The sequence below is a fragment of the Bubalus kerabau genome, chromosome 14 (genome assembly GCF_029407905.1).
Source record: "Bubalus kerabau isolate K-KA32 ecotype Philippines breed swamp buffalo chromosome 14, PCC_UOA_SB_1v2, whole genome shotgun sequence".
In the NCBI taxonomy this organism is placed as follows: Eukaryota; Metazoa; Chordata; class Mammalia; order Artiodactyla; family Bovidae; genus Bubalus; species Bubalus kerabau.
Genome location: NC_073637.1, coordinates 83,540,452 through 84,632,500, shown reverse-complemented (window position 1 = coordinate 84,632,500; position 1,092,049 = coordinate 83,540,452). Strand labels below are relative to the sequence as shown.

Genomic DNA, 1,092,049 nt, shown 5'->3' with positions numbered 1-1,092,049 from the left:
CAATTCTTCGGCACTCAGCTTTCTTTATAGTCCAACTCTCACATCCATACATGACTACTGGAAAAACCGAAGTTTTGATTAGAAGGACCTTTGTTGGCAAAGTAACGTCTCTGCTTTTTAATATGCTGTCTAGGTTGATCATAGCTTTTATTCCAAGGATCAAGCGTCTTTTAATTTAATGGCTGCAGTCGCCATCTGCAGTGATCTCGGAGCCCAATAAAATAAAGTCTGTCACTGTTTCCATTGTTTCCCCATCTATTTGCCATGAAGTAATGGGACTGGATGCCATGATCTTAGGTTTTTTAATACTGAGTTTTAAGCCAGCTTTTTCACTCTCCTCTTTCACTTTCATCAAGAGGCTGTTTAGTTCTTCTTTGCTTTCTGCCATGAGGGTGGTGTCATCTGCATATCTGAGGTTATTGGTATTTCTCCCGGCAATTTTGATTCCAGCTTGTGCTTCATCCAGCCCGGCATTTTGCATGATGTATCTACATATAAGTTAAATAAGCAGAGTGGCATTATATAGCCTTGATGTACTCCATTCCCAATTTGGAACCAGTCCATTGTTTCATGTCTGGTTCTAACTGCTGTTTCTTGACCTGCATACAGATTTCTCAGGAGGCAGGTCAAGTGGTCTGGTATTCCCATCTCTTGAAGAATTGTCCACAGTCTGTGTGATCCACACAGTCAAAGGCTTTGGGGTAATCAATAAAGCAAAAGTAGATGTTTTTCTGCCACTCTCTTTTTCGATGATCCAATTGATGCTGGCAAATTCGAAAGCATTTATTAATGTTTTATATTAGGCTAAACTACGGTATTATTCTTTCCCTCTCTGGTCTCAAAAGGAGCCAAGTGATCATGTTGTATCACACAAAAAGTGGACAAGAGGGATTTCCCTGGTGGTCCAGTAGTTAAGACCAAGCTCTCAGTGCAGGGGGCCCAAGTTCTATCCCTGGCCAGGGAATTAGAGCCCACATGCCAGGCCTAGAGTTTTCATGTAGCAGCTAAGATCTGGTACAGTCAAATAAATAAAAATAAATATTTTAAAAAATAAAAAGAAAGTGGGCAAGATCCCCACAATGAATATACAATATCAACTGAAAAAAAGATCTGCTCTAGCCCAATATCCACATTACATGCACAGAAAACATTACTTGAGTTTCCTTTAGAAGGGATAGGTTTACTTTTAAGAATATATGTTGGAAGCTGGAGTAAGGAGCATGTATACTAAAACTGGAACAATATACAGAAGATTAGCAAAGCCTCTGAGCAAGGATGACAGGCACATATGTGAGGTGTTCCACATTTGTACAATCTGCAAAAGAATATATATTTGGCGGCTCAGTCCACTTCAGTTGCTCAGTTGTATCTGACTCTCTGCATCCCCATGGACTGCAGCACGCCAGGCTTCCCTGTCCATCACCAACTCCTGGAACTTAATCAAACTCATGTCCATTGAGTCGGGGATTCCATCCAACCATCTATTCTCCTGTCGTCCCCTTCTCTTCCCACCTTCAATCTTTCCCAGCATCAGGGTCTTTTCCAATGAGTCAGTTCTTGGCAACAGGTAGCCAAAGTATTGGAATTTCAGCTTCAGCATCAGTCCTTCCATTGAATATTCAGGACTAATTTCCTTCAGGGTTGACTGGTTTGAACTCTTTGCATCCAAGGGACTCTCAAGACTCTTCTCCAACACCACAGTTCAAAAGCATCAATTCTTCAATGCTCAGCTTTCTTTATAGTCCTACTCTCACATCCATGCATGACTACTACAGAAAACCATAGCTTTGACTAGAAGGACCTTTGTTGGCAAAGTAATGTCTCTGTTTTTTAATATGTTGTCTAGGTTGGTCATAGCTTTTCTTCCAAGGAGCAAGCATCTTTTGATTTAATGACTGCAGTCACCATCTGCAGTGATTCTGGAGCCCAAAAAAATAACTGTCATTGTGTGGCTCAGCTGGTAAAGAATCCGCCTGCAATGCGGGAGACCTAGGTTTGATCCCTGGGTTGGGAAGATTCCCCTGGAGGAGAGCATGTCAATCCACTCCAGTATTCTTGCCTGGAAAATCCCCATGGACAGAGGTGCCTAGCAGGTTACAGTCCATGGGGTCACAAATAGTTGGTCACAACTGAGCCACTAAGCACACAAATGCACACACACGCACACACCCACGCGCACGCGCGCGCACACACACACACACACACATGCACACATATATATATGAAGTAAAGTGTTAGTCGTTTAGTTCTGTTTGACCCTGCGACCTCATGGACCGTAGCCTGCCAGACTCCTCTGTCCATGAAATTCTCCAGGCAGGAATACTGGAGTGAGTTGCCATCCTTCTCCAGTGCTCAGGTAGGAGAAATCAGAATCAGACACCTCCAGTCTAAGTGAGCCCCTCCTCCCCCGCCCTGGGATGTTCATTTCAGAGTGTTCCTCTCCTTTGTAAAGCACTTCTGATGGCCAGATTGTTTGTGAGCCGTTCAGGTGCCATTGCTCTTCTAATCTTACCTTATCTAATGTGCACCCCAAAGATCCTTCTTTCAGGATAGAGGAAATATTTCCTATTTCTGCAAGCTTTATAACAACAAAACACAAAATACGCAGACAAATTCTAACCGAAACGGCACAAACAGAATCCAGCATCGATGCATACAAGACGAACCGATTCTCCGGTAGGGTAAAAAAAACATTAAATAATTCCAACTAGGCTACCGACCCCCACAAGAGCTGGCTCCCAGACCTAAGTTTAGGTCTACCTGTATTCCAGGGAACAGAAACGGAACAAAACAAAACCCAGATCCTCATTTCATCATGCATTACCACATATCGCCATTAGATGGCAGCAGTGTAAAAAATAACCGTGTAATCCAGGCTGCGTTTTGTTTGTTTTTAGGGCAGAGCAGGGCTGCAAAAATCCCATGGACGGAGGGGCCTGGAGGGCTGCAGTCCATGGGGCCGCTAGGAGTCGGACACGACTGAGCGACTTCACTTTATTTTTTCACTTTCATGCATTGGAGAAGGAACTGGCAACCTACTCCAGTGTTCTTGCCTGGAGAATCCCAGGGATGGGGGAGCCTGGTGGGCTGCCGTCTATGGGGTCGCACAGAGTCTGACACGACTGAAAGGACTTAGCAGCAGCAGCAGCAGCAGCAGGGCTGCACTTGGGAAAGGAAGGCGGTTTACACAGTGGAAGATGAGTAAGTACTGTGAAAGAGTCTTTCAATAGCTTAAAGGTTCATTTCCCTCAATGGTTCCCTATCTGATGGCCACTTGGAGAAACTGCCTCTGGGTGTTCAGCAAGTGGGAAAGAAGAACAATAGAACAATATCCCCTGAAGAACAGGACACTGTCTGTGCTCCTCCTTGCTGTATCGCAAGCCTATTAAAGTGATGTTCTGAGTTTACTCACTCAGTCGTGTCCAGCTCTTTTCGAACCCCTGGACTGTAGCCTGCCCAGCTCTTTAGTGCATGGGATTCTCCAGGCAAGAGTACTGGAGTGGGCTGCCATTGCCTCCTCCAAGGGATCTTCTCCACCCAGGGATGGAACCCACGTCTCCTGTCTCTCCTGTATTGGCAGGCAGATTCTTTACCACTGCACCACCTGGGAAGCCCTTAATTTAAGTGATATCAGAGGTATAAAAATCATATTGCAGCAGCTATGGTCTTGCAGGTCATCATGCCTCTGATTTAAGATGAGGCAAGTATTTTAGGCAAGGCAAGGGTACAAAGTTTCACCTGAGCAACACCGAGCCGGACTTACATGCGCTCTCTTTGCGTGGTGCCAAGGGCGATGGCCAAGAGAAGAGAGACATTTTTCAAAAGTATAACACTGAAACTAATAAAACTCAGGCCCCTTTAAAGAACTAAAACAGCCAGTGTAAGAAAAGAAAAACTGATTTATCTAAAAGAGCAAAATTGGTAACTGCGACTTCACTGAGCCGAGTCTTAGTCAGCGTTCAGCTCTAATCACAATCCTGAGCGAGAAAGAAGCATGCAGACTGAGCCTCTGCAGAAGCAAGGACACATCCCTGGCTGCAGATACCCACGGTGTCTGTGGCCTTGGGTTGAGCTCTCAGGGCATTGGCTGTGCTGGGTGCTTGAATTATCACCTCACCTGATTCCGCCAAGAACACCATCTTATCACCCTCCTTTCACAGTAGAGGAAGCCAAGGCTAACAGACTCAGGGCCCCACAGCTACTAAGGAGGGAGGTGGAGAAATGCCAGGTCCGAGACCAAGACTCTCTCCCCCGCCAGAGCAGGGTGTGGCCGAGCAGGAGAGACAGCGCCACCTGCTGAGGGCTCTGCGCTCAGCCCAGGCACCTGTCCTTCTCTGCCGGTGTAGGCCCGTGCAGTTCCCATGCAGGCCCCTGCAGTTCAGTGGCGGGGAGAATCAAAAGAGTGGGAGCTGAGGAGACGTGGATCCTACCCTCCGCCAAACCCCCAAGTCTGCTGCTGCATTCTGCCTCCATCCGCGGTCGTGAGCAGCTCCCATCTGCGTTTACCGGGGAGGCAGCCTTTTCTGTGCTACAGCCTTGTCACTTGCAAAAAACTGCCTGCTGTTTGTTTGTTTGTTTGGGAGGTGCGTAGTTGTTGACAATGTTGTGTTAGTTTCTGCCGTACAACAACGTGAGTCAGCTGTAGGTACACATAGCCTCTCTCGGCCCTCCCTCTCACCCACCCCGCATCTCACCCATCTAAGTCACCACGGAGCACCAAGCTGAATCAGGAGAAAAATATCATATATTAACGCATATATGTGGAATCTGCTATTTGTTTTGTTTTGAGCATCACATGCCTGCTGCTGCTGCGTCGCTTTAGTCATGTCCGACTCTGTGCGACCCCATAGAGGGCAGCCCACCAGGCTCCCCCGTCCCTGGGATTCTCCAGGCAAGAACACTGGAGTGGGTTGCCATTTCCTTCTCCAGTGCATGAAAGTGAAAAGTGAAAGTGAAGTCGCTCAGTCGTGTCCGCCTCCAGCGACCCCATGGTCTGCAGCCTACCAGGCTCCTCCATCCATGGGATTTTCTAGGCAAAAGTACTGGAGTGGGGTGCCATTGCCTTCTCCATCACAAGCCTACTTCCATCGTAAAATTCCTCAAAGGTCTTCAATTAATGGTTTTGTCAGATATTGATGACTGGAATGGAGTCACCAGAATGGAGGGAATTTTTTTTATCCAGCTTTGTTGAGATTTCATTGGCATACAACGTCGTGTAAATTTAAGGTGTATGCCTGTTGACTTAACACATTTGTATGAACCCCCACCCCCTTGGCAACCACAAGCCTGTTCTCTGTGTCTGTGAGTCTGTATGTTTTGTAAAAACGTCTATTTGTGTAAGAGATCTTATACTTCTTTCTGTCCTTAGAATATATCTCCCTGGGGATGTACGGTCTAAACATGTGTTTCAAAATCCTTTGCTATAGTTCTTGACATTGATATGCCAGAGAATTGATATAAAGTTAGGTTCATTTTTTTCAGTTTATTTTAAAGTTTTCGGACTTGTGTGTTGGTGTGCTTTTCTCTTTGCTTTTACTTAGGTGAAATATTTACATGATTTCAAAGTCAAAGAACAAATTGTTTCATAAAGAAATCTATATCCCTTTCATATCCCCTACTTCCTTGTTCCCTCCATCCCATTTTTTAATTAATGTTTGGTTTATCCAGCTACAGAAATTATACATAAGTGTGTATTTACTATGTCTTCTCCTTTCTTATCTAAACTACAACATTGTGCAAATTCCATGATGCATTTTGTTTTTGTTACTTCAAAATATGCCCCAGCCCACTATACACTGGGGTGTAGAGGGCTTCCTGGTTCCCTTTCACAGATGCAAAATATGGCATTGCATGGCTACTCCAAGCTTCATTTGCCTCCCTTTGATAGACATCCAGGTCATGTCTAGCCTTTTGCTAGTTAGTTCTCTCCGTTTATCTTATTTTGCCCTTCCAAGAATCCAGTTGCTTTGCCTTCTGTGAGTGTGCTCAGTCTGTCAGTTTGTGTCCAACTCTTTGTGACCCCATGAACTGAATCCCACCAGGTTCCTCTGTCCATGGGATTTCCTAGGCAAGAATCCTCCTCCAGGGGATCTTCCCAACCCAGGGATCAAATCTGTGTCTCTGGTGTCTCCTGCACTGGCAGGTGGATTCTTTACCACTGTGCCTCCTGAGAAGCCCCGTGCTTTGGCTTAGTCTTATTTTATAGAAGAGCAAACGATTGCTTAAGCAGTTAAGGATTTGACCAAAGTCACAAGAGTTAAGTGGGGAAGAGCAGACCAAGGATTCTCCTGCTTCATAATTTCTGCTCTTTGCTCAAATCTATATAATTCATACTGTGGTGTAAATAGCTATTAACACCTTTATTTTAGAGTTGAGGAGGGTGGAGAGGAGAAAACACGTGCTTTGCGGTAGATTGTGGAGGAAAATTTAGCCTTAAGTTCAAGGCTGGAATGTCAGGTCTCAGCCAGCCCGTGGGAGGAGCATCTAAGCTAACAGCTGGCCTTTCTGGCATTGTCCCCAGTCAAAGGAATGCCCGACATTCACAAGCAGGTGGGTCTATTTTTGGCAGAAGGACCTTCTCAGTGTGCCTGCTGGAATCACATCATGTCCCCTTCTATCACAGTGCACTTTGCTCTCCGGGTAAATCCACTCAAGACGCCCTTTAAAGGATATAAAACAATCCCTTCTCGACTCTTCCCTCACCCAGGATTGCTCCCTGCCTTTGTCTTCTTTCTTACTCTGCAGACCAGTGCGGGGGGAGGCGGGGGGGAAGCTACATGTACTAAACCACACAGAGCAAGCACCGCTCTGATAAGTAAACATCATTTTCCAGTCTTCTTATGGGAGAGATTAAGCTGATATTTACAGGAAGCCTTAAGACTTTGACCAGAATCCTTCACTAATTTTCCCTTTTCCCATCACTCTTTTTTTTAGGGGCGGTGTCAGTTCTGAAGTAACATGAGTTCCTATCACTATGTGATTTTAAAATGAGCATCTCAAGGAAGCACCTCATCTCAGAGTATGTTTAGCCCAATCTCCTCCACACGCTCCCCTCCAAAGTAACCATGTTTAGAATAAAGTATGGACCCCACTGTAAGACTGGGGGCCTAGCAGCTTTTCAGCTTCAAGACACAAATCATGTTGACCGCACAGTCCCGACCAGGGCGCAGCAGCCACCGCATTTTACAGAGCTTTTAAAACGGGTTACACAAAGGCGCTGTCAGTTCTCCTGGGTCAGAACACGCCGTCCCCCACGTCACCTTGTTGATAAAGGCTGCACTGTGCCACTGCTGCCCTTCTGAAACCAAATGCACTGGACGAGCCTCGCCACTGCCGTGCAGTGGACTCGGCAGCCAGGGCTGACCGTGCGGATCTGATCTCCCCCTGGGTCTCACCAGCCTTCCGAGCTAGTCTAGCTCAGGACTCTCCCAGCTCAACTGGGTGGGCCTACTCACCCAGTAAAAACAGTGCCCCAGAACTCTGACTTCTGTCTTGTCAAGACCCAGACTTTGAGACATGACTCAATGCCTGAAAGTTCACCCACGCGGTGTACATGAAATTACTTCCTGCAATGTGCCAGGGACAGAGAAGAGAGTTGTGAGCAAGACACACACACTCCCTGCTGTCTGAGAAAAACGGGGAGAAATAGGGATACAGAAGCACAAATCTATGCGAGTGTTACAGTGTGGCCTTGAGTATGTTTTCAAGCTCTTTGTGCCTGTGTGTGTGTGCAGGCCTAGTGTGTCCGTTGCTAGTCATGTCCGACTCTTTGAGACCACCGTGGACTGAAGCCTTCCAGGCTCCTCTGTCCATGGGATTCTCCAGGCAAGAATACTAGAGTGGGTTGCCATGCCCTCCTCCAGGGGATCTTCCTGAACCAGGATTGAACTCGAGTCTCCTGTGTCTCCTGAATTTGCAGGTGGATTCTTTACCACTGAACCACCTGGGAAGCCCTTGCCTGTGTGTTTTTACTTGTAAAGGAGGATGATACAAATAGCTACATCACACAGTTATTATGAAGAGTAAAACACCCAGTGTCAGGCACATGGTGGTGCTCCATATATGTTAGAATTAATTATTACGAGAATTTAAAATTAAAGCTTTCAGTCGGTCTTCTCCCTAAACTTCCTAATGTATATCTTTCTCTTCCAGGGTCTCATTTAATGAACCCAACACGCCTGTAACATAGATGCTACCCGCCTTTGGAGAAGCTGAGGCCACAGAGACAAAAGGGCTTCTCCAACTCTTACGCCTCATATGAGCAGAGGTGGAACCCAAACTAACCCACATCAGTTCAGCCCTCAAAATTCCTTATGTTTTAACCCATACCTGGTGCTGCCTCCCCTATAAGAGCCAAAACCAGGATTGAATACACAGAGGAGAGAGAGACTAACCCATGAGGAGGCATCTGGAGAAACTTGAGAAGGAAAACAGAGCACGCCCTGCCTTGCTGACCCTCCCACGGCTCCCACTGCCTTGTTCAAACCTCTTACCAAAGCCAGAAATCCTCTTTCCCCTTCAGCTCCCATATCTAAGTCACCAACAAGTCCTGTATGTTAGAGTCACAAACTTTATACCAAAACGTCCTTTTCCTCTGTCTGTCTACTGCTACCACCCTAACCCAAGGTACCTCCATCTCATATCTGTTCAGGTTACCCTACTGACCCCTGCACCCCTTCTAGACAACCTAAAACCCATTCTCTGCATAGCAGCAAGAGTAAGCTTAAAATCCTAAGCAGATACTGGCACTCTCCCACTTTACAGTCTTTTAATAATTATTTGTATTTAGAATTGGGCTTCCCAGGTGGAGCTAGAGGTAAAGAACCCGCCTGCCAATGCAGGAGACATGAGACATGGGTTTGCTCCCTGGGTTGGGAAGATCCACTGGAGGAGAAAATGGCATCCTACTCCAGTGTTTGTGCCTGGAGAATCCCATGGACGGAGGAGCTGGTAGACTACAGTCCACAGGATCGCAAAGAATTGGATATGACTGAATTGACTTAGCATATGTATTTAGAATTAAATCTAAATTCCTTTCCATGATGCTAAGCATAAATATCTGGTGCCTGCCTAGCTTTCCCACCTCTTCTAGTCAGTGTCTTCTCTCCAGTCATTAGGCAGAAGCCATAAATACCACCTTTATTTTATCCAACAGGAAACATTCTTTATCCCATCTCATGGCTTTGCACTTACTGTTTTCTCTGCCCAGGCTGCCATGGTCTTTTCTTCTGTACTTCTTTCCTCTTATTTTTCTGATCTCAAATATCATCTCCTTAGAGAGATCTTCCCTAAACCTTCCATCTAAAATAGGACCTCATTTCTGCCCCTCCCACCCCCACCATCATTTTCTGTTACTACACAATATCTAACTCCTTTAAGACATGAATCACATGCTATAATTTTTGATTATATATTTATTTAATGACTGGACCCCCCCCCCCATTGAAATGTAAAGCTCAAAGGGGATGGGGATTTGGTCCATATTGCTCCATATCCTGGGTTTCAAGAAGACTTCCATGATATATTTATTAAAAGGATGGAGGGGAGGGAATAAAGGAAGGAATATCCAACTGAATTTTTTTCAGAAGTGTAATACTTGAGCAGGTAAATGTAGAAGGAAAGTAGGGAGGCAATTAACAGCAGAAGGAATAGTTGAATACAAATCTCAAGTCAGATGAGTTCAAGATCTGTTTAAAGAAGAACAAGTGTATTAATGTGCCCAGAAAGCAGCTGTATAAGGAAACTAGAATCATCGGCCAGTTTACAAATACTTGTCAAATGCCTGTGATATCACAGATATCCTGTGCTGGATGTTCCCATTACATACTGCTGCATAGCAGATTATCCTAAAACCTAGTGGCTTAAGCAATCACAATCATTTGTCTTCTTCACAGAACTGCAATTTGAGCTGAGCTCAGCAGGGGTGGCTCATCTCTGATACAGGGGACGCTGGCTTGGGAAACTCAACTAGGGGCTGGGAGATCGATTTCCAGGACGGTCCACTCCCATGGCTAGTGAGCACTGGCTGTCGTCTGGGAGCTCAGCTCCAGCTGTGGGCTGGGGCCCTCGCTTCCTCCCCCTGAGCCATTTCTACAGATAGCTTGAGTTTCCCCACAGCACAGTGACTGGATTCCAAGAACAAGTGTCTGAAGGAAAGAAGCAAACGTGCGTGGTATCTTAATGACCTACCTTTAGAAGTAACAGGGCATCCTTTCAGCTCTATTGTTCGAGAGAGTCACAAAGTTCCATCCAGGCCCACAGGGACGAGACAGGGAGCCCAGCTCTGGAAGGGTAGGTTCTGGAAGAGCGCTGGGAACAGCAGCTGGCATTGCAGCCATCTTTGTGAACCACAATCTACCGCTCAGGGACACAGCAGTGCTTGCAGTTACAACACCTGCTCTCAGGACGCCCAAACTATAAAGAGGAGGACAAACCCATGTGGTGTTGCGATGTGTAAGCTCAGTGGGGGAGAAAAAACAAAGTGTTAGGCTGAGAGCAAATGATCTATCGCTATACTCAGAATTTAACACTTCGGGAAGGAGAGGGTGGGATGAACTGAGAGAGTAGTATGGACATGTGTGCACTGTGTGTGTGTGTGTGTGTGTGTGTGTGTGTGCACGTGTGCACTAAGTCACTTCAGTCACAGCCCACTCTTTGTGACCCCATGAACGGTAGCCTGCCAGGCTCCTCTGTCCATGGGGTTTTCCAGGAGAGAATACTGGAGTGGGTTGCTATGCCCTCCTCCAGGGGCTCTTCCCAACCCAGGGGTCAAACCCACGTGTCTCATGTCTCCTGCATTGGCAAGAGGGTTCTTTACCACTAGTGCCACCTGGGAAGCCCCTGTATACCCTGCCAAGTGTAAAATAGACAGCTATTGGGAAGCTGCTATGAAACACCGGGAATCCAGCCCATCCATGGTTCTGTGATGGCCCAGAAGGGTTAGAGGGTGTGGAGGGGCAGGGACAAGAGGAAGAGATGCATGCACACTCATGGCTGGTCTGTGTTACTGTTGGCAGAGACCAACACAGCACTGCCAAGCAATATCCTCCAATTTAAACAACAACAACAAAAAAAGAATTTAACAAATTAAAATGATAATCAGTTGCTTTCTCAGAGTTTCAACAGGTTAGGAACTCAGGAGTGACTCAGGTGGTTCTGGTTCAGAATCTCACTTGAGGTTTCAGTCACGACATCAGCCTGGACTCTTGTCACTGAAACTCTCCACTGAGGCTGGAGAACCTGCTTCCAAGACTGTTGCTGGCAGGAGGCCTCAGCTTTTTGCTGCGTGGGCCCCACCTTAGTGCTGCATGAGTGGTCTCACAAGATGAAAGCTGGCTTCTCCTAGAGTGGGGCAGCCCAGACAGAGGGCAAGGAGGAAACCACGACTCCCTCTATGACCTGGTCATAGAGGCCTCACACCACCACTTCTATTACATTCTCTTCTTGAGCCCAACTCAAGGCTAGAGAATTAGAGGGCAAGGAGGAATTAGAGGGCAAGGAGGAATTAATTAGAGAATTAGAGGGCAAGGAGGAAACCATGACTCCCTCTATGACCTGGTCGTAGAGGCCTCACACCACCACTTCTATTACATTCTCTTCTTTGAGCCCAACTCAAGGCTAGAGAATTAAGCTCCACCTCTTAAAAGAGGAAGACTTTGTGAACATGTTTCACACCATCACAGACCTTATCTATCATGGAATGGAAAGAAATTTAGGAAGAAGTGACGACTGGGTCAGACTTATTTAGATCAGTCAGTCTGCTGGTGACATACTGGACAGATTGAGAAAGGTTAAGACTGAAGGCAGGCAGATGAGAAGAACTCTGAAATAGCCCAGAGAGATTAAAAACAACTCTAGGTGAGAGTAATTGGCAGAAGCAATTGAGGAGGAGATGGGTTTTTAAAAGACTAAGGAAGCAAAATTCTGTTAAGTGAGAAATAAAAGCATTCAAAAATTAAATGTCATATTTTAATTAGTTAATATGAGTGTCCAATTGGAATGATGGTTACCAGCCAAGATGGAAAATCCACGAGACAAAGCAGATTGAGGAACAAGAGTCAATTCAACACTATATTTTGAGTTTAAGCTTCCAGTTTTAGTGACTGAAGAGTTGTATTTTTTTTTCTTTGCCCCTGCAGTATTTATTTTTGCCTTATTTTGATAACAGCCTCCTTTTGGCAAGGTGATCATACCCTTACCTCCTCTGCTTGGATTGAGCTATCCCTAGTGATGCTGGTAAACGAGCTCTCCAAAATAAACAAACACAGCCCTAATCTGTGCTGTGACCACTCCCATCTTTTCCAATTTTATGGTCACAACAGTTTAACAACCAACTCAGAAAACTACTAGATTGTTATGGTCAACTGGCTGTAGCATACTGGGACTATGTTTCTGGCTTAGCAATGAATCACATGACCCAGATCTAAGCCAGTTATCACACTGAATGCCTTCTCATCAGGTGATTAGTTCAGAACTGGACATTTCAGCCCATTGGAGTCAATGAGATGCAATGAGATTTTTGCTATGCATCCTGAGAAAACACTTCTATTTCCCCCCAATACCTGTAACTAAGAGATAATGCAACTGCACTACTGCACCATGTGAAGCTGCAGAATGGAGCCAACTCTGTGCAAAACAGAGCAGAGATGGAAAGAAAGTAAATCCAGATGACATTATTTAAGTCATGACTCCAGCTATAGCTAAAACTCATTCTATTCATAGACTTTCCAAGTAAGTGAGCCAAGAAATTCTATTTTCTTTTCTCTTCTTTTCTTTCTTTTTTTCTTCTATAAGCAAGTTTTGTTTTGCCTTTCCTTTACATTCAGAGTTTCTCAGCTGACGTACTGTTGACATCCAGACCTTTGGTTATACAAATCTGAATCTCAGTAGACAAGCTCAGGATCAACAGAATTTAGTGAGTTTAATCCATGAGAAGGAACAAATTTACCAAGGGCAAGAACCATCTAGGTAATCATAATTTTCTTCAAATTCTATAGAATAAGACATATGGGAGTGACTTCAGAGATTATCCAGTCAAACTCCTTCACTTAACAACTACAAAAACTGTGTCCATAAAATGTTCAATACTTTGTCCATGGTTACTTGGCTCTTTAGTCTTTAGAGCCAAGGCTAAAACCCTGATTTCCTATCTCAGATGTAGCCCTTTTACAAATCATGGCAAATTCTGAATTAGTAAGATCTAACTTAGTTCAGCAAGTATATGTTGTGTTTATATTATGAATCATGAAATGTGTCATATACCACTTTTCATTTTAATGGATAGCACTTTACTATTTCAAAGCACTGAAATAATCTAACCTTCTTGCCAACACTGTAAAGTAGGTAGGACAATTATTTTAAAGATAAGAAAATCTCAGCCTGGACTACTGGAATGACTTTTCCAAGGTCAAATAGCCAGTGAATACTAAAGCCAGTGATAGTAATAGAATCCAGGACACTTGATTCCTTCCTCCAATGCACTTCCTTCTGCCTCTCATTCAACTTAAGGACATTCCATTGCAACTGGTTAAGGTATAAATTAGATTACACAGCTTCCTTGGATTTGGGATGGCTTCTCATAATCTTCATAAAAATACATTTGCGATGTTCATCCCGCACTAACTCTATAATTCTCCAGGCTGCTAGGACTCAGTCTGTTCAGTGATCAAGGCATCAGCACAGATGGTTACAAAGGAAATGCATCCGTTTCCAGGGCCACTGTGACAAATATTACTTAACAAATATGCAACAAATAAGCAAACTTGTTGGCTTGCAGAAATGGAAATTCATTCTGTCACAATGAGTCCACAGTTAGGATCGTACTCCCTACGAGGACACCAGGGGAGAGTCCAGTCCGTGCCTCTTCCAGCGTCCAGTGACTGCTGGCATTCTTGGCTATGGCCACACCACACCAGTCTCTCCCTCCTCTTCATACAGACTTCTCTTCATTGTGTCCCTCCTCTGTATGTCTCTTATAAGGATTCTTGGCATTGGATTTAGGGTCCACTCAGACAATCCGGAATGATCTTCTCATCTCAGTATCTTTTACCTTAATTACATCTACAAAGACCCTTTTTCCAAATAAGGTAACATGCCCAGGTTCTGAGGATTAAGACATGGATGTATTTGTAGGGAGGGGGCTACTATTCAGCCCACTATGGTAGGCAAAGGAAAAGGATTTTTATTTATTTATTTTAGGAGAAGAGTTATTTATCCAAAGGCCAGATACTTTACAAGTGGAATGAAGCAAATATTTCCTTGTACCGCCAGTGATGACAAAACACTTTTTTCTAAAAGTGGCCTTCAACTCATTTTGAAGTAGATCCAAGTAGCCCATAACACAGTCTCTGAAATGATGCTCTGCCAACAGCTTTGTCAGCTCACTGTGGGCCATGGGCTAGAGGGTAAAGCTGTGTCCAACAAGCAGTGACTGGCCTACATGCTTGAGCATGTGGCCTGTTTATGTGATACTGTCTGCCAGAGTTAGCTTCATGCCAAGAGGCAAACTTGAAAAGCCACTGTTGAAACAAGAGCTCCTGTTTATATCTGATCAGGGTAACAAGCTCTCTGTATCGTTCACTCTCTTGGAGAATCAGCCGCTAGCCATCTGTGCCCCTCCCATCGCCCTTCAGTAAAGATTAACATGTTTGTTTCCAGCTGCAGAGCTGTATCTGTGAAGTGTCATAAACTACAGAACTCACATATAAGGCAGTCTTTCACAGACTAGTAATAGCTCTCTGTGTCTTTATTCTTCCATGGGAAAGATGCCTTCTTGTCTGCACTCTCAGAAAGAGGAAAAAAAGTGAAACAACACCTACGGAGCCTGGTGGGTATGTTCAGTTCACCCCCAGATCCTCGCTGCATCCTTCTCGCCCTGCTCCCAGGATCCCGTCCTGTGACCTTAATGGGCTCTCTCAGCAGTGGCGTCATCGCCCAGTCACCCAGCGGTCGCCAAGAACTGGCCCATCTCTGTGAAGGTCTCAGCGCCCCTCCGGTAGCTCCCTTGACACAACATTCTGCCTCCAGGCCCCAGGAAACTTGCTTTTACCCAAACCTTCAGCCCTGAAGCTGGTGTCCCCAGAGTATTGCACTCTGTTTTTGAAGCTTAATTGATTTACGATGTTGTATTAGTTTCAGGTGTGCAGCTATGTGATTCAATTGTATACACATGTATAAAACTGAATATACATATATATTTGTTGTTTTTCAGATTCTTTTCCATTATAGATTACTACAAGATATTGAATATAGTCCCCCATGCTATTTAGTAGTCCACGTTGTTTATCTGTTTTGTATATAGAAGTATGTATCTATTAATGCCAAACTCCTAATTTATATCCCACTTTTTCCCCTCTGACAACCAAAAGTTTGTGGTTTGTTTTCTAAATGTGTCTCTCTTTCTGTTTTGTAAATACGTTGGTTTGTATCATTTTTTAGATTCCACATAAGAATGATATCATACGATATTTGTTTTTCTTAGTATGATAATCTCTAGGTTCATCCATGTTGCTGCAAATGGCATGATTATATTCTTTTTAAAGCTGAGTAATAGTCCTTTGTGTGTGTATACACACACACACACACACACACCACATCTTCCTTATCCATTCATCGGCTGACGGACGTCTAGTCTGCTTTCGGGTCTTGGCTCTTGTAAACAGAGTATTGCACCGTCCCTTGCGCTCTTCCTGCACCTTGGCTCTTGTAAACAGAGTATTGCGCCGTCCCTTGCGCTCTTCCTGCACCTCGCCTATACATTGTTAGAACAGTCCTGCTGCTGCACTTTCCTCACATTTTCCTACTTTGGATGGGCCATCTGTTTCCTACAGGAACTTAGGCTGAGGAAACCCAACCCTTTCAAGGTTTTCTTCTAAACATCCCTATATTTCAGTGATTACAACAGTCCTAAGGGGTAGGTACTCTTAATCCCATGTTATTGATGAGGAAACTGAAGCTTGTTGAGACAACATACCTTGTCCTTGGAGACAAGCTAACAAGTAAGGATTCAAACCCAGATGTGTCTAACTGAAAAGCCCATGGATTTTTAGCTATTTCTCCTCAACACTGAAGAAATGTCCTTTTTATTATTGAATTATAATTGATACATGATATTATATTAGTTTCAGGTGTACAACGTACTGATTTGATATTTCTACACATCACACAACGGCCATCATGGTAACTCTAGTTGCCATCTGTCACCATACAGGGTTATGAGAATATTATCGAGTGTATTCGCTATACTATACAATACATCCCATGACTTATTCATTTTATAGCTGGAAGACATGTCTTAAAAGGGTGCCTGGAGAAACAAGGAGTTTTAAGGCACAAAAATGCCAGAATGGCTTCAATGCTTCATTCACAATTAAACTTTATAAAGTCATTCTGAGGCCCCATTTCTTTTTAGTATTGTATAAGGAAGAAAAAAAAACCTACTTAGCAGTCATAATAATTGGAATGTAATTTACATTTTACTGTATTATCCTAAAAGAAGGCCAGGAGTAAATTACATTTACAATATAGAGCCAAACTTCTTAAAAGTCTCTTTCTTTCCTGCATTATTCTATGTATTTCAGATACAGCTACTCACAAAATCTTTTTCCAACCCACCCCCAAGCCCCCAAGATCTCTCCCAACAGGCTCTCTGCCTCCATCCTTTCTGTATTCTTTTATCCTTTCTGTATTTTCCCCTTTCTGCCAATAGCTCTGCCTTTTCCAGTAAAAATCCCTCTTGTCTCTTCCAGGCTTTTCCAGATTTCCCTTTGGCTGCTTGTCCAGTTAACACAACTAAAGGGCTAGACTGATTTACCAGAACAGTACAAGCATCTTCTGGGGAGAGGGAGAGTTATGTAAATATTTCAATAATATTTTGTTTTCTCTACAATAATAATTTTTTCTCTACAAATTATAGATTTACTCAGTTTACAAGGCAAAAAGATTTTGGTATCACATATAAAATCTACACTAAGGATGAAGTATAAACTATAAGTACCTGGAGCAAGAGAAATGAGAGAGAGTAAAGGGACTATTTAATTCACATCTTATTCATTCCCTCAACTTCCCAGTGGGCTGCACAAAGTCCAGATATTTGTCTCAATTCAATTCTGTGAAACTCCAAACATATTTTATTTGAGAAATAGCACTCTGACTACAATTTTTTATCCATCATCAGTTGTGTTTGCACTTAAAATTATAATGATATTTATTTTTCGATAATGATATTTATTTCCCTATCAGTCTAAGTCTCATCAGTCTAAGTCTCCCAAAGTTCGTCTAAGTCTCATCTCTAACCAGGTAACCACATAGTCATCCTAACAGCACCCCTAAAACAACCTCTGAGCCTCCTAGAGAGTGGTTATAAAATCCACTACTTTTCAGTTTTCCTAAGTCACCTCAATTAATGAAAATTCAGGAAAAGATAAAGTCAAGATGATCTTTTTGCAGTAGGCAGTTTATTGCTTGTTTTGATTTTTAAATAGCATTAATGGGTTGAAAGGAGTTCATCTGGAAGTATTTTCTTTGGCAAGGCAAAATGAAAAAAAAGTTGATTAGCTCTGCAACATAAAAGACAGACCCTCACAGGAACATTGGACAATAAACCAATTCATCCTGAATCTACCCTCAGTTCATAGGATGACAAGGATCTTCATTTTTCTGGCCCCAAGAAAGGCATCTACCAAAGCTGAGAAGTAGACCATTTGTTCTTTTTCTAGGGTCCTGTAGTGCAGGGAGTAGAGAAGGCTAGAATATTATCACTTGCTGAGCCCCGAGCCTCTTATATAAGTTAATAGCTTACCCTTTGTTGTTGTTGTTTAGTTGTTAAGTCCTGTCCAATCCTTTGCAACCCCACGGACTGTACCCACCAGGCTCCTCTGTCCATGGAATTCTCCAGGCAAAAATAATCGTGTGGGCTGCCATTTCCTTACTAAGGGATCTTCCCCACCCAGGGATAGAACCCACGTATCCTGCATTGACAGGTGGACTCTTTATCACTGAGCTACCTGGAAAGCCCTAATAACTTACCCTGTCCTGTGCTGAGTCACTTCAGTCATGTCCGACTTATTGACACGCCATGGACTGTAGCCCTCCAGGCTCCTCTGTCCATGGGATTCTCCAGGCAAGAATACTGGAGTGGGTTGCCATCTCCTTCTCCAATGCATGAAAGTGAAAAGTGAAAGTGAAGTCGCTCAGTTGTGTCCGACTCTTAGTGACCCCATGGACTGCAGCCTACCAGGCTCCTCTGTCCATGGGATTTTCCAGGGAAGAGTGCTGGAGTGGGTTGCCATTGCCTTCTCCATAATTTACCCTCAGTTCAGTTCAGTCACTCAGTCGTGTCCGACTCTTTGCGACCCCATGAATTGCAGTATGCCAGGCCTCGCTGTCTATCACCAACTCCCGGAGTTCACTCAAACTCACGTCTATTGAGTCCGTGATGCCATCCAGCCATCTCATCCTCTGTTGTCCTCTTCTCCTCCTATCCCCAATCCCTCCCAGCAGCAGAGTATTTTCCAGTGAGTCAACTCTTCACATGAAGTGGTCAAAGTACTGGAGTTTCAGCTTTAGCATCATTCTTTCCAAAGAACAACCAGGACCGATCTCCTTTAGAATGGACTGGTTGGATCTCCTTGCAGTCCAAGAACTCTCAAGAGTCTTCTCCAACACCACAGTTCAAAAGCATCAATTCTTCGGAGCTCAGCTTTCTTCCCAGTCCAACTGTCACATCCATACGTGACCACTGGAAAAACCATAGCCTTGACTAGACAGACCTTTGTTAGCAAAGTAATGTCTCTGCTTTTGAATATGCTATCTACGTTGGTCATAACTTTCCTTCCAAGGAGTAAGTGTCTTTTAATTTCATGGTTGCAGTCACCATATGCAGTGATTTTGGAGCCCAAAAAAACAAAGTCTGACACTGTTTCCACTGTTTCCCCATCTATTTACCATGAAGTGATGGGACTGGTTGCCATGATCTTAGTTTTCTGAATGTTGAGCTTTAAGCCAACTTTTTCACTCTCCTCTTTCACTTTCATCAAGAGGCTTTTTAGTTCTTCTTCAATTTCTGCCATAAGGGTGGTGTCATCTGCATATCTGAGGTTATTGATATTTCTCCCGGCTATCTTGATTCCAGCTTGTGCTTCTTCCAGCCCAGTGTTTCTTATGATGTACTCTGCATATAAATTAAATAAGCAGGGGGACTATATACAGTCTTGAGGTATTCCTTTTCTTATTTGGAACCAGTCTGTTGTTCCATGTCCAGTTCTAACTGTTGCTTCCTGACCTGCATATAGGTTTCTCAAGAGGCAGGTCTGGTGGTCTGGTATTCCCATGTCTTTCAGAATTTTCCACAGTTTATTGCGATCCACACAGTCAATGGCTTTGGCATAGTCAATAAAGCAGAAATAGATATTTTTCTAGAACTCTCTTGCTTTTTTGATGATCCAGAGGATGTTGGCAATTTGATCTCTGGTTCCTCTGCCTTTTCTATAACCAGCTTGTACATCTGGAGGTTAACAGTTCACATATTGCTGAAGCCTGCTTGGAGAATTTTGAGCAGTACTTTACTAGAGTGTGAGATGAGTGCAATGGTGTGGTAGTTTGAGCATTCTTTGGCATTGCCTTTCTTTGGGATTAGAATGAAAACTGACCTTTTCCAGTCCTGTGGCCACTGCTGAGTTTTCCAAATTTGCTGGCATGTTGAGTGCAGCACTTTCACAGCATCATCTTTCAGAATTTGAAATAGCTCAACTGGAATTCCATGACCTCCACTAGCTTTGTTCGTGGTGATGCTTTCTAAGGCCCACATGACCTCACATTCCAGGATGTCTGGCTCTAGGTGAGTGATCACACCATCGTGATTATCTTGGTCGTGAAGATCTTTTTTGTACAGTTCTTCTGTGTATTCTTGCCACCTCTTCTTAATATCTTCTGCTTCTGTTAGGTCCATACCATTTCTGTCCTTTATTGAGTCTATCTTTGCATGAAATCTTCCCTTGGTATCTCTAATTTTCTTGAAGAGATCTCTAGTCTTTCCCATTCTGTTGTTTTCCTCTACTTACCCTGTGAAGTGAAAAGTGAAGTGAAGTCACTCAGTCGTGTCCGACTCTTTGTGATCCCATGGACTGTAGTCTACCAGGCTTCTCTGTCCATGAGTTTTTCCAGGCAAGAGTACTGGAGTGTGTTGCCAGGGGATCTTCCTGACCCAGAGATCAAACCCAGGTCTCCTGCATTGCAGGCAGACACTTTACCCTCTGAGCCACCAGGGTAATCATACCAAAAAAAAAAGAAAATACAGAGACTCAGAGTTGAGGAATACTGGTATGTTTATCTTCCAGCCCCTCCACCTCCACTGCCCTAGTTGTCATGTCTATGGAACAAGAAACTTGTCAGTCTGTTGCTGAATCCCCAATCCCTCAGAGTACTGGGCACTTAAAAAGGAGCTCAATGAAAATATGCTGGGTAAATGAACAAATAAATGAGTTCTTTTTGACTTCAAAGGCCAGGGTTAATCTACTCCACCTTACTTGTGGCTAGGCAAGCAAAACTCAAATGGAAGCTGCTCTTAGATTCTGAGATGTCTCCTCTGTGGTGTCATGATACCAGGATTGCATTTCTTTCTTTACAAACCCAACGTCTCCGTCCATATAAATTATCATTGAAAACTGCACAGTGTCTTCAGATCGGAAGTGAAAACCACAATTCTTATCTGCAAACCCAAAATATCCTTAATGGTGAGGGCTCCCCTAACTTCCACCTCATAGTTAATGGTGAGGGCCCCCTAACTTCCACCCTCACAGTTCATGGTGAGGGCCCCCTAACTTCTACCCTCATAATTAATAATGTGGGGCCCCCTAACTTCCACTTCATAGTTAATACTGAGGGCCCCCTAACTTCCACCTCACAGTTAATGGTGCTGCTGCTGCTGCTGCTAAGTCGCTTCAGTCGTGTCCGACTCTGTGCGACCCATAGACTGCAGCCCACCAGGCTCCTCCGTCCCTGGGATTCTCCAGGCAAGAACACTGGAGTGGGTTGCCATTTCCTTCTCCAATGCATGAAAGTGAAAAGTGAAAGTGAAGTCGCTCAGTCGTGTCCAACTCTTAGCGACCCCACGGATTGCAGCCTACCAGGCTCCTCCGACCATGGGATTTTCCAGGCAAGAGTGCTGGAGTTAATGGTGAGAGGCCCCCTAACTTCCACCCTCATAGTTAACTTGGGAACAAATTGGAAACCAGAAAGAAGGCTTAGCACAAACAGTTTCATTATAATGAAAATTCCCATGAACTCCTAATGCTGCCTTAGGTTTGCTTGGCTGTATTTGCAGCCAAAACCCTGTCAATCAACCAACTGTTCATCCTACACTACACCAAGAGTGGTTTGTCTGATTTTGGGGTTTTTATGTGTCATTGAACTGATGAATTGCTTTGGCATCAGGTAGCTGGCTTTTATCTTGGGAAATAATCATCTACTGGGAGAGCTATTCAGCTGTGTGGTAGCACTTTATCACCAGCTGTGCTTAAGCGGTGCTGTTTGCAATTTGATAAACGTGCACAGGGGCTCAGAGGTCCCCAAACACAAATCTGATATGTAAACATAATCAAATTGCACTATTAACCAGGGAACCGAGTTGTGATTGCTCATCCTTCCCTGTCTTTTTCAACTCTCAGTAAATATCCTCATACCCCATTCTGCACAGGCAAAGGGAGGGACCTTTCTCAGCCTTAGGTGGCACTAGAATAAGTGTTAAATATTTTCCACCTGTTCTAAGCTGAATTTGTGATTGGAGAAAAACCACTTCAAAACAATTTCATAAGAAACTGGAGCCCTTCCAAAGGCTTTTAAGCTCATTTCAAAATACTGAGCAGTACCTGAGGAATGCGTAGAATAGCTTATTCTTTCAGCTCTTGTCTACCAAAGACTTTGGAATCATAGAACTTCAGATTAAGAGGAAACAGAAGTGCCACACACACACACACACACACTCTCTTACACACACACACACTCACACACACTCATCCTCTTTATAGACAATGAAGTTAATTATTTAAAGCCTTGCCAACAATTATGCCTTTTCTCATTTGAATTATTATGAAACTGAAGCAGAAAAATGAATTAACTTGCTATATGTCCTATATGTGGTAAGTGCCAAAACTGGAACCCAGTCCCATCTCTAGGATCCAACTAACACACTGCACTGCTTTGTCTCTATGATATTGCTGCCAGCCTATGCTCGACGTCCTTTTTTGGTCATGAGCTCAGTCCATCCAAACCTCAGACGTCGCTATTTGAGTTGCCTGCTCTGTGTCAAAAGTTGCCTTTCTATAACTCCTAACTACTGAACCCAGATGTGGCCTAGGGCCATACAGAATAAGTGTAATCTCTCTTCCAAGTGACAGGCTTTTGAATATTTGAAGCTGGCGATCGTGTCACCTGGAGCTCTCTTTTTTGTGGGTAAATATTCCCAGACCCTTCAGCCATCCTTCGTATAACATGGTTCACTCTCTTAATTGCTTTCTATTTTACACATGTTCCTCTTCAACTGTCACCAAGAAGAGCGGAAATCTCACCATCCTCAATTTATTAGTGCAGCAAAAATAAAATTAAGATTTCTCCATGCTGTACCAATCCTGTGTTTTGAAACCTCCACTTTATGGGCACACATCTTTGTCTTAAAGTCACCCAACCCTCACACAGAGTGCCAAATCTCTAAGAATGCGCTCCTAAAAATACAAAGAAAAACTGATATGAAGTTAATCAGAGTACCCAATGGGACTCTGTATTATGACTCTTCCATTCAGTTCAGTTCAGTCACTCAGTCGTGTCCGACTCTTTGCGACCCCATGGACTGCAGCATGCCAGGCCTCCCTGTCCATCACCAACTCCCGGAGCTTGCTCAAACTCATATCCATCAAGTCAGTGATGCCATCCAACCATCTCATCCTCTGCCATCCCCTTCTCCTGCCCTCAGTCTTGCCCAGCATCAGGGTCTTTTCCAATGAGTCAGTTCTTCCCATCAGGTGGCCAAACTATTGGAGCTTCAGCATCAGTCCTTCCAATGAATATTCAGGACTGATTTCCTTTAGGATGGACTGGTTGGATCTCCTTGAAGGCCAAGGGACTCTCAAGAGTCTTTTCCAACACCACAGCTCAAAAGTATCAGTTCTTTGGCACTCAGCTTTCTTTATAGTCCAACTCTCACATCCATACATGACTACTGGAAAAACCATAGCTTTGGCTACATGGACCTTTGTCGGCAAAGTAATGTCTCTGCTTTTTAATATGCTGTCTAGGTTGGTCATAGCTTTTCTTCTAAGGAGCAAGCATCTTTTAATTTCATGGCTGCAGTCACCATCTGCAGTGATTTTGGAGCCCAAGAAAATAAAGTCTGAAATACAGTCTGTCACTGTTTCCATTGTTTCCCATCTATTTGCCATGAAGCGATGGGATTGGGTGCCATGATCTTAGTTTTCTGAATGTTGAGTTTTAAGCCAACTTTTTCACTCTCCTCTTTCACTTTCATCAAGAGATTTTTTAGTTCTTCTTTGCTTTCTGCCATAAGTGTGGTGCCATCTGCATATCTGAGGTTATTGATATTTCTCTTGGAAATCTTGATTTCAGCTTGTGCTTCATCCAGTCCAGCATTTCACGTGATGTATTCTGCATATAAGTTAAATAAGCAGGGTGACAATATACAGCCTTGACATATTCCTTTCTCAACTTGACTCCTAGTCCACTTAAATGTCCTATCTGTCTCCTCAAAGCCTCATAGCCCAAGGATACCCTGTCTCCAAGTAGTTCATAAATTCTTAAGTGTCTGCCACAAACCCAGTTACCCTTCCAGCAAACTGGTCCCAAGCAACCTTCCTTGCAAGAGTTGTCATTAACGTTAATAAGATATGGTCACTTGTCACCCTTGCCATTGCTGATAAGACTGTCCAGGGAGTGATGCTTGAATCAAGGGGCTGTACAAGGTCTGGCTTCCCTTAGCAACTATCATGAACTATAAAGGAAAAGGTGAGATTATTATCAAACGGTGCCAAAATAGCCTCACTATATGCTCTCCTTAGAAAATGTGTCAGAAATGTTTTCTCCAAGCTGAAATGTATGAGAAATATGTTTTAATTTCTGAACTTTATTTGTATTGCAAGTTTACTTACTTGCAATTACTAGATTTACTCCAGATTATTAGAGGTTTAATCTTAAGAAACTGAGGAGTCTCCTTCAGAGGGGGCCACCTCTAATTTGAGAGGACTTTATGGGCCCTACTCCTCCTGCCTCATTGGCGTGAGGGCATCTTATTTGGGTTGTTATTTAACCTCACAGGTGTCAGCTGAGCTGACTCCCTTTTGAGGTCTTCTTCCCTGTCTTCAATCACTGATCCATTCATGTTTGGAATATGTCATCCCCATTCATTTTAATTTTTTTTTAATTGGGGTATAGTTGCTTTACAATATTATGTTGTTTCTGCTATAGAACGAGGTGAATCCGCTATAAGTATACATATGCTCGTAACTACTTTTGTGACAAGCAAAAGATGTAGGCAGGAAAACCATAATGAAAGACCATACTAAACTATTGTTATGAAGAAACAGAAAATGTATACTGCTACAAAAGCATGTTGTGAGGGGAGAAAAGAGAATGGGGGGAGGTGTAATATAATCTAATCTAATGGGGGAGGGGTCAAAGCTTAAGAATAGATCTCTGGAAAAGTTCCTTTGGTCTGAGATCTGTAAGGTTGCATAAGAGCTAACTAGTCACCAGGAAGAAAGACTAGCTTGTGCAAAGGCCCTGAGGCAGTATAATCACAACTTTGTGCGGACCTGAAAGAAGGCCAGGAGGCCTGGAGCAGAAAGAGTATCGGGGACACGGGTGAGCAACACCAGAAAGGGCAGCAGAAGTCACTGCTTGCTGGGCCTTCTAAACTGCATGAATAAATTTTACCAGCAATGGCCATCCCATCAGAAGAACCTCAAGTCCTACATTTATATTATCTCAAGCATTAATCATGAGCGAACTAACAAGACTTCAACTCACAAGGTATAAAGTCTGATTGTTTCAACTTGGCTGAAGTAGTCCCTACTTACCCAGTTGTTAGGAGTGGATGGTCGTGAAGACCACATGGTCATCAGAACCAATCATCATGAGGAGGAATAAGTGTTCTGATACAAATAAATCTATGCAACAGCCCACAGAGAGCTGCACTGACCAGCATCTCTGAAGTTCCAAGATCCCCAGACACACCCAGGTTTACCTTGGGCAGTCAGTTTTACTGTAAAGATAAAATGGGACATTAAGAAAAACCTGATGTTCATTCAGAAAACACTCGTCAGCTCTAGCGATCCACCAAACACAGGGAAAGCACCAGTCATTCCATCACATGATCAGACTCTCAGTAGCAAGCCTCCAGCTTGAATGCTCTGCCATCAAGTTTCCTTGGCAAGTCTCGGGCTCTGCTGCTGCTTCTGTTGTTGTGATGTAACTCTGTCTTAGGGTCCAGTTCCACAAGAGAGAGGATCTAACTGAGCCGATCAGCCGCCTTTACTATTAGGCTTCCCCGTTGAGGGGTAGGCTTCCCACAGGTCACTTCTGGGGGGATGGCTGACGAGAACCTCCCTTGCCCCACGCCCATCTCTCTGCAGGAAGCCCCCAACGGCACGGGGGCACTGCGGGTGCAGCATGAACCCTTCATGAGGCCACTGCCTGCAACAAGGAGGCTGCAGCCTGCCACAGACAGGTTTGGTTTGATTTGCACAATTTTGGCTCACACAGGATTGTTTTTCATTTAATGCTGAACCAACATTTTTTAAAGATTTATTTATTTATTTAGGGCCCACAGGCTTCAGTAGTCATGGCTCACAGGCTCCAGGGCACAGGTTCAGTAGTTACAGCTCAGGGGCTTCCCGACCTGGAGATCGAACCTCTGTCTCCTGCATTGGCAGGCAAATTCTTTAGCAGGCAAATTCACTGAGCCACCAGGGAAGCCCACCTTATCACCTTAAGAAGTTTCTTTTTATCTCTTTCAGGTTACCACCCCTCTCAGGGTTTGCCCTAGTTCAGATACTTAGCCCCGGTTTTGTAGAGAGAAACGCCGCTCAGTCCCACAGGTGGCTGTGTGCTTTCACTGCGACTGCAGCTGCGGCTGCTGCAGAGTAAAGCCATCTGGCCCCCTCGGCCAGTTCACCACTGAAGCACCCACTGTGCTGCCACACGGCCCCAGCCACTAACCCTACGAGGCCAAGAAGGAGCCGGGCTCACTGCAGCTGCTGTGGTCTGCAAGCACGCAGCATGGGAGCAGAAAGAACCTCTGTGGAACCAGGAGGGGCCTCTCTCCCTGGGGGTGTATGTTGCTATGGGGAGCTCTGCCTGCTGGTCCCACCTCTTGGGTCAGGTTTCATATTACTGACGTTTGGATTACCTGGTTTAGGTTGTGTGTGCGTGCTTACTCACTCAGTCGAGTCCAACTCTTTGCAACCCATGGACTGTAGCTCACCAGGCTCCTCTGCCCATGGGATTCTCCAGGCAAGAATACTGGCCTGGGTTGCTGTTCTCTTCTCTAGAGAATCTTCCCGATCCAGAGATTGAACCTGGGTCTCTTAGATCTTCTGAATTGGAGGCTGATTCTTTACCATTTGAACCACCAGGGAAGCCCATGTTTAGGTTGTAACTAATGTTTTGTCTCTCTCATCCTTGCTTCAATCAAGAATTGATTCACTCAACACTGATTCTCCTTTGTTTTCCCCTAACATAGAGAAGAGAAAGCTAAGTATTCCATTTTCCTAGCTGCATGCTAGCTAGCGATGGGAATGCGACACAGTTCTGACCAGTGACAGGTAAGCTGAGTGACACACACTCTCAGATATGTTCCCAAAGCAGACCTCCCATTAAGCAAGGCCAAGTTGGAAAGTGCTTCCAACTCCGCAGCGGTCTGTGACAGAACCGTTCTCTCTGCTTCCTTAGTCCCCCAGGTCCCTGGAGGTAGAGAAAAACCCTCTCTCTCTCCTCTCAAGCCTGTCTCCTTCTATTGAATGAGCTTGTTTCATCCATGGGAATGCCAAACAAGTGAGTAAAGGGGACCAGACGCAGGGTGAATGCTCCTCTTCATCTTTTGACACTGTTTGAAATTTTAGCGTGTATATATATTATTTTCCTGTTTTAAAAAATTACCATCAATGAGACTTCCCTGGTGGTCCAGTGGTGAAGACTCTGTGCTTCCAATGCAAGGGATGCGGGTTCAATCCCTGGTTGGGAAACTAAGATCACACATGCTGCACAGCCTGGCAAAACAAACAAAAACAAACAAGATTCTATCATTAGTGTCTGAGGTTTTCTTTACTAAGTTATCAGACACAAGCAGCAGAGAGTGTAAAGGGACATGTATAGCTGCCCCGAGCACTTTGCGTCTGAAACAAGCACTACAGGGTTAGGGAAGCAGGCAGAAATCTAGATTCTGTGTTCAGTGAGCACAGCTCTTTACTGAGCCACAGACTTGAGGCTGTGAGCTGCCTGGGTTTAGCCCACTCTAATCCCACTTTGGACACACTGCCTGGTGTGTTTTGGGCCTTCAGCCTGGGCAAAAGGCAATATCTGTGACCCATTTTTGAGTCACTACAGCTTATTGGCTGATGCTGAAGAACATCTCTTCTGTTCTTAAAAAGTGGATTAACGTGGAATTTGCTGTCTCTGCTATGATCCCTTAAAAGGGCCACGATGACAGAGCCAAGCAAGGCCACCTGAGGCGGAGGCTCGTTCTTGCTGTGTGTGCAGCTGGCAGTCCTCCCCGCATGGCTCCCCCGTACCCCGCCCCCCTACGGCCACAAGTGTGTCATCCTGGGGGTCCAGCCAAAGAACTTCGGGACATGCCTTTCATCTGTACAGCCAAGGCCAATGCCACGCAGAATTTATTTCAGCTGTCTCCCAGCTCAGTTCTCACTTCTACAGAGAGAAGATCCTGCTAATGGAGACCTTTGGTTTCAATGTCAGTATGAGATTGTGCTGAAATTGGAGACTTTTTAATGTATGAATAGAAAGAAACTTTAATTCATCAATCAGCAACTTTTATTTTCTTTAAACATTTGCTAAGTGTCTGGCATTGGGGCAAAATACACGAGCGCAGTGGTGAATAACAGGTCCCAGAGTCAGAGAGATCTGGGTCTGAGTACTGTCAGATATTTAAGGTTGAGCCACACAATATTTCTACAAATTCTTTTTCACACATTTTCTTTACTTGCTTACATTTTCTGTCCATTTTACCCTGTCTATTGGCTATAGCTTTATTTACAGCTTATGTTTTTTCTCCTTCCATTTCAGAATGTGGTTCTTCTCAAGCTTCTAATACAACTCTTTCCATTTCTCACTCATGATCTGACTTCATTCAGTCTTTAAAGTCACTGAAAATGTTGGTGTATTTCTTGTGACACACGCTTTGACACACTCCATCACTGATGTCTGGATACTCCAAGGCAGCGTTCTTGGTAAAGAGGCACTTAGCTTCTTGGTCTGAGTTGATCTGGGAGTTTTTTGACTGGCTGAGGCATTGTGGAGCTTCCCTGCTGGAGTTCACTGCCTCTGTTTCAGGCTCTGGTTGTTATTTTTTGGGTTCCACACTTGACTACATCGTCCTTTCTTTGCTCTCAGTTCTTGAGTAACCTTTAGCCGCTCATTGCTGGTGGAGAATATGCTGGATTCTGCCTCTTCCTCCACGCAGTCCATCATTCCGAAATGTAACTCAGGGCAAGGAGTAGGCACATCCTCTCTCAGCATAGCAAAATCAAACAAAATGGGTCTATTTTATTCTAATAGGAAGAAAGGACTTCCCAGGGGGCTCAATGGTAAAGAATCCCGCCAATGCAGGAGACACGGGTTCAATCCCTGGGTTGTGAAGATACCCTGGAGAAGGAAATGGCAACCTACTCCAGTATTCTTGCCTGGAAAATTCCATGGACAGGGGAGCCTGGTGGGCTATAGTCCATGGGGTTGCGAAAGAGTTGGATGCAACTTATGACTAAAAGAACAACAAGAAGAAGAAAACTAATCTCTCAAGAAGGATGATAAAAGCTGTTTTGGTGAATGAAGCTTTTCACTTGCCCAGTAATCTGAATATCCACTATGTGATATTGTTGGGGACTAGGGTTTCCTACCCCCTGGCCCCACTGTCCTTGTGATGTGACTCTAGTTCTCAGGATGGAGGGAGATCTGGCACCTTCAGCCGTCATGCCTGCTTCCCAGTCAGGAAGAAGGTAGGAGGGCCACTGGTCTTCTGCCTAATGGAAGCCCTTCCCATCGGATTAAGCTGGCATTTCATTGGTTAGAACAGTGTTGCATCACAGTTCTAGTCGTTAGCTAAATTGCAGCTAGGAAAACTGAATGCTTAGCTTTTTTGTCTCTGTGTTAGAGCAAAGCAAAGGAGAATCAGTGTTGAGTGAACCAATTCTTGATTAAGGCAAGGATGGGAAACAGAAGACATGAGTTATTCAATGAGTTATTCATTTATATTATTTTTATTTCCACAATAGGATGAGAAACTAAGGTTCAGGGAAGTTGCAACAATTACGCCAAATATAGTGGAAAGGAGTCAAGCCCCAGTCATTCCAACCCCAGTGTTTTGCTCTTAAAGGACTCTCCTTGCTTTAGACAAAAATCTAGAGTTTCTTGTTAGGCACCTTAGGCCAGGGCGATGTCCTCCGTTACAATGTGAAGAAGTAGCAGTTACGTCTGCAGTTGGCAAGATGCCTCTTTCATGGCTCTAGGACACAGTGGGATTGACCATTGACTATTATTGACCAATAATTAGCTGATTACTCAAGGTAGAGGCTTGCAAACTGTACTAGGCATCAAAGCTCCTAATCTCTTAGCATAATAGGCATAAATATATCTATTTTGTGGTCAAAGATTAGGTTGCCAACTTGATTTAAGTACCACTGATTTTGTTCAATGGGCTTACCTGGTGGCTCAGTGGTGAAGTGTCTGCCTGCCAACACAGGAGACCTGGATTGAATCCCTGGGTCAGAAATCCAGCTCTTGTAATGGTTTAAATAGATGATCTAATATACCTTCTACAGTCATTATCTTTTAAGCTGTAAGCAGAAGGATGTTTAAACCATTTCCTCAAAAAGTGAAAAGCAAAAAGGTATTGTTCTTGAGGCTTCTGCCAAAAGCTGACTGACAAGGCATATGAACTATGATTGCTAAGAGATTAGTGATAGGCAGGGTTAGAAGGATTTGAGTGGGCTTCTTGATTCTGTAAACTGTGAATAAAGTGGAGCCCAAAGAGCATGTGGAACAGAATTTTAGATTAAAAGTAAGCCACAAGTGAGACTTCTGCAGTGGTCCAGAGGTTCAGAATCTGCCTGCCAACACAGGGACACAGGTTCAATCCCTGATCTGGGAAGTAAGACCCCACATGCCATTGGGCGACTAAGCCCGCAGGTCACAGCTACTGAAGCCCACACCACAGAGCCTGTGCTTCACAGGAGAAAGCCCACATGCAGCAAATAAGACCCAGCGCAACCAAAATTTAAAAAATAAAATAAATAAACCACAAGGGCAAGAGTTTTCATGTCATTCAGGGCCTTCTGCTTACTCCAAGGCCTGGTTATTTAAATGGAAGATTCATCTTCACTGTGTGTTGCCTAATGGTGAGGACTGGGCTTCTTAAAATATAGAGACGTATCATTTCAAGATAACATTTACCTTCAGAAGGCTCTGCACCACCACACAAAGGTGAGCCATGAACACAAGCATAGTACTCACATCCTTGAAAACAGAAACTAAACTATGGTCCACAGAAAGATGTGCCTCTGTAATGCTCATTACGTAAGTGACAGAATCAGAGAATCAGCTTTGGAAATTGGTCCATGGTAAATGACTCACTCATGCATTCCACAAACCCTCACCGATCACCTACTGAGCTAATGGCTGTGGCCCTATCTGGAAAATCTGATTACAGGCAAAGGGAGACAGAGGCTGCTTTAGCCTGTGTTCAGTTAAACCAGGCACCATCTCACTATTAACAGCTACTTTGTAACCAAACCTGTCTCATCACCCTTTTCAAGAACAAGGGGGAAATGAGCCCACAATGACTAAGAGCATGAAAAACTAATTCTTACTAGGACTTTGGGAGGTTTTGAAGTCTTAACAGGCAAGAATTTTTTGTTAAATAATCAAACAATTAAGAGATTTCTGAGAACCACACAGGGCTTATCCCAAAGTAAGCAAAAAGTTATTAGTCACCTACTGGGTAAGTCAATTGTTTATTCAATATGGTCCTTAAAGCAACCGAACACATATAAATTGAACTTTTGGAGATATTCATGGTCCGGGGGCATGAGCTGATGACCAACTCCACTGAACACTTTCCTGAAATGAGCTGTTGAAATAAGCACCAAATTCATGACTTCGTGTGCCCCAGCCCTCATCAAAATAGCAAATTCTGTATTATATTTAATCTCCTGCACTATAATGTTCTCTAAAGGCTGGGAATGTTCCTTACTCATCTCTGTACACTCAGCAGCTAACACAAATCTTGGCTTATAGAGATTCTCAATTCATTATTTAATATATGAATATATAAGCTCATTTTTTCTCTCAAAGGTAAAATTCACAATTGGTTGGGAAATGACTTTTGTCAGAAGTATAAAAATAACTAGACTTAAATCATTTTAATTAAAAGAAAAGAGGTGGATGAATAATTTTATTTGAGACTGTTTGTTACATTCTTCTTTGAGCAAAAACAGCAACAAAATCTCTCCACGTATTTACATGAAAAGGAGAAGCCATGTCTCATTCTCAGTTCATGCTGCCAAAACAGAGCACCATTACTACAGAACACCGTTACTACAGAGCACCATTACTACAGAGTACCGTTACTGAGCAGCTTATTCTCAATACATGCTGCCAAAGCAGAGTACCATTACTGACCAGCTTAAATAGCGAATGTTTGCTTCTCACAGTTCAGGAAGCTGGAAAGACCAAGATCAAGGTACCAGCAGATGAGATGTCAGGTGAAGACATTCTTCTTGATTTGCAGACAGACATCTTCTCCTTTTATCCTCACATGGCAGAAAACTGGGAGTAGATGCAAGCTCTCCCATGTCTCTTCTTACGAGGGCACTACTCCCACACATGAGGCTCCATCCTTATGACCTAATTACCTTCCAAAGTTCCCACTTCCTAATACCATCATTTAAGATTTCAACATGTGAATTTTGTGGACACAAACATTCAGTTCATAACAAAGTTTTCTAAGGTGACGTCTTAAGTGGTGTCCTTGTTCCCAAGAACGCTAGGCATAACTTGCAGCTCACACAGCATGGGAACAAGTCCACACAACCTCATTCCATCATTTCACTGCTTACTTCTTAGATTTTTCTGCAGGTTCACAGCAAGCCATGCAGGCAATCTCAGTAGCTAATAATTTGGTATTTCAAACAAATGTTCAATAGCTACTTATTTGGGTAGGAAGAAACAGATTTTTCTCTAAATAAAATTTATACTGAAATAGATTCGGTTACTAACTCAAATTCACTTACCAAAGCAGTGAAATAATTTGGCATAACCTTTTATTCCCTATGCAGTTCTTGTTTCTCTTGCATTTTCTTGTGATATTTCAGAAACAAGTCACCTTCTTGGGAGGCATATTAATGTGTGCAAAATTTAGATAATAAAACAAGTTCTGGGACACAGCACTATATCATGTATTATTCATTTTTAGAATTTCAGCAGACTTTCAGCTATGCCTTGCCATGTGAGTCACAACTCTCAACACAGATAGGTGGGTGATAACAAGGCAGACCTTTCTCTTTGTGACTTGAGGACGCTCTCCATTTTGGCAGGAGCTAAACTAATTAAGCCTCTCAAGTTATATGTGGTAAAAACTAGAGACGTCATAATTCTGATTCGTTTTAGGGATACTTTACCCTCCCTGACCCTCAGCCTCTGACTGCGCACTAGGGTGCTGCACTTGAGGCTGTAGAGTCAAGAGAACTGAAAACGTCCAAGTAACTGGAAAGAGAAGGAAACTGCATCAACCTAATAAAGTGCATCTATGAGAAATCTTCATCAGCCATACTTAATGTTAAAACTTTATGCCTCAAATCAGTAACAAGATAAGTAATAAATATTTTACTGGAAGTCTGAGCCAGGACAACTGTTCAGGGATGGGGAGAAGAAGGAAGAAAGCAAGGAAGGAGAGAGGAAAGAAAGAAATAAAAGGATATACAAATAGAAGAAGAAGTAGTAAAACTATCTCTAGAGGACGTGATATTATATAGAGAAAAACCTAAAGAATTCACAAATAAAATATTAGGACTAGTAAACTGGTTCAGGAAAGTTTCAGGGCAGAATATCAACATACAAAAATCAGTTTTATTTCTACACAGTTGAAAGTGAAAAACTCAAAACTGAATTTAAGAAAACAACTACAGGGACTTTCCTGATGGTCTAGTAGTTAAGACTGTATCTGCTAATGCAGGGGGCATGGCTTCAATCCCTTGTCTGGGAAGATCCCTCATGCCATGGGGCAACGGAGCCCAAGCATCACAGTTACTAAGCCCTCGTCCTCTAGGGCTATGTGCCGCGGCTGCTGAGCCCACACGCTGCAGCTGCTGAGCCCCCACACGTAAGGCCTGAGCCCGCGCGCGTGAGGCCTGCGCCCGCGCGCGTAAGGCCTGTGACGCGTGAGGCCTGAGCCCGCGCACGTAAGGCCTGTGACGCGTGAGGCCTGTGACGCGTGAGGCCTGTGACGCGTGAGGCCTGCGCCCGCACGCGTAAGGCCTGTGACGCGTGAGGCCTCTGACGCGTGAGGCCTGTGACGCGTGAGGCCTGCGCCCGCGCGCGTAAGGCCTGTGACGCGTGAGGCCTGTGACGCGTGAGGCCTGCGCCGCAACAAGAGAAGCCACTTCAGTGAGCAGCCCTTATTCTGCAACAAAGAGCAGCCCTGCTCACGGCAGCGCGAGAAAGCCCCGTACAACAATGAAGACTCAGCACAGCTATAAATAAATAAATACAAATGTTAAAAAGAACTCTTACAACTCAACAACAAGAAGACAAATAACCTAATTAAAACTTGGACAAAGAAACTGAATGGACATTTCTTCAAAGTAGTTCTGCAATTGGCCAAGAAGTGCATGAAAAGCAGCTCAATATCATCATCATTAGGGAAATACAAATAAAAACAGTAATAATATGCACTTCACACCCACTAGAATTTAAAAACAAAATAGGAAACAAAAAGTATTGGTGAGAAATTGTAACTCTCATACGTTTTCAAAGGGTTGTAAAATATTGAAGTCACTGTGAAAAACAGTTTGGCAGTTCCTCAGAAAGTAAAACAGGATTGCTATACAATACAGCAATTTCATTCCTAGGTATATACTCAAGAGAATTGAAAGCATACATTCAAACAAAAACTTGCATATGAATTTTCATAGCATCATCTTTCATAACAGCCAAAAAAGTGAATCAGCCCAAATGTTAATCAACTGATGTATAAGCAAAATATGGTATATCCAATCAGTGGGATATTATTCATCCATATAAAAAATGACGTTCTAATATATGCTACAACAAAGAACCTTGAAAATACTATGCCAAGAGAAGGAAACCAGAAATAAAAGTCTACCTACTAAATGATTCCATTTATTTGAAATGTCCAGAATAGTCAAATCCATGGAGACTGAAAGCAGGCTACTGGTTACCAGGAGCTGAGGGTCAGAGGGAATGCAGAGTTATTGCCGAGTGGATACAGGGTTTCTGTGCAGTTGATGAAAAACATTCTAAAATTGAAAGTGATGATGATTATACAACATTGTGAAAGTCCTTAAAGTTACTGGATGGTAAAAGTGGTAAATTTTATGTTATGTGAATTTTAACTCTATTATTTTTTTAAAAGCTGACAAATACCACACATGTGACAAAAATCTCAAAAATAACACACTATACCTCTATTATACTCTTTTCCTATATTTTTGTCTGTATACTTTTTGTATCATTGTCTCTTCACATGACGATAATTTTATACTATTATTTTGTATGGAGAGAAGCAATGCAAATACAATTTAAATAAAATTACATTGCTTTGAGCTGCATAATTATTTAGTCAAAGTATCTTTATCCTATGCATGAATACAATAATTTACAGACATATGTAGTGCCTATAACTAATGATACTGTATTGGGTACTTAAGATGGTACAGAAAAACTTGAACAAATTTTTTGGCCAACCAATAAAAAGATGTTGAATAGCTCACAGACTTGATTGAACAGTAGATAACCAGATTTGCATCTTGAAAGCAAAGAACAATGCCCAAATTTATGCCACAGAACTTTCCTAGAGAGGAAATCACTGTTGCTGCCAGTGAGCTCTGCCCAATGTCATGTGCAGATACCACTGACCTTGACATCAGAACACCCTGCAGTTCCGCTCCCTCTGCTGTTTGGGGTTAGTCTTGCTTTTACCACTGCTGCCCCCAAAAATCTTCCTTGTGGTGCCCGTTCCTTCCAGTAACTCCAAGTCTGCAGAGTATCCATATGATGAGAGAAGAGTGAATTGGTACTCACCCCCATCATAGCTGCGTTAGAGGTCAGGGAAGCTATCATCCAGCACCTTTTTGAGTCTCCTGAATGAAAAATTCTTCACACATAAGATAGACTTCTCGAGTTGGGCAGACCAAAAGGATGACTATCCATCAGACATATCAAGTCAACTGATCTGTGATAATACATGTGAAGGGCTTAGCAAGTAGCTGGCTATAACTATAGAGCACCTGCCGTTTGCCTCTCAGAAGGCTAAGGACTGTGTTGGATCCAAGGAAGTCAGGGTTCCTGAGCTCCAAGAAATGACAATACACCCCTAAAGTGGTCCCAGATTTGGGGCCTTCCCACAGGGTCTTCCCATGAGGCAATCCGTTTAGCATTGTCCTGTGTCCAGGGAGAGCGAACTCTGCCTTTTGGTTTCAGAAGACCTCATTACTGTTATTGGAAAGAACATTTTGGTCAGAGATAAATAATGTTTTCACTTTCCTTTTTGGAAAGCTATTTAGAGAAGGGAGAAGAGAGGGAGCAAGGGTTTCTGGAGATGTGATGGATGACAAAAGGCATTGCTCCATGCAGCAACGGCCCAGAAAGGGCTGCAGTCACACACGTAAAGCTCGTCACTGCTGATGGAGTTGGGTCTGGCATCCAGAGAAGAACGTGCCCTTGGAGCTGTGCTTCCCTCTGTGGACTAATTGACATTGAGGGAACCTTTGTCATAAATAATGCCTGCCAGTCAAGAGAACATTTAGCCCATTGCTGCAGAGGGAAGACAAAAGAGACATTGAAGTTTCACAAACTCTGGGAACTCTCCTTAGGAAGACAGACATAGGCACATCAGGCCCCAGCACCACAGTGACAGATAAAAGATTGGGACTTAAGATGACTGTCCTATGTACACACGTGCCAAATGTCCAGGTACAAAACGAAACATTCAGCTCCTGTTCCCAACAGCTACAGTCCACTGCTTTGTGTTATGTATTATTAAATAGACAAAAAGTAAACTAAAAAATAAACATGAATTCAGAGTCACAGTCCATTCTGCCAAGAATTCTATCCCTGGAAGACTGTCGAAAAGTACTTTGGTGAAGGGCTCATGTTATGTGAATTAACAAATAAGTGAATGAATGAAGGATCCTTGTTGTTCAGTTGCTAATTCATGTCTGACACTTTGCGACCCCACGGACCGCAGCACGCCAGGTTTCCCTGTCCTTCACTATCTCCTGGAGCTTGCTCAAACTCATGTCCATTGAGTCAGTGATGCTATCCAACCATCTCACGCTCTGTTGCCCCCTTCTCCTCTTGCTCTCAATCTTTCCAAATGGAGGATAAATAAATATTAATACAAGGCTTAACTACCAGCTTCCTTGAACCTCTTTGCCTGCTGCTCATCACCAAGAATCTTTCAGAGAGTTCATTTTAAAATCTCCCAAAAAAAGTCGACAACCAGTGGTCTAACACTCTTCAAACACAACTATTCAGTTTTGACAGTAAATCTCATGAGGCTGAAAAGTACTATAGAGTGTTCTTTCACAAAACCTTCTCTAAAAGGAGTCCAGCTTATTGGAAGCTTCAGTCAGGTGATCTGCGCCAATCGTCTCAGCATCCCCGTTGCGCACCTCCTCCCTTCCCGCGCTCCGTGTGCTCTGACCACATGGGGCTTCCTTCCATTCACTGAACCGAGCGAGCACCTGCCTGTCTGCCTGGGCTGAGCTCTGGCCCCACACCTCTCAGCCCCTCACCAGTGAGAAGACCATCTGGCCCCATCCAAGTGTCAGCACCGCAGGCAAAACCCCTATGACTACTCCATGGACAGCAGACCTGCCCCTCAGCCCAGCCCCTTGTCTTCACAGCACTTCTGATCACTCGTACTGAAGGGCTCAGGGCATGACACCCTAACACAGGCTGCTTCTGCACATGAAGTATTCTGAGGTGAAGGCGATCGGATCCAACAGATGCCTGAGAGCTCTTTATCTCCCCCTTAAGTGCCTAAAACAAAGCATAAATTTCCTCTTTTGTAAAGGAAATTTGCATTTATAAACAAATATTCTGTTGGTAAAGGCATCTGTATTAGGAGAAAAGCTACACCCAGAGACACCTTTTTTTGTTTTTACCCTAGAGACTCTTAACTGCAAAACAAGGCAGCCTTTAACTTATCAGATGTTTCCTTTGCTCCCCTAATTCACTCCCCCAACCAAGTGTCAAAACCCTATTCCTTTCCATTATTCCAGATAGTATACAAGTCTCAACTTGACCCCTCTTGACTCTCCTATTTTTATGAAACTCTCCTGTGTATGTATGGAATTAAAATTAATTTTTTTCTCCTGTTAATCTGTCTTATGCCAATTTAATTCTTAAACCAGCTACAGAACCTAGAAGCAGAGAAGGAAATTTTTTTCTCCTTTATGGCACCCTTATTTGTACATGTTCCTTCTGTTGCTTTTTCTCACTAGAGTTCCAGCCCCATGCCGGCTGCGTCAGGCCTGCCCAACCCTTATTCCTTTTCCTTAGGGCTAGCAGGGCAGCTACCATGTGGTGTGAGATAAACAAATGTTCAATAAACAAATGAATGTATTCCCCATTCCTCTCGTTACAAGTTTAAGAAAATGAGAAAACCAAAGAAAACAAGTTCTTATTGAGAGATACATTCAAAACAAAAATTTTCAGCATACGCCTTGTGGGCAGCAAATATTCAACCTAAGTATTACTTCTTTTACGTTTATAACCAAACACTAAATGGAACTAGCTCATTTAATAAAAAATATCTTGAAAGGCCATAAGGGAACTAGCATTTATCTCTCCCTATTATAGGATCTATGTCAATTCTTGCAGGATAGAAATACTAAGTCTTCCAACCCAGAAAAAAGATAAGTTGGAAAAGGGGAGGCTTCTTTAAAACCTAAGTCATGTCCAACTTTTGCAACCCCAAGGACTGTAGCCTTCCAGAACTCAGGGATAGATATAATTAGGAAAACAAATCATAGCACTTTTTTTCGCCTTTCCTCATGTGCAGATATGAGACCTGAAAGTAACAATATGAAGTAGCACCTGCAGATCTCATACTTCAGGGAAACTGGGACTGACACAGATTGCAACAGTCAAAAGCAGCTTCAAAGAAGACGTGGGGCTCACATTGAGTCTTGAAGACTGGGGAATACTCAGAAGGTAGAGAAGAAATGGATGCTCAGTCCATGAAGACAGCAGAGCTGGAACAAAGTGTAAGTAAATGGTACAGGAGTCAGCCCTGGATGAGGGCACAGCAACCCACTCCAGTGTTCTTGCCTGGAGACTCCCATTCTTCGGCGCTCAGCCTTCTTCACAGTCCAACCCTCACATCCATACATGACCACAGGAAAAACCATAGCCTTGACTAGATGGACCTTTGTTGGCAAAGTAATGTCTCTGCTTTTGAATATGCTATCTAGGTTGGTCATAACTTTCCTTCCAAGGAGTAAGCGTCTTTTAATTTCATGGCTGCAGTCACCATCTGCAGTGATTTTGGAGCCCAAAAAAATAAAGTCAGAGGGAAGCCCAATAATGTTCATATCTATGTATTTGGCAGAAGTGAAACAAAAATGTTTAACTGTATCAGTCAGGGTCCATTCAGAAAAACTGCAAGTGTTTTAAATAGGAGAAATTTAATACAGAGAATTGGCTACATGGATGATATAAGAACTGAGCTGTAAAAGAGGGAACAGTGAGACAAACCAGGAATGCATACCATCAGGAAGCTGTTACCACCTCCAAGGCTGATGCAAAAATGAGAAGAAAGATCTTACTGGAGTCAAGGTCTGGGGCCTCTTAGAAGCTGGAGACAAAGACAGCCTGCCAGGATGTAGACGCTGTTTGTCAGAACCTGGAGTTGTGCAGCAGCCCTAGCCCGTACTGGAGATGCTGCCAATGGAGAGAGAACGCAGAGAATATCAGGGCCTCTCCTTCCTTCAGGTGCTCACTAGTGGTCTCTTTGGTGGAACCTAGACAGAAGGCAATTGACAAGGCATTTTGAAAAATAGTTTCCTGCACGTCAAAGTTGAAAAGGATGTAGGCAATGCACCAGCTAGTTGGAACTGGGATTCTAGGACTAACAAGCTATTGATATAGAGGCATCCAGTCATATGCTTCAATCATTCTCTGAACAGAAAAGAAAGAAACTAGGAGAAAAGGTTTACAAAGAAGAGCATCATTTTGCAGATGATGGAGTTAAAGATCAGAAATGTGAAGTTATCTAGCTAATGTGATTCAGCTTTTTATTGAATTAATTCTAGGTTGAAATTGAAGATTTCTTTCAGGTAGTTTTGGGTTTCCCTAGTAGCTCAGCTGGCAAAGAATCCGCCTGCAATGCAGGAGACCCGGGTTCAATTCCTGGGTCAGGAAGATCCACTGGAGAAGGGATAGGCTACCCACTCCAGTATTCTTGCCTGGAGAATTCCATGGACTGTATAGTCCGTGAGGTTGCAGAGAGTCAAACACGACAGCAACTTTCACTTCAGGTGGTACAGTGCTTTTTCCATTACACACAATTGTTCAAGTTTTGTACACATTCCTCACACTGTAAGATTCAAAAAAAAAACAAAACAAAACTGTAGGAGCAAATAGACAATCTTCAACAGAAAAGAGAATTTATCAGACTTGTCGTTCATTCAGAAAAGGTTTTTAACTTTTTGTTTTATATTAGAGCAAGTTGATTAACAATACTGTGACAATTTCAAGCAGCAAAGTGATTCAGTTATACATATACATGTATCCACTCTTTCTCAAATTCTTTTCCCATTTAGGTTGGCACAAAATACTGAACTGAGTTCCCTGTGTCATTGTGGGTGTTTATAATTTTTAAATTTATTTATTTTTAATTGGAGGAGAATTGCTTTACATTATTGTGGTGATTTCTGCCACATATCAACATGAATCAGTCTTAGGTATACACATGTCCCCTTCCACATGTCCCACATCCCACCCCATCCCATCCCTCTAGGTTGTCACAGAGCACCAGATTCAGGCTCCCTGCGACATGCAGCAGATTTCTACTGGCCATCTAACTGTACATGTGGCCATGCACGTGTTTCAACGCTATGCTCTCAATCCCTCCCGCCCACCCTTTCCTGCACTGTGTTCACGAGTCTCTTCTCTATGTCTGCATCTCCACTGCTGCCCTGCAGATAAGCTCATCAGAATCATCTTTCTATATTCCATTAACTGTGTTAATATACGGTGTCTGATTTTCTCTTTCTGACTTCACTCTGTATAATAGGCTCCAGGTTAATTCACCTTATTAGAACTGAGTCAAATTTTATGCAACAAGTCTTAATAGGAATTCTCCTTTATCCATATTTTTGAATGCATAATTCTGTCATATGCAGAGAAAATGGTGGCTTCTATGAACACCAAGGTTCAAACTGTGCACTAAATGCTTGCAAAAATAATTACCACGTGAGTGCAATGCATCGTGATGGATGTCTTTCCAACTTGGCTTCAGATATTTCTTCAAAAAAAGTCTATTTCCTGCTGTGTCTTTATGTAATTATACACAGCATGATTAGATGGAAAAAAAGATTCCCTAAATACCATGTACAACTAGAATGAAGTTCTAATCAATTCACTGATTTTAAATTGTTTCAAAATATTTCCTGGGTACTAAAATGACCATGCTTAACTTTTCTTATTTTAGTAGAAATTAAATTCTATTTTTCTTGACCAATACATTTCTGCTCAAGATACAATACTAAGATGCTTAAAATCCTAATCAGAAAATACAATTAAAGTGAGATATTACCTTTTGCCTATCAGGTTGGTAATGACTAAAAATGAAAGTATCTAGCTTAGCAAACGTGTGGGGAAGGCAGAAATCTTATATTTTTCCAGAGGACGTCTAACCACTACACTCTTTTTTTTTCTTTTTGGTGTAGAATTTGTATTTCGTATCTTTCTCACAGAAAGTTTACAACAGCTTTACAAACAGATGGCACTTGATTCTATCTTGAGTTTGCACAACAGCATCATTCATTTTTCTAAAAAATTAATTTATTTATTTTAATTGGAGTCTAATTACCTTATAATACTGTAGTGGTTTTTGCCATACATTGACCTGAATCAGCCACAGGTGTACCTGAACCCCCCTCTCACCTCCCTCCCCATCCCATCCCTCAGGGTCATCCCAGTGCACCAGCTTTGAGTGCCTGGTTTCATGCCTCAAACCTGGACTAGTGATTTATTTCGCATATGGTAATATACATGTTTCAGTGCTATTCTCTCAAATCATCCCACCCCATGTCTTCTCCCACAGAGTCCAAAAGTCTGTTCCTTATATCTGTGTCTCTTTTACTGTCTCGCATATAGGGTCATCGTTACCATCATTCTAAATTCCATATATATGCATTAATATACTATATAAGTGTTTTTCTTTCTGACTTATTTCACTCTGTATAATAGGCTCCAGTTTCATCCACCTCATTAGAACTGATTCAAATGCGTTCTTTTTAACAGCTGAGTAACACTTAAGGGCAAGTGTAGGCACTATAATTGTTTTGCAGCCCAATTTGGCCATATGTATTTAAAGCCATGGGCTTCCCTTGTGGCTCAGCTGGTAAAGAATCTGCCTGCAATGCAGGAGACCTGGGTTCGATCCCTGGGTTGGGAAGATCCCCTGGAGAAGGGAAAGGCTACCCACTCCAGTATTCTGGCCTGGAGAATTCCATGGACTGTATAGTCCATGGGGTTGCAAAGAGTTGGGCATGACTGAGCAACTTTCACTTCACTATTTAGAGCCATTAAGAAATATTTATTCCCTGTGACTTCCCTGGTGGCCCAGTGATTAAGACTTCGCCTTCCAGTTCAGGGGGTATGAGTACAATCCCTGGTCAGGAGGATGTCTGATTTTCTCTTTCTGACTTCACTCTGTAATAAACTCTAGGTTCATTCACCTTATTAGAATGAAACTAGGATTTTATATCCCACATTTTTATATAGATCCCACATGGCTTGTGGCCAAAAAACAGAACATAAAACAGAGGCAATACTGTAACAAATTCAATAAAGACTTTAAAAAATATTTCACATAAAAAAAAATCTTAAAGAATTTCTCCATCTCTTTTTTTTTTTTTTTTTTTTTTTTTAATTTTATTTTATTTTTAAACTTTACATAACTGTATTAGATTTGCCAAACATCTCATCTCTTTTTTTTTGATGTTTTTTCTCAAGCCTTTATCAAGCATAGTAGAAAAGTTTTTGTATACATATATAAATAATATTTGCCTTTTAGTTAGGCAAGCCTAACTAAAACATTTATGACATTTTGAAAAAAAATTATGAGGAAATATTTATGCCCTTTAATCCAGTAATTCCAATTTTAGTAATTTGCCCTAACAAAAATATCGAGCAAATGCAAGAATGTTCATCACAATATTATGTATGGTAGGGGAAAAAGGGGTACAACTAAATATCAAAAAAAGAACAGTGTAGTTAAATAAATCAGTGATGGCATATATGATACAATATTTTCTGATCTCAATGACCAAAAATAAAACACTGGCAAATAAACTTAGGTATATTGGTATGATAAAATACTTAGGGTGCCATTTTATAAAAGGTAGAAAGATACTACAATAGTATATTCTAATTCTCACACGCTTTGTATAATGTATGTAGCTGTGCACACACATGCACACACAGTAATGTATACTGTGTGTAGCTGTGCACACACATGCACACACAGTAATGGAGAAAGCAAGAACTTTAGAAGTATAGGAACCAGAAATATTTTTGGAGCCTGGCTCTTCCTGGAGATAATTCTACTTCAAAATGTTGCCGTCAAGTTTCAATTACAAGTACTTGACCAGTTTCCCAGGTGGTTCAGATGGTAAGGAATCTGCCTGTCATGCAGGAGACGTGAGTTCGAACTCTGGGTTGGGAAGATTCCCTGGAGGAGGGAAAGGCTACCCACTGCAGTGTTCTTGCCAGAGGAGCCTGCAGGCTGCAGTCCATGGGGTGGCAAAGAGTCAGACATGACTGAGCAACTTTCACTTTTATATATATATATAATTGACATATATAAAAAGTATATTTAATTTATTTTTATATTTTATTATATATTATAGGGCTTCCGTGGTGGCTTAGTGGTAGAGAGTCTGCTGCCGATGCAAGACACATGGGTTCGATTCTTGGGTTGGGAAGATCCCCTGGAGAAGAAAATGGCAACCCACTCCAGTATTCTTGCCTAGGAAATCCCATGGACAGAGGAGCTAGCATGCTACAGTCCATGGGATGTCAAAGAGTTGGAAAAAATGTTGCCCTCAAGATTGAATTATAAACATATATATATATATATAATTGATGTATGCAAAATAAAAGATATATTTTGTTTATTTTTATATTTATTATATATTCATATATTGTATATAAACATAATACTATATAACTTTTGTACTACCTATATATATGCATATACATACATATGTAAAATATATACACACAATCTCCCTATCAGAGGGCCTGGGAAATAGTAGAATTCAAAGAATACCAGTTACCTTCTTGCCTTTATAATATTTTCCATATGAAGCACCACCCCACACTATTCCATATCTAACGTGATTTGGCTCCAAGAATGCAATCAGAGATAGAAAAGTACCTTGGGAAGGGAAATAAATCAGGCAGAAAACGAATAAACTTCTAGAGCTCTTTACAGGGTCTGCACATGTCCTATAAAGCCAAAGCTTGACGCTTACTCCAATTTTCAAATGATAGCAGGATGACAGGTCTTCATCACCCACTTATTTTAAGGGCTACCTTACTGATGAATATAGACTGAGGATAACTCTTCTTCAGAAAGGGGTCTCTTACTGCCTTTTAAAAGCATGAATCAGACCCTGGAAAGGCTCCGGTCCATTACTTTAAAATAGCCACATAAAGGAACTTATAGCCACATGCCCAGGCCTAATGGATTCTGCCCCGTAAAGAGGCATAATTTTGAATGCTCCTTCTAAATGCCTGTTGAGTTTCCATGGGAACAAATGTCTGGAGGTCAACTCTATTCATCTTGAGGTTGGGGAGCTATATGAATGGGTGAGAGACAAAATCTGTCCCCTTTGGGAGCTGATTGGGTCTAATGATGGGCATATATTTAGCCATAACAGAGGAATGAAAGGGCTTGATGTGATATGGGATTTTTAAGGCCAGAGCCATGAACAATTCACAGAAGTGTGACATAATTTTTAGCTCCTCCATAGGGCCCCCTGGCAAGCTGTTCCCTGACCACCTTTAGTCTGCTTTCCCTTTTGTTCAAAGAAAGGTAGATGGTATCTCTTTAGGCTACTGGAAATAAAGGGAAAACATGCTCTCAGACCGCATCATTTAATCTGATTTAATGGAAATGAAAGCCAAATGGAACAACATCTGACATACATTATATTACAATAAGTATCTATGCAAATAAACATTTACAATGTATTATTAAACAAAAATAAAGCTTTTCTGCAGTGTGTGTATATAATATTCTAAAATAAATACATATTAACTAAAGTATAAGTTCTAATTCTTTTGCTTCCTGAGTAACTTAGATCAAATCACTTAATTTCTCTGTAGCTAAATATCATCCTTAAAACATCCTTAAAACAGTGGGGAAAACATAGTAACCACACAGGGCATTTTCATGAGAATGAAAGGTGAAAATTCACATAAAGCATTTAGCATAACCTTTAATATTCAGTAAATACCAGTACAGGTGAGCTTTAAAATATGCATATAACTGCTATATATTATTATCTTGCAAACATGGGCAAAAAATACATTAAGGAGGTAGATCAGATTTTTGAAAAGAATTATTTGGTGGCTAAGAAAGTAAAGAGAAAAACATAACCAAGAAGTCAAAAGCTACACCAGAAAAACAATAGGTACAATATGACATTTATGAATTGTAAAATTATGTCTATATATATTTTTAAAGCATACTTTCAATAAAAATGTTTTATTTTTAAGTTTATCTTCTTTATACATGCATATTTTAAAATATTTTCTGCAATGAAAATGTTGCCTAATAAAAAATAATTTGAAACTATATATTATATTTCACCTCCACAAATATAAAGAGCCCTGATGTATCCATTTTGTATTCAGTGATTCTGAAATTTTATTCTCTTAAAATCTATTCTAGCCATTGATTCCATCTTGTTGTTGTAGGTGATTTCCTTTGATCTGAGGGCACTAAAATGCTCCCATAATTTAGCCCTTATTTCTGCTTGAAACATTCAAGAGCTTAAATTCAAAAAGAACCTCAAATGCATCTATGTGTTCAACCATAGTGAAAGAGGTATGGTAGTAGTGGTTTAGTCTCTAAGTCATGTCCGACTCTTAAGACCCCATGGACTATAGCCCACCAGGCTCCTCTGCCCATGGGATTCTCCAGCAAGAATATAGGAGTGGGTTGCCATTTCCTTCTCCAGGGGCTCTTCCCAACCTAGGAATCGAACCCAAGTCTCCTACATTGCAGGCAGATTCTTTACCAACTGAGCTATGAGGGAAGACCTAACAGGTATGATATTATTAAAAAACAGTAGCCAAGAAAATTAACAAATAAAGAAAAGCTTTGTATTTAAGCGGTGGAAACTCAGACTCAATGGTAGATATCCCCCAAAGCTAATTTATGTAATTAAATAAGAGAAACCAATCTGTTATAATCTGCACAATTGCACTCATCTCACACACTAGAAATGTTCAAAACTCTCCAAGCCAGGCTTCAACAGTATGTGAACTGTGAACTTCCAGATGTTCAAGCTGGATTCAGAAAACACAGAGGAACCAGAGATCAAATTGTCAACATCCGTTGGATCATTGAAAATGCAAGAGAGTGCCAGAAAACATCTACTTCTGCTTTATTGATTATGCCAAAGGCTTTGTGTGGATCACAACAAACTGGAAAAGTCTTAAGGATATGGAAATACCACACCACCTTACCTGCCTCCTGAGAAATCAGTTTGCATGTCAAGAGGCAACAGTTAGAACTGGACATGGAACAACAGACTGGTTCCAAACTGGGAAAGGAGTACATCAAGGCTGTATATTGTCACCCTGTTTATTTAACTTATATGCAGAGTACATCATGCGAAATGCTGGGCTGGATGAAGCACAAATTGGAATCAAGATTGCCAGGAGAAATATCAATAACCTCAGAAATACAGATGACACCACCCTTATGGCAGAAAGTGAAGAAGAACTAAAGAGCCTCTTGATGAAAGTGAAAGAGGAGAGTGAAAAAGTTGGCTTGAAACTCAACATTCAGAAAACCAAGATCATGGCATCCAGTCCCATCACTTCATGGCAAATAGATGGGGAAACAATGGAAACAGTGACAGACTTTATTTCAGAATTTATTCTCTTGGGCTCCAAAATCACTGCAGATGGTGACTGCAGCCATGAAATTAAAAGATGCTTTGGCTATTCGAGGGTTTTTTTGTATTTCCATACAAATTGTGAAATTATTTGTTCTAGCTCTGTGAAAAATACCGTTGGTAGCTTGATAGGGATTGCATTGAGTCTATAGATTGCTTTGGGTAGTATATTCATTTTCACTATATTGATTCTTCCGATCCATGAACATGGTATATTTCTCCATCTATTAGTGTCCTCTTTGATTCCTTTCACCAGTGTTTTATAGTTTTCTATATATAGGTCTTTAGTTTCTTTAGGTAGATATATTCCTAAGTATTTTATTCTTTTTGTTGCAAGGGCGAGTGGAATTGTTTCCTTAATTTCTCTTTCTATTTTCTCATTATTAGTGTATAGGAATGCAAGGGATTTCTGTGTGTTGATTTTATATCCTGAAACTTTACTATATTCATTGATTAGCTCTAGTAATTTTCTGGTGGAGTCTTTAGGGTTTTCTATGTAGAGGATCATGTCATCTGCAAACAGTGAGAGTTTTACTTCTTCTTTTCCAATTTGGATTCCTTTTATTTCTTTTTCTGCTCTGATTGCTGTGGCCAAAACTTCCAAAACTATGTTGAATAGTAGTGGTGAAAGTGGGCACCCTTGTCTTGTTCCTGACTTTAGGGGAAATGCTTTCAATTTTTCACCATTGAGGATAATGTTTGCTGTGGGTTTGTCAAAAAACCTCAAATAGCCAAAGCAATCTTGAGAAAGAAGAATGGAACTGGAGGAATCAAATTGCCTGACTTCAGGCTCTACTACAAAGCCACAGTCATTAAGACAGTATGGTACTGGCACAAAGACAGAAATATAGATCAATGGAACAAAATAGAAAGCCCAGAGATAAATCCACACACCTATGGACACCTTATCTTTGACAAAGGAGGCAAGAATATACAATGGAGAAAAGACAATCTCTTTAACAAGGGGTGCTGGGAAAACTGGTCAACCACTTGTAAAAGAATGAAACTAGAACACTTTCTAACACCATACACAAAAATAAATGCAAAATGGATTAAAGATCTAAACGTAAGACCAGAAACTATAAAACTCTTAGAGGAGAACATAGGCAAAACACTCTCTGACATAAATCACAGCAGGATCCTCTATGACCCAGAATATTGGAAATAAAAACAAATATAAACAAATGGGACCTAATTAAAATTAAAAGCTTCTGCACAGCAAAGGAAACTATAAGCAAGGTGAAAAGACAGCCTTCAGAATGGGAGAAAATAATAGCAAATGAAGTAACTGAAAAAGAACTAATCTCAAAAATATACAAGCAACTCCTGCAGCTCAATTCCAGAAAAATAAATGACCCAATCAAAAAATGGGCCAAAGAACTAAACAGACATTTCTCCAAAGAAGACATACAGATGGCTAACAAACACATGAAAAGATGCTCAACATCACTCATTATCAGAGAAATGCAAATCAAAACCACAATGAGGTACCATTTCACGCCAGTAAGAATGGCTGCTATCCAAAGTCTACAAGCAATAAATGCTGGAGAGGGTTTGGAGAAAAGGGAACCCTCTTACACTGTTGGTGGGAATGCAAACTAGTACAGCCACTATGGAGAACAGTGTGGCGATTCCTTAAAAAACTGGAAATAAAACTGCCTTATGACCCAGCAATCCCACTGCTGGGCATACACACTGAGGAAACCAGAAGGGAAAGAGATACTTGTACCCCAGTGTTCATCGCAGCACTGTTTATAATAGCCAGGACATGGAAGCAACCTAGATGTCCATCAGCAGATGAATGGATAAGCAAGCTGTGGTACATATACACAATGGAGTATTATTCAGCCATTAAAAAGAATACATTTGAGTCAGTTCTAATGAGGTGGATGAAACTGGAGCCTATTATAGAGAGTGAAGTAAGACAGAAAGAAAAACACAAATACAGTATGCTGCTGCTACTGCTGCTAAGTTGCTTCAGTCGTGTTCGACTCTGTGCGACCCCATAGATGGAAGCCCACCAGGCTCCACCATCCCTGGGATTCTCCAGGCAAGAACACTGAAGTGGGTTGCCATTTCCTTCTCCAATGCATGAAAGTGAAAAGTCAAAGTGAAGTCGTTCAGTCGTGGCCGACTCTTAGCAACCCCCATGGACTGCAGCCCACCAGGCTCCTCTGCCCGTGGGATTTTTCAGGCAAGAGTACTGGAGTGGGGTGCCATTGACTTCTCCACCAATACAGTATACTAACACATATATATGGAATTTAGAAAGATAGTAACGATAACCCTGTATGTGAGACAGCAAAAGAGACACAGATGTATAGAACAGTCTTTTGGACTCTGTGGGAGAGGGAGAGGGTGGGATGATTTGGGGGAATGTCATCGAAACATGTATAATATCATATAAGAAACGAATCTCCAGTCCAGGTTCAATACAGGATACTTGGGGCTGGTGCACCGGGGGGATGGTACAGGGAGGGAGGTGGGAAGGGGGTTCAGGATGGGGAACACGTGTACGCCCATGGTGGATTCATGTCGATGTGTGGCAGAACCAATACAATATTGTAAAGTAATTAGCCTCCAATTAAAATAAATTTAAATTAAAAAAAATAAAAGATGCTTGCTCCTGGGAAGAAAAGCTATGACCAACCTAGACAGCATATTAAAAAGCAGAGACATTACTTTGCCAACAAAGGTCTCACTAGTCAAGGCTATGGTTTTTCCAGTAGTCAATGTATGGATGTGAGAGTTGGACTATAAAGATGCTGAGCACCAAAGAAATGATGCTTTTGATCTGCAGTGTTGGAGAAGACTCTTGAGAGTCCCTTGGCCTGCAAGGAAATCCAACCAGTCCATCCTAAAGGAAATCAGTCCTGAATAGTCATTAGAAGGACTGATGCTGATTCTTCAATACTTTGGCCACCTGATGTGAAGAACTGACTCATTTGAAAAGACCCTGATGCTGGGAAAGATTGAAAGCAGGAGGAAAAGGGGACGACAGAGGATGAGATGGCTGAATGGCATCACCAACTCGATGGACATGAGTTTGAGTAAACTCCGGGAGTTGGTGATGGACAGGGAGGCCTGGCCTGCTGCAATTCATGGGATCACAAAGAGTTGGACATGGCTGAGCGACTGAACTGAACTGAATCTGTTATAATTACTCCCTTTTTAAAATCAAAAGTGCTCAAAAAATAATTACCAAAACACAGTGGAAGCTTGCTTTAATATTGCATTATGTAATGACAGGGACAAGTAGCTGCTGCTGCTGCTGCCAAGTCGCTTCAGTTGTGTCCAACTCTGTGCGATCCCATAGACAGCAGCCCACCAGGCTCCCCCATCCCTGGGATTCTCCAGGCAAGAACACTGGAGTGGGTTGCCATTTCCTTCTCCAATGCGTTAAAGTGAGACGTGAAAGTGAAGCCGCTCAGTCGTGCCCGACTCTTAGCGACCCCATGAAGTACAGCCTACCAGGCTCCTCCATCCATGGGATTTTCCAGGCAAGTGTACTGGAGTGGGGTGCCATTGCCTTCTCTGAGGGACAAGTAGAGGGAAGAGAAAATTAGGAAACATGAAATATTGAACTCCTCAAGTTATTACCCAAAGCAGAGAAGTCTTTGGTTCATGAAGGTATATCTAAAGATTGTGAATGCAGGCAAGCAATCTGAGTATAGAAACTATTTGGAAGGAAAAAAGTTGAGGTCATATCCTAAACTAACTGAAGGTCAAGATAGACGAGAACAAAATCAGGCTTTTGAACTAAAAAGGATTTTTTAAATAACAGCTGTATTCTAGGTACTGAACTAGGTCTATTACAAATGTTATCTCACTCAGTTCTCACAAACATTTCATTATAGAGAAATTCAGAGACAAAAAGTTTAAATTAGTTCAACTTCTTGAACTTTCTCATTGTTCCCATGGTAGGCAAGTTGGAGAAGAGGAATAAATTTTCAGGTTTTGCCTGAGAAAAATCTATGCTTGGGTGTAAAGACAGAATTATAAAGTGGTATTTAGAAGTATCCAGCCATCCCTGAAGACCAGATGACTTTGGAATGATTTTTTTTTTAAAGGAAGAAGTTTAGATAATAATGTTAGCATGGTAAAGCTTGAACCCTCATGGTATTTGAGCATATTGATTCCATCAGTCAAAGAATGCACAACGTATGCAGAGAAAGCATTGGAAAAAATTCAGTGCTCATTAATAATTTTAAAAAATTAAAATAAATGCTCAGCTGAGAGTAAACGCAAACTTTCCTCAACTAATAAAAACATGTCTACTGAAAAACCTACATAAAAAGCTTAGCCAAAAAGAAAAAGAAAGTTAAAAGAAAATCTTCAGTTCAGTTCAGTTCACTCGCTCAGTTGTGTCCGACTCTTTGCAACCCCATGAATTGCAGCACGCCAGGCCTCCCTATCCATCACCAACTCCCGGAGCTCACTCAGTCTCACATCCATTGAGTCGGTGATGCCATCCAGCCATCTCATCCTCTGTCGTCCCCTTCTCCTCCTGCCCCCAATCCCTCCCAGCATCAGAGTCTTTTCAAATGAGTCAACTCTTCACATGAGGTGGCCAAAGTACTGGAGTTTCAGCTTCAGCGTCATTCCTTCCAAAGAACACCCAGGACTGATTTCCTTCAGAATGGACTGGTTGGACCTCCTTGCAGTCCAAGGGACTCTCAAGAGTCTTCTCCAACACCACAGTTCAAAAGCATCAATTCTTTGGCGCTCAGCTTTCTTCACAATCCAACTCTCACATCCATACATGACCACAGGAAAAACCATAGCCTTGACTAGAAGGACCTTTGTTGGCAAAGTAATGTCTCTGCTTTTCAATATGCTATCTAGGTTGGTCATAACTTTCCTTCCAAGGAGTAAGCATCTTTTAATTTCATGGCTTCAATCACCATCTGCAGTGATTTTGGAGCCCCCCCCAAAAAAAGTCTGACACTGTTTCCACTGTTTCCTCATACATTTCCCATGAAGTGATGGGACCAGATACCATGATCTTAGTTTTCTGAATGTTGAGCTTTAAGCCAACTTTTTCACTCTCCTCTTTCACTTTCATCAAGAGGCGTTTCAGTTTTTCTTCACTTTCTGCCATAAGGGTGGTGTCATCTGCATATCTGAGGTTATTGATATTTCTCCTGGCAATCTTGATTCCAGCTTGTGCTTCTTCCAGCCCAGTGTTTTTCATGATGTACTCTGCATAGAAGTTAAATAAGCAGGGGGACAATATACAGCCTTGAGGTACTCCTTTTCCTATTTGGAACCAGTCTGTTCCATGTCCAGTTCTAACTGTTGCTTCCTGACCTGCATATAGGTTTCTCAAGAAGAAGGTCAGGTGGTCTGGTATTCCCATCTCTTTCAGAATTTTCCACAGTTTATTGTGATCCACACAGTCAAAGGCTTTGGCATAGTCAATAAAGCAGAAGGAGATGTCTTTCTGGAACTCTCTTGCTTTTTCGATGACCCAGCAGATGTTGGCAATTTGATCTCTGGTTCCTCTGCCTTTTCTAAAACCAGCTTGAACATCTGGAAGTTCATGGTTCACATATTGCTGAAGCCTGGCTTGGAGAATTTTGAGCATTAGTTTACTAGCGTGTGAGATGAGTGCAATTGTGCGGTAGTTTGAGCATTCTTTGGCATTGCCTTTATTTGGGATTGGAATGAAAACTGACCTTTTCCAGTCCTGTGGCCACTGCTGAGTGCTCCAAATTTGCTGGCATATTGAGTGCAGCACTTTTACAGCGTCATCTTTCAGGATTTGAAATAACTCAACTGGAATTCCATTCCCTCCACTAGCTTTGTTCATAGTGATGCTTTCTAAGGCCCACTTGACCTTACATTCCAGGATGTCTGGCTCTAGGTGAGTGATCACACTATCGTGATTATCTGGGTCGTAAAGATCTTTTTTGTACAATTCTTCTGTGTATTCTTGCCACCTCTTCTTAATATCTTCTGCTTCTGTTAGGTCCATACCATTTCTGTCCTTTATCTAGCCCATCTTTGCATGAAATGTTCCCTTGGTATCTCTAATTTTCTTGAAGAGATCTTTAGTCTTTCCCATTCTGTTGTTTTCCTCTATTTCTTTGCATTGATCGCTAAGGAAGGCTTTCTTATCTCTCCTTGCTATTCTATGGAACTCTGCATTCAGATGCTTTTATCTTTCCTTTTCTCCTTTGCTTTTTGCTTCTCTTCTTTCACAGCTATTTGTAAGGCCTCCCCAGACAGCCATTTTGCTTTTTTGCATTTCTTTTCCATGGGGATGGTCTTGATCTCTGTCTCCTGTACAATGTCACAAACCTCCATCCATAGTTCATCAGGCACTCTATCTATCAGATCTAGGCCCTTAAATCTATTTCTCACTTCCACTGTATAATCATAAGGGATTTGATTTAGGTCATACCTGAATGGTCTACTGGTTTTCCCTACTTTCTTCAAGTTAAGTTTGAATTTGGCAATAAGGAGTTCATGATCTGAGCCACAGTCAGCTCCTGGTCTTGTTTTTGCTGACTGTATAGAGGTTCTCCATCTTTGGCTGCAAAGAATATAATCAATCTGATTTCAGTGTTGACCATCTGGTGATGTCCATGTGTAGAGTCTTCTCTTGTGTTGTTGGAAAAGGGTGTTTGCTATGGCCAGTGCATTCTCTTGGCAAAACTCTATTAGCCTTTGCCCTGCTTCATTCTGTGCTCCAAGGCCAAATTTGCCTGTTACTCCAGGTGTTTCTTGACTTCCTACTTTTGCATTCCAGTCCCCTATAATGAAAAGGACATCTTTTTTGGGTGTTAGTTCTAAAAGGTCTTGTAGGTCATCATAGAACCGTTCAACTTCAGCTTCTTCAGCATTACTGGTTGGGGCATAGACTTGGATTACTGTGATAGTGAATGGTTTGCCTTGGAAATGAACAGAGATCATTCTGTCGTTTTTGAGATTGCATCCAAGTACTGCATTTTGGACTCTCATTGACCATCATAGCTACTCAATTTCTTCTAAGGGATTCCTGCCCGCAGTAGCACATCTGAATTCAGCAAACATTAAATAGATTTAATAATATGACACCAAAAGTATGGAATATAAAAGAAAAATTATTCACAACAAGGACCTACCATATAGTACAGGGAATGATATTCAGTGTCTTGTGAAAAAGAATCTGAAAAAAATTCAGTTATATGTTCATGACTGAATCACTTTGCTATACACCTAAATCATTTGAATCAACTATAATTCAATGCCAATAAATAAACACTTCCAAAATAAATAAATATCACACATGCAAAAAAACTCGGCAAATTTCACTGCATTGAAATTTAAACTTTTGTTCTTCAAAAGACTCTGTTAAGAATTTTTAAAGGCAATCACAGATTGGAACAGCATCCTTACAACACATGTATATCTGACAAAGTACTTTCATCCAGAATACATAAAGAATTCTTATAACACAATAATTGGAAAATAATCTGATTAAAAATATATATGTAAAAACTATACTTAATAAAACAAGGTATACAGATGCCAAATAAATTCATGAAAATATGCTTATCATTCATCATCATGCAATCTAAAATCACAATGAGATACCATTACATATCTATTAACCTAAAATAAAAAAGATTGACAATACCAACTATTGACAAGTATATGAAATATTTAGAGCTCTCTTACATCATTAGTGAAAATACACATGGTAAAACAGTGGGGATTTCTCTTAAAAGTATACATCGGTTCAGTTCAGTCCCTCAGTTGTGTCCAACTCTTTGTGACCCCATGGACTATAGCATGCCAGGCTTCTCTGTCCATCACCAAACCATGGAGCTTGCTCAAACTCATGTTCATTGAGTTAGTGATGCCATCCAACCATCTCATCCTCTGTCTTCCCCTTCTCCACCTGCCTTCAATCTTTCCCAGCATCAGGGTCTTTTCAAATGAGTCAATTCTTCACATCAAGTGGCCAAAGTATTGGAGCTTCAGCTTCAGCCTCAGTCCTTCCAAGAAGTATTCAGGACTGATTTCCTTTAGGATTGACTGGTTGGATCTCCTTGCAGTCCAAGGGACTCTCAAGAGTCTTCTCCAACACCACAGTTCAAAAGCACCAATTCTTCAGTGCTCAGCTTTCTTTATAGTCCAACTCTCACATCCATACATGACTACTGGAAAAACCATAGCTTTGGCTAAATGGACCTTTGTTGGCAAAGTAATGTCTCTGCTTTTTAATATGCTGTCTGGGTTGGTCATAGCTTTTCTTCCAAGGAGCAAGCATGTTTTATTTCATGGCTGCAGTCACAATCTGCAGTGATTTTGGAGCCCAAGAGAATAAATTCTGAAATAAAGTCTGTCACTGTTTCCATTGTTTCCCCATCTATTTGCCATGAAGTGATGGGACTGGATGCCATGATCTTGGTTTTCCGAATGTTGAGTTTCAAGCCAACTTTTTCACTCTCCTCTTTCACTTTCATCAAGAGGCTCTTTAGTTCTTCTTCACTTTCTGCCATAAGTGTGGTGTCATCTGCATTTCTGAGGTTATTGATATTTCCCCTGGCAATCTTGATTCCAATTTGTGCTTCATCCAGCCCAGCATTTCGCATGATGTACTCTGCATATAAGTTAAATAAGCAGGGTGACAATATACAGCCTTGATGTACTCCTTTCCCAGTTTGAAACCAGTCTGTTGTTCCATGTCCAGTTCTAACTGTTGCTTCTTGACATGCAAACTGATTTCTCAGGAGGCAGGTAAGGTGGTGTGGTATTTTCTTCTCTTTAAGAATTTTCCACAGTTTGTTGTGATCCACACAAAGCCTTTGGCATAATCAATAAAGCAGAAGTAGATGTTTTTCTGGAACTCTCTTGCGTTTTCAATGATCCAGTGGATGTTGGCGATTTGATCTCTGGTTCCTCTGTGTTTTCTGAATCCAGCTTGAACATCTGGAAGTTCACAGTTTATGTACTGCTGAAGCCTGGCCTAGAGAATTTTGAGCATTACTTTGCTAGACTGTGAGATGATGGGGAACACATGTATACCTGTGGCGGATTCATTTTGATATTTGGCAAAACTAATACAATTATGTAAAGTTTAAAAAATAAAATAAAATTAAAAAAAAATAGACTGTGAGATGAGTGCAATCATGCAGTAGTTTGAACATATCATGCAGCAGTTTGAAAATTATACATAATCTAACATATACACAGAAATTCCAAGAGATATGGAAACATTAGTCTACACTTATACTCAAAAGGAGATTTATTCACAATAGCCCCCAAATTGTAAAGAATTCAAATTTCCATTAACATCTAATTAACTTATACAGATTGTGGTATATATATATATAAACAATGAAATGTTGATATCAATATGATTCAGCAATACAAAGAAATGACCTACTGATAAAAGCAATAACATAAATAAATGTCAAGAACAGTTTTGCTAAGTAAAAGCATTCAGATACAAAAGATTACACATTTTATGATTTAATTCAAGTAAAATTCTAGAAAAGCCAAAACTATAGTAAAAGAAAGATGACCAATAGTTGCCAAGAACCAGGCATCAGGAAGAGGAAGTTGACTTTAAAGGAACATAAAGGAATTACATACAGCAGGATCCCTACCTGATGCACATAGTGTCCAGGTCTTTTCTTTGAAACATCTTTTATTCAAGACATAAATAATAGTATTACGTGTATTAGGTGAACCTACCGTGTATTAGGTTCTGTTCTAACCACAGGGCACACCGCAGTGAACCAGATTATGTCCTTTCTGTTAACAGCTCACATTTTACAGACAGAACATAAGTATGAAGTATATTGTCTTCAGATGATAATAAATCCTGCTGACCCACGAACAATGCTGAAGTTAGGGATGCTGGGCCTCTGTGCATTTCCAAATCTGAGTGTAGCTTTATAGTCAGCTCTCTGTATCTAGCTCTGAATCCTAAGATCAACCAACTGCAGATCATGCTGTATGGATTTGTTGAAAAAACTCACAAGTGGACTCAAGCAGTTTAAACCCTGTTGTTCAAGGGTCAGCTGTAAATGAGGAAACAAACCAGGCTGATGGGCCAGCGCTGGGCTGCCCACTACAGTAACCGTTCACCATGTGTGGCAGCTGAGTACTTAACATGTGGTTACTCCAAGGCGAAATGTGATGGACTCCAAACACTTAGTGCTAAAGAAAAGAGTGTCAGAGTCTCATTAATAATTTTATGTATTTAGTACATGTTGGTAAGGAAAAGTCTTTCAAGTATAAATCAACATATTTACCATTTCCAGTGTTACTTATTTTTTCAAGTTTTGAGTTTTCATCTGGTATTTGCCTTCCATATTAAAAAACAAACAAACAAAAAACATAAAAACTTCTAAAAAATATTTTTTATAGTGCAGGTCTGCACTCAGGTCTGAATTCTTTCAGATTTTGGCCTCAGAAAAAGTTTTTCTTTCTTTTTTTTATTTTTAAAGCTAACTGCATTGAATAACAGATTCTAGGGTGATAGCTTTTGTTTTGTTTTAAGATTTATTCTTTACCATAGATTTTCAAAAATGCTATTCAACATGACGTTTTCTTTCCTTATCCTTGTTGGGAGTCTGTTGAGTATCTTGAATATGTGTATCAATAGTTTTCATTATGTTTGCAAAATACTTGCTAGTGTTTCTTCAAATAATTGTCTGGGGTTTTTTTCTCTACATTATAAAAAATTCTGATTACACATATGTTGACATTTGAGAATGTCCCCTGGCCAGTAAGGTTCTGTTCATGTTGACTTTTTCCCTCTGTGCTTCAGTTGCACAGTTTCCATTGTTACACTTCCAAATTCAGTGATTTTTTTTCCTTCTTAGTGTCTAATAGTTATTGATCCATTCCAATGAATCTTTCCATTTCAGATATTGTTTCATTTCTATAAATTCCATTCTTTAAAGTCCTTTATTCCTCTTCTAATTTGGCTTATATTTTGCCTTTAAATTCTTGAAGGTTATTAGCTATTTTAAGATTCTCATCTGCTAATTATATTATCTTTGCCATTTTTATTTTGTTTATAATAATTGGTGCTTCTTCTTGTAGTAGGTTGTACTTTTTCTGCTTCTTCACACATCTAGTATTTTATTCTGTTAAATCCTGGACGCTGTGCAGTTTATAATGTTGAATGCTGGATTTTCTTTTAATATACATTCCTTTTAAATGCATCAGACTTCATTCACTTAAATTACTTGTTATTCAGTCTGAGATTTGCAAAGTTTTCTTAAAAGCTTTTTAGGGCAAGTTTGAGTGTCCTCTGCTCTAGAGCGGATTTACTCTGTCTCACTGGGCACGATCCTCCAGCGTCCTCAGGGCCCCAACACGAACTCTTCACTACAGTTGACCGGAACTCAGACATCTCCCAGCCCTGCGTGTGTTCTAGGAACGCTTCAGCTTACAGTTCCTTGGTTGTTTTTCTGCCCAGCCTCATGGAGGCTCGCCCTTCACATCTGTAGGTTACTCTTCAACACAATACTCAAGGGGACCTTTATGTGTATTTTGGAGTTTTTCTCTGGGCAGCTTCCTCCTCCCTGATACTCTGACCCTTAGAGTCCAGACACCTCACTCTTCCAAAATTCCACTCTCTCTCCTCCTGTGCTTTGCTTGAGTTTCTCCTCCCTTCTCTGCAATCTGGGAAGTGCCTCCAGACACACAGCCCAGATGAACATCAGGTTCACATTATTTCTTTTCTCACGAATCACAGTCCTGCACTGCCTGTTGTCTAATGTCCAGAAACAGTTGTCTCATATATTTTATGCAGTTTTCTCACTGTTTACCGTGAAGGGGTATGTCCTATCACAGTTACTCCATCACAGCCAGAAGCAGAAGTAAACATGTATGAAATCTGGCCATATATAAAAATTTAGATGTCTTATTTTATCAAAGTAAATGCATTCCAAGGGCATTTCATCATAAGAAGCGTTTAATCTGGTACACCAATACTCAAACTTGGTTTCACTTTGGCATAACCTGGAATATCACTCCAAAAGTTTCTGATTTAAATATTCTGGGATGCCACTTGGGCACTAAAAAATTTTAAAACCCTCTTGGTGATTCTACTACTATGCAGCCAAGCTTGAGAACCACTGATGTGATGCACTCAAGTGTTAAGTTATTCTTCATTATATACACGTAGTTATACTGACTTTACACCACAAAGGAATGGATGCAGTGTGTTAGTGTGTGTTTAGATGTTTGTGTGCTCACACAACTGAGTATACATATATACATGGACTATACCTTCCACCTAACTCTCTAGATCAGTGGTTATAAAACACTGTTGTGGGAAAAACATGGCTCGAGGTAAATGCCTAGCAAATGGTATTTTTCCAGCTCAGATTACCTAGCGAGCCCCAGGAGTGAGCCTGATGATGCTGCTCAGGAGGGTGAAGGCCTCGGGGGCAGGTGTTAGCAGCTGGGTGCAAGCCTGTGTCTCATGGATCAGCCCTTGGATCATCTGCTCATCAACATGAGTCAGAGGAACAACACAGCTGTGTCTTGCCAGAGAAGGCACGTTTGGCTCATCAGAGCTCAGAGAACACTCATGTCCCTCTCCTCAGCTTTCTAGTTGCTGCAGTTTTTCAGGCTGTTACCAAACTCCAGTTCAGGTACCTGATGCACAGTGAGACCAAACAAGCAAACAAAAAATATATCAGAATTGGGAGCAGGGAAAGGTTTATTGTAGGGGTATCCAAGGAATAGGGTGGCTCAGGTTCCCCCGAAAACCCGAGCTCCCTGAAGGGGAGCATTTTTAAAAGCCAAGTGAGGGAGCGAGGCTGCAGGCCATGTGATCACTTATGTCCAGTTTTCTGACTGGTTGATGGTGAGGCACCAGGACGTGCCACAGGGTGAGTTAGCATTCTCCATCTTTAGCTGCCAGTAGGTCAGGGGCTACATGCTCATGGTCATCAAGTAGTTAATTTCTTCCATCTGCTGAGGTTTTTAGCATCTGTAAAACAACTCAGGGAGTGCGCATCATCATATACTGTTATCTAGGTCCTCCAGAGAGGAGCTGCTGCAGAGGGTATGGGGGCAGTTCTGTCCTGGGAAGGCTCCAGAGGGTCCTGCTCAGTTACAAGACCACACCCACGCTTAGAGAGCTACTGATGGTGAGAGATGTAACTGAAAAAAATCATGGCCTAAACTGAATTTTATTCTCTGGATATACTCAAGAAGAATGAAAATAAGAAGAAAATATACAATTTATTGATAGCCAGGTATTTTATATGTGAGATCTCAATGATAGCACCAACCATCTTAAGGGATAGGACAGTCTCATTTTAAAGAAGAAACCAAGGAAAGCTTTAGAGACTTCTCTCTCATAGTTTTATTTGGTGAGCACAGAGAAAAAAAAAAATAATAAAGCTGATTAAACTGTATCTGTCCTCAAGAAAGCAGATGAGAATGTCTAAGCCCAGCCCATATCTCTCTGCTCCTCATGGAGTCCCAAATGTTTCTGTGTGGAACTCCTGGGGCTCCAATGAACACAGCATGAAAACTCATTCCAGGTCTAATGTCCTACGGTCCTCCAGCTACAGTATCTTGTCCAGATTAGACAGTCAGTTAACATACATAGATCATAATTTTTTCTGTCTTCATCTCATAGTGGGATCCTTCCCAGCTAAGGATACTGGTCCCCTAGTTTCTCCCATAAATACTCATCCAGCCTGGCATAATGCAAAGGACATAGGCATTGGACAGACCTGGCTACAAATCCCAGAGCCAACTATTTCTAGATGTGCGAATGTGGGCATGTTACATAAAAATCTCTAAAATTCACTCATACCATTTATAACAGAAGAATAAAAACACAGTGCCTGGGTCAATCAAGGTAACAGCAGGATGACAAGGACACCATGAAACTGGTAATTGATGAGAATTTGATACAAGGACTATTGGAAGGACGTGGGCAGGGTCTAGAGGAGCCCGCAGCCTGGACCAGCTACGGCAGTAGGCCTAAAGGGGCAAGGAGGTGCTGGGACCACAGTGTTGACGGATGCAGCCTTGCCGTGACCCAGAGAAATCAATACCCCGACCTTGTCTCTTTTCGCCTTCCATTCCATATCAAAGTCTCCTATGGACGAAACCCAATAGGAAGTTAAAAGATAAAGGAGAAGGCAGGGGAAGGGTAAAGAGTAAATCTTTTTCAGGGGAGGGGCGTCATATAAATGTAATAACACCTACATAATGTGCTCAGAGGATTAAATAAAATAGCCAGGCTGTATAGGATGCGTGGTATTCATGTGACAGCTCATTTCCTTTTCCCTTTTTGGCACTTACTCTCATTCCTCTTCCGCTTCATCTCTTGTCTAGCTCCTCTTCTGTGTCTCCCTGACTCTCAGTCCAGTTCTTCCCAGAGAACTAGTTCCAGCCCTGTTTGCCCAGCCTTTGCTAATCTCCATCTGTTCTTGCCACACTTGACTTTCTTGAAGAACTGTTACTACATTTCTTCACATTCACTTACCTGGAGGTCAGTGTGCCTCTCACTAAGCCCCCCTTTCCTGTTTTAGGGTGTTTACCCTAAAAACACCCACAGTTGAATTAAATGAGAAAACAGAATAAATAGCATCCTTATTACAGCTTGCATTTTACTCACTGAACATGACATCTTGGCTAGTTTTAACTTGTTCAATCATCTGATTTTTAGGCCAGAAAAACTAGCACCAGCAAACAGAAGAAACCAAGAAAAGGGAAAGAAACCAAAGAATAAACCAAAGGAAAAGAGAAAGAAAAGATGCATAAACATGGCAGAAGTGAAGATCAAGATTCAGACTCAGAGGAAAGAGAGACACAAGAAACAAACCCAAAATCCCAAGGACATTCATGAGCGAAAAAAGAGAATGTCCCAATCCTTGATAAAAGGTAAAATCACATTCAATGTTGTCTGGTTAAAAATGTAGAAAATAATATATAGTCCAACATATGATTTGGAGAAGGCAATGGCACCCCACTCCAGTGTTCTTGCCTGGAGAATCCCAGGGACAGGGGAGCCTGGTGGGCTGCCGTCTATGGGGTCACACAGAGTCGGACATGACTGACGTGACTTAGCAGCAGTAGCAGCAGCAGCAGCAGCAGCATATGATTTCTCACTGTAAAAATGATGAAAATCAAAATTGTATTGAACCTTGCAGAAACATCACCTCAATCACCTGGAAAATTCTCTCATGTAGCTTGCCTTATTCTGATGAGAGGAGATAATTAAAAAGTTAATGTACTTTCTTAATACACTGAGTCACTGTTAATATACTGGATCACTATTATTTCTTTTATTTGGCTCTGTCCCCTCTGCTCTTTGAGTATCGAATTTTAAAGATTTACATTTATAGATCCTTTCTGAGGCTACTATAGAAGCAGATATATGGTAGGTGTTCATGGCAGAAGAAGAAACAAATATAGAATCAAGCAATCTTGAGTTCAAATCCCAGGACTAAATAATATCAATTAAATCAGAATATGATTGTCTGAAAGTGAAGTCACTCAGTCGTGTCCGCCTCTTTTCGACCCCGTGGACTGTCCTCCTAAGACTGGTCCAAACTGAAGAGCAGGATGAGGAAGAAAAGAAGATAAAATTTATTTTAAAAGGTCCCTTTGAGACTTTCCGGTGGTACCGAGGTGAAGAACCCACCTGCTAATGCAGGGAGCAGCTGAAGTCCACGAGCCACAACTTCAGAGCCTGTGCTGCAGAGCCCATGAGCCTCGACTCCTGGAGCCCGCGTGCCTGGAGCCCCTGCCCCACCACAACTAGAGAAAGCCCGCACACAGCAGCGAAGACCCGGCACGGCCAAAAAGTTAATTGATTAAAAAAACAAAATAAAGCGTCCCTTTGCAACGTGCATAAGTCACCCCAACCATACACTGATTCATTTGAAAACCAATTATTGAAAGTCCCTAGCATCTAGATGGTTTTCTGGCACATAAACTCACTTATTTAGAACTGGGGCACTGGAGGTTCAAAGACAAGAATGGTGGGTCACTGTTATCAAAAGTTCTTTGGAAAGCAATGAGAAAGACTTTGAAATACTTCCATCCTTTTTCCCACCCGAGTCCTGAATATCCTCCCATCTCTGTAAGCCTTGGATGCAAGGCTAACTGCAGAGCCCTTTGTTCCACAATCCCTAGTCTTTAGAAGGCTTAGCTATTTATCAGCATCACCTAAGGGGTTATATCTGATTGTTGTTGACCTGATTTATCCTTCTAATATGTGGTGAGTGCTTTTTATCCGTCACTTCTAAGTTGTATGATCACATTCAAAATTCATGAGATAGTATTATGCCCTGCTGCCACTGCTAAGTCGCTTCAGTCGTGTCCGACTCTGTGCGACCCCATAGACAGCAGCCCACCAGGCTTCCCCATCCCTGGGATTCTCCAGGCAAGAATACTGGAGTGGGTTGCCATTTCCTTCTCCAATGCATGAAAGTGAAAAGTGAAAGTGAAGTTGCTCAGTCGTGTCCAACTCTTCGCCACCCCATGGACTGCAGCCCCCCCGGCTCCTCCGTCTGTGGGATTTTTCCAGGCAAGAGTACTGGAGTGGGCTGCCATTGCCTTCTCCGCTAGCAAAACCATGGCCCCAGCCCTTGCCCTCGGCAATGGCCCACACCCTGAAGAGTGTGCTTCTTTCTGAATCCTAACAAATCCACCTCTTACTTAATTGCTTTGTCTATCACTGAATTTTTGCAATGAGACATCAGAGCCTGAGCTTCATTAGGTCCTGAAGCCAGGCATCCTGGGTTTTGGCTGGGCTCGAGTCCCAGGAGAGCTGAAGGACAGCTCTATTATGCCCTAGGAGATAATATTATTCCCATTTTACTGATCAGAAAGCTCAAGTTCAGATACATAACTAGAAATAAATTTACAAATCACACAAGTAGAAAAAATGGAACAAAGATTCCAATCAAAATATCTGCCTTTCATATATTCTAGTGCTCATATCATGGGTACAACAGAACAAACTAACTTCTGGAATTGGGAGCCAGGCGTGGTCCTTGGTGTTTATACCAGACTTCTTAGATCTCTTCAGCTTATTCAAGTTCAGATGCCAAAAAATGACTAAGACAATTGTGACCTAGGAAGAGCTTACAGAAGTATTTGCATCCAATAGATCCCAAAGGTGGGAGCCTGATGCAATGGTAAGAACACTGGGAGTTCAGACACCCGGTTCCTAGACCCGACTGTATCAGAACATGTTAATGGTGGTACAGCTACTACTTCTTTTTTAAGTTTTTCTTTTGACATGGATCATTTTTAAAGTATTTCATTTGTTACAATATTGCTTCTGTTTTATATTTTGGCTTTTTGGCCACAAGGCATATGGGATCTTAGTTCCCCAACCAAGGGTCCAAGCCACCCTACCTGCATGGGAAGGTGGCGCCTTAGTCGCTGGACCTCCGGGGCAGCCCCACGACTGTCGCTGACCCTGCTTGTTAAGGAGCTCCCATGAGGTGGTGATGAGCCAGTCACCATAACCACATAGTTAGCTGCTTCATTTAGAAAAATAATAAAAGAAAAGGTGCTCTTTAACATAAAAAAAAAAGATTTGATGGAAGAGGAAGTTTAGACCATTGATTACATTGAGTTTTTGCTATTTTCAGTTTTCATTTAACCTGGCCTTTTTTTTTCTATTACTCACTAACAAGAATTGATAGAATCTAGTTCAACATTCTGCACCAACATGTATGTTTGGTATGATCACAGTATGTTAAAAACTAAATGATTCATTTTTTAAAAAAACTGGAAGGGAAACACAAGCAAATGCTAACGCTGACTATCACTAAGTGATAAGAATACAGATAACTTTTTTGTTTTCATAAAAGCAGTTTTTTCATAATGAGCACATATTATTTTCTTAGTGAAAAAATAGCACCTGCTCATTTTAAATCCTTTTAGTACTCATTCAAACGTGTGCCTTGAAGCAAACAGCAATGATGTAATTAAACAAGAAAATAGTATTTCAAAAAGTTCTTATCCTTAAATATATGATCATTTTTTATCTACTTACAGATAAATCAAAAATAAGAGGAAAAATTATACTGAAAAATGCAACCATAATTTGTATAGCCCTGACTATAATTCTGAAAGGGATATAATGTGGGAGGGACACCATCCTTAGTTGGGAAGGCAGAGACTTCTTCATAGAATACCTCAACATTGTAAAATGTCACAAACTCTTACAGCCAGAACTGTGACCACAGAACAGTACGATAAGCACAAGCTATGAACCACTCAGTGGACACATCTGAACACCTGCTTCAGCCCGGGCTTTCTGCTGCGTTTGCTGAGCTGGGCAGCATCAAGTTGGAAGAGCTCATGTTTGAAAGCACCATGTATACTTTTCACTTTCTTGGAATATAGGAAGGTATTCACAATGCAATCATGGGGACCAAGTTCAAAGTGTACCCCCACCAGATACACACACACACACACACACACACACCATTGCTTTAATACTCAACATTAATTGATGCCCATCTTGTCAAAGTCTATCTGAAGTTCTTCATCTACTCGACACTCCTTCACCAACTTCAAATATTTGTTTAGTTTCCATCTTAAGTCACTTTTCTAGGGGGAAAAAAAAGAGTGTTTGAATTTAAACCCAATTGTCAAATGTTCTGGACACTTATAGTGACCTAAATAAACTCAAAAGATAGGTAGTCGCAGGTGACTGTGAACATATTTCAGGGAGACTACTGTATTTGTAAACAATTTACCTTTCTGCAAATTAGTGATGATGCATTAGTAATTCAGTGTTGATTCATCATTGCATCACGAGACATAAGGGGGCTTCATAATTACTTGTCATTTTTTCTGTTTGACAATCAGTTTATTATTTTCCTTCTAACCCTTGTCTTCTTCCTGATTGAGAATATCTTCTCAACAACTGTTTTTAACAAAGCACTGTCATCTGTTGTAATAAAGAGCATTAAGGCTAATCCATTGGCACTTTTATCTTTGCTCCAGCCTCCTAAGGGAATGTGACGCATGTGAGGCTCCTCTTTCAGAAAGTCTGTTTTCCTTGTTATTGCTACTGTCCACTCCTGTCATTTCCTAATAGTGACAATTAATATTAAAAGACTTTTAAAAGTGCATCTTATAATTTTCTCATGTAATACCCATAGGATTACTACTAGCTATGTTTTATGATATAAAGATATTATGTTGCTGCTGCTGCTAAGTCACATCAGTCGTGTCCGACTCTGTGCCACCCCATAGACGGCAGCCCAACAGGCTCCTCTGTCCCTGGGATTCTCCAGGCAAGAGTACTGGAGTGGGTTGCCATAGCCTCCTCCAGTGCACGGAAGTGAAAAGTCAAAGTGAAGTCGCTCAGTCGTGTCCGACTCTTCGCGACCCCATGGACTGGAGCCTACCAGGCTCCTCCATCCATGGGATTCTCCAGGCAAGAGTACTGGAGTGGGTTGCCATTGCCTTCTCCGAAAGATATTATAGCTGTCTATATTTTTTTTTCATTCTACAAATATGTGAAATGGTAATAAGTTAAAACCCTAGAGGGTGAGGCTTGATCAATGAAAGATGGGAAACAAGAAGGAACCTTGTCTAAATGAATTCCAATTGATACTATGTATAAATATACATGGTCTATACATGTGTATACTAGCACAACATTGTAAAGCAACTAAACTCCATTAAAAATAATCTTTAAAGTAGAAAATAAATGTATTTCACAAATATGAAGTGAGCACCTAATATATTTCAGGCATCATACCAGCTTAATGATAATTACATGAGCCTTTGATGTAGACCACACCATCTTGTTTCTTTTTATGGCAAAAGGAAATTTTTTCTTTTTTATTCTAAACGCTACTTAAAAGCTGACATTAGCGGGAATAAAAGAGTTTGCAGGCACAGTGCCTTTCAAAACAGCTGTTTCTCTTAATGATAGCGAGTCTTGGAAATCTTGCTGGAAGCTACATGACTTGTTTAAAGTAAGCCAGATCTCATCTCCCCATGATGATCATTTCAAGTGAGGACTAAATCTTAGAGATCAAGTGAATTACAAGGGCCAGAGACATTTCTAAAAACAATGAACCAGCACAGAGATGCAAATTTCCAACTTTTTATTTCCAAGGACAACATTCAAAAGTAAACTCAAAGTACTGTTACCATAATTTCCTATATAAAACTCATTTTAACACTGGTAAAAAGGAAATTATCTCAGAATTCTAAAATTCTGCTATAAATCTAATATTTTAAAAAACTCATTAAATATTAGTTTTCTCAAAAGTTGGAAGAACTCAGGGTTCCTTCTGTCCTCCTTTAGTGGTTCATGTTTTCGTTTATTCTTCACCCATTTATTCAAAAAAACTATGCTGAGTGCCCAACATAGGTTTGTTCTAGACATTGATAGCGAAAGATGGAGATCTCTAAATACTGTCAGAGTGTGATTTTCAAAAGTTGAAAACATGACTTGCATGATCAATTTATGTTACCAATTTATATAGAAGGATCAATTTATCTGACCAGTCTAAGAGGGAATCAGCAGAATCATAAAATAGTATCAAATAGCAACTGAGAATTTACAGGGATTAAAGAACACCGAAGTAAATTGTTGGGTTAGGTAGAAAACAAACTGTCCTCTGCAGCTAAACTTTCTATTGGATAGAAATTTGCATTTCTCCTGAACGGCCTGATCCGTAGAAAACAGAACATCGAATACGGGCATCTTCTCTTAGATGCTAAGTAGTCTGGGAGGCCTATTGCTCTGTGAGCCTGGACAACACTGAGAGGACACACGGTCCTTTTTGCCGTGTTTCTAAGTATCAGATAACGTTGACTACTAAAAGCAGATTATATGGGCTGACTACCCTTACAACTATCCTTTCCCAGCTTCTGGAAAGGAAAGAGATTAAAGAGATTACGTCTTCAGGATAAAGACACACCTAGAACTTACATATGCCACTTGAATTCTCACACAACTGAGCAAAGCTGTTATCATCAACAAATTTTAAACAAGTGTATGGATACCCAGGGGGAAAGGTGGGGAGGGGGGGATGAACTGTGAGACTGAGGTTGGTGTGTGCACACTATTGATACTGTGCATAAAATGGATAAGTAATGAGGGTTACCTGTGCCCACAGAACTCTGCTCAGTGCTCCATGGTGACCTGAAGGGGAGCATCCAAAAAAGAGGAGAGATACGTGCATGTACAGCTGATTCACCTTGCTGTGCAGTGAAAACTAACACAGCATAAAAGCAAGTGCACTTCAAAAAACTAAGTGAAAAAATGAAACAGATAACCAGCAAGGACCAACTATACAGCACAAGAAACTCTACTCAATATTCTGTAAACATCTAAATAGGTAAGGAGTCTGAAAAAAGAATGAAAATATGTATGTGTTAATCACTCAGTCGTGTCTGACTCTTTACAAGTCCACGGACTGTAGCCTTCCAAGCTCCTCTGTCCATGGAATTCTCCAGGCAAGAATACTGGAGTGGGTTGCTATTTCCTTCTCCAGGAATATGTGTATATGTTTAACTGAATCACTTTGCTGTACACCTAAGACTAACATAACATTGAAATGAACTATAATCCAAAATTTTAAAGAAATCAAAAAAAAAAAAAAAAAGAAGGAAAAATTGAGGCTGGAAGCATTGAGCTCACATAGAAGGAGCCATTATTCCAAACCCATCACGTCTGGTGGAACCTTCAAGCACTTTCCAGTAGGGTCAAGAAACTCACACAAGTGCTGAGCCATTCGCTCACTGGTTAATTCCTAGTCATTTATTGATCACCTCCTCCACACTCAGCATCTCAGACGAAGGAGGGAACCAACAGGCTCTATCTTCATGTAATCTCTGCCTCATCAGTTCAGGGGCTTCCCAGGTGGCGCTAGAGGTCAAGAACCCGCTTGCAAACGCAGAAGACTTAAGAGACAAGAGTACGACCCCTGGGTCAGGAAGACCCCTTAGAGGAGGGCATGGCAGCCCACTCCAGTATTCTTGCCTGGAAAATCCCAAGGACAGAGGAGCCTGGTGGGCTGCAGTCCATGGGGTCGCAAAGAGTCGGACACGACTGAAGTGACTGAGCACACACACGCTTGTCGGCTCACTTTCTAAGGGGCCCCAGGCCCTCATTTTAGCCAGCTGTCACTCAAGCATCCTCCTCCCCTCCCCCCCCCCACACACGCACGCGCACACACACATATAAATTAACTGGCAGTCGTCCCTTCTGGAAGTGCGCCCCTCTTTCTGCCACCCCAGCCCACAGACGCCGCCCCTTTCGTCTGCCGCCTGCCCTTTCCTGCTCCAGCTTATCTTTCCCTCCAAAGCCGTCTCTTCCGTGAGGTTAGAGCTGCCCGCTTTCCTTGTAAGTCAGACACTACACATTCTATGCAAAGGTTTCAGAGGCCTGAACGGCCCTCAGCTGCTCTTCTGAAACCTGAGCCCAGAGCCCTTCCCAGCTGCGGCCCCAGGAACGGCCCTCCCCGCTGGGCCAGGCCGGAGGGCACTTGCGCGGAGGGAGGCGTCTGAGGAAGCCGATCTTCACTGTGGTCACAGCGGCCTGGCCGGTGGGCGCTAACGCAGGCCACTCTCTTGGTGGTAATCCACAGCAGATTAGGTCACTGGTAAAAACAGAACCCAAAGTCCCCAGTGTTGAAGGGCTTCAACAAGCTTTAGCAAGAATGCAAACAGAAAGAGCATGGAGCTTTACAACTCATGCAGACTGTTCTTTACTTCCAGGGAAACTGGGGTAAAACTCACTTCCCACCTCTGAGCTACAGTGACATGACTGCAGTGTTTAATAGCAGACTTGTCTGTGTCTCCACTTGCGCGCTTGGTCGTGTGTGACTCTCTGTGGCCCCATGGACCGTAAGCCCGCCAGGCTCCTCTCTCCACAGGACTTCCCAGGCAAGAGTACTGGAGTGGGCTGCCATTCCCTTCTCCAGGGGATCTTCCCAACCCAGGGATCGAACTGAGGTCTTACAGTACCTGCATTGGCACGCGGGTTCTTCACCACTTGAGCCTCTTGGAAAGCAAAACGGCAAAGCCGCAAAACCCTAATCTTTTAGACCTGTAAAGACTGTACCAAAAGGAAGAAGAAACAAAACGGTAGCTGTTGAGGTGATGGATGTGTTAATTAGCTTGATTGTGTTGATCATTTCACAATGTGTACATATACAAAACATCAAGTTGTCCACCTTAAATATTTACAATTGTAGTCAGTTATAATTTAATAAAACTGGAAATAATTCCTATGTCTGCTTTTAGACATAACTCCACCAGATCTATAACATTCAAATCAGAGAAATCCAGTCAGAGCCCAAGGGAACGGGGCTTCCTATCTTCCATTCAGTCAACCAGTCCACAGTTTAAGGCAACTCTGCTACCAAACATATTTTTCCTGGGGCACAAGTGAAATCCCTCAAACCAGAACCTAATCGTTTCTTTTTCCTGCTGTTCTGTTTCTGTAGAGGTGACATAAGACGGTTTGGTATCCACTGAAGTATGCACGCTCAGCTGCTCAGTCATGTCAGACTCTTTGCAACCCCATGGACTGTAGCCCACCAGGCCCCTCTGTCCATGGGATTCTCCAGGCAAGAATACTGGAGCAGGTTGCCATGCCCTCCTCCAGGGGATCTTTATAACCCAGCACTCAAACCCGTGTTTCCTGCGGCTTCTGCATTGCAGGCAGATTTTTTACTGCTGAACCAACGGGGAAGCCCCCACTGAAGTATCAGATCAGATCAGTCGCTTAGTCGTGTCTGACTCTTTGCAACCCCATGAATCGCAGCACACCAGGCCTCCCTGTCCATCACCAACTCCCAAAGTTCACTGAGACTCATGTCCATTGAGTCAGTGATGCTATCTAGCCATCTCATCATCTGTCGTCCCCTTCTCCTCCTGCCCCCAATCCCTCCCAGCATCAGAGTCTTTTCCAATGAGTCAACTCTTCGCATGAGGTGGCCAAAGTCCTGGAGTTTCAGCTTTAGCATCATTCCTTCCAAAGAAATCCCAGGGCTGATCTCCTTCAGAATGGACTGGTTGGATCTCCTTGCAGTCCAAGGGACTCTCAAGAGTCTTCTCCAACACCACAGTTCAAAAGCATCAATTCTTCGGCACTCAGCCTTCTTCACAGTCCAACTCTCACATCCATACATGACCACAGGAAAAACCATAGCCTTGACTAGACGAACCTTTGTTGGCAAAGTAATGTCTCTGCTTTTGAATATGCTATCTAGGTTGGTCATAACTTTCCTTCCAAGGAGTAAGCATCTTTTAATTTCATGGCTGCAGTCACCATCTGTAGTGATTTTGGAGCCCAGAAAAATAAAGTCTGACACTGTTTCCACTGAAGTATAACCCATTGCAAATATGTAAGCACAATCTTCTCTAAATATTCTCAACCCTTAAGTGTCTGAAATGAAGTGATAGTTACAGGTGAACTGTGAAGCTGAACTAGAATCCTGTACTTGTCTCTGTAAGTTCTCTCAGGCTCTGAAACAGGAAGCTCTAACCTGTGGGAAAAGGTATTTTTTACTTCCTCCAGAAGGACTAACGAACACAGCCAGGCCACTCTTATTATTCCCAGACCAAAGGCCAGGGGACAAATAGAGGCCCACACACCATATAACAATGTATGTTAAAGGTACACATCAAGCTGACAGTCGTTAGTTAAACTCTGTCCTATGGGACTTCCCTGGCCATCCGGTGGGTAAGACTCTGTACTTTCATTGCAGGGGTTCGGGTTCGGGTTCGATCCTGGTCAAGAAACTAAGATCTGACACGCTGTGTGGCACAGCCAATAAATAAATAAAAATTTTAAACATATGTATTCTATCCTCCTTCCTTGAAAATTAAACCTTCATAATGACAAAACTGAAAAATATTTTTAATACCATTAGTTTTGGTTTTTTTTTTGACCATTAGTTTTAAATGATCAAAAGTAAGTATAACGTCAAAGATAACTGAATTTAATTCAAGTGACAGTTCTGTTGGTACACTGCCCATGTTAAAATGAGTTCTAAAGACATGCCATTCATAAATTATTATACTTTTCATAAAAATATGGCTTGCCTTTATTTCAGCACACTAATTACATTGTTAAAGATTTTTTGCATAATTCAGGTAAATTGACAGCAAAGCCAAATTAGACAAAACATTCTTGAGTCATTGTAGTTCTTAGTTTTTTTAAATTAAATTCAATGTAGAGAAATTTCCCTCTTCTGAGGAAATAGCAATTAACATTGTCAATGAATTCTTGAAGCAAAACTTAGCTTCAGAAATTAACTATAATTTTACATATAATTTAAAACATTTTAATGTGATCACATATAATAAATTATTAACTCAAATGATAGCTCAGTTGGTAAAGAATCAGCCTGCAATGCAGGAGACCCTGGTTCAATTCCTGGGCTGGGAAGATCCACCGGAGAAAGGATAGGCTACCCACTCCAGTATTCTTGGGCTTCCCTGGTGACTCAGCTGGTAAAGAATCTGCCTGCAATGTGGGAGACCTAGGTTCAATCTTCCCAGGGGCTGGGAAGATCCCCTGGAGAAGGGAAAGGCTACCCACTCCAGCATTCTGGCCTGGAGAATTCCATGGACTGTACAGTCCATGGGTCACAAAGAGTTGGACACAATTGAGCAATTTTCACTTCACTTTCTGTCATAAAATATCTTAATTTTATCACATAAACCACAGTGCACTGTATAGTTAGCATTTCTGTATGAAACATTCAAGTTCATAAAACCTATGTCTCATTTCTCTCTTCTGGTAAATCTCATATGTTAAACAAAATTTGATTTTGTTGCTTTAAGAGCATTTAGTCATTATTCTTAGCATGTATCTGAGAATAGTTATGACATCAGATTTGATACGTGTTTCATCAAGATGTCCCTCCACTCACTAGATTCAGAGAACATAGTCTCTGAATTGTTCCCAGCATCATTTCTACGAGCGTCACTGAGACCATTCTCCTAGTAACAGGTTCAGATGCTGCACCTTACATGGCACACAGAATGCTTCTGTATTTCAGTGAACATCCTCCTTTGCACACTTTTTTAGCTTACCTACCATTTGGTGCCTTTATTTTAGGCCTTTTCTGACTGATCTTTTAATACTTTTTGAGAATTTATTAAATTATATTAAATATTTGTATAAAAATAAAACTTTCACAATCCCAGCTTCTGTATCAACCTAACTGCCAATGTAAAAAAATCAATGTCATGCTCCATGTTTATTACATCTAGACTGATGCTGTCAAATAGGATTTTATGCAATGATGAAAATGTTCTGTATTTGAACTGTCCAATATGTCAACCATGCTCCATACAAGGCTGTTAAGCACTTGAATTGTGGTCAATGGGACAGAGAACCTGGATTTTTCATTTTGTTTAATTTCAATTTATTTAAATCTAAATAGCCACCATATTGGATAGCATAGATCTTGACCAATGTATAAACAAACTAAAAAAAATATGAATTTATCACATTGCAAAATATTTCTCAGTTGGCACATTGAGCCAATTAATGAATGCCTTCTTGTCCCTTCCTGGAAATTATATCTCCTTAAATCTATTGACTTTATGCTGTCTGAGAAAAATGATTTGTTAATTAGTTTGTCTTTCTTTTATTTATGAGTTCTGCCACTCAAATTATTTCCATGCCCTGATAGAATATCTGTCTCCATGATCTTGTCCCACCCAGGATGTGGACGTGGAAAAGTTTTTTTTTGTTTTTTTTTGTTGTTGTTGTTAAAGCCTTAGCTGTGTGGGTGTTGCAGAAAAAAAAAACCAAAAAAAAAAAAACCATTGCTTTTTCTGCACCTTGCCCCCACTGGGTGTACACTGCTGCTAAGAAATACATGAAACATACGTATGGACAAGAGGGCCTGGTTGGTAAAAAGACGCAGAAAACGGCAGTAACTGTAGAGCATCTGGCTATCAGGTGCCACTGGACTCAGAGAGCAGCAGTTATTGGAGACGTGAGGAGAGCATGCAGTGGTTTTCAAGGGCGCACTATCATATTTTGTGAAACGAAGAAAGAAGCCCAGAGTTGTTGCAGAATGTGGCTGTAAGACAGGATGCCCAGTCATTACACAGAGACATTCCACAGAAGCAAAGGGAAATCACCCTGAAAGGCTTTAGAAATGGAGATGTTGGGGTTTTGGTTGCAACCAATGTTGCTGCACGTGGGTTAGATATCCCTGAGGCTGATCTGGTTGTTCAACGTTCTCCACCAAAGGATGTGGAATCCTACATTCATCGTTCTGGGCGAACAGGTAAAGCAGGCAGGACCTGGGTTTGCATCTGCTTTTCCCATCACAAAGAATACCAGTTAGCCCAAGTGGAGCAAAAAGCGGGAATCAAATTTAAACGAATAGGTGTTCCTTCTGCAACAGAGATAATAAAAGCTTCTAGCAAAGAAGCCATCAGGCTCTGGGACTCTGTGCCTCCCACTGCACTGGGTCACTTCAAGCAGTCAGCCGAGAAGCTGACTGGGGAGAAGGGAGCCCTGGAAGCCCTGGCAGCCGCCCTGGCCCACTTCTCCAGGGCCAGGTCAGTAGACCAGCGCTCCTTGAGCAACTCAGAAGTGGGCTTTGTGACCATGATTTTGTGGCGCTCGATTGAAATGGCAAACATTAGTTATGCTAGTGAAGGGAATGGTCTTTCTCAAAGGAAAGCAGGGTGTTTGCTTTGACATCCTTACTGCATCAGTAACAGAAGTATAGGAAAAGTGGCATGATTCACAGCGCTGACAGCTTTCTGTGGCCACAGAGCAACCAGAGCTAGAAGGTCCACAGGAAGAATAGTGCAACTTCCGAGGAAGCAGGAAGGCAACTGAGGCTTCAGGGGACAGCACGAAGGCCACCGAGTTGTCAGGGGACAGCAGAAAAGAAGTAGGAGCTTCAGAGGACAGTGATCAGGAGGGGGCAACAAAGGTAACAGATTCCAAAACAAAGGCAGAAGTGGAGTTTTGATAAAGCATTTGGACAGTAATTTGAAATAGACGATTTATTTGGCAAAAACAGAACCATGTTCAGCAACGTGGAACTGAACATTATTTTTCATACAAAGTTCAAAGCACATTGTATTTCCTTCCTGACCACTGCCCAGTCCCCATCTCTTCGAGAGAGAAAAGCTTCATCTAAATTATTTCATCTGATTGATGGCTGTCATTTATAACTTTATTGCTACTTCTGTCTTGGGTATTCCTTTGGAAAAGGTGTAAGGATTCATTACACCTTTATTCTAATCCAACATTCTAAAGTACTATCCATAGATTATAAGATAAAGTCAAGCATGTATCTGCTGAAACTTTTTAAGTTGACCTGTCTTTATACTTAGAAATATCTCTTAATAGTAGGCTTCCCGGGTGGCTCAGTTGGTAAAGACTCTCTTGCAATGCAGGATCCCTGGGTCAGGAAGATTCCCTGGAGAAGGAAATAGCAACCCACTCCAGTAATCTTGCCTGGAGAATTCCATGGACAGAAGAGCCTGGCAGGCTACAGTCCATGGGGTTGCAAAGAGTCAGGCATGACGGAGCAACTACCACTCGCACTTACTTGTGTGGGTGTAATACATAAGCCCTTCTAAAACAGAGTCTTAGGTCAAAGACTCTTCTTGTCCAAATGTGGGTAAAAAGGAAAATCTTGAGTTGGAAAAAGAGGTGGGGAGAAGAGAAAAGAAAGTAGGGCATATAGATTGGTTTCCCTACTTAGGATGCCCAAATGTGGAGAAACATGGTAGCTGGCATTATGGTAGTTAGCTAAATAAAGTTAGCACAACTTTCTTTCCACAAAAATGTTCTGAGGAAGGAGATTAGAGCTTTGCATAATCAACATTCAATAAATAATAATTGATTAAATTAATCAATAAAGTTCACATCCATCTATGACACCCACTATGGCGATACAAGGAGGGACTTTTAGCCACTCTTTGGGGTCCAATAATTTAACACATGAAGTTCTAGTCCTGAGAACATCTAGGCAAAATATACCACCTCCCTGGGATTCACTTTTATCTATAAATCAAGAAGTTTGCATATTGGAAAACAGACCCCATCTTCTTGATCTTCACAATGGCATCATGTTCACTGTCTGGACTTCTAATGGAATTGTTGGGTCTGTTACACGAGGTGACATTAAGAAGTGGCACATTCAGATAGCCCTCACTATAGGAACACCATTTCAGGGATACCGTAATTGTTCACTAAGGCTGCATTAACAAAGTACCACAACCTGAGTGGTTTAAACAACAGAAATTTTTTGTCTCACGTCTCTGGAGACTGGAGTCCAAGAGCAAGCCGTCAGTAGGCCCATGCCCCTCTGCAGGCGCTAAGGCAGCATCAGGGGCAGCCTCGCGTAGCTTCTGCGGCTCCTGGGTCGTGGCGGCATAGCTGCAGTCTCCACATGGTGTTCTCCCTGCATGAGTGTGTCTGTTCACATTTCCCCTTTTTATACGGACACCAGTCATATCAGCTCAGCGCCCATTCTACCCCAGACGACTGCACCTTGACTAAGTACAGCGGCAACAGCTCTATTACCGAATAAAGTTCCTTGTGAAGTTCTAGATGTTAGGACTTCAACACACAAACGTGGGAGGGACATAAATTAACCCGCAGCACACATATTCCAGATTTATCTATTTTCAAATATATTGCTCTGTTGCATTCACATAGTACTTTTTTCTGTTTTCTAAAACTTTACATATTTTCCAGGTAGATTATGTATTACCTCCATTTTATAGGTATGGAGTGCAAGGAGCATAAAGAAGATAACTGACATTCCTAAATTTACACATTGTTGTCAACGCTCATTTCCTCCAAAGTGAGATTATATTTCCTCTTTTCCATACATGATTTATTTTTCTAACACCACTTTTATTTCTGTTGCTTTCATTCCTATCCAAACTGAATGCTTAAAAGCCACTTAATCTTGCCTGTTTTCTGTGCCTATAAAAATTCCAACTTGAGTCTTTGTTATTGTGTTTGATCTCAAGAACATGATAAATTATTCCCAGAGACTGATGCTGGGTTCTGAGTCTTCCTGCAGACAAACGAAATGATTGAACCACAAGCTTTGGTTCCTTGGAGTAATAGGAGTATCCCCGAGCATCTAGCTGATGGATTCTCTATAATTCTCCAGCGGTAAACCATACAGACAGTAGAAAAAGCTAAAAGATTGGAAGTGAGGCAAGATTTGTCTAAAGTCCCACCATGGCCACATAGTAGTTGTAAGTAACATCTCAGACTTCATAATACAATCCTAGTAGCATAACAGGACTTGTCAAAATACATATAAAAGACCCAATAAATTGGAAAGGGTTTCCCAGGGGCTCAGTGGTAAAAAAATCCTCTTACCAGTGCAGCAGACAGAGGAGACTCAGGTTTGATCCCTGGGTTGGGAAGATCTCCTAGAGGAGGAAATGGCAACCTACTCCATATCCTTGCTGGGAAAATGCTATGGACAGAGGAGCCTGGCAAGCTACAGTCCATGGGGTTGCAAAGAGTCAGACATGACTGAGCACACACACAAGCATGTCTTGCTCTGTGCTGCATGCAAGAGGCAGGCAGAGGCATAATCTATTTAATGCAGGCACCCTTCAGGAACCTGTGTCTCTCACATCTCCAACATTAGCAGGAGGATTCTTCACCACTGCACCACTACATATTGAGACCCAGAGAATAATCAGAAAGATGCTATCCTTGATGAGATGGTGGGGGAAAAAATGCTATGATGAAAAATAAATCAGGAATGGGGAACAGGAAATGGGATCAGAAGCAGTGCATGTGTTTGGACAGGGAAAGGCTCACAGAAGATACATTTGAGCAAAGCTCTGAAGTAGGTGAGGTAAGAGCCTTGGGCGTTCTCTTAAAGAGTTTTCCCAACAAAGGAAGTAGCAAGAATTCATGGCTCTTTGAATAAATCTAGAGAATCATCACTCCTCAGAACTTGAATACTTGATTCAAGAATCACATTTAGTCTCTTCTGCTTTCCCCTATTTCAAAATTATTTGGAAATGGAAAATAGAGGGGCCTCCCTGGTGGTCCAGTGGTTAAGAATTCGCCTTCCAATGCAGAAGACCTGGGTTTGATTCCTGGTCAGGGAACTAAATCCAACATGCCATGGGGCAACGAAGCCCTAGGGCTGCCGTTAGAGAAAGCCCATGCACAGCGACAAGAAAGAAGGCCCGAGCGCTGCAACCTGGGGGAGCCGAGAGCCATGATGAAGACCCAGTGTGGCCAAAATGTAAAAAAAATAATAACTAAAAAATAAAAAATAGGGAAACTGTTTAAGCAAAGCTCAAGTACAAGGGACACTGCAGTGAAGAACTGGTTCTATGAATAAAACCTTTTTATTCTATTTTTGGGCTTCCCATGTGGCCCTAGTGGTAAAGAACCCATCTGTCCACTCAGGAGATGTAAAGAGATGTGGGTTCGATCCCTGAGTTGGGAAGATCCCCTGGAGGAGAGCATAGAAACCCACTGCAGTATTCTTGTCTGGAGAGTCCCCATGAACAGAGGAGCCTCCTAGCAGGCTACAGTCCATAGGATCACAAAGAATTGGATACGACTAAAGCACTAAAGCAACTAGCATGCATGCATACTATTTTTAGCAATAAAGAGAGCAAAAGGAACTTTTTCAGACAAATATCTCAACAGCAAAAGTTAAGCCACCATGGGGCTTCAGTCTCCAGAGGGCAAATTCCTTGACAAGAAGCTCAAGAGGTGAACAATGACTGAGGCGGCGGAAGCCCCCGAGCTCCATGCTCCTTTTCAGTGCCGGGACGCAATTTCCCTTTATCATTTTTGGACCAGTCCCCTTTCCAATTAGGGACCACAGCTGCTAAGAATAAAGTGGAGTCTGTTCTACTGGCAGAAGGCACAATGGCCCACTCATGTCATCAATGAAGTCATTGTTCGGGAAATATTGCCATTGAGATATTTTTAAATGCTAATGAATTAATTTCTGTTTCAATGCTGATTGCCACTCAGTTCCTTTTGTTTTTATAGACAGGAGGGCTTCTTTTTTTTAATTGTGTGGATCCAAAACATTTCTCATGAATATATAAATTTAGAATTTCAGGAACCTTTAACATTATTTATGTAACCAACTCACTTATAGAAGAGAATGCAGCCCAGGAAAGCTGAGTAGCTTGGTTACAGCCCTGCTGCTACTTAATGACAGACTTGAAATTAGGAACCAGTCTTCACTCTCCATCCAGCATTCTTTTCATGGTAGCAGCCTCTGCCATCAGAAATATTTTTATTAGAGGGATCTGTAATTTACCACTAAATATTCTTGCCAAATAAGTATATTCTCCCAGCAACTTTTTTCTTAGTACTCAAATATGAAGTCCAGTCAAGTTTCTCAAAGCCTTCTCATCAAATCAGTGCTCTCCTTTTCACTCAAGGGAAAAAAGTTCTTGAACACTGGACAGTCTCAGGGAATTGAAGGAATGTGTATTCTTTCAGATACAAGCATGTTTCCCAATGCAGCCTGTTCTGTGGCTTGTGTGGACATTAGTTACCAAGAGTCTCTCTCCTTCAGGTGACCCGGTTAATGGCTTGTTGCTGGTAAATCATTGGGTTACTCTTTCCAGAAGCTGAGGGTACTTCAACCATCTCAATTCAATGCCCTTAAGACTAGATACTCAATGAGACTCACTGGAAAAAGGGGGATCTCGCCAGCATTCTGGAACATACAAATGTGACTCAGTTCACATTTTTATTAAACAAGCTGTACTTTATCTGTGTGCATGCCTGCTCAGTCATTAAGTCGTGTCTGACTCATTCTGACCCTATGGACTGAGACCCAGCAAGCTCCATGGGGTTTCCCAGGTGAGAATACTGGAGTGGGTTGCCATGTCCTTCTCCAGGGCATCTTCCCAACTCAGAGATGAAACCCACGTCTCCTGCATTGGCCAGCAGGTTCTTTACCACTGAGTCACCAGGGAAGCTCATACTCTATCTGCATTCGCATTCTTCTGCTGTCTTTAGGAGAAAACGCAACCCTGGTTTAGATATGCGGCTTGAGCGCAATAAAAATAGTAGTGACCCTGGAGGTCAGAGAATTTTTGCCTCAAGCACTTCATTCATGTATTCAACAAAAATGTTAAGACCTATGAAAAGCCAAGGCCTATTCTAGATGTTGTGAAAAAGAAAAAATTATTCATGACATTTGTTAAAGATGAAAGACAGATTTCATTCAAAGTGCGGCTATTGGGACTGGCTGGGGACCACTGTAATAGGAGCTTGTAGTGGAGAAGAGAGTGATCTCAACTTTGAACACAGCCTGGGCAAGTGGGAATTTATAGTCAAGGAGCGGGATGGGGGTCAGTAGGTAGAAAATTACTAAGAGAAAATATCTGGGGTAAGGGAAGATTCTTGCTTAGCCCACCAAACGAGTTTTATTGAAGGTAGTCCAGTGTGATCAAATATCACTTGAGGGATGGTGGAAGGTGAGGAACCCAATTAGATATCAAGAGTGATCAGATATGGGAAATTCTAGCTAAACTGACATTGCTAAAATGGGAAAATACAGAAACAAATATGGAAGCCCAAGAGTTGAAGCCTAGTTGAGAAATAGTTCAAGAGAGCTTGGAATTTAATCAAGAAGAGAATCTTTGTTATAGATAATAAGGGATGATGCTGACCTAAGGCAGTTTTCTTGATTTGCCTTGATTTGCAATGTCGTGAACCTTGAAAAATCCATTTTATGTATCTTGGCCTTGGTTTTCTCGTCTTTAAAATAGGAAGTCTGGGGACTTCCCTGGCTGTCCAGTAGTTAAGACTCCACACTTCCAGTGCATGGGGTGTGGGTCCAAAGCCTGGTTGGGGAACTAACATCCCACATGCTTCAGATTGTATAGTCAGAAGCCAAATAAATAAATAAATAAGGGTGGAAATATGAGAATAAAAAAATGGGAAGTTTTTATACTTGCCTTAATATTTTAACACATGAACTATTCTCACAAATAATAAATACTTTATAAACTATGAATCAAATTTCAAATGCAAACAGATTTTAAATACTGTCCTTCCAGGGGATGCTAGTAATGACAATAATGTGCCAAGATCATTTACCCATTCCAACATCCTGCCAGGCAGGCACCACGTCCTACCATCAGCGCAACTGAGGCACCGGAGAGTGAAGCGTTTGCCCAAGTTCCCAAGGACGGGAGGTAGAGCATCTGGGATTGAAACTCTGTGACTCAGCTCTAAAGTGTGAAGGCCATGCATATGTGCCTTCTGCACAACAGACCAAGAAAAAGCCATAGATGGCTGTAAAACTCTTGGAGTAAACAAACCAGAATGGTTTATAAAGTTTCATGCACTTTCAGTGACCTACATCTCTTGCCCCAGCAGTAGAAAATGTCTCCCAGAGCCGAATGTCTTATCTCTAGATACGAAGTCCAGAACCATCAAAAGCAATAATTGAAATCCTATCTCTGGGTCAATCAGTCTACAAATTTGACAGTTTAATCAAGAGATATGCGGTCACCACTGTCAAAAAAAATTTTTTTTGTATCTAGGCCCAGGCAATTTTAGTATGATAAACTCAGATAAAGTTTACCTGGAGCTCATACAAATTTCAGGAATTGACCTTTGCAGGCCTAGACATTTCTTTTCTTTTTTAACCACAAGTGGGGGAAAAAAAAAGCAAAACAGCAAAATCAAAACAAATATAACTGGAAAAATAAGCCTGAAATACTGACAACAAAAATTTCCAATTCAGTAGCTGTTCTTTAGAAATTTAAATATCTAGAAGAATTATCTAGAAACAAAATTTTCTGTGGGTTTGCTTTCATCTTAAGGTGGTGTCACCATTGATTCTATCTACAAAAGCAGATTGTAACTGTTAGGTAGTGAGAGTAGAAAAAAGGGAGTCCAAAATGGTAGTTAAAAATTGGCAGCTAAAAGGCAAAGAAAGAAAGGAAAAAGACTGAGAAAAAGAAAACAAAGGAAAAAATCCAAGGACCGGAGTGGGAACCTCCAGTGGGAAAAAAAAACACCACCTTCCTGATGGGTAGCCTGCGCCACTTTGCGTAGGGCAAAACCAATCAGGCTCTGGGGGAAGGAGACAAAAAAGCATCAACAGGAGGAGCTAAGACAGGTTGAGGCCACTTCTTCAGGGTCTGCCTGCCCTCACCTCTCAGGGGTGTATGTATGATCTGCTGTCTGCTTAATAAAAGCTTGAGCTGTAACCGAGCTATAACACTGGTCCATTGTTTCATATCTTTGCTGCAATGAGACAAACCAAGAGAAAGAAATGCACACACCTGAAAAAATCAATTACATAAGCAGCCTTGACTTAAGTCAAGGAAACAGTTCCATCAGTGCCTGGCAAATTTGCAGCCATGTTCCTGTCCCACATAATAAACCAAACCTTAATCTTTGGCAAACTTGAAATGTTAGTTACATCTGTTTGAGGTGGATTGTGTTAGGGGAGGAAAACCAGCTCATCAGCCACATGGCTTCCTCTGAGTGCCTGAAACCGACGTTCTGGCGCCTGGCTTCTGGGAGATGGAAACATCCATCTGGTTAAGTGGAAAGTGGAAGTGGACTCACTCAGTCACGTCCTGGTCGTTGGGACCCCATGGACTGTAGCCTGTTAGATGTCTCTGTCTATGGGAGTCTCCAGGGAAGAACACTGGAATGGGTTGCCATTTCCTTCTCCAAGGAACACACCAAGTACAAAGAAAAGAAAAAAGCAAGCAAAGACTAAAGCTGAGGCCAAGGCCTCAGAGCAATAGTTAAATTCAATTCCAAATAACTGTCCAGAACAATATTGATGTCGCTCTTTCTAAACTCTAAAAGTGGCTTTTAATTAATTCATTAAAACAATTAAATTATACCATTTAAAAATTCTTATTCTTAAGCTTTTTGTTTTTCTATGTTTTGTGTAGTCCATCTGTCAACCAGAGAGAGTGTTCACTTGAGCATAAATCTTCGCTTGGCCCACACGTATGTTGCACATGTGTCATATTTATGCCTGAAGTTGGAAATGAATGTGTTCATTATCATGCTATGAAATGAATAAAGACATCCGTGCTGCTTTTCACACACAGCCAGCCCTTGCATGTCACTTCTCTCTTTCTGCTTAGCCTTAAAACCATCCTGCAAAGTAACTAAAAAAGGTATTACCACTCCCGTCTTATATTTTAAGAAAATGAAGCCTCCAAGAAGTTAGGCGAGTAGCCTTGTAAAGGCTAATAGGCTCAACGCTGTGCTGAAAGTACCTGGACCCTAGAGCAGAGCAGACCAATCACTAGTGTTTCCCACCTGCCTTCCTTCCCTTCTCCCTCCGTCCATCCCTTTCTCCTTTATTCTAGAGGCCAGTAACTATTGGACTCTGAAGTCTGCCAGGCAGACAGCTTATTCAGTCACTGACTGGCAAATTCATGGCCATATTCCCATTCCAGTCATCTAAAAGTGATAACCCCAAATCCGACCCAAAACTTGAAATTGTAGCTCCATCATGTCTTCTAAAACCTGACCTTTCCTTCTGTCATACCTATCATAGATATTTTTGTTGGCTAATTTGGATAAATATGTATATTGCTTAACAGTCCTCATAATTTGCACAACTGTGTCCATTGTGATGAACATTCTTTTGTCTCCAAGTATCCTTGGAAACAATGATTTAGGGCAACAAAGATTGCGGTAATGAGACACTGAGCAGACGTCCATATGTGAAAACGACTCGCTGGAAGCTTAAGGAAGAGAGAGAAGCTTCACCCCCCTGTCGCCAGCACGACGACCTTTCTTTCAAACACGCTCACAATGCAGCTGCTGTTTTTGTTTCCAGCAATAATGCGGGGTCATTACTGCTGTCCTTAATCACGTGACCTCAGCTTCTGACCCCTCATCCTGCATTTATGAAGTGAAGAAACATACCAATTGCTTCATTGTAAAGTCATGAATGAGACGCCCTGAAGGCAATCAGCAATTTATGATTAATATCGTTAGCAGAAGTCAGTGAGCTATGGAAATGGGAACTGAAGAGGGAAAGAGAAAAGAGAAGCAGTTGTATGGGAAACTACAAAAACTCCTTATAAGTCAATTACCGATTTCCACGTTTAGTTCCTCCTTGAAGGGAGAAAAATTAGTCTTTCCCAGAGTATGTGTAAAGGCTTTCCCACACACACAAAAAAGGAGGGGTAGGGTAGGACAGGTCTTACAGTCAGCAAGACTAAATAAAATTTGAAATTTTCTATATTAGTAGACTTTAATATGTGAATGGTAAGACACCATGAGTACAGAATATGTTGGTTTTACCAGATTTATGTGATTATGAAAACATTTTCTCACAGTCTATGTCACAGAATGTTCTATTCTGGGGAACACACTTTGCCCAGTTATGTCTGTTAAAAAACAGAAGAGAGATAAGAACCCCAGACATGATAGAGCTGAATTTCTCACACTCACAGAGTAACTTCCAGTTTGGCAAATACTTAACTGACATAATCTCAACACGGGATTCTTTTTATCTCACTGTGTGCCTGTTAGTCGCTCAGTCGTGTCCGATTCTGCAACCCTGTGGACTGTAGCCCACCAGGCTCCGCCGTCCCTGGGATTCTCCAGGCAAGAACACTGGAGTGGGTTGCCATTTCCTTCTCCAATGCATGAAAGTGAAAAGTGAAAGTGAAGTCGCTCAGTCGTGTCCAACTCTGCGACCCCATGGGCTGCAGCCTACCAGGCTCCTCCGTCCATGGGATTCTCCAGGCAAGAACACTGGAGTGGGTAGCCATTCGCTTCTCCAGAGGATCTTCCTGACCCGGGGATCGAACCTGGGTCTCCCACATTGCAGACGGATTGTTCACCCTCTGAGCCACCAGACAAGCCTGCTGCACCCTTGAATTTTAATTCCATATACCCTCGATGAAAACAGCTTGCGGCCCTTGTAAACACAGGAGAATTCTTTCTCCACCTCCCTCCAATTTCTCCTGTTCTTTTCATCCTGTGTTCTCTCCTCTTTCTCTAGAGACTGGATGCAAGGCTGAGAGAAAATCACTTCCTTCCCCTGGACCCTCAGTTCCACATGTTCCTGGAGCTTGGAAATACTAAAGAAAAACAGCAACAATCAGGACAGTATATGTATAAAGGTAAATTACAATTAGATTAACATTCTAGCTTCACTGCTGCTTCTGAATAAGAGAAGGAGACCAAAGGAAAAAAAAAAAATCTTCTGTCACTTTATACTGTAGACATGGATGATGACTGCATAAAGTGTATAAAAATAAGTATCTAGTAACCTGTGTCATTTTTGCTAACATGGTGTCTACAGGAGACAGTTGGAAGCTATTTTGAACATGGCTTCTCTCAACTCTCGGTCTACATGATGTGGAAAGAATGAATTTGATCCAGGGGCTGATACATGGCCAGACAACTCCCTCCATTGGTCAAAGGAATCAACTGAAGGATGGGCATGTGACGTCAGGGGTCAATCAGTGTTGACCCGTGGGACTTTGGCTGAAACTCTCAGGAAAGAGGAATTCTTTGTTCTCTGTGATCATTAGCTGTGAGAATGATGTAAGCCTAGAAATTTTGGTGACCACGTTAATGACCACATTAGCTTCATGAGAGTCAATCCAAAACCGGGTAAGGCAGGGCCAAGACAGGGAACAAGGCAATTTCCTGGTTACATTATTTTAGCTACCGGATCCAGCCCTTCTGAAGCTACAAACACTTCTAAAGTTCTAGTTTTATGAGCCAATAAACCTTTTTTTGCCTAGAAAAGTTTGATTTGAGATTGTAACTAAATGGATTTTGATTAAAGCACTTTAGAATTTTTAAGTTCTATAAAGAAACTGAAAAATATATGCTTTTGCTCATTTTGCCAAAGATGATTAGAAAGATTTCAAAAACCAAATGCTTGCCTTCTTTAGAAACTTAATATACAGGACATTTTAAAATTTTAATAAAATTGTTAACTTGGAAAAATAATGTGACTGTCATTTTTAGAATGGTCTGTTTTCTCTTATTTTAAAAATGTATTGGCATAAAAATAGTTGTTGTAATTTACTTTTTTAGATCTCTGCCATGTATACTTAGGAACCCTTCTTTGCCAGTCATGTATATTTCAGTATTTTCTTTTTTTTTTAATCAATTGACTCACAGTTTTGCACATGTTATTATTACTTTTCACACTGAATCAATTTGGGGGTTTTTGATCCTCTCAAGTTTTTGTTTTTTACTTTACTTCTGCTTTTAAATTTATTATTCCTTTTTCCTCTATTTGTTTTATGTTTAAACTGCTGGGTTTTTTCCAAGGGATATAAATTTCCATATAATACTGCTTTAGATTTTTGATGTGTAAAAAGCTCATGTATTGCACTTCTAAGTATTTTCTGACTACATAATGACTACTATGTAATCAATGAGTAAGAAGGAAGTTTATTTATTTATTTTTTGCTCATTTTGCTTTCCAATCATATCTGGTAATTGTTTAGTTTATTTTTGTTGTAGTCTTCTGATTGCATTGTGGTTATAGAAGAGAGGCGATGTATTACTACTGCAACTTTGGTTTTCACGGAGACATGCTTTAGAGGTAGATGCATAATTGATTCTGGCAAGTGATCAATATGTATTCACAGTGTAACTAGCAAATGTATATTGCAAATCGTTAAGTCTGGAGTTCAATGTAAATCCATTAGATAAACCTCCTTAGTTGAATTTTTAAATTTTTCTAGGTTTCTTCTTGTTTTTATTTTGGCTTGATTCATACATTCACTCATCCACTTACTCAACAAAGGTTTGAGTGACTACTGCCTGCCAGGCCGCTTCTTCACACCCTGGAGGTACCATGAAAGCAACAATGAAAACAAGAGCTCCCGTCATCAGAAAGCTTCCTATGGGGGAGAATCTCATTATTTCAGAGGGAGGGAAGAAAGCGGGAAAGAAAGAAAGGAGAGGGATACAGTATCCAAAATTTCCATTCACCCCCCCAACTGGCACGGAATCAGCAGACTCAGAGAGCCAACGGTGCTGCCATTTTTGTAGGACTCTTGAGCGCTGGAATGCTTCCCTGTGGCTCAGACGGTAAAGATCCGTCTGCAGTGAAGGGTTCAAGGTCTGGGTCAGGAAGATCCCCAGGGAAGGGAAAGGCTACCCACGCCAGTGTTCTTACCTGGATGATTCAACATACAGAGCAGCCTGGTGGGTACAGTCCATGGGGTCGCAAAGGGTCAGACATGAATGAGTGACTTTCACTTTTTTTCATTCTCTTTATAAGAAAGTAGTAAAACTAACACTTCCACTTTCACTCTTCTTTGAGCATTGGCAGATTTTGGTGTTCCAGATGTCCCAAAACTAGTCCCTCTCAGATGATGAGGATGGCTGCAGAGAATTTTAGATGGTAGTAGGTACAACAGAAAAAATAAAGAAAAAAGATAAACAGTGCAAGGGTGGGAAAAGGAAGCAGGCTGGACTATATGTAGGAGTCACAAGAAAGAGCTCATTGAAAAAGCCACACTTGAGTAAAAACTCTAGAAAGTGAGGGTTGGAAAGTGAACGTTTGTGTCAGTGTTAGTCGTCACTCAGCCGTGTCCGGCTCTTTCAATCCCATGGACTGGAGCCCACCAGGCTTCTCTGTCCATGGGATTCTCCAGGCCAGAATACTGGAGTGGGTTGCCATTCCCCTCTCCAGGGGATCTTCCCGACCCAGGGATCGAACCCAGGTCTCCCGCATTGCAGGCAGATTCTTGACCATCTGAGCCACCAGGGAAGCCATTTTCAGAAAAGCCCTACAGTCGGAACATTCTTAATAGATTCAAAGAGCACAGGGACCCAGGAAGCAACCACAGAACAAGTAAGGGAGAGAGGAGGACATGATGAGCTCAGGAAGGAAGAACACTGGGTTATGACGAGGAGGAAGATCACGTGGAGTCTTTCAGCTGTTAATATTTTCAGGGCTTTCACTTTATTTTTTAATTGGAATATAATTGCTTTACAATGTTGTGTTAGTTTCTGCCATAGAACAAAGTGAATTAGGCAATTCAGACTTAAATTGAAGAAAGTAGGGAAAACCACTAGACATTCATGTACGACCTAAATCAAATCCCTTACAATTATACAGTGGAAGTGACAAATAGATTCAAGGGACTAGATCTGATAAGAGTGCCTGAAGAACTATGGACAGGAGGTTCATGACATTGTACAGGAGGCAGGGATCAAGACCATCCCCAAGAAAAAGAAATGCAAAAAAGGCAAAATGGTTGTCTCAGGAGGCCTTACAAATAGCTGAGAAAAGAAGAGAAGCTAAAGGCAAAGAAAACAAGGAAATATATACCCATGCAGAATTCCAAAGAAAGGCAAGGACAGAAAAGAAAGCCTTCCTCAGGGATCAATGCAAAAAAATAGAGGAAAACAATAGAATGGGAAAGACTACAGATCTCTTCAAGAAAATTAGAGATACCAAGGGAACATTTCATGCAAAGATAGGCACAATAAAGGACAGAAACAATATGAACCTAACAGAAGCAGAAGATATTAAGAAGAGGTGGCAAGAATATACAGAAGAACTATACAAAAAAAAGATCTTCATGACCCAGATAACCACGATGGTGTAATCACTCACCTAGAACCAGACATCTTGGAGTCCAAAGTCAAGTGGGCCTTGGGAAGCATCACTACAAACAAAGCTAGTGGAGGTGATGAAATTCCACCTGAATTATTTCAAGTCCTAAAAGATGATGTTGTGAAAGTGCTGCACTCAATATGCCAGCAAATTTGGAAAAGTCAGCAGGGGCCACAGAATGTATATCATTTCACAGAATGTAATACATTTCACATGATGTATTCTGCATATAAGTTAAATAAGCAGGGTGACAATATACAGCCTTGATGCACTCCTTTCCCAATTTGGAAACAGTCCATTGTTACATGTCCAGTTCTAACTGTTGCTTCTTGACCTGCATACTGGACTGGAAAAGGTCAGTTTTCATTCCAATCCCAAAGAAAGGCAATGACAAAGGATGCTCAAACTACTGCACAATTGCATTCATCTCACACACTAGTAAAGTAGTGCTCAAATTTCTCCAAGCCAGGCTTCAACAGTATGTGAACCATGAACTTCCAGATGTTTGAGTTGGATTTAGAAAAGGCAGAGGAACCAGAGATCAAATTGCCAACATCAGTTGGATCATATCAAAAGCAAGAGAGTTTCAGAAAACCATTGACTTCTGCTTTATTGACTATGCCAAAGCCTTTGATTGTGTGGATCACAACAAACTGTGGAAAATTCTGCAACAAATGGGAATACCAGACCACTTTACCTGCCTCCTGAGAAATCTGTATGCAGGTCAAGAAGCAACAGTTAGAACTGGACATGTGACAATGGACTGTTTCCAAACTGGGAAAGGAATGCATCAAGGCTGTATATTGTCACCCTCTTATTTAACTTCTATGCAGAATACATCATGTGAAATGCCAGGCTGGACGAAGCACAAGCTGGAATCAAGATTGCCAGGAGAAATATCAATAACCTCAGATACGCAGATGAAACCACCCTTGTGGCAGAAAGTGAAGAACTAAAAGAGCCTCTTGATGAAAGTGAAAGAGGAGAGTGAAAAAGCTGGCTTAAAACTAAACATTCAAAAAATGAAGATCATGGCATCTGGTCCCATCCTCTTCATGGTAAATAGATGGATAAACAATGGAAACAGTGAAAGACTTTTTTTTTTCTTGGGCTTCAAAATCACTGCAGATGGTGACCACAGCCATGAAATTAAAAGACACTTGTTCCATGGAAGGAAAGTTATGACCAACCTAGACATCATACTAAAAAGCATTACTTTGTCAACAAAGGTCCATCTAGTTAAGGCTATGATTTTTCCAGTAGTTATGTATGGATGTGAGATTTGGACTATAAAGAAAGCTGAGTGCCAAAGAATTGATGCTTTTGAACTGTGGTGTTGGAGAAGACTTTTGAGAGTCCCTTGGACTGCAAGGAGATCCAAACAATCCATCCTAAAGGAAATCAATCCTGAATATTCATTGAAAGGACTGGTGCTGAAACTGAAACTCCAACACTTTGGCCACCTGATGCAAAGAGCTGACTCATTTGAAAAGACTGTGATGCTGGGGAAGATTGAAGGCAGGAGAAGGGGACTACAGAGGATGAGATGGTTGGATGGCATCACCAACTCTACAGACATGAGTTTGAGTAAGCTCTGGGAGTTGGTGATGGACAGGGGGGCCTGGCGTGCTGCAGTCCATGGGGTTGCAAAGAGTCGGACATGACTGAGCGCCTGAACTGACAGGTGCTCATATCCCCTCCCTCTGGGCCTCCCTCCCATTGCCCCTCCGGGCCCACCCCTGGGCCATCACAAAGGTGTGAGCCCCTGTGCTGCTCAGCGGCTCACTCGCTCTTTCACACGGTGGCTTGTGTGTCGATCCTGCTCCCAGCTATACCTGCTCTTCCCCCACAATGTCCGCCTGTCTCTGCGTCTGTGTCTCTCTTCTTGCCCTGCAGATAGGTTCATCTGTACATAAGTGAGATGGGAAGTTAGTGGAGGTGTGTGAAGTGATCAATAGAAATAGTATGATAAACAGTTTGTTCAGATATATTTCGGGGAAAGAGGGCAGGAAGGAGGGTGAACAATACTAGGAGACAGAGGGCAGAACCAGGGCGAACAGTTGAAAGGTAATTGAAATGAATGTGTAAAACACTATTGTAGCCAGGCCAGGATGGTATCAGTGAAGGCGGTAAGATGGATGTATTCAAATACGGCTCGAAGATATAGCTGGCAAGATTTGCTAACAGATTAGTAAACTCAGAGTATGAAAAAGAGAAAACAGTAAAAAATGACTCCTAGAAAAGTTAATCTCTTCCTTCTTTCTGTAACACTAGAGAGATTTTGAAAACTTTTACTCTTATCATGCCTCTCCTTTTTATAGGTATTAGTTTTCCAGTATTTTACTTCCAGCTTGCTTTACACCCTCCAAATGAATCACTGTTATCTTTATTGTTTTATATACAGCCATTGCCATTTAGATTTCCCCACAGTATTATCTGCTGTTTTCTTTAAACACACCTACCTTCTTGGATCACACTCCTTTGTTCTGTAGTCAACTTCCTTTTATCTAAAGTTTATTATGTCCCCTATCAATTTATTACTTCTCATTTTGAAATTCAGCCTTCAATATGTACTCTGCAATGGTGGGAGACATTCCTTTCAACCTTTCTTCTTTACAGTGAGTTGAGGTTTCTGGATAGAGGGCATGGATGGGGCGTTGACTAAGGAGGCACTCTCCTGTGATTCCTGGAAGCACTCTCAGAAGGGGTACAGGTGTTACAACATCCAACGGCGCTTGGCCTCAGCCACACACCCAGAACACACGTGGTTCTTTGGTCTGGTCTGGTGATCACTTTCCATGGTCTCAACAGGGATTCTGCGAGTTCTGCCCACACTGGCCCCAGCTCCCTCCACAGCCCTCCCTGTCCCTGGAGGTTTGTCTCCGATGACAATGCGGCCTGTGCACCAGGCTTCCCACGTGCTCAGGCATCCTGACGCACACTGCTTGTCTCCATTCTGAGAAGTTTGTCTCTTGCAGATGCTACAAGCCCTCCAGACAGAGACAATACACAGCAACCTCCCACCCACCCTGCAGACCTGTTTGCCTGGCAAGCCTGCAGCTGGAGTCTCTGCACCCTGGACACTTTAGAGGACACTTTCTATTTTCATTCCAGCTGCTTTTAAAATCACCTCCTGTCTGGGCTCTTCTGCAGGTTGAGAGTGATGTGTTTAGCCCCTCCCCACTTCTGTTGAACCAAGCAGGCCCCTGTGGGGCCTTCCTGGAGACAGAACCCTGTGTCTCCCCCTTCTTGTTTGTAGAAAAACTTGTTTGTAGCCTCTCTCCCTGAGTTCCAAAGAGCAAATTTAGGCAGAGAAGTGAGAAAATACAGAAACGAAAGAAAACAGTCAAACAAAACAAGGTGACAATAGTTAGCCATCAAACAAATCAAGGACCTTTAGTTCCTCCTCAAGGACTATAGATAATATCCTGGGTCATATCCTTCAGTTGCAGATACTAAAACCCTCACCAGTGAAAGAAGTTAACTCCCTGCTGACCACCAGCACACAGACCCCAGTAGTTTGTCAGTTCAGGCGCTCAGTCATGTCCGACTCTTTGCGACCCCATGAACTGCAGCACGCCAGGTCTCCCTGTCTATCACCACCTCCCGGAGTTCACTCAAACTCATGTCCATCGAGTCGGTGATGCCATCCAGCCATCTCATCCTCTGTCGTCCCCTTCTCCTCCTGCCCCCAATCCCTCCCAGCATCAGAGTCTTTTCCAATGAGTCAACTCTTCGCATGAGGTGGCCAAAGTATTGGAGTTTCAGCTTTAGCATCAGTCCTTCCAATGAACACCCAGGACTGATCTCCTTTAGGATGAACTGGTGGTGAATGTCATCTTGCAACATACCCTGTACAGTCTTGGATCTCCTTGCAGTCCAAGGGACTCTCAAGAGTCTTCTCCAACACCACAGTTCAAAAGCATCATCTTCGGTATTCAGCTTTCTTCACAATTCAACTCTCACATCCATACATGACCACTGGAAAAACCATAGCCTTGACTAGACGGACCTTTCTTGACAAAGTAATGTCTCTGCTTTTGAATATGCTATCTAGGTTGGTCATAACTTTCCTTCCAAGGAGTAAGCGTCTTTTAATTTCTTGGCTGCAATCACCATCTGCAGTGATTTTGGAGCCCCAAAAAATAAAGTCTGACACAGTTTCCACTGTTTCCCCATCTATTTCCCATGAAGTGATGGGACTGGATGCCATGATCTTTGTTTTCTGAATGTTGAGCTTTAAGCCAACTTTTTCACTCTCCTCTTTCACCTTCATCAACAGGCTTTTAGTTCCTCTTCACTTTCTGCCATAAGGGTGGTGTCATCTGCATATCTGAGGTTATTGACATTTCTCCCGGCAATCTTGATTCCAGCTTGTGCTTCTTCCAGCCCAGAATTTCTCATGATGTACTCTGCATAGAAGTTAAATAAGCAGGGTGACAATAAACAGCCTTAACATACTCCTTTTCCTATTTGGAACCAGTCTGTTGTTCCATGTCCAGTTCTAACTGTTGCTTCCTCACCTGCATATAGGTTTCTCAAGAGGCAGGTCAGGTGGTCTGGTATCCCCATCTCTTGAAGAATTTTCCACAGTTTATTGTGATCCACACAGTCAATGGCTTTGGCATAGTCAATAAAGCAGAAATAGATGTCTTTCTGGAATTCTCTTGCTTTTTCGATGATCCAGTGGATGTTGGCAATTTGATCTCTGGTTCCCCTGCCTTTTCTAAAACCAGCTTGAACATCTGGAAGTTCATGGTTCATGTATTGCTGAAGCCTGGCTTGGAGAATTTTGAGCATTACTTTACTAGCATGTGAGATGAGCGCAATTGTGTGGTGGTTTGAGCATTCTTTGGCATTGCCTTTGGGATTGGAATGAAAACTGACCTTTTCCAGTCCTGTGGCCACTGCTGATTTCCAAATTTGCTGGCATATTGAGTGCAGCACTTTCACAGCATCATCTTTCAGGATTTGAAATAGCTCAACTAGAATTCCTTCACCTCTACTAGGTTTGTTTATAGTGATGCTTTCTAAGGCATCCAGAAAGCTGATGGTTGAGATTCTTGAAACACCACTCTTACTCACCATCAACCAATCAGAGAACCAGGCATGAGCTGATCATCCACCTGGAGACCCTCTCCCTCACATTGTCTAAAAAACACCTTTTGGGCTGATTAATATTGATGTATGGCAAAAACCATTACTATATTGTAAAGTAATTATCTCCCAATTAAAATAAATAAGTAAATTAAAAACAAAACACAATTTCCCTGAAAGCCATCAAGGAGTTTGCGTCTTTTGGACACAAGCTGGGCACTCTGCAATAGATGCTATATTTTCCTTTACCACAACCCAGTGTCCGTAGATTAGCTTTGCTGCATTTGGGGCGAGAGGACCCAAGTTTGGTTCAGTAACACTGTTATGCTCTTCTTGCACTTCCAAGTATGAGCATCCAAGTCTTTCATCAATTCTGGAATATCCTCACCCATTTTCTCTTTCAACATTGCTTCTTTTCTCATTCTCCCCATCTTTTCCTTCTGTATTCCTATTCAACATACGTTAGGCCTGTTTCTTTCCAACTTGCATCTCTTTAATCTCTGTTTATATTATGTTTATCCCTCTGTTCTGATAATTTCTTCAACTGTACCTTCTACTTTTCCCCATTCTCTCTTCCAATGTATCTAATCTACAATCTAACTTATCTATTGAGTTTCTAATATAAATGACTCCATTTTACATTTATAGAAGTTCTATTTGATTAATTTTCAAATTGGTCTTTTTATATAGTTTCTTATTCTTTGTTTGCTTTTCTGAGGTTCTTTTTGCAGTTCTTTAATCATCTTACATGCCCTTATTTCATCATTTGAAGCTTTGCTATTTGTTGTGTGTGCTGATTCTAAAGGATAACTATTTTAACTGATTTATGATTTATCACTGTTGAGTTTTTCTTCAAAAAGAGAATTTCTCAGTAAAAATTCTATGTATCATAGTTGAGAGTACATCCTTCAGGAGAAAAATTTGACCTTCTAAAAAATGCTAGAACCATTTTTGTGTTAATTAATCATCATGGAATTTTCAAAAATGCAGACAGTAAAAACTATAATCTCTTATCCAAATGAGAACATGTCAGTGGCTACATTTATCAGAAGAAACTTTGTTCCCACTCAGAATCGAGGATAAGGTTCCTTGTCATCCTACTGTGGCAATGGGTCACTTGTGTCTAATGGATCCTTTCACTAAAATGGCAGCCCTTGAAGGGTCAGGCTTAATGCAGTGGTTTCAGTTATAAACTGTTGTCTCATGTTGGCCCATTTTGTCCTGCCCCAGTGTGTGCACCTAATGCCATAGGTTATTAACACTGACAACCACCAGCTTGAGTGCGTCCACTGTTCCAGCTCAACTCCTTTCACAGTTCCACCGGCACCTCATGTCTACCTTACTCACTGATAACTCAACGGATGAGCTCAAAAGGGTATTGTCTGTATTTTAACTGGTGTTTTGAAATGTTTTTGTTAGCAAAGTTTCAGGCTGTCTATTCCACCATGTTCCAAGGTAGAAACATACAACAATTATTTTAAAATGTTTCCCACAGTAAAATGTAGGTTGTCCTCATTCTGACACAAACAACTGCAAAAATTAAAAAAGAAAGTTATATTGCGACTGGCGTTGCAGCCGGCACAGAAGCGATGCAATTTTCCTACTGATCATTCTTTGCTTCCCAAAGTGCTTCTGCTGAACTAAACGTCTAAGAGCACAGAATATATTTTTATTTGAGCCTTCTGAGTCATATTAATTAGGCAATGTATTCAAAGTGCTTTTTGAGGTGAAATCATTATTCATCAGCAAACCCAAGTTTTTGTTAACATAATGATGGCTTCTTTTAAAGATGCTAATTGGCCCACCTGCCATGAAAGAATAATTTCACCTTTGCATTAATGATTGGAAACATACATAGGTATCCTATTTATGAACTCATAAACAAAGGCTTCATAGGCAAATATATATATATATATATATATATATATATATATATATACTTTTACTGTTAAAATAGCAATGAAACGTCACCGAAATGAAAGTTCATCTTTGGCAATGCTACGCACCTCCTGAAAATAGAAAGTTCTTGTGTGGGAACCACAGAAGAAAACCCATTATTCTCATTGTTTCCATATCATTGTTTCTATTTACATGAAAAATATTTCCATATTTCTCAGCAGACTAGAGCTTATTGAAGTGGTCTATTCCCAACACCTGCCCTATGAATACTGTTTTATGCTAGTTCTAGTCTATTTCTACAGAGAGGAAAGAATTGTTAAATGATTTTTTCCACATATAAATGAAAATAACAGTAATGAGTAACTAAGCAGTAACAAGAAGGTTTCTCTCAGGTTCTTTTCTAACTTGCAAAGAGAATATTATGCTCACTGAAATGGTATCCAAAAATTCCTTGGCATTTTTTTCAAAATTATACTTTTATCCACATTGCATTTCTTTGGATATCAAATGTTTGATACGGCATTTGAACTGAGTTAATTTTTTCCCAAGGGCTAGGATGATTTTTTTTTAATAAATCTTCCCTACAGAATCAAAACTATTTGGAAGGCAACATTAATAGCCTTCTCTTCTGAGAAATGTGAGAGGGCTATAAAAATCTAGCATAGAGAGCCAAGTACACTACAGCTCCTATAAACCTTAAATCTAAAAATAAACCTTTTCATGACACTTGTTCGAAAAAAAAGAGTTGCTCTAAGAGAATATTCTAGAAATAAATTTAATCCAAATGTCTCTTTTCAAAACAGTTTTGAAGTCTTTGTTCTGTAATAAAATAGCCTAGTATATGAGCAGTTTGCTAGTTGTAAAATAGGCAGTTGAGGGTGTTGGGTTAACTCTTTTGTGGATCCAGAGGCCTGAGTACCCATTTATTAAATGGAGCCCCAGAGTCAGAAAAGCTAAGAAAGCAATAAAAAAATACCTAAATTGTCAGCAATCAGATTCTATCCCGGGATAATCCATCTTGTTTAAATATAAAATAAATCTAAATGAAATTTTAAAAAATTATGATATATAATATTAAGTATCTGGTTTCTAAACAGAAGTCTTAGCTGTTCATTCCAAAGGACTTCCCTGGTGCCCCAGTGTTTAAGAATCTGCCTGCTAATGCAGGGGACACAGGTTTGATTGCTGGTCTAGGAAGAGTCCACGTGCCGCCGAGTAATCAGGCCCGTGAGCCTCAACTCCAGAGCCTGAGTACCTGGAGACCTGCTCCGCAACTAGAGAAGCCACCACAGTGAGGAGATCGCAGGAAGAGGAGCCCCTGCTCACTGCAGCAACGGAGACCCAGAGCAGCCAACAATAAATAGAGACCAGGTTTTAAAAATTGATCAGGTTGGTTTTTGAGTTTTCATACTATAATAAGCTCCATGGTACCTAAATAAGGAATTTTAAATAACTGGGCAAAGAAAATTTCTACCATCAAGGGAGTTATTTAAATGCACGTTAGGCGGCTGCAGATGGGTCTATAATTTAAAATGTGGATGTTTATCTTTACATGTTATACTAAGTGATAGGTGAATATAATACAATGGCCCCAGCTTCAGACAGGAGACAGGCATGTAGAACTGCTGTTGTGACGGAGGGAAAAAAAGGAGTGATCGATTCTACTTGAGAAGCTTAGGGAAGATTCCTAAAGGAGGTATTTGCAGTGAGATTGAAGGCTGAGTAGGAGTAGTGTAGGTGGACAAGCGGAAGAAGGGACATCCCAGCAGAGCTATGAAATAGGATTGCGGATTTGGAGAGCTGTGTAAATTCAGTACGATTGGAGCATTAAATAGACTCAGGGGAACAGTAGGAATTAGAGTTCCAGCAATACATACATACATATATTTACACTTTAATATTTCAACCTCTTGAAAAAGTGTCCAAGGATCAGATTATAGGAAGGAGGCTATGAACCTTGGTGGCTGAGAATAACACGCATTCACCATCGCACAGTTTACATGGGCCAGGAGCCTGGCGCAGGCTTGACTGGGGCCTTTGCCCGAGGTCTGACAAGCACGCGGGTAAGACCCCCATTGCTGTGTGTGCACCCGGAGTCTCATCTGGGAAAGAATTCACTCCCAAGCGCGTTCAGGCTACCGGCAGCACTGACTCTCCTGCGTTTTATGAGGAAGGCTGGCAGCTGGCTGGCGTGGCCCACAGCACGACTCGGTCAGAAGAGAGTCCCGCTCGCCAGTCTGCTGACAGCCTCATCAAAGGACGATACCCCGGCAGCCTTATCACATTCCACTGATTGTCAGGAACCCACCTGTCCCTCCTGCGCTCACGAGGACGGAGCTACGTGTGTGGCTCTCTGCGGGGTCGCCATAGGGTGTGTCCACCTCAGAGGGCTTGATGGACTCTTCAGGCGGAATCAAAGAGAAATGGAATATTTGAACTGCTTTGGTTATCAAAATTCCTCACTTTTTTATAACTCACATTTGAAAATTAGAGGTACATTCCTTTGGATAATGATCGGCCCTAAGGTATAACAGCACGACACATAGAAACATAGCAAACATTCTCGAGATAAAATAATAGGAAACAAATCCTTGATGAGCTAATAGTGCTCAAAATAGCTTAAAAAATTCAGACACTACAAATAATATGAATTACATGTTTGATGGAATATCAAACTAAATATCTAAAGGAAAGCAAAAATGGGCCCTTAGATTCAGTCATCACAACCCCTTCTTCCATGGTCCACAGTGAAGTAACAGGTGCTGAGAGCCATCCAAAGCTCCGTGGAAACTATTTGGTCTCTGGGAACAATCGTGACTTGAGTGAGGTGTGAAATAAGACAAGGGAAGTGGCAATTCCAGATGCAGCAAGTGACTCCATGAAGTATCTTATTTATTAATACTAAAACCAGAGAGAAGAGAAACGTGAAAACTCCACTTATTTATTCAACAAGTATTGACACCTCCTACGTGCCAGGCATTGTAACAGGCCCTGCAGAAATGATGGCAATCAAGGCAGACTGAGTTCATGTCCTCAGGAGCTCTTGTGACCTTGTGATGTACAGGTATAAAGGGGCTCCTGTAGTCTTGCCCTGCCTGGCAGGGTACCCACGGACCACATTGAATGCTTACAAGGATTGAGATCGTTATGATCCATACTGTGTATTACCATGGGCTGTCCTGGGTGGCTCAGTGGGTAAAGAATTCACCTGCAACACAGGAGACACGGGTTCCACCCCCAGGTTGGGAAGATCCCCTGGAGGAGGGCTGGCAACCCACTCCAGTATTCTCGCCTGGGAAATCCTATGGACAGAGGAGCCTGGTGGGCTACAGTCCATGTGGTCACAAACAGTCAGACACAGCTGAAGCAGCTGAGCACACAGGCACACGTGTATAAGGGTAAGATAAGCACTGGATTTCACAAATTTACTAAAAAAAAAAAAATATATATATATATATATATATATATATATAAGCTCTCTTATTAGTAATTCTTTCAGTTCCAAGTTAAAATAACATTTTGTGCATTGAGTTAAATATTTACATAAATAAAATACATCATTAAAGTTAGTTTCGTCTGTTCTTTTTCATGTGGCTCATATTTGTGGCTTGCATTGTATTTATATTTATTTATTTTTAATGAATCAATCTTACGTGTTTTTGGATGTTCTTTGTTGGGTCTTTGTCGCTGCGAGGCAGCTTTTCCTCCAGCTCTGGTGCACCGGCTTCTCAGGGCCCTGGGGGCGTTTAGGGCAGGGGCTCAGGAGCTGAGGCACGGGGGCTTAGTTGCCCTGCTGCCCCTGCAGTCTTAGTGCCCAGACCAGAGATCGAATCTATGACCCTGCATCGGAAAGCAGATTCCTAACCACTGGACCACCAGGGAAGTCTCTGCTTGTATTTTAATTGGACAGAGCTCTCGACGAGGGACTTCTCGTTTCTGTGTCTTTTGAGCCTAACGTGGTGCCTGCCGCCTCGTCAGGAAGCAATAAGGGCAGACAGAAGGGACCACCTGGGACTGTGCAGTGAAGTAAACGAGAGTGTCGTCAAGATTCCTCTTTAAACACTGCTGTTCTCGGAACTAGGCAGCAGTGATCCGCCACTAATGGACCCGCGGCCAGTGCAGGAGGCGCAAGAGGCCAGGCCTGATCCCTGGGTCAGGAAGATCCCCTGGAGTAGGAAATGTCATCCCACTCCAGTACTCTTGCCTGGAAGAGGCCATGGACAGAGGAGCCTGGTGGGCGATAATCCATGGGCTCGCGAAGAGTCGGACGCGACCGAGTGACTGAGCATGCGCGCGCTCATTTGTCTCTTCTCAGTTTTCAGATGGGGAAAGTCAAATAAAAGTATTTTCCTTAAATAGCATTTTTGTTCATGAATTATTTTGAAATCTTAGTTGCCAATTGTTGCTTTTGTGCTATAAATTAAATAAGAAGCTGCATAACTGGTGGAAAAACTGAAAAATAGCCTCCATCCAGCAAATACTGAGAGCTTCCCAGAAAAATAGTTTTCCAGACTCCTCTGCAATTTATTTTCAAACCTCTTCCATTTCACGTCCTCTTTGCTTTTGTCTTCTGACCTTTAGTATCATGTCTTGTTTGGGATTCTCTTCTGCCCTTTGGACAGGAGTCAATATTTGTCTTTGCAAGCTTTGTTGTTTGATGCTACTAAAGTTATTGGTTCTGTCCTTTTCTGGCCTTAAGCAGGAGGTATCATAGTTCAGTTTTAGCCTCTGAGCCTTGCCACCTAATTATAAATTGTACCCACAGAAACAAGCTGTTTGACTGAAGAGACATTATTGTCTTGGGCATGATGAACCATTTCCAAGGAAAGAGCATCAGCTCCCATAGTCCACTGGGTACCACAGATGACACAGCAAGTATGACAAATTTCTGGAGCGCAGTGAGATAATACAGAGCTCCATTCCTTGGGAATCACTTATTTGGTTTTCATATGAGGAGCAGCCACAAGCTAAAGGGAAACATTTTCCTCCACTACTTCACGTTTCCAGAAAGGTAGTCCCACTCTAGTACACCCTTGGCCTTCTTCTCTACCCTTTTACTCACTCTTCTCAGCAAAGGAATGATTATTTAGGAGATTATTTGAGAAACTTGGGAGAAGAGACAGGACAACTCATCCCTTAAGAACTATCGAGTCAGGGACTTCCCTGGCATTACAGTGGTTAAGATTTCCTGCTTCTAATGCAGGGGACATGGGTTCAATCTTTGGTCAGGGAATGAAGATCCCACAAGCCACCTGGCTTGGCCAAAAAATAAAATAAAATAAAAAAATAAATTTCCTGCCCAAAATTTTGTTTAAAAAAAACAAAACCCCACAATTGGGTCAGCCCTACTTCTGTGATGGGTAGGGAGGCTGTCTTGGCTCAAAGACCCTCTGGTTGAGTGAGTAGGCCTATCTAATCCTAGAGTTCAGTATTAGGAAGCAACAGCCTCCAGCCTGGTGGTGGGAGCCCTTAAAACTCCAGAACTACTGTGTTCTATCACAGCGACAGCCATTGGGAAGACAGACACCAATAGGCCGTGGTCCCTTCACTCAAGAGACGTGTGGCTCGTAGGAGAGACCAGGCGGACAAGTAGATAATCACAGCATAAAGTGGTAAGTTCAGTTCAGTCGCTCAGTCGTGTCCGACTCTTTGCCACCACATGAACCGCAGCACACCAGGCCTCCCTGTCCATCACCAACTCCCGGAGTCCACCCAAACCCATGTCCATTGAGTCGGTGGTGCCATCCAACCATCTTATCCTCTGTCGTCCCCTTCTCTTCCTGCCCTCAATCTTTCCCAGCATCAGGGTCTTTTCCAATGAGTCAGCTCTTCATATCAGGTGGCCAAAGTACTGGAGTTTCAGCTTCAACATCGGTCCTTCCAATGAACACCGAGGACTGGTCTCCTTTAGGATGGACTGACTGGATCTCCTTGCACCCCAAGGGACTCTCAAGAGTCTTCTCCAACACCGCAGTTCAAAAGCATCAATTCTTTGGCGCTCAGCTTTCTTTATAGTCCAACTCTCACATCCATACATGACCACTGGAAAAACCATAGCCTTGATTACACGGACCTTTGTTGGCAAGTGGTAAGTACTTATGGAGAAAAGCACTAGGTTCTGAGTGGGGGGACACAGAAGAAAGACACCTGGTCCAACTTGAAGAATTCAAGGAAAGCTCAAGAGGCAAACTGAAGGACTTCGCTCATGGGCCAGTGGCTAGGACTCCTCATTCTCAATGCAGGGGGCCTGAGTTCAATCCCTGGCCGGGGAACTAAACCCCACATGCCGTCACTAAGAGTTTGTACGCCACAACCAAAAAGATGCCACGTGCTGCGACCAGGACACAGCACAGCCAATCAATAAACAAACATTCAAAAAACAAGAAGCAGTCTGAGCTTCAGTGAAAATTACAATTTACCTATCAAAGCAGTCAATAACAACAAACCCCCTGCCATTTATTGACAATGTGCTATATTCCAGGCACAGGCTTTACGTGAATTATCTCATTTAATCCTCGTAACAATCTATGAAGCAGATTATTGTTCCCGTCTGAACAATGAGGGCACTGAGATCAAAAAGCAGCGTTTTTTCAGCTCATACAACTTGTCAGTTATGAGGCATGCTTTTTGGGGAGGAGGGGTACTCTAAATAAGGATTCAGCAAACTTTTTTCTGTAAAGGGAACAGTAGGAAATATCTTGGTCTTTGCAACTACTCTTGACTCCACTGTTAGAGAGTGAAAACAGCCAGGGAGAGCCGGCATAAATCAGGGGGCACGGCTGTGCTTCAACTAAACTGTGTTTATGGACATGGAAATTTGAACTGTATGCAGCTTTTCTGTGTCACTAAACATTCTTCTTCTTCTGAATTTTTTCACGTTTAAAAATGTAAAACCCATTCTTAGCCATATAAACACAGGCCACATTCAAACCAGTGTTGGGCCTAAATCAGCCTATGGACCACTCACTGCTGTTCCCTCTTTAAATGATTTCTTACCCAAATTTCTCTCTGATTATTTCTTGCAGTTTTTCTTCTCCTTGGTGTTGGCAGGGACCTTTGTTGGTTTTAGTTTGTTGCTATTAAAGTGCAAGTTACTGGATTTTCTTTGATGTTTTCTAAAGTAGAAAATAACTTCTCACCTTCCCTGCATGCCACTTAGCTGAGAGTAAGAATGCCGTGGCTGCTGCTGGCACCAATTAGAGCCCACCGCAGTCTCTGCCCTGGTGTGACTCCGGAACACTTGGCAGAATCTTCCTTCTTGCTCTTCCAGCCCATTTTGTTTTTACCTCACTAGTCCCAGGCACATTCCTCTGCGTTAATGAGTTCATTCCTTTATAAGTCCAGGTGGGGAGACTGATAATAAGTGAAGTGATGTCCTCATGGAGGTGTTGGGTGACCCCTAAATCATTCCTCCCCATTTTCCAAAGAAGAGAATTTAAAGGTGCTAGCAGACACAGCAGTGTGGATGCCTTCTTATAGGAAAGGCCCAGATAAAGTAAAATTGCCAGAGTTCCAGACGCTTGTAATAATGGCGAAGGGGTAGAACTTACTCTTTGAGCACTTCTGTTCTCTCTTAAAGTCTATCACACCTGTGCAGCACCCCTTGCCAACCTGCCCCTTTAGCCCAGTATCCTCAAAACGCCCCTTGTTCAATGGCTCAAAGTCATAGGCAGAATGACCTTTGGTATCTTGATACTATAATGATGAGACTCCATCCTTAACACTCAGAAATGGATTGTTTTGGGCAGAACTGCTAGCAACTTATTATAAAATCCATTCTCTCCTTCTGCCTTACTAATAGAACCCAAAACTGTCCCCCAGGCAAACGACTGTCTAGAAAAAAAGATGAATTTTCCTAGCTTTCTTACAGCCAGCTGTGAATAAAAGACTACATTCTGGACAATCATATACAAGGAGAACTGTTATTTAGCAGATTTCAAGAAGCATACTCAGGTATCCAGTGTCCAGCCCTCCTCTCCCTTCTTGTCGTCTCCTTCTCCTTGCAATAGAGATGCTATGGCTGGCACTCCGGTAGCCACCGTGAACACGTCTATGAAGGGATGGTGGGTGGAGAGCTGGAATGAGTGTCGGTCCCTAATTTCATTTGGGCAACAGATTTTCTCTGGACTGCCTCTGGATTTTTCACACATGGGAAAAGGGTAAATATTTATCTTACTTAAACAACCACATTATCCTGTTACCATCATACACAGCCCCACTCCCCAAATCTAACTGATACTGTTATCAAGTTAGCCAAACTCATATGGGCAGAAATATTGAATCTCTGACTTTTTGAGGCAATTCAACTCATGTACCACCAAGTACCCAGAGGCTGTTAACGGTGATCAGGGGCACCTCCGAGACTGTACAGTGCCTTCCTGGCTCCCTCTTGTCAAGCCCAGATCAGTTCTCAGCTCAGCCGTGAACTCTGCAGGCTTCCATCATACCTCAAGATACAGACTAGAATGGAGGTCAAAGCAGACACTCAGGACTCACCCGCTTCTGCTCAACCTGTTACTTGCTGTGCGTCCTAGAGTGGGTTAACCTTTTTATGCTGCACTTCCTTCTCACTAAACTGTTGATCTAACTGGCAACTACTTCATTATTCTAGGGCTTAAATGAGTTACTCTGTGCTAAACAGTTTCTGGAACAAAGAAGAGCTACCTAAGTGTGTGCTGTTATTATTATTATTATAATATTATTATCATTCGCATTTTCCATGCTTTGGACTTTATGTTGATAGCACTTGATCTTCCTAGTATAGAGTTACTGTCTATTTTATCCTTTATACATTTGTTTAGAAATGTTGTTTAATTTTGAAAGAAATAAATATTCATTAAAACCATTCAAACCATATATAAGTCAGTAAATCAAAATTCAAAATGTTCCTTCACACGTTGGTCTCCCTGTCATTACCAATGGCAATCATTAACCATCACACATGCATCTTTTCACGTATGTTCCATGAATGGAGAAACATACATAGATATATGTAAAGATATAGACAGACATATGGATACATATACCCTGCTGCTGTTTCATACAAAAAAGCTCATACTATACCTATTATTCTATTATTTGATGTTTTGATGTAATATTATTTTTATTGAGATAATTTACATACAACATTGTATTCACTTAGGGTATGCAACATAATGATTCGATATGTGAAATGTGTATTATCACAAATTTAGTGAATTATCACTACATATAGTTACAGATTTATTTTCTTATGATGATAACCTTTAAGATCTACTCTCTTGGCAACTTTCAAACAAACAACACACTATACTGTATATCCCCAGGATTTATTTATCTAATAACTGGAAGTGTGTCTCTTTTGACTTAATATTATTTTGACAGCGTTAAAAATGTTTGCCTGGTATTCCTTATTAAGGCTTTTTAAACTGTCTTCAGCTTTTTATTATTATAAAATACACAGTACCTTTGTACATTTGTGTGAGTATATCTGTCAAAAAAATCCCAAAAACAACAGAGCTAGGTCAAAGTCACAGAAAGTGCTGACAAGTTCTCCAAAAAGTTTGTTTCAAATTATAAACAATGGATAGAGAAAGTGAATTCTATCTTCCTACACCTTCTTTAAGATGGACTATTATCAAATGTCTTAAATCTTTGCCAACCTGAGAGGTAAAAAGACAATGATCTATTGTTTTAATTTTTATTGTGAGTGGAACTGAGAAGATTTGGGAAATTTATTATTTATCTGTTTTGTTTATTTTTTATGTGAAGTCTTTTGTTTATGTCCTTCTAGTATTTGAATCTTGCCAAAACCTCTAGGGGCTTCGCTGGTGGCTCAGTCAGTAAAGAATCTGCCTGCAATGCAGGAGAGCTGGGTTCAGTCCCTGGGTTGGGAAGATCCCCTGGAGAAGGAAATAGCAACCCACTCCAGTATTCCAGCCTGGAAAACCCATGAACAGAGGGGCCGCGTGAGCTGCAGTCCATGGGGCTGCAAGAGTCAGACACAACTTAGCAACAAAACCACCTCTCCATGCCCTGGGCCACCACACACAGGGACTCCTGTTGTAACACAATCTCCATCTGATTTCTGACACCAGCCATTCATTCAGTTGCATCTTATTCTGAGTGTCCTGGTTCCAAGTGCCCTTGTAAGTAGATGGGAAGGGGCTCTGGTGGCAGATTTGGACACACTCATTCTAAAGAGTTAAGTGACAGAATGAAAACTATCGCCCTTCTTTCCCTAGTTCTGTCTCCTCTGTGAGTCAGAGGAATGGGCTGTATTATAATCCTGAGCCTCTCCAAGCTGTTATGAAGCCTCAGGCAGAGTCCAGCATCTCCAGCACCACCTTGTTTCCTAGTGAGAAGCCATGACTCTTAAGGGCAGACTCTGCAGAAAGCCCAGCAAGCTCTACCACCCTACAGTCAACCTATGTCAGAGGGGAATCCTTTGGGAACGGTTGAGGGGGACAGGGTCCTCCAGGCAAATAGGTCCCACAGCCTTGGGAACATCCATAGCCCACAAGGCTGACTCTGACTAATAATTTTCTGAATTACTAATAACTGAAGCTTCAGAATACAAAGAATAACAGAGAAATTGGAGTCTACCATATGAAGCTCTAGCTTTGCAAAGTACATCTGCGGGCTGTAATTTTGGTAGGTAAACCATTTGAAGAACCTGTTTGTAAGAACCTATGCAAACAAATCCTTGTTTTGCACACATGCAAAGCATGCACAAGACCTTCCAGAGGCCTCTTACACGCTCCTTCACTGTCCCCTGAGCAACGGCATGGTTCAACCCACTCTTCACTCTTCTTTCACAGATATTGCAAAACCTGGCTTTTCATCCACTTCAGGGAGTACCTGAACTCAGGAAGCCAAAGCACTTGGCAAAAGCCACAATTTCTCCTTTAGAACAAAGAGGCACAGTTGTAAATCCAGCTCTGAGAACAGGCCGTGCTAAGCCACAGCTCTCCAGCAGGGTAAGCCATCTGACCTCTGAGGGAGACGGTGTCATGGTTCTGACCGATCGCCCACCCGCTGCTCACGCTTTCCCAACCCACCTGTGCTCTCCTCACTGCCACTGGGTCTGCAGCAACCTGCCCTCCACTTTTAAGTTCCAACTCAACACTCACTTCCCTGGCCTTGCCCTTCTCTTCTGGTTGCTCATCTTTTACATTTTCCTGGACAATGAAGTGTTCAGTCCTCATCAAGATGGGCTCCTGTGTGTTCGGGAAGTCAGAATGGCACAGGACTTTGACATCTGGCAGGAATACAGCTAACACCAGCTCTGACATCTGCCAGCTGTGACCTTGGGCATGTTACGTAATAGCTTCCTCGGTTGTCGGGGGATAATCACAGTCGCCTTGGAAAGTTGTTCCGATGGGTAAATCAGATAATACATGTAAAGTGCTTAGGTCTGGGCTCAATTCGTGCTATGAGATCTATTCTTAGCTTGGCCTCTCTTTTTGGGTAGTTTCACATAATCCTTTTCTTTCAAATTCAAACCACCCATCCCTTGAGATCGGAAATCAAGTGCTATCAAATTTTTTCAATTCCATAAAAGTGTTTAACACAAGTTATTTATGGATTAGTCAATAGTTGTTTTTGAAATTATTGGACTATTGACATAATATTATGGTGAAAGGTGAGAAAGTCATGTGAATCAGGTTTAAACGTTGATGGCCTCAACAGATTTGTATACAGTATGATTCTCTAGAGACTCAAGAAAAATGCTGAAATTTGACTCAGAAAACCTGAGTTATAATAACCTTGAAAGTGAAAGTGAAGTTGTGAAGATGAGTCTGACTCTTTTGCCACCCAATGGACTGTAGCCCGCCAGGCTCCTCTGTCCATGGATTCTCCAGGCAAGAATACTGGAGTGGGTTGCCATTCCCTTCTCCAGGGGATCTTCCCAACCAAGGGATCAAACCCAGGTCTCCTGCATTGCAGGCAGATTCTTTACCTTCTGAGCCACCAGGAAAGCCCATAATAACCTTGGAAACCTTGATAAAGTCACACAACCTTGTGTTCTTGTCAATAAATAATGCTTAGCAATATCTGACCTGCCTGCCTTTCTGGGATATTTTGAGGATCAATCGCCACCATCTGTATGAAAACATTTTCAAACCATAATGCAGTCTAAAAATGAAAGATTTGAGAATGGCTGGGTCCATTAGACTTATGATGACCTAGGGATGGAATAAGGAGGCACACTGTTTTTCCGGGAAACCGCCCCGTGGCTGAACAGCGTCAGGATCCATAGTCTCGAAAAGTGTACATAATGCGATCCTCTCCTGGATGACCGAGTGTCAGGCTGTACTTCCCAAGACTGCTCAGAACCAGATCTGCTAGCTCCTTCCACTCTGCTCCTGTGCCCCAGCTAAGCCTGCAGTGGTTAGAGTGAATTTCTAAAATATTAGCAGCCTTTATGGGGATCAAAGTGCAGGCACTTACCCAGAAATGTTCTCTGAATTGCTTACATTACCAGAAAAAGTAAAGTGCAGAGAATCCTGGGATGGCCTATAGATTCAAATGAACCCCAAATTTATCTCTATTCAAGTTCCATTGTTAGCACTTTTTGGATCAAGTTGGATTTGTTTTTTCATTTGTTTTTGCTGCAAGCTTGTGGAAGTGTTTGGCTTGACAATTAGGAGTTGGGAAAGAGGTGGAAAATTACAGTCTGAGAGCTGCTCTGTGCCTTTTTTGCAAGAACATAGCAGAAAAACATTGAGTCTGGAGTTGAAGCATTATAGTAGAAAACACCCTACTTCCGCCGCGAGTTTGGACAGCGGGGTAGGCTGCAGGTGCACGGTGACGCCGGAGGCAGGCCGGCTGGCTTGCCGCAGTGACCCACCTGTGGCGTTACAGTCACTGTATGGACAGGGATGGGAGCTTCTCGGGGCTCAGAGTTTTCATTCTGCGCTGTAAGAGCATGAGATTGTATCAGATTATGTACTGAAGACAGACCAACCTTATGCAGACTTCCCAGAGATTGAGATAAAAATCCAGGCCTCCAGTTCAGTTACTTACAGTGGGAGATACAAAGTCATGACCCGAAGGCCAAACTCCACCTGTATGAGTCTTCGTTTTGCTTGTCATTTATTTTATTTCTGGGGCTAAATCATATTTTATGCAAATTTGAGTCAAAAAATTTTTTCCATTTTTATTGTGATACCACTGACATATAACATGAGGCAAGTTTGAGACGCACATGATGATTGGATAAACGTATTGTGGAATGTCTCCCTCAGTTAGGCTAGTTAGCATATCCATCACTTCACAGTTAACGCTTTTGTAATCATAAGGACTTTAAAGACCTTCTCTCTTAGCAACTTTCAAGCATACAATGCATGCACGTGTGCTCAGTCTTGTTTCACTCTTTGCGACCCCAAGGACTATAGCCCACCAGGCTCCTCTGTCCATGGGATTCTCTAGGCAAAAATATTGGAGTGGGTTGCCATGCCCTCCTCCAGGGGCCCTTCCGCACCCAGGGATCGAATCCAAGTCTCTTCTGCCTCCTGCATTGGCAGGCGCACTTTTCCCCGCTAGCACCACCTGGGAAGCCTATCTTCCATAGTGGCTGCACCAACTCCTGTTTCCACCAACCGTGTGCAAGCGTTCCCTTTCATCCACGTCCTCACCAGCCCTTGTTAGTTCTTGACTTTTTAATAATAGCCCTTTTAATAGGCTGAGCCACATTTTAAAATCATCTAGGAGTGTATCTCTTGACTGTCTTAGTAAGTCAGAGGGCTTGGCCCCTGTGCTTTTCCCACATGGCCACAGTCACTGCCTGCTGCTGAGCAGGGCTGGCCCTTTCAGCAAGCTCGTGCTCTCCATGTGCGTGCACCTCTCACCTCTGATTATTACCCAACACTGGACTCATTTACTGTGCTCTTTGTGGAGAAATAGCTAATCTATACTTATGTCTCTATCAAAATTTGGAAAACTTAATAGAAAACTGGAGGGCAGAGCATTTTAAGAAAACTGAAAAAGGACATATTTCCTCTTGAGGGTGAAAAATAAACATTCTCATTTTGTATGTATATATAAAATCATCAAAATGATAAGCTTCTTTGTTCCCCAAAGCAAAATCACAATAACCTTAGCCATGAAAAAATTTCAGAACACACTGATTATAATGGATGTTTTGTGACAGCATCTAGGTTCATTCTAAACAGATTTTATTGGGAAAAACAAAATTCTGTCTCGGAAAAAAAAAAAAAAAGAAGAAAGAAGTCTTCAAACAGCCCCAAACTATATTTGCAGTTGCTTGACTTTCTGGAAAGAAAATAAATGGCAATAAAGTGTCTTTGCATCCACGAGAAATGTAAGACTCCCTTGCTCTGATTATAACCTGAAGCTGCTTTTTGCTGGGGGCACCGGTGCTGGCGACACCGAGAGCCGCAGGTTTTTCCCTTTTCAGAAAGCCTGCGACAGCGTTTAAAACACCGCGGTGGTGGGGCCGCCAAGACTCAGTCTTTGGAAGAGAGGTTGGTCCTCTTGCAGGTTTCCCTTTCAAAATGACTGTAAAAGCCCTCACTCAGACGCCTTTGGATGTAAAATCTGAGTTTCAATCAACTGAAGCCTAAAATGTGGTGAAAGTGGCAGAGTGACTCAGTGGTAAAGGGATATTTGGTGGAGTTTGTCAAACCTAAGTCTGAATTTCAGCTCCTTCCCCCCAAATTTATGTAACCTTGAGTGGGCTTCTATCTTTGTATTCCATGTACTATTCTATGAAACTTAGATGATTTCTACCTCACAGAACGGATGTGACTATTGCATGAGAAAAGGTAAATTGGCCCATAGTAGGCACACTCAAGTGTTGATTCTGATTCTTCCTGGTTTGTGTCCTTTATATACAATTACATTAACTACCATGGACTCGAATGTTTACTATTTGCCAGGCTGATGCCCCTTCCCCCAATTCCAGGTTTCCCTGCTTTTAAAGTTGCTCTAGTCCTTTTCTTATGTTTGAATACACTAGAACAGGGGTCATTCTTTTCTTTTTTTAAGTCTTTATTGAACTTGTTACAGTTTTGCTCCTGTTTTATGCTTTGGTTTTTTAGGTGCGAGGCATATGGGATCTCAGCTCCCTGACCAGGGATCAGCCCCCCAGCACGGCACTGGAGGCGGTGTCTGGACCACTGGTCAGCTGGGAGGCCCAAAGTGGCCCGGGGAGGGGGGAGGAGGGGGCGTCTTTTTTCTGTAAAGGGCTGGGTTAGAATATTTTTATATTTCTGATCATCTCTACTGTCAAAAGGTTCAAAGGTCAGAGGGCTCTATGATCTGTCAGATTATTCAACCCTGCCTGCCATTGCAGTATGAAAACAGTCACAGATAATTTATAAACAAATGTCTGTGTTCCAATAAAACTTTATTTACAAAAACAAAAGCTGGACCAGGGACCACAGTTTGCTGCTTCAGAATCTCCTTGATAAAATGTATATTTGCAGACCCTACCCAAGATCAGAACCATCAGCATCTTTTGGAGTGGGGCCTTAAGTTTCTGCACTATTACTCCCAACACTATTTTTCTTTTTTAAGTATGAAGCCTACCAATAATTTGAAACAATCATACAATGAATCCCCATTTATCTCTCACTGGATTCACTTACCACAAATTTTGCCACATTTGCATCATAGATCTCCTTCTCTTTCTCTTCTCTGTCTGTCTCTATATTTGAAAGTTGGTTGATACTCTGCCACATTTTCTTGGTAATTCCTCTCTTACTCCATTTGAAACTCAGTTACAGACATCCTTACAGTGAGAGACTTTTATTCTTTTGGGGGCTCCAAAATCACTGCAGATGGTGACTGCAGCCATGAAATTAAAAGATGCTTGCTCCTTGGAAGAAAAGCTATGACCAACCTAGACAGCATATTAAAAAGCAGAGACATCACTTTACCGACAAAGGTCTGTATAGTCAAAGCTATGGTTTTTCCAGTGGTTATGTATTGATGTTAGAATTGGACCATAAAGAAGGCTGAGCACCGAAGAACTGATGCTTTTGAACTGTGGTGTTAGAGAAGACTCTTGAGAGTCCCTTGGACTGCAAGGAGATCCAACCAGTCCATTCTAAAGGAGATCAGTCCTTGGTGTTCATTGGGAGGACTGATGCTGAGGCTGAAACTCCAATACTTTGGCCACCTGATGCAAAGAACTGATTCACTGGAAAAGACCCTGATGCCGGGAAAGATCGAAGGCAGGAAGAGAAGGGGATGACAGAGGATGAGATGGCTGGATGGCATCACTGACTCGATGGACATGGGTTTGAGTGAACTCTGGGAGTTGGTGAGGGACAGGGAGACCTGGCATGCTGCAATTCATGGGGTCGCAAAGAGTCGGACATGATTGAGCAACTGAACTGAACTGAACTACAGACACCATTTCACCCATAAACAAATCAGGACATACCTTCTAAGAAGAAAAGCTTTCTATGATTATTGCCCCCAAGGAACTTAATTATCATGGATGCAATTATATGATCAAATATACAGTCTGTATTTAAATCTTTAATTGCCACACACATAAAAAGTCCCTGCAGTTTTTCTTTGATGACTGAATCTAAGATCCTACAATTTATCTGGCTTTCATGCCCCTTTAGCTTCCTTTTAAAAAATCCCATCCGGTGTTTTGTCTTCCAAGACTTAGCACTGTTGAGACAGCCAGGCCGCTTGTGTTACAGAGTCCGGGCCATCTGGGTCTGCCTGTAGGCCCATGTTTATGAGTTTAGGCGGCGGGCTGGATCGAGCCTCTGTGTGGTGATGTGTGTGCCTTTCCTGATGCTCATTCTAGGGATAAATGACCTGCAGAGACGCTCTGAACTTACTAAGTGGGTTTGTTCTTGGTGCTGCTATCAAAATACTAATCGTGATTTCTGAACAATTTCTGTATTGTAGGACACACCAAAATGAATAACTCTATTAACATGTGTGAAAATCAGATTTCTCACATATCGGGAGAAACAAATATGGAGTAAGGAAAAGTAAGAAAGCAGCTTATGGCGTAGGATTTGAAATGAGAATATGAATATGAACTATCTGCCTGTTATCATAGTATAAATAAGTGCACCTAGTCTCCATATCTTTGTTTTTAAATAATTTTCCCACTAAAAGGAACCAGGGCTCCTTAAGGAATGACTGATCCCAGGGCTAGGCATATAAAATAGAAATTAATCCTGGAAGAGCTTGTTATGCCAGAAAGCAAAAAGCAGAAACTTGTAAAAAGTGCTTAAAGACAATGATGGCCCATCAACAGAGACAAGAGCCAGCTTAACGAGGCTCATACTGGCCAAATTGATATATTTAAGCAGAAAACAGGAAAATGATAGTAACGAATTAGAGCACATTAGGCAAGAATCTAGATCATAGTGAAATTAAGAATCAACAACAAAAACAGCTGTATATAGGGGAATTCCCTGGAGGTCCAGAGGTTAGGCCTCTGTGCTTCCATTGCAGGGGGCACAGGTTCAATCCCTGGTCGGGAAACTAAGATCCCCCATGCTGTGAGGCATGCCAAACAAACAAACAACCTAAAAACTGTGCATAGAAGGAAGTTCCTCCTTGCAGAGGTATGTCTGCTAATAAGTGTGGAAGGAATTACTGAATCCGATACCTGCCTTTCTAACATGGCCCCCAGGTGGTTCTATTTCCCTCCCACCATTAAGAACAATTGCCAGGTGTTTCCTTGAAACTGCAGTTTTATAATAGCCATGGTATCCCCAGTGCTGGAGAAACTAACACGGAACAGAAACATGGAAAACAGAAATTCTAGTCAGTCTACAGCAATTTGTTTTCTCCTTTAAAATACTTCCAAAAGTATTTTTCCATGCTGTTTAGCCGAACCGTCGTTCGGGCTGCTCCTGAGACCTGCCTTTCTATTCTCGGGTGGTCCTGAGAACTTCTCCAGTTGCCTTCGCCACAATCCCCTCCCCTGCAGTGCAGTCTTATCACCCACAGAGATGGTAAACTCAGGCCGCTGCCTGGGACTGCCTCCAGGCTCAGCCTCTTGCTTGCTCTAGGTTTTTTTTTGTCCCTTCACCAAGCAGATCAGAGATTTCAAGCATCGACGGCCAACTTGGAGTTTAGTCCAGTGGCTACTTCAAGTAAATATAGTGTCTTATGATGCCTCAGATGGCTTGAATTTTCATTTCAGAAGTAGGGCAGTAGCCCTTTGCCTTTAAATATGTCTTCTGTCTCTGGGTTTCCAAGTTTTCTAGTTAATTGGGGCTATTTTTGTGAGGCTCTAGTTTAGTTATGAAGAGAAGCAATTCAAAAGTTAGCATAATAATTATGAATTTCTCTCCCCATAAACACTTTCCCTTTGCTCCCATATTCAAATACATTGCCAGACCAAACCAATTCTGCTTTCAACATTTTCCAAGTATCATCCTTTGACTTTTCACTTCCTTGCTATTTAAAGATGTGTATGAAAGAAACCTCTGATTTCTTATTCCTCTTCGCCTGTTTACTGGGACATCTTCAATGCCTCCTCAGGCCAGCTTGCTAAGGCTCCTAGTATTTGGTGGGATGCATCTTGCCTACCAGAGTCTTAGAGTCATTTTATCCAATGTCTTTAATGTGACATCTTACCTATCCTACAGTTTTTAAAAAGAATCAAAGTTAAGATCCTTTAGGAAAGTGACTTAAATTTAGACCACAGATATTAAAAGACTGGATATGGTTTGTCTTAGCAGAAGTAGTTATGGAAGAGAACCAGAGAGAATGGAACTCAATAAGAGGAGAGAGAGGATAAGTATCTAACTGCATCACAATTCTGCCCTGGGCTGGCTCTGCTCCCAAAAAGGTCACCACCACCACATTCTCAACACAATGAGCAATCAAACAATTCACCTGACCAACTGGCTGGCTGAGAGTCTGGGTGGTGGTCTATCTGGTTTACCAAGGATCCACCCAGCTGAATACCAGTCTCTGCAACAGAGGGTGCTGGCCAACCTGTTTACAATGGATGATGTGCCTGCAGGCCTCCTGGGGCATGCCAGCGCTCTTCACGCGTCTCATCCCTCAGTCCCACTACTTTATCTTGAAAGTAAGAGTCACTCCTCACGTGCTTTGAGGAAGCTTTGAGAGCCAGTGTGGAGTCTTCGACGGGAATCTTCTTCTAACAGAAAGTAACTAGCTTTGTGGATCCTCTTGGGCCAAGAACTGCACCAGAGCAACTTCTGGTTTCTTAAAGAGGTCTCTGTTACCAGTTAAGACTCCTCAGTAGGTCTCCATGAGGCTTCAGCAGCCTCGCAGCAGAGGGTCAGATCAGGGCATGACTGGGCCCCCTGCCCTCAACTTCAGCCTTGTTCTGGCTCAGCCAGTGATGACGAACAGCTTTGCTTCCTTACAGCGCCAGCACATGAATCTTGTGAAAGATGCCCTGTTGTTACTTGTGAAAAACCTTTCCCCGAGTCACTCTAGACCCTCTTGCCCTGCTGTAGTTTCTTCCTGGCACTTACTTCTCCATGAAAGCATCTTACCTCTGCAGTCTTTCTCCACCTCCACCCTGTGGCCCACTATGATGGACGCCTCCAAGGGCACGTCCTACCGTCTGTCTGCTCCCCCGTCACAGTGCAGCCCCTAGAACAGTGCCTGGGACAGGGCAGGGGACAAACCCCTTTGTGGAAAGGGAGCGGACACAGCCCCTTCCCCACGGGCTGCTCCTGCGCCTCAGGCATCCTCGCCCCGTGGCCAAGGACTTCTGCAGGCCAAGGTCCACCCCCTTTGCAGGAAAACGCACCTCCCACAGCAAAGATGCACCCACAGAAGATACCACTTCGGGCTGGGTGGAGACGGAAGTCAAAAGCAGAGGACCGAAGGAGGAAACAGAACCAGAGCTGAGTAAAAGAAATCTGATTAAAAAAAGGAGGAGGGGACTTGAGGTGTCACTTCTGGAATGCTCAAGGTGGACGGGCAGTCGCGCCAGCCCAGTTGTGGCTTGTCACAGACCGATCACGGGGCCTTAACGCAGTCACTGCTCTGCTCAGCTTCAAACGCCACACTCGTAAAGTGAGGACGCCGGGAGTCTTTTCAGACCTGTTCAGGGGCCATTCTTCACAAGGGGAGACCGAAGAGAACATAATCTGTCCTGATTGTATGTATTACAGGGCTACTGCGTGGTAGTCCTGCCTAGTACCAAGAAATTAGATCAAGCTTACCTTTGAGAGCCAGCAGCTTTCCTAATTGGGCCAGGTGTGCAGAGGTGTCTGAGGGATAAGACAGGGCTTCTAGGCCAGCAAGACCATAGCCATCATCAGCTCCAACCTACTAACACATCTGAAGAAAAGAATGTGCTAACTCTAGGGGAGTGGGTGTCCTCTGAGCCTGGGGAGCAGGAAAGGCCAGAGACAAAGCTGGCTGCACCTCGCTAGTTGTTGAGATGCCACGTCCGGTCTGACCCATTTTACTCTCTGGGCTATAGCCCACCAGGCTCCTCTATCCGTGAGGCGAGGATACTGGAGTGGGTTGCTACTTCCTTCTCCAGGGGGATCTTTCCCACCCAGGAATTGAACCTGTGTCTCCTGTATTGGCAGGTGGACCCTTTACCACTGAGCCATCTGGGAAGTCTGCACCTTTCTAGGGGAAGGGGCCTAACCCTCAGGGCCTCCCTCCCAGTGGATACGCTGTCCTCCATGCAAGCTGAACATTGAGGCCAACGGGGTCTGAGCATTTTTTAGGAGAGAGGAGGATAATGGTGAAGAGTCCAAACTCTTCACACCTGGGTTCATACCCTGACTCTGCCATTTATCAGCTACAGGACCAGGGCTAGTTTTAAAATTCTGCATCTCCACTTTTCCACCTGTGACATAGGAGTGATGATAATAGGAAGTGTTAACATCCCAAGAATTCCCGGGAGGATTAAGTTGACATGTGTAAAGTGTTTAGAATAGGGCTGTTATTCCAATTCCACTGGCAAAGCCGTCTCTGGCTGACAGGCACACCTTGGGCCTAATGATAATGAATATTTGCTCTGCTTCTGATGCCACTTTCAACAAAGAAACCTACTCCTTCCCACGTAGGTTTGCTTACCTGGAAAAAATGTGCCTATTGTGGGGATTCTGAGAAATTTCCATCCCAGAGCTCGCAGTTTCTGATGACAAATCGATACATTACTTCTAGTTATGCCTGGGCCTCTGACATCGCTCGACCGCAGAGGGAGATCCAGGTGCGACGTGGATAGAGATGTCAGTCCCAGGGCAGAGCTGGGTTGATTTCTAAATCATCACACTGGCCTTCTGGCGCCCACCTCCATCTCAGCGCACTTGGCAGACGCTCCGGACTTGCGTCTCTAAACAGAGGGTGGGACCCTCCGGCTTCCCACCCAGCAGGGCGCTGCCGGTGCTGTCCGGGCCTGAGGACGGCTAATGAGAGGATAAACAGCTTTTAGAGCACTGGTGGGTTAGCAGTACTGGAAATGAGGGTGCTGCAGGCAGAAGTATAAATCTAAGCCTTCCCCTTGACCTACCTGCAGTGACTTCAAAAAAAAAAAAAAGGAAATCCAGTGTTTCCATTTTATCCTGGGTCCCGGCCTGGAATACCAACCACCCAATCTTTGGGGATTGGTCTGGATTTTTTAAACATTCTTATTTAAAACTGTGAGTCATGCTGGAAGGGTTAGAAGTTTCAGTGATGATACGCATCGGTGGGAATGTGTTCCTAAGGCTTCTTTCCTCCTGATGTTTTGCTGGGTCGGGTTTACATTTAGGAATTCTGGGATTGGTGAATTTTTTGTTTGTTTTTGGAGAGAGGGCACAGAGAAGTGGGGAAGGGAGGTATTAATAACTGGGAAATGTGAAACGCTTCCAGAGCTCCGTGAGGCCTGCTGTCGGGTGGAGGAGAACTTGAGGAGTTTCAGGGACTAGGCTGGTTCTGAAAGAGTCATCTAAGGGTTACATTGGCATTTCCAGTGCTTACCTTACCACTGGGAAGGTAACCAGGGATTATAATGTCTCATCCCAGGAAAAACGCAGCTTAAGCTGCAAATAAGTCACCCATAAAGAAACTTTGGAGACACAATCCATTGCAACTGCGTTCTTTAAGATGGACTTTCTCTATTGGATCTTCGGGATAAAGAAAGTCACAGGAAGCATTTGGGGTGGCGCGGCGGGTAGGGAGATAGGTCAGAAGCAGGGAGCATATATTCCGCTAGGACTGGAAGAGCATCTGTCCCTGGGGCCTGGGGCAGACGGAGACACGTCTCCCAAGACCCGGCACAAAGATGTCCTGCCTTTAAAGACTGTGTCCCGCACTCGAGTTGTGCTGACGTTTCACTTGGGATTCGCGGGCCAGCCTTTCCCTCGTGACTCTCGGGGAACCCGGGGCCTCTGAGTCCACCTGGGCGTCCCGGCGGAGAGGAGAGACAGGTAAGACCTGGGCAAGAGGAGGAAGAGAGGAGGCTTCAATCTAGACTCGGCTGGGGTTCAGACTGAGGGGCGATCGGGCAGAGGCTGTGAGGGGGGCGCGGGCTTGGGAGCGTCCGTGGGGGAGGGAGGAGGAGCGCCGGACACCCAGACCGCGCGAGGCGGCGCGCGCCCGCGGTAAGGGGGTCCTCTGGGCAGGGTGGGGGTCCTCGGGGCGGGACGGGGTCCCGGAGAGGGCGTGGGGTCCCTGGAGCGGGGTGGGGTCCCCGGGGCAGAGTGGGGGTCCTCGGGGGCCGGGCTCCCGGAGGAGACGTGGGGTCCCTGGAGCGGGGTGGGGTCCCCGGGGCAGGGCGGGGAGAGGAGAGGGCCAGGGCTGCGTGGGGTCCCTTGGAGCAGGGTGGGGTCCCCGGGGCGGGGCGGGGAGACGAGAGGGCCGGGGCTGCGTGGGGTCCCGGGGACGGCGTGGGGCCCTCCGGGGCGGCGCGCGCGCGCGGGGGGCGGTGGCGGCGGGACAGGTGAGCGGCCGCGGCCCCGCCCGTCCCCGCCCGGCGCGCAGCCGTCCCGCCCCCTCGGTCGGGCTTTTGCAGCTGGCTCTTTTCTCCCCTCCTGTTCCGTCTCTCCTTTTAGGTCGCTCCACCCCGCCCAGATCAGGCCGGGGGCCGGCCCGAGAGCGGCCGCCAGCTCGCGCGGGGCGGCTCGGCGAGTCCGGAGCGGAGCCGCGTCCTCCCCGCAGGCGCGCTCGTCGCTCCCCGCGCGGCCCTCGCGGCTTTCCCCCGGCGCGCTCGTCGCTCCCCGCGCGGCCCCCCGCACTTTGCCCCGCGGGCGCGCGTTGGAGAATGCCGGAAAGATGGCGGTAGCGGCGGGGCCGGCCGGCGGGGGCGGCCGCGCGCCGCGCAGCGGGCTGCTGGAAGTTCTGGTGCGGGACCGCTGGCACAAAGTTCTGGTGAACTTGGGCGAGGACGCCCTGCTGCTGAGCTGCGAGGACGGCGCGGCCAACGGCCTCGGGGCGGCCGCCGGAGCCTCGTCCCGCCGGGGCGCGGGGCCCGCGGAGGCGGCCGCCGGGGTCCGCACAGCCTTCACCGACCCGCCCGAGCGGGTGCCCGAGGCCGTGTGCAGCCAGAAGCGCGGCGTGAAGGTGCTGAAGCAGGAGCTGGGCGGGCTGGGCATCAGCATCAAGGGCGGCAAGGAGAACAAGATGCCCATCCTCATCAGCAAGATCTTCAAGGGGCTGGCGGCTGACCAGACCCAGGCGCTCTACGTGGGCGACGCCATCCTCTCGGTGAACGGCGCCGACCTGCGCGACGCCACCCACGATGAGGCGGTGCAGGCGCTGAAGCGCGCGGGCCGCGAGGTGCTGCTGGAAGGTGAGGGACCGGCGCGGGGCGGGCGGGGAGCTCCCCCAACACCCCACCCCCGCAGCCCCGTCCGCACGCCCCCCCCGGGGGCCATCGCGGGGCGCGCGGCTCTGGGTGCGCCCCCCCTCCGCCCCTCCGCCCCACCCCTCTCCACCCACCACCCAACCCCACCCCACCCCACCCCCCGCCCCGTCCGCACGCGCCCCGGGGTGCGCGCCCCCCTCTACCTCCCTCCCCGCCTCCACCCCGTCCGCACGCGCCCCGCCTGCAGCCGCCCTCCGGAGGCCGCAGCGCGCCGAGTTGTGACAACTTCTACCCTCCTGGGGGCAACTCGTCTCCACCCCAGGGTCGTCCTGGGCGTTGACCTGGCAGGGCTGGAGGGAAGGGCCGGGCGAGCGAGCTTTCTTGAGCCCCTACCCATTGCCCGGCAGAGGACCGGGGGCGGCCTGCACTTTGCCTCGTTTTTATCCGCGCGAAATCCCGGTGTCGTGTAGGGGCTGCAGGTGAAGCTGGCGGTGAGGGGTTCACGGCCACGTTACGGAGCCGGCTCACCGAGTGACCGCGACTCTGCTCGGGCACGATTTTCTCTCAGAAGCCTGGGCAGCCGGGCGTACAAAAGGCGGTGGGGGTTTGAGTCTCACAGGGGTCCGAGAGAGGGGGCCACGTGTGAATGCCAACACTCCCACCACCCTTCCCGGCTTCCCTCCTTCCAAATTGGAAACGGGGCTTCTGGCGAGTCGTGCCGAGGCTGGGAGGTGTGCTGCAGCTTTACGCAAAAGTTTGCTTCTGCTGCCAGGTGCCTGGCCGGTCGGTCTGGATTCCAGGTCGCTCTGGGTGGAGGGCTGGTGGAGTGTTTTTTCCTGCCTGAGTTTTCCCTATGTTTCCCCTGCACCCCCTCGGAGTGGTGTGGAAACAACTTTACGTTTGTAAACAGTTTCCCCCGCTCGTGAAGTGTCTTAGCACCTCCTCTCTTGAGACCTTAAGGCCCCGTTACCCCGGTTACAGAGTGTGAGTAGGATGGTCTGCGGCGTGTGTCCTGGTGTGGCTGTGTGTCCTGGTGTGGCTGTGTGTCCGTCTGTGCGGAAGAGGGGCGGTGGGGGCGCTGAGGGGGTGGACGTCTTTCCTGCCACAACTGCGCTCCCGTCTCTCCCTCTGTGTCCCTGTCTGCCGCTCAGCTGTGGAGTACGTTCCTCTTTGTGTCTGTTTAGCCAGCTGCCCCCACACACTGTAGATTGAGTTGTCTGGGGTCTTTTATTTGATTATGGGTCCTCTCCCTTGAGCTCCATGTCATGCCTGCTGAGTAAATGAATAAATGAAACCATGGCCATTGAAACAGAATGTTTCAACTGAGACCTTGTAAACTGGTGGTTGATTTAAGTCCTAAATTAAGAACTTGAGTCGATTTCCTGCTCACCCATGAAGTTGCAATGCGACCTGTGAAACCGAGAAAGTTTGAAGTTTGGAAACCAACTGCTCTTCCCTGTCACAGCTGATGCAACTCTGGTCCATGGTGGCCCACTTCCTGGCCTAGAATACAGAAGGTTCCCCCAACCCTTATTTGTCTAGAGTATTTGCGATGTCTTCATATTTAATTGCTACCCGGGATCCAGAAAGTGGAAGGCTATTTGCTTTGGCTTGATTATTAACATAAGTAAATAGAAAAAAGTTTCTTGATTCAAGTGTGTGTTGGCTTGTGTGACAAGGGGCAGGTGGAATCTGGAGCAAGTGTAGTTTGGACTATAAACGGCTGGACACCTGCTCGGCTTGCAATATTACAGCAGAATATCAGGGGGCACAAAGGCAGGTCATTTCTATTTCAGGCACTGCCCTTGATTATGTCTTTTGTTTTATTCCCCCTCCGTTTCAATTTAGTGAATAGTGACTTAGCAAAGAAATAAATTTTAAAATCTACCTCTCCCCTGAAGAAGAAGAAAATATGATTCCGGGAGTTAAAAATAAATTTAGTCAAGAAAATAATTCAAGCAGTTGTCTGACTTTTTTTGGTGCGGCAACTGAAAAGTGAGTTTTGTAAAAACCTCTAAATGTAACAGTCTTACAACAGATTGTTATGTGTTACAGGCAGGAGCTTTAGGGGAAGACTTGTGGGCTTCCTGGACAAGACCCACCTGGACTTTGTTTGGGCAGCAGTCTTATTCTAAGCCTGAGTGTTCAGAAATCAACTGCTATTAAGATAAACCAGAAACCTCCTCCCCACCAAAACAGTATCTCTTCTTCTGAGAGTATTGATCCTAAATGAGGTGGGTCATGTATCATCAAATCAAATAGCACACAACTTCTCTCTTGTAGCTTGGCTAGTTCTAGTACAGGGTTCCCAGCTGAAGGGACTTACCAGAACCACCAGAAGGGCTTTTAAAACTCACCTGTCCACTGCTCCTGCACGGAAATGCCATCTTGATTCCAGAATTTCTACATAGGAAAGACTGTGCCGATGTAATCTAGTTGGATGAGAGGGCTAAGGGAGCTGCATTAAATAAATATTTATATGGCAAATAGTTTTTTTTTTTTACTTAGATTGCTTTTTCTGGTTTGTTTTTTTGAGGGAGCAGATGGAGACTCGTTGAGTTCTTCAACGAATGCTGATACAACCGCTCATTTCGTGACGTGTGCCCCCTAGTGGAAACTCGCTGCGTGTACTAACGGTGTGTGCGCCTCGATCAGCCGCGTCAGCTCTTGGCAACCCCGTGGACCGTAGCCCCCAGGCTCCTCTGTCCATCTGCTAATGTACAGAGGGCTGTACCGCTAGTAATGTAATCAAGGGCTACATTTCTTCCGAAATGAAGCCCAGCAAATTTCAGTGCCTGCATTCTAGTCTTAGATTCTGTCGTAGAAGGATCTTAACCTCCCCGAGCCTCAGTGTCTTCTGAAAAATGAGAATACATAAACGTTTATTTACTGGGCTGCTATAAGGAAGAGTACTCTGAGCATTTTCTTAAAGGAAGCAGGGGGCATATATCAAATGCCTGCTGTGCTTAGTTTCTATAATTCAAATGAAGATGAACTTGTCCCTTCTAAGGAACAGACTTTCCCTATTCCTCTCCTAGAGTTTATATTTTTACATTTTTATTTCATTTTTTATTTTTCTTGTACTACAGAACTGTAACCTCAGGAGACCATTGCTCTGGGCAAAAGCAGTCGCAGCAGCAGCTCTTGAGGACTCAGTGTGCGCGCCCTCGTTTGTCCCTTGTTGCTGTTACACTTGGAGTAACTCTTTGAGGCTAGTGCTACTCTTGCTAATTTTACTGAATGGAAACTGAAGCTGATAGATAACAGGTTATTTGCTTCAACTAACAGAAAAGACCCAGGTCTGTCAGACTTAAAAGCTCAAGGTGAGACTGACACTGACTTCTGCTTCAGCTGTCTGCTTGAGTCAGCGGACGTGTCATCAGTTATTGGACTCAAGATGCTCTTCGCGCTCCTCGCGTGCTGACATCAGGCGGCAGCCACGGACCGGAAACGGTCATTGTGCGGCCACCCGGAGGGAGAGGCAGGAATGGACAGTGAGCCCAACTTAATCACCAAGTGTCTGGCTGTCGAGAGGGGTCTGCCGCGATATGGCCCAGATTTGCAACGTGATGGAGCCTCCATTGTTGGACACATGGCGAGCAGAGAGACTAAACTGCAATTCAGACTTTAAATAGTGAATAAACTATGCCAGTTAAGTCAGTGTCAAACCAAACGCGCATCAAAGTTAAGATCAGAAATCTTCACACTACAGACTCATTTCCCTTTTTCGGGAGTGGAGAACAGGGACCCTGCGTCCAGCCGTGCAGATGTTGTGCCCCATGACTCCAGGAGCGCACGCTCTGGAGTAGGGCAGGGCACACCTGCACAAATGCCTTTGGAAGCTTTGGGTGGAGGAGCGGGGCGGGTGGGGGGGTTGCCCTTATATTAATAGTAAAATCATAATTTGAACTATATCAACCTGTTTGTAGCTGAAGCAACAATAAAATCAGTTTCTTCAGAATTTGTTGAGATCAAGGAGTGTAGAATGTTCTGAGAGTGGAGGTGAGGGGTGGGCAGTATAATCCTTGAGTACAAAAGTCTCCCGTGGAACTGAACTCGAAAACTGGAGACTCAAGCGAGAACGTCAGAGACGGTTGTTGACATTCACCCTGTCGCTCAAAGCTGCTTCCTCAGTGCCACCCAGGAGGGCTTGGTGTGGGGAGTCGCTGAAATGTCACTTTCACCACCACTTTCTGCAGTGCTGGGGGCAGCGGACAGGGAGAAGGGGTGCAGGAGAAGGGTAGCGAGTTTGCTGGCGTATGGCCTCAGAACTGGATGAAAATTTGAACTTCAAAGGGTTTTATGGGCTGCAATGGTTGCCCATGGGAAGGGAAGCTGAACCCCCCTTGGGCTAGCAGAAGGCCAGTGCCTCAGCCCAAAAAAGAGCTTGGTTGTCAGCTGTACCTGAGTCTGAGTGGGAAGAATGTACCCTTTAGACCTTGCTGAGGGGCAGGAGTGAGAAAAGATGAGAGGATCGAGCAGGGTCAAGGCTGGTAGGGCTTGTTAGAGTTGGATTTCATTCTGAGGGTGAAGTGTTTGAGTCAGGGAAATGTCACACTTGGTTTCATATTTCCATAAGCTCACTCCCTCAAGCATGCTTCTAGCATGAAGTTGGCGAGACTAGTGAGGTGAGTGGCCCCCTGTGCCCACCCAGCTGCCCTGGGGTGTGGGCACCTGATCCTGAACTATACTTGGGGGCACCTCCCTGAGCAGGACTTAGGTTTGTAGAGGGGCTTCACATGCATTATGATTTTGTCTCCAGATCACCCCTTTGTGGATGAGTGGACAGCTGTTATAATTCCCCTTTTGTACAGGAGGAAATGGAAATGCCAGGGTTGGGTGACTGGTCCCAGGTTACTTTGTCAGTGATGGAGCTGGAAATCAGGTTATCTAACACTCCATCAGCTTTTCTGCTGCACACTGACACCAGCCCAAGACATCATGCAGGGACTAGGAGAAGCCTCAGAGGAATAGGACGTGGCTTCTTCTTGCAGTAAGCAGTGAGGTAGGGCAATTAAGGCTGATTGTGCAGTACTTGGAGGGCTTCCCAGGTGGTGCTAGTGGTAAAGAATCCCCCTGTCAATGCAAGAGACATAAGAGACTCAAGTTTGATCTCTGAGTCGGGAAGATCCCCTGGAGGAGGGCATGGCAACCCACTCCAGTATTCTTGTCTCGAGAAGCCCATGGACAGAGGAGCCTGGCGGGCTACATCCATAGGGTTGCAGAGTCAGACACAACTGAAGCAACTTAACATACGTGCATGTGAAGTAGTGGAGATTAGTAAGACAAATAGGGTGATTTTTACTGCAGAATATAAAGCAATAGTACCTGGCATACATTGGGCTTCCCAGGTGGTGCAGTAGTATAGAATTCGCCTGCCAATGCAGAAGATGGAAGAGACTCAGGTTCAGTCTCTGGGCCAGGAAGATGCCCTGGAGGAGGAAACAGCAACCCACTCCAGTATTCTTGCCTGGGGAATCCCACAGACAGAGGAGCCTGGTGGGCTACAGTCCATGGGGTCGCAAAGAATTGGACACAACTGAGCGACTGAGCATCCATGCATGCACCTGGCATACGTTAAGCTGTTAGAATGTGTTAGGGAGGAAGAAATGGCAGGACAGGCAGAAGGAAGGAGGGAGAGAGAGAAGGAATTAGGGGACGTATCAATGACCCTTTTTTACGACTCCCATCCTCCAGCACTCATGCTATTAGACCACAGCGATAAACATTTGGCATCTGATAAGGAAACCGAACCTTTCCCTGTCGAGAAGAGGGGTGAAGAAAGGACTTTATAAATCCAGGAAGCACTTACTTAACATAGACCAGCCTTGAAAGACAGTTAACAAAAGAGGGGCCAGACATGACTTTACAAGTGATGGGAAAGGGAAGTTATCCTTTTCATGCTATGTTTAGAACCACTTTGCCTTTGCCCCCTCTGTGGCTCAGGGACCTCCATGTCCAAATAAGTAAGAACACTTTCTACTGGAGGAGATGAAAACTGTCTGCTTAGATATTTTAATTGTTTCTTTTTTAAGCTTATGTATCAGTCTGAGAATTCAGACCATATTCCTTAAGTGAAGCTGACCTTTTCCTTCTTTCTGCTGGGCGAGGGGTTGCTCCTCTCATTCAGTGGTGCATTTTAACACATACCATGGAATATGTGTTAAAAATAGCTCATTGCACAGGGTCTACATTTGTGAAACACATCTAACCAAGGCTACCGTGGTCCGTGTAGAGGGGAAGTTCCTCTCTGGCAGCCTGTGGCCTACTGAGAATTCTACTTCAGATGATGCATTTCAAAGCAGTTAATGTTAAAGAAAAGCCAGAATTTCCCCCCACGTTTATAACGTGTTTTATACACCAAACCTCATTACCCACTTCACTGGCTTTGATCTATAATAGCACTTGCCTTTAGCTCTGGCCTGCAGAGTGAGACTTATGAGAAAATATGTAATGTGCACCAGGAAGTAAATGTCCAAACAGACCCAGGCAAATGAGCCCCATCCCCAACACGAAATAGGCAAGATGGAAAAGTTCATGATTAATCGTGGTTATCATGGAAATTAAAAGGATGCCCCATACTTCAGCTCAGTACTTTTCAAGACTGCTTCTCCTCTCTGTGGACTGAAGTGTCAGCCTGTGCACAGATGCAAGCGGCTATGACTGAAGTTTAGCAGTTGCTGAGGATGCTGCAACTGACATGTCCAGTTTGTTTGCATTGCTGTTCAGACTGCCCTTGTTTCTTCCTGTTGCAATTTTTTTTTTTTTCCTCAAAGAGGTAAAAAGCAGTGGTTTAGAGAGTAGGCTTTAGATGTATTCTGTCTGGGCTTAAATTTGCATGCAACCGCTTTCTAGCTTGTGATCTTGTGCAAGGTATTTAACGACACGCCTCAGTTTCTTAATTAGTAGGTTCATCGTGAGGAGTAGAGTATTTGCATGTGTGAAGTGGTTAGCTCATTGCCTGGAACGTAGTCTGCACTAAATGATGACTGACCATACAGTATGTCAGATCTCATGCTTAGCTAAGTCTTGTTTCTGGATAGAGGGTTCAGTCATAGGTTCTGTAATGCAGGCACAGGGGACAGTTTGGGATTTACCATGCTAAGAAACTGGCTGATGTAAGATGGCCTAGCAGAGTTCGTTTGCCATGTGGGGGTGAGTTACAATCCCACAAGACTGTATTTCATTGATGATTTTTAGTCACCTCAGATACTTTCCTTCAACCAAACCACAGCGTAGGCTGCTGTGGTTTTTAGTGGAAAAATGTGAACTGTGTCTTAAAATGCTGATATGCAGGAACATGAAGAAAAGTGTTTTGTGAAGGGATAGTAGGCAAATAAGGATTTAACCAAAAAAGCAACATTCAAAACTCTTTGAAAATTTTTCTAGTAATTATAGGAATGCCAAGATCTTATTAGCCCAAAGAAACCCGTGTTTTTATTTAAAAATGTAAAATATGTAACTGTTACTAAATAAAAATATACTTTAGTCTTTTTTTATTATTTTATTATTTAGTACTGTATTTTGTGGAATCCAAGAGACCATCCAGTGGAAGATAAATTTATGTATCCTTAGGAAAGAAAAAACTAAGATGGGGAGTCTTACAGGATACTTGCTTAAAACTGGGACACCAAAATGTTATCCCTTCAGTGCAGGGTTAAATGAAAATTAAGCCATCACACAGATAGGCACAACAAAGGAACTCATTTCAAACTTGGTAGTGGTGGAAAGAGGGAAAAACACATCCCCTGTGATTCTGATTGCAAGTTCTGTTGTTGTTTAGTCACTAAGTCATGTCCAATTCTTTGTGACTCCATGGACTATAGCCCACCATGCTCCTCTGTCCATGGAATTTCCCAGGCAAGAGTACTGCAGTGGATTGCCATGCCCTTCTCCAGGGGATCTTCCCGACTCAGAGATGGAACCTGCATCTCTGGCATTGGCAGGTGAATTGTTTACTGCTGAACCACGAGGGAAGCCCTGAATTGCAAGTTGGTTCTAATAAATATTTAGATCTAAATTTAGAATGTCAGTGTGAATGTTAACAAGTACTTAGGCAGATAGATAATCTAAAGTGTCCTCAGATTGGGAGGGCCCTTGATGAATGAGAGGAAAAATTATGACTACTCTATGTAAGAACTTGGTTTCCATCCAGGCCTTCAGAAACTTTAAGGCCATTCCCCAATTCAGAGATGATAAAATATGAAGAAGAAGAAAAAAACGTGGGGGGGGGGGGAGTTTGAATTACGAGTTATGGCGCAAAATTAGTTATTAAAACTAGTTATTAAAATAATTTTTCGGTGCTTTCCTGATGGTCCGATGGCTAAGAATCCACCTTCCGATGCAGGGGGTGTGGGTCTATTCGATCCCTGGTCGGGGAGCCAAGCCCCTCCGTGCAGCCGGTGCTGCGACTGAGGAGACCCTGTGAAGCCCCCGCGACCAGAGGAGCCCAGCACTGCCGCGAGAGAGAGCTCGCACGCTGCGGCAGAGACCCGGTGCAACCAAAGCAGAAACAAAGGAAGAAAACCATTTGTCTTAGGATGGTTAGTAAGGTGGACCTTGTTGGTAGATTGAAGCAAAAATCTATAGAGGAATGAAATGAAATTCCTGCTGTTCTAAATGGAACAGCCTGGAGGGGGAGACAGGTGTAGAGTAATAAACTGCATTTATATAAATTACAAATAAGTTTTATAAGCATATAAATTACAAAGGAGGAAATCTTATAACAGAACTTATGGAGTATCTGAAGGTACTAAGTCTACATGAAGTGGAAAGGAGTGCTTCCCAGAAGAGGTGACTTGCCCGGGAGGACCACACAAGGAGAAAGGAACATAAAACACAGGAATTACATTGTTCTTTGGGGCCCTGTGCCTCATGCACTTTCGTCTGAAACACCCTTTCGTCTGTGTAGAAGATCAAGTTAATGGCTTTTCTTTTTTGCTCTGTTCTCTACTTCATTTTTAGAATTTTTCTAAATCAAAATAATTCATGTTTATAGCATTCCTTCACCTACCCTCCCTCATATCTTCTCTCCTGTTCCCCAGAATATTAGAATATATTGCAATATAGGCATATTATTTAGAATATTCTAATAGCAGTATGGGCAGACTATTTAAAATACTGGAATACATATTTTTACATACTAGAATACATATTCTAATATTCTGAATAATATGTCTATACTGCTATTTCTTGATATATCAAATTTAGCCATTACTGACTAAATTGGTTTATGTATATAAAATTAGAATGATGTTAGTATTGCTCCATTTTCCAGTTAAGTAGTATTCTATGATCAGGATTCTCGCAGTTATTAATACTAACAGTTTTTCTCTTTTTTTTCCATTTGCTTTGTTTTCTTAAGCCTAGCTCAATTTTTTTTTCCGAATGCAGCACTAACGTGTCAAATTTCTAGCAATAATTTTTTGAAATGTTCACACATATCAAATAATCCACCTGTTCTGCTTGTTTTGCTCCTGGAGCCCTGCCGCTCTGGCGGCTCCATCTTGGCCTGGCTGTGGCCATCCTCCTCGGGCTGTCCTCGGCTTCCCCGCTCTCCTGGTCAAGCATCACCTCCACTGTCTGTTCACTCCCCAGTTTTGCTGGAGCACAGTCTTCAGCAGCTTTCTGAGAAAGGGCATTTGGGAAGCAAACACATGGTAATTTCTTTGGTCTCTTTTCTCGCTGGTCTCATGCCATTCTCCTTCTCTCTTTCTCATGTGTGAACTATTTCTTATCTCTGGAAAGTCTTAATATTTCTTTTTTATCTCTGATAGTCTCAGTTGTGTAGAGTAACTTGACAAGGTGTGAGGCTTTTGGTAATCATTCTTCTAAGCACTTTAAGGGACACCAACAGTCCATGGGGTCGCTAAGAGTCGGGCACGACAGCGACTTCACTTTCGCTTTTCACTTTCATGCATTGGAGAAGGAAATGGCAACCCACTCCAGTGTTCTTGCCTGGAGAATCCCAGGGACGGCAGAGCCTGGTGGGCTGCCATCTATGGGGTCGCACAAAGTTGGACATGACTGAAGTGACTTAGCAGCAGCAACAGACCGGAGCGGTAGTTCCCAAACTGTACCAAGGTTCCATAGGGTGCACCAGTGAACTCACCAGGACACCATGTGGAACATTTTAAAGTTTCAAGGAAAGCAGCAGCATTTGTTGTACCCCAGGCAGACCAGTAAAGGGAGTTTCAACGTTAAATTGCTACATTCCTTCAGTGATGTCAATATCTTTGCAAAGATGGATTTTCTGCAATTGCTATGATAAGAAATTAAATTAAAATAAGTGCTAAGTGAAAAGTAGTGTGGAACAGAAAATGGAGGCAGCAGTATCCAATATGATTTCAAGGCTTGAGAAGTTGCATAGTGCCCAACAAACGCTAATTTTTCAGGACATAAAGATGCACTAGGGGCTTCCCTGAAGGTTCAGATGGTAAAGAATCTACCTGCAATGCAGGAGATCTGGGTTCAATCCCTGGGTCGGGAAGATCTCTTGGAGAAGGGAATGACTCCAGTATTCTTGCCTGGAGTATCCCATGGACAGAGGAGCCTGGCAGGCCTATAGTCCATGGGGTCACAGACAGTCAGACATGACCGAGCGACTCACCCTTTCATTTTTTTCAAAGATGTACTATGTTGTTAGGACTTAGCTACTTAGTAAATCGAATTGTTAGGTATTTCTTTGTGCCTGGGAATGTCATGAAGAAAAAACAACTAAGAAATTTAGGGGGCGGTTTGCTGAGTGGATTGGGGCCTGTGGTCTGAAGGCTCTGTTGCTCCGGTTCTGGAACACGCTCTGGTGTTGTGTCCAGCAGTTCCTCTCCTCTGGTGTCAGTGCCTCAGGGTGCAGATCCTGGTGGCTGGATACAGGACCCTCTGTACTGACCCAGCAAGAAGCTAATCTTTGTCGTTACCTTGCCCTCTGATTGCCGTTCTCTGCCGTGTTTGTTCATTTTCACGGTCAGTTACTAGATTTGTATCTACAACTCTTGTATTGAATCTTTAGAAAGTTTATCTGTTCTGTTGCTAAGTTCCAGCACATTTTCTTGGTCTCATTGTTCGTTCTTTTTATATCTATAGCATCCTCTTGTTTTGTGGATGCAGTGACTTGGCTGTTCTCTATGAATAATGGTTTTTTGAAGGTATATTTTTGCACCATAAGTGACTCTGATCTCTCTGTGTACCTTTCTGTCCACTTCATTTTCCCGTGTGGCATTCGTATCTGATAGTGTCACATATTTCGAGATTTGTTTCATTTTTGTGTTCCCTAGAAGCAGAACCTCAGATGAACATCTCAGTATAAGAAGTTTATTTGTGATAGAACCCCAGAAAACACTGGTTGTAGAGTGGGAATGTAAGATGATGATGGAAATGAACCCAGAAGGGCCCCACTGTGAGCACTTAGCCACTCTGGAATGTACCGGTCCCATGAGAGGTGAGGAAGGGAGTAAAACTTATTTTACCAACTCATCTTTTCATTAAGGTTGCCTGCTGGGGGTATTACCTCTCTTGATACTCTTGCTGCTGTCTCTATGAGGGTCAGCAGCACGTGTGTGCTAAGCTGCTTCAGTTCTGTCCGACTCCTTGCGACCCCATGGACTGCGGCCCTCCAGGCTCCTCTGTCCACAGGATTCTCCAGGCAAGAATGCTGGAGAGGATAGCCGTTCCCTACTCCAGGGGGAGGGTCACCAATACCCGCTGCCCAAAAGATGCCCTCCAGGCAGAGAACTGCAAGTATTCACTCAGGTGCCATTCACTGCTTTGGAGAAGGCATGGTATATCAACTTGGGCTTCATTGGAGTCTCATTTCCTGATTTGAAGTGTTCATAAGAAAGCATGATGGAAGATTTACATCCCAAATCTCTCAGAAGGGCTGGTTCAGACACAAAGATTGAGCACACTACACCCAGGAAACCCTGTGAGGCAGACTGGGCCACCTTCACCTGGTCCTTCATTTCTGTGCGCGGAGGTTAGCGGAGAGACGTGAGGTTAGCAGAGAGACGTGTAGTTCTACTTAGTTGACTGCACAGCCCCTGCAAGTAGGTTGTACACAAGTTAGATCAACTGAACCAAAGTGGAGTGTTGCGTTTCTCACCCTCAGTGCCATTGACATTGTGGACTGGATCAGTCCTTTGTAACGTAGAATGTTTGCAGCATCTCTGGCCTCTACCCACTGGCTGCAAGTGGCATCCTCCGTCCCTGCTTGTAATAACAAACTGCCTCCATACATCACCCTGTGTCCCCTGGAGGGCAGAATCGCCGCTGGTGTACAGCCTAACAGTCGTTCTCAAACTTGGCCATGTGTTACAGACATTTGCTTGCGGACTAAGTCAGTCATTCCAACTCTTTGTGCAGGGACTGTAGCCCCCCCAGGCTCCTCTGTTCAAGGGATTTTTTTTCCCAGGCAAGAATTCTGGAGTGGGGTGCCATTTCCTCCTCCAGGGGATCTTCCCAACCCAGGGATCGAACTCATGTCTCCTGCGTCTCTTGCATTGGCAGGTTTTTTTTTTTTTTTTTTTTTTTTACTGTGGAGCCACATGGGAAGCCCAATGTTAGAGACACTTGCTGCTACTGCTGAGTCACCTCAGTTGTGTCCAACTCTGTGTGACCCCATAGACGGCAGCCTACCAGGCTCCTCCGTCCCTGGGATTCTCCAGGCAAGAACACTGGAGTGGGTTGCCATCACCTTCTCCTAAGTGTAGAGACACTTCAGTTCAGTTCAGTTGCTCATTGTGTCCAACTCTTTGCCACCCCATGAACTGCAGCAAGCCAGGCCTCCCTGTCCATCACCAACTCCCGGAGTTCACTCAAACTCACGTCCATCAAGTCGGTGATGCCATCCAGCCATTTCATCCTCTGTCGTCCCCTTCTCCTTCTGCCCCCAATCCCTCCCAGCATCACAGTCTTTTCCAATGAGTCAACTCTTCACATGAGGTGGCCAAAGTACTGGAGTTTCAGCTTTAGCATCATTCCTTCCAAAGAACACCCAGGGCTGATCTCCTTCAGAATGGACTGGTTGGATCTCCTTGCAGTCCAAGGGACTCTCAAGAGTCTTCTCCAACACCACAGTTCAAAAGCATCAATTCTTCAGCACTCAGCTTTCTTCACAGTCCAACTCTCACATCCATACGTGACCACTGGAAAAACCCTAGCCTTGACTAGACAGACCTTGGTTGGCAAAGTAATGTCTCTGCTTTTCAATATGCTGTCTAGGTTGGTCATAACTTTCCTCCCAAGGAGTAAGCGTCTTTTAATTTCATGGCTGCAGTCACCATCTGCAGTGATTTTGGAGCCCCCAAAAATAAAGTCTGACACTGTTTCCACTGTTTCCCCATCTATTTGTCATGAAGTGATGGGACCAGATGCCATGATCTTAGTTTTCTGAATGTTGAGCTTTAAGCCAACCTTTTCACTCTCCTCTTTCACTTTCATCAAGAGGCTTTTTAACTTTCTGCCGTAAGGGTGGTGTCATCTGTATATCTGAGGTTATTGATATTTCTCCCAGCAATCTTGATTCCAGCTTGTGCTCTTCCAGCCGAGCGTTTCTCATGATGTACTCTGCATACTTTCCTATTTAAGAAAGCTTTAAAAATACTCATGTCTGGATCCCTCCATAAGGGATCCTGATTTTAATTAGTCAGAGATTTATCTTGGGTATTAGTCAGTTTACAGGCTCCCCAGGTGATTTTAATGTACATTCAGGGCTGAGAACCACTGGCCCAAAATACCTGCTCATTAACTATAGTCTTAAGACAGTCAAGAGTGGTGGAGCTCGTGGTGAACTGGGTTGATCTCGTTCGTCTTAAGGTGGGCAGCTTAGGCGCTTTTTGTCAGATGAAAGACCTCTTTTTTCTGTTTTGTCTCTGGATCTTGTGGGTTGATTTTCCTTTATTTACACTTTAGAGTGCACAAATGACATGAACATCATACCCTCTTTTGATCTACCACTCCTGTTATGGTGACAAGAAACTATTGAATCTCAGAGTGACAGACCAAAGTAGATTCTCCACGAACAAAGTGGACAAACCAGGCGTGTGAGCTGGACAGCAGTCTCCCCTGTCTAGAGCCCAGTCCCCGTGGCTCACCTGGGGTGGCAGTGGCACCTTACGGGGCTGACGGGAGAATTGGAAGAGTGAGTACAGACCTGAATACAGCATTCAGCACCCTGTGTTGTATCCGAGTACCGAAGGGTGTTGATTATTATTATGATATATTTGTTCTCCTGCGCTAGACTAAATGATCGTAAGAGATCAGGCCTTCTCCAGCGTAAAAAATTCAGTGAACTGAACAGCACTGACTCATTGACAGCTGCCTGCTGGTCATTGGCCATGGCCCCACACAGCAAGACGTGGGTAAAACTAGGGCACAAGCAGCTTTGGTTGGCGAGATTTATCAGTGGCTCAGTAAGGCACGCTGTCGGTGCTGGTGTTTAGTTGTTAAGTCTTTTGCAACCCCGTGGACTGTAGCCCACCAGGCTCCTCTGTCCATGGGATTTCCCAGGCAGGAATGCTGGAGTGGGTTGCCATTTCCTTCTCCAGGGGATCTTCCCGACCCAGGGATTGAACCTGTGTCTCCAGCTTTGGCAGGCGGATTCTTTACCACTGAGCCATCAGAGAAGCCCAAATAATGTACACGTGTTGGATAAACAACTATTCAACAATGTCTCCATGTCATAGGTCTTCATTGTATCAATCCCTGGTTGAAAGAGGGACTTAAATTAACAAACCCAGGTGCTCTATCCTAATCCATCTAACACTTGGGAAACAAAATTTTGAAATGGATTTAGTGGTTTTCAAGTTTTTTGAACACTACAATTTTTATGTGAGTACATTTCATTTTCAATTATAGGTGTCCCTGAATCATTATTTCTCATTCTGCCAGAAAATGTACTCTCTACAAATTTATCTTTGCCTCAGTAATTATGAAATGACAGGAGACTGTGTCCCCAGTATGCTTATCAGTCTGCATTTGTCAGAGGAAACAATGAATATAACTTTATAAGTGTTTCAAGTCCTGAATTAAGTCCTATTTTCTCTGAAAATGTCCTTAAGGCCTGGAAAGATGATCTGGAACAATTTTAAAGGATGAATCTCAGACACTGATTTATAAAATACATTCTCAGCTACCTAATGTTTTAAGATATATTCGTATTTGTATATGTGTGGGCATACTTTGGGAAAATGGAAGGTTTCGCTGGTATAGTTGTAGAGAAGGAACATACCTAGCTTTGCTGAGTGAGTGTTACGGATATTACGTGCTGCACACGTGACGGGGAGGAGTCCTGAAAGCTGGGGATGGCACTGAATGCTCTTGCAGAGCCAAGGCCTGAGCTGGACACAGCAGAGTTCGTTCTCATCTGCCACTGCCTCCTTCCAGCCTCACGGAAGCCGCGTGCCCACTGCAGGGCGGCTCTTCCGTCTCCGAGGCCCCCCGAGGCCCAGGCGGGAATAGTGAGACCCTGGGGCTGGTCCCAGGCCCAGGGAGCCTCCTGCCCCCACTTCACAGGTTCCCTCTGTCCGGTTTCGTATCCACACTGGTCTCCTTGATTTTTGGCTCTCCTCTCCAGTCCTTTTTAACACATTTACAGATTCTACTCTTTGTTACAAGTTAAGTATGTCTGCTGCCAATTCGCGTGTTGAGGTCCTTTCCCCCAGTGTTTTGGAAATAGGGTCCTTGCCAGTGTAGTTAGTTAAGATGAGGTCATGCTGGAGTAGGATGGGCCCCTGGCTGTATCCTTATGCAGGGCGGGGGTGGTTTGGACACACACACACACACACACACACACACACACACACACAATGCCATGTGGCCAGTCAGTGACAGAACTGTGAGTCACTGGAGTAAACCAGTCAGGGGTGGATCATTTAAAGATGGCTTTGTAAAGATGCACGAGAACCAGGAAGCTGCACAGAAGGTGTGACTGTGGCCATTCCCAGGCCTTTCTCAGGAGACGAGCGTACAGCTTGGGAGATGTGACTCCTTCCCTGAAACCTTTGGTCTTTATCCCCAGTGTCCCAGGGACTGGAATTAAGAGCCTTCACTGAGATATGCAGGTGAGGGGCAAGCTCTTAAGAGCCCACAATCTAGAATCATCCCTGAATTACGAGTACAACCAGCACTACCAAATGTGAACAGAAGTAGTCATCATATGAAAACTGAAGAATTGGCATCTTGAGGCTATAGTTGTAAAATTAATAAGATTGTTATTAATAACACCCTCCTTTATATCTTTACCCTGATTTCTTTCTACAGTGTCATAGTATTGGGTTAGCCAAAAAGTTTGTTTGGGTTTTTTGTAAGATATGGAAAAGGGTGAGCAAACTTTTTGGCCAATCCAATACTTCCTTACTATATTCTTCAGTACAGTCACTCCTTAGTATCCTTGGAAGATGGGTTCCAAAACCCCTGTGGACTCTGAAATTCACTGATGCTCATATCTGTTATGTAAAGTGGGGTAGTGCAGTCAGCCCTTGGTAACTGCAGGTCCCACCTCTGTAGATATGGAGGGCAAATGTGTGCATGCATGTATGTGGGCTTCCCAGGTGGCGCTAGTAAAGAACCTGCCTGCCACTGCAGGAGACATAACAGATACATGTTCCATCCCTGGGTTGGGAAGAGCCCCTGGAGGAGGGCATGGCAACCCACTGCGGTATTCTTGTCTGGAGAACCCCATGGACAGAGGAGCCTGGCGGGCTACAGTCCATGGGGTCAGACATGACCGAGGCAACTGAGTACCATGCCCCTGTGTGTGTGAGTGTATGTGAATAGTGCATGTGCTACTCTGTATTGCTTCTTGGTTTCTTATCTGATTCCCCCTATTGGAAGCTATATTCCAATGTTTAGAGGATTACTGGGAATTCAGTGGGCACTCAGTAACTACAACTTGAGTGAATGAATAAGTGAATGAATGAATGAGCAAATTGCTCTCTTTAAGTAACCTTTAGGTTAGTCAACTTGAAAGAAAGGCCTGACCCTCTGAGCTTTTTATGCGAAGGTCTGAAAAATTTATGCTGTTCCAAATTATCCTAGGCTGGTGGGGGCTGCGAGCAGAGGTAGGAGGGATTTAGAGAGGGAAGGATCCTTTTTTCCAAGACTTTGCAGCATTCCATTCCAAGTTACTGAGCTGTGTCAGGCTTCAAGATGTTGTATGGTCTAACGAACTTCTCAGAGCCTCTCCAGCTTCTTGCTAAACGGCAGTGAAGTTAATCTTCTTAATATGGGACTCACCAACTGTTTCCTGCTCCCTCCGGTTGGTTTCGCGAGGGGACAGAGGCTCACGGGAAGAGATGTCTCGTCGCCTGGGTCATACCCTGATATTGCCGTAACTCAACCAGTTGCAGGATATTTTCCCTTTCTGCGGCATTAAAAAAAAGCGTGATTGAGCTTGACCTATATTAAACATAAGCTGAAGCATCTATTTATCTTTGAGAAAGACACTGTGAGCTAGTCACACTTAGGAAAGTTCTTTCATGTGCTTCAAATAAATATATAACGGTGGGGAAAAAAGCCTAATAATTTTTTCATTCTTTGGCAGCAACATTAAAATTCAGATTAAATGTTTGCTTGCTAATGTGTTCTAGAATCTTGTAAATAGGATTTTTTTTTAATCACCTTAGAAAATCTGTATTTGACTAGTTAAAACAATGTAGGGTTTGAAGTTAAATAGGCTGATTTGCAGTTGTGCAACTCCCTGGACCGTCACTGCCTACATCTTCATAATTTCAGTTATCAGAAGCCAAGGACTCCGGAAGAAAAAAACAATTTTTTTTGAACCAGAGCTGGTCCCTTGAGTGGAACACATGCTGATAGATCACCCTCAGGAACAGCATTTCTCCCTGGGCAGCCGCTGTCCTCTTTCTTAGATCTCAACTTGCCTTATCTTTTCAGGGGCACGATTAGAAGCGGTTACTGCAATCGCTGTGGAAAAATCCAGCAGGAGGCTATCATATTTAATGTTTCAGAAAGCTTCCTTTTGAAGGCGATGACAGTATTTCCTGATTGCTGTGCCGTTGGGCAGGCGCGGGTGTGTTGCAGACCGTTAAGTCACTCTCTCCTTAGGACAGAAGGTTGTTCTTTGAAAGTATTTGGCTCTCCTTCCACTTTTTTTCCCACCCTGTCTTCATGCCAGAGAAGGCACCTTCCCCAGACTTACTCTCCACACCCAGTGAAGTGTTCTTTCAGAAATCCTGGGTGATTTTTTTTAACTCTTCCCATTCCAGTCGCATCTTCAAACTCATAAGGCATGTTTCTTATTTGGTTCCAGTCCTCAGGTACTGCCTGAGCATCTCCTAAGTCCTGAGCATTATCACAGCTTCCAGAGGGGCTTACAGTCCCCGGGGGGAGAGACCTACAGAGCAGCCACGTTCTTCTCTTTTTTCCATTCGAGTTGATCTTGCACTGGGAGAACCATGATGTAAACAGATAGCTCAAGTCTACTAATAAAAAGAGTGTGTTGCAATTGTAAAAAAATCCGACACACAAGATTCGATCAATTTTGGTCGCATTAAAAACATGAGTATTGAAGATGAGTGAGGGGGAAGCAGAGGTTCTTTTTTATGAGTGGGTTGCTCACACTTCTATGTTGGTGTCTGCTGTGCTGCAGGGTGAATCAGTCGTGTGTATACAGATGTCCCCTCTGTTTTGGATCTCTTTCCCATTTAGTCACCTGTGCTGGCAGGAGCTCCCCTCCAGTTGTCTGTTTCATGCCCAGCAGTGTGCATGTCAGTCCCAGTCTCTCGGTCCACCCCACTTCCCCCTTGGTATCCCCGAAGCAGAGGACTTCTTGATGTGAGCTCGCTTTTTGTAAAACAGGCTAGCTTTTCATTTTAACTGCAAGACGCAACCCTCACCCTTGCTCTGTCCTCAGAATCTGCTACAGTTTTAGCTTCATCCTAGTTCCATCTTCCCTCATGGACACGAGGCTTCAGCTCAGTCTTGTTTTCGCCTCCTGAAAACATGGTGTCGTATAAGCTCTGCCACAGGCCTTGACAGCAGCCGGCGATTCATCAGTATTTGGAGCATGAAGAAAAAATCGACGCAAATGTAGATATTTTCTTCTTCCATTTCAATTTTAGACTTTTGAGAAAGAGGAAATCTGACTGGGATGTCTCGGGTCAGGGATCTCCCCTTTGTCCAGGAAATCTGGCTACAAGGTCAGGTTCGCAGTGGACAGGAGTTTGGAGGGTCTGTCTGGGAAAGAGGTCACGAGAATCACTTGCCACACGTCTGAATGCCTCAAGGAGCAGAGCTTCTCAAGAGATTGTGGAAGATCAAGTGTCTGCATGTGCCCCAATGCTTACCGCAGCACTGTTTACAAGAGCAGGACATGGAGCGACCTCGACGTCCGTCGGCAGATGAATGCATAAGGAAGCTGTGGCACAGATACACAGGGGAGTATTCCTCAGCCGTTAAAAAGAACGCATTTGAATCAGTTCTAATGAGGTGGATAAAACTGGTGCCTATTATACAGAGTGAAGTAAGTCAGAAAGAAAAACACCAGTACAGTATATTAACACATATATGTGGAATTTAGAAAGATGGTAACGATGACCCTATATGCGAGACAGCAAAAGAGACACAGATATAAAAACAGACTTTTGGACTCTGCCGGAGAAGGCATGGGGTGTGATGATTTGAGAGAATACAATTGAAACATGTATATTACCATATGTGAAATAGATCACCAGTCCAGGTTCGATGCATGAGACAGGGCACTCAAAGCCGGTGCACTGGGATGACCCTGAGGGATGGGTTGGGGAGGGAGGTGGGAGGGGGGTTCAGGATGGGGAAGACATGTTCATCCATGGCTAATTCGTGTCAGTGTGTGGCAAAAACTACCGCAATATTCTAAAGTAATTAGCCTGCAATTAAAATTAAAAAATTAAAAAAATAATTTATATCAAAAAATGCTACACTCAAAAAAAAAGATCAAGTGTCTAGCAGGGACAGTGGGGAACAAGGAGTCTGCTGACTTCTCTTTGCCCTTGAAGTTGAAGGAGAGATCAGAATTGGACTTATAAAGAAAGTGGTATTTTCAGGGGAAAGCCTTCTGTCAGGGCAATGAGGAGGAGGAAGGAGTGTTTAAGAAAAGATTAAAGATAAGGAGAAAAGTTCTCTTTTTCATCAGTAAACATAATTCATTTTAGTTTACTCTTTGTTATGGGTATTGACATACTTTTTTCATTATCTCATTATGATACTGATTTATGGAATACACAAGACCAAGTCTGCATGGGTAACATTGCCCGTATTTTAAACGATGCATTCCAATTCCAAACAATGGAGTTATAAACTGAACGAAAGTAACCCACTTTGGGGTTGGGATTCACCTATAATTGTTGAATGAGTCTGTGAAAAGTGAGTGAACGAGTGAGTTAGTATAAAACAGATAAACTGAGAGTCAGAGTGGGGATATTTGGAAAACCATCAGCTTTATATAATTTACTTTTGTAAGAAATGTTTGCTATGTTCGATCAGTTTGCTGCCAGAGCATGTTTTTAAGATCAACCCAGAATAGCTGTCCCACGTTAGACAGATTTGCAAAAGCTTTTTAGGCAAATGTGCAATTGCATATTATGGGAAAACTATTGATCAGATAAACCAAGTAAAAGGAAAAATGTCCCCCTGTGAACTTCTTGTGAAGTGTCCCTGCTGTGAAGACCTTCCAAGAAGAGTAGAGTAGAAATCAAAGGGAAATTTGCCATCCTTGCTCTTCTTTCTGAGTGGAAAGCAAAAGGTAAATATCATGGTTGAATGGAAAAGTAAATTGGATTTTAAATTTTTATATGTGTTTCCCCAGTCTGAGGTGCTCAGGCTTCATTCAGCTGCACAGTTAGACTTGACAAGACCCTCAAAATGTGGCACAGCCACTTGAGGGCTAACCTTTCAGTACAGCCATTGAGTGGGTGTGTCTCCATGGTTAGATAGAACTTATTTATAATGTAAATTATTCTCACTTCCTTCAATCCTAAGTCATCCTGGAGAAAGTATGTATCTAGAGGAAGTAATGCTGCGGTTAGTGTTTTTTATTGTGTCTGGTAGAGGATTTAACAATAAATGGCAACCCACTCCAGTATTCTTGCCTGGACAATCCTATGGACAGAGGAGCCTGGCAGGCTACAGTCCGCGGGGTTGCAGTTGGACACGACTGCACGACTAACACTTTCAGACTTTCAAATGTAAAGTGAATTTCTTCTTTCAAATCTCTTTGCAATTAATTGTCATTTTTTAAAAAATTGTTAATTTATTTGTCCTCGCTGGGTCTTAGTTGAGGCATGCGGGGTCTTTTATTTTCCTTGCAGCATACCAGCTCTTCAGTTGCGGAATGTAGGATCTTCAGTGGCGGAATGGGGGATCTTCAGCTGTGACATGAGAATGCTTAGTTGTGGCAGGCAGGATCTAGTTCCCTGACCAGGGATCGAACCTGAGCTCCTGGGTTGGGAGCTCAGAGTCCTTAGCCACTGCACCACCGGGGAAGTCCCAGTTTTAGCTTTCAATGGGACACATTCCTAGATGAAGAAAATCTTCAGTAAACTCTGTACATGTTTGGAGGAAGGCTTCAAGGATCTGATCATTTTCTGGTTTTATAGGTTAAACTGTGTTCCCCCGTTTTCATATGTTGAAGTCCCAGTCCGTAGTATCTCCAAAGGTGCCCTTGTTGGAAATTGAGTTGTTGCAGCTGTAATTGGGCTTGCCTGGTGGCTCAGTAGTAAAGAATCCGCCTGCCAAACAGGACACATAGGAGACCTGGGTTCAACCCCTGGGTTGGGAAGACCCCCTAGAGGAGGAAATGGTAACTCACTCCAGTATTCTTGTCTGGAAAAATCTCGGACAGAGGAGCTTGGCTGGCTGCAGTCTGTGGAGTTGCAGAAGAGTCTAACGTGACTTAGTGAGTAGACAGCAACAACAGACGGTGTAATGACTTAAGATGAGGTCATGCTGGAGGAGGGCAAGCCCGTCCAGTGTCGCTGGTACCGTTGTAAACAAGGGGAATCAGGACACGCAGGCTTGTGTAGAAGGAAGACCTTGGAGGAGACCCAGGAAAAGGGCAGTCATCTCCAAGCCACGGTGAGAAACCCAGAACGGACCCTTCCTCTCAGCCCACAGAGAGAGCCAACCCTACCGACACCATGGTTTTGGACTTTTTTGTTCTCTAGAACTGAGAGACCGTGAGTTTTTGTTGCATGAGCCACCCAGTTTGTGGTGCTTTGTGATGGCAGCTTTGACAAACGAATCCACGTGGCCATGTGGTCGCTGAGCAGGGGTGGCTGTACAGGCGCCAGGGTCCCCCCTCCCTAAACACTGACTGCAGTTTGGAACTTCCAGCTCTGTCCCCCACCTCTCAGTATTTTCCTTTTTCTCTGTAATGTCAGACAGTTATAACGTCTGATGAGGCCGAGCTCTGATACAATCATTTTCCAGGGAAGTCTGTGGTGTAGTCTGACATGTCATAAAAGAGAATGAATCCATTCTCTGCTTTGTGAGATTCGTAAGCAGCAGCTTGAGAGCATGTGGATAAGGTACGGACCTTGTGGAAGGGCTGGATTCTTGCCTTGACTCTAGCTGTGTGACCTTGGACAACTCACTTAACTTATCTGAGTCTCAGCCTTTTTCTTTGCAAAATAGACGATCTTCTCTTTTTGTGACTCTGTGAATGTAAGTTCAAAAACCTGGACTACATAAGACAAAGTAAGCATTGTTGTTTAGTCTCTAAGTCATGTCTAACTCTGTTGCAACCCCATAGACTATAGCCAAGCCAGGCTTTTCTGTCCATAGGATTTCCCAGGCAAGAATACTGGAGTGGGTTGCCATTCCCTTCTCCAAGGGATTTTCCCAATCCAGGGATCAAACCCTCGTCTCCTGCTTCACAGGGAGATTCTTTACCACTGAGCCACCAGGGAAGCCCACAAAGTAAGCATACATGCAGTCATAACATGTAACAGCTCTTTTCCACTTTCATATTCTCTAAATAAAAATGCTCTTGGTTGCAGAAAATTGGAAAGTACAGAACATCTTATAATGAATATCACAGGCTCCTGCTTCAGCCTAGTTTTAACTCGTTTTAAAGTGAAGAATCCCCACCCTCCTTGACTGCTCGCTGACTTCCCAGAGGAGACCACTTTGAACAGTTTCCATATTTAGTTCTTTTAGTGGTCACCGCCCTCTCTTTAATGATATGCTTATGCTACATTTCCTTGATGATCAACTCCAGACATTAGCTCTTTACTCCCCACCACTTACTAGTTTTAAAGTGAAGAATCACTGATTCAGCAGACATTCCTGATAGCCTGTGGGTCAGCAGGCCTCTTCAGGAGTCTCACTCTCTGTGGATCTAATTTGAGAACAGAATTCTAGCTTCTGTCAAAGGGAAACCAGGGATTAGCTGATTTCCACAGGGCATAACACAAGATGTCAGGAAGGAGTTTGGTTTAATGACCCAGCCTCAGACCAGGCCCGAGTTGTTAGTTTTTACTCCTTTCTGCTTTTCTGTTTGCACATGTTTACTTTAAATGAAATAAAGTAAAACAAAATATTATGTGTTATTTTTATAAAAAGAAAAAATATCTACCCTGATAGCTCATCTTTCATAAAAAAATTTTGAGATGCCCGACAGGTAAGGTGTTTGATTCTTGAATAGTGACAAAACTGCTCTGAAAGTGTCAGTTGATTTTCACTTGTACTAATTTGATTTGGTTTTGCAGCTGTTCTTTTTCAGAAAATTGTAATTGGCTGTCCAAAGAGTAAGATACAGAGTTGAAGAAACCATTACAATTTCTTGGAAACACAGCATTTCTGCAATACAGATTTTTCTGGAAATGCTGTTACATAAATGACATTGATTTATAATTTAGAAAACCTCTTTATCATCCATAATGTCAATAAAATATATTTTATAAAAGTTATGTTGACCACTTTAGGTTTCTTTCGTGAATCGTGAAGTCTCTCAGTCGTGTCCGACTCTTCATGACCCCATGGACTGTAGCCCACCAGGCTCCTCTGTCCATGGAATTTTCTAGGCAAGAGTACTGGAGTGGGTTGCCATTTCCTTCTCCAGGGGATCTTCCCAGCCCAGGGATCGAACCCAGGTCTCCCGCATTGCGGGCAGACGCTTTACCGTCCTGTTCAAATAATCTGACGCGTGTCTGCTGTTCACTTCTAGCTCTTGATCATGTCAGATGTCCCCACCAAAGTGAGGCAAGAGACACTGCCATCAGTGGGGTTTTAATCTAACTCCCATGCACACCATAGCTGCATATTAAGATTCATATTAACTGACAGCTTAATGGGAGATGTTAAAGGATGTGTCTACAAACGGGACAAACAGATGTGGTGGTGGAGTGAAAAGAGACGAGCACACACTGCTTTATTTAAAATGGGACCAACGAGGACCTACTGTGCAGCACGGGAACTCTGCTCAACATTATGTAACAACATAAATTGGAAAGAGTTTGAAAAAGAACAGATGCGTGTGTGTGTACACCTGAAACCAGCATAGAATTGTGAAGCACCCGATCTCCAGAACTCTGATATAAAAAGAAATGTAGAAGGAAGAGTTGGGTTTTCAGCACTTTTTGCTATTTTCCAGCCCCCTTTCTAGGACTTCCCTGCAGCTCAAATGGTAAAGAATCTGCCTGCAATGCAGGAGACCCAGGTTCGATCCCTGAGTCAGGAAGATCCCCTGGAGGAGGGAATGGCAACCCGCTCCAGTATTCCTGCCTGGAGAATCCCATGGACGGAGGAGCCTGGGGGGCTACAGTCCGTGGGGTTGCAAAGAGTCAGACACGACTGAGTGACTAACACAAACACAGCCCTCTTCCTGGAAATTCTCTTAGTTCCCTAACGGGGGCTCTAAGCCCCACCTATGGCAGTGAAAGCTTGGAGTTCCCACCAGTGGGCTGCAGGGAAGGCAGCTCCGCCTCTTACCTTGTCGGCTTCATAATAGCACCCTGTCCTCCTCTCCTGCTCTGCCATCTGTCTTTTTTCCAGTAGATCACGATCCCCCATATGTCCCTAATAGGCTTCGGCAAAGGTCTATATGTAAAATCTTCTTTTCTACTTCCATGGTTTCAGCTGTTATTTATTTGCACACAATTATCAGATCCCTTTCTCTAGCTGTTACTCCCTTTCCTGAACGAATGGCATGCCAAATGGACATTCCTGCCTGAGTGAGCCAGAAATTTCTCAAATGAGGCATGCCACAAACAAAATCATCATCTTTGACTCCATTGTTCAGACTTGCCTCCTCCCAGTGCCCCTCAGTGGGGTTGCACTCTCATGCCTTGCCCATTCACCTGCCCCAGGAAACAGGCTGGCCCGCTGCACCCATTCGTCGCTAGGTGCAGTTCATCTGCTCACACTGTGTGACCCCCAGGCCGCCTCTGCTCACACTGCATGCACCCTGGTCCTCCCCTGCTCACACACTGTGTGAACCCCAGTTCTCCCCTGCTCACACTGTGTGCACCCTGGTCCTCCCCTGCTCACACTGTGTGAACCCCGGTCCTCCCCTGCTCACACACTGTGTGAACCCCAGTTCTCCCCTGCTCACACTGTGTGCACCTCGGTCCTCCTCTCTCACACTGTGTGCACCCCGGTCCTCCCCTGCTCACACTGTGTGCACCTCGGTCCTCCCCTGCTCACACTGTGTGCACAATGGTCCTCCCCTGCTCACACACAGTGTGAACCCTGGTCCTCCTCTGCTCGCCCTTCCTGTCCCGCCCAGGGCTTCTCATCCTGCTCCTCATCTGCAGTGGTGTCTTGAGAGCTGGGCTGTCAGCCATCAGCCCCCCTCACCCTCTACTGTGAACTTCCACTAGAACTGTTTCTCCATCCACTAGAACTGTTTCACTTAGTAGAAGTTGTGATCATCATATTTGCCTGATCCTTAGTGACTGTCAGGATGCCACCAAAACATCACAGCCTGACGTCTGTCCACACTGGGCCTGGCACTCAGCAGAGGCCTGAAGAACAAGTGAATAATGAGCATAAGAAAGACTGAATGAGTAAGTGGACGAACGATTCAACAGGTATTGAACCTGCCAAAGATATTCTTATCTCACACTGCCAGGAACGCGATTTCCTCTTTTTAGAATGGGTGAAATCCCGTCCGTAAATGTGTCATCTTTGTGAAGTCTTTCATGATGATCCAGACTCAGTTTTCTCTCAATTTGTGATTTGAAGACATGTTATTCTTACTACAGTCATAGCGGTTAATAAACGTCATGATTATTTATATGTATGCTGGGTGTTTAGGGACACTTGGATGCTTTAAGGCAATGGAGACTCAAATCCTAATATGAAGCCTGGCACACATGGGAAGTCAGTCCATGTGTGCATGCCCACCAGCACTCATTTCTTTCAGGCTCTCGTTGTATCTCTCCTGAAGCTCTGTGACGCTGTCATAAGAGTTTACCCCATCTTCACTCTCCCATCCTGAAATCTGCCATGGATTTCCCTAGTGGTCCAGGCTTTGAGAATCTGCTTTCCAATGCAAGGGCTAGGGTTCGATTCCATATGTTCTGCAACGAAAACCCAGCACAGCCAAAATGAGAAAGAAAGAAAAGGGAAGAAAAACCTCTACAGAAAGGCTTCTCTTCATAGCCCTGCTCACTTAATTGTTTTGTCCTGAAAATGAGAAGTTTGCAAAAACGCAAGAACACTGATGAAATCAGGGGTCAGGACTCTTGGTTTAGAGATTCTTGCCGTTTTGAAAGCATCTAAGTGTCCTTCTTTTGGAACTCTGATGGCTTTAGAGTAGCAGGTGTCTGAGGTTACAAAATGAATGGAGTGTCATTTTGTGGGGCACAGGAGGTCTTTCAATGAATCCTTGCTGCCTCACCATTTTACAGTATTTGTGCTCTGAGAGCAAATGTAGAGTCAGGAGGAAATGCTCCTGGGAACAAGAGGGAGACGTATCTCAGGCTAAAGTGAGCTTCATCTCTGTACTTTCCCTCCTAAGAAGTCTTGGAAACCACCTAAGTTGTAGCGGATAAATACAGTTATTGCAGTTTGGGGCTTCCACCATGGCTCCGCGATAAAGAACCCACCTGCCAATGCAGGAGACATAAGAGATGTGGGTTCAATCCCTGAGTCAGGAAGATCCCCTGGAGGAGGAAATGACAACCCACTCCAGTGTTCTTGTCTGGAGAATCCCATGGACAGAGAAGCCTGGCGGGCTACCGTCCATGGGGTCAAAGAATTAGACACGACTGAGCGGCTTCATGTGCAGACATTGCAGTTTGAGGAGGCTGTGCTCATGTGTGCAGTCTCCATGTGGCTGAAGCGAACAGCTGGATGCAGTTAACAGAGTGGAAGTTGGCAGAACAGCCAAATCAGTTGGAGACTTGAGAAAGGGAGAGTTCAGAGAACCATCCTCTCACCAAAGCACTTCTGCTGCTACTGCAGATGCCACTGTTAACTGGGGTTGCTTGTTACTTCAGTTGCTTTCGATGGTACTTCAGGGGATGCCATTGCCCTTGTATTATCTAAATTTGTCCCTGCCACCAGTGACTGGACGCTTAGGGCGTTTTCCCAGGCAGCCTGTTACTTGAGAGTTGGCATCTAGTTCCTTGTATTAGAAGTAGATATTTCTCCAGGGATTTAACCACCTGTGCAAAGTCTGAACCTCTTTGGTGGGAAGAATGTGTTCCTAATCATGTTTGCCCATTACCTGTGGCTTGCAGCATGCTTAATGCTTATTAACTCATTAATCCTCTCCATGAACCCTGTGAGGACGGTGGACCTCAAATCGTGCTTTCTTCCTTCCAAGGGTTGTGAATTGGAAACTCACATTTGCACAGGCTGGATAAGTACAGGCATGGCCAATCTTGGGAAATGACCATACCATTTTGAAGTGTGTGGAACTGACATATTTTAGCATCTGAGTCCTTTTTCCTATAACACCTAGATGGCTCTTTACAGCCACCAAGCAGAAGTCCTCATTCAGTAAATCTATCAAGGAGAAAGGGCTTTCCAGGTGGCTCAGTGATAAAGAATCCACCCACCCATGCAGGAGATGTGAGTTTGATCCCTGGGTCAGGAAGATCCCCTGGAGGAGGGCATGGCAGCCCACTCCAGTATTCTTGCCTGGAGAACCCTATGGACAGAGGAGCCTGGTGGGCTGCAGTCCACGGGGTTGCAAAGAGTCGGGCACGACTGAGCACACACACACGTAACCGAAACTGGGATATTAGTTATTTCTACTTCTAGGTAACAGTTTTATTTTTGTGCCTTAGATCTGAAAGTTGAAGGTGATTTCTGAGGATCTGCTTGGTCACAGGGCCTGATTTAAGTCAACATGCTTCTCAGATAACTATATTGCCTTCTTATCGTTTTCCTAATGAAGTGTGCAGAGCCCAAAGGCGTGCAGACCGTTGATGCATCCGTGTGTGCTTTGATTCATTTTGCATGTACTTCTTATTGCCCACCCTGTGACAGCAACGTGCTAAGCTCCTGGGCTGCGGAAATGGCCAGGCTTAGGAGGAAGAGCAGGTGGGCTGTTTAGTCCGGCCTCGTGTTCATAGAAGGCCTCACATTGAGTCTCCTGACATTGTCCCCAAATGAGGTTTTATTTTGGTAGTAAATAAGGGTAATTGTGAAGTATGTACGTTTTAGACTATTTGAGAGTTTTGGTCATCCTGCTTTGCTATGTCTTAATTCCATAGCATATCGCGAGTTTTGAAAGTGGAAGTGAGCAGGGCCAGGTACTACCTCAGGGAGATTTAAGGACTGGCTCAGACACCCTCCCTTTGTCTCATTGCCACACAGGATATCAGAGATCCTTTCCTCCAAGAAAGAAGGTGGTTTGCCGGGATGAAGCAGCATCTCCTGTCGGCAGCCATGGACTCTAAATGTTAGACGGCTGGAAAGGGCTGGAGTCGGCCTCTGGGGAGTAGACCTAGAGGGTGCGCGACTGGTAAAGCCAGCTTGGTGGCTAATGGCAGAGTGAGACTGGGATGAAGACTCGCTCATCTGATTGCTCAGACCGTTCCTCCACAGAAAGGGACCCTGGGCAAGCGATACAGTGCTTTCCCTTGCTGGCGGTCCCCTAGATGCTCCCCGGGGTCCTGGCTGACTTCGGTTTACTTCCCTTCTTCCCCCTCCCTTCCTTCCTTTTCTCTCCTCCTCTCTTTCTGTCTCTCTCACTTTCTCTCGTTCTTATTTGATGGCGTGCACCTTGCTTTATACTTATTGCCAAAGTCCCCTGGCCACACTACTCCATTGTCCTTACCACAATAGAGGCTGGGCCAAAAGCTGGGTTTTGATCAGAGCAGCATTTGTGCTTTGCGCTTTGATCTTGGCTCTCGTGCCTGGGGCTGGAGGAGGGCTTCTCCACGAGGACGCACTGGCTGGGGCCAGGGTGCCGCTAGCCTGAGCAGAACGGGTGCCTCTTGGATGAAAAGCCTGCAGCCAGATTTTCTCAGGGAGTCCCAACTGCTTGAGGAGGAGGGAGGGGGGAAAAAATAAATAACACAAGCCACCCGCTAGTGCCCTCAAAACACACCAGAGAGCCGAGGCCGAGGTACGGAGCATGTACCTTTTTGTCCCACATTTATTATTTCTCTCTTTGGGTTTTAGACAAGTGCAGAATGCCAAAAGTCTAACCCCGTGTCTTCGCTGGGGTTCTGGAATTACCTTTAAGCTGCCTGGTGGGTAGTGCCACCCAGTGTGCCAGAGGCTTTTCAGGCTCAGCGCAGACGGCCCGCAGCTGCTCCCCTTGGGGACCTGCTCGTGCTCTTCGGTTTCAGACTCTGCCACCAGGCTCCCGCTGGAATCCCTGGTCTCAGCCTCCACTCCACGCTCAGCCTCTGCTCCTGTCTCGGCCTCCGCTCCGTGCTCACCCCCAACTCCAGGCTCGGCCTCCGCTCCCGGTCTCAGCCTCCGCTCCCTGCGCGGCCTCCGCTCCGTGCTCACCCCCAACTCCCAGGATCGGCCTCCGCTCCCGGTCTCAGCCTCCACTCCACTCTCAGCCTCCGCTCCCTGCTCACCGGCTGTCGGCTCTGCCCCTGAAAGTCTGTGAGTCGGTTTCTGCCGCCTCACTCAGAGCTCCCCGCGGCTGCAGGAGAGTCTGTCCAGGACACAAAGCTGGACGGGCCAGGCTCCCTCGTAAGAAACCCCGAGCACCCGGACCGGGAGCAGCACCCCCGTGCCCTGCAGGTGGGGGGCCACGGGGCCACGCAGGTGTGGGCTATGCCTTCCCGGGGAAGGTCGGACGCCTGGGTACTTTGCTTCAGTCCACCTCACCCCCGGGACATGCCTTCACCACGGTCACATCCCGCTCGTTCTCAGATTCAGCTCCACTCTCTCCACTCTTCATCACGTCTTCTGAGACTCTCTGTTACTTGGCGGCTTCATCCTTTTACCAGGAGTGTGGCTTATTGGAAAGAAATGGGCTTTGGAGTTAGACCAAACAGATCTGGAGAACGCGTTTCGTTCTGAATCTCGGTTATGTCACCCATAGCATCCGTAGCCGACTTTGTAGACTCCTTGATAGGATTAAACAAAATGGCACTGTTTCCAAGAAAGAGTAATTTCCTTCTCCCAGCAAACTGTACAGAGATAGAGTACAGTAATTAAAGGAATACGATCCTGGACCTCCCTGGTGGTCCAGTGGTTAAGAGTCCGCCTGCCAGTACCAGGGACATGGGCTCGATCCCTGGTCGGGGAAGAGCCCAAGTGCTGCGGGGCAGCAAAGCCAGAGCACCCCGGCTGCTGAGCCTGTGTGCTAGAGCCCCGGAGTTGCAGCTACTGAAGTCTGTGTGCTCTAGAGCCGTGCTCTGCAATAAGAGAAGCCGCTGCAGTGGGAAGCCTGGAACTGGAGCTGGAGAGTAGCCCACGTGCAGCAACAAAAGCCAGTCACAGCCACAAATAAATGATTGATTAACTAAAAAAATAATATGGCCCTGTTCCAGACCATGTGGCTTTAAAGCCCAGCTCCCCGACTTATCCTGTCGGTGACCTTGTACAGTGCCATTCTCTTGAGCAAATTGCTCCCTTTCAGCGAGCATCCTCATCGGTATGATCATAAAGCCTATCAGTACTTTGTGGGTTACTTGGGAATATGAAATGAGATAGATGTGATGTTATCATGTTTGGCACTTGGTTATCATGCAGTGGATGTTGGCTGCACTCATTTTGTTCCTATACTAACCATTTGTTTATGTTGTTCTTTCCCCGTCAACTAGAAGGTTCCTAAAGAGATCAGGCTATGCCATACACATGCGGGTATCCTAAGGGATAACCAGGAAGCATGGAATAAACATTCAGAAGTTGTTTCTTCAAATGGATAAAACCAGGAGCATTTCATCTGAAGTTTTCATTCTGTACTACAGTTAACAGGCTTCCCTGATGGCTCAGCTGGTAAAGAATCTGCCTGCAGTGTGGGAGATCTGGGTTCGATCCCTGGGTGGGGAAGATCCCCTGGAGAGGGGAAAAGATACCCACTCCAGTATTCTGGCCTAGAAAATTCCATGGACTTTATAGTCCCTGGGGTCATGAACAGTAGGACACAACTGAGCGACTTTCACTTTCTTTCACTTTCACTACAGTTAACAATACAAAGTGGGCTTCTTCTGGGATGTTGCCGCGTTTTTCTGTCCACGCCATCCCCTCTTTATGATCCATTAAAAACTGGCTCCTCTAAGAAGCTTTCCTCATGTTTCCCCAAGTCCATTGAAATCTCTCTTTTAGATGTCAGTTCCTGTTTTATTACCTTTTTTTTGTTGTTCAGTTGCTAAGTCCTGTTTGACTCTCTGCGACCCCATGGACTGCAACACACCAGACTTGCCTGTCCTTCGCCATCTCCTGGAGCTTAAACTCATGTCCATTCAGTTGGTGATCCATCACTTGGCCATCCAGCCATCTCATCCTCTGTCGCCCCCTTCTCAGTCTTCCCCAGAATCAGGGTCTTTTCCAGGGAGTCAGCTCTTCCCATTAGGTGGCTGAAGTATTGGAGCTTCAGTTTCAGCATCAGTCCTTCTAATGAATGTTCAGAGTTGATTTCCTTTAGGATTGATTGATACTTTTAAAAGAAATTATTATTTTGCAAGGGCATCCTCTGTGGAAGTGGAGCTCTGACAGCAACAGGGACTGTCTTCTTCTCTGGCCTGACTGATGTGACTTCTTCTTCTCTGGTCTGTGGCTGATGGGGCCACCAGCATCGCTGGGTGGTGCTTTTAATGAAAGGCATTACCTCTTAGGCTGCTTCGTGTAACTACATCTTTTCTTCCCCTCCTTCCTTCTCTTCCTGTTCCCTCCAAGGGGGTTTTTTTAGCCTTGAATGAGTTTGTTGAGCCCTGCTTTTGACTAAAGAGCTTCCATTCCCACACTGGACCTGGGTTCTATCTATTCAGGGTCTTTCTCTCCTCTGCCCTGAGGCAGCACACACAGTGTTGCGTTTTCCCCTCTTCCCATTTTAGTTTGGTTGACCCCAGAGGTACTGGATGCCAGGAAGCATTTATCTACCTCCTTTGTTATACTTTGTATTTAAAAAAAAAAAAAAAGTATGTCCCTAACCTTTATATCTGAAAAGCAATCCTGATGATTCTGGACAGGACAGATAGAGGACAGAGATAAAATATGGGTTGTAACATCGTTCCCAGACAGAACTCCTCAGAACAGCTTATTTTGGAAAATTTCTGTTAGTAGGGCTCAATTCTGTTCTAGAGATGCTTGAAGAGCTTGATGTAAATTAAAGCTGTATGACTTGGGTTAAGTTTCAAAGAAAAGAGGCGTGATTTTGTTTTGTTTTAAGCATATTTTCCCCGTTGTTTTCAAATCAGACCCTCGAGTTGAAAATGATTCTTGACTGGGAAGAAGACAGAAGCGATCAAGGGCGTCTCCGGTTCAGACCGGGTGACTGCTTCCGAGAAGTGCACTTGGTCCTTGCATTTGCAGCATCTTAGCTGGATTCACCTTCTTAGCAAATAAACCTAAATGCTTGTGACCTAATGAAACAGAAATTGCTTATGCATTTTTCCCTGAATCTGTAGTTTTTTTCTTTAATTTTGTACAGAAACAACATTTTCAGGTGCATTTTCCTGAAGAGTAATTGTTCCTCCACTCTGCACATAAGAGAAATAATAGAGACTAAAAGAAAACACCACTCAAAGTTTCCTTTAATTCATAAATTCTGACCTCCTTTGACCTCTTTCTCTGGGTTCTGAGATTCTGATTTTTGACTGAGTCCCAGATCTTTCTCTTGCCTCAAAACCCTCTTCACCTCCCTCTGGGACGAGCAGTTTCCTTTCTGGGGGATGTTGGGCCGCAAACCCGATCCCACAGCAGCTGCCAGATCTTCCTGATCTGCCCCTGTGATGCTTCTCTCACCCTTCCACTGAGGCAGTAATCTGGAAATACATGGGCCAGAGGGACTCTTCTGTTGAGAGAGGCCTGGGACCTGGGACCCTTCACCGCAGTGCATATGCCTAGACACACGTCTCCTCAAGCAACAAAAAACAGAGAAATTCATAACTGCATGCATGAGCAGTTGGGGCAAATTCAGGACCCAAAATATACAAGACTGAAAAACCCAACTGCCACTTTTGAAGAGCTTGGAGCAAAAACAGGGCCCTGCACGTGCCCTGCTCTCAGCACCACCGCAGGGCAGGCAGAACACCTAAGCCCCACCCCCAGACACACTCCCCCTCATATAAGGAGCAGCGTTGTTCCCACCTTGAGGAGCGAGTGGACAAGGGAGCCTGTTTTTCTTTCTTGGTCCCCTGGCTGCAGCAGAGACCCCAGTAAAACCTTGCCTAAACTTCTTATCTGGGCTCTAGTCAACTTCTAGTGACTGGAGGAGGGCAAAAACCCTGGTCAGTAATACCATTAGAATTCCGAGGCCATTGCTCCATGCCTCTGCCTGTTTTCCCCATAACCCGGCTTAATTTACATGTAGGTAAAGATTAATACCAGAAATAAATTGCTGTAAAACGAGCACAGTCCATTTACATTAGAGGACTCCATAGTGAAGAGAAATGCATTTTAAGAATTACATCCTGCACACAGGATTTATAGTCTCCCTTTTAACACTGAAGGGTAGATTGTTTTAAGGTCCATATTTTCAGTAAGCCCTTGAAATCAGGCAAAGGAATGGTGGATATTAGGCATGCTTCCTATCCATCCTTGATAGGAGAGGGGTGGTTATAAGAAATGAAGGGAAGCGGGGAGAGTCCACACTGACTTTACTTTCTGCAAAGTTAATGGTGACTGTTTTTCTTACCCTTTTATGTCAGTGCCTTCCCTGGGATGAATGTCTGTTGGGAGATTGCCACTTGGCAATGTAGGATTACTAGAGGACAGTATCACAAGACGATTACTGTAGTCAGACGCTGAAACAGTTACAGACATTGATTGTACATTTCATGATCACAGAACACAGTGGCTGATTTTAACCAACTGCCCGGTGAGTAGCAAGAACAACTGTGTGGAGTAGTAAGAGCCCGGGTCTGGGGTGGGCAGGGGGCATCTGCCTGTGTTCTAGTCCCTGCCCAACAGCAGATTTGTGAGTTTGGGTTCATCACATAATAATGTCATATGTATAGGAACATACTGAGCATTTTAAAAGCATTTTATACATGCTGGTTATCTGTTGTGTAACAAACCATCCAAGGCTTGTGCTGTGCTAGGTCGCTCAGTCATGTCTGACTCTTTGCAACCCTTTGGATTGTAGCCTGCCAGGCTCCTCTGTCCATAGGAATCTCCAGGCAAGGATACTGGAGTGGGTTGCCATGCCCTCCTCCGGGGGATCTTCCCAACCCAGGGATCAAACCCGCGTCTCCTGCGTCTCCTGCATTGCAGGCAGATTCTTGACCACTAAGCCACTGGGGACACTTAGTAACTGTAAAAAAATAATAATAATAATTGTCATTCTCTTTTACATTGTGCTCAACTGGGTAGTTCTTTTTTGGGTCCCTCCATGCAGTTTCAAGGGCTTCCTTGGTGGGCACTCAGCGTAAAGAATCTGCCTGCCAATCCAGGAGATTTGGGTTCGATCCCTGGGTCAAGAGGCTCCCTTGGAGAAGGAAAAGGCAACCTACTCCAGTATTCTTGCCTGGGAAGTCCCTTGGGCAGAGGAGCCTGGCAGGCTACAGTCCATGGGCTCACAAAGAGTCTGACACAACTGAGCAACTAAGCAACAAGAACAGTTTGTGAAAATGGTTTGGTGACAAAACCACGATGGGCAGTGTGATCGCGTGATGGGACATGATGCACATAGAGCTGCAGACAGATTGTAAAGCGTGTGAAGGCTTCAGTCACGCGTCTGCACCCAGGCTGGGATGGCTGGATCTGCTGTGGACTCTGAGCAGCTTTGTCTGTCCAGTCTTTCTTGTGCCCAGTCTGGGCTTACTCACGGCATGGAGGACTCAGACAGTCAGACTCCACATGGCTGCTGGCATCCCACAAAGCAAGTATTCCAAGAGGCAGGCAGTGGAAGCACCTCTTAGAACACTGGAGCCAGCCTTTGAATCTGGGGCCAGAAACTGTCCCAGCATCATTTCCATCAGATAGTCCATAGATCAGAGCATTCCCAGAGCTCACCTAGGTTAAAGGGGAAGAGAGATTGACCCCACCTCTCAATAAAAAGAGTGTCAAAGACTGTATGGTCATCTTTACCTCAAGGCATTATTGAATACTCCTGTTAAAAGTTCCAACTAGGGTCCTCTTCCAGAAATCTGTTTGTAAAAAGATAGTTGTAAAGGATAATTTCCAAATGAGGATCAAAATAGCACCTTTACTGTTGCCAAAATTGTGTCAAAAGCCACAACCTACTCTAGCTGAAATAAGGGCTTTCTACCCCTTTCCCCGCTGAATTGAAAGTGGGGGGCGGGGGCGGGGGCTAGGGTCTAAATGGGTGACCCTCCAAATCCCATGTCTTGCCCAGAACCAGGAAAGTAGACTCCTGGCTGGACCTGCCAGGTGAAACAAACAAGTCAAGACCCAGAGATCCAGAGAGAGGAGCTTCTGAGATGCTCACGGGCAGCTCTGAAGTGCTCAGCCTCTCCTCCTCATGGTGGGGGTGCCACCAGGTAGACCAGAGGTGTCCTCTTGGTCCTGCTCTTTCTCGAGAAGTAGAGCAAAAAATTCCATCTCTTGTCAAGCTGTTGGGGGTCACAGGAGGTTTCAGGCATTCTTCCTTCCTGTAACATTTCACAAGTCCATGCAGGAGACTTTTGCAGAGTATTCAGTTCAGTTCAGTCACTCAGTCATGTCCGACTCTTTGTGACCCCCATGGACTGCAGCACGCCAGGCCTCCCTGTCCATCACCAACTCCCGGAGTTTACTCAAACTCATGTCCATTGAGTCGGTGATGCCATCCAGCCATCTCATCCTCTGTCGTCCCTTTCTCCTCCTGCCCTCAGTCTTTCCCAGCATCAGGGTCTTTTCAAATGAGTCAGCTCTTCGCATCACGTGGCCAAAGTAATGGAGTTTGAGCTTCAGCATCAGTCCTTCCAATGAACACCCGGGACTGATCTCCTTTAGGATGGACTGGTTGGATCTCCTTGCAGGCCAAGGGACTCTCAAGAGTCTTCTCCAACACCACAGTTCAAAAGCATCTTCTGTGCTCAGCTTTCTTTATAGTCCAACTCTCACATCCATACATGACTACTGGAAAAACCATATCCTTGACTAGATGGACCTTTGTTGGCATAGTAATGGCAGAGTATTATTGGCCCTCTTTTGCACTGGAGGAAAACTGAGGCTCAGGATAAATTTGCTGTCTGGCCGGGGCCATTGGCTGACAAGGTGGAGAGCCTTGTGCGCTCTCTTTCAGCGTGTTAGGTGGAGCACGCTGTGTCTGGCGGGCCTTGCCCCTCCCCCAACACACACCACTCCCTGAGGCCCTCACCAGCTTACTTCTCTCCATCACCCCTGGTACCATCCCACACAGTCTAGTGTGCTTGTCTGTGTGTGTGTTGTCTGCCCTCTCACTCGAATGTGATGAAAGGTAAAGGATGTGGTTGGGAGTGTAGCAGATGTGCAAGTACAAGCGCCTATTGTTTGCACACAGGTGTTATTCCCTGTGGTTTTCAGTGAGTACCTTCTGCTTGTCAGGTGCCCCCACAATGAGCCTCTGAGGATGTGGGCTGCCAGCGTCCAGCAGTCCTGGCTTCAGGGTACCGGCGCCCAGCCATGTAGGCTCATGATGGGTGCTGGTCCCCTGGAGCGTGAGCAGCATGGGGCCAGTACGTCCCCCGGGACACTGGTGCAATCTTGTATGGCGGGTTAGGCTCCATTTCGGGTTAGTTGTTCCCGGCTCTGCTCCTGTTTTCTGTGATGAGTTTCATAGCCAGAAACAACTGTGTCTTTCTAGCCGAGTGCTCAGAATATCAAAACGATTGTCTGGCTCCTCCGCAGAGCAACAGACCAATTGGAAGTGGTTGAAATAATCCAGAAGGGTCCTGCAGTTTGACGAGGTTGTGACCATTTTCCCAAGGGATCCCTGCAAGTCTTTTGTAGGAAGTAAAGAAGTAGCTTTACTTCCAACCAGTCCATTCTGAAGGAGATCAGCCCTGGGATTTCTTTGGAAGGAATGATGCTAAAGCTGAAACTCCAGTACTTTGGCCACCTCATGCAAAGGGTTGACTCATTGGAAAAAACTCTGATGCTGGGAGGGATTGGGGGCAGGAGGAGAAGGGGACGACAGAGGATGAGATGGCTGGATGGCATTACTGACTCGATGGACGTGAGTCTGGGTGAACTCTGGGAGTTGGTGATGGACAGGGAGGCCTGGCATGCTGCAATTCATGGGGTCGCAAAGAGTCGGGCACGACTGAGTGACTGAACTAAACTGAACTGAAAGAAGTAGCATCTCTTTTTTCATTAATCAGAGTCATTATTTACAGTTTATCAAGAAGGAGAGAGTTGAGTGTTGAAAAGTGCAGGATATAAACATTAGTTACTAGCATATTTATAATACTTCCAGTGTGCTCCAGAGTCTGATGAAAGCCAAGTAATAGAAGAAACATTTTACTGCAACATTAGGGGCTCCGAAGAACCCTCTGAGAAATGAGTCCTTCCATTCAATGGTGAGCAGCCTGAGGTAGAGATGCTCAGAGATGGGCCCAGGGTCACAGTCAGAGCCCAGGTTTGAGCCAAGATAGTCTAGCTATAGAGCCTGAGTTCTGAAAAACTGTATCACCAGATCCTTTTCCTGTCTTTTCTTTCTTTTTTTGTCGATGACATTTTCAAGGTCTAAAGAGTGTATACGCAGGCCAGTTAATACATGTAGCAAATGAGCTGTTTGTATTCTTGAACCATGTAAGCTTGGTGTGTGTGCGAACAGCGTGTAGACATTGCACTCAGTTACGCTGGAGTGGGAAGGGAGTTTAGAAGCAGGGTATTTCAGCTTCCCACCCAATTCAGGAATCCCCGGAGAATCATCCTTCAGCTTGGCTTGAACTTTAAGGTCAGGTGAGTAAAAATACTAACAACCAGTGTAAGAACAGATGCTAATAATTGCTGTAACCATGGAAACAAACTGGAATACAAATGACAAAAAAAAAAGGTTCTTAAAAAAGAATCAAACACACACACAGTAATGACTAGATTTGGGAACTCAGATAAATTAATAAAGACTGGATAATGGAGGACAGTGGTGTTGAGAGATGCACAGGGACTGAATGTCTGCTGCTGCTGCTAAGTCGCTTCAGTCGTGTTCGACTCTGCAACCCCATAGACGGCAGCCCACCAGGCTCCCCCGTGCCTGGGATTCTTCAGGCAAGAACACTGGAGTGGGTTGCCATTTCCTTCTCCAATGTATGAAAGTGAAAAGTGAAAGTGAGGTTGCTCAGTCATGTCCGACTTTTAGCGACCCCATGGACTGTAGCCTACCAGGCTCCTCTGTCCATGGGATTTTCCAGGCAAGAGTACTGGAGTGGGGTGCCATCACCTTCTTCGTGTGTCTAGGCATCTATTAAAAATTATCAAACACTTTTGTTTGTTCCCTTGTTTTGGTTAGATAAATAAGATATCTTGTGTGTTTGTGAAAAAAACCCTAAGAGAACCCTTGGTGTAATTAAAGATAAGATGCCTGTCTCCTGAGTGGGTATGGGAAATAAAGGATCTGCTACAGAAAACAAATGGTGAAGAAGAAAATGCACAAACAGACTTCGGTGGTGGTCCAGTGGCCACGACTTTGCCTTCCGACGCAGAGGGTGTGGGTTCAGTACCTGGTTGGGCAGCTAACATCCCACATACCTTGTAGCCAAAACATGAAAACATAGCATAAAGCAGAAGCAATATTGTAACAAATTCCATAAGGACTTTCAGTTCAGTTCAGTTCAGTCGCTCAGTCGTGTCCGACTCTTTGCGACCCCATGAATCGCAGCACACCAGGCCTCCCTGTCCATCACCATCTCCCAGAGTTCGCTCAGACTCACGTCCATCGAGTCAGTGATGCCATCCAGCCATCTCATCCTCTGTCGTCCCCTTCTCCTCCTGCCCCCAATCCCTCCCAGCATCAGAGTCTTTTCCAATGAGTCAACTCTTCGCATGAGGTGGCCAAAGTACTGGAGTTTCAGCTTTAGCATCATTCCTTCCAAAGAAATCCCAGGGCTGATCTCCTTTAGAATGGACTGGTTGGATCTCCTTGCAGTCCAAGGGACTCTCAGGAGTCTTCTCCAACACCGCAGTTCAAAACCATCAATTCTTCGGCGCTCAGCTTTCTTCACAGTCCAACTCTCACATCCATTAGCCCACATCAAAAAAAAAAAAAGAACTTAAAAAGCAAGGAAACGAGAAACAATAATAAACCCCCAAAGTGTGTGCATTATGGCAAATACATAGTTTTAAATTCTGTTAAAACATAAAATAGTTTGAAGTGAACTAAAAAGCAGTATTCAGTTATTTGCTCTATTACCCAGTGAGTAAAATGATCTGGTCAATTATCACACTGTGCAATATTTTGTTAGTTAATATTGTCTCTAATTACCCTGAAGACAGACTTTATGTCTTACTCACTTTGGTATTGCCAGTGTATAGTTGGTATATGGTTGTCAAATATGTGTTAAATGATTTAGTTATAAAAAGATAGTAAGTGGGTAAAAATATGAGGAAACTAGTATTTAATCAAAAAGTATTATACACAAGAGAGTGAGTGGTTTCACATTGACAAATGGTATAATCAATAGTGAAGACATAATAGATTCAAAATTTATGTGCCAAAAATTTCCACTACAAAATATATGGAGCAAAAGCTGTTAGAAATACAAAGATAAATTGGTGGTAAGAGTACGGGCTTTGTCATCAGTCATACCTGGCTCTGAATCATAGCTTTGCTGTTTGTTAACTTGGAGCAATTATTTATCCTTTACGAGCCTTGTTTTCACCATTTGCAAACATGGAAATGACCTCATTGTTGTGAGGATTAAACGTGGGAATGTAGGTAAAATACCGGCCCCCAGGAGGCCTTTCCTCCCGCCGGTTCCCTTAGTTTTTCAAATAAAATGGGAAGGATGGCAAAAGGCAGGGAGGAAGAGGGGCCTGGGGCCGGGGTGGGGGGCCCTGTTCTGCGTGATGTGTGTCGCTGCCTGGGTCTCCGTTATTTATTTTCTTGATTATTTATTCTCTTGATGACATCTTTTTGGATAGTCATTACTACTACTACTACTGCTAAGTCGCTTCAGTCGTGTCCGACTCTGTGCGACCCCACAGGTGGCAGCCCACCAGGCTCCGCTGTCCCTGGGATTCTCCAAACAAGAACACTGGAGTGGGTTGCCATTTCCTTCTCCAGTGCATGAAAGTGAAAAGTGAAAGTGAAGTTGCTCAGTCGTGTCCGACTCTTTGCGACCCCATGGACTGCAGCCTACCAGGCTCCTCCGTCCATGGGATTTTCCAGGCAAGAGTACTAGAGTGGGGTGCCATTGCCTTCTCCCAGATAGTCATTAGGTTTTGCTAATATTTTGCTATCATAAATAAGACTGTAATAAATATTCTTAGAAATATGTCACTTTGCAAATGTGTAAAAGTACCCCGGACATTAACTTTCATGCGGAAACAAAAGGTATGTGCCTTGTGACTTAGGCTGTTGCAGATTGCTCTCCAGAGCTATCAGCAGTCCACGCTCAATAGCCAAGCACCAAGAGTGCGTTTTCTTCATTCTCTTGCCCATTGCATTGTGTTATCAACTTTTGAACTTTGCTCATCTAATCAGTGGGGGGGCGGGGGGAAAGCACTGAAGCTTTGATTTGCATTCCACTTATTTTAAATGAGGTTAAGCCTCATCCTGGAGACTTGAGTCTTTTAATATTTTTTCCATTTATATTCTTCACCCATTTTTTGTTAGTGTTCTTTATAGTTTAAGGAAACTGACCTCTTGTAAGTTATAAATATGTTTCCCATTTGTGTTTTGACTTTGTTTTATGGTATATTTTTCATGCAGACATTTTTTAAATGCTTATATAGTCAAATTTATGAATGTTTAAAAAAGTTATTCAGGATATATATCCCAGGTAAAAGGACTTACCTTCCCTTAGATTATTTTAAATGGTCATTTTTTCTGCTAATATTTATTGGTTCCATTGTTTATGTCTCAATCCATCTGTAATTTATTTTGTTGAAGGTGTATTGTTTTAAAATGACCTCTACATTTTATGTGCTAAAAAACCAGTTATGTTAATAATTCCATGCCTTTTGATGTCTAACACAAAGATATGGAGACCAGGCAACCAGTTCCAGATACCAGCCAGGTGGTTGTTGAAAAGAAGTACGTCCAGACAAAGATCTGTATAACTACCAGTTATGAGAAAACAGATTTCTGCTCTTCCAAGAAGAAAGAACATTATAACAATTAGGCCTGCAATGGAATTGGCTTTACTGCAGGTTTCTTTGTGGCTGAGTGAGCTAACTATTTTTCAGAGGATTCCAGGAAGCCTCCATTCCTCTGCCTGCTTTTTAAGAAGAGCTTAGCGTTTTCCAATGGGCATCATTAGCAAGCAGTTCTTGGGAAATAAGCGCCTATAGTAATGGGATATGCAGGACTTTTACTGTCTAAATAGCAAAATGAGTTTCCTGGGAATCCTGTACCTCGTGCTAGAGGTAGAAGTCCCTGGGATAGTCCACTGCACAGAGTGAGCTCCAGAGGGCGTGTCTCAGTCCCAGCTGTGTGCCCGGCTGCACAAAACCCTGAGCCTCAGTTTTGTTCTTTCTTGTAATATTTATTTGCTGCATCAGGTCTTACTTGCAGCGTGTGGGCTTCTCTCTAGCTGAGGTGTGTCGGCTCAGTAGTTGAGCTCAAAGGCTTAGTTGCTCCATGGCATGTGAGATCTTAGTTCCTCGACAAGGACTGAACCCTGCATTGGAAGGCGGATTCTTAACCACTGGACCACTAGGGAAGTCCCTGAGCCTCAGTTCCTTCATCTATAAGATGGGGATATAGTACTACCAACTGTAAGGGATTATTGTCAGGCACTCTTGAAAGTTCAAATGCTCAATAAAGTATTACTATTTTTATTATTATCCTGTTTTGGTAAAATTCCTTTGCTAGCATTTTTTTTTCTTTCAGCAAGTATATTTAATGAGTGCCCACTGGGTACTAAACACTGTAGTGGATTCTGGGGCATAAAAAAGATTAAACCAAATACTTGTTATCAAAGACCAGAGTTCTAGGTTGTACAGAAGTATGTGAGCAAGATGCTAATAAAAATCTACTGTTAGATCAATAAAGGCAAAAGCACTGAACAAACTGGGGGAGGAAGGGCACGCGGAGCGAAGTAGCTTATGTTGACAGTCAGCCTGTGAGTGAGCACCTGCTGGTAGGAAAATCAAGTGGGAGCTTCCTTCCCACCCTCCAAACCCAACAGGCCTTCTTTCATGCAGGTAACGAGAGATGACAGTGCCGGATGCACAGACGTTCATGAACCCGGCTCCTCTTTTCATCCTGATTAGAGGATAAAGGAAATGGTTTCCTGGCTGGGCTCATCCTGGGAAACATTTTGCCTGCTTTGCAGAACCGCCACCCTAGTGAAGTGCAATTTGCTGGACCTGCAGTTGGAGAACAGCAGGGCCTTTGTCAGAGAACAGAGCTGTGGTGACCGGGAGGACATTTATGCAGACGCTGGTGTGCCTCTTGCCTCATGCCAGCTGCTGCTAGTGCTCTTTCATGCAACTCTTGAAATTCACTCTAATCAATTCTGAGAGCAAAGCTGGGGCATGATGAGTAATCAAATTCAGTTCTCTGGAATCCAGAGTAGAGGTGGTTTTGAACGTGGGTGTTGTCTCATTGGAAGAGGTAAACCTCTGAGGAGCTGAGAAAAAGTGGTTGATATTTTTGTAAAGCATCATATGGGTTCCTTTCCAGTGGTTTTATTTTGAAAGAACCAGCAGTCCGTGAGCTGAAGCACATATGTCTTATTAGTCTCTGCCAGCTGCTGGAATACTATAGACTGGGCACCTTGTGAAAACAGAAATTTTTTTCTCACAGACCTGGGGGCTAGAAATTCAAAATCAAGGTGTCAGTGTGGAGGGGGAAGGGCCCTCTTCTGGGGTGCAGACGTCTCATTGTACCCTCACCTAAGGAAGGAGGCTTGAGGGATTTCTCTGGGGTCTTTTATAAGAGTGTTAATACCACTCATGAGGGCCCCACCTCACTTTGTAAGCTTTACAAAGGTGCTTCACGTTGTAAGCACCTTCAAAAGACCCTGCCTGTTCATCACACTGGGCGTTAGGATGTCAGCGTGTGAGAGGGGCGGGGAGAAGCATTCAGACCGTGGTAACACAGGTAACTGGAGCCCACGAGTTTATGTGAATCCTGCAGAATGACATGAGGCGCCATTTTGATAAAAAGAAACACTCATATGAAAAGTTTCCAGTGGCTTCACAGGGTGTCTCTGTCAAGCACAGTGCATGAACTGTGACCCACGGGTTCACACCTTTTTAGTGGGTTGTTTACCTGCCAGGAATTAAGTTGTGTTTGTGGCTTCCTGGCGCTGTGGGTGTCAGAGGCTCTGGTCTTGTGATGTCTTTGTTTCTGTGTTCTCTGTTGTCTCGGGTTTCCCGGGAGACTCTAGAGCTAGGATCTGAGCCTTGGGTTGGCGATGTCACCTGTCACATGGCAGCTGAATCAATGCCGTGCAGAACGTGTGGGTGGGAACGCACTCTTTTTTTTTTTTTTTTTTTAACATATTACACTCTTACTTTAATGATACATGCTTCAGTTTTTCACACTTGTAACTATTTCCTTTTTCCTCCAGCTTTATTGAAATATCATTGATATGAAACATACTTATTTCTTTATCATTTTATCACAAGCTTTCTGGGCTCCCCTTGTGGCTCAGAGAGTAAAGAATCTGCCTGCAGTGCAAGGGAACCAGGTTCAATCCCTGGATTGGGAAGATCCTCTGGAGAAGGGAAAGGCTACCCACTCTGGTGTTCCTGCCTGGAGAATCCATGGACAGAGGAGCCTGGCAGGCTACAGTCCATGGGGTCAAAGAGTCAGACACGATCAAGTGACTAACACACACACTCTTCTCACAGTACACTTGCGTTTTATTTTTTTAAACCTCCTTTTTGTATTGGAGTATAACCAGTTAGCACTGTACTGGCAGTTGCAGGTGGACTGTGTATCCACATGGACATGCATGTACCATTCTCCCCAACTCGCCTCCCACCCAGGCTGCCATACGACACTGAGCAGAGCTCCCTGTACAGCAGAGCCTTGTCGGTTTCCACTTTAAATACAGCCCTATGTGCATGTGGACCCCAGACCTCCCTGGCTGCCCTGGGGAGCACTCTTACCGTTGGCGTGCCATGCTTTCTGACTTGGGGTCCATCACTGACAGCCGTGGATGCCCGTGACCACCTTAGTTCTGTAATGCCACTTTCACATGGGCACGGTGTGAAAGGGTTAGGTTAAGTTGCTCAGTCATGCCGGAGCACTCTTTGCAACCCCATGGACTGTAGCCCACCAGGCTCCTCTGTCCATGGAATTCTTCAGGCAAGAATAAACGTGTTCAAAATGTGGTTTTCAATTCTTAAGTTACCAAGAAGTGCACTGCTTTTCAGAGGGACTGTGCTCATTTATCAAAAAAAGTATTTGAAGCAGACCACCAACATAATCTCAGGAAGTAATGACCAGAGATGGGGAGAAGTTCCTGAATGTTTATGAATGGGTGGAAGTACGTGAACATTCTGGGTTGATCTTGGCTCTGGTGGTCGTGTTTGCTGCTCTCCCGGGCCTCTGAAGGCTGCTTTGCGTTTCATGCAGAGAAGCAGCTAAACCACTAGCTGTCGAGGTTATGTGTATCCTCTGATACAGAGCGAGTTTACTATGACCTCCATAGAGAACAGGGACTTCAGAACTCATGGCCATAACCTGTTTTTAACTCTTGCAGTCCTTATAGTTATGTGTGGTGTTGCTGTTCAGTCGCCCAGTCATGTCCGACTCTTTGTGACCCCATGGACTGCAGCACAGCAGGCCTTCCTGTCCCTCACCCTCTCCCGAAGTTTGCCCAAGTTTATGTCCATCACATCCGTGATGCCATCCAGCCATCTCATCCTCGGACCCCCTCTTCTCCTTCTGCCCTCAATCTTTCCCAGCATCAGGGACTTTTCCAATGAGTCAGCTGTTCACATCAGATGACAGAAATACTGGAGTCTCAGCATCAGTCCTTCCAACGAGTATTCAGGGTTGATTTCCCTTAAGATTGACTGGTTTGATTTCCTTGCTGTCCAAGCAACTCTCAGGAATTAGGGTTGTGTGTAACTAACATAACACGTAGCTATGTGTATTCCAGCTGTGAGATATCAGAAATACTTCTTGATCTTAAGTGGGATGATGCAGGGGAAGGTCAGTGATGGGCTCATATAATAGGGTGGGTGTAGGCAGCAAGTAATATACAATCTGGATTTCCTTATTCATTGAAGATAACTTCCATGAGGTTCAGAGTCTTGAGGAAAGTGAGATGACCACAGTAGCCTCCCGGGTCCTCTTTGGAGGCCGTAGAGTTAAGGTCAGCCTAGTTCATGATTCAATAGCAGCTTTGAGTCTTCTGGCTGTGTCCCCAAGTTGCAGCCTTGATTGCACAGTATGCTGTGGTTTGGCACGGAAACAAAGGTGTATTTCTTTGCCTTCTCTTAGATTCCTTATCAGAGTGATTGTGAAATCCCCCCAGGAGGTCTTGTAAATGAGCCACCAACAGATGACATTGCATGTAAATGGAGCTGGAGAAATAGAGAAGCCAAGGACCCATGCAGGAGAGACTGAGGCACAAATGAAGAGCATGTGCTTGAGTGTCTTCCAGCTCTCATAGAGTTTAGGCTTCATCAAGACTGCAACTCAGTGCAGAAGTCACCTGCATGGAACCCGGGTCTTGTGACCACCCTCGAGGCGCTTTTCTGATGTGTCCAGAGGTGGAGAGCTCAGCCCTCATCTCAGCCCATGTGCGGGAGGGCTCCCTCTGATTACGTTAGCCAGGGAGCTCATGGTTGCAAGTGACTCCACACCTAAACTCATTTTAGGAAAAAGCAACCTTTTTCAGCTCTCTTGACAAAACTTGGGAAGGGCAGGTTTCAAGGATGAGTAGCAACCAAGTTTGAAGCCTGGAAATCCATCCCTCACCCCCTCCTTTCCTCTTTCCGTCTCTGATTCTTGCTGTTCTCCTCCTCCATTCTGAGCAGGGGCTGGCTTTCCCGCTTAGTGGAAAGCTCAGCCGCCTGCAGCTTCCTCAGTTCCTGTGTCCATGCTTCGCAGTTGGGAAGGGTTTAGTGTTTTTGCTTTCGGGGGGGCCAATCTCGTCAGCTAACCTCCCATCTGGTCTCTGTACTCATTCAGCCAAAGTAGCCAAGAAAGAAGGACACCCCCGCTGGAATGCTGTGGTTGGAATAAAAAGAAGTCTTTCACAGAAAAAGGAAGAATGTCAGACTGATGAATCTAGGGGTGGACATTAGAGACATCTAGGGTACTTGAGAATGCTTTTCTAAATAAAAATTGAATGTTCGTGCTTCTAAGTTTTGTCTCCTCCTGAGACACAGAATGCGTTCGTCCTTCCTTGTTTGTGACCTTTCAGATCTGTGAACACAGGTTTCTCGTCTGACTGACTGGACTGCTGCAGAGTCCCCTGGCCTTGGTCCCATCTCCGGGTGACCTTCCCTTTCCCTCCAACGCCTCAGGAGCTTCGTGGACATCGCCCCCCTCACCCTCTTCCCGTAGCATCCCCTTCACTGTGCTCAGCCGGCCTTGGCAGCTGTGGGCCTGTTACCCAGTGTCCTGTAGGAATGCAGTTCTTTCAGTAGAAAACAGGTTTGGGAACCTGATAGATCTGTTTTGATTCCATCTCTCCCACTGAGTAAGACTGTGACCTTGAGAAAGGGACTCAGCCTTTCGCAGTGTTCTCATGGGGACTTTGGACTAATACCTAATAGCTCCAGGTCTGGCATTTAAGTAGGCACCCAAATAAATGCCCACCAGGCTCCTCTGTCCACAGGATTTGCCAGGCAGCGATCCTGGAGTGGGTTGCCATCCCCTTCTCCGGGGGATCTTCCGACTAGGGGATCATCCTCCTTCTCCAGGGGATCTCCCGCATTGCAGGCGGATTCTTTACCATCTGAGCCACCAGGGAAGCAATGCCCGCCCCCCAACCAAATAAATGATACCTGTTGTTATTGTCATCGTGACTGTTACCTTAATTCCTGACATTCCACAGGTAAGGGACACCCAATCGTCTATGGTTTGTCTATGGAGAAAGAGACGAGATTTTTTCTAACCTGGAAAAGGAAAAAAAAATTGGCAGGCACAGATTGGACCTTGGGGCTTCAATTTCTCTTTCCTGCAGGCTTCAGATTTCAATCTCTGTGCTTAGGCCTCTGGGAATGTACCAGGAGGTTTTCTCTTGTTCTACTTGAGGCCTTAGGCCAATTGTCTCGAGGGAAATAAAAGCTCTATTATCCCAAGCTAGAGAATTGGACGGAACTTGAATTCCATCCAGGTCAGCTATTAGAGACCCTAAAGGTAGAGATGATTCTTTTCTGGGGCTTTCCTGGGAGTACCAGCCCAACTTGTTCAGCTCAACTGAAGGAAAATGGTTCTCGTATCACTACTCTGGGTTAATGTCTTGGCATTTGAATCTCTCCAGATTTTGGCTCTAGCTTAATTTTCCAGATTTAAATCCCTTTACTTTCTAATACTTCTGTTCTGCCATTCAGAAAAGGGCAATTTAGTGCCCCCAAAGCTTGCTCTGTAAATGAATACCTCTGAAATTTCACTACATCATTAACCAAGTGGATGTCCTGCACCAGACTAAATCCATCTTTACCACCTTATCCATCCATCCACATCCATCTGTTCATCCATTGAATAAAGTAATATTTGTTCTTTTCTATGATTAGTGTTCAGTTCCAGGTACTGGATGTGACCAACATCAAGTTCTTGGCCTTGTGGGGTTCACATCCTAGTGAAAGAAGCAGAAAGCAAACACATGAATAGATGCATTCGTGTCAGGAGTGTTGGGTGTTGTGCTGAAAATGAAAACAAAGTGAGGAAATGGAAGTGATGCTGAGGCTGCAGAGGGCAGGGGGCAATTATTAGACGCACTCGTTGGGACCCTAGACTCTTACTGACTTGGAGGATTGAGAAATGGAAGGTCAGCCAGTCCAGAATACGACCTAATTCTCTGAAAGCAACTAACCATGGAGACAGTGCATCATGCTCTTCAGAGCAGGCCGTGGGACTTCCTTGGTGGTCCCGTGGTTAGGTCTTTGCCTTCCAGTGTAAGAGGTTTGAGTTCCATCCCTGGTCAGTGAGCTTAGACCCCACAGGCCTTGTGGCCAAAAAACCAAACCATAAAACGAAGCAATATTGTAACAAATTCAATAAAGACTTTAAAAATGGTCCACATTAAAAAAAAGTCTTAAAAAAAATAAAAGATCAAACCATGGATTCACCTGGGTTTGAATTCCAGCTCAACCACTTGTCCCTTACTTGCCACTGTCTCAGAGATGAGATTTTTAAAAATGATATATATTTAATATTAATTATATATTTTATTTATTTTATATTTGATAATGTGTGTGTGTGTGTGTGTGTGTGTTGCTAAACCCTATGTTTCTGGGAACTTTAACTTCTCCAGGTTCCCTGACCTGAGGTCAAATTGGATTTTTATTACCATTTTGTCTACTGAAGAGAGTAAACCTGCTCTTCTGTTAGACTTGGCTCTCCTTAACTATCTCTTTAAATTTGATATCCTTTTCTCACTCTGTATGTTGTTTCTAATGAGACATATACATCACATAGTGTTTTGGAGAGGTTTACAGGCAAGAAAAATACAAGCCCATCACTGACAGTGGATCCCAGGTTATAATGTCAGAATTCTCCAAAACGTCCCAAATGAGCCACGTGCTGGGCAGCACCACTTGTGTCTGACTGCTTTAAGCTACAAGGTGAAGGAAAGAGAATGGGTCAACAGTTACCTGATTGTGACAGCTGGCATTCATTGGGCACCCACTGTGTGCAGACACTGGACTCAACTCATGCAGGATGTTTCTTTTTTATTCCTCATACTATTATTATCCCCAGCTTCCAGAAAAAGAAATGGAAGCTTACAGAGTAAAAGTCAGTACCTTAAGAGGTTATAACAAATAAGTGATGGAGCTGCTGGTTTAAGAACTTATTTTTTAATCTAAAATAGTTCACTGGCCCATGAGGGAAGAAAGCTTTAATCACAAGCCAAGTGCAGGAGGGAGAAGAGAAACCAGGACCAGATGTAAAGGCAGGCATTGCCTCCAGGGCCAACAGCAATACTGTCACTGCTGCAGGTAGAGACACGACTGATGAGGATAGACTTCTTGCACGTGAGAGCTAACCTTTAACACAGAGAGCAAACTCGTGGCTGCCAGGGGGCAAGAGTGAGGGAAGTGGCATTTGGGGCGTTTGGGATGGACAGATGTGCACTGGCATATGTAACATGGATGACCAACAGGACCCCTGCAAGCACAGGGAGCCCTGCTCAGGGTCACTGGCAGCCGGGCGGGAGGGGGGTTTGGGGGAGAGGGACACATGTCTGTATGGCTGAGGCCCTGTGCTGTCCGCCCGAAACTGTCTCAGCATTGTTAATCAGCTATGCTCCAATATAAAATTAAAAGTTTACAAAAGAATCTAGGCTTTGAGAATTAATTTATATGGGTATCTGAAGGAACTGGGTGAAAAGAAGTGGAAACAGCACATATAAAGAGTGGCTTTGTTGAACTCTTTTGCCCCAAATCCTCTCTTCTACCCAGCTGTCGTGTCTGAAATTCCCTCATTAGTGACTAATGTCCTGGCATGGCTTTTCTAGGTGTCATGGTAATGTGGGCCACACATTCATAGCCTGTCAGATTTCATCAAAATTCAGAGTTTGTTTTTTCACACCTGCTGCCCCCAGTCTCCTGCCCTGAGATAACTTAGTGTCCTCTCTCGGTCTCGCGCCTCCACATGAATCTCCCTCCATCAGCACTCCTGCATCCTGCAAATCTGCCCCCGCTCCTTTGTTCTCTGGAGCAGACAGTGCTTAATGAGGGGTGAGTTATTAGCTGGGATCCCTCAGCTGTAGATAATATGGTTCCTCTCCTTAGCACACAGGATCGTCATGTTTAAGCAGCAGGCTAATTCTGTGAGTCTTCAGCGTCTGAATCATAGTAGCTTAGGGTGAGGGGATGTCTCGAGGAAGCAGAGTTCTTTTAAATTCTCCAGGAGCCTGTCCGCATTCTTAAGTCACGGTCCCCTTTGCTTGTGCATAAAAGCTGGTTCTGCTTGTGAAGTGGAAGCCAGCCCTTTGTTTTCCACATGACACCTCATGACAGATGGAAACATTTCTTCCGCTTCTCCTTATCGCTCAGCATCCTCCTCTGAATAAATGAGCATCCGTGACCCTTAGTGAGTCAGTTCCATTTAAACAGAAGGCCAGATACACCCTGGTGTATTCAATTATTTTGTAATCAATTCCCTTCCTGCAGCATCTTTCTTCCAAGGGTCAGAGAGCACTTTACAGACTGTATTGGCAGCATTATCACGAGTCGAAGCACAGTGACCAGCATCTGAGGACAGTGATTTAGGAGAGAGTGGATATAAAGAGACGAATTCGATTTCGATCAACGAAGGATAAGCACTCCTCATGTTACCTCCGTAAGGTGACACCTAGAGAAACCAGCTCAACAGATTCATCCCTGGTGAAGGAATTTCAAGCAAGCCTGTTGGTACTGGGGAAGTTCGGAACACAGCAAGTCATTTCACACTGTGGATACTTAGTAAATCTCTGTAGAATGATTAGCCATAGAAATGCATTAGTTCAAAATATTTGTTGAATTCCTGCTATGTGACAGACACAAGCTCAGCCCTGGGGATTATAGAGGCCTGGGGATACCGCTGTGGGAGGCAGGAGTGAATGAACGCATCGTGGTGCTGGGCTTCAGGGAACACAGATGCAGACTCACCAGACACGTCCACATAACCGAGATGATTAGAAGACACCTGAACAAACACAGTGAAGATGAAGTGTATAGAGCAGAGGTTACAAAACTGGCATGTTTACAACGACCTGCTCAGAGTATAACAAGTCGTTTTGTGAAAAATTGGGAGATCATACACACCTGCCCGCCCACCCAACTCTCTAGACACACGCACCCTCCACAGATTCTGAGCTTCTTGTGCGTTTCTCAGAGCTGGGAACACGAGCCCCTGATTCCACGTGGGACCTCTCGCTTAGAGACGGCCAGCTCCCAGAGCCACAGCTCCCCCAGCCCTGGACACAGTGCAGACGCGGCACAGATGCAGGCGGCCCTCTTTTGCATGTATATGCCTGGCTGCCTCCCCAGTTTGAAAATGCTGCTCTAGGGTGCTGTGGGGAATGAAGAAGGAAGGTGTCAGCCCTATTTTGAGAAGTGTCAGAGAGGAAGTGACTCGAGTGTTGTTAAAAGCTGAAGTGTTAATTAGGTGGCAAGCGGTGGATGGGCATTCCATGCAGAGGGGACTAGAAAAGGGAAGTCAAGCAAATGCATGAACTGTCAGGGGAGCTGTGAGTTTTCCTGAAGTAAGAAAATGTCGTTTCCTGGAGAGAAAGAGAAAGGCCAGATCATGGGGGACTTTGCTGGGTCAGCGGAGAAATGTGGGCCTGTTGACAGCCTCCTTCTCTCAGCACCGCCTTCTACCTGAAGGTGACGGTTGTCCAGTCGGCAAGTCGTGTCCAGCTCTCTGCGGCCCCGTGGACTGCAGCAGGGCAGGCTCCTCTCTCCCCTACTGTCTCCCAGAGTTTGCTTAAGTTCATGTCCGCTGAGTAGGTGATGCTAACCATCTCATCCTCTGTCGTCCCCTTCTCCTCCTGCCTTCAATCTTTCCCAGCATCAGGGTCTTCTCAAATGAGTCAGCTCTTCGCATCATGTGGCCAAAGTATTAGAGTTTCAGCCTCAGCATCAGTCCTTCCAGTGAATAGCCGGGAGTGGTCTCCTTTAGAATGGACTGGTTGGATCTCCTTGCAGTCCAAGGGACTCTCAAGAGTCTTCTCCAACACCACAGTTCAAAAGCATCAATTCTTTGACACTCAGCTTTCTTAATAGTCCAACTCTCACATCCATACATGACTACTGGAAAAACCATAGCCTTGACTATATATGGACCTTTGTCAGCAAAGTCATGCTTTTAATAGTCAATTCAGCCTCAAAAACAAATGAGTTAAATATAAAGCCACTCAGTTACTAAGGCCAGAATCCTGAGCCTATTCTTAATTCTTCTGTCGATACCTTTCATGCACTTATTATCGAGTCCTGCTAATGCCCCCTCTAAACATTCCTTGATTTCCATCCCTTTCCATCATCATCTCCTGTTTACAGGATTCCTTCCAAGGCCTTGCACACTTCCCACATACGGTTTTTTTTTTTTTTTTCTTCTTTTTTTTGGTCACCTCAGGTCTTCCTACATGCCATCTCTGTGCCTAGCTCTTAATTTCCCTGTAACAAGCTCTTGGTCACCACCCTTCAAGTCCCAGCTTAACTAACTCAAAGTACCTAGCTCTGAACTGGCCCAGCTCCCTGTTTCTTCTTGTACAAGATATGGTTTCCCACTGCATGTTCTCAAACATCCTTATGCTTCTCCACCACAGAACATGTAAAGATTTTATAGCTTGTGTGGCTATCTGCGAGGTGGCCCTTACCGTCATTCAGCTGTAAAGTCCAAGAGAACGAGAGTAGGTTGCTATCTGTCTTTCCTACTCCATCACCAGTCCCATCCCCAAGTTGGTGCCACCCTATTGTATGAGTCATATTATCTTTGTAGAGTAAAACTCATAAAAATAATGGTAATAACTAATAAAAACAGTGCTTTGCATTACTAATGATTCTGTGGGATATAGTCACTGCCATAGTATTGCTGAGGGGTAATGACAGAGCAGCTGGCCGTGTGAGCAAAGGAGTCTATCTGTGTTCCATCCATTCTAACTGAGCACACTGGAGGCTCATGGTGGGTCTGGCATTGTTTTAGGTGCTAGAGAGCATGCCGTCTCTGTGTGTGCCCCTTGATGAGTACATAAATGAAGGAGGCAGGAAAGGGTGAACAGAAAAGAAAGAAGGAAGGAAGGTAGAATTATTAGCCTAAGTGATGAAAGTGAAAGAGGAGAGTGAAAAAGTTGGCTTAAAGCTCAACATTCAGAAAACGAAGATCATGGCATCTGGTCCCATCACTTCATGGGAAATAGATGGGGAAACAGTGGAAACAGTGTCAGACTTTATTTTTCTCGGCTCCAAAATCACTGCAGATGGTGACTGCAGCCATGAAATTAAAAGACGCTTACTCCTTGGGAGGAAAGTTATGACCAACCTAGATAGCATATTCAAAAGCAAAGACATTACTTTGCCAACAAAGGTCCGTCTAGTCAAGGTTATGGTTTTTCCAGTAGTCATGTATGGATGTGAGAGTTGGACTGTGAAGAAGGCTGAGCGCCGAAGAACTGATGCTTTTGAACTGTGGTGTTGGAGAAGACTCTTGAGAGTCCCTTGGACTGCAAGGAGATCCAACCAGTCCATTCTGAAGGAGATCAGCCCTGGGATTTCTTTGGAAGGAATGATGCTAAAGCTGAAACTCCAGTACTTTGGCCACCTCATGCGAAGAGTTGACTCATTGGAAAAGCCCCTGATGCTGGGAGGGATTGGGGGCAGGAGGAGAAGGGGACAACAGAGGATGAGATGGCTGGATGGCATCACTGACTCGATGGACGTGAGTCTCAGTGAACTCTGGGAGTTGGTGATGGACAGGGAGGCCTGGTGTGCTGCGATTCATGGGGTCGCAAAGAGTCAGACATGACTAAGCGACTGATCTGATCTGATGGAATAATTTGTCCCTAGTTGAGAGGCCTGGCCTTGAAAGATAACATGAGCTTTCTTAACACTTTTTTTTTTTTTTTAAGATAGTTTATTCATTTGGCTGTGCTGGATCTTGATTGCAACACGAGGGGTCTTTGATCTTTGTTGCAGCATATGGGATCCTTATCTGCAGCAGGCGAACTCACTTGGTGCGTGTGGGGTCTAGTTCCCTGACCAGGGATGGAACCCAGGTCCCCTGCATTGGGAGCACAGAGTCCTAGCCACTGGACCACCAGGGATAAGACTTTTAATACTGAAAATAATCACTGTTATGATTATTCTATTGAAAAATTGAAAATGGAATCTCTAGCCACATCACATGATTGCTAGAAATTAACAAAGTGAAGTCTTTAAAGCTTGGGAAGAATCAGGTAACATCTTTAATGCAAAGATTTGAATGGTCTGTTCACCCAAAGAAGAAACAGAATGGACTCCTAAGGAGTTAGGTTAGCTCACAGATGGGCGCTTTAGCAGACAGGGACTCCTAGACCAGCACAGAATTTTCCATACTAGTGTGTGTGTTGTGTGTTAGTCGCTCAGTTGTGTCCAACTCTCTGTGACCCCGTGAACTGTAGCCCACCAGGCTCCTCTGTCCATGGGACTCTCTAGGCAAGAATACTGCAGTGGGTTGCCATTCCCTTTTCCAGGGGGTCTACCCACCCTGGGACTGAACCCAGGTCTCCCACATTGCAGGCAGATTATTTACAATCTGAGCCCCCAGGGAAGTATTTCAAGCCAATCCGAGTGTTACAGGTGGTAGACCCCAGCGAGCTGGGCTTTCAGGAGAGAGGTAAAGATGAGAAAGACAGCGAGCTGGGCTTTCAGGGGAGAGGTAAAGATGAGAAAGACAGCGAGCTCCTAACCTCCAAGTCTGTTTCAGTTTTCTTCATTGCAAACCTTTATCAACATTTTTCACAAGACTTTCCTAGTAACCAAGAGACTCACAGGCAACCACAAGACAGGGGCCTCTTCATAACGTACACACAACCAACCACAAGATACCACCAGAGAAGCAGAATGAAAGAAAAATGGCAGGCACATACAAAGACAGACTGTAGTAGTTTATAAATAGTATACATGGAATGCAGTTTTCCTGGTGGCTTAGATGGTAAGGAATCTGCCTACAATGTGGAAGACCTCAGTTCAATCCCGGGGTCAGAAAGATCTCCTGGAGAAGCGCATGGCTTCACTCCAGTGTTCTTGCCTGGAGAATTCTGCAGACAGAGACCCCCGGTGGGCTATAGTCCATAGCATTGCCAAGAGTCAGACAAGACTAAGTGGCAAATACTTTCACAAACTTTTGACTTTCACATACATAGTATACACGTATTCAGTATACTGAATACAGTAAACAACTCCTATACATAGAAAAATCAATAAATTTAAATAGTCTTAAAAAAGACAGAGAGTGCTTTGGCTTCTTGGTAAGCGTCCGGTCAACTGTTAGCACATAATATACGGAATTATTCATGACAGCCTTGGTCATGTTAAGATTCTACAAACGTATAAAGAGGAAAGAGATGGCTTTTCCTTTTTCTTTTATTTTCATCTTTAGCCCTTGAACTGTTGGTAGGTTTGCCCTCGCAGTTAATTTTTAAAGTTGAGAAAAGCAGGTTGGGAAAACTAGCTAGAAATAGGATCTGACCCAGACCTCCTAACGAACCCCCGAGGGGCTGTCTTCTAAAGTTTTTCCAGACTGTCCTCTGATTCAGAGCTTGAAAAAGCAGGCAAACTAGAAGATTATTATGAATATGACCAGTGTTTGAAATCATATTTGTATCACTTACATTTCAACTGTTAGTGAAGTAGCCACCCTTTACCATTTCCTTTCTGGGTGCCAGGCACTGGACTGCCCTTTACACATATAATTACTAACAATGATGAAATCGCTTAAAGTTTGGTAGTATTATTTCTTTTATTTTTAGAAGAGGGAAATGAGGCCCAGAGGGATGCAAACGACTTACTCAAAGGCCCACGGCTGTGGAGTCACAGGGCTGAGGACTCCCAGCGCTTGGGTCTGCCTGCCTCCAAAGCCTGGGCTGTTTCCACTGCACTGGGCTTAACGAAACCAGAGCACTGCCTTCAGTGAACAAGCATATGGCATTAGTACCACACTGGCCTTTTGCTGGGCACTTGAGTATTAATGACATTACCCTGGAAGAAATTTTTGTATTTTATTTTCCTTTGGAATTCTCTGCCTTGACAAGCACTAAGCTGCCTCCCCTTCTCTGGGCAGCTCCAAAGTGGTCCTGTGGCCCCTGATGCAGGAATCTGACTTTCCCAGACACCGTATCACTTGACCATCCTTCTTCCTGTCTCATCTTTACAATTCCTGTATGTGCCAGATGCTTCAGAAAACAGATCCTTTGTATTGAATTTCCAGACCACGGTTCCCAGACCGCGGAAGGATGAGGAGCAAAATATTTTTTTTATTCCATCAGCTCTATTTTTTGTGGATGGATATATTTTTAGAGCCAGTTGAAAAGGAGGGGGGAGAAAAACCCACTCCCAAACAAAAAACTCCCTGATCTAAAACAGAAAATGCAGGAGTCTTCACGTCCACTAGAATAGACAGGATGTCAGCTGTTGCTACAACAGAGCTTGTTTGAATCGAGTCAGAATGTAACGTATCTGAGGAAGGCCTGTGTGCAGAGCAGGAAGCGGGGTGAGAGGTTTGGGTTGATTAGAGAAGTCACAGGATATTCTTTAGCAGGCATCAGACAGTTAAACTCCGGCGAAGAAGTCCATTTAAGATCTCATCAAGGAGATGATCAGTGCCTAGTAATGTGTAAAATGTATTTTGGGGGAAAAAATAGAGAAAATGGAAAAAATAATCACTTTTTTCCTCTCCACTTGGAGACAGACATGTTGAAAAATTGGTATATTATTCTGCCATTTTTATTTGAAAATACAACATGGATCTCACTGGTTGAAAAACAATTTTCTTTCCTTTTTCCTTTGTTTTGCTGATGACTCGAGGCTTATGGGAACTCAGTTCCCTGACCAGGACTGAACCTGGGTCACAGCAGCCCGAAACCCTACCCACTAGGCCACTAGGGAACTCCTGAAAGCAGGTGTTTTGCCTGATTGTTTTTCATTGCTTCAGACAATTCCTTGAGTGAATGTACTAGGCTTGTTGTTTCATGTTGACACTCTTGTAGGCGGAATCCTTATCCAATACTGATTTCCTTAGGATGAATTAATAAAAGTAAAGCATTTATTGGGCTAAAAGCTCTGCATATATTCAAGATTAAACTGTCCTCAGAAAGGTCTACAGTCTGAATATAAGAAATGCCATTTCTCTAATCTTCACTAACACTGAATATCCATGATCCTGAGTAATAAAAAGAAAATCATCTTTTTAAAAGCTGGCTACTTATTTTGGTTGGCAACCCGACAGATGGCAAAATTAATCTTAAGACTGCAACTTTTATTTAGGAAAATACCTCCTGACCTTTTTAGGTGAGAAAGGCTAGACCCAGGGGGTGGAAACCTTTTTCTGTAAAGGGTCAGATAGTGAATATTTGAGGCTTTGTGGGCTGGAAAGTCTGTTGCAACTGCTGGAGGCCATAGTGGGCCTGCGGCCGCTTCTAGCAGAAATTCACCAACACGGGCTGATGTGACTCCCGGGGCCATAGTTTGCCACCCCGTGGCTCGACCCTCAGAAGGGTTGTTAAGGACAAGGTGGACACAAAGAGCGGACAGGAGTGCCTTGCAGGAAGGAGGCTCTGCTTCCTGGGAAACGCCTGTAGGAGGGGCGGAACGAGAAGGGTGAAGGACTGGGGAGGCGGGAGAGAACTCGGGCCAGAGAAGAAGCCCAGTGCAGGGCAGTTACGAGGCTTCAGGAGCCTGCGGAGAGCAATTCTATCTGGGGTGGGAGGCTGAGGAATTTCGTCCCTTCTAAATTAACTTTAACTTGTTTCCTGGTATGCTCTCCGCAGGAGGCCGCCTCCGTCTTTCTCAAGCCTCCCCTAAGGTTTCGCTCCATTCCTGCGTTCCGGCGTGTGCTTTGGAGAAACGGGGTGACCGGACGGTTCCCGGGGGGAGAGGAGACATTGGCGGGGCGCTGTGATGGGCGAGTGTGTGAGAGTGAAGCCCGAGAAGGGATCCAGGCAGGTGGTGGCGGGAAAGGGTAACCCTGCTTCTCCCCGAGTCTCAGAGGTCCGGGAGGCTGCACCTCCATGAGCCCGTGGACTGGGCTGTGCCGGGCAGTCCTGCGGGGCGCGGAGGACACGGAGGCGCTGGGAGGATGCAGAGGACACAGAAGCGTGGCCGGCTCCGAACAGCCGGGCTGAGGGGCCCGGGGCCGCAGGCGTGGGGCTCAGACCCCTTGTTGGGGGCGCTGGGGTGGAGACCCGGGCGCCGGGGGCCGCGAGGACCGCGCAGGGGCCTCGGAGCCTCGCCTGCAGCTGCTGCCGCCACGGTCGGGGCTGAATGCAGGAGGAGGGCTGTTAAAGTGACCACTCAGACCTCTTCTTCCATCTTTGACCTCCTGCCTGTGCTCCCAGACCGAAGCAACACAGGTCGCAGGGCAAGGGGATTCACAGGGTCAGTCTCCCAGGACACGGAGGGGTGCAGGGCGGACTTGGGGGCAGGAAGTTGTAATCGGAATACTACTGCATTTTATTTGGATAATTTTTAAAAAGGGTATATCAGAAAACTGAAGGCCTTGGAAGTAAAGGGTTTAAAACAATGGTATTTTAGTATTTTAATTCTTTGTTTTAAACATGACACTAATACTAGACGATTTAGACAGAGAGAGGAAAAGGGGGCAGCAGATGGATTTATGATTGCCAGACTGCTTGCCCTTGTTTTGGTTTTAGAAGGCCAAAAGATGCCCCCAATTAATCTATGTATGGCATCTATTCAAAGTTTCTTTTGTTCTGGAAAGACTCTACCAACACTAAAATCTAATAATAGAACATTAAAATAAAAGGAAAATGTTATGCCCAGTTACATCAGTTATAATTATAACAATATGTTATATTTGCTGGTAAAATGCTGCATCAAATATATTAAGAACTTGTGCTCCATCAAATATGTTAAGAGACACTCAGAAGCTTAGTTTTGTATTCTGGTGTGGGGGCGGGGGTGGTGTGAAGGATCCGTTCCTCCAAGGCTGGCAGAGGGGCCCAGACAGACAACAGTTCCTGATCACCTTCTCACACAGCTCAGAGACTGTATAAATAGGATCAACAGAACCCTTCTATTCCATAGAGTTGTGGTGTTAGTATTCATCTTGGCATATATGAATTTGTCGGCTTTTAGAAGGAAGTAGGGGGTACCAGTTAATTTTTAGTAGACGCACCTTCTTCCAAAGGTTAATCAAATTCTCTTCCTAATGAAATCAGAAATAAATGGAGGTGAAGACACGTTCCCCAGCACATTAGTTTCTTAGGAGGGATTTCGGGACCAAAATGAAAAAGCACAGCATTTTCTTTTCTTGGCCCAGTGGCATAATGGCACTGTGCCCTGTGCTTTAACCTGAGACACGCAGTCAAGCAACAGATGAGGCTGTTTTGGCACCATCTGCCGAACCAGGAACAATGACATCCACAACATCCCACCCTTCCCATAGTCCCTCAGTAGCTAGACTACCTGCTGTTAATTGAATGTTTTATTCATGGGTTGCAAGAGGGTCTTACTTTATCAGGAGGTAGAGAATTAACACTTGGACCATTGCTGCAAATCAAACTCCGTGAGATTTTCAGCTTCCCTCACGGACACGGACCTTTGTGGGAGCCTTCCCTCGGCATTCTGTCAACATGGTCTGATTACCCCTGCTCGCATTACAGACCTCAGTTAACTAGAGTGATACCAGCCAGGTATTAGGAACATCGATCAAGAAGCCAAGGAAATGGTGTCCAGCGCTTGTTTGTCATTACCTCTGTGTTCCCTGCAATTTCCGGACTCCAAGTGGCAATGAGACACAGACCCTCAGTGTCATTCTAAGATGTGTGTCCTTTGAAGATTAAGCTTCATTGAACTGGTCCTCACATACCTTGTCCCTGATAATCAGAGGTTTCTTTGCGAGATGATTGAGCAGAAAGACCAACAAAGAAGAATCTCTGTTTCCATAGTACGGTCACTGACTTAGAACCCAAAGGTGCCAGAGCAAATTGCTAACTCCAAACCCTTTTTAATACTCACAAGAGAAAAACAAGGGTTATATTAGTGGAATGGCCAGCAACCCAGGAAGTAAGAACGTGTCCGACGTTAGCTGTCTTCTAAGAGCAGCTGAAGTTCTGGTAGTTATCCCCCCAAGAATGCTGGTTCTGTTGTCAGCGTCTGGCTGCAGAACTTCTGACCTTTCCTTTGGGAGTTCTGTGGTTTTGAGGTTTTGACTGTGCACAGGAATTACTTTAAAAGTTTGTATACATAATATCATGTTAGCTACCTTGAGAAATTTCTCGTCAGTCATTTTGGCCCTTCCTGGTTTTAGCCTCACGTCTAAGAGTCCAGAGCTTCCTCTACTCTCTGCATAAGCTGCATTGTCACCCTTGTTCAGCACGTCTGTAACCTGGTTGTGCATATGCTCAAGGGTCTTCAGCCTCTGATAAGTAACTTTTGATCGTTCTCTTAGTCTATTCAAAAGCATGTATACATGCTGCTATATTTAAAATGGATAGCCAGCAAGGACCTACTGTAAGCGCGGGGAGCTCTGCTCAGCATTACGTGGCAGCCGGGATGGAGTGGACCTCGGGGGATACATGTTTATGTCTGGCTGGGCTCCCTGATGACGCCTGAAGCTGCCACAATGGTTGCTGACTGGCTACACCCCAGTGCAAAAGAAAACGTTTCTTTAAAAAAAGGAGGAAAGAAAAGATGATAAAAAGAAATAAAGGAATTGCTCTGTTTAAAAAAAAAGCAAGAATAAAAACATATACTACTATAACAACAACAACAACAAAAACCCCATAGACCAAGTGGCTTATACACCTCTCACAGTTCTAGTGGCCGGAAAGTCTGAGTTAAAGGTGCTGATCCTTTCTGTATCGGGTGAGCACCCACTTCCTGTTCTCAGTGGGTTGTCTTCACAGCGTCCTCACGTTGTCAAGGGAGCTTTCTTGGGCCTCTTTTATAAGAACACTAAAAGCCTCTTGATGAAAGTGAAAGAGGAGAGTGAAAAAGTTGGCTTAAAGCTCAACATTCAGAAAACGAAGATCATGGCATCTGGTCCCATCACTTCAGGGGAAATATATGGGGAAACAGTGAAAACAGTGTCAGACTTTATTTTTGGGGGCTCCAAAATCACTGCAGATGGTGATTGAAGCCATGAAATTAAAAGACTCCTTGGAAGGAAAGTTATGACCAAACTAGATAGCATATTGAAAAGCAGAGACACTACTTTGCCAACAAAGGTCCGTCTAGTCAAGGCTATGGTTTTTCCTGTGGTCATGTATGGATGTGAGAGTTGGACTGTGAAGAAAGCTGAGCACCGAAGAATTGATGCTTTTGAGCTGTGGTGTTGGAGAAGACTCTTGAGAGTCCCTTGGACTGCAAGGAGATCCAACCAGTCCATTCTAAAGGAGACCAGTCCTGGGTGTTCATTGGAAGGACTGATGCTGAGGCTGAAACTGCAATACTTTGGCCACCTCATGGAAAGACTTGACTCATTGGAAAAGACCCTGATGCTGGGAGGGATTGGGGGCAGGAGGAGAAGGGGATGACAGAGGATGAGATGGCTGGATGGCATCACCGACTCTATGGACATGAGTTTGAGTGAACTCCAGGAGTTGGTGATGGACAGGGAGGCCTGGCGTGCTGTGATTCATGGGATCGCAAAGAGTAAGACACAACTGAGTAACTGAACTGAACTGAATGTCATTCTTGAGGGTGGGGCACCTTCCAAAGGTCCCGCCTCCTAAATCCTCACCCTAGTGGTTAGCATCTCAACATGAATTTCAAGGTGGGGAGGGGACCCAAATACTCAGTCCACAGCAATAGTAAAAACAAACAGAAGAGGCTTTTTAGCCATTATTTTAAACCATTTTAGTGACAACATTTTTTTTTAATTTTATTTTATTTTTAAACTTTACAATATTGTGTTAGTTTTGCCAAATATCGAAATGAATCCGCCACAGGTATACATGTGTTCCCCATCCTGAACCCTCCTCCCTCCTCCCTCCCCATACCATCCCTCTGGGTCGTCCCAGTGCACCAGCCCCAAGCATCCAGTATCGTGCATCGAACCTGGACGGGCGACTCGTTTCATACATGATATTATACATGCTTCAATGCCATTCTCCCAAATCTTCCCACCCTCTCCCTCTCCCAGAGTCCATAAGACTGTTCTATACATCAGTGTCTCTTTTGCTGCCTCGTACACAGGGTTATTGTTACCGTCTTTCTAAATTCCATATATATGCGTTAGTATACTGTATTGGTGTTTTTCTTTCTGGCTTACTTCACTCTGTATAATAGGCTCCAGTTTCATCCACCTCATTAGAACTGATTCAAATGTATTCTTTTTAATGGCTGAGTAATACTCCATTGTGTATATGTACCAAAGCTTTCTTATCCATTCATCTGCTGATGGACATCTAGGTTGCTTCCATGTCCTGGCTATTATAAACAGTGCTGCGATGAACATTGGGGTACACGTGTCTCTTTCCCTTCTGGTTTCCTCAGTGTGTATGCCCAGCAGTGGGATTGCTGGATCATAAGGTAGTTTTATTTCTAGTTTTTTAAGGAATCTCCACACTGTTCTCCACAGTGGCTGTACTAGTTTGCATTCCCACCAACAGTGTAAGAGGGTTCCCTTTTCTCCACACCCTCTCCAGCATTTATTGCTTGTAAACTTTTGGATCGCAGCCACTCTGACTGGCGTGAAATGGTACCTCATAGTGGTTTTGATTTGCATTTCTCTGATAATGAGTGATGTTGAGCATCTTTTCATGTGTTTGTTAGCCATCTGTATGTCTTCTTTGGAGAAATGTCTATTTAGTTCTTTGGCCCATTTTTTGATTGGGTCATTTATTTTTCTGGAGTTGAGCTGTAGGAATTGCTTGTATATTTTTGAGATTAGTTGTTTGTCAGTTGCTTCATTTGCTAATTTATTTCTATTTTTTATTTTTGGCTGTGCTGGGTCTTCTTTACTGTACATGGGCCTTCTCTTGCACAGCAGCCTGAGGAATCTTCCCAGACCAGGGATCAAACTGCTGTCCTCTGCTTTGCAGGGTGGATTTTTAACCACTGGACCACTGAACCACCAAACCACTAGGGAAGCCTGCCCAGCATTTTCTGATGATAACACATAATGGGTGTAATGTCCGTGGCTGGGGCAAGAAGAGCAGAACAGATGATTTGCTGTGCTCAGTCTGGTGTGGAGGCTTTAGGATGCGCCCTCCTTGCTTCCTCCACGCTCTTCTGTGACCACAAAGACTGGTTTGGCATCCTTTCTGTGTGGTTGTCATCTTTTCCCCAAATGCATTGTTTTGCATTTGCCTTCAGGGAAGGCAATACCCATCCATCTGATCACTTCCAGAAAGAAAAAGGATTTTTTTTTTTTTCACTCTGAAAGGCAGATCCATGTTTCCAGTCTGGGGATCTTTTAAAGCTCCTGAAAGAGACAGCTGAATGAAATGCCACCTCTGTGGCCTGAATAGTTAACAGATGTTGGAAAGATGATGCGGAGGGAAGCTGGGCTAGGAGTCACGCCATTGGGCAGGGTGCTCGGGGCACCTGTCCATCAGTGCTTCTGCTCTGTAGGAACATAAATGGCCTCAGACGGATGCGATGCTTTCAGCTGGAAACATTCTCCAGGGCAGGCGAGCTGGTCGCCTCTCTCAGTAACGTATCCATTGCCTGGTAATCCTGAGTTGGTACACTTTTCCTTATATCTCGTGAAAGTCCTTTTTACTGCCTTTTTTTAAAAATTTTTTTTTTTAAACTTTACATAATTGTATTAGTTTTGCCACACATCAAAATGAATCCGCCACAGGTAAACCAACATAATGCAATGCCTAGGAGACAGAGGAAAGGGATTTTTAAAGGCACAGCTTTATACCTCAAAATGCTTTCCCTTAAGCCAACGGCCATAAATTGGCAGGCAGTGTTCTGCATGGCTGGAAAAGGCTTGACTTTTTTTAATTAAATGTCTTTGATTTTGTTTCCTTGTTTCCATAGGTCCTGCCATTTCCTCCTGTTTTTCTTTTCTTTCTTTCTCTTTCACTGTCTCTTTTTTGGCCAAACCACGTGGCATGTGGGATCTTAGTTCCCTGACCAGGGGTCGAACCTGCACCCCCTGCATTGGAAATTCAGAGTCTTAACCGCTTGACTGCTGGGGAATCCCATTTCCTGCTGCTTTCCATGCAGCCCGTTCACCTGTGTTCTACCTCTCCAGGCCCTGTGGATCCTTGGGTTTTGTGAATCTTATGTCCTCAATTGTATAAAAGAAAACATAACTATGGTCGCCTCTGCGTCTCCTTTACAAACTAAACTTCAGTCCTGACCCCAGGATACTTTTAGAGAATGCAGAGTTACTTCATGTATTTTGTCCCATATGGTTTGGTAAAACCGACAGTGTTTGCCGGTGTAAACACCCTCACCATGGCTGAGTCCATCCAGTGCTGACTCGGGAAAAGATGCTCATAGTCACTTATGCAAGCCAGCTCCAGAACCACTCATGTTGCTGCTGTCAAGCCTGTGACCTCTTTTGATTTCTTTCCTCAGAATGAGCTAATCAGATGAAGAGGACTTAACTTTAATCGTGGACAAAGCAAAAAAAGAAAAATATAAAATATTTTTCTCTAATAAACTTTAGACATTATGTAACATATGGAGTCAGCAAAATTTTTTTCCCTATAAATGGCCAAATAGCAAATACTGTAGGCCTTGTGGGTCATACAGTCTTTGTCACATATTCCTTCTCCGCATGCCAGCCGTACAAATAGAGTCAGTTTCTCCTGTGAGCTATCGCCTGTAGACCCCTGATACAGAAGGGTAGAAATGAGAAGATGCTTAGTTTATTTTTTTACATTTGAGGTGGTAAAATACCACACTTCCAATATTTATCTGAATATCAGTGCACAGAACATGGAGCAAGGCTACCGAGAGATTATAATACGAGAATAAACTTCATGAGTAGCTGCCACGAGGACTAGGTAGGCTTGGGCATACGCCTGGCGTATATTCTCTTTAGCATAATGCTTCATCCGAAAGGAAAAGAGCTATAAGAAGTGGATATGGATGCACTGAACACCAAGAACCTACATCCTTGGGCCTAGAGAATATCATACTAAGTGAAGTAAGTAAGAGAAATACATATACCTGTGATATCACTTATACATGGATCTAAACAGTGATGCAGATAAGGGGCTTCTCTGGTGGCCTAGTGGCTGAGACTCTGCGTTCCCACCGCAGGGGCCCTGGGTTCCATCCCTGGTCAGGAAACTGGGTCCCACGTGCAGATCCTACACTGCCACAAAGACCTGGCACAGCCTAATAAATATGTATTCTTAAAAATGATGCAAATGAGTTTATTTACAGAACAGAAACAGAGCTTCAGACATAGAAAACAAGCCTGTGGTTACCAAAGGGGACGTGCAGTGGGTGGGGGTGTTGGTTTAGGAGTTTGGAATTAGCACGTGTACACGGCTGCTGCTGCTGCTGCTTAGGCACCAAGCTGTGTCCCAGTCTGTGACCCTGTGGACTGTAGCTGCCAGGCTCCTCTGTCCATGGGATTTCCCAGGCAAGAATCCTGGAGTGGGCCTCCACGTCCTTCCCCGGGCGATCTTCCCAGCCCAGGGATCGAACTCAAGTTTCCTGCCTGGCAGGCAGATTCTTTACCACTGAACCACCTGGGAAGCCCATGTACATACATATATAAAATAGATTTAAAAAACAAGATCCTACTATATATCACAGGGAACCATACTTAATATCTTGTAATAACCTGTACTAGAAAAGAATCTGGGAAAGAATATATGTGTACATATAACTGAATCACTTTGCTGTGCACTAGAAACTAACAGAACATTATAGACCAACCATGTCTCAGCTTTTAAAGCAAGAAGGTGATGCATCCTTGCGTGCAAACTCACTGCCCAGTGTTCGGTGGGGACAGAAGACCGATGCGATACTGCTGTGCCTAGCGGTTAAGAGCATGAGCTGTGGGTTCAGATCTGTGCTCTGCTACTGATGAGCTGTGATATATCAGTCTTAAACCCTCTGGGCCTCAGTTTCCACATCTGTAAAATGGCAGTAATAATTGTAACCACTCCCTAGTCCTGCTGGGAAATGGAGTCAATAGATTGAAACTGTGTAAAATGTTTTTGGCACAAGGGAAATGCTATATTAATATGTTATTATTATTGTAAATATTATTATTGTTTGCCTGCAGAATCCAATAAAGGGAATAGATGATGCCCCCTTAAGACATCATTCTATAGAAGAAAAATGTGGAAGTGATGGGGGAACCTGAACTTGAGTGCTTTTTTCTTTCTAAAATATGAAATAGAGCCTGTGCCAAGCTCTTGACCATGATAGCATCCTGACTCAGAAGACAGTGAAAGTGATTAGGCGCTAGCCTCCGTCTTGATCTTGTCTTCAGCCCTGTTTATAAGTGGTATATCCCTTCCCTTTCCCTCCAGCTTTCTTCATGTCACTAAAATTAAAGAATCTGTTATATTTTCCTGTCCATGGCAAACAGAGATCATAAATCTTTTTATGGAACGGACACAGACAACTGCTTTCCTGTTAAACTTCCTTTAGGACCGTTGACCAATTCCTCCTTGGTCTGGATCGGTTACTCCAGGAACATGGGTTCACGCGTGATAGTGTTACTTTCACTCAGGCCAACCCTCAACTTTTCCAGTAATTTACAATTTTGAATAAGTCACTCAGCATTTATGATCCTCCACTTCCTCACCAATAAAATGGGAGTAATAGCAACACTTACCTGTCTGAGCAGAAGGCAGAAATGTGAGGAAGAATTAGAATGTACTTTATAAGCCCAAGTGCTTTGTAAATATTCCGTACTTAGTTGAGGTAAATGTCGGGGGAGTATAGAAGCCGACATTCATCTTTTTGTCATGACACCTCTCTAGATGTGCCTAATTTCCCAATCCAAACACTGAGGACCTTGAGATTTGCTGACCCTTTCTCCTTTTCTTATTTTTCTTCTTCTGTTGGGTTGGCCCAAAAAGTTCGTTTAGGGTTCCTGAAAGAACTTTTGGGCCAACCCATTTTAATCCCTTTACAGAGAGTCGCTTTAGCTCGTTAGGAAGCCCAGAGTCCCGCTGTCTGTGCTGAGTTCCTTAATGCTGGCACAGGAACACTTAGGCCTCACGGGGAAATTCCCTGTTTTGACAGGAGCATTTCCTTGTGTTGGGCTGGACTGCGTGTCATTACTGTGCGGCGGCCCTGCTGGGGGGTCCTTGCTCTCATTAGGATCAGTTGTGTCCGCAGACAGGCTTCCCTCCAGCCACCGCCCCACGGGGTCCTTGTCACTGCTGAGGCCCCATGTCCGCCTTGGCAGCACGGTTTCCCGACTGAGGCTGGAGCCATGTGGTGAGTGGAGGCGGCAGAAGCTGAGGGTCCGATCCCTGGTGGGGGACTGTAGCCTTACATGCCAGCTGGCGCAGCCACAAATAAATAATAGTTCTTTAAAATTAAAAAGCATTTAATAATGCATAGAGATTTTCCCAGATTAGCTCTGCCGTTTCTCTTGAAATGATGAGAGCTTTTCCGCAAACACTTGTCTGGACACTGTCACAGGGGAGGTTTGCTGCACTCAGAGGAGAGCTCCGGCTCCTCCTGGTCAGTTGCTAAGCCTGGGTCACCCCCACCTCAGCTGCCTGATGGAACAATTCCTATGAACAGTGATTTGCTTTGCAGTTTTAGTTTATTTCTAAACTGCAGGAATGGTGGATGCGTGAAGTCTTCTGTAGCTTTTATTGGGACACAGAGTGTAGATTTGGGAGTTCTTGAGGCTGATGTTTAGTGAAACAAAGAAAAAAAATAAAACCTTGTGCTTTCTTTTTTCTGAATGGTGATGCATACAGTTATCTGAGGATAGATATATTGTGCTTTGCAATTTGCTTAGGACATTTCTGTACATGATCTCAGCTCTAAAGTACTATTATTGAAATCTTTGATGGATGATGTTCAGTGACTGCTTTAGAAAACAGAGTTATGATAAATGATTTCGGGGTGCTGAGGGGGGTATTTCTTTTTCATGCAAGAAGGAAGGGAAAAAGGACACGGGGAGGCAGGGAATGAGAGAAGAAATCACTTAGCCTCATCAAGACTTATGTTCCTTACGTGAAAAATGAAGATCATAGTAATCTTTACCCTATTTGTCTTGGATTCCCTACAGTTAGGCTCTATATGAAAGCCCTACTCCATCCAGAAAGTGCTTTAGAAGTCCTAACAGGTGTTGTTGCGTGTGTGATGGTGACGCATGGGAAGCTGGCTTCCCAGGCTGCAGGAGTGCTGAGAACTCGCCTGCCAGTGCGGGAGACTCAGGAGATGCGGGTTCCATTCCGGGGTCGGGAAGATCCCCTGGAGAAGGAAATGGAAACCCACTCCACTATTCTTGCCTGGAGAATTCCATGGGCAGAGGAGTCTGGTGAGCCACAGTGCATGGGGTCTCAAGAGTTGGACGTGACTTAGTGACTAAACCACCACCACCATCTTCAACCTTGTTGTTGTTATTCAGTTGCTAAGTCGTGCCTGACACTTTTGTGACCCATGGACTGTAGCCCACCAGGCTCCTCTATCCGTGGAATTTTCCAACCTTTAAAGTCAACAGTTGATCTGACTCCCTAAGCAACTTCAGAATGCTCGTGTCCCCCCAGTCTCTGGATATTCCTTGTGGTTAGGTCTTTCTCAGCTTGTTTTGGTTTTCATTTCTTCTATCAAAACTCATTGGTTTATAGGAGATAATGTCAGCTTTAGACCCAAATTGCCTTTCTTCCTCCCACTTAGAAAGCATCATTAGAAGGATTATATGCTATAAGTCTTGAGATTTGTTTAGGCAAATTCATAGCTAACATTTTTTTGATGCTTCATAGTTGACAAAGTATTTTTCAAATATTATGTAATTTATTTAGAGCATTGACTCTGTGGGGGTAAGAATCTTAAGTTTGGGGGGAGAAATGAAGGTAATAATATATACCTGTCTCCCAGGATTGATAGGATTAAATAAGATGATGTTTATTAAGAGCTCTGCCTAGCTCCCTAGCATACAGAAAGCACATATTTCTAATACCTCTCATTTATGGATGAAGAAACAAATCCTCAGAGAGGTTATGTGATATGTTTAAGGTTACAGGACAAGTCAAAGGTGGATCCATCAGTCAGACTGCCCCTTCACCATGCTAACATGTCATGAGGAATGGTCAAAGTATTTGAAAGTGTAAGTTTGGATTCCATGTTACAAACTATTGAGAAAGAGAGAGACAAAAGGAAGAAAAGGAAGAGAGATAAGGAGAAGGAAGAGGGAGGGAATGCAAGCACGTGCTGTGGTGTGAGTGTGTCCCTGCCGAATTCATGTGTGTGTGTGTGTGTGTGAGTGCTCAGTCGTGTCTGACTCTTTGCAACCCCATGGACTGTGGCCCACCAGACTCCTGTCCATGGGAGTCTCCAAGCCAGAGATACCGGAGTGGGTTGCCGTTTCCTCCTCCGGGGTATCTTCCTGACCCAGGGATCAAACCCACGTCTCCTTGAGTCTCCTATATTGCAGGCAGATTCTTTACCACTGAGCCACCAGGGAAGCCCAGATTCATATATTGAAATCCTAATGCTCAGCGCGATGATTTTAGGAGGCAGGCCCTTTGGGAAGTGCTTGGGTGATGAGGGTGGGCCTCCTCTGAAGGGGATTGCTATGCTATGCTACGCTAAGTCACTTCAGTCGTGTCCGACTCTGTGCGACCCCATAGATGGCAGCCCACCAGGCTGCCCCGTCCCTGGGATTCTCCAGGCAGGAGCACTGGAGTGGGTTGCCCTTTCCTTCTCCAATGCATGAAAGTGAAAAGTGAAAGTGAAGTCGCCTAGTCGTGTCCGACCCTCAGCGACCCCATGGACTGCAGCCCACCAGGCTCCTCCGTCCATGCGGTTTTTAGCCCGCGTATAAAACAGACGCCCCCCGCGTTCTGTGGCCCCTCCATCACGAGGACACGGTGAGAAGTCTGCCGCCTGGAAGAGGTCTTCACCCTGCCCGCTGACACGCTGGTCTCAGGCTTCCAGACTCCAGGACTGTGAGACATGCAATTTCTGCTGTCATCACCTACCCAGGCTATGGTACTTGGTTATAACAGCCCAACAGAACTCAGAGAGGTTTTAAAATGTTGACTGGCTAAGACATAGGTGAGCGATAATAAACAGCCGCCGGGCACAGCTAGGTGTCCTGTGAACAGTGCGGGGCAGGGGGTCTTCGGACGGTGACGTAACGGAAGCGCTGGCGGAGCGAAGGGGCTGCGTTTCCCTCCACTTCCGGCTTCCGGCTGCTGGGCGCCGTGTCCAGCCCTAGCGCTTCGGCGTTCTCTATTAAGAGCTGCTTCCATGGCAGTCCCCAGGGGGCCCAGGGGAGGCAGAGGCCCTCTAATAAAATCCAGACTGGTTCAGCTGAAAATGTCTGTTAATCCTTCTTATATCTACTTTGTTTCTTGACCTCTCAACAAACGTCGTGGAAATGCTATTCACAACCGCAGAAGTTTTGGTCCCTTGACAGAATTCTGAGGGAAGCAGACTCATGTTCACCGGCTCCCAGCACTTCTTCGGACCCTTCCGACCCGACATTCAGCATCTCTGACTTGTGCCTGCTGCAAAGTCTCACGCTCACCTAAGGTCTCTTTGGCTTTCCCAGGTGGTGCGCTGGTAAAGAATCTGCCTCCCAGTGCAGGAAATGCAGGAGACACAGGTTTGATTCCTGGGTCGGGAAGATCCCCTGGAGGAGGGCGCAGCAACCCACTCCAGTGTTCTTACCTGGAGAATCCCCATGGACAGAGGAGCCTGGCGGGCTACAGTCCAAGGTGTTGCAAAGACTTGGACACGACTGAAGTGACTTAGCACACCCACCCTAGAATGGCACCTCATCTAAGGAGTATTACCAATGTTTTCCAAAGGTCTCAAGCTTCTTCACAGTGATAATTAGAGTATGTATTTCTTTGCGTTGCTGTCAGTCATTAGATACGGGAGCATAAAGTCTGGCACATAGTTCAGTTCAGTTCAGTTCAGTTCAGTTCAGTCGCTCAGTCGTGTCCGACTCTTTGCGACCCCATGAATCGCAGCACGCCAGGCCTCTCTGTCCATCACCAACTCCTGGAGTTCACTCAGACTCACGTCCATCGAGTCAGTGATGCCATCCAGCCATCTCATCCTCTGTCGTCTCCTTCTTCTCCTGCCCCCAATCCCTCCCAGCATCAGGGTATTTTCCAGTGAGTCAACTCTAAGCATGAGGTGGCCAAAGTACTGGAGTTTCAGCTTTAGCATCGTTCCATGAACTCCGGGAGTTGGTGATGGACAGGGAGGCTTGGTGTGCTGTGATTCGTGGGGTCGCAAAGAGTCGGACGCGACTGATCTGATCTGATCTGATCTGATTCCAAAGAAATCCCAGGGCTGATCTCCTTCAGAATGGACTGGTTGGATCTCCTTGCAGTCCAAGGGACTCTCAACAGTCTTCTCCAACACCACAGTTCAAAAGCATCAATTCTTCGGTGCTCAGCCTTCTTTGCAGTCCAATTCTCACATCCATACACGACCACAGGAAAAACCATAGCCTTGACTAGACGGACCTTTGTTGGCAAAGTAATGCCTCTGCTTTTGAATATGCTATCTAGGTTGGTCATAACTTTCCTTCCAAGGAGTAAGCGTCTTTTAATTTCACGGCTGCAGCCACCATCTGCAGTGATTTTGGAGCCCAAAAAATAAAGTCTGACACTGTTTCCATTGTTTCTCCATCTATTTCCCATGAAGTGATGGGACCAGATGCCATGATCTTCGTTTTCTGAATGTTGAGCTTTAAGCCAACTTTTTCACTCTCCACTTTCACTTTCATGAAGAGGCTTTTTAGTTCCTCTTCACTTTCTGCCATAAGGGTGGTGTCATCTGCATATCTGAGGTTATTGATATTTCTCCCAGCAGTCTTGATTCCAGCTTGTGCTTCTTCCAGCCCAGTGTTTATCATGATGTACTCTGCATATAAGTTAAATAAGCAGGGTGACAATATGCAGCCTTGACGTACTCCTTTTCCTATTTGGAACCAGTCTGTTGTTCCATGTCCAGTTCCAACTGTTGCTTCCTGACCTGCATACAGATTTCTCAAGAGGCAGGTCAGGTGGTCTGGTATTCCCATCTCTTGAAGAATTGTCCACAGTTTATTGTGATCCACACAGTCAAAGGCTTTGGCATAGTCAATAAAGCAGAATTAGATGTTTTTCTGGAACTCTCTTGCTTTTTCCATGATCCAGCGGATGTTGGCAATTTGATCTCTGGTTCCTCTGCCTTTTCTAAAACCAGCTTGAACATCTGGAAGTTCACGGTTCATGTATTGCTGAAGCCTGGCTTGGAGAATTTTGAGCATTACTTTACTAGAGTGTGAGATGAGTGCAATTGTGTGGTACTTTGAGCCTTCTTTGACATTGCCTTTCTTTGGGATTGGAATGAAAACTGACCTTTTCCAGTGCTGTGGCCACTGCTGAGTTTTCCAAATTTGCTGGCATATTGGGTGCAGTACTTTTACAGCATCATCTTTCAGGATTTGAAAGAGCTCAACTGGAATTCCATCACCTCCACTAGCTTTGTTCGTAGTGATGCTTTCTAAGGCCCACTTGACTTCACATCCCAGGATGTCTGGCTCTAGGTCAGTGATCACATCATCGTGATTATCTGGGTCGTGAAGATCTTTTTTGTACAGTTCTTCTGTGTATTCTTGCCACCTCTTCTTAATATCTTCTGCTTCTGTTAGGTCTATACCATTTCTGTCCTTTATTGAGCTCATCTTTGCATGAAATGTTCCCTTGGTATCTCTAATTTTCTTGAAGAGATCTCTAGTCTTTCCCATTCTGTTGTTTTCCTCTATTTCTTTGCATTGATCACTGAGGAAGGCTTTCTTATCTCTCCTTGCTATTCTTTGGAACTCTGCATTCAGATGCTTATATCTTTCCTTTTCTACTTTGCTTTTCACTTCTCTTCTTTTCACAGCTATTTGTAAGGCCTCCCCAGACAGCCATTTTGCTTTTTAGCATTTCTTTTCCATGGGGATGGTCTTGATCCCTGTCTCCTGTACAGTGTCACAAACCTCCATCCATAGTTCATCAGGCACTCTATCTATCAGATCTAGGCCCTTAAATCTATTTCTCACTTCCACTGTATTATCATAAGGAATTTGATTTAGGTCCTACCTGAATGGTCTAGAGGTTTTCCCTACTTTCTTCAAGTTAAGTCTGAATTTGGTAATAAGGAGTTCATGATCTGAGCCACAGTCAGCTCCCGGTCTTGTTTTTGTTGACTGTATAGAGGTTCTCCATCTTTGGCTGCAAAGAACATAATCAGTCTGATTTCAGTGTTGACCATCTGGTGATGTCCATGTGTAGAGTCTTCTCTTGTGTTGTTGGAAGAGGGTGTTTGCTATGACCAGTGCATTTTCTTGGCAAAACTCTATTAGTCTTTGCCCTGCTTCATTCCGTATTCCAAGGCCAAATTTGCCTGTTACTCCAGGTGTTTCTTGACTTCCTACTTTTGCATTCCAGTCCCCTATAATGAAAAGGACATCTTTTTTGGGTGTTAGTTCTAAAAGGTCTTGTAGGTCTTCATAGAACCATTCAGCTTCTTCAGCATTACTGGTTGGGGCATAGACTTGGATTACTGTGATATTGAATGGTTTGCCTTGGAAACGAACAGAGATCATTCTGTCGTTTTTGAGATTGCATCCAAGTACTGCATTTTGGACTCTTTTGTTGACCATGATGGCTACTCCATTTCTTCTGAGGGATTCCTGTCTGCAGTAGTAGATATAATGGTCATCTGAGTTAAATTCACCCATTCCAGTCCATTTTAGTTCACTGATTCCTAGAATATCGACATTCACTCTAGTAAGCACTCAATAAATATCAGCTTTCATGGCTGCTATGCAAATAAAATGTGGTGACAGTCTTGACCTTCTTATTTTAGAAGCTTCTTTCTCTTTGTGCTCCTCTATTAACTTTTATTCAACAAAATATTTGCTAAATAACTGGTATGTTCTAAGCATTGTACTAAGATCTTTGCATTCACTGATCTTACTTGATTCCTCACAGTAAGCCTTGAGCTGGATATTATTACAAAAATAACTTCGCCATCCTGGGGATATAGCCTTGAACAAGACAGATGTTATCCCCGCCTCCGGAGCTGCAGTGTAGGGGTAGGGGGTCGGATGTTACCCCCGCCCCCGGAGCTGCCGTGTAGGGGGGAGGTCGGATGTCCAGCTAGTAATTACAGTACACTCATCACACCAGCCTGCTCTTCTGGAGTCATTGGCTACTTCTTCACAATGGTTACTGGATCCTGGATTTTAAGTACAATTGGCCTTCCTATTGCTAAATGTTCCACACTGTGAGATTATATCCCCAGTCTCTTAGGGCTCTTATCAATGAAGATCCTGAAAGCTTAGAGATGGAAGAGAATGGAGAACATGTGGCTATTTGTATTTTTTTAGATTAGAGCTTATTATTTGTTATTACCTGGTAAATAAGACACAGAGACCCAAGCTTCTTTCTTTCATTCAAGAGGGATCAAAGAGCCTGGAATTCCCAGCCAACATCCTCACAGAAGGCAGTTATTTGGTTGGTGGAAGAGGAGTTTAGAACAGACCTACTGCTTGGAGATCCGACTCACTGGGTCTGCTTGGACCACGCAGCTCAACAGAGCAGTATACCAAACACAGAAGTAACGCTTTAGAGAGAAGAAGGATACAGACCTCGACACGTACACCACCATTGCCAGCCACACTCCCTTTCCTAGCCCTCCGTTAAAACCACAGCCAGATCGTCAACATGGGTGGGCTTTCTTGTCCGTACACAGTGATCCCTCAGGTACGAAGACTCACTCCAGGAGGAGGAAAGAGCGGGCCGAGAATGACTCTGAAATAAACTAGCATACTTTTAAAAAAACACTTTGGGAGTACTTCTCAGAGATCATATTTATCTACTTCATACTTGCATACATATAATTGTGTTCCGTTAGGGTCTCTTGAATGAAATTAGTTTCCTTGTTACCACCTTGATGTTTGTCACATGCATTAGCTACAGTTCAGATCGTCCCTTGCAAGCAATGTGTTTTACACCAAAATATAAATTCCTGAAGGCATAGGCAAACGAGAGTTGGTGTTTTCCGCACTGCATAAGCTTCCATGCCCTTTTTACTTGTCAGCCTGCTACAGCCTCAGAGACACAGTGTACGCGCTCCCTATCCATCAAATACTCCTTTGCTTGAAATAGAAATGATCAGCTCTTCACTGAGGGAAATGACATAGTGATGTGAAAGCAAAAGGAAAACTTTTCATGCTCAGGAACCCAGAACCCACATCCTCCCAGCGAGGCTTCCGCTTTTCTGGTTAATTGTGAGGAATAACCAGAAAACTCTAAAGTATAAATTCTGCTAGAGATAACAAACATCATTTTGAATGTCCTTGCCTTTTATAAAAAATCATAAATTATAATTCTGTTTTCCTCTCAGTGGCCCAAGGTTGCAGATATGAGAGTTAAAGTATTTGATAACCAAAAGTTATAGGAAGCTATTTAATAACCAAGGGAGACTTGAAGAAAAAAGTAGTTATATCCGTGCTTTGAAGAAAAGAACACGGCCATTGTATCCTGTGAAAAGTGTCGGTAATAAACTCTACAAAGGTGTTGAGCTTTCCAACTTTTAATTTTCATGCCCTCATGGAAAGATAAGCATCTTAAGAAGAGCCAAATTGCTTCATTCAGCTATCTAAAGAAGCTCCAGTTTTGAGACACTGCTCACTGCTTATACAGTCCTCCCATTTCCATGAAATAAAATTTTCATATTAGTTGCCTTTGCAGAAATTATACAGCACTTGGGAGTGCTGAGTGTTTTTCATTGGGGTTCATTTTAGGGGAAGTTAAAAATTGAACAAGTCATAACCATTACCCAGAATTATACCCATGGTCTCCAGGAATAGCTGGGCTGCTGAAGGACAGGCAGGCCTGCTGTGGGCATCTGCAGGCTTGGCTCCCGGTTCTGGGTTTGGTCCTCGCTCACTGAGCAGCTCAAGACAAGTCTCCCCTCAGTGGACCCCAGCTTCCTCCCTTGTGACATGACATGGTTTTGCATAGTCCTTTCCTCCACGGATGTTCTGTGACTCTTGGCAAGACCAGGGAGCTAAACTTCTCTAATGAAGTATTAAGCAATCAGGATTTTAAGTCTCAGAAGTCATCTCTTCCAAACCCCATCCATCCAGGAGTTCATAACTGGCCCAGAAAGATAATATTGTCTTCCTGATCCATTTCTAATGCTCTGTCATGGACTCCCCATCTCACACTCTCTGGGTCTGAAACTAAGAAGCTACTGCTGCCTGATTTTATGTCTTCCTGATCCATTTCTAATGCTCTGTCATGGACTCCCCATCTCACACTCTCTGGGTCTGAAACTAAGAAGCTACTGCTGCCTGACTTTATGGAACATGTATGGTTTCTTAATGCTGTTGTTGTGTAGTTTTTTGAAAGAGAAAAAAAAGGAGAGCTAAGCAGTCTTTTTCTTTTCTTGAGCAAACTAAAATAATGGTACGATTTGACCTGGATTTATAAAACTGCGATTTATTTATTGAACTGGAAACAACTGCACTTTTTCTTCTTAGCTGTTATTTATTAAGCCACCCCATGGCAGGCATTGGGCTAAGCTTTCTTTCTACACATACTATTTAAAATCTAAATAAATCACCATGAAAGATAGGTGTCATTATGCCCACGTTATAGAAGATGAAATTGAAGTGCAAAGATATTAAGTAAGTTGCCTAGAGTCACTCAGTTTGTGGTGGAACAGATTCCAATTAATCCCAGTAATCCTAACCACAATATACTATATATATCATATACATATATATGTATATATCATGTATGATATATATCATATACATATATATCAATATGTATAAAACATATTGAAAGATATATGTAGGGGTAATGTTTCCACTTTCATTTCTAAAACAATTTGTTGCAAAATGAAACATTTTAAGTTCACCACTTGATGATTTAGAATTCATTTACAGCATCTCCTAACATAGAGTGGGTTCTCAGTTTGGTTGAACAGATGTGTGTGTTTGCTCAGACTCTTTGAGACACATGGACTGTAGCCTACCAATCTCCTCTGTTCATGAGATTTCCCAGGCAAGAATACTTTAATGGGTTGACAGTTCCTCCTTCAGGGAATCTTCCCCACCCAGGGATCAAACCCACATCTCCTACATTGGCAGACAGATTCTTACCACTGCGCCATCTGGGTAGCCTCGCTTGAACAGATTCTTGGATTTATAAACATGGGGCTTATGAATGGAACACCACTGTGGGGTCAGTGATACACTCGGCAGTGTGTTTGTTGAGTTGAGATGATGGCCTTTGTAGCCTCCATGTTTGCACTTTGACCTGATGCCATAGTCATTGGCCATGGTGGCCATCGGGACTCCAGGACATGAACCCACACTCTCTGTTTAAAATATGTTGGTGGAAAGATTAGGTCTAATGAACAGCTTTCAACTCAGACACGTTTAGCAGTAGCTCTGCTCTTGCAGGAGGTTGATGATGTTAGGTGTGGCACTTGCCCTGTCCCTTCAGCCTGTTCCAAAAGGGACACAACTTTCCCTTTGGGGACCTTTGGTAAGCCTAGAACATGTGGGCAAAGTGTGGTGCTTTTAGCTATAGTTGATAATGATTATAATTGTAGCTACATAGGAAAATCTTATTTTTCAAAATAATTTTCAAGAATTCATGCATGCATGGGATACATAATCCAACAGCTACTGAAGTCCTACCTCCAGCCTTCCCTCTCATTCACCCAGTTCCCTTCCCAGAAGCAACTGGTGTGTTCCAGAATATTCCAGAGATACTCTAGACATCAGTTCAGTTCAGTTGCTCAGTCGTGTGCAACTCTTTGCGACCACATGGACTGCAGCATGCCAGGCCTCCCTGTCCATCACCAACTCCAGGAGTTTACTCAAACTCATGTCCATCACATTGGTGATGCCATCCAACCATCTCATCCTCTGTTGTCCCCTTCTCTAGACATGTATAAGCACTTAAGTATTTGTGTATTTTTTTCCCACAAAGAGTAATGCATTTTACACAATTTTATACCTTGCTTGGAAAACAGAACTTTAAAACAGTGTCCTTGATGTAAGGGTCAGTTAATACATATTTTGTTTAATACATTAATCCACAAAGGCAATGAGCAAGAGGCAGGGAGAATATTTTCCTGGGAGGTAATAATACCATTCTGCAGTAAAGCTCAGAAAGATTTGCCTAGGAGGTTGGCTTCTAATCTCTATTTGTTCCTCTGTTCTATAGTAGGAGTCTAAAAAAGACTGAGGGCTTGGAATCAAACTCACACAGACTTTTTTAGCCATTGATTTTCCCAGTGATCAGCAGACAGAATTCTCACAAGCAGCTACCCAGCCCAATGCTAGGGACATGGTGGATTTGATACAGGAATGGTAAAAACTTCTGCTTTGTCTTGAATCTCCTCTGTAGTGTGTTGGCTCTACCTGGGTCTCTTTGCCACATACTGTGAAAACATCTGGCAGTAGTGTTTCTGGTCTCTGAAAGCAGTGGGCAGCATTTACTGAGTATTACTCTGTGCCAGGCGCTGTACAAAGCACTTTGCAGGCATGATCACATTTAAGGCTTTTAGCAACCCTATAAGATCATTACTAGTACCTTTCAGACCAGAAACTGAACAGAAAAATAATTTTCGCACAGTCACCCCTTGGATGAGTGACGCCTCAGGACTTGAACTCTGGGTTCAAGTCCTGAAACCGACATGCCAGTTCCTCCCTCACCCGGCTGCTTCTTGTCTGGGTCTGATGGCTTCACACCTGTGGACACGACCTGTGGACATCACAGGGGAGAATGAACTTGTTACATCTCAACCCAGTTCTCCGCTCACATCCCTCCCGTTTTATGTAGCTTTACATCCCTCGTTCAGTTGTTGCAAAAAGCAGTAACAAGATGAGGCACACCTTGAGCCCACATGTCAGAAGTGCTGTGTTCTTCTTTACCTCCTTGGTCAGCAGGTTAGGGCTTGTACAGAGGTGCCTTTTCTGATCTCTGCCGCTCTCATCTTCCAGCCCTTCATTCGGGAGAACCTTCATGCCCTTCATCTCTTGATCACGGCAGGCGCCATGCAGTTCCTGCAGCGTAATGCAAAAAGAAAGGGAGAAAAGTATTGCCTGAGAATTCTGGAAAACATTACTTAAGCTGAAGAGAAGTGCTGCAGATTGACTATTAGACTCTTAGTGCTAGGAATGCCTGGACGCTGTTTTGTCAGCCTTCCAGTTTCAGGTTTTTATGACTGTTTAATTACCACCACTGTTCCACGTTGCCAGGATTCCTCTTCCAGACACTGTGGAAGTTCATTGTCGATTACAACCAGCTACATGCAAGCTGTACGTTGTGGGTCTTTAATAGCTTTCTTTACTTCACAGCACTTTCACAAATAGTCCAGATAATGGCTCTAATTTTCCCTCTTAGAACACATATTTTTTTCCCTTATGTACCATGAAAAAAAAGATCAGATGAAACTATTATCTTTCTGCTTAAGAGTGATTTTCCCTGTAATGACTGTTTAAATACGAGTCTGTTTCAAAATGTCCACCCTCATCTTACATGGTATCAGAAATCTATTCAGAAATGTATTTAGCCATTTGAATAATTCTGGGAATTACATGTTGATATCAAAGTTGAAAGAGGAGTTTAATCCACAAAGGGTGATTTAATGAAGAAAATAGCTTTGCTGTTGGAATATATGGTTCTTTACAGAGCAACAAATCGATCCTTATCCAATAAAATTTACACTTAGTGGTCAACGGTATCTCCAAGGACATCTAAGAAACTAGAGAAGAGAGCATCTGAGGGCTAAAATAATATTCAGCTTATTTAGTGATAGCTGATGATTTTTAAAGAAATGTAAGTTTTGAGCATAATAACCTAAATGGGAAAAGAATTTGAAAAAAAAAGAAAGTACATATATATGTATAACTGAGTCACTTTGCTGTTCACCTGAAACTGACAACATTGTTAATCAAGTATGCTCCAATATAAAATAAGAATTAAAAAGAAGAATGTAAGTGCTAAAAAATAGATTTTCAAAACTAAATGAACATAGAACATATAAGTAAGGATGAGCCTAATAGCTCTGGTGAAGCTGCACCAGTGAGCAGAGAAGACTTTGGTTCAAGTTCAATATGCGGTGGACACAGAAGCCTTCTTGCAGTGGGAAGGGAGAGGGTCGTAGTACACAGTGTCAGTGGAATGAGATGCTGACCACCCCTAGCAGGTTGGTCAGGTTGATTGCATTGGTTTGTAACAAGTCAACAGTCACACCTTTTTTTTTTAAAGCTTTTGGTTCTAGTGATCTAATTCATTATCAGTGTTGATAATAATGATTAACTTAATAGATTTGGTTAATGATATTGCAGGATTTCACATAGCAACTCCTAAGAAAGTCTCACCTGCCTGAGATTGATGAGGCACCTGTCTTGAGGTAAAAAGGCAGACGAGATCGGCTCTTTAGTTTCCTTCAGCCTGTTCACTGTGCCTAGTACCGTGTGTTGCCAACCGCTTTACGGGCTGACATTAGTTCCTTTCAGCCTGTTCACTGTGCCTAGTACCATGTGTTGCCAACCGCTTTACAGGCTGACATTAGTTCCTTCAGCCTGTTCACTGTGCCTAGTACCATGTGTTGCAACCGCTTTACGAGCTGACATTAGTTCCTTTCAGCCTGTTCACTGTGCCTAGTACCGTGTGTTGCAACCGCTTTACGGGCTGACATTAGTTCCTTTCAGCCCGTTCACTGTGCCTAGTACCGTGTGTTGCCAACCGCTTTACGGGCTGACATTAGTTCCTTCAGCCCGTTCACTGTGCCTAGTACCGTGTGTTGCCAACCGCTTTACGGGCTGACATTAGTTCCTTCAGCCTGTTCACTGTGCCTAGTACCGTGTGTTGCAACCGCTTTACGGGCTGACATTAGTTCCTTCAGCCTGTTCACTGTGCCTAGTACCGTGTATTGCAACCGCTTTACGGGCTGACATTAGTTCCTTCAGCCCGTTCACTGTGCCTAGTACCGTGTGTTGCCAACCGCTTTACAGGCTGACATTAGTTCCTTCAGCCTGTTCACTGTGCCTAGTACCGTGTGTTGCAACCGCTTTACGGGCTGACATTAGTTCCTTCAGCCTGTTCACTGTGCCTAGTACCGTGTGTTGCAACCGCTTTACGGGCTGACAGCGGTTCCTTCTCTGCTGCAGCTGCCACCACCAACTTCCTTCCTTCTTTCCGTTTGGGGGCCCCCGAAGGCAGAGTCTGAGACGAGGACTTCGGTGCAGGGAGTTGCCTGGGAGGGGATCTCAAGAAGCTGGGCTGAGGGCGGAGAGGTTAATACAGGAAAGAATGGAAGTCCATGAAGAGCACAGATTGAAATACTGAGCTTGTTACCGCTTTGGACAACTGGGGGCCCCGTGCAGGAGCTGTTCCGAATGCACCCAGGATAACCCCCCGCAGAGGTCTGCAGGCTGCAGCCTCGCCCGCCAGTTCCTCCCGCCCCTCACCTTCCCTCTCGCTTCCCCGCCTCATTCACTCTTCCACGCTGGGCTGCATGAATGCCTTCTGCATCTTTGGAGAAAGTTCTGAGGCAGAGGAGTTGAAAAGCCTTCAGATGAAGGAGTCTCGGTGTCTAAAGAACTGTCCACCTCAGGGAGTGAGGTCAGCTGTGGTACCAGTCAGAGAGGCCACGGGGAGGGGCGTGGAGCCCCCGTCAGCAGCTGACATGGAGTCAGACCCCTCACTCACCAGCCCCTGCTCTCCACCCCCGGCCGCTTCACGACTGTTCACTTGCTCCCTGCCAGGCACTCCTCATCCCACTGTGTTCAATGGCCCCTGGCCTCCTGGCTTTTCTCCTCTCCCCAGGTCTGTCTGCCCACTGTCTTCCACACTCAGCTGTGCGGCTCTCCCATCCCTGCCTTTCTGCCTCTCTAGCTGATACCATCTTGTTTCGGGGCCTTACCTTTTTTAATCTGCTTTCCATTTCCTCAAAACAGAAAAAGACCAAGAAGAATGGTTTCCAAAGTTCAAACCTTATATCAGGTTAGAGATCATAAAAGATACCGTGAACTAATTTACAGCCGTAGCTTTAAAATCTAGTGCTTTCTTTCCATCAAATGACTCTTTTCCCTATTCCAAGTTCCCTAGAAGGGAATCGCTCCTGAAAATAAGGCTCAGTGTTTGGAAGCTGGAGTGTGGTATACGTTGAGAGTTCAGCTTGGTGGAGGGTGGGGAGAGCTTTAATCTGAGAGTTGCAGGGCACTCACACTGGACTGAGCAGGGGACTCCATGTTTCCTAGTGGCAGGGCAGGAATGTAATGATGTGTGCCAATTAGAACTCATCAAAGTAAGCAGGCCCAGGTCCACTGGACGGAGCAGGGGACTCCATGTTTCCTAGCAGCAGTGCAGGAATGTAATGATGTATGCCAACCAGACCTCATCGAAGTAGGCAGGCCCGGGTCCATGGCTGTCACTCTCAGCCTACCCTGTGTCCAAGAGCTCTGACTGGCCATGTGCACTGCCGCAGGGGGGCTTTGCAAGGGACCCAGGCTGAAGCTGCAGTAGAAAGGCTGACGAATGTCCAAAGCCTTTTTTTCTCTCTGCTGTTCTCTGTTGGTTTCCTTTCCAGCTTCAGGGGCCCAAAAGATCTTGGCAGAGCCTGAACTAGTCTCCTTCCTGCATGGTGAGTGAGCACGAGTTTGAGACTCCCTGACTCACGCTCCATCCCACGTGCTGCCCCCTGAGTTCCCGAGACAGCCTCTGCGGCAGTGATGACGGGGTGTGGCATCGTTTGTTGTTGTTGAGTCGCTTAGTCATGTCGAACTCTTTGCAGTCCTATGAACTGTAGTCCGCCAGGCCCCTCTGTCCACGGGATTTCCCAGGCAAGAATACTGGAGTGGGTTGCTCTTTCCTCTCTAGGGGATCTTCCCAACCCAGGGATCAAACCCATGTTTCCTGCATTAGCAGACGAATTCTTTACCACCGAGCCACACTGTATCATTATCTGTTTGCATGTCTGCTGTCTTTCTATGAGACTGGAAGCACCTTGTGGCAGGAAACTTATCTTTGGAAGAATAGTAGCTGCCATGTATTGGACACTCAGTATGAACTAGACGTGGTTCTGCAGCTGTAAGCCTATTTCATTTCCTTTGTGGTAGTCCTGCTGGGAAGTTATTATCTTTATTGTGTTGATGGGAAGTTTTGAAGTTGAGAGAGGTCAAAGATATACGGAGGGAGGCCAGAGAGGAAGATATACAGAGAGGCCAAAGATATACAGCTTTTGAGGGGGCAGAATTGGAACTTGGACCCAGTGGCCTCTGTGTCTAAGCTTGAGCATATGACATGAGCTGTGTGGTGCCTCTTTCCTAATCAACAAACTAGGAGTGAATGAAGGGATTCACAGAGCAGGCTTAGCAAATTCCAGACTCATCTCACACGTTTATTTACTCTCTGCATTTGGAAGTAATGCCAATCACATCCATCCTTCTAACACTGAGGAAATGCCTTTGCTTTGCTTTCTAAAAATAATTTCAGTTGGTCTTCTGTATAGTTTTGTAACATTGGCATATACAATTTAAGTCTTCTATAAGCATGTGTAACATGTAATGTGTATGTGTGTGTGTGTGTGTGTGTGTGTATACATATATATATAAATATTGTGCTCTATAGAGCTCATTTGAACCATCTTGTTTAACAACATAATGATATGAATATTCTTCCATACAAAATATTTCTTTGATATAGATGGAACAAGTGTGTTATAAAAGAATCATATTGGAAGGGACTTTTTGAAGTCACTTCCACATTTATCTAAAGCAGTGTTTTCAAGCTTTTTTAAAATTAAAAAAAATTTTTTCTGGCTTACTTCCCTTACCAGGGATCAAATCTGCACCCCCACATTGGAACTGCAGAGTCTTAACCAGTGCACCACCAGGGAAGTCCCTCAAACTTTTTTTTAACCATGATATTATTTTTTATCAATAAATCTATATAGAATATCAACACAGCTTCCTTAGTGACTCAGATGGAAAAGAATCCACCTGCAATGTGGGAGACCTGGGTGTGATCCCCAGGTCAGGAAGATCCCCTGGAGAAGGAAATGGCAACCCACTCCAGTATTCTTGCCTGGAGAATCCCATGGACAGAGGAGTCTGGAGGGCTGCAGTCCCTGGGGTCACAGAGAGTCTGACATGACTGAGCGACTGAGCACACAGAATGTCAACAGGTGACAGCAGGGTTGTGTTTGTCCCCATTTACTTTTTAAGCGTAGCTTTGCATGTTTACCTATTAAGAAGGCAACCAATTAAAGTAATAAGGCTGTTTTGCTAGCCAACCCTTTTTAATTGGAAGTTACAAGTGGCATGTGCAGTTATGTACACCTCAGCATCTCATTTTGACTGTGTGATGATGGGCAGAGCATGGCCCACACAGATAAGTATCTGTGACCCGTCATCAGTGTTTAACACATGCCGCTGCAATTAGCTGAGTACGTGCTGCAGGAGAAGCTTGATTTCAAGGTCCTTAGAAACATGAATTAACCTCGCAGCAGAGTCCACACCTTGGTGTCACCCACCTGTCAAAGTTTCATATAAGACACATTGAAATCCATGAGTGCCCCTTTTTATTACTGTTTAAAAAATAATTGAAGGTAAGTTTTCACTGAAAAATGAAATCTTAACCAAATGTTTGTGTAGCCCTTTAAAGCACACTTTATAGAAGTCTGAGATTCCAAGACACTCTAGAGTTTTCTGGAACTTAGCTAGGAAACTACTGATACATTAATAGCATCCCCTGAAAAGCCTAATCAGTTTATAAAAACTGAAAAACAGGGAAGCTACCCAAAACTACCTCAGGAGTATACCCAAGTATTTAAATCCACTCATAATGTCAGAAAATTTTCCTCATGTCTGAATCAAGTCCCTGAAGTTGTGGCCTGAATTTAGTGCAGTAAATAGAGGTTCTTGGAAGATCCTTGATGACTGATAGCTTGAGGCTTCTATGGGGTAGAAGGAAGTTGGTCACCCTCCTTCTCACTAAATAAATATGATATATTCTCTCACCCAGTCCTGATGTAGCATCATGGGTACCTGTGGTTGCCTGCTCGTGTGCTCACTCACATCGGACTCTTTGTGACCCCATGGACTGTAGCCCACCAGGCTCCTCTGTCCATAGGATTTTCCCAGCAAGAACACTGGAGTGGGGTGCCATTTCCTCCTCCAGGGCATTGTTCCCACCCAGGGCTGGGACCCACGTCTCCTGCATGGGCAGGTGCTTTACAGCTGAGTCCCCTGGGAACCCTCCCAGGACTAGGCAGCATCACTCTCTGATTACCCCCAGTTCAGTTCAGTTCAGTCACTCAGTTGTGTCCGACTCTTTGTGACCCAATGAATTGTAGCATGCCAGGCCTCCCTGTCCATCACCAACTCCCGGAGTTCACTCAAACTCATGTCCATCAAGTTGGTGATGCCATCTAGCCATCTCATCCTCTTCGTCCCCTTCTCCTGCCCCCAATCCCTCCCAGCATAAGGGTCTTTTCCAATGAGTCAACTCTTTGCATCAGGTGGCCAAAGTATTGGAGTTTCAGCTTTAGCATCATTCCTTCCAAAGAACACCCAGGACTGATCTCCTTCAGAATGGACTGGTTGGATCTCCTTGCAGTCCAAGGGACTATCAAGAGTCTTCTCCAGTACCACAGTTCAAAAGCATCAATTCTCTCAGCTTTCTTCACAGTCCAACTCTCACACCCATACATGACCACTGGAAAAACCATAGCCTTGACTAGATGAACCTTTGTTGGCAAAGTAATGTCTCTGCTTTTGAATATGCTATCTAGGTTGGTCATGACTTTCCTTCCAAGGAGTAAACGTCTTTTAATTTCATGGCTGCAATCACCATCTGCAGTGATTTTGGAGCCCTAAAAAATAAAGTCTGATACTGTTTCCACTGTTTCCCCATCTATTTCCCATGAAGTGATGGGACCAGATGCCATGATCTTCGTTTTCTGAATGTTGAGCTTTAAGCCAACTTTTTCACTCTCCTCTTTCACTTTCATCAAGAGGCTTTTTAGTTCCTCTTCACTTTTACCCCCAACGTCCTGCCAAAGCGGTAGGGACTTCTTTACGTCGCCTTGGCAGAGAAGACATTCACTTTGGTGTATTTTCAGAGTTTGGGTTTGGAAAAGCTCCTGGTGATGCCCTTCAAAGCACTTGCGTGTATCTCTCACCCTTGTTGTCCGAACCCCATTCAGAATGGCTGGGGGTGGCAGAGGGCAGGCAGGCAGGAAAGCTTGTCGAGTGACCTGACCCGAGGAGTCTCCGTGAAGTTGGATTCACTTGCAGCAGATAGGAGCAGGACACGCATGCAGATCCAAGGTGTAAGGAAAAGAAAGTTGTCAGAATGAGGTCACGGGGTCAGGGAGTCCAGAGGGTTTTATGCTGATTGGCTGTGTCTTATGCTGAGAAAGACTCGGTTTATCCTTATTGGCCGTGTCTTATGCTGAGAAAGACTCGGTCTGTCCTGATTGGCCGTGTCTTATGCTGAGAAAGACTCGGTCTGTCCTGATTGGCCGTGTCTTATGCTGAAAAAACACTCGGTCTGTCCTGATTGGCCGTGTCTTATGCTGAGAAACACTCGGTCTGTCCTGATTGGCCGTGTCTTATGCTGAGAAACACTCGGTCTGTCCTGATTGGCCGTGTCTTATGCTGAGAAACACTCGGTCTGTCCTGATTGGCCGTGTCTTATGCTGAGAAACACTCGGTCTACCCTGTCCGGCTTATGTCAGGCTGGTATCAGAATCAGGATGCTGGGCCCTCGAACAGGGGCCAAATAGGGAGCTGGGAAGAAAGCTTCGTGTTTTCTCGGGGTACTTTGAAGGAAAACTTCAAAGTTTTCTCTTTCTTTGGGTGCCAGGCAAGGTCTAATACGCTTAGCACTGGGCACCCCAAAGGGCACATGGGATTTGTCCACAGCCTTATGACACGCCTGGGGCTCTTCTGGGCATGACACACTAGGGGGAACTGAAATTCCTCAGCAGGTGTGGCCTTAATTCCCAGTTGGCTCAGATGGTGACGTGTCTGTCTGCAACGAGGGAGGCCCGGGTTACCCTGAGCGACACCACCGTCACTTAGCGGGCGCAGCCTGGTGTGCTGCCGGCCCCTCCGCCCCTGTCCGTGTATCTACCACGTCCACCCTCTCCAGACAGTGTGGTGGCCCAGACTTCTCAGAGAATTTCCGGCTGCATTCTTTTCTCTCATTTTTCTTTGAGGATAATTGCTCTGCGGTGTTGTGTTGGTTTCTGCTGTACGTGTGCATCAGCCATAGATACACATGTGCCCCCTCCCACTCGACCTCGCCCCCACCCCCGGGTCCTCACCAAGCGCCCAGGGAACTCCCTGCGTTGCACGGCTGCGTCCCGCTCGCCGTCGGTGTTACACACGCAGTGTGTGTGTGTCAGTGCCACTCTCTCAACTTGTCCCACCCCCTCCTTCCCCCGTATGACTATGTTCTGATCCTGACAGTGAGCATACAATTTTTATTGAAATGGATAGTTTGAAGTTGTTTCACAAACAGGAGAAGGAGGACTTGTGGTTTTCTGAATCTTTTTAAAGTCTTTTTTGAATTTGTTATGATATTGCTTCTGTTTTACATTTTGGTTCTTTTGGCTGGGAGGCAGGTGGGATCCTCCTCTACCCAGGCTGGGACCCACCCCCGCACTGGAAACCGAAGTCTTAGGTGGACGCCAGGAGCATCCTGGACAAGACTTTCTTACACCTGGGCATTTGCTCTGAGATGGAGCGGGGGGTCAGGGCTTGAAGCGGATGCTGATGGACGCCTCTGCTGCCCTTTCCTGCTCCTGGTTTCAAAGGACTTTGGAATCACAGAGGCAGAGGCAGGAGCAAGGATTCTTTTCCTCCTTTCTGGTAAAGATTGACACTTTTGCCGAAGTGCGTGTAATATTTGGAGCTTCTGAGGGGGGAATGTGCTCTATTTTGATTTCTTGCTGGTGGTTTTAGTTTCCCTCAGCTTATCCCTCTGTTTTAGTAGCTCCTGGTACCTCATACTCAGCCTCCCAGAAGCCTCACTGCCCACCTCCCAAATCATGCTTAGTTTTTCTTACCTTTTCCCTCCCAAGAAGCAGTTAGTGAGTGAGGGATATGTCAGAAGCAGGCCTGCTCCTAATAGTAAGATTTTCAGAGTCCTGGGCATGAATACAAGTGGAGATCCACACGCTACCGGTCTAAATATTTTAACATTTTCAAACAGATTTTTAAAATCAAATAAAATCAATGTGTCCATCTCCTTTGCTGGATCATATTTAAAATTCTCAGGGACTGCCCTGGTGGTCCAGTGGTGAAGAGTCCCCCTTCTAATGCAGGGGATGCGGGTTCAGTCCCTGGGGAACTAGGATCCATGTGCCATGGGGCCGCTAAGCTCGAATGCTGTGGTGGAAGCCTGTGGGCTACAACCAAGGAAAAGCCTGCTCTCCGAAATGGAAAACCTGCACGTCTCAATGAAGACCTGGCACAGCCAATATAAAAAAATTATAAATAAAATTCCCAGATTCCTTGGAGTTCCACTGCAGAAAGTGGTGAGGGAAACCAGTGGGAGAGCAGGCGGCGAAGTGCCCTGGGGACCCCGTGCCCTCTCCCGCCCCACCCTGGGCCATACAGATGCTGTCACATGCTTTATGCTCGTGTGAGCAGGCACTTCAGCCCACACAAGCTCTGTCCAAGCCCTGCCTCAATGAACATGTGTTGCTTTTGCTTCTCTTGAGCCTGAGGTTGATGTGTTCTGGCTCAATGATCCTCAGGAGGAAAGACAAGGAAGAAAAATGCCTGCATACTCTGGAACCAGGCTTGGGGCCAATTAGGAAATTCCAGGGAATCGAAAGGGAGGCAGTGACAGGCTCCAATTGGGTGCATTTTCTTGGTCTGAAGGTCTCCTCACTCCACGGGAGGGGTGTGGCCAGGGATGAACAGGAGCTGAGTCCTTTAAGAGGAGCTCAGGGGTGGCCTCTCTCGTCTGGTTCAGACAGGACTCAGCTGATCCATGGCACATCTGGCTTCTTCCACCTTCAGCCTGTCCCCAGGAACCATGGAAGTCCTCCCTTGTTTGAGCCACTTGAGGCAAGAGGGCTCCGTTTTTCATTTCATTTTTGTTTTCTCTAAAAGTATCCTGAAGCTCCTGTCTCTAAAAGTGTGGGGATAGAATAAGCAGCTTCTAACTCTGCCCCTGTTTCTGCGTCTGAAGCACACAACAGAAAGTTCATCTTGAGCCTCCCTGGCTGCCCTCCGCCCTGCACACCATTCTCGGCCATTTACCATCAGTCCTGTGGGAAGGACTCGCGATGCCTGCTCACTGGCTAGATCCCTGTCCAGCCTCTCAGCAAGGCTGGGAGCTTCCCCCAATGGAGAAGGTAGACCTCAGTGCTCTGCAGGCTCCACGGTATTTGCTAGCTGAGAATCTCCATCAGTGAAAATGAAATCAGAGAGAGAGAGAGTGCTGTGGCGAAGTTGGAACAAAGAAACAGCTGATGAGCAGCGTTTTTCGTTCATATTCCCCGGGCCCCTGGAGCCACCCAAGCACCCCTTTGGCTGGGCCGCCATCCTGTGAGGGCTCAGGGTCTTCACCCTGACCTCACAGTGAGGGAGGAGCCTTCATATGGAGCGGGCTATTTGAGTGGGGTTGGGTGGGCCACGTCCGGGGCTCTTTGACAGCAGCCGATGTTTCCTGTCGTCCAGACGGGACTGAAAGGAGCATTGAGCTGCATGTGCGTATCCGCGAGGTCCCAGTGGCCTGAGGGTCAGAGTCAGAGTGTTCTCGACAGTCTGCCGGGTGTCCTCCTGGGTGGTCTCTCACCGGCCTGCGGTTAGTTGACCCTGGTAGGCTGAGCCACCTTTCACGGGGGGAAAGGTCATCCAGGAGAAAGCCTGAAGCATGTTGAGCCCGGGGAAGACTAGTGACAAGTTAAAGGACCTTGGGTTATTAATGAAAGGGCCAGTTCTGGGGAACCTAAGGATTTCTGCAGAGAGCTATGGCTCTCTTGGCTAGAATATTAAAACCTGTGAAAACTCCTGTGAGGGGATCAGTAAGAAAATTGCTGTTCAGAGAAGCCCAGGCTCTGGACCTCTTTTTTGCACTTGCGTGAATTATTTAGCAGTCCCCAAACTACTTCACTGGAGAAGGAAATGGCAAACCACTCCAGTATTCTTGCCTGGAGAATCTCAGGGACAGAGGAGCCTGCTGGGCTGCTGTCTATGGGGCCGCACAGAGTCGGACACGACTGCTGCGACTTAGCAGTAGCAAACTACTTCACAGGGCTAGCAACAACTTCTATTTCCAGTGGGAAATCATGAAGTTTTAGAATTTCAGGTGCAGGAGAAGGTAAGCGCATCTGAAATGTCATGCTGGGACGTCTCTGGCAGTTCAGTGGGGGAAGACTCTGCGTCCAACGCAGGGACGAGAGTTTGACCCCTGGTCAGGGAAGTAAGATCCCACATGCTGCGTGGCGCCGCCAAAAAACAAACACACACACAAAACTGTGATGCTCAGTTTCTCTCCAAGGTGCTGCCCAGTAGACGGCCTGCCTCCAGAGCAGCCGCCCGTGACAGGGAGCCCGCAGCTCGCAGCTGTGAGCACTTCTGATTCTTAAAAGTTCTTATTCCCCAAAGTCAGGATCACTAGCTGTTCCAAGACAGAGACCTTTAACCTCTAGTATCCTCCCCGAGGGAGCAAGGACATATATTTGCAAAGTCAGCTGCTGGAGAAGATGATTAACTACAAGCACTGACCTTCATAAAATAGAGCGTAGAATGCTGGCTGAGGGGCCAGTTCTGTCCTGCGTGGCTGTGAGGAAAATAACAGAATATGATGTGAATAGCTTAAATAGGGGTTAGCAGAATTTAAGGTTACTGCTATGTGACAACACTTTGGAGTGTATTTTGAGGGAATTGTCAATAGTAGTAATAAGAATAATGGAATACTGCAGAGTATCTACTTACTTTATCCTCAAGCAGTTAGCCTGTAGCAGATGTGTTTAAGGTAGGAAAATGTATTTTTTATTCAACCGTTTATTTAATTTTCTGTTTACGTTTTTATTGAAGTATATAGTTGATTTACAATGCTGTGTTACTTTCAGGTGTACAGCAAAGAGGTTTAGTAATATATGTGTTAATATATATTCATATATTCACCAAGCATTTATTAGGTACGACTGCTGCTGCTGCTAAGTCACTTCAGTCGTGTCCGACTCTGTGCGACCCCATAGATGGCAGCCCACCAGGCTCCCCCGTCCCTGGGATTCTCCAGGCAAGAACACTGGAGTGGGTTGCCATTTCCTTCTCCAATGCATGAAAGTGAAAAGTGAAAGGGAAGTCGCTCAGTCGTGTCCGACTCTTAGTGACCCCATGGACTGCAGCCCACCAGGCTCCTACGTCCATGGGATTTGCCAGGAAAGAGTACTGGAGTGGGTTGCCATTGCCTTCTCCCTATTAGGTACGAACTCAGCCCTAAAATATCAGGGAAGAAAGACTTGAGTTTTTCCTTCTGTGAAAGATTCCAGGGTCTGGTTGAAGAGAAGATGATTTAAATCATCCATTGTGACTCATTGAGACCAAGATTCCTGGGGTTCCACCAGGAACTGAAGAAACGTGCCTGGATTAGATCAGAAGGAATTTGCCAAGGTGAATGGGGCCGTCACAGACGGAGTCAGCGAGCTGTCTTCATTGCATTCTCTGGAAACACTAGTCCCTTGATGAGTTAGAGATCTGGCTTTTTGATTAGTCCAGACTCTTGATCAAATATTTCCCCCACTGCCTTGCAAGCCAGACAGTATCGTGAGTACAGAGAGTGCTTAATAAATACGGAACGAGGAGGAGGAGAAAAAAAAAAGGAGACTGCCACCACTCTTGCTCATCCCTTCAGCCTCTGGAGATGGGACCCTCTGCTCTGCAAGTAGCTAATCTCAGTACTTGACTTCGCTTGAGGTCCTGCCCAGACGTTCATTCGCGTCCTTTCTGCCTTCTTTGCTCATAGTGTTTCCAGGCATCTTCTTATGTTTATCACCCCTTTAAAGGAGACATTTTAAATAATAAAAACCAACCTCTCTTTTTCTCTTTTTAACTACTTTTCTTTCTCAGATGCCCAGCTCGTGTGAAGCAAGCTTGTTTACTGTTGTTTTCTGGTTTCTGCTGAGTAACTGCCAGCCTCGCATTTCGATGAGAATCAAGCAGCTTGAGCACTGGATAAAAATAAACTGTAGATCTCACTTAAACGCAAGCAATGCATCCTTCATTAACAGCTGGGTAATAAACCAAATTCTCTGTTCCTCTCCTAAGGATATTGTGAGCTTAATGAGACCAAACACATGCTTTGACTTTCATGCATTTAAACTTGTTTTGGAGAAGTGACTGGCTCAAGTCCAGACCGGATGACCTTGAATGTACTTTACTTATTTAAAGAAATGGAGCTACATATGTTGAGGAAGAATGAGAAGAAAATTACAAGATAAAGTTTGGATCTATTTTTACAACTTCTAGAGTTGTGTATTGAAAAAGAATTCCACTATGATTGGGGATTTATGTCTTTTGGGTACATGATATTTCCCCAGTTTGTGCTATTATGTAGCTCATCTTTTCACAGAAATCCCAGAGTGCCAACAGATCAAGAGGTTTAACATTTCAGATCCTTTCAGCATTCAGCAAATGCAATAAATATCAGAGGTGGCTTGGGCTGAATGTAAGAGCAGATGTTGTTTCTACAGGAAGCAGGAGAGAAACTTACACTCACAGACTGGCAGTAACGTTGAGGAAATGTACTTCTATCCCTCTCTCCAAATGTGACTTGATATTTTAATAAACTTTGTATACCTTTGCTTCTCTGGAGGACATTATTCCTGCCCAAGTTGCCCCCTGAACCAGGGGTCGTTTCCAAAGCTCTTCTGTTAGTTCGGTTAACAGAGACTCCTGAAATTTTTGCTTGAGGGTTTGGAATTTACTAATATATTGACACCTCATCCTCTAAGACTAATTCATGAGAAAACTCTTTGGAAATAGTATCTGCTTCCCATTTAGATTTGAAGATAATGATTTTAGTGAAGAAAATCTCTGCCCGAAAGGACTTAAAACGTCCATCTCGATGATTCTGTTTCTTTCCTAGTGTGGGTTTATTTACTGTGGCAAATCACCTTCTGTGAAATGCAGTATTCGTGTCAACTTGTGCAGGCCAGGCTCCAGCTCCCTTGGAAAAACCGAATTACACAGCTGGCCAGAACTGCCGGCACAAGCTCTGGCCTCGCTGAAAGCGAGGGTGACGGATGATGTTTTGCACGCTGATCTTTCAAATGCCATCTTCTGGTGGAGATAGGCCTCCATCTCTGTGATGGGCAAAAAGGAATGTTTCAGAAATACACTGGGAAGGTGCTCTTGGCATATCCACTTACCCTGGTTGAAGGCTAAATTCAATTCAGTTCCACCCCAAGCTCCAGATATGTGTGCTTCTGACGTGGGGTGTCCTTAAACATAGAAAGAATGGGATATGAGAGACGCTAATAATAGACTCCTTTCTCCAAATATATTCCAACCTCTGATAGGTTTAGGTATTGTCCTCTTGGCTCTAACATTCTAGTGGTCCTGGGCTTCCTCTTTTGAACAATAATAACTATTTCGGTTTAGCCTTTAATAGGTAATAATGTACATTATTTATTTTAATACTTATATCAAATTATTATTGGGCATTAAATATTATTACACACTGTAACATGGGTTGGAGAAGGAAATGGCAACCCACTCCAATATTCTTGCCTGGAAAAATCCCATGGACAGAGAAACCTGGCAGGCTACATGCAGGGGCCACAAAGAGTCAGACAGAACTTAGTGATGAACACATAACATGGGCAAATCGCAAGGGCACTACCCTGAGGCAAAGGAGCCAGAAACATGCATGTGCGTATTGCATGGTTCCACTTATAGACAATTCTGTAGTAGAATCAGCAAAATCAGGTTGCTTGGTGGGAGGGGTTGGTGAGGAGGGTTGATTGAAAAGGAGCATGAGGGAAATTTCTAGGTGGATGGAAACGTTCTATCTTCGTATGCATTCATCTGCGATCACTGAGTGACGCAATACTTAAGATCTGAGCCCTTCACTCTATGTGAATTACACCCAAGTTTTAAAAGTTGCGGCTTCTGTTGGTATATACAGCTGAGGAGGCTGAGCTTTAGGAGAATCAAGTGAGCTCTCTGCTGTTGCTGAAGGGGAGCGCTGCCTCCGCCACATGGTCCTAACTCTTATGTCCAGGTTTTTCTAAAACAGTTTCCAAGAACGATAATATCCACATTACTCCGCTTTGAGGCCAAGGAGTTTTCAGATGCGTGTCTTTCTGGGAATGTGTTGGGTTTCTGAGAGCGCATCAGTGAGTACCAGAAAGAGCAAAGAGAGGGGCTTATGTCACTGATCCGCTCGTGTGCGATGGTTGAGGGCTGGAGAATCGGCACTGGGCTCCAGCTCTCACTCTGCAGCTGCCTCTGCGTGTGACGTGGGGCGAGGAGACCTGTCTGAGCTTCGTCTTCTGGGTAAAGTGGGTTGTTGTCAGGCGTCAGTGTGATCATTCATAGATGGTGCGTAGGTGTCTATGAATTATCAATAAATGTCTGCTGTTGTTAGTCGCCATTTTGGTTAAAGGACGAATAAATGCCCTTGTGTTATCCACAGGTTTACTGTGTCATTATATTTATTATAGTGTGAAATTTTTGTTTCTACTGTACCTGTCCAAGTAGATACATAATTAACTTATCATCATGCTAAAGAAACGCATATGTAAAGCTAAGATTCAGTGGCTCCAGAGCTTCCCTCCTTGACAGCCTTGTTTTGGCAACAGGCATTGTCAAACAATTTATTACTGTACATATTTCATTCTCTGTGTGGATAATGTCATGTATTTTTCTAAATTCTGGGAGAAAACTCATTCCAACTATAATTCACTTACAAATCTATGATTCCATAAACTCTGGGACTGATTCACTGAACTATGTATTAATGTTTGTAAATGACTGTAGAACTTGAAGGAACCATTTCTTGGAAGTAATTAGTATATTATATAGTTTAATGTACATGGGTTTTCTTAAAGCACAATATTCCTTTTAAAAAATGAGTGTTATTCATGGATTTTAAAAAAAAAGGAGTCTTTTTTTTTTTGAGACATGATAAATAGGCTGTACAGGTTGGGTGGCAACATTTGTTTTTCCAGGTCTGATTCTATTATTATAGATAGCATATTAAACTGTAAATGTTTGATTGTTATAAATCAGAGCCCTCTTGAGCAGGCTCAGGTCACAAATCCTGCTTGACTTGTAGGCTTATATTTTAGATAAGCCTTATCTGTTGAACAAAAAAGAAAAAGGGGTAAAAATTTGGAGCCTGACAGTAAATAAAGCAGAAATGCTTTAAACTTTCTGGTTCAAGATGTCTGATAATATGTGCAGCTCCTGTTTCTCTGGCATGTTTGCACAGAGGGAAGCCTGGATACCTCAGACAGAAGTAATGGTCAGTCTGTAATTCACTGCCAGGATTTCCCACTTTGCAGTCCTTAAACTAACGTGGGGAAGCGGTAGGACCTTGCCTCAGAGGGACTTGAGGCAATTTTGCCTCCCTGGTGGCTTAGACAATAAGGAATCTGCCTGCAATGCAGGAGACCCAGGTTCACTCCCTGGATGAGGAAGATCCCCTGGAGGAGGAAGTGGCAACCCACCCCAATGTTCTTGCCTGAAAATCCTGCGGGCAGAGGAGCCTGGTGGGCCACAGTCCACGGGGTCGCAAAGAGTCGGACACAGCTGACTAAGCACAAGCCACAAGGGTTTTGACTTTGCATTCTTCTCTCAGTACAGGAGACACGACTTCCAGGACAACCAGCTGTCACTTTAGGGTGCTCTGCACATATGCTCAACATGATCTAACTGAATATTGATAGTAAATATGTGTGTTAGCCTCATTTAAGAGTTGTAGATACTGAGGTTTAGGGAAGTCGGGAAATGTTCCGCGTAGCCGTTTGTGGAGGAGTCAGGAGCATAAGCCAGACTGGCCTGACTCGAGGTCTGTCGTCTTTCAGCTAAACTATATTAGGTCTTGAATAACCCAGTCATCCTCCTGTTGCTGAGTTTGAGCTTTCCCTTCATAAAACTCACAGTCTCCTTTCTCTCCTTTCCTGCTCCCAGATTAGATCATGGAACGTAGATTGTGTAAAACAGGAAATGGTTTAAATCATCTGTTCAGTTTGCCAGTTACTTCCCTTAAGTTTTGGCCATTACCTTTTGCCCTTTGCTTGGCCCTGAGCTGTCTGCAAAGATGTGGATGACTTGGAGCAGAAGGTATCACTGAGGTTGTCATCCCTGAAATGACCCTAGGGTGTGAGATGCCTGCCAGCTCCCTCAGCCCCAGCATTCTAGTTCTCTGCATCTGTTTCTGGGAATTTGCCTTGGTTGGAAAGAATAATGGGCGGTACCATTTATGGGGCACCTTTTTAGTACCAGACTTTGTGCATATAGCATCTGGTTTAATACAACAGGCCCATGTGATTAGAGTTACTTCATTTTTAAGAGAGGAAATCTCAGGCTTAGAGAGTCTTAGCAATTTGCTCAAGCTCTCAGAGAGAATGAGAGAAGATTCTACATCAGATCTGGTTCCAAAAGGCAGCTTAGCACAGCACGGTGGGGAAGAAGGGCTTTGCAGTTGGATCCAGGCTTGAGGGGATCAGAGTCATGAAACACCGTGACTGTGAGGCTGTAAGGTCTTATAGTAACTTTTTCGACGTCTGTGTCCTCATCAGTAAACTGTGAAGAGCAGGAGTACCTATTTTACAGGGTTGTTGTGAGAATTAAAAGACATAAGTATGTAAAATTCTGGACCTTTAGTTAGCATTCAAATTTAGCTCCTTCTTGAGGTAAAGCTCTCACCACTTCCCAAAGCTTCAGACTCAGAATTCTATTGCCGTTTAGCCTGTTTATGGATGGTCTATCTACATCTCAAGCCTTACATCTTCAAAACTTAAATAGTTTACCCTCATGTCTCAAATATGCACGTCTTAACATATATTCTGTTCTTTTTAACGGCATCATTGTCTACCTAATTAACCAAGATATTTGATAGCTCCAATTTTATAGATAAGGAAGCTTACAAACATTAGAAGTTACATGATTTTTAATGACCACACAGAAAATTAGGACCCTGACCAGAATGGAAATCCAGGTGCCATGAGCTCTAAGTACCTTACATTATATCTTTTCTTTTCTTCCTCTCCTTCTGCACTTTCTCGCTTACTCCCTTTTTTAAACCTTTCAATCCTATACTTTTCATTGCTTCTTGTCTTTTAACACTGCCTGGGGCCTCTAGTTATAATACTGAATGGTGTATTCATAGTGGGTGTCAGTTTTTTGGCCCTAATTTTCGGGGAGATGCTTTCAGCATTTCCTCATTTATGATGTTTGATGTCGAGCGTTTTTTTTTTTTTCCCCTTTTGTTCTGTTTTGTGTATGTGTGTGTTTTGTTTTTTGTTTTAGTAGATACTTTTGTCAATTAAGGAGGTTACCTTCTATTTTTGGTTTAAAAAAGGCTTTTTTATTTCATTGTAACTGCTTGCTAGTGTATACATTCTTATTGATGTCGTCTTATGTTTTTCTCCTTTTTTTTTCTGCTAACATACTGAATGACATTTACACATTTTCTAATATGTAACTGATATTGCATTATTCAAATAACCCAAACTTGGCCATGCTGTACTGCCTTCTGATATATTATTTGGCTTAATTTGCTGATACTTTGTTTATAATTTTTGCTATTAATTTATGAATGAAATGGGTTGGCAGTTTTCCTTTCTGAAATTTTTCTTCTCTGATTTTGTTTCTTTAATCTTCATAAAATGAACTGGGGAGTCTCTTTCTCTGTTTTCTGAAATAATTTGTATGGTCTATTCTTTGAAAAGTTGATAGAATTCACTAATAAGCTCTGTTTTCTTTGTGGGAAGAATATTGACCAGAGCTTCCATTCATGCTTCCTATTTGTACTTGGGTGAATTTTAGTAAGGTTCCCCCCACCAGAAATTTGTGCATTTCATCTAAGACTTCAAATTCATTATCATAAATCTGTCCAAAATTCTATTTTTTTTATCTTTTTAATCTCTTTTGTGACTAGCTGTTTTCCCTTCTAGTTGTAATACTGACTTTGTTACCTCTTTTTATTTAATTAAACATGTCAGGAGGCTCTTTATTTTTTTAGTCTTTCCTATGCCAGACATCCTGGAATGTGAAGTCAAGTGGGCTTTAGAAAGCATCACTATGAACAAAGCTAGTGGAGGTGATGGAATTCCAGTTGAGCTATTTCAAATCCTGGAAGACGATGCTGTGAAAGTGTTGCACTCAATATGCCAGCAAATTTGGAAAACTCAGCAGTGGCCACAGGACTGGAAAAGGTCAGTTTTCATTCCAATCCCAAAGAAAGGCAATGCCAAAGAATGCTCAAACTACCGCACAATTGCACTCATCTCACACGCTAGCAAAATAATGCTCAAAATTCTCCAAGCCAGGCTTTAGCAATACGTCAACCATGAACTTCCAGATGTTCAGGCTGGTTTTAGAAAAGGCAGAGGAACCAGAGATCAAATTGCCAACATCCACTGGATCATGGAAAAAGCAAGAGAGTTCCAGAAAAACATCTATTTCTGCTTTATTGACTATGCCAAAGCCTTTGACTGTGTGGATCACAATAAACTGTGGACAATTCTTCAAGAGATGGGAATACCAGACCACCTGACCTGTCTCTTGAGAAACCTGTATGCAGGTCAGGAAGCAACAGTTGGAACTGGACATGGAACAACAGACTGGTTCCAAATAGGAAAAGGAGTACGTCAAGGCTGTATATTGTCACCCTGCTTATTTAACTTATATGCAGAGTACATCCTGAGAAACGCTGGGCTGGAAGAAGCACAAGCTGGAATCAAGATTGCCAGGAGAAATGTCAATAACCTCAGATATGCAGATGACACCACCCTTATGGCAGAAAGTGAAGAGGAACTAAAAGCCTGTTGATGAAGGTGAAAGAGGAGAGTGAAAAAGTTGGCTTAAAGCTCAACATTCAGAAAACGAAGATCATGGTATCTGGCCCCATCACTTCATGGGAAATAGATGGGGAAACAGTGGAAACAGTGTCAGACTTTGTTTTTTTGGGCTCCAAAATCACTGCAGATGGTGACTGCAGCCATGAAAGTAAAAGACGCTTACTCCTTGGAAGGAAAGTTATGACCAACCTAGATAGCATATTCAAAAGCAGAGACATTACTTTGCCAACAAAGGTCCGTCTAGTCAAGGCTATGGTTTTTCCAGTAGTCATGTATGGATGTGAGAGTTGGACTGTGAAGAAAGCTGAGCGCTGAAGAATTGATGCTTTGGACTGTGGTGTTGGAGAAGACTCTTGAGAGTCCCTTGGACTGCAAGGAGATCCAACCAGTCCATTCTAAAGGAGATCAGTCCTGGGTGTTCTTTGGAAGGACTAATGCTAAAGCTGAAACTCCAGTACTTTGGCCACCTCATGTGAAGAGTTGACTCATTGGAAAAGACTGTGATGCTGGGAGGGATTGGGGGCAGGAGGAGAAGGGGACGACAGAGGATGAGATGGCTGGATGGCGTCACTGACTTTATGGACGTGAGTCTGAGTGAACTCCTGGAGTTGGTGATGGACAGGGAGGCCTGGCGTGCTGCGATTCATGGAGTCTCAAAGAGTCGACACAACTGGGCGACTGAACTGAACTGAACTGATACCACCTTTAGATTTTCCCTTATCATGTAGAATCTTTTGATAATTTGAATTCCGATATATAATGCAGAATGTGTTTATTAATTTAGTTCCTCCCAGTACCCATACATTTTTCCAGCACCAGTTGCAAGTCATTAGTTATTAAGTCACAGTCATCTAGCCAATGCCTCCATGTCCCTTGGACTATTTATTTTACTGAAGCTGAGGTTATTAGATTTATTCGATTAGATATTAGATTTAGAACATGAGAGAACAGATTCCAGGTCTGCTTCTTACTTGAGGTGATATATTTAAGCCTTCTGAACCCCAATTTGCCCACCTTTTTGTTGCTAAAATTTCCCGTGAGTCTGTTTATTATAAAAAGTTGTATCTATTTGTGGATGCTCACCATCACTCCTTCCTGAAAAGTGAAAGTCACTCAGTTGTGTCCAACTCTTTGTGACCCCACAGACTATACAGTCCATGGAATTCTCCAGGCCAGAATACTGGAGTGGGTAGCCTTTCCCTTCTTCAGGGGATTTTCCCAACCCAGGGATCAAACCCAGGTCTCCCACATTGCAGGCAGATTCTTTACCAGCTGAGCCACAAAAGAAGCCCAAGAATACTGGAGTGGGTAGCCTATCCCTTCTCCAGGGGATCTTCCCAACCTAGGAATTGAACCAGGGTCTCCTGCATTGCAGGTGGATTCTTTACCAACTGAGCTATGAGGGAAGCCCATTTTAAACATATCAAGCAACAAAGCAAGCCCTTCTATCTTGACTGCTCAGAATCAAGGGGAGCTTCTAGAGGCTTGGAGGAGAGCTTGGAAGGGTTGAGCCTCCTGGATCTGGCAATCAGATCCAAGAAGCTTGCTTACACCTCTCCTCTGGCATGCTGATCAGTTCCTGTAGTTCTTGGCGATTCCTCTCCCAAAAGACCTGTAAGCAGAGTCAAGCTAAGTTTGGCTTGCAGGGAAAAAAAACCCAGTGCATCAAGTGTGGCCAATAGGCATTAATTCTGTTGAACAAAATGTGTTTGTGTACATGCATGTATACTTGGGAGGCTTCCCAGGTGGCTCAGTGGTGGACAAGTCCCCTCCCAATGCAGGAGACACAGGCAACGCGGGTTCGATCCCTGGGTTGGGAAGATCCCCTGGAGAAGGAAATGGCAACCCACTCTGGTATTCTTGCATGGAGAATCCCGTGGATAGAGGAGCCTGGTGGGCTACAGTCCATAACGTCACTAAGAGTCAGACACAGCTGAGCAGACATGTATATACATGTGTGCTTGGGAGTGGGTGGAGTTTGGTGGAGAAAGTTAAGCTCTTACCCCCTGGGCCATGGACATTCCAGGCAAATAAATTCGCAGCCAGCTTCTTACAGGACTTAGAGTTCATGCGTCGTTTGGTGGGGTTGACGAAACGTGTAGTGAGATAATGCACAGAGTGTTGTAAAAGGTGAGCACTTTGAAAATGGCAGGATTTTGTGACGTTGTCCAGCCTGATGGACACTGATGCCCCACACCCATCTCCTTTGCTCCAGATGCTTCTGTAGTTGCTTTAGGTCTGCTGCATATCCAGGCAAGGGTGAAAAAGAAATTCAGACCTGGCCTGAATCTGCCCTTGGTCATGATAGTTTGTTTACTTAACCTGTTTCCTTTGGAAAAGCTTGATGACTCTGGGCTTCTGCCACTGAAAAGTAACTGCAAGGTTACTGAGCCCCAAGTCTGACTTGCAGGATGTTGTTACCAAGCTACACCTGGAATAATAGGAGTTTGTTTTCCAGAGATACCTGTCAGGAGGAAGTGAACGCAGCCCTTCCTGCCTCTTGACGCAAAGTCCTGTTCACACATGGTCTTCTGTCTGGAAAAGACTAAAAACAGTATTAGGGCTTGAGCATTCACACGTCCTTGCTGCCCATTACTCACTTCCTGTCTTCAGATGTTAGGGTATAGCTGTTAAAACAGTTACCGTATTTTCCCAAGGAAGAAAAACTATGATTATTGGCGATGGTGAGGAGCCAACTAGCAAACTGTTGGAGGATCGAGTCTGTAGACATCATTAGTCCATATTCTCTGAAGTATTTATTAATAGCTAATGAATGCACTTTAGTCCAATTGTGAGTATGTATTGAATTATATGTTGTAGCAATCCCCTGATTTAACTGATGTACAGTAAATGAATGAATGAAATGATACTTTATGTACTAAGTACTGATGATTTTGATGGTTCCTAGAGTTAAAAAGCCGGAGAAGGCAATGGCACCCCACTCTGGTACCCTTGCCTGGAAAATCCCATGGATGTAGAAGCCTGGTGGGCTGTAGTCCATGGGTTGCTGGAGTTGGACACGACTAAGCGACTTCACTTTCACTTTTCACTTTGATGCATTGGAGAAGGAAATGGCAACCCACTCCAGTGTTCTTGCCTGGAGAATCCCAGGGACGGGGGAGCCTGGTGGGCTGCCGTCTATGGGGTCGTATAGAATCGGACACGACTGAAGTGACTTAGCAGCAGCAGCAGCAGAGTTAAAAAGTAGATAGGTGTTCTTGCAATACATGTTCTCATTTAAATTTTGTAACAATAATAGCAACAACATAGCAGTAAGAGTTATATGTGAGTGCCAAGTATGTGCCAGACACTGTTCCAATGGCTTTCGATACATTTTAAAAATTATTTAATCCTCATGACAATTCTATGAGATAGGTCTTGTTATAATCAGGTGAGGAGGTGAGGTTCAGAGAGGTTACATACCTGTTCGAAGAAGCCCAGCTTGTAAAATAGAAAGAAAAGGAAAGTTAGATTTAAGATTTGAACTGAGATCCTCTGACTCTGGGGCTTCCCTAGTAGCTCAGTTGGTAAAGAATCTGCCTGCATTGTAAGAGACCCAGGTTCGATCCCTGGGTTTGGAAGATTGAGGAGGGAATGGCAACCCATTCCAGTATTCTTGCCTGGAGAATCCCATGGACAGAGGACCTGCTGGGCTCCAGCCCATGGGATTGCAAACAGTCGGACACGACTGTGACTAACTTTCCTTTCCTCTGACTCTGAAGCCCTTATTAAACTGGTGCATTTCATTGCCTCTCTGAAGAAGGCATGTGTTCCTCATTTTATAAAGGAGTCTTCTAAGAGTTAGAGAGCTCATGTCACCCAATATGTAGCTACTATGTAGCTAACAAGCATATAGTCATAAGGAAGTGGGCAGCATGATTTTGCGTGGTGTACAACCATGACCCGCCCTCACTGTATCAGGGTCATTAGATTCTGCGTCTTCATGAACTGCATTCCAGAAGGAACACAGAACCTGACGGTTTGAAGGGATTTTAGAAGCAGCTGTTCCTCCGCAGAGTAAAAGAATCTTTGCTGCCACATGGGAGATAGCTCATCCAGTTTCTGCTCGAATGTCACTCACAATAGGGAACTCGCTACTTCACAGTGTTTTCTCATGTTGAACCCAAGTATAATCTCATAATTTGTGTTCACTGATTGTGACTCCACCCTGCAGAGATACACGTAGTGAGTTTGGTAAAACTCTTGGTTATTTAGGTGCCATAAATCTTCATTTTTTTTGGTCAACTTTTTAAATGTTTTTATTTATATACTTGGCAGCTCTGGGTCTTTGCGGCATGTGGGATCTCATTCTCTAACCAGGGCTGGCACCCAGGCCCCCTGCTTTGGGAGCACAGAGTCTTAGCCCCTGGACACCAGGGAAGCCCCTTGGTTGATTTCTAATGATGGTGACTGACCACTGTGGAGTTTCCTATACCAAGTTCCGTAGCAGTCTTTACTTAGATTAACTCATTTAGTCCTCACGACAATCCTATGAAATAGGTGAAAAATAACACATGAGGAAACTGTCATTTGCTCAAGAGCTGCTGCTGCTGCTGCTGCTGCTGCTGCTAAGTAGCGGATAGAAAAGACAGGAATTGGATTCCTCAGACTCCAGACTTTTTGTCTTCACTACTGTGTTCTAATGTCTCTCATTTAACCTAAGCTTTCTTTATGTCTTGAACCTTTAGCACCCGGTTCCCCTGTTTGCATGCGTTCGTGCCTAGTCGCTCAGTTGTGTCCGACTCTTTGCAACCCTGTGGACTGTAGCCCGCCAGGCTCCTCTGTCCATGGGATTATTCCAGTCATGAATACTGGAGTGGGTTGCCATTTCCTTCTCCAGGGGATCTTCTCAACCCAAAGGTCAAACTTTCATCTCCTATGTCTCCTGCATTGGCAGGCGGATTCTTTACCAGCCGAGCCATCGGGGAAGCCCCTCAGCTGCCCATAGGATTTTGTAAAAAGTCAGAAGGCGCATCTGCCCAAGGCCAAAGGATTTGGTGCACATTTTCATGGGGCTGTTTGTCAGTGATGACTCAAAGAGCAGGATAAGAAATATTCTTTTAAAAACCAAACAAGAATGTCAGAAGAGGCAGTTTCCCAAGGAATCGTGGGGTATTTGAAGGACAGGAACTATATTTCCCGGTCCTCGCAGGTGAGGAGAAGGAGACCCAGGAGGTGAAATGACTTGCCCGGGGCTGGAGAGCTGGTGAGCACAGGGTCAGAACTGCAGCCAGGTCCCGACTCCCAGGACCAGTTCTCTTTCCAGCTCACCGCTTGGCCTCCTGAGAGGTTAGCTGTAGTTCCTGAGAAGTCTGATTTACCCCTTTCATCATTTTTTGGTCCTTTTGGAAATATTGATGAGCTCCCGCTGCATCTTCCCTAAGATGACCCAGGAAATGGCTTTAAGAGAAGCCTCGCGTGTGTTGCGTTTTTGTCAGCAAACCCCACTGTCACCAGCTTGTCCCCATTTGCAAGAAGGTCTGAAAACTGAGGTTTCTTGCCTCCAGCTGATCCCTTTCCCCCTTAATCACATTGGAAAATGTACATTTCATGTTCCCATCCCTTAGAGTCATGAAATATTTCTTTTCCTTCCTGTAATCTGGAAATCCCTTTTTTGTTGTTTTGTTGTTATTTTTAAGAGGAAAACTTGCTCCTAACAGAGGGACTTGCTGATTCTTCAGAAACCAGCCTGGTAGGGGAGTTGATTGGATCTGCCTGAAGCATTTCCTCGTTAGTAGCCTGTGTCTGTTTTCCCTTTCAAATGTCAGCTGGCCTCCTCAACAAAGATTTAATTGTGGCAACTCGGGGCCTTTGCAAACACGGGCTTTACTGACTGTTTTTTTGAAACCTTCACATCTGTCCACCTTGCAGATGAAAAACTGGAAACATACTGAAAGCGACTTGGTGCATTATTGGTTTGGGGACCACTTCTTACTTCTCTTTTCTCCCCCTCTTTTGCGAGAGAAGACTGAAATTTTAATTGCTCAACCACGTTTTTTACTTCATGATGCCCAGGAAGGCATGGTTTATTAATTAGTCCTGATTAGGAGGCGCCCGAGCCCAGGCCTGGCTGCTTCTTGATCAGTTTCAACAGTTCTCTGCCCGAAATTACTGTCTGTGAGCACAGGGAGGTATAATTATGCAGACACTAGCTGCTCAGTTCTGCCAGGTTAGACCCTCTATTATAAATACGCATTGCAGTGTCTTAAAAGGCACTTACTGAAATGCTATAGTTTAATAGTTCAGGCTTACAAAATCAAGCTCTCTTATGTTACCGGCAACAGCCTCTTAATTGGATGTTTTCTCCCAGTACAGAAAAATGTTGGCTTAAATACACAGACACACACACACACACACACACACACACACACACACACACTCTCTCTCTCACACTCACCCAATTAAATTTTTTTAAAGTGTGAGAAACAGTATGACTTCGTGGTTAAAAAGAAGGACTCTGGAGCCAGGCTGCCTGGATTTGACTCATGTATCTGCCACTTCCCTGCCTTCTAACTTGGGCGTATGATTTACTCTGTCTCTCTCTCTACTGCAGAGTCCTTGGTTAAATGGGGATGCTTGCAACGTCTGTATGCCAGGATTGCTGTGAGGTTCAGGCGAGTACACAGCAAACACTTAGCAGGGTTCAAGGAACCTGGTTGTCCTTTCTTTCACTGACTGCTCCAATACATTTATTGTGTTTATGTCTTATAAAGAGGCATAAATTATAGCTTCCCAGGTGGCAGTAGTGGTACAGAACCGGCCGCCGGGGCAGGAAACCTAAGAGATGCAGGCTCGGTCCCTGGCTCAGGAAGCTCCCCTGGAGGAGGAAATGGCACCCCAGTGTTCTTGCCTGGAGAATCCCATGGACAGAGGAGCCTGGCGGGCTGCAGTCCGCGGGGTTGCAGGGAGTCAGACACGACTGAAGTAACTTGGCACATGTCTTGTAAAGTCTAGTTGTGTTAAGCTGGCGTGATCAGGGCTGTCTCCCGATGGCAAAAGCTAAGTATTGTCCCCTTGTTTTATTCCACAGTAGTAGCCTCCCTTCTCACTAACTTTTAGCTGGGTTGGCATAGAACTGTCCAGAGTTAAGAGTAAATTTCTATCTAGAAGTGACCATGTGACTAAATTCTGGCTGTTGGGTTGTAAGCAGATAATGTGTCAGCTTCTTAAAACTGACCCTGAAGGAAGAAGGGTAGTGTGTCTTTTACTTTTTCCTTCTTCCTACTAATGGGAATTTGGTCATGATGGCTGGAACCCAAGCAGCGCTGTTGGGTCATTAGATGGCAGGTTGATGATGTACAGCAGGAAGCGTGAGGACCTGAAAACTTCAGGGAGCTGAGAGTTCCCCTGGCAACCCTTTTGTTTCACCGTAGACTTTTGGTAAAAGAAAAGCAAATCTCTGTATTATTTAATACACTTATTACTATCAAATCTAGTCTTAGTACATGTACTCCAATGTTCACTGCAGCTCTGTTTACAATAGCTAGGACACGGAAGCAACCTAGATGTCCACTGACAGACAAATGGGTAAGAAAACTGTGGTACATATACACAATGGAATATTACTCAGCTATAAAAAAGGAATGCATCTGAGTCAGTCCTGATGAGGTGGATGGACCTAGAGCCTATTATACTGAGTGAAGTAAGTCAGAAAGAGAAAAACAAATATCGTATACTAATGTGTATATGTGGAATCTGGAAAGATAGTACTGATGAACCTATTTGCAGCAATGGAGACACAGACATTGAGAACAGACTCGGACACGGCTTGGGGGAGGAAGGAGAGGGCGGGACGTGTGGAGAGAGTAATGTGGAAACTTAAGTCACCACAGGTAAAATAGACCGCCAACGGGAATTTGCTGTATGACTCGGGAACTCACACGGGCTCGGTAACAACCTCGAGGGGTGGGATGGGGAGGGGGGTGGGAGGGAGGTTCAAGTGGGAGGGGACACAGGTAAACCTATGGCTGATTCATGCTGATGTTTGATAGAAACCAGTGCAATACTGTAAAGCAATTATCCTTTTCATTAAAAATAAATAATTTTTTTAAAAATCTAGTCTTAGGTAACCCTTTACCCTCCTTGAATTAGACTACACTGCTTGATAAATCTTTGCTTCTAGGCTAAGATTTGCTATACTTCCCCAGCCCCTACTCATGATGGACAAAACCACATATTTCTGTAATCACTTACACCTTATATGAATGTTCTGAGTGTTCACGGCGTCTCTGGAAGTAAGCCCAGATGGTCGTGTCACTGGTAGGTCTGCATGTAGCATCTTCTCCGTCTGCTATAAGCAGTCTCTCTTTCCTGGTGCATCCTTGCTTGCTGAGTCGCTTCAGTCGTGTCCGACTCTGCAACCCTATGGACTGTAGCCTGCCAGGCTCCTCTGCCTATGGGATTCTCTGGCAAGAATACTGCAGTGGGTTGCCGTGCCCTCCTCCAGGGGATCTTCCTGACCCAGGGATCGAACCTGTGTCTCTTAGGTCTCCTGCATTGGCAGATGGGCTCTTTACCACCAGCGCCACCCAGAAGCCCCTCTTTTCTGGAGTTCTCTCTGAATCTGACCCTCAGTTCTGCCATTCTCTTGCCCCTAGACCCCCAGGACTGTAGCTATTGCCTACCGAATAAAGAATAACTAACCCTGTTAGACCCTCATTTTGAATACTTCATCTTGGTGGGCTAGCCAGATTTCATGAAAGAATATAATCTCTGGGAAATCAAACCCCAGCTTCACCAGTCACTAACCCCTTAAGTTAAATTTCTGAGCATTGGTGTGCTAATGTGTAAAATAATACATTTGTCTTGCAAGGAATAACCTATGTAAAGCTCCGAGTGGCCCCCGGAATTAGAATAGCCGTATGTTTCTTTCCAACAGGGTCTGAAAGTGTTAGCAATGTAGTGTATTCTTTTAAAATGTATTCTTTTACTGTTTCTGGACACATAGGTACTTGGTGGCTCAGATGGTAAAGAATCTGCCTGCCATGCTAAGAGACCTGGGTTCGATCCCTGGGTCGGGAAAATACCCTGGAGAAAAGCATGGCAACCCACTCCAGTATTCTTACCTGGAGAATTCCCATGGACAGAGGAGCCTGGTGGGCTACAGTCCATGGGGTCACAAAGAGTTGGACATGACTGAGCATGCATGCATGCATATGGACACTTGATAAATGAAAGATCCCTTATCCCTTATTTTTGTATATAAAGTGAGGCTTTAAATGGTCATTTTAAAGCTTACATGCAGGAAGCTATGGAGGGCCTCTGATTCCAGACTTGGCACTAAGTGTATAATGGATGTTCCTTCTTTATCCCCCTTCCAGACTGAGGTCTGATTTTCCTTTCCTATGGTATTGTGATAAAAATTGTAAATCAGAGTACATTATGTAAAAGGGTTTCCCTGGTGGCTCAGTGACTCAGGAGACTCAGGTTCAGCCCCTGGGTTGTGAAGATCCCCTGGAGGAGGACATGGCACCCTACTCCAGTATTCTTGTCTGGAGAATGCCATGGATGGAGGAGCCTGGCAGGCTACAGTCCACGGGGTCGCACAGAGTTGGACACCACTGAAGCCACTGAGCATGCGTGCGTGCACATTATATAAAACGACTTTTATTCTTACCTCTACTTAGCTACCCTTTAAAGTCAAGTTCAAATGCCACCGACTCCAATGAGCATCCCTGGATTGTCGCTTCTGCAACACGCACCCCCTCCTCCAGCCAGAAGGATAATAATGCAATCAATGGAGAATTGTCAAACGACCTGAGGTGTGATGCTTGAGTTTCCCACTATCAATAGTATAAGTCAACAATATGCAAAGCTAAGCAGAGTTATAGCTTCTACAAAAACATACTCGGAGATAAAAAAAATTCAGTAACATCAGAAGAGGTCTATTTATTCCAGTTTTTAGACAGCTTAAACCTGTCCCACTGAATTTTCTGCCTTTGTTCATAGGTATGTCTGTGCTCCTTTTTAAATGGTTTTCCTTAAAATACACTGTTCATAAATAATCTTTCTTCTTCTGTCTGCAACCAGTGCTAACAAGTTTGCAGCAACCAGGGAGCTGTTTTCTCCCAATTGCATTTATATTCAGTGAAAAATCTTTTCAATATGTATTGGTGCTAAATGACATCTCCTCTGTCTTAAATGAATAATGGCTGGTTTTAATATCTATGACTGAATCTCCCAGTATATGCCCTTACTGCATGCATCTGGGTATGTTTGGTCTGCTTATTAAATTGTTGAGAACTAACCTGTCACTCAGACTCCTAGATGCACTTTTCTGATGAGTTCTTCCAGGGTCCTTTCTTCTTGTTGCAGCTCATTCTGCTTTATGCCATCGCTTATATGCTTGTTTTATGCCACAGTGTTAGGTGGGGTTCCGGAGAAGCAGATCCTCTGTCTGGAGGATGGAGCAGTGGGCCGGTAGTCTCTTGGGCTTGATGACTTCTGATGTCCAAGAACAGTGTTCCAGAGCAGGAGAGCATCTCAGAGTGGTTCTCAGCAACACACGGCAGCTAGGATACAGGTCCTGCAGAAAAGGGTCTGCTGGCACACGACAGCATCCACTATAGTGGCCTGTGATTTGGTTGCTCTTAAGCATGGAAACCACGTCCTGTTTGTTCCTGAGTCTCCAGGAACCTGACCCCGTGTCTCCTACAGGGAAACCACTGGTTTGTGCAACTGAATCACCCAAGATCTGGAGGAACTGCCCCTTGGGTTTGCCACCCATTTTAATCCACTGCCATTTGTAATAGCAGATGCCGTTAAGGGACTTAGTCAGACCCCTCCCACAGCCCCAAACAGCGGAGAACCAGGCTATGTGAATGGCAGGAAAAGGACATGGAAGTTCACATTGTGCATTTCAAGAACCCAGGTGCCTTGTCAGCGGATGCTCTCTAAGGACCAAGCGTTTAAATTCAGAAGCAAATAGCACCGTGATGTGTGCTTAGTCCTCAGTCGTGTCCGACTCTTGGCAGCCCTTTGGATGTAGCCCGCCAGGCTCCTCTGTCCACGAAATTTTCCAGGCAAGAAAACTGGAGTGGGTTGCCATTTCCTTCTTCAGGGGATCTTCCTGGTCCAGGGATGGAACCCAGGTCTCCTGCATTGCAGGCAGATTCTTTATCATCTGAGCCACCAGGGAAGCCCCAAGTAACACCTTAAGATCAAGTAAACTTATCAGAGAGCAGAATTTTAGTCTGCTCCACTCAGCTCTTAAACAATTTTGTTTCTTTAAATTTTAAAACACAATATATAACACAATGGCTGAACATGAGAAATTATATAAAAGAGTAATAAATGAATAATAAAGGTCTATTTCTCCATCATCTTGAGTTTCATATCTACTCCCAGAGCTAACTACCATTAACATTTTCTTGGATTTCCATCCATAAATTGTAGTAGCTACACAGACATATATATCTATGATTGTATACACAAATGATTACAGTATATGCACTGTTCTCTATTGCTTTTTTTAAAATGGATAGTAGATCTTACAGGCTTTTCTACCTCAAGACATCGGTATCTATCCATTTTTAAATGAATGTAAAGGTGTCTTAAAATTTCTTTAATCTGTTCTCTTTTATTGAACCTTTCAGTTCAGTTCAATTCAGTGGCTCAGTCGTGTCCGACTCTTTGCGACCCCATGAATCGCAGCACGCCAGGCCTCCCTGTCCATCACCAACTCCCGGAGTTCACTCAGACTCACGTCCATAGAGTCAGTGATGCCATCCAGCCGTCTCATCCTCTGTCGTCCCCTTCTCCTCCTGCCCCCAATCCCTCCCAGCATCACAGTCTTTTCCAATGAGTCAACTCTTCGCATGAGGTGGCCAAAGTACTGGAGTTTCACCTTCAGCATCATTCCCTCCAAAGAAATCCCAGGGCTGATCTCCTTCAGAATGGACTGGTTGGATCTCCTTGTAGTCCAAGGGACTCTCAAGAGTCTTCTCCAACACCACAGTTCAAAAGCATCAATTCTTTGGCACTCAGCCTTCTTCACAGTCCAACTCTCACATCCATACATGGCCACTGGAAAAACCATAGCCTTGACTAGACCTTTGTTAGCAAAGTAATGTCTCTGCTTTTCAATATGCTATCTAGGTTGGTCATAACTTTCCTTCCAAAGGAGTAAGCGTCTTTTACTTTCATGGCTGCAGTCACCATCTGCAGTGATTTTGGAGCCCAAAAAAACAAAGTCTGACACTGTTTCCACTGTTTCCCCATCTATTTCCCATGAAGTGATGGGACCGGATGCCATGATCTTCGTTTTCTGAATGTTGAGCTTTAAGCCAACTTTTTCACTCTCCACTTTCACTTTCATGAAGAGGCTTTTTAGTTCCTCTTCACTTTCTGCCATAAGGGTGGTGTCATCTGCATATCTGAGGTTATTGATATTCCTCCCGGCAATCTTGATTCCAGCTTGTGTTTCTTCCAGCCCAGCGCTTCTCATGATGTACTCTGCATATAAGTTAAATAAGCAGGGTGACAATATGCAGCCTTGATGTACTCCTTTTCCTATTTGGAACCAGTCTGTTGTTCCATGTCCAGTTCTAACTCTTGCTTCCTGACCTGCATATAGATTTCTCAAGAGGCAGGTCAGGTGTTCTGGTATTCCCATCTCTTTCAGAATTGTCCACAGTTTATTGTGATCCACATAGTCAAAGGCTTTGGCATAGTCAATAAAGCAGAAATAGATGTTTTTCTGGAACTCTCTTGCTTTTTCCATGATCCAGCGGATGTTGGCAATTTGATCTCGGGTTCCTCTGCGTTTTCTAAAACCAGCTTGAACATCAGGAAGTTCATGGTTCATGTACTGCTGAAGCCTGGCTTGGAGAATTTTGAGCATTACTTTACTAGCATGTGAAATGAGTGCAACTGTGCAATAGTTTGAGCATTCTTTGGCATTGCCTTTCTTTGGGATTGGAATGAAAACTGACCTTTTCCAGTGCTGTGGCCACTGCTGAGTTTTCCAAATTTGCTGGCATATTGAGTGCAGCACTTTCACAGCATCATCTTCCAGGATTTGAAATAGCTCAGCTGTAATTCCATCGCCTCCACTAGCTTTGTCTGTAGTGATGCTTTCTAAGGCCCACTTGACTTCACATTCCAGGATGTCTGGCTCTAGACGAGTGATCACACCATCGTGATTATCTGGGTCGTGAAGATCTTTTTTGTACAGTTCTTCTGTTCTGTTTTTCAGCTCTTACAAGTAATATTTTTGCCATCATAGATTTCTACCGTTACGGAATAAGTGTTTTTCTGTGTATTTCTTTACATACATGTTCTCAGCACTGTTTTTTGAAAAGATTGTCCTTGCTTCCCAACAGAATAATGGTAATGTGGATGGTCAATGTGGGTACCAGATACCCTGCATCTATACTGAATAATTGTGTGTTTCTTTTAACTAAGATACGCTTTCTCAGTCTCTGTTCATTAGTTTTCCAGCTTCTTTCCCAGAATGCACCTTATAATCAGAAAAGATAGACGTTGTCATAATCGAAAAACCCTGAGAGTCATTCTCAAGTTCAGGTCATCTTAATGGCAGATTGTAAAAACCACGTTGGCACCTAATTTAAGGGACAGACAACTATTATCGGGGTTAGGGTCCTGTGCGGAGCTGGGCTAGCGCGCTCTCCGAAAGCTGCAGCCCGCCGGGCCCCTCAGCGCTGACCGAGGCTCACTGTCCCCTCTCTGCTTGCAGTGAAGTACATGCGCGAGGCCACCCCCTACGTGACCAAGGGCTCGCCGGTGTCCGAGATCGGCTGGGAGACCCCGCCGCCCGAGTCCCCGCGGCTCGGGGCCGGCGCCCCGGACCCGCTGGCGTCGCAGCCGCCGTCCTTCCACCGAGACCGGAGGAGCATCCCGCTCAGGATGTGCTTCGTCACCCGCAGCCTGGCGCTGGCTGACCCCGAGAGCAGGTACGAGTGGGCGGGCCCTCGAGCTGGCCCAAGGACGGCCAGCAACGTGTGTGTCGAGCGCGCCCCCCTTCTCTCTTCCTCCCTCCTCCTTTTTCCTTCTTCCTTTATCCTCGCGGGAAATCTGTGTGTTAAGCTCTCGTTCCGGAAAACGTTGAATCCATGGAGTCAGGATCTTTTGTCTCTTCGCTGGGTCTGCCTCTGCCGGACGCTGGGCCAGTTTCTCAAGCTCTGAGCCTCAGTTTTGGCTTCTGTAAAATGGAAATAATTGAAATCCATACTTCCCTGAGTTATGAAGAATAAATGAGGAAATCCACGTGAAGTACTTAGCCCAGAGGAGCCTTCCATGCATATAGGCTGTAATACTATGTATTATTGATGTCGGGTGGTAATAAGCATGGGCTTCCCTAGTGGCTCAGTGGTAAAGAATCCTCCTGCCATGCCGGAGCCGCGAGACTGTTCAGTCCCTGGGTGAGGAAGATCCCCTGAAGGAGGGAATGGCAACCCACTCCAGTATTCTTGCCTGGAGAACTCCATGGACATGTAGTTTGGTGGGCTACAGGCCACGGGGTCGCAGAGAGTCAGACACGACTGGAGGGAGTGCACGCATGCACAGTAATAAGCCTGTCGCCTCCCTGGGGCCCTCATCTGTGCCCTTGGAACGTTCAGGGAGAGGCTCTTCAGTGCTGTTTTCTGCTCTGAACCTCTCTTTATTCTCAAGAGAGGAAACAGAGTGGTTTGGATCCAAGTCTAGGATGCCGTTTCCCAACGTCTCTACGTGACTTCTTTGTCACAGGCTAGATACATAAACCAATCCATGGCAATCAGAAGGAGTCCTGGCAAGATGAGCGAATATTTGGGGTCTCTCTTCCCCCCCAAAGTCTTCATCTCCTCTGCACAGAAAATGTACATCTGGAATGAAAAGAAAAGACGTGTAGAAAGGAAAGGGAAATGGAGCCAGCGAAGGGGGAATCTTGGTGACCTTTGCATCCACATTTAGATGCTAAAAATAGACAGCTCTCCTGGCCCTTATTTATAACATATGTGGGACAGTGTGACCCTCCGGAGGAGGAAGTACTTGGCTAGGTTCAGGGCTGCTGGTGGGGAAAACCCAAAGGAAATAGAAACAAGGAGAAAGTTGCCTCCTTGGCTCCCAGCTCGGTGCTTTTTGGTTCTCTTCCCTGTGAACTTAGGCTGAGGAAGCTGCCGGCCCTTCTGACCCCAGCCGGCTGCCGTCTCCTCGGTCAGGGGTCAGAGATGGGCCTTTGTATGAGACAGCCCGGTCCCCGCAGAAGAGAGCAGAGGAGGCGGGGAGGGCCGTTCCGAGGGGGCCCCGCCTGCCCAGTCCACCCAGAACGGCCTGCTCCGTTCTGCTGCCTCCCAGCCGCAGCAGGCGTCCTTCGCACTGACTTTCCTCTTCCCTGACTTTTTTACCCACCCAGTCAGAACAAGTCCTTTCTCCCAAGAGTCTGAGGTCTGAGATTTCAGATCTGATGAATTCATAACTTACCCACTGCCGGTCTTGTGCCGGGCAGCATGCTAATTACTTTAGCCCAGATACCGCAAGTGCCCGCCTTCGGCTGTGCCCAGCCCAGTTTTGTTTTGTTTTTAATGGCCTATCTAGGGTTGCAAAGAGATCTGTGAATCAGTTGCCACATTGACTAGTTGGGAAATTTCACATTAAAAAGCCAGATTTCTGCTTTTCTAGTAAAATTAGAAGATCTAATGGTATCCTTAGGCCTACATTGCTGCAGGCAGGGTTCTAATCTGTAAGAGCCCAGAAAAGACTTCTCCTTCCAAAAGAGAAGGAGCTCTTCTCATCAGTCCTGATGCCTTACACTTAAGGGATTCAGTGCATCACCTGCTGCGGTGTTCAGTTTCCACCTAGTCCTTGAATTTGTAACCATGCTTAGACCTCTGCGTCTCAGTCATCATCCCCATTCCACAGATAAAGATAACTGAGGCTCGGGGCTCATATAAGTCCCTGTCTTCATAACTAGTATGTGATACAACTGGGCTTTCATCTTGTTCCCAAAGAATGGGTGACAGTGTTAGCTTACCTTTACCAGAAAAATACAGAGACTAGAAAACTTGGGCTATCGTAGAAGTGGTTAATGCTTTGGGGAGAGGGTTTGAGACAATGTCTAGGGTTCCTTTCAACTGTGGACTTACATGCTATCACATTTCTCCCAAGCATTTAATTACCTTTTAAAGAATCTTTGGAGAGACATCAGGCTTTAGTTCAAAAAGTTTATTAAGGCAATGACACCCCACTCCAGTGTTCTTGCCTGGAGAATCCCAGGGATGGGGGAGCCTGGTGGGCTGCCGTCTATGGGGTCGCACAGAGTCAGACACGACTGAGCGACTGAACTGAACTGAACTGATAGTTTATTTACAATGTTGTGTTAATTTCTACTATATAGCAAAGTTATTCAGTTATATTATACATATATACATTCTCTTTCGTATTCTTTTCCATTCTAGCTTATCCCAGGATATTGAATATAGTTCCCATTTTTTTAACTTTTATGTTGGTGCTCTTCAACTTGATCTCTGGTAAGTATATGTAGGGCCTCCTACGAGGTGAGGAAAAGTCTGTCCTCTGGGGTGTGAGAACCAGCAGGGCGTGACTGCAAACAAGAATCCAGCTAAGCCAGAGGGTCCAGGAGGGGATTTTGGTCCAAACAGATCCAAAACTGCTGACAGTAAATTAACCTTTCACAGTAAATCTATATATCATGTCACCATGATGTAAACTTTACATGTCTTATAATTTTTTCAATTATACCTCGGTAAAACTAAAAAAAAAAAAAAAAAAAGACTAGGTGACCCTGGTTGAAGAAGAGAAGAAAAGAAGAAAGCAATAAGTACTTTGTGAAACTCCAGTCACGTGCTAGGCAGAGTATATTATACCATTCAAAAATACGGACTTTGCAAGACTTTCTTGGTGATTCAGTGGTTAAGGCTTCCAGCTTCCAATGCATGAAATGCAGGTTCAATCCCTGGTCTGGGAACTAAGATCACACATGCTGTGTGGCACAGTCAAAAAAATTTTTTTAAAGAAATATGGTATAGGGCTGGGCAGATTATACACAGCAAATGCAAACTAACAATGAAAACAAAAAGAGCATCCGTTTCTCTTGATATATGACAGGGTAAAGTGCAGACTGCAAAAGCGCAAAACAGGACAAAGAAGGACTGATTTATGCTTAAGGTCAGAGTTCACAAGGAACAGATTTTTCAGCAGTTATGAATACACATCAAGTAATAGAGCAGCAACCTCTACAGCAAAATCTACATAAAATGCAAAAAGAAATAGAAGCACACTAATATTAAGTAGTTCAACATACTACTCTCAACCCAAGACAGGGCAGTTGGGCAGAAGATAAATAAAGGTACAAAAGACCCAACCTGCATAATTAAGGAAGGTCTGGGTACATCACAATCTTTGTACCCTGATAATAAAGAATACAGTTTTCTTTTCAAATCCACATAGAACATTCCCCAAATTAACCACAGATTAAGTCACCAAAAATTCTGTAAATTCAGAATTTACAGATTTAAAGGCAGAAATAATGCAGACAACATCCCCTAATGATTGTGGAATGAAACTAGAAAGTCAGTAACAAAACCAAAGCCCAGAAAGCCTTTCTTCATGGATTTTTAAAAAGCTCTCTCTGAGATAAACAGCTCTTGGGTTAACAGGGAAATAGAAACTGAAAGTGTAGCTGTTTAAAAAGTAATGAAAATAATGTGTATATTAAATATAAAAGGGAAAGAAGGGAAAAGAGAGGGTGTTGACTTGTATCAGCTAACTCTATCGTGGAATCTTAGCTCCATCACTTATGTGTGAATTTAAGTATCTCATTTGATCCAAATTCCCTTAGGTCGCAGGTGCTCTAATCTCTGTTTTAGATGCCCGTGCGCGCTCAGTCGTGTCCGACTCTCTGTGACCCCATGGACTGTAGCCTGCCAGGCTCCATGGGATCCTCCAGGCAAGAATCCTGGAGTGGGTTGCCATTTCTTCTCCAGGGGACCTTCCCAACCCGGGGGTCAAACCCTCGGCTCCTGCATTGGCAGGCGGATTCTTTACCACTGAGTCACCTGGGAGGCCAATCTCTATTTCATAGACAGTGAAATTTAGTTCAGAAGTAAGAACTGAAGCCAACAGGAAATCTGGGATTCAGACCAGGCCCGGCTGACACCACGCTCACTTTCTCAATCAAGGTGCCCCGCTGCTCCCAGCTTTCAGCACCTGCCAGGGCAGCCCACCTGACCTGTAAGCGCCACGACCAGGAATTAACGGTCTCCTGGCTGCCAAAACCTCGCTTCTCGGGGCTAATCCCCTCGGCTGGTGACACACAGCTACTTAGCGTCTGCATTAAAAGCTCTAATGTTCAATTTCTCAAATCAAAGCAGCCTTAGAACAGCAGGTAGCATTGCTGCTCTTTCCATGGAAAAGGCCGCCCAGCAGGCACTGAATCCACAAGAATATGTCACTGCCGGCGCTGCTTGTCAAGGACTGCAGCAGTTTTTCTCTTTGAATTCCACCTCTTAAATGTCTCTTGTGTTTCATGGTCCCCTCTTTGCCTTCATGGCCACTGCCCTTATCCAGGCCCAGACTGTCCCGCATCCTGGAGACCACGATCTCCAGCCTCTGGGCTGAGGGTCTGAGGATCCATGGCAGTGTCAGGTTGGAAACAAAGGGCAGAGCAAATGTAACGCGCTTTCTTGTCCCGGAGCCATTCTGCCGCCACCCCTGGCCCGTGGGGAATTGTCTCCCGTGAAACTGGTCCCTGGTGCCAAGAGTAGGCTCCACTGGTCTGCGCTATTTGGGCAGATTTTTACTGGATGCTTCCCTGGGGGCTCGGATGGTAAGGAATCTGCCTGCAGTGCAGAAGACCCGGTTTCAATCCCTAGGTCGGGAAGGCCCCTGGAGGAGGGAATGATTACCCACTCCAGTATTCCTGCCTGGAGAATCCCATGGGCAGAGGAGCCTGGCGGGCTACAGTCCACGGGGTCACAAAAGAGTTGGACGTACCAGCAACTAACACTTTGACTACTTTCCGAGTTTCTAGTTTGCCTTCTGACATCCCCGACATCTACCCTACTCACAGCCAGCCAAGGGAGTGTGAAACATGCAGAATTTGTCCATTTGGTCAAAATGGCTTCCTGTCGCCTTCACTAGAATTGAAGCTCCTCAGCACTGTGATTCTGCGTCTCTCCTAACTGTCCAGCTCTGCTGCTCCCCGTCGTTTACGGCCAGGAGCCCTTAAACACCCGTGCCTGGCCTGCACTCGCCTCCCTGACAGCTCCCGAGCACCCTTCGGCCTCAGCACGTATGCCTTGTGTGGAGATCCGTTCATGACAGCGTCCTTTATAATGACTTACGATTGTTGTTTCTAACATGATTACCCAGTTCCTAAAGCCAGAAGACCCTTGAGGTCTGGGATGCCCCGTGATTTTAATATCCCAACTTTCTAAAAATTGTTATGAAGAGAGATAAGCAGCAAGTGATGGAGGACATGGAGGGAAATATTAAGAGTAGGTACACCTGAGCACTCATATATTCTTGGCACCATTGCTCATTTTCCATGTTTTCTGTAAATTTGAAATTATTTCTTAAAAAAACTAAAGACCTGCACACTGCCAAAAAATCTCAGCTTTCTAGAACATTGCTTGATCCAAGAAGGCATTCAAAAATATATGATACGTTAATAACTGATAAATGGCATATTTATCTGCCCATTTGGAGTATTCTTACCTTTTCAGAAAGTTCTTTTTAAAAAATCTTTCACTAAATAGTCTTGGGAATAAGAGGAAAAACACCATTCTATCCTGCCAGGCTCAGCAAACGTAAATCAAGAGAGTTCATTACCCAAGCCCATTTCTGGGTTAGAAGCAGACGAACCAATAGGGAGGGTGGGGTACAGAACTTTGCTGTGACTCTGTGTAGTGCTAAGAGTAACAGACCCTACAGTAGATCTTCACGGCTAACTTGTGGAGCAGGGCGCCCAGTGTTTCTGTTTAAAGATTTCTTTATGTGTGTGTCTGCGGTGGCTCTTCCTGGCTGCATGCGGGGTTTCTCTAGTTGCGGTGAGTGGGGGCGCTTCTTTCCCGTGGGCGTGGGCTCCTCACTGCGGTGCCTCTCTCGTGGGGCATGGGCTCTCAGTGTACGGCCTTCAGTAACTGCTCATGGGCTTAGTTGTATGTGGGAGATCTTCCCGGACCAGGGATTGAGCCGCATTGCAAGGTAGATTCTGAACCACTGGACTGCCAGGAAAGCCCAAAGCACACACTCTTTTTGTGAAAAACAGTGTACATCTCTGTTTACTGCATACAAATGAAAAATTCACAGAAAGCGTTACTGTGGCCCCAAATGGAAGAGCTCCACTCAGCACGCCATGGTTCAGAGGGTATGGTCTGATAAATCCTATAGTGTGCACGGATTCGTTCCCTCAAAGTTCCCTCAATGATGTCACCGCAGTTCAGCACCCAGACTTCAGTTCAGTCACTCAGTCGTGTCTGACCCTTTATGACCCCATGAACCGCAGCACACCAGGTCTCCCTGTCCACACCAACTCCCGGAGTCTACCCAAACCCATGTCCATCGAGTTGATGATGCCATCCAGCCATCTCATCCTCTGTCATCCCCTTCTCCTCCTGCCCTCAATCTTTCCCAGCATCAGGATCTTTTCAAATGAGTCAGCTCTTTGCATCAGGTGGCCAAAGTATTGGAGTTCAGCTTCAATATCCCAGACTTCAGCCAGGGAGAATCAGAAAGCTCATTAGAGACACAGTGCATCCATCTCCAATGTCAAGGGCTGGGTACATGTTAACCAAACAAGTTGGGATTCACTTGTAAGGCAGTACGATTGTCAAGCAGATGGAAACACTCGTATAGGAGGATCCGCATGTCCCCATTAGGGGCAGGCCGTATTGGAAGACCAGTGTAAATAATAAGCAGAATACCAGAACTCCAAGTGACAAAACCACTGCAGGGTTCCGATGCAACCTAAGCAACGCATTCTGTCCGCGTAGGCCAGCTCTGGGAGAGATTCCACTGTCTCCAAGGTTATCAAGACAAGATATGCCAGTCGACCTTGAGAAATGTATTTCAGGTGAGGAAGCTGGAAGCCATGCCTTCCCAGATCCAAAGGTCTTTGCCAAGTGTGAGTTGCTCAGTCGTGCTTGTCTCTCTGTGCCCCCATGGACTGTAGCCCACCAGGCTTCTCGTCCATGGGATTCTCCAGGCAAGAGCACTGGAGTGGGCTGCCCTTTCCTCCTCCAGGGTGGCCGTTATACCAGTCTCTGCTCCACTGGGACTGCCATCTCCTGGGTCTGTGTGTAGACGGGCCGGGTTCCCCGGGCGGCTCACCCTTGCTGTCTTAGATTCACCTGGGCTTATTTCTGATGGGATCAGAACAGCAGACTGAGTTTTTTTGATGTAATAAATCATTTTCCAGTCCTGGCGCCCTGAAGTTGCTCCCCTATCTCCTTGTTCAGAGTTGTAGATGATTCCAAACACTTCAGTTACACATTTATAAACAGATGGTCTTTCAGCGGCTCCCCTGCAACGGAAGAGTCATCATTTTACTGGTTTAGCCGTATTTTCTCCTTTTTCCACGTTGTTTCCTTGTCCCCCTCCATCCTCAGAGCTTAGGTACGATTCTCAACTGTATTCTTTAAACTTAAAAGACAATTGGGACTTGCCTGGTGGTCCAGTGACTGAGACTCTGAACTCCCAGTGCACGGGGCCCAGGTCTAGTCCCTGGCTGGGGACGCAGATTCCCACATGTCACAGTAAGGTGGGTTTACATGCCACACCAAGGTGAAAGGTTCCACACGCCACAGCTGAGACTCTTCACAGCCGATAAATACATTGATTAAAGTAAATATTTTCTTCAGAAAAGAATACTATTGAAAAATTCCCTGCCAGAGTACACAGTAGTACATCCAGAGTATCGATTCCTGAGGTATTATAGCCGTCTTCACTCCACAGTGAGTCCTTGTGTGTGAACAATGTTTCTCCTGGAAAGAGGCTCACAGAGCATGTATTTTCTTGCTTCTGTTTTCCTCACTCTTGGTTGGACACATCGTGGTGGCCTCATAACTGAAAGTATCACCAGCAGATCATGATTGATGTTAACATTTTGGAAACAAAGAGAAAATGTAAAATCAATTTATAATGGTGCTGTCGTAAGTGGACACAGTTTAAGTATCTGAAACAGAGGCCCAGATTAAAACCATTATCAATGAATAAAACTGTGGTGTCGAAGTTAGAAAATATGGGTTTGAATCCCAATTTTGTTGCTTACACCCTTCAACTTTAGGCAAAGTATCTAATCTCTCTGGTTCCCAGGTTCCTTGTCTATAAGATGTGCTTTATTTTAAAATACTGACCACATAATATTGCTGTGATGATTAGATGACTTAATGTAGATATCCAGGCAGCGTAACCATGGCATAAACGTAGCTTTCAACCAAAATATCCTCATTCCTGGGTGCAAGAGGGGTGGGTGGGGGCGTGGGGGTTCTTTCTAGCAGAGAGGAGTTTCTGGGTCATCTCACCAAGCTGCTGAGCAGAAGTTAATTGTAAGACATCCTTTCACAGAGGGTTTTAGCCTTTTGAAATGAATGGCTCTCTGCAGAAAGGTCAGTTCCAGCTTCCTCTCTCCTGGGCTCACCAAGTCTTAGCTGTCATCTGTGCATCTAGAAAGACTTCCGGCCACCCCCCCCCCCCACAGCCTGGTTCCAGGGGTGCTCATGGTCAGCTTGAATGCTCATCCCTTAGTTTTCAAGGCTCTCCTACCCTTTCTTTTAATACCTAGGAGTTGCCTTGTCTTTCTTGCCAGCTTAGCATTACATTAGAACCTAAGCAAGCCAGCTTGTCCCATCACCCTCTACCCCCCGTGTCCAGGTGTTCACCGCAGAGGGTCTCTGCATTGGTGCTGACCAGCTTTGTGCTGGAGCTGGACGCCTCCTCGCAGGGCTGCGGAAGTGCGTGTGGTCGGTCGTGTGTGTCATGAGCAGAAGTCAGTGTTCTAGTTTTCATCTTGTTTAAAAAAATAAGTTAAGCTTTACTGTCATGTGGAAAACTGAAGACCGACCAACGAGTACCAGCCTCTGCATGGCCCACCACTTTCACCTGCCCGGGTGGGCTCCCCCACCACCTAGAGCACCAGCTGGGCCACGCTTATTGTCTGTCTGTACCTGTCCGTTGATCTCCCTTCTGTCTGCTCTTGTTTCCTGCTCCCTTTTGGCTGCGCTGGGTCTTCCTTGAGTGCGCAGGCTTCTCGGGCTGTGCAGTGTGATGTCTGCGGTGACGGGCCCAGTGTCTGAGGCAGGAGGGCTGAGGCGCCCTGCAGCGAGTGGGGTCTGAGTTCCCGACCAGGGGTCGAACCCACATCCCCTGCATTGGGAGGCGGATTCTTAACCACCTGGACCACCAGGGAAGCCTCTGGTCTTGTTTCTTACTTAGACAAGTCCAGTGAAATATTTTGTTACTGTAGGAAAAATGTGCATAAAACAAGAGATGGCCTTGGTGTTTGTTTGACTGTGCTCACATCCTGCATTTGGGAAATACAGAGAATTGAATATAAACTCTATTTCAGCAAAAGATGGTTGGGAAGGGGACATTCAGGGAGGTTGGGCTGAATTAGTCAGAAATCTGACATAGGAAGCCCTAATGAGTTATATATGTGTGTGCTTAGTCGCTCAGCCATGTCCGACTCGTTGCGTCCCCATGGACTGTGGCCCACCAGGCTCCTCTGTCCATGGGATTCTCCAGGCCAGAATACCGGAGTGGGTTACCATGCCCCCCCCCCCCCCCCCCCCCCCCCCCCCCCCCCCCCCCCCCCCCCCCCCCCCCCCCCCCCCCCCCCCCCCCCCCCCCCCCCCCCCCCCCCCCCCCCCCCCCCCCCCCCCCCCCCCCCCCCCCCCCCCCCCCCCCCCCCCCCCCCCCCCCCCCCCTCCTCCAGAGGGTCTTCCCAACCCAGGAATGGAACCCAGGTCTCCGCATTGCAGGGGATTCTTTACTGTCTGAGCCTCCAGGGAGTTTTTTATATAATTTTATTTGTTTGTCTATTATTGGCTGGGTCTTCGCTGCTGCGGGGTCTGCTCTCTAGGTGCAGTGCATGGGCTTCTCGTCGCGGTGGGCGTCTCTCATTGCAGCCTTATGCGGACTCCAGGGTGCGTGGTTTCAGTGGATCCACCCCTGTACACAGGCTCAATACCTGTGGCACTCGGGCTTAGTCACTCTGCAGCCTGTGGGATCTTCCCGGATCAGGGATTGAACCCATGTCTCCTGCATCGGCAGGTGGATTCTTTACCACTGAGCCCCCAGGGAGGCCCAGTTATGTGGTTTTTAAGGGTACACAGTGAGGCGAAGTCAGGCGGTATGCCTCTTAGCATTCATGACAGACCTAAGAAAATTTGTAAAACACTCCCTTTTTACAGTAATTTTAAATGAAACTTTAAATATTAACAAAATAATAAAGGCAGATAGTTTAACAATCAAGTAAATCTAAAGGATTTATTTTATTAAAAAAAAAAAAGCAATATGTTTTATCATTAATCTGCAGCCCCTTTGTAAACTAATCCAGAGACTCATGTCTGAGATCTGGGAAATTTTCTTTTATTATTTACTGGATAAAATTCTCCTTTGTTTCCTTTGCTCTCTGCTTCTCTCTGCTTCTGCTGTTGGACGAGTATTGGGCCTCCTGGATTGATTTTCTAAGTCTATTTCTTTCTCTTTATCATGTTTTTTTACTTTATTTTTTGACCTTTCTCATGAATGTGTCCTGTTTACATTTCAGCTATTGTATTTTAGCTCTTTTTGTTCTTTGAATGTTCCTTTTATTAAGAGAATTTTGTTCTTGTTTTGTGGGTGCCAAATTTTCTCTTACTTCTTGTAGAGTATCAGTTCATTTAGTTTCTTTGCATCTTTGCTTCTCCAGTTACCTTTTTCTGTCTGTTCCGATTTCATCTTTCTTGCTGGAGGTTCTCCTCAAATGTCTGATGATCGTTGCTCTCAGTTCTTTCTGCACAGAGAGACTAAGAAGCCTGTTGAAACCTATGTGCGTCGGGGGTGGGGCTTAATCATTGGTGAGAATTCACGTACAGTTGTTGCTTGGTGAGTCCGCGGTTCTGAGACGCCTTCCGATCCTGCACATGTTGGCGTCTGCAAGTTTGAGTTACTTTAAGGGAGAACCGTCCGGTCTCTCCGCGAGTCCTCTGAGCGTCCCACCACTCAGCCTGCAGAACTCGTGCAGAGCGCCTGTTTCCAGCCCTGCACCAACCCCGGCCCTCTCCCTGGAGGTTCCGAGCCCTGCATGTTTGCCGAGTCAGGGGGCTCACACGTCACTGAAATCCTGTCTTCAGCCCTCTAAGTTGTATCATTAAATTCCTTGCCTCTTTCTCTACTCTGTATCAGTTACCTGGCTCCACTGCTGTCTGTATTTCAAACACATATTGAAGTCTTGCCTGTCTTATTTTCTTGCGGGTTTTGTACGTATTTTGTAATCTTTTTACTGAGATCTTTTAAGGGGGACAATATGGACATGGGCGGCCAAGCCGCTGTTCTTTCCTAATAGGAACCCTTGCATAACTTGCATCTTTGCATGCAGCAGAATGCACTAAAGGCTCACTTTAATGAGCTTAAACAACATTTTCATAGTCTTGTTATTTTTAAGAAAATCAGTTTCCTTCATAGATACACTTCAGTACTGTATTCATCCTAATTATCATACATTTTTAATCAGTGGGAGATGAATTAGTAAGGCTTCCCTGGTAACGGTAAGCAAGTTACAAAAGGGAATTTAACTATCTTTAGTTAGCTTTGAGAAAAAGAGTTGAGGAGAGGGCTCTCTAGGTATGATTCTGTGATTTCATCAATACACAGTAAAGTGAGTTCATTTGAGTCCATTCCTGTTCCTCTAAACACTGTTCCAGGAAAATGTCAGTTTCCCCTTTCCTAAGAGCACTTTGAGACATTGAACTTGACCATCTGGGTACTGAGAGATTTCTGCTGATGTTGACTCTCAATATTTAGGTCTTGATCCTTTGTTCTTGATGTATTAATTGAACTCTATTTGGTTTGCAAAAAGCTGCCCCAGGATTTCCCAGCTGAGATAATGAAGCCTCTGAAAATAACCCCAATGGTCTCATGCAGGCATTCTGTGTTCAAGCAGGCATCTCCTACCAGGGTGTGGGGACAGGGAGAGAGGGGAAGGTTCAGGAGCAGTCCCTGCCTTCCTCCCTTCAACGCACACATGGAATTTTACTTTCCTTAGTAGAGGATGGGCTTGGGGCACAGAGAGCTGCAGGCACATTCAGAAAAACACCCACTTGGGCATACGGGGCCTGTGTCTGTCGGCAGACACTCCCTCTGTTTCTAAACAACGCTCGAATGGGAATTTTGACATTGCCAGTCCATTAGTACCTGGTTGAGATTTCTTTCCATTTTTATTTTTTAAAAATTTATTTATTTATTTGACTGTGCCAGGTCTTAGCTGTGGCCCACAGGATCTTCAGTCTTCATGGGAGCATGTGAGATCTGGTTTTTGTTTTTGTTTATTTTTAAGTTGTGGAGTGCACTCTTCATTGTAGCATTTGAATCTAGTTCTCTCACCAGGGATTGAACCCAGGCCCCGTGCACTGCACGGTGTCTTAGCCACTGGACCACCAGGGAAGTCTCTGTTTCCTTTTCTTAATTTCAACTTTTAAATGAATAGTTTTTGGTTCTTCTTTGCTAGATACTGAAGCTACAGCAGTAATAGAGTTCTTCCCCAACACAGCTCACCGTCAGGCGGGGAACAGGGACAAGGACACTGGACCTCTGAGAAATTCCATGGACAGACACTGGGGAGACGAAGAGGGCTGTGGAAGGTGCCTCTCAGGACAGCTGCCCAATCCAGAGTCCAAGTTTTGGAGGGGTGTAGGCGGGGGCGACGGCGAATGATTGTCAGAGAGGGTGATGTCTGTGCGGAGACGTGACTTATAAATCAGAAGTTAGTTAGGCCAATGATTAAGGGTAGAGAGGCAGAGAAGGGATTCTTGGCAAAGGAAATAGTACGAGTCTAGGCACCAAGGCAAGAAAAGAGTTAGTTCTGTGGCAGAACTGGGAGAAGTCAGTCCTTTCTGGAGCTGTTGATGGGAAAACCATGTCAAGAGTCTGGAAAGGCTAGTACAATCGGGGTAAGCCAATTTATGGTTGGACTTTATCCTGGAGGGTCTGGAGCCGTGGAACAATGTAACAAAGACCTCTCAGGCCTCACAGTGAAGTGTGGCTGGAGCAGGGCCAGGACTGGAGGCCAGGGAGTCAGGAGGGGCTCTTGCGGAAATGGAGACAAGAAATAATCCAGACGGCTACTAGAGTAGGACAGAGGCACTGAAGAGAAGCTGGATGAAGTTGATAGATTTTAAGAGAGAGAATCTGCAGGAGGTCACGGTCAAGCGGGCCCGGAGGCATGAGGTGGAAGAAGGCGTCCAGAGCTCACCATGGACGTGGACGCAGTGACACATGCTGGTTCCCCGATTCCTGCCCCGGCCCTCGCTGCACGGCACTGCAGACAGGTGTGTTTTGGTGCAGGGTTGGGAGAAGGCAGAGGCAAAGGACAAGTGCAGGTCTTTGGAGATACTGCCTTGTTTGAGAGTCCAAGTATGAGAGTCCAAGAAAGGACCATTTCTTGAAGAATGGACTGGGTTCAAGGAACCCACGATGGATGAAAAAGGACCCAGGGCTTAGGAACAGTGGGAAGCCTGTCCCATCTCCTGGGACTGAGGAGCAGAGGGAACTGCTGAGGACCAGTGTCCTGGAGAAACACAGTGGCCCAGGGAGGGGTGGGTAGGGCAGCATCCCCAACCTTTCTCTTCTGTCCTCGAATCATCAGACGATGCTTCTGAGAGGCTGCACGCAATTAGAAGCCAAGGCTAGGGAGCCTGAGTGGTAGTTAGAGTTTGACATCTTGAAACACAGAGCAGGACAAAGAAGGGAGAGAATGAATCTGGAGGCAAATATAGAAACAAAAAATCACAGAAGTGTGTTTACACCCCGCCTTTTGAACATCGGTCTGATGTGTATGTGACACGTGATAACTAGTCATGAGAACACTGTGCTTGACATCAGTACTCCGTTTCCTGCCCTTGTTGGAGAGAATCATCTTGGACAGGCCGTAACTGATACTCGTCCATTCCTCCTCATCAGTGGAGTTATGCCCTGTCTCAGGGCCTTCCTTGGTGGCTCAGACAGCAAAGACTGCCTGCACGTCAGGAGACCTGGAGAAGGGAATGGCTACCCGCTCTGGTATTCTTGCCTAGGGAATTCTAAGGACAGAGGAGCCTGGCGGGCTGCGGTCCGTGGGGTTGCCAAGAGTCGGACACGACTGGGTGACTAACACAATTCAGAGGTTTGGTTAAGATTTCTTTTCACCATGGTGATGTGACCTGGATAAAGAGGTTTAGAGGTTTAGAGGTTTGAGAGGTTTAGAGGAAAAGACAGTTGATTTTATTCAGGCTGGAAGCTGCCAGAAGGGCAGAGACACAGGGAGCAGGCAGGGCAGCGAACTTGAGAAGTGGCCTTGATGTTGACTGTCGTCTCCTCAGAGAGTGCGGGGGTCCACAGGGGTGGCCTCTTCTGCTTGACAGAGCTGGGGCTGGAGGGGCAGCTGAGCCCTGCCGTCCCTCTGCCAGGCTGCTCTTGAGGGTGGAATCTGCCCTGAAAAGGCAGCAGACAGAGCAGGGGGCGGGCAGTGCGTTTGAGCAGCAGCCTTTGGTCAGTGGGAATCTTTATAATGTTCATTTGCTCTCATCAAAAAGGCCTCATCATTTACCCTTTATGGACACACTTTGACTTGGAATTCAGCGTGCTTTTTTTTCCTAGAATAAAACCGTCTCCTCCTCTTCTGTTATGAAACACACAGCAGAGGCCAAGTAGTGCAATTTGTTTTCGTTTCCTGTGTTATTAAATATTCAGGCAAGTGGAAAATATTCCCTCATGTTACCTGGAAACGAAACACTAGGCCCAGAAGTTAGAATTCTTGGAGCTGTTTTTCTCAAGCTCTCTGGTAATATATATATATATATATTACCAGAGAGCTTTTATTTATTTATTTATTTTTTGCTGGATGCATTGTGTTGTCTTGAAAAGACAATTGACTTCGGCCAACCTGGGTTTCACTGCTAGCATTTCTGCTTCCTCTCTGCGTGATTTTGGTCAATTTACTAGCTTCTTTAATTTTTTTTTCAACATATAAAATGAGGGTGACGGTGTCTTATGTTTGTGCTGTTTTATGAATGGAGCAACTTTAAAGTTCAAGTGTTAGTCGCTCAGTCGTATCCGACTCCTCGTGACCCTGTGAACTGCAGCCCACTGGGCTCCTCTGTCCATGGAATTCTCCAGGCAAGAACACTGCAGCAGGTTGCCATCTGTGTGCCTAATCGCCTGGCACAGAGTAGTTACTTAATCTCTTCCCATTTCCTTTTTTCTTATCCAAAGATAACCACCCCTAAAAAGATTATCAAGAGATTCTTTCAGTGTCATGAAGATATGTTAAGAATTTGTTAGGTAGTTTTATTAAGTGCTAGGAAAGCCCTGGGTGAAATATTTATTATATGGGAAAGTGTAAAATAGCTGTTTCGTAGATGAAAACCCTCCTGATTTTATGCGCTCCTGTCCGATACCGCATCCATAGTAGCTGACAGTTTGAAGAAGTAGGTCAAATTGCAGATAGTATCTTTAGATTAATTTCTCCAGGAAGGAATCAGGACTTGAATCACTAAGAAGGGGTAGACGCCTACCAAGGCCACTTGCATTTTTATAAACATTTTCCGATAAGTCTTGATGGAAGAATCCTCTAGCTCGCTGTCAGGTATGTAGAGAAGGAGAGAGATAAATAGAGCACATGCGTGTGCCAGAGTAGGCATTCAAGCCGAAATGTTGCTGTGGATCCAGCGGTAATCTCGGGGTCCTGTTGGCTTCAGTTTGCATCAGGTTTCCATGCTTCACAAATCTGTCATCATGTCCGTGCAGAGGATCATAATAGTGCTGCTCATGGTGGCCAGCAGTAGAGAATGTGTATCTCGGCCATTTTTTTCTGGATCTGCAGATGTTTTTCTTATGTTCTGTCCATCTTTTCTTTTTGAATTCTTTATAAGACGGGAAATGCACCGTTTTGAGGCAGATTCTTAGAGCTCTTGACGTCTGTGGAGGAGGGAAGCACTAACCAGTGTACACCAGTGTTGAGCTGAATGAACTGACCAAACCTCCATCACAAACCAGTGCTCAGAGCAGCTAGGAACCAATGAGTCGCTGCTTCCTAGAAGTCTCTGTGTTTCAGTGGAAAGAGCTTGTGCCTTTGACAACAGAAGCACTGGGTTTACACTCTGGCTCTTAGATCTTGGACACCTTATGTTACCTCTCTAAGCCCCACTTATCCACCTATAAAACGGGCATAATGAGACCTACTTTTCAGAATCATTACACAGATTAAATGCCTCTCAAAATGAGATATGCATAGCCTCTTAGACAAAGTAGGTTTTAGCAGGGAATATTTAAGACAAGTGAACGAAAGTGTGTACCTTCTAGGAACATGAATCGTACTCTTAATTTTGGGAGAGGAGAATTTATTATAGAGTTCATTCACTTGAATTGCAAAGCTAAAATGTGAGACTTCAAACAAATTTATGCTTGGAGTTATTTTAGCTAAAACATAAATTTCCTGAAAATACATGTTTACTCATTTCAGCAATGAAGAGTTCTTAGAAAGTTGTTAGAAGAGCTTGTGTATATAACAGTATTTAGCAAATGTTGTCAGTCACATCTGGAGAAGGAAATGGCAGCCCACTCCAGTGTTCTTGCCTGGAGAATCCCAGGGACGGCGGAGCCTGGTGAGTTGCCATCTATGGGGTCGCACAGAGTTGGACACGACTGAAGTGACTTAGCAGAAGCAGCAGCAGCAGTCAGTCACATCACAGTGAAGAAATAGAAGCCAGTCTGTGTGATGTGTACTAAGTCGCTTTGTCGTGTCCATCTCTTTGTGACCCCATGGACAGTAGCCCTTCAGGCTCCTCTGGCCATGGGATTCTCCAGGCAAGAATCCTGGAGTGGGTTGCCATTTCCTTCAGTCAAGGTAACTTAAACAGAGAAGGATTTAATATAAGGAATTCATTGTTTACAAAAAAAATGGGAAGACATTTGATTGGGTCTCCCTTACTGACCCTCGGAACTCTATAGAACTGGTATAATCAGGAAAGTGGGGGACCAGGAGGTTGCCCCTGAAACTGTTGAAGTTATGTAGCACCAGAGCCGCGATCAGGAACCAGGAAACTGAGATCGGGGTGTGGAGCTTTGCACCTGCCTCCCGACACACAGGAAGCGGGCGGTCACAGCCTGCCGCTGCGAGCCAGTCGCCTTGCCTCTCCCTTCTGTGTGGCCAGCCTGGCTTGCCGGCAGTGGCAGTTAGAACATCAGAAGTATGTCCTTCTCTTCCAAATCTCATGGGAATAGATAAATGCTATATCTGAGATAACCTTGTGTCTCTGGAACCCTATCTGCAAGGGAATCTGGAAAGATGGATGCGTTTTTTAAGCAGTCTACTTTATAAATAGAGTCCAGTGAGTCTGAATAAGCCAGGTCATAGCCTCCATCCCGTGAAGCGTTGGTACATGGTAGGAGCTCAGACAGTGCCCATTCTGCTCTCTTCTTCTGTAGAAGGCTCAAAAAAAAAAAAAAAAAAAGAGGCGGGGGAGAGAGCTTAAAGGAAGTTCTGAGCCTTTATATGGCTTGTCGAATTATTGCAGAGGTAGTCCCTTCTCTCTGGATCAGTTTTGTTTTCTTTTATTTTTAATGTTTACATATTCATTTGTTTGGCTGCCATGGATCTTAGTCGCAGCACACGAGACGGGATCTGTGGTCTCCACTGTGCTGTGTGGGATCTTCAGTTGCAGAATGCAGACTTTTAGTTGTGGCAGGTGGGATCTAGTTCCCTGACCAGGGATTGAACCCAGGCCCCCTGCATTGGGAGCATGGAGTCTTAGCCACTGGACCACCAGGCAAGTTCTTTGGGATCAGTTTTGTAGAGTTCTGGAAACAGGTTATAGTGGCAGAGAGACTAGTGCTCACCCAAGAGTCCATTTGTTCCTGAATTTCCAGGGCTTCTTATAGTTTGAGACTAATTCTGGCTAACGAAATGTGAGCAGAAATGATGGGCATATGTGTTCTTGGAGGTGCAGCTATGAAATGGGGAGGCTTCCTGAGCAGATCCCCACCCCATCCACCTCAGACCCTTGTTGAACGTAGGGCACGTTATTTTAGTGAAGTCTGGTTATGTTGGATAACTGAAATTTCAGGATAACTTAATACTGCCTTGAACCTTTCTCATCATTACTAATGTGATCATCATATAAATGCACTAGCCATTCGGTCCAGCTGATTGATACTTACTGGGTGAAAGTGTTAGTCGCTCAGTCATGTCTGACTCTTTGCTACCCCATGGATTATAGCCCTCCAGGCTCCTCTGTCCATGGGGATTCTTCACGCAACAATACTAGAGTGGTTGCCATGCCCTCCTCCAAGGGAACTTCCCCACCCAGGGATGAAACTCAGGTGTCCCACATGGCAGGAAGGTTCTTTACCTTCTGAGCCACCACGGAAGCCCATTTACTGGGAGACATCAGGTCCCATCACTTCATGACAAATAGATGGGGAAACGTTGGAAACAGGGGCAGACTTTATTTTCTTGGACTCCAAAATCACTGCCGATGGTGACTGCAGCCACAAAATTGAGACGCTTGCTCCTTGGAAGAAAAGGTGGGACAAATCTAGACAGTGTATTAAAAAGCAGAGACATTACTTTGCAACAAAGGTCCATCTAGTCAAAGCTAGGAATTTTGCAGTAGTCATGTATGGATGTGAGAAATGGACTATAAAGAAAGCTGAGCGCTGAAGAATGGATGCTTTTGAATTGTGGTGTTGGAGAAGACTCTTGAGAGTCCCATGGACTGCAAGGAGATCCAACCTCTCCATCCAAAAGGAAATAAATCCTGAATATTCATTGGAAGGAGTGATGCTAAAACTGAAGCTCCAATACTTTGGCCACCTGATGCGAAGAAACAACTCATTAGAAAAGAGCCTAATGCTGGGAAAGATTGAGGGAAGGAGGAGAAGGGGATGACAGAGGACGAGATGGTTGGATGGCATCACCGACTCTACAGACGTGAGTTTGAGCAAGCTCTGTGAGATGGTGAAGGACAGGGAAGCCTGGTGTGCTGCAGTCCATGAGGTCACAAAGAGTCGGACACAACTGAGTGACTGAACAAACCAGTAAATATTCTTTTTTCAACTAAATGCCTTCAACTAAAAATACCTTCAACAAAAAAAGGGAAAAAAAGTAAATGGAATTTTCTCTTTCACACTTTATATAGTTTTCAATTTAGAGCCTAAAAAAATTGCTTTTTTGTTTTCCCTATTTTTAGTCAAAGGCATCCAAGTGAATGAGCATGACTTAGGTACCAGAGGCAGGACTGTGGGACCTTTTCACACTTAGAACATGTGAAAAGCCCCTTTCAGTAAAGCGGTTAGAGCTGTTGCTTTTGGGAACTGCTATTCCTGGTGGCCACCGCACTTTCCCTCTGGGCCTAGAGGTCAGCTTTGTTCAAGAGGAAGCCTTGTCTCTGCCTGCCTCAGCACAGCCAGGCGTACCTGCAGCGTAACCAAATTCTGCCACAGTTCAGACGTCGGGATGTGTGTATGTTTGTGGCACTTCTGCCTTTTTAGATTATAATTACACATTTGCACTTGAAGACAAGACCAACAATTTCTTTTTTCAGTCGTGACTTGAGGCTTGTGGGGTCATAGTTCCCAACCAGGATTGAGCCTGGGCTACCACCGTGGAAGCACTGGGCCCAGGGAATTCCCATGACCACCAATGTTTCTTTTAATGTTTTTTGGTCTGTTGATTTTTTTTTCAAACTTTAAACTTTTTACTTTGTATTGGAATATAGCTAATTAACAGTTTTCTGGTAGTTTCAGGTGAATGGCTGAGGGCCTCAGCCATGCACATCCATGTATCCCTCTTCCCCAGCCTCTCCCATCCAGGCTGCCACGTGACACTGAGCAGCTCCCTGTTCTTACAGCAGGTCCTGCCGCTTGTCCATGTTGAGTACAGCAGCGGGAACATGGCCTTCCCAGGCTCCCTAACTGTCCCTTCCCCCCAGCAGCCATAGGTTCATTTTCTAAGTCTGTGAGTATCTTTCTGTTTTGTAAGTTCACTGGTATCACTTCTTTTTAGATTCCACGCATAAGGGATGTCATACGATATTTCTCCTTTTCTGCCTGACTTACTGCACTCAGTATGACCGTCTCTAGAGACCACCAGCTTTTGAAGAACAAGCTTGAAGACCCTCTCCCCTGTAATGTACCTAACCCATTCTCTCAGGTTTTCATCTATATCAGGTTCCTCTACAGTAATTCTCAGGCTTCTTTTTTTTAATCTTGTCGTTGCAGAATTGATGTGAAAAAGAAAGGGAGATAATGTATGTTAAACTGGTTTACAATGTATGAAGCTATAAGAATGTAAGAGAATGGATCTTCCTGGTGGCCCAGTGGTTAAGAATCCACCAGCCAATGCAGAGGACCCAGGTTCAATCCCTGGTCAGGGAACTAAGATCCCACATGCGTCAGGCAGCTAAGCCTGTGAGCCGCAATTACTGAGCCTCTGTGCTCTAGAGAAAAAAAAGAAGAATGTAAGAGAAAAACGTACCTCGTTGAAGATGTCTACACCTCTTCACCCCTTTGTTGGGACCCAAAGAAACTCAAAGCTTCCCCAATCTGAGTCTCCATGTATCACTCTTCCGTAGCTCTTAGCATGTGGTGGTTTTACGTTTATTTGTGTCTTTATCTGACTCACATCTGACTCTCCCGCCAGCTGCCTGAGTTCAGTGGCCACGTTTGCTTTTGCTCATCAGCGACTGGCTCAGGGCAGGTCGTGAATGAATAGTCGCTGGATGTAAGTGTTGCAGTGATAGCTGGTGCTTTGGGGGACTGCTATCATTTGTGGACAAATGGATGAGGGGAAAAGAAAACAAGAAAGACTCATGAGGTAGGAAAGCATTTCTCAAACCTTCCTTATCCAGCGTTCTGATAGTCTGCAGGTGATCACTGGTGGGCCAAACATGTTTTTAGAATTTCTTCTGCTCTGACCTGTGTGGTGCCTTGGAAGTTCCTCAATGTACTCCTGGTCCCCAGATGGAGAATTCTTTACAGTGATTGCCTCAGTCAGTGCATTAGATTGAAAAAGCCCTGAGGCACCACTTATGAGAGGAAAAATGTCCTCTAAGCATGACCAACGGGAGCATACTCATTTTTTTCAAGGGAATCTCTATTGGCTTCTCTAAGAGTGAAATAGCTTACACACACACACACACACCACACACACACGCGCGCACGCACACACAGACACACACACGTGCGTGCGCACAGACACACACACGGACACACATACACAGAGACGCAGACACACACACACAGACACACACACACACAGACACACACACACCACACACACACACGCGCACACACACACGGACACACATACACACAGACACACACAGACACACACACACAGACACATACCATACACACGCACGCGCGCGCACACACACACACACACACACACACACACGGCATGTGGGATCTGGTTCCCTGACCAGGCCTCCAGCCCGGGCCCCCCGTGCTGGGATCACGGAGTTTCAGCCACCAGGCCACCAAGGAAGCCCTGAAACAGCTTCAATACTGTGAGCAGCCTCGTTATTTCCACGTGGCTGTTGTTCTAATTGCATGTCCTAGTCCTGCGGCTTAGAATCCCTCGTCCCTGAAGAGCCATGAGCTTGAGCCCAGAGGGCCTGGCTGGGCGGCGGACTGCCCGGGGATCGGCCTGGGGCAGCAGCGTTCCCCTCCAGGAGGTCCTGGAGCTCGGGGCACCCCAGCTCCTGGCACCTGGAGTCGGACGGAGTTCATTCCGCTCCGGGGTGTGCGGCTGTGTCTTGACTGCCCTACATAATCCGAGCAAGGAGGGCGGCTTCCACAAAGGAAATAAAAATCCAGCTTGCAAATGGATCTCATGCAAGGTCCAACCAGGAAAACAGACTCCTCTGGGCATTGTAAACAGGGGATTAAAGGCAGGTTATACTGGTGAAGGAAGAGCTGAGATGCCAGCAGGGGTGATGAGACCTCCCAGAGGGGAGCAAGCTCTCTTAGGCTCAAGGGACAAAGAAGGGAAGTGGTGTTACCAGCATCCAGGGTTCAGGGCCACTCATAAGGGGAGGAGAGAGTCAGTGATTAAACATACGGATTCCTGACCACACCCCAGAACCCCAGAACTGGAATTTCCAGATAAAGAACCTGGGAACCTGCAGTTTTAACACATTTTCTTGGCATGTCTAATCATTGGTTAAGTATGGAAAATCCCCTTTTGAAATAACCAAGCAAAAGCAAAAATTCCAAAATATTAAACTTCATCCAGTAGACTGGAGCTCAAACACTGGCTATGCCGGGATTCACTAGTTAATAACCTCAAGCGTTTTATCCAGTCCCTTTGGGCCTCAGTCTCCCTGTCTGTCATGACTTAGCGGCTAAATAGCAACGAGAGCAAAGCAATTCCCTGTGTGTGGAATAGTAGCAGTGATGATATGCTACGGGACAGGGTTGCTAAACATGGAAAGGACCTCTGCGTGTGAACCCCAAATGTGGCAGAGCTGCTAGCGGCAGATCTGGAACTGAGAACTTTCTGGTCTATGCTCACCATGAACTTTCCACTGAAACCTGCCTTTTGGTTGATTCATAGAGCAGTAGTACATAGGAACTCCTGAAACAGCCAGGTTTCCCCCCAAAGAATTAGAAATTTGATTCTATTCTCAAAGCTATACTACCTGCATACTTACCAAGAAAGTATTCAGGAAGAGAGGAGTGTGTTTCTTGACACCTTGGTGATGCCTTCCACCCAGAACCATTCATTCACCTCCTTACCCACTGACCCCTAACGGAGCTGCCTCACAAACTCCTGGTCATTCTTTACTCATCACAGCAGAGGAGACGCCACCTGTTCTGGGGAGTCTTTTCCATCTCCCTCTCTCCAGACAGAGGAACCAGAGCTACAGCCTTCACTTTGCAGCACTTACTATGTTAGGACTAAGGCCGAGAAAAACAAGCATCATGTATTAAGGCCTATCTATGGAATCCGGGAAAATGGTGCAGAGGAACCAGTTTGCAGGGCAGGAATAGAGACACAGGCACAGAGAAGGGGAGGGAGGTGGGATGGATTGGGGGGTTAGCACTGACATATACACACAACTATGTGTCAAATAGCTATTTGGTAGGAAGCTGCTGAATAGCGCAGGGAGCTCGGCTTGGCAGGATTCGCGGTGGTGGGAGGGAGGCTCAGGACAGAGCGGGGACCCGTGTGCACACAGCTAATCCGCTGTGTGCACAGCAGAAACCGGCACAGCAGTGTAAAGCAATTATACTCCAATAAAAAATGGCCAAGGCAGTAAGGGACAGACCTGGGTTTGAGCACCTCCCCTTGACTGCTCAGATGGCACGGGACCATTACCTCACACACTCTCTCTCTCTCCAACCCTCTTCCAAAGTTGCCCTAACCATTCTGCGTGGGGCAAAGGGGGAAGCCTGTGTCTGCCATTGAGCTGTGACTCCTGTAGGCATCCATTCCAGAGCAAACCTCATGTTCTGTTCATTTCTGTGTCCTAAAATCTAGCACACGGCACGATTCATAACAGAACAGGTCAAGGTATGGTCCCAGATCAGCACCATCAGCATCGCAGAGACATGCAGATTCCTGGAAGTCCGAGGGTGGGATCAAGCAGTCTCTGTTTAATAAGCCCCACAGGTGACTTAGACACACATCACGTCTGAGACCCAAGATGGGATGGCGCCCCCGTCCTGCCTGGTGTCCAAATGCAGTTCGATTCTCAGCCCTCTGTGTACTCCTAACAACAGCTGGCTTGAGCAGCTTTGTAGTGTGTGTGACATCATGTTGCCATTGCCCAGCTCTCTCTGAATTGAGTTCTTGGTGCCAGAGTTCGACCTAGTGTGTACTTAGCTGGTCACCGTCTTATTCAGTGCCCGGCCCGTGGTGGGTGCTCAGCACATCTGCCAATAGTATGGACAGACTCGCGGGCACAGCGAAGCTAGACCTACACTCTCAAGAACACGAAGCATTTTTTTTTTAATTTATTTTTATTTTACTCGGCTGCACCGAGGCTTAGTTGTGGCGCATGGGATTTTCCATCTTCACTGAGGTGTGTGAGACATTTCAGTCGTGGCATGCAGACCCTTCTTTGCAGTGCGTGGGATCTAGTTCCCCGATCAGGCATCAAACCCCAGGCCCCCTGCTTTACGAGCTCGGAATCTTAGCCACTTGAATACCAGGAAAGTCCTGAACAAGATACATTTTTAAGAGCTAGAAGGAACTTTAGAGAAAAATTTGTATCAATGCTAAACTGAAGTCCAGATGAGAAGGGCTCCCAGGATAGGACAGTGCTTCAGTGGTGAGATGAGCCCTGAACGGTGTCTTAGGGTGCGGTCTTGATGTCTCAGTGCAGTGGAGAGATTCCGGCAGCAGGGCGCCCCGGGCGTCTGTGAGAGGCGGAATCTCAGCCCCTCCCTCACCTGTTAGGCCGGAATCTGCATGTTAATAGATTCATCTCATTACAGGTTGAGAGGCTTTTTCATTTTGACTCTGTCACTGGGCTTTCACCAAACTAATCTCTCACCCTCTAGCTGACGGTCCTTTTTTGTTGTTGCTTTGTTTTCTAAAGATGACATTCAATTTCCTACTGAATCCACACGTGTGAGGAATTTATTAAGGAGGGGAAGGTAGTGGCGAAATTAATTAAACTCACTCAGTGCCTTGGAAACAAAGCTTTAACAAATGATCAGAAAAAGTTCCTTCAGTGCACTTGGGAAAACTGATTTCTCGTTTTGAATAGCACCCAGCCTGGCTCAGATTCAGGCAAATGTCAGCTGCTCCAGCTCATAAAAGGTCAACACATTATTTCAAACGCCTTTTACGCTCATCTCAGAATGGAAGCATCACGAAGACGTAAGCTCACACCGCGGTGTCGTCAGCCTCGGACCCTTAGTCCAGCCGCTTTGTCCCTCGGGTCTAAGGCGGGACCGTTTGAGGCCGTGTTCTCACCCATCTGAAGAAGAGCCAGCTTTCTGTCTTGGTTATGGGAGCAGAGAAATAGCATGAAACGGGGACGTCGACAGGTCATCAGCATGAAACAGTTCCTCTAGAGTTTCCCCTTCTGCCCCTAAGTCGAAGCCTAAGGGTGCCTACAGTCAGTAAAATCCTGTGACTTGGGTCTCTTATTTCAAAGAAATAAACTATCCTTGATGCATTTGGCAGATACAAGAAAAAAAGGAGGGAATATTAAAAGCATGGGTTATATGCAAATCCTATGATTGGTTTCTTCCAAAGGTATTTGCTGTATCTGTAAACTGATAATAGGAAGGCAGAGGCTCTTTGGGTTTGGTTCAGGAAAATCCCCTGGAGAAGGAAATGGCAACTCGCCCCAGTATTCTTGCCTGGAGAATTCCACGGACAGAGGAGCCTGGCGGGCTACAGTCCATGAGTTGCAAAGAGTCGAATGAGTGAGTGACTGTCACTTTTACATCTTTATAAACTCAATGCCAAGCACAGGGAACCTGCCCATTAAATGCCTTTGAACTGATCTGAATAGAGTACAGTCTAATCTGTCACTTACTTACATCAAAGATAGCAAATGCTATAATGCCTTCGGAATAAACACTGCCATACTGGAAACAGTGTACCTTAAAGACTTGCCTTGAAAGGCAAGCCACAAGGTTTTCATTCTGACTGAGACAGAATTACAGGAGCTGGATTTAAGTTCCCAGCTGAAAAACTCAAAGAGCAGGAAAAGTACAGCTGAGGACCTTGGGTATCAGGCAGTGATTCCTGAGAGCTGGAAAACAAAGCAGGCACTCCCTAAGGCTGTCCACACTCTCTGTCTTGAGAGAGTTTTCAGCCGCGGCAGGAAAGAAGACAGGACAGGGAGAAGGAATCTCAGTGGAGCCTGAAAGTTTCCCTGAGTTGGGAAGACAGCCAAGAGTCCAGGGAAACCAAAATGGCTTAGTATCCACAGGGCAGAGAGCAGGAAGAAAGAGAAGCGCAGAAAGGATTCTGGAGATCTGAAGAGTCCTTAGCTGAACAGGGATCAGCACATGTGTGTGAGGAAACCACAAAAGCCCAAGGAGAACACTACCCCCGAGGATTAGAAGTCACGTCGCTGAGCACTCACGCGAGGCCAGGAATTATACTCATTCTACCAGTGGGACTGGAAAATGTCACGATTGAAGGACCTTGGGTGGCCTACACAGGAGACCTCCCTTTAGCAGGACAGAATTCACCCTAGACGGAACAGCCCCCAGTCCTTAAATACACACCTGAAAAGATCAAATGGTTTCCAAATAACTGTGTCCCAGAAAAAAATGCTGAACAATATTTTTAGCAACGTAAAAATACATGGAACTCAACAAGGTAAAATTCACAATGTCTGGCATCTACTAAAAAATTACCAGGCATGTAAAGAAGTAGGAGAAAGGATAGTCTTTTTAGTGACTACCCGAAGGTGAAAAAGAAATGTCCTTGAATTCATATCTTATGTTGTATATAAAAATTAGTTCAAATGTATCATCAACTTAAATGTAAAACCTAAAAATTTAAGAGGAAACTTTTGTGAACTTGGGTTAGGCAGAGGTTTCTATATATGGCTACCAAGAACACAATCCATAAAGAAAAAAAATGATAAACTGAATTCCATTAAAATTAAAAACCTATCCTTCAGAGAATGAAGACACAGAAAATATCTGCAGACTCCATATCTGATAAAGGACTTGTATCCAGAATAATATATTAAAATCTCTCTAAATTTAATAATAAAAAAGGAATAATGCAATTTTTAAGAGCAAAAATTTATAGACACTTCACCATAAAGATGGATGGATAGGAAGTAAGCACATAAAAAGATGTTCTGCATCATTAGTCATTACAGACATGCAAATTAAAACCACAATGAGATAACACTACACATATTAATCTGCCTAAAATTTAAAAGACTGATCATATCAAGTGTTGACAAGGGTTTGAAAGAATCGTAACCTCCATACAATGCTGATCAGAAAAGAAGAATTGTTACAACCATTTTGGTACGCAGTTTGTCGATGCCTTAAAATGTTAAACACACATCTATCATATGAATCAGCAATACACTCCTAGCTGTTTCCCCAAGAGAAATGAAAGCATGTGTCCATAAAAAAAAGGTGCAGTTCATAGCAGTATTATTTGCAATAACCCCAAACTACAAACGACTCATGCATCTATCAGAAGGGTAGATGAACAGCAGTGTACCCACACAATGGTCGTTGCTGGCGATAAAGGGGTGCAGTCCTGACACATCCGTGGCATGTGCGAGCCTTGGAGTAGTTGTGCTCTCTGGAGGGAGCCAGACAAAAGGGGTAAATACTGTATGAGTCCATTGATCAAAGTGCTCAGGAACGCGGACTGGGTTGTGGTAAGAGACGTGAAGGGGGGAAGGGGCCTCGGGGAGAGGGGTATACATATGCCTAAGTTCTACACACTTAAAATTATGTACAGTTCATTGTCAATTATAACTCAATAACACTATTTAAAAATGAACACAGTTCTAGAAAGACTTTCCAGTGAACTGGGCTGTTTCAGTGTGTGCACGTCCTCAGCTTCCATGCCTCTGTGTCCCTGGTCATGGTCCCCCCATCCCCAGACTGGAATGCCCTTCCTCACTTGCCAAAATCCTCTTGCTCCATTAGCCCCATCTCAAATGTCCTTGTCTTCCAGAAGTATTTCCTGATCCTTGCAATCTAGCAGCCTTCCTTGGATAATCTGTGCTTCTTTAATGGCACACCTGTTCTGCCATGCGTTATAATTATTTTGGTTCTGTCCCCCTCACTAGACTGTAAATGGTTTGGACAACATGCAGCTTCTCTTTGTATCCCACCCCACATCATGCCTAGAAGGCTCCTGTATCCATGTATGAGTATTTAACTATTTCTTTTTTAAGAAATTATTTTATTATTATTATTGTTATTTTATTTATTTTTAATTTTTGGCCATGCTGTAGGGCATGAAGGATGCTAGTTACCCAACCAGGGATCGAACCCACACCCCTGCATTGGAAGTGTTGAGTCTTAACCACTGAAGCCAAGGAAGTCTCATGTATGGATATTGTGGAATTCAATATCTGGAGGACCCACTTCTCCAAAGATACACATATTAATTCATAAATCCAGTGGTCATAATAGAATGCACTTTCCTCTGCTGAAGTGTAACCTTAGTTCTAAGGTTCTCTCCTTGCGTTTCCATCGCACGCACCTCTGTACCCACAGACATGTCCTAGCCAGCCTCTCTCCCTCCCGCCCCCTCCCGCCCCACTCTCATGCCAGGAGCAGAAAGCTGTAATTCCTTTATTTGCAACAATTTCCCAGTTCCACTATTTTAACATCTATAAAAGAAAAAACTAATGAATCAAAACAAAATCAAACAAATCTAACCCACAGCTTTGCTGCTGCATAGAGACTTGAGTCTCTTCACACCTTGCTCTGCACCTTGGCACTTATTGTGAGAAGGAGGAAGACTGAATCTCGTGTAGTGTGACCTTTTGAAATGAGGGGTGATTGTCTGCATGATTCTGATTTTCACCCTCTCTTGCAACCAGTGCGGAATTGCGTGACAATTTAAAACTTGTCTGGATAGTTCAGATATACATTTTTTTTTATACGTAGCAATTTTGTGGGTAGCTGATTTATTTGTTTCTGCTTGTTTAAACCCTTCACGTAATGAAAATGATTATTGCTATCTACACAAGAGGTGAAAGTGTCTTTGAGCAGAGGCTTCGTGGAGAAAATAATTATGAAGCTGTCATTTTCATAAATACTTTGACAGTGAAGTATCTACAGAATACTCTGTGGGCCTCCCTGGTGTCTAGTAGTGAAGAGTCTGCCCCCAATTCAGGGGCCACAGACTTGGTCCTTGGTCCGGGGAGACCCAACACACCCCAGAGCAGCTCAGCCCACGTGCCGCGATCCTGAGCTGGCGCTGGAAGCCCCACTCGTGACTGCTGACCCGGATACCCAGAGCCCGTGCTCTGCATCGAGAGAAACCAACGCACTGAGAAGCCCACTCGCCGCAACTAGAGACAGCGTGCAGGTAGCAACGAGTACCCAGCGCAGCCAATAAATAAATAATCACATAAATTTATTTTTTTAAACTACGAGGTTATTATTATTATTAAAAACACTATAGTGAATGTTTCAAATACAGAAAAAGCTACTGGCCTCAAATTCAGGACAAATCCTCGGGAAAATGGTAAGGGAAGTTACATTTGCCTCTAGCACACCATGCATTCTCCATTCTTTCCCTGTTCTCTGAACGTGGATAAATATGGCTGTTGGGAAGTTTGCTTCTAGGCTCAGTAGCACTGCTACCTGTGTGACCTTGACTGAGCCACTTCTCTTTTTCCAGGAGTTAGGTTTTTGGGTTTTTTATGTTTAAAGTGAGTGGTTGGATTAAATGATGTCTAACAGGTCAGGAAGCAAGAGTTAGAACTGGACATGGAACAACAGACTGGTTCCAAATAGGAAAAGGAGTACGTCAAGGCTGTATATTGTCACCCTGCTTATTTAACTTCTATGCAGAGTACATCATGAGAAACGCTGGGCTGGAAGAAGCACAAGCGGGAATCAAGATTGCCAGGAGAAATATCAATAACCTCAGATATGCAGATGACACCACCCTTATGGCAGAAAATGAAGAAAAACTGAAAAGCCTCTTGATGAAAGTGAAAGTGGAGAGTGAAAAAGTTGGCTTAAAGCTCAACATTCAGAAAACGAAGATCATGGCATCTGGTCCCATCACTTCATGGGAAATAGATGGGGAAACAGTGGAAACAGTGTCAGACTGTATTTTTGGGGGCTCCAAAATCACTGCAGATGGTGACTGCAGCCATGAAAGTAAAAGATGCTTACTCCTTGGAAGGAAAGTTATGACGAACCTAGATAGCATATTCAAAAGCAGAGACATCACTTTGCCAACAAAGGTCCATCTAGTCAAGGCTATGGTTTTTCCAGTGGTCATGTATGGATGTGAGAGTTGGACTATAAAGAAAGCTGAGTGCCAAAGAATTGATGCTTTTGAACTGTGGTGTTGGAGAAGACTCTTGAGAGTCCCTTGGACTGCAAGGAGATCCAACCAGTCCATTCTGAAGGAGATCAGCCCTGGGATTTCTTTGGAAGGAATGATGCTAAAGCTGAAACTCCAGTACTTTGGCCACCTCATGCAAAGAGTTGACTCACTGGAAAAGACTGTGATGCTGGGAGGGATTGGGGGCAGGAGGGAAAGGGGCAACAGAGGATGACATCGCTGGATGGCATCACTGACTCAATGGATGTGAGTCTGAGTGAACTCCTGGAGTTGGTGATGGACAGGGAGGCCTGGCGTGCTGCGATTCATGGGGTCACAAAGAGTCGGACATGACTGAGCGACTGAACTGAACTGAACTTCCTTCTAGATTGCTAATTCTTTGACCACTCATTCTTTCTCGGTTCTCTGCTGGCCGGTGGCTATTAATGACCTTTGTGGAAGGCTTCCTGGGTATTAGTGGCTTAGGTGCCATCCTCCACAGCTGCACACCTTCATTTATGGGGGCCATAGACATACAGTGGGTAACCCACTCCAGTATTCTCACCTGGAGGATCCCATGGACTGAGAAAGCTGGCAGTCTACAGTCCACGGGGCAGCAAGAGAGTCCTCGGACATGACTGAGCCACGGACACACAGAGACAGGCACTGCTTTTGCCCTGCTCCTCCCCTCCCTCTTTGAAAAGAAAGGCTTAGTTGAAATTAAAACTGAGCGGCTGAGCGGCGTTTTGCTGCTGTTACTGTCTGTAAGCAGCTGCCAACCTCACGTGGTTAATTACTGCTTAAATAATTTATCTCCTCAAATGAATACAGATTCTTCTCTTGTGTTAGGAATTTCTCATGTTTTTTGAAAGCGTAAGAAAGTGTGTGTTGTTGTCCAAGATTGCTAGGCTGTAATCTCGGTGATTATAGGACCCCAAACCGTGTCAAGTTGCCCCTCCCCTCCTGTGCCTAAGACCGTGTTTAGTAGATACCAGACAGTAAATAACTGATAAGTTAACGAATGAAAAAGGCATCTCACAACTTTGTAAATATGTCAGATCAATAAGTCTTGCTGTTTTACATAAGGCTCTGACATAAATGAGTTAGATAGCATCCACTGCTGTCCTTACCCCTCAGAGATAAGCACTTTGAATTAATATTCCTGGCTGCTTCAGTTCTGTGTCATCGTTTTACCCTGTTCTATGCATTTGCAAGGCTGCCTTTTGCATCTAATCCGGGTAAAAAGGCTCACAAGATTACACAGTGATTATTTTAGCCCAGGAAAATTATATATGGCAAGTTGTGTGATAAACATTATAATATGAAATAGAATGCAATAAATATTTGAGCTGATTGCTATTGCACAATACCCATGCAAACCAGCCTTCTCATGGGACCTTAAAACATGTTTGACTTATTTAGTATACTAAGCTTATGACTTAGAACTGAAGACACTTTGTGCCATAGGATTACATTCCATTCTTCAAGACTAAAAAGGCTGGGGACTTCCCTTACAGTCTGGTGTTAGGGCTCTGCCCTTCCGATGCCGGGGGCGTGGGTTCTATCCCTGGTCGGGGAATTAAGACCCCACATGCTGCACAGCCTGCCCAAATAAATATGCATTAAAAATAGAAAATAAATGTAATCCATTCCCCCTACCCCCAAGAAAAAGACTGGAAAGGTTAATTTCTAGTAAGGGAAAACACAAAACAAGAAACAGCCAGTGGAGGCAGTTACAGAGCTTTGACTAGAAGGAAATTACCACAGAGATGAGACCACCTTTCATAGTAGACAGAGCCATCCATTCTGTTAGCCAACACTTACAGAGTGTCCCTGCACCAAGAGTATAGGCCAACACGGATGGATGCACCTGCCTGCATGCGTCAGGCAGGCGATGAACTGAAGGTAATTCTGGTCTAGGCCATGCCCTCAGAATTTATAATCTGGTGAGGGAGATAAACTGTAAAAGGATGAATCTTGAAAGAAACTATCAGCTGACCAAAAGTGGACAGTAGGGTAGGACAATAAAGAAGTACGTGTCAGAACCACATGTCAAGTGCTCTCTGGACATTTCTAGAAATGGGAGCATGAGTGCCGCTGACGCTACCGCCATGCCTGTGGCAGAGAGCGGTGTGCAACTGTGCCACTTTACTTCCATGAGCAAAGTACTTCCTACTCAAGTACTTTACTTCTACGTTACTTTACTTCCTTGTCAAATCTGGACCTTCTTCATTTTTTATTGTCTTGGTAATCGGCACTGCCAGACAACTAGGAAGCCTCCTCACTCTTCCCCGCTTCCAACCCATCATGAAGCCCCATCGGTTTTATTTTCTTTTCATTTCTAATCCATGTGTGTCATACTATTTCCACCATGGATATTGCACACGACATACACTAAAAATTATTCATTGTTTACCTGGAATTCAGATTTAACCAGGCATCTTGTATTGTTATATGTGAAACCTGCCAACCCTAGCCCAATTAACCTAATTCAAAAGAAGCAAAAATTGGTCCTCAGGCGGCCAAAGTACCGGAGTTTCAGCTTTAGCATCATTCCTTCCAAAGAAATCCCAGGGCTGATCTCCTTCAGAATGGACTGGTTGGATCTCCTTGCAGTCCAAGGGACTCTCAGGAGTCTTCTCCAACACCACGGTTCAAAAGCATCAATTCTTCAGCGCTCAGCCTTCTTCACAGTCCAACTCTCACATCCATACATGACCACTGGAAAAACCATAGCCTTGACTAGACGAACCTTTGTTGGCAAAGTAATGGCTCTGCTTTGAATATGCTATCTAGGTTGGTCATAACTTTCCTTCCAAGGAGTAAGCGTCTTTTACTTTCATGGCTGCAGTCACCATCTGCAGTGATTTTGGAGCCCCCAAAAATACAGTCTGACATTGTTTCCACTGTTTCCCCATCTATTTCCCATGAAGTGATGGGACCGGATGCCATGATCTTCATTTTCTGAATGTTGAGCTTGAAGCCAACTTTTTCACTCTCCACTTTCACTTTCATCAAGAGGCTTTTGAGTTCCTCTTCACTTTCTGCCATAAGGGTGGTGTCATCTGCATATCTGAGGTTATTGATATTTCTCCTGGCAATCTTGATTCCAGCTTGTGCTTCTTCCAGCCCAGCGTTTCTCATGATGTACTCTGCATAGAAGTTAAATAAGCAGGGTGACAATATACAGCCTTGACGTACTCCTTTTCCTATTTGGAACCAGTCTGTTGTTCCATGTCCAGTTCTAACTCTTGCTTCCTGACCTGCATACAGATTTCTCAAGAGGCAGGTCAGGTCGTCTGGTATTCCCATCTCTTTCAGAATTGTCCACAGTTTATTGTGATCCACACAGTCAAAGGCTTTGACATAGTCAATAAAGCAGAAATAAGTGTTTTTCTGGAACTCTCTTGCTTTTTCCATGATCCAGCGGATGTTGGCAATTTGATCTCTGGTTCCTCTGCCTTTTCTAAAAGCAGCTTGAACATCTGGAAGTTCACGGTTCACGTATTGCTGAAGCCTGGCTTGGAGAATTTTGAGCATTACTTTACTAGCATGTGAGATGAGTGCAATTGTGCGGTAGTTTGAGCATTCTTTGGCATTGCCTTTCTTTGGGATTGGAATGAAAACTGACCTTTTCCAGTGCTGTGGCCACTGCTGAGTTTTCCAAATTTGCTGGCATATTGAGTGCAGCACTTTCACAGCATCATCTTTCAGGATTTGAAAGAGCTCAACTGGAATTCCATCACCTCCACTAGCTTTGTTCGTAGTGATGCTTTCTAAGGCCCACTTGACTTCACATTCCAGGATGTCTGGCTCTAGGTCAGTGATCACACCATTGTGATTATCTGGGTTGTGAAGATAATTTTTGTATAGTTCTTCTGTGTATTCTTGCCACCTCTTCTTAATATCTTCTGCTTCTGTACTTTGGCCACCTCATGCAAAGAGTTGACTCATTGGAAAATACTCTGATGCTGGGAGGGATTGGGGGCAGGAGGAGAAGGGGACGACAGAGGATGAGATGGCTGGATGGCATCACTGACTCGATGGACGTGAGTCTGAGTGAACTCCGGGAGTTGGTGATGGACAGGGAGGCCTGGCATGCTGCAATTCATGGGGTAGCAAAGAGTCGGACACGACTGAGCGACTGAACTGCATTGAGACTTAAAATGCTGTGCTCTAGATTGAACCATGGAGTGGATTGTTTATTTTGTCAGTATATGGTACTAATATTCTAGAGACAAATGTATATTTATTTAACCTGCAGAACACCTATGCATTTAGACAGCTTTAAAAAAAAAAATGGAAAACTCCAGTTGAGTAAGGTCAGACCACAGAATATTTTGTGAGGTACAGATGAAGTGTGGAGCAGAAAAGCAAAATGTTTTCTCTAGTTTGACATTAGCCAACTCCTCTTCTAAAACTTTGATAATGATATTGTTTCCTTAGGAGAGGCCAAAGTGCTGAAACTCTTCACATATTTTGTAAATTTATGTATTACTGAAGCACTGAAACCTAGCCAATGCAAGAGATATTGTCAGGTTCCCTCAGAGCTGAGCAGAATACTATATCATGCATGACCTGTTTTTGAAATGGGATTTTGCGAAAAAACAGCAGAACACCTTCTTCAGGCTTCTTTTCCATTAACTGCTCATGCTTGACACGTCCCATGGATGATCTCATGGGCTCCCTCATGGCAGCCAGATTCCTCCATCTGCATTCTTCACTGGGCAGTGTCATTTTAAGCAGTAGAATTTACTCTGGCTAGAGGGTGTTCACGTATCTCAAAGCTATGGTTTTTCCATTAGTCATGTATGAGTGTGAGAGCTGGACCATAAAGAAAGCTGAGCGCCAAAGAATTGATGCTTTTGAACTGTGGTGTTGGAGAAGACTCTTGAGAGTCAGTTGGACTGCAAGGAGATCAAGCCAGTCAATCCTAAAAGAAATCAACCCTGAATATTCACTGGAAGAACTGATGCTGAAGCTGAAACTCCAATATTTTGGCCACCTGATGTGAAGATCCGACTCATTGGAAAAGACACTGATGCTGGGAAAGATTGAGGACAGGAGAAGGGAGCGACAGAGAATGCGATGGTTGGATGGCATCACCAACTCAATGGACATGCATTTGAGTAAACTCCAGGAGACGGGGAAGGAGAGGGAGGCCTGGTGCGCTGCAGCCTGTGGGGTTGCAGAGACACCACTTAGCGACCGAACAACAGCAGTGTTCTCATAGAGTTCACATAGCCAGACTAAGAAGTTCAACACCAACGACATGATGAAAGCTGTTCTAGAAAGAGCGCCTTTGTTGCCGCTGCTGACCAGCCACCCCCAACCCACACGGCTGCCTCGGGCGCACCTGTGACCCCCGGCACTGGCCAGGCTCTACCGTTGCTGCCCGTAAGAGCTGGGCGGCCCTGCCACCGTGTGTCCGAAGGATGGGTCCTGTAGGCAGCTGCCTTCTCCGTGGCCTGCTTCAGAACTGCCGTTCTGAGTGAGTAGCTCGGTGCCCTAGCAGCAACGGAGGCTGAGAACTGGAGTTCTGGCTTCTACCTTGGAGAAACTCAACTTAAGGTGGGAAAACTTTCCGAATAGGTAGGAAGGGAGTTCAGAAGATACTGAGCAGCCACCAGTGTGAAAAACGCTCACTTCTCTTTCACGCAACCGACCAGGCCTTATAAACGTAATGATTAAGGCGCGAGCTTTGCATTTAGATGGACTTTGGTTTCAACTCTAGCTTCGCCTTCTGGGAGACCAAACCAACTAGCCCCTCCGAGGTGCCATCTCTTATCCATGATGTAAGCACATTACTACCGTTCCTCTCGTGGGAGGGTAGTAAGGGTAAAATGAGAAAAATATACTTGTTTGGGGGTGGAGTTTACCTCCCCACAGGACAAATACTCATCCCCATTTTGAATATTGTTTCTAGCATATTTTATCTCTTTCTTTTAAAATCTTTTAGCTATAACCACTTTGGGGATTTTATTAATGAATCTGTTTTTTCTATAGTGTTGTCTTTTTCACATTACAACACTAATGTGATTTACTGATTTAAAACAGATTTCTTTTCTTTAGTGTTGTCTTTTTCTCATGGGCTTCCCTGGTGGCTCATATGGTAAAGAATCTGCCTGCAATTCGGGAGACCTGGGTTCAACCCCTGGGTTGGGAAGATCCTGTAGAGAAGGGCACGGCTCTTCTGGCCTGGAGAATTCCATGGACTCTACAGTCCATGGGGTTGCAAAGAGTCCGACATGACTGAGCAACTTTCACTTTCTTTTTTTCACTTAAGACTGATTTTCCTAATGAATCATTTCGCTAACAACATTATGGCCAAAGGCAGGCAAGCCCTCATTTTCTTAAACTTTTTTCCTAGTATTTTCTCTGATTACATTGCAAAAAAATTTTTATAAATTGCATAAAAACAGAAAAGTAGAAATAAAAATACATTAGAATTCCACCATCTAGCAGTAGCCACTATTAAAGGTGTGCTACAGACTTGTCTCTTGGGAAGTTTTTTATCAACCACCAGCTTCACAGATTTGTGAAACAGGAAACAAATTTGTGGTCTGAGTGCCCCTTGACTCCCAGTAACCGCTGCAAGTCCACAGGATACGTCTTCCTGACCCCCTTGGTCTGTTTTCTCCAACTTCCCATTGGATGGGAGAGGTCACCTGAAACCTTCCTTGCCAGGTAGCAAGTTACGTTTCATTTAGAGCATTGCGTTAGGAGCCTTCAAGCTTTGTGTGTCCATCCATGCTTCCCAACAGGGGAAGCAGAGGATGCTGGGAAACATTGTTTGGCTTTGTGAGAGCCTTTGAGAGACTGAGAGGGGAAGAAAATTACTCTTTTATTATGAGGTTTGCCAAGTGATCTCTGAGAAGCTGTGATATCACTCACAGGCCGCGCCAAGCTGCGTGGAAACGGCGCGTCTTGGCAGACGTCTTGACAGCGCCTGATTGCTCGGGGCTGGTGTGGGCCTCTATCAGAAATGGTTCCATGGGCAGTATTTACATAACCGTGGCGGAGTGTGAGAATAAACACAGCTGGGGCACTGCCCTAAATATTTCTATTCAGCAGGGAATTAAAGGAGAACCTTATCGCTGAACTACAGATAAACACAATTCATCAAGCGGTGGGCAGCTCAGCTGGGAACAAGACCGCCGTTAGGAAGGCCCGGCCTGCTGAAAACAGCCCCGGCCGCGGCCTGGCTGGCTGCTCCTTCCCCCGCCCCGTCCCCCCAGCTCCAGAAATGTCGGGCTCGTCCACTCTCAAAGAAGTTGTCTAGATTGTTTTTCCTCACTAAGCGCTCAGTCCACTTGCTGAGTGTAGACCTACTGTGAGCCAGCGTGCCACTGGATGCCTCTCCCTTCAGCAGGGTTCTCCTTTTCTTTCTGGGTTATAGAATTGCATGTGGGCAGGAGTAAGATTATGTTGCCAAGGAGATTTTTTATTACCAGCGCGCACTGAAATGGAAGCAGGGTTGACTCAGTCCTGAGTGATCTGCAGCCTACGAGTCTGCTTAGCACCCGTGCACGTGTGTGTCGGTCACTCAGGCATGTCTGACTCTTGTCATTCACCAGGCAGGAATACTGGAGTGGGTAGCCATGCCCTTTTCCAGGGGATCTTCCTGGCCCAGGGATCAGACCTGGGTCTCCCCCACTGCAGGCAGATTTCATATATATATATATATGTAAATACTTCCCAGTGGTAAGGAATCCACCTGCCAATCCTGGACACAGATGAGAGTTTGATCCCTGGGTCGGAAAGATCCCCTGGAGGAGGAAATGGCAACCCCCTCCAGTGTTCTTGCCTGGAAAATCCCATGGACAGAGGGGCCTGGCGGGCTACAGTCCATGGGGTCACAGAGAGCCAGACACAACTGAATGGCTGACTGCGCGCGTGCACACACACACACATATATAACTATATATATATATATATAACTCCACTATCTAGAGGTGGCCACTGATACAGGTGGCCATGGATTTATCTGTTGGGAAGATTTTTATCAACCACCAGTACCACAGATTTTTGAAACAGCTACCATGTGCTTTGAATTCCACTTGATTCCCAGTGGTTGCTACAAGTCCACAGGCCACATCTTCCTAAACACCTTCATCTGTGTTTTCTCCAGCCTCACATTGGAGGGGAATGGTCACTTGAAACCTTAGTTGCCAGGTTACAAGTTATGTTTTATTTACTATATTATATTATTGTATTTATAATATATCATATATTTAATATATTTATTTATTATATTCTATTTTATTTATTATATATTCAAGTTTTGTATGTCAGCCTTGCATTTCGTGTATATAATTAAGAGAGAGAGAGAGAGACTTATAGACACATTTATCATCAGATCAGAGTAGTGGTTATATTTGTGTGGAGGGTGGAAATGGTGACTCAGAGGCTGCATGAGTGAGCTAGGATGCTGGCAATGTTGTTTCTTGTTCTTGTTAAATGGGTGTTTGCTTTGTAATGAAGCACTGAGTTATACAAAAATAAAACCAGGATAAAATACCATGTTTAAACTAAGCAGAGGATAGAAACTGATTTTTTTCCAAGTTTCTCTATAATAATTTCATTTTCAGTTAGTAAAATTGCAAAATATTATTTGTTTCCAAGAAGATGTGCATGTATTTTGCTGGCCAGAAAGTTCTTTAGGACTTTTCAGCAGATCTTGTAGAAAAACCCGAATGAGCCTTTTGGCCAACCCCATATGTAAATATGAGTAATAAGTAGCAAGTAAATAGCATAAACATAAATAGTAAGTGAAACCCAGGAAAAATTAACTTTAAAAGTATTATGAAGACCATCTTGAAGATAGGAAGGAGAAGTAGCTGCGGACTCTTTCTGTTGAAAGTGACAGATATTCCACTCAAACTACTTGGATGACAAAAGGGACATCTTCTGTCATTTAACCAGGAAGTTCAAATGGGCAGCTCCAGCTGTAGGCCTGGTGGATGTAGTGCTTCAAATGATGTCATCATGAAATATCTGTCTTGACTCTAAGCATCCATATATTTTAAACATTAATGCAGCCCCCATTGAACTCTGCACAGGAAGATAGCTCCATGGTGTATCAGTTTTCTAGGACGGCCGTAACAAAATGGGCACAGACCGGAAAGCTTAAAACAAAAGCTTCAGTTCTGGAAGCCTGAGTGTGAAGTCAAAGAATGGACAGGGTTGGTCCCTTCTGAGGCTGTGAGGGAGAAACCCTCCCAGGCAATCCTTGGACTTGATGCTTCTCTCCAGTGTATTCCTGCGTCATCACCAGGCCTTCTCTGTGTCTCTCGGCATCTCTGACATTCTTATTGGATTCAGACCCATCCTCATCCAGTGGGTAGATTAATAAGATAAGGATCTCACCATCATCCTACTTTCATTACTTCTGTGCAGATTCTTTCGAATCAGTCACATTCTGAGTTTCTGGGTAGACATGGATTGGGGGAGATGTTATTCAGCCTTCTGCACATGCTGGACTTCTTAGGGGCAGGGGCCCATGCATTCTACTTGCCTCTTCAGCACCCAGCACACCTGTGTGTGTCTGGAAGACTCACAGATACTCACAGCATATTTGTGCATCTGTAAAGAAATCACTGCACGTTCCCGACTCTGTTGTGCAACCCAGGAGATTTACTGGGACTGTCTGCTTTAATAGGCATGACTCTGTTTACTCATAGTGTAGCTAAGAGAGTTAACTTGTTTATAGGTGCCCATGTGTCCAGATGTATAAAAGCATTGCATCCACTCACAGAGTTTCTTTTCCCAGTAACTGAGCCAACAGTAGCCCTAAAATGCCAAAAGCTTAAATGACGACTAGCAATGTCGGGATTTACAAGTCACGGAGCATGTACGCAGTTATCGCATTTGATGCGTGCGTGCTCAGTCATGTTTGACTCTCTGTGATATTATGGACTGCAGCCCACCAGGCTCTTCTGTCCATGGGATTTCCCAGGCAAGAATACTGGAGCAGGTTGCCATTTCCTTCTTGTGGGGATCTTCCCCACCCAGGAATTGAACTCGCATCTCCTGCCTCTCTTGCAGTGGCAGGAGGATTCTTTGCCAGGGCGCCACCTGGGAAGGCCAGTTACCTCATGTGGTTCGTTAGTAATCCCAGGAAGGGTATTACTGTCGCCTTCATTATAATCATTATCACTTTCATCATTGTCATCATCCCTGTTTTATAGGGATAAAGAAACTTGAAGCATCAGGACCTTTAGTTGTATTTGAAAATTACCCAACTCAAATTGGCTTCTGCAAAAAGGGAACATGGAAGAAAATACAGGGATCTACTGAGGGTCAGGTGCGGCCGGGTCAGGCGTCTTATCTCTCGGCTCTGCTTTCCTCTGCGTTGGCTTCATCTGTCGGCGGCCCTCCCCCCTCGATGTCCAGATGGCCATCTGCAGACCCATGACTATAACTCTTGTCTCTGTACACATGCTGGGAGAAAAGCATCACCCCAAAAGTGACTCCTGAAGAAACCCCGGGCCTGGATCTCCTTGGACAAATGGCGTCACACCTACAACCTTTAGCCCACTGATGCCCCAGATCACACAGACTGAGGATGGAGGTGAAGCCTGTCATCAGCAGAGGCGGGAGTGGAAGGCGGGCCCATAGAACCACAGGTGTCCGTGAGGAAGCGTAGGTCATAACTGCCAGAGCCGGCGCTTTGGAACAAGGCTGCTTCAGCCAACAGGCCAGTCCTGTTGCTTTTTCTCCCCTTTCTCCTCCGCTTCTCCTGTTCAGATACAGTGAATACACGCCCATACACATGGGACACAATTGGAAAATCCAACGTTACCCCGTCAAAGTTCTCTTCTTAAGTGAGTAGATTTGCTGATTCATTTTGGTTCTAATAGTCTGCAAAGATTGATCATGTTCTCAGGTTGCTTGTTGGCATTTGTATTCAGGCAGAATAAGACAATTTTTGTAACGTGGCTGTGTTTTTATGTGGCTTGCAAACATATTTTGGTACGGTCCATATAGTAAGGATACGGCTTCAATTACAGAAATTGGCTTTGGGGGACTAATGTAGCTCTCCTAATACTGCTGTCGGTATGTTTACATGTTTCTCCATATATAAAATCTAGCATAGAACTATTTTTTGAAATAAAACATTTTATATTTTGAAAATTATAAAAAAAATTTCCCTTCTTACCTTGTTCGGTCCCTCAGTTTCCCTCCCAGTTGAACTTACCTGTATGCCTCTCCAGCCATAGTCTCCACACTTACGAGCATTTGTGTCAGTAGCTAAGTCATGTCCGACACTTTGCAACCCATGGACTGTGGCCCACCAGGCTGCTCTGTCCGTGGGATTCTCCAGGAAGGAATACCGGAGAGGGTTGCCATTCCTTCTCCGGGGCTTACAAGCATTTATATGGATCATTTTTACATCAGTGATACGATACTGCTCTCACTGTCTGCCCCGTGCAATTTTTACTTCTGCTGTGGCAGCCGTTTTTGGTTCTCAGACTCTAATGACCTCAGCCACCCAACCTTGGGGCCATTTTCACACACCCCTTGGTTATTTTTCCACCTTAAGTCTTCATGTTCCTTTTCTTTCTCGTGCCCCTCCCCCCTCCCCTCTTTCTACTTTATTTCCTCATCTTTATCTCCTTCCATCTTTATCTCTCTTTTACAAATGGATGAAGAATTATTGGAGTTGACAGTGCTCTTTTTAAAAATGAGTTACATGATCCTACAGAATGGTTCTTTGCGGGTATGTTGTCAGAAAAATACTTTAGGAAGATGAAACCATTCCCAATCTCTTTTCACCCCCAGAGGCACAGGTTAGCTCAGGCAGTTCAGAAAGCAAAGGGACTTCAACAGACACTTGTAGCTCATATGAACCTGTGCCCCTGAGCGTGAACCTCACAAAACCCTTTTAGGTGGAGCAAAGAAGTAGATGGAGGGAGAACACAGAGTCAGGTTTGCCCAGGTCTTCCAGGGTCTCTCAGGAAACCCATGCATCTCTCCCAGAGTTATCTTCTCCATTCCAAGATGCTGGAAATAGCGCTTGCTTAACTGTCTAGCTTCTTCTTGAGGCTTGCCTTTTTCAAGCGCAAGTGCTCTGAAAAGGAGCTGAACCACAGCCCACCCTGGAGGATTCTCCTTCTTGCCTCACTGGACCCATTTGCTTGTACCCAAATTGAGAAGAGTCTTCATTGTAAATTGGAATGTAAACTAGAGCTGATCAAGGTTAGCTTTTCACTGTGACGTCTCATGCACACATTATCTCACTTTTCTCTTTTCAATAATTTTAAGAGGGAAGATTGAGCCATTTTACAGATAAGAACATTGAAGTTTATGGAGATTATGGAACATGGCTCACAGCCACCAAGTTTTAAAGTCAGCCTTGAACCCCCACATCCACATGCTTAACAACTACCCCCTGATACTTGTGCTTTTAAATTGTTTTAAATGGTTTCTTTTAAAAAAGCTGCTGAAAAAACCACTGCATGGCCAGCCCAGGAATGGAATTTCTTTCTCTGTCTCTCCTTTTACTCCAAGACATGCATTGCACAGAGTACATTTACATTTTGACAAAATGAGTTTAAGTGAAAAATTAAGTCAAAGGAATGTATGTTTGACACTTGTACTCGGTAATGTAATAAGAAATAAATATATATACTGGGTTGGCCAGAAAGTTATTGAAGTTTTTCCATAAGATGTTTAGGAAAAACCCAAATGCACTTTTTGGCCAACCCAGCACATGACCTTCCATGACCTTGACCAGAATCTTGTGTTGTCCCTCGGAGCTCCTAGGGATTTTCATGCTACCAGATGCTTGCGTTTGCTTTAGTGTGTAGAGTGTATAGGGATTAAAATTAAATGTTTGTGCTCTTCTTCCTTTTTCCCCTTTGAGTTTTTTGAGCTGATGGAGAGGTGAATGCAGATCACTGTTCTTCTGTGTTCGTTACACAAACAACTGACGCCTGTTCTGTGTCAGACAAGCCGACCGGTCTTCGTCCACCATCGTCCTGGTGGCCCTGCACAGGCATCAGCGAGAGGCTCCTTCCCCCTCGGGTGACTCTGACCCCCTCTCGATCCACAGCCCGCCTCTTTTTAGAGCTGAAAGCTGCAGCTTTGTCAGAAACAAGTCTTCCTCCTCCTCACATGTGTGAGCGTTTTCTTTCTAGTCTGCTGGCTCACAGTCCTTTCCACTCAGGATCGACTCTTCCAGGACTGTGCTTCACCCAGAGCCGCTCGGTGGTGTTTTAAGATGTGTCCCCAAAGTCTTTGATTCTACTCCCTTCAAGAAGTGAAGCTTAACTCTTCCTCACAAGCATATGTTGGTCTTAGTGACTCACTTGCAGCACGAAGAATAAACCAGAAGTGATGCTGTGTGACTTTGGAGACCAGGTCATAAAAGGAATTGTAGTTTCTTCTTGCTCATGGGGGAACCCAGCTTCCATGTCATAGACACTCAAGCAGCTTTTGTGAGGTAACAAGACTTTGGCATCTCAAACTGCCTGATTCTGGGGGAGTGTTATCTCAGCAGTGGGGCTGATACACCCCCAGGACCTCTGTGATGTGTTGTCCTGGTGACGATCCCCTCCAGGCCAGCTCCTTGGGAGGTGTGAGCTTGGGCTCGGAGAGGCCACCATGATCCTTAATCCATATAATCTGTGGACCATGTAAAGCATTTACACAGGCCTCAACCTCTAGAAATTCTTAATAGCTCTGCAATGAGGTCCAAACATCTGTGTTTATTTAATTAGATGATTAAAAATTATAATATTATAAACTACTTCCAGGTTCCTCAAGAATACTTTCAATGGAGAACTGCTGCTGCTGCTGCTGCATTTGACTGTAAAAAGTCACAGGCCCCTCTATTCTATGTCCTCTCTGCTTCTCCTTTGACACTGATTGGGGGTAGGTCAGTTCACCTTTCAGCATGTTCGCCTCAGCCGCTGGGAACCCTGGCAAACAACCAAGATCAGGGCTTTTTTCTTGTAAGTCTATAGAGCACCCTTCTCAAACTTAAATTGCATCAGATTTGTCTGGAGGTGGTGGCTCATTTGGTAAAGAATCTGCCTGCAATGCAGGAGACCTGGGTTGGATCCCTGGGTCAGGAAGATCCCTTAGAGAAGGAAATAACAACCCACTCCTGTGTTCTTGCCTGGAGAATCCCGTGGACGGAGGAGCCTGGCAGGCTACAGTCCATGAGGTCTCAGAGAGTCGGACCCGACTAGCGACTAACACTACGTGCAAGAGTCTTGCTGGCTTCGCTCCCAGAGTCCCTAATTCAGAGGGTCTGTGGATGCACTGAGAGTCCACACCTCTAACACGCTCCCACAGTCCCTAATTCAGAGGGTCTGGGGATGCACTGAGAGTCCACACCTCTAACACGCTCCCAGAGTCCCTAATTCAGAGGGTCCGGGGATGCACTGAGAGTCCACACCTCTAACACGCTCCCAGAGTCCCTAATTCAGAGGGTCCGGGGATGCACTGAGAGTCCACACCTCTAACACGCTCCCAGAGTCCCTAATTCAGAGGGTCCGGGGATGCACTGAGAGTCCACACCTCTAACATGCTCCCAGAGTCCCTAATTCAGAAGGTTCGGGGATGCACTGAGAGTCCACACCTCTAACGCTCTCCCAGAAGATTCTGTTCTGCCAGTCAGTGGTCACACTTTGGGAACCACCACGAGCAGGCACAGGACTTGGTGTTTAACCGTGGCCTCTCCAAGATCCTCCAACAGTGCAGGCAAGAATAACAACAAATGAAAACAAGTAGAACCTCATCCATTTTGCCTGAGAGGAAGTTATCTGTGGTGACAGAAATCCTCATAGGGGTTATTTGAAGGGAAGTAACGGGAAGAGGAGGGTGTCTGGGACACTTGTAATGTTCTGTTTCTTGGTCTGACTGGTGGTTGACTCGAATGTGTTCCCTTTGTGAAAATACATTTAAGCTATACACTAATCTGTGCACTTTTCTGTCTATATGCTGTACTTTAAAAGCTGACTTAAAAGTTAACAGTAAAGATAAATGCTGTCAAAATCTGGGGAAAATGGGCCCCCTCCTCACTAGGCTGTACCTCTGTTTTTATAAACCAGTTTTCCTCTGGGTATGCTGGAAACTCAACAAAGAAATATTCTCTTTTTTGCTGGCATCATTTTTGCACGTGTGTGTGATTCCTGACAAATGACTGCTTCCCAAGCTGTCATTAAAAAAAAAAACAACCCAGGTCTTCAAAGGAAAATATTCTAAGAAAAACCTTTCTGTGTTTTAAATTCCTAGAATAGTGGATACTGATAGAATAATTAGAAAAGCCAGCTGAGCCCTCATTAATGCTTTCAGAGAACCCTAGTTTGTGCTTGGCTCGTTAACTTCCCTGAAGAGCAAGACCAGTGGTGGTGGGTGCGATTTAGTCACTCAGTCATGTCCGACTCTGGCCACCCCATGGACTGTAGCCCGCCAGGCTCCTCTCTCCATGGGATTTCCCAGGCAAGAATACTGGAGTGGGCTGCCATTTACTTCTCCAAAAACTTTGGGAAGGCATGAAAACTCACCATAGATTGACCAACCATTTCTCTGAAAAATGCCTGAAAGACTTGAGAGTATTTTTCTTCTTGGTAAGGACAAATGTCATTTTAAAAAATACCCTGTTTCATCAGAGGAAACCTTTGGATTTTTAGTGAGGAGACTTGTTTTGAAGATTTCTTACTGAAAAAAAAATGCTAGTTTTTGCTAAAACTCCCCTAGAGATATTTTATTTTAAATCCTCCTTTTTCTGTAATTAAAGTTTATGAGTAAAAAGGTTTACTCACTCTAAAAGGCTGGTTTCAAATGTAAATGAGGCCAGGTTACATTGGGACTTCTGATTTTCAGGTGATCTGCAGAATTGTTGCTTTAAACTCAGGAGTTAAGGAGGACACTGTTGGGCATGTTTATTGGTGACGACCCCCAGGCGGAGTAAATGGCAACCCACTCTAGCATTCGTGCCTGAAAAATCTCAAGGATGAGGAGCCTGGTGGACTACAGTCCTTGGGGTCGCAGAGAGTCGGACACAGTTGCGAAGCTGAGCAGGCACGCATGTTGGTGATGATGCCTTGGGTCAGCTGTGGACACAACTGATGCACCTTTACTGGACACCATCCCGTCTAAAGGAGAGACATCGTAATACAGTATTTAAATGCATGGCCTTTTGAGCCTGATTAACATGGCTTCAATCCCAACATCACCAACTTTCTAGCCTTGCATCAGTTCTCTGTCCCTCCCAGCTTTGTTGTTCTTCAGTTGCTCTGTTGTGTCCAGCTCTTTGGAACCCTATGGACTGTAGCCCGCCAGGCTCCTCTGTCCATGGGTTTCTCCAGGCAAGACCACTGGAGTGGCTTGCTATTTCCTCTTCCAGGGGATCTTCCTGACTCAGGGATCGAACCCATATCTCTTGCATCCCCTGCATTAGCAGGCAGATTCTTTATTCCTGGGCCACCTAGGAAGCCCCTTTAATTCTATTTTATGAGATGTGAGAGTGAAAGTCGTTCAGTTGTGTCTGAATCTTTGTGACCCCATGGACTACAGAGTCCATGGAATTCTCCAGGCCAGAATTCTGGAGTGGGTAGCCTTTCCCTTCTCCAGGGGATCTTCCCAACCCAGGGATGGAACCCAGGTCTCTCGCATTGTAGGAAGATTCTTTACCAGCTGAGCCACATGGGAAGCCCAAGAATACTGGACCGGGCAGCCTTTCCCTTCTCCAGCAGATCTTCCCGACCCAAGAATTGAACTGGGGTCTTCTCCACTGCAGGGGGATTCTTTACTGACTGAGCCACCAGGGAAGCCCATTATATGAGATTAATAATATCAATCATAGGACTGTTAGAAAAATTACAAAAAAATAATATAAAAGGATTTAAATTTTTGCCCAATGCATAATAAAAACTCAGTGAATGTTACCATTATGATTGAGGAATGAAAGGAAATTGATACGTGGATCCAATCCCCCTAACCCTAACCCTAATTAATCAGTGGGATTTATTTGCCTGTATAAATATATGAATGAGTAAATAAAATGTATATTTTTATCTCTGCAATAAAATTACAGATGTGGGGAATGTTTGTCAGGGATTTAGGGTGGTGGGGGGCAGAACTTTGACCCCTAGGGGCGGCTGGGGAACGCAGGCCGCACTCGTGACCCCTAGGGGCGGCTGGGGGGAACGCGGGCGCACTTGTGACCCCTAGGGGCGGCTGGGGGACGCGGGTGCACTTGTGACCCCTAGGGGCGGCTGGGGGAACGCAGGCCGCACTTGTGACCCCTAGGGGCGGCTGGGGGACGCGGGCGCACTCGTGACCCCTAGGGGCGGCTGGGGGACGCGGGCGCACTCGTGACCCCTAGGGGCGGCTAGGGGAAAGCAGGCCGCACTCGTGACCCCTAGGGGCGGCTGAGGGGAAAGCATATGGGGATGGTGTGGTTCTGTTCTGTCCCTTGCTTGCAGTGGCGTTTACATGAACCTACACATGGTTAATGGGGTCCAGCTATACACTTACATTATGCCAGGGCCCCGGTTTTGATATCGTATTGTTGTTTAGTTCCTAAGTTGGGTCTGACTCTTTTTTGACCCCATGGACTGTAGCCCGCCAGGCTGCTCCATGGGATTTCCCCGGGCAAGAATACTGGAGTGGATTGCCATTTCCTCCTGCAGAGGATCATTCCCACCCAGGGATCAAACCCACATCTCTTGTTGGCAGGTGGATTCTTTACCACTGAGCCACCTAGGAAGCCCTGACATTATAATATATTATAGCTATATAAAATAGAACTATCAGAGTAAACTGAGTGAACAGAATGAGTGAGTGAGTGAGTGGAACCATCAGAGTAAACAGAGTGGGTGGTGTCCTGGGCTTCTTTGTCCTGATTTTGCAATACTGTGCTTCACAATAAAAAATTTAAAAACCAAGAGCATCTGTCAAGAACTTCTGCCTTTTACCATATAATTACAGTATGCAAATCGTGCACTAAATCTCAGGTGATCCCATTGGAGTTCTTGCATAAACTTTGAAGTTTGACTTTAAATATAACTCTTTGGGAATTTCCTGGTGGTCCAGTGGTTAGGAGTCCAAGCTTTCACCACCAGGGGGCTCAGGTTCGATCACTGGTCCAGGAACTAATATCCCAAAAGCCTCCCAGTGCAGGTTTAAAAAAACAAACAAAGCAAAACAACAACCAAAAAACCCCACATTTTAGTGCCTCTCTTTCCCCACTGTTACCTCGTCCTAGGCCAGTTAACTCCATTGCATGCAGGCTCAGTTGCTCAGTTGTGTCTGACTCTTTGCGACCCCATGGACTGTAGAGCCCACCAGGCTCTTCTGTTCATGGGATTCTCCAAGCAAGGATACTGGAGGGCGTGGCCATGCCCTTCTCCAGGGGCTCTTCCTGACCCAGGGATCGAACCTGCATGCACTCTTAGCAGGCGGATTCTTTACCACTGAGCCAGCTGGGAAGCCTTGCATTACACGTGCACAAAGATGAAGAGGTAGGGAAATGTGCCACAGACAGGATTCCTGAAGAATGCAAAACTTTGGTCGTCTCTGATGCTAAAATATTCACAATTAATAATGAGCAGTAGAATTAAGCAGGTGGATAGATATTTCAGTCTACATCCCTCCAGTATCTCCTAGGACGTGAGCATATTGTTAAAGTCCTCTAGGGATGGAGAAGTAAGGCAGATTAATATCAGTTCACAGCTTGGAAGTCTTAATATGATGCTGCTAATAAGACACAGCTGAATAACAGGAAGGCCAGGCATCCTTAATTCAGGTGACTAGAGAGCTATGCTCTCAGTAGCTCAACCAATGCCTCAGCACAGTCAATGTTTGTGGATGAATGAGTGAGTGAATGGATGGATGGATGGATGATGGGGCCATTGAGATAAGCCATGCAAAAGAAGCTTAAAGTAAGAATGAAGAATTAGTTCACTTTAGTGGGGAGAGGCAACGTAGGGATAGGAGGGAGGGAAAGGGTTATCATAGGATGATATGAACTCATCTATGTGAAACTTTTGAAAATTGTAAAGCATTCTAGAGCTTAAAGACTCTTTTATTTGATTAAAAAATAAATTTAAAAGTCTCAGTTAGGGACTTCCCTGCAGTCCAGTGGTTAAGACTCTGTGCTTCTACTGCAGAGAGCCCCAGTTCGATCCCTGGTCAGGGAACTAAGATTCTGCATGCTTCATGGAGTGGCCAAAAGGAAAAACAAAAAAACAAACAAACAAAAAACCCACTCCAAAAAAACGCTTAATTAAAAAGCTAAAAAAATTAAAAGTAAAATGTATGATAGAAAAAAGAAATTAATTCACCTTTGTAGGTCAGGGCTTGAGGAGGCACAATCTGCCAGGGAACCGCCTAACCCTTCTCTCTCTGCTCCTCTAGGCAGCTTGAAATCCACTCTCCAGATGCTAAGCACACCGTGGTCCTGAGGGGCAAGGACTCCGCCACGGCCCAGGCCTGGTTCAGTGCCATCCACGCGACCGTCAGTGACCTGCTGACCCGCGTGATCGCAGAGGTCCGGGAGCAGCTGGGCTCGACGGGCCTTGCTGGGGGCCGGGAGATCAGGCACCTTGGCTGGCTTGCAGAAAAGGTAAGGAAACATCCCCCATCCAAGCGTCTTCCCCAGGCCTTCCTAGCACATGCTGTAGCCCCTGAAATTGGGTGCCTCGTTCCACAGGCTGAGTCGCTCACTGGGATTTCTTGTCTGTCTCCAGCGGGTCTGCATTATGCAGGAGCTCTGTGTCTTCAGCAACTTTGATTCCCCACAGACAGTCCAGTATGTGGCAAAATGCAAGTGGTCACTCACTGTCTATTGTCTGGATGAATGAGTGAGCAAGCGGCCGGACAGTTTGGTTCTCATATGTACACAGGAAGGGGAAGGGCAGGGGAAATAACTCAGACGCACAATAGAACTGTCTCTTTGGCAGGTAAAGAAGTAGGAATTGTTGCTTTAAAAAGGGATTTGTGTGGGTTTTGAGGGACCTGTTAACACAGTTACTTTGCAAATAAAGCAATTGTAATCTTGCCAGTAAGATCCTATGGACAGAGGAGTTGGCTGGGCTACAGTCCATAGGGTTGCAGAGTCAGACACGACTGAGCGGTTGACCTCACATACACATACAGTGATGATAATAACAGCGAAGATTTCTTAAGCAACTACTCTGTGTGCATTCTTCTCAGATATCATCTTTTATTTATACTCTTAAGCCAGCAGGCTCTAAACATCATCATTTCTGAGCACCTATTTTGTGCAAAGCACAGTGCTAGGCAGGAGGGGACAGGTGTGTAAACATGAGTACAGGGAGGGCAGCTGCCGTGTAAAAGACCTGGGGTCATGGTAACACTGTCACTCTGATTTCTTTTCCCAAGTGATGTGGTGTGTTGAAGATAGTAAAACTCACTTTGCGGCAGTCTCCTGGGAGTTAACCGTCCTCTTGGTTTCAAAGCGTTGAGCCTTTGCCATTGTCCTTACACCTGATTGCTGTTCCTTGAACTTGACCGTGAGTGCTCAGGAACAGTGGGCTTTGGGGACAGTCTGACCTCCCAGGGACTCACTTTCTAATAGGCGGTAAGTTGGAATAATGATTGTTGCAATAACAGCTTTCCTGCCAATGAGCTGTCATCTGAGAAGGCCTGGTTCAGTGGCACTTGAACAGGGCATTTGGCTGTTTTCCACCATTGTTCTTTGTTTGCGTCAGTTCGTGCGTGGGTCCCAGCCACCGACTTCACACAGAGTGCGCTGTTTGCTGTGGTATTGCCCCATGTCTCGCAGATCGCAAAGGACTAAAGGCCAATGCAGGAGGTGGTGACAGCGAGATCATAATAAACAAAAGCCACAGGTGGCGCCTCGTGACCTGGTGTGAGGCTTCTTGGTGAAAACAGCCTGCAAATCTGGACGGCAGTGTGTAGAAGTCACAGCCTCACCCTCTCCACTTTTACTCTCTCCAATTGCACGTGTTTGTTTCAGGAGCAGTCCTGTTAGTCTGCGATCTTTCAGTTGCAAGTGACAGAAAGCTCAGCTCAGCTTGAGCACATACAAGGGGACCTAGCACAATGGCACCCCACTCCAGTACTCTCGCCTGGAGAATCCCATGGATGGAGGAGCCTGGTAGGCTGCAGTCCATGGGGTCGCGAAGAGTCGGACATGACTGAGCGACTTCACTTTCACTTTTCACTTTCATGCATTGGAGAAGGAAATGGCAACGCACTCCAGTGTTCTTGCCTGGAGAATCCCAGGGACGGTGGGGCCTGGTGGGCTGCCGTCTATGGGGTCGCAGAGAGTCCGACGTGACTGAAGCGACTTAGCAGCAGCAGCACTTCTGGTAACCACAGTGTCCAGGGTGAGCTTCAGGCACGGCGGGATCCAGGGCTCACAGAAGGCCAACGGGCCTGCCTCTGCGTGGTTTGCACCCTCTCCGCTTTGCTGGTTAATACCCTAGCAAGCGCCTTTTTCTTCGGCCCAGGAGTTCCAGGTTTGTCTGGGTGGTTTTTTTGTTTTGTTTTTATAGCTGGCTGCCTCAGTGAACAGAAGGCTCTTTGCTCCCATATTTCCAACAAAAGTACTAAGGTCAGCCTTATCCAAACTGTGCCCTGATGGATGAGGAGAGGTAGTTCTGAAATGGGAAAGTAGGCTACAGTGGAAGAAGAAGGCTGAATGGATTCTGGGGAAGCAAGAACAACAGACATTTGCTGTAGAAGGCAATGGGGAGGAGTTGATCAGGATGAAAAATGTCTTTACTGGGTTAGGGTCCAGAGTGGATGCAGGCATGTGCTGTGTAGGTTAGGGTCTGGCAGGAGATGGATGGCAAACTCAGAAGGGGTGACTGGACGGGATTTAACACAGTGACAGTTTGTGAGTGTAGCCAAGACAGAGGAAACCAGGAGCTGAATGGTGAGAGGTCACTGTCATCCTTTACCTGGAAGTGGCCAGGAAGAGGAGCCGCGACCTTAAGCTAGCAAGACTCGCAGCTCTGGAAAAGCGCCACTCGCTGACAGCGGTGGCCTCTTAGCACAGAGACAGCCCCGTGAATCCCTGCCTGCTGACCTCCTACTGGTGGCTGCCCTGGGTCGAGGCTGCCTGGAAGCCAGAGGCAGGGGCCACGGGTGCTCGGTTAAGGTCAGCCTCCCTGGGCTCTGAGCAGGGCAGCAGGTGGTGGGGCCTGGCTCTGGAGGCAAGGGGAGGCTGTCCAGCACACACATCCCTCCACCTCGCAAGTAACCAGATGCTGTCAACCCTAGAAGGTACCGTTCTCTCATCTCTTTTAGCACCAACTGCAATTAAAACCGTTACCATTCGGATAGTTGGAAAATGGTTATTACGTCATTAGTAGTGATATTAGCATTTTTTCCAAAGGTTCCATTTTCTCACTTATAAACTGTCTGCTTATGCCTTTTGTTTCATCCCAATTATCCGTAGACACATTAAGCATTCCAATGGAGCAGTCATAAAGGTGCATAAAATGCTTTCTGTTTTTAGAATATGATTGTTCTTTTGATGTACTTTCAGATCTTCAGATGTTTCTTTAAATTGAATCATGCATTATGCCCGTAAGAGCAATCAGTAATGACTTATTATGGATAATTATCAGAAGGGAGAGGTCTTTTATTGCCTTCATCTTCAAAACTTCTTAAAAGATTACCATAGATCAAGCCCAAGGGAGCAAATCCAAACTGGAATCTTTTTGAATAAATATTTGATTCTGAATCCTGATGTGGAGACATTAGAATGGTTTTTAGCAAAATGTTACAACAAATGGCAAATCCTTAATACTGTGGCTTTCTTGTATTACCACAAATATCAGAGAATTCACTTGGCATTTGTAAAGATATAAAGGATGATCCTATATATATTCAGCTGTAATTTATCTTAAATTGATATCCTTTGTCTTTTCCTATACTGTTAATCTTTGATTTATTTTTTTTGGACGAATAACAGTGGCTCCAGGACAAAGTGTGTACATATTATATTCAATTTCAAGTTTTCAGAACTGGCATTTACATGAACTAAAACAATAGGAAGCAACAACAGTTTCCCTTCTAAAATTCTTTTCAGTGCAAATCCTCAAGCTTCCTCTTCACTACACAGAAAGAGAACTTTATATTAACATTACTCTTTACAGTGAGATGATCCAGGGACTAGAAGAATGGCTCTCACAAAATGATCTTGAGTCAGTGGGGAGAACTCGGTCACTCCCTGAGGAGAATGAGCCTGAGAGAAAGGGAGGTGATGGTGCTAGGGGTAAAGGACCCGCCGCCAGCGCAGGAGGTGGAAGAGGCACGGGTTCCGTCCCTGGGTCGGGAAGATCCCTTGGAGGAGGGCATGGCAACCCACTCCAGTATTTTGCCTGGAGAATCCCATGGACAGAGGAGCCTGGCAGGCTATGGTCCACAGGGTTGCAAAGAATCGGACACGACTAAAGCAACTTATCATGCAGTGGCTTACAGTTTGCAGGGAGGGCAGAGCAGAGACTGGCCTAAAGGGGAGTGGGGTTATCCTGAAGGAAGGTGATGAGAAAATCTGGTACCTTGGGTGGCTCCTAATTATGGAAGATCCTGAAAGCGGGACAGATGGTTTGAATTTGATTTGTTGGCCATCGGAAATCTTCATATACGTAGTCAGAGAGAAGGGAACTTAGAGGTGACTTCTCTGAACTGAATATTCATCTCCCCCCAGAATCTGTAAACTGAAGCCCCAATCCCTAATGTGATGGATTTGGAGGTGGGGGCGTTGGGAGGTCATGAGGTTTAGATGAAGTCATGGAGATGGATGGAGCTCCATGATAGGGTTGGTGTCCTTCTAAGGGGTGAGGACCCAGAGCAATGTCTCTCCCCCTCACGAAGATGCATCAAGCAGGGAGGCTTCTCCAAGCCAGGGAAAGGACCCTCACCAGAACCCCGTGTTGGCACCCTGGTCTTGAAGTTGCAGCCTCCACAAGTGTGAGAAATGAGGGTTTGTTCTTTAAGCCATCCAGTGTGTGATGATGTATTCTAGCAGCCTGAACCAAGAGAGTGATGAAACACGCCGCTTCTTTCTAAAGATGAGGAATCTGGGACCTGGAAAATGGAAGGTCTCTTATTTACGGCCACACTCTAAATCAGGATACAGGATTAATGAGTGAATGGGACAATGCCGTGCGGTCATTATCCCCTTTATTTAATTTGTAAAGAGTCTAGTGCAGCTCTCTCGTCGCAGCCACTTTGCCTCTCCCCTTGGACTCTGGCGGCCGTTCTCTGAGCCTGCTGCAGCCAAGGTCAGCCACACCGCCCCTCGGAACAGGGCCGTCACCGCGTCCCCTTGACGTCCGTGGGCCTGTGAGCTGCGGGCTGCGGTGGCGGGGCCGCTGCTTTCCCCGTGGGTGCTCTCATCTGTAGGTGGGCAGGGTTCACCAACAGAAAAGCCTTTCTGCCACCAAGTTAATCTCAAACTGTTTTCTTGCAAGCCCTGCTTGCCCCCTAAGTGCTCATCTCCACCCTGGACTATAAAATGCATTATGCCCCAAACAAATTTTTTGAATCATCATTCTTTAGGTAGTCTTTTTACAGTTATTATTGAGGTGTCTTTAATGGTCCTATTTCGGACAAAAGAAAAATAAAAGAGAAAATAAAACAAAGATTAATAAATAAAGGAAAAATAAACAGAAAAAAATAAAGCTCTGACTCGCTACTTAAAAGAACAGTAATAAGCGAATGCGCGGCAGTTGTTAAGCTCTGCTTTGTGCTCCGTTTATCGGGTGTTGTCTTTACTCTGACCTGTTATCTCAGTTTGCAAACTATTTCTTGTCAGGTTAAAAACACAACATGGTTTTAAAAAAAAAAAAAAAAAAAAAAAAACCCAGTTGGGAGCTCTGAGATGCAGTTCAGTTCTCAACTTCCCCTCATTTCCACAGAAGTTCCTTTCAAATGGGAATGTTTAGAGGGCTGTGCCTCCCCAGGGTGGTATTGGAGGAGAGGCAGTAAATTGGTAATTAGTATTTATTATGTGCTTAAGTCTTTCTCAGCCAGAGTGCTTTAAATAACCCCTAATCTGCCTGCAATGCAAGAGACAGGGATTCAGTCCCTGGGTAGGGAAGATCCCCTGGAGGAGGAAATGGCAACCCCCGCCAGTATTCTTGCCTGGAGAATCCCTTGGACAGAGGAGCCAGCAAGTTACAGGCCATGGGGTCACAAGAGTTGGACACGACTTAGCCTAGGAGGCAAGCTTGGAGAAGTTAAGGAGCTTTTCTAAGATGACTCCTCTAGTAAGAGGTGGGACCAGAGTTTGAACCCCTCTTTCTAACTCTATGGCAACTCATTCCAGTACTCTTGCCTGGAAAAATCCATGGACAGAGGAGCCTGGTAGGCTACAGTCCATGGGGTCGCAAAGAGTCCAACATGACTGAGCGACTTCACTTCCCTTTCTAACTTTATAGGCCAGAACTTCCCACTAAGCTGAGCTAAAGGGACCCAGGGAGCAAGTGTTCACATGAGTGAGCCCCCCAGAACCCATACCAAAAGCAAAATTTCAGAACTAAGAGCCATGTCAAAATACTCAGACCCTTCATTCGCCTTTATGGAAATAAAGGGTGGCTGTCGGTTCAGGCTGCTGCCACAGAATGCCCTTGACTGTCTGGCTTATAAACAAGGGAAACTTATGTCTCATGGTTCTGGAGGCTGGAAGTCTAAGATCAGGGTCCCAGCATGGAGCCTGTTACAAAACAGCCCTCTTCTGTGTCCTCACGTGGCAGTGAAAGAGAGGACTAGCCGCTCTTCTCTTATAAGGACGCTAACTCCGTCATGGAAGCTTCAGTCTCCTGACCTAACCACCTCACAAAGGCCCCACCTCCTAAAGCCAGCACATCAGGGCTTCAACATGTAGATTTGAGGGGGAGGGAAACGTTCAGTCCACAGCAGAGGGAGTGGACATGCCACCACAGAGCAGTGCTTCCTAAAATCTTTTCCCTCCTGCCCTACAAAGACTGAAATTATCTTTGGTAGGAGAGGTTAAGAGGAACACTAGAATACACACACACACACACACACTCACATGGACACACGATACGAATATGATTTGTGTTTACACACACACACTCCAATACTTTGGCCACCTGATGTGAACACCAGACTCATTTGAAAAGACCCTGATGCTGGGAAAGATTGAAGGCAGGAGGAGAAGGGGACGACAGAGGATGAGATGGTTGGATGGCATCACTGACTCAATGGACGTGGGTTTGGGTGGACTCCGGGAGTTGGTGATGGACAGGGAGGCCTGACATGCTGCAGTCCATGGGGTCGCAAAGAATCAGACACAACTGAGTGGCTAAACAACAGCAGCAGATACACACACACAGAGCACTGGCCTTGTTTTTCATGTTTTCCAGTATCTGTGAATTTCCGGTATCATGGTTTAATTAAATAATCCCAGTCAACAACATGGTTCAGATTTCAGTTACTGTAGGTAATTTTGTATTATTAACTGTAAGTAATTTTAACTGTGTTTTAACTGCATATTCACAGTGAGTAATCTTGTAAAGCGCACGTCTTGCTGCTAGTTTTTACCCACAGGTCGCTGCGTGCACATGGCTGCTGAGCATCGTGGTGACAGCCGGTCATGGCGCTCACTTCAGTCTGCTGTGATTGGTCACGGCGCTCACTTCAGTCTGCTGTGATTGGTCACGGCGCTCACTTCAGTCTGCTGTGATTGGTCACGGCGCACTTGCTCCTTCACGCACGACAGCGAGGGCGGTAGGTGTGCTTCCTGCTTGTCTCCCAGGGATCAGTCAATACGACGTTTGCAGGAATGGATATTAGACAGAAAGAGCTAAGGTAAGCTTATGAGAGCGGCTGTGAAGAAAGGATGAAGGTGACCCGGGAGAGTGACGCCAGTGGAAGCCTTCATATTCGTGGAGCTCTCAGAGAAGTTCCACATCCCTGGAGGGTCCAAGTGCAGTGTAAGAGGCTGCTAGCTGATCCAGGCCTGGAAAGGAGGAGGATGACTTGTCAAGGCACAGACAGGGTGCTCACGTCTCATACGCGACGTGACGAGAAGGCAGCGAGCGCTGCTCAAGCTGCTCTCAGCAAGGTTTCGACAAAGGAACAAAAGCACTGAATCCCCAATCTTTCCAATGTTTTAAATTATAGGTTATTTAGTAAATATTAATTTTATTTTTATAACTGACAGTAAGACAATTTTAATGTCTTAATAACAGTTTTGAAAATCCATAGAACATTACCAGTTTCTCCAACTGATTGTTGAGATCACTTTGTATGATTTCAGCTTGCACAGCCATTTTTATGTGTCCACCACTGCTGTGCAAAGGCAGGTCTCTGTCTCTCTGTCTCTTTCTCTCTCTCCATTTATCCATCTCTCCCTCTATTTATCCATTCATTCATCTACCTACCTTATCTCTTTCTCTCTACCCTTATTCATCTCTATGCATCCTTATCTGTTTTTGCCTCCCTATCCACTTATCCAGCTATCTCGCTGTTGCTATCTGTCTCTGTCCGTCCATCAGTTTATCACATTTTTATATTATTACTTACTTCACTAGGCCACCATTAATCTTCAGTTCCAACAATAGCAATCTATTCATTCCCCCAAAATTCCAAGTGAAATATAACCAAGTAATTTTATTCTCTAGCTACATTGCCCAGCTATATTAGAAGAATCTCAAATGTAAATGTAACAGCCCTGGCTTGAGTCAAACAGGCTGCTGGTAATCAAGATCTTGACAGTGTAATTAATGGAATGATATTTCTGGAGCCTCTAAATATATCAACTCCACCATCTGCCCTAAAAATCACCTAAGTAAGAACTTCCTACCCCTTCTTACAGGGAGAAAGTGGTCTCTGACCTGAGGGGACTCCCGTCTGGTAAATGGAAATAGAGCTACTGCCCAGGCCGTCCCTGACTGCATCATCCGTAAATCAAGACTGTCTGCTGTGCTGGGAAACACAGTTAATGCAGTTAAGTGGTAACAGGCCTGACGTGTTGCTGTAAAATGCAGTCAGCAAGTTCCTGCCTGAATCACCTCTGAGATGGAGCAGGACACGAAAACTTGGTTATCTTCCTGTTGGTCTCTGTCTGTAAGCGTTTAAAGCAAATGTGCCAGAATGAATCACCGACTTGATGGACATGAGTTTGAGTAAACTCCAGGAGTTGGTGATGGACAGGGAGGCCTGGAGTGCTGCAGTCCATGGGGTCTCAAAGAGTCAGACCTGACTGAGCGACTGAACTGAACTGAACTGATGAGTGGAGTTCAAACTGCCCCCATCTAACATTCACTGTAATAAAAATCAAAGACTTAAAATTAGGATGGATGTTGGCATGGAGACAGAGGCAACCATAATGAAAGCGTGAAAATCTGCCCACTTTTATACGTGACTTCACAGTGCAGTTTAGCCCTGAGTCATTCTCCCTGGAGCGGAAACCTCAGAGGTGCCCGCGTAAGAGAGATGGGGGCGTGTACGTCTAGTTCTCATAGGTCGATTTGCACAAATTCACCTGATTCCATCTCTTTGGAAATGATCATGAGACTCAAGATAGAAAGCTTCCTGTGCCTGGTTGTGTGGCTAGCAGACTAAACTTTGTTTTATCTCATTAGGCTTTGAAGATTGCTCTTCCTTTATGAAATAGATCATACGTTGATGACAGTCTTAGAATTCTTTGGGAGCTGAGTCTGAAATGGAGATTCTCTAGGAGTGATTGCTAAGGGGAAGGACTCTGTTATACGAGGCATGTCGGACATTTTCAGAGTTTAAGCAAAATCAGTTCAAATTGGAAGTGTTTAGGAGCTCAGGGAAAGGCATATAGAAAAAGTGTGGAAGCAAAGGAAAGAAATGTTCAATCATTTATAGCTTAAAGCCCTCATTGGATGTGATTGATTATCCTTAAGTTTGATTTCATAGCCTCAAGGCATTTCAGGGCTTGGATTTTGGTTTGCTCACACAGACCTCCTAAGCATTAGATCCATCTCAGTCTAATGGCCTCCTTGTTTACTTAATTTAACAGCTCTTAGGAGAAACCTGTAAGGAAATGAATGAAGCAGTGTAGACAGGGGAGGAAGCAAAGCATGGATGGTGTGGTGATGCTGTGGAAAAAAGTGCACTGTAAGAGGATGGTCACATCCTGGGTCTCAGGCGAGTTCCTGGGACCAGCCGCCAAGTGAGGGCCTTTGGCTTTGCACATGAAGACATTCAAGAGCAAGCCAAAGTACAGTGAAAGCAGATTTATTCAGATCCACAGTCCGAAATCAGAGTGTGGGTCATCTCAGAAGGCAAGAGGGTATGGGTTTTTATGGGCTGGATAATTTCATAGGCTGGAGTAGCACAGTGTTAAAGAATCCACCTTCTAATACAAGAGATGTGGGCTTGATCCGTGGGTCGAGAAGATCCTCTGGAGAAGGAAAAGGCAGCCCACTCCAGTATTCTTACCTGGGAAATCCTATGGACAGAGGAGCCTGGTGGGCTACAGTCCATGGGGTCTCAAAGAGTTAGACGTGACTTAGCAGCTAAACAACACAGCAACAATTCACCAATTTCATAGGCTGATGAGTGGGAAGATTATTTCAGCTATTTGGGGGAAAGGGCGGGAGGTTCCAGGCATTGGGTTACCACCTACTTCTTGGCCTTTTATGGTCGGCCTTGGAACTGGCATGGCACCCACGGGTGTGTCATTTAGCATATGCCGATGTATTACAATGAGTGTATACTGAGGCTTGTGGTCTGCTGGAACTCACATTGCCTGCCGTCTTGGACTTAGTTGCTTCTAACCAGTTTATGTCATGTCCATCTGCAATGGCCGTGTCAGTCTGTTCAAGGTTGTACCCCGCCCCTCTCTGTTTCAGAATCAGCCCACCCCTCGGGGAGGCTGCAGTGTGAATGGCAGCACAGAGCTTTCCCACCCAGAGCCACAAGCTGGGGTTGATCCCCCGCATGAGTCAGCCGTGGCTGTGGGTTCCACTGGAGGTCGCAGGAGCCCGCCTGTCAGCCACAGGCAGTTCTCCAAAGAAGGCAAAGGGTCCACTGAGCAGTTCGTGTTCACATCAGGGAATTTTGTCTTCAGGCCAACAGTACCTGCTATAATCACTGGTGTGTCCACACAGGGGGAAAAAATGCCAACAGATGTACATGGCACCCTTGAGTAGCAGAGAGAGAAAGATACTTTTAATGCTTTGAAATTCCCAAATGTTATTTCAGAGTCCCTTTGCATCCTTACATTTTTGGCTTGGGCTTTTTATTGCTTCTAATATGAGTAGACCGTGACTTTACAAATTCGGTGTACATTAACACATTTCATTTTTCATCCTGAAACTCCTTCAAGTTGGTATTTTCAGGTTTTTTCAGCTGAATCATTTCCTGGGTTTATCAACTGCATAAACTAGAAGTTCTTCATATTGATTTTATTTAGGATTAGGGCTCGAAATATAGGTGTATCTAGAGTTCTAGAACCTGATTTACAGCACGTAAAGCGCTGTAAGAACATCCCTATTTACATACTTACATTTCCCTATTTACATATGGGCTTCCCAGGTGACTCATGTGGTAAAGAATCTGCCTTCTCAACGTTGAGTGAGATGCACGTGTGGTGGTGTCTGAGTGCCTGCTCAGTCGTGTCCGACTCTTTGTGACCCCAGGGACTGCAGTCCACCAGGCTCCTCTGTCCATGGGATTCTCTAGGCAAGCATACTGGAGTGGATTGCAAATTCCTTCCCCTTCTCAGAGTGGCCACATTTTGTGAATTTATCATCTTTCTTAATGAAAAGAACACTAGATCGGAACTCAGAATTGGAGAACTCTAAACTGAGGCTGCTGATTGCTCTGGGGGGAAATGTGAAGTTTTTATTGAGATTTAGAGCTAGGAGGTACAAAAAATAATAGAATAAGAATTGGCAGTTTTATGTTATTTTGTCATAATCATGCAGCTAGTTAGCATTAGGTGTGAATCTAAAACTCACTCTGATTTTCAGTCTAAGGCATTCCACCTGGTACACCTCACTGGCACGTAAAGCGCTGTAAGAACTCTTCAGAATCGTGCAAATGTATGAGCCTCTCAGCTGTTTCTCCTTTGGTGCGGATGGGGCTGCTGGCCGAGGACTGTGGTGAGATCCAAGGTAGGGATGCACAAGAGATGGGGGTACCTTCTAGAGCACAAGAGGTCTAAGAGAGTGAAAGTGAAACCTGGGGGAGGGTCGGCAGAGCGGTGAGGTGAGAGGATTTCTGGTCATGGTCACCTGGTGGCCACAGCCTCTCTTGCCTTAAGTAGCCCTGACACTCTCCTGTTGTCCTGAAAGTCTTTTTAAAATAGTGCTGGCAATGTGTATGGGGCTTCCCTGGTGGCTCGGATGGTAAAGAATTGATAGCTTATGGTGAACAGTGTCGGATTTGTGATCTCCAAAGAAGAATATGTAGCTTTGGGACCAGGGACCAGGCTTGATCACTCCAGAGCTTTTGTGTGGCAGAGTTTATTAAAGTGAAAGAGAGCAGAGAAAGCCTCTGACAGAGACCTCAGAAGCGGGCAGAGAGTGTCCCCTGCTAGTCTAAGCAAGGCAGCTGTATACCTTCTCAACTGGTTATTACAGTAAATCAAAAGAACGTTTCAAGGTTGTAAAGATCTTACTAGACCTGCTCCCATAATTGACATTTTAAGATGACAGGATTAGAACTAACAATAGAGAGATCTTACCAGATCTTACCATTCCCATAATATACATTCTAAGATATCAGTTGTGAATGTGACTGGTGGTAGAAGCAAGGTCCGATGCTGTAAAGAGCAATATTGCATAGGAACCTGAAGTGTTAGGTCCATGAATCAGGGCAAATTGGAAGTGGTCAAACAGGAGATGGCAAGAGTGAACGTCGACATTCTAGCAATCAGCGAACTAAAATGGACTGGAATGGGTGAATTTAACTCAGATGACCATTATATCTACTACTATGGGCAGGAATCCCTTGGAAGAAATGGAGTAGCCATCATGGTCAACAAAAGAGTCTGAAATGAAGTACTTGGATGCAATCTCAAAAACAACAGAATGATCTCTGTTCATTTCCAAGGCAAACCATTCAATATCACAGTAATCCAAGTCTATACCCCAACCAGTAATGCTGAAGAAGCTGAAGTTGAACGGTTCTATGAAGACCTACAAGACCTTTTAGAACTAACACCCAAAAAAGATGTCCTTTTCATTATAGGGGACTGGAATGCAAAAGTAGGAAGTCAAGAAACACCTGGAGTAACAGGCAAATTTGGCCTTGGAATACGGAATGAAGCAGGGCAAAGGCTAATAGAGTTTTGCCAAGAGAACGCACTGGTCATAGCAAACACCCTCTTCCAACAACACAAGAGAAAACTCTAGACATGGATATCACCAGATGGTCAACACTGAAATCAGATTGATTATATCCTTTGCAGCCAAAGATGGAGAAGCTCTGTACAGTCAGCAAAAACAAGACTAGGAGCTGACTGTGGCTCAGATCATGAACTCCTTATTGCCAAATTCAGACTTAAATTGAAGAAAGTAGGGAAAACCAGTAGACCATTCAGGTATGACCTAAATCAAATCCCTTATGATTATACAGTGGAAGTGAAAAATAGATTTAAGGGACTAGATCTGATAGATAGAGTGCCTTATGAACTATGGACGGAGGTTCGTGACATTGTATAGGAGACAGGGATCAAGACCACCCCCATGGAAAAGAAATGCAAAAAAGCAAAATGGCTGTCTGGGGAGGCCTTACAAATAGCTGTGAAAAGAAGAGAAGCAAAAAGCAAAGTAGAAAAGGAAAGATATAAGCATCTGAATGCAGAGTTCCAAAGAATAGCAAGAAGCGATAAGAAAGCCTTCCTCAGTGATCAGTGCAAAGAAATAGAGGAAAACAACAGAATGGGAAAGACTAGAGATCTCTTCAAGAAAATTAGAGATATCAAGGGAATATTTCATGCAAAGATGGGCTCGATAAAGGACAGAAATTGTATGGACCTAACAGAAGCAGAAGATATTAAGAAGAGGTGGCAAGAATACACAGAAGAACTATACAGAAAAGATCTTAACGACCCAGATAATCACGATGGTGTGATCACTCACCTAGAGCCAGACATCCTGGGATGTGAAGTCAAGTGGGCCTTAGAAAGCATCACTACGAACAAAGCTACTGGAGGTGATGGAATTCCAGTTGAGCTCTTTCAAATCCTGAAAGATGATGCTGTGAAAGTGCTGCACTCAATATGCCAGCAAATTTGGAAACCTCAGCAGTGGCCACAGGACTGGAAAACGTCAGTTTTCATTCCAATCCCAAAGAAAGGCAATGCGAAAGAATGCTCAAACTACTGCACAATTGCACTCATCTCTGCTGCTGCTGCTGCTAAGTCGCTTCAGTTGTGTCCAACTCTGTGTGACCCCACAGACGGCAGCCCACCATGCTCCCCCATCCCTGGGATTCTCCAGGCAAGAACACTGGAGTGGGTTGCCATCTCCTTCTCCAATGCATGAAAGTGAAAAGTGAAAGTGAAGTCGCTCTGTCGTGTCTGACTCTTAGCGACCCCATGGACTGGAGCCCACCAGGCTCCTCCGCCCATGGGATTTTCCAGGCAAGAGTACTGGAGTGGGGTGCCACTGCACTCATCTCACACGCTAGTAAAGTAGTGCTCAAAATTCTCCAAGCCAGGCTTCAGCAATACGTGAACCATGAACTTCCAGATGTTCAAGCTGGTTTTAGAAAAGGCAGAGGAACCAGAGATCAAATTGCCAACATCCGCTGGATCATGAAAAAAGCAAGAGAGTTCCAGAAAAACATCTATTTCTGCTTTATTGACTATGCCAAAGCCTTTGACTGTGTGGATTACAATAAACTGTGGTAAATTCTGAAAGAGATGGGAATACCAGACCACCTGACCTGCCTCTTGAGAAACCTATATGCAGGTCAGGAAGCAACAGTTAGAACTGGACATGGAACAACAGACTGGTTCCAAATAGGCAAAGCAGTACGTCAAGGCTGTATATTGTCACCCTGCTTATTTAACTTCTATGCAGAGTACATCATGAGAAACGCTGGGCTGGAAGAAGCACAAGCTGGAATCAAGATTGCCGGGAGAAATATCAATAACCTCAGATATACAGATGACACCACCCTTATGGCAGAAAGTGAAGAGGAACTAAAAAGCTTCTTGATGAAAGTGAAAGTGGAGAGTGAAAAAGTTGGCTTAAAGCTCAACATTCAGAAAACGAAGATCATGGCATCTGGTCCCATCACTTCATGGGAAATAGATGGGGAAACAGTGGAAACAGTGTCAGACTTTATTTTTGGGGGCTCCAAAATCACTGCAGATGGTGATTGCAGCCATGAAAGTAAAAGACGCTTACTCCTTGGAAGGAAAGTTATGACCAACCTAGATAGCATATTGAAAAGCAGAGACATTACTTTGCCAATAAAGATCTGTCTAGTCAAGGCTATGGTTTTTCCAGTGGCCATGTATGGATGTGAGAGTTGGACTGTGAAGAAAGCTGAGCACCAAAGAATTAACACTTTTGAACTGTGGTACTGGAGAAGACTCTTGAGAGTCCCTTGGACTGCAAGGAGATCCATCCAGTCCATTCTAAAGGAGATCAGCCCTGGGTGTTCTTTGGAAGGAGTGATGCTAAAGCTGAAACTCCAATACTTTGGCCACCTCATGCGAAGAGTTGACTCATTGGAAAAGACCCTGATGCTGGGAGGGATTGGGGACAGGAGAAGGGGACGACAGAGGATGAGATGGCTGGATGGCATCACCGACTCAGTGGATGTGAGTCTGAGTGAACTCCAGGAGTTGGTGATGGACAGGGAGACCTGGCATGGTGTGATTCTTGGGGTGGCAAAGAGTCAGACACAACTGAGCGACTGAACTGAACTGAAGATATCAGAATTAGTCAGAAGGTTTTCAGGAAGGAGAAACTGTCCTCAAGCAGGATACACTGTTGTTGTATAATCCTTAGTACAGAGTTTAAACTGAGTTGTTTGTTGTGTATCATCAGTTCCGGGCTTAAAGAAAAAAACATTTTATGTGACTAAGACTAAGGAATGTAGAGAAAAAAAAGATGTTTGTCCTTTCCTCCTCCTTGAGAATTCCAGATCTCTATCTCCTCCTCAGCAGGGACCCTGGACTTCTTGTCAACCTGCCTAGGAATTGACTCTCTCAGAATATGCCTGCAATTCAGGAGACTTAGGTTCAATCCCTGGGTGAGGAAGATCTGCTGGAGAGGGGAATGGCAACCCACTCCAGTATTCTTGCCTGGAGAATTCCATGGGTAGAGGAGCCTGGCGGGCTACAGCCCATGGGTTTGCAAAGAGTTGGACATGACTGAGTGACTCACACACGTAATGCTTATTATTGCCAGTGGTTTGCCCGGCAACTTTGTGTTGGCTCAGAGAACATCTGGCTGCACGGTTCACCTGCCTCCTCATTCCGGACTCACTGTTCTTTGCACTCTGCTCTGCATGCAGATAGACTGAGTCTTGTGCCAACTATAGTCTGCCCGATTCTTCTCAGTTGCCGGTGTCCTGGGTTCTGCACTACACCCTTTTCTCTAGTTTCTTTGTCTACCTGTAGGGCTGCTTTCTGCTCATTAGCACCTCCAGTAATGGGTGTGAAAGAGGGAGAGATGCAGTTTTACTGAACTGGATTCTTTCCAGAAGCCTTGGGGGGGGATGTGTTGGTGGAGGAGGGAGGGGAGGGACTCCACCAGTGAAGATGGAGCTTGTGAGCAGGGCTGTTTCACAAAAGCTTCAGATGAGCATTTATCTTATGACCCAGGTCTCCCAACCCGGACACACTAAGACAACCTGAAGTCAATGCTGTCAGAGCAAGATCATGCCGTGTGTGTGTGTGTGTGTGTGTGTGTGTGTGATGCACAGCTTAATTGCACGCATCTTATGTGATTAAAATGCTTCAGCGTAGCAAGCATTTTAGCTAAGGTGAATTTGGGAAACCTAGAAATGAGATTGGAGTCAATAAATCCAATAAGAATCAACTGAATGAATGTGCCGGAAGCAGGGAAGCGGGTGGGGGTTGGGATACAAGATAATGTAGAGGCCAGAGCATAGGCGCTGGACCAGACCTGCCCCAGCCCCCTCCAGTGCTCTTGCCTGGAAAATCCCGGGGACAGAGGAGGCTGGCGGCCTGCGTCCATGGGGTCGCCAAGAGTCGGACAAGACTGAACAACTGTCACTTGTTGCTTGTTGGCTGGGTGACTTTAGGCAAGTTTCTTAAAGTCTTTGAACCTCAGTTTTTGTGTCTCTGGAAAAAGAGACATTAATACCTACCTCAAAAGAGAATGTATATGGTTTAAATGAAAAGTTTTACAGACAGTGTCTGGAACAGGGTCTGGCACATCGCATCTGCTAAGTCTAATGCAACATATGAAGGCAGCTCTCTCACCGCACATCTTACTGCACTCTCATCTAAAGAGTATTTTTTAAGTGGGCTTTGTGTAGAGGCTTTTATAACTCCCAAGTTTGTGAATGCTACTAACACTCAGAGAAGAAATGGCAACCCACTCCAGTACTCCTGCCTGGAGAATCCCAGGGACGGAGGAGCCTGGCAGGCTACAGTCCATGGGGTCGCAAAGAGTCGGACACGACTGAGCGACTTCACTTCACTTCACTAGCACACAGGGCATACTTCCTTCTACCAAATGCAGTGAGGAGGGATCGCACTGGTGCTTTGACCCAACTCTTGATCCATCAGTGACTCAGAAGGGCCAGCTGAATGTTCTTTTCTTTCACTTATCCCCAACTTGTTTTCTGCAAAGAACTGCCACTTTCATAGAGTTCCATCCTTGATACCGAGTTTGGCTTTTTAGGCCATTTTCCAAGGAGCAGCTGAGCAAGGTGGACATGTGTGGGTGTGTGTCTCCACTGGCTTCTCTTGAGGGGAGAGCTGCTCTGTCTGTGGAGGGCGGTGGGCTGGCTTCCTCTGGGGCAGCGGCAGCCCAGACTTTCAGATCTGACCTTAGCAAAATGACAAGTGACGACAAGTCATCAGCATTTACGGTCATGCTCAGTAACAACTCTGTTAAATCCATAAGAGCCAAAGATCTACTGTTTGTTGTAGAGGACAAGCTGAATCCAAATGTGTAGCCCCCAAGAATGCCACCAGATTTAGGGAGGAGGAAGGAACAGGGTGACTGGGATTTCTAGGGAAAGCTTGAAGGGAAAAATCAGACTTGAGGAGCATCTATGTGACGCCTGGAAAAGATGTCATAAAGTCAAAGTTGTGTAATCTCAATTTCCATCTAAAAAGAATGTGAAATTCATTTGTATGGACAGTCATTCCCTTCTCCAGGGGATCTTCCCGACCCAGGGATTGAACCTGGGTCTCCTGCACTGCAGGTGGATTTTTTATAGTCTGAGCCACCAGGGAAGCTCAGATTTTATATATATAATTGTAACTAAAACTGAATTTTTAAGCTTTATAAGTAATTTCATATTTAATCAACTATTAATTATAAAAACACTCTTCTAAAGTTTGTATAAACTTGATTAAATAAAGAAATGGTATCTGCCTGTGATGCAGAAGACACAGGAGATGCAGGTTCGATTCCTGGGTGGGAAAGATCCCCTGGAGGAGGGTCTAGCAACCCACTCCAGTGTTCTTGCCTGAAAAATCCCATGGACAGAGGAGCCTGGTGGCCACAGTCCATGGGGTCACAGAGAGTTGGACTGAAGCAACTGAGCACGCACACATTCAGTACCTATAACCCCCTCATTGAATAAACAACCACTGAGTACACAGACTCTGCCAGGCAGGCTGGAGTCCTGGGAATATGACAGTGAACACAGCAGACAAGGTCCTTGCTGTATGAGCTCACAGGTCAGCAGGGGAGACGGACAGTACACAAGAAAGCAGGCAATTCAGATAGCCATAAGTGCTATAAGGGGAATGAGCATTTTGCATGTGGGAAGTGATCTTGGGTCATAGTGCAGGCTTCTGACAAAACGTGGTCCCCTGGAGGAGGGAATGGCAGCCCACTCCAGTATTCTTGCCTGCAGAGCCCCGTGGACAGCATGAAAAGGCATGATGGGAAAGGCAGTGGGTTGGAAATTCAAAGAGGTTCTCGAGACACTCACCAACAAATGGGGAAGACAGACATGCAATCTTAGAGTCTCAGATATAGAAATGTGTGTGTGTTAATTTGCTATTAAATCCTGTGAGAGTTCACAGGAAGAAATCATCTAATTTGGCCTAAGAAGGTAGGAAAGGTGTGAAGGGGAATCTTAAAAACCAGGTAGAGGAAGACTTTTTCGGTTGCAAGAATAGCATGTGCAGAGATTTAATGGAGCAAAATGCACGGCCAGTCTTTTAAAAACAGCTGTTAACCTTGGGTGACTGGAGCATTGAATATACACCTTCAGGTCATTCTGTCTTTCTTAGCAACACTCTGAGGCAGTTGTACCCTCACTCATATGCTGCTGTATTGCGTTTTTAGAATTCTTCTTTGGAATTGCCTTCAAAGACAGTTTCTCAGCAATGTGTGAATATCTGCTTTAGAGTCACATAGACATCCTCTCTTGGCCCAAATATGTCATTACTCTCTCTCTCTCTTTCACCTTCACCCTGTTTAGCTCAGTCCCAGCACCCTCTACCCATTTAGACAATAACTCGAGCCCCGCGGAGCTAGGGACCCGGAGCTGCCTTTTGCCTGGGACCACGGGAGGGCATGCTGGCATGGATCAAGGCCAGGGCGAAGAGGCTTGCATGACTCACTGAAGCTATGAGCCAAGCTCTGCAGGGCCACCCAGGACAGCCAGGTCATAGTGCAGGCTTCTGACAAAACGTGGTCCCCTGGAGGAGGGAATGGCAGCCCACTCCAGTATTCTTGCCTGCAGAGCCCCGTGGACAGCATGAAAAGGCAAAAAGGTGTGACACCGGTAGATGAGCCCCCAGATCAGAAGGTGTCCAAATATGCCACTGGGGAAGTACGTTAATTGCTCGGTCGTGTCTAACTCTTTGGGACCCCATGGGCTGTAGCCCACCAGGCTCCTCTGTCCATGGAATTCCCCAAGCAAGAATACCTTCTCCAGGGGATCTTCTCAACTCAGGGATGGAACCCTGGTCTCCTTCATTACAGGCAAATTATTTACTGTCTGAGCCACCAGGGAAACCCACTGAGGAAGAGCATAGGGCAATTACGAATAGCTCCAGGAAGAAGCGAAAATGGTGCTCAGTTGTAGGGGTGTCTGGTGGTAAAAGTAAAGCCCGATGCTGTAAAGAGCAGTATTGCATAGGAACCTGGTAGGTCCATGAATCAGGTCCTCAATGGCCATAAATCTGAGCAAACGCCAAGAGACAGTGAAGGACAGAGGAGCCTGGCGTGCTGCAGTCCGTGAGGACACGACTCAGCGATGGACAGTGCTGTTGTGCAGTTAAGCCTGACCACCAGGGGCGCCGCATCCAAAGTGCCTGAGGAAGCTGGATGCTGTAAATTCCTATGGAAAATAATTCAGCAGCGCTTCTAGAGAGCCTGCCGGCCCTCGCTGGGCCAGGGCTCTGTCCCGCTTTACCACCAGGTTTAGTGAGTTTTCCACGTCAGGTCCATTTTCACCCAGTATATATAAATCTGTAAGCTCGGGACTACCATTTTTTTTTAAGTTTGAGAACGGTTACATACTGCTTTTAGTCTAGGGCTTTATGCATTGCACCAGAATAGATTTAGAAGGGAACACTCCAGCATGCCTCTCACAGAAAAGTCCTTCTTCAGCTTCCCGACTCCGAGAACCGCCGAGTTATATGTAATCAACAGTTGTCTTGATTTCTTTGGGCTGCTGTAACAACATGCCACAGCCTGGGTTTCCCGGGTGGCACAGTGGGAAGGAGTGCGCCCGCCAGCTTCTGCAGGAGCTGCGGGAGATGCAGGTCTGAAATGCGGGTTGGGAAGGGCCCCTGGAGTAGAAAATGGCTGCCACTCCAGTATCCTTATCTGGAAAATCCCGTGACAGAGGCGCCTGGCGGGCTGCAGTCCACGGGGTTGCCGAGTCGGACAGGACTGAACACACATACATAGACTGGGTATCTTGTGCACAACAGAAATGTACTTATCACAGGTCTGGAGGCTGGACGTTCAGATCCAGGTGCCGGCACGGGCAGGCCAGGACCGCTTTCTGGACTGCAGTCTTCTTCTTTTTTTTTTTTCATACATGATATTTTACATGTTTCAATGCCATTCTCCCAATTCTTCCCACCCTCTCCCTCTCCCACAGATTCCATAAGACTGCTCTATACATCAGTGTCTCTTTTGCTGTCTCGTACACAGGGTTATTGTTACCATCTTTCTAAATTCCATATATATGCGTTAGGATACTGTATTGGTGTTTTTCTTGCAGTCTTCTTATCTTCAGACGGGGGAGGGCCAAGAAGGCAGGGTCCCTCTGGAAGATCTTTTGTTGGGCACTGACCCCACTCATGTGGGTTCCATGTGCTCACAACCTAATCACTTCCCAGAAGCCCCACCTCGTAATACCATCGCCTTGTCCATTAGTTTTCAACATACGGACTTTGGGAAGATGCTGTGACCCTCCCAGGAACTGGCTGGTTCTAGTCCGTCTAACACCAGAGCAGAGCTGAGGGCCGTCCTCCTAACGAGCGAGCACGGGGCCGCGCGCCCAGCCAGAGGCGGCCGCCTCCGTGGTCTGCAGGAATCGCGTCCGTTTTCAGGAAGCACGCAGGCGCACGGGAGATGCTGTGTGCCTCGCGGCTGTCGTGGTGCAAAGTGCTCACTGGGATGCCGCCCGGAACAGGTGCGATCGTTGAAAGCAAGGGCCACGTTTTGAATCGTGCTGACAAGAAAGCTGAGTCTTGGGGCTGGAATGATTAGTTTGACCTTTCATTTTTAAGTGGTTTTATGAAAATGTGAGCACTGCATGCTCTGTAATTTTAAACAGGAAGTGTTGGATTTGTTTCCTTTTTTTTCTTTTTTCAAACCAGACCTACAAAAATCAAGCTAACTTGAAGTACCCATGTAGGGTCAGGTAATCATCTCTAAAATACCAGCTGCTGGGAGCCTGTAGTCCTTGTTCCACTCTTAAAGAAAGGAAAACTGTTGGTAAGAGCAAGACAGTCCTACCCAGAATGTCCTAGTCGGTAATTACTGTGGGGCGTGACGGATTTGGAGGCCTGAGGAAGCCTTTCTTCTCGGAAGTAATTTTTCTGCCCTGCTGGGGTTTGTCGTCCTCCGGGAGAAGGTGATAGGAGGTGTGTGAGCAGTGTTTTCTGCCAAATGGTGTATTATGAGGGATGACTTGAGAGGCCCCGACCTGGGAAGGACAGCTTTTAAAGGGATCTTTATTACTGTGTCTGTTTAAGGAAGAAGTTGGTGGGAAGGAAGGAAGGAGTGAGGAAGCAGGGAGGAGAGATGGAAAGATGGAGGGGAAGGGAGAGAAACGCTGCTTCAATCATTTTACCTCCACTGGATTTAAACCAGCAAATGTTACAAAAATAACATTTACATTTAAAGACATGCTTCACACTTTCACTTGGACCCCTAAAGCATGATGTCTGACTCCTGGAAATACGAGAACAGCCCTTGACTGTTCAGGGGTCTTATTTTGGAGATAAACCCCGCAGACGTTTCATGTGAGTGGAGGGCAGATCAGTAACCGTGAAGCCTCGTGGGTCCTGCAAGGTGAAGTTCCTCCTCCCATCAGGTTTTAACTAGGCCCTCGTTTGCCGTCCTCCCCGATGGCCACGTGGAGCGTGACGTGCTGGGTGTGAGCCGTGGGGTCAACATTGAGCTGCTGACCTCGGCATCGAGGAGCCCTCGGCCGAGACACTGACCCAGGCTCCAGCACGTTGCTGGATCCATCGTGTTGAATCTTGGCTCCGATCCGAATGTACAGCTAATGAGTTGTGTGGGGTGCATATTAACCCAGGCTCTGGCTGTGCTAACACCAGACTCCCCGTGGGATGGAGCTGGGAGGTGGGCAGCAAGATGCCCAGGGCACTGACATCGTAACAGACGTGAGCAATTAGCAAAGCTGTGTTGGATAAGCACTGCTTCTTAGCTTCTGGGAAGTAATAAGCCATCAAGAAGTGGAAAAGCATGCTATCTTACATCTCCTTTTAAATAAAAAATCCTTCCACATCAGAGGGGTGCTTTATGAACTGTGAAATAGGGAGAAAAGTTGAAATGTTTAAAGAGTCGGGTAATAGCTTTTATTACCAAAGGGAAGCTGACTTCCAACCCTGCTGTTGAGTAAGAGTAGATTTAGGACCTTCGGGCATGGTCACGAGGCACAGGCCACAGGGACTCTGTGACATTTCAGGGCAGCGCTGTGCTACCTGGTTTTTGTTTGTTTTTTCAGGAGACGACAGGTCAGAGGTACCAAAGGGCATGGCGCTCTGGCCTTAGAGAACAGTTGCACACAAACATTTCTACCAGCACATTCTGGGAGACGGAATATGCCGGAGAAGGAATCACGCCTAAGTTTTTATTGCAGCCGGAGTGCCCACCGCTGTTACTGGCTCCTGGTTCACGGCACACGGGTTGAACTGGTTAAGGAGCTGAGAAAATCAATTACAAATCCAGCCACGCTGCGGAAGATAGTGTTTGACTTTGGCCACGGCACCTCTCTTAAGTTTGTTCCAACTGCCTCATTTTACAGATGAGGAAACTGAGGCAAAGAAAGGTGAATGACCTTTCACTTAATGCCCTGCTTTCCCTAAGCATTAAGTTTCTGTAGGAAAGGAGACTGCCTGCTATGACGGCATGGGTCGACAGTGGACACCGAGCCCCGAGCCCCCTTCTGCCCTTCACCCTGCTCCATCCACGCACCCTGCTCTGTCCACGCACTCTGCTCCGTCCACGCACTCTGCTCTGTCCACTCACCCTGTTCCGTCCATGCACCCTGCTCCGTCCACGCACCCTGCTCCGTCCACACAGTCTGCTCCGTCCACGCACTCTGCTCCATCCACTCACCCTGCTCCTGCTCCATCCACGCACTCTGCTCCGTCCACGCACCCTGCTCCTACTCCATCCACACACTCTGCTCTGTCCACGCACCCTGCTCCTGCTCCATCCACGCACTCTGCTCCGTCCATGCACCCTGCTCCTGCTCCGTCCACGCACCCTGCTCCATCCACTCGCCCTGTTCTGTCCACTCACCCTGCTCCTGCTCTGTCCACGCACCCTGCTCCGTCCACTCACCCTGCTCCGTCCATGCACCCTGCTCCGTCCACGCACCCTGCTCCGTCCATGCACCCTGCTCCGTCCACGCACCCTGCTCCGTCCACGCACCCTGCTCCATCAAGTTCTTGCTTCCTGGGGAAACCTCTGATGGCTTCTCTCGGCTCTGCATGCAGCCCTGCAGAAGGTGATGGTGGGGCCTGTGAGTGTGCTTTGTGAACCATAGCGCTCCATACAAGTGCCAGCTATTATTATGAAGCTGTTTTTCATGACATTGCTTTCCAAACTGTTAATACAGTTTAAAAGAGGTAATGTAAAAGATAAAGAAGAAGTAATGGGATCCATGACCAAATAACTTTGAAAACAAGGCTGTGTGTGTGTGTGTGTTAAGTCGCTTCAGTCCAACTCTTTGAGATCCCGTGGACCGTAGCGCACCAGGACCCTCTGTCCATGGGATTCTCCAGGCAAGAACGCTGGAGTGGGTTACCACGCCTTCCTCAAGGGGATCTTCCCAACCCAGGGTTCAAACCTGCGTCTCCTGCGTCTCCTGCACTGGCAGGCAGGTTCTTTACCGATAGTGCCCCCTGGGAAGCCCCAAAAGGCTATATCTTACTATATCTTACTACGCTGAAAGCTCTGAGAGGCCTTGATATAAAGAAACCGTGTGGCTGTGTTGACATAGCGGTCCCTAACCTGTCTCACCATGCAGCGCTCCATTTACCTTTACAGAACCAGGCACAAAGAATGCCACGTGCTTATCTTGTGTAAGTCTCGATAAATGTTATATTCACTTACTGACCGTCACTGTCTGGTGTGTAAGCAGCAGCGTTGTAGTGGTTCTTGAAAGTTTTGTGAGAAAATTCATCTGGTGGACTCTGGGGTAGGACTTCCCGGTGTGATGATCTTCCAGCTGCGTGACCTGGACAAGCCCACTCCATGTTTCTAAGGCCCAGTCTTCTTATCTGTGAAAGGGGTATAATAACGACTTTGCAAAGGTTTTGGGAATATTAAATGATATCACGTAAGCACAACGCTGGTCACAGCATCTGTCCTAGTCCATCCAAGCAGCTATAACCAAATACCACCCACAGGCTGCCTGTGAACAACAGAGACATTTTTCTCACGTCTGGAGGCTGTAAGTCCAAGATGAGGGTGCCAGTCCGAGGCCCTCTCTCAGATCCAAACTTCTTGTATTTTCACTCGACAGAAGTGGGGAGGGATCTCCGAGGAGTCGCTTTCATAGGAGGTAAAAGCCCATTTAGGAGGCCTCTGCCCTGCTCGTAGAATCACCTGCCAAAGTCTCGGACATCCTAATTCCATCACCTTAGGGCTTCCCAGTGGCAAAGTGGTAAAGAACCCACCTGCCAATGCAGGAGACACAGGTTCAATCCCTGAGTCGGGAAGATCCTCTGGAGAAGGGAATGGCTACCAGTTCCAATATTCTTGCCTGGAGAATCCCATGGACCTGGAATTCCGTGGCGGGCTGGAATCTACAGTGTCACAAAGAGTCAGACACGGCTGAGCGACTAACACTTTAACACACTACTACTATTATTATTATTTTTACTTTGTGACCGCTATACAAGATGGAAACATGAAATAGCTGTAGAGTGATCACTTTCCTTCAGTGCATTCTGCCCAGTGCTAGAGTTAAATTTTATCAGTTAACTACAGACACCATCATATGGAAATTTGGTGATTCACAGTTTGGAAGGACACCCGGAAGGCTCTACAAAGATGATATGTGAGCTGATCTTAAAGTAGATGTCTTCCAAGTAAGAACAAAACAACCCCACTAATAAACAGAAAAACAAACAAACAAAAAAAAACACAAAAATTCAAGGAAGTTTACTGCCTGTCTGGCAGTGCCTTCGTGGTAGCTTTGCGATTTGGCGTCCTATCGCCTTATGTCCAGAGCTGACTCGTCTTTCTCTGATTTAATTTTCTGCAAAGACTGTCACGTGTGCATGCTTAGTCGTGTCCGACTCTTTCCAACCCCACGGATGCAGCCCACCAGGCTCCTCTGACCATGGGATTTCCCAGGCAAGGATACTGGAGTGGGTTGCCATTTCCTCCTCCAGGGGATCTTCCTGACCCAGGGATGCGTCTCCTGCTTCTCCTGCATTGCACGCAGATTCTTAACCCACTGAGTCATCAGGGAAGGTCCAGAGACTGTAACAGAAGTGTTAAAAAAAAAAAAAAAATACTCTACAAATATTCAAAAATAATTTAAAACAATAGTTTCAGTTTCTTTTTCGACTTTTCCCCCCTACAGCTTCTAGTTGCTATTTGATACCTTTTGATTTTTATGCTTCTCTCTTGTCCCCTCTCTTTGGTAACTGGTCAACAAGTGGCTCAGAGTGACCATGAACCAAGGTTTAATTACTTCCAAGCTTAGTGATGGATAAAACTAATAACATCCAGCATTAATTTCTTCAGTGCTCTGGTTAGCATTATCAAGAAAATTCAGCAAACTTAGGTTAATTGCCTATGGGAGGTTCAGCCCCGTTCAAGGGCACCCGTGGGCTACAGATGCAAAAAATAGTCCTTGTCCTCAAGTAGTTTATAAGCTAATCAAGGAAGGAACTAGCAAAGTGAGAAGTTTCAAAAGCAAATAATGATCCACAGAGAAAACCACAGTCTGATTGGGCCAAATAAAGTCCTCCTGTGATTAATTAGATACACATGTGATCAGGTGGGCTGAGACCATTGCTCCAGCCTCATCAGTTCAGTTCAGTTCAGTTCAGTCGCTCAGTCGTGTCCGACTCTTTGCGACCCAATAAATCGCAGCACGCCAGGCCTCCCTGTCCATCACCAACTCCCAGAGTTCACTCAAACTCACATCCATCGATTTGGTGATGCCATCCAGCCATCTCATCCTCTGTTGTCCCCTTTTCCTCCTGCCCCCAATCCCTCCCAGCATCAGAGTCTTTTCCAGTGAGTCAACTCTTCGCATGAGGTGGCCAAAGTACTGGAATTTCAGCTTTAGCATCAGTCCTTCCAAAAAACACCCAGGGCTGATTTCCTTTAGAATGGACTGGATGGATCTCCTTGCAGTCCAAGGGACTTGTAAGAGTCTTCTCCAACACCACAGTTCAAAAGCATCAATTCTTCGGTGCTCAGCATTCTTCACGGTCCAACTCTCATATCCATACATGACCACTGGAAAAACCATAGCCTTGACTAGACGGACCTTTGTTGGCAAAGTAATGTCTCTGCTTTTGAATATGCTATCTAGGTTGGTCATAACTTTCCTTCCAAGGAGTAAGCGTCTTTTAATTTCATGGCTGCAGTCACCATCTGCAGTGATTTTGGAGCCCCCCAAAATAAAGTCTGACACTGTTTCTCCATCTATTTGCCATGAAGTGATGGGACCAGATGCCATGATCTTCGTTTTCTGAATGTTGAGCTTTAAGCCAACTTTTTCACTCTCCTCTTTCACTTTCATGAAGAGGCTTTTGAGTTCCTCTTAACTTTCTGCCATAAGGGTGGTGTCATCTGCATATCTGAGGTTATTGATATTTCTCCCAGCAGTCTTGATTCCAGCTTGTGCTTCTTCCAGCCCAGCGTTTCTCATGAGGTACTCTGCATGTAAATTAAATAGGCAGGGTGACAATATGCAGCCTTGATGTACTCCTTTTCCTATTTGGAACCAGTCTGTTGTTCCATGTCCAGTTCTAACTGTTGCTTCCTGACCTGCATATAGGTTTCTCAAGAGGCAGGTCAGGTGGTCTGGTATTCCCATCTCTTTCAGAATTTGGAGAGCCCCAAAGCAAAGACTTAGGTGAAAATATGAATTTAGTTAAGTATCTCCGGTACCCTTAGGAATAGCATATATCAAGCCAATTTTTCAAGTATTTCCTACAAGCGTGGAAAACAGAGTATCTCTGCACAGAGACATGAAATATTAGATAAAGTGATACACGTTTCTCTTCTCTCCCTCCCAAGCAGAAAAGGAGGGTAACGTGATTGGTTTTCACTCAGTTTGGACTTTTTTAAAACAGTTTCCTTTTTGAAAGTCAGCGTGTGCTTATTGTAAGAACTGTTGTCCATCCCTTTATTTTTTGGACCATGCAGCATGGCATGCAGAATCGTAGTTCCCAATCCAAGGATCAAACCCATTCCCGCTGCGAGGAGAGCTTGGAGTCGTAACTTCCAGGGAGGCCCTACCTCTTGTTGAATGTGGTCATGAATTTCGCAAGGATGGCTCTGCAGGGCCCCAGCTCTCCCGAGAGAGACCCTTGGCGACGGGGGGCAGGCTGGGCTGGAACTTCGCACCTTAGCAGCCAGAGTCTTTTCTGATGACTCAGGAGGGCCTGATGCCTGGTCGCTGGGCTGTTGCTGTTGGGAGATCGTTGGGTCGCCCACGGGGATCACTGGTGAGAGAAGTGCTCTGGCCTGGAGCTGTTCGGGGTCTACGCCGTTACTTCCCTCCACTGAGGCACCGGGCCATGAACTACCCCGGGATCTGCCGGTCAGAATCTTTGCTTTTTCTGTTTCCTGTTTCTGTTTTTTCTTGCCTGCTACCAGATTTAATGCTTTTATTCTTTATTTTCGCTCTATACTTATTTTGGAAATTATATGGTCTGTTCTTTTAGTCATTTCCCTTTAATTTTAATATACGTATGTGACTTTACAAAGTCCAAAGTGAAGCTCTCTACCCATTGTGCTTGTGCGCGTGCTAAGTCACTCAGTCGTGTCAGACTCTTTGCGGCCCCGTGGACTGTAGCCCGCCAGGCTCCTCTGTCCATGGGATTCTCCAGGCAAGAACACTGGGGTGGGTTGCCATGCCCTCCCCCAGGGGATCTTCCAGACCCAGGGGTGGAACCCGCGTCTCTTCTGTCTCCTGTGTTGGCAGGTGGGCTCTTTACCATTGGTGCCACCTGGGAAGCCCGTCTCTGACCCGTTTCACCCCCACCCTCTAGCCCTGGGAAGTCTCTAACCCATTTCACCCCAAACACAAGGATTCCGGAAGCGTTTGCTCTGCTCCTGGCTTGCCTGTTATTTTGTTCAATGCCGTATTGGCCATCTTGCTTTATATTCCCCAAGCTAGCTGTCACTTTTTTAATCCAACAACAGATGCTTGCTTAGGTTTAAACACAAGACGTCTGCTTCCTTTGCTCGTCATTGCTTTCTACACCCCACTCTTTTCTTTGGGATTCAGCTTCCTTCTTCATGAAATACTTCTTTAATGTTTTCATAGGCTTTTTAGCAGGAGTCCTCTTCTTATTTTCAGTGTCTTATTCTGTGTTTGCGGTTTCCAGTATTTTTAACAGACTTCTATGTTCGTGTCTGTCCGCTTATTATCTGTAGCTCCATTAGTTTACTGGCTACTGTAACAGAGTGCCGCAGACTAAGTGGCTTAAACAACAGGAGGTTTGTTTTCTCGCTCTTCCAGACGTTAGAAGTTGGGATCGCGGTGTTGAGAGTGTTAGTTTCTCCTGAAGCCCCTCTCCTTGGTGCGTAGACGGCTGTCCTCTCCTTGCGTTTTCACATGCGCTTCCCTCTGTTTATGTGTCCCCCAGTCTCTTCTTGTTGTAAGAACAACCATCGTATTGAATTAGCACCCCCTGCCTTATGTGTCTCTAAATACAACCACCTTCTTAGGTTCTGGCGGTTAGGACGTCAACTACGCTCCTGGGGACAAGGGAGACGCAACCAGCCTAAGCCTAAGTTCTCAGTGCTCTAATAACCGGACTCAATATGTCTGTTAGCTCGGTCTCGTGGAGGGTCTTTATCACATGTGTTCTGAAATTGTGCACTGTGGGCTCATTCCACCGAGGGCCTAATTGTGGGAAGACTGTGTCCGAGTTGCAGCCCTACAGAGCAGCTTTATCCTGAAGGATCTGCCAGGAACCGCCAGAGTTTTGGTGGCTGAGGTCAACTTCTGTGATAATTGCCCAGCTTGGGGTTTCCTGGATTGTGTACACAGTATAGACGCTGACCCCAGAGCCATAGCCTGTGGTTCCACACGATCAAAAGAGACCTTGTATCTTACTCAGATCACCAGGTGCTGTCAAGAAGATTGTTTTCTGTCTCCTTTCACTCACTGTAAATTCCTTAAAGGGTTCAGATTTATGCATGGACGTCAGTTACAGCTTCTCCTCTTGCAGGCCTGGCCATCTGTGGTGCTGGCTGGCACCCAGCTTCTCCCAAGCCGGAGCCAGGCGCTGGTTTGGAGACCAACAAACTCTCCTTCATTCTGCCCCAGCCTTTCTACCCCAGCCTGGCCACAGCACTAACCCATTGCTTTGTGGTTCCCTCTTTTTTTCTTGCACCTGAGACTGTAAGGTATTCATTTAGAAGGACATAAGTTGGATTTTATCCAGCATTTTTAAGTGTTTTAAGCATTTTCAAGATACCTAGTCTCCCACTGCCAGAATGCAAATGCAAATGCTAGGTTCATTGAGATTGCTTTAAGCTTTGGGGTAATGCAGGGAGGTGTGAGATCTTAATAATGATGGAACAGTTCCGTCTAAGAACTGGGTATTTGTTTAGATTTTCTTTGAGTCTCTCCGTTTGATTCTTTTTAATTTTCTTTAGATGGATTTGTACTTCTTATTTTCTAATTTACTCCTAACTATTATACATAGGAGCTGTTCAGTTCTCACTTTCACTGACTATATATGAAGCCTGTGATTTCTGTGTGTGTGTGTGTGTGTGTGTGTGTGTGTGTGTGTATATATATATATATATATATATATATATATATAAAATGCTGTTCCTAGCCAACTTGTTGAATTCTCCTGTCATTTATAAGTTTTCCCGTTGCTTCTCCTGGGTTTTCCATCCTACAATCATCTCAGTCCCCGACTATGGTAAACTTACCTCTGTCTTCCAGTTACTTATGACCCTATTTTATTTTGTTTTGCTGGGTTGATAGTACTTTCCTAGCATTGTTTTGTAATAACGAGGATAGGAAGCATTCTGATATTTTCTTTTCCCTGGCTTAAACAGGAATGGTTCTCATGGTTTCTTCTGAAGTTTGACACTGGCCAGCTCGCAGATTAAAGTGACTGACATTTCTGTAGGCGTTTAGAATTTACAAGCACTTTTCTGCACATTATCGTGCTCAATTCTTGCCACCGCCTGGTTTTGTGAGACACAGAAAATGCACAGTTTGCTCAAGTTTTCTTTTAAAGACAACTCACTGAAACTTGGACCTGAGTGGGCAGTGACCTTCATGGAACATTCCAGCGGACGTTTCATCCACTTTGGGTTAGCAGATGAAGTAGTAAGACTTGCCTGTTCAGATTTTCTATTGTCGATTTCTTATTGAAAATCTAAATCGGGTTTTCTTCTCTTTAAAAAGCAAGTGAGAAGAATAAAAAAGCAGTATAGTGTTTGGTACTGAAATATGTATGTCTCCATGTAAACTTTTAAAGGAGTAGCTGTTGTTTTGAGATGTGTGTGGCACCCCACTCCAGTACTCTTGCCTGGAAAATCCCATGCACGGAGGAGCCTGGTGGGCTGCAGTCCATGGGGTCGGAAGAGTCGGACATGACTGAGCGACTTCACTTTCACTTTTCACTTTCATGCATTGGAGAAGGAAATGGCAACCCACTCCAGTGTTCTTGCCTGGAGAATCCCAGGGACGGTGGAGCCTGATGGGCTGCTGTCTATGGGGTCGCACAGAGTCGGAAACGACTGAAGAGACTTAGCAGCAGCAGCAAGCTGCTAAACCCTGGTCTGGTCTGTGTGCATTTGTAGGTTGATGGTATTCTCTACGGCTGCTATGTCAGTGGCACACTTCGGGCGTTCCACAGAGGTGCCCAGCAGTGAGGAATAATGGGGGCAAACCCCAGATGACATTCCTCTTGCCAGGCTCCGGCGCTGGTGGTGGAGGAGGAGGAGCTTGACCCGGAAGAAAGGGCCCGCCCCGGGGCGTCGCCCACCAGGGCACCTGCAGGGCCGCTTCCTTCCGGGAGAGGGCGCCTTTCCCCAAGTCTCTCAGGGTCCACAGGCTGGTGGGTTAACCGCACCCGTCCGAAGCGTATTTCCATACACATCTCATCAGACTCGCAGTGAAATTCATGCTGGTGTTTTACAGGGGCTTTGCCTAATCTGGGCCTTAACAAGTCAAGGTAATTTTGGCATAAGTTTCCCATTTATGGCTCTCAGTTTTGAAACACGATACCACCTTCGTCGCTGTCAACAGCAAGCGTCTGCTGAGCGTTTACTAAGCAGGGGTCCGGAATAAGGTCGAGAAAGAGCTGACCTCAGCGTGGCTACTCATCAAGCACTGGCCAGAGTTACATGTCGTGAATTGTCTTGTGGGTGTACATTACTTTTGTTTAAAGCGAAATTTCTAGAGGCACAAGCAGAAACCGCGTTAGTCTTGCAGCTGTCTCCTGGGCGGGTGGCGGTCTTCGTGGGAGAGGGAGCAGGCGCAGGCTTTCTCCTGAGTGAGTTGCGAAGCGCGGGAGGGGCACACGAGCCGCTGCGAGCAGACGGAGGTCTGCGCGCATCGCAGCGGAGCGCTCAGCCCTCCAAGCCTCAGAGAGAGGGGACTGCTGTGTCGGCACTGATGACGCTCGTGAACGCAGTTGTGAGCTCAGCCATGTCCACCCTTGGCAGCCTCATATGCTGGAGCCTGCTGGGCTCCTCTGTCCATGTCATTCTCCAGGCAAGAACACTGGAATGAGTTGCCATTTCCTCCTCAGGAGGATCTTCCCAAGAGGATTGAACCCCGTCTCCTGCACTGGCAGGTGGATTCTTGACCTCTGAGCCATCAGAGAAGCCTGATTGAATTGTTGATCACATCTAAAAACATACTTCCATGGCAACACCTAGACTGTTTAATCACTGCACTCCATAGCCTAGCCCAGCATATAGAACTGACATAAAAAAATTTAAATGTCACACACAGTAAAAGTATCACTTTGTGAAACTGTCGTTTCCACTTGCACACACACGTGCTTGCACACGGGTGAACTGGCCTGTGATTTACGATGTCTTCATAAGTGCGATCCGCAGATTTAAACATGTGAAGGCCTTGGCTTTAGAAAACTTGTTCATAAAATCAACAGAACAGACCAAAGCCTGCTTTCATACTTTTGGAGAAAGCACATTAAAGGGAATTCAAGGAAATCTTCCCAGTTGGCTCAAGTGGTAAAGAATCCACCTGCCAAGCAGGAGATGTGAGTTCGATCCCTGGGTCGGGAAGACCCCCTGGAGAAGGAAATGGCAACCCACTCCAGTGTTCTTGCCTGGGAAATTCCCATGGACAGAGGAGCCTGGCGGGCTGCAGTCCCAAAAGAGTCCAACACAGCTTAGCGACTCAATAACAAGGAAAGCCTCACTTGCTTCCAATGCAGAGGCCACGTGGCAGGAACACAGTCTCCGGCCACCAGGAGCCTCTCGCTGCCGCTTTATCACTTAGACAGCCAGAGGCTTGTGATCATCTGAGGGCTTGCAATGCCGAGCCTGGGATGATTGAACCCAGTGGAAAACTCAAGTAGGCTGGCAGGCGCGTCTCGCAGGCCGATCCAGGTGGTTAAGCAGAGGCTCCCCATGTTGTTAACATGCAGCCAGAGCAGTTCTTGTGGAGGAGGCTGTTTTGATGAGGCAGCTTCAAAACATGAAAGCACTGTGACTTCGTTTAGGTCACCACGGAACACTGAGCAGAGTTCCCTGTGCTCCCTGGTGGCTCAGGCAGTGAAGAATCCGCCTGCAATGCAGAAGACCTGGGTTACATCCCTGAGTCAGGAAGATGCCCCGGAGAAGGGCATGGCAACCCCGTCCAGTATTCTTGTCTGGAGAATCCCATGGACAGAGGAGCCTGGAGGGCTACAGTCCATCGGGGTTGCAAAAAGTCAGACACAACAGAACAAGTAACACTTTCACCCACCTGGGAAGTCCCTGCCGTAGGCTCTTGCTGGTTACAGAAACTTACGCGAGTGGGACCTCCCTGGAGTTCCAGAGGGTAAGACTGCGCCTTCCTGTGCGGGGGTGGGGGGGGGGGGTTGACCCCAGTCAGGGAGCTAAGATCGCACCTGCCTCATGACCAAAAACCAAAACATAAGTCAGAAGCAGTGTTGTAACAAAGTCAACAAAGGCTTTAAAATATGGTCCCACATCAAAAAAAAATTTTTTTATCTTATGAGAAATGAATCTTAAAAAAAGTATGTACATGTATAAACAATCATTTTTCTGTACACCTGAAACCAGCACAACGGAGGAAATCAACTATACGCAGATACGGTTTAAAAGTCACGCAGGTAAACCTGAGATTTCTTAACCAGGTGGAGCTTGGCCAGGCTGCTGGGCACCCCCTGCTCCCCAGCCGGGTTCACAGCGTGAGACCTGGGCGGAGGGAGACGCAGGGAGTGGGTGAAGGTGTCTGGTACACACGTGACTGCCTTGTTGGTTTTTATATAAGGGGCTTTAAAATGAAGGGTCATGTTTTAAGTGTGCAAGAAATGGGGTTGGAGCTGGGATCCGGCTCAGCGCGAGCTAAGGCTTGCCCGTGACTTGTTTCTGATAACACGTTTACAGTTTAAGGGTTCTGTCCTTAAGGTCATTTCACACTGTGTCATCCAGGTGAGCGGTCTCAGAATCTCGGGTGTTTTCGTCCTCATGAGACCGGTGAAACCTGCCCTGACACTGAGATCGCATCCTCAGCTGTAGAGACCCGCCTCGCCCTGCCGCAGCCCCGGGGACAGTCTGATGGCGCGGCGGGCGGGCCCACCTTTGCCGAGACTGGGGGTCTTCTCCAAGCGCCCCAGAGGCACCCCTGCAGGGCTGGGAGATGCCCCGACGTGGCCCTGCGGGAGGAGCCGGATGCCAGGGCCCCCGGTCCGGCCCGCGGGCACCAGGCTGTCAGCCCCTTGCAGGCACCCGCTGGCCTGCCGCCCGCTCTGCACCCTTGCGCTCCCCACCAGCTTCCGTCTGACCGGTCGTCAGGCTGGCAGGCTGCATCTGGCGCTCCTTCTGGCCTCGGGTGGACCAGCCCTCACGGTCCTGCTCTGTCTTCTCCCTCTGCAGCCTCGCAGCAGCGGCCCATCCATTTCCCAGTGACCAAGCCCAGTTTGCCCAGTTCCACCCCATCTCATGGCCAGACGGATTCCAACACCATGTCATCTGTCTGGGGAGACACTGCTATTGCCAACCAAGACACTTTGTAGGTAAATTAAGTAATAAATGGATAGACACAATAGTAGACAATCTTGGCTATCTATTGTTCAGTAATATCTATGCCAATTAAATGGCTTTTGAATTGAGGTATGGCTTCCCAGATGGCACCCCACTCCAGTACTCTTGCCTGGAAAATCCCATAGACAGAGGAGCCTGGTAGGCTGCAGTCCACGGAGTGGCTGAGAGTCGTACACGACTGAGCGACTTCACTTTCACTTTTCACTTTAATGCATTGGAGGAGGAAATGGCAACCCACTCCAGTGTTCTAGCCTGGAGAATCCCAGGGACGGCAGGGCCTGATGGGCTGCCGTCTATGGCGTGGCACAGAGTAGGACGCGACTGAATCGACTTAGCAGCAGCAGCATGGCTTCCCAGATGGCGCTTGTGGGAAAGAATCTGCCTGCCAGTGCAGGACACATAAGAGACGTGAGTTCTATCCTTGGATTTAGGAGACCCTGGAGACAGGCATGACAACACACTCCAGTATTGTTGCCTGGAGAATTTCGTGGACAGAGGAGCTTGGTGGGCTCAGTCCGTGGGGTCGCAAAGAGTTGGACACGACTGAAGCAATGCAGTGGCTTCAAAACGATACTAATCGTATCGTCTCGAAACTCTGTGGGCTGACTGGATCGGTCTGGAAAGCGCTTCTGCTCCATGTGCTCTTGGCTGCAGCTGCGGTCATCTGCAGGCTTGACCTGGTGCCCCATCCAAAGTGGCGCACATGTATGTTGTCCGTTGGCGAAGGTGTCAGCTGGGAGCTCGGCGGGGATTGTCAGCTGGAGCACCTCGGTCCTGTGGGTGCCTTCTTTGTGTGCCTTGGACTTCCTGAAGCCTGGCAGCTGGACCCCAGGAGTTCAAACCGTACAAAAGCAGACATTGCACATCTTTTAAAATCTGCTCTCAGGAGCTGCAGCAGCGACATTTGTGCTGCATCCCGTTCGTCGGCAGTAGTCGCAGGGCCACACGGAAAGGGGGAGGTCCCACTTCTTGACAGATGTCTATCCATCTGTAATCTACCACATCGAAACAGAACAGATGAATGCAGAAGAGCTGGACTGGCGCATCCCCATTAGCAGTTTGAGGAGGTAACGGTGGGTTTTATGTACTTCTTATAGCTTCACTGTATTTTCTGATTTTATTCTTGCAATACTAAATTGCTTTTTTTTAACTTTAAGTACAATACATTCTTATCTTAATGACAGATAAGAAAGCCTTTTTAAGTGAACAGTGCAAAGAAATAGAGGAAAACAATAGAATGGGAAAGACTAGAGATCTCTTCAAGAAAATTAGAGATACCAAGGGAACATTTCATGCAAAGATGGGTTCAATAAAGGACAGAATTGGTATGGACCTAACAGAAGCAGAAGATATTAAGAAGAGGTGGCAAGAATATACAGAAGAACTGCACAAAAAAAGATCTTCATGACCCAGATAATCACGATGGAGTAATCACTCACCTAGAGCCAGAATGTGAAGTCAAGTGGGCCTTAGGAAGCATCACTATGAACAAAGATAGTGGAGGTGATAGAATTCCAGTTTAGCTGTTTCAAATCCTAAAAATGATGCTGCATTCAGTATGTCAACAAATTTGGAAAACTCATCAGTGGCCACAGGTCTGAAAAAGGTCAGTTTTCATTCCAATCCCAAAGAAAGGCAATGCCAAAGAATGTTCTAACTACTGCACAATTGCACTCATTTCACATGCTAGCAAGGTAATGCTCAAAATCCTTCAAGCCAGGCTTCAACAGTATGTGAACCAAGAACTTCCAGATGTACAAGCTAGATTTAGAAAAAGCAGAGGAACCAGAGACCGAATTGCCAACATCCTTTGGATCATAGAAAAAGCAAGAGTTCCAGAAAAACATCTGCTTTATTAATTACGTCAGAGCCTTTGATTGTGTAGATCAGAACTAACTGTGGAAAGTTCTTCAAGAGATGGTAAGAGGGTAGCAGGCAGGAAGGCCAGGGGTCTCCAAATGGAGGAAATAGGCTGCAAGCGTCAGAAAGAAACAATCTTTCACTGGGAATACCAGACCACCTGACCTGCCTCCTGGGAAACCTGTATGCAGGTCAGGAAGCAGCAGTTAGAACTGGACATGGAACAACAGACTGGTTCCAAATAGGAAAAGGAGTACGTCAAGGCTGTATATTGTCACCCTGCTTATTTAACTTATATGCAGAGTACATCATGAGAAACACTGGGCTGAAAGAAGCACAAGCTGGAATCAAGATTGCCGGGAGAAATATCAATAACCTTAGATATGCAGATGACACCACCCTTATGGCAAAAAGCGAAGAGGAACTAAAGAGCCTCTTGATGAAGGTGAAAGAGGAGAGTGAAAAAGCTGGCTTAAAACTCAACATTCAAAAAACAAAGATCATGGCATCTGGTCCCATCACTTCGTGGCTAATAGGCGAACAAGGGAAACAGTAAGAGACTTTATTTTGGGGAGCTCCAAAATCACTGCAGATGGTGACTGCAGCCATGAAATTAAAAAAACACTTGCTCCTTGGAAGAAAAGCTATGACCAACCTAGACAGCATATTAAAAAGCAGAGACATTACTTTGCTGACAAAGGTCCATCTAGTCAAAGCTATGGTTTTTCCAGCAGTCATGTACGGATGTGAGAGCTAAACAATAAAAAAGACCAAGCGCTGAAGAATTGATGCCTTCAAACTGTGATGCTGGAGAAAACTCTTGAGAGTCGCTTGGACAGCAAGGAGTCCATCCAACCAGTCCATCCTAAAGGAAATCAGTCCTGAATATTCACTGGAAGACTGATGCTCAAGCTGAAGCTCCAATACTTTGGCCACCTGATGCAAAGAGCTGAATCATTGGGAAAAAAAACCCTGATGCTGGGAAAGATTGAGAAGGGGACGACAGAGGATGAGATGGTCGATGGCATCACTGACTCAATGGACATGAGTTTGAGTAAACTCCAAGAATTAGAGAAGGACAGGGAAGCCTGGCATGTTTCAGTCCATGGGGTCCAAGAGTCAGACATGACTGAGCAACTGAACAACACCAACAGAAACATCCATATATGTGCATATGTTATTAGTAGTACTTGATAAATTTTAACAAACTGAACATACCATGCAATTCAGTGGCTATTAGTTTTTGCTAAGACAAAAACAAATTGAATTTTTAAAAAGAAAGATCTATTATAAAATACAATGACGATTCTTACTAACCTTCTGTCCTTTACAAGTAATACATATCTTTGACATTTGCAAAATAACCACTAAGCCTTCATCATTCTTTATAGGTTTCAGGGCCCAGCTGACTCGTACCTATCCATTTGTAATGAATGGAAGTAGGTTTTTCTGGCAGTAGAATGACCAGTTTGTATGTGTGGTGAATTGACCAATGGCCTGTATTTTTTAGCAAAGTTTTTTATCATTGTCGGAATGGCATTTAATTCTCCAAACCTGTTTTGAAATTAGGCATAAATAGATAGAAAATGAGAGTTTTTAGCAAAAGCGTCATCCAGCAGTTGGTTTCAGAAATTTACCCCAAAAATCTATATGTGCACACAGCGTCAAGTTGCCCATTTTACTGTTTTTGAGGCAATAGCTAGATTCTCATGAGCTAGAATCTCACGGGTATACAGCCCACTGTTACTACAAATCACTTACATAGAATTTTGTTAACTTTGATTTAAATTTTTTTAAATGTATTTATCTGGGGCTGTGCTGGGCCTTCTCTGCTGCCCAGAGTTCCCCTGCTTGTGGCGTTTGGGGACTGCCGTCTGCCGTGGTGTGCTGGCCTCCCTTGTCTGGATCACGGGCCCTGGAGCGTGAGCTCGGTGGAGCTTAGCTGCCCCATGGCATGTGGGATCGAACCCACGTCCCCTGCATGGGTGGGCGGATTCCTAACCACTGAACCCTCCAGGAAGTCTGAGAAAAGTTTATCTTTGAAGAATTAATGAAGAGTTTTGCAACTGGAAAATCTACCGAGAGACTCTTAATTTCAGCAGACAATGTGTGTTCTGTTTTGATAGTAAATCTTGGTTTCATTTTGAATTATATGTATAAGTAAACCCACACCTTTTAAGGACATTAAGTGTGTGCAGGACTTAAGTTATTGAAGCTGCAAGATGGCTGGAAGCACAGGTTCATCTCTGGCCGAGGCCGTGTCCTGCTGCGGCCCCTTGTGGCTCAGAACCGCCGATCGTTCCCAGTCTGCAGAGATCGGCTGGCTCTGCCTTGTCCAATCCTGGTGCTCCCAAGCTCTTGCTTTGTATTAACGATGACCTACGTCCTCATTAAGAACTTACAGTCAAGATGGTGATCAATTAGCAAGCTCACTAATTGGGATCCTTCCTTGTGGTTCTGTTGTGAAGGATACTCATTTTTCCACTGGTCCTTCTAAAAAACTGCCATCCTGTAAAAATGCCAGTTTAGCAAGAACCCTGGCTGTGAAACAGGTGTGTGCAAATCACACAGGCTGATAAAAACCCTCCATGCCCCCAGTGGGAGGCAGGTTAGTGCCCCGGGCCCCCCACACCAGATGTTGTGTTACTTTCTATAGCTGCCACAAACAGAGGACCACAAACTTCAAAGTTTGAAATGATCCAGAAATATCAAAATCATTGGAGGTTTATACATGAAGGCATGAGCTCTTTAGAAGAGACAACCCTCCCACTTTGTAACCGACCAAGGTAATGAAGGCTCATAAAAAGCTCAAACATTAGAGAACTGGATAAAATAAACAGTCAAAGTCCTTCCTCTCTGCTTGATCTCATCCTTGAACAGTTTAGTATTTCCCTTCTTCAAGACAAGGACTTTTTTGTATTTGTGAATTTGAGCCAGCTTTAAAAATAGACTCCCCAGATGCTTTCTAGATGAGGTGATTTATGGGATTAGGAAAAAGCCCCATCCAACATGCCATCCCCCCAAATAGCCACTTTGTGGCTGAAATTCTGTTATTAGCAATTCGTTTATTGGGCTTAGTGCTTTGTCCCTTCTTAAGAGGCAGGGACCTTGGACAAGACTAACCCTTTAAGCACTAGTGTGTGTGCCAGTCGCTCAGTCGTGTCCAACACTCTGTGACCCCGTGGACTGTAGCCCACGAGGCTCCTCTGTCCATAGGGATTCTCCAGGCAAGAACACTGGAGTGGGTTGCCATGCCCTCCTCCAGGGGATCTTCCCAACCCAGGGATCAAACCTGGATCTCAGGCATTGCAGGCGGATTCTTTACCATCTGAGCCCCAAGGGAAGCCCTTTAAGCCCTCAGGATCCTTGTAAGGACGAGTTTATGTAGCTTGCGTCTTTCCCTCCCCCTGCTCCCTTTTCCCACCACCTGCTTTGTTCGTGTGTACAGCTTGGAATCGTGTCGTGTTTCCTGCTCTTTTGTCTGTCACCACCGTGGATTCGTGTTTCATGAAGGCAGGACTACTTATGTCTTCATCGCTATTTAGTTCCTGGGATACAATGACAACGGATGTACTCAATAAAGATGTGATTGGATGGGAGACCTTGAAGTCATGGGATCAGACATGAGACTGAAAGGTGCTGGCACGTTGAGGACGGCAGGAGACACCTGGTGTGGGAGGGTGGGGCCGCCTCCCAGGCCTGCTCTCTGTCGCTGCCCCTGGGCCTTGCTTCCTCTTGGCTCCGACTCCCATTGGTGGGGCTGTGCTGGCTGGTTAATCGCTTGACTATCACACCTGGTGCCATAATTAAACTTCACTGTGACCTCACAGTTCTCTTAATGATCTGCCCTGTGAATCAAAACTCCCTGGAATGGAGTTTTTTCAAGTCTGAGAAAATGGAAAATCAAAGCAAGAGAAGAGTATCTGTTTTGGTTGGCTTTTTTTTTTTTTCAGTCCCCAAAATTGTTTTTCCTGGTTTTTCTTTTTAACAGCTGTTTAAACATTTGCGAGAAAAAAAAAAAAAAAAAAAAAGGCCTGCGAACGTGGTGTGGGTGAAGGATCATTTGCAAAGGAATCTGCTGTTTGCAGAAATATTTACAGGAAGCCAGCAACCTCCATGCACCTGTTATTCCAGGTGTGCATTTCGAATTCACTGACCCACGTTAGCACTTGCCTTGAATGGCATTTAATGCGAAGGGAATTTCAAAGTTAAGATGAGCAAAGCTCCCTGAGTAAGAGCAAGTGGACTCGACTCAGTAGAACTCTGATGTAGGCTCAGGGCGAGTGGCAGCACCACCAGCGTTTAGAATTGATGTTTGTGTGGTTGGCGATTCCTGTGGCATCTGTCTCCTCTTGCAGCCTATAAGCTCCATCTGGGAAGTCCCGTGTGGTTCTGCTTGTCGTAACATGCACACTCAACGCCTGGCATGCTGTTGGCATACAGCATGTGCTCAAAAATATTTGTCCCATGAATGCCTATGACCTCATTTAGTTAGAAGGGCCTGTTCTGATGATGTGAATGGGCTTTTATCGATTGTTCAGATCCTTGGTTTGATGTAAGACTATTCATTTATCATTTTTGTCTGAGTAGCTTTCTAGCAAAGCTTTCCGACTTTTTTCACCCTTTAAAAAACTGATGCTCATCGATGACTTAACTTCTCTCATGAATGGGGTCAACTCTGGTCGTTAGTGACGTACAACAGAAACAGTGGGAAGAGATCACCCAGCTTGGTTCAGACAGTAAAGAATCCGCCTGCAATTCAGGAGACCTGGGCTTGATCCCGGGGTTGGGAAGATCCCCTGGAGAAGGGAACGGCCACCCACTCCAGTATTCTGTCTGGCCTGGAGATTTCCATGGACAGAGGAGCCTGGCGGGCTACAGTCCATGGGGTCGCAAAGAGTCGGACACGACTGAATGACTAACACTTTCACTTTTTTCATTCTCTTTATATAAGAAAGTGGTAAAATTAAACTTAAGTGGTCTATTTTTTTTTTACTTGTTTTCATCATCATCATCTTCTCTGTTTTTCAACTGCAGGATCCCTTTTTCAATTTAATTTCATGAGAATGGCTCTTTGCAGCCACTGAGACCAAATGTGATATTGGAAATCGCTTCCTTTAACCTACCCATATTCCTTTGCACACGATGAAGATGAAAGAACACTTTTTACAGGTGTGGGAGAGAAAAGCGTGCAGGCTGGACTGGTGGTCTTCACCCTTGGGGGACAAGGCTGGAAAGGACCTCAAAATCTGTTGGAGGTGAGGTTAGTATGAGGCAAGAGACCAGAATGAGTACCTTTACAAACTCACAAAACAGGGCCATTGTTGACCCCAGCTGTAGCCCGTCTGTAACCGAGCAGGTTGTCGTGGGTTCTGTCCCAGACCTTACACTCCCCACATGGTGAGTTTAAAGCCAGAGTTCTTCTCAGACAGTCCTTCCTGGCAGAGAGTGAAGAGGTCCCAGAGTTATGTGTCTGGCAAATCTTATCTAGAATAGCATGTAAGCCTTTGATCCTCAGGTCTTAAGATGGATGGAGGGAAAACAGTGGTTCTAATGAAAAAGGTCACCAATTATCTAAGGGTCAAAAGGTGGAGAAGAAGTTGACTAAATCTAACAGTGTTTGGTGCATGAAAAGCACATAAGGAGCTGCTATAGGAAGAGGTAAGTGTTGGCAACAGAAGGGGAGAAGACAAGGGGCTTCCCTGGCGATCCAGTGCTTAGGGCTCTGTACTGCCACTGCTGGGGGGCAAACCCTGCTCAGGGAACTAAGATCCTGCATGTCTTGTGATGTAGCCAAAAAAGAAAGAGGGAAATACAGGAAGTATGTTCTTGTGCAGTTCAGTTCAGTCGCTCAGTCGTGTCCGATTCCCTGCGACCCCATGGACTGCAGCACGCCAGGCCTTCCTGTCCATCACCAACTCCTGGAGTTTACTCAAACTCATGTCCATCAAGTCAGTGATGCCATCCAACCATCTCATCCTCTGTCCCCTTCTCCCTCCTTCAATCTTTCCCAGCATCAGGGTCTTTTCAAATGAGTCAGCTCTTTGCATCAGGTGGTCAAAATACTGGAGTTTCAGCTTCAGCATCAGTCCTTCCAATGAACACCCAGGACTGATTTCCTTTAGGATGGACTGGTTGGATCTCCTTGCAGTCCAAGAGACTCTCAAGAGTCTTTGCCAACACCACAGTTCAAAAGCATCAGTTCTTCGGCGCTCAGCTTTCTTTATAGTCCAGCTCTCACATCCATACATGACCACTGGAAAAACCATAGCCTTGACTAGATGGACCTTTGTTGGTAAAGTAATGTCTCTGCTTTTGAATAGGCTGTCTAGGTTGGTCCTAACTTTCCTTCCAAGGAGCAAGTGTCTTTTAATTTCATGGCTGCAGTCACCATCTGCAGTGATTTTGTGGAGTTGCTCGAGGACAGCGCATTCTGGACAATCGAAAGTGCTGTCGTCTGTGTTCAGTGGAGACCTTGTGATTAGCACAGGGGTGGCCAGGATCAGACCTGCTAAGGATGTGTCGATGTAACAGTGGACGTCACCCCGTAAGCGATGAGCCCTGCAGACTGCGGCAGTTCCAGGAAGCGTTACCATTGACTGTGCACTTTAAGCGTGTACTCCTATTGGCGTTTATATAACGCTTCCAATACTTCCACTTTTCCTGTGTTACTTCATTTGGCTCTCAGTTGCCCTGTGAAGTAGATACTGTTATGTTCTTAAATTAGATCAATGGGAGGCGCTGGAGAAACCAGAAGCAAGGAGCAGGAGAAGCCAGGTTGCACTCAGGGCATCCGCTAAATAACATGGAGGCCAAAATTTAGATTTAAAAATATTTTTCACAGAGTTAGAACCCGGCACTGTCACTGGAAAGTGATGAAAACTATTTGCAAGTGGAAGTTTCAGCCGTATTTGGTGTCTAAGTCATTTGACATGAGTTTAATTAAGTTCAGCCTGTTTTGTCCCCTTATACACTGGCCAAGGTAACGTTTTTATGTTGGTCGCTGATTTACTCTCTTTTCCGCCTTGTCCACCTTCCAGCACCGATAAGTGACCGAGACGCTGAGCAGGAGACCTGGCACACAATTTGTGCCAAATAAATACTCTGTGAATGAATGAATGAGGAGTTCCGAAGGCAGGACAGAGAAAAACGAAAAGAAAGACTTTTTTTTTACAGAAAGCAACATTCTCTTTAGATTCTCAGTAGTTAGTGTGCTACATTATCACTTTTGTACATTGAACTTAGATCTCAGATTTAATTAGTATGAGGGTAATTTTATATGAAATCTGTCACTAAAAGCCCTCCTGAGAGGTTCAGGAACATCCACAAAATGTCCACCTTTGGAAAGACTTCACCCCTGAAGTTCACCCTTTCAAAAGCTACTGCATTTGAAACATGCCTTCCTGTGTCTCATTTAATTCTGCATAGGACAGAGAGAGAAAGAAAAGCACAGGTCACCCTGCGTTTTCATAGTTATTTTCCTATCTGGAAATAACATTTATATTGGTCCCTGTTTGATAACTACAAAGAGTGCGCTGCAGACATGAAGAGGACTTCTTTTCAGAGAAGGAGGTGCCTGGATGTGTGATTAAAGGAATGTATATGAACTCGGATGTTTAAGCAATCCTAATAGAATAGAGGTGGAGGTCACCCCTGCGTTGGAATTGTCAGAGGAGGGTGAATATGAAGGCCTATGAAAGCTGGAGCTAGGAATAAGAATGTTTTAACCCTGCATATAGTCTCTCCTAATAATTTTGGTTAATTCTAATTCCTTTAATAAAAAAAGACAGAATAGATTTTCGGTGGGCAGCTAGCAGTTGTTCTCATAATAAGTAAATACAAAGAAGATCTTGAAAATGGCACGTTAATGACTGGAGTCTGGAGAAGCTACCGTGCAGGAATCAAATGTCCGTGGACACTGTATCAGGAGGGGTGGAGGGCGAGCTCCCCGTGGACACTGTATCAGGACGGGTGGAGGGCGAGCTCCCCGTGGACACTGTATCAGGAGGGGTGAAGGGGAGAGCTCACCAAGCAGAGCAGGTCACAGATGAGAGGCTTGCTCCGGCCAGCACACCGTTATTCTGGTCAGCTCATTTCAGCAACAAACGTTTATCATGGCATCATAGACACTGACTAAATGGTTAAAAAAGAAAGGGCCATGACCCAGTGTCAGAATGAGTTATGTGGGCCAGGGAATCTCAAGGCAGGTTGAGCATCAGAATCTCCAGAAGAAGATCAGAAAGGAGAGATGTGTGGTGGCAGCCCTAGGTACACTGTTAGGGTTCACTGGATTTGGGAGTTAAGAATCTATATGCTTAAGGAGTCCCCTCGTGATACCAAGGCAGAGAGTCCAGGGGAACTGGTCTTTGGAAACTACGGATGGAAAGTGAGTGCTCTGCTCATGATGATTGTGGTCATGGTAATCGACACTGGCGATGTTCTCAAAGAATCGTGGGCATGCAACTTCCCAGGCCCCTTGGGATAAATGCATGTTCCCAGTGCCACCCCCAGCATTTTTGAAGAACTGGATCTTAGAATGGGCAGATGTCTGCGTTTGTAACTAGCAGCCCAGCTGGTTTGAAAGCAGGAGGTCTGCACACCAAATGTAGAGAAACAGTGATTTTTGAGGACTTAGTGTTTGCCCGGCAGTGTGCTATGAAACACGTCCACACGTTATCTGATTCCATCCGTCAAGCAATCTCTCAGGAAAGGGACTTTAATTACCCCCATTTTACAGATGTGGAAACTGAAGCATGGGGAAAACTGGGTCAAGATCACACTGTAAATAGCTGAGCTGACTCAAAGCCTAGAACTGTCTGACAACAAGATTTATGATCTTAATACAGAGTGCCTCCTTGCTTCCAGGAGGTCACAGAGGAAAAAAAAGAATCTTTCCAGTTGGGACAGGCTTTATGAAGGCATTGAAACAAAAGTAGGATAAGGGGACTTTGGAATTTGTCATTTGTCCTTGGACACACAAAGTTTGCGATGTCTGTAAAATGAATCCTTTTTTATTTATTTGTTGAGTTATAAAACTTTGAAATATGCAACTCAAAGCAAACATGTTCTTTTTTCACACAGTAAATAGTGGAATAGTGTCTGGCATTATTGAATACCTGTTGGACTAGGCCATGACTTTAGAAAACGCTGATATGCCCTAAATCTCTGGTGTCATTAAGAAACTGAAAACTTCAGGGACTTCCCTGGTGGTCCAGTGGCTAAGGCTCCATACCTCCAGTGCAGGGCAGTTCAGTTCCTAGAAATAAGACCTCACATGCCTTGGGGCAAGGTCAAAAAGTGGAAAAAAAGTTGAAAACTTCAGAGGGCATATTGGCAGCTGTGATGCATAATACAGAACATTTTGTGAAAAAAAAAATGCTGATGTGTTTTTGAGGCCAACACTCCCTACATTCTTTGGCCTTTGATAGTCTTTTTAATTGAAATATAGTTGATGTGCAGTATTATTTTAATTTCAGATCTATGGTATAATAATTTCACATTTGCACGCAGTGTAAACTGATCACAGTGATAAATCCAGTAACCATCTGTCGCCACGCATGCTTATCACAGCAGAATTGACCGTCTTCTTCATGCTGTGTGTTCCATCCTTGTGACTTCTTTCTTCAAAGAACTTTCGGTTTTCTCCTTTGAAGAATTAATAAAATGAGGAAATAGATAAGGAAGCCCAAAGATACAGTGAAAATGAAACAGAGGGTGCTGAAGCACAGACTAGGTTTTAAAATAATTTGCTCTTTTGAATTTAGTGATGTCAACTGTCTTTCAAAAGATAACTTTTTAAAAAATTACAAATTTCTGCTGCCTATTAGGATCCCTTTAAAGGGCAAATTTCCTGGGCATTAGAGAAGGAAAGGCTGTAAGTGAAAGATAACTTGTTTACCAAACAGGGACTAGAATTGAAATAGCCCTTTGGAGTTAATGAAAGTATAAAATAGCTTTTCCCCCGTAGACTGAGAGAAGCCTAATTTAATTATCTGTGAGCGTTACAGATTAGAAGCAGCCTTTCCTTCATATCTGGAAGCTGAGAGTGGACAGCTCACACCTAGTGAAAAAGTGAGTCGCTCTGTCGTGTCTGACTCTTTGCAACCCCATGGACTGTAGCCCACCAGGCTCCTCTGTCCACGGGAATCTCTAGGCAAGAACACTGGAGTGGGTTGCCATGCCCTCCTCCAGGGGCTCCTCCTGACCCAGGGATCAAAGCTGGGTCTCCTGCACTGCAGGCGGGTTCTTCACAGCCTGAGCCCCCAGGGAGGTGGCGGGCATGGGGCACTGGAGCCGGGGGATGTGAGGAATGCCCGTGGAGAGCACAGCGGCCACAGGGCCCTGGGCCCCAGCCGCAGCCATGGTGTAGGCCCCGCGTTCTGTCTCCCATGTTTACTGGGCTTCCCTGGGGGCTCAGAGGGTAAAGAATCCACCTGTGATGCGGGAGACCTGGGTTGGGATTCCCTGGGGGAGGGCATGGCAACCCACTCCAGTGTTCTCATTGGAGAATCCCGTGGACAGAGGAGCCTGGCGGGCTACAGTCCACAGTCTCACAGAGTCAGACACGCCTGAAGCCGCTCAGCACGCATATTTTATAGAGTGTTTATTCTTTTTTTTGGCCACACGATGCAGGATGTGGGGTCTTCGTTCCCCAACCAGGGATCAAACCTGTGCGCCCTGCAGAGGGAACACAGAGTCTTCCCCGCTGGACCGCCAGGGAAGTCCTGAAAATGTGTGTTTTGAACTGTTACCTTAAGCCATGAACTGGAAGGGTCAGAATCTGCTTAACTTCCTAGCAGTTCTAACATCTAGAGAAGTTTGGTAGTTTACAGATGTTCAAACACTATTTCACAGCCCACTGTACTTATCTGTTACTTGTCCCTTAACGTATCATATCTGGTTGATATAAAACTACACAGCATATTAAATTGGACTTTGCTTTCTTAGATTTTGCTAACATTTGTAGTGGGGCGAGCCGCACCCACAAGGAAATGGGTTTACTAAAATTATAAAAACATGCAAATTAAATTTATAGTATAATGGAATGTTTCATCCCCTTAGAAAACAAACTGTTTCATTTACCAGCCCCTCAGTTGTGTGATGAAGAATAAACATGAGACACTAATTTTGTCCCAGCTACTTGCTGAAAATAGAAATATCCCTTTATGGAACAGCGTCTTATGGGTTATGAGTCATTTACATCTTAGTCTTGAATTACTTTAATCAGATGTGAGACTTGGGGAGTCAGGAGCTTTGATGATTAGGAAAGCATTCGGAACTCGGATTAAACCAGTGTCTGGCCACCTGAAGGAGGTGGGAAGGGCGCACAGGAGGAGCCTGCAGGGGGAGCCTGCTGCCCGGCAGAGCGCCTTGCCCTCCAGCAGGGGAGGCGGTGCCGCGGGGTCCCTGGCGGCCCCTCCTGCCTTTCCCCCTTTGCCCACATCCTGCCCTTTCCTCACGGGGGGGTGGGGGGGCAGCTTTGCGATCATCACAGCGCTGAAGACTGGAGCTAATGTGACCTTGGCTTGTCCACGACCTCTCTGAACCACATTTCTTCTTCTATAAGATAGGGATGTAATAAATGCCAGAAAATGTTGAAAGGGTTCAAAAAAGTGAAACAGCACGGTGCTTGTCTTATTTCCTAGAGCGGCCATAACAACCGCCACAAACTGGGTGGATTAAACAACAGAACGTACTGCCTGCGCTGCTCCAGACAGACTGACGCGACTGAGCACACACGTTCTCTCCAGACCGCTCTCAACTGCCTCTTCTAACTTGCCACTGTTTTTGAGAGACTTGATGATAAGCAAACCCCAAACAACACTGACGTTACTCAGTTATAGCATTCTATAATTCAGGCAGCTGAAATTTACTTCTGGACTTTTCTCAGAAAGGATTAACCTGAGCGCATAAGTAAACAGGATGAAAAGGGAATGTTTACAGGTTTAAAAGAATCAGTGATTCTGAAGCACTCTACAGAATGCAGTTTCGTGCAAACTGCAGGTCTCCATTGCAAACAGCCGGTGTTCTGAGTGGTCCGCAGGGAGCGGCCCTGTCCTGGGGGAGAGCCCAGTGTGTTCCCAGTTGAGCCAAGGCGCTGAGGGGAGCTGCAAATAAATCTTTGACTCTAAACGCAGCGGGTCCCCCCCTCCTTCCCCCGTTGTGTCCACAAGTCCTTTCTCTACGTCTGTGTCTCCACTCCTGCAAATAGGTGCATCAGTACTGTTTTTCTAGATTCCGTAACATATACACTGATATATGGGACGAACAGTAGAGGAGCATTGACAGGTGTACGCCACCGTGCATGAAGTACACAGCTAGTAGGAAGCCGGTACAGTGCTCTGTAGGGACCTAGGGGGTGGGATGGTGGGGGGGAGGGAGGCTCAAGAAGAAGAGATTTATGTGTACTTCCAGCTGCCATGTTATAGAGCAGAAACAACACAAATTGTAAAGCAATTACACTCCAATCAAAAAGGCAAGAACCCCACATAATCCAACCTAAACAGAAACAAAGGCTAAATGGGGAAACTCCCTGGAAGTCCAGTGGCTAAGACGCTCCTCCCAAAGCAGGGGACCTGGGTGTGATCCGTGGTCGGGAAGCTAGAGCCCACACGCCACAGCTCAGAGTCTGCATGCAGCAACTAAGGATTCCACGCTGCGACGAAGCTTGAAGATCCTGTGCTCTTTAAAAGAGTTAAAGAATAAGTGGAATGGAGCTATAATGGCAGAAGGAAGTGCAAGTTTTTCAAATTCTAGCACATAATCAACTGTTTATTTCACCTTACTATAAATAATATCTAGGCTGCAGAATAATAATACTGTTTTAAAAAATAAGATAACCTTATGCGTTTGTGTGTTTGGATTAACACAAGTCAAGGACAACTACTGGCAATATTTTAGCACTCATTCTTCTTCTGGAAGGGCTTCCCTAGTGGCTAAGTTGGTAAAGAATCCATCTGCAATGCAGGAGACCTGGGTTTGATTCCTGGGTTGCGAAGATCCCCGGGTCGGGAAGATCCCCTGGAGAAGGGCACAGCAACCCACTCCAGTGTTCCTGCCTGGAGAATCCCACGGACAGAGGAGCCAGTGGGCTATAGCCCATGGGCTCACAAAGAATCAGACACGACTGAAGCGACTTGGCATGCATGCAGTGGCAGTTCCTAGGTCTGGACAATTAGAGATGAACAGTTGGCTCCCAGATCTGGACACCTTTCTCCTTGGAGGAAGAGTTATTAGACTGATGTAGAGGAGAGGGAGGAAGGAGGAGGGTGGCGGGATTTGCTGTTCTGTAGTAGAGGCTCCAGCAGGGCTGACTTCCTGTTCAAAAGGCAGAGGCAGGTGTACGGCAGAAAGAGAACGTCGCTCTGTCGTGTCCGGCTCTTTTCGACTCCACGGGCTGTAGCCCTCCAGGCTCCTCTGTCCCTGAGGATTCTCCAGGCAAGAACACTGGGGTGGGTGGCCATTTCCTTCTCCAGGGGATCTTCCCAACCTGGGGGTCAAACACCAGTCTCCTGCATTGCAGGCAGACTCTTTACCATCTGAGCCACCGGGTAAGCCTGTTGGGTGGAAAATCATCCCAAACTTAGTGAGGCACAGGCACAGGGTGGACGGATCTGGTTCTTTCAAGTCTTTAGTCCACGTTGACTATGTTTAGCCTGCACTCACTGTAAAGAGAAAGAGCTCCAGGTGGAATCCAGCAATCTTTCAAAGCAACAAGAGACCTTGGAATCCCTTCCTGGGGCGTCTCTTAGACTGTCATCACTGAAGAGCCGTCTCAGTAGTAGTGAGCCAGTGAGGCACGGTGGTTGAAAGCCCCAGGTGGCGTGATGGGGATGCTCCGGGCGTGATGGGGACTGGACCTTCTCGTGCCTCCCGCCTCCTCTTTGCATCATGCTCTGTGATGAGAGGACATTTAAACTCCGGCTCTGCACCGATCTCCCTGGATATGTGTCATCTGCCCTAAGACTGGCTTCAGTATGAGATCCCAGGGACCAAGGCGTTACTTTTAACAGAGTCATCAAGGCCTCTGTTAGAGTCCATTAGCATCTGACCTTCTGCATACTCAGTAAATAAGATAACTTTCAACAAATGTACTCCACATCTACAAGTGTTCACGGTGGAAAAAAACAAAACTGAAAACTGAAGATGTAGTGGATTCAGACCATTTTCTTATGATGAATTTCTTGTCTTAAGCCTGCCCCCTAAATTTAGAAGGTGACCTGGTTTGGAAATAGGGTCTTTGCAGATGAGATGAGTTGAGTTCATATTGAAATACATGTGTGCGTGCTCAGTCACTTCAGTCATGTCTGACTCTTTTCCACCCCGTGGACTGCAGCCTGCCAGGCTGCTCTGCACATGGGCTTCTCCAGGCAAGAACACTGGAGTGGGTTTCCATTTCCTCCAGGGGATCTTCCCAACCCAGGGATCGAACCCATGTCTCCTGCATTGAAGGCGGATTCTTTACTGCTGAGCCGCCAGGGAATGTTCCAAGTGTGCAATAGTCAGACTATATTTTTCGTCCCATAGTTTTCACTTAGCTTTCTCTTCCTTGTCTTGACACCCATTAAACAAAGGGATCACCCAGTCTGCTCCTCACTGTAAGCCACTCTTGAATTCCTCTTGTTATCCAGGTGCCAAACTAGGATCTGTGTGAGAGGTGAGGAGCCAGTCCTGTGAGCCTGAGGCTTCCCCAGAACCCTGTCCTGAACCTTCCTTCCAGCCTTCTTTCCCTTTCTCCTCTCCCCACCTCTCCATCTCCTCTGCACCCAGGTGTGGAGGTCCCATCGGGCTCCCGCCTTCTGGGTCTGGAGGCGCTTCAGGACCAGCTGGAGGAGAGCTGCAGGCGAGGGACTTGCTGAGCGGCTCCCCGTCCTCTTCTGGATGTGTAGAGATGATCTTTATCCGGCTTTCTGAGACTTGGTGCAGGGATTAATTATCTAATGTTTGTAAAGCATCTGGAAGTTGATAACTGCTAATTATTTTACCCTGGTATCTTGTCCTTTGTTCTAAATACTTACCAATCTGAAGTGAAAGGGTGTTAAAGTCGAGGGCTTCCCTGGCGGTCCAGCAGTTAAGCCTTGGCCTTCCAGTGCTGGGGGTGGAGGCTCCATCCCTGGTCAGGAGGCTAGGATCCCACGGGCCTTGAGGCCAAAGAAACCCCAAACAAACATAAACAACAGAAGCAGTACTGCAACAAATTCAATAAAGACTTTGAAAATGGTCTACATCAGAAAAAAAAATTATAAAAAAGGTTGTCAAGATAACCACAATCTCTGAAACGAGGTTGTGATGGACCCTCTTCCCTTGGGAACCTTTTCAGTCTCCTGTGAGCCACTGTCTGTTCTAGATCATCCTTCCTGAGCAGCGTGGCTGGAGGAAGAGCGCTCGAGGTGTGAAATGGACGTAGTCAAGCTACTGGTACCGACCATGTAAGAGTGAAGGTGAAAGTCGCTCGGTCCTGTCTGACTCTTTGGGACCCCATGGACTACAGCCCGCCCGGCTCCTCTGTCCATGGAATTCTTCCAACCCAGGGATCGAGTCTGGATCTCCTGCCTTGCAGGCAGATCCATTACTGTCTGAGCCACCAGGGAAGCCCACCTACCTTATGGGAAGTGCTTTATATACATTATTGCTTTTAATCCTCACATAATATACACAGGAGGCCGTTGGTGGCCATTGGTGGTAAGGAATCTGCTCACAATGCAGCAGATGCAGGTTCGATCCCTGGGTCAGGAAGATCCCCTGGAGGAGAGAATGGCAACCCCCTCCAGCATTCTTGCCTGGAGAGTCCCATGGACGAGGAGCCTGGTGGGCTACAGTCCATGGGGTCGCAAAGAGGCGGACATGACTGAGCGACTAAACCATCGCCGCGACCACATCGTGAGCAAGTGCTCAGAGCAGTTCCAGCTGAGAACTGGTAAAGCTCGATTTTGAAGATGTTGTTATCTGGTTCCAAAGACTCTGAGCTCTTCCTGCCTCCTTCCCCCTTCACCCCGTGCTCAAGCAGAAGGCAGAAAATCGGCAGCTTGGGCAGAGTGAGCTGGTGTGAGGAGGGAAGGCGAGACCCACACTTGTCTTTTTCCCGGTGCACAAAGTCCGCTGAACACAGAAGAGGTTTAAAGTGAGAGTCTAGAAGCTAAAGCAGCCCCAGCCTATAAGCAAGGAACTTTATACTGAAAAAAAAAAAAAAAAAGATCTGATTTTGACTTTGGAGAGGCTGTTAGTGATAATTTAGACTTACCCCACACTTTGGCAGATGAGGACATTAGAGCTACAAAGGCAAATAATTCTCACCCAAGGTCACTCAGATCTCTAATTCAATATTCTTAGTAGGAAGGGCTAATATTTTTTTAATTCCTTAGGCCTCTTTACTTACTGTTTGTTAATTTTTATTTATATTAAATTTTATTTATTTATTTTCTTCCAGTTATATTGGATATAATTGGCATACAGCTCTGTATAAGTTTAAGGTATACAACATAATGATTCTACCTACCATACCTCATGGACTGATTACTACAATAAGCTTAGTGAATGTCTACCATCTCATAAAAAACAAAATAAAAGAAACAGAAAAAAAATTTTTTCCTTGTGATGAGAGCTCTTAGTATTTGCTCTCTTAAAGCTTTCATATATAGCACACAGCAGTGTTACTTACATTAATCATAGCACTAATACTTATTTACCTTATAACTGGAAGTTTTTACCTTTTGACCGTCTTCCTCCAATTCCTCTTCCTTTCCTCCCACCTCTGAATCACAAATCTGACCCTTCTATGAGTTTGTTTCTCTGACGTATAATTGACCTACAGCACGTTACTGGTTCCAAGCGCACAACACAGTGATTCAGTGTTTCTAGACATTGCAAATCATTCACAAGAAAAGCTAACACGTTTCAGGCTTGCCTGCTTACTGTATCGGAGAAGGCAGTGGCACCCCACTCCAGTACTCTTGCCTGGAAAATCCCATGGACGGAGGAGCCTGGTGGGCTGCAGTCCATGGGGTCGCTGAGGGTCTGACATGACTGAGCGACTTCACTTTCACTTTTCACTTTCATGCATTGGAGAAGGAAATGGCAACCCACTCCAGTGTTCTTGCCTGGAGAATCCCAGGGACGGGGGAGCCTGGGGGGCTGCCGTCTATGGGGTCACACAGAGTCGGACACGACTGAAGTGACTTAGCAGCAGCAGCAGCAGCAGCTTACTGTATGCAGGACGCTTTTCTAAGCTCTCTGTGTGTATGAGTTCGTTCTATCTGTATGACTCTAAGAGGCAACAGCATCATCTTCTCTTTGAAACACCTACAGAAAGGGCACGGAGAGATTTTGGTAAAACCATCTCTTTGAACGTAATCTTCAGATTTCAAATACTGTAGAGGAAATGAGGTCAGCAGTTTTCAAAGTGTATTTCAGTGTTTGTTAGGAACCCTGCTCAGAAGTGTGAGTTGTCAGAAGATAAAGGCATAAAATCTGGGATCCCAACCAGGCTGCAGCCCTATACACACTCTCTTTCGATTGTTCCACATTTTGTTTTATGACTAGATGACTCGAGTCCTGTCTCAAGTTGAGGAGTCAATGCCTGCCGCCTTCAATCTCTCTCAAAATTGAGGCGTAACTGACGCAGAGCATTGTGTGAAGTTTCAGGTGTGCAGCATGTACACTTCATGCATTTATATCTATGTGTTCCCTCATTTTCTTAGTTTTTTATAATGTTTATTTGGCTGCATCGGGTCTTGGTGTGCACCCAGGATCCTCTGCAACGCATGGACTCCTTAGCTGTGCTGCGCGGGTGCAGTGCGTGTGGCTCGCGGGCCCTCAGGTGCCCAGGCCCAGTGGTCACCATGGCAGCTCTGCAGGCTGGTGCATGGGCTCTAGTTGCACCACGGCTCGTGGGGTCTTAGTACCCCCGCCGGGGATCGAACCCACGTCCCCTGCGTTGCAAAGCAGATTCTTAACCACGGGACCACCAGGAAAGTCCCTGTTCCCTCAATGCTTAGCAATGACTTCTTTCTGCCCTTAGACCCTTCTTGCCTTTTTGTAACCCTTGTCTCTCCCGCTCTGCAGAGGTGACTGTGTGATGACTCTTTATGGGGTTTAGCTCAGTTGTGTGTCAGAATAATTTCCGAATTGCAGGTCTGTTTCCCTGTTTCTTTCCTTTCACCATCTTCATTAGAAACACGATCAGGTCTTGAGACTGCTCGATGCAGATCTAGCGGTGGGAAGCCAGGGTCGCAGTGGAAGTTGCCACATCTGTTCCAGGAGTCTGCTGCTAAGTCACTTCAGTCGTGTCCGACTCTGTGCGACCCCATAGACGGCAGCCCACTAGGCTCCTCTGTCCCTGGGATTCTCCAGGCAAGAATACTGGAGCGGGTTGCCATTTCCTTCTCCAATGCATGAAAGTGAAAAGTGAAAATGAAGTCTCTCAGTCGTCCCCGACTCTTAGCAACACCAAGGACTGCAGCCTACCAGGCTCCTCCGTCCATGGGATTTTCCAGGCAAGAGTACTGGAGTGGGGTGCCATTGCCTTCTCCGGTTCCAGGAGTCGCATTTCAGTAAAATGCAGACACAACCCCAGAACTGTTGCATTAACATCGGAGAATCTTTGGATGCCAGGAAATTTGGATTTGTAATAGAAGTTAGCAGCAAACAACAGCCTAAATATTTCAAACCTGAATAAAGGTGTCCTTGAAAGACTTTACAGTATGAGCTCATGTGACCCAAAATATGGTTTTAAAAATCTGCTCATCAACATGAATTTTCTCTCCTTGTAAAGCCAATGGTCCTCATGGGCAGCCTTCTGTTGCCTTTGAGCAGCCACATAGTATCAATCTGAAGCTTCTGCACACAGAGTTAGTGGGGTCGCCCTCTCTGAGTATTCTAGTAGCAGAATTAACCTGTCAGCAGAGGTTTTTAATAAGCCACAAACTGTGGCTAGGGCTTTGGAATTGTTCATACCTGTATACACCAATGGGCACATGGGCTAGTTTATGATTCCACCATTAGAAAGATCTGCATGTTACTGAGGGTATTTACTGTTGAGGGTTATTTTGCAAACTTCGTATTGTTTTTGAAGGAGGATGCTTAGTTGTGTTCGCATTGAGAAGACTGGTTCCAGACAAAGTCAATGGATCAGATCTGACTAGGTAAGACAGGCACTTTGGGAAGATTGTCTGTAGCTTCTCCAGTCCTGTGTAATGAGCTGGAAAAGCAATTTACTAAGTTTAATGTTGTTATTCAGTCGCTCAGTTGTGTCTGACTCTTTGCAACCCCGTGGACTGCAGCATGCCAGGCTTCCCTGTCCTTCACTGTCTCCCAGCGTTTGCTCAAACTCATGTCCATTGAGTCAGTGATGCCATCCAGATATTTCATCCTCTGTCACCCCCTTCTCCTCCTGCCTTCAGTCTTTCCCAACATCATGGTCTTTTCCAACAAGTCGGCTCTTTGCATCAGGTGGCCAAAGTATTGGAGCTTCAGTTTCAACATCAGTCCTTCCAATGAATATTCAGGACTGATTGCCTTTAGGACTGACTGGTCAGATCTCCTTGCAATCCAAGGGACTCTCAAGAGTCTTCTTCAACACCACAGTTCAAAAGCGTCAATTCTGCAGTGCTCAGCTTTCTTTATAGCCCAACTCTCACATCTGTACATGACTAGTGGAAAAACCATGGCTTTGACTATACGAACCTCTATTGGCAAGTGATGTCTCTGCTTCTTAATATGCTGTTTGGCTTGTCATAGCTTTTCTTCCAAGGAGCAAGTATGTTTTAATTTCATGGTTAATGTAGAGGCTGGAAAAAACTTATTCCAACCCCTGAACACTTTATGCCTTGAGACCATAGCTTATTCACCTTGTACAGTCTGGAACGTTCCTTTTTCTATCAATTCACTTTGATCTCTTGAAGATGCTGTTGTTCTTCTGGAAAAAGCAATAAGCTAGAGCTCAATTTTTTGTATGCATAAAGTGCATAAAGGAGAAAATAAGCCAGGCAGTCATTCATATTCTAGTATTAATAACTTTACAGGGCATTTCTTCATTCTAAAAAGGAAACTCTTATTTGGAATTGTTGGAAGAAGGGCATTAAAAAAGAAAAGTGATCATTGTGCAATGAATTCTTCCTGGAAGGAGGATGAATTGAAATTGTCAGCACCGAAGATACTCTTGGCTTGCCTTATCATTTTTCCCAAGGAAAGTCAGTACTTTGTCACATTGTTGCCGTTTCCAAAGAAAACCTTTTTTTGAGAAGTTTAAACATCAGTGAGTCTTCCACAGTTTTCTCACCCTGAGTTTTACCACCCGCCAGGTGCCGTGTTCGGGCCGTAACGTGCGCTGTCCCATGTGATCTGCACGCCGGCTCATGAGGGCCGCGCTACTAAACACGCTACTACACAGGCTCTTCCTGCTGCTGTCGTTCGGTCGCTCAGGCGTGTCCAACTCTGCGACCCCATGGACTGCAGCGCGCCAGGCCTCCCTGTCCATCACCAACTCCTGGAGTTTAGTCAAACTCATGTCCATTGAGTCGGTGATGCCATCCAGCCATCTCATCCTCTGTCGTCTCCTTCTCCTCCTGCCCTCAATCTTTCCCAGCATCAGGGTCTTTTCCAATGAGTCAGTTCTTCGTATCATGTGGCCAAAGTATTGGAGTTTCAGCTTCAGCATGAGTCTTTACAGTGAATATTCAGGACTGATTTCCTTCAGGATTGACTGGTTTGATCTCATGTCCATAAACAAGCTCTAAATGGTGTTTACTCTACATTTTAGACATTTTAACTCAATCTTCACACCAACCCTCTATAGGTCCTATTATTTCCCCATTTCACAGATACAGAAACGGAGATACAAAGAGATTCGCTAACTTGTTCAATATCGCATGATCTCGTGGGATCTTGCAGTACACTGTGGAGTTGATTTATGTCCAGGGCTTCTAGTTCCAGAATATACTGTTGTATATTCATGTTATCATTATCAGGGAGGAAATAGAAGCACAGAGAATAACAGCTTGCCCCAAGTCACACCGGCAATGAATAAGGGAGCAGGGTCTCAGATTCAGGCACCTGCAAGCTACAGCCGTCGTATCATCCTGCCATCGTCTTTTTTGATCAGTCATTTCTAAAGCCGCACACACTTGCTTCCACTCAACACAGATCTCACTGAGGCACTTAAGAAGAGGTAATGATAAGAACAGGAAGGGAGAAATTAGCTTCCTGATTAGTTTGTTTACTTAGTTCACTGTTTCCTTTCATTCTGAGTCGATGTGGGAGAGTGGTTCATTATGAGAGAGTTGGATCCTCACTGGATTAGTTGCCAGAGTCAAAGACAACCTTAACCTCATGTAGAGCAGTGTTTCTTATCTTTAATGAGCCTATGAACCCCTGAGGACCTGGTGAAAATGCAGAGGCTGATTCAATAGGTCTGGGATGAGCCGAGATTCTGCATTCCTCGCAAGTGTCCAAGTGATGCCGACGCTGCTAGAACATGATCCGTGCTTTGAGCAGCAAGGCTGGAGTATCGAGCTTTTCCAAACTGATCAGAGAGATTTACTCCCAGAGTTCAAATGGGAAGGAGGGAATTTTCATAGATGGAAGAACACTTAGGGAGTTTGGTCAAATCAACACTGGGCAGAGGAGGGATGACCCATGAAATAAGAGCTGAGCTCCACAGGCTCAGCCTTAGGATTGAAAGGAGCCTTAAAGGTCATCTGGTCCAAACATCCAGCCAATATTTGAATCCTCTTGGATCCCTGCCAGGTCATCTCAGCCCTTGAGTTACAGAAGTATTTGCCATGAATGGAAATAAACATTCAACAGAACAAGAGAATTTCAAGATGGTGCCTGAATCACAGAAAGAATCAAACAGTGAATGGCTTTTGGAAGAGCTGTGATGCCTCACGCCAGCACAGACAGACGTTTGCTACATTTTTAGAGTCTCTGGATATTGATTCAGAAGTTTTCAGACCTACCATTTCATAATAAAAGCAGTGCACTCTATCAGAGGGCCACTTGGGAGTGCTTCTTCCCCCACACGTGTCGCCCTGCTATGAGTAGAGGTGTCTGTGCTGACTGGCAGGTGAGAGTCAGTGGCAGGTGTTGGCTGCCGGCTACTTCTTGGCAGCCCTGACTGTAAACCAGGGCCCTTGAGAAACCATATTTTCAAGGACCCAGCATCCTGCAACCGTGAATGGTCTACCCTCACTTTGATTTTCCATGTGTGCATCGTGTCCAGCTGTTTGCAATCCCATGGACTGGGGCCGCCAGGCTCCTCTGTCCCTGGGATTCTCCTGGCGAGAATACTGGAGCAGGTTGCCATTTCCTCCTCCAGGGGATCTTCCGACCCAGGGATGGACCGGCGTCTCCTGTGCGTCCTGCGTTGGCAGTGGATTCACTGAGCCACCTGGGGACTCGGCCTGAACCAAAAGATACTTGTGCTGTGGGGCCTTCTGACGGAGAGCTGCCAGCTTCTCCTTTTCTCTCGTCTCAGGCTGTTGCTTGATGGTTCTCTGCCTTCTGTTTCAGGTGCCTGGGGACAGCGAGAAGCGGTGGAGGCCAGCCCTGGTTGTACTGACGGAGAAGGACCTTCTTATTTACGATAGCATGCCACGGAGAAAGGAAGCCTGGTTCAGCCCAGTTCACACGTACCCACTTCTTGCCACCAGGTAGCCATGGTCTTGTGTCTGGGTGTGAGGAGTTTGCTGTTTGAATCTTTTAATCAATGATAATTATTTCAACATGTGATATTACTGCTTCCTCTTGCAGCAGGAGCTGAGAGTTCCTCCAGAATGTAGGCACACATTTTTAGCCACTTAGATTAATTATCATTTCTGACCACACACAGGGCAACACAAAGCCCTTTCCTCCTAATGGAGAGGCAGCGACACCAGGGGCATGTGCCCGGCCTAGGGGCCTTCCTGCGCCTCCATCCCATCCACTTGCAGATGAGCTCCACACGTGTGCCTACTCTTGGGTTCAGGCAGAATCAAGTAAGGGTCTTCACTTGGTGGCACAAAGAATGTCATGTGGGCATGTCCCACTGTGCTTTTTGAAGCTCGGTCAGCAGGAAACCCCGCAGCAAGTCCTTCTGCAGTTGGCGGGGCGCCTCCCCTGGAGGTGGGGCTGCGGGGGTCTGTCTGCTGCTCAGCACCTTCAGTGTTGAGACTTTTGATCCTAACGCACCATGTGCTTCAGTGCCTTCTCTGAAGTCCCGTATCCTGAGCACCGGAGCACCTCAGAACAGACCCCTGCTTTCAGACCTGGCTCCTGCCGCCGGCTCTCTGTGTATGCTTTCTGATAATGCGTTTAGTTTTCATCACTCCTGCTATGTCTCTTTCCCTACCTAGAAGCTTTGTGTCCATGATGTTTGTGGCCCCTGCTGGCATAGCTGCTGGCAACTTGGGGCCCTTAAACATCCGTAGAATGAATTACTGAACAATGTGGGGTGGGCTCTGAAAAGAGTTTGTCCAACCGACAGCGCAGTGAACTGAGGTTTGGGGGCATCTGTTCTGGGTGAGAGAGACAGTCGAGATGGCTTCTCCTATCTGAATGGATTGAGATGCCAAACGGGTTATAGTCAAAGCTCAGGTGCAAGAAGAGAACGAGCCCCAGTAGCAGAGCAGAAGTGCCACAAAAATCAAAGCGACAACAATGAGCAGAGCTGAAGCTCCCGGAGCTCCCTCCTACTTCCCTCATGGTTGGGGACGGGGAACAGCAAGGGTACCCTGAGAGTACCCGTGAGCAGGGCTGAAGCTCCCCGAGCTCTCTCCTACTTACCTCATGGTTGGGGACGGGGAACAGCAAGGGTACCCTGAGAGTACCCGTGAGCAGGGCTGAAGCTCCCCAAGCTCTCTCCTGCTTACCTCGTGGTTGGTGACGGGGAACAGCAAGGGTACCCTGAGAGTACCCACTGTTGGCCTCAGAGGTAAGTAGAGGAAGCCTTCAGGGGCTGGGAACCAGGCCTATATCACTTAGACATTCATCAAGTAAATAAAATGAAATAAAACAGTAGTTTAATTTTTTAGTCTCTTAAGCCTCAAAAATCTTGGCAGGGTAACTATTAAAATACTGTTTGTGTTTCAATAAAACCTCAATAATCAGAATACAAGTATCCTACGATGTTCCTGCAAAGATCCGGGCTGTTCCTTGGGCTTCGTTCAAATTCAGCCCAGTCCCTGTCACTTTCCGCAGTTAATATCCATGCTCTTCATCCATGGGCACCGGTGTTCAGGTTCTGAGACATCCCTGTAATGAAATCAAAGAAAGACTAGACCACAGTCACTGTCTTCCAGTTACTAAGATATATTGGACTCTTGGACCTCTTGGAACGGTTTTCAGGAACAAAAGTTTAAAGAACGTAAAGTTTCTAGGTACTTTTCAGGCAACTTGAAAATAAAACTTACCTTAACACATAGCTTTTGTCTCTCAGTTTCTGAGCTTTCTGACTAGTGGAGGCTGCTATTTCATTCCTGTGTGCGTGTACTTATTAATTCAGGATTTTAAATACTCGGTTCCTGGATCGCACTGGCCACATTTCGAGGATTCAGTAGTTGGGGCCGGTGTCTGCCGTTTTGCACGGCGTGGATCTAGAGCAGCTCCACCGCACGGCATGTTCTGTTGGACAGCAGTGCCTGGAGCGTACACGACTCCCTCGGAATTTGTCCCAAGCAGCCCGCCAACAGCTCAGGCCACCGGGGGGGTTCATCCTCCAGGCTCTGCAGGCTGTCGGCACAAGCTGGGCTCCTGTGGCTCTTTGTGACCCCACGGACTGTAGCACGCCAGGCCTCCGTGTCCATCGCCAACACCCAGAGCTCAAACTCACGTCCGTTGCGTCAGTGATGCCGTCAACCGTCTCATCCTCTGTCGTCCCCTTCTCCTCCTGCCCTCAGTCTTTCCCAGCATCGGGGTCTTTTCCAATGAGTCAGGTCTTCGCATCAGGTGGCCACAGTATTGGAGTTTCAGCCTCAGCATATGAACGCATACAAAAGCAAAGCCCCCGAAGGCGGGGCGGGTGCAGACACAGCAGCTGGCAGCTGAGTAGCTGTCGGTGGCACCGGAAGCACCTGCCGTAGACTCGCCAGCCGTGCGGTGTCCGGTCTGCATTATGTGCAAATCACACCAATCACCGAAAACCACGAGCTGCGCCCAATGTGGAGACAGAAGATGGGATTCCTACTCGGTGCAAACTGTGCTCACTTACGATGCAACATTTGAAAAGACCGGCGTCCAGGGGCCTCCCTGGGGGCCCAGTGGTTAAGACCTCGCCTTCCGATGCTGATGGTAGGGGCTGCGGATTGGATCCTGGTTGGGGAGCTAAGCCCCACCTGCCTCGCGGCCAAAAAAACCAAAGCATAAAATGGGAGCAATGTTGTAACAACTTCAATAAAGGCTTTAAAAAGAAGGAAAAAAATCAGGGTCTGCCATCTAAATATAAAGGAGATGTGCTGGGGATGCTTGACTTCCCATCTCACCACCCTCTCCCAGATTACTGACCTCTGAACTGCAGAAGAGCTCATCTTGATGTGTCTGAATTAGCCCCATGAGCCCGTAATTGTGCCCCTGACCTCTGCTGGAAGCCCGGGAGGCAGTTAAGATGTGGAGGCCGCACTGGGAGCCTCTCCTTCCTTCAGTGCCACCTGGAATCCTGGAAACGGAGGAGCTGGACTCCCATCCTCGCTTTCTCTCCCAGGACAGGGCTTAGCCCGGGGTCACTGCACTTCCCCCCTTCCCAGTCCCGTCTGTTCACGCACTTGGTCGAAAGCTGCCCTCTGCCCAGCCCAGCGGGGGGATGCACTTTAGGGAAATGGCTTTTAACTGACCTTTCTCTTGCTCATCAGCTCCCGTGGTTTGCCTGCATCGGTCCTGGCTAACTTCCCTCCTGGACCCTGTGCGTGTGTCTAGAAAAGGACTTTTGGGAAACAGCGAGGAAAACGACCCCTGCATCTCCCCGTGTAATCACAGTGGAGACATAGCCCCTTTGCAGCTCCAGGCTGGGAGCAGCATCCCCGCCCTGAAGGTTGACAGTCTCCCTGCGCAGCAGGCCGGTTCTCCTGTTACTGGAGGGTGTGTGGTGGGTCCGGGTGCTTGTGCTCAAAACCTGATAAACAGGCCAGGTTGGTGGAAAGCTTGCTTTATGTCAGATGCCGGCACTGGGGGCAGGAGTGGATGTCTGTGCAAAGGCCCAGTCCTCCCCTGACAAGTAGTGAGCGCTCTCATAGACAGATTGGATGGGGGGCCTGCAGAAACAGTGCCCGCAGCTCTGGCCGCTCTTCAGATTGGCCCTCAGTGGTCTGACAGGCCTCGTCTTGGTGGTTTCAGGGACGGCTCATCTTCAGTTCCGGGGCCATTCGTTCTCATTTCTCTGAGGCCAGTTCTCAGACCTGTAGCAGCTCGTGTCCTGGGTAACGTCTGGTCATCGTGTAGCTAACTTCTCCCACCTGGTGGTCTAGAATCCATAAGACTGCTCGCAAGATATATCTCAGAATATTATCTGTAGCCCTCGAGAAAGAACTGAAGGCCCTTGACCATGCCTCATGACTACGTTGTTAGTATTTAGTCTCATGGACTGTTTTCCATTATTTCCTCATTTCGCACTTCTCTGATTAAACCTCTCCTTTGACGGAAGTTTTCCACACACAAGAGGCAGGCAGGGGACATGGGTTGGGGAAGGACCACAGGGCCCCGCTCCGTTTCATCTGAGATGGGAGGCCAGGCGTGGCAGACACCCAGGGAAACCCCGATCCTCCCACCACAGAAGGCACCCCAGCACTTCCTCTGGGAAGGAGGGCTGCTCCCCAACCTCAGTTGAAATTCATCGAGTGACTCTTTCACTTACTTCTCATGTGTTCCACGCACACACCTGTGGCTCTGTGCGCTTGGCATATAAGCGTTCGGGCACATAGCCCGTCTAGTAGCATTATTTTTCCGAAGAAGGGGAGTCGTGTCTTTTTATAATTTCTTTTGAAGACCTTCTCTTAAGGTATTATTTATAAACAGTGCTATACACGAATCTTAAATGTGTAGTTCACTCAACTTTTATTTGTAGATACAGAGCCACATCGTCTAAAGTTTTATTATAGGTTAGGGTGTCTGCTAATTAATCATCCTGGGTAACTTTATCAGGAAGTCCATTATATGCCATCCGCAAATAGCTAGACCCAGCTGCTAATAAACCCGTGGCTGACCTTTGTGGAAGGAGCATAGACAAAGCCAACAGCTTTACATGGATTCTACCTGACTTTGCAAAACTTGCTCAACTTAAGAATCACCTGGCTGTCCATTAACGATTCTGGCCCCACGCACCCTGCCCTGGAGATCCTGGCTCAGCAGGCCCAGGTTAGGAGTCAGGAGTCTGTGCTTAACAAGCTTCAGATGTAGTGCACAGTTACCACGTTTAACCCTCGCAGCCCCACGAGCTTTAGGTTTTCTTCCTGTGTCACAGAGAAGTAAACTGAGGAACTAGGAGGTTATGTAACTTACCCACAGTTGAACAGCTGGTGAGAAACAGACCCGGAATTCTGATTCTGAATCCACTTTCTGTTTTTTTTAAAGATTTATTTAGTTTCAGCTGCTCTAGGTCTTCGCTGCTACGTGCAGTAAGCGGGAGCTATTCTCCCATTGCGGTGTGAAGGCTTCTCTTGTGGAGCACAGGCTCTAGGCGCTCAGGCCTCAGTAGTTGGGCACATGGGCTTAGTTGCCCTGTGACATGTGGAATCTTCCCAGACCAGGTATTGAACCTATATGCCCTGCATTGGCAGGCAAATTCTTCACCACTAGACCACCAGGGAAGCCCTGAATGCACCTTCTTAACCACCATTCAGTAAAGCCAGAATGGTGGCTCAGATGGTTAAGAATATGCCTGCAATGCAGGAGACTAGAGATCCAACCAGTCAATCCTAAAGGAAATCAGTCCTGGGTGTTCATTGGAAGGACTGATATGGAAGCTGAAACTCCAATACTTTGGCCACATGATGCGAAGAGCTGACTCACTGGAAAAGACCCTGATGCTGGGAAAGATTGAAGGTGGGAGGAGAAGGGGGCGACAGAGGATGAGATGGTTGGATGGCATCACCGACTCAATGGACATGAGTTTGAGTGATCTCCAGGAGATAGTGAAGGACAGGGAGGCCTGGTGTGCTGCAGTCCATGGGGTCGCAAAGAGTCGGACACAATGGAGTGACTGAACAACAACTGCACCATTCTCTGCAGCCTCCCAGGAGCATATTTCCTATTCCCTGAAGATCAGATGGCTCTTCAAATTTACTGAGTGGATCATATAAATCTTTCCTTAGCACTCCTGACAACTTAGTCATGAACAGAGAGCCGTTCAGATCCTACAGCAGAGTGAGCACAGAGCTGGGGACTCTCTAAGACCTGGAGTTTATGCCCAGGACTTCGACCAGGGGTTCTCAAAGTGTCGTCGCCAGCCGGAATGTGAGCACTGCCTGGGAACTTGGGGCACATTGCAAATGCTCCATCCCACTTCAGAGGAATTAAATCAGAAACTCCAGGACTGGGGCCCAGCCCACATGTGAGGGCACAAGCCCTCCAGGTGCTTCTGATGTGGGCAGATGAGAGCCCCTGGTTCAGAAGACTTGACTGGCTCCCAGGGTTCCTGGTGGGAAGGAAACGCCATAGCCAGGACGGGGCCTTTGTCCTCTGTGTTCTTCAGAAGCACCATTTTGCTTCAAGCAGTGGTGACCACTGATGAGTTAGTTCGAAGGCTGTCCTGGATCCAGGTGCCCACAGAGTCATCAGCAGGTCCCAGAATGTGCATATGGCTTCCCTGCTCTTCCGTCTTATAGCATTTTCCACTGGTCCTTTGCCCTCTACCTCAGCTTCCTCCGAATGACTGCACAGTGCCCCATCAATGGATCCTCCAGGACACAGGATGCTGCTACAGAGCAATGACTCAAGTACAGACTTGCTTAGCATAATGCCTGACACATGGCCATAGATTGGTATTAGTTCTCACAATTCTGGCAGCTGGAGGTCTAAGATCAGGGTAGCAGCATGGTTTGTTTCTGGTGAGAAATGCTCTTTTTGTGTGTCTGTGTGTGTTGCATCAGGATCTTAGTTTCCTGGCCAGGGATCAGAGCACAGAGGCCTAACCACTAGGCCACCAGGCAAGCCCTGAGCCTCTGGATGTGCAGACACTCTCATCTTGCTGTGCATGGCCACGTGACTTCCTTGTGTCCCTGAGGAGAGAAAACTTGAGCTCTATGGGGTCTCTTCTTACAAGGACACTAATCCCATCAGAGCAGGGCCCCACCCTTGTGACCTCACTTAACCTTAATGCCCTTGGTTCTGTCTCTAAATACAATCACACTGTAGACTGGAGCCTGCCTGTGTGAACTGACGGCTGGGGCAGAACTCAGCCCATTGCACGGACTCCAGCACGGCCGTATTCAACGTGCTGCATGCAGCAAGGCTGGCCAGGAAGGTCCCCGAGCCTTCATCTTGGCAGTCCTGGAAAGCGTTGGTCGGAACGCCAGAGGGGCTTTTCTCTTGCAGAAGAACTGTCTGGGACTGTAGCCAGTAGGAAACAGGTTTCTTCTAAAATCATTCCTCAGTGCACACATTTCATAGTTGACTTGCTGATTTGTTTGTGGTTCTTTATTTTGGGGTGGGGGGTGCGGGTTCCAGGCATATCAAATTTATATTTTTCTGGAAGATGAAAGTGTGATTGTGTTTCAAGGCAGAGGCACTACAAATGCTCACAGTGGTCTTGGTGTCGGCTCCCACAGAGAAGTTTCCAGGCAGTCAGTTCTCCCACTGACCGCGTTGCGTGGTGTCTGTGCCCTGATGGTGCTGCTCATGGCTGCTACTCTCATCCCTCGGCTTTTTACGAAGCTGGGAAAGCTTTTTTCTTTTTTTTTTTTTGCTTAGCCAAAGCTTATTTGATGTTGCTGAACATTAAAGAAAAGGAAGGTATCCTTGCGCATACAGAGTGAGTGGGTTGGTCTTTTGCCACTGTCGCCGTCGTTGGCAAGTGAGATCGGTCCACAGAGAACCAGGATTCAGGTCGCAATATTTCTGGAATTCTAGAAGTGTAACCCCAGAATTGTGCCCACCCAGTCCCAGGCATTGGGGAAAAGTTCAGAGGCACAGAGCTCGTAAAAAGAATGCCGCTGCTCCCAGCCCCGTTTCCCAACCTGTCCCTTTAGAGGAGCAGAAGGAAACCAACCAGCGAACTCGCTCTGCTCCCCTCTGACGTCCCTCGGGAGCCAGAGACGCGCAGCGTTGGTGCTCAACGTGTCCGGGAATCTCGTGCCTGAGGAGCTAACCTGTTTCTGAGTGCTAAAAGCAGCTGCCGCCTCAGGCGGGCGCAGACGTTTTAGGAATGCTTTCCGCTGGGAAAGGCTGGCCAATTGCATCTGTCAAACTTTAAATTGTAATCAGCCTGTGGTTTTCACTCGAAGCCTGGGAGGCCCCTCCCTCTTGGAGGGCGCGGGCATGTTCCACGGGCTTCCTCTCGGGCGCACAGAAGGAGCCGCGTGCCCGCGAACCCATGTGCCAGACCGAGAAGTGTGGGTTGGCCCTCACTCCGTCCTCCGCGTGTGTCTCCGCGTGTCTGGTGCCGCCCCTGCCCGCACTCGAGCCCGTGCGGGAGCCCTTCAGATGTGGCGGGGGAGTAGCTGAGCGAGGAGATTCGTGGACTTTGGGATCAGACAAACCAGGAGTCAGATTCTGAGACTTCTGCTTGTAATGGGGCAAAGTATTAATATCAGTTTCTCCGGATCCAAGTCTCCTCATCTACAGGAAGCAGTAATAGTAACTTCTGCTCTTCCAGTTATTGATAAGATGGACTTCTCAATCGCTCTTAAGTGAGTGTAAGCATTCAGCATGTAACAGATGTAATAAGTGATGGATAAACGCCAGCAGTTGTTACTATTGGAGAAAGTAATTGGCATTAATGCATGAATGGCTGAAAAGGAATTGGATCTGTTTGACCCTACACCTGATAACTGCGTTTACCAAGGACTTGTAGTGCCTTAAACCAAAGTCACTGAGCTGTGAGGGCGGGGCTAAAGAAGAGTTGTGGGTTTGTTTGTAGGGATGAGGAAGTGTGGGATGGAAATAGGGACCCGGAGCCCTTACTTCACAGCACGAAGCTGGTCCTGAGTGCTGCTGCGCGGAATGCATGGCAGGCGCTCACGTGGCTCTGAAAGTGGACCTGGATGAGCCTCGGTCGGAACTGGGCTCCAGTCTGCTTCGCTGCTCACTCCCCTTTGTTTAACGGGCCTTGGCTTACACTCAGTGTCCCTAATGATGTCCCTTTCTGAGAGATGGGACCTGGCCTGATTCCTTTACCACCATATTCAGATGGAAGACGTTTAGAAGGTGCAGTGAGGCAGGAGTTCAGTGACTCCTGGCCAAGGGACAGCAGGCTCATTCTTGGGCAGCCCTTTCCTGTTCGGGGCTTGTCTGGGATTCTGCCCCTTCCTGTCTTCCCTGGAGACTGTTGACTGTCGGGCCCCAAGTAAGGGTGGCCAGCTGTTATAACAAAGAATTCAAGAGGAGCCCCAGAACCATTGAAGGGGTCTGACCAGTTGCTCTTCCTTCCTCCTCCTTTCTTTCTTCCTTTTCTTTATTGTTCTGTGGCTTGCACTGTGGCATATGCATGGAGATACTAATCACAGCAATTAAGGAAAATGAGGGTGTAATATTGCTTAGCAACCCAGTTACCTAATCTGTAATTTTACTAATTTGGCTGAATCTGTGTGCTGCAACTGTTTTGGTTTTAATTAAGGATATTAATAATAATGTTTTTAATGAATCATTTTATGCGACGTTCTCTAACGCTTTATCCAGAATTAAACTAGTGCATAAGAATCCCTTGTGAGGTAGGGTTTTCTGTGTTTTTCTTGAAACTAGTCAGACAAAAGGGGCCCGTCTGAGGATCAAGAAACGATATGCAGCCTCACATCACACCTCAGTTGTTAGAGACGCCTGTGGCTGGCCCCCACAGGGACGGCTACTTCTACTGCCAAGCTCCCAAAATCTCAGACAGAGAATTTGACTCGGAAGGGGGCTTATCACACAACCTCTGTGAGCCTCCTGGTGTCCAGCGCTTCGGGCATAGGACGTGATTTTAAACCATTCCATCCTTCCTTTTTGTCTCATAAGGAGACAGACGGTTAGACGCCCCTTTCCTTTGATAGTAGTGCGTGCGTGCTCAGGCGTGTCCGACTCTGCAACCCCGTGGATTGTAGCCCACCAGGCTCCTCTGTCCGTGCAATTTTCCAAGCAAGAATACTGGAGTGGGTTGCCATTTCCTCCCCCGGGGATCTTCCCAGCCCAGGGATTGAGCCTGCATCTCCTGTGTCAGCAGGTGGATTCTTTGTCCATGAGCCACCAGTGAAAGCACTAGTCACTAAAGACGGATTTGGAAGCAGAAACAGGAAGTGCGTGTCAGGCGAAGCGCATACGACATTCGATCCCAGGTACCTTTCAAGATCATCTTTTTTCAGGATGAATTAATCTGTAAATTAGCATTTAGTGGAGGCAAATCCACGTCCTTTGGATTGAGCCGTAACTACTCTTTGGTATGGTTGAGGGACAGAGAGTGGGAGACAAGTCATAATATCTCAGTTCAGTTCAGTCGCTCAGTCGTGTCTGACTCTGTGGCCCTGTGGACTGCAGCACGCCAGGCCTCCCTGTCCATCACCAACTCCCAGAGTTTACCCAAACTCATGTCCACTGAGTCGGTGATGCCATCGAACCATCTCATCCTCTGTCGTCCCCTTCTCCTCCTGTCCCCAATCCCTCCCAGCATCAGGGTCTTTCTAATGAGTCAGTTCTTTGCATCAGGTGGCCAAAGTATTGGAGTTTCAGCTTCAACATCAGTCCTTCCAATGAACACCCAGGACTGATCTCCTTCAGAATGGACTGGTTGGATCTCCTTGCAGTCCAAGGGACTCTCAAGAGTCTTCTCCAACACCACAGTTCAAAAGCATCAATTCTTCGGCACTCAGCCTTCTTCACAGTCCAACTCTCACATCCATACATGACCACAGGAAAAACCATAGCCTTGACTAGATGAACCTTTGTTGGCAAAGTAATGTCTCTGCTTTTTAATATGCTGTCTAGGTTGGTCATAACTTTTCTTCCAAGGAGTTAGGGCCTTTCAATTTCATGGCTGCAATCATCCTCTGCAGTGATTATGGAGCCCAAAAAAATAAAGTCTCCCACTGTTTCCACTGTTTCCCCATCTATTTCCCATGAAGTGATGGGACCGGATGCCATGATCTTAGTTTTCTGAATGTTGAGCTTTAAGCCAACTTTTTCACTCTCCACTTTCACTTTCATCAAGAGGCTCTTTACTTCTTCTTCACTTTCTGGCATAAGGGTGGTGTCATCTGCATATCTGAGGTAATTGATATTTCTCCTGGCAAACTTGATTCCAGCTTGTGCTTCTTCCAGCCCAGCGTTTCTCATGATGTACTCTGCATATAAGTTAAATAAGCAGGGTGACAATATACAGCCTTGACGTACTCCTTTTCCTATTTGGAACCAGTCTGTTGTTCCATACCCAGTTCTAACTGTTGCTTCCTGACCTGCGTACAGGTTTCTCAAGAGGCAGGTCAGATGCTCTGGTATTCCCATCTCTTTCACAGTTTATTGTGATCCACACAGTCAAAGGCTTTGGCATAGTCAATAAAGCAGAAATAGATGTTTTTCTGAAACTCTCTTGCTTTTTTGATGATCCAGCGAGTGTTAGCAATTTGATCTCTGGTTCCTCTAGCAGTAATTAATCAAATCTCTTAGAAAAGAGTCTTCTTTGTGTTCCAGTTGTTCATTCAGCCATTCATTTAGCAAATACTTACTGAGTGTCTGCCACGTGCCTGGAATTATTCTAGGTGCTAAGTGTGCAACAGGGGATAATCAAATAAAAAGTCCTACCCAGCTCAAATTAATTATAATAATGACTCATACAGTATATTCCGTGCCAGATTCTGTTTCATACAGTATTCCTGAAACTCAGTTCATCCTAACACACTGCTGATCCATCCCAGATTGCATTTGAAGATCCCAAGGCATGGAGAGTTTAAAAAACTTGTCAAGGGACCTTCCAGGTGGTCCAGTGGTTAAGAATCTGCCTTGCAATGCAGGGGACATGGATGGATTCGATCCCTGGTCCAGGAACTAACATCCTACATGCTGGGGGGCAGCTGAGCCCGTCAGCTGCAGGGAAAGATTTTACATGCCACAGCTAAGACCAGAGGCAGCCAAATAATTTTTTTTTTTTAAGGAAATTTGTCAAGGTCATACAGTTGGCTGAGAGCCAAGACTGAGTGTCTGCTGCTCTGCTCTGTGCTCTTATACCGATGCCTTTATTCTCTTGCTCCGCTGTTTCATATTATATGGTCCTATTCATTTCTTCACTTACCTGCACTTTTACACTCACTCATAGGGAGTGTAAACTCTTGCTGGAGTTGGTGGCTTTGCTTCCAACCATGGGAATGTGTATCTGAATTTTGTCACCGGGAACAAAACATGTCCTTGGGCTTCTCAAGCTGTTTCAGAGAATACTTAGAAATTGAGTGTAAACTGCAGCTTGAAAATTTGTCCCAGGATACCAGTATTTTTTTTTCCACTGGGTAAGAAAGTTATCTTCTCTAGGGAGACAGCATTTTCTGGGTTGCTATAGTTTAGTCCCAGCTGCAGATAAGAAACACATGGTCATATTTTTAAGGATACAAATAATTGAAAGATAAATAATAGCTATTTCAGAGTCTTCCCCTGGGACTACAGATCAAGAAAGATGTTTGGAAAGAATCTTGGGAGGAATATAAAAAGACCATTCCTGGCAGGATGGGGAAAGTCAGGCCAACAGATTCTATCCTTAGCCCTACCTTTTCCAATGTCCAAGCGATGACTTTTAAAATCTTAATGTCCAGCTGACATTTACTCGGTACATAGTATCCCGAATCTGGTTACTGTAATGTGTTCCCAAATGCAGTTGGCAAGTGAAGAGCCCATTAAAAACTTTTCAGTGGCCCCACATTTAAAGGATTTCAAAATAGGTCAAGTGTGTGTGTGCGCATGTGTAGTTTTCATTGTCCACTTGAATTCACGTTTCAAAAATATCTGAAAACTTTGCATTCATGCAGTTACTCAGCCAGTATATGTGGAAATCTGACCATAAGTCAGGTGGGATACTAGACAGTAGGGAAACCATGAGAGATGGGACAAGCCTCCTACCTTGAAGGACATCAGAGATGAGGTGGTGATCTTGAAGCTGTAGGGTGGGGGCAGTCCAGTGGTTAAGGCTCTGCACCTTCAATGCAGGGAGCTCAGGTTCAATCCCTGGTCTGAGGACTAAGATCCCACCTGCCATGCAGCCAAAAAAAAGTCCCTGCTCTGAAGCAGTGGATGGTGATATGTGTGGAGTCCAGAGGACGGGCACCCAGCTTCAGGAGATCGCGCTGCGCTTGCTCTGGAGCACCAGCAGGTTGCTGAGCTGTCAGTAGTAAGCTGCTTCCCCCAACACCTTCCTTTACCCCTGACCTGTCCGCGTGAACACCTGAGCAGTGAACCTCACACACAGAGAAGCCCAGGAGCTCCCGAGGGCTCCAGCCCCGGCAGGTTCAGCTCACCTTCGATCCCAGGAAGCAAGTCACCTGCTCCAAGCGTGGCTCTCACACAACGGGCAGAGGTCTGCGGAGATCTGAGACCTCAAGGCGAGAGCACTTCCATCCCCTTGACCCTGGCCGCCCGAGCGAGAGCGCGCCCATCCCCGTGAGAGCGCGCCCATCCATCCCCGTGAGAGCACGTCCATCCCCGTGAGAGCACGTCCATCCCAGCGGGCCGCTGGCCGGTGCACAGACGCTGCAGATGCGTGTGCCTGCCTCCTCCCTCCTTCCCATTCCTCAGTCTCTTCTCCAGACTGTGTTCTCAGTGGTTTCTGATGCTCAGTTGGAAGGAGAGGGAAAGGGCTCCTTGAAGGCCCCTCAGGGCACCCCGGGATCCAGAAGGCCCTGAAACCTCCGCCCGCAGGTCTCCGCTCTGTCCTGTCTCATTTGCCGGCGGCCAGTAGGCGCACGTAAGGCGTTACTGAGGTCACAGGTTTCACCCCACCTGGATCGGTTAGCTTCATCCTGAGTAAGGCCATTTCTCGGCCTGCGGATGTCAGGTAACAGGAGCCAGACATGGACAACTTAGGCTAGCAAGACAGGAACCACGCCAGACGACGCGGCTGACGTCATCTAGTATTCCGACGCAGGATTGCCACCAACTTTAAAGAAACAAAACATGTATTCTGCGCTAAGAAGGTACATATTTTTCAGTGTCGTGGAAGTCCTGATTCTAAACATTGAAGTGAAAGATTTGGGTTCGTTTTAGTCCCACAGCCTTGTCAAACTAATCTTTACATTGTGTGCTATATATTGCTTAGAGAAATTTTTAAGAACTTTAAAAAAATAAGTAGAAATAAAACCACCCACAAAATTGCTTGACATTTTAATGGATTTGTTTGCAAGCTTCTGTTTTATATCATTGAATTGCATAGTAAGTTAAAATCGCTCAGTTCTGACTCTTTGTGACCCCATGGACTGTAGAGTCCATGGAATTCTCCAGGTCAGAATATTGGAGTGGGTTGCCATTTCCTCCTCCAGGGGATCTTCCCAAGCCAGGGATCGAACCCGGGTCTCCTGCATTGCAGGCGGATTCTTTACCAGCTGAGCTACAAGGGAAGCCCATTGAATGGCATACCTGTGCTCAGTCACTCAGTCGTATCCAACTCTTTGCGACCCCATGGATTGCAGCCCGCCAGGCTCCTCTGTCCATGGGATTTTCCAGGCAAGAAGACAGGAGTGGGTTGCCATTTCCTCCTCCAGGGGATCTTCCCGACCCAGGTATCGAATCTGAGTCTCCTGTGTTTCCTGCATTGGCAGGTGGGTTCTTTACCACTGAGCCACCCGGGAAGCCCTGCTTATCAAGAGTCTCTCAGTGAATATAGGTGCATTTCCCCACATTCACACATATTTACAAATAATTTGTCAGGTCTATGCTGTTCCCCATCCTCAGGACGTGTTCCCGCGCGCCTTGTGGAGATATCTGACGCAGCTCATTTGATTTTCATCTGGAAAGAGTGTCCTTTTGTTACCAGTACGCACACTAGCAGGAATTACATTTTTTAAATAAGGAGACTGAGGACAGGGGGCGTCACCGACTCGATGGACGTGAGTCTGAGTGAACTCCAGGAGTTGGTGATGGACAGGGAGGCCAGGCATGCTGTGATTCATGGGGTTACAAAGAGTTGGACACGACTGAGTGACTGAACTGAACTGAGGGCGGGGGCAAGGGATGGAAATGTTTATCGAGTACAAACTGGATCTAGGTTCGGTACTAGGTGCCATACACAGATCCTTCCTTCGACCTTTACAGCCCTGCTTGATGAAGTGGTGACTCTGAACGTTTAACTTAATGGTAGGGAGGATCCTGATGCCGCTGGTTATTCCTCCCAGACGTGTCCCTTTTCAGCTCACCAGGCAGCCTGCCAGCCACGTCCAGCTGACGCAGCTTTAAGATTTTAAAAAGGAAGCACTAGACACATTTCACTTTTTTATTTCATTCGTTTTACTTCCATCTTTAGGTGTTTTTTTTTTTAACTTTTATTTATTTTTTTGACCTCGCTGCACAGCAGGTGGGATCTTAGTTCTCTGACCAGGGGAACCCGCGCCCCTTGCTTTAGCGCAGATTCTTTCTTCACCATTGGATGGCCAGGGAAGTCCCAGATAGATTTCTTGAAATGACTGAAATGTAAACACCTTTGAGTAGAAAAACACTGCGGAGCAACTAAGAAAACCGTGTGAATGTGTGTTTTCTCTACAGGCTTCTTAATGAGTTTTTACCGGACCCTCAGTCCCTTTAAATTCTCTATCAGACTTTTGAGAAATGCTCTTGTTTTATTTACTCTCCCCCAGACGATGAAGCCTCAGGCAGCTTCTCAGTCACTCTCATCACACAGCGCTCTCCTTCCTCCGATGAGCTGGACCCTGTCTCTACACGCGAAATCCCTGGGGCGGGCGGGGAGGAGCCGTGTCGACAGAGTCCCGGACTCCTCTCAGCGAGCTGCAGGGAGATTCTGTCTCTTATAGTCACTTCTTGCTGAGGCAAAACTGGCAAATAAATGTATACCGGATGATTTCCTGTCCGTATCATTATGAAATGATTACCGCAATCACCTCACATCATTAGTTTTTTTGCAAATTTTATTTTTTAGCAAATTTCAAGTCTACAATATTATCCTCATGCTATTCACTAGATCCGCAGAACAAATTCATCTCACAACTAAAAATCTGCAGCCTTTGACCAGCGTGACCCCATTTCTCCCAGCCTCAGCGGCCGTCGTTCAAAGGCGGGCGGGGAGCCCTTCGCTGCAGAGCGGCAGTGGGTGCTTCTGGACAAACTTCTCCCCGAGTGACAAAATGCAGAGAAACTGTGGGGCTGAAAATAGCTGTGTGCACACACAGTTGGGGCAAATTCTGGACCCCAAATATACAAAGAGGTCAAAAAACCCAAGTGCCACCTTTGCGAGCCTGGCTGAAAACCAGGACACTGAGCGCGCTGCATGCTCAGGCGCGCCACTGAGGCAGCCTCGGCCGCGGCCCTCCCCTCACCCCCTCACCGCGCCAGGATTTCCGCGCGTGGGGGAGCAAGTGAGCAAGGGGACCTCTTTCCTCTCGCTGCCCGCTGCTGCAGCAGGGACCCCAGGAAAGCCGTGCCTGAATTCTTGTCAACTGAATTTCTATTGGCTGGGGAAGGCTAAGAACCCTCGTCAGTAACAATTCTTCTCTCTGCTTCTGTAAGCTTGACTTGTTTTTTAAGATTTGTTTTTGAAGATTTCACATAAGTGATGTCATACAGCATCTCTTTCTCTGTCTGGCTTATTTCAGTTGGCATAATGCTTTCAGAGTCACCCATAAGGTTGCAAATGGCAGAATTTCCTTTTTTGTTTAAGGCAGAATAATATTACTTTATGAATATATGCATCTCATCTTCTTTAACGATTCGTCCACAGATGGGCACTCAGGTTGCTCCCATGGCTTGGCGATTATAAATAGTGCTGCGGTGAATTTGGGGGTGCAGATATTTCTTTCAGATATTGATTCTGCTTCCTTCAGATATATTCTCAGACATGGCATTGCTGGACCTTTGGGTCGTGCTAATTTTAATATTCTGAGGGACCTCCATGCTCTTTTCCGTAGTGGCCGCACGAATTTACATAACCAGCAGTGTGAAGCATTCCCCTTTCTCCACTTTCTTGCCAACACTTGTTATCCTTTGTACCTTCTCTATCTTCAAAGAACTGTACAATCAAAAGCCTTTTTCAATTAACCTTTTTCTGTCAGTCAGCATTGCAAACCACCCCTCCCACCGGATTTCAACTCTGTATGTAAAAGAGAGCTCCTCAGAGCTATAGGAGCTTGTCACTAGGAATTCAGTGGGCTACCATAGGTTTTATGTCACTGATAATTTTGGTCTACAGTATCTAAACTTGCAAGAGAAAATAAGCTTTTGGATTTCTTCTGTACAACTTTTAATCTAGAGGTAACAAGTCCTTTGCCTAAGAAAGTAACTCTCCCATCCACCAAGTGAATAACACCTGGAATTCCACTAGCAACCAATGAACAGTTTCTTTCTGTATTGAAAGAAAAGGCTGAAAATGCAAATATCCTGGAGACAAGGAACGTTTCCTACATTGTACTCATGCTCTCCTGCAAATTAATGGCATGAGAGTCTCTCCCAAAAGGAGGCTGGACATGGAGGAGAAGGAGCAAGCATAAGAGATCCGAGTGCTTGAACGGGGTGAGTGACGAGGGGCCATCCCTGCTCAGAAGGCAGCACCAGGCTTCCTTGTTTCCCCTGGCCTGTTGGAAAGCGTGGACCGTGGGAGTCACGGCTTATGCTGGATGTATGTTCTAAAGTCAGGGTGTCCAGTGAAAATCACTCTTGAAAATCACTTTAATCTCCCATTAAGTGCAGTTCTCTTCCCTCTTCGAAGAAGTTCAGCATCACTGTGCTTCTTCAAGCTTTTCAAAAATTTTTATTTAATGATTCATTTTTATTTTGGCTGTGCTGGGGCTCCGTTGCTGCTCTGGGACGCTCTCTAGTTGAAGCGAGTGGGAACTGCTCTCTTGTTGCCGCGCTCACGCTTCTGGTGTGGGGCTTCTCTCGTCATGGAGGACAGGCTCTAGACCTCCGTGGTTGTGGTCCACAGGCTTAGTTGCCCCGAGGCGTATGGGATCTTCCTGGACTACGGATCGAATTGGTGTCCCCTGCATTGCAAGGTGGATTCTTAACCACCGGACCACCAGGGAAGCCCTCTTTTTCAAGCTTTACACAGACACACAGATGCTGCTTCTTTAGCAGAGTCCCATGGTTGTCTGCTTGCGTTTGGAGGCTGAGTGCGTGAGAAATGCACGCCCAGAAGTACATTCTCTGCAGCCAGATGCTCCAGAGTATAAGAAAAATGGTATGTGTGACAGGGAGGTGGGGTGGTGCTCAATCCAACTCAGAAAATAACAGATTTGCTTTCTCATCTCAGGCTCGCCCTGGATCATATGTATGTAATGGCAGAAGGTAACTGTTCTCAGTCCTTTCCGTATCTTCCTTTCTCATCTAAGTGTCTGCATAGTCAACCGGATGCCCAGTTCATGGCCACTGTATTCATCTCCCTCTACCACTGGAGAGGAACTGAGTGAGAAGGGGGCAGAAAACCATTGTGAACATTAGGGTATCCTGGATCCTTGGGTTCCAGATCAGAAAAGTGATAGCAATTCAAGCAAATCACCAGCTGGAGCTTTTTCTCAAGTGACGTATCAGGTGGATACAGTAGCTTCCATTTTGATCATTTCTCTCTTCTTCTCAACAGGCTGGTCCATTCCGGTCCAGGAAAGGGATCACCCCAGGCCGGTATGGATCTGTCTTTTGCAACGCGAACTGGCACCCAGCAGGGGATTGAAACGCATCTCTTCAGGGCCGAGGTCAGCAGGGACCTCTCACACTGGACACGGAGCATAGTACAGGGGTGCCACGACTCGGCGGAGCTCGCTGCAGAGATCAGCACAGGTGCGTGCTCGGGCTGGGGACGCCACAGCCTTCTGGGGAGGGGGCGCCCTCCTCTGCATCGTGGCCTCAACATAGGTTCCGTTACTGGCTCCTTTTGGGGTACTTCCTTAAATTCCAGAGGAGATAAATTTCAAAGTCTTCTAAATTAAGGCACTCATAATGCCCTACTAAAACGGGACCTAGAGAGTAGTCCCTCTCGCCCCAACTAGAGAAAGCCCAAGAGTAGCAATGGAGACCCGGCTCAGCCAAAAAAAATAAATAAAAATTAATTAATTAAACACGTTTTTAAAAGCTTAAAAAAGAACAGTGATGCCAGACTTCTTGAGACACGGAAGAGAACTACACTTTATGGGAGATTAAAGGGATCTTCACGAGTGGTTTTTACTGGACATTATTAGTACATTTAGTAATGCTTTACTAAAAGTGCAGGGGTTCCCTGGTGGCTCAGACGGTAAAGCGTCTGCCCACAACGCGGGAGACCCGGATTTGATCCCTGGGTTGGGAAGATCCCCTGGAGAAGGAAATGGCAACCTACTCCAGTACTCTTGCCTAGAAAATTCCATGGATGGAGGAGCCTGGTGGGCTACAGTTCATGGGGTCGCAAAGAGTCGGACACGACTGAGCAACTTCACCTCATTAAAATGCAACCTAAGGGTTTGACTATGAAAACTCTTATTTCATCTTCCTGCAGAAAAAGTGGGTAACTCAGCTAGTCAGCCGTCATTTCTTCCATGTTGGACAGTGCGTGTCCAGAACATTCCCATCACGGGAGAAAGCCCTATGGTGTAACTCTGCTCTAAATGGCTAGGGTTTTCCCACAAGACCTCTTACGTACAGTGCTTCCAGACTTCAGTCACACTGAAACGACAGCAGAGTTTATAGTTTTACCCTCGGAAGACTCAGATGCTCATCCCTGGAGATTCTGGCTCGGAGTTCTGGGCTGGGGCCTGAGAATTTGCATCCGGTGAGATCGCAGGCGGTCCTGATGCTGCTGGTCCGTGGACCACTCTGTGAGCAGCACTGCAGCAGGGTGCAACGTCCTCCGCACCCGAGACTGTTCTAGAAGGTGGGCCACATGTTGGACTTCCCTGGTGGTACAGGGGAAAGAATCCACCTGCCAAGGCAGGAGACACGGGTTTGAACCCTGTGCTGGGAAGATCCCACATGCTGTCAAGCAGCTAAGCCGGAGCGCCACAGCCACTGAACCCACATGCTCCAGGGCCTGCGAGCTGCAACTTCGGAAGCCTGCGAGCCCTGAAGCCTGCGCCCCATAAGAGAAGCCCTGCAGGGGACGCCTGTGCACCCAAGCTGGAGAGTAGCCCCCGCTCTTGCAACTAGAGAAGGCCCGCATGCAAAGAAGGTCCAGTGCAGCCAAGATATACAACTGAATAAGACTTTCAGTTCAGTTCAGTCGCTCGACTATTTGCGACCCCATGGACTGCAGCATGCCAGGCCACCCTGTCCATTACCAACTCCCGGAGTTTACTCAAACTCATGTCCATTGAGTCGGTGATGCCATCCAACCATCTCATCCTCTGTTGTCCCCTTCTCCTCCTGCCCTCAATCTTTCCCAGCATCAGGGTCTTTTCAAATGAGTCAGCTCTTTGCATCAGGTGGCCAAAATATTGGAGTTTCAGCTTCAACATCAGTCCTTCCAATGAACACCCAGGACTGATCTCCTTCAGAATGGACTGGTTGGATCTCCTTGCAGTCCAAGGGACTCTCAAGAGTCTTTTCCAGCACCACAGTTCAAAAGTGTTAATTCTTTGGTGCTCAGCTTTCTTTATAGTCCAATTCTTAGATCCATACATCACTACTGGAAAAACCATGGCCTTGACTAGACGGACCTTTGTTGGCAAAGTAATGTCTCTGATTTTAATATGCTGTCTAGATTGGTCATAACTTTCCTTCCAAGGAGTAAGTGTCTTTTAATTTCATGGCTGCAGTCACCATCTGCAGTGATTTTGGAGCCCAAAAAATAAAGTCTGACACTGTTTCCGCTGTTTCCCCATCTATTTGCCATGAAGTGATGGGACCGGATGCCATGATCTTAGTTTTCTGAATGTTGAGCTTTAAGCCAACTTTTTCACTCTCCTCTTTCACTTTCATCAAGAGGCTCTTTACTTCTTCTTCACTTTCTGGCATAAGGGTGGTGTCATCTGCATATCTGAGGTTATTGATATTTCTCCTGGCAATCTTGAATCCAGCTTGTGCTTCCTCCAGCCCAGCGTTTCTCATGATGTACTCTGCATAGAAGTTAAATAAGCAGGGTGATGATATACAGCCTTGACATACTTCTTTCCCAATTTGGAACCAGTCTATTGTTCCATGTCCAGTTCTAACTGTTGCTTCCTGACCTGCATACAGGTTTCTCAAGAGGCAGGTCAGGTGGTCTGGTATTCCCATTTCTTTCATAATTTTCACAGTTTATTGTGATCCACGCAGTCAAAGGCTTTGGCATAGTCAATAAAGCAGAAATAGATGTTTTTCTGGAACTCTCTTGCCTTTTTGATGATCCAGGGGATGTTGGCAATTTGATCTCTGGTTCTTCTGCCTTTTCTAAAACCAGCTTGAACATCTGGAAGTTCACAGTTCACATATTGTTAAAGCCTGGCTTGGAGGATTTTGAGCATTACTTTACTAGTGTGTGAGATGAACTTAAAGGAAATGAAGGGTGGGACACACATCAACATGTAGCAGGGTTTCTCCACATTTCCTTCATTTGTGCAAGCATGAAAAATCAGATATTTTGTAGAATTTCTACTGCAGCATCTCTGAGATGATTAACGTCTTTTAAAAACTATCCTGGGGCCTCCCTGGTGGCTCAGTGGTAAAGAATCTAGCTGCCAATACAGGAGACACAGGTTCGATCCCTGGTCCAGGAAGATTCCATATGCCAAGGAGCAACTGGGCCCATGCACTGCAACTCCTCAGCCCGAGCTCTGGAGTCCAGGGGCCAGTCCTGAGCCCCAGGCTGCACCTACTGAGGCCCAGGTGCCCGCAGGCCTGTGCTCAGCAACAAGAGACACCCCGCGATGAGAAGCCCACATGCAGCCAGGAGGAGAAGCCCCACTTACTTCAGCTGGAGAAAAGCCTGCACGGCAGCGAAGACTCAGCACAGCCAGAAATAAATAAATAAAGTTATTTTTTAAAGTTATCCTGCAGATGGCTAGTACTCCCAATATTTTCCAGCATTTTTGAAAATGTTTCTTGACGTGTCACTGAAGTTTTCATTTTTGACACATATTCTGTATGGCAAGCAAAACGAGAGTTTTGAACCTAAGAGTTGGTAAAGGCTCAAGTCACCTGAAAACGAAATTTCCTGAAGTTGTATGTATGATAGCAGAGAAGTGCAGACTCCTAGCAACAATCAGGAGTGTTCTAGGAAAAAATAAAGTGGCCAAAGGGGGTTGGTTTAGTTTACAGTCCATACATTTCATAAAATTCTTCTCTCTATAAGCTGAAATCTACTTTGACAGAAAAACAATGAGGCTGTTGATCGACCAGCCCAAGGAAAACAGCAAAGAATTGTGCGGAGTGAGCTAGCTGGCCAAGTGGTGGGAGAGAAGAGTTACAGAAATGATTGAAGCCCAGTTTCAGACGCAAAGACGCCTGCAGGGAGCTGGGAGGCCGGCTGGCGTTTTCATCAGAGCGTCAGTTAGCTTGATAATGCGTTCAATTTATCCTGTGTAGATTAAGAGCACCTTCAGATAACCGATTCCATTACCTAAAGGCCACAAACACCACTTTAGGTCAATTTGAATGAAAAGGAATCACGATCAGTTAATTAGACCATTCAGTGGCCTAGCTTTAAAGTTCAAAGAGGAAAAGGGAAAAACATGTTTAGAGCCCAGTTGCCCACATTCTGCAACATTAAACAGTGTCAGAAATGAAGATTCAAAGTGTATGGAAGAACCTGTGCGCAGGGCAGGGACAGACACTCCCGTGGAGAACGTCCGTGTGGACACAGCCCGGGGAGCAGGGCGGGAACCCGAACCAGGAGAGCGGCTCTGCCAGACACAGGACTGGGCACAGCGGAGCCGCTGAGAGCCTGCTGTCTGGGGCAGGGAGCTCAGCTCGGTGCCGCGCAGCGACCTAGGGGGGTGGGATGGGGATTGGGGGTCGGAGGAAGGTCTAAGAGGGAGGGGGTATGTGTATATGTAAAACTGATTCACATCATCGTACAGCAGAAATAACACAGTGTAAAGCAGTTATACTCCATTAAAACAAACATAAAAAGCGGGGAAGCCGTCACTTCAGCTGTGCCGTCTCCATGTTGCGGGTTGGTCATCCGTGAACCAGACGGGCGGTGGAGGCCCAGGGCCCCCGAGAGGATAATGTGGGGGTTGCCCAGGGCCTCTGCCCAGGAAGTCTTCGGAAAATGTCAGCCCTTAGTTACAAGTTGAACGATAGCTGCGGCCCTTGGAAGGAAAGAGGATATGTTTTAACTGGTTACAAGCCCCTTCATCCTGAGAGCAGCGAGACAGCCCGCGTGTCCCCCGAACGCCGAGGCCCCGCGCCGCGGTGACCGCAGCGCCTCTGCAGGGACCCCTGTCCCGCCCCTCCGCGCGGCGCGCCGAGCGGAGCGGAGACCGCCGGGGAGGGAAGGGCTGGATCCTGCATTGGAACCACCGGGTCTCTGAGCTCTGCTCTTCTCACTTCTCCTACTAAGCTTCCCAAGTGAGGTAGGGTGAAACTCACTTGGGCTTATAAAGCTGAGTTAGTGATGGTGTAGAGTAATCAATACCGCCTTCAAGGTGACGCCTTCCTCAAAAAGAAGGTGTCTTGGTTTCCCTAAAGAGCTTTCAGATGTATATGAAAGCCAGAGCCAGTTGAGTTACCAGGGTCTGTTAAATGTAGTGTTTTGTAAGGCAGGAAAAAAAATCCAATCCGCTCCCTGATCGCCTTTCCCAGAACTCTATGCTGTACTTCTGGGGGCTGTGCCTTTTGAGGGATCTTAGTTCCCCAACCAAGAATCGAACCCTGGGCCTGACAGGAGTCCTAACCATCAGACTGCCAGGGAATTCCCTCCAGAACTCTTTGGTGAAGGGTTTCTAACACTCACAGGTCTTCTGAACAGAAACTTGGAATCGGGAGGCAGGCCTGCTGCTCATAATCGGAAAGGGCTGGTCTCTTTTCCTAAACGCAGCGTGGACCACGGAGAAGTGCTGGCGCCTAACCTGATGGAAAGGTTTTCCTTTTGTCCTCTGGAATCGGGGGCACCTGCGGACAGCCGCCGAGGCTGACTGCACCCTGGGCGGCGGGGCCGTGGCTCCTGCGTAGAAGCTGCAGCAGCCGCTTCTCCAGGACCCGCGATGATCAGATCATCAGAAAATTCAAAAAGCTCGCCTTTATAAAAGGAGCTTTGACTTTTTTTTTTAAAGTAAAACTCAGGTTGTTTTTTAACAGCTCGCTCCTGGCTTCTTACATGTGTTTTTGTTTTGGGTAACGTCACTGGGGAAGTGATTGCTTTTTTCATCAGGTGATAGGTGCTTCATTAATTGATTGATTCATTTATAGATTGTGTGTGTATGATGATGAAAACAATGATCAGAGGTAGCTTGCTCTAAATCGAAAATGTCAGGGACTTCTCTGGTGGTTCAGTGGCTAAGAATCTGCCTTCCAGCGCAGGGGACTCAGGTTCCACCCCTGGTTGGGGTACTAAGACCCCACATCCCTGGGGCAACTGAGTCCACATGCCAGAGCAGAGAGAAGTCCTCCGACTACAGAGAAGGTCCCTTGTGCCGCAACTAAGACCCAGTGCAGCCAAATAAATGGTTTTTTTAGTGTCAGATTTTTTTTCCAGCTTGAGACAAGGTCATTGGAACACCTGTCTCCCTAGATATATATCAGATGGTTACATTAGGGCTAGAGCCCAGATAAAATGTAGTAAATCTCAGCAAAAGGAATTTCTGTTTATTTCCCTTCGTTTCACAGGACAAGTTAAGTGACAATGTCATAATCAATCTAAGGAGAACGCTTTCATGCACATTATTAATTTTTACCTTTAGAAAGCAGCTTTGTGGCTGGGCCTGGGGGTGGGGAGACTAGGTTAGAGCCGGGGAGAAGGGACGGACTTCCGCTGCTCATCAGTCACCCTTCCTTCTCTGTCTGCCTCTCCCAGCTTGCACGTACAAAAACCAGGAGTGCCGACTGACCATACATTATGAGAATGGATTTTCGATTACCACTGAACCACAGGAGGGTGCTTTCCCCAAAACAATCATACAGGCTCCTTATGAAAAGCTGAAAACGTCTTCAGATGATGGAATCAGGATGCTGTATTTAGATTTTGGAGGCAAAGATGGAGAGCTTGTAAGTACACTTTTCTTTAGACAGTGTGATTTCGTGTACGCAACTCACCCATACTGGCTTGCACACATAATACTGCCTTATATTTAGTTAGTATTTAATTAACAAAATGCTTATAGGTTCGTGTCTTAATGGATCCTTGAAAAATAGTGATGGCATCCAATTTTTTAAGTCCTTTCCTTTGGTCTCATTTGAATATAACAGAAATATTTGAATCAAAGGAAAGGATCCTTTATATAGTCAGCATTAAATTCTTCTCAAAGAGGGCCCCACCACCATCAAAATGTACCATTCATTGTTTAAAAGCATCTGATCTAAACTGGGCATTGTGCGAGGTGTCAGGGATACACGGATGTAAAATACCCATTCTGCCCATGGTCTCTGAGGTCTCAGCAGTGGAGAAGGTGAAGAGCCCAGAGGGGAAGGGGCGGCCAGGAAACCCAGCAACGCTGGTCGGCTCCCCCGCGTGGAGAGAGGACCGGGCACTGTGAGCTCCTGTCAGGAGGCATCCGGCAAAACCAGCAAATTTGTCGTCAGGGTGACATTTATACCTCTTCTATCACTGCAGATCGCCCATGTGTTTAAAATCATGATTTCCTGCGATCGTTACCGACTACCATATTGAAAAAATGCATTACTCTAGTTCCTCTGAAGGGTGAAAGTCACACATTGCTCCACTTTCTAGCACGGGTGTTCTCAGGAAGACATAGCATCTCATTTAAGCTGTAGAATGCAGAGCTGCAAAAAAGGACTTTCATTTGGAAAAGCCGGTCTCTGTCTAGGTCCTTCCTAGTCACTGGCTTAGTCAACAAATATTTATTGACTCATTCTTGATAACCTGGATGGGGGTGGAATATATAAAATGCAGAGATAAATCTCTAAAAATAAGATCCAGTCACTGTAACTCAGCTATTAGGCTTGCATAACCCTCCCCTCCCCCAGGCCTTCCCTGGTGGCTCAGGGGTAAAGAATCTGCCTCAAGTGCAAGGGCTGCAGGAGACTCCTGCTTTTTATCCATGGCTGGAAAATTCAAGGCTTTTTGCCAGTGAGGAAAAATAACGTATGTCTAAATTTTGGCCTTTCTGCCTGTAATTGCAACCTGACTTGAAAAGACTTAGGAAGGACTGATTTTTCTGCTGTCGATACGTTAGTCTGAGAATCAATTTCAGACACACCTTCCCCAGGATCTAGGTAAGCAACCCCCAGAGGCAGGTGCTAGGGAAGGGAGCAGAGACAAGTGGTAGAAAATGCGATAAACTTAGGGTCAAGAGACCCCTGCTGTCTCTCTGAGTCTGGAACTAACTCATCACGTGTCCTGGGCAAGTCCTCTTATTTCTTTGGCTCTGAGTCTCCCCACCTATAAAACACAGGGACTGAAGGAGGTCATCTTTAAGGTTAGTTTGAAAAGTTATGCTCTGTGTTAGTAAAAGCGAATATGCTGGTGAAATGGATTTCCCTGGCAGCCCAGTGGTTAAGAATCTGCCTGCTAATGCAGAGGACATGGGTTCGATCCCTGGTCTGGAAATTAAGATCCCACATGCCACAGGGCGACTAAGCCCACTTGCTCCAGAGCCCATGTTCTGAAATAAGAGGAGCCCCAGTCACGGCAAACTAGAGGAGAGCTGAGCACACAAATGCAGCACCTCAGGACACGCCCGGTGCCACCAAAGAAACAAGAGCGAGGATGGGGTCAGGCCCAGAGTCTGGCATCAGACAGGCCTGCATCTGAGTTCATGCTTTCTCTCCACTGTAAGCTGTATGGTCTTAGAAGGTTTTATAGCTTCACCAAATCTTAGTTTTCCACTTAAGACATAGAGATGGTAACAGTAGCTATCCCAGAAGGATTCTGTGAGAATTAACTAAGATAATGTACAGAAAGTATTCACACAGTGCCTGGTTCACACTAAGTAGAACTTAACTTTGCCGGATGTTACTGTGGTCAGGATGTTATTCTCCAGCACCAGAATAGAGCTGGGGATAAGGGGGACGAACTGAGTGCAGCCCTGGCGTATGCACTGCCGTGGGCAAACAGCTCGTGGCAGAGCGCTGGAAGGCACGGGGGCCCAGCCACTGCGGTGGTGCATAGAGGGGTGGGAGGGATGTCTGTGTGCTTACGGCTGATTCACACTGAGGCACAGCAGAAACTCACACAGCACTGTAAAACAGTTATTCCCCACTTACAAAAACATCCTATTATAAACCATCTTAGAAAAGAATATTAATAAAAGAATGTGCGTATATGTACAGCTGAATCACTTTGCTGTACAACAGGAATTAACAACAGTGTAATCAACTATACTTCAATAAAAAGAAAAATCAAAAACGAGATTAAAAAAAAAAAAGAATCAGGAGCAACACAGCGCTCTTGAACTAGGTCAGGTGATGAAAATTCAGCCTGTTTGGCTCTGACCTTGTGCCGGCTCTGTAGGGACGCGGGGAAAACCAGCCTTCAGAAGGAGCCTCCGCAGACGGTGCTCTAGGCGCGCTCGACGCCACGAGCTGTGAGGATGCGGCTGCTCGTAATATAGCTTCTGTATTTTCTGGTTTGTGAGGGATTTTCACCTGCAGTATCTCATTTTAATACTCTACCCTGTAAGTTAGGGTGGACTGAGAATAATTTTAAATGAATTGTCCAAGATTATGTACACACCTGAAAAGTGTTAGAACCGGGACTCACATCTATGATGGGAAACGTAGCACTGTCTCATGCTGCACCTAATTCAACATAAATAATCATGACACCAGAAATAAAAGGTTTAGACAGTCAAGAAGGGCAGCACTGGTACGTGTGCTATTGGTATGTATAAATTTCACAGAACTTATTTTGGGAAATAAGATAGATGAGATGTAAGGAGTAAGTTCAAAGAGTTATGTTTTTTTTTTAATCTCATTGGGGGCAAGGATTTAAAAACACAGTTGCTCCAGTTAACACTTAAAAGCAGGAAGTGCTTGGATCTGTTTGATGTGTAAATCACTATTTTGTGTCAAGCATTCATTTAAAATTTTTCATGTGCTCTTCTTTTTAAATTCCAGCAACTGGACCTGCACTCCTGCCCCAAGCCGATTGTTTTCATCATTCATTCCTTCCTGTCAGCTAAGATTACAAGACTGGGGTTGGTGGCCTGAGCAGGGGAGTGAATTACCTCTGAGCAAAGGAGGCTTCGCTGCCCCCAAAACAGCGTCGTGTCGGACAGCATTCGCAGTGACCACCAGATGCGGCATGTCGGCTTCAGACCCCGAGTCCCACGTAGCAGTGCCCGGCTTCTGTCAGTTTCCACAGCTATAAAGGGTACCCTCAGAAAACACCGCAAGGACTGTCAGAATGAAACGGTTTTTTTAGCACAGTAAAAGGGTAGAGCGGTGAGGCTGATTGGAAATACACAGCACAGCTCTTAGATAATGACAATCAAGGACATGCTACTGAAACAGCATGTGCAGCTCTTAAGCATACAGTTTCTAGGCAACTGGTTCACCTGCTAAGCCAGGGCTGAACAGATGAGAAATGGACGTTTTCCACCAACCCCCCCAACCCCAGGAGTAAGGACCCCTCGTTTTACTGTGGCCCATTTCCTACTTCTGAGTTGACTTCCACTGGTCAGGAAAGGACTCAAATGGAAACCCACCTTTTATTTAAGTATGAAACAGCTGTTACTTTTTCTTAATGAATTACCTTTCAGTGATGTAGAAGGATTCTGCAGTGTTCTCATGAGCATATGATGAGTGGGAATTAACACATCAGATACTTATCTGAGCTGTAAGCCAGTAGATTCTGAGCCAGAGTAGACTGCTTAAATTGCAAAGCTTTGCTGAAGAGTGGTTTGCATGAAAGAATTAATTCTGGGACTACACTTATACCAAGGCCTGCTATTTTAGAGCCATGACTTAGAGCTTTATTTATAGAAAGCAAATTATGGATTTTTTAAAAAAGATTGTCATTTGAGATATATATATAATAATTCACGGGGGGTTAACTTATACCCATTTTGTGGTTTTCAGTGGAAGCGCTGAGCAATGTATTGGCCCTTATTTCTGCCTGTGCTGTATGCATGCATTTTCAAGCAAGTAATAGAGCCTTATATGATTCTGTTTAATACTGGGTTTTACATAGCCAGTGTTATAACCAAACCCATGAATAGCACTCACAGCTCTTTTGGAATTCCAGGGAAATAATACAATGACCTGATATTTTTCTACAAGAATATTTTCAGACAGCATAGTGAAGTCACTCAATCGTGTCCGACTCTTTGCGACCCCACGGACTGTAGCCTACCAGGCTCCTCCGTCCATGGGATTTTCCAGACAAGAGTACTGGAGTGGGGTGCCATCTCCTTCTCTAGAGGAGCTTCCCGACTGTAGGCAGACGCTTTACTGTCTGAGCCACCAGGGAGGTGCCAGACAGCACAGTCTTATTGATTTAACACTTTTGCTTTTATCTTTCAGAACACAGTCACTGAAAACAACCTGTTATTTGATTTTAAAGTCACTTGCCTCAAATCTTGAAAATTAGCTCTAGAATTTCTGTATTTGCAACACTTCTCTCCTCTGTAGTTTACACAGACAAATGTTCCAGGTTAGATTTGTGTGTCTTTTCAGAGAGCTATGCAGAAAGATTTAAAAAGTGATTTTGTTCACTCAGAATCATGTGTTTATGGAGTTTTACTTTAGATCAGCATTTTGTTTTAGATAGGTGTTTCCCCAGAGTAATACAAGTAACATTAATTCAAGTTCCAAAGGGTATTGATTGAATGGTATTTTGTGTAGAGGGAAATAAAAGGGTTAGTAATCAAAAACTGTTTGTTATATACTGCATTAAAAAATGTTAAACAGAGTTCATGGTTGCAGCCCTCTTCACAAAGACTTTATTGCATATTGCAGTTCTGCAGGGGAAATGATCCGAACACACAGGGATGATCCTATGTCATTCCTAACACGTCTACAGAACTACTTTCTAAGACATCTTATGAAACTAGTGTTTAAACACACACACACACACACACACACACACACACACACACACCAAAACAATCACTTTAGAAAACATAGCTTTAACACTGATTTTGTTTCCTATTTTAAAATGCTGAAGAGTGAAGTCCCAGCCTCAGTGTTGTAGGAAAGCTTTGATGCATCTGTAAATTGTAATGCACTCTTTCATGATATATTTTCAAAATCACTGGAAAGTTGTTATACAAGAGAACTATACTTGTGTATTGTAAATAACATGAAAATACAGATATTAATGCCAATAGTTCAACAATATGTAATCTAAGGTGCTCCATACTACATGAAGTGTGAGTTAATTACTCATAATTAAGTTGAAAAGGTCCTATTATATATTTATAGACACATTAAAATGATCATAATTACAAATACTATTTCTTCATCACTCGAGTTTTAGACTGATTAATATCTGGGTGGGGTTCAAAAGAAACTACATTCTCTGCATTTATAAAAGTTTAATTTAAATATTTATATTTTAGAAAAATATATTTGAATAAAATCAATGCATTTTCTGAATTAAAATGTTATTAGCAAGAAATAGAAAATTTTACTAAGAACTGTGTATATAAATCATTTTTCTTCCTCAAAATTAAATTGTATCATATCAGAGTGGCTATGATGAATCAATTCAAATATTCATTTTTTTCTCCTTCAATTTGAATTCAACAAGTTATTACTTCACACTGTAGATTTTAATCTTGTCTTGATGTGCGTTATGAATGATGTGAATAACACAAACTCATACATCTGGATCATACCTGGGTACAGACAGCGAATCAACTGAGTCATTTTGGGGGATTTGTTTTTGTCCAGTTCCCTCTGTGATCAACTGTCTCGTATTTGAATTGATGAATTATTAAATTCACAATGTCTGTTCTTTTAGGTGCAAACCAACTCCAGTGAATGATGTCTTAAACTACACTTGGAGGGAGGGAAGCTGCCCAATTGTTAAGAGTAATTAGGTGAGCCCTTTGGTGTGGTGACGTAGCTCTAAACCATCCCATGGGAATTTAAAGAAAACCAACAGGAATACAGATATCAAGTTTCTTTTTCTGCCTTGACTAAGTAGGAGAAACAAAACTATACATCTATTTTAAAAACCATTCAGCCAGAGGCATTTAATTGTATCAACTGATGCACTGAAATGCTGAAAAAAATGCACGTTGCTTTGTCCAAAAGCTTGTTGACCCTGCTTGGTTGAAGTCAAAAGGAACGGTCCTAATGGGCAGGAGTCCTCTACAATTAATGAGTGGGGCCTTTCTGGCCCTTGTTTTACAGCTATTCGATATTCTGTCTTGGGACTGGAGTGGACTGGGGTGAGGACATGCTTCATGAGAGCACCATTTTATAAAATGTGCCTGTTTATAGTGCTGTGGCCACCCTGTAAACTTCATATGTGAGTTAAATAGGTGCTCACTCTGCATGTGGTGGGCTGGCCGGCGCTTTCCTCAGTAGCCAGAGGGATACGGGCACATACAGACACCCCTTGCCCGTCTCGTCCTCGGCCTGGAAAGGGGCCATGGTGGGGGCGGGGTGCCACCTGCTGCTTCTGTGTGCAGCGTTTCATGCTGGGTCGTCACCTGGGCTCAGGGCTTTCAACCCTCATTTTAACTACATTTTCACGGGATTTTATCTATACACCAAGCTCCAAATACTCAAATTTTCTTTAGTACCAGAACTTTGTTTGTGTTCAAGTTACTTGTAATAAAAACAGCAGGCTGGGGTTGAGAAGTCTTTTACTATTTGAAAACCGGAGGAAATATGTGTAAACCATAGATAAGGGACTAGGATCCAGAAACTATAACGAACTCTTACAATTCAACAATAAAAAGAGAAATAAGCCCACTGAAAAGTCCTTAAGAAAGCATTTGGTGGACATTTCCCTGAAAGAAAATATCCAGCTGGCCAGTAAGTGCATGAAAAGATGCTCAACATTACTTATCAGAGAAATGCAAGTCAAAGCCACTATATTACCTCACATTTCCTATCATCTGTTAAAAGATAAATGCTAACAAGAATTAGCAAGGAGGTGGAGAAATTGGAGCTGCTGATGGAAAAGTCAAATGGTATAGCTGCTGTGGAAAACAGTCTGCTATTTTCTCAAAAATTAAACAGAGTTACTATATAGTCCAGCAGTTCCACTCCTAGGCATATACCCAAGATAATGGAAAAATATATGTCTGTGCCAAAACTTGTACACAATGTCCACAGTAGCATTATTCATGACAGCCAAAATGGGGAATCAGCCCAGTGTCCATCGACTGATGAATGCATAAACAACTGTGACAGGGTCATACAATGACATGCTGACTCATGCTACAACACGGGTGAGCCCTGAACACCTCATGCAGAGAATCTGCCTGCCAGTGTCGAGATGTGGGTTCCATCCCTGGGTCAGGAAGATCCCTTGGAGGAGGGAATGGCAACCCACTCAAGTATCCTTGCCTGGAAAATGCCATGGACAGAGGAGCCTGGCAGGCTGCAGTCGAGTCTGAGCCTAAACAAGTAGGAGAAACTGGAGACAGAAGACCACACACTGTACTAGTCCCTGTCCGTCCAGTGTACAGAACAGGCAAGTCCAGTGTACAGAACAGGCAAATCCAGAGAACAGAGGCGGCGGGTGCTTGCCAGGGGTGCACAGAAATGACTGCTCGTAGATAAGCAATTTCTGCTGGGGTGATGGAAAGGTGGGGAGTTAGCTGGTGGCGGTGATTACGCAGCTTTGTGGGTACACTGAGACCTACTCGGTTATATACCATATATTGTGGGTATACTGAAACCTACTCGGTTATATACCATAGGGCGAATTGCATAGTATGCGAATCACATTGCCAATAAAGCTAAGACTTGTGGGCTTTCTGTGTATCCAAAGTCACAGTCTAGTCTGTCAGATGAAAACCACACCCACCAGACAGGGCTTCTTCGGCTGTCAGTGCTGTGGGGCAACACCCTGAAGATTCACAGAAGTCCTTTTGTCTTGCTGAAAGGGTTTAAGTATTTCTAAGGTTTTAATGAAGCATTTATCACTGCACCTTTGGTTTGATCTTGAGGCTCTTACTTACGTGGAGAACCTTTTGCCACTGGAAATGAAGTGGGAAAACATTTTATTTTCCAATCCAGAATGTTCCAAGTCTTCTGTATCGCCTCAAAATTCTGCTAGAAAACGGAAGATTCCCTCCTCTAGTTCATGTACCTTGTCCTGTGCCTTTATTGTTTTCAGCCGAACAAGCCAACAAACGGCTCACTGGCACTTTTCGCATTCTGTTTGGAACTACCCTTAACTATATCCATGAGTTCATGTGGTACCACTTCTCTTTTCAGGCTGTATGTGTGTGCTTCAGCAAAGCGCAGCCGCTGCTCCTCAGCTTGGACGAGGGGTATCTCCTTGCTGGAGCAGCCGTGAAGAGATAACCCACGTCCAAGGTAAGAGAAGCCCAAGTAAGACAGTAGGTGTTGCGAGAGGCATCAGAGGGCAGACACACAAACCATAATCAAAGAAAACTAGTCAATCTAATCACACGGACCACAGCCTGGTCTCTCAATGAAACTAAGCCATGCCGTGTGGGACCACATGGATATCACCAAATGGTCAACACTGAAATCAGACTGATTATATATTCTTTGCAGCCAAAGATGGAGAAGCTCTATACAGTCAGCAAAAACAAGACTGCGAGCTGACTGTGGCTCAGATCATGAACTCCTTATTACCAAATTCAGACTGAAACTGAAGGAAGTAGGCAAAACCACTAGACCATTCAGGTAGGACCTAAATCAAATCCCTTATGATTATACCGTGGAAGTGAGAAATAGATTTAAGGGACTAGATCTGATAGAGTGCCTGATGAACTATGGACAGAGGTTCATGACATTGTACAGGAGACAGGGATCAAGACCATCCCCATGGAAAAGAAATGCAAAAAAGCAAAATGGCTGTCTGGGGAGGCCTTACAAATAGCTATGAAAAGAAGAGAAGTGAAAAGCAAAGGAGAAAAGGAAAGATATAAGCATCTGAATGCAGAGCTCCAAAGAAGGGAGCTCTTCTTTGTAGAGATAAGAGATAAGAAAGGCTTCCTCAGCAATCAACGCAAAGAAATAGAGGAAAACAACAGAATGGGAAAGACTAGAGATCTCTTCAAGAAAATTAGAGATACCAAGGGAACATTTCATGCAAAGATGGGCTCGATAAAGGACAGAAATGGTATGGACCTAACAGAAGCGAAGATATTAAGAGGTGGCAAGAATACACAGAAGAACTGTACAAAAAAGATCTTCACGACCAAGATAATCATGAAGGTGTGTTCACTCACCTGTAGCCAGACATCCTGGAATGTGAAGTCAAGTAGGCCTTAGAAAGCATAACTATGAACAAAGCTAGTGGAGGTGATGGAATTCCAGTTGAGCTATTTCAAATCCTGAAAGATGATGCTGTGAAAGTGCTGCACTCAATACGCCAGCAAATTTGGAAAACTCAGCAGTGGCCACAGCACTGGAAAAGGTCAGTTTTCATTCCAATCCCGAAGAAAGGCAATGCCAAAGAATGCTCAAACTACCACACAATTGCACTCATCTCACACGCTAGTAAAGTAATGCTCAAAATTCTCCAAGCCAGGCTTCAGCGATACGTGAACCATGAACTTCCAGATGTTCAAGCTGGTTTTAGAAAAGTCAGAGGAACCAGAGATCAAATTGCCAACATTCGCTGGATCATCGAAAAAGCAAGAGAGTTCCAGAAAAACATCTATTTCTGCTATCTTTGACTGTGCGGATCACAATAAACTGTGGACAATTCTGAAAGAGATGGGAATACCAGACCACCTGACCTGCCTCTTGAGAAACCTATATGCAGGTCAAGAAGAAACAGTTAGAACTGGACATGGAACAACAGACTGGTTCCAAATAGGAAAAGGCGTACGTCAAGGCTGTATATTGTCACCCTGCTTATTTAACTTATATGCAGAGTACATCCTGAGAAACACTGGGCTGGATGAAGCACAAGCTGGAATCAAGATTGCTGGGAGAAATATCAATAACCTCAGATATGCAGATGACACCACCCTTATGGCAGAAATTTAAGAAGAACTAAAGAGCCTCTTGATGAAAGTCAGAGAGGAAAATGAAAAAGTTGGCCTAAAGCTCAACATTCAGAAAACTAAGATTATGGCATCTGGTCCCATCACTTCATGGGAAATAGATGGGGAAACAGTGGCAGACTTTATTTTTGGGGGCTCCAAAATCACTGCAGATGGTGACTGCAGCCATGAAATTAAAAGACATTTACTCCTTGGAAGGAAAGTTATGACCAACCTAGGTAGCATATTCAAAAGCAGAGACATTACTTTGCCAACAAAGGTCCATCTAGTCAAGGCTATGGTTTTTCCAGTGGTCATGTATGGATGTGAGAGTTGGACTGTGAAGAAAGCTGAGCGCCTAAGAATTGATGCTTTTGAACTGTGGTGTTGGAGAAGACTCTTGAGAGTCCCTTGGACTGCAAGGAGATCCAACCAGTCCATTCTAAAGATCAGTCCTGGGTGTTCACTGGAAGTACTGATGCTAAAGCTGAGACTCCAATACTCTGGCCACCTCATGTGTAGAGCTGACTCATTGGAAAAGGCTCTGATGCTGGGAGGGATTGGTGGCAGGAGGTGAAGGGGATGACAGAGGAGGAGATGGCTAGATGGCATCACCTACTCGATGGACCTAAGTTTGAGTGAACTCCGGGAGTTGGTGATGGACAGGGAGACCTGGCGTGCTGCAATTTCATGGGGTCGCAAAGAGTCAGACACGACTGAGCAACTGAACTGAACTGAACTGATGTGTGTGCTTAGTCACTCAGTCGTGTATGACTCTTTTCGACCACGTGGCTGTAGCCCGCCAGGCTTCTCTGTCCATGGACTCTCCAGGCAGGAATGCTGGAGCGAGTTGCCATGCCCTTTTCTAGGGAATCTTGAGCACCCAGGAATTGAACCTGGGTCTCCTGCACTGCAAACAGATTCTTTACCGTCTGAGCCACAAGGAAGCCAACTTCTCTTTTCCAGGTGATGTACACAACAATTTTCCCAAGTGTACCATCACTGTGGAACAGGCTGAGCCAGTCTGGCCCTGTGGCTCCCTTTTTCTCTAAAGCCCTCTCAGGCAGTGCAAGTTTTACGGGAATTAACATCCGAACAGCCGAGGCCTGCGCTCTGCTCTATTCTCCCTCGGGTCTGCCTTTTGAGGTCCCGCGCGTGGGTGTCCTACCGATGGACAGGCCCGGCCGGCAGGGTCCTCTCCTGGACACAGGCACGCGGCTCACGCAGCTGGACTTCAGCCCGGCCTGCAGCTCCTCCCGTGAGTTCAGTCCGCGCTAGAAACAGACCTGAAGTCCCTAGGCCTTTCAGATCGCTCCTGTTACCTGCTTTCACATTCATCTCAAACATCTTAAGCACTTGTACTTTGGAGCATCCTTACGGTGGCAGTGCTGGGTCAGCGCTAGCTCGGGTCCGGCTCGCGACTGTGGCCGGCGGCCGCCAGGCTCCCCCGTGCCTGGGACGCTCCGGGCAAGAACACTGGAGTGGGGTGCCATTTCCAGTATTTTTATGGGACATTCACAAAAGTTATTAAGTGTGAGCACAGCACTGAAGTTAAGTTAAAGCAGTACACTCAGACACCTGCAGACTCCACCCTGAAAAGGCTGTCCTAAGGAATAATCAGTGATGTACCAGAAATATTCATTTAAGTTTCATTTACAATAAGCAAATATTAAACTCATATGTCCAACAATGCAGGATTGGTTAAATAAACTGATTCATTTGAATCATGCAGTTATTAATGATATGATATAAAAATCATTTTAATCATATTGTTATATCACATTGTTAAGTGAAAAGCAGGCTATAAATTAATATACATACATATCACACATATGACCGCAATTTTAAACATAAATATAATGTTTAAAAATATTAAATACCTGTAGACAGAACAGTATTGGAATTTTTTCCATCCTCCTTAGTATTTTCCACATTTTCCAAATTTACTGTCATGGGAAAACATTTTTTTTTCTGGGAGTAGGTACTTAAGTCATTTTCACTATGTCTTATTTTCACAATTTTTGCTCTTTTTTCATCCCAAATAAACATAAATAGCTCCAACAGTGGTTGCTCCAGGGCAGGAGTAAGGGAGCATGACTAATGTTGTATGAAGTTTTTGCCAGTGTTTTCTAAACCAAGGGTCACCCAATGAATCAAGCTGTTGTAACACATGAGAAAAGCCACTGGCAACGTCTTACTTTAGACTCAGCAGTTTAAATACACCTAACAACAAGGACGTTCACCAAGAAGTAAAGAAATATCTTTTTCTATTTATTGAAATAATTAAATAACCAAGAGTAAAATTTTTAAACATACATAAAAATGTTAACTTTAAAAATTAAAATATAGTAAAACTATAAGTATACAAACTAAAATTACATTAACTGAGCAACTTCAAAACTATGTAAGTACAGGGTATTTATGAAATTCCTTAGAAATAGAACATTAATTCTTTGAATAAAGTTTGAAATGTGTAATTTTCAAACTAAGGAAGGAAGTGGTATATAATAGATCCATCCAATTTATAATCATCCAAAGGGAATGATTCTGTTATTTCTTGCTTGCTTTTTCTAACACCCATTCAATTACCTACGGGAGAAAAAATATGATTATGGTACATTCTTTTGAAAACAAAAGCGACAGAAAAATACATTGTTCAAAAGAGCATGGTAGAAAATTTAAGACAAAAAATAACACATCAGACTCTTAAAAAACACATTTTATCTTAAAAATACCCTTCACTGGTGGGGAGGGGGAAGGGGGAGAGACAGTCCAGGAGGAGGAGAGCGAAGCACAAGCTGTTCTGCAGCAAACGAGCCACAAGGACACACTGCGGCACAGGGAGCACAGCCGGGATTTCACAAGGGCTGAGGTGCAGCGTAACCTTCCAAGCCTGTGAGCCGCCATACCGCACACCTGTCACCCATACAATACTACACACCAACTCTATTTTAAAAAATTAAAGGATTATCAAGCACAAAAAAATCAATATAGCATTTACCTCCAGAGGCGATAGAGTAGGATATGGTGGGGAAGAGACTTTGGGGCTTCCAGGGTTCTTAAATGTTTTATTTCTCAGCCTGAATAGTGATCCAAGGAGTTTCTCTTTTAAAATTCTTTTTTTTTTAATTGTATGTGTTTCTTTGCATATGTATTTACATATTATATCATGAATTTTTAAACAGAAAAAAAATCACACATTTTATTTTCTTGCTAAAGAACACTTTTTGGTGAACTTTTTTATGTTGCAGAATACAATGGTGGTGTGCTCACTGGACAAAATGAAGATACTGCTCTATTTTCTCACCTTTATTTGAAAATTTGTTTTTAAAGGATCACTAAAAATAGAATTAAACCAAGCTTTGAAAACAGCTAATCAAAATGGATTAATTTTTCCAGCTCTTTGGATTATTCTTTTTCTTTCTGAACATTAATTTAGAAGCTCTTTTGTTAACAGAGAAATCTCTTAACTACTACTGAAGACCCTACTTACGTAAGTCCATTAAGCTATTTAACAAGTGGTCACAGGGACACAGCTGAACAGACCACTCACTAATTCTCTCTGTGTGTACTACAGCCTCCTGGCCGCCCGGAAACAAAACGGCAGCCTAACTGGATGCACTCACGGCACGTTTACCTGCACAACATTGTTGTTTGTTGTTTTCTTCATTTCTTCAAATAGACCCCTTGAAGTTTTAAGATCCTAAACATAAGAAAACAGAGCATTTCAAATCTGTACATTAAATTACAAAGAACAAGTCATTATTAAATAAACCTGCTGCTAAGTCACTTCAGTCGTGTCCTACTCTGTGCGACCCCATAGACGGCAGCCCACCAGGCTCCCCCGTCCCTGGGATTCTCCAGGCAAGAATGCTGGAGTGGGCTGCCATTTCCTTCTCCAATGCGTGAAAGTGAAGAGTGAAAGTGAAGTTGCTCAGTCGTATCCAACTCTTAGCGACGCCATGGACTGCAGCCCACCAGGCTCCTCCGTCCATGGGATTTTCCAGGCACGAGTACCGGAGTGGGGTGCCATTGCCTTCTCCATGTGTGTGCTCAGTTGTGTCCAACTCTTTGTAACTCCTTGGACTGCAGCCCACCAGGCTCCTCCGTCCATGGGATTTTCCAGGCACGAGTACCGGAGTGGGGTGCCATTGCCTTCTCCATGTGTGTGCTCAGTTGTGTCCAACTCTTTGTAACTCCTTGGACTGTAGCCCACCAGGCTCCTCCATCCATGGGATTTTCCAGGCAAGAGTACTGGAGTGGGGTGCCATAGCCTTCTCCTAAATAAACCTGACATGATCCTAAATCATTCTATAATCATCAATGTGAAGAGGGAGAAATCACAGTAAGAGATTATCATTCAGTTCCACCCTGGAAGGCCAAGTTCTCTAACACCCGTCTGTACATAAGTCCATGCTGCTCTGAGCTCATAAACCCAACAGCACCAGCCAGACCCACACCCATCCTCAGCTGTGCACATGTGCTCAGGCGCGCAGGCGTGTCTGATTCTGCAACCCTATGGACTGCAGCCCAGCAGACTCCACTGTCCATGGGGTTCTCCTGGCTAGTACACTGGACTGGGCTGCTGTTTCCTTCTCCATCGTCGGCTATGTGTACCCACTAATGCTTCATTACTCAGGAGACGGACATACAATTAATGTTTATTTTTCAGATAAAACACCTTTTACCTCTCTCTTCTTACTGGCTATTTCACTCCAGACACAGAAGGGATGACACTGGACATAAAACTGAAATCTCTGACTTTTAAAAAGTTAATAACCTATAACAAGTTAAATCGTAAAATTTAAAAAATTCACTTGTTTTACAAAAAAAGCTGTCCTCTGCTGTGCTTCCAAGTCATGCTCCGTCGAAGCAGTCACTTTCAGCGCTCTCTTCTGTTTCTCCTGTTCATACCTCCGTGTTTCTGGATAATACTCTTATTACTGCTACTGTTCTCTTATTCACACCTTCGTGTTTCTGGGTAATACGCTTATTACTGCTACTGTGTGACTTCACACTTTCAGACAGTGACTGCTGTTACCCTGGATTCAGGCCTCTGAATTCTCCCACCTCCCTTCGCTTCCTCTCAGTAACAGCTGCACCACAATTTTTTTTTTAAATTAGTAAACAGTCAATGTTTGCATTTTATGCTTACGCAAATAAAATTTACTCCCAAGCTAAGTAACATATTATGGTTATAATTTCTCTTTCATCTAATGTTTTGTTTATCCTGTGGTTGAACTATATTTGCTTAGCTTTCCATGTACATAATTCTGCCCCTACCCCCACAACTCTGATTAAAAAAACTGATTAAATGTACATCAAAGTTCTTCAAACACTCTCGGATACCGGGTAATCGCCCCTTCAGCTTTTCGTTTCTGCGCTGGTTTTCGTAACTGCATTCTTTAAACCCTGGAGCCCCTTGTCCCGCAGCCTGCTGCAGTTTGGTCCAGCTGCTTCCTGGACCAGGTCCCACTGGAACATATCTTTCCCAGTCTAGGTAGCTTTTCTTTTACTTCTTGAGTCAGTCCCTTGTCCTACTGGATTTCATCTTCTCACAAATTCATTAGAGGTCACACAAGTGACACAATGTTTCAGGCCTCTCGTGCCTGAAAGCGCCTCTGCTGAATCCTCACACTTGACTGGCTCCTGTGCGTGTGAGTCGCTCAGCCGTGTCCGACCCTTTGCGACCCCATGGACTGTAGCCCACCACGCTCCTCGGTCCATGGGATTCTCCAGGCAAGAACACTGGCGTGTAGCCATTCCCTTCTCCAGGGGATGTTCCCAACCCAGGGACTGAAACTGGGTCTCTTGCATTGCAGGTGGATTCCTCACTGAGCCACCGGGGAAGCCCTGTGACTGACTTCTGGGCCAGATATAAAAATACCAGGTAAATCACTTTCCTTCAGAATGTGAAGATGATGTTCTGCCATCTGGCATACAAGGCTACTAGACAAGTCCAATGCCAACCTTATTCTTGAATCTTATGTCCACTACTTCTCTCCCAGAAAACTTTTATGGAATTGCTCTCTCTCCCTCCAGGAGATGTGCCCTTCCACAGTGACGGGGCTTGTAGAACTGCCTCCTCCAGGCAGGACGAGCTGTGTGCCCTTTCCAGCAGGAGGTTTGCATCCTTTGGTTCTGGAATGCCTTGTGTATTTCTGAAGGTTTTCTCTCCTCTCGTCTCTATTATGAGCATAATGGATCTTTCAGATTAATTCCCCCATTTTCTTATCTCACGTTTAATGTTTTTCTCCTCAATTTTGTCAGTAATACTAACTTCTGGCAAATTTCTTTCTCTCACTGTTGACTATTAGTGATTTTACTGTATTTTAATTTTAAGGAAATTTAATGTTCTATAGTTTTCACAAACAGCATCACATTCCGGTTTTGTACATGCGACTGTCTCCTTCCTGACATCCAGTTTTCATGGCATTCTCTTCAGGCTTCTGCTCCTCCCGCGCCCCCTCTGCTCCTTTATGTTCTGACACCTGCTGAGTTAGACGCTTTCCTCAGAGCTCTGCCGAGTCTCAGCTGTCTGGTCGCACAGACATTTTAATATTGTTTCCGCTGTAGCACACAGCACGTGGGATCGTAGCTCCCAGTCCAGGGATCGAACCCATGCTCCCTGGAGCAGAAGCACAGTCTTAGCCACTGGGCTTCCAGGGACATCCCTTGCAGTCATATTTTAAAATGAGACAATAAAAATCTTACTGACGTTCTGTGTGTGCAGAGGTTATTCACTGGCACCTTTGTAAGGTAGGGGAATATGAGGTCGTTGGCCTTTTCACTGCGGCCTCCCATGCGTTTCTCCTCCAGGGACTGTTTCCCACGCTGCCGGAGGTGGGCGAGAGCAAAGCCACGGGTAATACAGCCACCCGCAGCACACGCTGCGGGGAAAGGCGTGCAGAGCAGGCTGAAGGCTCCCCGTTCACTCTGCGGACCTCTCTCTAACTCCTGCTCTTCACGGCACTCTGCCCCCGCCTTCCACAACACCTGGTGTCCCCGGGCTTCGAGCAGGCCCGAGAGCGTGCTGGGTCTGGACTCCGAGCCCCAGGCGGGCATCAAGGCTGTCGCTGCTGCTCAGCCACAGCACGCACCCACGTGCTGCCTGCGCCAACGTGTGACAGCGCCGCCTCGGTCTTCCTTTCTTCTTTTCTTGGCTTTTGTACCTTCAAGACTGTCTTTCTTGAGAGGTTCTACAAGGGACCTGAAAGTGTTCCACCTGTGGTCCATCTGCAGTTTTAATCAAAAACCCACGTAAAATTGTGATTCAAGTCAGGAACTGAAAACTGGAGCTAATCTACCACCACTGAAGTTTCACAAAACGGTTATGTGAATGGTCGGTTTGTCTGTACTACAACGAGCTATTAGTGGATCCAGAACTAGAAACTATGTTTTGATACTCTGTCAGGTAGCTTCACTATATACTAAAATTACCTGAGTACATAAAATAAGCTGAGTTTATTATCAACTTAAGTCAATGACCTGTTAGGCAAACACTGAGGGTGTCAGTTAAGGTACAGTTCTCTATATATGAGAACTAAAATCAACCATAAAATATTCTGACTCCAGTTTTTCTACCTCCATTAAAAAAATGTGGCAATAAGTTGTCAGAGTAAAAAATATTCAATTCATATTACCTTGAGTCAAATAGGAACATTAGAACTTGACCTCAATTTTGCCAACAGTAGAGAAGACACTGTACCTTTAGGTAGAACTTGGAGATCTCAAAGAGACGCTGGCTGCAAGCAGGGAAGCACCCGTGAGCCTCCGTGATCCCGTGCTTCTTCAGGGTTTCAGCAACTACTTCTTTCAGTATCTTGAATAGAACATAACATGTGACTAGTGTTTCTTACCCTGAGCTGAGCTCTGTAAATCACACAACCCTGTAGCTATGCTAAAGACAGATAAGCTCATTAAGACCAAACCATTGAGAAGAAGAGACCTGAAACAGTGACACACTCACATGTCACAGGGTAGCTGTCAGGCAGAGGACTGAAGCGTCCCAAGAGAGGAGCTCATGTGCTGAGCTCTGAGTCGACATCAGAATGGGAACGGTACATACAGCAGGGATAGGTATACACAGGTGTGTCCTTATTTTTTATTATGGAAAATTTCAAACACTATAAAGAGAATATATTTTGTAACAAAATCTCTCTCTCTATATATATATACACATATATCAGGACTACATGTAAGAGCTGGTTTTATATATATATATATATATATAAATCATTACATATTTATATATAAACAAATATAATTATGTGATTGTAATTATATATTTTATATATTTATAATCTATATATAAATTATATATATATATGAATTATATGTAAGAGCTGGCTGTATACATATATAAATATATATACATCAGTTCAGTTCAGTCGCTCAGTCGTGTCCAACGCTTTGCGACCCATGAATTTCAGCATGCCAGGCCTCCCTGTCCATCACCAACTCCCAGAGTTCACTCAAACTCACGTCCATCGAGTCGGTGATGCCATCTAGCCATCTCATCCTCTGTCATCCCCGTCTCCTCTTGCCCCCAATCCCTCCCAGCATCAGAGTCTTTTCCAATGAGTCAACTCTTCGCATGAGGTGGCCAAAGTATTGGAGTTTCAGCTTTAGCATCATTCCTTCCAAAGAAATCCCAGGGCTGATCTCCTTCAGAATGGACTGGTTGGATCTCCTTGCAGTCCAAGGGACTCTCAACAGTCTTCTCCAACACCACAGTTCAAAACCATCAAATCTTAGGCGCTCAGCTTTCTTCACAGTCCAACTCTCACATCCATACATGACCACAGGAAAAACCATAGCCTTGACTAGATGAACCTTTGTTGGCAAAGTAATGTCTCTGCTTTTGAATATGCTATCTAGGTTGGTCATAACTTTCCTTCCAAGGAGTAAATGTCTTTTAATTTCATGGCTGCAGTCACCATCTGCAGTGATTTTGGAGCCCAAAAAAATAAAGTCTGACGCTGTTTCCACTGTTTCCCCATGTATTTCCCATGAACTGATGGGACCAGATGCCATGATCTTCATTTTCTGAATGTTGAGCTTTAAGCCAACTTTTTCACTCTCCACTTTCACCTTCATCAAGAGGCCTTTTAGTTCCTCTTCACTTTCTGCCATAGGGTGGTGTCATCTGCATATCTGAGGTTATTGATATTTCTCCCAGCAATCTTGATTCCAGCTTGTGCTTCTTCCAGCCCAGCGTTTCTCAGGATGTACTCTGCATAGAAGTTAAATAAGCAGGGTGACAATATACAGCCTTGACGTACTCCGTTTCCTATTTGGAACCAGTCTGTTGTTCCATGTCCAGTTCTAACTGTTGCCTCCTGACCTGCATATAGTTTCTCAAGAGGCAGGTCAGGTGGTCTGGTATTCCCATCTCTTTCAGAATTTTCCACAGTTTATTGTGATCCACACAGTCAAAGGCTTTGGCATAGTCAATAAAGCAGAAATAGATGTTTTTCTGGAACTCTCTTGCTTTTTCGATGATCCAGCGGATGTTGGCACTTTGATCTCTGGTTCCTCTGACTTTTCTAAAACCAGCTTGAACATCTGGAAGTTCATGGTTCACGTACTGCTGAAGCCTGGCTTGGAGAATTTTGAGCATTACTTTACTAGCGTGTGAGATGAGTGCAATTGTGCGGTAGTTTGAGCATTCTTTGGCATTGCCTTTCTTCAGGATTGGAATGAAAACTGACCTTTTCCAGTCCTGTGGCCACTGCTGAGTTTTCCAAATTTGCTGGCATATTGAGTGCAGCATCATCTTTCAGGATTTGAAATAGCTCAAATGGAATTCCATCACCTCCACTAGCTTTGTTCGTAGTGATGCTTTCTAAGGCCCACTTGACTTCACATCCCAGGATGTCTGGCTCTAGGTGAGTGATCATACCATCGTGATTATTTTGGTTGTGAAGATTTTTTTTGTACAGTTCTTCTGTGTATTCTTGCCGCCGCTTCTTAGTATCTTCTGCTTCTGTTAGGTCCATACCATTTCTGTCCTTTATCGAGCCCATCTTTGCATGAAATGTTCCCTTGGTATCTCTAATTTTCTTGAAGAGATCTCTAGTCTTTTCCATTCTGTTGTTTTCCTCTATTTCTTTGCATTGATAGCTGAGGAAGGCTTTCTTATCTCTTCTTGCCATTCTTTGGAACTCTGCATTCAGATGCTTATATCTTTCCTTTTCTCCTCTGCTTTTTGCTTCTCTTCTTTTCACAGCTATTTGTAAGGCCTCCCCAGATAGCTATTTTGCTTTTTTGCATTTCTTTTCCATGGGGATGGCCTTGATCCCTGTCTCCTGTGAGGACTATATATAAGACCTGGCTATATATATAAATATATATATATATGTATATATGAGGACTATATATAAGAGCTGGTTTTATATATATATATAGACTATATATAAGACCTGGCTATATATATAAATATATATATATATATGAAGACTATGTATAAGAGCTGGTTATATATATAAATATATATAAGGAGGATCCATCTGGGGCTCCTTCTGCTCCTTCACACCCCGACTCGCACTTTCCCATTACCCTTCTTTCACTGAACTATTATTATTACTATTTGTGGCTGTGCCACGGGGCAGGATCTCAGCTCTCAACCAGGGACTGAATCTGGGCCACAGCAGTGAAAGCCTGGAATCCTCACCAAGAGGCCACCAGGGAACTCCTTGGTATTATTTTAAAATAAATTACAGACCATTTCATTGATAAACTTTTTTGACAAACATCTGAAGCGAATCAAGTAAGCACGTTTCTCCCCGTGCAGACTGGAGAGTCAGGAAGCGGATCTTTACCCGCGTGTGCTTCTGTGACCGGGACTCCTTCGAGGGCCTTGCTGTTTCCGATTCACGCACAGCTTTTGGACCTGAGCCGGCCTTGGCAGTGGCTCTGGGAGTTTCACTGCTCAGCGCAGAGGGACACGTCACAGGTAACGGCCGCTCTGCCCGCAGCTTTCTGGAAGGGACTGCGTGGTGAGGGTGACCACTGCCACTTGTCTGAGAAAGAAGAGAATCTGAACTTCCAGATCTCACAAGTCTGTTGCAGGGGCAAGACCAGAACACAGATTAAGGGCATCACCAATCACGTTCATTTTCTTTCCTCAACACTACAGCTATAATCATCAACATATAAACCCCAGGAGAGCAAACACAATTTCTTGCTACTACTGCCTTAAATAAGCAATCAACATCGCATTACACAGTTGCTCCTTTAGTTCTTCAAATGAGAAATGAGAACACAGAAAGCAATGAATAATATTCTAGGATATTAGCTCAGAGGAAAAGCAACAAGCGATACTACTGTCTCCCTTCCTGTCAATTTACAATTTCTCACATAAACCAGAGATGGCACTCCAGGCAGTCCTGTTTATAGACAAGTTAATTTTGATAAAGAAACCCTAATAATCATGCTTGTTGTAGCCATGCAATTACCTGTAGAAGATAAGCTGTTAAAACAAACAGAAATAAAACTATAAAAGTGCCTTTAGTTTCGATTTTTCTAAGATGTTTAAATTTCTTTTTCCAAGAAAGGGTCTCAGACTCTTCAATTCTGCTAACCTATAGGACACAGTGTTACTCTCTTTTCTAGAACACATAGACATCAATCACAGTCAGAAATAAAAAAATTACTAAAAAGCATAGTATCCTAAATATTAATGGATTTGCTTTTTAGCTTTATCAGGTGAAAAAAGTATCATGAATTTGCAAAGTCCTTATAACAATAATTTAGTTATTTCATATCAGGGAAACAGTATTCTAATATATATATATATATATATTTTTGCTACACTGCATGACATGCACACTAAGATTAGTGCAGAATTAAACCTGCGCTCCCTGCACAGGAAGCATGGAATCTTAACCACTGGACCACCAGGGAAGTCCTTAATACTTATTACTGTTTAAGACAGTTTCACTTTAAGATATTTGATACTTTTTGAAGGCTTACATATGATAAGAATTTAAGGTTTGTTTTAGGTGCCAAAGACCTAAATTTGACAAAAGTTCCAAAGATATATAAATTCAATAGAAATTAGACTGTTTATTTCATGAGCTTCTAATTTTTGTTCAAGTATTTGGACATTTTATCTAGCTAGCAAATAAAGTAGCTAGAATAATCTCATTTTTATGGTGTATTATGTAGGCTTTAAAGCTATATTTTATATGAAACAAGTTATTTTAAAATGGTGCTAGTGGTTAGGACTCCGTGCTTTCACTGCCAAGGCGCGGATTCAATCGTAAGCCGCAGTCCTGAAGCCCCTTGTTCAAGGGGCCAATGCAGGCAGCAGACAGCCGGAGGAGGCAGAAAAACTGCATCTCTCAACATCCTCTTCAACAGAGCATCTCCTCTGCTTTATCTATGGAGAAGACCACCAGTGTTCCATGGTTTAAAAACCTGACAATCCCTTGTGCCAATGGACTGTATATTAGCATTATAAAGCCAGAAAGAATGTGTTTTTCCCCAAGTCATTTTTTTTATAACTTATATGCATAATCATCAACTGCTCACAATAGAAACAAACTCCTGGTATGAAAGCGTTACCAATCTACACTATGAAAGTGTATAAAATCTACACAGAAAGCAACTTAAAAAATATGAACGATTAATATGAAAAAAAATTACCCTAAGACTAAATAATACTTTCCATCAAGATACTATTTTTGTGCACTTCATATATCACCTTTTGGGGGGATAAAGGCAGTTCACATCTTTTGATCTCCTTTTCACTCGGGAGACGTCAGTCCGGAGCTCCCTTTGCAGAGCTTCTCCGTCAGGAACACTCATGGGCTCTGACAAAACCGCAGGAGATGGAAGAGGGCTGAGCACGGTGGGTCCCGGAGAACTACCCCTGGTACAGGTGGTCTGGGTCTCATAACGAATAAGACGGGATTGCAGCTCTGAAAATCCCCCATCTCTCTCTAACGCCTTCCGGTCATCCAAGCAGTACCTGAGCAAGAGAAAGATCTTTAACATCAAAGACTCTGCTGCAGCAATGGGCTATTTCCTGCCACCTGCAAAGAGCAAAACATTTACTTAAAAAGTTCTTACAAAACTTTCTAGTAATTGTTGGAAGCATGAGTGAATAACCAATTTCCCTCACAAGTTCAGTTTTTTCCAGCCTGCTACGTGACACAGCAAAAGATTTAAAAAAAAAAAAAAAAGTGAGGTACAATCTGATTCCTCTTTGACTGTTTCTGGGCAACAGATTAAGTTAATACTCTGGTTTATTTTCAAAATAATACAGTTGCTGTTTTGATACTTTCTAAGTCTCTACCAACCTCTGATTCCTCAGCACGGCTGATATGTAATGACGTGAAATGCTGACTTCGTTAGAAAGGGCAAGTTTGTTTTCAACACAAAGATTAGGAGGGTATAAAGGCATTCTAAACTGACTCACCAAACACAGCTCAGAACACTCTGACATTCCCCTTTGAAACTCACTTCCACCTTAGGCTGACGACAAATTCTTCTTCAAAGTCTGGCTGAGTATGGATCTGGTTTCTAGCCAAATCTGATCTAAGACGTCAGGGAGCTGTCTGTTCAGTGAATGCTTCTGGACAAGAGTCCCCACGTTGTTAAGGACAACAAATAAGTTTATCAGGGATGTCACCTATGAGACCCATGATGTTGGAAAACCCTTCACTTTCTCCCTCTGTGCAATGTATCGAGGAAACTCAAACAGTGTCCCATAAACAATGACAGGACTGCAGACATCAGACTTTTTCTGTTATCTGTTCTCTTGTAGATTCTAAGAAGTTCCTTAAATCAGAACTTTGGGGCTATAAGCTTTTAGTCCAATGTTTAAGGAGTGTATCATGAGCCCAGTGTCTGATTGCCTGGGGGAGGCTTTAAGGGCTTTCTCTTTCCCTTGTGACATGTATTCTGATTTCTAAGAGTATATACTACAGAACCAGACTCCCCGGACTTAAATCTGCCTCTACCATCATGTAAACATGGCCGAACTACTTAATTTTATCTACACTCTTGCTGCCTCCTCTGCAAGATGAGATTTACAGCAGTTACCTCAAAGAGCTATGGTGAAGATTCCATGAATGGACAGACACAAGCGCTCAGAGTCAGTGCCTGGAACCTGCCAGCAGAGCAGTCAAGAGATACACGCTGCTGCTATCACCACCATCACGGTGGTGTTACACTCCACCACGGCAAATCTCACAGCGCGCTAACAACGCGAGCAAAGCCAGGACTCAGACCCCAGGTGGTGACCCCAGAGTCTGACCTGAACCGATTCAGTATGTAAGCTTTCATGTAAGGGATAAGGATCACCTTACTCAGGGGTCAACTCACAGATGCACACTGGAATCACCTGAAGAGTTTTCACGAGCTGCTAGTGCCCCGAGTTTCTGACTCAGCTGGTCTGGGGTTGGCGTTTAGGACTGTTTTCTTTAAAGCTACCTAGGTGATTCTATGGAGAAGGAAATGGCAACCCACTCCAGTACTCTTGCCTGGAGAATCCCATGGAGGGAGGAGCCTGGTAGGCTAAAGTCCCTGGGGTCACAAAGGGTCAGACACGACTGAGTGACTTCACTTTCACTTTTCACTTTTATGCATTGGAGAAGGAACTGGCAACCCACTCCAGTGTTCTTGCCTGGAGAATCCCAGGGATGGGGGAGCCTGGTGGGCTGCCGTCTATGGGGTCGCACAGAGTCGGACACGACTGAAGCGACTTAGCAGCAGCAGCAGCAGCAGGTGATTCTAAATTGTAGCTAGGACTGAAATAGCTCTGATATAACCCAACAATTTAACAGGGGAAAAAAACTAAGATTGTTAACTCGTGGCAGAAAAGTGACTAGAACCTAGGTCTCTCAACTCTCTAACATTCTTTCTCCAGTCTGTTGTTTAATAAAACATATTTCATTAAAAACCAGCAGCAACCCTAAGGATTACTGATGAGTCCTATTTCTATCCTGGGCAACTGATAGAATCTAGAATACAACTAAGAACCATGAATGCTAAGGACAAGCTGTAGGCAAGAGGACATGTAATCCCTGATTAGCCTACAGGAAATTTTTGAGAGGAAAAAAATGTACAGTTTGACTCCAATACAATTTTTTCTACTCTAAGATTTCGATTCTAAGACGCAGATTTTTCCTTCCAGTTTTACCGTCTCTTGATCACAGCTGCTCACAGCGTCATGCCTTTAACTGAATGACGGGCACCGCCGTGTTGACTCTAATTGCCATCTGAAATGTCTGCACCGTGATGTTCCTATCGTTTGGCACTGAAACAAGACATGACTTTGTCAGAAAGGGCCAGAGACAGAGCAGCAGGCGCAGGGCGACCCTGGACAGCAGGGGAGCCAATACCCACTCCTGCATGAAGGAGTGCACGCTCGTATTTTCTCACAAAACAACAGCCAAGTGCTTTCTGTACCCAGAGAAAGAAAAATACCTAACAGAAGATGAAGCTGCCGCTGTACTAACCTATCAATACAAGACGGACAAGACACTGCCAAGCACACACCAAGCAATGCCAGTGAATGCTGGAAAAACTCGCAAACACACTGGAACAGATGAAAGAAAGTTCAATGCAACAAGAGGCCAGTGTGGCCACCTGACAGTCACAGTTTCACAGTGGAATTTCAATTTGTTGTTCAAGAAGACGCTGCATCTTACAATCAATGGGCTCTTATACTCCAGAATAAGAGAAATAAGTGAAAAACGAGACAACAGTAGACAGATTTCATTTTGCCTTTGGAAAACACTGATTTGCACTTAAACAGTTTCTTCCAAATATACCTTAAGCCTGAGTAGAGGAAGAGCTCAAGGATTCCCAAGGGTCACAGCAACGTAAGAAGAGGAGAGCATTCTTTGCAGTTTCTTATTTACTTTAAAATTTCACTTGAGCTTTGTTTAGAGTAGAAATATAATCTATGTTTAACTGAATCAGCCTACACAGTTTACACCCAGAACTTGGAAACAGTGTGTTTCTGGATCCACTGTGCTCACCTGCACACTCACTGCTTTGATTCAAAGGCTCAGGCTTAAGGAAACGGAGTCACATCTAGCTACGTTCATTTGCTTAAGGGGGTTTCATTTTATAAACTCCTCAAATTCGTATTTCAACTGTTCTTTTTTTTTCCCACAGACAAAAGTTCGATGTTGTTCCATGTACACGTGTTGCTCCTGGTTATTGTTTAGTACTGTGTTATATACACATATCAGTTTATTTATTGATCTATTCTATTGATGGAAATAAGGCTATTTCCAGTTTGGGTTATTATGAATACAACTGCTCTGTGGGTTCTTTTCCAAGTGTTTCTGTGGTGTTACGTTTTAATTTCTCTTAGGAAAATGACTATTAGAAATGCTGAGCCATGGGGTTTAAGCTATGTTCAGTTTCATAAGAATCTGCCAGATCCTTTTCTGAACTAAATATGCCATTTTATACTTCCACTAATAATGTTGGAGAGTTCTGATTGTTCTATACACTTGTCAATACTTCTCAGTTTTAATTTTAGCTATTCTGGTGGCTACATGGAATTTTATTTATGGATGCACTATAATTTATTGAACCAAGCTCCTGCAGTTAGACCTTATTTCCAATGTTTATTTGAAATAACACTGTGAAAAGTACCCTTGCAAAATTACTTTCAGTGTATACACTAATTTTATCATTGAGCAAAGGTAATCAATCTGATATTATACAAAATTGCATGGCTTTTGGTAAATTACTGATCACTCTCTCTAAGTAAATAATATTTATTTCACTTATATGCAGAGTACATCATGAGAAACGCTGGGCTGGAGGAAGCACAAGCTGGAATCAAGATTGCTGGGAGAAATATCAACAACCTCAGATATCCAGATGACACCACCTGCCGGGAGATTCCAGGGGGACTCCTGAGGCTCGATCCCGCCTTTGCGTTTGCCAAGCCTCCTTCCTCACGACCTTTGCCACGGGCAGAGCTCCTCACACCGGCTCCCCGCAACCACCCTTATGGCAGAAAGTGAAGAAGAACTAAAGAGCCTCTTGGTGAAAGTGGAGGGTGAAAAAGTTGGCTTAAGCTCAACATTCAGAAAACGAAGATCATGGCATCTGGTCCCATCACTTCATGGCAAATAGATGGGGAATCAGTGGAAACAGTGGCAGACTTTATTTTTCAGGGCTCCAAAATCACTGCAGATGTTGATTGCAGCCATGAAATTAAAAGACGCTTACTCCTTGGAAGGAAAGTTATAACCAACCTAGACAGCACATTAAAATGCAGAGACATTATTTTGCCAACAAAGGTCAGTCTACTCAAGGCTATGGTTTTTCCAGTGGTCATGTATGGATATGACAGTTGGACTATAAAGAAAGCTGAGAGCTGAAAAATTGATGCTTTTGAACTGTGGTGTTTGAGAAGACTCTTGACCCTTGGACTGCAAGGAGACCCAACTGGTCAATCCTAAAGGAGATCAGTCTTGGGTGTTCATTGGAAAGACTGATGTTGAAGCTGAAGCTCCAATACTTTGGCCACCTGATGCGAAGAGCTGACTCATTTGAAAAGACCCTGCTGCTGGGAAAGATTGAAGGTGGGAGGAGAGGGGATGACAGAGGATGAGATGGTTGGATGGCATCACCGACTCAATGGACATGGGTTTGGGTGGACTCCAGGAGTTGGTAATGGACAGGGAGGCCTGGCATGCTGTGGTTCATGGTGTTGCAAAGAACAGGACACGACTGAGCGACTGAACTGATCACTCTCCCATACAGGGAGCAACAATTTAGACTCCAAGCTGGCTGGCTCATGCCCCTTTATTATCAATATGATTTTATGGGTGGAAAGGATGGTCACTGTTGTTTCAGTTTACATTCTTAACGTAAATTTAAAAGGCTGACTGGTAAAGAAAACACCTTTCACTGTGTACTGGTCCTATGCGTCTCCTGTCTCATGCACGAATGGTCTTAAGATGCTGCCAGCTCCCACATCCTCCTTATTCACAGGGTGTTGACAGTATGTCAGTCCTTTCACATCTCTTCCTTGAAATACTTCACCTGAGTTTATCAACGGACAATGAGATTTCTTTCAATGGCACAAACCAAGCATATGATTTCATGCTTTAAAAATAAAGGTTTCCTCTACTGCCACAGTAATAAGGAACAATCTCCCTCTCACGTCAACAATGATCTTCATGATTTGGTCTCAATACAGTACAGTATACGTCTTTAGTCTTATTCAGAAACAAAAATGTCATTTCCTCTTTCTAGAATCTGTACCACTGCACTTCATTCCTCGCATTATTAGTTCAGTTGCTCAGTCATGTACAACTCTTTGCGACCCCATGGACTGCAGCACGCCAGGCCTCCCTTTCCATTACCAACTCCCAGAGCTTACTCAAACTCATGTCCATTGAGTTGGTGATGCCATCCAACCATCTCATCCTCTGTCGTCCCCTTCTCCTCCTGCCCTCAATCTTTCCCAGCATCAGCGTCTTTTCAAATGAGTCAGTCCTGCACATCAGGTGGCCAAAGCAATGGAGTTTTAGCTTCAGCATCAGTCCTTCCAATGAATACTTAGGACTGATTTCCTTTAGGATGGACTGGTTGGATCTCCTTGCAGTCCAAGGGACTCTCAAGAGTCTTCTCCAACACCACAGTTCAAAAGCATCAATTTTTCAGCTCTCAGCTTTCTTTATGGTCCAACTCTCACATCCATACATGACTACTGGAAAAACCATAGCTTTGAATAGACAGACCTTTTTTGGCAACTCAATGTCTCTGGCTTTTTAATATGCTGTCTAGGTTGGTCATAGCTTTTCTTCCAAAGAGCAAGTGTCTTTTAATTTCATGGCTGCAGTCACCATCTGCAGTGATTTTGGAGCACAAAAAATTAAAGTTTGTCACTGTGTCCATTGTTTCCACATCTATTTGCCATAAAGTGATGGGACCAGATGCCATGATCTTAGTTTTTTGAATGTGGAGTTTTAAGCCAACTTTTTCACTCTCCTCTTTCACTTTCATCAAGAGGCTCTTCAGTTCTTTTTCGCTTTCTGCCATAAGGGTGCTGCCATCGGCATATCTGAGGTTATTATTTCTCCTGCGATCTTGATTCCAGCTTGTGCTTCTTCCAGCCCGGCATTTCTCATGATGTACTCTGCATGGAAGTTAAATAAGCAGGGTGACAATATACAGCCTTGACACACTCCTTTCCCTATTTGGAACCAGTCTGTTGTTCCATGTTCAGTTCTAACTGTTGCTTCCTGACCTGCATACAGATTCCTCAGGAGGCAGGTCAGGTGGTCTGATATTCCCATCTCTTCAAGAATTTTCCAGTTTGTTGTGATCCACACAGTCAAAGGCTTTATCATACTCAATAAAGCAGAAATAGATGTTTTTCTGGAACTCTCTTGCTTTGGCAATTTGATCTCTGGTTCCTCTGCCTATGGGTTGGAGAATTTTGAGCATTACTTTGCTAGCGTGTTAGATGAGTGCGATTGTGCGGTAGTTTGAGAATTCTTTGGCATTGCCTTTCTTTGGGATTGGAATGAAAACTGACCTTTTCCAGTCCTGTGGCCACTGCTGAGGTTTTGAAATTTGCTGATATACTGAGTGCAGCACTTTCACAGCATCATCTTTCAGGAGTTGAAATAAATCAATTGGAATTCCATCACCTCCGCTAGCTTTGTTCATAGTGAGGGTTCCTAAGGCCCATTTGTCTTCTCATTCCAGGATGTTTGACTCCAGGTGAGTGATCACACCATCATGATTATCTGAGTCATGAAAATCTATTTTGTATAGTTCTTCCGGGTATTGTTGCCACCTCTTCTTAATATCTTCTGCTTCTGTTAGGTCCATACCATTTCCATCCTTTATTGTGCCCATGTTTGCATGAAATGTTCCCTTGGTATCTCTAATTTTCTTGAAGAGATCTCTAGTCTTTCCCATTCTGTTGTTTTCCTCTATTTCTTTGAGGAAGGCTTTCTTATCTCTCCTTGCTATTTTTTGGAACTCTGCATTCAAATGGGTATATCTTTCCTTTTGTCCTTTGCCTTTAACTTCTCTTCTTTCCTCAGCTATCTGTAAGGCCTCCTCTACAATGTCACAAACCTCTGTCCCTAGTTGTTCAGGCGCTCTATCAGATCAAACCCTTGAATCTATTTGTCACTTCCACTGTATAATCCTAAGGGATATGATTGAGGTCATACCTGAATGGTCTGTGTTTTTCCCTACTTTTTTCAATTTAAATCTGAATTTTGCAATAAGGAGTTCATAATCTGAGCCACAGTCAGCTCCCAGTCTTGTTTTTGCTGACTGTATAGAGCTTCTCCATTTTTGGCTGCAAAGAATATAATCAATCTGATTTCAGTGTTGACCATCTGGTGATGTCCATATGTAGAGTCTTCTCTTGTGTTGTTGGAAGAGGGTGTTTGCTATTCTCTTGGCAAATCTCTATTAGCCTTTGCCCTTCTTCATTCTGTACTTCAAGGCCAAATTTGCCTGTTACTCCAGGTGTTTCTTGACTTCCTACTTTTGCATTCCAGTCCCCTATAATGAAAAGGACATCTTTTTGGGGTGTTAGATCCAGAAGGTCTGGTAGGTCTTCATAGAACCGTTCAACTTCAGATTCTTCAGCATTACTGGTTGGGGCATAGACTTGGATTACTGTGATACTGAATGGTTTGCCTTGGAAATGAACAGAGATCTTCTGTCATTTTTGAGATTGCACCCAAGTACTGCATTTCAGACTCTCTTGTTGACTATGGGGGCTACTCCATTTCTTCTAAAGGATTCTTGGCCACAGTAGTAGATATAATGGTCATCTGAATTAAATTCACTCATTCCAGTCCATTTTAGTTCACTGATTCCTAAAATGTCAATGTTTAGTCTTGCCATCTCCTGTTTGACCACTTCCAATTTGCCTTGAATCATGGACCAAACAATCCAGGTTCCTATGTAATACTGTTCTTTACAGCATCAGACCTTGCTTCTATCACCAGGCACATCCACAACTGCATGTTGTTTCTGCTTTGGCTCAGCCTCTTCATGCTCTGGAGTTATTTCTCCACTGATCTCCAGTAGCACCTCCAACAGGCCACCCACTGACCTGGGGAGTTCATCTTTCAGTGTCATTATCTTTTTGTTTTTTCATACTATTTATGGGGTTCTCAAGGCAAGAATACTGAAATGGTTTGCCATTCCCTTCTCCAGTGGACCACATTCTGTCAGACATCTCCAGCATGACCCGTCCTTCTTAGGTAGCCCCACATGAGATGGTTCATAGTTTCACTGAGTTAGACAAGGCTGTGGTCAATGTGATCAGTTTGGTTAGTTTCCTGTGATTGTGGTTTTCATTCCTCCCATAGATACTGCCTTTTTGGTCAGATAAATTCCTCTTCATTCCTTCAAACTTAGTTCAGATGTCCTCACTGAAATTCTCAATTTGTGGTGTTTACTTGTTTCACACACTGGGCAGTGTTATATACTGGTATTTTTAACACCATTTACATTCTGAAACTCCAGTACTTTGGCCACCTCACGTGAAGAGTTGACTCATTGGAAAAGACTGATGCAGGGAGGGATTGGGGGCAGGAGGAGAAGGGGACGACAGAGGATGAGATGGCTGGATGGCATCACTGACTCGATGGACATGAGTTTGGGTGAACTCCGGGAGATGGTGATGGACAGGGAGGCCTGGCGTGCTGCGATTCATGGGGTCGCAAAGAGTCAGACACGACTGAGCGACTGAACTGAACTGAATTGAACTGACATCCTACTAAAGTCATGTCTTTCTTTCTCCCCTACTAGAGTACATGTTTCTTAAGGGCCGAAATAGTTGTCTTACAGTCTCTTGTATCTTTAGCCCCTGAGTGAATCGTTATCAGTAAAGAAGGTTTAAAGTTATGTGACATAAAGATTAAGTTTACAAGACAACCAAAGTAGTATATTTCTTTTGCTCACTGATAAAGGTGCTTCTCAGAGAAGGCAAGAGATCAAGGTAAAAATCAAGTCCTTTTCTATTTTCATTTATGGAAAATCAATATAAAATAATGCTTTGCTTTAGGAATGTGAAATAGTTTGCAAAATGAATCACTAGGGTCTTGTAAATTTAACCTAAAATATATTATTTCCATCATTTCCTTTCTTATCCCGGTGAAAATGGTAGATGCACACATGGCCTCAGGAAGTGCTGATGCTTCTAAGTAAGAGAACCCTTTGAAATTTTATTCAAACAGGTCAATTAAAATTCCGTAAAAATGTACACACAATTAACATATTGCAAATGAGAATACATTTCATCTAACAGCTCCTGAGCAGTTACAATGACCAGAGAATATCAATGTGCCCAGTAGTGTAAATATACATTTATATACAATATACAAAGTAGGGCCCAAAATAATTGACTAAAATACCCAATAACTAGTAATAGGACATTTAAATGTAAAACTGATTAATCAACAAATATCTTTTTTTACCAACAGAAGACAAATTATTTGAGTATGTAATACTTGTTTTTTGAGGGTTTTTTTGAGGGTTCTTTGGTTCTCTATCTCAACTTCTATCCGTTTGTTACAGTCATTCTTCACAGTCACAGAAGATAAGCCACATTAAGAACACACAGAAGAATAAAATGAAAATTAAAAACTCACTCAATTCCATGATAATGACATACTGAAGCTTTTTCAAAAGGTAAACCACGAAGTTTCCGAGGACTAAGTTCTGGTGTCAGGACAAAAGTCTTCTGCCTGAAACAAAAAGCTTTCCATTTGCATTTATTTGGTGAGAAAGTTCAAGAAACTGTCTCAAGAAGGAAGTCTGACTTCCTTCTCTATAACTAGATATTATATGGGATTAAAACTGAATTACATCAGGAAGCCAAAGAAGAAAATGAAGTAAGGTTAAGCCTAGGGGTTTCGTCACATTTTCTCTGTCCCAAGCTTCTAAATATGGTAATATTACTTATTTTACAAAACTATTCTGAGACATGGTTAAATCAAGAATAGAACATGATCTGTAGGGGAAATTCAAGAAGCAGCATTATTCCTGAAGCATATGTTATTCCTGGTGTAGTAAACTGCTTATGCATTTATTAACAGTTAAATTCTTTTCTTGCAGTGGAATAATTAAAGTCAAACTCAGATCTTCAGTAACAAAAGAGGTATTTAGTTCCTACTGTACCACATGGGGAATCCAGATTTTTCTATGCCTGGGAACATAGTCATTTTGACACCTATTTTAAGAATCAGTGACCTTTTAAACATCAGTGGATATAAAGACTAACCGCTGATCTCAGCTCTTCTTCTAACGCTGGTTCCAATCAGCAGGTGTGTCAGAACCAGTCCTGTGGTGAACTTAAATACTCATGCTCAGTACCTCCATGTTGGCACCTATGGTCAGGTTAAGCTTTCTGAGTTATTCTAACTAGAGTCCTCCTTCTCTGCCTGGGTGGGGAGGCACTGTTCTGATGAACTGCATCATGATTCCTGGAGCTCAGAACAGGTTAGAGGTGGGGATGGGAGAATTATGCAAGTTTCTTTACGCTGGTAATAGGCAGAAGGAGACACCAGGGGCTTGACTTCAGAAGACTTACAAATGGTAAACAGAAAAACAAGTAGGTAGTGGAGTATCAAGAATAATTCACTATCACACTCCCCGCCTTGGCTTTAGTAATGAAAACTGCCCACATGACACTGAATAATCTATAGAGTATAAGATAAGCATTTGAAATTATTACATTAAAATGTAAGACATATGCAAGTTAATGAATCCTGAAAACCAGGATTTATATTCTAATGCATTCATTTAAAGTGCTTCACATAAAGTAACACTAACAAATGGCAATGATCCCAGTATTTTATGACTAACTATTCAAGGGAATAATTCTGTAATATAAAACTATTTAGGTGCCTAGCATTTCACTTCCTTCCTTTACCACGTTGTCTTCCATTTATTTTCATCTCTCCCAGCAACTTTATCTATTTGTGTTTAATTTTACGCACACCTTGTTCTTTCTGAAGGAAATGCTTTAGTAAGTATGTGTTTTGTCAATGTTTACTACTTCCTTTATATGCACAGGTGTCGTTCCTGCACTCTGCTTAGTACTGCTTTGCAGGCGGTCCTCAGTAGACAGTCAGTAAAGCCCACAGGTCCATGAGTCATTACCATGAAAGCCCATCCTTCAACTTTAACACAAGATACGGTTGATAATGACACAGTTCTTTACTAACACCAAGGAATTGTATCAAACTCCCCCAGATAAATCACGGGTAAGCTACAGGAGGATTAATAGCATCCCCCTTGACACTGCAGCTACAAAGACATTCTGGTCAAAAAGAGTACAACCTACATAATTCAGTTTTGGCAAACACATCTGACTCTGCCAGTTCACGCTTAATAATTTGGAAGGACAGGATCCAATAACTAAATAGATGAAAACGTACATATAATTCTTCCTGTTCTTGATTCCCACAGAAAGGATTATCAATCTCTCAAAGGTATAAGAAAATTACTCTAAAATTACACTGTTTTTATGTCATTAAAATCATTAAGTCATTAAAACTCAGAACTATTAAGACCATCATATCTCCTAAGTTGCTCCCCATCTCTCTCTCTCTTTAGTGACCACGCACATGATAAATTCTTTCCAAAATCAACCCTTAAATTTGGGCTTCCCTGGTGGCTCAGATGGTAAAGCGTCTTCCTGTAATGTGGGAGACCCGGGTTTGATTCCTGGGTCGGGAAGACCCCCTGGAGAAAGAAATGGCAATCTACTCCAGCACTCTTGCCTGGAAAATCCCATGGATGGAGGAGCCTGATAGGCTACAGTCCATGGGGTCGCAAAGAGTCCTACTTGCCAAAACAAGCTTTGTAAAAGTAATCAAAATGTTCTATAATTTTTAAGGTCCTTTGGAAGATTCTCATAAAAATGGATTAACAAGAAGAAACTGGGGCAGTGAACAAGGTATTCAAATCTCACAAGTATTTCATGTCACGATTTTGCAACACCCAGTTATGACCAACCTAGATAGCATATTCTAAAGCAGAGACATTACTTTGCCAACAAAGGTCCGTCTAGTCAAGGCTATGGTTTTTCCAGTAGTCATGTATGGATGTGAGGGTTGGACTGTGAAGAAAGCTGAGCGCCGAAGAATTGATGCTTTTGAACTGTGGTGTTGGAGAAGACTCTTGAGAGTCCACTGGACTGCAAGGAGATCCAACCAGTCCATTCTAAAGATCAGTCCTGGTGTTCTTTGGATGGAATGATGCTAAAGCTGAAACTCCAGTACTTTGGCCACTTCATGCGAAGAGTTGACTCATTGGAAAAGACCCTGATACTGGGAGGGATTGGGGGCAGGAGAAGGGGACGACAAAGGATGAGATGGCTGAATGGCATCACTGACTCGATGGACGTGAGTTTGAGTGAACTCCAGGAGTTGGTGATGGACCGGGAGGCCTGGTGTGCTGCGATTCATGGGGTCTCAAAGAGTTGGACATGACTGAGCGACTGAACTGAACTGATTTTATTAATTAGCAACTTAGTGGAAGCTGTCTTGGAAGTCAAATTAGTTGTAAATTATTCAAGTTGATGGTGAGTTTTACTTGGTATAGTTTCAAAATCATTTTTATTACACTTTCCCATTCTTCTCAGTTGAAAGGCTATCCTTTTTGCTACTATTAGGCATAACTGACAATGTTATGATTAAGTAGTAGTAAAGTAAAAACTAGAAAGTGATAGAAAAGAGAATTAAAAAAATTTTTGCAAGTCAAATTATAATTTTTCTGAAAAAGTATTGCCATCTGTCTACAAAATAGAAGCTCACTTCTACAAGAAATATGTTAAGGTGGTTTTTATTATTCCTGTTTCCTTTATACTCAGCACTACAAAGAGGAGAACATTAGGCTAAGGCAACATGTGAGAATTAAGGCCAACTGATAAACACTGGGCTCAAACTTGTAGACTTTGTCAAAGTGGCACAGAACATCTAACTGGATGTTAGATCTAAACACATAACTGAAGAAGTAAGAGGCAATGTGCTTTTAAAATGATTCCTTAAAAAATTAATTGGAAGTCATAAGTTTATAACTTACCCTTTTTGAATCTGTAAAGGCTGAAGATCTCCAATTGGTAATCCGTCTGAGGTAAAGAATTTAAGCAATTCTTTAGCATCCAATAATGTGACTGAATCCCGTGGACCCTCTTTGTGGCCCAGCAATTGTTCAGATGAACGAGGTAATGAACCAGTTCTGAGAAGAAAAAAAAAATTATGTAGATTTATTAAAAGCAGATTAGAATTCTCCATGGTCAGGAAAAGCTACTATGAACAGAAACCAGAAAAATACACACACACACAAAACTGAAGATCTACACATTTAAGAAAGAAAAAAAGTAAAATCTTTGCAAATCATTTAGAATCAAAGCATATTTTCAAAAATCTGTATGTAGGTTACAGGAAAACTTGCAGTTATCATGTCAAAACAATGTTACTACTTAACTAAAATAATTATATTCTTTATATTTGGCATGACTGATCACATTCATGCCACCATTATCATGCTATCACACTATCATTATTAGTGTGAAGTCATCAATTCTATAAAATTTAAATCTAAACTCTCTTGTATGTTCCAAAGCCCCATAATATTGTAAATTCTGAAGGCAGAGACCGAATGTTCCAATGTTCTATAAACTTCAAAGATTATGTAAAGCACAACCATGAAATGAGATGGTAATCAGATATTTCTCCAAGGTCTCTTCTAGCCATGATTATGACGTTAGGAATAAATACTAAATTATTATTATACCTGAAATATAGGCAGGACTTCATACTTTTCAAACTGCATACAATATATTCTTTTTTTAAAATTTTTATTTATTTGGCTGCATCAGGTCTAGCTGCTTCGCACAGGTCTTCTGTTGCTGTGCACAGGCTCTCGTGGTGGCCCATGGGCTTTGGAGGGAGAGGGCTCAGCTGTTGCTTCCTCTGCAGCATGTGGGATCTTAGTTCCCCATCCAGGGCTCGAATCTGTGTCCCCTGCATTGCAAGGTGGACTCCCAACCACTGGACCACCAGGGAAGTCCCTACAATATATTCTTAATCCTCACAAATTCCCTTGAAAAAGACAGGACAGGTCTTATCTCAAAATGAAATTAACACCTGAAAATAAGAACTTTGTAAAGTTCGTATCATACCAAGCCTAAAAAACGATTACTATTCTTACCACACAATAGTGCCTTACAGACCCGCGGTGACAAGATTTTTTAAATGACAGAATCAGAACTAGCCTGACTCTGAATTAGGTACCAATTCTACTCTATCACTCTATGAACCCAAAAAGCTCGGTTTTTAAAAACTGGAAAGAAGAAAATAGTAGCAGAGAATGCTACAGGTTTTCTCAAGCATTGAGTTACAAATCATACTATTACTCTGTCACCAAAGCAAAAATAAAATCTTTCAATACCTGCACAGAACATTAATTTCCTGACTTTGTATTAATTCAACTATTTCCTGATTAATCACTCAAGCATTTTTATTGATAATTATACAACTAAAATGTTGACATTACGGCCTTAAGACATATTTCTATACAACAGTGTCTCTTTCTTCTACTCATTCCCTTTATTTTTAAACTGAAAATATATATCTCATAAAAACAGTCAAACAAGAAAACACTCAAAACGCTATACCCCAGGAGGGTAAGAACTACATGATGAGGTGAATTTAATTTCTATATAGCCATTCTCTAACAGTGACTAACAAAATCTTAATCAATATTATTCTCAATCATTTGATAGTCCAGTTATGATGGGGAACTGCATACTTTGCAGTCACATAGAACCCAGGACACAAAAATATCAGAAAAATTTAAAAGCCCCATTTGTGATAAAGTGTACCAACAAGATACATTTTGAGTAAAAAAAAAAACAAGACACACTGACAACACTTTTTAGTGTTTCCAAACTTACAAACTATTTTTTCATACATTATCTCATTAAATTGTCAGAACTTTGAAGTAGAACTGGGCTTGTTATCTCCATCTTACAGATGAGTCAACAAAGTCACCTAACAGGTGACTGAGTTTGTCTAAAACCAAATTCCTGGTACTTCCCTGGTGGTCCAGTCATTGAGAATCTGCCTTCCAGTACAGGTACAGAAGTTCAATCCCTGGTCAGGGAAGTAAGATCCCACATGCCACGGAGCAGCAAGTCTCACCTGCGTGACAAAGCTCGAGAAGCCCACGCACCCAACAAGGAGCCGGTGCCCCGCCAAGAAGAGGAGCCAGCGCCCCGCCACAAAGACCTAACACGACCAACAAGGGCTGCCCTGCTGCTCAGCGGGGAAGAACCTGCCTGCAGTTCAGGACACCTGGGTTTCACCCCTGGGTTGGGAAGATCCCCTGGAGAAGGGAAAGGCCACCCACTCCAGGATTCTCGCCTGGAGAAGTCCAGGGATGGTAGAATCCACGGGGTCACAAAGAGTCGGACACAACTGAGCGACTTTCACTCACAGCCAGATAAATAAACAAAACCAAATCCTTATGATTTCTGAATGTCACTCTGTAATGGTCTTTTATTCTTCAGCTGAATCTGTTTTAACATATAACAAATTATGACACTATATAACTTTGGTTTCCAGCCAAGAATCAGATGGTATCCTCCCGTATTTTGAACTGTCCACAAATACGTATTGAGTATTTACTCTGTAATTATCACCGTGAGGTACTAAAAAAAAGTTCACTGATAATAATTTATAGACCCCTAATCACTGTTCATGACTGTGTACAGGTATGACTTAAAGTAGGAGAAAGGAGGGAAGGAGAGCGAAAGGAGATAAATACATCAGTGTAGAATGAGGCAGGAAAGGCACAATAAAACAAGTCTCATGAAAGAAGTAATAGCACAGTCTTTTAACTGCAGCATTTCTACAAGCCTTAAGAGAAAGGTGGTATTTGAGCTACACCTAAACTACAAACAAGCTTCTTCTGGTTCAAGATGATGCATCAAACATACACATTAACCTCTCCATTCAAAAAAAGAAAAATCACAATGCTGAAGTACCAGGCATTAGGTTTATAACAGGGCTCAAAAAGGAAGAAGGAAGAGGAGTGGACCAAAGGGTTCAATGAATTTCAGGAATGACTAGACTACTCCTCAGCAGGAATTAAAAGGAACCTATAGAGAAGGCAGACTACGTCTTCGTCTCCCAGGAAACCACAGGCAGGCTCTAATCCGGAGCTCAGAGTGGCAACGGGCAGCCATCAGCTGATACATTTTCAGAACTCTACCTGAACACCCTCCCACTCCACATCTTAGATTCATGCTTTTACCTCCAAGAGAAAAACTGCGCTCTGAAGATCCAGAACTAGGTGCCTGTCCTACCTACCGTCAGCGGCGAAGCCCCCAGAATACAGCCCTTGAAGAAACACAAGCTGGAATCAAGACTGCCAGGAGAAATATCAATAACCTCAGATATGCAGATGACATCACCCTTATGGCAGAAAGTGAGGAGGAACTAAAAGGCCTCTTGATGAAGGTGAAAGTGGAGAGTGAAAAAGCTGGCTTAAAGCTCAACATTCAGAAAACGAAGATCATGGCATCCGGTCCCATCACTTCATGGCAAATAGATGGAGAAACAGTGGAAACAGTGTCAGACTTTATTTTTGGGGGCTCCAAAATCACTGCAGATGGTGACTGCAGCCATGAAATTAAAAGACACTTACTCCCTGGAAGGAAAGTTATGACCAACCTAGATAGCATATTCAAAAGCAGAGACTAATATTACTTTGCCAACAAAGGTTCGTCTAGTCAAGGCTATGGTTTTTCCTGTGGTCATGTATGGATGTGAGAGTTGGACTGTGAAGAAGGCTGAGCACCCAAGAATTGATGCCTTTGAACTGTGGTGTTGGAGAAGACTCTTGAGAGTCCCTTGGACTGCAAGGAGATCCAACCAGTCCATTCTGAAGGAGATCAGCCCTGGGATTTCTTTGGAAGGAATGATGCTAAAGCTGAAACTCCAGTACTTTGGCCACCTCATGCGAAGAGTTGACTCATTGGAAAAGACTCTGATGCTGAGAGGGATTGGGGGCAGGAGGAGAAGGGGATGACAGAGGATGAGATGGCTGGATGGCATCACTGACTCGATGGACGTGAGTCTGAGTGAACTCCGGGAGTTGGTGATGGACAGGGAGGCCTGGCATGCTGTGATTCATGGGGTCACAAAGAGTCGGACACAACTGAGTGACTGAACTGAACTGAAAGCACCCAAGCTACCTTCCCCCAGCTGCCCTTCATCTCCCTTCTCCCAGGATAAATTCTGGTGACAGCAGGCAGGTAACAGAACCACACATATAGAGAGAAATGTAGGCAACTACCAATATAAAACAGTCTAAGACTAAATTCTCAGCTGTGAACAATCAAGGGCCACCAGATACTAAAAAGCTTCACAGAAGAGAAAAACAGCAGAGGAACAAATGATACAGATCTAAAGGATAATGGGATCATTTAAAGAACAGATAAGACAAGTTAAAAGAAAATTCCAATTAATAAATTAATATCCTTAGAGTATCTTCTCAATTCTTATTATTAATAAGAATAGGTTGCTATGAAAAAAGGGTAGATAACAAAAAAGAATTATTAGGAATTTTTTTAATAGCTGCCAAAAATGTACTGGAAAAGATGAAAGTAAAGGTCAAGGAAATATACCAGAATGCAGAGCAGAAAAGATGAAGAGATGGACTATTATTATTTTTTTATAGAATCATTCTTCAAACTTTTTTTATTTGTTTTTCTCACTGTGCTGGGTCCTTGCTGCTGCATGGACTTTTTCTATAGCTGCAGAGAATGGGGGCTACTTCCTAGCTGCAAGGCGCCAGCTTCTCGTAGCGGTGTCTTTTATTGTGTGGAGCACAGACTCCAGGGCTCCCAGGCCTCAGTAGCAGTGGCACGCGGGCTCGACAGTTGCCGTTCACAGGCTCTAAAGCAAGGCTCAGCAGCTGTGGCACAAAGTGCCCTGTAGCGCATGGGGCTGACCCAGACCAAGCACTGAATCGGTGCCTCCTGATTGGCTGGCTGACTCTCTACCGCCGAGCTGCCCAGAAAGTCCAAAGACATGGATTATTGAAAGAAGAATCAAATATAAATTGAAAAATCAATCTGAGGCATCTAAAATTAGGTAAAACAGATAATTACAACTAAGGAAGAAAGAAAACAGAAGGACAAATACTATCAAAGAAATAATAGAAGAATATTCCCAAGAGCTAAAGGAGATCAGTCCCAGGTGTTCATTGGAAGGACTGATGCTGAAGCTCAAACTCCATTACTTTGGCCACGTGATGCGAAGAGCTGACTCATTTGAAAAGACCCTGATGCTGGGAAAGACTGAGGGCAAGAGGAGAAGGGGACGACAGAGGATGAGATGGCTGGATGGCATTACCGACTCAATGGACATGGGTTTGGGTGAACTCCGGGAGTTGGTGATGGACAGGGAGGCCTGGCATGCTGCGGTTCATGGGGTCACAACGAGTCAGACACGACTGAGTGACTGAACTGATTTCCAAGAGCTAATAAAAAGGCAAAAGCCTCAAGACCAAAACATTGCACACCATGAGGGCCTCATGTAATTTCAGAACATTAAGGAAAACAGAAAATTCTAAAAGTTTCAGAGACAGAATAAAGTACCTATTAAGGAACAAAAATCCGTGTCACATCAGACTTCTCATTAAGGTATGAGATCCAAGAAAATACACGTCTAATCTAATCTAGAAATGTAATCAGAAGAAATACCAGGACAACAGCTGTGCAGGAGACAGGGTCAGTCCAAATGAGAGTATCAAGTCAGAAAAATGGGAGAAAAATAACTTTAAGGAAAAAAAAAGATTATCTACTGCAAAATAACATAAGGTGCAGAGGAAGAAAGAGGATAAAAGGTGAAGAGAAGCAGGGATGTCCATCCTCGTCCTTCACAACGGGAAGTGGAAACACACAATCTGAAATCGACGAGCAGGAAATCCAAGGTCTCTATGGGCAACCTGTCCTTTCCTCCATCTTCTTTCCAGACTGGCCTTTTCCTCCTGACCTGTGAATGTTACAGAGCCCCAGGGAATGGCCTTACGCCCTCCTCTTTTTCTATACAGCCTCACCATGTCATCTCATCCACTAGCATATATTAAAGAAACCCTTTTAGTGATAACTCCAAACAAACTCCCAGATTTCTCCACCTAATATGCCCTCATGCATAATCCATAGGTCAAATAAAGCATCCCTAAAGCAGAATTCTTGATCTTTCTCCACAAACCCACCCTTGTTTCAACTTACCCATCTTCCTCAAAACATGAGGACGCCACCCACCTGCTGTTCAAGCCAGAAATCTAAACTGTCTAAGATGCCTCTCTCTCTCTTCTCAGAGAAAATGGGCAGGAAAAAAACAGGAAGTTTCTTTTTTTCCCTAGCTTAGCACCAAAATATTCTCCAAACTTGTCTCCACTACTACTCTAGTTAGAAGTCAAAGTTACCTCTCAGCCTACAGAGAAAGCCACCTAAGTGATCTGTCTGTTCCTAATATCTTCTTTCCACAATCCATTCACCACAAAAAAGAATGTTATTTTGCAAAATCAGATCACATCACTGACAGAAAATCCATGGAAAGCTTACCAAGGCACTTACGATTCAAAGACCGCATCAACACCTGTAAGGGCCAAGTGCCTTCATGTGCTTCACTCATTTACCCACGAGATCTCAGCTCCAGCGTAACTCCTCAGGGTGCCCGCCCTGGCCATCCCTCCCATGCCAACAAATAAAACCACTCTCCTTCAGTCCCGCAGCCTCATTCGTTACACACAGATAGGTTTCCAAGCCTTGTGTTTGTCTGCTTATTGAGTTCTGTTGACTGTCTCTCCCCCTTAAAAGGCAAGCTCTAACAGGAGAGCTTAACACACAGTTGGTACTCAGTAAATATTTGTTGATATCTATGAACAAAATGTTATCAGTTCAGTTCAGTCACTCAGTTGTGTCCGACCCTTTGCGACCCATGGACTGCACCATGCCAGGCCTCCCTGTCCATCACCAACTCCCCGAGTTTACTCAAATTCATGTCCATTGAGTTCGTGATGCCATCCAACCATCTCATCCTCTGTCATCCCCTTCTCCTCCCATCTTCAATCTTTCCAGCATCAGGGTCTTTTCAAATGAGTCAACTCTTTGCTCAGGTGGCCAAAGTGTTGGAGTGCTTCAGCATCAGTCCTTCCAATGACTATTCAGGACTGATTTCCTTTAGGATGGACTGGTTGGATCTCCTTGCAGTCCAAGGGACTCTCAAGAGTCTTCTCCAACACCACAGTTCAAAAGCATTAATTCTTTGGCACTCAGCTTTCTTTATAGTCCAACTCTCACATGCATACATGACTACTGGAAAAATCATACCTTTGACTAGACAGATCTGAAGTGATAAATGTTCTCAGCAGAGGAGCTAAAAATATGAACATGATTTGCAATATTTGGGAGGGCAGTGCAACAGAGTCAAATTCCTTTTCTTTATTCCATTCTTCCACCACTCAACAATGATGTACTGAGTGCCTGCTATATACTAAACCAAAAACAAAGCAAAAACAAACTCTGCCTCTTAGAGACAGTTAATATATACAAACATAAAAATGTAAAACAGGAACATTTTAAAATGGCTTCAAGGAAAAGAGTACTTTTACTTTATTTTACACATTCCTGTGGAGAAGGAAATGGCAACCCACTCCAGTATTCTTGCCTGGAGAATCCCATGGACAGAGGAGCCTGGTGGGCCCCAGTCCATGGGGTCACAAAGAGTCGGAGACGACTGAGTGACCATACATACACACACACACACTCCTATATTTTTAAAATTTCTCTTTCATATTCATATGTTTTTGTACTTCTATGGAAGATGTTCTGGAAGTCATACACTAACCTATTACCTGTGATTATGTACACCCAGAAAGGACAAGTAGAATATGGAAGGGGAAGAGCATTTCCTGGACACCTTACTCTGCAATAGTCTATCTTGATCTACCTATCTATCTATCTACAGTAAGCACACATATCCTTTACAATAAAACCATAAGTTACTATTTCATAAACACAATTTAAGGATTAAGAAAAAATAAAGGTCATAAAAAATAATAAGCTATTTAAACGTTACCTCATTTTTTGTTTAGCTTTTTCACAAGTTTCCAAATTTTGAAGGACATGCCTTTCTGGCCACTCCAGAGGATTGGTCTCCACTAGGTGGGAAGAAGTAAGCTCCAGTGAACTGTTATCTGAAGAGAAAGAAACACATTTGAGTACTGAACGGTATTAACATACTGAATTTTGCTATATAAAAATGTGTACGTGTAGATACACACATAAAAACCAGTTGGATTAACTGTACAATGCCTGCCTCAGGCATTTATTAAGGGCATCTCTGATGACCTGAACTATGCAAAATGGCATAGAAAAGTTTTTTGGAAATGATTAAAAAAAAATTAGTATTGAGCTTTATTTTACATTCTCCTCATAATAAAAGTTATGGGCTAGAATTCAGAAGAGGAATTAGCACTGCAAGGACTCATAGGGAATGAAAGCATAACTTTGTTATTTTTGTGAAATTAGTTGTAAATGAAAGAGAGACAACTCTGTGGAGAATATACGGGATATAACATGTGATCTCCATATTAGAAAGAGGAATTAGCACCAATATCCTGAAAAATTTATATTTTTAAAAGATTACTTCATTCTCAAAAGTACAATAATACCATAAATAAGACGTTTGAGGGTAAAGATTACTTTAGAAATAATTCTCACATATATTAATGTAAGATGCTTTAACATATTCATTTTCAAGTAAATCACTAACATTAAATGCTATTTTACTAGTAATAAAGTATTATATGTAAGAGTGTCTTATCTTTTTGGTCAGTATGGTGCAATGAACTAACATTGAGATTGTTGATAATCCACAATTCTCATTAAAGACAGAGGGCCATCTTCCATTCTCAATATTAATTATGAGGACATCTCAATGTTTCAAGACTGACAAAATCACTAACTGTACTAATGGATTCCAAAATAAATTGACTAAAAATTCCTGCACATTAGCTGTTTGACTAACTGTCAACCCTGACAAAAAATACCCATTTTATACTTTAGGGTCTTACAAAGTGATAATGATTTGGGAAGAAATTTTTGAACTCCAAAGAAAAATTAATCACAGATGAAAACAGAAGCCAACTGCATACCATTTTTCCTTTACTTTTAAACTATTTAGTCGTCAATAGTTAAAAATATTTTTAATGTCTATACTGGATTGCCCCAACCAAACACCATCCAAGTATAGTAGTTCCTGCTTCTTAATAAGGGTGGTGAAATACTGACTATTTCATGAAGAATAAGCTTCACGATGAAATCATCTGCTTTATAATGCTGGCATGGCTTTTCAAAAGATGGATAAAGAAAAAACCATTAGTAGATCTGAACAATTACAGGCTATGTTCACAGAAGAATACAAGCCATGTTAAATAAAAGTAAACATTAATTATCCCCCTAAATATTACAATATAAATTATTAAATTTGAGTATGCAACCTATATAAATGTAAATGCCACAGGCTTAATATTAAGGGGCAGACAAACATTCCTATGAGTCACAGGAGTGGCCTGGTGACTAAGCGCGCACTGATGCTAACAACGGCTATCATGCAGCATCAACGGCAGGTCACAGCTGTTGGAGATGATTACATGCTAAGTGTTTTACAGGAATCACCCCAGTTAATCCTCATAATAAGCCTAGTAACTGGGTAACATTATCTCCATCTGAAACATGAGGAAACAGGCATGGAGAGGTTGAAGAACCTGCCCAAAGGCACTCAGCTGAGGCCTGAGCCCTGGCCGTCTCGCCCCAAAGGCCTGGCCTTCACACATGGCACGAGACACTGTGCTGATATTCTTTTCCAACTAGATCATAAGCCTGTTCAAAGTCAAGGACCCACCCAAACTTTTAATTCTTTGTGTGCCTTCCTGGCATCAAATAGAAAAAAGGCACACAACAAACATTATTATTAATTTGATTCTATGGCCATTTTCTTATTAATGTATGGGATAAAAATGATTTTCACAGAACAACAACAAAAAATTATCCTATACATTTACAATGCCAGGCAACTGTTAAACGCTTCCTTTTTAAATCCTGAAGAGCTTCACTCTATGCAAATTCATCACCAGAAGAGAAAGCAGGAAAATAGAAATGCCAAGTTAGTATAGAAATGATTTCCTGCTCCTTCAGGAAGTTTGGTGACTTCCTACTATAACAAATGGCAAGTGTGGAGCATCTTATTATATGTAGTTTTAACTACATTAAGTTTAGTAAGTTCTACTTTTCTCACCTTATGAAAATATAGCTTAATAGAAACCCATCCATTCCAGCAGCTTAGTAACAGTTTTAAGTGGAATTACCTTGAAGTGCTTCTCCTTCGCTCAAAAACAATTATACTGAACATGCTTAACAAAAAAAGTCATCAGGAAATTTCTAATGTCTAAATGATGAAAAATACAACATATTGATATTTACACACATACTTGTACACACAAATATATTACTGCTACAATTTGATAGATTTTGATTTGATCAATACATTTTATAAGTTTTAATAATAACTCTCATAAATGCTACACACAAAAAAAGGACTACTATTTAAAGTAACAAAAAACTTACCATGTAACATATTGGACGTTTTGTCTGTCTTTATTAGACTTGTTTTAGGAAGAACAGCATCAAAATGATCTAAAAAGCGTTCCCTTGTGCACGTTAGCAGACTTTTGAGTTCATCCACAGAAATTACCTCACGCTGCTTTGCCAACTTTCTCCTTTCTATAAGACAACAAATCAATATGATTAACAATATACCTGCTATTTAAAACCCTTTGAGCTACTATATTTTAGGGGAAATACTTTCAAAAGTAAAACAAATGAATTTCTCAAGCAAATCAGCATTCCTGTGTAGGCCTATTTTCCTTTCAGTCTCATCTGAAGGTAATAGAAGGATTTCCAGTTATGTGAAACAGAGTAATTTGTTAACACTAAAAGGTGAGCAACAGTCAAAACAAGTTTACAGAAGTTTTCAGAAACACACTGCAGAGGATGAAGACGGCCTTATGTTGGTGCTCACGTGAAAATAAAACCTGTAGCACTTTCGGTTAAGCGTGGTGGTTTGGTCATGTCCGTCTATTCCCTATCCTACTCAAAACTCAGAATCACAACCGAGGAATAAAAAAAGGACAACAAAAGAATAAACACCAAGTGATGGCAGTTTTCAACGAATTTTGGAGGATAAGATGATGGTGGAGTGGTAACTGAGTCAGCAGAGCAGAGAAAGGGTCAACGGAAACAGGAAGGTCCTGAGCTAAAACAAGACGGATAATGGATGCGCCTAGCCTCCAGCCCTCAAGCCAGATGACTCTGCTCTCATTTTGGGGTAGAAACAGAGGAGGAGGAGCCTCAGATCACAGCCTATCAGGAACAGGAGATGGTGCAGGACAAGGAAGCCTGCCATGCTGCAGTTCATGGGAGTGCAGAGCCAGGCACAACTTAGCGACCGAACAACAACAAAAAAGGAGGTGTTGATGCTGGAGGGTTAGACTACAAGATTAAGTAGAGTTTAATACTGAAAGGTCAGACTTCAACCCGGTGGCCAGAAAGACAGCAGCTACAGATGCCCCACTGCAAAGATGAAAGGATTCTCCCTTTGAAAAACTGAATGCCCCAGGAGAAAAGAGCTAGATACTGACACTACGGTAGAATTCAGGAGAGGACCTCACAAACAAAATGTTGAATAGTTACTCCACCACTCTTGAAGCTTGCCAAATATTACATTAGAGTGACACATAAAATTTCCCAGTTAAAACAGGACAGGGGGAAAAAAATCACCAGACATTTAATGAAAGGGGTAGAGGGGACAGGGAACACTGCATTTCATGGTCTCATGTTCAGACACGTAAGGAGTTCGATTTAGCAATGCTTCCAGCTTCCTGCTCCCTCCCATCACCCACTGAGCTGGTCTGGAAAAGAAACGAGGCATGTTCTGATCAGAACTCCCCTCTCCAACTTCCACCTGAGCAAGCAAATCCTCAGGATGCTCACCCTCTGTATGGTGGTGAGAGCCCCAGTGCAGCAGGTCTGATCTGTGATTGCCCAGCTCTGGCTGTCATTCAGGGAGTAAATTCAATTCTGGGTATATGCAGCAGAAAACCCATTATAGCTCTAAAAAGTCATATCCTTCAACCTAGGAATTTATCTCCATCAGTGTGTTTCTTAAGTTTATTTCTCAGTTGGTTCCAAATTTGGGAAACAAGTATTATTTACTAGGCCCCTCCAAACTAAAAACCAAGTCTGGGATGAAACAGAAAGACTAAAGCAAACAAAAATAAAAAGGAGCCCAGCAGAAGCAAAAGCATTCCAGGTAACAAAGAAAGTTTGATGGGATTAATACTCTCACAAGGGCTTCTCTGGAGCTCAGACAGCCTGCAATGCAGGAGACCCAAATTCAATCCCTGGGTCGGGAAGATCCTCTGGAGAAGGAAATGGCCACACATTCCAGTATTCTTGCCTGAAAACTTCTATGGATGCAGAAGCCTGGTAGGCTATAGTCCATGGGGTCACAAGAATCAGACATGACTTCACGACTAAATCACCAAACCACCAATTAATATTCTCACAGAAATAAGAAAAGATACTATACTCATGAAACAAGTACAGGATGATCTGATAAAGGAACAGTCAATGAACATGAAAATATTTTTTAAAATTAAGCATGGAGAGATCAAAATTAAAAAATACTGCAAGACATCCCCCAGAAACTAGAACAAAAATAATATGGAAACAGGAAAAAAGAGCAGCCATTCTATCCAAAAAAAGGTTGCTATATAACCAATAAGAGTTCTAGAAAGAAGAAAGAAAATGGGCGAAAGAAAATTATATTAAAGAAAAAATTATAAGAAAATTATATTAAAGAAAATTATAAGAAAAATTTTATTATAAGAAAAATTATAATTTATTATAAGAAAAATTATATTGTAAGAAAATTATATTAAAGAAAATTATAAGAAAAATTTTCAGACTTAGGAAATGTGAATCTTGTACTGATGTGGCTCATCAAGTACACGGCTTAATACACTGGACAGCGGAAAGTGGGGGGTACACACATTAAGATTCAGAATAAAGCTTCCAGAGACAAAGCTTCTGGAGGTAAAAGTTCTAGAAGGGGGCAAAAGCAAACTAAAAATAGACCACTTCAAAGGATAAGACTAGTATGAGATTTGTCAACAGGAACACAGCAACAGGAAACTACGGGACAGGGACTTCCCTGGTGGTCCAGTGGTTAAGACTGTGCTTCCAGGCCAGGGAGTGTGGGTTCAATCCCCGGTTGGGGATCCCACATATCCTATCAAGTGGTCAAAAAAATAGATGAGGGACAATGTCTTCAAAATACTGAGGGCTAACAATTTTCAACCTGGAAGTCTAGACAAATTATCAATCTAGTAAAGATATTTTCAGACATGCAAGAGCTTGAAAACTGTATGCCCCAAGAACAAACTTTTACTCAGGAAGCTAATGCAAGATATGCTCCAACCAAACAAGGGAGTAATCCAAAAAAGAAAAAGAAAAGGAGGTCAAGGGGTCTAGAAAATAGGAGATTCCAAACGAAAAGAGGAAAGAGAAGTCTCTAAGATGTCAGTAGGTCTAAGACACATTTTGTTCAAAATACACTAAAATATGAAACACTCCAGAAAAAAAACTATGAGAAATAAAAAGGAACTGTTGTGTTTGAATATACAATAAATTTAATGACAGGTGTGTGGCAGAAATGTTGGAGGCTTTGGAGAAACATAAAAGTACTTTTGCCTCTACAGAAGAAAGGGCAAATTAAAAATAAGGTGATTATCAACCACAAGGAAAACAAAGATTATACAAGAAAGGAAAATTGACCATCATATACTACATGACTCAGTAGTAAATTTATAGATAGGTAGATAGGTAAGTGGGCTTCCCTGGTGGCTTAGATGGTTAAGAATCCACCTGTGAAGCAGGAGACCCCGGTTTGATCCTGGGTTGGGAAGATCCCCTGGAGAAGGGCAGGGCAACCCACTCTAGTATTCTTGCCTGGAGAATCCCACGGACAGAGAGAGGAGCCTGGCGGGCTATAGTCCATGGGGTCAGAAGAGTCAGACACGACTTAGTGACCAAACCACCACCATCACTGACCTATGCTTATTAAAACTGTCAATTATATTACAATGCTGGGCAATGTGGAAAGCAGGACATGGCTTCCTATTGACTTTAATGACCAAACAATAGAGAGAGAAAACAGATGAGATTTAATAGGGTTTATAAGCAGGATAATTTACCTTAGGTGAAAAATAACCCCTACACAGATGAGTCTGTAACACAAGTGACAGGTAAAGATCTGGGAGAAAAACATTGGACTAAAGTCTTAAGATGAATTCACAGAAGAATGCTATTCCTAAAAGAAGCTAGTGATAACTCAGGACTTAGTAAAGGAAAATAGAGTGTAAAACATCTAAAAATATCAGCAGAATGAACATCAATCAGGTTTGCACCGGGCTCTATAAATTTAAAAATGACGTGGGGAACTCAGAATTGTGACCGCAGTCCTGGAGTGATACGACAATGCTGCTATTTTGGAATCTGTTCTGCATCACATTGAGCAGTTTTTATTTAAAAATCATTCAGTGTTCTTAAACCTTTTGTCTTTTTTATTTTCTTAATATTTTATTTGGCTAAACTGGGTCTAAGTCGTGGCACGTGGGATCCAGCTCCCTGACCAGGGCTCACAGCTGGCCCTGCACTGGGAGCCCACCTCAGCCACAGGACACCAGGGAAGCCCCAAGCCTTTTCTTTACAAATCAGAGAAGCAGGATATTTAATACTTCTAATTATAAAAGTTTATAAATTACAAAAGATCAGTTAGATATAAATTATAAAATTTATGTATCATTTCAAACGTCTACATCTAAATATCTATGTATAGTTAAAAATTAAGATAATTTTTAAGAATAAAATTTTCATGCAAACTTTCCCAGTTGCTCATTCTAACTCAGTAGTCAGAGAAATATTGGGGGAGATAGTAAGTTTACCCCATGTCTGATTAATAATTTTGAAAAGAATTTTGAACAACTTGTTTTCCAGCAGAAACTACAATCTGTACTGATACTGAAACATTAATTTTTACCCAAAGAAAGCTTTCCTATTCATTTTCATCAGGTATAAATTAACTACATCAATTTAAATACTTTTATATTTATATTCACTTCTCTGAAGATCACTGAAAGAGACACTAAGATTCTCTTACACTGGAAATGTCATTTGTTGTCATCCTCCTCTACCTTCAGAGATGCATGAAATCTGAACCTTTGTCCCCAGATTTTCAATTCAGTACTCACTCTCTGGGTAAAGGAGAGAGTGGCTCAGCAAATAATTCCACCATAACAGATTAAGTGGGTCACTCATCTTAATCAGGATTTAACGCTTCAGATTGCACTTGGCCAGCGCATGGATATCCCCAGAGCTGACGTCTCGAGCAGCTACTAGCTCTGAGGCTTCCTCCAACCTCCAGCCCCCTATCGGTCCTTGCCCAGTGCTGAGGCCATCCTTGCAGCTCCTGCCTGGGGTATAACTCAGCTGCTGGTGCTTCCACATTTTCGGCATTTATTTAGCACTTCCTCTTTCCCCCTCCCCGAAGCAGAGCTTCTAGTCACACCTATAGGCAACAACTTGATTATATTCCCTTCCCAACCTAGCAGGAGGGATGGCCTTAACCAGAGGAGAGACGGACCAGCTTCAGGGAGCTACATGCTCTTCCGCTCTCAGTTTTTCTGGTTGGAAGTGTCAGGAAGAGAGGTGAAGATGAGAGAGGGAAGACGCTAAAGGAACTTAGTTTTAAGGAGCCACCAGAGGCTTATGGCAAAGATTCAAAGCCTACAGACAGGTTTAGCAGGGCTAGAACAAAGTCAGAAGTAAATAATACCAAGCAAGTAAATGTTTGAAATATAGGGGTTTTATCCACAAAAATACTAGTATTCACTAGTATTTCAGCTTTTTCTTCCTTTTAAATTGAAGTATAGTTGATTTACACGGTGTGTTACTTTTAGGTGTGTAGCAAAATGATTCCGAGACATACATATATTCTTTTTCTGATTCTTTTCTGTTATTACAAGGCACTGAATATAGTTCCCTGTGCTATATACATCAGAACTTTGTTGTTTATCTATATATATAGTAGTCTGTATTTGCTAATTCCAAATTCCTCATTTATCCACCCTTCTCCCTGCTCTGCGTTCTCCTGTTCTCTTTTGGTAACCATAAGTTTGTTTTCTATGTCTGTGAGTCTACTCTGTTTTATAAATAAGTTTATTTCTATCAGCCTTTTAGATTTCATATGTAAGTGATATATGATATTCATCTTCTGTCTGACTTCACTTAGTATGAGGATCTCTAGGTTTATCCATGTTGCTGCAAACGGTATTCTTTCTTTCTTTTTTATTGTTGAGTAATATTCCACATCCTCTTTATCCATTCATCTATTGATGGACATTTAGGTTGCTTCCATGTCTTGGCTGTTATAAACACTGTTGCTATGAACACTGGGGTATACATATCCTTTTGAACGACAGTTTCCATCTTTTACAGATATATGCTCAGGAGTCAGAGATGCTGGATCACGTGTAACGCTATTTTTAGGTTTTTTCCTTATTTTTTTTTCCCTTGGGTTAATACATACTACCTTTTATTGAAACTAATTTGCCTTTCCCAATTATATCCTATTATTTTCATAGTCAAAAAAAAGTGGTTTGACGAGTTCAAGACTACACAATTACTCTGGCTTTGTACAAATAAAAAAGTAGTAATTCTTATACAAATTATTAAGACCAGGTATTCTAAAATTATTTTCCATTGAATAAAATGAACTACCGAATCCAAAATATTTTTAAATGCTTTTAAAGAGTGGTATTTTTCATTTTATAGTGTGTGTATGTAATAATCATTTTTTCTATATGCAACTAGTGAAGCCTCACAAGCTGAATCAAGGTTTTAGAAATTCTATATTAATTAGCTTAAGTCCCTATCAGGTATTAATGAATGATTATTTATGAAAACAATGTTAAGATTGATAATCAAGTTAACATTTAGAAACAGAGGAAAAAAATTTTAAATAACAACCCTTAAAAAAGTGTCAATTTCTTGAATAAAGAAAAACCCATGATCCAACTTCACTCAATATGTGCAATGTGCTTAGTTATGGTTAAAGCCTAAGAAGCAATGCTCAAGTTAACATATTAATTTCTCTAGATTTATATTTTATTCTGTTTGCAATCTCTACCTTCCTTTCCTCTGGCTAAATGATATAAAGAGAAATTTTGTAAAGATGACTACATTAACCAGGAAGTATTCTTTCTGGTATACAATTAAAAATAATGAGAAACTAAATTTTCCTGGACAATTATAATAAATGGTAACCGCAATATACAAGTAAATAGGAATATTCTGAATCTGGTAGGAAAAAAATTACAGACCATTTCTACCCTACATTACCTCTATTAAGAATGTAGTTAGTGCCACTGAACTGCACAGTTTAACAGGATTAAAATATAGTATGTTTTATATTATGTGACTTTGACTACAATAAAAAAAATTTAATTAAAAAAAAAAAGGAGACCGACCACCTAAGACCTTGCACACACAGTAATTTTGTCAGCAACGCCACCCTCGAACTGTTGCCATAAAACTCCTCACCAGACTCCCCTGGGTTGGGACACAGTTTTCAAGGGCAGGAGTCCACTGTGGCTCCTTTGCCTGGCAAAGCAATGAAACTATTCTTTTCTGCTTCACATCCCGCAAAAAAAACGACAGTTCTACAAGTGAGTATCATATCTAAAAGAAAGTATGTAAGAAAAAAGTGTTAAAATAAATTAGGTCTGAACAAGTCAACATTCTTACAACAGAATGAAAGGCACACATGACGACTTACTCAGACATTCCTTCACAGCCAAAGCCTGAACACCGGCTAGCTGTTTCTCTCTCTGTATAAGCTGCTCCCTGGAGAAACTTGGGAGTGACAAGAGGTCAAGAGGAAAGCCTAAGAAACAGAAAAAATCAGTACTAAAGATGGCTTATAACAACAATTTAGTTCTCAAGAAATGTATTAAAACGTAATTAAAAGTCAATTATTTATCTTTCTTCATCTCGCATATTTCAAAGTAAACAGTAATAAATGAACAGCAGAAAATAAACATTCTAAATTATTTTGCATTTTAAACTTTGACCTGCTTCTTAAATTCAGAGAATTTAGGTAGAAGAGTAGAATTCCCTCCACTACATCTTCTTCTGCTTCAGCTACTGAAACCACTACACCAAGCACTGAGGGACTACAGGAGCTGGTCTTCAAAGACGGCCTCCCCGCGAATCCGTTTCTGCTTCTCACCTGCTGTGCAGACCTTCCACAGTGAACCTAGGTGACCCCAGGAAACCAACAGGCATGGTCAAAGTGCCAATGAAAGACGCAGGTCACAGAAAGTCTCACAGCTTCTCAGAACACTCGCTCTAAGAGAAGGTGGCAACCGTACAAGAATCAGACTTCCTGCAGACGACGCTGTTGCGAGGAAGCCCAGGCTGGCTGGAGGATGGGCGTGTGAAGAGGAAAGCAGCTCAACCTGATCCAGCCACCCCAGCCCAGGCACCAAACACGCAGGGGAAGGGCCGGCCTACACACCCAGCCCCGTTAAGTCTTCAGATGAACAGAAGCCCCAGCCGTGTGTGAGGGCAATCACTCGCGGGCCTTCAAAACAGAAACGTCCAGTCACAGCACTATGAGACATTGTAATAAACAGTCATTGTTAAGCTAAATTTGGGGCAGTCTGTCACACCGTGACGGATAACCCCAGCATGGAGCTTGGAGAGTAAAAAAAGATGAGCAATAAAGATGCTTGGGAGAAAGTAAATAACAATGAGAAGTAAATTCTAGAAAGATAAATTGTTTAAAGTGGAAAATACTAAAAATTTTCCTGTTTGGAACTGAAGGGGTGACCTGTTACATTTTAAGAAGTATGATACGTAAGGGATTAATTCTCTGCATTTTAAATTGTTCAAATGTGTTATAAAATATTTAAAGTAAAAGCAAATTTACTGAAAGTGAAATGCAGTTTGAAAACAGTAAGTCCACTAAAAACCATGTAAGTTAACTACTTACACAAACAAACGTAAAAATCTCTTGTTTTCCCTCTAAAGTTAACACTCACTCAATTTGGTTTCTTCTGTCGTTGCTTTCATCTTTCCGTGAATTAAACTGAGTGCAAACGAGCCATTGATCTGGTTGGCTGAGTGAATCAATGTGGCTTTACACTTTCCACTGCCATTACCTTGTAACAAGAGATAATAGCTAGAACTCTCTCCTTTCACTTCAACATCTGGAACTAAACAAAAACAATTATCTTGTTAAGCATGTGAAAATTCAGCAGACAACATAGCAGAATCATACATTTGACCCATAGGATATAATTACATTTCTATGTTATTTTAAAACAAGGTGTCACTCAATATATTTGGGACAGCAGTTGTTCATTTAACTGAAAGTCGCTCAGTCGTGTCTGACTCTTTGCAACCCCATGGACTATACAGTCCATGAAATTCTTCAGGTCAGAATACTGAAGTGGGTAGCCTTTCCCTTCTCCAGGGGATCTTCCCAACCCAGGATCAAACCCAGGTTTCCCACACTGTAGGCGGATTCTTTACAGCTGAGCCACAAGGGAAGCCCTATTTATCTTTTTTTAATTTAATTTATTCATTTAACTGAGGAAGCTGTTAAAGCAGAGACTCATATAACAAAAATGATACTCACAAAGCATATACGTCTTACTTTAAATTAAAACTATGTATACTCACTGATCGGAGAAGGCAACGGCACCCCACTCCAGTACTCTTGTCTGGAGAATCCCATGGACGGAGGAGCCTGGTGGGCTGCAGTCCATGGGGTCGCGAAGAGGCGGACACTTACTGAGCAGTCTTCACTTTCACTTCTCACTTTCATGCATTGGAGAAGGAAATGGCAACCCACTCCAGTGTTCTTGCCTGGAGAATCCCAGGGACGGGGGAGCCTGGTGGGCTGCCGTCTATGGGGTCGCACAGAGTCGAACACGACTGAGGCGACTTAGCAGCAGCAGGAGCAGCATACTCACTGATTAACTTTTGATGTGGCTCTTTAGAGTTCTAGTACATCTTTTCTATACCTTCACACCCATAATGTATCAACTACTATTTCCAGCTTTCATTTCTTTAAAAGTGGAGTTCGCTGAGCCCTGCACGCACACGCAGCTCCACTGGTGGGAAAGGAGTGCACATGTCTCAGAGAGAGCTTCTTGCTCCCGCACGGTGCATCCATAATGAACTTTACAGTGGGGTGGACAGCACTCATTAATCTGGCCGCCAGTAACGCGAAGGTCAGTTAAGACAGCTAAGAACAAACCAAGTAAGGGCTATAGTGAAGGTTAAGGAGAAACTGTGAAGCCTTTGAGATTAAAAATAGAAATAGAAGCCTTTTTGTAGAAGATGGTGAATTGGACATAAGCATTTATTTTCACTATCTCCTGAAATTCCATGAAATGAGAATAAATTTAAAAATAGCAGACAACTACAGGAACCAATATCTGAGAGAAGAGACAGGAGCAAATGAACTTTTCAAAGCATGAAAGAAGATGAACAATTGGAAACAGACTTCAGACTCCCAGTTGCTAACCTGAGAAAAACCATAAAGTTTGGAAGCAACAAAATTTATACTACAACTCCTGACACAGGACGCTGGGATGGCACTGGAAACAAAGTGACAGTGAAACAGTGAAACAGGCTGGAAGTCTGTCTTAAAGCTGTTTGGTGTCCAGATCCCTCCACATTCTGTGCAGGCAAACAACCGTCCTTTCCCCAACGCAGGGGACTAGCGGTTATTCTCTGGAGAAAGTAAAACAAAATGTCTCTGGCCTGGGAGATATAAGACAGAGGTTAGGGCTGAAACTGATTATTCATGTGTTAAGTGAATGCCGGTATACTCGATACTGAGGCCCTTCAGCCTTCTTCACTGACACAATTCCCAGAATTTTGGAAGCCAGAGAGTGGAGCCGAGCTCTCTTGGGAGGCACGGTCAGCACTGGTGCCGCGAGTTAGCCGCCCAGCTGTGCCTGGCGCTTCGCCACCTCATGGACGGCAGCCCGCCAGGCTCCCCCGTCCCTGGGCTTCTCCAGGCAAGAACACTGGCGTGGGGTGCCCTGCCCGCCTCCACGGGCTCTTCCAGACCCAGGGGTCAAACCTGCATCTCTCGTGTCTCCTGCGTTGGAAGGTGGGCTCTTTACCATTAGCACCACCATAAGTCTCTAAGTCACTTATTAATTGGGTTGTCTCCATACTATTGAGTTGTAAGAATTTTTTTTTAAACTATCTGTCCATTTTAAGATAATATGATTGAAACTATTTCCTCTTGCCGCTGCTGCTGCTGAGTTGCTTCAGTCGTGTCCAACTCTGTGCAACCCCATAGACGGCAGCCCACCAGGCTCCCCCGTCCCTGGGATTCTCGAGGCAAGAACACTGGAGTGGGTTGCTGCCGGGAGCCGGCAAGAGACATTCCACTCGTGACAAAGGTCATGAGGAAGGAGGCTCGGCATACGCAAAGGCGGGATCGAGCCTCGGGAGTCCCCCCGGATATTCTCGAGCATCTACCCCCAAAAAACCAGAGTCTGCCTACTTTATTGCTTTGTGCTCTCACCTCTGACTTTACCGGGGGCTGTCCCCCACCACCATCTCGCTCTCTCTGTCAAAGAGTTAACTTACAGCTCCAATTAATAAAGTTCCTGGGCAATTAGGAGTGTTTAAATCCAAACCCCTCAGATGGCTCTCTAACTCGCCTGACAAGTTTACCTGGACTCCTACAGCTATGCAAACGATTGTTTACAGTCTCACGGGAAGCTTAAGATATTCAAATAGCTTAGAACCTCTCAGAGAGTTAGAAACTGTCAGAATAAAACTAGTAAAAGATTTCATTGATGAGCCAATGTTTGTTGCCAAGTTTTCACATCCCCTGAATTGTATCCTTGAATGTGTATTAATTAATATAGTTGGTATGTAGAAAAAATAAGTAGTGGCCTTGGTGTTAGTAACTTTAGACCCTTAAGGTAATAAATTCTTTCCTTTGTAAACCCATTACACATCCGCCCTATAGGAATGTAATTTTATCTTCGGAAGATGGCGCCAAACCTTAAAATAATTACTCTTAGAGAAAATAAGTCTTTGTTGATAAGTCTTTGTCAAGAGTCATAAAATGTTAATAGGCCTTCTGGCCAGAAGATGATGTAAATCACCTAAACCATTTGTATACCATAAATTTGCAGGAAAGAAACCCTGGTTTTTGATAAGGATCAAAGACTGCTGACTTTGCATCCCCTATTATCCTCTATGTGTAACTTAGGGTATATAAGCCCCTGGTGAAAAAAAGCTATGGGCCTTGCTCATCAACGCTTGGTCTCCCCATGTCATTCTTCTCCTCAATTTTCAGCTGAGTCTCCATCTGGAGCGTGGATATCCTCTGCGACCATTTATTTGCCTGGGCTTCTAAGACCCACTCGAGAAGGTGTCTAAGGTAGGGCACCTTCCGCTATTTGAGAGGGCGCCTGCGGCCTCCGTGGTTAGAGCTAACCTGGTGTCACGGGTTATACTGATTTTCCACGTAAACCAAGCTACTCAGCTTCTTTTCTCCACTGAATTTTCCTACTGAGCTATCCTCATTCTATTACTCTTTATATTTCTAATTAACATTTGAATAGGTCGCCTACACCGTCTCTCCTTCGAATACCCTGGATCAGCCCTGGATCAGCCGGAGCTGGACCTCGGCAGGTTGCCATTTCCTTCTCCAATGCATGAAAGTGAAAAGTGAAAGTGAAGTCACTCAGTCATGTCTGACTCTTAGCGACCCCATGGACTGCAGCCTACCAGGCTCCTCCGTCCATGGGATTCTCCAGGCGAGAGTACTGGAGTGGGGTGCCATTGCCTTCTCCATTTCCTCTTAGTAGATTTTAAAATTTTTCCTTAGCAGAGTTTTTCAAAAAGGGGACAGGTGAATTTATTCAAAAAATTTAAATTTTGGTGAATTTATAGGTTTCTTTTAATAGATCCTTCTTTTGGTATATGTTTTCTTACAGAGGTTTTATACTTTTAGTGCTTGCAATTAGGCATACGTAACTTTACATATATAATTGCATATATGCGTGTAATTTTTGAGTCTCTATATATGAACATTCACTTATCCTGGTATGTGTTAAAAAGACCACCCTTTTCTCACTGGCACCCCTGTCCCTTCTGCTGCACTGGCACGTGTGAGCTCTGTCTTGATACAGCTTTACAGTGAGTTGCAAATCAGGCAGCATAAATTCTCATAAGTTGCTCTTCCTTTTCAAAATTGTTTTAGCCATTCTAGACCTTTGTAATTTCCTATAAATCTAGTATTATTTTGACAAATTCTATGAAAAGGCCTCCTGTAATTTCATTAGAGATTAGATTGAATCTATTCCCTGTAACTCAGACGGTAAAGAATCCGCCTGTAATGCAGGAGTCCTGGGTTTGGTCCCTGGGTCGGGAAGATCCCCTGGAGAAGGGAAGTGCTACCCACTCCAGTATTCTGGCCTGGAGAATTCCATGGACAGAGGAGTCTGGCGAGCTACAGTCCATGGGGTCGCACAGAGTCAGACACGACTGAGGGACTAACACTACTAGACCACTGCTACCATCCATGTGGAGAGAAAGACCACCGCGATAAGACTGCATTTCCTCAACTATGAACACGCTGCATCTCTCCATTCACTGTTCTCTTCTTTAAATGCCCTCAGTGATGTTTTGTAGTTTGCAATGTACAGGTCTTGGACTTTCTGTTAGATAGAGTCCCCTGTGTTTTATTCATTGATTTCTGGTCTAATTTCCTTCCTTCTCCTTAACTTGGATTTAGTATTCTAGCTTCCTGAGGTTAATGTCGACTTTAGATCTTCCTTCTGTTCTAAGATAAGCATTTAGAATCCTCTTAGAACTGCAATGAGGGCCTTTTCATATGTTTGTTTCTATTTTCATTCAGTTAAAATTATTTTTTTAATTTGACCTAGGGGCTATTTAGAAGTGTGCTTAAATTTTAGTTTCCAAATATTTAAAGTATTTCTCAGATTTCTTTCTGCTGTTGCTTTCTAATTTAATTCCATTGTAACTGGAGAAAACATTGTGTATTATTTTTATCCTTTTAAATTTACTGAGCCTTGTTTAATGGCCTAACAAATATATAGTCTACCCTGAAAGTCCCATCTGTGCTTGAAGAGAACAAGTATGCTGTTCCATGGTATGCTTAATAAAAGTTAATACAGTAAAGTTGGTTGACTGTTTTTACTACTGAATTTCTAGCATCTAGAATAATGCCCTGAACACGAGCACACAATAAATATAAGTTTTGCTGACTGAAAGAATACTTTGTCTTTGCCACTGAAATCTCTTTAAAAATCTTTATCCAAGTCCTTTACCTCTTCTCAAGGGCAAAAGTATTTATAAAATAAATTACGCTGAGTCACCTTAACCTTGTCAGTTTCAGCTCACTATTCTGAAACACTTTTACCCCACTGATTGGAGTATGAAGAAGGCACAAGCTTCCTCAATGCAAAGTACTTTATTAGTCCTAACTAATAATTTTTTTTTTTTGGCCGAGTATCTTCAAAATGTTTCCTTTCAAAAGAATTCCAATTTTTAAAAAATGTGGCAAAAATAGAACTCAGGATAGTGAAATGATCACAGATGACCAGCAGAAAGATTTAGGTGGAAATTCTGACTTCACCCTGTGACCTTAGGCAAGTTTCCTGATTTCTCTGTACCTTAGCTTTTTCATTCTTTATATAAAATTAGGCAATGATCAACATCCAATTTTTTGACAATTTCATAAAACATCTCTGTGAACATATGGTACCAGGTTGATACAACTGGCTTTTTAATGCAAGTTTAAACATAGAGCCCTTTCTTCAGAGATGTAGTAGGGTTTAGTTCCTTCCATTTGTTTCCATAGTTCTTTTACATTTTTCCCAGTACCATAATACTCGAATATTTCAGCAAAAATCACTTTAAAAATCATTCTTTTGCCATTCAATTTAAGCATATTTCAAATTGGGCACTGTCCTATTTGAGGTCAAATTGTATGAATTGCTGATATTTAACAATTTTTGACATACCACAGTTCAAACTAATACATATATGTATTATATACATCCCTTGATTTCTTACATTAAACCTGAAGAACTGATAAAACCTGGAGCACAAATTTTGGTTCACACTGCAGTTCATTCAAAGTCTTTCTTCACTTTTCCAGACAGCAGTTACTACTAATTGGAAATACAATCTATATTTCACTTAATATTTAACAATTATTTTTGAGTACCTATTAAGTGTCAGGACTTCCCTGGTAGCTCACAGGGTAAAAAAATCTGTCTGCAGTGCAAGAGACCTGGGTTTCAATCCCTGGGTCGGTAAGCTCCCCTGGAGAAGAGAACAGCTGGCCCCTCCAGTATCCTTGCCTGGAGAATCCCATGGACAGAGGAGCCCGGTGGCCACAGTGCATGGGGTCCATCAAGGGTCAGGCACTGTTCCAGGCACTGAGAATAAAGCAACAAATAAAAGTAAAGAGTTCACCTTGTCTCTTCTCCATACCAGTGAAAGAAATGAACACACATTAGGTATACTAGATGGTGGGAAGCACTAAGGAGGAAAATAGAGCTGGGACAATGAGAGGACGTCAGGAGTGCAGTCCAGCTGCAGCTTTAGACAGGAGAGCGAAAATTAGGTCCTGAGCAAGAAAATGACTGTGGAGTAACGGTTTCCCCAAACTGAGAGACCTAGCCACTCTGGGTAAGAACTGAACCTGTGACCCCATCACCGTGTGAGCTCCCCAAGGGCGAGGTCTTTGTTCAATTTACTGCCGGTCCAGCATGTAAAACACACCTAGCACATTTTAGCTGCTCAGAAAAGTCTGCTGAAAAACTTAAGTATTTCATACATGTGCAAATACAAAAAAATGCTTGCATTCATACACCTGAACAGGTATTTGTACTACAAATTGTAGCAATAATAACCTTTGCACATGTTTTATTTATGTAACAGCTACTCGGGATTATTTCTAGTTGGTTACTACTAAATACAATGTTTTGTATATAGTATTTGTATAACTAAGTATTTTGTATAAGTATGTGTATAATTAGCACTTTGTATTTGTATAGGTAAGACTTATAGCTCTTTCTCCATATCTATTTTCTAAGTTATAGTGTAAATTCTAGAAGAGGAGAAGCCATGTCTGCCTTGCTAACCATCAATCCCCAGATTGTAGTACCATCCCTAATTCATAGTACCTACAAAGCACAAACAGAAAGGTATGATTGAATGAATAATTAACAAGATCGTAAAAGTACAAAGTCAGGGAAGAATTTCAGCAAAGAGTACAAAGTGTAGCTTGGAGGAAAGGGAACATGGAAGGCACCATCAGAGAACAGCTGGGCAGGATTCAACAGGCTGTGGGGAAACAGAGTTTTGATTTAGAAGACTGATCTGACAGTTGACATCTTATCTGGCAGTGAGACAGGCTACTGGAAGGGGCACCACAAAAGGGCTATGATGCTTCCCCATGGAAGAGGCATCAAGCGTACACTAGCTAAACTTCAGCTACTCTTTACAATGGAAGTTTTGTCTGTGGGATAATTTCCCCTCCAGGAAGGGTTATGAGTAAAATAGAACTTAATAATCAACTGTTCAATTTGATTGTTTCTACTTCTAACATGAAAAAAAAAAAAATACTGTGAAGTGTCAGCTTAATCAGCCCTCAATGATACAGCCTAATCAGTAATCAACAATCTGGCTTCAAAGATGGTCATGTGATAGATTTCTAATTATTTTTCAGAAGTTACCAATATGAATCCCCAAATTTAAAGAGGGGAAAAGAAAAATCAAATCAAGCCAACTGATAAGGTATTTTCTTAGAGCTGCAATAAAAACTATGAAAAAAAAAAAAACAACTAAGAGTAAATTCTAAATCAAAAAATTATCTTAGAAAAAATTACAAGAGGAAAAATAAATAAAGGGCTGTCAAGAATACACTTAAGTTTAGTTAAGAGACGTTAGTGTTCAATCCATGTTAATAGCCTTCAGTTCAGTTCAGTCGTTCAGTCGAGTCCGACTCTTTGCGACCCCATGGACTGCAACACGCCAGGCCTCCCTGTCCATCACCAACTCCCGGACTTCACCCAAATTCATGTGCATCAAGTCACTGATGCCATCCAGGCATCTCATCCTCTGTCATCCCCTTCTCCTCCTGCCCCCAATCCCTCCCAGCATCAGGGTCTTTTCCAATGAGTCAACTCTTCTCATCAGGCGGCCAAAGTATTGGAGTTTCAGCCTCAGCATCAGTCCTTCCAATGAACACCCAGGACTGGTCTCCTTTAGGATGGACTGGTTGGATCTCCTTGCAGTCCAAGGGACTCGCAAGAGTCTTCTCCAGCACAACAGTTCAAAAGCATCAATTCTTTGGCGCTCAGCTTTCCTCACAGTCCAACTCTCACATCCATACATGACCACTGGAAAAACCATACCCTTGACTATGTTTTTTTTTTATGATTTAGGTATGACCTAAATTTTGACTTTTTATCATTTAGGTATGATCTAAATCAAATCCCTTATGATTATACAGTAGAAGTGAGAAATAGATTTAAGGGACAAGATCTGATAGATAGAGTGCCTGATGAACTATGGATGGAGGTTCATGACATTGTACAGGAGACAGGGATCAAGACCATCCCCATGGAAAAGAAATGTAAAAAAGCAAAATGGCTGTCTGAGGAGGCCTTCCAAATAGCTATGAAAAGAAGAGCAGGGAAAAGCAAACAAGAAAAGGAAAGATATTCCCATTTGAATGTAGAGTTCCAAAGGATAGCAAGGAGAGATAAGAAAGCCTTCCTCAGCGATCAATGCAAAGAAATAGAGGAAAACAATAGAATGGGAAAGATTAGAGATCTCTTCAAGAAAATTAGAGATACCAAGGGAAGATTTCATGCAAAGATGGGCTCGATAAAGGACAGAAATGCTATGGACCTAACAGAAGCAGAAGATATTAAGAAGAGGTGGCAAGAATACACAGAAGAACTGTACAAAAAAGATCTTCACGACCCAGATATTCACGATGGTGTGATCATTCACCTAGAGCCAGACATCTTGGAATGTGAGGTCAAGTGGGCCTTAGGAAGCATCACTACGAACAAAGCTAGTGGAGGTGATGGAATTCCAGTTGAGCTATTCCAAATCCTGAAAGATGATGCTGTGAAAGTGCTGCACTCAGTATGCCAGCAAATGTGGAACTCAGCAGTGGCCACAGGACTGGAAAAGGTCAGTTTTCATTCCAATCCCAAAGAAAGGCAATGCCAAAGAATGCTCAAACTACCACACAACTGCACTCATCTCACACGCTAGTAAAGTAATGCTCAAAATTCTCCAAGCCAGGCTTCAGCAATATGTGAACCGTGAACTTCCAGATGTTCAAGCTGGTTTTAGAAAAGGCAGAGGAACCAGAGATCAAATTGCCAACATCCACTGGATCATGGAGAAAGCAAGAGAATTCCAGAAAAACATCTATTTCTGCTTTATTGAGTATGCCAAAGCCTTTGACTGTGTGGATCACAATAAACTGTGGACAATTCTGAAAGAGATGGGAATACCAGACCACCTGACCTGCCTCTTGAGAAACCTGTATGCAGGTCAAGAAGAAACAGTTAGAACTGGACATGGAACAACAGCCTGGTTCCAAATAAGAAAAGGAGTACGTCAAGGCTGTATAGTGTCACCCTACTTATTTAATTCATCTGCAGAGTACATCATGAGAAACGCTGGGCTGGAGGAAGCACAAGCTGGAATCAAGATTGCCCGGAGAAATATCAGTTAACCTCAGACATGCAGATAACACCACCCTTATGGCAGAAAGTGAAGAAGAACTAAAGAGCCTCTTGATGAAAGTAAAAGAGGAGAGTGAAAAAGTTGGCTTAAAGCTCAACATTCAGAAAACGAAGATCATGGCATCTGGTCCCATCACTTCATGGCAAATAGATGGAGAAACAGTGTCAGACTTTATTTTGGGGGGCTCCAAAATCACTGCAGATGGTGATTGCAGCCATAAAATTAAAAGATGCTTACTCCTTGGAAGGAAAGTTATGACCAACCTAGAGAGCATATTAAAAAGCAGAGATATTACTTTGCCAACAAAGGTCCGTCTAGTCAAGGCTATGGTTAATAGCCTTAAATATAGATAATAGTGAGAAACCGATAAATACTATTCTATCCCATCATTTCATGTAGTAAGGTGAAACTGACTCTTCTGCCATCCAGTAAGTCTATTTCTGACTTTGTTTTAGCATCCGCCAAAATCACCAGGTATACACATATTCCCTGTGAGCTGAGAAGGGTTAAAGTTGAATTTATTCATGAGTAGTTCAGTGCAATAAGCTACATTAACAATGTCTGTTCCTCAAAGAAGCCCTGTGTAAGGCTCTGTGAGGTCGTACACCCTGGAAGTATCCTCCACTTCACTTTCACCCTGCCAGCTAAAGGGATTTAAAATGATTTTTCAAAGGGCCTGCCTCATTTGGCTATAAATTTCACCAAGAAGAGGACCATGCTTCTATTTCCTCAAGTGTAAGAACCTTGCTGGACTCCCCGTTATTTCTCACACCTTGCACCATATTCTATATCATGTCATAAACTGTATTTCAATATCGATGTTAATGCCTATAATTTTTTCCAGTTTTCCGACAACCGTTTCCTCCACTATGCCTTAAATTCAGGTATTTCTAAAGGTTCTCGTTCTCCTCACGCTGTGTTTCTTCCTAGCCACGCCTACAGTGCCCACGGTCACCCCCACTCGTCCGTGGAGGGCTGTGGCATCGGTGGCGTCCCAGGGCTCAGAGCCTGACGGCCGCCTCCCTCTTGAGTCTGGCCCATGGTGAGAGGAGCTTTAACTAACAGAACACAGCAGAAGTAACACTCGGCCAGTTCCGGGAAGAAGCCTTAAAAAGTCCCGGCAGCCTCAATGTTTGCGTATCTTGGAATCTTGAGTCGTCATGTAAAAATCCTAGCTATGTGCTATGGAGATCACAGGAAAAAAGCACGTGGCAAGGAGAAGGCCCTGACAGCACATGGAGAAGCGCCCCCTTCCTGCGCCCATCTGAGGCCAACCCGCAAACAAGCCACCAGCTCAGTGACGCCACAACTCAATCCGTGAGCGCTGGTGAGACGGGCAGGAGAGCTGCCCAGGTGAACCCTGCTCCAGCTATGAGCAAGTCAACTGTCTGCTCTTTGCAGCAAGTCGCTTAGGGTGCTGTTCTGTTTGAGTCTGGGAATTCTTCAGGCCAGAATACTGGAGTGGGTAGCCTTTCTCCAGGGGACAATTTTCAACCCAGGGATCAAACCCAGGTCTCCTGCAAGAGGCAAATTTGGAGTATCTCCAATGCAAGTTTGGCACTGGAGTACAAAATGAAGCAAGGCAAAGGCTAACACAGTTTGCCCAAGAGAACATACTGGTCATAGCAAACACACTCTTCCAATAACACAAGAGAAGACAAGACAAAGACAAGGGAGCTGACTATGGCTCAGATCATGAACTCCTTATTGCCAAATTCAGACTTAAATTGAAGAAAGTAGGGAAAGCCACTGGACCATTCACATATGACCTAAATCAAATCCCTTACGATTATACAGTGGAAGTGACAAATAGATTCAAGGGGTTAGATCTAACAGACAGAGAGCCTGAAGAGCTATGGACGGAGGTTTGTGACATTGTACACAAGACAGGGATCAAGACCATCCTCAGGAAAAAGAAATGGAAAAAGGCAAAATGGTAGTCTGAGGAAGCCTTACAAATAGCCGAGAAAGGAAGAGAAGTTAAAGACAAAGGACAAAAGGAAAGATATACTCATTTGAATGCAGAATTCCAAAAAATAGCAAGGAGAGATAAGAAAGCCTTCCTCAGTGATCAATGCAAAGAAATAGAGGAAAACAATAAAATGGGAAAGACTAGAGATCTCAAGAAAATTCAACATACCAAGGGAACATTTCATGAAAAGATTGGCTCAATAAAGGACAGAAATGGTATGGACCTAACAGAAGCAGAAGATATTAAGAAGAGGTGGCAACAATACACAGAAGAACTGTACAAAATAGATTTTCATGACTCAGAAAACTACGATGGTGTGATCACTCACCTAGAGCCAGACATCCCAGAGTCTGAGTAAAGTGGGCTATAGGAAGCATCACTACAAACAAAGCTAGTGGAGGTGATGGAATTCCAGTTGAGCTATTTCAAGTCCTAAAAGACGAAGTTGTGAAAGTGCTGCACTCGATATGCCAGCAAATTTGGAAAATTCAGCAGTGGCCACAGGACTGGGAAAGGTCAGTTTTCATTCCAATCCCCAAGAAAGGAAGCTCCAAAGAATGCTCAACTACGCACAATTGCACTCATCTCACACGCTAATAAAGTAACGCTAAAATTCTCCAAGCCAGGCTTCAACAGTACATGAACTTCCAGGTATTCAAGCTGGATTTAGAAAAAGCAGAGGACCCAGAGATCAAACTGCCAACATTCGCTGGATCATGGAAAAAGCAAGAGAGTTCCAGAAAAACATCTACTTCTGTTTTATTGACTACACCAAAACCTTTGACTATGTGGATCACAACAAACTGTGGAAAATTCTTGAACAGATAAGAATACCACACCACCTTACCTGCCTCTTGAGAAACCTGTATGCAGGTTAGGAAGCAACAGTTTAGAACTGGACATGGAACAACAACAGACTGGTTCCAAATCGGGAAAGAAGTACATCAAGGCTGTATATTGTCACCCTGCTTATTTAAATTATATGCAAAGTACATCATGAGAAACGCTGGGCTGGAGGAAGCACAAGCTGGAATCAAGACTGCCGGGAGAAATATCAATAACCTCAGATATGCAGATGACACCACCCTTTTGGTAGAAAGTGAAGAGGAACTAAAGAGCCTCTTGATGAAAGAGGAGAGTGAAAAAGTTGGCTTCAAGCTCAACATTCAGAAAACTAAGATCATGGCATCTGGTCCCATCCCTTCATGGCAAGTAGATGGGGAAACAGTGCAAACAGTGGCTGACTTTATTTTTCTGGGCTCCAAAATCAAGGCAGATGGTGACGGCAGCCATGAAATTAGAAGATGCTTACTCCTTGGAAGGAAAGTTATGACCAACCTAGACAGCATACTAAAAAGCAGAGACATTACTCTTCCAACAAAGGTCCGTCTATTCAAAGCTATGGTTTTTCCAGTAGTCATGTATGGATGTAAGAGTTGGATTATAAAGAAAGCTGAACACCAAAGAATTGATGCTTTTGAACTGTGGTGTTGGAGAAGACTCTTGAGAGTTCCTTGGACTGCAAGGATATCCAACCAGTCCATCCTAAAGGAGATCAGTCCTGAATATTCATTGGAAGGACTGACTGATGCTAAAGCTGAAACTCTAATACTTTGGCCACCTGATGGGAAGAACTGACTCACTGAGAAAGACCCTGATGCTGGGAAAGACCGAGGGCAGGAGGAGAGGAGGACGACAGAGGATGAGATGGTTGGATGGCATCACCGACTCAAGGGACATGAGTTTGAGCAAGCTCCAGGTGTTGGTGATGGACAGGGAAGCCTGGCACACTACAGTCCATGGGGTCACAAAGAGTCAGACATGACTGAGCGACTGAACTCAAGTGAAGTAGGGTGACTTTTAAAATAGGTAAACAAAACAGCCGGTAAGCTAAACTCTAAATCTCTTGCTCTGATGACTCACTGAGATATACATCTAAAACTTTAAACTCTAGCTTTAACTCTCTACATAAATACTATGTGCATTTCAAATTCAACATTTGCTAACATGTATTTCAATATCTCACCTATAAAGTACTGGGGAAGCCACTGATTGTAAAACTGTATTCCTTGGCATTCTAGGGCTCTAGAGTATCTCTGCAGCTTTCCTGGTCAATAATCTGCCTGCAATACAGGAGAGGTAGAAGACGCAGGCTCAATCCCTGGGTTGGGAAGATCCCCTGGAGAAGGAAAAGGCAAGCCATCCAGTATTCTTGCCTGAAGAATTCCAAGGACAGAGGAGCCTGGCGGGCTACCGTCCATGGGGGCACAAAGAGTTGGACACAGCTCAGCACAAGCACTTGACTTGAGAGCATGTCCAGAGATTACAGCAGGGCAGACACGCGTCTGCAGTCCTACCACAGCATGGAGCACAACAGCTAATCATAAGTGCAGAATTAAATTAAACAAAAGAAAGAAGTGAAAGTCGCTCAGTTGTGTCCAAGTCTTGGCAACCCCATGGACTGTATAGTCCATGGAAATCTCCAGCCCAGAATACTGGAGTGGGCAGCCTTTCCCTCTTCCAGGGGATCCTCCCTACCCAGGGACTGAACCCAGGGCTCCCACATTGCAGGTGGATTCTTTACCAGCTGAGTCACAAGGCCCAGTCCACAGCATTGTCCAATTGGAATAGACGCTGGCGAAGAGTACAGAGGAACACACTTTGGTGATGTGACTTTGGACAAGTGACTTTAACATCTGTCCCACCATTACTTCATGAAATATTAGTTTGGATTTAAATAATCTGAATTTATAATAGAAACTAATGACATCTTGAATGTAATAGATTATTAGAGGCCTGGGTTCAAATCCTTGGAGATGTTAACAGAGCTATTAACTGGAAGAGACAGGATTTGAAACAAGATTCTGCCAATTAATAGCTCTGTAATTTCTCCAAGCCCCAATTTTCCGTATCTGTTAAATGGGTATAAATGCAATTTCACAAGGTTAGTATAAAATTTAAATGAATCAAGATTTCTAAAGTACTTAGAATAGTGCACAGCATATAAAAAGTTGTTAAATAGATTCTATTAATTTCGTCATAAAATTGTAACCACAAGTTTATTTCCTGAAATGGCTCTAAGAAACCCATGTTCAATATAATTAGCTATCTAATTAACCAAGATTTCTGTCTTTTGAACACTGATATTTTATGAATGAATTAAGGTTGTTGTATATATGTTGCAGTAGGTTGTTAGATAAAAAAAAAATCTTAATATGATACAGGTCTTTCTTAATTAGTAGTAATAACGTATTTTCTCATGAAGAAGTGTTATCTGTATTTCAGATTTGATATGTACATTATTTATGTTACACCATGAAAACTGGACTGCTTACCACCGATTGTCCTAGGCTTTCTAGCCATATATTCCTTCCATCTTCTTGAACTGAGCTGGCTGGGAGGAGGAGTAAGTATGCTACCAATGGTGCACGGCAACACAAACAGAGCACCAGCCTGGATAAAACAGAACACACTTTTAGTGACTGCACACAGAAAGCAACTGTAAAAGGGTGTCACCTGACAATTCTCTACTCACATTTCATCGACATAACACACCTTTAATAACACTCTCTCCCAAAAATTTCACTATAAAAACTAATAAAAACAAAAACCCAAAACACGGCCTCACCTCTACCAAAAAAGTAAAAGCCAAAAAACATAGAAAGGTATTCAGCTATAGGTATTCCTTTTCCTTCCACTGAGTCATATATCTGAAAACCATATTTACAATATTTGATTCAAGTTTAGGTTGTGGGTATAATTTCTTTGTCTATCTGCAAATCAATGCTGCTAAGTCACTTCCGTTGTGTCCAACTCTGTGCGACCCCATAGACGGCAGCCCACCAGGCTCCCCCGTCCCTGGGATTCTCCAGGCAAGAACACCGGAGTGGGTTGCCATTTCCTTCTCCAGTGCATGAAAGTGAAAAGTGAAAGTGAAGTCGCTCAGTCGTGTCTGACTTTTAGCAACCCCATGGATGGCAGCCCACCAGGCTCCATGGGATTTTCCAGGCAAGAGTACTGGAGTGGGGTGCCATTGCCTTCTCCGGCAAATCAATGAGAGGCCACAAATTCTATCTGTCCTCAAAAGATTCTGGTCACACTAAGCCATAATTTTATAAATTTGAGTCTAAATGGATTATTGTTCTGGCTTCAAAATTAGAATCAAAAGGCAATTTCATAACTTCTGTTCCTAGATATCAGAGACTTAATGCTAACAGATATAAAATTCAGAGAAACCATGAATCTATGCCAGAAAACATACAGCAGTGTCCAACTGATTTATGAGCAAGCTCAACTTAGTCATCCTTATATTCCCATGGCTGGGTTCACAGATGTTCATTAAATATTTGTTCCCCCAAACCCAACATAACATATTTAGGTAAATTCTCAATTTGATTAAGCACTGAACAATACAAATTGCAACCCTGAAAGCTGTACTCTGCCTGTTGTTTTAGAAATGTAAGCTACAAAATCAGCACATCTCGATATATACTTTTTTTTTAAATTTGGGTGAAATTTAGGCACGAGGCATCTCAAATCTAAAGCAAAGTCACTTTTAATTGTCTTTGGTAGACAGATGGGTTACACGAGATATGTGATACAAAGTTAATTAACACTTTTTGCTGCTATTTATTATTTTTCCTTACGTATTCTTAACAATTATAAAAATAAGTCTACCGGAGCAAAGTAAGGTAGGTAAAATTAAATATGCTTACTTTCCTTTATTATTATAGCCATAATCTTTTTAAGTCAAGTATATTCTACATACTCAAGATTAGACATTAAAATAAAAATATTTAGGAAAATAATCATTAATTCTAAAAGATATATGTTTAATTTTCTAAACATTAAGTCCTAGTTCTTCCTCCTTGCATAAAGAAGACTTCTTAGCCCAAAATGCATGACAAGACCATCTGGCCCAAAGGGCAGACAAAGCTGTAATGTTAGTATGCCAGATCAGAGTCCAGTTATAGTTTAACAATTATATGACCGTTAAAATTATAGTTACAGCTTAACAACGTAGAGATGCTAAACACAGTTCAAAGCATAACTTATACCCTGGTATACATATCCTGATCCACCATCCAGATAAATAACCACATTTCTGAGACAGCCTATTTTTGATTAAACATTTACTACAAAAATGAAAATAAACATTTCTAAATCACATACGCTATAATTTCCTACAAAATAAATATATGTCGATAGTTTACACTATACTGAGAACAAACTTGGATCCTGATAAGCCGTGCTCACTCCTACACTAATCCTTAGATAGACTCTGAGAGACCTGAGAATGATGCTTTTAGTTTCACCTTCTATTTCAAAATTTAAGACAACGTTTCAAACCCCTTTCAAGAGGCAAACACCAAACAAGCAGGCACTAATATGACAATCATCATTTTAGCCTTATAAATTCTCCTCTTTAACAAAAATGTTCCTGCCCGTATGATTAATAGATATTATGATTCCCTAACAATTTTATCTTGCCTTTTTCTAATCTAATAAGTATTCCTCTAAAAGGTTTTTATTTTTATTCTGGGGATAATCAAACATCCTTTTTAAGCTCAGAAGTCGACTTAGGATCACATAAATCACTAGAATTTCAGCACTATGATAGCTTCCCAAGGAGGGACCTTGTCCACTTTATTCTCTCCAGTACCTGCAACAAGCAAATGGCAGGCAGTCCAAAAAAAAAGAATAAATAAATGAAAACCATGGTATAAAGCACTAGGATTATTTCGAGCAATGAGCATCCAATTTAAAATTTTCTTTCAAAAAATGTAAAAAACTAATTTTAACCCAATGTAAAAGGACAATGAACTGTTTCACATTTACAGATCTATCAGCCAAATTACATAATCTATGTTTCCAAAAATTATCCCTTTTGCTGCATTAAAGTAGGAACATATATTTAAAGATCCAATATTTGTCCTTGACTGATAAAGTACAGTCCAATATTCTATAGCCATTGCCCAAGAAACAATAAAAATGACAATCTAATACAACAAATTTAAAATAAAACAACTGAAAATATGACATGAATAGATACCAAGAGTTTAGCTGTCTTCTAGGATTGGTCTTGCCTATCTTCAATAGATGGATTAATAATTACTTTATACCTGTGCCAAATTACAGGTATATGCTTGATTTTGACTTGAAACATTATCTATAAAACTAAGGACTAAAGATTTCATTGTAACTTCAAAAAGAGGGTATCTAGAGCTTTATACGTTTCGGGAAAATGTTTCACTTAAGTGTGTCTATCATCTGGGCCATATAAGTATCTTGCCACAGAACTGAAATCACATGTGAAAGGAGTAGGTTAACAAAAATCTAACATAGACTAAAACTTTAAAGCAATTACCAATCATGAAGCTGATTTTTGAAAATCTCTTCTAAAAAAAACAAAAATCACTTCCTGTCTGCAGTGGACTTGAGTTATAAAAAGTCCAAAATATTTTAATATGAATTAGGACCAAAACAATGTGTTATGTGAAAGAAACCAAATCATCACACAAAGACAGATGAAAAAAACATATATTCCTTTTTCTCACACATCTGTAAATACTGAGTTTAACACAAAACAAACAAAACCCCACTTTCTATACCTCGCCACACAGGGAAGAAATCTGCTCCAACAGCAACCTGGAGGTCTGCTTGGTACTGTTTTTTGTCAATCCCCTGTACTAAGGAGTTAAAGAAATGACGGAATGGTTAGCTATCAAATAATTTAACTCCTTAAAATAAGTTTGATCCTCCAACTCACAAGATGTTTAAATTCATTTATTAAAAATTTTAAGCTGCAGGAACTCAGAATTACTCCTCTCCTTAAGGACAATTATTTTTCTGATTCTGAAGATACGCCAAGAAGTAGGGATACTGCAAACTATTAGAACCAGAAATTTTAAAAACTGGAGCTTCTGAATAAAAATTCAAGAACACTGTATGTACTACTGTTTCATTTCCAATCAATAACAAATTCTTTTTATACAAAATATTGTTATTAGGTATATTCTTAAAACATCTTAAGATATATTTTCTTTAAAAAGATTCTAAAAATGCTGAATATTTGTAGACAAATGTGATGGCATTTATATTTACTTAGGTATTTAAAACAATACAGTAGAATAGCACTTTTATCTATCCTGTCAATGTCAAGAGAAACATCTGAACCTTCTAATAGTATATAAATTATTTTGTTTTTCTTCATAGATTCCTAACATTTTTCCCTCTTCCCTACCCCACAAATGAGTGATAATTTCAGGAAGTCTTCTGCCTATCCTAAAGGCATAAATATACTACCTGAAGGAAGATTCTTTTTTGCAAGTTGTAGAACTTCTCTTAAAACAATGGCAATGAAAGGTATACTGATATTATAAAAAAAAGAAACACAAAAGTACGGCCAAATATTTAAATGTGGTAGTACCAGGAAAAAACTCTACTTGACACAGAAAATGTGATCTATGATGAACATGTAAATGAAAAGGATACAACTCAAATTCAATGTCCGACATATAGCAGGAGGGTAGATCTGATAATTTTATCATCTGCACAAATTCTAAAGCAGGGCCGTAATAATGAAAAACCTAAAAAAAGAAAATAAAATTATGTAAGTTTTTAAATACCAGGAATAAAATGAAAGTGAACAAATTAGTGATCAGGTTTTAAACCTTTAAAATTGGTCTTAAAAAGACAGTATTTATACATTATGCAAGCCAAACACTTCATTCTCTATAACAGACAAGAATTTCTTCCATTTCAATTCTAGCTTTCAGAGTGGAGAGATAAACATGGAGATTTCCTAGAAAGGAAAATTTCTAGAAAGAGTTTACAGGAAGAAGTCTAAAAAGAGGTAAGCAACAGAGGACAAGAGTTCTCAACTTATCCTGTTTATCTCTAGCTAGACAGACAGATAAGCCAGGAGGCTAGGTTACTGAAGTGGGTCCGAAAAACTGAGAAAGAAAAAGAAAAGACACACCAGAAAAGGCAGAGGAACCAGAGAACAAATTGCCAACATCCGCTGGTATGCTGAGATTAAAAACAAAAAAAAAATCTTTGGAGAAAATACCAAAGTAATTAAAGAAAGAACTAGTGAAACCAAGATGCTAATTAACAAAGCAAGCTCCACTCAAAGAAGTAAGATTAAGGATTTCTTTGGGTAGAGTCTAAAACTAAACCAAGAGTGAGCTAGTGAAAAGGGTATCTAGTGAAAAGGGTATCTCCAAGGTTGGGGTTAGCGTACTTAATAGAAAGTGCAATGAAAAGCAAAAACATCTTCAAACAATACAAAATTTTAAACTTGCAGAAATCTGAGTAATTTTACCATATGTGATTATGTATATGTATGTGTGTGTATACACAAAAATAAACACACATAGTGTGTATTTATATAAAGATCTGTATACTCAAGGGTATAGTTTTTTCAGTAGTCATATGAGAGGTGGGTCATAAAGAAAGCTGAGTGCCGAAGTATTGATGCTTTTGAACTGTGGTGTTGGAGGAGACTCTTGAGAGTCCCTTGGACAGCAAAAAGATCAAACCAGTCAATCCTAAAGGAAATCAATCCGAAATATTCATCAGAAGGACTAATGCTGAAGCTTCAATACTTTGGCCACCTGATGCAAAGAGCTGACTCATTAGAAAAGGCCCCGATGCTGGGAAAGACTGAAGGCAGAAGGGGCGACAGAGGGTGAGATGGTTGGAGGCAACACCAACTCAACTGACATGAGTTCGAGCAAGTTCTGGGATTGGTGACAGACCGGGAAGCCTGGTGTGCTGCAGTCCATGAGGTCACAGAGCCAGACATGACTGAGTGCCTGAACTGATGCATGCGTTTGTGTGTGTGAACACAGAGACAGAGAGATCAAAGCCTGTTCTCTTTCCACTGTGTCATGCTCCCTTCAAACTGAATCCTAGAGAGCTCACATGGTAAAGTTCAAACCTGAAGTGGTTTCAGGCCTATACTGACCTAACATTAGGATCATTTCATTTTGAAAAGAATCTAAAACAGTGATAGTTTTGCCAATATTCAATGCTGATAACACAGTATAATTTAAGAACAATTATAATAAAAGTTGTGTGAGTGAGCACACTTAAGCACATATATTAGCTAAGTTAACTGAAGATTCAAATGTATCTTATAACAATATTTATGAATGAAGGATTGCAAAAACAAACACAGATTACCTTTGGCAAAATATCTTTATCCTTTGATGGTATTATCTTTTTGTCAAGAAAGCAAGTTTTTAAATTAGATGTACTAAAATTCTTAGGTGTGACTCCCTTTAAACAAAATTCAGGAAAACTAATTTCACTTCCAAACTGAAAAGAAACGAAGAGAGCACAGTTACAGGCATCATGAATTAAGTTACGAAGATTAAAGCATCTTATTGCAACATAAAAGTTGAGAGAAAAACCATATATAAATTCATTTTTGATTCCTCAGCTCAAAATGCAACTCTTCCATTTATGTATACATCATTCGTATTTCAACTTACACATGAATTTTTCATGAAACGCTCTCCTTGGCCTTTCACTAGCCCACAAGAGTATATTAAGCCCATTCTCTGGAACCACAGGGGCTTCCTTGATGATTCAAATGGTTAAGAATCTGCCTGCAGTGCAGGAGACTGGGGTTCGATCCCTGGGTTATTAGGAAGATCCCCTGGAGAAAGGAATGGCAACCCACTCCAGTATTCTCGCCTAGAGAATCCCATGGACAGAGGTGCCTGGCGGGCTACAGTCCATGGAGTCCCAAAGAACTGGACACAACTGAGCAACTAAGCATAATAGACTGAAATACATCAAATACCAGAAATACTTATTTCAACGTGGATACAACTTACATGCAATTAAATAAAGCAGTGTGGACAAACATGAACTCAACTAATGTTAAAAGCTATGTTTGAAAATAATGTTACATTCTAGAATTGCAGTGCCCATAACAATCATAGAGACTTAAATTTAAATAAAGTGAAAAATTCAGTTCTGTGTTTGAAGTAGTCACATAAAAAGTTCTAGTAGCAACATGAAGCCAGTGGGCTACTGTTCTGTATAAATTCAGAACGTTTCTATTAATGGAGAAGTTCTGTTGAGATAAGTGTTTTTCCAGGACATCTTCAAATGGTACGTTTTCACTAGGATTCATTAATATTATCTGTGTTGTAAATAAAGTTGAAAGGCCTGCTTTGTAAACTGGGATAACAGAAATCCACTTACCTTCCTCTCCCATATCTGAATCTTTCCCCTCCATAGCTCCTTTGAATCAATAGCATTTCTGAGATCTTCAAAAGATACAGTATTAGCAGAAAGGTATTCTGCAATTTTCTGATAATTTCTATAAATAAAAAGTTCATGATAATTCAATACAGGCTTTTAAATTTGACTTAGATTTAATCGTTATAGTTAACTACAAGCTAAATAAGTAAAATGTAAAGATTATATTTCTGCTTTTATCTACTAATATAGAACGTTCATTAAATCAGTCTCTGGAGAAGTTTCCAGCATATGTTCATTTAATCTCAACATCACCATGAATTACGAATAATTATCCTTAATGCTATAGATGAATAGATTTTCCTATTGTTATTTACTGGCTTTAACATATCAGATACACACATATGTACACACATATACAGACAGAAAGAATTAAATTCTTATCTTCAAAAGAACTGCCTTCCTAAACTGTTGCCACAACAGTTCTGTATGAAATTCCTTAATAGCACTGACAGATTGTCCTGACTATATGCATTCCAGTTCCTCCCTGTATTTCAATGAAAAAGACCACATCTCACTTTTCTAATTCCCCAGTACACACTGCTGTGCTTGGCATGATGACAGTGGCCAATAGACAGCTGCTGAATGAAGAGAATCATGAAGTGAACAAACCCAACACCTATTTAAGGATCAAAACTATAATACACAGTTGATCCTTACTCAAGTGTCTAAGACACAACAGTATATATTTATTTCTACATTGCACATAAAACAAAAAAAACCCATGACATTATAAATCCAGTGTATCCATACACCCATGGCATTTATCATGGTGCTCACTGGACAATACAAACCTATTTAAAAATACACAATGTGTTTGGAGAATAATGCTCAATAACGGTTCAAAAACAGTATCCATAATATCTACTAAAAACTTAAAACTTCTGAGAAATATAAAGTATGAAATAAGGAAAATCTAAGTCCTTCTCAATGAAAAAAACTCTAATTGCAGTAGGACATATTGGGTTGGTCAAAAAGTTTTAGTTTTCCCATAAGATGTTGCTTTCTTGGCCACCCCCATAAAACTCACATTTTTAAAAATCTTCAAATGCTGGGTCTATTAAAAGCAGGGTACCAAGTTAACTGTAAAAACAAATAGCACAGATAGCTTACATTTCACAATGATCTCCTGCTATAGTAATTTTTGCTGAATACCATTCCTTCAAATGTTTTAATGCTCCTACAGTAGGCAAACAGTCTCTCAGTTTTGGAGGATCTTTGTCAGAAGGCAACAGTATTATATCTATCATTGCTCTACCTAGGAAGAAAAAAAGGCATTTTTATAATTTTTTTTACATTTTTATTTTGGAGCACAGTTGATTAAGTCTAACTTTTTAAAGACGTGAGACCTGAAATGCCTCAAAACAGTATCCTGGACAATTGAATTTTATGTTTATTTAGAAGATGAAGAAGGATTTTAACTTTAATTTCTGAAATTCTTCAAAACAACACACATCTTTAGGAGTTTGAAATTTTTAAATGTTCATCACTTGATTTAAAGCCATGTTACCTTGAAATAGCTAGCATATGCCAGAAAAACAATGAACTATATCATAATCACTTGCCAATTATGTGCCAGTGGTTAATAATATATTGCTTGTGAGATCATCAACGCTATTGTTGTTCTGAACAGAGGGAAAAAAACGTGCAATTCATTATGCTCTTCTATACTTAATTTTGTTACACAAAAGGGAATGAATTAGTGTAAAACTGTAATGCTCAAATAAATTATTTCTCTTTTTAAAGAACAATAAAACACTCAGAAAATTCAATTATACTGACAATATCACTGGTTCCTGAGAAAGAAGGTTAACTTCATGAAACTTTAAATTTTATAAAATGATAAATTTTACTGAAGGACAAGAAAAATCAAAATCAAACAGAAACCAAAGTATTTCAATTTGCCAAAATAGCAACTCTACATTTCATATTTTGAACTTCATAGAAAAAATTGATGCTTATTTGTCGATGTATTCAGCTATTTTCCATATAAGATCTTTTATGCTAAAATACAATCCTGAATATAAGGATTAGATTGTGAGCTAAAGTCCTTTATGATAATCACATATACTTTACTTATCACTGCATACTCAGCTCCCAGTACAATGCCTGATACATGACAGACACAACAAACACCTGCTTAATATCTGACTCCAATAACGAAAATATTCAGAAAACTCTTTAAAAGTATTTGTGGATGCCAAAGTATATCAAATTTTTGATGAATCAAGTAATTGATTCATCTTAAGAAAGATTAAAGATAAAACACAGTTTTAAGAATAAATACAGTATTTCATAAAATACGCTTCCCATTACAGGAAAAGAAAATGAACTGCAGAAAAAAACTGAGTCACGGGCTTCTCCCACTGCACGCCTTTCTATATGACAGCACGGACACGGCTGACTGCACACCATCGAGGACTGCCGCCCAAGTGACCTACGCTGAAGGATTTCTTTCTCCAGGAGTTGCCATGGGACAAGCGTTCTAAAGAACATTGTGGAGAACAATGGTAGACAGTAGAAAGATTCTTCTTCAGTAATAACTGAAGAAGGAGACAGACGAGTATTTAATTTTATAAGTTCTAATTTTTGTCTAAGTAAATGAAAACAATTAAGAAAGCTAATATCTCAACAATGTATTTTATTAAAGTAGTGGAGCATGTTTTTTTTCACAACTTCAAATAAAAATCATTTTTCATTTTGAATTTAAAAATAAGAAGTGAGAACACAAGCATAAAGACTGAGTTTATCGTTCATTCACACACAATGTAAGATAAGATACAAATACTGAAAGTAGCCATAAGGTATTACCAGGAGCAGGAAGCTTGTCTGATAACTGATGCAAACTTTCTGCAGATTCTTCATAAAGGCTAAAACAAAAGAGAAAGTAGAAAAAAAAAGTTATATACAATCATAATTAGGTCATATTAATCAAATGGATCTCTGTGCCAGACACAATATTAAGTATGTTAGCATTATCTCATTTGATCTTCATGACAATTCCATGAGGCAATACTCTTAATACTATTTTTATCCTCACTTTAAATAATTCAATTAAAGTTCACATCAGTAGTAGGTATGAAAGCTAGGATCCAAACCCTGAATCAAGTTCCAAGCTACACTCCCCAAACAAACAACAGTAACAAGGGGGGAAACCCTACCTAAATTATATCTAGTACATTAAATATAAGTCATAACTTGTAGATCAAACATTCTTCTGAACCCTACAAAGTAAGATATTCCTAAGTGTCTAAAAAAGAAGGCTACTGCTTTTCTCGGAATGACATAAAACAGATGACAGGAAAATATGACACTCTCGTTCAATTCTTTAAAATCTATTAAAAATCTATTAGTTTTATCCATATAATGAATTTTTCTCAAAATAGCTTATTATATAGCATAAAGGTACTTGAATCTTTTATTATAAACTCACCATTGTTTAAAAAACTTAAGACATCTTATGGTAAAGTGCAGTTTTCAAGCTCCCTCTTGTGGAAATAGTTATTAAGTTACTTGCTAGAAACAACTATTTTAGCACTCACCATCGTCGACAGCGGTGAGAAAACATGGAATGGTAAAAGCCCTAAGGCTGGAAGGCAGCTTAGAAATCATCTAAAAGGATCTCAGCACTTTACAGATGAGACAGTAAACACCAGAGAAGTTCAGTGACTGGCCCAAGGTCAAGACCACTTCTACCAGCCTCCATTTCAATGCCCTTTCTAAACGTCTACATCTCCCCTCATTAATCAGTATAAACAAATATGATTTGAAAACAGGAAAACTCGAAGTCTGCAATAATTTATAGAAGTATAATACATGAATATTAAAATAAGCAAAAGTAGTTTTTTGTAATGAAGTATTACACAAGACCAAAATGACTAGTGGGCTTCCCTTGTAGCTCAGTTGGGAAAGAATCTGCCTGCAAAGCAGGAGACCTGGGTTCGATTCCTGGGTTGGGAAGATCCCCTGGAGAACGAAATGGCAACCCACTCCAGTATTCTTGCCTGGAGAATCCCATGGACAGAGGAGCCTGGCCGGCTACAGTCCATGGGATCGCAAGAGTCGGACACTACTTAGCAACTAAACCACCACCAGAGACAGTGTACTTCATGAAGAAAAAAATAATGACAACTCACATTACCTAAATCACCATATATGTCAAACTACAATTCAAAACATCTAAAAGTGAATCCAATCACCCATATAACCCTCAGCAGCTCTGGATTTTAAGGGTGCCTGAGACACTGAAGACACACACAAACTGAAGAGATGTATTTCAGTTTCAAAAGCAAAATGAAAGTGACACGGCGGTGTGAATGCCAGCTACTAACCTTAAATAAAGTTTCTATTCAAGCTCCTGAAATATTACATCAAGCAAGTGACACATTAATTATCACTTTTTATGACTCCTACAAATAAGTAAGCTTAAGAAGCTAAACATTTTCAGATACAAATTTGTGCGTTTTAAAGAATTTTATTCAAATTAAAGGCCCAAACTGCCCATCTTCCAAAATAAGAGTTGAAATTTTTAATTATGTAAAATTCCCTCACTGTAACTGCTAACATATCAAATCCTCACCCTCATGGCTAAAATACAATCTAACGTCAAATACTGTAAAGACATTATAGGACGCATGTAAGCATACTCAGCCAAGGATAATGATTCCCTGCTATTGCTATCTTCTTCCTCAAAACACTCAACAGCACTCAAACATTCTTCCATATTTGTTTGAAGAACATCTTCGATGTCATCCTTCTCTGCACCAAAATGTATCTCTTCCCAGTGTGAGCTACAAAACTAACATGTCAAAAGACTGCATTAAGTAATGGATTCATGGAATTATTTGTATTAACAAAGACATTCACCAGTTACCATTTTCTTATTTATATTACCTGATAAAATCCACATATTGCCTGAACTGCAAAGAACCACTTCCTGGAACCAGGTATACCGCCCACTGAACAGGCTTGAAAGCAAAATCATACTGATTAGAAGAGAAGAATGCCACAAATAAGCAGATGTTACAGCATGTATACTTAGAGAATTACGCAACTTTGATATATATATATAAAATACAGAAATTCAAACAGGAAAAGCTGCCTAAAGAGCAAAATTGTTCATTCTCTATGAAGACTCTGCTTTAGTTCATCGCAGTTCAAAATCTACATCATTATTATTAATCTTCAAACTCTAAAATCTAAAGATGCTGAAAAATACACCCACTCAATTACTGCTGAATAATACCAAAAAATGCAAAGCATTTTAGGGAAAATGGTTCCCTCCTCAAAGATCATGAAGGTTTGGTTCAGCCTTACTAAAGAGAGAGGAAATAAAGAATAACTATAGCTTTAAAATGGAGATGATCTTCTTGGAGACTGGAATATTATATGAAGATATGAAATTAAGGGTCACCCCAGGGTACGAGTCAGAAGATCAATGAAAAATTTAGAGCAACGTACAGAAATCGGATCCAAAGGAGGGGGAAGGAGATATATGGTAACTGTGGCTTACCTCATAGAAGTTAGCAAAGAAAGATGCTAAGTACATTTTATTACCAATTTCTGCCAAAATTCCACAAGACTTTACCCCCTAATTTCTTAAGAAAATAGAAGCCATTAGGTAATAAACAGACCAGCCTTCCTGCATTTCCATTAGGCCTTTCCTCATTCTTCCCTGTTGACATGTAAGAGGCACCACCCTTCCGACCAAGGCTACCCCCTGGACTTCCACTGGGACACCAGGCTGCTGACTTCCCGCATCTTTGATCTCTCCTTCTCTACCATTTCCTTCCCATTAACATCTAAATATGCACAAGTATTTCTCAAATTATTTTTTTAAATCACCTTTAAATTCATCTCCCCTTTTTAGTTAACCACTATATCTCTCTTTACCTTCCAGGAAGATAAACGTTCTAAAAGCACTGTCTACACTTGACCGTCTCTATTTCCTATGTACCTTTTCTATTCCCTTCCGAATCCAATGTAATCTGTTCTTTTGTCTCCAACATGCCACTGAAACTACACCCACCAAAGTCACCAACGACTAACATGTTTCTAAATCTAAGTTTTTAGTCCTATTGGTACTTGACTTCTCAACATTAAGACTAAGATGCCAAAGGACCACACAAGGGCAGAAAAGAGGTGGCATCCCAGTTCCAGGAAGAATGCCACCTTTTCCCACAAAACCATTACAAATGCCTTCCCCTCTTTACTCGTACCTTTAAATCTTGCCTTAATTCCCCCACCCCTGCTCAACATTAAATTGATTTGTAAACTAAGTTCCTAGTTCTCCATTCTCTGATCACTGAATAGATTTGTGTTGTTTCTAAAAAAAAAAAAAAAAAAAAAAAAAAGACTAAGAAAGGAATAAAAAATGACACATTTGACTACTTTCTCCTGAAAACACTTGCTTTCTGTGGAAAACTTATCTTTCTTTAAAAACTGGTGCTTAGATCCTTTCAAAAATGAATTCCTTGGAATTCATTTCAAGATTTTCTGCTCTTCTCACTCTCCAAAACAATCCCATCGTTCTTCATGGCTCAAATTGACATCTATATATTGATGATGCCATAATCTTTCTCCAGCTCCATTCTCCTTTGGAGTTCCAGACACATGTATTCAACTTTTTTTTTTAAGTCTTTATTGAACTAAAAATTACAACATTGCATCTGTTTTATGTCTTGGTTTTTTTATGTTAGCTTCCTGACCAGGGACTGAACCCACACCCCTTACATTGGAAGGCAAAGTCTAAACCACTGGACCACCAGGGAAGTCCCATGTATCCACCTTTTACAAAATATTTTTACTTTGCAATCTTTCAGGCAACTAATCACATGTCTTTCACTGACCATGTCATTTTCCATCAAAATCCTGTTGTAATAATAGCAGTACTGACTTAAACTATACCAACTTGCAAAATTAATGAGTACTACCAGGTGTTCAAGCTGGTTTTAGAAAAGGCAGAGGAACCAGAGATCAAATTGCCAACATCCGCTGGATCATGGAAAAAGCAAGAGAGTTCCAGAAAAACATCTATTTCTTGCCGGGAGCCAGCGTGAGGAATTCCGCCCATGGCAAAGGTCATGAGGAAGGAGGCTCGGCATACGCAAAGGCGGGATCAAGCCTCAGGAGTCCCCCTGGAAATTCTCGATTATCTACCCCCAAAACCAGAGTTTGCCTACTTTACTGCTTTGTGCTCTCACCTACACCTCTGACTTTACGGAGGGCTGTCCCCCACAACCTCTCTCTGAAAAATAGTTAACTTACAGCTCCAGTTAATAATAATTCCGGGTGTGACAGGAGTGTTCCAACTTACAAACTCTGAAGGCTCTCTAGCCTGCCTGACAGGCTTGTCCGGCCACATGTGATTGTTCACAGCCTCCCAACTGTGAGAGGCACGAGATGCTTTAAACCTTCTAAAAACAGGTTCTTTATAGAAAACTATTAGTATAAGTATAGTGGGCTGATTAGAAATTGTATTGGTGAAGGGTTTTTCATTTGTTGAGCCAATGTTTGCTGCTAAGTCTCCACATCCCCTGCCCTTATACACATTAATGAATATATAGAAGAAATAAGTATTAACCTTTGATATTAATCATGTTAGACCTTAGGCTAAGCAAATTCTTTCCTTAATTAAAAACCCACTACACCCTCACCCTATAGGAATGTAACTTTATCTGGTGCCTTCGGAAGGTGGCGTCTGTTATAAGAATAATCACCCCTGGAAAAATAAGTGTTCTGGTTGACTGACCGCTGTCACAAGGAGAGGGTGATAAATTGTCAGCAGCCCCCTGGCCAGAAGATGATGTAACACCCCTAAGACCTCTGTATATATTTGTATGAAGCACCTGACTTTAATAAAAGTCAGGACTGCTGACCCCACTTGACTTTTGTATAACATCTCAGTGTATAAAGACAGACCCTGGAAAAATAAAAAATGGGATCAGTTCCTCGAAAGACTGGTCTCCCCATGTTGTTCTTTCTCTCACCTTCTGGCTGAATCCCCATCTGGAATGTGGAGGCTCGTCAAGCCTACTAATTATGCCTGGGCTTCTAAGATCTGACCGGGGAGGCCTTAGTGTCTCCTCTCCTTTGGGAGAACGGGAGGACGCCTGCAGCCTACGTAGGTGACGAAAATTCCTTGCCCTGGAATTTTATTAGCTTTCCAAGTAAACCAAGTTATTCAGCCTCTTTTCTCTGCTGAATTTTCCTGCTGAACTATCCTTATTCTATTACTCTTTATATCTCTAATTAATATTTAATTAAAGCTATTGTATCCAGTTCGCCCAAGCCATCTCCCCTTCGAATTTCCCTGGATCCACCGGGGCTGGACCCCGGCAATTTCTGCTTTATTGACTATGCCAAAGCCTTTGACTGTGTGGATCACAATAAACTGTGGAAAATTCTTCAAGATATGGGAATACCAGACCACCTGATCTGCCTCATGAGAAATTTGTATGCAGGTCAGGAAGCAACAGTTAGAACTGGACATGGAACAACAGACTGGTTCCAAATAGGAAACGGAGTACATCAAGGCTGTATATTGTCACCCTGCTTATTTAACTTCTATGCAGAGTACATCATGAGAAACGCTGGACTGGAAGAAGCACAAGCTGCAATCAAGATTGCTGGGAGAAATATCAATAACCTCAGATATGCAGATGACACTACCCTTATGGCAAAAAGTGAGGAGGAACTAAAAAGCCTCTTGATGAAAGTGAAAGTGGAGAGTGAAAAAGTTGGCTTAAAGCTCAACATTCAGAAAACGAAGATCATGGCATCTGGTCCCATCACTTCATGACAAATAGATGGGGAAACAGTGGAAACAGTGTCAGGCTTTATTTTTCTGGGCTCCAAAATCACTGCAGATGGTGACTGCAGCCATGAAATTAAAAGACGCTTACTCCTTGGAAGGAAAGTTATGACCAACCTAGATAGCATATTGAAAAACAGAGACATTACTTGGCCAACAAAGGTCCGTCTAGTCAAGGCTGTGGTTTTTCCAGTGGTCATGTATGGATGTGAGAGTTGGACTGTGAAGAAGGCTGAGCACCGAAGAATTGATGGTTTTGAACTGTGGTGTTGGAGAAGACTCTTGAGAGTCCCTTGGACTGCAAGGAGATCCAACCAGTCCATCCTGAAGGAAATCAGTCCTGGGTGTTCTTTGGAAGGAATGATGCTAAAGCTGAAACTCCAGTACTTTGGCCACCTCATGCGAAGAGTTGACTCACTGGAAAAAACTCTGATGCTGGGAGGTATTGGGGGCAAGAGAAGAGGACGACAGAGGATGAGATGGCTGGATGGCATCACTGACTGGATGGACGTGAGTCTGAGTGAACTCCGGGAGTTGGTGATGGACAGGGAGGCCTGGCGTGCTGTGATTCATGGGGTCGCAAAGAGTCAGACACGACTGAGCGACTGAACTGAACTGAACTGAACTGAACCAGGATTTGGCAAACAGGATAGGGAAGCACAGATATTAGAAATAATTCCCCAAAGATGACAGTTGAAACTCAAGAGACAGGTTCTCTGATGAATGAAAACAGAAAGGAACAGAGCGTTCCGTCATGAGAACAGGTGCACTCTCCTTGAGGCCTCCAGAAACTCCCTTCAGCTTTCAGACATGTTCTGGCATCTCTACTCTCAGACAGAGGCCAAGCAAGGGAAGGGAAAAAAAAAGAGGGTAACGACCAAAGAAGTAATAAATGGATCTATATAATGCCAATAGGAACCAAAGGATAAAAAATATTTCCAAAGTAAAGGATGATCAAAAAAGTCAAAGATTTTTAAGAAGTTCAAGCAGATAAGAATGGAGAAAAGATGACAATTATGAAGTGCTTTTAAGAGAATTAGTAAGAGGTAAGAATGAAAAAAAAAAAAAAAACAGTTAAGGAAATGGCTATAAGAACATTAATAATGTATTTGTACTCAGAACACAATCATACATCCTCCTTATAAAGCCACGTTACTCTATTTTACACGAAGCTAAAGATGGCAAGCAAATCTCATAAAGGGAACAAAGCTCAAGATGAGAATATAAAATAATTTTCATAACAACTTTAATGATATCCAAGCATCAGTAAATGAAGGAAAGCAATTTTCCCCTTTTGCTTTTCCTATATTTCTTTTGCTAGCTCCCTATCCCAAGGACTTGCACCCAGTCAACACGTGCTTCTTGTTGAGCTTAAAGACAGAGAATATAATATAGTAATGGACAAATAATGTATATTCATATATTTTTTTAAATCTTGTAACAATAAGTAAAGAACTGTGCCACAAGAGACTGGAGTTTTAAATTAGTCTAATATTTATATTATTTCTGTGTTATATGAAATTTTTATATAACACAGAAATCCTGTGCTACATAAAATGTTATAGAAATATTTATATATTGTGTTAATTGGTAATGCATTATAGCTTTGCACTAATATTTTCCTGTGAATACGTTTAGCTAAAATATTAAATGAAATTATTAATATCCCCCCAAAAGCAAACAAAGAAAAAAAAAAACAAATGTTTTTGGGACTCTTATGTGACCAAATTAATTAAATTTATTTCCAATACAAATGCTACGCCAGTGAAAATAAGGGTGTATGTTGTACTCACCAGGGAAAGTACTATCTTCTGGACTAATTGAAGCACTAATGCTTCTTTTCAGGAGATGATAAACATTTGCTGCTCTTAAGTCTGAGAAAGAAAAATCAAACTCAGCTGGGCTCAAGAATTACACAACGTAGACCAATTCCAATTTCACCATCAGAGCCTCTCCAGAACATACGATACATAAAAGATCTACTCTGTTCAAAGTTTAACATAATAAATCTTAAGCAAGCAGAGAGAATACCTAAGTTCCCGGTCTGCACATGCTTGCCAGTTAACGCAAATCCAAAATCGCCCTCCCCCAAACAATTTTTAAACCAATGGGATGGGAAATCCTGTTACAGTACTCTGTACACAGCCACATATACTTCCTCCTCAAAAGACCTGTCCATCAAAACTAAATAAAATGCAACAGATTCCAGATAGGAGCATGAAAAAGAGTGCAAAAACGGTCAGAATCGTCTTACATCTGTCGCTTGTTTTTTAACTTATTCCACGTGTGGAATGCCTCCTCCTGCCAGGATGAATACTCCAGGCGAGTAAGAGCCCTTTCCATCTTGCTGCCTTCCGTCTGACTCGCACTTGGAACACAGGAGGCAGAGCTACCTATTGAATGCATATACGTCTCAAGAGCAGAAATTCCATTTCCAAGGCCCCGAGAACTTTTTAACCGTGTCTGCAAGTTCCGAGCGCAGGCGTGTGGCACCCAGAACGTGGCCCCGTTCTGCGTGCGGGCAGCATCTTCCTCAGCCCTGACAGGCGACCGCGCGAGTCACGGCTCCCCGCGGCCCCTCCGCCCAGCCCTCCCCAGAAAAACCTAGTCCCAAAAGCCCTCTCCGCCCCGCGAGCCGCTCCCGCGCTTTCTCCGCTCGGCGCTTACCCGGCGGCCTCCCGGGGCCCTCGACGCGCGAGGCCTCGGGCCCACGCCCCGGGCCCGCCGCCGCCGCCGCCGCCTTTCCCTCGCCCCAGACCGCGAGGAGCAAGTACCGGTCCATTCCTCAGCGCGAGCGGCCGCCTCAGGCGCCGGCGTCCGTCCAAACCGCCCGCGCTCCTGCAGCACTTCCGGCGCCCTCTCTTCAGCTCGGCGGGAAACGGCCCGTCCCCCGTCGGTTTACGCACCCTTTCCAGCAGACGAGTGGCTTTCGGGGGCTATTCTCTCAATAACCGCATCGTGTGCTCTCTTCCTGACGGAATGGTTGTGTTGGGAAGACTGGAAGAGACGTGGGAAACGCGGAGAAGCAGACGAAGGCTTGCTGGCCTAGGAACCATCACCCGCAGCTCCGCGCGTTTCCCTCCGGGCCGTGATGCGAAGCGGCCCCGGGTCCTGGCGGAAGAGCGGAGCCGCCCTTCGGGAGCATGGCGAGTTTGTCTAGGGCGTCGCAGGTGAGGCTGCGCTCCCGGCGTGGCGGGCTTCCTCACTGGCGGGAGGCGGTCAGACTTGGCGATGCCGAGGCGGATGGGGAGCCAGGCGCCTAGGCCCGGAGATGCCGCGATAAAGCGCAGACGAGGGTCGCAGCTGACCACCCCTTCGTGTAGTGCGGTCGGTGCCCCTACTTTGGCGTTTTCAGGCAGCCCTTTTCTGGTCTCCCCTCACCCCGGACTGGTGTTAGGGCGACAGCCAGGGAGCTAATAAGATGGATCTCACAGGGCACTGTAGACTACTGGAAGAGTGAGCAAAATAAGGGCCGCCTTGGTGGGTGGGGGCAGTTGAGGTTTGGGCTTCCCTGGTGGCTCAGCTGCTGAAGAACCAGCCTGCCAATGCAAGGAGACACAGGAGACGTAGGTTCGATCCCTGGGTTGGGAAGATCCCCTGGAGGAGGAAATGGCAACCCACTCCAGTGTTCTTGCCTGGAGAATTCCATGGACAGAGGAGCCTGGTGGGCTACAGTTCATAGGGTCGCAAAGAAGACAGACACAACTGAGCGATTGAGCTCAGGTATGCAGTTCAATGGGCTTCTTTGGTGGCTCAGATGGTAAAGAATCTGCCTGCAATGCGGGAGACCTGGGTTTGATCCCTAGGTTGGGAAGATCCCCTGGTAAGTATTCCGGTCTGGAGAATCCCATGGACCGTATAGTCCATGGGGTCGCAGAGAGTCAGACACGACTGAGCGACTTTCACTTTGGAGGGTTTTGAACCAAGTAGTAACCTGATCTGGCTTAAGTGTTACAAGGAGTACCCGACTGCTGAGTTAAGACCGGATTGTTTAGAAATGGGAATCGGTGGACGACAGAAGCAAATAATCTATTTGGAGGCTGCCGCAATAATCCAGGCTAGACATGCCGGGGGCGCGAACCAGGCCCGGTCGCTGTGTAGTGGTGAAGAGTGGCCACGCTCCGTGTGAAGGTGGGGCCGGTAAGGTTTCCCGAAGAGCTAAGTGTGGCGGCAGCAACAGAAAAAAAACCAAGGACTAATCCAAGGGTTTTTGTTTCAACAACCGGAGGGAGCTTCCATCAACTGAGATAGGGAAGGCGGGCACTGAAGCAGGTTTCAGAGGAAGAGCAGGGTTTGGTTTTGGATATGTTGCTGTAAGATGCCTCTTAGCCTAGTCCTGCCCCAGGTGAGATTCCGTCCTTGAACTCTTTGTTACCTGCCCCTGATGAAGGAGATACGGGAAATAAGTTAACCATTAAAAAGAACTGTAGCAGTTTGACATTGTGGCAGCATTTTAATTGCCTTATCAAAGTTTTGTTGGGTTGTGTTTTCTATCGGAGTATTGGTCTGTAATGGATTGGGGGAAAACTGGTCTTCTGCTACATATAATTTTAAAAAACATGCCAGGTGGGCAGTTGAATACAAGTGTATAGTTCAGGGGGCTTCCCAGGTGGCTCAGTGGTAAAGGAATCAGCCTGCCGGTGCAGGAGATGCAGGGATCGTGGGTTTGATCCCTGGGTGGGGAAGATCCCCTGGAAATGGCAATCCACTCCAGTATACTTACCTGGAGAATCCCATGGCCAGAGGAGCCTGGCAGGATGCAGTCCATAGGGTCTCAAAAGAGTTCAGGAGTTAGGAAAAGAGGACCAAGCTGGAGATGTAAATTAGGTAATCATAAGCATACAAATGGCCTGGATGAAGTCTTTGAGGAAGTAAGTTAAGAGGAGAGGAGGACCAAGAACAGGTGTGGAACATACTAGCCTTTCAGAGGCAAGAGAGAGAATCAGCATGATGGGTGAACGGGGATAGACAGTGGTGTTCCAGAAATTAAGTGAAGAAAGAACACCCGGGAGAGGGCAATGATCAACCATATCAAAGACTTAGAATTGACCGAGGGATTTCGTAATGTGACGGTCATGGTAACTTGGGCAGTAGAGTGCTGCTGGTGAGTATGGGAAGACAGAAGCCCGGGTGGAGCAGGTTGAAGAAAGCGTTGTTTCGGTTGTTGTTTAGTCCCTAAGTTGTGCTGCCTCCTTTGCAACCCCACAGACTGCATCCTGCCAGGCTCCTCTGTCCCTGCAATTCTCCAGGCAAGAATACTGGAGTGAATTGCCGTTTCCTTCGCCAGGAGATCTTCCCAACCCAGGGATCGAACCCCTATCTCCTAAATTGGCAGGCGGATTCTTTACTGCTGAGCCACCAGGGAAGCCCTGAAGAAAGAATGAGGAGAGATAAATTTGGAGTAAAGACAACTATTAGCAAGAGTTTACTGCAAAGAAAAGGAAAGAAATGAGGCAGTCATTGGTAAGGAATGGAGGTCAGGAGCAGCTTTTTTTGTTTTTTTAACTTTATTATGGATAATCTCAATCAGATATTAAAGTAGATTATCACCCAGTTTCGGAAGGCTCATAGTCAGTATCATTTAATCTGTACCTCATTTACTTATTTCATTAGTAAATGTTTCAATATGTTCTTTATAAGATAAAGATTTTTTTTAATCCCATTACTATTTATCAAAGCAAATGAAAATTTCATAGCGATTCCTTAATATCAATTATTCAGTATATGTTCACATTTCCAATTTTCTCACGTATATATTATATAAATATTAATACAAAATATTTTTATGGTTTTTTTCTTTGGAATGGGATCCAAAGTACAGTAAGTTTCTGAGGTGTTTTTTTTTAAGTCTCTTAATAATGGGTTCCTATCCTATCTTTTTTCTTTGCAATTTATTGAAGAAACAAGATTGTCCTGCAGACAATTGTATTTTTTTTTGTTTGTTTTTAGTTCATATGCTGAGAGAGATGGAAAGTATGTGGGCTAGAAGCTCTCCTTATTTGCAAAGAAAAGGATCATCTGTGTAAAAAAGGGAATTTACAAAAAGTTACTAGAACTGATAAATGACTTTAGCAAGGTTGCTGTATATAAGACCAAAATATAAAAATGAAGTGTATTTCTGTATACTAGCAGCAATCAGAAATTTAAATTAAAAATGCAGTACCCTTTACAGGGAACTAGCAGAAATGACGCTGGAGAAGTATAGATGGATGATACTGAATAAACTTAAATTTCAAAAAACTGCATTAGAATGACATCCATCTATACTTCTCCAGCTTCATTTCTGCTAGTTCCCTGGTGGCTCAAATGGTAAAGAATGGGCCTGCAATTCAGGAGACCTGGCTTCAACCCCTGCGTTGGAAACAGGTTCTGGAGAAGGGAATGGCTACTCACTCCAGCATTCCTGCCCAGAGAATCCCATGGACAGAGGAGCCTGGCGGGCTACAGCGCATAGGGTTCAAAGAGCAGACACGACTGAGCAACTAACACTTTTTCACACTTTCTTTCACTAGAGTTAAACTCCTAAATAGTCATCAGTTTCTAACTGGCCACTCTTCTTTCAGTGTAACACATCTTCTGATCTCAAAGTATTTTTGAAGACCTTCAGAAACAACTTCTGCTTTCTCATTAACCCTCCAGTCTATTGTACATGGTACGAAAAATACAAAATGTAAAAGGAAATAATATCTTTGGAATGTTTTTAATAAAGCATGATCCATACTGCTAATAGAAAAGCAGGCAGGAAGAATGACTGCATTAATCTCTGCAGAAGAATGAGGAAAGATTCCCTTTTTCCAGAAATAGAAATGAAAAAAGTTACCTAACGATGGGATCTTTTTTGTTATAATTATTGACATTAACTGTAGATTATGTGCAATGGTATATAATAACAAACTCCAGTGTTCCCATTTAATGAGAATTTCCCTTGTTTCCTCTTCCGTCTCTTAAGCAATGGGCCACTTTTGCCCGAGTTTGGTATCTCCTAGATGGGAAGATGCAGCCCCCTGGCAAGCTTGCTGCCCTGGCATCAGTTAGACTTCAAGGATTGCATAAGCCTGTGTACCATCAACTGAGTGAGTATCATTTTAGACCTGTCGGTAATTGCAGTTTTCATGTGAGGATAGAATTTTGAAGCTGTTTGGACTGCTGCAAGGATCTGGTTTTTTTTTTCTTGAAGATCCCTTATTCCATCTTCGCTGAAATCCTGTTAGGGCACTAAAATGAATTTTGCTTCTTCATAGGAAAACCACATAGACCATTTCACCTGAAACAGTCCCATTTTATGCCATTGTCCCAGCAAAATTATCAGTAGCTCTCCCTTTCACTCTCAGAAACATCCTAACTTGGACTTTAAACGCTCATTCTTCAGCATGTCTCTTCACGTGGTGACGTGCATTTCAATAGAGAGCTTTGGAAAATACGCAGATAAGCTTGCCCTCTCTTCTAAAGACTCTTTCCTTCAGAGAGATATATAGAGCTAGTTAGGTATGGAAAGTTATTTTTCACTATTTTGAGTTAACAAATTTGCTTTTCCATATCCTTTTTCCAAAACAAAAAACAGCTGGTTTCATACTGAAAGCCTTCCGCTTAGCCCAGGTAGTTTTGATTGACTTCACTTTCCTAGGCACTCCCTGTCCACCCTGCAAGGCCCGAGTGTCAGTTCTTACTCTTCATCTTGCTTGGCCTGTCAACAACTCTTTTTGCACTGAGTTTTAACTTTGTTTTGAAATATGAAATATACAAAGATGTGTATAGATGGATAGGGATGTATTCATCTGTCTGTATATAAATATAGATAATATTTTTAAGAAAAGTAATAATAGTAATGATGAAATAAATATCCGTTCACTCAGCATTTGGGTGGTTTACCTCCTTTTTTGTTTCTTATACACAACATTGCTATCAGTATTCTTGTACCATTTTTCCAGGACACAGGTGGAAGGTCTGTCTGTAGGACAGGAATTACTGGGTTCAGAGATACACAGGAAGCTAATCAGTCTTCATATGCAGATGTTTTCATTATTCCTCATCTGAGTAACATTCTGCTTTGGTAGCTGGGAAGCGCTCTGTGGTTTTAATTTGCATTTTCCTAATTGCACATGGAGTTCAGTATCTTTTCATTTATATATTGGCCTTTTGGTCATTTCCCATTCTGTGAAATGTCTGCATTTCTTCTTCCCTTTTTTCCACTGGTTTGTTAGTCTTTTACTTTTTCTCTAACTTGTCTTATAAAAATTTTCACAATTTCAGAAAAGGTCAAAATAGTACAGTGAATTTCTCTCTATCCACCTAGATTACACAGTATTTTACCATGTTATTTTTACTCAATCATTTGAAAATAAATGATAATCAGTGTGAAAGTGAAGTTGCTCAGTCGTGTCCGACTCTTTGCGACCCCGTGGACTGTATGCAGCCCACCAGGCTCCTCCATCCTTGGGATTCTCCACTCAAGAATACTGGAGTGGGTTGCCATTTCCTTCTCCAGGGGAATCTTCCCAACCCAGGGATCGAACCCTGGTCTCCCGCATTGCAGGCAGACGCTTTAACCTCTGAGCCACCAGGGAAGCTGGCGATAATCAGTATATTACCCCCTAAATACTTCAGCATATGTCTCCTAAGAATATTCTCCAGCGTAACCTAAATGTCATTATCACACCTAAATACTAACCTTTATAGCTCTTCCTGTATATGTGGCCATCATTTGTAATATTGTTTTTCTGGGAAACTATATGTCAGTTTTCAAGTAAACATGTCTATAATGTTTATAAGCACATAAAACGTACATAATAAATGCTGATTAAACCAGTAAATGTTAGAAAAACACCTAAAACAACATATTTGTAAATTGAAAACTGCTTGCAGTTTAAGTTTTTGGGGGTTTTTTGCAGTTTAAGTTCTGATTTTGGTGACATCTTAGGGACATGAAAAGTCCAAACTTCTGCTGATAAAAGTCAAATATTAAATACAGTGAAACAAAAATACAATTTAGTCTTTAAAAAGTAAGTTTCTGATTTCCTAGAAAAGCTATCCTCCATTCCTAGGAAAGAATGGCCTGACAGAAAGACTTGTCTGTGTTCTGGCAGAGTGTTTACTCTGCAGTGCGTAAGGAGCGCTTTTGCAGCGATGACTTACTTGTAAGGAAGCAGAACTTTAATTCAGTGGATGGATAAGTGCTATACTTGAAAAAAAATTATGTGGCTACTGCTGATTCCATCTTCTCCCCAATTTTGTGAAAGGAGCACGTTCTTTTAATTCCGTGGCATTTCCATCTTGACCCAGACCACAGTTTCCATAAGAAAAAAACAACCATGTAAAGGGAAAGTTGGTTTGCCACAGCATCTCAACAAGCCGAGTGGGCCTCTGTGTATGTGCAGATATGAGTATACAGTCTTTGAACCACTTTACACACACTGCCTTCTAATTGGAGCTGCCTCCTGAGCTGGGGACACAGGCGCTTTCTGAACATGTTTATTTCTCGCTGATGAATGACAAGTCAGGGCCCTTGGTGATTTCTGCATTATGACTTACTCTTCGTCAGAATGCTGTTCTTTTCATTGTCCACAAGTTAATCAGTTGAGGAAGACTATATGAGCATTTAAAAGAAGCAGAGGGAAACCTTTCTTTAGCATTATCTGAAGTTATCAGATCATCCTAAAATATTTCTGATGCACATGGAATGAAATCAAATAAAATTTTCACACAATTCTTAAAGGTTATATTGTGAATATTAGCAATTCAAACACAATTCAAACAATTCAACTAATCTCTACTATTCTGTTTTGCATTATTTATTTAAATGTTTTAAGAATTTGTTAGGGGAAAAAAGTTTAAAATGCTCTTCTTAAAGTCACCCAGCTAAAGTATTTTTCTTTCTTACTATTCAGTTGAGTCAGTCTATTTCAAGTGTTAACAATGTCATTTAAATTTCACAGTGTTAATCGCACACTTGTTCTTCAGCTCACTCCTAGAACATCGTCATACAAAACACTGAAGGTTTTTGCTCCCAGTTACATATAGACTACTTACCTCTTTTCGGTTCAGTTCAGTTCAGTCGCTCAGTCCTGTCCGACTCTTTGCAACCCCGTGAATCGCAGCACGCCAGGCCTCCCTGTCCATCACCAACTCCCGGAGTTCACCCAAACTCATGTCCATCGAGTCGATGATGCCATCCAGCCATCTCATCCTCTGTCGTCCCCTTCTCCTCCTGCCCCCAGTCTCTCCCAGCATCAGAGTCTTTTCCAATGAGTCAACTCTTCGCGTGAGGTGGCCAAAGTATTGGAGTTTCAGCTTTAGCATCATTCCATCCAAAAAATACCCAGGACTTAGAATGGACTGGTTGGATCTCCTTGCAGTCCAAGGGACTCTCAAGAGTCTTCTCCAACACCACAGTTCAGAACCATCAATTCTTCGGCACTCAGCTTTCTTCACAGTCCAACTCTCACATCCACACATGACCACTGGAAAAACCATAGCCTTGACTAGACGGACCTTTGTTGGCCAAGTAATGTCTCTGTTTTTCAATATGCTACCTAGGTTGGTCATAACTTTCCTTCCAAGGAGTAAGCGTGTTTTAATTTCATGGCTGCAATCACCATCTGCAGTGATTTTGGAGCCCAAAAAAATAAAGTCAGCCACTGTTTCCACTGTTTCCCCATCTATTTCCCATGAAGTGATGGGACCAGATGCCATGATCTTCATTTTCTGAATATTGAGCTTTAAGGCAACTTTTTCACTCTCCTCTTTCACTTTCATCAAGAGGCTTTTTAGTTCCTCTTCACTTTCTGCCATAAGGGTGGTATCATCTGCATATCTGAGGTTATTGATATTTCTCCCAGCAATCTTGATTCCAGCTTGTGCTTCTTCCAGCCCAGTGTTTCTCATAATGTACTCTGCATATAAGTTAAATAAGCAGGGTGACAATATACAGCCTTGATGTACTCCTGTCCCTATTTGGAATCAGTCTGTTGTTCCATGTCCAGTTCTAACTGTTGCTTCCTGACCTGCATATAGGTTTTTCAAGAGGCAGGTCAGGTGATCTGGTATTCCCATCTCTTACCTCTTTCAGAAGTGAATATTTACGTACCAGCAGTAAATTGGAACAGCACCCCTTGTTCCTATCACAATGTCTTTATACTCAGTGGATTTTATGGTAACTTCCATGATCATCTGTCACATTAGCCATGCAGAAGTTCAGGGATACTAAAAGAAGGAAAAAAAAGTTGAAGTAGGCATTTGGATATTTGTGCATCAAGGCTGGAAACAAGCATAAAAGCCAAAGCCAAACTTCTGTTATTTATCACTAAATTGGAACAGCTGTTTTTCAGACATTTCTCAAACCAAATCCTATAAGATCAGTATATAAAAGCAATGCTGTATGTCATGAAGGAGGAAGAAGACCGTGGATCCACGATGAGACCTTAGATATCCTCACATAAATCATTGAGTTTTCCCCTTGATTTAATTAGTTTGAATTTTATTTGGCCATTTAACTTAGCCCAATATTATAAAAAGAAATCCAATAAGGTTAGAAATCTAAGGTGATAAGTTTTTGTAAATAAACTCAATTCCTATTTCTGAAAACTGTTTACCAAACCTTAATTTTTTTTTTCCAGTTTGAAAGATATTTAAATAATTAAATGTGATTGGAAAAAACCTTGGGTTAGTAGTTAAGCATTAGAGCATAATACTCTTTTCTCTGAATTTGAACTGAATAACAATTGTGATGTTTTACATTTGTTTCCAATTTACCTACTGGTAAAATATACCTTTTTTCATCTATATGCATATTGTTTTCATTTTCTCTTTTACTTTTAAGGGGAAATTTGTATTAGATAGTTAAAAGTGGTGAAGTCTAATTATTATTAAAGTGTAATTATTACATTTTAACAAAGTGTAATCATTAATGGTCAAAGATAATAAGAGGAACAGTAGTTTGCCTTTCAAAGACCTATGTTGTTACTGGCTTCCTTCCCGAATTCTCCTTTACCTTCCAGTGTTGAGATTTTCCGAATGTCTAGCCAACTCCTCTATGCTTAGATGTTATATAAAAGAAAAACATCAGTCTGTTCCGGGCTTTTGATGCTGCACTGACATGCTTTACATTCACTGATGTGTTCTTTGGACTTTGGAAAGCTTTATAAATAACCAAGCGCACTTTTTCTTAAAGGCAAAATTTTTCGACCAAAATCCTTTTTTTCTTTCTTTGTTCTTTTAAATCCAGGTGACTGTGGGGATCATGTTGTCATCATGAACACAAGGCACATTGCCTTTTCTGGAAACAAGTGGGAGCAAAAAGTGTACTCCTCACATACTGGGTAAGATAGTGCTTTTGTCGGGGAAGATAGGCAGTGGAAATGTATTACTTTACTATTATTGATTATATTTAAAAGAAATTTAAGGAACTTCCTGGTGATCGAGTGGTTAAGACGCTGCACTTCCACTGCAGGAGGCACAGGTTCAGTACTCGGTTGGGGAACTAAGATCTCACGTGGCACAGCCAAAAAATAAAAATAAATAAAATAATAAAATAATTTTGAAAGAAAAAGAGATTTAAGAAAACACTGATTTTGTTCGTGATGTGTGTGTGATTTACTCAATCAGAAAATGACAAAACTGCACCAGATCCTTGTAATTGCCCGAGGCTATTGGTTTTTCCTGAGAGTATCTGTCAGTTAACCTCTCTGATCTAGGTTTCTCTCTTTATCAGTCTTCTCATTTCTTTCTGCTTCCTCTGGTTTGTCTTACTGCTGTTTCCAGAAGCATCTTGAACTTCTAAAAGTGCATGAGAGGTTGAAAGAATGGTGAGGAGAATCCCAAGTTGGAAGGACACCGTTACAGCATCCCTGTCAGGTTACAGGTCTGCCCGTCTTTGAACAGTAGCAGTCTCCTAGCTCCTGAGGCAGCCCATTCGTTGTGCCTTTGACGTGGTCTGAATTTTGGAAAGATCTCAGTGCTGTTAAGTCATCACCTGTCTCTCTCCAGCTTTCATAATGGCCTTTTGTTGCTGTTGTTCAGTCGCTCAGTCGTGTCTGACTCTTTACGACCCCATGGACTGCAGCACGCCAGGCCTCCCTGTCCATCACCATCTCCTGGAGCTTGCTCAAACTCATGTCCATCGAGTTGGTGATGCCACCCAGCCATCTCGCCCTCTGTCCTCCTTTTTTGGACGGTGTAAAACTGTATCTTCCACATGACCTCCTTCAGGTAATTGAGAGTGATCAGCACGCACTCACTGATCGTCTCTTCTCTAAACACCTGTAGTTCACGCAAAGCCCTTTATGTGACTGCCCTTCGAAGATCTCCGTCATATCTTGCTCACTGTTCTCTGGGTGCAGTCATTACTTGTCAGTATCTTAACTAAATGACCCTCGCCTGGCTGTGTCCTGCTGGGTTCTGGTGCAGTGTGACTCCCCATCTTTCGGTTACTCCGTCTTCTGTTGCCCTAGGAGGCCTCCTCACGGTCGCGTCACTGTGTGCTACACTGCGTTTACCATCAGCTGAAACTCCTGAGGGCTTTTCAACCTTGTGTCCTCCTTCCTGTGTGTTTCAGTTGCATTCTAATCTAGCTGTAGTACCCTGAGTTTACTCCATGTTAAATTTTATCTCCAGCCTTTGAAGATCTTTTGAGACCTGAATTATTTCAGGTAATGTATTAGTTAAACCCCTCAGTTTCAGGTCATGTACAAATTTTATTAAGCATAATTTCTTCAGTATCATGCAAGATATAGTTAGGCATATTGACCTTTCATTCTTGATCAAAATTATTTTATTTCCAAGTGCACCTTCATCTTAGACAAGCCAGCTTTAAGGTTCCCATCTGTTTCTTTTCATCTTTTGCCCAGGTAAGTCTTTAATGCTTGGAAAAACACTTTTGCTTGTTAGCCAACCTTTGCCCATTCCTGTACTTAAAAACTTTCATGAAATCTTTAACAAAAATTAATTCACAATCACTTTTAGTCATTCTTACTTTTGGCAAAGTAAAATATATGTAAAACAAGTTTTAAAAGTTTAGAGGCAATTAGGAAAGAAATATGAAAATGCAAGATAACCATGTGATAAGGATGGGGAACACATGTATGTACACCCATGGCTGATTCATGTCAACGTAGGCAAAACCACTACAATACTGTAAAGTAAGTAGCCTCCAATTAAATAAAAGAAAAAAAATAAACGTTAAGTTTCCTTCATACACACACTCACAAAATAATCATGTGATAAAAGCATAAAGTATTTTCTTCCCAGAGAGAAAGAATAGAGAACAATTATTTCTTGTTCTGAGGGTGAAACTCCATGAAACAAATGAAAGAGTATCATTTTGAAAATTATACATTTTTCTCAGCATACTTCTAAATTTGCTTTCTTAAATTTTATTCCTAAAACGCGGTTCTCTAAATCCTCTCCAAAATGTTTTTAAGTGTTGAAAGAAAACTATAACAGGAATCATATTTCGATAATTGTAAATTTCCCTTGCAGAGTCCACTGTCTTCATGTTTTCTTTTTCCCTTCCTTGAAAGTCATCTAGGCTCTTTTTCATCCATTCAGTATAATGAAGTCTTACATCTGTGCTCTTTTTGTTTTAAACTTCTTAAGTACTGTCACAAACACTTTCCTACTCGACTCATAAAATCATGAGAGGTAGGTGGGGCAAACACTAGCATTTTTCTTATCTGAGCAAACCCGTAAAGAGAGGAAACGAGTTGCCTCAGACTACACTGGCTGCTGCCGGCCAGACCTTGATCCCAGACCTGGGTCTGGGGTATTCAGGTTAGTAAGATCTCCAATAACTTTCCCAAATATTTTCTTTAATCTCCATTTATGATTTTGATCTGAACACAATGAAATATTTTGTTACTCAGAAGCAGCATATGACTTCCTGGTAATAGGAAATAGGAGCACGACCTGTTTAGAGTATTAACTTGCCTTCAGAACCAAGTAGTCTACCAGCTTTCCCCAGACCTGACCCCTAGCGTGTTCACTTTGAAACACATTTTGGCACTGTTTTGTTTTCCCTACATTCAAGCAGAAATAAGTAACTGTGAATGATGAATGAACTTAAATTCCAGTAAAAATATAGTTAGCCAGGGACTTCCATGGTGATGCAGTGGATGAGAATCTGCCTGCCAGTGCAAGGGACACAGGCTTCACCGCTGATCCAGGAAGATTCCACACACCTGGGAGCAGCTGCTGAGCCGGCACCGCAGAACCTGCTGCCACACTGAAGCCTGCACACCTGGAGTCCTGCTGCACAGCGAGAGAAGCCGGTGCCATGAGGAGCCCATGTGCCGGAGCAGCACGTGGCCCGTTTGCCGCAGCCGGAGAACGCCCGCCTGGAGCAGTGAGGACAGCGGGCAGCCTTCCCCTCCAGGGCATTCCCAGCCCAGCGGTCGAGCCTGGTCTCCTGCGTTACGGGCGGACTCTCCACCAGCCAGGCCACCAGGGAAGCCCAGTGAAGACCCAGCACAGCCAATAGAGTAATTAATTTTTAAAATGGTTAGCCAAGAAATTTCTAAGATGTGGAACTTTTTATGAAATTCAGTTCAGTCGCTGAGTCGTGTCCGATTCTTTGCGACCCCATGGACTGCAGCACGCCAGGCCTCCCTGTCCATCACCAACTCCCAGAGTATACTCAAACTCATGTCCATTGAGTCAGTGATGCCATCCAACCATCTCATCCTCTGTCGTCCCCTTCTCCTCCCACCTTCAATCTTTCCCAGCATCAGGGTCTTTTCCAAGGAGTCATTTCTTCGCATCAGGTGGCCAAAGTATAGGAGTTTCAGCTTCGCATCAATCCTTCCAATGAATATTCAGGACTGATTTCCTTTATGATTGACTGGTTTTATAAAACAACAATTGCTAAATTTGACCACTTAATAGCATTTCATATAGCATAGTTACTGCTTAATTTTTAAGACATGATGAGTAGCATAGTTCCCAGAAGCAAGTGTGTGTGTGAGTTGCTCAGTCGACCCCATGGACTGTAGCCCACCAGGCTCCTCTGTCCATGGGATCCTCCAGGCAAGAATACTGGAATGGGTTGCCATTTCCTCCTCCAGGAGAAACAAATGTAATTTCATAATAAAAATAGTTTCATATTATAAGAATGTTCATTTCAAGGACACCGTCCCATCTCCTACTCCCAATTTTATTGTCTTTGTTTCTTTTAATAGCTACCCAGGTGGATTTAAACAAGTAACAGCTGCTCAGCTTCACCGGAAGGATCCAGTAGCAGTAAGTGTATTGTATTTTTTTATTATTATTTATCATTTGTGGAGAGACTGGTTCAGAAACTGGGTTTTCAATCTTCCTTCTCTTCTAACGTAGCTAGCATTTAGGGCTGTGAGTTCTTCACTATATCATACAAGTTTTGATAAGTATCAATAATATTTCATCATCATTCAGTTCTGTATCTTTTCTAATTACTATTTAATATACTTTGCATTTAGTCATAGAATTTTGATGCTTTTCTTTTTAATTTCTTGACATCTGCATGATCACCTAGAATATATGATTGCTGAAAATGTTTTGGGGAGACAGATGTATGTATGTATATCTGTTTATATTTTAAGTATATCAAACATGCTAAATATGTTGTTCCAATCTTGCACTCTATTTTTGTTATTCACTTTATTATCTTGAAGAGTTATGTTAAAATCTCAATTATGGATCTATTGATTTTTCCTTATAGTTCTGTCAGTTTTTTCCATTGTATGTTTTGACGATTTAGGGTTAGATAAATTTAAGTTTGGAATTGTAATCTTCCTGAAGAATTGATTGGGGTATGTCCTGACTTTATCTCCAGTAGTGCTTTTTAACTTGTAGTCTATTCTTTTTATATATTGATATAGCTAAGTCAACAACCTTTTTTTATTTTGATGCCTCACAGTTTATCTTTTATTTTATAGTTTATCTTTAAACTTTACTGAGCTAGATTTTATTTTTTAATTGGAGGGTAATTGCTTTACAATACTGTGTTGGTTTCTGCCACACGTCACTGTGAGTCGGTCATAACTGTCTGTATTCCCTGCTTGAGCCCCCTCACCCCCACCCTGCCCCCTCGGTCACCACCGAGCCCTGAGCTGGCCCCCTGTGTAACAGCAGGTTCCCACCCGCTGCCCGGTCATCACCGAGCCCTGAGCTGGGCCCCTGTGTTACAGCAGGTTCCCACCCGCTGCCCGGTCGTCACCGAGCCCTGAGCTGGGCCCCTGTGTTACAGCAGGTTCCCACCCGCTGCCCGGTCATCACCGAGCCCTGAGCTGGGCCCCTGTGTTACAGCAGGTTCCCACCCGCTGTCTGTCTCACACACACCTGCCAGTGCAGGAGACGCAGGTTTGGCCCCTGGGTGGGGAAGAGCCCCTGGAGAAGGAAATGGCAGCCCACTCCAGTATTCTTGCCTGAGAAATCCCATGGACAGGGGAGCCTGGCGGGCTGCAGTTCACGGGGTCACAGAGAGTCGAACTTGACTCAGCGACTGAACAGCAGGGTGTATATGTTGGTGCTGCTTTCTCAGTCCGTCCCTCTCTGCTTCCGCCGCTGTGTCCACAAGTTGAGCTAGGTATTATTTTCCTTCTCCTCCCCTTCTTGCTTGCTTTTGGATTGATTGAGTTCACTTATTAGAAAGTGAAAGTGAAGTCGCTCAGTCGCGTCTGACTCTTTGCGACCCCATGGACTGTAGCCCATCAGGCTGCTCTGTCCATGGAATTCTCCAGGCAAGAATACTGCAGTGGGCTGCCATTTCCTTCTCCAGGGCATCTTCCCAACCCAAGGATAGAACCCATGTCTCCTGCATTGCAGACAGACGCTTTACCGTCTGAGCCACCAGGGAATCCCCTCATTTATTAGAAGTCTAAGATTAATCAGTATTTTTATTTTCCTCAAAGTCAAGTCAAGGCCTCTAGAAGATTTTTAATACCCGTTCTCCCTCTGTCTGTATGTTTTCTCTGTTCAAGATGGTTTAAAAACCCCTCTGGTTGGACTTTCTTGTTCTCAGTTTTTTATACTGTTACTAATTTTTTTACGATGTTCTTTGCTTGCAGTCTTTTAACTCGGATCAGTGTTCGCCTTGAAGTACTCCTCATTGACATTCCCATCATAACAGTCTCTGAATAGTGGACTCCCCTTTTCTGTTTGTAACTTTATTTTTACCTTCATTCTTAAAAAATAGTTTTGTGTATCTGCACAATTCTAGGATAACTTTGTTTTTTTCTCTTAGCTTTTTGAAGCTATCTTTCAAATAGATTTTAGTTTCCATTATTGCTGTTGATGTCAGATTCAGATGTCACTTTATTTGTATGTAGTCTGTCTTGTCTTTCAAAATACTTTTAAAATCTTTTCTTTGGCTTTGATTTTTATTTTTTGAGTTTTCTTACTGCTTTGCTTGAGGACTGGTTTCTTCTCCTCTGAAAATCTGTCAGCTCTTACATCTTTTCATATTGGTCCCCTTTATTCTCTGCCTGCCCTCTCCCTCTGGAAGCTGACTGTATACATAGCAGACTGCCTCCTCCACCGCACACAGTTCAGTTCCTCCTTTTACATTTTGTGTCTTCCTCGTATTTTATGTCTCCCTGGCTCTGTGCTGGATTGTCAGGAGTTTCCTTAGATCTGTGTTCTTGTTCTCTCATTTTCTTTTCACCAAGGTCTAATCTTTTACTGAGTTTCTAATGTCAGCTGTTGCATTTTTTTCCTTTTGTGGAAGCTTTTACTGTTTCTTTTTCAGTTTGCTAGTCAGTTTTGACCGTCTTCTGTTCCTTTGTCATACCTTGGTTCTCTCTTATATTTCTTTAAGCATATTAAACATAATTCTTAGCATTTATATCTGACTGATACTTGTGGGTCTGTGGGTCTGCAATTTATTGTTTCTGCTCAGGGTGCTAGGAAAGTACATATACCTTGGAACTTCATCTCTGAAAGTTTTTGAGACCTATGTTAAAAATGAATTTCTTCAGAAAAGATATACTTAGCTTTTGGCTGGTGCCTGGGGATATACATGTATACACACACACCCCAACCTAAGACCCCTTTAAGCTATACTTCCAACTTCTGGAATTTGATCCCCATAAAACAGGTGAACTTGGGGCCTGAAAACCTTACAAGATCAGGTTCATAGTTAGGAACTATCTATCAAAAAAGACTTATTTTTTCATTTCCCCACTCAGCTCCCTGAAAGGATACTGCCTTTCTGCTGGGCCCCGGGGGATCCAGGGGTGTGGGGGCGTCTTGATCCTGCCTGCAGACCTCACGTCTGCGGTCCTCTGAACCCAAGCCCTGTGCTGAGCGGACACCCCAGAGCAGATGGCAGCCCAGGACGTTCTGTTTCTTGTTCTTCCTATTTTTGTCCTCCAGTCAGTTCCATCCTTTAGAAATATTCAAAAAAATATTACTAACTTCATTAATGTTTATTTATTATGTATCATAGAGTTCTGTCCTAACAGGTGTTCTAAATCCAAATGCTAGTTCTCGGTATTGATTATAAAGGCAGAGTCTTCTGTTGCCCTTTACAGTTTTATTTTTTTCTTCCTTAGCTCTTGATAACCCAGTCTTTGAATTGTTCTCTTAGATTTGGGAGTGTTTTCCCCATTCACAGCTGTTTCAGCTTTTTATTTAAATGAGCAAACTGTTAAGTTTTGAAGATACTCCTTTTTATTTTCCTAAAATGATGAATAAAAATAAATGTATGTACATATGTATGTATAAAGAATGCAACCATTTGTTTGGTGTTCAGTTCAGTTGCTCAGTCATGTCTGACTCTGCGACCCCGTGGACTGCAGCATGCCAGGCCTCTCTGTCCATCACCAACTCCTGGAGCTTACTCAAACTCATGTCCATTGAGTCAGTGATGCCATCCAACTATCTCATCTTCTGTCATCCCCTTCTCCTCCTGCCTTCAATCTTTCCCAGCATCAGGGTCTTTTCCAATGAGTCAGTTCTTTGCATCAGGTGGCCAATGTATTGGAGTTTCAGCTTCAGCATCAGTCAGTCCTTCCAGTGAATATTCAGGACTGATTTCCTTTTGACCGGTTTGATCTCCTCGTGGTCCAAGTACTGTCTAAAATTTTCTTGGTTATAAGTGGGGGAAGAGCTGTGTTTATTACTGACATAATGTTTAGAAATTCTGTACTTTACTGTGTATTTTTACTTCATCATTTGAATGTTTTATAAAAACATACTCAAGAATTGTTTCTTAGAAAATATTTAATGTTCTACTTTTATAATACTAGTAAAAAGTTGTTAGGGCCACTGCTAATATATACCATAACTTTTACAACAAATTATATTTTAATACTTAACGAATATTTTTAAATGTCCTTAAAACTAGTTTCTGGTTTGTTCGGGTATGCTAAATGCACACTGGGAGGCGGTATAAGCCAACTTTTGATGTGATGAGCTTGGCTTTGGATAGCGTCTGTAGAAATTGTTTCAAACTTTTTTATGAACAGAGGTTGAAATGCATTATGAAATATTTGATGATGGCTTTAAGTCTTAATTTTGACTGTTTTTGAGGAAGAGGTCAGTTACTTTACCACCAATCCAAACCCTCAGTGTTTTTCGGGAACAATAAAGTACATTGATGTAGGACATGAGTTTGAGTAAGCTCCAGGAGTTGGTGGATGGACAGAGAGGCCTGGCATGCTGCAGTCCATGGGGTCACAGAGTCAGACACGACTATTAATGAAGTACATTGATTTAAATAGTAGGCTTTAAAATGTTTTTCCATATCTTTTTGTAATTACATAGCAGATCTTTAACTCTAAACTCAGATACGTGTATTGATCCGGCCCTTTCTTTATGTCCTTTCTTCGTCTGTCATGCAGTTTAGATTCCTTAAGAGCGTCTGTGTTCTTGCCTTTTTCTTCTAATACGGTTCCTTTCTCATATCCATTCCCTCTCCTATAGCTTACAAAGATGTTTTTTGTGAAACAGACGTCACATGCCCTGGGTTCAGATTCAGTTAGGAGGGTCTTGAATGTTCATTAACCCTGCCTCGTTCTGTCTCGCTTTCTGAACTCCTCCGAGTCCGTGCTTCTGTCCGTGTAGCTGAATTGCTCGACGCCTGTTCATGTTGCATCACATTTATGTTTTGGGCAGGTGTGTGTGTGTGTCTGTCATCTTTTTCTCTCACCTGGCAGCTTGTAACCTTTTCATACTTTACAGCTTTCTCTAATTTGATTGTTACGTTTGCATTTTTTAAATAAGGTGCATTTTAAAAATACCAATTTGTTTATTCAAGTAAATAAAACTAATTGTTTTAAGAACATGAAAACCAAATACCAAGAAACCCTGCTGATGTAATAAACTGGCTGTTAGGATGATGTTCAGAAGATAGAATGACTTGCTAATCCAGACAGGATGCTAAGTAGTCTTAACATTGTTGCTTTCTACTAAAGACTTTTAAAACACTAAAAATTTTAAAGACTAATATCAGTGCTACCCAATAGAAGTTTCTGCTCTGATGAAGACGTTCTTTGTCAAATACAGTAACCACTAGTCACCTGCGGCAGGTCGACCACTTGAAATGTGGCTTATGTAATTCAGGCACTGAATTTTTAATTGCTTTTAGTTTTAACAATATAAAGTCCCTAGAATATAAAGCCTTAACAGCACTAACAAGAAAATAGACGGAAAATATGTGTGGGGTGGCATTAGTATTTGTACATATTGAGGTTTTGTGGTCAGATTTGATGAGAAAATAAAAGGATAAGGAAATCCTCCACAGTGCAGTCCCATTGTAACATGTACCGTCTCAGTGGGTTAGTTTGATACATGCCACATTATATCCTTGAAATATGAGTGCAGATGAAGAAAATCAGCTTGCCTCCAGGTGTCTCAGCTGTCTCACGCGGCTCACGCAGTGTGTCTGTGCACACTACATGCCAGGAGGCCCACGGGAGAGCATAGAGCGCAGGCTGACGCTGTGTGACTTTCCCTTGACACACACGCAGAGCCACACTCAGGACAGCGCTGAGGACGCCTCGGACGCCCCTGCTGGGCTCGTGTTTCCGAGTGCGCCTGCCAGCGCGGGGGCCTCGGGTTCCATCGCTGGGCGGGGAGACCCCACGTGCCGCGGGGCAGCTCAGCCCGTGCCCCACGGCTGCGGAGCCCGCAGGCCCTGGAGCCCGCGCTCTGCACCAGGAGGATCCAGCGCCGCAGGCAGAGAAGCCCCTGCTCGTCTCAGCTGCAGCGAGCGCGAGTGCAGCGACAGAGACCCGGCACAGCCTGAAAGAGGGCTTAAACAGCAGATAAACCATGGGGGCGACCTTAACAGGCAGGAAAGCAAATCATAGGAAGCTTAGTTTGCCCTCTTGGCAACGGGTATGACAGGGTGAAGGGTCTTCTTGATAAGTGACAGAAATGCATTTTTAAGTGTGTTTGCATATGGTATGTGTCTGTCCTGGGAGTAGGCCTACCTGGTTTGAATTCCAGTACCATTTATTAGATATAGGAAATTAGGGTGGGTTCTGTAACCTCACTGAATTTGTTTCCTCGTCTGTGAAATGGAACTTAGTAACATAAACAAGATAACAAATCTAATGCAGTGACCCCTGTACACGTGGTGAGTTTTCAGTGAATGCTCACCACTACCTTCCTTCTAGATTTGTGACTTACAGAGTCAGCCTCACGATGGTATGGTCAGGCCTAGTTCACTCACTGGCAGTCTCCTGATCACCCGCCTCGGGAAGCGGGAGGTGGGTGATTAAACCTCCCTAGGATCTGCCGTAACCTGTATGTAGTAGATTATTTGGGCCACAGGTTCTTGTGTAAGCTCAGAGAATTTCTTCTTATTCCATCTAAAATCAACACACAGGTTTTCTTAATGTCTTCCTTTTTTTTTTCCTTTTTCTAAATACAGATAAACAGATTTAAAAGAAGATGGTAATGTACAAAATAATAAAAGTTCTTTTTTATTGCTGCCACATATCTGCTTAGGTCTCAGTTTTGTTCCTTTCATATTCATATCGAGTCTTAGCCCACTGCTTTTCATCACTTTCTCTTACTGTGTTTATATTCCCATCACATGTTTCTTACTGAGTGCTCCATGTATCTGTTTTTCAGATTGTAAAACTAGCTATTTATGGCATGCTGCCAAAAAACCTTCACAGAAGAACTCTGATGCAGAGGTTGCACCTTTTCCCAGATGAAGTAAGTCCTCAAAGATCCTTTATTAAATTTTTAATTAAATATTTTCTCATTTTAAAATAATTGTTGTATTTGTTTTCAGTAATTTTATGTCAACTTTTGAAATATTTTTTTGCATTTTATAGTGAATACACTACAAAAACAATTGCTTCTGATTTAAATCATAAAGTGAACCATCATTGAACTAAAAATCAAAAGTCTGTAAGATCCATATTTTCATTTTAATAGCTACTTTTTTAAGAACAAGGAACTATAATTAGAGCCCCTGTTTAATTGAGGGTACTCATAGGTAATTTCATGAACTACAAAAAAGTATGAATTCACTTTACTTTTTTGTGACCTGTATAGCTTCTATGAATCATAGATTAATAGCTTGGCTTTGATTGCTAATTATCTCCCATGATATAACTTCAGAATACTTATTCCTACTCAGAACTTGTTCAGCTAAAAAGAACTTGAAAATAAAAAGACAGTTTTATTCATAACTATTATACTGGTATGAGTACTTAGCTTTTCTCTCTAGTATAATATAAACACTAGAAGTTCTATATAAAGTAGTTGAGTCTAGGCTCTAGAATCAGACTGCCTGGGTTTGAATACATGTCCCACCATTTACTGACTTTGTGGCCATTATTATCTGTCTTCTCATCTGTGAAATGGGTGTAGTAATTGTACCTACATCCTAAGATTGCTGTAAGAATTAGATGAAACAACACTTTTTAGGTACTTAGACCAGGCCCTGGAACACAGTAAGTACTACTAGTTGGTATCAATATTACGGGTTATAATTGTCCTTATAGTTCCTAGTAAAAGAATAATATAAAATTCATTCCAGAATATCAAGTTCTATCAGCTATTCAAGGCACTTGTATGTTCTATTGTTAGCTTAAATAATGCATAAGTAAATTATTCAGACTTTTACCAAAGTGGCTAATTATTAGCTTTGCTTTCCATGAATGAGTAGAATAATTTCCCCCTGTTCACTTTACCTCTGAGGTAACAAGCATGGGAGTAGTATCATCATGTAAGGATAAATGACCCTGGACATGAAATTAAAAGAATTTTTAAACTGTTTCTGATTGTACTTTCACATATTTTTAGCAATCATGATTTCTAAAAGGGACAAAGAAAATAGTAATGTCATTTTTCCCAGTTATCAAGTTAGATAGGTTTTGGTGTAAATTACTTAAATGATTTCAGTTTATAAAATAAATGAGCCCATTTCCCCAAAAATGGATTGCTAAATTTTCAAAAACTTGACAACACATTTTATTGTCATGGCTACGAGGAAACGGGCACTCAGACGCTGCGGGTAGCAGTACAAAGTGGTGCAACCTACGAGGAATCAGGGAACGAGGTGACAGTTAGCACAAAGACATACGTGACGAGGATCGTGCTTGGTCCAGCAGCCTCGTTTACAGCAGGCTACCCTGAAGATGCACATACACAAGATTACTGTTTCCATATTATCCGTAATAGTAATGGAAATAAACAAATGCTTATGCATAGGAAATTGGCTAAATTATGCTATATCTATTCAGTGGAGTACTGTGCAATTATACAAAAAGGAATGACAGATACCATTGTGACTTGATAAGTAATGCTTTCCAAGATATATTATTAAGTGAAAAAAAGCAAGATGGAAAAGAATATAGGTGGCATACTACCTTTTACATACATTTATACATGTGTATGTTTACACACACACACATATATCTTTTTGCATAAAGACGCAGGAAGAACAAACAAGGACATGCAGTTGGTCACTCACCAGACCAACACAGGGAAGGATGGGGAGGAAAGAGGAAGGAGCTTCTGCAGAAAAGCCTTCCAGATTATTACAGCTGCTTAGATTTTTTTTTTTAATCATGTTAAGATTTTATATATTAAAAAAATAAAATGCCAGTAGCAATAGAAGTAAGCAGAACTAGTTCTCAGACTGTGTTTTCTAAGTGTTATTCCATATTAAAAGGAATGTGATTCTTAGAGAAGTGGTTGATTCTAGGTCTGGAACAAAAAAAGAAGTTTATTTTGGAGTACACACATGCACAAGATTATTATTTCTGCATTGTTTATAATAGCAAAATAATAAGTAACAGAAAGTAAGACAGTGTTCAAAGACCGATGGAGAAATATCAGCACACAGGAGGCAACTTGAAGTGGTGCCCACTGAACATATACGGGACTGTGTGAGCCTTGAAATGAATGGGCATAATGATGGATTACTTGGAGTAGAAAACAGAAATCTGTGAGCCCACAATGATAGTCCAAAAATTATTTTTAACTTATTATCATTTCCCTTCTCCTTTTTCAAGAAGGAAGAGCTCTTCTTGAGAGAAGAACGTCATCTAAACCGTGTGGAAAACCACACTGAGTTAGAAACGCCACCGGCATCAGTGTGTCGTGTACCCATTGGGTTAGACGCTGTAGAGCAGGGTATTCACAGAGCTTCAGAACATGCCACAGAGAACTATCTAAAAAGGGAGAAGAGTCTTCTACGTTAAAGCCATCTGGCCAACCACCACCTCTAACCAAGACATTAAATTTGTCATCAGTATGGGATAAACTGATGTTGTACGCCTCCTGCTTCGAATGAGGCACTGAAGACCCAACATAAACTATATAGTGTCCTGCCAGAAATGTTTATCCTGAATCTGATCATGAGGAAACAGTTCTACAAATCCAAAGGAAAGAGGATATTCTGCAACACAGTTGGACTGGCCGCTTCAAAAATTAATTTCTTAAGAGACAGATAAACCAAGGAATGTCTTCCAATCGAAGCTAAAGAATGCATTATGTATATTAACATAATAACATAATAGTTTTAGCATGTGACACTTGACCTTGGATTAGAAAAAGAAAGCTCCATAAGACTTCATTAGACCACTTTGGGAAATTTGAACGTATACTCTGTGTGTGTGTGTGTGTGTGTGTGTGTGTGTGTATACACACACTGTATATTAGGTTAAAAGATGTTCATCAATGTTAGTTTTCCTGAACATGAATTTGTAATGTGGTTACATCAGGAACAATTCTTATATTTAGAAGATATATATGCTGGAATATTTAGGGATGAAATATTGGCAGACAACTCTCAAATGGTACAGTCAAAGAGTGTTTGGTGTATATGTGCTTATGAATAGATAGAAAGCAATCGTGTTATATTTTAACAATTAGTGAATTTAGGTGAAGGCTTCATGAATTCACTCATTTTCACAACTTTTCTATAGATTAGAAATTCTCTTAAAAATTGCATAAACTGGGACTCCCCTGGCAGCCCGGAGGTTAGGACTCGGCTTCCACTGCCCAGAGCCCGGGTTCGAGAGCTCAGCTCCAGAGCCCAGAGTCCCAGATCGATCCCCACTTGGGGAACTGAGATCCTGCTGGCTGCGAGGCGCAGCCAGGAAACAGACAAAAGCATGAAGAGGAAAACCTGTGAAAGAGTGAATGATCACCTCCCCCCCGCCCCCGTGCTTCTGTTTTCTATTTTTATTCTTTTCCTTATTTCCCTTTTCGGCTAACCACCCACTCTGCAGAAGGCATCATCACAGAAAGAGAAACTCTGATAAACACCCTCAGTTAGCCTGTGAGGGCTCCCTTCCCTGCGTGCGTTAAAGGAGCACTTGCCCGCCTTTCTGGTTCCACTTTGCTCAGCATGTCCATCCCTAACTGCGCACTGATTTTTGTCCATTCTTTCAGTGGATTCCTTAATAGTGGTGAAATTTGGTAAGCTCATTTCAGTCAAAATTCTGTTCAGTTCAGCAAACACTTACCAGAAACCCACTAGGTTCTAAATTCTCTATGCTGAGTGAGCAGTTGGCAGTGTTAAAATTGTCTTTGCAAATGTGATCTAAAGATTTTTTCAAATAGTTTTCCAAAGAAGTGTGAAATATTCATACATTTTCATGAATACCAAACTGGCAGATAGACTTCCTTAGTAAGTAAAGATAAAGGAGTAATTAACAATATTTAATGTGTCTGGGCATCCTCTGCTCATTCTGGTTCTGTGTGCTTACACTTGTGTATTTGAATATGCTGGGTAAGGAAAGTTAAATGTTTTTCAAATGCTTTTGAGTGAAGAAACAATTGTGAGTAATGTTTATTGTGGCTTTATATATGTTGATAGTGACCCAGCCTATCCAAACCATAATTTTAAAGTCATTTTAAGTTTAAAAAAAAAATCTTTAAATTTTTGGTGTATTGGGTTTTAGAATCAGCTTATAGTGTAAGAGCTCTGTGATTCTTTGAAACTATTTTTAAATTGTATTTTGATTCTTAAGGCAAACGAGTAACTTGTTTGATGCCATGTGCTTGCCTGGACATTGATTCCCAATTACACTATTGCCGTCTGCAGACAGTGTGTAACCATCCTGTGTTTTGAGAATGTTCAGATCAGATCAGATCAGGTCAGGCGCTCAGTCGTGTTTGACTCTTTGCGACCCCATGAATCGCAGCACGCCAGGCCTCCCTGTCCCTCACCAACTCCCAGAGTTCACTCAGACTCACGTCCATCGAGTCAGTGATGCCATCCAGCCATCTCATCCTCTGTCGTCCCCTTCTCCTCCTGCCCCGATTCCCTCCCAGCACCAGTCTCTTCCAATGAGTCAACTCTTCGCATGAGGTGGCCAAAGTACTCGAGTTTCAGCTTTAGCATCATTCCTTCCAAAGAACTCCCAGGGCTGATCTCCTTCAGAATGGACTGGTTGGATCTCCTTGCAGTCCAAGGGACTCTCAAGAGTCTTCTCCAACACCACAGTTCAAAACCATCAATTCTTCGGCGCTCAGCCTTCTTCACAGTCCAACTCTCACATCCATACATGACCACAGGAAAAACCATAGCCTTGACTGGACGGACCTTTGTTGGCAAAGTAATGTCTCTGCTTTTCAATATGCTGTCTAGGTTGGTCATAACTTTCCTTCCAAGGAGTAAGCATCTTTTAATTTCATGGCTGCAGTCACCATCTGCAGTGATTTTGGAACCCAAAAAAATAAAAGTCTGACACTGTTTCCACTGTTTCCCCATCTATTTGCCATGAAGTGATGGGACCGGATGCCATGATCTTCATTTTCTGAATGTTGAGCTTTAAGCCAACTTTTCACTCTCCACTTTCACCTTCATCAAGAGGCTTTTTAGTTCCTCTTCACTTTCTGCCATAAGGGTGGTGTCATCTGCATATCTGAGGTTATTGATATTTCTCCCGGCAATCTTGATTCCAGCTTGTGTTTCTTCCAGTCCAGTGTTTCTCATGATGTACTCTGCGTATAAGTTAAATATATACAGCCTTGACGTACTCCTTTTCCTATTTGGAACCAGTCTGTTGTTCCATGTCCAGTTCTAACTGTTGCTTCCTGACCTGCATACAAATTTCTCAAGAGTTAGGAACACACTAAAACTGAAAAGAGGTAATTATATCTGCAGTCCCTGTGGAAATGCCCACAGGACACTTCTGTATTGATATCTTATTGTTCCTTCAATAGACTCTCCTGAATTAACCTATCATTCAGATCCACAGTATGATTCCTTTGCCTCACTTCTGTTCCAGGAGCATAGTATAAACGTCAGTTCTTTAGGTTATCCACATTCTTTATTTTATCATTCCCCTTATTTAGTGCAATTCTCTCAAGATGCCTCTCAAATATGTGCTCTACTCTTTAGTCTGCTTTTCGTTTACTCAGGTTCAGACTTTTTCACATCTTACCTTTCCTTTCATTTTTCTGAACCCTTGGCCGTATACCCAGCGGGAATCAGCTCTGGAAGGCGCCCTGAGCAGAGGCATGGGGGTTTCAGCACAGACCAGAGGCATGGGGGTTTCGGCATAGACCAGAGGCATGGGGGTTTCGGCATGGACCAGAGGCATGGGGGTTTCGGCATGGACCAGAGGCATGGGGGTGTCGGCATGGACCAGAGGCATGGGGGTGTCGGCATGGACCAGAGGCATGGGGATGTCAGCATGGACCAGTGCGGGGAGGGGCTTGCTCAGGAGCCGCTGGCACTTGTGGAAGGAAAGCTGGAGGGGCTGGGAGTGAGCACACTAGTGTGGCCCAGTAGTTAGAGCTGCGTCCGGAGAGATTCTTAACCAAGGAGTAACTTCTTAAAAATTGGAAGCCTTTAGAACCATGATCTTTTGATTTTTCTCTCTATATCATCCCCTAGCACAATTTCTGGTTCATAGAAGGAGTTCAGTAAATGCTTGCTGGCTAAATGACTCAAGGATCCAGCAGATTTTCATTTTTGAAAGGTTTTTTTGGCAAAAACATGAAGCATAAATTGAAAAAGGTTGGGCACTGGAAGCAATAGACCTTGCACAAACAGTCATCAGATGAAACATTATGAGAATGATCCAAGGCAGTGCTTTTTTTGCTGTTGAAAGGAGGAGGAAAAAATTAAATAATATTCAGAAAAAGTAGAATTTAGTGACCAGATACTTGTCAAAATTGAAGATGTCTGATTCCTCATTAGAAATGTTTGTCAAGATTAAAATATAAAATGTGCTATTGTAAACATTCTTCTATTTATTATTTCTTAATACTTACTAAGAATTACTAAGGGCTTCCCTGGTGGCTCAGAGGGTAAAGCATCTGCCTGCAATACAGGGGACTCAGGTTTGATCCCTGGGTCGGGAAGATCCCCTTGAGAAGAGAATGGCTACCCACGCCAGTATTCTTGCCTGGAGAATTCCATGGACAGAGGAGCCTGGCAGGCTACAGTCCCTGGGATTGCAAAGAGTCAGACACAACTGAGTGACTAACACACTTACACACAAGAATTGCTGATTACTAAGAACAGATTTTAAGAAAATTAAGCCTAAATTTTTGTTTGATCTAGGATATACCAGAAGATATTCTTAAGAATTTAACAGAAGAGCTTCCTCAACCACGAAAAGTGCCCAGACGTCTAGATGAGTACACGCAAGAAGAAATAGAGGCTTTTCCAAGAGTTTGGTCTCCGTAAGTCTTTCTTTTCCTTCCCGTCTTTGTTTTTATTGTCTTTCTAACCTGCGTTCAGTGTTTCCTGTTTGCTTATCCGCATGGTAAGGCCCTTGAGGGCGGGAAGCACACCCTTCCGCCCCTGGGTGCTTTCGCGGCGTTTCCACAAATGAGCTGTAGCTGTAGCTGGCAGAACCAGAAGTCGCAGAGTCTTGAGCCTGTGCTAGGAAAGTGCAAGGACGTTCATAGGGGCCTACAAATGATCAGATATTTTGTTTGGGATAACATAACTTGGATTGATTATAGTCTCTTGGAATGATAAATGAATTGTCTTTACCTAAAACCGAGTAATTCTCCATTTTCGGGATTGCTTCACTAAGCCAAGAATGAAAGCCAATGAGAGTCATCCATTCTGGACGCTTTCACAGTCTGTCCAAGTAGAGGAATAAAAGAAGAAACACTGCTCTCCTCCCCTGTGCAGTATCTTCCGCCTGTGGCCAGAAGCCTGCTCAGGTCACACACGACTCCCATCTCGCTGTTTCTAGGCGGCTTTGCCTGGCCTCCCAGGCTCTTCGTCACCTCCTCAGCTTATGTTCTTCTCCCTTCACACTGCTGGGCTCTCGGTAACAGACTGTACAGAACTGGCACCCCTTTTATGCCATTTAGCTCTTCCATGACTTTCTGCTATCAGTTCAGTTCAGTCGCTCAGTCGTGTCCGACTCTTTGCGACCCCATGAATCACAACACCAGGCCTCCCTGTCTGTCACCAGCTCCCGGAGTTTACTCAAACTCACATCCATTGAGTCGGTGATGCCATCCAGCCATCTCATCCTCTGTCGTCCCCTTTTCCTCCTGCCCCCAATCCCTCCCAGCATCAGAGTCCTTTCCAATGAGTCAGCTCTTCGCATGAGGCGGCCAAAGTTCTGGAGTTTCAGCTTTAGCATCATTCCTTCCAAAGAAATCCCAGGGCTGATCTCCCCCAGAATGGACTGGTTGGATCTCCTTGCAGTCCAAGGGACTCTCAAGAGTCTTCTCCAACACCGCAGTTCAAAAGCATCAATTCTTCGGCGCTCAGCTTTCTTCACAGTCCAACTCTAGCATCCATACATGACCACTGGAAAAACCATAGCCTTGACTAGACGGACCTTTGTTGGCAAAGTAATGTCTCTGCTTTTCAATATGCTATCTAGGTTGGTCCTCTGCCTAAAACAGCATGCCCCTTACCTCCTCCTCAGGGGTGACTCTCACCCATTCTTTAGGCATTAGTTCAGATGTCTGTATCCTCGGAGGAGCCTCACCTAAACTTCAGGAGCAGACTGAGTGCCCAGCTGTCTTCGGCCATGGCACCTGCCAGGTAGCTCTGTCATTACGTCTACCTCCTCAAGAGCAAGGGCTGCATCTTGTTCATCCCTGCATCTGCAGCACCTCGAACAGTACCTCACATGATAGGGGCTCAGAAAGGTTTACAGAATTTACACAGAGTTTGCGCAGGCCTAGAGAGAACCATACATCCTCTTTGCTGATCTACAAAAGACAGCTCCTTTTCCCCCAGGATACTTACCCAATGCACTCTGAAAATCTGTGTCTCTCGATTGGCCCTTTGGCCAGGTAGGTTTGTGAAAATTTGTTTTCCCAGAATTAATAGTGTGTCCAGGAATCTAATCCTTGATCTGATCGTTGTGCGTGTATATAACTTCACTCTTGGCACACACAAGTCTTTCAGATCAGATCAGATCAGTTGCTCAGTCGTGTCCGACTCTTTGTGACCCCATGAATCGCAGCACGCCAGGCCTCCCTCTCCATCACCAACTCCCGGAGTTCACTGAGACTCATGTCCATCGAGTCAGTGATGCCATCCAGCCATCTCATCCTCTGTCGTCCCCTTGTCCTCCTGCCCCCAATCCCTCCCAGCATCAGAGTCTTTTCCAATGAGTCAACTCTTCGCATGAGGTGGCCAAAGTACTGGAGTTTCAGCTTTAGCATCATTCCTTCCAGAGAACTCCCAGGGCTGATCTCCTTCAGAATGGACTGGTTGGATCTCCTTGCAGTCCAAGGGACTCTCAAGAGTCTTCTCCAACACCACAGTTCAAAAGCATCAATTCTTCAGCAAGTCTTTAGAGTATTTAGAGTACAAGTCTTTAGAGTATTGTATTTTAAATGTTTTTGACTTTGCTGACTTATTTCAAGGTTCACCTTTATTAAGTCTGCAAATAATGAGCAAAATAGTATTATTAGTGATCAGTTATATTAATACTTTCAAATCGCCCAGCACTCTGCTAGGTGGTTTTCATATGCCGTATGTAATTCTCTTGCCAGTAAGAGAAATGTGACCTTCCTGTTTTTAAGACTGAGTTAGAGGTTTGGCTGATTGTAGTACAGCCTGAATTTGAAACTAATTCCAATCCTGTGTTCTTTCCACAAAAACAAACGTTCATTGTCTTTTGCAACAAGCAGTCTTAGCACTCGCTGCCGGGCAGGAGCCTGCAGGAAGCAGGAGGGCAGGCGTGGGAGGAGCTACCAGTGCAGCGCTCATGGCACCCAGTCTACAGACTGCTGTTGAGTCATGCAGCGCTGTAAGTGTGACAGACGCCAAAGGGAAACACACGATGAAACCTGTTAAATGCACCTTCTTTCCTCTAATCCTTGAGCTGGGTTAGGCCACCCACATAGGGTCTTGTTATAGAAGAATAAATTATTTTACTGTATTTAATCTCATGCAGTTAAACATATGTTGTCTGGTTAGCACTGATCACAGTGACTGACTCATCAGGTAGGCACTCAGCAAATACTGAATGAATAAATGAAGAAATAGAGTGTCTTTTTTATCAGGTTTTATAAATGAGGTAAAAATAATCTTTAGAAGATATGAAGCTATTGATACTTTCATGAAATTTACATTTTAGGACAAATCGTTTTAAGTTGTTCTTAGAGATTTGCATGGTCATTTACTGAAGACATATCCAACCTACCTTTTCCTAGTTAGACTACATAGAAGTTACATTTATCCTTCAACTCAGCCCACGTAAACACAGAACGTTCTTCTAGGAAGATGTTAACATTTTTAAAAGTTCTTTAAAGGAGATGTGGAACTTAAATTAATCCTTAACTTCTAGAAATCATTTATTAGCTTAAATTTACCAGTCTGAAACCTTTTATTTACCAAAAATTCACAATAAAATAGACTGCATGTAACATAGACAACATTTACTTCAAATGTAATAACTCTGGAAAAAGCAGACTCAGGTGCTCAGTTGAAAAAATGTTTTAATTTGGGGGTTTTACTAAATGTTCATTGCAGAAAATAAAAATCAGGTATAAATGTAAGTAAATAATACCACCATACTTAACATTTTGGTGTGCTCACTTCCTGTTTCTCTGTGTTAGTTTTTGCGCTGTGTGTGTGTGTGTGTGTGTATGTTTTACAAACTCGGGGAATCATGATTTTGCGCGAAATATGGTATCACTGTACCTTTTCCCGATTACATGATTTTTTTTTTTTTTGCCCACAAGTATGATCTTCAGTGGCTTTAAGATATGATACCAGTTTTATTCTGTAAATCTAAATATCTCGTACCTGATTTTCTTACAGAAACCCTGTCATAATTCTTGCCGAGATGGGAAACAGGTCTTTTTTTAGAGCCTGGAGATGCCAAAGGTGGTCTTTAGTTGCGTGACCACACACACGTTATGCTTGTGGCCATGCGTGTCGTTCATGTTCTAAAGTATGTTCTAAGTGAGTTACACCAACATAATGGTGTAATAACCATCCACAACAAACTATATTCAATGTTGTCTTAGTCAAAGAGCACTGATCAAACTGCCTGTTTTATTGCTAAATGTTCCTGGCTCATTTAAAACAACCCAGAAGCTGACTGAGTGCCTTCTTTATATTAAGGGAAGTAGAAAGGGCTTTTCTTAAGGAGACTTTTAGTGAAACTCGGAGCTGCCTGATCCATGTTTGAGTTATTATTCTGGGAATGGATTTTCCTGCCCCTTGTTTCCATTCAGGTTTACCTGTGGCAGGAATACACATTAGACACCAGGCTTTCCTGTGAGCTTTAATAAAGTGTGATGTTTCCTCACCACTACCACACAGTATCTGTTAACTTACAAGAGTATACACTTGCTGCAGTTACAGGTATGCTAGCCATTAAATTGTTCATTTTATTCTTCTGAGTATTAGAGCTGACACCAAGTCTAATTTTTTTTTTTTTAAGTCACGGAATGCATATGACCAGGAAAAGTGTATATATACATTTTTGTATCAACCAAAAACGTATTGCCTAAGAAACAGATGCTCCTTTAGGTCAGGGCCGTCTGACCGACTCTTCACATTGATGCGTAGCTGAGCTCGTACAGTAGCTGCTGGCTTCTGTGACTCTTGAACGCTTACACTGTGGCTAGCGTATCTCAGAATTGAATTTTCAAGTTTACGTATGTAATTTGACTTAAGTTTTAGTAGCCTCATGTGGCTTGTTGTTCCGTCGCTAAGTCGTGTCTCTTTTGTGACCCCGTGGACTGTAGCCCACCAGGCTCCTCTGTCCATGGGATTTCCCAGGCGCGAACACTGGAGGGGTTGCCACCTCCTTCTCCAGGGGACCTTCCCCATCCAGGGACTGCGCCCGTGTCTCCTGCATTGCAGGCGGGTTCTTGACCACTGAGCCACCAGGGAAGCCCCTCATGTGGCTAGTGGCTACTTTAATGGACTGTGCTGTTTTAGTTGTTTACTACTTAACAAAGTTCAAGTATAAAATAGGATATATATTAGGATCACAATTAAAATATTTGACACACCATGCCATGCTTAAAAATGGCATTCCCCATTACTAATAGATTGGCTTTTATGAGAAAAAAATTTTTTCTCCTTTTAGAGAAGGAACCAACTTAAAATATTCTTTTGTTCCACCCCAAATAGCCAAGGCAAGAATATAATCTTCTTTGGAATGTAGTAATTGGAAACTATTCAAGATAGATATGACAGGTAACCTGTAGAGACTTGACTGAAACGAATGTCCCTAGATTGCACCATAAATAAATAGACATGAAAACAGCTTGCTCTGGTTTCTGTTTCCCTAGCAATAAAACCTAACGCATCTATAGTATAAAAAGGGGCGTTTCGTAACTGCGGCTCTCACCAGCTTCCGGTCCGGGGCAGCTCGCGCTCCTCTGCTCGAGATGAGCGTCTTTTGAGCAGCGACAACAGGTGTCAGGCCAAGCTTGGAACGGCCTTGAAACCAAGTCACCCAGTAGGCGACTAACAAAATTGTATTGATCTTAATTCAATAGCTAATCATTTTAAATCACTTAAAAAGTTACATTCCCTCAGGACTAACTTCAGCATACTCTAGATTTTCTTATGCTGGTTGTTTATTTTTTTAAAACAATGGTATACAAGACGGAGAGAAACTGATGTTTATGAGGAAACTCTAAATGTGTTGTATGACTAAAGCCATTTTCTCAGATGAGAAGTATCACCCACGCACCTCAGTTAAATCAGTGTGTGTCCTTGGTGTGTGAGTGTTTCCACACCTCATGGATATAAACCCGAGCCAGGGAGCGCCGGGCCAGAGTGTGCTCCAGCCTGTCTGCGTTTCCTACGCGCTCGCCGTGTGAGCCTGGTGACTGTGGGTGTGCACGTAGACCTCGTTTCTCAGGGAAGATAGCACCGTCTCTTCTCGCAGGTCAGTTGCCTGAGTTTGTAGCTTTCAAACGGTCAGCTTATTTTAGTTCTGTCAATAATCATTTCCAGGATCATTGAGGTTTTGCCAACGTTACAAAACCACAGCAATCGTGGAAATTATAATGCCGTCACTGTGATGGAAATTTTTCATTATGTAGGGTAAAAATAAAACTTGTTGCATTTGAAACTTTTTTAGTTTTCAGTTTTTCAAAATTCTGTAGGAGAGCTTTTCTTTGGAAAAACTAGGTGTAAGGAAAATTTCAACTTGTATTGCTTCACAGTATCCACAGAATGATGAAACAAAACCAAAAAAGAAATGTGTTTTTTTTCTCCTCACCCGTTAAATCCGTAATGCTTTATTTTAAGCATAGCCCCCACCTTTGCAGGGAAGCTAAGTGTGGAAAGTCTCAGCATTCATGAATGCTTAAAGACAGCCTGTGGGATGAGAACCCAGCCCCTGGTCTGACACTGCCCACAGAGCACCCTTAGAAGTGGGCCTGGGCCGGGGGAGGCTGCAGGGTGCTGGGCCCTGCAGTCGTCTTTGCTGGAAGCAGGGTTAGACTTAGGCAGAGTCACGGTTCACCCGTCCAGCTCTGTAGAAAGGAAGACAGAGCCAGGAGTGGAAGCACGGCAGAGGGCCTGGTGAGCATCCCGTCCAGGCGGTACGCAGCCTGGAGGAGGCCGGGGCGTGAGCTTTCTGCTCGCCCTTCCGTGTGGAGGCTGTTCATCCCCCAAATCTGCCCCTTAAAAACTAACAATAATTTCACCTATGGCTTTCTAAAAATGTGCTTCAGGTCAGAGACTTAATTCAAGACCCTGGAGAGGAGTTTTACCTTTTCAAAACCCATGAAGAACTGGGATCTGGGATCTTCAAGACTTTCCATAGTTGTATGCTAGTCTAGTCATATGGCATTTTCGTGCAAGATTGAACTTCATTTTGCTACACTTCACAGTCAGAAGTTATTGGCTGGACTCGGGGAGCAAGTTTACGTTCCAACTTTTCCATCATTTCAACCAGCTCAGCATTGGCTTAAACCATAGACCTCAACATTTCCAGTCCTGAATTTTGCTCAAATCAAGCCTTCTAAACTATACTGTTCTTTTGGATAGGAACACATTAGGACTGGTTGCTAAAATAAAAAGCAATCTCTGTGTAAGAAACCAAAACCAAATCATTTATATTCCCTAGCCAATAGAGCTATGACTTAAAAGTGACAGTTGAGTGCAACAATAATTCCTATTCATTTTGATTGAAAAAAAATTTGCTTTTTAAAGAAGTCAGACAGTCTTTTTTTATATTGGAGCATGCTTCATTTACATGCTGTGTTAGTTTCAGGTGTACAGCACAGTGATCCAGTCACACACACACACGCCTATTCTTGTTCACATTCTCTCCCCACATAGGTTATTACCGAGCATTGGGTCGAGTTCCCTGTGCTGTACGGTAGGTCCTTGTTGATGATCTGTTTCATATATAACTGTGTACATGGGCTTTCCTGTGGCTCAGCTGGTTAAGAATCTGCCCGCAACGCGGGAGACCAGGGTTCAGTCCCTGGGTCGGGAAGATCTCCTGGAGGAGGGCACGGCCACCCGCTCCAGTGTTCTTGCCTGGAGAACCCCATGGACAAGGAGCCTGGCGGGCTGCAGTCCACGGGTCGCGAAGAGTGGACACAACTGACTAGGCAACACAGCAGTGTGTGTGAGCCCTGACCTAATTTACCCCTCCCCCCTTTTCCCGTTTGGTAACCATAAGTTTGTTTTCTGGTCTGTGAGTCTCTTTCCATTTTGCAAATAAGTTCATTTGTATCACTTTTTAGATTCCACACACAAGTGATATCATGTGATATTTGTCTTTGTTTAGTATGATGAGTCGGACACGACTGAAGTGACGCAGCAGCAGCCGTATGATCATCTCTAGATCCGTCCATGTTGCTGCCAAGTGGCATTAGGTCATTCTTTTTACGGCTGAGCAGTATTCCATTGTGCCTAAGACTGAGTTTATTTTTTAAAGGAATTCCTGTTGAACACTTCCTGGTCGGGCTGGTCGGTGTCTGGGTGAAGCAGTTTGGCAGCACCGTTGCTCTGCCTGTTACCCTCACAGCTGCCATCTTCAGTTCAAGGAATATGAACTCAGATCCCAGATTTCCTGGGTTGATTTAGTCTAAATAATTGCATTATTCCAGTGAAAGTGACTTAAAACTCTGTCAACCTGACCGTTATAACTCCACTATCCAGATTTTATCCTAGTCTTTTAACTGTTTTCTTGGAGTAAGCATTTTACTTATTATTTAAAAGTGAAAAGATATAAAGCCTAAAGGAGAGTAAAATATTTTTGAAATTTATTACACTTAAGTTATACTCTGCGAAGAATTGATGCTTTTGAACTGTGGTGTTGGAGAAGACTCTTGCGAGTCCCTTGGACTGCAAGGAGATCCAGCAAGTCCATTCTGAAGGAGATCAGTCCTGGGTGTTCTTTGGAAGGAATGATGCTAAAGCTGAAACTCCAGAACTTTGGCCACCTCATGCAAAGAGTTGACTCATTGGAAAAGACTCTGATGCTGGGAGGGATTGGGGGCAGGAGGAGAAGGGGACGACAGAGGATGAGATGGCTGGATGGCATCACTGACTCGATGGACGTGAGTCTGAGTGAACTCTGGGAGTTGGTGATGGACAGGGAGGCCTGGCGTGCCTGCGATTCATGGGGTTGCAAAGAGTCGGACACGACTGAGCGACTGAACTGAACTGAACTAAGTTATACTCAGTTTCATGAATTTACAACAGAAATCTGAATGCTATTTTTCCTTTAGAAAATAAATTCATCGTAATGGGATGAACACTGTTGTCTATTTGAACTGCAATATAAACCATGTGTTTTATAGCTTTAGGTTTCATTTTATTCAAAAACCAAATGCATTTTTTTCTGCCATTTTACAATGAAAGCTAAAATTTCCAAAAAGATTTTTCCTGAACTAAGAAGATTCTTCATAGAAATGTCCCCAGTTTCAAGGTAATACACATGTGTTGCTTTCTTGGCATTTTTGTGTTCTGAACGTGAGTGTCTTCACTTCTGAGGTGTGTCTGCTTCATTGTGACGAGTGGCAGTGTTGTGCTTGTGAAACCTGCCGCGTGGCAGCTAGTGTTTTGCATGAGGATTCGTGTGGTAAAGGATTTGCTATAGAAAATGGGGAACCATGTGAGCTGTGGTATGATTTCAGATGCCCAAGCAGTCACAAGTACATAGGATACTTTCTACAGCTCCCAGAGGCCTTTGTGTCTTCATTCGAAAAAAGTGATATCTTGTGCAAAGCTAGATGGCTTTTAGAGGCAGTCTTCTGCTGGTGACAAGTATCAGGCGCTAAGTGAGTTGTTGCTGTGAAGCATCAAATACCTATGAAGGTGTAGCACGCTTTAGAAAATGAATTCAAGAAAGCCCCACGTAGGCAAATTCTTTGAGGATTCATTAATCTCCAAGTAAACCCTAAATGCGTATATGAGAGCGTCAGACTTTGAGCTTTCTCTTCAGAGGTCAGTGTGTGCGTCTCCCTCTGTGAAAAACGCTAAAGACAGGCTGCGTCTCGCTCTGCCGTTTCCCGAGCCCAACATGGACCTGATGCTCAGGAATCTTGGTTGAGGGAGACTGAATGAGTGGACTCATACCTCCCTTAAAGAGGAATTGACTTTTAATTCATTGTGTGATGAATTCATATCTTGGTCTCTGTTGCTTATTTAAATATTGCTTAATGCCTCCAGCTAAACTAGAATTTTCTCTCAACAGTCTGCTTTGGTGCAACTCTGGTGTACCCAATTTTGGATACTTTGTATTACATATATAAAGATAAGATCATGCTAATTTCATTCATTTAAGTTTTATTTCTATCAATAACTTTCTATTAAGAATTAATAGGTCTTAGCTTTTTATAACAGCATATGAAATGTCTCCAAAGTTTTCCTGAGGTTCTAAACTATTGTAAAATGAAAGCTGTTATTATTTACAGATTGTTGTTGTTCAGTCGCTAAGTCCGGTCTGACTCTTTGCAACTCCATGGACTGAAATCCAGAGGGCTTCTCTGTCCATGGGGTTCTTCAGGCAAGAATACTGCAAAGAGTTGCCATTTCCCCCTCCAGGGGATCTTTCTGGACCAGAGATCGATCCCACGTCTCCTGCATTGGCAGCCGGATTCTGTAGCACTGAGCCGCCTGGGAAGCCCTTATTTCCAAATGTGTTACCAGTGTAAATACCTGCTAGTTCAAAACTTCATACATTGTATTTGCAATGAAACAAAGAACTATGGCCAATACAGACTAAACTACCTGTCATCCATTTGGCAAAAGATCAAGCCATTTCATTAAAGTTTCAAACAGCATTTAAGTATCTGTAGGCTGAAAAGGAATATACTAGTTGCCAGATTTCTTGCTTTTAAAAATTACTTAATCTAGTAAGGAGAGTACGTAGATGTAAACATAAAATAGGATAAACGTGTAGCAACATCTGAGAATTCAGTTCTGATTAAGGTAATGTTGCTGTACATACATTAGCTTTTAAACTGATACAGTTTTAAAAATTTAAAGAACCTTAATACAGTGACATTCACTCAGTTAAAGCTATAGTTAATCTTTTTTGATGATAGATGTCAAAGGAATTTTAGTATCCAGCCTCTGTAGATGTTAGCATAATTTATAGTTAGCTATTGTTGTGTCAGAAAAACATAAAACTGCCTATTAATAGAGTCCTCTGGTCGGTAAAGAGCCAGAAGGGTGCTATATATCAACTGGAAAAATCTCTTGCTAATAAGGAATTGCGTTGTTTTCTATTAGGCACAGCATAACTTTAGAAATTTCTACTGAAAGTGCTTCTTCAGCATCTTTAGTCACCTCCTCTGTCTTAGGAATAGCTCTGTGGGAGATCTGAGGTCCATGGACCAGACTTGCATCACAGGGGAGCTTGTTAGAAATGCAGAGTCATGACCTTTTACAGACTTAACTGAATCAAAATCTGCAAGTGATTCGCATGCCCGCTGCGGTTGGAGATGCACTCAGGCACACGGGCCTCCCCTCCCGTTCTTGGACCGGGCGGGCCTGCTTTTGGTGGAAGGGCGTGAGCGGGCCCAGCACGTGGTGTGTGTCCCTGCTCCGTGTGTGCGGGTGGAGAGAGAGACAGAACCACATTTAACGCAAATACCCCCTTCTTCCCACGGGGGTGCCTCCTGAAGCCATGTAGTATTTTTAATTGCCTCCCACATAAGTTGATTTTTCTAGCTCTGTTAACATCTAAAATATCTAGTCCCTTGGCCATGATACTGTTCTCGACACCAGCCCCACCTCAGAAACAAATTAACCACCTGCAGAAGATTCCGAAAGAGGAAAGGGTGACTTTGTGAGCTCAGTGACGTTTGCAAGGCGGTCACTGCAATGACGAGTGTCTTAACGCCTCCACAGCGTGCAGGGTGCTGTGCTAATTGCTGGACGCATGAGATGGATTATGTCGGGACTGTGCCTTCCGTGATGGACACGTGAATAGAACGGGGCTTGCGAGCAGGGGTCAGAGGTCTGCAGTGGGGCACTGGCCTTCCCTGCCGGCTGCGCGTCCTTCGGTCCCTCAGCTCCTCTGAGGGTCCGTCTGGTCAGCTGTGTGGGGTTGACGACATGTCTTTCTCACTGTGCGGCTAGGAGGGTAACATGAGACTGTGCTTGTGGGGTAGTTAATGTACTTCACGGCATCTAAGCACCCGGCACTGTTAATCTACATAAACACCAAATACTGTTTACATTCAGAGCAGTATTGACTCATTTACATAGGGCAAGCGCAGTTTGAGAAACTGTAATAGAAGCAAGCATGGAGTTCCCTGGCAGTCTCAGGGAAAAGAGCCCTGCCTCAGAAAGGAAGAGTTGTGTAGGGTTTCCCAGAACATGTGATTTTGTGGGTGGGTTTTGCAGGATTAGTCAAGTCTACAGACGGTAAAGCGTCTGCCTGCAATGCAGGAAACCCGGGTTCGATTCCTGGGTCTGGAAGATCCCCTGGAGAAGGAAGCAGCAATCCACTCCAGCACTCTTGCCTGGAAAATCCCATGAATAGAGGAGCCTGATAGGCTACAGTCCATGGGGTCGCAAAGAGTCAGACACGACTGAGCAACTTCACTCACCAGGCAGGGAAATGTAAGAGACATTTCAAATGCAGAAAATACCAAGTGCCCAAGTCCAGCGGTGTGAAAGTTCTTATCTGGACAGCAGCAGGGAGTGTCGTGGGGCCAGAAGGGACAGGATGTGGAAGAATGACTCAGAGCAGTTACCTGGGGCCATTACGGAGGCTGGTTTGTGTGGACTTCTGAGACGTTTGAATCTGCCAGAGTGGAGAGCTGGTGAAAATGCTTCCACTGGGGAGGTGGGATAGCAGTCTGTGTTAGAGACTTGGGCGTGGTCAGCTGCTATGGCCGTAGAACAGCAGTCTGTGTTAGAGCCTCTCTAGAGATCAGGCCTTCAGGCACTGTGGCCATAGACTGTTAGAGCCTCTCAGATGTCTTTCCCTTTCCCCGTTTCTCCTAAGCTCCAAATCCTGCTTACTGGCTGCCTGCCATGTCCAGACAGCATGTACAAAACCAGGCTCCTTCCCTTCAAACTCTGTTGTTCTGCTTGTATCCCCCTCCTGAAAATCAGATGGCATTGCCGTTTCCCGTGTTCTTCAAGCTGAAGGTTAATAGTGGCCCTTGAAGTGCCCTTTTGCAGCAGCTCCTTCCTCCGCGGCCCCTCCGCTCTCTCCTTTCCCTTTCTTAAGTCCTCACCCCCGTTCCTCTCAGGGGCCCGAGTCCTGACGGGCCTCATCTCCATCCTCCGCGCTGTCTCCACGGGGTCACCGAGTCGAGCCTCGTTCGCCCCTTCCTTCAGGTCACAGTCGGCTTGCTCACCTGACAGAACACAGCCTTCACACATGCGTCCTAGTTTACTCCTGCGTCCCACTGAAAGGTACTTTCGTCATCTCATTGTGAATAAATGGACTTTTGGTGTGGAAACAACCAGACTGTGGCTAAGCACGTTTAATTTGAGTGGAATTGTAGAAACTCCTTGTCAGGACGCCTTGTTAGAATCTTAGATTTCCTTCCAGTGGCATCACCACCTCCCTTTTTTAATTATGTGAACCAGCTGGATGGGAGAAGAAATTGTTTCTTAAAAGGCACTGGTGTCTCTTGACTGGGAGCTTGGACTGTGTGGAGTCACACCCGCAAGACTAAAAGGGCAAGTTTTGGAGCCCCTTCCAGCTATTGTTTATCAAGTTGTCAATTCCCAGACTTTGGATTCAATTTGAAAAGACATTTGAAAAGAGATTTCAAAAACAGCAACAAAATGCTGCAGTTTCTCTTCTTGTTACAGGATGATGATGGTGAAGCATGTTTGGATAATTTTTAAGCGTTATGTCATTCATTTACTTAGATACCAGAAGCTGCTCTTCCTGTCTAGGCTATCTGGTCTTTTTTTTTAAAAACGCTATAAATGTAGAAAGGGTGAGATAAGTTGTTTCAGGGCAAACAGACTTCACCTTTTAAAGGAACTCAAACTATCGAATATTTTTACAGTTGTTTCAGAAATATCTATTTAGTTTACTTATTACTAAATTCCTTCTGAAAATTCCGCAGGCGTCCAATACCCACAAATACACTACACTCTGTAAAAGATAGTGAGACACAAACACTTCTTACATTTTGTAAGTTCCTTTCCCTCATTTTCTCCATTTTTGAAATTAATATTTCTCTGAAAATGTTGTTTTACTTTACTACTAGAAGGAACTGTCAGGTAAGATTAATCCTATAAGTATATAAATGAAGAAAAGACCTTATGTTTGTATATAGTAAAAGACCGTATATATACATATACATACATATATGTAATAAATGTATGTGTAGTTAAAGTACCAAAGGACTAGTGTCTATACAATTGTTTTGTATGCTATTATATTGCAAATTAAATTTAGTGTATGATATAATATAAATAGGGAAATTATTTGCTCATTCAGAATATGCTGCTGCTAAGTCGCATCAGCTGTGTCCGACTCTGTGCGACCCCATAGACAGCAGCCTACCAGGCTCCCCCGTCCCTGGGATTCTCCAGGCAAGAACACTGGAGTGGGTTGCCATTTCCTTCTCCAATGCATGAAAATGAAAAGGAAAGTGAAATCACTCAGTCGTGTCCGACTCTTAGCGACCCCATGGACTGCAGCCTACCAGGCTCCTCCGTCCATATCTTTGTATATGATCCTTTCTATTAAAAGGGCTTTGGGGAAATTGAATTCAGGCTTATTCATACATACATTCATGTATAGGCACATGGGAGCCTATATTTATACTCTCAAAAGAACTTGGAAATTGCCACATAACTATTCTACTTTGCAGTAATTTGGCCTTAATATTTTTCACCAAAAATTTAGACATAATATTTGGAAATATTTCTTGGTGAACAGTTACTTTCATTTTAAATTAGAAAAATAATCTTCCTGCATCAGGCAGGAGAAAGTGAAATAATAAGTCGTTAAAAAAATAAACACTGATTTTTGTCTTTCAGACCTGAGGATTATCGGCTGTAGGAGGAAGAAAATTTCAGAAAATAACGGTGTGGTGCTTGAAACTCCTTCCTCAGGGCAGGATGAAGCAATAGCTGCCTTCTGGAAGGAAGCCTGCTCTGGGGGCTGAAAGTTTGTGGGGAAAGGTCGGGAAGGGATATCCCTTCATTAGGAAATTGCAGTAAGATGTCATTTTATAGAATTGTTTTATTGTGTAGTGCTATTTGAATGTTGGAAATGATAAGAATAAAACTGCGCCTTACTTAGTCCAGTGTCTCATTTAATGAGAAAAGCAGACCCAGGTGGTGTGGCAGCTGTGCTCGCCAAGTGCCGGTCTCCTCAGCTCAGCTCCCGTTCTGGACGCCTGCGGACAAGGCCCTCCGCACGTCTCCTTTCAGGGACTGTTGTATGTAACCCACCAGCTCAGCAAGGCAGGGCTTGCCTGAGCTCCTTTCACGCTTACCTTCTTCTGTGTCCCACAGAGCTTGCTGGTTTCCGTGTCTGCGCCCCGAAACCTCACTGCCCCACCTGCGACGCTGTGTGTCCACGAAGCTCCTGTTGGCCCCTCTTCTCCTCTCTCCTGGGCGCTGAGACTGACCCGCTGGAATCAGTGTGTCCAGCAAAGTCTCCTCCGGAAATGCAGCAGCTAAGACCCTGCGTTTGGGGTTTTTATGGTGGTGTGCCCTAGCCAGTCAAGGAGCGGCTTTCAGACCACTCCTCCTGCTCATGCAGCAAATATACACTGAGCCTGATACAGGCGTTGGGGAGCAGAAGTCACCTGTCTTCCCTACACCTTCACACCCAGCAAAGAGCCTGCCATCTGTCACGAGTGGAAAGGAGCTGGGGCTTGACCCGCACGCGCCTGCCTGTGCCTGGCAGTTGCAGGTGCTGGAGTGACTGAGCTATGGTTGAAGTCCACTGGGGGGAAAGGTAACATTAAACATAAAGCATCGCTGTTAAGCACCTTTAACGGACCAAACACAGCTGCTTTATATAAATTAAAATTAATTCCTACATCAATCAATATTGTACACAAGATTACCTCCCCGTTTAAAGATGGGCCCGAGACGGCGGCAGTAAACCTGGCCACGTCACAGATCTGCTGAGTGGTGCCGTCGGGACGAAGCCAGGCGGCCCGGCTCAGGCGGCCGTGGGCTTAGCCACCACTAAAGGAGAAAAAGTGAGTATGTATGTATCACAAATTCAGGAATAAAGTAACCATGACCTGCCCCCAGGAAGTGGCGGTTATGTTTCAGACTTTTGGGCCAGAAAGAAGCCCCACCCCTTCTTAGACGTGTGATGTTGGGTGTGAGCGGGTGTGAAAAAGCCCCCAGCTCCTGCTAGACCAGCTTTCACAGGGAGGGCTTCTGTGTCCCCAAAACAGGTGCACCTCAAGCACCTAGAACCATGCCCGGCACATACCTCAGGAGACGGAGGAGACGCAGGTCCGATCCCTGGTTGGGGAGATCCCCTGGAAATGAAAATGGCAACCGGCGCCAGTATTCTTGTTTAGAAATCCCCGTGGCCAGAGGAGCCTGGTGGGCTCCAGTCCACTGGGTCCCAAAGATTCGGACACGACTGACCACAAACACAGGCCTGTCATAGCGTCAGCCCTGCACTTCCATGGATGCAGAACCAGCGGGTGCAGAGGGCTTCTGATGCCACAGTGTGAAGGACTCGGGTTTTCAGATTTTGGCATCCACAGGGAGTCCTAGGAACCACTCGCCCACAGATACCAAGGGACCACTGTTAATATTCAATAAGAACATTGAGACTCTCGCTACGTGAGAGCCCATTTGGCCGCGTAGGGGCTGTCCAATCCTACAGACCCGTGTAGACCTAAAAGGGCTATGTTGTTGGACTGAGTTTCTCCTGCTCTCGGGGGCTCACTCCATTTTGCATTCAGAGTAAAGAGGCTTTTGTACCAAATGGCTTTCAGAAGCAGGAGCTATCAGACTTCCCGGTCCTGCCCATTTGCCGTTCCTTGAGAGTTTAACAGCCAGATCTGTGTTTCTTCAGGGAACATAAACACAGGGAGACAAATGAAACTCACAGCTCATGCAGGGGACCGGGAACTCGAGGGGGCAAGACAAGCTGAACTGTTAGAATTATTGCTCATATCCAAATAGGTTGAATAGAAGAAACAAGAACTGGAAAAAAAAAAAAAAATACAAACTCTTACATGAAGGAAATTCTACTCCAAGTATCACATGGGGAGGAAAAGAAAGCTGATCTACATACTCTGTTGCAACATGTGTCTATAAAACGCAAATTAGAACAGATAAGGAGTCGTCACTAAAATCAAAATCCTGTTTGCTCATGTGCAGTTTTTCACTAGGTGCTAAGTGTTACGCTATTGAGTAACGCCAGCTAAACGTGGAAAACACCATCCAGTTGAACACAATGACCGGTGGAAGAACAACCCACAACAGCTGTCTCTCCATGTTACCCATGTGACTGCCTGCTGTTTCTCTTCAGTAAAGCATGAGTTAGTATCCTGATTATAAGTGGAAAAGGAAAAAGCTTAAGTGTTGTGGAGTTTTGAAAGGAGAGAAAATGTATTTTGCAATAGCCAGAGGGCAAAAGTAATCACATTAACGAACACAGAGACAACACTTTAAAAAAGAGCTTAATCAAGTTTCCAATAACCGCCTGCTCTCTGGGGAACTGAAAACCAAAAAGCACTCATTTGGAATGGGTTAAGGATAACTGTGGTTTCCCACGCTCAAGTGTAAAGAATCCATCAATCAATGCAAGACTCAAGAGACGTGGGGTCCATCCCTGGGTTGGAAAGATCCCCTGGAGAGGGCATGGAAAAATCCCCGTGGACAGAGGAGCCTGGCGGGCTGCAGTCCGTGGAGTCGCAACGAGTGGGACATGACTGAGCACACAGGACACAGGCTAACTAACCTCCTGCAGCAGGAGAGCACGTGTGTCCCCCGAGCTCAGCCGGGGTCCTGCAGACGTGGGTATACAAGAAAGGGCGAGTCGCAAAGCCAGGAGAGCTGGGCTTCTGTTCTAAGCCAGTTCAGGGGAACGAGAAATAGAGCAATAAGCCACAGATACCAACCTCTGGTTTCCCGTTTTACTTGGACAACTACAGTGTTCCTCCCAGCTCTCCTCCATGGTTTAAAAGCCACAACTGTTTGCTATCAACACCTCCACCAAGCAAGCTTCATGTCTTATCAAAATAGCATTCTATATTTACTGTAAATTTTTTTTAAATTAGGAACTTCTGACGTTTAAAATTCTGAGGGTTTTCTTGTATCACAAGATGGTGTAAGGTTTGAGATTTCTGCCTCAGATCTGTTTTCCCATAAGCCCATAACACAGCAGGCAGGGATCCGTTTATAGGGCTGCAGATGCCACTGCATAGCACAGACAGCAGCTGCTGCTGCTGCTGCCAAGTCGCTTCAGTTGTGTCCGTCTCTGTGCTACCCCAGAGACGGCAGCCCACCAGGCTCCGCTGTCCCTGAGATTCTCCAGGCAAGAACACTGGAGTGGGTTGCCATTTCCTTCTCCAATGCATGAAAGGGAAAAGTGAAAGTGAAGTCGCTCAGTCGTGTCCACTCTTAGTGACCCCATGGACTGCAGCCCACCGGGCTCCTCCGTCCATGGGACTTTCCAGGCAAGAGTACTGGAGTGGGGTGCCATTGCCTTCTCCACAGACAGCAGTACTCACATATAAATCCTGGTTTAGCACATCCTTTCATCAAGCAGACTCTTCTTCCAGGGTGGGTCCTAAGAGGTCACACTCGCCCGACCCCAGAAAATGGGGTTAAATGGGAGATACTGTACTCAAGTCTGGCATCACCCCTTGTCATGCCTGGGTCTGTGTAGGGTGCAGCTCGCTGTAAGGCCTCCTGAATGGGCGTAGTGATGCCCTTGACACAGCCAGCCCTCCTATCCAGGCCTGGGGGATCCCGGGGTTCCATCAGGACCTAGCCAGGGGGCCAAGACAGAGCTAAGGACTAAAGCAGGTCGTTAAAGCCGTTCTCTACCCAGAATGCAAGGCTCCCCTTTCTCCGCCTACTTCCTCTAAATTTACAAAGTGAATACAAGAGCTGTGCTCAGTGAGACTGATGAATAAGGTCTCCCTTTTAGACAAACTAGACCACAAGCTGGCCCAGGAGCTAGGGATGGAGTGATGAAGCAATGCTGCCGTCTTTAAAAGCAATTGAAGAGCAGGATTTGGTTTTACTTGCCAGATTTACCCCAAATGAACGAGGTTTTGAAGAAATACATGCAGTTATCAGATTCTCTACTATTCCTTCCTTCCCCTCCTTTCTTGGTAATTTCCTCCCTGCCGGATCCAGACAGGGTCACAAAACCTGTGCCCCATTTTTTTTTTTTTTTCCGAGTCTGTATGATTTGCTTTCCTACCTTCTCCTGGGCAGGGAGCTTAGTACCACAGTCAGTCAAGAACAACATTATATGTCCAGGTCTCTCCAGGCTGAAAATTCTCCCATCGGCCAGGTAGCAAATCCTGAGTCCTCAAAACCTAAAATCCCCAGGAGGGATATAGCTGCCAATCTCTACAATGCCAAGTTTGAACTGGATAGGACCCTATTTACAAAGGCTTGATCTTTCCAAGACAGACATTAAGATTCCATTTCAACTTAAGGACAGGCTCTTGCAGAGAAATGGTATTCCGCACCCCCACTCTCTCTCTGCCCAAAAGTCTAAAATAAAGAGAACTGAGAAGTTTTGCAGCATCACTACTACTCAGCACTCCACCTTCAAAAAGAGCCTGAGACCAGCTCTCAGTAAAACAGCGGGTCCCTCCAGCTGAGGCCGACTGTCATCAGGCTGGTGGCCAGCAAGCTGTCGGATCCCTTTTCCAATGAGGACAGCGTGAACGGGACTGCGGCGGGAGGCACAATCAGGCGCCAGGGCCACTTGGTCCACGAGAAGCTCTCTGATTTCCAACCAATCTTTATTTCACCGCCTTCACTTTTCAATTCCAAAATTAATACCTAGTAAAACCTGGCAGATAGTGGCTGCCAGCGAGTGTCTCGCTCACAGCACACCTGTGCTTTATAGGTTGGGCATATGGAGCTCCAACTTGTCAGCCTGTATTAAATCATGGAGAAGCAACACTTTAACGGTGATGCCATTTTAAAGCATGAAGCTGAAAAGGGTTTTTAATATTTAGAGGAAATTCTGAGCATAAAGCCTATCTGTCTTTTACTTTGGGGCAAATTCACAAAGTCCAAATAAAATATTTTTTAAGTTGTTAGGAAAGTATTACGAATTACTTTATCAGTATGCCTTGTTACCAGCGCATTAGAGAAATCATGGAGAAATGTAAATACGTGTGTCCTTCAGAAATTCTGACCTCTAAGTCTGAAACTTGGAAGCAGCCATTCATTAGCCAACTTGATAGTCTGTATTCTTGGGTTTCCCTGGTGGCTCAGATGGTAAAGAATCCGCTTGCAATACAGGAGACCCGGGTTTGATCCCTGAGGCAGGAAGATCTCCTGGAGAAGGAGATGGCACCCCACTCCAGTGTTCTTGCCTGGAGAATCCCATGGACAGAGGAGCCTGGCGGGCTGCACCCTGTGAGAGTCAGACACGACCGAGTGACTAACACGAGTCTATATTAACAAGGGATCAGCTGCTCTGTTGCATTCAGTTATTCAACAGATATTACATTCCAGAAATTGTTCTGGGTTCTTGAGATACATATGTGAATAAAGTTTCCTGCTATCAAGGTATGCTATTGTGATTTATAATAAGAAACATATATTATATATACCTATAGATTTGATATATATTGATGTATACATTGGAGAAGGCAATGGCAACCCACTCCAGTACTCTTGCCTGGAAAATCCCATGGACAGAGGAGCCTGGTAGGCTGTAGTCCATGGGGTCACGAAGAGTCGGACACTTACTAAGCGACTTCACTTTCACTTTCATGCATTGGAGAAGGAAATGGCAACCCACTCCAGTGTTCTTGCCTGGAGAATCCCAGGGACGGCGGAGCCTGGTGGGCTGCCATCTGTGGGGTTGCACAGAGTCGGACACGACTGAAGTGATTTAGCAGCAGCAGCAGCAGATGTATACATATACTTACTATATACTTGATTTATATCTACTACATAGATATATCTTTTTTTTATTTATTTTTTAATTGGTGAAAAATTGCTGTACAGGGTTGTGTTGGCTTCTACTGTACAATAATGCAAATCAGCCGCAATTATACACATAGCACCTCCCTCTTGAGCCTCCTGCTTCTCTAGGTCATCACAGAGTGCTAGGCTGGGCTGGGAAATATGTATCTATATTCATGTGTGTGTGTGTGCAACCCATGTCTGACTCTGTAGCCCACCAGCCTCCTCTGTCCATGGAATTTTCAAGGCAAAAATACTGGAGTGGGTTGCCATTTCTTTCTGCTGGGGATCTTCCTGACCCAGGGATGGAAACTGTGTCTCTTGCGGCTCCTGTATTGGTAGGTAGATTCTTTACCCCTAGCACCACCTGGGAAGCCCCCGATATATGGATACATGTATTTGATCTTCATCCCTGTTTCTGGCACAGAGCTCTTTAAAAACCTCCGCATTTCCTAAGTGATGAAAGCCACAAAGATGTCTTTTGTTATGGATGGTAGGGAGGGGATGAAAGCTGCAGGTGGAAATACTCATCAACAAGCAACGTTTAGTCAGTTATGTTCCATTTAGTGCCCGTGTAACGAAGCCTCCATAGGAACCCAGAGGTCAGGATTCCGAGAGCTTCCAGGCTGGGCAAGAAAGACACATCCACGTGTCCAGGAGCTGAGCCCCAAACTCCACAGGGACAGAGGCTCCTTGGCTCGGGGCCTCACCCTGGGTATCTCTTCATCTGGCTACTGATTCATCTCCTTGAATGTCCTCCGCAATAAACCAGCAACCGACTGAGGAACCTGACGGTTCCTGAGCTGGGAGCTGCTCTAGCAAAGCCACGGAACCCCAGTGGCGGCAGGGGGGCGGCGGGCATCTGGTTACAGGCAGACACGCCCATCATCGCCTGGCCTGGTGACTGGCCTCCAAGACAGGGGCCGCCCTGGGGAACTGAGCCCTTAACCTGTGGCGTCTGACGCCAGTTCCGGAGGGCAGGGCGGGCGCGGTGTTCCAGGCACAGCTGACAGCGCCCCTGGGGACGGAGAGCGCGAGGCTGCATCTGGGGAGCAGGCTTGCGGGCGGCGGGGCCGCGAGAGGCGGCGGGAGGCGCCCTGACTCACCCCAGGGGGAGCGAGAGGCAGCACAGCACCCCCAGTCATCCTGGAGGCCAGCACCCTCCACCCGACTCCCCCGGGCTCTTAGAAGACCGGGGAGTCCCCGCATACAGCGTGCAAGTGGGGAAGCAACAGGCAGACAAGACACACAACTTCTCAGCTCCGGTGACTGGAAACCCTCAGATGTACTTCACAGGCCGAGAACACGCCACGTGGCCGCTGAGACAGTCTGGAAAAGTCTAACCTGTGCTCAACAAGAAGAGAACATAGTTCTGTGGGTTGTTTTTTTTTTTAACGTTTTATTTTGTAATCTGGGTATAGCCAATTAACAACGTGAGTTTCAGGCAGACAGCACAGGGCCTCAGCCATACAGATCCATGTATCCCCTCCCCCAAACCCCTCCCATCCAGGCTGCCCCATGCCATTGAGCTGAGTTCCCTGTGCCAGACAGTAGGTCCCCGTGGGTTATCCACTTTAAATACAGCTCTGTGTACATGACCGTCCTGAACTCCCTAAGTACCCCCTCCCACCCAGAAACCATAAGTTCATTTTCTAAAGTCCATGAGCCTCTTTCTGTTTTGTAAGCAAGCTCATCTGTGTCATTTCTTTTTCGATTCCACATATAAAGGACGTCATATGATATTTCTCCTTCTCTGATTTACTTCACTCAGGGTGACATTCTCTAGATCCATCTGTGTTGCTGCCATTGGCAGTACAAGAAGATGAAAACATAGTTTTAGCTGAGGCTAGACTGTCTCTCACACAGCAGCCAGCGTGCAGGCGCCTGCAGTGTGCAGGAGTGTGTCGGGTGGCACCCTGCAGGCCTGTAAGACCTCCGCCTCCCCGCTCCAAGACAGAAGAACGAGGCTGGAGTCAGGGACAGCCATATCAGTGCTTTGATGGATCTCACTTGTCTAGAGCGGGATCCCAGAGTGGTGCCCACCGTGGGCAGCAGACTGCAGTCGGGCATGGTGCAGTCTCCACTCCCAGGAGAGAAGGGAAAGCTGCCCGTTATAGGAGGAACTGACCGCAGGCTGGCTCATCAGTTACCAGGAAGCATGCAGACGGGCACACCATCAGCACCCCTTTGATGAGACCAAGTACCAGCGGGGGCTGGGGGCGGGGAGGGGCAGCCAGTATGTGGGAAGGGCAGCTGTGTGAGTTAGGTGTGCATGACATGGGCACTGGCCCCGCAGCATTAAAGAGCGAGCGCGAGAACAGCCACCTGGGGCGGCCTGACCACACAGCATCTCTGGTGATGCCAGATTCAGGGAGATGAGAAATGCAGTCTTTAATCAGCTGAGGGAAGAATGTGTGGACAACAACTCCAAGCTAATAAGGTCCCTCATGAGTAACTGGGCTTCCCCGGTGACCCAGTGGTAAAGAATCCACCTACCAACGCAGGAGACGCAAGAGATGCAAGTTTGATGCCTGGGTTGGGAAGATCCCCTGGAGGAGGGCATGGCAACCCCCCGCAGTGTTCTTGCTGGAGAATCCCATGGACAGAGGAGTCTGGTGAGCTAGTTTCCAGGGTTGCAAAGACACGACTGAGCGTACCTGGTGGTACAACACTCATGAGCAACAAAGCAGGTGACGGATTCCAAACAAGTGATGTTGCTGCAGTGGGTGACTGTTTTGATAGGCATACAAATTCAAAATGAAAACAAGGAGACATTAAGGTTCAGAAATGGTGTCCGAGCCGCAATCTTTGCTCAGCTGTGCCAGCAGAAACCCTCGGTCTGTCTGCACCCTGCCAGGCTGCTGGGGAGATGGGTGACCAGGTTCACAGTCCCTTGGATCACTCTCCAATTCTTGAAAGCCATCTTCAGCCTTGCGGGTACAGACCCGATTCCTTCAGAAAGCACTGCAGACATGGACCGTGGGTATTTCGGGAGAACGGTAAGTTGCCCCAGTGCTGTGGACAACCCGCATGGTACTGCTTTTGAGTTGCATCCATTTTTTAGCTTTCCTGTTGTCTATCGCCCTCCGAGTTGTGGCTCTCTTCTGGTCTGATGAAACATGCTCACGCTCGTGTGAAATCAGAGACAGAACTCGTTGGCAAGATTCCAAGAACGAGAGCGGGCAGCCGGAGACGAAGGTGGTGTCCAGATCTGATAATCGGAATGTTTGCCAAAAAACTCTGCTTGTGAAGTTCAGTCCTTTCAGTCTGCACACTTGCCAGCTCAGAAATATAACCATATACGTGAGAAAGGCTAGGTAAGGTGAAAACACATGAACGTTCTAATAACAAATTCTCTTCAACACATCTATTCAATATCTGAGTACATTCAAATAACAATGCTTTCTCAGCGCGAAAGCTGAGCTGGTTGACGATTTCGTGGCATGAGTTTTAGGATATGATGGGGATACAGTTTTATTAGGAGTCGCGACTCTGGGTCAGACGACAGGACAGTTAAGATGGAGATGAATGGCTTCAGTGAGCACACGTTCTCCTTCTATCTGACTCAGCTTTGTTTTGTTACCGTACAAAGTTCATCTCAATCTGAAGAAAAGATATTTTCACTTCTCTGGATTCCGTTATAAAACCTCTTTGAAGTTAGGGAAGTTCAATTTCACTATACTGGTCGTGGTAATCTTTTTAATCAATAAGATCAAATGCAATTAAACATTCTAGAAACAATGAAATATGTTATTCATGCCAGCATATGTTTTTTATTAGGAAGATATAGAGAAAATAAATCATTACTAATATTTCTGCATTTAGAAACAAGCAAATCGTCCCACCCCTCCCACTGATCCTTTTATACTGCTTTTAAAATAATCACTGCCTCCATTTTTCTAAATACTGGTGATTCATTTTTCTTCATTCATTCATATCATTTATTATGATAAGGGTATTAAAAAGGTGATAGATTATTTTTGTAAGGTAGAATTTTACTCTGAAATCTTCTGTGATTTTCCTGTAAAGTATTAAGGTTCTGAGTTCACAGGTTTATTGCAAAATACTTTTCAAACAATAGAGAAATGTTAACCATGAACAGTTAAGTGAAGGTAACACTTTTCACAATTCCATAGCCAGGAGGTAAGCATGGGTAAGTGTCTGGAGTTTATTCGTCACAATTTTCAATGTGGATAGAACAGAATAGTAGGTAAATATTGTAATATTGTTCTGCAACTTGCTTTTTTAATTTTATCAAGACTTAAGCATCTTGTGTCAGCCAAACTTCTAAAACAATTATTCAGTCTGATAAATAATGTAAAACTGTTGCAAATATATTCATGCAGTTAATTTTTGTTAAGGATAGTTATTCTAGAGAGTGTAGAATAACCAGAACTTTGTGGCAAAGGAATTATCTAAACTCTGAGCTTGTTTAGCACAAATGGACCATTTGCATCAGTGTTTCCAATCCTGCATCAAATCAGAACAAAAAGTTATTTTTTAAACCAAATATTTTGGTTCAGTCCTTGGAAACGTCCATTCTGCATTTGCACAGCCCTTCTTATGGGGGACAGGCCCACGGGGACTCAGTCCTGACGGCTGTCACGGCCTGAATTAGTCATCCAACATCATTCCCCACCCATCTCAATCTCCTTGAGTTACTATCTGCTGTTAACACTGTACTCCGAGAAAAGCAGAAACACCTCAAACCAACTTGCCGTTCTAAAATCACTCTCCTTTCCTCAAGTCTCTGTCTCACTCAGTGAAATTCCCATTCACTCAACCTCCCAGACTTGCTGTCGTAAAGCCATTCTTCCCCTCTGCCTATCATCACCCAGCCTCCTGCCATCGGTCATCAGGCCCTGCCCGCAGACTTCTCCTTCAGCAGTTAAAGCCGCTCCCCTCACTCCTGTGTCACCGCGGGCCAGCCCCGTCATCTGAACCCCTGCGCCAGGCATCGCGGGATGCATGTATTGGGCTAGCCACAAAGTCCGTTCAGGTTATGACAAACCCGCTAAGGAGGGGCCATGAGCCAGGGGAGCAAACCCGTGAGGATCCTTCCTTTGTCCCTTCCAGGGACGTGTGTCACCCTGGACTTTCTACTTAGTGCGTTTGATCGTTTGTAAAAAGGGAATACTTAAGCTAGCTTGTGCAAGTCAACCTAATACATCCAGAACAGAGGCCAGTATGTGGGAGGTCATCCTCGAACGTCTTTCTCCTTCTCGCTCTTTCCCCACACCAGCCTGTCTTATACACCACATAAAAACCGTGCCTTCACGTAAGAAGCCCAATCAGGTCACGTACCTACTTAAAGACCCCCCCTGACTTCCTACTGCTTTCAGGCAGAAATCTGAACATTTTATCATGCGATAGATCTTCCAGCCTTGTACAAATGACTTGCTTCAGCTTAAAGCAACCTACACCAGCAAGCTTCCCTTTGCTCCCCCTCCACTATAACACACGGCTGAACCCCCAGTGAAGTGACGTCCAACTCTTCCCGACCCCATGGACTGTAGCCCACCAGGCTCTTCTGTCCGTGGAATTCTGAACCCATGGCAGATACTAATTAAAAGTCTGATGGATGGATGGATGCCCAGAGATGGAAAAGTACATGAACACATGGATACATTTACAGAAAGACAAGGTTTATTTACTTATTATAAGCCCTTATTCAGTTCAGTTCAGTCGCTCAGTTGTGTCCGACCTTTTGCAATCCCATGAATCGCAGCATGCCAGGCCTCCCTGTCCATCACCAACTCCCAGAGTTCACCCAAACTCATGTGCATCGAGTCAGTGATGCCATCCAGCCATCTCATCCTCTGTCATCCCCTTCTCCTCTTGCCCCCATTCCCTCCCAGCATCAGAGTCTTTTCCAATGAGTCAACTCTTCGCATGAAATGGCCAAAGTATTGGAGTTTCAACCTCAGCATCAGTCCTTCCAATGAACACCCAGGACTGGTCTCCTTTAGGATGGACTGGTTGGATCTCCTTGCAGTCCAAGGGACTCTCAAGAGTCTTCTCCAACACCACAGTTCAAAAGCATCAATTCTTCGGCACTCAGCTTTCTTCACAGTCCAACTCTCACATCCACACATGACCACTGGAAAAACCATGGCTTTGATTAGACGGACCTTTCTTGGCAAAGTAATATCTCTGCTTTCTAATATGCTATCTAGGTTGGTCATAACTTTCCTTCCAAGGAGTAAGCGTCTTTTACTTTCATAGCTGCAATCACCATCCGCAGTGATTTTGGAGCCCCAAAAAATAAAGTCTGACACTGTTTCCCTGTCTATTTCCCATGAAGTGATGGGGCTAGATGCCATGATCTTCATTTTCTGAATGTTGAGCTTTAAGCCAACCTTTTCCACTCTCCTCTTTTACTTTCATCAAGAGGCTTTTTAGTTCCTCTTCACTTTCTGCTATAAGGGTGGTGTCATCTGCATATCTGAGGTTATTGATATTTCTCCCAGCAATCTTGATTCCAGCTTGTGCTTCTTCCAACTCAGCATTTCTCATGATGTACTCTGCATATAAGTTAAATAAGCAAGGTGACAATATACAGCCTTGATGTACTCCTTTTCCTATTTGGAACCAGTCCATTGTTCCATGTCCAGTTCTAACTGTTGCTTCCTGACCTGCATATAGGTTTATCAAGAGGCAGGTCAGGTGGTCTGGTATTCCCATCTCTTTCAGAATTTTCCACAGTTTATTGTGATCCACACAGTCAAAGGCATTGGCATAGTCAATAAAGCAGAAATAGATGTTTTTGCATATTTCTAAAATTTGAAGATGGAAGACTTCCTTAAAGTCACTTAAAATGCACAAAGTGTGTAACTCTCTGCTTGTTCTAATTTTTATTGGAATATAGTTGACTTACAATGTTGTGGTTTCAGGGGTACAGCAAAGTGAGTCGTTATACATATGCCCGCGCTTCTCGTTTAGATTCATTCCCCATGTAGGTCATTACAGAGTATTAAGTAGAGTTCCCGGCACTGTGGTCCTTATCAGTTACCTATTTTACATACAGTGGTGTGTCTATGGCAGTCCCGATCTCCCAACTTACCCCTCTCCCTGGGGTTCCCCCTGAGGACCACGCGTTTGTTTTCTACATCTGTGACTCTATTTCTGTTTAAACACCTCTTCCTCACATTCCGAAATACTTACCAGATCTGATTTGCAAGCTTCTAACGAGCTGATCAGTCATTCCTGGGCATCACTGCTGTCTCCCAAATGTTCCGGCTCATAGTGAGAGCAAAGCCACTCCCCCCACCGTAGACGGAGTGCAGGGTTTGACTCGGATTACAAACCGCACTGCGCTAGCGTGGGGCGACTCTACAGAGATCCTCCGCACAGGGGCCAAGAGCTAAGCACACTGTGGGCAGTCTGACACCTCCTAAAGCGTGCACACAGGTACATGGGGAGCACACCAGAACAGCAGGGACGGCAGGACCACGGTTATGGAGGTTATCCAGCTGGTGGTGGTGGGGCTCAGGGAAGGCTTCACACAGGAGGAGGAGCCTGGTCTGATTTCAAAGAGTGAGTATGACTACAAGCACTTCTTTGAGACAGCTGAGAGAAGTTGGAAATTAAATGTTTTTATGGAATAACTGGGGGCTTCCCGGGTGGTTCAGCACAAAAGAATCCACCTGCAATGCAGGAGACAGTGGTTCAATCAATCCCTGGTTTGGGGAGTTATCCTGGAGGAGGACACGGCAACTCACTCCAGGATTCTTGCCTGGAAAACTCCATGGACAGAGGAGCCTGGCGGGCTACAGTTTATAGGGTCACAAAGAGTCGGACACGGCTGAGCGCTCATACACACACACACACACACACACACAGATTGCTCTCCCTAGCTTCAACTCGCACTCAATTATCTCCTAAACTGAACTCTTCAATCACTCTGTCCCAAGCCTGTAATTCTAGAAATGAGGAGTTTCTAACCAAAGTGATTAAAATTCTGAAGAGCAATGTCCTTTTATGAAATGGTTACTTTCAGAAATTATATAAAGTATAAGTTAATATATCAGTATATTCCTGCCAAAATAGGTAAGTCAATAAAAATGCACTTCAGAATCAAGCTTTTATTACAAGGCAAAGTATTGTAAACATAAAAATCTTGAACTTGAATTACACCTTTTATTATGAACATTTCACTCAATAAAAATCTCATGAACAGGGTCCAACTGGTAACAAATTCCAAACTAATGAAATGTTCCCGTAACTTCAGTAAACACATTCAGATCAGCAAGTAAAATCAATGCCAGGCTCATTTGCACAATCCAAGAACGATGTGAATGGACTAGAACCTCCAGTGCTTGATCCTTCACCGTTTATATCAAACTTTGAGTGTCTCCTGAGTGACACAGTAGTCCGTGCATTTCCAAGGGCCAAACATCAAGACATATAGAATATCCTTCTCTCTCCTCACTTGCTTGAGGCCAAGAAATCTGAGCTAAAAGGAATGAAGTGACTGAGGACACAGCCCACTCACTTGAGAGCGCTCTCAGGTGATTCTCGGTCAGGTCATCTAATCTCGTGCATACTTTCCTCCTCATTGGCCCTGCTTTCTGTGTGCGGACGCATGTGCGTAACCAACAGGGGACCGCTTGAGAGTTCTCCAGGTGATTCTGGGTCAGGTCATCTAATCTCGTGCAAACTTTCCTCCTCATTGGCCCTGCTTTCTGTGTGTGGACGCATGTGCGTAACTAACAGGGAACCGCTGTTGGTCACCTGCTCACTATCTGCTTTCATTTCCCGCACAGGCACCAAAATATATATGTATTAGTTGGATCCCCAAAGGCAACATGTAGACCTTTTTGTTTGAATATTTTAGATGAAAAGGTCTTAAACCAAGCTATGTGAACTTCAAAGAAGTTCAAGAGACACTGCTGATCCAGGAAGAATACAGCTTCTGGTGATAAAAGACCCTGTCCCAATTTTTGGCAATTACCTGTTACTAGATGCTACAGAGAAAAAGGAATATACATTCAGTTTATGGTTCTCTTTCAAATTTCTATTTTCAACAATTAATAGAACCCAAATATTTTTCAAGCATGGGTTTCCCTGGTGACTCAGTGGTAAAGAATCCACCTGCTAATGCAGGAGACCTGGATTCGATCCCTGGTCTGGGAAGATCCCCTGGAAAAGGAAATGGCAACCCGCTCCAGGATTCTTGCCTGGAAATCCCACGGACAGAGGAGCCTGGCAGGCTTCAGTCCATGGGGTCACAAAGAGTTAATGACTAAACAATAACAAGTGTTTTCCTTTATGAGCAAAAGGCAAATTAGAATCTATGAGATTCAACCTCATTTCCTCTTTGTTTCCTAGAGTTTTAAAGGTTTTTCTTAAGCCCAAAAGACAAGTTCTTCAGGCAAACATTTATTTAGCATCAGTCTTACATTTTCACACTCATTGCTGTCTGGTGGGTTATAAATGAATGACAGAATTCTGCCAGTCGCTTAGGCTCAAGACAATTGCTTTTTTTCTGTTAAAGCATTTTTTCCGTTCATTCACACTCTGAATGAATGAAAGCTTGAATGCGCATCCAAAGGAAGGCAGCTGTCGTTTTTCTGGTTAGACCTCAGCCCAGACTGCTTAAGGTGACATACAGAAATGGAATAAAATAAAAAGAATCAACAAATGTACATTGTTTTAAAATTTTATTTGCTTATTTAAAAAAGATTGGAAATAGGTTTGCAAAAACGTATCTGCATGTACAAAGTAATCCATGTGGTTATGGAGGGCAAGCTCTGGAACATACTGTTGGATCAACTGTTCATCAAAATTGGAACTCTTTGTATCAGAGTCGGTGGGAAGTCATTAGGCTACATGCCAAAAGCCACTGAAAAGAACCGAATCTAGTGTCAGTCGCCAGATTCCGAAAGGCCATATTCTAACGCATATTCTTGGATACCAGTGAAGCTGGTCACCAAGTGATCTCAGAGTTAGATCAATTAATTAAGCAAGAGGTAGTTTCTCCAATCATGTCCCTTTTTCTCTTTTCACCAAGGTCATTCCTAGAGGGGATAAGGATACATGACATCATCTTTGAATCCCTTTGAACTCCTGTTCTGGGGCCCCATTTCCCTCAAATACAGACATTTCTGTCTTGTTGCACTTTAGGACTCGCGATCACCCAACGCAGAAAGGATTCCAGAATTCAACGTTAGGGCCAATCTTTCTCTGAGGACACCATTAAAGTAACAAGCAGAAATCAGTCCTATGGTGTACGAATTAAGGAGTTTCTTTTTAACACACTTTTCTGTTAATATAACAATAACATTAACGGTGTCCAAACGGGAGACGCAGGCTGATGTAACAAGCCCCCGAGGAAGCATACAAACCACATGGTCAGTCGCCTTATGCGCCTTTGCGGTCGGGCCTCCGAGCTCCGCTGAGACGGTCAGATCCCAGAGCCCCACAGCTCCATGGCCTCCAGCTCATCCTGGACAGGGGTGAACTCTGGCTGGTCAGGATGGGGAGCTAGAGGGGGAGAGTGGGGTGGGGGCTTGACAGAACCCAGGAGCCACAAACTGATGTCCTCCCCTCCTTTGGATCCGCAGAGGCATAGGTTTGGTCTCTAAAGTACAGAGATCTCCTGCTTGGGTAGAAAGTGAGAGCGCCCTGCATCCCCCGGGCTGTACACACCTTTCCCAGGAGGTTTCAGATGGTTAGTAAAAGAAGGGTCAGGTACACCGCAGCAATGCTTAGCCAAACTGCTTAAATATGACATGTTTTATTTACAAAAGAAAACCCGAATATCAGCAGAGTGACGAAAGAAAAATAAATTTTAAAAATCAATCTCATGTTAGACGTCCAACACCAGGGGACAGGAGGCAGAGGTGGGTGATCAGAGGAGGAACAGACAGCAGGGGGGTCAGGAAGAAAGACGCCCAGCGATGTGTGTGAGACGGGACGAGGAGAAGGCACCTGGCAGTGGCTACTCCTGGGCTCCACCTGGGGAGGGCTGGGGTAACTCTCGGCAGCCAGACTTACACCCTCACCCAGGCTGATACAGAGCAGTCGGTGTTTATGACAACTGACAAATGACTTGGTTAAATTCCAGTCTTATCGTGGTTAAGTGTTTGGAGCAGGGAGGGCAGGAGATGAGAGGGTGGGCAGGTGGGGAAGCAGGTGGACAGGGGAGAGGAGTGCTCGTGGACAGGGGCAGGGCTGGGTGGTCGTGGTCAGCAGGACAGTTCTGTGTCTGCAGCCAATTGCCCAGGCCAATGGAATCAGAGTGGAAGAGTTCCACGTCAGTGCTGGTAATCATTGTAAGGGACCAGATCTTAATGAGAGACAGGAAAGTTTGAGAGAACGGGGAGGGAAGAGACGAACAGAGAAAAACACATCAGCAAAACTCTGACCAGTCCCTCTGGGAAATAAGGTTAAGCTTCTTCTAAAACAGAAAATTTCAATTCATGGGCTAATAGGTTTATTGCCCCAAAGCAATTTCTGAACCTCTCTCCTGATACTTCCAAGAGTGACTGTGTTGGAAAATGTCCCGTTATACAACCCTCTAGCATGGAGACCACAGATGTTTTTAGGAAGCACAATTTTTTCAGGATCTCGGTCCAGTAGTTAATAAGAGGCAAGGACAGTGTGGCCGGCCACTTTTGCTTCTTAAAATAATCCCTGGTCATTTAAAATGCATGTGGTGGGAAGGATGTCACCCAACAGAATCTCCAGGTCTCTCCTAATTATGGGGAAAGTTCTAAGTTTGAGGTGTCCCCAAAACAAGAGTAAAATTTAATAGGACATTATGGCCATACCACAGAAGTAACACAGAGAGGCCCCAAAGAATTTTCAGATATGTCCCTCAATGATCATATATGAGGTCAGAGGCCATCTGGAAGCAAGGAAGACATAGATGTGGCATTAATTTAAATTTCCCCTTAAGAGGTAACCTCTACATTAATTTGCACTTCATGGAAGAGGCCTCTGGATAATTTCAAAGGTAGTGAGCAATTCCAGCTCTGCTTCCTGCTCAAAATAGGTCTACTTTTCAGAGGTCCCCCCACCATTATGATACTAAGACAGTAAGATTTGCTCAAAGCCCACGAAGGGCTGACACTTACCTCCCACGCCATAGGCAGAACACGAAGAAGGGTCGCAGTATCCAGGCTGTCCAGATGGACCCTGTGGTCCAGGGACCCCCAGGTGACCTGGTGGACCCCTTGGTCCAGGAGAGCCGGGGGGGCCCGGGCTTCCTGGTCGACTCTCCCCAGAAGGCCCTAAGGAGTGTCCACCAATGAAAACAGTTGGTCTCTTATCATCACAGGGTGAGGTTTCAGACCACCAAGAAATAAACTAACTCTTACAAGAAGCCATCTTGCACGTTTTGACAACTAGGGTGGTCTGCCTGTTTCTACTCAGTGAGTTCTATTCCTGAACCAGATTTCCTGGGCGGAGGCTCACGCTGCAATCACACGTTCTCCTGGATGTCAGTGCTTTCAATCAGCTCAGGAAACTGGAAAGCAAAATGCGTTCTTGTCCCTCACCTCTTGAATACTGAGGCAAAGGGGCAGACTGCCACCAGCCTCTATCTCCCAATGCAGGCTCCTACAGACCCAGTGTGAGGGCACGCACACACACACACTTACACACACAGGAACACGCCTGACCTCAACCTGGCAACCCCTACTGGGTTATGGCCCCAGATGGTTGAAATAAATTATTCTACATTTGAAAGAAATTATACTGCAGGAGAAAAATGAAAATTCTGAAATTGGATCCAATAGATGAATCCAAAATTCCTTTAGGCTAGCTTGTGTCAATTGAGAACTTAACACTGAATGAAGGTGAGAGAGCAATTAAAATTTCTGTGAATTTAAGAAGTATGTCAGCCTGGACTTTTTCTGGCTCATGTGTTTGTTTTGTTCTAGACCTGGATTTCAACAGTGTTTCAAAGGCCTTTTTCAACTAGAAATGAATCTCTTTGAATAGAACCAAAATGAAAATCAGGAACACATATCACCCTGTATTTTAAAAGTGTTGCAAATCTCTGGTGAACTCAGCTCCATCAGTTAACATTCACCAAGCATTCACTCTGCATAAGGCATGCTCTAGAACAGTTCCTCATGCAGTCTCTAATAACAGGAGTACAGATACTCAGAGCTGACCTATTGCACTAGGAATCTCTCTTACAAAAAGTATTTCCCCAAATCATCAATAGGTTGGCAAGAAAAACTGGTAAGTCATTAGATTCAATATGCTTAAGACTGGGATTGCAAATACCAGTAGGATTGAAAACTTATAATTCTAATAAACAAGTATGGCCGTCTGGAGACCATCCTAAAAGCATATAGTACAATTCACAAAACTCCAAGCTTGCACAAGCCCCACGAAGTGCGATGGCCATGGTGGCAGAAACTGTGAGCGCTCATCGCACAGCCATGTGTCCCCCTAGACTTTGAGCCTCCCATGCAGCTCGGCTGGGGCTTGTGACTAGTCCCAGCCAGTGGAATAGAACCAGAAAGGACGTCTGTCATCCTCCATTCAGGAAGCTGATCTTTCTCCTCAAGGCCCTTTGCTCTAAAATGAGGGGAAAGTCAGCCTACCCACATCAAACTTTGGGTACGTGTCAGTCCACGAAGCATTTGGGGATTGATTCATTAGTGAAGCATAGCCTAGCCCCAGCCTGACCCTGCAAACAATAAGATCCCAGCACATGCTGTAGCTCTGGGCCTGGTGTACAGGAGACTTGTTATGAACACACTGGCCTTCCCGTGAAAGGCATGGGAAACATGGCCGCTCCAGTGGGCCACACGGATGTAATATGGAAACGTGGCCGCTCCAGCCGGCCACGCGGATGTAATATGGAAACGTGGCCGCTCCAGTTGGCTACAAAGATGTAATATGGAAACGTGGCCGCTCCAGCCGGCCACATGGATGTAAAAATGGTCATCTGCCTCGCCTGCAGTGTCGAGGGAAAATGAAGACTTGGGGTTTCCATGCTGCAGTTTGCCGTTGGGTAGGAAGACGTACCTGCTGGCCCGGGGGGGCCTCTGGGACCTTGAGTTCCAATGCCCGGATTTCCTTTCTCTCCCTTCACACCAGTTAAACCTAGTTGTGTTTTTTTTTTGGAAAAAAAAAAGGAAAAGAAAAGAAAATTCTCGTTAAATGAAATCTGGGTAGTTCTGTTTTTCCTGGGTTTCGCAAGGCTCTCTCTGATGAGGACAACGATGAGGGCTGATTTGGGGCTATGTTTCCACAGGACTTTTTACATTGAGTCCCGACACTGGTGCCTTTTGCACAGCCACATGCAGAAGGCTGGCTCTGTGTCTGAGCGTGTCGTCTGTGTTTGTAACCCTGCAAGTTCACCGCCTTCCCTCCGCTGAGGTGGCCCAGCCCGCTGGGATCTGGCCGGCGTTTTGCACACAGGGGCCATCGCACGGATGCGCTGGCGCTCCACAAGGAGCACAATAGAAATAACCAGTGGACATGTCTAACATTTTCCTTTGGGTCCACCCTGTAATGTATCTGCGAAAGGCATGAATTATAATTAGGCAGCAAAGCTCTAAAGAGCGTGAGTTTCCATTAAAAACTTGGAAGGTTCGGGGAAAGCTTGTGTTTGATTTGGCTGATTTAGCTCCATAAAAATCTAAACCTATTCATGTTTCTTTTCCACTGAACAAACCTCTTCTTCCAAGTAATTTACGGTGCTATTAACAAACTATACATTTTCACAGGCAGAAAAACAAAGAAACATACACGCTGACACCTCATCATCCCAACAGGTCCTAACACAAGACCCCTGGACAGACGACAAGGCTGCACCGAGGCCCAGCCCAGCACGGACGGGTGTGGCAGACTGGGGTCCGGCTTGTGCGGCTCGCAGCACAGAAGCCTTCAGTGTCTGTTTTCACATGTACAATACTTTGAGTTAATAGGACGCGGAACTACACCTCTTTGCAATTGCAAAAAGATTATTGTGAGTTGGGAAAGCCGAGGCGGGAACATACATGAAAGAAAACAATCAAGTTGATAGGCAGGAGCATGCGACTGGTCTAAAGTATTTAAAATCACAAATAACTTATTTTTCCCTTCTAAGTTCAAGGCATATTTACTGTAGACAAATTAGAAGACCCAAAAAGCAATGACTCCAATCCTAGAAAATAATCACTTTTGACATCTTGGCCTGTAACTTCCAGAAAGAAAGGATTGATGCAGGGTTTGCTCTGGGGATAGCAGCTTTTCTACACTGCATGGATAAAGATTGTCCTCTGACGTCTGCTGTGTTCCTAGTGACCTCTTTCTGGGGTCAAGGTATACGTGTCACCTTTTGGAAAAGTCCTTCCCGCTTGCTATCGGTCCTCCTCGGGGCTGCTCCAGCCGCAGGGAGGCTGCCCTAACGCGTGCGTGCTGCGCGGCCTCGGGGGCGCGTCCTGAGCTCCGCAGGGACCCTGCGGCAAGGACAGGGCGGGGCGCTGACCGCCGAGCGCCGGCCTCCTGCTGCGGGCCTAACTCGTCTAGGAGCGGACAGGAAGAGAGAATTTCTCAAAAGTAAAACTCAGTCGCATCTGAGTTGAAAAAGCACGTAACTTAGGTGAGTTGCCACTTAACGCCGCACTGTTAAATCCAGTTGTTCAGAACCATCCTGAGTCTGCTGGTTGTTTGCAGCTGCTAGCTTGGCTCGTTGGGTAGTAGTTGGAGTGGGTACTGCTTTTAATTAGAGGGAGATGCTTCCTCGCTTGACAGCTGGGCCCTAACACGCATCGGGGAATTCAGCAGAAACCGCCTCTTCTGTGAGAGCTGGAGCCCTTTCCCCACAGGGACCCACTCACTTTTAAAGAACTGGAACTGGAGGAAGGGCCCCGATGACTAACAGCGGCCCGCATGACGAGGCGCGGTGACTCAGGCCTCCCGTGACCTTCCGGTGCCCACAATCAACGCTAAGGAGAGGCTCCTCGGGGGCACCGAGTAAGAGGGAGACTGGGCACCGAGTAAGAGGGAGACTGGGCGAGTCGGCGGAGGAGGACACTCAGCAAAGAGTCCCTGCACAGAAACCCCGACAGCAGCTTCCGGGCGGGCCCTGCCCGTACTCACCAAGAAAGCAGAAGGCGGGGACCACTGTGGAGCAGCGAGTCTGGCTCTTTTAATTTTCTACTTACGTAGAGAAGAACAAGTGGCATTTGACACTATCCGCAATGCAACTCCAAGTAGGAGAAGAAGGGCCTCACAAGAATGTTCCAGCCCCCAAGATGCCTCAGGGCCTCCCTGGTGGCGCTGCTGGTAAAGGATCTGCCTGCGAGGCAGGAGGCCCGGGCTCGATCCCTGGGTCAGGAAGATCCCCTGGAGAAGGAAATGGCAACCCACTCCAGTATTCCTGCCTGAGAAATCCCATGGACAGAGGAGCCTGGAGAGCTACAGTCCATGGACTCACAAGAGTCAGACATGACTCAGTAACTAAACCACCAGATGCCTTAAAAGAAAAAAAAAGGAAGAAAACTGTAAGGATATAGTTACATATTAACAGAGAATTTTAGATTTCATTATCCTTGAAGTTATGAAATATTCCAACTACATATAGGCTAATATATTATATGTTAATATTTGCCTATGTCTTCACTTGTGTTTCTCAGACTCATGAAGCTGAACTTGGTTATAAATCTTTTTCCGGGGGAATGAAAAAACCATGTTAAACATCATTATTTAAGTAGCTAAATGAGGACTGAGATGGAAGGCTAAGTTCAGAGACCTCAGATCTCTAAAAAGAGAACAGGAAATACTTTTTTTGAAAGGAGGTTTTTTGATGTGGATCATTTTTAAAGTCTTTATCAAATGCGTTACAGTATCATTTCTGTTTTATGTTCTGTCTTTTCGGCCACGAGGCATGCAGGATCTCAGCTCCCCGAGCAGGGGTCGAATGTGAACCCCCTGCCTTAGGATGTACAGTCTCAACCACGGACCACACGGAGTCCCTGGGTGTCTTTGATAAGCCTTGCAGGCTGTAATCAAAAGAAAGGAAGTCAAGTGTTTCAAAAATGTCAACCAGCAACTGTTCCAGAGACGGCACTGAAGTCTATAGACTGAGTGACTGCCTGCAGCCACCACCCATAATAAGGACTCCCTCATGCATCTCTCTGGTGAGGGTCCAAGGTGGGGCAGCTTGGTACCGAGAGGGGGTCTCCAGAGCTAAGTGCCAGCATCCTGTCCACGAAGACACGGGGACTCCTGAGGCCACAGCTTACTCCCTCCTGAAATACCCTTCCTACCTCGGCCGTCTCCACAAATACTTCTCATTCTTCAAGACTCAACTCATACCTTCTCTATGGCCGTAATGGGCAGAAGCACAGCAAATCTGAAGGCAAGGATTATCTATTCCATTCGTGGCCATGTCCCCAACATTCCCAGGTGGTGGTGGTTTATTGCTAAGTCGTGTCTCTTTGTGACCCCATGGACTATCCATGGGATTTCCAGGCAAGAATACTGGGGCGGGTTGCTATTTCCTTCTCCAGGGGATCTTCGCAACCCAGGGATCGAACAGGGGTCTCCTGCATTGCAGGCAGATTCTTCACCAACTGAGTCACCAGGGAAGCCCTGTAAATATGGAATACTTCACGAATTTATGGTGCCTTCCAAGTAGTACATAACCGACAGATATTTACTGAATGAACAAGTGAACGAATGATTTGCTTCCATAGTATCTGCACCTCCCTTGGCACTGATCCCATCGAACTGCTTGTTTCTACGTTCATCCGGCCTGGAACCAGGAGCCTGCTGACTGCAGGGATCGTGCCTTATTTATTGCTCCAGCGTCAGATCCAAGCTCTCACATAGTAGGTGGTCCAGTAAACACTGGAAGAATAACGGGATGACTGCATGTCTACACCACCACGCAGCTGATGGTTAAAAGCAGCCATGACCTTTGAAGGATCAACAAACAGAACTTCTTAGGCTAGAAGCCTGCTTTTACTTTCACATGCATGGCTTTTGTGAAAACTGCTTTTTCCTAACAAGTTCCTTATGTGGCCATACCAACTACTGGCATTGTGTAGAGATGAATATCACGGAGTCCAATTAAACTGCAGTTTCTGTCATTTTTTTAAAAAATGAGCCTAGCCAATAGAAATGAAGACCTAACTTTCCAAAAATATGATTTAAGCTAAGATTAAAATATCCTTAGTTTTCTGTGGAGTTACCAAAAATATTTAGAATAGAGTTTTCTATTATTTATTCATTCTTCCTTTTTTCCTTTTTTTTTTAATGAGAATTGTTACGATCTACTCTCTTAGATCTTGCTCTCATTAAAAAATTTAAGATCTTATTCTCGTATTTCTTTCTTTTTAAAAGAAAATCTTTAAAACTTAAAAAAAAAACTTAAAAACTTTAAAAATAGACTTGACTCTTTTAGAGCAGTCAGTTCACAAGAGGACTGAAGAGAAAGTCGGAAAGGCTTCCCATACCCCCACCTACTCTTGCCTGGCTTCCGTCACCATCAGCATGCCTCCCTGGGGTGGCACATTTGTGATAGTCTTTCTTTAAAAGTCTCATTGGGGGATCTCCCTGGCGGTCCAGTGGCTAAGACTCCATGCTCCCAATGCAGGAGGCCGGAGTTCGATATCTGGTTCAGTATCAGGGAACTAGATCCCACAAGCCAGATCTCAGACCGGATACAGCCAAAGAAACTAGATAATATTCTTTAAAAGTCTCATTAGAAACCACATCAGGGCTCCCTGAGCCTGCCTCACCACTAACCGAAGACCAACCCTCCACATTTTCTTTGCTAAAAAATACGTATTCATTGGCCTGCAGCGGGCCTCAGCTGTGGCATGTGCCGTCGGTTCCCTGACCAGGGAGGGAACCTGGGCCCCCTGCTCTGGGAGCGCAGAGTCTTAGCCACTGGAGCGCCAGGAAGGTCCCTCCAGTGTTTTCTTTTATGGATGTATGAAGGCAGAGACCTGCTTGTTTTAGTTCATCCTTATATTCCTAGTATCAGACACAGATCAGGCACCAGGAAATATCTGTGAAACAAAGGGAGGGATGAAGGAAGCACAGAGTCTGACTGTGGACTCTGACAAGCCTGAAATGTGGCACGGCACCTGTGCCGATACACACCTCCCCAGGTTTTGAATCTAAATGCTTTACACGTATAAACTCACTTCGTCTTCCCAAGAACCACGATGGTGGGTAGTACTCTTAACCCGAAAAGCGGGCTGTGATTTGGACAGGTTAAGTGACTTGCCTTTAGCTAGTAAGAGCCGCAATTTGAACACAGGCAGGTTGATGCCAAAGCCTATACCCAGAACTGACTACAGCATTCCCCACCACTCTACCCTAAGCTGGGTTTCAAGGCTGCGCTTGTCTTGCTCACTGCCGTCACGGCTCCCTGGGCTGCCTGTCCAATCAAGCTGCACATTTTCTCCGGCTCCACACTCAGAAATCAGTCCTGTGGTTATCACATCTCCTCAGCTTATTTCCCCTGGTTTGCACACTTGCCTTCTGCTCTGAGCAAGACTTGGGGTTGAGTTTCAGAAGATTTCTCTTATTCACACTGATGACTTGCCCAGGGTCTGGCCTTTGGTTATCAGTTTCCTATTTTCTTTGGCCCATTGACCTCCGGGTGGGGAGAGTTTACTCATTTCTCTGGTGCCCTGAGCACAGCAAGCACTCAGGCTAGAGTCTCAAGGCACTCCATGGAGCGTTCATTCATTCCCTCTTTATCCCGGCTATTCGGAGCAACTCTCAGAATTTATGCCCAGGCAGATATGCAAGGCCTGGTAATGCTTTCATTGTAATTCTACCAAGAAGCCACAGAAAATGTGAGACAAGGCTTCAGCTGTGTTATTATATTGTCTGTTGCCTGGGAAATGGCTGGCAATACATTCCAAGTAGAGTTCATTTTTCATTCAGTGTATGCTTGAATGCCTGCTAGGTACAAGGTCCTGGAACAAATACCTCATTACAAGATGGCAGATTAATTGGACTCAATCCAACAAGCGTTTTATGTCCTTCTCCAGGCTCTGCTCTTTTTACATGTTTGGGCTGTAGGATTAGTACCAGCATGTAGAGCTCCAAGCTTTGTGCTTCACTGGCCAAGACTAGAAAATAAATATTTTTGTTTTTCTTGTTTTTGAGCTGCAAGGCAAGGTTTGTGGGATCTTCGTTCCCTGACCAGGGATTGAACCTGTGCCCCATACAGCAGAAGCACAGACTCTTAACTGCTGGACCTCCAGGCAAGTCCTCAAATTGGTTTTAAATGTAAACAATCTTTGCAAACCGTTGCTAAGAGTCCATCTCTCTACAGCCTTTTCCCTTAAACAACTGGCCATGTAGTACGCCTCTATAATTCAGGGTCCAGCCAGGGACCATTGTAGATCTTTCAGGAAGAGGGAATTTGGTGCAGAGATTTGGTTACATGGGTGAGAGAAGGGCTGAGAAGCCAAAGAGAGATGATGAGGCAACCCACACTCCAATAGCAGCAGAAAGCAACCATGACTGCCAGGCATGCAGGACAAGAAGGAAGGGTGCCCGGAGCCCATGCCTGGGCCTTCTGGAAGGAAGGGTGTGCCTGGAGCCCGCGCCTGGGCCTTCCGGAAGGGTCTGGACAGAGAGACAGGGGTCCAGTGGACGCAGGAGCCACACGGGGGCTTGGCCACAGCTGGGATGGCCGAGGAGGCTGGGTGGGGTGAGGGAGGAACAACCTGACTTCTCTCCTCGTCAGACCTTCAGCCCTCATCTGTGGCTCCCACTGGTTGAACCCACCCAGGAGCAGAGCCGAAGGCAGCCTGGGAACAGAAAGACGCACAGCTACAGGAGGGAAGAGGAGTCTGGGACAGAGGACGATGAGCCCCCAGCTCATCAGCGACCTGACTGCACTTTGCTGTTTGCAGCCGCGGGGCAGAGAGGGGCAGGGGCCACACAGCGGGAAGCCTGGGGCTCTGGCCACTCAGCCGGGCCACTGGGTTACGGCCTCATGGGTCCTAACAGGAACGTCAGACCAAATGCCGGTCTATCACTTTCAGCTCCAAGGTTTGCATTGTTCTTCTTCAAACGCCATCATATCATGTCCAGCATTGATGGTTGGAAAAAGTATAAATGATTCAAACTTAGCAGAAAAACGAGCCAATTGCTACAGTTTAAAAAATGGGTATTATAGGTTCAGCACGAATATTCAGCAAGCTGGTGATATTTAAACAGATATTCAAGTTAGAGCTTGGTCTGGTCTTCACCCTCACAGAACCGAAAAGCGACGTGACGCTCTCCACTCTCAGGAAGGAAGAGAGTTGTGTCAGGGCGGTGGGACAAGGCCCAGGTCTCACAGAGTTTAAAACAAAACGTGTTACGGCCAACAGCCCTCACTAATAAGCAGGACGAGTCACTGTTAAGATGAACACATCGTATGTCTGTGATCCGCATCATATTTTTCCAAGCTAGCAAAAAGTTCAGAAAAGTCAAATTATTCTGCTACACACACACACACACACACACACACACAAAAGGGCTTCCTTGGTGGCTCAGCTGGTAAAGAATCCACCTGCAATGCAGGAGACCCGGCTTTGGTCCCTGGGTAAGGAAGATCCCCTGGAGAAGGAAATGACAACCCACTCTAAGATTCTTGCCTGGACAGCCCTCATGGACAGAGGAGCCTGGAGGGCGACAGTCCACGGGCTCACAAAGAATTGGCCACAGCTGAGCCACCAACACACACACACGGCAATTTAGTGTCAAAGTTGAATTTAGAACCAATGAAAACGGAGAGGCTTAATGAAGACATCTCCTCTGTGTATGTTTTCACCTAGCTATGTAAATGCATTCTGTTACACTTATTTATTACAGTGTGTTTATTGCTTTAAAAGCTGTGTCAAAGAATTCTCTGAAAATGGTTTATCATAGCTAACATAACAGCTTTAGTTTTATCATATAAACTAAAACTTGTCATTCTTTCATTTCACTTGCTTATGCTCAGGGTCAGAAATTTAGAAAATGCCAAAGTACCTTCCTACATTTAAAAGAAAGGGGGTGGGGGGAAGGAAATCGGGTGAAGGTAGCCAAGCTGTACAGACTTACAGTTATAAGATAAACAAGTACTAGGGAAGGAACGTACAACACGATAAAAACATTAACACTGCTGTGCAATATATATGAAAATTATCAAGACAGTAAATCTTAAAAGTATTTTCACAAGAGAAAAAACCATTTTTTCCTATTTCTTTAATTTTGTATCTGTCACTAAGCTTATCATGGCACTATTTCCTGATGTAGGTGAGCCAAACCATTGTGGTAAACTTACATAGTGCTGTATGCTAGTTAAATCTCAATAAAATTGGAAGAAAAAAAGGAAAACAATGATCAAAAAAATAAAGGAAAGATAAAATAGATAGCCTGTGGGAATCTGCTGTATGACTCAAGGAACTCCAGCTGGGCTCTGTGACAACCTAGAGCAGTGGGGCGGGGCCGGAGGTGGGGGGGATGTGTACCTACGGCTGATCCATGTTGATGCTTGGCAGAAACCCACACAGCATTGTAATTATCCCTCAATTAAAAAGAAAGAAGAGAAAATAAAGTCTCTCTCCTCTCTCTCTAGATTATCTGTGTACACATGCAGGCAATACAACCAGAAGGTCTTTTGACTTTTGACCACAGACATCTAAATTAGACACTCACATTTGGGCACTGAAATATCCAATGCATTTTCTATTTCACATGCAATAGGAAATGCATATTAGATATATCCAGTATAACCAAAATTTCTACTTAAAAATTTTACCCTGCTGTTCTGGCTGAAATTATATGATGATGACTTGAGAGAATGCTGACATTGTCACTTGGCAGTGACTGGCTGTTAATAGGACGTCTTCTGACGGATGAACCAGCACACCGTGGGATTCTGCTTGTATCGTGACTCTTGGGTTGAATGAGGAATGGCAGCCAAAAAGCTAAGCAAGTGGTAATTAGTACCATAAATCACTTATGAGTCACGACATAACTGCTGGATGTCAGGTATTATGAGGCATAAACGGAAAACAGACACGGAATTTGGTCTGTGGGGAGCATGTAGTCTCATTGGTGAAATAACAGAAGCAAAACCAATAATAGACAATTCAAGAAAACATATTCAACTTGGGTGCTACATGATATAATTTCACATGGTAATGAGGTAGGGATCAGCCGTTGCTTCATGTGTCAAATATTTGTTCAGGCTCCTTGGGGAAGGTGTATAGAGGAAAGGCATAGTTCCGTTCAAGGAAACCAGTGTCCGGTGGGAAGACAGATGAGAACGTCGACAACCACAGTACTAAGTGAGACAGCTGGGAGGCAGGCATGCATCTGGTGGCTGGGGGCACAAAGCAGAGGCCTTGGTCCGGTTCAGTGGGAGTAACGCAGGTGTGGCCGACACACGGGGCAGCCAGCCCTGGGGAGGAGGAGCGGTCTGGCAGAGCTGGCCATCGAGACGAGTTTCGAAGTTTGAGTCTGAATAAACCAGAGGAAGGAAGAGAGTTCTGGGGAGTTGGAAGAACATGTGAAAACCCACGAAAGGTGTAAGGATGGGGCTGCACAGGAGTCAGCACGAGGACAGAAAGGAAGGGGCACGGATGAGACCGCGGTGGGCAGAGGCGGTGGTCTGGATTCCCCCGGGCCCAGCAGGAGAACTGCACGTCCATCTCCCACAGCGGATTCACGCATTTCCCCGCTCCTGGGATTTGGGTTCGGCCGTGTGACTTGCTTTGCTCAGAGGAGTATCAGTGGCCGTGATGTGAACAAAGGCTTGAAATGTGATAGGCGGGTGGGTCAGCCTATTTATCTCTGTGACTGCCATAAGGAGAATATACTCTGGAGTCACTGCCCTGCCAGCCAGGACCCCAGCAGAGCAGAGCTGCCCTGTCTCCCACGGACATGTGGTGGCAGATAATATCTATTGCGTGTTACTGAGATTTTTGTGGTTCGTTATGCAGCGAAAGCTGACTGATACTGAGAGCCCTGAGCAGCTCCTTTTGGCTAGAACAAAGGGTACCGACTTGAAGAGCAGCTGATGGGGAAATATGACACAGGGCTACACAAAAATCTCCTCCTGAGAGGGCATTAACATTGTGCAGTATTCCAATATTCCAGCATAATACCCACTACCCCAGACAAGGGCTGAAATCCAATGTACGAATGAAATCCAATAGTACGAAGCTCGGGACACAGTTTAATGGCAATTGTACCTGGTCGGTGACTTCTTACATTACTTCTTTGTGTTTGACTGGAAATTGATTTTATCCTAACTACAATTAATTTCAGAAACAGATACCCAAAAAAGTGTTCGTCGACAAAAAGAATTTTCCAATAGGTGCTATTCTTTCAAGGTGTTTAAATCTACATCTTGCATTTCCCTTTAAAAAGCCACATCTGGAATTTGAATAATGTAAAAGAGGTAGGAGAGAAAGACACCCATTTAAATGGTGAAAACAGGCAGACAGAGCATGAGCCAACCCTTCACAAGAGTCCTAGAAGCCAGACTGCTTGGAAATCACTCTTACAGATGAACGCATCACCCTGGTTATACCGCAAGGACAGAAAACCTTGGTTTAATTCAGAGTGTGACTAAATGCATACTCCCCAATTCTGTACTATTTCTCCCTTCAAAAGGCACAGCTTCGTCCCCTTCTATTTGAGCGGGGGCGTGTCTTAGTGACTCTCTGCTAACAAGAGGACATTCGGAAAGCAACGTAGGGACTTCTGAATCCGTAACAGGCACCGTGGCCGCCCCTGCTCTCTCTGGGAGCACTGGTTCTGAGGAAAGCAGCTGAGCAAACACCCAAGCGTCCCTGTGGAGACGCATCCTTCTCAGGCAAATGTAAGCAGAGTGGCCAGGGAGCGCCTGAGACCGCCCTCGTCCTGGGTGGGGTGAGCCAGCCACGCTGGCAGCAGGTCAGCCTGCCCCAGTGGAGCCTCCAGATGACTGTGCCCCGGCTGGCATCTTACCTGCAGCCCATGAGAGACCTGGCCTCCCCAGGTGGCGCTAGGGGTACAGAACCCACCTGCCAATGCAGGAGACGTAGGAGACGTGGCTTCGATCCTTGGATCGGGAAGATCCCGTGGAGGAGGGCATGGCAGCCCACTCCAGTGTTCTTGCCTGGAGAATCCCATGGACAGAGGAGCCCGGCGGGCTACAGTCCGTGGGGTCGCAAAGTCAGACACAACTGAGCAACTAAGCACGCACCAGAGACTGTGAGCCCGAAGCACCCAGCTAAACCAGTCCTGAACCCACGCCATAGACTCCATGATTACACATGCTTCCTTGTTTGAAGCTAAGTCCTAATTGTTCACAGCTTGTTTGTTCACGGTAACAGATCAGTACCTAGAGCTTCTCTCTGCAGCCATGATAACGCAAGGGGTTACTTTGTAACAGGGGGGAAAACCCTACAAATAAAACGTGGTACAAAGATAAAAAGAAGCAGCATTCATTGCCAAGCCTTAAGGTCAGTAAACATTAGGAAAACACAATCCATCAAACGTTCAGAGAAAGGTCTTGTTCCCAAGGACATTCAAATTGGACTTTACCAGATAATTACTGGGTGAGAAAAGAGAAAGTTCTATTTCTCCGGAATTCATCTCAGGAAATGAGAGGCAGAGGATGGAGAACGCCAGAGAGGAAGAAGGCAAGCATGTATTTCTGCAGATCTTTACCAGCAATGAAAAGATGATGTCTCACGCAGCTGAGCGTCAACCATGGTGCTACATCACGGGGAAGACGTGTAAATATTTAGGCATCAACCAGCACATTATTATGAGAGCTCTACCGGCCCTCTATCTTTCATCAAGTTGGTCTGTCCCATAGAGAAAGTTTTTCCAGGAATAAACCAAGATACAAGGGACATTAAGAAGTTTCACAGATGCTTACCATTGCAGCCTTCCTGGCTCACAACTGCTGTGCTTCATTTCTGAGTCTGTGACCAGAGGTTTCTGCCAAAGGCATCTTCTGTGCCAGCAGCTCTTTTCAACAACAGGAATACTGAGGCAAGAGCCCTGCTTCTCTCTCCCAGCTTCGGACCCATCGGGGACTCTTTTTTCCTCTAGACCTTTCAGCACCGTGAATGCACAGGAAGCTGGCACAGGCAAGGGACTCGGCGTTAGCTTTAGCAGGGGTGCATCAGCTCTCGCCCTGAAAGCCACTTCTGTGTCTCTGAAAGGCGGTGGCCCTGACTCACGGCAGCCATGGATGGCTGGTACCTTCTCTGCCCGTGTCTGCTGGTGGAGCTCAGCTGTGTTTCATCTTCTTCTCCCAGCTCCCTCTTCTCATTTTCTGAAACAAAGTCCATCTTTTTTCCAAGTTAACCACAAAATCTGACTGATGAAAACTGATCTTTATTTAAATCTTGTCTTTCTTTACATTCAGTCATTAGAAATTTGATCTTCTATGGCAGAGAAAGCTCCAAGAGAGTCATTTCTAGACTTCAAAAGTCACTCAGGGATTTTAACCTCAAAGAACAATAACAAATTAACCTAGGGAGCCAACAGAGGGTAGAAACCACTCTGCACACACGCTCAGTCCCTTCAGTCGTGTCCGACTCTGCGACACCATGGACTGCAGCCCGTAGGCTCCTCGGTCCATGGAGTCTCCAGGCAAGAACAGTGGAGGGGCTTGCATGCCTCCTCCAGGGGACCTTCCTGACCCAGGGTCCTAACCCACATATCCTGTGTCTCCTGCACTGGCAGCAGATTTTTTACTGCTGAGCCATAGGAGAAGAAACCACCCTAGCATCAAGCTTTTACGGTAGAAACCACCCTCGTATTAGCCTTTAGACAAACGTGTTAAGGGTAACATTCCAATATTGATATTTTTAGTCCTCAATAATAATATTGGAATGACGAGAGCACTTATATCCAAAAGATTTGATCCCACCAAGCAGATGTAAAGTGCTAGTGAAATTTATAGAAACCAATCAGGTCCAGCAGGGCAGGTGTTTGCAGTGGATACCTCCCGGTCATTTCCCATAAACTTTTTTTCAGGGGCTGGCATGGGGAAAGACACTGACCCCAAGAAGTAGGAAAAAAGACATGATGAAAAATCAAAAGGTGCCTGAAAAGTAGGCGAAGGTGATTTACGTTATTTGCATAATGCCAGGGATGTGTTCGCGATCCTAGCAGATCCTCACTGTGAGCACAACAGAGACAAATGCAGAGGCCCAGTCATGGATAGAGCTCAGCTACATCACCTTGAACTTGGAGCTGTCGCATGGTAATAATTCTTAAATACAAGTACATTTTGACTCTTCAGTATGTTGCCAGTGTAGTTATGCTGGAAATTTGCATGTAGGGATAAATCTCCTGACAATCATTCACTCTCCTTTTACTTCTTTATATTACCCACTAGGGAACTCGGGTTTATTTTTTTAATTATATGTGAAGGTAGGTTATATTTGTTATCTATAACTTTCAGTTTAGAACAGTAACAGAAATGCTACAAATTATTTGTAATAAATTAGGAGACATTATGTTTGCTAGGCTTAAGAATCAGGGCTTTACCAGCTTCAAACCCTTCCTCACCTCAGGACCTGTGCACATGCTTTGCTATCTCTGCCTGGAATACTGTCTTCTGACTCTTTTCTTATTGTTATGGCAAACCCTAAATTTTCAGATCTTGGCTAAAACATCACTGGTTCAATAGACTAAGTCAGAGTCCCCTCTCCCATGCTAATAGAGCAGCCTATATTTTTTCATAACATATAACAAGTGAAACTGAGCTATGCATGTATTTTTTGTTTAATGTCTGTTTCCATGCAAGGCACTTGAATAGAAAAAGCTGACATGCAGTTGGCGCTCAGTAAGTGCTGGTTGGATGAATGAATAATCAGAAAGGCTCAATTGTAAGATTAAGCGCCCAAGATTACACAGCTAGTATGTGGCAAAGTTCAGATCCTAACCTGTATGTGATTGATACATTATTTCCATCACCTTATTCTGTTTCCAGCTAAGGAGGCATCACACACAGTGAAGTGAAAACAGTTCTATTCTAAAATATTGGAAGCAAAACAAGATCAAATTACTTTGAGCCAGGTTTCTCCTATTTGTCCCCAGGGCGAGATACTGCAATAGAGGTCTACCTCCATCCGTGCATCTCAGATCGCCAGATCTGTGACCGATTTCCCTATAGGTTACTCCCCTACTGAGCCTATGCTAAAATCTAGAAGATATGTCACGTGCCAAAATATATAACCATAAAAAAACGTCTTTATCACGTTCATATGTACCTAAAGCAGTTCACCTTTCAAAGCTGGTCATCTGCCAGGTCGCGGAGGCCCCAAGGCTGCCCAGACGTAGCAGAACAACACGCGTAAGAAGCTTGCAAATCGTACAGCCAAGGTCCACTGAAACACTCCTGTCACCTAGCAGCTGACGTGCTGTGAGTTATGGACATTAGGGGCAATAATGAAGCCGGGTTCACCAAACCCTGCAGGGCTCTGGCCTCCGCTGGGAAAACCCCGCTACACAGCAAATTCACAGCGACGACAGGACAGGGGGCACAGGCTCAGGTGGTTACTCTGCAACCACACACATCTGGATTTGAATTCTGGCCCCCTGCTGTCCAGCAGGTGGCTTTTGTGACAACTGACCATCTCATTGAGCCTCAGTTTCCTCACTGAAAACAGGCTAGTACTGATCTCATAAAATTTTTATGAGCATTAGTAACGTACTAAGCAACTGACAGTTTATTAAGTACTTGCCAAAGACTCTTGAGAGTCCCTTGGACTGCAAGGAGATCCAACCAGTCCATTCTGAAGGAGATCAGCCTTGGGATTTCTTTGGAGGGAATGATGCTGAAGCTGAAACTCCAGTACTTTGGCCACCTCATGCGAAGAGCTGACTCATTGGAAAAGACTCTGATGCTGGGAGGCACTGTGGGCAGGAGGAGAAGGGGACGACAGAGGATGGGATGGCTGGATGGCATCACCGACTGGATGGACATGAGTCTGAGTGAACTCCGGGAGTCGGTGATGGACAGGGAGGCCTGGCGTGCTGTGATTCATGGGGTCGCAAGGAGCCGGACACGACTGAGCGCCTGACCTGATGAAATCAATGGCACCACTGCCTCTTTCTTCTCCTTTCACACACGTGTCCACTTTCCCCAGACGCCCCACCCACCCAGGCTGCCACACAGGAATGAGTGCAGCATTGCTTCTTATCAAAGTCTATAGCTTGTTTTATCCAAAGGAGCCTGTGTATACGGGACACAGCACGATATTGGCAGACGCACTTGATGCCTAACCAGCAAAAGCCATAAATAATCATATTATCTCACACCCTGCCCCGCCAAGAGTCTTACGTAAACCTTGCATTTCATAAATATTTGTTGATTTATCATACAAAGTAAACCAGCTATGAATTCCAGCTATTATAGATACACAATCTAAAAATGAAAATCTTTAGCTGGAAGGTTCCTCTACTCGGATACGTTTTGGAGAGCCATGGAAACTGAAGTAACTGCATGAGACAGAAATCAGGAAATCCCCGTCCTTTTCAGGGAAAGAAAGAAACTAAATTTTGTGGACTCTAGACCACTGAATTTAATTGTTGTCTGGGTTTCTAGATGGTTCAAGATCCTAGTGCAGATAGTGAACACCTGAATACACGGAATAAGGAAGTAAACAGAACGGTCATCTGGGAATGACATCCAGAGATCGGAATTAGACATTGAGTTGTCAGGAGGATCTAGTTAGAATCATACAAGGCTGTGATTGGAGAGTGAGGTAGTCAGAATAGTCAGGACTCAACTGCCACAGTTCAGGAACCAACAGAAGAAACTCAGAGCTGATCCGCTCCACTTGCTGAATTTTGGAAGCCAGGATACAGAGCCATTTACCTGGAGATGGTGCAGGGTTTAATGGGGAAAGGCAGCAAAAATTTAGCCCTTGGAGGAATCGCTTTTCTTTGACATAAGGTAACAACACAGTGTGAGCGAGGTGAGAAAGCAGGTGAGCAGCGCGACTGCCTCACGTTTGCTTCTGCGATGCAAACAGAGCCCCTCCAACTCTGGATGCAGCAGCTAGCCAAGTCTCAGTGGGAGTGTTTTGGATTTCCCTGGTGGCTCAGCACTAAAGAATGTGCCTGCCAATGCAAGAGATGTGGATTCGATCCCTGGGTCAGGAAGATCCCCTGAAAAAGGAAATGGTAACCCACTCCAGTATTCTTGCCTGGGAAATCCCATGGACACAAGAGCCTGGTGGGCTGCAGTCCATGGGGTCGTACAGGGGACATGACTGAGTGACTAAACAACAACCACTCCTGCAGTTTAAGCTTTGGGTCAACAACGTGAGCTGCAGGCTCCCTGTGAATCCTTAACCCCGAGGACCCTCTGTCTGTTAGAGTCTATGCAAGAAGACAGCTAGAGACTGTTCCACACAATCTTATGAACATTTGTGGGTTGTCCAAAAAGTTCCTTTGGTGTTCAAGTACCAATAGAAATAAAAGACATATTTTTCTCTTTCACCAGGAACTTTATTGAATGTATTCACCATTTTGTTCCACTACCTTCTGCCATGTTTCAGGCAACTTCATAATTCCATCTTCCCAAAACTGTTTTTTATCTTTTTGAGCAAAGAATTGCTCCAGGTGCCTTTTACAGTCTTCCAGGGAATTGAAATTTTTTCCATTAACAGAACTTGGTAAAGACTGAAATAAATGGAAATCCAAAAGTGCAATGTCTGGTAAATACAGCGGATGAATCAGAACTTCCCAGCCAAGCTATGATAGTTTTCGCCTGGTCATCGAAGAGGCATGCAGTACTGTGTTATCCTGACGGACATTCTTGACTGATTCTGGGGGCTTTCGTTGAGTGCTGCTTTCAGTTGGTCTAATTGGGAACAGTACTTGTTGGAATTAATCCTTTGGTTTTTCAGGAGCTCATGGTAGACTCCTTTCCAATCTCACCATATACACAACATCATCTTTTTTGGATGAAAACCAGCCTTTGGTGTGGTTGGTGCTGGTTAGTTTCACTTGCCCCACAATTTCTTCTGTCTCATGTTATTGTACAGTATTCATTTTTTATCGCCTGTCATGATTTGTTTTACAAATGTAACATTTTCACTATGTCTCAGTGGATAATCACATACAGAAATAGGGTCAAGAAGGCTTTTTTCTTACTTACGTGGAACCCAACCATCAAAGTGATTAACATAACCAAGCTGATGCAAATGATTTTCAACGCTTGATTTGGATATTTTGATTATGTCGGCTATCTCTCAAGTGATATAATATTTTATCTGTGCTGTGTTGTGTCTGACTCTTTTCAACCTCATGAACTGTAGCCTGCCAGGCTCCTCTGCCCATGGGATTCTCCAGGAAGGAACACTGGAGTGGGTTGCTGTGTCCTTCTCCAGGGGATCTTCCTGACCCAGGGATTGAACCGCGTCTGTTGTGTTCCTGCCCTGGCAGGCAGGTTTTTACCACTGAACCACCTGGGCAACCCCAGGATAAAGCTGATTGTTCTCAGTGAATGTCTTGATTTGACCATTGTCAATTCAACTGGTCGACCCCCCCTGAAGCCGACCCAGAGACACATCTTCAGCCCGAAACTCCATCAGCTCCTTTCAGCAGCACAGTCAGTCACAGCACCTTCTCTATATGCTGCATAAATCTCATTTTGTATTTCAGTTGCATTTTTACCTCTCTTGAAATAATAAACTATAATATGCCAAATTTAGCTTATATGCAGAGTACATCATGAGAAACATTGGGCTGGATGGAGCACAAGCTGGAATCAAGATTGCCAAGAGAAATATCAATAACCTCAGATATGCAGATGACACCACCCTTATGGCAGAAAGTGAAGAGTAACTAAAAAGCCTCTTGATGCAAGTGAAAGAGGAGGGTGAAACAGTTGGCTTAAAGCTCAACATTCAGAAAACTAAGATCATGGCATCCAGTCCCATCACTTCATGGCAAATAGATGGGGAAACAGTGGAAACAGTGTCAGACTTTATTTTTTGGGGCTCCAAAATCACTGCAGATGGTGACTGCAGCCATGAAATTACAAGGCGCTTACTCCTTGGAAGGAAAGTTATGACCAACCTAGACAGCATATTGAAAAGCAGAGACATTACTTTGCCAACAAAAGTCCATCTAGTCAAGACTATGGTTTTTCCAGTGGTCATGTATGGATGTGAGAGCTGGACTATAAAGAAAGCTGAGTGCCGAAGAATTGATGCTTTTGAACTGTGGTGTTGGAGAAGACTCTTGAGAGTCCCTTGGACTGCAAGGAGATCCAACCAGTCCATCCTAAAGGAGATCAGTCCTGGGTGTTCATTGGAAGGACTGATGCTGAAGCTGAAACTCTAATACTTTGGCCACCTGATGCGAAGAACTGACTCATTTGAAAAGACCCTGATGCTGGGAAAGATTGAGGGCAGGAGGAGAAGGGGACGACAGAGGATGGGATGGCTGGATGGCATCACCAACTCAATGGACATGGGTTTGGGTGGGCTCCGGGAGTTGGTGATGGACAGGGAGGCCTGGCGTGCTGCCGTCCATGGGGTCGCAAAGAGTCGGACACGACCGAGAGACTGAACTGAACTGAACTGAATATGCCAAAAATGTAGCCCTTTTCTTCCATGTTCAATATTAAAATGGCTACACAAAGATTCACCAGTCTTGATGACTTTGTAAATGCACGCTGGTATGACAGCTGTCACCATACAATCTACTTGTTTCTAATGAAGTTAAAGGCAATGAAGCACCACGAGGGGCTTCCCCGGCGGCTCAATGGGAAAAACCCACCTGCCAGTGCAGGAGACGGGTTCAGTCCCTGGTTGGGAAGATCCTCTGGAGAAGGAAATGGCAGCCCACTTCAGTACTCTTGCCTGGAAAATCCCATGGACAGAGGAGCCTGGCAGGCTGCCTTCCATGGGGTTGCAAAGAGTTGGACACGGCTTAGTGACTAAAATAACAACAAAAGTGGCCCTAGAGCCACAGCTTACGGAAAAGCATGAACAAACTTTTTGGCCAACCCAATTCTTGGCATCTGGTCCCATCACTTCATGGCAAATAGATGGGAAAACAATGGAAACAGTGACAGACTTTATTTTCTTGGGCTCCAAAATCACTGCAGAAGGTGACCGCAGCCATGACATTAAAAGACGCTTGCTCCTTGGAAGAAAAACTATGACAAACCTAGACAGCATATTAAAAAAGCAGAGACGTTTCTTTGCCGACAAAGTTCTGTCTAGTCAAAGCTGTGGTTTTTCCAGTAGTCATGTATGGATGGGAGAGTTAGACCATAAAGAAGGCTGAGAGCCGAAGAATTGATGCTTTTGAACTGTGGTGTTGGAGAAGACTCTTGAGAGTCCCCTGGACTGCAAGGAGATCCAACCAGTCCATCCTAAAGGAGATCAGTCCTGAATATCCATTGGAAGGACTGATGTTGAAGCTGAAGCTCCAATACTTTGTCCACCTGATGCAAAGAACTGACTCATTTGAAAAGACCCTGATGCTGAGAAAGATTGAAGGCGGGAGGAGAAGGGGACGACAGAGGATGAGATGGTTGGATGGCATCACCGACTCGATGGACATGAGTTTGGGTGAACTCCAGGAGTTGGTGATGGACAGGGAGGCCTGGCGTGCTGCAGTCCATAGGGTTGCAAAGAGTTGGACACAATTGAGTGACTGAACAACAACAATACTTTGTTTAAGGTAAAGGAGATAAAGGGTTAACAAGATCAAGGAAGACAATTAGATGGAGTGAAAGTACAGTCTTCTGTTAGGTAATAAAGAAAGTCATGAATGGTCATCACTTCATCTAGCTAATATAGAAGGAAGAGTTTGTAATTTCTGTTCTCTAAAAATGCATATTCTTTGTCTAATGCTATTGCTGCTGCTAAGTCACTTCAGTCGTGTCCGACTCTGTGCAACCCCATAGGCAGCAGCCCACCAGGCTCCCCACTCCCTGGGATTCTCCAGGCAAGAACACTGGAGTGGGTTGCCACTTCCTTCTCCAATGCATGAAAGTGAAAAGTGAAAAGTGAAAAGTGAAAGTGAAGTTGCTCAGTCGTGCCGGACTCTTCATGATCCCATGGACTGCAGTCCACCAGGCTCCTCCGCCCATGGGATTTTCCAGGCAAGATTACTGGAGTGGGCTGCCATTTCCTTCTCCAGGGGATCTTCCCAACCCGGGGATCGAACCCGGGTCTCCTGCACTGCAGACAGACGCTTTACCTTCTGAGCCACCAGGGAAGCCCCATAGTTGACTTGCGATGCTGTGTTAGGTTCAGGTGTACAGCACAGTGATTTAGTTTTATGTATACATATACCTATTCTTTTTCAGATTCGTTTCCCATATAGGTTATTAGAGTGTTGAAGAGAGTTCTCCACGATGCCCTTCAGCCTTTTAACAAACAAAAAGCAGGAAACAACAGCAAGGGAAGTTTTATTTCTATTTGCCTCAGTCGTGTACGTTTGAACGCACGCATACGCACATGCCCACCGTGGCATGATGTAAAATGCATTTCTTCTTGCACATTATACTTTAAAGTTTGAAAAACCTTTCAAAAAATTAGAGTAGAGAAATCGAATGGAGCACTGCTGATGAAAAATTAGCCAAAGTCAATGGAGTCATGATTTTTTTTTCAAACTTTAAACTTTTTATTTTGTATTAGGGTATAGCCAATTAACAGTGTCATGGAAGATTTAGGTGAACAGAGAAGGGACTCAGCCATGGATATACATGTATCCATTCTCCCCAACCCTCTGCCATCCAGACTGCAACACAACATTAAGTAGAGTTCTATGTGCTCTACAACAGGTCCTTGCTGGTTATCCATTTTGAATACAGTAGGTGTCCATAGGGTCGCACAGAGTTGGACACGACTGAAGCGACTTAGCAGCAGCAGCGTGTACAAGAGTCGTGCTTTTTTTTTAATGAAGATTCAGCAGAAAGAGGTTCCATGCAATGCTATGCCAGTTTCAACATCCACATTTCTTTTAGTCTTTCTTTTGTAGCTTATTACTTGCCTAATAAACTGCCTACAAATGATACTTATTTTTACCCTTTATAATATAGTGTCCTTTAAAATAGTACTCTAGGGTATAGAGATAATCATATTTTACACAGAAAAAAATCTCAAACATGATCCCTGTTTTTCATTTCCAGTCCTAACACTGGCTGACTTCCAGCCTCTTGGGACCTCAATATCTTCTTATGCTTCTTTTTTATATAAAATGCAAAGGTGAAAAGATTGCTGAAATTTCTTTGGTTTTGAAATGTGACTGTTTTGATTTAGTGGAAAGGCAGACATTTTTCTGTATCAATCTTTCCCGAGTACTTGGATCACAAGGCTAATATCAAAATATGAATCACTTTGCTGTACACCTGAAACTAACAAAATATGGTAAGTCAACAAAACTTCAATAATTCCTTTTTTAAATTATTGTTCTCCTTGCAACCACAAATCCCAGTTGCAATGGGATTGAAATACTTTGCTGGGAATGAAGAGTTCTCTGGATGTTGGCTTATAAACCCCAACCTTACACCCCAAAGCACACACCCCCAGCTGGTGATCAACCAACATCAGCTTCCCGGGCTTCCCTGGAGGTCCAGTGGTGAAGAACCTGCCTCTCAGTGCAGGAGATGCGGGTTTGGTCCCTGATCAGGGAAGATCCCACATGCCACGGAGCAGTGACCCAAACTGCAGAGTCTGCTCTCTAGAGCCATGAGCCACAACAACTGAAGTCCGTGAGCCTGGAGCCCACGCTCCACGACAAGAGAGCCGCAAGGAGAAGCCCGCGCACCCCAACCAGAGAGAGGGCCCCGCGGGAGCGAAGACCCAGCTCAGCCAGCTCAGCCAGAAACAAAGAGATAAGTAAATGAAAGGATGAGCCCGCCTTCCCTCGTGCTCAAAGAGCACCTCTCGCTGTCTGACTGTCCACCCCCCACCCCACGTGTGGTTGTGAAACTCAGGACTCTGTGTGTTTACCACACTCTTTAGGAATATATGCATATGTGTCAGAAAATTCCAGTGCAGAAAGTCATATTTCAAGGGTTGTCTGGGCCGCTATTTGAGGACCCCAGCCGAGGTTTCCTCTGTTTCCAGCACTCAGGTGTTCTTGCAGAGCAGGAAAGACAGTCTGGCAAGAACGAGGACAGGACTTCCAAAAAGAACAAAGACAACCTGTGCCTTGCCGGGTGACTCAGCCGGCCCTGTGCTCCCTGAGTCACAGCCGGTCCATCACCCACACCCTGGAGGGCGTCCTGCTGACAGAGATGGCCACCGTCCCGGCTGCCAGATCGCTGGCATTCCGTGAGGAAATTATGTCCTTCTCTGCATCTGCTGATTTAGTGCCCTGGCACGGGAAAACTTTTCGGAAAGGAAAAGCAGAACTGGGTTGCGATCACGCAACGATGATCTAGTGAGGACCTGTTATTGCAGAGCAGTTCACACCTGACCCCGGCTTTCTGCAATCACGCTGCTCACTAACATGTGATGACAGCTGAAACGGGCATGGCATTCAGGGGGCGGTGACATTTGTGCGTCTAGAACCATCAGCAGAAACTTTATGCATGTGACAGGGGTTAAGCTGAATCTCGAACTAAGAGTAAGAAACACATAAGACAGGGAAAAGGAAGGACATTTCCAGAAGTGGGAAGAACAAAGTGTCCAAAAGTGCAGAGGCAGAAACGCACCTGGCCTGTTGGCATGGATCAAGAATCAACATGAAATATTATCTCTGTAATCTGCATTTTGCATCCCACATTTGAGCAAAGGAGTATATCCAACCCATCTCATTAAAGCAATATGACTCATAGAGCAGGTCTCACTAGGCAGCTTTTCTCTGGATCTGCATTCTATAAAACCGTGTTCTAGAAAGTGTGAAAGTCTTCCTATCGCCTCTTTGTGGTTAATCGGGAACCCCATTCTCCCACATCTCTTTGATCTGATCTGCTTCTGGAGTGAGAGATCTTGGTCAATTACAGAACTGAGTGAAATTCGATCAAAAGAGTCCATTACTACATTGCACAATACTGCTGAGACCTGGAAAGGGTGGAAGAAAAGGCTGAGGAGGATCTCTATTAGAAAGAAACTTAAGTAGAAAAAATTAAACATTGACCCACAGAACTATTAAATAAAATACCGCCTCATGTTATAGGAAGATGAGCCACAAACAGATTAAATGTCTATTTCATTTGAAGCTTAGAATCAGCATGGTCTCTGTAGGCACATCTGAATCATTGAGTTGATATGACTCACGTCTTACCTCGAGGCTGCTATTGACTGTTGCCTAGTATGGGCACTGCACATAAAAAGCACCAGCCCTGGAAAGCGAGCTCTCTACTTGCCACGACACAGGAGGACAGAGAATGCTGCTGGCAACATCAACAAACAACGCTGCGCCCATCAGGCCAGCGGCCCCCAGAGCCGCCCCAACTGTGCACGCTGGGGCGATGAGGGATGGGAAAGAACAGAATACGAGCCACAGAGAGACAAGGTTCACATCAAAGCAGTGGTTTCAGTGAGCCCAGACTCTTGCATCTTCACATTCATAGACAAGTGCTAAATTCATTCGTTTGAGATGCCAGTTTTTCTTTAATTAACAGTCATCGTTTGATGCTCCCACTACCCGGCTTTCGTTGCCAAAACAAACCTGGCGTGTATAGCTGGCTCCTCCCTCCCCTGTTTGGAGCCGTCCCTAGAGGAACCTGAGGGGCTGTGCCCGGGGCTTAAGTCCTCAGCAGATCTGCCAGATAAGCAGCTCTCGTGAGGTTGTGCTTCTTTCATTGTTTCAGTTGACACATATGTGTGACGCTACATCTGTCCAGATGAAGCATTTTCTAATTCTACCTGGCTAGGGCATAGTTTTTTAATTCATCCATCCAGAGAGGACACCTTTCTCTCACTAGCTCAAAAGCTTCTTAGAGGTGAATTGGGAGTTCTAGTCCTCCTTCTGCATGCAAGCTTTATTATTAAACACGTTGTAGCTTACTCAACTTTCTCAATATTGGGGATAAACAAACAAGAAGCTGGAGAATAGATGGGGCAGAATTAATTTAGTCCATTCTTTGGAATGCTGTCCCTGCATGAGCTCACCTGCTACCCCCGTGTCAGCGCACCCAGCGAGAGGCACGGCCCGCTTACCTCGCTCTCCTGGCGAGCCCGGCACACCTGCATTTCCTGGGAAGCCCGGGGCACCTGGGGGTCCTTGCTCACCAGGGGTTCCCGGGGACCCCGGCCTCCCAGGCTCTCCAGGAGGCCCCTGGATGGTCCGCACTGATGACGAGTGGCTGGGAATCTGGTTAAGGATGGCCGTGTACCTGGACATGTGACCTGAGACGGGAAGGACAAAGACAGCATCCGATGAACGGTCATACGTGCAATGGGAGAACTGGACGTACTATTTGTCAAGGCTCCGAACAATTCTGTTAGACACCCACCAAGGCATGAGGCACATCCCTCTGAAATAAGTTGATTTCCAAATGAAAAGATTCTGCATTTCCCTTTGGATGATATTAGCAGCTGGACTGTGTTCAAATTCCATCTCATGCATTTGGAATTCCACAGCTCACGTCAGCATCTCAGTAAGTATCACTGAGCAGAGGTCATAAATTTTATCTTTACCCCCAACATTTATCTGACCCCTAAACCCTCACCCAGCAGCCCCTTTTCTCCAGCAATTTCCACCCAAATGATTTGTTTTTTCCCAACCCACAAAGCCTGCCCCACCCTCTTGCTCACAAATCCCCAGACAAGTGCTGTGTTTCAACTCATCTCTTCATTGCCAAGCCTTTTTGCAGAAACCTTTACTTGAGTCCCAGCTGCAGAAACTCTCACTAGCTTTATTATTTTTTTTTAATTTGGCTTTCTCTCATTATCCCTTAACTTAGTTGAGCCTGTAAGAATGGATGTTAATAATTACAAGTAAAAACTGAGAAAATATTTGATATCATAATTCCCCATTTTCCCAGCATCATCAGTAGACAACATTTCCCTACAGAAGTGAATTTTCCAAATGACTATTATTTATTCCTTTTTAAATATCCAACCCTAATAAGGAATGGCAACCATTTCTAGAGGGATGATTTCTAAGATATGGTCAATGCCTTCTTAAGCCTGGGAGCAGGACGGCCATTAGGACTGGGTGGCTGATGACGCAGGTCCACCAGGAGGCACATTCATGAAAGTCGGGGTAGGAGCAGACGTTTCCGCCTCTGCTGTTTCAGCTTCCTGCTCTGATGAAGGGGCCGTCCTCCACTACTTCTCCAGAGGTCAACACTGGAACCTCACACAGTTCAACCTTTCCTAGCATAATTCTTCTGATTAGCTCTGGACTAAAAAACAGATAACCGAGCAAGTGAGGAATTATAAGACACATGGTAACCAAGCTCTGAGGCAGAGCTGAAGGGAGGAAAGATAAAGTTCAGATGACAGAGATGCGGCTCTGGGGAGGCTGAGCTGTGCTCATGGGGCCACATCCAGTCTCTGCCGTGTTATTCTCCGACAAGGACGTTGACAGGCAGGCCCTCCCCGTTTTACAGGCCTGTTTCAGCTCTGGTATAACCCCGCTGGTTTCCGAGAAATTATTCACAGGAATCTAACAATTCCTGAGGGGAAAACTGGATTTTGAAATCTCAATTTTTAGGCCACATTTCAAACAATCACATATCCGCATAACATTTCTATTCCAAAGTGGAATAAGACAGTAACTATTGTGATATAGTCCTTATGTTATGGTCAATGAGTCATATAGGGATTTAACCCTTAGTTTCCTTAAAACAATTCTGTACCCATTTACAGTGTATACTTGCAATGAGAAACCTACAAAATAATCCAAGACACAGGTTAGCTGCAGACATATTCTACTTAATGTTCAGTTTCCCTTCTTAATTAATTGTGGTTTCAGAGATTCTTATTTTGGTATTAAATTTAAGTAGTTTCACTTGTAAATTCTCTTATCTCTCACACACTAGTGTACTATATAACATAAAATGCACTAAAGTTAAAATAGAGGGAGCATTTAAACTAGAGGGAAAGTTCAGGTTTAAGGTGAAGAAATGGGACAGGCGTGACGTAAAGTGTGGTCCAGTGCAGTTTTTGGCGTGGACCCGAGGATCCCGTCAAACGCCACGTGAGGCTGGTACCCACGTGTGCGTGTGCTTCTGTGTTTGTCTTTTATGGCATAAGTCTTACAGAGAAGGGCCTTGGGCTAACCAAAGAAAAGGATAAGAAAGAGATATTGATTTAAGTCTGGAGATTGGGAGGCAAGTTCTGCTGCCTCAGTTTGGCAGCTTTCAAGTCCTTAGCACTTGATGAAAAAGATTCATTTGGAGAGATGAATAAGAAATAGAAGATTTGATCTGGGAAGTCAAGTTAAACCTATACGGGCGAACAGGGAGCTTCCAGACAAACAGCAGAGAGGAATCTGGCGTCTGCATCATCACTGTAGAAGGTCAGGGTAATCTGTAATGAGATTACATCTAAAGAGGTAGTGACCTCAGGTGGGTCAGTGATGGCCAGTTGTAAAGCTAGTGGGTCTGCACCAAGACAATGCTGAGTTTATACTTGTGCAAAAGGCGAATTTCCATTTGGCCGAGAAGCAGCGGGCATTGGTGACTACGGCGCACTTACTCTGGATGAGCTGCTCGCACACCTGGCGTGCCACCGCTCTCACCATGGCTTGAGACTGAAGGTCGCCCTGGAGGAGAGGAAAAGCAGACCCCTGACTACCGGCCGCGGACCAGCCCGTGGCAGGACCTCCAGGAGGGAGTTGGGACTTGACCCACTGTTGCCATCGGGCCCTTCGCTGCCGAGCAACAGGCAGGATGGCCCACCGCGCACACAGGGAAGGCGGGGGCACCCCACACGCGCCGTGCGAGGCTCCTGAGAGCCCGCGTCAGGCTAAGACGCTCAAGTACGCACTTCCGGCCCCAGATTCTAAAAAAATTTAACAGTGTTTGAAACAAACCCATTAACTATATATTATTTAATGCCTTCTTTATCACTCTTTAGAGCTTATAAAATATGGCACTTTCTCAAGCAGTGGCTTATTGAATACTAATAGCAACCAGAGGAAAGATGCTAAATCCATTTATCGAGTTAAAAACTTACAAACCAAGTTTTCACCGAGGTCATCGGGTGAGCCCAAGGTCACCACTGCGTCTATCAGAAGAGACTGCACGATTATCTGAGCAGCGGCACAGTTTCTCAAAGGAGAGAAAAGGCCCCTGAAATAACTTGTTTTAAGTCTCACAGCCAGTGCTCTGACCCCGCACGTCATTGTTTTCCTGGGTTAGACACGCAAGCCTTGATCTACCGCTTGGCGTTTTGAGCAGAGCGTTTACTTCTCTGAAACCTTTCTCATCCTCTGTATAATGTCTTCATTAAATCCACTCTGTGAGTTAAATGAGTGACCCTCTCAGTTTCATCCCTAAGCAAATGCTTCAGATCACCTAGCTGGACTAGCAGAGCTGCAACGAGAAGCCAGCTGGCCTGACTTCCAGCCGTGGGGCGGATCCGCTTGAAAAGGTGCTCACAGTCGGATGAGCTGGGGTGGTGGGGGCGGGTAGTGAAGCGATGACTGACCCGGACAGAGAACCGCCCTCCCTCGCCAGGCTCCCGGACAAAGCTACGCAGCTAAGAGATACTCACCCTCTCTCCTCTCTCTCCCTTTGCTCCAGGGACACCCTGCAAAATTGTAAATTGTCGAGTTAGGATGCTGCACTCAGCCAAGCCTAATGATCGCGCGTCTGTTCTGATTGTGCGACGAGGTTTTCCTTAGCGCTCATCATTCTGAAGCGAGAGTAGACACGCAGCCACAGGAATAAACAAATAGCAGCCTGTCATCCCGCCAAGCAGCAATGTCTCTGTGTTGTGTTGTGTTTCCTTGTTGGTTATCCATTTATTTAAATTTATTTATTTGTAATTGAAGGATAACTGCTTTACAATGTTGTGCTGGTCTCTGCCATACATCAACATGAAGCGGCGAAGGTAGACACGTGTCCCCCACCTCCTGAAGCCCCTCCCACCGCCCTCCCCATCCCAGCCCTCCAGGATTTACGGAACCGGGTTTGAGTTCCCTGGGTCACACAGCAACTTCCCACTGCGATCTGTTTAACACACGCTAGTGTAAGCGTCCGTGTGACTCGCTCCGTGGCCCCGCTCTCTCCTCCCTTCCCGCCCCTCGTGTCCATCAGTCTCTTCTCTGCGTCCAGGTCTCCACTGCGGTCCTACAGACATTTTAAACATTTTACTCGCCCAGTCTCTGAATGCAAAGTCACAGTAGCGTGAACACAAAATTGGGGTCCTGCTGCAATACTGCCTTGTAATACAGTGTCACTGGATAAATCATTCACATCTTTTCACAGGAAACGCCTCTCTCTTCTGATGCTGCGCAATCGATGTCACAAATCTCTGCGCGAAGAGACATGGTTTTCATTTTTGAAAGCATATCTCTCACAGAAAGGAAACATCTTCCAACCTCAGAGCTCAAGTGAAAGGTGGAATTTGTGAAATGCTAGCTCTTCACCCTGCTCTCCATTCTGGATTAACAGCACGTGAGGCCTTCTCCCCGATTCTCGCTGGTAATGTGAGCCTGTATTAACTCGAATTCCCAGCTCAACTATTGTTTTGTTTTGTGGCTTAGCTACTCTTTGACCCATAGGAAACCTTACCGTATCTGTAAAAACTTTTGCTGAAAAACAATGGCCTTTTTTTTAGTGTTTCTGCAATGAAATTACATGTATAATGCAAAACACGTGTCTTCAGAAGAATTTCTTCTTCTTGTTTCAACTCCAAGGCAGGGTAATAGATTTACTGAACAACACTTTTTATAACCTCTACCAGAAGGATAGTAAGTGCCATTTACAGATGGAATGTGTCACGCTGTCAGGCTGTTCCCAGTTGTTACTATAATCTCAACAGGTCTCAAATCAGTCTCTTTTCCAAAAATCTCTATTCAGTTAGTCATCCAAAATCAAAATTCCGTGTTCATTCCATTGTGTGCAGGTAAACTGGCTTTCTGGAAAAATGAAACGCCCTGACCTGTACTGTTTGCGGCTGTCAGAGGTGTAAATACTTGTACTGGGGCTGATTCAGGCGACAAACGCGCGTCCCCGAGGGTGGAGTTCCAGAGGGAAGAGGAGCGCCACGCCCACTCCCTGAGCAGGCAGCCAGGCCCCGCCCCTGCTCTGTCCTTCTTTCCCCTGCTTCCCGCGCGCCTGTCTCTCACACACTCACACGTTTTGTTTTGTGCTGCTCTTGGCCGTCCCCTGTGACACCTGAGGGCTTACTTCCCTGACCAGGGGCTGGATCCGAGCCCCTGCAGTGGGAGCTCGGGGTCTTCATCACTGGCCCACCGAGGAATGCCCCCCACACTTCGGCATCGCAGCCCCTCTCATACCCACCTCTCTGTTCCACCACCCAGCTGCTGCCCCAGCCATCTCACGCCAGGGCATTCGCACCTTCCTTCAAGCCAGCTTCCCTAAGGAAAGACCCTCCTCTTCAGTTCATCCTCTGCACAACCACGAGTCTCGTCCTCCTGATGCAGTTCAGGATGCAGTTCAGAAAGCTGAGTGACTTCTGACCGACAGCAGCCCTTCCTGTATTCAGAGTCACCCGCTGACTCTTAGATATCCATGTGACAGTCAGAGTCCTCGCTTTCAAAGACGTGTTACTGATGCGTGGCCCCAACTTCCACTATCATCTGCTGATCAAAAGTAAAACTTCTCATTCCCGCAGACCTGGTCTAGTCATTTTATCAGAACACTTGTGAGAAAGGTATTAAGCGAATATCTTATATATCAAGTATCAGCAATATTCTAATGCAATACTCAATTCAAATACCACCTATTTCATACTAAATCTTTATTATTGTATATATTTAACCATGTGTGTGCTCAGTTGCTCAGTCATGTCAGACTCTTTGTGACCCTATGGACTGTAGCCTGCCAAGCTCCTCTGTCCATAGAATTCTCCAGGCAAGAATACTGGAGTGGGTTGCCATTTCCTCCTCCAAGGGCTCTTCCAAACCTAGTGAAGTCTCCTATCTCTCCTGTTTGGCAGATGGGTTCTTTATCATACTGCTACCTGGGAAGCCCCCATTTAACAATGTTAACACAAAGATTTCTCTTCTCTCTATGTAGATGGTAAGATCGCTAATGCTGGGGACCATAACTTATATTACTTTATATTTCCAAAACCACCTAGCCCATTTTTCCCATAAAAGAGTCACTTGAATATTCAGCTAAGTGCAATATTAAATTAAAATATTTATTATAAATCTAGGACTGCTGCCTACTTCCTTTTCAAGCATTCGATGCAATACAAAACCAAAAATCAGCAAAAATTAGCATCTGTTCCTCATCTTTAATAAACCAAGAAATTGTTTGTAGATACTAGTGGTTTAAAACTCAAGCTGCTTTTACCACGTGCCAAGTAAACATCTCGGCACATTAACTCATTTAAGCCATCTAACACCTGGTAAGGTGAACTCATTTAATCCCTGCAAGACTCCTGTAAGATAAGCTCATTTACTCTTTACAACAACCCTGTGAGATGCTACTTCCATTTTCTTGTTGCTCAGTCACTCAGTCGTGTCCAACTCTTTGCCGCCCCATGGACTGCAGCACGCCAGGCCTCCCTGTCCATCACCAGCTCCCAGAGCTTACTCAAACTCATGTCCATTGAGTCTGTGATGCCATCCAGCCATCTCATCCTCTGTCATCCCCTTCTCCTCCTGCCTTCAATCCCTCCCAGCATTGGGGTCTTTTCCAATGAGTCAGCTCTTTGCATCAGGTGGCCAAAGTATTAGAGTTTCAGCTTCAACATCAATCCTTCCAATGAACACCCAGGACTGATCTCCTTTAGGATGGACTGGTTGGATCTCCTTGTAGTCCAAGGAACTCTCAAGAGTCTTCTCCAACACCACAGTTTCAAAGCATCAATTCTTCAGCGTTCAACTTTCTTTAGAGTCCAACTCTCACATGCATACATGACCACTGGAAAAACCATAGCCTTGACTAGACGGACTTTATTGGCAAAGTAACGTCTCTGCTTTTTACATATAAGGAGAGTGATGCATTGAAAGGATAAATAAATTGCCCAAGGTCACACAATAAGAAAATGGAAAATCTGGGACCAGAATCCATTCAGCTGGGCTCCAGAACCCTTGCCCTCCACAGTACACTCTACTGCTGCCAGGAAAGAGAGCACTGCTCAACACATTTGCTAGCCTGAATCTTCTATTTCAGTGTAGGTAATATTTTTCTTAATGCAATAATTTAAAAAGCAAACAAACATCTCCCAAATCTCACTCCAGTCATTCATAATTAGTCTTTGAGTCATTTCTCAAAATCTATTTCATCTTGAATATTTTTTGTTTCTGAACCAACATATTCTTAATGTTTCCATTGCTAGCTATCATGTGTTAACTCTTCCTATTTGAAACTTGGACAGAGAAACGCAGCGCAAGCCTGAGCGATAAGGTAAACGGACAGCATCGGGGTCGGCGCCTCTGGTTGCAGAGACTGATGCGTTTAACGAGGCCTGAATTCCTCACACTCAGCCTCCCAAAGCTTGTGACTAAGTAGCTGCAGGGCACAGCAAGGTGGTCTCCAGGAAACCACGTATGTACACTTAGTGAGCATATCTGAAGGACAAGAAATTATTTTTTTATTCCAACTTCTCTGATGTCTTTCCTTTGATTTTTCGTTTTGCAAAATAAAAGAAAAACAAACTCAAAATTCCTGAGTGAACGAAGGTCTGTAACTCCACCAAAACAAGCTTTGATGGAAAACACACAGTCCCTGTAGATGTCGGCAAGAAAAAGTGGCATATTTTCCTTTGATTTCAGGAACACTTGAAATGCAAAGAAAAGAAAATACAGTAGCTATATTCATAGATTTATAGAATTTTAGTGCTGAAGGAAAGAAGAAAGATCTCATGGTCCAAGTCCCAAATATTAGGTGTTTGCTAACTAAAATCAAAACACCCCTAGCTCAGCTCTAAGAGTTGAGCTTCCATCAGTTCAGTTCAGTTCAGCCGCTCAGTCGTGTCCGACTCTTTGTGACCCCATGAAACACAGCATGCCAGGCCTCCCTGTCCATCACCAACTCCAGGAGTTCACTCAGACTCACGTCCATCGAGTCAGTGATGCCATCCAGCCATCTCATCCTCTGTCGTCCCCTTCTCCTCCTGCCCCCAATCCCTCCCAGCATCAGAGACTTTTCCAATGAGTCAACTCTTTGCATGAGGTGGCCAAAGTACTGGAGTTTCAGCTTTAGCATCAGTCCTTCCAAAGAAATCCCAGGGCTGATCTCCTTCAGAATGGACTGGTTGGATCTCCTTGCAGTCCAAGGGACTCTCAAGAGTCTTCTCCAATACCACAGTTCAAAAGCATCAATTTTTCGGCACTCAGCTTTCTTAACAGTCCAACTCTCACATCCATACATGACCACTGGAAAAACCATAGCCTTGACTAGATGGACCTTTGTTGGCAAAGTAATGTCGCTGCTTTTGAATTTGCTATCTAGGTTGGTCATAACTTTTCTTCCATGGAGTAAGCGTCTTTTAATTTCATGGCTGCAGTCACCATCTGCAGTGATTTTGGAGTCCAAAAAAATAAAGTCTGACACTGTTTCCACTGTTTCCCCATCTGTTTCCCATTACGTGATGGGACCAGATGCCATGATCTTCGTTTTCTGAATGTTGAGCTTTAAGCCAACTTTTTCACTCTCCTCTTTCACCTTCATCAAGAGGCTTTTCAGCTCCTCTTCACTTTCTGCCATAAGGGTGGTGTCATCTGCATATCTGAGCTTCCATGCCTGACCCTTAGTCTGTAAAACTAATCTCCTCATACTCACCTGAGTACCAGCCTAACTAGAATGTAATCACACTTTTGCTTTTTGTTTTAACAAACGCTTATTAAGCACGTAAGTCCCCTACGCACCAACCTTCAAGCTGTGAACTTGCAAAGATGCAGACCCGCACTCCATCAGTGGCAGGTGTGGGTGGGGCACACGCCCCCACCCGCGCTGATGCCCTCAGCTCGCCCGTATCCCACCCTCCGGTCAGTACCCTCTCCTGCTCACTTGACGCCTGCCCCGTGTGCCAGCTGTTGTCCTGGATGACTGCACTTTGCCAGAACTGTACTGCAAAATTAAACATGTTTTCTTTATTTATTGTGTTTTTCTGTACTGTTTGTGTGAGAAGTACTGTAAAGCTATCACAGTGCAGCAATCCTGCTGACTGTGCCAGGTGGGTACCTAGGCTGACTTTGCTGGACTCATGAACAAACTGGATTTACGGATGCACTCTCAGAATGGAACTCGTTTGTACGGAATGGACTTACTCTACCCTTGGAGATGCTGAACTGGGATCTAGGAGTAAGAAAGAACATGAGTATGGTTTAAAAAAAAAATCTGCCCTCAACAAACTCTCCTGTTTGTGGAGAGATGGACGTTGACAGCTGAAATGCAGTCTCCCGCCAGAGGAGGTAAGGCTGGGAGTGGGACCTCAGACCGGAAGAGCACAGTTTTAGAGAGAAACCATCAGGAGCTCCCCAGGAGGAGAAAGGAGAAGCAGCGACCCAGACAAATGGAAGCGCTCCCCCCAAGGCACACACGGTGTCAAACGGTATGAGGGACACTGGGAGAGTTTTCAGTACAGCGGTGACTCAGCTCCGAGCAGGGCGTCTGGGGAGCCGCGTTGGAGGGAAAGCGAGGAGTCAAATAAAGGGCCACCGGCACCCATAACACAGGGGCCCCACCCACCGCCGCCAGGGGTCCAGTGAGGAGACTCAAGACAGGAAGTGACGCAACAGGAAGTGACGCAACAGGAAGAGCTGCACGACGAAGTTCTCACGGCAACTGGAGGAAGGACCAACCCAGCGCCGGACAGAGTCAGGGGATCCGTTAGGGCGTCTCGGGACAATCTTGGAGAGCAATGAAGAGGGCTTGAGATTAGAGTTCTCAGAGCTGATGGTGACGGTGAAGAGGTGGCAGCAGCGATGAAGCGAGCGCTAAACAATACGGAAACGGGCAGCACGGGGCTTGCCTGAGCTCGTCTGAGTTTCACTACAGTCCCCCTCTGAGGGAGGCCACCCTCCTGTCTTCGTGGGGGCAGAGCACATCCGTCTTCCAAGATCCACTGAAACGCTGCCTCCTCGGGAGCTGTTCTCCCCACCCCGCCACTCAGGGGACAGGGTAGACTCTGTATCCCTGCCTGTCTGTCTCCCTCAGTGGAAATTTCATAGCAACTTTCTGGCCTTTCCTGTAAGGCAGTTCCCACTTTCTGCCTTTTGTTATATCCTCTTATATACTGAACAAAATCATCATCCTCTCTAGATTGTCCATGAATGTAAAAAAGTATCTTGGTCATCTTTTGTGTCCCTCATGGACACCTACCTGTCCCTCACATCTCTTGTCCATATCATTCAGTTCAGTCGCTCAGTGGTATCCGACTCCTTGTGACCCCATGAACCGCAGCACACCAGGCCTCCCTGTCCATCACCAACTCCCGGAGCTTACTCAAACTCATATCCAGTGAGTCGGTGATGCCATCCAACCACTTCATCCTCTGTCACTCTCTTCTCCTCCTGCCCTCAATCTTTTCCAGCATCAGGGTCTTTTCAAATGAATCAGCTCTTCGCATCAGGTGGCCAGAGTATAGGAGTTTCAGCTTTGACATCAGTCCTTCCAAGGAACACCCAGGACTGATCTCCTTTAGGATGGACTGGTTGGATCTCCTTGCAGTCCAAGGGACTCTCAAGAGTCTTCAACACCACGGTTCAAAAGCATCAATTCTTCGGCCCTCAGCTTTCTTCACAGTCCAACTCTCACATCCATACATGACTACTGAAAAAACTATAGCCTTGACTAGACGGACCTTTGTTGACAAAGTAATGTCTCTGCTTTTGAATATGCTATCTAGGTTGGTCATAACTTTCCTTCCAAGGAATAAGCGTCTTGTAATTCCATGGTTGCAGTCACCATCTGCAGTGATTTTTTAAGTCAGCCACTGTTTCCACTGTTTCCCCATCTATTTGCCATGAAGTGATGGGACCAGATGCCATGATCTTCGTTTTCTGAATGTTGAGCTTTAAGCCAACTTTTTCACTCTCCTCTTTCACTTTCATCAAGAAGCTCTTTAGTTCTTCTTCGCTTTCTGCCATAAGGGTGGTGTAATCTGCATATCTGAGGTTCTTGATATTTCTCCTGGCAATCTTGATTCCAGCTTGTGCTTCCTCCAGCCCAGCGTTTCTCATGATGTACTCTGCATATGAGTTAAATAAGTAGGGTGACAATATACAGCCTTGACCTACTCCTTGTCTTATTTGGAACCAGGCTGTTGTTCCATGTCCAGTTCTAACTGTTGCTTCCTGACCTGCATACAGGTTTCTCAAGAGGCAGGTCAGGTGGTCTTGTATTCCCATCTCGTTCAGAATTTTCCACAGTTTACTGTGATCCACACAGTCAAAGGCTTTGGCATCATCAATAAAGCAGAAATAGATGTTTTTCTGGAACTCTCATTTTCAATGATCCAGCATAGCTACTCAATAAAAATTTTTGAATGAATTAATTGGGAAACTGACATCCTGAGAAGGTAGGTAAAGAAGCTTATGCAGTGTGGCTCACACAGCCAGGTAAGGTCATGTGAGGGTGACGTCTAGAACCCAGGTCTCCTGAATTCTGATGCAGAGCTCATGGGACGGTGTGACACGGGCCCACCCGCCGGCATTCACTTCCAGCTAAATTCAGGGCCCCTTCTTGCACATGCTGTTCACTGTCTGCTCTCCTGCAGGGGAGGCGCCTTGAGCTTAAGCCTCGGGTCGGAGCTACAACTGCACCAGCAGCAGTGCACGTTCTGCCCTGGGAAGTCCGCAGCTGAAGGCAGCATGAGTAAAAGCCAGCCTTTTCCTGGCACTGACTATAGGAAACAAACTATTTTCAGTGGGCAGTGCGTCTCTCTTGGTCTCTCTCCCTCCTGCCTTCCTAGACAGCCATCCACAGGAAATCAATCAAGGCTTCACCCCGTGAGGCGCAGCCCGTCTGGCAGGAGGCAGGCGTGTGGCTTCCCCCAGCCAGCGTCCCTAGGAAACTCGGGGCTGGACGCTTCAAGGAGCCCCTGGCTTTGGGAAGACACCAGTGCTGCCTCTGATACAAATGCCACCATCAAGGGCCCTTTTCTGCTGATTTATAACAACTGAAGGGAATATCAACAAGTGTTCTATTTCCAGGAAAAAATTACTGCTGCTTTTGAATTTATTTAAAGCCCATATTTAAAGTCTGCTCCAGAGCTACAAAAGGCCAGGTGGTTAGCAGGGTGGGGCCCTCCTTACTTTCTGCATTTCAGGATCATTCTGTCCCCTCACACACGCCCACCATCCTCTGCCAAGCACCCTCTAGGGCCTGTTCTTCTTTCCTATCCATCCCCCTAGGATTAGGATCAAGTCAACTTGGATTAAGGGACACTGCACAAATGCATTTGTTTATTCTCCAACCAAATTTAAACCAGTTTGGGTTTTTTTGTTTGTTTGTTTCTGTTGCACCTCAAGATGTCTCAAAGCCTTTGACATCCTAAAATTTCTCATGACTTTCTGAGAAACAGATTTAATACACTGTCTCTGACACTTTCTTACCCAGAACCCTTTGCTCTCTGAGCCCTGCGGACGTCTTCTGGAACTCCTGTTCCCCAAGCGCATTACGGGAAGTGGACTAAAGCGGAGATAACGAAAAAGGATATGTAAGGAGAAAGCACGCCAGTCTTCTTCTGTGTCCCATTTCTAGCTTGACTTGAAAAGAGAAGGTCTAAAAAGGTTTTGAACAATGACAACGTAACTACATTTCCAGTTGGAATAAGTATACGGCTTTTTAGGATGACTGTTAAAGGGAGCTTTGGGGGTGCAGAAGTGAGGGTGTATTAGCTAAACTCTGGAGGCATTTTTTAATGCTCCTGTCTGGTGTATGTTGGGTACCTGCTCATGTACCATGTGACTGACAGCCTAGAACAGGACCCCGAGAACAAAACAACTTTATGGAAATGAGCTTTTAAGAATACAGAGTGACTACCTGGGTGGCTAGAGAGAGAGAGTTTCCTTCCGAATGAAAACCAGTGTTTCTGTTAGGTCTTGCTCAGTGCAGAAGGCAGAAAAAGGCCCCCGAAGTGTCTATTTCTAATCCCCAGGGTCTGTGAACATGTCGTCAGTCGCTCAGTCCTGTCCCGCTCTCTGTGACCCTCAAGGACTGGGGCCTGCCAGCCTCCCCTGTCCATGGGATTTCCCAAGCAAGAACACTGGAGTGGGCAGCCATTCCTGTCTCCAGGGGGTTCTTCCCATATTACTTTATGTGGCAAAAAGATTATGAAGTGTGACGTAGTAACCTTGAAGTAATCTGGGGAGATTACTGAGGATTACCCTGGGGGCCCAAACAGAATCACACAGGTCATTCAAAGCGAAGAAAGCTTCCAGGCTGTGTTCAGAGCAGATATGGTCACAGGGAAACAGGGAGACGACATTGCTGACTTCAAAGTGGGCCACAAACCAAGGACGGCGGGAGTCTTCAGAGGCTGCGAAAGGCAAGGAAATAGATCCTCCCCTAGAACCTCCAGACGGGAAATGCTGACACCTCGGTGTTAAAACCCACTGAGACGACGTCAGGCTTCTGACCTACAGAACTGTAAGACGAGATTTCTGTTGTTTTGAGGTTGTGGTAATTGGTATAGCAGGAGGCAGAAATCCAATTCATCAACTTCTACTCTCACCCTCCAGATTTCACTGTTCCATGAATTCTTAGCACGTCTGCAATGTACATACATGGACATGTCTCAGTTGTTTTAGTCTATGGATACAGGTTCGGTGCCTCACACATCATCTAGGAAGGCTAACACCTGCGCCAGAAGCAACAACTTGCAGGTCGCAGAAGGCGCCAAACGTGGCTTTGCAGGCTGTCATGCAGCCACCTTATATTACGGACGAGGAGACAGGCCCACGAAGCTCATCTGCTTCTCCCCCAGCCTACCCCGACCTCTCCATCCATCCAAGCTGAGAGATCAGAAGCACAAAAATGGGAGGTATCGGGTTGCCCAAAGAGCTCATTCAGGTTTTTCCATAAGATATTATGGGAAAATAATTAGTTCCATTAATAAGTATTCAGTTCAGTTCAGTTCAGTCGCTCAGTTGTGTCTGACTCTTTGTGATCCCATGGACTGCAGCACTCCAGTCCATCACCAACTCCTGGAGTTTACTCAAACTCATGTCTATCGACTCGGTGATGGCATCCAACCATCTCATCCTCTGTCGTCCCCTTTTCCTCCTGCCCTCAATCTTTCCCAGCATCAGGGTCTTTTCAAATGAGTCAGCTCTTTGCATGAGGTGGCCAAAGTATTGGAGTTTCAGGTCAGTTCTTCCAATGAACACTCAGGATTGATTTCCTTTAGGATGGACTGGTTGGATCTCCTTGCAGTCCAAGGAACTCTCAAGAGTCTTCTCCAACACCACAGTTCAAAACCATCAATTCTTCAGTGCTCAGCTTTCTTTATAGTCCAACTCTCACATCCATACACGACCACTGGAAAAACCATAGCCTTGACTAGATGGACCCTTGTTGGCAAAGTAATGTGTCTGCTTTTGAATATGCTATCTAGGTTGGTCATGACTCTCCTTCCAAGGAGTAAGTGTCTTTTAATTTCATGGCTGTAGTCACCATATGCAGTGATTTTGGAGCCCCCAAAAATAGTCAGCCGCTGATTCCACTGTTTCCCCAACTATTTCCCATGAACTGATGGGACCAGATGCCATGATCTTTGTTTCCTGAATGTTGAGCTTTAAGCCAACTTTTTCACTCTCCTCTTTCACTTTCATCAAGAGGCTCTTTAGCTCTTCACTTTCTGCCATAAGGGTGGTATAATCTGCATATCTGAGGTTATTGATATTTCTCCCTGCAATCTTGATTCCAGCTTGTGCTACATCCAGCCCAGAGTTTCTCATGATATATTCTGCATAGAAGTTAAATAAGCAGGGTGACTATATACAGCTTTGATGTACTCCTTTTCCTATTTGGAATCAGTCTGTTGTTCCATGTCCAGTTCTAACTGTTGCTTCCTGACCTGCATACAGGTTTCTCAAGAGGCGGGTCAGGTGGTCTTGTATTCCCATCTCGTTCAGAATTTTCCACAGTTTATTGTGATCCATACAGTCAAAGGCATTGGCATAGTCAATAAAGCAGAAATAGATGTTTTTCTGGAACTCTCTTGCTTTTCAGTGATCCAGCGGATGTTGGCAATTTGATCTCTGGTTCCTCTGCCTTTTCTAAAACCAGCTTGAACATCTGGAAGTTCACGGTTCACGTACTGCTAAAGCCTGGCTTGGAGAATTTTGAGCATTACTTTACTAGTGTGTGAGAGGAGTGCAATCGTGCGGTAGTTTGAGCATTCTTTGGCATTGCCTTTCTTTGGGAATGGAATGAAAACTGACTTTTTCCACTCCTGTGGCCACTTCTGAGGTTTCCATATTTGCTGGCATATTGAGTGTAGCACTTTCACAGCATCATCTTTTAGATTTGAAATAGCTCAACTGGAATTCCATCACCTCCACTAGCTTCGTTTGTAGTGATGCTTCCTAAGGCCCACCCACTTGACTTTGCATTCCAGGATGTCTGGCTCTAGGTGAGTGATCACACCATCATGATTATCTGGGTCATGAAGACCTTTTTGTACAGTTCTTCTGTGTATTCTTGCCACCTCTTCTTAATATCTTCTGCTTCTATTAGGTCCATAGCATTCCTGTCCTTTATCGAGCCCATCTTTGCATGAAATGTTCCCCTGGTATCTTGAATTTTCTTGACTAGATCTCTAGTCTTCCCCATTCTATTATTTTCCTCTACTTCTTTGCATTGATAGCTGAGGAAGGCTTTCTTATCTCTCTTTGCTATTCTTTGGAACTCTGTATTCAAATGGGTATATCTTTCCTTTTCCTCTTTGCTTTTTGCTTCTCTTCTTTCACAGCTATTTGTAAAGTCTCTCCAGACAGCCATTTTGCCTTTTTGCATTTCTTTTTCTTGGGGATGGTCTTGATTCCTGTCTCCTGTACAATGTCATGAACCTCCATCCATAGTTCATCAGGCACTCTATCTATCAGATCTAGTCCCTTAAATCAATTTCTTACTTTCACTGTATAATCGTAAGGGATTTGATTTAGGCCATACCTGAATGGTCTAGTGGTTTTCCCTACTTTCTTCAATCTAAGTCTGAATTTGGCAATAAGGAGTTTATGATCTGAGCCACAGTCAGCTCCTGGTCTTGTTTTGGCTGACCGTATAGAGCTTCTCCATCTTTGGCTGCAAAGAATATAATCAATCTGATTTCAGTACTGACCATCTGGAGATGTCCATGTATAAAATCTTCTCTTGTGTTGTTCGAAGAGGGTGTTTGGTATGACCAGTGTGTTCTCTTAGCACAACTCTGTTAGCCTTTGCCCTGCTTCATTCGGTGCTCCAAGGCCAAATTTGCCTGTTATTCCAGGTGTTTCTTGACTTCCTACCTTTGCATTCCAGTCCCCTATAGTGAAAAGGACATCTTTTTTGGGTGTTAGTTCTAAAAGGTTTTGTAGGTCTTCATAGAACCATTCAACTTCAGCTTCTTCAGCATTACTGGTCAGGGCATAGACTTGGATTACCATGATATTGAATGGTTTGCCTTGGAAATGAACAGAGATCATTCTGTCATTTTTGAGATTGCATCCAAGTACTGCATTTCAGACTCTTTTGTTGACTATGAGGGCTACTCCATTTCTTCTAAGGGATTCTTGCCCGCAGTAGTAGATATAATGGTCATCTGAGTTAAATTCACCCATTCCAGCCCATTTTAGTTCGCTGATTCCTAGAATGTCAACGTTCACTCTTGCCATCTCCTGTTTGACCGCTTCCAATTTGCCTTGATTCATGGACCTGACATTCCAGGTTCCTATGCAATATTGCTCTTTACAGCATCGGATCTTGCTTCTATCACCAGTCATATCCACCACTGGGTGGTGTTTTTGCTTTGGCTCTGTCTCTTCATTCTTTCTGGAGTTATTTCTCCACTGATCTCCAGTAGCCTGTTGGGCACCTACCGACCTGGGGAGTTCATCTTTCATTGTCCTATCTTTTTGCCTTTTCATACTGTTCATGGGGTTCTCAAGGCAAGAATACTATATAATTAATTTAATTAGAATTTGTGTATAATATAATTATAAATACATTGTATAGATTATATGATAAAATATAATTGATATTAATAAAACAATTGATAATATTTAAAATTAATATCAATCATTTAATTAACATTTTAATGGTATTTTTATTATACAATTAATTATATTAATTAGTTATTTTATAATTATTAGTTTTTTATAGTTAATAATTATAATAGTTATTATTACAACTAGTAATTAAATAATTTGTTTCATTCCCTGAGCTTTCATTTACACCACTGTTCACTTATGTGTTCAGGTCAGTCACGCAGTCGTGTCTGACTCTTCACGACCCCATGAATCGCAGCACGCCAGGCTTCCCTGTCCATCTTATGTGTTAGTGTGTGTTTTAAGGCAAAATTCTGCCTTTCTCATACAACTTAGGGAAGAAAAACCTATTCCCATCCTTATTAATCCTTGACTTTGTCCAGACTTATATTTTTTGCTCAGAAGATAGGCCTAATTAATAGACATCATTGTACCTAACCCTTGAAAAGATGCATTGAGTTAACTTAGCCAAATACAGAATAACAAACAATGTAAATATATATAAGTGGAAGTGTAGCTGCAGATCATTCCCTGTTGGGACCATTTGTCTTTAGCCCTGATATACGCACAGTCTAATCTTAACCTTTATCCTAGGAGAGTCTCTGTTTTCCTCACGGATTCCCCGAGAGTCCAATACCGGAAACAGATTTTGACACAAGAGATGCTGTCAATTTAAACACAAAAATAAGCCAGAAGGATGCCTGGGCAGCCGTCCTGACCGGCTGCGGCCACATACTCACAGGCGGTCCGAGGGCACCTTGGGGTCCCATGCTTCCTGTGACCCCAGGGACTCCAGGGGCTCCGGGAATGCCCTAGTGGACAGGAAGATGGAGCAAAGGTAAAGACGGACGTTGCCAACAAAACAGCTCTCCAGAAGGGACAGCAAACACCGCCTCCCACCCCTGCCGCCCCGCCACCTTCCTGAAGCCAGCTTCAGGACTCACTGCTTATTCCTGTTTCCAACCAGCACAGAATTAAGGAAGACTCTTTTTGGGAAAGTCTCCACTGTGTTGGTTAGATGTAGTTCTTTCTAATTCAAGCCTTACCTACGTCTAGTAAAAAAGAAATCAATGCGGGTGATCTTATGGCAAAGCGGCTCAGAGGTGGAATAATCAAGCCCCCTGGACGCATCCTTTTAGAGGATGCTTAGGAAGAGTGCTGCACCAGAGGCTGAGCCACCACACCACGGCAAAGACGGCTGCAAAGGGAAGGCCTGGCAGCAGAAAAGCTCTCACAAGAAGTGAATGGCGTTAAAGCAGCACCGCGCCCCAGGAGTTCCTGGAAATACTTACAATTGGCCCTGGTGGACCCGGAGGGCCGGAGGATCCATCCTTTCCAGGAAAGCCCTGGGGGAAGAAAAACACAGCGTGTCAACTCTGCAGCTACTTTATATGGCTTTCAGAAAAGCTGCATTTAATCCCGTTTCATATTTGGGGCAGCAAGTCCTGTCATTTGCTCCAAACTTCCAAGGATTCACTGCTTTTAAACCCTTCATGGGAACTGTTCTTGGCAAAGACTTTTGTGTCTGTTGGCTCTATGAAATCGCCCAATGGAAGAATGTTAGGTGTAAGAAATGCCACTTATAAACTTACACAGGAACTTATTTTCAGAAAGCGTTTTTGTTTTTTTTTAATTATTATTAAATTAAACATAACTAGTGAGAAGGGGGATCAATTCTGGTCATTAACAACCAGACACAAAGACAAATTAGTGTCTTTCAGGACCTAAGAGTTTGGGGACAGGGAACCCCTATCACAGGAATCGAGTAGTGTATTACAAATTAGGAGTACTACAATATCGGGCTCCCTTTTAGCTCAGATAGTAAAGAATCTGTCTGCAATGCTGGAGACCCAGGTTCGATCCCTGGGTCAGGAAGATCCTCTGGAGAAGGGAATGCAACCCATTCCATTACTCTTGTCTAGAGAATTCCATGGACAGAGGAGCCTTGCAGGTTATAGTCCATGGGGTCGCAAAGAGTTGGACACAACTGAGCAGCTAACACACACGCACACACACCCGCATACACACTACAATATCTGTAACTCTGAAGCTCTTCAAGGACTGCCTGGGGGTGGATCGGGGGTCTTCCTGCAGCAGTGATACAGTTTTGACTGCTGGGCAACTTTGCTGAATGCAAGTCAACATGAATACACATTTGCTTCTCATTACATGATGGAACAGTTAAAGACAGAAAGCAAATGCTGCTCTTTAAAAATTATCTTCTCCAATCACTGAATGTGTGTGTTATTTTTATGTGAATGTTAAAAAAAAATAGCACATCTGGAGTGGCCTACTGTCCGGTGGCTGTGGTTCTTAGCTGCGGGTGCGGGTCTTTCCAGTGTAATTAAAAACAGGAGAGAGGATCTTTGATCTCAACTTTATGATAAATTCATATAGTTTGTTCAAGACATTATCTTCTACTACATGGAGAAATGGACTTCTCCTCTTGGGATCTGTCCCCTCCTAGAATAATCCATTCCCGTGCTAAGTCGCTTCAGTCCTGTCCAGCTCTTTACGACCTTATGGACTGTAGCCCACCAGGCTCCCCTGTCCATAGGATCCTCCAGGCAAGAACACTGGAGCAAGTTGCCATGCCATTCTCCAAGGGATCTTCCTGACCCAGGGATCGAACCTGGGTCTCTTAGTCTCCTGCACTGGGCAGGCAGGCTCTTCACCTCTAGTGCCACCTGGGAATCCATTCTCATCTCAGATCGGTTGAAACCAACATCCGCCAGCGTCCGTGCTGCCTCTCCCAACTCCCTTTCTGAAGCGCACCACTTTCCCAGTGAACCTTCCCCATTCTTCCCGCGCGTGAAAACCCTTCTCCTTGGTGGCCCCCTTTCACTCTCTCTCCTTATCTCCAGGAATCAAATAAAAGAGGGTAAAAACGAGGCTGGACAAAAGGAAATGGTGTGAGTTGGGAGAAAGACATGAAATGGGAAGGATGTGTGTGTAGGAAGAGCGATGGTCTGTGGGCCCTTTCATCCTGTTCTCAGGTCCAAATACCAGCAAGTCTCAGAGCCAGATGAGGCAGAGACTCCAGAGCCCACTGGGCCTCATGGTTTGCCTTTCCTGCCTGAGCACGCTGTGTGCTTCCATCTTCCAGCCTCTTGTTCAGCAATTCCGTGGGAAGCCAGGGGCTGAGCTCTGGCCAGTGGAGAGAGGCCAGTTCCAGCTCTGGCCCACAAGAATTTCTGGGGAGTAATCCTCCACCTTCTTTTCCCTTCTGTAACAGCTTCAGGGCCCACATGTTGAGGATCAGTGTCTCAAGATGGCAAGACCTTGAGTTCCTAAATGACTCTACAAATCAGAGACTAACTACCCAACTCCTCTACCCATTCTGTGGACAGTGCTGGGCTGGGACCAACAATAGACTTCATTTCATTTATTATTTTTTCATTGTTTTAAATCACTGAGATTTTAGGACTTTTGTTCATAATATTTGAGCTAGTGGGTTTTTTCACTGCTACCTCTATTCAGTCACTTCAGTTATTCACTCAAAAATATTATTAAGTCAGAAAGCTGCAGGGATAGGTCCTGATATAGATTAAATTACACAAACATGCACACACATCCTTCCTAGCTAAACAACAAATATTAATACTGACATAGGTTGAAAGATATTATTTTACATAGAGTTTAAATACAGCATATCCAGGAAGAGGGTATAAAAAATCAGAACATGTAAGAGAAAACCAGAACCTTATAACTCCTTCAGCCCAACTGCTTCATATTATAAGTGAGAAAATTTGGGATCAAAAGAGATTAGGAGCCTTTACCATTAAAAAAATTTTTTTATATCTACTAGTATTTCCTATATGAAGTTCACATAACAAAACCAGGGACTCTGAGGACATACTCAATAATTTAAGAAGACATTTTGAAAAGAACTTCATTTGCTTCCTGCCTTAAAACTCTCCCAGCACTGGAGGGGAAGCAAACACACTCCCGTGTGAGGCCGCACGTGGTACGTGGCCAACACCGCTGCCCAGCAGTCAGGAGAGCAGCCTGGCTGCAGGCAGCCTTCCCGGACTCTTTTCCAGGCTGTGTCCAGAGAGACAAAATTCTCAAAAACAAGCAAGGGCGATGTTATGCAGAGGGAGCAAGCCAAGGCGTATTTTCTGAAAAGACTGCACCATTCCAGGGAGGATCTGCAGGAAAAAGCGCATCAGCTCCTCCCTCTCGATTATGGGGAAGGCGCTCACAAAGCAACGCTCCATCAGGCCTCTCCTCCACTGGATCACCCGAAGGACACTACCAAGAACACTTCAGTGTGCTCGATTTACAGACAGCTGGTGCCTCTCATGCGGGAGGAGAGAGGATGGAATGTCGTTACGCAGAACTAAATTTGGCGAGAGGCTGTTGCTCCCATGTGGTCGCATCCAAAGAGGAGACTGCATGTTTGTTCACTCTGCGTTCTCGGGGTGCCCAACTCCAGGAGCTCGTGCCTGCTGATCCGAGGTGGAGCTGATGTAATAACAGAAATACACTGAACAATGGATGTCATGAGCTTGAATCATCCCCGAATCATCCCCAAACCATCCCCCACCGCTGGTTCATGGAAAAACTGGCTTCCACAAAGCTGATCTCTGGTGCCAAAAAGGTTGGGGACCACTGCTCTTCCTAAAGGGCACCTCGGAAGCTGTTGGTGTTCAGTCACTCAGTCATGTCTGATTCTTTGCGACCCCATGGACTGCAGCACGCCAGGCCTCCCTGTCCATCACCAGCTCCCGGAGTTTACCCAAACTCATGTCCATTGAGTTGGTGATGCCATCTAACCATCTCATCGGAAACTGAGATTTCTTTTTTTTCTTCTTTGAGGGAAGAAATTATGTCTTATTCACTGTTCTATTCCTAATACCTCCCTAGCACATGGTTGGCACCAAATACATACTAAAAAAAAATTAAAGTGGAATAAAAATGACACTCTTAGAAGAAGTGCTCTGATAATCAAGTTGAATAAATAAATATTAATTGCAGGTATAATTAGCCCAGAAATGCATGGGGGTGGGGGGGATGCCAATCTTTTCTGGCTTTGCTCTTGAACCCTCACGAGCATGGAGGAGAGGGGTCGGGAGTTCTCCAGCCCCAGAAGCTGAAATTGCATTTCAGTGACTACCTGAGGGGGGTTTCCTAGAAGCAGACCGGGCTTTTGTGCCTTTGATTTATAGAGGGAGGGGGCTCCCTGGTGGTCCAGTCACCTGCCAATGCAGGGGACACGGGTTTGATTCCGAGTGCCACCATGACGGAGCCTGTGCTCTGCAACGAGGGCAGCTCGCTCGCCACACCTGGAGCCAGCCCACAGCCACGAGGGCCCCGTGCGGCCAGACAGAAGTGAGGGCGCAGTTTTATATGCTTTACAGAGGAGTGGTCTAGGAGAAAGCTTTCAGGTAGTGAGGGAGGCAGGAGAGGGCAGGTACAGGGGTTAGGTCAGGACTGGGTTTGGCTGAGGTCTGCTCTCGTCGGGGAGCTCTGCATGGTGGGTGGCGCCTCAGGGTTAGCCAGTCCATCATTGGCTGGGTTTCCGGGTGGCTCTAGTAATAAGGAACCCGCTTGCCAATGCAGGAGACATAAGAGCCGTAGGTTCGATCCCTGGGCAGGAAGATCGCCTGGAGAAGGGGATGGCAACCCACTCCAGTATTCTTGCCTGGAGAATCCCATGGACAGAGGAGCCTGGTGGGCTGCAGTCCGTGGGCTTGCACACAGTCGGACATGACTGAGGGACTTAGCATGCACACATGTATGGAGCCAAGGTGGCATTTCCAAGGGTAGTTCTCTACAGTAGAGGTAACTGAGCTGTTAGCAGCCAGGGCATGGAGGGCACAGGCCAGGGTCCAGGAGCATCCGTTCCACGCATTTCACTCTAGCACTTTCTCTTGTTATTGGAGTATAGTTGCTTTACAATGTTGTTAGTTTCTGCTGTGCAGCAAAGTGAATCAGCTGTGTGCGTGTGTGTGTGTGTGTGTGTGTGTGTAGCCTCTCTTGGATTTCCTTCCCACTTAGGTCACCACAGGCCACTGAGTGGAATTCCCTGTGCTATATAGTAGGTTTTCGTTAGCTATCTATTTATACACAGTATCTATAGTTCACTCTAGCACTTTCATTCATGGATTTTCATGAACAAATGCACATTTTTAGAAATAACATTTTAACAGTAAAGGCATTCTTAAGGGTACTATGAGTTTCCTGTTTCCCTCATTCCAAATTAAAATTTACTTGCTATACCTGGTTATAATTTAAAATATATTAGGGGGACTTCCCTGGCGGTCCAGTGGTTAAGATGCTGAGCTCCCAGTGCAGAGGGGCCTGGGTTCGGTCCCTGGTCAGGGAGCTAGGTCCTACCTGCTGCAACGGAGACCTGGCACAGCCCAGTAAATAAATATTAAAAAAAAAAAGATGTTAGGCTCTATATTATTTTAGAAACATAAGCAAAGCCATTTCCCTCCCCCCCGATTTCTTTCTAACTGCAAAAAAGTTCATGTTTTCATCACATAGCTTTATGTTTTAACAATCACATTTTAAATTCATCTCTGAAAGATTTTTTTCACTTGTAAGCCTCATGTTTGTCATATTAAAATATAGTTGCAGAACTACTGTGTGCTGGACTTTTGCTAGCTTTTGGATAGTCAACAATGAACAAGACAATTTGTTTTCAAGGAGGTGATGGTTTTGAGAAAAGTCAACAATTGAAAGTAAACAGCAATGAGCCTCGATGCGGGGACTAGAGGGTTCCACAGGAACACGCAGAAGGGCATCCAGTCGTGGCGTGGGGGTCCGGGCAGGGGTTCCCAGATGAGGGGTTCAGGTCAAGGGCCCCAGGAGGCTGGTCCACCCTCCCCGCCCAGGGGCCACTCAGCTCAGGCCGGCTCCGGGGCCTCTCCTCACCCTTCATCCAGGGGGAGGAGCAACGGCAGCAACTCTTCATATTGAAGCAACAGAGTTGGTGAAAAGGAAGACCACGTGAACTGTCTGCGCTTCGCAAACATCTCCAGATCTGTAGACGTTTCCTTTCACACCAGGGAGCCAATCTCAGCACCTGTGCATTTGTGCGTGAAGCACCCTCATGAAAAGCTGCTGCTGCTGCTAAGTAGCTTCAGTCGTGTCCGACTCTGTGCGACCCCACAGACGGCAGCCCACCAGGCTCCCCGGTCCCTGGGGTTCTCCAGGCAAGAACACTGGAGTGGGTTGCCATTTCCTTCTCTAATGCATGAAAGTGAAAAGGGAAAGTGAAGTCGCGCAGTCATGTCTGACTCTTAACGACCCCATGGACTGCAGCCTACCAGACTCCTCTGTCCATGGGATTTTCCAGGCAAGAGTACTGGAGTGGGGTGCCATTGCCTTCTCTGCTCATGAAAAGCAGACACCTTTAATTAAGTGATGAAGAATGACTAACAGGGACAGAAGATTAAATGAGAAGCATAATGTGAGAGTTCACTTAAACCGACACATGCTCTTTTTAGGTACATAAAATCAGCCACCTACTAACAGGGGTGCTTTATAAGCTGAGCAGCTCCCAGCACGTCTCCTTTTTGGGAGTCCCACCTCAATATTAATATGCAACCACAACACGCATTAAAAATAATTTTTGCTATAAAAACTTGAAAGTTTTTTTATAGTTTGTTTTTGAAAACATTTGGCTCTGAGCAGCTTATTAAGTTATGGTTGGCCATGATTTATCAGCAAAAGGAAATCTATTGCAAAATATGTTTTCAAAATCACTGATATTTGAATAAATACCAAATTTAACTATGGCTGAAATTAGCAAGTGCAATGTTTTATACACATTTAACTAATTTATTAATTTTGATTTTTTCAGTTTCCTTTTCTACACTCTAGAGCAAACACATATGCTTTTTTTCAGGTGGCAAGAATTTTTTTGTAGGCTCTTAAAAAGTTCTTGATGAAAGTAAAAGAGGAGAGTGAAAAAGTTGGCTTCAAGCTCAACATTCAGAAAACTAAGATCATGGCATCTGGTCCCAGCACTTCATGGCAAATAGACGGGGAAACAGTGGAAACAGTGCCAGACTTTATTTTTCTGGGCTCCAAAATCACTGCAGATGGTGACTGCAGCCATGAAATTAAAAGACGCTTACTCCTTGGAAGGAAAGTTATGACCAACCTAGATAGCATATTCAAAACCAGAGACATTACTTTGCCAACAAAGGTCCATCTAGTCAAGGCTATGGTTTTCCAGTGGTCATGTATGGATGTGAGAGTTGGACTGTGAAGAAAGCTGAGTGCCAAAGAACTGATGCTTTTGAACTGTGGTGTTGGAGAAGACTCTTGAGAGTCCCTAGGACTGCAAGGAGATCCAACCAGTCCATCCTAAAGGAGACCAGTCCTGGGTGTTCATTGGAAGGACTGATGCTAAAGCTGAAACTCCAGTACTTTGGCCACCTCATGCGAAGAGTTGACTCATTGGAAAAGACTCTGATGCTGGGAGGGATTGGGGGCAGGAGGAGAAGGGGACGACAGAGGATGAGAGTTTGAGCAAACTCCGGGAGTTGGTGATGGACAGGGAGGCCTTGTGTGTTGCGATTTGTGGGGTGGCAAAGAGTTGGACATGACTGAGCGACTGAACTGAACTGAAAAAGTTTGCACTTTCAAGGTACTCTGTCTACAGCATCTAAAAAGATGCAATGGATGTGCCCACAGAGCATGTTGTAACTCAAGTTAAAGTCAGAGGCTAGAATATTTATGCTTATGTAGTTATCAGAGATGGGCTTCCCTCGTGGTTCAGTAGTAAAGAATCTGCCTGCCAAGCAGGAAATTCGGGTTCGATCTCTGGTCTGGGAAGAGTCCCCAGAGAAGGAAATGGCAACCCACTACAGCGTTCCTGCCTGGGAAATCCCACGGACGGGGGAGCCTGGTGGGCTACAGGTCATGGGTTCGCTAAAGAGTCGGACACAACAACGACCGAACAGCAGCAGCGGCAGCGGCTGTCAGAAGAGCCCTCAGGACCGTGGCTCAGGAGCGACGGTCTCTCCTCACCCTCTTTGAAGCCAGGATGGTGGACCACTGACACGAACTGTGACTAAAGCAGGGCCGAGCAGGTCCTTTGACGACCACCAGCCCCTCGGGTACCAGGGGGCCCGTGAGCCGCTGGCATCGGACGTGTTTGCTGAACCAGAACGAACTTGAGCCCTGAGGACTGAAGAAACACTGAGACTCTCGCTGCACAGTTTCAGCCCTGAGAGCACCGGCGAGGGGCCAGGAGGCAGTCGGCCATACGGAACAGGCTGCTACCAGCAGCAGAGGCTTCAGACCAGCCACCAGATTAAGGGGCCAAGGAGCAAAAAGCCTCAGACCCTGAAACACTGGCCAGGTTAGAGACGGAGATCAGCCCTGAGCGCGCTTCCATGCGGAGTCACGCTGGGGAATTTTCAGTCACACACATGCAGATACAAACATATACATATGCATTTTATATAGGTGCACAATACGCTATTTTTAAAATGTACAAATTTATATATGTATTACATGTATAATTTAAATGTATATATAGATATATAAATGTGTATAGCTTTAGTAACCTGCAGTGGTGATTCCAGTGAATGAAAACAAAAGCAATATTCAACCCAAGAAATTACTTTGACGTGCAAAAGGTTTAACATAATGTATTACCCAGTGGTTCTAAAACCTAGCTGTTTATTAGAATCAGTAATTGTTTTTAAACTATACATTCCTAAGTCACACCCAAGACCATTAGTATCTGAATCTCTGAGGCTAAAGCTCAGGAATGTGCATATTCAAAAAACAAAGAAAACACAAAACAACAGCTTGATCACTTATGTTGTGGAACTGCTAGTTTTCAAATATAAACATGTCTGCCTTGGCCCCAAAGGGCAGCGTTGGAATCAGAGTGCAAGATGGATATCATGTGTATGCTGTCTCCAAGTAGAAGCATCTTTAAAGCCAGTAATAACAAGAACTAATTCACTAAGTAATGGTTCTCTCCTCAAATGGGCCGTTATCCAAGTAAAAGTGAAATGTAATCAAAGAAACATAGTCCTCATGTGTGAACTATCAGCTTCTACTTCATCAAGAAAGTAACCCAAACGGGGCTCCTTCTGCCCCCAAAACACTGGGTGAGGTGTCTTTGGTGATGGAGTCCTGCTTATTAATATCTTTACTGGAAGAGTTGCCCATATTAGCAAAGTCCACTTTAACCTTTAATATAATTTTGTGGAAAGAAAGAGTGCAGTGTTGGAGCCTGAGAGTGGATTAGAATCCTGCTGCAATGCTTGCTAGCTGTGTGGCACTGTTTGCGTTACTTCAAGTTTCCGAGCTTCAGATTCTCTGTGTCTGTAACGGGGTGACAGTCCCAGCATCTGTGGTCACTCTGAGGACTGGGGAACACAACATCTGTAGAGCGCTGCACTTAGCCGATAATCAATAATGTGGCTGCTGCTGTTTTTATTAAAATAATCTGCCAAGTCCCAATCGCAAAGACTGTCATCACTGTGGTTGACTGGGAGAAGGTTTTTTTGGGATTTTATTAAAAATCTGTCTAGACCCATGGAAAAGAAAATCAAATCATTCTCTCCACTAGCTTTGTGCTAGTTTTTTGTATTTCCTTTTCTGGAGGAGGAAGATACTCAAGGGGGTAATTATCATGAATCTTAGTATTTAACAAAATATCCCTTAGATGAATCTCTCATCAGAGCTTGACATTTATGATAGAAATTAAATCCAGATCGCTGACTCCAGTTCAGTTCTTCAAGGATATTTTAAGCAAGCACAACTTACTTTGATGAAATGGGACATTCATCACAAATACGGCCTTTGTGGAGTCGCTGAGTCGGGTCCGACTCTTTGCAACCCCATGGGGACTATAGTCTGCCAGGCTCCTCTGTCCATGGAATTCTCCAGGCAAGAATACTGGAGTGGGTAGCCATTCCCTTCTCCAAGGAGTCTTCCCAATCCAGGGATGGAACCGAGGTCTCCTGCATTGCAGGCAGATTCTTTACCGTCTGAACCAACAGGGAAGTCCTTGCATACATCAAATCCACATAAAAAGGAAACACGGTCCAAGGATCCTTTCAACATAGACTCCAAGAAAATTAAACAATAAGAACTTGCTTTTTCTTTAGACTTTCTTTTTTTTTTTTTTTTTTTGCAGTTCATTAAAATCTTCTCAGTTACCTTGATAATGTCAAGGACAGGCATTATAAAATACTGTCCTGTCCTGACTCATTGGCTCTACACTGAAAATAGTGAATACCAGCTAGAGTTGAATTTTTACACAGAAATTCCTTATATGAAGGGCTTCCCAGGCGGCACTAGCGGTAAAGAACCTGCCTGCCAGTGCAGGAGACCTGAGTTGTGGGTTCGATTCCTGGGACAGGAAGATCCCCTGGAGGAGGGCACAGCAAACCACTCCAATATTCTTGTCTAGAGAATCCCATGGACAGAGGAGCCTGGTGAGCTACAGTCCATGGGGTCACAAAGAGTCGGATACAACTGAAGTGACTTAGCATGTCCTTATTTGAATCAATTTCCACAATAGCTCTATGGACTCAAATATTATTTTTCCCACTCAGATGAGGAAAGGGAGCCTTGAACTCTTTAAGTGACTGGCTCCGTGTCCCATGGTTAGAGTTCAAACTCAGGTCTGGCTAACTGTCCAAGTCTCTGATATTTACCACTGGGCCATCCTGCTTCTCCTAACCACAAGTTCAGCAGAATTCATATGCAGAACTTTAAAACAGAATTTCCTCTTTCACAGATGGAACGGGAAGCCTGTGGTTATGGCATGAAAACGGGAGGTGCAGGGAGTGGTAACCTGGAGCAAGGAAGCATTCCAGTTCAGTTTTACTTGGAATTCTAAAACGAATACCCTTGGTACCAGGGAGGAATTACTACTATCTTCCAGGTGCCATAAAATATGTATCTCCCGGTCATTTTTATTTCTTGTCTCTCGGCCTTTTTATAAAACCATAGTAAGAATTGGAAAAAAAAAATCTTTTTTTAAAGTTTCTATTTGGAGTGGCTGACAGTCAGCTGGTGGTCTTGGATATAAGTGAGCCTCAGAACTAGAAAAAAGGTAGTTTTTCCTTTCTTTCTTTTTCAGTTCATATACTTATCATCCACGTCTTTCCTGTTTTTCCTGGTTCCTCTTAGGACCACTTGGATGACCAGGGTGGGGGCAGAGATGTCCAGCCTACATCAGAGGAGCCTAAAGACCGCAGGGTGGGCCCTGTGGTCACAGACATCAAGCAGAGAGGAGGAACGAGGCAGAAGGGAGAGGGCAAGACGAACAGGGAAAAGAAGAAAGGATGAGGGTGCTGTCGGCTGCAATGATGCAGGATGAAAACCGACGCCCGCGCCCACCCGGCTGCTCAGCCTGCTTGCACACTGCTGCTTTACACGGCGGGGTCCTGCACTGAGCCAGAGGCTGAGACTGCTTCAGGGAAGAAGTCCAACTTCTGCTGGCCTTGCTTATGGCCTGAGGCCCAGGGTTGAATATGAGCTGCCTCTACGAGTCCATGATTCCCCTTGGGAAAAGCCAGAATGAGCTAGAAATTTTAGAAAGAAAACATGTTTCCTGTTTAAAGAGGAGATGCTTAATCCTCTCTTTGTTCTCTGCTAAACTCCCCTCCTTGCAGACTAAATGGAGGGGTGACATTGGCCCTGGCTCCAGGTGAGGGACGCTGGCCTTTCCCTAAGCTAATAAGCAGGGCATCGATCACAGTTTGGGGCTGTGAATTCTTAACTCTCAGTAAGACAAAGATTTTTTAAAAGAAGGATGACCAGTAAGGGACAGCCCATCACTTGACTAGCAGAAGAAATGGGGCATGGTAATAATGCGAAGAGCTGACTCACTAGAAAAGGGCCTGAGGCTGGGAAAGATTGAAGGCGAGAGGAGAAGCGGGCGACAGAGGATGAACGGAGATGAGACTGAGCAAACTCAGGAGATGCTGAGGGACAGGGAAGCCTGGCGTGCTGCAGTTCATGGGGTTGTAGAGTCGAACACGACTGAGTGACGGAACAGCAACAAGGAATAAATGAGTGACTGCAGGGTTTGGTGGTGCTGTTTAGTCATTAAATCATGCCCGACTCTTTGAGACCCCATGGACTGTAGCCCGCCAAGCCCCTCTCTCCATGGGATTTCCCAGGCAAGAATATTCCCAGGCAAGAATACTAGAGTGGGTTGTCATTTCTTTCTTCAGGGGATTGTCCCAACCCAGGGATCAAACCCATGTTGCCTGCGCTGGCACATAGATTTTTTTACCTCTGAGCCACCAGAGAAGCCCAAAGAGTGATTTCAGTGCTTGGCGTAACGGCAAAACAACTGCCTTCCCGATTTCCTGGAAAACGCTTTCCAGGAGAGGCTCCTCGGGCGTCTCAGCAGTAAGTCTCTTCACCCCGTGTGTCTGCTCTCAGACAGCTCTGTGCCACGGTTGCTCCCGCCATCATCACCATAATCAGCATTATCGCTTTCCTTCTGAGCGCAACTGTGCCTCAGGCAGAGCGGGGATGAAAGTGAAGTCACTCGGTCGCCTCCGACTCTGTGCGACCCTGTGGACTGCAGCCCGCCAGGCTCCTCGGTCCACGGGATTCTCCAGGCAAGAACACTGGACCACCAGTTCCTGCTCCAGGGGATCTTCCTGACAGAACCCATGTCTTCTGTTTCCCCTGCATTGCAGGCAGATTCTTTACCACTGAGCCACCGGGGAAGCCCACATGACACACAGCTTGTACTGAATTAAGATACAAGTTCAACTAATATCTTATTAAACAAGATACTAAGATAATGAAAATATGTATATGCAGTCCCTCCCTCAAGCTGAGTAGGCATTCCAGGAGATACTACTACATATTATTATGTGTTAATGATGCCCCGAGAGTTGTACACTGGAATAGTATTACCTTCAAATATCTTTCCTAAAGCAACTGAGATAGGGTTGGCACAATTTTTTTAACATTAAATTTTTGATGAGTTAAATTTTTCTTTAACTCGTTTAAAGAATGAGTGTCCTCTGGAAACCATTTTAAAAACGCAATTCCCTTCCCATCCACAAATTTTTCAAAATAGGCATTAGAGGCAGATTGAGAGCAGGAGGAGAAGGGGACGACAGAGGCTGAGATGGCTGGATGGCGTCACCGACTCAATGGACATGAGTTTGAGTGAACTCCGGGAGTTGGTGATGGACAGGGAGGCCTGGCGTGCTGCGATTCATGGGGTCGCAAAGAGTCAGACACCACTGAGTGACTGAACTGAGCTGAAAGTTTTACCTTCAAATTGAGGGAGAGAGGGAAATAAAATCTATGTACAGATATATTAACACTTTATTAGGCCTTAAGACTTTTTATCCTATAGAACGAAACATGTTTGGAAGAATGGCAACATATTTATCAAAAAATCTGTGTTGGCATAGTGCTTTTAAAAGAATCCCAGACTCAAATGATCTGGACACTAACCCAATATGTTTGCTCTGGGAGAACTTTTCCAAGACTAGACTCTGTGTAGATAAATCAAGGAAATTCACTGAACCAAACCTTTAGAACTGCTGTTTTCAGAGCTTCAGAGTTTTCAGGAATCATGAAGGAACCTAGGTGTGTAACCACACAGGATCTTAGTCTAAGCCCTTTGCCAAAACATATAAATACTTTTAGACACTCCTTCCACATGTTCAAGACACCTACATAAATCTTACTTCTAGAGAATGCCTCTTTTTAGATACATTCACCTGGACGTGCTTTACCGACTAATCCCATTTGATGGATGGAGATTGAACTGAGATTTTAAGCAAATGAAAGTTGAATGTGAAACCAAAAAAAAAACCTAACATGGAAGGAATTTAAATTCCCACACCTGTACCCCTATAGAAAACATTTATTTCCTTATCCTTGAGCAGTATAGCTAAAGGCAACCTGGTCTGAGTAGAGAACTACGTCCTCCAGCTAATCATTTGCTCCCCTAGTGGGTTAGCTGTCCCTACGATATCAGCGAATGCCGCTGAACGAGCTGTCCTTGGCTGGACTGGATCTAAGTGGAGGCCACTGTACATAATCCAGTCTTAAGAAAAACTGCGTAGCTGCCAGTGACCTTTTGAGGAAGATCAGTCTCTCTCTGTTGCTGAAAATGTAATAACTTTCTATTGCCTTCCTGTAAGAGCTCAAAATCCTTGGTCCGAAAAAAAGAAGCAATGATGTCAGTGAATTTGTGTTTACCTCTTTGGGGCCATCTCTTGGCAAGCTCTCCACACCAAGGCATGTGCACACCCGTGTACACTTGTGTGTGCACACAGACACACATACAGACAGTGCACTCTCATCTCCGGCCACACTGAACCACGCGCAGGAACGGAGATGCCCACCTGCTCGTCCACTCCACCCTCCACCCGCCACGCATGCTGTTCCCTCTGCTTGCAAGGGCTTCCCCGTCCTTCCTGGCTGATTTCTCTCCCTCATTTGAAAACCAGTCTATGTGGTGCCGCCTCCGGGAAGCTTTCCTTCCCCAACCCTCCAGGTCTGGCTTGGTTATCTATTCCTGTGCCCTACAGGGCTCTGTAAATTCTCCCACGATAGCATGTTTCTTATTTGGTTCTGTTTCCCCCATTAAGCTCTAAATTCTTTGAGGACAAAACCCCTCAAACCTGGCTCAGTGAAGACATGTTGACCAAACAAACTCTGGATGTTAAGTCAGCCCTCAACCACCCTATACATTCTTTTATTGCCATGCACTTGAACAGGTTCCAAGAAATGACTGCTGATGTGTGCCAAAGAAATGGAGACTATTACAGATAGTCATCATCATTAAATTCCAATTCTTATGATTCTTGATTTCCTTTAGGTTTGTTCCTTGAGAATTTGAAACAACTGGAAAATCTGTTAGACCAACGCCCACAATTCAGTGCAAATTGCATTCAGCTTCTGGGAACATTCAGAAAGAGGTGTGGCTGATTTGAGAAGGTCTGCTGAAAGTTTCTAAGTTTTGAGGAAAGTTGTGGATATGGAAGAACACCAGTTAAGGTAAACGGATGCAGGATTGGCAGAACGTAGATAGATGGGAGAAAAAATAAAGGAAAAAACAAAACAAAGCACGTGGTTTGACTTCCCTGCACAGAGCCTGCCAGCAGAGAGAGACCTGGTGAGACGCGCACTGTGCTAACGGGCAATCTTGGGCACGTCTTACCCTCTGGCCCGGGGAGCCGTCGCGTCCTGGTGAACCAACGCTGCCCGGGACACCCTAGACAGAGCGAAGACAGGACGGTGTCAGAATCGCGGAAACAAATCACCCGCCCAGCCAGCTGCCCCGGAATAAGTCAAGGCCTCCAAACAAACCTGAAACCATACGGGTGAAGCTTTCCTGACTGAGGACACGGCACCCACAGCTTATTCACCGGGAGGAAAGCAAATGTCCCCCACCGGGGTTCACCCACCGGGGTTCACCCGGGGCAGCGTCAGGAGGACCCTCAGGTGGGGGCCAAAGGTCAACGAATACAGGCTGCTGGTCCTCAGCATAGAAACCGTTCACTGCCAAGATCACAGCAGACTTCAGAAGCTACGGCCCTTTTTCTTGGTAAAGCTCTAGACTGAGAGCAATGGAGTAAAAAATAAAAATAGTACCTGTGGGCCAGGCAATCCGATCTCTCCTTTCTCTCCTTTTTCACCTGGCATTCCCTGGACATCCGAAAGGACACGGGGGTTAAGTTCACAAAAGGAAACTGGTAAGTCCTTAGTCTCTTCCTCTGCTGACTCTTAACATTTTCAACATTAAATTGTTTCTACACTAACATCCAAATACAGCATATTTCACTTTTCACATAAGCTACACAACTTATGTAAGCATGCTTACAGAGTAGAAGGTTTATATTTCTGAATAGTTTAGACACAGTGCATACAATCTGATTTAGTTAAGCTTATATTGTAAATACATGAGCAGAGTCTTGAATATTTCAGTATTATTTATAGCTTAGATGTTAAAACTTACATCTATATATACTTTTGTTTTGTTTGGCTAGAAACTTATAAAAAGGAAAAGCAAACACAGCACCTGCCCTGTAGCAAGACCTCAACGAATTCTTAGTGTTAATTGTAATTACACAAGCTGGCATGGTAAATAAGAATAATTCATTCATGTGTAAATGGCTCTGGAAATGAAGACGCCTGAGCCAGGGACACGCCATCACACGCATGGGAGGATCTGCTGAAGCTGTGTTTCAACCATTTAGACTAAAACTGCACTTAAAAATGTGTACAATGGCACAAATACTAATTACAGAGACTGGTTTTATTCCTTAAATCTAGATTCCTCTACTAAGTTAAATGAAAATCAGTGAATGGAATTGAATTTGCTTTCAATGGTACAAACAGCTCATGTGGCTGTAAAGAGCATATCGTCTATAATGTTAAACTCATCGCAGCCCACTTTGATGGCCTGTTGAGATAAAGACCTAAATAAATGGCTTTGTGGTTGTAGCTCCACGATTACTACAAATACAAAATGAAAAACTTAAGTCATATAACATCTGTCCCTTTCCAGGTTTATCACACCCACTAAGGACTTGGTCAAACAAGAAAAAGGAGCCGTACATGTCAAGCCTTGCTTTCTTTTCTAGACAAATCATCTGTGGCTGTACCTACTCCCTGGGCACGTACATAAACGTACAGGCCCCGTTTACTGAGTGAAAAGCTGGCTTATGAATGAGCTCTCGATCATCATGCTCATTTCCCAGTCCTTACTTTCAGGGGCTGGAAGAGACTGTGGATCATTACTAGGGGTGGAAGACAAAAGCTCATTCTCTATAACTCATGGGGAAGTGAGAACAACAAAACCCGCCCCAACACTGACACACAACTCACAGGCATCCCTTGAATGGAGAGACCGCTTGGTCCCTGGGGCCCCGGGGGGCCCTGAGGTCCAGGAGGGCCCGTTTCACCCCGAGGGCCATCTGGTCCCTGGAAGGCAAGAAGGTCACGCCAAAGGTAAGTCAGACCCCCTGGAACCCAGAAATATCTACTACCCGATGTTCCTGCTGAGCGCATTTATCTTCTACTTCATTAACTTTCCTCAGACATAAAACGAGACACGAAGCCTCAGAGGACTCGCCTCCCAGGCCTAGAGTCATCAGCGAGCCAGGAGAGAAAACACAGTAGCTGCTGCAGCTTTATTTATAGTGGTTTCCATAAATAAGAACGCTGTGCCAACAATGTGAGGAATTAGACCCCCCACACTGCATCACAAATCTGAAAGATGTAAGCGGTACAAGACCACCCTCTTGGCCTTCGAAGGTTCCCACCATCCAGCGAAACGGCATTCCCTTCCTCGTTACTGTGAACTGTCATCTCTGGGGCGCTGCTCTGCGTTTATCGAAGATATTGTGGCATGTACTCTCATACGTGGAGCCAAGTAAGATCCATCGCCTCTGCCTGAGAAAACGTGCCGCAATCGCAAAAAGTAAAACAGAACAACAAAGAAGACCTCGTGTGGTCTGAGTGTGGAGCTGGGTGGTACCCGATCCATGCTCTCCAGCCTTCTTTCACTGACTCCCCCTCGGCCTCGCCCCATTCTCTCTTACCTTGTTCCACTTGTCTCCAATTTTCTACTAAAAAAAAGCTGCAGTGTTCTCTCCTCCATGAATAAATGCTGTGTGGATTTAATAAGTGATCGTGTTGAAGCAGTAAGTCAAGCAAGATGGCTGGGGACGACACAGAGCAGCACAGTGAAGATGAGACAGGCGGAAGAGCGATCAGAGGCCTGAAGCCAAGGAGCTGGGGGTGACTCTCAAGGCAGTCGTGCACGACTGCAGGGCTTAAGGGTGTGATGTGCTCCAGTGTAACTCTAAAGAAACGAATCTGGGGCGATATGAAGACTCAATCCAAAACATCAGGCCCCTGGAGCCAGAAATAGAGACGATGGGTGGGGCCTGAACTCGCTTAGGCTGGGCGCCTGCCACCCCTTAGGTGCCTATGTGCAAAGCAGGGAAACGTGTTCCTGGACCGGGAGCGGCAGGGCGTGCTCCTTTGAGTCGCGGCCTCTGTACGGGGTACAGACTGAACCACCCCGCTTGGTGGCCTTGGGCAGTGAGAACGGAAGACAGGGCTGTGTGTCTGACGGCGCGTGGTGGGAGGGAAGGAGAGGAGTGTAAAACCTTAAGGTCCCTGGAGGACCGCGGCCTGGCTGTGATTCAGCGCTCCGCCTAAGACGCATCTTTGTTGCAGACAGGAAAGAGGAGAGCAAGAGCAAGAGCCGCGTAAGCAACCGAAGCGCCCGGAGCACTGACACTCCGTCTCGGACCAGAAACCTTGCCACCGAGTTAGGGCTTCTTCTGATGAAAACACACAAGCTTTTAAGAATAAGGGGAAAGGCTTCAACACAACTTCCATAAAAATATAAGAAGCTTTACAACGTTACGTGGCAGCCTGGATGGGAAGGGAGTTTCGGGGAGAATGGATACATGGATGTGTCTGGCTGAGTCCCTTTGCTGTCCACCCGAAACTATCACAGCGTTACTAATCGGCTATACGCCAATATAAAACTTTTTAAAATTTAAAAAATATATAAGGAGCTTTAGATTGCCAAGGGTAACTATTACTTAACTCCAAAAGTATACCATGCCTGGGGATGAGAGAGAGAGAGCCTTACCTTTAGGCCCGGGTCACCTCGCTGGCCTTTTGGTCCTCGGAGTCCTGGGCCCCCCTGGCAGAAAGACATTAAGTGTTAGCACAAAGACAAATATGAAAGCAATATAGCGTATTCGTTTCCCTTAATAATATGGATTATGTAATTCTTATTTCGTACAAAGGCCAACACATTGTGTAATGATATGTTCACTATGTTCCTCAACTGAGGTCTGTCCCCCAGATTCACCTCTTCTTGTTAATGGTTTCAGAGTTTGAGAAAACTTTCTATGCTAAATCCCTTTAAATTAAAAAAAAAAAAAGCTACAGAATCTTTTGATTGCATGTGTAAGATTACTGCTATTAATACTGCAAATAAGAAAAAATATACTGTTAACCTAAAATTATATGCATGTCTTATACCATGACTTTAAGATTAAATTATTTATTTAGATTGTATTATATTACATTGTAAAAAGCATATAAAATAGTAACAATTTAGTTCTCTTTATTTATATCATAAAAAGCTATTCAGTGCCTCTGAAACTTCAGTTATTTGCATTTTCCTCTTAAAACTTCTGTCGCATTAATGCACTCCCTGTACTATTATTTAGTAGTATTTTCTTTGTACATATACATACATAATACATAATACAGTAAATATGTATATATGTGTATATACAGTCTTTGCAAACATATTCTTTGTATATGTGTGCATAACATATATGTAAATATACTCTGAATATTTTTTACTTGGCTCTTACTTCACTTAAATCTACTTCAAAAGCAAATATTATATACTATAGCAGATGGAAAAACATATTACTTACTAAGAATGTGAGGCAAACCTGAAAATATACTATAAATAACGTTACTGAACTTGGCTAGATGTTGTCCCTGGTGCCGACTGTGAGCAAAGGGTTTGCTCTATTAAAAGGGGGCGTGAGTAAGGGTTAGAAGGGTCATGTGGGCACCGGTCTAAGAATATTGCTTTCACTTGAGTAGAAGGATGAAAAGATCATTGAAAATGGAGTGGCTTTCTCACTGGGTGAGTCCATTTGACCTCCGGCTGTGTCCGTGACCACTGATGATCCTTCTGTTACCATCAGCCCTTCCCTCCCTTGGGAAAAGACTGGATCAGGCGACAGTCAAGGCCTCCTCCAGTTCGTCTGAAGCACTTACACTCACTGCCAGCACCAGTCAGCTGCTTATCTTCCAGATTTTTAGCATACAGTAACCAAATCATTATTTAACTTATATGCAGAGTACATCATGAGAAATGCTGGGCTGGATGAAGCACAAGTTGGAATCAAGATTGCCAAGAGAAATATCAATAACCTCAGATATGCAGATGACACCACCCTTATGGCAGAAAGTGAAGAGAACTAAGGAGCCTCTTGATGAAAGTGAAAGAGGAGAGTGAAAAAGTTGGCTTAAAGCTCAGCATTCAGAAAACTAAGATCATGGCATCCAGTCCCATCACTTCATTGGAAACGGGGAAACAGTGGAAACAGTGGCTGACTTTATTTTCCTGGGCTCCAAAATCACCGCAGATGGTGACTGCAGCCATGAAATTAAAAGACACTTACTCCTTGGAAGGAAAGCTATGACCAACCTAGACAGCATATTGAAAAGCAGAGACATTACTTTGCCAACAAAGGTCCATCTAGTCAAGGCTATGATTTTTCTAGTAGTCATGTATGGATGTGAGAGTTGGACTATAAAGAAAGCTGAGTGCCAAAGAACTGATGCTTTTGAACTGTGGTATTGGAGAAGACTCTTGAGAGTCCCTTGAACTCCAAAGGGATCCAACCAGTCCATCCTCAAGGAGATCAGTCCTGCGTGTTCATTGGAAGGACTGATGCTGAAGCTGAAACTCCAATACTTTGGCCACCTGATGGGAAGAACTGACTCATTGGAAAATGCCCTGATGCTGGGAAAGACTGAAGGTGGGAGAACAAGGGGATGACAGAGGATGAGATGGTTGGATGGCATCACCAACTCAATGGAGGTGAGTTTGAGTAAACTCCAGGAGTTGGTGATGGACAGGGGTGCTGGGGTGCTGCAGTTCATGGGGTCACAAAGAGTCAGACATGACTGATCGACTGAACTGAACTGAACTGAACTGAATCAAATCATATTTTATGTAAGTGCACACGTCTCTATAGGAAATATTACCTGTAGTGTCTCTAGTATTATTTGACATATATAGATTACATATATGACACAACACTTTTCATATATTTCTGAGTTAACTTAATATGTTTTTCCATAACATGACATATAAATCTAACTTACTGTAAATGAGTTGCATAGTTGTCTGAACAATGAGATAATTTGTTTAACCATTCTTTCATTATTGGAAATGTAGGGCATTCTCCCTACAATTTGTTACTGTCTAAACAATACTACAATCACCATCGTTATACATGCCCTAAGTACAAATTTTAATATTCAAGTACAAATTTTAATATTTAAGATATCAATGAGGAGAATTTTAAATGAAATGTAACAGATAGGCAGATATATTGTCAAACTGTGCTGTAAAAACATTGCACCAGTTTATTCATCTGTTAGGAGTTGATGAAGAGAGTCTCTGTTTCTCTAAACTTTAGTCTGCACTTGATATTTTCAAGCTTTACATTTTTATGAAGCTGGTAAAAATAATATCTTGCTCCTATTTTAATTTTTATTTCCCTTAAGACTCCTATGATTGAGCATCTTTTCATAACAGTTGTCCATTTGCCTTCTATCTCAATACAACTACCGATTCACATTCTTCACCCAGTTTTCTATTGGGTTACATGTCTTCTTCTCTTTAATGTGCAGAAACTCTTCATATATTTGGATACCACATCCTTAACTGTTACAGATGATGCAAATGTTTTTCCCAACTGTGGCAGACACTGTTGGTTGATTACCAAAGCTTCTTTTCTGACTTCCTTCTCCATTTCACTTTTCCTGCTATAAAGACAGAGATTTGCTTGCCAGCCTCCAAGGAATGGGCATATTAACTGGTTTGAGCCAATATGATCAAGAAGCTGTAAGTCTAAAGAAAGCAAATTTGGAAGCTGGAACAAGCTTGGGTCTTGATAAAGTTGTTGAACAGCCATATTTGCTTGGGACCATCTACCTCTAGGTCTTTTGCTGAGCAAATTATGAATGTTCAAGCATCCCAGTGATCTACATCAATGCATTCATCAAGTTTTCTGTTCCTTGCAAGAAGCCTAGTGTGTTCCAATTAACATACTCATTCTGGGACACCTCTTTAATTGTGTTTGTTCATCTTAAATAATTGTCTTTTAGTTGAAGGTTTTGTCCAAATGTGGCAATTTGGCTCACAGATACCCGAGGTACCAGGTCTACAAAATCCAGGAACCTTTTTATACTTCTAACTTATTTTCCACCTGATACCTAACCTTCATCAGGGAGTGGGTGACAAGAATTCAACAAATGTTTGTGGATGTGAACTTTCATCCTTTTAATAAGAAAGGGTTAGGTGAGGCAAAAGGAATATGGTTCTTTCATCCATGGTGTCCTATGGCTTTTCTGGAGTTTTATTGGCACCTATCACTGGGTAAATTCTTGAATAAGAAAACAGTTGCAACTATGTTAAATCATCAGACAGGGTTTATTACATACATTGGGGGATTTGTTGCTTTTATTGCTTAGTCGCTAGGTCATGTCCAGCTCTTTGCGACCCCATGGAAGAAGCTTGCCAGGCTCCTCTGTCCATGGGATTTGTCAGGCAAGAACACTGGAGTGGGTTGCCCTTTCCTTCTCCAGGGGATCTTCCTGACCGAGGGATTGAACCCATGTCTCCTTCATTCAGGCAGATTCTTTATCACCGAGCTACCTTGGAAACCACACTGTTTCAGACACTGTTTCTTCAATAGTTTATTATGCTTGAAAACGCCAATGGCTTTTCTCGTTTGCCTCTACTTCCTTCCCCGCAAGTCAGAGCTCAGCCCTGCTTTCCTGCTTCTCTGCTGCTGCTTTCCTCATTGCAAAGTTTGACTCTTAGGTCACACATAAATATTTTATAACTTGTTCCAGCAGCATTGCCGATGAAGAAAACTTGAAAAGCCTCCAGCTAGAAAAGCTTATTAATGCTGTTTAAAATAAAATAAAGGCTGTTCTAATTAAGAATTGAACCCTTAAGCACCATAATGAAAACGAAACAAAGCACCAGAGCAAAGGCATCACTGAGGCTGCCCCGAGGGAGGGGAGGGGGTGGCTGAGGTTTCTGGAAAGCACGGTCACACAGCCCACACAAGGCAGTGAAGAGGGCGCCGGGCTCCGTGAGGAGCAGGGGCTGGGCAGAACATGGGTGTGATTGAAAGCGGAGGAGCTCGAAAGGCAGCAATATGAGTGAGCTAGAACAACCACAAAAAGTCTCACCAGCAGGTGGAAAAGCAAGATTTTTTTCCACTTTAGCTATGGGAAAAGTAAATGTCTCCACTAAGAAATACTACCCAGAAACTGATTCTCATACAATTGAGGGACCATAATTTACTGGTTTTCAGCTGGTTTGTACGGCCAGGATATTAACAGAAGCAGACACATAACGCTCTCTCAAAAAATACAGCTCAAACATGGGCTCAAAATATTCCCAGAAAGTTTCAAGTAATGCAAACTCAAATATACAACCCCCAAAATAAAAAAGACATGTGGAAACAACACAGCATGAATAAAACTACCAACAAAGCAAATGGAAGAATCAAGACCACATATACTACAGATGCTGAGATGATCAGATAAAAATGTAAATCATACTAAAATATGTAAAGAAAAAAGTTTTGAAAATGTTACAAAAGAAGAAGAGGCTATACACATGACCAGAAGGTTTGAAATGGAACCAAACATAACTTCTAGAGAAACTAAATATGGTAATCACAATCAGAAACACCATGCCTAGGGTAAGCAGCGTATTAAACAGAGCTAAACACACAGTACATCAGAAAGTAATTTTGAAGATATTACACAGAGGAAAGCCTGGCAACACAAACAGGAAATAAATTAGAGGTTAAAAAGAGAGTAGAAAGAGGTTAAAAAGACATGAGAGTAAAATCAGAAAGTATAATGCACATCTAGTTGGCGTTTCAGAAAAATAGAGATGATCAGAGAGAGGGAATGTTTCAAGAGAAAATGACTGACAAAACTCCAAAATGTATAAGAAACATTGGTATTCAAATTCATAAAGCCCTCAACGTTCCAAGACTACAAAACAATAGCATCAAAATGTACTGTGGTGAAACTTCTGATCATTAATGACAAAAGGATCCTAAAAGAAACTAAAGGAGAAAGTATTTCTCACAGAAAAATGACAGTTAAATCAACTGACAGCTGACTTCTCTGTAACACAATGGAAGCGATAAGACATTGCAATAGCGTCTACAAAGTGCTCAGGGGAAATAACTGTTAGTCTAGCACTGCACTCCCAGTTTATTAGTTTGGAGGCTGTCTGACTGTTTTCATGGAGGTCAATAGTAACACTTAAGCAAGGTAGGAGATTTATTATTCTCTCATATTAAAATCCGAGCTGTTCCGGCGCAGGCGAGTGGCTTTACCGCCCCAGGCAGCGTGAAGCCTTTGGTGCCCCCTCCCTGCTGTGCTGTGCCCAACAGCTCTGTTGCCACAGCGAGCCCACTGCCTCATGCTCAAAGGAGGGCGTTCGGTTTTCATTTAAGAGCAACATCCAGGGTGCGTGCATACGCCTTCTCTCTCCCTGGCCAGAACTTAGTCACAAGGTCATCTTTACTTGCATAATTGCTAGGAAATCAAGTCTCAAGCTGAATGGCCATGAAGTTGGCCATGTACGCAGGGGAGTATCTTCTATTAAAAAAGAAGCAGTAGCGATGATTCAGGGGAAATTAATAACCTTTGTAACAACTATCAAATAACACTTAAGGTCAAATGAGGCAAGACTTACCGGTGGGCCCGCTGGTCCCAGAGCCGCTTTATTGATTTCCGAACAGGAGCAGGCATGCGGGAGCTCTGGGCAGGCCTCCTCATCCCTCTGCAGAGAAAAAGAAATAGCATGACTATTAACAAGATGGTCCATACAAACGACTTTATGACTCAAAGGAAACATTTGGAGACACTTCAAAAAAATCCTTCAGTGAGCATTAGTCTAGAAAAACAGAGAATATTCCCTTCTGACCACAAAATCTTTTCTTTAAAGAAGCAATGAATGGGTATCTAGCAAGGCGTTAATCAACACCGTTATCAAAGGATGTTGACAAAACCAGCTTGGGAATCCAGGTGAAGCAAGAAAGGCAGAAGTGGAGGTGCAAAACCAAAGATTCTGGTTGCCATTTAATTCAGCTGGTTAAGTGGTACTCCATGAACTAAAGGTCCTGAAAACTTCCTTAGTGTTACAACACTTTTTTCCATTTCAAAGGATAAAAGAAAACGTGTAGCAATAGTCCATCAAAACACCTGCATCCACACTAAAACCAAGAGCCAAAAGAAAATAAAACGGTGGTTAAACACATCATACACACACCTGCAGCAATTTTAACTACTGCTCACATTCTGTGGCTGAAAGTGAGAATAACATCACAGCACCAACCTAAAGCTTTGGGATAAGAGGTCATCTCCTCTTGGAGAATTCTGATGCCAGGTGACACCACAAGATAGATGATTTAGGTCAGACTGAATATGCCTGAATGAGTTACCGGCGTGTAAAGGAAGACAGGGCACCTGGTAAGCACTACTGAATGATTCGTGAATATCCCATTTGGAGCAACAGCCAAAAAAGTCCGCCCTAGGATGAAAAACTAGAAAGGTTCATCGGTCCCTTTGGATAGAGAAAGTGAGCTTCGTCTTCTAAGATCTTGGGGAAAGGTACTGTCAGGGCTGAATAGAGGACAGATGATAATTAAATTGTCAAGCTGAAAATACTTTCAGGCTCTGAAATATTCACAACAGAAATCCAAGAGTCTGAGCAAAGAGCCTGTATATGCTTTTCTCCAAATGTTGGACAATATTCAAAAACTTCAGCTCATTGCAGGAAAGGAAAGCCCTGCTAACGTATCTGGCTTGATACCTTGGGCAGCTTGAATGCGATACAGACTTAAGAATCCTGAACGGTCCCCCCAGCAGGCTGACGGCAGGCCTCCTGTGACCAGAGACTGCCTAACGGTTTTGCCCCTGCTGCTGGCTGGGTCTGCATCTGAGTCTTTCTACCACAGGACTTGCACACCTTCAGTGACAGAAAGAAAAAGAACAGCTCGGAGAGGGCAGGGATCTGCCTAGGCGACACGGTGATTATACTCTGCTTGATGCAGGGTAGGATTCTGGGTGCTTCCTTACAATCCCCACTCTACCTGCCCTTATGCACAGCATCATAGTGTCTCTGCTTTAATTCCTCACCATAGTTTAATGGAAACTTATTTTGATGAAAAAAAAGCCACTCCCTTCTCAAACCAAGTCATCACGCATACACGGCCTGCAGCAGATGATGTGAGTTGATGTAAGGTCTTAAAAAAGGAAATTTTTTAGACTTGATGAAGTCTTCCCCGTGACCATGCTCCAGGTTGATTTCTTAAGACATGACTCCAGTCCAAACATAACAGGTCCAACATTTCAGCTCACTGGTCCTAAAGATCCTTAGGTACGAACAATCCATTTTTAAATACACAGTCATCCACCCTGGTGAGTTACATTTGGTATTTATAATGAGAAAAGGTTTATTTTTCTAGCAGCTTTGCCTAAGTTAAATAGATTATGACTATGGTTTCCGGATTGTGTGGAAAGAAGGCCTGGGGCATTACAGGAAATTCACAGGGGCATTCTGAGTTTTTTTAAAAAACTCAAGAGACACAGCAAAATTCAGTACCCATTGGACTTTGTATACACAACTAGCTCAAGGTATAATAGGTCACAATTTCAACACTAGAAGGGACTTCCCTGAAGTCCAGTGGTTAAGACTCCACGTTTCCACAGCAGGGGGCCATGGCCCAGGTCAGGAAACTGAGATCCCAAAGACAAAAAAAAGAACAACTTTGTAAATTTGTTTTATCAGCACTTGCTATGAAGGAAAGCAAATACCACGGGGAAAATCAGCGTGGAAAGGAAGGGAAGGTGGGGCCTCCCCTGCTGGTCCAGAGGCTGAGATTCTGAGCCCCCAGTGCAGGGGCCAGTCGGACCCCTCACCAGGGAGCGGGGTCCCCCCTGCAACGAAAGGTCCCCTGTGCCGCAGCTAAGACCTGGCACAGACACATAAATAAATAGTTTTGTTAAAAAAGGAAGAAGCGAGGGTGCTGATGTCCACTCAGACTCCGAGACCTGAGAAGCTGTGCGTTCTCAACAGGCACACACATCCCAGTAGTGAGTAGTTGTGGTTATTCAAAAGTAAGTGTATCATCTTACCATTCTGATTTATATATTAACATATTGTTGGTTCATACAGCAGAGTTTTTAAGATACGAACACTTATGAAGACGTTTGGACCTAATGACCTCATATATGGAATTACTAGATATTTCTTTTGGCTCTGGGGTACCATAAAAAAAATTACTGCAACACCAGGGATTCGTGAACCACGGGATTGGGACCATCTGGACCCTGTGTAAGTGGCACCCCGTGTAGCTGGGCAGTTCCCATGTGTGTCAGTGTCTGCTGATTCCAGATACGCCTCCTGCTTAACTGCTTTTTAATTTTCATCACCAGCATCATAATGAATTATCTGTGACATGAGTTTTGTGAAATAGCATTTCATTTTCAGCACTGCAATTAAATATAACTTTAGAAAGTTTCAGCAAAGAACAGAATTAGTGAAAGAAGAATTCTTACCAGGGCAGGAAGTTCACAGCATTTGTCTTTATTGGCCCACGATGTGGAACAAACAATATCAAACATCTGTAACTGGAACTGCAATTTAAAAAGAAAATTGTCATTCAATAAATATATATACATATATATGTTATACATATATATACATGTATATATATAAATATATATACAATATATACAATGTTCAATAAAAGATACATTGTGTTTACAATTTATAATGATTTCACAGTGCACATTACATAGTGTTGTTAGTCGCTCAGTCCTGTCTGTCTTTGGGACCCCATGGACTGCTGCCCATCAGGCTCCTCTGTCCATGGGATTCTCCAGGCGAGAACACTGGAGTGGGATGCCATGCCCTTCTCCAGGGGATCTTCCCCACCCAGGGATTGATCCTGGCTCTCCTGCACTGCAAGAAGATCCTTTACCATCTGAGCCACCTTACATAATAAAACACCAACACATTTATAACATAATATTACAGTGAATAAATGTGAAAAGTCATTCCTCAAACACACAGTGATTTAAGACTTCTGTCAGTGGTTACTCCTTCCACCATCCAAACTGCCTTACTCATCACAATTCTTCCTCCCATCTCTACGTAAAAACACTTAGAGCCTCTGGTGAAATCCTCCCTATGGCCCACCACAGTTAGTCCAAGCACCTCCGTGACCCCACCAGGCTCCAGACATCTCTTACAGCCCATCGCCCACCACCCAGTACACTTGGTTATATTTCCCCTCAGAGTGGGCACTCATCAAAGACATGGCACCTTCGTGCCCCCATCGTAATGAGTGACATGCAGGGACTTCCCTGGAGGCCCAGGGTTAGGACGTGGAACTTCACTTCAGGGGCCACAGGTTCAATCCCTGGTTGGGGAACTAAGCCATATGCCTTGTAGCATGGCAAAAAAAAAAAAAAAAAGTGGCATGTAGTAGGTATTCATGGAGGCTTGTTGAATTATTTCTGACTTCCATCATTCAAGCATACATTTGACCACTTTTTCTTTAGTGTATAATGTGAGCCAGATACCATATAGACCTTTAGGATATAAAAATGAACAAAACCAGCTTTTTGCCCACAAAGAATTTACAGGGAGTCAGAGACTGACACATAAATACTGTTTACAACGTGGTGAGTGTCATGACAGACTCACATGTGGCACTGTGCGATCCGTGCTGTGCATTTTCATTCAGGCCATCGATCATGCCATAAATATTTAGACAGTCTTGTTCAACTCATGTTTGTTGGCAACAATTTAAAGTATATTTTGAAATATTTAGAAACATCATTATAATATCATTAAGGGCTCACACTAGCTTCATGACCTAACCATTTCTAACACTATATTTCTTCCTATATTGTTTTCAAATATTGCATGTCATCAGGAGTTTGGAGATCCCCTGGAGGAGGAAAATGGCAACCCACTCCAATATTCTTCCCTGAAAAATCCCATGGACAGAGGAGCTTGGCAAGCTACAGTTCACAGGGTCACAAAGGGTTGGACACAAATGAGCGGCTAAAAAGGTAGCAGCACTCAGGAGTCTGGGATTAACAGATACACACTAGGATATATTATAAAAGATAAACAACAAGGACACAGGGAACTGTATTCAGTATCTTATAATATCCTATAGTGGAAAGAATCTGAAAAACAATAGGAGACGTAAGAGCAGCAGGTTCGATCCCTGGGTGGGGAAGATCCCTTGGAGGAAGGCACGGCAACCCACTCCAGTCTTCTTGCCTGGAGAGTCCCATGGTCAGAGGAGCCTGGTGGGCTACAGTCCATGGGGTCACTAAGAGTCAGACACGACTGAGCGACTTAGCAAGTAGCGCACATCTCTCCATCTACGACTGAACCACTTTGCTGTACACCTGAAACAGTTCAGTCGCTCAGTCGTGTCCGACTCTTTGCGACCCCATGAATCGCAGCACGCCAGGCCTCCCTGTCCATCACCAGCTCCCGGAGTTCACTCAGACTCACGTCCATCGAGTCGGTGATGCCATCCAGCCATCTTATCCTCCACGTCCCCTTCTCCTCCTGCCCCCAGTCCCTCCCAGCATCAGGACACAACACTGTAAATTGCCTATTCTGCCATCTAAAAATAAAAGTGCCATCAATTACAGAGCTGGCAGAGGATGAAATTCTCTTCATTTCTTCTCTAGGTCTGCGAGCCCATTTCTGTCGTGTCGGCTCATTTGCATTACATCTTTTTAGAGTCCGCATCTAAGAGACGTCACACGATGTTTCTGCGTCTCTGACTGCACTTGTGTGACAATCCCTAGGTTCACATAATCTGTAAGATGCCCTCAGAAAACGGTATTTTCAGCAAAAACTGGAAAACTCTTGGAGGCTTATTTTCGCCCATCCCTGTTAAGAGTCCCCTGGACGCAGGTAAGAACACTCCAGCGGTTGGTGCGACTGCAAACAGGCTGCTAAGGGCGCCTGCAGCGTCCCATCTGACAGCAAAGAGAATGACGTCAGGGCTTCTCTCGCCACACCCAGGAAGAACTGCGCCTTGCTGCAAACATCTTTTCCCAAGTGGGTTTTGCAAGATTAATAACACAAATGTTGAAAGCAGATCCATAAATCAAGACATCATGCTTTCTGTTTTCAATATAAAACCATTGCATTATTTGAAGCAATAAGTGCATGGCTCAGTACACTCTTTTCCATCTTAAAAAAGTTTTTTTTCAAAGGGCATGACATTTCAGTCTGTTCAGGGCAACCACACAACTAAATTATGATCATTGAAAAATTAAGTTTGTAATGGATGGACCTAGGGATGGTCATACTAAGTGAGGTAAGTCAGAGAAGCAGAAACATTGCACGATGTCTCTTAGATGCGGAATCTAAAGAGACACGATCCAAACGAGCTTACAAAACAGAAATGGACTCAGAGAAGAAAGCTATGGCTGCCGGGGGAAAGGACGGGGGAAGGGACAGTGAGGGAGTGTGGGATGGACAGGTGCACGCTGCTGTGTTTGAAATGTAACCCAACACGGCCCACTGAAGAGCGCAGGGAACTCTGCTCAGTGCTGTGTGGCAGCCTGACGGGAGGGGAGTCTGGGGGGAAGGGATGCATGTCCATGTCTGGCTGAGGCCCTTTGCTGCCCACCTGAAACTATCACAACATTGTTAATTGGCTATACTCCTCTACAAAATAAAAAGTTCAATAAAAAAAATTTGGTTTTCAAAATTAAAGCATTTTTAAAGAACGTGGCTGCTGATTTTCACAAGCAACAGTAGCAGCAAAGGTATTTCAAGGCAGCACAGGGATTCAGAGGCAATGGAGCTAGACTGCCTGGGTGTAACCCACTCACAAGCTAAGCCATTTTAAACAAATTGCTTCATGTGGTGGAGTCTCAGCTTTCCTTATCTGTAAAAATAGTAGAATAATAGTAGCTATGCAGTAGTAGCTATTCATCAGAGTAATAATAGCAGCCATAACAACAAAATGAACCCATTAAAGGAAAATATTTAGAACACTTCCTGAAATACAGTTATGCAAAATAAACCTTATTTTAAAGCAACATGTAGAGAAGCCCTTTTATAGTTGACCTATAAGCTGCAGGAGTATATAACACAGAGGCCAAATGGTTAGATCAAAAGGATGAAAGTGATGTGATGCTGAGAGCAGAAATACAACAGCAGTTTGTGTCCACAGTCATTGTATCTGTTTAATATTTTGAGAAAAATCTTAGCAAATAACAACAATACCAGCAAACATTTGTTGAAAACCTGGCTGTGTGCCAGGCACCATCCCAAGGACTTCACCTGTGTCTTTCACTCTTCCCATCACCACTGTGAGGTCTGATAATAGTAATGTCTACCCCGTTCTATAAATTAGGGCTTGGGATGAAAAGGCCTAAGTAATTTAAGCACATGTTGAAAGCTAATTCCTGTTGAGAGCTGAACAGCACACCTCACTTTCTTGCAGTTTATTTTGTGAACAGATCATTAGTCTAATGTTTAAAATGCAGATACCCCAGCCTGCCTTTACAATGCCATTTGACTTTATAATCACTTCTATTAAATGAGTCCCATTATGAGAGCATTAGAGTCGGTTAATTCTGTGAGTCATTCGTCCATTAAGAAAGTTTCCATTTCTGAACAGGGCCCTCAGTGTGAAAACATTTCAGTGAATGAAAAGATTTATTTAAAGCCAAGGCCTTTCACTAGTCTTGGGGTATACCAGGCTTTCTTGAAGTTTTTCAAATAAACAGTCACCACCCGATCACCTATAACTGTACAATGTCTCCATACAAACCTTTGGCTAAACTTCTTTTGCCCTCTTGAGTTATTGAGATTCTTATGAGTTCATTTTATTTATTCGAGAGGTTGAATACCTACTAAGTGCTGAATGAGGCCAATACTATCATTTGAAGAATGCTTGTGGGCTGTCTTTTCTTTTTCAAGTCAGATGAAGTCAGAAGCCTTTTTTTGTGTGAGTACAACAAATTTATTCATAATTGTTTTGCATTCGTAATAGTTTAGATTCCTCAGCCTTTATTTAAAGACTTCTTTTCCAAGTCCCATTTCTGGGGACTGATTTTTTAAAATCTGGCTTTTATTCCAGAAGTAATTAAACACACACTTACACAAATTATGGAGGAAACATTACAGAGATAATATGTCAAAGATCTCAGATTTGAGTACCTAAAAATTCAAGACAGCGAGGATCAAAATAAACCATACTTTAAACGTCGAAGAGGCAGCCCCTTTTGACTTTAGCAACTTTTTTCCTTTGTAACTAACAGCATTATGAAAAAAAATCTGCACAAGAAAAAGACCGTCCCACTTTCACTTGTAATAATCTCTTTCAAGGGAATACTTAGACAATTACAAATGCTCATTTTTCATTATTGGACACTTTTGTCTGGGCATAGCACAAAAGGCAAGTCATTTGGGGTCAAATGTTAGCATGAAAATAAGACTAAAATATTTTTTGGCAGTTGAGGCACTGTGATCTGTGAATGGAAATTAAAAGGGACTTCCCACTCAGTACCGTATTTCATCTTCTGATTTTTTTTCCAGCATATCATTTTTAAGCTTATAATTTGAAGTCGAGCTGTACCTCATCTTATGCAAATATTTAGAGAGCTTTACATTCCCTGAGAACACAGGAGAAGGAGTCCTGGGGACCCACGCCTCCTTCTGCTTTCAATTTGGTGTGTAACTTTTACTGACTCCACCTTCAAACTATGATTTATTAAGCACTTACCACTTATCAGCTACTTAACAGGGTGTTTGTACTTGCTCTCAATCAACTTACTGAATTTAAGGGAAACCACAACGGCTCTATTCAATTAGGAGATAAAAATGAACACCGTCGCAATCATTGGTAGTAATCAGAATGTTAAGGTGCAGAGATGCTGGGGAGGGGGCGCATTTTGATCACATTTATTTCAAGCCTGTAATTCAAATAATGGTGAGTTTTTGAACTTGCCAGTGAATACACAGGGCATATGGTCACTGTCACAGACCAGATTCCTTCCTCTGCCTTAAGTTCTATCATAATCAGGCTGACCTAATGGAAGAGAGCTCAGAATGAAGAGCAGTAACCATATGCAACTCAAATACAATCTCACATCTCACTGTCCTCGTGTTTGAAAGGGGATCTCTCCCTAACTTATTCAGGTCTCAGTTTCTGCATCTATAAAATGGGGACGATATATTTTCCTGGGTTACTGGAGGATTAAACGGGAACGTCTTAGAAACGCTCACGCTGCCTAGTCCGTGTGTGTGTTATCCGCCAGTTGTGTCCGACTCTTTGTGACCCCGTGGACTGCAGCCTTCCTGCCAGCCTCCTCTGTCCATGGAGTCCTCCAGGCAAGAAAACTGGAGTGGGTTGCCATCCCCTTCTCTAGGGGCCTGATCCATATTAGGCAATACATATTAGTCACTATTATCATTTTAAGGATTAAAAGATACAATCGAGTGAAAACACAACCATTTCCTTACAATTGGAAAACACTTGTTTCTATAGGATCATTGACTTGTCTTCTATTGATTCCTACATAAAAACTTTAACTCAGAAAATAAAATTACTAAAAATTCTATAACATAACTTATATTTATTTTTATTTACACATCAGAGAACTAAACAAATAACTGTATAATTATCTAGGTGTTAGATTTGAAAGGTGGGAAAGAGATACTAAGAAACATGTTCAATGCCAGAAGCTCAAACATTTTCTTGAATCATCTCTGACTGGAAGCATGATCATTTCATTAGGTATCAGAAAAGTAGAAGAAACCTCTCAGAACAAAGAAGACTGCAAAGGAGAGGCCCAGCTGTACGTCTGCTCCCGTGTGCTCTGACAGCTAGACTCAGCCCGCTTATCATTTTAGTCTCACTAGAGAATTTTTGCTGCCGGTAAAGTCTTGCATTGCTGACCACAAGTTTTTATTTCGAATATGAGTAATATCAATAGAGTAGTTACTATATCCCTAAATCCATTCATCTCTTCTCCACTCAGCTTTGGTTTAAAAAGACTATAGCCTGAGAAACAGACTCACAGACTTACAGAACGAATTTACAGTTGCCAGAGGGGGAAGATGGGGTAAGGGATGGTTAGAGAGTTTGGGGTGGTCGTGTGCACACTGCTGTATTTAACATGGACGACCAACAAGGGCCCACTGGAAGCACAGGGAGCCCTGCTCAATGTTACGAGGCAGCCGGGATGGGAGGGGGTTTGAGCGAGAGGGATACGGGCACAGGCATGGCTGGGTCCCTTTGCTGTCCACCTGAAACTATCACAACATTGTTAATTGTCTATACGCGAATAAAAAATAAAAACTTTAAAATAATGGAGAGATTATATTCTTTAAAAACTGAAAATTTAGAATCATTCCATCATCTGGCATTTTTTGAATCATTGACAAATTTGCCAGGGAATATCGATCTATAAACTACTAATCTCTCTTAGATGATAATTACTCCTTCTGGAACGACCCAAAACTTGTGCATTGCACATTCCCTTTTGCAGGGTATTAGAGTCCACATATATTTCAAGATCATGTTAGCAATCTGTGATTTCTAAATTGAGAACTGAAGACTGAAGCTTCTCTCTTGTCTTACACTGAAACAAGTGTTGATAATAACAAAAAAACCAAGCAAGTTTTCAATCACATTCTTGAGATCTAACCTAATCATCCATTTCAACATAATCAAATTCCTCAATAAGTGGGTAGACTGAAAATCTAGTAATCCTTTGTAGACTTCCAGATTCTCGCAAAAGCCACAACTTTTTCCTACCAGTTCTACAAAGAACTCTTTAATGACTGACTTCTATAAATTCCCTTTTGTCTACTACTGGGTGGGCGTTAACCACAGAGGGTTTAATTGCTGTTTTAATTGCTCTTCTTTCATGGACGAAAGTAAAGATTTATTACCGGTAGACCCTAAACCTATGGTTGTTTTTGCTTTCCGAACTAAATTCCATAATATTTAATTGGTCATATATTTTGGAGTAAAATTACTATGTAGAGTGTAATTTGAAGTACAATTAATTTGTAACTGTAATTTTAACACTGTAATTGCAAAGTATGAGCTCTAATTAGGAGACGGCAGGATATCTACTAGCGCACTGTTGTCAACACCACAGGTGGAACATGATACATGCAAACTATTTTAAGAAAAATTCAGATAGATGGCTTTCTATTTAATTTCTAACAAGTGTTTCTTGAGAAAGTACTCTTCATATAACTTTATTAGATACTGTGATGTAAGGTCAAAGGTAGCGATTGCAAATGAAGACCATGACATGGTTTCTGTTCAGTAGAGAAACTGCCTGCAGAGTAGGAGACCTGGATAGATCCCTGGGTCAGGAAGATGCCCTGGAGAAGGGAATGGCTACCCACTCCAGTAGTCTTCTGGAGAATCCCATGGACAGAGAAGTCTGGTAGGCTACAGTCCATGGGGTCTGAAGCATATTGCAAATCATTTTCATTTATTTGATATACTAGAAGATTTCATTTGTATTAATACTAAATGATTTCAGCTTTAAAAGACTTTGAGAATCATCAGGTCTTTCTAAAATTCCATACAGCTGGCTAGTTCTGCAGGTCTCTAAAAGCACAATAAGAGTGAATCTTAATTAACTCGATTATTCTGTTACACAGAAGAGAAGTGTAGATGTGAATATTTGGAATTGCTTACAAGAATAAAATTCCCTCCAGGTGAATTGGTTCTAATTATAGAATGACTCAAATTAGAGAATGCTGCTAATTAGCTGTGAATGTGTGGTCTTAAAACAAAAGTTTGTGCTCACTGCTCTTTTTTGTAGGCATTAACTGAAAAGAATGTGATTTATTTGCCAATTTGAAGTCTCTTGATCTTAAAATCCATGATTAAAAAAATATGATAAAAAATATATCTTAAAATGATGTTATTTAAATATTAATGATAAAATATTATTATCCCTTATTATTAATGATAAAAAGGGTTAACTTGACATTAGCAATAGCAAGAACCTAGTTATAAAATACCCAAATCTAACCCACGTGAGAGGTTTATGTCAATTTCCCATGTATAATAATAACATGTTTTATACAGATTTGGATCTGGTCATATAAATGAGGTTCATCCACAGTTTTGATTCTCATGAACCAACCATTTATGTCACGGTATTTTATTTGAATTTTAAAAATATCTTACTGTTAAAATTTTCATTTAGAAAACAAACTAGTCTATTTCTGGAGCATTCTCCATATAATACAGCAGAAGCATATTGCAAGAGCTTCGAATGTTTGTGTTTTAATCCATTTAAATGAATTCATTTCATTCATTTGCACTTCATTCATTCATTCATTATCTATTTACTTATCATTCATCAACTATCATTCACCATCACTCTCTCCATCTATGCCTTTACCAAGCTCTTCCCCTGGAAAATACATAATCATATTTTAGAATTTTTTCCCTTAACACAGATTCATTTGTTTATCCACTCACCGGTGCAGAGTTTCCATTTGGTCCTCTTGATCGAACCATTCTCCCCAGGACTTCGACACCGTCCAGCGTGATATTAGATGATGCGTTTATTGCCTTCTCACCCACTTGCTTGCAGTCAATAACCACTTTGGCCAAAGTCTTGCTGACAACAATATGTAGCTGATAAAAGTAAAAATGTTTTAAAAGGTAAGAAGCAGGAGAAAATACCAAATACATTTACATAATTGCATGACTCATCACCAAAAAATATGCAAGGGAAGAAAAGGAATTCTGTCTCCTTAAGCACTTTGCTTGAGAAGAAAGTTTCTACTCTAAACCACTTCCATGACTATCCCACATTCAGATGCCATCTCTATGGGTTTTTTTGTAAACACTAATGGAATCTCAATGCTTTTCATTTCCTCTATAATATTTTTGACTACTCTATGATTGTCTCACCAAGAAAAAATCATCTCTAGAGGAAGTTGATAAATACATGACAATAATTCCAAAGAAATGCTAATGGGACTATTCGGAAGCATACACTAATAAATCACATGCATCTCACGTGTCTCTAAGATACCTTATTTAAGACACTTGTGGTTTACAGTCCTAGTAACAAGAAAAAAATATTTTTACGCAACGTTTCTTATGCAAAAATGAGAGAATTTTGTTATGCAATTGTTCTTATATAGTGATGGTATTCAAAACCCCAGAAGGTAGCAAAGTTGTATAGATTAGACAGATCTGACCGCATCCTATCAGGAAACAGAAGCCAAGCTGAAGACTGCTGTGTGACCCCCTTCCTGCCTCTGACAGGACACGAGGGGCGTGGCCAAGATGCAAGGCTTTTCAACACCACTGAGTAAATGCTCTGCTCTCGGGCACTCTTGCTGTTGCATTTTTTAACAGCCCAGATATCAGTGGGATTATTCACTGCAAAGGAAACAGTAAATTTTGGAAGGAAGGCTGTCTACTGCAGTGACCACTAAAACAAAATGTTTCACAGATGTGAAACACGAAGGAGCAGAGCTCTATCACATGTGCCAGGTTACAATAAGACAACTAATGTCAGGCATGGAGAAGGCAATGGCATCCCACTCCAGTCCTCTTGCCTGGAAAATCCCATGGATGGAGGAGCCTGGAAGGCTGCAGTCCATGGGGTCGCTGAGGGTCGGACACGACTGAGTGACTTCACTTTCACTTTTCGCTTTCATGCATTGGAGAAGGAAATGGCAACCCACTCCAGTGTTCTTGCCTGGAGAATCCCAGGGACGAGGGCACCTGGTGGGCTGCCGTCTGTGGGGTCGCAGAGTCGGACACCACTGAAGTGACTTAGGAGGAGGAGGAATGTCAGGCTTACACAATTCTTCCTCAGGGCAACTTACCATGCAGTGGCAGTGACGGGCTGTCTCAGTGCAATCTGTCTACATATTTTAACAAGATTTGGCTGCTGGCACTTTAACACTATTGGTGGCCAGGTAGACCAGCAATCCTTTCTACATAACACATACTGTAGGGAATTTACAACTGTCTACTTAGTAATCCATTACCCTCTGCTACATGGTTCCTCAAAGTATGAACCTGGACCACTGCTATGATAGGAGACCAAAATTTGCCAGTCCAAAATGTCTCTTTAGAATACAGATTATTTCAAGCTGAAAATAACCAAGGTCCAAAAGACTCAGAAAGAAACTTTGAGCTTCATGTTAACTGCCTAAAAGAATTTAGACAGAAGGTCTGCTCCCAGAACAGGGCTATTACCAGCAATATCTGCAAAGAATATGGCTAGGTGTGTGTGTGGAGGGGAATCTGTGTCCCATTGACTCATTTAGTTACTAAACATTTGCTTTCCTTCTCCATGTGAATTGTCTCCTTCCTTTTGAAGTCCAACCCAAACCACTGCTTGCATAATCCTCTTTTGTCTTTGGCTGAAGATGGTGCCTAAGGTAAGGTTTTGGCTATTTTGGTGAGTTACTCAGTTTTCCTGGGTCTCCCTCAAGTATATATGTTACTAAACTTTTGAGTTTCTCCCATTAATTTGATTCTTAGACCAGCCAGAAGAACCCAGAAGAACAGTGGAAAATGTCTTCCTCCTGACACTATCAAATCTCCTGGGGTGCTGGATAAAAACATACATTTTAGGATCCCATCCCAGAACTTCCATATCAGAATATCTGGGCAGTTCACAAGCCCCACAGGTAATTCTTACTATAGGAGATCCAAAGCACGATGTTTTTGATTTTGTTTTTTGGGTTTTTTTTGCACTTCTCTGTTGCTTGGCCTGCAGTAAGCAGAATAAAGAATATATATATATATATACATACAAGGCATTGCTCACCTTGTGAAAGCTTCCATAGAAGATTTTCCTAATTTCAGGTCCTTCAAAAGTAACAGTCTGAAAGTCCCCGCTGTAGTCATGGTTGAAATATGTTAGGGTTTTCCCACCATCTAATCAAACAAAATAAAAGATTAAAAATATTCTAGAAAGTATTAAAATGGGTAATTTTTTAAAAAGTCAACTCAAAACAATATAACCATTGCTTTGAAGCTGTGTTTTAAAGTGGTGAGTGGGTAACGAAACGGCCTTGGAAGGCCCTAGGCTTTCAATTGGCCAAACTAACTGAGTGAACCACGTGGGGACAATGAGGCGGGGCCCGACATTCTTTCTTCCTCTCTACCTCCCGCCTGTATGCATTGCCATCGCCATTTTGGGAAAGCGCGGTCTGAAGTTGGAAGTGGAGGCAGACCAAAAGGAAGAAAGAAGCTAATCAAATTGTTACCAGAGATGTTCCTGATCTTTGCTCAAAACTCATCAACCCTCTAGCCCCACCTTTAGCAGGAATATCCTTGCTCAAAACCTGCCAACTCCCCACCTTGAGCAGGAGTGAACATAAATCTTTAAGTGAAAGGGTCCAGAGATAAGAAAGGAAGCTATAGAAAAAGAAAAAAGAACCAGCTGGGGCCAAAATGGTGATAAATCTGACCTCCAACAGATTGTGAGTCTCATTATAGTTTGATTTTACTTTGAAAAAAGAAAGCGAAGTTGCTTAGTAGTGTTCGACTCTTTGCGACCCCATGGACTGTAGCCTACCAGGCTCCTCTGTCTATGGGATTCTCCAGGCAAGAATAATGGAGTGGGCTGCCATTCCTTCTCCAAGAAAATGGATATTTTACTATATTAGCATAGTAAATGACACTCTTACTAACTGGCAGCCATTAAGGACCACGCCCTTGGCAAAAGCCGTGCCCCTTCCCCAGTAGCTGGAGGAGGGCATGGCAACTCACTCCAGTACTCTTGCCTGGAGAGTTCCACGGACAGAGGAGCCTGGTGGGCTACAGTCCATGGGGTCGCAAAGAGTCGGACACGACTGAGCGACTAAGCACAGCACTTCCCTGTGGACTCAGGCAGATGCCTCTCCTCTTGTCTTTGTCTTTACTTTCTAAATCTCTCTGCCCAGGGGGGTGAGAAACTGATCTGTGAACTTAGTCCCTGCTTCTCCATTCTCGGTCACTGAATAAAGCTTGGGTTTCCCATTTGCCTACTTAAGCCTGAATGGAAAAGGAACCCTCCCGGATCTGGGGCAGAGAGTCTGGAATGGGCTACGGCCCGAGCAGGGTTCACAGGACCTAATTCAGTAATAAAATATTAAGAAATAAAAACCAGACTCTGCCTTATTTAACCACTGAAGCAACCAGTTCTCTCAGGACATGTAACTTACACCTCTCTGAAATAGTCATAATCCAATGTGTCTTTTATTGTGAACATTATGAACAAACAAATAAACAAACACCTTCTACTCTTGAGTACTTCATGTTACAAGGAACATTTTATTACAAAAAAAAAAAAAAAGAATATTTTTCTCACTAATTCAGCCCCAGGTTACAATTTAATTTTTCATTTGGTTTTCAAAAGGAGCAAGTATTGATCGTCTCAAGAGACTTCTTTGTTTTCAAGTCCTGGTTGTGTGTAGTTAGCAGCTTACACCTTTTTAATCTACAGCTTTGCCTTAGTTTCAGTATCAAAGCAAAATGCTTTCAATGTTTAGCTGCTGATTTATTTCCATGTACTAAAAGGTCTTTTAACAAACGCTACTTGGAAATAAGCTTAAAATACTTTCCTTATCCAAATGTTTGAGTCAGTACCTAATAACAGCCACCAAATTTTGGATCCCAGCTTGACTGGAAATCTTACACTAAAAATATATGTAGAAAACTCAGGGACATTAACCCAAAACTTGAGAATTCTTTTAAGTGATCATCATTTGTGACTTCTAAGAACAAAGGTTAAGAAGTTTCCTTCACTGTTTCCTCCTCAACTTTCCAACCTCCCAACAATGGAATTTCTCATTCTTCACAACTATTCTCTCTTCTTTCTAGACTCCTCTTATGATGCTCTGACCCAGTATTGGGACTTAAACACCCATCAATACCATTTTCAAATGTATATTTCCATCCCAGAATTCTTCCCCAAACATACTGCTTGCCAACCTGGCATTTTTTTCTCTGATAGGAGAGAGGTACTACGACATTGTGACTTAAAAGAAAGAGACATTTCCTATTCAGATGACCAAAATATATTTCCCATGTATACTAGGTCTTTGTCTATGGTCTGCTCTCTGTTCCTGAAACCCTTGGAATTTCCTGTGGAGAGAGCAATACATGCGCCTTTGTTATGTTAATAAGGCAGCTTTTGGAAAGCCCTCAGGTCACCTAAGGATGCGGGCTGGTTGCCTGGAAAAGCAATCCTGTGCTGAGAGGGTTAGAACCCAGGCTCCCAACTCAACTTCTACGGAGGGGAGAGGCGTTGGAGACTTGAGTTCAATTGCCAGTGGCCAGTGACTTAACTCATCTTTCCTGTGTAATGAACCCTCCACAAAAACCCAGAAGGATGGGGTCCAGAGAGACTCAGGGTTGGTGACCACACGGAGCTGCTGGGGGGTGGTGCAGGGTGGACCTGGAAGCCCCCTCCCCTCCCCAGGCCTAGCTCCAGCACATCGTTTCTGAGTTATAGCGTTTTATAACGCGCTGGTAACCGTTGGTAACCTAGCGCTGCAGGTGAAATGGAGAAGGAAACGGCAACCCACTCCAGTACCCCTGCCTGGAAAATTCCATGATGGAGGAATCTTGGGTCACAAAGAGTCAGACACGACTGAGCAACTTCGCTTTCACTTTCTTTTCCCTTTTTTTGGTACCCCAGTGCTGTAGGTAAAATGTTTCTCTGAGTTCTGTGAGCCACTCTAGCAAATTATTAAAACCCGAGGAGGAATCTGTGGGACCCTCTGATTTATAGACTGTGGGTCACAAGCACAGGAGACAATCTGGATGAGCAAGTGGCCTCCTGGGCTGGACATGGCTGCTGGCACCTCCAATCTGCACTAACAGACTGATCCTGCCGCCGATGGCGGAACTGGGGGAGGAAGGCCGTCGTGTAGGAGCCATCCTCAGCCTGGGGGTCCAAGAACACCTGCAGGTACACAGTGTCCGACTGAAGCTGAATTCTCAGATACCTGCTGCTGCCCAAGAACGGCCTGGTGTAGTGTGAGAAGCGCCCCGACACTCCCCAGGCCCCAGCTCGTATGTTGGAATTGGGCCCAGGAACCCGGAAGAAGCATGCGACATTTACCCTTTCTTCACAGAAGTGACCTCTGACCCCAGCCCTCCCACTGACCCTCCTGGCACCAACCCTGGCCTCCCTACAGTCTCCCCATCGCAGGACAGATCTCTTTTCGCCTCAATCCCTACTGAATCGCAGAACCTGGCGTCAGCACACAGTAGGGCCTCAGGGAATATTTGTTGAAAGTCTGAGTAGACGAATGAATGACTCAACTGTCAACATAGTCCATTATTAGTATGGACCGAAGGCTTAAAACAAGTGAGCTACTCTAATACACACAAGACAGGCAAGATGACACACCACGTACACAACCCACACATGTGTGTGCAAATGTTTGTAAATAAATATACTTACTATCTAAAATGACTCCAACCAATGGGTCAGAATTTTTATTTAAAATCTCCCAAAGAGCAAAGGGCTCCTCTGGAGTATCAGGAAGAATCCGGAATAGAATACTGATTGTATAGTCAGAGGGCAATCCTTCTGGATGTAAGTATCTGAAAAATGGAAAGAAAATAGTATATTTTATTGTATCCCTCTTCAAGAAGCCATTTATTTGATTATAAAAGCAAATACACTTTCACTATTTGAAATGAAAAAATATCTTTTTCTTTATCAACACGTGAAGAAACAGAGAAGAAGAAAATAAACATCACCATTAACCCATTTGGAAGTAATCCTTCTTTTGGGGTCATGCATTTCCCTCCAGTCTTTAAAGAATGTCTGTAAGTATTTGTCCAATTTATATAATTTTGCCCCTTTCTTTTCTTAGCATCGTTTACTACATATTTCATTTTTCCTTAAATATTTTAAAGCACATGATATTTAATATTTGTACAACCTTTGCTATTTCATAATTTATCTGACCAGTCACTTCTTATTAAACAATTAAGTAGTTTCGAGTTTTAGTACTATAAATATTGTTTATCTACAGTCTTTTGCGGGGGGGATTGGGGGGCTTTCCCAGTGTCCACCTGCAATGCAGGAGACTTGGGCTCCATCCCTGGGTGGGGAAGATCCCCTGCAGGAGGGCATGACAGCCCCCTCCAGTATCCTTGCCTGGAGAACCCATGGACAGAGGGGCCCCGCCTGCAACACCACCGCAACTTTCTAACAATCAGGTGGGTCGCTTACATACTTTAAAGATCTCCCCTCAAGCAGCAATGTAGCCTTTTAGCTATATATGAGACCCGTAATATGTATTAATTAAATTAACAAATATTTGATGAGTTAGGTGGGAATTTAGTGTGAATTTAAAAGTGAAAGTTTAGGGAGGTCAAGAGGGAGGGGACATATGTACACCAATGGCTGATTCATGTTGATGTTTGACAGAAAACAACAAAATTCTGTGAAGGATTATCCTTCAATTAAAAAAATTTAAAAAGTGAAAGTTTGATTTGCATACATTAAATATGTATGTATGTATGCATTCATTCATTCAACATTTGTTGAGTGCTTACAAATTACCAGACATGGTAATACACATTAAAGATACATCAGTGAATTGAACTTGCAAGGAACCCTTGTATAAGCACTTAAACCTGAGCAGGGTGAATTATACAGTATATTAGAAGGTAATAAGTGCCATCAAAAACAACAAGAGTAGCACAACGGGGATTAGAAATGCTAGAGTGCATTATTTTGAAATTTTAATTAAAGTTATCAGCATTGGTTTTACTTAGAAGATTTATTGAGAGGATTACTATTTGAGCAAAGGTTCATTGAGAAGGTTGGAGAAGGAAACAAGATCCACTCCAGTATTTTTGCCTGGAGGATTCCATGGACAGAGGAACCTGGTGGGCTACAGTCCACAGAGCTGCAAAGAGTCGGACACAGTGATTAAACAACAAAATTTCATTGAGAAGTTTACATTTGAAGAAAAACTCATAGGAGATGAAGACATCCAGCCAGTGCAAAGATACTTTTTGAGCATAGACTAAGAAACAAGAGGTGAAGTCAAAGAGGTAACAGCTATCCAGATAATGTAGGGCCCTTTGGCCACTCAAGAGCTCTGATTTTTACTCCAAGGGGAATGGGAATCGCTGGCAGATTTTGGAGTGACACGATCTGATGTGAACATTTATAAACCATCACCCCGACTGCTGTTGGAGAAGAGGCCCTAGGAAGGTGGGGTAGCAGGAGGAAGACAGGAGGCTGCGGCGATGGCAGCGGGAAGAGGCAGGCGGTGGCGGCTGGCACCAGGGCGGTGGCGGCACGGGTGCTGAGAAGCCGCACGAGAGGACTCCGTGGCGGCGGACGTGAGGCCTAAGAGAATGGGAGGAGTCTGGCTTCTTTGCCTAAGAAACTCGTCAGATGTAGTCGTCATTGAGACATAAAAGGTGGTAGGTGATGCTGCCTCTAGAGAGAGGAGCCGGGATGTTGTCTAGTAAGCAACTGCAAGCGTGCTAACTCGCTTCAGCCGTGTCGGACTTTACCACCCTATGGACTGTAGCCCGCCAGGCTCCTCTGTCCATGGGACTCTCCAGGCAAGGATACTGGAGAGGGCTGCCATGCCCTCCTCCAGGGGATCTTCCCGACCCAGGGATTGAACCCACGTCTCTTACGTCTCCTCCATTGGCAGGCAGGTTCTTTACCACTAGCACCACCTGGGAAGCAATTGAATACATAGGTCTAAATTTGGGGAAGTAGGGACTTCCCTGGTGGTCTGGCAGTTAAGATTCCAAGCTTCCACTGCAGCGGGTGTGGGTTCAATACCTGGTCAGGGAACTAAGATCCCACATGCTGCACAGTGTTGCCAAAAAAAATTGGGGGGGCAATATATAAATACAAATTCAGGAGTCCTTGGCATATAGTCAGCGTTCAACACTATGATACTGAAAAGATCGCCAGGAAATAGGAATAGACAGAAAAAACAAGGAGGTCACACACAAGTGCTGGTCCGCCAGCATCAAGAGGTAGAGAGGGAAGTGGAGCCAGCACTGAAGACGTATAGTCTGCAAGGCAAACAGAAACTCAAGGAGGGCAGGAAGTCAGGAGGAGGCTGTGCTCAGCTCTGTCGAATGCTGGAGACAGACGGAGTGAGATGGGAGCTGGGAACCAGTGACTGGAGTTAGCAAGGTGAGGACAAGGACGCTGCTGCCTGCATGACCATCCAGGGCAGCAGCAGATAACTGTAGAAACGGCAATTCTCATTTTTGGCCAGGCCTCCAGGGATGACTTTCAAATTTCTATTTAATATTTATTCCTAGACAATGTACAAAAAGAAAATCTGCGGAAAGGTAATGTTAGACGTTGGATTTATCTAAAACCACATACAGTACTGCAATAGGCTCAAATTCAACAAAGAATATTCTGGAAGATGCTAGAAAAGCAACTGGTCTATAAATTGGACAGATGAATTTAATTCTTGAACATCATCTCCCCCCCACTTTTACATGCACATATGCACACTATATCAAAATATGTACATGAAAAATGTTTCATATTAAAATACTGAAGGCATTTTGAGACAAAAACAAATACTGATTTGGAATGTAAAGAAGCAGATGACGTCTTGAGAGATGACCCCTTAAACCAGGAATTCCTACTTTTGATGTGAGAGTTGGACTATACAGAAAGCTGAGCGCTGAAGAATTGATGCTTTTGAACTGTGGTGTTGGAGAAGACTCTTGAGAGTCCCTCGGACTGCAAGGAGATCCAATCAGTCAATCCTAAAGGAAATCAACCCTGAATATTCATTGGAAGTTCTGATGCTGAAGCTCCAATACTTGGGCCACCTGATGTGAAAGGCTGACTCATTGGAAAAGACCCTGATGCTGGGAAAGATTGAAGGTGGGAGGAGAAGGGGACGACAGAGGATGAGATGGCTGAGTGGCATCACTGACTCAATGGACACGAGTTTGAGCAAGCTCTGGGAGTTGGTGATGGACAGGGAGGCCTGGCGTGCTGCAGTCCATGGGGTCGCAAAGAGTCAGACACGACTGAGCGACTGACCTGAATTGAAACTCAAGTATGTCTGGAACTCAAGTATGTCAGAACTGCTGAAAATGGTCCTAGGAACCCCTCCACACGTTGCAGACCGTGCAGTGACTAGATAACGTGATTTTTACATTAACTATATGGAGTTGCTTTTGTGACTTCTCAAGGATAAAAACCCTCTGAATTCATGCCTCTAGTAAGTAAAGTGGTTCAGTGTGTGGGTTCCAGGGCCTGATTGCCAGGTGCAAATCCCAGCATGATCCTCAACAAGCTACACGATCTCACTCAGGTCATTTAGCTCCTCTGTGCTTTAGTTTCACTATTTGTAAAATCAAGATAACAAATGACTCTACCTCATACAGTTCTTGGGAGGTTTGAGTGAGCTACTATATATAAGCATTTAGAATGATGCCTGGTACATAGCCCCGGAGAAGGCAAGGCAACCCACTCCAGTGTTCTTGCCTGGAGAATCCCATGGACAGAGGAGCCTGGCGGGCCTCAGTCCATGGGGTCACAAAGAGTCAGACACGACTGTGTGACTACCACTTTCACTGGTACATGGCAGTGATATGCAAGCATTAACTAGCTTTATATTTTTCTCAGATCAACAGGAAAGTTCAACCAGCCTTATATGTGAGTCTGATGTTTTTAAAGAAATCTAAATATCATCTGCTCTATCCACCATGGGAAATTCTGCTGGGAATTATCATTGAAATTATGATTTCAACAAGTTGATTTCATTTACGCACTGAGATATAATGAACAATAATTGGCTTTAGTATCTTGCAATGGAAACATACTTGGTTGGCTGGGAAACCAGGGCGTCTTTATGAAGTTGATAACACGGATAGACGTTGAAGGTACCAGGCTCCATGGAGACCCCTTCCACCGAAGAAAACTCCTTTTCAACCAAACCAAACATTTCCATCATCTTAAATCCTTAAAAAGAGAGAGAGAGAATAAACAGGCACATTAGGATTTTAAACTTCAAAATTAGTCTATTAAGGATTTAAAAAATCTGGAGCCCAAAAAGGAGTTAATTAATATACTTTGTATTGGAAAATTCCTGATTCTGCATACCTGCAAGATCAATGCCATCCTTATGCACCAGTGGGCAGGCTGGAAGACAAAACAAAGAAGATAAAACCCTAATTTAGATATTTTCCAAACATATTCTTCCCTTGTCCTGAAAACAGGAAGCTAACATAATCTTTATGGAAGTCAAGTGTAGAGGGAATCCAAACCAGATGTGGCTATGGCTTTTCGTGGATTCCTAAGGAAATGGCAACCCACTCCAGTGTTCTTGCCTGGAGAATCCCAGGGACGAGGGAGCCTGGTGGGCTGCCGTCTATGGGGTCGCACAGAGTCGCACGTTTAAGAGAGTTTCTTTCAAATACAGATTCTCATCTTTTCAGAGAAAGTCTTTATCAACCTAAACTCTGGACCTGGGAGAGTGGAGGTTCACGTCCACACACTCTAAACCACAGAACTATGTCTAGAAAACAAACAGCTCTCCAAGTCATTTTTTCCCTTCAGATCAGGATGGGACTCATTGTTTAACCAGGATAAATATCTCAGCCTTCAAGCAACGTAAGGGCAAATTCCAAAGAACTAACTTGCTGACGCGGTTTCGCAGACAAAAGTAATCAACTCATCTTCAATTTTCTTAAAGGCGTCGAAGTCATCCACAAAGAAGACATGCCGGGCACTGGGCTTACTGCCGATGCTAACCAGCTCAGAGTAATCCGCATCAGCCACGCCGACCGCAAAAATGCTGTAGCCTGTGGGGAAAGCGAAACAGATTTCTGATGAGTTTAAACTGCACCAAAAACAAATAATGCAATGCAAGACATATCTGCATGTTTAAAATATGTTTATTTAGGAGGCCCAGTGGGGGTGGATAATTCACCCTTCACAGTTCATCAGAAATGTGCATGCACATAATTCACCATACAATAATTAACCCATCATTCCCCAGAGAGATTTTCCATTTTAGAGAGGCTTAAGACAGCTAGTGCTTGAGACAAAATAGTTGCTATTTGAGTAACATCGCTATGTTTGCATATTATTAATAAAGATTTTTGTATTTACGGGATAAAGTGCAGTTGAAACACACTTTATCTCAATTATTTTTTTTTCAGAAGTAGAAACTGAGACATTAACAGGCTTAGAAGCCCGAGGTGGGTCACAGTCCAATGTTCAACAAATTCGTATTAGGCTAGTCTGTGCCGTGTTGGTCTTACAGGGTGTAATCTTCATTTTGTGTTCTCCATTTGACAGATGAGAAAGCTGAGGCTGAACGGTTTCTGTGACCGGGTTCCCTCCCCTGGTTCTTTTCATAGTATGGCACTTAGCTTTCTTTCTTTTTTGGGCCATGCTCTGCGGCCAGAATGGAACCTGTGTTCCCTGCATTGGAAGCATAGAGCCTTAACCCCTAGACCGCCAGTAAAGTCCTGTACTGCACTTAATTGATGGAGTTGCTCATCATAGAGCATCCTGTATGTAACAAATGTCTTAGAGAAAACACAGCAAGATAATAGATTTGCAACCTGGAAAGTATTTTTAAAATCACATGTCCAGACTTAGAAACACGTAGTCAGGCTGACGTAGCCTGTAGACGCGCTCTGACGCCACAAGGCTCCCAGTGTCATCGCTGCCCCTGCTGCTGCTGCTGCTGAGTCCTGAGTTGCGTCAACCCTTTTGCGACCCCATGGCCTGCAGCCCGCCAGGCTCCTCAGTCCAGGAGGTTTCCCAGGCAAGGAATACTGACGTGGTTTGCATTTCCTTCTCCAGGGGAACTTCCCAACCCAGGGATTGAACCCAGATCTTTGGATGGGCACGCGGATTCTTTACCACTCGGCCACCGAGGAAACCTTGGTAGCTACTATTACTTATCTGTGTAAAGCTTACCGTCTGATTGCATCTCTCTGGAGATTTTGTTCACATCATCTTGTGACCTTCCATCAGTTATAACCACGATGACCTTGGGGATGCCTCTTCTGGTCCCTGACTCTGCAGTAAACAAGCTATCTCGGACATGCTTAATCGCTTTTCCTGAAACAAAGGAAGGCAACAGTTCAGTTTGATTCCTTCCACTTTTGTGTTGCTGGAGATGGAAGAGAAGCAACAAAGTTCTTTCATCAATGAAAAGTCTTTAAAAAAAAATCTATATTAGTATGCTTCAAAAATCATTTAAATAATTAGTAACAATTAATTACCTTGGGTTTTAGCTGGGCTTTTGGGGGTCTTACCTGTTTTTGTATTTCCCCCTTTGTATGAGATATGCTTAATTGCATCAAGAAGAGTCTCTTTGGTTTTGTAAGAGTTTAGCTTAAATTCTGTCCTGGGGTCATCAGTGAACTGGACCATGGCAACCTGAAGAGAGAAGGCGTGTTTACTTCTGTGCATGCCCCGCCTTCCCCTGGGCCAGGCAGCACACACTGCAGCACGATGATAATTGCAGTCTTCACGTCTTTAACCCAGTCCACAGTTTCTTGGTTTAAAATTTCACACAAGCTACATACCAAATCTGATGATACATTAACGAGCATTTTTTTCTCTAAGTGCTTTCAGGAAGTAGATTAAAAATCTTTCCCTAAAGCATGAAGGCCTTCTGCTGTCTCATTTGACAGGTGGAAAAATGGCAGCTGAGGTTGTCTACCTTGACAAAGCTCAGAGAATCAAAGTTGGATTCTTTACAAGGATTTCTCTATGAAACAAGCTTATGAAATACTTGCTACTATTCTACCATTTTACAGATTGAGAAACTGAGGAAAAGTCAAGTAACTTATCCAAGATTACTAGAGTGGCCACTGGCAGAACCAACCGTTGAAGTCAGGTAATTCGACTTCAAAATCTGCTCTTAATCACTATGATAGAAACGCTTCCCAGGTGGCGCTGGTGATAAAGAAGTTCCCTGTTGATGCAGGAGACGTAAGAGATGGGGGTTCGGTCCCTGGGTCGGGAAGATCCCCTGGAGGAGGGCATGGCAACCGACTCCAGTGTTCTTGGGCTTCCCTGATGGCTCAGAGGATAAAGAATCTGCCTGCAGTGGGGGAGACCCGGGTTCAATCCCTGGGTTGGGAAAAGGGATCAGATGCTCACACCTCAGTTCGGAAGCCACATCCTCAAAGAAGCCTTTGTCCATCTCTCCATTTAAAATCAACCAGTAAGTATAAACCTCAGTTCACAAGCGCGGGTCCCAATCTTGTGAATGTGTGTGTTTGCCGATTTGTGTCTGCATCTCAGCCTCCCCCACTTCCCGCCGTGAAGGATGTGAGCTCCGTGAGATCAGGGGCGTCTGTCATACCCATGATAACAGTGCTAACCAAACAGGCCCTCAACCAATGTTTGCCAAATGGATACATCGGTCTTCTCTGTTCTGCTTGTTCTGCAGTCATTTGTGGCCATGACCTCGGTCCTTCAAGATTTTAAAGTCCTCGAGGGCAAGGAGAAGGAGAATACTGGATGTTCCTGAACAGAGACTTGTATCTACTCCCTCCCAGTATACAGGAGACACCCACGCTGACATGGCCGTTCTGACAGGTCTCGGTTTGCTGAGCTCTCTCGCTTTTAAGGATGAGCTCCGTGCACAGCTCCGTCAGGCACCAGTGAGCTGATTCTAAACTCAGACCTGCCCAGTCGCTCATTCAGACTTGGATCCAGTCACTATAGTTCTTTACCCATATTCCCCAACAAGTAGCCATAGTAATAGCCTGGAGTAATTATTCAATGCATCGAATGAATTAATGACTGATCTGCCGGCCTTACTTGGGTCCCATCTGCACCGATCTTGTTCAGAGCTCCAACAGTGTTATGCAGGAAGTTAATGATCTTATGGAAATTTTCATCACCAATACTCCAGGATCCATCCACCATAAACACCAGGTCAGCTTTGGCAGCTTTACACACTGGAGACCAAGAATGAATAGTGAATCAGAGAAAAGGGGAAAACAGTCGTCATCACACCAACAAAGCAGATAATGGCTTCCCTCTGGTAACTAGAGCGCCTTCCAGAAGGACAGGTATACGGCCTACTCCAAATTCTTGCTCACTAGGTCTTCTGACCATCATTGTTCTCCTATACTCAAGTATCCTGCTCATGACTAAGAAAGCTTCTATCAAACACGCAGAATTAAAGAGAAAAAGAAAAACATCATTTTCAGCCTCAAAGAATAGAAACAAGAGAATGGAAAAAGGTGGAACTACACTGATTTAGTGACAGAGGCATCAGCAAACACCCTCGTGCCTACTGATTCAAGGGTAACCCAAGCTCTCAGTCTGCACCCTGCCCTCTGCTTATCAAGTTAATAGCCTGAGAAGGATATGGCTTCCAAGAGGAAGGCATGCCTCACAATGAAAGCAGATTACTCTAAAACTTGATATGCATTTGGACTGTGGCCATAAGCAAACTTCAATTTCAGCCTTGCTTAAAAATTCTGAGCCCTTTGGACACCCCCTGAGGTCAAGAAATGCATTCTACTGCTAGCTCGGGGAGACTTTCGTCAATAGCGATGCTGACACCAGTCCTAACAAGCAAGCGAAACAGACCAGCAAAAACCTACTCCACTGAAAGCACTTTTTAAGTCTTGTATCGCATCCTGTTTCAGATTATCTATGCTTCTTTTCCCCTTGATTAACAGAGATCACGGTGGTTGACTCTGTTTTACGATGAAACAAACAATTTAATCTTTAATAATCTGAATCTTTTAATCTTGGACCACTGGCACACAAATGTTCTGCAAGATAATGAAACTTTTGCTTTTCTTTAGAAAAAAATGGGGCTTGATTTTTATTTTACTAGTTACAGCTACAGCCCCTTAAAGCTACAACTTAAATGCTGAAATGAACCGTCTCCAAGTGAGTTAATGCTCCAGGGACAGTTAGGGTTTGGTGAGGCTGTTCTCCTGAGCGCCACGATTTACAAAATTTTAAATATTTATGGTTTGAATTTAAAGCCAAAAGGGATCACAAGATCTGCTCATTATAAGCGTATAAAAGAAAACCTGGTGATGTTTGCTAGGAAAGATGAAACCCAGATTAGGTTTTACCTTCCAAATGAGAGCAAAATCTATTTGAAAATATACTCAAGTTGAAAACTGTGCTTAATAAAACAAAAGAAAAAGAAAATGCATCAAAATGCATGAAAGAACTATCTCTGGGATATGAAATTGTGCTTTTAATTTTCTTCTTTGTACTCTTTTCTATTTCTTAAAATGGATGTTTTATAAATACTCAGTATCACCTGAATAATAAACATGTATAGGCTTTTTAATTAAATACACTCAGGGCAAATAGAACCTAAAATGAATAACGTGTTCAAGTTGCAAAAGTCCCATTGTCTAAAACCATCATGATGAAAACTACTAATCCAAGAAAAGTGTTGCTACATGAGCAATCCTCGCTCTCATGACCCTTCCAAATCATGTGTTTCCCATGAGCATTCACGAATATTGACCAAAGGATACTCATATTCTGCTATAAATAAAAATATTCTGACCTCAGGGAATCCTGTAATGTCTGTATCAGAACTGTCTAATAAACTTATCAGTTAGCTCCAATAGTGAAAATCAACATAGACAGTTAAACTCGAAAAAGCTAGATATGAAGATGGAAGAAGGAAGAGTCTGGCATCCCAAGTAGTCAGTCAGTCAGTTCAGTCACTCAGTCTTTGCAACCCCATGAACTGCAGCCCACCAGGCCTCCCTGTCCATCACCAACTCCCGGAGTCTACCCAAACTCATATCCATCGAGTCGGTGATGCCATCCAGCCATCTCATCCTCTGTCACCCCCTTCTCCTCCTGCCTTCCATCTTTCCCAGCATCAGGGTCTTTTTCCAATGAGTCAGCTTTTTGCATCAGGTGGCCAAAGTATTGGAGTTTCAGCTTTAGCATCAGTCCTTCCAATGAATATTCAGGACTGATTTCTTTTAGGATGGACTGGTTGGATCTCCTTGAAGTGCAAGGGATTCTCAAGAGTCTTATCCAACACCACAGTTAAAAAGCCTCAATTCTTTGGCACTCAGCTTTCTTTAGAGCCCAATTCTCATATCCATATGTGACCACTGGAAAAACCATAGCTTTGACTATCCCAAGTAGAGCAAATAGCATGAGACGATGCAGGACAGCATAAGGCAGGTATGGGGAGCCTGAAGTTATGCAATTTTGCTGTTAACTAACACAGTCTGGGAAACGATGCCACAGTGTAGGTTGATCATTGAAGAGTTTGCGTGGTGTGCTAGGAAGGATGTTGAGTTTTATTTTTGTAAAGTTTCTTATTACCTCTTTGTTTCCTTGACCCTTACACTCTCCAGCATCAGACACCTCTGACTACGCTCCTGTCCTTTGCAGGATATTTGGTCTTGTCCAGGACATCAATAAGACATTTAGTCTACATCAACAGGTTCTTGAAATTTGGTCCTATTCAAAATGTCCATGAGCATATTTGGTCCATGCCAAATGACTTTGGACAGGACCAAACATCATGGATCTTTTGACATGAACCAAACGTCTGCTAAACCTTTGTAAGGTGAGGACAATTATTTTTCATTGCAACTCTGGTATGTAATAGCTATTCTAAAATGTGGGGCTGGGTGTCCCTGGTGACTCAGTGATAAAGAATCCATCTGCTAATGCAGGAGGCATGGGTTCAATCCCTGGACCGGGAAGAGCCCACTTGCCAGGGAGCAACTAAGCCACTGCACCACAATTGAGCCTGTGTTCTAGACCCCAGGAGCCACAACCGCAGAAGCCCAAGTGCCTAGAGCCTATGCTCCACGACAAGAGAAGCCCCCACACTGCAACTAGAAAGTAGAACCCACTTCCCACAACCGGAGAAAAGCCCGCATAGCAGTGAAGTCCCAGCATAGCCAAATAAATACAATTAGTAAATGTATGGTAAATGGAAGAAGTCTTCTAAAACAACATTCCAATTATGTGATCCACCTTTCTTCTCCCTCCTCCCCATTTCACCAAGGTTATCTTTCTCAAACACATTTCTGCAGGTCACCCTCCCTTCATAGCCATGTCCCATAGGATAAAGCCCAGCCTCCTTGCTCAGGCACACTCACCATCTCATGACACTACCTTCACTCTTTTCTGTGGCTCACGCTGAAGCACTCATGGCTCCCCAAACACATTATGCACTTAGATCACCCCATGACGTTAAGTACTCACCTCTCCATTATTTACCTGTAAAACTCACTCTTCAAAATGTAAATCAATCCATGCAAATGAAAATCAAAAGGCAGCTGGAGTAGCAATACTCATATCAGACAAAATAGACTTTAAAGACTGTACAAGAGACGAGGAAGAGCACTACGTGATTCTCAAAGAATCTACCCAAGATGAGGACATAACAGTTGCAGACATCCATGCTCCCAGCACAGGAGCAGCTCAATGTACAAGGCAAACGCTAACAGCCACAAAAGGGGAAATCAACAGTAACACAGGAATCACGGGCACTTTAACACTGCACTGATGCCCACGGGCAGATCATCCAGACAGGAAGCTGATAAGGAAGCATTCGACCAGACGGACTCAACTGATGTTTACAGGACATTCCATCCAAAAGCAGCAGAACAGTCTCCTTCCCCGTGCATGTGGAGCATCCTTCAGAACAGATCTTGTCTTGGGTCATAAATCAAGCCTTGGTAAATTTAAGAAAATTGAAATCATATCAAGCACCTTTTCCGACCACAATACTATGGGTGGTGGTGGTTTAGTCGCTAAGTCATGCCCGACTCTTGCAACCCCATGGACTATACCCTGCCAGCCTCCTCTGACCATGGGATTTTCCGGGAAAGAATACTGGAGTGGGTTGCTATTTCCTTCTCCAGGGGGTCTCCCCAACCCAGGGATTAGAATTCAACTACAGGAAAATGTAAATCAAATTCCTCCTCCTTCACAAGTAATTAAATTGCAGCAGCGTTAACTGTTCTCAGTTCTGGGCTACTACGGTATAATCTACACTAACTCATTTCCTTGGCTGGTAGTTACCTAGGTAAACACCTATTTCTCTTGCAATACTGAAAATAAGCAGAGAGCAGCAATTATAGATTGTTACGGTATCCCAAGTACTTGGCATAAGCACTTTGAGAATGAATAGTAGGGTTAATTAATGTTCATTAATGGGATAAATCATAAGGGATTTAATTTAGGTCATACCTGAATGGTCTAGTGGTTTTCCCTACTTTCTTCAATTTAAGTCTGAATTTGGTAATAAGGAGTTCATGATCTGAGCTACAGTCAGCTCCTGGTCTTGTTTTTGTTGACTGTATGCTTATATGCAGAGTACATCATGAGAAACGCAGGACTGGAAGAAACACAAGCTGGAATCAAGATTGCCGGGACAAATATCAATAACCTCAGATATGCAGATGACACCACCCTTATGGCAGAAAGTGAGGAGGAACTCAAAAGCCTCTTGATGAAAGTGAAAGAGGAGAGTGAAAAAGTTGGCTTAAAGCTCAACATTCAGAAAACGAAGATCATGGCATCCGGTCCCATCACTTCATGGGAAATAGATGGGGAAACAGTGGAAACAGTGTCAGGCTTTATTTTTCTGGGCTCCAAAATCACTGCAGATGGTGACTGCAGCCATGAAATTAAAAGACGCTTACTCCTTGGAAGGAAAGTTATGACCAACCTAGATAGCATATTCAAAAGCATTCAACTAACCAACAAAGGTCTGTCTAGTCAAGGCTATGGTTTTTCCAGTGGTCACGTACGGATGTGAGAGTTGGACTGTGAAGAAGGATGAGCGTCGAAGAATTGATGCTTTTGAACTGTGGTGTTGGAGAAGACTCTTGAGAGTCCCTTGGACTGCAAGGAGATCCAACCAGTCCATCCTAAAAGAGATCAGCCCTGGGATTTCTTTGGAGGGAATGATGCTAAAGCTGAAACTCCAGTACTTTGGCCACCTCATGCGAAGCGTTGACTCATTGGAAAAGACTCTGATGCTGGGAGGGATCGGGGGCAGGAGGAGAAGGGGATGACAGAGGATGAGATGGCTGGATGGCATCACTGACTCGATGGACGTGAGTCTCAGTGAACTCCGGGAGTTGGTGATGGACAGGGAGGCCTGGCGTGCTGCGATTCATGGGGTCTCGAAGAGTCGGACACGACTGAGCGACTGAACTGAACTGAACTAATGGGATAAAAAAATAACCATCATTACTATGTTTGGAAGTTTTTTAGAAAGTTACCTTAACGGCTCAAGTAAGAGGTGAAGACAAACTTTTGTGATGACAGAAAAACACACCCGGGAGCAGCATTTCTGCGGTGAGCTTACACTGCGACCCTGGTCTAGAGAATCACAACCTACACAGCTACACAATCATAACCTACACAACTACACAATGATAACCTACAAACTACACAATTATAACCTACACCCCCAGGCTACAGGACTACTCTTCCTTGGCAAACATGTACCATTCTGATATTTTCAATGAAATAACTATGAAAGAATTCTGTTTGAAAATCTACTATGTGTGTGCGGATTCTACTTTTAGATGGCTTTTTATTGAGTATATTTGACAAATGACACTGCAAAAACTTAAAGTGCACAATATATTAATTTGATTTATATTTATAATTTACATTTGTTTATATAATCTGGTCCCATCAATTCATGGGAAATAAATGGGGAAACAGCAGAAACAGTGTCAGACTTTATTTTTCTGGGCTCCAAAATCACTGCAGATGGCAACTGTAGCCATGAAATTAAAAGACGCTTACTCCTTGGAAGGAGTTATGACCAACCTAGATAGCATATTGAAAAGCAGAGACATTACTTTGCCAACAAAGGTCTGTCTAGTCAAGGCTATGGTTTTTCCAGTGGTCATGTACGGATATGAGAGTTGGACTGTGAAGAAAGCTGAGCGCCGAAGAATTGATGCTTTTGAACTGTGGTTTTAGAGAAGACTCTTGAGAGTCCCTTGGACTACAAGGAGATCCAACCAGTCCATTCTAAAGGAGATCAGCCCTGGGTGTTCTTTGGAAGGAATGATTCTAAAGCTGAAACTCCAGTACTTTGGCCACCTCATGCGAAGAGTTGACTCATTGGAAAAGACTCTGATGCTGGGAGGGATTGGGGGCAGGAGGAAAAGGGGACGACAGAGGATGAGATGGCTGGATGGCATCACTGACTCCATGGCCGTGAGTTTGAGTGAACTCCAGGAGTTGGTGATGGACAGGGAGGCCTGGCTTGCTGCAATTCATGGGGTCACAAAGAGTCAGACACGACTGAGCGACTGAAGTCACTGAACTGATACATAATTTACATTGTATATAATGTATATTAATTTACATTTATATATTGTACTTTGATTGATGTAGTAATATTTAGCACCTCATCTCAGCACATAATTATAGTACAATACTGTTGCCTACATCCATTACACTGCACATTAGGTCTCTATGTCTTACTTACTACTCATGCAAATCTGTACCCCCTAAGGGTCTGATACAAGCACTTGTATTAAGGCGAAACTATCTTTTATTAATATCTTGGTTTCTAAATGAAGAAACAAACAAATCCAACAGAAATCCAAAACCTAAAATCACATCATGATTACATTATGTTTCTTTACCTTCTTTTGCTGGTGGGATGGTTGGAGGGAACGTCGGTGGTTGAGTAGGAAGCGATTCTGAAAAGCAGAGAAAGAACATCAGTTAACCGTCTCATCTGTGAAGAGAGGGAGGTCATGGAGTCATAACTCTTCAGGGGAGTCAATGATTCTGACAGCTGTCTTCTTTGAGAATGTAGTGAATTTAGGGCCCACTGTAAATCAGCCAAAGCCCATGAAAGCTGGTTCCAACCATCTCCTCAACCTCAGACTGAAGGCTTGAAATGCCATTTTGCCACAGTTCAGTTTTCCCAGCGGGAGTCAATGCAATCAAACCATCAACTTCAAAGTGGTTTCAACGCTGATTTAAGGCGGGAGTCTTGCCAACCAATTTCAGATTAGTCTCTGGCTGCTTTCACCCATAACGTAACTCCATTCTGCCTAAGGACGGACCATCAATCCATGTTCAATAGCACTTCCTCCCTTTTTACCCTGCATTCTCAGGACGTAGTCCCCAAGAGAGCCTGGTTCACCCTCGGCCATGGTCAGACTGTGCCTGGGAAACTCAGCTCTGAGAACCAAGCAGCAGGACACTGGGAGGCTGCAGCATGTCCTGATCAACTTAACCTGGGTGAGGAGGGGCGAGAAATGCGTCAAATGCAGAACTGCGGCTTGGTTAAAGGCCATGGATATAGTCACATAAGAGCTGTGACTTTCCTACCAATTCACATGGCAGAGCACTGGGACGTTATGGCATCATTACATGGATTAAACATCTTAATATTATTTTTTTGCATATTCTTTTTTTTTTAATTCTTATTTGACACTAAAGAAAACTTGAGAATATTATTTTTCTTATCCCAGTATAACGCAAGGGAAAACTCTCAACTAATCAGGGGGATGTTTAGCCTCTGGAGACAGTAAATGCCAAATAGTTGGAAGGATTTGAGCTCAGGCAGACTGTTTGCTGTGAATGTTGTAAAGGGAGCGCCTTCACTGGCAGGAAGGTTGCTGCTGCTGCTGCTGCTAAATTGCTTCGTGTCCGACTCTGTGCGACCCCATAGACGGCAGCCCAACAGGCTCCCCCGTCCCTGAGATTCTCCAGGCAAGAACACTGGAGTGGGTTTCCATTTCCTTCTCCAATGCATGCAAGTGAAAAGTGAAAGTGAAGTTTCTCAGTCATGTCCGACTCTTTGTGACCCCATGGACTGCAGCCTACCAGGCTCCTCCGTCCATGGGATTTTCCAGGCAAGAGTACTGGAGTGGGGTGCCATCGCCTTCTCCGGCAGGAAGGTTGGAGGAGATGAATTTTAAGGTCTCTTCCAATTCCAGGAACCAAGAAACTAACATTATTTGAGTAAAGCAATTCAAGATTTAAAGGGATGAGGTAACTGTGTATTACTGATATAGAAAAATGTTTGAGATTAGTTATTATATGAAATGAAGCAGAATACCATGGTATGATCCCATTTGTGAAACAAAAAATTCTATTTAACTGATTAATACAGGTTAATCTTTATATAGTATGTTCAAATATGCTTTAGATAGCATATTCAAAAGCAGAGACATTACTTTGCCAACAAAGGTTCGTCTAGTCAAGGCTATGGTTTTTCCTGTGGTCATGTATGGATGTGAGAGTTGGACTGTGAAGAAGGATGAGCGCCGAAGAATTGATGCTTTTGAACTGTGGTGTTGGAGAAGACTCTTGAGAGTCCCTTGGACTGCAAGGAGATCCAACCAATCCATTCTGAAGGAGATCAGCCCTGGGATTTCTGTGGAAGGAATGATGCTAAAGCTGAAACTCCAGTACTTTGGCCACCTCATGCGAAGAGTTGACTCATTGGAAAAGACTCTGATGCTGGGAGGGATTGGGGGCAGGAGGAGAAGGGGACGACAGAGGATGAGATGGCTGGATGGCATCACTGACTCGATGGACATGAGTCTGAGTGAACTCTGGGAGTTGGTGATAGACAGGGAGGCCTGGCTTGCTGCAATTCATGGGGTCGCAAAGAGTCAGACACGACTGAGTGACTGATCTGATCTGATCTTTATATATCTATGCAGTGATATATCTGATACACACACACATAACTACATCCAACAGGCAGAATTTCTTGAAGGAGATCAAGCTGGTATAAATGAGTTTGGGGGGAAGAGAAAACGAGAAAAGGGTGGCATTCTCTGGTGGCCTAGTGGTTAGGATTCGACGCTCTCACTGAAGAGGCCCAGGTTTGATCCCTGGTTGGGAAAGCATATCACGTGCCACACAGCACGGCCAAAATACAAAAGAAAACAGAACAAAATGGGATGGCAAAAGGCAAAAGACGGAGGGCGACAGTGCTCCCTGCACCTTCTGTTGCATTGGTATAGGCAGAGGGAATCACTTTGATATTTTAAAGGCAATTTTTTGGCAGCTAAAAATTTTCACACGTGAAAACATTTGAGACATTTTAGTATTAAAACTAGGATTGCAAAACATTTTTGAAAGCACTATAAAATATTTCTAAAGCCTAAAATCTGTGGAAGCAGCTGGTCGTCTTTATAATTGTGCATTTTTTTCAATGTGAAAAGCTGAGATATATCGCAAGTTCAGTCAATAAATTTGAGAACCAAATCAACGAGTGCCTGTGGCAGCCAGATTAATACGTTTGGTCAGAACATCTGGCCCAAGAACGTCTCGGGTAAGAAGAACCACAATGAGCTGGCGAGAGCGTTTGTATCCTCTACGGGAACACAGATGGTCCCTGTCCTCAAGTCTTCGAGAAGCTGTCACAGAAGAGGGAACAGTCTTGATCTGCATTTGCTCCGGGAGGTTGAACTGGAGCCAGTGGGTAGAAGCTCTATGATGACAGATGTCCCCACAGAAGGAAAACATTTCATCAAGCAGAGCTTTCCAAATGAATCCTGGGCTGGTCGTGAACAGTGGTGAGGGTAAGGTTAAGGGAAGCTGAACTAGACCAGGGGCCCCAAACTCAAATATTTTTAGAGGTCAGGCATGTAATGAATGGGAGCAAAGAACTCTGCCTAAACATTCAGGAATAACAAACTTCAGAGCGTGTACACTGTCCAAAGACGCGCAAGTTACTAGCTTTCCATACGTTCGGCTGCACGAGGATATGTGCGCCCCACGTTGCCAGAGCTTTCGAATTTTCGAGAATACTTTACAACTTAAAAAAAAAAAAAAAAATGGCCCAGAGAAAACATGTCTGATGGTAGCTCTAACCCCGTGGCCGTGGTTTCTGACTTTCAGGAAGACAGCAAGAGGGACCTCCCTGATGGCCCAGAGTTAGGACCCCAACGCCACTGCAGGGGCACAAGCTCAGCCCTTGGTGGGCAGCTCAGGCCCTGCACACCACACGGTGTGGCCTAAAGATTCTTTATTTAAAGGGAAGAAGTAAGAGCGATACCAAAAATATTTGTTCAATGAAATAAAATGCAGTTGCAAAGTCCTCAGTGGGGTCTTTCCAGTGGATCTTTACCACCACCAAACTAAGCTAAGAAAGAAGGTATTTAATTTTATTGTAAGCAAACAGCAGCTCAGAGACATTAAACTGCCCAAGGCAACAATGGAAAAAAGGACCCCAAACAAGCTTTTTAGACTTTAAATCTCAAGCCATAACAGGCCCTAATAATTTCAAAATTATATAATCCTCTACCCCAAAAACCAAATTCTAATGAGCAATAAAATGCAAGAAACAACTGCTACATTCTCCAACATGGATAAACCTCAAAAACACACGCTAAGTGAAAGATAGCAGACACAAAAGACTGCCTGTTACATACTTCCATTTGTACAGAATGTCTAGAAGAGACAAATGTATAAGAAAAGAAGGTAGACTGCCTGGAGCTGACTGTAGGAAGGAGGCCTCCCTGCGAAGGAGCCTGAGTGACCTCCAGGCTGCGGGAGCGTCCTAACGCTGAGCAGAGTTCTCGGAATGTACAGAAACCACTGAGTTGTACACTCGGGGTGAATTTTAAGGAATGCAAATTATACCTCAAAAATACACACGTGATGTAAAATGTTGACTATTTCAGTGTTAGGAAATAAAGTCCCCGTGTTGAAAAGTAGATGATTCCATTAGCTACACTTTCACCTTCTGTATTTTTTTTGTATGTACAGAGAAACTGAAAGACCTATACAGCTGAGTAGTAGAACTTCCTAAATGTCAGACACATGATAGAGGGGCTATCAAGAAAGCCCATCGTCCGCCACCTATTCGGACACCAGTCCTTGAGGAGTTCAAGTTTAAGTTCAAGACCCTGAGTTGCGGACACACAGGTATCGCCCAGAATTCAGTACCATCAAACCACTTCAATGCCTGTGGCCTCGAGGTCAGGAATCTTGATTAAAAGGATACTAAGCAGTTGCCAGCTTCCTTGCCATTTAGAATATGTAGAAAGTGCTTCGTTTCCCTTTTATACTCTGCCTTTCCCTTGCGCGCGTCAGATTTCTTGCCAACTTGGAAAAAGCATCAGAGCCTCTTGAGGAGGCAAGGCCAGGGCTGGCCAGCTGGCACACTCTGGCTCCATCCCCACCCTCGAGGCTGGAGCGCTGCGCCATTGTTTCAATGTCAGGACCCCCGTCTTACACTTCATCTCACACGCCACGCACCACAGATGTTCCTAATGGAAGCCTCACAATAGGGGCCATTGTTCCCAGCACTTTGCCGGCCACAGTCCCCTGTGACAAACGGCGGAGATGGGGATCCACACAGAGCCGCCAGCGGGCCACGGGCAGGGAACTCCGGGCTGCGTACAAAGGGCAGCGTTTGTCTCACAGATATTCCAGGGCCACTGGCGAACGCTTTTATAGATGGAAGAAGGTTTCTGAACCAAAACCACATTCCTAAAATACTGTTTGTTCACGGATACAGAGATCAAGAGAGAACGCCTTGGACTTACGTGTTTTTCCTGTTACGCTCACGCTGGGTCCCTCCATCTCCTGGAGCTTTGTGTAAACACTGATTTTATATTCTGAATCAGGCTGAAGTCCATAGAAGCAATGCCTGTTTGTCCCGCCACCCAAAGTGGATTCTTGCTTTTGTGTATCTATAATCAAAACAAAACATATATGAACAAAACATACATACAGGAATTTTTAAAAATAGCCACCAATAGATGATTTGCTTCTAAAATACTCAGTACGTAAGGCCTATTCAGATAGCTCCAGAATGAATTAAACCTGTTTGAGTGATTGTATCTTTTTTAAAGAATTAATATATCCACTGTTTTTCTTTAATAGTTGAAAATTGAATTTTATATGTTCAGAAATGAGATTAACTAGGAAAAGGCTGTTGAGGACCTAACAAACAGAGAATTGTTCCTGTTTATAATTATATGCACACATCCGCACTGATCTTTTGGACAGGTGTGGAGGTGAATATATTATTTTTTAAAACTTAGGATTCCCGATATGATTGAGAGCTTATTTTAGTACCAGGCTCTGTGTGTGCGGGCTAAGCGTTTTGGTCATGGCCGATGCTTTGCGGCCCCAGGGACTGTAGCCCACCAGGCTCCTCTGTCCACAAGATTCTCCAGGCATGAGTACTGGAGTGGGTTGCCATGACCTCCTCCAGGGGACCCTCCCAGGCCAGGGATCGAACCCAGGTCTCTCACGCTGTCTCCTGCACCGACAGGCAGATTCTTTACCTCAAGTACCACGAGGGAAGACCACCAGGCTCTGTGCTCGGTGTTTAATGATAAAAATACAACAAAGGTAACAATGGCCAACGTTTGCTCCGCACTCACCACGCACCAGGCACTACTCAGAGGACTTCACATGTATTCATTCATTTGATCCTTATAACTATCCCCAATTTAAAGACAAGAAACTGAAGACCAGAAAAACTAGTAGTTTACCCAAGTCCATACACAAAGTTGCTGAACTAAAATGTAAATTCCAAACTCAGAACTCCAGTCTCAGAGGATGTCGCTTTAATTTCCTTTAATGTACCATGTGCAGTGCTAAGTCCCTTCAGTCGTGTCTGACTCTGGACCCCATGGATTGCAGCACGCCAGGCCTCCCTGTCCATCACCAACTCCCGGAGCTTACTCAAACTCATATCCATTGAGTCAGTGATGCCATCCAACCATCTCATCCTCTGTCGTCCCCTTCTCCTCCCACCTTCAATCTTTCCCAGCATCAGGGTCTTTTCCAGTGAGTTAGTTCTTCACATCAGGTGGCCAAAGGATTGGAAGTTTAGCATCAGTCCTTCCAATGAATATTCAGGACTGATTTCCTTTAGGATTGACTGGTTGGATCTCCTTGCAGTCCAAGGGACTCTCAAGAGTCTTCTCCAACACCACAGTTTTAAAGCATCAATCCTTCAGCACTCAGCTTTCTTTATAGTCCAACTCTCACATCAATACATGACTACTGGAAAAACCATAGCTTTGACTAGATGGACCTTTGTCAGCAAAGTAATGTCTCTGCTTTTTAATATGCTGTCTAAGTTGGTCATAGCTTTTCTTCCAAGGAGTAAGCGTCTTTTAATTTCATGGCTGCAGTCACCATCTGCAGTGATTTTGGAGCCCAGGAAAATAAAGTCTGTCACTGTTTCCATTGTTTCCCCATCTATTTGCCATGAAGTGATGGGACTGGATGATATGATCTTAGTTTTCTGAATGTTGAGCTTTAAGTCAACTTTTTCACTCTCCTCTTTCACTTTCATCAAGAGGCTCTTTAGTTCCTCTTCACTTTCTGCCATAAGGTTGGTGTTATCTGCATATCTGAGGTTATTGATATTTCTCCTGGCAATCTTGATTCCAGCTTGTGCTTCATCCATCCTGGCATTTTTCATGATGTACCCTGCATATAAGTTAAATAAGCAGGTTGACAATATACAGCCTTGAAATACTCCTTTCCTAATTTGGAACTGGTTCTAACTGTTGCTTCCCGATCAGAATACAGATTTCTCAGGAAGCAGGTCAGGTGGTCTGGTACTCCCATCTCTTGAAGAATTTTCCACAGTTTGTTATGATCCACACAGTCAAAGGCTTTGGCATAGTCAACAAAGCTGAAGTAGATGTTTTTCTGGAACTCTCTTGCTTTCCAACAGATGTTGGCAATTTGATCTCTTGTTCCTCTGCCTTTTCTAAATCCAGTTTGAACACCTGGAAGATCACAGCTCATGTACTGTTGAAGCCTGGCTTGGAGAATTTTGAGCATGACTTTACTAGCGTGTGAGATGAGTGCAATTGTGCGGTAGTTTGAACATTTTTTGGCATTGCCTTTCTTTGGGATTGAAATGAAAACTGACCTTTTCCAGTCCTGTGGCCACTGCTGAGGTTTCCATATTTGCTGGCATATTGAGTGCAGCACTTTCACAGCATCATCTTTTAGGATTTGAAATAGCTCAACTGGAATTCCATCACCTCCACTAGCTTTGTTCGTAGCAATGCTTCCTGAGGTCCACTTGACTTTGCATTCCAGGATGTCTGGTGAGTGATCACACCATTGTGGTTATCTGGGCCAAGAAGATCTTTGTATAGTTCTTCTGTGTATTCTTGCCACCTCTTCTTAATATCTTCTGCTTCTGTTAGGTCTATACCATTTCTGTCCTTTATTGAGCCCATCTTTGCATGAAATGTTCCCTTGGTATCTCTAATTTTCTTGAAGAGAGCTCTAGTCTTTCCCATTCTATTGTTTTCCTCTATTTCTCTGCACTGATCACTGAAGTAGGTTTTATCTATGGACAAATCCTGATTTTTTAAAAATGTAATTAAAATAATGCCATCTGTTGAATGGAATCTGAAATTTACTTTTATAATTGTCAGTCTTAAAGAACTTCAAAAGTGAACTTTATAATGTAATGTTTAGTAATATATTTCTTTGAAACAATATAGGTCTACCTCAATATTTTCTTGATTAGATATTATACAAAATGATGACATTGGAACTATTTAAAGTGTTTGTGAGATTTAAATTGCTGTGAAAGGAACTTAAGAGTAAGAAAATACTAGTAAACCCTGCCTTCTGCTTGGCTGATATCCAACTTCAGCCTTGGGTTCCTGGGCTCAGAGCCCTATAACAGCCGCTGTATTTTGACCCTAAGCACTCCGGAGCCTCCTGCAGGCTTCTGCGAGCCACCTGTGATACAAACACTTCCCAAATCCTACGCATGGATCATCTCTACCTATCTCCACAAAAAGCTGTGAGACTCTCCAGGAATTAATTCTAGAAATGTACTTTCTGTCATTTCTTCTATTTCTCATGAATACCCATGCACTTTATAGACCCTTGACAACAGAATACAAACAGGTTTCACTGCTGCATAACAAAACCAAACCTACAAATCATTGGAAAACTGGAACAAGCACTGTGAAATTAATAGCAAACAGTAACAGGTTGCTCCCAAGGCTAATGAAGAGGGGTTACATGAATCGGGGTATATCCATTTTGCTTTTGGCATGTATGATTCACGGCTTTGCCTTAAAGAAAAACATTTAAACTGATCAAATAATGACTAATTTCCTTGCCCCCTTGTGCCAAAAGCCAGAAGTTAAATTTGGGTTTTTTTTGGAACAAGAGGGAAAATCTGTCATTGAGCATTCATTCTCATGAAGTCATGCTAAATACATTCTTTGGGTGACCGTCATGCCACCAACTTGACTCCCAAGTGTCTCAGGAGTGGTTACTGAGATCTACAAGCAAAGAAGGTCCCAGATCCAGTAAACTCAGTTGGAATTTGATGATACATGCTTTCCATTCTCTGGGTCTTTCAAATCATGTGACCCCAAAACATGGAATCAGTGCTTCAAAAAGTTGAATCTTGGGAATAGGCTTCGTTTTGTATGATCTTTTGTTTTGGGATCCAGTCCCTAATAAGGTAGGCTCTCCACGATGCTGCAATTCTCTATTCTGGTTAATAGATGACAGAGAACTAGACATTTCAGTACCTAAAGACAGAAGACAAGGTGAGCATCTTTGAAACTTAGGAAAAAATCAGGCTAAAAAGAAATTTACCAAGTTAATGGGATTAGGGAGGGAATACAGTGTGAGGTACATATCTGTATCCAACCTCAGGTGCCACGTCAATTCAAAAACAGCTGGCAGAGAGACGGGACTCTGCAGCATCTGTAGAACTAACGGAGGCTCTCGTGGGGTTCCGAGGTACTCAAAACCAGCCCAAAGCCTCTGAAACTCTGGTCTGTCCTACAATTAACCAAAAGCCTACAATTTAATTTGGAAAGTCTAAAGCTTGACTCAAAAGCAGATTGGATTTCACTCTCTAGAGAGGACTTGATCCTTCTGGTAATCTTTTCTTTTTTTTTTTTTTTCTTCTTGGCTATGAAAAAACTGTCATAATATTTACACGAGTAGAGGACAGCTGTTGTTTTTGCCTGTTTTACATCTGATCTTTCTTTCGTTGAACCCGACCCTGGTCTTTTGACTTGGGAAGGCCTGAGTAAGAACACCCACCTCTCCCCAGACACAGGCTGAGCAGGAGCCAGGTCTTACTCGCTGTTGAGTCCATGCATGTATTCCATGATCTCAGTGACAGATTCAGGGGGATGCGACCCCAAACAGGGCCAACATGACTCAAGGTCCTGGACTTTTGTGGGAATTACTGAGAGAGAAGAGCTTCCTTCTAACTATGACAGCGAAGCTGAAGCTAGGAGGATGTACATCTGGACTTGACCGGGCCGGCTCTCCATCTGGCTGAGAAGGAAGGCGGAGGGGAGAGGGCGGGGGATGCGGTCCGGCTTCCCCTCGGCGAGGGCGTCTAAACCCCGCGGCTTCGATGCGCCTGAGGCAGACACTGGGGGACGTCTCGGTGAGCGAGGCATGGGTGACCTTGCCACCCGAGTCCCTGTTATTTGTGCTTCTTACCATTTACAAACAAAGCAAGCACACCTGAATGATACAGCCTTGCTGCTTTATTCACAAACTCCTTGGAGATTTATAGGTATGACCACAGGTAAAGTCCTCAAAAGAAGTCATTTGGGAAAAACGGAGGCTCAGAGAAGAACACTGACCAGCTGTCGGGATAGAGCAGAAGCAAATCTACTGACTTCATCTCAGAGTAAAAGTGCATGAGATCGGACACGGGGGATTCAAAACAGAGAGAGAGAGAGAGAACCACCCCACACAGTGGGAGTTTGGCAGTGCGCACACGTGTGCCAAGTCGCTCTGTCCTGACTCTGTGTGGCCCCGTGGACTGCAGCCCGCCAGGCTCCTGTCTTCATGGGACTCTCCAGGCAAGAACACTGGAGCGGGTTGCCATGCCCTCCTCTAGAGGATCTTCCTGCCAGCGACTGAACCTGCGTCTCTTCCGGCTCCACACTGGCAGGCGGGCTCCTCACTACTACTGCCGCCTGGGAAGCCCAGGGGTTTGGCAGAGGCATTCAGAAATAAGCCAGCCTGGGGTAAGGCTCTTCTCTATCATGCGGAGAAACGGGGTCCCGTTTCTCTCTAATTTCTCCTCTGGTTGAAGCGGACGGACTGACATTTCTGCAGAGACAACACGTGTAGCCAGCGGGAGGTGTTACAGAGGTGAAACAGTGGAGCCCGGGGACTCAGGCACCCAGGAGGACGGTACATCTGATCACATGTCCAACAGCAGTGATCAGGAATGATGATCACATCGTTCTGTGAGATAAAGAAACTCAACCTAATTCTTCCCCAGTGCAAAGTGGAAAGACTTCAAGGCATGAATTAGGAGGTGGGGATTAACATATACACAGCAATATACATGCAACAGATAATCAACAAGGACCTACCTAGAGCACTCAACACTCTGTAATAACCCACGTGGGAAAAGAATCCAAAGAACAGATGCATGTATAACTTAATCAGGTGGCTGTACACCCAACACAAACATGACATTATAAATCAACTGTATTCCAGTATACAATAAAAAAAAAGTGTAAAGACTATTCCCTACCCTAAATTGTGTAAGTTAAAATATTTAGACATATTCCCCACATTAACTCCCCACCCCTGCCTATCAATTAGAATCTGTTGCTGTCTAGTTGGTTAATAATATGCAGCTGGACACCTGAGTGAATAAGATGTAGGCTAATTGGGCTCATAAATTGCTCAGCTATAACTGCTGATGAAAAATAAACTGAACAACACTTTTGTTCATTCTTGCTGAATTGAGACTGTTGAAGCTCAGCTTAAGAGGTTTTTGGCAGCCTGAAAATAATCCTGGCGAAATACAAATTAATTTAACTGGAAGATAAGAAGGAAGCGGGGACTCTTATTTCTAGTAAAAATACTTGGCTTCAGCGAGAGCTTGTGTGTGTGTGTGTGTGCACACGCTCAGTCGCTCAGTCGTGTCTGACTCTTCGCAGCTACATGGTCTGTAACCTGCCAGGCTCCTCTGTCCACGGGATTCTCCAGGCAAGAACACTGGTGTGAGCTGCCATTTCCTCCTCCAGGGGATCTTTCCAAGCCAGATATCGAACCCACATCTCCCGCATCTCCAGAATTCACAGGAGGATTCTTTAAACTGAGTCACCTAGGAGGTCCACCAAGAGCTTATTGAGGTTTTAAATGACCAGATCAATGTTATCAGACACATCAGTCACATTATTTGATAAGAATCCCAATGCTGTTTGTAAAAGCATTTAATAAAAAAAATACACTGATGGATTTCACTAATTTCTTGATAAAGACAGTTTTGATATCTTTATGTCAATCTGTATAAACATGATTTTCAATGAAAGCTAATGAATATCTACAGGAGCATCTGTCCCATTCTGTCAACTTCTTAAATGGTATCATAGATAAAAATATTCTGGGGTAATTTGGACGTGTGATTTTTATAGTTCCTATGTTGCTAAGGCTTAACAAGTACCACCAAATGTGATAAATGTCAACTGTTGTATATTAAAGTATATGACTCAGCTAGTCTTAAAAAGATATATGAAACATAACTCCTCAAGATTTTATAGGTATTGTCAAACAGTTGCATATCTTTCATCTAATTCTGCTTCAGTTCAGTTCAGTCGCTCAGTCGTGTCCGACTCTTCGTGACCCCATGGACTGCAGCATGCCAGGCCTCCCTGTCCATCACCAACTCCCGGAGTTTACTCAAACTCATGTTCATAGAGTCGGTGATGCCATCCAGCCATCTCATCCTCTGTTGCCCCCTTCTCCTCCTGCCTTCAATCTTTCCCAGTCTCAGGATCTTTTCCAAAGAGTCCGTTCTTCGCATCAGGGGGACAAAATATTGGAGTTTCAGCTTCAGCATCAGTCCCTCCAGTGAATATTCAGGACTGACTTCTTTTAGGATTGACTGATTGGATCTCCTTGAAGTCCAAAGGACTCTCAAGAGTCTTCTCCAACACCACAGTTCAAAAGCATCAATTCTTCGGCACTCAGCTTTCTTTATAGTCCAACTCTCACATCTATACATGACTACTGGAAAAACTATAGCTTTGACTATACGGACCTTTGTTGGCAAAGTAATGTCTCTGCTTTTGAATATGCTGTCTAGGTTGGTCATAGCTTTCCTTCCAAGGAGTAAGTGTCTTTTAATTTCATGGCTGCAATCACCATCTGCAGTGATTTTGGAGCCCAACAATATAAAGTCTTTCACTGTTTCCACTGTTTACCCATCTATTTCCCATGAAGTGATGGGACCAGATGCCATGATCTTCGTTTTCTGAATGTTGAGTTTTAAGCTAACTTTCTCACTCTCCTCTTTCACTTTCATCTAGAGGTTCTTTAGTTCTTCTTCACTTTCTGCCATAAGGGTGGTGTCATCTGCGTATCTGAGGTTATTGATATTTCTCCTGGCAATCTTGATTCCAGCTTGTGCTTCCTCCAGTCCAGCATTTCTCATGATGTACTCTGCATATAAGTTAAATAAGCAGGGTGACAATATATAGCCTTGATGTGCTCCTTTCCTTTTTTGGAACCAGTCTGTTGTTCGATGTCCACTTCTAACTGTTGCTTCCTGACCTGCATACAGATTCCTCAGGAGGCAGGTAAGGTGGTTTGGTAGTCCCACGTCTTGAAGAATTTTCCACAATTTGTTGTGATCCACACAGTCAAAGGCTTTGGCATAGTCATTAAAGCAGAAGTAGATGTTTTTTTGGAACTCTCTTGCTTTTTCAATGATCCAACGGATGTTAGCAATTTGATCTCTGGTTCCTCTGCCTTTTCTAAATCCAGCTTGGACATCTGGAAGTTCATGGTTCATGTACTGTTGAACCCTTGCTTGGAGAATTACTTGGCTTGTGTGTGAGATGAGTGCAATTGTGTGGTAGTTTGAGCATTCTTTGGCATTGCTTTTCTTTGGAACTGGAATGAAAACTGTCCTTTCCAGTCCTGTGGCTATTGCCAAGTTTTCCAAATTTGCTGGCAAATTGAGTGCAGCACTTTCACACCATCATCTTTTAGGATCTGAAATAGCTCCACTGGGATTCCATGACCTCCACTAGTTTTGTTTGTAGTGATGCTTCCTAAGGCCCATTTGACTTCGCATTCCAGGATGTCTGGCTCTAGGTGACTGATAACTCCACCATGGTTATCTGGGTCATCAAGATCTTTTTTGTACAGTTCTTCTGTGTATTCTTGCCACTTCTTAAAATCTTCTGCTTCTGTTAGGTCCGTACCATTTCTGTCCTTTATTGTGCCCATCTTTGTATGAAATGTTGGTATCTCTAATTTTCTTGATGAGATCTCTAGTCTTTCCCATTCTATTGTTTTCCTCTATTTCTTTGCATTGATCGCTGAGGAAGGCTTTCTTATCTCTCCTTGCTATTCTTTGGAACTCTGCATTCAAATGGGTATATCTCTCCTTTTCTCCTTTGCCTTTAGTGTCTCTTCTTTTCGCAGCTATTTATAACACCTCTTCAGACAGCCATCTTGCCTTTTTGCATCTCTTTTTCTTGGGGATGGTCTTGATCCCTGCCTCCTGTACAATGTCACGAATCTCTGTCCATAGTTCATCAGGCACTCTGTCTATCAGATCAAACCCTTGAATCTATTTGTCACTTCCACTTATAATCATAAGGGATTTGATTTAGGTCATATGTGAATGGTCTAGTTGTTTTCCCTACTTTCTTCAATTTAAATCTGAATTTGGCAATAAGGAGTTCATGATCTGAGCCACAGTCAGCTCCCGGGCTTGTTTTTGCTGACTGTATAGAGTGTCTCCATCTTTGGCTACAAAGAATATAATCAATCTGATTTTGGTGTTGGCCATCTGGTGATGTCCATGTGTAGAGTCTTCTCTCATGTTGTTGGAAGAGGGTTTGCTATGACCAGTGCATTCTCTTGGCAAAACTCTATTAGTCTTTGCCTGCTTCATTCTGTATTCCAAGGCCAAATTTGCCTGTTACTCCAGGTAGCTCTTGACTGCTTGCTTTTGCATTCCAGTCCCCTATAAAGAGGATATCTTTTTTCAATGTGGGTTTCTAGAAGGTCTTGTAGGTCTTCATAGAACCGTTCAACTTCAGCTTCTTCAGCATTATTGATCAGAGCATAGACAAATTACTGTGATATTGAATAGTTTGCCTTGGAAACAAACAGAGATCATTCTGTCATTTTTAAAATTTCATTCAAGTACTGCATCTCATGTAAACTCCAGGAGTTGGTGATGGACAGGGAGGCCTGGTGTGCTGCAGTCCATGAGGTCACAAAGAGTCGGACACGACTGAGTGACTGAACCGAACTGAACAGCATTTTAGACCCTTTTGTTGACTATGAGGGTTACTCCATTTCTTCTAAGGGATCCCTGCCCACAGTAGTAGATATAATGGTCACCTGAGTTAAATTCACCCATTCCAGTCCATCTTAGTTTGCTGATTCCTAGAATGTCGACGTTCACTCTTGCCACTTCCTGTTTGACCACTTCCAGTTTGCCTTGATTCCCGGACCTAACATTCCAGGTTAAGCATCCCACAAAACCACCACAAAATCCAAGTGATTTGTCCTGACTTTTCCTTATTCAATGTTTATTGCAGATTAAAGCCACTCCCATATGCTTAGCCGATGTCTGGCTAAAGGGACCTTTACAGGATCACACGCAGGGAATTAAGGAATTAGTGGCTTATTAGCAAGCCTGCGGAGACAAAGCCTTGGTCAGTGTTGGCAGAAATCTCTTCTTGCGTTTCTAATATTCTATCTGGTATTTTTAGCTCATTTCCAGCACTCTACTAAACTCTCAGTACCTTACTAAACTATGCTTTCCACTTCCTGGATTAGATTAAAAGTGAGATTTCTGCATTTTAAATGTAGTTATAGCCAGGGATGTGTGCTACTAACTAAAGACAAGTCCCATCCACACCTGAAAAGTTAGCCCTTTCTGCTTTTTTAAGTGAGGAAACCATTTATCATTTATCCAGACATAAAAAAACAGTAACAATCACGAGGACTTCCCTGGTGGTCCAGTGAATAAGAATCCACCTGCCGGTGACAGGGACACGGGTTTGATCCCTGGTCTGGGAAGATTCCTCGTGCAGCAGGGCTTCTAAGCCCATGAACCACAACTACTGAACCCACGCTGCATGTCCCGAAGCCGGAGTGCCAAGTCTGCGCTTCACAAGAGACGCCACCGCAAGAGGCCCGCGCACCGCAACTAGAGAGCAGCCTCCACCTGCAGCAGGTAGAGGAGAGCCTGCCAGCAGCAATGAGCTACTCGATTGCTTTAAAATTAATGACCTTATCAGCAAATGTGAAAGGTTAAAAAATGCCATCTGGAATTCTGTAATGTTGGCTCTGTCCCTGCCCCCCAAACAACAACATGATCTTTCCTACTGACAATGCAAATCTGATCAAAGAAATTTTCATTATTTGATCCCATCTTCTGAATATTATTCATGCTGATAATGACAAAACAAGATGAACAGTTCCTGGAAATTCATTCTTGGGGAATCCATATTTTGTTATTGTTCTTGATACTTTTAGTAAAAATAAGCAGACATTTTAAGAGTTTCACCTTTGAAGCCAAATCCCAAACTGTAGATGAACTTGAGAGCCATGATGCTAATGTACTGCCCACAGATACATCATTTCATCTCCTGATGAGAGTTTGCTGCTTATCAATTCTCCCCAAAAATAAAAAAAAAATCACTGAGAGGAACACTGAAGTCAAGCCTAGATCTGCACAGATAAAGACCGAACAACAGCACCGGGCAGTTTAAAGCGTGTTATCAGCCTTGCCTAAGCAACTCCCACCACCACAGCACCCACATTTCCTGGCTGCTTAATATGTGCAAAGCACAGCTGCAAATATCTTACACAGATTGTCTCATCTCAGTCCTCACAGAATGCCCCAAGATCCACACTACGGTTCTACCTATTAACCGCAAATGGGAAAATGGAGACTTGGAGAGATTACATAATTGGCTTAACTGCCCTCCTGACTCTACGTCCTGCACGATTCACAACGTAACATTGCCTCCTCAAGCAGAATGCGTTTGTCTAAGTTCGTCGTGTGTCGTCCATGGTAACTTGCACAGAGCACACGAGTGCATGACAGAAGCGTGGGTGACGGTCACACTTACCCTGGCGGGATTCTAGGACAACCCTGACTTGCACAGAGCACACGAGTGCATGACAGAAGCGTGGGTGACGGTCACACTTACCCTGGCGGGACTCCAGGACAACCCTGTAGGCGGTGGCATGGCGCTGCACTTGCCAGCGGGCACACAGGCTGGTCGTTTGCACCGCGTCTGCCTGAAGGTCGGTCACGCCCAGAAACACTACAGTGAAACAGAAGCACGACTCAGTCACGCTGCAGACAACGCCACAGTCATCCCCAAGTCCGAAATCAACACGGGCAAAATTTGAATTCAAGGTCCCACAGCCAGCGGTAGGAAACCCACAAAGTTACACAAAGGATAGCAATTTTATGACTTTAAAAAGCAGTTGCAGAATGTGATGTATGATAGGGTTTGTCTGTTCCCTGTAAAAAAAAAAAGAAAATATATGTCTGGAAAAAGCCAGTTGTGATGGATGGTGAAATTATGGGTGATTTTAAATCTTCCCTCTTCATTAATTTATGCTTTCAAAATATTTCACAATTAATATATAATACTTTCATAATAAAAATGTTAAACACAATATATACTCATCAACTACTGAAAGAAAGCCATGGTTTAAACAAAAGGGAGGAGCAAAGAGGACAAAAGAGAAATTACTCAAACAGGAGCAGCTCACACCGGCTGGCCCTCAAAACACAACTGAATGAGAGTGAGCAAACTTCTGAAAATTTAAAAAGGAAAAATTGAATACAGAAAACAAAAAATGATTAAAAATACATGAATTCTTATTCATCTTAGAATAAACACAGTTATATACAAAAGTCATTCACAGGGAGTTTATTTGAAGAAGCAGTAAAAATACTGTTTCTGCAATTGAGGACTAAGGATTCAGTGTTTACCACTTAGATCCAACCAGAAAGAGCAGAAAATTAACAATGTTTACTTTTTCTAATGACCTCTGCCTTCATCCACATCATTCTCTTGTACTTCTCTTTCAGTCACTTCATAAAATTTAAAAATAGCTTAAAATTATTTTTCAAGATGGTAAAAATAATCTGGACTAGTAACAATTTGCATCATGACATTGTTCCTTTTTGTCGATCAGCAAAGGAAGACCATTTTTCCTAAGGCAATGAAACAATTCTCTCAAAAAAAGGAAACCAATAATGACTTATATACCCACACTAAATTTTAAAAATATCGTGAATCAATTTATTTTCCATTTTACAGGGTTTTATTATTCTTGGGAGAAAGAGAGAAAGCAAGCCAATCTAATTTTTACCTTAAGGATAGATGATAAAACAATTCAATACTTTCATTATTTTAAAATACATTTGGAATAGTCACATTTATTAAAGAAGAGAAGACGGATGAAACAGAAGGAGGGGAGCCAAGAAAAGAGGACAGAGAGACAAGAGAGAGTAAGAAAAGAGAGCAAGAGAAAATCAGGGACAGGAGGACTGGCTCAGACAGGCATCTGGAGAGAAGAGGAGGACGAACTAGGGGGAGGCGATGAAGGTGGGCAACGCACGGGGGACTCACAGGGCTTCTGAGGAAGGCTGCTGGGCGGCGAGGGGGCACAGCTCACGGAATCACGGGAGGCTTCCCTGGGGGCTCAGAGGGTGAAGCAGCCGCCCGCAGCGGCTCCATCCCTGGGCCGGGAAGATGCCCCGGAGAAGGGAATGGCACCCCACTCCAGCGTTCTGGCCTGGAGATGGACAGAGGAGCCTGGCGGGCTGCAGTCCGTGGGGTCACAAAGAGTCGGACACGACTGAGCAACTGACAGTTTCACTTCATAGTACCTACAACACTGTCATTCCAATTGCCAAGTCCAAGATCAGAGCGGCATGCCACAGGCTTCCGAGTGCTGTTGAAGAGAGACACTGCTTCTTTTGAGATTAGGTGGATCCCATATCTAGCTTTTTAATTCTAAAGATTTCCATAAAAAAGAATTCAGAAAGCTTCATCTAATGAAAGGGCAGAGCAGGGGACGACAGAGGATGAGACGGCTGGAGGGCATCACCGACTCGATGGACGTGAGTTTGAGTAAACTCCGGGAGTTGGTGGGACAGAGGATGAGACGGTTGGATGGCATCACTGACTCAATGGACGTGAATTTGAGCAAGCTTCGGGAGTTGGTGATGGACAGGGAGGCCTGGCGTGCTGCAGTTCATGGGGTCACAAAGAGTTGGACACGACTGAGGAGCTGAACTGAACTGAGCCCCTATATAAAACCCACGTGGCCAGACACAGGTGGCCTGGGGTTTGGTCCAATATATGCCTCATACTTACAAAAGTCCTTTCGTTGGAATAATTTTTTGATTAGCGAGAGTGAGAGATGACCCAAATTCACAAAGCAGTCATCACAATGAAAAAAGTGGTTATTTGCCAAGTGCCTGCCATATAGTAGATCCTTTGTATGTTATATCTTTAGTCTTCCCAAACAGTCTATAAACAGTTATTACTATTAATATTATATCTTCATTTTAGGGTTGAGAAAATGTGGGCTCAGAGAGGTGAGAGGCCTCAAGGCCTTAGCTAATAAGAAGAATTATGGTTTACACTTCTGATTATATCATGACTAACATCAAGTGTGGGCCATGTGCTTTTGATAACACTCGGGGTAGTTTCAGTCATCCGACAGCCAAACCATTTTTATTTTGGTCATTTATGTATTACCTTTAATGTGTATTAAAGTGAAAGTGAAAGTCACTTGGTCGTGTCCAATTCTTTGCGACCCCATGGAATATACGATCCATGGAATTCTCCAGGCCAGAATACTGGGGTGTGTAGCCTTTCCCTCCTCCAGGGGATCTTCCCCACCCAGGAATCGAACCGGGGTCTCCTGCATTGCAAGTGGGTCCTTTACCAGTTGAGCCACCAGGGAAGCAACATGTATTAAAAAAAACTGGTTTTCTGTTGAGAGTTATTATGTGGTTTTTGAAAGCATTTAAGTAAAAACAAAAAAAACTGTAAGTTGATTTAAAGAAATATATTAAACAGATGGTGTGGAAGCATAAGAAACAGCAGGAATATGGCACATACATGCCGGAGTCTGGAAAACACTGTATTATGCCACGGGTGTCTGTGAGTGATGTGTGCCAAGGAGAAGTCCCAGATGCTGTGCAGACAGCATGCAAGCCCTTAAAAGACAGAGAAGGAAGGCTTTCGAGTGGTGCAAGTATCTTTAACGGACAGAGTGAGAGGGGGGAGAGGGGCAAAGGCTTTGACAAAGGCAAGTTTCCCCTGGCTCAGCTTGGACTGGCTTTGACCACATCAGGTTATATGGGCTGGATGGAAAATTTCACCTAATTTGAAAAATACCAACAAAGACTTTCCAGAAGGAAATCCCATCCGCCACCATCAAGTATGTTTTAACGCCGGCTTCTGACATCCTGCCTGCCAACTAGGACTCTGAACCACAGCCCTGAGTAGGGAGCACACCTTTCTTTCCATGAGGCACCATCCAGAAAGGGCAACACTGGGGAAAAGAGACACTGACTGCTGAGCTGCCGCAGGGCCTAAGTTACAGAGAAAAACAAAGTGCAGAACCACATGCGGCAGTGGCCAGGCTTACGTGTTTTCACCACGCCGGTCAGAGCGTCGCTGAAACCCGAAGCCTGGGACGCGAATATTTTCACGTTGTAGTCCATTCCGCTGAGCAGGTTTGTGATGAGGATGGTGTTAATGTTAGCTCCCACGAACGTTTCCAGGGTTGGGCCAGCAACTAAAGGAGAAAGAGTGCATTTCAGTTGCCATAGAATAGGGAAAAAGAGAGACACTTCTGAACTGATTGTACGTATTCCACTGTGCTTCAGATTGCCCAGGAGACACTCACAGAGTGGGGCTTGAATCTAGCCCCGTTACACTCCAAGACTTACCCACCTCCCTGACTCCCAGGCTCGGGCTCCTTCAAGGCATCTAGCCCTTTTCTTAAATATAGTTCTTTCCCTAGAGCTACCCAAAGAAACTGGTTCCCCTCAGCGTCCACCGTATTGTGAGGCCTTCAGGGTGGAGCCGCCAGGATGCCACGGGCTTTGGGCGCGTGATGAAACAGGAGTCATTCGGGGTTAGCCCACCTCAGACACCAGCTTTGTCCCCAGAAGGCATTAAGTTGCCCTAGCGGCCACTTTGTCACGGACACTATGCCTCACCTCGCCGCATAAGGACAACCATATACGCTATCAGTATGGGCTCCATGGCCCCTCTTCTGCTGTTTAAGGTCACACAGATGACACTCCTCCTTCCCAGGCCCTTGACCATCTGCCTTCTTTGGGCTTTTACATTTTCACCTCTGTTCCAACCCAGTGGAATCTTTGATTGATCAGGAAAAATATTCTGTGCTATGTCCTATATAGGAGAAGGCGATGGCACCCCACTCCAGTACTCTTGCCTGGAAAATCCCATGGACGGAGGAGCCTGGTGGGCTGCAGTCCATGGGGTCATGAAGAGTCGGACACGACTGAGCGACTTCACTTTCACTTTTCACTTTCACACATTGGAGAAGGAAATGGCAACCCACCCCAGTGTTCTTGCCTGGAGAATCCCAGGGACGGGGGAGCCTGGTGGGCTGCCGTCTATGGGGTCGCACAGAGTCTGACACGACTGAAGCGACTTAGCAACAGCAGCCGCAGCATGTCCTACACAAATTGAGACTCATAGTGCTTTTGAGGGCAGAAAGGTTTTTATTGACCCATAGGATGATTTTTAAGTTTTCCTCAACCTGACGAATTTTATACCTTGCCACAGCTTTCAGACAGCTATGCTATGTGTCCCGTGGCTGACTCATGTCAGTGTATGGCAAAAAGCACTACAACATTGTAATTAGCCCCCAATTAAAATAAATAAATTAATATTTTTTAAAAAGCTATGACAAACCTACACAGCATATTAAAAGGCAGAGATATCACTTTGCTGACAAAGGTCCGTATAGTCAAAGTTATGGTTTTTCCAGGAGTCATGTACTGATGTGAGAGTTGGGCCGTAAAGAAGGCTGAGCACCAAAAAACTGATGCTTTCAAACTGAGGGCAGGAGGAGAAGAGGGTAACAGAGGAAGAGATGGTTGGATGGCATCATCAACTCAATGGACATGAGTTTGAGCAAGCTCCAGGAGATAGTGAAGAACAGGGAGGCCTGGCGTGCTGCGGTCCATGGGGTCGCAAAGAGTTGGACACGACTTAGTGACTGAACAACAAATACCTTAATACAGTTTCCAGAATGAGGAGACTGAGAAGTTGGTAAATGGACTTTTTCTAACTAATCCAAGAAGTAAGAGGTAGAAGAGGAATAAGAAATTGGAGAGTCTAAATGTTTAGAGCTTATATATCCATCAAGCCACAGAAGCTTCTTATTGCTAAGGAGTCAAAGTCTGCTTTGGCTGGCTCCTTGTCTGGGGTGGGTAAGGTCAATTGTAGACCAAGTATATATTCTGCTTATTAACACACCAGCTGTGTTTTAGGTGAGGTGGTAACTTCAACACATTTTTCTTTTTTTTTTTTTTTCATAAAAGGGAAGAGACTCTTCCCATTTCTTAAAACCAATGATGGAAAGTAAAAACAAAAATAACCTATCTTTAAAGATTATATTTTTAAAAAGCATGACTTACCACTGACAGGTTTGTAGACAATCCTATAGCCCTTCACTGGGGAAGACGGGGGGTCCCACGTAATGCGCAATCTGTTATACCATTCTTCCGAAACCCGTAAGTTTTGGGGACCAGAGGGTGGCACTGGGCAGGAATGAAAATGAAAAAAATGGTGTAATGTGGTTTCCATCTTTACAACCTACCTTTTGGTTAATAGAGTCTAATGTATTTTCCCACAGCTTAAAAATACTTACAAGGGAAAATGCACTAAAGTAAACAGTAAGAAAACTTAGAGAATCCATGGTAATGTTAAATATTAAATAATAGAAAACAATTCTTCTTGTGGCAAAACACTTTTATCTGAAGATCAGCTCTTCACTCAGTGAAGTTTGGCTCCATTTTCTTCAGTTACTTTAAAGCAATATTGAAGTGAGTAGTGTTTATGAATACATTTCTGTCACACATCTGTCTGTTGCACTATCAGATCCAGGATGATTAGATCAATAGTAGTGATAGCAATTCTTAGAGGTAAGACCTTTGTTTTTTGCTTTCATCTTCATATTAGGGGTTCTGAACCATATCTGGTGGTTCAGACAGTAGAGAATCTGCCTGCAATACAGGAGACCCAGGTTCAATTCCTGGGTTGGGAAGATTCCCCTGGAGTAGGTAATGGCAACACACTCCAGTATTCTTGCCTGGAGAATCCCATGGACAGCAGAGCCTGGCAGGCTATAGTCCATGGATCAGCAAGAGTCAGACATGACTGAGCGACTAACGCTTTCACACTTTCACATTGCCTATATTCTGTGAAATTTTAATCATCATTCATCAATTTTTTATCAAAATAGGAGAGCTATTTGCATGAAGGACCTTTGTAAACTATTATGCATGTTGATGGATATTATCATTATTACTTTGTTGCTGACAGAATTTAGTTGTGTTAACCACTGCTTAAAACAAGTGGACCACTCAAAATTATTTCAAAGAACACCCTTTGAAATAACTTTATTGTATAGATGGTATTTCCATAGTAATAGCCTTTAAAAGTTTTTATTTGTTTGAGTATATATGTGTGTTCATCATGGAATCCTTTTATAAATTATGCGAATCAAACATTTAAACAAATTGTATACAGTTTTTAAAGGTTATTTTCCATTTACATTATGACAAAATGGTAGCTGTATTCCTCGTGCTGCACAAGACATCCTTAGGCCTATTTTACACCCAAGTCTGTGCTGCGACAGGACCAAAACCAAAACAGGACAAACAGAAACCCAGGATAACATGAGAGAAGATGGGGAGTACTTTGCCCGAGTGGTCAGAGAAGCCTGAGTCAGTGGCGTTGAGCCGAGACCAAAATGACAAGAAGTCAGAAATGCAAGCCCCTGGGAAAGGATATTCAGCCTGGCAGCAGCGGCTTGCGTCAGTTTCTAAGGCCGAGCCAAGCTTTAGAAAGCCAAGGAAGGGCAGGGAAGGCGGACTGTCTGGGGGCGAGCCCAGGAGGGTCCAGGTCACCTCGGCCTGAAGGGCCCCTGCACGGACCTCAGAGTTTATGCTGAGTACCACGGGGAGCCATCAGGTGGCTTGGAACAGAGGGGAGACATGAGACCATCTAGATTTTCAAAAGCTTCTCCGCTGCTGTGAAGAGAGTACAGCATCGGAGAAAGAGGGCAGGAAGACGTGGGCGTGAGCTCGGGTGAGCGGGTGTGATGTGCTGGGTGAGCAGTTAGGCTAGGGGCGTGCAGGGCCCGGAGGGGCCTCTGAGAGACTCGCAGCACAGGGGATGATCAGACGCTGGAGGAGGGAGATGCAGCTATGTTTCAAGTCTTAGGTTTTAGAGACGAGAGAACGGAAGTGAAGCAATTTGCCCGAAGTCACACAGCTTGAATGTGTGAAGACAGAATCCAAGCAGATTTTCTCTCTCCAAATCCCCTTTTCTCTTCTTTTTTACTGGAGGAGAGTTGCTTTACACTGCTGTGTCCGTCTGCTGTACAGCAAAGTGGACCGGCCATGTGTACACAGAATACACACATCCCCACTTTCTTTGATTTCCTCCCCACTTAGGCCACCACGGAGCCTGGGCAGAGGCCCCGAGCTCTGCAGCAGGTCCACGTTACCTGCTGTATACATGGCAGTGTGTATATGTCACTCCCAGCCTCCCTGCTCATCCCACCCCTGCCTTCTCAACCTGGAATCCATGTGTTTGTCCTCTTGAGGTCTGTGTCTCTACTTCTGCTTTTTAAATAAGATCTATACCATTTTGGGGGCTTCCCTGGTAGCTCAGATGGTAATGAATCCACCCGCAATGCAGAGGACCCAGGTGAAGTCCCTGAGTGGGGAAGATCCCCTGGAGAAGGGAAAGGCTACCCACTCCAGGATTCTTGCCTGGAGAATTCCATGGACAGAGGAGCCTGGTGGGCCACAGTCCATGGGGTGGCAAAGAGTAGGACACACGTGAGCGACTGACACTTTCAGACCATTTCCACCCCCTACACTGCAGCTGCTGGGTGCATTACAGAGGACATCGAGCAACCCCAGGGGGAAGCTTCACTCACAGGTCTTTCCAGGGGCAGAGACACTGACCCCTTCTCCGTCATCATAGATGGGCGTCACCGTGACCTTGTACTCAGTCTCAGAGAGCAGATTCTTCAGAAGGAGAGTGTTCTGGCTTCCAGGCACCATAATCTGAAGAGAAAAGCAAAGGACCATGGTCTTGGTCAGACTTGCGTTCTGGCTGGTCTACTAAAGAGGAGGACTTGAGGCACTTTGAAATAATCAGAAGCAGGGAGATGTGCTTGAGGCTGACAAGAGGAAGACATTCATGCAAAAGCACTTCTCTCTGCAGCTCCCCTCAGAGCAGCCCTCAGCTTCTAATCACTAAAGCAGAAGGCTTAGATGTGAAGCTCTTGAGCGCTCAGGAGCAGCCTTCTCTCAACATCTTTTCAGCATTTGTAAAGCAGCCAGAAGAAAAAACGATCGTCTGTTTGGAAAGCAGGTGTTTATGGCTTAGGAGTGTTCATTCTATAACACAGCCTGCACAGCATATTTGCTTCTACTTAAATATCCTCTTGAAAAGTCAGCCTTCCATTTCTCCCTGTTCAGAGATCATCTAATCCCAGTATTTCAGGGTGAATGCTAGCCAAGAACACCACAACCACACGTTAAATCCCAGATTTCCGAGCCGAAAGATATTTACCGGTGACACTAAGAAAGGTTGCAGTTTCTTTTACTTCTGAGAGGAGAGGTCTTCCTCAATCTGAAATCACCATTCCTCTGACTCTAAAGTCTGCAGAAACTAAAATCCAGCAGTGGGGTGGACACCACCCACACATTGGTGCCACGTTCCGTGTGGCGAATCCTGCCATCCCTAAAGGAATATATGGACCATAAGAGCCACATGTTCTTAATACTAAGGCCACAAAACTTTCTCCCCAGGCTTCAGCAGTTAGATGCTGGCACATTTCTGTGCCATTTAAAAGGCTTCATCATGGCTGGAAAAAAATGCTAGGATGTAAGAACTGACCCAAACTAGTTTAAGGGAGTCACAAGACTGGGACAGCTGGAGATGGTTTTGGATTCAAGAGCTGGGTAAAATGCCAGCAGGCAAAGGGCGCGCTGTCTACTTCTGGATGAGGGAAGGAACCTATAAATCATGCAATAAGCCCTAGAAAGCCTCGAGTTGAACTCAGAAGCAGCTGTTGCTAAGATATTGCTAAGCTCTAAAAGCAGCCAGGGTAGGGGGTTAATATAAAAAGAGGAAGTCTGCATTAGGTGATTTATACTAAAGCAATATGATTTTGCTCCTCATATGGAATGACATTGAATATCCAGGATGGTACTGATGCAGTCCTAGGAGGGAGATTTTACACAAGGAGCTCTGCTTTACTCTAGAAGGAGTTGGATAACCCTGCATTAAGAAGACGTTAAAAAAGAATCGCGGTTGTCCTGTCTGGTCTTATCCATCCATGTAGCTTCCTTCAGGGCATTTCTTTTCGATATAACCCTCTGGAGCCCAGAGCCTGGGCTTTGATTCCAAGCTGTGTGCCTATCTAACCACCCATGCTGGTGTTCCTTATATAAGGTCACCTCTCAAACTGAGAAGCACACGGACTTGGGACCAATCAGATTTGGCCTGCAGGGCACTGGAAGTGGTGGGGCTGTCCTGCCGGGCTCGTTTAACCTGCCAGGCAGCAGTTTCTGGGGTTTATAGCAATAGTGCTCATTTAGCTAGCTGTTATTATCTGCCAAGTACTGCTCTAGGTATCCAATTGCAGTACCTCTCTCACTCTTCACCACAGCATTTTGAGGTAAGAAGTATCATTACTCTCATTTCATAGATGAGGAAACTGAGACTCATATAGCTATCGGGTAAAAAAAAAAGCCATGGGCTTCCCAGGTGGCTCAGTGGTAAAGAATCTGCCTGCAGTGCAGGAGATGCAAGTTCCATCGCTGGGTCAGGAAGACCTCTGGAGAAGGGAATGGCAACCCACTCCAGTATTCTTGCCTGGAGAATCCCATGGACAGAGGAGCCTGGCAGGCTACAGTCCATAGCACTGCAAAGAGTTGGACACAACTGAGCAACGGAACACCCACACACAAAAAGGCCATATTGAAATCCTGAATATCTGGTCTGATCCCTTTTTTAACCACTGCCCTCTGTTCCAGCTGACTGTACTATGAAAACTTCTTTATCCTCATGATACTCACTCCCAAGAATAAAACATAAACCTTCTCTTGGGTATGCAAAGTTCCTTCTACTGGACCTCTGCTTGTTTGCGCAAAGCAAGGTAAAGATGAGCACCCACTCAGAAGATCTAAACAGACATTTCTCCAAAAATGACATATGGATGGCCAAGGAGCACATAAAAAGATGCTCAACATCCCTAATTATTAGAGAAATGCAAATCAAAATGACAATTAGGTACCACCTCACACTGCCGGTCAGAATGGACATCATTATAAATCTATAAACAATAAATGCTGAAGAGGGTGCAGAGCAAAGGGAACGTTTCTGCACTGTTGATGGGATGTAAATTTGTTCTCTATGGAGAACAGTCTGGAGCTTCCTTAACAAACTAAAATAGAACTACCATATGATCCAGCAATCCTGCTGCTGCGGCTGCTGCTAAGTCGCTTCAGTCGTGTCCGACTCTGTGCGACCCCATAGACGGCAGCCCACCAGGCTCCCCCGTCCCTGGGATTCTCCAGGCAAGAACACTGGAGTGGGTTGCCATGTCCTTCTCCAATGCATAAAAGTGAAAAGTGAAAGTGAAGTCGCTCAGTCGTGTCTGACTCTTAGCGACCCCATGGACTGCAGCCCACCGGGCTCCTCCGTCCGTGGGACTTTCCAGGCAAGAGTACTGGAGTGGGGTGCCATTGCCAGCAATCCTACTCCTGAGCATATACCCGGAGAAAACCACAATTTGAAAAGACACATGTACCCCAGTGCTCACTGCAGAAGCATTTACAACAGCCACGGAAGCAGAAACGGCCACTGGCGGAGGAACGGATAAAGATGCGGTGCACAGATGCGAAGGAATATCACTCAGCCATGGAAGCAGCCTCAACGGCCACTGGCGGAGGAACGGATAAAGATGCGGTGCACATATGCGAAGGAATATCACTCAGCCATGGAAGCAACTCCACTGGCGGAGGAACGGATAAAGAAGATGCGGTGCACAGATGCGAAGGAATATCACTCAGCCATGGAAGCAGAAACGGCCACTGGCGGAGGAACGGATAAAGATGCGGTGCACAGATGCGAAGGAATATCACTCAGCCATGGAAGCAGAAACGGCCACTGGCGGAGGAACGGATAAAGATGCGGTGCACAGATGCGAAGGAATATCACTCAGCCATGGAAGCAGCCTCAACGGCCACTGGCGGAGGAACGGATAAAGATGCGGTGCACAGACGCGAAGGAATATCACTCAGCCACGGAAGCAGAAACGGCCTCTGGCGGAGGAACGGATAAAGATGCGGTGCACAGACGCGAAGGAATATCACTCAGCCATGGAAGCAACTCCACTGGCGGAGGAACGGATAAAGATGCGGTGCACAGATGCGAAGGAATATCACTCAGCCATGGAAGCAACTCCACTGGCGGAGGAACGGATAAAGATGCGGTGCACAGATGCGAAGGAATATCACTCAGCCATGGAAGCAGAAACGGCCTCTGGCGGAGGAACGGATAAAGATGCGGTGCACAGACGCGAAGGAATATCACTCAGCCATGGAAGCAACTCCACTGGCGGAGGAACGGATAAAGAAGATGCGGTGCATATATGCAAAGGAATATCACTCAGCCATGGAAACAACTCCATTTGCAACAATATGGATGGACCTAGAGATTATCTATCATACTGAGTGAAGTAAGTCAGACAGAGAAAGACAAATATCATATGATATCACTCATACATGGAATCTAATTTTAAAAAATGATATATATTACCTTATTTACAAACCGAAAAGGCTCACAGATTTTGAAAACAAACTTATAGTTACCAAAAGGGAAACGTGGAGGGGGAGACAAATTAGGAGCTTGAGATAAACATACGCACACTACTGTATATAAAATAGATAAGGCACAGTACCTACAGTACAGCACAGGGAACTTTACTTAACATTCTGTAACAACCTGCACGGGAAAAGAATCTGAAAAGGAATGGACATGTGTACATGTGTCTCCACATCCCTTTGCTGTACGCTGAAACTAACACCACATAGTAAACCAACTATACTTCAGTAAAACTCTTTTAAAGAGATGGGCACCCACTAAAAACAGATGCTACAGGTCATAGCAGATGATGGTTTTGTTTATGAAACAATTCTATGAAAGACACTCATGGTTAAAAGGGATGCAAATCTAACCAGTAAACGTCACGTTTTTAATTTTTCAAATATGCGACTCCATGTCTAGCTCCATTATTGCTCAAAGCTCTTCAGAACTGGATCTCATCCAGCAAGAGGTTCCCACAGTAGACAGAGGATTCCCCATGTCTCATTTTGCTGCTGTCTTAGAAAGTTCTGTTTCTATAAACTGATTATCATGCTTTCTATGGTGAAGGATTAGGTGGGGTTGGTGCTGTTGTTTTAATTCCAACCCCTGAAGATCAGTATTCATAAAACAAAATTGCTAAAACATATGATCATATTCTTGAATATTCCAGCAATGTCAAATTGCTATAAATGTTTTTAAAAACTTAATGTTAATATCAAGCTTATCTTGTAGGAGACTGATCTACATTCTGACTATCCCTGCTCTAGAATATTTCCTGCAACTTAAAATTCAGTGCACAGTTTTAGATTTTTCGTGTAGGATCCAGAAAAGTCTGGAATCCTGGTCAGCCTTTCACAAATAAAGACACGTGAGACCTCCCTCCACTGCCAACAAAGCTGAGGGCAAGGTCATTGCCATGGCTCCATTTCTGAGCAGAGCTGAAAGTCAGTCTTTATGAAATATTTGACAGGGAGTTTTACTTTCTAAGGGTTTGAAAGCTTTTTATTGGGAATATTTGGTAGATTTGATTATGCTTAGAAAATATAGAAATATTTCACTTAACCTCAATTGGAAAAGTAAAGTTAATTCCCCTTGTTTTATATATATTAAAGCTTGAATTTGGTTTACCATAGATCTATATACTATTCTCCAACTTTGGTACTTTATCTTATCATTTCCTTGGATAAATTTAATAAGGTTTTATAGCTAAAGAAGATTTGGAAAGATGGTAAGAGGCGTTTCTCCTATCCGGACACATTTCCTTTCCCACATTTGTAACATGTTTAAGCCCTCTGTCTTTCCCTGTCAGCCTCATTATTTTAATCATTCATTTGGCTGGACTTACTCACCTAACGTGAACAGTCTCACAGACGCAGAGAACAGACCTTGGGGTTGTCAGGGGGGCAGGGTTGAGGGAGGGGTCGAGCTGAGGTTGGAGTCAGTCGATGTAAGCCAGCATATACAGGATGGATAAACAAGGTCCCTCTGTACAGCACAGGGGTGATAAACCATGACGAAAAAGAGCGTGTGTGTGTGACTGAATCACTCTGCAGCAGAGCAAAAACCAACACAACACTGTAAATCAATTATACTTTAAAAAATCAAAAAAAGAGAAAATATTTAAGATATTCATATGGTAGGTGGGAGCTATTAATAATATAGTTCAAGTGCCTGACATACCTTTGTTTTATAATCTAAATGCACACACTTTCTGTCTCCAATAATATATTACATTTATATAGCAGTAATGTTTCATAAAACACAGATATAAATTCTCAATTACTCCCCAGTAGAGTCCCAGAAAATATGTCTGTAAATAAAGAGTGCACAAATTGAATTTCATTGGAATTCACCAAAGGGTATTGATAGTTAAAAAATTCTAAACTACTTTCTTCTGCATAGCAAACATACTTCTGCACAGTAAATAATTACCATCAAATTTTATCAAATATTTTTCATTTTATTACACGTTTGTTTAACTGGGGCACATATGTGTTGAAGACATTTGATCTTTTTTTCCTTCATCTAGGTGTCCAAGTGTTTCAAAATAAACAGTGTGAAATGAAAGAAACTAGCAAAGGGAAAATTATCTAGAGACGATCCAAAGTAAATATTATTATTATTTTACCTTGTATGGCTTACAAGTGCACACACAAGATTAAACTGTTACTCATTCCAAATTAGTGGGAATATTTAGCAAGAAGCTTAATGTGTTTCTTGGAAAGAGTAGAAACAAAAACCAAAACACAAAGCTCTCACTCTGGAAAGTTTTTATGGGCTTCATTTTAGGGACTAGATTAAAATATGAGGACAATAACAGGAAAAAATGAAACATCCAAATTACGTCTTCAGTCGCCATGGTTAAGCACAATTTTAGCTTTTTGGTATGTTCCAATCATGGATCATTTGAAATCTATAATCTGAGTGAATTTATAACTCAACCTGTTTTATTCAAGTGTCCATTAACTTTCCAAAACTGCCCCCAGACCAATTCCATGGACCTTTTGGTCATTCACAGTGGACCTGGTTATTGCTCACTGTGTTATCACTGTGTTTTACGGCAATTCATCCATCAGCCTGAAATTAAGGACTTTCCTGAAAGAATCTGGAGCTCCAACAATTGTTTATGTATCATAAAAATACAATAATTTGCCATCAAAGGCTTTACAAGTGAGGAAGAGAAAGAAAGGATAATGATGTTGCTCATGGTTTTAAGACAGGCTCAAGGATATAGTGTACAACACAGGAATGTAGCCAATATTGTGTACTAACTAAATGGAAAGTAACCTTTAAAAATTATATGGTTTTTAAAATTTTAAAAACAAAAACACTTCATTTCTTAATTAAAAAAGAGGGTACCCAGGTTCTCAACAGAGAAAAAAAAAACCAGAGATGAAACAAAGAAAACACACAAAAATCTAAATCCCTCAGGAAGACACTCATGATTAAGAATACATTAGAAATGACTATAAACCTGCTCAAACAGAGTCAGTGTCAGGGGAAAATACAACTAATTGTTAATGGAGGGCATTTTATTAGGAACACTACAACTACATAAAGAAGACCTTTGAGCTATGTTTTGCTGAACCTTTTAATCAGATTCTCACCATCAAAAATTATATATGTGTGTATATATATATGTTTATATATTAAAAGTTTATATATCAAAAGTATGCACACACACATGCACAGAGACAAGTGTATAACAGACTATTTATGATCCAATTTTTGTGCTCAGCAAGTTGTCAAGGCAACAGAAGCAAAGAGGTAAAGAAGGTTCAGATGCTTTATCTATTTAGAGCAGGTTACAAAGATGGTCAGCTTCAGAGAGAGAAAAGTCATCAAGTTTGGGTCAAACAAAAACATTAGTTTCCAGAGAGACGACGAAATGAGCGTAAAGCTTGCATTCACAGCGTGTTGGTCTGGTTAGTCAGGAGACGCAGAGTGGCTCATCAGCTCTGTTGATACACACCGTTCCCAGCACTTCTTCCGCTGGGTCCCCTTGAGCAGTCAGGTAGGTCACCCTGAACTGCTGCACACTGCTGTCTGAAATGTCCCATGTTACCCGCAGGCTAGAAGTGGTCTCATCATCTACCACCAGGTTCCTGATTCCGGTGCGGAAAACTGGAATAGACACAACCAGGGATTTAAAGAACTTTTTATCCATCTTATTCCAAAATGAGCTACAGAGGTGATCTGTGGACATGGCAACAAGCATCATTTAGTATCTCTCTGTTATGCAGACCCAGGCGAAACAAGAACTGCCCAGCTTCAGTGGTTAACCGGGAGCTAGGACACCGATTAACAGCAAATAAAAATGGGTTTAAAAGATGCTTTCAAGGTGAGTCCGTGGACCCCTCAAAACCCCCACGCTTTGTGTACACTGGTAAAGGGAACCGGGGAGCAGCTCTCAGTCTCCGTAAGGAAAAGGGGAGCCCCGAGCGGGGCACAACAGTGAGAACTCTCGTCAGTCTGCGCGGGAGAAGCAGGGCAAGGGTCCCACATGGCCGAGCTCGGTGTGCAAGGCAGCATCGGACACACACACACCCGTCACCTACTCACCTGTTTCTCTTTTTATTGCTAGGTTTCTTAAACAATGTTGGCCGCAGCATGTGGGTCTTAGTTCTCCAACCAGGACTCAAACCCACATCCTGCCCTGGGAGACAGAGTCTTCAACCCTGGACCCCAGGAACGCTCCCCGGCCGTTCCTCCTGTTAACACCCGTCACTCAAAGCACACGTCTCCCACCGCGGCGGCCTCGATCCACGCAGCCCGCGGGGACGCTACCTTCCTCTGGATCTCTCCGCCTCCATCTGCGCTCAGCCCGCGTGGACGCTACCCTTCCTCTGGGGTCTCTCCGCCTCCACCTGCGCTCAGCCGGTGGGGACACTACCCTTCCTCCAGGGTCTCTGCACCTCCACCTGCGCTCAGCCCGCGGGGACGCTACCTTCCTCTGGATCTCTCCGCCTCCATCTGCGCTCAGCCCGCGTGGACGCTACCCTTCCTCCGGGGTCTGTCCGCCTCCATCTGCGCTCAGCCCGCGTGGACGCTACCCTTCCTCTGGGGTCTCTCCGCCTCCACCTGCGCTCAGCCCGCGTGGACACTACCCTTCCTCCGGGGTCTCTGCGCCTCCACCTGCGCTCTCTGACCGTCTCCTCTTGTCTCCCACAGCGACGGCTCTCATTTGTCCCATCTCCTCTTCTCCCTCTCATGCTAACTCCCTTCCAATCTCTCCACCTCCACTGACTCCTCTCTTCATTCACTTACTGCCATTCAGCAAACACTCCCTGAACTTTTCCTGTATGTTAGACGGTGTCAGGCCTTTAAGACACAAATGCTTAACACGCGTCACAGAGGAGGCAGACGAAGGGCCTTCCTAGGCAAAACTGCGGGAGGGACCGGGGTGTGGGTGCAGAGTGCAGCGCCTCCCCTTCAGGACGAGGCGCTCTAGACGACAGGAGGGTACCGGGAAAGCGCGAAAAATACCGCTAGGGTTGAAGGCAGGAAGAGAACAGGATCTCACCAGGAAGCATTCCGGGTGTTAAGGAAAGAGACTGCGAGCGTAAGGAAGGGCTCAGTAAAAAGGTTAACTGAAGAGCGAATCCGTGAATGGATGGATACGTGGATGATAACAGAGATCCACTGAAAGGTTTTAAGTCGGGAAATAAGCCTCATCAGGCTTGTATCTAGCGGACTCCGACAGCTAGTTGGGTGCTGTATGGTGACGGAGGGGAAGTTAGATTGAGAGAGGAAATAACTGATGTAAGACCGGTACACAGCCAGGCCTCAATCACCCCCGGAAACGCACAGACACCCTGATAGGAACAATCCTCAACGGACAGCAGCAGGAGGAGTCACTGAGCTCAAAAGCAGAGCAGAGGCTGGGGCTGCTCAGGCTAACATCCTCTAAACGTTTAGATGGAAATCCAAATGAAGACGGGAAACAGAGAGAGCGCCACGGGGACAACGATGAGTAGACTCGAAGACTGATCAGCACTCAAGGATAAGAGGTGGACAGTTCTAACAGGAGTGAAATTTGAGCCTGCATGCCCCGTTCCTAACAATAATATAAATCAGATAAAACTGGGATAACATAACTTCTGCTTCAAACAAACTCTTCTTCTTACGGGTACTCGGGCTTCTGTTCGCTCTTACCTGATGTCACAGGTCTGGTAGGGGCTTCTTCCGTCGTAGGTGGTTCTGTCCAAAAACTGTCAACTAAAAAAGTATTCATGACTTTAAACTTCTCTAATGATGATAACTCTATAAATTTGTGTATAGCATTTTAGAGTTTTCAAAGAAAAGGCAGACAAGGAAACTAAAACCTGAAGAAGTTTCTAATCACAGACACCTGCCATCATATTGAAAATTACATCTATAAAATGTGAAATCCACTTTGAAATGGGGCATAATCATGATGATTAAAGGAAATCAAGCAGCTGTAAAGGGGCTGCCAAGAAGGAGCAGCAAGGCAGACAATAAGAAGCGCATCTGCTATTTCTGTATCCACACTGGGCAACCAGAGGATAGAAGGGCTATTTGCTCAGATTTCCTCTTTGAGGTCAACATGCTCATCCAGCAGCTTCTAGAATACTGGCTCAGACCCCTGGGGCTTGCCTTGCCTGAGACTGCAGACTCTGTCAGGGGATGGCCTACCTCCAATGACATGGGGTACAAAGACCCAGCCCTTCGACTCAATTTGGGACCACTCAGAAGGGCCACGCCAGGTGCAGAATTTCTAACAGAATTTACTGAGGGCTCGGTTTTAGCTTTTCCCTATTCCCTATCCTTTCATCCTAGTTTCCTTACGGATGTATCTCCCAGCTACACTCTTCAACAAACCTTCTGGATGCAATTTTCTATTTCAGAATCTGGTTCCAGGGAACCCAATCAAAGACAATGTGTGGTTAATACCTCATATTTAAAAAATGAAGGGATGAATGAATCAGCAAGCGAATTTTGTGCAAGATTCTTGGAACCAAGATCAACTTGGGATTTTCCAGAAACTCCTGGACACTTTTGTCCTACATTAATCTGATTTGCTCATTTATTCAGTTATAAATTATTTCATCCATCCATCCATCCAACCATCCATTCACCCATTCTTCCATAACAAGTATTCATTGCACAGTTAAAATATGCCGTGAATTGTGTTAAGTGTTGGGGATGTAACGGTGAACAATACAGATATGGTCCCTGCCTTTAGATGATGACAGACCAAGAGTCTAAGGTGCTCTGCACACTGATTTCATTAAAGGTGAAGATGTGTGAAGAATTCTAGGGACAAAGTTTCTGAAGCCAGGAGTAAGGCTGATGGGCAGGGAACCCAGGAGGGTGAAAAGGGTGTGAGAATAACTGATGGGAGCTGTGAAGTCCGCCGTGGCCCGACTAAGACTTACGTGTGGTCCCAACAGCTGTGACCACCTCGCTCTCACTCCCGTCGTCCAGCACAGCCAGCAGGGAGACTTCATACTCAGTGCCAGGCTCCAGGCCTTCAATAACATACGAGTCTTGGTCTTCTTTTAGGACAACCTGAAAGGTATTTGGTCCTTAGCGACCGGGTTTACTTGAATAACAGAAGAGAACGTTAAGAAAAAATAATAAAAAGCAAAGATGCTATCCCAAGTGTAAGCAAAAAATAACTAAGCATAAGGAACTCCAGGGCCACTGAGTTCAATTTTAAAGTCAAACCAGAGCCTTTTTTCCTTTCAATTCTCTCAGCAAAGGAATGATTAATATTGTAAAAGCAGCATTTCAGAAGTTTTATTAAGTGCCATTTATGAAAATCAAAGATACTGGAAATATGTAACACTTATAACTAAAGCCCTAACAAAAATGCATTTTGATCTTAGAAAAATCATATGATTTGACATTTATAAAACTCCAGGTCATGCAAAGTATTGAGTCCTTCTGGTATTCTCCATGTATTTTAATACAAAAACCAACTCAAATGTCAGCACTGGGCATTCGCTTCCTAATAAAATTGTTGTTGTTGCTATTTAGTCGGTAAGTCGTGTCCGACTTTTTGCGACCCTGTGGACTGTAGCCACCAGGCTCCTCGGTCCATGGGATTTCCCAGAAAAGAATGCTGGAGTGGGTTGCCATTTCCTTCTCTGGGGGATATTGCTGACCCAGGGATCGACCCCGCGTTTCCCGCATTGCAGGCGGATTCTTTACCGCTGAGCTACCAGGGAAGCCGGCTAAGACGCTCTGGAGTACTTTTCGACCTCAGACCACTCACTTCTTCGGTGCTGCCCCCGTAGACTGGGATCCACATCAGCTTGTGCTGCCCCTCGTCCGCCGAGAGCGGGTGCCAGCTCACTCGAAAGCTGTCCGTCGTCACCTCGTCAATTTCCAAGTACTGCTGGGCTGGAACTTCCTCTGTAAGCCAAGGGGGGAGATTCTGTTAGGGAACAGAGACGGCAAGAGACCCGAAACTCAAGCAGCCCGCCAGGGGCCCCAGGTAGAGAAGGCTCTGGCGAATCCCTTGTTTCAGGAAAGCACGTAGAAGCGGGGAAAGCAGCGCCAATCAGTCCAGTGTGGGCTCGTGTTCCTGTGTCCAGCATTTACCCACAGTGTAAGTTAGGGAGACCGGAGACAGAGCAGACTTCTACAGTTTTTTAGTACTTTCCAGAACTCTTGGAGTCTCTATTTGGCTCTTTTCATTAATTATAAAAAAATAAGAGTGCCACATTTGTTATTTTACAAAGATACTGTTTTCCAAGTATTTTAAAGAAATTAATAAAATGATGCCTTAGAAGCCTGAGAAATGTCACTTCTAGCTTTATTGACTCTCATGCCTGAATCACTCTTTAGTAATAAGTTAAATCCAGAGAAGAATATTCATCCTTTTAATTTTGTACATATGGCTGCCATCAAATTGAAATATCATTTATCAGACATCCACTATTACACTGTTTACATGCTTCTGGGATACGCAACAAAGACCATAACATCTAATTACACCCAAAGTGAATTGTAACTCATTGATTTTTATTATTTGAAATCAGAGGTTTTAAAACTCTTTGACAGGATATCATGAGAATTCCAACTAGAGTTAGCCTTTGGGAGATTTTTCAAAATCACTGAACTCTTCTCTGTGAACATTATTTCACAATCCCCCTTATTTCTTATCTCTTTCCAAATTACCTTCTCTTCTTAGTACAGCACTAAATTTGTTTCCAAGTGCAATTAATAAAGTCTGGAAAGCAAACAGAATTTTTCCACCAAGAGGCAAAAAAAAAAAGTTACACTTATTGAATGACTACAGGGTATATACAGAAAAGAAAAATAGTGCATCGTGCTTTATTTTTTATTTTAGTATTTAAAATATGCCATATTGTTCTAAGACTATTGCCAAGCAGCATGAAAATACCTAATTGGCTACAGACTGATGCATTAGGTTAAATGGCATGTACCTGTCATTTCTGTAGGCCAAAACCTGTTGAAGAGCTGTAATTTTGGAAGTTCAATTAATATACACATATATCAGTGGAAGAAATGTGAAAATTTTATGTCACTAGAACAAAAGAAACAGCGTGAGATTAGGAAGAAAACGGTGCAGACTTTTATTTAGCAAAGACCTTTGAACTTAGATGGTTCTGTTGCTCTTTGCCTTGAGAGAAAATACTTAACCAGCAGGCATTCTACTCAGCTAATATCACTCATTGGGTAATAATAGTATAAAATAAATAAAAATTAAAATGCAATCTCTTGGGACTTACCTCATGGCCAAGTAGTGAGACTCTGTGCTCTGCATACAGGGGGCCAGAGTTCCATCCCCAGTCAGGGAACTAGACCCCACAGGCCGCAACTGAGGCTGCGTGTGCTGCAACTGAAGACCCCGCATGCTGCAACCAAGGTCTGATGCAGCCAATGCATAAATATCTAAAACACAGTCTCTTCAAAATCACCCTTGAAGAAGCTCTCCAGCTTCTGGTTTCCACACAGTTACTCCTGGAAACTTTTCGAACCATAGTAAGACTGACCTGTGGTAAAAATTCCAGTCAGAGGTTCAGACTGCCCCTCGTCATAGAGGGAGAAAATGGCAACAGTATATTCGGTGACGGGTGTCAAGCCCTTCAGAGGGAATGTCGTAACAGGGTCGACTTCAACCTGCAAAAGAGAGAGGTCATAACAGCCTATCAGACGCTTTCCAGGCTGCTGGTCACTGGGCTGACGGCACGAGTGGTATAAGTGCTACAAAGGAGATGCTGAATCATGAACCATAATGGAAAAGAATACAAAAAAGAAGCCCTCTTTCTACGTGTGTAACCGAATCAACTTGCTGTGCAGCCACCACACTGTAAGTCAACTCTACTTCAATTAAAGAGAGAGACAGTGAATTTATATATTCACATTTCTGATCTCGTATCCTTAAATAAAATCAGTTCAGTTCAGTTGCTCAGTTGTGTCTGACTCTTTGAGACCCCACGGACTGCAGCACGCCAGGCCTCCCTGTCCATCACCAACTCCTGGAGTTTGCTCAAACCCATGTCTATTGAGTCAGTGATGCCATCCAGCCATCTCATCTTCTAGCGTCCCCTTCTCCTCCCCACTTCAATCTTTCCCAGCATCAGGGTCTTTTCAAATGAGTCAGCTCTTCGCATCAGGTGGACAAAGTATTGGAGTTTCAGCTTCAGCATCAGTCCGTCCAATGAATATTCAGGACTGATTTCTTTTAGAATGGACTGCTTGGATCTCCTTGCAGTCCAAGGGACTCTCAAGAGTCTTCTCCCAACACCACAGTTCAAAAGCATCAATTCTTCGGTTCTCCGCTTTCTTTGTGGTCCAACTCTGACATCCATACATGACCACTGGAAAACCATAGCTTTAACTGGATGGATCTTTGTTGGCAAAGTAATGTCTGCTTTTTAATATGCTGTCTACATTGGTCATAGCTTTTCTTTCAAGAAACAAGTGCCTTTTAATTCATAGCTGTGGTCACCATCTGCAGTGATTTTGGAGCCCAAAAATATAAAGTCTGTCACTGTTTCCATTGCTTCCCCATCTATTTCTCATGAAGTGATGGCACCGGATGCCACAATCTTAGGTTTTTGAATGTTGAGTTTTAAGCCAGCTTTTTCACTCTCCTCTTTCACTTTCATCAAGAGGCTCTTTAGTTCTTCTTCTCTTTCTGCCATAAGGGTAGTGTCAACTGCATATCTGAGGTTATTGATATTTCTCCCGGTAATCTTGATTCCAGCTTGTGCTTCTTCCAGCCCAGCATTTCTCATGATGTACTCTGCATATAAGTTAAATAAGCAGGGTCACTATATACAGCCTTACATACTCCTTTCCCAATTTAGAACCAGTCTGTTGTTCCATGTCCAGTTCTAATTGCTGCTTCTTGACCTGCATAAAGGTTTCTCAGGAGGCAGGTAAGGTGGTCTGGTATTCTCATCTCTTGAAGAATTTTCCACAATTTGTTGTGATCCACACAAAGGCTTTGGTGTAATCAATAAAGCAGAAGTTGATGTTTTTCTGGAACTCTCTCACTTTTTCAATGATTCAACAGATGTTGGCAGTTTGATCTCTGGTTCCTCTGCCTTTTCTAAATCCAGCTTGAACATCTGGAAGTTCACAGTTCATGTACTGTTGAAGCCTGGCTTGGAGAAGTTTGAGCATTACTTTGCTAGTGTGTGAGATGAGTGCAATTGTGTGGTAGTCTTTGGCATTGCCCTTCTTTGGAATTGGAATGAAAACTGACCTTTTCCAGTTAAGTAAAATACCTATCAGTTAATTTTTAAGACGTTGTTGCAACTAATATTATTTCCATTCATTACAGCTATAGTTAGTGAAGTACACACGGTTTTGCAATGCTAATGCAAAGTGCGTAATGATTACAGCTGGCTTTGCGAGGAGGAGCCAGTCATGTACAATAGCTTCTACAGGAGTTACACAGATGAACAAGCATGCAGGCGGAGGTGAGCACAGCTGCTGCGTTGTTTCAGTTGTTCAATGAGCCAACATTTTTTAATTGGCAAGTTTCACATAAGAAGAGAAATCCCTCATCAGCCACAACAACCTTCTATCCAAGTTTTCCCACCTCAGGACCTGTGCAGATGCAGTCCATTCTGTCTGGGACCCTATTTCCTGGGCTCTTTTCAAAATAAGCCCTTCGCCATCTGTTAGGCTTGTGCTTATATTTCATCTCCTGGTAGGGAGGTGTTCATCTCTCCACCGGTCTCAGTAGGATGATTCTTTAACACTATCCTTGTTATATACCTTTTTCTTTCTTGTTTCTGACCACACTCTGTGTCATGCAGGGTCTTCACTCCCGATCAGGGATGGACCCTGCAGTTCAGCACAGAGTCCTAACCGCTGGCCTCCCTAACAGGGACCGTGCTTGTTTCCTCCCTGGCACCAATCCCAGCATGGAATCATTTTATTTTCTAAGTACAAGATACTATTTCCAACATAGAGTGTAAGCCTCTTGAGGGCAGGGCCTTGTTTAGCTTTTTTAATATTGTATATTGAATTATATATATATAATTATATATAAATATATTGAGTGAATAGAATAAGTAAATGGAAATTGAGATGTAGGCACCAAAAATCCATTTTACAAGAGATTACACGGAGGGCTCATCTGAACAAACAGTTAACACAGAGACTGTAGGCATCTCAAAGGAACTGACTGCAGATCATAAAGAGAGATTGCCAGCCCCGGGGAAACGAGCTTCCCTCTTCATGACTTTGGAACTCTGCGCCATGCTGCTAAAGAGCAACAGCCAAGCCCAACCTTCTCAGCCACCCCAGACGTGGGAGTGAAGTCATCTTGGAAGTCCCAGCCCAGCCGGGCTCCCAGATGAACGCAGGAGTCACCTTAGCTGACACCACAAGGAGCAGAGGCCAGCGGGCCCGCCGAGCCTGCCCAAGTTACACAATCGTGTGGTGTCGTTTCCAGCCAGGGCACTGGGTACAGAGCCAGAGCCGACTGAACACACGCACCGTCTCTTCTGAGTCTAGGCCTGATAGTATCGTGGGTAGTTCTTAGAATTTAGCGTTTACTCTGGTCCGCACGCTGTACATGCCTCGGTGGTACTTACTCCTCACCACAGCCTTATAAGGTAGCTAATTCTCACTCCTAATCGGAAGATGGGGAAAATGAGACTCCAAAAAGTTAAGGAACTTGCCCAAGGGAAAGTCAGCCAGTTCCTAAGACTTAAAACATAAGCGCTTCACACTCCAAATGCTCTGGTTGTAAATACCAGTTACAGTTCGGCTCCATTATTTAAACTCACAGAAAGACAGATCCATACTTAAAATATGAGTTCAAGTTGTTCTTCTAAACTATACTCACCTATTGCTTTCTGCTGTTTTGAACCATACTGGCTAAGGTTTACTGGGCACTTATACTATGTCAGGGACCTCACATTCATTGCTTTATTTTGCCTCCTCCTCCCTCTCACTAGATGTATAATGACTGTTTTACAAACAAGGAACCTGAGACCCAAAGACTTAATTAACCTTCCTGAAGTCATAAAACTATTAACTGGAATGGACACTTAGGTCTTGATATACTTCTATATAAGTACATACATATGTAAAAGTATATGTATTTCAGCATTATATATTGAATATATATATACACATTTACCTATTTTTTTCAACAGATACATCTATTGAAAAGATCTAGTTTTACTTATTAAAAGCTTTTTATTTGATGCTGAACAGACTATGTTTCATGCATTGATTATTGATCATTTTATTTCATCAAGTGAGAACTTTGAGGTGTCATTCATTTCCACTTGTTCTCATAATATGCTTCAGACTAAGTTCTGGAACTGCTTTTGTTTGGAGCACTTTTAAGATGTAGGAGAAGAATTTGGGAAAATGTTAACAAATAACTATGATCTCATTGTTACACAACTATTTCTGAGAATAATTTTTCAAACAGTCTAACTAAAAACTTCAGCCTTTTCCAGGAGGGATGAAGAGAGTCCTTGATGAGGACCCAGGGACTGGGCTCTGCTCTGGGCTCTGCTGCTGAGTCACTGTGTCGGAAACGGGGCCCGTCTCCGAGAGTCCAGGGCCTGCAGCCTCTCATTAGAAAACCGAAAGGGCACCATCATGCTTGCCCGCTTCCCCAAAGCTGTTCGCAGGGCGTGCTATCTGAGACGGCTTCTTCTTCAGTTTGACAGGTCAGGCTTTGGCAACACTTTTTCTATAAAAATTGCACCAAGTGTTCTCTGTAAACATCTCAGAGCCTGACTCAGGATAAGCGCTCAACGTGTGTTAGCTGCATCATCACCACCCCCAGCACCATTACCATACCATCTTCGTCAACGTTTGTTTAAATGCTCTGTTCTATTTTTCTTCTTTGGACTCCAAAAAGTTAGGGAGAGAGGTAATGCAGAAAAGACAGAGAGAAGGAAAAGTAAGTGAAGGAGGGGAGGTGGAAGAGGAAGTGAAGCAGAAAAATATGGACTGAGTTGAAAACAAAGCTTTTACAATCAATCACACATTATGTAGTAGGCAGATTTTAGTTGGGACGTTTTAAAGTTCATTCCAAGATATTTTGGGAATTTCCTAACAATCCAATTGCAGCATTATCTTTAAATAAAAATTTCAATTAATAGCAGTAAAGCAAAATATGGTGGGGATATTCACCCTTAAAATCATATATTCCAAAACTAGGTAAAGTAGTATTTGACTCATATAAGACAGTTGTCCAGCAACCTTCAGTCTCAGTTGCATAAATAAAAACTAAGAATTAACAACACAAACACCAAAAAAAAAAAAAAAAACCTATCAGTCAAAATAGAAATGTTACAAAAGCCACACATTATTTATTCACTTCATTCAGAAAAGATGTTCTCAGATTTTTATGCATGGTCTATTTACTCATATTCTAAATTCAGTTCTATCAAACATAGTTTTCTAATTTCCCAGCACAATACAAATTAGAAATAGGAAGCACCAGAGGCAGTCCCCAAGGAAAAACACTGCAGAAAAAAAACACATGTATTTCTCAATGAACACAACCATAATTTTTTAATGGAAAAATGTATGTTGACTAGAACTTTTATGGCCATTTCACAAATACTGAGCCATCATGTCATACACCTGAGGCTAATATAACATTACCTGTCAATTACACTCAACAAAAATGTATAATTATATAGTTCATATATCCACACATATGACAGTTCATTTTTGGTTCATGAAAAATTATTTCCAAATAAAAATGCTTTGAAGTGAACAAATATTAATGAATATGGTTATGTTATTTTGGTTGTTCGATGAGTCACCATTTTAAAATTTCACATAAAAAGAAATCCCTGGTCACATAGTCAAGGGGAACAAGATCTGGCAGCCCCTGCAGATTTCTGTGCAGCAACACCCTACAGGAGCTAACAGTGGCTGCCTCTTGATGCTGCTGCTGCTGCTGCTAAGTCGATTCAGTCGTGTCCGACTCTGTGCGACCCCATAGACAGCAGCCCACCAGGCTCCCCTATCCCTGGGATTCTCCAAGCAAGAACACTGGAGTGGGTTGCCATTTCCTTCTCCACTGCATGAAACTGAAGAGGGAAAGTGAAATCGCTCAGTCGTGTCCGACTCTTCGCGACCCTGTGGACTGCAGCCCACCAGGCTCCTCCGTCCATGGGGTTTTGATGAATATGTACAAGCTCCCCAGCAATGCGGTGCCCACCAGGCACCCCATTACTGTCACCCACGGTCTGCTGTCACTGGTCATCAGTCTCTCAGTGAGAATTTATGCCACGTGCAGGGCCCCCAAACGGGAACATGATACACAACCTAAGGGAGCCTCGTGTTTCAAGAAAAACAGGTGAGACTATTTCTTTGCAGATGCAGCAATTTCTGCACTCATTTACATGATCCACGTAAGCTTCCTACACAGCTGAATTTGCAGCCCTTGGGAAAGCAGTTTACTTGTCACTGATAACAAAGAGACATTGATAGCTTGCTGCCTTTCATTTCTTTCTTTTTACTACTCCAGGTTCTCATCTTCAAAAGCAAAGCACATAGTCTAAATAAGTGCAGTTTCACCAGAATTATTTGCCCTCGGGATTTATGAAGATTTAATAAAAGATATTGAACAGTATTTCTGCACTGTTAGCAAATGTGCAGTTTTTGTCCATTCATTACTCCATATGCTGTAGGAGGGCACATTCAGCAAAATATTGCTTGGATTTCATTGTAGGAAAAACTTGTCTCTGTATATGAAAATACATGCTTTACTTGGTCAAGAAATAGAAATGATGTAAGCCAACATATTTCCCTTGTTGTCTTAGCTTCTTGGACCAAGCTAAGGGAAAAACATAAAAATAACTGCTATCTAGCCTGCTAAAATGTATTTCCAAGGAAAGAATTTCTGAAGAGCATTAGTCACTGAGTACAAAATACTGTATTTTCATGGGTTTCAATAAATTTTATTAGTTGAAAGTTTCTTCCTACACAAAACTTGAATGATTCAGTTTTCAATGTAAGCTCACTGAACTAGGATCTTTCAAACACTGGCACTTCAGTTTCCTGCTTCTGTGAAGGCACACACTTCCTCACCCGCACTCCCTGGGGCCGACTGTATTTCCTGAAGATGGCCGTATCAACATCTGTCTCCCAGGCCACGTGCCCTCGGTGGGCTCTGTGCTCCCGCCCACCTTGAACCACACAGGACGTGGCTCCTCCTCCTAGCGGAGGTGAGGTGTTATTTCTATGACTTCTGTTGCCAACTCACAAAGGTGGCACAGCTGGCATGCAGCACTCTCTCTGTGTCTCTGGAGACATGTCTGGGGACTCCTGAGCCAGCATGTAAAAAGTCCGGCTCCCCTAAAGCTGCCTTGCTGAAGGATCGTGTAAACAATCAGCTTTGAAATGTAGAGCCGTTCCAGCTCCCAGGGGGCCCAGTCCTCCGGGACCAGGCACCAGACAGAGATATGGCAGCCGCTGTGACGTCACCGGTTCCAGCCATTGTTTGGCTACCATCTCAAGCCAAATCCACTTCCTGACCCACCAAAATGGCAAGAGAAAATGAGTAACTAGCAACTGTTTCAAGCCACTATGTTTTGGGATGATCAATTTCATAGCCCTAAGAAACTAAAACCCAACCACTGGAAAAACACACTTCACGTTCCACAGCCTTACCTCATTGATTTCAGTCCCATCAGCGTTGTTATATACAATTCGATAACCATTGATCTTTGTTGAAGTGGCATCCCAGGCTAACCGAGCACTGTTAGAGCCAATATTGGAGATTCTCAGGTTTCTTGGTGGGCTTAAGGGTACTTTGCAGTAAATGGAATAAAAAAGAAATGAAATTTTAAATAACATATATGTAAAAAGGACCCCCAAAACACGGCATCTTTGACTCCTAAACTACTGACATATGAAAATTTTCACTCAGATAATAACTTGTAACAGAGAACATTAACAGATTAACAGAGAAAAGAAGTTTTCCTCATGGAGAATGACGACTAGCCATGAATTGCAGATGCTTAGAAGCAAACGCAGTGTAGGTGAGTTTTCTGTGTCTTTCTTCTCCAGTCAAAGCTATCATTTCCTGCTGATATAAATGAACAACCCAATGAATCAAAAACCAGGAAACCTGAAATTAAATTTTAGCTATTGTACTCAACAATCATCTGGTCCTGGCGAAGTCACTCTATTCCTCTGATCCACAATTTTCCATGTGGCAACGGTTTCTTATCTGTCCTCTCCACTTGGGTGTCTATTAAGCATTTCCAGCTCAACATGTCCAAATCTGAATCACTGATTCCTGTCACCTCTCCCAATCTTCTCTCTCAACCTGTCCCTCTGAGGAAATGAAAACTCCATTTTTCCCATTGCTCAGGTCAAAAAGCCTGGAGTCATCTGAGATTCAGTTTTCTGAACGTATCTCCCCTTCTCAGTGAGGCCTTCCATGATCACCTTACATAAAACAATCCTTCCGCCTCAGTTCTACCTATGTCTCTTCCCTAATTCATTCTTTACTGCACATTTATTGGTCTGTTCTCTCTCTCTTCCAATATACTGTCATCTCAAAGGATTACAGAATCTGATTTAACTTTGTTCCCATCTTTATCTCCAACAGAGTAAAGTTTTCAGTAAATCTCTCTTGAATCAAGGAGTAGGAATCTTGCCCTGGATACAGCCCACTGGCTTTGTGAGATAAAAGTAAACAGTACTGTGGCTTTAAGAGGATAAAGAGGTGCTGATACTTCTGCACATCCTCACTACCAATCCCACGGGTTTTTGTACTTCTTCGAGGCTCTCTTTCTGAATCAACAGGTTAGCATTTGTCAATAATCTTTGAGAGTTTTGTGAGCTTTTACAGGTTTATAGTAAACACAGGTGTTGAGATTGACTGCATGCTTTCTGAGGGTGTGAGATGTAACACATCACCGCATTAAATCCTAACATTAGACAGCAAGGATACCGTCATAGTTAGCCCCACGAGATGGATCATGAATCTGAGGTTACTCGGCCAAGATCACAGTTACTAGAAGCAGGAGAGCAGTTGGAATCCATAACCCAGGCCATCGATCAATAGATTTGAGAGCCTAGCCTAGGCGAGAACCCGTGACAACTGTCAGCTGTCCTGCAGAGCACAAGGGCTCCTCGCCCTAAAGCCAACGCTGTTATTAATTCAAGGCAGAATGCTTGTATGGCAATTAGGAGCCTAGAGACCTGGTGACTCTCACTACCTAAGCAGCCAGAAAGGACGTGTAGGAGAGACACAAGCAAGTAAGCGCTCTACGTGCTGTGCACACTTGGCTCTAAACTGTGTAGGGCTCAGCTAAACTCCGCAGTGCAGTGCAGCAGTGTGCAAACGGGTCAGGCTCAGGCAGCCCGGGCAGTGTTCTTTAGGCCTTTTTTTAATCAACTATTAATGGAAAAGAGTCATGCACACTTTTTAAAAGCACAAGGTATCTGCGTTTTGAAAATCTGCTTCAGGCACTTGGCCCTTTCAGTAGCCTTAAATGAAAGCTTAAATGAAAGCTTCACTAACTGAAAGAAAGCTAAGGAGGATTTTTCCTTTTACAAAAAATGCAAAAAGCAAAACAACATTCAGCCTTTGCTTTGTAGCAACTCATTATCAAGCCAGTGTGCACCACAGGCCCCCAGGTAGCAAGAGGGGCCCTGCCAAGCTCCTTCCTGGGACTATGCTCAGTGTCTCAGCATCAGGCAACCGTAGCTTTGAACTGTGTTTCTGAGCATCTGTGTTTTATCTTGATTTGCTCTGTGCATCCATTAGCAACATGTATCCTAAAACTATTTCTTTGCTTTCTGTTATTCCAGCTTACAAAAGGTTTCATAGGAACACTCTACTTTTCAATAGTGAGGGAAAACTGTAGAAAGAAATAAGTATTCTGAGTGAAAAAGAGAGATGCGTGGTTGGGAAAGTTTTCCTTCCAAATCAACAGAGTCCTCAAAATGACTTAAGTCAAGAGATATATTAAGGCTTCCCTGATAGCTCAGTTGGTAAAGAATCCACCTGCAGTGCAGGAGGCTCCGGTTTGATTCCTGGGTCGGGAAGATCCTCTAGAGAAGGGAAAGGCTACTCACTCCTGCATTCTTGGGCTTCCCTTGTGGCTCAGCTGGGAAAGAATCCACCTGCAATGTGGTAGACCCAGGTTCGAACCCTGAGTTGTGAAGATCCCCTGGAGAAGGGAAAGGCTGCCCACTCCAGTATTCTGGCCTGGAGAATTCCATGCACTATAGAGTCCATGGGGTCGCACAGAGTCAGACACGACTGAGCAACTTTCACAAGTGATATATGAGATGCTTTCTGACTTATTTTTCCTCTTTCTGTCTTGGGCTTTCCCAGTTTTGTTGTTTGTTGTTTTAATTACATTGGTCTTTCTCTGAAGAGGAAGAGAACACAGCCTTGGCTAATAAAAAAACGGTTGTAGGAGAAAACTCCCTTATCATTACATCTCTTTGTATGCTTCTCAAGTAGAATCTTCAAGACCAAAGCACTTGCAGACTCCATGCTATTCACTTCCTCCCAGCTTCAGAGTGATGTGAGACACCCCATCTCCCTGCCCTGTCTTCTTCAAGACACCACGAAGAGACCCCTATTTTTAATGGTAGGCGACAAAGCATTGTGAGCTTGTCAGGGCAGCATTTTCTCTATCATATTTTCAAGTAGATAAATATTTTCAATTCCTAAAAAATATTATTACTATATTACCCAAATCAGGCTTGCCAATATAACTTTTGGGGCTTCCCTGGGGGCTCAGATGGTAAAGAATACACCTGCAATGTAGGAGACCCAGGTTCAATCCCTAGGTTGGGAAGATTCCCCCGGAGAAGGAAATGGCAACCCACTCCAGTATTCTTGCCTAGAGAATCCCATGGACAGGGGAGCGGGGCGGGCTACAGTCCATGGCATTGCAAAGAGTCACACATGACTGAGTGACTAATACTTTCACACTTTTATATACAATTTTTACTCAATTAAAAAAACTGATTATAATGATAATAGTCTGAGATACAAAGGACATCAAAAATTTTTAGAAAAAATATTAATTTTAATATGGGAGAAAGAACTATTGAGTAACTATGCGCTAATTACTTTCAGCTGTATTACTGTATTTAATCTTCTATCAACCACATGCCGTGAGATTACTGTTCCTCCTCTTACAGGCTCAGAAATGCTCCATCACTTGCCCACTGTCACCCACCCACAATGTGACTTTCGCTGGGATTCGCATGTTGAAAGCTCTGATCCCAAAGCCCACATTTCCCCCCACATTCTGCTCCAGCTCTGGGGTGTGCTCACTGAGAGCGCGTCCCCATCTCTGCAGCTGCCTGCGACCCGCCTCTGCCAGGCCAGCAGCCCAGTCGACTCCAGGCGGAGCTCAGACCCTCCCGTGGACCGTGCGCTCGAGAGTCCAGCTTCTCTCCTTCCGGGAACCGAACGCCTGCGGGCCTGACGTGGGGCTGAGGCGGCATCCAGTCCACCTGCAAGGACAGGTGAGCCCGGTGGGGCGGCCGCACGGAGACCTCATCGGTCATCGGCCTGCGGGCTCGGCTGGTCAGAACCCCGCCCGCCAGTGGCGGGCGCCAGGGAGCTGTGCGCCTCTCCCGCTGCTATCACAATGCGGTAATATCCGAAATAAAGCACACAGTAAGTGTAATACACTTCAGCCGCCCTGAAACCACCCCCTTTTCCTGATCCACGGAAAAACTGTCTTCCATGAAACTGATCCCTGGTGCCAAAAAGGTCGGGGACCACTGGTCTGGAGGAGGCCAAAGTTGAATCCTAGAATCCGTGTGACTGAGTAATGACAAAACAGGAAGGAATGCCCCTTCCTTCCCCTAGGTGACTAGACAGGTTGTTACAGACAGTTGGCTCCCGGAGCCGTCGGCCTAGCCCCGCATGTCCAGCTCAGGGCCCCCACGCTGGTTCTGGGTCTTATTGCAGCATTTCACCCGGACGGCAGGGCCACTCACGTGTCGATTCCTGTCCCGTAACGGGGTCACTGGCTTCTTCTCCAAACATAGCGTACACCGTGACTGTGTATTCCGTATTGGGCAACAACTCGCTCAGCTCAATGTCTGTGTGGGTCTCTCCAATTTTCACCTGTAAAGAACATACATTATCAGATCGTTTGCCAACATGCCTTTTTCACACTGATCAGAGTACAACTGAATACAGGTGCGACCTCATGGACTAAGACTTCATCTCCTCACAACCCCTTCATCAAACAGGTTTCAAGTCATCCTTTTTTTCATGGCCTCGTGTTATTTTGTATTAGAAACAGATGCTGTGAAGCCATATAAAACTGAATGTACTGTGTGTGCTCTTTTCGGATAACTCTTTACATCTGGACAAGTGGCAGCTGCAGCCAGAATAACAGTGTCAAATATTTGGTCCCCAGATGAGCGTGGGTAGAGATGAGTCAGAAACATCCTCTAGGAAGAGGGTAAGGTCCAGGCCGGTCTGTTGGGAGCTGGACGCCAAGTGGGCATCCTTCACCGCTGGCTGCATTTTCGCCAGTCCTGACTGGAGGCCCAATTTTTGCTTCAAGTCCCATTAAACTGGACCAGTACTGAGGCCCCCATTCAGAGGGCCTGTCCACCTGGACTGCAAGCCCCTCCCAGGAGTCCACAGAGATCAACCCACTGGATGCCCAAATCAGCAATTCGCTTTCTGATTTGGGGGAAGATATTTCTAACCCTGCTGCTGCTGCGTCGCTTCAGCCGTGTCCGACTCTGTTCGACTCCACAGATGTCTAACCCTGGGGGTCATCAAATAAGCAACATGCTCAGTTGTGTGACAGCTGTGTGACAAGGATTGTTTTATTTCCGCTTTGGAAAGAAGAAAAATAACTCCACAGACTGTCCCCGCTCACACAGTTGCCAGTGGTAGGGTCAAATTAAAAACTTTAATTAAAAAATATGTCAGTGTATATAATATAAAGGTGGAGAAAATAACATAATAAACCCTGATGCATCCATCACTCAAATGTAATAAATATCAACATTTTGTCATATTGGCTTCAGATCTTATTTTAACAGGAACTACAGTCACATAAAACAAACTCTTTCTCATTCTTTCTGCTCACCACCTCTGCCCTAATGTTGAAGTGCATCTCCCTGATACGTTTTTCTTTACTTCTACATAGATGTGTAATATTAAAAAAAATAGATGTTTCTGTATGTTTAATGATGTGCATAAATGGACCATTCAATGTGACATTTTTGGAATTTTTTTCTCTGGCAATATTTGGTTTCAAGATTTATCCATATTGAAACACAGGGACAGAGTTGACATTATTTAATTCCCTTATGAGATTCTTTTCTAAAAATATGCAGTTTTTTCCATTCTGTCAATGAACATGGCAGTTGCTTGCAATATTTTGTTCTGACCAAGTGCCTGCGTTGAGAAGTCTTGAAGGATGTTACTCTATAGTATATACCTTAAAGAGTGTGTATATCTAGCTTGATGAAATATTTAAGATTAGTCTCCAAGGCAGCTGTACCAATTGACACACCAGTTTACACGAGTGATTCTGCGTCCCCACACGCTCACGTATAGTAGCATTATCAGACTTAAAACTGGCGAGGGCCTCTCTGGTGCTTCAGAGGGAAAGTTAGAGCCCCGATCCAGGAGGACACCACGTGCCACAAGGCGACTAAGCTTGTGCGCCGCAACGACTGAACCGAGCTCGGGACCCCGCGCGCCACGACGACCGACCGTGGGCTCGGGAGCCGGTGCGCCGCAAACGACGGCAGGCTGAATGCCGAGAGCCCTGCTCCACGACAGGAACCTCCACAACAGGAGCCCGCGCAGCGCCACCGGAGAGCGGCCCCCGCAGCCGTGAAGACCCAACACAACCGAAAAGAGAAGCTCGGCTAAATCCCCACGGATGGAGGAGCCTGGCGGGTACAGTCACGAGGTCGCCACGAGTCGGACACGACTGAGCCACTAAGTACGGCACGTAACAGCAGTGTGTTGAATGTGCACTGGTAAGTCCTCTTTTTAATTTTTTTCTTTCCTGGTGAAGTTGTGTGTCTTTTTAGCACCGTTTTTGAGTTTCCCCTCCACCAAAAAAATTCAGATCAACATTAAATCTAAGTGGGCAAAAACTGTCTAAGACTCAGAAATGAAAGAATACACGTCACCCATATTCTGTTCTAGATGCTAGAATCACCATGTTCCTGGCCCTAAAGGAGTCTGTCACCAGAGGCAGGTTTCAGAGGACGTTAGAGAACTGAGCTCTGCACTCGCTGGCAGACGCACGCCACCTGCCTCGTCAGCACTCCAGCAGTCACGGCCGTCTCCTCTCTCTTCCTTGTATAGCTCCACTGTAGTAACTGTTCCCTATAAGTTAAAAATGAGGACTAAAAGCTATCATTCAAAGGTCAAAGAGTCATCATTAAAAATGGAAGAAATGCAAAAAAACTACATCCGTGAGATATATTTCTCTATTGTTTAGTCGCTAAGTCATGCCCAACTCTGTTGCTGCCCCATGGACTGTAGCCTGCCAGGCTCCTCCGTCCACGGGATTCTTCAGGCAAGAACACCGGGGTGGGTTGCCATGTCCTTCTCTAAGGGATCTTCCCCATCCAGGGAATGAACCCTCATCTCCTGCACTGGCAGGCGGATTCTTTATCACTGAGTCACCTGGGAAACCGATATTTCTCTATAATATCTCTCAAATTAGTAAAACAAATTTTTCAAAGTCAGTGCACATAAAGCTATCACAATCACTTGTGAACTGCATAGAGCAATACAAATTATATACAATTTATAAGCCTTAATAATTTGCATAGCCTTTGCAAAAAGAAATTTCACTTTTAGAAATTTATCCCAGGGAAATAATCAGATGACCATGTAAAGTTATATGCTAAAAGTAGTCCCAAAAGTATATTTATATAGCAAATTATCTTTTTTTTTTTTTGGGCTGGCTTGTAGGATCTCCCAACCAGGGTTTGAACCTGGACACTGGAAGTAAAAGCACAAGTCTAACCACTGGACCACCAGGGAATTCTTTTATACAGCAAATTTTCTAAATGTCCTAATTAACAGGAGATTAATTAAACATGAACTGGTACAAACCAACAATGGGATAGTAAGAAGTTGTTTCAGTTCAGTTCAGTTCAGTTCAGTCGCTCAGTCGTGTCCGACTCTTTGCGACCCCATGAATCGCAGCATGCCAGGCCTCCCTGTCCATCACCATCTCCCAGAGTTCACTCAAACTCACGTCCATTGAGTCGGTGATGCCATCCAGCCATCTCATCCTCTGTCGTCCCCTTTTCTTCCTGCCCCTAATCCCTCCCAGCATCAGAGTCTTTGACTATATAAAATACAATTTAATGGTATGGAAACAAGCAAAAGGAAAATTACATGGAAAACTACAAAACCATTCCCATTGGTTGTGTTAAAAATGCGTTGAAAAAGACTATTAACTAAACGTTAACAATGGTTACCTCTAGGTGGTGGGCTTACAAGTGATTATTTTCTTTGGCTAATGTGACTTTTCTAAATTGTATACACTACATTTTTATATTAAAAAAAAAGAAACAATGCTAAGGAAGCCAAAGATTCTAGGACTCTAGCAGGCAGCAGGCAGTTACCTCTTTTTCATCCCCAGCCAGGCCCTCCGTGAGGGGAGCGTAGAGGATCAGGTACCCGGATGCTCCAGGCACAGGGTTCCATCTCGCCCTCAGACTGTTCTCAGTCACGTCGTACAGTTCAAGATCGGAAGCTATAGGTAAAGAAACTGCAAGAGGAGATTTGTTAACGGTCAGCCGTTTATCAGTGTGTTTTCTTACTTCAAAGTCTCTATAGCTCAGGCTCTAAAAGTGATGGGTTTTTTAATCATATGATATCCCTTATATATAGACTCTCAGGTTCACAGAGTTGGAGAACAAACTTATGGTTACCAGTGGGGAAGGACAGGGGAAGGGCAATCAGGGAGTGTGGGATGGACATGTACACACAGTTATATTTAAAAAGGATAACCGATGAGGACCTCCTGCACAGCACAGGGAAGGCCGCTCAGTGTTATCCGAGCCTGGACAGGAGGGCGGTCTACGCGAATGGATACGTTGTATGCATGGCCAAGCCCCTTTGCTGTCCTCCTGAAACTATCACTACACTATCCTTGAATCTGTTCACATAGCCATATAAGCCCTTTGGGGCAAGGTAAAGACAATGAATGTTTAAAAGCAGAAGTGACATTTTTTAGTTTCTTATGTCTTATTAGAGTGATGGTCACATTTCTCTGGGAGCCAGTCAAGAGCAGGGAGACTCTGCTGACCCCCGTTTTACGCCCATCACCAAGCACGGGGTCTGACCTGCAGCAGCCACCAACACTCCACCAACACTAGCTGTCGGGTCACTTCCTGAGGACAGAATAGGTGGCTGGACAGATACACGAATAAATAAACACTCATCAACACTCACGCAATCAGAGAGAGTGCGGAGACATGATTGTCGGGAACAACAGGGCTTGAGACAAATAGAAGAATCAAGAAATAAGACTGGCCATAGTGGAGAATTAGGGAGAAAGGGACTAAGGATAAACTGCAAGCTCCCAGCTTAAAAGATGACGGTAATAACCATGAAACATTGTTTACAACTAGACTGCAGGTCCTGCTAGATTTCCCAGCACAACGTCAAACCCGGGACTTCTCTCACAGGTGCAGTTCCCTGCCGCGCTCCCACCGGCGTGCCTGCCACACTTCACTGCACAAGTTGGTTTGCATGTTCTTGGTCTGCATTTTCTCCCTTGCTAGACTAAAACCTCCTCAAGGGAAGAAATGGCTGCAAAAATATTTCTGCAAAGCAAGAGTATTACAATGCTCTGTGGCAGCCTGGATGGGAGGGAAGTTTGACGGGGTGATGGATACATGTGTGGGTTGAGAAGAGCCCCTGGAGAAGGAAGTGACAACCCACTCCAGTTCTAGCCTGGGAAATCCCAAGGACAGAGGAGCCGGCGGGCTACAGTTGATGAGGTTGCAAAGAGTTGGGCACAACTTAGCGACTAAAACCACCACCAACCAGGATACATGTGTATGTGCGGTGAGTCCCTTTGCTATCCACCAGAAGCTATCACATCATTGTTAACTGGTTGAACTCCAATACAAAAATTTTAAAAAAGTGGGAGTGTTAACATTTGTCTCACTGATTGTTTTCAGGAGTAAATCCAATACTGTGCTGGGCGTGGAACATGGTTGTCACAATGCCTGGTCCCTTGTTCCTGGAATTGTTTACGTTGCTATTGTTCTACCAGAGGCAGACCAGGTCTGCATACTGACTGGCATGTACTAGGAACTCAGTGTTTGAAATAACTAAATGAGTGTGCGATCAAGTTTCTCAAGATTATCTTTTCCCAGGATTCTCTGAATGTGTGTGCATGTGTGTATGTGTTTGTGATCGTGGTCTGTCCCAGGTAAGAAATGACTGACTAGTATTCATAAATTTTAATTACAGTGATATTCCTAATGAAAACAGATGTAACATATTTCCCCAGTCTTCTGCTGGGCAGGAGAGCTACAGAGCTTCTTCTCTACTTCTACTGATAAACCAAAGCCCAGTGCTTAGTTTATAATAGGCTTTCACTAGATATTTGTTTATAAATGAATACATGTATTTTGCACCCTTCATCACTAAGGTTTCTCTCTCCTAAACATACCGGAGTTTTATAATGTCCCTCCCAACATATGCCACCTGCAGACTACGAGCACAGCATGGCCCAGTACTGTATGCGCACAGCCAGGCCACCTGAACAATGCTACGCCAATCAGAAGAGGGCAGAATTCAGTACACACGTGTGGTTTCGGTTCCCCGGAGGCCTTCACTAGCCGTGTGAGCATATATGGCAAAGACCGCTATCTGGTATTCCGTTAAAGACATCAAGTTTCTCAGCACCGTGGAGGATACACGCCCATCCACCACCACCTGTTTAAAGAACAGTGCGAGGAATGAGAAAATGGGATTTCTCATATGCAAACTGAAAGTCAAAAAACAAAAGTACCTCCAGCAAAAACTTTTCATTAAACATGTTCTTATCTACACCATGTCCTTCTCCACGTGGCAGTCAGTTCTCCTTGAATTCTCACATCATGGGACTCACCTTCCATGGAAAATGTCCAAGAGTCCCTCACTGGGTCACACCTAATGAAAACTGTGTCATTCCTAACCTAATTGCTATCCTAATCACATCCACTTAGTAACAGGTGACATATGATATTTTTCCATGGAGTCTTGGGAAGCATATAAAAGGTTTATAGTCATGAAAAAGATAGAGCTATTGGAAGCACTGTGATTTGGGTTTTTTTTTTCTTAGTCTGGATGACATAATCTCTAGAATCTAACACTTTAAAGGTCATAAATCCTGCCATAATGCAGAAGAAAACTGAAACACGCTGAGGCCAATCAGAGGTTAGAACAACAAAAGGTGAGAATGTCAAAAAAAGAGATAGGGAGATTTCATCACATCTTATCATATTTCCTGTGAATTTGTGTATCACAGATTAGGAAATGGGAACCATTCAGTCATCTGGCAATAGATGGTCTGTCTTGTGATGGCAACTCGTGAGAAGGGCCCATCACAGATGCTTCATGATGCTTTTCATTTGCACTGATCTCCACAAACATCCAGAAAATCCCAAACCTTGAAAGATTACGTGACCACATTATGTGGAACACGCAGACTTCCTTAAGGCAGAAAGTTCAGACCACTCCCAAAGTAGAAACAAAACATCAACAGCAAAGGGGGCTCTAGCCAGATCATGAACGACTGGTTCCCGTTGCCTTAGGGCTCTTTCATTTCTTAAATTACAAAAAAATTAAGTCAGCGTAAGTTGTGTTAGAAATGGATACATGACCAGATCTGCAGGTTCTTTGATGGAAATAAGAGGAGAAGATGTAAATACCATAAGCTTGAGACAGAAGAAAACCTGGACACATGGAAATGGATTCAGTCCAACAACTGTAAATGCTTGTGACAGAATAATCTGCTTATATATCCACTTCTGCCTTATCTTGACTACTGTACAAAACCTGAGAGCCTCAGAATACATGGCTTGAAAACTCTGTCTCCTTCTTACCTCCTCTGGTTTGCCACCCCTGGTAGGGTAATACACGATTCTGTATTTTTCCACTTTTCCGGGGGCATGAGTCCAGTTAACCATAAAGCTCCTGGCAGTGACTTCAGAAGTCATCAGTTCTGTAGGCGGCCCAATGGTGGCAAGGGCTGAGGCTAAATCAAAAAAACACAGAAAATGAACCTTTTTCCCAAAGTTAAATTTTATGAACCTAAGAAACTCCACTAGTAAGAAATGATTGTATATGCTGCTTCCAAGATTTTCATCTCTAGTAAATTAGTTCAGTACTGGGGGCTCAGCTGGTAGAGAGTCTGCCTGCAAAGCCGGAAACCCGGGTTCAATCCCTGGGTCGGGAAGAACCCCTGGAGAAGGAAACGGCAACCCACTCCAGTATTTTTGCCTGAGAAATCCCATGGATGGCAGAGCCTGGCAGGCTACGGTCCATGGGGTCGCAAAGAGTTGGACATGACTGAGCGACTTCACTTTAGGCTTTGGGCTTTAATTCATTACAGGCATACCTCAGAGATACTGTGGGTTCAGTTCCAGGCCACTGTAACAAAGCAAGTCACACAATTTTTTTATTTCCCAATACATAAAAAACTTAGGTTTACTCTTCGTATGCATACATGCTAAGTTGCTTCAGTTGTGTCCAGCTCTTTGCAATCTGATGAACTGTAGCCCACCAGGCTCCTCTGTCCATGGGATTCTCCAGGCAAGAATACTAGAGTGGGTTGCCATGCCCTCCTCCAGGGGATCTTCCCAACCCAGGGATCGAACCTGCGACTCTTACCTCTCCTGCACTGGCAGACTGGTTCTTTACCACTAGTGCCCCCTGGGAAGCTAGCATTATGTCTAAAAAACAACACACATAACTTAATTTAAAAATAACGCTTTTGGGAAAATGGCACCAACAGACTTGCTCAACAGAAGGTTGCCACAAACTTTCAATTTTTTGAAATTTTTTGGATGTATTTTTAAATACATACCTGCAAAGGCAACAAGGAGAAGCACAATAAAACAAGGCCTGCCTGGACTACGTTTCTTCATTGAAACATTTAAGCGCCTATGCTAGGCTCTAAGTAACTTAAATAAGACATAGTCCTGGACGCCAAGGAACTTTCTTAAAGACATTGCTGTCGAATAGTAAAAAACAAGAACAACAACAAAAAAACACAACATTGAGTTGTGTATCTAAAGATATGCTTCTGATATCTTCAGAAGTCTTCCCTCATTTAGTTCTCAGTAAATGCTATTACTGTTCCCATTTTTCAGGTGAGAAAACCAAGTCAGAATGATGTTAAATAACTTGCCCAAGTCTCACAATTGGTAAGTATCAGACCTGAGATTTATACACAACCTTCTTGACACAAGAGCTTATGTTTTGAGCAGTAGACGATTTATTCTCTCTACTGAAGACTTCCACTCAACAAATGGCCAACATTCTAAAGTAAAAAGAGAAGGAAAAGCAACTAACATATTCCGAATGTCCACTATGAGCGAAACATTGTGTAAGCACTTTGTGTGTTACATACATGTTGTAACAGTGGGTCTGAAAAAGATTTGGGACCCGTAAAGTTCAAAGTCCTGGAAATTTAGGATTTCTTATCTGCTAGGGGCACTTATTTAAAGGGACTTTAGCAGTCATAATAATGGGGAGAAACATAGTTATTAAACAATAACTACAATCAAGTACTTTATTAAGCATGCCTTATAAGCAACCACATGCAGAGTTTTTTTGTGGGAAAATTTAGGCTCTAAAATAGTCCTGGGCTCCCTTGGTTGCTCAGTGGTAAAGAATCCTTCTGCCAATGCAGGAGATGCAAGTTCGATCCCTGGGTCAGGAAGATCCGCTGGAGAAGGAAACAGCAACTCACCCCCGTATTCTTGTCTGGGGAATCCCATGGACAGAGGAGCCTCGCAGGCTACAGCCCATGGGGTCGCAAAAGAGTTGGACACGACTGAGCGACTAAACAGCAATGACAAAAATGGCGTCATTAAGTGCCTCAGAGAAATTTGTCCAGGGAACCGCTACTTGGCTGCTCAGCCTAGTCTGAAGAGTCCCGGTGCAGGGCTAGAGGGATGAGGAAAGAGAGACAGATGCGCAGGCCGCCTGAGTCATCCCGCCCCGGACACAGCACAGGCGGGAGCAGGGCCAGACTCTCAGAGAAGGGTCTGGATGTCTCCTGCTCAGATTGCACCCCTGGGAGTCAGATGCAACCTGCAGCCCACGGATATCACAGGGAACAAGGCTCAAGACCTGTGACGGCCCAGCTCCCAGAAGACAGAGCGCACGGCTCCTTCCTACAATCCCCGCCGAGTGCAGCTCACATTTCTGGGAACTATAAGTCAAGCCTAAGTTTCTGAGAAGGAGATGGTGGATGGGCAAGGGACCGTGGGACCCACAGAATGGTACAGTGGTGAGTTTCCCGAGATTCCTTTCGCCTCCTGTATCTCAACACAGAGCTAAGGAATCCAGCCACCTAGAAACACAAACAAATACAGACAAAAACAATCCAATGAAGCCTGCTCTCTCTAGGCAAAGGACCAGGAAAGGCGCAGCCCGCCAAGACAAAAAGCTTTAGGCAAGAACAGCTCTAGTCTAGAAAACACCATAGAAAAAGCCACTGTGGCCCCGTCCCAGCCGTGCCAGCCAGGTCAAGGGGCAGAAAGGCCCCACCCTTCCTGACTGTAACTGGGGCCTACGTTTACTCTGATCCCAGCGCACAGCCGGGGTGATGGGGGAAAGATCAAGGAGGGAGGAGATAACTGTCCCTTACAGACAGGGACACACCCCCACCTCACCCTGCATGTGCTATCCACAGAGACCACTAGAAGAGCTGGACTTCCAACCCCACGCTAACATCCAGGCACCCTCCCGTTTCACTCCAGGCTGCTGTCAGAAGAGACCTAACAAGGTCATCGGATACGTGCATACAAAAACATAAATAGATCTGCACACACTAGCAGTAAAAATGTGAACACCACCAACATTAAAAATACAACTAAAATTTCTCGAAATAAAATTAAATACTAAAAGTGAGAGGAACAGAATCTGTACAGAAATTATATCCTGAAAACTACAAAATGCTGATGGAACTCAAAGGATATCTAAACAAGTGAAAGGATTTGACATGTTTGTGGACTAAACGAATCAACAGATTAAAGAGTTCAGTTCTTCCCAAGTTGGTATTTAATCATTGAGAATTGATTTAATGCACTTTCCATCAAAGTCCCAATGAGATATTTTGTAGAATAAAAATTATTCTAATATTTATATTAGATTATTGTATAAATTATATAGTATATTACATAAATATTACTCTAATATTTATATGGAATATAAGGAAGCATAGTAGCAAAAACAGTTTTGTAAAAGGATAATCAAATGAGAGAACTCAGTCTATTCAATCTCAAGACTTATTATGTAGCTACAGTAAATCAAGACTGTATGATACTGGAAAAGGGTTAGACACATAAATAAATAGAACCATAAAGAACCCAGATTTAGACACATGCAAATCTGCCCACCCGCTACTTGACAAAGCCACAAGGTAATTCAGCGGCAGAAATGCAGCCTTTTTAGCAAGTAGTGTTAGAACCTTAAACTAAACTTCAAATCCTTTACAAAGAATGAACTTTAAATGTGAAATATAAAACTTTCTGAAAAAATAATAAAAAGGAAACTCTTTGGGATTTAAGGTCAGGTAAAGAGTTCTTAGACTTGACACCAAGAGCACTAATCCTAAAATGAAAAATTGATCAACTGGACCTCGCCAAAATTAAAAACTTTTGTTCTGCAAATGACCTTGTTAAAAAGATGAAAAAGTAAGCTACAAATTGGCAGAAAATATTAAGAAACCATCTAAGAATGGACTATCAGCTTCCCTGGTGGCTCAGACAGTAAAGAATCTGCCTGCTAGGCAGGAGACCTGGGTTCGATCCATGAGTCAGGAACATCCCCTGGAGGAGGGAATGGCTGCCCCCTCCAGCAATCCTGCCTGGAAAACCCCAGGGTCAGGGAGCCTGGAGGGCTACAGGCCACGGGGTCGCAAAGAGTCGGACACGAAGAGCGACTAACACACGTATTGTTATCAAACCACATATCTACACGTATCTAACAACAGATCGTTATCTAGAAAATAAATAATTCTCAAATCTCAAAAGTTAAAAGCTAACACACAAAAAAGACTGATGCTGGGAGGGATTGGAGGCAGGAGAAGGGGATGACAGAGGATGAGATGGCTGGATGGCATCACCGACTTGATGGACGTGAGTCGGAGTGAACTCCGGGAGTTGATGATGGACAGGGAGGCCTGGCGTGCTGAGATTCATGGGGTCACAAAGAGTCGGACATGACTGAGCGACTGAACTGAACTGAACTGAACACAAAAAAAAAACACATCCCCAAAATGAGTCCTATTAGAAAGTGGGCAAAAGATATGAACAGACATTTCAGGATATACAGAGGCAAAATAGCACATGAAACATGCGTTAACACACGCACACAGGATCCAGAACAACACTGATGAGCCTATCTGCGGGGACGGAATGGAGACACAGAGGTAGAGAACGGATTTGTGGACACAGTGGGCAAGGGAGAGTCTGGGACGACTGGAGAGAGCAGTGGCCCCAGCACACACCCGGGGTGAGAGCAGGGCAGGTGAGGATCTGCTGCTGCATCAGGAGCCCCAGCACACACCCGGGGTGAGAGCAGGGCAGGTGAGGAACCTCTGCACTAGAAGCCCGTCTGGGCCCTGGGACAACCTGGAGGGCGGGGACGCGAGGGAGATCAGGGCAGAGGCGAGAGCACAGTCGAGGCTGACTTGCGCTGCTTTATGGCGGAAACCAACACAAAGTGGTAAAGACATTTTAAAAATATTTGAATCTTAAAAAATAGGGAAAAAAGCATAGGAAAGATGTTCAACTTCATTAGTCATCGGGAAAATGAACATTAAAACCACAATGAGATTGCACTCCATGCCGATCAGAATGGCCAAAATAAAAAACCGTAACAGCAACGTTAATGACGAGCATAGAAACAGGGTCACTTACACGGTGCTCGCGGGAATGCTGAATGCGGCAGCCACGGGGGAGGACAGTCTGGCAGTCTCTTAGGCTAAACTACACTAAACACGTAATGTGATGAAGCAGTCGCACTCCTGAGCATCATCCCAGAAAAATGAAAACTTATGTTCGTACAAGAACCTACACATGAATGTTCATAGCTGCTTTTTTTTTTTTTTTTTTGGTAACAGCCAAAAATGGAAAGAATTCAGCTGTCTTTCGATGTGTGAATGGTTAAGCAAACTGTGGTGCATCCATAACATGAAACGTGATGCAGCAATAAAACCAAGAACTATGGACATGCAACAGCTTGGATGAGCCTCCAGGAAATCATCCTGAGTGAAAAACACCAATTCCAAAAGTTTACATACTATGTAATTCCATTTATTTAACATTTCCAAAATGACAAGCATTTAGAGAGGGAGAACAGACCCATGCTGGCCAGCGGTTAGAAAGAGGTTGGGGCAGGGAGGGAATACAGCTGGAGAAGGACAGTAGAAATGATCCTGCCACAGGAACATTCTGTATCTTGACTCGACCAATGTGAATTTCCTGCCTGTGACATCATACTGTGGCTTTGCAATATGTCACCATTGAGAGAACCAGTAAGATACCACACACTCTTTATACATTTCTTACAACTTCATGTGGATGTTTAATTATCTCAAAGTCCGACATTTAATTAAAAACAAAGAAGCGTGATGGTCTACATGCAGCAGCATGGAAACAACTATCCGGTGATTTAAAGTACCCCCTCACCGCCCCCCAACACCCCCACCCCACCCCCAAACCCCCTCTGCCCCCGCCCCATATGTCCCCTGTCCACTCGGACGATCCGGAGCGTGGAAGCACACAGCGCTGCTGGGAAAGTCAGGAGGAAGAGACCACAGGCCATTCTCCGCCCCGAGGGACGCCCCAGAGGGCAGAGGCTGGCGTACCTTTGATCTCGCGGTCCTGCTCCTCCACCCTCGAGCACACGGTCCTCGTGAGGCTCTCCACAACCGTGTGCATCAGGTCGAACTCGGCCACGTTGTACACGTGCGTGCTGTCCGGCTCGGAGGCGATCTCCTGCAGCTCCTTCTCATCCGCGTTTTTCACCCCTGCGTTGGGGACGACAGGGAGGGTCGGAGGGTCAAGCCCCGCGGAAGGCGCGGCCGGGAGCCTCCTAGTGATGGTACTCTACGCTGAGACCCGCACCCCGACCAACGCGCCTTGTCTCGCAAGAGGCACGTCTCCCGGCAGATTGTTTCTTAAAAGTCCCTTTCAAATGATTAAACGATTAAATCTTTTTTTCTTTATTTGGACACGGACACACCGCTTTACTTATTTAGTCAGTCAGGTATTTTTGGCTGCACTGGGTCTCCGTTGCTGCACGCGGGCTTTCTCTGGCCGTGGAGAGCAGAGCCCACGCTCCAGCTGGTACACGGGCTTCCCTGGTTGTGGACAGAGGAGCCCACTCCCGATCTGGTACACGGGCTTCGCCTGGTGGGGCTCCACTTGGTGCCCAGGCCCTAGGCACATGGGCTCCAGTATTTGCAGCAGGGGGCTCAGGGCTCTGGGGCATGCGGAATCTTCCCCGACCAGGGATCAAACCCGTGTCCCCTGCACAGGCAGGTGGATTCTTATCAACTGCACCCCCAGGGAAGTCCCCAGATTACTAAATCTTAACTTTCTTCAGCCCATCTTGGGCTTCCGCGGTGGCTCAGACAGTAATGAATCTGCCTGCAATGCAGGAGACCCGGGTTTTGGAGGTTGTATTGATGAAACTGACTTCTGTCTTTCATAAATGTTGCAGAAGCAATAGGAATTAAACCAGTCCTCTACACTATCAGAACCTCAGGCTTAAATTTCTATAAACATTAGCTTACTTAAACCGAGACAGAAAATCCTTGTCCTTCAGGGAATTTGCGGTCTGTGGCAGCTGTGGATGCTAACCTTAAAGTGTGCTCCCCACGCCCAGGCGTGGCGGTGTTTTCCTCATAGTGGCACATGTAATCCTCACAGTCAGTCCTGTGGGTTGGGCATCACTGTTTCTCCCATTTTACAGGTAAGTAAGCTGAGCAGAGCTTAATTCACTTGCTCAAGGAAACACAGCCAGTAAATATACAGCAAGGCTTCCACTCAGGCAATCTGGATCCAAAGTCATATGCCTTTAATCACCCTATCAAGCTGCACCTCAGAAGACGACATATATCACGGTTGAATCTAGAAAAAGGGGGAGACTTCCCCAGCAGTCCTCCAGCCTTGCAGTGCCAGGGATGTGAGTTTGATCCCTGGACGGGAAATAAGAGCCCATATTCCACGGGGTTTGCCCAAAATTTAAAATAAGAAATAAAACAGTCAATTGATAAAAAATAAATTTTAAAAAATTCTTTAAAAAAATGAAAAAGACACAAGGTTGGGTTTCATGAGTGTAAATGTAGATTTCTCTTCTCCAGGAGAAGGAACATTTCTTTAAAAATCCTTGTCACTGCAATTATCTACGGATGTTAAAAAGAGGTAAGAGGGAAGCAAGGACGAGAGATTACCTGAGGCAACGGTAATTACTTCTTAGATGCCTGGCCGTGTGCCATTTAATTTATCTGACAGCTTCAACAGACTGAGTAACAAAGCGTCAATTGTTTCTGAACTATTTGCTTTAGGAGGTTATAAGAAAATGAACACTACTGATTTCCAGGTAATTCCCAGAGAAAAAGAGAGAAAAATTCCAAATCACGACTGGATGCGTTCACTTTAACTCATCCATTCGTTATTAACGAGACCACAGAATGGAGAGTAAACACATAAATTAATCCCCTGTTAGTGTAAGTCTTCTGTAGGGATTGTTGTTGTTGAACAAAAGTACAGCAAAATTAAAACTAAAAATTCAATCAAATCTCCCTGATGTTCCTCGACTGAAAGACTTCTACAATAGCTTCTAAAATGCACTGTTGGATCTGTGTCTACAATAACAAAATAACACCATGCATGCTGAAGCAATGAGCTTAATGTCAACAATACTTTTCATAGCATTCAGTTAAAACCAAGTCTGGATTCATTTAAGAATATTCTAGAGACAATAAGCCCCAAATCCCTCTCTCTCTCACCTCTCCAAACAAAACAGTTTCACTGTTGTAAAGAGCATGGAAAAGTGAGGAAACGGTCATCATGACTTGGAAGGAATTTGTTTTGGAAGGATTTATCTTGTTCATCTGTATGCTCCATCACCCACCACAACGCCTGCCATCCAGCAAATAAGCAAATACTTCTCCAATGAAACATGCTATGAACCACACTTTGAGTGACAAATCTAGAAATGAGTCAGAGGAATTGTTTCTTTTTTTTTCTTTTCAGTCTCTACTAAATAGAAGGCCTTCCTATCACCGAAGACAATGTAAACAATTTAATCAAGAGCAAAGTTGCATCAGCTAAATATTACACATTATTCTACATGTGCCATGTGTATTCTTCCCATATACCTATACCTACAAAGGGTTATTTTCAAAGAAATAATCCTGCACATCTACGACTCTGTGCTTTCTTAGCTATAAGACCTCAATTCTTTGATTGCTTTCTCTCTACACTATCAGAGAAGAGATAGCTATTAAGTGATTCAAAAGAGAAAAGTCTTGACTAATTAAAGGCTAACAATTATGGACCTAACCTTTTCACTTTATGCTTTTCACAACACTTCATGTGTGGTGTCTCAGCCTAGAGATTCTCACACAGTAAGATCCTTCAGTTCCACCACTTCTATATTTAATGTGAGGAAGTCAGACTCAGATCACATGACTGGTTATGAGTAGACCCAATGGGGTGGAGAGGGAAGGGATAAATCGGGAGAGTCGTCTATACATATATACAATAGATAACTAATAAGGACCTACTGTATACAGGGAACTCTACTCAACACTCTGCAATAACCTACATGGGGAAAGAATCTAAAAAACAGTGGATAGACACACATGTGTAACTGATTCACTTTACTGTACACGAGAAACTAACACAGCCTTGTAAATCAACTAAACGCAATACATTTGTTTAAAAAAGGACTGGAAAGCGCTCAGGTCTCTTGGCTTTCAGTGAACTGCATTATATACAGCTTTAAGTGGTTGGGTGTCCATGTCCATTGTTGAAACAAGACCATAATTAACACGTACCTATGGCAAACAGCTCTACACCAGATTCACGAAGGTTTCTGGATGGTGGAATGATATCATCTTGGGACTTTCCGTCTGTGATTAAAATGCCAATTTTGGACACTCCAGTCCTTGCTCCCGCTTCCGGTTTAAAACTGTTTTCAAAAATGTAATTCAAAGCAAGACCTAGGAGAAAACAAGAAAAAATAAAGACAAGCCAACCATTTCAAATAAAAAGGCTTTCAATTCTCCAAAACGTAATCACAAGATGAGAAAGAAGAGCTTTTATTAGATGTGAATTTTATCTTCATTTTTACAATGAACTATTTTTTAACGAATCTGATGAAACACTAAAATCCACCAAAACAGGTAATAAAAATTATGAATACTGCATCATTTCAGAAACTAGTATTTATAAAGAACAATGGATTCCTAGACAATGAATGCTGACAGGTTTGCATACAAGAAATCTACACCTTGGGTACGACTTCCAATGCAGGGGGTGTGAGTTTGATCCCTGGTTGGGGAACTAAGACCCTACATGCCACATGGCACAGCCAAAAAAACAAATCAATAAAAAATTAAAAAAAAGAGAAGAAAATCTAAACCTCTCTAATTTACAATGAACCAAGAATACCCTCACAGGAGCAACTGTCTCAAATATTATGGCTACACTTTCCATTTTGTTCATGGTAATCTAAAGAAACCACAGATTCTCTGCTTTATGGGGGTAGAAGGGGAGATCTAAAGTGGTAATTGAACTCCTGACTTTTGAGTATGATATTCTTCACCCCTCAAAAATAAGAAATGCTGAATAATGTTATACAATTCATGCTTAATACAGTTTTGTTGTATTAACAAAAAACTTGTTAGACTACGCCTCAAACTGGCAAAGTAATGATCAGGATTTCAGTGGTTTATTTAAAATTCAATGACAGCATCTCTATTGTTTAAACTGAGCATCCACATTGTGGGTCTATAGAAGGAAATAGCATGTAAGGGTTAAAACCTGTGATAACGCCTTGGGGTTGAAAGTGAAAGTCGCTCAGTTGTGTCTGACTCTTTGTGACCCCATGGACTGTACAGTCCACAAATTCTCCAGGCCAGAATACTGGAGTGAGTAGCCTTTCCCTCCTCCAGGGATCTTCCCAACCCAGATATCGAACCCAGGTCTCCTGCAGTGCAGGCAGATTCTTTACCAGCTGAGCCACGAGGCAAGCCCTTGGGGTTGGGCCATGGATAATTGCAATATAAATGCTCTTACATTACAGTAGTTCCTTGGTATCCACAGAAGGGTTGGTTCTAGGACCCCCCACAACACCCAAACCCACAGATGCCCAGGTCCCTTACGTAAAATGACGTAGTATCTGCATGTAACCTACGTGCATACTCTGCACCATCTCTAGATTACTTATAATAACTAATACAATACAAATGCTATGTAAATAGTTACTGCTGCTGCTAAGTCGCTTCAGTCGTGTCCGACTCTGTGCGACTCCATAGACGGCAGCCCGCCAGGCTCCCCCATCCTTGGGATTCTCCAGGCAAGAACACTAGTTACTAGCATGTGACAAATTCAAGGTTTGCTTTTAGGAACTTTCTGGAATTTTTTCCCCACACTTTTATGATCCCTGGTTGGTCAAAGCTGCAGATGCTAAAGACTGACTAGACTCATTTATCAAAAAAGCTGGTGAGCCAAAGCTCCATAAATATTTTCATGATAACTATTGACTGCAGAGTAAGGGCAAAGAAATTATTTTCCTTGAAAATTTAGGTAGGAATTTGTTTTTATTAAATTGACAGGGTGACTGGAGGAGAAAACGGGTACAAAAAGAAAGGAAAATGAATTGAAAAGGGTTAAGACGGCTACTAAGGCTGTCAGCGTCAAGGACTGCTGGGTACTCTTCCAGCTCAACCAAGCCCTTCCTGGGACGTTACATTTGTAGAGCGAAAGGGATGAGGTTTCTGCATGCGACTTCTAATGTAAGTTAGAGACAAGAGCCATCTAAAACTTTAAAGGCTAGCTTGCTTTAAAAATACCATGCATGCTAAGACATCCACAGTGACAAAATGAAGTAATAAAACTCTTCTTTGGCAAGACACGCCGCCAGAAGTGTGGACTGAACGAAAGCGTACCTGTGAGTGTATTTCCCCCCTTGTACGGTAGATTGCGGACAGCTTCGATCACCTCGTCTTTGGTGTTAAAGGCATTCAAGTGCCATTCTATCCTGGGGTCACCACTGTACTGAGCCAGACCTGGAAAAGAAAGGCGAGAAAGCCCACCCAGAAATGAAGGGTTACTTGAAGGTCCAGTGGACCATTCAAGAGACTAGAATGATGAAGCGCCCAATGTTTTTTGAGGTGGGGTGGGGTGGCTAAGTTTTGCAACATTTTTTTCTCTGCCTCCCTGAGAAATTTCAAAGTGAGTTCCTGACATCAATTTAAAGAATTTTCAACATACCTGGAGGCTGATGGAATGTATAAATTTTCCAGACATCTAGAAGTAGGCACCCAATCAGGAACTTAGCATTTTTTAAAAGTCTGATCATGTTTGTAGATAAAAGGTCTAGATGTATTTAATTTTTTTAATTGAGGTAATATTGATACCAGCTTATACAACCTCATACAAGCTTCATGTGTGACATTATATTCTGACTTCTGTATACACTATGGTGTTTGTATTTTGTTTTTATCCCCAAAGAAAAGAGTTTCCTTACGGGCTATTTAGAAGTGAAACTAGGAGACTTTATATAATAAAGTGGATATATTTCTCAAAGATTTACAACTTTTTTGTTGTTTTTTATCACAGCAAGAATTTGGCAAAAAGTATCTCACACAATAAAACTTTTTCCAATTGTTGATTAAACATTTCACTTGATTCAATTGCTTTTTAAATAAAAAGAAAACTTTTACCTGATAAATTCTTCAACCAATAGTAACTTTTAAATTATTATTTAAAATTATTATTAATAATAAAATAATTATTGTTAGAGAAGATTTTGGCTTTCCAGAAAAATTGAAATACGTTCAATAATTGAGTGACATTGTCACAGCAAAAATTAGTAGAAATAAATATTTATTGATGCAAACTTGCCCTTTTGGGAACGTTCCTATAGTGAAACCTAAAATTCTGGAAAACATTTGGTAGAGAATCTGAAATTTCTTAAGAAGCTTCCTGGTGGTTTCACACTAGGAGCCCATGCTGTTAATGTAAAAAAAAGATGCACCAATTCGTGTCTTCTCGGAGCCCACGTCAAATGCTGTAACCAGGTTTTCCAAAAAAGATCGAACCAGTCTGAAGTTGAATCTTCCAATACTCCATGAGCCATCGACCAGGATTACAATATCAGCAATAGCCGGTGTTTGACAGAAAAATTTCACTTCTGCAAAGTATAGACCAAAAAAGCACCCATGTTACTGTTGGAACTTTTAAAAGAATGAGTCTATTTTAATGTCTTTCAGGTAACTTGGTGCTAAGAATACAATAAAGTTCCTATTAAAGCAACCATATTTTTATGACCCTTCTTTTAAATGCATTTTCACCAGGGGAGAAAAAAAATATGGTAATACCTGGCAACCGAGCCAATGTTCTGGAAATAGTTAGCAGACACTGGCGGGTTCACAGCACACTGGCAACTCAAGCCTTCTGCATATTTGAAAAAGCAGTGTCTGTGCAAGAGCATCCAGCTTTGGGTTTTAGTGTGCAGATTCTTTCCAGGAAAGATCTCAGCAACACCCATGCAGGAGGGTCAGCAGGGATGGGAAGGCGGCCAGGAAGCAGAGCGCGGCTCTCCTGCTCTGATAAGTCTGAGCGAGAGGAAGCGATAAGAGAAAAAAACACGGGCTTCCTGGATTCAAGGAAAAGTCAGGGCCATTTAATCTCAGAAAGACGCAGGCTTGTGCTAAAATAGGAAGGGTTTGTGGAAGAGGAAAGTTGGAAGAGTTCGAGAACTTCCCCCAATTCAAATCCTTTTACATATTGTGTCCATGTGACTATTAGATTTTATCCCTGGAACTCATTTCAGTACTTCATTTACTTAAATCAAGCTTCAGAATACAGACTGAGAAAAGGATGCCCAGTGACTGGACTGGTAGCACCCTGAGCTTTGCCCTCAGGGTGAGTCTAACCCCACAGAGATTGCGGGCAAGATGCAAAGGGCTAACAGAAGTCTGCAACAAAGATGGCAGTTGTCTGCTACAAGGTACGTCCGCACTGGATGAGGTGAAAACCACCCCTTACAAAGTGAGAACACTAGAATATCTTAATGTGTTTAAGAATCCTTAAAAAGGCCACAATGCTGTCAGTATCTTTAGAAGCTTTGCTTACTGTAGTTTGTGTTTCCCAAAGAATGGCTTCAGTTCAGTCACTCAGTCGTGTCCAACTCTTGTGACCCCATGGACTGCAGCATGCCAGGCCTCCCTGTCCATCACCAACTCCCGGAGTTTACCCAAACTCATATCCATGGAGTTGGTGATGCCATCCAGCCATCTCATCCTCTGTCGTCCCCTTCTCCGCCTGCCCCCAATCCCTCCCAGCATTAGGGGCTTTTCCAATGAGTCAGCTCTTTGCATCACGTGGCCAAAGTATTGGAATTTCAGCTTCAGCATCAGTCCTTCCAGTGAACACCCAGGACTAAGGTCCTTTAGGATGGACTGGTTGGATCTCCTTGCAGTCCAAGGGACTCTCAAGAGTCTTTTCCAACACCACAGTTCAAAAGCATCAATTCTTTGGCGCTCAGCTTTCTTCACAGTCCAACTCTCACATCCATACATGACCACTGGAAAAACCATAGCCTTGACTAGACAGACCTTTGTTGGCTCTTATATAAGTAATGTCTCTTATTTTTGCTGATTTTTCACATTAGGACTGGAGATCATGAATATTTTGTGTGAGTGTATATGTGTGTGTATGTCCATGTCAACATTTTGAAACATTAAAATGACAATAAGACAAAAAATTATAATATATCTAATGAAAAACAAAATAAAGAAGTCTTCATAAATAAATCGGATATGTTTTTTCCTGGAGGGCAAACAGTTGACCTATTATGGTTAGGGTAAGCAGTTTCATATATAGCTCTGTATCCACAGGCCACATTTAGTAAAAGGATCTCGTGGTTTTGTTTTGTTTTTTTCCATTTTTGTGGAATACCTAGATCCTTTTACCAAATGGGGAAAACATGTGTTTGCCAAGGAATACTCAGGTGCTGATTATGTAGCCAAACAATACAGCTCAACCCAAGGTTTATATATTACAGTTTGGGCACCAAATCTCTCTTCTTTAATAGCCAAATGCAGAAGCTTTAAGAATCTATGCCCCTCACTTTTTATGGGGAAACTTTCCTGAAATGAAACGTAGTTTTCTTTTTATTCCAAAACTATTGGAGATATTATTTTCCTTTTTAACTAAAAAAAATTTTAATTGTTTGGGTACATTGTAGATAGGGTCTTAGAGAATAGTTTCTCTGCTTATTTGGAAGAGGAATATTAATACTGGTATTTTCCATTTTAAAATTGTTTCCAATAAAAATGATCTGTTAATTTAGCTCATTAAAGTTATTTTCACTGGAGATAAAAATTCTAGATATCTCCAAAATAAGATATAAAATTAATTGAATAGAAATTAGAAGATTGACATATCTAATGATATTAAAATTTGTAAGCTGTTCATCAAAAAAACACCTTAAATAATATAAAAAGATAAGCTACAAGTGGGAAAAGATATGTGCAATATAAAAAACTGAAAAAGAATCCACATGAAGAATACATAAAAAAATGAATAAATATGTAAGAGAATGGAGATATATACATAAGATTAATAAGTGATAAAAGAGAATGTTTAACTACACTGGTGATCACGGTAATAAAAAAAAAATCAAGATCACAATGAGGTACAATTTGTGTTCACTCAGATGCAAAAATAATAAATCTAATACTGTTTATAATTACTCCACAGATAATGAAGTATTTAGGTATATACTTACAACATGTGCAAGACCTGTGTGGTAAAAATTATGCTATTGATAGAAGAAGCCAAAGAAGATGCAAATCAATGGAGAGGTCTACCATATTCATGGACAGGAAGGCTGAACATGGTAGAGATGCCAGCTACCCCAAACTGATCGATAGGTTTAATGCCATTCCTATCAAAATTCCAGAAAACTTTTTTTAAGACATAGACAAGCTTATTCTAAAATTTACATAAGAAGGCACAGACCCTAGAATAGTTAAGACAATCTTGATGAAGAATTATGTGGAAAGAATCATTTTACCAGACATTAAGACTGCTTGCTATATTTAACTAGTGGGTATTTCAGAGAGATAGACACATACATAAGCGAAAAAGAGAAAAGCCAAAAACAGACCCATACAAATATGCTGAACAATATGATTTTAAATCTAAATGTGATTTAAAAATCATATAGTGATTTTTATACCAATGTTCAAAAGTACTTCAACAGATGGTGTTGGAACAATTAATATGCATGCAAAAGAAAGAAAAAGAAAACTTGACCTAAACTGTATACTTTATACCAAAATTAATTCAAAGCAGATCATCAATTTAGAGGTAAAAAAGTGAAATCATAAAGCTTTTAGTAAAAAATTAGGACAAAGTCATTGGAATGGATGGCTCAAAGAGGAGTTCTTAGCATTAATACCAAAAATACAAACACATAAAAAGGAAATTTGATCAACTGGACTCCATCAATATAAAATACTTTTGCTGTGTGAAAGCTCACGTGAAGATGAACAGACAAGCTATAGGCTAGGAGAAACATTTGTAAACCACACATTCAACAAAGGATCAGTATCTAGACTATATAAAGAAACCTCAAAACTCACTAGCAAATAAAACCAAACAATCCAATTAGCAAATGGGTAAAATCTGAACAAATATTTCATCAAAGATATGCCATTTGTATACCTTGTTCAGATGGCAAATAAGCACATGAAAATATGTTCAACATCATTAACTATCAGGTAAATACGAATTAAAATCACAATGAAATTTCACTATACACACCTATCCAAACGGCTAAAATAAAACACAGTGATAACAACGAATGCTGGCAAGTGGGTAGAGAAATGGCACCACTCACACATTGCTCACGGGACTATGAAATGGTATAACCACGCAGAAAACAGTTTGGCAGTTTCTTTTAAAAGTATACCTAGAAATTCCCTGTTGGTCCGGTGGTTAAGAGGATGCCTGCCATTACAGGAGACACGGGTTCGATTCCTGGTCTGGGAAGATTCCACACGCTGCTGCTGCTGCTGCTGCTAAGTCGCTTCAGTCGTGTCCGACTCTGTGCGACCCCATAGACGGCAGCCCACCAGGCTCCCCCGTCCCTGGGATTCTCCAGGCAAGAACGCTGGAGTGGGTTGCCATTTCCTTCTCCAATGCATGAAAGTGAAAAGGGAAAGTGAAGCCGCCCAGTCGTGTCCGACCCTCAGCAACCCCATGGACTGCAGCCCACCAGGCTCCTGCATCCATGGTATTCTCCAGGCAAGAGCACTGGAGTGGGGTGCCATTGCCTTCTCCATTCCACACACTGTAGGGCAGCTAAGCTCGTGTGCCAGAGCTGCTGAAGCCAGCTGCCCGAGATCTGTGCTTGGCAACCAAAGGAGCCCCTGCAAAGGGAGGCCTGTGGACCACGAGAGGAGCCCCTGCTCCCTGCAGCTAGAGAAAGCCACGCAGAGCAAGAGCGACCCAGAGCAGCCAGGAATAAAGACAGAAACAAGTACGTGAAATTACCATACAACCCAGCAATTACACCCAGGGATACTTATTCCAGAGCAGTGAAAACTAACAAACACACAAGAAGCTGTGCACGGATGCTCACGGCAATTTCATTCACGATGGCCCCAAACTGAAATTAGTTCAATTTATTATTTTAAATAAAAATAAATTCTTCTTACCTTCAATATTGTATTTAAAATTAAAGCAAAGGAGCAGAGGAAATGAACTTGAACTGTATTTTAATTCAGTTCTTGGCTTAATGTAAACTTTATCTACAATGCAATTCTGAAAATACAGACAGTACCAAAAAAAAGGTAGACAGCTGATCACAACTGAAGGAAAGCACCCAATGTATGGGCTGGTGGCGGTGCTTGGTGGTCTAGTCACTAAATCATGTCTGACTCTTTCGACCCCATGGACTGTAGCTGGCCAGACTCCTCTGTCCATGGGATTCTCCAGGCAAGAATACTGGAGTGGGTTGCCATGCGTGCCTCCAGGGGATCTTCCTGACTCAGGAATCGAACCTGGGTCTCTTGAGTTGCAGGCAGATTCTTTACTGACTGAGCTTCAAGGGCTACATCACAAATAAAAACAATACCTTGAATGTCACCGTTTGACTCAGAAGAAATAATTCCCATTATGTTCAACACCTGCGGAGGTGCCTGATGAGGCGGGAAGAAACTAACAAACAATTCTGTATCTGGAAGTCATGGCCATCGTGAGCCCTCGATGCTCACCTGCTCAGTCCCCACAAGAGCTCTATAAGACATGCGTCATTATTATCAGTCCCATTTGCAGCTGGAAAGTATGAAATACATGGGCTGTGTGATTTGCCCGGAGTACCACCCAGGGCAGAGGCAAAGCTTTGATCTGAACCCAGGTAAGACATGAATCCCAGTGGTTCAAATGGTAAAGAATCTGCCTGCAACACAGGAGACCCAGGTTCAATCCCTGGGTTGGGAAGATCCCTGGAGGAGGAAATAGCAACCCCCTCCAATACCCTTGCCTGGAGAATCCCAGGGACAGAGGAGGCAGGCGGGCTGTGGTCCATGGAGTCCCAAGAGTTGGACACAACTTGGCTACTAAACCACCACCACCACCACACGGACTTCAGCAGTGTACCTATCGCATCAGCTTAGAAAGCAGGGGACAGTCTCCAACGCGAATCTGTGTCCCTTACCACTCGCCCCTGCTGCGGCCACAGCTAGCATGTGCCGCTTGCACGCGTCACTGTCCAGAACTTTCTTCTCTCCCAAATGAATGCACTTCGCACTTAGTTCAGTCCAGTCACTCAGTCGTGTCCGACTCTTTGTGACCCCATGAATCGCAGCACGCCAGGCCTCCCTGTCCATCACCAACTCCCGGAGTTCACTCAAACTCACGTCCATCAAGTCAGTGATGCCATCCAGCCATCTCATCCTCTGTCGTCCCCTTGTCCTCCTGCCCCCAATGCCTCCCAGCAGCAGAGTCTTTTCCAGTGAGCGCTTAAGAGGCCCGCATAAAGTGTCCCTTTCACAGTAATTGTACACCGATTTTACCGTGTTACTGACATCACAAGAAAAGTTTATGTTGAGAATACCAGTTAATTCAGGGAGTTTGAATTAGTATTAAATCAGTCTACACAAAACCTATGTATATTAATTTCAGATTAACTAATTTCCCTATGAAATACATTTATTTATTTAAAATTTACTATGAGTGAGTGAGTGAGTGAAGCTGCTCAGTCGTGTCCGACTCTTTGTGACCCCATAGACTGTAGCCTACCAGGCTCCTCCCTCCATGGGATTCTCCAGGCAAGAGTACTGGAGTGGATTGCCATTTCCTTCTCCAGGGGATCTTCCTGACCCAGGGATCAAACCCCGGTCTCCCGCATTCCAGGCAGACGCTTTAACCTCTGAGCCACCAGGAAAGCCCCAAATTTTACTATATCCCAAGCCCTATTCTGAGCAACCAGGAATACAATTAAATTCCTACCTTCCAGCAGTTTAAGTTCTTGGTTAGAGAAAACAGACTAACAGAACAAAATAATTTCATATTTTTAAAAGAGGTTTATATTTCTTTGGAAGGACTGATGCTAAAGCTGAAACTCCAGTACTTTGGCCACCTCATGCAAAGAGTTGACTCATTGGAAAAGACTCTGATGCTGGGAAGGGGACGACAGAGGATGAGATGGCTGGATGGCATCACTGACTCGATGGACGTGAGTCTCAGTGAACTCCAGGAGTTGGTGATGGACAGGGAGGCCTGGCATACTGCGATTCATGGGGTCACAAAGAGTCGGACACGACTGAGCGACTGATCTGATCTGATCTATAGAAATAAGCAGAATGATATAAAGAGTAGTGGAATTCGGGGGGAGGGGAGTGTCACTTTAGTTAGAATGGTATGAAATTACCAAATTTAAACATTTCTTTTTAGAGTGTTCCTTTTGCTCTAATGACATAAAATTAAAGATCCAGTTATGGCTAATATAGAAATATTTACAACGTTTTTACGGAGAAGGTATTCACCAACTCTTCAAAATAGAAAGGGGAGAATTAACGGAAGCAGCTTTTTCCTGCCAGATAAACTCCTATTCATCCTCCAAAGCCCAGGTTACACTTCATCCGCTCCGAGAAGCTCTTGCAGCAGCCCTCAGATGGGTCCATTACCTGCTCCTCCTGATGGCCTCTGCATTAGTACACACGGTTTGTTGTACTCAGAACGCCAGGCTATTGTAATTTGTTTCCATTTCTCTCTCTCTCTGACTACACTGAACTCTTTGAGAAGTGAGGGATTTGTGCCATATATTTTTATGGCCTTTGTCTGGCTGACGTCTTGGCATATAGCACACTAATAAATGTAAGCCACACCGAATGGTCTTGTTAAAAAGAATTCCTCTGTTCACATAATTCAAACATACAGTAGAGCCCTAGAAAAATAGACCATGATGGCTCAGTTAAATGTGGTCTTTCCTCTTGCTCTGATGAACTACCACACTGGAAAACCAGACTGTGGTTATTTAGGGATCAGGGTGATTGTATCATGCTTGCTTGTCTTCCTTGATATTAATATTTTCCGATGCCAGAGGTAAAGCTAAATGAAAGGGGAGCAGGAGCTATTTTTATTCACATTATCGTAGTATGCACTCAGAAAATCTCATGATCGTTTTCGCCACGACTGGTCTGCTCCATTTAGTGCCTCTCAATCGTTTTTCTTGATGCCACTAGCAAAACATCTGGCTAAGCCATTCATTAACCAAGACATCTGAAGGGAAACTGTGGTCACAGAGTAATGTTTCACATAAATCTCCAGTAAGGTTGAACTCAAGTTTCCAAATCAAGAGTTGCTTCCAAGACTGACTTGAAGTTAGTTTTTTCTTTTTTTTTTTAAGAGTTAATAGCATTTTAACAGAGTTTTGCCAAGAGAACACACTGGTCATAGCAAACACCCTCTTCCAACAACACAAGAGAAGACTCTACACATGGATATCACCAGATGGTCAACACCGAAATCAGATTGATTATATTCTTTGCAGCCAAAGATGGAGAAGCTCTACATGGTCAGCAAACTCAAGACTGGGAGCTGACTGTGACTCAGATCATAAACTCCTTATTGCCAAATTCAAACTTAAATTGAAGAAAGTAGGAAAAAACCACTAGACCATTCAGGTATGACCTAAATCCCTTACGATTATAAAGTGGAAGTGACAAATAGATTTAAGGGACCAGATGTGATAGATAGAGTGCCTGATGAACTATGGATGGACGTTCGTGACATTGTACAGGAGACAGGGATCAAGACCATCCCCAAGAAAAAGAAATGCAAAAAGGAAAAATTGCTGTCTGAGGAAGGAGGCCTTACAAAGAGCTGTGAAAAGAAGAGAAGTGAAAAGTAAAGGAGAAAAGGAAAGATATAAGCATCTGAATGCAGAGTTCCAAAGAATAGCAAGGAGAGATAAGAAAGCCTTCCTCAGTGATCAATGCAAAGAAACAGAGGAAAACAATAGAATGGGAAAGACTAGGGATCTCTTCAACAGAATTAGAGATACCAAGGGAAGATTTCACACAAAGATGGGCTCGATAAAGGAAAGAAATGGTATGGACCTAACAGAAGCAGAAGATATTAAGAAAAGGTGGCAAGAATACACAGAAGAACTACACAAAAAAGATCTTCATGACCCAGATAATCATGATGGTGTGATCACTCACCTAGAGCCAGACATCCTGGAATGTGAAGTCAAGTGGGCCTCAGGAAGCATCACTATGAACAAAGCTAGTAGAGGTGATGGAATTCCAGTTGAGCTATTTCAAATCCTAAAAGATGATGCTGTGAAAGTGCTGCACTCAATATGCCAGTGAATTTGCAAAACTCAGCAGTGGCCACAGGACTGGAAAAGGTCAGTTTTCATTCCAATCCCAAAGAAAGTCAAGGCCAAAGAATGTTCAAACTACCACACAACTGCACTCATCTCACACGCTAGTAAAGTCATGCTCAAAATTCTCCAAGCTAGGCTTCAGCAACACGTGAACCATGAACTTCCAGATGTTCAAGCTGGATTTAGTAAAGGCAGAGGAACCAGAGATCAAATAGCCAACATCCATTGGATCATTGAAAAAGCAAGAGAGTTCCAGAAAAACATCTATTTCTGCTTTATTGACTATGCAAAAGCCTTTGACTGTGTGGATCACAATAAACTGTGGAAAATTCTGAAAGAGATGGGAATACCAGACCACCTGACCTGACTCCTGAGAAACCTGTATTCAGGTCAACAGTTAGAACTAGACATGGAACAACAGACTGGTTCCAAATTGGGAAAGGAGTATGTTAAGGCTGTATATTGTCACCCTGCTTATTTAACTTATATGCAGAGAAGGCGATGGCACCCCACTCCAGTACTCTTGCCTGGAAAATCCCATGGACAGAGGAGCCTGGTGGGCTGCAGTCCGTGGGGTCGCTAAGAGTCGGACACGACTGAGCGACTTCACTTTCCCTTTTCACTTTCATGCATTGGAGAAGGAAATGGCAACCCACTCCAGTGTTCTTGCCTGAAGAATCCCAGGGACGGGGGAGCCTGGTGGGCTGCTGCCTATGGGGTCGCACAGAGTCGGACACAACTGAAGCGACTTAGCAGCAGCAGCAGCAGAGTACATCATGAGAAACACTGGGCTGGATGAAGCACAAGCTGGAATCAAGACTGCAGGGAGAAATATCAATAACCTCAGATGAGCAGATGACACCACCCTTATGGCAGAAAGTGAAGAGGAACTAAAAAGCCTCTTGATGAAAGTGAAAGTGGAGAGTGAAAAAGTTGGCTTAAAGCTCAACATTCAGAAAACGAAGATCATGGCATCTGGTCCCATCACTTCATGGCAAATAGATAGGGAAATAGTGTCAGACTTTATTTTTCTGGGCTCCAAAATCACTGCAGATGGTGATTGCAGCCATGAAATTAAAAGACACTTACTCCTTGGAAGGAAAGTTATGACCAACCTAGACAGCATATTTAAAAGCAGAGACATTACTTTGTCAAAAAAGGTCCTTCTAGTCAAGGCTATGGTTTTTCCTGTGGTCATGTATGGATGTGAGAGTTGGACTGTGAAGAAGGCTGAGCGTCAAAGAATTGATGCTTTTGAACTGCGGTGTTGGAGAAGACTCTTGAGAGTCCCTTGGACTGCAAGGAGATCCAACCAGTCCACCTTAAAGGAAATCAGTCCTGGGTGTTCATTGGAAGGACTGATGTTGAAGCTGAAACTCCAATACTTTGGCCACCTGATGGGAAGAGCTGACTCATTGGAAAATGAGTCAGCTAATGCTGGGAAAGATTGAAGGCGGGAGGAGAAGGGGACGACAGAGTGGATGGCATCACCGACTCGATGGACGTGAGCTTGAGTAAGCTCTGGGAGTTGGTGATGGACAGGGAAGCCTGGCGTGCTGCACTCCATGGGGCTGCAAAGAGTTGGACATGACTGAGCAACTGAACTGAACAGCATTTCACATTTGCTAAGAGCTCAGTGGCTCAGAGAGAGTTTTTCAGTACATTGGCATATTCTGATTCTCATAACATTCTAGTGGGGAGCCATGAAGGTGTTTAATTTTCAGAAAATGAAACTGAAGTTCAGAGAGAGAAGTGGTTACAATGGAAAAGCCAGGACTAGACCCTGGGTATAGTCAGTTTGGTTGCCTCTTCCATCATAGTAGGCTACCAGCACCATGGAAGATATCCTCATATAATGCAACCCGAGTGGTCAGTAGTTACCTGTCATATTAATGTTATAAGTTGTCCATCTACTGGAAGAGGAACAAGGGTTCATTTCAATTGCATTCAGAGTTGACATTAATCAGAGTGAGCTACGTGCTCATTTAGCCCAGTCTTACTGGAGACACACCTTTCAAAGCACCTGAGACAGACGACTCCCCTATCTAAAATAGCACTCCCCATCACCCTCTTCCCTTATTCTGTTTTATTTCTCTTTGCAGAACTTCTTATTTCCTAGAAATACACACGTGTGATGGTTAATTTTATGTGTCAACTTGACTGGTCCATGGGGTGCCCAGATATGGGATCAAATATTATTCGGAGATTGTTAGGGAGGGTGTTTCTGCATGAGATGAACGTTTGAATCCACAGACCAAGTAAAGCGGATTGCCTTCCCAAAGGTAGTTGGTCCTTGTGCGATTGATTAGAGAGCTGAATAGAACAGAAAGGAGCCTCTTCTAACTGCCTTGATTGGAACATCAGGCTCAAAACTGACACGAGCCTTTCCTGGGTCTCGAGCCTGCAAGGTCTCAGATGGGAACCAACACCGCCAGCTCTCCTGGGCCTCCAGCTTGCTGACCGCAGATCTCAGGACTCCTCAGATTCCACAAGCATGCGAACCAATTCCTCATGATAAATCATTCTCTGTGTTTAGACACATTCCGCTGGCCCTGCTGCTCTGGAGAGCCCTAACACGTAGTTATTGACTGACTGGCTGATTGCAGCAGACGCTTTTCACGGCTTCCTTTTTTTTCCAATAAAAGCTCTTCCATTGAGTGACTGCTTTCCTCAGGTGATTTGCATATGTCTCTTCCATTTAAGCCTGATATTAATCCTACAAGACAGGTGTTTCTTTTCACCGCATTGAAAACGAAAGGTTAAGTAACTAGAAAGGTTAAATAACTTGCCTTTCATCACATGCGGAGCAGACGAAAAAGCTGGAATTCAATCTAAGACTGACTCCAAAGCCTGAGAGATTTAGCTGTTGTGCTACTTAACTACTATGACAGAAGAAAAGTATTTGAAACAAAGGAAGAATGAAATAACAGGGAGGAGGGGTGGGGAAAGAGGGACGGAGGGAGGGAGAGAGGAAGGGAAGGAGGAGAGAAAGGAGGGAAGAAAGGATGGGAGGAGGGAGGGGAAGATGGCTCGGCTGTGCCTGCAGAGACAGCTCGAGGTCACGGCCATGCTTGCTTGTCCTGTGTGCAACCCGGGGAGAACCACGCCACGACGGTTTGCAGGCGTGTGAAGCCCCATCCCCGACCCACAGCAGGCGAACATTTCAGCTGTCACTCAGATCTCTGCATCTTTACAGTAACTGACAATCCTGTAAATACCACATTCATCACATCTCTCCTCTGTTCACAAACTGGAAGGGGCTGTCTTCAAATATCTGAAGGGCTGCCATACAGAGGGGGGCTAAGAGTGTCCTAAATGCCCACAAGAAGACAGATTCCAACTCATGAAAGAACTTTCCCTTTTTAAAAATTTTATTTGTGGCCGGGTCTTCCTGCTGCTCAGGCCGTTCTCTAGTTGCGGTGAGCGGGGCTCCAGCTGCGGTGCAGGGCTTCTCGTCGCGGGGGGCTTCTCATTGCCGAGCAAGGGCTGGAGGTGCCCGGTTTCAGGAGCTGCGGCTCGCGGGCTCCGGGGCACAGACCCAGGAGCTGCGGTGCAGGGGCTTAGCTCCTCCAAGGCATGTGGGATCTTCCTGGCTCAGGGATCGAACCCGTACCTCCTGCACTGACAGGCGGATTCTTTACCACTGAGCCGCCAGCGAAGCCCACGAAGGAGCTTTCTGAAACAGGGAGAGCTCTGTCTGTGACGTGGATGCTGGTCAACCCTCAACCGCATGGCTGGAGAGCCTTCCCTGTCCTCTCAATGGGTTGAACTACATGGATCTCAAAGTTACCCTCCAACTCCAAATTTTAAGTTAATTTCTTTCCTTCCCTATCTACCAAATTAAGCCTGAGCTGTTCACGGGGCTCTCCACGTGTCAGCTCCGCTCAACCTGTCAATACTGGTTTCTCACCTCATCCCAATACAACGAGTCTTCTTTCTGCAATATTATTCTCGTCTCTGAGACCTCTGACTGACTACTATCCTCTGCACCCTCTGCCATTTCTTCCTATCTAACCTCTCCAAGCTCTCCCTACAAGATACCTAAAACAGGTTTTATTTCCTTCAAAAGTATATATGATCCTTTTAAAATACTTTTAGATAAAATCGGTTCTCAAATTTTATTTGTACGAAAACTGATCTGGTTATTTCCTGACTTTTGAATTTTAATGCTGACCCGAGAGAGGCTATTTTGTCTGATCACCTCTGTTTAAACACAAAACCTATTCAGGAACTGGTGTATTACATTCACATGCATTTTCAGCTCTGTATATAATATCATGTGATTTGGCTTTATGTTTACTTTAGTTGTTCAAGGTGATTTTCTGAGAACATGCAATAAATCATTCACCCCTGTTATTCCAATTCGCCAATAACAAACAGACCCTGACATTTCACAATGTCTCAGGCTGAAACACCTGCTTTATTTGACACATCAGCCCTGCAGGTATAGAAACGAGATATTTAATAGAAAATTCTCAGACAAGAAGGAAGGTATCAGTCAGACAAGCCCAAGCACTGCTACGGGATAAGCCTCTGCCAAAGTCTCTAACAGTGCTCACAGCTGTCAAATATCTGAGCTAACACAAGATGTACTACAAGCTCTTTTATAAATGAGGACATTTGAAAACCTGGTGTATTTAAGGAAGAGCTACAAAGTATATTGCTGTTGTTCAGTTGCTAAGTCGCGTCCGACTCTTCGTCGGTGATGCCACCCAACCATCTCATCCTCTGTCGTCCCTTTTTCCTCCCACCTTCAATCTGTCCCAGCATCAGGGTCTTTTCCAGTGAGTTGGCTCTTCACATCAGGTGCACAAAGTATTGAAGCTTCGGCTTCAGTCCTTCCAGTGAATATTCAGGATGGATTCACTTTAGGATGGACTGCTTGGATCTCCTTGCAGTCCAAGGGACTCGCAAGAGTCTTCCCAGCATGCATATATATATATATATATATATAATATATATTTTACCACTGGACAATTCACAGGTGAAGAACAATAAAATTTGCTGGAAGACAACAGAAAAGGTATCAAAAATCCTTTTAAAATGTCAAGAGTGGTTGAATTAAAAATAAATCTGAAAAAAAAGACTGGTTGGGCATAAGGGAACTTGGGGAAAACAGGAGCGCTATTGCTAGGAGAACCTCAGCCCCTTGCCCTCAGGGAAACCTTACAATTTTATGCACAGGTGTAATGTGCTTTGCAGGTATTCAATGATTATTTTCTGAATGACTGATTCTATTTCATGCTTTTTTGAGTTCCTAAAAACATGAATTATAATGCTTCACAGCAAAGCAAAAAAAAAAAGAAAGAAATCTGCTTTCTGCTTTTTTATGATAAAAACATTCTTTTCATGAAAACAGTCTTCCTTAATCTTCTCCAAGGGACTGTGAACCTCTCTCCTTGATTGTAAAACAAGCCAGATCCAAATATTCAACAAATACTTACTGACAATGTCAGACACTCTGATGTATTCTGTATGCTAATATTTTCTCTTTGAAAAGAAGACATTAGAAAAAAATTAATGGACAAGGTGGTTCAAAAGCTGACCTTTGTCCAGTATCTGCTATGTTCCAGGTACATTATAAAGCTGATAGCATTTAACCTTCCCAAGTCTGTATGCTCATTATAGCTAGCATGATCATTTTTCTAAAGAGGACACTGGAGCTGAGAGGGGTTTCTCAGCCAAAGGTTGTCTGAAGTAAAGTGTCAGCCACTCAGTCGACTGCGACCCCATGGACTGTAGCCCCCTAGGCGCCTCTGTCTATGGGATTCTCCAGGCAGGAGTGGGCAGCCATTTCCTCCTCCAGGGGATCTTCCTCACCTGAGGATGGAACTTGGGTCTCCTGCATTGAAGACGGATTCCTTACTGCTGAGCCACCAGGGAAGTCCAATTATTGAAAACACTGGCTTTATTTAATATGCCAAAGAATCGAAGAACAGACAAGTACCCACAACCAGATCTCCAACAGTTAGAAATGGCTTCAACAATCTTTTTATTTCAGCTTCTTCCTATTTTTGTCTCTTAAACCTTACCTTTTAAAAATATCTATTTATTTATGTAGCTGTATTGGGTTTTAGTTGCGGCCTGTAGGATCTTTTTTTCCACGTGCCACAGAAAATTCTGATTGTCCACTCCGGTTCAGCTGTTGCAGCGCTCGGGCTTAGCTGCTCTGGGGCATGTGGAATCATCCCAGACCAGGGCTCAAACCTGTGTTCTCTGCGTTGTAAGGCAGATTCTTAACCACTGGGCCACTGAGGAAGCCCCTTTGAAATCTCATTGTTGGTGTTTAGTTTCACCAACGTGATTCCGGGAGTGGCCGGTCCGCCATCTGCGCTTTTCAGAATGCTTCGCGTTCTGTTCAGTCCCTTTTCGAATCTCACTTATTCTTGTCTTCATAGTCTCTCACCTTTCTCTTGACCATTTCTATGACTTCAATAACACTGTTGTTTACAGTGTTTCTGTAATCATTTCATTACTGAAAACCGTGCGATTCTGGGTCCACCGCATCTGTCTTCTGACCCATACTCATGGTTTATCGTCAGTGTTTCTAACTTTTGGAATATAAACTCTTTCGGGCACTGCTTTATCTGCGGTAATTGTTAGACCTGGAACTGACATGCGTCTCAAACGCGACTCTGTGCTTCCTTGCACTGTACTCATACCAGCTTTGAGCAAGTTTAAAATTAACTTCTTGAATCCCAGAACATGTGAAGAGTGTAATGCGAATACCTCATCTACATGTGGTACAGACTCACGGCTATAAACTCTCAAGGGAACATCTGCCCCCTCGGGGCACAAGCCAGACAGAGACTTCCAAAACTTCTCCTCGTGCTTGTGAGCAGAGCCTTTCTAGCTCACCCTAGAGTCTCTGGTACACTGGTCAACTGTCTAGGCAACAATTACATGAGGATGATGAGGAAGAGAAGGAGGAGAATGAGGGAGGAGAGAATGAGGACGACAGAGAGGAGGAGGAGCATTGTGGAGTGCATTCGAGGGGCCAGGCATCCTGCTAGACCCTCACCTGCATGGATCCCAACCCATGACCGAGCCCCAAAGTCCAGCTTATGAGTCAACTCAATCCCTTCCCCCTTCTCTTTAAAAGCCAAACTCCAGCCAGCATTAACCTATGAAACATACCCACCCTCCTCTGCCTTAGCTGGTCTTCTGACTCCTGCATCACCAACATTAAACTTCCACCAGTTCCACCTGGTCAAGCTAAACTCAAAGTGCTACGTTTAGCAGACTTAAGGCCCATGATGTTACTGGAAAAACTAGTAAACTTTCAAATTGATATCTTAGCTGCAAGCCAAGAATCATAAACGTATTATAGAAAGTAAGCAATTCCAGTAAGTGAAAATGCACGTTGAGAGTAATCACATGCTCTGGCTACGCTCAACCGTAACTACGTGTGTGCTGGTCCCCAAGAGAAGGTACACAGGCACACCCTGAGTCCAGGCCAGACTCTGCTTCATGGGGGTAGAATCTTGCCTACCATGATCACCATAATCCCACTGTTTATCTCAATGTTCAGCACTGGAGGGTAGCCACCAAATCTCTTCCATACCTTTATTGTTAAATCACTAACACAAAAGAGGGGGTTTTTGATGGTATTAATTTATGGAAACTATACATTCTGACATTAATAGAAAATAACTATTAGCACTATGTTCGAAATACTATTCATATTAACTCATTTAATGTTAATTAGGAGCATTCGTGGTTCAGATAGGGAAAAAGACCAAATGTGAGGTTATGAGAAGTAGGAACCACATATATGAGAGTCATATATATATATATATATATATATATATATATGTCATAGCAGAGACATTACTTTGCTGACAAAAGTCCCTATAGTTAAAGCTATGGTTTTCCCAGTACTCATGTGTGGAAGTAAAAGTTGGACCATAAAGAAAGCTAAGCGCCAAAGAATTGATGCTTTTGAATGGTGGTGTTGGAGAAGACTCTTGAGAGTCCCTTGGACTGCAAGATCAAACCAGTCCATCCTAAAGGAAATCAATCCTGAGTATTCATTGGAAGACTGATGCTGAAGGTGAAACTCCAGTACTTTGATCACCTGATGCGAAGAGCTGACTCATCTGAAAAGACCCTGATGCTAGGAAAGATTGAAGGTGGGAGGAGAAGGGGACGACAGAGGATGAGATGGTTAGACAGCATTACCAACTTGGTGGACATGAATCTGAGTAAACTTGGGGAGATAGTAGAAGACAGAGGAGCCTGGTACAATCCAGCCCATGGGGTCACAAAGAGTTGGACATGACTTAACAACTGAACAACAGATGAGCGTACGTTCTATGTGATTAAGGCTTGGGAGAGGAAGGCCTTTCTAAAATCTCCAGTGGGCTCCATTAACACTCAGCCTCACCACCTCCTGGGAGTCCTGACTCTGGCCTGGGTTCTCACCATTGTGTACAACTTACTTAAGACAGCTTTCTCAAATTACCAGTGCCCTCAGAATCCTCACTGCCCAGGCATATACCTCATGGGAACTAAAAGAGGAAGCCTGCTTTTGTCTATGGGAGAAGGCAATGGCACCCCACTCCAGTACTCTTGCCTGGAAAATCCCATGGGCGGAGGAGCCTGGTGGGCTGCAGTCCATGTGGTCGCGAAGAGTCGGACACGACTGAGCGATTTCACTTTCACTTTTCACTTTCATGCATTGGAGAAGGAAATGGCAACCCACTCCAGTGTTCTTGCCTGGAGAATCCCAGGGACTGGGGAGCCTGGTGGGCTGCCGTCTATGGGGTCGCACAGAGTCGGACACGACTGAAGCAACTTAGCAGCAGCAGCAGCAGTTCAGTTCAGTCGCTCAGTCGTGTCTGACTCTTTGCAACCCTGTGAATCACAGGACACCAGGCCTCCCTGTCCATCACCAACTCCCGGAGTTCACTCAAACTCATGTCCTTAGAGTTGGTGATGCCATCCAGCCATCTCATCCTCTGTCATCCCCTTCTCCTCCTGCCCCCAATCCCTCCCAGCATCAGGGGCTTTTCCAATGAGTCAACTCTTTGCATGAGGTGGACAAAGTATTGGAGTTTCAGCTTCAGCATCCGTCCTTCCAATGAACACCCAGGACTGATCTCCTTTACAACAGACTGGTTGGATCTCCTTGCAGTCCAAGGGACTCTCAAGAGTCTTCTCCAACACCACAGATCAAAAGCATCAATTCTTTGGCACTCAGCTTTCTTCACAGTCCAACTCTCACATCCATACATGACCACTGGAAAAACCATAGCCTTGACTAGACAGACCTTTGCTGGCAAAGTAATGTCTTTGCTTTTGAATATGCTATCTAGGTTGGTCATAACTTTCCTTCCAAGGAGTAAGCGTCTTTTAATTTCATGGCTGCAATCACCATCTGCAGTGATTTTGGAGCCCCCCAAAATAAAGTCTGACACTGTTTCCCCATCTATTTGCCATGAAGTGATGGGACCAGATGCCATGATCTTCGTTTTCTGAATGTTGAGTCTTAAGCCAACTTTTTCATTCTCCTTTTCACTTTGATCAAGTATCTGCTGCTGCTGCTGCTAAGTCACTTCAATCGTGTCCGACTCTGTGTGACCCCATAGACGGCAGCCCACCAGGCTCCCCCGTCCCTGGGATTCTCCAGGCAAGAACACTGGAGTGGGTTGCCATTTCCTTCTCCAATGCATGAAAGTGAAAAGTGAAGGTGAAGTCAGTCAGTGGTTTTCTACTCTTAGGACCCCACGGACTGCAGCCTACCAGGCTCCTCCACCTATGGGATTTTCCAGGCAAGAGTACTGGAGTGGGTTGCCATTGCCTTCTCCACATCAAATATCTAGCTAGAGCTAAATTCTGGGATCAAACTCTAATCCATAGATGGAAAACAGATTTCACTTTGATTGCCATTCTTTAAATACTGCCTGACAAAGAATGCTAAGCCACAACTCGGCTGAGAACTTACACATAACATCCCAAAAAAAATTCTTAGAATTTTTTTTCCAAAAAATGCAAGGAAGATAATTTAGAAGTTAGTGAGTTTGGTTATTTAAAGGGGCTGAGTAAAGCTGGGTGAAAGAAACAGGGGGAGTCATACTTCTTTAGAGTGTTATGCTTTTGCACATTTTTAAACTTTTGGAAGTACGTTAATGTTTTATGTACTCACAGATTAACCTAACTGTATTAAAAATGAATAGAAAACCACAGTGAAGAGGGACAGAAAGAACTAAGACAAGACCCTTTTGAACACAGGCCTTTTATTATATACCCCACACTAAAGGCAAATATTGAATTCTAGTTAATAGAATCTTTTGCTGTGTGTATAGATTAGCAATTCTGAAACTGTTTTTATGATTGAGCATATAAGTAGATGCATTTAAGATTTTAGGAGTCATGTTATCCAACACTCTTGAAAGAGGAGTTATAAATAAGGAAAGGGAAAGGCTAGAATGAACCCTGTGTTGTGGATATAAGATAGATACAAGATACAATAAGAGATGATAGATAGACAATGGTGTGTGTGTATGTGTGTGTGTGTGCGCACATGTGTATGTGCATGTGTGTGTGCACGCGTGTATGTGCGTGTGTGTGCACATGTGTGTGCGTGCGTGTGTGTGTGTGCATGTATGTGTGTGTGTGTGTACATGTGTGTGTACTCTCAGTAAACAGGGCCTAGAAGCAATGACAACCCAGAGGCAATGACAACCCAAGCACATCTAGTACCCACACTTTGGTATCTATATACCATTCTCCATAACAGGAAACTAGAACTCCTTAAAGAAGTTGATTTCAGGGCAGGGCAGAAAAACTATAAGAGGAGCCTGGAATGCAAAGTTTGTGCCAGGAAGTAGGAAAAGCTTAGAGAATAAGGGGTGATATTAAAAGGGCAGGGAAGGGACTTCCTGGGAGGTGCAGTGGTTAATACTCCAGGCTTCTAGCATGGGGTACGGGTTCAGTCCCTACTCAGGGAATGAAGACCCCACATCCTGTGCAGTGTGGCTGAAAGAGAAAAAAGGCATAGGAAATTGAAACAGCTCCCACCAAGCAGTTCTGGAATAATCTGAGCATCAAAACACATGGTAGTGATGGATTACAATTCATCACATGCAATAAACATTCATTAAAATCACATAAATAAACAAATATGGAAAAAGGGAAATATCGCCCCTACAGTAGAACGCCACCTAATAAACGCAGACTAAACAATGAGGCCACAAAAACCATCATTTCAGAAACGTTACAGCAGTCACCGACTCAGGCAAGAATCGTCAACGGATGTTAAAACAAGTGGGTAAAACGGTAATAAGAAAAAACACGGTTTACCCAGTGCCAGAAGAGCTTGTGATCACTGACAAGCCCAGAGCGCCCCCAAAGAAATTAACGTAAAAGGGTTCCAGTTGGGTGGCAACCAAGAGCACCTCTCTGGAGGTGCACACCCCTAAACCATGCTGCAAAGAAGCCCCACAAATGAGCAAGTGACACACCAAACAAGAAAAAAAGCACCATGAATGGAAACCAGTAAAGAAAGGAAAAGTGACATTTATCCCTAAAATACTCTGCTGCTGCTGCTGCTGCTAAGTCGTTTCAGTCGTGTCTGACTCTGTGCGACCCCATAGACGGCAGCCCACCAGGCTCCCCAGTCCCTGGGATTCTCCAGGCAAGAACACTGGAGTGGGTTGCCATTTCCTTCTCCAATGCATGAAAGGGAAAAGTGAAAGTGAAGTCGCTCAGTCGTGTCCGACTCTTTGCGACCCCATGGACTGCAGCCCACCAGGCTCCTCTGTCCATGGGATTTTCCAGGCAAAGTACTGTAGTGGGGTGCCATTGCCTTCTTCTAAAATACTCTAGATATAATTATTTGGTTCAGAATGTAAAATAAACATGTTTAGGACATCAGAATAATTTTTAAAAAAAACATGAAAATGGAACAAATCACCATATAAATTTCTAGCAAGATTTTTAAAGAATCAAATATAATTTCTAGAAAAAAAATTTACTCATTAAAAAGGACAAGCTAAAAAGCAGATTTTAAAGAGATAAGAAGAGAATTAGTATTCTATTAGAAAGATAAAGGAAATTACCCAAAATGACATTGACAAAATGAGAAAGGTAGAATATATGAAAGTTAAGAGACATAGATTTTCAAAAGAGACTATCTATGATAAGTATAATTTGAATACAGAGAGACAAAGAGAGAAGAGAGAAAGAAATAGATACTTAAGAAAAAGAATATTGGAAGAACTAAATGTTGAAAAATTTCCAGAATTAGTGAAAGTTTTAAATCCAGATTATGGAAGCACAAATAAATCTACAACTAGACTTACTGTAATAAAACAACCAAACACCAAAGACAAAGAACAGAAAGTCTGAAAAGCATCTGTAGAGAAAAGAGATTACCTGAACATTTAGACTATCAATAGACTTGTCATGAACAAGAGCCACAAGACAGTGAGATATCTTTTAAATGATCAGAAACAACTCTCAAACTGGCACCCAGCTAGGCCTGCAAAATTGGGTGCAGGCTGAAGACATTTTTGTGTGAATAAAATTAAGTTTGCCACCACAGATCTTCTCTAAAGGAAACTGAACACGCAGAGAAAACCTGAGATACAAGACGGAGTAACAAGCCAAGAAATTCATAAACGCGGGTGCCGGACAAATAAAGACCATTAAAATTATGATTGTTATAAATACAATACCTTTATAAGGCAAAAAATGTCAAAATTAACATATTTGTTATAATTATGTAAATTATAGAAGGTAGATAATTAAAGTTAAAGTACTATAAAAACTTGGACTGGTTAGGGAATGGTAAATATATTTCTTAGTTATAGATTTTGGCTGTATAAATGCTAAAAATTTAATTATAATCATACAAAAATATAAAAGGATTAAATATCAGCTAGTTCAGTAAAGGGGAAATGTATTTTTCTTTAAGTTGATTAATTCTAATTAAGTAAGGCATACAAGGGAAAATGTAGCAAAATGTATAAAATGTATAAAATAAATGGCAAATGCAAAATGTAAGTGGACTATGGATATTAATTAAAATACAAAGATTGTAAGAGATGATTTTTAAAATCCAATTAAATACTCTTTAAAATATTTACTCACCTTGAACCTTAGGATGCAAATAGGGTAAGAGTTAAAGTATACAGAATTACTAAATCATGTCACTACTAAACAAAATAAGTTGGTATCACTATAAGAAAATATTGAATTACTAAGGATAAAGAAAACTTTTTAAAAAAAGAATGATTCACTAGGAAAATATAACAAGTTGTCGTGAATCTAGCCTCTAATATAAAGCAAAATTGCCAGAATTTACAAAGAGAAATGGACAAATCTCTCTGACTCAGGGATTAAAATTTTTCTCAAGAACACACAGATGTATTCTGAAGAATATAGGGAAAGTTTAAAAAAAAAACAACCTCAAGAATACATTGAGAATGTATTCTCAAGAATACAGGGAATGGTTAAAAAGAAAAAAACAGAGAGAGAGAAAAGAAAAGAAAAAAAGCACATTTAAACAATTAAAAAAAAAGTCTGAACAAACTTTTTAAAAATATTCCTACCACAACGCAATTGTTAGATACCAATAGCAAATACATTACTTTTCAAAATAACTCCATATGTTTAGAAATTAAATATTTATAAACAACCTCTGAATCAAAATAGAAAGTCTAGTAGAAATCAAAAATTATGTAGCCTGAGCTACATAAAAATAATACTGCATATCCAAGTCTATGTGATACAGCTGAAGCAGTACTTGGATATCTGTAGTTTTAAAATCCACACAATGAAAAGGAGAAATATCAAAAATTAATGAGATAAGCATTCAATTCAGGAAGTGGTAAAAGAAAAATATAATAAGGAAAAGAAGCAAATATTAGCTATAAAAACATAAAATAAAAAGACACCATAGACAAGATGAACAAGAGGAAGACATGCACACATAACTGAATAATTTCAGACCTAGGTGTGTATTCGAGAGAAATTCTACCACCTGTGAAAAAGGCGACATAAACAAGAATTTTTACATCAATTTTGTAATAGCAGAATATTGGGAACATCAAGAGTATAAGAGTTACATATATTGGGTTATACTTATACAATGGAGTTCTATATAACAAAAATGAATAAATTGCCTCTATATAAGTCAACATGGATAACTCAAAAAAAATCTAATATTCTGTGGAGAAAAAAATTAAGCTGCAAACATATTTTGATTGCATGTATACAAAATTTAAAATATAAATGCATAATTAAAATATGGTTTCAGAATTCATATATTTATGTAATGAAATGATAAAGACACATACTGAAATAATAAACACTGAATTCAAACACTGGTAGCCTGTTAGAACGGAGGAAAAGGAATATACGGGGATAAAGAAGGAGCTCCGACTCTGCTGTTTATACCTGCTTTCTTGACAAAGTTGTTTATCTCTTATTTTTATACTTTTTATATATCTGACATGAATAAAGTGAAAGGGCTAGTCTCTCAGTCACGTTCGACTCTCTGTGACCCCGTGGACTGTAGCCCGCCAGGCTCCTCTGTCCATGGGATTCTCCAGGCAAGAGTACTGGAATGGGGTGCCATTCCCTTCTCCAGGGATCTTCCCAGCCCAGGGATCGAACCTGGGTCTCCTGCACTGCAGGCAGATTCTTTACCATCTGAGTCACCAGGGAAGCCCCATATGTCTTGATATATTCAAAAATTTACAAACACACTGCAAAAAAATACATACTTCTAGAATGAAGTTGCAGGGTTAACGGATGGGCAAATTGTATGCTTTTGACGGAGTTCACCAAACAGACACAATGTTTTCAATAACTTATGCTTAAAATATACATAAATCTAAAAATTATTAGGAGAAAAATAGGAAAACATTGAAACAATTTCAAATGTTGGAAAGAACGTATATTTTAAGAATAAATCATTGAAAAAACTGTGTCTGTTTGGTAGACTCTATCCAAGATGTAAAATTTTCCTACCCTTTAACCCTGTAACTAATTTTCGGAGTATGTATTTTTTGCAGTGTGTGGAAATGTTTAAAAATTAAAGAGTGAGCTGTCAGATGAAGAAGGAGGAAGGCAGGAGGTCACGAGACTGAGGCGTCCTGAAGGTCCTGTTAGGGTCTGGCCTGCACCTGAGGTCACTGAAGCTGGGAAGGGGTTCATGGTATGTGGGAAGGGGTTCATGGTATGTGGGCAGGGGAGGCGGGGGCAGAGGGGGGCACGGCAGGGTTGGGGCTGAAATACAGAGTTGGGTTTGTTTTGCAAGGATTGCTCTAACCTCTGGGCAGAGAGCAAATTGAGATTTTGCTAAATACTATGCACCAGGAAAGAAAGGGGAGCTTAGCGACGTACTGGTAATAGACATGGAAAGAAATGAACAGATTCTGTTGGTATTTCAATAGAAAATGCCTTCACTAGGAGTTAGTGGTGTATTAAATACGGGAAAGCAAGGGAGAGGGGAGTGCTGACCGTTGCTCCGTGCGGGGAGGGGAGGAGAGAGGCTGAGGGACGGTTCACAGCAGATCCGCCTCCTCCCTAACCCTAACCCTCCTCCGAGGCAGCAGGGCCCAGAACGCACAGCACCCGCGCTCTGAGGACAGCCCACCATCCCCAGCAAGCAAACAGAAGTGAGATCTGACCTTCCTCGGGTGCAGATGGTTTGTTCTCGCTTCCTTTGTCCACAACTTTGACTCTGGGTTTTGGCTCCTTTCTTTTTTCTAAATCTTTAACTGGAAGAAAAGTAAAAATACAGCAACATGTTAGGTTAAAATCTAAAAGAAAATATTCAGTGAGCTTTTACTAAACTCCTTGCAAGTATTAAGAGCTTTAAGTAGAAATTAGCTACATGGTAGAATCTCATTCTAGAAGATTGGAGCTGCTATTCTTTTCAATCTTGTCATGGGAAAGCATAGAAGTCACTTACAGATCTACTTCGGTCAAGTATTCACTATGGGCAGATGTGTCAAGTTTAATCGTGTATAACATAAAATCTCAAGATTAGCCCCATTTCAGACATGATGGAATGAAGGACCAGCAGGCTAAGGAGCTAAAACATATCTATAAAATCAGAAAGTGTTGGCATAGGGTTTAAGTTATGTCTTCAGATTTCTGGGAGGCCTGTGAGTGGCCCCTATTCTAGAAAGGTCTTAGCCACATATATCCTCATTTGAAGTTGGTCTATCTGCAATAAAAGATGGAGAACTCAGTGAAGATTTTCTTTCAAACTTAAAATTTCCTACTAATAAAAAGTAGTGCTTGTTCATTACTTCCAAAAGTTCAGGGCCCAGATGACCCTTGGGCCTTGGATACGTTCGATCCAATCTGCTCCACCAGCTTTCCTTTTCTCTCCATAGCAGTTTTCCCGCCATGGTTTGGTGCCTTAAGTTATTTGTTGGTTAGTATTAGTTGCTTGGCCATATCTGACTTTTTACAACCCTATGGACTACAGTCCAGGCTTCTCTGTCCATGGAATTCTCCAGACAAGAATACTGGAGTGGGTAGTCATTCCCTTCTCCAGGGATCTTTCCAACCCAGGGATCGAACCCAGCTCTCCCACGTTGCAGGTGGATTCTTTATTGTCTGAGCCACCAGGGAAGCCCCTGAGTCACCACTAAATGGCAATAGTATGTGCACAAATAAAACACCCTGTGAAACGAGGAAGTGACCTCATGGCAAGATATTCCATTTAATTACTGCACTCACTTCATGGGAATCAGCAAACTTGTTGGAAGGTGAGCTCTGCGGGGTAAGCAGTGGTTTCCTCTGAACCATCCTTCCTGCCTTCTCCAGGGTTACCCCTTGAATCCTGCCTTTATCATCTCTTCCTCCTCTTCTTTCTATCGGCTTCCCACTGCTGAAAAGACTTGAGACTTACCACCTGCCAAGGTCAGGTTTCTCTAGTTTTATGATTCCTTCCCTTAGAAGCCTTTCTTGGCTTTCTGGTACTTGAGATTAAATTCCGCGATTGAAAACCATAATAAATACAAGTTGCCTTAATCCTTCTATTTCCACTGATGTTCTAATTTTCTAAATCCATTTTTTAGACCTCATCTTCTGATTTCTTTATAAGGGTTAACCACTTTGGAACACCCCTTCCTTTAAATTCTTTTCTTTCTCAATTTTTACAAAAGCCTTGTCCTGGGTTTTTTCATGTTCCTCTCAGCCCCCGTTTACATTCTCATTCTTTGGAACATTTTTCTGCTTCCATTCCTGAAACAGAATCATAAACAACATTTGCCTCATATCTCTGCATACCCCACCTACAATTTTATCTCCACTCTCCTTGGATGACTTCCAAATCCGCATCTTCAACCCCACCCACACACAGGCCATGACCTCAGACGGCTTACATTCCCTAAAAGAAAAGTCTGCAACTCTGATAGGAGGAGAGTTGTGCTAAAGTAGAAATAGGCCTGGGAAAGAATAATTGTAAAAGTGGAGACTGGGAAATTTCACCAGGAAGGTGACATTTGGGCCAAACTTTGAAATATGAGCAAGATTTTGCAGGCAGAGATTAGCAAAATTAGTTCCAAAGAGAAAAATAGTGGCCAAAAAAATGTTTGCCAAAATAGGCCAAAATCCATTCTACAGATGAACAAGGGGAAAAAAGAAGCAGTAAGTCACTTTGAATTGGGTTATTAGGTCACACACAAGATGTAACACATGGGTCACAGCAAGCTGCTCACGGAGAAGGCAAAATCAATTAGAAAACAGACTGTCAAGAGCAAAGCAGGGTTAATCGTGACAACCACCACCACCAAGCCCCTACTGTGTGCTAACAGGAGTAAGGCACATAGTAATAGGCACAAATCATCTCCCATTTGCAGAAGTCGTTAAACTGCTTAACTACTTAAAGGCCCAAATGCACGCACCTGATTGGGAATCCTGACAGTGCAGACGTGCCTCTTTGTCTTCAAAATCCAAAGACTGTTACTTATTTTCCCTGGGTATCAGAAGACTGACTTATGAAGAACTTGAATCCCTACACTAATTTCAAGCCTACATCCACAGGGCTTTTTAGGACTCTCACCTTCCTGGACCCAAGCATGAAAGGATTCCAGGGAGGAGGCCAGCGTTTGGCTCCCCCTCACAGGGAGCCAACACGTAACTGAAATGCAAAGTGGAAAAGGAAGCCTTCCAAACAAAGTTATTTTAATTTCATCCTATAAAATGTTATTTGGGAAGAACTAAGCTCTCTATATTGCCAATAAAAATAACAGAGCTGAAAAATATATATATGCCTGTATGCATGCTAAGTCACTTCAGTTGTGTCCAACTCTTTGCGACCCCATGGACTGCAGCCTGTCAGGCTCCTCTGTCCATGGGATTTTCCAGGTAAGAATACTGGAGTGGGTGGCCATTTCCTTCTCCAGGAGATCTTCCCGACCTAGAGATCAAACCTGCAACTCTTATGTCTCCTGCATTGGTAGGTGGGTTCTTTACCACCGGCACCACCTGGGAAGCACACTCCCACCCAAATATATATATATATACATGCTTCATATAATTTATCTAACTAAGCAATTAGATGCTTTCACTAAGATTATTTCAGCAGAGCTAAGCAAGCTGAAAGCAAATGCATTTCCTTTTAAACGTTCGAGGAAGCAGCTAACAAAGCTTTTTAAGGCTACTTATGCTTCTTAGGCTGCTAGTCAGTGGAATATTTGCCGCAATCAATCGCACTAAACCTTAAGACTAAAGTGAAATGAATCATTTCTCTTTGTCCTTTTTCCTGCTTCTCACAAACGTTAAGAAAAGTTATTTCCCTTACTCACGTTGGAATGTCAGAGGCCAGAGACTGAAGCACAGTGCCAATAAAATGAGACAGAGGCTGATTTATAGTGAAAATAACATGAAACTCTTTCCCAGAGCTTTCAGACATGTGAACCTCAAAAGAATGTAACATTTTAAAACATCTGTATGTCCTGCTGACAGGTGGATTGGCCAAATGTCTTTGTTCAGAAGTTTCAAGACGTAGCAGGTTAATAGAGTTTTTTTTTTTAAGAAAAAAATCACAAAATACAACTTACAAAATGTTACTTAGAAGAGAATGAAGAAAAGGAAGGGAGGATAGAAAAATCCACGGCTGAACACAGAGTCCTAGAACCCACGGTCTCTCCGGTTTGTGGATTAACCCTTTAAAAAGCTACTGTTATTTGAACATTGCTCATTATTAGAGAAACACAAATCAAAACTACAATGAGGTATCACCTCACACTGGTCAGAATGGCCCTCATCAAAAAGTCTACAAACAATAAACGCTGGAGAGGAAGTGGAGAAAAAGGGACCATCTTGCACGGTTGGTAGGAATGTAAATTGATACAGCCACCATGGAGAACAGTATGGAGATTTTCTTTAAAAAAAAACTAGGAATAAAGCTATTATATGACCTGGCAACCCCACTACTGGGCATATAGCCTAAGGAAACCATAGTTCAAAAAGGCACGTGCAGTACTCGCTTCAGCAGCACATATACTAAAACTGGATACAGAGAAGATTAGCGTGGCCCCTGCACAAGGATGACACGCAAATTCCTGAAGCGTTCCATAGTTTTCCATTTCACACCAGTCAGAATGGCTGCGATCCAAAAGTCTACAAGCAATAAATGCTGGAGAGGGTGTGGAGAAAAGGGAACCCTCTTACACTGTTGGTGGGAATGCAAACTAGTACAGCCACTAGGGAGAACAGTGTGGAGATTCCTTAAAAAACTGGAAATAGAACTGCCTTATGATCCAGCAATCCCACTGCTGGGCATACACACTGAGGAAACCAGAAGGGAAAGAGACACGTGTACCCCAATGTTCATCGCAGCACTGTTTATAATAGCCAGGACATGGAAGCAACCTAGATGTCCAACAGCAGATGAATGGATAAGAAAGCTGTGGTACATATACACAATGGAGTATTACACAGCCATTAAAGAATACATTTGAATCAGTTCTAATGAGGTGGATGAAACTGGAGCCTATTATACAGAGTGAAGTAAGCCAGAAAGAAAAACACCAATACAGTATACTAATGCATATATATGGAATTTAGAAAGATGGTAACAATAACCCTGAATATGAGACAGCAAAAGAGACACTTATGTACAGAACAGTATTTTGGATTCTGTGGGAGAGGGAGAGGGTGGATGATTTGGGAGAATGGCATTGAAATACGTATAATATCATATATGGAACGAGTCGCCAGTCTAGGTTCGATGCACAATACTGGATGCTTGGGGCTGGTGCACTGGGAGGACCCAGAGGGATGGTATGGGGAGGGAGGAGGGAGGAGGGTTCGGGAAGGGAAACACATGTATACCTGTGGCGGATTCATTTCAATATTTGGCAAAACCAATACAATATTGTAAAGTTTAAAAAAAAAAAAAAAGACACATGCACCCCGGTGTTCATTGCAGCACAATTTATGATAGCTAGGACACGCAGGCAAACTAAATGTTCATCAGCAGATGAATGGATAAAGCAGTTATGGTACATATATATAATGGAATTTACTCAGACACAAAAAGGAACACATTTGAGTCAGGTTTAGTGAGGCGGATGAACCTAGGACCTGTTGTACAAAGTGAACTGAGTCAGAAAGAGAAAAATATTGAACATTAACACATATATGGAATCTAGAAACATTTTTCTGCTGAACCTATTTGCAGCAGACTTGTGGACACAGAAGGGGAAGGACAGATTGAGAGAACAGCATCGAAACATACGCATCCCCATACGCAAAACAGCTGGGGAAGCTGTGTGTAACCCGGGGAGCTCCACCTGATGCTCATGACAAGGCAGAGGGGTGGGACGGGGTGGGCATGGGAGGGAGGTTCAGGGGGGGACGTGTGTGTATTTACGGCTGATGCACATCGCTGCACAGCAGAAACCAGCACAACATCATAAAGCAATTATCCTCCAATTAAAACATAAATTAAAAAGTAAGCTACTGTTGTCTGAAATGATGTCTGGGATTTACATCAAAATCATACGAGACAGGGGGCTGTAGGGGTATAGATTGACAAGATTGACCATGAAGGGTTAATTGTTGAAGCCACTGATGGGTATTTAGGGGTTGATTTTACAATTCTGTCGATTTTTTAAGTTTAAAATTGTACTTAATGTTGAGTTGGGGCTTTTTAAGGAGTCTAAGATTGCCGGGAGAAATATCAATAACCTCAGATATGCAGATGACACCACCCTTATGGCAGAAAGTGAAGAGGAACTAAAAAGCCTCTTGATGAAAGTGAAAGTGGAGAGTGAAAAAGTTGGCTTAAAGCTCAACATTCAGAAAACGAAGATCATGGCATTTGGTCCCATCACTTCATGGCAAATAGATGGGGAAACAGTGGAAACAGTGTCAGACTTTATTTTTCTGGGCTCCAAAATCACTGCAGATGGTGACTGCAGCCATGAAATTAAAAGACGCTTACTCCTTGGAAGGAAAGTTATGACCAACCTAGATAGCATATTCTAAAGTAGAGACATTACTTTGCCAACAAAGGTCTGTCTAGTCAAGGCTATGGTTTTTCCTGTGGTCATGTATGGATGTGAGAGTTGGAGTGTGAAGAAGGCTGAACACCGAAGAATTGATGCTTTTGATCTGTGGTGTTGGAGAAGACTCTTGAGAGTCCCTTGGACTGCAAGGAGATCCAACCAGTCCATTCTGGGGGAAATCAGCCCTGGGATTTCTTTGGAAGGAATGATGCTAAAGCTGAAACTCCAGTACTTTGGCCACCTCATGAGAAGAGTTGACTCATTGGAAAAGACTCTTATGCTGGGAGGGATCGGGGGCAGGAGGAGAAGGGGACGACAGAGGATGAGATGGCTGGATGGCATCACTGACTCGATGGACGTGAGTCTGAGTGAACTCTGGGAGTTGGTGATGGACAGGGAGGCCTGGCGTGCTGCAATTCACGGGGTTGCAAAGCGTTGGACACGACTGAGCGACTGAACTGAACTGAACTGATCTTAACAATGAAGTAACACAGAAAGTTAACCAGGACCAACCTCTCCTGTTCACATGCACGACACACAAAACTCTGCCCACAAATCAGACAAGACGCCTCCAGGAAGAGGGGGCTGCTGCGATCTCTGGTCCCTAGACTATAAGGTCCGTGGGGGCAGGAACGTGTCGTGTTCCCAGTGCCTAGAATAGGGCCTGGTACTTAGTAGCCATGCACTTAAGTGACAAAAAAAATTTAGTGAATGAATGAACATCTACTGAAAGGCAAAAGAATCAGGACCTCTGCGGATAACTTTTAAATTCAACATCAGGACAAGTTTCCTAAGGGAACAGGGCCATCATGGATGGGGCCACCCCAGAGGGTTCCCCTCTGCTTAGAGTGCCTCCGGATGCAACTCCTTTGACCAACTCAGTATCTGAGACTGACTCAGATATGAAGACATCGCCCATCCATGCTCTTTCCAGCCCACTCCTGCAGCAGAGATAGCACCTTCTTTCACAGAGTCCTAAAAGCATTTATTGAGTACCTATTATGTACTGGGTAGATGACATGTCTAGATAAGGCTCAGGGACAGTGTCAGGGAGAGGATTTAAGAACCAACACTTAAGGAATTATGGTTTTCTCTGGATATCTGCCCAGGAGTGGGATTGCTAAGTCATACAGTAGTTCCATTTTTAATTTTTTAAGGCACTTCCATGCTGAAAACCGTAACTGCAAAAGACGCATCACCTCACTGTTCACGGCAGCACGATTTACAATAGCCAGCACACGAAAGCGACCCAAATGTCCATCAACAGAGGAACGGATGAAGATGTGGCCCACACATGGGATGGAATGTCACCCAGCCACAAAGGAGCGAAACTGTGCCATTTGCACAGAAGTGGACGGACCTAGAGACTGTTCTACAGAGTGAAGTAATATAAAACAAATACCGTATATTAATGCATATGCGTGCAATCTAGAAAAATGGTACCAATGAACCTATTTGCGAAGCAGGAAGAGACAGAGAACAAACATATGGACACCAAGTGGGGAAAGGAGGGTGGGAGGAATTGGGAGACTGGGATTAACATACATAACGGGCTTCCCAGGAGGCACGGTGGTAAAGAATCCGCCTGCCAGTGCAGGAGACACATGAGATGTGGGTTCGATCCCTGGATCGGGAAGATGCCCGGGGGCAGGAAATGGCCACCCACTCCAGTATTCTTGCCTGGAGAATCCCATGGACCAAGGAGCCTAACGGGCTACAGTCCATGGGGTCGCAAAGAGTCGGACACGACTGAGCAATTGCGCACACACATTTAAAATAGATAACTCGTGAGAACCTACCCTGTAGCACAGGGAGCTCTACTCAGTGCGCTGTGGTGACCTGAGGGGAAGGAACTCTAAGAAAGAGGGGTCTATGCATGCAGATAGCTGATTCACTTTGCTGCAGAGCAGAAACTAACACAACACCGTAAAGCAACTATATTCCAATAAAAATTTTTTAAACTAAAACTGAAAGGATGAGCAGCAGTGCAGTGAAAAGGGCAAAGGAAGGGACAGAAGAGCACTGGAGACAGAAGGAACTCATGGAAGGGTAGACTGAAGGTCTCCTAAGATCTTGTCAAATCTAAACAATCCAGGGTTAACCTGGCACAATATTTACGACAGACTCAGACTCAGCCCTGGGACAGAGTCCCATGGCAGCACTCTATTCTGGAAATACGTACTTCTGAATTGACCTTGGACTGGCTTGCTTTCTTTGTCTTTATTGTATGCAATAATCTGAACCGTGTAATTCTGGTCTGGCATAAGACCTTGAATAATTGCTTTCGTTGCAGTGTTCTGGAGATTCAGTTGATTGGTTTTCCCACCTAAAATAAAACAGAAAGATAAATTAGTTCTAAGAAGTACATTAACTGTGTCCATTAAGAAATTTCATTAACCAGAAATCTAGATTTTAAAGGTGAAGATATTTAAAAACAGGTATAATGGTGAGTATGGCATAATACTTATTTTTCGTATAATTTCCATCCTCATTTCCAGTTATATTCTTTGCATTAGACAACTTAAACAGTTGTCTAAAGTAGGTGAAAACACATTCACAAACATCTTTCGCATAACACACTGTTGCTTTGATACACTAGGGAAAGCCATGGCCTGAGATCAGAAGGCAGTCAGCCCTGAATGCCAGATACACTCTGCAAGGAAAGAAGGCCACCTGAAAGTGAAGGGAAAGATACAGACGGGCTGAACGCAGTTACCGACACCGGCAATTTCCCTGCGGCCTCTCTAAAGTGAGTCAAAGCATCTCTGAAGCATTAGAGATCTAATTACCCCGAATCTGAGCATCACTGGCTCGGAATGCTGAAGGAACACTCATCGTCTGGCTACTTAAAAGTTAGCTTCTTTCTGGAAAAGATCCCAAACTCCCATGGTCTCTCCATCAAACCAGACTGACCTCTAAGTTTTGCTGAAAACGCTAGTGATTCAGTATCAACTTGACAGCAAAGTTCCAGACATGCATTCTTCTCTATTTCTGGCAGTGGTTACTGCCTGAGAAAAGGAAAATTAACTTAAAACTGCTCCTCCAGCAGTAGCAGCAAAAGGGCCAGAAATTTGCTGAATTAATCAAGTATAACACAGGCTACAGTACATTTTAATCACAGGTGGTGCTAGTGGTAAAGAACCGCCTGCTAACGCGGGAGACATAAGACACGCGGGTTCAGTCCCTGGGTGGGGAAGATCCCGGGAGGAGGGCGTGGCAACCCCCTCCAGTATTCTCGCCTGGAGAATCCCGCGGACAGAGGAGCCTGGCGGGCCACAGGCCATAGGGTCACAAAGAGTCGGACATGACTGAAGCCACTTAGCACTCAATAAAATAAAATTAGTTATGTTAAGTCTGAAAAATGATCATCGTGTCACCTCTGCTGCCCACCACTGTAAGGCAGAGCTGAGCCTGTCTCCTGCCAAAACCCACCTCTATACATGCGTTTATGTCCAAGAGGCTACACTTGGTTTCAGAAACACCTATAATTTAAAACTCATCCTTGACAAAGCGCACCAGATGACTCCTTCACTATGTGTTTCACTAAAAAGAAAAAAAAAATGCCTTAGAAAAACTCTGTGCACTAGAATTCCTGAGAGACATACGGTATACTATTTTAAAGACTTTGAGAATCCTGTAATAAAAAAGCTTTAACTCTGTTTAGAATGGCATTCTTCAAATTTATCTGACCATTAAACCATTTGATTATATAACAGCTATCCTCTTATATCCTGCTAAGTATCATGGAAAGCGCTTTGGGAAAGACTGGCATAAACAATACGCAGAGCTCATCTCCTAGTGCTGAATCAGCTACAAACATGCTGTGTCTAGATTCATTTATTACTCCTTTTATTTACTCTATTTATTTTAGGCTTGATCAAGTCGATACCGGAGTGTCAAGACTGTCTTCCTGGCTTGGGTCACGGCAGCACGGACACTGGGTCACCACGGAAAATAAACCCAGTTTTCATTGAGAAACTATCTGCTTTCTTCCTCCGTTTCTGCTTGTCATTGGGGCGTTTAAGCAGGAACTGAGGTCTGCTTTTGGAGACGCTACAGCAGAGATGGCCGAGGGGTGAGGCTGAAGTTGATTCAAAAACCACCCAGGTCATTTCTTTTTAAAAAAGATAATTTTATTTGTTTATTTATTCTTGGCTGCACTGGGTCTTCACTGCTTTTGCGGCTTCCTCTAGCTGTGGTGGGAGAAGGCACAGCACCCACTCCAGTGCTCTCGCCTGGAGATCCCACGGACAGAGGGGCCTGGTGCGCTGCAGTCCATGGGGTCGCAAAGAATTGGACCCAACTAAAGTGACTTAGCAGAGAAGGCACGGCGCCCACGCCAGTGCTCTCGCCGGGAGAAGCCCACGGACGGAGGGGACTGCTGGGCTGCAGTCCATGGGGTCGCTAGGAGTCGGACATGACTGAGCGACTTCATTTTCACTTTTCACTTTCATGCATTGGAGAAGGAAATGGCAACTCACTCCAGTGTTCTTGCCTGGAGAATCCCAGGGACGTGGGAGCCTGGTGGGCTGCTGTCTCTGGGGTCGCACAGAGTCGGACATGACTGAAGCGACTTAGCAGCAGCAGCAGCTAGCTGTGGTGAGCAGGCTTCTCGCTGCGGTGGCTTATCTTGTTATGGGGGCTTCCCAGGGGGCACTACTGATAAAGAACCCGGCCTGCCAACACAAGAGACATAGGAAACTCGGGGAGACATGAGTTTGATCCCTGGGTTGGGAAGATCCCCTGGAGGAGGGCATAGCAACCCACTCCAGTATCTTGCCTGGAGAAGCCCATGGCCAGAGGAGCCCAGTGGGCTACAGTCCACGGGGTCACAAAGAGTCAGACACGACTGAAGTGACTTAGCACGCGTGCACACATCGTGCTGAGGAGCACAGGCTGTGGGCGGGCAGGCTTCACGAGCTGCAGGACACGGGCTCCGCAGTCGTGGTGCAGAGGCTTAGCTGCTCCACAGTATGTGGGATCTTCCTGGACCAGGGATTGAACCCGCGTCCCCCACACTGGCAGGCAGACTCCCACGCACTGCACCCCCAGGGAAGTCCTCCCATCACTTCTAAGGGTCTGATCCTTCAGTCACACTTGCTTGGAGTACTGAAGAGTTTGGTGTTACCAGCAATTAATCAAAAAAAAAAATTAACCTACTGATTAATTGGAGGGAAACTAATTATTTTTCAGGACAAAGGGAATTCTCAGAGGTACGACAAATAAGGGACTTTTATACTGACCGTTAGCATCACAATAATGTTCAAGAGCCTCTTAAATTTCCCATGATGGTTTATTTTAGAAAACAAACTGCATTTTTAGAAGTCAAAGTTATTTAAAAGTCGGGCAGTGTTCTACAATGAAAACTCTGAACGGAGGCTTGAGAATAAAGTAAAGCTGTCCATGACTGAGTCACTTCCGCGGGTCAACATGGGGAGAGTGTGTGTCGTTTTCTGAACCAGAGTCATTCTACGGAGTCTGTGCCTAACATGTGCTAATAAGGAAAGGTTTCTTTTTAGTGACCAAGCAAGAAGCCAAACATGTCATCTGTCTGATTTGAGATTTTAAATCCACTACAGAGTAAGATGTCCCCACTTGGAAGTAACAGAGCATGTCTTCCTCTTTAAATGAGTTGGGATGAGGCCTCCAACAGAAGGGGGTCCAGCTCTCTGTGACCATTTTTATCACCAACAGAAGGAGCAAATGTTACATTATATAAATAGATACACATTACACAAACAGGCTATTATTGAGTATGTATGTACTATGTGAAATTGGATTTTATGGGAAGAAGGGAGACCTGAGAGATACACTGCGGGGCTTCTTGCTACAATCACGGCTAAGGCTTACTGAGCCCTTGGATCGGCCGGGCACTGCCGTGCTTCGTTTACCGGCTCATTTAGTCCCACAGCCAGTCCTTCCCGTGAATTTGCGCGGGAAACTTCACACTCAGGCACGGATGCAAAGGGCAGGCTGCGGGCCGCACATTCTGTATTTGTTCTCAGGCAATGCGGCGGGCCGTTCCCAGACCACGCTCTGAGTTTCAAACCTCGGGGCAACCCCATGAGGCGGGCACCAATACCGCCGCAGGTTCCCTGGAGGAGGAAACTGAGGCGCTGAGACACTCAACGACCAGCAGGAATGAAGGAACGAGGGCTTGAACCAAGTCTCCATGACACCCGTGCAGCAGCAGCATTCCTCTGCACGCTCTGTATTTTTGTTTGTTTTGTTTTTTTGCCACACTGCATGGCTTGCAGGATTTTAGTCCCCTGACCAGGAATTGAACCCCTGGGCCTTGGCAATAAGAACGTCAAGTCCTAACCACCAGGGAATTCCCAACATGCTCTGTACTGTTTCAGTTGATTATAAATCAAAAACATGAAATGAGAAAGAAAAAACACAACCAAAATTTAAATGTTAAAAGTTTTACACAACTATTTTATCCTCATGATCAGTAAGTCTGTTTAACTTTTGCTTTTCTTGCTTTAATGCATCATTTGTGCCCACTCTGTCTACTTAGAGTTTATAACTTAATGCATCACTGCTGAATAATATTCTATTAAGTTAATTAATTGTAGGTGGCTCAATGGTAAAGCATCTTCCTGCCAATGCAGGAGACTCAGGAGACCCAGGTTTGATTCCTGGCTTGAGAAGATCCCCTGGAGGAGGAAATGACAACCCACTCCAGTATTTTTGCCTGGAAAATTCCATGAACAGAGGAGACTGGCAGGCTATAACCTATGGGGTTGCAAAAGAGTCGGACACAACTTAGCAACTAAAGAACAACATAATTAATCATAATTTACTCAGCTGGTCACAACCATTGGAGGTAACTTTCAAGCGTCCATAGACCAAAAGCGTTCATCCACGCTGAAACAGAGGTGGGGAGGATAAACCAAAAGCGTTCATCCACGCTGAAACAGAGGTGGGGAGGATTTTTGATAGTATGAAAATTACTGTGAGCCCAATAGCTAGGCTTTAGTTTGAGGCAATATTATTTTCTTGAGTAGAGGATAAGATTTCAAGCTCAAAAGATTAAATAAAACAAAAGTCTTTCAAATGAGATTAAAGCAACACTTAGCACTATACATCTTAGTTTCCTGTGTGCCAAAAGTTGCTAATACTCTAAAACACAGCTGATTTTTTTACCTGAAGCTGGAGTCACAAGAAGTTTGTATCCACCAAATTTCCCTCTTGGAGCCTTCCATGAAATCTGGATACTATCATGAGATAATACATTATATCTTAACCTTGTGGGTGGAGCGACTGAAAAGGAAAAACAAAAATTGTTTAAACGTTGAAGCTTTTAAGCTCTCATTGTTAAACTGAAAAGCCAAAGTAATATAATCAGAATACTCAAGACTCAAGACTTCACGTTCTTTCTACAACCCCATTAGTGAATTGATCTGTTTGCAAAATAACACAAACCCAAGAGCATTTGTCTCTGACTCAAGAGGTAAGCATTTGCCAAGTAGTACTGATCTTGTGTACTTTTTCCAGTGGTCATGTATGGATGTGAGAGTTGGACTATAAAGAAAGCTGAGTGCCAAAGAATTGATGCTTTTGAACTGTGGTGTTGGAGAAGACTCTTGCGAGTCCCTCGGACTGCAAGGAGATCCAACCAGTCCATCCTAAAGGAGATCAGTCCTGGGTGTTCATTGGAAGGACTGATGTTGAAGATGAAACTCCAATACTTTGGCCGCCTGATGCGAAAAGACCCTGATGCTGGGAAAGATTGAGGGCCAGAGGAGAAGGGGACGACAGAGGATGAGATGGCTGGATGGCATCATTGACTCGATGGACATGAGTTCGGGTAGACTCCAAGAGTTGGTGATGGACAGGGAGGCCTGGCGTGCTGTGGTCCATGGGGTTGCAAAGAGTTGGACATGACTGAGCAACTGAACTGAACTGAACTGATCTTGTGACAAGCAACTATGACTTAGGGTTAGAATGTAATACCCTAGTCTAGCTTAATGAAGCCGACCTTGCAAATAATTTTATTACAGTACAAGGATGAACGTTTCTGCTTTGAACACATGAACTTTTGTAATCTAGGTAGACTATGATCTGTTTTATGCCTCTAGGTTTCCACTTTATTAATTTGGTAATTTTTATGATATGATAATTTAAGGCTATTACAGACATGTTATAATAATAAGATCAATCTTTTCCAATAGTTCACTAAAAAGGTCTATACTGCTTTTTTGTGTAAGTCATTCAAACTTCAAAACATGTTCTTGGAACTCTACATCAATGTTCCAGAATTTCAAAAGAAATCCTTTCATAAGACTTTTACTGTATAATATATAAATTAGTTTGTCACAAAAGAAAATTTAATGCTTGACAGAAAAGTTAGCACTTATTACCTATTTCTATGCCTGGTATTTCTTTCCCACTTTACGACAGAGTCCAGGGAAGGAAAGAAATACTCATTTCAATAGGTATGTAGTATTATGTGGGGTTTGGTTCCCAGTTCTGTCATTTATTAGATGAATAATCTTGAGCAAGTGATTGCTCCATTCAAAGCCTTGTTTTTAGAAAAGGTGGCACAGAATAAGCAACATTGTTAAAGAGAACAGTGGACATTATCTGTTCTAATATGTACAACAAATGTTTGTTCCCATCCAGCCTCACTTCATCTAATGGATGATCTCTAAAGCTTATTGAATACTCACAAAATTATATTACTGTCCAATTTTATACATAAGGAAAGCAAGAAGACGCTAAGACATTCATCCAGGTTCACACACTGGCTCATGACCATCTTTGACCCCAAACAAAATGCTCTTTTTCTTCAGGAGAAGATTTATATTAAGAAGTCACCCTTCACTGAGCTAGAAGAATGTGCGATTTACTCCTCATCAACTCTCTGCTCATCTGAAATCAGTGAGTACCTAAGAACACAATCTCAAGAGCGGTGTTCTCTTTCCACTTGCCCTTTGCTACATTTCAGTAAAGAATGCTAGTCAAGCAATAAGCAGACTAGCTTCCCATTCTCGGTTTGACATGAATGAGTCTCCATTTCTCCAGCTTATGGGAAAGTATGGATTTATCGTAAGAACTACTATTCCGAGCTACAAGAGAAGGTTGGCTAAACCTAAATTTGGATGAACAGAGGCACTGATACTAGTTTGCTTCCTCTGGAACTGGGGGAGAAAATCTTTATATAGATAGATTCTTACTATTTACGGAAGAAAATTAAAAATAAGAATTTAAAAATGTTAAACAGTACATGCAGTTTCTGAGCCAAACCTTGCCAGTGGGCTGGTAGACATGGTTGGCCGAGCTTACTGCAAGGTTTGGCATGAACTCACAGGAGACAGGGGGTGGGCGCACCTGGGAAGCCTCGAGTGAAGAGCACAAGCAGAGGGGAGGCTGCCGCCTGGGCAGTCCCCGAAGGATCGCCCTATCTATCTGCACCCAGGCATCTTGCCTGACATCTCAAGGAGGGCAAAGAACTAACACTCAGGATTCCTAGGTTAAATCTTAGAAATCTTTGTAGCGTGTGCTACCCAGGCGAGCTTCTAGCCTGCAACAACTTTTTAGTCAATAGCAGACCTTCTGAACCTCCAGAAGTGATGAGGGTGGCATGGACCACACCCAGACACCAGATCACGCCCAGAGAACATGGGTGGCGCTCCAGAACCCAGAATGGCAGTATCTTCCATTGAACCACCCCAGGAAATAAAAGTGAAGCAAAGGCAGCAACCCAATCCATCAATGTTCAAAAACAGTTTACAAATGGTTTATATGATGACAGTCCCATTGCAACTACTAGCAAAAAGCAATATTGCCATTTTCTTTTATCAACAGAACCCGTCTATTGCCTATGTATGCATAAACAGTCTCACAGTTATTAAAAGGAAATCTTGGTTAGACACAAAGTTTACATTTCCTTCAAGTTTTTGCCTTTAGGGAAAAAAAGCAAGAAAAGAAAGAAAGCAGCATGAGGTCAGAGCTTCAAGCTTCAAAGACAGCCCTGCTTCCGCGTTTGGACAGCCCTGGGGCTTCCGCCAAAGCAAGGACAGAAAGACCGACGGGAACACTGCGAGCACCGTGCAGAAGCCATCGTTCTCACTCACAGGCCAAAACGTGAGTATATTTAATACCAGAGCCATGATTTTTCTTTCTGCAAGCACTCAGGAGCCTCTTCAATAAGTTTATGTACTGAACTCCAGTAATAAATATAGATGCTTGCATGAACTTGACTCAAAAGTCAATCTGTGTCAGTTAAATCTTTTTTTTTTTTAATTTCAAGGTATTTTTTTCTTTTTGATGCAGTTGTAGATGGAACTGTGTTATTTCTCTCTCTCTCTCTTTTTTTTTTTCCCCTTGGAGTATAATTGGTTTGCAATGCTGTGCTAGTTTCTGTACAACAGAAAAACTTTTTGCTATACAAGAAAGTGAGTCAGCTATATATACATAGATCCACTCCCTCCAAGCCTCCTTCCAACCTCCACTCAACAGTTAAAATTTATTCCTCTTAAAAAAGACAAAAATTAAATGTAAAGCTTGATTTCTGGCACATGCTGAGAACCCAGAGTAAGCCAGCAAACCCATCTTTCATACACTGACGTCAGGCATTCTGTGTGAGACAGGGCCAGGTACAACATTCGTGAAAATACAACCTTCATTCCAAAGAGGGACTGCAAGGGGAGACTAAGGAGCATCCAGTGCTTGACTGCAGGGTTAGGCTCATTGCTGAAAAGTACAGGGGTATTTTTATTTTGTTGTGCTGTATTTTTTTTGAGAGGGAAGATTTTTCTTTAAAGATTTTCACCACAATCATCCTCATAGAAATCAAAGCTCAAAAGCAGAAAAGGAATGTTTATTTCATTCTAAAAAAGCCTCACTGTTACCAGGTACTTAGGAAATTTCATTTCATAATATGACAATTCATTAAAGGACTGATTTTCTGCCCTCCCTTCCTTCCTTCCTTTCTTTTACTTCCACTCAACTCAGCTGAAATCTTGCTGTTTTGACAAGGGACAACCTATGTTTATTTCTAATGGAATAGTCTCATTAATTTCTTGAAACACTAATTTTTACCACCAGGGAAGTCCCTCATGGAAACACTGCCTTTCACCAAGGAACACTAACGTGAAGATCTTCTGTTCCTCCCTACTCACAGTCACCTCCCTTCTGAATTTCCAACAGCATCTTGGTTTTCTTCCAAGGAACAGCTCGCCCTCCCCGCTGCACAGAGCCTTGGCTGCACTATCTGTCAGCCATCCTCCCTTGGCCAAGGGGGAGAACACAACTCAAAGCAGTCAGGCAGACTCTCCCAAGAATCTGAAACTTGTGTCCAGCCATGGAAGGATGGAAAACAGCTCTGACATTTCGTTCCAAAAACATGCCCTCAAAGAAATGGTCACTAGTTCCTAGAAACTATATCTAGCATGTTCCCGGATTCCTACACTTTCCAAAGATTATTTAACTATTGTATGAACCACTTCATTATCTACCAGTAAATATACTTTTTGCTTAAATTAGCCAGAGAAAGTTTATTTTATTTGCAACCAGAAATCTCTGAGTGATAGAAATTGAGCCACGTGGGCAGCGAGAGTATTTCCCCTTTCAAAACACAGTTTAGGAGCTATCTCAAAGAAACGACTTCAGCAAAAGATACTGAAACAGCAGAAAATTATTTGGCTTATTTTTCCAAGTGATCTTCAAAAATCCCAAACAAACAAGAAAAGACCTTAGCTTTTATCTCATTTTTTAACTAAATGCATTTAGAGAACACTTGTTCTATAAGTAGGATAAATTAAAATTTGAGGGAAATTTATCATGGGATATGCTAGAGGGTTCTTTTTTTCTTGCATAGAATCTATTCAGCGTCTGTTAGGCCCTTAGTAACCTTTAGATTGTGCATTCAGTTTTAAAGAAAGGAGCAAAAATAAGGACCAGGTATGAAGTGGCAGAAATATGTTGTAGACACTCTTTTTAAGAGACAAGGCATGATCAAGACACATAGGCACATGCCTTACAGCTCCCTATTAATAGAATTGATTTTGCAAATTTGACTTTAGTTATTAAATTTGCATGACATTTCAAAAGTATATTAAAAATGAGCTATTTAACCATCTACCGCAAAATTAATATGCTCAGCCACTAGTGACCTGTAACTTCATCAAAGCTGTGTCGCATTTCTACAACGTAAACAGCTGGTAAAACTGAGAAAAAGCCAACACGTGACCCTGCCTAAAAACACAGCTGAGCCAGGGTAGCACTAGTAAGGCAAATAAGATAAAAAATGATCACCAGAACCAACATGGCTAGACTCCCAGACCCCCATGAATCTCTCATAAGTTTTCCATACCTTGACCCTGGACAATGGTGCAAAGATAAGTAATCACAAAAAATGCTGGAAACACCCAGTACTGCATCTTGCAGTGAAAAATCTTCATTTTATTTCTTGTTTTCCACATGGGACGTAACAGCAGTCCTAGAAACAGAGAGCACAGGGGTATTTTGAGAAGGCTGAACATAAAACATATGTCGTCATCTGGGACAGGCAAACAAGCCAACATGTGCGGGTATTGTCAGGACGCAAATCATTAGGGCATGCATATTTCACTCTAACATAAACTAGGAACAGGAAGATTCCTTACAAGATGCTGTAAATGAAGAGAATGATTGGGAATCCATGGTCACCCCCGTTTCACTAACACGGAGTGATCGGGGACCTGACGCGGATGCCGGGGGCAGCTGCACACGTAGAGCGCAGCGCCTCTGAGGCGAGCAGCTGCTCCCTGAGTCCTTCCCGTAGCGAAGTCTTCGGTGGCCCTTCCACCCGGCACCTCACTGAAGGAGGAGATGACGGGGCCTCTTTGGTGGCGTCTCAGCAGAACCCAGCTCTGCTCAGGAGGTGCTGTAAGTTGCCCACACAGGGTCCCCCTGGGGGTCACATAACTCACAGAGGCAGGTCTCGGGGATGGGAAGGACTTGGAGCACCGCGACTTCACGTGGAATGCAGCCCTTTGCTGCTGCTTGCTCTTCCAAAGTTCTTGTAAGACTGACACCAGTCAACTCTTTAGAGATGAAGAGTCAGGTCTCTGTGAGGCAAGAGCTGGGCAATGACGTGTCTGAGGGCCTCCAAGGTTCTGTCCGTCTTGGGTCTGCTAGCAAGCCTTGCCAGTGCTCCCAGGCCTGAATTTTTGCAATCCTGGACTGTCTCTGCAACTCATTGGATTACCCAAGAGTCCCTTTACCATCTGCTAATCAGACACTTTTTAGGGTCTAAAGAGCCCTCAGGGAACCCCTGTCCCAAGCTAACTTATCTTTCTTGTATCTGCTGTTACTGCTTTTATAGCATGTCAATTTTGTAAAACTGTTTTCTTCCAGATCTATGTTAATAACCAAAATTGACTGAGAGTATTCATTTCTTAAAAGGTCTGGTGTCAAGATCATTCTAGCTTCATTTTTTAAAATGTTAGAAAGTTTTCTATATTTTCATTGTTTTGCAATAGCTTAAGTACCATGAGAAAGACATACTCTCTAAAAGCCAAAGAATAATTTGAGAGAGAAAATCATATGAGCCTATTCCCTTTTGGAAGCTATTTCCTACACAACTTTTGTCTTATTTATAAATCTACTTAGCTTATTTACTTGTTGGTTTTCTAGTCTGGATATTTTCCCATGAAGTTATTCTTCTAATTTTTTTTAATTTTAAATTTATTTTTTAATTGAAGGATAATTGCTTTACAGAATTGTGTTGGTTTCTGCCAAACATCAACATGAATCAGCCACAGGTATACATATGTCCCTTCCCTCTGAAACCTCCCTCCCACCTCCCTCCCCATCCCACCCCTAATCTTTTCATTTTTATTTTCACATTTATTAGCACAGAGTTGTGTGATCTCTCAATAGACAACATATTTTCTGGTTATAGCTCCATTTACTGTTGCTGTTGTTTACTGGCTAAGTCGTGTCCAACTCTTTATGATCCCTCGGACTGTAGCCCACTAACTCCTCTGAATATGGGATTTCCCAGGCAAGAATACTAGAATGGGTTGCCAATTCCTTCTCCAAGGGACCTTCCAAACCCAGGGATTGAAGCACATTTCCTGCACTGCAAGCAGATCCTTTACAGCTGAGCCACTTGGGAAGGCTCCACTCTCAGCATCAAACTGACGTTTTCCTACCTTTCTCTTTTCTCTCCAAAACGGACAAGCTAAATATTTGTCCAGATTACAATTTTTTGAGGATAGTTTTTTTTTAACTTGCAATATTAGTTCTGTACTTATCTTTGCTTTTCTGCTCTTATTTTGTTGTTGTTGTTCTTTTTGTTTATTTAGTCCTTAATGCAATATTCTTTATTTGAGGCCATTAATTTTTCTCTGGATATGCTTGGGCAGCCACATACAAGCTTTAATTGCCTCTTTAACACAAGAGTTATTTCAGTGAATATAGCAAAAGATAACTCTATGAACCTTCAAAACAATATGATTTAAGATGATTCATGCACTTAAACTTAATCTGGTTTTATTCCAGAGTAACACAGTATATCCAGAGAAATAATTATATTCCTTCAAGTAATCATTCATAAAAAATTTTTCTTGGCAACTACTTTTTATAATATCCAGTGACAGTCTAGCATGCAACTCTTTTGTGTTGCAACTAAAGGAAGATACACGTGCTTTAATAATCACATAAATAATCACGTTAGGGTCCTATAATAAAAAAAATTAAAGATGTACTCATTTATATTTAGAGGTCCAAAAAATATCTCCCCCAACCAGCCTACCAGGCTTCCAAAATGCTATTTACTAAAGAATATTTTAAATAAAGACATTCACATACAGGAAGCCCCTTAAAATTCCTAATGGAATGGGCAACATATTGAGTTGCTATTTTATATATAATATATATGGCTTTTTAGCCTGGATGAATTTATTATTAATTTGTTACAGATTAGTGAACCAACTATTTGTCAGAGCACAGAAGAAATGGGACAAATGGAGAATTCAAATTAAATACAGGGAGAAAGGCCCCGAGTCATGGAGACCTCTAACCCTACCGAGGCAGGTAGAACAAGATTAGATGGGTCATCCCAGGGGTCGTGGGGCTCCCCAGGCAGCGCTAGAGGTAAAGAGTCTGCCTGCAGTGCAGCAGACCCGGGTTCAGTCCCTGGGTCGGGAAGATCCCCTGGAGGAGGGCATGGCAACCCACCCCAGTATTGTTGCCTGGAGACCCCATGGACAGAGGAGCCTGGCGGGCTACAGTCCACAGGGTCACAGAGTTGGACACAACTGAAGCAACTTGGCATGCGCACACTCCAGAGGGCTGTGACTTTTCTGTAGACAGAAGGCCTGATTATGGGGGGTCTGAACAGATATAGGAGCAGGCATCAGCTCCATCAGGACCAAGACCATGCCCCTCAAAGGAGAACTGCACAGTGGAATCACTCTCAACCCAAAACAAATATTCTAAGATTTTGTTCCCCAAATATTACAACCACAAGGCTCAACGAGAGCATGGCAAAGAGAGAGGTAAGCAAACAAGTGGGGGTTTTCTCAGGCATCCCACAATGCTACGCTAACACAGGACAGGAAGTCCTTTTCCAAGCTGCAGTCCAAAGCACTTCTCATCGAAGCACGGCAGTCCAGTGCAGGCCAGGCATGCGAAGCAGCGCCTAACATGCCACGTGAGAAGCTGATCTGCATGTCACACACTATAAATGAATAACAAACAGACCAGTGAATTGGTGCTACCCTTGTCTTGGCAACTGTTCTCTGAAAACTGCTTATTATTGCTGTTGTTCAGCCACTAATTCACGTGCGACTCTCTGTGACCCCGTGGACTGCAACACGCCAGGCTCCCCTGTCCTTCACCATCTCCCAGAGTTTGCTCAAATTCACATTCATTGAATCAGTGACACCATCCAACCATCTCATCCTCTGTCGTCCCCTTCTCCTCTTGCCCTCAATCTTCCCCAGCATCAGGGTCTTTTCCAATGAGTCAGCTCATCAGGTGGCCAAAGTATTGGAGTTTCAGCTTCAGTACCAGTCCTTCCTTGCATATTATTTATACAGAAAAAAAATTGTAGCCATAGCTTTTCTTTAAATTCTTCCTTTCTTATTGTTTATTTTAAATGAGATTAAGTAATACCATATTGGGAGAAGTGGAATTTTCATTTTCCCAAGGTTTTATGCCAAGTCTTTCATTTGGACAGTAAAATAGGGGCAAGAAAAAAATTCCAATTTCTGTTAAACTGCCATGAGATAGTTTTAAAATGTCAAAGCCTAATTTGCTGAAACATTGCCTAAAACCTTGCACAAAACAAATAACGCTGCCTTAATTTTTTTTTTGGGGGGGGGGCTTAACAACATCACGTTAGAAATGGCCATTTAGCTGTATTACTAGAGACGGTATAAACCCAATTTGGGGAAAGTTGATAATGTTTAGCACAAATTTTCTCAAAACACTGTTACTCGATTATGTAATCAGTAACTTAAAACTATCCCCATTAGGACTAACTGACCTGTCCTCTACTTGATATGTTTGTTTTATCCAATCTCATTTATACAATTAAGTTTAAGAAGGAGAAGAGGCCTTTGCAAGCCAGTTTTATCAAAATCCCTCAAAATATTTATCCTAAAGTTTGTGTAAACTACTCATATAAACACACATGCACACACACACAAAGACTTAACACACACATACATGCAAAGCTGGATAATGTTCTACTCAGTCAGCACTGACACACAAGAAAACCATAAACCCGTTGCCAGCCATCTGGGATACCCGGCCCTGCGAGACAGTGTTGCTTGTAGTTTCAGGATTTTCATTCCAGCAGTCACTACCAAGAGTCCTGCCATAACCAAAGCTCTCTGCTTGTGTTAGTCCCTCAGTCGTGTCCAACTGTTTGTAATAGCCCTGACTGTAGCCCACCAGGCTCTGCTGTCCACGGCATTCTCCAGGCAAGAGCACTGGAGTGGGTTACCATTCCCTTCTCCAGGGGATCTTCCCCACCCAGGGATGGAACCCAGGTCTCCTGCATTGCAGGCGGATTCTTTACCCTCTGAGCCACCAAGCCACTCTACTCTAAGGGAGATACAAAATTTCCTACTATATGATCCCTGTGTCAGCTCACTTATAATTTTATTGAAAAAGAAGACCACAAGCAAATTTACAAAACTAAATGAAGTAAGTGTGAAATACATCAGAGGTGACATAGACTGGAGCTGTGAGTAGAAATCTGGGCGCAAGGAAGACGTACCCACCAATAACTTGCTAGGGGCTCCCGACTAACTAGTGTAACCACTCCATGACTTGGTTTCTTTATCTGTAAAATGTGCATGCAAACATCTACCTTATAGGATTGTGATGATGTAAATAATGTACTTAGAAACACAGGTGGCTCTCAAAAAGTTCTAACTAGCAGCATGCTAGCAACAAGTTGAAAGAATGTAAGGCAAAGGCAGTTAAATCACCAATGAATTTACTACTTGGGTAGACCCAAAGGATGAAGAGACTCAAGAAGTCTTTATCTCCCCCATCTCACGAAGGCTGTGGGACGAACTTGGTATAAAGGTTTAGACAAAGACAGAAGATCCAGATAAGGACACAGGCACCATTATCCGCATTGCTGAACTACTTTAAACTTTTCTAAGAACATTCTATCCATTTTTTATCCTTGTCCAATGACAGCTCTGTACAGGTTGAAAATCATCCAGCATAAGAAGACTTGGAATATTTGACTTAAGAATAATTCATAGACTTAGCAGTTCTGGTTGACAAGCCCATGCAAAGAACATTTGAAAGACATGGGAATGATTAAGCACGAATTAAGCCTAGGAAAAATAAGACTCAGAAGCACGTAATAGATGTCTTCAAATATTTGAAGGGCTTTCACGTGGAAGATAAAACAAGATTATTTTGTGCAGCTTCTGCAAATAGCACTAGAATCAACAGAGGGAGCCACACAGACATGGATTTGGACAGAAACATTCTCCAACACTCAGAACACACTTGTCCCTTTTACTCGCAGGTCTGAGAAAGAAGCTGGCTGCGTTACACCCGTGAGAGATGTTGTAGAAGGGATTCCTGGATTTGTGGCAGGGGAACTGAACAAAATGACCTTTATGTTCGAACTCTTTCTGGACTCTGTGGTTTAGTCACTAACCCATGTCCAACTCATTATGACCTCATGGACTGCAGCCCACCAGGCTCCTCTGTCCATGGAATTCTCCAGGCAAGAATACTGGAGTGGGCTGCCATTTCCTTTTCCAGGGGATTTCCTGACCTAGGGATCGAACCCATGTGTCCTGCATTGGCAGGTGGATTCTTTACCATGCAGCCACCTGGGAAGCCCTTTTCTGGATTCTACATTATTACTCTAATATCCATTTTAACTTCTGGGAGACAGCACACTCCAGGAGTAGCAGAGGACAGAGGAGCCGGGCCCGCTGTGTTCACAGGGTGGCAGAGTTGGCCACGACTTAGCGACTGAATAACAACAGATGCATCTTATAGGAGAACTTTACAGCCAGCTGATGATCGGGGTCTACAGATTTGCAGATAAGAAAGCAAAGACTAAGAATAGGGCTGATGTTACAGCCCAGGGTGCTGACGTGGCTAGTTTTCCTAATTTCTTCTCTCCAGTGAAAGTACCACTAGAGAGCACCTCCTCACGTCTAGAATAACCAAAAGGCTTTTCAGGATTGGTTAAGAAGTCTACTTAGAAACAGACCCTGGAGGAAATCAGTGTTTATCACTCTTTTCTGTTAGCCTCATGACACAGGAGAAAAGAGCTCTAAGTTAGAAATAAAGCCCTAGTTGTGTTACTGTTAGCTTGGTGACTGTCTTTCTTCCTCTGAGTGAACTCCCCACTGTGCAGGCATTGAGATTAGAAATCAAGAGGAAAGCCACAGTCTTATTAGCATAAAGTGTCAAAGGGCAGAAGAGTTCAGGAATGCCAGGGACTAAAATTGAGAAAGGGTGCCTCAGAAAAGAGCGAGCCACAAGTAGGGTGAACGACAACACTCATACAAAAACAACAACCACGCCCTCGAGTTCTGGACAATTCAGAGTAAAGGGTCAATTAGGGCTTCCCTGATAGCTCAGTGATTGGAAAAGACCCTGATGCTGGGAAAGATTGAGGGCCGGAGGAGAAGGGGAGGACAGAGGATGAGATGGCTGGATGGCATCACCGACTCGATGATGACATGAGTTTGAGTAAACTCCGGGAGTCGGTGATGGACAGGGAGGCCTGGCGTGCTGCAGTCCATGGGGTCGCAAAGAGGCAGACACGACTGAGAGATTGAACTGAACTGAACTGATAGGTCAGTTGGTAAAGAATCCGCCTGCAGTGCAGCAGACCCTGGTTCAATTCCTGGGTCTGGAAGATCCCCTGGAGAAGGGAAAGGCTCCCCATTCCAGCATTCTGGCCTGGAGAATTCCATGGGCTGTATAGTCCATGGGGTTGCAAAGAGTTGGACATGACTAAGTGGCTGTCACTTTCACTAGTCAGTAAAATTTAGCAATCATAAATGAATATACACTTAATATAATAATCCCACTGTCAACTATTAATTGATATTTATTGAACACTACATCCAATAACTACAGGATACATCTTTAAAAAATTTTTTTCTTACAAAGTAGGCATTGTAAAATGAGTAGGCCCTAAAATGAGAGCTCATAAACTTCAAAAGACTCAAAGTTTGCAGAGTTTGTTTTCTGACAACAAAATTAAATTAGAAATTAATAATATATCTTTACAAACTCTAAATGGAAATTAAGCAACATGCTTCTAATTAATCCATGGGTCAAATGAGAAATCACAATGGAAATTTTAAAAATAGTTGAAAGGGAATAAAAATAAGATTTTCCACATGAAAATCTGTGGAATGCAACCTAAGAATTAGAGATAAATATTCACATAAGAAAGAAAAAAGATTTAAAAATCAATGATCTAATTTTTCACTTAGAGACAGAAAAAGAAGAGCAAATAAAACCCTAATTAAGTTGAAGGAAAGGATTAATAAAGATAAGCATAAAAACCAAAGATACCTGAAACAAATATTAGTGGAAATTAACAAGGCTAAAATTTGTTTATTTAAAATATTAATAAAAGTGAAAAATCTTTAGAAAGGGTGATCAGTCTCCAACAGATCGCCTCTGCTTCTTATCCCATTGTGACTCTCCAGCTAATTTCACGGCCCCAGTAACTCTACTTTCTGAGTCTTGGGTACTGGAAGACATGTAGGTGGGCAGTTCAACCCATCCTCCACAACGTTCAGAGCGCATTACAGCCCATCGATAGATACTGACTGCATGATCAGTGACTGAGTGGCCAGGGCTGAGGCGCAAACAGCCAGCGCACCGCACGCCCTATAGCTGGCCGAGGCTGAGGAACGCTGGAAAGGCAGAGGCCTTCTCTCCAGCTCGTGTGCAAAACTGATCTCCAGAGAAACAGTGCCCTTTCTCCTCCCAACAGGTCTACCCCAAGGGACTTTCTTCTAAATCCCAGAAAGACCTTATGTAGGATCGGAGCAGCCCAGTGAATGGCTCAAATGCAAAGGGGTGTGTGTGTGTGTGTCGGGGGGAAGGGTGTGTGTGTGTGTGTGGGTGGGTGCGTGTGTGTGTGAGGGTGTGTGTGTGTGGGGGTGTGTGTGTATGTGGGTGGGTGTGGGTGGGTGGGTGTGGGTGTGGTTGGGTGGGTGTGGGTGTGTATGTGGGGGGGTATGAGTGGGTGTGTGTGGGTGGGTGTGGATTTGTGGGGGGGTGTGGGTGTGTGTGGGGGTGTGTGTGTGGGTGGATGTGGGTATGGGAGGGGTGTGGGTGTGTGTGTGGGTGTGTGTGTGGGTGTGTGTGTGAGGGTGTGTGTGTGTGGGTGTGTGTGTGGGGTGTGTGTGTGTATGTGGGTGGGTGTGGGTATGTGGGGGGCTATGGATTGGTGTGTGTGGGTGGGTGTGGGTGTGTGGGTGGGGTGCGGGTGTGTGTGGGTGTGTATGTGGGGGGCTATGGATTGGTGTGTGTGGGTGGGTGTGGGTGTGTGGGTGGGGTGCGGGTGTGTGTGGGTGTGTATGTGGGGGGCTATGGATTGGTGTGTGTGGGTGGGTGTGGGTGTGTGGGTGGGGTGCGGGTGTGTGTGGGTGTGTGTGTGGGGGGATGTGGGTGTGTGTGGGGGTGTGTGGGGGGATGTGGGGGTGTGGGTGTGTGTGGGGTGTGTGTGGGAGGGTGTGGGGGGTGTGGGTGGGTGGGTGTGTGCATGTGTGGGTGTGTGTGTGGGTGGTGTGTGTGTATGTGGGTGAGTGTGGGTGTGTGGGTGGGTGTGGGTATGGGTGGGTGGGTGTGGGTGTGTGTGGGAGGGTGTGGGGGGTGTGGATGGGAGGGTGTGGGGGGTGTGGGTGTGTGTGTGTGGGTGAGTGGGTGTGTGTTGGTGTGAGTGTGTGTATGGGGTGTGTGTGGGTGCGTGGGTGGGTGTGTGTGGGAGAGGTGTGTGTGGGTGTGGGTATGTGTGTGTGTACGGGTGTAGGTGTCTGTGTGTGGGGGTGTGGGTGTGTATGTGTGGGGGAGTGTGTGGTGTATGTATGTGGGTGGTTGTGGGTGTGTGGGTGGGTGTGTGTGTGGGTGGGTTGGTGTGGGTGTGTATGTGGGGGGTATGAGTGGGTGTGTGTGGGGGTGTGTGTGGGGGGGGTGTGGGTGTGTGTGGGGGGTTTGTGGGTGTGGGTGTGTGGGTGTGGGTGTGTGGGTGTGTGAGGGGGGTGTGTGTTTGGGTGGGTGGGGGGGTGTGTGTGGGTGTGTGGGGGGAGGTGTGTGTGGGTGTGTGTGTTCAGGTGTAGGTGTGGGGGTGTCTGTGTGTGTGAGTGTGGGTGTGTATGGGTGTGTGGGTGTGTGCGGGTGTGTGTGTGCACACGCTCAGTTGCATCAGATGTGTCCAATACTTTGCGACCCCATGGACCCGGCCAGGCTCCTCTATCCACGGGATTTTCCCAGTAAGAATAATGGAGCGGGTTACCATTTCCTACTCGAAGGGATCTTCCTGACCCAGGGATCGAACCCTCGCCTCCTGTGTCCCTGTATTGCAAGCAGATTCTTCACCCATGAGCCACCAGAGAAGCCAAATGCAAGGGATCTGACTGCAGGTCATCCTCAGAAACGTAGCTGCCCAGCCTTAACTTAGGCTGCTGTGAATCCTACGTGATGGAAGAGCCATGCCCAGAGCACGGCAAATCGCAGTGACAGTTCCTTGACTCAGGAATGCCCCATCACTTGGCTTTTGTTGTTGTTGTTGTTTGTTAAGGACAAAGCAATGCGAATCGCTTTTAACTGAAGTCTGTATCTGTGAGCATCACAGAGGCAGGCTGCACATCCAGGACAGACATCTCACCCTTTAGGAAGGCTTCCCTGATCTTCCCAGTCTGGCCAGATGCTGCTCCTGGGTTCCCTACAGTAGCAATCTTTATTTTCCATTCTAAACCTCAATAGAACATGGTTTTTTAGTATCAGTTCAGCATGTTCCCCTTTGCAAAAGCAGACAGAAAGCCATCCAGGAGTAAATCTTCATTGAATAGAAGACCCCCACCCCAGAAGTACTCCTGGCTACAGACACAAGTTCTGACACTTGGAAAAGCTCTCTGGATCAGTTTTCATAACTCAGCTTACCTCTGTTTGTGTGTGTGGCGGGGAGGGAGAACCAAACACAGCTCCCTAAAATTAGAAGTCAGGGACCCTTGCCTTGAGTTCCCACAAAGGCCCACTGGCAGAAAAATTCATCAAGAGCACTGATTTCAAAAAATGACCTTGAAGTATAAGGTGAAAATTAAATAAAAAATTTACCGTGAAGAAATGCAGAGTCTAGACTCTTAAGCTCTGACTTAAAAAGTTGTCAGAAATTCCTGTAGCCTTCCTCGTCAGAATCCCCTCAAAAAAACAGAGAGCAGAGAGAGAGAAGAGGGAAAGGAGGAAGAAGGGGGAAAAAGTGAAGAGAAGAAGGAAGCAGCAGAGCAGAGAACCCAGCGCTGCCGTGCAGTCTGCACGGGGTCAGTCCAGGCCTGGAAGCGACACCGCAGGGGCTGCGTCCCCCCGCTTCCTGGAGGAGAACCGCGTGAAGCCCAGAGACGCCGCGGGGCGGACAGGGCCCGGAGGCCACGCCCTCTGCCCGCCCCCCGCCCCCCGCCCCACAACGGGCAGGGCCCACATCTCACGCAGACATTTCTTTAATCCCGATTCTGCCACTTGCAGGCTCTGGGACCCCAGGCTGGTAGTTTACATCTCGGTGATCTTATCTTTAAAAGAAGGACAACGTTTTCGTCCACGAGGAATTGGGAGACTTGCATGTGTTTCTGAGAGACAACAGGGCAGGGACCCAGGCAGGGACTCAAAATACACGCCAGTCTCCACCGCACACCCGCCCACGTCCCCAGGAGACCAGGGTGAGGCCCGCTCTTCACAAGGCTCCCGCTGCGGAGAAGAGTAGCAGAGCTCCGCACTGCGTGCTTTTTCAGTTACAGGAGAGGAGACGCAAGCGGAGACCTCCCTGACAGCCATCGCCAGCCGAGCAAAGCTGCTCAAGAGGAAGCCTATTACTGGCCTGGCCCTTGGTTTTCCTCCTCTGCCCTCCCCCCAGCCCCCCGCCCCTCCCCCGGCCCTTTACCATTTGCTGTCTACACATCTCATAATCCCGGATAATGTTAGCTCAGCGGTGCTCAAACACCATCACCTCAGCCTGAGGCACACAGGAAGGCCCTCATCCCTGAAAGGAACCTTGGGCTACACGCCACAGGCTGGGCAAACAGCAGTCATTTGGTTGAGCTTGGATTAAAATGACAGCAAATATGTGGCTCATAGAGTCACGAACTGCAGACTCCCAGCTTAAAACAGGCAAAAGCTCTCTGTGTTTTACTAGGTGACTCGAGGAAGGATTTAAGAGTCAAAGGGCGTGTACCCCAAGGAGACTTTTCTTGCTGGGCTGAAGCTGGCTCCAGCGCCCTTCCAATCATACCCATTTGCTCACTCCATCCTTTAAAGCCAGCCTTGGTGGACTCCCAAACCCAAGATTTGCGTGGAAGGAGGCCCCAGGAGCTCTCTGAAATCCACAGCTGGACCGTTAGCAGCAGGATCCACGCCAAAGGACTCCTCCCATCCATCCTAAGTTTGGGACCTGCCCAAAACTGCTCCAGGAATTCTGACGGGCTCCACAGAGTCCTTCCCAGGGAGTCACTGAGAGGCCCCACCAGGGAGGCTTCTGTCCTTTCAAAGGGACCCCCAGGAGGTCAGGGATGCAGTGGAGGTCCAGGTCTCACCTGGCTCAGGTCCCCCAGGCAGAGGGAGAGACACCCAGTGCTTAGGATAGAGTGTCCTGTGCATAATGGATAAGCCTGGAAAACACCTCACGAGGTGAAAGACGCCAGTCACGCAGGCCCACACACATTGCCTGCTTCCGCTTATTTGAAACGTCAGCAGAAAGTCGAGGAGCAGTTGCCAAGGGTGTCGGGGGTGGGGGGCGGTTATGGCTTGGTTGGGGAAAAATGAGAATTATACTGCTGATAGGTACAGATTTTTTTTTTTTTTGAGTGATACAATGTTCTAAAATTTGTTGTGGGGACAGTGGTACAACTCCATGAATACACGAAAAACCACTGGATTGCACACATGTGTGGTATATGAATTATAACTCGATAAAGTTGCTTTTTTAAAAAATGCTTCCCTGAAGTCTGTCTTACAGTAACCACACCCTTGGGACCAGGTTCAAAGGAAGTCCTTGCAAGTTGCTCTTTTGAAGCAACCCAAAGTGCAAGAGTTATCCACGCATTCACTGACTCCCTCTCTCAGACCACACTTCCCAGTGATGGCTGCGGGCAGAGCGGACCCCTTGTCAGAAACACAGCGTGGGTCCCCTCCCTGCATCCAGCTTCACCTCTGTGCTGGGTGCTAGGGCCTCCTTACCACACCCGACAGCCAGGAAGGCCCCTAACCCTCTGCAGCTGAGGAGCTCTGGAGCCTTTAGGGGGGGGAGTTTCAGGAAAACTCTTTCCCAATTCTGCTCCCCTCGGGGCCACCAAACATCCGCATATTTTTAGGGTTTTGCCCTCCACCACCCCCTTTTGCTGCTGCAGGCAGCTGACACTCCAAAATTTTCAGAAGGGAATCCAAAACTCGCTGAGGGAAAGAGGCTCTGAGTGCGGCTGCACACGGCGTTCCGGGGTCAGCGGAGGGTTGGGGTCCAGGTCCCTGAGAGCGGCACGCCAGCCCCCGTGAACACCCGCCCTGGGGACAGAGTCTCAGCAGAGCGGGCGACTCCGGGTCCCCGAGCTCCGCGCCACGGGGAACTTCCCGAACAGGACGCAAGCCCCCAGCTCCTAGACGAGGGTGCCCATGGCTGCAATTATGGCAGGCAGTGCTTAGACCCTCATTAGGACCGAAGTCACCCCAGGGCACAACGCCGCTCCTCCCGCGGGGCGCCAACCCTGTCTTGTCTGTGCTGTGCTTAGTCGCTCAGTCATGTCCGATCCTGTGAGACCCCGTGGACTGTAACCCGCCAGCTCCTCTGTCGATGGGATTCTCCAGGCAGGAATACTGGAGTGGGTAGCAGTTCCCTTCGTCAGGGCATCTTCCCGACCCAGGGATCGAGCCCAGGTCTCCCGCATTTCGGGCAGATTCTTTACCAGCTGAGCCTCCAGGGAAGCCCAAGAATACTGGAGCGGGTAGCCTATTCCCTTCTCCACGGCATCTTCCCCACCCAGGAATGGAACCAGGGTCTCCCGCAACGCAGGCGGGATCCTTACTGCCGGTGCGCTGCTGCTGCTGCTAAGTCGCGTCAGTCGTGTCCGACTCTGTGCGACCCCATAGACGGCAGCCCACCAGGCTCCCCCGTCCCTGGGGTTCTCCAGGCAAGAACACTGGAGTGGGTTGCCAGTTCCTTCTCCAATGCATGAAAGTGAAAAGTGAAAGTGAAGTCGCTCAGTCGTGTCCGACTCTTCACGACCCCACGGACTGCAGCCTTCCAGGCTCCTCCAACCACGGGATTTTCCAGGCAAGAGTACTGGAGTGGGGTGCCATTGCCTTCTCCGGTGCGCGGGGCCAGCTAAATCCCAGCTGGCGCGGAGGTTCGCCTCCCCCCAGCCGCGCGCATTAGAGGGCCTGAGGCAGCGAGCAGCTCCGAGGGGTGAAAGGGGGCGAGGGGTTGGGAAGCCCAGGAAGAGAAGGCCCTCCAGCGCCGCAGCCTGGCGGTGCATCTTAAAGCCGCGACCTCCTGGGTCCGGACACCGAAGCAAAACGCGCGAAGCAGCCGCGTTTCCGGGCGCAGAGACGTGGACGAGCCGCTGCTGCGGCGGCGCTGCGGGCTCGCTCCTCTTTTCGACTAGCACCTGGTGCCCAGAGCTCATCACCCGCCGGTGTCTGGGTGAGTTTTGCAGCCCGTGATCTCCATCGACGGTTCTCCCAACTGACCCTTGAGTGCTGAGTGCTTAGCCGTCAGTCGTGTCCGACTCTTTGCGACCCCATGGACTGTAGCCCTGCCAGGCTCCTCCGGCCATGGGGTTTCCCAGGCAAGAATACTGGAGTGGGTTGCCATTCCCTTCTCCAGGGGATCTTCCCGGCCCAGGGATCGAGCCCGTGTCTCCTGCATTGCAGGCGGATTTTCTACCTGCTGAGCCATGTTTTTTGTTTGTAACACACACAGTCCTCCAAAGCAATCCCTAAGCCCCTTTCTCACCATAACGGTAGCCTTTAGGAGGCCCCTTCTGCTCGAAAATGCTGGCATCTACCGTCTGGAAGCCAAACCCGCTCCTTCCCGCAGATCGCTCGCAGCCCGCCAGCCCCGGGGCGAAGGCTCGAGAGAGCAGCACCGGCGTATGCCGCGCAGCGCTCAGACCTCGCTGCCCGGCGAGCCTGCGGGACGCGGCGGGCGCGCCTCCAGTCCCTCAGCGCCGCGGGCAGCGCGGGCGCGCGAAGAGCAGGTCCCTGGAGGCGCCCCGCGTCCGCAGGGGACCCGCCGCCTGGGCTTTCCCTCCCTCAGGAACAGACTCTCAAGGCCGACTAGAGAGGGAAGCAGAGGTTGGCACTGACCTGCGCCCGCGAGACTCCAGCCCAGGCCGCGTGGCTCTCGGTGCCCGGGGCCCGTCCCAGTTCCGCCGAGAGTCCGTTCTCCCGCGCGCTGCCCGCCCGGCGCCCCTTTAATTGGCCTGCCCCCGCTCCACCCCCGATCGCCCGCCCGGAGCCGCCTCCTCTCCGGCGCTCCCTCCTGCGGGGCGCCCGGGATCAGATAAGAGCGGAGGGAGGCGCGCTGGCGGCCGCCTTTGAAGCGGGAGGCGGCGACGGGGGCGGGGGGAGGCAGGCTGGGCCCCCGGGCAGCGCCCCCAGTCCCCAACGACTCCCCCCTCCTCCCGCCGCCCTGGACACGCCCGGGGGCCGCCCAGCGCCGCGGCCGCGAGTGTGGGGCCAGGGAAGAGCCGCTCGGGCCGTCCCCGCGCACCAAGGCCTGCGGGCGGCCTCGCCAGGTCAGTGTCCGTGAGCAGGTGCCGCGTGCAGGCCTCCGCAGCCCCTAGAAGCCCGGTCCGGGCGTCCGGGGGACCCTCGGCCGGGACTGCTCGGCCGCCCGGTGCTAAGACTCCAGGCTTCTCCTGCCAGGGGCGCGGGTTCCAGGCCTGGCCCGGGAACTGAGATCGCGCGCGCTCTGCGGCACGGCCCCAAAAAAACAAAAGAGAGGACCCCGTCTCCCTCTCCAGGAACTAGGGCAGCGACGCGCGGACATGAGCGCTCCCAGGCGCTTCGGTGCGTTTGAAGGGATGGGCGTCGGCGGGGCCCCCGGGCGCAGGCCCCCTGACCGAGATCCCGAGTGAGGAAGTCTGCGCCGAGGCCGGGGCCGAGCCCCCCGAACCCCGCGGCGGTTCTGGTCCGGGCCGCCCCGAGGCCCTGCCCGGCCGTGAAGCACTGGAGGCGCTGGGTCTCCGGGCCACCCCCACCCCCCACCCCGGGCCGTGGCCGGGTCCCCGGGAAAGGCGTCAGCATCACCCATTCTTTAACCGAACCAAGAGCCTCACGCCCCTCCCGCGGCTGGTGCGCGCACATGTCCGGAGGGGGTTACACTCCGGGAATCCATCAAGACGCCCCTTCGGTGAGAAAAGCACGCTCTCGCCTAGGAAAACTGGAAAGGCAGGTGACGGCCAAGGCAGCAAGGGGCCGGGGCTGTGAAATGCCCGGAGCCCGCCCCCGAGACAAAGAAGGGGCTGCGATCACGCACCTCACTTCCAGGAGGGCCTGCGGCTTTCCCAGCCCTCCCCCGCCCCCCGCCGCGCGCCCCCCGAGTCTGCCGTATCCGCACCCCCTCGGTGCCTCCCCCCGCCCCCGAGTCTGCCGTATCCGCACCCCCTTGGGCCCCCCGCCCCCCGAGTCTGCCGTATCTGAATCCCCTCGGCGCCCACCCCCCGCCCCCCGCCGGCCCTGCGGTTGGAGCGCAAAGGGGCCCCAGCCCGCACGGCCGCCCTGCGTCTGTCGGTCCTTCTGCAAACCCGGCGGGGCCCGGCCGACGCGCCGCTTGGCTCCTTGGCTAAACCCGGTTCGCAGCGCACGTTTTTATGGAAACCGGGTCTGGTCTGAACCCTGGGTCCCGTCCGCTCCGCGGCGGGGGTTCGGGCGCCACCTGCTGCCTGCGCCGGGGGTCGCGACAAAGCGGGGCTGGAAAGACAGACGGACGAACGCACGACCCGGAACTGCGGCAACCCCGCACCTAATCCACGTGAGTCAGAAATTCGTCTCTCCCCGCCCTGCCCCGAACAGTGCCTGCAGCTTCCATACCCGTGCCCCTTTTTCACTAATAACGTCTGCTTTGGGTCCTTCATTCTTACCAAGATACAGGTCGTTGGTGTGAGTTTCCCTTTACCTGTAATTCCCTTGGGGGAGGTAGTGGGGTGTTGGCATAAAGTCTGAGGCAAAGGGGGAGGAAAAGTGCTTATGATGGAATTATAGATAATTTCAAAATTATAGGAAATGAGGAGTTCTCTGATGATTTTAAAAGGCAAAATATATGTGCAAAAATCCATGCAGGGGAGCAGAATAGTTTCATAAAAATCTTATATAAGGTACTTTGTTTTGTAATGATGTATTAGGTTATTTTTTAAAAATTCTAACGTCTTTCTTTCATCTTTTAACCTTTTGATTTGCATTTATTTCATCTTCAATGTAACTACATAAATTTCAGTTACTCTTGAATCAGAATGGCTGGTTTTAATCAGTTTTCCACTTAATTGCAGCCGTGTGTGAGTTTCCAGCCCTTTCAAGGGAGCGCTTATTCAACATTTATCTTAAGGTCTTTTCTCAGAACCTGGAAGAATACTGAAAACTCAATCAGAGAAATAAGCCCAGAAGACCCCACTAGTGGTCTCCTCTCTCAGTCTAAAGAAGACAAAAGTGCCTCTGAAAGAACACGTGAATAGCTGAGACCTTTTCAAAGACATCCAAAAATTCCAGCTTCCACAGTCATTGATTCTAAACTCTTAGAATCTCATCCTGGGCTGGTGTCGTGACTGTGACTTCTCTGAAAGGACTCCACGCACACCCTATTACCCCTTTCTCCCCTGTCCCCTGAAACCCTCCCTGCAGGGAGACTCTGAACTCAGACCTAAATTGAAGAGACTCTGCCCCTTGCTTGTTTCACTTTGGTGAATTATTTTGCCTCTCTGAGCCTAACTCCTTGTGTATAAGAAGGGAGTCATTAATTATCTGTCAGGCAGTAGTCATGCAGATTAAACGACAGCCGCGTTTATGAACCCAATTCCCTAAATGACAAGTGGCGACTGTCTCACTCAAACTCGCACTGTCTCCCTCCTGTCCAGCGCACTCGGGGCTCCTCTCATCAGCAGCCCCTGTGGATGAGTCCTGCAGTGTTTCTCAATAGAGCGCTTTGACATTTTGGATAGGTCAGCTTGACTGCCCCAGAGATTGCAGAACATTTATTACTCCTAACTCCAGCACCAGATTCCAGGAGCATCCTCCCATCGCCGAGTCATGGTGAAAACCAAAACGACCACCTCGCATTTCCTCCTATACTCGCAAGCCATTCACTCCTGGCAGTTCTACTCCAACCCCTCTGTAATGGTCACAGAGGTCACATTCACTCCTGGCAGTTCTACTCCAACCCCTCTGTAATGATTTTTTTCCCCCAGCCCATCCATTCCCCCTTATTTTGGTTACAGAAGGATCATACTCAGCCAGTAGCAAGTACAAGCTGATAATATAGATAACACGCTATAAACAATAGCCATGGCTCCTGGCCTCATGTCCCCCACACTGCACCCCACCCTCCGTGCTGATATCCCACCCCTGGGACTCCGAGTATTTGCCCTGGTCTTGCAAGAGCACTGTAGAGAACCTTCAGCACCCTGCCTCCTGGCCAAGGGCTGATGGACCCTCCCGCTGATGGACGTCCCTGCAGCGTGCTGTGCTGTGCTGAGTTGCTCAGTCGTGTCCGACTCTTTGCGACCCCGTGGACTGTGGCCCACCAGGCTCCTCTATCCATGGGAGTCCACACAAGACCACGGGAGTGGGCTGCCATGCTTCCTCATGTCCCTGCAATACCAGCTGTTAAACACTTCACATCTCATCACGGAGGAATGGATCTCTGATGTCTTATAGGAAATCGCCTCCATTCCCCTGGACGCAGCTGCGGGGGGCTGTCATTCAGGGCTCTGTTCTCCTCCAGCTGAGGTGGGCGAGAGCTGAAAACCAGGCCAACCACCTGCTCTCCCCTCAGATGTGAGTACAAAGCGACAGGACAAGGAGGAAAGAAAGGAGTGCTAAGGGGAGGGGAAGGGGGGTCAAGAGGGAGGGGACACAGTGCACCTGCGGCTGATTCACGGTGACGTTTGGCAGAAACCAGTACACTTCTGTAAAGCAGTTAGCCTTCAGTTAGAAAATAAATAAATCAAAAGTGCTGAATTTTTCTCAATGCATTCTAGCAATGAGACCTTCAGTTCAGTTCAGTCACTCAGTCGTGTCTGACTCTTCAGGACCCCATGAATAGCAGCACGCCAGGCCTCCCTGTCCATCACCAACTTCCAGAGTTCACTCAGACTCACGTCCATCGAGTCAGTGATGCCATCCAGCCATCTCATCCTCTGTTGTCCCCTTCTCCTCCTGCCCCCAATCCCTCCCAGCATCAGGGGCTTTTCCAATGAGTCAACTCTTTGCATGAGGTAGCCAAAGTACTGGAGTTTCAGCTTTAGCATCATTCCTTCCAAAGAATACCCAGGGCTGATCTCCTTTAGAATGGACTGGTTGGATCTCCTTGCAGTCCAAGGGACTCTCAAGAGTCTTCTCCAACACCACAGTTCAAAAGCATCAATTCTTCGGCACTCAGCTTTCTTCACAGTCCAACTCTCACATCCATACGTGACCACTGGAAAAACCATAGCCTTGACTAGACAGACCTTTGTTGGCAAAGTAATGCCTCTGCTTTTTATTATGCTGTCTAGGTTGATCATAACTTTCCTTCCAAGGAGTAAGCGTCTTTTAATTTCATGGCTGCAGTCACCATATGTAGTGATTTTGAAGCCCAGAAAAATAAAGTCAGCCACTGTTTCTCCATCTATTTCCCATGAAGTGATGGGACCAGATGCCATGATCTTCGTTTTCTGAATGTTGAGTTTTAAGCCAACTTTTTCACTCTCCTCTTTCACATTCATCAAGAGGCTTTTTAGTTCCTCTTCACTTTCTGCCATAAGCGTGGTGTCATCTGCATATCTGAGGTTATTGATATTTCTCCCGGCAATCTTGATTCCAGCTTGTGCTTCTTCCAGCCCAGCATTTCTCATGATGTACTCTGCGTATAAGTTAAATAGGCAGGGTGACAATATACAGCATTGACGTACTCCTTTTCCTATTTGGAACCAGTCTGTTGTTCCATGTCCAGTTCTAACTGTTGCTTCCTGACCTGCATAGAGGTTTCTCAAGAGGCAGGTCAGGTGGTCTGGTATTCCCACCTCTTTCAGAATTTTCCACAGTTTATTTCCACACAGTCAAAGGCCTTGGCATAGTCAATAAAGCAGAAATAGATGTTTTTCTGGAAATCTCTTGCTTTTTCCATGATCCAGTGGATGTTGGCAATTTGATCTCTGGTTCCTCTGCCTTTTCTAAAACCAGCTTGAACATCTGGAAGTTCACGGTTCACATACTACTGAAGCCTGGCTTGGAGAATTTTGAGCATTACTTTACTAGCGTGTGAGATGAGTGCAATTGTATGGTAGTTTAAGCATTCTTTGGCATTGCCTTTCTTTGGGATTGGAATGAAAACTGACCTTAAGTAACAATAAATAGCTCCTTATATCTAGACATCAGCAGAAACACATCAGTACAGCTGTAAAATGGCTGTTAAAATGCTGAAATTCTTTCCTGTCTGTTGCCTCCCCACAACCGTGAGACTTCCTAGGCGGCTCAGTGGTAAAGAATCACCTGCAGAGCAGGAGGGGACGATTTGCCCCCTCCCCCATACTGGATGTGGAGAAGGAAATGGCAACCCACTCCAGTGTTCTTGCCTGGAGAATCCCAGGGACAGAGGAGCCTGGTGGGCTGCTGTCTGTGGGGTCGCACAGAGTCGGACACTACTGAAGCGACTTAGCAAGTGCATGCATGCATGCATGGCAGGAGACATTAGAGACCTGGGTTTGATCCCTGGGTGGGGAAGATCCCCTGGAGGAGGGAAAGGCTACCCACTCCAGTATTCTTCCCTGGGAAATCCCATGGACAGAGGATCCTGGCGGGCTGCAGTCCACGGGGTCACAGAGAGACAGACACGACTGAGCGACAGAGCACACACAGCCCTGTGTATTCTCTACACCACCCCCTCTGGGGTCACTGCCCCAGAGTTCCCTTTGATCCAGCAGCTGAAGACGTGACCCTTGTGCTATAGTCTGAATGTCTGTGTCTCCCTAAAAGCCATATGTTGAAATCCTCCCAGTGGTGATCAGTTTCGGAGGTGGGGCCTTGGAGGTTGCTTCCCTCACAAGGGTTTATCATGAATCGTGAATGGGATTGAGGGTCTTGCCTGGAGAGATGCCTAACCCTTCTCACCAGAACCTCAGGTGAGCCTTCCCTCTTCCGTGCTGGAAACCAGAGATCCAACACTGTGAGAAACACGTTCTGTCCTTTGTGAGCTACTCAGACTACGGAATTTCGTCCCAGTAGCCCGGACGGGTTGAGACACCCTGTCGGGCCCCACGCACGGCTAGGTTCCTGGGTGGCTGTTAGCTTCCCTTCCTGTTGGGCTCTGCCTGGGTCTCCTGTTGTTCCACCATATGAAGATCAGCCCTGCCCAGAACTCCACAATATCTTTGGCTCCTGTCCTTCCTGAAGCTTTTGTCTCAGTTGTGTGAGCAACCCTAGTTTTGCAAAATCGGATATCTTTAACTGCTAACTGAAGAACTCCAAGTCAATCTTCATTTTACCGAACTCGAACCTGAGATAAAAGACATGAGACCTTGTCTATCTTACCCAGAGGATTACTAGCAAAGTCGGCCCTGGAATTCAAACATCTTCACAGGTCAGAGCTTCTCCCACTAGAGTGCATCGACCCCTTTCCAAACAATACCAGACACATAGCCTGTGCTTGTACCAGATTTTCACTTTACAAAAGGTATTCAAGTACATCAAAAGCAAAAGCGAAGTCGCTCAGTCGTGTCCGTCTCTTTGTGACCCCAGGGGCTACTCATAGCCTACAAGATCCCTCCATCCATGGGATTCTCCAGGCAAGAGTACTGGAGTGGGGTTGCTCTTTGCTTCTCCAGCGGATCTTCCCGACCCAGGGATTGAACCCACGTCTCCAGCATTGCAAGCAGACAATTTTACCGTCTGAGCTACCAGGGAAGCTCAACAACACCATCCCGTTTTAAATACGTCGGCTCTGCAAGGTAAGACTCATCCCAGAGGTCAAATCGTAGTGTCCTTCGTGGCTCTGGTAACCCCCCTTCTCACAGTCACCCTTCATGGTCTTATACCAGCGACTGAGACGCTCCTCATTCTCTCGGCTCCACGGCCCAGATCAAAGTCGGGACTTTAAAAGCAGCCGAGTTTCTCATGTGTGACAACAACCTGGCAGTGTGTGCGTGCTGGATAACAGGTCCTACTTGTAACCCACAGCGTGACAGGGCTGGAGCGGGCACGAGGGAGCACACACGTGCACACACAGGCACACACGTGCACACTGCACACACACGTGCACACACATGTGTGACAACAACCTGGCAGTGTGCGCGTGCTGTATAACAGGTCCTACTCATAATCCACAGCGTGACAGGGCTGGAGCGGGCACGAGGGAGCACACACGTGCACACACAGGCACACACGTGCACACTGCACACACACGGACACACGTGCACACACGCACATACACGTGCACACACATGTGTGACAACAACCTGGCAGTGTGTGCATGCTGTATAACAGGTCCTACTCGTAATCCACAGCGTGACAGGGCTGGAGCAGGCACGAGGGAGCACACACGCACACACACGTGCGCGCACACGTGCGTACACACGTGCACACACATGTGTGACAACAACCTGGTAGTGTGCGCGTGCTATATAACAGGTCCTACTCGTAATCCACAGCGTGACAGGGCTGGAGCAGGCACGAAGGAGCACACGCGTGCACACACACGCACACACGCGCACACACACGCACACATGCACACACGTGTGCACACGCGCGCGCACACATACGCATGCACACACACGCACACACTCACACATGCACACATGCGTGCGCACACACACATATGCATGCACACACGCACACGCGCGTGCACACACATACGCATGCACACACACAAGCACGCACACACACACGGACACACACGCACACATGTACACATGCATGCACACACACACATGCATGCATACACACACACACACGCACGCACACACATGCACGCACACGCACACATGCGTACACACATACGCATGCACACACACAAGCACGCACACACACAAGCACGCACACACACATGCCCACATGCATACACACATGCACACGCGCGCGTGCACACAGACACACATGTACACACACACACGCACGCGTGCACACACACACGCATGCACACACACGCACGCACATGGGCACACACGCACACATGCATACACACGCACGCACACACATATGCATGCACACACGCACACACATGCGCACACACATACGCATGCACACACACAAGCACGCACACACAATGCACACATGCATACCCACATGCACACGCGCGTGCACACAGACACACATGTACACACACACGCATGCATGCACACGCACACACGTGCGCACACACACACATACGCGCGCACGCACATGGGCAAACACGCACACATGCATACACACGCGTGCACACATGTGTGTGCACACGGACACACGTGCACACACGTACACACATGCACACACGCGCGCACGCACACACACACGGTAATTACATCACTTTACACATGAAGAAACGGAGACCCAGGGAATTAAATCCCCAGAAAGAATCAGGGGCAGATATTACTAGATTCACATCTAAAATAATAACACCATGGAAGGAGAAGAAGCTTTACTGAGAGTCATTTGGATACTAAGTCATGGAGTCATTGAGAAAGCCCACGTGGACACTTAATATTTTAAATATAATTTTACTAAAATAACTTATATGTGCAATTTTAAAATCTGCATGTGTATGTGTTTAGTCGTGTCCTACTCTTTGCAACCCCATGGACTGTACCCCACCAGGCTTGTCTGTCTGTGGGATTTTCCAAGCAAGAATACCGGAATGGGTTGCCATTTCCTACTCCAGGGGATGTTCCACACCCATGGATTGAATGTCTTGCATCTCCTGCATTGGCAGGCAGATTCTTTTCCATTGAGCCACCTGGGAATTTTAAATAATACTAAAAACTTGTTAAAAAAAAATATTGTCTTGCTCACCAGAGGTAATCACTTTTGACTCTTTTAGCAGTTTTCTTTCTGACATTTTCAAATCTCTGGATTTCTCAATATGGCACATGCACTGCTGTGTGTTTAATAAGCAGTGTTAGACGTTATTTCTATATTTCCTATTACAGTAGAAGAGGATGTAGCTCTTTCAGGCTGTCATCATCCCCTCTTCTCTTATCTTTCCAAGATGATTGGATGACACCTTTTGATTAACTCCATTTGCAATGTTTTCATTCCTACACTATGCAAGTATTCTTATAAAAGCATCATAATGTATTGTGATCGTTTTCCCTTGTACATTTAGGTTTCCTCTGAAGTTAGTCATTGTCTTGATTTTTCCTTTGTTTTATCTGCCTTTTCCTTTCTGTTACTCTTTCCAGCCTCCGCCAATAGCATCTCCATGCAGCGTTCTGAAAGTCACGGACATCAGGTAAAAGTGATTTAAAACGTCCCTTCTTCTCCAGCAGGCTTCCCTTCAGACCCGCCCAGTTGCCACCCTGGTCTTGATTTCCTGCCCAGCTTGGATTTCCTCCTTCCTCTCTCCAAGGTTGGGTCCCTGTTTCCTGGAGAGTATACCTTCCTCTTTCTCAGTGTATTCCCTCGTTTGGGTTGACACTTTCTCCAGGAGTTTTCTTTGGTTAAAAGATGGTTCGGGACTTCCCTCATGGTGCAGTGGGTAGGAACCTACCCGCCGATGCAGGGGACACGGGTTCGACCTCTGGCTGGAAAGGCTCCTGTGCTGCAGAGCAGCTAAGCCGGGGCGTCACGGCTGCTGATACACGCCTAACGCCCATGCTCTGCGAGAAGGCACCTCCGCGGTGAGAAGACCACGCACCACGGCGGAGCGCGGCCGTGCCGCAGCGACCAGAGAAAACCCGCACACACCAACGGAGACCCGGCGCAACTAGAAATCTTTTAAAAATTAAAACACAAAGCGGTTCAAGAGCAGCGGGCACGGTGCTGGCAGCTGCACACAGCTTGTCTCTGGGTCCTGCTGCGCCGTCTGCCTGCCTGACCCGGACACCGGAACTGTGATCATCCCCCCCAGGTACTGCTCTGGGGGTCCTCTCCTGGATATCCTGTTCTCAATTTCGTCCATCTCCCGAGATTGAATTTTACTCCCTCTTTTTTGTTGTCTAGTGTTTTAATTTTTTTCTTTCAGTTTTATTGAGATATAACTGACATAAAGTTGAAGGCATACAGTAAATTATTTGACTTACATACATCATGAAATGACTCCCACAATAAGCTTAGTGAACATTCAGCATCTCATATAAATAAGGAGATGATGATAGATATTCGCTCACTGTGAAGAAGGCCATTCTCTAGTGATATCCTAAGACAGGTGCATGGGGGAAGGTGGGAGATACATTTTTGAGACCTTGTATGTCCTTACGTTCAAATTTCTTTTACTAGTTTGGCTGTGCATACAATTCTAACTTATGGACTTTGCTGGTGGTCTAGTGGTTAAGAATCGGTTAAGAATCTGCCTTGCAATCCAAAGGTTTGCAGGTTCAATCCGTGATCAGGTAGCTGAGCCCCCGCTGCAGGGCCAGCGAGCCTGCGCACAGCAGCTGCTGAGCCTGAGCGTGCAGAGTCGGTGTCCACAACCAGCCTGTACACTGCTGAGACCACGTGGGGCAGCGAAATAAAAAATACATTTTCCAAAAAACTTTTAAAAAAGAATTCTACCTTAGAAACTGTTTTCTGTCAAAACTTTGAAGGTATTACACCAGAATTTCCTGCTTCCAGCATTGGTGTTGCAACGAGGAGGCCATTCTTGATTTTTTGGTCAATTCTACCTCAGGCAGGATTGTCTTTCCCTCCTTTGGGCTCTTAAAGTAATTGTTGTCTACTTTCACCAAAAAAACAATCATATATTACCTTGAGAAGGCTCTTTTATGGCTGTCAATGCTGGTCGATAGTTAATGCGTTTCTTTCCTCCCTGCCCAGGGTGAAATGCGTGCTTCTTCGGAGGCAGGATAGTGGTCAAGGGCAGGGGCTCTGGCAGAGTCTTGGCACGATCACTAACCTTGCACAAGTTGCTGAATCTCTTTGTTCCTGATTCCTAATTTGTGAGATGGGGATGGTGAGAGCACCTAGCTCATGGGCATGCTGTGACTATTAAGTGAATTGGTTCATCCAGCCTAATGAACCCATTAAGCCCTCAGAAGAGTGTCAGACCCCCAGTGGGTTCTCTCTGTGCCAGGCACCGCTTTGTGCCCGCCACTCTTTTTATTCTGTCCTTTGTATAACAAAGGCCTAATACATATATGTGTGTGCATTTAAAATGTACTCACGTGAAATGGCACAGAGAAAATACACCAGAAATTAACTATATAAGATTTGCAAAAAAGTGAGTCTGAAGTGTCCAGAAAATAATGAGGAAAAGATACGATTTTTTGGCTAATGTGTAATAAGTGCTTTTTGTCTTGTCTCCATCAGCTGTGCACATTGATGAGCAGTGGGGGTGAATGACTCTGATCGAACTCTAATAGCATCATTTATTTATTTAGACTTTTTGATGTGGACCATTTTTAAAGTGTTTTTTGAATTTGTCACAATCGTGCTTCTCTTTTTATGTTTTTGAGTGTTTTGGTGGTGAGGCATGTTGGATCTTAACTTGCTGACCGCGGACTGAACCTGTAACCCCTGCATTGGAAAGCAAAGTCTTAACCACTGGAGCGCCCGGGGAGTCCCTCTAACAGCTTGAGTGTCTTACCCCTGGAAGCACGCAGGCTAATATGGCCTGCAGAGTCTATAATCTTATGCTGTATTGCTGTACTGAATTATTTTTTTCTGAGTATTAGATTTGCCATTATTTAAATGCGAAGGATCTACACCCTCGTCAAGCCCATCAGCGGGATTAATTAGCAGTCTAGTGCCTTGATCGTACAATAGTGGGGATTCGACAAAGGTTTGTCAAATTACATTTATTTCAACAAGGATCAGAGCGGGGTGGGGGGTGGGGTCCCAACTGGTTGAGGATCTTTCTGCTCTGGTTCTTCCTGTGTAAAAATCAATTATAAAACTCCTTCAGAGAAGCAGATGTGCTAGTGTTAACTGCGCACTCAGGACCTTACTCATAACAGGGGCGAGGTAAGTGTATGCTGCGTGGAACCGAATGCAGTCCATCCGCGATGCCACCTCTGTTTCCCCTGTGGCTGTCATCAGTCGTCCCGCTGAGTCCACATGGGGAGCGCGTGCTGGCTGTGTGATCAAGGTGACAGAGCCTCTGGAGCCATCCGTTTAGTTACATATTCCTTCAGTCACAAGTACCTATCCAGCAGGAACATCTGGGAACTTACTCACGGAGAGGGAGGGACAGAAAACACCGAAGCCAGTGAATAGCTCACATCTTGTCATTGGTCGGGCTTCCCAGGCGGCTCAGAGGGTAAAGCGTCTGCCTGCAGTGCGGGAGACGTGGATTCAATCCCTGGGTCGGGAAGATCCTCTGGAGGAGAGCATGGTGACCCACTCCAGTACTCTTGCCTGGAGAATTCCCTGGACAGAGGCGCCCGGTGGGCTACAGTCCATGGGGTCACAGAGTCGGACAGGACTGAGCGTCTTCACTTCATGCGGTTGGTGGGCGATGGAAGGGAGGAGACCAGGAGGAGGGAGAGGAGGGGGGAGGTCAGGGAGGAGGGCTCAGGTGGACGTCCAAGCAGAGGCTGAACGAGGGCAAGGCCGGCCGGGGGACTCCCTGGAGGAATGGCAGAGAACCAGAGACACCGTTTCTGAGGACAGAGCACCTGCAAAGGGCCCATGAGGTCTCAGAGGAGAGAGTGAGATGGGCATAGCTGAAGCGTGAGGTCAGAGGGGTCGCTGGGTCCAAACACAGGGAAGCGTCCAGGCAGAGACTTGGGACTTTGCATGAGAAGGGGCGTTCAAAACACAAGAGTGACCTGGTCAGATGTCACTCCCAGGAGAATCTCTCAGACATCCAGGTCTGTCTTTTTCATTTGCATCCCTCATCTGAAAAAACTTTTGTTTATGATTTTTATTTTTCATTGGAGGATAATTGCTTTACAATGTTGTATTAGTTTCTACCATACCAACAGCGTGAATCGGCCATAAGGATACATATATCCCCTCCCTCTCGAGCAAAATTTTGTTTCTGAGAGGGAGAAGAAGAATTTTTAAGGGATAGTCATTGGGCTTTCAAAGCTTCCTGAAATAAACTTTCATGCATGATCTTCACCACAAAACCATGGTGACAGACACATATTGCCCACTTGGAAAAACAAATGCAATCTTGAAGAAATTAAATAAGAGAAAGGTTTCTTGTGGCTCACAGCAGGTCCCCAGGAAGCACTGCTTTTCCAGGATGGGGCTCAACGTGCTGCATGTTTAACGTGCTTGATTTCCTCAAGCACCGCACCACAGTTCCATATGGAAACCTGGAGAAGGGCCCGGGAACATACAGGGCTAAAGGCATCCCTTGCTTCGAGGAGGTGTCTCCCCAGAGACTCAGCCTTAAACTGGGGGAGAAATCCTGACAAACTCAGCTCATTCCAAACCTCCTGTGACATGAACTTGCCAAGTCTGATCTGTCAGCACTGGTGATAATGAAGTACTTTGTGACAACCTGTGATGAGAGAACTGAACACGATTTCAAAATCTTTTCTTACACCACAGGACAAAAATGCATTTTCATCTCAGAGGTTTCAAATCAATGATCAAAATAAACATATCCATCTGATCTTTGAAAGTAGATTTATTCCTGGTGTACAATTTGTATTCCTTTGTAACACTTTGTATTCCTTTGTAACATGATTTTATTTTCATGATTTTATTTAATTTTTCAACTCAGTCATGAAGAGAAGAAGTAAAAATTCTGTTGGTGAAGCTGTGAAATTCTGATAAACTTGAAATATATCTCAGAAAGGCATTCCTTTAAAATTTTATGAATATATTTTATACGTTTGAACTTCACAATTAAAATGATTGTTGGTCCACCCCAAGTCTTCGGGACTAACTGAAAAAAACTAATTGACTTGACTGACCTTACAGGCATCCCTTTTTCCCCCTCACTGAATGATGCATGCGACTGGAATTTTCCTCGAGTCTCAATGCATTCTTTTTGTTTTCCCCGGACACTGCCGCTGAATTAGGGCTGCTGCTTTTCGGCACAGTCGGTCTCGCTGGAGTGGCATTCTCCTGCACCCTCACCCAGAAAAGGTTCTGTTATCCCTGGAGCCCACGGCATACTGATTTTCATGCTGAATTTCTGTCTGCATAGTTTTCTAGTCAATTCTAGAAAGACTCGTTAACAAGATAGACTCTAGAAGGGTTGAACGCTGTGAGCATCTTCATCTGGAGTTAGTTAAATGAGGCGGGGGAGAAAGAAGGGTCGGTCCCTGCAGCCAGGAGACACTCAACCGCAGTGGTGGACTCGGCCGCTGGGAAGCGTCTGGGGGACTAGCTCCTCTATTGATGCTTCCAGGGAAGACAGCATCCACGTCATTTCACTCCTTCAAACCCCCTCAGACTTCTGGAAGATTCCAGGGAAGGAGAACTACCCTCGTCTGCCCCCTTCCTGCTGACAGCCTCACTTGAGGAAAGCCTTTCACTCCTAGAGGCCAGATGGGTCCACAGAGGACAAGGCCTATACCCTCGTGATTTTGCCTGCAGGCCAAACAACACGAGGCGGGTAGCAAGGAGAGAGAGAGAAGAGGGGAGAGAGAGAGACTTTAAATCAAAGCTGATAAGTTATGAAAGACATGCAAATGGCTTTGAAAAAGACAAACGCCCTTCCTGCTTAGCTTTGAAATGTTTCCATTCAGATTTTTATAAAAGTTTAAATAGCTTTAAAAATATTTTTAGCCAAATAATTCATGTTCATTATGAAAAACTACAAAGGGAGAAACAGAAGAAAGGAGAATCGCCCAATATTTAACCTCCTTCAAGCAGCCACTGTGTTTAAAACGACTTCCTCTGTATGTAGGGATCTCTAAATGTTTTTAGAGATGTGCTCCTACTTTTTATAATTTGTAAACTTTTCTTCTCACTGACCATCATACCACCATTTTAATTAATTTCAATGCTTTAAAAATCACCTTAAACCTCCAAGTCCAGGAGTCCAGGTGGGACAGCATAGATATTTTTAACAAATTCCCAAATTTGTTTTAAAAAAGCAAAAAGCTATATAAAATGTTTAAACAAAAGGTATTAAAATACATTGTTAAACCAGTAAGAAAAAAATTTTTTTAATCCTTAGAAGGCAAAAATGAGTAAGAGGCAGGAACCCAGAGGTGAGCAATCACACAAACAGGCTTTGCCGTCAGGCGTCTGCCAGCCCCGGAGGCTGATCAGCTTAGACAGCCTCTCAAGGGCAGGGTAGGGGCCCCCAAGAGAGAGCTCTTCTAGGAGACCCTCACATAAAGCTGGGAACCTAGACAGATACGTCATCAAAGGAAAGGACAGACAGAGATAAACCCACTCTCAGAAACAGACAGTGAAGTGTTGCTCTGGCTTGTCTTTCTAATCCTGGAACTGGGTGAATGAGTGGGATGTGATATTGCGCGAGAAGGTATAGCTCTAAGCCAGTCCTCATTCATGCTCGCGGTCTGAGTTCATACTGTGTGTGAATGTGAAAGCCTCAAGGATAAGAATTGCTCTGAATTAGTCACATAGTGATATTGTCCTTCAACATTTAGCAGAAGCAAACAGGGTCCTTTCTGGAGGAACTCACTCTAACTGACTTTGCTGTGCTTGGTCTCTCAGTCGTGTCCAACTCTCTGCGACCCCGTGGACTGCAGCCGGCCAGGCTCCTCTGTCCATGGGATTCTCCATGCAAGAACACTGAAGTGGGGTGCCATGCCTTCCTCCAGGGCATCTTCCCAACCCAGGTCTCCAACATTGCAGGTAGATTCTTTACCATCTGCACCACTAGGGAAGCCCCACTCTAACTGGAGGTCTCAAATAATTCCACAGATAGAGTTCTAAGGAATATGAATACGTGGTCAAAAAAAGTTAACAAAACACCTAGGAAACAAGAGACCATGAGCAACAGCCAGCAGAAATAATACAAATATGGTAGAATTAAATTAGATCTGCAGACTTTAGATAGTGCAACTCATAAGCTATTTTAAAATGCTTATAAAACAAAAGATGTAATTAAGAATATAAGTATGAACATGAGATTATAAAAATGACTAGGCACATTGAGAAGAAAAAAAGCATTTTGAGAAAAGAAAAAACTAATATTTAAAAGTTAAAAACTCAGTAGCTCTAGAGAATCAATACTAGAACACATACAATTTTAAAAATCAGAAAAAGCAAAATATAAAATTAAATAACAAAATTAATATACTTCATATACACACAATAATGTAAGAGTGAATCCCATTTACAATAGCAAAAACAACAACAAAAAAAGAAAAATTACTTAGAAATAAGCTCAACGTGAATTTTGGAAAATCTACATGAAAAAATGCTAAAACATCCTTGGAAGACATAAACTTAAATGGACAGGCATCCCTTGTTCTTCAATAAGTTAACTTTAAAAATGTTTTATAAAGCTTCCATAAAGATACCAAAAAGCTTTTATCTTAAAATGAGATAAATTAATATTAAAAATCACATGAAAAATAAATAAGCGAGAATATCCAAGGAAACACCAAAAAATAAGGGCCACTGAGGAGTAGGAATCAGCAGAAATCACTAAGAGAGTCAAATATATCAGAGATCCATTTAAGGGCAAGCATGTGGGACTAACTCATGAGTAGAACATGGATCAGAAGATTAGGCTACAAAGTACAAATATATATATATATATATATATATATATATACACACACACACACACATACATACATACACACATACACACACACACACACACATATATATGGAAATGTATGATAAAGTAGACACCTGCAATCATTGGACCAAAATAACTGGAAAGCCTTTAAGAAAGATAAAATCGTATCCCCAACTCACCCTGTACAAAAGGAAAAAAACAACAAACAGATAAGAACTCTAATTATAAAGATGAAACCATGCAAATACTGGAAGAAAACAGGTGAGTTCTTTTGAAATCTGGAAGGAAACTCTAAAGACATCTAAAAATTCCAGTAAAATAAAAGATTCATAAATTCAACTAGGTATAAATTAGAATATTTTAAAAGAAGCTTTACAGGGCACAAGACTCTATAAGCAAAGTTAAAAGGCAAATTAGAAAGTGGAAGAAAATATTTGTGGCATATATTGCAGATCAGAACTAATATCACCAATGTGTGAAGAACTCTTAAAGAGCAAGATAAACGCTCCATCCAGATATAGTGTTACAAAGACTGCTTAGTTCTTACCACTGTGTTTATCTGCTAATGGTTCTGCTTCTCTGAACCCTGACTGATACAGAAAGCTCCACTAAGACAGTAAAATTTGAGCTAAAAGTAGAATGTGTTGGATTTCTGGAGTGAAATTCGGTTAAGTATGAAAATGTAAATTGCCTCTGCTACCTTGTAACTTTTTTCCCCCTGCAATGCTGCCTTTCAGAGATGCCTGTTAGAAGACAAGCTCCCCATCTCCCCATTGCCACTGATCATTTTCCTTTTCTTTCCTTTTCTGAGTAGTGCTGGGTCTTTGTCGTGGCACACGGCCCGCAGGCTTGTCTAGCTGTGGGGCACGAGTTCCGTGGCTTCCCAGCGTCATGTGGGATCTGAGTCCCCCGACCAGGGATCAAACCCATGTCCCCTACCTTGGAAGGCGGATTCTTAACCACTGGACCACCAGGCAAGTCCTGCCATTGGTCATGCTTTGTCTGAAAAAGCCAACGCTTTGTGCTCTCTGGTTATACTTCTGCATCTAAACTGCTGTACTCGTCAATACCAGTTCAGAGTATCTGAGATGTATCAGAATTATTTCCTCAGCTCATTTTAATGATATGGCATACAAATAAAAAATATTTACATTTGAGGGTCTAGAGGATGAATTTTTTTTCTGTTGTCTATTGTAGGTTCTCCAGCTGGGGCTCCAGTAAAATCTGATTAACAAGAGAAAAACAAGCCAGTTTACAAACATGTGCATTATGCATACATACGGGAGTATCCGGTGATGAGTAATCCAAAGTGGTCGTTAGAACCTGGGCTTGTAGCACATCGTAACAAAAGAGCAATACATTTTTAGAGAAGTGACAAAGCAGGAAAGATTGAGTTTCTAGGGATGGCAAACTGTGGGACTACAAATACATGGGGCAACTTTATAGAAGATAAAAGGGTTAGTGAGCATCATCGTCATGACAACATCATCCCCATCATCACTATCATCATTATCACCATCATCCCCATCATCCCCACCATCATCCCCATCATCCCCATCATCCCCACCATCATCCCCATCACCCCCATCATCCCCATCATCCCCACCATCATCCCCATCACCCCCCATCATCCCCATCATCCCCACCATCATCCCCATCCCCATCATCCCCACCATCCCCATCATCCCCACCATCATCCCCATCATCCTCATCATCCCCATCACCCCCCATCATCCCCATCATCCCCACCATCATCCCCATCATCCCCATCACCCCCCATCATCCCCATCATCCCCATCACCCCCCATCACCCCCATCATCCCCATCATCCCCACCATCATCCCCATCATCCCCATCATCCCCATCATCCCCACCATCATCCCCATCATCCCCACCATCATCCCCATCATCCCCATCACCCCCCATCATCCCCACCATCATCCCCACCATCATCCCCACCATCATCCCCATCATCCCCATCACCCCCCATCATCCCCATCATCCCCATCATCCCCATCATCCCCATCATCACTATCATCATCTCCATCATCCCCACCATCATCCCCACCATCATCCCCATCATCCCCATCACCCCCCATCATCCCCATCATCCCCATCACCCCCCATCATCACTATCATCATCCCCATCATCCCCACCATCATCCCCACCATCATCACTGCCATCAGAGTAGCCTTTGATGATGAGCTCTCAGGGTGTGTTGGGCAGCTTCCTCCTCACAGCTGCCCTAGGGGAGTCACCCTCACTGGCCCTGTTTTATAGAGGACGAACAGAGGCTCCAGGGGCTTCAGGAGCCCTGGCATCACAGCAGAAAGGGATACCTCTTCTTTCCCTCTTCCACCTACCCTCAATGGGTAGGAAACACTTTCAGAAGAGGAATCAAGGTGATCCGAGAGCTTAAGGACAAATCGCGTGTTATGTATGGAGGCTCCAGGGGTACAAACCTGTCCCTCAATATTCAAGCTTGTGTTGCCAGTTCCCGTGCTTTGAACTGAAGCTCCCAGAGACGAGAGCCTATATAGGAACTGAAAATGAAACCCTGTTCAGAACAGATTAGCTACTACTTGGATACTAGTACGGGTGGGTCACTCTTGCGTTCTTCTGCAAAGACTAACTGTTGTGTTTGTTAAAAAAAAAAGAAAAGAAGAAGAAGAAAAGGTCTAGTGAGGTTTGCTGTGTAGCTTCCTCTGCTGCCATCTCATAAACTCCTAAGGGACCAGAGCTGTCTCTGGGGAGTAACTTCTGCCCTTTATGGAACGAAGAACGCGGAGGGACACCTGTGCAAGTTTGTATTCTGCTTTTAAACAAACGGAGGGCAGAGAGTTTTTCTTGTACCTGCTTCTTCTCATTTGCCTTCAGTTCAAAAGAATCTTTACACCAAATTGTCATATTTGGGGGTAGCATATTCTGCTACCCTGCAGAGAAATGATCAGATATTGCCTTTCATAAAATAAGTCCTCAACAAAAGGGGATGTTATAGACTATAGTGGAACAACAGCAGTACCGTGAATCTCAGCATTCCATGTAAAATTAGAGGGGAAAGGACGGATAGGTTGTTGTTCAGCCACCCAGTCGTGTCTGAGTCGTTGCGACCTCAAGGACTGCAGCACGCCAGGCCTCCCTGTCCTTCACCATCTCTCAGAGTTTGGTGATGATCGCAAGGAATGTATAGGAAAACTGACTCTAAGGGAGAAAACCTTCAAAATGTGTGTGATCTCTGACTCAGGAGATGCAGCAATTATGCTTCTAGAAGTTATCCTAAAGAATGATCGTCGCTATAGGTGAACTTTATTTTTTCAATAATGTCATTTAATTTTCTTTGTTGGCCACAGTACCGGCTTGCAGGATCTTAGTTACCTCACCAAGGATTGAACCTGTGCCCCCTGCAACGGAAGCATGGAGTCTTTACCACTGGACCACCAGGGAATCTCCTATACATGAATTTTAAATGACAAGGATAATCACAAGAGCAAAACAAGCAACTTGTGTCTGATGTGCATGAAAAGAAGCTCTGGAAGAATATATGCCAAGGTGTAAACCACAGCTTTCCATGGGGGGTGAGATAATATACATTTTCTTCTTTTTGTTTCTCTCTGTTGCTAATGTTCTCTATAATTATTATGCCTGTCTTTTCTAATTTCTACAGAAGTTATTTTTATATTTTTTTAATTTGTGGGTGGGTCTTTTCTGAGTCTGAAAGCATTTTAAAATGTTCTCTGCTCCAGGAGCAAAAATTGAAATTCCAGGGAAGAGGAATCTAGTTGTAAACACAAGTGTTGGGGCAACATTAAGAAGTTGAATCTCCCTCCATCCTCAGACTATCTGTTCTGCTTTTAAGCCAGGCCTCCTCCAGCCCCACTTCTGCCATGAAATGGTTCTTCCTGCGTCATGTCGACACCTGCAAGAGGCCGAGTGCATCTCTGCTTGGGCAGCGAGCCTGGAAAAAGGGAGGGTGCTTGCCAAAAGGCAGTTCAGATTCCTCCAAAGTTCAATTGTTTTCCATTTCACTAGATGACCTCCTGGTCTTCTCCTGCGCAAGAATTTCCCTAAAACTTGGATGCTTTGTTGGCCTCAGGTATGAATCATCTGGAAAGAAATGACTTTGAGAATAGACATCTTCTGTACCAAAAATATGTCAGAATCTGAGTCAAGTACTAGCCCAAGTCCCTGAACAACCTTAGGTCCTCCCAGGTGTGGAGAGGATGAGACAGATGCTGTGACGGGCGATGTGTGAGAGCCAGGTGCCGAACTCTGTGGGGCCCCATCCATCATGCAAAAGCATGTTTGCAGCAGAGCCTCCAAGAAATGTTAGTGATGTTTCGCAAGCATTAAGAGACAGAGTCTTCCTCACAAAAAGAAACTTCAAAAGATTCTCTAAATGTCTTCCACAAGACTCTCCCTTTGGAGAGCAGCAAGTGAGCAAACGGATTAGACTAAAATTCTTACAGAACTTATCACTGGGTAAATATTTGAACGCACACGCCTTTGATTTCAAAAACATTTTGTTTTTAAAAGCCATGTGTTGCTGTCACCAAATCTGTCAGTGTTTTAAAAACCTTTTTCATCAAATGAAAACAAATTTATATCATTGACTTGGCAGTAAAGAATCTACCTGCAGTGCAGGAGGCTCAAGAGACTCAGGTTCGATTCTTGGGTCGGGAAGATCCCCTGGAGAAGGAAATGGCAACCCACACCAGTATTCCTGCTGGGAGAATTCCCAGAGACAGAGGAGCCTGGTGGGCTACAGTCCATGGGGTCGCACAGAGTCGGACACAGCTTAGTGACCACTCCACCACCACACACATATACAGTCTAACACACATTTACAAAGAAAAGCTTCACAAAACAACACACGCTTTTGCCATGTGTAAACAGATCATTTCTAGTATCCTATTTCTTAAGATTTTGTTTCTTCTTTTGTTTATTTTTTGAGGCTGGTTTCCACCTACTCAAATTATTCCACAACCCAATTAATGGATCAAAACCTCCCTACATCATTTACATAAGCTGATTCGAACAATTTTTTTTCCAAAAAATTAACTCTTAAATTTTCATGGGTTTATTTTTCATGCAAAATTGTATTTTTCCCAATACTACACCATCACCACAAAAAGACAAGCGAGTTTGTTCTGTGCTTGTCTACATTTTAATAAGCTCCTCGTTCAGACAAAACCTTCTTAACCTTTTACAATTAAGTATTATGCCTTTAATTCCTTGGATAGAATCCTTTTTGCATGAATCATATAGACACTGAATGTCCAAGTCCTTAATACTGTGCTGCTATGGGAAGCAAGTTCTCCAACTAATCCTATATAAAGTGGGGCAGAAGACAGCATGTTCCTAAAACAGAGCATCCTAGAAGTTATCAAGGTTCTCTGTGGGTTGATTGCCTCATCTGCAAGATAAGGTCACTCTACTGGACTACTGGGAGGTCTGTATATAATAATCTGGAGAAAGTGCTTGACTCACTGCCTGGCACGACATAGGTTCATTTTGAGACAGGAGCCATCATTATTTTAAATAAATCCTTCGTCTTTGATGACATTCTCTAGGAAACAGAGCCTGAAGCAAGTATTAAGATCCTAACAGGCACTTCCCCTGTGGTCCAGTGGTTAAGAATCCACCTGCCAATTCAGGGGACACAGTCCTGATCCCTGGTCCAGAAAAACCCCATCTGCCATGGAGCAGCCAAGCCCATTTGCCGCAACCACTGAGCCCTCCCAGCCCCGAGCACATGCTGCACAGCAGAGACACCATCGCCGTGCCCCGCTCACAACAGCAACACAGACCCAGAGGAGCCAACGAATAAGCAAATGTGCTGCGGAGAGAGTCTGACCTTATCTTGGGGTGCAAGCCCTCCTCCCCGCTCTGCATCCGCTGTTCTCTCACACACACCTGCGTGTTCCAGACACAATGGATGGTTCTGGCCAGGGCGATGCTGTCTCAGCCATCCCCAGCTCATCTCGCCCTGGCTCGGGTGGAGGAAACCGACAGAGAAAAGTGGCCGTGCTGCCAGCTGTCCGTCAGCACCGCTGCTGAGCCGGTCTTAAGGGGACAGGGCGGGCATCGCTCGCATTTCTAGGCTCACGAGACAGAGGCGACATCACTTCCTGAGAGTCCAGGCGAGTGGAGTTGGCCTGCCCTGACAGCTAACCCTTGGGAGAGGCAGTTGGCCCAGGGACAAGGCCACGTGTCCTCGGGGACAGCAGGTGACTGCATCAGGATGACGTGGGGCTTTAAGACAAGACCTGAAATGGAGGGCGTCTAGGACCCACTCTCCAAGGAAGCCGTTAGATACCGTGAAACTCCAGGCATGACCGGACTTGTGGGCCTGACAGAGGAGCTTCCAGCCAGAACTGACCGGGGCTGGAATGGACGCAGGAGACATCACTTCTCAGTGTCCTCTGGGGTCCTGGAGAGGATCCAGGACAGAAAAGGGACAGAAACTGAAAAGCTGATGAAATTAGAGCATGGTCTGCACTTTAGTTAACAGCATGGTAATGATTTTCATTTCCTGGTTTTGATGATTGTTAGTATGTTACGGAAGGTGTTCACATAACACAGTTATTTTGAGTCAGGTCTACCATTGAGAACCAGCTAGAAAAATTGGAATTAATTGTTGAGGTGCAGTTTGCATGCAGCAAAATGTACAAACTTAAGCACAAAGCTCAATGTATTATTTTCTTTCCTTTTTTAAAAATTGAAATATAATTGATTTACAACGTTATGTTAATTTCAGGTGTACAGCAAAGTGATTCAGTTTTATACTGGTTCCAAATAGGAAAAGGAGTACGTCAAGGCTGTATATTGTCACCCTGTTTATTTAACGTATATGCAGAGTACATCATGAGAAACGCTGGACTGGAAGAAACACGAGCTGGAATCAAGATTGCCGGGAGAAATATCAGTAACCTCAGATATGGAGATGACACCACCCTTATGGCAGAAAGTGAAGAGGAACTAAAAAGCCTCTTGATGAAAGTGAAAGAGGAGAGTGAAAAAGTTGGCTTAAAGCTCAACATTCAGAAAACGAAGATCATGGCATCTGGTCCCATCACTTCATGGGAAATAGATGGGGAAACAGTGGAAACAGTGACAGACTTTATTTTTCTGGGCTCCAAAATCACTGCAGATGGTGACTGCAGCCATGAAATTAAAAGACACTTACTCCTTGGAAGGAAAGTTATGACCAACCTAGATAGCATATTCAAAAGCAGAGACATTACTTTGCCAACAAAGGTTCGTCTAGTCAAGACTATGGTTTTTCCTGTGGTCATGTATGGATGTGAGAGTTGGAGTGTGAAGAAGGCTGAGCGCTGAAGAATTGATGCTTTTGAACTGTGGTGTTGGAGAAGACTCTTGAGAGTCCCTTGGACTGCAAGGAGATCCAACCAGTCCATTCTGGGGGAAATCAGCCCTGGGATTTCTTTGGAAGGAATGATGCTAAAGCTGAAACTCAAGTACTTTGGCCACCTCATGAGAAGAGTTGACTCATTGGAAAAGACTCTGATGCTGGGAGCGATTGGGGGCAGGAAGAGAAGGGACTACAGAGGATGAGATGGCTGGATGGCATCACCAACTCGATGGACGTGAGTCTGAGTGAATTCCGGGAGTTGGTGATGGACAGGGAGGCCTGGCGTACTGCCATTCATGGGGTCGCAAAGAGTCGGACACGACTGAGCGACTGATCTGATCTGATATATATATATACGTATATATGTATACACACATATATATTCTTTTCCGGATTGTTTCCCACGTAAGTTACTATAAATGCTCTGGGCCGTCTGTACGTCTTCTTTGGAGAAATCTCTGTTTAGGTCTTCCGCCCACTTGTTTGATCGGGTTGTTTGTTTATCTGATATGGCGCTGCATGAGCTGTTTATATATTTTGGAAATTAAGCCCTTATTGGTCACATCATTTAGAAATATTTTCTCCCAGGTTGTCTTTTTGTTTTATTTATGGTTTCCTTTGCAAAAATATCTAAGTTTGATTAGGTCCCATTTGCTTATTTTTGCTTCTATTTATTTTACCTTGGGAGGCTGACTGACCTAAGAAAGTATTGTTTCGATTTATGTCAGAGAATGTTTTGCCTATATTCTCTTCTTAGAGTTTAGTGGTGTCATGTCTTATACCTAAGTCTTTAAGTTGTTTTGCATTTCTTTTTGTGCATCGTGTCTCAGCGTATTTTAATATATGAAAGATGTAAGATGTGACATCACCCTCCATCCAACCATCCATCTACCCACCCATCCATCCTTGCTCAGTCACGTCTGACTCTTCGTGACCCCGTGGACTGTAGCCCGCCAGGCTCCTCTGTCCCTGGGATTCTCCAGGCAAGAACACTGGAGAGGGTTGCCATTTCCTCCTCCAGGGGATCTTCCCGACCAGGGATCCAACCCGTGTCCTTGCGTGTTGTGCAATGCAGGCAGATTCTTACCACTAGCGCCACGGGAAGCCCACACCCCCTCCTTTGATACGTAATGTGTAACATACGTTATGTGTGATATGTATTGTATGTCATATATATAGCACATAAATGTGACGTCACCCCCCACATTCACCCCAGATGAAGACACACACCGTGGCCCTCGCCCCTGCCTCGGGAACCTGTGGCATCAGACGCCAGCCCAGCGGTCGCCTTTGTGAAGGGAGAGGGGAGCGGGGACTGGGGACCTCGGGAGCCCCTGGGGCCCGGTGATGGTCTCCTGACTCAGCCGGTTACAGCGTGGGTGCATGTCTTGATAATTCACTGAGCTGTACGCTTCTGGTTTGTGTGTTTTCCGTACACATGTTATACTTCTATTAAAACACTGATTTTCAAAAATATGATTTTTACTGAATCTCACTGAGGGAAGTGCACAGTGGAAATCATTTTACGGTCCTTAAGCGCTCTTAGGCCACTGGAATTTGGGTTTAGACAATGTTTTCCACAGTTTCCCCCAAACAAGGACAGCATGTGCCCAAGCGACAGACAGGCCGCAAGGGGACCGTCCATCTCAGTGTCCTCAGGAGGGTGATGGGCTTAATGGAACGGGGCTGGCATTTACAAGGAGCTTCTTTTCATTTATTCTTTAAACCAGATATCAGGAATGGTTGGCCAGCTGGGAGTTGAGCATAATAAGTCCATTTTTAAATTAAGAATTTTTGTCAATTTTAAATGAAGAATTTAGTTTTCAAAACTAGATGAACCCCAAGGAAACACCAGGGGGCGGCATCCCACCACATTACAGATGGAGAGCGCCGCAGGACCCGGGGGCTTTCTGTTGCTTCGTTGTTTGGGTGTTGGTTTTTAGGTAACCATATAAATATTGACAATGATCCTTTACAAGGGTGTCTTATTGAAGGGGAAAATGGAAGGTGAGAGACGTTATTACGGGAGTCTTTTAAGTTCCCTTAAAACACAGAAGTCAAAAAGTAAAAAAACAAAACAAAACAAAACAAAACAAAACACAGAGGTTAAGGCTGGCACACGGAAGGCCATGGCTGAAGTTTCCCAGCCGCACAATGAACAGCTTTTCCACTGCGTGTTGTCGCAAACGTCTCCTGGATGAAAGCGCTTGTCGTGTGCTGGAAAGGGTTAACTGCTCGCCAAAGACCGTGGGTAAGACCTGCATTCACGTGGACCCGGATTAGGGCCACCTGGTACTTAAGGGGAGCAGTTTCTTCTGAGTAAAATGTGAATCAACTCTCGGAGCAGAAATATGCTCCCAACTGAAGTACCTGCTGATCTTCAGCACAGGGGGGGCCTGCAGGGAATGGTTTGCAAATGTTAGCAGGAGCATCTCGCCCTTGAGTCATGATTTATGGCATCTCTCACCTCTGAGGAAGAGCCGTTGTTAACCCTCAGGGCGATAAATAAGAGTGTATTTGCCCTCTTTAGAAAGACAATAAAATTAGGCTTTATGGGGAGAGAGAATGAGAGTTTGCCCTAGCTGTTAACTGTGGAATTCTTTCTTAACTACAGGAAGGTTAAGCCTGGGGGACTGATTCACAGGTTCTTTCTGTGGAAGCCACCCTTTCTGCCCACAACGGCTGGGACATGAGACCTCTCGCTTCGAGGGTCCATGCTTCAAGGAAATGAGAGAACACACCTCAGGACTCCCCTGGCAGTCCAGTGGTTATGACTCTGCACTTCCGCTGCAAGGGGCGTCAGTTCAATCCCTGGGCAGGGAACTAAGGTCTTTCAGGCCCACGAAGTGCAACCAAAAAAAAAAAAAAAAAGCTTAACTCTTCTAACTGATGGGATTGTGGGAAGAAGAAAGTGAGAATGGGCCAAATGAGGCAACTAAAATCCAGAGGGGATATTCGTGAGTCGCTTAGATCATGGATGTCAGACAAGGAAGGTAGAGAACGCAGGGCTCAGAGTGTCCTGATCTCCCCTCTCTGGGAGAAAGGCTAAGCCTGGAGCAGAAAGCCAGCAGGAAGAGAGACTTCTCCCCCTCTTCTCAGTCCAGACTATGGGCAGTGACACCCACTGCTGGCAACCTGTGGTCCAGGCGGTTAGCAGAGGGGGAGGCCGGGACTTCACGGTTCTCCAGGCAGCTCTCCCTCCAAGGGCCCAGGAGTCCCTGCAGCTCCAGGAGACCATGGAGGGCATCAGAGAGGAGAACCTGCAGCCTTGCCCAGGCCCTCTGCAAAGGACGAGGCTGCCCGGGGTGGAGCCCATAGGCTCTGGGCAGGCCAACGGCTTGGGGAGAGCTGCGGGTGGGCCTGACGGAGCCAGTCAGGGAGGGGCTCGGGCCACACCAAGCCAGGACAAGGCAGGTCACGACTCCAACAGCCACAGCCTGTTAAACGGGAAGATACTGAAACGCTGCCCGACCTGGGCGCAGTCCTCTACGGCAGCACAAGCTCGGCAGCTTTGCCCCCTCCCTTTCCGAGGCTGCCCAGCTCTGCTTTGCTGTTTGATTCAGAGTAATTCCTTCACGTCCCTACTTCTCTAGGGACCTGAAACCAAGTCCCTGGGCAGAAAACAGCTTGACCGGCATCGAATTTAAAAGATCACTCTATGTTAATTCCCAGCAGGTGCACCTCAAACATTTCCCCAGGCTCCTGTACCCCAAACATGTTCTCTCTTCAAGGGGATGCCTGCTGTGTCTGGCATGCTACCTGGGAGGGCAAAAGGAAGCCGTCTGCTTCCCCAGTGTTGGAAGCTGTAGCCCGGGAACAGCCATCTGGTCCTAACTCACTCACCAAGGATGCGGCAGAGGCTTTCCTGCGGACAGAACTTCAATCTACCTGGCCTCGTGTAACCAGGACGGCTCTTACTTGCTCCAGTCGGCAGGAAGCATGCAGTTAGGTCCTTCCTCCAAGACATTCACCAGTGCTCTGAGGAACCTCAACAGAGCTAACAATGCCCCAAGAAGAGGGAAGCAGGGCTTCCCTGGTGATCCAACGCAGGGGGTGCAGGTTCGATCCCACATGCAGCTGAGCCCACGTGCCGCAACTAAGACCCGACACAGCCAAAATAAACAAATTAATTAATATTTAAAAAAGAAGAAGAGATAGGGTTCAAGGGGGCTGCAAGGAACACCCCTCGTGAAAATCTCTTCTGCCAGGCCGTGGAAGTAGACATGGCTGGAAGCGTAAGGCTCTGCCGCGTCTCCCTCCACTGGCCGGGGCAGGAACTCAAAATAGGTGGTGGACCATGGATGGACAAGAGGGTTAATGTTTCTCAAGGAGTTAGATTTATGGATTGTTACTTGGCCACACCCCCAGGTTCAAATCCCATTTCTGCCCCTTACTGTGTGACTTTGGGAAGTTGCACAACCTCTCTGCCCTCAGAAGCATTCTTACACGTAAAGTGAAATTAACAGCAATACCTATCCATGCAAGCATTAAGTGAGATGATGAGATATTCCATGCAAAGTGTATAGTATATAGAAGGATGATAAATGTTACATATTTTTATTGGTTTAATGGCTTTCTTAAATAACTCAAGAAGTAACACATTTCCATACCCAGATAGTACTGATCAGTACACAATTTTTTTTTCCTGGTGTAGAGTCTACACACTAACTTAGTAAATAGCCACACCTGGATAAAATTAATACAATGCATTCTATCCTTGTCTCCAGAAAGAATTATCATCATGTTCTCAGGTAAATCCTTGGAGCAAGACTGTCCCTATGAGCAAGGCTGAAGCGACCAGTAAGAACACTGTGGGACTTCCCCAGCGGTGCAATGGTTAACGCTTTGATTCCAGTGCAGCGGATGCGGGTCTGGTCCTGGTCTGTGGGTCTGGTCCTGGTCTGTGGGTTTGGTCCCTGTATGTGGGTTTGGTCCCAGGTCTGGGTCTGGTCCTGGTCTGTGGGTCTGGTCCTGGTCTGTGGGTCTGGTCCTGGTCTGCGGGTTTGGTCCTGGTCTGTGGGTTTGGTCCCTGTATGTGGGTCTGGTCCTGGTCTGTGGGTCTGATCCTGGTCTGTGGGTTTGGTCCTGGTCTGTGGGTCTGGTCCTGGTCTGCGGGTCTGGTCCTGGTCTGTGGGTCTGGTCCTGGTCTGTGGGTTTGGTCCTGGTCTGTGGGTTTGGTCCCTGTATGTGGGTCTGGTCCTGGTCTGTGGGTCTGATCCTGGTCTGTGGGTCTGGTCCTGGTCTGCGGGTTTGGTCCTGGTCTGTGGGTTTGGTCCCTGTATGTGGGTTTGGTCCCAGGTCTGGGTTTGGTCCTGGTCTGTGGGTCTAGTCCTGGTCTGTGGGTCTGGTCCTGGTCTGTGGGTCTGATCCTGGTCTGTGGGTTTGGTCCCTGTATGTGGGTTTGGTCCCAGGTCTGGGTTTGGTCCTGGTCTGTGGGTTTGGTCCTGGTCTGTGGGTTTGGTCCCTGTGTGTGGGTTTGGTCCCAGGTCTGGGTTTGGTCCTGGTCTGTGGGTCTGGTCCTGGTCTGTGGGTTTGGTCCTGGTCTGTGGGTTTGGTCCCTGTGTGTGGGTTTGGTCCCAGGTCTGGGTTTGGTCTTGGTCTGTGGGTCTGGTCCTGGTCTGTGGGTTTGGTCCTGGTCTGTGGGTTTGGTCCCTGTGTGTGGGTTTGGTCCCAGGTCTGGGTTTGGTCCTGGTCTGTGGGTCTGGTCCTGGTCTGTGGGTCTGGTCCTGGTCTGCGGGTTTGGTCCTGGTCTGTGGGTCTGGTCCTGGTCTGTGGGTCTGGTCCTGGTCTGTGGGTTTGGTCCCTGTATGTGGGTTTGGTCCTGGTCTGCGGGTTTGGTCCCAGGTCTGGGTTTGGTCCTGGTCTGTGGGTCTGGTCCCGGTCTGTGGGTTTGGTCCCTGTATGTGGGTTTGGTCCCAGGTCTGGGTTTGGTCCTGGTCTGTGGGTCTGGTCCTGGTCTGTGGGTTTGGTCCCTGTATGTGGATTTGGTCCCAGGTCTGGGTTTGGTCCTGGTCTGCGGGTCTGATCCTGGTCTGTGGGTTTGGTCCCTGGTGGGGAAGTTAAAACCCCACATGCCTCCCAGCCAAAAAACCAAAAGAGAAGCCATATTGTAACAAATTCAATAAAGACTTAAAATGGTCCACGTGAAAAAAACAGAAAAATTAAGAAAGACCATCCAGTGGCAAATCTGTGAGCTTCTTCAGAAGACATGGAGGCGTGGATTATTAACGTGCGGGGCTGAGGCGAGCATGGGCCCACAAAGGTGTTTCGTTTTGTTTTGTTTTGCTAGGCAGTGATTTTGTTGTTGTTCAGTCGCTCAGGCGCATCTGACCCTGTGACCCCTTGGACTGTAGCCCGCCAGGCCCTCGTCCATGGACTCTCCAGGCGAGAACACTGGAGCGGCCACCACTTTGCTATGCGTTGCTCTGAAACAGCCCGCAAGGTGAGTGGAGACTTCGGGGCGCGTGCCCTCTCTGCCAGCAGAGCCCCACCACCCGCCCCAGTGGGCAGCGCCTCTCCACACTGCTCCATCGCCCACCTGTCGGTCAGGCACTCGAGGTGAGCGTTTCTTCAACAGCCGCAACAGAACTCTCTGGACCAGGGCTCCGCCGACTTCTGTGACGGGGCTTCTCTTTGCAAAGAGACCTTGGTTCATCTTCTCTCACACACAGAACCCGCACCCCACCGAATCCCGCCAGCCCCAGAGCCACCCTTCGCTCTCTTTACAGCTTTCCACCCCGTTTGCAGGGCTGGATTCACCAGGAGGCCGAGACCTGTTAATCTTTTCAATGTGTCTGACCTTTTTAGTAGGTGAGACAAATTACTTGCCTCTTTTCACATGTTTTAAATGAACTGACTCTTGGCTCAGTCTTGTCCTTAAATAAACAGCAAAATGTCAGGCAGCTCCAAGCATTCAGTATAGTCTGACTCACTGGGAAAGCTGTGAGCCCAAAGACAACTCCAAGGTATGGGCTGAGTGGGAGAAGCGTCTGGATTTTAGGGTTACTTTAAAGAAAGCTGAGCACCGAAGAATTGATGCTTTTGGACTGTGGTGTTGGAGAAGACTCTTGAGAGTCCCTGGGACTGCAAGGAGGTCCAACCAGTCCATCCTAAAAGAGATCAGTCCTGGGTGTTCATTGGAAGGACTGATGTTGAGGTTAAAACTGCAATACTTTGACCACCTGACGTGAAGACCTGACTCATTTGAAAAGACCCTGATGCTGGGAGGGATTGGCGGCAGGAGGACAAGGGGACGACAGAGGATGAGATGGCTGGATGGCATCACCGACTCAATGGACATGAGTTTGGGTGAACTCTGGGAGTTGGCGATGGACAGGGAGGCCTGGCGTGCTGCAGTCCATGGGGTTGCAAGGAGTCAGACACGACTGAGCGACTGAACTGAACTGAACTTCCTGTCTTCATTTTTTTTCATACAGGGCTGGAGCTCTAAATGACACCATTTTTAATTCCTGTAAATCAGGTCAAACCGAACTGTTACATTCACAGAAAATTTAGACTTTTTTTTTCTGTCTTTACACACGTGTATTCAACCGTATTTTTCCAGTATAAGTATTCCACTTAATGCATTGTCTCAAAGATTGTGTTTTGTTTTGTTGGGTTGTTTGAGTTTTGTTTTGGCTCTTCACCAGAAGGGGTGAACTGTCTTAAAGAGAAAGGGAGGAGCAGACACGAGCACGGGTCTAGATACCATAATGGCTTTTGTGTGTGTGTATGTTTTGTTTGTTTTGATGTGGACCATTTTTGACGTCTCTTACTGAATTTGTTACAATATTGCTTCTGTTTTATGTTTTGTTTTTCTGGCTACAGGGCATGTGGGATCTTAACCCCCTGACCAAGGATGCGTGCGGTTCCAGCACACCCCGAGCACTGGGAGCTGAAGTCTCAGCCACTGAACTGCAGCAGGTCCCATGACTCGGTCTCTGATCAACGCGGTGCTGATGTCCCCATCACGGCTTTGCCAAGCCTCTTTTCCTTCGTATGGAAATAGAGTCGAGGAATGTTTTTCTAATCTATCACTGACTCCTAAGAGCTTTGGTTACCTGGTAGAGCCAGAGGGAAAAAGCCCTGTGAGGCACATTCAGTAAGGCAGCCTGCTTCTCTGCCCAAGGCCACCATGTTGCACGACTCTGAGCGGCAACATTCCTCAAAGTGTGTGTGAATGGGCCCTCTGCACCTGTCCTCTGTGCCACAAGCGTGGTCTTTATGCAGTCGCCCCGTGAAAACGGGCTTTCACCTATGCTGTATCTGAAGGCCTCTATTTTAAACCAGTAAGGCCTGTCCATTTTATATATCTATTTATGATCATTCATAGAGGGTTTCTTCAGGGCTTCCCAGGTGGCTCAGCAGCAAAGAATCCGCCTGCCAACACAGGAGATGTGGGTTCCATCCCTGGGTGGAGAAGATCCCCTGGAGAAGGAAATGGCAACCCACTCCAGTGTTCTTGCCGGGGAAATCACATGGACAGAGGAGCCTGGTGGGCTACAGTCCATGGGGTTGGAAAAAAAATTGGACACGAAAAAAAAAGAAAAAGAATCGGACATGACTTAGCGACTAAACAACAAGAGGGTTTCTTTAACTTGGGGCTTTATGAAACAACAACAGAATTTGTTGGGACAGACTTACTTACACAAACTAATGATTTTCAGCAGTTCCTTGGTGAGGGGTAATTGGTATTCTTTGGCAGAATACCATTACACAGTAACTGGAGTTCAAGCCATATAATTACAGGACGTTAATTGTAAAGTGTAAATAATTCTCACTCTAGAGCGTGGGCTGAGTCCCTACGAATTCAGCTGTTGTTTCATAATGTCTGAGGTACTGGAAGGTTCCTAACCATGGAACCCATAACACTCAGCATTCAAGAGGTAGGCTCTCTTTGTTTGCTCAACACTGCAGCCTGGCTCTGGACGCCTGCTCAGCTCAGTCACCGGGGGTCTGCACACGCTCTGCCCGGTCAACATTCTGCTCCTGCCGTATCAGTGAGTGTGGGCAGAATCGCTTCCTGTCGGGAGAAGAGAGCCTGGCTAGTTGTGTTAGAATAAAGCAAGGTTCTATTCTGTTTTCACTTTAAGCAGACACATGGACACGATGACATTTCTTGTGTAACACTAGTAAAATAAACTCTGATTGGCTAAGATCAGGATTTACTCTTAACTGTTTCACTTCCAGTTGGATGTAAGTCAGTCTTTTTGAGGTTGATAATTGCAATCCATAGGAGAGTTTGAAATCTACTTATTAGATTGTGACTAGCATTTAAAAAATAGAATAGCACAGGATAAAATGCAAGAAAATTAAAAAAACAAACAAATAAATATCGGCGTGTATCCCACAGAGTGTGGATCCATTAGTCAGGGTTCTCCGGAGCAACGGAACCAACAGGACACGTGTATAAAATAATTACAGAAAGGAATTAGCTCCCCTGATTAAGGAGGCTAGCAAGGCCAAAATCTGAGGGGTGAGTGCACAGGCTGGAGACCCAAGAAGAGTCGATGTTATGTTTTAAATCCCAAAACTGTCTGATGACAGAATTCCTTTTTGCTCAGGGAATGGTCAGTCTTTTATTCTATTCAGACCTTTGACTGATTGGATGAGGCCCACCCATACAATGGAGGGCAATCTGCTTTACTCAAATTCACTGATTTAAATGTAAATAGCATCTAAAAACCCCTTTGTAGAAGCAGCCAGAATAATGCCTGACCAAACATCTGGGCACCGGCGAGGCCCAGGCACGCCAACACTTAAAAGTAACCAACACAGAACATATTTGCAGGAGTCATTCACAGTGCACACCAGACATTCTTAGGTCCTTCCGCAAGCGCATAGTGGAAATGCTGGGGGTAGGTGTGACCAAGGGATTTGGCCAAAGAACTGTGAGCAGACGTGACGCGTGCCAGGCTAAGTGGAGGTTTTAAGTGCCTCTGCGGGAGTCACCACGGTCTCTCCCTCTGCCATTCAGACTGGTGGCCTATTTACAAAAAAGAAACAGACTCAAAGACTTGGAAAACGAACTCATGGTCACCAAAGGGGAAGGGTTGGTGGGGATCATATGGAGGGACAGACTGAGAGTTTGGGGCCGACATGTGTATACTGCCGTATTTAAACTAGATAGCCAGGGCTTCCCTGATGGCTCAGTGGTAAAGAATCTGCCTGCCAATGCAGGAGACACGGGTTCGATCCCTGGTTGGGGAAGGTCCCACATGCCAAGAAGCAACTAAGCCCGAGCACCACTGCTCCTGAGCCTGTGCTCTGAGCCCACACGCGCTGGAGCCCAGGCTTCCCAACCAGACGAGACGCTGCAATGAGATGCCCTCTCACATCCTAGAAAGGGGCCCCCGCTCACGGGGACTAGAGAAAGGCCCATGCCGCAGCAAAGACCCAGCACAGCCAAAAACAAATGAATAAATGGAATTATTTTTAAGTAGATAACCGACAAGGACCTACTGCAGAGCACAGGGAACTCTGCTCAGTATTCTGTAATAACCTAAATGGGAAAAGAATTTGAAAAAGAATAGAAAAAAGAGGTCATTTATCTGACTTCACAAGGGGAGCAAGGACTTAAACACAGGTAGGACTTTAAGGCAGTGCTACACCACACAACCCTCCTTTGGGGCTGACCTTGTGAACGTGCTTTGAAAACTACAAAACCTCATAAGAACGTCAAGTAACGAAATCAGCACAAGAACCAGGCAAGGAAGCTGGTTAAAGGCCTAGGCGTGGTCAAGCCTGGCTTCAAATGCCAGCTCTGCCACTTCCGGGCTGTGTGACTTGGGAGACATTCTTTAATCTCTTTGAACCTCTGTTTCCTTAGTTGTAATGAAGATATTATGCATATCCTATTTTCCTGATGAGTAAATGAGATAATAAATGGAAAGGTCTTAGCATGATGCCAGTCTCATAGTAAGTGCCGCTAAGGTATTTGGAGTGACTATAATTCCAAAGAATTTGGTTTGGAATAACAGCTACAAGAGAAGCCACTCCTGGGCTTGGACAGGGCCAGGGTTGAGTGCAGGGCAACTGCACCACCCTTAAACTTTGGAGTCTGCTGACCCTTTCCTCTGGGGGAGAGGGCTGTCCTGCACACGGGAGAATGTTCAGGAAAGACACTGAGGTCTTGTCATATGGTGGCAGTATCAGGGTTCTTCTGTTTTCAGTCCCGCAGGCACATCCGACTCTTCGTGACCCCAAGGACTGCAGCACACCAGGCTTGCCTGTCGTTCACTATTTCATGGAGCTTGCTCAGACTCATGTCCATTGAGTCGGTGATGCCATCCAGCCATCTCATCCTCTGTCATCCACTTCTTCTCCTGCCCTCAATCTTTCCCAGCATCAGGTCTTTTCTAATGAGTCAGTTCTTTGCATCAGGTGGACAAAGTAATGGAGCTTCAGCTTCAGCATCAGCTGAATAATCAGGGTTCTAACCCTTGGCATTACTGGTATTTGAGGATGGATGGTTCTTTATTATGGAAAGCTGTTCTGTGCACTGTAGGATGTATTTTACTTTATTTTACTGTGTTGCCCAGCTTGTGGGATCTTAGTTCGCTGACAGGGATTGAACCCAAGCCCTCAGCAGGGTAAGTACAGAGTCCTAATTCTGGACTGCTAAGGAATTCCTCACGGTAGGATGCTTAGCAGCATCCAGGGCTACTACCCCTAAGATGCTCCAAATATGTTTCCAGACATTTCCAAATGTCCCCCGGGGGCAAAATCAACCCCCATTGAGAACCAACGTCCTAGTAACTGCATTTAGAGTTCTTCAATGAATTCTTCCTATTAAAAAACACAAACATGAAAGAAGGTTAACCACTTTGAGAGAACGGACTCTGAGCTTCCCTAGTCTTGTATCTTATTGACGTTACCTACTTAATGTCCGTGTGACCTACTGGGATAAATGCTCCACGAGGTCACTGTGTCTGTCTCGTGTCCTGCGTGCCTCCAGGGAGCACATCGCCTGGAACATAATAGACGCACAAGAAAAGTGTCACTGAATCAACAAATGAAAGGAACTTTTTTTCCCTGTGTCCTTATCCAATAACTAACAGGCACAAGGTTCCTGCAGGGTCAATAGGGCGGACGAGGCTTATGGAAAGTGTCTCTTTTTTTTTCCGTCCTTGCCCCAACTCTAAAATAAAAAGATTCCTTGAAGAGAATCTATTCTTAGCAAACCATCAAGGCTGAAACTGGGCTTCTCAGGTAGCTCAGTGGTAAAGAATCCTCCTGCCACTGCAGGAGACGTGGGTTTGATCCCCAGGTGGGGAAGATCCCCTGGAGGAGGAAATGGCAACCCACTCTAGTATCCTTGCCTGGAGAATCCCATGGACAGAGGAGCCTGGCGGGCTGCAGTCCATGGGGTCGCAGAGAGTTGGACACGACTTAGGACTAAACAACAAGGTCTTCACCAGAGCGTCAGTCCTCGCGTAGGGGCATGGAAAAGACTAAATGGGGCCCCAGTGTTTAGGCTCAGCCACAGGCATCAACCAATCATCATGAGGGAACACATCACATCAAGCTGATGGAAAAGCAAGACCCAGGGACTCCCCTGGGGGTCCAGGGGCTAAGACTCCTCACTGTCAATGCTAGGCCGGGTTCCATCCCGGCCTCAGGGAACTGGGTCCTCTATGCTACGACTGAAGTTCCCACATGCCACAACCAAAAAGATCACCCATGCCACAACTAAGGCCTGGCACAGCCGAATAAGTAACTGTTTTATTTTTTAAAAAAAGAAAGAAAAGAAAGATGCAGAGTAACTTCAGAATTCCCCGGGGAAGGTGAGGACTGGTCTGAGGCCCTGTAGACCGGCAGAAAGAGGACCGACGCTGGTCCCTCCTGCTGTCTGAGGCCGCGGCTGCTCCTCAGGACCACAGCAGGTGGGTGGCGTTGTTCTGTGTTCCTGGTCCCTCTGCCCTTGTTATTTCCCACACGCAGGGGCTGAGTGACCCTGAGAGAAGGGCGCACCCTCTCCTGTGCTCCAGGACCATGCGCTCCGCCTCATGCCCTCGTGACTGCCTGGGTATGCAGGAGTATCAACGGCCATTCTTTCTCACTCCAACTTCCTCTTGGGTGCCACACAAGAACCGCAGGCTTTTCTCACCATTCTGGCAATCATGAAGAACATTTCTCGTGTGTGCGGGGTCTTAGTGGAGCGGGTTCCTGCGATGCTCGCTGGCACCCCTCAAAGCCCCACTCTGGCCTTCCTGCACCCCGCAGCTGGAGCCCGTCTGTGTCCGTGGCTCCCCATGTGAGTCTGTGGCTTTGCTGCTGAGGGTGACTCGTTTCTACTCCCCTTGCCCAGAACCTCTGAAGCTCCTGTTTGTCACTGCCTACATTCCTCCCTGCATGCTTTGTCCTTGGACAAAATACCACTCTTCTTTCCCCCTATCCTGAAGATGATCTCTGTAGGGTTTCCCAACAGCCAACAGTAAAGAAAAAATTGTCTTGATAACCCAACAGAAAATGGGCGAAGGCTTAAACGTTCTCAAAGGAGACTATCCAAATGGCCAAGAAACATGAAAATGGGCTCAGCTTCACTGGCCTCCGGACTTCTCTGGTCGCTCAGCTGGTGAAGAATCTGCCTGCAATGTGGGAGACCTGGGTTTGGTCCCTGGGTTGGGAAGATCCCCTGGAGAAGGGAAAGGCTACCCACTCCAGTATTCTGGCCTGGAGAATTCTGTGGGCTGTATAGTCCATGGGGTTGCAGAGAGTTGGACATGACTGAGTGACTTTCCCTTTCACTGGTCTCCAGAAAAATGCAAATTAAAACCACAGCATACTCACCGTCACCATGGCTCAGGGTGGAAGACACCAAGAATTGGTCTTCATGTTCGCGGTCTGCAACTGGCAATAGAATTTAGTGCAGGTACTTTGGAAAACTGTTTAGCATTACCTAATAATTAACTAAGTATTAAATTCCCTACAGCAATGAGCGCTCTGCGCTCGTTCAGTCGTGTCGACTCTATGACTCCGTGGACTGTAGCCTGCCAAGCTCCTCTGCCCATGGAATTTTCCAGGCAAGAATACTGGAGTGGGGTGCCATTTCCTTCTCCAGGGGATCTTCCCAACCCAGGGATCGAACCTGCATCTCTTGTGTCTCCCACGTTGACAGGTGGATTCCTTTACCACTAGCGCCACTTGGGAAGCCCCATGAGCGCTCACGGCCACTCAAAGAATTTGCAGTGCTGTTCATAACTGCCTCGAACTGGCACTACCCAGATGTTCATCAACCACAGCGTAGAAAAATAAATGTCATTATATTCTCACAGTGGAATACTACATAGCCCTAGGAACGAAGCAAGTATGACCTCATGCAGCGATGAATGAATGAATCTCACAAAACGTTGAGCGAGAGAACCTTGACACAAAAAAGAGAACAGGTTATATGACACCCTGTCAGTAAAGCCCTGTAACAGACACATCCACGCTATCAGAAGAGACAGCAGGGCCTCCCTGGTGGTCCGGTGGTGGCGAGGGCCGCTGCGGAGGACGAGAGACGATGCCGTGTGCCGCGGGGCCGCCGAGGCTGCCCACCGCACACTGAGCCTGCGAGCCCAGAGCCTGGGCGCCTCGCCGAGGGCAGCCATGCCCTGCTACGAGGGAGTGAAGCCTCAAGGAGCTGCGCAGACCCGAGCAGCCGCAAGTCTGTAAATAATCAACTGTTGTTTAAAAAGCCGTGCTGACTCTTAGTGATGGGAGGAGAGCATGTTCTTTTCCATTTTGGTTTATCCCAAGTTATTGAATATAGTTCCCTGTGCTATGCAGTAGAACATTTTTGTCCTGGCTGGATATTTCTTGATTTGGGTGCTGGTCATCCAGGTATGGGGTTTCCCAGGTGGCGCAAGTGGTCAAGAATCCACCTGCAATGCAGGAGACGCAGGAGACCCAGGTTCGATCCCTGCCTGAGGAAGAGCCCTGGAGAAGGAAATGGCAGCCCACTCCAGTATTCTTGCCTGGAAAATTCCACGGACAGAAGAGCCTGGCAGGCTACAGTCCATGGGTCTGCAAAGAGTCAGACACAACTGAGCACACACGTATGAGCTTCCACGAGACACAGGTATGATCGTTTTGTAAAAATTTATTGAATTATACAGTTGGGGTCAACGCACTGTCTGTATCTGTATTCTACCTTACCGGGAGTCAGGTTATCTGGAAGCAAATTCCACGATGGAGGCTTATATGCAACAAGTTTATTGGGGGAGCTCCCAGAACAACACCTATGAGAATCAAGCTGACTTAGCAGAGAGCGCAGGCAACTGGAGCCGTCCTTGCAGAGGCCACGGGGAGCTCTGAGGTGACCGGCAGACGGTCCTTCAGAGGCATCCGGCGGCGCTGGCGCTGGGGAAGCAGGCCTCATACATTCAACCACATATTCCCTTTCGACCAGAGTCTCTTCAAGTCTCTGAATTTTCTCTTCAGTCGCTTAGTCTTTTCTTTAAAGCTCCTCTCTCTCTTTCCCTTTTAGATTGTTTTCTTTGGTGAGAGCATTTAACTGCTGCTGTCTTAGCAAATTTCAACTATACAACGCAGTATTACCAACTGCATTCACCAGGCTGGGACTCACTTTTCTACTCTCCATTTCTGTATAGTCAACTTTCTTTTTTTTTAGATTCCACATATAAGTGACAACATGCAGTATTCGTCTCTGGCCTATTGCACCGGGCATCATGCCCTCCAGGTTCAGCTGTTTGTCACAAATGGTAGGATCGCCTCCTCTTCCAAGGTCGAATGATGCTCCATCGTCACATCCATCCATCACATCGTTTGATCCGTTTACCTCGTGGTAGGCACTGAGGCTCCTTCCATACCCTGACTGTTGTGAATAATACTGGGCGGTGCCTGGTAGCAGAGGGCTCGGACCAGAAAGGGACCAGCTGAGAGTTCCCGGCCACCAGCCGCCCAGCGGCTCAGTCTGGAAGGCGTCCACAGCGACCTCTCCATGTTTGCATTAAAAACTGAAAAAGAAGTTGTCTTGAACCGTGAGCGAAGTGAGAGGAAACATTCGGGGAAAACACACAAAGGAACAAAATGGGACGGCCGATATGTACACGGACCCCGGACCTGCACCGCAGTGATTATTTCGGCCGTTTCGGGGCCCTGAACTCTGAACAAGGTCAGCTATGCGGTGTGTCAGGAGCTTCCCCGGGTGTCCATGCTTGCTTGTGTATTCACAAGCTGCTTAGTTCCAAGAATCTCCCGAGACTGGCCCAGATTCTTGAGCCCAGCAGGAGAGAAGGCCCTTATTAACAGCGTGTGGGATCTCGCGTTCCAACGGGGGCTCCACCAAGGGCCCGCGCTTCCGCCTTGCCGACCCCGGGGCGATTCCGAGGGGCGGCGCTTGCTGGCAACGTCCGGCTGCTCAGCCCCCGGCTGCCCTCTGGTTCCTTATCAGAGCTCAGGCCGAAGTCTTCCGGAAGGCGGAGAGGACCTGGGGTTGCAGAGCTCTCTCCAGTAGACACCATGCTCTCCAGGGTGACCAGAGATCCGTAGCGAAGTCGTATTCCATGGAGTCTCGCTCTCCACCCTGCGCCTTCTTTGGGGGGAAGCCCACAGTCACCAGGCAGCCTCCCAAACATTTATGCATTCCTTTTTCTCCCAGGGAAGGGCTGTCGGGAGGCAAAGAGACGCTGGCTGACTTTTAGGACCACGCGCTCCTCCACCAAGTGGAGAAGACCAGCGCAGGGTGGCGGAAGATTCCAAGTTTTATCATAAATCGTGGCGCTGGAACTTCCTTGGCAGTCCACGACTTGAGACTCCACGCTCCCAATGCAGGGGGCATGGGAAAAGAAGGGAAAGAGAAAGAAAGGAAGGTACTTTTCAACAAGAGGACTGAAACGGGAGCCACTGGGGACAGAATCTGGAGCTTGGCCGGCTGGGAGGGAAGGGGAGTCTGTCTTCAGCAGCCTCTTTCTCGGTCCTTTCACAGGAGTCCTCACTTTGCTCCTGGTTTCCCAATTTCCCATTTCAACTCAAGGTGCCCAGCGACCTTACGCTTCTGCCAATGGCTTTTTGGGGTAAGTTCACTTCATCTGAGTGGTTCTAGAGGCTTATAGGAACTCCAAGCCTTGGGGGCTTTCCAGGTCTCTAATGGACTATTATATACTAGACTCTAAAGGGACAGAATGTGAAACTGGATTGTCAAGGGTTTCCTGGGTCGCAGAGTTCATGGTTTAACCCATTACCAGGTAGCTCTGGCATTCGGACAGCTTGTTTAATATAACATGCATTTTATCCAACAAGTCTGTTTTCTGTGTCCACACTATCAGTGGACCTGACTGCAGGCAATCTATACGACATGCTGTCATAATGGATATATGTGGTTTTGTCTCCCAGAATGACTCTTCTCTTCAAACTGCTGCTACTGCTGCTGCTAAGCCGCGTCAGTCGTGTCCGACTCTGTGCGACCCCATAAGCGGCAGCCCACCAGGCTCCTCCGTCCCTGGGATTCTCCAGGCAAGAACACTGGAGTGGGTTGCCATTTCCTTCTCCAATGCATGAAAGTGAAAAGGGAAAGTGAAGTCGCTCAGTCGTGTCCGACTCTGTGCGACCCCATAAGCGGCAGCCCACCAGGCTCCTCTGTCCATGGGATTCTCCAGGCAAGAACACTGGAGTGGGTTGCCATTTCCTTCTCCAATGCATGAAAGTGAAAAGGGAAAGTGAAGTCGCTCAGTCGTGTCCGAATCTGTGCGACCCCATGGACTGCAGCCCACCAGGCTCCTCCGTCCATAGGATTTTCCAGGCAAGAGTACTGGAGTGGGGTGCCATTGCTTCAAACTGCTAGGACTCTTGATTAATGGCGCTCCTGTGTCTGCAGCACAAGAAGGGCCTGATGGCCCAAGGCGAGCTGGTGATAGCAGTGTATCTGTTTGTTCATGAAGGCTGGTCCAGGGGTGGTCAAGTGACACCTTGAAACTCTGGGGTAGGATATTTCATCCTGGAGCAGCTGGAAACATCTTTTTCTGTCTTGCAGTCTGTAAGGTCTGACTCTTGACACCCCATGGACTGCTGCCTGGCGGCTCCTCTGTCCGTGGGATTTCCCAGGCAAGAACACTGGAGTTGGTCACCATTTCCTTCTCCAGGGGATCTTACCCACCCAGGGGTCAAACTCGGGTCTCCTGCACTGCAGGCAGATTCTCTACCACTGAGCCTCCCGGGAAGCTGCTACTGCAGATGCTGTGCAAATAAAGGCCACAGAAAGTAGAGAAAAGTAACAGCTACGCAGAGAGAGACCCCGGCGGCCTTCCAGGCTCTTCCCTTGCACAGAGACGAGCAGACACTCAGTTCGCCTAAGGCAGCCTGGTTTACTTCCGTTGCTCCGTCTTAGCCATTGATGTCTCCCTCTTTCTGTCTCAAAGGGTTCCAGGTGGGAGACAAATTACATAATCACTGCTCCTATTGCAGTGTGGTTAAATAAAGCAATAAAGTCCTTTCCCCTCTTTAGTTAGTTCAAACTGCTTTTCTGTCATTTGCAACCAAAAACATCCTAGCTGACCTCCCACTCTTTTCTAAGTAATCAGGAAATCTAATTTCCTCATCTTAACTGGCTTGAACTTGGCAGATACCTGATTCTCCACCTGGTCCTTGGCCTCCACCTGTTTTGTGGAATTGATACCTGGTTCTTCCAAGCTCCCCCAACTGCCTCATCTTGAACCTGCATGCTTTTACCCCGCACTTCACCACGGGTCATCAGAGCCTGCAGATTGCGTCAGAAGGCCCTGGGACCAGGCTTAGAGAAGAGCCAGGGTAGGTTTGAGGGACCACTGGGTTCGTGAACGTCAACTGTTTTTCCCATGCACTTTTATTCTGCTCAAAGCTCAAAGTCCTGGAAGACAGTGTTGATTTAACCCGGATTCGGGGCCCGTTCTTTCACTGGGGAAACTAGGGTACCACGAGAGACATCTAATCGTAGCCACACGGGATGAGGGAGAGGCTGTTCACCTCCAGAATACAGGCATCGTTAGCCAAAAAAGAGTGCCGGAAAACCAAAAGCATATTCAACAATGTGTATATGATAAGGCCGTTGGGTAGTTTTGCCAGCTCTTAGTATGTCTATCCCAATGAGAACTGACTGAGCTCTTAAAATGCAGGTGTCTAGTACTCAGAAACACTGGAGATGAGGTGGTTGATCTTTCTGGAAAAACTATGAATTCCAGATCTGACTACCCTAAGTGATAATGGAGCCAGTCTTTATATATTGTGCATTTCCTTCATTTTTCAAAATGTGTATTTATTTTTGGCTGCATTGGGCCTTAGTTGCAGTTTGTGGGATCTATTACTAGTTCCCCGATCAGGGATTGAACCTGGGCTCCCTGACTTGGGAGTGTGGAGTCTTAGCCACTGGACCACCGGAAGACCTCTATATGTTGTGCGTTTCTGTAACCCGTGATCGTGACACGCGGCGTTGGCTGGCGTCCGCAGGCACTCTGGCGGGGCTCCTCTGTCCTCACTCTCTTGCCTCGCGTCCACCTCGCTCTCCTGTCCGTGAGGTGCCCCCTCGGCCAGCATCACGCGAAGCTCGGTCTCCAGGCTGAGCCGCGCTCCGACCCCGTCCCTGCAGCACCCTGCCCCCTGCGGGTGTCTGGTCTTGCCGCGCACTGTCCTCCGTGAGGCAGGTCCCTCCCTTCTGAGCGGTCAGCACGGCCGCGTTAGCTTTGTCCTTCGGTGCTCTCTCCGCACCGTGCTAGACCTAGTAAAGCCCTGGGCTAACACATCATTCAATCCAGGTTAAGCCCTGCGACCTTGTACTTTACCACTGACTCGTGTGGAGGCACCTTGCCTTGTCCGTCCCAAACTGAGGTAGGATGCAGTAAAGAAGAGCACCTGGAGTTCAGCACACCTGATTCATACCCGGTTCCGCCGTTACTGTCCTTATGCAAACCTGGGGCTAAGCCTCCCATCGCCTGACGCCCTGTAGTTGGGGCCCCCACCCCATGGGATCTAATGCCTGACGATCTGAGGTGGCTCTGATGTAATAGTAACAGAAATAAAGTGCAGAATACACAAGGCACACGTCAATCATCCTGAAACCATCCCCTCCCCCAGCCCATCCGTGGAAACACTGTCGCCCGAGAAGCCGGTCTCTGGGGCTAAGGAGTTGGGACCACTGCGCTGTAGCTTCCCTACAATCCCACACGCAGTTTGGAGATGTGTTTTGTGTGTGAATATTTACTTTTGCCTTATTTGGTAATAAATTTTTGTAATTTTTTTTAATTTTATTTTTTAACTTTACAATATTGTATTGGTTTTGTCATATATTGAAATGAATCCGCCACAGGTATACACATGTTCTCCATCCTGAACCCTCCTCCCTCCTCCCTCCCCATATCATCCCTCTGGGTTGTCCCAGTGCACCAGCCCCAAGCATCCAGTATCATGCATCGAACCTGGGCTGGTGACTTGTTTCATATATGATATTATACATATTTCAATTCCATTCTCCCAAATCATCCCACCCTGTCCCAGGTAATAAATTGCTTTCAAATAACTAACTTTGATAATACTTGTCTCCCTTCTCTTCAGCATCATTGTATTAGTATTAGAGTAAGATGATCTATGCTGCATAACACATAAGTCCTCGAGTCTCAGTGGCTTAAACACTGAAGCCTGTTTTCTGCTCGAATGTGACATGGGACGCCCTCCGCCATGGATGACTCGGGTCCAGGCTCTCTGTGTCACATGACCCCTCTACTGCAGCATCCTTCATGTCCAGCTCCATGGAAGGGGGAGAAGGACCACTTCACAGAATATTCTATAGGTAGCCTTGGAAGAGGCATCCATAACTTCTTCCCATGTGGCTTTGGCCAGAACTGAGTGACACCATCCCTCGCTGATGCAAGGCCAGCTGGATAACACAGGCTTTCGATGTGCCCAGGAAGAGGACTCCGGTGTGGTGATCAAGCGTCTAGCTAGTCCACCACAGTGACACTTCCCTGCTGGTACGTGCGGGAGAGAGAGCCGCGTGAGGTTACTCTCTTTTTATTATATGGTAACTAGAATGATATTACGGAGAAGGCAATGGCACCCCACTCCAGTACTCTTGCCTGGAAAATCCCATAGATGGAGGAGCCTGGAAGGCTGCGGTCCATGGGGTCGCTGGGAGTCGGACACGACTGAGCGACTTCACTTTCACTTTTCACTCTCATGCATTGGAGAAGGACATGGCAACCCATGCCAGCGTTCTTGCCTGGAGAATCCCAGGGACGGGGGAGCCTGGTGGGCTGCCATCTGTGGGGTCGCACAGAGTCGGACACGAATGAAGTGACAGCAGCAGCAGAATGATATTAAGCCAGACATATAATAAGCTCTTTACGTGAATTATCTCATTTAGTTTGATTTTCACAACAACCTCATGAGGGTTATGAGGATTAAAGAGAAGTGCTGTGGAAATGGCTGGTGCCAACATTATTCATTTCATTTGCTGGCACATTTCACATTCCGCAGGACAACTGTCCGAGAGAGGGCACTCAAGTAGCATCTAGTAACGTCTTTACCGTCTATGCTTGGAAATGAAGCATTTTGTTATGGAGTTGTATGATGGGGATGGGAGATTTACCAAAGTGAGTCTGCTCAAATCTTCAGTGATAAGACACAACAGTATGGGGTGAATATGAAGCGGACAATTACAGGCCATAAGGATGAGCCTCCTTGAATCCTGTGATTTGATTTAACGCTGGCTGATTCGCAAAGACACGGCCTTGGTTCTGTTTGTCGTCCATGCGCACCCACAGCAGATACAGCCTCTCCCCGTGGCTTCTCCAGGGCGACTTCTCTGGCGTGGTTTTACCTCCACAGTCGTGTTGACGCTTCCCCCTCCCAGCCAGCATCCCAGAGATAGACTTCAGCGCTCAGTAACTGCTGAAGAGCCTGCTGGAGGCTGATAAGGAGAAATAACAGATTTTAAGTCAAAATGGGGAAGGAAAAGAGAAAGAAAGTCAGTTGGTATTGAGGAAACAAAAGGCAAGGAGGATCGAAAGGAAACAGCCTCGCCCTCCAGCTCGCAGTCAGCGCAGATTCTGTAAAAAGGAAGCTTCACGTTAACTCAGCCTGGACACTAAGCATGCAGAATCTTTTCACCATGAAAGGCACTGGGTGAGAAGCTGTGCAAGCATGCTTCATTTTTTTTGCAGTAGAATTCTCTTCAGGGTGGCAGGGGTCAGGGGTGGGGGGAGACTTCCGCGGGCACGTGAGAGGAGTCTGTGTCCCTCCGGAGGGGCCTGGGCCCCCAGAGAACCCACGACTATCCGGCCCCACCAGTCCCGCCCGGCGCACCAATGCACGCTTTGTTTCTGGACTTGCTGCTTTTCATAGGAAGAGGCTGACATCACCCAAAGGCACTGCCACAGAGCTGATCCAAACAGGAGGCCTTCCCGGGGAGTGGGAAGAGGGCAGCGCAGCCCCTGGGTGAGCATGGCTGGGGGGAGTGCTGCTGTGGTTGAGCAGCCCCCTGACAATCCCGTGTGTGTGTTAAACAGCCACAGATACACGTCGCCATCGAGCTTTCTCCTCCTGGGCACCAAGAGCCTTGCATTATTTCACAGCCCTTTCTCTCCTAAGAAAAATCTATCAGAGTAACTTAGCTAGGATGTTGGGGGAGCCTTCCAGATTCAGATGACACGTTCCCATTTCTCAGTGAAAACGTCAACACGCTCTTTTTAAAAACTATTTATTTATTTATTCTTCTGGTCTTCGTTGCTCCTCGGCTTTTTTCTGGCTGGGACGAGCAGCGGCTGGCTCCTCTCCAGCTGCCGGCCCGGCTTCCGTTCCGGGGGCTTCTCTTGCTGCCGAGCGCAGGCTTAGGGTGCTTGTGCTTCAGTAGTCGCGGTGCTCAGACTTAGCTGCTCCAAGGTTTGTGGGATCTTCCCAGACCAGGGACCAGACCTGCATCTCCCGCAGTGGCACACAGATTCTTAACCTCTGGATCACAGGGAGGTCTGACTTCTAATTCATGTACAGAAAGCACAGCAGATCCAAGAATGAAGAATTTGTCTGGGATGAAAAGACAGCAGCAACCCTCAGAACCTGCATTAAGATGCAAATTTCACTCACACATGTGTGTACGCGCACTTGTGCGTGAGTGCAAAGTCTAGCTGTATCACCAAGCTCTGGCCTTGTGTTCTCATGATGGAGGTTGTAGGGGAGGTAGAGGATCAAACGGAAAGGTGGAGTTGATGAAATACCGTGAGATGCATTAGAAAACGGTGACTTGGGACAACGTGCAGAGAGGGAATGAAGCAGTAACACGCATGAAATGCTGGTGCACACGGTGGGCATTCGGTAGTCATCCCTGTTGTCGCTGAGAGACTTCTCCTAGAAGCCTGGACTTCTGGAGATTTGCCTTGATTCCTTTTATGGTGGCTCTGTGACCTGAATGCGCCTGTAAAAGAAGGAACTATATACATATATACACAATGGAATCCTACACAGCCCTAAAAAGGACTGGAGTTTTGCCATTTGCAGCAACATGATGGACTTGGAAATAAGTCAGATAGAGAAAGACAAATACTGTGTGATATCACTTACGTGTGGAGTCCAAAAGACCCAACAAACCAGTGAAGATAAAAAAGAAGCCGACGCACAGCTACAGAGAGCAAACTAGAGGTGACCAGTGGGGACAGGGAAGCAGGAAGGGACAGGATGGGGTGCGTGCATGCTCAGTCGTGGCCATGCTTTGTGCCCCCGTAGACTGCAGCCCGCCAGGCTCCTCTGCCCATGGGGTTCTCCAGACAAGAACACTGGAGTGGGTGCCATCTCCTCCTCCATGAAGACTGGGGTAGGGGTTTACAAAAGGAAGTTCCCTTTATCTCTCCCTGTCCTTGCTGTAAATTTACTTTCCCCAAGAAAGATGCCGCATTGAAGGCCTCCTGTGCCCCAATAGATGTCAGTCTGACCTTACGGGAGGACCGAGGGAAAATGAGACACACACAAGCCTGCTTCCAGGGGCGAGGGTTGCTGTCCACGGGCCGTCTGAGAAACAGGAAGGAAAGAGGGGCAGCATCAAGATTTTGAAACCCGCCTCTGTCTCAGGACAGCACACTGTAAGTCTGAGATTTTTACAAACACATACTTCTATTTAACAAACATTAATTATTGGAAGGACTGATGTTGATGCTGAAGCTCTGATACTTCGGCCACCTGATGCAAAGAGCCAACTCATTGAAAAAGACCCAGATGTGGGGAAAGATTGAAGGTGGGAGGAGAAGGGGACGACAGAGGATGAGATGGTTGGATGGCATCACCGACTCAATGGGCACGAGTTTGAGCAAGCTTTGGGAGATGGTGATGGACAAGGAAGCTTGGCGTGCTGCAGTCCATGGGGTCGCAGAGTCAGATGTGAGTGAGCGACTGAACTGATTGTGAAACATGAGGGACAGGGCAGGGCACAATCTTTAAAAGAATGACATAGCCATAGGCTATGACAAAAGCTTGTTAGAACCAACTGAGATCCAAGATGGAAGAAGATCTAGTTAGATGGAAAAGATCTAGAAGATCTACTTCCAGTAGACCCTGAGCCTCAATTATCAGCTCACTGTAACATGTTAGGTACTGAAGGACACAGCCACCGGTCTTCAGCTAACTGAAAAGGCCCAAAGTGGGCGGTGGCCCCAAACCTGGGAATCCCCACCCCTTCCTAGAAATAGAATAATCCACCCAGTCATCAGCCTATAAAAACTAACCATGCCACATCTAAGGCCTTTTTCCCTCGTGGCCCAGCTGGTACAGAGTCTGCCAAATCCTCCTGCAATGCAGGAGACCTGGGTTCTATCCCTGGGTTGGGAAGATCCCCTGGAGGAGGCAAAGGCTACCCACAGCAGTATTCTGGTCTGGGGAATTCCAGGGACTGTATAGCCCCTGGTGTCGCAGCGTCGGGCACGACTGAGTGACACTATGTGTTATATGTGACTTCCAGTGATGCCAGCAGGGTCCTGTGGGCTCCTGGTCCGGGAGGGCTTTCTGTCCTTCATTTCTTCTAGCAAGACTCCAACCTTCCCTGAGTTCCAAAGGGCAGAACAGTTGCTAATCAAGGGAGGAGCAGTCAGGAAACCATCCGAGACAAGATTACAGGGACAGGAGAAGCTGGATTAGGAGACCAGATGCCTGAGACCCTTCACAGCCTCATCTTATCAGCAGCCCCACCCTTTGAAACTTTGCAGAAGAGAGAAGCAAGCAAGACTGCTGAGCCTCACCACACCCGGCCTGCCTGTGTGTGTGTGTTGGCTCAGGGTCCTGCCCTTTGCGACCCCATGGACTGCAGCCCCCCAGGCTCCTGTGTCCATGGGATTCTCCAGGCAGGAAGACTGCAGTGGGCTGCCACAGCCTCCTCTGGGGGCTCTTCCTGACCCAGGGATCGAACCATGCCTCTCACGTCTGCTTTTGCAGACAGGTTCTTTACCACTTGCCTGGAAAATCCCACTCATGGAAGAGCCTGGTAGGCTACAGTCCATGGGGTCGCAAAGAGTCGGACACGACTGAGCGACTTTCTTTCTCTTCTTTACCACTAGCACCCCCTTGGGAGCCCTGCCTGCCTGTACAGCCTCTCTATTCTCCGGGGAGGGGGCGGCGTTACCGTGTTCCCCCTTTGCCTGGCAAAGAAAAGAAGTCACTCTTTCTTTCTCCTCTGTGACTCTGTCTCAGTATCTCTGTTTGGCACTGGTTCACAAAAAGTCAAGATTTGGACACCACCAATAATTCGTGCCTCATAATAATCAGAGCTGTAGCATGATAAAAGTTTCAAAAGCATCCTTGGCATTATGAAGACACTGATATAATACTTCAGGATGACAAACTACGTCTCACATTTTTTGTACTTTAAATTCATGAGCTTTGCAGCAACTCCGAATTCTCAATATCATTGACCAAATAAACATCTGACAAAAATTAGGAAGTTTCAGAGTTTGGAGAAGATACTGATCAACATCTGTCACTTTTATGTTTCAGATGGGCAACTACTGTGGTCCAACCACTTCGAAAGGGAGTTAAACGTGACCTCGTCAAGTCAGTCTTCACGTGTCCTCCCACTCTGCTAAGTGGATTTCTAAGAAAAATTCCTACACTTGTCCCCAGGAGATGGTACCAGACTGTTCACAGTAAACCTACTTACAACAACCGCAACAGCGATAATGGAAACAACATATATATATATGTTATATACAACATACAGTATACAACATAAATACCCCGACAAGAAAATAGACAAACAGAAGGTTTAGGAAGCCGTAAACAGTGAATTATAATTACACACAAAAATCTAGAAGAACTTTAGTAATATAATCCTGAACAAAAACAAGAAAGTCCCAGAAGTCTATATAAAGCTGGATGTTCTTTTAATACAGTTCATTTAAAAAACACAACACCCCAGTGATTAAGAACAAAAAGAACAGAGACCTCTCTGGTGTCAGTGGTTAAGACTCCATGCTTCCATTCCAGGGGGCACAGGTTCAATCCCTGGCTGGGGAACTGAGATCCACATGACACATGGCATGCTCCCCCCAAAAAATGAACAACGGTGGAAGTTCCCTGACGGTCCTGTGGGTGGGCCTTAGCGCTCTCACTATTGCCTGGCCAAAAAAAAAAGAACAGGAGAACGGTAACAGTATTCACCACCGTGCTCACCTTGGGTTAGGGAAAGTGGGGGCAGGATCAGGAAGGGACAGCGCGTAAATGGAAGGTTTTGTCACTGTTCTGATTCTGGGGTTGGATGGTGGTTTGTGTATCAACCCCAGGATTGCATATCCCCGCCTCTCTACAGAGAGCAGCTTTCTAGAGATGGCCTAGACGTGACTCGTGAAGCTGAACGCAGGGTCCTGTCTGCTCCGTTCTGTACTCCTAGGGCGGATATAACGTTGTTTAGTCGCTAAGTCCTGTCCGACTCTTTTGCGACCCTGTGGACTGTAGCTCCCCAGGTTCCTCTGTCCATGGTATTTCCCAGGCAAGAACTCTGGAGTTGGTAGTGATTTCCTTCTCCAGGGGATTTTCCTGACCCAAGGATTGAACCCCCGTCTCTTATGTATCCTGCTTTGGTGGGTGGCTTCTTTACCACTGAGCCAACAGGAGAGCCTTATACATACTGTTCAGCAAAACACACGCCCTCAGGGAGGCTTTTTGAATGAACGAACAAGTGAATAAATGAATAAATGAGAGAGAAATGTTACGTTCTTTTGGTTACTATTGAATGCAGTCTGGATAACCACTCACCTCCTTACTTATACCCTGCATCCACTGAATTGTGGAACTGATTCCCTAATTAGTTGAAAATAAAAAAATAACTAACATTATTTCAAAATAGCAACCACATAGCATTTTTCCATATAGACTATTCCATCAGTTCAGTTTAGTCACTCAGTCGTGTCCGACTCTTTGCAACCCCATGAACCGCAGCACGCCAGGCCTCTCCCTATCCATCACCAACTCCCAGAGTTCACCCAAAATCATGTCCATTGAGTTGGTGATGCCATCAACCATCTCATCCTCTGTCGTCCCCTTCTCCTCCCGCCCTCAATCTTTCCCAGCACTGGGTTCTTTTCAAATGAGTCAGCTCTTCGCAACACTCATCAATACATGTGTAGGGAGAAAATGATTTCAAATCAATACAGTAGAGAAAAAACCTTTTTAATGCACTTTTTTTTCCAGGCAAAAGAGCTTCAGAAAACATCCGTCATTAAGTAGTTTTACAAATGGCACTTTTGGTTACATTAGAGAATTGGATACCAGCCCCACCTGTTCTCTCTGACAGACTAGTTGTAGATCAGCTTTACAATGCAACTCTTTCTTAGGATAAAAAATGGTTAATTTTTTCTAAAGAAAGGAAAAGCTGAAACCCTAAAGGCATTGTTTTAAAAATGTAACATTTATTTCATGCTATACTGTCTATTGTTACATTATAATTTTAATTATTTTGCTATAACTTTTAAGAAACAGAGAAAATAAATTTCAACCTAATTTAAAAATAAACATATATATTAAGTACATATATTAATGCATTTTACAATACCATATACTGACTTTGATTATAAACTTCCTTTTGGTACACGGTAGATTTGTCCTCTTGGTATTGAACTGAGGAAAAACATATTATACCTGAAATTCTTCTTTGAATGAGTAAAACCATGGTCATGACACCAACAGATTCCAACCAATTTGCAAAACTGAAATCTTGGGTTATTCTGATCATGGATAATCAAAATGAAACATGATTAATATTCAACAGGAGAGAATACTTGACACTTTTCAAACAGATCTTGAAAGCAGATTATTTTCATGATGTATTTGAAAGGAATGAGTATTTGGGAAAGTGAGACTCTATTTTGGACTGAAAGCAGTGGTTTTTAACTATCAATTGTTACCGCTCCAATGCATTCACCCTTCTTCAGGTAGTGTGAATTTGGTCGTATCTAATCTACTCAAACATGGATCTCTTCATGTTACCCACCATTTCTCAACCAGAAATTTATCAGATAATTATCTGACAGAGATGAAGAAGAGAACATCAGATAGCAGAACCAACCCAAAGGAAGGCTGCATTTTCTCTCTAGAGCAGAATCAGCCACCGCGGCTTCCACACCAGCGCTGACAGCTCGTTCTGTGCGCACGGCTGCGCGTAACGAGGCCTCTGCCTGCATCTCACACGCCCGGAAAGCCAGGCGCGTCTTCTCCGGCAGCAAACCAAGTCATTTCAGAGACTCTCCACGAGCGACCTCAACTCTCACACACAGTTCCCCAAAACGCAGACACATACATACGTAGGAAATAAAAGTTCTTCAAAATACTGCTTCCTCCTAATTCAGAATAATTCTTGGTGTTCCGTTTAGGAATGGAGTTTCTAAATTTTAAAGCAGTTCAACTGTCAAAATGCCATACAAAATATTTACTTTTTAATATGCTATGATTTAACAACTCAAGGCCTGAGTTAAAGTACGTATCCTTCACTTTCACGGGAACACGGCCCACCCGCGTGTCACGAACAAGCCAAAGCCAAACGGCCGTCTTCCCCGCCGCGCCCTGCGCCGCGGAGGCCACAGTGAGGACGGGACTGCAGGGAGGGAGGTGCTGGGCCCAGGCCTGCCCAACAAGACCGCTCCACGCCCAGCGAAAGGCAAAGGGCAAGACCTGCGCTCCCGTGGCCCCTCGCAGCACTACGGTTTCGGGATTTCCTGACTCGTTTTCACTGGACGCGGGTTCACAACTGTCGCACTTCTACCCAGCGGGCGGGCGGCGACTGACATCTGATCGCTGAAGTCTTTTCAACAGCTAGGTAACTCCTTAGGCCTTCACTCAAAAAGTAGTATCTACTCTGGGTGGATTAAAAACAGCCCGACTCTTGGCAGCTCCTCCCATCACAAGGGGCAGTCTCGTTCAGACCTCTTGGTTCTGGGCTAGCTTTGTGACTTGCACTGGCCAAGAAAAGGCTACGAAGGTGGCCTTTTGCAACTTTGAGCAGGTCCACAGAAGGGCTTGCAGTTTCTCTTCTTCCTCTCTTTGATCTCATGAGACCTAACGAGGAAGCCTGGGTCAGCTATGGGGAAAGACCCCGTGAGTCCAATGGAGGAGTCTCAGCCACAGCCCCAGGCCACAGCCAGACGGTGTCACAGAGCCAGCCCCCGTCAGCCAGTCCCGAGCATCAGCCTCTCTGACCTCAGGTGCGAGTGTGAACTCAGCCAGGATATCAGGCTGTGCTCGGTCACTTTAGCACAGCTCTGCTCAAAGGCCAACCACAGGCTCCCTAGCGAATCAGTCGTGTCAGAAGCTGTGCTCCGGGTGATTGCTCAGACAGCAGTGGAGAGCTGACAGCCTGCTCTGTGTCAGGAAATGTGCTAGGCGAAGGCAACACCTGGGAGCAGGACGCAGTCCCGTTCTGCAGACGCCGAGAGAGCTCCGGGAGACAGACGGGGGTGGGGCCGTTTCTGAGGAAAGGTCGGCAGTGCTGGGGTCACGGGAGGCTGGTGTACAGGGGTCCCTGGGAATCCAGAGAAGGGCATCCATCCCAGAACCAGGCTGCTGGCAAAGATTTCTCAGAGGGAATATCTAAGACAATGCCTAAGGGGAATTCACAAGACAGACTGTTCCAGGCAGAGACGAAGAAAGAATAATATTCCAGAGAGGAAAAACTGCATGTGCAAAAGCTGGAGAGAGCTCAACCTGGCCCTCTGGGTGAGGAGCATTCACAGGGTGAGGATGCAGCGTGGGCTGGGGCCACAGTTCAGGGGACGCTCTCCTGAAGCAGAACTCTCTGCTTTTGGGCTTTAAGCTCAGGGTGGTGGGAGCCAAAAGCTTCCCTCCCTTCACCTTAGTATCCCTTCCTTCACCTGAGTCTTCATCTGAGCAAAGACATTAACGCCACCCTCTGAATCGAGGAAAACCGTTCTTTGCTGCTTAGACTGGCTGAAGGGACGTGGAGCTGTGCCAACACCCGAATAGTCATCAGGTCGGGAGCAAAGGAGCAGTCGGGAGCAAAGGAGCAGCCGGCAAGAGGATGCCATTCCCGGAGGCCCGCCTCCTCGTCCGTCAGCTGCGAACACCCAGGCCCAGAGGGCATTTAGGAGACCTTTAAAGGAAGCCTGGGATGACCCAGAGGGATGGTATGGGGAGGGAGGAGGGAGGAGGGTTCACGACGGGGAACACATGTATACCTGTGACGGGTTCATTTTGATATTTGGCAAAACTAATACAATTTTGTAAAGTTTAAAAATAAAATAAAATTTAAAAAAAAAAAATAAAGGAAGCCTGATGGGTAACGCCTCCCAGTACTGTTAACAGCCTCGGGCCTTGATGAGCTGGTTTCCTCTGCTGTAACACGGAGACGAGGCCGCCGCTGACCACCCAGATCAGCAGGAGAGACTGAGCACAGCAGGGGGGCAGAAGAAGGCGCCACAGACGGTCTCCAGCTGGGGAAGGGCTGTGGGGTGGGGGACAGGGCGTCCGCACTAGACGGACCGTGTCTGAATCCAGGCTCTGTCACCCAGGAGTTCCTGCCACTGTGGGGACTTAGAGACCACTTCTAAACTTGCTCAGATTGAGCTTCCAAGCCTGAAACACGAGGGCGATTCTAACTGCCTCGCAGGTCGTGATGAGGATGAAGCACGACCGCAGTGCCTGGCACATGGTGTAAACGCACGGGCACACGGAGACGTCAGGACTTGGCAAGGCAGGCTGACAGGACTCACGTTAGCATCCTGCATTACTTCAAAACCCTGCTCTCGGCCTAAGGCTACAGACGAGAAAAGCTGGGATACCAGAAACACAGACGTCTCACATCTTCAACACGGCGTGTCCACCCCACCAGTACCACCATATTATAACCCATCACTAAAAAAAGGCCGAGGCACAACATTCATATTTTGTTACTACATGATAAGAAAGTACCCTTGTCATTCAGAACGCGTTATATGAAAATAAAAGGAATTGAGCATTCCCTGACTCCCTAATTTGGCACTCTGAGAAACTTCCTCTACACACCAAGCTCCAAAATGCATTCTCTTTGGGACCAAAAAAAAAAAAAAAAAGACACATGCATATATGTACAAGTGGGCTCAAAAGTTACAACACAAGAAGGTGCTTTTGGTGAAAAATAATCCCACCAAATAAGCAGCATGTCATGTTCTTAGAATGTGTCACTAGAAAGCTAGTGAAAATTCAGGTCAATAAGGCAATTTAGTTTCAAGTTTTATCACATAAGGGCCAAGTTCTAGAATACTTCACAAGGGACAGCTTCAGAGTGAAATCTTGACAGAGGCATGATTTTGAATTATATATGTACATACTAACTTGTCTGTTTTGACATTCAACATATTCAGAGTTATTTCTAGAAAGCTGCTGTTGCTGATTGACAGAATGATCAAGGCTCAGAAAGAGAAAACAGAGCCCACATAGTTTAAGTACTTCTTTCTCTCTCTGCCCCACCCACGTCATCACAAAGTGTTTGCTTTTTGACCACTACCGTAATTGAAAACACACATTAAGTTAGAAGTTGCTACTAAAGGCAGGAATTAAGAAAAAGTCAAAAAATGCCTTAGAACCTTCAAAACGCCAGTTAACAAGCACTATTCCTTTGGCTGTTGCTTCAGTTTGAAATGCAGTGAACTCGAGATCCTCTGATAAACAGATCCATGCTCCTTTTGGTGAGAGTACAACTGTCAAGTCTAGAAAAACTACTGTATTGATTCCCATGAAGGCAAATTTAGCACGGCGCTGTTTTGGCGAGAGAAGCATCTCAACTTACTGTGAACCAAGACCAAAAGCAATGGACGAGAACTACAAAGGGCAGTTGAGTAAGGCAACGCAACTACGTGGGAAAAAAAAATTCTGTGTCCCAAACTTTTTCTGCACCGACAGACGTTGTCTTTTTCACTTTTTTCTTTTTTAAAGACATACTCCCTGGTTCTCCCACATTCAACAGGGAATCAGGGCGGAAACTCGAATGAAGACGCGTATGTACGAGTGAAGACCCTGGGTCCGCCGCCGCGCGCCCCTGCCCCGGCCCGGGCTCAGCACTCCAGCTCCTCCATGACCTCCATCACGATGGTCCGGGGCCCGGTCAGAATCAGGTTGCTCACCGTCCGGTAGTCGACGTGCAGCACGTTAAGCCCGTTCACAGAGACGACGAACTGGCAGACCTGGAGGACAGAGAGAAAACATCTCTTGAATCCCGTGGCGGGCCCAGGCGAGGGCGCTGCGCTTCCGTTACCGCGACACGGATGGACCGGAGACTGTCACACGGGGCCAAGCGAGTCAGATGGGAGAGGCAAACGGGATGCGGTATCGCCCACGGGTGGGGCCAAAAAAGGCGCAAAAGAGCTTACGTCCAAAGCAGCAGCAGCGTCACAGATGTAGAAAACAGACTTACGGTTACCAGGGGGTGAGGGGTGGGGGGATCAAGTGGGAGGTTGGGACGAACGCCCACACGGGACTGTACAGGGGCTTCCCCAGCGCGCTAGTGGTAAAGAACCTGCCCGCCAGCGCGGGCGCCACGGGACACTGGGGTCGCATCCCTGGGTCGGGAAGACCCCCTGCAGGAGGAGGCAACCCACTCCAGTGTTCTTGCCTGGAGAAGCCCCTGGGCAGAGGAGCCTGGTGGGCTATAGTTCATAGGGCCACAAAGAGTCAGACACAACTGAAGCTACTTGGCACAATAATACTTATAAAATAGGTAAGCGTGTAGCACAGGGAACTCTACTCAATACTCTGCAATGACTTAATATGGGGAAAGAATCTAAAAAAGAGCTGCTATATCAATAGGTACAAACACCTCACGTTGTTGTACAGCAGAGACGGATACAACACTGTAAGTCAACTACACCCTAATAAAAATTAAAAATAAACTAAGCATATTTATTTATTTTTGCCACACTGCACAGCATGTGGGATCTTAGCTCCCCAACCAGGGATCGAAACCAGAGCCCTTTGCGTGAGAACACGGAGTCTTACCACTGGACCATCAGGGACACCTGAGATTGAGTAGTAAAAGAATGTTACCGTGGGTGTTAACCTCAGGCTCTAAACCCCCCTTCCTGAGGGAATACAAGCTGCAGCTGCTGAGAGGTGTTATCCTGTCTAATACGAAAGTCTAATCATGTCTAACTTTCACCAGAACTTGTTAAGCTGAAGCTGCAAGTCGCTCAGTCATTTCCAACTCTTCACGACCCCATGGACTGCAGCCCGCCAGGCTCCTCTGCCCATGGGAATCTCCAGGCAAGAACACTGGAGTGGGTTGCCATGCCCTCCTCCAGGGGGTCTTCCTGACCCAGGGACTGAACTCATATCTCCTGCAGGTGAGCGCTTCACCACTAGGGCCACCTGGGAAGCCCATGAAGGTGCACACCTGCTCCAATTATTCATAAATTATGCTAGTGTTGATGACACAAGAGTGTGAAAATACTAGAACACCTGAAATCGCAGTTTCTGGTTATTGTTTTCTGAGTGGGTAGGATCAATGGAAAGTCAAACACTGTATGAACAAAGGTAACAAATATGAAGTGTAAACAATATAGAATGTAAGTTGTATGGCATATCTTAAATGCAAATATGAAATACAACGTGTAAAATACTGTATTAGTGAGTCTAAAGATACCTATACCTGAGATAAATCGAAATTGGAACATAGTAAAGGGCAGCTGTGTGTCTGTGGAAAAGACCCAGGGCCCGGATTCCAGACACACAGCTGCCCTTTACTGTGTTCCAATTTCGATTTATCTCAGGTATAGGTATCTTTAGACTCACTAATACAGTATTTTACACGTTGTATTTCATATTTGCATTTAAGATATGACATCCTGTCTTCCTCTAGGCCTCAGTGGCATCATGTATAAGACACAGTTGGGTAAAACACTATCTTCACAGGTTCAAATGAATGAATTTTAAATTGCTTTGCAAATATCAAGCCCTATACCAAGAGTGGCTTCAATTAACTTCTTTTCCTTTTAAAATATCTTTTTTCAAGGTCATATGCAAAACCAAATGGAATGTACAGAGTGGCAAGAACAGTGTTTATTTACTCAATAGACACGGGCTGTTGTCATAAACCTCTGTCTCCTCCACTCCACTTACAAACTACGGTGCTGTTCCATACAAGGAGAATGATCGCTGTTTCTCCATTCCCGTTTCCACAAACCTGTGTCGTGAGTTCAGGGCACTTTTTTTTTTTTCCCCAGAGCACACCTTGTACAGAATCAGCGGTTCTCAACCATGGTTGGAGTCAGAATCATGGTCATGTGAGCAGGTCAGAGCACATCCCGAAGCAAACTACGGCTAATTTGCAGGACAACTTAGCGCTGGTGTAATGTAGACGCTGCTTCTCAGAAGGAAAGTGATGACCAACCTAGACAGCAGATTAAAAACTAGACAGCAGATTAAAAAGCAGAGACATCACTTTGCCAACAAAGGTCCGTCTAGTCAAGGCTGTGGTTTTTCCAGTGGTCATGTATGGATGTGAGAGTTGGACTGTGAAGAAGGCTGAGCGCTGAAGAATTGATGCTTTTGAACTGTGGTGTTGGAGAAGACTCTTGCGAGTCTCTTGGACTGCAAGATCCAACCAGTCCATCCTAAAGGAGATCAGTCCTGAATATTCATTGGAAGAACTGATGGTGAAGCTGAATATCCGATACTTTGGCCACCTGATGTGAAGAGTTGACTCATTGGAAAAGACCCTGATGCTGGGAAAGATTGAGGGCAGGAAGAGAAGGGGACGACAGAGGATGAGATGGCTGGATGGCATCACCCACTCAATGGACGTGAGTTTGAGCAAGTTCCAGGAGACAGTGAAGGACAGGGAGGCCTGGCGTGCTGCAGTCCACGGGGTCGCAGAGAGTGGGACACAACTCCATGACTGAGCAACTGAACGACAACGATGTAGACACTTGCTAGAGCTTTGTGTTTTCTGCTGCAGCATCAGGAGTCAAAGAACGAGAACTCCATCTCCTCCCCATCCAGAGTGCTGACTTTAGAGCAAGGCGCTTCTTTCCTGCAAATGGATGAAGAGTCTTTCTGTGTCGCCCAAGGAGAGGGCAGAAGCTGCGGGTGCGCCTGCACTCTGGCGGCCCCTTCCCAGGCTCGCGAGGGTGAGACGCGTCTCCTGGTCGCTCAGGGGGTGCCCGCCGCGTTCAGTCTCAGCCAGGACTGTATTCTGTCCCCTGCGCAGTCTTTGTTTCCATTGACCAACATTTAAAAATTAGGAAATTTTCACACAAAAATCTAGATTTCTAGGGCACTTCTCTAGTGGTCCAGTGGCTAAGACTCCACGCTCCCAGTGCAGGGGGCTTAGGTTCAAACCCTGGTCAGGGAACCAGATGCCACATTCTGCAACTAGAGGTTCTGCACGCAGGAACAAAGGTTCTGCACGTGGGAACAAAGACTGCAGGTCCTGTGTGCCCCTGCTGGGACTCAGTGCAGCTAAATAAGTAAAGAAACAAATATTTTTTTAAAAAATTCCAGATTCTGGCCTCTTTGGAAGAGTCTGAAGATCTAACCACACCAGACGTGGATGGCCGCTGGAACCTGCTCCATAGTGGCTGTCCCTTTTAATGGTCATGTTCTCTCATTTGCTGTGGTCCTCAACACTTCCTGTGTTTCTCACACCTAGCTGAGAGGTGTTTCAGATCTGTGATCCCTGATCTGGGGCCACCAGAGAGAAAGAGATAAGGAGAGGTGGGCTAGGTGCTTGAAAACTAAAGTGAAAGTGTTAGTCGCTCAGTTCTGTCTGACTTCTTGTACCCACATGGACTGTAGCCCACCAGGCTCCCTGTCCATGGGATTCTCCAGGCAAGGTAGCTGTTCCTTTCTCCAGGGGATCTTCCCCACCCATCGATCAAACCCGGGTCTCCTGCGTTGCAGGCAGACAGAAGGACGCTTTTACCACCTGAGCCACCAAGGAAGCGCTAAACAGTCTGGGTTCCCTCAAATGTCTTGTGATGTTGATGTTGTTTAGCTTCTTCCAACTTCATAAGAAGGTTTTTATTCAGTTAAGGTTGACTTGCTTCTTCTGTCACTTAAAATCCTCAACGATATAGAAATTTAGACATTTATTTCATTTTTTCCCCTTGAATGAGGAAAAAAAATAAAAAGCCTTTTAAACATGTATCCTGCTTATCTTCAAGGTAGTATTTTTAGAGTCAGGCTGTTGGAAAGACGTCATCTCTCCCTAAGTGGTCCCAACAGGTGCTGTGGTTCCAGCGGGTCCAATGTCTTGTTACTAAAAATGTGCAAAAGGATCCAGAAAGGCAGGTATTGCCACGCAATGTATTTGGTTTTAATGAACTTCAAACTAGCGTCTCTGGTACACTATGTTCTGAAAATCAACACACGTGACAAGTAACAGTAGAAACCACACGGCGCAGGCGAGATGGCTCCTCTACTGACGTGAAACAGCGAAACCCGCAGCACGTGCGCAGACCTCTGAACAGACCGGCCTGGGCGCCCAGCGCCTCCCGCGGGCTCAGAGCGCTTTACATGCCCCCCAGGCAGTTACCAACACTCAAGTGAGGCTTACAATTATCTTTATCAGATCGGTTTTCAAAGCTTTGATGGCAATGGCCTCGTTTCCACAGTTCACTGAAAAGAGCTCCTTCCTAAGCGCCTGTAGCTGCCCTGAACTCGTCTCCTGCAAGGAGCACACCTTCACTATCTTTACCTTTTGTTTTTACTTTAAAAGTTACTTTAACATTTACTTTAAAATTAATATAATTGCTTCTATTAGTTTCAGCTGTGCCACCGTAGTGACTCGATAGTTTTATACGGATGGCGCTCTCGAGTCACCGTCTGCTGCCATACAGTCAGCACAGGATTTTCACCATGTTCCCTACACCGCACACTTAGTCCTAATTTTCAGCTAGAAGTGGGTACCTCTTAGCCCTCTCCCCCTAGTTCATGTGCCCCTGTTTTCATCTCAATGGTGCTTTGGTTTTGTTTCTCTTTAAAAAACCAAAAAACAGTTTACTAATTAAAAAACAAAGCAGTATACCAGCTGTCTTAGAGAAGTTTGCAGAAATGAAAAAGCTACTCATAATTCAAGTGAATATAACTACTTACTATTTTTGCTATTACCTTCAAGTTCTTGTCTTCCCATATATATCTTTTACCTTCACTTTATAAAGAAGGGAAATGGAAGACATCATCCCTAATGAGCAAACTCTGAGAGAAGGTGAAGGACAGGGAGGCCTGGCGTGCTGCAGTGCATGGGGTGGCAAAGAGTCGGACACGCCTGAGCAAACGAACTACACCATCCTTAATGAAGACGAGGAATAAAGCCTCCCCAAGTCTTGGGTACGTGATGTCTCTGAGCAGCAGGGCAGTGCAGAGAGGTTCTGAAAACCGGAGTCGGTCGGGTAGGAGGTAACAAGAAGAAGAGGCAGGACTCGGACACCGCGGGCTGAGGTCAGGCTGGATCAACACCGAGGCTGCGCCCCAGGCTTCCTCCCGAGAAGGAGCCAAACCCAGGAAGCAACCTCGCCTCTAATCCCCCTGCCCCGTGCTGGCGGTCGGATGCTAGCCGCTAGCCTCTGAACAGCCAGGGTGCACTTGGGGCTGTACAGCTGCCCAGTAGTCCTTGTATGGCTGGGCCCATCACAATCACCTGAGTGCTTCATGCAGACTAGGGGTGAGGTGGAGGAGACACACCGCACGCGAGATTACCTCGGTGTCCTCTCTCCACCCGGGAAACCTGTATCCACCAGGCACTGGGATCCCTGCCACGGAAACTCTCCTACGGAAGCCACTCTCGGCTGTTCTTTTTTTCTTTCTCATCTTGAAAAAGAAGGAAGGCTTGGAAGGGAAGGCTGCTTCAGGCTTTTCCCGAAAATAATAAAACACTGAGCAAGACAGAGACCCAGACGGATACAGAAAAGAATCACGGAGAGCTGAGTCCCGGTGAGTAGGAAATGGAAGCCTGTCCAATCAAAGGAGACAGAAAGCAGAACCAAGGTGTGATGGGCAGGCTAACACTGAATTTCCCAATCAAGCAGAATCCTCAGATGTGTCTAGAGATCACCCTAATCGAGCTCCTACAAAACGTAGAATTCCTCTCTACAAACCCCACCAGGCATCCCAGCTACCCTACTAGAACGTTCCTTGTGACAGGAAGTACGCTGATTAGTGAAGAAGCTTATTTTGAGGCAGTTACATGTTAGAAGTTTCAGCTACAAACTCAGTCTACATTATTTAAGCCAACGTGTAGAAAACTGTTTGTTGGTCTGCTTCTGGCTGTGCTGGGGCTTGGCTGTTCCGACATGTGGGGTCCTCCCCGAGTGGGCAGCGGATCCGGGCTCCCTGCATTGGCGAGTGGGTGCTCGACCACTGGACCGCCGGGAAGTGCCTGTTTGAGGCATTTTTGCTGTTCAGTTGCCTAAGTGAAAATCCCATCCCAAGATAAAACAGCGGCTTTCAAGCTGTACTGCAAATATAAGTCACCTTTCAAGGGCTTGCTGAAAATGTGAATTGTCAGATCTTATCACCAACTCGCGGAGAAGGCAATGGCACCCCACTTCAGTACTCTTGCCTGGAAAATCCTGTGGATGGAGGAACCTGGTAGGCTGCAGTCCATGGGGTCGCTAAGAGTCGGACACGACTGAGCGACTTCACTTTCACTTTTCACTTTCATGCATTGGAGAAGGAAATGGCAACCCACTCCAGTGTTCTTGCCTGGAGAATCCCAGGGACGGTGGAGCCTGATGGGCTGCTGTCTATGGGGTTGCACAGAGTCGGACATGACTGAATTGACTTAGCAGCAGCAGCAGCAGCAGCATCACTGACTCAATGGACATGAGTTTGAGTAAGCTCCAGGAGTTGGTGAAGGATGGGGAGGCCTGGCATGCTGCAGCCCATAGGGTCACAAAGAGTCAGACACGACTGAGCGACTGAACTGAACTGAATACATTCTACAGCTCTGAGAATCAACAACCCCAAATACAAGAGGAGGGCTGACATTTCAGATGTTACTGTACTTACTGCTTGCCTGCAATCTCTTTCATTTTTAAAATTTTTACTTTTCCAAAATATTTATTGATTTATTTGGCTGTACCAGGTCTTAGTGGTGGCATGTGGGAGCTAGTTCCCCGACCAGGGATCGAACCCGGGAGCCCTGCATTGGGAGTGTGGAGTCTTAGCCAATAGACCACCAGGGAAGTTCCTATTTCATCCATAAAGCCAAATTTTGCTATCTTCTAAACTTTAAAATGAGGGCTTCCCTTGTGGCTCAGATGGTAGTCTGCCTGCAATGCGGGAGACCCGGGTTCAATCCCTGGGTTGGGAAGGTCCCCTGGAGAAGGACATGGTAACCCACTCCAGTGTTCTTGCCTGGAAAATCCCATGGTCGGAGGAGCCTGGTGGGCTATAGTGCATGGGGTTGCAAAGAGTCTGACATGACTGAGCAACTTCACTTTCTTTCTTTCTTAGACTTCAAAATGAATAATAACAATGTATGACATGCTCAAGCTGAGATCTATTGTCAGAGATAATATCCAAGTTGCTCAAAATGCAATACCCCAAACCACCACACCACCATTATGTCAGCACACACACAGTTACAGCCACACGCGAGCCCCGGTGTCAAGAGTCACTGTGGCAAATACACACCACGGCCAAGCCTGCCGAGGACGAAGCCGAGGACGAAGCTGAGGCTCTTTCACAGCCAAGGTATCCAAACCAGAGGGCGGCTGAGGGGGGCCAGATTAAGGAAGTCATGAATAGATTAGGAAACACTGGAAAGCTGTTGAAAGTTTAGAAAGAAGAAAACTATGCTTTAATGGTTGCTATTTCTTTACTGACGCATGCTCAGCAGTGGCCGACCTCCTGTGACCCTACTGAGTACAGCCCCAGCCCCCGCCCACGGGACCCTCCGGGAAGAACACTGCAGTGCGTTGCCACTTCCTTCTCAAGGGGATTTCTCCCACCCAGAGATCAAACCCATGTCTCCTGCGTCTCCTGCATTAGCAGGCAGGACGGAGGGCCTGGTGGGCTGCAGTCCATGGGGTCGCTAAGAGTCGGACACGACTGGGCGACTTCACTTTCCCTTTCTTTACCACTAGCGCCAGAAAGTTCTTTAAACTCTGCTCCAAATTATTGCACCATGGCTTCCATAACCTAACGTACATGACGGTGAAAGCAACAGCATCAGTATTTAATAGAGCACCGTCTCTTAATGGGTGATTTTAAGTTTCTTTCCTTTTTTTATCCATACCTGGAAAGTCCAGCCATTTGATCTGTACGCCTGGATCACTTCTCAGGGTGCGGCTTGCCAGTCCACATGGGCAGCATTCTAATGGCTGACAGGACCACCTAACATTTTCCCAAAGTTCTTTACATGCTTGTATACTGAAGCCCCAGGCTACCTTGTCCCCTGAGTGATGATCAGTTTCCCCCAAATGGCCCCTGATACCCACGGAAACACACCTCGATGTGGTATCTAAGCACCTCTCACACACAAGTCTCTTAAGGACAATGATTTGATTTTTCATTCCAGCATCTTTGAAAAATGGAATAATGCTCACTTCATCATCATCAGGGAAATGATAAGGAAAATGGTAAGGGGGCAGTTTTACTCTTTTAAGTATAACTCAGGGACCTGGATGGTGGTCCAGTGGCTAAGACTCTACACTTCTGAGGCAGGGGGTCGGGCTCCGACTCCTGGTCAAAGAACCGGATCCCACCTGTCACAGCTAAGAGTCTGCACGCTGCAACTGAAGACCCCGCACGCCGCAACAAAAACTGAAAACTCACGTGCCACGACTAAGACCCGGCACAGCCAGATGAGTAAATAAAATAAATACTGAAATAAAAAAAGCATAAATCAGACTAATCTTTACAACTGGGCTAGACCTATCAGGTCTCATGATCCTCAACCAAAGTTTAAATAACCACATTTATTCATAACTCTTCTGCTAGAGTGAGGTGAACAGTGATGATTCCTGGGTGCAGATTTTAAAGATTTCCAGAGGAAGGACTCAAGGTGAATAAAGGATTGCATAATGACCCTTGGTAACAACGCTGCATATAACTCAGCCAGAAAACCTCCCAAGCCACACCATTTGCCATGGCGACTACATCACCTAATCTGTGCCTTTAACTGACGTTCCCTTTTTGTTACTGCGAACTTTGCTTCCCAATGGAGACAAGCCAGCAGAAGGCTCAGGAGCGCCTGTCTTCTGTAGGTGGGTGAGGATGTTGGTATCAGGTATCAACACAGCACGGGGGTTGCCATGTTCAATGTGAGGCACCCTTCAGTCATCTATAAAGTTCAGCTTATTCGCATAAAAAGAAAAAATCCTAAAACGTGTGTCTCTGGGATCTGCTCTTTCTCTCCTTCCTTCCTGCCTGCCCAGTGAGGATTTCCCCAAGGGGGCTCCCAGGGGGCACAGTGGTAGAGTCAGCCTGCAGTGCAGGAGACCCAGGTTTGATCCCTTGGTTGGGAAGATCCCTGGGACTAGAAGTGGCAACTCACTCCACAGACAGAGGAGCCTGGAGGGCTACAGTCCATGGGGTCGCAAAGAGTCAGACATGACTGAGAGACTATACACACATGCAAATTAAGCACGGGGCAAAGGAGAAAGCCCTGGATTAGCAGTCAGGAGATAAAGTCTCGTCTTTGCTTTGCACCCAGAGAGCTGAATCATTCTGAACATGCTACGTCACTTCTCCAAGCATTAGTTCTTCATTTGATCAATTGGGCTGGCTGGGAAAAAATGTATATTATTATATGAGACTTTACAGCATCTTTCAGCTCTAATATGAGAAAAAATACCTGCTTGGGAGCTCCCTGGTTGCCTAACGGTTAGGATTCCGGGTTTTCACTGCTGTAGCTCAGGTTCGATCCCTAGTTGGGGAACTGAGATCCTGCAAGCCATGTGGCGCAGTCAAAAAATTTAAAGAAAAAGAAAAAATGACTCCTCTTCATTAGTGATCAAACAAGTATCAAACAACTGTTATAGCAACTTTGGTTTCCTGGTTGCTTAGGTGCTAAGAACTAGGCCAGGAGTTTGCTTACATGACATTTGCAAGGGAGACACGATTTTTAGACATGAAGTTGAGAAGAGTACAAAAGAAGGAGTGTAGGAGGAGGTGCTCTCACGTACTTAAGCGTTCTCAACACGTAAATAACAGCAACTGCTGCTGCCGCCGCTAAGTCGCGTCAGTCGTGTTCGACTCTGTGCGACCCCATAGACGGCAGCCCGCCAGGCTCCCCTGTCCCTGGGATGCTCCAGGCAAGAACACTGGAGTGGCTTGCCATTTCCTTCTCCAATGCATGAAAGGGAAAAGTCAAAGTGAAGTCTCTCAGTCGTGCCTGACTCTTAGCGACCCCATGGACTGCAGCCCACCAGGCTCCTCCGTCCATGGGATTTTCCAGGCGAAATAACAGCAACGGCAGAGGTCTAAAAGACATACTACAGGGACTTTCCTCGAGGTCTAGGGTTAAGACTCTGCTTTCCAGCAGGGGGCGTGGGTTCGATCTCCGGTCGGGGAAGCCGGTCGGGGAACTAAGATGCGACAGGCGTGAGGCCAACAACGGCAACAAGATGCGTTACAGTCATGGTGCAGATTATCCCTCTTCACTTTCAGTGAAGGGCAGGGCGACTGGCCTCACCAAGTGTCACATGCGTGCATAACCTATGCTCCAGCCGTCCACTTCTAAACATGTCCCCAGTATGAAGACTGCAGAACGATAAAGTTACACAAATTTCAGAAGCAGACAACTAATCCATGATCTCAGAATTCCTGGGTAGCAGTTTCACTAGTGATGTGCTTTGTAATACAGTTTGAGATGTACATGAATAATTTGTACACTTTCTATACAGTACAATCAATTTTTTAAACTCTTTTTATAATTTACAAGTTCAGCCAAGCTACAAATTCTCTGAGTTATACTTTACTCAGCTGTAAAATGGGGATTGTACTTATTATGGGGATCAAACCTGATGAGGTACTAAGCCCAGTGTTTAATAGCAGTGAAGCTAAATAAATGTTCTCTCTGTCCCTCTTCCTGTACAACCTCTCCCTCCGAAAGAGCCCCGTGGATGCAGACTGTTGAAACAGAGTCAGACCATCACACAGGTCCACAGGTGGGAAGCCAGCTGGGTTCTGGTTTGGGAAACAGAAATAGATGTCAAGTTGCAGTTTTTCATTCATATCAGAAATTTAAACATACTTATTTTAAATGGAGAAATTTAAATAGGAAGGATACATTAGGAGGTTGGGATTAATGTATACACGCTACTGTATAAAAAACAGACAACCAAAAAGGATGAGCCGTGTGACATGTGTACGAGACTCAATATTTTGTAATAACCTATAAGGGAAGAGAATCTGAAGAAGAATATCATACACATTTATTTTCTGAATTGCTGACTCAGTGATAGGTATTTGCTGTGCTGAACGCCTGAAACTAACATGCTATTGTAAACCAGCTATACTTCAATAAAAGAAAGAAAAATTTTTAAAAAGAAAAACATAAAAAACCCCACAGGGTGATCAGAGAAAAAGTTTCCCAATCCAACAGAACTCCATAAGGATAAAGAATCCATAAGCCACAGTAAATAATCAGCATAATTTTAAAGTAAGCAGAACAGTGGGATTCAGTTAGAAGAATCTCTGCTCCTGTCCCTAAGATATTCACTTTAAAAAAGTCGCTTCAGAACTGAAGTAGTCACACAGCATTTAACTACACTCAGGGATGGTCCTTGGACAGAGCTCTCGAGACATAAGCTGCGTCGAGACGGCAGTTACGCCTATTGCGTGAGTCCTTCCACCCACAGCTTTATGTTTGTAAACGCTCAGGTTCAACAAGGGTACTACTCAGGAGTTTTGGACATTCCTGGAGGAAGTAAGTTGTGTGTCTATGCTTATTGCGTAATAGCTCTGACAGAGCAACACTGCTCCTGGAAAAAAAGAAAGAAAACTTGCAGCTGTAGGTTCAGTTCCATAAATCTCTCCACCAAGTATGCAGCTGGCTGGACAGTGGCTGGCGTGGGAGGAGGCAGAGGTCCGGCTCTCGGACAAACACAGGAGCTGCTCTCCAGAGAATTCCAGCCTTCCCCTGCGCTCGGAGCCTTTTCAGAGGCTATGCGGCTCTGCGGTGTCCCCGGAGAGCAGACTCCACAATTAGCCCTGAAGGAACACCAACGTGTGCAAGAACAACCTTCTTCCACAATACAACAAGGACAACAACAAAAACCAGTAAAGAACTTCTGTTGCCAACGGAAAAACTCAAAGTGCTGGCTGGTTTCAGAAAGAGTCTGCTCCCTTCCAGCCCAGAGCAGTCAAAGGTGTGTTTCAGACCCAGGCCAGCCTTGGTCCACTCTGCTCAGTTGCGGGGGGTGGAGGTGGTCGTGACGCCCTGGTGGGGATTCGGCCGTGAGGAGCTCGCGGTCAGTCCAGAGAGCCTGGGCTCCCAAAGTCAGGATGAACGTGTGCCTTCCTGGCCATGCTCTGAGACGCGGGCCAGGCTGGCAGAGGATCTGTGGTCCACACTGGCAGTTCCGTCACCCCCCACAGGCAACTCATGACTGCATGGGGACCGCGTCCAAGGGCTGCTTGAGCTAAAGACAGCACGCTTCTGGCCCGGTGGTTTGCCCAGGTTCAGGGAACTGAACAGAAGCAATGCAGGCGCCGATAACCCCCGGACTCCCTGGACGTCCTGCTCTGCTGGAGGAGTCTGACACCCGGGAGCCTTCACACGGCAGGAGATATGCCGTGATGACACCCCCGCTCCTCCCACACACAGCTGGCGGCCCCGTGGACGCAGGAAGCTCCCTAGAATTCCCCCTCTTTGCAGACTGGGCCTTCCACCAGCGGGAGACACGCTCTGACCACAAGCATTCGCTCCCACAGGAGCTGACGGCCAAAGCAAAGAAGCTCCAGGTCACACTTCCTCGCTGACCCTGAATTCTTTCCTCCACAAGAAACCTTTACTCAATTAGCAGTTTACCCTTAGAATTTCTGTCGTTCGCTATTTGACACCCAGAAATTATGCTTTTTTTCTGAATTATACTAAAATGTAAAATTAATATACCCAGGATGTTCAAATTCAATGAGATACAGAAGACAGTAATGTTGTTCATAAGGTTATTCATGTTTTTGTGCAGAAACATGCATTACAAATTTGTTTTCACAAATGCAATATGTTTTTCATATATTTTCTAAATTAATTTGTTTTTAATTGGAGGATAATGGCTTTACAATGTTGTGTTGGCCTCTGCCGTATCAGTGTGTATCAGCCACAGCGATGCACATGTCCCCTCTGTCTTGCGCCTCCCTCCCACCCCATCCCACCCCACAGGTGTTTTCATATATTATTTTAATCACAAGGGGGGGTCTGCTGTGCATTGATGGTATTTTCTAGCATGTACGATTGAGTCTAGTCTTCTGTTTGTTTTAAATATTTTCACTAGGCCGGCTGCACAGCTTGCCAGCTCCCAGTCCCCACCAAGGGTCCAGCTCGGGCCCGTGCACCGGGGTGTGGGCTCCTCCGCGCTGGGCGACCAGGGGCTCCCAAGTGAGGCGGGTCTCGTTCCTCCACACTTCCTCAGGAGCGCTGCTGCTCCTGTGTGTGTGCGCACGTGTGTGTGCACTCTGTACAGATACACAGGCCACTGTCGAGCTGGTAGTGTTCTGACGGGAAAAGTAAAAGGATTATAAACAGGACTAAGCATGGAGCAACCTCCTGAGGGGCAGGATATCCGGGACCCAGACCCTTAGACAGTCTTAGAGAAGGCTAAGGGGAGCAGAGCTCCCAGGGAGCAGAGCGGAGCCCCTTCCTGACTCCACCAGCGGCCAGGGCCGTGCTCAGGACCCAGCAATCCGTGCGCAGAGAAGAGGCTGCCGATTGGCCTCCCCAGACCGTCTCAGCTCAGGGACTTGCGCCGAAGGGTCAGGAGAGCTCCACACCAACGCGGCGCTGGGCTGGGGCAGGAAAGCCGGCCACCTCCCGGCTCCCGCCGTCCAGCGGCAAAGAGAGGGCACGGCCCGGCGTGTGACACTCCGGGGCAGGTCCACTTCGGAAGCCTCACACACAGACCCAGAGAATGTGTGGATTTGAAGACTGGGCATCCCTCCAATATCTCCATTCCCAGAGAAATGCCTAACCCCTGGCAGAGCTGATAACACATTTTGCCAAGATTAGCCAGATGGACGAGCTGAAGAGCAGAAAGGAGAACAATGCCAATTGACGCGAAGAGCACCATGATATGATGGGAAGATTAAGGGCCCTGGAGCCAGGCAGACCTGGGGGAATCTGGCTTTTCATTCTGTCACTGATTTGCACAAGCAGAGGCTGTGAGTCACTCTTTCAGCCTCGACTGTAAGACACAGCTAATCTGCAGCTCGTAGGGCTGTGTGACGAAGACGACAGGAGACGACACGCGTTAGGCAACGGGTGTAGCGCCAGTCTGAGCCCAGCAGAGACGGGCTCCTCCTTCCCACCAGGCCCAGAGGACATACCAGACATAGTCGCATTAAGCAGTCTGCCCTCCCGGTCAGCTCTCATGAATGTTTACTTCTAAGGCTAATCCACTGGATTCTTAGCCAGGACCAAACTCTTCTTACTAAGCCTGTATGTAAGAAAGTGATTATAGGCTAACCCTGAAAAGCTGACTTCCATTCTGGGCATTCAAAAATGCTTCCAGGAACATTTTCCAGATGGTCATATTCAGCCTGGTCATATTGCTTCTTTCACGAAGTAGCCAAAATAAGCTAGGTCGTGTAGACAGCTCGAGTTTGCCAGAACCAGTTCTCTTAGAAGTTTGGAGAGAGAAGACCAAACCGAGGACTCCTACTTTAAACACTTCATCCATTCTGGGCCCTGGCCTCAAGGAGCCAGAGGGAAGCAGACAGAGCGGGTTTCTGCTCACAGAGACAACGGTGAAAGCAACCTCATTCTAGATTATGCAACTCAATTCCACACACAACAGCCAGTACCGCAGGCAGAGAAGCAGCTACCCCTCGTGAGGGTACCTCGTTCTCCTTCACTGGATGGATCTCACATTTATTCTCCCCCTCCCCCCCTCATACTTGTACCAGGAACATTCTGAGGCCACTTATTAGGAAGGGCATACATATAAACCAGGGAACAGAGCTACGCAGTGGCAACTCGGCCAAGCAAGAAGTCCATTTCCCAGAGTCCCTCTCTAAGGCAGCCTCGGAGTCGAGTCAGCACGGGAGAAATGTGCGTAGCATCTGGAAGGTAGGTGTACAAGCCGGCATGGCTCACAGCTGCCCTGGTGACAGAGGCCCGCAGAGACGCCGTGGAGTGCAGCCCGCCCCACCCTATGTGGCCCCGGACCTGGGTCCTGCAGTCCTGCCCCCGGCTGAGGAGCGCGGCTTCAACCCCACCGGCCGTGAAATCATACACACGAGGACACCCCAGCGTGTCCAGCTGTCTGCTACCCCACAGACCATACAGTCCATGTTGTTCTCCAGGTCCGAGTACTGGAGTGGGGAGCTGCTCCCTTCTCCAGGGCATCTTCCCCACCCAGGGTCCCGCATAGTCCTCCAGGGATTTCTTCTCCAGCCTCCCCAATAATCCCATTCCAGAACCTTCAGGAAAGAAAGCTGGAGTCATCCAACCAGAAATGACAATTTGGGAACCATAAACAACGGAGGGACTTACTGAGTGCCCAGGGAGAAGGAAATGAGTAGTAGGGAGAAGTTATTAACACACACGCAGCGACGTTAACGGGATTACAGCTTGCTCTAGGTTGCCCTTGAGGTGAGAGATGAACGCAGAAGGGCTGGCAGCTTCTACCTTGCCCAGGCGCCCCAACCACCAGCCTGTATCTATCTGCTCTATCCACTGCCAGCCCAACAAGAAGGACTCTCTTGCCCACCACCAGACCCTCTAAAAGAAGCGTCAAACAGGAACAGTCACACAGGCTTGAGACAGAGGATGAGCGAGTCAGAGCTCGGGTTCCAGCAGCGGAAATCTGACAGAGACATAAAGATGGAAGCTGACTGGCCAGACAGGACTGAAAGATCTGAGGATGGAAGCTGAGGACTGAGAGAAGAGGCAGGTTTAAGGCAAAGGCGAGCAAGGACTCAGAGGCACAGCTATGCGGATGAGACACGGAGAAACTGGTGCTGGCCTCCAGATGAGACGGAACATGCCCCAGGGCGCTGAGTGTGTGGGGCGAGGACTCACACTGGGGGTCAGGACACAGAGCCGGTGAATGGCGCAGTGGGGGCGGGCGTGGACTCCGGACTGCAGAACGGAGCGCCCGGGACTTCCCTGCCAGTCCTAAGGTTAAGGCTCCATGCTCCACGGTGGGGCCGGGTTCCATCCCTGGTCAGGGAACTAGGGTCTCAGATGCTGCAACCAGAGATCCCACGTCTGCAAAGAAGAGCTGGTGCAGACATACACACTAAAAAACAAACAAAAAACCCAAAATGGAATACCTAGTTACAGACACGTATTTTTTCCCAGCTCTCTCTGTGTATATATCCCACCTCCACACGATCAGAAGCTCCGAGAGAGGGAGTGACAGACTTTCCGAGTCTGAGAGGCACCACGCCAGGCCACACAGCTCTGGGTTCCAGCTGACACGGAAGGGGGTGGCCCACAGCCCCTCGGGGCTTCCCAGGTGGCACCAGTGGTAAAGAACCCGCCTGCCAATGCAGGTGACATAAGAGACCGGGTTTGATCCCTGCATTGGGAAGATCCCCTGGAGGAGGGCACGGCCACCTACTCCAGTATTCTTGCTGGAGAATCCCATGGACAGAGGGGCCTGGTGGGCTACAGTCCATGGGGTCACAAAGAATCGGACATGACTGAGCGACTTAGCACACAAAGAACAGTTGGTACCCTGCCCCCTGACCTCTCCAAGGCAGCAGGCGGTCATGCCACCTCTGGGCCCACAAAGATGAGGTCTGTGCCTGGCCCTGATTATTCTGGAACTTGAGCTCATCGGCCCAGCTGTGGGTTCATGCAGGCCAGAGCGCAGTGCAGTTGGCCACTGTGGCCCCACCGAGGTCCAGCAGCTGGTCACACGCGGCCCCAGACAAAGGCAGCTTTCTCTCTCGTCTGGGGTGGGGGGGGGGCTCTGGGGGCCTCCTGGACAGATGGCTGGCCTTCCCCGCCCCCCAGCAAGACAGCCGCATCTCAACGCCTGCCCTGGGAGCTTTTCCCCACTCAGCAGAAGCTGCAGCCAAATCTGGGTGGCTGCAGGCCTAGCATGAAGGAGGAGCGGGAAGGAAACAGTTTCTCCTTGGCAGAGAAAAATCCACGTTTTAAACTGAAATACCCGACGCGTATTTGAATTCATAAGAAATCAACCTCCTTAAACTTGCCTCAGTACATTTTCCTTCTCTTTTAAAAAAACTTCTGCCGTTCAAAGAGAACAGGACACAGTGGAATCTTCCCAGGCTGCGGGACCACAGCTGTGCCCTGGCAGCTCTGTGGCAGCCTCGTCATCCAAAGGGGCTGGAAGCGCATCCTGGAAGCCCAGCCCTCCTCTGGGACGTGGGGCAGAGCTGTGTCTGAGGCTGGCTCTGGGGAGCCGGGCTTCTGGAATGCCACGAGGCCCAGCTGCAACGATTCAAAGCTGCTGCGCTGGTCGCAGACGTCACGGGGGCTCGGGCACACGGTCAGGGGGCTGGGGGCTGCCGTCCGGCTTCGTGAGAAGTGTGACATCATGAGTCAAATATGCTTGGAACCAATGCGCGGCGAGGAGACACCTCCGTGCCGAACGCACACCACACACGCGCCTCTGCAGTGTCTCAGAGAGAAGCCACGGAACCCCGCCTTCCGCCTGAACCTGAGGCACGGAGCCCGCACAGCCTCTCTTCCAAGCACCGGAAGGATGAGGCAGCGCTGAGCGCATCCTTTAAGGGTCTGGGTGGTGCGCCTCACTCGGCAGCTGCACGGGGAAATCACCTGTGAGTTTCTGAAAAGTGCTGATGTCCCAGCCTCGCCCCAGACCAGGGAGTCCCTACCTCTGGATATTATTGTCGGGGTTTCCAGGTGATTCTGAGGGACGCTGAAAGCTGAGGAACAGTGGTCTGGGCATTCACTCAAGGACTTGCGTGTTCCTGCTTATGCTCGTTTCAAACAAGAGGATTAGACAGAAGTCCAGTCCCCCAGCTGGAATTCACGGATGAGAAGAGCTGGAACTCACTCTGTACTTGGCCCGCAACAACTTAACTTGGGTCTTTGATTTTCTAACATGTAAAATGGAGTTAATAGTACTTGCTCAGCTCTGGTTCAGGAAGTTGTGAGAAATGTAATATTCTTTGACCTATGTTTAACCAAAGCAAAGCATTTTCATTATTACTATTAAAAACAGTTGAACATAATATAAACTCAAAAGAGGCCAGACCATATTAATTACTGAAATGACTATCATGGCGGGGGTGGAGCAGAGACGGGATGGAAATAATGCAAACTGGGTTTCCCCAGGGCAGGCCAGGCGTGAAGCTGCTCGCTCGCGCTCGCTCTCACACACACACACACACACACACACAATTTCACAGCACAGTCAGGCATGCTCAGAGCCTAGTTCTGGTTATCTTCCTTAAGCCTGCCTAAGTCACTTCACTTCTGTGGATTTGACTGTCCTTACCTGTAAAATGAGGTTAGACCAGGAGATTTAGATCCTGGGGTCCAAAGGTAGATGATCCATAAACCGCGCTAAACTGCACAGCTGTGATCCCGTCTCCCACTTTCTGTCTCTCTCACACACACACACACACACAGCCCTTTTTTTCCAGGAAAAATGCCCACAGCTGTCACTCCTTTCTCAAAGAGGCACATGACCCGTACATAATGTTAAGAACCAGTGGAATCTTTTCAGCTCTAAGTTTCTGATTACTGGTAGTGGAAATAACACTTCTATTGGTGTTATTCAAAAGACATTTTTATATGGGTGAACTTCAAACACATTTATAAATCTACCCTGGATGACAGCCAAGAATAACATCTAGCCAATGACCATTAAACGCTGTCAACAGCTTCTTCCCCCAGAAGTCAAACTAGTTTGAAAGCGATGTCGAAAACCCAGCAAGGTCTACTCTGGCCCAGAGAGGCCTGCAGGGACCAGAGCCACCCGGGTCCCTGCCAACCCGGAGGCCTTCTGAAGGTCCGCTCTCTGGTTCCACGGGGAGGATGTGTGTGCACAGCTGAATGACAAACGGAGCAAGAAACGGATCCTTAGGGCAAAGGCAGACAGATCTAAAGACAGGGCTCAGCCAGAATGAGGACCGAACCAGTGCCAGACAGACAGACAGTGGAGGGAAGCAGGTGCCGAAGCGCTGAGTGGAGCAAGGTTTCTGACGGTGCCTAGTATGGGCGCTGCGTGAGGCTCCTGACAATTACATCGTCAGGAGGATCTATGCTTGTCTATCACGGGACACTAAGGTTCATTCATGCTCTCAGCCTTCCAACCAGCAGAACATACTCGTTCCGGAGCCCAGCTTATATTGTCATATTACAGCCTAAAATGAACTGCTTTGGGCCACTCGAATCCCTGGGATACACAAAGCTCGGAGACACGGACACATTCTTTCCAGTTTTCAAAGCTCAAGCCTGTACTGTCAAGCCTTTTATTCATTTGAATTTCTTAGCTCACAAGAATGCCCTCCATCACGGTCATGCTCTTGGAGGACACAGTTTCACAACAAGAGCCAGGGCGGCGCCAACCCAAACTCAGTATTATCCTCTGTCCACAGGAGCAGCTAAATCCCTAAGACACAGTAAGGGCATTTTTGGCTTATTTTTTCTCTTGATATAATCAGTTCCACACATTTACAATAACAGTTCCAAAGCACAGGGCCCAGAGCCAGGCACGCCTGAATCACACACAAATCTTAACCTCAGGCAAAGTTCTTAACCCTCTGAACCACAGTTTTTTCCCATCTGTAAAAATGGAGACAATACCTCTGTCCAGAATTGCTGTTTTCAGTGATAAAGCAGAGATAACGTAGCACGGTTCTCATCACGTACTATCACTCGACCAATGTGGCTTTAATTGATCTTAGAAGTGTTTTCACTAGTTCTCCATTGTATCTCCTGAAAGGACCGGACGGGTGCCCCAAAATGTTAAATGGAAAGGCTACCGTTTTATACAACTGCATTCAGTGCCATCTGCCTCTTTATCTGAAATAACTAATACATTGTCTGGACATCCATTTTAAAATTCATTTAGAAGACAAACATGGGCACCAACTCTGTACCAGGCCAGACGCCCGTGATTTTCGTATGAATTATATGGCGCTGCTGGTCTGCAGGACACCTTATATTTGTCTCTCTGCTTTAGAATATTAATTACAGAGCTTCGGGAACGGACTCCCAATTATTTATTTGACCATGAATAAATGGAATCATTAACTGAGATTTTAAAAATAACGATGAGCACTGTTAGGTGTCACGTGGTGGGTGGCAGGCGTTAGAGTGAAGTCCCACTGTCTGCCTGCCGCTCTAAGCTTTTTTAGTCTAGTAAAGCGGTGATGCTGCCCGAAGTAGACTCTCCACTGTCTCTACCCACAGAAGTTAATTTATTGACTCAACAAACGCTCAATGCGCATGTAGCAAAAAAAAAAAAAAGGTTAGCTATTATCCCTGCCACAGAGCACGTGTCCTGGAAGGGATCAAAGAAAACACAAACATATCTGTGAAGGAAATAAGCAGGGAGCTCTGAGAGCGGTGAGGGCTCTGGCTCACACTGTCGGTCTGGTTCAACTCACTTCATTCCGTCTACTCTTTCTCTCGCCCTAGGAAAGGTAGAAGACGAAACACTCAAATTCCCAGCCCCCTCTGAAGTGGCTGAACAGTACAATCTCAGCCAATGAGATGTGGGCAGAAATGCTACGAAAACTTCCCTTCCTAGGACTTCCCTGGTGGTCTGGTGGTTGAGACCACATGTCCCCTGCAGAGGGTGCAGGCCTGAGCCCTGACTGGGGAACCTAGATCCCACGTGCCGAGCAGTGAGACACAAACAAGTGAAAAAAGGCTTCCCAGCCGAACTAAAGAGGAGGAAGCGTGTAAAGTGAGGTGTCGAAGACAAGGAGCCTTGAAACAGCAAATGCAAGCTTGCCTGGTGGCTCGGCTGGTAAAGAATCCGCCTGCAATGCGGGAAACCTGGGTTTGATCTCTGGGTTCGGAAGATCCCCTGGAGAAGGGAAAGGCTACCTACTCCAGTGTTCTGGCCTGAAGAATCCCATGGACAGTATAGTCCATGGGGTCACAAAGAGTCGGACACAACTGAGCGACTTTCACTTTATGGAGAGAAAGCAACCACTGGCTTGAGGAACTAAAATGTGGTGATGGAGATGAGCAAAGAGGAAGGAGGCCAGGAGAGAAGGTCTGAAAGACAAGCAGAGGTCAGATCACCTGAGCCCGGGAGGCCAAAGTGACCCTCTGAGAGTTTACCTGATCCCAACATGGAACCAACCAAGGCTGTCAAGCAGGGGAGCGGCAGGACCTGGCTGGCTTGGTTGCTGGGCGGAGAATGAATGACGAGACTGCGAGAGTGGGTGTAAGTGGGCCTCCCTGCGGGTCCAGGGTTGGGAGGCTGCCCGCCAGTGCAGGGGACTCAGGTCTGACCCCTGGTCCAGGAAGACCCCATGAGCGTCAAGCCCACACGCCACAACTCCTGGGGCTCCATGCCCTGGGGCCCGTGCTGTGACAAGAGCCGCCACCGGAACGCAAAGCTCAGGACTGCAGCTACAGAAAAGCCCCTGCTCGCCGCAGCTATAGAAAGTCTGTGTGCAGCAACCCAGCGCAGCCGAAACTTTGAAAAAAAATTTTTTTTAATGTCAAGAAAAAAAGAGTAGGTGTAAGGAGACCAGTTAGAGCCACAGTAGTCCTGGTGAGAGGAGACAGTGGTTTGGATTTGGGAAAATAAAGAAAAAAGAGGCATCTGAGATACATTTTGGAAGCATCTGGAATTGGAGGGAAAAGAAAAAGGCAAGCATGACTTCTAGATTTCTGGCCTCAGCAGCTGGGTGGACGGTAACGATGTTCACTGAGATGGAAGAGACTGGAGGAGGAACAGGAATGTGGAAAACAAAGCATTCAATCAACTCAACATCCGTGATTCCCGTTCCAGGGGCCCGAGCCTCTGCCAAATGAACGTCCTCCTGACTTGGCTCCCATCATCTCCCTCTCCCTCACAGGCCCTCCCGGGAGACCTGCAAGCTGTAACTGCCATACCAACAATCGTTGACTTGATCTGGCAGGAAAAAACTGATGGGTAGAAGTAAGAGACTCTAAAATTAAAGGCTAAAGGGCAGGCTCAGCACATGACTTTGCAACCTTAAGCATGGAATTCTGAAAATGAATGAAACGTGCAAACTTACAAAAATGTGTATTTGAGACCTCAAGTCTTGCTCCCAGTCATGTTCCCACCAAACAGACACACCACAGCTTGTAATTAAATATCTGAGTGAAGAATTACCATCTGCCTTTTCTCTGGACCTAAAGTTCCACAAGCACAGGGGCCTCGCTTGTTCTGCTACCAGAGGACCCACAGGGCACCACGTGCATCAGGCACGCAGATTCACCGTCTCAGGCTCTCGAGGCTGGCAGTGTGGGATCACGGTGACGCGGGGCCATGCACTTTCTCCTGCTCTATAGGAGACCCTCCTTCTGGGGGCTGGGAGTGTGGGATCATGGTGCCCGCAGAGACACATGCTTTCTCCTGTGCTACAGGAGACCCTCCTTCTGGGGGCTGGGAGTGTGAGGTCACGGTGCCTGTGGGGCCATGCACTTTCTCCTGCTCTGTAGGAGACCCTCCTTCTGGGGGCTGGGAGTGTGGGATCATGGTGCCCACAGGGCCACGGGCTTTCTCCTGCTCTGTAGGAGACCCTCCATCTGGAAGCTGGGAGTGTGGGATCATGGTGCCCGCAGGGCCACGGGCTTTCTCCTGCTCTGTAGGAGACCCTCCTTCTGGGGGCTGGGAGTGTGGGATCATGGTGCCCACAGGGCCACGGGCTTTCTCCTGCTCTATAGGAGCCTCCCTGCACCCTCCAGCATCCAATGTTTGCTGGCAATCCTCGGCGTGTAGATACATCCCTCGCCATCACGTGGCCATCTTCTCCACATGTACTTCACATTATCTTTCTTCTGTGTGGATCTATGTCCAAATAGCCCCTTTTAATAAGTAAACCAGTCAAATTGGATGAAGGCCTAATGAGCTCATCTTAACTTGATTACCTCTTTCAAGATCCTATGTCCAAATAAAGTCACATTCTTAGGTACTGAGAGTTAGGACTTCAATATATCTTTTCTTTCGGGACCAGGACACACTTGAATCCATAAGAGTCACCCAGAGTAAATGCAACATCTCCCAGATTCCCTTGCAGCTAAGTGCGGCCATTTGTGGTCATGTTCTAGTCAGTGGGATATAAACAGGAGCAGTGCGTGCAGCTTCTCGGAAGTATCTTGAAGGGAGGAATAGTGCCCTTCTGCTTCCCTTCTTACTTTATGGAGAGCTGGAACGTAAGCCTAATGGCTGGAGTGACAGCAGCCATCCTAGACCCTGAGGTGGGGCTGCGAATGGAAAGTGAACAAAGTGAAAGCACAGACCACAGCGACATATCTCGGTCTTGAACCAACTTTCTTTCAACTTTCATGTGGCAAAGAAATACTAATCTTAACCACTGTTTCCAAGATTTCACATAGCTCATAAAGGAAGCTAACTGTAACTGATATACCACCTTAAACTGTGGAATCTTCTGTACGTCACACATTTGCAGAGACAGGAAAGACATTACTATATTTATCTTTACTTCCCATGACACTTGGATTGGTCATGGGTAAATCCAGGAGTATAGCTTTGTAAAAGGATGTCCAGCCTTGGTTGGAACAGCTTCGAATTTCTAGCAGATTTAGGTCAGTCTGGGGAGGTCCCTGACTTTACACCTGGAGGCAGGCTTGGGTTTACCTGATTTTAAAGAGACCTGCAGAGGGCTGACGGGAGCTGGCCTCACACTATGTAGTTAGGACCCAGAAAAATTGGCTTCCCTCGTACTCAGCTGGTAAAGAATCCGCCTGCAGTGCAGGAGATCTGGGTTTGATCCCTGGGTTGGGAGCATGGCAACCCATTCCAGTATTCTTGCCTGGAGAATTCCAAGGACAGAGGAGCCAGAGGGCTACAGTCTGTGGGGTCACAAAGAGTGGGACATGACTGAGCGACTGAGCACAGCACACAACACACAGAAAGACTGAGTTCCTATCTATCTGTTAAGGACTGAGGGGTTCCAGGCTGTGCATGTCTCAGCAGTTGCCCTTCTGTTTCCTGGGACAGAGAGCAAAGAAAGCCAGTGTGAGGGCTTCCCAAGTGGGGCGGTAGATAAGAATCCATCTGCCAACGCAGAGGTCGTGGGTTTGGTCCCTGGTCTGGGAAGACTCCACACACCATAGAGCGTCACAGCTGCTGAAGCCCATGCACCTCAAGCCTGCTCTCCACACAAGAGGAGCCCTGCAAGGAGGCTTCACGCTGCCACACAGTAACCCTGCTCGCTGCAACCAGAAAAAGCCAGCACACAGCCACGAAGACCCAGAACAACCAAAAACAAATAAGTAAGCAGCATAAACAAGAAGCCAGCACTGGATCCCACAGCAGACCGACTCGGGAACAGCTCAGGACCACACTGAGATACTTCCAAACTTTGCCATCTTTGGTTTCTAAAAGATTCCTTTTTCCACAGTTGCGAATAAAAGTGCTTAGGTTCACCTCAATGTAAAAAAAGCTTGTGTGTGTGTGTTAGCCACTCAGTTGTGTCCAACTCTTTTGAGACCCCATGGACTGTAGCCCACCAAGCTCCTCTGTTCATGGGATTCTCCAGGCGGGAATACTGCAGTGGGTTACCATTCCCTCCTCCAGGGGATCTTCCCAACCCAGATTAACAAAAAACAAAAACAAACCCACTGATACAAACATAGCCAGCGGTGGGACTGGAATTTGATGTAATGCCAGTAACCGCTTATTTTCAGATGCACCTTTAATAAACTCTGAAATCGGGTCACATCTTATGTCCTATACATCTTATATTTGATGAAATACGTTACCTGATGCTCACGAAACAGCTATCATGTGACAGGCAAGGGGCTTGATACTTTATACACATTTCTTACTCATTCTCACAGTCACACCATCAAGCAATCAACACTGCCATTTTAAGATGAGAAACGGAGATTTAGCGTTTCTAAGACAGTGACAGAATTATAATCGCATGCTGCAGTATGGCAGAAACATGTGATCACATCGATTCTGTTTCCCATGATATCCTATTTTGGCTACTGTTTTGTTATTTTGTGTTATGTGTTTGTAAACATAAAGTTACTTAAGCAAGAGTCAGCCAGAAGACACAGAATAGCACAAAGATTCTAACAAGCAATATAATACATGAGGCCTACAAACAGTTACTCTTCACTACGAGCTGCGGTGCGGCCGCGCTTCATTTAAGTGCGACCATTAAAGTGTCGTGTTGAAGGTGAAGAATTTAAGCGGGGAGGGGCAAGATAGGGGTAGGGGATTAAAAGGTACAAACTGCCATGTATAAAATAAATAGACCAGGACCTCCCTGGTGGTGCAGTGACTGAGACTCCATGCTCCCAGTTCCGGGGCCTGGGTTCGATCCCTGGTCAGGGAACTAGCTCCCACATGCTGCAACCAGGTGTCCAAACTCCACAAGTAAAGATCCTGCAGGCCCCTGCAAGCCCTAACGAAGACGGACCATCCTGCAGGCAGCAGTCAAGACTCGGCACAGCCAAATAAATAAAGATTAAAAATAAATAAACAAGCTACAAGGATCTATAGTACAACACAGGGAAAACAGCCAATATTTTGTAACAACTATAAATGGAGTATAACCTTTAACAATTGTTTTTTAAGTGAATTAATTTTTAGCAGCACTGGGTCTTCACTGCTTTCTCTAGTTTCAGCAAGCGGGGGCTACTCTTCCTTGAGGGGTGAGGGCTTCTCCTCGCCGAGGCAGACAGAGCACGGGCCTCAGGAGTCGCAGCACAAGCTTTGTGGCATGTGGAAGCTTCCCTGACCAGGGGCCAAACCTGAGTCCCCTGCAATGGCAGGTGGATTCTTATCCACTGAGTCACTGGGAAAGTCCTAAAAATTGTTAACCACTATGCTGTACATCTGAAACTTAAATAATACTGCCCATCAATGATAACTCAATGAAAAAAAAAAAAAAGAAAGGTGTTCAGGCTTAGAGTGTGTTATCCTGGGTCCTATGGAAGGGGTGAAGTTGGGACTCAAACATCTTGTGTCTGACACCCAAGCTGTGCACTCCCATGACCCAGTGCCAGACACAAGCAAGAAATCTGAGCCCTCGGTGAACACAGGATGGACCACAGGATGAAGGCGATGTGATCGATCAGATGAAAGGAGGGAGAAGGCAGACAGGACTTCTGGGAATCTTCTCGGGGATTTTTTCAAAATTAATTTCTATTGGAGTATAGTTGTTTTATGATGTTATATTAGATTCTTGCTGTACAGCAAAGTGAGTCAGTCATAGGTATACATATATCCCCTCTTTTTTAAAATTAAATTTTATTTACTTTTAATTGAAGGATAATTACAATACTGTGTGGGTTTCTGCCATACATTAACATGGATCAGCCACAGGTACACATACGTCCCCTCCCCCTGAGCCTGCATGATTCCCTTTTTATACGTCCTTCCATTTAGTGACCACGGAGCACTGAGCTCCCTGTGCTGTAAGGAAGTTCTCCTTAGCTATCTATTTACACGCAGCGTGTACGTGTGTCAGTCTCTGCAAGGTTTCTGAAAGGCTGGGATAGGCTCGCCGGGTGACGTGCGTTCAGAAAGGACCTTGCAGCCTCAGGACGCAGCAGAGTGCGCCCTTCTGGGGGCTTCCCAGGTGAAGGGGCCGCCTGCTGACGAGGAGAGGTTCCTGGGTCGGGAGCCGCCCCGGAGGAGGGCGCGGCGACCCGTGCAGGGTCCTCCCGGAGAGCCCCGTGGGCAGGGGGCCTGGGGCTGCAGCCCACGGGGTCCAGAGTCGGACACGGCTGAGCGCCTCAGCACGCGCTCACGCGGGTTTCTAGGCGAGCCTAGGCCAGAAACACGGGGGGCGTGGGAGGAGCCGGCAGAATTCTCGGGTCACAAGGAAAACTGGAGCCCCGGGAAGCGGGAAGGACCCCGGACTGTAGAGAGCCTCGGACCCGCCCCACGAGCCGGGGAGCCGCTCGAGACGGCGCAGTCAGGCCTCGGGCGGGCGGCAGCCGCCTCTCCGGACCCGGAGGAGGCTCCACACGGGCCTCAGTCAAGAGAGCAGAGGCCCGGGCAGGCCTGGAGTCTGCCCGACGCTAAAGCCTGCACCGGTCTCTGCAGACGGAACGGGACGGTGGCCGCCTCTGCTGGGAGGCGGCTGACTGGGAAGAGGCCACCGGGCCCCGCGAGGCCGGGAACGCTCCGTGCGGACGGCAGCCACGCAGGTGTGCACGTTCGACGGCTCTCCAAACCCTATACTTACAGGCTGTGTCTTCTGTCACACGAAAGTTATGACTCAATTCAAAATCCAGCTTTATAAGTCTCTTAACCTTCCCCCCTCCAACTCACGCATTTTCACTGGGGGTGACCTAGTTCCCAAAGGGGAAAAAACTACCTCCTGGAGCGTAAAACCCAGGCTTCCGCTTTTTATGTATGAAGCACACGCATTCATATTCGTACGTACAGAGAGTCCATAAACAGGTCTACAGCTATCTGTGGTATCTACATTTTACGGAGAGATGATTAAGAGGAAAATGTCTGTAAAATGCTCCTTAAGAGGAAGATAATAAAAAGACGGCTGACAGATACCGCTCTAGCTCACAACCACCATTCCTCCCAAACGCCCTTCACCACGCAGGCAGGGCTCAGCTGCGCCCTTTCCTTCCACGCAACTGTGTCCCATCCTGTCTTCACTTGTTTCACACCGGAGCACAGCTATTGAGAACGCTGGGACAGTTTCAGGCAGACAGCACAGGGACTCAGCCGTGCACGTCCACGTATCCTCTCCCCCAGATTCCGCTCCCGTCCCGGCTGCCACGTAACCCTGAGCAGGGTTCCCAGTGCGTACAGTAGGTCTCGCCCACGTTAAATGCAGCAGCGTGTACACATCCACTGCAAACTCCCAGACTGTCCTTCCCCCCGCTCCTGCCCCCGGCAACGGCTCCACTCTGAGTTTCTTCTTTATGGAATAAACTCTCCATGTGTGTATCTGTACACACACCTGCACATCTGAACACACTGCAACCATGGGCACAGTGTGTGCACACGTGTGCACACAACGCACAGATATACTTAGGTCTACTTGATTTCTACCCATTCTTAGTGTGAGTGTAATTTTTTCTGGCCATGCCACAGGGCGTGTGGGTTCTTAGTTCCCCAAGCAGGGATCGAACCCGTGCCCACTTCACTGGAAGCGGCCTTAACTGCTGGACCTCCACGGAGCCCCAGTCTCCACCCATCCTTTAGGTCTCAGCTCAAGCACCCTCCCCTGGGGACGTGCGCCTTGTCGTGCCCCGCTGGCCCCCAGAGGAGAAGACGGGCCCTCTGTTTCTCCCTGTACCTCTGTTTATAGGCTCCGGAGGGGAGTTCTGGGGTGATGGTCTCTCTCCCTCTCCAGACCATAAATCCCAGCGAGGCCTGACATGATGGCACGCGGCCAAGAAAGACGAACTGAACACAGAACTGCAGAGCTGCCCTGTCTTCTCCAGGGTGGGCAGGGAGGGCAGGGAGCAGAAAGGAGGTTGGAGCTGAGGCCCCAAGGAGCAGGCTCCCCACAGCCAGAGCCACAGACTCTCCCACCCACCAGGCCCGGGTGAGCAAAGGACTGGCCCTTCTGCTCCCTGTCGGCTGAGAATAGCCGAGCAAAGGACTCGCCTTTCTGCTCCCGGTTGGCTGAGCACAGCCGTGCCCCAAGAGGAGAGCACAGCCCAGTGCACCCGCACACACGGCCTTCCAGCACTCAACTGCAAAGGAGCCACTTTTAAACCTCACGGTATGCAGCTTTCTTCACACGTGTTGACTGTCATCCCACCATTTGCTACTCCAGTGCCCAAACAGTCTTGGCAAATCAATTAGGAATTTCGGAGGCCAACTTGGCTTCTCTTGGTTAGGAGGAAAATTCCATGAAATATTCGGGCTTTGTGGCCATGGGGAGGAAAGACCAAAAAAGCAGGATTTTGACATTTTTCTTCTATATGAGAAATGGGAATTTTTGAAAGGAGGAAAAAAAGAACACAATGACCACTAATTCCTTACTGAGACTCAGATGGTTCTGTCTCCATATAAACACACAAAGAAACAAACAAACAGTGAAAAGAGGCCCCATACATCCACATCCATCAATTCACACCAGCAGGAAATAGGAGGAGAAGCCAGGAGTCTTGGAATCCCTGTGAGAGCTGGCACGAGGCTGCTTGAACACTTGAATACCATTTCTCACAGGATTTAATTATTCCCACCAGGAAAAAAGAAAAAAAACTTTCCAGAAAAGAGCAAGGATATCTTTTGTTTCTTATTTGTAAATATGGCTCAAATTCCTTCACAGTCTGAAGGCTGAATGGTTTGCTCAGATAAGTGTTTGATTAAACTAGCAGACGTGCATTTTTTTTTTACGCCTTTCACTTGGATGACCCCGCAAGATCTAGTCCTGACCTAGGTGAGGGGCTGGTGCCAAGAATAAGAATTATTTACTTGACCTTCTGCAAGCAAAGGCAGGTGGACATGTAACCACCTCAACAACTCACCTTGAACTGAATACAAATTCTCCACACAAGACACAGGAAAGGTAATGAACCACCGAGCAGCTCACAGCAGGGTTGAGGTTTTATTGGATAATATCATCTCCCACTTCCTGGGTGGCTCAGATGGTAAAGAAGCCGCCTGCAACGCACGGGACCTGGGTTTGATCCCTGGGTCTGGGAGATCCCCTGGAGGAGGGCATGGCAGCCCACTCGAGTGATCTTGCCTGGAGAATTCCAAGGACAGAGGAGCCTGGCAGGCGACAGTCCATGGGGTTGCCAAGAGTCGGGCATGACTGAGCGACTAACACACACATATCATCTACTGAGCTCTGCCCCATGGGTTTGTATTTTTTGAAATAATGCAATAGGAAACATTATTAGGAGTTTGGGGCAAAGAGACCGGATTTTGAGCTAGCTATGGCATTCACAAGCTTGGTGACCTTGAGAAAGGGACTAAGTGGGCCTCAGGTTCCTCATTTGCAAGGGGGGAGGACATTTCCCACTCCCCTTTCAAGACTTATAAGAACAATAAAAAGAGATACTTGGTATGAGAGGTGTGGGGATACAGCGCCCGTGTTCAACGAGTAAGCTCCTCAGTCTTCTCCAGAAGCACCAACTCACTGGGTCAGGCAACACATGTGCTTCTAGCACTCACGAAAGGACCGGGAATATAGTAGTTAAAGGCAGACAAGGTTCTACTGGAGACAAATGATAAACCATTAGGTACTATTATCCAATTCTGATGAGTGTTACATCTTGAAAAGATAAGACAGGGTGATACAATAAAGAGTAACTGGAGGAAGACAAGCTGTTTAAAGAAGGCTTCTCTGAAAAATTGACATTGAATCTGAAACTTGAATGACAACCATGGAAGCAGTCACTCAGCCTGAGGGCAATGGAGCTGCAAGCAAAATGGGCTGGAGATGATGTTACGACCAAAAGAGCCCAGATAGTGGACTCTGAGGGTCATGGAAGGCGACTGGCATTCATTCTCACTGTAAGGGGACGCCAGACTTCCCAGGTGGCTTAGTGGTAAGGAATCCACCTGCAGTGCAGGAGACCCGAGCTTGATCCCTGGGTCAGGAAGATCCCCTGGAGGAGGAAATGGCAACCCACTCCAGGATTCTTGCCTGGAGAATCCCATGGACAGAGGAGCCTGGCGGGCTACGGTCCATGGGGTCCACGACTTGGTGATTAAACAACAAAGAGCCAAAGTCATATGATTAGATTTACTTGGTACAATCTAGGCACATATCTAGGCACAATCATGACGTATTTGTCAGTCTTCCCTGACTCGAATGGAAGATAGCTACTAGAGGATCATGAAAATCAAGTTATGACAGAGAATGGGACCCACATTTGGGTTTAGACTTGACAGACTTTTGTGATTAAAAAAAAAAGAGAGAGATGTCATTAAAGGTTGCAATATGAAACCAAGTTTAAGTGATATTATTAGACTGTAGCCTGTAGAATAGCTTGGGGAAGGAATTTTATTCCTTTTCAACATAGAGGAAAAGAGACTAAAGAAATACAATTATTCCTCCTGGGACCATTTCTTCCTTTAGGATTTTACTATTTAGCTGCTGATATGAAGTGGACTCAGCACAGAAAGGTCAGGCACACAGAAGACACTCGGGGAGTTACTGCTTTTCTCTTCTTTCCTCCTTTCCCCATCATGCTAAAATGAACCAGAAGCTACCGGAATAGAATCCCTAAAGGATGAATGAGTCACTGAGGGGAAGGTGTAGGGACCAAACCCTTTCAGATGAGAACGCACTGCATGGGGGGACTCGACTCTGGATGGTCCCATGTTTCACGCTCCATGCTAGAACCGCCACGCCAAGCAAAGGCCCTCCATGCCAGAGGCCTGCAGATTTCACTTTTTACATAAAAGAGCTTTCGCAATAAGAACAACTCCGGGATTTCCCCAGTGGTCCAGTGGTTACTGCCGGAGACCCAGGTTCGATTCCTGGGTCGGGAAGATCCTCTGCAGAATGGCAGCCCACTCCAGCATTCTTGCCTGGAGAATCCCATGGACAGAGGAGCCTGGCAGGCCATAGTCCAGGGGGTCGCAGAGAGTCAGAGACGACTGAGCAACTAACGCTTTCACTTTCACTCCAGCGGTCAAAAATCCACCTTCCAATGCAGGGGATGCAGGTTCAATCCCTGGTCGGGGAACTATGCTCCCACGTGCTGCAGGGCAACAAGGTCTGTGCCCCACACCTAGAGACCAAGTGCAGCAACCAGGGCCTGGCTCGGCAAGATGAGCAAATAAAAGGTAAAGAAAGTGCCACCAAAATGATAATACAATTATTTTAAAAAATAACTTTGATTCAAAGATGTGGATCAAGTGAGAATTCTGATGATCCTATCACCATTATTCTCTAGGCTGGGAAAGGGAGGAAAGAAGTATGAAGTAAGTATAAAAACTTTATCAGAAAAGGTGTAATGAATTGCCCTCTTTGTTACACGGGTCCTGATTCAGACAAAACCTTAAACAAGGTTATATTTGGCGCCTCTGGTAACATCTGCTCCCTTTTTGGGGTCTTGGGACAAACATGCTGCGGCTGCGTGAGGAGGAGGAGGGGATGAAGAGAAGAACAAAAACAGACGAGAGAAAACAAAATTTCAAACAAGCGGGGGTGATGTAAAAGCCTTTTGACTGAACACTTAGGAGTCAGTTGCATTCACAGCTGAACTCGGGCTGGAAGCTTCCCCGGCCTGCGTCTCCGCGACGTCCCCGCCGCACCGCGGCTGCCCGAGCCGCCCCAGCTGCAGGGTCAGCAGCGCGCAGGCGCCGGGCGTGGGGGCAGGTCATGGACCCCGCCAATCCCGTCCAGAGGAGAAGGCGGGCGATCCTCTTCACTCGCCCTAAGGGGGCTTGTTCTCTGGAACTCTTTCAGAACTGCCAGAGAAGGAAATTCTAATACAGGCACGACGGTTCGCCTCATCATGGATTAAGCATGCGTGTTTGCCCAGTCGTTCAGTCGTGTTTGACTCTGAGACCCCGCGGACTGTAGCCCACCAGGCTCCTCTGTCCATGGGATTCTCCAGGCAAGAACACTGCAGTGGGTTGTCATACCCTCCTCCAGAGGATCTTCCCAACCCAGGGATTGAACCCCCATCTCCTGTGCTGGCAAGTAGATTCTTTACCACCGAGCTACCCGGGAAACCTTCATGGACTAAGGGTTCCCTTTAAGCAGGCAAAGAGCTCCTCTCTGGGTCCGAAAAGATCAAGAAGCATTAAGAGGGGAACACCGCACCCAGGCTCTCCAGTCTGGGCCTGTCCTGTCCACACAAAGGTGCCCCGCCGCTGAAGTTTCCAAGCCCCAAGGTAGACTAAGAGCGAGAGATGACGAACACACGAAAACTCGATTACAGCACGGTGTCTGTTTCTACAAGGAAAGGAGTGCAATTAAGCAGCCACGGTAAAAGTAGGAAAATTCCGCTGGACGGGAAGGTCAGAGGGCCAGACGCAAAGCGCCGTCTGCCCCGGAAAGGAGCAGAACGCGGGCTCTGACCTCAGGGGGAGCCTGGTCTCCTGGGAGAAAGCGCGCGGGAGTCAAAGGTGGGCGCTTTGCACTGCCTTAGGTTAGCTTGTGCCGGTCGGCGGGGCCAAAGGCGTCTGGCCAGGCTTTGGAGCAACTTTTACCACCCAGACCAAGAGGGTAGGTCACTGCCCAGGTCACTGGCTCCTTCCGCAGGACAGGCTCTCATAGAGTCAGCGCTGCTGCCCATATAGACTAAGGCTGCACACCCACACACACTGCCCTGAAGTCAAGAGCAGCGGTGATGTGACAGGGCAGTGGGAACAAGCCTCCAGCACTGGGTTACACAAGGGCTTTTCACAGAACTTATTTTATAACAAATGCATATGGCAAAATTAGGAAATTATCTATTCATCATTTTCTGTAACAAAGTAACAAACTAAGCAAATAAATACACACAAGTAAATTATATGGAAGAGTGGGGTATTCCCTCATTTTCATTAAAAATATTTTTTTAAAGTGGAGTGTAACTGGTTTACAATGTTGTGTTTATTTCTGTTGTACAGCATGAATCAACTATACACACACATACATTCCCCTCCTCTTGGACCTCCCACCCCTCCGGTCATCATAGAGCACCAAGCTGAGCTCCCGCTACTAGCTGTTATCTTACACGTCGTAGCTTCCCTGGTGGCTCAGCTGGTAAAGAATCCGCCTGCAATGAGGGAGACCTGGGTTCGATCCCTGGGTTGGGAAGATTCCCTGGAGAAGGGAATGGCAACCCACTTCAGTATTCTGGCCTGGAGAATCCCATGGACTGCATAGTCCATGGGGTTGCAAAGAGTCGGACACAACTGTGTGACTTTCACTTTCACTAGTGTATATGTCACTAGTCTATATGGAACCAGTGTATATGTCACTGGTGTATATGACACCGGTGTTTATGTCACTTTGACTGGTGTATATTTCACTAGTGTATATGTCCCTGGTGTATATGTCACCAGTGTATATGTAAACGGTATATATCTCACCAGTGTCTATGTCACTTTCACTGGTGTATATGTCACTAGTGTATATGTCACCAGTGTGTATGGCACTGGTGTGTATGTCACTTTCACTGGTAAGTATGTAACTGGTGTATATGTCACCAGTGTGTATGGCACTGGTGTATATGTCACTTTCACCGGTGTATGTATGGCAGTGCTACTCTCCCAATTCATCCACTCTCAACCTCCCACCCCTTCGTTCCTCTGTGTTCACAGGTCCATTCTCTACATCTGTGTTTCTATTCCTGCCCTGCAATTAGGTTCATCTGTACCATTTTTCTAGATTCCATATAAAGGCATTAATATATGATATCTGTTTTTCTCTTTCTGACTTCTTACACTCTGTATCTGTCATTTTCATTTAGCTTACAGTACAACTCAAAATACATCTCAATATATTCACTCCAATACAGAGTTTGATCAAAAGCAGGTTTTTAAAACAAGGCTATATCTTGGTCTTTTTTTTTTTATCTTAGTCTTAAGATTCCATTTCAGAGTTTCTATTAAATGATACATGTTGTGTTAGATAATTTAAACAGACTTTTTTTCTTTGGCTCAATTTCCCAGCATTTTTAGTATGCTAATGTGCTTTTCTGTAAATTTCCGAGACAGGAATAGTGTGCAGCAGTTGAAAACTGTTTTGATCACAGAACCTCAGGACAGGCTATTTAGCTGGACTCAGTTCAGTTGCTCAGTAGTATCCGACTCTGCGACCCCATGGACTGCAGCACGCCAGACCTCCCTGTCCATCACCAGCTCCCGGAGTTTACCCAAACTCATGTCCATTGAGTCAGTGATGCCATCCAACCACCTCATCCTCTGTTGTCCCCTTCTCCTCCTGCCTTCAATCTTTCCAAGCATCAGGGTCTTTTCAAATGAGTCAGCTCTCCACTTTGCTGGGCTAGAGAGCTGTATAATGCAAGTTTGGAAATGTAGCTCTGCTGAATTCTGTACTGCCCTAAGACATACAAAAACCATTGTACACGCTCCTGAGAAACTGAGAATATAAACAATGAGTGTTATCTTCTGAAAGTGACAAAAATATTCCAGGTTACCCATCAATCAGTGTAGATATATCAAGGAGTTAATTATCAACTGACAACATCTAGAACAGTTATGCATATTAATCGATAACGATGAACTAAAATCAATGAAATATACCTGGCTAAGCAAACCAAGGTCTTTAGCTGCAACATAAACCCATTGCTTTCCCCAAAGGAAATCTGCTTTGAGTCAAAGCTCCATGCAAGTGAGTGTGCACTCAGAAGCAAAGCACTCTGCCAAAAATAATTTATACGGAGGTACTTTACTGTGGAAACAAAATATGCAACTCTTCCCACAGCCAAGAGTCCCATTAGAAAATGAAAAAATTCAGCCTCGGCACAGAAACAGATGCTCCCTGCCAACTCTCCTGCTCTGGGTTCCTTGGTACCGTGCCCACCACGTACTGATGGACTCGGCCAACAAGGGTCATGGAACGTGCCCAGAGCACAAGCCTGTGAAAGAAATCTGCTTATGCTCTCTCAGTCGTGTCCAACTCTTTGGGACCCCCTGGACTGTAGCCCACCAGGCTCCTCCATCCATGGGATTTCCCAGGCAAGAACACTGGAGTGGGTTGCCATGCCCTTCTCCAGGGAATCTTCCCATTCCAGCAATCGAACCCAGGTCTCCTGCACTGCAGGCAGATTCTTTACCTTCTGAGTCACCAGAGAGACCCCTGTATGAAAGTGAAAAAAAGTGAGTGAAGTCGCTCAGTCGTGTCCGACTCTTTGCGACCCGTGGACTGTAGCCCACCAAGCTCCTCCATCCATGGGATTCTCCAGGCAAGAATACTGGAGTGGGTTGCCATTTCCTTCTCCCGGGGATCTTCCCGACCCAGGGATCAAACCCAGGTCTCCCACATTGCAGGCAGACGCTTTAACCTCTGCGCCACCAGGGAAGCCCCACCCTGTATGAAGGAGGTGCTCAAATCAGAGGGCAGTCCGTCCCCAACCCGGCCTCAATCACCCAGACTGACCGTAATCCCTGCTCTGGGCTCACCTGTGCGGTCTAGATGGCCCACCTCTCTTGTCCAGAAGGTGAGTCACTGCCAGGGGGTAAATGCTGGGAATCAGGGCAGTGCAGACCCAAGCCCCAGCTGCAGCTGCACTGGTCTGCTCTAGAAGAGGGACTGACGGCTGTGGATGAAAGTGTTGGAAGGCAGAAAGCCCCAGCCTGTGGCTTTCATGTCTTCTGCATCCGCCCATGATCCCAGATAAGCAAGAGATAAATGTCCTCTGTGAGACAGGACAAAACTGCGAGATAAAGGTGTTTTGAAGCAGAAAACCAATGATCTCAATATCCTCTTATGCCATATTTCTTTATAAATAAAAACAATGTATATAAATGTACATATACATATAAGAAATCTGGAAGAATATAAATAAAGATGTTAACAGCTATACACTTTATGCCAATTATACTTCCAAAGTGCTGCTTAAAAATGTAAATATCTATCAGTTAGTAAAGATGATAGGCTGTTATAATTTTTTTTCCTGCTTGTATGTATTTTCCAAAATTTTTCCACTCTATGTTCATTACTTTAATACAAAAAATAGGAAAAAATTTTCAAAAATCTTACACAATTCACTCAATTGTCTGATGTGTGTGTATTTCTTTGCACTTTTTCAAGTGTTTTAACATACCTAATCCATAAAGCAGCAGAATGAAATATGATGATCATTTCAGAGAGGAGGAAACGGGCAATGAGATGTTATGAAACTTATTCAAAGAGCTGGTAAGAAAAAAAACACAAAACACTAAACTCCTCTTCCAAACACCATGACTTTTCTTCCATAATCCATTACTTTTCTTCTCTTTTTCTATTTGCTGTTTCTTATGGTCTTAACGTGCTCTGTTGGCTGCACAGACACCACAAGTATGTGCTCTGTGTAGAACAGACAGTGGAGTTCTCATAGAAGACGCAGCAAAAACATACCAGCAGCTCCTGCAGCTCAACTCCAGAAAAATAAACAACCCAATCAAAAAGTGGGCCAAAGAACTAAACAGACATTACTTCAAAGAAGACATACATATGGCTAACAAACACATGAAAAGATGCTCAACATCATTCATTATCAGAGAAATGTAAATCAAAACCACAATGAGGCACCATCTCACGCTGGTCAGAATAGCTGCGATCCAAAAGTCTACAAGCAATAAATGCTGGAGAGGGTGTGGAGAAAACGGAACCCTCCTACACTGTTGATGGGAATGCAAACTAGTACAGCCACTATGGAGAACAGTGTGGAGATTCCTTAAAAAACTGGAAATAGAACTGCCATACAATCCAGCAATCCCACTGCTGGGCATACACACCGAGGAAACCAGAATTGAAAGAGACACGTGTACCCCAATGCTCATCGCAGCACTGTTTACAATAGCCAGGATATGGAAGCAACCTAGATGTCCATTGGCAGATGAATGGATAAGAAAGCTGTGGTACATATACACTATGGAATATTACTCAGCTATTAAAAAGAAAACATTTGAGTCAGTTCTAATAAGGTGGGTGGAACTGAAGCCTCTTATACAGAGTGAAGTTAAGTCAGAAAGAAAAACACCAATACAGCATACTAACGCATATATATGGAATTTAGAAAGATGGTAACAATAACCCTGTGTACGAGACAGCAAAAGAGACACTGATGTATAGAACAGTCTTTTGGACTCTGTGGGAGAGGGAGGGGGGATGATTTGAGAGAATAGCATTGAAACATGTATATCATCATGTGTGAAACAGATCACCAGTGCAGGTTCGATGCATGAGACAGGGTGCTCGGGGCTGGTGCACTGGGATGACCCAGAGGGATGGGATGGGGAGGGAGGTGGGAGGAGGGTTCAGGATGGGGAACACATGTACACCCGTGGCTGATTCGTGTCAATGTATGGCAAAAACCACAATATTGAAATGTAATTAGCCTCCAATTAAAATAAATAAATTTAAAAAATAAAATAAAAATGTATGTCACTCAAAAAAAAAAAAAAGACTTAAGCAAAAGGAAACTTTCTTTCTTCAAATTAAGTATTGGTTAAGGAGAGAAATGTAAAAAACAAACAAAAAACTGAGGGAGATTTAGAAAACACAGAGGTAGAGTCAGAGGGACAGGAAGACTCGCCCTCTTAGTTTCGACCTTACTTTGAAGCTCTTGGCTTCAACTCAACCGCGCTGAGAAAGGGCAAAGGAAAGGACAGAGGTGTGCGCGTGCGGGGAGGCAGGACGGAGGAGCTGGGGGCGCGGGGGCGCGGGGGCGCGGGCGCGCGGCTGGGGGCGCGGGGGCGCGGGCGCGGGCGCGCGGCTGGGGGCGCGGGCGCGCGGGGGCGCGGGCGCGGGCGCGCGGCTGGGGGCGCGGGGGCGCGGGGGCGCGGGGGCGCGGGGGCGCGGGGGCGCGGGGAGGCAGGACGGACGAGGCGCGGGGGCGCGGGCGCATCCGTACCTTCATCCCTGCTGCCGCCGCCGGGCCGCTGGGGTCCACGGCCTGGATGTGGCACGGCTTGCTCCCGCGCACCACGAAGCCCCAGCCGACCGCGTCCCCGACAATCTAAGGAGGAAAACCGCAGTCAGCAACCCGCAGACGGCCCTGGTGCCCAGCCTCCAGGAGAGAGGGCCCGAGAGTGAACGCCCGCGCGAGGCAGCCGCCTCCGGCCGCCTGCTCCCACCGCAAACACTGGCTCACATGTTTAGGCACAAGCTGTGGCCCAGAAACACGTGTCGGGCGGAAGGAAGGTGCTTCTGTGAACTCACTGCTCCATAAACAATCGGCACATGGCTTCTTTCTTAGGCTGTGCCGCAGTTTACCATCAGACTCTAATGGAAAGTTTAGATGATCTGAAAAACACGGTTGAAATTTCCCTCTGGGTCCAATTTCCCTTCTGCTTCCAAAGGATACTTTCCTCATGCTCTTGCTACCTCACTGACCTCTAAACTAGTCATTTCAATTACTGAGGAGGAGAAACATGAAGAGTCTTGGCTTTCTTGAAACACAATTTAATGTACCAATAAAAGACAGTGAAAAAGGACACAAAGTTCTTAATTCTCAAGTCAGCTCTGGTCCAAAAGTTGTTTGAAACTGGAGAGTGCTTTTTCCCGACAGAATTGTAATTAGAATGGGCAGTCACATTTGCTGGGCAGCTCCCAGACACATCTCTAGCACATACCCCAGCCAAAATACAGACGGCGGCCGTTCACAATCAATTACTAGCAATGCTGGCATTGATATTTAAAGCCAAAGAGAAACAGACCTAAAAATGCACTCCACTGTCTCTTGAATGCCAGAGACAGAGGAAAGGCAGAGAAGCAAATGACATTTTTCTGACCATTCTTGAAGACTTTCAGGGCAGGTTTGGTACTCATAAACTCTGTTTTTGCTTGCCTGAGAAGTTCTTTTTGACTTAAGTATTTTGGGCTGCGCCAGCTGCTGCGTGCAGGGGCTGCTCTCCCGTTGCAGAGCGTGGGCTTCTCTTTTAGGTGGCTTCTTACGTTGTGGAGCGTGGGCCCCAGGGTGCTCGGGATTCAGGACCTGTGGTGCACGGCCTTCGTTGCCGCGTGGCATGTGGCATCTTCCCAGACCAGGGATCAAAGCCGCATCCCCAGCATTGGAAGGTAGATTCTTAGCCACTGGGCCAGCAGGACAGACCTGAGTTCTTTATCAGGTACTCTGCTGGCTTTGGGGTTTGGAACTGTGAGTTCTTCATACATGATTTCACTTCCAAACGTACAGTTTGCCTTTTCCTCTGATATGGGCATGTTGCCAGCGCTGTTTTCATATTGCTTGGCTATGAATCGACCCAACTGGGTTTAACTCCTTGGTGCTCAGAATGTGCTCCAGTCCTTGACAAATGTTTGCAGCATGGATGGTGTGGAAAGCTTTCCCCAACCTTGAGGTATTAAAACAAACATTAGAGACTAAAGAAAGGATGAGAAGTGTTCTAAAGAAGCCATCGGTGTAGATGTGAGGAGACAAGAGGCCGGTGGACGGAAGTGGGGGAGGCAAGGTCAGCAGGAGGCTTGGGGGCGTCCCTGGAGGTCCAGAGGCTAAGACCCCACTTTTCATGCGGGGCTGTGGACCCGATCCCCGGGGGTCCAGAGGTTAAGACCCCACCTTCCAATGGGGGGCTGTGGACCCGATCCCTGGGGGTCCAGAGGTTAAGACCCCACCTTCCAATGGGGGGCTGTGGACCCGATCCCTGGGGGTCCAGAGGCTAAGGCCCCACCTTCCAATGTGGGGCTATGGGCCTGATCCCTGGAGGTCCAGAGGCTAAGACCCCACCTTCCAATGCGGGGCTATGGGCCTGATCCCTGGAGGTCCAGAGGCTAAGACCCCACCTTCCAATGGGGGGCTGTGGGCCTGATACCTGGGGGTCCAGAGGCTAAGACCCCACCTTCCAATGGGGGGCTGTGGGCCTGATCCCTGGGGGTCCAGAGGCTAAGACCCCACCTTCCATGTGGGGCTGTGGGCCCGATCTCTGGTCGGGAAGCTAAGACCCCACGTGACTCACAGCCGAAAAACTAAAACATACAAAAGAAGCAATACTGGAACATATTCAAAAGAGGCTTTAAAAATGGTTCACATTTCAAAATTCTTTAAAATAAAAACAAACGAGAAATGGAGCCCTTGGGTTCTGTTTGAAGAACACCAGGGGGTCTTAGAAGAAGAAGAAGGAAGGCTGAAGACCCTCCAAGAGAGGGCAGGTGGTCACAGGCATGTAGGACATCCGAACGGGGTCCTTCTGCAATTCAAGGCCCTAAAATATTTGCAAAAGCGCCATTGATCAATCACAGAACAACCTTCTTCCTCTACCTTAAGGCTCCCTCATATCTGAAATAGGGCTTCCTTGGTAGCTCGGTGGTAAAGAATCAGCCTGCAGTGTAGGAGACATGGGTTCGATCCCTGGGTTGGGAAGATCCCCTGGAGAAGGAAATGGCAACCCACTCCAGGCGCTCTTGCTTGGAGAATCCCATGGACAGAGGAGCCTGGCGGGCTACAGTCCACGCGGTCACAAAGAGTTGGACATGACTTAGCAACTAAACAACAACATGTTTTAAATAATTTTTATAATTAACTATAATGCAGAAAGGGATTGTTGGCATTATTTTTCTACCACCTGCCTTTAAATCTGTCATTATACTAGAATAGGTACATAATGAATTTTTTTTTAGGGAAACATCAAAAAGAATTTGAAATGCTGGATTAATAATAATAAATTGTGTCAAGTCCTAATGCATTTTATTGCCAAAGGGTCAAGAAAGTCACACTGTCATAATGATGTTCAAACCAAAAGGGAACTGGGAGAAACCAAAGGGAGACCTTTCCAAGTCCATCCCCAAACTTGACATGACAGGCCGCCACGCAGACACGCTCTGGACAAAGGAGCAGTGCGGGAGAAAACCCAAAGGGTGGGCCTACCGTGAACGTCTTCCTCGCATACGGAGCCCCAGGCGTCAAGAGTTCCTCAGAAGTGACGGGCCTCTTCAACACTGCAAGACAGATGCAGGGTCAAGGCACAAATCCTCCTAGCCCTCCGTTCAGCCTTTCAGCAGAAACTTCCTGAATGCCTCAATCTGCGACATCAGAGATCCCTGCCTCCCAGTGCACAGCTCTCGCCAGAGGCAGAAAACTTCAGCAACGAAAACATCCCTAAACCTAACTTACAGAAAGCAGAGATGGAGCAGGGGGAGGGGAAGCAGGAGTGCCAAGGGAGTTCTTGAATTTCTTTCTTTCAAGCCCAGATAGGCATTCAACGGGCTTCCCCTGGGGCCCAGCTGGTAAAGAATCTGCCTGCAATGTGGGAAACCTGGGTTCAATCCCTGGATTGGGAAGATCCCCTGGAGAAGAGAAAGGGAGGAGAAGGGGACAACAGAGGATGAGATGGTTGGATGGCATCACTGACGTGATGGACATGAGTTTGAGTGAACTCTGGGAGTTGGTGATGGACAGGGAGGCCTGGCGTGCTGCAGTCCATGGGGTCGCAAAGAGTCGGACACGACTGAGCAACTGAACTGAACTGAGGCATTCAATGCTTCCCAGATGGGCAGAATCCTCCTGCAATACAGGAGACTCAGGTTCAATCCCTGGGTCAGGAAAATCTCCTGTACCAGAAAGTGGTTACCCAGTCCAGTATTCTTGCCTGGAAAATTCCATGGACGGAGGCGCCAGGTGGGCTACAGTCCACGGCTACAGTTGCAAAGGAGTCGGACCCGACTTAGTGACTAAACAACAGCAACAAGGCATTCAACACGTCAAAAGTAAGAGGAATTCTGGCTCTGGCAGACTTTGAACCATGTTTCCAGAGCTAATGCCACCGCCCCCACCCCCCATCATACTGTACGCATCCTGTTCACCAGAGCTCCTTAGAGTTCCTCGTTAAAGTTCAACATCCTCGTTAAAGTCCCAGACGGTGCATGTACACTGCCTTTGGTCCTGAACCCTAACACTGGGGAGCTTTTCTGCATCCTTAACACATGCTGGCTTCTATGCTCAGCACTTTATATATTCTCTTTGTTTCATCATCACAAGAACTAATGGGTCATTTCATCCTTATCCCTATTCTGATAGGGAGGAAACAGAAGCTGAGAAAAGTTAAGGAGCTTGTGTCCAAGGCCTCAGAGTCAAATGGAACCAAGATTTAAACTCAAGCGTTGATGCCACTGCCCACCCCCAGAAGAAAGGGTGCAGAAGCCCCAACACGGCTGCGTGTGGCCCCCCCACCCCAAGACACCTGGACCATCAGATCACTGCTGGGGCCCAGCAGACGGCAAAGACTGTGGTCCCTTCCTGACTTGCTGCCTAAAATCCCAGCAAAGATGAACCCCGTCCACCTGGTGCTCACGCAGAGCCGGAGCAGAGGCTGCCGCGGCAGCCCAGGGCAGCAGAGATCTCAGTCAGAGACACATGAGCTTGAGCGCAGAGAAACTGGAGTGGCCGGGCCGGGAGCTCAACACGGTGACGCGCAGCCTCCATCCCCTCTGCGGGGGCGTTTGGGGGCCAGAGGCCAGGCCTGGCCAAGGGGCAGCGGAGGACCAGAGGCCGTGAGACCCAGACCGTAGGGCGGGGCCCTGCCCCGCACATTCTCAGCCGAGGGCAGCGGGGAGCTTCCTGCTGACCTGACGGGTCACGGGGATGCCCGCTGCTGCTCTCAGAAAGCTCATAAAGGAGGACATGGGTTTGCCGTCTCCCCTACAGAGCGAGAAGGCTGAGATCAAGAACAGCAGCTCTCAGCAGAGGGTCAAGAGGTGAGAGGAGGGGCCCATGGTTGAGGACTGCAGCCTTTTTACTCCCCGTCAGTCAAGCCCTCCACACTCTCAGCCCTCAGATCCCTTCTGGGGTTTATGGGGGTGGATGTCGGAATCACATGGCACTGTGATATCTGACAATAGCCACCATATCTTGTTACACGGTCTACTTTTATTGAGATATAATCGACACAGTAGATCCGTTTTGGGTTGTAACATGATGCATGTATGATTAAATGATCACCTGATCCAGTTAAGGTCATCACCTCATGTAGCTACAAGCTTTTTCTTCTTGAAATGAAAGCTTATCAGGTCTACCCTGGGGACTTCCCTGGGGGTTCAGTGGCTGGGACCCTCAGCTCCCAAAGCAGGGGGTCCAGGTCCAACCCCTGGTCAGGAGCCAGATCCCACCTCCTGCTGCCAAGGGGCCCTCGTGCTGAGACCCGGCACCCAAACAGATAAAAATACTGAAAGAAAGGTCTACTCTCTTAGCAACGTTCGAATATACAACGCAGCATTACCAACCGCAGTCACACGCGGTACATTGCATTCCCCGGGACGCGCTGAGAAGCTGGAGACTTGTGCCCTTTGACCCCTTTCTCCCACTCGACCTTCCTGCTCCCTCTGACCAGGCCCCTCTGGCCAGCACCAGCTTGCTCTCTGTACGTATGAGGTTTCTGTTAGGTTTCACATACACGCGAGATCGGGTGGTGTCTGTCACTCTGTCTGACATTTCACTTGGCATCTAGACCTCAAGGCTCACCCACTTTGTTGCAAAGAGCAGACTTTCCTTCACTGTCATCACTGAGTAACGTCCCACTGTGTGTGTGTGTGTGTGTGTGTGTGTGTGAGATACCTCATCTCCTTCATCCATGCATCCCCTGACGGGCATCAGGCTGCTGCCATGTCTTGGCTGTTATGAGCAACGCTGCGATAAACATGGGGGAGCAGATAAAATCTCAACGTGTTCTCCTCTCCCATAGATGAACACTCGGAAGTGAAACTGTGGATTCACAAGGTGGTTCTGTTTCTTTTAGGGATCACCATACTGCTTCCCACAGTGGCTGCACCTGTCTACATTCCCACCAACCGTGCATGACGGCCCCTTTTCTCTACACGCTCACCAACACTTGTCATGGGAGTTCTTGTTAATGTCAGCCACTCTGACAGGCGTCATCGTGACTCTGAGTCACACTATATTGTAATACTTGGCAGCAATGCTGACCACTGAATACACTGCCCCACTTTCCTACGTTAAAATGTGCAGAAACTTTGAAACCTAGGCAGTCATTTCTAGCTTTCTCTTATCATACCCTTGAGAACTTATTTACTCATCACAATGATACTAATTATATTACTTTTTATAGCACTTAATCTGCATTGGGGCATTTACATATAGTATTAAAAATATATGCTGATGGATAACTAATGATTAACTTTAAATGCCTTACCATAAAGTCTGCTTACTTGCTTGAGGGAAAAAAAATCACAGGTGAGCTCCCTCCGTCTTGCTGCTGCTGCTGCTAAGTCACTTCAGTCGTGTCCGACTCTGTGTGACCCCATGGATGGCAGCCCACCAGGCTCCCCCGTCCCTGGGATTCTCCAGGCAAGAACACTGGAGTGGGTTGCCATTTCCTTCTCCAGTGCATGAAAGTGAAAAGTGAAAGTGAAGTCGCTCAGTCGTGTCCGACTCCTAGTGACCACATGGACTGCAGCCTCCCAGGCTCTTCCGTCAATGGGATTTTCCAGGCAAGAGTACTGGAGTGGGGTGCCATTGCCTTCTCCATTTCTGTCCGCACGTCAGTGAAATTCCCCCTTTGGGCCAAGGGGGTAAGGAGAAAGAGGAAACAACGCAACCTTCTACTCACCCAAGGAATCAAAAACATATACAATGGCTTTAGCACAACTGATACTTTCCTGAAGCTGAACTCTTTTTAACTTGGAGGTGTTTGGTTTCCATTTGGACTTCAAAATGATATTTCTAACAGTAAGGTTCTTCTCATACTACCTTATCAGCAGTGCTCTATTAATTGAGAAACTTGGTCATATATGGGTGCACGAAGATCTCCCAGCCAGTGTGGAAGCAACTATTTTCATTTATTTGCAGGTTAAAACTTTATACTGAGAGCTAGACCTCCACGACAGAAGGCAGAAAAAAAAGTTAGATTAAGAAAAATACCCACTTGCCTAGAGCACAGCATTAGACGACTGTTTTCTCTTAAAGCCTTTCAACAACATCTATTTGTCCTTACTCTAATGAAAGCTTTTTATTTTTTTCTCTAAGAGAGATCTGCTCACTGAAGGATGGGATCATGACCTCTCATCACCGTATCTGCAGCACCTGCTGGTGAGGACTCAGCAGGAACAAAAAGCCTCCTCCCTGAAGGTGACGGACTGAATGCAGGGGGGCGGGGCGCTACACAAGGCGGGTGGAAGGTGTCCTCAGGCCACGCTGACCCCAGCGGACCACAGTCCACTCGGGGACGGCCGTGGTGTCCCTGCGTCCAGGCGCCTGTGGGCTGAGGAGGTGGCTCGATCTGAGTGCAAGTTCAGTACCCATCTGTGTGCCTAGGTTGTTGGGTGGTTTTTTTTTTTTTTTCTGGAACATAAAGTCTATGGGGGTTGAAGAGTAGAGTTGGAAACCACAAGGCATGGAGAGTCCTCTGCAGGGGTAGGTGGGCTGCAGAGCTCCACGCTTCTCCCTTGCGGGTACAGAGACCTTGCAGATCCAAGCATCAGTTACCATCCGGGCAGCGGCGCCTCCCCTGCTGTGCACCGCTCAAACCCACCGCAGAAACCAGCGGCTGCTCCTGGAGCTGGGGCTGCTGGCGTGAAGGCCCTCAGACGACCGGGGTTCGCAGCTGTCCTGGAAACCCTGTCTGCAAAGACAGTCCACTTCCCCAGGCCGTGCCCCGCTCTGAAAGGCGGCCAGCATCCAACGGCCGGTCAGCGTGAGGGTCTAACAGCCTGGCCACCTCCCCCAAGAGGGGACCCCTCTCCAAGGCCCCCCGACTCCAGAGCACCACCTGGGGTCAGCCGCAGCCTCCTCGGGGCGCGCGCTGCAGCCCAGTTCCCTGTCTACAAACCTGCGTTCTCCCTTCCTTCCCCCAGGCGTGCCTGCCTGCACGCTGAGTGCCCAGTGCCCAGTCGTGTCCAAGTCTGAGACCCCAGGGCTGCAGCCGCCGGGCCCCTCTGCCCAAGGGATTCTCCAGACAACCTCGCTGGGGCGGGATCTTCCCCACCCAGGGAGCGAGCTCGTATCCCTTACCTCTCCTGCACTGGCTGGGGGGTTCTGTACCACCAGCGCCGCTGGGAAGCCCCCATCCAAGAGGAGCCGCCCCCATCCAAGATGAGGGGCCCCCAAGTCGCACCACGCATGGAGATCACCCGGTTCGTCCCCTTCCACTTAATGAGGGAATCCGCTTAACAAAGCCCGCGCGCGCCCGCGTCCCCACAGCCTCGGGCAGACGGGCTGCGCCCGCCACTCACCAGACTTGGGGTTGCAGAGCACAGGGGGGCTGTTGGAGAGGGTGGGGCTGCTGCTGAAGTAGCCGCTGCTGCCGCAGCTGCCCATGCTGCTCCTTCGCGCAGCCGACGTGGTCTTGATTTCCTTGCTGGGGCTGACTGCGGGCGAGGACACGCGGTCATGGCCGTGGGCCGGGCCCCGGGACACGTGCCCGCATGCACGGTGGTGGGCTGGGTCCCCGGGACACGCACAGTCACTTGGGGGTGGGTTGGGTCCCCGGGACATGCGCGGTCACCCATGGAGGTGGGCCAGGCCCGGGGACACGCGCGGTCATGGCCATGCGCTTGGTCCCTGGGACACGTGCCGGCGTCCACGGTGGTGGGCTGGGTCCCCGGGACACGCACAGTCACTTGTGGGGTGGGCTGGGTCCCCGGGGACATGCGCAATCATGGGCAGCAGTGAGCTTGGTTCTCGAGAACTGGCCGCCTGCAACTGCCGGGGTTGTGGGGCAGCCTCCACTGCCAGAATCAAGCCCTCTGGCCTTGGCATCGGAAAAGCAAGGGTCTGAGTGGCAGCTCCGCCACCTATGAGTAAATAGCAGAAGCTGGGCCTAGTCCCTTGGGTTTTGTAAGCCTCAGTTTCCCCAGCTGTAAAGTGGGAATAATGCTCTCCAGTGGGGATTGGTGCAGGAGTGGTTATATAGGGGAAAGCACTCAGCTACATGAAATACTATTTTAAGAACCTCGGAGCTCATGCCAAGCATCCCTGAGAGGATGTAAATTAAGTGCCGGCAAGACACTTAATGAACTAACGGTGACAATAAGTGCCTCCTGATTGAAGAGTAAACCGCTAATCACTCAGCGCCACAGAAGATTAAAACACAGGGTGTGACCTCAGGCTTGGAAGGCGTGCAGTACTGAAGCAGCCGCTTCAATGATCTGACCTCGCTTTTCCCTCCATGGAGCTGGCTGGCTCTCATCAGGGGGAGGAGAGCATCAGTGGAAGGACAGCAAGGTGTAGGATACAGGGAGAGGAGCGCGGCGCAGAGCCTGGCCCCGGGAAGCCCAAAGCCACGCTGGCCACCACGGTCACCATGGTTACTGTATGCTGATCACGGTCACCTGTTCAGGTCTCTGGGACTCAGTGAAGAACAGGCAGGGTGTGGATGGTTCCTGTGCGTTTGCAGGAGGCTGACGCCTTAGGGGCACACAGCTGGAGGGCATCCAAGCACAGGCTCAGGCCCCTACCCTCAGCTAGCATTTCCTCTCCTGGTGCGGCCCTTTCTTCGTTCTCTGCCCCTTCCCAGCCTGTCTGAGGAACCTGGGATGTGGAAGGCTGGAGAGGAGCACGGGGTCAGGACGAATTCCTGCCAGACCCAGCTCCGCCCACCACTTTCCAGCTGTGGGAGCCTGCCGAAGCCAGTCCACAGCTCCCTGACTGAATTTTTTCACCCGTAAAGTGGGGATACAAAATGTCTTTCCTTGTAGACTGACAGTGAGGATTCAATGAGAAAATTTGTGCAGTCAAGCTTGGCTCCGTGCCAGGTGCAGAATGTTCCCAGGACTTCTAGTTGTAAGCGTTCTCACTGTCACCTCCTGTTCGTAACCAATTCATGTTTTCCCTTTGTTCAGGGTTTCAGGTGAAGCCTGAGGCCTTGGGCTCCAAGCCTTAGGCTGACCAGTTTCCCGAGTCAGGGTCGAGTTTTCAGAGCAGAAGACAGCCCAGGAAGCAGCCATCCTTACACAGGATGACAGGTCGTTAGCCTTCTCTGAGTGAATGAGGTTATTTTGTTCAGTTCAGTTTGTTCAAATGGGGTTATCGTTGTGAACATCAGTCATCATTTCTGCCCAGGGTTAACTGTCAATATGAGACTGTCTGACCTTACACACAATGCCCCAGGATACTGTGCTTTCTGAGCGCCTATGTCTGCCTTTCACAGGTTTAACTTGGTTTGTGTGATACATTGATAATCACTTTCCTTTTAGTTGTATATGCCCTCAAAAGTCTTATTCATCCTTATATAGATTTTCAATGCTGGACTTTGAAAACTGGATAATTAATGATTGTTTTTCAGGCAGTAAAGAATCTGCCTGAAATACAAGAGACCCAGAATTGTTTGTAAATGAAAAGTAAATAAGGTATGAGTGAGGGCTTGCGTGGTCTTTTGTAATTTAAATACATAAAATTATAAAACAGACTTCACAGCATTGAAGTTGATTACCCAGGAACAATTTGGTGGTGTGTGTGTATGTTTCCTTTTGGGGGGGCAAGATAAATAAATATATAATTTTTTAGTTATAAATAATGAGTTTCTTGAGAACAGAATTCACAAAGGTGAGTTAGGGCTGTGTTACTTCTCAACAGACGCACGCGCGCGATCAGGGCGGGACGCACGCACCTGACGTGAAGCTGGCCGACTTCCGGTGGTCGTGGCCCTGCTTCCGCAGGCAGAAGGGGCTGTCGTGCGTCTCCTGGGAGGACGGGGATTTCTCACTGAGCAGCTCCATCAGCCTTCGCCTCCGCCGGAAGTTCATTCTGAACTGGTAGAGAAGATTGCTGTCCACAAACGGGTGCTTGTTGGACACTGGGGAGAAGAAACAGCCCGTGAGACCGTCTGGTATCCTGCAGACACTGGGCACTGTGGCCGGGAAACTCCAGCCAAGAGACAGGAACAAAAGTCTTGACAAAGACTTTACACCCAATGCTACAATACCCTTTATACCTCAGGGATTTATTGTGGTCCACGTGCAACTTCAATTTTATACTCTGAGTGCATGAATCGTGGAGACGCAGAATAGGCAAGACATCAGGCTTCAAAAGCCACGTGCCGAGGCCATTTTGGTCTCTGAGAAGTAACCAAGAATGCTGCAAACTGGCCAGCAACATGCTGAAGTCTCAAACAACCCCCCCAAAATTCAAAACACTTGAATAGACTCTATCTCCAAAAATCCAATTAGCATATGAAAACTTGCCCTCACTAGTTAATATGGAAATGCAAATTAAAATCACAATGAGATGCTATTTCACACTCACTAGACTCACAACACAAGAGAAGACTCTACACACGGGCATCACCAGATGGTCAACACTGAAATCAGATTAATTATATTCTTTGCAGCCAAAGATGGAGAAACTCTATACAGTCCACAAAAACAAGACTGGGAGCTGACTGTGGCTCAGACCATGAACTCCTTATTGCCAAATTCACACTTAAATTGAAGCAAGTAGGGAAAACCACTAGACCATTCAGGTATGACCTAAAACAAATCCCTTATGATTATACAGTGGAAGTAACAAGTAGATTCAAGGGATTAGCTCTGATAGAGTACCTGAAGAACTATGGACAAAGGTTCATGACGTTGTACAGGAGACAGGGATCAAGATCATCCCCAAGGAAAAGAAATGCAAAAAAGCAAAATGGCTGTCTAAGGAGGCCTTACAAATAGCTGTGAAAAGCAAAGGAGAAAAGGAAAGATACACCCATTTGAATGCAGAGTTCCAAAGAATAGCAAGGACAGATAAGAAAGCCTTCCTCAGTGATCAATGCAAAGAAATAGAGGAAAACAAAAGAATGGGAAAGACTAGAGATCTCTTCAAGAAAATTAGCGATACCAAGGGAACATTGCATGCAAAGATGGGCACAATAAAGGACAGAAATCATATAGACCTAGGTAAGTAGGAGAAGAGGTAAGTAAACTATTATATTCATACCATGAAACACTCCTCGGTGATAAAAAGGAATGAGCTGTTAACACAGAAGACAATGTGGATTAATACGAAAAGCATTAAGCTGAGTTAGAAAGGCCAGACACAATTTATATGAAGCTCAAGCAAAGACAAAATTCACATATAATGACAAATTAGAAAGGGGGAGGGATAAGGGACTGACTGGGAAAGAGCAGGACAAGACTCTGGGGCGATGAAGACATTCTGCATCTTATTTTACATGAATGAATATATATATATATATATTATCAGGGGGCTTCCCAGGTGAAATCAAACTAAGAGTTTAAGGTATGTGCATTTTCTTGGAGGTTAAGTATGTGTCTGTCAATAAAGAGAAACAATCAGGGCTTCTCTGGCGGCTCAGTGGTAAAGAATCCACCTGCCAATGCAGCAGACACGGGCTCCATCCCTGGTCCAGGAAGACCCCACACGCCTCAGAGCGACTAAGCCCCACAGCCACTGGGCCTGTGCTCTGAGCCCACGCCTCACGGCCACGGAGGCCCTTGAGCCCCCCAGCAAGAGAAGGAGCCACCGCACGAGAAGCCCAGGCAGGGCAGCCGGAGAGGAGCCCGCCTCTGCAACCGGAGGAAAGCTGGCACAGCAGTGGAGACCCAGCAGAGACAAAAATCATAAACACGATCGGTTTTTAAGAGACAAACAAACTGCAACAACACGTTTTGTAAGTGGGCTGGGAGACCAGGAACGGGAGTCCTCAGGCCGTAAACCAGCAGGAGAGGCGGCGCAGCCGCCGGTACAAGCTGCTGCACGGCGCTGATGCCCAAACGGCCGTCCGGACACTGATCACTGCGCGTGTGGTCAGCGTCAGAATGCAGCCGTCTGTTCTACTTATCTGGGGTTAAATGTGGGGTTTTAATCCAGTTTCCTCTCTCAGTTCCTTTTCAACTAGGTTGTTATTTCTACTCTAACAGAAATTTCTCTCTGACTGCTTGATAATTAAAGGCAGTCAAAACTCCTGCAGCTTTGAAAAAAAGAAAAAATTGAGAGGATTTTTTTTCTTCCTTTTGATTTCAGCAAGACAGGTCAAAACCTGGTTTTATCTTAGAGATTCTACATGTGTTCTGTAACAGCATCACTGAAATGTAATTTACATATAAGATAACTCACCTACTTAATGTGCACGGTTCTCTATCTACTCTAGAATGTGCTCACAGAGGTGTGCATCCCAGCATCACAACTGATTTTAAAATATTCCCATCAACACCAGAAGAAACCCAGCTCCTGAGCTGTCCCTTCCAGTCTGCCCGTGACCCTTATTCACAGGCAAGCACTGACCAACATGCCAACCCTGCAGCGCCGCCTGCCTTCGGCATTTCGTACGATTAGAGCCACATAAGGCCCACTGTGACTCGCTTCTTCCACTTGGCATAACGTTTACAAGGTTTATCCATGTAACGCCGTGTATTGGCACTTCCCTCCCTTTTTTTTTTTAACTTCCCTCCTTTTTATTGCCAAATAATTTCCCATAGTCATGTACGGGTGTGAGAGTTGGACCATAAAGAAGGCTCAACACTGGAGAACTGATGCTTTCAAACAGTGGTGTTGGAGAAGATGCTTGAGAGTCCCTTGGACTACAAGGAGATCCAACCAGTCAGTCCCAAAGGGAATCAGTCCTGCATATTCATTGGAAGGACTGATGCTGAAGCTTAAGCTCTAATACTTTGGCCACCTGATGTGAAAATCTGACTCATCAGAAAAGACCCTGAAGCTGGGAAAGATTGAAGGCAAAATGAGAAGGGGGTGGCAGAGGATGAGATGTTTATATGCATCACTGACCCAATGGACATGGATTTTAGCAAACTCCAGGAGATAGTGGAGGACAGAGGAGCCTGGCGGGCTGCAGTCCATGGGCTCATAAAGAGTCAAAGAGTCAGACATGATTTAGCAACTACACAACGACCACAAAAAACTATACACTTCAGGTAAATGAATGATGTTGGCCATGAAGGCAAACACATCTAATTCAGAGATGGTACTGCATATTCTCAGTAAATAATGTATTCAGGAGATTATACATACATCCTAGACCAAAAGATAAGTCAATTACATTTTGATATGATATCTATAAATGGTGGCTCCCATGATAGTCAAATTTTTATATAAATGTATTACATCACTACATTCAATAATACTATAATACAGTAATACTATAATACTAATTTTATAGATAACTTATTTTTTTCTGGCAACCTTTTCTGAGTTTACTGTGGTTTTTAAAATCCGGAATGTGACTTTGGCAACAGTATCTTAAATTACAACCTGAAAATACATAGTACTGTACATACCCTTATTAAGACCTATTTTGTCTTTGTACAGTGAGTGACACAAAACACTGGCTTTGGTATAAATAAATCCAGAATAGCATTCTTTTTTTTTTTTTTAATTTTATTTTATTTTTAAACTTTACATAATTGTATTAGTTTTGCCAAATATCAAAATGAATCCGCCACAGATATACATGTGTTCCCCATCCTGAACCCTCCTCCCACCTCCCTCCCCATTCCATCCCTCTGGGTCGTCCCAGTGCACCAGCCCCAAGCATCCAGTATTGTGCATCGAACCTGGACTGGCAACTCGTTTCATCTAAACTAATTCCATGACAGATAAAAGTGCTTTAAGTTATCTGCAGGCTTTACCTACTGAGCCAAGGATTAATTCATTCCCATTCTCCACCTCCCGAGTTGTATTACCACCTATATCTAAAAGGGTAAACGTATCACCTAAGATAAGATACAGGGAGTAAGTTTAAATAGCCCTTTGTCATCACATAGTCTCTCCAGTAATCTACATGTTTAAACATGACCAAATCAGGGCAAACCAGGACTGTATAAGATAGTGGACTATCCATGTTAAACATAATGCCAAGATTGAAAGAATTCAATAAATTGCACGTTTGTTATTTTACAACCAATAGTGGTAAAGAACCCACGTGCCTAATGCAGGAGACATAAGAGATGCTGGTTTGATCCCTGTGTCGGGAAGGTCCCCTGGAGAAGGAAACAGCAACCCACTCCAGTGTTCTTGCCTGGAGAATCCCATGGACAGAGGAGCCTGGAAGACTATGGTCCATAGGGTGGCAAAGAATTGGACACGACTGAGTGACTTAGCACGTTGTTGTTTTTAGTGTGACCATCATTTGCTGATGATCCATTGTCATTTGACTTACGGGAATTCAACTTTATGCGGCACTACATTCAATGCCCCACTTCCATTTTCAAGGACTGATTTGGTGTTTAGGGCCTTAGGAGCAGCCACACGCTGTGAAACGAAGTTCTCCACGTGTTCATCCTTCAGCTGTGTGGCTGGCACAGATGGAGACAAAATCCTTCTCTCAGAACAGGGACGTAACAATTGCATGTGTCCCTTGCATTGTTTCCAATCAAGTCTTTGGCTTTTAAAAGTGCTCTTTAATTTTTCCCTCTCATTAAAAGTTTAAATATACAAACGCTCAGTTTTGTACATTTGCTTTGCTTGTGAGTGCAATCCTAGGTATAGCAAAGATAACCATCGTTACAAGAGCTGAGTGCAAGCAACCATATTATAGCATCTGTCAGTCACTCGTGACGTCACTCACATCTTCAACCAATGAGCGCCAAGGGAGGGTCCCACACCCGCCCAGCCATCTCCCGTTAGCATGCTGACTGGACCACGACATCTTCATCTGCTCATCCTTTCAAGCTCATCAATACCAAAGTCTTCCAAAACAGACGTGGCTTCATCTAAGAACAAAACAGTCAAGCCAGAACTTTTCTGAAGACTCTCTTATAACTTTCAGAAAACAGTCTTACGTGATGAAAAGCGACGGCTCAAGAGTCAGCAGAATTCGGCTTTGCTCCCAGTCCTGCCTCCTTTCTGAGCTGAGTGATTTGGGCAACTTACCAAATTTAAACCTCAAGTTTCCTGCATAGTTCTGCTGTGAAGAAGAAAGAGGACAGCTTCCGTAAGAAGTCTGGGATCTGCGGATCGCCTTCAGCGCTCTTCTGCTCAGGCTCCCGGGGCCACTTCCATGGCTGCTCACGAGAGTTCCTGCAGGAACCCGCCCCGTCTGTCTGTCCTGCCCTGCTTTCAAAGAGCGCTGTGTTCAGCTCCCACGAGCAGCTCTGTCACCTTTCAGTCATAAGAAATATGAAATCTTAACCAGATATCCAGTTTGGCAAATATCCCCCGGAAGATATTTAAATCTCAGAAGTCAAACAAAAGTAAGACATAAAGGAGTGAGTTTAGACAAAGTAAGTTTTAAGAAGAATTAGATTAAGAAAGCTGAAGATTTCTTTTGTATAGGCACAACTTCATATGTGGGCTTCCCAGGTGGTAAAGAATCTGCCTGCCAATGTAGGAGACTCAAGAGACTCAGGTTCGATCCCTGGGTTCGGAAGATCCCCTGAACGAGGAAATGGCAACCCGCCCCAGTATTCTTGCCTGGAAAATTCCATGGACAGAAGAGCCTGGCAGGCTATAGTCCATGGGGTCAGAAAAAGTTGGACACGACTGAGTGACTGACCACATACGCATACAAATTACATATGTAGAGTCTCAAGAAATAAAAGTGGCTAAATGACATATAGTTTATATTCCACAGAGAGTAACGAATTGATTCTGTTCTATACTTTAATGGGACAATCTCCATATAAAATGCAAAGTTCATTTGCTACATATGCAAATTGCTCTTCATTAAACACAAAAAACAAACAACAAGAAAAAAGGAAACTCCTAAGGTCTAGGAAAAAGATATTAAAGACAAGGAAAGAAAATCAAGGAGAACTGTGATGCGTATCTCTAATCTTGAGGTCATTCCAGTTTTTCATTTTTGCAATCCCAATCTCCAATCTCCTATCCACACAAGATCTTTTCATTATGCTCAATGTTGTACATATATAATTTAACAAATTTTGTCCTTTGCTCCTTGAGAATACATATATGCCAGCAAATTTGGAAAACTCAGCAGTGGCCACAGGACTGGAAAAGGTCAGTTTTCATTCCAATCCCAAAGAAAGGCAATGCCAAAGAATGCTCAACTACCGCACAATTGCACTCATCTCACACGCTAGTAAAGTAATGCTCACAATTCTCCAAGCCAGGCTTCAGCAATACGTGAACCATGAACTTCCTAATGTTCAAGCTGGTTTTAGAAAAGGCAGAGGAACCAGGGATCAAATTGCCAACATCTGCTGGATCATTGAAAAAGCAAGAGAGTTCCAGAAAAACATCTATTTCTGCTTTCTTGACTATGCCAAAGCCTTTGACTGTGTGGAAATAAACTGTGGAAAATTCTTCAAGAGATGGGAATACCAGACCACCTGACCTGCCTCTTGAGAAACCTCTATGCAGGTCAGGAAGCAAAAGTTAGAACTGGACATGGAACAACAGACTGGTTCCAAATAGGAAAAGGAGTACGTCAAGGCTGTATACTGTCACCCTGCTTATTTAACTTATATGCAGAGTACATCATGAGAAATGCTGGGCTGAAAGAAGCACAAGCTGGAATCAAGATTGCCGGGAGAAATATCAATAACCTCAGATATGCAGATGACACCACCCTTATGGCAGAAAGTGAAGAGGAACTAAAAAGCCTCTTGATGAAAGTGAAAGAGGAGAGTGAAAAAGTTGGCTTAAAGCTCAACATTCAGAAAACTAAGATCATGGCATCCAGTCCCATCACTTCATGGCACATAGATGGGGAAACAGTGGAAACAGTGTCAGACTTTATTTTTGGGGGCTCCAAAATCACTGCAGATGGTGACTGCAGCCATGCAATTAAAAGACACTTACTCCTTGGAAGGAAAGTTATGACCAACCTAGATAGCATATTCAAAAGCAGAGACATTACTTTGCCAACAAAGGTCCTTCTAGTCAAGGCTATGGTTTTTCCAGTGGTCATGTATGGATGTGAGAGTCGGACTGTGAAGAAGGCTGAGCACTGAAGAATTGATGCTTTTGAACTGTGGTGTTGGAGAAGACTCTTGAGAGTCCCTTGGACTACAAGGAGATCCAACCAGTCCATTCTAAAGGAGATAGGTCCTGGGTGTTCATTGGAAGGACTGAAGCTAAAGCTGAAACTCCAGCACTTTGGCCACCTCATGCGAAGAGTTGACTCATTAGAAAAGCCCCTGATGCTGGGAGGGATTGGGGGCAGGAGGAGGAGGGGATGACAGAGGATGAGATGGCTGGATGGCATCACCGACTCGATGGACATGAGTTTGAGTGAAATCTGGGAGTTGGTGATGGACAGGGAGGCCTGGCGTGCTGCGATTCATGGGGTCGCAAAGAGTCAGACACGACTGAGCGACTGAACTGAACTGAACAGAAGATGCACACATCACCATTGTTTGCAACTACACAATTCGGACCTAAAATTAACATCTAGTAATTGAGGACTAGCTGACTGAATCGCTCCTGGAGAAGATTACCATCTGATCAGGAAGAGGGGAGAAGAGACAAGGTTCATGCTGCACTCTCAGAACCTACTGTGAAGGCGCGCTTTCATCCCAGCTATGACTGAAAACTGACAATTTCTAATTCATCCAGTTTATACTTTCTGGGACTGTCCAAGCGTTGCCTTTTGCACTGGTCGAATTCTCTAGGGGCCTGACTCGGCCTAGCTCAAGTGAGACATAAAACAGGAGGAAAAGGAGAAACAGCCCAAAGCCAAAGCAATGTAAATACACAACAGTTTATCATTCAGGGCAGCGTGGGCTTCAGAAGCGCCAAACTCACAACGCTGACATTCGGTAAAAGAAAACAGGTCCCTGTCCACTGTACACTTTCACCTTTCAGAAAGCACAAGGGGGATATCACGCAATGTATCTACCAAAATCATAAACTGACGTAGTTCAGAGACATGCCTATGGAGGATAATATGGTTACATTTTCCCCATTAGAAATTATTAGGATGATTTTATCAAAGGAAGAAAATTTTAAAAGCTGATTATCCAAAGGAAGGAGAATTGGCTTCTCTTCCACTCGCACATATATTCTAGGGCTGAATCTGAAAACTTCTCATCTTAAGCCCCATAAGTTCCATTGAATATAAAAGATGTTTTAGGCTACTTATCTAGTTGGAGGGAGGGAGATCACTTACTTTCATCCAGCCTTGAAATATTTGCTGACAGATGACATAACACAACAGACGTCATGGAAGAGCAATTCACACTGAATCCAGCAGTGTGGTAAGAAAGTAAGAAGGTGGGGTTAAGGAGGGGAGAGGGAAAGAGAGTGGGATATCAGCTGTGCCCTAGATATCACCTCATCAGGAATTTTAACAAGTTTTAGAATTCAGAAGAGTCAAGAAGCCTTGGGAACTGCCTGGTGGCCCAGTAGTAAGGCTTCCCTTGTAGCTCGGTGGGTAAAGAATCTGCTGGCAGATCTGCCTGCAGTGCAGGAGACCTGGGTTCAATCCCTGGATCCAGAAGAGCCCCTGCAGAAGGAAATGGCAACCCACTCCAGCACTCTTGCCTGGGAAACCCCATGGACAGAGGAGCCTGGCGGGCCGCAGTCCAGGGGGTCGCAAGAGTCGGACACGGCTGAGCGATGGAAGCAACAGCAGCCTGCTTAGGGTCCCTGCTTAGTGGTTAGGGCCCCTCACTCCCACGGCAGGAGGCACAGGTTCGATGCCTGCTAGGGAAACGAAGATCCCACTGGCCTTGTGTTACAGCCCACAGCGCTGGGAGGTGCTTACACAGGCAGGGGAATAAGGACGCTGCCTGTTGTGACGGGAAAGAGCCAAGGCCAGCAGGGCTGAGGCTGAGGGCCAGGGGCGTCAACCACGCGGCCCTCAGGGCCAGGACTCTAAGTGCAAGGGGCGTCAACCACGCGGCCCTCAGGGCCACCGTCCAGACGGAAGAGCCTCACACGCTGTGATCAGCACCCTTACCATCAGGACATGGCGGGCCTTCCCTGCTGGTCGGTGGTAAAGAATCTGCCTGCCAGTGCAGGAGACACGGGTTTGATCTCTGGTCTGGGAAGATCCCACACGCCTCAGGGCAGCTAAGCCCGTGTGCCCCAACTACTGAGCCTGTGCTTTAGAGCCCAGGGGGTACAGCCACCGAAGCCCACGCACCCCAGAGCCGATGAAAAGCCGTCCAGCACAGCCAGAGCAAAGACCACACAGCAGTGAAGACGCAGCACAGACAAACATCAATAAATACAGTTATTTTCAAGGACGTGCCGCAGCAGAGGCGGGCGTGGCTTGCCACCTCCGGGGTGCGCAGTCGTGGGTGGAGGATCTTTCTGGGCATCAGGGATGTTACGCCACCTTACCACTGGCTCCATTCCTCCTGCTTCCTTTTTCTGAGCCTACAGAACCCTGTACTTCCTTCTGGAAGGACCACTTAGCACTCACAGGCATTGTTTAAGAGCACCGACAAGCCCCAAGGAGTAACATGTGGTAGATCTAGTCCGTAGACTTAGTGTTTCTAGAAGGCAAATCAATTCTGCCTATGAAGACGCTGCGTCTTCCCTTCCAACAAAAGCTTTCAGTTGTCTCCCAAGTCCTGGGATGGATCTGCTCCTGCTGGATCACAGTCCTACAGAGTCCAAGCATTTCATGTCACTCAGTATGGAGAAGGCAATGGCATCCCACTCCAGTACCCTTGCCTGGAAAATCCCATGGACGGAGGAGCCTGGTGGGCTACAGTCCATGGGGTCGTGAAGAGTTGGACATGACTGAGGGACTTCACTTTCACTTTTCACTTTCCTGCATTGGAGAAGGAAATGGCAACCCACTCCAGTGCTCTTGCCTGGAGAATCCCAGAGATGGGGGAGCCTGGTGGGCTGCCGTCTATGGGGTCGCACAGAGTCGGACATGACTGAAGCGACTTAGCAGCAGCAGCAGCAGTATGCTGTACATTAAAAAAAAAAACAAAAACTGTCAAGACTAACAAATAGGAATATTATGCTGTTTAAACCATGTGTCTGTTGGAAAATATGAGTTGAGTGTTAATTACAACAGAAGATGAAATCTGTTCATTCAAGAAAATCTAGACTACACTTAAAGCCATAACAACCCACCTCAAACCATCCTAAAGGGACGCAGGAGTCGAAAGCTCTGCTTTTCAAAGCAGCGCAGTCCTTGATTCAAGAAGGTTAAGCAATTGTGTTCAAGTGTTTTACACCACACAGGGACGGTTTGGTGCCTGGGATACAAAACTCTTCAAGAGGCAATAACAACAGTGAATCAGAGAACTAAAATAATTACTTCCTGAGTCCTGACAACATTTAGAAGGGGATATGAAAGCAGGAAATTGATTTTAGGGCATAAAGTTCTATGAACTGACATTACTAAAAACACTTCACATACACGAAGTTAGAAGCCAATTACACTCATTTAATTGATGGAAGGGAGGACAGGAGATGGAAAAGAGGAAACAAGGATGGAAGCGTCTTTAGTAAGACAGCAGGAAGAAGCAAATGAAAACATCACGCTGTGGCTGCACAGGTCTCTGCTGCTGCTCTGCCAGACAAGTGAAGGTGATCAGCAGACGGAAGGTCAAGTTACACTTTGTTCTTCTCTGTGCTCCTTTAAATAACAGCTGGGTACCTTCCAAAGACCAGAACCGTGTACTGCTAGTGATAAAATTCAGAACAAAGCACATGTTTTTCAAAGATGAGGTTGTTTTTCAGAGACTAATTCGTATTACAAGTGCAGAGAGGTCTGGAGACAAATTTACTTTGGCAAATGGAATACTTCACATACAGAATTCAATGAAAGATATCTGCAAGTCTATTCTAGATCTTTTGGAACTACTGACATAAATCCAAGGGCCTTTAGTGTCGATTTATTTTTTAAAGTATATATTCATCATAGAGTACATATAAGATATTGTTTAAAACCAGCAATGGATGAGGCCATTAAACCTATTAATCTCTGCCCATCAAGGCGTCTGATGATGAGGATATATTGATGAGAAGCGTAACCATCAGCCAACATTTACAAAGTGGCACGCCGTGCCAGGCCCTGTGCTGAGCACTTGGCATGATCACCTCACTGAGTTCTCAGGGCAGCAGCGAGAGCTATTGCAGTTACTCACAGTTCACAGATGAGATTACACAAGGTCAGCCTGCCCAAGGCCCCACGGTCCTTAACCAGAAGGTCCGAGAAGGCAAGCCCAAGTCTAAGGACCCCATCCCTCATTCTCCTCACTGGACTGTCCCCCATCCCACCATAATGCCAGCTGAGCGCGAGACGAGCTCACAAACACAGGAGCACAGCCTGCTTCCCCCTCCTTTCTCCTGTCGCCAGGTAACAGAGGACAATTTGGCTGAAATGTTTCCTACAAAACGCTTCGCCAGGGTAAAACGCTGATTACCGTGCAACTGCTTATTAAAAGGGCCAAGCGGGAAGGCTGGTAAACACACTTCTTCCTCCAGATGGCTCCGGGTTGAACGCTGGCTTCACGTTTTACTAAGTGACTTTAATTTCCCTGAACTTCAGCTTTATTCATCCATAAAGACGAGTTGCGGGAGCAGTGAAACAGCGTAGGTAAACGGCTCATTAGCGTCTCCAGCCCCCAGAGGTGTTCGGTCAGCCACGTGCAGACCTCCCAGTGATGCCCACGGGGGTCAGGGCCCCAAGGACACCTTCCCCAGTGTAACCCCTTTCGGGCTCCACCGGTGTGTGCGTCTGGGGGAACAGGAGGCATCCTACCAACACCAAACAAACTCAGCATGGCCAACGCCATAGAGAAGGACACCCAGTGTGATGCTGGAGGTGTTACGACAGACACTACCCCGGAACCACCCCTGCGGAAGCCCACCAGAGCTATTCCCAGGTGATACCGCCTTACCACGCCGGGGAAGGCTACCGTATAACCTGTTATATAACCTGTGTAATAATTTATGAGGTGTTCCTTTTGAGACTGGGGAGACTAGGACCCTTGAAGGAGGAGGAAACAGATGTTCAGAAAAGGAGGGTGTCAGTGGTGAGATTTAGTAGCTAAAAAAACCCCCCAAAAAAACCTGTCTCCATATATTTTCTCTTTTTCCTTCATATATACATTTTACTGAAGGATAGTCGACTTACAGCGTTTCAGGCACACAAGGTGATTCAGTCATACATATACACATATATTATTCTTCAGATTTTTTCCATTATAGGTTATTACAAGATGTGGACTATGGCTGCATGTGCGATAGTTCCCAGTAATATTTGTTGCTTGTTTCATATCTATTTCATTTTTAAATTAGAAATTTAGCATCCTATTCATATATGTTCTATATTATTTATATTTGTACTCACTTTTTCTTAAAAAAAAAAGGAAGATAGAAAATATAGGAATAATTTCACCTACTTTTTTTTAACCAATAAACTTTATGTACTGGAATAATTTTAGTTTTACGCAGAAAGGCTGTAACGATAGCACGGCAGTTCTGTACTTTCCACCCGGTGCCCCTTGATGCTAACAAGCATGGTACACTGGTCAAAACAACTAAGACCTTAACATCAGGACACCCACCTGCTTTAAATCTAACTTAGAGCTTCCAGGAACTCCCTGTATGGACGCAGGAAGCACACTGTTCTTTGGAAGCCCATGTTTCAGAGGGAAGGTCACTTAGTTACTTAATGAAAAAGACATTTGTCCTTGAGGCTGACAAGGCTGGCTGCCTGTCCAAATCCAATCTCCCTTTCTTCCTGCTTCATCGTTTGCACAGGGAGGGAGTGCCGGCCATAGCAGCAGGATCCACTGGCCGCCTTCCAGGAAAGGGGACCATGTGACAGAGGCCCAGCCCTTGTGATGCAGGTAAGAATCTCCGGGAAAGGCGGCTCTCCACAAACAAAAAGGACCCCCCGCCCCCCGCTCCCCACCCTGCCTGGTTCTGTTCAAGCAGGCACTGCCACATCTTCTCCTATTTGTAGTAAAACACAGTTCTGTTATTATTCCAAACTCAGGTCTGGAGACTGAAATCAAAGGCTTAAAAAACCAACACTTTCTGTTTATCTACAGCCCACACCTATAACAAACTATGCTGGACTCAAGAGCTAAGGGCGATTAGACAGCAAGTCTTACAGGCAAAAGATACGCCTTCCTCCTTGGCTCTGATTCCCTAGTGACACAGCCGCTTATGGACAGTCCCTGGGTCTCACTGTTTCCATCTGTGGAAAAGAAGTTACAGTAACTTCTTTAATCCAAAGCAAGTGCCATTAAGACACATATGGGAAGCCATAACTCTCTTGAAGACAGGATTGCAAATGATGCCCATGCATGAATAAATAATATCGTTCTGCTGTCAACAAAAGCCCAAAGAATCCCACAACAAAAGACCGAGAATTTAAGAAAATGCTCCTGAATCTCGGGTCGTATCCTGGATAAGCCTGTTCTGAGCAAAAAGAGACCTACCGAGATCAGACACAGTCCAAACGATTGCAGTCAACAATTTCTGACCTGTGGAAATATTTAATCAAAGGAAACATTAAAATATCAGAGGAGAAAGAAAACACGACTATGAAACCACTGTGCTAAATAGAGAACTGTGATTTCCGTTCCAGAACCTGTGTGGCTGGCACCCTGGTTTATTTGGGTGTCCAAACTGGCATGGCAAAGTAGAGACACCAAGGTGCTTCCTCAACACAAATTTTCAGGCATTTCAACCATTGAGGAACAAAGTTCTCTGAGCTAAGGGGCTGAAAAATGAAATACACACTCACCGAGACACCACCAACCCTTGTGATGATTTCAAAAAGGTCTACAGGGCTTCCCTGGTAGGTCAGTCGTCAAGAATTGCCTGCCAATGCAGGAGACACAGGTTTGAACCTTGATCTGGGAAGACTTCATGTGCTGAAAAGTGACTAAGACCCTGCACAGCCATTAAGCCTAGGCTCTAAAACCGGGGCTTCTCTGGTGACTCGGACGGTAAAGAACCCACCTGCAGTGCGGGAGACCTAGGCTCACTCCCTGGGTCAGGAAGATCCCCTGGAGGAGGGCTACCCACTCCGGTGTTCTTGGCTGGAGAATCCCATGGACAGAGGAGCCTGGTGGGTTACAGTCCATGGGTCAGAAAGAGTGGGACATGACTGAGTGACTAAGCACAGCCCTAACGCTTCTGCTAACCCCAGCAAGAGAAAAGCCCACGAAGCTTCAGAGACCCAGCACAGCCAGAAATAAATAAATAAAATTATTTTTTTTTAAAAAAGGGTTTAGATCTGTGTTCTCCAGAATGGCTGACAAGCACTTGAAATGTGGCGAATCTGAATTGAGATGAGCTGTACACACAAAATACCCTGGACTTTGAAGATCAAGTATTTATAAAAAAGAAGGTAAGACAGCTGATTGCTATTTTTCATACTGATTGTATTTTGAAATAACATTCTGGAGATCGTGTGTTAAGATATATTACTAAGGGAAATTTTACCTGTTTCTACTTTTTTTTCACTGAGGCGATCTGAAACGTTTAAATCACAAACATGGACTGCGTTTGTGGCAATCCAGTCTAGAGGCCGGTGTCTCACAGGCACAGAGCAGCTAACCGACAGGAGCTCATCCCTCACGTGTAGCACGTGGAGAGCCGTGTGTCCTGAAGATAACTCGCATCCTGAGCTCCGACGGTCAGTGGGCAAGAGCTGCTGTTACCGCAGTCTGTGAGGCTCTTCTCCCCCTCGCCCTGCCTGCCCAGCACTGCTTTACCTGCTTTACCCCTTTGATGAGGAAGTGCATTTGGTTCCCACTGACAGGAATCCCTGCCTGAGGCTCTGTGCTCAGCAACCGTGGAAAGGGCTTCAGTGACGGGAGTGGTTTTGCCAGCAGCCAAAACCAACACACTCAGCCCTGCTCCCAGGCCTGGTGGCTTTGGTGGTTTCTAATCGGACTGAAACCCAGGCGCCAGCTGAGGCAGCGGCTCCAGTAAAACGGGAGAAGAGAGGCCCCGACGAGCCGGGTCCCCTGGGGGAGGACCGAAGGGGGTGGGCTCCTGTGTCAAACGTTGCTCCTGGGACAGAGAAGAAAGACAGTGAAGGGGAGCTTTTCAGAACAAAGCCAGACAAGATGCCAAAGACTTCAAAATGTTATGTCAATGTTAAAACCACATACGAACATTTCTACAAAAAATCATTCTCGAGACTAAAATTGGTTATGAATATTAATAAACATATTTTCCCAACTGTAATAAGGATGCGTGTGCGCCTGTGTGTGTAATCCTTCTTAAAGTTTAACTTAATACTCTCATAGTCACAACGATCAGAGTTTACATATGGCCAGTTTTTCTTTGTAATTGAATTATATAGTTGATTTATAATATTGTGTTAGTTTCAGGTATACAGCAAAGTGATTCAGGGACTCATATTTTTTTCAGATTCTTTTCCATTACAGGTTATTATGAAGATAGTGAATACGGTTTCCTGTGCTATACAGGAAACGTGAGTAGTTTATCTATTTTACATAGGCATGCATGCAGGTGCACTCACTAGTCAGCTCTGACTCTTCGCATGGGCTGTAGCCTGCCCGGCCCCTGCCCTCGGGATTTCCCGGGGAAGAGTACTGGAGTGGGCTGCCATTTCCTTCTCCATTTTACCTACAGTGGCGGGCATCTATTAATCCCGTACTCCCAATTTATCCTTCACTGCCGCCCCCCCCATCTCTTTTGCTTTTGGTAACCCCAAGTCTGTTTCCTATATCTGTGATCTGTTCTGTTTTGTAAATAATTTGACTTGTACTATTTTTTGGATTATACATATATATGATACACCAATATTGGTCTTTGACTTACCTCACCTAGTATGATCATCTCTGGGCCCAGTCATCTTGCTCTAAGTGGCAATGTTTCAATCTTTTTGGTGGCTGAGTAATATTCCATCATACATATGCCACATTGTCTTTATCTACACATCTGCTAATAGGCATTTAGGTTGCTTCCAGGTCTCGGCTATTATAAACAGTGCTGCTATGGACATCTGTGTACTTGCATCTCTTCAAGAGTTTTCATCTTTTCTGGATTTTTGCTCAGGAGTGGGATCACTGGACCATACGCTAACTCTTTTTTTCTTTTTTTGGCAGCTCTCTGCACCTTGTGGGACTGAACCTGAGCTGTGGCAGTGAAAGCACAGCATCCTAATCTCTAGGCCACCAGGGAACTGCCGAGCTTGAGTCTTTCCACAGTGGCTGCACGAATTCACATCCCCTCCAACAGTGCAGGAGGGTCCCTTTTCTCCACAGCCTTCCCAGCATTTATTGTTTGTAGACTTTTTCGTGATGGCCATTCTGACCGGTGGGACTTGACACTTCATTGTAGTTTAATGTACAGTCACTTTTATACCTATTAATCACTCCATGGCATCAACAGACTGGAGTCTGTTTTTCCATTCCTGGTGGAAGAAGGGAGAAGGGGAGGCAGATAGAAAGAGGGAGCATTTCCAAAGAACTGCAGGCCAGAACAGAAGACAACCCAGACGCAGTCTGAGACGGGTGTATCAGCTAAGAAAACTGAGTTAAAGCGAGCAGCTGAGAATCTAGAGCCTCACACGGCGGGTGGGGGACCTCCGAGGGAAGAAGCACGAGATGCCGCCGTGTGGCAAAGGGAAGCAGCTGCGGGGATCCTCAGGGGATGCCCGGGGAGAGCCTGGGTCCCCGCGAGCCCCGCTGCCCTGACCCTCCAGCCTCTCGCTGAGAGAGGGACTTCCTGGAGACTGAGGCAGGGTCAGAGCCAGCAAGGCCTCTGTGGCGGGCCAGAGAACACGGGCGGTCTGCTCCTTAGTGAGAACCTCGACTTTCTGCCCCACCCCCGGCCCCCCTTGAGGGCTGCGGTCAAGCTCACGTCCATCAGTAACCAGGACTGGCCGCTCGCTGCCTCTCGCCCAGGAGGAGAGGGAAAGAGAGAGCAGCATCAGCCGTCTGAGCCACCCATTCCACCAAGACCCCGCTAAGCTGCTCCTTTAATAAACTTGGTACCCAGCCCCACGTCCCTCCGAAAATGACCACAGGAACCCAGCTCAGTCCTTACACTGCATAAAGCCCTGAGAGCACACAGGCTCAGCACTTACTAGGAGACTGCACGCCTCCATAAACTTCACCTGCACAGAGAAGCGTGCTGCTGTGAAAAAGGCGCGTTTGGGGAAACTGAGGCCCACGTCCCTGCAGCGGCCACTGGCCCACGAGGCGTCAGGAGCAGAGTCAGCAGGGGCCCGGGCTTCAGAGCCAAACACAGTCTGTACGTAGAGGGTCAGTTTCTGGACACGTGAGAAAAGCCAGACAGATGTCCACCACGGAGGGAAACGTGTGCGGTCGCGACGCTGCTCGCGGGAGACCTCCGCTCTTTGCGCATAACGCCCTTCTTCTGGAAGGCTACGTGAGGCAAGGCATCGCTCACTTCCTTCATTCTCTCTAACATTCAAGGCTTAGTGCAGCTACAGACCTGTTGTGCTTCAACAAAACCAACACCATACTGTGTGCCGAAGGACTGGCTTGTGTTTACCAAGGAAGCTTGCCCCCTTACGTTGGCAGCAGCATCCTGCCAGCTTTCCTTCTGCCCCGATTCAGCTCTGATAAAAAGTAAACCAGAGCCACAGCCATCAGAGGGGACATGTCAGGAAAGTGCCCAGAAAGAGTAAATTGAGAAAGGAAAAAGTTTTAATAGTAAATAATGGCCGCTGATAAAGATAACGCTTTATATTGAAGTAGTGATGAAGTATTAATTATTGAAAGATTGAGAAAATATTCTACCCAATCTTTATTTTCTTCTATTCAGAGCTTAATATTTAGGAGTTAAGAATGATTATACTCATTGCAAATGACTCAGCATTGTCATCGAAAGCCACAGGGATGGTAAGAGCCAGTGAACTGATTTGGGGGAGGATTAAATGAACTAACAGCAGTAAAGGTCAGCCTGCCTGCTGCTTCCAGCTGCCCAGCACTCACTTCCTAGTGGTAACAGAACTTCCAAAATAACTTCTGGTTTTTTGGTGGAATAACGTCCCACCACCAGCTGGCGTGGCTGTCAGTCAGAGGGCCCTGCCCACGCAGGGTGCAGATGTGGGCCCGTGACCAGTCTCAGCCAGTCAGAGCTGAGAGGGAGGGCAGAGGCAGAAAACAGCTGGCCCCCAGCTGTGGGGCTCCCTCCATCGCCGGCTCCCGGCCACCAGACCCCAAGATCGGCTCTGCTTCTCCAGGCAGCCCGGCTTTTCGGGGTTTGGACCATCAGCGAGCTCTGCCATGTATCTGAAGCGGATGATGACTGAGCCTGCTTACAGTATTCAAGGAACTCTACCTGGTATGAGCACCCAACACTGTGCCTAGCACATCCTCAAAAAGTGGGCACTACTGTATGTATTCAATGCATGTTTTACTGAGTAGCTAATATATAAATGCCAAGCCGTGCAGGGGGATTCAGAGACAAGAAAACACATCCTCTGACCTCAGAGCTCCTGCATTCAAGCTAAGAGGAAAGACGAAGATGCTGGGTACCAACCGTAATGGAAAAACCTTCACTCTGTTGGTGGCAAGGAGTTACCCAAAGGGAAAGTAAGAGAACATGAGTAGGAGAGTCGTGGCGAGAGGAGGAAAGGCGGGCAGGCGAGGACGGGGCCACTGGCGAAGGCACTCTGCGTGTCCGGGCTCCAGTCTGCTCCTCCGCGCCCTCCTTTCAACCAGCCCTCGACCTGGGCTCCTATCCCTACGGTTACAGAACTTCCAAAACAATTTTTTTTTCTTTTTGTGGAAGAATGCCCTCCCCTATGTGGTGAGTCTGTCAGTCAAAGGGTTCTGATCACCCAGGATCAAGACAGGGGCATTTGACTGACCTAGCCCAGCCTTAGCAAAGAATCCTGCCATCCCCCAAACAGTGATACCTGATCACTCCTGTTATTTTGAGTTTATCCTCCTCCATCTTTGATGTCCAAGTCCCTGGCGTCAACCATTGGCGCCTCCCATATAATTTTCCATCTGCTTGTCCACCTGCCCTGCTCCGAGGCTGTAAATCCCCACTTGCTCTTGCTGTCCTTGGACGGGAGCCGTCTCCCTCCCCCCACTGCAATGCTCCTATTGCAACAGTCTTAAATAAAACCCTCCTTACAACTTAAACAAGCGTCAGAATGACTCTTTTTCCTGTAACATCATATGGCCTTGGGCAAGCTGCAGTCTTGTCTTCAGCCTCCTCAGTCATCAGCACCCTTTTCCTTCCCCCTCTTTCTTCCATCTTTGACGCTTCCTTCCCTCCCTCTCTCTTTTCTTTTGGCTAGAATATTCTAGGCTGGGCTGAACTCATCAGTGTTCTTAATCACTGAGAAGATGGGGTTAATTCCTGTCTGGACTTGGCAGCTAGCTTCCTTTGCAGAAAACCCCAAGTTCTTTCTTCACGGCTCCCAGGGACAATGTCTCAGTTACTGGTTTCCACTGGGGAATGGGATCACCAAAACTACCCTCAGGCAGCTGGGAGGATTAAAAATATAATGCATGGAAAACTGCTTTGCACGTTGCACAATGTTATATAAATATATTTTTCAGACAAAAGACAAAGAAAGGGGGCTTGATGAAGTGTTGAAATTGTTTAAGTGCTCTGACTAAATCTTTAGAAGAGGAAATTATATGCCTGGACACAGTCTCGGTAGCCTGATTATCCAGGGTCAGCTGCTGCAGCTGTGAGCAATTTACCCACGTGACTGCTGTCTACCGCCCTCCATGTAAGGACAAGATAGCTGGAGAGCAGCTCAAGCAGTTGAGGGAGGTATTTATGGGAGTAAAAAATGTATTTATCACATTTGCAAAGGTCACACAAAAATCTCAAGGTGCTTGGTCATTGTGTGAAAAAGGGAATCGTGTACTATTTTATGAGCTAACAATGATTACAGCTGCAATATCTGACAGGCTGTGTGAGCTGATGCAATAAAAGTTGAGAATTTTTTTCCTCCTCTAGTGAATCTTATAATTAGCACCCAGTCTTCTTTAGTGATTAAGAGCCAGATTACTTTGATCTGAATCTTGAGTCTATCATTTTCCTAGCTCTTGTCTTCAGCAAGTTACTTAACCTTATTTTAAAAATGAGAATTATTATGATAACTAACTCATAGAATTATTTAAAGGGGTAGATGAGTAAATGAAGACAGTGAGTGGAACAGTGTCTGGCATATAGGAGGGACTCCGTACATTTTAACAGTTATTTAGAAATGATCAGATCAAGCACAATAGCTTGCAATTGAGGGGCATAACAGGTAGACTCTGCTAAAAGCTTCTGGCCACCACTATCGTTTAATTCTCCCAGCAGCTCTGTGCAGGAGTTACCGTAGCAGCCCTGAGACAGAAAGGCCTGTTTGTGGGGCTGGTCCACGCTGGCTTCTGGGAACTTGACTTTTGGAAAGTTCCGTAAGTGACCATCTGATAAGGCAACTTTGCTTACCCGGGGCACTGAATTCTCCTGTACCAGCCTGACTAGGTTGTTTGCACACTGTGATTAATGGAGAACATGCGCTTCCCTGCTGAGCGTCTGGAAGGCCGGCAGGTGGCTGCCCAGGCAGGTATAGTCTATGCCCCTGTGAGCAGCCACCGAGAAAACCTTGCCTTCTGAGTTTCAAGCAGGCTTCCCCGGGCAGAGACGCTCTGCGCCTGCTACTGCACGTCCCCGCTGGAGGCGGGAGGCAGAGTCGAGGACACTGTCCCCAGATTTCTGCAGACAACACCCAGGACGTCTTCTCCCCTTGCTGAGCCTTCTCTGCGTCATTTCACTGTAAAAAATCTGAGCCAGAAGTCCTGTCGTATGTGGAGTCTTTCTAGTACATGTGGGTAGTCCTAGGATTTCAAAAAACAAACCCGAAACTCCAGCCAACCAACCAACCAACACTCTCAAAGGTATATAACGTGACTCCAGTTTCATAAACTTCACAACCTGCGGAATGGAAGGGCTGAGATGTGGACAAGGTCACACAGTAAGTGAAGGAGTTGGATATAAATGCTGTCTGCTCTCTCCAAAGACCATGTTCATTCCACAGTGTCAGCCAGCCACACCCAATCCCGTACGTCCAGGTCGGTGTTCAGTTGCTCAGTCGTGTCCGACTCTTTGCAACCCCATGAATCTCAGCACGCCAGGCCTCCCTGTCCATCACCAACTCCCGGAGTTCACTCAGACTCACGTCCATCGAGCTGGTGATGCCATCCAGCCATCTCATCCTCTGTTGTCCCCTCCTCCTCCTGACCTCAATCCATACATCCTGGACCAAGGGAAACTCCTTTCTAAGGCACAACGATTAGTAGCTATTGGTTAGCTATGCAACCTTGGAAAAATATCTTAAAGCTTTGAATTCTAGATTTCTTCACTGTAAGACTATAATAATAATAGTAATACCAATGTCATAGAACTGCTGTGAGGGTTTAATAAGATTATATATACAATATATGCCACATATGTGAAGCATGTAAATATTAAATACACAATGTATTTATACATTAAAATTTATAAAGTGGTTAGTCCAATGCCTGGTACATGGTAAACCTCAATAAATGAAAAAGCTAGATAAATATGTACATACTAATCAACATTCATACAGGTGTATAATTACGTACATGTGAACATGCAGGAGTATTTATATATACACACATTCATATACATTTTCATGCAAGTTAATTACTCAGCTAACAAATTCTGTCTTGATTATAGAGCACCATTCATAAATGAAGCTGGTCAGGATTTCATAAGTGGGCCTGATTTTTACGCGTACTGGTTTTAAGCTAGGGAACCACTTTTATCCAGAAATCTTTTGCTCAAAGCCTAAAGGTTGACTTTCTTTAATGTTTAACCAGTGAAACTAATTATTAGCTGAACAATTCAGAGCTTTGCTTAAAACACTCACTGGTATATCATTAACTCTAACATACACATATGTGGTTGTCAAATTTTCATAATTTAAAGTTAGAATCTGTGATCTAGAAATAAATTGCTGGGCTGAGAAATGGGAACTCCCTTGGAAACTCTGACTGCTCTATATAGAGATATTCAATCCTCCTAAAACCATGGAAAACAAATCAATAACACCCTATTTTATCCTTTATGTTACAACACTGCAGCATTCACATTTACAGCTTTACAGAATTACACTGTAATTGAGGTGTAATTACGGACTCCTTGGAAATCATTTGGAAACAATCTGTGGCATCCTCTGTCTTCTCTCTGAAGTCGAGGGGTATAGCGTCAGTCAGCAAAGGGTAGCAGAGAAAGCTGGTTTTCTCTAGAACTTGCTATCACCAAGTGTTCTGTCTGGAGCAAGAATGACAGTACTAAGTCCAACCCAAAGGGGATTTTTTACCAATGGAAGGTCCCAGTCACTGCAATCAATTCTGAGTTCACGCATATAGCCATAATGCCCACTTGGACATTACTACCCAAGTGGCCTCAGAAAAATAACCTACTGATGCTTTGGCTTCCTTATCTGTTAAATGGAGATAATAAAACTACCTGCCCGACAGTTAATGGCACTAATTTGTTCACTTAAAAATGTGTTAAGAGGGTTGATCTCACGTTAGTTGTTCTTACTGTAGTAAGATGCATTTAGCAGCCGCAACATGGCTTCCCAGGTGGCTGGGTGGTGAAGAACCCGCCTGCCAGGGCAGGAGACACAGGAGACATGGGTTTGATCCCTGGGTTAGGAAGATCCCCTGGAGGAGGAAACGGCAACCCACTCCAGTGTTCTTGCCTGGAGAATCTCATGGACAGAGGAGCCTGGTGGGCCCCAGTCCACGGGGTTGCATGGAGGTGGACAGGGCCAAGCACAAGCAAGAACAGCAGCTATTGGGCTGGCCAAGACGCTCCTTTGGGCTTGTCCACATGACGCAATGAGGAGACCCCAGAGAACTTCTGGGCCAACTTTATAGAATATCTGCCTCAGGACTTCCCCGGGTTGGGCAGATCCCCTGCAGAAGGGAAAGGCTACCCACTCCAGTATTCTGGCCTGGAGAATTCCTTGGAGTCGCAAAGAGTCGGACATGACTAAGAGACTTTTAGGGGGCACAGGTTCAATCCCTGGTAGGGGAACTAAGATCCCACATGCCATTTGACACGAAAAAAAATTATTTATATATTATATATATATATAATATATATAAATATATCTGCCTCCAAAAGTTTAAGAGGTTTCAAAAAGTTAATGGGCAAAATCACTAGAAAAGCATCTGGCACACGATATAAATTAAATGAACACATAAAATATATCGTACATCTTCTATTGCTCTCTAACTCCTTCTATATCCATTTTGTAATCCCTACAAGACTATAAGCTGCTTAAGGCCAGGGACCACACAGCATTTCACAATTCTATTCACCTTTGAAACCTCAATCAACAGCCCGGCCGCAAGCACATTAGACCATGCGTGAGCTGCTGTGAGTGCGGCTGCGGCAACATGAGAAAGGAGGAGACACCCCAACCCAGCGAGAGGCCGGAGCGCCTTTCAGACTGGCGCTTCCAGATCAGTGGCTTCCAAAGTACTTGAACCCAATGCACAGCAACAGCGTTTCTGTTCCCAGTCACCGCACACATGACCACAGCCATACGTTTACACAGTGTATTTCTAACGGAAACAAACGTTTTGCCAAGCAACCCTTGGCATTACTGTATAAAATGTGCTCTGAAATGATGTATTCTAGTGAAATCCAATCCACTGTGTCTCAGACTTTAAAGCACGTTTGAATCACTCGAGGTTATGCTAAAATGTAGAGCTGATTCAGTGGGACGTGGGTGGGAACAGAGATTCTGCGTTTCTGCCATGTTCCCAGATGACCCTGAGGATCCATGGACCATACCTTGAGAGTCCAATCTAGTCTATTGAAAAGAAAATTTTGTTTTTAGTGGTTCCGTTTTAAAAAAATTTTATTCAAGTATGGTTGATTTACAATGTTCCATTAATTTCTGCTATACAGTAAAGTGACTTAGTTATACACACATTCTTTTTCATATTCTTTTCCATTATGGTTTCTCGCATGATATTAAATATAGTTCCCTCTGCTAAAATTTTTCTTAATATTTTAATTTAAATATTTTAAATATTTAAACCCACTGAAGCAAAAGTTGTTCAGTCATGTCCAACTGTTTTTGACCCCATGAACTATACAGGCCATGGAATTCTCCAGGCCACAATACTGGAGTGGGCAGCCTTTCCCTTCTCCAGGGGATATTCCCAACCCAGGGATCAAACTCAGGTCTCCTGCATTGCAGGCAGATTCTTTACCAACTGAGCTATCAGGGAAGCCCTTTTAAACCCACTAAAGGGTTACAATCTGCTGTTTGTAAAACACTGCTCCAAATCATTTCAAAATTTTCTTTCATCTCTATAATTTCACCGTTTTCTCCCTAACCCTGGGACAGAAATTCTAGGCCTGTGTAAAAGTGTGGGGAGAGGCGTTTATAGCAAGAATGATTCAGGTATCACCTTTCCTACTGACTCCTAGACCGAAATGCTTATCTAGCTCCAGCCCTTTATTCGCTGTTCCAAGCCTATGGTCATGCAGCTGTATCAATAAATTGATTGAGGGACCTCCCTGGTGGTCCAGGGGTGAAGGATTGCCTGGCAGCGCAGGGGACACAGGTTCCATCAGGGAACCAAGCTCCCACAGGCCACAGAGCAGTGAAGCCCGCATGCTCTGGAGCCTGGGGCCACAACTAGCGAGTTTGCGCACCGCAACGAAGGATCCCACAGGCCGCAACTAAGACCGACACAGCCAGACAAATGAACAGATAAACGAAAGTGTCCCACAAAGGAAATGAACTGATGGAGCACTTACTAAGAGCAGAGCACTGAACCGAGCACTTTACATCTGCCCCGTTTACTCCACAAGCGCCTCCTGCAAGTACGCCCATTTTACAGACGGGAGAAGGCAAGCAGCTGGTAACGGGTGGCGCCGGGATTCCAGAGCCTGTGTTCCCGTGGGGCCAGCCTCATGAGGACTGAGGGGGCTCAGCGATCCCCGCTTCCGGCAGTCACACCCTCACACGTCCTCTCTCATACCGAACGGGACTGACCTGCCAACCAACAGAGTGAAGAAATGACCGTGTGGCTCCAAGGCTCTGCTAAAGCCATCGCGGCTTCCATCTCACATTCTCTTGGATCACGCCCTTTGGAAGAGGCCTGGTTGCCATGTCATGAGACTTCTCAAGCAGTTTTATGAAGAAGTCTACAGAGAAATGGACAGACGCTTCCTGCCAACAGCCAGCATTGACTTGGTGGACATCCAAGCGAGCCACTGTGAAGGAGACGCTCTGGACTGTCAGGGCTTCTGATGATTGTCACCCTGGACAAATGTCTCAATTCCAATACTTGGTAAAAGACCACCAAGCCAAACTACCTGCTATGCCTCTCCAGACTGCCCACCCACAGAAACTGTACCAGATAAATACTTACTATTATTTTATAGCATTAAATTTTAGAGAACTCCTTACACCGCAATAGGTAACTAATACGATTCTTCAACAATATGCTACGAATATATTGCATTATTACGATTCAGTCCTTACAAAAAGGCGGGGGGAACTTGATGAAGGCCTTTTGGGTGCTTCTTCAGCGTGACAGCTTGAACCACGGTTCAGCAAATCTTCATTCTTCCATTGCAACTAACTTTGTGAGGGCCATCTACTTCCCATCCAGACTTGACCAAATGACTAGCTCTAGCCAGTAGGATGTGAACCTGTGACGTTCAATTTCACCCAAGCAGAAATTTTTGGAGACACTGCAAGAATCTGCCTGCCTGCTCGAGCTTCTGGCCTCATCCATCAAAACAATATATTCCAAAAAAAAAACCCAAACCCACAATATATTCCAGAGAGTGGACGCTCCTTTGGTCTGACTCCCAGAATGAGAAGGCATGAAACGTGAACTTGACCCCCAGCTGAGAGGCAGCTAGGCTGAGCGCAAGCAGACGCCCAGCTGCTCAGAGAGCCGCAAGAGAGAACGCGCGTCTGATGCGGAGCACGGGTCGGGGCTCAGGGAGGCGGCCTCACCGTGCTGTATGATGCCGTGCTCCAGCAGCCGCTGGCAGAGCTGCTCCGCCTCCTCCCGCGACGTGGCCTCCCCCTCCTGCACCAGCCAGTCCAGGAACTCGGACGCCATGAAGGTGCGCTCGTACTTGACCCCCTCCTCCTCCCGGGGCTGCAGGAGCGTGTTCTCAGGGCTCATCAACCTGGCGGAGGAGAGGAAAGGAAATAAGGCAGCCTGCACGTACCAGTGGGGAGAGGTGAGAGGGGGGAGAGATGGGAGGAGGGCGTAAGAGGCACAGACTACCACATGTGAAATGAACAAGCTACAAGGAGATGCGGTCCTGCACGGGGAATATGGCCAATACTTCAAAACAACTTTAATACAGTATGAAAGTGAAAGTGAAGTCGCTCAATCGTGTCCCACTCCTTGCGACCCCACGAACTGTAGCCCGCCAGGCTCCTCAGTCCATGGGATTCTCAAGGCAGGAACACTGGAGTGGGGTGCCCTTTCCTTCTCCAGAGGATCTTCCCGACCCAGGGACTGAATCTGCGTCTCCTGCATTGCAGGTGGATTCTTTACTGGCTGAGCCACCAGGGAAGCCCCAGCAGAGAATAATCTATGAAAATTTGGAATCACTATGGTGTATACCTAAAACTAATATAATATTGTAAGTCAACTACACTTCAATTTAAAAAAGAAAAAGAAACCTACACAAAAGGAAAATCACTCAACTGAAATCCCACATCGCAGGCCTCCGTGAAGCATCCCAGCGAGGCTCTCAGACAGATAGACGTGGCTGCCATGCGCTGCCCCAAACGCAGCTGTCAAGACAAGGAGCTGCTTCCGAAGGGAACACGGGGCATCTTTTCTGGGTGACTAGTAAGAATGCTGAAAGTGCAATCCAAAACTTGAGCTTTAGCAGACTGCAGTCATTTTGTGTGTGTGTGGTCAGCCGCTCAGCCGTGTCTGACTCTTTGTGACCCCATGGACTATAGCCTGCCAGGCTCCTCTGTCCATGGAATTTTCCAGGCAAGAATATTGGGGTGGCTTGCCATTTCCTTCTCCAGGGAACTTCCTGACCCAGGGGTTGAACCCACATCTCTTGAGTCTCCAGTAATGACTGGTGAATTCTTTACCTCTGTGCTACATGGGAAGCTCGGTATTCAATTTAGCCTTCTTGAAAGGGAGTTACTAACCAAATTTCATCCTTTCTAAAAAAAGTTTCATATTTCTTTCCTAAAGGCATGATTCCTTTTCCTAAATCTTTGGATTACCTGCTATGGACTTAATGCTTGTCTCTTCCCAAATTTCATATATATTGAAACACTAATGACATATGTGGTCCAATTTAGAGACGGGGACTCGGGGACGCGATTATTTCATGAGTAGGGAGCTCTGCTAGGGAGGAAGAAGTTTTCCTGTACCCTTGTAGGTTCTTCTGGCTGGTCTATGAATTAAACTGCCATGAGATGGATCAACAGGACAAAGTTATACAAAAGTTAAGTAACACGTATCGGGGAAGAGACACAGGGAAACTGAGTAACTCACCCAAACGGGCAAAACGCTGACCTTAAACAGCACCAAAGTCACAAGAGGGCGTTGGGGGTAGTGGCTGAGGACTTCAAAGAGGAGGAAAGGGAATCAGACGAGGACAAAAAAGCAACGTTTGGTAAACAAATGTTTGCTGTGGCGCGCAGAGACAACGGGACACAGCGGAGTCTGAACAGACAGACTTCCTTAGGTGCCTCCCTGTCTGCGCACGTAGCTCAGACTCGGGTTATCTGCGGTGATCGCTCCTTTCCTGCAACAAGTCCTCCGTCTACATTTTTTTAGGTCAAAGGTCAAGTTTTCCTCTGGAGTCCTTCTGGGCTCTGATTGTTTTTAGCTCAAAATAATCCATGTACCAAAGAAATATTTTGGGGTGGCAAAATGTGTTCCCCTACAGGCTGATGCTGCGATTACTGTTTCTACGAGAAGGGACCGCTGCATCTTCCTCTCTGTGAGGACACGGTGACAAGACCTCTGCACAATGAGGTGTCTCAGCGTGTGCCAGATAGGCCGGCACTTTGGCCTTGAACTTCCCAGGCTCCAGACCGTGAGGAACACTGTTTATTATTTAAGCCATCCAGTCTAGAGCGTTTTTTGCTAATGCAGCCTGAACTGAGGCAGTGACCTGAGTGACTCCTTTAGGGCTCCCTCACCCAACAGCATGGCTCACCCCCCTGCCCAAGCTCGCCTCACTCCCGGGTTCTGTCTTTGTTCCAGCTGCGGACAGCACCCCGGACACAGGCTTCACCTGCATCCGCACGAGGGTGCCCCGTGAGTTCCTCCTCCGGCTGGCTCTAACAGCATCAGAGGCTGTGAGCGCTGTCCCCTCAGGGTCTGAGCCCCAGCAAGGAACCAAACTCCTCAGGCCGCAAATGATATGCAAGGCAGCCACAGGAGTGAATAGCTTTAAAAATTAAAAAATAAAAAAGTTAAAATTCACATCTGATAGTGTCCTGACCCTGCGGAAGATACAATGCCATGGCTTCTCACTGATTTAGGGTAGAGACTGAAACCCTTTCTACGGCCTAATGCATGCAGGACCCTGACCCGCCCCTGTGGAACAGTCTCACCTCTGACCCAGCATCCAGAGGGGCTGGCCTTCTTTCAGTCCAAACATTCTGCTGTTGTTCAGTCATTATGTTGTATCCAACTCTTTGTGACCCCATGGACTGCAGCACGCCAGGCCCCCATGTCCATCACCATCTCCCAGAGTCTACTCAGACTCATGTCCATCGAGTCAATGATGCCATCCAACCATCTCATCTTCTGTCGTCCCCTTCTCCTCCCACCTTCAATCTTTCCCAGCATCAGGGTCTTTTCAAATGAGTTGGCTCTTCGCATCAGGTGGCCAAAGTATTGGAGTTTCAGCTTCAGCATCAGCCCTTCTAATGAACACCCAGGACTGATCTTCTTTAGGATGGACTGGCTGGATCTCCTTGCAGTCTAAGGAACTCTCAAGAGTCTTCTCCAACACCACAGTTGAAAAGCATCAATTCTCATGCACTCAGCTTTTTTATAGTCCAGCTCTCACATCCATACATGACCACTGGAAAAACCATAGCCTTGACTAGATGGACTTTTGTTGGCAAAGTAATGTCTCTGCTTTTTAATATGTTGTCTAGGTTGGTCATAGCTTTTCTTCCAAGGAGCAAGTGTCTTTTAATTTCATGACTGCAATCACTATCTGCAATGATTTTGGAGCCCAAGAAAACAAAGTTTGTCACTGTTTCCATTATTTCTCCATCTACTTGCCATGATCTTAGTTTTCTAAATGTTGAGTTTTAAGCCAACCTTTTCACTCTCCTCTTTCACTTTCATCAAGAGGCTGTTTAGTTCTTCGCTTTCTGTCATAAGGGTGGTGTCATCTGCGTATCTGAAGTTATTGGTACTTCTCCCAGCAATCTTGATTCCAGCCTGTGCTTCATCCAGCCTGGCATTTCACATGATGTACTCTGCATATAAGTTAAATAAGCAGGGTGACAATATACAGCGTTGACGTACTCCTTTCCCATTTGGAAACATTCCATTGTTCCACATCCAGTTCTAACTGTTGCTTCTTGACCTGCATTCAGATTTCTCGGGAGGCAGGTAAGGTGGTCTGGTATGCCCATCTCTTGAAGAATTCTCCACAGTTTGTTGTGATCCACACAGTCAAAGGCTTTGGCATAGTCCATAAAGCAGAAATAGATGTTTTTCTGGAACTCTCTTGCTTTTTCGATGATCCAGCGGATGTTGGCACTTTGATCTCTGGTTCCTCTGTCTTTTCTAAATCCAGCTTGAACATCTGGAAGTTCACGGTTCACATACTGTTGAAGTCTGGCTTGGAGAATTTTGAGCATTACTTTGCTAGCGTGTGAGATGAGTACAATTGTGCGGTAGTCTGAGCATTCTTTGGCATTGCCTTTCTTTGGGATTGGAATGAAAACTGACCTTTTTCCAGTCCTGCGGCCACTGCTGAGTTTTCCAAATTCCCTGGCATTTTGAGTGCAGCACTTTCACAGCATCATCTTTTAGGATTTTAAATAGCTCAGCTGGAATTCCATCACCTCCACTAGCTTTGTTCATAGTGATGCTTCCTAAGGCCCACTTGACTTCACATTCCAGGATGTCTGGCTCTAGGTGAGTGATCACACCATTGTGGTTATCTGGGTCATGAAGATCTTTTTTGTATAGTTCTTCTGGGTATTCTTGCCACCTCTTCTTAATATCTTCTGCTTCTATTAAGTCCATAGCATTTCTGTCCTTTATTGTGCCCACCTTTCCATGAAATGTTCCCTTGGTATCTTGAATTTTCTTGAAGAGATCTCTAGTCTTTTCCATTCTATTGTTTTCCTCTATTTCTTTGCACTGAACACTGAGGAAGGCTTTCTTATCTCTCCTTGCTATTCTTTGGAACTCTGCATTCAGATGCTTATATCTTTCCTTTTCTCCTTTGCCTTTAGCTTCTCTTCTTTTCACAGCTATTTCTAAGGTCTCCTCAGACAACCATTTTGCCTTTCTGCATTTCTTTCTCTTGGGGATGGTCTTGATCCCTGCGTCCTGTACGATGTCACGGACCTCCGTCCGTAGTTCCTCGGGCGCTCTGTCTGTCAGGCCTGATCCCCTGTACGATGTCACGGACCTCCGTCCATAGTTCCTCGGGCGCTCTGTCTGTCAGGCCTGATCCCCTGTACGATGTCACGGACCTCCGTCCATAGTTCCTCGGGCGCTCTGTCTGTCAGGCCTGATCTCCTGTACGATGTCACGGACCTCCGTCCGTAGTTCCTCGGGCGCTCTGTCTGTCAGGCCTGATCCCTGGGATCTGTTTGTCACGTCCACTGTATAATCTTCTCAAACGAACAACGACACACACACCACAAAATGCATCATTTCACTCTAGGGCGGGAGGAAGCTTAGAGCTCGGTGTACGACACTTCCCTCCTCATCCATGAGAAAAATGTAATTGTCATCCGAATGAGAGACACTGAACGACAGCATTCACAGCTCAGGGTCATGCAAACGAGCACTTTATCAATGTTTATAAACCATATCATTGGCGGGCAACTGACCCTGCATATCTGGATGTGCACTCATATGATGCTCACTTTCAAAGCTTTCAGACTTAGAGCCCAGTCCTGCTGTGGCAAGAACACAGGACCAGGAATCTGAAGATTTAAGTTTATTTAGAATGGTCAGGTGGTAAATGTGAGATGAAAAGCAAGTCACTTTTTTCTTTTTTAATCTTCCCTTCTCTCGAGAGTGTAATGATAGCTTCACCCATCTGTTGTGAGAACCACATCTGAGTGTGAGTAAAACAATTTAACAATACAAAAGACAACGTAGACACAGAGTGTTACACTTAACTGCTCATGGTGCCTTCCTCAGGGCACGATGAATTTGCACCAATAGGTCTGGGGACTCCTCTGAGGCATCACCTCTCTTCCCAGAACCTTTAGAGTTCTACTGGACTCCATGAGGGGGCCACAGCTTTAGGAAGTAAGAGAACTGGGACTCAGACACAGCTCTGCCACAAGCTAATGACATGGGTTTCTTTTTTTTTTTTAACTGCACCAGTGTCCCCAAACTCATAATAAGTGAGGAAAATAATACACGTGCTATTGTCTGCACTGGATTGCTGTCATTAAAAATTTCTGTTAAAAAAAAAAGTTCTAAGTACACAGTGTATGCATTTATACTTAAGAGTTCAGTTCAGTTGCTCAGTCATGTCTGATGCTTTGCGACCCCATGAACTGCACCACGCCAGGCCTCCCTGTCCATCATCAACTCCAAGAGTTTACCCAAACCCATGTCCATAGAGTTGGTGATGCCATCCAACTATCTCATCCTCTGTTGTTACCTTCTTCTCCTGCCCCCAATCCCTCCCAGCATCACGGTCTTTTCCAGTGAGTCAACTCTTTGCATCAAGTGGCCAAAGTATTGGAGTTTCAGCTTCCGCATCAGTTCTTCCAATGAACACCAGGACTGATCTCCTTTAGGATGGACTGGTTGGATATCCTTGCAGTCCAAGGGACTCTCAAGAGTCTTCTCCAACATGACAGTTCAAAAGTGTCAATTCTTCAGTGCTCAGCTTTCTTTATAGTCCAACTCTCACATCCATACATGACCACAGGAAAAACCATAGCCTTGACTAGATGCACCTTTGTCTGCAAAGCAATGTCTCTGCTTTTCAATATGCTGTAAGAATAGATACCATACTGGATCTTAGCCAAAAGGCCATGAAGCAATCACGAGTATCTATAGAATCTGTTGGGCCTCCCGGGGGTGCTCGTGCCAAATAACCCACCTGCCAATGCAAGAGAGATAAGAGACCTGGGCTCAAGCCCTGGATTGGGAAGGACCTGGGAGGAGGGCATGGCAACACACTCCAGTACTCTTGCCTGGCAAATGCCAAGGACAGAGGAGCCTGGCGGGCTATGGTCCATAGGGTCACAGAGATTGCAGCATGACCGAAGCAACTGAGCACTCACACACACATAAAGTGTACTAGCATACAACGGAACTCATTAAAAACCTTATTCAGAAGTCTTTTTAAAAAATCTTATTGGCAGAGATTAATCAGGGTTAATTAGGATCAGTACATACACTACTGTATACAAACAAGGAAACGAGGAGGACCTACGGCATAGCACAGGGAACTGCACCCAACGTCGTGTAACGACCCACACTGGAAAGGAGACCAGAAAAGAGCATGTATGCAGGCATAACCGAATCACTTTGTTGTTGACTTGAAACCAACAGAACATTGCAAATTATCTTCAAGAAAAATTACAATACTAATTTGCAGTAACTACAATATAACATTGTAATCACACTTCAATAAAAAAATTAAATTTGCAGAAAAGAATATTATTTAGATACCTTCCCAAGTCAACCCTCTTCAGTATTTCAATCCAGCCTAGAAATAGCTATGAGGTTGCTCTCAGAGGGCAAGAGCAGCTGAGTACATATGAGCCGTAAGAATCGTGTTTAATACAATACTGGAGTGGGCTGCCATGTCCTTCTGCAGGGCGTCTTCCCCACCCAGGGATCCAACTTGGGTCTTCTGCATTGCAGACAGATTCACTACCATCTGAGCCACCAGGGAATCCCATAATCATGACCAGGCCCTTCTTAGAGGAAGGGACAACTGCCACATACAATCAACACGAGGGGCAGAATCCTGAAGACACTTCACAGGAGATGGCCACGACAGCTCCTCACATCAAGAGGCTGAGTCTACTGCCCCTTCCCTTGAACCTGGGCTGCCTTTGTGAGCAGCACTAGATGAAGCAGAAGCAGCATTACTGTCTTCCAAGGCAAGGCTTTCGGAGGCCGTGCAACGTCCTCTTTCACCCCCTCAGAATGCCACACTGAGGCTGCCAGGTAAGGAAGCAGGTGCAGCCTACTGGCGGTGGAGAAGCCACAAGGCCCAGGCAGCAGCCAGCATCTCTCTCAGGCGTGAGAAGGAGGCCGCCCTGGGTATTCCAGCTCAGCTGATCCCCCAAAAACGAATGAGCCCAGGGGGACACCAGCACAGCAATGGCCCTAAGACCCACAGAATCAAAAGAAATGATACATCATCTGTTGTTTTAAACCACTCGGTTTGAAGGTGATCTGTTTTGTAGGCATAGATAACTAGAATATATTCATATCAGTGTTGTTTAGTTGTTGCTTAGACGCTAAGTTGTGTCCGAGCCTTTTGCAACCCCAAACTGTCGCCTGCCAGGCTCCTCTGTCCATGGGATTTTCCAGCCATGCATACGAGAGTGGGTTTCCATTTCCTCCTCCAGGGGATTTTGCCCACCCAGGGATCAAAGCCACGTTTCCTGCATTGCAGGCAGACTCTTTACCACTGAGCCACCTCCTATCAGGGGGTAATGGCAAAAAAGATGTGAAACCCACAGAGAGACGTGTCACATGAGTTAGAGAGTCGTGAAAGGGCAGTGACTGAATCCCAGAAGGTCCTGGAAATAAACTGCAGAAGTTCCGCCACACGGCGTTGGACCCGGGAGCCCGTATCGGTAATGGGAGTCTGGAAAACAAAGCGCCGAGGTAAAGCGTAGCGTGATTCCTTCTGTTTCTTTGGCCCCAAATGAGGAAGAGCGAAGAGAAGCACACTAGCCTCCTTGGTTTCCCAGTTTCAGACTTTATTCCTCTAGGAAATCTCCCGTCCGTCAAATCCGGACCATGCGCCACTCTTAAGGGCTCCCTGCAAGTCCTTCTCAGATCCCGCGGGCGCGACCAGCTCACTTAACTAGGAGCTTTTTGAGACCAGGCTCCTTGTCTCTGCGTGGACAGCCATTTCCTAGTACCACAGGTCCTAAGAAGTGTTTGCTGGATGAATACATGAAACTCATTTCTCGGCATGCCCCTGTGACAGATCATTGCCCGGGAGTATGGAACAATCGGCCCCCTCAGACCTCCCTGGCTGCCCAGGGAGCTGGACTCCATCCTTCCACTGCAGGGGGCGTGGGTTCGACCCCTGATTCAGGAACCAAGACCCCTCACACCACAGGGCAGCCAAAAAAGAGGGGGAAAAAGCCACCCTTAGAATGGCCCCGTGTGGAGAGATGGTGAGTCAGAAGTTCTTTCCTGACTGACACCCTGCATTTAACATACAGACACGGACGCCCAGCCTTCACCTGCTCTCCAACCACACTGTCCCCTCCAGCTCAGCAACTTTCCTTTCGGGGGTGGCGAGGACAACTGGGCAGGGGGTTGTCTGGGTCACTTCATGTAACCAGAGACATGACCTGCCAGCCCTCCAGGCTCCTGCTGAGTAGCTGGTGCTGCTGGACGAATGGCTGGCGAGCTGCCGCTGCCAACATGAGCTTCAGCAAAGAGACCAGTTGGCAAGCCCACCTGGCTGGGCTCACCTGCTATTTAAAACATGTCCCGAAACCCTGAAGGTCTTCTGACTTCACTTCCCCTTAGAATCAAGTGCTATTCCTGCCTAGATTCTTCTCTTTACCACAATGCCTTGCCAGGGATTTGATTTTAGTATCAACATGTAGTCATGGTGTTAAAACAATAATTTGACTCACTACTTGGTTCAATGATCTCTCGCTATGCAACAAGCTTCCCCAAAGCTTGGTGACTTAAAACCACCACTTATGGGAAGGTAAACTGGTGTAGACAGTATGGAAAACAGTGTGGGAGTTCCTCAAAAAACTAAAAATATAGTTGCCATGAAAGTGAAAGCCACTCAGTCATGTCTGACTCTGCGACCCCATGGACTATACAGCCCACAGATTTCTCCAGGCCAGAATACTGGAGTGGGTAGCCTTTCCCTTCTCCAGGGGATCTTCCCAATCCAGGGATCAAACCCAGGTCTCCCGTGTTTCAGGCAGATTCTTTACCAGCTGAGGCACCAGGGAAGCCATTAAGATTCAGCAACCCCACTCCTGGGCATACATCCACACAAAATTCTAATTCAAAAAGATACATGCACCCCACATTCACAGAAGCACTATTTACAATAACCAACACTTGGAAAGAACCTGAATGTCCACTGACAGATGAATAGATACAGAAGATACGGTACATATACAATGGAATACTACTCAGCCACAAAAAAGAATGGAGTAACATCGGAAGCAACATGGACAGACTTAGAGATTATCAAACTAAGTGAAGTAAGTCGAAAAGAGAAAGACAAATACCATATGATATCCCTTATATGAAGAATCTAACCTATGACACAAAGGAACTTATTTGTGAAATAGAAATGGACTCACAGAGAGAGAACAGACTCGCAGGTGTCAAGGAGGAAGGTGTGTGGAAGGGACAGATTGGGACTTCGGGATCAGCAGATACAAATACGCAACACACACATCTATATGTGAATACACACATGTATACATACCTACAAACATACACACATATTAATATATATGTATATGTATAACCAAATCACTTTGCTGTATGCCAGATAGTAATACAACATTGTAAATCAACTACACTTCAATAAAATAATTTTTTTAAGAAACCAGCACTTAATCCTATCTTAGATCTCCGTGGATTGCTTGGGGCTCAGCTGGGCAGTTCTTTCGTCAGTCTTGGTTGGGATCAGTAGTGCAAATACAGGCAGACGGTGGCTCGGGCTGGATGCCTGGCCCTGGGTGCTCCTCGGTCAATGCAGCCTCTCCCATGAGACGCCCTGGACACTGAGACACAGAGCGCAAGAGGAAGGAAGCAGATGCTGCCAGAAATTTTATTTACACTTTCATTAACACATTCAGATCAGATCAGATCAGTCACTCAGTCGTGTCCGACTCTTTGTGACCCCATGAATCGCAGCCCGCCAGGCCTCCCTGTCCATAACCAACTCCCGGAGTTCACTCAGACTCATGTCCGTCGAGTCAGTGATGCCATCCAGCCATCTCATCCTCTGTCGTCCCCTTCTCCTCTTGCCCCCAATCCCTCCCAGCATCAGGGGCTTTTCCAATGAGTCAACTCTTCGCATGAGGTGGCCAAAGTACTGGAGTTTCAGCTTTAGCATCAGTCCTTCCAAAGAAATCCCAGGGCTGATCTCCTTCAGAACGGACTGGTTGGATCTCCTTGCAGTCCAAGGGACTCTCAAGAGTCTTCTCCAACACCACAGTTCAAAAGCATCAATTCTTCGGCGCTCAGCCTTCTTCACAGTCCGACTGTCACATCCATACATGACCACAGGAAAAACCATAGCCTTGACTAGACGAACCTTTGTTGGCAAAGTAATGTCTCTGCTTTCGAATATAGAAGCAAGGTCCGATGCTGTAAAGAGCAATATTGCATAGGAACCTGGAATGTCAGGTCCATGAATCAAGGCAAATTGGAAGTGGTCAAACAAGAGATGGCAAGAGTGAATGTCGACATTCTAGGAATCAGCAAACTGAAATGGACTGGAATGGGTGAATTTAACTCAGATGACCATTATATCTACTACTGCGGGCAGGAATCCCTCAGAAGAAATGGAGTAGCCATCATGGTCAACAAAAGAGTCCAAAATGCAGTACTTGGATGCAATCTCAAAAATGACAGAATGATCTCTGTTCGTTTCCAAGGCAAACCATTCAATATCACAGTAATCCAAGTCTATGCCCCAACCAGTAATGCTGAAGAAGCTGAAGTTGAACGGTTCTATGAAGACCTACAAGACCTTTTAGAACTAACACCCAAAAAAGATGTCCTTTTCATTATAGGGGACTGGAATGCAAAAGTAGGAAGTCAAGAAACACCTGGAGTAACAGGCAAATTTGGCCTTGGAATACGGAATGAAGCAGGGCAAAGACTAATAGAGTTTTGCCAAGAAAATGCACTGGTCATAACAAACACCCTCTCCCAACAACACAAGAGAAGACTCTATACATGGACATCACCACATGGTCAACACCGAAATCAGACTGATTATATTCTTTGCAGCCAAAGATGGAGAAGCTCTATACAGTCAGCAAAAACAAGACCAGGAGCTGACTGTGGCTCAGACCATGAACTCCTTATTGCCAAATTCAGACTTAAATTGAAGAAAGTAGGGAAAACCACTAGACCATTCAGGTATGACCTAAATCAAATCTCTTATGATTATACAGTGGAAGTGAGAAATAGATTTAAGGGCCTAGATCTCATAGATAGAGTGCCTGATGAACTATGGAATGAGGTTCGTGACACTGTACAGGAGACAGGGATCAAGACCATCCCAATGGAAAAGAAATGCAAAAAAGCAAAATGGCTGTCTGGGGAGGCCTTACAAATAGCTGTGAAAAGAAGAGAAGCGAAAAGCAAAGGAGAAAAGGAAAGATATAAACATCTGAATGCAGAGTTCCAAAGAACAGCAAGAAGAAATAAGAAAGCTTTCTTCAGCAATCAATGCAAAGAAATAGAGGAAAACAACAGAATGGGAAAGACTAGAGATCTCTTCAAGAAAATCAGAGATACCAAAGGAACATTTCATGCAAAGATGAGCTCGATAAAGGACAGAAATGGTATGGACCTAACAGAAGCAGAAGATATTAAGAAGAGGTGGCAAGAATACACAGAAGAACTGTACAAAAAAGATCTTCATGACCCAGATAATCACAATGGTGTGATCACTGACCTAGAGCCAGACATCCTGGAATGTGAAGTCAAGTGGGCCTTAGAAAGCATCACTACGAACAAAGCTAGTGGAGGTGATGGAATTCCAGTTGAGCTATTCCAAATCCTGAAAGATGATGCTGTGAAAGTGCTGCACTCAATATGCCAGCAAATGTGGAAAACTCAGCAGTGGCCACAGGACTGGAAAAGGTCAGTTTTCATTCCAATCCCAAAGAAAGGCAATGCCAAAGAATGCTCAAACTACGGCACAATTGCACTCATCTCACACGCTAGTAAAGTAATGCTCAAAATTCTCCAAGCCAGGCTTCAGCAATATGTGAACCGTGAACTTCCTGATGTTCAAGCTGGTTTTAGAAAAGGCAGAGGAACCAGAGATCAAATGGCCAACATCTGCTGGATCATGGAAAAAGCACGAAGTTCCAGAAAAACATCTATTTCTGCTTTATTGACTATGCCAAAGCCTTTGACTGTGTGGATCACAATAAACTGTGGAAAATTCTTCAAGAGATGGGAATACCAGACCACCTGATCTGCCTCTTGAGAAATCTGTATGCAGGTCAGGAAGCAACAGTTAGAACTGGACGTGGAACAACAGACTGGTTCCAAATAGGAAAAGGAGTACGTCAAGGCTGTATATTGTCACCCTGTTTATTTAACTTATATGCAGAGTACATTAACACACTAAGACATAAATAATAATGAGATAATATTATTACTATATTGGGTTGGCCAAAAAGTTTGTTTAGGTTTTTTTGTAAGATGTTACAGAATATAATCCACTTGCCAGACAACTAACCCATTCAACATGCACAATGCAATGGTTTTCAGTCTATACATCGAGGTGTACATCCATCACTACAGTCCATATGAAAAGACTTTATCACCCAAAGGAAGCTCTGTACTCTCAGCAATCATCCCCCGCGTCCCCATCCCCCCGCCCCAGGCAAGCATGAATCTACCTACCGCCTATCTATGAATTTGCCTCTTCCAGGCTGTTCGAACAGAAAGAACTACGCAGTACATGGTCCTGAGGGGCTGGCTTCCTTCGTGCCGTAGGACGTCTTCAGCAACGCTCACCACGCTTGAGCAGGCATTAGGGTCTCATTCGCGTCAGAGAGGGCTCCATCGTGTGGACATGCCTCGCCGCGTTCATCCACTCATCAGCTGAGACACGGCTGGATCACTTCTACTCTGGCTTATTACGAATTGTATTACTTTGAAAATTCATATACAGGTTTTTATGTGGACATACGTTTTCTTTTCTCTTGGATATACACCAAGAAGCAGAATCGTTGGGTCATATAATAACTCTTCTTAATCTTTTGTGAAAATGCCAGACATTTTCCAAAATGGCTGAGCCACTCTGCACTCCCAGCAGTGAAGTGTGACAGCCCTAACTTCACACCCTCTCCAGAGTTTGCCAACTCTTCTTCATTAGGATCCTCCTAGGGGTGTGACGGAGAAGGCAGTGGCACCCCACTCCAGTACTCTTGCCTGGAAAATCCCATGGATGGAGGAGCCTGGTGGGCTGCAGTCCATGGGGTCGCACAGAGTTGGACAGGACTGAGTGACTTCACTTTCACTCTTCACTTTCATGCATTGGAGGAGGAAATGGCAACCCACTCCAGTGTTCTTGCCTGGAGAATCCTAGGGACAGGGGAGCCTGGTGGGCTGCCGTCTATGGGGTCTCACAGAGTCGGACATGACTGAAGCGACTTAGCATCAGTAGCCACAGCAGTGGGTGTGAAGAGATGTCTCAGAGTAGTTTTGATCTGCATTCCCCTGATGATTACTGATATTAGGCATGGTTTTGTATGACTGTTGTCCATCTACATATCTTTGGAGAAACGTCTATTCTGATGCTTTGTCCATTGGAAAATGAGGTTGCTTGAGCTTAAGCATCCTTTGTATATTCTTTGATGAGCTTCTTAATCAGACAATGATTTGCAGATATTCTCTCCCATTCTATAGGCTGTTTTCTCACTTTCTTCATGGGTCTTTGCAGTCCCAAAGTTTTTAATTTTGAGGTAGTCCAATTTGTCTATTTTTCTCTTTTGTTGCTTGTGCTTTTGGGGTCACATGTCAGAAACACTGCCTGACACCAGCCCATGAACGTCTACTCCTATGCTGTCTTCTAAGAGTTTTACAGTTTTAGTTCTTAAATTTAGTTCTATAATCCATTTTGAGTGAATTATTCTAGAATGCATGAGGCAAGGGTCAAACTGCTTATTTGCATGCAGTTATCCAGTTATCTCAGCTTTTGAACTGTGGTGTTGGAGAAGACTCTTGAAAGGAGACCAACCAGTCCATCCTAAAGGAGATCAGTCCTGGCTGTTGGAAGGACTGACGCTGAAGCTGAAACTCCAATACTTTGGCCACCTGATGTGGAGAGCTGACTCACTGGACCCTGATGCTGGGAAAGACTGAAGGCGGGAGGAGAAGAGGACGACAGAGGACGAGATGGTTGGATGGCATCACCGACTTGATGGACATCAGCTTGACGGTCACGGAGGCCTGGCTGCAGCCCATGGGGTCGCAAAGAGTCGGACACGACTGAGCAACTGAACTGAACTGATTCAGTTATCTCAGCACCATTTTGTTAAAAAGACTATTCATTCTCCATTGAATTATCTTTCTGACTCTTGTTAAAAACCAAGCAACCATGCCAGGCCTTCTTAAGCTGCTTGGGCTCAGAAGTCACAGAATGTCAGTTGCCTGAGTGACACTGGTTTAAAATCACGAAGTCAATGACAAATGTAGCTTCAGATCCTGGCTCTGCACACCTGTCAGCTGCCTGACTGCTGCCCCGAGCATAAGTGGGGATGAAGACAGTGCCCCCTGGGGAGTGGCTCTGCAGCCTAAGTGTGACAGTACACGGATGCCTCAGTCTCGGGCCCGACACACCTGAAGCACTGAGTACATTTTAGCCGTAGAGATGACGACGATTCTGGCGATGAGGGTTTTCTAGATGGGGCCACAAGATGTAACCCCTTTCTTTATGGCAAAATGAATCAATACTCTGTGTATATTTCTACAGACAAGAACAGCAGTTCTATTTGAATCAGTGGTGACAAATGCGGACGGTGCTCCGAAAGTCTTATTTTTATGGAACAAACTCATCTTTAGTCAAAATGGTCCTGTGTGCAACTATACTCATGACATAAAGCCACACACCTTATAAGCTGCTGCTGTTTAGTCGCTCAGTCGTGTCCGGCTCTCTGGACCCCGTGGACGGCATGCAGCCTGCCGGGCTCCTCTGTCCACGTAACTTCCTAAGCAAGAACACTGGATTGAGTTGCCGTTTCCTACTCCAGGGGATCTTCCTGACCTAGGGATCAAAGCCGTGTCTACCGCATTGGCAGGTGGGTTCTTTACCACTGAGCCCCCATAAGGTGCTCTTGGTGGCGGTTCAGTCTCTAAGTCTTGTCTGACTCTTTGTGACCCCATGGAGTGTCGCCCGCCTTAAGGTATTAGGCATTAACAAAACTCGCCTCCTAAAAGTATCCACAGATTTTACTGGGCATGTGACTGAGTTCACCCTTTCCTGGATATATATCTGAGTCATATTTCCCAGACTCACTTTAGCCCAGGGGAAAGGCTGCATCACAATAGAAGGAACTGCTACATTCAGGGGCCAGTACAGGAATAGAAGTCAGCTGATAGTAATCTCCTTGTGCACTGAAAAAAAAATTCAAAAGAACTGAGAAGGCCCATATAGCGTGGGAACGTATGTGATAGTACACCAGGCCACAGCTAGCCAGGGACGCAGAGTGACCCATGGGCTTTGAGACCCAAAAGATGCTTTAGAATCTGGAAAGCTTCAAAAAACAGTCATGTGTTAATATAATGATAAACTACTTTGAAAAGCAAAACATAGAATTATATACATGATAACCATTAGAAATTAAAATTTTATTCATCCAAATATTCAGTTACTTTACCCTAGGGGCAGTTTCTGAATGCTTTTTCCTTTCTTCTTAATACAATTCTTTACCAATCAAATTATTCCCCAGAGAGAATATACTATGCTTATAACTGGGGGAAAAATTTTATCAATAAAGAAGCTACATTAAGGTTAAGCTTATTTACTTATTCTTTAATATTTTTTCACTTATTTGTCTGCACCAGGACTGAGTTATGGCCCACGGGGTGTTCGCTGCAGTGTGCAGGGGCTTCAGCTGTGGTGTGTGGGTCCAGTTCCCTGACCAGGAATTGAGCCTGGGCCCCTGAATTGGGAGCCTGGAGTCTTAAGTGCTGGACCACCAGAGAAGTCCCAAGGTTAAGTTTATATTTAACCAGATGACTTGTCCCTGACAAAATGCTTATATTAATACTCAATGTAACACAGTTGCTCCCCGTGTATAAACTCCATATTTGGATGTATGCTTCCAAAACACAGTTTGAAAGAATAACACTGACTTGTGTGACTAGGAAGAAAGTACGAATTATGGGGAAACGCTTATGTGAGCATTATTTTTGAATACTATGCTACTTTCTATAGAATAGATGTGATAGGGATAAACAAAGTTTTATAATCATTCGGTCTGGAACTAGTAAACCGAAAGCTGTTTGGTTACTATGTCAGTGAAACACTGCTGCTGCTGCCAAGTCGCTTCAGTCGTGTCCGACTCTGTGCGACCCCATAGACGGCAGCCCACCAGGCTCCCCCGTCCCCGGGGTTCTCCAGGCAGGAACACTGGAGTGGGGTGCCATTTCCTTCTCCAATGCAGGAAAGTGAAAAGTGAAAGTGAAGTCGCTCAGTCGTGCCCGACTCTTCACGACCCCATGGACTGAAGCCCACCAGGCTCCTCCATCCATGGGATTTTCCAGGCAAGAGTACTGGAGTGGGCTGCCATTGCCTTCTCGGAGTGAAACGCTAGTGCATACTAAAAAAGGTGAAGGAAAACAGCATTGTACATCCTTTGCCAACAAACACCTTTCACCTTCCTTCGCTTGCCTTCATATTATACACTGAACAGAACACACTCTTTCTCATCATGTTTCCTTACTTGTATTGTTCCCTCATATCCTCCTTCCTCCCTTTCCCTGGAAAAATTTAAACCGTTCTTCCAAAAAAGGGAGCTCGCTGCACAGCGGCACAGTGGCTCGCTGCACTGCAGGGAACCGGGAGGGAACCTGGCTGCAGCAACACATGAGGCCTAAGATCCAGGGCCTGCTCCCCAGGAGCCGCCCCGGAGGACGAGCCGGACACTAAGAGTCTGGAGCAAAGGGCCAAAGGGTACCTGCTTCTCATTTGCACAAAGGGGCTTTAAGAGCTAGAAAAACTACTGCCCTCTCTGAAAATATCCTAACTTAGAAGTGATTCACACAGATCTCTCCTTTTTTTGAACTTTAAGTCAATACCATAGTTTCATATAAAGTCTCTCAATTTTTAGCACACTACTTTTACCCCTTCAGCTCAGCTAGAAGCTTCTGAAGGACAGACACCATGCATTCAAAACTTTTATTTCTTAGAAAACCCAGCCCTGGGAGGCAGTATACACTAGGTGCTGAACAAGTATTTGTTAATCAACTGCCTGAAAACAAGGTATGCCACAAGCAACAGGAACAGAGTGTTATTTATCTCTGATGGATAAAACCCCTTCCTCTTTGCTCGCTATTTTAAATTTTCTGGGGAAAAAAGCAAGAGCGTTTTTACTGCTGGTATTATGCTCTGACGAGACTTATAATTCAGAACCTAAGTGGTAACTTTCACATTCCCCGTGGTTTTTAGTGCGGTTGTACTAAATATTATCAGCTTTTTAGTGTGGTTGTATTAAACATTTCAGTTGTTTAAACTTGAATCAGCTTTCGATAGAGCCGAGTGTGAATTCCAAGACCACAGCTGTCCTAAAAGGCTACGTTCAGCTACGGTTTCATAACCAAAAATTACACGAGGAGGAGAGAAACCAAGCACTTCTACACGGAATTCAAAACAATTCAAACCTCTGTGAGGCCTTTCAAACCACTGTCAAGGGCAACTGGGTTCTCAAACATCCTACAAAGGCTTCTTTTAAGGGATGGTTCTTGTTTATTTTGGATGCTTCCATCATTATTAGAAAATAGAAGGATTTGCTGCCACAAACAAAGGGGGGAAAAAAAGGCAAAGAAAGACAGTTAGAAGAGGTAAGATAAAGTACTTGAGAAAAAAAATAAAGATAATACCAACTAGGGAAAATTGAGTGAGTATACCTTAAAGAGGTTAGGGGAAAATGATGGAAACTGGACACAATAAGGCGGGACTAGCAGGTGAACAGGCTGTGACAGAAAGCCTGCTCTGTCCTGTCTGTTTGTTAAAGTTACACAGAAAAGAATGGGAAACAGTCTCCTCTCTCCTTTCAACTGAGGTCTTCCCTTGTGCCATCATAGACGCCCCTCCCAACAAAGGGATCACTGTGTACCCTGGCCTGCATCGGTCACTGGAACACGGAGAACAAGTCAACGTTCCTGCTCTGGAAGGACGATGACGAAGCAAGGTTACCAAACTTCTGGAAAGCTTAAAAGTGCTCTTGTCCACTTTGCTTTCAACCACCTGCCAGAAACCAGTGGGGAGCCATCACCGCAAAGGGCCAGTCGATAACCTCAGTCCAGGAGAAAAGAGATGAGAGAAAACCCCCAGCGAACTGGAGCCCCTGGTGCTCACGGGGATGCTCGCGGAGACTCAGCCACCTCTTGGCACGGACTAGAGGGGAGGGCGTGCGGGAGAGGGCCACGAGCTGGCAAGGAACGACTGCACGGGCCTCCCGAGCCTCTGGCCCAGGGCAGGTGGGTGGTCTCTGCGGACAGCGATACCCGGTCCAGCAGGAGCAGTCTGCGGCCGGGCTGGACGACATCCTTCTCTCCACGGGTCCAGAGCCGCAGCAGCGGTGATGGCCAGCCTCCGGTCTGAACCTCTGAACTGACTCCAGGCTGGAGTCAGGCTCCGGGACCCCGAGTTTCTTCTTGTGTGTCATGAAGACAAGAACGCTCACCTCCACGGTGCCATCAAAGTCAGAGCTAATCTCTGTAAAGCATCTGGCGCAGCGCCTGGGGCCAAGGCGCAGTGAACAAGAGATCCACGCAGGTGCACACACATACACACCCCCAAAACCCACCTCCTTGGAGGTTCACCCTTACTAACGCCTGTTGGTCCTTCTCAGGATGGACAACCTCCCAACCGGCCCAAGAGACCCATTCCAGCACGCTGGGGAGAGGACGTATAAAATGCAGAAAAGCAAATGTTTAACCACTTCAAAGGAAATGTTATGTTCTAGAGAATGCTAGCACTGAGGTGAAAGTTACTCTTATTTAGGAGACTGAGTCATGGTAGAAAACGGAGGACAATTTATCAAAGTATCATCCGGGCAGTTGCTCCGTGTGCGTGTCGGGCGGTAGCCCCGTGTGTGTGTCGGGCGGTCGCCCCGTGTGCGTGTCGCGCGGTTGCTCCGTGTGTGTGTCCGGCGGTTGTCCTGTATGTGTGTTGGATTTGTGAACCCTGAGCTGCACACTTATGTGCACTGTGTGCACACTGTACTTCAATCCTTTAACTTCCCAGTTAAAGCTGGACTACATACTTGGCTTCAAGAGAGTTAAAAATGCTCTGCGGGTTTTCTTTCTTTCTGGCCTGAAGGCCTTCCATTAGGGCTCTGAAACGAATAAGTGCTTCCCGACAATTTGGTGCTTCCCCCACTTGGTAGAATAAAGCCATGGCGGATGCTCCCCAGCTCTGCATGAAGAAGTGATTAAACAGGGATGTTTCCATTTAGCAAACAAAGCAAGGAAAACAAAAAAGCATCTACGCCCCTGGAGTCATCTCCGTGTTTAAAGACACCATCACCTACGCACGGAGCCTCCACACGAAGCCTCTAACAACGGAAGGATGAGCTCCAACCTCAACCCCACTCCCCGGAAGCCTCCCACTGCTGGGGCTCCTGGAGGTCCGCGTTCAGAGCCTCCTCTCGCAGGAGGCTGTCCTCCTCTGCTCCGTGGGTGTTCGGCCTCACTGCAGAACTGGCGGCCTCGCCCTGCCCCACCCCCTGATCATTCACTCCAGACTAACACTTAGAAACAGATCGAAGCCGTTTCCTCCAGAAGACTCCGCGTCCTTCATCTCTTCCAGATGGAATCAACTGGCACTTGCCACGAACTGGAGTCACCAGGTTGAAAGCATGCAGGACACAGTATTCCACTTCTACAGGTTCGCTCAAGAACTCAGGTCTTTAACTTTTAATGCCGTTTGTGGGAAAGGAAAGAGCTGCAGTTTGGGCCAGGGTCCCTCGTTAGCAACTGGAGGTTTAAAGCAGGTAATTCGACACATCTCAAATTAGCCTTCCTTCCTTGTAAATTGATGGGGGAAATCGCTCCCTCTTGAAAGCGCAGGGAGAATTAAAACACTTAGCATGGTGTGTTCTAAAGACGGGGAGGTACCTTTTCTAATGCACAGAAGCCCTGAGTGTGGCTGTGAATTCAGCCTGACTATGAGTCCTGATGGCTCTAAGTATGGCTGTAATTGATGGATTAAAGTGATGGTGGTAATGAGCCTTATCTTTTGAATGTTTGTAATCAGAACTAACGATGAGTAAGTACAAAGAGTGATCTTAGACGAGCAAGTACCTACCCCTGGCTTCAGTCCAGTCTGAACACCCCAAGGTCGGCACAGAAACGGGCTGCCCAGTGACCCCTCTGCTAAGTAAGGCTGACCGCACATTCAGTCACCTGTCCATCTCTTCAGCAAACATCTATCTGCTACATGCTCTATGCTGGACGCTGAGGCTCCGATGTCTAGCATAGACCTCGAGGTCCCCGACCTCAAAGAGTCCAGCTGGACAGACAGAAGCATCAGCACAACCATCTTGGACAAACAGTTGATGTGGCTGCTAAGCTAGAACTCAGGTTGATATGGGAACAGAAAGCAAGCCAAAAAAACTTCTTACAACCCAACCATACTCCATACTCATACAAGAGGGAGAGTGCCCCACGGCAGCTCCGACCGTCACATCATCACATGGTACCTGCTCAGAAAAAAACAGCAAGAGCTGGTGAAATGTTCACCGATAGTGGGGTGATTCTGCACGCCTGTCCGTTCAAGGAGATAGGAGAGGACTCGTTTCAGATCCTTGTAGGGTCTCACAGGCCCCGGCAATCAGGGTCCCAGCAGGAAGCTACAAACATGTACAAATGGGCGGGGACTTCCCTGCTGGTCCAGTGGCGAAGACATCGAGCTTCCAATGCAGGGGGCCCAGGTTCGATCCCTGGTCAGGGAACTAGATCCTGCCTTCCACAAGGAAGACCCTGCACCTAAGGCCCAACACAGCCAAATAAATAAATGGTATTTTTTTTAAATTACAGATGGGCTGATAAGAGGTTCCTGGGAGCTTCCTGTGGCATACGCACGTGGGTGCTCAGTCCTCAGTCGTGCTCGACTCTGTGACCCCACGGACTGCAGCTCCTCTGTCCATGGGATTCTCCAGGCAAGAACACTGGAGTGGGTTGCCATTTCCTCCTCCAGGGGACCTTCCCCACCCGGGGACTGGGTCCATGTCTCCTGCACTGCAGGAAGATTCTTTACCACGGAGGTAGTGTATCATAAAAGAACCACTCAAGCTACAGGCAGGGTTACGGAAAACTAGAAGACATGGTGGAGGCCCCATCCCATGGGACCATGGCCAGAACAACTCCGGGCCCAGGATTGAAGAGGGAGGGCAGTGTTAAGAGCCGGGAGGGCCAGGTGTTACAGAGAGGGCTGCTGATGGGAGCTCAGGCCCTCACGTGGGGAGGGAGCAGAGAGCAGAGTCCTCCCGTCCACCTACTTCCCACTGGTACCTCCCACTGAAAGTCAGCTGCAGGGCACCTGGCCGCTCCGGAAAGGGTAGAGGAGGAGTCTGGAAGACAAATGGAATGTCCTGCACACAGGCTGGGCTCCTCTCACCATGCAGAATCTAACTCTCGTATATAAACACACATGTGTTTTTACGCAGCTTGGGTCACGCAAGGACAACTTGGACAATATGCATTTTCCCTTATATATCAGAAACTCGACACATCCAGTACCAGGTGAGACTCTGCTCAACCTGACCTCATCGGTCCTCACGGCAAGTCTGTGAGTTACGCCTGTCCTTCCGATTCTACAGATGAGAAACAGACTCAGAATGGTTGGCTGTCTAACTAAGTGGCTGAGGAGGAGCTCTGACGCACGCTTCTCCAACCCCAGAAAACGTAGACGGTTTTACCATCCTACCAAGTTGAAAAATAATGACAGAGATTGATTGGCGAAATCAGTGCTACAGAGGCTTGGTTCACTGCCCTGTGATTACACAAGATTAGGAAAACTTGGCAGAAAGGACCGGCAACAAATCTCCGTCGATGAATCAAGTCTACTGTTGAAGCAGCTAGGTGCGTCTATCTCTAAATCAAGTCATTTCTGAATAATCAACCAGAGCTAGAGATCTGCAGATGACGATCTAGGGCTGATGACTTCTGACGGGTGCGGCCGGCCTGATGCCCGTCTGCATGTTGACAAAGCTCCAGCACCACTGCCTCATGTTTATTATACAAGAGGGAAGGCACGGCGTCACCAAGAAGCAGTCAGGAAGAAATGCGATTTCCAAATCCAGATGCAAGGCCTTGGTGGGAGCCAGGTGACGAAAGCTTCTCACGGGCCACTTAAAACCTATCAGGCTGCATTCTGCTTACCACTGATTCCTGGTGTTCGTTCCTGCCACAACCTCAGATGGAAGCTGCAGAAACTTTGCAAACTCAAAGCTGAAGACTGAAAAATGGTTCCAGGTGAGCTCAGGAGCTCTGGAGCTGGAAACCACGGTTTGAAATGCTCCCCCTGATTTTTGGCTCTATGAAGGTAAGCCAGTTCATTCAGGCCTCCAGCCTCGATCTCCTCACTTGCTGAAAGGAGTGACAGTCTGTCTCCGAGGTGTAGAAGGAGGCTTTGCTAGGAAAGCACATGTAGAGGCTCGGCTTACACTGAGCACCAGCGGGGCCTGTGAGCCCCTCGGCAGCGTCGCCGGCGTCTTCAGGCCTCCGCCACTGTCTCTCCAACCCCTCTACCATCTTTCCAAGCAGCTCTGCATAGTGAACAGATCTGGAAGGTAAAGCTGATGTCTCCTTCTGGGCCAGAAAGCAGGTCTGCTTGAAGACATTACAAGGTTACTTGAGCCTGGGGTTCCTCTTCTGTGACCCCACCCTGGAAGGCATCCACTGCACCTCACTGAGCTGCTCTTTGGGAGCTGAGGCTTGGAAGAACAGCTGAGAAAATGACGCCTCGCTCCCTACGAGAACGATGACCTGTCCTCTGTCCCCAGACCCAGGGGTCTCCTGCCCACATCCAGGAAGTGGCGGCAGGCGAACCTGTCAGCATGCGAGAAAGATAAGATCGCAAGACTCTTGACAGTTCTCCACATGCGTCACACAGCATCAAAACCACGCCTTGTCACCCAGACCAAACAGTTACAAAAGGTAACAATTTTTAATCCATTTACACTGAAATTTTCAGATACCCTTCAAATAATCCAAGAAGGAAACATTTACTCCAAGAATGTGTGAGGCCGCTAACAGCTACGGCAGCACAGTAAGCGTGAGCGGCTGCGTCGAACACGTTGGAAGCAGCTGCACTACGGGCCGCAGCACAGTCGAGACCGATTGCGAACATAAGACCTGAATCCATATGCAGAACAAGATCCCAGTTTGGAAAGCGCTTTTATTCAGCAAATGCAAGAAGACAGAGACAAAACCTTGAAGTCTCTTAAAAAAACAAACTCCAGCTCCATGTTTCACGTTATATTAGCCATTAAACCTCTTTCAGCTCGTGTGTCCATCTCTGCAATGGGATTAACAGTGCCTACTGGGTATAATTCAGAGAGCTGTACAGAGCATCAGGCATGTTAACAGGCCAGGATGCTCTGTAAGCTTTAAAGAGGCAAGGCAAGGCACACCTCCGACTCCCGTCACTTAGCATGAAAGGCAAGCTCTCTTTAGCTTTTCCGTGGCACCAGTTCAGCAGCTCATAGCAATCACTGCATGTCGAGTTCTTTGTTCATTCAACAAATATTTATTGTGCCAGTCACTGGGAGGGAACAGGAAAAAAAATCTCAGGGGCACATGGGAGAGAAACCTCTGATAAGATAAAACACACAAAAGGGCTTTTCCCCTTTGTACAGTTTTTCCTTAATATTTCTCTTCAGTTCCATGGAATAGAGAATATAAAGGAAGCAGTGGGGACTGGAAGAAGCCTAACGGCCTACCGGGACTTGAATTCTTCAAACAGTGTGCCCTCTCAAGCAGAATAAATAGACTACTGGTGACTGGAGACAGAAACTGATAATAAGAAAACTCAGACCCTCTGGATGAAAAGCAAATGCCTTTATGAACCAGACCTAGAATGGATTAAACTCCATACTAACACTGAGTTAAATTAAAATTGAGAAGTCTCAGAAATTAGGAGATTGGGATTAACATATACGCTCTACTATATACAAAATATATATAGATAATCAACAGGGACACACTGTATAGCACAGGGAACTAGACTCAATATTCTATAATAACCTATATATTGGAAAAGAATCTGAAAAAGAATGGAATATGTATGTCTAAGCTGATTCACTTTGCTGTACACCTGAAATTAACACACCATGGTAAATCAACTATACCCCAAAATAAAATTAACACTAAATTAAAAAAATAATAATAAAATTAACAAGTCTCTTCTACACCTGAAGATGAGATCAAGGTTCGTTTAAAAATGTGTTTTAACTATTAATCTTAGTGAGCATGGTGCAAATTGTACCCCAACTCATGTTCTCTGTGTAGCTGACTCTGTTTATTAGTACACAGAACACTTGGTTATCCCGAGCCCACCCTTTTTTCTGAAACAGATCATGGTGCCAAGTTGTCCAAGATAATCAAGCTTTGTAGTTTGGAACATGCATTCAAAACACCTACCAGCTGAAGGCAACATACAGATTCTGGGCTGTTTCTTTAAGGTACTGACGCTTTTCCTCCTTACAAAGATGTTATTGAAAACTAAGAACTGCCCTGTTTGGAAACACCTGCGATCTGTCCCCATGCTGTGCGTCTCTGCGTCTGTCTGTGTGTCTGTGAGTCCAAGAATCTGTGTGTCTGTGAGTCTGTGTGTCTGTCAGTCTGTGTGCCTGTGAGTCTGTGAATCTATGAGTCTGTGAGTCTGTGAGTCCGTGTGTCTGTGAGTCTATGAATCTGTGAATCTATGAGTCTGTATGTCTGTGAGCCTGTCTGCATGTCCACGTGTCTGTGGGCCTGTGAGTCCATGTGTCCGTGTGTCTGTGAGTCCGTGTGTCTCTGAGTCTGTGTGTCCGTGAGTCTATGAGTCCGTGCATCTCTGTGTCCGTGAGTCTGTGTGTCTGTCTGTCTGTGTGTCCGTGTGTCTGTGAATCTGACTCCGTGTGTCTCTGTGTCCGTGTGTCCGTGTGTCTGTGAGTCTGTGTGTCCGTGTGTCTGTGACTCTGTGAGTCCGTGTGTCTCTGTGTCCGTGTGTCTGTGCAGAGGTGAGTGTGGAGCCAGAAGGCCCCCCAGGGAGACATGCGCCCCGTCTCTGCGCCCTCAGTCCACAGCTGCCCGGGAAGGCGGGAGGAAGCCTGCTGAAGCGCAGGGGCCCGCAGGGCTGCGATGAAGTCCTCCCAGTGGCTTGTCTGTCACAGGCCCTGGGCACAGCCCTCTTTCTCAGGCCCCCTCGAGCTGGCAGCAGGGATGGCTCCTACTTCAGGTAGCCGTGCCCCACATGCTGAAACCAACCCGTCCACGTGAACCCACAAGTCCGTGAGTTTGACAACACCAGGGGTTAGAAAGGCAGAGGGCCCCCAAATCGGCACATTTCAGCAAAACCAGCCAGAAACCCCCAAGTCACACAAAGGTCTATTAATAACACAGAACAAACAAGCCAGAGGAGAGCGCAAAGGAAATTCTGATAACAGGGCCAGGTCCTCGGGGCTGGGGGCAGGCGGGGAGGCTGTGGACCCAGCGTCCCAGCTGACGTCTCCTGTCCCTGGAGCAGCGGCAGCAACACGGAGGTGACGCCACCGCTCCGGGTCCAGACTCCCCTCCTCTTGCGACAGTAAGGTGAGGCCCCACCCATTCTATATTACTATTCACTATGCATATAAAGACCCTGGAAAGGAAATGGCAGCCCACTCCAGTATTCTTGACTGGAGAATCCCATGGACAGAGGAGCCTGGCAGGCTACAGTCCATGGGGTCACGAAGAGTCAGACACGACTGAGCACAGAGCACACACATGCATATAAAGAAGGCTGAGCGCCAAATTGATACTTTTGAACTGTGGTGTTGGAGAAGACTCTTGAGAGTGCCTTGGACTGCAAGGAGATCCAACCAGTCCATCCTTAAGGAGATCAGTCCTGAATATTCACTGGAAGGACTGATGCTAAAGCTGAAACTCCAGAACTTTGGTCACCTGATGCAAAGAGCCGAGTCTTTGGAAAAGACACTGATGTTGGGAATGATTCAAGATGAGAGGAGAAGGGGACGACAGAGGTTAAGATGACTGGATGGCATCATCGACACAAAGGATGTAAGTTAGGAAATACCCGGAGATGGAGAAGGACAGGGGAGCCTGGATGCTGCAGAGTCGGACACAACTGAGCGGCTGAACAGCAGCAGTGCTGTCCTTACTATCCTCACTATCGGGGCTATTCTGTTATCCTCTATTATCCTCTATTATCCTCTATTATCCTCTATTATCCTCTATTATCCTCTATTATCCCTCTATTATCCTCTATTATCCTCTATTATCCCTCTATTATCCCTCATTATCCCTCTATTATCCTCTATTATCACTCATTATCCTCTATTATCCCTCTATTATCCTCTATTATCCCTCTATTATCCCTCTATTATCCCTCATTATCCCTCTATTATCCTCTATTATCCCTCATTATCCCTCTATTATCCCTCATTATCCCTCTATTATCCCTCTATTATCCTCTATTATCCCTCATTATCCCTCTATTATCCTCTATTATCCCTCTATTATCCCTCTATTATCCTCTATTATCCCTCATTATCCCTCTATTATCCTCTATTATCCCTCTATTATCCTCTATTATCCCTCTATTATCCTCTATTATCCCTCTATTATCCCTCATTATCCCTCTATTATCCTCTATTATCCCTCTATTATCCTCTATTATCCCTCATTATCCCTCTATTATCCCTCATTATCCCTCTATTATCCTCTATTATCCCTCATTATCCCTCTATTATCCCTCATTATCCCTCTATTATCCTCTATTATCCCTCTATTATCCTCTATTATCCCTCATTATCCCTCTATTATCCTCTATTATCCCTCTATTATCCCTCATTATCCCTCTATTATCCTCTAGTATCCTCTCTTATCCCTCTATTATACCTCTATTATCCTCTATTATCCCTCTATTATCCCTCTATTATCCTCTATTATCCCTCATTATCCCTCTATTATCCCTCATTATCCCTCTATTATCCTCTATTATCCTCTATTATCCCTCATTATCCCTCTATTATCCTCTATTATCCCTCATTATCCCTCTATTATCCCTCTATTATCCTCTATTATCCCTCTATTATCCTCTATTATCCCTCATTATCCCTCTATTATCCTCTATTATCCCTCTATTATCCTCTATTATCCCTCTATTATCCCTCTATTATCCTCTATTATCCCTCATTATCCCTCTATTATCCCTCTATTATCCTCTATTATCCCTCATTATCCCTCTATTATCCTCTATTATCCCTCTATTATCCCTCTATTATCCTCTATTATCCCTCTATTATCCTCTATTATCCCTCTATTATCCCTCTATTATCCTCTATTATCCCTCTATTATCCCTCTATTATCCCTCATTATCCCTCTATTATCCCTCTATTATCCTCTATTATCCCTCATTATCCCTCTATTATCCCTCATTATCCCTCTATTATCCTCTATTATCCCTCTATTATCCTCTATTATCCCTCATTATCCCTCTATTATCCTCTATTATCCCTCTATTATCCCTCTATTATCCTCTATTATCCCTCATTATCCCTCTATTATCCCTCATTATCCCTCTATTATCCTCTATTATCCCTCTATTATCCTCTATTATCCCTCATTATCCCTCTATTATCCCTCTATTATCCTCTATTATCCCTCTATTATCCCTCATTATCCCTCTATTATCCCTCATTATCCCTCTATTATCCTCTATTATCCCTCATTATCCCTCTATTATCCTCTATTATCCCTCTATTATCCTCTATAATCCCTCTATTATCCCTCATTATCCCTCTATTATCCCTCTATTATCCCTCTATTATTCCTCTATTATCCCTGTATTATCCTCTATTATCCCTCTATTATCCTCTATTATCCCTCATTATCCCTCATTATCCCTCTATTATCCCTCTATTATCCCTCATTATCCCTCTATTATCCCTCTATTATCCCTCTGTGCAGGACGTTCAGATGCTTTGAGAAGTTTAATGTACAAATAGAAGTCGTTGTTTTTATTATATTTACAGAACATCGCTGAGATTTACCATGAACGAGAATCATTTTACTCCTTCTTTCCTATGTCTGCTTTAAAATCCTGGAATACTTTCAGTAAATCTTTATAGAAAATTCTATACTCGGATACTCACAAACTCCATGTTATATATATTTTTTTTAATTTTATTTTTAAACCTGAAACACTGTATTAGTTTTGCCAAACATCAAAACGAATCCGCCTTGAAGTAAATACTGATTCCATTCATTTACCCTCCACTGAACGAAACAGAGAAGATTCACTAATAGCGCAGTAACAATAAGTTTGGACCCCGGACCCTTGGGTTCATACCCAACTGCTTTTGTTTTTCACTAATAAGGTGACCTTGGATAAGAGATTTAACCTCTCCCTGTGACATTCTTCTCATCTATAAAATGGGAACAATGAAAGCATCTAAGTAGGGGGTTGTTATGATGATTAAATAAAACGGATTAGTCAAGACATCTGATATATATCTATCAATCAACAAATATTATCTATTATTATCTGAAAAGGAAAACAACTAAAGGAATATATATTTTGCAAGACTCTCCTTCCCAACTATTACAAATATCCTAAACACAGATTCCAGTGAAATAACACAGAGGGAAAGAGTCAATTTTCTGGTTGCTGTTGGTTGAGCGGTGCACGTGGGATGTCAGTTTCCTGACCGTGACCCCTGCACATAGCCTTAACTGCTGGACCATCAGAGAAGTCCTAGAGTCAATTTTCAAATAACAAAAATTCTTGAAAATAAGAATCATCATCAAAACCAAGATTTCTTATTGTTATCTTTTTAAGTATCCAAAAACTTAGAAAATAATAATCCATGCTGAGATTCATGAAAAAGATGGCCAGAGAAACAAGGAAAATGCATTAAAAACTAAACTAAATCAGTCAAATAGGTAAACTGAACTATCAATCCCAAAGGCCTGAGAGTTTGCTCCATACGCATTCTGGCAAACGAAAAAGTAGGAGACAAGGTTTGCAAGGTGACAGTTAGGTCCTGCCAGGTTAAGTGCTTATGAAATGCCTTCTCCTGCTGCTAACTTTACAAGCAGTTTGAGGAAATACACTTACTTGGAACTGAGACCCTGAACACTTGTGGTTAGAAAGCCAATGGCACACACAGAAAGTCCAGCAATACCGGTCAGCTCGTCCAGGGGTCAAGTCTAGTCACCCCTCCTAGCACATTAGTTCCCACCTACGCCCAGCGAGGCCAGGTGAAACTGCAGGCAGTAGAAAGAAGGATAGAGCAGCTCCTCTGCTTAAATGTCTTAGTCTAATGCTGCAAACACGCAAGGGCGAAAGCCTAATACAGCCCTTGCACGGGGTAAACGCAGAGGAGCGTCACCTACGTCCATCCTAAGGGGACATGGATGGGTGCTCAGAAAAGGCCATACTGAACACAAAGCCCGGAAGTCCGAGTGAGTGAGGGAGAGGGCTGAGCCTGGCAGCGAGAGTCCGCTGGACAAGGGGACATCACAGGCAAAAGCACACCGAGTCCCCACTGGGGCCGCCCCACCCTCCAACGGGCTCCCATCACACAGGAACCCTTCAGCACCGTGGCGGCCTGGCCCGGCCCTCGTCCCACCGCTCACCCCCTCTCCCGTCCCCGGACGCTCTGGCCTCCTCGCGGTCTGGAAATATGCTGACCGTGTTCTCACCCAGGCCTTCCCCTCTGCTGTGCCCTCCACCCGGAAAGCTGTCCCAGCAGATCCACACTTCATTCAATGCCACCTCTTAGGGATGTCTTCCCTGTGCCCCCTAACACGCCTCACCGCCCTCGGGAAGGGTCTCTCTCTTTCTGTCACTGCGAACCCTGTATGAAACTACACTCATCTTCACCTGTTACCCCTTCAATGCCTGCCCCTTCCACTAGCCTACAAGCTCCGCAGAGGCAGGGGCTTTGTCCACCTTTGATCCGCGGCACATTTCCAGGGGCCGTAACTGTGCCTGCCTAGTGGGGAGGGCTCACTGAGTATTTGTGGACTAATTCGTGAATTAGTAAGTGCCCAGAGGCAGGAGAGAGACTTGGACGGCCCAGAGACACACGGTTTAGTGTGACTGGTGCAGAGGACGTAAGGGGGAAGCAGCAGAGGCTGGGGCTGGGTGAGCGTTTTCTGGACGCGATGAACAGCTTTCTTCAACTTTTCTCATCACACCCATCCCACTAGTAAGAAAAGTTCTCTGTCAGACGTTTCAACTGTTGCTAACCCCGGCTCCCAGAAGGTGGCTACCCAGATCCCAGGAGATAATCTATAGCTAGAAAAGTGTTACAGAATCGCTTGGAGTCCTTCCATGGAAATGATATGGGTTTTTTTGGGTTTTTTTTGTTTTTTTTTGCAGGATCTCAGTCCTGAGCCAGGGACTGAACCTGGCCACAGCAGGAAGAGCCCAGAATCCTAACCACGAGGCCACCAGGGAACTCCCGACATGGATGCTTTTGACAACATCAAATCTTAACAGTTTCAATGGACCAGCAGGGTAGCCTAAATGCTAAACACCCACTAGAATTTTCCAAAAAGAACTAAGAAAGCAAAAGAAAGCAGCAATGACACATACACACACACTCCAGTATGCAAACGGAGGTGCTGACGGAGCCTCCCATTCAGTCACACAGGTCAGGAGGCGAGGGTTTCCTACACCTGGGGACAGAGACCAGGCGGCCAGGGAACCAGGAGAAATAGCGCCGACGGGGCAGGAAGCGTCTGCACAGCCCAGTGGCCGAAGGAGAGGGGGACAGACCGCGACAGGGGCACAGGGGAGAGACGGGATCCAGGGCGGCCGCGACGTCCGGTTAGCGTCTGAGACAGCTGTCCTCCACGGGACCTGACCACACACGAGAGGCACCGAGCCAAGTCCTTAAGGACTTGACACAAACGATTCTTCGAGTCCCCACAGCAGCGCTGAACAGTGACATCACCCACTTCCGTGTTGGAAAGGAGGACGCTGAGGCTCAGAAGGCTAAGGTCCCACAGTTAGAACTCAAACCTGGCCTGGCTCCTAACCATCATGGTACTTAACCGGACCACCCAGGTGCCTCGGCCCCACGCACCCACCCAGTTACAGAGGAGGCTCTTTCATGTCATGAATGCGTGTTGGGAAAGGCAGTCAGAGTCAAGGAAAGGGTGCCACTGCCCCTTCATTCCTTTCTCTAAGGGTTGCTCTGGAAAAAAAAACAAGGAAGGTAGGCTGGGAATGGAACCACAGAAACAGCAGCTCAGCTCAGAGACAAAGCCCTGGGAGGGTCAAGATCCATCAACCAAATACTCTGGGGCCACAGCACAGTCCTCTCCTCCAAAGAGCTGCAAGGCCCTTCCTCTTTGCCCACTCTGTGTTCTGAAGTTCTCTCACTACTCATCTCTTGACCTGAACTTGGACATCCCCTGTACTTGACAATGCTTCTCTAGCCATTTACAAGTCTGTGCTTCTGAGTCACATGCTAACCCTTGAGAGAGAGCAGGCAACCACATCGCTGGATGGCAAACACCAAGGCCCAATCTTCTGCTTTCACTTTTGGATTTTGTTAAATCGACCTAAATATAGAAGATGCTATTGAAATAAATTCCTTATTAAGAATCTTATGAAATCGACTCAATTTCGGCAAACAGAAAAGCAAGTGAGGGACAGAGTTTTCTCATATTAAAAGGAAGAGTTATGCAACCACCCCACATGGGAGAGCCGGGCTGAAGTCAAAATGATAAAAGACGGAAAGAGCCCTACAAGGTTCAAGTGGAGGAGTCCACGTGCAACCTACTTCTCATACAGCCTCTGTCCCCTCATGAAGGCCTTCACTTCGTTGTCCAGGGGGAAGGTGCCGTCATCCTTTCTAAAGCGGTAGAAGAGTTTGACGTCCTTGAATTCCTTATGCTCATCACAAACTGAAAGACAATATAACAGAGAGGCAAATAAGGAAAAAAAACAACCTTTTATAACGCACTCAGATGAAGGGAGATGCTAATTAAGACTTGTTTTATTACCTAACTTCTCAAGCATACCACTTGACAATTTAATACATGTATTTAGCCCAGTCCCTGATACAGAAAAGCGCTCAGCTTTATGAGCTATCATCATCATCATTTGTTAAGAGAGTCACAAAACTCAACTCATCCTTCTTTCCACAAACTCTTCTTGAGCACGATAGCAGGGTAGGCATCAGCCTGCAAGAATGTGAAATCGAGCGAGATAGAGACAGGTCGATATGTAATTGAAACATGAGGCGATGCGGCTATGAAAGAGCTGAGGAGACGTCAAAGGCACACCTAGATGTGGGGTGCTCCACGGTGGGGAGGGACACCTCTCTGCAGAGTCTGCCTGCAAGTGGAGACCTGAAGGAGAGCAGAAAATGAGCGAACGGAGATGGTGGGCATTTCAGCCCAAGAGAGCAGCAGCGCGTGAAAGGTCTTGGCCAGGGTTAGACGTTTCAGAGGGATACGGTCAGGAACACACTGAAACACAGAGTAACAGCAAAGCTTGGACACAGCCTAAATGTCTGTCAGTAGAGTGGGTGAAGGTATGATGGCCAAACGGTACTCGGTACCCACTGCAGTGACAAGGCGCAAACGAGATACACCACCAGCGTGAGTGAAGCCCACACACAGGACGCGGACCACACTGCAAAGGCAGAGTCTATCGTGATGTAAAACAACATGTTACATTGCTAAGAGATGCATACACAGAGATGGAAAAGTATAAAGAAGTCCACAGAAATAAACCCGGATGCCTCTTGGAAGAAGGAAGGGAATGTAGCTGGGCAGAGGTGCCCAAGAGGCAAAGTGAGATGCTCTATTTCTTAAATGGGCGGGCTCGTACCTGAAACAGAAGATTCGGGGCTTCCCTGGAGGTCCTGCAGTTAAGAGGCTGCACTCCCGGGCAGGGACACAGGTTCAATCCCTGCTTGGGGAACCGAGATCCCACCCCCTACAGCGTGTGGCCAAAACACCCCTGTGGCCACCTGACTCACCGTGGTGGATGAGGCCCCGGTCCGCTAGCTTCTGCATGAGCTTAATCGCCGTCTCTCTGTCAGACGCCTCCTTGTGTTCCATCAGCCAGTCAATCAGTTCTTTCGCGACGAAACAGTTTGGGTAGGTTTTAAGATGATGTCGCCTATCTTTAATCACCTTTTCTTCATGCAGCCTGAGCCTGGAAAGAAAAGTTGGCAATCATTTTAGGAATTCCGATGACAACACGCATCACTGACTCAGTCCCCGAGAGCAGTAACGAAATTCAAGCCTGGGACGCGTCAGAGCGCCATCCAAATACCGTTATGTCAGCGGGCCATTTCCCTCCGGTCAGAGCAGGGGCTGCACAAAGTGACCCCATCTGCAGATCCAGAGTGACACACGGAGGGGAGGCAGACCCAAGCTCTGACCACACAGAGCTCCGCGTCAGTCCGGAGAGCATTCTCACCCTACCCCTCCCTCACTTGGTCTCCACTGGGGGAGGAGGGGGGAGCTTACGGTTGCAACCAACCAAGAAACTTCTAGAAACCTTCAGAAAGCAAGTACTTCCTCTTCACAGACTGCTATGAATCCATGCCCTCTGGATTCACTCCATCACACAGCAAACACAAATGAGCGTTGACCCAACCTGCCCATCAGGTACTTCCGAGCAGTAGTGACCAAAGTCGGAAAATGCACGATGATGCCTGCCCTTGCTGGTCTCGCATTCCTGGGGGCAACAACTAAGCTCCTTGTGAGGCTCTTTACACAGACCAGGGCTTCCCGGCTGGGGCAAGTGATGCAAATGCAGGAGCCGCAGGAGGCCCGGGTTCGAGCCCTGCGTCAGAAGACCCCCCTGGAGAAGGACATGGCAACCCACTCCAGTGTTCTTGCCTGGAGAGTCCCATGGACAGAGGAGCCTGGCGGCATGTGACTCCCATGCGTCTTACTTCATTATCTCAGTAGTGCAGAGAAGTGGGGTTGACTGAGTAACCACACAGAAACCGGGTGGACGTCTCTTTCTTCCTCTGTCAGATGGAGGCAACTGCACCTACCCTATCCTCGGTGATGCTGAGATTTGGGGCCACAATGTCTGCTAAGCACCAGCGACTCAGTACAGCACCCAACACAGAACAGGTCCCCCCCTCCCATTCCCGAAGGAAGGAACTAGGTCCTGCTCCTGCCTTTGTTTTTAATGTGTATGCTCACTTGCTTCAGTCAAGTCCACTCTTTGCAACCTTATGGAGCCCACCAGGCTCCTGTGTCCATGAGGATTCTCCAGGCAAGAATACTGGAGTGGGTAGCCATGCCTTCCTCCAGAGGATCTTCCCAACCCAGGAACTGAACCCAGGTCTCCTGTGTCTCCTGCACTGCAGGCAGATTCTTTACCCACTGAGCCTGCTGGAGCGCACTAAAGGGAATTTACTGGGTTTTGATATTGCGGGGGCTGTGACTCTGAGTTGGCCGCATTCCGGGCTGGAGCTACAGCCCAAGACGCTCTCCCTTGCTACAGCAATGTCATAGGCTGAGCTCAGCTCCCCCAAAACTCATGCACTGAGGCTGTAATCCCGGTACTTCAGAATGTGAATGCATTTGGAGGCAGGGTCTTTTAAAAGGTAATTACAAGCAAATGAGGTCACTAGGGCAGGCCCTGGACTAACAGGAGTAGTTTCCCTTTAAGAAGTGGGGATCAGGACACAGACAGGCTGAGAGGGAGGGCCAGTGAGGACGCAGAGGGAGGGCGGCAGTCTACAGACCAAGGAGAGGGGCCTCAGGAGGACCAGCCCCACCAGCACCGTGATCTCAGATCGGAGGGCCAGTGAGGACGCAGGAGAGGGCGGCTGTCTACAGACCGAGGAGAGAGGCCTGAGGAGGACGAGCCCCACCAGCACTGTGATCAGATGAGGACCAGTGAGGACGCAGAGAGAGGGTGGCCGTCTACAGACCGAGGAGAGAGGCCACAGGAGGACCAGCCCCACCAGCACTGTGATCTCAGGTCGTTAGCTCTGAGAGCTATAAGACAGTGAATTGCTGATGTTTAAGCCACCCAGTCGGTGATTCTGGGCTGTGGCAGCTTGAGTGAAGACCGTTACCCACTGCTGAAGATGGAGGCTCCTGAGCAGTCTGGGGATGAAGGGCTCAGCTGGGGTGTCAGCAGTGGGGCAGGGAGAGAAGAGAGATGAAAGTCCTAACAGGTACAAAGTGCACGGACAGAAAAGAACCATTTATTCTATTTAGTATTTATCTATCTATCTGGCTGCATCGGGATTTAGCTGCAGAACGCACCATCTTCACCATGGCACGCAGGCTGAGCTGCTCAGCGCCTCATGGGAGCTTAACCCCCCGACCAGGGATCAAACCCACGTCCCCTGCACTGCAGGGCAGACTCAACCAGCGGACCACCAGCAAGGTCCCGAAAAGAACCCTTTTAGTGGAGTTCCTACTAAGTGCTCAGCACTGTACTAAGCATTTTCACATGAGTGACTTAACTGCTGTGGCCTGAATGCTTTCATTCTCCACAAATTCACATGTTGAAATACTAAACCCCAAAATGTTAATTATGAGGACAGTCAGGAATATAGCACTTGGCTCTCATCCTGATGGCCAGTAATTCCAGACGACCAAATTTGTGAGCATCAGCATGCTTGCTGGTAAAACCAGGATAACGGCAGCCACACTGATTATCTCCTCACACGATCACAAAGCTGGTTAATAAGGATAAAGACAGCATTCGAGCCCTTACTAAAAGCCATGCAGCTCTGACTGCTTTACTGGCATTAATCCTCACGACAGCTCCCCGAGGCTGCTCATGTTAAAACCACAAATCTAAGTATTAATAAGACGTAAACAAGCCTTAATTAAAAAAAAAAAAAAGCACGTTCACATTGGTGTGCTGAAGTCGTCACGTGAATCGTTGTAATTAATTCCGAGACAATGACACTGAGTGCTTTGTTTAACATGCTCCAAGTGGCAGAACGCAAAGCAGCAATGCTTAGACGAGATGTCTGTCAGGAATCTAAGAATAATGAGAACCCATTTATTCAGAAACTGAAATGTGGAATAAGCTGCTATATAATTTGGTGGAGGAGGAAGGAATATGTTATGAGCCAAGAGACAACTTTCAGCTCCTGTAAACTTTCCAACTTAAAAAGTATTAGGTCATATTTATCTTTAAATACTACAGAACAGAGCCTTTCGGTTACAATGCCTTCGGCACTGAGCTTGGTGCTAATTCTGGAGCAGGCCTGCCTCCCTCTGAACCTCACACTGTGCAGTACAAAGCAGCTCTGGTCATCACCCTCACAGCCCACCAGGACCTGGTGTATTTCCACGTCTAAGAAACCAAGCAGAAATATCAAGGGGAAAGAACTTCGGATCTCGGCAGCAGCCTAGAACTCCATCTTTTCAGACATGTTATCGGGGTTCAAAATGTTCAATAACTGTTACCGTCTGTTTGTCTTTGATAGAAACACAGAATTCTAAACATGAGCATGAAAAATTCCAGAAAAAACAGCCCAATAAAGAGATAAGAATTTTCATACTGTAAATAACCAGGTGTTGTGCCTGGCACCATGAGTACTTCATAAATATTTGGTGAACAAATAAGGATACAGGGACACGAACAGAAATGACACCCTTTTCTAAAACATAGGGAAGCTTCTCACTAAAAAATGTGGGGGTTCTCACCCCACGACTTTGTGAACATCTAATATTATGGAATTTATCTTTAAAAAAAAGCAACTTACATGGTTTCACTTCTGGGGCAATCCACTTCCAAAGTTTTAATGCCTGTTGTGCCGGTGTATATGTGGTTTTCTGGTTATTCTCTGTGGCTTGTGGGAGCTTAGGTCCCTGACTAGGGACTCGGCAGTGAAAGCCTGGAGTTTAACCACTGGACGGCCAGGGGATTCCCCTGTGTGTGTGTGTGTGCGGTTTGTTTTTTTTTTGAAAAAGCATTTCCATTTCTTTGAACGCAGTTTACTGCTTACAAATTTCCACAACGTTTAATACACGAATATGCATGATCCCCAAGAAGTAGGTAGAGGAGGCAATATTTCAAAGTGGGAATATTTTTCTTGTGGGAAAAGAGAAATTCTGCACACTAGAGCCTCTCTGGGATGGCATTCTCCAGGAAGACTCGGTGAGATGCTGAGCCGCCCTTGCAAACACGCCAGTCACCCTGGGTGCCAGGCCCACAGCCTCCAGCACCCCGGCCACCCCGGGCAGCCTGCAGACCCCCGAGCTGGCCTTCCCCACCCGGGGCAGAGCCCGGCTGAGAGTCCCTGACTTAGGGGGTCCCCGCGCCCACCGGCTGCTCAGCGAGGGGACCAGGGCCACAGGATGGCTCCCCACTCAAGGGACAGCCGTCGGCCAAGCCCTGCAGGACGGCTCCGTCCAACACGGGAACAGGGGCGACGCTTTCGAGCCCTATCTGTGCTAGGGGCCTTCCTTCGAGGCGGAGCCCACCCGGGAACCAGTGCGGAAAACCGAGCAGTGAGGAGGTCCCGGTTCGGCCCGGACGCCCCTGGTCTCCCGGCGGCTCCCGGCGCAGAGCCCCCGCATCCCAGGACCATCCACCGGGTCGACCAAAACGTTCGTTTGGATTCCTCCATAGGATGCTACGGAAAAACCCAAGTGAACTTTTCTGGCCAAGCCAACAATGAAGTGTTTAGAACACAGGTTAAACATCCTCGGGATCGTAAGACCCTGAGGAACCGGGCAACCAGGGAAGGCGGGGCGCAGGCCAGCTCCGGGAGGGTGGGGGAGAGGCGGCCAGAGGCCCCGACCCGGCCCCGCGGTTCCTTCGGGCCTTTCGGTTCTTCCTCCAAGCTGCACGCGCTCTGATAGTAACCGGAACAGGGTCAGCCCCTTCTGGCGGCTGCAGGAGTCTCGGCTCCGGTTCCACGAGGCCTGCACCCGCCCGGCCCAGGAGGCCTGCGGTGAGCGCGGCCCTCCCAAGCCCCGCGCACCGGTGTGCCCGTCCCACCGTCTGGACATCCTGGCCTCTATCTACCCTCAAGACAGACATCCCTCGGCTTAAAACACCCCCTCCTCCTGCCTGTAATAGCTAAAAAAATTCTACTTGCTCTTCGGCTTAAAAGCACCTCCCCTGGGAACATTTCCCCGGCCACCCCAAACCAGAAAACGAGCTTCCCTCTTCTGCTTGCCCACTAGTAAAGCACTCATCCCACTGTGTTACAGTCAGAGGGAGTGAGGGATGCTAGGGGAGAGCTGCTGATTTGTTTTGTTAATTCCAGTGCCTAGTACACAGCAGGGAACAGAGCCTCACTGATGGGAAAAAGAAGCTGATGCATCCCACACCCTGGGCCTTGAGATACATGGGGCAGAAGCGTCTTCTGAAGAAGAGTCCAAATCAATCCACATTGAACTCCTGGGAAGAAGAATCTCTGTTTTAACTGCATTTTCTATGCCACCAGCTGGAGAATTTAAATACAAAAGCCACCTTCCCATCATTCATTTCAGACAGCTGGTTCACAGGCCTTAGAATCAAGGTGATTCTGTAATATTCTATTCGCGGCCAGCGAACCAGCTGCTGAAAGTGCCACCTGACAATTTCCTCTTCTAGCTCCAGGAGAACAAATGCTACGGAGCACAGGGTGCTAATAATCCCTACGAAATTACCGTCCATCAGATAAGAAAGGCAGAAATTGTTTTTCAAAAAAGCAGCTCGTGGAAAACTGCAGCGGGTTGCAGGACTCAGAGAACAAAGAGCGCTGGAAACCACATGCTCTCATTTAGAAACAGCGTCATAAATCTCAGCCCAAGTAAACAGTCTAATTAAAACACACAGCCAGCAGAACGGTGCGGCTGACGGCGCGAGCCTGGGGATCCGGGCAACAGCACTCACACCCATGTGCTTTCAAGCCCAGCTATTGTCCCTTCCAGATGTCCAGGGACGGCCAGTGTCTGTCCTTGGGGACCAGCGAATTCAGAGGAAATCACACTTACTCACCCGCCCTTGAAAGGTCCCAAGTCTAAAAGGATAAGAAAATAAGACAGGAACCAATGGAAGCTAACACACTGCATTGTCTTTTCATGTTTGGATTTATTTTATAAATAAAAATTCAAATGATCAAACAAATCCATGCCCTTGGTCGATTAAAAAAGTTCAAAAGTGCATAACCTCAAGCTGGGTGACTGGTGATGAACTGATACTTGCTGAAGCAGGAGACGTGTGTGGGCGTGCACTACACTATTGTTTTCACTTCGGGAGGGTTTTGAAATTCCTTGACCCTCTTTTCTTTTAAGATAAATATTTTTTGATGTGGGCCATTTTTAAACCCTTCACTGAATTTGTTACACTAGTGAGTGCCTGTTTTATGACTTGGCTTTTATTGATTTTGGTCACGAGGCTTGTGTGATCATAGCGACCAGACCAGGCACAGAACCCGCACCCCCTGCATGGAGAGGTGAGGTCAACCACTGGACCACCAGCAAAGTCCCAACCCCCACTTTCCAAAGGGACGCAGTATGAACAGTTGTTTACGTGTTCTTGCAAAAAATCCATGACGTCCACACGCACAGCTGTATACATGCACTCTTACAGGAAACAGGGTCATAATAGACATTTCATGTAGTTTTGCTTCAAGAAGATGCTTGAATCCTCTCAGCCTGACGAGAACGAGGGAACAATACAGATGGTAATAGAAAGAATAGAGAACTGGTTAGTGTAATGGACTTCACAGTACCGAACTGCACATTTTTAAACGGTTAACACGGTAAATTGTATGTTGGGTATATTTTACTGCAATAGAAGAAGACTCTATACTTAAAAAAACAAGAACCGGTTAATGTAAAGAGAGTATGTGTGACCTGGGGAGCCAGAAGGCATTGGTATGCACGCGCACACACACACACAATGCAGAAAGCTGCAGGGGCCATCTTCTCTGGTGGTAATGTCAATCGTTCCATCAGCAAGACCCCTTTTCAGGAGTCTATGAATCAGGAACAAAGTCTGAGTCACAGGTCTACACAGAGCCCTTTCACGGCCCATGTCAAGTCAGTCCAAGCAAAGTCCCACGTATGCTGTGTGTCTCATCACCTCAGCAAACTGAGATGGTAAACACACCCGGGCAGGAAGCGTGCCTGATTCCGAGTCCCATGTATCAGGGGTTGTACTTGAAATCATGATGAAGAGTGTTAGCAGAAATAATAACACTAATGCTTCATATCCCTTGTGGATCCGGCAGGCATTGTCATACTCAGGTGACAGATAAGGAAGCAAGCTCCCAAGGCACAGTGACGTGCTCAAAGTGAAAGTCGTGTCCGGCTCTTTGCGACCTCATGGACTATACAGTCCATGGAATTCTCTGGGCCAGAATACTGGAGTGGGTAGGCTTTTCCTCCTCCAGGGGATCTTCCCAACCCAGGGATCAGCGGATTCTTTCCCAACTGAGCCACCAGGGAAGCCCAAGAATACTGGAGTGGGTAGCCTTTCCCTTCTCCAGGGGATCTTCCCGACTCAGGAATCGAACTGTGGTCTCCTGCCTTGCAGGCAGATTCTTTACCAACTGAGCTATCAGGGAAGCCCTACTGTGCTCAAGCTAGATTTTTAATAAAGAGCAGGAGGACTTCCCTAGCGATTCAGTAGTTAAGAATCCTCCTGTCAACGCAGGGAACACGGGTTCAGTCCCTGGTCTAGGAAGCTCCCACACGCTGCAGGGTAACCGAGCCTGTGCGCCTAGAGCCGGTGCTCGGTGATGAGAATCTGTGCAGCGAGCGGGCGGCCCCGCTCAGCGCAGCTAGAGGACAGCTGAGCTCGGCAAGTAGACCAAGTGTGGCCGATAAATAAATAAAATGCTAAAAAAAAAATCAGACAGCAAAGCAACGGCGATGGTTTAAAAATAGAGAGTGGGATTAGGATTTGAACCCAGATCTAATTTCTACGTTTACAGAGCATTCCATGCCATCAAACTTTAAACAGAAGCACCTGTCTTCTGCCTATTTTATGCTCATACAGGCTAAGAAAGAGAAAACATTGCAGTCATGCTAGAACACCACGGGAAGGCGAAAATGCATGCGATTCATACAGCACACAGATACGACCCTGTAAATACAGACGGGGATCACAGACGGGCTACAAGCAGTCAGCACGTTGTCTTCACGACTGCCTCGAGCCAGCGTTGTATAATTAACATGGTATGCCCAACATGGTATGCCCCAAGGGCCGGAAGCAGACACGGTGACCTGTGCTACCCAGAGAGTCAGCATCAGCTCATTCGGGACACAGAACAGAAACCTGCTGTTGTTTCTGGCTGTGCCAAGCACACAGCATGCGGGATCTTAGTTCCCAGACCAGGGATCAAACCCATGTCCCCTGCCCCCTGCAGTGGAAGCCCAGAGTCTTAACCCGAGGCTTGTCAGGGAATCCCCCTAACACACACTTTGGTTTTTTAATTCTTTTTTGAAATATAGCTGAATTACAATGTTGTGTTAGTTACAGCAAAATGACTCAGTTGTATACAGAATGGTTAACAACGAGGTCCCATTAGCAAACACTCCTACTGATGCGTGCGTAAGCGCTCACACGGTCAGGGCAGGAAGGTCCCTGTCAGCCTCCCCTATCTCCTTAGAGCTGAGATTTCTTGCTGAATTCTTCCTCCGCGTGAGCATTTTCCTAGGAGGTCTCCAGTTCCGAGGAGTAAGAAGCAATATCAGCCTCTCAAGTTCTGATTTTTTTCCTCTGATGAGTCCCAAGAAAGGTACTCTTCTAGCTTTCAAAGTGCCTTTCCAAGAAGCTCCAAGACTTCCCAAACATATCATTATTTGTTTACACACCATACCCAGCAGAATCAGGCCTCAAGGTGCCATTTTACAGGTGAAGAAACAAGCCCAGAACGGTTCAAGAAACTCAGCGAGGACACAGAGGGACTCCCAGGACCGGCGCTGGGCCCCGAGTCCGCTGGTCCTGCTCTGGGGCGGCTCTGACCCCGGCCGCCTGGCCCCATGGCGCTCCTCTGTAACGAGAGGGGACCACATCCTGGCACCTTCCTCCCGAAACACAGAGCTCTGCTCATTACTCAGAACAGCAGTTTGCAAACCAGGGCAAACATCATGTCCCTTGTTCCTTCATCCTTGTTCCCCAAGACTTGGCACAGGCCCAATAAACGGTGCTGTTCAGGTGGCAGCGAGTGGGATTCCCCTGGTGGGCCCACAGTTAAGGCTCCACATCTCTACCGCAGGGAGCATGGGTTCGGTCCCTGGTCGGAGAACAAAGACCTTGCATGCAGCGTGGTATGGCCAAAGAAGAGAAAAAAGAGAGAAAGAAAATATACCTTTCAGGCAGGAATAGGGACTCAATTGCATTAGTTCCCAAATTCCACTCCTGCCTTCCTGATTCACTGTTCATCATCACTCACAGCAGAGCTGTGGAACTGGACCGACTAGGGCTCAAATCCAAGTCACAGTCATTACCTGCTGTGTAACGATGGGCAAAGCATTGAACTTCTCAGTGCCTCAACTTTCTCATCTATAAAATGGAAATAGATGTATGTCTCATACTGTGAGAATGAGATGAGAGATTATATGTTAAGTGCTGAGCACACACTAAGGTCTCAATAAATGTCAACTCTTACTGCTGTTTTTATTATCATGTAATATATTTTGTCAGATTGTGCCAGAAGCCCCATCAAAACACCGCTCAATATGCACTTCAGATGGTTTTTAGAACAAACGCAATCCTCAGGTGACGACCACTATTTTCTAGTATGGATGCAGGACTTTGAATTGAAGTTGCTTCCTGTCTCTGGGACTGAATCTCAGGATGATCAGGCTGGGTTAGCAACTGCTGGAGACGAGGCTGCTCTTTGTTACGCACCTTCTTCTTGGGTAAAAGTTTAGTCACTCAGTCCTGTCCGACTCTTTGTGACCCCATGGACTGTAGCCCGCCAGGCTCCCCTGTCCATGGGATTCTCCATGCAAGAACACTGGAGTGGGTTAGCCATTTCTCCAGGGGATCTTCCCAACCCAGAGATTGAACCCAGGTCTCCCACACTGCAGGCGGATTCTTTACTGTCTGAGCCCCCAGGGAAGAGGAGAGAGAACCAAAGGTGAGAAAGTGTTCAGTCACTCCCTGAACACACATCACAGCCTTGCTTTCTATGGGGTTTGTGAGAATTCATGCCACCTCTTCTAAGGTCTCAACCAAACTGATAACTAAAATCACTGATTTTAACTGGCAAGAAACTCCCAGCCATCTAGCTCAAGCCGTCCCCAGTATTGCTGTTTCACAGACGGGAAGACAGACAGAGAAATGAGGTGACCTCCTGTGTTTTCCCTGCTGCAGGTTCAGCCTTGGAGTCCTGCCTCTCCAGCCTTGGAGACCAGGCCACCTGCTGACCTCCACAGCAGGGCCGCCGCGAACCGGCTGCCGCTAATCCAGTGCCCTGTCAAGGTGTGCTTTTTTTTTAACCTAATTTCCTACTCATTTTTTAAACTAAGTTTATTTATTCACTTCTGGCTGTGCTGGGTGCTCACTGTGGTTCGGGGTTTCTCTAGTTGGGGTGAGCAGGGCTGCTCTCCAGCTGCGGGTGCAGGCTTCTCACTTGCCAGCTTCACTGGTTGTGGAGCCCACTCTAGGGCTTGGGGCATGTGGGCTCCGGGCAAGTGGGCTCGGGGGCTCAGGGGTCGGGGCAGGTGGGCTCGGGGGCTCTGGGCTCAGGGGTTGGGGTGCGTGGGCTCGGGGGCTCAGGGGTCGGGGCACGTGGGCTCGGGGGCTCAGGGGTCGGGGCGCTTGGGCTCGGGGGCTTCAGGGGTCAGCGTGTGTGGGCTTGGGGGCTCGAGGGTCGGGGCACGTGGGCTTGGGCGCAGGGGTCGGGACGGGGAGTTCAGGGGTCAGGGCTCAGGTGTTGGGGTGTGTGGGCTCGGGGGCTCAGGGGTCGGTGCGTGTGAGCTCAGGGGCTCTCGGGTCGGGGCACTTGGGTGCCCGGGGTCTAGCATGCAGGCTCAGGGGTTGGGGCACGTGGGCTGCCTTGCTCTCAGACACGCGGGATCCTCCCAGACCAGGGATCAAACCCTTGCCTCCTGCGTGGACAGGCAGACTCTCCACTCGGCCACAGAAGTGACAAGGAGCATTTCTGTCACCGATGGCCTGGACCCTGTCTGCGAGAGCCTGCGAGTCATCTCTGCCAACACCCAGACCACTGCATCCCTTCAGAATATTCAATCTTGGAAACCGAAAACATCTTCCCTGAGGAAAAGCAATGCGCATGAAAATTAAGTACAAAAGATTATGAGATAGTAACTAAAGCATTGTTCAGTATACGGTTCCTGGGTTTCCCAGGCGGCACAGTGGGAAAGAATCCACCTGCTAATGCAGGAGACACAGAGACGCGGGTTCAATCCGTGTCAGGAAGATCCCTGGAGGAGGATACGGAAACCCGCTCCAGTATTCTCGCCAGGACATCCCATGGATCGAGGAGCCTGGCGGGCTACTGTCCACGGGGTTGCAGAGTCAGACATGACTGAGCACGCGCACGCGCGCATGCGCGCACCCACAAAACCCCGCCCCCACTGAAATATAAACAATACAGGCCGGGTGACGTGCAGACTGAGGCAGATTCAAGTGAGAGCAGGTGAGCGCAGGGAGGGGCAGGGACACCCTCCGTGAAGGTCACCTGGAGGCCTTGGGGGGCCACAGGAGGCCCGGCCGCACCTGCGAGCTTCTGAGGCAGCAGGTCCAAGGGTCAACGCAGGTGGCAGCATCCCTAAGGAAGGCCCGCTGACGCTGATGCGGCTTTAGCGGGCACCTCTGTGAACCACTGGGTTAGAGGGGAACAGAACCAACACGGGGCTGGGGCATGAAAGGAAGGAAAGGGTGATGGGAGGCGGGGAGGGCTGTGGCCGTCAGCTGAGCCCAGACTTGGGGGGCGGGGATGGGGTGGGGTCAGAGGGGGACATACTTTCCGCGGGCGTTTCCAGGCCCTGGGGTGCCTTCGCTGGGGAGTCAGGAAGTGATCCTGTGGGCTCGCACCTCCTCAACACCTTAATGGAGACTTCACTCGGGCGGTCTCACCACCCGACCTGCAGGGCCCCCCTTCCTTTAAACGTCTCCCCACCCGTTCGCAGATGCCTGCTCCTGTTTGAGGAGGAGCAGGGTCTTCCACCCAATAAGAAGGTGTACAAAGTTTCTTTCTTTTTAAAGACAGGTCTCTGGCTGAGAAACAGGCAACAAGCTCCCTCACGTTACATGTAACCAGTTGAGCAGCAAATATAAATGATAGCTGTGAGCCTGCCCCCATGTCGATGGGGAGGAAGTTTAGAAAGGAAGGTGCGCGACACTTTTCTTTGGCCTCACTGCACCGCTCCTGGGATCGCAGATCTCCCACCAGAGATCAGACCCAGGTCCACGGCAGAGAAAGGGCGAAGTCCTAACCACTGCACCGCCAGGAATCCCTGCAGACTCGTGACTTTGAGGAAACAGGAGGAAAGGGCTGGTCCGGCTAGGGAAACGGCCGCTCAGAGCAGAAGCAGGGCTCAGACGCCAGAGGCTCCTTTGTCCTGGGGTGGATCAGCGGCTGCCAGCTGGGAGGTGTGAGACCACCAGAACCCTAGTGTGTGGGGTTCCCGTCCAGGTAGCGTGACCTAGACAGAGGGGGACCACAGAGGATGAGATGGCTGGATGGCATCACCGACGCGATGGGCATGAGTTTGAGTGGGCTCCAGGAGTTGGTGATGGACAGGGAGACCTGGCCTGCTGCAGTCCATGGAGTCACAATGAGTTGGACTCAACTGAGCTACTGAACTGAACACGACCCAGAGGAAAGCTCTAACCAACTTAGGACCTCCATTTGCTAATCCAGAAAAGGAGGAAGCTGACCAGCTTTATCTCTAAACTTCCTTTCGTCTCTTCTCTGTTTTTTTTTAATGGACATTCTGAAGAGCCTCCAGGGTAAATCCCCACTCACCAGATCAAAATAGAACAGGCCTTTTGGGGCACATTTTGTACTGAAAAGATCTGCCACAAACCACAAGGCTGAAGAGCAGAAAATAGCAAATTTCATTTCCTTCAGGCTTCCAAGTGAGGATGAACATATCAGAGCGAATCCTGTGCTAAGCAGGCTGTCCAAACCCCATCTAGGGTTACCAGCATCTATTTTCAGCTCCCAAGACAGATGCGGAAGCTGCCCAACTGCTACAGGCTTTGTGTGTCGGGGTCTACAACAGGGAACAGATAAAACAGAGTACTACTTAGAAATACTCCAAGAGCCCTCCAAAATGTTGTCAGGGACATCTGTGGTTATGGTGGAGGCAGCTTTCAGCTGAGGGGCTTGTGAAAGACTCAACCAATGTACATTTATGGAGCTCCAACTGCATACCAGGCATAGCTTGAACAACGGCTTAGCATGGACTAGTTTCCGTGCCTGAAACAGACGTTGCTTCTTCAAATGAAAATGCTGTGTCCTGTGTGTGCAGGACACACACAGCCCAGTCGCAGTCTCCATAATCCTCCCAATCCAGTTAAAACTGAATCTGACAGGCTTTTCCTTTTCATCTATTTCCTGTTTCAGCAAATGCATCGCCTTCCTTTCTGCCTCTCTCTAGATGTATGCTCTTCCTTTTTCAGGATCTGTTAAAGCCTAACTCAACTCAATCTCTTTCTGTAATGTCTTCTCACAACCACTGGACATGGCCTGCTCCCCTCGACGCCTCTATGACATTTTCTACGATGCTCAGGTCTGCCCTTTTACTGTTTCGTATTACTTACAGCACAAATGGAATGAGGAAAAAACTACCTCCTCCCTTCACATTTCCCAAAGCGTCTAGGACAAGGCTAACGGTAAATGATGCTCAGAATACAAGCCTGGGTTTCATCTTTGCTTTTAGCTGGACAGAGAGAAATCTGACCATGGAACAGAGTGTAGATTTGAGTCTCCAGTCCTGGGTCCTTTACTGGCTGCAAACCATCCAGGTTGCCCTTACTGGGCAGTACTTCAGAGCGTTCCTCCCCTGCCTCTCCATGAACATGAAGGGGTACTTGGACCATCTGTGTGTGTTTGGTTCCCTGGAAAAGAAACGTGAAGCAGCTCCTCCCTCAGGAAGAGTCCATGCCATCCTTCACAGAACGTGCAAACAGCAGGGGTCTGGTTTTAGCTCCAGGTCTGTCTGTTGCCAGGATCCAGGCAGGTCTGGGCAGGAAGGGCTCAGGCCAGTGGCTGGGGCCCCCTGGGCATCCACGGATGGAGGAGCCAGACCACCAGACAGGAGGGGAGTCAGGAGAAGGGCACAGCATCTGCAGCCCCAAGGAGCCAAACCTGAAGGCCCCATGTTCACTCAAGTCCTGAGATGCCAAGGGCCAAGGCAGCTCTATCGTGGGGAAAAGGTGGCAAAGCACCGACATGAAGAAGGGAAAACAGCCATGAACAAGTCACACAGCCTTCCTTTTAAAACATTTATAATATAGAGAGAGAGAGAACACTGATAAGTCCACGTGCAGTGATACAAAAAGATACACACACACACTGGCTTCCCTGATGGCTCAGCTGGTAAAGAATCCACCTGCAATGCGGGAGACCCTGGTTTGATTCCTCGGTTGGGAAGATCCCCTGGAGAAGGGATAGGCTACCCACTCCAGTATTCCTGGGCTTCCCTGGTGGCTCAGCTGGGAAAGAATCCACCCTCAATGCGGGAGACCTGGGTTCCATCCCTGGGTGGGGAAATCCCCTGGAGAAGGGAAAGGCTACCCACTCCAGTATTCTAGCCTGGAGAATCCTATGGCCTGCATAGTCCATGGGGTCGCAAAGAGTCGAACATGACTGAGCGGCTTTCACTCTCACACACACAATCAGGAGACACTAAAAGGTCATGAGAAAGCTGCCGAGAAGCGCTCGGTGGGAGGGAGTCCACTGTTCCTTCCCAAGGGGCTCAGTGGTAGAGAACCTGCCTGCCAATGCAAGAGACGCAGGACTCGATCCCTGGGTCAGGGAGACCCCCTGGAGGAGGAGGTGGATTCCCACTCCAGTGTTCTTGCCTGGGATTGCCTGTCTTGACACAGTGACCCTTGCAGGTACTCGATACAGTGCAGGCTACTTGTGTACCACTCTGGTTGCTGAACACACTTGGTGTTCGTTGCCTTTGGTGCACACAACCTCAGGTACCTAGACCCACACTTAGCTGGGTTTCAGCTCACTCAGACTGAGGGTCAGAGAGAAGAGGGTGTAAGTGCAGCAAACCGTCCCCCACAGCCGAGAAGGGGCTACGCTGCCCGAGACAGGCTCCCGGCGCTGACGCGCGCACACGAGTGTCTGAGTCCACGGGTCTGAGCCCCAACGTGGTTCTCCATAATAATAAAGCCATATGCTGAGCACATCATGGCTTATCAGTGACTTCCATACTCTTCATCTTATTTGATTTTGCAAACGGCCATGGGAGGTGGCTAGGGGAGAGGTGATGAATCCCTATCTGTAGACGAGAAGAAAGTTTACTCTGGCGGCTGAAACTGGCCACTAATAGTTTCCAAGTGGCAAAGCTACGTGTCATATCTGGACCTTACGATATTTCACGTGCTGAGACACAACAGTAGTAGAGTACATCCAACCTCATGCGTTAGTAAGGATATTCCTGCATGACTAGCTGGTTATATCAGTGGTTGTATCCATAGTGTTATTGCTTACTTACGTTTTTCTTTTTTTTAATGATAAATTCAAGAGTAATTTATTAGAAATGCCAATAAATACGTAAGTCATGAACTAAAACAAAACTGAGAAAACAAAGCTAGACACATTACAAGAGAGATAAAACGTGAAAACAAGATGCCTCACACAACATTACAATGAGTGAGAAAAGCTGGTCTAAACATCCAGACTTTTAGGAAAACACAAATTATGAAACTTGTCATAAGGAAGAGGAGGAAGTTATAACAATCCTCTACTTTGGTCCTTTAATTTCTTACATATATATATAAAATTTAATCAAACTTTATTGGCATCCAAATTAGTTCTTTTTTAAAACTATTTTATACTGGAGTATAGCTGATTAACGATGCTGAGACAGTTTCAGGTGGACCAGGGCCTCAGCCATGCACACCCACGTATCCCTCCTCCCGCAAACCCCTCTCCCATCCCGGCTGCCACACAGCATTGAGCAGAGCGCCCTGTGCTGGGCAGCAGGTCCTTGTTGGTTCTCCACCCTAAACACAGCAGGGTCGATCCCTTCTCCCCACCCTCCCCCACACATATTTATGTTTTTCAAGGGCCCTCCATTATCTTTTAAGTACCCCCAATACTCGATCTTCTCTCCAACTCCTTGTTTTGCTGTGGTGGATGAGCAGGTATTTAAAGTCCATTGATGATTATACAAAGAATCTGAAAACTTACCAAACTCTATTTAGAGCCCCAAATGCTAACATGGTTCCAAACACCTGTGGCTACTTACGAACCACAGCACTGATTACACGAGGACAGTATCTTCTAAAGACAGCCAGAGGCCTCGAGATCTTGCCAGCTCCCGGCCACATTCTCCTGACGCCTGTCACTTGAACTGCACTGGCATTCCCACCCTAAAGTCACACAATTAATTAGGTGACCAGAGGCAAGGAAGCGAAGCTCAAAGTGGACTCTGAACATCATCAAGATTCCAGGTCTCTGAAAGGCCGTTCCTAGTTTAAACTCACTCTGCTGCTGCACCTGCGTCGAGCGTCTTTCCATCCCCTTACTGTGTGCGTGGGGCTAGGAAGTGAAGCCAATACAACAAACTCTCGTTCTAGGCACCAGCAAGCAAATGACACCTGCGCTCTGGGAATTAGTGAGGTTTATGTCCATTTATCGGAGAAGGCGATGGCACCCCACTCCAGTACTCTTGCCTGGAGAATCCCATGGACAGAGGAGCCTGGTAGGCTGTAGTCCATGGGGTCACGAAGAGTCGGACACGACTGAGCGACTTCACTTTCACTTTTCACTTTCGTGCATTGGAGAAGGAAATGGAAACCCACTCCAGTGTTCTTGCCTGGAGAATCCCAGGGACAGGGGAGCCTGGTGGGCTGCCGTCTCTGGGGTCGCACAGACTCGGACACGACTGAAGCGACTTAGCAGCGGCAGCAGCATGTTCATTTATTAATTTTGGCCAAGGAGAATGTGGGATCTTAGTCCCCCGAGTCAGGGATCACACCTGAGCCTCCCTGCATTGGAAGCACAGGGTCTTAGCCACTGGACCACCAGGGAAGTCCCAATTGTTGGCCTGTGTTTAAGCCTCGAGTCTGTTCCGAGGGGACTCATTTGCATCACAGTGTCTGTCCTGTGAGTGTCTGAGATGTTAAATTATTTGGTTTGGTCCTTGAGAAAACTTACAATGTCCTGCAAATCAGGCCCCATTCATCAGACTTGTACCTTTCCCACCGATTACATAATGATGGGATAAATACACAATTTGATTAGACTGCTCGTTGATTCAACAGCCACTCAGGTTTTCAGGTCCGTTGCTTTAAGGGAGGAGTTGCAGACAGAAAGTGGAACCAGCCCAGAATAAGAGGGGTTCAGACTAAACAATTAAATATGCATTTTGTTTTATTTATTTATTTATTTTGGCTGTGCTGGGGTTTCTTCAGGTTCACAAGCTTCTCTGGTTGTGCTGCGTGTACTTAGAAACAGCATCTGGGATCTGAATTCCCCTCCAGAGATGGAACCTGGGCTCCCTGCATTGGGAGCACACAGTCTTACCCATGACTCACCAGGGAAATCCCAAAATATGCATTTTAATAAAGGGATCTAATATAAACCAAACAGTAGGGGTTTGTGTTCATTTAATAATAGAAAAAGAATCGTCTGGAGGTAATTAATACAATAGTTGGTGAACATAAACTCCTGAACAATTGATTAAACAACACGTCTGAGTTCAGAGCAGCATGACACTTTACAGTCCTTCCTGGACTATCACAATTATGTCCAAAACTCTTCTCCACAACAAAGAATCTTGCTTCCTCTAGTCTTTCTCCCTCCAGTACTCTTGCCTGGAGAATCACGTGGACAGAGGAGCCTGGTGGGCTGCTGACTTAGCATGCATGCATGCATTGGAGAAGGAAATGGCAACCCACTGCAGTGTCCTTGCCTGGAGAATCCCAGGGACGGGGGAGCCTGGTGGGCTGCTGTCTATGGGGTTGCACAGAGTCAGACACAACTGAAGTGACTCAGCAGTAGTCTTTCTCCTATTTTTTTATTTGCTGCCATGACCATGCTATCTAGTTTCCTAAATCTTCTCTGAACATCTAATACAAAGAAAGGGTAAGCCTCTGCTGCTGCTGCTGCTGCTGCTGCTGCTGCTAAGCCACTTCAGTCGTGTCCGACTCTGTGGGACCCCACAGACGGAAGCCCACCAGGCTCCCCTGTCCCTGGGATTCTCCAGGCAAGAACACTGGAGTGGGGTGCCATTTCCTTCTCCAGTCATGAAAGTGAAAAGTGAAAGTGAAGTCGCTCAGTCGTGTCCGACTCTTCGCGACCCCATGGACTGCAGCCCACCAGGCTCCTCAGCCCATGGGATTCTCCAGGCAAGAGTACCGGAGTGGGTTGCCATTGCCTTCTCCGAAGCCCCTACCCAAACCAAACTCAACCAGTGAAACTTTCCACAGGGAATTGTGTTGTTGTCGTTTAGTCGCTAAGTCGCATCCAATTCTTTTGCAGCCCTGTGGAGTGAAGCCCATGAGGCTCCTCTGTCCATGAGATTTTCCAGGCAACAATACTAGAACGGGTTGCCTTTCCCTTTTCCAGGGGATCTTCCTGGCCCAGGGATCGAAGCCGAGCCTCTTGCATTGGCAGACAGATTCCTTGCCACTGAGCCACCTGGGAAGAAGCCCTGATGACTCGTGTAGCAAAGGCTAAAGTCCAGCATCACATCAGATGGCCTACTGCTGTTGCTCGTGCCGGCAGCGCGGCGATCAGACCTGAGAATGCATTCCACTTGTCTTTGTAATGTGCCACCATGCCTGAGTCTTACAGCAGATCGCTGAACTTTCATTTAATATGATGCTTATTCTGCCGTTTGTTGAAAACATGAGTTGAAGGTCAGGAGGTGAGCAAAAGAAACGTGAGCATCCTGGGTTAACAAAAAGGAGTGAAAAACTCAGAGCCAGAAATAAAGCGTACTTGCACTGAGGATATGTGTGGTTTTTGGATGTTCTATCATCTTACTTTATATCCCACAGCACTTCCAAGCTTCACAGTTGATTCCAGAATCGGCATCGATGCCTCTGAGCCCTCTCTTGACTCTAGTTCAGGGGCACCGAGGGGACAAGGGTGTCCATCCATTCCCGGCTGCACGGTCAAGGGTCTAGCCCCTCACTGGGTCTCCACCAAACTCAACATACACAGGACACGCTGGACACAGGTCACTCCAAGGCTCCAAACTCAACACACACAGGACACGCTGGACACAGGTCACTCCAAGGCTCCCCCTTTCTCTCTCCCACCCTGCACACGCCCACCCCTCAGCACACATGCACTCTCATCACCTTCCCTGCCAACCAGCTCCTCCTCCTGAACACCCGACTTCTAGGAATGGCTCCCTGCCTATTCCAGCCACCCGGGCAGTGTCTTCAGCCGTCCTGGACTGAGAGCCCCGTTTCTTTAAGTGTGGTTTTCCCGCTGCCCAGAATCCATCTTCTGCCCTCCCACTTCCACAAAACCTACTCATCTTCCCTCTCGTCCCACGAAGCCATCGCGTCCTTTTCGAGATCATGGGGAGCTCTCCTTTTTAAACCGTGGCTTTAATTTCCCAGAGTTCTTCATGGTGTTTTGTTCAATTATCCTCCATTTATTCATGGACTCCTATTTCTCTACCTAAAATTTGCCTTCTTGGTGCAAAAATCATGCTGTTTATTTCTTGACATCTTTTCCAATGCAAACAAAAGTGGGCCCCACAGGCTGTCAATAAATATTTGTAGGCTGATTACCTAAGGATAAAATATAATCAGCAGCCATGTGTATAAGAAATTTTTCTGGGAGGAAGAGATTTAAAAAAAGGTATATCTGGGTTCTTCTGAAATATGCAGAAGAAATCTGTATTCTATATATACATATAAGTATATAACCTTTTTTTAAAATTGAGGCATACTTGATTTAACAATGTTGTGTTAGTTTCTGGTATATTGCAGAGTGATTCATTTATACATGTATATACCATTCTTTTTCATATTCTTTCCCATTATGGTTTATTACAAAGTATTGACTATAGTTCCCGATAGACTACAGCAGGCCCTCGTTGTACACAGTACTATCTGCTAATCCAAAACTCCTAACTTATCCCTCCCCTACCCTGTAATTTTAACTAATCCAGCAGGACCTTGTTGTACACAGTAGTATCTGCTAATCCAAAACTCCTAATTTATCCCTCCCCTACCCTGTAATTTTAACTAATCCATAATAAAATGATAATTGTGCTTTTTAAAAAGTTCATACACTGCCTTAAGTCCCGTTTAAATTCATTTATTGGCTGCAAGGGCTGGGACAGACCTTCTGTTCTGTGTGCTGCCGTGTGAAAAAGACAGTTCTGGGGCTAGGAGATCACGAATCCTTATTCTTGAAAGTCAAAACAGAAAATGTGCTTGTGATGTTGCTGTCATGACCCGCAAGAGCCTTGGTGGGAGGACGGCCCTCCCTCTGCCCGCCTGCTCATCCAAGGGCTGTGTGCCCCTCCGATAGGCCCTTCATCGGCGCCAGGCGCTGCCAGGGCCACTCCAGTTAGTGACTCACCGCCAGCGCCACGAGGCAGGCGGGAACAGTGCTGCCCATGCTGGACAGCACAGATGCCCCTGGGAGGCACAGAGAAATTCTGAGAGGAGCTGGCCCCCCTAAGACAAACGGCGGGAGTCAGCGCTTGAACCGAAGCTCTGGCGTTCCACTTCGGGTCCTGGGAAAACCCAGCAAGGTCCTCCTTCAGGAAAGCCGGGGGCGTCTGTCACCAGTTCACCACTTCAGGCTCACTCTCCAATGAATGTTAAAGTCCCTCAGTCTTGCCCGACTCTCTGCAACCCCAGGGACTACACCGTCCTTGGAATTCTCCAGGCCAGAATACTGGAGTGGGTAGCCTATCCCTTCTCCAGGGGATCTTCCCAACCCAGGGATCAAACCCAGGTCTCCCGCATTGCAGGCAGATTCTTTACCAGCTGAGCCACAAGGGAAGCTATCAAGGAGGCTTACTCTCCAGTGACACTGAAAAATCAACAGACCAACAAGTACTTGTTGGGTGCCTAGTAATGCAAGAAACAGCACCAGGTGGAGGAGAAACAGCCGTGAGAAGGACAAAAGCCCAACTTCCCTCATGGGGCTGAGAGTCTAGACAGCGGCTTCCACAGGAGGAACCTAAGACCATCCTTTGGGGTGTGGCTAGACAATACCAGAACATCTGTATTTATCCCACTTTACAAGGATTCTTTTACCTTTCTACTTTGGGGATAGGTTTACGATCTGCATAATGCATCCATACAGCTGCCCATGGGTATCACGGGCAACATGCTGACGCTGGGGGGAATCTGTGCTCAGAATACCTGCATGGGTATGGACGGGCAAGCAAGGCATTTGAAGACCAATGGACTGCAGGACAATTCGGACTTTCCTGAACACGCTCTGCCGTGTCCCACCTTCAGGTCTCTCTGCCTGCTCTTATCTCTGAAAGGCATCGCCTCCCTCACGGTCCTCCTTCCTGAGTAAACGTCTTCCAAGCCCAGCTCAGAGGGCCCTCAGAGGCAGAGTCACTCACGTCTCTCTGCGGCTCCCACGGTCCCAGAGGGACCCTGGACACCCCTCTGTCCCAGACCTCATCCTCTGTGTCGTAACCACCTACATTTCCGCCGCTGGCGTCAGCTGGCTGGACTCTCTGGTCTGTGAGCTCCTTGAAGACAGGGGTCCTGGGATTCACCTTCTTTTCTAAGGGGCAGGACCGTCACTGAGGCCTGGCACGTGAGGGACACTCACGATGCACGTGAGAAGTTTAGTCACAGATTTTTTTCTCTTTAATTGCAGTCACCTTGAAGACAGAAGCTTCAGGTGGGCAATCAAACAGCCTTTTCCTGCCTCCTCCGTCGCCTTAAGGAGAGGTGCGTTGCGGGAGAGCACCCACACCCAGCTCTAGGATGCAGCCCCTGAGCCCGGGTCAGCAGAAAGCTTACAGACGGGCTGAGAGAGCATGGGACTTCCAGAATGCTTTTAAACGTTCTTAATTTTTATTGGACTACAGATGCTTCACCATGCTGTGTCAGGTTCTTCTGTACAGCAAAGTGAATCAGTTATATGCACACATATCTCCCCTCTTTCCTGAATTTCCTCCCATTTAGGTCCCCACAGAATGCTGAGGAGCGCTCCCCGTGCTGCATAGGAGGCTCTCACTCGTCATCTATTTACACGTCAGTCCTGAGCTCGCCCTCGTCCCACCCACCAGGCTCCCCCTGGTACCCACGTGTGTGTTCTTTGTGCCTGGGTCTCTGTTTCTGCTTTGCCGATAAGATCATCCACACCATCTTTCTCGATTCCACATATCAGCCTTAATACACGCTATCTGCTTTGACCTTTCTGACTTACTGCACTCTGTATGACAGCCACTAGGTCCATCCAGACACATTCACAAATTACCAGTGAGGCCTGGCCAGTCTCAATCTTGAATTCAAGATGGAAACCCAGAACCACACAACCTGGGAAGAGCAAATCAGAAACGCAGAGACACGCTGTGCTCAGACAGTTCAGACACCAGTCCTGCAGGGATGCCTGCAGGACCCCACCATGCTGGGGGCACAGCCCCACGCTCACGGACTGGGGTGCATAGCCCTGCACACACCATGTTTGGGGCCACCACACTGGGGTGCATAACGACCTTGGGGCCGCTGGGTCTCCAGCAGAAGGGATCATTTCTGAGTTCTCATAAACACTCTAGGGGTGACATGACGAAAGTGGGGGCAGAGAGGAACCACGGTCAGCCCATCCTTACTCTGACACCATGTCAGATGGCCAAGCAGCAGTCGTTTAAAAGGCCTGACTAGACAGGTTATCACTAAGGTCCCGCCAGCCTGAAGTTCAACCCGTTGATCATGCTGATGACATGGACATGGCATGATGGTCAACCGTGTTACGAGCAATCCTTTGGAAAGACCTTCACTAAACTGACTGAGAGCAACTGTGTTAGTTTCCTGGACCTCGACCAGTCAACAAGCGTTAACTGAACGTCCAGCAGGCACCGCACATAACACGAAACAAGATGTACGCGGACTCCGCCTTCATGGAGCACACGCTTCTGCAAAGTTCGCTCTCTCTGTCCCCACCATGTGAGTGAGTGAGTGAGTGAGGAAGGGAAAGTCGCTCAGTCATGTCCGACTCTTTGCGACCCCCATGGATTATTTGGTCTATGGCATTTTCCAGGCCAGAGTACTGGAGTGGGCAGCCCTTCCCTTCTCCAGGGGATCTTCCCAACCCAGGGATCGAACCCAGGTCTCCCACATTGCAGGTGGATTCTTGACCAGCTGAGCCACCAGGGAAGTCCACCATGTAAAGGTGCTTTTATGTCTAAGGACCCTGAAATGTGATGTGTGAACACCAAAGCGCCATGGTCCTCAAAGCCTCTCCAACCGACTTTTTAAAATTTCATCTGAATGCATCGGACTTAGTATTAGCTGTAAAATAATCCCTCATTCAACTTAAGGGAGATGCAGTCTAAGCTTTCAAATGTATTTTTTCATCTTATCTCTTACCACTGAACACAACTTCAGGTGCCCTTGTTGGGGCATCTGCTTTACAAAGATGAATGTGGGATTTGGAATCAAAAACCTTAAATCTGAGTTCTGCCCCCATCACTGAATAACTGTGTGTCCTTGGCCCAAGTCACTTAATCTCCCCGAGCTGCATTTATCACTTAGCAATTTTTTTTTCCCATGAACCCATCTTTGTGGGAATATAACAATGAACAAGAACTTCAGTGAAGCTTCTAAATTTCTTCTAAATCAGAATAATCACTCAGATTCCTCCTAACTCACAGGTTAAGGATCAAGAAAATGTTAAGAATCAATACAATGACACATATAAAATCTCTTTCTAAAATTAAAAAAAATGCAGTTTACATGTTAGTTGTTGAAATTTGTATCACAAATACTTATCACATAAATAAGATAAAGGAAAGAACTGTTATTGTGGAATTCTTTTATATATTCATCTCCCCCAGCAAGTACTCTGACTTTATAGACCAAAGGCTCACAGTATGACTTCCTCCTATTTTTTCTGAAGGCATCTGAACCATCAGCTGATAGGTGCTATGGACCCAGAGGCTCTAAGTATCATATGTAATAGCATCTGTGAAAGCTAAAAAGATTAATATGTTTGTGTGTCATTATGCCATTGCATGACTCTAAAGTGGGATTTTCTGTTTGTACCCAAATATGTAGCAATTTCAACGGCACACGGAAGTGAGAGGCTAAAAATATAAACAGACCAAAAATGTTAGCTGGCTCAGGATAGAACTGCATAAGTGTCCTTGTCCATGAAGAGGTTTAAAACTGCACGCGACCAAATGAATTAAATAAAACACCCTGCTTCTTATGCTCCATGTCAAATCTAAAGCAGAGAGAAGTTCAATTCCTAAAACCTCAGTTTCCCTATTTTTTTAAGGAGGAAAGATAAAAATGAAATTTCATGACTTCAAAACTAAAAGCAATTTCACTTTCCATAAGGGATCAGTCAACAAGCATTTATTTATATTCTACCCTATTCCTAAACAGTGGATATATCACGAGTTTCAAAAATAGAATCGCATACAGCCTTCTACATAACAAATGTGGTTACAAGTCAAACACTTTTTATATGAGTAAAGCTCAAACAAACTGGAGTGATTGTAAGATGATTATTCTATTCCAAGTAGAGTTAGTCTTTGTTGACACTTTGTAGCCAACAATATTTTATATAAATATCCCTGACTCGGTGCTTTCAGCACACACACACACAAAAAGGAAAACTAGAAAAATACATTCATGTAATAGGTATTTGTGATTTTTGTTAGATGCCTCATTCCCGGTATTAATTTCTGTGTCAATGATGGTTATGAGAACCCAAAACTAATTCGGGCTAATTTAAGCAAAAAGGGATTTTACTGAAAGGATATAGAGGCTCTTACAGATTTGGCAGAAGGCTGCAGAAGGAAGCTTAGAAAACAGGGCCTGTATACAGTACTCGGAGGATATGCCTAAGACTCTCACTAAGGGAGGAGGGCCAATTGCTGGAAGGATTTCCAATCAGGTAGGCTAGAAGTGTCCGGGTGACGTTTAGGACCTTCGAGACCGACGGACACTGCAAGATGTTTACTTATTCATTTGGCGACATGGGTCTCAGTTGCACCACGCGGGATCTTCTATCTTTGCTGTGGCACATGGGATCTTTAGCTGCTGCATGCCAACTCTGAGTTGTGGTACGTGGGATCCGGTTCCCTGACCAGGGACCAAACCTGGGTCCCCTGCATTGGGAGCCCAGAGCCTCAGCCTCCGGACCACCAGGCAAGTCCCTGCAAGATCCTGACACAGGCTAGCAAGTTACTTTGAGCTGTATGGAGATTCAAAGAGTATAGACAACGGTTGTTTCATAACAGATTTGTTAGATTTTTTTAAAAAGGTTTTACAAAGCAAAAGCTATTCCAATTGCTGATGACAAAAGACTTGTCTCTGAAAATAGACACTTTGTCGAATTGAGGTTCTTGACTAGCAATTTAAATACATATTTCTGCATAGATGTAAAGCATTAACTTCTTTAAGTTTATGGTAAGTGTCTAAATGAATGTGGGTATTCCTTCTTTCCTATCTGACACACAACTTTTCCCATTAACAGGACACATGGAGATGAATGAAAAAAAGCAGGTAATTCCTTCTTTATTCAGTTCCTAGATTAGGTCCTGAGACCAAGAGTAAGAATTAACAGGGGTGAGAAGAGTTGTAAGTGGTTAAAGTGCAAACCAGCTAAGTAATAACCAATTTCTAGCGTAATTTCTTGTTTAGTGCTATGAAGAATCCTGAAAAAATATGTATACACACAAGCAACTGTTCAATGAAGGACAAAAATGAAGAAAGTGCTGTATCACAGGAAAAGGAGACATTAGAGAATAATATGACTGTATAACTATAACACTATTTTCGATCTATAGTGGCTGACAGAGGGTTGGGTGAAGGAAAAAAATACATGCGAGAAAATAAAGTAAACATTTCACATTTGGTTAAAACAGCATTATAGTCTTAACATGGCTTTTACCAAAAGGAATACGAGCTTTTGGGCAAGAGTGCACAGAGAACATAAGTCTGTAGTCACATATACGTTATTCATGTCAACTTCTGCAACAAAGACACAGGTCTGAGGCACACATGATGGGGGAAATAATTAGAAAACAAATAGTTGAGGATTTCATATGGCTAATTAAGTAAAGTCTTTTTTTTCCCCTCTCAGGATACTTGAAAATTCTGGCATTATGCCCAAATCTCCCCTGAGAGCTTAGAAAATCTTTATACTTATTCTGTCTTGAATCCAAAATTCCCCAACCCTGAGAGTTTTGCATTCTTCTAATCCTCGCTGGGGCTGCGGACTCTCGGTGGAAGCATGAGAGACGGTTCCCAACGGAGACCGAACCCAGGTCCCTACACTGGGGGCACCGAGCTTTACCCACTGGACCACCAGGGAAGTCCCTTTAGCTTTCAAATATTTCTTAATAAAATTTTCAATGTATTAATGTTGCTCTTCATCTTTTTCATGTGTGTAGACATAAGTATCATTGTAGATCTAAGTTTAATTTTTGCCCAACACAGAATATTCAGAGGCAAGTCAAACTTCAAAGGTCCCAGCAAAAGGAAACTGGGTATTAAGCAATTAAAAACAGGGCCAGAGGTTAAAAGACCTAACCGAGTTTGACTTTTGAACTAAATACCCTCATTTATAAAATAAGGTAAAGTTTAAAGTCCTCGTTTCAAAACTTCAGAGTAAGTCAAAATGTACTTGGAGCATTGAAACGCCTCTTCCTGGGTTTTAGGCAGAGAAGTTCTGGATCTAAGAAAGAAGAAGGTGCCATATGTCATGCAGGGAGTGTGCAGAGGGTCCTTGGACCCTCTGGATGTGAGGGACTCAGCAGGATTTGTGGCCGCCACCCGAGAGGCCCACCTCACCCTGCTGGTGGGTGGGCTGCCCTGGACTGGAGCCTGCTCCCCGCCAGCAGCAGGTCTCCAGAGGCAGCGTATCTGGTACTTCCCAGCTCTGACCCTCAGGCGCCTGAGTTCACATTACTTGTAACCCAGGGATAAGGCCATGCTTTTGCTTGCGTTACAGGGAGGTTGGGAAGCGGGGGCCAGGGCCCTTCCTGTGAGCAGAAGCATGCGGTCTGTCAGGCCGCTTCACACTCACGCCCAGCTCCAGAATAACGAGGGGGCGGAGGACCATGCATCACCCCAAGAAAGCTTCTTTAATCCACACCAGAAACCACGGGATTCGCCTTCTCCCTGCTCGCTACACAAGGAGGACAAACGTCGAAAGGGTTGTAGTCCGCCTGACGTGTCTGTACAAGGCACCGGATGGCTCATAGCACCCATTCCCCTGAGTCACGAGAACAGTCTGGCAGCGAGAGCTGGACGCTCCCTTTCAGAAGCTGCTGGACTTTTCTGGTGTCCAGCGGTGACGTCTCTGTGCTTCCAGTGCAGGGGGTTTGATCCCTATCAGGGAACTAATATCCTACACGCCCTGTGGTAAGGCCAAAAAAATAAAAATTAGAAGGTGTCGCCCCTTGCTGACACCTTCCTTTCCTAAGTCTGAAGGGGAAGAGGAGGCAGGGATGAGTCACTGTGACCCTCCTCCAGGAGGCCCATCAAACTGGACGCAAGGCTCTTGGAGAAGAAAGAGCTTTCTCATCTGCCCCGTGAGAAACACACTTGCCTTGACTAATCCTGCCGGTACAGGAGGTGGTCCAGGCCCACAGAGAAGACACCGTTCTCAAGGGCTTGTGGGCAAATACTGAAAAACATCTGCCTTCCGGTACACACAGTTTTAAGCGACACTCTATCTCAGATTCAACCTCTGAACACATCTCTGAATAGACCACTAAACAGCTCTAAATAAGTGTATTTTCTTCTTTTACATATTGTACTATAATCTCCATAAAGGCCTATCTCCCAGAAAGCCCCAAGCTACATAATTTAATATCTACTGCTCTGCTCTTATCAAGAGGAGCATTTTTGACTACAGAGTAAAACAAACAAACAAAAAAATGGGAGGTGTTCTTTTAAGGAATGCTAGGCTAAATTTCATTTTAAAAATCTTTTTTTTTTTTTTTTTTCGCATAAGCCACCACTAAGGACAGCAGTGATTTCCCCAAATGCATGTCAGATTCCGTAAGTCTGATTGCAACGCTGATGAGGGCCACCCCTCCCCACCCGCACACTTGGAAGCTGTGCGGAACACACTGAGCCCCGGCCAGGAGGAGCTTTCTCTGGCAGAGGGCAGGGGGTCAGCTAAGGAGCATTTGCTGGGTAGGCACGACATCAAAGGACTGAAAATGTTCTGATAATCCCTGAATTCTCACAGTGCTCAAACTCCGCCCTGAATAAACATTCTTCCAGAACTGCTGACAAAGAGCCAAGCCAGCTTCCTCTCTTTCCCTGTGTTCCCCTTTCAGAAATCAAGTTATCCAGCAGCAAAATAACCACCCAAAGTGGCGCTGCAGAAAGACAACTGAAGCAAGTCCCTCTGGCTCATTACCCTAACCCTAACCCTAATCGGAAGGTTTTGTCCGCCAGGGCATCGGGATAGTGGTTTCTAAGGAATTCCTGGCCCTAACCACTACACCTCCACTTGAGAGGCATAATTGTAAATTATGATAAAGACCTGAGTAATCACACTCTGCCCTTCTTGGCTTAAAGCCCTGATTCCTGCCAAGTCAGCAAACGGTGAACACGTAGCAAATGCACTGGGTCCAAGCCCAGCTTCCTCGATTCCAAGGACGCTTCTCGATGGGCTTCTCTGGAGCGTCTCTCTTTTGCAGCCAACGTGGGCATAAGAAAAGTCCCGATTCAGATCACAGCTCCTTGTCAGGACTCGAGGAAGAAAGGTTTACTGCAACGGTGCACATGCCACCCATTCTGAAGAATAAAAAGCTAAACTCATGCAGCTATTATCCAAGAATAAAACCAGAAGAATAAATTTGGATTTATTTGTTAGTTATCTTTACAGTAAGATGCAATACAAAATGGACACCAAAGTTGCTATTGTGAAGTCAATGCAATTGTGCAATGAGATATAAGCTTAAATTTTCCTAACAGTGGCAAAAAAACCTGCCTTCTTGATCACTGAAGGTACCTATTTCTAATTTCTGGAGAATGCAGGGGAAACACTAACAAAATATACCGAAACGCAAGACCTGAAAGACCTTTCTTAGTTATGTAAGTAAAGAACATTTTTGCAGCTTCCCCAGAAAGTCTGCAACTTTATTCCTAAAGCAGCCGTGCTTAAACAAAGAGACGACTTTTCTACAGCTTTGGTCAGGAGTCCTTCTGGGTGGCGGTGTTACTGGAAAGACATCAAAACCCAAGTGATGCAAAAATCATTCTTTGCAATTTGAACCTGAGCCACCTCCAATTTAGTCGTCTATTGAGAGTTCTGTTTTACTTCTATTACTGAGCAAAACCCAAACACCAGAGGCATCTCTTCCAATTCAGACAGTGGCGAGGGGTGGGAGGTGAGGGAAGGAGCATATGGATGGTGAGCAGGTGGCTGTCACGACGGGGAGGTTTAGAGGGAAAAGGACTTCGAAAGCACTCATGTCCAGGATATATGCCAACACCTCTCGCCCACGTGCACGCTCGGTCGTATCCAACTCTTTGCAACTCTATGGACTGCAGCCCACCAGGCTCCTCGGTCCATGGGATTCTCCAGGCACGAATACTACAGCAGGTTGCTGTTTCCTTCTCCAGGGGGTCTTCCTGGCCCAGGGATCGAATCTCCATCTCCTGCATTGGCAGGTGGATTCTCTACCACCGAGCCACCAGGGAAGGCCCACCAATGTCTCCTAACCTTTTCCAAATTGTATCTTCCTGTGGCTTTTCTGTTAGCAATTTTTCTTCTCTATAAGCTCCGTACCTCCCAATTTTATTTCTCCTAAAATTTGGCCTTAATGACATCACACGCTGCACAATATTTTTACAGTGTTTTCTCATCACTGAGCCCAAGTAATCTTTTATGAAGGACACTGGGCTTATCCCCCGAACACTCAATGAATCCTTCACCACAGCGTGGCAGCTACGAGCCACCTGTAACCCCCAGGTGGGGGCAGGCGTCCTGCTCGACTTAAGGCAGTCAGAGTGACACCACCCTTCCTGCTGCAACACTGCGGATGGGTAAGCCAGCGAAGGACTTTGCTCTGTCTTAATGTGTCTTAATATCTCGTTGAGTCAAGACGACCCAAGAACATGAAAGCTCCTCAAGACTTCCGTAGGTGGTTGATGGCAGGCAACCCTCTCTTCAACCTTTTTTCTCTCTCTCTGGCCATTCCCTGTGGCATGCAGAAGTCCCCTGGCCAGGGAGCAGACCTGAACCCCTGCGACGGAAGCACAAAGCCTCCCCACGGGGCCCACAGAAGTCCTCTCTCCTCAATCTGGATTGGTGCTGGTGGCCACCATCGCGTACAGAAGCAGCCTTCACGCACGCAAAGTAAAAGCACATAGAAAGGCAGAATCAAGAGAGTTGAAGAGAAACAGACCTGGGGTTCTCATGCAAAGTCGCCCCACCGCTGAAATTCAACATTACATAAGCCAAGAGATTCCCATCACTGTTTAAACCACTCCAGCACATCACTCCTCTTATGCTGCCCCCATATATTATTGAAGTGCCTGTATCTTTGTCCCCTCTCCACCTGGCTTAGTCTGTGACTTGAAAGCAAGAGGATGGTCCTCACTTCTTGACAGTTTGCAGAGTTATTTCCATACTTGTTTGCATCTAACAGAAACCCTGAGGGCCTGGATTCAACAAGCTCCTGTTTTTACCACCTCTGTGATTTTGGTCAAAGTGCTCATGCCTTAGTTTCTTCTATTTAAAAATAGGGATAATAGAATTATTATCAGGATTCATAACAGTGTAAATACAGGCAAACACACAGCACAAGGCCTGATACTGCGCCGTTGTTACTGTTCAGTGAACACCTGGACTGTCCAACTCTGCCTCTCCTTACTGTGAAACACACACCGTGATCGCCCTCGACGAAGATGATCATCATCTCTAACTCTCTTGTGCCAAACTTCGCTACACACTCTGAGAAGATGTCTGCATGGAACCCATCTACTGCCCAAGCTTGTTAGGGAAGAGGCGCCCACTCGGGCACCCGGAGCCTGATGCCCAGGCTACCTGTCATCACCTCCCAGCGCACCTGGCATCCCAGGCCCCTGGCCTCCGTCTCCCCCCTCACTGCCCCCTCCCCTGCAGTCCCAGGCCCCCGGCCTCCGTCTCCCCGCTCTAACTGCCCCCTCCCCTGCAGTCCCAGGCCCCCGGCCCCCATCTCTCCCCTCTCACTGCCCCCTCCCCTGCAGTCCCAGGCCCCCAGCCCCCAACTGCCCCCTCGCCTGCAGTCCCAGGCCCCCAGCCTCCGTCTCCCGCCTCTCACTGCCCCCTCCCCTGCAGGAGTTTCCAGCCACGTTCATCCCTTATGCTACCAGCATGGCCTCCGCTCCTAAGTGTCCTCCTCTGCCAAAATGCCCGACAGCATCCTCAGGACTCTCCACCTTTAACTTTCAATAATTTATTTTAAGTGTCTCTCAGTTTTTATAATTACTGTAAATATATGAATTTATTAAATTATAATTATCATATGTTCAGGTTTTAAAATGTTTACTATCCAAAGATACATGAGACATTAGATTCGTGTAATATATGCCTCTTGTCCCTCCCCACCCCCCCGCCCCCACTGGCATCCTTGCAGATTCCACTCCCCTGGGGTATCCACCCCGTCCTGAAATTAATTCTGCTGCAGGACAAATACAAATGAACAAAGGATCCTCGCCTTAAGCCAGTCCAGAAATGCTACCTTAAGAGTGGTGTTCTTTATATTATTTTGCACTTGGTGTATTTCACAATTTGGAAACCTCAAAGCATATAAGTGAAAAATAAAGTTTCTGATCCATAGGAGGCCGCAAGTGTGCTTGAAACGCTGAGAGATGCACGTGATCACAGAGGGAAGCCTGAGAAATGAAGGTCCTCCTCCTCCCCAGCACCTAACCCAGTGTCTGACATCTAGATGGGGTTTGAGAATTATTTATGGAACTAGTGATAAGATACTGAGAGGGATCCCGCATGGATGTGGCAGGACAACAGAGCCTGTCATGCTGCTGTTGAAACAGCTTTTAGCTTCAAAAAGGAAAATCTAAGCTTTCCCTCAGCTTTGCACTTCTGCTGAGCACTTCTGGAAAGGAGAGGGAAGTAGACTCCATAGATGACAAGTCTAAGAGTGTATGTTTGAGTCAACACTCCTCAGAGGGTGCATTTCATTGTATAAGTTTTATCTCAAAAAAAAAATCTTTGCAGCAACATGAATGTTACTAGAGAATATTAGAGTTAAGTGAAGTCAGACAGAGAAACATAAATATCATATGATACCACCTACATGCTCAGCTGGTAAAGAATCAGTCTGTAATGCAGGAGACCCCGGTTTGATTCCCGGGTCAGGAAGATCGGCTGGAGAAAGGAAAGGCTACAAACTCCAATATTACTGCCTGGAGAATTCCATGGACTGTATAGTCCATAGGATCTCAAAGAGTCAGACATGACTGAGCGACTTTCCCTTTCATTTCATATGCAGAATCTAAAAAAATTGATACACATAAGCGAAAAGTGAAAGCGCTACTCACTCAGTCCTGTCTGCCTCTTTGCCATCCCATGGACTGTAGCCTTTCAGATACAAATAAACTAATGGCTACCAAAGGCGAAGGTGGGGGAGAGGAATAAATTCGGAGTTTTGGAATTAACAAGATAGCCACCACTATATATAAAACAGATAAACAAGGACTTAGCGTATAGCACAGGGAACTGTAGTCAATACCTTATAATAACCTAGGACGGAAAAGAATCTGAAAAAAGTGTATATACATATATATAACTGAACCACTTTGGTGCACCTGAAACTCACACAACATTGTAAATCAGCTATACTTCAATTAAAAAAGAATGAATCAATAAAGTCCTGCTGCTGCTGCTGCTGCTAAGTCACTTCAGTCGTCTCCGACTCTGTGCGACCCCATAGACGGCAGCCCACAAGGCTCCCCCGTCCCTAGGATTCTCCAGGCAAGAACACTGGAGTGGGTTGCCATTTCCTTCTCCAGTGCATGAAAGTGAAAAGTGAAAGTGAAGTCGCTCAGTCATGTCCGACTCTTCGCGACCCCATGGACTGCAGCCCACCAGGCTCCTCCGTCCATGGGATTTTCCAGGCAAGAGTACTGGAGTGGGCTGCCATTGCCGTCTCCACAATAAAGTCCTACTCTTCTTCAAATTTAAAAAAAAGAGAATTATAAACGAGTAGTACAAGCTAGTAAATTCCATGTTGAAGGTTTAGAAAAAGTGTATTATTGTCTGTAACTTATTCTGAAATGCTAAAAAAAATAAGATGAATTGATGGCTAGACAGAAGGATGAATATAAAGACAGTCATGTGATAAAGCAAGCACGGCGGAAGGTGAACTGAGATCTGAGCCGAGGAGACAAGGACATTCATGGTGGAATTCTCTACACTTGTCTGTATGTCTGAAAGTTTTCACAATAAAGTGTTGGAGGAAAAAGCTGATTCACTCATGTTCCTCATATTGGAATGTCCTTAAATGCTCTATGATAACGTTCGGCTCTCACAAGTATAGTAGCAGGGTAGGTGTCTTTTATCATGGCAACCAAGTTTATTCATCCTCTTTCATAGAGACAGGTCATACCCACTGCTAGGTTGGACTACCCGAGTCTACAATACAGTCATTAACAAAGTAAATTCTAACAAATGTGAAGGAAAATGAATCCTGGTTATGCATCAGATAACTGCCTTAAAACCTTATCTCTAAATTGAGTCTTGTTGCGTTTTTAAGAAGAAAATAGTACAAGTAGGAACTTTGGTAAAGTTTTATTTTATCAAGCTTATTATAGCTTAACTAAAGATGATATAAGAGGCACTTGGCATCTCAGCATAAAAGAGTTTATGTCACTACACGGAATAAACCTCTGGTTTTTGCAGTGAATACATTTGGTGAAAGTCATTTTCATTTATGGAAATGTTAAAGAGCAAACGTAAGTAGAATTTCTATAAAAATACTCGATGAAAATAGGATACAAGTTTACCCCATTCTCCTTTCCTCCTGGAGGAGAGGAGAGGAAAGTCAAAGTGAAACTCGCTCAGTCGTGTCCAACTCTTTGCAACCCCATGAACTATACAGTCCACGGAATTCTCCAGGCCAGGATACTGGAGTGGGTAGCCTCTCCCTTCTCCGGGGGATCTTCCCGCCCAGGGATCCAACCCAGGTCTCCCGCATTACAGGCGGTTCTTTACCAGCTGAGCTATGCGAGGAAAGGAATCGGGAAGGAAAATAGGATTTCTACATTTCAAAAAACTCACACTTTACTGGACTCTGTATATGTGCCTGAAAACAGTGTCAGTTCACTTCATTCGCTCAGTTGTGTCCAACCCTTTGAGACCCCATGACCAGCAGCACGCTAGGCCTCCCTGTCCATCACCAACTCCCGGAGTTCACCCAAACTCATGTCCACTGAGTCGGTGACACCATCCAACCATTTCATCCTCTGTCGTCCCCTTCTCCTCCTGCCCTCAATCTTTCCCAGCATCAGGGTCTTTTCCAATGAGTCAGCTCTTTGCATCAGGTGGCCAAAGTATTGGAGTTTCAGCTTCAACATTAGTCTTTCCAATGAATATTCAGGACTGATTTCCTTTAGGATGGACTGGTTGGATCTCCTTGCAGTCCAAGGGACTCTCAAGAGTCTTCTCCAACACCACAGTTCAAAAGCATCAGTTCTTCAGCACTCAGCTTTCTTTATAAACAGTGTATTAACCTTATAAATAGAACTGCTTTTTGATAGAAAGCTAACCCAGGATCCTCAACTGAAAATGTGCTAAATCTTCTTTAGATGGAAAAAGCAGTCCTTTCTTAATATACCTTCTTTGCAAATTTGCACATTTATACTCTGGTGGTTTAGTCGATAAGTCATATCCGACTCTGTGACCCCATGGACTGTAGCCTGCCAGGCTCCTTTGTTCATGGGATTCTCCAGGCAAGAACACTGGAGTGGGTTGCCATTTCCTTCTCCAGGGAATCTTCCCGACGCAGGGATTGAACCCGGGTTTCCTGCATTGCAGGCGGATTCTTTACCGACTGAGCCAGAAGCACCCACTTATACCCTGGTTGTTCTTAACCCAGCACCTCATTATACATCTCTGCACTATCCCCTTCCCATTCCTCCTTGCTTTTTTTTTTTCTTTTTTTGGTGGCCACACCACTCATAGTGTATTCCTCCAGAATTTTACAACTTGTTAGAAAACAGCGAAACTTCACACATAATAAAGTACAGGCACTAATCTAACTGTAATGAAAATAGGACAGCACGAGACACGGCTTTGTCTCTTAATGAGAGGACGTTCACGCTAACATTTTGTTTCTCACGCTCTAAGCTGTGGCTGGAGAAGCTTCTGAGCGTTTTGATCGAGCCTCCTTCAGAAGGCTACCTGGTCTGCCACGGAGCACAAGGCTCGGCTTGTCGGAGGTGTAACAGCTTCAGCACCCAAGGGACAACGCACAGAGCTGGGCGATCAAAGGAGGGCCCCGGACCTGCGTGGGTGCTGGGCCACAGTTCACCTCAATGAAAGGAACCTCGGGGTGAAGACCAGAATCAGAAATCTGTAGGTACACGTATTGCAGCGAGACAGTGTCACCAAAATTAAAGCAAATAACGCACGCCACCAACAATAACAAAACCACGAGCAACAGCTAAAGGTTCCAAGTGGAAGAGCTGGGCCCTGCTCTGATGACGTTAGCTGCCAACCCCCTGTGCAGCTGCTGTGGGCTTCCTCCGGCTGGAGGTCTTGGCGTTTGTCTGCTCTTGCTACACCCTGGCAACAGCTGTTATCAGAAAACTGAACACCTGAAAGTCCATCTTGTCCCCCACTCCCCAGCATGTGGGGAGTTCTCTCTCCATCTCGCCTCTCCTCGTCACCCTTAAAAATGTCTGAAAAGCTACAGCAAGGTGGCTCTTCGTGCAGACCCGGGTAAGTCCCTGCATCCAGTATGGACCATCTCAGCCCGGATGAGAGCGGCCCTGTCGCCCTCGCTGGCGGCGCCGTGGGGCATGGCCGTTTACCAGCCCTGCCCAACTGTGGCCTCCTAGCGTCTCACAATCCATAAAAGTCACAGGCATAAGCCTCCAAGTGCAGTTAAAGCTGGTAACACTGGGCAGAGGTCCCAGAGCTGGAACCCACCTCTCTCCTTAGTACATAATGAGGAACAGAGCTAACGACGGTGACATAGTGGGCAGACAGAGGGTTGATACTGTTCCCCGTGTCTTTTCCTCATCACTAAACTCAGAGACACCAACCAATTAAGAGCTGCTGTCTGATATAGGGATGTGAGTCCCTGATCCAAATAAATACTAGAAATTACAGGAGAGAAGAATCATCCATCATCTCTTATTCTCTTCTTTTGAGGGGTAGGCATTTGACTTATTTTCAGGTTTATTGATTCCAAAGTCGTCAGAAGGCAGGATCTAAATACCAGCACCGGCCTTTTAGAAAAGTTATCACAAACATTATTCATAAGCAACACTGCCGTCGTTTCAGAGACAGGCTTGCATAAGTGAAGAGAAGTGTAAAATTATTCCACAGCCATTCACTGAGCACACACTGTCTTCCATTTGCACGAGGGTTCCTGCAAATGACAAAGCACCTTCCCAGGCTCCCTCTCCAGGAAAGAAAGGAACCTTTTGCTGAGCTTGCTCTGTGCCAGGTCCGTGCGAGATGCCCCCACCTCCAAGGAGTGAAGTGGAAAAGATGCCCATGGAACAGGGTCTGTAAACGGGCAAAGCCTCCAGTTCAAAGGCAACTCAGCTCTACACGTGGCTCCTCTGCCCAACCCCAAATAGAGCAGCTCTCCATTTTCTGAAGCCCGCACCCCCCCCTCCTTTTCTTTATCTGAACAGGTGGTAATTTCCCAGACGCCAGGATATCCTCTCTGCTTTCAGGAAAATAAAGGCATCTTGCTTCCGTTTGGACCTCTACACTTCTGTAGGAGCATCTAGGCAGCCGCTCTACTGCTGTTCCCTTGGTTACCACGTCTAGTAGAGCTAAGCGTCCATACTGTTGGCCACCGACAGGGGCCACTCTCAAACACGTTCTCTACGCCAGCACTCCCCAACCTTTCTGGCACTAGGGATCGGCTCATGGAGGGCAAGTTTCCCTGGGGCCTGGGGAGGGCGGCGGTGGAGGGTGGCTGGTTTGGGGATGATTCAAGCGCCTTACATTCATTGCCCTCCTTTGAGAACCTAGTGCCGCTGCTGATCTACAGGAGGCAGAGCTCAGTGATGTGAGTGACAGGGCGTGCATCCGGAGTGACGGGGTGTGCATCGTGAGTGACGGCGTGTGCATCAGGAGTGACAGGGCGTGCATCAGGAGTGATGGGCGTGTGCATCGTGAGTGATGGGGTCTGTATCAGGAGTGACAGGGTGTGTATCAGGAGTGACGGGGTGTGCATCGTGAGTGATGAGGTGTGCATTGTGAGTGATGGGGTGTGCATCAGAAGTGACGGGCTTGTGCTCAGTCGCTCAGCTGTGTCCAACTCTTGGCGACCATATGGACTGTAGCCCATCAGGCTCCTCTATCCATGGGATTCTCCAGGCAGGAACACTGGAGTGGGTTGCCATGTCTTCCTCCAAGGGATCTTCCCGATCTAGGGATGGAACCCGGGTCTCCTGTGCTATAGGCAGATTCCAGCGCTATGAGGGGTGGGGTGGCTGTAAACGCAGGTGAAGCCGGGCTCCTCTGCTATGGCTCATTTCCAGAGGGCACGCCAGTCCCTAACAGGCCACAGACAGTCCTGGTCTATGGCTGGGGGTTGAGGACCCCTGCTCTAAGCCAATCTTCAAGTTCCTTAAGTTCAAAGTGCAATAAAATGAACTACAGTTGACCCCTTCTGAACGGCTCGGGTCCACTTATATTTTTGACTTTTTTCAATATAAATACTTCAGTACTACACAAGTCATGGTGAGTTGAATCTGCAGGTGGGGAACCAGGGATACAGAGAAAGTCTGACTGTAAAGTCACACTCAATTTTCAACTGTGCAGAGGGTGGTTGCTCTAACCCCCTCATTGTTCAAGGGTCAACTGTATTTCTCCTTCTTCTATTCTGCACCTCTAAATTCCGTATCTCATATTTACTTTATTGTAGATTGGCCTTTGGTTCCACCAGCTGACTTTTTATGTTTAGTTTGCATACTGCATTAACACTGGCAAAGCAAATTCAGAAAAGCTACTCAATATTGATTTAATATGTTTTTATGACCAGGGCAACAGCAAGCCTGTAGAAGTCTGGAAGGGCAGTCTGTTGCAGATAAAAGGCAAATATATCAAACCATTTGAAAGAACTGCAATTTCCTACAACTTACCTAAAGCTCAGTGCCTAGTAAATTGCTTTTAGGGACCCAGCTTTTAATGACTGGATGAGACCTTTGTAATTAGCATATTTAGTCTAGGTAGATGAGCATAACTGAAAAGCTTAAAGCACTTTCCTTCTTAATTACGCATTCCTCATTACGTTCTTAATTCTCCTTCCCACCCGCCCATGCTCACAGCTGGCAGAAGAGTGCACTGTAATTTATCTTCCCATTAAAATGATTTCAGATTCAGAACGAGTGGAGTTCAAATTAAGTGTTCCAGACCACATGGCAAGGAACACCCGGTTTAAAAGTTAATGGAGAAAGTGACCGTTCTATCTTGTCAAAACATAAACACTTCTTAGAAATTAATTAGCTTTTTCCCTGCAGAAGGGAAAAATCATTTGTCTCCTCGCTTGTTTGCAAAAGTTATCACACTTTGATACTCCTATATACATGATTCTGTTTTGCATTGGTCTCATCCTGACACTTGCTAACCCTTTAAATTACTCATTGGAGACACCGTTAAACTGAGGTCTAGCATTTTGCTTAACTCTCAGCTCTAGCGCTTTCTTGCTGAATCATCTATGGCCAGCTAGCTTACACGCTCTGTTCCTCAGTTTTCCCAACTGTAAAATGAGGATAACAAGCATATCTTCTACACAGAGTAGCTATAAAGCTTAAGGCACATATATATGTAATATATATTAATATATATTCCTAATACATATAAGCACTTGGAAGAGCCTTTGGCAGATAATAAATGCCATGTAAGTAGGTGACGCTAGTGGTGAGGAACCCCCTGCCAATGCAGGACATATTAGAGAGCCCTGGAGGAGGGCATGGCAACCCACTCCAGTATTCTTGCCTGGAGAATCCCACGGACAGAGGAGCCCAGCGGGCTATGGTCCATGGGGGCACAAAGAGTTGGACATGACTAAAGCAACTTAGCACGCACACACAAGTATTATTACTATTACACCTACCATCAAAACAGAGAGAACAGGGATAGTCTATGGGATTCCTTAAATGCTCCTTTACAAACCACTTTCTTGCTAAGTATCTTTGGAATTAACCTATAGAAGAAACATTAGGTGGATTTTGGGTGTTGTCATTAGAATGTCATAATTACGGCTGCATGGCAAATGTCAAGATAAGAGATTTACACATAAACATATAAAAACAAGTAATGATTTTAAAAGTTATAGTATGAAACCTCAGGATCATGAATGATTTACATATAGTTAATTATCTTCAAATTAGGAATGTGCTGAGACAATTTATGGCATGTTTTCTGTGTGTTGAATCAAGAATAATAGTGTAAAACAAAAAGAATAATACCGTAAAAAGACACACGCCGGAACTTCCCTGGAAGCCCAGTGGCTATGACGCTGCACATGCAAGGCAGGGGCACGAGTCTGATCCCTGGTGCCATGACCCCACGTGCCGTGTGGCCAAAAAATAAAATTTAATTTAAAAAAGATACATGAAAAATGTCAGTCCCATCTCATCTGGTGTGATAGTCATGCTGTTATCAAGCTGATGATAAATATCACTGCATTCTTTGGCCAATCCAAAAAGAGAGCAAAAAGCTTACTTGAAAAGTTTTTACACTTTGTCTTTCATCACTCTGATGTGTCATCCAAATGCATTTGTGTAATAGTTTTACTGAGATAGAATTCATACACCACATAACTCACCCACGGAGTGCACACAATTCAGTGGTTTTAAGCATATACAGTTATGTTACCATTACCGCAGCCATGTTGGAAACACTTCATCATCACCCAGAGAAGCTCTACACCCATCAGTAACCAGCCTCCCGCCACCCCCCACCCCCAACGCCACTTTCTGCCTCCACAGATCTGCCTATTTTGGACACGTGACGTCAGAGGCGTCAGAAGACATGTGTCCTTCGGTGTCCTCTTTCACTTGGCATAAGTCAAAGTCCCTCCATGCTGTGGCTTTTATCAGTACTCCACTCCTTCTTATTGCCGAATAACACTTCTCGTACAGACATATCACACATAATTGACCCATCCATCAGCTGACAGACACTTGAGTTGTTCCTGGTTTTGACTACTAGGAAAAATGCTGCTCTGAAAATCTGTGTACAAATTTTTATACAGATATGTGTTTTCATTTCTTTTGAATATATACCTAAGAGTAAAATCGCTGGGTCACGTGGTAATCTATGTTCAGTCTTTAAGGAAATGCCAGAATGATTTCCAAAGCGGCTGCATCGTTTTCTCTTTCTACCAGCAGTGTATAAGGGTGCCTGATCATAGCCATCCTGGGGATATGAAGTGATATCCAAATACATTTCTAATATACAAAAACATGGGGCTTCCCTGGTGGTTCAGTGGTAAAGAATCCTCCTGCCAATGCAGGAGATGCAGGTTCGATCCCTGGTCGGGGAAGATGCCACACACCACAGAGCAACTAAGCCCGTCTGCTACAAGTACTGAAGCCCATGCACGGCAACCAGAGAAGCCCCCAGTGAGAAGCCTGCTCACAGCAACCAGAGAAGCCCCCCCAGTGAGAAGCCTGCTCACAGCAACCAGAGAAAAGCCCACACAGCAAGGAAGACCTAGCACAGCCAAAAAGAAATACATATGTTAAAAAAAAATTTTTTTTAAAACAAACCCTACTCTTGTTAAGGTCATCACTCAAAAAAATATATATAAAAACATGCAAATACATTGGGCAAGGAAGTAAATCTTTTAGGATAAGGAAAAGCGCAAAGAGATTAGGAAAATGATTCCACAGTCAGGCTAGAAAAGAAAGCAGGATATATCTTTAAATTTTACTCAATTTCATATCCTTATGCAGCCAGCTGGCCTTACCAAAGTGTCAGGATTGTGGAGCCAGCCCCAATTTCACATCTGGAGCTTATAATAATCACAGCAACCACTACTCTTGATTTATTGATTTATTTTACAAAGTTCCTTCCCATGTTATGCCCAATTTGATCCAAAACCACAAGTCTTACTTGGAAGAGTATTATTATCCCCATTCTGCAGGCACAGTCACTGAGGCCCAAAGTGAGCAACTGACTTGTAAACATAGTTAAAAATAAATACCTCATCCATATATGAAACATCCATATATACATTCATAAACAAATGTTAAATAAATAGCATTCAGAGAGCTGGACCTGGAAGCCAAATTCCGCATCTCCAGTCCCAATCATAGTGTATCCTGTCCTCATTACTTATTTGCCTCGTCTTTGATGACCCAGAAAGCAACGGAAAGGAAAGAGAAGGAAGACAGTAATTCTGTGTGTGTGTGTGTGTGTGTGTGAAGCAACTAGAGGCAGGAAGCCTGGACATCACAAAGTCCCCACAATCAGCCCGTAAGAGCAGTACGTGAAAGCATGATAGTGACGGCAAGGAGGTCTGCACCCCTACTCCCTCGTGCGAGGTTCCTCTGGTAACCAAGAAGCCACTGGTGTGCACGGCCACTTAAATCCCTAAATTCTGAATATCACATTTACAGTAGTATATTTAGTTACATACACTACTCATTCAAACATGTGAGGAAGTGCTGTGTACTTGGTACTCAGCACCGTGCTAAGATGGTAGAGATTTTTAAAAAGCAATGATGACAGGTTTCCAAAGTAAAATTAAACAACCAACATTTAACTAAGCCTTTTACATGTAGCATCTCCTCATTCAATCCTCACACAATCCCCGCAAGAGAAGGGAAACTGAGGCACCGAGAAGTTAAGCAACCTGTCCCCAAGACACAGGATTAATAAATGGTGGAGCTGGAATCAGAAGCCCAGGCAAGCTGGTTCTAAACCCGTGTTCTCAACCAGCAAGCAGGCCTTCCTGCTAGATCTGGCTCAGCTGGAAGGCACGTGGGGTGATGCAAGGTGACCAATAACCTCTTTTAGTAAATGCTAAGTGCTCCTTAATACTTGAAGCCCAGAGGAAAGTCATCAACCCTATGGGGTGCTTATCTTGCCTTTTTACAGGTGAAGAGACAAGCCCAGACAAGTGAGTTCACTTGTCCAAAGTCACAGAACCATCACACTAAGGCTGGCGGGTGCTGACTGCGTGACAGGTACTGCTCCAAGCGCCAACTCATCTATTTAACCCTCGTCACACCATGAGGTAGGTTCCATGATTAGCCCTCATTCCTAGTTAAGTAACTTGTCCAAGGTCTCCTGCACCAGTAAAAGTAGCAAACCCAATTCACCGGGCTTTCAAGTTTTCCTCAAAACAACTTAATGTTGCCTTTTGGCAACAAAGTAGCTGCGCACAAGTTCAAACCCAGGTCTACCTAACCGAGTGAGAGAGAGCCCTCTGTCTTCCTACACTAAACCCGCCACAGCGCAGAGGGGTGCAGGGGGAAAGGGGAAAGTGTTCCGGGGACCCCCTAAGGATGGCGCAATCACGCATGTTTGAAGGAGAAGGTGCTTTCTGGAGAGAGGCACCAAGCAATATTTCACTTTTTTTTTTTTATTACTTTTTTTCATTATTGAGATGATAGTTTGAGTACCCTTTGGAAAACAATCTTTCATAGTGTGATGTATTTTTTATATGTCTTTTTTTATTGTGGTAAAAATCACATAATCTAGAACATGCCATTTTAACCATATTTCTTAAAAGGAAGTGAAACGTACCCAATTGAGCTGATAAATTAAAATGTTAGTGTTTCAAATTGAATCAGAAAAGCTTTACTTTTTTTTTTTCAATTAGAAAATCTCTTGATGGAAAAGAAGCTTTTATTCTCTTGAATTTTGGCTATACATTAAAAACCATCAAGGAATCGAAATGTGCGATTTGCCTTTCGTAACGTTAAACTCAATTAATTCTGACCTCCAATATTTGCTTCCTCAATCCAAGAGCAGCAAGCAGAGTGGTTACCAAACCTTTAGGGATCTTTGCAAGGGTGTCTCTCTCCTCCGTGTTCTGAAACCAGCGTTTTAGACACCAAAAAGAACCTGGAGACTCAGGCCAATAAGAAGGCAGAGGCGCGCACGCCGTCTGATGGGACTAGCGGCCCATGCAAGTGGCTCTGACGCTGAAGCCAAGGAGTTCTGTTTTCCCTGGCAAACCGATCTATGACCACAAGCCCAGCAGCTGCGGAACCGGTCAGACCGTCAATACAACCCTCAGAGACGAATCCAAGGACCGCGATGGGATGGGAGTGATGGGGTCTGAGCCCTGGGCCCCGCCTGTGCCGGGCGCGGGGACGCAGTCGGGGCGCGGCCGCCCGGGCCAGTGCGCTCCGCCCGAGGCGTGCGCGGGGACCGGGCGGGACCCGAGCCTCCACGGCCCTTGCGGACGCGGGCGCTGACCCACGCGCGCGTGCGGACGCCGGCACAGGCGCGGGGTTTCCAGCCTTCGGTTTGGCCCCATAAGGACCTTCCGGGGTGCGCCGGGGTCAGGTCCGCTTCACGGATGATGACACTGTGGCTCAGGGCAGCGACGCGAAACGTGCACCTCAAGTGACGGCGTCGCGGGCAGGCGGCTTCCACCCGGAGGAGCGCGGCCGCGGGGGCGCCGGCTGCGGGCTGCCACGCGCCCCTCGCGCCCCGGCCGGCAAGACCCCAGCGCCCGGGAAGGGGCGCGCGCGCCCACCGCCCGAGCCCGCCGCCGCTCCGGCTCCCGCCGCCCAAGCCCCCCGCCGCCCCGCGCGCCCCCGGCGCGTCCGAGCGGCGGAGGGCTGCAGGAACCGGGCTACTGTGAGGTCGGCTGCGGGCTGCCCACGCGCCCCTCGCCCCTGCCCGGGGGCCCGGCTGGCAAGACCCCGGAGGCCGACGCCCCCGCGCGCTTACTGCCCGCGGTCCCCGCTCCCGCCGCCCCGCGCGCCCACTGCCCGAGCCCCCCGCACCCCCCGCTTCCGCCGCGCGTCCGAGACCCCTGGGTGTCTGAGCGGCTCAGGGCTGCAGGAACGGGGCTGCGGTGAGGCCGGCTGCGGGCTGCCCACGCGCCCCTCGCTCCGGCTGGCAAGATCCCGGAGCCCCCGCGCGCCCATTGCCCGAGCCCCGCGAGCCCGCGCCCGCACGGCCGCAGCGAAGCCGGGGCCAGTGGAGCCGCGGGCGCGCGGGCTGGCGGCGCCCCGCGAGCCGCGGCACGGCCCCCCGCCTCACCGCAGCTGCTCGCCGGTGACCAAGACCTCCGCCATGCGCTCGAGCTCACGCTGCCGCGCCCCGCCGTCGCCGCCGCCGCCCCCCTCCATGGCCCTCGCTGCGCCCTCAGTCTCCGTGGTCCGCCGTGGGCTCGGCTCCGAGCCCCAGCCTGCCCGCACTGACACCGCCCCCGCCATCTTTGCTGGGGGCGGTGCGGAGCTCACACGCCATTGGCTACCGCGGGGAGGCGGTGGGCGGTGCCCAGAGAGCCCGCCCACACGGGGGCGTGGCTTAGCCCCGCGTGGCCGGGGGCGGGGCCGAGAGGGAAACATCAACACGGGGCGGGGCGGTTCTGAGCGCGGGCTGAGGCTGCAGGTCCGGCCCTGAGGCCTCTCCTTGACGCGCACAGCTGGTCTGCGAGGTCCTGGGCACGGTCGGGGAGGCTACTACACACGGGTGCAGGCATTTTTATTATATCGTCCACGTCCCCGACTGCCAGGCTAGAAATAATCATTTCCCTAAGCAGTGAACTAGGAAGGCTGTACATACACGTCATTGCAGGGTTTCAAGAAATGAACCATGCTTCTCGCCCAACCTTCTCACCAAAGACAGTTTACCTACCTTTGCTGTTGCTGTTCAGTCGCTCAGGCGTGTCCGACTCTTCGCGGCCCCATGGACCGCAGCACTCCAGGCCTCCCTGTCCATCACCAACTCCCAGAGTTTACTCAAACTCATGTCCATCGAGTTGGTGATGCCATCCAACCATCTCATCCTCTGTCGCCCCCTTCTCCTGCCTTCAGTCTTTCCAGCATCAGGGTCTTTTCCAGTGAGTCAGTTCTTCGCATCAGCTGGCCAAACAATTGGAGTTTCAGCTTCAGCATCAGTCCTTCCAATGAATATTCAGGACTGATTTGCTTTAGGATTGACTGGTTGGCTCTCCTTGCAGTCCAAGGGACGCTCAAGAATCTTCTCCAGCACCATGGGGTCATCAATGAAGAATGCTGGGTTGGAATCAGATGGACTTGAGATCCAGTGGCATACCTATAATTTCCTAACTAAATGTGCTTAATTCCCAGTTTCTTCCTTTACAAAATAAAAATAATTGTGGCTACCACCTAGTTGACATCTGCTGCATTAAAGACGCTTCCGGTAGTCGTTACTTGTTTTAATTGCAACAAATGGTAAAATGAGTATTGCCCTCTTTTTACTCAGGAAGCAGGCCCAGAGAGATGAGGCAACTTGAGCCTCATTGTCCAAAAACTATGAGAATCATTTAACATAAGCATGGTGCCCAGGGTTAATTAGATCAACAGCTTGCTTTTGCTCCTGTTTTTATTCTAAAATTGCTACAAAGAGTATCAAGAGTTTGCATGGATTTCACCTTCAAACATGCAGTTTCTATCTTGATCCTGTCATTTACTAACTTTGCAACCTTGTGCTAGTTACTTCTCCAAGACTCCATTTTCCATCAATAAAGCAGGAGTAATCCTACTTTATAGGGATGTTGTGTGACTTAAGTGAAACAACATTATGTAAAGTTTCCAGGTATATGCCATGTGTTCAATAGCTGTTCTCTTTAACATCATTGTTTTTTTAAATACTTTTATTTATTCCTTATATTTGGGTGAGCTGGATCTTCGTTGCCGCTTGGGCTTTTCTCTAGTTGAGGCCGGTGGGGACTACTCTATTGCAGGGCCTGGACTTCCCTTTGCGATGGCTTCTCTTACTGTGGGGCCCGCGCTTTAGGGCCCGCGGGCTTCAGCACAGGCTTAGTTGCTCTGCAGCATGTGGAATCTTCGGAGCAGAAATCAAACCTGTGTCTCCTGCATTGGCAGGTGGATTCTTAACCACTGGACCACCAGGGAAGTCCCTCATTATTGCTTTTAATATGAAAAAGAAGATAAAGAAGGAGAAAAAGGTGAAGAAATTCTTGCCAGATACTTTCCATTGTGTTTTTGTTTCCAGACAAATCCATTTTTCTCAAGTTATTTCTAATTAATATTTGATTATTAATAGGTCTTCAATATGAAGAAAAGAGAAAGGCAGAACAGGCCCCACTAAATCTCTTTGATTAATAGTTTTAAGCTTTTTGAAAGTGTAAAATGAAAAAGACATATTGACCTATTCCTAATTATTCATTGTTCAAGCAATATTTTGTTTTATCCAAAAGCTCTAACTACATATTGTAAATCATATCACTATTATGATTGTCTTCTGGCTTTTCTCCCTTTAAATCTAGTCATGTTTTCATTTGAATTCAGACAGCTTTCTTCATCTCAAAAATGAAAAAAAATTATGTAAAATATTTTCCTGTGTAATAGTTTGTGATTAAAACTTCATGATAGAAACTTTTATCATAAAAGTTTATGATTAAAAAAACTATTTAAAAAACACCTTAACAGAAGGCGGGGGTGGGGATCCAGTCAGTAGAGTAGCTGACACCACTCCTCCAGCGAGAGGCAGCGTGGGATCTGCTGTTCGTGCTCGAGGAGAAGGTTCTGTGTGTGTTTGCGTGTGTAGATGTGAACAGGACTTGGGATGCCGGTGGGCTATTATTGTTCTCATCTTTCTTTTCATGTAGGAGACACACCATGTTCCCCTTGGCTAGAAAACAGACCCTTTCTCCTAAGAGGAAGGTTAGTTAGCTCACCAGAGGACCTGTGTTCAGGGCACGCCTGGCCTGGAACCGCGTGTGATGTGCCGGTGCCCTGAACAATAAGAGGGCGCGGACACGGCGATCCACCCCTGACCTCCGAAGGACGGAAGATTCCAGCAGATCGTGGTTTGATTCCTGTTCATTATCTTTTCTAAAAATTTGTCCTTTGCAAAACCAGGATAATACCACTGATCCCATGGGATTGCTGGAAGGTGAAATAAAATGGAATGAGCCCACCTGTCACAGGCAGAAGCTGTTAAACCTGAGCCTTTTCCTCCTCCTCTCCCTATTCACCTGCACCATGCCTTCTTGCTATTTTCAAGCTTAGATGTGTGCTTGCATGGGCATATGAGTGTGTGTGTTTTTAATCCACTGAAGACTGGCACTTTGGCAAAATACAATAAAAATGAATTTTTAAAAACATACAAAGCAGAAGCCCCGAATTTTTACTGTTTGGTGAACGGACAGAAAATTGTCAAATTGCTATAAACATTTCTAAACGATTTCTCTCAATATCTGTGAGTCTCAGTGTCTCTCCATATAGGTAAGGGTTATCAGCTGGCAGACCATGCTTTGAATAGTTCTGGAAAAGGGGTGAACAGCAGTGTGAGAAGATGAATCAAGTCTGTGAAAAAATACTGTCGACTATAAACTTAATAACATGTTAGCTATCATTACTGTTTGGAGAAGGAAATGGCAACCCACCCCAGTATTCTTGCCTGGAGAATTCCAAGGACAGAGGAGTCTGGCGGGCTACAGTCCATGGGGCTGCAAAAGAGTGGGACACGACAGAGGGACTAACACACACACACACACACACACACACACATATCATTACTGCTATTGCCTCTTCGTATACAACTGTATTATTGCCTCTTGATCTTAAAGGTGAACTGAAATCCCACCTTCTTGGTGCCATGTTCTTGCACTCCCCCAGGTGGCTTGTTGTTTCTGTCTACACATTCTCATGGTATACGAAGATGTACATTACTATTAACCATTAATACAAGTCTAGAGTCTCCAGCTGCCACAATTTTTATTCTCTTTCTGGGAATGGAAGTAGATTGATGGCTTCACAATATCCTGTCCAGATCTTTCTGTTGATCCTTTAAAGAAGGGAACTTGTTTTTAAAAGTTAAAGGTAAAAAGAGAAGAAAATTAAATTTTGATGTGTTCATCATTCACAGTAGTTTCAATATTTTTGTGACCTTTTTCTACTGATAGAAATAAAACATTACCAATAAATTTGAGGTCCTCTTGTCTCAGCCCAGCTCATCCCCCAGTTCTTGACCTTGTGTCAGAAAGACTCAACCTTGGGATATGCTGCCACTGCGTGGTTCTCCTTTGCAACTACACCAAAGGACACCGGACCACTCAGGGAGCCTAATCAAATCCCTCAGATTACACACTGGGAGTGACAACTAGATTCAAGGGAGACTACATCTGATAGACAGAGTGCCTGATGAACTATGCATGGAGGTTCGTGACATTGTACAGGAGGCAGGGAGCAAGACCATCCCCAAGAAAAAGAAATGCAAAAAGGCAAAACGGTTGTCTGAGGAGGCCTTACAAACAGCTGAGAAGAGAAAAGGCAAAGGAGAAAAGGAAAGATACACCCATTTGAATGCAGAGTTCCAAAGAATAGCAGGGAGAGATAAGAAAGCCTTCCTCAGTGATCAGTGCAAAGAAATAGAGGAAAACAAAAGAATAGGAAAGACTAGAGATCTCTTCAAGAAAATTAGAGATACCAAGGGAACATTTCATGCAAAGATGATCTCGATAAAGGACAGAAATGGTATGGACCTAACAGAACCAGAAGATATTAAGAAAAGGTGGCAAGAATACACAGGTCAGATCAGATCAGTCGCTCAGTCGTGTCCGACTCTTTGCGACCCCATGAATCGCAGCACGCGAAAGACCACCTGATCTGCCTCTTGAGAATACACAGAAGAACTGTACAAAAAAGATCTTCATGACACAGATAATCATGATGGTGTGATCACTCACCTAGAGCCAGACATCCTGGAGTGTGAAGTCAAGTGGGCCTTACGAAGCATCACTATGAACAAAGCTAATGGAAGTGATGGAATTCCAGCTGAGCTATTTCAAATCCTAAAAGATGATGCTGTGAAAGTGCTGCACTCAATCTGCCAGCAAATTTGGAAAACTCAGCCCTAACCCCAGGACAAGAAAAGGTCAGTTTTCATTCCAATCCCAAAGAAAGGCAATGCCAAAGATGCTCAAACTACCGCACAACTGCACCCCTCTTGCATGCTAATAGAGTGATGCTCAAAATTCTCCAAGCCAGCCTTCAGTAGTGCATGAACCATGAACTTCCAAATGTTCAAGCTGGATTCAGAGGAACCAGAGATCAAATTGCCAACATCCACCAGATTATCAAAAAAGCGAGAGTTCCAAAAAAACATCTACTTTTGCTTTATTGACTATGCCAAAGCCTTTGACTGTGTGGATTACAACAAACTGGAAAATTCTTAAAGAGAAGGGAATACCAGACCACCTGACCTACCTCCTGAGAAACCTATATGCAGCTCAAGAAGCAACAGTTAGAATTGGACATGGAACAACAGACTGGTTCCAAATAGGAAAAGGAGTACTTCAAGGCTATATATTGTCACCCTGCTTGTTTAACTTATATGCAGATTGCATCATGAGAAACGCTGGGCTGGATGAAGCTGTAGCTGGAATCAAGATTGCCAGGAGAAATATCAACAATAACCTCAGATATGCAGATGACACCACCTTTATGGCAGAAAGTGAAGAAGAACTAAAGAGCCTCTTGATGAAAGTGAAAGAGGAGAATAAAAAAATTGGCTTAAAACTCAACATTCAGAGAACTAAGATCATGGCATCGGGTCCCATCACTTCATGGCAAATAGATGGGGAAACAATGGAAACAGTAGATGACTTTATTTTTCTGGGCTCCAAAATCACTGCAGATGGTGATTTCAGGCATGAAATTAAAAGACTCTTACTCCTTGGAAGAAAAGCTATGACCAACCTAGACAGCATATTAAAAAGCAGAGACATTACTTTGCCAACAAATGTCCATTGTTTGTTGGCAAAAAGCTATGGTTTTTCCAGTAGTCATGTATGGATGTGAGAGTTAGACTATAAAGAAAGCTGAGCACTGAAAAATTGATGCTTTTGAACTGTGGTGTTGGAGAAGACTCTTGAGAGTCCCTTGGGCTGCAAGGAGATCCAACCAGTCCATTCTGAAGGAGATCAGTCCTGCATATTCATTGGAAGTGAAGAAGAAAAGTTAAAATTTTACCTCCTCTGCCTCTATAACTCACCTTCCCCTTGCAAAGTCTGGATCACGTAGGTCATGTAGTCTCAGAAAGTGGGGACTTGCAATACTAGGAACTGGAGTTTACCTCACTCACCCTTGTCCTACTCTTTGCAATCACCCAGCCCTGCAAACCTGCTTAATCGTGCCTGTCCAGGCCAGGCATCCCCTCCCCACCTTGACTACTGTTCCCGGGCGCACAAAACCTCTCAGTTTAAACCAGCCTATTAACAGCTAGTGTTGCCCACTACAGTCTGTCTATAAAAACTCTTTAATCCCTTTGTTCGGGGCTCAGAGCTTAGAGTGTTAACACCTCTGGGCCCACCGGCGTAATAAACCTGAATTCTCCAACTCTCCGAGTGTGGTGCTTGGTTTCTTGAGCACTGGTTTCTGCAACAGAAGGACTGGTACTGAAGCTGAAACTACAATAGTTTGGCCAGCTGATTCGAAGAACTGACTCATCGGAAAAAACCCTGATATTGGGAAAGATTGAAGTCAGGAGGAGAAGGCAACAACAGAGGATGAGATGGTTGGATGGCATCACCGACTCAATGGATATGAGTTTGAGTAAGCCCTGGAGGTTGGTGATGGACAGGGAGGCCTGGCGTGCTGCAGTCCATGGGGTCGCAGAGAGTCGGACAAGACTGAGTGACTGAACTGAACTGAAGTGAAATGATACTGGGTGTCTGCAGAAAAAGGGCCACTCAAGAAAGCCTTTGGGAAACTTGGGTGAAGGTGGGAGGGTGGTGGTAGTTTGTCTTCTTATTGGGCATGTTCTTGGCTTTTGGTGAGCATCGACTAGGGAAGCTAAGTATTCCCATTTTCTTGAGACAACACCTTACCATTAAGGAAATTCTATTTTAATTTTTAAGGAAACTCCATATTGTTTTCCATAGGGGCTGCACCAATTTACATTCCCACCAACAACACAGGAGGTTTCCTTTTCAAGGATGCATATTTTAATCCCTATGACAATTACTTTAGAAATGCAAAGAGAAAGGGCTAAAATATAAGTAGATAAACTATAATTAAATTCGTTTTTAAAGATTTCAAGAAATCCACAGGAGGACAGAAAAGGAAGGAAAGAGTTAAAAGAGGTGGAACATGGTGGTCACAGCTGGCCCATAAAATATGTCTCCATAAAATTAAAATGATTGAAATCACATAGAGTATGTTCTCCATGTACAAGCCATACCATACAATGTTAAAAATGAATAAATACCTGGAAAATCACATATACAAATACAGTGGGGAATACAATGCACTCCTAAATATTTCTTGGGTCAAAGAAGTAATCACAAAGAAAATCAGAAAATATTTTGAACTGTGTGATAATGAAAGTTAACTTTTCAAAATGTGTACAATATTAAAGCTAAAGCAGAGCTTTGAGAAAAATTTATAGTTTTAAGTGTGTGTATTAGTAATGGAGGCCTAAAATCAATTATAAGAAGATAGAAAAAGAAGAGTAAAGCAAACCCCAAGTAATTAGAAGTTAATACTAAATAAATATTTCTTGTCCTTTTTCCAGTGGGCATAAGCAAACTTTTGGGGGTACTGAGAATGTTCTGTGCATTTTGATTGTGGTGGTGGTTTCACCGGTGTGTAAATTTGTCAAATCGTTAATTTATACACTTTAAATGGAAGCAATTTATTTTACTTAAATTATATCTCAATAAAGTGAATTTCCCTGGAGAAGGCAATGGCAAACCACTCCAGTATCCTTGCCTGGAAAATCCCATGGGCCGAGGAGCCTGGTGGGCTGCAGTCCATGGGGTCGCAAAGAGTCGGCTCGACTGAGCGACTAACAGAAAGTTGATCTAAAAACAAAAAAGGCCTGAAGCAGGGTGCATCCTCTAAATTTAGGAAACAGCAGGGCACCTGGGTGAGAGGGGTGGTGTGGAGATTGCATAGGGTCTTATGAGCCTTGATAAGGACTTTAGGCTGTGGACATAAGACCGCGAAGACAAAAGCATTACTTACCACCCTGTTCTGTATGGGTTAAATCATAACCCACTGTGGTTGACCATGGCCAGGGCAACCTGAAAGGAATTCAGGATAAAAAACTCAAGGAGGCAATCTACGCTTTGGATGAGCAGGCCCTTAGATAGTCAGATGCACATCTCAGAAGAATTTCAGTGACCCCAGGCTCTTGCATGTTCCCATAGAAAAGCACTAAGATCATTAACTTGATACTCCTTTGTGTTCTTTGTGACCAGCAGAAGTCTTTTAACAAGATGTATGCAAAACTGTAGGCTTCCTTGGTGGCTCAGAATCTGCCTGCCAGTGCAGGAGACGTGGGTTCGATTCCTGGGTTGGGAAGACTCCCTGGAGAAGAGAATGGCTTACCCACTCAACTATTCTTTCCTGGAGAATTCCATGGACAGAGGAGCCTGGCAGCTACGGTCCACAAGGTCACAAAGAGTCAGACACGACTGAGCAACTAACGCTAACATTAACTGTGCCTGATTGCACGTATTTCCTAGCCAAAAACCAGATATAAACTGGCTTCTCCCCTACCTCCTTTATGTTGAGTGATTAACTCCCAGGCCCTAGTCTTCATAAAGACCCTAATGAAACTAAAATTCACAACTCCACACTGTGTATTTTTAAATTACCAGAATTTATTTTTTTTTATTACTTTAATTTTATTTAGATAGCATCACCGACTCAATGGACATGAATTTGAGCAAACTCCTGGGGACAGTGAAGGACAGGGGAGACTGCCATGCTGTAGCCTACAGGGTCCCGAAGAGTCAGATATGACTTAGCACTGAACAACAATGAAAAGACATTCTGAAAGTGATCAGAATCCATTATTGATCAGATTATTGCAAGGATGAAGTTGGTGAAGTAAAGTGAAAGTCGCTCAGTCGTATCCGACTCTTTGTGATGCCGTGGGCTATACAGTCCATGGAATTCTCCAGGCCAGAAGACTGGAGTGCGTAGCCTTTCCCCCCTCCAGGATAGTAGAAGATAATGTATATGGGATACACAGCTGAGTGCTTGACTCAGTAAATATTTAATAGATATTTATTCTCTTTTCTAAAGCAAAGGAGAACAAAATGGCAAATCAGGCTACGCTGTGTGACGAGAAACACTACCTCTATCTAGTGGGGAAATTTTTAACTGTTCTACAGGCAAAACCTAAAAAGTTTAATTAATAAAAGATGTGACGTTAAACACCTAAGCTACTGTAGCTCCCACAGAATGAAATAAATCTTGCTATGAACAATAACTTCCTTATCTGAAGTGATTTTTAAGTAAATACAAGGTAACAGGCTTTGCGAGACATTGCTTTATTCTGTTTCTCGTACCACGTGCAATTCTTTCCTCCAGGGAGGCATATCTTGAAAGGCTTCAGCTTCCAATATTTGGCGAGGTTTCATCTTCAGTCGGGAGAAGGAAACGGCAACCCACTCCAGTATTCTTGCCTGGAGAATCCCAGGGACGGAGGAGCCTGGTGGGCTGCTGTCTATGGGGTCGCACAGAGTTGGACATGACTTAGCAGCAGCAGCGGCATCTTCCGTCGAATTTTCAGTTGCACATCCCACTCTTGCTGGGTGATCTTGTTATCAAACCGAACTGCTCGCCTGACGTGTAGAAAAGCCAGTCCACTGGCACCAGGCCGTGGTGAAGGAAGGCGAAATGGAGCAGGACTCTGTGGAGCTCCTGGGCAAGGAGGCCTTTTCAACAGGTGCTAACTGGGGATGGGAGCGGGTGAAGAGATGAGAGAACAGCCAAGAAGCAACAGCGCAGCCTTGGGGCAGAGTCCCGGTTCCCCCGCAAGGGATCTCCGAATCTCTGGGCTCTTTTACAGAACCGAAACGCCCAAACAATGGAAGATGTTCGCATTCTTCATCCCGGAGAAGGCCGCGTCTGCTGTCCTCAAGAGGAGCATCGGGAGTCCACCTGAGGCTAGAGCTGAGCCGTGTGGGCTGAGGGGCCTGGGGCCCGTCCACGGGTCACTCAGAGTCCGGCCCGGCTGAGCGGCAGCGCGCACGCGGGGAAGGTTAGGTCGGCGAGAGTCGCTCAGGCGCGTCCGACTCTTTGCGATCCCATGGACTATACAGTCCACGGAGTTCTCCAGGCCAGAATACTGGAGTGAGCAGCCTTTCCCTTCGCCAGGCGATCTTCCCCATCCAGGGATCGAACCCAGATCTCTCGCAATGCACGCGGATTCTTTGCCAGCTGAACCACCACGGAAGCCCTTCACGTGTTGAAAGATAAATACAACGATGCGGGCAAAACGCGTATGTCAAGGCCCGCCGCCGCTGTGCCGACGGCCAGGAGAGCGGGGTCCCCGCGGGAAACGGGGCGCGGGGCGCAGCGGAGGGGCGGGGCCGGACCGCCCAGTCTCCCCCCGCCCCCGGGGTCTCGGGCGCGCCTGTGCCTCCGCCCCGCCCCGCCCCGCCCCGCCCGCCCGCCCGCCGAGGCCGCGCTTCTCCCGGCGCGCTTTTCCCGCGTCGTTTCCCGCGTCGGCGGCTCGTCTCTGTCGCCCCCCGGCCCCCGGCGGCGATGGAGAGGACCCGCGCCGAGGTGGACGCGACACTGCAGACCGCCAAGCTGGACGCGGCCGAGCTGCTGCCCGCCGCGCACTGCCTGCGCTTCGGGCCCGCGGCCGCCGGCGACGTGTGCCTGCTGGAGCTGGAGCCCGCGCTGTGCGGGAGGCTGCAGGCCGGGCGCAGGTAGGGGGACACGGGGGAGGGTGCAGAGAGGACCCGGGGGGCGGAGGGCGCAGGTCGGGGGACACCAGGGGGTGCAGAGAGGAGCCGGGGACGGGGGCCACGCAGAGAGGAGCCGGGGACGGGGGCCACGCAGAGAGGAGCCGGGGACGGGGGCCACGCAGAGAGGAGCCCGCGCGCCCCCTCGCCCGGGACCAGCGGGACGGCCGGCCCACCCAGCTGGCAGCCCCGCCGCGCTGACCTCGCAGCCGCGCGGGCGGGCGCGAGTCCGGAGGCGGCTCCGCGGAAGTCGGGGGGTGTTCCCGAACCGCGCGCCCAGGCCGAGCGCCGAGCGCCTGCGTGTTACCGTGACGCCCGGTGGGAGTGTCAAGATTTACGGAGTTCCTCTCTTCGCCTTCTTAGGTTTATTTTATCCAAGGTGTAGCCAGGACTTTGGGGGAAGTTTAAAACTGTTCTTTCTTTTCTTTTCTTTTTTTAACAGATTAGGTAATTGTGGAAGGCCCTCAAAAAAAAAAAAACAACTTGCTTGGGGTCAGTACTGAGAATCTGAAGCTGTTTTCTAATTCTAGGCCCGCCACACATTTGCTGCAGGACCATGTGAAAAACATACAGAAGTCCATTCTCTGTCTCAACTTTGTGCAGTCCCGGAAGATGAGGAGTTAGGCGTTCTTGTTTAACTCTCTTCTGCACTGTTGTTCTCTGACACCTGTATTTTATTATATAGTTGTGGCTCAGGTGGTCGAGTCCGCCTGCAATGCAGGAGACCCGGGTTGGGAAGATCTGGAGGAGGGCATGGCAACCCATTCCAGTACTCTTGCCTGGAGAATCCCATGGACAGAGGAGCCTGGTGGTCTACAGACCGTGGAGTCTAAAAGGGTCGGACACAGCTAGAGTGACTTTCACCTTTGTTATCTTGTAGGCTTTTAAAAATTGGGCGACTTCCCTGGTGGTCCAGTGGCTAAGACTCTGTGCTTCCAAGGCAGGGGGCTGGGGTTCAATCCCTGATCAGGGAGCTAGAGCCCACATGCTGAGGCTAAGAACTGGTGCAGCTAAATAAATACACTTGTTTTTAAATTATGCTGCCTGTAGACTTTCACTTTTCTTATTTTACTCATCGAACATTATTATAGTCATAGGCTAGTTTTCAGATGCTGGCAGTGAAGGATCTCTCAGGGAACTGGGAGAAGCATCACTGTGGGTTTTCATTTCATCTCAGCTGAGTTGGCAGGACTTTGAGAAAAGACTTAGGGTGTGAGCACCTGCTTTGTCCAGTTATAGTTAATCTCGCTGGCAAAAACCAGAATGAAAAGGTGTGTTAATTTTTTTTTTTTTTGGTGAGGGAAGGGGTTGTTGTTTTAAACAAAATATTTGAAAGCAGAGATGGTACAAGGTGGATGTATATGTTAACAAAAGGTACTTAGGACTGTTAAATGTTGTTAGCACCAGAAAGCTTAAAAAAAAACAAAAAAACCTATATTTTCACTTAAATGTAGGATTAGTTTTTCTAAAAAAAATTTCAGTCTTTCAGTTCAGGTTTTTTATTATTTATTTTAAAGAAGTGAATTGGGTACCGGAGGATTAAACATAGGCAAGGAGGACTGCTAGAATCAATTCCGTTTTTGTCATCTCCATTATCTTCATCATTTATTTTTCTTCTTCCTCCTTCTCACTTTTGACCTTCCCCTCTTCTTCTTGCTTTTTTCTACCTGTGACCCTTTCAGAGACATCGTTCACTCTAGTTTGTAAACATAGCCATTGCACATTCTCCTTTCAGCACTGAGGCCTTTTCTCAAGGTCCCAGTTTCTTTGCAGCATGGCTGATGATCAGGCCAGGATGTGTTCATTTGATGGTGAGGGGTTGCTCAGGCCAAAACAGGAAGGACCACTTGGGTGGGTACCATGGCCAGCAGCATAGTCCTCGTCAGGGAGCTTGTTAGTAATGCAGAATCCTACGTCCCATCCCAGACGAATTGCATCCTGACCTGCTTTTTAACAGGGTTCCCTAACATGCATATTCGTAAGTTTGAAAAGTATTGCTTTAGCGATTTTAGAAAGTTGTGACATCTTGACTGCAGGCTACGGATCCTCTTCCCAGCGGTTTAAACAAAGATGCCATGTGGTAACATTTGGCCTCTGGGTTTTTTTTTGGCCTGTATGGAGTTATTTTTCCTTAGTGAGTCAGTTGGCCCAGTCCTTCCCCTGTGGAGCCCATCATTGTGGCGAGGTGGGGTGCCTGTGAGAGGAGGGGCCAGACATAGCCTCAAGATTTCGTTGTAAATTCTAGAAACCTAGAGGGTTTTGGAACTGTGTGTAATGAGGCTGGGCATTGGTGTCTCAGTAAACCAAATATTTTCTTTTCTTGTTTTCCTGCAGTCTAGTGATTCGTGGTGATAAGGATGAGCAGGCGGTTCTGTGCAGTGAAGACAAAACATACGATCTGAAAGTAGCAGACACTTCCAATATGTTGCTTTTTATTCCTGGCTGTAAAATTCCGGAGCAGCTGAAGATGGAAGAAACACACTGTAACATTATTCACACTGAGGTACTGTCTTCTGTTTCCCGACTTATTTGAAAAAGACAGCATGCCTTTAATTGAAAACTCAGGGTGTGGACCTTCCCTGGTGGTCCAGTGGTTAAGCCTGTACTCTAGTGCAGGTGGCGTGGGTTCGGTTCCTGGTTGGAGAACTAAGATCTCCCATGCTTGAGGCCAAAAAAAACCCCCAAAAAACTGGAGGTGTGAAATGTATAATCACAGACAATCTGAAATTTTCTCTGATGAAACTGGAAATTTCTCCGCATTATTTTCGTTTGTTTGGAGTCATGTAAAGTTGTCTTCATTTTCCCCATGTGATGTTTAAGTCCCAGATAAGCTGACCATTTTCTGTAATATAGAAAATTTACCATGAGGCAACTCATTCTAAAAGTTTTACCTATTTTCAGGGAGTTCTGCTCTGGATAGGTTTTGAAAGGTGATTCCCTCAAACTATAACTAGTGCATTAGGTGACGTAGGGAAATGAAAAACTATGTTTTTGAGGGAAGTGTGTTCCTCACCTTTGAAGTTGGTTTAGTTCATTACTATCCATGGCCATGTATAACAAATTCTTAATTACTTTGGAGACTACTGATGGCAGATACCAAACATAAGTTTCTATCCTGGCTCGATAGTTACACATATACAGTCAAAGCACCTTAATTCTATTAGATTAACTTCAAACCAACTACTTCCTAAAAACAGAATTGGAATAGAAATAAGGGAAAACACTGGGACACCTGAGTCGTTCATATGATTTTGCTAGAACAGAGGAACTGCCAGTATATACTTTGACTTTTGTGGAGTTACGTCTTTGATTGTGATGAGCTAGAAATTTTGACCTTCATCCTTTTGGAAAAGATGTTATTTTTTTCATCATGACCTGTCTTGTGGGTGTTTTGGAGAGGATATAAACATCTGTGAGTACCTTTGAGCTCTTCTTACCGGAGTTCTGTGTTCTGGGACCAAGTAAAACTTAACAGAGATCTGCTAGCCAGAGTTTCAGAATCTTTGGGTTGCACTTTAGGTGCTTAAAAAGGCTCGGTCAGGAACGCACCTGAGCAGAGCAGGCTGGCATTGATAAATGGCAGTGGGTGCCCAGGCTCGGGGGTGATAGGGAATGGGGGTCTGTGACAGATTGGGGTGCACAGGCCTCAGGCAGGTAGGTAGGCGCTTCTTGGCCTTGTGGGAAAGCAGCCCATCATTGCCAGACCTTCTGATTTCTTTTGTCCAAGTGAAGCTTAAAATCTAGGTTTTAGGGGGCAAAATCTCCTTATTTTTCAATGTTGGCAACGAATTAAAAGTCCATACTAAGCTTCCTTTTCTCCCTTAACACAAAAGCACACACCAACGTCTGTGTGTTGGGTCCAGCCCCTTTGTGAGCTGTGCGTGAGCTCAGCAGTCTTTCTGTTTTGGTCCTTAAGCTTTGCTGAGACTCCGCAGCACCTCTACCAGGCTCTGGACCTTGCCTCGTCCATCACGGCTTCTCCTGGTTTGAGAGTGGATGCGCCCCCTGACCTTCCATCTTAGGGCTGCAGTGAATCCCAGAGAGGATCCGTTTCCGCCTTTTTCCAGTTCTTTCGTGTGAAACAGTTACTGAGTGCCTACCAAGTGCCGGTGTTGACTGGGCAAGTCCTGGAGATTGGAGAGAAGGGTCGCAGCGGTGGTGTTCACTGGGCAGGTCCTGGAGATTGGAGAGAAGGGTAGCAGCGGTTTACCCGTCATTTACACACTGTCACCTGGCTTGAGTGACAGGCCTCTACTTCTCAAGTCCAGTAAGGAATTAGTTGCTGTTCTACCTAGTGGAAGCTCTTGCATTGAATAGAAGTCTTTCTTTTTTCACATCTGCTTAATTTTAGCATCGTGAGCAACACAGAGCGAGAGCGCCGCCTCTTCACTGTAACATCTATGCATAGTTTGAAGACTAGGATAATGCCTCTTCTTTACTTTCTGTTTTTCCGCCTAAATATCTTCTTTCTCTGTGGTTTCTACGTGGTTTGCAGAAGTGTCGCCTTGCTAGTCATTCTCTTCTGGGCACACTCTTTAAGTGTCCAGAACGCACTTAAGACGTGGAAGGCAGGAGGAGGGGGCGACAAGAATAGATGGTTGGATGGCATCACCAACTCAATGGACATGAATCTGAGCAAACTTCGAGAGATAATGAAGGACAGGGAAGCCTGGTGTGCTGCAGTCCGTGAGGTTGCAAAGAGTCGGATGTGACTTAGCCACTGAACAACAATGACAACAGAAGCTTAATTATCCATTCTCATTATGTTGGCAGTGTCTTCTTGACTGAGATTTAAACAGATGTGACCTGCAGATGGGTAGCCATCTCAAGCAGATGGCTGGATGAGCACCTTCTCGGCAGAAAGCAGAATGCCTTGGCTCCCTTTCTTGCTTCTAATGGAGGACGGATATGTTGGATGAAATTTTATGTAAAGTTTTCTTTTAGAATGGCCCCTAAAAGATTATGATGTATTTGTAATCCCTAGATCTTTGGTTTTTCTAACAATTACTGGGAATTAAGAAGATGTAGACCTAAACTAAAGAAGTTAAAGAAACTTTTGATGGAAAATACCTATGAAGGACCTGACAGTGAAAAAGAAAAGGATTCCAGTCACTTAAAAGTAAGACTATTATTTTCATTTTTTTAATTGGAATTTTAAAAATAGAGCTATAATGACATTCTTTAATGGTGACATTCTTTTTAAAGTTCATATTATGAAAATTTCAAACATAGCCCAAAGCAGAAAGACTCATGTTCACTCTGTTGGCCATTTATCGATATTTTGTCAATCTCATTTCTTCTCTTCCCCCTACTGCCTCCCACCATATTTGTATTAGAAGTTCAACTGATTGACCTTTTTTCTTTGTCACGGCTTTATTGAGATCTGATTCGTATACCAAGCAATGTGCTTATTTTAAAGGGTGTAATTTAGCAGTTTTCAGTGCATTCACAGAGTTGTGCGATCATCAACTTGATGAAGTTTAGAGTATTTTTATCACCCCTCCAAGGAAACTCTGTACCCCTTAGCTGTTCCCTCTCAGTCCCGCCTTTCTCTCCTCTCTCCCACCTCAGCCTGAGGCTGCTTCTGGGCATTTTGTATGAATAGAATCAGATAAGTGGCCTTTTCTGGCAGGCGTCTTTGGCCTAGCGTGCAGTTTTCAGGGCCCATCCATTCCTTTTCGTTGCTGAATGATGCCCTGTCTTATGGGTGTGCCATATTTTATGCGTCCATTCATCAGCTGATGAACATTTGTGTAGTTTCTACTTTTTGATTGTTGTCAATTACTTGCTTATTGTGAATAACACTGCTGTGAACATTCATGTTCAAGTGTCTAGTGAACCTGTGTTTTAATTTTTCTTGGAGATACACACACACGCACACATGCACACGAGTGAAATTGATGGGTCCTGTGGTCACTCTATATGGGCTTTATATAGAATGTTTATACAGAAACCCCTTTGCCAATTTTCAATTGGGTTACTTTATTATTAAATTGTTGGCGAGTTTTTTATGTAATCTAAACACAAGCTCTTTGACAGAGAGAATTTGCAAATATTTTCTTCTATTTTATGAGTTATCGTTTCACTTTCTTGACTTTAAAAAAAACTGTGGCAAGTAAAAGTACAGAAGTTGTCATTTTGATGGAGTCCACATGATGTGTTTACAGTTTAGTGCTTGTCTTTTCAGCATCATATCTAAAACGATTGCCACATTCAACATCACAAAGATTTGCTCTGTTTTCTTCTAAGATATTCTCTGATTTTGTCTAGTTATCATTACACATAAACTAAAGAAATGAAGCTATAAATATTGCCTTATCTGTCCCTATGTATTTATTCCCTCAAAATTCAGTAAGTCTGAAAAAAATTCTTTGTCCTAAAATGCGTTTTTTTGTTTGTTTGTTTTTGTTTCAGTATACGACTGAAGATTTGCTTGATCAAATTCAGGCAAGTGAGGAAGAAATAATGACCCAGTTACAAGTTCTCAATGCCTGTGAGATTGGAGGTAGCATTACTTACTGTTATCAATAGTGGTGGGATTGGGCATCATTTGAGAGAGAGAGGTTTTTGTACATCTCCCTCTGTTTATTGCTGCTGCATGCTGTTTATTGAGTCCTCTTCTGGTCTTAGAGATGACGATATTTGTGTTTTGGGGAGTGGGGTAGAGACTCCATGTGATCACCTCGAACAAGGATGTCAGTCTCTGACCAGTGACTTGATTCACCCCTTACAGGCCTTTTCCTTTGGAGTACATGGTAATAGAGGAACCTCGTTTGATCAGGAAAGGTCTCAGATATCAGGAATCTTTTCCCTTCATTGTCTTTAATAGGTGAGGAAACCAAGGCTTGGGAAGGGAAACAGACTGGTCCAGGGCCCCATGTCGAGACAGTGACAGGGTGAGGCATCAAACCAGGTACTTGAACTCCTGGCTCAGAATTAACTCATTGAATTTCCAAACTGCTTGTAAGATCTATTTATTCTTGTGATCACTCAGCATGCTTTTGAGTAAGTGTGAAGTAGTTTATATAATAAACCTGTGTAAAAGTAGTAGCAGCAGTAGCCCAGCAGAATCTTCCTCAGTGTTTTTTGACTTTCTTCTGGTCCGAGTGGTGGAGTGGGAGCTTCCCCCCAACCCCTACCCTCCCCACACGCCGCCTCTGGACCTACATTAACACTTGAGTAGATGTTTGTGTGCATTTCTCAGCCCTCTCAAACTTGCCCAGAGAAGCAGCTTAATTCTGCACCCATGTGTTAGGAAGGAGGAAATTGGCATGGTTTGGTGGATGCACTTTTCAATTTACTCACAGTCTTCCAAGCAAGATTAGCTTCTGTGGTCAATTCTGCTGAGCAAAGCAGCTGCACATGACTTTAGAACTAACTGGAAGCACTTAGTTCTTTGTTGTGGTTCCTTGAGTTTTTAATTGTGGAGGCCTGCTTCTAATTACTATGGTATAGGGATACCATGAATATTAAGGTTAAGAATAGAAAAATGGATTTAATGCAGCCCTCTGCATTTTTTGTGTATTGCATGTTTTGTTTATTTTGGTGTGTGTGTGGTGGGGTGAGATGCGTAGGTTTTTTCCCTAGTATTCTTGTTCAGTTTTGCATCACACTTTCCATGTTTTAACATTGCTTTTATTCAGAATAGGAATAGGGACATTCTCCCATGGAAATGACGAGTGTGCACTTGATTTGTTTCTCCAGGGATGCTGGCAGTGCCTTTGGCTATAAGATGCATTTCGTCATCTTTCACAGGGATTGGGAAATATACCTGGACACCCAGCCTTTGTTTTGCTGCTGGTCCGCATCATACCTTAGTCTGTTACCTCGTGAATGAACTAGACTTCTTTTTTAAAAACATATTTATTCTTCCATTTGGCTGCCTGGCGTCTTAGTTGCTTGCGGCGTGTGGGTCTTCACTGCATCCTTGGGATCCTTCGCCGTGGTGCACTGATTTTCCAGCTGTGCTGCTCGGGCCTCAGCAGTTGGCGCCCACGGGCTCTCTCGTTGTGGCGTGCAGGCTTAGTTGCTTCTCGGCATGAGGGATCTTAGTTCCCCGACTGGTGATCCGGCCCACATCCCCTGCATTGCACAGCATATTCCTGACAACTGGACCACCAGGATAGTCCTTGAGTAGACTTCTTCGAGAGCACGGGAACGGCTCTCCACGGTGGCTGGCGGGAGGGCGTTAACCACAACAGTGCCCTGCTGCAGAGGCCACCTTGTGGAGTGTCCAGTCTGCGACCTCAGCTCCTTTGTGTGACCCTCTAAGAAAATGACCGGACAGCTACCGGTTTTCCCATTTCCATTTAGAGCAACAAGATTATTATGAGATAATTGAGGATTAAAGCACTTGGAAAAAAAGTCAAAATGTTGGTCATGTGCAAAGTACTCTTTAAAAATCACCTGACCCCCCCCCCACCCCCACCCGACACAGTTTGCAACGATTGGGAGAAAAGCTGGAACAGAAGCATTGTTTATAAAGAAAGCTAAGACGTGTCTCTTTTTTGCAGTGGGCAAGAGTATATTGCTACTATATGAGTCTTATCAGTCAATTCATTTGTTTACATTAAATTCGTTTAAAATGAATGTTCTTCAGTAAATGTAACTTTGGAATTTATAGGTTATTGGAGGATTCTCGAATTTGATTATGAGATGAAACTTCTGAATCATATAACTCAGCTTGTGGATTCTGAATCTTGGTCTTTTAGCAAAGTTCCTTTGAATACATGCCTTCAGGAACTTGGACCATTGGAGCCAGAGTAAGTATTTATTCCCCGTCCTTCCAGATTTTAAGGGAAAGAAAATTATTATCCAGGGTAGGACTAAATTCAGGGCATAGACTGTTTATATTTTAATATCATGTAGAAATCTGAAAAATATACAACTAAAAAGGACTTGGGAATTTTGGTCACTGGGCAGAATAAATGTCACTTTTTTTTTCCTGCCATTAAAAATATAAAGAAATAATTATATATTTTTTTTATAATAAATGTATGCTCACATGATTTGTATAAAAATATTTAACATGGGGCCTGACATATCGTAGCTTTCCAGTATATTTTAGTTTTTATTTTTTAAAGTTTCTTGGCTATACCACATAGCCTATGGGATCTTAGTTCCCTGACCAGGAATCAAACCTGTGACCAGGGAAGTCCCAGTATTTCAAATTTATATCTTAGTTTATAGTTAGCAATAGTGTTTGAAAGTTAATGCATAAAATTGTGAAAACTTTTCAAATAAGTGTTTAAAATTTTTCAGGGAAATGATTGAACACTGTCTTAAATGTTATGGAAAGAAATACACAGAGGAAGGTAAGATTGGGAGAATGTTTTAACGAGTGTTTTAACTCTTGGTGTGTTAAACTTGGCATGCCTTTTGAAGTGCCTTCCTGTTAAAACTGAGGTCTCCGTGGGGGGTGGGAGACGAGTGTGTGTCCTTCTGTGGATTTGCGGGAGGGAGGGGCGGTGGTGTAAGGTGCTGTAATTCAGAAGACAGCGTGCCGCCCTGTCCTTAGGCGAAGCTTATTTTGAACTGAGTGCAGATAAGATATGCAGAGCTACCGCACAGATGCTACTTCAGAACGCAGTGAAGTTCAATCTCGCTGAGTTTCAGGAAGTATGGCAACAGAGTGTTCCCGAAGGAATGACAACTAGGCTTGATCAGCTTAAGGTAAGGTGGCAACGTGATTACCTCCATAACTCAGCAGGTTACGAGGTGAAATGAAGCCTGTATTGGAACTGAATTTGGAACTGAACTGGAACTGAATTTATTTTCCTACCTTAGGGGTGCACTCTACATTCAATCCATCACAAAAATCCTTTAAAAAAACAAAACAAAAAACCCACAAACCCCACTTAATTGAAGTATAATTTACGTACCACAGTCTGCCTGTTTGTGCAGGATTTGTGGTAAATGTGATGCGTTTCCCGCCACCGCAGTCTAGTTTCAGAGCGTTTGTCACCTCGGTACGATCGCTTGGGCCCATTCACAGCTGGGTTGACGCCTAGGTTTCCCTTCTGACTAGGTTTTCCTTGGGCTTCCCTGGTGGCCCAGCGGGTAAAGAACCCGCCTGCAGTGCAGGAGACCTGGGTTCCATCCCTGGGTCGGGAAGATCCCGTGAAGAAGGGAACGGCTACGCACTCCAGGATTCCGGCCTGGAGAATCCCATGGACTGTATCGTCCATGGCGTCGCAGAGTCGGACACGACTGAGACTTTCACCTCCTAGGTTTCCTGAGATAGTGGGACTTAGAGCAGGTTTGGGCAGCAGACACAATGAGTTCATATAGAAGTTCAGCTAAAGAGGTCTGGTGCTTAGACAAGGGATTTGAGGTGAAGTCCAAATATCACAGTCATTAGCAAGTAGTGGTGGATGGAATCACAGGTTTAGAGGAGGTTACCCAGGACAGTGACAGCGAAACAGTTAGAGGGGTGGTCTAGGGGCCCAGGGAATTACAACATCAGGTCAGGAGAAAAGGCATGGAATCATGATGCAGGCTTAAAGAGGAAGAGGTGATCGATACTAATGAAGCAAAGGGGGCTAGTGAGATGAATCCAATAAAGGGCCCATGGGCTTGGTCACAACAGCTCACGGTGAGCTTTAGAAGAGAGCCTTTTCACTAAACGGCTGGTGGTAAAAGCCAGATTCTAAGGGACGGGAAACGACTGCTCAGGGGCACTCTCGTTATGAAAAAGCCTATTGTAAGCGTCTCAGCTTCATGATGCTGAGGTTTTAAATACCTCGGGCTAAGCTCAACATAAGGTAAAAAAATGAGTCACTTTTTTTTTTTTTTTTTTTTAAACATTAAACTATTACTTGAGCTCTCCTTTTTCTCATTTCTTACAGGGTTTGGCCTTGGTAGACAGACAGTCAAGACCAGAAATCATATTTCTGTTGAAAGCAGAAGACTTACCTGAGGGGGATCAGGAACGTTTCAATAGTCTGTTCTCTCTGAGAGAGAAGTGGACAGAAGAAGATATTGCTCCATATATTCAGTAAGTGATGTATTACAGGTGGATTTTGAGGATTGCTCTTTTGTAGCAGGTAGCAGAGGGTTTCCGTTTTGTGTTGTTTTGTTTTGAGTCTTCCGTGATGGCCCTGCTTCCTTCCCAGCGCTCTCAAGCCCTGGCTGGCTCCCCTCTCACCACTCTCCATAAGTACTGATCTGCATGGTGGGTATGTGTCATCTCTCTGCCTTTCTGCTGTGTCTAGAATCACTTCTCTGCTCTTCTTGCAAACTGCAACTCTTAGAGGAACAGTCTGCTGTGTACCCTCCTGTTACTGTAAGGCAACCACCCCTCTCTGATGGCCACCTTCTTTTTTTCCTGCTGCCTTAACGTTTTGGGAGAAGTTTAACATTTTGGGAGAAGTCAGAATTCATAAGAACGAGTTCACCCTGAAGTCACTACTTGCAAGACTGACCCAAAATCCACTGCTGCTGCTGCTGCTAAGTTGCTTCAGTGTCCAACTCTGTGCGGCCCCAGAGACGGCAGCCCGCCAGGCCCTGCCGTCCCTGGGATTCTCCAAGCAAGAACACTGGATTGGGTTGCCAGTTCCTTCTCCAATGCATGCATGCATGCTAAGTCGCTTCAGTCGTGTCTGACTCTGTGCGACCCCAGAGACAGCAGCCCGCCAGGCTCCCCCGTCCCTGGGATTCTCCAGGCAAGAACACTGGAGTGGGTTGCCAGTTCCTTCTCCAATGCATGCATGCATGCTAAGTTGCTTCAGTCGTGTCTGACTCTGTGCGACCCCATGGACAGAAGCCCTCCAGGCTCCTCTGTCCACAGTATTCTCCAGGCAAGAACACTGCAGTGGGTTGCCATTTCCTTCTCCTAAAATCCACTAACAAACCCCACCACTTCCTCCTTGTGTCCCATGCCTCTTGGGGCCTCTCTCGTCTCTTTACCCAGCCTCAGTTTTCTCACATCTCACGTGGGGTTAAATAATACATGACTCATACTCTCACCATGAAGGTTGGAGATAATACATGCATGTAATGTATCTAGTTCAGTTATGGCTTAGTAGCCTCTCTTTACTCTTATCTCTCCCCCAAATACATACCCTTATGTTTGTTGGAAAGGTGGACTTAGGGGAGAGATACAAAGAAGTAGTGCTGTGAATCTCATGTTATGTTCCCTAGACTATTTATGATGTTCATTAATTTTTTTATCGTTCCCACAGAGATTTGTGTGGAGAGAAGCAAACCATTGGTGCACTGCTCACAAAATACGCTCGATCTTCAATGCAAAATGGCGTTAAAGTTTATAACTCAAGAAGACCCATTTCTTAAAAAGAACAACAGTTTTTTCTTTGGGACTAAAGTTGCTGGATATAAGAAAGTGTTTTTTTATGTATTTGTATTTCAGACTTTGAAAAACCCAATGCTTTGAGGCCTTTTCTCCTCATCTTCAGTATTTTAAAACTACTGCTCTTTTTTCTTAAAGGTGATAGGATATTCTGTGTCTTTCAGGATATGTTGTTTCATGTACACAGTGTAAACAAGGACAAAAGTGTTATTTTCTATATTTAGTATATTTTGGTAGTCTATATGAGTTCATGTATACAGTAACAGGTTTGGTTTTTTTATATTGAAAATTGCATTTATTTAATTAGGATTTGATGTTTTAGTCATTAATAAATTTGTAAGTTTTCAGAGAACTAAATAGTAATAGTGTCGTAGAAGAGAATTATTTATTTACTTAAATATTTCCCAAGTGAGTTCCCCTCTACTTTTGACCTTCCACCAAAATAGCAAATCACATGATGCTATCAACTATTTAAAGTAGTTGTTTGTATTGATGAAATGGGCTTGATAATGGCTCCTGTTCACCTGGCTCCTGTAGATATGATTTCAGAAAGACAACAGTGAGTGGTCCTGAAGAGAGAGCTTAGTTCCCTGCCCAGGAATCAAATCTGGGTGGCCTGGATAAAAAACCGAGAATCCTAGCTGCTAGTCCACCACCAGGGGCTAGAAAGTGAAATTGAAAGTGTTAGCTGTTTAGTCATATCCAACTCTTCGAACCCATGGACTGTAGCCCCTCCAGGCTCCTCAGTCCATGGGATTCTCTAGGTGAGAACACTGGAGTCGGTTGCCATTCCCTTCTCTAGATCTTCCCAACCCAGGGATTGAACCCAGGTCTCTGGCATTGCAAGTAGATTCTTTACTGTCTGAGCCATGAGGGAAGCACCAGGAGCTAGACCAAGAAGTAAAGTTCCCCTGGCTCTTGCCTCCTTTGAAAACAAAAATGTTTTGAGGAGGCAAAAACTGTAAAAACAGGTACAAAGTTTATTTTCAGAGATACAGCATAACAAGTGGGGGAGCACGGAGAGAAACAGTTTAAGACAGAATAAGGCAGAAATACACACCAGGAAAGAAAGGGTGTGGCCGTCCTCCCTAATGAGTAGGAGCACAGTAAAGGTGACTTAAATCACTTCTGTAGGACAGTTCTTCCTGGTCTTTGTTTTCCTTTGGCCCATCTTCTTTCCCCACATCTGATCTGTTGCAGGATACTCCCTAAGGTCCATGCGCAACTTTTGGCTAAAGATGGATTCCACCACAGAGACTACTAGGGGTATTGGTGCCCTGCCTCCCTTTTTTACCTCCAAAGAGCCTTTTTGCACCTGTGCGGTCAGGAAGTTTCCTTGACCTCAGGAATGGTCATCTTATCTCTATTCCAGCAGAGCTCAGCTTCTGCAACTAGCTTTGTCCTTGGAGTGTGGGGAAAACAAAGCTTCAGTTTTTCTCCACTTGACAGATACCAGCTGCCCAGCCCAGGGGCCCTTCTATCTCCTACCTCAGATATGCACTTTGGGATGAAATTTGCTTCCCATTCTTTCCTTAACCCAGTGAACTCTTTTTAACCCAATTGCATCTATCATGCTAAATATTGTCCATCTTCCATGCAAAATGGTATTAAAAAGTTTGTAATTCAAGAAGACCCTTTTCAATACTAATCCCCTGTGAAGAATACTAACAATAGTTTATAATCCTATAATGAAGGATACTGACACAGGTAATACTCAAAAACTACAAGTAATTTCTGGTTTTGGAATGCTTGATAAAGTTACTTTACATCTTTATTTTCCTAGTATGTTTTCCTTTAGACCAAAGTTCAAATTAATTTTAGCTAATGAACTTGTCATCAGGACAGTTGGAAAAGTTAAACCTGGTCTAAAGTTAAAAAAAAAAAAGTTAATGGATAATCCACAATTAATCAAGATTCAACTGTCACCGCAATTTACAACCGTTTTATTCCCATGCACATGAAATGCCGCCGCCTCCGCCAAGTCGCTTCAGTCGTGTCCGACTCTGCGACCCCACGGACTGCAGCCTACCAGGCCTCTCCATCCACGGGATTCTCCAGGCAAGAACACCGGAATGCGTTGCCATTTCCTTCTCCAATGCATGAAAGTGGAAAGTGAAAGGGAAGTCGCTCAGTCGTGTCTGACTCTTAGGGACCCCATGGACTGCAGCCCACCAGGCTCCTCCATGCATGGGATTTTCCAGGCAAGAGTACTGGAGTGGGTGCCATTGCCTTCTCCCTCATGAAATGCAGATGGCTTCAAAATGGTCCGGTGTTTCAGTAATTCTGCATCTGTATAATCCACTTATTTAATTAATTAATTTTTCAATAAATACCGAGGCAGCGATGCCTAGTGAGGACCTGAATTCGAGTTAGACTCCTTAAGGTGTAATCTCGTCTTTTCCAGCCTAAGTCACAGCTCCGGTGAGTTGAGGGTTCTTTTTAACACAGCGCCCGGAGGGACGCCTCCTGGTTTCCTAGGTCTCGGCCCTTGGCGCTTTGAAAACCTCGTCCCCATGCATTTCAGTGTTTGCGCTACATCTTTATTTCTCTAAAATTTAATGTTTCGCCTTTGCGTCCTGCTGTGTTCGCGTCATCCACAAAATATCTGTCAAGCTTCCACAGCTTCAACGGTTTTCAGCCGCCGTCTGCACTTTAAATGGCAAACGCAAACCCCGGTGCTCGCCAAGCCCCGCCCACGGACCACAAGACTTCCGGCTGCCGCCTTAGAGCCGCCCTACTTCCGCTGACGTCAGGAGTCAGAGGTGCCGAGAAAGATGTCGGCTGGCCGGCGCCGTTGGGCGCTTGTGTGGGGAGTGTCTCCGTGACAGGCGCTCGACGGAGACGACGGACGAGCCGAGTCCCCAGAGCGACTGTGAAGGGCGGCCGCGGCGGATCGAGCAGGGCCGGGCGTGGTGCCCACGGCGCCCCCGTCGCGGGCCGTGACTTTCGGGAGCGTGCGGGAACGGGGAGCGTCGGGTGCCCAAGGCCGGTGATGCCCCGCCGCCGCCCGGGAGGCCGGGAAGCCGAGCTCCGCGGGGCCCTTTTATGCCGCCGACTGGCTCTGACCCCGCCAGAATGAACAGGAAGAAAGGAGACAAGGGCTTTGAAAGCCCAAGGCCGTATAAATTATAAGTATTTTTTTTCTTTATCTCCCTTTCTTCTGGGGCTTCCCGGGTGGCTCAGATGGTTAAGAATCCGCCTGCAGTGCAGGAGATCCAGGTTCGATCCCTGGGTCGGGAAGATGCCCTGGGGGAGGGAAAGACTACCCACTCCGGTGTTCTTGCCTGGAGCATCCCAGGGACAGAGGAGCCTGGCGGGCTACCGTCCATGGGGTCACAGAGTGCACACGGCTAAGCGACTAACACTTCTAGGTTTGGTTTTCATTAGTTATGATTGATCAGTTTCAGTGATCGCTTGAAGCTGACTTGCTGGGCCTGGAAAGCCTAGTGGGAAACTGGAAGCCGCCCACAGGTTTGTAGGGCGAAAATGTTTTGAATGACAATGTAATTTCAGCAGATTTACTGCCCTTTACAGATTAATGGACCTTTTTCTTAAATTGCATTTTTGTCCAAAAAATTTTATTTTCGTGGCTGTTGCTGAATTTTAAATGAACAAGTTACGCTAATTTCTAGGGTTTTAGCATGAAAGATAAGTATGATTTTGAGCTGCTTAGAACACAGTTCTTGTTTACACTGGGATCGAATTATGCATTATTTAATAATTGAAATATTTTCTTTATTCTTTAATGTACAACCCATCAGGTCGTCTGCATCAACAACATAAACTTCCAGAGAAAATCTGTTGTGGTAAGTATGTTCTCAGCAGTTGTAAGAGAGAACAACAGCATGCTTTACAGTACTCAGAAACTTTCCACTCCGGGTCATGGGTTTTGAGAATAGATATGAATTAGAATTCAAACTTGTATGACTTCAAGAGCCATGGCCTTACTACTATACTAGCCAACACCTCAGTTCTCCCTTTCCTTTTTTCCTGTTTTCTGATAAAAATTTATTTCTCTTAGTATGTTGTGGAATATGGAAGTCTACATTACCAAACATTTTAGATTTGTGTATGAAACAGGAATAAGTCCCCAGTGAGATTTTTTTCTGTGAAAAAATTAAGGTTGATACACAAACTGACTTATTAAATTGACTGTTCAGAGGCTGCTTTTGTTTTTTGATTTTTGCCTGACCTTGTTTCCCTGGCATTGCTTTGTAGTAAAGTTCTAGATAAAGGTGTTTGAAACCTAGTAATTGCCCCCACCCCCCCCGGCCAATTTAGATGTACGGATTGTTATATCCATATGGATCGCTAAATCTGCATATATATATATATATCCATATATGATATATATCCAAATATCCATGTGGATTGATATATTTGTTCTAGGAACGCCGTTGATAGCCTAAGACCCAGGGTTATGAATCTGTGGAGCTCCCTTCTCTTCTATTTTCCGTTTCCTCTTTGTGCCTCTTGTTTGACCACCCTGACCAGCAGCCGGAAGGCTAGTGCCCAGTTAATGCATCTTCTTGGATACAGAGTAGGGTTAGAGGGCAGATTAGGAAGGGCAAAAGGAAGGTATCTACAGCAGTCTAACCCCTTTTGCCCCCAGATCATCCTCTCAATGGTTCTGTTTAGATGACAGTGTTCCCAGCTTAAGGAAGTCCCATCAGCTATTGTAGCATTAGCTATGTTGTGGCATTAGCAAACTACCTGTTTTTGTAAGTAAAGTTTTATTTGAACACAGCTACACCCATTTATTTATAAACTGTCTAAGGCTGCTTTGAAGCTACAATGGCAAAGTGGAATAGCTGTGAAACTGTGAGGCCTGTAATATCTATTTAGTCTCTGGCCCTTTAAGAAAAAGTTTGGTGATCCCTGAAGTAATCCATTTGTGAGAAGAAATGGCGGTTTCAGCATTTTTCCCACCTGAAATATTAGCTATCGCCTGTAATGGAAGAAAGGTGGGTAAAAAAATGTGAAAATTAGTTACTATAGCCTTTGCTTGCTTCAGTTGATATCAAGGTCAAAGTTGATGTACACAGCTTTCTTCCACCTATTCCGTTTTTCTCTTTCCTTTTGACAGCATTTCTTTTGGTCTGTCATAGACCTTCATTTTGCATCCTTGCTGGTTTTGACTTCATTTGGTTTGTTGCAGTTTGCCATTGATTAGGGCTATTCGTCAAGAGGACCTCAGAGGCCTTCCATTGAACCCCCTGAATTGCAAATGGAATTCTTGCTCCTGTTGTGTAACAGAATCACAGTTGCTGCTAGTCTTTCAGCCAGGACAGTGACCCCTTTCTGTGCCTGTTCGTTCAATGGCATGAGGAGCCTGAAGTGGCTTAGTCTCAGCTTCCACTTTAATAAAGCCGTGGCTCTGTGCCCTGGTGGATGTGTTCTTCTTTGGCCACTAGGCTTCTGAACGCCCCGAACACGAAGTCTTCAAGACAGGAAGCAAAATCCTTTCAGTGGCTTTTTGAAGCAGTAGTGAGCATAATCACTCCTGCTTTCGCCCCTTGGCTCCCAGGTCTGCTTGGCTGTGTGCAGAGATGACCTAATGTTACAACAGCGGCCACTGGTTTAGGATGGCCTCCTGTCGGAGCTCTCGGTTGGTGCTGTAGCTGAGCCTTCAGCAGTTGATCATGTTGGCCACTTGTGGATGAGAGGACAAAATTAACTTTGCATGTAAAATTTACGTGTAAATTCTGCCATACTTTTCTATACACATGGAAGTGTGTATGGGATAGTATGTTGACACGGATGGCTTTTTGTAAGTAAATTGTATTAATAGGGAAGGAAAATCTAGAGTATGTGTTTTTATAAGGATAAATTACTGTCTCCCGTCTACAATACCAGCTGTCTAACGTAGTCATTTTACTGCCGAGTGACTAACTGATGCTTCCTGGGAAGACCCCTGTTAGAAGCTGATTTTGAGCCTCTGCTGTGGGGAGGCGGGCACTCAGCATTGATGGTGGCCAGATCAGGCTTTGTTGGGGGCAGAGCATGTTGTTGGGTTCCTGCGTGGCCTCTGTTCTTGCCACCGTGACAACTTTGTGTTTTAGGGTGGCTAGGGAAAGAGTCTGTGGACATCTGCTGGCTAGATAGTCTTGCCAGTTGATTTTTGAGGCCCCTCCACAGTCTCTGAGGATGCCTCTGGTGGTCATTTATGTGATAATTTTCATATTATACCTACTCTGAGAAATTCATGTGTACACTTCCTTTTCCCATCACCCTCTTATTTTCAGTCTTTTAGTCTGTTCTTTCCACATTCCTAACCAGCTGGCCAACCTAGCACTGCCCCTGGCTCCCTGTAGAAGTGTGCTTGGGTCGTTTCTGCTTCCGCAAACACTGTGCCGCCTGTTGCGTTTGCTGGCGTCCTGCCCACAGCAGGGTTTGCTTGCACTGTGCTTCAGGACTGCACTTCAGTGAGAGGCACCGTCCATTTTCAACTGTGCTAGCCTGCTGTACAGACTTATGCATAATTCAGGCTTGTGTTTTGTCTCGTTATTAAACATGGGGAACTCTCCATGAGGTCATGGGTATGGATTGAGGGGAAGTGGAGATTCCATGGGAGCAAGTCTCTTTGGGTTCTGAGTCAGTGGCGCATGCTGTTTGCTTTTTGTGCCTTAGGAGCCTGCCTGGGCCTGGTCCGGAGGTGGTGTTTCCATTAAAAGGTGGCAAGCTGCTGCACGCACTCAGTTCATGATAGCCATTTCAGGTTAACAAAAACTACCTGAAATGTTTGGAAGTCCCATGGTCATGTGTTCGGTCTCTACTGCAGAGTCTAGTAGCAAAGCAGTAATTGCTTTGCACATAGAAAATAGTTGCTGGCAGAAGAGGCCACGGGTCTCCCCTGCGACCGCGGATGGCAGTGCGGTGTCATCCTGCTGGAGAACGCCAGGGTCAGCACAGCGCCCCTGTCTCCTGGCGCAGCCCAGCGCTGGCTCCGCTGAGTCAGACGGCCCGAGGCGGGCAGCATGGACCACAGCCTGGACCCACTGCAGAGCTCTTTCTTGTTCTGGACCTCTTCCAGAAGATGACAGTCTTAATGATTGCCTAGTAAGCGATATGCCTGAATGTATAGATTGCTTTCTGAATGCAAAGAAGCCTCCCAGTTTTCCTGCCTTCTTTTTTTCCCCTCTTGGTGGGAAGTGCAAAGTGCAGTAACTTTCACTTTAGGTTTATTTTTGTGTGCCTCAGACCACTGGAACCTTAGAAGCTCTATTGATGTGACAGTCCCCTGAACGTCCATGAGATTTAACTCTCAGCCTCTGCCATCCGTGTGTTTTCTAGTAAGGCGGATCGAGAACTTGCTCTTCCTTTCTCACCAGGTCCAGGTATTGTAATGTTGTCAGTATAACATACCAGTGTGATTCACTTTGGGCTACCCTGCAGTCAGGACACCTTTGAACTTTGTTTTGACTGAGCAGAGAGTTGAGAGAGTTACTAGATGATAGGGATGAGGTTCTCATGTCTAGAATTCTGTTTTTTTTCCTGATGGGAATTGAGGGGCAATAAATGGCTTGATAATTCATGGCAATATTTGCTACCAGGAGCTGTGCTGATTTGCTGCAGAGTATCACTTCTGCAAACGTGGTTGTGGTTGTCAAGTTTGTGATAGTTCACGATCATTCTGCAAGACCAGCTTGGCTTTTGCACTGGCCAAATAGCTGAGTTAAATGAAGGTGGACTAGGCGGCGTCCGCGGCTCTGCGGGCGCTGATCTCTGCCACTCCCAGAGGCGTCAGGTTGTGCTGAAGGGGAAAGGTGGCCTGTTGGTGTCCACTCAGTGCTTCCACCGTAGACCTCACTCAGAGAGAGATCAGAGAATGACTGTGAGGTTTGCCAGTTACTCAGATGTATCCTGTATGTTTGGACTGCGTAATAAACACCAGGCCTACCCTGAGATAGATGTGGGAACCCCTTAAACCCCTTTATTACTTGACCTCCAGAGGTCGCCAGTCTGGGGAATTCCCTAGCAGTTCAGTGGTTAGGACTCTGCCTTGTCACTGCCAAGGGCCCAGGTTCAATCCCTGGTCAGGGAACTAAGATACCATAAGCTACACTACCTGGCAAAAACAACCCCCCTCTGTACCCTCCCCCACAACACACACACACACAGACACCACCCCCACCCCCGACTTCCAGTCTGCCTAGTGAACTGTTGTAATGTTCTGGGACTCCAGGAATTACTGTCAGTTCTCAACCAAAATATAGTTAACTCCAGGAAAAGGGCAAAAAATAATTTATTTGAGGTGACATAGAAGTTAAGATTTAAAAGAAAGATAGGAGAGAGTTGAACATGTTTGTAGGCGTGGGGGAAAGTCCTGTGAGAGGAGAGATTATGGTTACAGGAGAAGGTGATTAATAGAGCATGGCTTCTGAGAACACTACAGAGTGTGGCCTCTAGCAGAGGAGTGGAAGGAACTCTTCAAAACAGGAGGAGGAGATAGGCGCGTGTAGCCGAAGGGCGAGAGACGATAGTTGACACAAGAGTGGTTCAAGGTAAGGATCTTAGACGGCCAAGGAAGATAGCAGCCCTGAAAACACCAGGGAGGGTTTTAGAGAGAGACTGGAGGCGGCCAAGGAGTGAAGCGGGCCATGGGGTCTGCAGGAGGGCTGGCGGGAGCGACAGGCATTGCGGACACTCAGGCTTAAAGTGTCCACGCCGGGGCCATGCTGAGCGGTGATGGGGGGCCTCCCAGTGTGTGGTCTTGACTGCTGTCCCAGAAGGGCTGTGAAGGTAGGAGCTGAAATGCAGGAACTAGAAGCAGTGTTCCTGCTGGGATCAGCTGTGTCTGCGTCCATCTTCCAGCGTGACGGCTGAGATGGGTTAGAAAGGGAACTTGGAACTTTCAGTGCATATTGGGGAATTGGGGTGATATTAATGAACAGAGGATGGATGGTGTTCAGTGCGGCGTGAACGCATAGGAGAAGCAGCAGAATCTAAGAAGGATAACAAAAGCTTTCACTGGATGCCAGCTGTGATTTTAAGTGCTTTCCTTGTTTTAAATTGCTCAGTTACAATAACACCAAAAGGCAGGTAGTATTGCTATTCTTGTTTTGCAGATGAGGAAACTGAGGTACGGGCTTCCCAGGTAGCTCAGTAGTATAGAATCCTCCTGTCAGTGCAGGAGACAACAAGAGACGCAGGTTCAATCCCTGGGTCAGGAAGCTCCCGTGTAGTAGGACATGGCAACCCACTGCAGTATTCTTGCCTGGAAAATTCCATGGACAGATGAACCTGGCAGGCTGTTAGTCCATGGGGTTGCAGAGTCGGACATGACTGAGTACACCACCACCACCAGAAACTGAGGTATAGAGAGCTGGAGGAACTTAGCTCACGCTCATCCAGCTACTGAGTAGTGGGGCTGGGGCCTTAAGAACGCGAGGACACCGTTCTGCCCTCGCTCTCACAGCCTGTGCTGCGTGAAAGCCTGAGTAAAAGAATGTATAGCTTCTTTTCAAAGGGGAATCAAGAGATGTTTCATCTAAGGTGGGGAAGTAAAGGAGCTTAAGAAAAGGTGCTAGAGGGACTGGAGGAGGAGGGACTCGAGGAGGGCGGTTGGGGTCAGCTGCTGGGGCGGGAGCAGGAGCAGGAAGAGGGAGCAGTTAGGAGCCCTGGAGGTTGCGTCCTGCTCCAGTTGGGGCTGCCCTGCCGGAGCTGCGGCTGCAGGGTTGCAGGCCAGGTGCAGGTCAGGGCTCTAGGTGGTGTCAGAGGCCTGACGACTCAAGGGGGCTGGGCTTTCCCTATCGTGACCAAGTACACCATTCACCGTTTCATTACTGTTAGCCTTAGTTTAGAAAGCCAAAGCTTATTCTTCTGTCTCATGTAACTACTGCTTGACAGCAGTTTCCATAATCTTTTGTGGTTCATTTTTGATGTTATCTTAGTTTTGCTTACAGTCTTTCAGCTAATCCAGGATCATTCATGTCAATTGGTCATGATTGCCAATGAAGGGAATTTAGATCTTTCTACAGTTGCTCACAGTTTAACACCTTTCAACTCAGAGACTTCGTCAGTGTTACTGCTTCTGCTTTTTTTGTTCTTATCTGCTTCCAGGCAAGTAGATCTATTCAGATGGTCTAATTTAAAGATGTATGACTGTTATTTGTCAGTTGGGGGAAAGGGGGCTCTACACGGGCTTTTGAGTGGTTGGGCTAAATTTTATCTAAAAAAAAAATTCGTGCATATTACTGAAAAGCATTGCACTGCAAGACATTGTGGCATAGTGGGGGCCATTTGCGATCATGTAGATGTGGGTGTGAATCTCAGTTCTCCATGTAGTAATGATCTAATTTTCTTAATCCTTAATCTATAAACTAATATTTATCTCTTGAAGTTGTTAATGAGATTAAAATACACAAAAGTGTCTAGTGTAATGTGTGACATATCAGTTCAGTTCAGTCGTGTCCAACTCTTTGCGACCCCATGAATCACAGCACACTGGGCCTCCCTGTCCATCACCAACTCCTGGAGTTCACTCAAACTCATGTCCATCAGGTTGGTGATGCCATCCAGCCATCTCATCCTCTGTCATCCCCTTCTCCTCCTGTCCCCAATCCCTCCCAGCATCAGAGTCTTGTCCAGTGAGTCAACTTTTCACATGAGGTGGCCAAAGAATTGGAGTTGGAGTTTGAGGATCAGTCCTTCCAATGAACACCCAGGAATGATCTCCTTTAGAATGGACTGGTTGGCTCTCCCTGCAGTCCGAGGGACTCTCAAGAGTCTTCTCTAACACCACAGTTCAAAAGCATCAATTCTTCGGCACTCAGCTTTTTTCATGGTCCAATTCTCACATCCATACATGACCACTGGAAAAACCATAGCCTTGACTAGACGGACCTTTGATGGCAAAGTGATGTCTCTGCTTTTTAATATGCTATTTCCTTCCAAGAAGTAAGCGTCTTTTAATTTCATGGCTGCAATCACCATCTGCAGTGATTTTGGAGCCCAAAAAAACAAAGTCTGACACTGTTTCCACTGTTTCCCCATCTATTTCCCATGAAGTGATGGGACCAGATGCCATGATCTTAGTTTTTCACTCTCTTCTTTTACTTTCATCAAGAGGCTTTTCAGTTCCTCTTCACTTTCTGACATAAGAATGGTGCCATCTGCATATCTGAGGTTATTGGTATTTCTCCCGGCAGTCTTGATTCCAGCTTGTGCTTCTTCCAGCCCAGCGTTTCTCATGATGTACTCTGCATAGAAGTTAAATAAACAGGGTAACAATATACAGCCTTGACGTACTCCTTTTCCTATTTGGAACCAGTCTGTTGTTCCGTGTCCAGTTCTAACTGTTGCTTCCTGACCTGCATATAGGTTTCTCAAGAGGCAGGTCAGGTGGTCTGGTATTCCCATCTCTTTCAGAATTTTCCACAGTTTATTGTGATTCACACAGTCAAAGGCTTTGGCATAGCCAATCAAGCAGAAATAGATGTTTTTCTGGAACTCTCTTGCTTTTTCGATGATCCAGCGGATGTTGGCAATTTGATCTCTGGTTCCTCTGCGTTTTCTAAAACCAGCTTGAACATCTGGAAGTTCACGGTTCACGTACTACTGAAGCCTGGCTTGGAGAATTTTGGGCATTATTTTACTAGCGTGTGAGATGAGTGCAATTGTGTGGTGGTTTGAGCATTCTTTGGCATTGCCTTTGGGATTGGAATGAAAACTGACCTTTTCCAGTCCTGTGGACACTGCTGTTTTCCAAATTTGCTGGCATATTGAGTGCAGCACTTTCACAGCATCATCTTTTAGGCTTTGAAATAGCTCAACTGCATCTGAATGCCGAGTTCCAAAGAATAGCAAGGAGAGAGAAAAAAGCCTTCCTCAGTGATCAGTGCAAAGACATAGAGGAAAACAACAGAATGGGAAAGACTAGAGATCCCTTCAAGAAAATTAGAGATACCAGGGGAACATTTCATGCAAAGATGGGCTCGATAAAGGACAGAAATGGTATGGACCTAACAGAGGCAGAAGATATTAAGAAGAGGTGACAAGAATACACAGAAGAACTGTACAAAAAAGATCTTCATGACCCAGATAATCACAATGGTGTGATCACTCACCTAGAGCCAGACATCCTGGAATGTGAAGTCAAGTGGGCCTTAGAAAGCATCACTACGAACAAAGCTAGTGGAGGTGATGGAATTCCAGTGTAATACACAGTAGTGCTTAATAATAGCCCTTATAATTAATTGTTGTAATCTTGTTCTCTATGGTTATTGCCTGAGTTTTATTTTAGATATTCCTGGGATTTTCAGCCCTTGAAATGTTACTGTTTCATGCCCTCCCATGTTTTGTGTTTTCAACCCAGAATATTAAACTCACTGGACATAACATTCTATGTTTCACTGGTCTGTCTTTCCCATTTGATTCAGCTCAAGAGGGTAGTGGACAGTGGATGTAACTGTCTCTCATGTCTTGTACATGCTTCAGATAGCTTGCTCACCACCAGGCTGAGGTGGTAGAACTGTATGGCCTTTGGGACTGCTTGGTAGAAAATCATCCAGCACTTTGAAGTGTCTGCTGCTCTTGGAGGCTGCAGTAGGTTTTTTCCTCCTTGCCTGAATGTTTCTTGTAACTCTTGTTACGTCACGTGTCCTGATTTACCTCCCATGAGCAGAGAGGCATACTTGTTAGCTTTGGTGGTATAGTTTTTACCCTGTTTTGAGAGGCTGTTTTCTTTCTTTTTTATAAAAAATATTCATGAGTTTTTGGCCGTGTCTGGTGTTAGATGGGGCACGCTGGATCGTGGTGCGGGGCTCCTTGCTGTGATTCGGGGGCTCCAGGGTGCGTGCGCTCAGTAGTTGGCACTCTCAGACCTTGTTGCCCTGTGGCGTGTGGGGTCTCAGTTCCCCGGCCGGATTGAACCTGAGTCCCCTGCAGTGGGAGGTGGATTGTTAACCTCTGGACCACCCGGGAGGTCACCAGGGGCAGTTTCCTTTTACTCCCTGAACTGGTTTTGAGTCTCTTTTTGCTCTTGGGTTTTTTTCCCCTTACTCCCTGTTGGGTTCCACTCTGTCTATAAATTCTTATATTTGAAAGAAAAACACCAATACAGTATACTAATGCATATATATGGAATTTAGAAAGATGGTAACAATAACCCTGTGTATGAGACAGCAAAAGAGACACTGATGTATAGATCAGTCTTATGGACTCTGTGGGAGAGGGAGAGGGTGGGGAGATTTGGGAGAATGGCATTGAAACATGTATAATATCATGTATGAAACGAGTCGCCAGTCCAGGTTCGATGCACGATACTGGATGCTTGGGGCTGGTGCACTGGGACGACCCATAGGGATGGTAGGAGGGAGGAAGGAGGAGGGTTCAGGGTGGGGAACACATGTATACCTGTGGCGGATTCATTTCGATATTTGGCAAAACTAATACAATATTGTAAAGTTTAAAAATAAAATTAAATTTAAAAAAATTCTTATATTTGATAATTTTGTATTATATATAAAATTCTTACATTTGAGTCATTTTATTTTTTTTTTCTAGCATCTGGTTTAATTTTCACTGATAGTGAATGTGAAACACCAGGATGATAAATTCACACCCATTTAGTCACTCAGACAACTGTACTTGAGGTGAAGTTAGAGCACTTGGATGTATATACCTATTTGAGATTCTGTCTCGGAGTGTAGTACGTGTTTAAGTAGTAGAAATCAAAGAAATATGTTCTAAAGTATACCAGTATTAATTATAATGAAATCATCATTCCTTCTCTTTACAGGGATTTGTGGAACTGACTATATTTCCCACGGTTGCAAACTTAAATAGAATCAAGCTGAACAGCAAGCAATGTAGGATATACCGCGTGAGGGTCAACGACTTGGAAGCTGCCTTCATTTATAACGACCCGACCCTGGAAGTTTGTCACAGTGAATCGAAGCAGTGAGTCTCACGCTTGTGAACGTGATGCTTCTTAAAGGATCAACATTCTCATCGTTATTCTCTTAGATTATTATTAGACTCTGGTTCCCAATTTATTTTCTGTAATTGTATAACTTCTTTTGCTTCTGCCACTTTGCCCATTTGATTCAAGAAATTTTACAGGCTCTGGTCAATGTAGTAAGTTATTAATTTTCCTTTATCAGAGAACTTTAAATAAATTTTCTTAGCCAGTTTTCTACTTTTGTTTTTAAAAAAAAATAATTTGTTTCATGGATATTAATATAATCTTTAATGAATTAGGGGATACTGTAATCTATAGAGGAGAAACTACTTTATTCTACGAAATATTTGACAGCTTTATAAAATATAAAAAGTCTGAAATACCTAATTCCTTCACTTTAAATACTGCATCTGTCTAGGCTACCTCTGATTTTATCATTAAACACATATTTTTAATGATCAGCTTTATGTTCTACATTTTTCATTTAAATACCTTATTTTCACTTTGTTATTTTTATGGTCAGGCAATATTCCATTTACTCAGTATACTGTGGATTGTCTGATTATTTTCTAAATTTTTTTTCTTTTATTTTGAATTATTTCCCTAGGAAAATAGGATTGCTTATTATTCTTATGGCTCTTTTTAACATTTGACTTGATTGTGCGCCAGTAAGATTTGTGCTGATTTAAATACTGTCAAGTACATTTGAAGGCAGTTGTTTTTTCAGAGTTTTGATAGCATGCATCGATAGCATTGCATTGTATCGTTTGAGTCTCAGTATTTGGGGGTAGAGTGCCCTAAACTGTCAACTCTTGTTTTTTAGTAAATTATAAGCCCCTTTCGGTCGCGGTGCTATTTTAACCAGTCTAGGGGTGGAGAGCATCTGCGTGCTAGCTCTCTTCACGCCTTGTACAGTGTCGCACAGCTTCCCCAAACCCACCGTCCCGTGTGGTGCTCATCCCCCCGTGTGAAGCAGAAAGGCCTCATATCCCATCTGACTGACCAGCTAGGAGCTGCGCTGCATCCTGTGCTTTCCCCGCCGTAACGTCAGTCACGCTCTGTGCCGGTTGCGAGTTGCGTTGTCTGAATGCGCTGCTTCCAGTGAGCTCCCCGAGAGCAAGGGTCAGACCGCAGACCTGCCTGTGCCTTGCTGTCTGCTCAGAGGCTGGCGCACCACCTGGCGTTCAGCAGAGATCTGTAGAGTGAATGGATGAATGAATCGCCCCAGGGACGCAGACCAAGATCCCAGGCCTCCTGTCCTCCCACCCAACCAGGGTTCTTAAAGAACGGTAGGACTCGGAGAGCATTGGAGGCCACTGAAGCAGGCTGCCCCCGACATGCTCTCTTCACGGTTTCCACAGGAAGAGCGGGCTCCTGTAGTTGACGTACAGGCTTGTGTTTCAGGTGTACAGCAGAGTGAATCCGTTACCCAGGTATCATCTCTCTTAGTTTCTTTCCCCATGTAGGCTGTTACAGAGGACTGAGTACAGTTTAGGTCTCTGCACTTGAGGACAGGGTAAGAAGCTTCTCCATCTGCTGCTCACAAAACACAGTGTTTGCACAGCTGCTTTCCCAGTTGTTGCTGCTCAGGTTTCAAAGAAGAAAGTCTGACAGTGCAGTGATGGGAACGGTGGGCTCCAAATCTGTTAAGGAAGCAAGCTTGGTTAATTTTGAGGTGATGATATCCCCTTAAACTTTTCTCCAGTGATAGGGAAGATGCCTCATCACTTTCAGTATGATAAAGAAAGAAAAGGGAGTCATAAAGGAGAGTATTTTCGAAGGTTAATTTGGGAGAGTGGAAAGGATAGAATAAATTTGTCTTTTCAGTGGCTCCACCACTCTTAGCCATGGTCACTTAAATACTCAGGGACCCCTGCTTCCTGCCTGGCTCTAGAGCCCTGTTTACTTTGTAAGAGAGATGCCAGTTTTTGTTGGTGTTTGTTTATTCTCTGACTCGTTCAAAAGAGGGTTTGAGATTGGTTTTAGAATTTTATTCGACAGTAGTTTTTTAAAGTAGCTAATGAAACGATCATGAAGAGTGAAAAAAGTACAGGATGGTGTGTACCACACTCAAGTTACTAGAGGAGACCTGTAGGTTTGGTTTTGAGATTTCTGGTTACCATATGAAAGAGGGAAATGCTATTGTTTGTAAGATTCCTAAAACAAGACAGAAGCATACCAGTGGTTCAGAAGAAATACTGCTTACAGTTAAGATGTGAAAATGATCTCTTGTAATGATGATATTTATTTTTAAAGAAGACTTTGTTCACAGGTAGTTAAGGTGTGAAAATGATCTCTTGTGATGATGTTATTTATTTTTAAAGAAGACTGTGGGAAGGACAGGTAGCTAAGATCTTTAGCATGTCCCTAGATACTTACAACAGCTTTCTTGTTTACAGAGTAACTCTCATTGTTGAATGAAGCAATAAAATTTCTACTAAAGCTGAAGCAGAAATTGAATAGAGTAGATTTGAAATTGAAAATTAAACTTAAAACTCAGTGGTTAAACTTGCTCTTGAGTATATACCGGAATGTCCTAACATTCAAAGAAATAATATGCTACTTCATCACATTTTCTTCCTATTTGTTTTACAGTTAAGGTGCCAAACCCCTCTATTTTTAATGGCAAGAGTATGCTTACCTTGGTTGAGATGTAGTGCCTTTAAACTGCAGGGGGAATATAAGGGAGGGAAGCATTTAGATAAGAGATTAAAAGGCATTTCTTCCTATGTTATCCAAGTCAACATTAGCTGACATGTTAAATTACCTGTCCTAGCAACTAGAAACCCTGTCGGTTCTGTACCGTGTAAGACTTCTCCCCTTCTGTCTCTCTCTGGTTTATTGTCTGCCAGGAAAATAAGCACTTGAAGTTTCTCCAAATATATTTTCTATTTGAACTTATATTGTAGGTGTAGTTTGCTTCCATGGATGCTGTGTCTCTTTGGTGGCTTTTTCTTTGTTTTTTGTTATTGCCAGAGACTGTTTCTGTGCGTGTGTGGCCTGCAGTGGCTGACATGTCCCCTGCTGGTTAGGGTTAGGGTTAGGGTTTCTCCCCTTCCACAGGTAGGCTTTGCTACCTTGAGAAGAGTTTGTTTATTTTACTCAAAAAGTCTCCACTTTGCTGAGTTTCAGGAATCAGTTTAGTTCCTGTCTCCTGTCTTCGTTTCCACTGAGGAGTGACAGTAGAAGTAAAGCTGACTGAAGATAGAAGTGACGAGTGAGCGACTGAAGCCGTTTTTAAACTGATGAGAATTGATTTTTTAATTCTGTTTTTTAGATTTTCTAAGTCCTGTATATATTTTTTCAGTCCTGTATTTTTATATAGATGTCTGTGTAGAGAGATTTTAAATGTTCCTGTTTTGCTCATATCATATGGTAGAAGTGGTTGATTCCTTTATTATTTATGGTTAGGTAATATGGATAGTTTTATATTTTAACTCATCCACAGTGCCTCACTGGCAGTTGTTTTAAGAGTATTGCTTGGAATTAAGTTGTCATAGTGGAGAGAACTTTGGGGTTTGTTTAGTCAAAACTTCAAGAGGAATTTTCCCCTATACTGTTTCACCTTCTGTTGAGCTCACTGTTTTTTAAAGCACCCCTTTCATTATTTCTGAATGTTAGAAAGTTGTTTATTACATTGAGTTCGTCTGTTTTGCTACAATGTTCAGAAACTTATCCTAATTAAAAACTGTTTTCCTGTAAGTTTTCTCTTTTCCAGTCTGTCGCATCTCAGTACTCTCAGTCATTCCTCATGGAAAACTGTTTGCAAATTTGTGAACCATTCCCTCTGCCGTTCATGAATGCTCTCGTTTGTCCTCGTGTTTTCTTACATGTGGTGACCCTGTAACTAAATAGGGTTCTTCTTATTTGGACTTCCTATAATCACACATGCATAGCAGTAGAACCATTTTGTTCTTACCTATACTCAGTGTTTCTAGTGACTTGAAATTCATTAGGCTTCTCAAATTGTTGTTCGGTTGCTAAGTTGTGTCCAGCTCTTTGCGACCTCGGGGACACCAGGCTCCTCCATCCTCTACTATTTACGGAGTTTGCTCAGATTCTTGTCCATTGAATTGGTGATGCATCTGACCATCTTATTCTCTGCCACCTCCTTCTCCTTTTGCCTTTAGTCTGCCCCAGCATCAGGGTATTTTCCAGTGAGTCACTTCTTCGCATCAGGTGGCCAAAGTATTGGAACTTTAGCTTTAGCAAGAGTCCTTCCGATGAATATTCAGGGTTAATTTCCTTTAGGAGCGATTGATTTTATCTCCTTGCAGTCCAAGGGAATCAAGACTCTTCTTCAGCACCCCAGTTCGAAAGCATCAATTCTTCGGCATGCATCCTTTTTTATGGACCAGTCTCACATCTGTACATGACTACTGGAAAAGCCATAGCTTTGACTTTACAGACCGTTGTCAGCTAAGTGATGTCCCTGCTTTTTAATATGCTGTCTAGGTTTGCTATAGCTTTCCTTCCAAGGAGCAAGCATCTTTTAATTTCATGGCTTCAGTGATTTTAGAGCCAAAGAAAGTAAAAATTTGTCACTGCTTCCACTTTTTCCCCTTCTGCTTGCCATGAAGTGATGGGACTGGATGCCATGATCTTAGTTTTCCGAATGTTGAGTTTCAAGCCAGTTTTTTCACTCTTCTCTTTCACCATCATCGAGAGGCTCTTTGCTTTCTGCCATTATAGTGGCGTCATCTGCAAATCTGAGGTTGTTGATATTTTTCCCGGCAATCTTGATTCCAGCTTGTGCTTCATCCAGCCCAACATTTCTCATGATGTACTCTGCATATAAGTTGAATAAGCAGGGTGACCATATACAGCCTTGTTATACTCCTTTCCCAGTTTTGAACCAGTCTGCTGTTCCATATCTGGTTCTAATTGTTGGTTCTTGACCTGCATACAGGTTTCTCAGGAGATTTGTGTGATAGTCTGATATTCCTGTCTCTTTAAGAATTTTCCATAATTTATTGTGATCCACACAGTCAAAGGCTTTCGAATAATCAATGAAGCAGAAGTCAGTGTTTTCTGGAATTCTCTTGCTTTTTCTATGATCCATCCAGTGTAGGCAATTTGATCTTTGGTTCTTCTGCCTATTTGAAACCCAGCTCATACATCTGGAAGTTCTTGGTTCACGTCCTGCTGAACCTAACTTGGAGGGTTTTGAGCGTCACCTTGCTGGCATATGAAGTGAGCCCGACCGCACAGTAGTTTGAACGTGCTTTGACATTGCCTTTTTGGGGATCGAAATGGAAACTGGTCTTTTCTAGTTCTGTGGCCACTGCGGAGTTTTCCAAATTTGCTGACGTATCGAGTGCAACACTTTAACAACATTATCTTTTAGGATTTGAAATAACAGCTGGAATTCTCTCACCTCCACTATCTTTGTTCATAGTAATGCTTCCTAAGGCCCATTTGACTTCACACTCCAGGATGTCTGGTTTTAGGTTAGTGACCACACCATCATGATTTAGGACATTTTTTGTATAGCCACTTTAAATTCACTCAGGTTTAAACTTGTCATCAGTGGAATCCCCTAGGCCTTTTCATAGAATAGCTTGTTACAGTAGAGTTTTCTCTGAACAGCCTTATTTCATGGCATCATGTCAAATGTTTTTTTGATTACTTTTAAGAAGGCATTTTAATTTTATTTTTTGGTTGTGCCATGCAGTGTTCAGGATCTTAGGGGTCATACCTGTGCCCCCTGCATGGGTAGCATGAAGTCTTAACCACCGGACCACCAGGAACGCCCCTCGTTTTTATTAATTTTGATATTGGTTCTGTTTCTGGAAAATGAATTTTTCTGTCAGTCTTTTATTTATTTTATTTTGTCTGTGAACTGTCAAAACTAAGGACAGAAGAGAAAATTGAATGTTGACAGGAATATAGCGTAATTAATTTTCAGACACAGTTAATAGAAATGTAAATTGAGATCCACGTTGGTTGTGCTCTGTGACTGAAGAGTCTCACTCACGTGCGTATACCCAACATGTTCTCAACAGCATCTGTAATCATCAGAGCTGCAAATAACCTGAAAACTTGTCAGCAGTAGAATGGTAGGTTCACTATTGGAACTCTAAAAATAATGAGAGTGAATGAGCAACAGTTAAGTGCAAAGATGTGGATGGATTTCACAAATTCAATGTCGGACAGAACAAGTCACACACGGAGGGAGGCGTGTCGAGTTGTTGGCCTGCCCCACTGTCGTCAGAACACTGGCGCCCCCGCTGGTGAGGAGCAGGGCCCGGCTAGGGAGGGCACGAGGGCGCTGGGCGCCGGTGAAAGGCTCGGCCCTTGCTCTGCATTGCTGCTTCCGTTGGTTTTGTGAAAATTCATGGAGCTGAATACTTAGAGCATATACACTTTGCTGATGTGATATATTTTGCTTTCATGAATTTTTTTTTTAATGGAGATAAAGTTTATAAACAGTTGAATCTTAAGTTTTGCAGAATCTGCACGTTCAGTTTTTAAAAGTACATGTTCTTGACAAAGAACAGATTATTTTAATTTAATGTAGATATTTATAATTGGTTCTTGGAGAAAATTCTTTTGATTTTACACTAATGTACTTGTTTATCAATATCCTCTGTAGCATCACTCCTCTTTAAGCTGTGTTTCCCTAAGGAAGCCTGGGCATTGGCACTGTGGTGGTCATAGGCCGGGGTGTGTTAGTATTTATAGTTATTATCATTCTGGAAATTGAAAACTCTTACTATAATCTTGCCTTGTAATTTTTGGCTTTTATTAGGTTATTATGAAAGGAAACATGTTTGATTTGTATTATGAAAGGAAACAGTAAAATCCAAGCCATGAGAAGATTGTTCCTCAAAACTGGTTTTCCAACAGATTCCATTTATAATGACTCACCATTTTATTTGGACCACTTTACCTTTTCTCAGGAAATGAGATTAAGTGAGAATAATTTTCCATTAAAAAAAAAAACAGAGTGGTTTAATATATAATGTTTAAATTTAGCTTTTTTGTAACAATGATTTTTTTTATTTTTAAATGTCACCAATAACTGGCTTTCAGATTTCGTGTTTTTGAAATTTTATTGAAGAGAAGTTACAACCTGTAAATGTCCGAAGTAGTCTTTAACTAGTAGAGCATGTTGACTAAGTACTGGTAAGGTATTGCTGATGGGGATGCAGAATGGTACAGCTGTTCTGGAAAACAGCTTCAGATCAGATCAGTCGCTCAGTCGTGTCCGACTCTTTGCGACCCCATGAATCGCAGCACGCCAGGCCTCCCTGTCCATCACCAATTCCCGGAGTTCACTCAGACTCATGTCCATCGAGTCAGTGATGCCATCCAGCCATCTCATCCTCTCTCGTCCCTTCTCCTGCCCCCAATCCCTCCCAGCATCAGAGTCTTTTCCAATGAGTCAACTCTTCACATGAGGTGGCCAAAGTTCTGGAGTTTCAGCTTTAGCATCATTCCTTCCAAAGAACACCCAGGGCTGATCTCCTTCAGAATGGACTGGTTGGATCTCCTTGCAGTCCAAGGGACTCTCAAGAGTCTTCTCCCACACCACAGTTCAAAAGCATCAGTTCTTCGGCGCTCAGCTTTCTTCACAGTCCAACTCTCACATCCATACATGACCACAGGAAAAACCATAGCCTTGACTAGACGAACCTTTGTAGGCAAAGTAATGTCTCTGCTTTTGAATATGCTATTTAGGTTGGTCATAACTTTCCTTCCAAGGAGTAAGTGTCTTTTAATTTCATGGCTGCAGTCACCATCTGCAGTGATTTTGGAGCACAGAAAAATAAAGTCTGACACTGTTTCCACTGTTTCCCCATCTATTTCCCATGAAGTGGTGGGACCGGATGCCGTGATCTTCGTTTCACTCTCCTCTTTCACTTTCATCAAGAGGCTTTTGAGTTCCTCTTCACTTTCTGCCATAAGGGTGGTGTCATCTGCATATCTGAGGTTATTGATATTTCTCCCGGCAATCTTGATTCCAGCTTGTGTTTCTTCCAGTCCAGCATTTCTCATGATGTACTCTGCATAGAAGTTAAATAAACAGGGTGACAATATACAGCCTTGACGTACTCCTTTTCCTATTTGGAACCAGTCTGTTGTTCCACGTCCAGTTCTAACTGTTGCTTCCTGACCTGCATACAAATTTCTCAAGAGGCAGATCAGGTGATCTGGTATTCCCATCTCTTTAAGAGTTTTCCACAGTTTATTGTGATCCACACAGTCAAAAGCTTTGGCATAGTCAATAAAGCAGAAATAGATGTTTTTCTGGAACTCTCTTGCTTTTTCGATGATCCAGCAGATGTTGGCAATTTGATCTCTGGTTCCTCTGCCTTTTCTAAAACCAGCTTGAACATCAGGAAGTTCACGGTTCACATATTGCTGAAGCCTGGCTTGGAGAATTTTAAGCATTACTTTACTAGCGTGTGAGATGACTGCAATTGTGCGGTAGTTCGAGCATTCTTTGGCATTGCCTTTCTTTGGGATTGGAATGAAAACTGCCCTTTTCCAGTCCTGTGGCCACTGCTGAGTGTTCCAAATTTGCTGGCATATTGAGTGCAGCACTTTCGCAGCATCGTCTTTCAGGATTTGGAATAGCTCAACTGGAATTCTATCACCTCCACTAGTTTTGTTCATAGTGATGCTTTCTGAGGCCCACTTGACTTCACATTCCAGGATGTCTGGCTCTAGGTCAGTGATCACACCATCATGATTATCTGGATCGTGAAGATCTTTTTTGTACAGTTCTTCTGTGTGTTCTTGCCACCTCTTCTTAATATCTTCTGCTTCTGTTAGGTCCATACCATTTCTGTCCTTTATCAAGCCCATCTTTGCGTGAAATGTTTGTTTGGTATCTCTGATTTTCTTGAAGAGATCCCTAGTCTTTCCCATTCTGTTGTTTTCCTCTATTTCTTTGCATTGATCCCTAAAGAAGGCTTTCTTATTTCTTCTTGGTATTCTTTGGAACTCTGCATTCAGATGTTTATATCTTTCCTTTTCTCCTTTGCTTTTTGCTTCTCTTCTTTTCACAGCTATTTGTAAGGCCTCACCAGACAGCCATTTTGCTTTTTTGCATTTCTTTTCCATGGGGATGGTCTTGATCCCTGTTTCCTGTACAATGTCAGGAACCTCATTCCATAGCTCATCAGGCACTCTATCTATCAGATCTAAGCCCTTAAATCTATTTCTCACTTCCACTGTATAAATGTTAGGGATTTGATTTAGGTCATACCTGAATGGTCTAGTGGTTTTCCCTACTTTCTTCAATTTAAGTCTGAATTTGGCAATAAGGAGTTCATGGTCTGAGCCACAGTCAGCTCCTGGTCTTGTTTTTGCTGACTGTATAGAGCTTCTCCATCTTTGGCTGCAAAGAATATAATCCATCTGATTTCAGTGTTGACCATCTGGTGATGTCCATGTGTAGAGTCTTCTCTTGTGTTGTTGGGAGAGGGTGTTTGTTATGACCAGTGCATTTTCTTGGCAAAACTCTATGAGTCTTTGCCCTGCTTCATTCCGTATTCCAAGGCCAAATTTGCCTGTTACTCCAGGTGTTTCTTGACTTCCTACTTTTGCATTCCAGTCCCCTATAATGAAAAGGACATCTTTTTTGGGTGTTAGTTCTAAAAGGTCTTGTAGGTCTTCATAGAACCATTCAACTTCCGCTTCTTCAGTGTTACTGGTTGGGGCATAGACTTGGATTACTGTGATATTGAATGGTTTGCCTTGGAAACGAACAGAGATCATTCTGTCATTTTTAAGATTGCATCCAAGTACTGCATTTCGGACTCTTTTGTTGACCATGATGGCTACTCCATTTCTTCTGAGGGATTCCTGCCCGCAGTAGTAGATATAATGGTCATCTGAGTTAAATTCACCCATTCCAGTCCATTTCAGTTTGCTGATTCCTAGAATGTCGACATTCACTCTTGCCATCTCTTGTTTGTCCACTTCCAATTTGCCTTGATTCATGGACCTGACATTCCAGGTTCCTATGCAATATTGCTCTTTACAGCATCGGACCTTGCTTCTACCACCAGTCACATCCACAGCTGGGTATTCTTTTTGCTTTGGCTCCATCCCTTCATTCTTTCTGGAGTTATTTCTCCACTGATCTCCAGTAGCATATTGGGCACCTACTGACTGGGGAGTTTCTCTTTCAGTATCCTATCATTTTGCCTTTTCATACTGTTCATGGGGTTCTCAAGGCAAGAATACTGAAGTGGTTTGCCATTCCCTTCTCCAGTGGACCACGTTCTGTCAGATCTCTCCACCATGACCCGCCCATCCTGGGTTGCCCCACGGGCCTGGCTTAGTTTCATTGAGTTAGACAATGCTGTGATCCTAGTGTGATTAGATTGACCCACGCCCAAGGTAAGAGAAACCCAAGTAGGACGGTAGGTGTTGCAAGAGGGCATCAGGGGGCAGACACACTGAAACCATACTCACAGGAAAACAGCTTAGCAGACTCTTATAAAGCTGAACTTATAGTTGCCATATGACTCAGCAGTCCCACACTTGCCTGTTGGTACTGCAGAAATGAAAATTAAATTCACATAAAAACTGATTCACAGTTGTTTGTAGCAGCTTTATTCCTAATAGCCAAAAGCTGGAAAGAACCCACCTGTCTTTCAGTGGATGAGTAAATGAACAATAAACAATCTGTGGTACAGTCTGTACGGTGGAATACTGTTCATTATAATAAGGGACAGAGTGCCGGTACATGTACACCTTAGATGAATTTCAAAGACATACTGAGTGAGATAAAAGCCAGCCTCAAAAACGCATCCTTATGATTCCGTGTGTTTGGCACAAGGGACTCGGGGATGGCGGAGCCGTCCTGTATCCCAGTCGTGGTAGTGGCTACATACGCTGACATTCACAGCATTACATACCAAAGGGAGAAAGTTACTTTTACTGTATGATAATTAAAAGAGAAAAGATGGTATGTCAAAAAACATATATTTCTTTTTTATTGTGGTCCTGGAGTTTTTATGCCCTTTATTTCACATATTTATCTAACAGAAAGGCAGTGTTAAAAGTACCGAGAAATTGGCTTAACTGCTTTCAGAATCTTGTATTTTGTAGTTTTTAAAGCCGTGGTTGGTGTTACATCCTTCCTGGTTAATGTAGAGCTGCAGGTGGGGAAGAATGGCCTCTGTCATGTTGAGGGTGTGTAATGTTTCTTTAATGGCTCGTCCTGGTTTATTTTCCCTACAGTCATTCTGTAGAGTACATGAAACTTGTCTTTTCACAAGTTAAAGATGTGTTCAGTTGGTGAGATGTCACCGACTGTCCTTGGTGGCTTCATCTCAGGCCACGACGACTGGCGTGCAGGTCACAGCAGCGTGTCTCACAGAATCACGTCTGATCTTCCTGTCTTGCTCTCGCTGTTCCTTGCCCTTTTTCTTTGTTCCATTTCCTCTGTGTTACTTTCGCTGGTTGCAGTGAGGAAATGTGATCTGTGTGTGTATGAATGTATATGTATATGAGTTACTTTATGGAAAAGATAGAAAATCAGATGAGAACAGTGTTTTCATACTTCCATAAGTCTTCTGTTTATGGCTTCATCCAGTGGGAGACAAGGCCAAGCACCCACTGAACAGGTGCTCAGCGGGAAAGACCCTGCAGTGCAGGAGGCGTGGGCGTGACCCCTGGGCCGGGAAGACCCCCTGGAGGAGGGCACAGCAGCCCCCCCAGCTATTCCAGCCTGGAGAATCCCCTGGAGGAGGGCATGGCAGCCCCCCGAGCTATTCCAGCCTGGAGAGTCTCCTGGAGGAGGGCACAGCAGCCCCCTGAGCTATTCCAGCCTGGAGAATCCCCTGGAGGAGGGCATGGCAGCCCCTCGAGGTATTCCAGCCTGGAGAATCCCCATGGACAGAGGAGCCTGGTGGGCTGTGGGGTTGCAGAGAGTGGGACACGGCTGAGCTACTAAGCCTACCTATTGAAAGTCCCCTGGCATTTAGAGGATGTAACGGTGAACCACACGAATGCTCCCCTCCTTCATTGAGCTTACGTTGTCATGTACTCTGGAGTGAGGAGGAGCAGTGTTATATTTTGAGGAATTAATCTTGACTCGTTTTAAACATCTTGAATTTCTGTCAGATTATAAAGCTTGTTGAATCCATTCAAATTTTTGCCAGATAGATAATAATTATTTTTTCAGTTCTACCTGTATTCTTTACATTTGTATCAGGAAATTGTAGTGGCTTTGGTATTCTAAAATTAATGAAGGCTGTGATGGTCATAATAAACACAGAGCATCAGTGAATAGACTCTATTAATAGACGTATATGCCGCTGCGTTTGTTGTTCACTCAGTCGTGTCCGACTCTTTGCGACCCCATGGACAGCAGCATCCAGGCCTCCCTGTCCATCACCAACTCCCGGAGCTTACTCAAGCTCATGACCATCGAGTTAGTGATGCCATCCAACCATCTCTTCCTCTCTCATCCCCTTCTCCTCCTGCCCTCAATCTTTCTCAGCACCAGAGTCTTTTCCAGTGAGTCAGCTCTTTGCATCAGGTGGCCAAAGTGTTGGAGCGTTAGCATCAGTCCTTTCAGTGAATATTCAGGGTTGATTTCCTTTAGGTTTGACTGGTTTGGCCTTCTTACACAAGTTTTTGTCTTGGGCAATAAATCTACAGTTAACTTGGCTAAAAAGCACTCCTGTGATTTATGTAAGATGATATAATGCTTACAAACAAGTGGTGCCAAGTATTTAAGCAAACATTTGGTGAAATATGTGTCTTATTGTTAAGCCTGGCTTTCTCTCTTCTTTCCCCTCTCCCCAGGAGAAATCTCAATTACTTTTCCAATGCTTACGCGGCTGCGGTTAGTGCTGTGGATCCTGATGCAGGGAATGGGGAGCTGTGCATTAAGGTTCCGTCAGAGTTGTGGAAACACGTCGATGGTAAAATATCAAGAACATATTGACTGTACAGTTAAATCATGTTGGTTTCAGTAACTAAAAGCTTTTCATGAAAGTTTATGGTATTTAAATTATAATCAGCTGAGATATATAGGAGTTGGAAGGTTTTTTCCTTAAAGATAACTGGCTAATAGGAAAACAGCAATCAACAAAAAGCAACTCATTTCAATGTAGTTTTTAAAGTGAAAGTTATTTTAAAAAACAAATGGATAGAATACTTTGTCAAGATTTCAGAACCCTTATGATACTAAGTCAGTTTAGAATTACAGAGTTTTGTAAAAGGAAGGATCCTAGAAAATCATCTTATTAAGTTTCTTCCTTTTGCAGAAAAGCAATCTGAAGTCTAAAGAGAGTAAGTGACCTGCTGAATGTGACTGATGAGGAGAGGAGCCAAGGCTAGAACCTGGGGTTTCTAACACCCACTCTGCACACTTTTATTATTTCTAATTTTTTCTTTTCCTGTATAAAGTTACAGCTATTTTAATTATTATACATCTCTGCCTACCTTTATTTTGCTGTATAAAATTAATCAAAATAAGGAAGTAAAGTACTTTGTTTTGCTTTTTTGGGATAGTTTGTGTGTGTGTAGTGGGGGGAGGAGTTTATTTTTTAGAGATATTGCCTAATTTAGGGGAAAGGCATGGAAGGTCATCATTGTATATTCAGGGGTTGGAAAAAGTCCGTATTGTTGTCATGTTCTGGGGGAAATTAAAAGAAACATTTTTTTTTAATCTTGTGAATGATGGATATGTGTGTGTGTGTGTGTGTTCAGTTGTGTCCGACTCTTTTCAAGCTATGGACGGAGGCCCACCAGGCTCCTCTGTCCATGGGATTTTCCAGGCAAGAGTACGGGAGTGAGTTGCCTGTTTCCTCCTCCAGAGGATCTTCCCGACCCAAGGACTGAACCCAAGTCTTCTGTGTCTCCTGCACTGGCAGGCGGATTCTTTACCACTGAGCCACCTAGGAAGCAGTCTTGGGAATGCAATGCATATTTATTGCTTAGAAATAAAGTATAATGAATAATGCTGCATAATGTCAATTCTTGGGTAATCCTTCCCACCTACCCCACTCCCTGCTCCTACTCCTCAAAGTCACAAGCAGGATTAGCAGGATTTGTGGGCGCGTAGTAAGTGAACAGACTTGAAAAGTAAGTTTTGAATGGGGTCTGGAAGGCTGTAAGTGCCCTAGGTGGTGGTTTTGAACTTGTTTCTTGTGGCAGTATAGCACTGTCAGAGATGTGGAGAGGAGAAGATGGTATGCTCTGCGTTCTGAGAGCCCACAGCTAGCAGTGAGTAGAATTGAGTGGAGATAAGGACACCAATCCCTGGGGCCTCAGCTGGTGAAGAACCCGCCTGCCATGCAGGAGACCTGGGTTCAGTCCCTGGGTTGGGAAGATCCCCTGGAGAAGGAAAAGGCTACCCACTCCAGGATTCTGGCCTGGAGAATTCCGTGGACTGTAGTCCCTGGGGCTGCACAGAGTCGGACAGGCCTGAGCGACTTCACGCTTGCACCAGGGACACCAGGAGAAGCCCGTTGCTGAGCTCCTGCAGGCAGAGATGGTAACAGCCTGCACGGGGTTAGATAGTGTGGTGTTTTTAGGTAAAACTCAAGCTTTGATTCCCACTTTCTGTTCAGTGTAAGTCTTTACCCTTATTATATCGACCACTGTTACCTAATATATATTTATATGTCTGTGTATGTATTTATTTGTTGCAGAGTTAAAGGTCCTAAAGATACACATCAATTTTTCTTTGGATCAGCCAAAAGGAGGTCTGCATTTTGTGGTACCCAGTGTAGAGGGAAGCATGGCAGAGAGAGGTGCTCATGTGTTCTCTTGTGGGTATCAAAATTCCACAAGGTAGATTACCCATTCTTATGTATCACAGTTGATTGCACGTTTTCAGTTGTATTTTTCTCTGTACGTGTGTGTATGCAGTAGAGGTATTGCGTGTCGGATGAGAAGTGTGAGCCTGGGCCGCAGCCGCTTTCCCCTGCTGGATCTTGCCCCTTTGATCGCTCTTCCTCAGCCCTGTCCTCCCTCCGCTCCCCTTCAAGTCTGCTCTTCTAAAGTCATCTCAGTTCTTTTATTCTTTAAACTTTTGTATTGAAGTAAAACAACATACAGAAAATTAATGAATTGTAAATAGAAAGCTTGGTACCTTTTCAAACTGAACAGATCGCTGTAACTCACACTCACACCGAGAAAAGGAACGGCAGCAGTATCAGCACTGCGGTCGCCTCGCCTCCCACTCGCTGCTTCTCCCGGTAGCCTGAGAAATAGCCTCCAGCCTGAGCTCCAAATGCCATAGATCAGTTGCACCTGGTTTTGAACGTGATTAGTGGAAGCACACATATGTGCTCTTCACACCCGCCTTTCTTGTGTACCTGGGAGTGAGATGCGCCTGTATTGTTCCACGTAACTGTAGTGCATTCTCGTAGCTCGGTAGTTAACCACGCTATTGAAATATACTCTTTGTTTTCTCTTCAGACTGTTAACTCCTCCAAGCCAGGGATATTGTCTTATCCTTTTTATTTCAGTAACAAGTTCAGACCCTGGCACACGGTAAAACCTGATCTGAGTAGAACATTGACTAGAAATTTAATGTCTGGCTTTATCAGTGCTGTTTGAATTTATACAGTGCATCACATTTCCAGAGAAGCAGTTTCCTAATGTATGGAATGGATTCTGAATATTGTATTTTTTAAAACTTTATTGTAAGCATTTTTCGTTCCTAAAAATGAATGCCACATAAAAACTGAATATACAAATAAAATTATTTTTAATTAAAAAATTAGAAACTCAGACATCGTTACTTCTTTTTGGGGTTTAAACTGGAGGTACCACATGATGTATTTTATTAATATTGCCAAGTAATGTTTGGAGACAGGGCTGTATCTTAAATCACATTCTTTTAGGTTGCTCAGTAGAAAGCATTAGTGTGCAGAGATCTAAAAAAAAATTTTTGTATGCATTCTGTAAGTGTTAAAATAACTTCTATGTGGGAGGAACAATGTAGGTTACATTTTCAACATTTTCTGTACTGTTGATCTTTCTTCTAGATTTTGGTTCCCATGTGTTGATTCATACTCTGAATTATGCACATGGAAGTTAGAGTTTACAGTGGATGCCGCCATGGTGGCGGTTTCCAATGGAGATTTGGTGGAGACCGTGTATACCCATGACATGAGGAAAAAGACCTTCCATTACATGCTTACCATTCCAACATCTGCATCAAACATCTCCTTGGCCATTGGACCTTTTGAAATCCTCGTAGATCCATATATGCATGAGGTAAACTGTGGCTTCTTGCTCCCTCCTCTCCTACTCTTTCAAGCCTGATCAGGGGAATATGAATAAAATACCAAGTTTTTCTTAATTCTTTTTTCAGCTATGAAAACTCTCACTAGAGAGAAAGGTTTTTTTAATCTGAAATGTGTAATGACAATAAACTCTCTTTAAATTTTCGTATTTTTTTCATCAGAGGGCTTAGTGTTCCAAAAGAGCTTCAAGTAACTTGGTTAGAATATTGGTCAATTTCTATAACTGATTCTATTATAAAACTTCTTTGAGTTTATGAATGTTCTAGTTCCCTCTCCAGAACCTGAAATATTGCAGTTTCAGAATTAAAAAGCAAGATTTATCCTAACTTCAGCATATGTAGAGGGAAGAGAAAGGTTAAGGCAGGCAGGATTGCAGCCTGGGTCAGTGAGCTCACTGAGGTTTTCTCCAGTTCCCTCCACATGTCTGATCATAAATCAGGGACCAGTTGATAAGCCCTGTCGTGCTATTAGGCCTCCTTAAGCATCACGTTTCTGTTGGGTATAAAGTGATTCATTGGTTATTGACCCTCGTAGTCTCTGTGTAGGTTTAAAGTAACATTTGAATGAATCCCTTAATTCACAAGGTTTATAAAATCACTCATGGAAAATATTCGAGATATTTTATGAATGGTTTCCTTTTGGTGTCTTAACAATGACTCTTAAAAGTATTCACTGAAAAGATGCAGTGAATTTTACCATTTTTAGTAAATGATCAACTTTAAAATCAAAATTTGATTAGTACCTGGTTTGTATTTTGGAAGAATTTTTCGTTTCCCACTGAGCCATTGGATGGGGAAAACATAAATGTCAGTCAAGAAATATTTTTCTTGAATACTTAGAGCCAGTGACTTAGTCTTTCCCTCTTAAAAAAAGTTTCTCTTGTATTAGTAGATTTGCTATCATGTAGCTTTGTTTAAAAGTGAGTCTTTTTTTGATGAATAGTATTTTCTTTTTTGTTTGTACCAGTAAGAGGGCTCATCGCAGTGCAGTTTGGGCCCTGATGACTGGTAATCCGTACATGCTCATCCTTCACTTAGGTAGTCTCTAGTCTGTTCTTTCATAATGTTGCCAGAAGAGTAGTTTTTTATTGTATGTTAAAAGCTTTCCTTGCCTCCACATCCTGCAGTCATCAGACCTCTTTTAGCATGTCTTTCAAGAGCATCTAGAATTTGACCCTAATAGTCCTTTCTAGCTTTTTCCTCATTTCTTTTCTATTTATGTTTGTTCAACATAGTTTACTTATATTTTTTTCAACCAAACCATATTTTGTCCTGTCTTTGACTCCATTTGCAATGTCCTCTTTTTCTGTCCATACCTGTCAAACTTCTGTCCAGTTCAAAAAGATTAGCTGAGATCTAGTCTTCTTCATAAAGCCTTTCTGGATCATTTTGGTCAGAGTGCCTGCATGCTCGGTTGCTCAGTCTTGTCCAGGTGTTTGTGACCCCATGGTCTGTAGCCCACCAGGCTCCTCTGTCCATGGGAGTCACTTGGCGAGAATCCTGAAGTGGGTTGCCATGCCCTCCTCCAGGGGGTCTTTCTGATCCAGGGAGCAGACCCCGGTCGCCTGCATCGGCAGGCATTCTTTACCACTGAGCCACCTGGGAAGCCTGCTGGTCAGAGTGATGATGTCATTTTTGATGTTATTCTTATGGCACAAAGTCATAATAAGGGACAGTGAAACAGTAGGTAATATATGAGTGTTTGTGTCCAAAGTGGGATGTAGTGGAAGAAAGTCTGAATTATTATTTCTATTGCTGGCATTTCTTATCTCCTCACTACCAATAAGCCTTCCCTGCAGCTTTCATATTCTTTGTATGTGCTGAAGATAGTCAGCTTTTAATTATATAAGATAGTACTGTGATGTGCAGTATTCACTAGGTTAGATTTACGAGTAGAAGGCAGGTTTATAGTAAGTCTTGAAAGTTTAGATTATTTTTGTTTTGTATGCATATGTAGGAGAAACTTTTAATTTGTAGCCAAGGTTATATTTTCATTGGATCTAACCTAAGCATTTCATAGACATAAAATCTATCATGAATATTCTGATGCATTGAATATTTCATAAACATAATAATAGTAGTCACTAATTTCATACCAGTGTTTTATCTCAGTGCCATGGATTTGTTGTAAAAATGAGGGGAGGGGAGGGACTTAAATGTGGCTTCATTTATAATTGAGATATTTAGGAAATTTAAGATATAAGTTAACTCTTATTTAATGATCTTCCCTGCTTTTTGTTTTTAGGTTACTCATTTTTGTTTACCTCAACTTCTTCCATTGCTTAAACATACCACATCATATCTTCATGAAGTTTTTGAATTTTATGAAGAAATTCTTACATGTCGATACCCATATTCCTGTTTTAAGACTGTATTCATTGATGAAGCTTATGTTGAAGTGGCTGCTTATGCTTCCATGAGCATTTTTAGGTCTGTATCCAAATTTGAAATGACTAAATTAGGTTCATGATGTGAAGGTTATTTATTTTGTGATCATTTTTAAGATGCATTTTGAACTTTTTCCCTTCAGTTTAGCTATGAATGGCTTTGTAGAAATTCTGTGTTTTCAAAATGTTTAAATGTAGACAAGCATAAAGAAAATTTCAGAATAGCCCAAGAGAGTCAATATATTATCTTTATCCAGAATTATCTGCTACTAGTACTTTATGTATTTGTTTTAGTCTCTTTTCTGCTTACGCACTTAAACAAATATACAAAGTACTATATGGATATTTAGTGGAGTTTTTGTCCTAGCACCATATAAAAATTTACTAATATCATCAGAAATTTGTATGTAAAAAAATGAGGAAAAAACTTTATTTTATTTTTTCTCTTACCCACTTTATCTCCCTCCCTTCTTTTATTCCTTGAAAAGTTCACAATTTGGAAGTTTTATGTCTCAGGATCGGTAATTTTTTTTTCTGCGTCTATTTTCTCTTCTGTAAAATGGACATAGTAGTAGTGTTCCTGCATTCTTCAGAGTAGTTAGAAGATCTGATGGGTCAGAGTATTTGAAAGTTAGTATTATAGAACAAAAGTTAATAGTATTATTAGGAAAAGATTTTTGAAATTAGAAGACCCCCCTTGTAAAATTACTAGTCTCTGATGAACATATCAATTTCTGATTGCTGCTGCAACTGCCTAGCCCCCAAAAAGAATATTTATATTTTTCATGGAAATCGGTGGGGAACATTACACCCCGTACTTTAAACAAAAGTTACTAAAACATGGATTTCAGCTAAAATTTGAAAAGATGTGAAAGCTCTTGGGGAGAGTATTCTGTTTTTTCTCTGTTATATCTTAGTTGAATTCCATCATTTTAAAAGTGTGATTATTTTATTTTGATTGAATAGTTATTTATTTCTTGGTTATAATTAGCTATCTGCTCTTTGAAATTCCAGCACGAATCTGCTACACAGTGCTATGATTATAGATGAGACACCTTTGACCAGAAGGTGTTTAGCCCAGTCTTTGGCCCAGCAGTTTTTTGGATGTTTCATATCCAGAATGTCTTGGTGAGTAATTTCAAAGTTTACAACTCCTGAGAAGAAACTCCTGAGAAGAATCAGAAAAGTTTATTTTTATTTTCTTTTCCTGCAGCATAAGTTGAAATTTGTTCTAACTGCAGATAATTAACAGACACCATTCTGTATATGTTTAAAGAAAAATAATGAGTATAAATTTTATCCTAAATTTTTGGCCGTTTCCTCAATATGTCAGTATAATCAATTCTGTAATTTTCAGTAAGGTAAGAATTTTGATAGTAGCAGTTCCTTAAAGAATTGAATGCATGCTGTGGTACGAGGACTTGAGCGTGAGAGAACGGTGGTCAGGGTCTGCCGGCCTCCGTGCCCTGCTGCTCTTCCTGGGCAGCGGTGCCCTCCACAGTGCTGTGGGGCCTGTCAGTGCCTGGTGTTGAACGAATTTACTTCAGAAGTGTGAGAAATAAAATACTTTCTGTTTTCTTTCTGATTAACCTGAGGTAAATTTGAAGAAACAGACAAATTCCCTTAAGATTATAACCTACGATTATAACATATATTGATAGTATATAAGTCTTGATTTCTTTTTGTTTTTTCTTTCTGGAGGGTGAAGGACAGAGGGTAAGGCCTCTTAATTCATAATTTCCTAAGGCACATAGTTTCGCTAAAGAATAGTCTCTGAAACATGTAGGCAGAATATTTGAATGAATGACTAGATAAACATGAACATATACCTGAATGAACGGTGTCGTGTTTCCTCTTAAGAAACTAAGAAATAGGTGATTAAACCTCAGGTCTTAGGGCGCCACCACAGGTATGCGCGGGGCTGGCAGTGCTCGAGCGTGGGCGCTGCAGGGCTGAGCCGTGCGGTCCTGGCTGCGTGCCTGTGCTTGCCCAGCAGCGGGCGGTGTGGGTGGGCCTGGGGGAGGAGCTCTGCCAGAGGGAGCCCCGAGCAGCAGCCAGAGGGAGTGGGGGACCAAACAGTTTCAGGACTTGTGCCTTCTTTAAACAGGCAGAGAAGTACTTGCTCTGCTTGCTCTGTTACCCTCCTTGGCCTTATCGGAAGAATTCTTCTTATTAAAATAATAAAATGTATTATATTTTATTTATATTAAAATAAATAATATATTGTTATTTGGCTTTTTGCTTAGGTCTGATGAATGGGTATTGAAAGGAATTTCTGGTTATATTTATGGTCTTTGGATGAAAAAAACTTTTGGTGTTAATGAATACCGCCACTGGATTAAAGAGGTAAAAGCAGCTGGATCCATTTATCTACATAGAAGTCAATAAGACATGTTTGTGTTCTCCAGATTTTCCTTTATTTTTAGTAACTATAAAATACTTACTGTTAATTGAAAGCCCCTGATTTTTTCCAAAAAAAAAAAAATGAGAATCGTTTTATAGAGACTTAGCTATTTTATCTAGTTTCTGTTGCTATTGTTGGCCTCCAAAGACTTTTGCTAAGAATGAGAATAAGTAAGCTCCTTAAACATCAATTCAGCTATTAGATATATTCCTGCTCCTCACAGTAATTATTTTTAATGTAGTTCTGTGGCATTAATGTAATTTCTAAGGGCTTCCTAGGAGGTGGTAGGGGTAAAGAATCCTCTTGCCAGTGCAGGAGACACAAGCGATGCAGGTTCAATCCCTGGGTCGTCAGGAAGATCCCCTGAAGTAGAAAATGGCAACCCAGTCCAACATCCTTGCCTGGAAAATTCCATGGACAGAGGAGCCGTACTTTCTAAATTTGTTTAGACTTAGAACCCAGATTCTGGAGCCAGTTTGCTTTTCGCTTTTATTCACTGCCAAGCTTTATGATTGGGCTAATCTCTCCAAGCGTCTTGTGTCAGGAGAGTAGGCAGTGGCAGCACCCACACCGAGGGCAGGGCCTGGAGACACCTACGTGTAGTGCCCGCAGCACCCGGGTCGGAGGAGTGCGCCCTGTACGTCGCCTAGTCCTGCAGGGCGTTCACGTTCTCTGTCATTTCCACATCTTTTCCCATTATTTAAAGATTTTGGCCAAACCAAAAAATCGATTGTATTTTGCCCAGCCCATTCTGTTCATATGTGTTTTATTATCCTGCTTATCTTCTCCCTTCTCAGTTGGAAAAAGTTTAGCCTTTGATAGCCTCATTAGAGGGGCCCTTTTTATTCTCCCTCTTTTCTCATTTTATGTACCTTGGTCATCTAAACCTAAACTCAAGTAAGTTAAAAAGTAATTGTAAAAAATTTCAAACACTAAGAATTAGGAAACAATCCACATATCTACAACTGGACAAGTCCATTTTTGAGTTCAAAAACTGTTAATCAAGGGGGAAATGTGACGTACAGCATTTATGGTATTCCAGGTGCTGTTACAAACATTTTATAAGTAATAACCATCTTAATCTCCTAACTACTCTGTCATTATTTGCATTTTACAGAGAAGGAAACCGAGGCCCAGCGGAGTGGCTTGGCTGAGGCTGCACAGCCAGTGGGCAGCGGAGCCGGGCTCCAGGCCTGCCCTTTCAGTGGGCCATTGGCTTTGCCACTTCTCTGTCCTGCTCGTGTGCTCTCTGAACCAGTCGTGGATTTTCAGCACAGTTCTGGTGTCTCTTTTTTCCACTGAAACTTTTTTTTTTCATTTTGACCTGTGTCATATTAGAGAAAAATTGAGTTTTAAAAGTATAGATTCCTGATATAATTTTATCCCTATTTGTTTTTACTTGCTTAAATCCTCCACCAGAAGCAAAATACAGAGAAGGAAGAGAGAAACTTGGAGAACGGGTCAGAGAGGTTGGGAAGAGCCACTAGGAAATGTGGCTGGGCTGCCGGCCGCCCCGCGGTCCCACAGGAGAGATGGCTGTGTGGCTCCGTCTCAGCCAGCTGTGCAGTCTGCTTCGTTTATGAGAACACAACTACTCTCCAGATACATTTCATTTACTTTCGGAAATTTACGTTCTGATTCCAGGAAATTAGAAATCACAGTTTAGGTCTAAAGTTTAATATGGAAAATAATTTTCATTGGCCTCTGTTTTTACATCCTTAGGAGCTGGACAAAATAGTGGCGTATGAACTAAAAACTGGTGGAGTTTTATTACATCCTATATTTGGTGGAGGAAAAGAGAAGGATAAGTATGTTTATTGTTCAGAGATGATATTACAAACCTTGCTTTATGAGATTAGTCTTAGAAACACTTTTGTGTATAATGAGGCCCATACAGGCCACAGAAGTAGTCTATCCTGAGACCACAGATACCAGTAATATTCTCATTACTCCTTTCATTACTGTTGCATGTGGTGGCTATAGATGGATTTAAACATTTTAAAAAACCTTTACATTAAAAAAAGAACTTGAAAAAGACAGTGCTTTTTTTTTATGTTAATTTCCTAATGCTAATATTAATATATCATACTGTTCTCATAGAAATTTAAAAATATTGGAACAAGTATTTTGCTTATGTATCACTGATTAATTTTTTAAGTCTAAGTAGATGGTTTCATCATCAACACAGCCTACCTATACCTCTTTATCTAAATGGCCAACTATCTAGACATTTATTTACTCTTCCCTTTTATTTCCTTCTCTTTTTTCTGTTTCTTCAGTCACTGTAAAGGAAATAGCCATTTATAGCAACATAATGGTGCTAGCAGGAATTCTTCTTTGTCCTAGGATCCATAAGTTCACTAACGGAATATGAACTGAATTGGATGGGAAATTTTTTCTGTATTTTTACTATTAACTGAAATTTTATGTTTCCTTTAATTATAAATGTAGATAACAGACAGTGCTGTGACTTTGCCAATGTAGAAATCATGAAAGTCATCCTATCACGTTTTCATTGTTAGCAGATATCTTGAGATATGTTTTACTCTCAGTACGGTAAAGTTGCGACAGTAGGCCGCCGCTGCTGCGTCACTCCCTAGACCCTGCTGTTCGGTGCGTTAGTGAACTAGCACATGTACTGGTGATGTCATAGTTTTAAAAAATATTTTGATAGCTGTTTTTCATTATAGTTGGTTTCCTTTGTAAACTTGTATAATTTCTGTGCATTTACAAGCAGTTTTTCTCTTGTGGTCTGTAGGATTGATGAGGCTACCCAAGTGTCTAAAAGTGCAGCAAAGGTTAAGCAACTGGAATTTGTTCACAAGTAGTCTTTTCTTTTGTTGAAGCATGGTCACTGAGATAAGATTAAGTCAGTGGGAAGGCATAGGAGTTTGGAGTTAGACAAACTTGGATTTTTATAGTTACTGATTTTTGTGAGCTAAGAAAATTATATAGCCTTTCTAAGTATGTGCGTATTTTAATGTGTCAAACAGTGATGATCTGTCTTAATCATAAGGGTTACTTGAGATAAAGCTTTAAACATAGTACGCACTCATCCAAATATTAGTTCCTCTCACTTTGTTCTCTGCCGCCTGCTATCTGGCAGTTTCCTGGCTGTAATTAGAGCCTTCCCATTGTGTGCAAATATTATTAACACTGAATGTTTTTACATTGTTTTGCCCACTTATTTAGTTGTCTCTGTATGTTTGATTTTCAAAATTTATGTGTAAAAATAGCAGATGAATGCATGCTCTTTGAGGAGATTCAAAACAGTACAATTTAGAAGCTTGTGGAATAAAAAGGAAAAGATCTTGTTTAGCCCTCTTTAACCACGTCTCCCTCCTACCACTTCTCTCCTTGGAGATAACCATGATTATAAATTTGGTACATTGTCTTCCAGACCTCTTTTTTTTTTTTTGGCTTTTGTGTGTATATGGCAGTCACAAAATACACTTTAAGTGTGCGTGTTACTGTACACCCCTGTTTTTAAGAATCCAGTCGTGTCTGTGTCCTGGCAGGCAGCCCACGGGCTGTCCACTAGCTTTGTTGTTGCTGCTCACTGGCGTAGTTGTGTCCGACCCTTTGCGATCCCGTGTGCTACATGCCAGGCTCCATGGGGTTCTCCAAGGCAGGAATCCTGGAGTGGGTTGCCATTTCCTTCTCCAGTGGATCTTCTGGACCAGGGATTGAACCCACTTTTCCTGCATTGGCAGGTGGATTTTTTTTACCACTGAGCCACCTGGGAAGCCATACATGAATTCACTTTGTTCTGTTTGCATGCTGTATGTACTATTCCATTATACCTTGGAGTTTATGTAACCTTTTTCATATTGCTGTGCATAAGCTCAGAAGTAATAGGTTTAAAGGTAATTTTTCAAATATCAATTTAACAAATATTTTAAATTTCAATATGCTGTATTTTTTAAGGAAATGTAATGACTCCCTGGTGGCTCAGATGATAAAGCGTCTGCCTGCAACGCGGGAGACCCGGGTTTGATCCCTGGGTTGGGAAGATCCTCTGGAGAAGGAAATGGCAACCCGCTCCAGTATTCTTGCCTGGAGAATCCCATGGACGGAGGAGCCTGGTGGGCTACAGTCCATGGGGTCGCAAAGAGTCGGACACGACTGAGCGACTTCACTTCAGTTCTTTCACTTTAAATGACTATTCTTACATATTGAATGTGAGACAGTAATTTGGTAACACTGATTTTGAAGGGTAATTTGTTGGTACCAGTCGAAATTCTAAAATGGATAATTTTTAGAGTCAGCTGTTCAATTTCTGTTATCATATAGAAATTATTCGTCTAGATATTTGCCATAGAGAAGTACTTCCATATGTATTATAAGTTAGTCACTGTAGCAGTATTTGAAATAGTAAAAAAGTGTAAACACTTCAGATTTTCATGTATGTCATAAATCTTTCTCCTGACTGTGCCTTTTGTTTACTGATAATCTCTTTCATCATGTCAGAATTTTTCATTTTTACATGGTCAATCTGGTCTTTATGTCCTCTGGATTTTATATTTTTCCTTATGAAGATTTTTCCCATCGCAAGATTATGGAAAGAAAAAATTTTCCTTAATTTTTTTTAGTACTTTTATCATTGTTTTTGTTTTAGATATGTGGTCCATCTTGAGTGGTTTTCTGTGTATGCTTTAACCTGGGGATATTGATTGGAGTTGCATTGACTGTAGGAATGAACTTGGAGAGCATTGAATTCTTTACACTAGGTGTCTTCCTGCCTAGGAGATGTTTCCATGTATTCAAATTTTCATTTATGTCCTTTCATAAAACTTTATAATTTATTTATAGTTAAGTTTATTTTTAGATGTTTCCTAGTCTTCATTGGTCTCATACTAAGGAAACTTCTCAGATATTCCCATGAAGTTTTTGACTTAGTGTCTTGATGTAGCCATGAAATGTATTATTTATTTCATTCAGATTTGTTACACTAAGAAAATCTGTTTTCTCAGTCCAGCGTCCCATCTACACTTCTCCATAAAGCATCCACATACACTCTCCTGGGAATACTACACTATGTTTCAGTGTAAAGCTCACCTTGTGATGAGATTGATTGAAAATAGGATCAGTATGGAATTTATGTTACAAGTAAGTATAAAGAACTTAATAATTGTAAAGAAAGGTCTTTTCTATATGCATATAATCTGAATACTATTCTGTAGAATAGGAATCAGGGCATCTGGCTTTATAGCTGGAGTTGTTACTACTTAGCTGTTTGTCCAGTAAGTAAACTGTTCTTTTTTTAAAAAATTTATTTATTGAAGGATAATTGCTTTACAGAATTTTGTTGTTTTCTGTCAAACCTACACATGAATCAGCCATAGGTACACATACATCCCCCCGCCCCCCCATCCCACCCCCTCTAGGTGATGCAGAGCCCCTGTCTGAGTTTCCTGAGCCATACAGCAAATTCCCGTTGCCCATCTATTTTGCATATGGCAATGGAAGTTTCCATGTGCTCTCTCCATACATCTCAGCCTGTCCTCCCCTCTCCCATGTCCATAAGTCTGTTCTCTATGTCTGTTTCTTCACTGCTGCCCTGTAAATAAATTCTTCAATACTATATTCCAATATTCTGTATATATGTGTTAGAATACAATATTTATCTTTCTCTTTCTGACTCACTTCACTCTGTTTAATAGGTTCTAGGTTCATCTGCCTCATTAGAACTGACTCAAATGTGTTCCTTTTTATGGCTGAGTAATATTCCGTTGTGTATATGTACCACAACTTCTTTATCCATTCATCTGTCGATGGACATCTAGGTTGCTTCCATGTTCTAGCTATTGTAAATAGTGCTGCAACTAACAATGGGATACATGTGTCTCTTTCAGTTTTGGTTTCCTCGGGGTACACGCCTAGGAGTGGGATTGCTGGGTCATATGGTGGTTTTATTCCTAGTTTTTTAAGGAATCTCCATACCATCTTCCATAGTGGCTGTATCAGTTTACATTCCCACCAGCAGTGTAAGGGTGTTCGCTTTCCTCCACACCCTTTCCAGCATGTATTGTTTGTAGACTTTTTGATAAGGACCTTTCTGACCAGTGTGAGGTGATACCTCACTGCAGTTTTGACTTGCATGTCTCTAATAATGAGCGATGTTGAGCACCTCTTCGTGTGTTTGTCAGCCATCTCTAGGTCTTCTTCGGAGAAATGTCTGTTTAGGTCTTTCCCCCACCTTTTGATTGGGTTGTTTGTTTTCTGATATTGAGTTGTATGAGCTGCTTGTATATTTTGGACATTAATCCTTTGTCAGTTGTTTCATTTGCTGTTATTTTCTCCCCTTCTGAGGGTTGTCTTTTCTCCTTGCTTACTATTTCCTTTGCTGTGCACAAGCTTTTAAGTTTAATCAGGTCCCACTTGTTTACTTTTGTTTTTATTTCTGTTACTCTAGAAGGTGGGTCATAGAGGATCTTGCTTTGATTTATGTCATCGAATGTTCTGCCTGTTTTCCTCTAAGAGTTTGAGAGTTTCTGGTCTTACATTTAGGTCTTTAATCCATTTTGAGTTTATCTTTGTGTATGGTGTTAGGAAGTGTTCTAATTTCATTCTTTTACATGTAGCTGTCCAGTTTTCCCAGCACCATTTATTGAAGCAGCTGTCTTTGTGCCATTGTATATTCTTGCCTCCTTTGTCAAAAATAAGGTACCCATAGGTGTATGGAGAAGGCAGTGGCACCCCACTCCAGTACTCTTGCCTGGAAAATCCCATGGACGCAGGAGCCTGCTAGGCTGCAGTCCATGGGGTTGCTAAGAGTTGGACACAACTGAGCGACTTCACTTCACTTTTCACTCTCATGCATTGGAGAAGGAAATGGCAACCCACTCCAGTGTTCTTGCCTAGAGAATCCCAGGGATGGGGGAGCCTGATGGGCTGCCATCTGTGGGGTCGCACAGAGTTGGACACGACTGAAGCAACTTGGCGGTAGCATAGGTGCAGGGGTTTATTTCTGGGCTTTCTATGTTGTTGCATTGGTCTGTATTTCTGTTTTTGTGCCAGTTTTCCTGTTCTTTTTGTTTGTGTTTCCCCAGATACAGAGCGGGCATCAATACTTGACCCACGCAATGCAGGATTCTTATGAAGATAAAATTAAAGTGTGAGGTTAAAAGTAAAACCTTTATGCTAGGATTTTGTGTTTGGCATTATTTAGAATGTTAAAGATGAAGTGCCCCATTTAGAGATATTTTCAGCAGGAAAAAGCATATTTATCTAAAAGATGTTTATTTTTTCTGTTGCTAAGTTCTCCCTTATGTTTAAGCAAGTTTTAGTGGAACTAGCTGAGATGTTCTAGTTGAGGTAATAGAAACCATTTGTATTATAAATGCTTAGCCATTTTTTTTCCATTGGTAATATTCTTAAAGGTAAATGAAAAATAACTTTTTTTTTTCTTTTAAATTTTATTTTATTTTTAAACTTTACATAAGTGTATTAGTTTTGCCAAATATCAAAATGAATCTGCCACAGGTATACATGTGTTCCCCATCCTGAACCCTCCTCCCTCCTCCCTCCCCATTCCATCCCTCTGGGTCGTCCCGGTGCACCAGCCCCAAGCATCCAGTATCGTGCATTGAACCTGGACTGGCAACTCGTTTCATACATGATATTTTACATGTTTCAATGCCATTCTCCCAAATCTTCCCACCCTCTCCCTCTCTCACAGAGTCCATAAGACTGTTCTATACATCAGTGTCTCTTTTGCTGTCTCGTACACAGGGTTATTGTTACCATCTTTCTAAATTCCATATATATGTGTTAGTATACTGTATTGGTGTTTTTCTTTCTGGCTTACTTCACTCTGTATAATAGGCTCCAGTTTCATCCACCTCATTAGAACTGATTCAAATGTATTCTTTTTAATGGCTGAATAATACTCCATTGTGTATATGTACCACAGCTTTCTTATCCATTCATCTGCTGATGGACATCTAGGTTGCTTCCATGTCCTGGCTATTATAACTTTTTAGTAATCTTTTTAAAAAAACATTTTAAATTTGCCTCAAAATTAAGTTTCTTGAATCCTCTATCCTTCACCTTGCCTTTGAAGAACAAAAATATCAAGTGAGAGGTGGTCTGTAAAGAGCCAGTCCACTCTTAGAGTGGCGTAAATCCACATGAGCATTCTCAACTTCTTAAAGCTCACGGCACAGTACATTATAGATGCATATTATTATAGTTCCTAAAAACACAGTGTCACTGTCTGGCCAGGACATCATTAAAATTCAGTTATGTTTAGAAGAATAGTTTTGTAGTCTGGCTGTTTAAATCTTCTCATGCTTTACTGCTCATAGTTTTTAACTAAAAACAGTCTTTGAAGTAAGATGTGAAGTTGTTGTCTTCTATGATTGTCTATAAGAAACTTACATTGCAAAGCGGGAATAGTACAGGATTGAAAGCGATGTATAATTGTGTTACACAGATATACTAAATGATACTTTCTTGCAGGTTTTCAATAAACTGCTAAGTTTGGCTAGTACTGCTTCATCTCAGAAGTTCCAGTCACATATGTGGAGTCAAATGTTGGTTTCCACATCTGGATTTTTGAAATCCATCTCAAACGTCTCTGGCAAAGACATCCAGCCTTTAATAAAGCAGTGGGTGTATCCTTTTCTGTAGTAGTTGAGCAAAGGAGGGAAGACTGTTTGTATAAGGGGAAGAAGGAACAGCTTTGGGGGATAAAAGGAGGCAATTAATGGTAGATGTTGCCAGAACTGTAAATCATTTCCTCTGAGGTGCCAGCTAGTCACTGAGGCGCACATGTCCATACACATCTGTATTCGTCAAGTTTAGCTTCCTTTGAGGTGCCTTTTAGTGTGTGAGTGCAGCAGCAGACTTGATGGTCAGGGAGGTGAATACCCGCCAGACAGGCCCGTAGGGTCACTTGTAAGACGCAGTGTCTCGTGACTTCCGATGTGGCTGGGGGTTGGCACAGCCTGCATGGTATCTTGGAACTTTTAGGTTGTTACATTTTTTCATTTCAAAGCACTTTCTATATTAATAACCCTGTAGAGTGGTTTTGCTTCTTTCAAAAAAACTAATTCCTTCATGTTTCAGGATCTTTTTTTTTTAATCTGGGAAAACATTTTTCGCAGGAATTTTGAATGCTTTGCCACCTGGTTTACAGTGGAGTATGCTCTCAAGCTTTGAACTGGTGGGAATGTGTTTGAAAATTATTACTACCCTGATGAATAATTTATTTTGTTTAGTACGTGTTTATTCCAGTATGCAAAGATTCCTTTACAGTTCTTCAGAGACCAGAGTGGAGTGGTAAAATTTTACGGAAGTTTTGCCTTTAATAGAAAGCGAAATGTCTTGGAACTGGAAATAAAACAAGATTATACATCTCCTGGAACCCAGAAATATGTGGTAAGTTTTTTTTTTCCAAAATGGCCTTTTTGCACCACTTTCTGCCCAGTTTAAATAAAGGAAGGGCCTATGGGTGGCGGGAAGGAGGGCCTACTTTTAGAGGTCTTGGGGAAGCAGTCTCCCAGTTCCACCTCCTCTGGCACCGGCTGCCCTTCTGTGTCTCCACATGCAAGTCTTATACAGTGTTGTTTAATATCTTGGTGAATGTTCCTTACATGTAAGAATACATGTGATTTTTTTTTTTTTTTTTCTTTTCCTAGCACTATCTTTGAACAGTATGTTTCTTTTTAAAGGGACCACTTAAAGTGACAGTACAGGAATTAGATGGATCCTTCAATCATACATTGCAAATTGAAGAAAACAGTCTTAAACATGACATACCTTGCCATTCCAAAAGCAGAAGGTAGGCACTGTCCACAATAAAAACCCTAGTGTATATCTAATTTTTTAGATGGAGGACATGTTATCTAGTATCTTTTTTTCCCATTTTACTTCAAGTTAGTATTACCAGATTCCTTGTCTACTTTCTGTTCTTGACAACACTTTTATCCTTAGAATTAAACAGTTAATTTTAAAATTTAAGTATGAGAACCCTTACTTTGTAAGAACAAGGGGAGGTGGAATGGAAGTTTGAGTTTTGGGAGCCAGGAAAAATTCAGGACAGATTGCTTAGGGTTGTTCTTACTTATCTCATTGGATTAATAGCTATAGAAAATTTGGAGGAAATGAACACTGACTGTAAAGAAAGGAGCTTAGTATATACGTCATGAAAACGCCCCTGCCTTCTCTTCCTGTGTCTACTTTGCCCTCCGTTTTCTCCGTGTCACCGTGACCTTAGGAACACCGTAGATGTCTTTCTAAGGCACATTGCCAGCAATAGTTCATCTTTTATTTACTGTGCTTTTTCTTTACCACCTTTTTTTTAACAGCTGTTAACACATACTCTGACTAATGAAAAACGAGAACATTTTTGTTCTTTGCTGGAGGAGTGTGTAGCAATGTCAGAATTTGAGGAACAAAAGTTTTTTACTCATGACTGCACTTAGGTCATCTCAAACGTATCTCGGTTGATTTTGAGTCCTTTAGAGAACTTGGTTCTAAAGTCTCCCTGTAATCATTCTCTGTGAAAATTCTTAGTTCAAAGGAGATCCTTCTTTTTGTTCTGTCCACCTTTGACATTGGGAGCGTCTGATTGCTCCCCTTTTCATCACATTTCCTTGGCTTTGTTTTCTCTGTAATAACAGAGTGTCATCTGCTTATTATTTGGCGTGAGGAGCACAAGAAGACTGTGCTCTCTCTTCCTGTTTGTATTTGTCCTCACGTGACCATGCATTTAGTGTAGTGTCCAGAAGATTTAATTATTCAGGAGTAATTTGCATGGAGGCAGTTGCTTTTGTTTTGGCTCATCATAATCTTGTGCATATTAATTAATTATGCATGTTAATTCATACTGTGAGGATGTTTTGTAGTTAACTTCTTCATTTCATATAGGACAGCACCTTGCATGTATAGCACATGTTCAGAATTATTCGTTTCTCATTTCAGGCCTGTGTTGTTGTTTTTAATAAAGCATTTCTTTATTGGTAGATCTCTTATCTTCTTGTGTAAAATTTCCAGGTACCAGTTCTTGGAAATATGTATATGTTTTAAGTTGACATTTAATTAGATATTTCTGACTTTTGTTAAACATTGATCAGGAAGACCTTTTCATTCTCTTTAAGTTTCAAAGTAGATAGGTTTTGTTGTGTTTAAATTCCATTATATTGTTCCTCTCTTCCTCCTTAGAATATCTTTCAACACTACATGCGATTCTTAATTTGAACTTCAGCTGCTCTTTATCTCTTGTCAAAATTGGAAATGTCAGAATTTTCGAACTTACTTTTCATTAAATGTAGGAATAAGAAGAAAAAAATTCCACTGATGAATGGTGAAGAAGTTGACATGGATCTTTCTGCGATGGAGTAAGTTACTTAAATTCAAAGATACAGTATTTTCTGCATTCTCATTTGTCGTGTAGCATACATCTAAAAGTATGTAAATGTCCTGAAATTGGTGCTTTTAAAACTTTCAAAAGGCAAAAGAAGCTTTATGTTGATAACAGATTGAACATAAAATTATAATTAATCAAACAGAGAAAAGTAAATCTAGCCTGGCCCGGATAAAATTCAGAGGAAATAGCCTTGCTTCCCCGGTGGTCTCTAGAGCAGTGCTTCTCAAGCTGAAGTGCGTGTACAGTACTTGGGGATCTCCTTAGAATTTAGTTTCTGATCCAGCATTTCACTTGTGAGTCCTGATGGCTTGCATTTCCAGTGAACTCTCAGATGATACTACTTTTCTTTGTCTTTGGACAGAGCCTCAGGGCACTTTGAGGCCTCCTGTGTTTGCAAAAAGCAATTTAAATATCATTCTGCATTTTTTGTGGTGATATTTACTGATTGACAGCATTTTATTTTTAAATATAATGTAGCTCAAACTTTATTTTGCCTGTCCATATTGTGCCTGTGTATTTTCTAATGCCTGTGTATTTATAAAAATATAAATATTTATAAAAGTAGAAAATATCTCTAATTGTTTACTAACTTGGGTACCAAATATCACTGCTATTTATTACACAGCTTATATAATCTTTTCATATCAAGTGTCTCACCTATATTAAGTATCCAGTAGTATTTGTTGAATTGTATTAATATTTCAAGTGCTATTCTTTTGTTAAAAGAGACTAGTTTTTTAAAAACTGTGTTTGAGACTTTGAGAACTACCTGAGAATAAATTTGTGCTGTGCCTCTGAACTATGATTTCAGGACTTTCTGTTTGATAACGATCATCATGAGACTAGCATTTTTAAAAAATATTGAAAGTCAGTGGAACAAGTTAATTTAGTAAATTAATAAGAAGTAACTTGAGTCATAGATTGATTTCTAATAAAGAGTGGCATTTGTAACCATTGTCAAGTGTTAAGCTTTAGGAAATAAAATGAAGAAATTTGGTCCCATTTTCCCTTTGCACACTGTGTAATCACTAATAAAGTCCCCAAATTATTATTTTCAGGTGGATTTTTTTGTTTCAGCAAGATTGATATAAGTTAGACATATTAAATATAATGGGAAAGTTGTTGGTGTGATTTATTTAAAAAAAAAAACAAATACAGTAAAACTCCAGGCAGTTTTGAATACTGCATGGAGAAGGAAATCTGGTTAATAAATGCTGTGTGTTTGTTTTATAAATATATGAAGTGGGAAAGAGGGAAACGCGCCTGCTCTCTGCTTTCAGTGCCGACTCCCCTCTGCTGTGGATCCGGATCGACCCGGACATGGCGGTGCTGCGGAAGGTGGACTCTGAGCAGGCGGACTTCATGTGGCAGTACCAGCTCCGCTACGAGCGGGACGTGGTCGCGCAGCAGGAGGCCATCTCGGCCCTGGAGAGGTTCCCCACCCCAGCGTCCCGGCTCGCCCTCACGGACGTCCTGGAGCAGGAGCAGTGCTTCTACCGAGTGCGGATGGCCGCCTGCTTCTGCCTCGCAAAGGTGAGATTATTCGCAATATAGAGGGAGGAAGATGGCTAGTGCACTAAAGAAGCAACCCTGAAGAGCAATTAAACTGCTCGGCAGCTGTTCATTTTACTTGGTGGATTGGTCTTCTTTGCCACATTCTATTAGCAAGGCTGATTTGAAAGAAACATGTTTTGACCTGAAAATAAATCGTGCGCTCAAGTCTTGTGCCTGTCAAACTGAAAGTCAGGTTTTAAAACCAAAGAGAATTTTCCCCATTTTATTGAATTGCCATGCACATTGTTAAAACAAAGAATGGAAGCAGTTCCTTGGTTTGAGGGATGTTTTACCTTATGGTACATGGCGTTAATTCATTCATTAATTTATCCCACTGTGGTGGCGATTTCTTGTTGGTTAGAGCTTAGTATTCAGTATAGGGATATAGAATTTAAAATGATAGATTCTATCATTTAACATTCTACAAAAGTTAATTTATTAAAAAAAGTAAATATTTTTCTTTAGATACAAAAAAAAAGAAAAGAAACATTTGACGATAGAACAAATGAAAATCAAAAAGCGCTAACAGATATTCGACCAGAAATACTGGGTTCCAGGTCTTTAAAAACATCTTGATGATAAGTTCATTCCCATGTATTGACTGTCTTGCTTTCCTCACTGCTATATCCACTTGTCCAGTATTTCAGCAGATTATAATGATTTATATTTGTTTCACCTTTAATGGTAAATAGTGAGTAGTTAAACTCCTTTATCTACTCAGATACGTAAGGGAAAATGTGCTTTTCTTTGATAATCACCTGCTGAGGGTGTAATTTTATTGTTTCTGTAAAGTTCTTGTAATTCTCGCAGGCTAAATCCTTAGCTGCTGCTGCTAAGTCGCTTCAGTCGTGTCCAACTCTGTGTGACCCCATAGACGGCAGCCCACCAGGCTCCCCCGTCCCTGGGATTCTCCAGGCAAGAACACTGGAGTGGGTTGCCATTTCCTTCTTCAATGCATGAAAGTGAAAAGTGAAAGTGAAGTCGCTCAGTCGTGTCCGACTCCTAGCGACCCCATGGACTGCCGCCTACCAGACTCCTCCATCCATGGGATTTTCCAGGCAAGAGTACTGGAGTGGGGTGCCATTGCCTTCTCCGTAAATCCTTAGCAAATCCGTAAAATTACAGCCTGTGTTGTTTAAAGTTAATTATAATTTCATTCTTTTCAGCTATGGTTTTTATACACACTTAAATTAGCTTTCTTCATGGCTCAGATGGTAAAGAATCCGCCTGTAATGCAGGAGACCTAGGTTCAGTCCCTGGGTTGGGATGATGCCCTGGGGAAAGGGAAGGCTACCCACTCCAGTATTCTGGCCTGGAGAATTCCGTGGACAGAGGAGCCTGGCGGGCTGCAGTCCATGGGGTCACAAAGAGTCAGACACAGCTGAGCAACTTTCATTTTCAAAGTATCAATAACAAAATGTATTTTTTTTGTAATGTGTTCTTACAGATTTAAGTGGTAGGACTGTATTTGCCTTATTTTTCAGTTAGGGTAGAGTTAAAAGCCTTATTTAAAGTCCTTATTTATTCTACCTGATAAATTTAAAATATTAGAACTCATCTGCCTGAATGGATAAACTTAGAAGTCTTTGCAAAGAAGGTTTCTTAAAACATGAAAAGAATGCTCCAGTTTAGAGATTAATTAGTAGAAAATAGTTATACACGTACATAGAATTTTAGGAGGAGGGAGTTTATATATTTTCTTGGAAATGATACTGAGACGCTGAAATATATTAAAGTTTTAAGAATTGAAATCCTTGGAAATGAATCCAGTATATTGATAACTTTCAGAAAGCTGTTTTATTTATTTAAAAATACATTTGCCGTGGTGACGGAAATTATTCCATTTTCGAATTATTTGCAGATTGCAAATTCAATGGTGAGCACGTGGACAGGACCACCAGCTATGAAGTCGCTCTTTACTAGGATGTTTTGTTGTAAAACTTGTCCAAACATTGTGAAAACAAACAACTTTATGAGCTTTCAAAGTTACTTTCTACAGAAGGTACAGTTTCCCTTCAGGTTTTCTTATAATTATTTTATGCCAATATCAGTATATATTCGTTTACCTTGGGGACTCTTCGAATATTATTTACTTTCTTACAAATTATTTTGTCTTTTTTCTCTTTTTGCTTCTGAAATACTTTCCAAAGTTTTGCTTGTTCTTTGGTTTTATGAACTGTGTGCAAGTGACTCACTGTCCACATTAATACTGAGGTCAGTAGAGATGGGTAGTTCCTGGGGGATGGAGAGGCGCGTGAGTCCTTCTGATGGCTGTCCCTGTCGAGGTCCACGTTAATACTGAGGTCAGTAGAGGTGGGTAGTTCCTGGGGGATGGAGAGGCGCGCAAGTCCTTCTGATGGCTGTCCCTGTTGAGTGTGGACAGTGTTTCTGGGCCAGAGACAGTGTGGCACACAGCTCCAGGTTAGCCCTGGCTCTGCTGCTCACTAGCAGTTTGCAAGAGGACAAGTCTTTTGACTCTAAGCCCTGGTTTAGTCAATTGTAAAGTTTATCTTTTTGAGAATTAAATAATATCAAGCATGTGAAGGGTTTTACACTATATTTTTATCACATGGTAAGTTGTTTATAAATGGTAATTTAAAAAGTGGTGGTGTGATGAAGTCACTGTTTTAAGAAGCGGTATGGGATTGGCGGGGTGGTCAGTGTTTGGGCAACTTGGAAATCACTTGTAAAATATTTTGAGAAACTTAATAATAACAAACGCAGAGATTAGATTAACTAGGTTGAACTAGAAGGAGTAAAGCTGAAGAGTATGAGAAAAGGGAGACATGTTAAGGATAAAGGAAGGCTGAGAAAGGGCATTTTAGGTTTTATTTTGTGTAGAGGGAGAAAAAGCTTGAGGCATGTTTGGCATAGAGAAGAGAACCAGTGGAGGAGAGATGTAATGTTCAAGTGGAAGCAAGTAAATATGAAAAAGACAAGGCAGATTCTGAAGTTGTTAGAAGTGGGCAGGACATAGTTGGAAGGTTAATGTTAGAAAAGATAAAAACATTCCATTTCCTGAGGCAGGTAGAAACCAGATTAAATGAAATGGTAGGTGTTGAGGGGGATGTTAAGCAAGGTGCAGTGTGTGTGTGGAGGAGGGAAATGGGAAAGGACTGCCCAGCCACGCTGAGACACGTGTTGGGAGCGGAAGTCATGACACAGCTATAGTGCCCGTCATCAGCAGAGCAGACTCAGGAGACCTGGGTTTGAGGAAAGCCAGTGTTGGTGTGATCAAAGAAGTCTGAGGCGTTCTGTTATTTTCAGCAGCTGAGCCGTTTATAGGCCTTGAACGTGTGCTCGGCTCTCTGTGTTGCCGCTCCACTAGCCTGTGGCCCGGAGGCGCGTTAACTCCCGAGCCTGTCGCGCGCCCCTCGTGCCCTGTTCTCCACGGGCCTCGGGCCAGCGTGCACAGTGAGGGTTGCAACCCGTTAGGCAGGCAGTCATGAAATCCGTTTGTAAGCTTTTTGTTTTTGTTTTTAAATAAAACAATAGGCAGTATCAGAATCAACACATGTGATAAGGGTAGGTACAAGTTGTTTTGGTTTTATTTTTTAGTTTGTATATGTGACTCTGTGTGTGTGTGTGTGTGTGTGTTCACTTGGGATGTAAACATATTTCTTAGTGTGGTTTGCAGTAAAAAAAATTGGAGAAGCCAGTGCTTTCAGACCAGTTCACCTTTCACATAATACTTGTAGTACCAGAAAAAAGAATGAGGATTCGTGCTTAAATTTAAGTCCTATTTCTGTGAAACAGAATCTTTCCCCCAGTTCTTCCAGCATTGGTAATACCTAGTGTAACACTGACCGTCCTGTTGCTTCTGCGCCTTCAGCCCAGCAGAGGAGCCACGCTGCTTTTTGCCCACCAGTTTAGAGGGTATAGTTACTTTAATCAGAAGAGAGAATGGTCCAATCTCTCTGTACTGGGAACTGTGATGTCCATTGTCTGTGGTTCTGCCTTGAGTTGGAATAGCTTTGCTCTGCTATTGTTCTGGTAGAGGTTACCTCTGTGGGTCAGGCTTCCACCTCCTTAGAAAAGTTGTCTATGAAAATTTGAAAAGGGGAAAGTTGGATTTCAGGTAATTTACCGTTTTTCCTTAGGCTGAGAAAGATGGTACTGGAGAGTCTGTGTCTCTTGAGACAAGTAGTTGAATTCTGCTGTCCGCCCTGTGCCTCTAGCCACTGTATCTGTGAGCCCTGAAAGGGGTGCTCGGCAAGCAGCTAGCTAAAATAACCCACCGTAGATGGCAGTGGAGTACAGACTGGACAGCGGTCTGTCTAATGCTGAAGCCCACACATCCCTTTTCCTCTGTAAATCACAGAGCTGGGTTTGCATGACATGTCCCTCTTCCAGCAGGTGGGCTGCCGGGTGCCTCCAGCTCTGCAGCTCTCCCCTGGGGTTCCTGCTGAGCTCTCTTGCCAGAGCGTTTGAGGCCTGTTCCCGTGGGAGGAGTAGGAGCCAGGGGGCTGGGGCCTGGACTCCCCCGATACTGTGTCAGCCCCAGGGCAACCTTTTCTCAGCGTGCACTGCGTTGGATTATAGTGATGGAAATTGAAAACAAGTTTTTTTTTTGTAGACTATGCCAGTTGCAATGGCCTTATTGAGAGATGTTCACAACCTTTGTCCCAAAGAAGTCTTAACATTTATTTTAGACCTAATCAAGTACAATGACAACAGAAAAAATAAGGTACGTTACTTTCATGTTAATAAAACTAGCCAGTGATATTTTGTTTTCAGAGAAATATTTAGACTGTGAAATCATTGTTGTGTCCATGGGACTTGAAATTTCTAGAGCTAGAAACATACAAATATGATTTATTGTAATAACCAGATATCTATCTGAAAACCAAGATTAGTTGATTTTTAAATGTTCTTATACCTGTTATAAGGTGCAGAGAGTAGCACATCAAATTTTGGAAACACAGCTGACATCTATTTTGGTGAAGTCTGAGAGCCCAGTTTTATTCTTATTCCTTTTTTCTTCTGTCAGAAAACAGTTCCTCTTGGATAACTTGTTCATTGATGAATTTGGCTCGTTTCTTTTTTTTAACCATAATGTGTGTTTTATCCACAGTTTGGTAATAGCTATTGAATGCCATGCTTCAAAAGTTATTTCACCTTACTCATTATCATTCTAGCAATCGGCAAGTGTTTTTGAGAATATATGCTGTGCCAGGCAGTGTACCATGTTAAATAGAAAAAGAAGGCATGGTGGTTGCCATCTCACATTTCATTTAAAGTAAGCATGTATTTGGGACTTAACCTGAAGGTCCAGTGGTTAAGACTCCACGGTTCCACTACAGGGGGTGCGGGTTCAGTACCTGGCTGGGGAACCAAGAACCAACATGCTGCACAGAGCAGCCAAAAACAAACAGAAAAACTGTGGAAGAACTGCTGTATATATGACAGTCTGATTCTGGGCCCTCAAGGTTTCAGCCTAATGAGGAAATCCAGCAAGTCAACAGCTAGGTCTCTTACTGCTATAGTGGAGGAATGGAGGAAAAGTGGAGCACTAATAGGGCTATAGTGGAGGCATGTATACACAAATTTCTGGAGAGAAAGTAGTTATCCACAGTAACAATGGAGCTATAAATATTCTTGCAGAAAACTTATAAACATTATTTAAGTAATCTCTGAATACAAATGACCCTGCTGATAGGATTAATTTTCTTGCTCCATGTTCAGATTTCTAGGCCAGTACATCTGATTTCCTGAGTTTAAATCAAGCCAACCGTGATTGCTTTCAATTAAATTAGTCTTCTGGGAATTGACTGGGATATGGATTTAGAAATTTGATTCATTTCAGAGGATAGTTTCCTCCATTTTCTTTGCTTCTTTTGCTACAACTCCTATTGTCTTCTACACCAGCCCTCCAGCTTCTTTGTGGCTTTCTTTCCTATTTTTTAACTTTTTTGCTCAAAATTTCAAGTTTTTTTTTTCCATTTTATATTCCAATTTAATTTTGATTCTGATTCCCTGCATATTTCTTTCTTTTAAACATGTATTATGCTGTTGGAAGGCATATCATTGGTTATTTCTCAGAGTATGTTAATGATAACCTTTGAACTTTTCTCCCTCTACTGGTTTTTGTTTCTTTGCACATTCTTATTTCCTCCAAGCTGCTTTCCCCCCTTTGTTCTGATCTCTCTTTATGTTGATGCTTTCTGCAAATATCTGGTGACCCTTGGTTAGATGTCTTAGTTGAGAGTGGAACACAGAAATAGCTGATTCGAAACTCTGTATCACCAGCATGATTTGTAAACTGCCGTCTTCCTTTTAGACGTATCTGGCTAGATCACTATGAGAGTGCCTTACATGTAGTAAACATTCGTCAACAAGCTAGTGTCTTCAGTTCCGTTCTTCAGTCACTCAGTCGTGTCTGACACCTTGCAACCCCATGAACCGCAGCACGCCAGGCCTCCCTGTCCATCAGCAGCTCCTGGAGTGCACTCAAACCCATGTCCATCGAGTCGGTGATGCCATTCAACCATCTCATCCTCTGTCATCCCCTTCTCCTCCTGCCCCCCAATCCCTCCCAGCATCAGAGTCTTTTCCAGTGAGTAAACTCTTCGCATGAGGTGGCCAAAGTATTGGAGTTTCAGCTTCAACATCAGTCCTTCCAGTGAACACCCAGGACTGATCTCCTTCAGAATGGACTGGTTGGATCTCCTTGCAGTCCAAGGGACTCTCAAGAGTCTTCTCCAACACCACAGTTCAAGAGCATCAATTCTTCGGTGCTCAGCTTTCTTCACAGTCCAACTCTCACATCCATACATGACCACAGGAAAAACCATAGCCTTGACTAGACAGACCTTTGTTGGCAAAGTAATGTGTCTGCTTTTCAATATGCTATCTAGGTTGGTCATAGCTTTTCTTCCAAAGAGCAAGTGTCTTTTAATTTCATGGCTGCAGTCACCATCTGCAGTGATTTTGGAGCGCAGAAAAATAAAGTCTGACACTGTTTCCACTGTTTCCCCATCTATTTGCCATGAAGTGATGGGACCAGAGGCCATGATCTTCGTTTTCTGAATGTTGAGCTTTAAGCCAACTTTTTCACGCTCCTCTTTCACTTTCATCAAGATGCTCTTTAGTTCCTCTTCACTTTCTGCCATAAAGGTGGTGTCATCTGCATATCTGAGGTTACTGATATTTCTCCCATCAGTCTTGATTCCAGCTTGTGCTTCCTCCAGCCCAGCGTTTCTCATGATGTGCCCTGCATAGAGGTTACATGCGCAGGGGGCAGCACGCAGCCTGGACGCGCTGCTTTCCCTGTTTGGCTCAGTCTGTGGTTCCGTGCCGTAGTAGCTAGTGTGTTACTGTTAAGTAAGTCTCTCTCGCTCTTTTTTCCGATATGTGACTCTACGCCAAAGGACAGTGTTGAATACTTACCTGAAAATTTGCTTGTCTTTGCAGATAAATTATGTTTTTAAAGTTACTATATTTTATTTCATTCACTTTTGAAAAGAAGTGTAAATTTATCATCGTCTCATAATTGTTTCTTGGCTTAGTTTTCAGATAACTATTATCGTGCAGAGATGATTGATGCCCTTGCCAACTCTGTTACGCCGGCAGTCAGTGTGAATAATGAAGTTCGAACTTTGGATAACTTACATCCGGACGTGCGGCTCATTCTTGAAGAAATCACTAGGTTTTTGAACATGGAAAAGCTTCTTCCAAGTTACAGGCACACCATCACTGTCAGGTATAATGATTCTTCATATTTGCTTCTTATAGTTACTTGCTTTTATAATTATTAGAGAAATTTATTTTCATAAAAAATACAGAAGTAAAAGTAAAAGAAAAAATCTAATGTGAGTCTACCATCCATGGGTAAATTATTACTCTTTTGGAGAAGGTCTTCTAAATTTTTTCCTGTGATAACTATATCAATTTTTAATTTTTGACATATATATATAATTTTTATATTCTACTTATGTCATGAACACTTCCTCATGTCATCGGAAATTATTCATAAGCATCTGCATAAGCTTTTATCCCATTGGATATAGTTTAAACATCCCTCTATTATTAGGCTTCTTTTAAAATTTTTTGCTTCTCTCAGATTTTTTGTAACATGACTATCAACAGGTTTTATCTGTTTCATTAGGAATTTGCTAAAAACAATTGTTGATTTACTGATTCAGCAATATAAAGTCTTAGCTTTCCATATATGTTAGTGAATAAACTATATTTGTATCACTAAAATTTTTAGAAAGAGTACTTTATTTAAGTTATATTTTATGCTAAATACATTTTTCTGTAGTGTGTTCCTGTTATAAATATAATGATACCTGAAATTGGATTTCCAAAGTTTTGAAATGTGTTTTCTTTTAATAGAGTTTTTTAGAGTCATTATAAAAGCCGAGTGTTAATTAAAAAGAGGATTCAGATTACATCAATTTTTCAGTTTATTGTTACAGATTATTTTAAATTCCTAGGAAATAAGTTTAATTCAAAATACTTTAACAAAAGTATTTAACTATAAATCCTGTTTTCCTAGTTGTTTGAGAGCCATACGAGTGCTTCAGAAGAACGGACATGTGCCCAGTGATCCATCTCTTTTTAAATCTTACGCAGAATATGGCCACTTTGTGGACATTAGGGTAGCAGCTTTGGAAGCGGTGGTTGATTACACTAAAGGTAATGCTTTAGAAATATATGCTTATATCATTTTAGAAAGAACTGTTTACCATTTACTATGTAGTCATTAGGATTTTCATAGTATGTGCATACAGATATCTTGATTTTTAATTAACTCACTGATTTAGAATTTTTGGTAAATATAGAATTCATATAAGAATTTATAAATGGGAGAAAAGAATAAAATTATAGATAGATACCTTTGGTCTTTCCAAAAAGTCTGTGCATCATTCTGTAGCCTTAATGAACATGTTATTTCAAGATATCTTGGAAGAAATTTCTAATTATATAAGGATTCAAGAAAACATTTTGTACCTGTCAGAAGTTTTCTCTGCAAAAGTCGAAGAAGAGCTAACAGTCGGGGACTTCCCCCATGGTCCAGAGGCTGAGACCCCATGCTCCTAGCACAGGGGCCTGGCTTCCGTCCCTGCTCAGGAAGCTGGGTCTCACATGCCACAGCGGGGACCCAGCACAGCCAATAAATAAGTACTGAGGGGGAACAGGTATGAGTGGGGACTCCAGGAGGGGGGAAAACAAAGCTTCATGAAGCTGGAAAAAAAAAGAAGGAAAAAAGTGAATAAGGGAATATTACATATTCAGAACATTGTCAGAAATACAGAGGGGAAAGTACGTTAAGGAGATAAAATATTAAAAAAAAAAAATTGTCACGAAGAATAATAGGTGGAAGAAATAATAGGATGTATCCTATTATCCAAGAAATAATAGGATACTTTGAAAGAGTGTAAATGAGACTGACCTAAGCTAGACTCTGATGAAATTTAAGATTTTAAGATTAAGGAAAAGTCTGTAAATTTCTAACTATTCCTAGAAGCGTCAGAACCCGTTTATTGTACAAGGTAAAAAAATAATGTAGCCTATAAATTCTTCAGAGTATGAAGAATTCGAAAGACAGCACAGGCCAACATGATGTTTAGGGGAAATTACGATCTAAGATTCTCTGCTTTGCTAAATCATTGTTCATGTATCCTTGAAGACCTAGACGACCATATCCTATATGTAATATTTTTAAAAACAAAATTCCTGGTCTTCCTCAGCCCCATCCATGCTTTCAGTGCAGGGGGCACAGGTTTGACCCCTGGTTGGGGAAGTTCTGCATACAATGGAGTGCTGAAAAACTTTTTTCCCAAGATAATTTTCAGCTGATCTGGAGGTGAACCAAAATAATAACTCAAGATTGATGAAAGTGTGATATGAGATTCCCAGTGAAATGCCAGGCATCTGTTCCTGTAAACTAAAGAGCTAAGCTTAAATACTTGTTAACATGTAAAATTTAATGCAAATTTCAAAACATAGTCTTAAAAAATAATATGCAAATATAAGAAATGTATAAATCTAAAGTTCCAGATTATACTAAAATGTGGAGAATAAAGAAGTTATGGTAATTTCTTATCTAACTGTGTAAAGAGAGGATTGCTTAAATTTTACATATTAAGTAGAAGAAAATATACGCAAATCCTTACATTTTTGTGTAAATTTCAGTAGGAATACTGCTTCTCAAAAGAAATTATAACAGGGTAAGGCAGAAAGTGAAGAGGAGCTAAAAAGCCTCTTGATGAAAGTGAAAGAGGAGAGTGAAAAAGTTGGCTTAAAGCTCAACATTCAGAAAACTAAGATCATGGCATCTGGTCCCATCACTTCATGGCAAATAGGTGAGGAAACAGTGGAAACAGTGTCAGACTTTATTTTTAGGGGCTCCAGAATCACTGCAGATGGTGATTGCAGCCATGAAATTAAAAGACGCTTACTCCTTGGAGGGAAAGTTTTGACCAACCTGGATAGCATATTGAAAAGCAGAGACATTACTTTGCCAACAAAGATCTGTCTAGGAAAGGCTATGGTTTTTCCTGTGGTCATGTATGGATGTGAGAGTTGGACTGTGAAGAAAGCTGAGCACCGAAGAATTGATGCTTTTGAGCTGTGGTGTTGGAGAAGACTCTTGAGAGTCCCTTGGACTGCAAGGAGATCCAAAAGGAGATCAGTCCTGGGTATTCTTTGGAAGGACTGATGCTAAAGCTGAAACTCCAGTACTTAGTACTTAAGTGCTCTTAGTACTTTGGCCACGTCATGCGAAGAGTTGACTCATTGAAAAAGACTCTGATGCTGGGAGGGATTGGGGGCAGGAGGAGAAGGGGACGACAGAGGATGAGATGGCTGGATGGCATCACTGACTCTATGGACGTGAGTTTGAGTGAACTCTGGGAGTTGGTGATGGACAGGGAGGCCTGGCGTGCTGCAATTCATTGGGTCACAAAGAGAGGAAAAGAATGGAAAATATTAGAAATTAAATCCTGAAAATAAAGGTTTTCAAATCATAAATATAATACTTTTTTAAAAGGTAAATGGAAATAGTGAATTTTGTTAAAGTTAATCATAGTACTGGTTTTTACAGCTGTTTTTTATGTTGTACTGAAAAGTTAAGGCTGCTCTTAAATAAACCACTTGGGCAGCAGCGGTTCACTGTGTGATTCAACTGAGACACCGTTGAATAGCAAACCTCTGTAATTTGATCTGAGCGTCTAGAAACACACTTCTATTTAAACACATTTCCATTTAGAGTTATTCATCTCTGATTTAGGGCTCTAATAAATTACACTTTTGTCTTATGTTGTATTCACCATTGATTTGAACCTAAGTGGAAAATACACTGTTGGTCCTGTTTTGATGCTTTGACTGCATAGATGGCACAATACTTGTAAAACTTGCAGAGTAGCCTCTTGCATCAAAATGTAAGAAACTGCCTCCATCCTGCATTTCTGATTAGAGATCTGGCTAAGACAGAGCCCTAAATACTCAGTGTGAACTCCTTGTTTGTCACTTGTTTAATGTGTAATAATTAACAGCAAGTACATTTCCTTGTTTTTGTTTTCAGTGGACAGGAGTTATGAAGAACTGCAGTGGCTACTTACCATGGTTCAGAATGACCCTGTACCCTATGTAAGGTTAGTTTTGTTGTGCTATTATATTTTGTTTTTATAAATCATTAAGTAAGTAATTTCAGAAAATTATACATGGAGTTAAGTCTTAGTTTTTGAAAATATAGGAGTACCTTATCCAGGTACTCATGCCGCTTTTTATTTGGTTTGCCTTTGGAAAGATACTTTAAAAGATATATTAAGTTAATTCCCTGAATTTTACACATGATTTCTATTGTAATTTAAAGAAAAGCTTATGTAACCCTTTTTAGTACACATGGGAAAATCCCTTATGTATCAAAAAAATCATAAAACCTCTTTATCAATTGATACGCTGTATTTTGAAAGTAAGAACAGTATTTTGGTGTGTCCCATTTGTTCCATTTCTTGCTCATATAAAATCCTAATTTTTAATAAATGGATTTAAGATCAAAAAATGTAACACAACATTGTTAAAAATTTAGAATGTAAGAGAAATTAAAATTCCAGTCCTGACTTAGTAACTATTTTCATTTTTGTATTCTCTTCATTTTGTTCATTTCTGCTGCTTGCTTTTGCAAAGTAGGATACTTATAGTGTATTTGAGCAGGATTAAAACTTTTTACTATTTCTGTCTTCCTTTCTTTACACCTAATAGACTCAAATTTGTGTTCATTTGTTGTAATAATTCAGTTTCATAAAATGAAATTTGAAAGCTGGAAAATAATTTAGATTTTAGCCATTCCAACTGGAAACAAGAACATAGACCCAGAAGCGTCGTCTTGCTCGAGTTTGCACATCATTTGGCAGGTATTTTCTTCTGAAAAGGCAGACAGATCCACTCTTCCTTTTAACCTCACTGAAGTGCGTCTCGCTGTGAGGCACACGTAGGTGATCTCAGCTCCTAACGGGGAAACCTTTGAGCAGCAGTTGTTTTTCAGGTTAGTTGTAGCAGGTTCCTGGTTAAGCCACCTTGTGTATTTCAGTGTTTTAAGCAATGGTTATTAAAAAATATTCTTTGTACAGTTTTGCTGTTTTTATTTCATGGTTCTTGATTTGTGATCTGAATTTTATTTTAAATAATTTGTCCTTGGATTGATACATATATGAAGGATCAGGTTGATGTGGACAAAAATCTCATAATCACCCGTTCTGAAGTGCATGTTTACATGAAAGAGAGTCGGCAGGTGTTCTCTGGTAGAGCTCATGCATTTGAAAGTTTATAAGATGCTGCTGATGGCAAGTAGGACAGAAATTATAAACGTAGCTTGTCATGTGTTCATTTATGTTTTCAAGTCACATCAAGAACTAACATTAAGGCACATACTTCTGAGATCTCAAAACTGCGTTTTGAAGACCATTTTATATAATATTTGAAGTTGTATTTCTAAATTAGATACTATACAGTCTGATTGCTTTTGAAATGTTGTGGAGCTTATGATATTCAAGTTTCAAGAACATTTATTTATACTGTGAACTGAAAATCTATTTAAAGATACATTCATGATTATATTTGACATGTTTACTTCATAATTGATACGGTTTATTTATATCACCAATAGGGAACCTCTTAGGCTTTACTTCATATCATCCAGCTCATAGTTACAGTTAAAAAAGTTCAGCACGTCTTTAAAAAGCTTTAATAGCAGTGAATGATTACAGGATAGGAGTGTTACCACATTAACGGCATTGTATGTGTGTTATTTGGTGTCTTGGGACATCAGTCGCTATATTTTTTGTGGGTTTTCCCCCCTCTGGTTTTTATACTTTGAATAGAAACTTCGTCCGTTTCTCTGTCATCGTTACCTTCTCTTTCCTCCCTCCCTTCCTGTCTGTCTCTATTGAGGTATAATTGACAGTTTTAGGCACATATCATATTGATTCTCTATTTGTATAGTTTGAAAAATGATCACCATCATAAGTTTGGTTAACATCCATTACCGTACATAATTACAAGTATTTTTTCTTATAGGAACTTTCAAGATCTGCTCTCTTAGCATCTTTCAAATATGCAACACAGTTGTTACTAACTGTAGTCACCATACTATCCCCTTATGACTTATTTTATAAGATAAGTGGGGATTTGTACCTCTTGACCCCGTTCACCCGTGTCACCCCCCCCCACCCCCCCCCCCCGCCTCTGACAGCCTCCGATCTGTTTTATTATTTACACTCACGGAGTAACCAGCATATAGAACTGCTGTGTTCTGCTGTTAATGGGATAGGATTCTTAGTCTTAAAGATAGGCAAACATTTCTATTTCTGCTATTTCTGTCTCTCTTAACATCAGTGACATTCATCTCTCCTGCCTCAAATACAGCATTTTATTTTTATGGCTTTTTGGTTGATTTTTAAACTCCTAATAGTAAAATGGCCTTTAATAAGAACTGATTCTTTTAAAAAGTACAGATTTTTAAAATTTCTCTCTTTTAACATTAAAAATTCTTTGTTATTATATATATCAGGATTACTGATTTAGACAGATCACTAGAGTTAGATAAAGCTCTGCAGAATTTGGGGGCTGAAACCTTAAAATTTGGAGGAAAAGAAACTAATTACGTGTAATTACCCCTTTATGCTTTAGAGCTAAGTTGAACATCATCTCTATAAGGTACTTTCTTGAGTCCCTGCTCTAGGTTAGATTCATCAAGTAATAATTGTCCAGAAAATCCTACAGTTGTTCCTTTACCCAGGTATATACATAATCCCCATGTATATAAATATTAATTCATAGTTTAAATTTTTTTAACCTGCTGTCTCCCCCATGGGAACATAAATTTTAAAAAGACAGAGACCATTGTCTTTTGCCACTGTATGCGTAGCGTTTAGTATGACGCCTTGTATATGGTTAATCACGTGTGTGTTAAGCAGGTGGGGGTTATGTGTATTACATGTATTGTATTTTCCCCTTCTAATCATATATATGTTTAACTTAATTCATATGTTAAAGAAAAGTGATTTTATCTCTGTAGTGACAACTGTGTGTAGAAAAAACCTTCAAGCTGTTGAATTAGTTTTAAATGTTTGTGAAAGTTCTTAGTCTAAGAAGAGAGGTGATAAAATAGATGGAGAAACTTGAGATAGTTTTCAAATGTTTTTATTTCACGGTTAGCAAAAATTTGATTTTTCTTTATTTTTCAGACATAAAATTCTAAATATGTTGACTAAAAACCCACCCTTTACTAAGAGCATGGAGTCTCCCTTATGCAATGAAGCGTTGGTAGATCAACTTTGGAAACTTATGAATTCTGGTAAGAGAGCAGTGGCTTTTAAAAAAGCTTTTTATTATTGGAGTTCTTTCATTCTATTGTTTTTAAGGAGGCTGCTTACCGTACTTCCCTTCACAGTGGCGGCTGCGGTAGCGTTTGCTCAGGGCCCAGCCGCACACTGTGCCCCACGGGGTAGTTGAGGAAACAAACACTGGTTTAGTGAGAGTGTCTCAGGTGTTTAAGGATCTGGAAACATGGACTCGCACAGGCTTACTGTTACATTTATTTCAGAAGGTCACCGAGGTCGGAAAATCAGTCTTCTTCCTCTTTTCGGTAGTCCTCCTGGTGGCCTTTCCCAGAGGTAACCAATTCCTCGCGTACCCTTTTCAGGGAGGTATATAGTGTTAGCTTTCTGCACCTGGAGACCATGGCATCTCATCGTCACAGTTTTAATTTACATTATCTGAGTGCAGTCAGGAGGCAGTCGGTGCTCCCAGGCATGAGCTCTGGAACCAGTTTGCTGAGGATTAAACCTCAGCTGAATGACTTGCTCTCAGTGTGACTTGTCTAAGCCCATGAATTTCTCATTTTAAAATAGAGGTACTTCTGCAAACTGAAAATTAAATGAGTTATTATTTGTGAAATGCAGTAACTAATTCATATTAAGTGCTTGAAAGGTTGTTACGCTAACATACTAATGATACTATGTTGAGTACTTCTCATATATGTGAGCTGTCTGTAGTTTCTGTTTTGTAGAGTGTTCGTATTCTTTGACATTTTTGTTTAATTGAATCACTAATCTTTTCCTGTAGGATTGTAACTATAATATATATGTAAAGAAAATTTGCTTTATGTCTCCGATATGTTGAAATTGTAATATTGGCTTTGATTTAAAATTCAATCTAAAGCTAGACTGAAAGTGTTTGGCTTAGAGAGAAGTTGCTACAGATAGATGGTGAGGGAGCAGTGGGTATTCATTTTAATAAATATGTTGCTTTACCTTCTCTCTAAAGTATTGGAAGATAACTTGCTTGCCTATCTCATTAGTGACTACTTCATGAACTTGTAAAGGATCATTCAGCAGTTACAATGTGACATGACAACCCCCTCCAGTACTCTTCCTTGGAAAATCCCATGGGTGGAGGAGCCTGGTGGGTTGCAGTCCATGGGGTCGCGAAGAGTAGGACATGACTGAGCGGGGTCGCGAAGAGTAGGACATGACTGAGCAACTTCACTTTGACTTTTCACTTTCATGCACTGGAGAAGTAAATGGCAACCCAGTCCAATGTTCTTGCCTGGAGAATCCCAGGGACTGGGGAGCTTGGTGGCTGCCGTCTATGGGGTTGCACAGAGTCGGGCACGACTGAAGCGGCTTAGCAGCAGCATGTGACATGAACTGTACTGTGTTGAGTATATTCTTAGCAAGAATGTATGATTCCATGATTGTGAGGGAGTGCAACTTGACAGACAGTCATAATGAAGTATGAAGAAGTCACATATCACCTCTTAGGGAAGGTTTCATGGGCAAAATAAACATGTGTTTAAGATTAATGGGGCAATCTCTATTAAAATGTTTGAACTCCATTGGAAGATTGTGGTTATACAAATTCAAGCTCTGATTGATGTTTAGTATTTATTTTTGCTAGTGTTCAGAATAAAGTACAGTTACTGCTTTGGTTTGGAATTCTCTGTGCTAATAATCTAAACAGAACAGATCAGTGAAGCCATCGGCATAAACAAGTTTTTGCTCTTGTTCTTCAGATGTATAAATAAATGGGAACAGAACAGTATGAACAGTGGGAATGGCTCAGATAATTGAGAAGGTTTTTTGTTTTTTTCTTTTTAATGTTTTTGGAGAACATTGGGCATTTGGGAAGATTGATGAGAGGATTGCCTGAGAGAGTTCCTGGTTTTTACTCAGCAGCAGCATTCTGAAGACTGTTATTTAATCTGCCAGCTACCCCTCCCAACTCAAATCACTTAAATGGCAAGGAACACTCATGTATCCCTCCCCCGTGATCCTTCCCTCAGGTAGCAGCTGCCCTTGGATTATCATTTGCAGTTATGCTTTGGGACCCACCCTGCCGGCCTGAGCCAGAGAGGCAGTGCTCAGGGCGGATGGTCTCCGCTCAAATCAGAAAGTATCTGAAGACAAATCCCTCAGATCACAAATCTGATCTTAGAAAAGATCATTCCTTCATTTTCTGAGGTGATTGCTTTTAACGCTGATCAAGGCACCGTTTTCAGGACATTTTTCTTTTCCTTGGTCGTGCTTATGAAATCTTGATTCCCTGACAAGGGATTGAGCCCATGACCCCCGCAGTGGAAGCTTAGAGTCCTAACACTGGACTGCCAGGGAAGTCCCGAGGACATGTTGCAGTAAACTCGTCACTCCGCATTGATGACAGAAGCTTAGAAATGTGTACAGTTAGGCTCCACAAGCATGACTGTCGTGTGGTCAGTTCTGTCCTGATCTTCCCATCCATCTTTCTGACTCTGCCACTTAATGCCACTGTAAAGTGACAACTATTTTAAGATTTTATTCCATGGTTTTGAAATACAATGTTTTCATTTTTTTTCTGTTTTATAATTTTAACAGAAGCACTGCTTATTTTTTAGCTCCATCCTGTCAGCCTTAAGTTGTAATATTTATAACTCAGGTTTTTGAGGAGGGGGAAACAGTCAAGGTCCCCCCATAAGAATAGAGCAGTGCTGCTTCCTCCATCCAGATTGAAGGCCTCCTGAAACCATTACCAACCCAGACCCAAAGCCCACATGGAAACACACAGTAACAGCATGCCTGCTGTAGGGGCTGGGGACTCTCAGCAGCCTTCATGCCCCGTGCCGTCTCGTGGTCCTCAGCTGACCCTCAGGAACAGGACGCCCCGGCTCACCAGAATATACATTTCCCACCTGCTTTTTAAAACTGAGATAATGCTTCTTCAAAAAAAAAACTTTTTAAGAGTTCATACTCCGTTTCATGACTGGTTTCGACGTCATCTACAGTGTATAAAGATTCCAGAATCGTTATTTGCAGTTGACATAATTGGGCAATACTCCCCTTCAAGCTTTAGTCTTATTCCAGTCGTAAATGCACCCTAAGCCATTCTGGTTTCTTTACTGATAGAGTGTCTGAGATGGGCGTCTTTTCCTGCTCTACCCCTGAGTGGCAGACATGGAGGGCTTGCTGTTTCGGCAGCCTTCATTCTGTTCTTCAGAGGGCTGATTTCCTCCAGCCTCTGTGATGAAGGTCCAGGAATCCGATCCCTGTCCTCTGTGGAACCTTTCCATGTGTGAAAAGCATGGAGGAGGACAGTAACGAGGGCCCCCAAAACATGGGGCAATTTCAGTCCATTAAAGTGTCCAGGTATGGATATTCCAGAGAAAGAAATGGATTTCCAGTGTAAAATCCTTACCTTCTCTCTGTACTGTTCCCATTTCTGGTTTCTCTCATGCTTCTCAGAGCTCTTGAGCAGTATTGTGCATCTGCTGTTACCTTCCCACACGGTAGCAAAATCGAAGATGTCTCAAGGAAGACTGACAGTTGTTTCCTGATGCACAAAGTGCCTAATACAGAGGAGTGTATATAGTACGAGCTCTGTAAAATTGTGACTCCTCTGATGATTGAAAGTACACACCCATGTTAATGTAACAGTTACTTACCTGTTATGGCTGCTGTTCAGTTGCTAAATCATGTCTGACTCTTCTGCCATCTCACAGACTGTAGCCCGCCAGGCTCCTCTTTCCATGGGATTTTCTTGGCAGGAATACTGCAGTGGGTTGCCATTTCCTTCTCCAGAGGATCTTCCTGACCCAGGGTCTGTTAGAGTATATCTCATCAAAATCATTACTTGATTGCAATTTATTTACTTATTCTAATATTTGTTGTTGAAAACCACAAAACTTAATATTATTAACTGTCCTGAATTTACTGCAGCAATGTCTTTCCTTTTTGTTCCTCTTTTTTAAAACATTGTGGTACTCTTCTGAAACCCTAGTTCTTGGCCAAAATTATTTATATGGTTTATTTTTCTTGTCTAGAAGAATATTTCTTCTCAGCTGTTTTGAATTCTCTAGGTCATTTTAAATTCTGGCTAGAAACCATAGTCATTATCTAGCCCTAGGTGATAATCTCGTCCTGGCAGTTCTGTGTGGTGGCAGTGTCCACCTGGAATGCCCACTGGGGGACTGAAAGGCAAGTGGGAAGAGTTCTGGCGTTCCCGGGCTCTGGTCCGCCATTGTTGTGGGGTGAGGTATACTCTGAGACCACAACCCTGATTTCGGAGGTGAAAACACGGATACTTATCAGAGAAGCTGAGAAGTCTCTCAGCCACCTTAGACTGAGTTTCTGCAGATGCAGTTTTCCTCTGGCCAGTACAAGTTACCATCTCTGTTACCAGCCTGTAGCCATCTCTGCTGTTTGCTGGTTTGTTTGTTTTTTTTAACACATTCCTAGTAGAACAGCACAAATGTGTAGGTATTGAACAAACACTTCTACAATAAGTCTAAGATTAGACTTGTGTTGTTTCAGATAGTTGTAGGGTTTCTTACCATATTTAAAATCTGAAAGTAATAAATTTGAGCATTAGAATTTGTTTCCAGTGTAGGGTTCAGTGGGGTTCATGAAGGTTCTTGGTGTACCATCTTCCTAACATGCTATTAAAGAAGAAAATCGGACAAGATGAACAGAATGAATGAATGTGGACCAGTTCTGACTCTTTGCGACCCTATGGACTGTAGCCCACCAGGCTCCTCTGTCCATGGAATTCTCCAGCCAGAATACTGGAGTGGATTGCCATTCCCTTCTCCAGGGGATCTTCCCAACCCAGGGATCAAACGCAGGTCTCTTGAATTACAGGCAGATTCTTTATCATCTGAGCCACCAGGAAAGCCCAGTATAAGTCTAATACTCCAGAAATAGTATTTTTTTTTTCCTGGCTTTAAATCTTCCTTTTAATTCCTCCTCCTTGGTTAACTGCTCCACATTCATTTATTCCCTGTTCACCTTGTCTGATTTTCATTTTTAATAGCATGTTAGGAAGATGGTACACCAAGAGCCTCATGAATGCTACTCCTGGAAACAAATTCTAATGCTCAAATTTATTACTTTCAGATTTTAAATATAGTAGGTGTCTAATTTTTATTTCATAGGAGAATGAAAGAATTAGATTTTTTTCAGTTGTAAAATTCAGTATTTCCTTAGAACATTTATGGTTTCTGTGACTGTGTAGGTACCTGGTGTTAAGGTAGGAAGCATCTTGACAGTAGAGGGCTTGCCACTGGAGCCTAGGTCAGTAGGCGGTTCCTTTTAGCATCATAACCCTCTCTTCCCTTCCGTTTGTACAGGTTCTGGACATCTAAACATGTATGGATAGATGTGCACACTGACCTTTTGTTATTGCTGTTTGCTTCCTAGGCACGTCACACGACTGGAGGTTGCGGTGTGGCGCTGTGGACTTGTACTTCACACTTTTTGGCCTCAGTAGACCTTCCTGTTTACCCTTGCCAGAACTTGGCTTGGTCCTTAATTTGAAAGAGAAAAAAGCTGTCTTGAATCCAACCATCATTCCAGAGGCCATAGCAAGCAACCAAGAAGCTGCAGTGAATCCAAGTAGTCACGCACAGCTAGTTGGATTTCAGAACCCTGTAAGAATCACATGTGATATGGAAAAAGTATCAATAGTTTTATTATTTAGAGCTCCAAAGAAGAGAATTGTTTCTTTAGAACTAGAGGATTTTAGAGCCACTAACAGCTTCTCGCACCATTTTAAAAAGTGCTGGCTGACACTGTCTCAGCACCTGGCAGCCTGAGGCGCGGTGACGCCAGGCCCCCTGCTGCCCGTGGTGGCAGAGGCTTTCTGTGCTTGAGCATGAAGCGCCTCCTGTGAGTGGCAGAAAAGTGAACATTTAACCAGCTACATGTTAACCGAACTTGTCTGTACACAGGACCTTGACTTTTCTCTTTTTTTGCTACTTGGCATTAATGGCGTCATTCTAAACATTTGAGAAGTGCCTGACAACTGCTTATTGAATCATTAGTAAATAAGTAGATAATAATGAATGGTCCAGTGAACATGTAATCTGCTGATTGGGGGAGGAGAAATGCATTATGTTTTTTTTTAGTTTATGTATATGTATATGTGTTTGCTTTTACAAAAACTTTTATTTCCAACTATGCATTATGAAATTATGAGACTTTATTGTAGAAAGACCTTCAGGATCCATATCAATTATTTTACTGTAATTTAAAGAAAGTTTTCCAGAAGCCTCTTGCTCATTGGTGACACAATTATCCCCAGTGCTTCAAGCTTCATTTTTCACCAATATTTAGACCAGATTACTTGCCTGGCAATACCCTACTGGTGTTTTGACACTTTAAAACTTAAATTTCTCTTTATGCTAGTTAGTAATAGTCATTTAAAAGAAATTATTCACCTAGATTTTCTGAAATATAATCATACTTATTTTTGTAAATTTAAAATGTATCCTAGAGTTCAGGTTATGTAAAGTAACACAAATCTTTTCATAGGAAAAAAAAAAAGTCTCGTTAAAGAGCTCTTTTGTATCTGACTATAAGCCAGTGGAAATGAATGTTTCTAATTCTTGTCCATGTATGTTGATTTATCCACTTTCATACTTGGAGTCTTCCAGATAAGAGGGGAAAATAACACCAAAATGTATATGCTCTGGGGAAAGTTTAAAGTTCCCTTTCATACCTCCCTTCTCCTCCCAGAAAGACCAGCAGACGGGGAGGGGAGGTTCGTTTCTAGCCCGTTGCTGACAACTTTCAGGCACTGGGCGTGTGCTAATCTGCATGGTTGCTGTAGGTCTTAGTTTTCAGCTATAACATGAGCTACTTGTCTTCAGGAATCTAATTTTGATCTTGAATATTGCCACAGGAAGATGATCACCTTGCCAAGGAAGCCTCATGTAATATGTCAGCTCATCAGCAGGGAGTGAAGAGGAAGGCTGACACACCACTGGGGTCCCCACTAGAGCCTGGTCAGATACTGGAGAAGAATGAGGATAGCAGTAAAGTCACACTCAAAATCAGAGTAAGACATACAGGCTACACCTGTATGAGCAGCGTAGGGCGCTCACCTTCTTGCACACCCTTGTGACTACTCGCAGTGGTTTTCCCTTCGCAGGAGCAGGTGGGACAGCCTAAATCGTAAAAGAACTCAAATGTCCATCTAAGACACTCCAGCCGATGGTCAGACGTCTGTTGCCACACGCGTCTTCTCTGTCTGGGGGAGGAGCTCCGTGTGCACAGCTCGCTGCTTCTCGCCACAGCGCAGGGTAGACCTCAGCCGCTGGTGCACGTCCAGTCATCCCCAGTCAGCGTCTTTGGAGGCTGGGCTCCATCATCTTCTCTTTCTCTTAATGCTTTTTGGGAAGGAGACCACTTTTCCTTTTAAATGTTTTGGGGCTATATCCTGCGGCTTTTCTGCTGCCTCTCCTGAGAGCAGAAATCCAGACATAAAGTGAAACAATGGCTCCTTTCCTCCTTTGTTTTGTTTGTGTTGTAGTTTTCAAGTTCTCAAGACGAGGAAGAGATTGACATGGATACTGTTCATGATAGCCAGGCATTCATCTCCCATCATTTAAACATGCTGGAAAGGCCGTCAACTCCAGGTAAGACGGAGCACTGCGCTCACTGGGCTGGTGGAGAGGCCGCGTGACACGCTGTGTGCAGGCGTGCTGCCTTACTGTCGAGAATAACTGTACAGTTCAGAGGCAGCCAGTATAAAACACAGGACTGTATCAGGTAACACATACCAGCAAAGGAATACAATGTTTTCAAGTATTTCTTTTGATTTTCTACTTTGTTTTGGTTCTTTTTAAATATTTGGCTTACTTCTAGATTTGTTTTTTCAAAAATCCATTCATCAGATTCCTTCCAGTAGCTTTAATTTCTGTTTTTTGTTTCTTTGTTTTTTGAGGTTTAGACTTAACCTCAAAATAAAATAAGAGATCAATTTTTTTTTTTTAACAATGTGACTATAATTATATATAAAACTTCTTGACTACAACTAATGCAGCCCGTAACACAACTACTTTATTTTCTTGACTGCTTGTTCCATGTAACATGTCATATTATATTTTTGCATACATCTCTCAAACATCCCAGTCTTTTCTATGGAAAACATTACCTGAGGCAGTACCAAGCTGATGCGCTCTAATTTACCCGTTATTTCCCTGTGGGCAGCCATTTGTTTCAGGCTTCAATTTTATGCAAGTGATTGATTCTCTCTGAGTGTCTTCATACAGAAGTTTCTGTTTCTTTTTTTGTCAAATTATGCTTAGGATAAATCCCTTAAAATATATTTTTGGTAAAAAGATGAATTTTAGCTTTATTGTAAGGTGCTTGTCTTTAGAAGATTTTCGTGCTCTTGGTGTTGTTGCCATAATGCTTTTTGAAGAGATTATACCTAGTTCATGTCATCAACATTTTTAAGTTTTCAGAAATAAAGCTTTGGTGTAACTTGCTTGTAGTTGTGAAATACAGTAAGTAATAAAGCCAGTCTTGGTGAGCCCGCCACCAACCGTTAACCTGTGTGGCGTTCTCCATTCTGTGACCGTTCTCTCTGTGCTTCTCTCCTGATTCTGTTCACCTTCTTTGCATTGCGAGTAAGTAAATGGTGTCTCAGCTGTTTTTCCTTCAACATTCTGTTGCTTTTCTGTACAGTGTACCACACAGATATATGATCTGTATGTTTACTTTGCCTAGTTTTTGGATTATGTGAAAACTGTGTGATACTCAATATGACTTAGCTTTTTTTCACTCAACGTTATGCTGCTGAAACTCACCCATATTGATACATAAAGATGTAATTCATCAATATTTATCATCATGCTCTGTCCTTCATATACTGTTTTATTGTCATTGTGATAACTTAAAGGATACTTAACTATAATTACCATTTTAAATGATTATTAATTATTATCATTATAATTCAAGTTTATGATATATTTCTTTAATTATAAATGTGACTGTTTTTCTTTTTTTGGTACTATTCCTGTTTTTTTTAACTGGAAAATCCTATTTATACTTCATGCTGGATGTGGTTATCTTTTATGATCTTTGTGTTTGAATGGCTTTTTTTAAAACGTGTTATATTTGTGCAGCTCTCCCTTACCCACCTTGGTATGCGTTTTGTTTGTTTTTTTGTTTAGTTTTGTTTGTAAGACCTTTTTTACTATCTAGTAAAATCTGGGATGAACTAGCAGAATTTGAGAATTGGCATCAAAAAGAATATGAACCTAATTATATTTGAAAATAGAAAGGTCATGAATTCTTTGGCTTTCATAATCATAAGCAGTCTTAACAATTATTTTTCTATTCTGTCCATTTTATGGATAAGTAAATTTAACCAGAGATATATTAAATAATTTGCCCTCAATGACATACCCAAGTAATAGCCAGCTCAGTGCCAGATCCCAATCCTAGACTTCTCCGTGTGACAAATGAAAAGGAGACACAAACAGAGAACTGTCTTCCCTGGACTGTTTATCTGATTTCTGGATGATTGGACATTAGAACCTGGGTCTCCTGGTATGACAGCGCTCTTCATGTTTTACCATTGTAACATTTCATGTTCCAAATGTCTGTATAATCCCTAAATTATTTTGGTCTGTCAGTTAAATATTATAATGGAATTTATTAATAAATTTTGGGGAGAACAGACATGCTTAACTGTATGCAAAGTTCCACATAAATAATAAAAACCGTGACATGACATGGTTCTGCTCCAGAATATAGACTCCAGTTTATATGTTCAGCAGTTCATTCAGGTGAACTGTCTTTCTTGAACGTTTATTTTTCTCAAACTTAAGTATATTAGAACCATGACAAAGGATTAAATCAAATGGGATTTTCAGTAGTTTTAAAAAATAATATCCTTTTTATTATTAGAGTTTTACTGTTGAACTGATAACTGGTTTTAAGGTAGACTGTTTTCTTCTTTTTGGAAGTAAAGAAATAAATCCCCGGTTTTCCTCTTTTTGCATCTTAGGGCTCTCCAAATATCGGCCAGCTAACGCGCGATGTGCTCTGCTGCCCCAGCACTCAGCAGGCTGTGACGGTGCGCCCACCACGAAGCCCCAGTGGGGCACGGAGCTCCCACGGAAGGCGGCAGGTACGTGCTGTTACTGCCGTCGGTGCTTTGCTCAAGAACGAATCTATACACTCCATCAAGTTTCTCCCATCAGTGTAAAGAATACATTAAGAACTACAGACCTGAGGACTTGCTTTTCATTACTATATTATCTAACAGAACTCCTTTTTCAAACACAAGCTGCATGTATATTTTTTTGAATTATTGTTGATTCAGTGTTGTGTTAGCTTCAGAGACGTACAGCACAGTGATTCTGTTAAGCGTGTATACATTCTTTTTCAGATTATACGGGTTATTACAAAGATTATACGGTTATTACAAAGTGCTGAGTGTTGGTCACTGTGCTGCACATACAGCAGGTCCTTGCTGCTTATCTGTCTTCTGCATCATAGTGTCTCTGTGCGTCCCACGCTCTAGTCTGTGCCTTACCCCATTTCCCCTGTGGTAACCACAAATTTGTTTTCTATGTCTATGGGTCTGTTTCTGTTCTGTAAATAAGTTCATTGGTATATATATATATATAGCATATATAAATAATATCATATATTTGTCTTTCTCTGGCCTTCTTTACTCAGTGTGATAACCTCTGGGGCCATCCGTGTTGCTGCAGATGGCATTATTTTGTTCTTTTTTATGGCTGAGTAATAGTCCAAGGTAGTCCACATCTTTATCCATTCATTTGTCCCTGGATATTTAGGTTGCTTCCGTGTCTTGGCCGTTGTAAATAGTGTTGCTAGTAAACACTAGAGTGTATGTATCTTTTGGAATTATGCTTTTCTCCAGATATATGCCCAGGAGTGGGATTGCTGCTGAATCATATGATAACTCTGTGTTTAGTTTTCTAAGGAACCTCCATACTGTTCTCCATAGTAGTTGTACTAATTTATAGTCTCATCAGTACTGTGAGAGGGTTCTTTTTTCTCCACACCCTCTCTAGCATTTAATGTATGTAGACTTTTGATGGAGAAGGCAATGGCACCCCACTCCAGTACTCTTGCCTGGAAACTCCCATGGATGGAGGAGCCTGGTGGGCTGCAGTCCATGGGGTCGCTGAGGGTCGGACACGACTGAGCGACTTCACTTTCACTTTTCACCTTCATGCATTTGAGAAGGAAATGGAAACCCACTCCAGTGTTCTTGCCTGGAGAATCCCAGGGACGGGGAGCCTGGTGGGCTGCCGTGTATGGGGTCGCACAGAGTCGGACACGACTGAAGCAACTTAGCAGCAGCAGACTTTTGATGATGGTTATTCCCACTGGACGGAGGAGCCTGTTAGGCTGCAATCCATGGGGTCGCTAAGAGTCGGACACGACTGAAGTGACTTAGCATAGCATGGCATTTCCACTGGTGGCTGAGACTGTAAAGCGTCTGCCTACAATGCAGAAGACCCGGGTTCGATCCCTGGGTCGGGAAGGTCCTCTGGAGAAGGAAATGGCAATCCACTCCAGTACTCTTGCCTGGAAAATCCCATGGATGGAGGAGCGTGGTAGGCTACAGTCCATGGGGTTGCAAAGAGTCAGACACGATTGAGCAACTTCACTTGATTCCGACTAGAGTGGGGTGATACCTCATTTTAGTTTTGATTTACATGTCTCTAATAATTAGTGATGTTGAGCATTTTTCATGTACCTGTTGGCCATCTGTGTGTCTTTTTTGCACAGGTGTCTATTTAGATTTTTATGCCCAGTTTTTTAATTGAATTGTTTGTTTTTTTGACACTGATCTATGTGAGCTGTTTGTATATTTGGGAAATTAATCCCTTATCACATAGTTTGCAAATGTTTTCTCCCATTTTGTAGGTTGTCTTTTCGTTTGCTGTGCAAAAGCTTTTACGGTCCATTTGTTTATTTTTGGTTTTATTTCCATTACTCTAGGATAGGATACAAAAAGATATTGCTGTGATTTATGTCATAGAGTGTTCTGTCTAGCATCATTCTATCATTTTCTTTGAGGAGTGTTATAGTATCTGGTCTTACATTTAGGTCCTTAATCCATTTTGAGTTTGCTGTTGTATTTGGTATTAGAGAATGGTTTAATTTCATTCTTTTATACGGAGCCCAGTTTTCTCAGCACCACTTACTAAAAAGACTATCTTTTCTGCATTGTATATTCTGGCCTCGTTTGTAACGGGTTAATCGACTATAGGCGCAAGCGTTTATCTCTGGACGTGTGTCCTGCTCCAGTGGTTTGTATTTCTGTCGTGTGCCAGCACCACACTGTTTCGCTTACTGTGGCTTTGGAGCAGTCTTTGGAGCACAGTCTTTGGAGCATAGTCTTTGGAGCATAGTCTGAAGTCACAGAGCCTGATTTCTTCAGCTTCACATTTCTTCCTTAAAATTGCTTTGACTTAAAGACTTTTAAATGACACTTTTTGCTATTTCAAAAATAATATGCTCCTATTATATAAAACTTTGAAATCGTAGAAAAGAGGGGTAAAAATTGTCCCCTATTATGCCATTTCAGCACAGTTCAGTTCAGTCACTCAGTTGTGTCCAGCTCCTTGCAACCCCATGGACTGCAGCACGCCAGGCCTTCCTGTCCACCACCAACTCCCAAGAGTCCACCCAAATTCATGTCCATCGAATCAGTGATGCCATCCAACCATCTCATCCTCTGTCATCCCCTTCTCCTCCCGCCTTCAATCTTTCCCAGCATCAGGGTCCTTTCAAATGAGTCAGCTTTTCGCATCAGGTGGCCAAAGTATTGGACTTTCAGCTTCAACATCAGTTCTTCCAAAGAACACCCAGGGCTGATCTCCTTTAGGATGGACTGGTTGGATCGCCTTGCAGTCCAAGGGACTCTCAAGAGTCTTCTCCAACACCACAGTTCAAAAGCATCAATTCTTCTGTGCTCAGCTTTCTTCACAGTCCAACTCTCACATCCATACATGACCACTGGAAAAACCACAGCCTTGACTAGACGGACCTTTGTTCGCAAAATAATGTCTCTGCTTTTTAATATGCTGTCAAGGTTGGTCAAGGCTTCCCTGGTGGCTCAGAGGTTAAAGCATCTGCCTGCAATGCGGGAGACCTGGGTTCGATTCCTGGGTTGGGAAGACCCCTGGAGAAAGAAATGGCAACCCACTCCAGTATTCTTGCCTGGAGAATCCCATGGACGGAGGAGGCTGGTGGGCTATAGTCCATGGGATCGCAAAGAGTCTGACAGGACTGAGTGACTTCACTCACTCACTAGGTTGGTCATAACTTTCCTTCCAAGGAGTAAGCGTCTTTTAATTTCATGGCTGCAGTCACCATCTGCAGTGATTTTGGAGCCCCCCAAAATAAAGTCTGACACTGTTTCCACTGTTTCCCCATCTATTTGCCATGAAGTGATGGGACTGGATGCCATGATCTTAGTTTTCTGAATGTTGAGCTTTAAGCCAGCTTTTTCACTGTCCTCTCACTTTCATCAAGAGGCTCTTTATTTCTTCTTCGCTTTTTGCCATAAGGGTGGTGTCATCTGCATATCTGAGGTTATTGATATTTCTCCCGGCAATCTTGCTTCCAGCTTGTGCTTCATCCAGCCCAGCATTTCTCATGATGTGCTCTGCATAGAAGTTAAATAAGCAGTGACAATATACAGCCTTGATGTCCTCCTTTTCTTATTTGGAACCAGTCTGTTGTTCCATGTCCAGTTCTAACTGTTGCTTCCTGACCTGCATACAGATTCTCAAGAGGCAGGTCAGGTGGTCTGGTAGTCCCATCTGTTTCAGAATTTTCCACAGTTGTGATCCACACAGTCAAAGGTTTGGCATAGTCAATAAAGCAGAAATAGATGTTTTTCTGGAACGCTCTTGCCTTTTCAGTGATCCATAGGGTGTTGGCAATTTAATCTCTGCCTTTTCTAAATCCAGCTTGAACATCTGGAAGCTCACAATTCACGTACTGTTGAAGCCTGGCTTGGAGAATTTTGAGCATTATTTTACTAGCATGAGATGAGTGCAATTGTGTGGTAGTTTGAGCATTCTTTGGCATTGCCTTTCTTTGGGATTGGAATGAAAACTGACCTTTTCTAGTCCTCAGGCCACTGCTGAGTGTTCCAAATTTGCTGGTATATTGAGTGCAGCACTTTCATAGCAGCATCTTTCAGGATTTGAAATAGCTCAACTGGAATTCCATCACCTCCCCTAGCTTTGTTCGTAGTGATGCTTTCTAAGGCCCACTTGACTTCACATTCCAGGATGTCTGGCTCTAGGTCAGTGATCACACCATCGTGATTATCTGGGTCGTGAAGATCTTTTTTGTACAGTTCTTCCGTGTATTCTTGCCACCTCTTCTTAATATCTTCTGCTTCTGTTAGGTCCATACCATTTCTGTCCTTTATTGAGCCCATCCTTGCATGAAATGTTCCCTTGGTATCTCTGATTTTCTTGAAGAGATCTCTAGTCTTTCCCAGTCTATTGTTTTCCTCTATTTTTTTGCATAATCTCTGAGGAAGGCTTTCTTATCTCTCCTTGCTATTCTTTGGAACTCTGCATTCAGATGCTTATATCTTTACTTTTTTCCTTTGCTTTTCACTTCTGTTCTTTTCACAGCTATTTGTAATTCCTCCTCAGACAGGCATTTTGCCTTTTTGCGTTTCTTTTTCTTGGGGATGGTCTTGATCCCTGTCTCCTGTATAATATCACAAACCTCCGTCCATAGTTCATCAGGCACTCTGTCTATATCAGATCTATTTCCTTAAATCTATTTCTCACTTCCACTGTATAATCGTTAGGGATTTGATTTAGGTCATACCTGAATGGTCTAGTGGTTTTCCCTGCTTTCTTCAATTTAAGTCTGAATTTGGCAAATAAGGAGTTCATGATCTGAGCCACAGTCAGCTCCCAGTCTTGTTTTTGCTGACTGTATACAGCTTTTCCATCTTTGGCTGCAAGGAATATAATCCATCTGATTTCTCTGTTGACCATCTGGTGATGCCCATGTATAGAGTCTTCTCTTGAGTTGTTGGAACAGGGTGTTTGCTATGACCATTGTGTTCTCTTGGCAAAACTCTGTGAGCCTTTGCCCTGCTTCATTCTGTACTCCAAGGCCAAATTTGCCTGTTACTCCACGTGTTTCTTGACTTCCTACTTTTGCATTCCAGTCCCCTGTAATGAGAAGGACATCTTTTTTGGGTGTTCTAAAAGGACTTGTAGGTCTTCATAGAACCATCCAACTTCAGCTTCTTCAGCATTACTGGTTGGGGCATAGGCTTGGATTACCGTGATATTGAATGGTTTGCCTTGGAAACGAACAGAGATCATTCTGTCATTTTTCAGATTGCATCCAAGTACTGCATTTCGGACTCTCTTATTGACGATGATGGCTACTCCATTTCTTCTAAGGGATTCCTGCCCACAGTAGTAGATATAATGGTCACCTGAGTTAAATTCACCCATTCCAGTCCATCTTAGTTCACTGATTCCTAGAATGTCGACATTCACTCTTGCCATCTCCTGTTTGACCACTTCCAATTTCCCTTGATTCATGGACCTGACATTCCAGGTTCCTATGCAATATTGCTCTTTACAGCATCGGACCTTGCTTCTATCACCAGTCACATCCACAACTGGGTATTGTTTTGCTTTGACTCCATCCCTTCATTCTTTCTGGAGTTATTTTTCCACTGATCTCCAGTAGCATATTGGGCACCTCCCGACCTGAGGAGTTCATCTTTCAGGGTCCTATCTTTTTGCCTTTTCATACTGTTCATGGGGTTCTCAAGGCAGGAATACTGAAGTGGTTTGCCATTCTCTTCTCCATAGACCACATTCTGTCAGAACTCTCCACCATGACCCGTCCGTCTTGGGTGGCCCTACAGGGCATGGCTCATAGTTTCATTGAGTTAGACAAGCTGTGGTCCATGTGATCAGATTGGCTAGTTGTCTGTGACTGTGGTTTCTGTCTGTCTGCCCTCTAATGCCCTCTGTCAGCGTCTGCCGTCTTACTGGGGTGTCTCTGACCTTGGATGTGGGGTATTTCCTCTCGGCTGCTTGCCGCTCCAGCTCTGCGTTATGCCGTTTAAAGATACCTATGATGTTACATTTTACTCCTTCCTTGCAGTGCTTTCTCTAAGAATATTCTAGTTTGAAAAATGTCAGCTTCCCTAGAAACTATCAGATCTATACCTTTATAATTTTATAAAATAGTCAACTTACCTCTCCTCTCACCCTCCCCATGACGGTTTTTACAGTTCATCATTCACGATCAGTCATGGAGACTGGATGCTGTATATACCTAGAAGACTAACGTATTTTGTCTTTTAAATTATTTCATACTTACTGGACTTAGGTTTACGAAAGAATTGCGTTCAGATGTGATTGTTACCTAATTTGACTGTTTTACATTGTCTTCTGTTTACTCTGTTCTTATTCTTACAAAATGAAGATTGTCGTCCAAATAGAGTAAACAAGTGATGCTGATGAAGAGAGACTCAGCCTTCAGATTTTGGAGGGACAGGGAGTAAAACCAAGATACATAAGCAAAATCATTTTTAAAGAATACTTTTTCCAAAAGTCATTAGTCAGGCTTCCCAATGCCAACTGATGGATTTTGCTTACATAAACCATGTTTTTAGCATATAAACAGAAGAGTAACTGTTTATTGCCTTGAGGAGCTTAGGGGCCAGCTGTGATGAGTAGGAGACTTTAACAGAAGCTGCACCTCAAAGTACTTTGGCGTCTGAGGCCTGGACTGCGGGTTGCCGTGTCTCTGTGTGTGCGTCTGAGGCCTGGACTGCGGGTTGCCGTGTCTGTGTGTGTGCGTCTGAGGCCTGGACTGCGGGTTGCCGCGTCTCTGTGTGTGCGTCTGAGGCCTGGACTGCGGGTTGCCGTGTCTGTGTGTGTGCGTCTGAGGCCTGGACTGCGGGTTGCCGTGTCTGTGTGTGTGCGTCTGAGGCCTGGACTGCGGGTTGCCGTGTCTGTGTGTGTGCGTCTGAGGCCTGGACTGCGGGTTGCCGTGTCTGTGTGTGTGCGTCTGAGGCCTGGGCTGCGGGTTGCCGCGTCTCTGTGTGTGCGTCTGAGGCCTGGGCTGCGGGTCGCTGTGTCTGTGTGTGTGGGTCAGAGGCCTGGACTGCGGGTTTGTATGTGTGCGTCTGAGGCCTGGACTGCGGGTTGCCGTGTCTGTGTGTGTGCGTCTGAGGCCTGGACTGCGGGTTGCCGTGTCTGTGTGTGTGCGTCTGAGGCCTGGGCTGCGGGTTGCCGCGTCTCTGTGTGTGCGTCTGAGGCCTGGACTGCGGGTCGCCGTGTCTGTGTGTGTGCGTCAGAGGCCTGGACTGCGGGTTGCCGTGTCTGTGTGTGTGCGTCTGAGGCCTGGACTGCGGGTTTGTATGTGTGCGTCTGAGGCCTGGACTGCGGGTTTGTGTGTGTGCGTCTGAGGCCTGGACTGTGGGTTTGTGTGTGTGCGTCTGAGGCCTGGACTGCGGGTTTGTGTGTGTGCGTCTGAGGCCTGGACTGCGGGTTTGTGTGTGTGCGTCTGAGGCCTGGACTGCGGGTGCCGTGTCTGTGTGTGTGCGTCTGAGGCCTGGACTGCGGGTGCCGTGTCTGTGTGTGTGCGTCTGAGGCCTGGACTGCGGGTGCCGTGTCTGTGTGTGTGCGTCTGAGGCCTGGACTGCGGGTGCCATGTCTGTGTGTGTGCGTCTGAGGCCTGGACTGCGGGTTTGTATGTGTGCGTCTGAGGCCTGGACTGCGGGTTTGTATGTGTGCGTCTGAGGCCTGGACTGCGGGGGCCGTGTCTGTGTGTGCGCGTCTGAGGCCTGGACTGCGGGTTTGTGTGTGCGCGTCTGAGGCCTGGACTGCGGGTTTGTGTGTGTGCGTCTGAGGCCTGGACTGCGGGTTTGTGTGTGTGCGTCTGAGGCCTGGACTGCGGGTTTGTGTGTGTGCGTCTGAGGCCTGGACTGCGGGTTTGTGTGTGTGCGTCTGAGGCCTGGACTGCGGGGGCCGTGTCTGTGTGTGCGCGTCTGAGGCCTGGACTGCGGGGGCCGTGTCTGTGTGTGTGCGTCTGAGGCCTGGGCTGCGGGTTGCCGCGTCTCTGTGTGTGCGTCTGAGGCCTGGACTGCGGGTGCCGTGTCTGTGTGTGTGCGTCTGAGGCCTGGACTGCGGGTTGCCGTGTCTGTGTGTGCGTCTGAGGCCTGGGCTGCGGGGGCCGTGTCTGTGTGTGTGCGTCTGAGGCCTGGACTGTGGGTTTGTATGTGTGCGTCTGATGCCTGGACTGCGGGTTTGTGTGTGTGCGTCTGAGGCCTGGGCTGCGGGTTTGTGTGTGTGCGTCTGAGGCCTGGACTGCGGGTTTGTGTGTGTGCGTCTGAGGCCTGGACTGCGGGTTTGTGTGTGTGCGTCTGAGGCCTGGACTGCGGGTTTGTGTGTGTGCGTCTGAGGCCTGGACTGCGGGTTTGTGTGTGTGCGTCTGAGGCCTGGACTGCGGGGGCCGTGTCTGTGTGTGCGCGTCTGAGGCCTGGGCTGCGGGGGCCGTGTCTGTGTGTGTGCGTCTGAGGCCTGGACTGCGGGGGCCGTGTCTGTGTGTGTGCGTCTGAGGCCTGGACTGCGGGTTGCCGTGTCTGTGTGTGTGCGTCTGAGGCCTGGACTGCGGGGCCGTGTCTGTGTGCGCGTCTGAGGCCTGGACTGCGGGTTGCCGTGTCTGTGTGTGTGCGTCTGAGGCCTGGACTGCGGGGCCGTGTCTGTGTGCGCGTCTGAGGCCTGGGCTGCGGGGCCGTGTCTGTGTGCGCGTCTGAGGCCTGGACTGCGGGTTTGTGTGTGCGCGTCTGAGGCCTGGGCTGCGGGGCCGTGTCTGTGTGCGCGTCTGAGGCCTGGGCTGCGGGGGCCGTGTCTGTGTGCGCGTCTGAGGCCTGGGCTGCGGGGGCCGTGTCTGTGTGCGCGTCTGAGGCCTGGGCTGCGGGGCCGTGTCTGTGTGCGCTGGGGTCATGTATCGTAACAGTTGCTCACAGGGTGTGTTTCGGAAGGAGTCAGCACAGCTTTCATACATGAATCCTGACATTGCTCGGCCCTCCCTTGCCAATTTTGTATTCTCTGGTGTTGTGTGGGGGTTTGGAATAATTGTGCTTTGTTATCCTTACACTTACTAAGATTTTATCAGACATGAAAACTTTTCTACATCTTTTCAATGACAACGCTTCGGGCATTTCACACCTCAGTCTGATGTGGTTGGAGAGTGACGCTCCCACCGGCCTTCCATGCCTTAAAAAATAAATCCCGTCTAATCAATTCTTATTCTAGTGAGAAGTCTGACTAAGTTTCTTTGGTTTTTCCTAGTGATATGGCATACTAGCCTATGTATAGAAGCAAATCTTAACACCGTTTTGTGTCCACCAGTGTACCTTTGTATCATTGTTTTATATTGCTTTAAAAAATACATTTTTACCTATCTTGCAATCTCTTTACATTTTCAGTTCTCGTAGCATCATATGGGACGACTGGAGAGGAGATGAGAGCACGGTGGTGAGGAACACAAAAGCGCTAACACTTTGGCCTTGGTTGCTTCAGTGTAGGGTCCTCTTATGTCACCAGTGTGGTATATGGACTGACCTGTAAAATTTTAGTTTTGAATATATTCTTTAATTTGCCTTTGTAATTTCCCTTAAATATATTTATGCTGTACCCTGTGACCACTGAAGTGGTTCGTCGTTCAGTCATGATTCATTCTTTGCGACCCCATGGGCTGTAGCTTGCCAGGCTCCTCTGTCCATGGAATTCTTAAGACAAGAATAATGGAGTCGGTAGCCGTTCCCTCCTTTAGGGATTCTTCCTGACCCAGGGATCAAACCAGGGTCTCCTGCAATGCAAGCATATTCTTTACCATCTGAGCCACCAGGGAAGCACCAGTGACCACTGAGCAAGTCTTAAAATTCATCAGTGACGTTATAAGAATTTAGAAAACATTCATATTACAAATGATACTGTTCCAGAAGTTTAACTCATACTTGTATTTTACTTTGGAATTCTAAAAACAGGTTACCGGTAGACATGTTCTTGTATTTGATAGGTAACTTTCCCAAATTAGCCAACAAAAACCCTTTTTACCTTATACTATACAGAAGAATAGAAGTATCAAACCCAGCCACTGTGTGTAGCAGTGTTTCTAAGAGAAAGGGCACTCAGTTCAGTTCAGTCACTCAGTCGTGTCCAACTCTTTGCAGCCCCGTGAATCACAGCACGCCAGGCCTCCCTGTCCATCACCAACTCCTGGAGTTCACTCAGACTCAAGTCCATTGAGTCAGTGATACCATCCAGCCATCTCATCCTCTGTCGTCCCCTTCTCCTCCTGCTCCCAATCCCTCCCAGCAAGAGTCTTTTCCAGTGACTCAACTCTTCTCATGAGGTGGCCAAAGTACTGGAGTTTCAGCTTTAGCATCATTCCTTCCAAAGAACACCCAGGGCTGATCTCCTTTAGAATGGACTGGTTGGATCTCCTTGCAGTCCAAGGGACTCTCAAGAGTCTTCTCCAACACCACAGTTCAAAAGCATCAATTCTTCAGCACTCAGCTTTCTTCACAATCCAACTCTCACATCCATACGTGACCACTGGAAAAACCATAGCCTTGACTAGACAGACCTTTGTTGGCAAAGTAATGTCTCTGCTTTTGAATATGCTGTCTAGGTTGGTCATAATTTTCCTTCCAAGGAGTAAGCTTGGTAGTAAGTAAGTTATTTCATGGTTGCAGTCACCATCTGCAGTGATTTTGGAGCCTCAAAAAATAAAGTCTGCCACTGTTTCCCCATCTATTTCCCATGAAGTGATAGGACCAGATGCCATGATCTTACTTTTCTGAATGTTGAGTTTTAAGCCAACTTTTACACTCTCACTTTCATCAAGAGGCTTTTTAGTTCCTCTTCACTTTCTGCCATAAGGGTGGTGTCATCTGCATATCTGAGGTTATTGATATTTCTCCTGGCAATCTTGATTCCAGCTTGTGCTCCTTCAGCCCAGCGTTTCTCATGATGTACTCTGCATAGAAGTTAAATAAGCAGGGTGACAATATACAGCCTTGACGTACTCCGTTTCCTATTTGGAACCAGTCTGTTGTTCCATGTCCAGTTCTAACTGTTGCCTCCTGACCTGCATATAGGTTTCTCAAGAGGCAGGTCAGGTGGTCTGGTATTCCCATCTCTTGAAGAATTTTCCACAGTTTATTGTGATCCCCACAGTCAAAGGCTTTGGCATAGTCAATCAAGCAGAAACAGATGTTTTTCTGGAACTCTCTTGCTTTTTCCATGATCCAGCAGATGTTGGCACTTTGGTCTCTGGTTCCTTTGCGTTTTCTAAAACCAGCTTGAACATCAGGAAGTTCACAGTTCACATATTGCTGAAGCCTGGCTTGGAGAATTTTGAGCATTACTTTACTAGCGTGTGAGAAGAGTGCAATTGTGCGGTAGTTTGAGCATTCTTTGGCATTGCCCTTCTTTGGAATTGGAATGAAAACTGCCCTTTTCCAGTCCTGTGGCCACTGCTGAGTGTTCCAAATTTGCTGGCATATTGAGTGCAACACTTTCACAGCATCATCTTTCAGGGTTTGAAATAGCTCAACTGGAATTCCATCACCTCCACTAGCTTTGTTCGTAGTGATGCTTTCTAAGGCCCACTTGACTTCACATTCCAGGATGTCTGGCTCTAGGTCAGTGATCACACCACTGTGATTATCTTGGTTGTGAAGATCTTTTGTATTTTGGAATGTTATAAGCACAGCTTTAACCCAGCCCAGATGATGATGGCAGTAAAAGAGGAACAGAAGCTGGGGGTCTCCTGCTGCGGTAGCGACCTTGGCCTGGGGTTCTGGCAGGGAGGCTCACAGTGCTGGTGAGGGGCACAGGGAGCTCTCTCAGATCTCGGGTGATTCTAGATGAAAGTTCACAAGGGGGTTTGCAGGGCCTTATTCAAGCTCATCCAACTAAAGCACCTTTTATTTGGCTATAGAATTCTTAAAAATTTTTTGAAGTAGTTGACTAAAAATGAAGAGATTACAGATAAAGATTTACATTTCCAGCTTCTCTTAGAAAAGTGCTTTAGGCTGGGATGTGCTTTCCATTCCATTGGTCCCTTTTGTGTTCCACTGGGCAGTCTGCTTCCTCATTTATGCTGTCTCCTTGGGCTCCAGGCTTTGGCGCTTGCTGTTTCTGAGCTGGCTGCCCTAGGGCCGGCCCGCCGGATGTCCACTGAGAGCTGGGATGTGTGCAGACATCATCTGGGAGGGATGGACCCTGCCAAGGAGAGCAGAGGTCAAGATGTGCTCTCCAACCCCTCCCCCTTGCACTCGCTGCTGCTGCTGCTGCTGCTGCTGCTGCTGCTAAGTCGCTTCAATCGTGTCCGACTCTGTGCGACCCCATAGACGGCAGCCCACCAGGCTCCCCCGTCCCTGAAGGGGATTGTTTTAGGGCAGGGGTAGAGCATGTTTGGTGAGTTCAGCCACTTGGGGTAAGAACAGAGGAGCAGCAGGAGTGTTCATCGTTATTTTACTCGACCTTCTCCCTAGCTGGGGAGGGAATCAGAGGTGGGCTGCAGGGCTGGGTGTGCTGTGCACACCTCTCCTCAGCCCGGCACCCCCTCCCCCCACCTCCCCCGTGCCCCCTCCCCCGGCGCCCCCTTCCCTCCCCGGCACCCCCTCCCCTCCCCCCGCCATGCCCGCGCCTGGGGCTGCACTGGGAGCAAGGGAGGGGGGTGACAGGAGGGGCTGAGGGGAACCAACCCCTGGGGTTGGTTTGCCGGAAGGGAGGAGCAGAGCTCCTGCAGTGCTGAGAAGGGGTTGCTGGTTACCTAAGAGTCAGAAAGGCACTGTCCTGGTACAGAAATCCTATTTTTTTGGGGGGGTGGGGGGGAAGGCTAGAGTTCTTTCTTCTGAAACTAAAAAAAGACTTGGATTTTTTTCTTTAAATTATAATGATACAATTCTACACTTTTTTAAATTTGAAGAGCCCATAAAACAGACTTCAGACTTTTCCTAACAGAAACTGCAGGTTTTGTGTTAAATATAAACATATACCCAATGTGATGAACTTAATGGAATTAGCAGGTTACTCACTGTTATCAGCACTTTTATCAAATGGGCTGGAAAGCTTCTACATTAAGTTTGTCTTAAATACCTCTTCTGTTTGTTTTGCATTTGTTAAATTGACTGCAGCTAACCCTTATCCACAGTGAACTCGCGAGGCCTCTAGGAAAGATTTTATGTTAGATGGAACAACAAAACTGAACATCTGTTGTGTCTTTCTCTGTAACTTGAAATGGGCAAATCACAGTGTTGTGAATTACTTCTATCTTCTCTCCTGAGGTCTCTTCCATCCGCAATAGAGAGATGTTCTGAGTCACTAAAAGTGCTGTCATTAACTTAATTTTTTAATTTTTGTTTTATATTGGAGTTTAGTCAGTTCACAGTGTTGTGTTAGTTTCAGGTGAATAGCACAGGGCTTTAGTTTAAAAGGGCTCTCGTTAGCTTTTAAGTGAGTATTGCGTAACCGTGAGTGGACAAGTGCTGAGGCATCTTGTAAACCCCTAAAATGATTGGTATGTGGAGTTGTGCATGTTGCTATTCATATCACGGGGATGGTAACAGATACATGTTTTCCAGTAGAGATTCTGTGGAATAACACATCATGATGCTAGTATGAAAGTAAGCTCACATCTGACTGTTACACGGGTTCACGTGAGACAGAAGTTGTACTTTCTTACCATGTTGAATTAGACCTGGTAAAAATTACTCAGAAAAGAAATTAAACAAATAAAAAATATATATTGTCTATATAAATGAAAACTTAAGAGGTGAAGGTTCGTATAATGATAGAGTAATACTAGGTTTTATCTGATCTAGTCTAATGAATATTTTTGTATATATTTCTTTGCACTTATGCATGAGCACATTTGTAGGATATGTTTCTAGGAATGAACTTTCTAAATTAAAAATATGAGCATTTAACATTTTACAGATAGTGCTAATTTGTCTTAACTTGTTCTTTTTAAAAAATGATTTTATTGGAACTGTAAAGTTGTCAGAGTAGTATAAAGAACCTCCTCTAACCTTTACTTAGCTACAGAAATGATCAGTCTTGTTTAATCTATAGCCACCGTTTCTACCCTTCTCAATAATTTTGAAACAAATCTCACATATTTTATGCATAAATAATTCTGTGTGTATCTGTAAAAGATAAGGACTTTAAAAACTGATAACCATGATAATATTCTTGTACTTTAAAATATAAAGGTTTTTTGTATCATTAAATATTCAGTCATTGTGTACATTTCAGTTGAGTCATAAATGCCATTATTTTTAATGCTTTATTTGTTTGAATCCTTGTCCACGTAAGCAGTTGGTGGATACATCCTTTACATCTTTAAAATTAAACGTTTCCAGTCCATCTTTTTTTTCTTTTTCCCCCTTTACAATGTATTTGTTGTAAACACCAGGGTTTTGATCTGTAGTTTTCAAGTCTGTGTTTTGCTAATTGTATACCTGTGGTATAATTAAAATGTTAGAGTCCTCTGTCTTTCCTTTAAATTTGTAGTTGTATCTGGAAGCTTAATTGGATTCAGGTTTACGGATGGTGGTGTGTTCTTCCATCTGGAAGTGCACCGTGTCTAGTTGACTTTTTATATGAGATTAGCCACTAATACATTCAAAGCATCCATCCATTAATTCAGTAAGGATTGCAAGATTGTGATATTCATCTTTCTGTTTTTATTTATAAGTTGATTATTTCTGTGAAGCTGGGTGATCTGTTGTTATCCATTGGGATAGCTCATATAGCCAAGGAAAGAAAAGACTTGATTCTCTTTGTGCATTTCAGTTCAGTTCAGTCGCTCAGTCATGTCCGACTCTTTGCAACCCCATGAATCTCAGCATGCCAGGCCTCCTTGTTTGTGTATTTAGTCAGTTTCAAAAGAGTAAATTGGCTAACATCCTCCAGTGGTGATCAGTCACTTCCAGTCATTAGAAGTTATTATCTTTATCAGTATTCAAATTTTTCCAACTTCGATTGGTGAGAACCCCTTAAGTAGACTCTTACGTTTTCGAGTAGACTTTTAACTTCCTTTCTACTATTACACCTGATGTATCAGGCTCATCTTGTAAATATTCTATCCAGACCTGCAAGCGGCCATTTGTCTTGGGAGCCCTACTCCCTAACACCTTTATCCTTGGATCTAGCTAATCCATTGTCTTCTTAGTAGACTTTATGCTAATCAAGAGAAATGCAGGATTTATTTAATTTCTTTAACTTCTTATTTTATGTTAGAGGATAGTTGATTGACAGTGTTGTAATAGTTTCAGATGTCCAGCAGAGTGACTCACTTACACACACACACGTATCTATTCTTCTTCACTTCTTCTCCCATGCAGGTTGTCACACAGTGTTTGGCAGAGTTCCTGTGCTGCACAAGTAGACCCTTGTTAGCTGTCTGCTTCAAACACAGTAGGATGGACTTACCAATCCCAGAGTCCCCAGCTGTCCTCCCCACTCCCCACCTACCCCAGCAACCAGAAGCTTGTTCTCCAAGTCTCTCAGTCTATTTCTGCTTTGTAAATAAGTTCATTTTGTATCATCCCTTTTAGATTCTTCAAATAAGCTGTATCATACAGTATTTCTCTTTCTCTGACTTACTTCACTCAGTATGACAATCTCCAGGTCCATCCATGTTGCTGCAAATGGCATTACGACTTTCTTCTCAGTTCAGTTCAGTTCAGTCGCTCAGTCGTGTCCAACTCTTTGCAATCCCATGAATCGCAGCACTCCAGGCCTCCCTGTCCATCACCAGCTCCCGGAGTTCACTCAGACTCACGTCCATCGAGTCAGTGATGCCATCCAGCCATCTCATCCTCTGTCGTGGTTGAGTAATATTCCATTGTATAGATGTACCACATCTTTATTTGTTCCTCTGTCAATAGGACATTTAGGTTGCTTCCCTTGTCTTGGCTGTTGCAAACATTGCTGCAGTCATCGTGGGGATGCTCGTATCCTTTCAGACCATGTTTTCCTGTGGATGTGTGCCCAGGAGTGGGTGTGCTATATTTTTAGATTTTTAAAGAACATTCATACTGTTTTCCATAGTGACTGTACCAGTTTACGTTCCCATCAACAAGATAGGAGGGTTCACACGCTGTGCCCATCCTGTCTAGCATTTATTGTTGGTAGATGTTTTTATGATGGCCATTTTGACTGATATGAGATGATATCTGGTAGTTTTGATATGCAAGAAATGTAAGATTTATAGTTAGTATATCTTGAATGCGGGTTGTAAGACCTCCAAACAAGAGATTGACTTTACTTTTGAAGTGGTTAATAGTATCCCATGGAAAAGAAGACACTCAGTTGTGTGCTTGGCAGTTGCCTCTACTGGGAAGTGCAGTTTCCTGTATAATCATTGGCTTTTCTGCAATCCAAGTAGCTTGGCAGGTGTTAGGATTGGATGATAAAACGTCTCTCGGTGAAGAAAAGGACCTCAGACTCCAAGCAGTGCAGACTGCCAGTTGGGAAGCTTTGCAGTCTGTTGATGTAGCCTGACTAAATAATGGATAGGGCTTAAAGGAATCTGTGAGGCTTTATTACTTCCCTTGTCACTTGGCTGTGTGTATTCTGTTAGGTAGGGACTTGTATTCCCATATTTATAGAATTGAGAATATAGTTATGTAGTTCATTTGAAATGAAAATTAAAATTATATAGTAGCATATTTAACTGTAAATCAGATATCTCTCAAATTTTTTCTTTTTCTGGGCACCAATTATTGCAAAAGATGCCAGGTCCCCAAATTAGCTCCTGTGTATAATCTCTCTCTCCTTTTTTTGTGTTACTGTTAGTGTTAGCGTTCAAAAATCATGACTATAATACTGTAATTCTGTGGTAGTACGGTGTGGATAATGTCTGAGGACAGGAGTGTAAGCACGCGCACTTGTCCCAAAATGTTGGAGTAGAGCCTGGCACGAGGCACAGTCGCCAGTACCGGTTTAATGAACGGCCTGTAATAGTTTCTGTTTCTAAACTAATAGTTTCAGTTTATTCCTCTCCCTTCAAAATCAGTGGCCTTTAAATTGCATTTAGTTCAACTGAGTTCACCTAACATCCTGTTTAAAAAGAAATGCAACAGTTCCATGAATTTTTGACACTAAGTCCTTCGTTGAGCAAGTTGTGGAGAAGTGGAGGATGCTGGATACTGCGCGGTACCCTGGGAAGCAGAGGTGAGGCCCGGTCCTCCAGGAGCTGAGTCTCGTGAGAGGGGCCAGAGACAGGTGGGCGTGCGCACGCGGGCGGAGTGGTCCCCAGCACGGCTCTGCCGTCGGGCTGTTAGGTTTTGTGGCTCAGATTTCCCAGCACCACTTTGGGCGAGTTGCTTCCTTTCTCTGGGTCTTAATTTCCTCATCTGTATTATGTTGTAGAAGCTAATTCTTTTGGGGAAGTTTGGGGAAAACTTTCTTCCAAAATGACATTTGAGCTGTTTTAGATTATTGAAGAACCTAAATGTTTTTTTCCCTCTCCTTCCTCCTCCTTCAGATTACAGTTTAAATGTTACTTCCTTGCAGCGGTTCTCTCTGATTCACACTGGCTGCCCTAACTGCTAACTGAAGTCTCCACCTGTGCTCCCGTTTCACTCTGTGTTTTGTCTTTTTGCTCGTATTATTCGGGGATACTTGTTTCTCTTTGCTAGTCTGTAAACTCCAGGAGAGCTGAGATCGGTCCAGTTCACCACCATTTTCCCAGTTCCCATGTAGTTCCTGATACTTTTTAAATGAACATGCAGGTCAGGCCAGAAATAAGGGAAGGCCATTCCAAGCCTAGGAATAACATTTACAAATAAATACACAGAGTTGTGAAAGGGCTGTTCTAGAGCATGTAGAAAGGAATGGTGAAAGATAAGATAAATTCAAGATTCAGATTATAAGCTGTCAGTAAAATTAGTGCTAAAAGTTGATCTTTAGAAAAATTCTCAGCGATGCTTCTTTTGGTGAAAAAAAAAACAAAAAACCATGGCTTGGGGCTGGATTGGATCAAAATTAGCTCTGAGAATTTATGCTTTAAAAAAGAAAAGAAACTATTGCATTAGAGTCCATTTTAGTGAAACACCTGGTCTAGTTTGGGTATATACATATATGTGTGTGTGTACATATGTATATGCATATTAAAGTAGATATATATACACATACACACAGAAATTGATGCACTGAAGTCTTAAGGATTTTCTTCCACCAGTAGAACTACCTGAGTCTTTAAACAAGTAATCATGGTCAGGGTTTTTAGGAACATAGCTGTGCAGCAGGGTCTCTGAACCCCAGCTCTATTGACGTTTTGGGCCCTGAGAATTATTTGCAGTTGGGGGCTGTCCCACTCTAATTCTGACAACCGTAGTGTCTCCAGATGTTGTCAGACAACCCCTGGGGAGAAAAGTTGCCCCTGGTTTAGCACCGCTGCTGTGCAGCTATGTAAGGTGTGGATTCAAGTGTAAGACACTTCAGGCGAAGAAACCAGTTAATAGGTTAGTACTCTGATCCAGGTGAGATAAGGTGGTCTAAATTAGTACAGACAGGATAGAGGGGCAGATTTAAGCGATTCTGGTAAGTAAGAATAAACGAGACTTGGTAACCAACTAGATCTACAAGGGAGAGGCTCTGAGATGATTCTTAGGCGTTTTTTTCCTGGTGGTAGTAGTTTAGTTGCTAAGTCCCATCTTATTCTTGTGACCCCACGGGCTGGAGCCTGCCAGGCTCCTCTGTCCCTGGAGTGGTTGCCATTTCCTCCTCCAAGGGATTTCCCAACCCAGGGATCAAACACGCATCTCCTGCATTGCGGGCAGATTCTTTACCACTGAGCTACCAGGAAGACCTTTTTCTTAGTTGGCTGCATGTAAAGTGATACCATTAACGAGGATAACACACAGAAAGAGGATTCTCTGGGTATGGCCCCAGGATTGTACGGTCTGAAGAAGCAAGAAATTCTGTACACTACTCGCTATTATAGATCCCCGGATTGATAGAACGTTGGAAATAGAAAGAGCCTTCAAAGACAGGTGCTCCATTTTTAGGTGAGATAAAATACATGCTTGAATGTTTTTCCATTTCATCTGAAAGTTATGTTTTTATTATACTGTTGTCTGTTACGTGTGTACTGGGGTTGTATCTTTCAAACTGTACATACCTCAGTCAAAAAATGCTAACCACCATCTGAGCCCTCAGCAAGTCAGTCTTTTCACTGATGGAAATATTTTGAAATATTGTAAAAATTACCAAAACGTGAGTCACACACAGTGAGCGAATGCTGGTGGGGACACAGCTGCACTGGCCTTGCTGAGGGCAGGGTTGCCTCAGCCTCGTTTGTGGTTCATCTGTAGCAGCTCCGTGTCTGGAGCGCAGGGAGACCAAGGATGCCTGTGGAGCCGCCCTCCCCGCCCGGCAGCCCAGCAGAGCTGCGGTTAAGGAGCCGTGTTTCCATAGACAGTGCTGGTCTTAATCTGTAACATACACGTCTAGTCACTGTTGTTTCATAGTACTTGCAACTATTAAATGTTAATTTTCAGAAGATGGTTTGATAGCACACTGGTCTATGTCATAATTTGTATAGACTGCAAGGAATTGAAATACTGACCTCTCGGTCACAGTGCTGAAAAGTTACCTTTGTGTAACTAATTGTATGTCTCAGTTGGATACTTGTCCCATTCCTAGTTTTTTCCATGGACACGATGAACATTGAGGAGCCCGTCGTCTTTTCTGTCCTGCCGCCAGCTCCCTTTGAGTTCCCCTTCCTTGTTGCCAACAGGAATTCATTTGAGTGTTTCTCACCTTGAAGGTAAAGAGCAGCCCCCTCTGGAGATGAGTGTGCACGCGGCCGCGGCCGCCCCGCTGTCGGGGTTCGGCAAGGAGCCGGCGTCCTCCAAGCACAGCGAGCACCACCACCACCACCACCACGAGCACAAGAAGAAGAAGAAGAAGCACAAGCACAAGCACAAGCACAAGCACAAGCGGGACGGCCGGGAGCGCGGCCGGGGCCCGCTCGCCTTCCCCAGCCCCGCCGGCGGCAGGTCCGCGCGCTCCCCGTCCCTGTCAGACTGAGCCGGGCCGGGGACCGTGTGCCCTGCGTGCAGAACGGCATACAGAACCAGCACTTCGTCAGCTGGGAGGATGATAGAAAGAAAGAAAAAGTCACCAAGTTCTAAACATTTGATTTATATTATTTATACAATTGAAACCTAATTAGGAAAATGTGTTTTCTCGTCCTGAGTAAACCATCTCATCCGGTTTCTTCCTGGAAACACACACACACAGAGCAGACGCTTCATCAGGCCCTCATATGCACGGGCAGCCCCCATCACATCATGGTCTCCATGTGTACTGCCTAAGTCAATTATGTTTTAAAGCCTTTGATTGATACTAGGGTACAAAGTTATGTTTTAAACAGAAGCTACTGCCAAACCTGTGGTAAAACCACTATTTCCAGTGAAATATTGCGTAGCACCATTTGGAACTCCTGAAGGCTAGAGGCTTTTCTAGAGGGCTCTTCTATTGCATGTTTTTGTGTGTATCTGTTAACCGTAGAAACTAATGCTGAAGTTTTCAGAGGCAGCTTAAAAAAAAAAAAAAGGCTTTTTTGATAGCACATTTGGTCATTATGTTGTTGGAATTTAACAGAACTACCAAATCCACAGTTCTCAAATCAAGATGTTTAAATTATAACTTCCTTTTTGTCATTAAGTATAAGTGAATACATTCATATGTAGAACATGTTTACCAAATGTGCATAATTAATACACCCAATACATATTCTAAAATTATTTCTCTAAGGATGGTACCTTAAAAAGGTGTTTATATGCTGTTCATAAGCGTAAATGTAGACATTTTGACCCTCAGCGTGAGTATACCAGCAGTATTTAAAAACATACAAAACATTTTGGTTTGACACTTCAATAGTTTGTATATTTGTGTGTGTTTTTTTTATTTCTAAATTTACCATGTGCTTTTTATTGTTTGCCTAAAAATGTTACTGTTCTATTTTTATCATTTCCCTTATCATTTAGAAAGTTTGACAGAATACTTCTTCCCAGAATAGATGTTTCAAAGGGATTTGGTAATATTGGACTTTTAAATATACTTGTTTAATAAATAACTTTTTAAATTGATCATTTTGCCATTGTATTTTCTCATAGCTTTTGTTGCCTTTCTCTTTCTGTGTGTATATAATACACCTGTTTACAAGTTTGGGAGAGCTTTTGGATAGGTAGGATTTGAGATGGCCCTGTTAGGAAGAATGGTTTCAGTAGGCAGAGGAGACAGAGTCCTCTCAGCAGAAGAGACGTATTTTCAGATGATTGGAGGATACATTTCAAATAATTAGGTGAGGTATGAAGTCAGTGATGAGTAATAGCTACCTATGTGATTTAAGGGCCTCTCATACAGCAGGCGTGGTGCCAGGAGCTGTTTCTATGCATCTCTCTAAATTGGTTATCCACATTGGATGTTTCTCAGGAGGAACATTTCTTATGGTGAGCTTTCCATTCTTCAACCTGGTGGATAGATATAAACAATGAAAAAAATTCACTTTTGTAGTTAACTACACATAAATAATAAAACGTCTAGTGTAAGTTGCTTTAGTCTTCTCCCCCAGAGGCAGTTACTATGGCCAGCATTACGTGTATAGAGCTAGTTTATACAGGTATATAGCGTATGTGTTTTTAAAATTATTGATACTTGCAGAAATTTTTATCTTTCTATAGTTTTTATGTAGGTTTTTGTTTTTTTTTAATTTGTTTATTTGGCTACAGCAGTTCTTAGTTGCTACACGCAGGATCTTTGGTCTTTGATCTTGGTTGGGGCAAGTAGGACCTTGTTCCCTGGCCAGGGGCCGAACCCTGCGTCGGGACCCTGGGTCCAGCCCTGAGCCACCAGGGAAGTCCCTGTAGGTCTTCAACAGTCACTCATGACTGCTGCATTTTGTGTTGTACCAACAAAGGTCTTTCTTATTCCATGATTATAAAATAATTCTCCCAGTTTTTTCTGTTGGTTTTAAAGTCTTAAATTTCAGATTTCTATCCCTTATTTGAGTAGAGTCAATCTGGAATTTATTTTGACAGAAGGTAGGAGGTAAGGACCCACTTTTTATTTCCTTCCAATATGCTATACTCAATACCATGTGTTTAAAACTCCAGATTTACTCTCTAACTTGCAGGTGTTGTATATATTTGGGTTCACTTTTGGGCTTTGTAGCTGGTTTCATGGGTTTCTTCCCTTTCTGCCTGTACCACACTGTTCAGATTATTGTAACACTGTGATATGTTTTGATGTACTGTCTCCTCATTACTTTTCTCTTACAGAGTTTCTTGGCTGTTCTTATGGGTAATGCGTTTTTTTTCTGGTTGACTTATTTATATACAGTAGAACTCACTCCTTGTAGTGTACATTTCTATGGATTTTGACAAATGTTTGAAATTGTGTATCCAGCCACCATGGCCCATGACTCCAAACTCCTTCAGGTCGCTCTTTTGTAGTCAGCTCTCCCATCTCCCACCCCCTGGCTTCCACTAATTGATTTTCCATTCCTGTAATTTTGCCATTGTTGTGGATTTATGTTTCTGTGTTAATATTTGAATCTTCCTGGCCTTTCCCTGAAATTGCATTTGTAGGTTGATATTGGCTGTGTTTTAAATCAGGAGTTGACTTAGAATTGATATCTTAGGGTTGATTATTCTTGCTAGGGATATCAGTGTAACTGTCTATTAATATTAATATACTATTTCTTTTTAGCTTTATTATAAAGTACTTTTTTTCATTTGGTATTCTGTAAGTGGTGTTTTTTTTTTTTCATTATAAGGTTATCTAGTCTTTTATGCTCATTTTGTGCCTTGTTACTGTATTAATCAATTCCAGAGAAACAACATATATCTGTTTAAAAAGTATTTACTCAGATGATCATGGAGGCTAAGAAGTTGTGTAACCTGTTATCTTCTAGCCAGAGACCCAGGAAAGCTAGTGGTGTAGTTCAAAGACCGGAATGACAAAGGGTCCACAGTGTAGAGTGCAGTCCAGTGTGGAGGCCTGAGAACCAGGACTGCAGGGGGCAGACGGTCGTGCCAGACCTCATACACACGGGGGGCAGACGGTCGTGCCAGACCTCATACACACAGGGGGCAGACGGTCAGTGCCAGACCTCGTACACGCAGGGGGCAGCCAGACCTCGTACACGCAGGGGGCAGATGGTCGTGCCAGTCCTCATACATGCAGGGGGCAGACGGTCAGTGCCAGACCTCGTAACGCGGGGGGCAGACGGTCGTGCCAGACCTTGTACACGCAGGGGGCAGACGGTCAATGCCAGACCTCGTACACGCGGCGGGGGCAGACGGTCGTGCCAGACCTTGTACACGCAGGGGGCAGACGGTCAGTGCCAGACCTCGTACACGCAGGGGGCAGACGGTCGGGGCAGACGGTCGTGCCAGACCTCGTACACGCAGGGGGCAGATGGTCAGTGCCAGACCTCGTAACGCGGGGGGCAGACGGTCGTGCCAGACCTCGTACACGCAGGCGGAGCAGGCGTTTAACTTCCCTCCCCGTCGTGCTCTGCTCAGGCCTCACCGGCTTGGATGACGCCCACCGACACTGAAGGGCCTTCTGCTTCGCGGAGTCCAGCAATTCACATGCTGGTATCTTCCTGAGCCCCGCCAGACACAGCCAGAAATAATGTCTAACCAGTTATTCATGCATCTCTTGGCATCTCTCATCAAGTTGACATGTAAAATTAACCATCACAGCCGCATTACTAAATACTCAGCATTTTTTTTCTTATTTCTTTTTATTTGAAGGATAATTAGAATATTGTTTTGGTTTGTGCCATACAGCAGTGGGTCATGTTTTAAATGCATTACGTGGGTTCACTTGAAAATAATCCTATTTGTATAGGATGGCTAATTGTATTACCTCTTTTCTAATGCCTGTGCACTAAATTTTCTGACGTCTCCTTTTGTCTGACTCTTTTTTCTTGCCAAGTTTGCCTGAGAGCTGCAGGGGAGGGCGTCTTTGTCAACATCTCTTGCCCCACGCTTCACTCTGCATTTGGTCATTCTTCATGTGTTGTGGATTTGTGTTCCTAATTTCTTCTAATTTCTTAGAAGTTGAAGTTTACAGTTCATTTCACATTCTCCTTACTGCTTTTGGATGATTCTTGAGAGAACAGAGAAGCTGTTTTACTACCCAAGTCTTGTAAACTCCCTAAAAAGACATTTTCATCAAAGTATCCTTCTTACAGTGAAATCCTTGTCTGGTAAATAGCGGAAAGTGACTTTGTTTTCCCATCCTCTTCTCCTGACTCTTCAGTTTCCACTTCACTGTAAATAAATGAAACTTTTCGTGTCAAATGTGCTCCAGTCCTAGCAGAAATGGCTTTCAAAGTTCTCGACCCTAGCACCTCTGCCCTTGAGGATAGACTGGTCTTACTGACTCATCTCTGAAGAACAGACTATGGAAACAGGACAGTGGTCGCTTTACAGCGAGGAAGGCCAACCAACACTGCCTTCACCAAGCGACCCTGGCAAACCCAGTGCTAAGGCACGCCCACATCATGTTCTGTGATGAGATACACTTCCTGTGATCTAAAGGCCACAGTCCCAGTCTACATATGAGGGAAAGAAAATAATCAGACAAACCCAAACTGAGGGACACACTACTCCTCAAAATGATTAAATTTATGAAAAATAATTATGATAGACTGTCACGTCTGGATCATTGCTGGATCATCGAAAAAACAAGAGAGTTCCAGAAAAACATCTATTTCTGCTTTATTGACTATGCCAAAGCCTTTGACTGTGTGGATCACAACAAACTGTAGAAAATTCTGAAACAGATGGGAATACCAGACCACCTGACCTGCCTCTTGAGAAACCTATGTGCAAGTCAGGAAGCAACAGTTAGAACTGGACATGGAACAACAGACTGGTTCCAAATAGGAAAAGGAGTACATCAAGGCTGTATATTGTCACCCTGCTTATTTAACTTCATATGCATAGTATATCATGAGAAACACTGGGCTGGATGAAGCACAAGCTGGAATAAAGATTGCTGGGAGAAATATCAATAACCTCAGATACGCAGATGACACCACCCTTATGGCAAAAAGTGAAGAACTAAAGAGCCTCTTGATGAAAGTGAAAGAGGAGAGTGAAAAAATTGGCTTAAAGCTCAACATTCAGAAAACTAAGATCATGGCATCCAGTCCCATCACTTCATGGGAAATAGATGGAGAAACAGTGGCTAACTTTATTTTTCTGGGCTCCAAAATCACTGCAGATGGTGATTGCAGCCATGAAATTAAAAGACGCTTGCCCCTTAGAAGAAAAGTTATAAACAACCTAAACAGTATATTAGAAAGCAGAGATATTACTTTGCCAACAAAGGTCCGTCTAGTCAAGGCTATGGTTTTTCCAGTACTCATGTATGGATGTGAGAGTTGGACTATAAAGAAAGCTGAGCACCGAAGAATTGATGCTTTTGAACTGTGCTGTTGGAGAAGACTCTTGAGAGTCCCTTGGACCACAGGGAGATCCAACCAGTCCATCCTAAAGGAAATCAGTCCTGAATATTTATTGGAAGGACTGATGTTGAAGCTGAAACTCCAATACTTTGGCCACCTGATGCGAAGAGCTGACTCATTTGAAAAGACCCTGATGCTGGGAAAGATTGAAGGCAGGAGGAGAAGGGGATGACAGAGGATGAGATGGCTGGATGGAATCACTGACTCAATGGACATGAGTTTGGGTTAACTCCGGGAGTTGGTAATGGACAGGGAGGCCTGGCGTGCTGCAGTCCATGGTGTCGCAAAGAGTCGGACACAACTGAGCTAATGAACTGCCGGACGGACTGTCATGGACCAGAGGAGACCAAGAAAATACGATGATAATGCAGTGGAATTTCCTGGATTGGATCCTGCAACAGGAAAGACATTAGTGAAAATGCTAGTGAAATCTAAATACATTCTGGTGTTCTGTTAACGTAACAATGTTGATTTCTTGGTTTTGACAATGTACAGTGGTAATTTAGGATGCTGACATTGGGGTAACTGAGTGAAGGATAGATGGGACTGCTTGCTAAGAGGGAAAATTTACTGATTCAATTGTAATCCTAAACTGTGAGTGTGTTTTGATGACTTCTGTAACCTTAATTATTTACTTCATGAAGAGCTATAAAAGTTTATTTTCCTCACCTTATGATTTTAGAAGAGAACGCATGCACTTCGTGGAGGGATATTTGAGAGTCAAAGACCCAGAGACTGAAAACTGTGAAACGCACAAGGAGGAATACTGTTTCTTAAAAAAAATCCTTCTGAAGAAGAGAAGGCTGAGGAGCTAGACTTTGAAAAAGATTTTTTTTTTTTAATTTATTTGTGTATCTGTTTGGCTATGCTTGGTCGTGCCTGCAGCACGTGGGGTCTGCAGTCTTTGTTGTGGCGTGTAGAAGTGAGTTCCCTGGTCAAGGGCTGACCCGGGCTCCTTGCGTTGGCATTGTAGAGTCTTCGCCACCAAGGAAGTCCCAAAAAGCAAATTTTTTAAAGTTTCCAATTAGATGCTATAAGAAAATGGAGATTTTATGATTGGTTACAGTTGAGAAACTACTTGTTTCCTCTGAGACTCACTATGACCCTCAGTAGCTTATCACAAGATCCAGGAAGTCTTGTTGTAAAGAAATGTGTTTAACACTGTCCTTTCCCAAAGTTACTGGACTGTGGATATTTTTCCTGTGAATTTTGGAAAATTTATTTATTCCATAGGCAGTTCCAGTGTTACCCTGGTATTTTTACTGTATGAACTATTTTGTCACCAAAATAGGCTTTTCACAACCAGCTATTCTAGAAAATTTGTCAGTTAATATTCAGGTTTTATTTAATTGAAAACATCGTTACTGTTTAACAAAGCAAAATCTAATTATTTAGATTCTCCTCTCTTTGTCACACTGGAGTATTGTGACTTTTGAAGTTTCTTGGCAAACGGTAGTTCCCCTCGTCCAAGGCAAGGCGCGGTGGCTGCGCTTTGCTGGAGCAGCCGTGCGGAGACCCCACGTCCAAGGCAAGAGAACCCAAGTAAGACAGGAGGCGCTGAGAGAGGGCGTCAGCGGGCAGACACACTGAGACCACAGCCACAACGGCTAGCCAAGCTGATCACATGGACCACAGCTTGTCGAACTCAGTGAAACTAAGCCATGCCATGTGGCGCCACCCAAGATGGGAGGGTCATGGTGGAGAGATCTCACAGAATGTGGTCCACTGGAGAAGGGAATGGCAAACCACTTCAGTATTCTTGCCTTGAGAACCCCATGAACAGTATGAAAAGGCAAAAAGATATGACACTGAAGATGAACTCCTCAGGTCGGGAGGTGCCCAATATGCTACTGGAGATCAGTGGAGGAATAACTCCAGAAAGAATGAAGGGATGGAGCCAAAGCAAAAACAATACCCAGTTGTGGATGTGACTGGTGTTAGAAGCAAGGTCCAATGCTGTAAAGAGCAATATTGCATAGGAACCTGGAATGTTAGGTCCATCCAAGAATCAAGGCAAATTGGAAGTGGTTAAACAGGAGATGGCAAGAGTGAATGTTGACATTCTAGGAATCAGCGAACTAAGATGGACTGGAATGGGTGAATTTACCTCAGGTGACCATTATATCTACTATTGTGGGCAGGAAGCCCTTAGAAGAAATGGAGTAGCGATCATGGTCAACAAAAGAGTCTAAAATGCAGTACTTGGATGCAACCTCTGAAATGACAGAATGATCTATGTTTATTTCCAAGGCAAACCATTCAGTATCACAGTAATCCAAGTCTATTCCCCAACTAGTAATGCTGTAGAAGCTGAACAGTTCTATGAAGACCCACAAGACCTTCTAGAACTAACACCCAAAAGAGATGTCCTTTTCATTACAGGGGAATGGAATGCAAAAGTAGGAAGTCAAGAAACACCTGGAGTAACAGGCAAATTTGGCCTTGGAATATGGAATGAAGCAGGGCAAATGCTAATAGAGTTCTGTCAAGAGAACGCACTGGTCATAGCAAACACCCTCCTCCAACAACTCAAGAAAAGACTCTACACATGGACATCACCAGATGGTCAATACCGAGATCAGATTGATTGTATTCTTTGCAGCCAAAGATGGAGAAGCTCTATACTGTCAGCAAAAACAAGACCAGGCACTGACTGTGGCTTAGATCATGAACTCCTTATTGCCAAATTCAGACTTAAATTGAAGAAAGTGGAGAAAACCACTAGACCATTCAGGTATGACCTAAATCAAATCCCTAATGCCTACAGTGGAAGTGAGAAATAGATTTAAGGGACTAGATCTGATAGAGTGCCTGATGAACTATGGACGGAGGTTCATGACATTGTACAGGAGACAGGGATCAAGACCATCCCCAAGAAAAAGAAATGCAAAAAGCCAAAATGGTTGTCTAAGGAAGCCTTACAAATAGCTGTAAAAAGAAGGGAAGCGAAAAGCAAAGGAGAAAAGGAAAGATATACCCATTTGAATGCAGAGTTCCAAAGAATAGCAAGGAGAGATAAGAAAGCCTTCCTCAGCGATCAATGCAAAGAAATAGAGGAAAACAACAGAATGGGAAAGACAGAGATCTCTTCAAGAAAATTAGAGATACCAAGACAACATTTTATGCAAAGATGGGCTTGATAAAGGACAGAAATGGTATGGATCTAACAAGCAGAAGATATTAAGAAGAGGTGGCAAGAACACACAGAAGAACTGTACAAAAAAGATCTTCACGACCAAGATAATCACGATGGTGTGATCACTGACCTAGAGCCAGACATCCTGGAATGTGAAGTCAAGTGGGCCTTAGAAAGCATCACTAGGAACAAAGCTAGTGGAGGGGGTGGAATTCCAGTTGAGCTATTTCAAATCCTAAAAGATGATGCTGTGAAAGTGCTGCATTCAATATGCCAGCAAATTTGGAAAATTCAGCAGTGGCCACAGGACTGGAAAAGGGCAGTTTTCATTCCAATCCCAAAGAAGGCAATGCCAAAGGATGCTCAGACTACCGCACAATTGCACTCATCTCACACGCTAGTAAAATAATGCTCAAAATTCTCCAAGCCAGGCTTCAGCAATACGTGAAACATGAACTTCCAAGTTCTATAACCAGTTCAAGCTGGTTATAGAAAAGGCAAAGGAACCAGAGATCAAATTACCAACATCCACTGGATCATTGAGAAAACAAGAGCGTTCCTTTAAAACATCTCTTTCTGCTTTATTGACTATGCCAAAGCCTTTGACTATGTGGATCACAACAAACTGGAAAATTCTGAAAGAGATGGGAATACCAGACCACCTGACCTGCCTCTTGAGAAATCTGTATGCAGGTCAGGAAGCAACGGGTAGAACTGGACATGGAACAACAGACTGGTTCCAAATTGAAAAAGAGTACGTCAAGGCTGTATATTGTCACCCTGCTTATTTAACTTATATGCAGAGTATACCACGTGAAATGCTGGGCTGGAGGAAGCACAAGCTGGAATCAAGATTGCCAGGAGAAATATCAATAACCTCATACACAGATGACACCACCCTTATGGCAGAAAGTGAAGAAGAACTAAAGAGCCTCTTGATGAAAGTGAAAGAGGAGAGTGAAAAAATTGGCTTAAAGCTCAGCATTCAGAAAACTAAGATCATGGCATCTGGTCCCATCACTTCATGGCAAATAGATGGGGAAACAGTGGCTGACTATTTTGGGAGGCTCCAGAATCACTGCAGATGGTGATTGCAGCCATGAAATTAAAGGATGCTTACTCATTGGAAGGAAAGTTATGACCAACCTAGACAGCATGTTAAAATGCAGAGACATTACTTTGCCAACAAAGGTCTGTCTAGTCAAGGCTATGGTTTTTCCAGTGGTCATGTATGGATGTGAGAGTTGGACTGTGAAGAAAGCTGAGCGCCGAAGAATTGATGCTTTTGAACTGTGGTGTTGGAGAAGACTCTTGAGAGTCCCTTGGACTGCAAGGAGAGCCAACCAGTCCATTCTGAAGGAGATCAGTCCTGGGTGTTCATTGGAAGGACTGATGCTGAAGCTGAAACTCCAATACTATGGCCACCTGATGCAAAGAGCTGACTCATTTGAAAAGACTCTGATGCTGGGAAAGATTGAGGGCGGGAGGAGAAGGGGACGACAGAGGATGAGATGGCTGAATAGCTTCACCGACTCGATGCACATGGGTTTGGGTGGACTCCGGGAGTTGGTGATGGACAGGGAGTCCTGGAGTGCTGCTGTTCATGGGGTCGCAAAGAGTTGAACAGGACTGAGCGACTGAACTGAACTGGCAAACAGTGGTCTTTATTTTGATTAAGAAAGTTTTTTTTATTAAACAGTTGATTTACAATATGTATAAATTTCAGGTACGTAGCACAGCAGTTCAGAAATACATGTTATTAGTGTTCAGTCGCTATGTCTTGTCTGACTCTTTGTGACCCCAAGCATGCCAGGCTTCCCTGTCCTTCACTCTTCCTGGAGTTTGCTCAGACTCCTGTCCGTTGAGTCAGTGATGCCATCCGGCCATCCCATCCTCTGTGCCCCCTCTCCTCCTGCCCTCGTCTTACTCTCAGGCTCTTTTCCCTTAGAGGTTGTTGCATAATACTGAGTATAGTTCCCTGTGCTGTCCAGCAGGTCCTCGCTGGTCATCTGTTTTATACAAAGTAGTTTGTGTATGTTAATCCTAGCCTTCCCCCAGCCTCCCCTTTGCCTTTTGGTAAACATAAGTTTGTTTTCTGTGTCTGTGAGTCAGTTCCTGTTTTGGAAGTAAGTTCATTTGTGTGTCTTTTTCCCCTTTAGATTCCACACATAAATGATACCATATCATCTTTGTCTTTCTCTGTCTAGCTTACTTCACTTAGTATGATAATCTCTAGAGCCATCCATATTGCTGCAAATGGCATTAGTTTATTCTTATGCTTTTGTTATTTAACTTAATAGTTATCTATGTGACTTAAGCACAATAATTAAATGCCTATACACTCACATTTTTTTTTGCTAAAATGAATATATTTCTTCTGGTTTAGCCGAGAGCTCTCTAAACATTTTTATTACTCACTCCATTATCTTATTTTATTTTTTAGAAGATATGGCTTATATACTTGCACTGCACTAATCTGAAAAGAAATTGAGTGCATATATCTAACATATACATATTTGTTTATATAGTAATAACTAGCATAGTTCCGGAGAAAGCAATGGCGAGCACGCCAGTCCTCTTGCCTGGAAAATCCCATGGGCGGAGGAGCCTGGTGGGCTGCAGTCCATGGGGTCGCAAAGAGTCGGACACGGCTGAGCGGCTTCACTTTCACTCTTCAGTTTCATGCATTGGAGAAGGAAATGGCAACCCACTCCAGTGTTCTTGCCTGGAGAATCCCAGGGACGGGGGAGCCTGGTGGGCTGCCGTCTATGGGGTCGCACAGAGTCGGACACGACTGAAGTGACTTAGCAGCAGCAGCAGCATAGTTCAGTCTGGTTGGTGATTTTTTTTTTAATTCATGCTAACAGTCTTTGTCTTTTCAATAGTGTGTTTATATCATTGACAAAGAAATTATATAGTTTATATAGTAGTATTGATGTCTACAATGTTCATTATAAGATGTATACGAGAATACATAAGATAACGATGAAATAAAATTTTGTAGATGTCCCACAACTTGTGGTAGCCTTGTACGAACTACTTAACATCTCAAAGCCCAATGTAAGCTTTGTTCAAGATTCATTAGCAAGAAGTATTTGTTTCTCCATTTTTCAAATTAATAATTTTTCTCTCTAATCTGCTTAGGAGATAATAAAGTTTCTATATTCTGTGCCGTAGTCTAAGTACTTTTTGTGCATTAGTTTAATTTTAACCACATGAGATAGTTGTTAGGATTATGATGAGGCGATAGAGCATAGAAGATTAAGCCAGAGCTCACAGTTGGCCAGGGAAGGCATTGGGCCGGCCCGAGCGTGCTCCCTCGTAGGCCTGCACTGTCCGTGCAGTAGCCAGCAGGCACGTGTGAGGGTTTAAATTGGGCGTGAAAAATTAAAGTGCAGTTTCTCAGCTGCACTAGCTGCGTTTCAGGTGTCCGGTAATTCATGTTCGAGACGACCATGTTGGGCTCGCCCGTCTGGAGCGTCTCCGTCGTCACAGTGAGCTGGGCTGGCAGCCCTGACCGACACAGTCGCCACGTCTTCATCCGGTGGTGTGGCGTGGGAAGAGGACAGGCTGGGGACAGGCGTGGGCACAGCCCTTGTCAGTTGCTGGTGCTTATGTTATGTGCATTGTCTTCAGTCCGTTTGGTAGGGCTCTTCAAAGAGCAGACAGTTGTCTACTTTGTGGTGTCTGGTTTAGCGAAACCCAGGTGATATAACCCATCGGTCCGTTTAACTGGACACAAACTGCAATATGTCAAAACACAGGAATCAGTGAGGACCGGAATGACCGCCGTCCCCAGCCCCTTGCTGCTGGGACGGCCTCACGTGTCTGACACAGGATTCAAGTGAGAGCCTCTGTGGTTCGTGCGCAGATCCACAGAAGCAGCGGGTTAACGAGTCTTCTCCGGTCTCGCACGTGCCTTGCAGTACAGAGGCGCCCTCCTTGAAAGGCCTCTGCTGTCGACCTTTGACCTTGTACTTTTGACTTGCTTATCCCTCTTCTTCAGCACCTTCCTTTATTTTATTAAATTTTTTTTTCATTTATCTTTGATGACATAGCATGTGAACTTCCCCAGCCAGGGGACTGAACCCGTGCTTCATGCAGGGGAAAAAAGGAGTCTGAGCTACTGGACCGACTGCCAGGGAAGTCCCGGTGCCTTGCTGTTTAAATTATCGTTCCTCTGGCCTCCTCTTTGCAAAAGAATAAGCAAACTGTGAAGCTGGAAACCAGCGGGGCTCCTGCTCAGCAGGGGAGCTTCGATCTTAAGGGGACACAGATGTTTACTGTGGGATACAGGGCCAGAAGGAGACAATAAATAAAAGGGTAAGAAGAAGAGTTCTGCAGAGTTGCTTTCTTTGATTCTTTTAAGAAAAATTGTGGTTGCTTCTTTGACAAGATAAAAATCCTTTCTTCTCAAGGCTTCTTGCAAACACATTTTCTGCTTTTAGTGCCACATTTTTTTTTTTGGATGGCTAATGATATTTTTAACTTCTTTTTCACTGAAGTGTAGTTGATGTGCAACATTATATGTTACAAGTGTATGATATATAGTGATTCACAATGTTTAAAGGTCATACTCCATTTATAAGAATGTTGGCTGTATTTTTTGTATTGTACAGTATACCCTTATAACTGGTTTTGTACGTAATAGTTTGTATTGTACTTAATCCCCCACCCCACGTCCCTCCCGTCCTCCTTCCCTGACTGTTGCTGCTCAGCCGCCAAGACCATCCAATTCTCTGCAATGCCATGGACTGCAGCACGCCAGGCCTCCCTGTCCCTCACCATCTCCTGGAGTTTGCCCAAGTTCCTGTCCATTGAGTCAGTGATGCCATCCAGCCATCTCATCCTCTGTCGCCCTCTTCTTTATTCCATAGTTCAAAGGGCCTGATATACCTTTTTTTTTAATGTGGATGACACAAAATCAGGATAAATGTAATTCCTTTGCAGATGCTTTTCAAATAGTCATCTGTGTCATGTTTTAAAGTGAATCCACCCACCTGCTTCTCTCCCTTCCTTCCTTCCTTCATCTCACTCTTTAGACAGCATTTTTGTAATTATATGTATCTCTCCTCCCTCTTGAGCCTCCCATCCCCCTCCCAGCCACCCGTCCAGGTTGTCATGGAGCACCGAGCTGAGCTCCCGGGTTACACAGCAGCTCCCCTCGTTACCTGTTTTACAGTATTACTGTGGCAGACAGTATTTTTGAATACGCACTCCTTTCCCACGCTCTAGGCTTGTGCTAATATTGTCGATAAGATGGACAGTCCTTGTCCTCAGGTAACAGCGCTCAGAACTAACCCTCAGCCCACCTTTCTCTTGGATGCGAACCTCACGCAGTGCTTGCGGGCCACGGGCTGCTGGTGTGTCCGTCAGCGCGTCACGGTGACGGCATCTCTATGGAACATTGTCGAGAGTGACTGATGGGTGTCCCCTTAGGTGACTTCCTTATTTTGATTGGCGTGATCGTTACAAGCTCGCACGCCAGCATATAGGCTGATGTGCAAGGTTCGGTCCAAAGGAGAACTGCATAAAATACACTCCTTCATTTTCTTTCAAACATCGAGAAATAGGCTCTAGAGGGCTTTGTGTTCTCAGCTAGTTGACTGTACAGATATTCTCTGTAACAGGCACACGTTAGTTACTATGAACACAGTGGAGAGAAAGGAAAGGGCTCAGCAGATGGGACGGGCTGAAAGGTTTGAAAAAAACATGTATTTCTCAAGATAAACTTTTACCTCTAAAACGTGTTCCCTGGCCACGTGAGGTCCTTCCCAACGGATGGTGAGCCGGAGGGCGGCGGCCACGTCACTGTCCTGCGTATGGCGCTTATTCCCTCTTAGCCATCTGCTGTCACTGCACGTCGCTGCCGGCACGTCACAGGGGCTCAGGTTGCACTGAACTGGCCGTGGAAGCAGAAGGTGATTTCATCAGCCAGAGAGTGAGTAATATTGTGCAGGGATCCTGGTTCTAGAAAACTGGGAACCTGGGTTCTGAATCCCAACTAGAGTATCTAGTGTTGGGGCCTCAAATGTATCACCCAGCCGCAGCAGGGCCGTTTCCTGAAAAATGAGAAGTCTGGATGAGACTGTCTCCTGTCCCTCCTGTGATTCTTCTGTTACTGCTGCCCTAGTAGCTCAGCTGGTCAGGAACCCGCCTGCAGTGCAGGAGACACAGGTTCAGTCCCTGGGTTGGGAGGATCCCCTGGAGAAGGGAATGGCTACCCGCTCCAGTGTCCTTGCTGGGAAATCCCTTGGCCAGAGGAGCCTGGCAGAGGCAGGCTACAGTCCATGGGATCACAAACGGTCGGACACGACTGAGCGACTAACACTTTAACTATACAGTAAATGCACCTTTACACATTGTGTGAGAAATCCAGGTTATAAAGTCCTTATTTCCATTCTTTAAATAAACAGCCTTGATTTGTTTTATCTGAACTTCCTAAAAAGAACTTATGTTTCAGCTTTAGACTCTCTGCATCTGCTCGGACATATGCATTAGACGTTATGTAGTTAGAGGTGCAAACATGAATGTTCTCAGTTGACTGTAAACTCTTGTCTCTTTGGACAGACTCATCTTTTTCCTACGACCAGCTCCCTGTGATGCTCATCAGCCACTATGATTCGTTTTTGAACTTTTACAGACTCTATAGTCATCAGGGTCTCGTCAAGTCAGCAGGTATCAGTGGATGCCTGCTGGCACGAGATCCTGTGGAGAAAAGAAGGCCCCTGCTCTCAGGGTGGCTCAGTTCTGTAAGTAGAGTTGCAATAAATACACAAATGGAATAATAGGAACTTCAACCTGGAATCTAAAGCTAAACAGTTGAGACACAGACTTTCCTTGATTTACTATGGGCTATGTCCCAGTAAACCCATAGTTACATTGAAAATATTATAGGCACAAATGGATTTAACTTACTGAACATCATAGCCTACCTATCTTAAACATTCTCAGAACACTTAACGTTAGCCTACAGTTTGGCAAAATCATCTAACAGAAGCCTATTTTAGAATAAAGTATTGAATAACTCGTGTAGTTTACTGAACTGAAAGTGAAAACAAGTGTGGTCATCTGAGCTCAGGATGATGGTGAGTGTCTGGGTCATTTACCACCACGGTCACGTGGCTGACGCTGAGTCAAGGCTCCCTGCTGGCCCGGCATCCTGAGAGCGCCTCACCACATCTCACTGGCCGGAAGTGAGATCAAAACGCAGGTACAATTTCTACTGAATGCTTATGACTTTTGCACCATCGTGAAGTTGAAAAAAAAGGTTGAACCATTGAAAGTTGGGGACTGTCTGTATTTTAAAGCAGGCCATGAGGGGACTAGGGGACGCCTTGCCAAGTTCTCTAACTACAGATCTGCTCTAAAATCTGATGAAGATTTTTGATTGCATGCTGCTAAAGCACTTGGACCTTGCCTGTAACCCTGTACCAGAGAGCTGTCTTACCATCGAAATCCAGGGACAGAACAATGCCAGGACTGACCCTATGGCTCATCAGTGTTGATCAGTGCATATGAGCTGAGAGAGTGAAATCTTAATAAAACTCATTCCTTGTAGGCTTGGAGGGTAAGTGTGTCCATCCTAGTAGCTTGGCAATAAAAAGTCCTTTCTCGAAATGCTGTTGGCCACAGTAGGTGGTTTGCTGGTCGGCCGATAGGTCGTTGTTATGATTGTCATCTTAAGGTTCCTGCTTGTCAAGGTCAAAGCTGACAGTCCTTCAGGTTCCCAAGTGTAGCAGCCACGGCCGTCAGTGCCTGGCAGACGCAGACCGTGCCTCCCTGGAACTCATCTTCTGCTCTTCCACGCAGTCTGAGGAGGTAAAGCCAGCGATCCTCTGCTCGTTTTGTGTTTGAGCAAACACGTGCAATCATATGTTCTACGTTTTCTGCTAATGTAATACAGGCGTGTCCTGTCGTGGATTAACAGTCTGCTCTCCAGACACCTCTGTTCACAGTCATTTATGCAGAGTTACCCTATGTGAGGTCACCAGGGCTCACATGTCCCTCACACCTTGCAGATACGGGACCAGCTCCTTTCATGCGGTAGGGGAGGCCTCATTTCTAAATACTGTGGTTTTAATTAGCAATGGTAAGTTTTTTTCTTAACTGAAAAAATAGAGATGTCTATTTTCCTGGCGAAAACTTCTAACATCTTTTGACTATCTTGCTTTGAGGGGACACTTCACACATCAGGTTTTGATTCTCATGCAGTTGTTTTCCATTCCAAGAGGAGCCAACTATTATCCTAAAAGGTCAGCATTTAGTTTCCATGCTTAATCAAACAATGGAGCTTCATGACTGGTTTTCTATTGAAGACAGAGGGGTTTTTTGTTAAAACAGATGTCCTTCAGCTGCGTCTTAGGTGACTGCCTGATGATTCGGAAGACTTAACACAAGAGCTGGCTACTTTTTCACTTCTTTTTCCAGTTATTCCTGCAGGGGCTCCAGCTGAGGCATGCCTTAGCACGTCTATAAAGGAAAAAAGGACGTGAATCTTAAGGAGTGTACAGTAGTCCGGGAGCAATGGAGCCGGTTAAACACCTCTGCCCAGCTGTCTTAACAGCTCCTTGCATTGTTACTGCGCAGGCTTTGGGGTCCGCAAGGCTGTCTGTGAATCTTGTCACTATGATGTATTGGGTTAGCCACGAAATTCGTTTGAGTTTTTCTGTAAGATGCTGCGGAAAAACCCAAATAACGTTTTTGGCCAACCCAATACAACACTGGTTAGGCGCCCACCCAGTAATACCCGCATCCTCACGGCCTCCCGCGCACAGAACTTTACTTCGTGCGGGTGAAACTGTCTCCCATATTTCCTTTTCAGGCGTAGCCTGCGGCTGGTGTGGCCGTATGTGACAGGGTCCCGGCCTCCCAAGCAGGGGGCGCAGCACCCCTTGTCCCGCCAGCTTCCGGTCAGAGCTCAGCCCCTGGGAGGGGCGCGGGTGCAGCCGCAGCTTCGGCTCCTCCCCACCCCACCCCCACCCCAGAGTAAAGGTGGGAGCTTCAGCCTGCGCGGCAGCCTGAGAATAGATAACGCAGCACCAGCTGTTGCCACCCCAGCTAGCTCATCGGATGAAGACCATGCCAGGAGAGGCGAGCTGAGGCCAGGGGCTGCTACCCTTCCCCGGCCTCCGCTCGCAAAGCAGAGGTGTCCCTCTCAGAGAAGCAGACCGGTCCCCGTCCCACACCTAGAACAGTGCTTCAGAGATTTTGCCCAGGGCGAATGAGAACAAAGAGCCCTGAAGCGCCCCCATAGAAGAGTTGACTTTATTTGAAACAGAACAAGGGGAAATTCAAGCCCAAGGGCATTTTCTAAAACAATGGAGACTTAAGGAAGTTAAGCGTCTCAGTGTGTCCAACTCTTGGTGACCCCGTGGACTGCAGCCTGCCAGGCTCCGCTGCCCATGGGGTTTTCCAGGCAGTACTGGAGTGGGTGCCATGTCCTTCTCCAGGAATGGAGACCTGGTGGTGAGAAATTAAGAGGGGCTGGTAGCTCTGAGAGTATGAAGTTAACCGGTGGGCCAGTTGGTTTATTCAAAGGAATCAGAGAAAGAGCTTCTAAGAGCCTTCCTGATGTCAGAAAAACACCTCAAAGCCTTGCCTCAAACTATCCATGATAATTAATTAGATGAAACTGAGGAGCAGTTTATGTCCCAGGGTATTGTCAAAAAGAAGAGAACAATCCCATGTAATCAGCGGAGCCTAACAGCCAACTGTGATATAAAAAGAGACAGACAACTACACAGATCAGAGGAAAAGAAGGTCAAAGAGACCCCTGCGAAAACCACGGTCACCCCAGGATGACTGTGTTCATGCCGAAGCCTCACATGGGAGTGGGGGTGGGAAAGGAGAAACAGATTTCATTAAAAGAGTACAGCCAAGCCACTACACAAATAAGTGCCCTCACATGCACACACAAAGCCCCGGGAGGAGAGGAAAGAAACCCATCCAGAATCGCTGCCCTGTATTACCTAGGATGTCCCATTAAAAAAAAAACACAAGCCTTGGGAAGAAACGGAAGTATGACTCACACATAGAAGAAAATCGGTGTGCATAAACTGTGAGCGGGTTAGATACCAAATTTCATAAAGTGTTCTATGCAGCCATTATAAATATGTTCAAAGAACTGAAGAAACTATACTTAAGGAAATAGAGGAAGCTATGATGACAATGTCTCTTCAAACAATATCAATAAAGATGCAGAAATTATAAAAAATAAGCAAATGGAAACTCTGGAATTGAAAAGTGTTACTGAAATGAAAAATTCACTAGAGGGACCAACACATATGAAAGAATCAGTGAAGTGGAAGTTAGATTGATAGAGACTTTTCAACCCAAAGGACAGAAAACAAAATGAATGAAGAAAAATAGAGTGTCAGAGAAATATGCACCATTATGCGTAAATGTACATGTGATGGGCGTCCCAGAAGAGGAGGAGGGAAGGGAACAAAATAATTTCGGAAGAACTAGTGGCTGGAAACAACACCCCAAGTTTGAAGAAAGTCTGTATGCATCTCAGGAGCTCAATGACCTGTAAGCAGGAAACACACAGGCCCACAAGAGGCACATCGCAGGAAAGACATCAAACAAAACAAAGGCGCAGGGGAGGATCTGAAAGCAGCAGGAGAGGAAGGGCTCATTACGTGGAGGAGTCCCGCCAAGACCGATACCTGACTTCGCAGAAACAGTGGAGGCGAGAAGACAGTGGTGTGACATAGTCGGAGTGCTGAAGAGAAACTATCAGAGTAATCTTATGTTCAGCAAAGCTTTCACAAATGAAGGCAAATAAAGGCAGTTTTCAATAAAAGCTGAGGGAATGTGTTGCTAGCAGACTCACCTTACTAGAAACAGTAAAGGGAGTTCTTAAGGCTGAAAGTAAGTGACTGCAGCCGGTAATATGAACCTCCTTCACAAAAAAAACAAAGAACACTGGTAAAAGTGACTATGTAATTACAAAAGAAAACATAAATGGATATTTCCCCTCCTTTCTACTCTTGATTTAAAAAAGCAATTATCAGGCCTAAAACATATAGAAATGTAATCCATCTAACATGACAGTGCAATCAAAGTAGGTGGGAATAAAGCAGGACTGACATAAGAAAAAGTAGATCACAATTTGAATCCACAGGAACAAATAAAGAGAACCAGAAGCGGTAAATAAGAATATGACTGTATCAAACTCTGTATGTATATGCTTTCTTTCATTTCTGAGTTTATTTTTTTATTATTAATAAAACTTTAATTGTATTGGTTTTGCCATATATCAACATGAATCTGCCACGGGTGTACATGTGTTCCGCATCTTGAACCCCCCTCCCTCCTCCCTCCTCCCTCCCCATACCATCCCTCTGGGTCGTCCCAGTGCACCAGCCCCAAGCATCCAGTATCGTACATCGAACCTGGACTGGCGACTCGTTTCATATATGATATTATACACGTTTCAATGCCATTCTCCCAAATCATCCCACCCTCTCCCTCTCCCACAGTTTCTTTAATAGACATAAAATTATATTATGGCACACATATAATGCTATATTGTTGGTTTTGTAGTAATACATAGATGTAATATGTAAACAATAAAAGTCCCAAAAAGGGAATAAGAAATAGATATGTTAAGAATAATGTTTCTATATCTCACTGAAATTAAGTTAATATCCTAGGCTTTGATAAGATATATATGATAAACCCTAGAGAAACCACTAAGAAAATAACTCATAAAAATATGGTGAAAACAATTAAAGGAAATAAAATGTTACATGTAATGCAAAAGGAAACCTTAAAGGAGGAATAAAGAAAAAAGAAGATGAGAAAACAAAAATTAAAATGACAGATGTACATCTAACTATATCAGTAACAAAAACTATCAGTAACAAATGTGAATGAATTAAACAATCCAGTCAAAAGGCAGAGATGTCAAACTGGATTAAAAGTAAAAAAACAAGATTGACTGCATACTGCCCAGAGGAGACAGTTTAAATTCAGAGTTAGAAATAGGTTGACAGTAAGAGGAGGGATCAAAGTACCAGGTAGGGACTTCCTGTCAGTTCAGTGGTCAAGACTTTGCCTTTCAATGCAGGAAGCGCGGGTTCAATTCCTGGTCAGGGAGCCAAGATCCCATGTGCCTCAGGGCCAAAGAACCAAAACATGAAAGCAGAAACAATATTGTAATAAATTCAATAAAGACTTTAAAAATGGCCCATATCAAAAAATCTTTTAAAAAATTCCATGCAAAACAGGAAGCTGGAGTCAATTTAAAAAGCTGAGTGGCTGTACAAATATTAGGCAAAAGAGATTTTAAAGCAAAAGTTTCTGTTACTAGAGATAGAGACATTTTATAATGATAAAGGGCTCGATCCATCAGGAAGATATAATGGTTATAAGTGTATATGTACCAAACAGCAAAGCCCCGAGCTACATGAAGCACAGTGGAGAACCGAAGGAGAAACAGACCGCTCAGTGGCAACGTTGGAGATGTTCACACCCACGTTCAGTAATGCATGGAGCCATCAGGCAAAAGACCAAGAAGTGAAGACAAGACTTGAACAACACTATAAACCTTCCAGATCTAATGGCCATCCACGGAGCCCCCACTGAAAAGTAAAATCCATGTTCTCCTCAGTGCACATGGAACATTCTTCAGGATAGACCATATGTTCAACCATAAAACAGTTACAATAAATTTATAGGGGTGGAATTCATACAGTTTTCTGAATGCAGTGTAATAAAATTAGAAATCAGTAAACACAAAGAAGTTTCCACAAATAAGTGGAAATTAAATAACAGACTCATAAATAATGGAAATTAGAAAATACTGTGAGATAAATGAAAATGGAGGCTCACATACCAAACTTACAGGATACAGCTAAATATTGCTTACTGGATAATTTACATCTATAAATGCCTGCATAGAAAAGAAGAAAGATCTCATGTTAATATCTCACCTTCTAAACCCAAATCAAGCATAAGGAAGGAAAGAGTAAACACTAGAGCACAAATAAAGTGGAAAATAGAACCAAAAAAAAAAAAAGAGAGAGAGAGAGAAAATCAAGAAAATTAGAAGTTGGCTCTTTGAAAAGGTCAACAAAGTTAACAAGTCTTTCTCTAGATTGACCAAGGGGGAAGAAACTCAAATAACTAATATCAGAAATAAAGAAGAGATATTACTAGTAAGCTTCCAGAAACAAAGATTGTGACCACTGAAAACATTATGCTAAATGGAAGAAGCTGTTTACAAAATCCCAACTCCCAATTTACCCCTCCTACCCTCTCCCCACTTGGCAACCATGAGTTTTCTGCATCTGTGACTCTTCCCTGTGCTTTGTGAATAGGTTCACTTGTACCATTTTTTTTTTTTTTAAGATTCCACATATAAGCGATACCATGCATCTGTCTTTCTCTGACTTACTTCACTCAAGGAGACAGTCTCTAGGCCTTTCAAATGCAAGGGACAGAGAGTCAACCAGAACCAGCTTTAGCAAAAGAGGAACCTGAGACGTCAGGCTTCAGGCATCGCGGATCAAAGCACTCAAATGACGTCATCTCTCCACCTTCCAGGCTCCCCTGGTGGTTCACATGGGAAAGAGTCTGCCTGCGATGCAGGAGACACAGGAGACGCGGGTCCGATCCCTGGGTGGGGCAGATTCCCCTGGAGAAGGGAAAGGCAGCCCACTCCAGTGTTCTTGCCCGGGGAATCCCATGGACAGGGGAGCCTAGTGGGCTGCAGTCCCTGGGGTCACAGCAGGCTGGACACGACTTGGCAATTAACACTCACTCACTCCACCCTATGGGGCCGTTTGCCCCAGGTCAGCCTCGTTTCTCCCTTCTGCAGAAGGGACTTAGTAGCCAAGGTAAAGGGGATGTTGGCAGCCCTGGATTCACCAATCCCAGCTCAGCAACCCCAGGACAAAAAGCTTTCCTCTTCTACCACGCATCTGTGATTCTCTGCCCTGCCTGGCCGCATGCTCACCTCTGCCCAGTCCAGGGGCCGAAGGGGCAGGGTATGCGGACTCTGCCCGCCTGAGGCACGTTTCCACGTCTGGTGAAGGAAGCACCATCTAGACCAATTTGCCAAGGCCGCAAGAAATGCTGTAGGGCGAGGGCGTTTCCTAATGGTAAAGGAGGCGCTCCTTTTCCAGAAGAAGAGGGCAGACTAAAGCAATAGCTTGGAGAAGGGAATGGCAACGCCTTCCAGTGTTCTTGCCTGGAAACCCCGCAGACAGAGGAGCCTGACAGGCTGCAGTCCATGGGGTCCCAAACGGTTGGACACGACTGAGCCACTGAGCAACAACAGAAGCAACAGCTACCTGTAGCAGAGACTAATGGTCCCCCAAGTATCTATTCTTCCTCTTCTATTTATTTTAAAATATTTCTATTTGTTTATTTGGCTATGCTGGGC

At 44.6% G+C, this 1,092,049-nt stretch overlaps 7 protein-coding genes, 5 long non-coding RNA genes, 2 other non-coding genes and 1 pseudogene across 32 annotated transcripts; 11 read left to right on the top strand and 4 right to left on the bottom strand.

Moving 5' to 3' along the window:
* Positions 1–1,203: 1,203 nt before the first annotated feature.
* Positions 1,204–1,310, top strand: LOC129627469 (U6 spliceosomal RNA). Its single transcript, XR_008702617.1, has one exon. It is a non-coding gene; the product is annotated as a U6 spliceosomal RNA (small nuclear RNA).
* Positions 1,311–25,589: 24,279 nt separating this feature from the next.
* LOC129626934 (nucleolar RNA helicase 2-like) lies at positions 25,590–74,852 on the top strand (annotated as a pseudogene).
* A 43,547-nt stretch (positions 74,853–118,399) lies between these two features.
* SNTB1 (syntrophin beta 1) lies at positions 118,400–371,857 on the top strand. The gene is made up of 7 exons (XM_055546793.1): positions 118,400–119,138; positions 232,507–232,723; positions 282,346–282,553; positions 341,610–341,749; positions 359,965–360,161; positions 366,286–366,476; positions 369,507–371,857. Exons 1-7 carry the CDS (start codon positions 118,622–118,624, stop codon positions 369,597–369,599), a joined length of 1,563 nt encoding a protein of 520 aa, XP_055402768.1. The 5' UTR covers positions 118,400–118,621; the 3' UTR covers positions 369,600–371,857.
* On the bottom strand, positions 364,196–365,061 carry LOC129627145 (uncharacterized). The gene is made up of 2 exons (XR_008702444.1): positions 364,863–365,061; positions 364,196–364,582 (listed from the first exon to the last, which is right to left on the bottom strand). It is a non-coding gene; the product is annotated as an uncharacterized LOC129627145 (long non-coding RNA).
* Positions 371,858–378,790: 6,933 nt separating the features above from the next.
* MTBP (MDM2 binding protein) lies at positions 378,791–455,669 on the bottom strand. 6 transcript variants are annotated; one of them, XM_055546789.1, is made up of 23 exons: positions 455,536–455,663; positions 454,884–455,022; positions 454,423–454,503; positions 448,711–448,784; positions 448,464–448,615; positions 446,629–446,687; positions 444,931–445,075; positions 443,761–443,878; positions 442,729–442,863; positions 441,034–441,128; positions 440,151–440,223; positions 436,875–436,992; positions 421,820–421,993; positions 420,553–420,660; positions 413,223–413,378; positions 410,674–410,791; positions 402,599–402,754; positions 399,160–399,255; positions 389,250–389,516; positions 387,364–387,604; positions 384,249–384,362; positions 380,178–380,243; positions 378,791–379,129 (listed from the first exon to the last, which is right to left on the bottom strand). In XM_055546789.1, exons 5-23 carry the CDS (start codon positions 448,538–448,540, stop codon positions 379,091–379,093), a joined length of 2,355 nt encoding a protein of 784 aa, XP_055402764.1. In that variant the 5' UTR covers positions 448,541–448,615; positions 448,711–448,784; positions 454,423–454,503; positions 454,884–455,022; positions 455,536–455,663; the 3' UTR covers positions 378,791–379,090. The 6 variants fall into 6 exon arrangements, 5 of the variants coding, with proteins under 5 accessions (XP_055402764.1, XP_055402765.1, XP_055402763.1 ...); XM_055546790.1 differs by lacking the exon at positions 454,884–455,022 and having other exon boundaries at positions 455,536–455,669; XM_055546788.1 differs by lacking the exon at positions 454,884–455,022 and having other exon boundaries at positions 455,404–455,543.
* On the top strand, positions 455,640–497,177 carry MRPL13 (mitochondrial ribosomal protein L13). Of its 2 annotated transcripts, none has more exons than XM_055546791.1 (7): positions 455,640–455,799; positions 459,579–459,702; positions 464,850–464,943; positions 468,796–468,856; positions 475,676–475,762; positions 482,586–482,707; positions 496,914–497,177. In XM_055546791.1, exons 1-7 carry the CDS (start codon positions 455,773–455,775, stop codon positions 496,933–496,935), a joined length of 537 nt encoding a protein of 178 aa, XP_055402766.1. In that variant the 5' UTR covers positions 455,640–455,772; the 3' UTR covers positions 496,936–497,177. The 2 variants fall into 2 exon arrangements, with proteins under 2 accessions (XP_055402766.1, XP_055402767.1); XM_055546792.1 differs by lacking the exon at positions 455,640–455,799 and adding an exon at positions 457,929–458,092.
* A 13,266-nt stretch (positions 497,178–510,443) lies between these two features.
* Positions 510,444–574,159, top strand: LOC129627140 (uncharacterized). Its single transcript, XR_008702441.1, has 3 exons — positions 510,444–510,563; positions 529,968–530,196; positions 574,009–574,159. It is a non-coding gene; the product is annotated as an uncharacterized LOC129627140 (long non-coding RNA).
* Positions 512,507–743,206, bottom strand: COL14A1 (collagen type XIV alpha 1 chain). Of its 5 annotated transcripts, none has more exons than XR_008702439.1 (49): positions 742,985–743,204; positions 728,286–728,411; positions 723,113–723,229; positions 718,146–718,289; positions 710,120–710,209; positions 685,608–685,763; positions 684,517–684,636; positions 682,402–682,566; positions 679,201–679,362; positions 673,202–673,353; positions 671,921–672,050; positions 669,722–669,867; positions 666,092–666,221; positions 661,778–661,917; positions 654,655–654,781; positions 652,908–653,047; positions 652,066–652,198; positions 650,822–650,884; positions 648,639–648,790; positions 641,223–641,352; positions 638,689–638,811; positions 636,660–636,809; positions 633,185–633,301; positions 621,542–621,688; positions 616,664–616,720; positions 609,840–609,979; positions 608,321–608,444; positions 607,980–608,123; positions 606,686–606,850; positions 606,150–606,188; positions 605,870–606,008; positions 601,485–601,627; positions 597,855–597,964; positions 595,535–595,693; positions 586,578–586,655; positions 583,711–583,797; positions 577,804–577,857; positions 576,021–576,116; positions 574,785–574,838; positions 574,351–574,404; positions 559,502–559,555; positions 558,950–559,021; positions 544,589–544,624; positions 543,569–543,635; positions 541,082–541,270; positions 517,017–517,094; positions 515,108–515,263; positions 513,374–513,512; positions 512,512–513,046 (listed from the first exon to the last, which is right to left on the bottom strand). XR_008702439.1 is itself a non-coding variant. In XM_055546783.1 (48 exons), the coding sequence occupies exons 2-48, from the start codon at positions 728,392–728,394 to the stop codon at positions 513,433–513,435; spliced, it is 5,418 nt and encodes a 1,805-aa protein (XP_055402758.1). In that variant the 5' UTR covers positions 728,395–728,411; positions 742,985–743,204; the 3' UTR covers positions 512,510–513,432. The 5 variants fall into 5 exon arrangements, 3 of the variants coding, with proteins under 3 accessions (XP_055402760.1, XP_055402758.1, XP_055402759.1); XR_008702440.1 differs by having other exon boundaries at positions 512,513–512,871; XM_055546783.1 differs by having other exon boundaries at positions 512,510–513,512.
* Positions 713,931–714,033, top strand: LOC129627464 (U6 spliceosomal RNA). Its single transcript, XR_008702612.1, has one exon. It is a non-coding gene; the product is annotated as a U6 spliceosomal RNA (small nuclear RNA).
* A 40,482-nt stretch (positions 743,207–783,688) lies between the features above and the next one.
* On the top strand, positions 783,689–784,699 carry LOC129627138 (uncharacterized). The gene is made up of 3 exons (XR_008702438.1): positions 783,689–783,816; positions 783,933–784,020; positions 784,340–784,699. It is a non-coding gene; the product is annotated as an uncharacterized LOC129627138 (long non-coding RNA).
* A 9,906-nt stretch (positions 784,700–794,605) lies between these two features.
* DEPTOR (DEP domain containing MTOR interacting protein) lies at positions 794,606–953,521 on the bottom strand. Its single transcript, XM_055546781.1, has 9 exons — positions 953,345–953,521; positions 908,660–908,838; positions 907,454–907,577; positions 875,080–875,258; positions 848,842–849,027; positions 846,467–846,601; positions 841,152–841,222; positions 838,182–838,286; positions 794,606–799,611 (listed from the first exon to the last, which is right to left on the bottom strand). Exons 1-9 carry the CDS (start codon positions 953,518–953,520, stop codon positions 799,483–799,485), a joined length of 1,284 nt encoding a protein of 427 aa, XP_055402756.1. The 5' UTR covers position 953,521; the 3' UTR covers positions 794,606–799,482.
* Positions 863,200–865,293, top strand: LOC129627137 (uncharacterized). Its single transcript, XR_008702437.1, has 3 exons — positions 863,200–863,436; positions 863,557–863,724; positions 865,169–865,293. It is a non-coding gene; the product is annotated as an uncharacterized LOC129627137 (long non-coding RNA).
* On the top strand, positions 950,989–956,408 carry LOC129627136 (uncharacterized). Its single transcript, XR_008702436.1, has 3 exons — positions 950,989–951,118; positions 951,221–951,359; positions 955,905–956,408. It is a non-coding gene; the product is annotated as an uncharacterized LOC129627136 (long non-coding RNA).
* A 7,345-nt stretch (positions 956,409–963,753) lies between these two features.
* DSCC1 (DNA replication and sister chromatid cohesion 1) lies at positions 963,754–976,671 on the top strand. Of its 3 annotated transcripts, none has more exons than XM_055546779.1 (9): positions 963,754–963,971; positions 966,342–966,510; positions 968,992–969,126; positions 970,422–970,512; positions 972,631–972,769; positions 973,269–973,321; positions 973,552–973,679; positions 974,855–975,003; positions 976,190–976,671. In XM_055546779.1, exons 1-9 carry the CDS (start codon positions 963,802–963,804, stop codon positions 976,296–976,298), a joined length of 1,143 nt encoding a protein of 380 aa, XP_055402754.1. In that variant the 5' UTR covers positions 963,754–963,801; the 3' UTR covers positions 976,299–976,671. The 3 variants fall into 3 exon arrangements, with proteins under 3 accessions (XP_055402754.1, XP_055402753.1, XP_055402755.1); XM_055546778.1 differs by having other exon boundaries at positions 963,756–963,971; positions 973,525–973,679; XM_055546780.1 differs by lacking the exon at positions 963,754–963,971 and adding an exon at positions 964,598–964,844 and having other exon boundaries at positions 973,525–973,679.
* A 2,380-nt stretch (positions 976,672–979,051) lies between these two features.
* On the top strand, positions 979,052–1,070,121 carry TAF2 (TATA-box binding protein associated factor 2). 7 transcript variants are annotated; one of them, XM_055546772.1, is made up of 27 exons: positions 979,052–979,443; positions 980,067–980,120; positions 990,056–990,216; positions 1,002,992–1,003,110; positions 1,004,845–1,004,986; positions 1,006,189–1,006,420; positions 1,008,694–1,008,878; positions 1,009,850–1,009,963; positions 1,011,082–1,011,181; positions 1,012,962–1,013,047; positions 1,016,213–1,016,348; positions 1,019,703–1,019,857; positions 1,020,509–1,020,623; positions 1,020,917–1,021,026; positions 1,022,519–1,022,584; positions 1,023,894–1,024,146; positions 1,026,029–1,026,169; positions 1,028,744–1,028,854; positions 1,031,676–1,031,869; positions 1,032,668–1,032,807; positions 1,035,698–1,035,767; positions 1,038,861–1,038,970; positions 1,044,345–1,044,574; positions 1,045,828–1,045,983; positions 1,046,458–1,046,563; positions 1,048,945–1,049,067; positions 1,068,795–1,070,121. In XM_055546772.1, the coding sequence occupies exons 1-27, from the start codon at positions 979,360–979,362 to the stop codon at positions 1,069,055–1,069,057; spliced, it is 3,756 nt and encodes a 1,251-aa protein (XP_055402747.1). In that variant the 5' UTR covers positions 979,052–979,359; the 3' UTR covers positions 1,069,058–1,070,121. The 7 variants fall into 7 exon arrangements, with proteins under 7 accessions (XP_055402747.1, XP_055402746.1, XP_055402748.1 ...); XM_055546771.1 differs by having other exon boundaries at positions 1,068,765–1,070,121; XM_055546773.1 differs by having other exon boundaries at positions 979,052–979,533; positions 980,076–980,120; positions 1,068,765–1,070,121.
* Positions 1,070,122–1,092,049: the final 21,928 nt, after the last annotated feature.

Bases quoted from the DNA above. Each gene is read 5' to 3' on its own strand.
- DSCC1 (XM_055546778.1), top strand. From the start codon at position 963,802: ATGGAGAGGACCCGCGCCGAGGTGGACGCGACACTGCAGACCGCCAAG. The intron at 973,322-973,524 runs GTAAGATTGGGA...CCCTGTCCTTAG, and splicing joins AAAGAAATACACAGAGGAAG to GCGAAGCTTATTTTGAACTG. The intron at 973,680-974,854 runs GTAAGGTGGCAA...CATTTCTTACAG, and splicing joins CTAGGCTTGATCAGCTTAAG to GGTTTGGCCTTGGTAGACAG.
- DEPTOR (XM_055546781.1), bottom strand. From the start codon at position 953,520: ATGGCGGGGGCGGTGTCAGTGCGGGCAGGCTGGGGCTCGGAGCCGAGC. The intron at 849,028-875,079 runs GTGAGGCCGCCT...TCTTCTCCCCAG, and splicing joins GCACGGCATCATACAGCACG to TGTCCAACAAGCACCCGTTT. The intron at 838,287-841,151 runs GTAGGCCCACCC...TTTCCTCCTTAG, and splicing joins ATGCGAGGAAGACGTTCACG to ATTGTCGGGGACGCGGTCGG.
- SNTB1 (XM_055546793.1), top strand. From the start codon at position 118,622: ATGGCGGTAGCGGCGGGGCCGGCCGGCGGGGGCGGCCGCGCGCCGCGC. The intron at 119,139-232,506 runs GTGAGGGACCGG...CTCTGCTTGCAG, and splicing joins CCGCGAGGTGCTGCTGGAAG to TGAAGTACATGCGCGAGGCC. The intron at 282,554-341,609 runs GTAAGGAAACAT...CTTCTGTTTCAG, and splicing joins TTGGCTGGCTTGCAGAAAAG to GTGCCTGGGGACAGCGAGAA.
- MTBP (XM_055546786.1), bottom strand. From the start codon at position 455,411: ATGGACCGGTACTTGCTCCTCGCGGTCTGGGGCGAGGGAAAGGCGGCG. The intron at 402,755-410,673 runs GTAACGTTTAAA...TTTTCTTCTCAG, and splicing joins AAAGCTAAACAAAAAATGAG to AACTGGTTCATTACCTCGTT. The intron at 384,363-387,363 runs GTAAAGATCCGC...GTTCTATTCAAG, and splicing joins GGTCACAGAAGCACACGCGG to ATACTGAAAGAAGTAGTTGC.
- COL14A1 (XM_055546783.1), bottom strand. From the start codon at position 728,394: ATGTGGAAAACAAGAAATAAAATGAAGATTTTTCACTGCAAGATGCAG. The intron at 595,694-597,854 runs GTGAGCAATGCC...TACTTTTATCAG, and splicing joins TCTATGGAAGCTTTCACAAG to CTACATATTGTTGTCAGCAA. The intron at 583,798-586,577 runs GTAAGAATTCTT...TTTTCTCTGCAG, and splicing joins GCTGTGAACTTCCTGCCCTG to AGGGATGAGGAGGCCTGCCC.
- TAF2 (XM_055546771.1), top strand. From the start codon at position 979,360: ATGCCGCCGACTGGCTCTGACCCCGCCAGAATGAACAGGAAGAAAGGA. The intron at 1,011,182-1,012,961 runs GTAAAAGCAGCT...TTACATCCTTAG, and splicing joins ACCGCCACTGGATTAAAGAG to GAGCTGGACAAAATAGTGGC. The intron at 1,032,808-1,035,697 runs GTAATGCTTTAG...TTTTGTTTTCAG, and splicing joins GGTGGTTGATTACACTAAAG to TGGACAGGAGTTATGAAGAA.
- MRPL13 (XM_055546791.1), top strand. From the start codon at position 455,773: ATGGCGAGTTTGTCTAGGGCGTCGCAG. The intron at 455,800-459,578 runs GTGAGGCTGCGC...CCGTCTCTTAAG, and splicing joins GTTTGTCTAGGGCGTCGCAG to CAATGGGCCACTTTTGCCCG. The intron at 475,763-482,585 runs GTAAGTCCTCAA...TGTTTGATCTAG, and splicing joins TGCACCTTTTCCCAGATGAA to GATATACCAGAAGATATTCT.